This window comes from Eptesicus fuscus, chromosome 20, assembly GCF_027574615.1.
Source record: "Eptesicus fuscus isolate TK198812 chromosome 20, DD_ASM_mEF_20220401, whole genome shotgun sequence".
Taxonomy (NCBI): domain Eukaryota; kingdom Metazoa; phylum Chordata; class Mammalia; order Chiroptera; family Vespertilionidae; genus Eptesicus; species Eptesicus fuscus.
The window spans coordinates 1286337-2262561 of record NC_072492.1 but is presented as its reverse complement, the minus strand read 5'-3'; the positions used below and the strand labels follow the sequence as shown (position 1 = coordinate 2262561).

Here is a 976225-nt window from a genome sequence, read left to right as displayed (position 1 = left end):
TGCCCTCTATAGCCACCCATGTCAGAGCCTGTTCTCGTGACCAATGAGGCATCCTCTCTACAATGTGTATCCAAGCGTCCCCCCCCCCCCCCCGGGGGCAGTTCCTTTCCTGTGGTCCCCACTCCATCCAGGTCCTCGGGCCACCACCCAGCCCGTGCCGCTGTGCACTAAGCCGGCCCTTTCCTTCCTCCTGGTATCCCCATTCAGAATTCAGTCATTACCCCCTCCCCCACCTCTGTTTCAAATGAGGCTGCAGATTTATTGTAAAGATGACAGGAGATTTGCCCTAGCCAGTGTGCTTCCGTGGTACAGTGGGGGTCTGTGGACTGAATGGTCCCAGGTTCAGTTCAGGTCAAGGGCACGTATCTCGGTTGCAGGCTGGATCCCGGGATCATGTGCAAAAGCAACCAACTGATGTGTGTCTCACATCGATGTTCTCTGTCCTCCCATCCTTCCACTCCCTAAAAACCAATGGAAAACCATCCTCGGGTGAGGATTAACAACACACAAACGAACAAGTGGGGCCATCTCGAGTAGCACCATCAGGAGTCTGGTGCGGGCTGTACTAACACGCAGGCCACAGGTCGCTGTGGTGACAGGCAGTGTCAGCCCGCGGGCACCAGCGGTGACAGACCCAGCACTGCCGGGCCCTTGGTGAGGGGGAGGGGTGCGTCTGTTTAGGGAAGCGCAGATGACGCTCTGTGTGGGGAGCGGGAGCGGGCCTGCAGCCGTCTCCGGGCACTCGTCCATTCTGATCATAAGTGGTAACAGCACGAAAGCGCGCCAGACCTGGCGAGACCCTGAAACGCAGGGCCCTGCCTCAGCTCTACTGGGAGTTCCCAGGCAGCGTTGCTTGGTGCGGGCAGGCCTCGCCCACTGGGCAGGGGCTCGCGCTCCCATGCCCATGCCAGTCTTGGAGACCTGTGTGTCTCTGAGAAGGGATTTTCAACCTTTTCATCCCATGGCATAGGAACTAATTACTAAAATGCTATGGCCACCAACAAATAAATATTTTGCTGATCTGACAAAAAAAATAGGTATAATTTTTATCGGTTCACACCGGACGGCTATGTTGTGTTGGCTGTTGTCTCTGTTGGGCACCTGAGGGAGAAGAGGCAGAGCCCTGCCAGGCGCTGCGTGTTCTAGGAGCTCCTGCAGCGCGGGGGAAGCCCCAGCCCACAGGGCAGGCCCCTCGCAGCAGGACCTTCTTCAAGGTCAAACTTCCAGGGGAAGTCGGGGTTGACCTCAGCTTGCTCACCGTGGATCATGCCGGCCCACTCCGGCCGGTGCGCACCTGCTCCACCCTGCCCCCGGTTCTTGCCTGGCCAACCTGTCCTGGGGAACCCGGAGCTGCCGGCTGAGGACGAGGACTGCCCGCACCATGTCCAGAGCAGGCCTCCCTCACATTGCTGCCAAGCGGTCCCCCATTTCCTTAGCACCTCACGCATCTGAGGAAGCTCATCCACCCCTTTTCTCCTCTCAAACCTTCAGTCTCCTTTGCCCTCACCTGAAATGCTCATGAGGAAATGTGGCGATCAGAGCTCCTCGCCTTCCCCCTACCTTTGCGCCAGAGATGCCTGGGGGGTGTGAGGCCCCGCCCTGCCTCCTCGCGGGCCCTATTATGGAACAGCCACGCAAAGAGCATGCGCTGGGCCTCCGCATGCTCCCTGCCTCTGCCCCCTCGCAGCGCCCATTCCGCCCCCGCCCCCCCTTCCCGTCACTGCCCAGACCCTGTCCAGTGCAGTTTCAGGTTGCCAGAGCCGGCCTGTCGGCACCTTTAACACAGCAGTTCACCCTCTTATGTTTAATTTTTTACTTTCCAACGCTTTATTAAAATGTTTAAACCTGGGAAAGTTGAAATACCTTTACAGTGAGCACCATCGCACCCACCGTCTCCCATCCCGTTTCCCGGCGTGCTCCCTCTGCCCGCTCTCCTCCGGCAAGCCTTCCCGTTCTTAGTGCGTGTCCGTCAGCTGCAGACATGGGCACGGCCTGCACACGCCAGCCTGCTTGTCACCAACCAGAGCTTGCTGTTTGTTCTCCGTGTTTTCCTTTTGAGGGAACACTTCCACGCCATGAAACGCATACACCTTAGGGGCACTGCCTGCGGAGTTGTGGCAGTGCATGCCCACGCCCGGCAGGCGCAGAAGGCAGCCCCACCCGAGAGCCGCGCTGCCTTTGCCCAGTCAGGAGCAGAATGTTGGTTAGGGACTCCGGTGGTTGTGCCTGAGTGGGGAGTGGGCTGGGATCTGTCACCAGCTACACCAGAGGTGGGAATGTCTGGCCCATGGGCTGTATAAGGCCCGAGAAATCACTTGGTCTGGCCCTGCCAAGGCAGTAGGGGTTTGTTAATTAAATGTTTGACCCAATAGAGCAGGCTCATTTTTAAGCTGATAATTTAGTATGGCCCATGAATGATGTTATAAATATCCAAATGTCCCTTGGCAGAAAAAAGGTTCCCCACCCCAGACCATGAACAGCCAAGGCATATGGCCCCGAGCCCACCCCTTGCTGTTGATCCCGTCCCCCGGGACGCAGCTGTCACAGGCCGCCTCCTCTGGGCTGATGGGGGTCTGCGTCCCCAGGCCCTGCATCTGAGTGGGACCGTGGGACCAGCTGGCTAGGACACTCTGGGTGGAAAGGATGTTCCCACGTAGAGATCTGACCACTTAAACCTCCCGGAGCGATGCCCTCACCCTTCCTTTCCCATGGCACCAAGGCCAGCTGGTCAAGATGGCACATCGCGAGGGAGCTGCCAGGAACATTCCCACTGGGCATTTCGTAAGCGAGAAACGTGGCATTCAGTCAGCAAGAACCTGGGTTTATTGGTTCCTGCGGAACCTATTCTATTCTGATATGGAAATTGGTATGTGAGTTTCTGCTGTAACCAATACAAAACCGGCCGATGTGTACTGGCTGGGCGGGAGGGTGGTGGGCAGGAAGAACGCGGACGGGACCCTGGACAGCAGGGCAGACTTGGAGACTGCCGAGCTCGCCTGGGCAGGCTGTGCCTGCTGAGCCGTCAGCTCGGGCAGGGCAGCTGCAGGAGGCAGGTGTGGGGCCACTGGAAAGCTACCACAGCAAAGGGATGTGCTCAGCAAAGAAGTGGCCAGTTTGCAAGCAGAAGTGACAAGAAATGAAGAGAATCCAAAACTGTTATCAAAAGATTGGCAAAGGAAACTCCTAGAACTCACACAGGAAGGGCTAAGCCTGAAGCATGCTTTGGCCATAAAGGCCTCGAGAGACTTCTGACGGGTAGGTCACTCGGCTTGGGCAAGTCCCAGGCTGAGCAGGGCACTGGCGCCTGGCTCCACATGGCACCGCCGCTGGCACCGAGGTGAAACGTGGGGCAGGAGAGAAAGCAGGCTGCCCAGGGAGGGCTTTTGTGAGTGCTCGTTCCCTCCTGCTGTTAACGAACTACCCCAAAGCTTGGCCGCTTAACCAGCATTCACTCTCTCCTGGCCCCACAGGTGACTGACTGGATGGGGCCCAAGGACCGCCCCGTGGGAGGGGATAGATCCACGTGTGGGAAACAGTGAAGTAAGTACTTGGTGACGCTAGAGGGCCATGTGACTGACTGGCCACACGCTAACCAAACCCACTTCCGGTCCCCTGGGCACAAGGGCCTGCATTTCCCGCTCCGGGTGCGGGAGCGGAGACCAGATGTGGCGTGGGGACGAGAAGTGTGTGCTGCAGGCCTGGTGCCAGGAGCCTCCCCTCCCCGCTCTGCTGTGTGGAAGCCGCCGAGGTCCCCAGACACCGCTTGGAGCTGCCCACCAGGAGCACGGGCCCCCACCTGTCCTGAGTGGATCCCCAGCTGCTGCAGGCCCTGCACACCCACCCCAGGGCCCTGTTAAGCCCTGCTGCCTGAGGGTCCAAGGCCAGGGCTTCAGCACGGGAAGGTGGGGGGCAGACAGCCCCGAGCGGAGACTGGGGCCCAGGCCCTCCCAAGAGCAGCACAGGCCTGCCCAGCGCCCTCCCCACCCGCCCCTTTGCTCCCCCTGCCTGTCACTCCCTTGCTGTACTCCCTCCTCTTCTGATCTCGGGTCCTGGAAGGGGACAGGGCCCTGCACCAGCCACCAAGCTGGCGGCCGTGAGTCACCCTAAGGATGTGCGGCTGGCTGGCGGCCTCTGAAGGGGCAGCTCTGGTGGCGTGGAGCAAGCCCGCAAGCACCCAGTGGAGTGCACCCCCAAGACCCAGTGAGGGGGAAGGACGAGGCCAGCACCTCCACCTCCATGCCTGCAGACCACGGCAGTGTCCTGAAGGCCGCCTCCAGTTCCTCTCTGGCCAGGACATCAGGGGCCTGCGGCCATCGGGACAGTGGCCTTGTCAACCGCAGGCCAAACTGGGCTCCAGGCAGGACCTGGCTCCACAGCCAGCCCACCCCTCCTGTGTCACGGGATTGATAAAGACGGGGGAGGGCAAAGGACATAGCCAGAGACCGCATCATGATACAAATGATAAATTATATTTATACAGTAAATAAGTATCAATAGTGACACAAGTTCAAAACCAGCTACCGGCCCCTGGGGCTGAGAAAACGGCGGGGGGACCCCACCCGGAGCCCTCAGGAGGGAGCGAGGGCCTGTGTGCAGCTCGCGTGTCAGCGGCTGGCAGTGGCATGATCAGTGCAGGCAACTGACAGAGTGCCCGGGGCCAACCGTGCTGGGCAGGCGTCCAGGTGTCCTGGGGCCGTACTGCAGGGGCATCAACCGTGCTGGGGGCACTGGGAGGTGGCCAGGCGCACCTGGGGAAGCACCTGCCCCAGTCCACTGCTTCTCCCCACCCCAGGCCCAGCCTGAGGCCCCTGGAGCCTCAGGGAGCAGCACTGGTGAGTAGGAAGCAGGAAACACGAGGGGCCCAGAGGCAGTCAGCGTGGCCTGTATGTCTCTCCAGGCCCAGGGCCGGGGCAGGTCCCTCCTAGAGGCAGGCAGGGGCCGAGGCCCCCTGCTCAGAGGGCCCACCGGTGGTCCGCTGGCCTGGGCTGAGGGCTAGGGCACCCACGGTGGAATGTGAGGGAGAATGCCCCTTCCCTAGGGAAAGGCAAATCTTTTCTGGTCCTTAGTTTACGACCTAATACTTGTTTAGAGTGGTGGCTGGGTGAGGGGCGCAGGAGGGGGAGAGGGAGGTAATATAAGGGCACGTTTGTTAACCATCTATCCTGGGTGAAGATGGTTTTCTTCTCCAAAATAAGAGATGATGGATTTTAAGTCTGTGCTGTGTGTCTGGAGTTAGCAGAGTCAGGGCCAGCCCTGGTCCCTCGCCCGTCTCAGCCACAAGCCCCAGGGAGCCACTGCCCCCAGCCACTCGCCATCTCCACCGCCCCCCCCCCCCATCTTTACCTGAGCGAGTATCAGACAGGAGATCACAGACAAGTGGTCCAAGATGTCTCTTCCATCTCACGTTCCCATCGTGAGCGGAAGTCCCGCTAACCGTGCCGCCCTCAGTTAAAAAGGAATCAGCTGAGAAACACTGGGGAGTCACATTCAGACAGTAGACTTTTTTCTTTAACTTTCTTGATGCTGGTGTATCAGTAAGAAAAATAGTTTTTTCTTAGCATCTAGCCGAAAAGGCTGAAAGTTAATCAGTTTGGTAATTTACCAAAAAAGGGAATTAAAGGAAAAGGCAACTGGAGGCTAGAGTTTTTTTGTTGCTGTTGTAGTGTTTTTTTTAAATAAACATCATCTTTTAAGTGTAATCAAACTCTCACATTTTTTTCCTATAAAGAATTTGCTTTAGTTTTCCATAAGGCATTTTCTGTCTCTTCCTATTTAAATTTTCTTATAGAGTTAAAACCATAAATAAGAGAATTTAAACTACTAACATAACATGTGCCAATATCTTAATTCAGCCAGACCTGGTAAATTCTATCAAAACTAGACAGTTAAATAAGAACCACGTTATAAAAATATTAGCCAAAAAAGACTGTTAGATAATTCTGCAAACTCAAATATGAAACTGTACTAAACAAAACATGTGCAAACATACACAAGCCTCGAGCCGCGTGGAGGGTTATGCTCAGGTTAGTTTAAAGCTCACTCTAGTGGCTGAACGCGAGTCGTCCCACAGTGGTGTTTACTTTGAACTCACACACGAGTCAAAGAAGATGCACAACCACTTCCCCTAAAGGTCTGTCTGTGGAGCCAGCACGTCCTTCCACCCACACCCGGGCGGCAGGGCTGGGGGTGCAGGGCAAAGACAAGGCGGCCGTCCCGGTCCTGGGCGAGGCCGTGTCCCCGAGACCCTCGGCTGAGGCTAACGGCAAGGGCAACACAGAGGACTCCTGCCCGACCAAGGCCCTGCAGAGCCAGGTGACCCCCAGGAGCCAGGACCCTGCTCTGGGAGGAGGTGAGGGTGCCCGGGCTGGGTCAGGGCGAGCAGGCACCAGAAGGTGCGCAGAGCCCCTCCTGATCTGAGGCTCAGCACGCCCGGCCTGCTCACGCCCGAGGACGGGGCTGTACAGACGACCCTTCTACCAGGAAGCAGACTGGCACCGCCCCCCTGGCCCTGACACTCCTCCGTAGCGAGTCTCTGCTGGCGTCCTGGGCACAGGTGGTGGGCATTTGCTCTGGGCGGTCCAGGCCTGGGCACTAGAGAAGGAAAGGGTTGGTTGTGCCCGTAGCCTGAGCTGCCGCTGGGGGGATGCCCATGCTGCCCCCCATGTTCATTGCGGCAGGGCCCAATGGCGCCAGGGAGGAACTGCTGGCCCCTGTGGCTGGGTGTGAGGCTGTGGAGGTCATGGAGGCCACAGCCATGGGCTCCACACTTGGGCCAGGCCCGAAGGACGCGCTGGTCCCCAGCACGGGGCTCCCCCGCAGCTGGTTCAGCGTCAGCGGCTGGGGCTGGTTCACCTGGAATGGGTTGACAGGGCCCGAAGCCGCAGCTGCACCTGGGAGAGAGCAGGAGGGACAGTGGGTGGTCAGGACAGCATCCGTCCCCAAGGCCAGGGGCTGGTGCGCCGCGGTCCCTGCTGGGCCGCAGAGCCTCGGGCAGCCCCGCTGCACACGGACACGTCTGCTCACGGGACGAATCTCCACTGTTTGGATGAGGAGACTAAGGCTGTCACTTGGAGAGGCCAAGTGACTTGTCCAAGGTCACAAGCCTAAGTGAGGCAGTGCCAGGAATGTGCCAGGCTGGAGGCCCAGCTCCGCCGCGGGGCTGGCCAGGACTCCCTCAGCAGCCAACCACTGGCGCTGCCCTGTGACAACGGGTGCCTGGGAGGGAGAAGAGCAAAGAGGGAGGCGGGAGCCACAGTGCGTGGCTTGAGAGCGGCATTCCCCACGCTGTGCCCTTCTCCAAAGGCTCTGAGAAGTCCTGCAGTCAAGAGACTGATGCAGCTGTCTCTCCCAGTATTTCCAGAATTTATCTCACATCAGAAAGCCTCTTCCCCTTTTAGTAAAAACATCTATTGATCCTCTGCCCCAAGCGCAGGAGCTGCCGGCACGGAGTCTCCAACGCAGCCCGGCTCCTGCTCACAAAGGCTCCCCACACACACTGGGGCGGGCGGGCTTGGGAGGGCACCCTGACATCCCTGCATCAGCCCCCCTCTAGTCACCCCAGGAGGCGGCTCTGCAGATCACCCCTGAGAGATGCCCGAACCGAGACTCCAGCACAGGACAGGGACTCGCTTGAGGCTCAGCTTAGAAGGGTTAGAGCCAGACCCCACCAATGACAACAGCCCAAGCCCCCTGTGCGGCCTGGGAAACGGCCTGGAGGCCCAGCAGGGCCTTGGAGACAGCCCTGTTTGCAGACAGCACAGCTCTTCCCGACGAGCCCCTCCCTGATGCCACAGCTGCCAGGGGGACTCCGGGCCGCCCGGGCTCTCTGGGCAGGGGTGGCAGGAGGCCTTCTGGGGTAGGGACAGGGTTCATGTTGCTCAGGAAACTGGGTTCTGATCTAGCTCCAGGGAGCAAGGGGCCCTGGAGTCACCTCCTGGGGGATGCCGGGTGGCAGGACCAAGGCTCCCCATACCCCCCACTTTTGCCCAGGACCCCCAACCCCACCTCTAAGTCCTGGGTCCTTCTCTGCAGGCTCCCATCAGGGGCCCTGGTCCAGCCTTCAGATCCCTTCACCACGGGACAGGTCAAGGGCTGAACCCCTTGAATGTGACAAGCTCTTGCCCTCGGGGAACCCAAGGCCCGCTGGGAAATCTGTGGGGAGGGAGGGCGATCTCCCGGGAGTGTTGTCTGGGATGGGCTGAGGGACAGACGTGACTTCCATGGGAGGAGGGGGCCAGGGCGTCAGCAGCTGGGCGCTGAGGGGCTGAGCACTCGGGAGGGGCGGGGGAACTAAAGCAAGGGGGGGCTTGCCCTGTAGCCCAGGGTGGAGCGCAGGTCTTTAAACAGACACCCCCCTCCGCCGGGAGAATGAATGGAGGGGGTGGGAGGGCGGAGTTCCCAGCCCCAGGGAAGACAGAACCCAGCAGCAGGGGTGAAGTGAGGGTCCCTGGGTCCCTGAGGATGGCCCAGTTAAGGGCCCAGTGACACTGCACTTGACGGGACGTGGGCCGCAAACTGCACTCCCACACCCAGCACCACTGGGTGGGCGCCCGCTCGAGGCTCTCCCTGGCTGGGCACAGGCCAGGGGCAGCTTCTGCTCAGTGGTCTCCCTGGAAGAAAGGAGGGGCTGTTCCACGCCTCCTCAGCCCGAGGTGGGAGGCGAGCGCTGGGAAGCCGCTTACCTGGTGCCAGGAAAGGGTTGAGGGACTGGGCCGGCGGGGCTGGCCTGGTCACCAGGGAGTCCAGGTTCACCAGGGCCGCGTTGGGGCCCAGGAAGGACTCGGGGGTTTTCCGGGCGCTGCTGGGCTTGCTCGCGGTCACGGTCAGGGGCTGAGACTCAAAGGGGTCGGGGCTTGTAGTTCCACTTTTTTGGGAAGGCAGAGAGGCCACCGCCTCGGCTACAAGACAATGACAGACACAGCGTGGTGAGCCGGAGGGAGGTCCTGCGGCTCCTGCACCCACGCTGCAGCCGCTGCAGCCGCCCACGACGTCCCGAGCCACGCAGATGTGCCCAGACCCGCAGCTCCCCGTGGGGCTGCGGGGGTGGGATGCTCATTGCAGGGTTGTTTCCAACAGCCCCGAGCTGGAGACAGGGCAGGTTAGAGCCCGCCTCCCGGTCACCAGCCCACGTGCAGGGACAGAGCCCAGGTGAGGAGGAGAGAGCGACTAACAGTCTAGACAGCTCAGTCCTTCAAGCTCCGGAAGATGCTATTCTGGGCTGGCGGCGAGGCAGGGCAATTTGTTTTTGTAATGTTTTCGTTTTCTACTAGTAAATTTTCTACAATGAGCATGAATTTCTTGATAGAAGGGAGCAAATTATTTTTTAAAATTCAGCCAACAGAGGGTGTGCAGACAGGCTGTGGGCATGTGTTGCTGGGCCAAGATGCAATGTGGTGCAGAGGAGCTGAGAAATGGGCACTCCCCGCACGCACGGTGCCCATTTCCAGGAAGCCGGGCAGGAAGCAATGCGCTGTGGGCACGGCGGGGCCCTCCTCACCGCAGCACCATTTCCCTCCGCAGAACCCACCAACCTAGTGCCCTCCCCAAGCAGACTGAAGACGTTCCCGGGACTGAGGGTCACCTAGATGGGAAATCTTCTCTTAGACTTAATGTTATGAGAACTTGTTCTCAATCTGCTATTCCAGAAAAGGGGGGTGGGAGGCGGGGTTCCTTCCACTCCGACAGTGTGAGCCGAACTGTATTTAAGAGCTCAAGGCACACTGGAAGGAAACAGTGGCTAAGGCAGGAAGAATCAGAGATGATTTTCATTTTCTCCCCATAAGCTTTCCCAAGTTTCCTCCGACAGGAACACGCCCGGGACGGGCTCTGCAAGTCCGCGGAGCTGCCCCGCGGAGCGCGGCCGGAAGGACAGTGAGGTTGCACTCTGGCCTGCACCAGAGACACATGGAGCCTGCGGCTTTCTGAACGCAGCAAAGAAACACCCCACGAAGCGGCACATTCTAGGCTGCCTCTGACCCGAGCTGAGGGGCCAGGCTGCTCGTACCTTAGACCAGGCCAGCCAGGCCTATGGCTGCAGCAGGGGAGAGGCAGAGAGGTGGAGGGAGGAGGTGGAGAATAGGGAGAAGCTGAGGAGGAGAGAGAAGAGAGGTTGCTGTGTGACGAGGTGCGGCCCTGACATGGCGAGGCTGCCGGCTGCCCAGCTCCACTCCGTGGTGCACGGAGAGTGCGTCCAGGCCTCCTGCTGCTCCCTCCAGGCCACTCTGCACCTCACTGACCCCTCCAGCCAGCGGCATCCAGGGAAGAGCTGGGCCTGCAGCCTTAACGGTGGGTCTCCTGGTGGGGGCTCTGACGGGCAACCTGGGGATGGCGTGGGGCATGCCCAAAGCGGGCAGTCTGGAAAAGCTGGCACCCTTGGGGAGTGGGATGCTGGGAGGATGAAGGTGAATGGAAACCATGCTTAGACCTGAAGGTGGGGGTCCCACTCTGGGCTGGGGTGGGGGCTTCCCAGGGCAGTCATGAGCCTTAGGGGGAGGTGACCAGAGAGGAAACAGGGGCCCAGTACAAGGAGAGGGAGAAAGGAAACTCAGCGTGGTTCACTGTGATGTGTGGTTTCTTGTGATTAGACACGCCTGCCTCCCAAGATCAAAGCGCAAAGGAAGTGCGTGAAGTTGCCAGGCTCTGAACACTGGCTATTATTTCGGCAGTCAATGGGCCGGTCAGATGCGCAGGACTTTATGGGCACCTCCCCGCCTTTACATACCTGTGTTTTTTGAAGTTCGGAGGTTGTCAAATTCAGAAAAGTCATCTTTAATTGTCCCATTCACATTACTGAAGAGATCGAAGGCCCCTGGGGGAACGCAAGGCCAGTGATTGTGAGCACCTTGTGGCTCTCCACGTCCCACGTCCCTTCTGGGGAGACACTGAGAGCAAGGGGGCTGCTCGGGTCAGGGTCACGGGTGGGCTGGAGCTGAACTTGGCCTCCCGGGGCATAGAGTGGGTGTTCGCTGCCCATGCTCCCACCATCGCCCTGAAACTGAAGGAGGGGCTGATGGTGGTGAAGACAGTGGAGTGTCCGGAGGGCAGCCGCCCGGGCCTGGAGGCTCCCTCTGGAGGAGGTGCGGTGCCAGAGGCCTGTGAGCGCACCACAGCGTGGGGGTGTGGCTGGGGGACGGGGACAGAGGCTGCGGGAGGAGGGTAGCAAGTGAAGGCAAATTGAGAGGCCCCATGCCAAGGAGGCAGGAGGGGGAGAGTGGCGGGGCCCGAGGGGCTCCAGGGACCCAGGAGGAAGGAGGGTTGGCTCACCAGAGGTGGCCGCAGGCTTGGCGGCAGAGGCTGCTGCCCAGGCGTCCGCTGCCCTCTCGGCACCGTGGGCAGGCTGCTGCGGGGCCGCCCAGGAATCTGAGCTCGTGGAGCTGGAGTGTGTGCTGGTTCCGGGGGGGACTCCCCACGGGTCCACAGAGGAAGCTGGCTTGGCACCTGTAGGAAGGCAGGTAGGGCTCAGAGATGCCCTCACAAAGTTCTGGGCAGCTGGGGTGAGAGGGTCATGTGAGTCACACTAGGGTCGGTGCCCCGTGTCAGGAGAGGCAGGCGCCCAAAGGGCGCTCCCCGACACCAGCAATGCCAGACAGAGCCGAAGGCAGGGCTGCGAGAGCCCTGAAGGCCCGCCGGCACATCCCGGGAAGGGACCAGAGGAACAGCCGAGAACCTGCCGCCTCCTGGCCACAGAGGCCTCCTGGCGAGGGCAAGCCACCGCCCTGGGGCGCACAGGCCTCGGACCCGGCTCTGCCGGTAGCGCCCGTCCCACCTGCTTGGAGTGGTTTCTGCCTTGGAAGGGGGAACTGCCCAAGGAGCGCAGCACAAGGAGGGTCAGGACGCCTGTGCAGGGCCCAGCCCCAGCGAGGACACACCGTCCAACCGACTGACAGCCCGCCAGTGGCCACCCACCTCGGGTTCTGCAGCACAGGACAGAAAACTAAGGGTCAATCCTGTTGCGTGAGTCTCCACTTTGGGTACACGTGTACCTGTATACACAAATTCAGGCACGTGTAGATACATGTGCACACACATTTGGGCACGTGTAGACACGTGCACACACACGAGGGTACATGTAGGCATATGTGCCTACATGTACAGACAAAATACATGTAGATACTAGTACGTGTACACACACGGGTACGTGTAGATGTATGTGTACACACATTTGGGTACATATAAATGTGCGTGTGCATACCCATTCATGTACATGTGGGCACATGTGTACATGTGCACACTCATATTCAGGAATGTGTAGACACACATGCACACACTCAGTTGGGTACATGTAGAGATATGCACACATGTATATGTACACACATTCAGGTGCATGCAGCTACATGTGTACATGCACATTCAGGTATGTGCAGATACATGTACACACACATTTTGGCACATGAACACACACATACACGTGTATCTCCTTCCCTCCAGTGGAGCATCACAGGAATGTTTAAAAACCACTGCTGCTTTTCAGGGACCAGAAAGTGCCTCCCCCAGTGGCACCTTCACCCCCATCAGCGAGGATACAGTCCTTGTGACAGGCCGTGTTGACTCCGTGTTTTATTTGGGAGACATCTGTGTGAGGTGTGGCCGAGTGTGTCTGTCACTCTAGAAAGGCCACACTGAGCAGTCTGTGGAGGGCACTGGTCTGGCCTGGCTACTGCACTGCTTTGTCCTTGTTCCACCCCAGGTGCCCGTGTGCACTGTCCCCGTCACCGGGCAATGCCAGCTGCCACCCCACTGCTCTCCTCTCCTAGAAAGACCGGCCATCCCAGCCACCATCACCTCCCTGGGCCGCCTTTTCTCTGACCCGACATGCTTTCCATGTCCTAAACACCGCGTCCTGTGTTGCAAATCTCCTCCCCTCCCCTCCCCTCTCCTTAAGGCGAGTGAGCAGATGAGCAGACCAGCTCTTCCCTGGAATGCAGCAGAGCCGTATTTTCGTCGGTGCTCTGTGCTGTTCCTGACATTCACAAACTCCTCCCTCCCCTGGGCCTCGAAGCTCTTCTGTACTAGCGTTGGAAGGATTTCCAGTTCCTTCCACGTTTCACATCTGCGGCGTTGGTAACTGGCTCGCGTGTGGCTCCTGCTTTCCTCCGTGAAAGGTGAACGCGCACAGCGCCGCCTCTGTCCCAAGGCGAGTCTTCATGGCTCATTCCTGGGCTCCGTTCTGCTCCACTGACCATTTCTGTCTCCATGGCTGTGTTTTCTGGATTATCCGCACAGATATTATTATAACAGACCTTGACATGTGGTACAGCAAGTCCCAACTCTGGCCCTGTTCTCCAGGAGTATCTTGGTCATTTCTGGTCCCTTACTCTTTTACACTCATTCTTAAATTACCTTGCCAGGTTAAAAAAATTAAAACCTTGTTGAAATTTTGAGCAGAATTCCATTGAATCTCAGATCAATTTGAGGAAAACTGTTACTAATAGCAAGTCTTCCAAACAAAAAATCACACAGTATCTCCCATTTACTTAAGTCTTCAATATCTTTCAGTAAAATGTAATCTTTTAAAAATTTTATCCTTTATTTCCACGAGGGATTTATACAACTCTTGTAAAATTTATTCCTAGGGACTGGTATATTTTTAAATTTTCATTTTCTATTTTTTTGTTATGCGGAAAACAATTTAATTTTGTATACTGATTTTCTATCCCGAAATCTTGCTACTCTTAATTCTAACACTGAAAGTCATCCTTATTTATTTTTATAATTCTATTAACTTTTTAAAAATATATATATTTTCACTGACTTCAGAGAGGAAGGGAGAGGAAGAGAGGTAGAAACATCAATGATGAGAGGGAATCGATTGGCTGCCCCTTGCATGTTGAACTGAGCCAGCAACCCAGGCATGTGCCCTTGACCGAAATCGAACCTGGGACCCTTCCGTCCACAGGTCGATGCTCTATCCACTGAGCCAACCCGGCCAGGGCTCTAATAATTCTTAATTCTAGTAAACTCATCTGTAGAAGTTTTTTTATATTCCATGTACATGATCATGTAACTTACAAACGACAACAGTTTAGTCTTTCTCATCCTTATACTTCTTTCGTTTTCCAGTCTCACTGCATTGGCTGGGACCTCCAGTCCCAACATAAAGCTGGAAGGCAGACAGGAGCCTTATCTTGCTCTCACAGGAACAACTTCCAACATTTTACTGGTAAACGGTACCATCTGGCCCTGGCCGGGTGGCTCAGGAGCATCGTCTCACACCAAGGGTTGCAGGTTCAATCCCTGGTTAGGGCATGTTCGGGAGGCAACTGATCAATGTTTCTCTCCCCCCTCCTCTCTCTCTAAAAACCAATAATAAAAAGAGGTACCAACTGCAATAGGTTTTTTCCTTTTAGAAGCCCTTATGCAAGTTCCCCATCATTCCAAGTTTGCCAACATGTTTGCAATGAATAGCTGATGAATTTTTTAAAAAACATAACTCTTATTTATTTTTAAAGTTGATTATAGAGTAAGAGGAAGGGAGGGAGAGACAGAAACATTAATTGGTTGCCTCCCATACACACCCAGAGGGACCAGGAATCGAACCAGTGACCTTTTGGTGCACAGGACGACACTCAATCTTCTGAGCCACGTGGCCAGAGCTAGCTGATGAATTCTGTCAACCTGTTCTTGATTCTGTTAAGATGATCACATGATTTTTCTCTTTGGGTCTGTTAAAATGGTGCATATACATTAATACATTTTCTAGTGACCTGGTCCTGAAAACCAATTAAGTTTTCATGATGTGCTATATCATTTTTATATTTTTCTCATGTTGGTTTTGCTATTGTTTCTTTGCTTATCATTTTTGCATTTATATTCATCAGTGGGACTGGCCTGACATGTCTATTCTCACATGTCTTTTGTCTGGTGTGGTGTTAAGGTTGTGTTAGCCTCATCAAACGGGTAGGAATACTCCCTATTTTCCTATCCTCTGAAGGACTGTGTATAAAAGTGGAATTGTTTCTTGAATGATGTTAGAACTTGCTAGTAAAGCCCTTTGGGTAGATTTGAGGGGTGAGGGGAATTTTAAAGTAACTGATTCAATTTCTTTTTTGTTAATCCTTACCCAAGGGTATTTTGCCATTGATTTTGAGAGAGAAAAACATCTATTGATTGCCTCCCACTGACGCCTCGAAGGGGCCGGGTAATGAACCTGCTGCCCAAGTACATGCCCTTGACCAGGAATCGGACCCGTGACCCTTTGGTGTGTGGGTCGACGCGCTAACCACTGAGAAACACCGGCCAGGGCACTGATTCAACTTCTTTAATGACTATAGGATTATCCCTATTTATAGGTTTTCTTCAGTCAACTGTGCTAAGTAGTCTTTAGTTAACTGCCACGCGTCAAAAACGGAAACCATCCCCATTTCTTCCAGATGCGCTAGAATGTTTACGAATTTAAGTTACCATAATTTTCTTTACAAAGCCAGAGATGTCAATAACAAGTCTGATTTTAGAACTGGGCGACCAGAGTTGATATGCAAGGTTTGCAGCTATAGACGCAGCTATGACAATTTGGTGCTGGTGCCTAAATTCAGACACAGTTTATTAGTTTAGAGAAAAATAACTTTCTCTCTCTAGCATTTTTAGTTGAGAATTAAATTTAGTGGCGTGTGGGGAAGGTCCGCCGCTTGCGTCCAGACACGCTTATGGCGTACGAAGGGCTAACACCCGCCGCGTCTAAGTTTTCAGACTGAAGGCAGCGCTGATCACACAGCCTCTACTCTGTTCCGAATCGTGGCAGTTTCTGCTGTGTCCTCCCCCACGCCGCCTGTGCCTTCCCTCGGCCGTTCCAGTACTCAGGTTTGTCCACTTTACTACTCTTTCCAATCACCAACTTCCGCCTTCCTGGGTGTTATTAGTTTGTGCGCTAATTCATTTCTGCACTTACCCGATTTCACGCCTCCTACTGATTTGGGTGTAATGCTCTTCCACCCCTAATGTCACCTCATTAATCTTGTGCCTTTCTTCTTGAGGAATGGAAGCACCTTCAGCTGTAAATTTCCCTTGAACTATTGCTTCAGTTGTCCCACAAATTCTGATATGAAAATATTTATATTATTTGGTTCTAAATATTTCTGATTTTCATATTTTTTTCTTTGACTCAAGAATTTAGAAATGTTTTAAAATGTCAAGTGTATGGAGTTTTTCTAGTTATCTTTTTGTTACTGACTTTTAACTTGAATGTATTATGGTTAGAAAATATATCCTATGTAATCCCAATTTTCTGAAATTTGTGGAAGCTAGCATCTTTGCCAAGTCCATGATCAATTTTTGTTAGTATTCATATGCTAGGCAAAGATACAACTGATAATAATGTGTATTCTTCAAGTTCACAGGCTCAGGAATCATGCTGCTCATGTTTTCTTATATTCTTTAAAACTATTCTCCCACATCTGGCCAGTGTGGCTCAGATTCCAGTCAGGGCACATGTCCGGGTTTGGGGCTTGATCTCCAGTAGGGGGTGTGCAGGAGGCAACCGACCGATGTTTCTCTCTCTTTCTCTCTCTCCCTCAGCATGTCGTCTGGTGAGGATTAAAAATAAATAAATAAAATAAAGAGGTCCTTCCACATGATTGCCATTGCTGAGGTTTCCGTGCCCCCCTTGAGGCCTGTTCCCACTGCCTTCTGTCCGCCCTGACAAACAGCCCTCACCGCGGCCTCGGCAGAAGTGCCGGCAGCAGGCTCTCTCTGCTGTTACTCGGAAGGTTACCATCGCCGTCACTCTTGAAGGAAACCTTCACGGAACACAGACTTCTTGGAGGAAAGACGATGTTGCTGGAATGGAATTCCAGGTGACAGGACGTCCCTTCAGCGCCCAGCGAGCTCAGCCTGCCGTCCTCGGGCCCTGCTGTCACTGAGAGGTCAGCAGTCGTCCGGCTGCCACTCCTGTGGGTTCATTTAAGATGTCCTCTTTCTCTGGTTTTCTGGGGCTTTCTCCTATCCTGCTTATGATTCGCTAGGCTTCCCGGACCTGAGAAGTAGCACCTTAAAAAGCCCTTGTCATAATCTTTTCAAACATGAACTTTTCTGGAACACACACAGGTCATTCTGCCTCCATGACCTCCCTCCGGTTCCCAAACACACGGAGGGCACGCTCCCCAGCGGCCGCCTCTGGCCCGAGTCCCTCCACCTTTCCCTTCTGCCCTGGTCCTCCACTCGGCTTCCTCTGGAGCACTTACCACGCAGCCCAGCACCACGTTTGCCCCAGAGCAGCTGAGGGAGGGCAGGAGCGCACTGCTCTCACTACTTCCCAGCTTGCGAGCTGGAGATGCTCCTGCAGGCTCCATTCCCACCACCCCTTGGGCACGCGGGCCTGTCCTTTACGCCGGGTCTGTCAACTCCTGTGTGACCTTAGGGCTTCTCCTGCCGCTGCCTCAAACCCCAGCCTCCAGAAGCCCCTCCTTGTCTCCCAGCCCCTCTGCAGAACAAGCTCCGTGACTGAGCCCGCTCTCCCCAGGCCACTCCGCTGGGTGCACCGAGGGCCTATCAGGACATGTAGGGTGGAAACCGTGGTCCCAGCTGGAACCACAGCCTCACAGGCCTTGGTCTCCATCTCGACTGGAGGAAGTGATGTGGTGGCAGCTGCATCAGGGACAGTTGGACTGCAAGCCACAGAGCTGGGAAGTGTCTTCAGAGACCCTACGATGACACGGGGAGGACCCAGCAAGGAGGCCACGGAAGACCCGGGCTGGAGGCAGCCAGAGGAGTCAACACACCCTCCTCCTCCACCTCCCCTCGCTCCCCCGGGGCAGTAAGAACGGAACAAGCTCGGTCAGAGGGACCCTGCTGCGTGGCCCGCACCCACTTGCAGACAGAGCTGCCGTCCCTTCCTCCTTCCCCGCCATCAGGAGGCACTCTCCAGTCCTCTCCCGCACCATCCCCTCCTGAAGGGCTCACCCACTCTCCTCAGGAGGGTTCCCCCGGCCCACTCCCAGTCCGTCTGAGTGCCTAACCCTGCCCTGGCAGCAGGGGAGGCTCTTCACCAACTACAGTCCATCTGCAAAGTCCCCCAGCCCCAACCCTCACGCACACCCCAGAAGAGTACAGGAGCCCAGAGACACCCTCCCCATCCCCGGGCTATGGCCTGGGAACAGGAGGCGGCACCTAAGACAGCAGGACCTCAAGCTCTGAGGCTGGAGGGAGGGGGGACCCGAGTCCTGGTGATCATCTGAGCACTGAATCCTGCTGAACTGCTTACAGCACAGCGTCCAGACCAGACTGCATCCCAGCTCACTCCGTGTACGTGTATGTGCGTGTACATGCGTGTGTTGTGTGTGCATGTATGAGTGCACGTATGTGTGCACACATACGACCTGCTGGGAAGGCACGGTTTCCACCCTACAGCCTCTACGTCATCCTGTCTGTCACAGGGTACGCTTACTTTCCTGTCTAAACCCAGACCAGAGCCCCTCACAGGACTATGCATCCCCTGCCCTGGCTCCTGTGAGAATCTGCCCGTCTCCCCAGCTACAGCGTGAGTTCCCAGGAACAGGCTGGTCTGCTCTGCCCATCTGCTTCCCTGAGCCTGACCCACAGAAGGAGCTCAGTAACTCCTGGGGACTGATGGGAACCAATGAAGGCAACCACAGACCCTCATGGCTGCAGTCTGTCTGCCCTCCAGAGAGGCAGCCTTGAACACTGAGGTCAGTGGCACCTCTCGAGTTCCAGGTAAATGTCTGATTCAGGTGCTGGGAACACATACAGGTACGGGCTGCTCCCGAGCTCTGACAGTCTGCACAGGAAGCGCTCCAATGCCGTGGATTTAGTGGGACTTCACTCACCATGCAACTGGGCACCAGCCCAGAGCTTTCCATCTGGGGCTGTCCGGGGACGCTCCTGGGGGATTCTAGTAACATACTAGTGCTGTCCCCTCCCCTCCCCACCCACCCCACCTCACCACCCCCCATTCTGGGGCGGCCCAGGCACTCGGGTTTTTAGAAGTTGTCCAGGCGACTGGGATGGGAGCTTGGATGCGGGAGCACCACTGAGCTCCTGGAGCACTCACGCTTTGGGTCACGCCCTCCTCGGACGTGAGGCCCACCGTCTGATGGCCCAGCTTGGACATACAGGCCGGAATGGAGGGACATCTATGGGGTCCAGCCTTGCCTCCCACAGACAGGTGATCTGTAGAGTCTCGTCACGCTTTCTGAGCAACACCTGGAGAGCATCCACCAGGCCCAGGCCCAGGCCCAGGCCCAGGCCTTCCTCTGAGAGAAGACACAGGTGAGTCACGGAGCCGGTGGCCACGGGATGGGGTGAGGTAGGGCTGCCCACGTCTGCCCACGCTGGAACATCTGAGCATGTGTTCAAGAATAAACAAGAGCTTGCTAGGCAGACAGCAAGATACACACAAAGTAAGGACCAGGCATTTAGGGAAGCCAGGCTGCCCGCAAGCAGGCAAACCTGGGAGCTCTCCTTCACCGCCCACTAGCGCAGGGCCGGGCGTGCCCTCCTGACCTGAGACAGGCAAGCCCGCAGCGACTCACACAGCTGCATGTGCAAGACACCAGAAGCGGAGGCCTGCTTCACTCCCGGGCCTACTCTTGGGCCACAAGGATTTGAAAACACTCCTTTCCCCCCAAACTGCTAAACTCCTGTCACTATGGGTTACTGTGAAGTATCGCAACTTTTCTGGAAGGGCTCTCTCTACACCAACGCTCTGACCCGTGAAGCTGGGTAAACGCTCTCCAGACAGGCTTCTGCTGAGAGCCATCATCCTGGCTCTCAGGCAAGGCCCCCCCGGCGCCCCGCCCTGGAATCCAGAGCCTTTTCTGACACCTCCAGTTAGTTTCCATGGGCTCTGCTCCCCTTTAGAACCTGCTGAAACAACAGCATGGCCAAGGCCTTGAAAAACCAGCATCCTACATGCTGCCCCGTGCTGCAGCCCACACGCTGGGCTGAGGGGAAGCCACGCACAGGACAGACCTGGTCACAGCGCAGAGCTTTGGATGGGGAATGAAAGACGAGTTCGGTTCAAACCCTGCTGACACCGCATCGGCCAGATGACCGAGGATAAGCTGCTGAGCCCAGGCGCGCCCAGGACCCGACGCCGACTCCCGGCTCCACCAGGTGCCTGCGGGAGCACAGGAGGCCGCGCACTGCGGCACCACGCTCCTCAGCTAACCGGGCTCAGACCATGTTCGGCCGCCCTCCAGAGACCTGGGCTGAGAGAGCGGGCAGCAGGGGCACAGTCCCCGGGAGGGCTTGCTGACAGCACTGCCTTCCTCCTGGAGGCACAGGGATTCGCGGCGAGGCGGCTGTGTGCTCTGCCCTCCATGTCCTCGGAGGCCCGGGTCTCCACAACCCGATAAATAAATGCTGGGGCAAGTCCATGAATGCAAGGAAAGGGGGATGAACCAAGGGCGGAAAGATCAAGCAGTGTCCGGCCGGCTTCTCTGAGAGCCCTTTCACGGTCCGCGGCTGCAGCCTTGCACTTGAATATTCATGTGTGCCAGGAGGAAGTCACAGAAAGAACGAAGCCCCCTCGGAGGGCGTCACCGAGAAGCCAGCAGCACCACCTGCCACTGGCAGGAGCCAGCAGGGCCCGAGTCACAGGCGTGCGCCCGCCTCATGCCAGGCGGGCTGCTTTGTGTCGGACGGCGGGGGAAGTGCCCGCTGACCTGGCAGGCTCCAGCTTCCTCCTCTCAGTCCTTAGAATTTCCTCTCAAGGCCAAGCTGCCCCACACTACTTGGGAAGAAATGGGAATGGCAGGGCTTGCTACAAACAGAGGCTTTCAAAACAGTGTTTCTTTCATCCAGAGGGTGCGACTAACAATGTCTGAAAGACCCTCTAATCTTTCTAATTTATGAGGATGTTCAGGGCAGTGGGGCGGCCCTGAAAACACACACCAGCAGACTTTACTAGAGACTAACCCGTGAACCTGACACACACGGCGCTCGGGCTGTGTCTTGGGAGATGAAGGTCGGGGGGCTGCTCCCATGTTTGGGGGAACTCGGCAGCTGGCATCAGACGCTCCTGCAGCGCCATGGGAGCGGAGTACTGAGAGTGCAAAGCCACCCCCTGTCCAATAGGGTCTAGCCCGGCACGGTCCCCTGGAGCCACGCTGTGTAGAGTGTTCACATGCCTGGAAATGCTCATCATGTGGTACAAATGGAAACCTCAACATCTCCCTCTCCTTCTCCCTCCCTCCCTCCCTCCCCCCCACTTTATACATATACTAGAGGCCCGGTGCACGAAATTCATGCATGGGGGGGGGTGTCCCTCAGCCCAGCCTGCACCCTCTCCAATCTGGGACCCCTTGAGGGTTGTCTGACTGCCTGTTTAGACCCGATCCTGGTGGGCAGTCGGACATCCCTCTCACAATCCAGGACTGCTGGCTCCCAACTGCTCGCCTGCCTGCCTTCCTGATTACCCCTGCCAGCCTGATCACCCCCTAACCACTCCGCTGCCAGCCTGACTGATGCCTAACTGCTCCCCTGCCAGCCTGTTTGCCCCCAACTTCCCTCCTCTGCCAGCCTGGTCATCCCTATCTGCCCTCCCCTGCAGGGTTGATCGCCTCCAACTGCCCTCCCTTGAAGGCCTGGTCCCTCTCAACTGCTCTCCCCTGTTGGCCATCTTGTGGTGGCCATCTTGTGTCCACATGGGGGCAGGATCTTTGACCACATGGGGGCAGCCATATTGGGTGTTGGAGTGATTGTCAATCTGCATATTACTCTTTTATTAGATAGGATAGAGGCCTGGTGCACGGGTGAGGGCCAGCTGGTTTGCCCTGAAGGGTGTCCTGGATCAGGGTGGGGGTTCCCTTGGGGCATGGGGCAGCCTGAGCGAGGGGCTTGTGGTGGTTTGCAGGCTAACCACGACCCCTGGTGACCCAAGCGGAGGCCCTAGTATCTGGAATTTATTTTCCTTCTACAATTGAAACTTTGTAGCCTGGAGCGGAGCCAAGCCTTCTGCTCGCTCCGTGGTGTGGGGGCAGCCATTTCTGTTGGGGTTAATTCACCTTCTATAATTGAAACTTTGTAGCCTGGAGTGGAGGCCTAGGCCAGCCAGGGCAGGTGGAAAGGTTGGCTTCCTCCGTTGCCGAGGGGCAACCTTAGCCTGCTCTCTCCAGCTACGTGGCTGCCGCCATTTCTGTTTGGATTTGTTTACCTTCTATAATTGAAACTTTGTAGCCTTGAGTGGAGGCTTAGGCCGGCAAGGGCCTGCGGAAAGCTTGGCTTCCTCGTTGCCTGGGAAACCCAAGCCTCCCTCCTGCTCTCTGTTGCTGTAGCCATCTTGGTTGGGTTTATTTGCATACTCGCTCTGATTGGCTGGTGGGTGTAGCGAAGGTACGGTCAATTTGCATATTACTCTTTTATTAGGTAGGATATATTATATATGTACACACAATTGTATATACACTATGACCCAACCACATCAAAACCTAAGTGCCCAGAGAAAAAAGGAAGCAGATCAGCAAGCATTTTCATCCAGTTACAGTCAGTGCTGGAGGCTGAGATGGCTCTCCCAGGACCTGCCCCCACAGAAGGCCTCACAGCAGTCTAGGACCATGTGACGACTCGAGCACCAAGGAGCAGAGCACAGGGCCTGCCTCTAACTTGCTGTGTGATCTCACAACACGAAGAGCCTCTCTAGCCTTTAGTGGCCTGTCTTCTCCCAAGTCCCTGGGAAAATGCCAAATGTGTCAGAACCAAAGAGAGGGCCCTGGGTCAGGAAGCAGAAGAAGACAGATGGCAGTCCATGAACCACCTGTGGGCACCTGCAGATATATTTTGATTAGCCCCAAACATTGTCAACATTTAAATATTAATATATTTCAAAAATGCAGGTTTCAATCGTTTCTTTTAAAAATTAGATTCATAACAGCCCCAAAGTGGAAGTGACCCAAATATCCACCTACTGCTAAATGGCTGAACAAAATGTGGTATTATCTATAAAATGGAGTATTGTTCAGCCATAAAAAGGAATGCAGTAGGGATACATGCTAGTATGTGGGTGAACTTTGAAAACACTTGAAGTGAAAGAAACGAGTCACAAGGGCCACATGTGTGATTCCATTACACATACAAAATGTCCAGAATGGGCAAATCCAGAGACTTGGGGGGAGGGGTTCCAGGGAGGGACTGCTGACAGGGACAGGCTGACAGAAACGCCCTGCAATCAATGCTGATGAGTGGCTAAGAACCACGGAACTGCCACTCAATGGTTAAAACAGTGAATCTCACGCTATACGAGTTCTATCTTGATTAAAAGTGAACTGGAAGAGCAAACATCTGCCTCTGGGCACCAGCTGCCTTTCCCCAACTGCACCCACCTCTGGTCAGCCTGTCTATGCTGCCTGCAGTGAGAGAACCCCAACTGCCAGAGATGGTCCTGCCCCACAACAGGAGACTCCCCAGTTCCCCGTGAGGGTCACATCCCTGGCTCAATCATTCAGTTCCAGGACAGAGCCCTGTCCACCAGCCAAAGGAAGGGCTGGGCAAACTTGTTCATTTACAAAGTATTTATTCTACCGCTTCCAACCAGGTAACACAAACAGCAGAAACAGGGTAGAAGGGAAAGCTGTCTCCGTCCCACCACCCGGCCCCCAAGCCCCGCCCCAGAATCAGCCGCTGACTCAGCATAATTCAGTTGCCTTCCTCTCCCAGGCTCCTCCGGAGAAGACCGCCCATTTGTTCAATGACCAGTTACCGTTCTGAAAGGGACTGACAGTCTTTCCTGAAGCATGTCCTTATCCGTAACTTAGGGTGGCCAACACCACTGCTTCCCCACAGGCAGTGCCGAGTGGGCACCTCCAGCAGACCCGCCTCGCTGCCCACGCGCGCTCAGGAAGACAGTCCGCCATAGGCTGGGGCACCGCACACGACCATGGACCACACAAACCAAGCTCCTGGCAGCCTTGGTGCTGGCCGTCAGTGAGCAGGAACTGTGGACCATTTGGCCTAGGGTTTGTCCCAAGGCCCAGAGGGCTCCTGCCAGGGAGGGTGGGGGTCTGTCTGCCTAAGTCCCTGAAGCCAACAACATCACCCAAGGACACCTGGTGCCAACATTGTCTTCTAGACACGTCCAAGCACTTGGCAAAGCTGCCAGGCCCTGAGTAACCAGGCAGCCACCATCCCCGCTTTCCAGCCCTCCTTCTCCCCACCTCCACCTCAACCCCCTGCTGCCCAACGTACACCAGGCAGGCCCCCATGCCTGTACCAGCTACACCACTGCATGCCCTCCTGCCCCACAGCGAGCCTTCTGCTGGGAACACTCCTGCTCTCCCTCGAAGATTCCTCCAACAGGCCTGCCTCACCCCCCACCCCAACTCCTGATCAGCCCCATCTCCTGAGCTCAGCCCTGCCCTCCACTGCCTGAGCTCTCCACTGCCACTAAGGCCCAGCCCACACCTGACCGGAACCTTGGTTGTGTCTGGGTCCCTGCATGACAGGATGGAGCCTGGCATTTGGTACACTTCAGCAAGCATCCAGGGAACCCAGCTGAATACAAAAGATGGTTCTAGTTGGGGAAACAGAGATCCCAACAGACATAGGCAAGTTGCCACAAAATACACAATTCAAAGTTCCTGGGCAGAAAACTACAGACCACATGGCCTGCGGGGCCCAGAGCACCCAGAGTGAGGTGCTGCTGCCCGTCCCAGAGTGCAGGTGGGGTGGGAAGCCATTGCCTGCCGGTCGAGCCGTGTGCCCAGCGATCCGCAAACCCATGTGCCCAAGATCTCCACCCACATCAAACCCATCATGCTACACTCAGGTTTCAGAGCTCTTCTTACAAGGTCTCTTACATTTGGCATTAAACAGAACTTCAAAATGTTCATGTAGCCTAGTAAACTGATTTACTATTGTATTAACTAGTATGAACAATTACAGCAAATGTATCCCCTTTTCATTAGCAGTCATGTAAGTACATCATAGCAACTTGATTTCCACATTTCATGTTGTACATTACAGTCCGTTAGCCTGGGTGCTGGGAGCAGTTCTGAGGCTGAGAGAGCCGACGCGTCCTGGCGGCGGGACAAGCCGTTTCTGATGCCCGTGGTGCAGAGCGGAAGGCTACTTCTCCTCCCCCAGAGCAGAAACCGTTCAAAGCAGACGACAGAGCGTGCGGCACTGACGTCCTCGGGAGGAGAGCAGAGCCTGGGTCCCCACCAGGGGCCAGACTCACCCCCCCTCTGCCAGATGAGAGAGAGCAAGCAGCTCTACCCGCTGCCCTCACCCATTCAACAAGCATGCAGGAGACAGACGAGGGGATCTTTACCGCATGGCCAGGGATGTGAAGTGCTGGCTGGGGCTGCGGGCCCCCCCCAGGGGTTGGTCTGGTTAGCTGAGGCTGACGGGCCCCAGGGCTCAGCTTGCTGGGCAGCAGGGCCTGAGCTGGGGAGGGCGTCCATTAAATCCAACAGAGTGGTCTGCTGTGGGTAGGAGCTGGGCTTTTGAGAAAAAGAGAAGGGGACAAGTTTTACTTGGCTACAGTCCAGCAAACATCCACCTGTCAGCCATAAATATTGCCTGTGCTTCTTACTAGAGTAGAGTCCCTCTTGAGGGGCGAGAAGCCTTGGTACTGAGCAGCCCCATGTCCTGCCCTGCCCATGTCCCCCTGCCCCGGCATTACCATAGCCACACTGAGCTATTGACTATGTGCCTAATGACCTGCCCACTTTCAGACAGTCCTAGGCTTTCCTGCACGACCCCAGGCTTCCTCCTCCTTCCAGAGCGCACACCCACCGCCTTGTGCGCTAGCTGCCAGGATGCTTTTGGGACTGTGATACAGGTGGCCACTGGAGCCCCTGGCCCTGTGGTTGGAGGGGCTGAATCCTGGCTGATGAGCTTGTTGGGAGCAGAGCCATGTCCTGGTCACCTTGAGGTACGAAGCAGGAAGCCTGGCATAGAAATGATGACAGCAAGGAAGACCAGCACTACGAGGGCTGACCCTGTGCCAGGAAATGGTTCCAAAGCACCTGACATTTAGCTTACGTCACCAACGGCCACCATCACTGCATGAGGTGGGCTCTACTACCTGCTATTTCACAGGGGGACTGAGGTACATACAAACTAGCACGGGGAATGGGAACCTAGGCAACTAGGCCCCTTGTCCATGCCCATTTCTCTCGGGTGGTCTCAGGAGGCCAAAACATATTGTCAATCCCATCCTCACCTCGCTCTTGCTCATTTCAGGCCTCAGGACTACTTGCAGAATGAAGAGAAGCCGCCCGTGGGAGAGCTCCACGGGGCACGCGCACTGCACGGTGGGTGGGCTGGGCCCTTCATCAACTACTGCGGGGCAGTCTCCACGCGCTCACCTTCTAGCGAAGCACTCACCTCCTGCTTTTTTGGAACTTTAACGGTGTCTCTCCGGCTTTCTTCCAGGGCCATCTGCAGTCTGAGATCATCACCCCGCCGGAGGCGCTCTTCCTGGAGAGGACAATGAACTTGAAGCTGGGGTAACTGCAATGACATCACTCTACAGAACAAAGCAACCGGGCCAGAACCAGGAAATGCAAGATTGTATCATGTGCTATTTCAAAAGAGGACTCGGAAACAACTTGCAGGACACAGTGACTCTTCTGTGACTCCCTGCTCACCCCCACACCCGCCTTGGGGTCCCAGGGAGACTGGGGCACAGGCACCACAAAATGGGGAAAGGGAATACTTATTCTCAAATGTTTTTTATCAAAATGAAAATGGCTTTATAATTCCAAATATAGCAGCAATAGGTCAGCTTATAAAAGTAGAAAATCCGAAAGGAATTCAAGAGGAAAATCACATATTGTCCCCCTCCCGCTGTGCATTTCTCCAGAAATGACTATTTTCTAACAAAAATGATTCATTATAGCCACCATATGCCGGGACCGGTTTGGCTCAGTGGATAGAGCGTCGGCCTTCGGACTGAAAGGTCCCAGGTTCGATTCCGGTTGGGGGCATGTACCTTGGTTGCGGGCACACCCCCAGTAGGGGGTGTGCAGGAGGCAGCTCGTCGATGTTTCTAACTCTCTATCCCCTCTCTCTTCCTCACTGTAATAAATCAATAAAATATTTAAAAAAAATAGCCACCACATGCAAAAGACTGGGTCATCCTAGCTTTTACATAATGATTAAATATTAGTAACAAATCCGTTACATTTTATTATAAATGTAACAAATCATAGGCATGCTATGGACTGAAATGGGCCAGAGGATGCACCTGTGCTCCCATCTAACTGTCTGCAGTATGTTTCCTGTGCTCAGATGCTGCTGGCTCATCTCGCCGGACTGCCCAGGGCTAAGCCAGCGGTGAGCCCACACACCGGCGTCGAGGAGCTGTGGACACTCAGCTTGTGCAGAGCGAGCCCGTGAGGCTTGGCCGTGTCGGCCAAAGGGTTTCTGGGAAGCACTCTGACTGGTTTGTCCCTTGGCAAAGCCTTCCTTCCCTGAAGACCTTTCCTAAATGTAACTTTGCGTAGGACCCCGCCCTGACTGGGGGCAGGAGGTGACAGAACACCCAGGTGGCAACACAAGTCATTTGCAGAGCGTGGGCACAGGGCAGCACACAGTGGGCCTGGGCACAACCTGCTCAGCTACTTCTCTGCTCATGGCAAGCGCCAGCTGCAGCTGCAGTTCCTCTTCTCCGCTAGTCTGGGGCCGGGCCTGCTCCAGCTCGGAGGACACCCGAGGGGAAGTGGCTGTGGGAAAGGCAAAGCACAGGTTCATGCTCAGTAGGTACCCAGGCAAATCACAGCCCGTTCCCACCTCACACCCACAGGTCTGGCAATACCCCAGCAATATGGGGACTGAAAGGTTTGCGAACATTTCAAGGTGTAAATCAAGTAATGTCAAATGTGGTTTCACAACCGCCACGTGGCGTCAACCAAGAGAAGATGCTTCAGGCCCACGCCCAGCCCTCGGGCCCTCAAGGATCCGCCCCTCAGCCTGCATTGCAGAGCTGCCTGCTCCTGAGTGGAACTCGTTTTGTAAAAGATGGAGAGTATAGCTCCTGAAAACCTGGATCAAAGAGCATCAAACAAGTGCAGGGCACTATGGACCAGAGCGCCACTGCGACACCCCCAACATGAACATCTCCCTTTGTAGCTCTTGGCTTTAAGGGTCATGGACAATGACAGCTAAACAGTTCTGCAGTAACCCTGAAAACTTTCATTTTTTTAAGTGAAACTGTACACCAACTTGAGAAAAACACGAGCATATGCTCCTTTAAACTCCTGTAAGCAGCTCCTAGAAAGACAGCTTTTACTGAAGGGATGAGACAGCTCCTAGCTGGTGTGACAAAGCCCAAGGAAAGAAGCGTAAGCGAGGCTAGTCTCCCTGTAAATAAACCATGCTGGGGCTCTCAGCCTATCACAGTGTGTGCGTCAGGGAGTCTCAGTGCCGCCAGAAATTAGATATAAAGCTCTGGGAGCATGTGCCTAAGTGTGCGGCCATCTCTGCCCTCCCCCCAGGACAGGATCCACACCTCTCTGAAATTCTCCAAGGGACGTCGGCCTCTGAGAGAGGACTGGAACCCCTGTCATAGACGGTTCTGCACCTGTCCTTCCTCTGGGCCTCCGTGCATGTGGTTCCTCAGCCCCCCCCCGCCCACTCCTCCTCAGGTCTCAGAGCTCAGCTTCCCAGTGCCAGGGTGTCCGGGACGGCCCTCCCGCTGGGGTTGGGTCAGCACCTCCTCTCTCATGGCACTCGCCCCCATTCTGCACTTTGGTAGGTGAATGCCAGAAGACACACTACTTGGGGAAGCCCCAGGCCAGCCTTCTCACTATTACATCTACTAACAAGGTTGACAGAGCAGCTGGCAAATAAACAGCCACTGAGTGGATAGATCCTGCATGCACACGGATGGACAGACAGAGGTAGAGAACTCAACTTCATGGCTGATGGTAACTGCTTGAAAATGCTTTAACGGTGTATTAGTTTGCTCCTTCTTTCCTTGCTCCACTCTAACAAACCCAATCATCAGGACTCACTAAAATCCTGCTTTTGCCTAAATCTCCAATCTTAACTCAGCGCTTAGGACCTGCCTCTGGGAGAAAGAAAAAGGTGGGGAATGAATTCTGACAGATGAGGTTTCTAGATGGCTGGGTTCTGGCCGCAGTGAATTAAACAGGAGAAGAGGGCTGGGTACAGCTGGGGTTGTGGAGGAATCCACAGAAGAACAGGGGAGGCCGGGGCTGCTCCGGGCACAGGCTGGCGTAGTGCAGGCTAGGAGACTCTAAGTGGCGCTGCTTTGTCACACAATTAAGAAAAAAACACATAAAACATACTTCGGCAAGATTTCATTCAGATCGATTCAGTGGTGTTTGCTATGATTTATTATCAACCAAAGAACCAAAAATGCTGCCATTATAAAAAAAGATATTCTTCTAATAAAATCAAGTCAAATCCCGCCTAGTGCATCGCCACAGTATTTTACAAAGCGCTTCTTTAGAAATAAAGCTAGACAGCATCCAAATGTCCTCAAGTCCATCTTAATCATCTGATTTCTTAATAACGCACCAAAACAGAAGTACCTATTTTGCTCTCAAACATCACTTAGCCCACCCCAGTACTGCGTCAGGGCTTTCCTGTGCTCTGGAAGCAGAGCCGTTCCCATCCAAATGGTGGTCACAGCGCCAGATGCTTCGGGGGCGCTTGTGGGGGACAGTTCCGGAGGCGTCTGGGAGACGTTCTGGGGGACTCTACTGGACTGAATGCAGCTCTTCTGTCCAGACCACCAGCCATTCAGACTGCCCGTTCCCAGCCTCTTTCCTGATAAAGAATCTCTCAGGCTTGCTTCACAAAACTCCATTTGAAACCAACACAGTGCATCTGACACCCTTCATTTACTACCAAATGGAAATGATGAGTGAAAAAAGACCTCATATCCTACCTCACATCCCAAAAAGTGCTCAGAGCACAGCCCCATCTTGGCAGGGAAGGCGGCCTTGGCAGCAGCGCCACAGGCCCGACTCAGCACGGGATGAATGGGCTGGGGCTCCGAACAGTGACCTCCCAGAGCAATGAGCCTCCCTGTCCTCGGCGCCTTTCAGCACATCTGCGAGGCCAGGCTGGCTTCAAATGCAAATGCAAATGCACCTGCTTTATCTACCCAGAGTGACGCTGTTAGAACGAGCACAGCCGCCACCACTGCGGAAATAGCTTCCCACATCAATGTGGAAATTAAAGACAAAGGGTATTCCCCTAAATGCTGTGGCTTTTATGAATGGAGGCACAAGCTCTCAGTTCCACAGGTGGCAGAATTCACAGCCACTAGCCCTGAGCATCAGCTGAGCTCACACAGAGGTCTCAGCTGTGAGGAGGATTCCAACAGAGATGTTTTTGCATTAGTGACAGCATCTCGGCCCCACAAAGGGCCTCTGTGCCGTGCACATGACAGTGAACACAGACACGGTTGTGAGATGGGCCTGAATGGACCCTTCTGACTACCTGAGTGCGGCCCTGGGCCTACTCTGACGATCTGCAGGTCCACAACTCGCAGGGACCAGTGGGAAAAACAAGTGCCCGAGAACTGCCCACTCTCGGCTGAGCCAAGTGCTTGCTCAGCCAGCGCCTGTGGAAGGCGAACAGCACTTGCCATCACCGTGAGTGAATCACGGCAGGAGCGCGAGCACACCATCGCCCTTGTCCTGCTGCTAAGATCCCACCTGGAAGAGCCCAAAGCCAGAGAGGTATAAACACAGGCCTCACCCTCGTCCTCCCGTCTGGTGCCTGGCCTGGGAAAGCCCGAGGGGGAGGTGGGCCCGAGAGCTGGAAAAGCCCAACATCCCCTGAAAGCACAGGCGCGGAGGCCCCAGTGCAGGAGACCAGGCCCTCCGGCCTCACGCCTCCCCTCCCGGGTCCTGCGGACCCTGTGCCCTCGTGCCCTAACATGCTCCCCAACAGAGACCAGAAGGTGCCCTAACAGACGCTGCAGCTGGTCAGGTTGGGGTCATTTTGAAGGAAGAAGGCAAAGCAGTCAAGAGAAAAAGAGAAAGCTGCTGCTTCTCATCGCTAGGTTTTGCAACTTTCCTAGAAAGATAGCAGCTTCTACAATCACACATGCTGATGGATGGGAACACACACAGTGGGACGTGACTTGACTGTCAAATGGCTCTTTGAGGTGACAGCATGACTCGGGTCACGTTCTCAGGCATGTGGGCCTCCTGAAGGCTGAGGGGCTCAAGTCCATGTGTCCCCAGTGGAAGCTGGACACACAGGCACACAAGACATTTCGCCAGGCCTCAGGGGCCCAAGAAGACCGCACTGGGCTCAAGCACTGCTGCCACCACTCATGGCCCTGTGCCCCTCAGCTGACCAGGGTTCGAATCCTGTCACCACCATTCACTAGCAGTGAGACCACCCGCACCCGGCCCGACCTCTCTGGGCTCCTTCCTCTTTGTGAAATGGAGCCCAGTGGGGCTTGTGGAAGGGTCAGCAGTGCCTCTGACACAGCGGCTCTCCCTGGAGGATGTACCTGGCCCGGCACTGCTCTCTGTCCCACCCCATAACACCAGACCCTGGGGACCGAGCGCCTGTGGGCATTCTCTCACACAGTGGAACCATCAATGGGTAGCTGTGGTGGCCCAGGCCTTCATGGGAACATAGACTGTGGTCTCCACCTCCTCTTTCTGCTGCTGTGGCCCTTTGAGGGAGGGCCTGGGAGCCCACACCGAGCCCAGGGCCAGCATCTGCCTCGAGCGACCGTTCCCAGTCCAGCTAAGTTCCTTCCTCATGACTACACGGCAGCGAAGTGCCAGCGCCGTCTTCCCCCCCGGGCAGCACCTTCCTGCAGTTGTACAGGCCATCTCCTGTGCCAGCACCCTCGGTGCTGAGGACACCCCGCCCGCGGCTGGGCCTGAGTGGAGGCTTCTACATCCGCGCCCCCTGGGAGAAGCTCCAGGCCCGCACTACCACTTCACAGGGAGGAGCAGGAAAGGCTACTTTTAGTTTAATGAGGCAAATTACGAGAAATAAGTTCAGACTGCCCCAGGTAGAATGAAAAGAGAAAAAAGATATAAATCCACGGGGGAAGGCCCAAGAGGCGCAAGATGAGAAGTGTAGCAAAGTACCATCACCCAGCTCACTCTCAAGCTGCCAGGGAGTTCTGACTGTACAACAGAGTGACAAACTGAAGGCACCTGACGCTATGGCAACCCCTGCCTGTCAGATGACATCATCCCACCACCCATGATGCTCCTGGCAACACCTCTAACTTGATTCCAATCCAGACCCTGGATTTGTTTCCCAGTTCACAGACGTGTAGAATGAGAACTGAGCCAAGCACTGCACAAGGCAGCCAGCGCATGAACCAACCCCGACCCAGGGGCACTGCAAGGCAACTGCCGGGTCCCCTGTACAGTAGGGTCAAGAGAAAAGGGAATTCACTGCAATGCAACCAAAGGGACAGGACAAGCAGTGCAGCACGTGGTCCAGGGTCAGACACAGCTGGAAGACACTTTCCGGACAGCTGGCAAGACTGTGTACGCAGTATTGGATGACTCTGTTAGGTGGCAACGGCTCACCTCCAGGAGGCATGCTGAGGTGCTGCTGGGGAGAACTTCTTAAACACTCGGCACCAAAGGAAGCGAGAGCCACTCCCCTCTCAGAGGAAACAACTGTTGACATTTTCTTGTGATTCCACCCAGAAAAGCTTTCTAATGCATGCTCCATGTGTGGATGTGTGGGTGCGCCTTTCTGGCATGTACCCGCAGGGAACCTCGTCCATTCCTAGTGTGTGTAATGCCTTGTGTGTGTGTGTCTTGCCTCGGGCTGACCTAGGCAGAGTGTTTTCAGCACGAGAGGCAGCCCAATGTGGAGGGCAAGCCCAAACACCTGGGCTCAGATCTGGGCTCTGCCACTTCTCAATACGTGACCTTGGTCTAGGCGGGTAATTCTCTGTGCCTCAGTTTTCTCATCTGCAGAACAGAGGCAGAGTACCTGCCTCCTAGGGTGGCAGTGAGGACTAAATGAATTAATATGTGACAAGCAAGCACTTAGTCCAACGCCTCACCCATACAATACTTACTAGCATCTCAAAGAACCCTCAGTCTAGGAGGGGATACTGCTCCCAAACCCCCTAACTCCGTGGTCGGCAAACTGCGGCTCGAGAGCCACATGCGGCTCTTTGGCCCCTTGAGTGTGGCTCTTCCACAAAATACCACGGCCTGGGCGAATCTATTTCGAAGAAGTGGTGTTAGAAGTTTAAGTTTAAAAAATTTGGCTCTCAAAAGAAATTTCAATCGTTGTACTGTTGATATTTGGCTCTGTTGACTAATGAGTTTGCCGACCACTGGCCTAACTTATAGACCATGGCTGAGGGATTGAGGTGAGGAACTTGCCCAAGGTCACCTAGCCAGTGAGAGAAAGTCTTGACCCTGAAGATCTTGCTCTTTATTAGCAACCCTTCCCACAGGTCCCAAAAGGTTAAATGACTCTCACAGTTGGCAGAACTCAAAGCCAAGTCTTAGAGCCGGGTCTCGCGCTTGCTCCTAACAACCTTCGGGGCTCGGAGACCACAGTCCTTTCCACGCAACCTCAGCCTGGGCAAAGGCCCCACTCTCCCGAGCTAGTGTGCATTCCAGCACGGAGATGCCCACCTAAGTGACGAGGGGAGGGAGTGCCAGGACAGAGGAGGCTTCTGTGTTCAGAGGTCAGGGAGTCGTTCTGACATGAGATATTGGAGCAGAGGTGGGGGAGCAGAGGCCAGACACAGAGCAGGTGGGAGTTTCGCTCAGGGGGTGGAGGGCTCTGAGGCTGGTATAGGCAGAAGGTGCCCCAGGGGTCAGATGGAAGAGCCTTGGTCATTCCAGAGGCCCCTGGAGGCTTTGGGAAGGTCTACGCAGAGCAGTGATGCAATAGGACCAGTCCAGGAGCAATGTGGGCTCTCAGGCCAGGACTGCAGCTTTGCAGGAGCTGAAAAGGGCCAGGGTCTGACTAACTGAGGTTCTGATACCTGGAGACATTGCTGACCAGCCAGTCAGAGGCCTGGCTCACGAAGACCTTCAGCAGCAAGGCTCCCCGCTTCCCCACCAACGGGGGCAGCTGTGACCTCGGCTGTGCGAGTGGACTCAGCACCTGCAGTGCTTTCTTCTGACCAGGGCCGTCAGCACTGGCCCTGGATGACATGTTGAAGACCTCACCTCAGCACCTCAGCATAGAGCCGTATTTGGAAATGTTGTTGCAGATGTAATTCGGTAAGATGAGGCCACACTGAAGCAGGGTGGGCCCTGATCCAATAGGGCTGGTGTCCTCACAAGAGAAGAGACACAGGCGCAGATGCACAAGGAGCGCATCTGACGGGGACGGGGACTAGAGCGCTGCAAGTGCTAGCCAAGGCGCCAGGGCCGGCCGGCCGCCAGGAGCTGGGCAAGGCCAGGACCGAGCCTCCCCTACGGTGTCTGAGGGAGCACGGCTGCAGACCAGCGCTGGCTCCCAAAGGGTGGACAACCTAAAGCCGCCGGGTTTGCACTTCATTGCAGCATCCCTGGGAAGCTGCCGGTCAAAGCCTGTCCAGGGCACATCTCAGTGCCCCACCACCTCCCTGCACACAGGCATCCTCACCAAGCAGGGAATGGACCCCACCCTGGCTCTTTACCAGCCCTGCCCTGCTCATGAGTGCATCCTGCCCCTGGGCACCTGTCACAGCAGCCTACATTCAGTTGTGGGAGTCCCCTAACTCCTTCTGCCTTGGGACTGTCCATTCTCCTCACGTGTCAGCTCCAATGCTGTCATCTATCTAGCAAGCCTTCCCCAACTGTGCCACCAGAATGCTCCACAGGGCAGGGGCTCCTACGGGCTTCACTCGCCACAGATGCCCTCACCCACCCCTGGGCACCAAGAGCAGGCCGGTGCTCTGCGAGCACACAGAGGGCATCTGCTCCGTGTGTCCCTCAGGGCCTCACCTGCCCCTCACCACTGGTACTTATGCATTCTGCACTACGGACCTGCTGGCGGTGCAGCCAGCTCCCCAAGATGGTAGGAGCCATGCAGCCTGTTCCAGGCACAGAGCAGAGTTCAAACACGTGTCAGTTTATTTCCAAGTTTAGTCCCTGTGAAACAGTGGCTGTGACTTCCAAGGACACACCTCACACACTCGTCACCATATTGGTGCTGCCACCTCTGGTTACAGACACAGAAGCTGAAACCCAGGGAGGAAGAAGGCAGAGCCAGAGCCATGGGGGGAGAGGGAGTGCGGGAGGAGGGGAGCGCAGAGCGCATGGATAAAAGGCAGCTTTTTACTTGTCTGCAGGAGTCACAGCTCACCTCCATCTGAAACAAAGAGCGAGGCTAAGCTCTCTCCTTGGGCTGCATCCCAAGACCACCAACCTGTGTGTGTGTGTGTGGTGGGGGGGGGCGCGCTGAGGGCTGTGGAAGGGGGGCTTGTCCAAAACATGGAGCCACTCTCCTCACTGCTGCTTCTCCAGGGGTCCCCATGGCTCCTGTCGCTTTACCCCGTGAAAGCTGCTCTTTGGGTGGAACTGGGACCCACGACAGCTCTCCAGGTGGGAGTGGAGGAGGGAGGTGGGAAGGTGGGGGCTCTGAACACTGGCACTCAAATTTGTGAGGAGGCACAGGGCAAGGCATGAATTTCAACAAAGACATACTTATCTATTTTTTTAATTCAATCAAAACCTAAAGACGTTAGATGCCTATAGCAGCTTCTTACAGCAGCAATTTTCAACAGGTATGCAGCAAGAATTTTTAAAACATGCAATACCTGACTTCTTAGACTATCAAGGAAAAAAGTGACAACAACCAACACAGCAATAGTCCCCTGGTGTGAATGAATCAAAAGTAAAACAAGAACAGAACCAGAAACAAGGAGGCATCGATCAGACTATCGGGCCTCAGAGGGAGGATAGGGGAGGTTGGGAGGAGGGGGGAGAGATCAACCAAAGGACTTGTGTGCATGCATATGAGCCTATCCAACGGTTAAGTTCAACAGGGGTTTGGGGCATCCGTGGGGAGGGGTGTGGGATGGGAATGGGGGGATGAGGACAAATATGTGACACCTTAATCAATAAAGAAATTAAAAAACAAACAAACAAACAAACAAACAAAAAAACAAAAGTATACCTACTCATGAACACCAGGGGGGTGAGGGCATGAGTTGGGGGCGGGGGGGGGGCGATTTAGAGGAGCTCAATAGTCACTGGAGCTCTGAACTACCTGCCCAGCCCCTCCAGCGCTCCACTTGGCGCAACATCTGTATGTCTGCCTCTGCCGAACGGGAAGCTCACCAAGGGCCAGGCCTCAGCAGCCGACTGAGCCCCATTGCTCAGCACCAGCCCTGCACACAGGGACCAAAAAATGAGCAAATGAACAAACATTTTGAAAAATGTGCTCTGAAAATGTCACATGGCTGTGAATGACACTTGTACAATACTGTTGTTTTATTATCTGCATAATACAAAACATTACATCCGTTTTGTTCTCATGGCACCCTCCTCAGACCTGTGATCAGATTTGTTAGTACAACTGCCTTTGGGGGATGTGGGTCTTGATCTGAACTTCCACTGCTCCCCAGGTTAAGAACCTGGTTGCTGTGCCCACAGATGGTGGCCACAACAAAACCCCACAGCCCGGGCTTAGACTGCCCACGCTCCCAGGCCAGGCAGCAGGACCCCGGCACTGAACATGGCAGGGCTGTCCGCTGTGACTGTGAGTGCCTGGCCCCCAGGTGAGGGTGACTCAGGAAGCTTCACCCAGTGGCATGCTGAGTACAGCTGTTAAAACGTTTACAGGACTGCGGAGAAATGAGAGAATGCTTCTATTATAATGTTGTGAGACAAAAAGCAGAGATAAAGTTGCATCTACACCAAGCATGTCAAACTTGCAGCCCGCATGCGGCCCACAATGAGTATTTTTGTGGCCCAGTCAATATAACGGTATGTGAGAAACATTTTAATAAAAATTTGTAACTTAATTTTTACAATATCCTGTTATACATAATTATTAAAAACGAACTACCACGTTCGCTAATTACTATAATCATGTTGCATTCATTTCCCTTATGCACCTTACGCACAGGTGATCCATTTCTCTCCACTAATACCAGCAGCGAATATTTTAGCAGCCGATGGCCACGTCCTTAGTCTTGGACTGGCTTGTTTGGTGTGCGCAACAGGAAATATTTCACTTTCGGAAAACAAGAAAAATAGGTTTATTTGCGTTACGTTTATTAATTTGTGCCGTTATTCAGTGTCTGATAAGTTAAGGTTCAAGAAAAAATATTAATTTTTATTAAAATGTTCTATTATTTTATGTTAACGATGACATTTATTTCAGCCCTTTGTATTCAGCATGTCTCTATCAAAATAAACCTACGTTTCTATGAAAACTGAAGCTTTTGTTTTTTTGTGGCCCACATATACTTAAATCTTGCTTATTTGGCCCGTGTTAGCTTTTGAGTTTGACATGCTTGATCTACACTGTAACTGCAACCCTGAAAAAGAAAATGCTTAAAAAAAAAAGAAGAAGTCCAGCTCTGAACAGTGTTTTCAGTGGTTAGACCATCAGACTGAACACCAAAGAGTCTTGGGTTCGATTCCCAGTCAAGGGCATGTACCTCAGTTGCAGGTTCCAGTCAGGGTGCATGCGGGAGGCAACCAATTGATGTGTCTCTCTCACACTGATGATTCTCTCTCTCCCTGCCTTCTACTCTAAAAATCAATGGGAAAAAATATCCTTGGATGAGGATTAACAACAACATAAAAAGTCCAGAAGGAAATACATTAACATGTGAACAGTTGTCTTTGTGTAATAAGATTATGAGATACTTCTTGCATTTTCTATACTATCATAAATGAACATGCATCCCTTAGATAATGGAAAAACTGGCAGTTTTTTTATTTCAGATGCTTCCCACCGCTACGTTAGCACTGGAGAAGGAGGCCACCAGGATCTCATCTGAAGGGTGTTATCTGCGGACAGGGGGACTGAGCCTCCCACTAGCAGTCAGCACTAGGAGCCTCAGTCAATGGGCACATCCATTTTGAGCTGCTGAGAGTCGGAGTGTTGCCTGCTAATGCTCCCTGTCTCAAAGGGCACTCTACTAATCAGCAGTGGGGGGGAGAGGGAGGAGGAAACTTCAACAGAACAAAGCCGCACACCCCATCGGCCACCGGAGCCCAGGGGTGCGCACACTGCACTCGCCAGAGGCTTTACTCCTCTTGGGCCTACCCCAGAGGTTCCCACAGCTGGTCAGACCTGTGGCCCAGGCTTCGGGGCAGGCGGGACATTAAACAGCTCCTGGGCAGACAGCTTGAGAGCTGGTGGCTTAGGGAAAAAAGGAAGCTGGCAAATAAGGAACAGCAGTTATTACTAAGCAATAACTACAACTATGAATCATACCACTGCTAAACTCAACTTTAAAGCATCAAGACACTACAGATATGTATAATGTTTCCATATTGCAGGGGGAGGGGGAGCCTACAAAGTAAATTTTCAAAAGACGAATGCTCATGCCAGAGGCGAGCACATCACATAAAAACACTGCTCCCCCCAAAATCAGTTTTGTTTAGCAACTGCTCATGCAGTAAGTGTGTGATGAACACCTCTCCAGGGTCAGGCTGCACACAGCACAAACAAGGCTCCCGCTCCTACAGTGCGTTTCAGCACAGCGAGCCTGAGAACACAGGAACTGCTAACTTCAGACGGTGAAAAGTACTCTAAGTCAACAGAATAACCTGGTACAGAGGTTTTACATAATCACTAGAGGCCCGATGCATGAAATTCATGCAAGGGGCTTGGCCCTCCCAGCCCCGGCTTCGTCCAGAAGGTCGTCCGGTCTAATTAGCATATTATGCTTTAGACCTATCCCTCTATCTTCAGACCTTCCCTCGCACTTTTATTCACATCTTCTGTAACTGCCCCCTTAGAGCTGACCACTTGAAATCAGCCATAACGCAGCCATGAATCAGACATTGTACCAGCAGAGGGGCTGTGTACAGAGCCTGACTTAAACTCCCCTTTTCCCTTTTTCATACCCCGTTCTTGACAATTTGTTAAAAAATAGTTTACCTACCTGTACTACAAAGGACACTTTAAAGACAAATTGCTATAAATATTATATTCATAACTTCAATTTTCTATGGCATAAGTCAACATCAATCATCCTATGTAATAAAGAGGGAATATGCTAATTGTCACGCCCTCACAAAGATGGTGGCGTACACAGTCAATAAGGAGGGAATATGCTAGTTGACTGCCATGCCCTCAAAGATGGGGCATCCTCAGCCCCGCCTGGGCGGCAGGCATGCAAGCAAGGCCGGGCCTGCCTCATGCGCCTGCCTCTGGAGTCCCTCAGTTCCCTCAGTCCCCCAGCCGCCCAGGGCCAGCCTAAGGTACAGGCAAGCCTTGGATGGTGGCTGCCTAGCCACCCAGGGCCGCCTGAGGCTCAGGTAACCAGGGCCGGCCGAGGCTTGCGCTGCTGGATGTGGCAGCAGCAGAGGTGTGATGGGGTGTCGCCTTCCCCTGATCACTGGGTCGCCTCCCACCCCTGAGGGCTCCTGGACTGTGAGAGGGGGGCAGGCCAGGCTGAGGGACCCCCATTCAGTGCATGAATTTTCATGCACCGGGCCTCTAGTATAATTAATAATGATCAAAACTGCCCTAAACAGCTCTGCGGGTGTGACTCAGTGGTTGAGCATCTACCCATGAACCATGAGGTCACCCGTTCAATTCCAGTCAGGGCACTTGCCCGGGTTGTAGGCCTGATCCCATGTAGAGAACATACAGGAGGCAGTCAATCGATGTTTCTCTCTAATCAATATTTTTATCTCTCTATCCCTCTCTTTTCCTCTCTCAAATCAATAAAAACATTAAGAGAAACCCTGCTCTAATCAGCACTTTTGATGGTTGTGTTGCAATCTTATACCATACTCTGACAATCAGGGCTCCCTGGGATCTGGGTTCCCATTAAGTAATCATTGAAATAGGAATTCCTGCTTTTAACAACCATGAAAGTAAGAAAAAAAGCATCACACAAGATGGACCCCACACAAGCATGACATTTCAATAGGTGTACACTATATATTCAAATGGTTTATAGAACAATTTAAAAAGTACTTTAAAAAAATAATATTTTTACTGAGTTCAGAGAGGAAGGGGGAGGGGGAGGGAGAGAGAGATAGAAACATCAATGACGAGAATCATTGATCGGCTGTCTCCTGCACATCCCCCACTGGGGATCAAGCCTGCAACCCGGGCATGCGCCCTTGACCGGAATCGAATCCAGGACCCTTTAGTCCGCAGGCCGATGCTCTATCCACTGAACCAAACCAGCTAGGGCTCTCCACTGATTTTTAGAGAGAGTAGAAGGGAAGGAGGAGAGGGGAGGCGGGAGAGTGACAGAGAGAAACATCAACATGAGAGAGACACATGGATCGGTTGCCTCCCGCATGTGCCCTGACCGGGCCAGGGTTCAAATCTGCAACTCAGGTACATGCCCTTGAGTGGGAATTGAACCCGAGACCCTTCAGTACATGGGCTGATGCTCTAACCACTTAACCACACTAGCCAGGGCCCAGAAAGGCTTGAGCCACATGCTGGCTAGGTTTGATTTTTGTTTTAAAGCAATTAACATTTCCCCACATCCTCAAATTTTCAAAACAGACTTATATAAGACTCTTCCTCAGCTGCCCGAAGCTTCGGAAATGCTCTCTTGCATGTGTACACGCTCTCCTCTGCCGTGTGTTGGTAGAGTTGGTGCCACGGCGTCAGTCACCCCTGACGTCCTGTGCCGCAGAGACCAGCTTCCCTGGAGCCCCGAAGGGCAGGCTGTTACCGGGGCCTTCTCAAACACACATGAGAAACCATGCACACAACAGCTTTCAGAATCTCTTTAACAGGTTTAAGAATGTCTGATCTCCATGAGGGTGTGGGAGAGCCATCCATCCCTCCACTCCCGGCGAGAGACTGCGTGCAGACCGTGGGATGCAGCCAGGATAGAGAGCCCAGCGCTCCTGCAAGGGCCTGGGCTCAGGCCCGGCCTCTCCTCCTCACAGGGAGCACCTGGCCTCCCTGGACCTCATCTGGATCCTGGACTCTTGCTCAGCAACTAAAGAGAAACTGTCCTCTTTGGTGCTGGTGGCTGAGAAGTTCAGAGCCAAATCTCCAGCAGTTATGTGTGACCCTTGCCTTGTCTCATTTTCTTATCCTGATTTTCCTTTTGCCCAATTTTTTTTCTGGTATCTATTCAATCCTCTGACACTGCCAACCGCAATGCTTTCTAGAGTGAAGCAGGGCAAATAAATGAAATAAATGTGGTGACTCACTGCCAACGGTGTGCAAGGGGACCCGCCCTGTGTGCAGGGCTCCCGGCCCAGAGGAAAGGCTGGCCTGAAGGGAGCACTGCCGTCCCCTGGGAGCAGACCTGAACCCCGCCACGGACGGCTCCTCTGCACTGGCCAGAGTGCTGAAGGTGTCAACCGAGCAGGGGTTCATCGGACAGCTTGCGAGACCTGGCCACAGGTAGCAGCACCCACCCCTTGCAAAGCACGCCACTGCCCACTCGGTTCTGGGACCTCAGGTTGGCTCTCCTTCACCTGAAGGAATCAGAGAGCCATGAGGATTTCTATTCTCCCCCTTCCTTGCGTTTTCTCCTTTCCTAAGAATGGGAATGCTGACACCCAGAACCCAAGGCACCAGCCACACGGACACGGTCATGGTCACGGTCACACTGCAGCAAGGCAAGTGCGGGCCTGGCTCGGACACTGACGCAGGAGCCCCACAAAGGGAGCTGAGGCTGCGAATGGGCCTTCTCTCCTCTGTGGAGGCCAACCGAGGCCCAGAGAGGGGGTGAGCGGGTGGTCTAGCCCTGGTCCTTGGAGCGTCCATGTCAGAGGACAGCAGCGATCTTTACATTCCAGGCTTCCAGCTTGACTCACAGGGACAATTCTCCCAACCCTCGTGGTGCCTTTGATATGGGTTCCCGCCACCTCAAGAACATCTACAATTTTCCCACAGCCTGTGAACATCCTGAGTGGCTCTGCAGAATGTGGGAGGGTGGACAGAGCCTTGGGCAGGGGGACAAGTGGGCTGTTCACTCCATACAAGCTGGCTACCCTGTCTAGACTGTCTGGCTACCCTGTCTAGACGGTCTGGCTACCCTGTCTAGACTGTCTGGCTACCCTGTCTAGACGGTCTGGCTACCCTGTCTAGACGGTCTGGCTACCCTGTCTAGATGGTCTGAAGCAAAACCCAACTCCTCACAACCCAAGAGACCTCCTCAGGGCCCACAGCTTCACCTGCCCACAGCAGTCCTGACTTCTCCCCGTGACCAAGTGAGGCAGCCGACACAGGTGGGCCCAGGAGCCAGCCTCGATGGGGAGGGCAGCCAGTTCACCAGGAACAAGGAAACCATGTGAGTGCAGGGGAGTCCAGAGAGCAGAAGGCACCTTCAAGCCTGGAATGCTCCCTTCGCCCTAGACTTCTCAGACCTCCTCCACACCTCCACCTGCGAGCCTGCTAGGCACATCAGCGTGTCCAGAACACAGTCCCGCCTCTGCTCACATCTGCTCTGCTCACAGGCGCCCTCTCGCCAGGGGACGACAGTCATCAGAACTGTCCCAAACTCCTCTCACCTGGTCCAGTCCTCCAGCAAGCCTTATCACTCTCGTTCACGATACACCCAGACCTCCACAGCCCCATCCGATCTAGGCATGTCGTCTCCCACCTGGATGAGGGCAGTGGTCTCCTGACTGGCTTTCCTGGGCCCACCTTGCTTCATACATAGCCGGAGGGTCCTCCTGAGCCTTCTCATCCCTAAACCGGATCAAGTCCTCCTCGGTTCCAAACCCACCCGTGCCTCCCTAGCTCACTGAGTAAAAGCCAAAGGGTTTGTAATGACCCAAAAGCCCACCACCAGTCTAGTCAGCATATGGCACGGGACAGCGTAAGGACAGGCAGAGAAAGAACTTAGACTTTTACAGCAACCTGACATTGCTACAAACGAAACACTGACACAAAAGGACAGTCTGAGATGGATTAGGGATGGAAAGAACTGCTCCCTGCCTGAGTCAGTTTGAGAAGTGGACCCACCCCTTCTCCAGGCCCGCCCTCTGCTGTACTCCCACCCTGACCTCACCCCCCCTCCCCCTCACCAGCTCCAGCCACACTGGCAATTTCCTGTTCTCCTTCCTGCTCCACAAACACCCTGAGCAGACTCCCACCTCAGGGCCTTTGCACTGCGGCTCCTGCCATCTGTCTGGAGTGCTTTTCCAGATGTTCAACAGCTCATTCCTCCTCTTCCTTCAAGCCTTGCTCCAGCATCACTTTCTCAAAGAGGCTTGTTCTGACACCCTCCTTAACACTCCAGACCACCTTCCCTGTTCTTCAGCCAAGGCTGGGCTGTTTGGGTTTTGTCTGCTGTTTTACAAAGCACTCATCATGGAACAAGCCGAATAATGTCTTATGTTGACTGTCTCTCTTCCCACTAGTAGTGGCAGGGCCCCTGCTTTGTGCTCAGCACAGTGCCTGGCACACAGTGGGAACTGAAGACATATCTGCTGAGTGAACAAGGAAACATGGGAGCTAGAGTGCAGCTGGGGCAGGCTTCCCCCAGAGCGATGCCCCAAGGCAGCCCTCGGCAGACTCAAGCTGGCAGGGGGCAACCAAGGACCACCAGAGAGGGAACTGTCCGCCATGCCAAAGGCTCTGAGCTGAGCCCTCTGGGGACCCCTGGGATCCAGAGGAGCCTCCTGCGACCTGAGATCAGAACCTGATGTATAATACAAAGTGGGAGGGCGGGGAAGAACGGGGAAGAAGCCAACCAGAAAGCTGGCAGGGAACTGAGGACAGGGAGCTGGAGATGAAGGACAGTTCCGGAGAGGTTTCTGAGATGAGGCCGGTAGATGTCTGCGGGAGGGGCGGGAGGGAGGACGCACAGGGCGGTACATGGTAGGGTAGGAAAAGGAAGCTCTCAAACGGCCACGATTACTGTGGGTGCGAACACAAAGGGGTCTTCTCACAACTGCTTCCCTGCCCCGGCCCTGAGTCTGCTCCGTGTCTACCGGGCCTCCCCTGAGGGGTCTGGGTCCCGAGTGTGCCTCTCACAAATGTCCCCGAGTCCCAGCCTGCATTTCATGAGCCCGCCCATGAAATGCTGGGTCAGTCTGACTTCTCCACCGCTGGCTTCCAAGCAAGTATGTCCAAAGCAAGTCTGCCAAAATGCACGTTAGCATTTACCTTCCGCTCAACACTTGGCTAGGTGCTGAGAAAGAAGAGACAGGAGTCACGGGACAGGAGCGTGCGAAGTGTAGAGGGGGATGCACACATGGTGAAGCATGACACATGACACCATGTAACACGTGTTTGCCCAAAACTCATCTAGGGTGGGAGAAATCCTCAAAAGAATAAATAAAACTCATTTTTATCCTTAATTCCTACCAGAGCTGAAGGAGAAGAGAAATCCACCTGGGCAGCACGCCCTGAGCACCTTGCCAGACATGCGGGGAGGCCCCCACGTGGAAGGAACTGCAGGGCCGAGGGCCGAGGGGCAGAGGGCCTGGTGGAGCAGGGTGTCTGGTCCTGGCAGAGGGGAGGACGTGGAAGGGGCGGGTCACCTGATGGTAATGCCAGGTCCAGGAGAGGCAGCCTGCCAACAGAGGAGCTGGAGGGCCAGTGAAGACAAAGCTCACACTGAGACCACCACAGACCCTGCCAGTTACTAAAAGGGTCGAACCTGGAAAACACAAAGAGGGCGATCCCGGAGTTCTGGGAGCATGGGGCCTGCTGGGAGCAGCCCGAAGGTCTGGGGGGAGGCAGACCTGTAGCTCAGCACACGGGGAGCCCCTTGGGAACACCGGGCAAAGCTGGCCCTCCTTACAAAGTCCTCTATAAGCTGTTTGAGGAAGATGGGGCACAAAGGAAAATGTCCCAGAGCTAAATACAGTGATCACACAAATGCCCACATCCAAACCCTGCAGAATTAATGAGGCAGGAATAAACAGTCCCTGTTTCCAGCCTGAATACAGGCTGGCCACACCTTACTGGGAGTCTCACAAAGGCTCTTTGTTGGCACCCTTCTAATAAAGCTTTCTTCTCTGTGGCAGGGCCCCACTGGGGACCAAAGGTAGGTAGACTGAGAGCATTTTCCTGTAGGCAACAGTGAAATCTGTTTTCGGTTTAACCTGCAACAGTTGTAGTCTCTGACCAGGATACATTATTAATTAGTCAAAAGAGAAGCCCCATTTTTAATTACCCATTGAATTAGGTAACTTCAAACACTGTGACCTAGAATTGACAGTACAGCTAACTCTCTGTTTACCACTGAAATGGGAATTTTAGGAAGAACAGCAATTAATTGAGAAACAAAAACAATCCCATTTTGTCCTCAGCAAGGCACGTATCACTGCATCAAGGACGATGGCTTCCAACAACCACCTCCGAGGTCCTCGGGTTTGCCCCATTGGGAGACTTAAACCACACCTTTCCGGCTCAACAAGCCCAGTGGTCTGGTCCTCCATGCACCTGGGTCTGGCAGACAGAAAAGCCCCTCCCCGTTTTTCAGGGCATGGGGACACAGGAGAGCATGGACAGCCACCCCGTGCCTGACCCAAACAGCAGCTCCCCTCTTAAGCCTCGGGCAGAACTTCTAGCAAGTGACATGAGACAGTGTGAGGGGAGCATGACCAGGACTTGAGCTCCTGGGGGAGAGGAAGAAAGGGCCTGGGTCTTCTGGAGTCTGGACCATGAGGTCCAGAGGACACAGGGAGAGAGTTGGCTGTACTGACATGACACGCACCCCCCAGCAAGCTGCCCAGCATTTCTAGGAAGGAAAAAGCAAACTGCCATCCCACCTCGGCCTGCGCGGTCACAAGTGAGGCAGGGCTGGGACCAGTCACCGTTTGGGTAGGAGGCCAGCCCCAGGTGCGACAGGAAGGGGTGATTATGGCTCAGCGGCTGCAGCTCCTCGCTCTGACCCAGCGGGACCCCCGTGCGGTGCTGGGGGCACAGCGAGGTCTCGGGCGCTGTTGGGCAGGGACATACACACACACAGAAAAAGACAGGCCATTAGAGGGAGAGGGAGTGGCAGAGGTTCCAGCGGAGGCCAATGCCTGCCTGGCGTTCTCAGAGGCAGTCAACAGCCTGCTGAGCCACTGCATTCTGACCCTGAACATCTGCTCAAGCTCAAGGTCTGAGGGAACCAGAAACTGTCGAGCTGGGACATGGCAGCAGCAGGCAGCCCAGTGGAAGGCCGGCAGGACCTATGATGAGAGGCCCCGCCCAGGCACCCACCTGCACCCTCCAGGACCTCCCCTGCCCTTGGAGCATCCTACAAACTACTGAGGAAACAGCACTATTCCAGCCCCGCGCTTTGTAGCCTCTGGCTTCTTGAGAACAACGACTGCAAAGGGCGGGTAGAGAGAGGAGCAGCTCCCGTGGCCACACAGCACAACTACAGCCACTTCCCAAGAGGAAGCCAAGGGCCTGGAGACCAGTTCAACCCAGAGGAGGCCTTTCTGGAGGATGGAGAGAGGTAACTTGAGAGAAACAAACAACTTCACTCTTAAAGGGCAATCTTTATTTTCTGGGCACCCTCGCCTGGACTCTGGAGGTGCAGGTTATATTTTTTCCAAGATGCAGGCTTTCATGAAGGTCACAACCTTTGCTTAAGCAGAGCTCAAACTAAGTGAGGAACTGACGGGACAAGAAAACGCTAACCTCTCCCAGCTTGGCAATAATTTACAATTTCTAGAGGCAGGGAGTCTGACTTTACTATGCAAATTTCCTACTTGACACATCTCAAAATGCTACTGGTGGCTGTGCCATGTCAAACTGAACCCTGCAAAAGCAGGAAATGTTAGCAGACCACTGACTAAGCAAGGGTCTGCTAACACGTTCTTTAAAAGTTTTTTGTTATGCTGACCTAAGTGTTACTGACTCCAGAAGGAAGAGGATGGGGACCTATACTTTTACTTTTGCACCCCCCGCTGCAGCCCACCCCGCAGGCCACTGGGCCCCCTGTCTCTACACCGCACTGTGAAGGCCGAGGAGCGATTCCCGGGACCACTTTCAGTGAGCAGCCAGGATGCCATGCTGTTCACAGAGGCCAGCTTCCATCAGGCCTGAACTCCTCTTCTGATCCCTGCCACCGCTTCTGAACATTGGGCCAAGGGTGATCCGACATGCAAAATGAGGAAACAGCAGCCCGCCCAGCTCAGACCCAGCCATGCCAACAAACCACCACGACCTCCCGTCTGCAGGTGGGAAAAGGAGCCCTTGCCCACAGAACACCTGCGGAGGCCTTGCTTTCTCCGCTTCAGTGACACAGAGACATACCATCTCGTGCCCTGTGATGCCAAAGCAGAAAGGGCACTGAGCCGGTCAGAAGACCTGTAGCCCAATCATTAGAAAAACAAGGATATGAGATTAAAGAAACAAGATTATCCAGAAAAGGCACCTGTTTCCTCCCAGCTACCAAATACCGTCAACTCCCCCTTGTGTGCGCGGCAGGCAGCCCTTCACCGCAGCCCTCCCCGGGACACAGGAGGCCTGCCTCCGCCCTTCCCCCGAAGGCAGTCCTGCCTAGACACACAGCAGCAGCCTCGGAAGCAGAGGCTCTGGAGACACTGGAGCCAAGGCAGCCACAGGCCGAAAGCCCCTTTGTAACAGGAACTCAATGCAGACGAAGGAATACTGTTGTCCAGGCGGCCAGAAGCTGAGATGATGCACCATCTCGCTCAGCCTAGGGGCACCTCCCACCTGCTGCCCAGTGCTACTGGCAAAGGGTGAGGCGCATTTCCACTACTCACAGCCATGATAGGAGGCTGGCGATCCCCCAGCCTTGCCATACTCCTGCTCCGAGTAGGTGGTAGAGAGGTTGGGCTGGCTGGAGCCGCGACCAAAGGTGATCTGGTTGCTGCTCATACCGGTGGCCACCTGGGCCATGCGCTCTTTGGTTTTGAGGGCCTGGACCCTCTCAGCCTTCAGCCGCTCCTCGTCCTTGAGGAGGGCCACCAGCTGCTTCGACTTCTCACGCACGTTGATGCCCTGGTCCTTGCCATCGCGGTCAATGTACTGGAAGTCCTTCAGGGTCTGGATGGCAAAGATGTTCTCTCGGCACTGCTGGGCCACCCGCTCAGAGCCCGTCTTGATGAGGTAGTCCAGGAGCGTCAGGGCCTTGTACACGTGCCGCCAGTTCTTGCCGTGGTCATTGAGCCGCTTCCACACCATGCTCATGATCTCCGAGAAGGCCACCACATTGTAGGTCAGGTCCGCGATCTCGGTCATCAGGGAGCTGGACGGGCCCCAGGGGTCATTGGAGGTGGCTTCCCGCACTTTTATTTCTGCTTCTGAGTAATTGTTCACAATGTTTTTCATCTGCCGTCTGATTGACGAAGTCGTCATCTTTATTTTCTTTGTAACAAATGCAAAGCCCTTCAAAGAGAGAAACTCTCCTGTCCTGAGCAAGCTCGCCCCCTGCGAAGGTTCAGTCTCCGTAACAGACCTGGAGCAAGGCCCCCGACAGTCATTTCTTTTTCCTCTGCTGGAGACTCAGCTCTGAGAAGCTGGAAGCCATGACCTAGAGAAAGAAAGAAAAACACTCACTGTGCAGGAGCGCCTCAGACAGCAGCGGCTTCGGTGCAGACACTTCGGTGAACAGCAGGTATTGGGGCATGTGGGCCGGGGGGGGGGGGGGGGGGGGGAGGGAGAGGGTGCACAATTGGATATACTCCAGCCTCCCTAGGATGAAAGAGATTCCATCTTTCTTTCAAAACTAAAAAATCAGTATGACAGGTTAATATTGAGTAAAATTTAAATTAAAGTTTAAGCCTTTGGAAGAAAAGAAGTAAACATTATGACTATTTTCTATTTTCAAAAGGCTTCCATTGGAACGGCTCTTCTATGGGTTGTCTTTTCATTGCACAGCAAAAGCCAACTACAGAAGCAAATTGGGGAAGGTTGGTCCTGACTGGTTTTAAATTATCTTTGGGAATAAGAAAGCCTCTCATCTCAGTATATCTTTACCCCAAAATGCCTATCTACACCTTTAACATTTGGCTTTGGTCCACATGCTTAAAACTGCCCAGGGATTTCTCCATGAGCAACCCTTTTCTCCTGACTTTTGATAAAGGTTCCCAACTACTCTTCCAGAGCATAGCTGGACTTTCGAGTCTCCAGCATCTGGCCCGAGCTGTATAATACAGCTCGGAAATAATCTGCTTCTAGCCCAACCCCCTCATTTCCAGAGGAGAAAATTGAGGCTCATGGTTATGCATTAACGGGCTCACCCAACCCCCCACTGCCCCGTCTCCAACCACCCACTGCCCCATACCCACTGCCCCGTTCCCAACCACCCACTGCCCCGTCCCCACTGCCTCGTCCCCAACCACCCACTGCCCCGTACTCACTGCCTCGTCCCCAACCACCCACTACCACATCCCCAACCTATGCCTGCTGCGCCTCTCGGGCCAGGCTGTCTCACTAATGCTCATGACAACCTTTTGGATAAAGATTATTCTTCCCCTTTACAGATAAGGAACCTGAAGCCTGAGCTGACTAAGGCTACCACCAGGCTAGCCCTCCTCCCTTCTCCCCTCCTCGTGCCCTTACTCGCTTCTCTATCAAGCTGCCGCGAGGCTCCTGCCAGACAAACAATGCATGACTCCCACCTTTATCAAAAGCCCCAGAAAGGCAATGGGCAGTCGAAAGAGTAAGTCAACAAAAGGTATTCGGCGGGGGATATGCAATCAGCGATCACTTATCACATGCTGCCATACAAATAAGAAAGACAGCTCGTAAAATTTCACCCTGGTGACATCAGTACATCTGCTCTGGCCAATGCGGCCTCTCCAATATGACAAGAATTCTGGCTCCACAGAACAGAGCTCCAGCTGAAGGCAGGGATATTCTGCCTCTCCACTACCTGGCGGCTCTCCCGAATCCGCTCAGGTCTGTCAAAGGACCAGGCATGGAATCTCTCACAGTGAACTGCACACTTGATTTTAATTGTTTTCATTCACAGCAACAGTCAGTGCTGGCAGAGATGGGGTGGGCCTCGAAAAGGAAAAAAGACTCTGATTTTTAATAAGCATCTCCCAGATTAAAGCACACTCGTCAAAACCAGCAGTAACGTTCGGAGGTACTTAATACCCCGGGCTGTGCGATGTGCCAGGAACATGGCACTTCCTTTCTATTCCATCTGGCGCGCAGCAGGTCAGACTGTCCCACTTCTCAAGGAGAAGCAGGTAGAGCTGGGATCACCTTCCTCCAGGTATGAAAGCAGCTTCAGTTAAGCATGATAGCAAACCATCCTGGTAAAAGGCCCCAAATGGTTGACAATATAATGCAAAAACACACACAAAACACCACAATTTCCTGAGGGAGACGTGGTACGCTGGGCTCTGCTGCCCTTCTCTAGTCCTGCCGCCTTGGGGGTGGACCAGAACAGCTGGACCTGGTGTCCTCCCAGGAAGAGTAGGAGAGGCCATGAGGTGCAGCCAGGGCACCCACGGAGTCTCCCAGGCCTTCGGTAGAAAGAGAGGGCAGAGTTCCTGTGAGCAAGGTCAGGGTACTCCTGCTGACAGATGCAGGCTGGGAAGAGAAATGGGCTGCAGACCAAGGCAGGGGCGGCCCTCACAGGCTCCACCTGCAGAGACATCTGTTAGCAGTCTCTGAAATAGGCCTCAAGAAAGAAAAAGCTAATAAAATGCTTGTTATATTCAAAAAATATATATAAAGTTTATGTAATACAAATGGCTGCCTGCCATTTTCTTCAAGCTACAGACAAGAGACTAACAAATGTGGGAAGGCTGAGATCTGGAGATAAGAAATTCCTGATAGGCCTGGCATTGCTCAGTGGTTTATATTTAACCTATGAACCAGGAGGTCAGGGTTCGATTCCCAGTCAGGGCACATGCCCGGCTTGTGGACTCGATCCCCCGTAGGGGGCGTGCAGGATGCAGCTGATCAATGATTCTCATCATTGATGTTTCTCTCTCCCTCTCCTTTCCTCTCTGAAATCAATAAAAACACATTAAAAAAAAAAAAGAAAAAGAAATTCCTGACAGGATAAAACACCCAAAGGCACCTTTGAGAAACCATTTTCATGGTTTCTTAGGTTACCCGTCTCACCCAAATCTTTGCAGATCAAAATTTCCAATTCCGCCCTGGCCGGGTGGTTCAGTTGGTAAGAGTGTCATCCTGTACACCAAAAAAGTTGCGGGTTTGATTCCAGTTCAGGTCACATGCCTATTGTCCCAGTCAGGGCACGTACAGGAGGCGACAAATCAGTGTTCCTCTCTCACATCCATGTCTTCCTCTCTCTCTCTAAAAATCAATTTAAAAATATCCTCAGGTGAGAATTAAAAAAACAACAACAACACACACACAACAAAAAGCCTTCCAATTCCATCTGTGAGAGAACCTGTGACACGTGAGTAGGCTGGGGGACCACAGCAGCGCCAGCCTGGCTCAGCTCTCCTAGGCTCCTCCAGGCTGAAGCCTGGACAAGTGGCTGTGTCGCACGTGTCCTACTCAGACCTCGGTTTTTCCATTTTTAAAACATCGCCCCCTCAATCTCAGATTGGGCAGTAAGTAAACACCTCCCCCTCCCCAAAAACATCTGCCAGGTATCTCCTCCCAAAAGCCAGCCCCAAACACACACCATCCTCAAATACACACACGGTGTCAGTTCCAGAGTCTGAATTGTGTTTTGTTCTCATTCTCTTTTGAATGAATGCCTCCACTTTCCCACTTGCCTTCTCAATTTGCCAGTTTTCTTTTCTCCAACTTGCTGAGCCTGAACTAATGTACATGCAAAAGTAACTAAAATGAGGGTAACTTGTTACCTTCTGGGCTCTTCACTCAAGCGTGCGGAAATATGATAAGTTCACAAACATGCAGCCATTTATTAGGACCTCCAAGACAGATATGGGGAGGGTAGTGGTGGGGACACTGTCAAAACAAGAAGGGTAAATAAACTTTGTAAGATATAGACTAAAAGAAAAAATGTGGCAGGACTCATTTTCATAAACTATATGCTGACAATTGAAGGGACAAATGCCACTAGGACATCAGGAACTAGAAATGCCTTTAGAAATATTTCTATTGTGGGCAAAAGGGGCTACATGCTAACCTGACAAGCTCGGGGAAGGCCTGCATGGCAGTCTTGCAAACTTAAAGACCTAAAGTAACCACAAAGGATGTCTGAAATTAAAACTTCAACTAAAAGCAGTTATGGTGGGTAGTCATGTCCTAGGCCTGTATTTTCCCTGAAAAGGTCAATTTTTACTTTACCTGAGCCTATTGTCCTTTTGCATCTAAGATAACATGCCTATGAAATGTCAGAGTAACTTGTAACTCCCTCCCGCCCTCCTCCGTTGGGGCACAACCAAATGTACCTGGGTGCCAGCCAGAACAGAGACCATAAATCCCTTCACTGTTATTGTTACCGTGTTCATTGTTGACTAACTATCCTGTACCACCTAAGTAAAGGAAGCATGTGCCTATCGTTTTACTTTTTATCCAATCTCCGCTTTGCTTTCTCCCGCCTCCCTAATCTGTCACCAGTGGATTTCATGTGACCCACTTACATCTCCTCCTTCGATTGCAATGCATAAAACAAGGTGAAAAACTGCCATTCTCTGGAGCACTCTCCCAATCCACTGAGATTCTGTTTCTCGGCAATTGTCGACAGTTTGGCTCAAATAAACTCACAAAAATTCTTCAGGTACTAGAGGCCCAGTGCACGAAATTCGTGCACGGGTAGGGTCCCTAGCAGCTGCCAGCTCCCAGCTGCCGGTCAGGGCCTCCCTTCCCCTGGCTGCCTGCTGCGGGGCCGGCCGGGGGGAGGGACCGTGGGCAGTTGGCTGACCAGCCCCTCCCCTTGGTCGAACTCCCAGTCAAGGGGACAATTTGCATATTAGGCTTTTATTATATAGGATTACTTAGAAGGATTTTACCATAAGTGGTGAATGAAGCAAGTGAGTTTACACAATTGTTACAGCTTTAGATTTTTTTGAGTGAAGGCAGCAAAATGACTGACACACATGAGATAACTACTGGTAACCACAATGACTTGATAAAATCTAACCAAAGGCGAAGAAGGAACCTCTCAGCGGTGCAGGGAGCTGCCCTGTGCACTTCTGCCGGGTCTTCCAAAAGGCCCTTGGGAGCTCTGGAGACTCCATCTCAAAAGCCACAGACGATTCACTATTCAGACACTCACTTTTCTACAGTTAGTCCCCAGGACAAGGGAAGGTTCTTTAAGCCAAAGAATCTTTACTAGAAATGGAATCTCTTCTTTCTGCCTGTGCAACATCCATTTGCCTTGTCTTGGAAAGAGCCTTGGTCTTCCAGAGGGGAAGTGACCAGGAGCAGGCCCGCTCAGACCCCATCAGTCGGAGCACCACGAGCCCCCAGCCATAGTGGCTAGAACAAGGGCCGGCGGACAATCCAGACTGAACCGCCTGCGGACCTCCCTCTCTGGATGGGCTCTGAAACTACCAGGAAGCCAGCAGGGTTGCTGAGCTGCGGGAGCCACCACAGGGCCAGGCTTTACCTAAGTCTGAAGCTGACACAGAAGCAAGCAAGCAGCCAGAAGGAGCAAGACAGACCATCCTTTGAACGTCTCCTTGCACTTCTCAGCTGCACAAGCCCACTTATAACCAGCAGCAATGTACGTTTCTACCACCTGCAACCGTGAGCTCTGTGCAAAGCACCCAGGGAGGAGGAGAGCGGGCAACAGCCAAACAACAAACACAACGGGAGCACTGACTGCCTCCGAGCCTCCAGCGGGCCTGTGCATAAGTGAGGGGAGCAGCCAGGCTCTCCTGACACACCTACCCATGGCCCAGGCACCCCCAGGCTCAGCCTGGGGTCATGGCTCTTTTTGAGTGTGGCTTATGATGACGCCCATCAAGGAACAGCGGAATCACCACATTTGCAGGGTCAAGCTGGGGAAGAAAAATTCTGGGATATTTGAAAATACAAGAATTTAAAAGACAGTGGAGCCTGAAAATAGACTAAAAATCAGCAAGCAGAAGAAAACTAAACAAACAAAAAATTCCAAGGCTAGAATGAGGCCCCTAGCCTTGAGACAAGAAGAATTCCATTAAAAAAATATGCTTCCAGAGCTGGCTGGGGAAATTCCTGCTAAACTCAGAGTGCCCATAACAGGAGGAAAAAAGAGGCTTTTCTGGCTCAGAGCAGCGCGGATGGGCCCTGATCAGAGCCAACATGTCTCTCTGCTGCTGAGCTTCTGTGGCGCCAGGGCACACGGCTGGTCGTGTGCTGCGAAGATGTGCACCCTACCCGACAGGACATTCTGACAGTAGCTTTTCAGGGATCAAGGATCAAGACCAGTGATGAGGGAATAGCAATAATCATCTCTCCCTGCCTCCAAAACCTAAGTCACAGGTCAATCAATATTGACTGTAACAATCCAGTCATAATCAATAAATATTGCTGAATGTATTGAACTGAAACTTCAGCCCAGATAGCTGTTCAAACTATCTCTCTGGCAGCCTCTTGTAACTTCGCATACACTTCATTTTCCTCCAGGCAGGTGACAGGGAGAGCTGTGGGGAGGGGACACGGCCCCCTGCCTGCTTCCTACAGCACTGGGCCCACTGACCACACATACCAGAATCGCCTGGGGACACTATTCAAACCCCAGACACACAATAACTGGGGACAGCATGTAGGGAACATAACACGCTTACCAAGCTCACATGATTTGTAGGCATATGTCACTATAGGACACACATCAACATGAAGTTTGAGAATACTCTGCAAACCTCGATTAGCTGGCTTTCATTTTCCTGTGCTGCAGCCCCTGAGTGAGGACACATCTCCATCTTCCTACAGGAGAAGAGGGTACCACGACCATCACAAGGAAGCTCAGTCAGGGGTGGCTGAGACCTCAGCTCACATGACCAGCCTGAGCTGACTCTCCAAAAGACAACAGTCTAGTCAGGACAATATGGACAGTTGCCACATTCTTCCCCACAGTGGTCATCTCAGCCTCCAGAGAAAGGACTATTATGACTCTGCATCAGCCAAGCTAGCAATAACAGAGCTTATAATTAGTCCTCATGCAGGCGAGAGAATGAAGGGGGGAAAATCCTTTACACACTCCAGAAAAACAGTAAGATTCAGCCAAGAAAGGGAAAGAAATGTCCTCTTCACTAACTGAATGGGGGCATCCAAATTTCAATGACTTCTTGTTGGGTAGAGAATCCAACTGTAGATCACTATCCAAAAAGTGGGCTTTAAAAAACTGCATGTACATGCTTAAAACATTTCAAAGAAAACCCAATATTTTAGACTTGACTTGTAGACAATAAACTGTCCATGCACTCTGCTCTCTCCCTCCCTGGGGCAGAAGAGCTCCGAGGGGGTGTCAATTAGCCTGTGGTCAGGTGGATGCGTGGAGGCTGGACTGTGAGGGGCTGACCAGGTAGGAAGCACCCTGCCCCCATGCTGGACAATGCCACCCTTCACACAAGGCAGATCTCCCCACAAAGAGCCGCCTGGGCAGCTCCTCCCAGGACCCAGCAGTCACAGGAACAAGCACAGGGCAGTTCAAAACAGGTTTCAGACATCTCCTATAACTTTACCTGTTCTTCATTTGTCTAAAAGCAGAAATCCATGACTGAAAGCACACATAAGGAATTCCAATTTTCTTTACAAACGGGCCGGCCATTTAGTTTCCGGAAGAGCAGCCTACACAGGTGTTAAAGTGCAGTCATTTTTAAAGGTCCCATAAAGCAAGCACCAGGACCAGAAGACCTAGTTCTGCCATTTCAGCTCCACTCCTGCCATGTAATGTAGTTACTGAGCCTCAGTCCACCAGTCCAGGAAATGGGAGTGTGATGGGCTAGGCCTCCCTCGCTGGGTCAAGGATCAAACACCCTGATAGCTGTGGTGCGTAACCACGTCATAAAGGAAAGACAATTCTTTCATGACCCCACCTCTCTGCTACTCCTCAAAGTAGCTTTGCAAATGACAAGTCATGGACCGCATTCTTAACAAACCCTGCTCAAAAGCCAACAACGTGTTGTGGTAGAGTGCACAGAACCAGGACACAGGGACCAGGGGTCCACGTCCAGCACTGTGACCGCTGGGCCAGGCACCAGGCAGCCAGAGACCAGGCTCTTCTAAAATCATGGGGTAAACCAGATGGTCTCCCCAAGTCCTTAATTCCCAAGACCCCCTTTCTCACAATGGCTCAATTCTCTGCCATCTCCAAGGGGCCACGGAGCGCCCGAGCTTAGCACCAGCCCCGCCACAGGGAGAACTCTAGCCCAAGCCTAGCGGCATGTTTCTCTTGGCCCAGGGGCTGGCTCCGTGGGAGCCAAAGGGCAGGGCTCCCTTGAGGCCTGTGGAAGTATGAAGAGCACCCCTCAGAACCCTTTCCTCCTCCAAGAATGGCAGCTTGTGTGTGACCCCTGGGGCAGGGTCTCCATTTCTAACGCTCCGAGGCTCAGCTACTAGAAATGCCCACTAATGACAGATGGTGATGCCACCCAGGACTGGGAACCATGGAACGGGCACCTGATGGCTTCACACACACACCCGGCCCCACGGGGCAGGCCCCGCAATGGAAATGTGATCAGTACAACTTTCCAGCATGAGGCATGTGAAAAAACTGCAGAGCTGCATGGGAACATTTAGACCGCCCAGGATTTCTGTTTGACCCAGACCAGGCTGGTCCCTCTGGGGCGCTGAGGGCGGCTGTCAGCCTCTCCTGAAGGGCTACTGAGAGCACTGAGAGAAGGTGGGAGCCGCGATCCCCTCTGCCAGGACCCCAGGGACTTGGTTTCAGGCACACCAGTGACCTAACACTTTTCTCAAAAGGAGCGCAAGGCACTGCCAGAAGAAACCTTACAGGTGCTTCCACACTGTAGAGTGTGCAACCAAAGCCATGGCCCTCCCGATGGCGGCTGTGGAGGAACAGGGCAGGTTTCGGTGGGCAGCTGAGGGAGTTACCCCCACGGACTCAGGTAGTGATGTCTGATGTCCCTAATCCTCACAGGGTGACCTGGTCCCCAACCCCACACTGAGCAGCACAGGGTGGTGAGCCAAGCCCAGAGACTAGAGGCCAGGCTCACCTCAGCAAAAGGTCAACGGATAAGCCAAGTCATCCTACATGGGGGCGCTGGGGTGCCCTGGGGAAGGAGAGACCTGAAGGTGAACTCCTCATGTGCCACCAACGTGCTGCACTCTCCTTTCCGCTCGCTGCCACCTCAGAGGGACCCGCACACCAACTGCCCTGCCTCACTCTGAGCACCTGCTTCCTCCGCCTGCAGCCAGCGTCCCGACTGGCTCTTTCTTGTCAGGCAGGTCTCAGTTTACACATCACCTCCTGGGAACCACCAGCCACTCCATCAAATCGCCAGTTTTACTCGTCAGCAGAGCCCTTCTCTCTACTGGCCGTTTTCCTGCTTATGCTCAGTCCATTGTTTCTCTCCGGTGCCTGCATGCCGCTGTAAGAGCAGGGCCCTGCCTGCCTTCACCACCAGCTCCTCAGTGCCCAGAACAGAGCCTGGTGCGCACTGAGCACTCAATAAACATGTGCTGAGTGAATGGACACAGAGGCAAAAAGGTAAGACAATAAAAACAATTCTCCTTCACCCTGTCTACTGAGAGACCACCACGCTAACACCCTGCGGGCTCTTCTCCCAGCTCGTTTCCCTTTGGTCTCTAGCCACTGAGTCAAAAACAGCTGCTATACCCACTTACCAACCGCCTGCCCAACTACACACTGCCAGAGGGGGGGGGGGGGCGGGGGGGCGGGGGGGAGGGACTGTCTATACTGCTGCTTAATAAATGCTCCCACAGGAGCGAAGAGCCACCAAAGCCTGGGCCCCACAGGGCAGCACACGTGCCACGGAGCAGAAACCACTGACACCCTAACAGCCTGGGCTCAGGAGCAATGCCAGCCAAGCTTGGGCAGCACACAAGGCTGATGTGGATATTTCTTATTCTGACCACATAGGTCTACATCCTGCCTTTCCAGCTGGGTGACCTGAGGCAAGCCATGAGCTTTTCTGAGCCTGCTGGACGGAAATCACCTCCCAGTTTGCGCCTACATATAACCTGTTAAACATGGTCACCATTTCCACTCTTCTCCTTCTTGGCCAAAATTCCCAAGAAAGATCTCAGACACTAGTAATCATAACAGGACTGACTTAGAAGGTAATCCTATCTAATAAAGAGGGAATATGCTATTGACTGTCAGGTTCTCACAAAGATGGCAGCGCCCACAGCCAATAAGGAGGGAATATGCTAATTGACTGCCACGCCCTCAAAGATGGCAGCGCCCACAGCCACAAGATGGCGGTGTCTCCCCTTAGCCCCCCAGCCGCCTAGGGCTGGCCCGAGACGCAGGCAAGCCTCAGATGTGGCTGCCCAGCTGCCTAGGGCCAGCCCAAGGCGCAGGCAAGCCTCGGATGGCGGCTGCCCAAGGCTCAGGTAACCAGGGCCGGCTGAGGCTTGCACTGCCGGCAGTGGCGGCAGCAGAGGTGTGATGGGGGCGTCGCCTCCTGCCCCTGAGGGCTCCTGGACTGTGAGAGGGGGAAGGCGGGACTGAGGGACCCCCCTCCAGTGCATGAATTTTCATGCACCGGGCCTCTAGCGTAAAACATAAGAGGCTCTCTAACCAGAAGCTAGCCAGCACTAACTGAGCTCTGGTGATGTGCCAGGCACACTCTAAGAACTTCACACAAGTCTACTCACTAAATTTTCATAACAATCCTACAAAGAGTTATTATACTTATCTTTATTTTGCAGAGGAGGTACATTGACAGCAAGTGGTAGAACTAGGATTTGATCCCAGACCTCTGGCTTCTGGTCCCATCCTCTTAATCCCTATTTCTTATTCTGTCTGGCTTTAGAAAAGCCCAGCACTCAAAGTCTCAAGAACAGTGAATTTTCCTTGCTGAGTCTGCAGGCCTTTAGAAAGGGCCTCCTTGCCTAGACATGTAAGAGGCCAGGAGGTGGCAGAGAAGCAATGTCCTAAGCTCACCTTGCTCAGCTGCCACAGGCGAGTGCTGCCCCGCCAGTTCACCGAATCAAGTGGGCAGGGGCAACGATGAGGGGGCTCTCAGGGCCCGGGACTCGCCTGTGTGCAGGCGCCGAGGCCTGGAGAGGTTAGTGCTGTATGGGGACCAGAGCCTGGCCTGCCTGGCTCCTTCCTGGGGGGCTGACAAAAGCAAAGAGCCTATACTGCTCTTCAAAGAAAGCTTCAGTGGGAAACGGGTGAGATCCTACAGACTGGAAATACAATGAAACCAGCCAGGTGGAGTCTGAAATACCACAGACACTCCAAACTATTTTTAAAGTGTGTTCTTCAGAACTCACATCCTTAAAAAATGGTGTCTCTCTGGCTGTCACACACACTTCTACTATATCAGTCACATCAACTTGAACAACCCAAGAAACCTGCATTCCTTTGAAATAGCTGTCATCTGAAACACCACAGGAAAAACAAGTTTCCATGCTGAAAGGTAAACTTCCTTTTTTGGTACAGAATAAAAACATTATTTCCCTCCTCCCTCCTCTGCTGGAGGCATGCCCATGTTTTATTTACTCTGCAACACTGACTGGCTACATAAGCAGGAAATGTTCCTTCTTACTCTTAAATGTCAGAATCTGCCCCAAAAAAGGCATGACCAGCCCTGTCTTCTTGCTGCTTCTCGGTTTTCTGCCCTTCGTTATGTTCTGCTGGGTACATATGAAAGCGTAAGTGCAAACTACATGAGAGGCACAAACAAAATGAGCACCTGTGACCCCACGGCCCTCTCAAGGCCTAGAGCATGAGCACAGTACATACACAAGGGGTCCTCCCCCCCAAATCCACCCCAGGAAAACGGCTCAAGTTCAGGATTCTTTGGTCCCTTGCTTTAAAAATAATAATAATAATAATAATAATTTTTTTAAAAATATATTTTATTGGTTTTTCACAGAGAGGAAGGGAGAGGGATAAAGACCTAGAAACATCGATGAGAGAGAAACATCGACCAGCTGCCTCCTGCACGCCCCCTACCGGGGATGTGCCCGCAACCAATGTACATGCCCTCGACTGGAATCGAACCCGGGACCTTCCAGTCCGCAAACCGACGCTCTATCCACTGAGCCAAACCGGTTTCGGCAATATAATAATAATTTTATGAAAGTGAAAGTAGGGGAGGGTGGGGGTAAGGGGGCGAGATCAACCAAAGGACTTGTATACATGCATATAAGCCTAACCAATGGACACAGACACCAGGGGGGGAGGGGTGAGAGCATGTGTGGGGGGGTGGGGGGGCAATGGGGGTATAAGGACACATATGTAATACCTTAATCAATAAAGAAAAAAAAAGACAGTATTGTAAAACTAAACAATATATGGTTTTCCACAACCTGCACTGTCGCTCCATATTATGTGACTCGGCCATGTTACTAGGTACAGCCAGCTGTGGTTCATCCACTGTCACTTCTGTGTAACATTTGCCTATGTTCACATTTAACAACTTTCCCCTCATCCTCCCACTGATCAACATCTGGACCATTTCCAGATTAATGTTATCACGAATAGTGCTGGTGTGTGTACATGTGTGTCTTGGGACACGTGCACCATGTTTTTCTAGAGTGCATTCCTAGAATTTCTCATTTTTAGAGTACATATATGCTCTCTGCCCTGAATTTTTTTAAAAATATATTTTTTTATTGATTTCTGACAGGAAGGGAGAGGGAGGGAGGGAGGGAGGGAGGGAGGGAGGGAGGGAGGGAGAGAGAGAAACATCAACAATGAGAGAAAATCATTGATCAGCTGCCTCCTGCACGCCCCCTACTGGGGATCCAGCCTGCAACCTGGGCATGTGCCCTGACCAGGAATTGAACCGTGACCTCCTGGTTCACGGGTCCACACTCAACCACTGAGACATACTGTCCAGGCTCTGCCATGCATCTTAAAAATGTTTTTGCTGTCCTGCTTTCTAACACCACTTTATCATTATAGTGCAAGGACATGTCAGTGGTTTAGTTGCCGTTAAATGTGAGTGCATGAAGAACAATGCCAACAGGCTCAGGGATTTAGGAAACACAAGATGGGGCTGTCAGTCTGGACTGGGGGACAACCTCACACAGGACATCAAAAGTAGATTCCACACTGGTGCTCCAGGCAGCTCTCGAGACTATCAGGGCGTCAGGTGCATCCAAGGCAATGCCAGTGAAGAAGGAGAGGATGTTCAGTCCACCGGGGAAGGAGACCACTCGGGCAGAGCACCCGTCAGCGAGGTGTATGGGGGTGCAAGGACAGGAGCAGTCTGGCTGGGCTGCACGTTAAAGAATTTGGACTTGGCAAGATTTGTGCCATAGCCTCCAAATAATAATAACAACTAGCACTTATAGGGACTTCCTATGTTCCAGGCACTGTCCATTTTCTTTCTCAAAAGAAACCCTGCGTCGGCTAGCAGTCACTGCCCGTGCCCCTTTCCCTCTGCTCCTGATAACCACGAATCTTTCTGCCTCGATGGATTTGCCTACTCTGAACATTTTACATATATGAAATCATACAATAGCCTCGTGTCTCACTATTTCGCTTAGCATATTTTAAAGGCCCATCCATGTTGTATTGTACTATATCAGTACTTCATTCCTTTTCACATCTGAATACTTTTGTATTGTATGGATACACCACGTTTTATTTATCCACTTATCAGGTAGAGAACATCTGGTGGTTTCCATTTTCCAGCCATTATCAATAACGCTGCTGTGAACATTTACATATAGGATTTTGTGTGGGCATATGCTTTCAGCTCTTCTGGGTAGATACTGAGCAGTGGGATTGTTAGGTCAGAGGATAACTCTGTGTTTAGCTTTCTGAGGAACTGTGAAAGTACTATGGCATTTTTTGGATGAAGAACTATTAAAATGAGTAACATTCAGCTGTGTAGGACTTAACGTTATTTTAGGAACTACTGCGAAAGGCGAAGCTACTGAAACTGGTTTGTTTAGTTTAGGAGCAGAGGAAGGAGGCTGTCAGGGCGGTAGTTCCGAAACCCTGGTCGAGCAGCAGCAGGGTGAGGACTGTGGGAAAGGCAGGATGAGGGGGACAGGAAGCCCACCTACAAGCCCACACTGAGGTCATGAGAAGAGACGAGGCCCTGAATCCAAGTGCAGCAGGGGAATGGGAAAAGGCAGGAGACAGACAAACACACAAAGCAAGAGAATCAACCCCTTGACCACAAAATGTCAGGGTGAGATGGGGCAAGACGGGGTGGGAGCAGCCAGGAGGACACAGGCAGCCTTCACAGAAAGTAGAGGTGGTGAGGGTGTGCAGATCTCAGGAGAAAGAGGCAGAATAAGCAGTTTTATTCCAGACAGACGTGGTGGAGACAGGCGTGGACAGTGGAGACGGCCTGGTGCCACTGGCATGTAGGGTGGAGAGGGTGCTGGGCCCAGCATGTCCCTCTGAGAGAAGGAAGGAGGACCGTGGACAGCAGTGGAGAACGGGCGAGGATGCAAGTCAGAAGGAGGCGAGTCTCCATCAACAAAGTCCAAGAAGCAGGGATGTGGCAGAGACACAGAACCAGCCGTGCAGGGGAAGAGCAAGTGGAGAGGTTCTGGGAGCGGTGATGATCACAGGGACAGAGAAGGGTCCAGAGGATATGGCGAGGAGCCTGCTTTTGGGTACACAGCAGGGGTTGGCTGGAGACCATGCCTTGTCCTAATGATGCCAGTGAAGACGGCACAGGCGCCCTTTGGGGGAGGCCTCAGATTGCTGCATGATGGCCCACACCCCCGTGGCACACCAGCTCTGCCCCCAATCTCAGGACAAAACTGAACCTGCCACCCCCAACTCCCACCTGAGCCCCTTCCCCTTTCCTCCAGGGATCCTCTGGAGGAGCCACCACCTGCTGCCACCGGGGCTTCCGGCTCTCTCTCCACCTCTCCCTCCTTCCCCCCACCACCTCTGGACTGCAGGCTCTCGGAGAACAGAGGCTCTAACTGTCTCCGAACGGCTGCCTGCCTTCCAGGACTGGCACGGCGCCTGGTACACATCTGCCACAGGAATGAATGACTCACAGGGCACCAAGTCCACCCCCACCTGCGAGAAGCATCCGCCTCCCTAACCTAATCTCTCTGCGCCTCTCCATGCTCTCATCAACTTCCATAAATGCTCTTATGGAATATAAAACATGGCCTAAAGATAGTTGTAGTTTAAAAATGACTCTGTAAAGATGGCTGCTCTCCCCACCACTCTGTAGTCGCCTGGATGAATCTCAGTTTCCTCCTCTGGGAAATGGGAACAGTGGCCTGTGAGGCACACGGATAATAGACATGCAATAGCTGGGTAAACTGGAGGGCAACCTTTTTTACTTCTACTACAGGCTCCGCGTTTGTCCACATGCTTTTGACTAGCCCTCTTCAGGCCCTGCTGTCTCCCACCACTTCCTCCAAAAGAACAAAAGAACACAAGAACAAGCTGACAGGTACGGAATTTCTGAATGTATTTCACACCGACTTTAATAAGCAGAAACAAACAGAAGTTCTCATACCATATAATTTTTTTTAATTCTTAAAAAATGAGAATGCTGCTAAATATCAAAACACAACCCCCTCCCAAAACACTGAAGTTGTTATTTTCCTTTTGGTTTTCTCTCCAATAGCCAAATGCTTCTGTTCAAGTAATGTTTACACTGCCCTTGTCCTGCTTTGTTCAGAGAAATAATCAAGGCTGTGTTTCCAGCACGGCCGACCAAGCGCGTGCACACATCTGCTCAGCGTCTCCGGACCCAGAAAGCACTCCAGATTAGAAATTCTGTGCCACTGGCTGAGGAAAATGTTTATTTGCCTTGGAATATTCACCGGCCATGTCAGTGCCACCACCTCCTCGTCAGCCACCCTGGGGAGAACCGGGCCGTGAGAACAGGGCAGGCCGGCAGCACATTTGTGCTCCACCAGGAAACCCGATCCAAGGACGCAGGGAAGGCCGGGCCTCACTCAGTGACCAAGCTGCCAGTCATTCTATGTGCTCAGCGCCTATGATGTGCTGAGTTCTACAGGGAGGCGTTTGCAGGTGAAGAGAGAGGATGAGTGACAGAACAAGTCGCAGAGCTGGGTGAGGTCTGTGCTCCCTCTTGAACAAAGCCCCTGTGAAAACTCAGAGGAGCCCAGTCCTAAATCAATTTAATCAATTTAATATTACTCCATGGGGCTGCCCCTTTCCTCTCTAATATCTCACACGCTTCTAAGCTGTTCCTTGAAAGATTCGAGGTCTTTCCACCAACCAGCTCTCAAGGTCAAACAGTTAGTTCTAGATAATTTCTACCCTGGCATTCCCACCTCACTAATGAACTAGTGAGCCCTTTCACAGTGACCTGTCCATACAGAATCACTCTGTTGGGTCCCAGGAACGTCCATTTCTTGCCTATGTAGTAATTACTTCTATTCACCAAATAAGTATTTCCAGTTCACCTCCTGTAGGGCCTGTGACAAAACTGCATTTTCTCATCCCTCTGAAGTCAGTCATGGCACTGGCCAATAAACTGAGAGAGAAGCGAGTGTGTCATTTTCTGTCACACATTTTAAAAGCCAATGTGCAGCCGAAACCGGTTTGGCTCAGTGGATAGAGCGTCGGCCTGCGGACTCAAGGGTCCCAGGTTCAGTTCCGGTCAAGGGCATGTACCTTGGTTGCGGGCACATCCCCAGTAGGGGGTGTGCAAGAGGCAGCTGATCGATGTTTCTCTCTCATCGATGTTTCTAGCTCTCTATCCCTCTCTCTTCCTCTCTGTAAAAAAATCAATAATAAAATAAAAAAGCCAATGTGCAATTCTCCACATTCCCTTCCCAATGTGGTGATGATGAAAGCCTCCTTACCCACCAAGAGAAAAGAAAACACACCTACACACAAACCTGCGTTCTTAGCAGCATTATTTACAACAGCCAAAAATGGGGAACAGCTCTGTCCATCAACAGACGAATGGGGTAAATACAAAGTGATGTAGCCATACAATGGAATATCATTCAGCCTTACAAAGGAATGAAGAATGAATACATGCTACAACATGAATGAACCTTGAAAACAGTATGCTGAGTGAGAGAAGCCAGACACAAAAGGCCACATATTATATGATTTTGTTTAAGTGTCCAGAATTGGGCAAATCCAGAGGGAGAGAAAGTAGACTGATAGTTACCAGAGGCTGGGGGAAGAAAAGGCGAGGGAATGACTGCTTAATGGGTACAAGATTTCCTTTTGGGGTGATGAAATGTTCTAAAATAAAATTAGGCTGATGGGTGAAAAACTTTAAATACACTAAAAACTATTGAACTGTATATTTCAAAAAAGTGAAATTTACTTCATGGTACATAAACTATATATTAATAAAGCAGTTAACAACAACCAAAAAAAGATGGAACCTCCATCTTCCTGGGTCCATGAAGGACTATGATGACCGCACACTAGATACGTAGCATCATGTAACAATACAAACTCAAACACATCCATGCTACTGTACGCTCACATTGAAAATATGTCTGTGGCCAATTACTTAAAATCCTGGAAGAAAGCCATGGTGTTGTTCTGTCCCAACCGGGACCAGACTCTGTCCCAAGGCCACAGACTGAACCTTCAAACACAGGAAACTGGGGGGGGAGGGGAGGTAATCTAAAGAATCTGACTACTTAAAAATAAAAAGAATCTGACTAGATGAGAATAATTCCTAGCCTGAAAAAATATTAACAACTCATAACACAATGAACTAACCTTCCAAAAATATGAATCACTCACAAAAATTGAGAAATAAGCAACCAATAACCTAAGAGAAAAATCCACAGAAAAGTATAAATGGTCCCTAAACATATGACAACACGATCAGCTCACACTTCAGAAAAATGCAAATTAAAACTATATTGAGCCATGGCCGGTGTGGTTAGAGTGTTGGCCTGAGCACCAAAGAGTTCCAGGTTCAATTCCCAGTCAAGGGCATGTACTTGGTTTGCAGGTTCGATCCCTGGCCCCACTTGGGCACGTGCAGGCGATATTTCTTTTTCTCTCTCTTTCTATTCCTCTCTCCTTTCCTCCTTCCCTCCCTCCCTCCCATTCTCTTTAAAAATCAATGGAAAAAATGTACTCGGGTGAGAATTAACAAAAATAAACAACAAATAAAACCATATGAGATACTCTTTCCACCTGTCAGGCTGGCGACAATCCAAATGTTTGACTACACCTGCTGGTGAGGCTGTGGGGAAATGCCTCACACGTGCTGGTGGGAGTGCAAAATGGAATCGCCCTGTGGAGCGCAATTTGGCAAAATCTATTAAAATCACAAATGTGATTGCCCTCTGACCCAGCAATGTCCCTGGGGGATGCTACCTACAGATCCCCCTGCACATGCGGGAGACAGTGCCGAGGGAAGACGACTCCTTGCAGGTATGTTAGGAAACAGCATGTTGGAAACATGCCCAAATGCCTTTGTAGAGGTGATGGGATTTAAAACAAAACGCGAGTGCCGGGGGGCGGGGGGGTTAGGGAGGCCAGGGGGAGGTCAGTGTGTGGGGGGGGGAGACATATATACTACTATTTGTAATACCTTAAACAATAAAATTTAAAAAATAAAATAAAACAAAAAGGAACAACTTTTGTTCCTCCCAATGAGGAACAACTTCCTAATACTAACAGCTGAAGAGAGAGTGTCCATGCTTCCCCACACACCGACATGGGAAATCTCTGGACTACATCGGTAAGTAAAAAAGCAAGTGTTGAACAGTGTGTACATGTACAGTGTGCTGTCTTTAATTTTACAAAATGGAAGAAATAAGAATGTAAATTTGTGTGTTTTATTTGCACAAAGAAACATCGGAAAGCCAGTCAAACTACTAAAAAGGAGTATTAGGGAAAAGGGGGGATGGAAAAGATGAGAACAGAGGTGATCGGTAAGATTTCGCAAACTACACTTTAATATCTTCTCATTTTGGAACTACGTGGATGCAGTGCATATTCAAAGAGCATTACTTTAAAAAAGTCCCATGCTCATTAAAAAAAATACCAAAGCCACATAAAAGCCTTTGGCCAACAGTCTCAGACAATAGTGCAGTGAGCAGCTCTGCCTTTCTTTTCTTTCTTTTTTTAACTTTTTATTTACTGATTATGAGAGAGAGAGAAAGGAAGAGGGGAGAGGGAGAGGGTGGGAGGGAGAGAAAGAACATCGTTTTGTTGTTCCACTTATTTCTGCATTGATTGGCTGATTCTTACATATGCCCTGACAGAGATCAAACCCACACACACCCTCAGTGCATGGGGACGACGTTCTAACGGATGAGCCCCCAGCCAGGTCAGCTCTGCCTTTCCTTCCTCCTGTCAATCTGCGTCAAAGCCTTGCACCAACAGCCAGAAGCCAGAAACCACCACACAATCCTGTGTGTGACCTTTCCAGACTTCACACCTGGCAGGCTGCGAATGGTGTTCCCTAGCTGCCCACACACCCATCTAACCCTCTATCCAACTGGTGTGAGCTGGCCTGCCGGGACCTCTCTCCCCTGCACAACTCCCCCTCCTGCCCCCCCTCCCCAGTGCAGCCCTGAGCAGGCCTGTCTCTCTGATCTATCATCAGGGGCAAGGTCAAGAACAAGAAGCCCTGAGCAGTCACTTGTGCAGCAAGCATGTGCTCAGCACTTGCTACCTGCGGACAGCGGCACAATGCTGGGGGATGCGTACCGATCAGACAGCCCACGGGGAGCAGAAACACTCAGATGGATGATACCCGACAATGGAAGCCTAAAGGGTACATATAGGCCAGGGCCATGCAAAGAAACAGCCAAGGTGGGTGAACAGCAGGCAAAAGGTGTTCCAATACCCAGCTTGGCAAGTGAAGAGAGAAAGTGGTGAGAGGTGAAGCCAGAAAACAGGCCAAACAGGGAGGGACAGAGAACTCGGACTCTTCCTCCCTGCGTTGGGGGGACAGGAGGCGAGGACCGAGGCCCACTGGGAAGAATTCCATCGTCTCACTGCAGGCACACCTCCGCCGTTCACCTGGAAGCCGCCTTCCTAACCAGGTGCCAGTGCGCCAGCCGGCCTCTGTGGAAGCAGGACACAGAGAAAGTGTGACGAGGAAAAACGAAAGCTGCGAGGGGAGAGGAAAGGCTTTGGTCCTCAAAGAGGTGGTATCCATTTGTCTGGAAATCTCCCTCTGCTGTGACTCAGTGCCCAAAAGATGCCACACAGTGAGTGAGGCACTGCATTCACATTTAACAAAAACAACAGCAAAACCTTATTTCCACCTCATCCACTGAAAGGAGAGAACTAAGCTGACCAAGTCCAAACAAATTACACTCCCAAAGCCTCACAAGACAGTTGGTTTTTTAAAAGTCTCTTATTTCTGAGAGCCTGATTCAGAAGCTAATGTGTTCAAGAATGAGTTTTTCTTTTAAAGAAGACATCTGTTTTCCCTTTTCTAGTTTTAAACAAATTTTTTCTTCCAAATGAAAAAAGGTCCTTCATAGTGGCCTTTAAATTTCTATTTGAAAGGGTTTCTTAAATATCCACCAGTTGGTAGTGAATGATGGTACATAAATACAAACCTCATTTAACAAGTCTGTCCTCACCACTCCCAGGCCCTGCACTACACACAGAACACAGCAGGACCACTGCCCTCCTGGGGGTGCGGGAGGTCTTGTGGGAAGGTGCTATCTTTTAACTGGAGTTGACTCTGTGCCCAGCCAGGTGGGCCTAACACCAATGCGCAGGGAATCGGGGACCTGCTCACAGGGAGGCAAAGCACCAATGCCAAGGACCCCCGAAGGAAATTACTAGACTAACATATCATGGGTATAGACCCTGAGAAAAAAGACACCTACTAAGGGCTCCTGGTGGCTAGCTGGGCTCCAATTTTAACAGTCTAGCAGCCATTTCTACACAGAGGCCTCTCACGAAAACTGCACTTCTGGGAGTAGCCTGCACTGATCTCCTGCCTGCCTGTGTTCCTGCCATCTGAGCCAGCCTTATAAAGGAGTCCTGGACTCCTATTTCAACCAATAGGACTGAGACTTCCCCATTCAATTGGAGCTGTGCAGCTATATCTCCCCCCTCCCGCCATCAACGTCTTCACCGCCCAATCAGAGCAGCTCCATTCTGACCAATCAGGAAATTGCCTTTCAGACCAACCAAACTGTAACAATTCGGAGTCCTCATTTGTTTTTGTTTTTAAGAAGGGAAAGGGAGAAAGAGATAAACATCAGTGATGAGAGAAAATCATTGATCGGCTGCCTCCTGCACGCCCCACACTGGGGATTCAAGCCTGCAACCCAGGCATGTGCCCTGACTGGGAATCGAACTGTGACCTCCTGATTTATTGGTCGACACTCAACCACTGAGCCACATCAGCCAGGCAAGAATCTGGTTTGTTTTTTGAGGTGATGGGTGGGTTTGGTTTGTTTCTTAAAGAAACATTTTTTGCTTTCTTCAAATGTTAAAATCTGACTAAAGACTTGCAGTCAGGTTACACAGTGATTTCTTGTGCTTATTATCGCCATTTTCTTCTACCAATAAAATATATGCTTTTAAATCAAGAAAGAATGTGTTTTCTTTCACAATTTCCTGCTTTCTCTTTCAAGCAGGGAGAGTGTTTTTTTAAAGTGCAAGAGGTATTGGATTAGTTGCTACGACCATGTGTTCAATTTTCTTTACACACTGGGTCTTCTTCCCTGTAGTTACATTCTATAGCAAATGGTGTTAGGCCTAAGAGTGGGACTTACAGAGCCAGAGATCTCGTTACAAAGCTGCACTACCACTAAGCAGGCCCGAGACCTTCAGAGCAAAACCTCTAGCCGCTCCTCCCACCCCAGTCCAGGAGCTGAGGCTTCAGTGGTTCTGGCCAAGGAGAGGAGCCCCTCAGAGCTTTCCCACGGGCTCCACTACCCAGAAAACCACTGGAAGCTACACAATCCTCTTTACTCAGCTTCTCTGAACTCAGACCACTGTACTTTGGGTCGACTATCCTACCAGGCTCCTTTTTTTTTCATCTATTTATCACTTGCTTGTTGCTAAAAATATGTGAAATGGCCTAAAGCAGCGGTTCTCAACCCTAGACACTGGTCTGACTCTCTGGGGAGCTTTGGAACATACTTATGCTCAGGCCCATCCCAGAACAATGAAAACCTAAGGTGGTGGGAACCGAGCACTGGCACGTTAAACATGAATCTCCCCAGGTAATTCTGATTAAAGTAAAGTAGACAAGTTAAGAATTACTGAGCTTACAGAAACCCACTGCATTGCTACGTAACGAAAAGCAAATAAATGACAACACAGGCAACAGGGAAACAGATGGGAAAATAGAGAAGCAAAGCCAGCAAACAAGGTTAGACTAGAGTGCAGGCCACACTAGAACTACGGCTCTGAGCTGAGCTTCCCGGTGGTCAAAGCAAAGAGGGCTCATTGTCCACAGTGCTTTTCTCCCTTTTTCATCTCATGGCACACATACATTACTAAAATTCTGCGGCATACCAAAGAATACATTATATTTTTTGCTGATCTGAAAAAAAATAGGAATAATTTTGATTCATTCACACTGGAAGACTATTGTGTTGGCTGTACTTTTCTTTCTTTTTTTTTTAATTTAGCAATCTAAGGGAAAAGAGGTCAGTCCCCAGACTAAATAGTCAGGTACTGCATGTTTTAAAAATGCTTGCGGCACACCAGTTGAAAATCACTGGAGTGCGAGGCAGGGATAAACAGCAGAAGATTCTTCTTGTCCTGGGACCGAGATGAACACTCCCTCACGCCCTCCACGAGGAGAGTATGCTCCCCAACACCGTGACCATACCCACCCGAGAAGTGGCACAGGGCCACTTCTCAGCCCACCTCGCAGCCTTGCTAAGGGTGCCCCCAAGTCAGCACGGGGCTACTTAGGACTGCCTGCAAACTCCTTGCTGGAAATAACCCCCTAATGAAAATCAATGCCTGCATATGAAACATGCAATCAAATCCACTTCATTTTTCACTGGTAACAATGTATCTAACCCGCCATTCGGAGTCCCTTCGAAGCTGTCATGAAAACACGAGGCTCAGCCTGTTTCACGGACGATGTGAATAATGCCTCTGGCTCCGGCTCTGGAAAACAAGCTCCTCCGTCGTGACCGACACGACAGCCCCAGAACACCCAACCTGTGCCCGTACTTAGAAGGGAGCACAGTCCCAGAGCCTGCCACGCACTTCCCTCGATGCGGGTGCTCAGAAAGGCCTGAGCACCCTCAAACCCGCTGTGCTCTCTCAGATCTAAGGGCAGGGTTTGTCCCCCAGAAGTCAGGCTATGAAGCAGGCCTCCTGGCCACCAAAAACAAAACAACCAGAAGAGACCTCTGAGCACGTCCACCCTGACAACATGTACTGTATGCTTTTGTGATGCACACTACACTTCAATAGTACGTTTTTTAAATGTGTGTTAAAATCTATGACATCAAGAGTAAATCACCCTCCTGCTCCCACATACGTGACATTTTCTTTTTCTTTTTTTAACATTTTCTTTTTGAACCACGCACCACGTCACCACATTTCAAAGCACTGATGAGTTAAATTAAAATAGCAACTACTCACAATCACCAAGAGAGGAATCAACCCCAGTATCCATCAACAGATATATGGATAAACAAATTGTGGTCTAGCCACACAACAGGTATTATCAACCATGAAAAGAAGGAAGTCCTGACCCTGGTACTACAGGAAGAGCCTGGAAAACACGATGCTAAGTGAAAGACACCAGACACAAAGCGCCACACACTGCATGATTCCATTCGGTGAAATGTCAGCACAGGCAAAGCCATAGGGACAGAAAACAGAGTAGTGGTTGCCAGGGGTTGGGGGCTGAGGGGTGTAGGGAGTGACTGCTAAGTGGGCACAGGTGTCCTTGTGGGGTGATGAAAAGTTCTAGAACTAGACAGTGATGGTGATTGCACAACACTGTAAATGTACTAATGACACTGGGTTTTTAACTTTAAAATGGTTACCACAGTAAATATTATATCCTACATAAATGCTAATAAAATTCAACCTAAATCAAGATTTTGTATAAAGATTATTCCACAACTAAAAAAAAATCAGCTACAACCCCAGAACATATTAAAATCAGAAACAATAAACAAATATAGTCAAGTTACAGGATACAAAATCAATGTGTAAAAATCCATTGCCTTCCTGTATATCAACAACAAAACTTCAGAAAAAGAAATGAATAAAAACAATTCCTTTTGCAATAGCAACCAAAAGAATAAAATACCTAGGAACAAACTTAACAAAGGATGTGAAAGACCTATATATTGAAAATTACAAAGCATTATTAAAAGAGACTGAAAAAGACACAACAAAATGGGAAAACATCCCGTGTTCATGGTTGGAAAGAATCAACATAGTTAAAATGGCCGTATTTCCCAAAGAAATATACAGATTTAATGAAATCCCCATCAAAATCCCAATGTCATTTAAAAAAAAAAAAGTTAAATGAGTAATCACCAGATTTGTATGGAACCACAAAAGACCCAAAGCAATCCTAAAAAGTAAGAACCAAGCTGGAGGTATCACGCTACCTAATTTCAAATTATACTACAGAGCTACGATAATCAAAACAGCATGGTATTGCCAGAGAAACAGACACACAGATCAATGGAACAGAACAGAGAGACCAGCAATAAAACCACACATATATGGACAGATCATTGAAGGAGCCAGAAATGCACATTGGAGTAAAGATATTCTCTTCAATAAATGGTGCTGGGAAAATTAGAAAGCCACATGCAAACGAATGAAACTGGATTACAGTTTGTCCCCGTGTACAACAATTAATTCAAAATGGATCAAAGACCTAAACATAAGACCCGAAACAATAAGTTACACAGAAGAAAATATAGGTAACAAACTTATGGACCTGAGTGGTAGAGAACATTTTATAGACTTGACCCCAAAGGCAAGGTAGGTAAAGGCAAAAATAAATGAATGGGACTATATCAAACTGAAAAGCTTCTGCACAGCAAAAGAAACAGACAACAAAATAAACAGGCAGTCAACTAGATGGAAGATGATATTTGCAAATAGTAGCTCTGACAAAATATATAAAGAACTTGTTAAGACTTAACATCAAACAAATAAATAATCCAATCAAAAAGTGGGCAGAGGACCTGAAAATACACCTCTCCCAAGAAGACAAACAGCCAATAGATATAACCGCACTGGCAATTAGGGAAATGCACATCAAAACTACAGTGAGATGCCACCTCACACCTGGTAGAGTGCCCTTATCAACAAGACAAGCGATGACAAGTGTTGGAGAGGCTGTGGGAAAAAGGGAACCCTCATTCACTGCTGGTGGGAATGTAGATGGTACAACCGCTATGGAAAGCAGTCTGGCGATTCCTCAAAAAGTTACCGGTAAGAATAGAGCTACCATATGACCCAATACCCCCACTCCTGGGTATATACCCAAAAATCTCGAAATCATTAATATGCAAATATATATGCACCCCTATGTTCGTTGCAGCATTATTCATGGTGGCCAAGACATGGAAACAGCCCAAGGGCCCTGCGATAGAGGACTGAGTAAAGAAGACGTGGCCCATACACACAATGGAGTGCTACTCAGCCGTAGGAAACGATGAAATTGTGTCATTTACAACAACATGGATGGACCTTGAGAACATTATGCTAAGTGAAATAAGTCAGACAGAAAAAGCTAAGAACCAGACGATTTCACTCATATGTGGGATATAAAACCGAAACTTATGAACACAAACTGCAGTGTATTGGTTGCCAGGAGGAAGAGGGGTCCTAAATTGAGGTGACAGGAGAAGACTTGACTCTGGGTGGTGGGACATGGTGCTATATACAGACTTTGTAACTTAGAAATCCACACGTGAAACCTATATGTTCATGTTGACCTATGTCACCCAATAAAAATTTTTTTAAAGTCAGAATCAGGACTGCTGAAGTCAGTCTGACTTAAAAAAAGTTTCCAAAGAGTCCGTATCTGGTAGAGATCCACACTGAAGCAGTTATCACTGAAGTCTGGAATCTGCTTTGAAATAATCCAATGGGAGAAAGGGGAGCCTAGATTAAAACTGTTGAAGCTGAGTGATGGGGTTCATCGAACTATTCTATTTTTATGTTAGAAATCCTCCACAATGAAAAGTTGTGCTCTGTTTTCAAGCAAGCTTGCAAAGATCTTTACCATGAATAAAGAACTTAAACTTTCAAACTCTGACTCGACCCAGTGCCCTCCACCTGAGCCTCACAATACAGGTTCACCCAGGGCAGGCCCATCTGCGAGAGGCCATACCAAGGACCCCGCAGAGAGACACCAGGCCCCGGGTCAGAATGCCAGACAGCAGCACGCGGAGGTGTCTAGCCTAGTCCTTCACACAGCAAACGGATCTGCTATCTCGGCCTCTGAGACGCCCGCCCTAAATTCAGCTATCACCTGGGGTCTAGGCGATGTCTGGAAATGAGGGAACCTTTCACTAAAATGCCTTTAACAGAGCCCCTGGAATCCCTGACCACTGCAGACAGAGCTTCCCTTCAGGCCAGGGTCCGAGGAAGCAGTATGCTGCCAGACCCCTCCTAGATGCCGTAGGAGGTTAATATTGCAATTGCCTATTGTTTCTCCTCTTTCCTCTTCTAGGATTAGAGTTGGGGGGCGGGGGACAAGGCAGGTGTCTCTATCTCACTCCCTATTGTCTAGGAAAATGTGGTTCACGGTACATATTCGACTCAATGTTTCTTGTGTGATCCTGATTCTTGATAGATACTGCTCCAAAGGTGAATTATAAAGACTTGCTTTTTACAAATGCCAATGGAAAAAAACAGAATGTATGACACCTGTTTGCCAGAAAAGGAGGGGACAGGAAACAAGAAGTTATGGTACAAACAGTACCACCAAAGTAGTACCAGAGATGTTGTAGATCAGTGATGGGCAACCTTTTTTTTTTTTTCTTTATATGGAACGCTTCACGAATTTGCGTGTCATCCTTGCGCAGGGGCCATGCTAATCTTCTCTGTATCGTTCCAATTTTTTTTTTTAGTATATGTGCTGCCGAAGCGAGCACGATGGGCAACCTTTTGAGCGTGGTGTGTCAAACTTCACCAAAAAACTGAGCATAACTCGGGTAGTGTGTCACTTTGAGGAAAAAACATTATTTCGCAAATGTTTCATCCTCGGCATGCGGCAAATGGCTACGTGTGTCAGTGCTGACACGCGTGTCATAGGTTCGCCATCACTGTTCTAGAACGTAGGGCCCTGGGTTGGGGGGTGGGAGGGGCATGGAGAGGAGGGACTGGTATATGCCAGGCAAAGGGGAGTTCGTGAAAAGGGTCTGAGGGCAGAGACGTGGCACAGGGGCAAAAAGGAGGGCACGGCACAGGTTGGTAAGTAAGTCAGAGCGCTGACACTGCCATGACTGGTCTCTGTGCACGGTCCTGGGTCCCCAAAGCAGGGCCCAGGCCACGAAGAAAAATGAGTGGGCACCATGGGAGGGGTGGGGGCTCTGGAGAACTGGTAAATGCAACCCTATCCAGAGACAGTGGCCAACACTGGCGCTGACCCAGTGTTGCCAGGCAACAGTGCAGGCCCCCAGCTGCCAAGTGTTCTGATTTGTCAATGAAACTGCAAGTCTGAATTGCTATGTAAGATCTGATTTTCATGTTGGCAACTGTGGTAAAGAGAATAATGACCTCCCAAAGAAGTCCACCTTATACCTCCGCTTACATGGCAAAGAGGAATTAAGGTAGCCGATGGAATTAAGGTCTCTGATCAGCTTATTTTAAAAGAGGGAGAGGATCCTGGATTATCCCGTCGGCTCAAGGTAATCACAAGGGTCCTTAAAAGTGGAAGTGGAAGGCAGAAAGTTGGCATCAGCGTGATGCAGTGGGAGAACAGGACTGGCTATTGCTGGCTTTGAAGAGAGAAAGGGCCACAAATCAAGGAACATGGACAGCCTCCAGAAACTGGGAAAGGCAAGGAAACAGACCCTCCCCTAGAGCCTCCACAGGAACGCAGCCCTGGCTACACCAGGCTTTTAGCCCAGTGGGACCAGTGCTGAACTTCTAACCTACAGACTGCATTGTTTCAAGCTACATGTCTGTGGTAATTTGTGACAGCAGCCACAGGAAACTAATACAGCAACCAATTTTAACTTTTAAAAGGAGGCACAGTACAGCCCAAACAAACGCACCTGTGCGGTGGATGAGGCATGGACAACTTCTGTCTAGTCCACACTGAGAAGATCTGAGGGCTGGGTCCTCTCCTGGGTACCCAGCCCAGAGCCTGACATGCCTTCCAAGTTAACTACTAGGCCCTACTAGGCCCCTCACCTTTACAAACTGGTCACAAAATCCTCCAGGGGGTTCTGGAAAACAGAAATGCTTACTGAAAGGAGTTCTATTCCCAAGCATCAGCACACGCCTAGGCGTTGCCTGGGACCTGAGAAACTGGCTCAGAGCAGAGGATGGAACACAATCCTTTTCAATTCCACTGTCTCCTGCAAACAGCAAGAAGTGAGAGCTTTTCCAGGTCCCTGGGGAAGCCTTGTCCCTCCCTGCTCCCAGCTACCCCTGGGGCACTCTGCTGCCCAGTGCCTCCCAGCACCCACTGCAATGAGATCACTTTGATTTCTTTTCAACAGCAGAGAACACTTTCCAAATAAGCTCATTTTAGTTCCCCACGTTCAAATCAGAGCAGAGCTGCTCTGATTAGAGGTAGAGAGGAGGACCCAAGTCCCTGCACACTCGCCACCAAAAGATTGTGTGAAAACCACAGCCCAACTCAAATCTCACTAAGCTTTCTACCTGACCTGCCTGGCCAGCCTGTGGCTGCGCCTCTGCCCCATGTCCAGCCCTTCCTCCTTGCTCAGCCCAAGCTGGACACTTCTCCCTCAGGCCTGGACACAGCTCCGTTCCCTCCGCCTGCAGTCTTCCCAACTCTGTCCCACACTCTCAGTTTTCCTTCAAAACTCCACTTACATACCACTTCCTCTGAAGCCTCTGTGACACCCAGGTTCATTCTGTGTCTGACACCGCCGTCTACACTCCTCTCTCCCGGGGGCTGATGCTACTTGTCCCTATGTCAGGAGCCACTCTCTGCAGACCATAAGCTACTTGAGGGCAGGAACTTATCACCTATGTATTCCCAGACTATAACACATAATATATACGTGCTCGGTAAATATTAAATAAAGACTGAATGAATTGGTCTATAAATTAATTTTTTCTGTAACTACTATAAATTGTGACATTTATTAAATGCACCAGATAAAAACCTCACTTCTGATCTTTACTAAAGTTAATCTATTTAAATTAGGAACTCTAAATTACAACTATCTTAAAATAACTACTTAGTTTAAATTTTACTAGTGTCTGTCTTACAATTAAGAGCACAGGAACCTGGCTGCAGGCCTGGCTGCAGACAAGCACCTGCTGTGCCCTGCTCCATGAACCCGGCTCAGAGCCAAGCTGCAGAAGGGCTACCCAACAGGTGGGTCACGATCTCTTCTCTGGTCCTCACCGTGTTTACTGTTTGCTCAGGCAGACTTCAGCCCAGGTGGCCATCTCATTTCACCTCTTCTGTCACCCCTCCCTCTTTCCTCCAGCTGTCCAGTTACTCTGTAGCACTCAGGGCCCCAGCACCCACCCCTCATTAGGCTTCCTGTGCTCTCTGGCTCAATTTTCTCCCACCTTCTAATCGGTGACCTTCCCAGAGGCCCCCCCGAGCACACAGTTCAGCTTCTCAGCCCACACAAGCCATTAGAACCATCTGGAGTACTTCAGAAACTACTACTGGTTCCTGCCTCCATGGTCTGGAGTGGGGCCCCATCATAGAGCCCACTTGTAGAAAGTTTTCGGGACATGTGGTTTACAGGTACACCCAAGGATAAGAACTGCAGGTGTGGCTCAGTGGATGAGTGTCAACTTACAAACCAGGAGGTCATGGTTCAATTCCAAGTCAGGGCACATGCCCAGGTTGCAGGCTCGATCCCCAGTGGGTGACCTACAGGAGCAGCCAATCAATGAGTCTCTCTCATCATTGATGTTTCTATCTCTCTCCCCTCTCCCTTCCCCTCTGAAAGCAATTTAAAAAAAAAAAATTTTTTTTAAGAACTGCAGGTGTCACACCCACACTTCCCAGCCAGCACCGAGGCCCTAAAGCCCTCACCTCTCCCCAAACAGAAGTGGACTCTGGCCTCCCCTCACTCTGACACACAACCCTGTGCTGTCTCCAGAATTGCAATGTATCCAGTCTCAGAAAGCTAGCCTGGCCAGGCCCTCCCCCACAGAAATCATGCCACTTTGTAAGGCCCCTGCCAGAGGGTCCCTCCCCGAACACTTGAGCTCCCTACTGCCAGCACCACCATGTTCCAAGGCTTCTGCCACCGAGGTCCTCACTGCTCCCAGCAGGCACCCACCGAGTACACACCCCACATGCACGCAGGCACCAGCCCGGGCCCACTCCAAGCTTTGCCTTGCGCTGTTCCCTCGATCTGAAATACCTTCCCATCTGCCTTCCACTCCTGAAACTATTCCGTCCTTCGAGGTGCAGCTCAAATCCTATCTTCTCCCTGTTACCTTTGTCTTCGCAGTTAGACTAAGTTCTTGGTGGCAAGAAACATGGCATTTCACACCCATCATTTTGACTCTGGAGACCAGGTGTTGCGTATTTTCCAGGCTGACACTGATCTCAAATATTCTGCCCTGCTGTCATGAAATTGCCTTTTGATTTGATGCTCACAATTCTACATCAATCAGACTGCCTTTCATAAAGTAGCATAAAAATTATTTCTCTGCTCATGTTCCCCAAATTTTGGGATCCAGAGTATCGTTATTGTGCCAGGACAGCTCTGGGTATCTACGGAACAGGCGCTCGGGGAGGACCTGCTCTCCAAGGAGGCTCTCAGCCTGTCGGTGCCCCGTACTGCTATGACCACAGGGGGGGGGAGGGGGCAGACTCTAAAAAGTAATTTCAGCTCTCATGATTTATTCACAACAGAGTCTTAAGGAGTTTACGAAACAATACATTCGAGTCCAAACCTCCAGGGCCTCCAAGGAGTGCAGGGCAGGTTTGGACACATAGCTGTTTATCACCCTTGGCTTGGGAACTGCAGGCAATTTTCAAACCCTGGGAAAGTGATCACACCCTAGTCTGCTCATACACTGTAAGATCAGAAAAATGACCCATTTACTAGAAGTCATGCATTAATAGCCTACTGAGGAAGGAGATGCTTTATATTTTTATTTACATGTAACTGTTTAAGACTATCAAGTTCTTCTTTATGAATTTCATCATATTTAAACAGTAGCATCACCAGAGGGTTTTTAGTCCTTAACTTCCCTGTGTCATGTTTACAGAACCAGTGGGCAGAGCTTCGGGGTTACAGGCTGAAAAGAGCTTCGGGGTTACAGGCCCCTTTCCTCAAAGAGCAATTTGGGCAATTATTTTAACACAGCTTTACAAACACAAAAAACTTTACAAACCCACAAAGACTTCCTCTCAGCCAACCCAACAGGGGTGCTCTCAGGTCCCTGTTGTGCTCATCTAGGCAGCTTTAGGTCTTAGAACTTACATCTGTAGCCCTGGATAGGAAGGTGAGGTGTTGTCATAGAAACAGCTTCATGAGGCTCCAAAATCAGACAAGTGTGGGACTGAATTCAGAGTGGATGCATATGAGCAAGCTTGACCCCCTCTGAGCCTCAGCTTGCTCATCTGTGAAATGCCTACCTCTCAGGGCTGCAGAGAGGGGACAATGAGGCAATGGAAGCACCTGGAACGGCTAGGCGTGAGGTAGTGGAAATAATGTGGCTTTGAATCTGACACAGGTGGCAGCAAATACCAGCTGGGGCACTGAGGACTGTGTAGCCTGGGGCAGGCTGCTGAGCCCCTCTGAGCCTTCGTTTCTGCATATCAAAAAGAGAAATAGCCCTAACCAGTTTGGCTCAGTGGCTAGAGCGTCGACCTGTGGACTGAAGGGTCCCGGGTTCGATTCCCGACAAGGGCATGTACCTTGGTTGCGGGCACATCCCCAGTAGGGGGTGTGCAGGAGGCAGCTGATCGATGTTTCTCTCTCATCGATGTTTCTGACTCTCTATCCCTCTCCCTTCCTCTCTGTAAAAAATTCAATAAAATATATTTTTAAAAGAGAGAGAGAGATAGTGACAGGCCATGCACAATCACGATGAAAATTTAATTAATACTGTGTATAAACAAAGTAGCATAAGGCCTAACACACAGGAGACATCCTAAAACCATCAGGGCACATGTGTGGTTTTCATGGACAACCTAACATCACTACTGGAGGAAAAACCATTTTTTCTCCAAACTCTAAGCACCAAAGAATATTAAATCAATAGGAAATGTTGGAGGAGAAAGGAGTGACTTCCAGTAAGGCCAGCAAGCCATCCTAATTACCCTGTGGGAGTTTGCTCAGTGCCCAACCCCACTCCCCGGCCCTTTCCCAGCTGCTTATCTAAAAGGCCTTGACAGTGAACATCTTGCTTGATGTGCGGGAATGAATTGGATTTTCAAACCATCTTAGATTGACTGCCTCTTCAAGGGCACCGACATCTTACATGCCTTTCATTAAGGAAAACATCCCGACTAACCCAGAGTGATGACGCCTGTGACGCCAGTCTAAATTATAATCACACAGGAACAAGGTGAAAACAGCTTTTTGAGAAACCAAGTTCCCAGTGCCACGCCACCATCTTCTGAGCAACTCAGGCACATGTGAGGCAAAAAGGAACTGCTGATGCCGACCCCTCACACACCTTCTCTTCAGCATCAGAAACACCTGGAAACTGGTTGAAATGCATCCTCTCAGGCCTCAGCCCAGACCTACAGAATCAGAAACTCTGGGGCAGGGCCAGCAATGTGCCTAACAGCCTCTCTGGGTAATTCTGGTGCGCACTGGAGTCTGAGAAACACCACGACCTGCTGCCAAGTGGTTATTCTTAGCCCCACGATAGAGAGGAGGAAACCGAAGCTCAGTGATACAATGCCCAAAGCCCGACTACGAGAAGGCCAGTGTGTACCCAGTCAGATTCCAAAGCTAGTCGTCGTATGGCCTCTGTAGCCAAACTGTCTGTACCATTTGGTGCTCTCAGCTTCTGAGCCACCAGGATGCAACGATGCCATTAACTGAAGAGGGGTGGGAGTGAGGGAAGGATGAGTCCTGTACTTAGAAGTGATTAACTAGAGATGCTTTGAAATCCAACCGTGCACCAGCCTGCTTTTCCCTGCTCCATTTACCAGTTGAGTTGCCATGAAGAGACAATGGGGAGCCCCTTCACTGTGGGGCTTTCTACAGGAGCTGGTGGAATAGGAGGAACCCAGGTTTGGGAACACACAGACCTGGGTTTGACTCCTGGCTATGCCAGTTCCTCAAAAGTTACCTAACCTCCTGGCGCTCTCAGAGGGCTGAAGTGGGTTTCTCAGGACAGTCCATGCTGAGCGGGTGTCTCGGTGTGACACTGTGATCACCGCTGCAGCAGGCTTCCTTTAGCTGTGACCCAGCCTACCCTGGAAAAGGGCAGAAATGATTTACATTCCATTATTTGTCAATTTACCTGCTGTTTGCTTTCATTATTTCTGCTGCACTCATTTTATTTGTATTTAAATGTTTTAGGCAACCTAAGAACAAATGTACAAGTGAAGATACAGTAAAATGAACTGCTTGACATCCATTACTTTACATATATCAAGCACAGCAGTAGAACAAAAAGAAAGGCCCATGTATTTGACGTTTTTTTAGGTGTTTTCTTTGTTTTAGTCATTTTTTTAAATATTTGCCTAACATGCATGTGCTGTAAAAATAGCTTTAGCTATTTTTAATGTCAAGAAATTTTCATGAACAATCTCAGCCTAATGGTTAAGAATATAGTATTGAGTTCCTGTAAGTGGAATAAAAACTTTATGAATGAACTTTTCAACTACTTCTCTACAGCTTTTCATGTATATTAGTGTTTTGGTTCTGAAACTTCTCTAAAGGAAATTGTACATTTTTGGAAATTTATTCCTTCTTCCCCTGTGGCAGCTAATGGGCTTTTACCAAGTTTATTCACTTGAAACCTATATGATCCTATTAACCAATGTCACCCCAATAAATTAAATAACCAAATACAAAGTTTATCATAAAAACAAAATACTGCTAATATAACTTCTGTTTCCAACCATGTCCCATACTCCTCCACCTGAAACCCCATGAAAAAAAAGGTGTTGGTTATTGCTTTTTTCAGAGGTGGGGGGATTGATTGGAAAAAAGTAACATGTTCCATTTAAAATTGTAGTATATGGCATTTTCTAATTTTGAAAGCCACAATGTTCTTGGTCAGGTAGCATTAACTGTTAAGTTTTGTGCTTCCAAATCACTGTTTTTAAAAATTTCTTGATACACTTATAGCCTGCCTCCAACTTTGGTCCTTTCTTCTTCCTACTTGTCAGGTGCAGAGGATTTCCTTTTCCAGCCTTCTGTTCTATCACCCATCATTCCTACCCGGTGGCCCTGCACTTGGAAAAAAGGCCGCATGATCTTTATGGCTCCACTCAGCACTTACCAAACGCTTTAATAACCCTGCTTCCTTTGCTTGCATGGCACACACTATCTCCCAGGTCCTATTTCTGCAGCAAATCTCTACTTAGTTGATGAGACTGTGTTACCTCCCTGTGAACTACACCTATCCCGAAAGTCGTCATTGTCTGCCTTTAAAATCCTTCCTCTTCCTCTCGTCTTCCTTTATTTTGTAAAAAGATTGAAATACGTTTTTATTGATTTTAGAGAAGAGACAGGGAGAGAAACATCAATGTGAGAACGAAACATCGATCAGCTGCCTCTTGCACATGCACCCCATTGGGGATGAAGCCCTAAACTGAGAATGTGCCCACCCGCAATCGAACTGGCAGGGGACGACTCAACCAACCGAGCCACACCAGCCAGGCTTCCTCTCTTTTTAAACAACGAGGCTGTTATACCCAAAGCTTACCCGACAGACTATATCCTCAGTACCTTGCAAAAACACCAAACAAAAATACCATTTTAAAAGAGGTGTATTTTTCATTTTAGAATGTAAGCTCCTCCAGAGCAGGGACAATGTTTTTCTTGTGTGTTCTATTGTGCCTAGTGCACCATAAATGCTCAATACTGATGATGGGGTGGGAGGAGAGGGTTACATCTCCTCTGGACCTCAGATTTTCCACTCATGAATCAGTGTGTCCAAGTGAACACAAAATAAAATTTTATGTGAAAAAAACCACAAAGGCTGCTATAATAGCTTTGCATTTTAAGACATCAAAAACGTAAAAAACAAAAACAAAAAAAACTTAACTGCCTGACTAAAAAGCAGGTGTGCCCAAACGAGCCCACAGACGGCTGACACTGAACACACTTACTTAACCACATGCACACTTATTTCACTGTTTTTGTTTTCCAAGTTTCTAGTTTCAGCCAACTTGTACAAGCTAATTAAGACCAAAGAAAATTCCACTGATGAACTTATCAGAAAGTTTGTCAATTTTCAGAAACTCAACAGATGGCTGTGAACAGTCATTCCAACAATGCATTTTGCAAAAATAAAATGTGCTTTCCCCCACCCTTACCAATCTTAATTACATCACCTCACAGTCCTCAGTCCATTATCCATTTGCAGTGGGGCTTTAAGCAAGTCTCTTCGTTCTTGTGAGACTGGATTTTCAAATGAAGTAACAGGAATAACAATATTTTGGGCCCAGCCAGTGTGGGTCACTGGTTGAGCATCAACCCATGAACCAGGAAGCCAAGTTTTGATTCCTGGTCAGGGCACATGCCCGGGTTTTGGGCTCGATCCCCAAAAGGGGGACTGAGGAGGTAGCTGATTAATGATTCTCTCTCATCACTGATGTTTCTATCTCTCTCCCTTCTTCCTTCCTCTCTGAAATCAATAAAAACATAATAATAATCCTATATAATAAAAGGCTAATATGCAAATCGACCAAACAGGAGAACAACTGGTCACTATGATGCTCACTGAACACCAGGGGGCAGACGCTCAAGGCAGGAGCTGGCCCCTGGTGGTCAGTGCGCTCCCACAGGGGGAGTGCCGCTTAGCCAGAAGCCGGGCTCACAGCTGGCTAGCAGAGCAGCGGTGGCAGGAGCCTCTCCTGCCTCCACGGCAGCACTAAGGATGTCAGACTGCCTCGGGAAGCAGGCCTAAGCTGTCAGTTGGACATCCCCCGAGGGCTCCCAGACTGCGGGAGGACGCAGGCCAGGCTGAGGGCCCCCAGTGCACGAATTTCGTGCACGAGGCCTCTAGTAATAATAATATTTTGGAATCCAACAGATCTGTTCAAATCCCAGCTCCATCACTTACTGTTTGTGTGACCTTGAGCCTCTGGGTCTCATTTTCGTAATCTGCAAGAGGAGGATAATACCCACCTGACTGACATATGACTGCTGGACAAACAGCAATGGTTTTTGCAAGAACAAGACAGAACAGTGGAGCCTGCAGTAAGATCAAAAAAAGGTCATTTCCCTGTCGCCAGGACTATTTACTCATACCCCAGACCTTTACTGAGCACCTACCATGCTTGTGCCAGAAACGGAGCTGTGTGCTGGAGAGGTAAAAAAAAAGGACAATCATTGGTTTCAGAGATGTCAGTGTCACGAGAGCCCCAGATACACAGAAATTGTGATAAGTGCTCCAACAGACCGGGGTGGTGAGGCATAGAGAGCAGGCTTAGAGGGGCCCAAACACTGATGGAGTTGGCTGGCAAAGGCTAGACAGACATTTAAACTGAAGGCATGGGTTGAATGTCCAACAGAAAACAGGGAGCAGGACTAGATGATTCTTTATATCCTCTCTAACCTCAAATTCTCCAAATCCAAGCCCTTTTATTTCTCCAAGGCTCACAGTCACCAGGTACTCATGCCATAAAATGGTAACTACCATGCTCATCCATGCTCCACCAACTCAACAGGAAGGTTCTGGGGAACAATAAGAACAATTGCCAAAAACATTTGAAAACTTTAATACACACACACACACACACACACACACACACACCATACATACATATATATTAGTATTGATTTCAGAGAGGAATGGAGAGGGATAGAGAGACAGAAACATCAATAATGAGAGATAATCATTGATCGGCCACCTCCTGCACATCCACCACCAGGGATCAAGCCCACAACCTGGCATGCACCCCCAACAGGAATCAAACCTGGGACCCCCTCAGTCTGTAGGCCGACGCTCCATCCACTGAGCCAAACCAGTCAGGGCTTTAATGTGCTTCCCAACAGTGTAACAATGACAACCCCACACATGATAGTCTCTTAGCACTTCCGTCCACAAAGAACTGAAAGGTGCCCTCCTCTGAATGAAATGAGGAAGGAAGGAAGGAGGAAGGGAGGAGCAGGAGGAGGAGGAAGAGGAGAAGCAGAAGCAGCAGAAGCGGAAGAAGAGGAAGCTGCCACCGTCTACCCTTTAAAGTTAGGAAAAGCCAAGCAATTAAAACAAATCAGTCTCCAAACAGTTCAAACGCTTTTGCAGGATTAGAATCCCAATGCTCAGGAAATCCACGCCTTATTATGGAAGACTTAAGAGGCAACTGTATTTCTACAGAGAATGTAGAAACACATTTTTCAGGACTGCGGACACTGTGCTGGGTTGGTATCACTACTTGAAAGGTTTACGTTTCTTCACACCTCACACAGGTGCTTGGCACACACCTTGCTGGGAGAGAATTCTCCACAGAACTCCCTACCTGCCAAGCTCAGGGTCCTGAGAGGCAAAAACTGGTGCAAACCACAGGACAATCCAAACTTGCCGCTGGTCCAGACGTTTGTGGGATGCAATCCTGAACCTTGCCTCACAGTAGTTTGCACTTACCAAACGCTTTAATAGCCAGTATCACATTCAATGCTCACAGAAGACTAGACCAGCGAGACTGGGAAGGATGACAAGCCTAATATTACAACTAAAGAAAAAATTAGCTTCTAAATGTAAAAACACAAACAAGTAAAAGATGAGACGACTTTGGTGGTTTCTCCAACACAATCACTTGTTTCAAACACAAACACTAGAACAAGTACTATTCAGAAATAAATGGTAGTCCCTTTCAATTTTTAAATACAATGAAAACTTAATTATCAGTTCCAACTCAATGGGTGCCGTGCAGGATTCAGTCAGTATACGATTTTGTCAGCACTACCATCTGGTATCTAGAGCTACAAGATGCACATGTAATTGAGGTGGCAGTTGCAGAGGGAAAGGAGGGCATGGATATTAAAATTCACCTTTTAAAATCGTTCTAACCCTCCGTCCAATCTCTTCTTTACAAGGGATATTCTGGAGGTGGAAATAAAGAAATCATACTTCTCATCTTCTCCTAACCATTTTCTCGTGTGAATGTTAAAAATAAGAGGAGGGGGACTGCCCTAGCCAGTTTGGCTCTGTGGTTAGAGCATAGACGAGCAGACCAAAGGGTCTCAGGTTCAAGTCCCAGTCAAGGGCACGTACCTGGGTTACAGGCTCCATCTGCCCTGGTCCCAGGCGTGCAGGAGGCAACCAATCCATGTGTCGCTCACGTGATATTTCTCTCTAAAAATCGATGGTGAAAATATGAGGATTCATTTAACAAATTTTTAAGAGGAGGGAGATAATTCTGGCCGGTGTGGTCCAGTAGGTTGGACACCATCCAGTGCACCAAAAGGTTGCCGTTAGATTCCTGGTCACCTGGATTGCAGGCTCGGGGCTTGATCTCCCGGTAGGGGGCATACAGGAGGCAGCTGATTGGTGTGCCGATGTTTCTCTCTCTCCCGCCCCCCCCCCGCCCCGTCTCCCCTCCCTTCTCTCTAAAAATCAATTAAAATTATTATTATTTTTAAATTCTATAACGTCATGGGGAGAGCCTTGGAGAGGGAGCTTCTAGTTTTGGCACTGACACAGAATCGCTATGTGACCTTGAGCGAATCACTGCTTCTCTGGGCCTCAGTTTTCCCCATCTGAACCCCAAAGGTGGCTGAGCCCCATCTTCTCTTCAAACACAGACTGCAAAACTGTGAAGGGGCCCCACACGGAGCCCCTGGGCGGAGGAATGCTGGGGTTTGGGGGAGAGCAAATTGCCCTTTCCACAACGCCACTGGGCCAACTCCGGACGCGAACACAACCCTTTGGGCAAGGACTCCTCCAGGGAGGACCAGCCTCTCCAACGCGCTCGGCTCCCGGGAGCCGCCCACCGGGGAGAGAGCGGAAGGGCCTCTTTCCACACAGACTGCCTGGGAGAGCAGGGCCCCACGCACCCATTCCCCCACCCGATCAGCCGAGCAGGGAGGGGGCTCTGCCATCCCACGCGGAACAAAAGGCAGCTGGAGCCCGGCTCTGCCGCCCCCGTCCCCGCTGTGCGGTGGAGGTGGGTGGGGGTGGGGTGCGATGGGAGAACCTGGTCCCTCGGGAAGGGTTGGGGCCCCGCTCCAGCCCGAAGAAGAACGGGGTCGGGCCGGTCCCGGACACAGAACCCTTCCCCCGATTCCAGGAGGGACGGGGCCTGAGCTCCACAAGGGGGCGGGAGGGAGACGAGACCCGGCTCCGGAGAAAAGGGGCGCCGGGCCGGGAGGAGCGGAAAGTGCCCTGGAGAGCGGGCGGGGTCGCTTCAGGCTGAGGCGGAGGTGAGGGCCGAGAGGGGGCTCCAGACTCCCAGGACCGAAGACGCAGACCCCCGGACGGGAAAGGGAGTGCGCGCGCGGGTCGGAGCGGGGTCCTTGCAGCGGGAAGACAGGGAGGGGGCCATGCTCGAGCCTGTGGGGCGGGGTCTGGCTGGAAGGAACGGGGTCCTGACAGAGGGGCAGACCCAGCTGGGGCAGCGGGGTTGCACGCTTGGGGGGCTGACTTCGGGGACGCCTATGTTCTGGGGGCGTCCGCCCCCTGGGGGAGGGGGACGCTCCGCGCTCTGGGGCCCACTCCGGTCCCCGAACCCGGCTCACCTCCGCTCCTTCGGGCCGGCTCCGGTTCGCGGCCACGACCGCCTATAGCGCTGTGGAGGCGGGAGCGACCGGAGCCCGCGGAGCCGCCGCCGGCGCCGCCAGCACGTCTAGCTCCGTTTGACACCCACTCACCAGCCAACATGGCGGCCGGGAGGGGGCGCGCCGGCTGCGTGTGCGCGCGCGCGCCGGCCCCGCCCTCCGTCGCCCAGGCCCCGCCCCGCGCCCGCCGGTCCCGCCCACCGTCGCCCAGGCCCCGCCCCGCGCCGGCCGGTCCCGCCCACCGTCGCTCAGGCCCCGCCCCACCCCCTGCAGCCTCCACCCCCACCTTCCCAAGGCCCCGCGCAGACTGCCCAGCGGTCACACAGCTCCCCAGAACCTTGGCCGGAATCCCCCAAACATCTCCCCCACCCCCCACTCACGCGTTCCGACTGTCCCAAGCGCCACACATACCCTGGCAAATTCACCCCCAAACCATGCGCTCGGCGACTTTCACTCAGATCCCCCACAAATCCCCACACTCCATGCACATCCTGCAACTCCTCCACACCTCACCACCCTCCCGCACACACAGACCGCGGCGTCCTAAGCCAACGCGCGTTCCGACCCCTGCAGTAAACACTGGGACAGAGATTTCCTGGGAGGTGGTGCTTGGAGCGCTAGTCACGCCTGGTTTCTTGAGCTGGGTGCGGGGGTCAAGAGTGTTCACTTTGTGAAAATTCACTGGTGTATACTTTAAATGTGTGCACTTTAATGTGTGTGTGTTATACTTCAGTAAAACACGCCCAAAAGTTATTCCGGGAAGGGATGCATAGGCTTCCTTAGGCTGCCAGAGGGGCGGTGGCACTGAAAAGGTGGGGCCTCTTAGCTCACCAGAACCCTGACCTGAGGGCTTTTAGACGCCCCTGGTGCAGCCTTGCCCCTTCACAGGGCCTCACACTCTCAAAGGAACAGCAGGAACTGCCTCTTCCCTTTGATTAAACCCGTGCCCACAAGGCACCAACTATGTGCCCAGCATGGTGCTTGGCACAGAAGGAGACCAAGAAAGCTGAGAAATGGCAGACCCTGAGGAGGTGCTCGGGACCTCCCAGCTGACTAACCTGCCCCAGTCAGGGTGGGCACTGCACAGACCCCTCACAGCAGAGCCTGGGATGGAGCAGGGCCGCTAGATTGGCAGACAGCACCACCCCTGCTGCTAGGCAACATCAACACTCTGCCAAACTCTGGCGTCAGGTAAGCTGTGTCCAGAACCATCACTGCCCTCACTCACTGGGGACTAGGCAGGTCGCTGCACTTCTCTGAGCTGCATACTCCTCCTGTGAAGGTGCCAGATGGTGCTTCCGTTCTCACAATGGGATCTAGACTGGACTTCCCTTCTCCGGCAAAGATGTAAGAGGGAGGAGAGAGGGGCAGCCGGGAGAGGGGAGGGAGGAGAGAGGGAAACGAACACGTTTGCAAAACCACAGGGCCACTCCTCCTTTGTAAAGTCCCACGCTGGTCCTAGATGCTGGGAACTCCTCCCAACAGTTGGCTGCCCTCACAGGACTCCATGTCCCTCCCACCGCTGTGTCCCTGCTCCACTGTGAGGGTGAATTAAGCTTTCCACGCCTGCCTTGTGGCAGGAACCAGGCTCCTTGTCCCAGAGAAGGCCCTCAACCAGTCCAACACTCCTTGTAAGCCACAACTCTTTGCTGAGCCTTCCCGGGCCTCCCAGGAGAGCAGAGCTTTACATGCAGTCATGGCTCCTGGCCTCAAAAAGTTTGCAGCTTCAGGGGGATTATGCCAACACGTACTGGGAGCCCGGTGGAGGCTTGAGGGCTTTACATGGGTTGTCTAAACCAGCACTGCCGGCTGAACGCCCTGCAATGATGGACATGTTCTCTAGAGATGCTGCCACATGTGAGCACTGGAACGTGGCTAGTGACCAAGGATCTGAAGTTTTAAGACCTAATATAACTTTAAGTAATACATTTAAATAGCCACACGCGGCTAGAAGCTGCCACAGAGAACAGCGCTGGCCTAGAACCTCACACAGCCCACAAGGTGGGCATTCTTATTGGCCACACTTTACAGACCAAGAACTTGCGGCTTGGGGGGATGCTGGGTCTTGTCACCCAGTTGCATGCAGAACCCATTCCTTCCCCCACCCCACCAGCAGGTCTGTGGAGTCACCGAGATGAGACAGCTGCAAGCTTTGGGAAGAGAGCTGGACGCCGGTAAAGCGACAATGAGCTAACTACAGCCCAGAAAGTGAGGTGCAGGGCCTGAGACTGAGCTGGTGCGGGGAGGGGGGGGAGGCTGAGGGAGGGTCTCCAGAGGCTGAAGGACCACCACCCACGTGTAAGATCAGAGAACATTGCCTCAGTCCTTGAAGTCACGTCTGCCCCTGCACTAGCTTTGAAGCACATCGCCATCTCCCCCTTCCCTCTCTCAGTGCATTCTCATGAGGAGCCCTGGAGGTCAGCAGCTCTATTCTCATTTTACCGGTGAAAAATCAGAGGCAGCACACTGCAAGTGCTGGGATTCAAACCCCGCTTCTGCTCAGTCCATAGCATGCAAGCAGCCGTGCAGAGGAGGGTACGGGATAAGCCAAGCCCACAGCAATCCCAGGGCACAGAGCCAGAGCAGACACTCACCTGCCCTTTCTAGGACACGGAGGGTGGTTCCAGATGCATTCTGAGGCAGAGTGACGGGGGCTGGCTTGAGTGCTATGCTTCAGAAGCAGAGGGGTGGCTGTGCGGGTCAGAGATATCTCTAGAGTTGGGGAAGGAGGAGTCAATAGGGGAGAATTGCTGGCAGGGAGAGAGGATGTGCAGAGTGGGAAGAATCACTGAATAAAGGTGCAGAAGGAGGTCCCAGGGGTGAACCCTACAGTCAAAACCATATCCAAATGGTTGAGCATCAACCCATGAACCAAGAGGTCACCGGTTCGATTCCTGATCAGGGCACATGCCTGGGTTGCGGGCTCTATTCCCAGTAAGGGGCATGGAGAAGGCAGCCAATCGATGTTTCTCTCTCATCGACGTTTCTGTCTCTCTCTTCCTCTTCTTTCCTCCCTCTGAAATCAATAAAAACGTATTTTTTTTAAATCCAGCAAAATCAGCCTGGTGACAAGACCCAGCATCCCCCCAAGCCTCAAGTTCTTGGTCTGTAAAGTGTGGGCAATAAGAATGCTCACCTTGTGGGCGGTGTGAGGTTCTAGGCCAGCGCTGCTCACTGTGCTGGAAATCCAAAAATGCCTGCTGTCTAGTCCACTGATTTGTTGCCTGACTTTGGCCATATCACTACTCCTTCCAGGCCTCAGTTCCTCCATCTTGGAAGTGGGAATAATAAACCCTCACACCTTGTAGGATTGCACTGCAGTTCAGAATGAAATCACAGAGACAGGAATGCTTTGGGAACTGAAAAGCCCTAGATAGGTGCGAGCAGTGCTTCTTACTAAGATACCAAGATGCAGCTGTGCGGCCCTGTGGGTGCTGGGAGTCTAAGGAGCAGAAGAGTCGTGAACAGGAGCAGAAACGGAAGCTCTGAAATTACACAGGAAACCGTAAGAGGAAGGGTTGTGAGAACTCAACACGGAAGTTTCTTCTGGTTTGTGGGAAGGGAGTGGTCAGCTCAGACTTTCTGGAAGTGGAGGCACTAGAGATAGGAAATAATAGTAATACTAACGATAACAACAAAGTAGTGAGCACTGTGTAAATGGTTTGCCTAGGGCAGTGGTCGGCAAACTCATTAGTCAACAGAGCCAAATATCAACAGTACAACGATTGAAATTTCTTTTGAGAGCCAAATTTTTTAAACTTAAACTTCTTCTAACACCACTTCTTCAAAATAGACTTGCCCAGGCCGTGGTATTTTGTGGAAGAGCCACACTCCAGGGGCCAAAGAGCCACATGTGGCTCACGAGCCGCAGTTTGCCGACCACGGGCCTAGGTTATCTCATTTCCTCTTCATCACAACCCTGAGTTTCAGACCATCAATGTCTTTAACTTACAGATAATGTCCAGAGACATTCAACTACTTGCCCACGATCACAAAGCTAAAAACTGGCAATGATGGAAAGCCTGTCTGATTTCAAAGCCAAACTCTCTCTCTCTCTCTCTCTCTCTCTCTCTCTCTCTCTCTCTCTCTCTCTCTCTTTTGTTAATCCTCACCCGAAGATATTTTTCTATTGATTATTTTAGAGAGAGTGGGAGGGAAGTGGAGAGACAGAAAGAAATATCGATGTGAGAGAGACACATCGATTGTTTGCCTCCTGCAATGCCCCGACCAGACCAGGATCCAGCCTGCAACTGAGATATGTGCCCTTGACCGGAATCGAACCCGGACCCTCAGTCCGCAGGCTGACTTTCTGTCCACGGAGGCAAATGGGCTAGGCAGGGCAAAGCCAAACTCTTGAGAAGAATTTGGAGATCCCCGTCCCCGCCCGCCCCAGGGGTTGGTGTATAACCTAGGCTGAGCCCATCAGAGCATCTCTCCTGGTCACAGTGATTGGTTCAGGAATGGGCACAAGATAGGCCAGTGAACCTCAAAACAAGGATTTCTATAGAAACTGTAGAAACCATTGAAAACGTTACACTTCTCTTTCCAACAGCTTGCTGACTAATGTGATTTAAGCCTGGAACAACTGCACCCGGGAGAGCAAGGCTGAGATGAAGCCCACGCAGAGGGGCAGAGGGGCAGAGGGGCAGAGGGGCAGAGGACAGAGGGGCAGAGGGCAGAGGGGCAGAGGGGCAGAGGGCAGAGGGGCAGAGGGGCAGAGGGGCAGAGGGCAGAGGGGCAGAGGGCAGAGGGGCAGAGGACAGAGGGGCAGAGGGGTAGAGGGACAGAGGGCAGAGGGGCAGAGGGGCAGAGGGGCAGAGGAGAGGGAAGACAGGTTCCTGCTGCCACCTGAGCCAGCTGTGCAGGGAGCTCTCACCCAGGGCTTTTTAGCGCGCAGCCAATACACCACCAGTTGAAACTATTTTGATAGAAAACCCAACTCAAACTGGCTGAAATGCTCATCCGAATCGATTGGCTCATTTAAAGAACAGCTCCAGTGCTGGGAATTCAAGTGCAGATGCCCCAGGCCCCATGGCGTGCGCCGTCGTCCGTGGCTGGTGTCTGGACTGGCTGTGAACTGGCTGCAGCAGATCAGTCTTCACTTCTGTAGCCACACCTCCCAGAACCAATAGTGCCTCTTCCCCAACCACAAACTAAAGTCTCTCTCAGGTGTGCTCTGATGGGAAGAACTCAGATCTGCTCATCCCTGAGCCAACTGGGGAGTCAGATGTGAGGAATCAGGGTGGTCGGCTTGGGCAGGAGGAGAACACGTGCTGAGAGGCCGCAGTGCCCACCTCTCAGAGCCCCTTTTCTCCCTCAGCCAGTTCACTTGGGTTTCATCACTTGGTACCCAGATTCCTGATAGTAACAATCATCAACCCCATTTCCAAAGAGTTTTCATTTAATTTTTGGCAGCTCCAGTCTTGATACTTACAGCATTTACTAAATCAATCAACAAATTGTTAATTCTGCTTGGGATTTAAATAATGCCTTTTATCCCAAACTCTCATCACACCTCAGAAACAAGTTTCAACGACCTGCCTCAGCCTTTTCCCCTAGGGCAGTGGTCGGCAAACTCATTAGTCAAATATATAGAGCCAAATACCAACAGTACAACGATTGAAATTTCCTTTGAGAGCCCAATTTTTTTAACTTAAACTTCTTCTAACGCCACTTCTTCAAAATAGACTCGCCCAGGCCGTGGTATTTTGTGGAAGAGCCACACTCAAGGGACCAAAGAGCCGCACGTGGCTCTCGAGCCGCAGTTTGCCGACCACGGCCCTAGGGCATTATGTATACTAGTAACTATAAAAACATAGCAGCCTGGGCTCAGGGGTTAAGCATCGACCTATGAACCAGGAGGTCACGGCTCAATTCCAGGTCAGGGCACATGCCCAGCTTGCGGGCTTGATCCCCAGTGTGGGGTGTGCAGTAGGCAGCCGATCAATGATTCTCTCTCATCATCGATGCTTCTATCTCTCTCGCCCTCTCCCTCTTTGAAGTCAATAAAAATGTATTATTAAAAATAACACCCCCCCAAAAAAAAACCCATAGCATCCACTTAGTATATAGTTTCTACTCTTACAACTCAACATGTCTGTTCTTTATTGACCATTAATCTTCATGCCTTTTCCTCTATAGCAATGAAGCTTCCAAGCAAGAAAGGCCGTTGTAAAACATGTTTTCTTAAATCTACATGGACTGAACATCTCACACGCATCGTTTCAGGAAACAGCCAGCAGCACCCTGTGAGACAGGCACACTGCTCGTCACCATTTTGCAGGCACGTGCAGTGAGGCACAGAGAGTGCTGCAGCTGGCGGCCCAGCTGGTGAGTGGCAGGGCTCAGCTCTTCACTCAAGTCCATGGCGCCAGGGACTGGTACCTCCCTCAGAGCACTCCCCTGTGCCCTCCCTCGAGCTCCTTTCCTCAGTAATGTGCACACTACTTTTCTGTCAGAGACTGCAGCATGGCCAGGAGAGGCCAGAGCACCTCTACGGCCTCAGAAAGGTTCCATGCTTGCTTCTTCAAAAAATTTACAGACAAGTTGAACACACTCCACCTTCATAAAGCTTTCAGCTTAGGTCTAGAGTTGAAGCATGACCACTCAAACCAATAGCACAAAGAAGTCTGCCCAGAAGAGTAGCATGTGTGCTGAGCCTTTGTAAGGATGGCTAATTATTTGCTTTGCAGAAAGTGGGGGAGCAGAACAGGCTGAACAAAGAGCAGGAGGTGGGAAATCACAGACCAGGGGTGCAGCTCAGCTGAGCTGCAGGAGGCATGGAAGAGAGAGTCGGGAGGTGAGTCAGGAGAGAATAGCTAGAAGGTGCCCTAGAGATCAGCCCTCCTCCTTGGCAGTCCAGGGGCGGGCATATCCCTGGCTGGCCAATGAGAATGCATTTCTCCATGGTGATAGTGATTGGTTCAGGGGTGGGCATGTGACTCAAGCCAAGCCAATGAGATCTTTCCCCAGGATTTTAGATAAAACCAGCAGGGAAGAGGCCCTCTCTGTTTCTGTGATTGCAGGTGCCAAGGACCATGGAAGCCTGGAGCTGCCAGGAACTGCTTTGTCACCCCACAGAGACAATTCTGAACACCCCCAGTTCAGATCAGCCTGGAGACAAGGGGACCAGGGCTGTTGGGTCAGGCTGGCCTCATCCTAGCTTTTTGGAAGGACACATCCACTGTCGCCTCAAGTAAACTTCTCTTTTGAGAGAAACCTCAAAAGTCTTTATTTCCTTTTTCTCTTCTTTTTTTTCATTTATTCATATTCAGTCTCTCTTGCATTCTTTCTTTTTCTTTCCACATCTTTTTTCTCTGTTTCTTTCTCTCCTTTATTTTTTAATTTAGTAAATATCTTTTAAAATAATTCTAAAAAATACACGCACACATTTTACAAATACCTGACCAGTATGATTCAAAATTGTCAATGTCACGAAACATAAGAAGGATTAAGAAACTGCCACCAACTAAAGGAGACTAAGAAGACAATTCAATTCCATGTGGCATCCTGGATGAGATCTTAATCCAGAAAAGGGAGATTGGTAAAAGCACACAAACACCACACACACAACCCCAACCCCACCCCCCAAAAAACAAAAACAAAGCCCAGGTGAAATAATCTGAATAATTCTGTGGCTTAGTTAAAAGTACTGTACCAATGTTAATTTCTGAGTTTTGCGTGTCATCCTTGCACAGGGGCCATGCTAATCTTCTCTGTATCGTTCCAATTTTATTTTATTTTATTTTATTTTTTTATTTTTTTAAATAAATCTTTATTGTTCAGATTATTACAATTGTTTCTCCTTTTTTCCCCTATATCTCCCCATCACCGGTTCCCTCCCACCCCGTTGTCCTTATCCATAGGTGTATGATTTTTGTCCAGTCTCTTCCCATACCCCCCACACAGACACCCCTTTCCCCCTGAGAATTATTAGTCCACTCCCATTCTATGCCTCTGATTCTATTATGTTCACCAGTTTATTCTGTTCCTCAGATTTTTAATTCACTTGATTTTTAGAATCACTTGTTGATAGATATGTATTTGTTGTTCATAATTTTTATCTTTACTTTTTTCTTCTTTTTAAAGAATACCTTTCAGCATTTCATATAATACTGGTTTGGTGGTGATGAACTCCTTTAGCTTTTTCTTATCTGTGAAGCTCTTTATCTGCCCTTCAATTCTGAATGATAACTTTGCTGGGTAGAGTAGTCTTGGTTGTAGGTTCTTGCTATTCATCACTTTGAATATTTCTTGCCATTCCCGTCTGGCCTGCATAGTTTCTGTTGAGAAATCCGCTGACAGTCGTATGGGTGCTCCCTTGTAGGTAACTAACTGTTTTTCTCTTGCTGCTTGTAAGATTCTCTCTTTGTCTTTTGCCCTTGGCATTTTAATTATGATGTGTCTTGGTGTGGTCCTCTTTGGATTCCTCTTGTTTGGGGTTCTGTGTGCTTCCTGAACCTGTAAGTCTATTTCTTTCACCAGGTGGGGGAAGTTTTCTGTCATTATTTCTTCAAATAGGTTTTCAGTATCTTGCTCTCTCTCTTCTGGCACCCCAAAAATTCGGATATTGGTATGCTTAAAGCCATCCCGGAGGCTCCTTATGCTATCCTCACACTTTTGGATTCTTCTTTCTTTCTGCCTCTCTGGTTGGGTGTTTTTTGCTTCCTCATATTCCAGATCTTTGGTTTGACTCTTCGGGTGCGGTGGTCTACTCTGTATATTCTTTATTTCAGACAGTGTATGCATAATTTCTGACTGGTCCTTTTCCATTTTTTTGGTATTCTCATTTAGGTCCTTGAAGGTCTCTTCAAGTTTCTCAGCGGTTTTTAGAAGATTCTTGAGTAAGCTTATAAATATGGTTCTGGACACTGTATCGTGCATTAGTTTGCTTTCATCTATCTCTCCTACTTGTGACATACTTCGATATCTCTCCCTGTGTTGATGGAGTGGCTTTATGTGGTCAGTGACCTATAGGTAGCTCAGTTTCCCCAATCACCCTAGGTGGTCGCTCTTGGTACTCCCCTTTGTGGGCTGAGTGGAAAGTCTTGGTGTAGTTAAAAGCCCTGATTGCTGTTGGTACACTGGGAGGAATTGACCTCCAGTCCAATTGGTTGTGAGGACCTGCTGTGTCTATAACGGAAGAATTGCTGTGCTGGAGATACAGTAGGGCTTTGGTGCTCACTGAGTCTGCCTCTTTTTTTTTTTTTAATATATTTTTATTGATTTTTTACAGAGAGGAAGAGAGAGGGATAGAGAGTTAGAAACATCGATGAGAGAGAAACATCGATCAGCTGCCTCTTGCACACCACCTACTGGGGATATGCCCGCAACCAAGGTACATGCCCTTGACCGGAATCGAACCTGGGACCCTTGAGTCCGCAGGCTGACGCTCTATCCACTGAGCCAAACCGGTTTCGGCAGAGTCTGCCTCTTGAATGTGTCCCTTAGAGAGTGGTTGAAATCTGGTGTCGTCCACACTGACAGAAAAGTCACTCTCACTCTCTGACCGATGGCCGAGAGTCCCATAGGCGTCTGGGTCCCCTGCGTGTCCCAGAAACTGGAGTTCAGAGTGGTTGGGATTGTTGGTATCACTGGCGGGAACTGATCTCCAAGCCAGTTGGCTGTGAGGATCAGCAGTGTCTCCGCTGGGAGTGCTTCTGTGCTCAGCTTGGATGGGGCGGAGTCTCAGGGTGGCGCAGACAAGCTTTGGTTTCCCGTCTGCTCCGCCCTAAGAGGGGTGGTTTCTCCGTTCCCGAATTAATGGCTGCGCGCCTCTGAGAGAAGGCAGCTTTCGAGCCTCTCCCGCTGCCTAACAGACCAGTTTCTCCCCAGCTGGGGCTGGATTTCAGTGCAGACCTGAGGTTTTGTTTTTCTCCCGAACAAGAAATCCAGTCACGGGGAGGGCTGTGCTCAGCTTGGATGGGGCCGAGTCTCAGAATGGCGCAGACAAACTTGGTTTCCGTCCGCGCCGCCCTAAGAGGGGCGGTTTCTCTGTGCCCTAATCAATGGCTGCGCGTCTCTGAGAGAAGGCTGCTCTCAAGCCTCGCCTGCTGCCAAACAGACCAGTTTCTCCCCGACCGCAGCTGGATTTCAGTGCAGTCGGGAGGTTTTGTTTTTCTCCCAAACGAGAAAGCTAGCCACGCAGCGTCTGCTGCCCTCCCTCTCTGCGCTGCGAGCAAGCCAGCCGCGTATCAGCCGCCCGCCCTTTCCGCGCTCACGGATCTCGGCACCTCCACAGCTCCTGAGGCTCAGCGTCCCCCTCTCTGTTTTTCTCTAGTTGTAGGTTTTCCACTCTGCCAGCTTTCCAGTGGTTCTGGACGGTGTGCACTCTGTTTTCCAGTTGTAGTTTCAAAATTGTTGTGGTAGGCAACAGTTAGGTGTTTACCTTATGCCGCCATCTTGGTTTTTTCTTTGTATCGTTCCAATTTTAGTATATGTGCTGTCGAAGCGAGCACAATTTCTGAGTTTTGACAAAGGGACAATGGTAATATATGGTAATTAGGGTACAGGGGACATAAGAAAACTCTCTGTGCTATATTTGAAACTTTTCTCTAAATCTGAAATCACTCCAATGTAAAAGTTTTTTGTTTGGTGTGTTTTTAATACATGCACAGACAAAGTTCACCCAGTACCTCAGGACATACGGTGTCCCTCCTGCCACCCCCCTCCTTAGAGACAACCACTGTTACAGTGTAACGTGGATGCTCTACGTACCTGCAGACTTACATGGATCTACCCCTCCACCCTGTTCCACACAAACAGTAACTCCTTCTTTTCACCTAACAGTGTGTTTCTTGGAGAGTCTTCCCCGTCCACATGAAGAGAACTCGTCTGTAATGGTTTGGTGTATTTACCGTGTCCCCAGTGAATGGCGGGCAGTACCCCCTGCATTCTGCTACATACAATGTCTTTGCACACATGTGCAAATTTATCTCCAGGCTCATTATAGAGGCTCTCAAAGAGCAACTACAGAGCTTTGCCCATGGGTTACTGCAAGGCCAGGTATCCCCAACCTATACTGGGTTCTCAGACTCAAAGACAGGATTTGAAGTTTACTTCAGCAAAATTACTTTACTGCTCTACCGGATCCTGCCTGCTGGTTGCAGGCGACATCTCTGAGGATTTGGCTGCCATCAGCCGACCTCCTACCCACGGAGGGGTCCGCCTTGGGTCAACTGCTCAGCATCTGTCCCCTGGGGACCACCCCGCAGCAGTGCTGCCTCACAAGCTTGCCCATCAATTCTTGCTTCTGAGGCCCCAGAGCTGCCTGGCATGGTGGCGGGCTTGTCAAGCCCCGACTTTGGTTCTCTGAGCTATTCCATTTCTTAGCATTAAATTTAAATTTCCTTCCATTTTTTCTTTTGTTAACCAGAATCCATTTCTGTTGCTCTCAACCAAAGAACCCTACCTGATACCTTCTCCATCCTGTTTTTGTTGTCGTTGTTAATCCTCACCCGAGGAATTTTTCCATTGATTTTTAGAGAGTGGAAAGGAGAGGGAGAGACAGAGAGAGAAACATTGATGTGAGAGAGACACATGAATTGGTTGCCTCCCTCACGTGCCCTGCCTGGGGCCAGGGATTGATCCTGAAACTGAAGTATGTGCCCTTGACTAGAATCCAACCCAAGACCCTTCAGTCCCAGGGCCGATGCTCTATCCACTGAGCCAAACTGGCTAGGGCTGCATCCCTGTTTTAAATCATGCAATGATTCCTAAACAGCTGTCTCCCCCTCCCCAAACCCCCCCCCACCCACCCCTGTGCCTCCATGAATAAAGGAATGTAACAGACTCCTGGCTGTGGTGACACTCTCCCCATTCTGAGTGCTTCTCTATTACTGCTTGATATCGACTCAGCTCTGAATAAATATTTGTTGAAGTCATTCTTACATGTTAGTTTTATCATCCAGTGCCCTCCCCGCTATATTTCATGCGTAATAGTGGGCCTCTTTCTATTTGTATTCTAAAAGTGCTGCTGCCTTTGATACCAAAGGCAGAAACAGAAGACTTGTCACCACACTGGGGACCATGCTCTGTCCCTGGTCACTCCTGGCCTGCATCACACGTTTCTGTCAGCATCAGCTGGTCATCCTGGGCAAAAAGTCCAAATCAAGACTGAGATGGCAGTCAACTCTCTAGGTGTGTGGTCCCTCCAAGGCCAAGGGCATAAAATTGGGACTCAGAAAGCCAGAATTCAAACCCCAGCCCCTCCACTCATGAAGCAATTTCACCTTTTTGAGGACCTAAGTTTTCCAACCTGTCATGTTTGTTTCTTTTTTATTTATTTATATACTAGTGGCCTGGTGCACGAATTCATGCATGGGTGGGGTCCCTCAGCCTGGCCGGGATCATGGCAATCGGGGCCTGACCGGCCAGGGGGAGGGACCGCGGGAGGTTGGCTGTGGAAGTGCACTGACCACCAGGGCGCAGCTCCTGCATTGAGTGTCTGCCCTCTGGTGGTCAGGGCACATCATAGCAACTGGTCAACCGGTCATTCGGTCACTTAAGCTTTTATGTATAGAGATTTTAATCCTCCCTGGAGGATATGTTTATTTTTTAATTGATTTTGAGAGAGAGAGAGAGAGAGAGAGAGAGAGAGAGAGAAATCTATGTGAAAGAGAAACATCGATCAATTGCCTCCCATACACCCCCAACTGGGGATTGAACCCACAACCTAGGTATGTGCCCTGACTGGGAATGGAACCCACAACTCTTTGGTGTATGGAACGATGCTCCCACCAACTAAGCCACCCGACCAGGGCCATGTGTATTTCCTAACCCAAATACTGTGTGAGGGCAATGGGGGAGGTGCTTGGCTGCCTTGTTGATCTGCTCTTCACTCTCCCCTCTGTCTCCAGAGTCCTGATCCCTCTCCCTACTCCCCAGAGGCAAAAAGACGGGTGGGCCTGAGCAGAGAGCCTGCAGCTGGAGAATTACAGAGCAGCCTGAGGGGCTAAGAAGACTGCAAGGAAGCTGATAAGTTAGTGCTGTGTGCAAAACCACAGGTTCGCGATGATCAAGACCAGGGTGCAAGGTCGCACTTGGCAGCTCCGTGGCCTCGGCCACACCACTCTGCCTTCCTGAGCCTGTTTTCTCTGCTGTGAAGTGAACAGGGCGGTGAAAACTCCTGCCTGGTCTACTCACATGGCGATAGGAGGCCCAGGTTACATGAGATGTGAAAGTGTTGTGCAGCAAGGAGTGCCTGAGCCGCGTGGGCCGTGAGAAGCGTGCCAGGCTCTGGGACCCGCCCCCCAATCCGGGCAGGAGCACCCGCGAGCTCGTGAGGCTGGCTTGCCCACGTGCTCTCACACAGGCCGCGGGGGCAGCCCGGGTGGCTGCTCAGCTCCCAGATGAACCTTTTCCATCTCATGACACACATACACTAATTCCTAAAATTCTGCAGCATACCAAAAAGTACATTACATTTTTTGCTGATCTGACCAAAAAAATAGGTATAATTTTGATTCATTCACACCAGATGGCTAAGTTGGCTATTGTCTCCTTTTTATTTGACTATCTAAGGGAATAGAGGCCAGTGCCCTGACTAAACAGTGAGGTATTTCATGTTTTAAAAATTCTTGCGGCACACAGGTTGAAAATTGCTGCTGTTAAGAGAATCCAGGGCTTTTGGACGGGGGAGAGAAATAGGATTCCTAATATGTTGGGAGAAGTGCTTGACTTCTCCAGCCTTTCCATTTGGATGCTCTTCCCTTTGAGAAGCCACGCCCATAACCTGGTCCCTTCCGGGGACCCTACCAGTGACTGGAATACAGGTCCTGGGGACATGGAGGCCTGGGTTTGAATCCAGACTTGTTCACTTCTCAGCTGGTGGCCTCAGTCTCGTCCCTGCTCTTCTGTGTGCCGCGCGCTTCTTCGCCTGGGAAACGAGAGGGAGGACCACTTCATGGTCCCGAGTCGAGGGGCGGAAGCACACCTCCCGGGCCCAGCGCAGAGCGACGCTCGTCACTCAGGGTGGGAGAATCCAGGAGGGCCAGCCTCGTCTGGAAGAGGCCCAGGCCAAGGGTGATGGAATGGAGTATCAGGATCTACCAGTCTCTCCAGAGACCTTGGAACACACATTCAGACTGGTTCTCCCTGCCGCCTTCTCCTCCCACTTGCCTCTGCGCATCCCTTTAGCCCCGGTGTCCTGAGCCATCGGTGCTGCTGGAGACGCGCTGACAGGACGGACGCGGGGCCAGGCCGGGGAGGCTGACACAGGTACAGCAGTGAGAGGCCCAGACCTGGGGGTCCCAAAGGGACAGAGGGCCAGTGACTCCAAGGGATGAGAAAATGGGAAGGTGGAGGCCACTTAGTCCAGAAAAAGGCAAAAAGAACATTTCCCCTAATCTCTCTCTCTCTTTTCGGCCTCCGTCTCCTCTTCCTTATTTCCCCCTCCCCTCCATTCCTCTCTCCTTCTCTTACTTTTCTCTTTCTTTAACCCAAAGGAAATACAAGTTGAGGACATGAAACAAACATTGTCATACATTTTGTAAATGTACTTACATCTGAGAGGCACAGAGAAGAAAGATGAGAACAAAATTGCACCTCCATTGCTTTTATCTGGCTGCTGGCTTCAAGCCGCCCACACACTCAAACAAAGGCGGGAGGTGCGAGTCGGCCAACAGAAACCTGCCCAGCCAGCCCCGCGCCCTGCCCACCCCTCCTGCCCCGTCTCGTCTCACCGCTTCCTTGTGACCACTGAGCTCCCGGGGAAATGTCCTGCCCTCCCTGGCTCAGCTGCTGGCACTGCTCCCCACCATCCTGCCCCGCAGCCCCGCCAATCACCTGGGCGCCATGAGCGGCCTGCGCATGCTCTCCACTGAGCATCCCTGTCCCGTGTGCTGCTCCTGTGGCCCGAGTGCCCTCTCCACCCTCAGGCCCCGCCCAGCAGGCGGCCCGGCTGAATGCTAAAAGGCTTGCAGGACCAGTGTTCCAGATAGGAAGTCATTTATTCAGCAGACGTGTGCGGAGCACCTGCTTGGTGCCGTCCGTCTAGGCCCTGGGTTTGGGCGAGAGGCAACTTAAGTGTGTGCTCTGGTGCGTTTTGCAGCCAGGGAGGCAGAGGAGAAGGCAGAAGACATCACCTCCCCCACTGGGCTCAGCTCCTGAGGAAGAGTGTCATACGGGGCGGAGCGGAGGGCCCCATGCTGGTCGGAGGGAGGCGGTCAGCAGAGCTTCCTTTCCTGTGAGAGGCCGAGAGCTGGGGTTGCCTAAGCCAAGAGCGAGGCGGGGCCGTGCACTGGAAGCCCCGTGCCGCTGAGGGCCAGAGGGAACGGGCAGTGAGGGGACATGCCCAAGGGCACACGGGGTGGAGCTCTCAGAAGCCTCTCTGACGACCACGGCCGTGTTTACGGCCGTGTTTAAGGCCTTCTCTGGCTGCTCAGCATCCTACCGCCTGCCCCCTGGGTGGTGACAGGTAAGATTCTGCCACCCGTGTCCGGCAGCTTCTTGACAAAGGGCTGGGACTGGCTCTTAGACATGTCTCCTAGGCCTGAAAGGCCCTGGCTGAAGCATCCATCCTATCTAATAAAAGAGTAATATGCAAATTAACCATCACACCGCTATACCCACCAGCTACGCCCACCAGCCAATCAGAGTGAGTATGCAAATTAACCTCAACCAAGATGGCTGCAGCCACAGAGAGCAGGGGGGCTTGGGTTTCCCTGGCAATGGAGAAAGCCAAGCTTTCCACACACCCTGGTGGGCCCAGGCCTCCACTCAAGGGTATAAAGTTTCAATTATAGAGGGTAAATAAATCCCAACAGAAATGGCGGCAGCCACTGAGCTGGAAGAGCAGGAGGCTAGGGTTGCCCCGGGCAATGGAGGAAGCCAAGCTTCTGCAGCCCTGGCCAGCTCAAGGCCTTCACTTTAGGCTACAAAGTTTCAATTATAGAAGATACATAAATACCAACATAAATGGCTTGGCTCTGCTCCAGGCTACAAAGTTTCAATTGTAGAAGATAAATAAATTCTAGATACCAGGGCCTCCACTTGGGTTGCTGGGGGGCATGGCTGGCCTGCAAACCACCACAGGCCCCTCTCCCAGGCTGCCCCATGCCCCAAGGGAACCCCCACCCTGATCCAGGACACCCTTCAGGGCAAACCAGCTGGCCCTCACCCATGCACCAGGCCTCTATCCTATCTAATAAAAGAGTAATATGCAGATTGACCATCACTCCAACACACAAGATGGCTGCCCCATGTGGTCAAAGATCCTGCCCCCATGTGGACACAAGATGGCCATCACAAGATGGCCAGTAGAGGAGGGCAGTTAGGAGGGACCAGGCCTGCAAGGGAGGGCAGTTGTGGGCTATCAGGCAAGTAGGGGAGGGCAGTTGGGAGGCACCAGGCCTGCAAGGGAGGGCAGTCGAGAGGGACCAGGCCTGCAAGAGAGGGCAGTTGGGGGTGATCAACCCTGCAGGGGAGGGCAGTTAGGGGTGACCAGGCTGGCAGAGGAGGGAAGTTGGGGGCAAACAGGCTGGCAGGGGAGCAGTTAGACATCAATCAGTCTGGCAGTGGTTAGGGGGTGATCAGGCTGGCAGGCAGAAGTGGTTAGGGGCAATCAGGAAGGCAGGCAGGCGAGCAGTTGGGAGCCAGCAGTCCTGGATTGTGAGAGGGATGTCCGACTGCCTGTTTAGGCCTGATCCCACCAGGATCGGGTCTAAACAGGCAGTCGGACATTCCTCGAGGGGTCCCAGATTGGAGAGGGTGCAGGCTGGGCTGAGGGACACCCCCCCAATGCATGAATTTCGTGCACCGGACCTCTAGTCTTATATAAAAACTGCTGTTTGAAATTTTAACCCTGCTATTTGGCTTCTGTAAATACTTGCTTGCTTAAATAATAAGGAAAATAAGACTACTCCCACTTCAGAGAGGCCATTAAACCTTCCCCGGATGAGGTTATCAGTGCTGGCATGGGGCCAGGCCTTTGGTTGAGGTCTCAAGGCCCCAGCACATAGGGGCTCTTTAAGAACTTGCAAAGGGGGCCAGAAACACCCCATATTTGGGAGACAAAGAAGGTAAAACATATAAATAGGGAAAGTTCCTCCATGTTGGGGCCCAGAATTTGAGAGACTTTTTCCTCTGGACCTGCGCGTAATAAATGTAACTCCACCTCTCTTAAGTGTTGCTTGGTTCTTCTCTGGTTTTCTGTAACATGGCCACAGAGTGTAATGTAATGTGTGTGGAGTGAAGAACGGGAGACAAGACATCCCGGGGGGAAGCCACCTGGTCAGCCCCGGTAGGGAGCGGCCCGGCCGTGGGCTGACTCCTCTGTGCAGGGTCATCGGGTGTAGGAGGTGCCCAGGAAAGACACGACACCCACCTGGCACCGCCTGAGCACCGGCCTGTGTTATCTTCTTTAACCTTCACACCGAGCCAGTGAGGAGCCAGCACGTCCTCGTTCCGCGGCGAGGGGACTGCGGCACAGGCAGGCGCAGCGACACCCCGCTCGGGTGTTGGACGGGGGTCTGACCCAGCGCCGGCAGTGATGCCTGCGGCCTCGGCGGGAGCCACTCCGAGGCGGGCTGGATAATGGAGAGCCTGCCTGGAAAGGCTGCCCCCGAAGCCAGCGAGAACAAGGACTCAGTGCCAGGTGTTTGCTTGTCACCCTTCGGGCCTGAGGGGGCCATCGCTGCGGCAGGGAGGTGCTGTCGCAGTCTCCGGGCCTGAGAAGAGCCCCAGCTCTGGGAACAAGAACACGCCACAGGGGGCGCTGGCTGCAGCCGCGGGCGGTGGGCACAGTGCCCAGCCAGTATCACAGGGTCCGGAACCGCATCGCGGCCACCACAGCCTTCACCATCCCACAGCGACTTCCTTCCGCTGCTGCCACTCCCCGCAGCCCCTCCCACCACCCGCTGGCTGTCGCCATCAGCACCTGCCCCGAGCCTCGGCCTGCCACGGGCCGTGCCCTGGGGGATGGGATGGGCAGCAGCGGGAGCTCCGCCCCGTGTGCCCTTGGGCACGTCCCCTCACTGCCCGTTCCCTCCGGCCCTCAGCGGCACGGGGCTTCCAGGGCACGGCCCGCCTCGCTCTTGGCTTAGGCAACCCCAGCTCGCGGCCTCTCACTGGGAGGAAGCTCTGCTGACCGCCTCCCTCCCTCCGACCAGCACGGGGCCCGCGGCTCCGCCCCTATGACACTCTTCCTCAGGAGCTGAGCCCGGTGCGGGAGGTGATGTCTACCCCTCTGCCTTCTCCCCTGCCTCCCCGGCTGCAAACGCACCAGAGCACACACTTAAGTTGCCTCTCGCCCAAACCCAGGGCCTAGACGGACGGCACCAAGCAGGTGCTCCGCACACGTCTGCTGAATAAATCACTTCCTATCTGGAACACTGGTCCTTGGTAACGCCCTGCTCTCCCCGTCCACACCTACCGTCCCCCTCGCCAGGCAGCCCTCCCACATGGCTTCCCTGATTCCCATTCTGCGTTCCCAGACTCTCCCCCATCTTTCCCCACCTCACAACAGCCGGGCCTCCTGGGTGTAGCAGCCCCGTTACCAGACCCCAGCCCTGCCCCTCAGCTGGTCTTTTCCAGAAAGGGAGTAGCCTTGGAGAAAAGCAAAGAGGTGGCACAGACATCTGGAAGGTTCGAGGTGGCGGGGGGGGGGGGGGAGAAGACTTGAGGGCACCACCCAGGAGAACGGGCACTGCCCTCGGCCTGTGGTAGTGGAGGAGATCCGGTGAGCAGCTGGGCCAGAGGTGGGGGGAAGGACGGGGGACCTGGGCCGGGAGGACCAGTGGGGCATGGGGCGGGACCCGGTTTTCCCTGAGGCTGGTCCAGACGTGCCTGGGGCCGCCCCGGAGCCGGGAATAGGACGGGCCTGGGAGGGAGCTGCACCCCGCCCCCGCCCGCCCGTGATCTGCACGCGCCTCTCCTGGGCTCCTGGGTCCCCAGCACCCCTCTGGGCTCTGTGATGGTCCTTCACGTGACCCCCTGGACGGGCGGGCGGGCGGCGCTGCCCTTCAATCCCACCTCAGGGGAGCAGACACGGAGGCACGCAGGGCCAGTGGAGTCACTTCGCCTCCAGCACTTCAGTGACTCTGCCAGGCCCAGGGTGCTCCCTCCTGGTCCCCGCCCAGCGGGGCTGCGTCACCCACAAACCCTTCCATCCCAGTGGATGGATGGACATGGAGATGGAGCCCAAAAGGGAGGTGGTCGCCTCACTGTCCCCTAGGAACAGAGAGCAAAGCCTACTGCTCCGGCTCTGGGCCAGCAGATGCGAACCCATCCCGCCACAAACTCAGCCACCACCGGCAGTGCTGCCCTCTGGCCCACACGATGGGGGGGGGGGGGACGGGGGCGAGGATGGGCAGGACCCTGTCTCCTGACAGAGAGAGACCTTCCGCCCCAGGAGGGACAGGCATGCCCATCTATTAACACACTTACCACTGACTGAGGAGTCAGATCCATCTTGGGCTGGACTCAGTCTGCCCGAGTTCAGATCCTGCCTGCACTGCCTCGTCGCTGTAGGGCCTTTGGGCAAGTTGCGTTGCTTCTCTGTGAAGGCCAGGTCCCCCCTGTGAAATGGGGGCACCGCAGCTGCTCAGAGGGCTGGGGTGGGCAACAGTCCCTCTGTGCACACGGCTGTGCGCAGGCACGTAGTGTGTGCTCAGGAAATGTGGTTATTACAGCAGACACACCTCAGACCTCCCCACTGCAACCAAGTCTCTCCCCGGACCCGCCCCCCACCAGCTCCTGCTCAGCTTCTTCCCCGCTTCCCCTGGATTCTGTCAAACACCGTCTCTGCACAGGGAGGGGCGTGCTGACTACAAAAACCAGGAGCCAGACCCCGGGGCTCAGACAGGCAGGAGCTTATTCCTCCCGTCACACCGAGCCCGGAGGCCAGCTGTGGCCGGCACTGTTCACCCGCCAAAGGTGTCCGGGCTGGTGTCGGCGACTCGGGGCTTTTCCTGTCGTTTGCAAATGGCTGCACTGCTCCTGGCATTGCGCCTGCGTTTACGGTTAAGACAGCTTAGGTTTGGGGTTAACTGAAGGCTTTTGCCCCTTTTATCATGAAGAGAAATGTTTTCCCAGAGCCACCCCCTCCCGGACTCCTGAGATCCAGTTGCCCAGAACTGTTACATGACGGCTCCCAACTACAAGGGGCCTGGGAAAGGGAGTCCTTTCTCTTTTCCCGCCTCCAAAGTGGAAGGCAGCCGGGGAGAGGGCACAGGAATGGCGATGGGTCAGCCAGTGGTGTCTGCCACAGCTTCTCCCTTTGCCCCCCCCCCCCAGCCACCCTCGCCCCAGGCCATGCTCTCCACAGTCACCCCTGACCTCCTCTCTCATCCAAACCCATTTCCATTTCTCTTTGGGAAGTGAGAGCTCTGACAGTTCTGGGCCTGCACTTCACAGCGCGACATCGTTGATCCAGAGTAGGCTGCCCCTTTAGGTAGGACCTGACTGCCTCAGTCTCTACCAGTCCCCAATGCCTCACATTTCACTCATTCACATTTCTTGCTTGGCCCTTATTGGTGATGGAACTTGAATGCCTGAGCTAATGTATTTTTTAAAAATATATTTTGATTTCAGAGAGGAAGGGAGAGAGAGGGAGAGAGAGAGAGAAACATCAATGATGAGAGAGAATCATTGATTGGCTGCCTTCTGCATGAGCCTGCAACCTGGGCATGTGCCCTTGACCGGAATCGAACCCGGGACCCTTCAGTCCACAGGCCGACGCTCTATCCACTGAGCCAAACCAGCTAGGGCTGAGCTAATGCATTTATTTCCTCTTCCTGCCGTCATTTCAGAGTCTCCAGGACTGGTTAAGCACACAAAGTATCCCTTCCCTGCGCTTTATAGACACGCAGCAAAAAGGACCCTTCAGCTGCAGAGCCCCGGCATCCAGGCCCCTCTCCAATCACTCACTTGTTTACGATTTTAGAGTTACTTTGTGCACATATAGGCAAATCTACCTGTATGTTCTCTCTCTCCCCACCCCCTTTTCAACTCAAATGTGAGAATACACTACACATTGTTCTGCACTTGGCTTTCCCCCTTCCATTTACAATTTCTAACAGTCTAACTCGGAGATCACCTCCTGTCAATCCAGATGCCTTCTTCATCCCTTTTTCTGGCTGTGGAGCCTCCATTCCCTCCTTCATGGAGTGGGACTTACCATACCAACCCAGAGGACCCGTGGGAGATTCCAAAGCTTTGGTTCATGATGCCACTGAGGCTTGGAGGCGGGGCTTACTGCCCACTGTGCTGAACGTGAGGAGGCCATTGGAGAACTAGGAGAGATGGGAGCCAAGGAGGGCCATGGCACAGCAGCAGCCGGCGCTGCCTGCGCTGCTTTGTGGAATCTCACAACGCCCGAAGGCAGGTGCTGCATTACCCAGCCTCCTGAAGGGGGAGCCAAGGCGCAGAGTAGCTGCGCGACTCGCCTGGACTCGCAGCCCAGAGTGGTTCAGTTGGAATTTTAACCCACAGCTGCCACTCTGGGGCCAGCACCCAGGCAGCTGGGCACCATCCCTGCCCCAAGGCCGACTGCCCACATCCGGCTGCGCTCCAGGGCTCAGCGGCCCCAGGCTGAAGGGGTCTGAACCCTCCAGCTCACGCTGCCTCTGGGGAGACGTCTGGAGCACATGTGTGTCTGTGCTCAGAGCAGGGCTGAGGTTTGGGGTCTCTTTTTTCCTGGCATGGGGCTGGGGCACTCACCTGACCTGAGAGACCAGACTGCTCATTCCCAGCTGTTTGGCTTGGAGTCACCTCCCTCTCTGGGTCTCAGTTTCCTCATCTGCAAAAGGGGATCAGCGGTTGCTCATCATGGTACCGTTTAGGGATTAATTGATCTAATAAATTAATCACTTAGGAAGGGTCCTGGAATATAGCAAAACTAAAGAAAACAAAGAGCCATTATTATTATTATTATTATTATTATTATTGACATTGACCCTGGAATATCTTGCAGCAGGAAGTAGGAGGGACAGTTTGCTGGGAGAGGGGCCAATCCTTCCTGTTGACCTTACACAAGGACCTGGAATGGGCTTCATACCTTCCCCTAAAACCCATTCTACAGGTGACACGACTGAGGCCTCCGGAGGGGCAGGCTGAGTCCAGGGCAAGTTGTACTTAAGCAGTCCTGGGGAGCTGTTGGGGCCTTTGCCGCTCCCTCCACCAGACCCCTGCCCTTCCCTAACTCCCCTCCCCCGGTGTTTCAGGATACAGTGAAGACACCTTCTGGGCAGCCTGCCTCCTTCCTGCTTCCCTCCCATCTGCTGAAGGTCTTCAAGGGTTCCCGCAGCCTCCCGCTGGCCTGCCCTCCCTCCCCCCAGGGCGACCCTATTCCCTCTCCCTTCCGGGTTCGGCCCGCCCGGCCCCGCCCGGCCCCTCCCGCCCCCTCCCCACCACCCCGCTCCCGGCCCCTCCCGGCCCCGCCCGGCCCCTCCCGCCCCCTCCCCACCACCCCGCTCCCGGCCCCTCCCGGCCCCGCCCGGCCCGCCATTCGCGCATCCGCAGCGCCCTCTTGCGTAGACGCCCAGGTCGCCAGGCAGTCTCCACCCGTCGGTCCGAGGATCCAGGCGAGGTGACCCGCGGAGGCCCGGGAAGGCGTCAGAGGGGTCTGGGCCTTGGGACCACAGATCGTGCCCAAATCCCTATCCTGCCTTCCCTCTCTGAGCCTCACTTTCCGCTTCTGCAAAACGCATTCCCCAACTATTTCCCGAGTTCCTGCTGTGTGCTAGGCACTGAACAGGGCGCTGGGACTGCGGCGGAGACCGGGACGCGGACGCGGAGGGGACAGGCAATCATCAGCACGAAGTGCGAGGTCAGCCTTGCTGCAGAGGGGAGCGCTGTGCGGAGCCGGCTGGAGGGACAGGCGGCCTGGGCAGTGCACACAGTAGGCTGTCCCGGGATGAAAGGTGTGCAACACACTGCCCCTCACTCCGCCCAGTTTTCCAGAGGCTTCAGTGAGGGGTCCTCCTCTCTGACCTCAGGGCACCCCTGGGCCCACCCTGGCCTTTCTGCGCCTTCACTAACTCCCGGGTGGTCTCAATCTAGAGGCTCTAAACACCAGCTACGCCCTGAACTCCAGCCCATGCTCCAACATCACCCCATCTGAAACCAAGCTCCCAGTCTCCCCAGACCATTCCACCCTGTCTTCTCCGGCTCCGCACAACCCTCCTGCCATCTGCTGAAGGCAGGAGACCACCTTTTTCTCCTTCCCTGCATCTGATTTGCCAGCAAATCTCCTTGGCTACCTCTGGAATGTTCTGGACTCGGATCCACAGCCCCGCCCGTGTCCTGGCCACAGGGACACTGCTCACCTGGCTCAGCTCTCTGTTCCACCTGTGTCCCAGGCTGATCCCCACCCGAACCCCACATCCCTCCTCTGCTCAGGGCCCTCTGGGCTCCCAGCTCACTTACAACCTTGCCATGGTCTACAGAGCGCCCTCAGGGGCAGAGCCAGGCTTGCGGGCCTGGAGCGTCTATAATGTAGGATGCCCAGGCCCCTTGGAAAAAGTACAGCCTCATAAGTACAAACTGAGGGGACCCAGGGTGAAGGGGAGTCAGAGTGGAAGAGAGTGGTCTGAACCGATTGCAAGTTATCTTACGATCTCGTTTGCTTGTCTGGTTCGCCCACTTTGGACAACAGCTGGGCGGTGGCCAGTGAGGTCGAGCGCGTGCCGCCCTCGGAGCCGTGGTTGCCCAGCGCCAGCGCCCGCAGGGACGCGCAGGTGTGTGCACAGGAGTGTGCTTACCGACTGCCTCTGATGACGGCCGGGAATCAACCAGGGTGCCTCTCAGCAGAGCAAGGAGGTGAGCGGGAGCCTGCTCCTACGACAGACACGCGCTGGGAACGAGGGGTGTCCAGCAAGCGGTCAAGGGCACAGTATGGTTCCACTCACGTGAGGTCCAGCACCAGACCGCGAACCGGGCCAGTAGGATCGGTGGCCACTGCCATGTGCTGGCTGGCGGCAGTGGTAGGTGTCAGAGAGCTGCTCAGACTCTGTTTCTCCCTCTGGGGCTGGTCCCTCTGAAAATGCACCCACCTGTCGGCTGTGGTGTGCACCCTTCTCGTGTGCATGTTATACTTCACTGGGAAAGGCTTCTAAGGCCCGGCTGGCGCGGCTCAGTGGCTGAGCGTCAACCTATGAACCAGGAGGTCACGGTTCAAACCCAGTCAGGGCACGTGCCCGGGTTGTGGGTTCGATCCCCAGTGGGGGGCATGCAGGAGGCAGCCGATCAATGATTCTCTCTTATCAATGATGTTTCCCTCTTCCTCTCGCTCCCTTCCTCTCTCTAAAATTAATTAAAAATATATTTTTAAAAGTCTTCTAAGGATAAAATGTGTAAACAGTGAATTCCCAAAATATTATTAAATGAAATGAAACATTATGTCTCTTGCAAATGTTAAAATTGGCTTTCTACCGGTTTGATATAAAGCACATGGAGTTTCAGAAAAGGCATTTAGCTTACCGTTGCACATGTTACAAAAGCATGTGCCCATGTGAACACAGAACAAGGCCCCTGCCAGTGCCTTGGGCGGCCTGGGCAGGTGAGGGGCTGTGCTTCAGCTTTCTTTGCTTCTCGGAGGATATGCCCCACCCCCAGCCCGTCAGCTCCTGGCTTCATCCCCGCCCTCTTCCCCTCCCTCCTCCAGCCACGCCCCCGGAACGCTCCTGCCTCAGAGCCACCCACGGCTGTTCTTGCCCAGAACTCTCTTCCCCAGGTCTCCCTAGGCTCCCTCACCTCCTTCAGGTTTCTGCTCCATTGTCACCCGGTGGTGAGGTCTCTCCCCACCCTGATTAAGATTACACCCTCCCTTCTCTTCACACCTCTCTCTGCTTTGCATTCCTCCATGGCACTTACCGTCACCTGCAAAGCTCCACACCTGACTTACTGTGCTGCCGTCTGTCTGCCCCAGGAGAAGGTCCCCTGTGAGTGCAGGGAAGCTGTCATCCAAGCAGGGCTGTGCAGACAGTAGGTGCCCAATGAATGCTGCTTTACAGATTTCTGAGCTGGCCAGGCGCCGTCCCAGGCCTGGGCAAGATGGTGCCTCTCACTCAGCATCCACTCCTCCACCAGTATGTCCAAATGTTTGCTGTGTCCCTGCCGCATGCCCATCCTCACGCCAGTGCCTGGGGGGACCCCACCCTCCGTGACACAAACATCCCATGTGCTCAAAGGGGGCTGCCTGGGAGCCATGGAGCCCCGGGGAACGGGACCAGGCCTTTGGAGGTAGCAGCGCACATGGGCCGGGGACTGAAAAGTGACAGCTGCAGGGAGGAAGGCTGCTCAGGGGAAGGAACAGCAGTGCGAAGGTTCAAGGTGGTGGAGAAGACAGGCAAGTGACAGGGGTGTGGCTAGGCAGGGGCCAGGCTTGGATTTCGTCCCGGGGCTTGGGGAGACATTGAAGCCTAGTGGTTAGCACGTGGGCACTGAACCCCGCCTCTGGGGTGGGGATCCTGCTTCTGCTGCTTCCCAGTAGTGAGGTGTTGGATAAATGACGTTACCACCCCATGCCTCAGTTTCCCACCTGTAAAATGGGCTTAACGACAGAGGGTGCTGGTGAGGAAACACACCTGGAGCAGGTATCCAGTGAGTGTTGCAGAAATACTAGCTGCGACGGCTACATTGGGTCACTGCCTTCCACTGCGGGAGGAAATCCGGGGAAGCGCTGGAACTGTCGTTATGGTTAACCTTCATTGGCTGTTGCTGTTCAGTTGGGTTCTGATGGACCCTGAGACAAGAGTTGGGGTGCAAGGAGTTTCTTTGGGACTGACTCTCAGGGTGGGGTGGGGGTGGGATAGGGATAGGAGGAGAGCAAAGAAAGCAGGTCCCCCCGCTGGGGGCCCAAGAAGCCAGGAGAGCACACCTCAGAGCTGGTCCGTGGGGGGCTGGGAAGGCGGCCTTTGGCCTCACGGGTCGAAGTTTGCTCCTTTACCTTCACCTGGGCTGAGCATTCTCCTGAAGACAGGCCTCCCCATTGAATGTGAACTACTGGTTAATGATGAATAATTTTTAGTGTCAGCATGCCCTATGCAATATCTGAAAATGACTCGTTGTTTATCTGAAAATCAAATTCATCTGGGTGTCCTGTGGTTACCTGGCAACCTTTTGAGATGGGAGCCCTGAGCCCGGCCGCTGACGTGGGCTGGGCTGTTAGCTAGCTGCCTCCCTTTCCTCCGCATGATCTTTCCATGGTGCTTCCTCCCAGCATGGCAATTCACCCCAGGACGCAGCATTTAAGAGGTAGTCTGTGGGCGGCGGGAACGGCACAGGTGTCTGACCAGTGGGGTCGGACAGGACCTGCCGTCAGCAACCTCGGCACTTGGGTTCTGACTAGGAGAGAATTCAGAGCCAAGACCCAAACTGTAAGGGAAGGTTTACTTACAAAATCACAGAGGCAGAAGTGACTCGTAGAAGAAATGGGCTTAGGAAACAAATTAGAGAGGCAAGGCAAGGGCCGTTGGAGCTTAGAAGTGAGGAAGGGAAAGGTGACAGCTAGGAGAGGGGGTGCGGGGAGGGGAAGGCTTGGGCGAGCTCCCTGGAGGGAGAGCCCACTGGGTCCTCCATCCTAAGGGATTTAGGGGAGGTCCCAGGGGAAGATCTCAATAGACTATTCAGCAGCTTTCCAGGGGTGTCCTTGCAGGGTCTAGGTCTATACTGATTGATTGGGGGGCGCCAGGGCAGGGGTCATTAGTCAATGCAGCTGGTTCTGAGGGCAGCCATGGGGTCACTGGTCTGGTTTTGCTGCTTTTCTGGGCCTGGAGCTGAAATACAACGAGGCCTCGATGTTATCTCTGGGGAGGAAAGGTCAGGGGTCCAAACCTCATGACCAGCCATATGCCAGGGTAAGAAGGCCACCCTGGGGTGAGGTCCCCCTACAACTGTCCTTTGCTAGGCACCTGGGGCCTTCCGCCTGGCGACCCTGCACCTGGCCCGTGGTCCTTGGTCTGCTCACGTGTCTTGCTGCCCAACACAGGACTCAAAGCTTCCAGTTCTCTGGACTCAGAAGTCCCAGAACGTGACGTGCGTCTGTTCTGTTGGCCTGGGCAAGCCCTTCTGGGGGTGGGGAGTGGGCCTCACCCCGGCGCGCAGAGGGAGGGAGGAATTGGCGGTGGGAGAGCTAGCTGCAGTGCGAAGGCCTTTCCTTCCTCACTGTCCTGCAGCCTGTCCGTGTGTCCAGGAGAAATCGGCAGGTGTTAGGGCAGTTGAAACCTTTCCAGTTTCTCCCGCTGTGAGGGTGGCCCTGGGCGAGTTGTAAAGTCAGTGCACTGAGTCTGATAAGACGAGGCTTATCAGACATGTTCTTCTTTAATGTGCACTTTCTGAACATGCAGAGAGAACGCCAGGCAGGAAGCACCACTCAGCCTCAGCCCGAAGCAGGGGTTTGTTTGTTCTTCTGTTTTCGTTGTTGTTAATCCTCACCTGAGGGTATTTTCCCATTGATTTTTAGAGAGAGTGGAGCGGGGAGACAGAGAGAGAGAAACGTAGAAGTGAGAGAGACACATCGATGGTTGCCTCCCATATGCGCCCAGACCAGGGCTAGGGATGGAGCCTGCCACCCAGGTACCTGCCTTGACCTACTGGAGTCGAACCCGGGAGTGTTCAGTCCTCAGGCCGACGCTCTATCCACTGAGCCAAACTGGCTAGGGCCCCGCAAGCAGTTTTCATATTTGTACATCTACCTGCCTTAGATATTTTGCAAAATAATAAAACAAAATAGATGGAATAAAATAGAATAGCAAGTGTCAGAAAAATAAGGGTATTATTTTGTGAAAATTTTGTTTCATTTCTCTGTGTCTCCTGGGTAGGAACGTAAATGTGTTTGACAGCCCTCTGCTGCGCCCCCTCCACAGGAGCAGCGGCCACCCGCACCTACCAACACCGTCCTGTTTTATATGTATACTAGAGGCTCGGTGCACAAAATTCGTGCAAGAGTAGGCCTTCCTTCCCTCAGCTGACGGCACCGGCTTCCCTCTGGCACCCGGGACCTGGGCTTCCCTTGCAGCCCTGGCTTTGTCCGGAGGGTCGCCCTGTCTAATTAGCATATTATGCCTTTATTATTATAGATATTTTTATTGATTTCAGAGAGGAAGGGAGAAGGAGAGAGATAGAAACATCAGTGATGAGAGAGAATCATTGATTGCCTGCCTCCTACCTGCCCCACACTGGGGATCAACCCTGCAACCTGGGCATGTGTCCTGACCGGGAATCGAACCATGACCTCCGGGTTCATAGGTCAGTGCTCAACCACCGAGCCAGGCCAGCAAGGCAACACTGTCCTGTTTTTATCTTAGTTTCATTGTTGTGCATAAAGTGACAAATTTTCCACTGAAGAGAAGTGATACGCCAGTTCCCCTTTAAATACATTTATTGACATTTTATTATTTTACTTTTTCAAGGTCATCATTCAGATTTATTTTAAAAGATGTCCTCAAAAATGTCACCTGTCTGTAGAACAATTTTAAGTTTTATTAAGTAGTAACAGTTCAGGGAGCTGAGGGAAGATCCAAGATGGGCAGGAGAATAAAAAGAGGGAGAGGCTGCGGCCTGGCCTGGCGGGACTCGTGGGCCTGGTCCTCGCAGGAGTCAGTCTTCCTGGTTAGGGCTGTGTGGACTGTGTGGACGGAGCCCTCCCTGGCGCAGGCCCCCTCAGCTCTCCGACGGGATGGAGGCTGCAGTTCCGAGAGATGCCGCAGGGGGCAGCGGCGGCCGTACCTGAGAGGCTGCGAGTGGCGCTACTGGGGACGTGGAGCCCCAGGGAGGAACCTCAAGACCTGCTCTTCAGCCACTTGGTTCCAACCCGCAGTCCTCCACTTCCTAGGCTGCCCCTTAATCCCTCCCCGGCAACAACGTGCATTTCACATCCCTGGTTTATGAACTCGTTTTCCCCCAACGTCAGGGATGGGAGTGTGGACCTCCCACAGGGGCTGTGGGCCATGTAATGAGCCAGAAGAACGTAATGAATTTTTATGTAGCAGGTGCGTGATACGGAAAGCTTGTGAGCAGTGAAATGGTATGATTAAAAATAAGGGGGGAAAGAAAGAGAAATGCACTTTTTAAAAAGCTACCTATAATCCTATAATCAATAACCATAGAGGGTATTGGTATAGAGCTTTGCAGTCTTCCCCTCCCATCCACTGCAATATATATGTATATATATGTGTGTGTATATATATATATATATATATATATATATATATATACAGACACACACACAAATATAAAGATGTGAATATTTGCCCACAAACGGGGGTGCAAGAAATGTCATATTACTTCATTAAACTTTTTTTTTACTTTAAATAATTACATATATGTATATATATGTAATGCATGCTCAAAAAATCCAAGCAATTTAGAAAGGACGAAGAAAATAAGCAATAAATCATCATAAATAGGATTTTATATTTCATGAACATCATTATAGAATTCTCAGTCCACAGCTTCATCTTATCAGATGTGATTATTAAGACTGGGATCATGATCCATGCTATTCTTTGAAATTGATTTGAGAGAGAGAAGAGGAGAGGGAGAGAGAAACATCCATCAGCTGCGCCCACACACACCCGATGGGGATAGAACCCACAACCCGGGCACGTGCCCTGACAGGGAACCGAACTGGTGACCCTTCGGTGCACTGGACGACGCTCAACCAACGAGACACACTGGCCAGAGCCATGCTATTTTTTTTCTTGGCTTGCATGTGTGTGCGTGCGTGTGCGTGTGTGTGTTTAAATTAATTAATGAACTTGTGTGTGGGGAGTTTTAGGCTTTCAGAAAAACTGAGCAGAAAGTACAGAGAATTCTCATATACACACACATGCATATTTTTCTGTTATTAAAATTTTGTATTGTAGTACGGTACATTTGTTACAGTTGATGAGTTCATATTGGTATGTAATTATTAAAGTTCATACTTTACCTTAGGTTTCTCTCTGTGTTGTACATTCTGTGGATTTTGACAAATGAAAATAACAACTTGTAAAAACCTCCTGTGTTCCATCCATTCATCCCTCCTTCCCTTAAAACCCTGGCAACCACTGATCTTTTCACTGTCTCCTTAGGTCCCAGAATCCTATCTAATAACAGAGAAACATGCAAATTGACTGTACCTCCACCACACCCAGCAGCCAATCAGGAGCAAGTATGCAAATCAACCAAACCAAGATGGCAGTTAATTTGCATATCCAGGCGCAGAGGGAAGACTGAAGACAGCGTAGAAGGAAGCCAAGAGCTGCAGAAGGGAGCAAAGCTGCAGAGAAGCAAGCGGGGCAGCGGAGAAGGGAGGGAAGCAGGCGGGACGGCAGAGACGGCTGCAGGAAGCCCTATTCTTGCAGGAATCTTTCTGCAACGGGCCTCTAGTGTCATATAATTGGCAAAGTTATCTAGGTTTTTTCCTGTGATATCTTCTAGGCATTTTATCAGTTTTCATCTATTGTCCATTTTTAGTTAATTTTTGTGAAAGGTGTATAGTCTGTGTCTAAGTTCTTTTTTTTTTTTTTTGTCCAGTTGCTCCGGCACCATTTGTTGAAAAGACTATCCTTTCTTAACTGAATTACTGTTGCTCCTGTGTCAAAGATCAGCTGGCTGTATTTGTGTTGGTCTATATCTGGCCTGTCTATTCTGTTCCATTAATCTATTTGCCAATTCTTTTGCCAGTGCCACACTGTATTGATTACTATAGTAAGTCTTGAAGTCAGATAATGTTAACCCTCCAAGTTTGTTATTCTCTTTCAATACTGTATTGACCATTCTGGGTCTTTTGCCTTTTCATATAAACCTCAGAAGCAGTTTGTTAATATCCATAAAATAGCTCACTGGAATTTTTATTAAGATTACATTGACTCTATAGGTCAAGTTGGGGATAGCTGATATTTGGACAATATTCAATTTTCCTATCGATGAACATGGGATAGCTCTCCTGTTTCATGCCAGCTTCAGTCTGTTGATAGTAACACTATCAACTAGAAATGCCTGGGGGAACTCACTGGACCCTGGTGAGCTTCCCACAGACATCTCCCCTTTCCAAACCAATGTTACAACTGGGCCAACCCTTGTGGTTCTTACTATGATTGCAAGATACCCTTCAGCAATAACTATGAGGAAACTTTGAAAAGATACGGGTTTATTACTTACAAGACCTGGAAATAACACAGCACACATGCTTTTTCTTCTTTAATTTGTTGATATTATGAATTACTCAATTAAATATTTTCTTTTTAATGTATATATTGATTTCAGAGAGGGAGAGAGAGAGAGAGAGAGAGAGAGAGAGAGAGAGAGAAACATCAATGATGAGAGAGGATCACTGATCAGCTGCCTGCATGCCCCATACTGGGGATTGAGCCTGTAACCCAGGCATGTGCCCTGGTCCATGACCTCCTGGTTCATAAGTCGATGCTTACTGAGCCACACCGACTGAGCACATTAATTAATTTTTGAATGTAGAAGCAGCCTGGGAAAAATTCCATTTAGACATGGTGTATAATTTGTGTGTGTGTGTGTGTGTGTGTGTGTGTGTGTGTGTGTGTGTGTCAGGGCTTTCAGTATTTCTACTTTAATTTAAAGTTTAAAAAAGTGTACTGATTGATTTTTTGAGAGAGAGAAACATCAATGGGCTGCCTCCTGTTCGCACCCTGACCAGGGATTGAACATGCACCTGGGCATGTGCCCTGCCTGGGAGTTGAACTCATCACCTTTTGGTGTATGGGAGGACACTCCAACCAACTGAGCCACATTGGCCAGGGCTCTCTCTCTCTCTCTCTCTCTCTCTCTCTCTCTCTTTTTTTTTTTTTTACTGTCTGGACCCCCTAGTAACTAAGCAGGAGCCTGGCACATATCTGTTGAATTAAGGACTGGATTTTATGGTGCCATTTGCGTTATCAGAACCTTGAGATGAGGAAGATCATTAATAGTTGGAATGGTCTGAGAAGATTTCCTAAAAAAAATAAAAATAAAGGCTGTATTAGGCCTTTGGGAAATGTGGCATATTTAGGTTCAGAGGAAAAAAAAAAAGAACATTTCAAGCATGGGAATTATTGCTAAGCAGGGTTTATGAGTATGCCATAGAACAGTAAAAGCTGAAAGAACAGACCGAAAGGGCAATGTTTAAAATATATTCATGCCTGGACCCCACCCCAGACAAAATGAATCAGAGTCCCTGGAATGGCAAGTTCTCTCAATTTTTGTTTGTCTGAGAAAGTCTTTATATTTCCTTCACTTAAAAAAATATAATTATATTTTTATTGATTTCAGAGAGGAAGGGAGGTTGAGGGATTGAGCTTGCAACCCTGGCATGTGCCCTGACCTGGAATTGAACCGTGACCTCCTGGTTCATAGGTCTACACTCAACCACTGAGCCACACTAGCCAACCATTTCCTTCATTCTTGAAGGATAATTTCACTGGATACAAAATTCTAGGTTGGTTTTTTTTCTTTCAACAATTTAAATATTCCACTACACTCTTTTCTTGCTTACATAGTTTCTGAAGAGAAGTTCAATATAATTCTTAACCTTGTTTCTGTCCCAGTATGGCCTGTACAAAAAGGGTTGTGGGTTCGATTCCCAGTCAAGGGGCACCTACCCGGGTTGCAGTTTTGATTCCCAGTCCTGCTCGGGGAGACAACCAGTCCACGGGTCTCTCTCACATTGATGTTTTTTTCTTCTCTCTCTCTCTCTCTTTCTCCCTCCCTTTCACTCTCTCTAAAAATTAATGGGAAAAATATCCTCGGGTGAGGATTAACAACAAAAAAAGATTCATTTTGTCTTTGATTTTCTGCCATTTGAATATAATATGCCTATGTATATTTTTTGGTTTATTTTGCATCATGTTTTTGAGCTTCCTGGATCTGTGGTTTGGCATCTGACATTAATTTTGGAAAATTCTCAATCATTATTGCTTCACATTGTCTTTTCTTTCTTCTCCTCCTGGTATTTCCATGATGTGTATTATATGTAGTTGCTCCACAGTCCCTGGGAATTCTGTTCTGTTGTTTTAGAATTCTTGTTTCTATTTGCATTTCCGTTTTGGAAGTTTCTATTGACATTTATTCAAGTTCACTGATTTTTTCCTTAGCTGTGTTCATTCTATTGCTGAGCCCAGCAAAGGCATTCTTCCTTTCTATGGTTGTTTTTTATTTCTAGCACTTCTTTTTTATTTTTCCTTAGAGTGTGCATCTCTGCTTATATTGTCTATCTGTCTTGCATATGGTCCACTTTTTTAAAAAAGTTAGTGTCCTTAGCACATTAATCATGATTGTTTTCAACTCTGGCCTAATAATTTCAATATCTGTGCCATATCTGAGTCTGGTTCTTATGCTTGCTCTGTCTTTCAAGCCATGTTTTTGTCTCTTAGTAGCCTTGTAATTGTTGTTGTTGAAGCCACACATGATGTACTGAGTAAGAGGAACTGAGGTAAACGGGCCTGCAGTGTGAGGCTTGATATTTATCTGGCTAGGGGTTCGGCTGTGTTTGCTGCAGCTGCAGAGCCTGAAGTTTCTCCTGGTGTCCTTGTTTTGCCTTCTGTGTTGTATGTGGGGTTCCATGAAGACTTATTAAATAAGGTCTGAGATGTGCCGTTCTTTCCATTGTACTTTATTGTTATACTAGAGGCCCAGTGCATGAAATTCAGGCATGGGAGGGTGTGTCCCTCAGCCCAGCCTGTACCCTCTCCAATCTGGGACGCCTTGAGGGATGTCTGACTGCCCGTTTAGGCCCGATCCAGGTAGGGATCATAGGACATCCCTCTCAAAATCCACGACTGCTGGCTCCCAACTGCTCGCCTGCCTGCCTTCCTGATTGCCCTTAACTGCTTCTGCCTGCCAGCCTGACCACCCCCTAACCACTCCCCTGCCAGACTGATTGGTGCCTAACTGCTCCCCTGCCAGCCTGTTTGCCCCTAACTGCCCTCCCCTGCAGGCCTGGTCACCCTAATTGCCCTCCCCTGCAGGCCTGGTCCCCCCCAAAATGCCCTTCCCTGCAGGCCCAGTCGCCCCCAACTTCCCTCCTCTGCTGGCCTGGTCTCCCCTAACTACCCTCCCCTGTAGGCTTGATCGCCCCCAACTGCCCTCCCTTGCAGGCCTGGTCCCTCCCAACTGCCCTCCCCTGCTGGCCTGATCACCCACAACTGCCCTCCCTTGCAGACCTGGTCCCTCCCAACTGCCCTCCTCTGCTGGCCATCTTGTGTCCACATGGGGGCAGTCATCTTTGACCACATGGAGGCAGCCATCTTGTGTGTTGGAGTGATGGTCAATTTGCATACTATTCTTTTATTAGATAGGATTAGATAGGATAGAGGCCTGATGCACGGGTGGGGGCTGGCTGGTTTGCCCTGTAGGGTGTCCCGGGTCAGGGTGGGGATTCCCTTGGGGTGTGGGGCAGCCTGGGTGAGGGGCCTGTGGTGGTTTGCAGGCTGGCCACGCCCCCCAGTGACCCAAGTGGAGGCCCTGGTATCTGGGATTTATTTATCTTCTATAATTGAAATTTTGTAGCCTTGAGCAGAGCCAGGCCTCCTGCTCGCTCAGTGGCCACAGCCATTTTTGTTGGGATTTATTTATCTTCTATAATTGAAACTTTGTAGCCTTGAGTGGAGTCTTGGGCCGGCCAGGGTGGGCGGAAAGCTTGGCTTCCTCCATCACCGGGGAAGCCCAAGCCTCCTGCTCTCTCTGTGGCTGCAGCCATCTTGGTTGGGTTAATTTGCATACTCACTCCTGATTGGCTGGTGGGCGTGGCTTGTGGGTGTATCAGAGGTGCAGTCAATTTGCATATTACTCTTTTTTTAATGACTTTATTGATTAAGGTATCACATATTTGTCATCAACCCCCTCCCCCCTTTCCCTGCCCAAACCCCCCCACACGCATGCCCCCCTCCCCCTGTTGTCCGTGATCACTGGTTAGGCTCATATGCAAGCACACAAGTCCTTTGGTTGATCTATCTCCCTTGTCCCCACCCTCCCCTACCTTCCCTCTGAGGTCTGACAGTCTGATCAATGCTGTTCTTGTTCTTCAGTCTATGTTGTTCATCATTTCCCCTAGATGAGTGAGCTCATGAGATACTAGGAATACACTTATGGGAACTGAAAATGAGACAAGCAATAATAGTTATGCTGAGAGGCAAATGAATCAGTCTATAGTGAGTTTCTTTCTGGGCCAACAGTTCTTTTGAGTCCCGGTTTCTATGTCCAACAGTTGTTTATGTGTTCGTAACAGCAATGATATTTCAGTTCTGGATGGTGGACAAATGGTGGTATTGCAGGTCCGACCCTCTCTGGTTTGGTCCTGGGCAATCTGCAGTGACGCATATCTGCTGACTGCTAGTATGGCAAGGCATCGTCAGCATCTTCCATCTCTGGACTGTTTCTCTTCTGACTTCATGGCTGGAGCACTCCTGTCAATTCCTCTCTGTTGCAGGAATCCACATGTCTCGGAGTTGTTTTCTGAAAATATACAAACATATTCTCGACCAAAAGTTAATAAAGGAATATTTTCTATAAATTTGACTTGCAATCCTTTTTCATTTTTTTGTCCAAATGATTTTCCTTTGGCTTGTTTTGACACCATGTATGTTTTACCTGGGTGACTTGCTGTTAGCATTACAAATGAAAGTTCATTTTCTAAAGTAAAAATTTTCTAGTTGTAATTTATTTGCAGGATATTTTTCCTTACATGATATTCTTCTACTATCCCCCCCTTTTTTGGTTTAAATATTGGGAGGCTTTTGGAAATTTTATGCTGTAATCTTGATAGCTTTTAAATTTTACTTTTTTTGCACTAAAATGTGACTACTTTAGGTTCATTATATGTTACGCAATTTTACCATGAGATGAACTACCAATAAAAATTTTAGTTAACACTTTAGTAACAGCTTTTTTGTCCAGTACAATTGATTTTTCTAGAGTATTTGCTTATTTTGATTGGCCAATTTAAATTAGTCTGAAAACTTGACTACTATTTTACTGTCAAATTTAATACTCTAACAACCATCTTGTTTTACCCTGTAATTATTAGTGGAGAGGATTATTTGCCTTCTTGAGTAGGCCCTGAGCATTCCTGGTGCTAGGCTGGATTTAGATATCCTAGACCCCAGTTCCCCGGATCATGGGTGCAAGACATCTCCATCAAGTCTTGTTGCAGTGAGAGGGCATCTGCTGTCCATATTACTCTTTTATTAGATAGGATAGGAGCCCTACTGATCAATGATAAAGCCTTGCTAAGAGTACAAGTTACCTTCCTAGGAAGAGCAGAACATTCTGGCATGTTTCAAGATGGCTACTTTGCTCTCCTCCTGCCAGAAGCACGAGATTTCCCCCAAATATTCACTGTGGGAACCTGTTTGATATCCTAGAAGTAAAACATATAAAAATGTGGAGGCCCCGTGGAGTTTTTAACTCTTAAGCTTGTCCATTGGGTTTCCAGAAAACCATCAATTTCGGCTCAGGTTTCCGCCCTCTGGTGGTGGGTCCCCTGAGGTTCTTCTCCAGGAGTTGGTCTCTGTATCTGGCTGTTTTTCTTTCTAATTGAGGGTCATGGTTTGGTCTGTGACCTCAAGCCTCTGATGGGTCTTAGAAGAGGTGCTGGTTGTCAGTCTGCTCATCTTCCTTCTTGCAGTGAGATTAGGTGTGACAGCCATGACTCTGAGCTCCTCACATGCCCAACTAACGCCAGGACTCAGCCCATGCTGTTCTTAAAATAAAAGCCTCAACGGTAATTTTGTTAGAAATGGGAGGTGAAAAGTAAAAGTGAAACTGAATAAATCCTGGATTTGAGGTAAATTTTTTTTTAAGCACAAGAAACGTGAGTTCCTTAAAAAGAATCCCCATATGGTTAAGATTCAGTTCACGAAAGTCATTAACAAGCTGGACTTCTTTTTTTAAACATACGTTTTTCTGCAACAAAAGGTAAGGTGCCTGGATTTTCTTAGGCCGAGCCCTTGCAGCTTCCACTGGCTGAACTTTGTTAACATTCACAACAGATTCACACTGTCCTGCAGCCGTAAGTCTCCCCGGTTAGTGTTGGTTCTGAGCTGAAATGGATTTAATAGTCACACCCCGTCCTTCTGACATGGCTTTTCTGTTTTTTAGTTCTTTATTTTAATTCATCAATAGGCTAGCCAAATTTTATTATTAAGTAGTTTTTTTTCAAAAAGGCCAGGAGGGTGTGTCCACTGAGTGTAGCAGCCTGGGTCTAGTCAGGAGATTGGACACTGCAGATTCAACAGAAGGAGCGTGCTGCCCTGCGTGACTAAGTACGTAAAAGAGGAACTCTGAGGGGCCTGGGCATGGAGCCCGGTGTGAGGGAGCGCACTCAGCGAAGGAGACTCGGGAGGGTCCCGGCCTCCTGGGGGAAGGGCTGGTGAACGCTGGGTAACAGGGAGGTTCTCTGCTTGGCCAGGCTGCAGCTGGTCCGGGGCTGCTGGGCTAGCAAGAGGCCTCTCTCATTTTTAGTTGTTTTTAATGAAAGCTGACACACAATATTATATTTGTTTCAGGTGTATAGCATCGTGATTAAACATTTATATAACGTACAAGGCACTCTTCTTACTGTTTTACTCCATTGTGTGTTTCTGGCTCCTTTGTCAAAAATTACCTGTCCATATACTAGTACATGTGCTTTTATAGCTGGGCTTTCTATTCTATTTCATTGATCTGTGTGTCTGTTTCTCTGCCAATACCTTGCTGTTTTGGTTATCGTCAGGTAGCATGATACCTTCTGCTTGGTTCTTTTTTCTCAGGATTGCTTTGGCTATTTTTTGTGGTTCCATACAAATCTGATGATTTCTCATTTATTTCTTTAAAAAGTGACATTGGGATTTTGATGGGGATTGCATTAAATCAGTGTATTGCTTTGGGTAATAGAGACATTTTAATTCTGTTGATTCTTCCAATCCATGAACATGGTATATTTTTCAATTTTATTGTGTTTTTTTTCAATCTCTTTTATAATATTTTATAATTTTCTTTCACATTTTTTGTTAAACTTAGTCCTAGATATTTTATTCTTTTGGTTGCAATTGCAAAAGAATTTTTTGTCATTTCTTTTTCAGAAGTTTTGTTGTTAGTATAGAGGAAGGCAATGGATTTTTGCACATTGATTTTGTATCCTGCAACTTGACTGTATGTTTATAATAGTTTTTTGGTGGAGTCTTTAGGGTTTTCTACACGCAGAATCATGTTGTCCACAAAAAGTGACAGTTTGGCTTCTTCCTTCCCTATTTGGATGCCTTTTATTTCTTTCTCTTGCCTTTTTGCTCTGGCTAGGACTTCCAGCACTGTGTTGAATAAGAGTGGTGAGAGTGGACATCCTTGTCTTGTTCCTGATCTTAGAGGAAAAGCTTTCAGTTTTTCACCATCGAGTATGATATTAGCTGAGGGTTTATCATATACTAGAGGCCCGATGCATGAAATTCGTGCAAGAATAGGCCTTCACAGTCACGGTGGCTGCCTGGATCCCTCCCTCACAGCCACAGAGGCTGCCTCGATCCCGCGCCTGCAGCCCTGGCTTCGTCCGGAAGGATGTCCGGTCTAATTAGCGTATTATGCTTTTATTATTATAGACTAGTTGCCTGGTGCACGAAATTCATGCATGGGGGGGAACGGTCCCTCAGCCTGGCCTGCACCCTCTCCAATCTGGGATCCCTCTCACAATCCAGAACCACTGGCTCCTAAGCACTCACCTGCCTGCCTGACCCCCCTAACTGTTCTCCCCTCCTTGTCTGATGTGGAGAGCAGCTATAGTGTTTAGACAGGTTCAAGCCTCGGACTAATGAGAGGGCATAGTCCTCTCATAGCCATGTGCAAGTCCCAGCTTGGAGGGCAGAGCCCTCCCAGCACAATTATATCCAACAGCTATAGTTGTAAGCTTGAACCTATGGTCTGAACACGTGACCCCACGTGTCTGAGTGATGTGGGCTTGATAGAGTTCAGGTGCATGTAATTGAGTAGGATTGAAACCCATGAGAATGTTGTAAACATCTTGACCATGCCCTTACTTTGGCCTCATGGAATCTGGCTATAAAATAAAGACACGCTTATAGTCCGTGGTGCTGTCACTAGCTCTCCATCAGAGAGGCTCTCCATCAGAGAGGACAGCGTCCCACCGAGACCCAGCTTTCATTCTCTTGTCTGTCTTTTCTCAATCCTTCACGACCCCCACTCAGGTTCACGCTTGACTGTGCTGGTGCGGCACAGTCTGATCCCCCTAACTGCCTATCTGCTCTCCCCTCCTGGCCTGATCCCCCTAACTGCCTATCTGCTCTCCCCTCCTGGCATGATCCCCCTAACTGACTATCTGCACTCCCCTCCTGGCCTGATCCCCCTAACTGCCTATGTGCTCTCCTTTCCTCTCTGCACCTTCAGACCCCGGCACAGGAGTGCTGAGAGCTCTCTGCAGAGGACTCATCCCCGTCCTGACGCCCCTCCCTCCGGCTGGGCGGCACTGAGGGCCTGTGCACACCTCCACCGGGGAGGGGCGGTGTCCCCTGCGGCAGTCTCATGTCCCAGTGGCGCTAGTCCCCGCCCCGTCCCCACCCACCAGCTCCTGTGCGCACACAGTCTGGTCGTGACTGTGACACAGTTAGGACCAATTAGCATATTACCTCTTCCTTATATAGATGGCCTTTATTATGTTGAGGTACTTTCCTTCTATTCCTATTTTATTGAGTGTTTTAATCATAAATGGATGTTGCATCTTATCAGATACTTTTTCTGTATCTCTTGATAAGATCACATGAATTTTATCCTTTCTTTGGTTAATGTGGTGCATTACATTGATTGATTTGTGTATGTTGAACCTTCCTGGTGCCCCTGGAATGAACCCCACTTGATCGTGATGTATGAAATTGTGGATGAACTGTTGTATCAGATTTCCTAGAGTTTGGTTTAGGATTTTTGCATCTGTATTCATCAGAGATATTGATCTATAGTTTTCTTTTGTTGTCTCATCTTTGCCAGGTTTTGGTATCAAGGTTATATTGGCCTCATAGAATATGTTAGGAAGTATTGCCTCCTCTTCAATTTTTTTGATGAGTTTGAAAAGGATAGGTTTTAAACCTTCTTTGAACGTTTGGTAGAATTTACTGGTGAAGCCATCTGGTCCTGGACTTATACTTTTTGGGAGGTTTTTGATGGTTGTTTCAATTTCCTCACTGCTGATTGGTCTATTTAGATTTTCAAGTTCTTCATGGTTTAGTCTAGGAAGGTTATGTATTTCTAGAAACTTACCCATTTCTTTTAGGTTATTGAATTGGTGGCATGTAGTCTTTTATAATATTCAAGTATGATCCTTGTATGTCTGTGATGTCTGTGGTGACTTCTCCTCTCTTATTTCTGATTTTGTTTATATGAATCTTTCTCCTTTTTTACTTAGTGAGTCTAGCCAGGGGGTTGTCAATTTTATTAATCTTTTCAAAGAAGCGACTCTGTTTTATTAATTTTTTATATAGTCTTTTTGTTCTCTATTTCATTCAATTCTGCTCTAATTTTTATTGTTTTCTTTCTTCTGCTGACTTTGAGTTGCTTTTGTTGTTTTTCTAGTTCTTAAGATGTGATGTTAGGTTGTTTACTTGGGATTTCTCCTGTTTCTTGAGATAGGCCTGTAATGATTATAACTTCCTCCTTATTACTGCTTTCCCTACATCCCAGAGGTTTTGGTATGTTAAATTGTCATTCTCATTTGTCTCATTATATCTTTTGATCTCATCTTCTATTTCTTCTTTGACCCAGACATTTTTTAGTAATATGTTGCTTAATCTCCATGTATTTGTGGGTTTCCTTACTTCTGTTTTGCAGTTATTTCTAATGTCAAGGCATCATGGTCAGAGAATATGCTTGGTATAACTTCAGTCTTCTTGAATTTTTTGATGCTAGTTTTGTGACCCCATATATGGTCTATCCTTGAGAATGTTCCATGTGCACTCGAAAAGAATATATAATTTGATATTCTGAAATGAAAGGTTCTGTAAATGTCAATTTTGTCCATTTGGTCTAGTGTTTCAGTTAAGGCTGATATTTCTTTTTTGTTGTTATTAATCCTCACCCAACGTGAGGGGGAGAGATAGAGAGAGAGAAAGATAGATGTGAGAGAGACACATCGACTGGTAGAAGGGTGAAATGGAGGGGAAAATGGGGGATATCTGTAACACTCTCAACAATAAAGATTATACACACACACACACACACACACACACACACACAAATAGGATATAACTATTAATTTTTATTATACTTCTCAACCCCCTAACTTTCATTTGGCTCTTTCTCATACCTTATATCTCTCTATGGTATTCTCTGTTTGGTGAGACATGTCATCATAACCTCCTTTACTTATTTAATCGTGGTTTTAGTTAGTTCTGTGAACATGTGTTAAATGACTGCAGCACATTAAAGTCTTTTTATGGCCATGGCCAGGTAGCTCAGTTGGTTGGGGCCTTGTCCCAATACACCAAGGTTGTGGGTATGATACCCAGGCAAGGCACATACAAGAAACAATCAATGAGTGCATGAATAAGTGGAACAGCAAATCAGTGTTTCTCTCTCAAATCAATCAATACTTTTTATAAAAGTCTTTTTCTGACATCTGGCCTCTCTCACAGGCAGTCTCGGTTGCCTGATTCCCCCCCACCCCCCATTATATATATGGGTCATGTTTCCCGTTTATTGTGTGTGTGTTTTTATTAAATATATTTTTATTGATTTCAGGGAAGAAGGGAGAGGGAGAGAGATAGAAACATCAATGATGAGAGGGAATCATTGATCGGTTGCCTCCTGCACACCCCCTACTGGGAATCGAGAACCCCAGCCTAGGCATGTGCCCTTGACCGGAATCGAACCTGGGACTCTTTAGTCCTCTATCCACTGAGCCAAACCAGCTAGGGCTGTGTGTGTGTGTTTGCATGTCACATACATATACTGATTGGTGAGAAATTGGACATTTCAGATAATATATTGTAGCAACTATGGGTATGAGTTTCCCTATGCTGGGGCTTGTTATTTTTATTTTCTTGTGTATTTGTTTAGGTGGTGTTTTAGGAAAGCCGCTGTCCCCCCACGGTGTGTTGTGGAGCCAACGCGAGTAAATGACCACTGGAGTCCAGACCAAATTTAAATTTAGGGAACCTTTTAATAACCGGCCTGCTGACTGCTCTCTCCACGTAGCCCCGACTCTTTGTGTCCGACTGCATTTATACCAATTCACTTCCTCCTGTTTTTGCAGAGCAAACAATTTTAAAACAATTTAAACACAGTTTTTCTTAGGTAAAGTCAACATGTCATTTATAATGTCCTGGCGCCTGGTAAGTAACTGCATCCCGTTATCAGGAAAGTTGACAGTGATACATCTTGTAAGGCTATTTTGTTAGTTGTAGCTGGGATTTATGGCCAAGTCTACTAGGAGAAAGCATGCTCAAAAAATTCCACTCTCTAACATTCCCCACTGGTTTTATGTACATGAGTCAAATCATGGACTCATCCTTATTAGTTAGGGGATTGTACTGCCCCCTAACTTTAAGTAGTTTAACAGCATTAATTTTTTTTCTAAACTGCCTGCTTGGCACAATTAGTTTTCTATTTACTCATCCCACTTCCTTTAAGGGCGTTCTCTGTTCTGTTCCTGCTCTCCCGTCCCCTAGCACATCTAGCCTTACTTAGCCCTGGACTTTCTCACTGGCTAGCAAAAATGTTCTTACAGTTACCAAGGCCCCTAGTACCACGGTCCCCATCAGTACTGTCCTCACTGAAGTCCAGTTCCCCTCCGGCAGGCGTCGAGTCTCCTCCTGGCCTGCGTGGAGCCCAGGCTAGGGATCTCACGGGTGAGGCCGCTGGTTGCCAGGATCCAGGCCGTTTCCTGGTGCAGGAGCTGGGAGTGGTGTAGCCAGGTCTGGACGCCATCTACTTCAACAGCCGTGGGCGTGCTCAGGATAACAGTGTAGCGTCCCTTCCAGGTTGGGGTGAGTCCTTGGGCAGTGAACTTCTTTACCCACACCGAGTCCCCGGGCTGGAAGGGATGTACAGGGTCCGCAGTGGGCACTGGCAGAGCATCGCGAACAAGCTTATGGGTGGCTCTCTGGGTATACTGCAGAGCCTGTAAGGACTTGATTAAGGGAATGGTTATGAATTCCAGCTTTCAGTTTCTCCCTGACCCTGGGAAGGATGGGGGGAGGTCTATCATACATGATCTCAAAAAGAAGTGGGGAACCCCTCCCGGTAGGGGGTACACCTGGCCCATAAGAGGGCAAAGGACAGGAGGTTGGTCCAGTTTTCACCGGTATCTAGGACAAATTTAAACTCCTTTTTATTTATTTATTTATTTTTGAAAGCTCTTGTGTGTTCTCGATGTAAGAGGCACTGGGTGACATCATGCCCTCACCAGTGAGCACACACCGTTTCTTTCTTTCTTTTTTTTTAAAAAATATATTTTATTGATTTTTTTACAGAGAGGGATAGAGAGTTGGAAACATCGTTGAGAGAGAAACATCGATCAGCTGCCTCTTGCACACACCCTACTGGGGATGTGCCCGCAACCAAGGTACATGCCCTTGACCGGAATCGAACCTGGGACCCTTGAGTCCGCAAGCCGATGCTCTATCCACTGAGCCAAACCGGTTTCAGCTAAACTCCTTTTTAGAGTCCTGCTCATTCCTGTCCTAAGGCTTGAGCTACTTTGAGATATCTTGGCTACAAAGGCGGGGCTGTTATCTGATCCTATGACTACTGGCAGCCCGAATCTAGGTATAATCTCCTGGAGTAATCTCTTGACAACTATAGAGGCAGTTTCTGTCCTAGTGAGGTATGCTTCAACCCAACCCAAGAAGGTGTCTATAAAAAAATAGCATGTACTTGTACCCTGACGCTGGTGGCTCAATCTCTGTGAAATCCACCTCCCAATGCTCTCCTGGGGAATTCCCCTGGGGCCCGAATTCCCAGGGGGACCATCTTACCTTGCTTAGCATTTACCTGTGCACAGACAGTATTTCTAGTGACTATGCTCTTAATTACCTTATCTAAGCTTGGTAGTACCTGCCTCGCAGAAGTTCAGAAGTCTTGGTGACGCCTAGGTGGGTAGCCTGGTGTAACTGGGCAACTAACGTCTGACCTAGAGCCTCTGGGACCAGTCTGTCACCTGGTAGACCATCTGGTTCTTTGATGGCTTGCTTCTGTTCTGCCAATTCCTCCTCTTGTTTGGTATAGGAGAGGGTCTGTGGTAGGTCGGAGTCTGGCAGGGTTACTAAAACTTGTAAAGGCCCCACTGGTTTTAGGGCGGCTTCCTTGGCAGTTTGGTCTGCGGCTCTACTTCCTCTGGCTTCAATTGTCTCCCCTTTCTGATGTCCTTTGCAGTGCACTATTGCCCTTAGGAGCCAGATGACCTCTAATAAGACTAAAATCTCTTCCTTATTTTTAATGTCCTTTCCAGCTGAAGTTGGTAACCCTCTTTCTCGGTGGATGGTACTGTGTCCCCATCGAAGGGCCTGGATTAAGGCCAAAAGTTCGGCTTTTTGTACTGATGTCCCCCTGTTCAGAGACTGTGCCCAAATGGTATAGTCCAGGGTGACTACTGCTGCCCCTGCATATCGGACACCATCCTGAGTATAACTACCCCCATCCGTAAATAGTACCTTGTCTGGTGATGATAGCGGGACATCTGTCACGCCTGGGCAAGCTGATTGTACTGCGTCTGTTAACTCTGTGCAGTCATGAATGGGTTCCTCTGGATCATCATCTGGAAGCAGGCTGGCAGGGTTGATGGCCAGTGTCTTATGGAACCAGTTATGGGGCTGGTCCAGGAGAAAAGCTTGGCACTGGGTGATCCTGGTGTTTGACATCCATCTCTCTGGAGCACCTTGAAAGAGGGCCTCCACAGCATGGGGTGTTGTCAGGGCTAGTTCCTGGCCCAGAGTCAGCTTATCTGCCTCCTTTATCAGCAATGCTGTGGCGGCCACTGCCCAGAGGCACGCTGGCCACCCTGCTGCCACAGGGTCTAGCCTCTTAGACAGATAGGCTACAGGTCTCTTCCAGGGATCTAGAGTCTGAGTGAGAACCCCTTTGGCAATGCCCCTTACCTCACTCACGTAGAGGTGGAAGGGCTTCGTGACGTCTGGCAAGGCTAGGGCAGGTGCTGAGACGAGAGCCTTCTTTAGCTCCTCAAAGGCCCTCTGTTCCACTTCGGTCCAGCTCAGCGGCTGAGCTGGAGTGGCAGTGGCTTCCTGGACTGATGTCTTCTTAGAGGTTACGGGTCCCATCGGCTCTGTCAAGACTGAATAGGCTGCCCCAGTGTCCACCAGGAAACTAACAGGTTTCCCCCCCACTTATATGGTTACCTTGGGCTCCTGGGGGCTTAACGGAAAGGAGCCCTGGCCCTGTCAGTCCTCTTCCTCTAAGTTAAAGACCCTTGGAGTCTGAGTCTCCCCTTTTGCTTCTCTAGCTAACCTGCCAGGACATTCTCTTTTCCAGTACCCCTGGTTTACAATAGGTATACTAATTCCTCCCTATTTGCTGCTGGCCTTTTCTTTCTTTCTATGTCCTTCAAAAATGCCTAACCATGCCTCAAACCTTCCATTATTTTAAAATATTTAGAAAAAGGCAGAGGGAGGAGGGAGCAGGCCCAGCACCCTGTTCCCAAGCCTCCAGCTGCTTGAAATTCAAACTGCCACATTCTTCCTAAGAGATAAAGATCTCAGATTCTGATAAGCCTGAAAAGGGGAAATAAAGCAAGCAGTCTGAGATGCTGTATAACCAGGCTTTTTACATTTAAGGATACTTTTTTCTCATTCAAATCTGTAACCGTTGTTTTCCCTCATAGATTTTTACTCTAAGCCCCTAGACTCCTAGAGGATCTTAAATCCTCCTCCTTTACCACTCTTGATTTCTCTGACTACCCCCTCCCCACCCCGTCCCATCCCCCAGTCCAGTTGCTTGTCTCCCTTTCCGATTATGAGTCAGAGGAAGACAATTTCTACAGAGGGAGAAATAGAAACAGTGGGAGTTTCAGAGAAAACTACAGACTACCGCTGTAGCAGTCCTCCCTTTCAAAGGCTGAGGTTTGACCTGGAGAAAAATGACTCTTAGTCAGCCTGGAAAGAAAGGGGAGGAGGATAAGGGTGTGTAGGGAGATTTCTTGCGAACTGAAAGCCTGGGTGGCCTCCTGAAAGAAAAGATCTTTAATCCAGTTACAGTTGCTGTTGGAATCAGGATGAGAGAGGAAGGGAAAGACCAGGTTATGTCCTCTATGAGGATCCTAATAACCAAAAACAGCAAGTCAAACAAATGTTGGACTATGATGTCACAGGCAGGGACAGGGCCTGTAAATCTCTCAGCCCTGCGGAGCTGTAAGCCCTGTCCCTGGAAGTCTCTGACCACCAGAAGAGATAAGACAGCCATAAATAAAAGTTCTTTGAAATATCACAAATTTATACTTTTAAATTAACCTTAGGATTTTAAAATTTCAATCTAATATAGCAAATTCACAAGTCAGAGCAAACTGAAACCCTTACTTATACAAACATACAAACAGAGAGAGACATTTTTATTAGCTAAATGGGCTGATTCCCTCCCACTGTGATAGAGAGCAAACATCTCTGAGAAAAATAACTCAGCAGCGCTGCTTAAGACATTTGCAGACCATCACCGCAGGTCCGCCCTATTTTTAAACAATTTAAACAATAGAAAGAGATAGCAAATACTCTCATTTATATAGCCAGATAGCAGAAAGTAGCTTTCACTTCACACAGACTCTTACACTTACATTTATACACCAAACAGTAAAATTTTTCAAAAAACATTGCAGGGGAGTACAGACAGAGGAACATGAACTAGACAAGACCACAATAACACAGACTAACAAAAGACAAAGACAACCAACTGAGGATCACCGGGCACCGTCATGCCCCGGGATCTGGTCTCGGAAGTAGCGCCGCGTCCAGCCTTCCAGAGACCTCAGGGCACCCACAGAACAGAACCAGAAATAAATTTCTTACCGGTAAGAACCAGGTCCAGATGGCTCCGATCAGAGTCAATCAGGAAATTTAGCAGGCGGGGTTTCCGACCTCTACCAGTCCCGGGGCTGAGGAACATCTCTCAGAGATCTCCCCCTAGGTTGGAGAGTCCAGGGACCCTGGTGGCTCCAGTCACAGAACCATCCAAAGGCTGGTTATCTCGCTGGGGCCTCCAAATGTTGTGGAGCGAAAGCGAGTAAATGACCACTGGAGTCCAGACCAAATTAAAATTTAGGGAACCTTTTAATAACTGGCCGGCTGACTGCTCTCTCCACGTAGCCCCGACCCTTTGTGTCCGACTGTATTTATACCCATTCACTAGCTCCTGTTTTTGCAGAGCAAACAATTTTAAAACAATTTAAACAAAGTAGTTTTTCTTAGGTAAAGTCAACATGTCATTTATAAGGTCCTGGCGCCTGGTAGAGTAAGTAGCTGCATCCAGCTATCAGGAAAGTTGACAGTGACACATCTTGTAAGGCTATTTTGCTAGTTGTAGCTGGGATTTATGGCCAAGTCTACTAGGAGAAAGCATGCTCAAAAATTCCCACTCTCTAACAAGTGTCCAGCCTCTGTTGTGTTTCTTGGGGAGACCCGCACTGGGTGAGCGCCCACTCCCCCTGGGATGGGGTGGTCTGGGCAGGCTCCTCCGCCTTTCCCTGGCCACACCCACTGAAGCTCTGTTTTCCTCTGATATCTCTACCGTGTTTTTTTCAGCGATGCCCTGGGGCATAAACTGCCCTACAAACGAATTCAATCCCCTCCCAGCTGCTTTGAAGGGATAGTGTGTGGGCTCCATATCTGATTTTTGTTCTGATCCCAGGAGGGCTCCACTTCCCTGTTCTTTCCTGCAAGCGAGCCAGCCAGCAGTCCAGCCTGACGCGTGAATCTCTGAATTGCCTTTCTCCAGAAGCTCTGCTCTCCTTGAGAACACCTTGAGGCTTGAACTTCTTCAGTCTCTGCTTCCAATGAGGTCAGCTCCTTTGGCAAGCGAGCAGGGGCTCTCTGTTTCATGGCTGGTTTTTATTGCGGGGGTGGAAAAGCTTCCTTCTAGCCTCAGTGTTCTTTTGGCTGATCTCATAATCAAATAGACACGAGGCAGTTAACCAGCAAAAATAACCGAATTCAGCACTTACATATGTTTGGGAACCCCACAGGCATGCATGAGAGATTCAGAGACAGAAAGGGAACATGGGTATGTAAGTCCTTCTGAACTAGGGATGAGGCAATGCACCTTGGGGCTTCAAAGAGTCCTTGTGTGATGGGCAGTTAGACAGACACGAGCAGAGCAAGGTCAGGCCAGGAACAGAAGGTCACCAGGTGGAAGCCCAGGTGCCTAGCAAAGGACAATCAGTTGTAGGGAGGGACCTCGCCCCCAGGTGACCTTTCCTCCCCAGAGATAACATCTAGGTCTCAATTGTATTCAGCTCCAGACCCAGAAAAACAGCAAAACCAGATAAGCAGCCCCATGCTGACCTCACACTCAGCTGCCTTGGATGACGACCCCCTGCCATGGTGCCAATCAATCAATCAATCAATCAGTGGAGACCCCCTACCCCCACACCTGGGAAGCTGATGAATATTCGATTGTGATCGCTCCCTAAAATCTCTACCCTTAAAATCCTTAGGCCCTAGCTGGGTTGCTCAGTGGTTAGAGTCTCGCCCAGAGGACTGGAGGGTCTCGGGTTTGATTCCGGTCAAGGGCACATACCTCAGTTGCCACTCAATCCCCAGCACCGGTTGGTGTACATGTGAGAGGCAACCAATTAATGTGTCTCTCTCGCATTGATGTTTCTCTCTCTGTCTCTCCCCCATTCGTCCACTCTCTCTAAAAATCAATGGGAAAAATATCCTTGGGTGAGAATTAACAAAAAAAATAAAAACAAACAAAAAACCCTTAGGACGGTGAACCTAGTGCACTTTCTCCCCCTGAGTCCCCCACAGCCCAGGAGCACACCATGCCTTTTCCTTCTCCTCTCCCCACCCCTTCCTCACTTCTAAGCTCCAAGGGCCCTTCTTCCTTTGCCTCTATTTTCCTAAGCCCTTTGTTTCCTAAGCCCATTTCTTCTAGTAATTACTTCTACCTCCGTGATTTTATAAACAAATGTTCTCTTATAGTTTGAGTCTTGGCTCTGAATTCAAGAACCAAAGTTGCTGAATGCACGTCTGGTGTGAACCCACTGGCCTAACCCCTGGTGCCGTTCCTGCTGCCCCCACAATTGCAGGATAATAAGAAGAGGAGATGAAAAATTTAAACAATATTTTTAAATCTTTTAAAAAATATTTTTATCGATTTCAGAGAGGAAGGGAGAGGAGAGAGAGATAGAAACATCAATGATGAGAGAGAATCATGGATCAGCTGCCTCCTACACACCCCCTACTGGAGATCGAGCCCACAACCCGGGCATGTGCCCTTGACCAGAATCGCCCCGGGACCCTTCAGTCCTAAGGCCGACACTCTATCCACTGAGCCAAACCAGCTGGGAAATAAAATATTTTTTAAAAGCATTGAGAAAAAATAGAGTAGATGTTGAATAAATAGAAGTTTGCCCTGCCCTGTAGATAGTTCAAAAGTCATCTCTGACAATCTCTTATTATGGGCAAGGCCTCTAATTCAAGTTCTTCTGGGTAACTGGGGAGTGGAGGGAGGGGCACAAAAGTTTCTCTAAACGCAGTGGTTCTCAACGTTTCTAATGCCGTGACCCTTTAATACAGTTCCTCATGTTTTGGTGACCCCCAACCATAAAATTATTTTCGTTGCTACTTCATAACTGTAATTTTGCCACTGTTAATGAATCGTAATGTAAATATCTGTGTTTTCCGATGGTCGAGATCCACAGGTTGAGAACCGCTAGCAGGGTCGCCTAAGATCATCGGAAAACACAGATATTTACATTACAATTCATTAACAGTAGCAAAATTACAGTTATGAAGTAGCAACGAAAATAATTTTATGGTTGGGGGTCACCACAACATGAGGAGCTGTATTAAAGGGTCGCGGCGTCAGAAAGGTTGAGAACCACTGCTCTAGAGCCTGCAGCTAAAGTAGCTCAAAACAATCTGCACGACAGGAGCACATCTTGAGGTGACTGGTTCTGAACCCACATGCTCTCCCAGGCAAATTCCTGAGCCAGGGCTCTGAGCTGGGGGTGAGGACCAGGACAAACTTCTTACAGGGTGAAGTGGAAGAGGAGAGTGAGACAGAGAGCTGAGCACACTGGCCAGCAGTTTACAGCGACACAGAAGCCTCCTCCCTAGAGATCTCAGCGAGGCCTCAGTTGCATTTCAGCTCCAGGCCCAGAAAAGCATTGACTCCAGGGGCGCGGCACCAGGACCAGCTGCCGTGACCAACGACCCCTGCCCTGGTGCCTACCAATCAGTGGAGACCCCGACCCTGAAGGACACCCCTGGAAGCTGATGAATATTCTGCTAAGACCCTCCCCTGGGACCTCCCCTAAAATTCCCACCTGCTGGGGAGAGAGAAAAGCCTCAAGACAAAGGGCCTGGCAAGTGCTCTCCGTCCCCAGAGCATGCCTGTGCCTCTTCTCCCCCACAGACACGCTCCTCCTAAATTCATGGCCCCATGAGGCTTGCCACCAGGGAGCAACGGGCAGTGGCAGCTCATCCTACACTAACCCCAGCCCTGTCCACAGGACCCCCTTTTCTTTAACTTCTCAGTGAGCCCCAGCAGCCCAGCGAGGCTCCACCCCCCCCCCCCCCTAGGCTCTCCTGCTGCCTCTGTGCCGGCCCCTTCCTGTCTCACTGCCCAGCTTCAATAAGCATCCCGCAGAGTCACCTGGACTCACGACGTGAACTCTTTCCTGCACTACCGGCCAGCCCTGGGCGGATTTGTTCAGGGCCAGTCCCTCTCCCCTCTTTTTAAAAATACATTTTTATTGATTTCAGAGAATAGAGAGAGGGAGAGAGCGATAGAAACATCAATGATGAGAGAAAATCATTGATTGGCGCCTCCTGCACGCTTTCTACTGGGGATCAAGCCCGCAACCCGGGCATATGCCCTGATTGGGGATCGAACCTGGGACCTCTTGGTCCATGGGACAACGCTCAACCACTGAGCCACCACAGCTGGTCCAGGTCCCCTTTTTGGTAACATTTTCTGGCCACTGAAATGGGACCTCCAGTTGGCAACCCTGGAGCATGCTTGTGCTTTGCCCTCTCCCCTCACCTTCCCCTCCCCCGGCCTTCCCGCAGGGATGCCACCTTCACCTGGCTCTGAGTTCTTTTCCAGCCAGAACTCAAGTACCGAGGTTGCTGAACCAAGGAACGGTCTGACCACCCGGGCTAACCTCTGGTGCCAGCATGATGGTGTGATGACTTGGACTGCGTCCTCACCACCGTGGCGTGAAGGACTGACTGTGTTTTCTTCCTTCTTGCACCTTTTTGTGGTTCCCGGGGTTTTCCCTCTCTCTGTGGGCTGCCGCTCTACGCGCAGGATGAGCATGTAAGAGCCCTTAGGGTAAGGTGACCAGACGTCCCGCTTTTGGCGGGACAGTCCCGATTTTTAACAATTTGTCCCGCGTCCCGCGTCGTTTTAAAAAAGTCCCGATTTTTGGAAAGAATGCACGACAAGCTAGGGAACGGCGGGAGAACGGGAAGGGAATATACGGTTTTCGGCGGCCATGTGGCTATTTAGCCAGGATATGAGTTTTATATGATTTTTGTTAATTTTATAATGTTAAACTTTAATAATAACAAATAATTGTTGAGAACTGATTATCGATAACTGCTTATCAAAGTTCGCATTGTTGATCAGTTGTTAGAATTCGACCACCATTGTTTGGACTTAATGAACAATGGCATTTTTTGGGATTGGCAACGACGAAAACATTTTGTAACTGTCTCTCAGACGATACACATCGTACTGCGTGCTAGAAAGCTAGTTAAACAAGTGATGTCATTACAAATCAGCTATTCAGATAATTTAGGTAAGTAATTTATTTATTTATTTCATAGATACATAAATTTTCTTGAATTTAGCAGACAGTACTCGTATTATTTATATTTTATAGTGGCGGCAAAAAGTCTAGCGCCGGCCTTGAAAGTGACACTTACGACTTACATTACGGTAAATTCAGAGGAATAATAATAGAAGTTAGTATTGTTATTATTTAGAAAGAAATATAGGATTAAAATAATTTTAAAAATATAGTTACTTTATAACAATCAAATTAATTAATTTATAAACTAACAATAAAATATGTTCATGTAATTATGTACCTACTTACTGTGTTTTTAAGCAATATGTATATAATAATTTATAATATAATTAAAAAAAATTTTTTTTAGATTTTTAACATAATGAGTAAGAAAAGAGGATGCAAATTCAATGATGATCTAAGAAGTGAATTTCCTTTTATTAAAAAAACCAAAAGCGATTACAATATAGTCCAAATTTTTAATCAAGAACCCCCCCCCCCCCCCAGGCCAAAACTGGTTTGGCTCAGTGGATATAGCGTCGGCCTGCGGACTCAAGGGTCCCAGGTTCGATTCCGGTCAAGGGCATGTACCTTGGTTGTGGGCACATCCCCAGTAGGGGGTGTGCAGTGTTAGGTCGAGGCAGGGGGGAAAGACCACAGCCATGCAAGCACCCGCAAGGTAGATGGTGACGAAGATAACTGGCAGATAACTGGCCTCTTCCCAGAACCTTGCTAGCCTTCCCAAACCCCTGCCCGAGGCAGGAATTCCACATCTCTCATGCTCTCCACCCTCCCCTCACCAAACGGCTGTATAAAGGAAGTACCTAAGCCCCTGTTTTGGCACGAACTCCCCTGGCCCACTCTCGGACCGGTGAGTTTCGCCCGGGAGCGCAAGATTAAAACCTCCCCCCACTTTCCATGGCCTGGACTCTGTGTCTTGTTTCCTGCGTCGCAAACCTTTCATGCAGGAGGCAGCTGATCGATGTTTCTCTCTCATCGATGTTTCTAACTCTCTATCCCTCTCTCTTCCTCTCTGTAAAAAATCAATAAAATATATTAAATTAAAAAAAAGAACACCCCCCCCCCCCCCCCCCGGTCAATGGTGTCCCGCTTTACCAATGTTAAAATCTGGTCACCTTACCTTAGGGTGCTCGCCACTTGAAGACTCCGTGACGGATGAGTCAGTCATGGGCCAGAGAAGTCCGTACCTGGCACCCACGGACTGCAAGACATGGCCATGAACCCAGGAGGACACGAACCCACCCAGGCTCTGCCCCGCGGCTCTTCTCTGCCAGGTAACAGTGCGATGAGAGGGAGGGGCCCTTGCTTTGTGGCTGGAAAGATGTTCTTTTTTTCCCTTTTCTTTCTTTGTGTCTGAGGTTGAATTCGGGTTGACTTTCTTTGAGTTGTTTTTTAAAAATCCTCAAGGTGGAGCTAAAGGTTAAGGGCTGAGAGACCTAGGCTGTAGGTAAGAGTTGAGATAACTAAGAACAGGAGAAAAAAATGGATGGATGGTTTTTAACTTTGGCTTTTCAATTGAAAATGCTTTCTGAGGGTCTGAACAAAACCTTTTGCTGGAAAATGAGAGCCTAAACTCATTCAGCTCTGAAGATAAGGGGCACTTCCTCCAGTTCCAATCTTGGACATTCTTATGCAAATAAGAATCTCTGTGGAGCCCTGATCGGTTTGGCTCAGTGGATAGAGCGTCGGCCTGCGGACTGAAGGGTCCCGGGTTCGATTCCGGTCAAGGGCATGTGCCTTGGTTGCGGGCACATCCCCAGTAGGGAGTGTGCAGGAGGCAGCTGATCAATGTTTCTAACTCTCTATCCCTCTCCTTTCCTCTCTGTAAAAAATATATTTAAAAAAAAAATCTGTGGAGGTGTCAGAGGGTATACCTCAAACATCAAGAGCATCTGTAATTATATATTTGACTCAGCTGTAACTGAATATACATAAATGTTGTATGTTTCGTGCTCTGAGTTTTCACGTCTGTATTAGACAGCCTGGGAGAGAAACTCAGACATACAAGAGGATTTGAGATGCCCCTTGGAGCTCAACCCACAAGCAGTACCCTTCGATTTGTTCAGACTCTACAGATCCCAACATATAACTAAAATTAGCTTGGAAATCCTGCCTCCAAGGCTGGAAACACCCAGCCCCAAGCCCATTCACTTCCGCAGCTATACAATTAGTAGAAAGCTTTACTTGCAAGTATTTACAGAAACTGGAAGAATTAACTGGAAGCGATATCAACTTCAGATGGCCAAAATGTAGCTCTTTTGATGCCAAAATTAATTTTTGCATGCAAAATTAGAAAAAGCTGGCTCTAAAATTAAACTAAATGAAAGGGAAGATTGTCTTAATTGCAAATTAGAAGCTCCTAGGAGAAGCACAGGTAAATTACACAGTAGAAAACCAGAGAAACTAATCTCAGGCAGAGGGCAGCTATTGATTGCATACATTCCTTGCGTAGGGGGGGGGGGGGGGGAGGGGCACACAGGGGAGAGGTTTGGATATGGTGGAGGGATTTTATTAGGCAAGGGGGAGGTGATGTGCACTTGGAGATGTGGAGGGCAGGGGATCCTCTGTGTGTTTTCTTTCTTTCTTTTTAAAAAATATATTTTTATTGATTGCAGATAGGAAGGGAGAGGGAGAGAGAGAGAGAAACATCAATGATGAGAGAGAACCATTCATTGGCTGCCTCCTGCACGCCCCCTACTGTGGAGGAGTCCGAAACCCTGGAATGTGCCCTTGACCGGAATGAACCTGGGGCCCTTCAATCAGCAGGCCCACGCTCTATCCACTGAGCCACACCGGCCAGGGCTTCTGTGTGTTTTCTTAATTCTCGGTGGGGAGTGGGCTGCCCTTCAGGCCACTGGCCTGCTTCCTGCTCCCCCCGGGGCCTGGGCTGGGCCTGCCTCCCTGGTGGTCAGTGTTCTGAACCTGCGGGGTTCTGCACGGCCTCCCGCTCTGGCTTTTCTCCCAGGTTTTCCCGGGCGACCGCCCCCTGTCGGTCATGAGTTTGGTTTTAGCTGCGCATGCCTGGAGTTCTGCCGCATCATTTGGTTTCAGCCGTGTAAGAGCAGTGAAGGGGTTCCCCTCCGCGCCCTCCTTCTCCTGGGGTTCTGGTGCCCGGCCTCGGTTGTGCCAGGAAACTCTTCCCGCCTGCCTGGAGGATTAAGTCCCGAGGGCCGAGGGCACAGTGGCCTCGGGGTGTGTGAGTAAACGTGTAGATGCTATGGCTTCCTAGTGAAATGAATGTTACTAATTTATTAGTTCCTAGGATGCAGAATGTTTACTTTTTAGTCTTCTTTATATTTAGGACACAAAAGATTTAAAAATCAGCAATATTTAAACAGAGTCATAAGAATAATAATTATTCTAAATTCATTTAGTCCCATAACTATTTTTGTTTATTCTGATTATTTGCCAGTATTTTTTATGAATTTAGTTATTCCTTAAAGTTCTACCTTAAATCTTCATCCAGTTCAAAGATATGACCTGCTTAGCCTTAGCTGGTTTGGCTCAGTGGATAGAGCATTGGCCTGTGGACTGAAGGGTCCTGGGGTCCATTCTGGTCAAGGGCACATGCCCAGGTTACAGACGCGATCCCCAGTAGGGGGCATGCAGGAGGCAGCTGATCAATGATTCCTTCTCATCACTGATGTTTCTATCTCTCTCTTCTCCCTTCCTCTCTGAAATCCATTAAAAAATAAAAAGGATATGACCTGCTTAGAAACCTGCAATTTAGAGTAAGTCAGAGTCCTTTTCATGGATTTTTAAAGATGTAACATATCTGCGAATGCAGAGTGAAACCATGACTGTCTATGAATGACAAGACTTAAAGTGGCATGGTCATAGATTTGACTATAATGCAATTGATAAAAAACTTAGCTTTTTTCTATAAGTTATAACATTCTAAGACAACAATTTCTTGGTAAATAATAATTACTGTAAAACGACAGAGAATAATATAAAGTCTGTATATATTTAGATTCAATGCATAATTTCAGCATATAAAAACCAAATAATATGTAAGATTTTAAAATGTGGCACATGGCTTATTGGAAGGGTGTACTGAGCATTGAAAACAATTCATAAACTCCCAACGTGTGGAACACAAACATCTGGAGCGCCACTGCCAGACGCCCCCCAGGGAACCATCACCCCTGGCTGGACTGGTGTCCCTGGCTGGACACTTGCTACCCCTGGGAGCTTCCTGTTAGAACTTGGCTCTGAATCTTTGTAGGTTCCTTTCAGGAGTAGACTGAAATTTCTAAAACATAGATTTCAATAAATTATATGTATAAAAAGAACCAAGATGGCAGTGTAGGTAACCCCATGTATTCTCCGCCTCTAACAACCACATGAAAATTACAACTAAAATACAGACAACCATCATGCAGAACTGCCTGAAAGCTGGCTGAATGGAAGTCCTACAACTAGAGAAGCAAAGGAGAAAGCACATTGAGACTGGTAGGAGAGGTGGAGGTGTGGAATGGGCTGGTCCGACACCCACGTGTGCCGTTTTTTAATCAGGAGGGAGATCCTCTCTTCAGAGGCCATCCATGAGGAGCAAGGGGTCCGAGCTCCATACCAGACCCCAGCCCAGGGTCCCAAGGCTGTGAAGAGAAGTCCCCACAACTATTGGCTGTAAAAGTCAGTGGGGATTGTGGCTGAGTGACATGGAGGCTGCTGGAGACCCAGGTGTTCCATTTAAAGGGCCAGTGAACGAACTTACTCAGACTCCCAGCACTGGGTGGCTTTGGGGGACGCAGAAACATATGTGGAGGAACTGGATTGTCTGGCATTGGGGTAGGACTTCAGGGGCAGCTTTCTCCCAGATAGGGGTGCTCATCGGGGTCATTGTTCCTGTGCTGGGACCTTCCCTGTCACAGAGCTGACTGGCAGCCATACCTGAATCTCCATCAGCCTGGAGCACACTGTTTGCTCTGCCCTGGGGATTTCCTGAGACCCTACCCCATCCAATTTGCAGCCCCAGCCAAGCTGTTTGTAGCAGTTTTTCTATATGAATGGCCTGTTCTGGCTTAGACTTCACACTTTGCTAAAATCTGTCAAACCAGCTGCAGATGACGACAGTGTACTTCAAACCTATCAATAAGAGGCCCAACACCTGGCACTAGCACCATCCTGCATTGCTTCATAGCTGGCCTTGCCTGGGCACCTCCAAGCCCAATACAAGTAGCAGCCATCTGCAGATCTCTCTGTAGCTCCTGCTGGGTGGCCCCAGGCAGTGGCTGACTGCACTTCTGTGGAGGCCCTAGAGCTAGTGCACCCAGTAGACAGCTTCAGACCATAGCAGATTACAACTCTACACATCCACAAGTGACACACTAAAGAGGAAAACTCAGTGAGCACCAGAGCCCCACTGAAGCAAGTCCTGCTCCATAGAGATGTCTCCTGCATAGCAGCTCTTCCATTGTAATTGCAGCTGGTCCTCATAGCCAATTGGCCCGGAGGTTAATTCCTCCCAGTGATGCCAACAGTAATCAAGGCTCAACTACAACAAGACTGTGCACACAGCCCACACAGGGGCACACCTAGAGTGCCCAGCTCAGGTGACTGGGGAGGCTGAGCCACTGGGCCCTACAGGACACCTGCTACACAAGGTCACTCTATCAATTCCAAGAGACATAGCAGCTCTACCTAATATATAGAAACAAACACAGGGAAGCAACCAAAATGTGGAGACAAAGAAACATGTCACAAATGAAAGAAATGGAAGCAATCAAACTACTGATACAGAGTTCAAAACCATGGTTATAAGGTTACTCAGGGATCTTCATGAGATTTTCAAGGATCTTAGTGAGAATATCAAAGACATGAAAAAGGACCAGTCAGAAATTAAGCATACACCAACTGAAAGAAAGAATCATTTACAGGGATTCAACAGTACAGTGGAGGAGTGTGAGATTCAAATCAATTATTTGGAATATGAGGAAGCAAAAAAAAAAAAAAAAAATAAATAAAATAAAATAATATGAAAATAGTGTAAGGAGCCTCTGGGACAACTTCAAGCGTACCAACATCCGAATTATGGGGGTGCCAAAAAGAGAAGAGAAAGAGCAAGATATTGAAAACCCTTTTAAAGAAATAATGACAGAAAACTTTCCCTACCTGATGAAAGAAATAGATTTACATGTCCAGGAAGCACAGAGAGTCCCAAACAAGAGGAACCCAAAGAGGCCCACACCAAGACACATCATAATTAAAATGCCAAGGGCGAAAGACAAAGAGAATCTTAAAAGTAGCAAGAGAAAAGCAGTTAGTTACCTACAAGGGAGCACCCATACAACTGCTGATTTCTCAACAGAAACTTTGCAGGCCAGAAGGGAGTGGCAAGAAATATTCAAAATGATGAATAGTAAGGACCTACAACCAAGTTTACTCTACCCAGCAAAGCTCTCATTTAGAATTGAGGGTCAGATAAAGAGCTTCACAAACAAGAAAAAGCTAAAGAAGTTCATCACCAGCAAACCAGTAAAACATGAAATGAAGAGAAAGAAGAAGAAGAAGAAGAAGAAGAAGAAGAAGAAGAAGAAGAAGAAGAAGAAGAAGAAGAAGAAAATGGCAACAAATACATATCTATCAACAATTGAATCTAAAAATAAAAATAAATGACCAAGAAATCTATTGGACAAAATAAACTGGTGGATAAAATAGAATCAGAGGCATGGAAGCATGAAACAGATTGACAAATCTCAGAGGAAAGAGATTAACCCAAGATCTTACTTATAGACACAGACAGTAGGGTGGTAAAGGCCTGGGATGGGGTGGGAACCGGGTGGAGGGGGGCAATGGGGGAAAAAGGGGGAGTATCTGTAATACTTTCAACAATAAAGATTTAATATATATATACACAAATAGAACATAACTATTATTAATTTTTATTTGACAAAGCTTCCATGTAATTTCAAGTATAATAAATAGGCCTAATTTAGTTTAAGGACATTTCTTTTATAAGAGAGAATAAATCCTTGAGGTATTCCAGGATCCATTGGAATGACTCAAAGTCATCTCTCAGTTAAAAAAGTCTCTTAAAATTTAAACTTTGGGAAGGTTATCAAATATACTTATCCAAAGATTATATCATAAACTCTTTATAAATCTAGATAAAAACATATATTTTATGGTAATAACTCTACTAGTAAAAGACATTAATCAAAGTTAAACCAGTTTTAATATTAAATATTTTGTCTAGACCACAGAATCCTGCTTAATTTATATAAGTATTTCATCTTTTTTTATTAGGCCAATAAAATATTACATCCTAGTAATGCCATCTGGAGGCTGAAGCACCACATATAATGCACAGACAAACACATATCACATGAAGACCATATATGTAAAGACCGTAACATAATTTGAAACATTAATTTTTGCAGAGAAAACACACTTTTAATAAACTTAAAACTTTCACAAATTTTTATAACCTTCACAATTTTATAAACCTTTCTCCAATTTTCAAACCTTCCTACCCATTCAGAAATAACTGTCCTTAGAACAAGTTACTTTCTTCCTTTTCCTTCAAAAACGAATCTCCATACTTATGCCTTCTATTATCACAACCATATAATTCCTCCCAACTTAACTTGAACTTTTAACTCTTAGAAGCCTCAATTTCCAATAGTAACCAAAATAAAATAAAATAAAATGACCAGCATCTCTTAGATTGACATCTGCGAACACATTTTAAACACATTGGGTATCTCACTTCCAAGAAACACACCTTCAATAAAGCACAAGACATTGCATCAACAGCTCCAAATCTGCTTTACAGACTCTCTGCAATCAAGACAAAAGCAGGTGCACTTAAGACTTACCTAGCAATCAATGTTTCAGTATTTCATGTTATTTCAAAATATCTGTAAATTCAATAACTTTAATTAAAATTCACTAATTTAGAAGAGAATAGTTGAAATAAGCTAAAGTGAGATAAAAATCGCCCAGACAAGAGTTCTTGGTATTTGCATTTCAGAGGTCCTGGGACTTTGGTTTCTGAAAGCCAATTATCTTTAAGCATTTTGAGCTGAACAGGGAGGTTTTGGGGAAGGTGAAAGGATGTAGTGGGCTTTGATATTCTGGAGCCACACATCTCTGACTCTGTAAAGACGGCACTGTAGCCCTAGCTGGTTTGACTCAGTGAATAGAGCATTGGCCTTCGGACTGAAGGGTCCTAGGTTCGATTCTGGTCTAGGGCACATGCCCAGGTTGTGGGCTCGATTCCCAGAGGGGGGCAAGAGTTAGCCAATAAATGATTCTCATCATTTTTTTATATATATATTTTTATTGATTTTTTACAGAGAGGAAGGGAGAGGGATAGAGAGCTAGAAACATCGATGAGAGAGAAACATCGACCAGCTGCCTCCTGCACAGCCCCCACCGGGGATGTGCCCGCAACCAATGTACATGGCCTTGACCGGAATCGAACCTGGGACCCCTCAGTCCGCAGACCGACGCTCTATCCACTGAGCCAAACCGGTTTCGGCATGATTCTCATCATTGATGCTTCTATCTCTCTCTCCCTCCTTCTTTCTCTCTGAAATCAACAAAAATACATTTTTTAAAAGACTGCATTGTAAAACAAGGACAGTATTTCTTTTTTAATTCCTCAAGGATTTGCAAATGTTGGCAAAGGACTAACAAATTCATTCACCCGTTTTTGAAATGTTTTTTTATCTGAGTATGTTTTCCTCTGAGGCTCTGCAGCAATTACAGAGAGATCTAGTTTACAGGTAGCATAGAGCTGAGGGCCATTTCTGAGAGTCATAAGGCCTTGCATGTATGGAAAAGACATACCTATCTCAGAAGGCCTCATTCTCCACTCACTTCCCTGGGAATGGGAAAACCGGCTAGTTGCAGGGTAGCATTAAACTTAATGGTGCCATTAATTGACCAAACCTCTCCATGTCCGCTTATAGTGGGGCCAGCTAATGCTGCACAAGATTAACCTTTTTCTTAAGTGACCCTGAATTAAATTTCTCCTGATTGGAGAGTATGTACCCCAAAAAAGGGGCCTCTCAGGTACTGCAGCCTGGTTCCCCATCTTCAGAGGCATGTGTAGCAAGCCAACAGTTAGGCATTTCTGCATGTCTCTGGGCTGTTTGGGCCACTCTGAGTAGGGTGGGTCCCTGTTAAGCCTTCTCTCAGGCTAGCGTGGAAGTTAATCATGAAGAAAAGGTGGTTAGCAAACGTTCAGTTAGCCTCGTGATTAGTTTCCTCTTGGGAGGTTTCATTTTAAAAATCATCATTTTTCCCTTTTGGTTCAGTATCTGATTCATTTAGTTCTAAATACATATTACCCTTCTGAAACACACACACACACACACACACACACACACACACACACACACACACACACGGGCATCACTGATTTAAGAAAAAAATCTCTCCAGATCAGGTGAATTGGGGCCGATTTGACCAGTGAAATATGTGTTGCCCTAGTGGAAAGGGGACAGGCTCTGATTTTAAAACAGCCATTGGTTGCTTAGATACCCTACCATTTGCACAGAAGCTTTACTCCGAGGGAGAGGAAAAGTTAGTTGGGTCCAGATAAAGTAGTCCCAGTATCTGCAAGGGCCTTAGTAACTTCCCCTTTTATCCTAATTTCAGTTTCTCCTAAAGTATGAGTGAGGAGAAGGGGAGAGACCCTCTCACAGTCCTCGGAGCATCCCTCCGTTCGCTTCTGTTTGTTTCCTCTTTGTAAATCCCATTCCGTTTTCTACATCACTCTTTCTTTAGGGTGACCTGGCTTTTTCAAGCAAAAACAGACTCTACGTAGGCGTCCTCAAACTACGGCCCGCGGGCCACATGCGGGTGTTTTTGCCGTTTTGTCTTTTTTACTTCAAAATAAGATATGTGCAGTGTGCATAGGAGTTTGTTCATAGTTTTTTTTTAAAACTATAGTCCGGCCCTCCCACGGTCTGAGGGACAGTGAACTGGCCCCTGTTTAAAAAGTTTGAGGACCCCTGCTCTACAGTTTCACAGCAGGCCTTACTGAGTAATTCTGCTGCCTGGCTCTCAGAAACGAGAGGTGTATTAATTGGAACAGGTCAGAACAGCCAGGATTACGTGTTCTAACAGTTACATTTCTCTGTGAACCGATCAGGATCCCGGATAAAGTTGGGAACAATTGCTGGTTCCTCTCTAGCTATTTACCCTCTGGTTGAGAAAAGTATAAACCATTAACTCTTTTTTTCTTCTAGTTTTTTTTTTAAAATTATTTCAAGAAAAACGATCTTAAATATAATAATGTTACATGCAATAAACATTCATATCTTAAGAAAAATGATTTTAAATATGATAATGTTACATGCAATAAACATTCATATTTCAAGAATAAAAGGATTTTAAGCATAATAATATTACCAAAACTGTATTAACATAGTCTGATATCACAAAAGTTGTAGGAAATATTAAAAATCAGCAAATAGCAGGATTACTTCTATTATATTCTAGTATATTTTGTCCCCCCTCTGGCTTTATTTTTGCTCATCAGTTTATGTTGTTCATTATATCCCACAAATGAGTGAGATCATATGATATTTATCTTTCTCCAACTGGGTTATTTCGTTTAGCATGATGCTTTTGAAATCTATTTTGTTGGATATGAGTATTGCTACTCCAGCTTTTTTTTTCTTTTCCTTTTGCGTGGAAAAATTTTTTCCATCCTTCACTTTCATCCTGTGTGTATCTTTTGTTCTGAGGTGGGTGTCTTGTAGACAGCATAGAGTTGGGTCATGTTTTTGTATCCATTCAGCTACCTTATGCCTTTTGACTAGAGCATTTAATCCATTTACATTTAGGGTTATTATTGAGAGGTACTTATTTATAGCTGTTTTAATTCTGTATGGCTAGGTTTCTCTCTCTGTTTCTTCTTCTCAGCAATCCCTTTAGCATTTCTTGTCATGCTGGCTTGGTGGTGATGAACTCCTTTAGCCTTTTTTTTTTTTTTTTTTGTCGGGGAATCTGTTTATTTGACTGTCTATTTTGAATGATAGCCTTGCTGGATATAGTAATCTTGGTCTCAGGTCCTTGCTTTCCATTCCCTTCTGGCCTGTAGAGTTTCTGATGAGAAATCAGGTGTCAGCCTTATGGGAACTCCTTTGTAGGTAACAGTTTTCTTTTCTCTTGCTGCCTTTAAGATTCTCTCTTTGTCTTTAATTTTTGGCATTTTAATTATGATGTGTCTGGGCATGGACCTGCTTGGGTTCTTCTTGTTTGGGGTTCTCTGTGCCTCCTAACTTGTGTGACTTTTTCCTTTACCAGGTTAGGGAAGTTTTCTGCCATTATTTCTCCAAACACCTTCTTTATGCCTTTCTCCCTTTCTGGCACACTGGCTATTCTAATATTGTTATATATCATGTTGTCCCACAACTCCCTTACGCTTTCCTTCCTGTTTTTTAATTGTTTTTTCTTTTTGGTTCTCTAATTGAGTGGTATTTTCAACTCTGTCTTCTAATTCACTGATTCGATCCTCAGCTTCCCCTAATCTGCTGTGTATTCCTTCCAATGTGTTCTTTATTTGTGTTATGTCATTCTTTATCTCAGACTTTTTTTTTTCATAGTTACTATATCTTTTTTCATACTGTTGAGCATTTTTAACATTATTACTCTGAACTTTGTTTCAGATAAATGTCTCATCTCTGCTTCATTTATTTTTTTCTTCTGGAGAATTTGCTAGTTCTCTCATTTGGGGGTTGTTTCTTTGTTTCCTCATTTTGGTTGTTTGTTTGGGTTTGTGACCATGTATTTAGGTAGATTCTCTATACCTCTCAATCTCTAGTGCAGGACAGTGTTAAAGGCTGTTTCTGACTAATTGGATTAGGCAAAGACTCAAAGCCTCCAGAGACTGCCTCTGTCTACAGCCTAATAGGATTCTGACTTGAATTGCCCCCGGGCAATCATCCTCAGGTGTGGCAAGAGTGTTTTTAAACAGCATGGGGCAATTGCTTCTGCCTGGAGGCTAATTGTTACTTTTAATCTCTTAAGTGGCCTCAGGGCAAGGTGTTTTCCAATAGGGTGTGTCGACTGTTTCCCCCCAGGCAAGAGAGATGCCTATGTGGGAAAGATGTCCTCCACTGCATGAGGAAATGACTCAGCCCAGGAAACTTGGGGTGTCTGCCTTCTGAGCTCTATCCCCTGAGTCCCCAGTCCTGGGTTCTGCTCTCACAGTCCAGTCCACTTCCCACTCCCTCTACCAGAGCAGAAGGTGGGTGGCTCCACAGGGAATTTTTGTGCATTGGCCCTTTAAGAGGGTGCCTGAATTTTCAGCTGCCACTCCCTGGCAGACAGCACCCCACTGATTTTCAAAGCTAGATGTCATGTGGGTATTCTCCTCAGTTTGGTGCTCTCTGCTGGGGAGCCCAGCTTGGGGATTAGATCCCAGAGTTCTCAGTGGCACCCCCCATAGCTGAGATATCTCTCCGGGACTTCAGTTGCCGTCTGTGGGAGCCCAGCCAGCCCCTTCGCCTCCGCCCCTCCTACCAGTCTCTATTCGGTCTCCACCTTCAGTCCCTGGGTATCAGGGTTCTCTTCTGTGAGTTTTCCATTGATTATTCAGGAAGCCCTTCCGTATTTCAGTTGTAATTCCAGCTTGTTCCTGGGAGCATGTCCATGCAGCATCCTCCTACTCTGCTGCCATTTTTCAAACCATTCACTCTTAACCCTTTGCACTCGCTTGCTTTTTTCTCGATTCCTTTATTCTACTGGGGATTTAATTTTTTAAATACCCCAGATTATACAAAGCATGGCAGTAGAATAAAAAACTGGAGTTTCTTTTCATACAAACTTATTTGGATGTTTTATATTTCAAATTATTGATACATTCAAAGAGTATAAAAAGAGCTGCTACTGATGCTAACCGTGTCGAGTCACACTCGACATCTGAGTGCAAAAGGTTAAGTGTTCTTGGTTACAGAAGGATTTTGTGATTCACTAGATGGCTGTAAACAGCTTGGCTATTTAACTCTCTCTTAGTTTCCCTGTTCTGCTTGACCTAGCTTACTAGCCTGTCACAGGGAGAGGCCCATTTTCTTGGTCTGGGGGAGGGCCCTGTGCTCTGCGGGAGGGGCCTGTGCTCTTGGTCTGGGGGAGGGGCTTGTGCTCTTGGTCTGGGGGAGGGCCCTGTGTTCTTGGTCTGGGGGAGGGGCCTGTGCTCTTGGTCTGGGGGAGGGGCTTGTGCTCTTGGTCTGGGGGAGGGGCCTGTGCTCTTGGTCTGGGGGAGGGGCTTGTGCTCTTGGTCTGGGGGAGGGGCCTGTGCTCTTGGTCTGGGGGAGGGCCCTGTGTTCTTGGTCTGGGGGAGGGGCCTGTGCTCTTGGTCTGGGGGAGGGGCCTGTGTTCTTGGTCTGGGGGAGGGGCCTGTGCTCTTGGTCTGGGGGAGGGCCCTGTGCTCTTGGTCTGGGGGAGGGGCCTGTGCTCTTGGTCTGGGGGAGGGGCCTGTGTTCTTGGTCTGGGGGAGGGGCCTGTGTTCTTGGTCTGGGGGAGGGCCCTGTGTTCTTGGTCTGGGGGAGGGGCCTGTGCTCTTGGTCTGGGGGAGGGGCCTGTGCTCTTGGTCTGGGGGAGGGGCCTGTGCTCTTGGTCTGGGGGAGGGCCCTGTGTTCTTGGTCTGGGGGAGGGGCCTGTGCTCTTGGTCTGGGGGAGGGGCCTGTGTTCTTGGTCTGGGGGAGGGGCCTGTGTTCTTGGTCTGGGGGAGGGCCCTGTGCTCTTGGTCTGGGGGAGGGTCCTGTGTTCTTGGTCTGGGGGAGGGTCCTGTGTTCTTGGTCTGGGGGAGGGGCCTGTGTTCTTGGTCTGGGGGAGGGCCCTGTGTTCTTGGTCTGGGGGAGGGGCTTGTGTTCTTGGTCTGGGGGAGGGTCCTGTGTTCTTGGTCTGGGGGAGGGGCCTGTGCTCTTGGTCTGGGGGAGGGGCCTGTGTTCTTGGTCTGGGGGAGGGGCCTGTGTTCTTGGTCTGGGGGAGGGCCCTGTGTTCTTGGTCTGGGGGCGGGGCCTGTGCTCTTGGTCTGGGGGAGGGGCCTGTGCTCTTGGTCTGGGGGAGGGGCCTGTGCTCTTGGTCTGGGGGAGGGGCCTGTGCTTTTGGTCTGGGGGAGGGGCTTGTGCTCTTGGTCTGGGGGAGGGTCCTGTGTTCTTGGTCTGGGGGAGGGGCCTGTGTTCTTGGTCTGGGGGAGGGGCTTGTGCTCTGGGGGAGGGCCCTGTGAGCTTGGTCTGGGGGAGGGCCCTGTGTTCTTTGTCTGGGGGAGGGGCTTGTGCTCTTGGTCTGGGGGAGGGGCCTGTGTTCTTGGTCTGGGGGAGGGTCCTGTGTTCTTGGTCTGGGGGAGGGGCTTGTGTTCTTGGTCTGGGGGAGGGCCCTGTGTTCTTGGTCTGGGGGAGGGGCCTGTGCTTTTGGTCTGGGGGAGGGGCCTGTGTTCTTGGTCTGGGGGAGGGCCCTGTGTTCTTGGTCTGGGGGAGGGGCCTGTGCTTTTGGTCTGGGGGAGGGGCCTGTGTTCTTGGTCTGGGGGAGGGGCCTGTGCTTTTGGTCTGGGGGAGGGGCCTGTGTTCTTGGTCTGGGGGAGGGGCCTGTGCTTTTGGTCTGGGGGAGGGGCCTGTGTTCTTGGTCTGGGGGAGGGCCCTGTGTTCTTGGTCTGGGGGAGGGGCTTGTGCTCTTGGTCTGGGGGAGGGGCTTGTGCTCTTGGTCTGGGGGAGGGGCCTGTGTTCTTGGTCTGGGGGAGGGGCCTGTGCTTTTGGTCTGGGGGAGGGGCCTGTGTTCTTGGTCTGGGGGAGGGGCCTGTGTTCTTGGTCTGGGGGAGGGGCCTGTGCTTTTGGTCTGGGGGAGGGGCCTGTGTTCTTGGTCTGGGGGAGGGGCCTGTGCTTTTGGTCTGGGGGAGGGGCCTGTGTTCTTGGTCTGGGGGAGGGCCCTGTGTTCTTGGTCTGGGGGAGGGGCTTGTGCTCTTGGTCTGGGGGAGGGGCTTGTGCTCTTGGTCTGGGGGAGGGGCCTGTGTTCTTGGTCTGGGGGAGGGCCCTGTGCTCTTGGTCTGGGGGAGGGGCCTGTGCTTTTGGTCTGGGGGAGGGGCCTGTGTTCTTGGTCTGGGGGAGGGGCCTGTGCTTTTGGTCTGGGGGAGGGGCCTGTGTTCTTGGTCTGGGGTAGGGGCCCTGTGTTCTTGGTCTGGGGGAGGGGCCTGTGTTCTTGGTCTGGGGGAGGGGCTTGTGCTCTTGGTCTGGGGGAGGGGCATGTGCTCTTGGTCTGGGGGAGGGGCCTGTGTTCTTGGTCTGGGGGAGGGCCCTGTGCTCTTGGTCTGGGGGAGGGGCCTGTGCTCTTGGTCTGGGGGAGGGGCCTGTGTTCTTGGTCTGGGGGAGGGGCTTGTGCTCTTGGTCTGGGGGAGGGCCCTGTGTTCTTGGTCTGGGGGAGGGGCTTGTGTTCTTGGTCTGGGGGAGGGTCCTGTGTTCTTGGTCTGGGGGAGGGCCCTGTGTTCTTGGTCTGGGGGAGGGTCCTGTGTTCTTGGTCTGGGGGAGGGCCCTGTGTTCTTGGTCTGGGGGAGGGGCTTGTGTTCTTGGTCTGGGGGAGGGGCTTGTGTTCTTGGTCTGGGGGAGGGGCATGTGTTCTTGGTCTGGGGGAGGGGCTTGTGCTCTTGGTCTGGGGGAGGGGCTTGTGTTCTTGGTCTGGGGGCGGGCCCTGTGTTCTTGGTCTGGGGGAGGGGCCTGTGTTCTTGGTCTGGGGGAGGGTCCTGTGTTCTTGGTCTGGGGGAGAGGCTATATGTTCTTGGTTGCAGGAATTTGGAATAGAGTCTCTACTTCACTAAGCAAGGAGGAGGGTCAGGGAGGGAGAAGTCTGGATTTAAATAACATAAACTTTTGCCTTTCTCACTAAAGTTGATAAATGTTCTTGAATGGATGTTTCTTCATTTTCTGTTCACAATGTAGGCGCATTAAATATTTGCTTGAGCTCTGGCTGGGGGCATCGTCCCATGCACAAAGGGTCACCGGTTGGATTCTTAGTCTTGGTTGCAGGCTCAATCCTTCTCCCTCCCCCCTCTCTAAAATCAATGAAAACATATTTTTTAAAAATATATTTGCTTGTTTTCCAGTTTTCACTAGTTTTATGGGGAGCTGGTCAGTGTTGCCACTGGTGCTAACCATGCCGACGGTTGGCCGACGGTTGATCCAGAGGAAGAGGTTATTTTCCTGGTTTTATGTGCACAAACCTTTCATAGAGGCAGGCACAGAACAGAGGCTCAATGCGTAGTTCTTGAATGTGTGAGCAGCAGGAAACAGCTTGATTCTTTCCAGTTTGTTTAATCCTCACTTGAGGATATTTTTTCAATTGATCTCTTTTAGAGAGAGTGGAAGGGAGGGAGGAGAGGAAGAGAGAGAAACATTGATGTGAGAGAGACACGTTGAAAGGTTGCCTCTCCCAAGCTCCCCGACCGGGGCTGAAATCGAACCTGCAATGGAGGTGTGTGCCCTTGACCAGGAATCAAACCCGCAACCCTTCCGTCTGAGGACCGATGCTCCAGCCACTGAGCCATTTACTTGTTAAAGTTCCTCTGACAAATGCTTCCCTCTCTGCCCCAGGACGAAAACTCCAGGATGTTTCAATCAACCTCGGGTGATAAGAAGTCCCCCCCCAGCCTCTAAGTGTTTAAGGGTCTAGTCCCGTCTAATAATTACAGAACTTCCACCTGACACCTGCCCCTTTGCCTCAGTGTGGGGCCTGGAATAGGAAGGAGGTCATGGTCAGTTTCTTCTCTGTCCTCATCTCCTAGTCTCAAGCTGCCATTTTTGACCATCACCCCCTTGGGGTCAGCCCCAAAGAGAGGGGCTTATTTCCTGTGGCTGCTGTGACAAGTCGCCACACTCTTCAGTGATTTTAACAACACAGTTATTCGCTACGGTTTTGGAGGCCACAAGTCCAAAACCACGTCACTGGGCTGAAGGTGAGGCACTGAGCGCTGCCCTCCGGAGCCTCCAGGGAGGCTGTCCTGCTCTTTCCCCATCTCTGAAGCCAGCAGCATAGCATCTTGCTTCAGTCACATCACCTTCTGTTATCAGAAAAGGGACCTGGCCCTGAGGGGTCTGCCTAGAGCCGGCCTGCAGAGTGGGTTCTGGACTTGGCGCAGGAAAGATTTCCCATCGCGCGTCCAGGTGAGTGTTAGAGGTCGTGCATTAGAGCTGGGACCTCAAATGAGGAAGGGCGGGGAATGAGCCTTTCGGGGCTGCTTTGGCTCACTAAGAAGTCAGAGAAAAGGGGGCTTTGGGACAGGGTTCAGGGGGGTAGCCTGAGACCAACGGCCACTGCCCATTGCTGCCTTGGTCGCAAGCCTCGTGGGGTCCCCTAGAGTTTAGGACATGCATGCTTGTGGGGGAACAAAGGGAGGGGGGCGGGAGTGCTCCTGGGAAGGAGAGTGCATGCTAGGACCTGTGTTTGGAGGTTTTTAAAAGCCAGGAGTTAGGGGAGGTTTTAGGGGAGAATCAATACAATATTCGTCAGCTTTCTGCTGATGTACCAAGATGAGATTTATTCTCTTCATTTGTCCTTGGGTGTGGTTGTCAAATGGCACTAATTGGATTTCTGCTGTCTCCCTGGGTAGGGTGATTTAAGCTATTTACCCTCTGGTTGGGGAGGAGAAGTGCAAGCCCTTTACTCTTAAGTGTCCTTGGTTTAGGGAAGATAGGATTTACTAAATGGCTGCAAACTGCTCTCACTACTTCTGCCTCCTTCCTTCTCTTAACAAAATTATTGATTTCAGAAAGGAAAGGAGAGGGAGAGAGAGATTGAAACATCAATGATGAGAGAGAATCACTGATCAGCTGCCTCCTGTACACCCCACATTGTGGTTCAAGCACGCAACCTGGGCTTGTGCCCTGACTGGGAATCGAACCTCGACCTCCTGGTTCATAGTCCGAGACTATGGCTGGCACTTGGGTGGGGTGGCTGATCGCTGTATCTGGTCCTCATGGCATTGCTTCATTTGCTTTCACAGCTTCTCTGGGCCTGGGGCTGAAACACAACTGAGGCCTTGGCGTTGTCTCTGATTGGACTGAAACTCTGTCTCTGTGCTCAGCAGACCCCAGGCTTTGTTCCCAAGATTGCTTAATGCTGATCAGAACCTCACTGTCCTTGGGTTTTTTTTTTTTTTTTTTAATATATTTTATTGATTTTTTTTGAGAGAGAAACATCAATGAGCTGCCTCCTGCACACCCCCCACTGGGGATGTGCCCGCAACCAAGGATGCCCTTGACCGGAATCGAACCTGACCCTTCAGTCCGCAGGACGCTCTATCCACTGAGCCAAACCAGCCAGGGCTGTCCTTGGGTTTTAATGATGAAGGGAGTGGATGTGCAAGGAGAAGGAGGCAGGCGAGTCAGGTGCTGGGCGAGGCCAGTTTTATTTTTTTAGAAAGTGTTTTTATTGATTTCAGAGAGGAAGGGAGAGGGAGAGGTAGAAACATCAACGATGACAGAGAATCATTGATTGGCTGCCTCCTGGAGCCCCATACCAGGGATCAAGCCTGCAACCCAGGCATGTTCCCTGACTGGAATTGAACCGTGACCTCCCGGTTCAGAGGTCGAGACTCAACCACTGAGCCATGCTGGCCGGGTGAGGCCAGTGTGAATCAAAGGAAAGAGAGGAGAAAAGTTCATGTGGAAGAAATGAAGTTCCTATGTGGCTACACCCATGGTTCTCTTGGCTGGTCTGATACTCCCATAGACATGAACCCTGGAGACATGAGACAGCCAGAGACCCCACATGAACAAGAAGAGAACTTGGGTGCATAAGACCCTGAGCTAGAGATGAGCTAATGCACCTCAGGGCTTCATTGCAGGATGATAAGAGCAGATATTAGTAAATAGTGGTTGTCCTGCCATGTAGGGGAGTCAAAAAGAGATTATTCTTGATAATCTCTTATTATGGACAAAGCTCCTATTTCAAGTTCTTCTAAGCAGTTAAAGGAAGGGGCAAAGTTTCTCTTGAACCTGTGGCTAAACCTGCCTTGGGCTCAAAGTAATCTGCATATCACTGAGGCACATCTTGGGGTGAGCCGCTCTGAACCCCCGTGTGAGAAATGCTCACCTGTCCAATTTCAAATAACAGACTCAGAGACATATATGGCAAAAAAAAAAAAAAAAAAATGAGACTTTTAATGTGGTCTTGCAAGAGCGGGTGTCCAGTGGAGCAGGCACACACGGAGCAGGGGTGACGGGCTATTGTCCGTAGGGGGCCAGAGTCCCTCCTCGGGGTCCCCATTGGCTAAGTACTACGGGGTTAATAGTTCTCCTCATATGTCGCCTGGGTCTGTTGTCTGCTATTGGGTTATTGAAAACAATGGGTGGAGGCCCTTTCTAGTTGCCTCCACCTCCCTTTGTCCAGGCGCATCTTCCTGAAACTGTGCTGATCATGTTCAGTTCTTTGTTCTCACACCCTCCCCTCCTCCCCATATTCTGTTGGCCCTGGGAAAATTCAGTAACCGTTTCCGTTAAAAGTTGACTTTGCTGAAGATGGATCGCAGAGGCCTATTTCCTACACTCCACATCATCTAAGGGGGTGTTTTTGGGTTCAGGGGGTTAAGCCTCCAATGTCTTTGGGCCGTTAATGAGCCCTCACGCAGCTTAGGGTCTAAGTGTTGCTGGAAAGGGACTGGGCCGGCCTGTACTGTGTGGGCTGTGGATTTTTTGCAGGAAAGAGTCACTTTCATTAAAGCTGGGACAGTGACACAGGAAGGGCCTGGTTTAAAAGGAGCAGCAGGAGTGCTGAGCCGGGCTGTTGGCTGCAGAAACATTATGGGAAAGAAGTGAGCCAGGAGGAGCTGCTGTGCGCTCACTGGAGAGTCAGAGGAAAGGGGCCTTGGGGACAGGTCCAGGGGCGAGCCCGGGACCAGCTACCGCTGCCCGTTGCTTCCCTGGTTGCAAGTCTCATGGGGTCCCTTCGACTTTAGGGGGAGTGAGAGGGGAGGGAGAGGCGCGGCTGCTCCATTGGGTCTTTGTCTGGAGGGTTTTAAAGGCTGTGGGTCTAGGGGAGGTCTCAGGGGAGGAGCTCAATCCCAGGTGTGTCTTTGCAGGGTCGGGGTCTCCCCTGATTGGACAGCACCAGGGCAGGGGGGTCGTCAGTCACCCCAGCCGGTCCTGGCATTGCCCTCCTGGGTGTGCTGCTTTCTGGGCCTCGAGCTGGAACACCACCCAGGCCTCGATGTTGTCTCTGGGGAGGAAAGGTCAGGGGTCCAAACCGCGTGACCGGCGGTGTGCTGGGAGGAAGGCCGCTGGGGCGAGGTTCCACACCAGCTTTGCCCCCTGGGCACCCGGAGCTTTCTGCCTGGTGACCTCTGTGTCTGCGTGAGTCGCTGGCCAGTTTGTTCAGCTCTGTCTCAGTCTCCCCAGCCCACTCACCAAGGGACTTGTCCTGCCTCCTTAGGACGGAGCCAGTCTAGGCAGCTGGTTCTGCTGTGCCCAGCGCTCGCTCTCCCGGGGATCCCAGCTGCAGCTCCACGCTGAGGCTTGGTATGCTCCCAGCTGCTGGCCCTGGTGCCCCCTCATTCTAGGGCCAGCATCCAGCCTCAGTTTGGGTGCCTGCACCCCTCAAGGGTCCTCACAATCGAGTCCTATCTGCAGGCCCTGCTTTGTCTCAGAATTGGGCTGATTGCCCACCAACAAAGATTTGCTGCTCACACCCCCTCCCCCCACGGCTCTCTTTTTGTGTTTGTCAATCCTCCCCTGAGGGTATTTTTTCCATTGATTTTTATTTTATTTTTTTATTTTAAAAATATATTTTTATTGATTTCAGAGAGGAAGGGAGAGGGAGAGAGAAATAGAAACATCAGTGATAAGATAGAATCATTGATCAGCTGCCTCCTGCATGCCCCACACTAGGGATCGAGTCCACAACCAGGCCATGTGCCCTGACTGGGAATCGAACTGTGACCTCCTGGTTCATAGGTCAACTCTCAACCCCTGAGCCACACCAGCCGGGCTCCATTGATTTTAGAGAGATTGGAAGGGAGGGGGGGAGGGGAAGGAGAGAGAGAAGCATCGATTGATTGCCTCCCACACGTATCCCAACTGGGGTCGGGGATCGAACATGCAACCCAGGTATGTGCCCTTGACTGGGATTTGAACCCAAGGCCCTTTGGTGCGGCCGATGCTCTAACCACTGAGCAACATGGGCCAGGGCCCCCACACAGCTCTCTTGACTCACTTGGCAAGAAGCAGCCCAGGCCGAGGCCATGTGGCACAGGGACTATGGCAGAGGCCTGGGCTCAGATCGGCGTAGATTTGAACTCCAGTCCTGCCACTTGCCCGTCGTAGGCCCTTGGGAGAGCTACTCACCCGTTCGTGCGTGGCTTGGCCCAGAATAAGCACTTGGACAAACAGAATAAACCTGCCACCTGGTCCACAAGCCCCGGGGGACAGTGCTCACCCTCAGAGAGGGAGCCTGCCCCACTTTTGCCTCCAGGCACCTCAGATTTGGATGGAGTGGATCCCAACCCCTCCCCCAACTGTACATTCTGAGGCTTTGAAACCTCAGCTGACACTGAGCCGGAAAGAGCCCCATTATCACATCCTGTCACTCTGGGGTCTGGGGCCTGCGGAAGACAGGGAGGGGCTGGGAGGAGAGACGCGCAGCAGCTCCAGGGTGGGCGGGGCCAAGGCCTGGGCAGCTCCCTGCCTGGCCATCCTAAAGTGTCCCAGTTATGGCCACGGAACTCCCTTCAAGCTGCCTCCTTGTCATTTGACAAGTTCCCGTTGTCCCTGAGCACTTCCTAACTTCCAGGCTCATCCAGGACTTCCTGCCCCAGCCGTGGAACCAGCCATCTCCCCAAAGAGATGGAGGGTGGTCTTTTTAGTGGAGGATGGTGTTTAGAAACCAGGAGGGAGCCGGGGCTGGGGGTGCTTCTTACCGTGGAGGTGTCATTGCTTCCAGACCCTCTCTGCAGACAAAGCCAGAAGGGGAAAAAATGTATATATATGTGTATATATACACACACTCACATGTATACATGTTCCACTCGATTAACACACACACATTATATATACAGGTATCCACTCAATTAATATAAATATACTCATTTGTATATAAACTCATTCTGTATATTATACAGGGTATCCTCCAAAAATGTATACACACTTTAGCAGCTGGTAGCTCAATTTTGAAAATGCAATGTATTTTAGTAAACACTGCCTTTATAATTATTCTAAGTGCCTGGCTGGTGTGCTCAGTGGTTGAGCATCGACCTGGAGGTCACAGTTCAATTCGGGGCAGGGCAGGGCATGTGGCTGGGGTGGCGGGCTTGACCCGTCATTGATGTTTCTGTCTTTTCCTCTCCCTTCCTCTCTTGAAATCAATTAAAAATATATTTTTTAAAATAGAGGGAAGGTGAATAACAAAGTGAGTCTGGAGAGGTGTGAGGTGGTGGTGGTGGTGGTTTGGAAGGGCCTTGAAAGCCAGGAGAAGAGCTTGGAGTGGAGTGGATCCCAACCCCTCCCCCTACTGTACCATCCTGAGGCTTTGAAACCTCAGCGACACGGAGCCGGAAAGAGCCCATTCTCACAGGGGCACTGGAGCATCGCGCAGGCATGGCGTGAGGAAACGTGGCACAGATTGGCGGAGTGTGCAAGTGGTTGGGACCATAGACACACGCCTGAGCTGGCAGGGTGGCCGTGCAGCATTCTCCGCCGGGGACCTCAGTTTTATCCTCTGTAACATGGGTACAAGGAGAGAGACCCACCCCCAGGGCTGCCCAGAGACTCCCCCAGGGCTGTGCCTGTGCCTGGGTCCCCCCCTCCTGGGTGACACAGCTCTGCTTCCTGTTTCTCCCTGTCAGGGGAGTTTCAGTCTCAGCTTCAAAAGAACAAACCCGCCCTCAAAACAAAGGAAGACAGTCCGACTGCCGAGGAAGCAGGAAGCTGCCGCCCGCTCGGAGCCCAGCTGCTGGGGACCCGGGGCAGCAGGATGGAGTCCGTGGCCCTGTACAGCTTCCAGGCCACAGAGAGCGACGAACTGGCCTTCAACAAGGGGGACACACTCAAGGTAGGGTCAGAATGGGCCGAGTGGGCCCCACATGGGACAGGGAGGCTAAGCACCAGGGTCCCAGGACAGTCCCCCCAAAGAGTGCATCCAGTCTTCGGAGGCCAGGCCCAGCTTCCCCAGTTACAAGCCATCTGGGAAGTGGGGGTGGTTATGACCCCTCCTGGGGGCCATGGGGAGGGTCCACAGAGACATGAGCCTGGTGTCCGGCAGGGCTCCCAGGGAAGAATTTGAGAAGTCAGTTGGAGAGGCGGGTGGGGCGGGGAAGGGAGCAGGGGGAGGAGGACGTCCTGGGAGAGGAATGGTGCACGCTGCCCTGTGGGTGAGAGCTGTGATTCCGGTGCTGAGAACCAGCTCCCAGCAGCCGGGAGAAACGGGGAGGGCCCCCCACTGCCATTGCGTCTTGTCTGGGCCTTTGTAAGGGACGCCTGCCTTCCGGGGCGGCCGGGCAGAGGGGTCTATGGGCTCTCTCTCCGGAAATGTCTTGGCTCCTCACACTGCTCAGGCGCTGGGTTCAGGAGCTGCCATGCCCCTCCCGGCCCGAGTCTCCCCCCCCCCCCCACCCCCCCTCCTCTCCCGCAGCAGTGGGCATTTGACTAGATGTCCCGCCCTCTGAGCCCTGGGCCCACTCTTGGCCCAGAGCTTCAAGCGCACCCTGCGGCCACCCTGCTGTCGCCAACCCAGCTCAGCAGTGTGCCCGTGTCCCGCTTCAGCTGCCCACGTGGGAGGCTGGGCGCCCCCCCGACCGGTGACTAAGCCGAGGCACAGGGCAGTGACATGACTTGCTTAGAATGAGGTCCAATTTGGATGTGTGTCCTTTGACTCTAGGAACTGTCTGTCCCTGAGGCTGAAGGACTGGTGGGAGGTTGATGCTTCGCAAAAGGAACCACGTCCCCTTGAGGACCCACAACCCCGCCCTATGCCGGGTGCGGGTTCCGAGGCACACCTGCGCGGCTGGCTGGAGGCCCAGTGGCGTGTGGCCCAATGGGGACGAAGGCAGGCCCAGCACAGGGCTCCCGCGGCCTGTCTGTGAGAGCCACGGCGGGGCCTGGCTTGCCAACCTAAACCGAGATGTGAGGAAAGAGGACTGGGGCTCAGGGTGAGGGGCCAGCAGTGGAGAGGGTGGATCAGGGGTTCCCAAGGCCGTTGTAAAGACTGTTACATCCCCACGGCCCCGCCCCCAGATTCCTGTGCCCACCTTTCCTACCCCAAGATTAGTCATTTCCCACTAACCTTCGCTAAAGCGTTAGCCAATTCCTGGTGTATCTGCTTCTATCAGAGGTGCTGGCTGCTGAGGATGGAGTGAGCTCACGCTGGGGCTGCAGGGCATGGAACTGCCTGGCACACGGCAGGCTGTCAATAAGACAAGGGAAATGTTGAAGGAAGGAAGGAAGGAAGGAAGGAAGGAAGGAAGGAAGGAAGGAAGGAAGGAAGGAAGGAAGGAAGGAAGGGAAGGACAGACGGGAGGGAGGGAGGGAGGGGAGAAGGACTAAGTGTTAGCAGACACTGGGGTGCCTTCCAGTGGGACATACCCCCTCCCCCATGGGTGGAGGTCAAGGAAGAGGCCTTTAACCTCAAAAAATGGTGGAGGAATGAAGGCAGGGGGCCACCTTTTCCTTCGTTCACTCAACAAACACTTGTTCTGTTCTGGTTTTATTGAGATTTAGCTGGCATATAAGATTGTGCTTGTTTAGCTGTGCAGCGTAGGACTTGATACACGTCTGTATGTGCAACGTGGCCACAGTGAGCTAGGGAGGTAAGGTTCATCGCCTCACCAGCCACACGGTTTCCTCTTGAGGACTTTTAAGATCTACTCTCCTCGCAGCTTTCAAACATGCAACAGTGTTATTAGCTGTGTCTCCATGCTGCACGTTACATCCCATCGCTTATTTATCTTAAACCGGAATGTGTACCTTTGACCCCATCTCACACACACACACACACACACACACACACACACACACACACACACACCCGCTGCCTCTGGCAACCAGCAGCGTGCTCTCTGTTGAGCTCCTGAGCACCTGCTCGCTCCGGGCACTGTTCTGCGTGCGGAGGGCACAGCAATAAGCACAGCAGAGCCCTTGCCCTCCTGGGCCTGACAGTCTGGAGGCCGCTGGCCACGGAGGTCTAGTGGGTTGAGGAGTCGACACGGGAGAGGGAGCACAGCGACCACGGCTGTGAGAGGTGGCGCCTGCGTGGGACCTGAAGGATGAGCAGGAAACAGCGTGCACGCGGCCGGGGCTCTGGCTGGGGAGCACCTGGAGCCAGGCCGGGAGGCAGGACCTGCTCACGTGTTGGGAGGACTGAAAGGCCGGCCTGCGGCTGAAGACAATGAGCGAGAAGGAGGTGGATGAGGGGTGGCGGCAGGCAGGAGGTAGGAGGCAGGACTGGGGTTGGATTTCTCTGTGGATGCGAGCTATGCTCATGAAGGCCTTCCTCAGCGATGCTTTAAAAGATAACGAAGGGGCCCTGAAGGGTCCCAGGTTCCGTTCCAGGCACGGGCAGGTGCGGGGCGTGTGCGGGAGGCACCCGATCGGTGTTTCTCACATCCACGTTTCTCTTACTCTGTCTCTGAAAATCCATATTGATAGGTTATTATTAACTAAGATCATATTCAGAGTCTGTGCATTCATTCTTATTTTTATAACATGTTGTCTTCAATACTATTTATCTTGACTCCTGAGATGTTTGGAGCTCCCTTAATTTTGCTCCTGAGGTGCCTCACCCACCTCACACTCATCAGGCCGAAACGACGAGTGACTATAGAAATGTGACTGTCCCGCTTCCTCTCCTGGGTGGCCCAGCGGGGGAGCCTGGTGGCCCTATCTGAGCAGCAGCAGCAGCGCTGGGCGGGCGCTGGCCCCGACACCTGGCCCTTTCACCCATCCAACCGGCTTCCCGAGTGCGGCATGGACCAGGCCCTGCACAGCAGTGCCCACCATCCCGCCCCTCAGCCGCCGGGAACCAGTGAGCAAATGTGTGCCCTCGTCTTGGAGAAAAACTCGGTGGCATGCTGCCCCACCTGGACAAAGGGCCTCAAACACTCCCCCGGAGCAAAGACCTCTCCTCCATGGGCCGGCATTTCTGGGGGCATGGTGCCTGCTGCTCTGGCTGGAGGAGGGTGTGGGTGGTGGCTGCACCCCCATATCTCCAAGGATAACCTGGTCTCCAAGACCCAGACTTGAGGAGCCTAGGGCCACCTTGGCATTTCCATGGGGAAGGCCAATGGCACCTGGGACCCTCCAGGCAACCCTGCCTGCCTGCTGCCCCACAGCCATTCCCCTCAGCCTCAGGCCCAAACCCTCAGAACTGTCTCAGTTGCTCCCTGTTCATCGCATATCCACACTTCAGGGCCTCTGCACCGCTGGCTGCTCCCTCTGTCCGGGCTGGCTGCTCCCTCTGCCCTGGCTGGCTGCTCCCTCTGTCCCACTGGCTGCTCCCTCTGCCCCATTGGATGCTCCCCCTGTCCCACTGGCTGCTCCCTCTGCCCCACTGGCTGCTCCCTCTGTCCCACTGGCTGCTCCCTCTGCCCCACTGGCTGCTCCCTCTGCCCCACTGGCTGCTCCCTCTGTCCCACTGGCTGCTCCCTCTGCCCCACTGGCTGCTCCCTCTGTCCCACTGGCTGCTCCCTCTGCCCCATTGGCTGCTCCCTCTGTCCCACTGGCTGCTCCCTCTGCCCCATTGGCTGCTCCCTCTGTCCCACTGGCTGCTCCCTCTGTCCCATTGGCTGCTCCCTCTGTCCGGGCTGGCTGCTCCCTCTGCCCTGCTGGCTGCTCCCTCTGTCCCGGCTGGCTGCTCCCTCTGCCCTGCACACTGTCACCCACATCTCTCCACGTCCGGTGCCTGTAATCAGGGTCTCGGGGAGGTGTTTCTCGGCCACCCCATCTGACCCCTGTTGCAAACCTCCCTGCCCCAGCCCGGCACCTCAGCTGTGGTATCCTGTTGTTCCCAGACCACCTACTGCTACATTCTTACCGAGTTGACTTGTTTCCTTCCTTTTTAAACATTTTTTCCCTTTTTATTGACTTTATTGGGGTGGAACTGTTTAACAACATCATGCAGGTTTCAGGTCACAACTCCACAGCACATCATCTGCACACTGTACTGTGCTCACCAGCCCAAGGGAAGCCCCGGTCCGCCACCACTTAAAGGCTCTCTACCTCCTCCACACACCCCCACCCCCACGCCTTCCTTCCTTTCTTCTTATTACCTTTACCCGCCAGAAGGCAAGCTCCTGTTCCCTGCTGTGTTGCTAGAGCTTAGCACGGTGCCTGGCACACAGTGAAGCTCAGGAAACAGCAGATGAGCAGACAGCAGTCTTTCTGTCAGGAAGGGAGAGAGGAGGGGAGCGAGCTGGTGAGAATCCAGCCCAGGCAGATAGCATGTGCCCAGGCACAGGAGTAGGCCCACGCCCGGGGGGAGGGCCCTGCAGGGGGAGGCTCAGGGGAAGGCTGGTCGCACCAGGCAGGAATGCCATGTCTCTGAGGGTCTAGGGCAGGGGTCCTCAAACTTTTTAAACAGGGGGCCAGTTCACTGTCCCTCAGACCGTTGGAGGGCCGGACTATAGTTTAAAAAAACAACTATGAACAAATTCCTATGCACACTGCTAAGTCGGCTGCTAAGCAGGACAGGCAGCGGCGGCAAAAACACCCGGCGGGCCGGATAAATGTCCTTGGCGGGCCGCATGTGGCCCGCGGGCCGTAGTTTGAGGAACCCTGATCTATGGCTTCTGAACCACATTAACAGTAAGAACTCAGCTACTGTTCACATGAGAACATCTCTGGGTCCTCAGAATGAAGATAATAGGAAAGTAAAACAAGATAGCGATTGGATTAAATATATTACATTCACACGTCTGCGGGACTTGGAGTTCACAAGACATGGCCACGCTCGGTGCAGGCCACAGCCGCACCCACTCCCCCGGTGATGAAACAGGCGGCGTGGCGAGGCGGGGCAGACAGCGGGCTAGAGCCCCAGGCTCCAGGGCATCTTCCTGGAATCTGTGGCTTTAATTTTCTAATAAGTTGGAAGAATTGTTTTGTTTTGTTTTCAGCAAAAGTTTGCCTGAGTCAGCCACCTGCTTCCGTCTGTCCCTGGGCTGCTGACCCTGCTCCGGCTGCAGGGCAGGAAGGAAGGACTCGCAGCGCCCGGGGCAGACGAGGGTGCCTGCTGGCGTGGGTCAGGCTCGGGCCTGGGCCCCAGGAAGTCCATTCCAGCTCCTCCTGAAAGATCGCTTGTCCGAGTGGCTGCCTCAGGCCGCCTGTCCAGCCTCCGCTCTGGCAGTGCCCCTACTGGGGATGCTGCTCTCTGCCCAGTATTTCCACTCAGCAAATGTCTCCACTAGGACCCAGCCACGTGGGGCCTGCTGCAGGACTAGCAGGAGAGACGCCCTCCCAGGCTTGGGTCCGAGACAATGTGGGAGGTAGAGTGAGAGTAACCTGGCGAGCAGGGTCTCCCTTAAACAAGCTGAGCTGGACCCCAGGCCCGGAGTCCTGGCCATTGTGTGGCCCCGCCTCGCCCCACTGCGGCCTGGCTCACCCCCTCGGGGGCTGTTTCCCCATCTGTGAAGTAGCCCTTGGTGATGCTGACCTCAGAGGGTTGTGTGAAAATCAGGGCTATGCGTGGAAAGAAAGCTAGCCCAGAGAAGGGAGGAGGGAGCCCCAAGCTTCACGCTGGGGCTCTGCAGGCCTGGCCTGCGGGTCCCACAGCCACTTGACTGCTCACCCGCAGCGACTCCCACCCGACTCGGCTGTTTCGGTTCCTCTCAGCCACCTGTGGGGCGCAGGGGCCTCGTGCTGTGAGCGAGGAGCCCATGGCCCGAGCAGGCCAGGCCTCAGCCTCACCCAGCCCAGAGGTCTCCTTTCCCTGCTCCCAGGGCCTGAATGCCACCGTCTCCTGCTGAGTGGTCACCCCCGAATCAGACTGTGAGGGCGGTGTAAGTGCAGACGACTCGAGGGGGCCCCCAAGCGTGGAGCCCGGGCTGGGGCTCCCTGGCCTCCCCGGGGACCTGCCCTGCCCTGGGCTTAGTGCTGGGCAGGAACGCTGTGGGACCCTGAGCTCAAGGCCACCCCAGGTACCCAGGCTGCTGGGGTCTGGGTGCCTGAGCCTGAGCCCAGCTGCAGCCCCGCCAGGGACAGGGACGCGGTGCCGCTCCTGGGGACAGGTGGCCTGGGCTGGGGGCGCAGGACTGAGGTGCCAGGCCTGACCCCGCCCGTGGCAGCCCCCCGTGGAATGCCCAGGGCTGACGGGTGACCCGCAGGCACTGAGCAGGGCCTCGCCGCAGCGGCTTCTCTCCAGTGGCCGAGTGTCTCTCCTCCTGCAGATCCTGAACATGGAGGACGACCAGAACTGGTACAAGGCTGAGCTCCGGGGTGCCGAGGGGTTCATTCCCAAGAACTACATCCGAGTCAAGCCCCACCCGTGAGTGGCCATCGCCCCAGCCCTGTAGCTTCAAGTAACACCCCCGCCCCCCGCCCTGTGCAGCCCAGTGTCCCCGCCCGGCCCAGCCCTGCGAGGTGGGAGTGAGGGCGGCAGGGGAGGGATGGCGGGTGTGCCGTTTGGGGCACACGGGAGAGAGCAGGACATTGGCCAAGCAGAACCGGGGCTGAATGGGGCTTATGTGTGGGGCCCAGGGAGGTCCTAGTCAGGCTCCCAGCATGCGCCATCCACGGCCCCGGCCCTGAGAATGGCGGGAGCAGGGCCCCGCCCAGAACAGGCCTCAGTGGCCAAGACTCTGGAAAGCGCAGCTGCTCACTCAGCCATTCGCCAGGTCCTGCCGCGGCCAGGGCCTCGCCTGCATGGTGGGCACCGGAGACGTGCTGAGCTGCTGGGGCCGGGCAGGGACAGGCTGAGCTGCTGGGGCCGGGCAGAGGGACAGGCTGAGCTGCTGGGGCCGGGCAGAGGGACAGGCTGAGCTGCTGGGGCCGGGCAGAGGGACAGGCTGAGCTGCTGGGGCCGGGCAGGGACAGGCTGAGCTGCTGGGGCCGGGCAGCCCGACCTGCGGGGCCGGGACAGAAAGCGCGGAGGCGGCAGGCAGCACTGAGCAGCCCCCCAGGAGGCATCTGGGGAGAAGTGCAGTGAGTGAGGCTTCGAGGGCGCGGAGGAGTTAGTTCAGTGGAAAAGGAGAAAGCCGGTCTGGAGGAAGGCGGGGGAAACTGTGAGGGAGAGCCTGGGGGAGGAGGGCAGGAGGGCCGCAATGCCAGGCCGGGCGGGCCGAGGTCTGAGCAGGGGACGGACTTAGTGAGCCGTGGAGGCCAGGGGCGCAGCCAGGCCTGCGGTGGGAGGGGAGGGCTGCAGGGCCGGGGTGGGGCCGAGAGAGTTTCCTCTTCCTCTGTCTCTGAGTTATTTCCAAAACCTCCACAGCCTCCCGCTTCATGCGCTGGGCCAGGGCCTCCCACCCAGGGCCCCAGCCTGAGCTCCAGCCCCTCCCAGCGCTGCAGCCCCTGCTGATTCCAGGGCCTGGGTCCAGGCTGTCAATCTTCCTGTCAGTAAAGGGAGAGCCTGAGGGCAGAGATGGTGAGACCTCAGCGCAGGGCCAAGAGCAAGCTGCCCAGCCACCCGCGGGCCAACGGGGAACAGGCGGGGTCGTGGCTGTGGGCTGGGGAGTCTCCAGGTGGCAGGGGGACCGGGCAGACCGAGCCCGAGGCCCACAGCTGCTGAGGAGCCCTGAGCAGGGGAAGCTGGCAGAGGTGGGGCATGGCCTGGTGTGTCGGGCAGTGCTGGTGGCTGAGGCAGGAATGCACCAGGGCTGTTGGGGCGTGGAGGTTCCAGTCTGCAGTAACCCTGTGCTCCGCTCTGGCACTTGTGTCTGGGACAGAGCAGGAGAGGGGTTCAGCCCACAACCCAACCAAGGCCATGCCCAGTTTTGTCCTTGGCAAACCGCAGCCTTGCCCTGGCCCCAAAACAGCGGTGGGGAAACTCCAGCAACGGGCCTGACCCAGCCCATCAGGCCCCAAGGTGTGTGGAGGGCGGTGCGGAGGGGGCCGGGTTCCCCTACAGCCCTGTGCCTCCACCAGGCCCGTTTCTCCCTGGGCACCCAGCATCATGCACACCTGCCCCGGGCTCCCAAGGAGAACTGCCCAGAGGAAGGGCATGCCCTGCGGGGCCTCGAAGTTAGAGCAGAAGTTTGCCAGGGAGGACAGCAGGCAGACTTACGCAAGAGATGTACAGGGGGAGGATGCACAGGGGAGGAGGCACAGGGGGAGGATGCACAGGGGAGGAGGCACAGGGGGAGGATGCACAGGGGAGGAGGCACAGGGTGAGGATGCACGGGGGAGAAGGCACAGGGGAGGATGCACAGGGGAGGAGGAATAGAAGGAGCAGGCACGGGGGGGAGGCACAGGGGGAGGATGCACAGGAGAGGAGGCACAGGGTGAGGATGCACAGGGGGAGAAGGCACAGGGGAGGATGCACAGGGGGAGGAGGCACAGGGGAGGAGGAATAGAAGGAGCAGGCACGGGGGGGAGGCACAGGGGGAGGATGCACAGGGGAGGAGGCACAGGGTGAGGATGCACAGGGGGAGAAGGCACAGGGGAGGATGCACAGGGGGAGGAGGCACAGGGGAGGAGGAATAGAAGGAGCAGGCACGGGGGGGAGGCACAGGGGGAGGATGCACAGGAGAGGAGGCACAGGGTGAGGATGCACAGGGGGAGAAGGCACAGGGGAGGATGCACAGGGGGAGGAGGCACAGGGGAGGAGGAATAGAAGGAGCAGGCACGGGGGGGAGGCACAGGGGGAGGATGCACAGGGGAGGAGGCACAGGGTGAGGATGCACAGGGGGAGAAGGCACAGGGGAGGATGCACAGGGGGAGGAGGCACAGGGGAGGAGGAATAGAAGGAGCAGGCACGGGGGGGAGGCACAGGGGGAGGATGCACAGGGGGAGGATGCACAGGGGGAAGGAGGGAGGCACAGGGGGAGGATGCACAGGGGGAGGATGCACAGGGGGAAGGAGGGAGGCACAGGGGGAGGATGCACAGGGGGAGGATGCACAGGGGGAAGGAGGGAGGCACAGGGGGAGGATGCACAGGGGGAAGGAGGGAGGCACAGGGGGAGGATGCACAGGGGGAAGAGGCACAAGGGATGGATCCACAGGGGGAAGAGGCACAGGGGGAAGGAGGGAGGCACAGAGGGAGGAGGCACAGGGGGAGGATGCACAGGGGGAGGATGTACATGGGGAGGAGGCACAGGGGAGGATGCACAGGGGGAGGATGTACATGGGGAGGAGGCACAGGGGGAGGATGCACAGGGGGAGGATGTACAGGGGGAGGAGGCACAGGGGGAAGGAGGGAGGCACAGGGGGAGGATGCACAGGGGGAAGAGGCACAAGGGATGGATGCACAGGGGGAGGATGCACAGGGGGAAGGAGGGATGCACAGGGGAGGAGGAATAGAAGGAGCAGGCACAGGGGGAGGATGCACAGGGGGAAGGAGGGATGCACAGGGGAGGAGGAATAGAAGGAGCAGGCACAGGGGGAGGATGCACAGGGGGAAGAGGCACAAGGGATGGATGCACAGGGGGAAGAGGCACAAGGGATGGATGCACAGGGGGAGGAGGAATAGAAGGAGCAGGCACAGGGGGAGGATGCACAGGGGGAGGATGCACAGGGGGAAGAGGCACAGGGGGAGGATGCACAGGGGGAGGAGGAATAGAAGGAGCAGGCACAGGGGGAGGATGCACAGGGGGAGGATGCACAAGGGGAAGAGGCACAAGGGATGGATGTACAGGGGGAGGAGGAATAGAAGGAGCAGGCACAGGGGGAGGATGCACAGGGGGAGGATGCACAGGGGGAAGAGGCACAGGGGGAGGATGCACAGGGGGAAGGAGGGAGGCACAGAGGGAGGAGGCACAGGGGGAGGATGCACAGGGGGAGGAAGCACAGGGGGAGGATGCACAGGGGGAGGATGCACAGGGGGAGGATGCACAGGGGGAGGATGCACAGGGAGAGGAGGCACAGGGGGAGGAGGCACAGGGGGAGGATGCACGGGGGGAGGAGGCACAGGGGGAGGATGCACAGGGGGAGGAGGCACAGGGGGAGGATGCACAGGGGGAGGATGCACAGGGGGAGGAGGCACAGGGGGAGGAGGCACAGGGGGAGGAGGCACAGGGGGAGGAGGCACAGGGGGAGGAGGCACAGGGGGAGGAGGCACAGGGGGAGGATGCACAGGGGGAGGAGGCACAGGGGAGGAGGCACAGGGGGAGGAGGCACAGGGGGAGGATGCACAGGGGGAGGATGCACAGGGGGAAGAGGCACAGGGGAGGAGGCACAGGGGGAGGAGGCACAGGGGGGGAGGCACAGGGGGAGGAGGCACAGGGGGAGGAGGCACAGGGGGAGGATGCACGGGGGAGGAGGCACAGGGGGAGGAGGCACAGGGGGAAGGAGGGAGGCACAGGGGGAGGAGGCACAGGGGGAGGAGGCACAGGGGGAGGAGGCACAGGGGGAGGAGGCACAGGGGGAGGAGACACAGGGGGAGGATGCACAGGGGGAGGATGCACAGGGGGAAGAGGCACAGGGGAGGAGGCACAGGGGAGGAGGCACAGGGGGAGGAGGCACAGGGGGGGAGGCACAGGGGGAGGAGGCACAGGGGGAGGAGGCGCAGGGAGAGGATGCACGGGGGAGGAGGCACAGGGGGAGGATGCACAGGGGGAAGGAGGGAGGCACAGGGGGAGGATGCACAGGGGGAGGAGGCACAGGGGGAGGAGGCACAGGGGGAGGAGGCACAGGGGGAGGAGGCACAGGGGGAGGAGGCACAGGGGGAGGATGCACAGGGGGAGGAGGCACCGGGGGAGGAGGCACAGGGGGGGAGGCACAGGGGGAGGAGGCACAGGGGGAGGAGGCGCAGGGAGAGGATGCACAGGGGGAGGATGCACAGGGGGAGGATGCACAGGGGGAGGAGGCACAGGGGGAGGAGGCACAGGGGGAGGAGGCACAGGGGGAGGAGGCACAGGGGGAGGATGCACAGGGGGAGGAGGCACAGGGGGAGGAGGCACAGGGGGAGGATGCACAGGGGAGGAGGCACAGGGGGAGGAGGCACAGGGGGAGGAGGCACAGGGGGAGGATGCACAGGGGGAGGAGGCACAGGGGGAGGAGGCACAGGGGGAGGAGGCACAGGGGGAGGATGCACAGGGGGAGGAGGCACAGGGGAGGAGGCACAGGGGGAGGAGGCACAGGGGGAGGAGGCACAGGGGGAGGATGCACAGGGGGAGGAGGCACAGGGGAGGAGGCATAGGGGGAGGAGGCACAGGGGGAGGAGGCCCAGGGGTGGATGCACAGGGGGAGGATGCACAGGGGGAGGAGGCACAGGGGGAGGAGGCACAGGGGGAGGATGCACAGGGGGAGGAGGCTCAGGGGGAGGATGCACAGGGGGAAGAGGCACAGGGGGAGGATGCACAGGGGGAGGAGGCACAGGGGGAGGAGGCACAGGGGGAGAAGGCACAGGGGGAGGAGGCACAGGGGAGGAGGCACAGGGGGAGGATGCACAGGGGAGGAGGCACAGGGGGAAGGAGGGAGGCACAGGGGAGGAGGCACAGGGGGAAGGAGGGAGGCACAGGGGGAGGAGGCACAGGGGGAGGATGCACAGGGGGAGGAGGCACAGGGGGAGGAGGCACAGGGGGAGGAGGCACAGGGGGAGGAGGCACAGGGGGAGGATGCACAGGGGGAGGAGGCACAGGGGGAGGATGCACAGGGGGAGGATGCACAGGGGAGGAGGTGCAGGGGGAGGGTCGGAGCCGGCTCGTTACAGCAGCAGCTGCAGGAAACCCGCGTGCGCAGCAGGCGCAGACAGGCACAGAGAGGTCCGGTGGCTCTTTGAGGTTACTTGGCCGGCAAGAGGCAGAGTGGGAATTGCAGCGGGCTGTGGGCCTGGCTGTGCTCCCCAGGAAGGGCGGTGGGGGAGCCCTGTGAGTAAGTGGGGTGAGGGAGAGGCTAAGGTCAGGGGCTTGCTGTGTGGCCTGCCAGGGAATCCGTGACCTTCTCCGGGCTCAGTTTCCATGTCCGTGAGAGGGCACTAGGCTAGGTGCCCCGAAGGGAGGAGCAGGCGGAGGAGAGAACAGGCTCTGGGCAGGGAGGAGTGCTCGCTTCTGCCGCCCCAGGGAGGGGCCCGGGACCAGCCGGCTCCCCCTGGTGGGGCAGGGCTGGCCACCTTGGAAGGTGCGGTTGCAACACCCTTTGAGGGTGACAGCCGCCCACATGCTGACACCTCCTGTGGGGTTTGTGGGTTCTTTGAAGACACCCAGGCCCTCAGGACACGCCCATGTGGAGCCCTGTGGGCCTGCACCTATGTCCTGCCGAGGCTTCTGGGCAGAGGACTCCCTGCCTGGCCCCGGGCGGCCTCCGTGGTCAGCTCAGCCTCTGGCGGGGTCTTCGTCCAGGCCCCCCCCCCCCGACTCCAGGGACCAGGCCGAGCTCTCCAGGGGGTGGCCTGGCCCTCCACATGCAGCGACCGCTTCCCTGCCTCTGCTCCCGGGACGCCCACTGTCTGGGGCAGCACTTGGTTGGCACCTCTTCTGAGGTGTGGGCTCTCGCGGAGGCAGGGCCTGAGACCCGCGTGAGGCCAGGGCTTGGCTTTGGAGTGACAAGTGGGCGGGCAGGAGCCGGCAGGGTGGTAAGTGGGACCAGGGCAGCCGGGAGAGGCTCCGGCTCCCAGGGCATCGGGCAGGGCTGGGCTGGCTGTTTGTCCACCTGCGCCCTGGTCATCAGCCATCTCTGAGTGTTCCAGGGCTCAGCACACGGGCCGAGTGTGCCAGGCACCAGGGAAAGCCCTCGGGCAGAACCCCGGTGTTTGCAAGCGTCGGGGCACATGGGACACGAGTGGCGAGCGGGGAGATGGGCAGGACGCGCCAGCCCTGCCGCTGCACCTGCCGTTGACCCTGGTGGCCACGGTCCCACCAGGAGACTGGCTGCTCCGGCCATCATCCCCACCCCTCCCCCAACAATGAGGGGCTGAAACCTGGACTCTCCGAGGGTGGGAGCCAGGCAGGCAGGGGTTGGGGTGGGGACAGGAGCGGCCTGGAGCCCTGCGGCAGATGGGCAGACTGAAAGAGAAGCTGGACCCCAGCCTTTTACTCCCAGACCCTGAGGGTGGTGGGGACCTTGCAAGATTCTAAGCATTAATCAGGCACCTTCTGTATACCCAGTTCTGTTTGGGTAGCAGGAAAAGGGACTTGTACCTGTGAGAAAAGTCCAGGTGGCCACAGTCTGTGCATCTGTGAAATGGGTATAGGGTGAGATCCTTCCTCATCAGATCAAAGCTGCTATTGTTTTTGTCATTGTTTTTATTTTATTTTTTCACTTTTAAGAATCTATTATCCAGCCCTAGCCAGTTTGGCTCAGTGGATAGAGCGTTGGCCTGCGGACTGAAGGGTCCCGGGTTTGATTCCCGGTCAGGGCACATGCCTGGGTTATAGGCTCAATCCCAGTGTGGGGCGTGCAGGAGGCAGCCGACCAATAATGATTCTCTCTCATCACTGATGTTTCTATCTCTCTCTCCCTCTCCCTTTCTCTCTGAAATCAATAAAAAGATATATGCATATATAAAAAAGAGTCTACCATCTAAAACGGAAAAGCTCAGCTGGGGTTGGCTGGGTTTGACTTCACTGAGGTTTGGTATTTCTGTTTTCCTGATGGCATGTGTTTTCCTGGCCTGGTGGGAAGGGATTGGCTCGGGAGCCAGAGGCTGGGATTGGTACCCAGCTCCTGCCTGCCGCAGCACGTAACCTTGGGCTCGCTGCTTCGTCTCTCTGTGCCTCAGGTTCCTCATCTGTAAAATGGGTGCAATGAGATCTCGTGCATTTCGGGACTGCTGTGAGGATGAGCGATGTTGAGCACTGGGCGCAGAGAAGGCGGCCGGCCCCCGCCCCCCCACTGCCTTCACCTGTCCCCTCTCTCTGCAGGTGGTACTCGGGCAGGATTTCCCGGCAGCTGGCAGAAGAGATTCTGATGAAGCGGAACTACCTGGGAGCCTTCCTGATCCGGGAGAGCGAGAGCTCCCCGGGGGAGTTCTCCATCTCTGTGAAGTGAGTTGTGACCTGAAGGGGGCAGGGCGGGGGGTGGGCAGGGAGGCAGCCCCTGAGCTGTGTCCAAGCACCAAACAGGCTCACAGACGGAGGTGGTAGGAGCGGCGTCCCTGGAGAGGAGCAGCCGCAGCAGATGCCTGGAAGCAGTGACCATCTGGGCATCAGGGGAGGACACCCGCTCCAGGGCGTGGCCGGGGCAGGAAGGATGTGCTTGAAAAGCAGGCTCGGGCCTCCAGGGCCAGGCTAGGGGCCTGGACATTATTCTACGACTAGTAAGGGCCGAAGATTCGTCCTCAGGGAGGAGGAAGGTGCCGGTGGCTCTGTGATGGGAGCGACTAGGGACAGGAGACACCCGGGCACAGGGCAGGTCTTCAGGATGTGCCCTGACAGGGTCCTGCTGTCCAGAGCAGGTCCGCCCGGGGCCGGCCGGTAGTGTGTGGCTCTTGACGGGGTGCAGGGAAGAGTTCACGCCGTGCGTCCAGGTGACTCTGCGGGATGCTTATTGAAGCTGGGCAGTGAGACAGGAAGGAGCCGGGATGGAAGCAGCAGGAGAGCCGGAGGGCGGGGGGGCTGCTCCGTTCACTGAGGAGTCAGAGAAAAGGGGCCTCGGAGACAGGATCAGATCGGAGGGTGAGCCGGGACGAGCTGCCGCTGCCCATTGCACCCCTGGTTGCAAGTCTTGTGGGGTCCCGTGGAGTGTAGGAGGTGCCCACCTGAGGGGAAGGGAAAGGCATGGGCGCGCTCCTGGGAGGGAGCGTGCAGGCTGGGTCCCTCCTGGAGGGTTTAGAGGCTCGGCATTTAGGGGAGGTCCCGGGGGAGGTCTCAATAGAATATTCATCAGCTTCCAGGGGTGTCCTTCAGGGTCGGGGTCTCCACTGATTGGTCGGCACCCGGGCAGGGGTCGTTGGTCACGGCAGCTGGTCCTGGATCCGCGCCCCTGGATCTGCTGCTTTTCTGGGCCTGGAGCTGAAATGCAACTGAGGCCTCGCTGAGATCTCTAGGGAGGAGGCTTCTGTGTCGCTGTAAACTGCTGGCCAGTGTGCTCAGCTCTCTGTCTCACTCTCCTCCATTTGCTTGCCAAGGAATTTTTCCAGCTCCTTACTATCCTGCCTCTCAACTATATGGGGACAGGGCTGAGAGGACGGACTCTGGAGCCCGGCTGCTGGGTTCAGATTCCGGCTCTGCCACTTCCTGGCTGTGTGACCTTGGACAAGCCACTCACCCTCTCTGTGCTGGTTTCCTCACATGTATGTGAGTTATTGCAAGGATGAACTAAGTCGGGATATGGAGAGCCATTAGGACAGTGCCTGGCATGGAGGAAGATGGCTGCAGGGGAGTGTCTGGCTTTGAGACAAGGCAGCTCCTCAGGCATGCGGTGGCAGCCAGTCCCAAGGCCACATGAGGTGATGGGGTCCAGGCTGGAAGGTGGGAGCAGGCACAGGAGTGGGGTGGCGGGGTCAGGCCCTGGTGGGCCTCTGTCCTTCCTATCTCCAGTGTCTGTGAGAAGGGGCATTTCCCCCTCCCCCTCTTAGTTCTCCCGGCTGGTCAAACAATTAAAATGCACCAGACAGACCAACTGGAGAAAAAGAATCAAATTTAGCCCCACGTGTACAGATGGGGCTCCATAAGGAGACGGCACCTGGAGTCAGACGGGGTGCAGGCTGCTGCCATCTTGAGCTGAAGAGAAAGGGGGGCTGTGGTTTGGGACTCCCAGGGCGGGGGGAGTTCACGTGGAGGAGGAAACCCAAACGCTGGGCCTGGCTCCCAGGGGCCCCGGAGGCTGTCACAGGCCCCGCGAGTCCCTCTGTCGTCCGCTCCCGCCCGTGACCGGTCCCCTGCGCGACGCCCATGCCTGGCGCGGGTCCTCTCTCGGTTCTTTTAGGCAAAGGGAGCGTCAGTGGTTCCCCGAGTCTCTGTTTCTTAAAAATACCACCTGGACGCCCCAAAGGGGCACATCTGAGGCGCAGCCTCGGCCCTGCCCTGGGCCGGAGGGTCCAATGCGGAAACTCGGGCTAGGCCTGCGCCTCAGGGGGTGCCGGCTGCCCGGCCTGGCAGAGGCCATGAGAGCCGCCCGGCTCCGTGGCAGCGGGGCGGACAGCGGACGGGACAGATGGACACGGGCAGCCTCTCTGAGGCGGCGGCATCGGAGCAAAGGTCTGAACCACAAGTGGAGGCTGCGGGGAGCCCCAGGCGGTGGCGTGACGAGAGAGAGGGAGAACAGGGCAGTGAGGAGCGGCGGCCTCGGGCTGAGGGGGGCTGAGGGCGTGGGGGGGGCACAGGCCTGTGGGGTGGGAGCCGCCGCCAGGAGCGCTGAGGGCGCGGCACAGAGTGCACACGGAGCAGGCACCGCCGGCCTGGCCTTCCAGAAGGGCGGCCAGCTGCCTCCGGGGGGGCCGCTCAGGCTATTGTGTGGCTCACGCCAAGGGCGCCGTGATTTTCCAAAGGATAAAGGATGTGATCAGCTCTGAGGTGACGGAGGCTGGGTGAGGGTGCTGGGTGACGGTGCTGGGTGACGGTGCTGGGTGATGGAGGCTGGGTGAGGGTGCTGGGTGAGGGTGCTGGGTGACGGTGCTGGGTGAGGGTGCTGGGTGAGGAGCGGCTGGGTGAGGGTGCTGGGTGACGGTGCTGGGTGACAGAGGCTGGGTGACGGTGCTGGGTGAGGGTGCTGGGTGACAGAGGCTGGGTGACGGTGCTGGGTGAGGGTGCTGGGTGACAGAGGCTGGGTGAGGGTGCTGGGTGACGGTGCTGGGTGAGGGTGCTGGGTGAGGGTGCTGGGTGAGGGTGCTGGGTGACAGAGGCTGGGTGAGGGTGCTGGGTGAGGGTGCTGGGTGATGGAGGCTGGGTGAGGGTGCTGGGTGACGGTGCTGGGTGACAGAGGCTGGGTGAGGGTGCTGGGTGAGGGTGCTGGGTGAGGGTGCTGGGTGAGGGTGCTGGGTGAGGGTGCTGGGTGAGGGTGCTGGGTGAGGGTGCGGGGCCCGGGAATCCGCGGGAGCAGAGAAAGGCAGCTCGGACAGGGAGGGTGCGCAGTGTCCTTGGCAGCGCCAAGCCAGTGCCCGAGGGCCCCTGTGTGCAGAAAGGGCCCCGCGGACCCTTCCGGGCGCCCTGGGCCCTGTGGTGGGCCCTGCGGTGGGCCCTGCGGTGGGCCCTGCGGTGGGGGCTGCGGTGGGCCCTGCGGTGGGGGCTGCGGTGGGCCCTGCGGTGGGGGCTGCGGTGGGCCCTGCGGTGGGGGCTGCGGTGGGCCCTGCGGTGGGGGCTGCGGTGGGGGCTGCGGTGGGGGCTGCGGTGGGGGCTGCGGTGGGGGCTGCGGTGGGCCCTGCGGTGGGGGCTGCGGTGGGCCCTGCGGTGGGGGCTGCGGTGGGGGCTGCGGTGGGGGCTGCGGTGGGGGCTGCGGTGGGGGCTGCGGTGGGGGCTGCGGTGGGCCCTGCGGTGGGGGCTGCGGTGGGGGCTGCGGTGGGCCCTGCGGTGGGGGCTGCGGTGGGGGCTGCGGTGGGGGCTGCGGTGGGGGCTGCGGTGGGGGCTGCGGTGGGGGCTGCGGTGGGCCCTGCGGTGGGGGCTGCGGTGGGCCCTGCGGTGGGGGCTGCGGTGGGCCCTGCGGTGGGGGCTGCGGTGGGGGCTGCGGTGGGGGCTGCGGTGGGGGCTGCGGTGGGGGCTGCGGTGGGCCCTGCGGTGGGGGCTGCGGTGGGCCCTGCGGTGGGGGCTGCGGTGGGGGCTGCGGTGGGGGCTGCGGTGGGGGCTGCGGTGGGGGCTGCGGTGGGGGCTGCGGTGGGCCCTGCGGTGGGGGCTGCGGTGGGCCCTGCGGTGGGGGCTGCGGTGGGGGCTGCGGTGGGGGCTGCGGTGGCGGCTGCGGTGGGCCCTGCGGTGGGGGCTGCGGTGGGGGCTGCGGTGGGCCCTGCGGTGGGGGCTGCGGTGGGCCCTGCGGTGGGGGCTGCGGTGGGCCCTGCGGTGGGCCCTGCGGTGGGGGCTGCGGTGGGGGCTGCGGTGGGGGCTGCGGTGGGCCCTGTGGTGGGCCCTGCGGTGGGGGCTGCGGTGGGCCCTGCGGTGGGGGCTGCGGTGGGGCTGCGGTGGGCCCTGCGGTGGGCCCTGCGGTGGGCCCTGCGGTGGGGGCTGCGGTGGGGCTGCGGTGGGGGCTGCGGTGGGGACTGCGGTGGGCCCTGCGGTGGGCCCTGCGGTGGGCCCTGCGGTGGGCCCTGCGGTGGGCCCTGCGGTGGGGGCTGCGGTGGGGGCTGCGGTGGGGGCTGCGGTGGGCCCTGCGGTGGGCCCTGCGGTGGGGCTGCGGTGGGGGCTGCGGTGGGCCCTGCGGTGGGGGCTGCAGTGGGGGCTGCGGTGGGGGCTGCGGTGGGGGCTGCGGTGGGCCCTGCGGTGGGGGCTGCGGTGGGGGCTGCGGTGGGGGCTGCGGTGGGCCCTGCGGTGGGGCTGCTGTGGGGCTGCGGTGGGCCCTGCGGTGGGCCCTGCGGTGGGGCTGCGGTGGGGGCTGCGGTGGGGACTGCGGTGGGGCCTGCGGTGGGGGCTGCGGTGGGCCCTGCTGTGGGGCTGCTGTGGGGCTGCGGTGGGCCCTGCTGTGGGGCTGCTGTGGGGCTGCGGTGGGCCCTGCGGTGGGCCCTGCGGTGGGGGCTGCGGTGGGGGCTGCGGTGGGGGCTGCGGTGGGCCCTGCGGTGGGGGCTGCGGTGGGGCTGCGGTGGGCCCTGCTGTGGGGCTGCTGTGGGGCTGCGGTGGGCCCTGCGGTGGGCCCTGCGGTGGGGGCTGCGGTGGAGGCTGCGGTGGGCCCTGCGGTGGGGGCTGCGGTGGGGGCTGCGGTGGGGGCTGCGGTGGGCCCTGCGGTGGGGGCTGCGGTGGGCCCTGCTGTGAAGAGCTCGCTCAGCTGGGTCCCCCCATAGCCCGCCGCCCGCTGGCTCCACTCCCCTGCCCGGGGCAGGCTGGCCAGCCCGAGGACAGGAATGGCTTCACCCTCTTGGCGCCTCCATTCCCCATGTTAAAAATAGGGGCGCTGTAAGGGGGGTGCTGTGAGTTCCTGGCCCTGACTGCCTCTCAGGATGGCTGTGGGCTGGAGGCCGGCTCACCTCCCACTCCCAAGCCCGCCCCACGCCCCCCTCTCCCTGCGAAGCAGAAATGTAGTGTCCGTGTGCCGCCCAGGTGGTCTCCTGGGCCTGGCGCCGGGCGGGCCTTTGAATGGCTCCTGGAATTAGCTCCAAAGCCCAAGTCACCCAGCACAGCAGGGTCACGGGGAAGTCACTGGGCCGGCTTCTGGAGCCTGAGCAGCGGGGAGGTGGGGGCCCTCCCAACCCCCACTCCTCTGCACTCTCCCTCCTCCGCTCACAAACCAGGGCCACCTCCCCTCAGTGCCTCCTGCACTGCCCTCTGGCGTCTGTAAGTGCAGCCGAGCGGTGCTGTGGAGGCTCACACCCACACATCTCAGCCTACTAGTGCTGTCAGCCAAGGAGGGCAGGTCAGGGAGGAGTCCACCCCGAGGGGCGGGGGAGGAGTCGGCACCGCCTGGCCCGGGGTGCTCGTGATGAATGAACAAGGGGGTGGGGGGGAATTCAATGACAAGCGCATTCCACATGATGCAGGAGGAGAGTATGTGCAAAGGCCCGAAGGTGGGCCTGGGAGGCGTGGGCCTGGAGAGCAGGTTGGACCAGGAGACATGGGCAGCGCCAGGGAGCCAGCACCGATGTTGTCGGGGAAAGGGCCTGGGAGCGCCCCCAGGAGCAATCCTGGCATAGGCCCCAGCACCCCCCCAGGCGTCCGGGCCGAGACCCCACGGTTAGAACCACAGGAGCTGCCGCCCGGCTGGCCGGTGTGCACACCCGCCACCCGTGGTGTCCTCCGCCCTCCGTTTGGTCCGCTGGGTCAGGGCTCCCAGGTCCGCTCCCACTCTCGGCCCATCGTCTCTCCGGAGCCTTCGGTGGTCCTTGCAGGATCGAGCAGCGATCAGAGAAGGAAACGCACTCAGATCCGATGTGGCTGGGACTGTGGGCTCCGGGGCAGGAACCTCAGCTCTGAGACCTATGGCTGCATAACCTGGCACGTTGCCCTGTGAGCCTCAGTTTCCTCACCTGTAACCTGAACATCTACGTCAAGTGTGACGCCGAGCACACAGTAAGTGCTTCGTACATGCCAGTTACAGCATGGCCATCACACCAGCCCTCCGAGGTCGCACGGCGCCTCCGGGCCCTGCCCCAGGCCCAGGGCGGCTGGAGAAGGGTGGTGGCGCGAGGCGGAGCCCAGTGCTGGCCTGGCTCCGCTCAGCCCTGCTGGTACCAGCAGGTCCCGCTCTCCCTCCTGTGATGCCCTCATCGCTAACAGGGAGACAACGACCGAAGGCCACCGGAAGGTGATGGCCGCAGACGCGTGGGCCAGAGCATTCCCTCCCTCGCCGGGTGGCTCTCGGGGCCTCCCACCCCCTTGCATGCTGCCTCCTGTTTGCTCCTGCTGAGCTCATAAAGCCGTCAGAGCGGGTTTATGGGCCTCAGGAGCCGCAGTGGCCCCAGCCGGCTGGCCTTTACGAGTTTACAAAGGGCTGTGCCCGCCCCTGCTGAAGCGCGCCGTGCTGGCTGGGCGCCGGCCTGCGCTGTGTCAGAGCTGAGGTTCCTGCCGCACACTCACTCCGGCTGCCCTGGTCTCCTCTGTCGTCAATGAGAACTTGTTCCCAAGCGAGGGGTTTGCTTCCTTTTAGGCTAGAGGTGCCCTGGACTCAACGCACGGCCTGCCCCGCCCTCGGTCACCGAGCACCGCGTGCACAGGCCTGGCCCAGCGCTCGGGTTCAGATACGAACAAACAGAACGAAGCTCCTGTTCTCTGGGCTCTCGTTCCGCTGGGGAAAGGGACGGTAAATGGCTAGTAAACTGCACAAAATCCTGGGAGGTGATAAGACCGTTGGGAAAATGAAGCAGGAACGTGGGGGGCATGGCTTTTTACATGCAAAGACCGGGAGGAATTGACCCCAGAAACAGCTTACAGGTAAAACAAACCAACAAACCAAAAAAGCCCCCGAAGCTCAGAGAGGTGCAGTAACTTGCCCAAGATCACAGAGCAAGGAGAAGCAGAGCTGGTGCCCATTGGCCCTGTGCCCTGGCAGATGTGGTCTCCTCTGCCACCCCCTTCCCCGAGACCCACAGCCCAGCCAGGGTCAGGGTCTGCGGCGGTACAGGGAGCCCCTCCCAGTTCACAGATGGGAACACTGAAGCTGCAGAGGGGCCAAGCCTAATGGAGACCACCCAGTGGGCACTGGGTCTCTGCCAGGGCCGTGCTGTGACCATACCCAGCCTGTCTCATCCTCTCTGGGCTGCCACTGCCACTGCCACCTTTGCTGCTGCCGCCACCAAGCCAGACAAACCCGCTGGGCAGGACTGGCTGCTGCTCGCATCAGGCCTGACCTGCTCCTTGGGGCTTTCTCAACTGCCCAGGGGCCGGCCCAGCCCCTCAGCCCCCTGGGTAGGTGGTGTGGGGGTCACACACAGAGACAAATGCAGCCGTGGCTGCTCAGAGAGGGATGCGCACACCCAGTCACACAACGGAGACAGCCGCCTGGCACCCGCGGGCCAGGACACAGGCACACGCGGCCTCGGCACTGCCCACCGTCCCGGGCCAGCTCCGCGCCAGGCTCGGAGCCCCTCGGGCTGCCCTTCCGCTGCTGCTCGGGTGGGCTCGGCCAGCAGGGCCTCGGTGCTCAGCCCCTCGGGCCAGGGGCCGGCCTGGCTCCCAGAGGCAGTCCTCTGCAGGCCCGCAGCTCCCTGGCTGGGGGAGGGCATCCCGGTGATGGCTTCTCAGGCGCCTTGAAGGATGGCTAGGGCCAAGGCCAGGCAGAAAAGGAGGAAAAGGGTTCCTGGCGAGAGTCAGAGGTGAGGCCCGGGAGCCGGGAGACAGGCGGGCTGGGCGGGAGAGACAGCCCGGGTGCGCAGTCCTGGGGTCAGCAGAGGATGGGACCGGGCCGAGCCTCAGGTCGGTGTGGTCACCGGTCAGGCTGGGCTGGCCCAGCAGGGGCCCCTGGGTACAGGCAGGCCCCCTCCGGCCTGCTCTCCTCACAGGGACAGGACTGGGATGGGTGGGAGAAGGGACGAGACCTGCCCTTCGCTGAGCACTATGCATTGAGGATTCTTGAATTCTCAGGTTGGAAGGTTCTAGAATTCCTGGGTCTCTTGCCCTTTTCCCACATCTCCTCTCTTGTTCTCCACTCCCTGACCCTCCTATATGCTCAGAGAATGCTTGTTGTTGTTTTTAAAATATTTTTATTGATTTTTTTTTTTTTAGAGAGAGAAAGAGGAAGTGAGAGGGGGAGAGAGGGGACATCAATGATGAGAGAGAACATCAATTGGCTCCCTCCTGCCCGCGACCCTGCCCTGACCGGGAGTCTAGCCGCAACCTTTCTAAGCCACACCAGCCAGGGCAAGGATGCTTTGTTTTGAGTAACTTTCCAGGTAACAGGATAACCTTCAAACACCAAAATGTTCAAAGTTGTGGCCATTGGCGGTTGAGATCTTTTCAACCCACCACACCTCGCCTGCCCTCGCCCGGAGGGAGGAGAGGACCACTGCGCCCGGCGCCTCCCGCAGCTCCGCGGCAGGGCTCCGCCTCTGCCAGGCCCCTCAGGCCTGGGCCCTGCCTCCAGCCTGTTCGCGGCTCCTCACCGCCTGGCGCCGGCATCCTCACGGCGCTGCGTGGCTGACGCTCCTCCGGGCACCATAGCCAGGTCCAGGGCCGGAAACCCGTCGCTTAGAGGGACAGAGCGCCGGGAAGCCGCCGGCAGCGGCTGCGTCAGGGAGGGTTGTGGCCTCAGCAGCTGCAGGTCAGACGGCAGGAGCACCGTCCACGCGCCCTCTTTCCCATCCCTGGGACACGAAAGGGGTGCCCGCGCCCACAATGCCAGCAGCCCCGGCACCTGGAGCAACGCTTACCGATGGCCCACAGGTGGCCTTGTCTTGGGTTCGAGGCCATTGCTCGCCATGGTCAGAGCCTCAGCGTTTTGGCCTCAGTTCTGTGGTGGGAACGGACTCGCTCTGGGCTGCACACAAGCCTGGAGCTGGGCCTGCGTCAGGGGCTGGGCGCCTGGAGGCCGGAGCCACAGCTGGGAGCACCGGGTGAGCGCTTCAGCAGGGCTGACAGCCATTACCTGGCCAGCAGCTCTCACCGGGCTCCACCCTCAGGGCTGCCCGCCTCCCGCCCGTGGGCTGTCTAGGTGGCTAGTGGGGGGCCCTTAGAAGCAGTTGGTTACAAGGCTGTGCAGGGGCCCAGGAGCCCACGAAGCCTGACCCCGATGGGGGGCTGAGCAGCTCTCAGAGGTTGGGCCCTTTTACCTGGGCCGGAGAATGAGTCCAAGTCTGGAGAAGAATGTGGAGGGACTAGAATGTGCAAAGCCTGGAGGTGTGTTTACAGGTGGAGAGAGAGGTGCTGTGTACTTTGGACCCTTGACTTGGGCAGGTCGGGGACTCCCACTCTGCCCTCTGCCCCCCACACCACGGGGTATTTACCTTAAACAACCCTTCATCTTAAACTTAACAAAGCAGCCACCAGGATGCGGGGGAGGCGAGCGGCAGGCAGGGGTGGGCAGCGAGCAGGCCGGCAGCGCGGGACAGACATGCACTCCCGTTCGGCCCGAGACCCCGGCGTGTGGGCGCCTGGACAGACCCAGGCCGAGGGCTACCGGCTTGTCAGTGCGCTGTATCCAAAATCGCTTAACAAAATTGAAATTTAGAACCCGAGGTGTTTTTTCTTTTTATTATCGAGTTTCCAGAGCGGTATTTAGTTCTCAGCTAGTCGCACACAAAATGATAACATAGCTCCCTCCCAGGCCGCCCCTGCCCAGTGCACACCGGGCCGTGCCCAGAAGGCTCCAGGTCCCCCAGTGCACTGTGGGGAGTGCCGGCGCCCCCTCCATGGGGCAGGGGAGGACCCCGAGGCCCAGAGCAGTGAGCTGGGTGTAAGCCTGTGGAGCTGGGTGTGGAGGGGGAGGGCGCCCCGCTTGGCCAGGCAGAGAGGACAGAGGGCGCGCCTCCTGGGGCCACAGCCCAGGTACGACGCGGAGGAGTAGCTCTGGACGTGGAGTGACCAGATCTGGGACATGATTATCACAATGGGACCAGCATCACTGCTGCTGTTGTACAGTGGTGACCAGTCGGGGGCACGTACTGGTGTGGCCCCGCTCTGGCCAGGTGCTGGCTGCACGTGGGGCCTTGGTTTCCCCACAGCAAAAAGGGCCCTATTTGCTCCTCCCCACCCGTGCGAGCCTGGCCACCCTGCAGCAGGGAGGAGAATCACTGTGGCTCGCTCCCCGCTGTCCTGACCCACCCAGCATCTCCCCTGGCCTCCGCCGGCATGTCCTGTCCTGGCCTGAAATACGCAGCGAGTGGGAAGGCCCTGGGCAGGTCCCTCGGGTCAGGCCAGGCAGAGCAGGCTCCACCCCGCTGGCCAGCTGGGAGAGGCAGGCGGTCTCCGCACTGAGCGAGAAGGCGTGTGAGAGGATGCAGTGGCTGGACTTGGGCTGGGGGGCTGGGCGAGGGCTGGGGGGCGAGAAGGGGCCGCTGAGTGCGTCAGAGATTATAGAAGGAAAGAGGCTGGACATGCAATGAGAGCCTGATATTGAGTCTCGGTGTTAAGATTGTGTCCCGAGGGCAATGGGGAGCCGTGGAAGGTTCTTCTTTTTATTATTAATCTAGAAGCCCAGTGCACAGATTCGTGCACGGGTGGGGTCCCTCGGCCTGGCCTGCAGGGATTGGGCCGAAACGGGCTCTCTGACATCCTCCGAGGGGTCCTGGATGATTTTCGGGTTCTCAGCAGCTCCTGCATTGAGTGTCTGCCCCCTGGTGGTCATTGTGCATCATAGTTACCGGTCCAGAGGTCAGAGGGTTGCTTAGTCTTTTATATATATAGACTAGGGGCCTGATGCAGGAAATTCGTGCAGGAGTAGGCCTTCCTTCCCCCAGCTGCCGGCACTGGCTTCCCTCTGGCACCTGGGACCCGGGCTTCCCTCCAGCCACCAGCACCCGGGACCCAAGCTTCCCTCGCAAAGGGAAGCCCCGCCCACCCACCACCAGCCTCAGTCTGCCAGTCAGTGGCCTGGGCCTGCCTCTTTGGGGTGATTGTGGAGCCCCCCCCCCCCCCGATTGATTGCCCCGCCGGCCAGTGGCCTGAGCCTCCCTCTGCGGGGCAATCATGGGGCGATGGCCGGGCCCCCCAACCAATCACATCACACCCGCCTTGGCCTGGTGCCGGTGGGTGTCATAGCGTGGTCCCGGATGGTTGTCTGTGTCTGGATGGCCGTTCCGCTGTTCGGTCGATGTGCATATTATGCTTTTGTTGTATAGGATTGACTGGGGTGACATTGGTCAACATGAGCATGTAGGTTTCAGGGGTGGGTTTCTGTGTTACAAAGATCTGTATATTGCACCGTGTGCCCACCACCCAAAGTCAAATCTGCTGTCCGCATACTAGTATGTTCCATACCAGGTCCTCGAAGTGGGCGTGTGTGGGAAGGACAGAAGCATCCAGCGTGCCTGAGCTCCCCTCCCACCCACAGGCTTAGGCCTGAGTCAGAGCGGCCTGAGGATTTGCTCCTAAAGTGACTGCAAGAGCCGGGAGGGGACGCAGCGGGAGGAGAAGGGAAGGCTGAAGCGGATGTTAGAGGAAATGGCCCTAGTGACCCGAGGGGTGCTCAGTGGTCAGAGCGCCGGAGCACAGGTTTGATTCCAGTCAAGAGCATGTACCTCGGTTGCAGGCTCAATCTCCAGCCCACGTCGGGGTGCATTCGGGAGGCAACCAATCGATGTGTCTCTCTCACATCGATGTTTCTCTGTCTCTAGTCCTCCCTCCCACTCTCTCTAAAAATCCATAGGAAAACTATCCTCGGGTGAGGATTAACAAACAGAGAGGAAATGCGCTCAGAGAAACCTATTTCATGTTGCCAGTGAGCCAGAGGGAGGAGGTATTATGAGGAAACTGAGGTTCAGAGAAGTGATTTGCCTAAAGTCACACAGCAAGAAAATGCCTGGTCCAGGGTCCCCCCCTAACGGCCAGGGGTGCTCACGAGGTCTCACATGGAGCCTGGGCGGGAGGCCCGGCTGCCCTCCCTCCTGCACCTCTGAGCCCAGGTCTCACCAGGAAAGAGAAAGGCTGGTCCCAGGGCAAGAAGGGGAGACGCAGGGCTGTGCTGGGCTGGGAGTGGTCCCTGGCTGTGGACCCATCCCAGGTGACCATGGGTCCTCCCCTCCAGCTACGGGGACCAGGTGCAGCACTTCAAGGTGCTGCGTGAGGCCTCGGGCAAGTACTTCCTGTGGGAGGAGAAGTTCAACTCCCTCAACGAGCTGGTCGACTTCTACCGCACCACCACCATCGCCAAGAAGCGCCAGGTCTTCCTGCGGGATGAGGAGCCCCCGCTCCAGGTAGGTGGCAAGGCCGGGCGGGCGCCCTGCTGTGTGCAGGGGCCACGACACCTGCTGGGACCAGGCCCGCCAGCTCCCCGCATGGGAGGGGGTCCGGCCGGGTTGTGAGGTTCTATTCTGGGGTCGCTGCAGGGAAACAAGCAAGGCTGGGAAGGAGAGGGGGAGAAAAGGAAGGAACAGACTGGCAATTCCCTGGGGCAAACCGTGTCTGGCTTGTTGTCAGTAGTGCATGGCACACAGTAGGTGCTCAATAAATGTTGAATGGCTGAAGGTACTGACACCTACTGAGCCTTCTGAGTGCCACGTGTTGGACTGGGCTCTGCACTGAGCTTTACTGTCCTCGCCGTGCAGGGGAGGCAGCGGAGGAAGGAGAGTGATGTGACTCACCAAGGCCACCGGCCGGGTAGCTCCGTCCTGCTTCCTGCCCAGAGGTGCTGGCCTTGGGCGGGGTGTGGCAGCGTGGGTGAGGCCCTGGCCAGACACGGTGTGTGTGGGGGAGGTTGGCCACCCCGTGTCCTCGCAATCACAGCAATTTGCCAGCCAGCCTTTCATCAGGGGCTCGAGGCCAGCTCTCATTAGGATGACGACACCTGCTAATGGGGTTATTAGCCCCAGTGTGCTCTTCTCCTTGGAAGCGGGGGTCGGCCAGGCCTGGGGCTGGAGGCAGGACCCCGCGACAGCCCCGTTGAGCTCTGCGGTGGGAGGAGGCTGATGGATGCTGAGGGAAGCCCGTCCAGCCTGTTCCTGGGCCCCAGCTGCCTCGTCCAGCGCGATTTCAGGGCCAGTTCATCCCTCACCTGGGCCTCAGTGTCCCCTCTGTCCCATGGGATGTGCCCTGGGATCTGATATTCCAGGGAGTCAGCAGTGCCCCCCTCCCCGCCGTTGTGCCCCCCTGTCCCACCGGGAGGCTCCACCTCCGCAGCCTGACCTGGGTCAGATCAGCCCTGAGCCTCCTCTGGGCCTCTGTACCCCAGACCTTCATCCCTCCCCCTCGCTGCCTGGGCCAGCTCTGACTCTGAAGAGTGTGAGGGAGCCAGGATGGAACTGGGGGCCAATTGTGAGCTCCCCCACACCCACCACTTCCCTGGGCCCAGCCCTGGGATCGCCTACCCTGTGGGGAGATTCCAGAGCTGGCTCGGTCTCTTGGGACCCAGGCCGCCTCCTCCTTCCTGGGCAGAGAACTGCTAATTACAGCCGGTGCCCCGATCCTATCGCCATCCTGCCTGGGACTCGCTCCGCAGAGCCCGGGCTGGGAGGAGGTGTCCTGCTGTCAAGCTGAGAGCTCTAGTCCAGGTGCCATTCGAAGGTGGGGAAACTGAGTCCCACAAAGGGCAGGGACTTAACCAAGGTCACTTTGGGGCGTAACCAAGGTCACATGGGACTGGAAGCCCGGCCCAAGAGCTGGGGGCAGCTCGAAGTGACGCCTTCTCTCCCAGAGCCCGGCCAAGGGCAGCAGCAGTGAACTGTGTTGGCCACACGTCACGTTACCGTCCGTGTGTGACCCTGGTGGCCTCGGGGCCTGGAGTCCAGTTATCATGGCCGTTGCACAGCCAGGGAACTGAGACCCTGAACAGCAGGGACTGAACCCCGCCCCTCACTGAGGCCAGGACTCGGTCCCAGCAGAGCCCAGGACGCGGGGCTCTCTGGAGAGGCAGTGTCTGGGTGGCGGCCGTGCGGAGTAGGGGGGTGGGGGGCCGGCAGCAGGAGGCCCGTGCGGGTGGCCATCCCCTTGACCTCACTTCTGCCTCGGAAACATTGCCCTTCCCGGCCGGCGGCAAATCCCTTCTCTTGTCTGGCCTCCGAGGCCCCACTAACACCCACTCCGCTTGCAGCCGCCGCGGGCCGGCTTCGCCCAGGCCCAGTTTGACTTCTCGGCCCAGGACCCCTCCCAGCTCAGCTTCCGCCGCGGTGACATCATCGAGGTCCTGGAGCACCTGGACCCGCACTGGTGGCGAGGCCGGTTCTGCGGGCAGGTGGGTTTCTTCCCCCGGAGCTACGTCCAGCCCGTGCACCTCTGACCGGAGTGGGGCCGGGGGCCGAGCCAGCAGACCTGCCCACAGGACGCTGAAGTCCAGAGAGAGACCACGGACACCCCTCCAGGCCCCCTGGGCTCGGCCCAGGCCTCGGTAGGGACACGGCCTCTGACTGCCCAGCCCAGCCCACTGCTCCACATGAACCCAGGGGGCTGCCCAGGTGCCCACAGCCAACACAATGTGCAGTGCCCGCCGAGCAAGGGGCGCTCCCGGGGTCCCACCGGCCTCTTTGCACGGGCCACCAGCGTTGTGACGCCCTAGGGTGGGCTGGCGGAGACTCAGCCCACTGCACCGTCAGTGGCCCCACCCACTGGGCCTGCCCGCCCCTCCCTCAAAAGGACCCTGAGGTGTCTGGCTATCGGGAGGTGGCTTCGAGGTGAGGGAAGGCGAGGGCGCTGCACACCTGATGGCCTGGCTCACTGGACAGATCCAGGTGGAGACCAGCTTCTCCAGAGCCCCGCCTGGGCCCCCGACACCGGGCGGGCTGGGCCCTGAGGCAATGAGGCAGCTGCTTCTCAAAATGGACAAGGTCTGAGGGGCGAGCCCTGGACGCAGCCGCCGAGGAGGCTCAGTTCAGGCCCAGGTTCTGCCCGGGCCCGGGAGCCGGGAGGACCCGCGGGCCAGGGGGAGCTGGGCCTGGGCTGGACTCGGAAGCCCAGCAGCATGGGGGGGCCGTCTGGGTGGGGCCCCAGTTGGAGAATGGAACGTGCACCCAGCAGGGGGTTACTAGGCCGCGCCTGCCCGGATCTGGGCACCTTTGGGAGCAGGAAGAGAGGGGAACTCACAGGCAGCTGGAATGCCAGGCTGGGTGGGGGCAGTGAGCAGGGGGGCCCTGTGGCACTGGGAGCAGATGGAACAGTGGGGGGCTCTCCCTCCGCCCAGGGGGGCCTGACACCCTCCAGGCCCTGAGCTCTGGCGACGGCGCTGCTCCTGCCCTGGACCCACGTACGCAAAATAAAAACAGTAACACAGTAACGCCGAAATCGCCTTTTCTTGCCAGTTACGACTACCATTTTTGAAGTATCACATTCTTTTCGCCCATTCCCTCCCTAATTCTTTAGGCTCCCACCTTGCTGGCCGGGCAGTCCCGGGGCACGGATCCGCCACGCAGCCGCGAGGGGAGTCACCCCTCTTTGGGCCTGGTGTCCTCAGTAGGGAAGGGGGGCCACATCAGGCGAAGTAGGCATAGAAGAAGATGTTGACGCACATGAGAAGGATGGCGTTGAGGCCACAGACCCGGGCCCAGAAAGCTTGCTTCTGGGTGCCACCTGGCACGGGTGGGAGAGAGGGGCCACTGAGTATCTCGGGGCCACCCCAGGGCCCTGAGGCTCCGAAGCCCAGCCCCAGGGATGGCGTGAGAGGGATGCCCAGGGTCACGTGCGTACCTGTTTTGGCTCCTGGGGGCAGGTCCCTCCTTAGAGTCCACCAGGTAAGGTTCTGGATCTGCAGGGAATGGGAGGGATAGGGTGGCAGGACGGGAGGGTGTGGGGGGCTGGGAGGTGGACCCAAACAGGATCAGGGGTCAGTGATGAAAGGGGGCAGCTGAGTGCAAAAAGGGCCGGGGCCCAGGGCTAGGTCCAGAGGTAGGAAATTCTTGCGTCAGAGAATTGGGACCTGAGTCAGAAGTTGGGAAGGGTCAGAGCCCGGGGTCAGGCAGGCTTACCTGCGCCCCTGGGGGTGGGGGCGTCAGCAGGCTGCCGGCCACCACCACGGCCCCGCTGAGTGCGAAGAGGGCAACGGCGAAGTGCAGGTAGTGGATGCTGCCCAGGACGGCAGGCCGCGTGTCCTCGGCGCCGCAGGGCAGGGCCGGGTGCAGGAACTCCAGGACCAGCCTCGTGGCGCCCACCGCCAGCCCGACCATCAGGCCCCAGAAGGCCCCCTGGGGAGGCAGGGCAGCGGGGCCGCTGGGCGAAGGCCCAGGGGACCGTTCGAGCCAGGGGCAGCCCATCCCAGAGGGGACCGAGGAGCCGGCCAGGCCTGCCCCCGCCCGCGCTCCTCCGCACCCACCTGCTCGTTGGCTCGCCGCCAGAAGACACCCAGGACGAAGACAGCGGTCACCGGGGGCGCCAGGGAGCTGGTCACCGACTGCATGTAGATGAAGAGCTGCCCGCTGTTGGCTCCCTGCAGGACCGGGATCCAGGCCACGCTCACGCCGATCAGCGCCACGATGACCAGCCTGCGGCGGCGGCGGCTTCGTCAGAGCCCCTTCCTCTCCCTCCCCGCCCCTCCGCTGCTGCCCACCCCAAACCTCCCCAACCTGCACCAGCCCCTTTGGGCTCCTGCCCGCCTCCCCTCCACGCAGCCGCGCTTCACCTGTTCCTTCCACAAGCTCTTCAACAAGAGCCCCCCTCCCCCCCGAGTGCGGGGCGCTGTGCTAGGAACCCAGACTCTGATCAGAAGTGAGCAAAAAAGCAGATGAGCCTGTCACCCTGTCACCTGTGCTAAGTAAGGGCTGGGCTCAGGGAGCCCAGAGGAAGCATCAATCTAGGAGGGCTTCCAGGAAGAGGAGCCCGGAGCCGTGAAGGGCGTGCAGCTCAGCTGAAGGGACAGGGGTTGGGCGAGGTGTTCCATCTCCTCCTCCCTGGCTGAGCACCCTCACCCCTGTGTCAGTTGAGTGCCCCTCACCCCTAATGGGGGGTGGATGAGACCTCCTGGAGCCTGCACAGCAGGCGTGACCGAGGCTCTGTGGGAGCTGGGGTGGGTCCGCCCGCCCGCCCGCCTCCCTTTTCCTTCCTGGGCCTCAGGGGGAGGCGGGAGGAAGGAGGTGCCACCTCGATGAAGATGAAGGCTAATTAACCCTCAGCCTGGCAGGCACAGGCCCTGCCCTCTTCAAGTTGCAGGCAGGCTCCAGGGACCCCCCCCTCCCCTCCGCCCCACACACACACAGGCTCCCGAAGCCCAACAGCAGCCTCACACCTGCCCAGCTCAGCCTGGAGGGGCCCTGCCTTCTTGCGGCCTCAGGGGCTTATTATTATTATTATTACTGTTTTTTATTGAGAGGAAGGGAGAGACAGACAGACAGACAGACACTGGGGACTGAGCACAGCCTGGTGTGCGCCCTGCTGTCCCTCGTCTTCCCGTCTCTGTTATTTACAAACAGTGCCCAGGCCTCCCTGTGCCCTGCCTGGATCTGGGCAGTCTAGGCCTGAGGGGCTCCCCTAAGCTACACTGCAGGCCAGGCGCACGGAGGGGCAGTCATCTTGTCAGGAGTGTGTGGGGGGAGGGGGAGAAGGATTGAACCCCCGCTTTAGGCGCATAGGATGACGCTCAAACAGCTGAGCCACACTGGCCAGGGCTAGGGTTTCTTCTGATTCAGCCACCACCCAGCTGCCAGGGGGACCCAAGGCCAGAGTCTTTCCTTCTGCCTGGAACACCCTTCTCACCTCCCCAGCAGCCCCCCCATCTTCCAAGGCCCAGCTCAGGGCCTCCCTCCTCCAGGAAGCTCCCCCCACACACACACACTGCTCACAGGATGACTGCCCCTCCGTGCACCTGGGCTGCAGTGTGGTTTAGGGGAGCCCCTCAGGTCGGGCGGGGGGGGGGGGGGGGGCTCTGGATTTCCCAGGATCCCTAGACTGCCCAGATCCAGGCAGGGTGCAAGGGAGGCCTGGGCACTGTTTGTAAATAACAGAGAAGGGAAGACAAGGGGCAGCAGGGGAGGGGAACGCAGGCGTGAAGGCTGGGGAGTGGGCCTGGGCCTGGGGCTGACAAAGGTCAGGGTCCTGGAGGGAGAGCCGTCACAGCCCCTGGCCTGTGACACCACCTCTGGCCACCACCCCCTGGCTGACACCGGGCCACCAGCATGCCCCTGCCGCCCCGCCCACGTGGCCTCCTCCCCAGGCTTCTGGGAGGAGTGCGGGTCTTCCCACTTCCTCCTGGATGGAGGCGCCGCAGATCCCAGACCCCACATGGTAGGGCACAGCTTGAACGGTGTTGCTTGAGGCACGAGGAGGCTGGCGGTGTGGGCAGAGCTGAGCCCTGGCCCTGGGCCCTTTCCACGCCACCAAACTGGCCGCTGGGAGAGCTGACACCAGAGAGGGCGCAACCTGCCCCGACAGCCTGGGCCCGCGGAGGGCAGGGAGGCGGCCGAGGGGAGGGTGGAGGGCAGGAGCGCTGACGGGCGCATCTGGAGGCAGGAGGGCGAGGCTCCTTGTTGGGAGGCTCTGCGCCTGCAGATGAGCTCATGCCTGCCTGCTGCCGGCGTGTCCCAGCAGGGCCCTTCATCGCCGGGACCGCTGCCTGCAGCCCTGGGGGACCCCACCCTGCCGATGGGCGCCACGGGCAGAGGGTGCAGGGTCGGCCACACTAAGCACCGGAAGGCTGGGCCCCTCGCCCAGCAGGCAGGAGCCGTGTGGCCCAGTGGGAGAGGAGGGGGCCTGGAGAGGGCGAAGCAGTCGGACACGCACACTTGGAGGCCAAGTGCTCACGCACTGCTGACTCCCCGGGAGCAGCCCTGCCCGCCTCCGGCGTGGGGGTGTGACAGACGGCTGCGACAGAGCCTGGCAGGACCCTGTGGGAGGCGTTGAGGGCAGAGGGGCTCATTCCGGGTCAGTGTCTCAGGGAGGGCTGAGGAGGGGACTCTTGGGGTGAGGCACTGAGGCAATGGGACCGCAGGGCTTGGAGAAAACGGGCGGAGTGCGGTGGGCCGGGCACGGGGCGGAGGGGCAGTGCGGCCTGAGCGTGGCCATTCCTGAGCCCGGCTGGGGCTCTCTTTGGAGCAGGGGGTCAGCAGCAGGCTAGGGGCTCAGATTTGGGGACGACAGAAGGACCTCTGGGCCGGCTGGGGAGGGCGCCCCTCAGAGATGTCCCAGGAGGAGGCGGGGACTGAGGAGGCGGAGGAGACAGTGGGAGGCGGGATGGACAGGACTTCCTGGCCTCTTCTCTCCTTCCTGGCAGCCTCCTTTTTCCCACGGACAAACTCCTATTCATCCCTCAAAGCCCACTCTGGCGGGCCTCACGGGCTGGGCGCATGGCTGGGGAGCCCACTTCTCCGCCCGCCCGCTGCCAGCACCCGCCGCCGCACCCACCGTCCCACCAGCAGCAGCTCCCGCTCGCCGGCCCGCGGCCGCAGCCGCCTCCAGATGTCCATGGTGAAGAGCGTGCTGCTGCTGTTAAAGATGGAGGTCAGCGACGACATGAGCGCGGCCATCATCACTGCGATCATCAGGCCCCGCAGACCTGCGGTCAGAGAGGCTGCTGGCCGGCCTGCCTCCCACCGGAGCCCTCCCGCCGTGGCCCGGGGGGAGGCCCTCAGGCCCAGCCAGCGGGAGGTGGCGGGAGGAGCCCCGGGAGGAGGCTGGAGGCGGACAAACGCGAGGACTGAATGCGCAAAGCCAGGCCCCTCCGCCGGCTCCTCTGGTCAGTCAGCGGCCCCCGTGTCTGCAGAGCTCGCAGCCGGCAAAGGCCACCAGGACTTCCTGTGACGGAGGCTGAGAAACCCACTTGACAGACGGGACAGTGAAAGTTCAGAGAGGGAGACAGGAGCCCAGGTCCCACCGCAGGCCAGACGCAAAACCAGGGGCGGGGGCGGGGGCGGGGGCGGGGGCGGGGAGTGGGGGAGGTCTGGGTGGGCAGGGCAGGGCCTCAGCCCTGGCCTCCTACGTGTGGCAGGCCCGGCAGGCCCAGGGCAGTCCCTGGTGGCTCCGTGGAAGAGATGTGGTTCCCCTGGGGAACAGAAACCCACCTGCTGATCGGCTGAAATGAGCGAGGGCCCCTGGAGGCGGGCCGGGCACTGTGTGCAAAGCCTTCCAGGAGTCCCGGGCTGCAGAGGGGCGGAGGGGGCCACCTGCTTGCTGGGTCTTGGTGCACATCTGTCTCCAAGGCTTTTATGCTTTTCCTTCAAGCGCCTAAGCCCACCCCCCACACACACACCACCACTCCCACAGCCCCCCGTCTGCCCCCACCCCGCCCTAGGGTAATCCGAGGCTCGGCCGTAGGGTGCCCCGTGCTGCCTGGCCCGGGTTCTGCCTCTGAGCAGAGGTGTGACTCCCAGGCATCATGGTCTTTGCTGTTCCTGTGTCAGTCTGACTGGATGGGGCCGGAAGGAAAGTGAGTTCACTAAGTGTTTTCCCAAAAACATTTCTCCGCCCTCCTTTTCTTGCTCTGAGAGGTGGATGAACTCAGGGCTTACTCTCCACCCATTTTTCTGACAGGGAGATCCAGGCCTAGAGAGGGGTGTGGCCCAATCACAGAAGCCCCAGAACAGGAGAAGGCGAGGCCGGGAGGGGAACCCCACGCAGCCAGGACTGGCACCTGGCAGCCCCCGAGTTACGGTTTAATCCCAGCAGCAGCACTAAGGGTGGGTAGGTGTCATTATCTCCAATTCACAAACCAGGACACAGAAGCTGGGAGCGGGGACGTGACACGCCCCAAATATCGCAGCCAACCCAGCGGAGCCAGGATCTGATCCCGCTCCGAGCACTAACCTCCCTGGGCCTGGGCTCCCTGGAGGAGGTGGGGACGGGGCAGGCCAAGCCAGGCCGCCTCCACAGGGGGAGGCGAGGGAGGGAGGTGCAGACTAGAGGGTCTGAGGAGCTGGCTGCAGAGGGTCTCCTCTTTGCTCAGGTGGAGCCCCCCACCCTGCTGTGGCCTTGCTGCACCCTTCCTGCGACGGGGACCCCATCACCCAGATCCCACTGGCAGGACCTCTGCTGCCACGAGAAACATGGAAAAGGCCTAAGCCTGTCCCCTAGGGTTACCCGTTGGCCCACAGGGTCCGGGGAGGCAGAGGTGAAGGTTCACGGGGCCTTGACCGCATGATCCCGCAGAGCAGGCAGCGGGCTTGGGGCAGGCCGACGGGTTTGTGTCTCAGCCACTCTGGCCTTGGCAAGCACTCCTCTAAGCCGTGCCTCGCTTCCGTCTGTCACGCAGCTAATGCCTCTGCCTCTCAGCCGTAAGGAGAGAGCAGTTTGCAAAAGCGTGCGGCACCCAGGGCCTGGAGGAAACGTGGCCCCATTTCTCAAGTGACAGGACCAGCTCTGGAGGCAGATTATCCAGGTTCAGACCCAGCTTTGCAGCTCACCTGCCACGTGACCTTGGCCAAGTCACGTAACCTCTCTGGGTCTCAGTTTCCCCATCTCTAAAATGGGGACGATAATAATGGCATGTACGCTCCCTGAGATGAAGATGCAAGTTACCCACATGGCATGTGAGTGTTTTCTATTACTTTCCTCTCTTCCCCGATGAGCAGAGCATCCTACCTGGATGCCACACACCATCACATTGGATCCAGAATGGCCCCCACAGCTCCCTCATTGCCCGCCCCCCGGACCCACCAGCACCTCACCGATGGGCATCAGTTCCATGACCAGCTTGGGGTAGGCGATGTTGGAGCAGCCAATCTCGGCCCCGCAGGCCCGCAGGCACTCGGACGGCAACACACAGCCCACGTCATCTGTGTGAGAGATGCCCAGAGTTGCCTTCCTGCCCTTTCTCCACCAGCCTCCCTCTCAGCTGCGGCCTCTTGGGCCCTCGGGCTGAAGTGGCTCTCCTGGGCCTTCCCAGAGGATGGGTGCCTGCACCTGAAATAAACCTCTCTGCTCTCCTGCCCATCTCCTCTCCCATGTCTCTTTTCCTCCCTGGTGACTGGGGCATGTTTGTGTCTCGCCTCTTCCCATGGTGGGGGGTCTGGTGATGCTGGGGACCTGGACCTGCTGTGGCAGCCCGCTCAGCACCGGGACAGGCACACAGCTCCCCCGTGAGTGAATGGAGGCTCAGTGAATGTCTTAGCCTCAGCCCAGACCTGGACCAAACCCTAAGTCCGGGCCTCCCCAGCAAGCCGCGGAGCAGAACCGCCTGGGGCAGGAACCTCAGCACTGCGGGCGCCTGTGGGAAGCCTGGGAGCCTGGCTCTGGTTCTGATGCGGCTCCCGGGGGGGTGGGGGGGGGCTGTTCCTCCCCGCCCACAGCAGCTGGGGTCCATCTCTGCAGAGCTCACAAGCACAGGATAGGTGACAAGTTCTCACTTGTTCCTGCAGGAAATACTTTTAAAAAATATGTCTTCATTGATTTTTTTTAGAGAGAGAGGAAGGGAGAGGGATAGAGAGATAGAAACACCATCAATCGGTGTCTCCTGCTGCCCCCACTGGCTCTGTCTGCCCCAAGCCCACTGCTTGCTCTGCCGGGACCCGGGCACGTGCCCTGACCAGGAATCGAACCACGCCAGCCAGGCGAAAACACTTTAAAACGCCTTGGCTCCGCTCCCCTGGGGTTCCGGCAGAGGCCACGGAGTGCGGAGCAGAGGAGGCGATGACAGGAAAGCTTAGAACAGAAGCCACAAGGTGACCAGAGGGAGGGAGGGAGCTGCGGGGCCACGGAGGCCTCTGCGGTGGGGAGCCGGCGGTCAAGTCCCCAACAGCAGCTCGATGTTTCCACGCAGACTCGGCCCTCGGCCCTCGGCGGTAAGCACTGCCCGCTCCACGTGTCCCTTCTGAAGAGTCCCTCCTCAGGTGCCCACTGCAGGGGCAGGGCGTGGCCTCAGCGCCCCTCCTCTCAGGCAGAAGGGCGGAGGCACTCGGCCCCCCACTGCCCTACACCCCAGCCTTGTCCAGCCTCCGGGGCCCCAGGTTCCAGGACACCGGCTCCCCGTCATCTCCCAGGCCCCTACCACTCCGTGTCTCATCAGATTTGTCCCTCGGCCTCCTTGCCCCAGTGATGGTCCTGCCTCCCCCTGCCCTCCCCCTCCCCCAGCCCCAACCCCGTGGCTTCTTCTGCCATCTCGCCTGCTGCCCACCACCAGCTCCTCGCCGCCTCCCTCCCATTCTCTCCATCCTTTCAGAATCACAGCTCTGCTCGCACCACTTACTTCTCAGGATGCCTCCCCACCCCAGCGCCGCGCCCGCGGCTTCCTGGGGAAAGTCCTTTGCGCAGCATTCGAGCCTCGGTCCCAGCCCTCCCTGACCTGTTTGTTTTCATACACACCCAGCATTTCGGCTCCTCCACGCCTGTGCCGACGCCTCCTCCTCGGTGCTCCATCCCTGCCCTTGTTTACCTCCTGCTTCACGGCCCATTGCACACAGCCGTCCTCCGAGGCTTCCCGCCTCCCTCCCACTCTCCCCGGGGCAGAGTAGCTTCCTCCTAAGGGCTCCTAGGCCAAGGGTTGAACCACAATTGTCTGCTTGCATTTTTACCTTCCCTACCAGACTGGGAGCTCCCCGAGGGTGCACAATGGGTCTGAGTCATTTCCCAGTCCCAGGCTCAGGGCTGGGCCCCTGAGAGAGGTCTTTGAACATTTGTGAATGAATGAGTGAATAAGCGAGTGAGGAAGGAGGAAAGGCACAGGAGAAAAGAAAGAGAGAAAGGGTCCCAGAAAGATCCCTGGAGGAGTTCAGGCACTGTTTGATCCAGCTGCCCTACCCTACCACCTCCACCCCCACCAGTGCCGATGAGAGAACTCGCACAGAAAGGGGCTTGCCTGGGAGACACAATCAGACCAAGGACAGAGCTCAGGGCCCGGAGGGAGGGCCCTCCTGACAAGTCCTGGGCTTGGCCTGGCTGGCCCTGGTGCCCGAGGACCCAGGCCTCCTGGGAGGGACAGGTGAGGAGTCACAGCCACATAATGGCTCAGAAAGCCTGAGTCAGGAGGTTCTGCTGAGTTTATGCAGCGGCTGCAGGCTGCTGGCACGGCACCGCCCGCCCGCCCGGCTGGCTCAGTTCACCTCGCTAGTGTTTGTGCTGAGCTTCAGGAAAGAACACCCCTCCTTTCCGACAGCAGCAGCGGTGTCGCCACTTCAACAAAGTCCTGAATGTGCCAACTCAGGGGTGCACCGTCCCCAACAGGGAGGGCCAGGGCACAGGCAGGCCCGTGGGTGCGCCGGAGCGCCCGCTGCAGTGGACGGAGGAGCCGCCCGGGCCTCCACACCGGCACCAGCCTCCGCACCCAGCCCCGGGCCTCCACACTGCACCAGCCTCCGCACCAGCCCCGGGCCTCCACACTGCACCAGCCTCCGCACCCAGCCCCGGGCCTCCACACTGCACCAGCCTCCGCACCCAGCCCCGGGCCTCCACACCGGCACCAGCCTCCGCACCAGCCCCGGGCCTCCACACTGCACCAGCCTCCGCACCCAGCCCCGGGCCTCCACACCGGCACCAGCCTCCGCACCCAGCCCCGGGCCTCCACACTGCACCAGCCTCCGCACCCAGCCCCGGGCCCACACAGAAGGCCGGAGGTGCTCCTCTCCTTCCCCCAAGTCCTCCCTCCCGGCAGCCAATGCCAAGGGCAGCACTGGGCTGAGTGACCAGGGAGCCGCACCACCTCGTCGCAGCACGGCCCTGTGAGCAGCGGAGGGAACCTCCAACACCACCGCTGCCCCCTCCCCCTTGCTCACGCCTCCGGTGCCTCCATCCCGCAGCGGGTCAGTCACGCTCCAGCGGTGCCACTCACAGCCTCTGCCCACGCGGCTGCCCTCACTCCCACCGGCTTCACCCACTCTCCAAGCCTCTGTGTTAGCTGTTCCCTCTCCCCGGAACACCCTCCCCTCCTTCCTGAACCAGGAGCACATACTCACTCCCCTCAACTCTGTGGGAGTCTGGGCTCCTGCATCTCAGGGCAACACCCTCCATGACACCAATAACTCTGTGGCCAGTCTGCCTGCGTCCCCATGGCCCGGCCCGGGAAGCCTGGGGCCCAGCAGCGCCCAGCACAGCAAATGCGTGGCAGGCTCTGCTGGTGTTGGAATGACCCCTCCCCAAGCTGGCCACTGGGAATAGCACCCCGAGGGCTCATCTAGCCCCCGCCCCGCCAGGCCTGCTCCTCCCTGGGAGCCGTCCAGACGTGGCCTCGCAGTTGGGAGCAGAGGGCAGCCAGCGGGCTCGAGTCCGGCTCTCCGATCCTTCCTCTGTGGCCCTGGGTGAGATCGCTCTCTGGGGCTTTCTCCTCTGCGAAGCCTTTCTGGGGACATCCATGGCCACAAACTCAACTTCAACCTAAACGTCCCCCCTGACACAAAAACTAACTCCAATAGAGCAAAGGTTTCGATGTAAAACTAGCCAACGTTTAGGAGAAAAAAGGTAGGTTGCGCCCTAGGGCAAGGGGAAGCATTGGACTTGGCGTGGAAAGCATGAGCCATAGGAGGAAAGTGGCGAGTTAGACTCATCACAATCCAACGCCTTTGCTCTGCGTAAGACGCCTGTGGAAAGGACGAAAGAAAAGCTACAGAAATGACTTTAGTCAAGTTTCCGAGGACAAAATCAATGTACAAAAATCCCTGTGTGTCTCTACACTAGCAACCAACTACCAGAGAAATTCAGAAAGCAATCCCATTTACAATTATAAAAAGAGCAAAATACCAAGGAACACATTTAAGCAAGGAATGAAACATCTGTGCACTGAACACTTACAAGCCACTGCTGAGAGAAACCCGGGAGACACCGATACATGGGAACTTCACTGTGCGCAGGGGCGAGGAGAAGGCATGTTACAATGTAATACAGCCTAAAGCAATCTAAGACTCCATGCAATCCGGATCAAAACTCCAGTGGTATTTTTCACAAAAATAGAAAAAACAATTTTTAGATGTTTGTATCAGACCACAAAATACTCCAAATAGCCAAAGTGATCTTAAGAAAGATAAGCAAAAATGGAGGATCACATTTCCTGATTTCACACTGTATTACATCCCTGGCCAGTGTTCCAAGTGGTTAGGGCATCAGCCAGTGCATGGAAGGGTTGCGGGTTCAATTCCCAGTCAAGGGCACATACCTGGGTTGCAGGTTTGATCCCTGGCCCTGGAAGGGGTACATGCCGGAGGCAGTCAATCAATGTGTCTCTCTCACATCAATGTTTCTCTAACTCCCCCCCCTTCCACTCTCTCTAAAAATTAATTTGTTAAATATCCTCAGGTGAGGATTAACAAAAACAAAACAACTGTATTACAAAGCTATAGTTATCAGAACAGTACGGTGTTGGCGCAGAAGCAGATACTAGATAAATGGAATAGCATAGAGAGCCCAGAAATGAACCCAGGCATACATACTCTATCGCTTTACAACAGAGAAACCAAGCATATACCGTACAGAAGGGAAAGGACAGTCTCTTCAGTAAATGGTGTTGGGAAACTGCATAGACACATGCAAAAGAGTGAAACTAGGGCCATATCTTACACCATATGCAAACATCCATCAACTCAAAATAGATGAAAGATTTGAACATAAGGCCTGAAACCATAAAACTCTGACAAGAAAACATGGGGTTAAGCTCCTTTACATCAGTTTTGGCAATATTTTTTTTATTTGACACCAAAAGCAAAGGGAAAAAGTAAACAACAAATGGGACTACTTCTGCACAGCAAAGGAAACCATCAACAAAATGAAATGGCAACCTATGTATTGGGAAAAACATTTGCAAACCATATATCTGATAAAGGGTTAATATCCAAAATTACATAAAGAACTCATATAACTCAACAGCAAAAAACAAACAAACAGGAACAAACCACAAAAAATCCGATTTAAAAATGAGCAGAGGAACTGAGTGGACATTTTCCAAAGGAAAATTACAAATGGCCAACAGGTGCATGAAAAAGTGCTCAATTCCCTCATCATCGGGAAATGCAGAACAGAACCACAACCAGCTGCCACCTGTACCTCTTAGAACAGCTATCAACAAAAAGACAAGAGATAACGTGCGTGGGCGAGGACGTGGGCAAAGGGGACCCCTGTGCACTGCTGGTGAGAATGCAAATTGGTGCAGCCAGTATGAAAAACAGGGCGGTTCCTAAGAAGGTTATAAATAGGACTGTCATATAACCCAGCAATCCCACTTCTAGTTTATACGTCTTTTTTAAAATATATTTTTATTGGTTTCAGAGAGGAAGGGAGAGGGGAGAGAGAGATAGAAACATCAATGATGAGAGAGAATCATTGGTCGACTGCCTCCTGCATGCCCCCAACTGGGGATCGAGTCCGCAACCCGGGCACGTGCCCTTCACTGGAATTAAACCCGGGACCCTTCAGTCTGCAGGCTGAGGCTCTACCCACTGAGCCACACCAGCCAGGGCTGGTTTATACATCTTCAGGAAATGAAGTCACTCCCTCTAAGAGATGCCTGCATTCCCATGTTCACTATCCACAGTAGCCAAGATATGGAGACAACCTGACTGCCCACCAACAGATAAATGGGTAAAGATTACATATATAATATATACATACATACCAGTTACATATACATGTGTATATATATATTACAGAGTATTATTCAGCCATGAGAAAGACAGACATCCTGCCATTTGCCACAACAAGGATGGACCTAGAAGGTGTTGTGCTAAGTGAAATAAGTCGGAGGAAGACAAATACTGTATGATATCACTTATATTCAGAATTTAAAAATGCCAAATTCGTAGAAACAGAGATCAGAATGCGGTTACCAGGGGTAGGGAGTCAGGGGAAAGGGGAAATGGTAGCCACAGGGTATAGACTTCCAGTTGTAAAATGAATGAGTTCTAGGGGTCTAATGTACACCATAGTGATTATAGTTAATAATATTATACAGTTGACCCTTGGCCAATACGGATTTGAACATGGATTTGAAATTATAGATGGATTTTTTTAATAAAGACTTTAAATGTCTTTTTCTCTTCCTTATGATGTTCTTAATAACATTTTCTTTTCTCTAGCTTACTTATTTAAGAACTAGAGGCCTGGTGCACGAAATTCATGCACGGGGTGGGGGGGTGTCCCTCAACCCAGCCTGCACACTCTCCAATCTGGGACATCCCTCTCACAATCCAGACTGCTGTCTTCCAACTGCTCGCCTGCCTGCCTGCCTGATTGCCCCTAACCACTTTTGCCTGCCAGCCTGACCACCCCCTAATCACTCCCCTGCCAGGCTGATTGACACCTAACTGCTCCCCTGCCCATCCGATTGCCCCTAACTGCCCTCCCCTGCCAGCCTGGTCACCCCTAACTGCCCTCCCTTGCCAGCCTGGTCACCCCTAACTGTCCTCCCTTGCAGGCCTCGTTGTCCCCAACTGCCCTCCCCTGCCGGCCTGGTCGCCCCCAACTTTCCTCCCCTGCAGGCCTGGTCTCCCCCCCCTCCCCCCCAACTGCCTTCCCCTACAGGCCTGGTCCCTCCCAACTGCCCTCCCCTTCTGGCCATCTTGTGGTGGCCATCTTGTTTTCACATGGGGGTGGCCATCTTGTGTTTTGGAGTGAAGGTCAATTTGCTCTTTTATTAGATAGGATAACACATGCCTGGCCGGTGTGGCTCAGCGGTTGAACGTCAATCCAGGAACCAAGAGGTCTCTGGTTTGATTCTTCTTCAGGGCATGTGCCTGGGTTGTGGCTTGATCCCTAGTGTGGGGAGTGCAGGAGGCAGCCGATTGATGATGTTCCTGTCTCATTGATGTTTCTATCTCTCTATCCCTCTGCCTTCCTCTCTTTCTAAAAATCAATAAAAAAATATTTAAAGAATAATGCATATAATCCACATAACACACAACATATGTGTTCATCGATTATTTGTTATCAGTAAGGCTTCTGGTCAACAGTAGGCTATTAGTAGTTAAATTTTGGAGGAATCAAAATTTATACACAGATTTTTGACCCCACGGGGGGGCGGGGATTCAGTGTCCCTAACCCCCACATTGTTCGAGTCAACTGTGTCATATACATAAAGGGGGAGAGCTGCAGACCACACACCCGGCAAAGGCCTGGTATGGAGACTATAAAGCGCTCTCAACTCAGCAGTGAAACCAGACTGTCCAATTAGGAAATGGGTAAAACACATGAACAAACATGTCACTGAAGAATACATACAGATGACAAATAAGCACATGACATGTGTTCAATGTCATGAGTCATTAAGGAAATGCACGTTAACACCACAGTAAGAGACTGTTACACGTCTATCGGAAGGGCTAAATCAAATGATTGTGGCAACATAACATGTCGCAAGGCCATGAAGTTGAATCACTCATACATTGTTGGGGGGAATGTAAAATATACATAAGTTACTATGTGTGTGAATGTTCAAAGCAGCTTTGTTCATAATAGCCCCAAACTGGAAACCCAAGTGTCCTTCAACAGGTGAAATGGTTAAATCACTGGCCCATCCACTCCATGGAGTACCAGTCAGCCACGGAAGGAGCAAGCTACCAACCACTCCCAGAGCGGAGACAGGTCAGTGGCTGCCGGGGGCCGGGGCTGGGGTGGGCTGTGGCTGCCGGGGGCCGGGGCTGGGGTGGGCTGTGGCTGCCGGGGGCCGGGGCTGGGGTGGGCTGTGGCTGAAAAGAGGGAGAGCCTGGTGGTGACAGAACAGTTCTGCATCTTGATTGTGACAGTGGTTACACAGATCTGCACATGAGCTTGCACACATGCACATACACATGAGCACATCGCACCAACATCACCTTCCCTGCTGTGATGTTACTGTAGGTGGTTGTGCAGGATGGTACCACTGGGGGAAAAGGGAAGGCTACGTGCAAGCTCTCTGGGATTTTTCTTTGTTTTTTATTTTATTTTTAAACTAGAGGCCCAGTGCATGATTGAATCATGCACGTGTAGGGTCCCCTACACGCTTTTCGCGTGGTGGAGCTGGGTGCCTGTCCGCTGATGCACCAGGCCTTTCAGGTGCCGGAGCAGATAGGCACCCAGCTCCCCCACTTTGGATGGTCCGCGGCCGCTGAGGGGGGCTACCCTGCTGTTGAGAGGCGCAGGGGGCGGGACTCCCCCCGCCCCGCGCCTCTCAACGGCCGCTGGGGGGGGCTGCCACGGACACTTGGCTACCCTGCCGTTGAGAAGCACAGCTGGGTGTCCGCGGCAGGCCCCCTCAGCAGCCGCGGATCTGGCCCTTGAGAGGCACAGTTTTGCGCCTCTCAACAGCAGGGTAGCCCCCCTCAGTGGCAGCGGATCCGTGCCTCTCAATGGCCAGATAGGCCACCCCGAGTCCCGCCCCCCAGCCTCCCGCCGCCCAATCGTGGGCGTAGCGGAGTGATGGTAATTTACATGTTACTCTATTATTAGATAGGATTTTTTTTAAATTGATTTCAGAGAAGAAGGGAGAGGGAAAGAGAGATAGAAACATCAGTGATGAGAGAGAATCATTGATCAGCTGGGGATCAAGCCAGCATGTGTCCTGACCGGGAATCAAACTGTGACCTTCTGGTTCAACCACTGAGCCACGCTGTTTCTTTTTAAACAGCTCCCTGTGAAGCTGTCGCTATGGGCAGTAACTGCAGAAGTGGGAGGCCAGGGCCTTTCAGCCCTGACAGCTAGAGCTGCCTGTGAGCCCAGGGCCTTTGTGCTGGGCTACGAGCAAAGGAGGGACAGGGGCCCAGAGAGTCATGTTCTGGGTCCCCAGTGGCAGAGGCTTGACCCCAGGCATCATAACCCCCAGGGCAGCGTGTCCATGGGCCCCTGGGGAGGAGGGTGCAGGTGTGTGCCCATATACCTGGGAGCAGCAGGGGCACCCGTGGACTGTGCTCAGGGAGGCAGGGACCTGGTCTCGGGGGCTACTGTGTTCAGACAATGTGATCCTCTTCCCCCCTCCACCCCCCGGGCCAGGGAGGAGTGCAGGACTTGAGGCTTGAGGGGTTAGTGATGGGAACCACGGGAGAAAGTAGTCATGCTCAGGACAGTGGGCTGAGGGGAGGCCTGACAGGCAGGGAAGGGTAGTGAGGGTCTCAGGGAGCAGGTTCCAGCCCTCAGCCACCCAGAGCAGTGTCCTCAGGGTCCCAACCCCAGCCAGAGCAGCCCCAGCCAGGGCAAGCGGTAGGGGGTGAGGGACAGGAGGGAAGCCTGGGCCAGGTGCCTGGGTGACTGGCTGTGGCACAAAAATGGGGCGTGGGCTGTTTGGCCAGGTTTAATGGGCTTTGTCGTCCTTGCCCTGGCAGCCTGCTTTCAGATGTGGTCCCCACACCTCCCATAACCAGGGTCCCAAGCCCCAGGGACGCTGTGCATTGCTGGGCCTGACCCCAGCCCACAGCAGCTCATTCCAGCTCCCTGCCTTAGGTGGCCTGCTCATCACGCAGGACCAGTCCTGGGGCAGGCCCCCTCACCTGCTTGTCCACACCAAGCTCTGGGAAGGCTCCTGAGGTTGGTGCCTTGGGGATTCCCAGCCTAGTACCCCAACTCTACTTCCACAGCTGGACAGCTGGCCGCCGCCATGGACTTCCCATCCCACCTGGGCAGCAGCTGAGGTAGGGCTGGACCAGGGTTACCAACAGGCCCTGGGGGCGGGCTGCCAAGGCTGTTCACTTGCTGTGTGACCTCAGGAAGAACGCTGTCCCTCTCTGGGCCGCATGCAATGTTCCAGGAACTCTTGGACTTGTTTCCTGAGCTTTTCCCAATTCGGGAGCCCACGCCTGGGGGCGTGGAGGGGGCGGGTCTGTGCTGTGGGCGGTGTGAACCAGTTTCCGGCCCCGCCCCCGGGCCGCACGTGACCTCAGGTGGTGGCGGGGTGGGCGGGGTGGCACTTAGTCACCCGCCTGCCGCCGCCGGTGCGCACCGCTGCGCCCTCTCGGCTTCCTCGCCGGCTGCGCCCGAGCTCTCCCGGTAAGCGAGGTCTGGCCCGCACCCCCGGCCCGGCCCTTCCTCCCGAGCGGACGCCAAGCCTGCTGGCCGCGCGGCCCCCGGCCTCCTCCGGGCAGGCCCCTCGGGTTGCCCGCCCCGGCGCCCGGGGTTCTTAAGACCCGTCCTTCCCGGAAGCCCCGGGCGTGCGGCGGCTCCGTCGGATTTCGGTCTCCTGCCTCCCCCGCCCCCGGGAAACTTTTGGGAGGTTCCCCCAGAAGTAGCCCAGGACTTCGGGCGGCTCCGAGACCTTCTGGGACGTGAGCCCCGTCCCCGACAGAGTCCGGGCCGGGCCCTGCCCCCGGTGCGGCCTGCGCCCAGCTGACCCGGCCGCCCGCCCTCTCTCCGCAGGCTCCTATGGGCAGAGGGCAGACCGCCCTGACGCCCCAGCGCCGTCCCTGCCCGCCCGCACTGAGGTCCCACCGTGCTGAGCTCTGCCTGCTGCCCCCTCGCCCCAGCAGCGGACCGGCGCCATGGCCTTCTCCCAGGTGCAGTGTCTGGACAACAGCCACGTCAACTGGCGCTCCAGCGAGTCCAAGCCCGAGTTCTTCTACAGCGAGGAGCAGCGCCTGGCGCTGGAGGCGCTGGTGGCCCAGGGCCCCGAGGCCTTCTACGAGGTGCTGAGTCGGGAGAACATCCGAGACTTCCTCTCGGAGCTGGAGCTGCGGCGCATCCTGGAGACCATCGAGGTGTACGACCCCGGCTCTCAGGACCCGCGGGACTCGGGCTGCCCCCCGGGGCCTGAGGACCATGGAGTGAGGGACCATGAGGAGGCCAGTGGGGCAGGGGGAGCCCTCCCTGAGGCGGAGCCCCCGCCCTCCCTGGAGTACTGGCCCCAGAAGTCAGACCGCTCCATCCCGCAGCTGGACCTGGGCTGGCCGGACACCATCGCCTACCGCGGCGTGACCCGGGCTAGTGTCTACATGCAGCCCCCCCTGGACGGGCAGGCCCACATCAAAGAGGTGGTGCGCAAGATGATCAGCCAGGCCCAGAAGGTGAGCAGCCACGGGTGGGAGACCAGCACCTCCCACCGGCGAACACTCCTCTCCTGGAGCGGAGAGGCCATGGTCCTGAGGGTCCCGGGCCGCCTGCCTCCGTGGGGCTTCTGGTTCTGTGCAGAGGGACAGGCGCCTGTGTGCTCTGGCAGGGAGCAGCAGTGGCTGCTGCTGTCATGGCCTTTGTGCGTTTGGGGGTGTTTCTGACTTCCAGAGGCCTGGCGAGCGCGTGGGGTGGGGGAGAAGTGTGTGCGTTCTCATGTCCCTGGGGACGGCTCTGACTCGGCCCTGAGAGGTGCGGCTCTCACGCACCATGAGCTCTCTGATGTTGCTTTTGTCGGGTGGGGGAATCGTCATGGAGACCGAGAAGTTGCCTGAGTCCGTCTGAGGCTGCCTGGAGGTCTGAGTTCAAATGTGCCTGTTTCCTGGGTGTGCTGGGCCAAGAGCCGGTCGCTCCACCTCTCTGAGCTTCTTCATGAGTCTTGCAATGGCAGCAGCCTTCAGCCGAGGATGTGAGAGGCGGGGGTGGCGTGGTCTTCGGGTGGGAGCGCTGAGTTCAGCTGAGGGTTGTCCACCCGGGTTGAATTTCTCCACTGGAAGGGACCTCTTGTCTGGACCTCCCCTTGCAGACCCCTGCCAGGCTGCGCAGTGGGTAGACACACTCAGTTGACACACTGACATATTCTGAGAAGAGCTTACCACTTGCAGAGACAGCCAGGCCATTGCTGGACAGCCATGACCTTGAACGGATGCTTCTCCCTGCCGAGTGGAAGTGCCTTTTGCACGGTTTCAAAGCACATCCTGACGTGACTGAGAAAGCCTGCCGTGCTAGCCGTGCTGAGAAGGACCCTGAGGCCAGGCCCTGGCTCAGTAGAGAGCAGTGAGCGATTGGGTTGTAGGCAGGTATTTCTCGTGGGATCTCACCCTTTCGCTGTTCCAGGCCCAGAGGGGGCAGCCAGTGGCACAAGACCTGACCCTTGCCTGTGGGGCCATCCCGGCTGCCAGTCAGGCCTGGGGAGCTCTTCTGCAAAGAACCCAGAGGTGGGTCAGGAGTTGAGGAGCAGCCGCAGCTTAGGCTCCCAGAGGCGGAGCGTCTGTCTCCGGCGGGGGCTGCTGGGGCCGACGGCCTGTGCCAGGGGCCGGCTCTCAGCCTGTCCAGGCAGCGCTGGGCTCGGGGCTCTGGTCTGCAAATGGAGGTGGCGAGGATAAAAGCCGCGTCTCTGGCTGTTGTGAGGATAGAATTGGGTGCCGGGCGTGAGGAAGAGTTGGAGGAAGAGGAGAAGGGGCCTGCAGTTTCCAGCCCAAATAACCGCCCCACGCCTGCTGACTTGAGGTCATGAAACCCAGTTCCCTGGAGGGCCTATTGGGACCTATTATCTAGCCTCCACCCCTTTATAAAATTGGGGGAACTGAGGCCAAGAAAACAACCTGCTCTGTCAGGGTTCTCCCTCTATCCCCTCCTCCCCATGGGAGTAAGAAGGAGGCAGACACTGGATCCCAGCTTGGCCTGGGAACAGCCAGCGTCTAATCTCCCCCAGACAGAAAGACAGACGGCCTGGCTCAGCGATGGGGCCAGATAGGGGCGCCTGGGGCTAGGCTGGGCACTCAGGGTGGCCTCCCCATGTCTCTATGGCCAGGGCTGAGACCCAGCCACTCCATTTAGTCCCGTGGGTCCTCCCATAACTTTGCTTGCTCCCCATAAAAGCCCCACAAGGTGATGGTGTCACCTGTCTCAGGTGACATAACCAGGAACAAGTCCATCTCGGGTTGAAACCCTGATCTGTTGGCCCCACAGTCATGCTCTCCTCCAGCCTCCGACAGGTAGGCATTGCCCTACTTTCATCCCCCTAAGAATGGGGCTCACTGCTGAGCCGGACGCCCTCTCACGCAGCAGGGAGCCTCGCGAGCCCAACAAGAGGGATCTCAGAGGCAATAGAGGCCAAGCTCCTTGCCCTTCAGAGGGACAAGGGCGCAGAGAAGACGGGGTTGGTGCGCGCCCACAGCACCGTGGCACACCAAGCTGCTGGCCAGCCCGTCTGCTTCCCTGTCACGTCCATCCTGGCCCCCGAGGCTAGTGTGATGTGTACAAGCCATCTGTAAAAACAACAGCTGCTGTTTATCGAGCGCGAGGCACTTCTTGATCTCAGGTAGTGGATCTGACCCATTTTTCAGATGTAGAAACTGAGGCCTGGCTGGTTAGTGCCTCCAGGGTCACCTAGCTAGTTCTTGGGTGGAGGGTGGGGACCAGGCCCGTGTTGTCCTCAGACTCGAGGACCGGTCCCCTGCCCATCCTGCCTGGCGCTGGCAGGGCAGGGCGGAGCGCTCACCGAGCCTCCCGTTCCCCTGCCCCTGCTCTGGCTGCTTCCCAGCTCCCAGGGCTGGGCCGTGACACTGACGGATGCTGACAAATGCTGACCGAGCCCTTACCTGGCCGCCCGCCTGGGAGCTCTTCCTGCCGTCTCTGTTCCCATGAGTCACCTCTTTTCCCCTCACCCCGAATCCTCTCACCCCTGGTACCACTGCATGGAGAACACCCCCCTTCACAGGCCAAGAGTGGGGTTCCCACTGTCCAGCCACATGGCTGGAACACTGGACCCCTTCCCGCTGGGCACTGGGCTGGGGCTGCTGGCACTGAGTCAGGGAAACCCAGCCGGCCACCTCCTCCTCCTCCGCCTGAGCTGTCGTCAGCATGACAGGCAGACCGTGGGCAGCCTGGGAGACTGTTCCTGCCAGGGCTACCCCAGGTCCCCCCTTTCCCAAAGACTAGAATAGAACTAACAGGCCACAGTATACGAAGCTGAGTGCTGGGGTCCGGTCCCTGCTGGGCCCGGGCCCAAGCCCAAGCTTCTCTCTCAGCCCCAACCATCCCATCTGTAAAATGGGTTAGTCCTTGAAGACTGTTAATGTCCCTTCAGCACTGACACCTGCTGCCCTGTGGTTCTACACTCCTCTGGGGAGCCTGGGCCAGGCTGGGCCTCAGAGGACCCTGGCTGTGTCTGTGGTTCTGAGCGCTTGCTCTCTGACATCTCCCGGCCCCACTGGGCTCCAGCTTTCCAAGGTGGGAGGTCATCTCCTGCCCGGCCCCGCCCCCAGGGGCCAGGGATTGGTCTGGGGAAACTGCTCTGGGTTCAGCTGCATGCCAGGGGCCGGCGACTGCCTCTGAGAGAAGGGGAGAGGCTGGACTGGCAGGCGGGTGGTGTGCTACCCCCTCCCCCACCACATGGGACCAGAGCCCCTAGCAGGGCCCCCTTCACCAGCCTGACCGCCTGGGGGAGGCCCCAGGGGCAGGTGAGTCATACACACCTGAGGAAACTGAGGGGGAACGAGCGGCCAGGGCTAGCCTACATGCGATTTCACGCCAGCCAGGCAGGGCTCGGGAACAGAGACCCAGAGAAGTTAGGTTTCTTGCCGAGTGCCACCCAGCAGGAAGGGGCAGGAACCAGGTCGCACGATGCCTGGCCAAGCCCACATCTTTCCTCTCCGGCGCCGCCGTCACACACTGGAGTTCTGACTGATGGTTACCTCCAGGAGAATGAAAGCTCTTTAATGAGGCATTTATTAAACACCAGGTGTATGCCAGGTGCTATAATTCTCCCAGCAACTCCATGAACTAGGGATGCAGATGAGGAAACTGAGGCCTGGTAGGGCTGACCTCTCCATAGCTTGCCGGAGGTCACAGAGCTGACACTGAGGGGCTGGGTGCAGAACCCAGGTCGCAGGCTCGGACCCTTTCCCGGGAGCAGTGCAGCCTCACAGCTCCCCAGCACACTCGGGACCGGAAAAATACTACCTCAATCTCCCTGTCCCCACAGGCTCCCACACACGGCTCTCCGAGAGGGGCTGGCGAGGACAGGGTGACCGGGAGCCAAGGCCACGGCGGATCCCTGCGGACCAGAGGGCGAGCTCTCCCTGTCCCTGAGCTAGGCAGCACCCCAGAGGCCCCAGCAGCTATCCCAGGGGCACAGCAGGTCCAGGGAGCTGCCTCCTGGCAATTCCCAGCCCAGGGCCCAAGGCCCTCACCAGCAGGCGGGGAGCCCTATGATAACATAATCCCAGTGGCCTTTGCATCTTGAGAGTTTGGGGAGAGCCAGGAGGGCTCTGCCAGGAAGGAGGGCGGCCCCTGGGGTGCACACCTGGCTCTGGCGGCAGGCAGCCTCAGACCTGCAGGCAGCCTCAGACCTGCAGGCCCTGCCCTCCCTGGACCCCGGGAGGCGGGGCCTGTCATAGTCCTGTGCAGATGAGGATCTGGAGGCTCCGGGCAGGCCGGGGCCTGCCGCAGGTCGCGCCAGCCTCCTTGGCGTGGCCAGCCTGCTCTGGGCTCCACAGAACCCCACTCTCCCTGGTTTGACAGGCTCACCCTGAAGCCGAGGCTCCGCCCCTGGGCCAGCAGAGAGGGGCTGGTCCTCTCAGAGGCCCCTGGCTCACCTGCCCAGCTCAGCCACGTCCTTGCTGCATGACCTTGGGCCTCCGTTTCTTCATCTCGTACAATGGGATTGGGCACTTGTCTTGAGGCAGTAACAGTCGTGAGTGCCCGCAGGATGCCGAGTGCAGGGCACAGCCAGCAGGCCTGGCCTGGGAGGGCTGCGCCAACCTCCTTCGTGGGGTCCCAGTGACCCAGGCGCAGGCACCTTCCCAGGTTAAATGCAGTGGGAAGGCTCCACTGTCCTGCAGACCCGGCGCGAGCCCAGCGCTGCTGTTAGCCGTGCCCCGAGACGCCCCTCTGCCTCCGACCCCACTCCTGCCCCTTCAGGGCCATGGCGATGGCGGCGCCTGCCTGGGAGTTGTGGGATTTGATGGAAGAGGGTGTCAAGCACTTGGTGGGGTACCTGCATGGAGCTGGCATTCCCTCCCCGCCTTCCCGCTGCCTTTCCCCTCACCCCTCTCCTGAGAGCCCCCCCTCTGGGAGAAGGGCTGGGAAGTGGCGAGCTCCCCATCCTGCCGGAGTTCAAGCAGGGGCTTGGGGGGACGCAGCAGAGGGCGTGGCTCGCCGGCGGCCTTGGGCAGGTCTTTTCTGGGCCAGTCTTCTGGGGGCCCGGGATGCTCACTGGGACTCTGGGGAAGCTAAGCTTTTAAAGGCTTTTGAATTTATGATTCTGAGATTTTCCAGTTTGAAAATCCTCCGTTTATGCCAGTCACTGACGACGGTGGGCGGTCTGTTGGGCTGGATCCTGCACCCGCAGGCGGGAAGCCTGGAGGACTGTGGGCCCCTGGGGCTGGTGGAAGTGGGAGCAGCCTGTCCTGTCCGGCCCGGCCCGCCCCCCCCCGCCCCCCCCCCCCCCGCCCCGGCACAGCCTGGTCACCTGGTGGCCTTTCCCGGCTCTGCCAGCGCAGTCCTGAGCCTGGTGAGGAGCTGGTGTGTCTGGGGGAAGGCTGGGGCCTCGGGGCAGGCCTCCTAGTCAGAGGGCTCTGGGCCGGACCAGGATGTGCTTCTTGACCTCATCCTGCCTCGGCCCTTTGGTGCTCAGAAGGCCTGAGCCTCCTTTAATTGTTCCCAGTGAGGCTGCTTCTTACTCTTCCAGCCACGGGGAAGGTGCCCGAGCTGGTACATGGAGGGGTGAGGCCCCGAGGCATTGCCTCTGGGCGGTGCTCAAGGTCAGGGGTTTATTTTAGGACCCACGGTGGCTCTGGGAGGCGGTGGGTGGAGTCACAACTGGAATCCACACAGGACCCCCTCTGAGAAGCCGACAGTGACTCCCCTGCCCCTCTGGTCGGGTACCAGTGTCAGGCGGCCTGGCCGGGCTCAGCATTTGCTACCATCACAGACGTGCTGCCGGGGCGGTGGGACTGAACTCAGTGCCAGGCCTTTAGAGCCAGAGGATACGCAGACTGGTTTGGGGAGCACCAGGCGTGGGGGGCACTGCCCATGGGGGGCCAGGGGCTCCCAGGAAGCACCCTCAGTGGTTGGAGAACCTTCCTGGCCTCAGACAGCGTCTCATCTGTCCTGCTCGCGCCAGGGGAGGAGAGCAGGTCGCGCCCCGGTCTGCCCAGCCCCTGCTGGAGCCCCCGCGGGACAGCAGCAGATCCCAGGCGGGTGGCCCTCCGTCTGTACGAAGTGCCTGTCTGCTGGGAGCCGCTCAGCTCGGGCTGCACGTCTGAGAAGGTCCTCACTTCACCTTTGGTTTGGAAGCTGTTTCTGCGGCGTGGAATCTAGGCTGGCAGTTTCCCGTCCAGGGCCTGGGAGGTGTTGGTCCGGTGTCCTCTGGCTTGCATCAGTTCTGAGGAGAAACCTGCTCACCTTGTTCCTCATTGTGCAATGGCCTTGCCCCCTCCGGCTGTTTTTAAGATTGTCTCCTTGTCGCTGACTGTAAGTGATGTGGCTATGATATGCCTCGGTGTCGTCTTCTTTATGTCTCTTTGCTTGGAATTCATTGAAATTCCTAAACTCAGGAATGTGTAGTTCTCATCAATGTGGAAAGTTATGGCCATTATTTTTTAACGTCTTTCTGTCTCGCCCCCACCCTCTGCCTGGGCACCTCTGTGACTTTAGTTACGCCCACAGCTCACTGAAGCCCTGACCCCGTTTTTCCATCTCCTTCTCTGTGTCACTCTGGATAATTTTATTGACATGTCTTCAAGTTCACTGTCTTTTCTCTATAGTGTCTAATCTAGTAATCCCATCCCATGTATTTCTCACCTTAAATATTGAAGTGTTTCACCTCTTGAGGTTCAGTTTGATGTTTTTAAACTATCTTCCCTGTCTGTAAGTAACTTTTTAACATATAGAATACAGTTATCAGTGTTTTCATGTCCGTAGCTGCCAGTTCTAACATCTGTATCCGTTCTGGGGTAGTTTTGATAGATTTTTTTTTCTCACAAGGGTCATTGTTTTCCGGTTTAATTGTGTGTCTGGTAATTTCTTATTGGATAGCAATTTTATGCTGTGGAGGGCTGAAGTTTGACTTTTTTCCTTTAAGTATCTTGGAGCTTTGTTCTGGGGATGCAGTGAAGTTGCTTGGAAACAATTGGATGCTTTTTGAGGCTGGCTACTAAGCTGTGCTGGGTGGAACCGGTAGGCTTAGTCCAGGGTAGGAGTTGGATCACGCCTGGCCTCCTGCCTGGTTTTGTGAATAAGGGAGCACAGACAGACACGTTGGCTCTGTGCGTCCTCGGCTGCTTCCTGCTGGACCAGCAGAGCTGAGCGGTTGTCAGAGGCCATGTGACGTGTAGGGGCTGAAATACTTACTATCTGCCCTTTGCAGAGAAAGCCTCTGGGCTCATGAGCCCACTCCTTAGGCAGCAGGACCCTCAGGACCCGCAGGACCCGGCGGCTGCCCTGTCCCCTGTGTTAGAGGGGTCTGCACCCTGGCTGAGGGGGTGTGAACAGTCCCTGGTCCGTGTGAATTGGCAGGGGACGATTCCCGCCTGTCCACCCAGGAGGGGCCGTGGGTCTGGAGGAATAGTGTCAGGTTGCTATGACGAGGAGGAGGCAGGAAGTGGCTGTGCACTGGCAGCGTTCACTGCACCTCCAGCCGCCGCAGGGTGGCCTGTCCTCACCTTATGCAGGAACCAAGGCACTTACTTGCCGGAGGTCGCGTATCTTCCCAGGAGGACAGTCTGGAACCCATGCTGCCGCCCAGGAAGGGACAGGGAGTCGGGAGTCCTGCAGGGATGGCCTTGGCTGGCACATCAACCTTCCCCATTTTATAGATGAGGAGACTGAGACCAGAGAGGGACACGGCGCACCCAGAGCCATACCAGGGTCAAGCCCGGAGCTCCAGCCCTGGCCCTGCCCTGCCCTGCCCTTGCCCGGGCGCTCAGACGGCTGGTAGGGCCCGGGAGGAGGGGGCCATGCCATCAGTGCCAGCACAGGTGTCACAGACCTCAAGCCATGGCTATTGGGGTGGTGGCCACAGGTGGAGGGTCCCACCCTCCTCCTCCAGTAGCCACCTGGGTGGTGGAGCTGCCTGTGGTGGGGCACCGGGGCCTGGGCCCGGCACCATGTCCACCTCCTACTGGCCTGAGGTGAGACTGGGGCCCCTCCCCTCTCTGGGCCACGGTGTCAGCTTGTCTCTAGTGGAGGTGGATGTTCACCCATCCCAAGGGCATTGCGGGGACTGAAACTGTCAGCAGATTGATGGGGTCATTAGAGGGGACCTGAGAGCGCCCAGCCACGGGGAAAGCGGGGGATTCGGACCCGGGAGGCAGGAGGCAGCTCTGTTGGATGCGGCAGGGGAGAGGGAGGCACGGAGCTGCCGGAGGAGCACACTTTGGGGCTGGCACACAGTGCAGCCCCCCAGACGGGGGAGGGATTTGGGTACAAGATGCACTCAAGCCCAGCACCGATGCCAGGCCCTCCTCCCCAGTCCTGGCACAGCCCTCCTCCACCCCCCCCATACCCCCCCCCCCCCGACATCATCAGCCCCACCTGCTGCTCTCTGGGCTGGGAACCAGATGGTTTTCGTGGTGTTGGCCCTGCCTGCTCTGTGGCTGCATCTTTCCTGTTTTCCTGTCAGGAAGACGCAGGGACCCCGGGCTCCCTCCCTCCCCGGGCATTGGCCTGTGCCGTTAGTGCCCCAGCAGCTCCACGGCGCCACCGGGCCTCGGCTGTGGAGCACACATGTGCCTGCCGCCGCCCCCTCGGAGCCAGGCAGGTGGTCCGGTGCTCACGTGGACACAGCCAGTTCACAGGCGAGCTTCGGAGCCGGGCCCAGGCCGCCTGCCCCTCGCGCCGTGCGGTCTCCATAGACCTCAGGCAGCGGCGTCTCCAGCCTCCAGCCTCCCCTCTGTCTTGGCGGCTTTGGCCTGGCCTCGCCCAGGGCCTCGTGGGGCTGGGGCTGGGGCTACAGGAGCAGCCGGCGTTCCCCTCAGGCAGGGCCGGCAGCTTTGTGCTCAAGCCTTGGTGTGGGAGCTGGAGAGACCGAGAGCCAGGCCGACACGCCACTGGTGGATGGCAGGCAGGGCGCGGGAGGGGCTGGGCTTGTCCCTGGCTACCCTCATTCCTGCAACCCGAGCCCTGAGCTCCCGTTCTCGGTTGACAATAGCTCCCGGAGGGCCCTAGTCCATGCCCAAGCGGGGCCCAGCCAGGGGCTCTGCCCTCGGTGAGCTCACACTGTCGCAGGCAGTCTGGGCCTCCCAGATAGAGAACCAGGCAAGGGGATGAACCCCTTTGTGCCTCAGTTTCCTCATCTGTAAGATGGGTATTGCTGCGGCCCGCGCCCTGAGGCTGTGAGTACTGAACAGGCAGTGGTTGCCAAGGGCAAATCAACCCTTGGCACAAGGTCTGGAAGTAGCTGTGCTCCCTCGGGCAGAAGGGCTGGTGTGGGGGGACCCTGGGTGCTAGCTGAGTCTCTTGCCCCAGCTTTCCCATGTGCAGGACTCGGGGCTGCCAGAGCCCAGGGGCTGACTGAGCAACTGCGGGGCCTCTGGGGAGCACCGGCGGCCCCCTCGCCTCCCCAGCTTCAGTGGCGCCTGTTACCAGCCCTCCTGGAGTCAGTGACGGGACCAGCTCTGGACTCAGACAGTGGTGTCTCCCTGAGGACCGCGGGCCCGGGCCTCGGGCACGGGAGCCCTGCCGGGCTCAGCTACACTGGACCCGCGGTGCCGATGCGAAAGCTGGACCTTTCGCAGACCGAGGAGAAAAGCTCCGGGATCGTGTCTGTGGAGGGCAGGGGAGCCCCAGAGGAGCTTCGAGCCTGCGGGGCCCCCCGGTATGCTCCCCGGAGTGTGCAGACTCACGCCAGCGGCCCCGGCGGCTGCCCTGTCCCGTGTCCACAGCCGGCGAGGCTCCCTGGCAGGCCGGCGGGGGCCCAGCCTGCGTGCTCCGTGACCCGGCACGCCCCGCCTCTCTGGGGAAGGCTCCTCCAGGAGGGGCTCACACCGGGGACAGGCGGTGGCGCTAGCCTGGAGCGCGGCGGGGCCAGCCGTGTGGCCTGTCCGATGTGCTCCCCTTGCTCCCAGCGGGGTAGGGAAGGGGGATGGGAGACTGAGGCCGGCGCCGGGTGGGCACTGAGCCCCACCAGGCTTGTCCACACCACCCTGTCCTTTCCCTGCGCCTCTCTCTCCTCAGGCTTGGGCGTGTCACTGACCACGTTGGACTGTGGCTAGGCTGGGGTGGGGAGGTGCACCTTGACCTCTGGGGCTCTGCCCTGAGCCAGGTCCAGGAAGGCGGAGGTCAGCTGTGTGGGCAGAGGTCGTCAGAGGACAGGAAGAGTCCCTGTGCTGGTGTGGACGGCGAGGGTGCCTGCCAAACCTCACCCCCCTAGGCCGCGGGGCCACCTGGGTGAGCCTGTGCCAGCTGCTGCCCTGCCTCCTGGCGGTTGACACCTGGGGTTCATCTCAGCACCTGGGGTGGCAGGTGGAGGGCAGTGGCGTGACCTGCAGCCCCGGATCAGACTGAAACAGGCCCGGGAGCCCTGGCGACCGCAGGGAGGGAGGCCTCCGGACGCAGCTCCTCTCTGACTGCAGGGCCTCTGGGCGCTGACCCCGCTCGCTCCTTGTGCAGCACACCTCCCCCCCCCACCCCCACCCCCACCCGGTCACTGAGCTCAGGGCCTCGTGTTAGGGAGGCAGCAGGCATGCTGGACTTCTCTCCTCCCCGCGGTCTCGGAGTCCAGTCTGTGCCACCGATTGAGATCCTGAGCCTAGAATTTCGGGGCAGCTCGTCACGTCCCAGTCCCAGTCCTGAGGTGTGGGGAGCGGAGCTGGAGTGGCGCCTGGAGAGGTGGCAGGCAGGGAGGGCTGTTTGTCCACCGTCGTCCTGCCTGACAGCCGTCTCCTTCCCCAGGTGGTCGCCGTTGTCATGGACATGTTCACCGACGTGGACATCTTTAAGGACCTGCTGGACGCCGGCTTCAAAAGGAAGGTGGCCGTGTACATCATCCTGGACGAGAGCAACGTCAAGTACTTCCTGCACATGTGCGAGCGGGCCCACATGCACCTGGGCCACCTCAAGGTGAGCTGGCTGGTCGCGAGTGACCGACGCGTCGCTCAGCAAACACTGCACCTGCTTTCTGTGCCGGCGGGGAGTTCGGTAACCCTGAGCCTCCTGCAGGGCTCCCCTGGCCTCTGCTGCACGCCCGAGGGACAGGGCGCTGACTACCTCCAACAGTCAGAGACACGGCAGACGCTGATGAAGGGCCTGCTGGCCAGGTGCCAGAGCCACACAGGTGCCCCCTCTCGTGGTTTTTCTTAGTAGCCCGTGCCATGCTGGTGACCTGTGTGCTTACACGCCTCCGGTGGCGCGTGCTCAGACCCTGGCCCCAGCAGCTCACGCCTCATCTGGAGAGCTGACTCCCAGAAGGCTTCCCGAGTGTAAGCCAAGATCTGCCGCTGTAACGTCCACCCACAGGTGTTAGGATCTGGCTCTGACAGGAGGCTCCCTGGGCCGAGGTCCGGGAAGGCCTCCTTGGTAGCTGCGGAGTTAGAGTGGATTTGAGGAAGGAGAGCAGCGTGGAAAGGGCCTTAGAGCGGGACGCCATGGGGCAGAGAAGAGGGGTGGTGGTGGGCCTGGGTTCTCAGCGCTGCTTGCTGTGTGTCCGTGGGCACATTACCTCCCCTCTGGGCCCAGGATTGCATTGGCCCGACGGAGCGGGGTGTGGGCCAGTGTGGCTGGCCTCTTCCGCACGGACACCTGGCATTTGGTAGTCTGCGTGGGGGTAGAGGGAGCCCTCCTTTCACCCTGACACCACTTGGCACCTACTGTGTGCAGCACACTCCCCAGAGAGTACAAATCAGCCCAGTTGGTCCTTTTACAGATGAGGAAATGGAGGCACTTGCCTGGGTGTCACTCATGGCTAGAAAGTTAGGGGAGGTGGGGGGAAGCACCAGAACCCTTGGCTGAGAACAGCCTCGACGGGTGCGATCTGAACAAAACCCCAGGAGAAGGGGAGACGCCGGGCTGGGTAACGAAGGCTGGGCACCTGTGCCTGTAATTTGTCGGCACCTGTCAAGTGTGCCCCCGACCCACTGAGCCTTTCAAGTGGCTGTGCGCTCTCCCCGTGGCGAGGCTCCAGCTGCTGAGACATTGTTATGTGGGCTCTTTAGTGGGGTGACCCCAAGCCCCACGCTCACTCGCCACACTGCCCGCCGTGTAATTAGCACTGAGGGTCGGGTCCGGGGCAGACAGCTCACACTGGAGAGTCCAGGGCGTGGAGAGGCGTCTCTGAGAGGCGCTGTAGAGGCCCTGGCCCTGTGGCCAGCGGATCAGAGACCCTCAGGGCTCGCTGCCCCGCCCCGCCCCCGACAGGCCCCCCCGCGCCGGGCCCCCCGCGCCAGTGGGTGCTCTACACAGCCGCCTCCCCCAGCCCGTGCATTCCCAGGTGTGGGTGAGGCGGAGCCTTCATCCGTGCTGAGCAGGCACCCAGGCTTGGGGCTGGCTGCTCCAGAGGCCTCGCCCCATCCAGTGCCCACACTCTTCTCAGCAGGGAAACCCCTCACTCTGGTCTCCTCGGAGCATCTGAAGTGCCTGAGCTCCCAGCAGTGGGAGGCCAGTGGGGCTGGGCTGAGAACATGCCCACAGGGTGCACAGCTCCCACCCCTGCCCTGTCCTTCGCTCCCCATTGCAGTGGGGGCCTTAGGATCCGCTGCAGCCCCACAGCCTTGTGGGACCTGGAGTGCGTGAGCCGGAGGGGCCTCGAGGCCGTCTATACTAGACTCCCACAAGACAGATGGGAAAACTGAGGCCTGTATTCCTGCAAGATGGGCTGAACCTAAAAGCCAGTGGTGAGAACTCGGCCTGGACAGGAGGGAGCACAGATCCCTGGTGCCCACATCCCTGATGGAGGCTGCCCCTGCCAGAGCGGCCTCCTTGGGATGCGGTTCCACCTCCCTGAGCCTCCAGCCCTCACGACTGTGGTGACGCCTCATAGAGTTGTTCGAGGATGAAATCAGAGCTGTAAAGTGCTCTGTGAGCCGGGGGGAGGGGGGCGGGCTGTGCAGGACTGGCAGTCACAGGACATCGTAACCACAGGCTTCCTCCCCACCCTGCTTGAAGATGAAGCTACAGCTGGGGCACAGGAGAGGCAGCTCGCACTGGGTTCTGGGCCTGCCTCGCCCCCCGCCACTGCCTGGCCCTCGGGAAGGTGGCAGGGTCTGCAGGGTACTGTGCTCAGAGCTGGGTGCCTTCATGGGAAGGAATGGGGGACCTTGGCCTCTGAGCCACCCCCTCTACAGCCTGGGCGGGCGGCTAGAGGCTCCGTGGGCCCAGCCCTGGCCAAGTGTCACCTTGTCTAGGGCTTGCCCACACGGCCCACCTCCCTGCCCGCGGGCTGGCTGGGCCCGGACCTGTCTTGGGAGTACATCCTTTGCCGGTAATCCTGGGCTCGCCCTCGGCCGCCGCCGTCCTCGGCCGGCTGTGCTGCGACCTGCCCCCAGATCCTCCAGGCCCAGGGTGCAGGAGGCACGTGGAGGGTCATCCTTGTGACCACGGCCCTGTCGGGTGCCAGTCTAGGGGAACCAGGCCTGCGCCCCAGCCCTGCCACCTGCACGGAAACCTTGGACAGAGACACTGGCTCTCTCTGACGTCAGCCTCACTATCTGAACAATGGGAGCACGGTCACATGCTGGGCAGGGCCGCTGTGAAGAGAGAGGGGAAGGAGGCCCTGTCGGGCTGGACGCTCGCTCTGCCTTTGGGTGGGGACAGGCACAGCTCCTCCCAGGACATCGCAGCTCAGGTCTGAGGGCCAAGGGGCTTCCCCACGGCTAAGCCGTCGTGGGCTGGGGCCACCTCATGTGCCTGCTCCAGGCAGCGCTCCCCAGCCTCCTGCCTCCTGAGCTTTGAGCTCCACCAGCGCATTCTGGGAACGGCTGCTCTCCTGGTTTCCAGGTGCCGAGGGAGGACGCACGGTAGCACCTCCCCACCAACGAGGTTCTCAGCCTTCCCCTGGCCCTGGCCCCTGACGGCCCGCCCGGTGGAGAGTGTGGGAATGACGCCCCAGATACAAACGGGCAGCAGGCCTTCAGAAGAAGACCCGGCGCTCGCCCTCCCAGGGCCTGGCCACGTGGCCAAACCTCTTTTGGGGGTGAGACTGGGTGCCAAGGGATGGCCCAGAGCGAGTGGGAGCCAGGCTGGGCCTCGAGGCTCAGAGCTCGGGACAGGTGGGCTGTGGGATGCCTGGCTGATCTGAAAAGCTGGTCGGCTTTGTGCAGTCAGACTGGAAAAACCAGTAGCCTCCCGGGCAAAGGCTGGACCCATTTCTGAAGAACAAAGAAGTCCCAGCCACGGAGGCTGTGGGAGGGTGCTGGGTCGGATGTGCAGCGCAGGTCCCACTGGTGCGGCTCCCTCCCTCCCGCCTCGCTTCCCGGCCCCTGGCCCGGTCTGTCATGGGTTCAGGGTGTGTCATGGATTCGGTGCTTCTCAGCGAGGGGTTTGCCTGGCGAGGGGCACTGGCAGTGCCCGGACATCATTGATGGTCACGGCCGGAGCACTGCTGGCGCCTGGTGTAGAGGCATGGCGTTGTTCAGTGCCCTGCGATGCACAGACGGCCCCACGACAGGGAATCCCCTTGCCCGAGTGTCCGCCGCTGAGCTGAGCAGCCGGCGAGGGGAGGAGCTGGGCTGGCCAGGCACTGCTCGCTCCCCATCCCCAACCGTGGTGCACAAAGGTGCTTCCATCCCAGGTCAGACAGCCAGGGGAGGCCAGGGTGTGCCCCCCCGCACCCTTGCAGAGTGAAACAGACCCTTAGAAGAGAGCCGAGGCCCAGCTGGGGTGGCTCAGTGGCTGAGTGTGGCCCGTGAACTGGGAGGTCACGGTCAGGGTACGTGTCCAGGTTTTGGGCTCTATCCCCAGTAGGGGGTGTGCAAGAGGCAGCTGATGTTTTTGTCTCCCCATGCCTCTCCCTTCCTTTCTCTAAAAGTCAATAACATATAATTTAAAAAAGAACCGAGTGGACGCTGGCCAGGCACCCAGCACGTGGGACACGCCCTCCGTCTCTGCTCCGCACAGCTGGCCTGATTGCTGCCAGGGCCAGGCCCGGTCACAGCGCTCCCTTCAGAGTGTGGGCGGAAGTCACCACGGGCCAGCTGGAGGCTGTCCTCAATCCAGGGGTGGGTGCCCACTGGGGCGCTGTGGCGGGTCATCCTGGCCGTCATGGACAGCTGACAGTCTTGGCTTCCCGGAACCCCCGTCCATGTCATTCCCGACACTTTCTGGTCCTTTGTGTGGGTCCCCCACCTGTCCCCGCCCCCTCCGCTCAGTGGAAGGGATCACACCCTTGCACGCACAGTCACAGCCTACCTGTCACCTTGCACGTGTGGGGCACCCACTGAGCGCCAGGCACGAGTCCAAGGACTTGCCCGGGGCACCCGCTCAGGCCAGCCCAGTGGCCATTCTTCCAAGTGGCCCCCTGGCCTCCCCCTGGCCGCTGTGTCCTCGGCAGGGGTGTCATGGCTCAGAGACAATGCAGCTTTGTGGGAGCCTCCGCTGCTTCCCCAAGCCCTGACTCCTGAGACATTACCTCATGTGGGCCAGGCCCCATGGGGTGGGCCCGCCCAGGAAGCAGGCCTGGAGCTGATAGGAGGCGGGCCGGGGGAGTGGCAGCTGCCACGAGGCCCTCCCTCGCCTGTCACTGAGCCCCAGGCTAATGGGCCTTAGATTCGAGGCCTGTCCCCAGCATGCAGGCAGGGAAACCAAGGCCCAGAGAGGGCCAGAGACCTGATTAGGGTCACACAGCAAATCTGGTGCCTCTCGCACAGAGCCGAGCCACTCAGAGATGCAGGTGCTGAGCTGAGCCCTCCATCCGCACCAGGTGGGGTGGGTGGGGCAGACACTGTGAGGGGCATCGAGGCAGTGGCTGGCCTTCCTGGGAGGAGGGGCTGAGGCCCTGGCGCACGGAGTGCGGGGCCCGGAGCCCACAGGAGCCGTGGAGCTGTCTGTGGTTGGGCACAGGAGCCCGGAGCCCACAGGAGCCGTGGAGCTGTCTGTGGTTGGGCACAGGTGACAAGGAAGGCCTTGTACCGCCTCCAGGATCTTTGCTCCCGATTTCTGGTCCTGAGCGTGCCCTGTGTTGGGTACAAAGTCACGAGCACTAATTGTCCTGGGCTGCGGCCAGCTTCCGGCTGAGCTGGCTGCCTGCGACCGGCGGCCTGGGGCAGAGGAGCTGGCCCTGGGCACAGAGACTTATCTGCCGTCTGGGTTGGGCCCAACAAGACAACTGTTCGTGCCCTGGCCAGGTGGGGTCCCTGGGGACCTGCCCTCCACCCAAGCAGAGGGGTCTGAGACGTGTCACCCCCAGAGGCCGTGGGCGGAGCGGAGGGCAAACTCCAGTCTCAGAGCCATCCCTTCTCTGTCCCCTTGCCCGGACGCAGGCCCGCCTTCCCCGCCCACAGCCCCTCCTTGCCCTCTGCCTCCGGCTCTCCGTTCGTGCCATGCGGCCTCTGCTGGGTGCCAGCTAAGTCCTCGTGTGTCTTAAACAGACTTGTCACCAGCCCGTGCTCCTGTCTGCAGTGGCAGCCCTGCCCTGCCCTGCCCTTCTCCCCGCCCTTCACACGCCAGCCTGCAGCCCCTCACAGCTCGAGTTCTGCCCTGCCCTGTGGGGTCCTCGTCACAGTCTGCTCTGTCTGCAGCTGGGACCTCGGCGGGGGATGGTGAGCGCGAGAACGGGTGGGCAGTCACCGAGCTGAGGCCAGTGCATGGGTGAGGGCGACAGGAGTCGCAGAAGGTGTGACAGCCCAGCACCCACAGCTGGCACGGAGCCCCGCGGGAGGCACCCGCCTCGCGGGCCACACAGACCTGCCTGGGCGGGTGTTGGACTCACCAGGGCTTGTGTGAACTGGGAAATTCCCACCTGACCACAGGCCTCCTGAGTGGATGCTCCGGGGCCCCAGGCCGGTGTCTCCAACACGCCACCCTGGCGGTGCTTGCCCAGAGGAGCCCAGGTCTCCTTCCGGGCGCCCCCAGCCCTTCCCTCAACTCTAGTTTTCAGCCGGGCTCATCCTGCCCTCCTGGGCCTGCCAGGCCCACCACTGGCTTTTCACAGCTGCCCCCTCAGAGAGAGCTGCCTCCTCGGGGAGGGCGTGCAGTGCCCCAGGGTCTGAGACACGTCACACCCAGACCCAGAGGCCGTGGGCGGAGCCACAGACTCCATGGGGAGAGGCCACAGGCCACACAGACTCCGCGGGGAGAGGGAGGCCACAGGCCGCACAGACTCCGCGGGGAGAGGGAGGCCACAGGCCGCACGGACTCCGCGGGGAGAGGGAGGCCACAGGCCGCACGGACTCCGCGGGGAGAGGGAGGCCACAGGCCGCACGGACTCCGCGGGGAGAGGGAGGCCACAGGCCGCACGGACTCCGCGGGGAGAGGCCACAGGCTGCAAGGACTCCGCGGGGAGAGGCCACAGGCCGCACGGACTCCGCGGGGAGAGGGAGGCCACAGGCCGCACAGACTCCGCGGGGAGAGGCCACAGGCCGCACAGACTCCGCAGGGAGAGGGAGGCCACAGGCCGCACGGACTCCGCAGGGAGAGGGAGGCCACAGGCCGCACGGACTCCGCGGGGAGAGGCCACAGGCCGCACAGACTCTGCGAGGAGAGGCCACAGGCCGCACAGACTCCACAGGGAGGCGCCTTCATGGCCAGAGTCCAGAGATGGGCAGGAGTGGCCCGGCTGTGGACTTCGGCAGGAGGCACTGCTCGTGACTCCTGGGGACCCCTCTCCTCTGTCTGAGTCTCCCCTCCCCTCCCCTCCCACGGTCTCTCAGGGCCTCTGGCTTGCTCCTGAGCCAGACAGTGCCGCCGTGAGGAGGGGACTGAACCATGTGAGAGACCCAGGGAGAGGCCGCCCGCCGCCCGTCCTGGGAAGGCCACAGCTCGGCCCGAGTGCCAGAGCCAGACCCCGTAGGGCAGGTCCCACCCGCCCCGCTGCCATGAGACCTTTCTGAAGTGCCCACATCCCTCCTCTCAAGACCCTGCCCCCACCTGAGCCTGAGCAGCATTCCCCACACGGGGCTGCAGGCCGCGTCCTGCCTGGGCGTGCTCTCCGACGCCTTCAGGCCGTGCCCCACCCTCCTCTCCAACTCACATCCCAGCTCTTCCCGCTGCAGTCCCACCCCAGCTCCTTCCCCAGGCTTCCCCGCCCACACCAGCTCCTTCCCCAGGCCTCAGCCTTCCCCACCCAGGCTCCCCCAGAGCCCCCGAAGCCCAGGCAGAGATTGCTGGGCCTCCCTCGGCGTGCTCAGCACTGTGGTCATATAATTCTGTCTTCTGTTTCTCCCCCTCCCCCCGCCCCCCAGAATCTCAGGGTACGGAGCAGCGGGGGAACAGAGTTCTTCACGAGGTCGGCCACCAAGTTCAAGGGCGCCCTGGCCCAGAAGTTCATGTTTGTGGATGGAGACCGGGCCGTCTGTGGCTCCTACAGGTGACTTCTGGCTTTCTCGGGTTGGGGAAGAGGTGGCTCTGGGTCCCACTAGTTCCTGCCCTTAATCCTGCCTTATGACACCTTGGTTATTCCGGTTCATTGGCCCCCAAACTGCTGAGGTGTGAGCTGGGCTGGGCCACGCCCGCACACCACCCAGCTCTCCAGAAAGGCAGCGGAGGGCTTTTGTCTGAGACTTGCTCCAGCCTAGAGGTGTCACCAGCCTGGAGGTGGGGTGTGTGGCCAAGATGGGACATCCCTGTGACCCCGCTCTGCAAGCCCCACCAGCAGGGGCAGCAGGGTGGCGCTGCCCACGGCCACTCAGAATGACACCAGGTGTCCAGGGCAGCTTTGGGCACCGGGAGCGGCCTTTGGGGAGCTGTAACCCCGGAGGAGGCAGCTGGGAGAGGGCTTGGTGGCAGTGACTTGAGCGAGGACCCAGGTCAGGTCTGGCCCCGAGGCTGTGCCCCGACCTCTGTCCCCTCACTTATCAATCCTACCCAGGGCCCCTTGGCCTGGGGGGTGCCCGGGGGCGCGGATGACCGTGTGGGGGCTCGGGCCTGGGGGAGCGGTCCCGTGCTGACCAGCAGCCGTCCCCTGTGTTGCAGCTTCACCTGGTCCGCCGCCCGAACGGACCGCAACGTGATCTCCGTGCTGTCGGGCCAAGTGGTGGAGACGTTCGACCGGCAGTTCCAGGAGCTGTACCTCACCTCGCACGGCGTCAGCCTCAAGGGCATCCCCATGGAGAAGGAGCCCGAGCCCGAGCCCATCGTGCTGCCCGCCGTGGTGCCCCTGGCGCCCTCCGGCACGGTGGCCAAGAAGCTCGTCAACCCTAAGTATGCGCTGGTCAAGGCTAAGAGCGCCGAGGAGATCGCCAAGGTCGCCTCGGAGAAGCAGGAGGTCAAGAGGCCGCCGGGGCTGCGCGGACCAGGGCTGGCCGAGCAGCCGGGGGACCTCCCGGAGCCGCCCCTGCCCGTCCACCCGGGGCTGCTCAACCTGGAGCGGGCCAACATGTTCGAATACCTGCCCACGTGGGTGGAGCCGGACCCAGAGCCGGGCAGCGACATCCTGGGCTACATCAACATCATCGACCCCAACATCTGGAACCCCCAGCCCAACCAGATCAACCGCATCAAGATCCGGGACACCTCCCAGGCGGGCGCCCAGCTGTGGAGGCAGAGCCAGGACGGCAGCCCCGCTCCGGAGCCCAGCACGTCCCGGGACGGTCTCCCAGCCAAGAACGGCCTCCCCCAGGGGGACCCCACGCCAGAGCCCCCGGTGCCCAAGCCCCGGACAGTCCCTGTGGCACACGTGCTTGCCCAGGATGGCGGCGATGCCGGCTGGGCCCCAGAGAGCCCAGAAGAGGAGGCGCTGCGGAACAGAACAGACCACGGGCTGCCCAGGACCCCAGCCCCAGGCCCTGCCCCACTCCGGCGGCAGCTGTCTGTGGCCCAGGGAGACCCTGGCGGCGAGTGTGTGGGGGTCCCCAACGGCCTGGACCAGGAGGACGAGGACGACGACGACGACTACGTGACCCTCAGTGACCAGGACAGCCTCTCGGGCAGCTCTGGCCTCGGCCGTGGCCCGCGGCGGCCCTCGGTGGCTTCCTCTTCTGTGTCGGATGAGTATTTCGAGGTGAGGGGGCACTCGACCCCTCTCCGGAGGCGCCACTCTGAGCAAGTAGCCAATGGGCTGGCCCAGCCCCCTCGCCGACAGCTGAGTGCCCCCCACATGACCCACGGGACCTTTGGGGAGCCCCTGTGCGGTTCACCGTGGGCCCAGGGTCGGGAGAGAGAAGAAGCGGGCACTCTGCGGAAGATGCAGGCCTTTCGCTCCATGGACAACGCACAGGTGGGTTAGGGTCTCTGCACCGGGGTCTCGGAGCCCCTTTCCCTGGGCCTGAGACCTGAGCGGCCCTCTGCTGGGCTCCCTGATGAATGGGGTAGGGAGTGGGCAGGAACCACCCAGGACCTGCACACGTGACAACGCTAGAGACCTTGGCCCCAGTCTCCCCTAAAGGCAGCCTCTGCAGCACTGGCTGATGGAACGAGTTTCACACCCACGTGTTACAGGAAGTCAATGGCAGTGGCAGAGGCATTCCTTTACATCCCAAGCACAGAGCCAGTGGTCCTCGAGGGCCTGTGTCAAGCCACCTCCGTGTGGATCCCTTCGATGGTGGCCCTGGGGACCAATCTCCTCCCCCCCCCCCCCCGCCCGCCCCAGGAAACAGCTCATATTCATCCTTTGCCAGTCTTCCTGGTAACCTCTGCAGCCCCGGCCCAGCCCTGGCGCCGGCCCTACCTGGGAACAGTGCACGGCTGATCATGCCTGGCATGATGATCAGGCCCATGGGCAGCATCTTGAGGTAGCTGGCCAGGATGGAGCCTGCTTTGGCGTGGTTCAAGTCCCGGGCAGACAGCGACCGCTGCACAATGACCTGGGGGCACATGGAGGCAGTGAGCCCCAGGGAGAGGCATGGGGTGCTATCCCTCTAGTGCCAGGCCCGCCCGAGACAACCAGCGCCCAAGCCTGATACCTGACGGCTCCCCCAGAAGCAGAGCTCATCCTGATTGGCCAAGCGACTGAGGCCAAGGTACTCATCCAGGGACTCGGTCTCCCCATTGGTTGAGCAGGGAAAGTGGATCCCGCCCAGCCTGCCACCCAGCCATTGGCAGGGCTGGAGAGGCCCTGGTAGGATGGTACCAGGGGACTCCCCCAGCTCCTGTACCCTCACAGGAGTGGCTGGCATGTTCACGCACGTGCCAGGAGCCTGGCAGCAACTGCTTTGTGTCGCTGGCCGAGATCGGCAGCTCTCAGACCTGTGGTTTGGGGAAGCTTCCAGTTCTAGATCTGCCCGAGGCATCGTCAGGTAGCCTCGGGCAGATCCTGGCTGAGCCTCCAGGTCTGCAGAATGGGAGGCGGGAGGGCTCATGGGAGCTGATGGCATGTGAGATCCCTCCCAACTCTGACATTACGATTCTACTTTTTTAAAAAAAACACTTTTTTAAAAAACAGCTTTATCAAGCTATGAATTCACCTACGGTTCAGCCACAAAGTGTACATTTCAGTGCTTTTCCGTATGTTCACAGCACTGTGCACCTGTAACTTTTAAATATATTTCCCTTTGCCGTCTGCGTTGTAAGTCACTGCCAGTGTGGGGAAGCAGGCTTATCGAGACTTCAGCCTTTTCAAGCACAGTCTCGTTTAGCGGACAGCGCCCAGCAGCTCCTTCCGTGCCTGCTCTCGATGGCACGGGGTGCCAGAGTGGCAGCCGGAGTGGCAAGGTGATGTCAGTCCCGCTTCACCAGCTTCTGGTGACTTGGGGACCTTCCTTGCCTCACGGTGAGCCTCAGTTTCCCTGTCTGGACAACGAGGAGGCTCTGCGGACCCTGCCCACTGGTGCCCTGTGATAACACGAGCCCTGGCACGGCGGCCGCATGTCACTGCTCGGCGCCTGCGGGTGGAGGCTGAGCTTGGGGCCTCCTGTGCTGTTGGTGGTTTGTTCTAATCACCAGAGCGGAGCCGTGCCTGTGGATGAGCTGGAGACGGTGAACAAAGTCTAAAGAAGGAAATGAGAAGTACCCTGGGTCCCCGCACACAGAGCTGCCACCTGGCATTGACCAGACTGAAGGGGCGTCCTGGCCTGGGACTGAGTGCAGTTCGCCCTCCAGGTGTCCTGTGGAGTCCACAGGTGCTAGCTAGTGTGGGTCACAGCAGAGCAGGCCCAGGAGGTCCCGACAGGTGGGACCCAGTGGACCCGTCCCTGCCTTGTGGGTGCTCTGGACCAAGGCCTGGCTGCCCCCTGCAGGCCCAGAGTAGGCAAGAGGAGGATGGCAGGTAAGGCTGAGGCCAGGCTGCGGGCCACCGATGCCGGTGGCGTCCCGCCTCAGCCCCCCCGGGTAGCCCTCTTTCCAGACGGGGGCCCGTTCAGCCCTGACCTCGAGGCCAGCCCTTGGCCTTCATGAGAAATCTCCTGAATGATATCGCCCAGACGTGCCAGCCCCGCGCCAGGCCTGTGCTGAGTGGGGAGGAAATAGAGGTGCCCGGGGTACAGGGGCACGGCTGGCTCAGCCGCACGCCCCCACGGCCAGCCTTCAGCCAGCCCTCACCCCCAGGCGTGTCCTCGGCCCTCCCAGGAGAGCCGGACAAAACCTGCTGTAAAAGCAGTGCTCCTCGGAGGCCCACGCTCAGGCGAGGCCGACGTGGGAATCGGGAAACAGGCCTGACCTCCCAGGGTTTCTCCCGACAGCGATGGCTTCCCGGGAGGGTCTGTCAGCAAACACAGCACCTGCTGCTGGGACGGGCAGCCCTGGCCCCAGGAGAAACCCCTCCCTGTGGGCGCAGCCCGATCCTGCCCTCGGGCCTCAGCGGTCCAGCCTGGGAATGGGGCTCACGGAACCTCCCCCACAGGAGAGGTGTCCCCATTGGCCCACGGTGACGCTGGGCTGGCCCTGGGGCCTGGCGCCTCACTCCTAGGATGGGGCCCCCTTGCTGGGGTGCAGTGGCACGGTGCTGGGGTGCAGTGGCACGGTCCGGGTCCGGGTCTGCCTGCTGAGGCGCGGCTGCCTCTCAACGCCTTTCCCCGCCGGGGCTGCCGGGGAAGCGGTGGCGGCGTCTGCTTCCACCCAGAGAGGGGCGGCGGCTGTGAGGGCACCTGGAGGCAGGCTCCGAGGGGCCCGCCCCTGCGCCCCACAACCTCGCTGGCAGCGCTTACAGGGGGCGGAGGCGGGGCAGGGACCGCGAGGAACCGCACTTGCCGCATCACAGCCACAAAAGGCGGTTATTCCCACAGGACACCTGGGAGCTGGGGCACAAAGCAAGGAAACCAGCTCCGGGCCACCAGCTGCGAGCGTGCGGCTGCCGCCGCCTGCAGAGCCCGCGGGAGGTGGGTGCTCCTCGGACGTCACCTGTCTTTTCTCTCCCTCCCAGGACCACCATCGTGGAGCCCCTGCCTCGGAGACCAGGGATAAAGACGGCTTCCCACGGCCATCGAGGACCCCAGGACCCCCGCCGTACTGCCCCGCTGCCAAGGGCGCCCAGAGCTCTACCAGGAAAGTGGGTTCCCACTACTGGCCGGCCAAGGGCAGCCTCGTGCCCCACACACTGCCAGACCCCGGGAGCCCGAGGCTGGCCACCAATGTGCGTCCCAGTCCCTTGGGGATCCCGTACTCCAAACTGTCCCAGTCGAAGCACCTGAAGGCCAGGCCGGGCGGCGGCCAGTGGGCCTCGTCCGATTCCAGACAGAGGGTGCAGACCCCTCGGGACCACAAGGACCCCTAGCCAGGCCGTGCCCGGCCTCCACCGAAGCCCAGGCGCGTGCGGGTGTTCCTGGGGCTGCACCACGGGCGGGCAGATGGGCCGCCGGACCCTGCAGCCCACCCTGGAAGGCAAGAAGGCCGCAGGCGACGATGTGACACCCACCTGGTCGGTGCACCAGTACCAGGTGGCCATGATGGTCAGCCCGAAGGTCATCCCGGTCCACGGGAGGTCCGCCGTGGAGGGGTCTCGGAACATGTGCATGGCATCCGCACGTGGCAGGTGGCAGGTCGTGTTGGCAACAGTCTTGGATGGTATGGCCTGGGCATAGGCTGCTGCCAGCTGCTCATACCCGCCGATCTGGTCGAAAGCTGGTCGGGTCGGGGCAGGACGGGACGGTTGGTGGCCGGTGGCCTGGCTCCCAGCCCCCCGCTGCCCTCACTTCACAGGGAACTTCCTGTGGGTCCAGCTGGCTTCCCCACTTCACCTTCCCAGCGTCGGCAGAGCACAGCGGGGGCGGGCTCTCTGCAGGGGGATCCCTACGGCTGTTTTCTATGTATTTAAATACCATTAAATGAGCACTTGGTCCTGTGGCCTCTGATGCTGGTTGGCCGTGGGCAAGGGCTTTAAACTCAATTCAGGGAAGCCAAAGTGCTTTTCCTTAGCACGTGAGGGCCTTCCGAGGAGTGTAGTGTTCAAGTCCTGCCCGGGGCTTCTGAAGCGGGCAGGGCGGAGAGTGGCTGGCAGTGACGCGGCCTGAGAAAGGAACCCGGTCCCGGGGGGACAGGGACCAGGGTGACAGGGACACAGGGCCGGCCAGCCGGGCCTCAAGCCCAGGACACATTCACCCCTCACTGTTCCTGTCCGCCTCAGGCTCAGCCCTTCGTGGCCCAGCCCTGGCCCCTGTGGCTCTGGCGTGTCTGCAGTCACTCCCCTCTGCACACTGGGCTCTGCACCCTGGGCGGGTCTCAGGCCCCGGGTCTGAGAGGAAGCAGATACACAGACTGGACACAGGAGAACCCAGGCCCTGCTCCCCACCTTTCCCACGCGGGACGTCTCCTGCCCAGACTCTGGGCCCGGCATCCTTGCCGCCTGGAGCCCAGGCCAGGCTGGGTGAGTGCTCAGAGCAAAGGCACAAACACGACGCAAGGGGCAGAAGTTGCCACGGGATCGGGCGCCTGAGGCTGGAAGAGACTCGAGGTCCCTGGCCACCCTCTGTGGGGTCCTGGCTCTGCTTGCATTCTTCCAGGGGCGAGGAGTCCCCGGAGCCCCAGGCAGCCCCTGCCAGGGTCAGGCCCGCCTCGCCCTGCTCTCCTCCGCCTGCCCAGCGCTTCTGGGGCTCTTGTACGTGGCTCTTCACAACCGGAGCAGACACCCAGGCAGGTTTGTGGCCTCATTGTGGTCTGCACATCCGCCCTGGGTCCCGCCTCACCCTCAAGCCCTGAGCCAGCTCTACGCCGACGCCCAGGCCCCAAAGGGCGTGCTGCTGGGCGCCCTGCCAGTCAGTAGCCCTCACCTTTGACCGTCAGGATGACAGCCCCCACCACCATGATGAGCGTTTGCAGGGCGTCGGTGTAGATCACAGCGGCCAGGCCTCCTGCGGCAGAGAGGGAGCTGGAGGGCCCTGGTCTCGAGGAGCAGGGACCGGGAAGCGATTCCAGGGCTCCGGGCGGGCCTGCTGCTCCACATCCAGGCCCTGCCCTTCCCCGGTGGGTGCGTGGTGGGAGCCGGAAGCTGGGCCAGCACAGCCGGACTACAGCTGTCCAGGGCTGTGGGAGCAGGTGGCCCTGCCTCCGGCTCCTGCCTGTGGGCTCTGCTGGCCTCTCAGATTCCGGCACCGACGCCCAGCCCAGCGGTCAGGACCCCTCTCTCCAGGATGCCCCCCGACCGGGCCGGGCGCTGTACCTGCGATGGTGTACAGGGCGGTGATGGCGAGCATGAGGATGGTGGACAGGTAGAAGTTCCAGCCCAGGCAGATGTGCACGAACAGAGCCCCCGCGTACAGGTCGATCTGGGGTGGGAAAGGCATCTGTGTAGAGGCCCGAGGGGACCGCCGGGTGAGCGAGCCCCCCGCTGCTGCTCACTCCCCAAGTGGCCTCAACGCCCTGTGGATGAGGAGGGGTCCCCACCTGCCAGGGGCTGGGTGAGGGCGGAGGAGGTCCTGGCCGTGGCACTGTGTGCAGCAGGGATCTAGTGTTGGTGATAAAGTCCTAGTGACCCACGCCCGCCGCGGAGCAGCGTTGCTATTGAATCTGGCCCCTGCGGGGTGTAAGGGCAGAGCCCTGGCCCTGTGGCTCCCAGGGGATCCTGGAGGAGGACCCAAGGAGGGCTTCCCGGGGGAGGCCCACAAAGCCTAGCGGCCTCAGGACGCAGGTGCACGTGCCTCTGTCCAGGGGAGCCTGTCGGGGTGGACCCGCTCCCCGTCAGCGGGGCCTCCAAGAGGACACCAGGGTGGGCGGGGAAACGGGCGGCCTTAATGCCCCGGCGGGCCTGGGACTGAAGTCAGGACTGTGTGTCAGGCTGAGGCTGGACCCAGGGGCTGGGCTCGACACAGCCCTCGCCATCCAGGACCCATTTGGGGCAAGAACCCGAGCTCCAGGGTGCGCTCTGGACCCGCCTCCCAGAGCTTGCCCGTCGCCCTGTGCAGGGGCCGCCCAGAAAGAAGGGCAGGGCCCTGCCCGTTTACAGGCCTCCATTCGTGCTGGCTAAGAGGGGAGACGACCCGAAACAGCCTCGGGCCACAGCTCCCGAGAAGGCTGAGCCGGGCTCTGGGCCAGTCTGCAAGGCCGGAGGGCACCAGCCCCTTGAGCTACCCCAGCGCCTGGTCCCGCTTGGAGCTGCCAGCACTGCCGGGAGCGAGGCCTGGGACCCCCTGCTCCCGGGCCTCGGACAGAGCCCACGTTCCTGCGCCTCCATCCAGCTCCTCCTCACCTTCTGGGGAGGACACCAGCTGTGTGGAGACTGACATGTGTGTGTGTGTGTGTGTGCACGCGTGTTTGTATGTGCGTGTGCGTGCGTTGAGGCATCCACCTCCAGCTCCCGTGAGACTAGAGGCGAAACGGAGGCACAGGGAGGGAAGGGACTTCATCAAGGTCAGACCCAGGAAAGCAGAGTGGGAGGCTCCCCCAGCCACCACAGGCGGGAGTCTCCCCCGGCCACCACGAAAGACCCTCCCTGAACCCCAGCTGCCCTCAGAGCGGAGTCCTGGTCTGTGCCTGACCTTCCGGCCACACGGCCCTTTAAGCACAGGTGACGCTGGCCACAGCACCCAGCGCCAGCACTTTGCTGCCTCAGGCCTCAGCTCACCCAGTCTCTGCATCTCATCCTCCAGAAGTCGCTCCCCAGCTGCCGGGCCCCCCCCCCCCCCCTCCGCTCAAGGCCAGTCCCGCCTCCCTCCGTGGCAGCAGGCAGCCAGGCCACGGTGTGGGGGTGGGACGCGCCGTCTTCGCTCCGGGTCCCACACAGCGTCCAGCAGAGGCTCGCTGCTGTCACCAGAGGAATTTCAGGGACACCCGGTCCGTCTCCGGGTCTAAGCTGACCAGAACTCTCCCCGGCAGACCCAGGCAAGCTGCAACCTGGTAGAAGCTCAGAGCCCTAAACCCAGAGCTGCAGGGACCTGGGTCTGTGTTCCTGGTCAACTGTCCCACTAAAGGTTGCTTCACCCAGAGCTCTGGCTCTTTATCTATGAAATGGAGGGGGGAGGGGGGAGGGGGGAGACGGCAGGAGCACTCAGCTCCCCATCCCCTCAGGACCCCCGCGGGCCACTCCCTTCTGTGCCTCTCTCCCTGGGCCTAGGAAAGCGAAGAGAGAGGCGAAGCCAGAGGGACTCGCCCCTGCGGCAAAGCCCTGGGAGAAGATGCAAGGACAGCAGCAGGGACAGGAGGCTCAAGGGAAGGCCCCGCTCAAGGGCACAGGCTAGCCAGGTCTGCTGGGAGGAGCCCCTGGCCCACCCTCACTCAGGACCCGCTGTGGGGGCTGCTCCGTGATCTGACCCCGAACTCTCCTCGCCAACTGTCCTTGCCACTTGCTGTTACTTCTTCCCCAAGCGTGAGGCCCGGCGGCGCCCACATCGTGCCTTCTGCCCACAGGGCTTCCCCTCTCCCCTCAGAAACCCTGCCGCTCAGAAGGCCCCTCCCCAGGCAGTGCCCACGGGTGCCTGGCACACCTACTCTGCGCACACGCCCCAGCGCTTTGTTCTGAGAATCAGGCTCCACTGTCCTCCCAGGTGGGTGTCCCGACCTGGTTCCGCCACGAGGAGGCGCACTGTGGAGGGAAACGCTGCCCAAAGCCCTGCAGTCTCCAGGCGGGGCCATGGCTGCAGCCTTCGCTGGGCTGGCCCTGGGGACCCTGAGCTCCCAGGTCCCTAGAGCCAGCGGACCCCATTGTCGCACCATCTCATGGAGCTTGAAAACAACCCAGAGCCCAGGACAAGGAGGGACAGGGAGCGAGGCCCAGGCAGCGAGGGGCTGTCCCACCGAGTGTGCCCAGCACATGTGGTAGCAGAGAAGCTGGCGTGGTGATTCCCCCAGATTATCCTGAGTGTCCCCCGCTCCCACACCGGCCCATCTCACCGGGCCATAACCATCCCTCTGGGGCCATAACCATCCCTCCGGGGCCATAACCATCCCTCAGGGCGCAGAAACCCTCCCCTTTGCCACACTCCCTGCACCAGACCCACCGGCCACAGCTGCAGGACAGTCCCGCCACCAACGCCCTCGTCACCTCCCACCTCAGCCCCCCCCACACACACACACCCCATGCCACCTTCCTGCTCGTGGCTGGTGCCAGGGAGACCCGGAGGCTGCATGCCCGCTGCGTGCAGAGTAAAAGCCCCCCAGGCAGCCCGGCCGTCACTGCTCCCCGCTCCCCGCTGCGGCCGCATCTCCAGCCCCACCTTCAGCTGCTGCAAACCCTGCGTTTTCATCTCCCACGCGAGCCTGGTCCCACTCCCGTTCTCTCACTCTAGACGGCAGCCCAGCCTTCGCTGCTTTTGCCGCACGTTCACTGTTTATTGAGGTTGCGCTGGTCTGTGTACTCATCTGTCTGGACAGTAAGCTCCCTGAGAGCCAGAAAAGAGATCATTGCCCAGGCCCAGCCCGGGCCTGGCACGCCGTGCGCGAACTGTGTCAGGGATGGCACTGGAGCCCACAGACCAATCCGCCATGCCCACTGGTGTCGCTTGTCACTTCAGAGGCAAATGGCCCTTGAACAACTTGGGGCCTAGGGGTCCTGACTCCTGTGCAGTTGAAAATCCACCTATAACTTTTGACGCCCTGAGACTTAACTCCAGCCCCTCGGTACCTGCGGGGGATTGATTTCAGGACCCCACAGACACCACGTCCACTGACACTCAAGTCCCTGATGTGCGTGGAGTAAGAAGAATCCATCCAGTTGGCCCTCCACATCCGTGGACTCCCAATCGTGGATGCAAAACCCAGGAAATGGAGAGCCAACTGCGTAGCTACTGAAAAAAGTCATGTAGCAGTGGACCTGTGCAGTTCAAACCCAGGTTGTTGGAGGGTCAACTAGTTTGCATGTGGCCTGCAAAGCCACAATATTTACTACTGGCCCTTTCCCAAAAACAAATAAAAATAGCTGATCCCTGGCATATATTCTCATTCATTCCCATGAAGTGGGACTGGAGATACATCAATGAACAAAGAGAAAAAATGGGGAGACAACAGACATTCTAAGCAAACTATGCAGCATACCACAAGATAGAACACGGATGGAAAAGAGGGAGCAGGTCAGGGAGTCCGGACCTGCTGGGCAGGTTAGCCCTCATGGTGAAGGTGAGCTTTGAAAGACTTGAGACAAGTCAGCGAGTGAGCCATGTGGCTATCCAGGGAAAGAAGGTTCCAGGCCGAGACCATAGCAAGTGCCAAGGCCCTGGAGCAGGATCATGCCTGGCATGCTCAGGAGGTTGCAAGGAGGCCATGCTGGAATGCCAGGTGCAACAGGGAGAAGAGGGCGCGGTGAGGTCACTGACGTAGCAGGAGCTGCATCGTGAAGGACCGTGGAGGCTCAGTTGGCCTTGACTCCAAGTGGCCTGATGTGTCATGCCAAGAGTCCCTACTTTCCAGAGAGCAGACAGGCCCAGAGCCGCACCGTGATGGGGCTGGACCTTGGCTCCCTCAGCCCCACCCGAGGGTCAGTGGTGCTCTCTGCACCCTGACGTCGCATGTTCTCTCTGCAGACCGGGGTCCCCTCAGAGGGGTGGCAGCTGGGGGCCCTGTGGTCTCTTTCTGGACAGGCTGCATCTGGGATGGGTCCTGGGAGTGCAGTGCCTGGGCATCCCTGGGGCTCAGCCCAGGGAGGCCAGGGCCTCTAGAGGCCAGCGGGCACGGGCCTGCAAACAGCTTCCGCCCAGGCCGTCAGCCAGGGCTCTAGCCCCCTCTGCTTCACCTGGGCAACCCCAGCATCGGTGCTGAAGCCCCAGCCTTGACGTCAATGGGTTGCTCCCCATCTTACAGGTGGGTAAACCGAGCCACCCTCATCACAAAGCGGAGTTGAAGCATCCTGTTGTGGCTGCTTTGGCACAGCGGGCAGTGGCTGGCCGGGCCTGGGAGGCAGAGGCCTGGGTTCTAACTGTGACTCTGCCTGGCTCCGCATGGCCTTCAGCAAGTGCAGCCACTCTAGGGCTCAGTTGTCTCCTCTATAAACTGGGGCTGCAGTTCAGGAGTCTCTGAGGACCTCCTCCTAACCGTTCGTCGTTCTGGAAGTCCCACCCCAGCCGCCCATTTCAGGTTGTTCTGGGTGTGAGACATAAACCTTACCAGACTACCAGCAGGCTGCAGCGGGGGATAAAGGAACCCCCGGGCCTCCCCCCTCTTGCCTCCCGCCCTCTGGCCTGTCCTCTGGGAGGGGCCCGAGGCATTGACTCCAGCCTGACGGTGCCACTACCTGCCTGACCCCCAGCGCCGCTTGGTACTTGGACCCCTGGCCATCAGCACCTCCAGCCTCACCCCTCACTGTCGCGCTCTGGCCAGGGCGCACATGGCACCCACAGCCAGATGGCACACAGGTTTGTTTGGTGCGAACTGGAGCGCGGCCTCTGGTGCCCCTCAGAGCAGGGGCCAGGTCTGGTTTGTTTCTGAGCCTCTGGTCCCAGGAGAGGCGCTGGTGCAGGGGCGGGGATGCGGAGAGGAAGCGCATGCGTGGGAAATTCTAAACTGGACTTCAGCGCAGCACAGAGCAGGTCCCTCCAGTCTCCAAAGGGAAACCCTGAGCCAGGAACCTCACGATGCTCCGAGAGCGCCTCGTCTTTGGAAGGCAGAGCAATGCTTGCTTGTTAACAGGTCCCGGAAACCTGCACAAGAACAAGATGCTCTGGGGCCCCCGGAGCTGACCTGTGGGTGCACAGCAGAGGCCAGGCCCAGACAAGGCCCAGGGTGTGCAGAGGGCTGCCGACCACCGTCCCCAGGCCCAAGGTGGGGGAGGGTCAGGTCAAATGCCAGGTCAGACCCCCAGTCAGAGCCCATGTGGTCCAGGTGGACCCTAGGCTGCCCCAAGCCAGTCTCACGCAGCCCCAGGCCAGTCCCAGGGCACCCCAGGCCAGTCCCAGGGTGCCCCAGGCCAGTCCCAGGGCGCCCCAGGGCCACTGAGGAGCAGTCACTCTCCTAGGACCGCATTTCCAGGGAGCCCTGCCTGCAGCTCCTGGCTGAGCAGTGAGGCCTCCCCTCCCTCCACAAAACCCATGGCATGTCTGGTTTTCCCAGGCCCAGAGCCGACCGGAAGAAGGCCCAGGAGGTGAGCACCGCTGAGGAGGCCAGCTCATGGAGCACGTCTCATCGTGCCACCCCACCCCCTGCACAGAGCCTGGGAGGCAGGCCGGCCAGTCCACCGCCTTTGGGGGCCAAGGCTCGGGTCTCGGGTCTCATCCCAGGTCTCGGCTCTCGTCCAGGCTCACTCAGCTCTCAGCAGGCTGACCCAGGACGCAGCCAGGTCCCTGCTCCTGAACCCCGTCAGGGTAGTGAGAGCCAGGCCTGGCATTGCCATGAAGTCACCAGCTAGCCTAAGACCAGGCCATGCCCTCCCTGGGCCTTGGCTCCCTACCTGCAAAATCAGGGATTTGGACAGGAAAGCCACCAGCAAGTGCTGACTGGCATTCTGGTGTGCTTTCTGCTCTTACCCTTCCAGCGGGACCAGGTCCAGGCCCCCAGGGAAAGAGGCCTGTGATGGCAACCCCAATGCCGGGGGCGGGTGCTGTTGGGGACCAGCTGGTGACAGAGCTGACCAGCCACAGTGAGAGGCAGAAGGTGGGCTCCATGCAGCCTCTGAACCTCAGCCCAGACCAGAAGGGCTCTCAGCGCCCCCTCGTGGGAAGTCCTGCTCACCTCAGTTCAGGTCCAGGGAAAACCAGAGGCTGAACAGGGATGTCCACCACCAACCCCTGATACTGAGTGCCCCCTGGGGCCCCCATATCGAGAACCTGCGGTGAATCAGGAGTCACAGAACCTACATGCTTCCCCCAACTATGCTGGCTGCTGAGCCTCCACTCTGGGGGCCCTGGACCCGTTGTCACAAACTCACTGTGTGACCCTAGGCCAGCATTGTCCCTCTTTGGGCCTCAGTTTCCCCAGATGTTAAACAAGGGTGAGAGGATGGCAGGTCTGTTTGAGGGGCCTCCCGCGTGGGATGTGTCCAGGCTCTGCTGGCTAGAAGCTGAGGTGGGGCGGCTCACCGATATCTTTGTGAAGACGGACAGCAGCAGGGACAGGACAGACAGGTACATGCGCATCCTCTGGCCTCCATAGCGCTTCTGGATGTATTCAGGCATGGTGACGATCTGGGGAGGCCGGACAGGGTCACTCTCCTGAGGCCGCACCAGCACTCGGGCTGGGAGCTGCTCAAGGGCAGGCCCGGGCCCACACTGAGTACTGAGCTCCAGGCGAAGGGGTCCACCTCTTCGGAGGGTTTCAGGCAGGGGAGTGGCGGCAGGCTTGTGTGGGCTGCTCAAGACTGACATGAGGAATGGATTGGAGGGGCTGCTGCTGGGGACAGAGGGACAGGCTCGGAAGCTGATAGGACAAAACCAGATGAGTTATGTGAGGCTGAATGGAGAAGGTGACTGTGAGGGGCAGAGCAGGGGACAGACTGAGAGACACCCAGGAAATGGGACGCCCTAGACTTAGTGACTGCTCAGCTGGGGCTAAAAGAGTGGGCACAGGCAAGGGCAGTGTTGCCTAGGTGTGCCACCAGGTGTGCCACCAGGTGTGCAGCTCAGGTGTAACACCCAGGTGTGCTGTCCAGGTGTGTGGCTTGTGTGCCCCAGAAACACTGCTGCATAGAGCACATCTGGACACTGGCGGACCTAAGTTGCTGGGAGTGCCCCTCTGGCCACTGAGGTGTGGACTCTAAGACGCAGCATGCAAACCAGCAGAGACGGTACCCGGGCTGACGTCCCAGGGGCCTGCTTTGCTGGGTTGATAGGAATGTTAATTGCATAATAATAAACACAGCTTGGAGAGTTTGCCAACTTGTGAGTGAAGCCAGAGGGTCATGCCCATCACCACCACCAATTAGGACCAAGGCCCCGACTCAAGGGAGGCTGCAGCGAGGTTCCAGGAGCAGACTCACCTCCGAGGAGATATAGATCGGCACAAAAACCCACGCTAGGGCCAGCAGCACATAGGTGGCCTGCGGGCGACAGAGGCAGGGTGAGGACGTGGGCACAGCCCCACAGCCCTGCCCCATAGGAGAAACGGGCACCAGGGGTCTGGAGGCCTGACTTGCCAGGAGAACTCAGGCCAACCCCTTTCCCTCCTTGCACCTCTGTAAACAGATGGCCTGGGCCAAGGCTAGCAGCTGCCTTCCTGCTGGTCTGTCCAGCATTTTGGCATTCTGAAGACCAGACCTCCCCAGGAACCAGCTGCACAGAACACAGCTGGACACTGGCAGACCTAGGTGCTAGGAGGTGCCCCTCTGGCCATCGAGGTGTGGACGCCAGCGGAGCCCTATCCAGGGCCTTGAGGATGGTTGTGCTCTCCCACACCCTGTACCCTCTGGGAGCTCACATTCCACTCAAAGCCTGCCACAGCCAGGCCTCCAGCTGCGCCTGAGCCGGCCAGTCCAATGAAGAGGCCAGAACCCTCGCTGCTGGCAAAGAGGGAGGCTCCGATCTGGTGGGGAGAGAGGAAAAGGAATCATCTGTGAGCCACCCAGATTCCAAAGTCCCCGCCCTTCACACAATTTCCAGGACCCTATTCCTACACTCCCAGCTTGGGGACCCCCTGACAGCCTCAGCCTGCCCCATCACCACCTGCTTAAACTGGACTGGGCAGTGACCTCAAGGATGCAGATGCTGGCTGACCTGGAGGTCCGATGTGGCCCCAATAGAAGGAGGGGTGGGAGGAGTCAGGGTGTACTCACCGGCCACCATGTCATGTCCCGGCCCGCGAGGAAGTAGCCGCTCACGGTGTTCCTGCTGGCTCGACAGGAGGACTGCAAGGATAGAGCAGAAACTGGAACCCCTGTGCATTGCTGGAAGGAATGTACAATGGTGCCATTGCTGTGGAAAATAGCGTGGCCATTCCTCAAAGAGTTGAACATACAATTATTCTATGGTCCAGCAATTCCCTCCTAGGTGCATATCTAAGAGAACTGAAAACAGGCGTTCAGACAAAACTCATACACATGAATGCTGATAGCAGCAGTATTCACAATGGCCAAAAGGTAGAGCCCAGCCAATGTCCACCATCTGATGAGTAGATAACAAACATGGTCTCTCCACACAGTGAGTAGTCTCCAACCACATAAAGGAATGAAATACTAATGCATGCTACAACACGGCTGACTTTTGAAAACATTCTGTTAAGTGAAAGAAATCAGGCACAAAAGACCAAGTGTGGTGTGGTTCTGTTCATACAAATGTCCAGAATAGGTAAATCCTTAAACAAAAAGCAGATAGTGGTTGCCAGGGGCCAGGGAGAGGGGGCAATAGAAAATGACTGCTAGTAAGTGTGAGGTTTCCTTTTGGGGAGATGAAAATATTTTGGAACTAGATAGGGGTGGTGGTTGCACAGCATTGTGAATGTACTAAATGCCACTCAATTGTACACTTTCAAACGGTCAAAATGGATCACAGAGCTTCTCTCCTCACAGAGAGTGAACTGATGGAGAAATTAACGCTTAAGATATTAACGAACGTTCCAAGGACACACAGCTTCCTCTCCGTTCTCACTCCAGTTCTGACTTCTGCATTCTGACTCCTGGCTCATGGTCTCCTGCAGCTTTACTCATTTCTCACCTCACTGAGATTGAAACCGCAACATTGGTGTATCGGGACGACGCTCCAACCAACTGAATCACCTGGCCAGGGCTAGGCTATATCCTTTAAGCACAGCAATCAGCGGAGTCATTCCAATTGTACAAGTGGGGACACTAACTTCTGGGTGGAGCGTTAGAACAACTGTACCCGTACAACAGCTCGCATGGCATGGTCGGGGTTGAGCCTCACAGTCAGCCAGCCTGAGAGGAGATCCCACCGAAGAATGGGAAAACAACAACCAAGACCCAATTATGTCTGGCCAGCGTGGCTCAGGGGTTGAGCATCAACCTATGAACCAGGAGGTCATGGTTTGATTCCCAATCAGGGCACATGCCCAGATGTGAGTTCACTCCCCCGTGGGGGGCATGCAGGAGGCAGCCAGTCAATGATTCTCTCTCATCATTGATGTTTCTATCTCTCTCTCCCTCTAAAATCAATAAAAATATATATGTTTTAAAAAGACCCAATTACAACAGGAGAGCCCAAAGAAGTGAGAAAAAGGACAATCCTAGAGCATCCAGCTCAGGAGGTCAAGACTGTACCACTGTGCCCCACAGGACATTTACTACAAAAGACCACCCATGAAGACGGGCAGTCATGGCAGTTCTACCTAATACATAGAAACAAACACAAAGCAACAACTAAAACGGGGAGACAAAGAAACAACCCCTAAATGAAATGGGGAAAAGGACTCTCCAGAAAAAGAGCTAAATGAAATGGAGGTAAGCAGTTTATCAGACACAGAGTTCAGATTAATGGTCATAAGGATGCTCAAGGAACTTAGTGAAAACTACAAAGAACTTAATGGGAACTACACGGACCTTAGTGGGGACATCAGCATTAACAAGGACAGAAAAACCATGAATAAGAACCTGTCAGAAATGAAAAATACCATATCTGACATCAAGAAGACACTAGAAGGAATTTAAAGAGGCTGGAGGAAGCAGAGGATCAAATTAGTGATTTGGAAGACAAGGTAGAAAAAACACTCAATTAGAGCAGCAAAAATAAAAGAAAAAAAAAACACTTAAAAAGTATGATGACAAACTGAGCAGCATGGCTCAGTGGTTGAGCGTCAACCTATGAATCAGGAGGTCATGGTTCAATTCCCGGTCAGGGAACATGCCTAGTGTGGGGCATGTAGCAGGCAGCCAATCAATGATTCTCTCTCATCATTGATGTTTTAACTCTCTTTCACTCTCTGTTCCTCTCAGAAATCAATAAAAAATATATTTTAAAAAAGAAAAAAAGCATTACAAGAATTTAAGGGAACTTTGGGGCAACATGAACGGTAACAACATTTGCATCATAGGAGTACCAGAGGGAGAAGAAAGTGATCAAGGGGTAGAGAACTTATTTGAAGAAATAATGACAGAAAACTTCCCAAACCTGGTGAAGGAAAAAGGTCACACAAATTTAGGAGGCAGAGAGAGACCCAATCAAGATGTATTTGATTCCCAGTCAGGGCACATGCCCAGGTTGCAGGCTTGATCCCCAGTGTGGTGCATGCAGGAGGCAGCTGATCAATGATTCTCTCCCATCACTGATGTTCCTATCTCTATCTCCCTTTCCCTTCCTCTCTGAAATCAATAAGCATATATTTAAAAATAAACAAATAAATAAAATTGAAGGGAAAATAAAGAACTTCCCAGACCAAAAAAAAAAAAAAAAAAGGCTAAATGAGCTTATTATGACTAAACCAGCATAGCAATAAATGCTAAAGGGACTGTTGGAAGAAAAAAGAAGAAATATAGAACTAGAGGAGCATAGGCATAAAGAATAAAAATGGTAATAAATAGGTACCTATCAATAACCTTAAATGCTCCAATCAAATGACATAGGGTAACTCAATAGATTTTTTAAAAATGGCCCATATATATGCTCTCTTCAAGAGACCCACCTCAGAACAAAAGACTCACACAGCATGAAAGTGAAGGGATGGGGAAAAATTTCCCATGCAAATGGAAATGAAAAAGGTGGGGATAGCAATACTTATATCTGAGAAAATAGACTTCCAAACAACAGTGATAAGAGACAAAGACGGTCATTACATAATACTAAAAGGATTGATCTAACAAAAGAATTTAACCCTGGTAAATATATATGTACCAAATAAATGAGCATGTAAATATATCTAAAAATTCCTGGAGGACTCGCCCTAACCGGTTTGGCTCAGTGGATAGAGCATTGGCCTGCGGAAGAAGGGTTCCAGGTTCAATTCCAGTCAAGGACTCGTGCCTGGGTTGTGAGCTCGGTCCAATGTACAGGAGGCAGCCAATCAATGATTCCCTCTCATCATTGATGTTTCTATCTCTCGCTTCCTCTCCCTTCCTCTCTTAAATCAATTAAAAATATATTAAAATAAAAATAAAAGCCTCAAAGTACAAAAGAGGCTGATGTACACTCAGGGCACTAGAAACCAATCTGGATTCAGCAAATAAAAAAATATATTAAAAACATCCTGGAGGACTTTAAGGGAGAGATTGTCAGCAATACAGTCATAGTAGGGGACTTCACTGACATCACTGGAGATTTTTCACACACAAAAAAATCAACAAGGAAACAGCAACCTTAAATGATACACTAGATCAGGTGGATTTAATTGATATTTATAGAACATTTCATCCCAAAGCTGCAGAATATACATTATTCTCAAATGCATGTGGAACATTCTTAAAGATAGACTACATGTGAGGACACAAAATAAGCCTTTACAAGTTCAATAAGATTGAAATCATATCAAATATACTAGAGGCCTGATGCACAAAATTCAGGCAAGGGGCCCAGCCCTCGCAGCCCTGGCTGCCTCATGGCCCTGGCTGCCTCTCTGCCCCACAGCCCCGCCCCCCACCCACTGGTTGTTCCAGAAAGTCATTCTGACATCCGTCTAATTAGCATATTAATTCTTCATTATACACTGAGTGGCCAGATTATTATGATCTCTGAATGCATAATAATCTGGCCACTCAGTGTACTTATGTCTAAGGGAAAGCTTGCAAATCTTGATATGTCAAGGGACCAGGAGATAGTGGCCCCCAGCCTCTGGCTATTAAGTCCTCTGCTTCTTTCTAACTACCCACAATGCAGTTCTTATACATGGAAAAACCTTATTTTAAAATCCTAACTCTGTGGTCAGTCTACACTGAGTGGCCAGATTATTATGCATTCAGAGATCGTAATAATCTGGCCACTCAGTGTATAGGACTAGAGGCCCGGTGCATGAAATTCATGCATGGGGGGTGTCCCTTAACCTGGCCTCCACCATCTCCAATCTGGGACCCCTCAGAGATGTCCAACATCCCTCTCACAATCCGGGATCGCTGGCTCTTAACCGCTGGCCTGCCTGCCTGCCTGATTGCCCCTAAACTGCTTCTGCCTGCCAGCCTGATCACCCCCTAACTAGTCCCCTGCTGGCCTGATTGACACCTAACTGCTCCCCTGCCGGCCTGATTGTCCCCAACTGCCTTCCCCTGCCAGCCTGATCACCCCCAACTGCCCTCCCTGCTGGCCTGATTACCCACGACTGCCCTCCCCTGCCGGCCTGATTGCCCACGACTGCCCTCCCCTGATGGCCTGATCGCCCACAACTGCCCTCCCCTGCTGGCCTGATTGCCCACAACTGCACTCCCCTGCCGCGACCCACCTCCTCCACTGGGACCCGCCTCCTTAGCACAAGGGACCAGCCTCCTCCATGCCACGCAGAGCCGTGGGACCCCCAAGCCTCACCGTGCAAAATGGCCCCCGGGGCCTGCCTCCACTGTGCGCACAGCCATCTTGTGGTGGCCATCTTGTGGTGGCCATCTTGTGACATCGCATGAGGACGTCACGCAAGGGCATGACACCACCTAGGCTTTTATTATATAGGATTCTAAGATCACAATGGCATGAAACTAGAAATCAACTATAATAACAAACCTCAAAAACATTCAAACACATGGAGGCTACATAGCATGTTATTAAACAATGAATGGGTTAACAATGAGATCAAGGAAGAAATAAAAAACTTCCTAGAAACAAATAAAAATGGATGTGCCATCACCCAAAAGCTATGGGACACAGCGAAAGCAGTTCTGAGAGGGAAGTTCATAGCATTACAGGCCTACTTCACGAAACAAGAAAAACATCAACTAAACTACCTAAACCCACAACTAAGATATTAGAAAGAGAACAACAAGAAAAGCCCAGAAGAAGTAGGAAAAAAAAGGAAATAATAAATATCAGAGCAGAAATTAATGGCATAGAGACTAAAAATACAACATAAAAGATCAATGAAATCAAGAGCTGGTCCTTTGAAAAGATAAACAAGATTGATGAACCGTTAGCCAGACTTTATCAAGAAATAAAGAGAGAAGCCAAATAAATAAAGTCAAAATGAAAGTGTCAAAGTAACAATTGACACCACAGAAATACAAAGGATTGTAAAACAAAACAAAAAACGTATGAACAACTATATGCCAACAAACTGAACAACCTGGGTGAAATGGACAAATTCCAGGAAATATACAATCTTCCAAAACTCAATTGGGAAGAATCAGGAAACTTGAATAGGCCGGTAACAACTAATGAATTTGAAGCAGTAATAAAAACACTCCCTGTGGGAAACCACCTATTGTCTTCACTAGCAGAGAGGTGGGGACAAGGAGCCTGGAATGCTGGTGACCCTTGAGCCCTGGCAAAGGTCAGAGCTATGCACCCACTGTTTAGTCAAGACAATGGTAGCTGAAGCAACTTCCCCATCAGACAGTCATGTAAATCCTTACTGATAAGATAGTCTGCCTGTTACTGGAAATTGCCTGCCTAAGGGCTATAGGTGTATCCCAAATTGAATAAAAGGATGGCAAGGCCTGAGCCCAAGTGGAGTCCTTCCTCTTGGGTTGGGCTCCTGTCTGGTCCCCAATTTCCAAATTATTATTTCTTGTCTCATCTCTTTCATTTGCATGCGGCCCCTCTTCCAGATCCTGAACTCTGAACCCTGAACCACACGGGACATCAGTCATTCACACTCCCAGCAAATAAAAGTCTTGTACTGGATGGCTTCACAGGTGATTTTTACTAAACATTCAAAAGAGAACTAACATCTAGCCTCCTCAAACTACTCCAGAAAATTCAAGAGGAGGGAAAACTTCCTTTTATGAGGCCAGCATTATCCTAATTCCAAACCAATTAAAGATAATACAAAGAATGAAAATTGTAGGCCAACTAGAGGCCCAGTGCACGGAATTCGTGCACAGGGGGTGGGTCCCTCAGCCCGATCTGCACCCTCTCCTATCTGGGAGCCCTGACAGCTTAGGCCCACTCCCCGTGGTTCTCTGCTCTATGCGGAGCCTGGCTGCTCTGCACCCGCTGCCCAGAGGCTCTCCGAGGCCCAGAGGCCCAGAGGCCCAGAGGCCCTCCGTGGCCAGGGCGGGATGCTTGCCTCATCGCTGCAGCGACGAAGCAAGCACTCCGCCAGGCCGCTCACGCTGCCCATTCTCAGCAGCCACCCCCATCCCCTCAGGACTGGGGGACTCCGGCGGGGATGAGGGGACTAGGCGCCAACATCTTGTGGCTATGGGTGCCTCCATATTTGTGACAGAGTGATGGTTAATTTGCATATTACCCTTTTATTATATAGGATATCCCTGATGAACATAGGTGCTAAAATCCTCAACAAAATATTAGCAAATCAGATCCAGCAATACATTAAAGAGATCATAGAAATTTCAACAACTTAACCAACTATAATTTAACAAAGAAATCCTTTGCCTGAGAGACTTGCATACTGAAACATCTAAAGGTGGGAAATCAAGAATAAACTGGGACACAAGAAGAGAGGAAAGCACAGGAGCCTGCAGGTGCAGCACTGCATCCGGGAGCTCGAGGCTCTACCTAGAGTGGAGGAAGCCAGTTCCACTGGAGGAACAGAGAGATGCAGGGGGCGCGGGAGCGTGGAGGAGCAGTCCAGCAGGGTGAGCAGCAAGGGAGCGAACAGTGACTGAGCCGGCAGATGCCTGACAAAGCACAGGGTTTGGCCATGCAGCTCCACTGTCGGACCAGGCAGTGGAGTTCAGACAAAGAAATGGAAGCACAGAGGACTGCCACCACTTGGACTCCTCAAACTTGCCTCCCGTTGCCCTGACTCAATAGAACTGCTATTTCCCTCTGTGACTGATCCCCAGGGGCGGGGGGTACTTTGGGTGGGATCCCATGGAGGTCAGGGGTCACCATTACAGTGAGGGCAAAACAAACCCCACCCCCAAGTAGCACAGCTGTACTATCTTACAGAAGCTGTGGAGGTTGACAGGGAGATCACGGAGGAAAACAAAATCTTGCAATTCAGTGCCATCTACTGGAAAATAGTAGAAAGACCTCTTCAGAGGAAGCTGCTATCAGCCATATATATACAGACAGATATAAACACCTAGGCAAAGGAGAACAGCAAATACCATGAATAACCATGTTAACAAGGATGATGAGAAAGAAAAGGAAAAATCCCCAGAAGCAACCTATATCATATGGAAATCTACCTAATAAAAGAGTAACATGCTAATTGACTGTACCTTCGTAACGCCCACCAGCCAGTCAGGTGTGAGTATGCAAATTAACCCAACAAAGATGGCGGGTTAATTTGCATACGCAGGCGCCGAGCGGCAGGGGAGGGGTGGGACACAGGTGTTCCGCACCACCCCCAGCTACTCGGGGCCTCTGGGCAGCGTGGGAAGGCAGAAAGGTGGCTCCAGGCCAGAGGGGAAAGGCGGCTCTGGCCAGAGCGAAGGCGGTGCCAGCAGGCAGGGGAACGAAGGCCCATTCTTGCACGAATCTTCATTCATGCATCGGACCACTAAGATATGACATAAATGACAGAGATTTGCAGTTCTGAAAATACTCATGAAATATGAGGAAATACAGACAAGCAATTCAATGCTCTCAGAAAATAAATCAATGAACAAAATGAGTACTTTACCAAAGAAATTGAAACTTTAAAAAAGAACTAATCAGAAATCCTGGAGATGAAGCATGCAATTAAGATTAAGAGTGAACTACTGAGAGAAATAAGAGGGCAGCATAGGCAAATGCCTGTACTCACTGCCTCCTGCAACCACATCAAAATTACAACTAAAATACAGAACAACCATCATCCAGAACCGCTGCAAAGCTGGCTGAGTGGAAGTCCTACAACTAGAGAGGTAAAGAAGAAAGCACACTGAGACTGGTAGGAGGTGCAGAGGCACAGAACAGGCTGGTCCGGCACCCGGGTGTGCCACTTTTTTAATTGTGAGGGAGATCACCCCTGCGGAGGCCACCCAGAGGAGCAAGGAGTCTGAGCCGCATGCCATATGCCCAGCCCAGGGTCCCAGAGCTGGGGAAAGAAGTCCCTACGGGCAGTCAGAACTACAGGCTGTAAAAACCAGTGCAGATTGGGGCTGAGTGACACACAGGCTGCTGGAGACCCACCTGCTCCTCTTAAAAGGCCGGCACCATGAATTGAATTTACAAGCCCCTGCTTCCTCTGAGCTCCAGTGTCGGGTGAGGCTCTGGGGAACCCAGACACATACAGAGAGAAACTGGACTGTCTGACATCAGGGCAGGAATGTGGGGCCAGCTTTCTTCCAGACGGAGGTGCTGACAGCGGTCATTGTTCCCGTGCTGGGACCTCCCCAGTGCAGGGCTGACTGGCAGCCATCTCTGTTTGCTCTGCCCTGGTGATTCCCTGAGACCCTGCCCCACCCAATTTACAACCCTACCCAAGTTGTGCGCAGCAGCTTTTGCATATGAATGGCCTGACCTTTCAAAGACTAAAAACCTGTTAAACAAGCTGCAATTGGGTCAGGGAGCCCCCAACCTATCAATAAAAACCCCAAGACCTGGCACCAGCACCAGCCTGTCTTGCTTCACAGCTGGGCCTCATCTGGGCACTTCCAAACCTGATACAAAGAGAAGGAATCTGCAGATCTCTCTGTAGCTCCTGCTGGATGGCCCCAGGCAGTGGCTGACTTTGCACCTCCCTGGAGACCCAAGAGCCAGTGTACCCAGTGATCAGTGTGAGACCATACCAGATACAACTCTTCACATCCATAAGTGATATGCTCAAGGGGCAGACTCAGTGATCACCAAAGCCCCACTGAAGCAAGTCCTGCTCCATAAGGTGTCTCCTGCACAGCAGATCTCCCACTGTAGTAGCAGCTGGTCCCCACAGCCAATTGGCCTGGAGGTCAATTCCTCCCAGTGACACCAGCAGCAATCAAGGCTCAACCACAACAAGACTGTGCACACAGCCCACAAAGGGGTGCACCAAGAGTGTCCACTGCAGGTGATTGGGGAGGCTGAGCCACTGGGTCCTATAGGACATCTACTACACAAGGCCACTCTATCAATTCAAAGAGGCTTAGCAGCTACCCAGTACATAGAAACAAACACAGGGAAGCAGCCAAAATGCAGAGACAAAGAAACATGTCACAAATGGAAGAAAGCAAACTACTGGATATAGAGTTCAAAACCACGGTTATAAAGTTACTCAAGAATCTTCTAGAAACCTCCAAGGCAGCAGTGGCCAACCGGTGGTCTGTGGACCACTGGTGGTCCATGAGGTCTGAAAGGTGCAACCGCTGGTTTAAGGAAACCTTTGGAGCAGTGGTCGCCAACCAGTGATCGTGAACCACTGGTGGTCTATGAGGTCCGAAATGTTGGCGACCACTGCTCCAAGGAACTTAGTAAGACTTTCAAGGATCTTAGTGGGAATTTCAACAAAATGGAAAAGGACCAGTCAGAAATTAAGCATACACTGAAATAAAGAATAATATACAGGGATTCAACAGTAGAGTAGAGGATCCTGAGAATCAAATCCTGAAAATCAAATCCTGAGAATCAAATCAATGATTTAAAATACAAGGAAGGAAAAAAACACTCAACCAAAAGAGCAAAAAGAAAAAAGAATCCAAAAATATGAAAAGAGTGTAAGGAGCCTCTCAGATAACTTCAAGCATACCAACATCTGAATTATGGGGGTGCCAGAAGAAGAGAGAGAGAGAGAGATCGAAAACCTATTTGAAGAGATAATGATAGAAAACTTCCCAAGTCCAGGAAACACAGAGAACTCCAAATAAGAGGAGCCCAAAGAGGACCACACCAAGACACATCATGATTAAAATGCAAAGAGCAAAAGACAAAGAGAGAATCTTAAAAGCAGCAAGAGAAAAGCAGTTAGTTACCTACAAGGAAGCACCCATATGACTGTCAGCTGATTTCTCAACAGAAACTTTGCAGGCCAGAAGGGAGTGGCAAGAAATATTCAAAGTGATGAATATCAAGAACTTGCAACCTAGATTACTCTACCCAGCAAAGCTATCATTTAGAATTGAAGGTCAGATAAAGAGCTTCACAGATAAGAAAAAGCTAAAGGAGTTCATCACTGCCAAACAAGTATTATATGAAATGCTGAAGGGTATTCTTTAAGAAGAGGAAGAAGAAGAAAAAGGTTAAGATAAAAAATATGACCAACAAAGTGGCAACAAATACATATATATCAACAATTGAATCTAAAAATCAAACAAATAACTCTTATGAACAGAATAATCTGGTGCAGTGGTCGGCAAACCGTGGCTCATGAGCCACATGCAGCTCTTTGGGTCCTTGAGTGTGGCTCTTCCACAAAATACCATGGCCTGGGCGAGTCTATTTTGAAGAAGTGGCATTAGAAGAAGTTTAAGTTTAAAAAATTTGGCTCTCAAAAGAAATTTCAATTGTTGTTAATTGAAATAAAGTGTTAATATTAACAGTGTTAATATTTGGCTCTGTTGCCCAATGAGTTTGCCGACCACTGATCTGGTGAGTAGAATAGAATCAAGGGTATTGAAATGGACAATTCTCAGAAGAAAAAGGGTGTGGAGGGGGGTGGGAAGAGATTAGACAAAGATCTTATATGCATGTATGCATTATCTATGGGCACAGACAATAGGGTGGCAAGGGCCTGGGGCAGGGTGGGAACCGGATGGAGGGGTGCTATGGCGGGGGGGGGGGGGGAAGAGGGGCATCTATAATAATCTCAACAATAAAGATTAATTCTAAAAAATTAAAAAGAGTGAACTAATGCCTGGCCAGCATGGCTCAGTGGTTGAGTGTCGACCTATGAACCAGGAGGTCATGGTTCAATTCCTGGTTGAGGCATATGCCTGGGTTGTGGGATGGATCTCCAGAGTGGGGTATGCAGGAGGCAAACAATCAATGATTATTTCTCATCATTGATGTTTCTATCTCTCTCTCCCTCTCCCTTCCTCTCTGAAATCAATAAAATTACATTTAAAAAAAAGTGAACTTCCCTAGCCGGTTTTCTCAGTGGTTAGAGCATAGCCCTCAGACTGAAGGGTCATAGGTTCAATTCTGGTCAAGGACACGTACCTTGTTGCAAGCTTAATCCCTGGCCTGGTCAGGGGCATGTGGGAGGCAAACAATCAATGTGTCTCTCAAACATTGATGTTTCTCTCTCTCTCTCTCTCTCTCTCTCTCTCTCTCTCTCTCTCTATATATATATATATATATATATATATATATATATATATATATCTTTTCCTCCTTTCCACTCCCTCTAAATATCAATGGGGAAAATATTCTTGGTGAGGATAAACAAAAAACAAAACAAAACAAAAAGAGAAAAAACTACTGAGCATAGAACACAGAGCCAACCAGATAAGCGAAAGAATTAGTGATGTCAAAGATAGGAATCTAGTAATGATGCAGAGGGAAGAAGAGAAAGGCCTGAACATAAAAAAAAAAATGAAAGAGCTCTATGAGAATTATCTGACTCCATCAAAAAAAGCAATATTAGAATTATAGGCATTCTGGAAGAGGAAGAGAGGGAGCAGGAAATGAAGAGTTTATTAAAACAAACAGTGGATGAGAACTTCCCAAACCTATGGAAAGAACTAGATCCTTGAATTCCACCCCACTCCCCCAAAAGAAAGAACACCTTGTTACCTCAATCGAAAGAGGCCCTCTTCAAGGCACTTAGTATTAAAACTGTCAAAAATTAAGGACAAAGAATCATTCTCAAAGCAGCCAGGGAAAACAAGAAAACCATATCAGAATTTCATCCGACATCTCAGCAGAAACTCTACAAGCCAGAAGAGAGTGGAAACAAATATCCAAAAGTCTGAAAGAGACAAATTGTCAACCACAAATAATATATCCAGCAAAATTATCCTTTAAATGTGAAGGAGAAATAAATATGTTCTCAGACAACAGCACCTGAGGTATTTTATCGCCAGAAAACCTGTATTGCAGGAAATAAAATACAACACATCAAAACTTCAGGGATGCAGGGAAAGCAGTAATAAGAGGGAAGTTTGTATCATTACAGGCCTATCTCCAGAAACAAGAGAAATCCCAAGTAAACAACCTAATGTCACATCTTAAAGAACTAGAGAAAGAAAAACAAAAGCAATCCAAAGTCAGCAGCAGAAAGAAAATAATAAAATAGAGCAGAATTGAATGAAATAGAAAACAAAAAGACTATACAAAAAATTAATAAAAGAAAGAGCTGGTTCTTTGAAAAGATTAATAAATTTGACAAACCCCTGGCTCGACTCACTAAGAAAAAAATGAGAAAGACCCATATAACTGAAATCAGAAATGAGAGAGGAGAATTCACCACACACATCACAAATATACAAAGGATCATACTAGAATATTATGAAAGACTACATGCCACCAAATTCAATAATCTAGAAGAAATGGATGTGTTCCTAGAAATATATAACCTTCCTAGACTAAATCATGAAGAATTGAAAAAATCCAAATAGACCTATTAGCAGTGACAAAATTGAAACCACCATCAAGAATCTCCCCAAAAATAAAAGTCCAGGACCAGATGGCTTCACCAGTGAATTCTACCAAATGTTCAAAGAAGATTTAAAACTTATCCTTCTCAAACTCTTCCAAAAAATTGAAGAGGAGGCAATACTACTTCCTAACATACTCTACGAGGCCAATATAGCCCTGATACCAAAGCCTGGCAAAGATAAGACAAAAAAAGAAAACTATAGATCAATATCTCTGATGAATACAGATGCAAAAATCCTAAACCAAACACTAGGAAATCTGATACAACAGTGCATCCAAAAAGTAATACATCACGATCAAGTGGGGTTCATTCCAGGGGCACAAAGATGGTTCAACATACACAAATCAATCAATGTAATACACCACATTAACCAAAGAAAGTATAAAATTCATGTGATCTTATCAAGAGATACAGAAAAAGCATTTGATAAGATGCAACATCCATTTATGATTAAAACACTCAATAAAATAGGAGTAGAAGAAAAGTACCTCAACATAATAAAGGCATCCTATATAATACAAGGCTAATATGCAAATTGTCCCCTCAGGAATTCTACCCACCAGGAGTTCGACTGCTCACTATGATGTGCGTTGATCATGAGGGGGGTGTGCAGAACGAAGGAAGACCCCAGCTGGAAGCTGGAAGGCCCCAATTGGCCCTGATCGCTGGCCAGGCCTAGGGACCCTACCCATGCATGAATTTCATGCACCGGGCCTCTACTATATGATAAACCCTCAGCTAATATCATACTTAATGGTGAAAAACTGAAAGCTTTTCCTATAAGATCAGGAACAAGACAAAGATGTCCACTCTCACCACTCTTTTTCAACACAGTGCTGGAAGTCCTAGCCAGAGCAATCAGACAAGAGAAAGATATAAAAGACATCCAAATAGGGAAGGAAGAAGTCAAACTGTCACTTTTTGTGGACAACATGATTCTGCATGTAGAAAACCCTAAAGACTCCACCAAAAAACTATTATAAACAATAAACATACAGTCAAGTTGCAGGGTACAAAATCAACATGCAAAAATCATTGCCTTCCTGTACACTAACAACGAAACTTTTGAAAAAGAAATGAAAAAACAATTTCTTTTGCAATTGCAACCAAAAGAATAAAATATCTAGGAATAAGTTTAACAAAGACTGTAAAATACCTATATACTGAAAATTACAAAGCAGTATTAAAAGAGATTGAAAAAGACACAACAAAATGGAAAGATACCCTGTGTTCATGGATTGGAAGAATCAACATAGCTAAAATGGCCATATTTCCCAAAGCAATATATAGATTTAATGCAATCCCCATCAAAATCACAATGTCATTTTTTCAAGAAATACAATGAGAAATCATCAGATTTGTATGGAACCACAGAAGACCCCAAATAGCCAAAGCTATCTGAGAAAAAAGAACGAAGCTGGAGGTATCACACTACCTGACTTCAAATTATACTACAGAGCTACGATAATCAAAACAGCATGGTATTGGCTGAGAAACAGACACACAGATAATGGAACAGAACAGAGAGCCCAGCAATAAAACCACACATATATGGACAGGTAATTTTTGATAAAGGAGCCAGAAACACACAATGGAGTAAAGATAGTCTCTTCAATAAATAGTGCTGGGAAAACTGGAAAGCCACATGCAAACGAATGAAACTGGATTACAGTTTGTCCCCATGTACAACAATTAATTCAAAATGGATCAAAGACCTAAATATAAGACCCAAAACAATAAGTTACACAGAAGAAAATATAGGTAACAAACTTACGGACCCTGGTCCCAGAGAACATTCTATGAACTTGACCCCAAGGACAAGGGAAGTAAAGGCAAACATAAATGAATGGGACTACATCAAACGGAAAAGCCTCCGCACAGCAAAGGAAACAACAAAACAAACAGGCAGCCAACCAGATGGAAGATGATATTTGCAAATAGTAGCTCCGACAAAGGTTTAATTTCCAAAATATATAAAGAACTTGTTAAGACTTAACATCAAACAAATAATCCAATTAAAAAGTGGGCAGAGGACCTGAAAATACACCTCTCCCAAGAAGACAAACAGCCAATAGATATAACCGCACTGGCAATTAGGGAAATGCACATCAAAACTACAGTGAGATGCCACCTCACACCTGGTAGAGTGCCCTTATCAACAAGACAAGCAATGACCAGTGTTGGAGAGGCTGTGGGAAAAAGGGACCCTCATTCACTGCTGGTGGGAATGTAGATGGTACAACTGCTATGGAAAGCAGTCTGGCGATTCCTCAAAAAGTTACCGGTAAGAATAGAGCTACTGCCCTAGCTGGTTTGGCTCAGTGGATAGAGTGTCAGCCTGCGGACTGAAGGGTCCCAAGTTCGATTCTGGTCAAGGGCACGTGCCTGGGCTGTGGGCTCAATCCCCAGTAGGGGGCATGCAGGAGACAGCCAATCAATGATTCTCTCATTATTGATGTTTCTATCTCTCTTTCCCGCTCCGTTCCTCTCTGAAATCAATATATATATATTTAAAGAATAGAGCTACCATATGACCCAGCAATCCCTCTCCTGAGTTTATACTCCAAGATCTCGAAATCTTGTATTCACAAAGATCCATGCACCCATATTGCATCATAATTCACAGTGGCCAAGACATGGAAACAACCAAAGTACCCGGCCCTAGAGGACTGAATAAAAAGATGTGGTACATATAACAATGGAGTACTCCTCAGCCATGAGAAAGGATGGAATAGTGCCATTTGCAACACCATGGATGGACCTTGAGAACATTATTCTGAGTGAATAATTATCCGAGAGATGCAAATCAAAATGACAATGCGGTACCATCTCACACCTGTCAGAATGGCTATCATCAACAAATCAACAAACGACAAGTGCTGGCAAGGATGCGGAGAAAAAGGAACCCTCGTGCACTGCTGGTGGGAATGCAGACTGGTGCAGCCACTGTGGAGAACAGTATGGAGTTTCCTCAAAAAACTAAAAATGGAACTCCCATTTGACCCAGTAATCCCACTCCTAGGAATATATCCCAAGAAACTAGAAACACCAATCAGAAAGGATATATGCACCCCTATGTTCATAGCAGCACAATTTACAATAGCTAAGATTTGGAAACAGCCTAAATGCCCATCAGCAGATGAGTGGATTAGAAAACTATGGTACATCTACACAATGGAATATTACGCTGCTGTAAAAAAGAAGGAATTCTCACCATTTGCGGCAGCATAGATGGACCTGGAGAGCATTATGTTAAGTGAAATAAGCCAGGCAATGAAAGAAAAATACCACATGATCTCACTCATTTATGGAAAATAAAGAACATTATAACCTGATGAACAAAAAGATGGATACAGAGGCAGTAAAGCACCGAACAGACTGTCAAATTACAGCGGGAAGGCTGGGGAGTGTTGGTGAGGGAGGGAAATAGATCAACCAAAGGACCTGTATGCATGCATATAAGCACACCAATGGACACAAGACACTGAGGGGTGGGGTGGGATGAGGGCATGCGACAGGGGGTAGGGGAGGCTGGGGGAAGGTCAATGGGGGGGAAAGGAGATATATGTACTACTATAAGTAATTTTAAAAAATAGTACCATAAAAAAATTATTCTGAGTGAAATAAGTCAGTCAGAAAAAGCTAAGAACCATATGATCTCACTCATATGTGGGATATAAAACCGAAACTCATGAACACAAACAGCAGTATGGTGGTTGCCAGAGGGAAGGGGGTGGGAGGAGGAGATCCCAATACATGGTGACAGGAGAAGATTTGACTGTGGGTGGTGGGCACACGGAGCAATATACAGATCTTGTAACATAGAAACCCACACCTGGCACCTATGTTCGTGTTGACCAATGTCACCCCAATCAATTTAATTTAAAAAATAAGAGCTCATAGACCATGACCAGGGGATTTATTCTGGGGATACAACACTTGTACATATTCTCAAATCAAGAAATGTGATGCATCACAATAAAAAATGAAGGATAAAAATCAACCCTAGCTAGTTTGGCTCAGTGGATAGAGTGCTGGCCTGAGGACCGAAGGGTTCTCAGCTCGATTCCGGTCAAGGGCACATGCCCTGGCTGCGGGCTCGATCCCCAGTGGAGGGCGTGCAGGAGGCAGCTGATCAATGATTCTCTCTCATCATTGATGTTTCTATCTCTCTCCCCCTCTCCTTTCTTCTCTGAAATCAATAAAAACATATTTTTTTAAATCACATGATCATATCAATAGATGCAGAAAAAGCATTTGACAAAATCCAACACCCATTTTTTATAAAAACTCTCAGCAAAGTGGAAATAGAGGGATCAACATGATAAAGGCCATGTATGACAAACCCACAGCCAATATCATACTCAATGACCAAAAACTAAAAGCATTCCCATTAAGAGCAGGAACAAGACAGGGATGTCCACTTTCACCACTCTTATTCAACATAGCACTGGAAGTCCTGGCCACAGCAATCAGAAAGGATGAACAAATAAAAAGCATCCAAATCAGAAAGGAGGAAGTAAAACTCTCATTATTCACAGATGGCATGATATTGTACATAGAAAACCCTAAAGACTCCATAAAAAAAAACTACTAGATTTAATAAATGAATTTGTTAAAGTAGCAGGATACAAAATTAACATCCAGAAATCAATGGAATTTCTATCCACCAATAATGAATTATCAGAAAGACAAACTATGCTGAAACCGGTTTGGCGCAGTGGATAGAGCGTCAGCCTGCGGACTCAAGGGTCCCAGGTTCGATTCCGGTCAAGGGCATGTACCTTGGTTGCGGGCACATCCCCAGTAGGGGTGTGCAAGAGGCAGCTGATCGATGTTTCTAACTCTCTATCCCTCTCTCTTCCTCTCTGTAAAAAATCAATAAAATATATTTTTAAAAAGAAAGAAAGAAAGAGAAACTTAAAAAAAATCCCATTTACCATTGTAACCAAAAAAAAAAAAAAGATATCTAGGAATAAACTTAACCAATGAGGTAAAAGACCTATACTCGGAAAACTACAGGACATTGAAAAAAGAGATAGAGGAAGACATAAACAAGTGGAATCATATACCGTGTTCATGGGTTGGTAGAATTAACATAATTGAAATGCCCATATCACCCAAAGCAATCTTTAGATTCAATACAATCCCAGTTAAAATACAATTGGCATATTTCACAGATGTAGAGCAAATATTCCAAAAATTTATATGGAACCAAAAAAGACTCTGAATAGCTGCAACAATCCTGAGAAAGAAGATCAAAGTTGGAGGGATCACACCAGATATCAAACTATACTACAAAGCCACTGTCATCAAAACAGCCTGGTACTGGCACAAGAACAGACATACAGATCAATGGAACAGAACGGAGACCCCAGAAATCGACCCACACCATTATGGTCAATTACTATTTGACAAAGGAGGCAAGATCATACAATGGAGTCAAGACAGTCTCTTCAATAAATGGTGCTGGAAAATTAACAGGCATGTGAAAAGAAATGAAATTAGGCTACAACTTACACCACACACAAGAATAAACTCAAAATGGATAAAAGACTTAAATATAAGTCACAAAAACATAAATATCCTAGAAGAAAACAGGCAGTAAAATCATAGACATCTCATGTAGCAGAATTTTCACCGATACATCTCCTATGGTAACAGAAACAAAGGAAAAAATAAACAAATGGGACTACATCAAACTAAAAATCTTCCTCACAGCAAAAGAAATCAGCATCAAAATGATAAGGGAACCCACTGCATGGGGAGAACATATTCACCCATAATACATCTGATAAGGGGTTAATTTCCAAAACAATCAAAGAACTCAGACAAATCAACACCAGGAAGACAAATAATCCAATTAAAAAATGGGCAAAGGACCTGAATAGACACTTCTCTAAAGAGGACATACAGATGGCCAAGAGACATATGAAAAAATGCTCAAAAGTCACTAATCATCCCAGAGATGCAAATTAAAACGCAATGAGGTATCACCTCTCAACTACCAGATTGGCTATGACCAACAAATCAACAAACAACAAGTGCTGGCGAGGATGTGGAGAAAAGGGAACCCTCGTGCACTGCTGGTGGGAATGCAGACTGGTGCAGCCACTGGAAAACAGTATGGAGTTGCCCAAAAAATTTAAAGTGGAACCAAAGTTTGACCCAGCAATCCCCCTTTTGGGAATATATCCTAAAACTCAATTAGAAAGACTATATGCACCCCTATGTTCACAGCAGCACAATTTACAATAGCTAAGCTCTGGAAACAGCCCACGTGCCCATCAGCAGATGAGTGGATAAAAAGCTGTGGTACATTTACACCATGGAATACTATGCAGCCGTAAAAAAGAAGACTGACTCTCTTACCCTTTGAGACAGCATGGAGGGACCTGGAGAGTATCATGCTAGTGAAATAAATCAGTCAGAAAATATTTGTATCACATGACCTCACTTAATGTGGAATCTAATGAACAAAATAAACTGATGAACAAAATAGATCCAGAGACATGGAGGCATGGAACAGACAGACAGATCTCAGAGAGAAAGCGGGGGTGAGGTGGGCGGGGGGGAGATTAGCTTAAAGAACTTATACGCATATATGCACAGCCCATGGACACATACAATACTGCGGTGGAGGCCTGGGTGAGGCAGGGGTTGGGGGGAGGGGACAAAGGGAGGGAAAGGGGGCCTCTGTAATCCTGTCAAAAATGAAAAATGAATAAAGAAAAAGAAAGAGTTGCTGCATCTTGGTCTGGGAAGACACTAACGGGTTGCATTTGGCTTTAACCATGCCCTGCAGGCCGCTCCAAGGATCAGCAGGACGGTGAGCTCCATGAGTGAGAGGCCGGTGAGCAAGCAGCACAGAGGTTCCCACTGCACGCCTACCCCGTCACACACTTCCCCTTCACGCTTGTAGCTTCACGAGATGAATGCAACTATTAATCATTTTGCTACTTTTTTTGAATACTAATAGAAATAACACAAAACAAAACTTGTAACACTGAAAAATGGTTAAAATGGTTTTATGTTACGTGAATATTACCCATTAAAAGAAAAAAGAACAGAGGCAGCCAGCTCCCCAGCCACAGCCCGCTACCCCTGCCCTGGGCTCACCGTCAGCTTCCCCAGGGCTTCAGTTCTGTCCAGCCTACTCCAGGCCTCGCCCAACCCCCGGAGCCCCGCCCCCGCCCCGGGGGTGGGGGGAGCTCTGGGCCTCGGGTAGGGATGGATACAGACAGAACGGGGAGCTGTGACCAGGAGCAGTGCTGACCAGCACTGACTGAGCCAGGCCCCTCCTGGCTTCTTATCCCTGACCAGTCAAACCGCTTCCGGAAAGTTGCTGTGGCCCCAAAGGTCAAGTTTTGACCTTCTCGGAGTGTTCCTCAGTGCGCAGCTAAGCTGGGCTTTCTTAGTTCTGCTCTGGATGAGGACTTTGAGCCCAGGAAGCTGAAAGCCCTTTGGTCTTGATTCCTTACTTCTAATATTTATATTTCTAATACATTTCCACAAATTATCACTCGAGTGCCCTGCCTGCCTTTTATTGGGGGGGGGGGGGGGTGTATATTTTGGCTCTATGTGTATGGAATTTAAAAATCTAAAATCAGAATGCCTGGGCAAGTGACTTAATGTAACCACGTGCCTCAGTGTCCTCTTCTGAATTGTGGCCCTAATAAGAGTTCTTCCCTCGTCCTGTTCTTACGAGGTTAACGAGTTCATGCATGTAGCACGCACTGGCGCCGGGGACCTGGTTCGTGCTGAATAAGGGTCAGTGATTAGGTGGCTTTTTCGAGCCCCATTTGGCGCTATCTGGGTGAGAGAAATTGAAAAGATATAAAATGGAAAACAGGAGAAATTTGGAAAAGGGACACAGGAGGTGTCTCAGATACACATTAAAGGCTAGATCAGAGAGCGGCCGGCACCGCGCGCGAGGCTTCCATTGTCCCACGTCCCGTATTCAAGGTGATCAAGCCAACGTTTCTGGACCTGCTCTCCAAAGCTTCTGACGTGGCTCCTTCATGCTTTTCCCCGGCCCCGGTCCACCGACTACCCCACGTCCTCTCTGCCTGTGACCAGCCGAACTGCGTGCGGTGCAGCCTGAAGGCTCCGTCAGCTGGCGGCCTGCGCACCCACAGCTCCAGCAGCTCTGGCCGTAGCCCTGCCTTTTCCTAAGGCCTTCTCTTCTCCAAGGACTCAGTGCACTGCCAATTGCCTCCTTATTTTCCTTCCATTCCTTAAGGGGCCCCTTTTCCCAGCAATTGGCTCGGGAGTCCCACCCCATCTCCAGCGCCCGCCCTGTGCCTATCACACCCCTTAGCTGGCCCACCCAGTCAGGGGCCGTCACTGACTAGAGGCGGGTCAGAGTGCAGCCGGGTTGCTCCTGCACCCTGCGAGGTGGAGGAGGAAGCCGGGCTCTGGGGCTGCTGGCACCAGGTACACCTCGGGTACGTCCACCGAGAGCCCCTCTTGGCAGAGTTGGTTCCAAGCGGACTCAGACTTTAAACCCCGGCTGGACCACTGGGCCGGGCATCGTCCCTTCTGGAGGGAAACTGGACTCAGGACAAAGCCACGTAGGCGGAGGCGAGAGAGCCACAGCGCGGTGCAGCTCTAGCCTGGATGATACTGCGAACCCCTAGATCACACTGCACCTGAAGCCTTCATGTTGCTGGGCTTTTCGGTGTGGATGCCTGACGTTTCTCCAGTGTTTCAGCTCATTAGAAATAGCTTTCTGCCGCTTGTTAACATGCAAAGGGTTAGCTCAGAGCCCTCTGCTCCAGGAGCACATCCTAGAGGGCCTCCCCGGCTCTCCTAACCTCGCACCAGAGCACCTTTGCAGAGCTGTACCCGCCCCGCTGGTCCATCTGCCTCTGGGCCTGAGCACCTCACAACCTGTGGGCCCTGGCTCGGCACCCTCCTCTCCCAGCCCCGTTCTATTCTGCATGTGCTCACAGCTCTCTGCCGGCTGCACCCCGCTGGGCTGGCACGGCCTCTGGGAGGGACGGGTCATAACTCCCACACCCCACACTGCCTGGGCCACAGCCGGGCTGCGCGGGGACAGGTGGACCCTGCGCAGCACCGTGCCGGCCTCAGATGCCCCAACACCTTCCTCGGGGACGCCTCGCAGCTGAATCCCGCTGGTGCCGGCGGGAAAGCGTCTCTCCCCTCCTGTCCTTCCTGAGGTCGGGCTGGCCTCAGCCTCGCTCCCACCTGTCTCATGCAGGAAGCCTCTGCTGACCACGTGGTGTGTGCACATGCCCGCCTCTGAGTTCCCAGCTCTCCCAGGAACATGGCCCGCCATGGCTGGCACCAGATACTCACATCCCTGGTGCTCCTTGGCACAGCCCAGGGGCAGGGGCTGCACTGACATGCACACCGTGTGTACAGCCCAGGGGCGGGGCTGCACTGACATGCACACCGTGTGCACAGCCCAGGGGCGGGGGCTGCACTGACATGCACACTGTGTGCACAGCCCAGGGGCGGGGGCTGCACTGACATGCACACCGTGTGCACAGCCCAGGGGCGGGGGCTGCACTGACATGCACACCGTGTGCACAGCCCAGGGGCGGGGGCTGCACTGACATGCACAGCGTGTGCACAGCCCAGGGGCGGGGGCTGCACTGACATGCACAGCGTGTGCACAGCCCAGGGGCGGGGGCTGCACTGACATGCACAGCGTGTGCACAGCCCAGGGGCGGGGGCTGCACTGACATGCACACCGTGTGCACAGCCCAGGGGCGGGGGCTGCACTGACATGCACACCGTGTGCACAGCCCAGGGGCGGGGGCTGCACTGACATGCACACCGTGTGCACAGCCCAGGGGCGGGGCTGCACTGACATGCACACCGTGTGCACAGCCCAGGGGCGGGGGCTGCACTGACATGCACACCGTGTGCACAGCCCAGGGGCGGGGCTGCACTGACATGCACACCGTGTGCACAGCCCAGGGGCGGGGCTGCACTGACATGCACACTGTGTGTTTGAGGAAACGGAGGCCAGAGGGGAAGTAAGAGCGCCAAGTGCCTAGAGAGAGTCAGGGCTGAGCCCAGCCGTCCCTGTGACTCACCGTTTCATCACAGAGTCACCTGCACCTGTGGCTTCACAACTAATCTTCTAGCCACACTGTCCAGCAACACCACTGATACCACCACAGCTACCACCACAGCTACCACCACTGATACCACCACTGATACCACCACAGCTACCACCACTGACACCACCACTGATACCACCACAGCTACCACCACTGATACCACCACTGCTACCACCACTGACACCACCACTGATACCACCACTGATACCACCACTGATACCACCACTGATACCACCACAGCTACCACCACTGATACCACCACTGATACCACCACAGCTACCACCACTGATACCACCACTGATACCACCACTGCTACCACCACTGACACCACCACTGATACCACCACTGATACCACCACTGATACCACCACTGATACCACCACTGATACCACCACTGATACCACCACTGATACCACCACTGATACCACCACAGCTACCACCACTGACACCACCACTGATACCACCACAGCTACCACCACTGATACCACCACTGATACCACCACAGCTACCACCACTGATACCACCACTGATACCACCACAGCTACCACCACTGATACCACCACTGATACCACCACAGCTACCACCACTGACACCACCACTGATACCACCACAGCTACCACCACTGATACCACCACAGCTACCACCACTGATACCACCACAGCTACCACCACTGATACCACCACTGATACCACCACAGCTACCACCACTGATACCACCACTGATACCACCACAGCTACCACCACTGATACCACCACTGATACCACCACTGATACCACCACTGATACCACCACTGATACCACCACAGCTACCACCACTGATACCACCACAGCTACCACCACTGATACCACCACCACCACCACAGCTACCACCACTGATACCACCACTGATACCACCACAGCTACCACCACAGCTACCACCACTGATACCACCACTGATACCACCACAGCTACCACCACTGATACCACCACCACAGCTACCACCACAGCTACCACCACTGATACCACCACTGATACCACCACAGCTACCACCACTGATACCACCACTGATACCACCACTGATACCACCACAGCTACCACCACTGATACCACCACTGATACCACCACAGCTACCACCACTGATACCACCACTGATACCACCACTGATACCACCACAGCTACCACCACTGATACCACCACTGATACCACCACAGATACCACCACTGATACCACCACTGATACCACCACTGATACCACCACTGATACCACCACAGCTACCACCACTGATACCACCACTGATACCACCACAGCTACCACCACTGATACCACCACTGATACCACCACAGCTACCACCACTGATACCACCACAGCTACCACCACTGATACCACCACTGATACCACCACTGATACCACCACTGATACCACCACAGCTACCACCACTGATACCACCACAGCTACCACCACTGATACCACCACTGATACCACCACTGACACCACCACAGCTACCACCACTGATACCACCACTGATACCACCACAGCTACCACCACTGATACCACCACAGATACCACCACAGATACCACCACAGATACCACCACTGATACCACCACAGCTACCACCACTGATACCACCACAGCTACCACCACAGCTACCACCACTGACACCACCACTGATACCACCACTGATACCACCACTGATACCACCACTGATACCACCACAGCTACCACCACTGATACCACCACAGCTACCACCACAGCTACCACCACTGACACCACCACTGATACCACCACAGCTACCACCACTGATACCACCACTGACACCACCACTGATACCACCACAGCTACCACCACTGATACCACCACTGACACCACCACTGATACCACCACAGCTACCACCACTGATACCACCACTGACACCACCACTGATACCACCACTGATACCACCACAGCTACCACCACTGATACCACCACAGCTACCACCACTGATACCACCACAGCTACCACCACTGATACCACCACCACAGCTACCACCACAGCTACCACCACTGATACCACCACAGCTACCACCACAGCTACCACCACTGATACCACCACTGATACCACCACTGATACCACCACAGCTACCACCACTGATACCACATCAGCTACCACCACTGACACCACCACTGATACCACCACTGATACCACCACAGCTACCACCACTGATACCACCACTGATACCACCACTGATACCACCACAGCTACCACCACTGATACCACCACTGATACCACCACAGCTACCACCACTGATACCACCACTGATACCACCACTGATACCACCACAGCTACCACCACTGATACCACCACTGATACCACCACAGCTACCACCACTGATACCACCACTGATACCACCACTGATACCACCACTGATACCACCACAGCTACCACCACTGATACCACCACTGATACCACCACAGCTACCACCACTGATACCACCACTGATACCACCACAGCTACCACCACTGATACCACCACAGCTACCACCACTGATACCACCACTGATACCACCACTGATACCACCACTGATACCACCACAGCTACCACCACTGATACCACCACAGCTACCACCACTGATACCACCACTGATACCACCACTGATACCACCACAGCTACCACCACTGATACCACCACTGATACCACCACAGCTACCACCACTGATACCACCACTGATACCACCACAGCTACCACCACTGATACCACCACTGATACCACCACAGCTACCACCACTGACACCACCACTGCTACCACCACAGCTACCACCACTGATACCACCACTGATACCACCACTGATACCACCACTGATACCACCACTGACACCACCACCACCACCACAGCTACCACCACTGACACCACCACAGCTACCACCACAGCTACCACCACTGATACCACCACTGATACCACCACTGATACCACCACTGATACCACCACTGACACCACCACTGATACCACCACAGCTACCACCACAGCTACCACCACTGACACCACCACTGATACCACCACAGCTACCACCACTGATACCACCACTGATACCACCACTGACACCACCACTGATACCACCACAGCTACCACCACTGATACCACCACAGCTACCACCACTGCTACCACCACTGATACCACCACTGATACCACCACAGCTACCACCACAGCTACCACCACTGATACCACCACAGCTACCACCACTGATACCACCACTGCTACCACCACAGCTACCACCACTGATACCACCACAGCTACCACCACTGATACCACCACAGCTACCACCACAGCTACCACCACAGACACCACCACTGATACCACTACTGATACCACCACTGATACCACCACTGATACCACCACTGATACCACCACAGCTACCACCACTGATACCACCACAGCTACCACCACTGATACCACCACAGCTACCACCACAGCTACCACCACTGACACCACCACTGATACCACCACAGCTACCACCACTGATACCACCACAGCTACCACCACTGATACCACCACTGATACCACCACCACCACCACCACCACCGCCACCACCACCACCACCACCACATACCACCACCACCACCACTGATACCACCACTGATACCACCACAGCTACCACCACTGATACCACCACTGATACCACCACCACCACCACCACTGCCACCACCACCACTGCCACCACCACCACTGCCACCACCACCACTGCCACCATCACCACCACCACCACCACCACCACCACCACCACCACCACTGCCACCACCACAATACCACCACCACTACCAGCACCACTAGTACCAGCACTACTATCACCATAACTATCAGCACTACTATCACCACCACCACCATCAGCACTAATAATACCACTAGTACAACTATAACCACCGCCACCACTACTACCACCATAACTACCAGCACCACCACTGCCAGCACCACCACCACTGCAGCTATAGAAGCAGCAGCAGGGTCCAGCCCCATGGCCTCTTAGGTAGACCTCCCCCGACTTCAAGGACTTGGGACTGAGGACAAGGTAGGTGGTGTGTCCATCTGACAGATCAAGGCCCCGAGGTCCAGAAAGCCAAGCAACTTCCTAGGATGCCAGAGTGGCGCACACCATTCTCCCTCCCAGCCCTCAGGCAGGCCCGAAGCCGGGAAGGAAGACCAGGTCAGGGCTCGAGGACACTGGCCTGGGCACCTGGGCACCTGGGCACCTGGCACGGGGAGCTTGACCTCTGCTGAGCACAGCATCGGGAAGGCCTCAGAGATCCGCACCCCACGTGCACAGCAGCACCTCCCCTGGTCGCAGGCCTGGGCTCACGGCCATCGCTTCCCCAGGCCCGGGTCCCCTGCGGGCGACGGCTGTGTGGGGCCGCAGGCGGGCGGGCGGACGGGCGACTGGCATGGCGCCTGCCTGGCCCTGCCCTCCTGGGGCCTCCACCCCCTGGGTTCTGGGATGGGCTCCAGTCAGGCCTTTCTTATCGAGGGCGAGGAAACTGGCTCATGGGTTGGGCCAGGCAGCAAGCACAGACATCTTGGGAGCTTGTTGAAAAGTCAGATGCCCGGCCCACGTGCCCTTCCCCCCTCTGGATTCCGACCCAGCGGCCTGGCATCCAGACAGGAACCCGTGCGACTCTGGTGCTCAGGTATGTTGGCCCCGGGAGCCCACCTGACGTGGAGGAGACGGAGGCCAGGGAGAGGACCTGCTGCATCCAGGCTCCCAGCCCAGACGAGCCCAGGAGCTTCCCATCCCCCGTCCCTTAGAGAGACCTTCCTCTTCCTCACTTTGCAGGCTGAGAATCTGTGGCCCAAAGAGAGAAAGGAAGTTGGCCACAGTCTCTGGCAAGTCCATCCCAGGACCCAATGGGCCTGGTCACCGGGGAGATGCCGCCGGCACCCAGGCCCCACCCCGCGCTCTCTCACCCATATGCCCACGGCCACGTTCGCGGCAAAGTACACGGTGATGATGATGATGTCAGCCAGGCTCAGCTGCGAGCTCGGGGCCTGGGGGTCGCCGGTGGTGTTGTCCACCGCCATCCTGCAGCAGTGCCTTCTCTGAGCCAAAGGGAACAGGGGCGGGGGCTGCAAACCGGGACAAATAGGACTTCCTGGCAGCGATAAATTGATCATTAAACCGAGCAAGACCGGGGCGTCCCAGCCCCCTGTGGCCGGGCAGGGCCACGGCTTCAAAGTGCAGCGGGGCCTCCCTCAGGGAGAACGGAAAGGGAGGGAGGGGGGAGGAGCCTCCTTAAATTCCGAGGAGGTTTGGGGAAAATAAAGGAAATGTAGTGGATCCAAAGCCACCAGAATGTTCCCAGAAAGGCTGTTACCCACTGGGTGGCTCGACCTCCGTTCAGCTCCTGTGAGAAGCATGAGGGGCGGGACAAAGGTCACCGCGCACCCCACCTGGACAGCCCGCGGGCTGGGACGGGGACGGTGACACGCGCGTGGCTTACTCCCAGCCACAACAGCCTGGTCCCAGATTGGACTCTCGAGGGGCAGTCAGGTCCTGCCCCCAACACCCTTTCTAGACCTGAAGCAGGCCCAGGCCCCTCAGCTTGACCTCTTTCGGCCGCCGTGGTCTCCTTAGGACCGCGAGGGACCTGGTACCCAGCGAGCGCCTGCCGGGCCTGCGGACTGGCCTAGCCTGCTGCCCTGTCCCTTTCCGTGCTCAGCGCGCCCCTCAGGCGGCAGCGCCCCAGCCGGGAACAGGGGCCAGAGGCCGCGCATCTGTCACGTCGCTGCCCCTGAAGAGACAAGGCTGGGCTTAGCTCCATCCCGACCCTCCTGGCTGGTGGCAGTGATGGCTCTGGGCCCGTCAGATGCCGTCGTCCTTCCGCCCTGACACTCACTCATTAAATGGTGTGCGGCCGCGGGCGCCGCGACACCTTTGGAGTCTGACCAGGACACTTAGCCCTTCCAGGGCGTTCATGGGTGAGCGGCTGCCACGGGGAACACGCTGGCCTGCAAGCCCAGCTGTGCCTGTTATTTAGTAACCGGGGGTGCGGGTTTAAAATTAATCCCCTCCCACCAGGAAACATTAAGTCACGGCTTATAGTAAACGAGGGAAGGCTCAGACTGACCTCCCCAACGCCCTTCGCCTTCAGTCAACTAACCCTCAGGTGGCATTTATTTCCCAAGCCATCGCTAGACGTGTGTCACAAATCAAAAGGCCACTTAGTGCCCATCATGAGGATCCAGCTCTATTGGACCTGTCTCTGAAAAATGAAGCCATTGGAAAGAACAGTGCCCTGGGCAGTGTGGGTCAGTTGGTTAGAGCGTTGTCCAGTGCACGGAGGTCACAGGTTCGATCCCTGGTCCGGGCACATACCTAGGTTGAAGGTTCAATCCTTGGTTGGGTGCATATGGGAGGCAACTGATCAATGTATCTCTCTCGCATTGATCTTTCTCTCTCTCCCCCCTCCCCTTCCTCCCTCTTTAAAATAAAAAATAATAAAATAAAAACGTATCTGATCCCCTCTCCTCAGCCTGGGTCTCAGAAGGAAATAAACCTGGTGGGTGTGGCGAGCACGCCGCGAGGGCGGGGTTACCCCAGCCTCCTGCCGCAGGCTTGCAGTCTGCGGGCTTTGGAAACGCGTTGCTTCTCCGGGATTTAGGCCCGGGATTCGGTGCGGGAAACTGGGCGCGGCCTGAGGGAGGTGTCTGGGGCTCCTCGGTCTGGGGAGGGGCTGTAGGAAGGATAAAGGACCGGTTGTCCGGAAGAGTGAGGTCCCGCCTGGTTTCTGCCGAGGGGGTCGTGCCCCCTGCAAAGGCCGGAACGACCTGGGTGCCCTTGTCCAAGTTAGGAGCACCGAGACCTTCACCGACAACCGCCGGGCACACCGAGGCGGTGACTCACGTTCCTTTTCCCAGAACAGGGGTTAGATCGGGGACCATGCCGCCTCCCACCGTGCCTCTTCACGTAAGGACACGGCCTAGACTCTAGAGAGAGCACAGATGCCTCTGATGCCGAGAGTCTGAGAAGATGAAAGTCGATAGGCAACGTGTTCGCAGGGAGCTTTCCATAGCAAACCAGAATTTGAGAGGCAGGCCTGAAATGAGAAAGCAAGCATGGGAGCTCTCTGGGCCTGGGGAGTCACTGCAGCCCCCACACGCTCACCAAGGTTTGCATACTCAGCCCGTCTGCTCTGCTTTAGTCTGTTAAGGGCGTCAGATGTTCCACTGAGTAGAACGCAGTGCTCTGCCTTTGGACGCCCTGGCAGTGGGTAGACCCGCACCTACACAAAGAGTTCTGGGTGTCTGCGAAATATAAACCGCCACGATTCCATTGTCCCCTACCTGCCTCAGCGGGAAGTCAGAAAAAAAGAAGGAAATAAACCTTTTAGATATAACACCCGGACCCCCTTCTGACCAAAAGTCCTGGACAAAGACTGCGGGTCAGGAGGACCTGACGGGCGGGGCCAGGGAGAGCGTGGCAGAGGGGACAGAGGGACAAATTCCCCGCTCAAGCCCAGTCCCTCTCCATCCCCACCCCACCCGGTCCAACGTGGTCACCTGCACAGACCCAGCGCTTCTGGTCAGGAACACCAGGGTCTGCCCAGCCGAGAAGCCAACCACATCACACCCTGTGAGCTCATCCATCCCAAGAGAAAGCGTCCATGTCATATCTTGAGACACCACTCTGACACCTCATGTGTGGGGTTTTCTCCACCAACCAGCTCTCCATCTCTGGACAACGGGGTGTCTTGCAATTCAATTCTGACACTGTCTCCCGGAGACTCCACAGAGTGCGGCTCCGCCCCATCAGGCTGCTCCTGCTTGAGGCGCCAGTTACAGTTCCGGCCGCCGGTACTTCCAGCCCCATGTCTGTATATCAGGGTTCCCACAGCCCCCTCTTCAGGTGGATAATTTGCTAGAACCGCTCACAGAACTCAGGGACACGCTTTGCTATTATGGTTACAATAAAGGTCTGATGACGGGTACAGATGAACAGCCAAAGAGGTCTCTACAGTGAGGTCCAGAGGGTCCTGAGCACAGGAGCCTCCGCCCCAGTGGAGCTGGGCTGCGTCACCCTCCTGGCACAGGGATGTGTTCACTGACCTGGCAGCTCTCCAAATCCCACTCCCCATGGGCGGGCTAAGGAGCTTCGGCGCCTAGCGTGGCTGATGAAGTCCTGGCCCCTGGGGATGACTCCAGCCCCTCTCTCCTGGAGTTTGGGTGGGAGGTAAGCTCAGAGTTTCCTACCCTCTAATCACCTTGGTTTTCTGGGCAACCGTCCCCCATCCTTAAGTTATCTAGGGGCCCCCAGAAACAAGTTATCTCATTATGGATGAAAGGGGCCTCATGCTGACCTGACAGCTCAGGGGAGGCCTGCATGGCGGTCTTGCAGACTCAGACCTAAAGTCACCACAAAGGATGGTCTGAAATGACACTTTAACTAAAAGCAGTGATGGTGAGTAGTCACCTCCTAAGCCTGTATGTTCCCTGACAAGGTCAACCTTTACCTGAACTGAGCCTATGTGTCTTTTTGCATCTAAGATAACATACCCATGAAGTATCTGGGTAACTTGTAACCTCCCTTTATCTGGACCCCCTGGGGCACAACTAACGTGCTGGGTGCCAGGCCAGAGACCACAAATTCCTTCATTATCATGTTAATTGTTCCTGCACCCACCTAAGTATGTTTTACTTTTACTTTTTTTAAAAATCATTTTACTTTTTTAAAAAATATATTTTATTGATATTTTACAGAGAGGAAGGGAGAGGGATAGAGAGCTAGAAACATTAATGAGAGAGAAACATCGATCAGCTGCCTCCTGCACACCCCTACTGGGGATGTGCCCGCAACCAAGGTACATGCCCTTGACCAGAATTGAACCGGGGACTATTCAGTCCGCAGGCCGATGCTGTATCCACTGAGCCAAACCGGCCAGGGCTCATTTTACTTTTTATCCAATCCCAGGGGTTTCCCTGCTTTGCTTTCTCCCGCCTCTCTAGTCTGTCACCAATGGATTTCATGTAACCCACCTCCGTCCCTTCCTTTGATGGCAATGTATAAATACAGATGTAACCCGCCATTCTCCGGAGCATTATCTCAATCCATTGAGGTTCTGCTTCCCAGCATATGTTGACAGTTTGGCTCAAATAAACTCACAAAAATCCTTTACAGGTTTCAATGGTTTTTTACGTTAACATCATTATCATACAAATGATACTCTATCACTCTGGAAATTCCAAGGGTTTTAGGGGCTAAGTGCCAGGATCTGGGAACAAATACAGCCATACACCTCATAACCAGGTTTTGGTCAAGGATGAACTGCGTTCGTCTGGTGGTACCCACAGAGCCTGGCATGTAGGAGGCTACACCCCGAGGTGTGTGTAGGTTCGCTCTATGTTTTCACAATGACGAAGTCACTAACGAGGCATGTCTCAGAGCGCATCCCTGTCATTAAGGGGCACAGTCATGTTCATCTTTTTATTATGTTACAGCCCAGATTCGTGAAAAACGTCTTTTGGACAAGGAGGGGGCTGGGCAGGAGAGGGGCTGGCTGGGGCCAAAGCCGGAGGCTGGGAGCCTCTCTCTCAGTGCGGGGAGGAGACATCTATGGGGTTATTTTCTTTCTTGGTGCCTCGGAAGTGCAGGAGGCCGGCCTCGGCGAACCCAGGTGGGTGAGCTAGAACGGGCTACAGCGCTGGTGATTCCTCGTCCTTCTGCCAGCTGTGGCCTGCACCCTCCAGCCGGGTGGCTACCCGTGGCTCCTGCTGTGGCAATAAACACAGTGTTGCCAGTGGAAGTGGGGTCCTTGCAGTGTCATGAGAAAAACATTTTCGGGGACCCACAAGGGAGGATGAGGTCTGGTGGTGAGACGTATTTGGGTGAAAATAGAAGGCTGCCCTGTGAGAAATGCTCACCTGTCCGAATTCAAATCATGGAATGGGCGACAGAGGGATGGATGGCAGAAGGACTTCTTGATAGATCCTCCCTTCCCCCAACTGATGGACGGAATATGATGTAAACTCCACCTGCAGCCGGACATTCCTGAACACCTTATATGGACTGTACACTGAACCACCAATCAGCACCTGCCAAATACCCTAAGCCCCCGATTCCTAAGTCCCTAGGTGCCTAATCAAGTGCCTTACAAGAAACCACCCATCAGCGTGTGCTGAGTGCCCTAAGCCCCGTCCCCTTCCTTCCTCCCCTCAAAAGGCACTCTCACCCTGGCACGCCCTCTCTTTCCCTCTAGAAGGCGGCCGGCAGGGTGATCTCCAATAAAGCCTGTGTCCTGGTATCCCATGGTCTCCGGCCTCTGCTTCATCTTTCACTAACCAACCCCTCAGCTCCCGGTGGCTCCACCCCACCTGACCCATTTCCTAGGGTCTCTGTGCTCCTTACCCACCCCGTCCTTTTCCCAGGCTGCACTCACAGGCCCCGATGGCCGCCATTTACTTCTGCGCATGTGCTTACCTCCCCCCCTCCCCACCTCGCTCTCCCCACGACCCAAGGGCTGGCTGCTCCGTGCCTGAGGTGGGGAGAGGGGGGTGCGCCAATCCCCTTGGCGGGCAATGCTGGGAACCCTGGAGTGGGTGACGCTGTTGCTTCCTGGTTGAGCAGGCTTCTGCTCCCTGGCTTACGAGGCTGACAATGTCTTCCGCCCCTTCCTTGATGAACATCCAGCCACCTCCACGAACGCCTTTCCCTCCTGAAGACCGGGGCCTGCAATCTTCCGAGGGCAGCTGGGTGGTGCCTCCTCTCCTTCAGCTGCCTGCTGCCCCGGGCACAGTCCTGCCTCTCCAGGACCTGAGGAGGAGGGAGTGGGAGTCTTCCCACAGGGAGGAGGGGTGTGCAATCCAGACCACCTGGAGGCGGTATCCATGATGTCCAGGGGAAGGCGTGTTGGACAAGCTGGCAGTGCCGTCCAAATGAGGAGAAATGTAGCAAATAACGGTCTGGTGAGGCGAAAACCAGGTGACGGGAGACGACCTTTACAGGGTCGCCTGTGAGGGTGGGGAGGGCCTCCCGGACACAGGCGTGTCCCACCTGTCAGAAGCCTCTTGTTTACCATTCTTTTTTTAAAAAAAAAAATATATTTTATTGATTTTTTACAGACAGGAAGGGAGAGGGATAGAGAGTTAGAAACATCGATGAGAGAGAAACATCGACCAGCTGCCTCCTGCACACCCCCTACTGGGGATGTGCCCGCAACCAAGGTACTGCCCTTGACCGGAATCGAACCTGGGACCTTTGAGTCCACAGGCTGATGCTCTATCCACTGAGCCAAACCGGTTTGGCTTGTTTACCATTCTTAATGCAACCACGTGGGCAGAAAGGGAAAGCAAAGCCCAAAGACCACTTCGTGCTTCACCGCCTCGTCCTGGCACGTCACCCCGGCCCCGCCGGTGGGCTGCCGAGTGAGGCCTAGACTGTGCATAGGCAACAGGTAAGCACGGTCAGGGCCCACCCCAATGAAAACAGGCGCAGGAAGACACAGGCTGATGAGCACAGCAAGTCGTAAACCATTTCCTGGGTCTGCAAGCCTCCGTTGAGAAGACTTTCAGATGCAAGGCTTTTGCTGAAATGAAAGCAAGCAGTGACCACCTGGTAGATGCTCTGTCTTCAGTTTGAACATCTCTGGCGATGTCCTGAGGTGCTGAGGGAAATTCTGCATGGCGCTGCTAGGTCAGCAAATCATCGAAGCGATAGCCCCTCCCCTGGGAAGCTGACTTTTAGACCGTTTTGCAACCGACATTCCCTTTCGCTTAGACCTCATTCCATTTGCTAGACCAGTAACCCCCTCCGGACTTGCCCAGGGTCCGGACAGGCCCAGAACTCCTGCCCGCCAAGAAAGCCCACCCAGAGTCCTTTACAATCCCTAAGTCCCGGCCCCTGGGTGCTGGCGCCATTGTGGGGCTCAGCCCACCTGGTTTCCAGATGACCTGATAAATTCATAATTCTTCACCCCTTTCGGCCTCGTGCGTTCCTCCTTCAGCGACCCTGGCAGGCATATACAGACACAGCCTTAGGAAAAAGTAAGTCCTAGTCCGAAGATGGGAGATGAAACATTGGTTTGGAGGGTTGAAGAATTCAGGAACCAGTTTAGTTCACAGGTAAAAAACAAAACTCTTAAGACAGTTAACTGAGTCCAATGTCCAAAACTGGGCGTTGTAATTTCTATTGAAACACAATTTCTCTCCCTAAAATGACCACTGTTTTCATTAAGAGACTGCATTGAGTCAATTTCAATCTGGCCTGCTTATTTGCATAAACACAAGAACAGAAATTGATCACATAGGCTCTTTTATTTTTATTATTACTTTTCCCATTGATTTTTTTTTTTTTTGAGACAGAGGGAGAGAGAGAGAAACGTTGATGTGAGAGAGACACATCAATTGGTTGCCTCCTGTTTGCACCTAGACCAGGGCTGGGGATCGAGCCTATAACTGAGGTACATGCCCTTGACCAGGAATTGAACCTGCAACCCTTCAGTCCACAGGCTGATGCTCTAACCACTGAGCAACCGGCCAGGGCAGGTCACAGGCTCTTTTAAATCTGCTTTGCTGGAATCTCCAGCTTGAGCTTTACTCATCCCCTCAGGTCAAAGAAGCCAAGCCACACTGTTGTCATCAGGCTTTGACTGCAATACCAATAGGTTTGGGTGAATCCCTCAAGTTCCTGAGGTTCCCAAAGATGTCCTAAGGTTCCTCCTTTGCCATCTTTCAGGAAAGCAACCTTCATTCCTTACCTGGAAAGACTGCCATGAGCCATGCTGAGAAAGGATAGTAAGAAGCTAGAGAAATAAGGGAAACAGAGACAAAATAAACAAGGACCGCCTATTTGAGCCATTTAGATCTTCCAAGAAACTTGGCTGGGGGCTTAGTTGGTTGGAGTGTCACCCATACACCAAAGGTTGCAGGTTCGATCCTCAGTCAGGGCACATACCTAGGTTGCGGGTTTGATCCATGGTCGGTATGCATATGGGAGGCAACCGATGTTTCTCTTTCTCTCCCTTCCTTCATCGCTCTAAAAATAAATAGAAAAAACATATCGTAGGGTGAGAATTTTTTATAAAAGTAATTGGTTCAGCCCTAGCCAGTTTGGCTCAGTTGATAGAGTGTTGGGCTTCGGACCAAAGGGTCTCAGGTTCAATTCCGGTCAAGGGCCTTGTTTGCAGGCTCCTCCCCGGCCCGGGCCCTGGTCAGGGTTTGTGCAGGAGGCAACCAATCCATGTGTCTCTCACATCAATGTTTCAGTCTTTCCCTCTCTCTTCCACTTTCTCTGAAAATCAATGGAACAATATTCTTGGATGAGGATGAGAGAGAGAGAAAGAAAGAAAGGAAGAAAGAGAGAGAGAGAGAGAGAGAGAGAGAGAGAGAGAGAGAGAGAGAGAGAGAGGAGAGAGAGAGAGAAAGAAAGAAAGAAAGAAAGAAAGAAAGAAAGAAAGAGAGAGAGAGAGAGAGGAGAGAGAGAGAGAGAGAAAGAAAGAAAGAAAGAAAGAAAGAAAGAAAGAAAGAAAGAAAGAAAGAAAGAAAGAAAGAAAGAAGGAAAGAAAGAGAAAGGAAAGAAAGAAAAGAAAAGAAAAGAAAAGAAAAGAAAAGAAAAGAAAAGAAAAGAAAAGAAAAGAAAAGAAAAAAGAAAAGAGAAATCGGTTCATTAACCTGGGTATCAAGTTTGTGGACATGGAGTTGTTTATAGTACTCCTTCATTATCACTTTGATATCCATGGGATCCGTAGTGATGTCCCTCTTCTGTTTCTGGTATTAGTCGCTTATGTCCTCTCTCATTTTATTAGTTAGCCTGGCTAGAGGCTTATTGACTTTATTCTTTGCTATTGTTAATCCTCAACTGATGATACTTTTTCTATTGATTTTTTTTAGAGGTGGAAGGGAGGGAGGGGGAGAGAGAAGAATATTTATGCAAGAGAAACATGCCAACTGGTTGCCTCTTGCACGTGCCCTAACTGGGGCCCGAGAATGAACCTGCAACTCAGATACGTGCCCCTGACCAGAATAGAACCACAACCCCTTGGCCCAGAGGCCTACACTCTTAACCATGTATCCACACTGGCCAGGACTAATTTTATTCATTTTTTTTTTCAAAGAATCAATTTTTGGTTTCATTGATTTTCTCTATCGAGTTCCTGTTTACAATTTCATTGATTTCTGCTCTATTTTTTATATTTCCTTCCTTCTGCTTACTTTGGATTTAATTTGCTGTTCTTTTCCTAGGACACACCCCCTTGCCTGCATCTCTCTGATCAGAAGCAGCCATCAGCACCGTTGCCCACTATTTGGAAAACAGAGTCCTTTTTGCCTACTCTGGCTTCCAAAAGCTTGTGCAGACTTCTGCTTGCCACAGGCCGGGCTGAGGAATGAGTATTTGCTGCTATGCTGAGTGACAATTGGCCAGAGCGAACCACGACTTACCACTCAAGACTTCTCTGGAAGGTCACAAACAGTCGAGACCCAGGCGTCGCACTGGGCAGATTTTGCCACTGGTTTTTGTGTAGATGGGGAGGCAGACTCCTGGTGCTTCCTCCTCCATCTTGCCCGAATCCTCTGTTTGGTTTTTGGTATTTGTCTCTTTATTGATATTCTCTATTTAGTGAGACATCACTCTCATGGTTTCCTTCGCCTCTCTGAGCACATTTGAGATAGTTCATTGTACATTTTTGTCTGGTAAGTCTGATTGGACTTCCTCACTGGTGGGCCCAACCTTATTTTTCATGCCTCCATATTTTTTTGTTGTTGAAAACTGGACATTTTGCATATTATAATCAGGAAGCCTGGAATACAAAATGTCTTCCTTCCCCAGGGGTTATGCTGCTTGGAGCTGTTTGTGTGGTGGCTATTCTGAACTCTTTTTGTCAAGTCTTGTAGTCTTTGTTGATTGTGGCAACTGAAGCCTCTGTTGAGTTAGCTCAGTGGGCGAGTCATCAGATTTCCTTAAAAGCCTTAACCCCCAAAATGAAAATAAAACCTGTCTACAGATGGGCTCCAAATGTGTCGTGGGACATCCTTCAGCACTCAGCCCTCACTTCTTGCGTGGGCAGAGCCTGAAGGTCAGTGAAGGATGAGATCTCGGGCTTTCTCGGAGTCGGGATGTGCTTGGAATGATTGGAAAGAGCACTGGGCTGTGGAGCAGGAAGCTCCAGTCTGAATCCTGGCTCCACGAGTCAGTGTGAGGCTTTGAATGTAATCAAGAAAGTATGAGAACTGTGCTGGCACACAGCCGTAGCTCACTTGGTGTTTGTGCATGCATTCATTCCAAGAGCATAGGTCTCACCCACATTTGTTTGTCCCGAGTGATGACATCACAGTCAATCAAGAATAGAAACTATTAGCGTTTCTTTCTGTTACAGAATTTCTAAGTTCAACTCCCTGTATTTCTGGCTGATTAAGTAGAGATAGTAGTTTGGAGGGTAAACAGGACTTCTCTGGCTCAGGAAAATCCTACAACAGACAAAACTCTGGTCACCCTGGTTTTCTCTGGGAGGGAACCTAGGCGGCTGAGGGGCTCAGGTGGGAGACTTCCTTCTCTGTGCTTTTTGGCCCTCAGACCCCTGTGCTTCCCACCTCCTGCAGCCCCACCACAGCCCCTTTTCTCCTGCTCCAGCCGCGTGGGGTATGATGTAACGCTCATCACACCTCTGGGCCTCTGCTCGTCATTCCTTCTCCCTCCTCTCCACCTACTACCATTCCTGACCCTCACATGCACAGCCGCTTATTCGCCATGCCCCTACACCCCCTGCTAAGGCCTGCGAGGGCCCGGGCCTCAACCCCCACTTCATGGGGTTCTTTCAGGGGTTCCTCACCTCCCTCCAGAGGCAGCTCTGGGCATACACCTGTCCTGGTGGGTTTGGAGGGCCCCAACTAACTTTACCATGAGTGCATCACACAGAGGAAAACATCCCAGAACATGTGTCATTCACTCACTTCTCTTCTATAAATTTGACCTTTCTTCATGAAACATCATATGCATACCCATGGACAGACAATAGGGTGGTGAAGGCCTGGGGTGGGGGCGGGCTAGGAGTCAATGAGGTAAAAAAGGGGCATGTGTAATACTTTCAACAATAACGATTAAAAAAAAAAGAAAAATCATGCAGGTCAAACCTCATGGGACACAGCCACCTACAGGAAATTTCCTGCTGAATGAGCTCAACAGTAATATGGTACCAAAAAGGCAAAAGATGGGGGGAGGAATGCTTAACACAGCTGAGTCGGAGGATGTGAGGTTTGCTGTGAGCAGCTTCAGCCATTTCAGAGAACTCATTTCAGAAGGTCCAACAGGTTCAGATTGGCTCCTCCCTCACAAGGGACGTGTGTGTGTGTGTGTGTGTGTGTGTGTGTGTGTGACCCCTGGCACCCAAAGCTCTTCTTCCAAATGTGGTCACTGGTCAGAGGACGACAACCTGCTAAGCGGGGCTGCACTGGCCAAAGCAGCTATCCCTGTGCTATTTCCCAAGCCCATTTATGAAGACTGTACATCTCCATTTCCAGGAACAGGTTTGCAATCAGCAGAACACATGTTCAGAGTGGACACCTCCATTTGGAACTGGATTAGATGTGAAGGGAGGTGGTGAGGACCTTTACTCGGGAGTAAAACGTGGTGGGGCCTGGAGGGGGCTGGGCACTGCGTGTGGTGAGCACTCTAGCAGCCTGGGAGCTGCTGGAGGGGGGGTCTCAGTGCTCAGCACACACGGGGCTCCAGGCAAGCTCCCAGTAGCCACCCTGCTTTGGGGGAGTGCCAAGAAACCCCAGCATGGCAATCAGTAAGTGACTAAACTTAACTTAGTGTTAAGTCAACTATTTTATTCCCTACTAGTGACCTGGTGCACGGATTCGTGCTCATTGAAAGGAAATTAATTAGAAGGTGGCCGGTGGGATGGGACTGGGCGAGACGGCCGGACACGCCCTGGAGCCAACCTCCCATGGTCCCTCCCTGGCCAGCCGCACCTGGGGTGGCACTGTGGCTCGAAGGGAGTCTGTAGGGTCCCTCCGGCAGGTGGGGTCCCTCAGTCAGGCCGAAACTGGCTCTCCAACGTTCTGAGGGGTCCCGGAGTGGGAGAGGGCACTCTGCAAAGCTGCTGTGGTACAGGCTGTGGAATGCAAACGCAAGTGTGCAGTAAACCATATTTGGGGCCGACAGTGCCCCAGCAACAACATAACCTACGGCCAAAGGTGGAATCAAGTGGCCCCACGAGGAATCGGGCTCCCTCCTCTCTGGTTTCGGGGTGCGTCACCTGAGAACCGCCGCTGCCAACTAACTGCAGCTTGGCAGCTCCTGCACTGAGGGTCTGCCCCCTGGTGGTCAGTGTGCATCATAGTGACCAGTCAGATGGTAGGAGGGACACTTAGCATATTAGCCTTTTATATATACTAGAGGCCCAGCGCACGATTAAATCATGCGCGGTTAGGGTCTCTAGGCCTAGTTGCAATCAGGGCCATGTCTGCTGCCCAGCGTTGCTCCTCCACCTCCATGGCCCCTGCCCCGTGAACCTCCACGCTCACAGCCCCCGCCCACGAGGCTCCTCGGCCTCAGCCGCCCTCCACACTAGCAGCCCCCGCCCACGAGGCTCCTCGGCCTCAGCCGCCCTCCACACTAGCAGCCCCCGCCCACGAGGCTCCTCGGCCTCAGCCGCCCTCCACACTAGCAGCCCCCGCCCACGAGGCTCCGAGGCCTCAGCCGCCCTCCACACTAGCAGCCCCCGCCCACGAGGCTCCGAGGCCTCAGCCGCCCTCCACACTAGCAGCCCCCGCCCACGAGGCTCCGAGGCCTCAGCCGCGCCGCGAGGCTCCTTCGCCTCTGTGGCCCCGCCTTGCCACACCATGAGAGCCGGACTGGTCCTTTGGTCGTCTGGGCCCACAGCTCCCTCCTCCCGCTGCGGCACCATGGGCAGCCAGGGGCCCACAGCTCCCGCTCCCTCAGCTCCCTCGCCTGCTGTTTAGTCGTCCGTCCGGTCGTTTAGGTTGTGACAGCACCTGGCTTTTTATATATTAGGACAGATTCTACTATAGATAGGCAGAGAGCAAAGGTTTAAGGTTTTTTTGGAAGAAAAAGTAATCTTTCCTGGTGAGAAAGTCTTAACTTTACTCCATGAATTGGATGGGACTGCCCACACAGGGCCGTAGAGGGAGAACACACTGGCACAGCTCAGGGAGCTCAGCATCCAGCCTGATGAACTCTAAGGCCCAAGTTTCGAGTTCTAAACTCTTACACGCTTGGCACTGACAAGAATCACATCACCTGCCCTGTGCCCCCCTCCAGCATCTCATCCCCAAGGGCATGCAGGGCCACATTCTGTTTGGAGAATGGCTGTGCTGTCAAACAAGGAGCAAGGTCCCTCTCCACCCACCCACTGGCCTGAGGTTGAGTCCCTCTCCTGCCAGTCAAATGACTGCACGTAGGAACGTGCGGGGCTCAGTACACCCCTATGAGGCCACCGTGTCACCCCACAAGTTGCAGCAGAGAAAACTTAATCAATGTGGTGAACATTTCAACATCCACAACATGTATATTCAGCTTTCACTTTATTTTAGTTATAAAACAATTGCCAAAACATAAAGGGTAAAAAATCACACACAAACACAGTAAGTTTTTATTCCTTCTTCTGTTGCAGAAAATAAATAATGGTCACATATTCCATGTGCTTACCTATAAGAGCATTTCTAAAAAGGTCATTCCTGGACTCAACAGTATAGGTTTTTTGGCTTTTCAATTGCAGGGATCATACAGTAAGTAGACCATTTTATTTTATTAAATTTTTTAAGTACTTGGGCTCTAACAATTTTGGAAAAAGGCTGTTTGTGAGCTTAAAAATATTCTTCCAAGTTATATTTTATATAGTTAGACTAAAAACAATAAGGTCTTAACTTGTTTTATTTAAGAGGAGGATACAGTTTTTCTTTTATAAAAATTGCCCAAAAAACTCACAAACACCCAAATTGACAAACAGTTGGTCTGTCTTCATAGTAATGAACAAGAAAGGAACAAAACACAAATGGTCCCTGGGAAATACATCAAGTCTGGCCTGATCTCTCTCAGCACACATTCTCACGTTCCAGTTTGCCTCTTGGGAGCTCTAAGGAAAGAAAGCTCTTCAGTCATCTAAGCCTATGTTTCTGAAAAGGTAGGACATGGACTCCCCGTTGTGAATCCGGCGGATGGCTTCTGAAAGGATCATGCTGATGTCAACAGTTTTGATTTTGGGGCACTGGAGCTTCTGGATTTCATGTGGAATTGTATTGGTAACCACCACCTTAGAAGCAAGAGAAAAAAAAAAAAAAAAAGAGCAGCATAAAACCAAGTAGCTTCCTGGTGCGACCTGGGAATCTGATCTTGTCTCAAATCTCTGAAGAGGACAGTGGGTCTACCATACCTTCATCAACGTTTCAGTCCACGTTCCTTAGCCTAAGATCTGCTAAGCTTACACCCCTAGTACAGGTGTAATAAAGGTGTTCACAAGGGTGTGGAGAAACGGGAGCCCCCTACATCGCTGTAGGGATGGAAAAGGGTTCAGCTGCGTTGGGAAACCGCCTGGCCGGTCTCTAAGAGTTAAAACAATGAAGTACTGACACACATGCTACAACATAGACGATACTACGCTGAGTGAAAGGAGCCAGACAGAAAATATTACACTGCAGGACTGCACTCGTGTGTAAGGTCAGGATTAGGGAAATCTATAGACACAAAGGAGATTAAGTGAAGCAACTGCCTGGGGCTGGGTGGATGGAGAGGAAATGCAGGGTGGCTGCTAATGGGTATGAGGTTTCCTTCTAGGAGGAGGGAAATGTCCTAAAATTGATGATGGTGATGTTGTACAATTCTGTGAATGTACTAAAAACACCGAATCATATATACTTTAAGTGGGTGAATTGTATAGTATGTGAATTACATCTCAATAAAGCTGTTATTTTAAAAAGTTAAGATTCGATAAAAATGAAAAAAAAAAGATAAAACAAGCACTTTTCAATAGCTACAATTGGGAAAAAAAACTTTTAAAAAATGGGATAGGAGTAATTTTTATTACTTATACATTCCCTACTTCCAAAATAAAGCTCCAGACAGTTTACACTTGCCCTAGCTGGTTTGGCTCTGTGGATAGAGCATTGGCCGTCGGACCAAAGGGTCCCAGGTTCAATTCTGGTCAAGGGCACATACATACCTTGGTTGCAGGCTCCTCCCTGGCCCAGGCCCTGGTCAGGGCACGTGCAGGAGGCAACCAATTGATGTATTTCTCTCACATCGATGTTTCTCTCTGTCTTCCCTTCCCTCTACCACTCTCCCTAAAAATCAATGGAAAAATATCCTTGGGTGAGAATTCACACATTCACACACACACACACACACACACACACACACACACACACGACAGTTTACACTAAAGAAGCACATACAGACCCAACTGGTGTTGCTCAGTGGATGAGCATTGACCTATGAACCAAGAGGTCATGGTTGGATTCCTGATTAGGTGAGGGAACGTGCTCAGGTTGCAGGCTCAATCTCCAGTGGGGAGTATGGGGGTTATGCAGGAGGCAGCCGATCAATAATTCTCTCTCAACACTGATGTTTCTATCTCTATTTCCCTCTCCTTTCCTCTCTGAAATCAATAAAAATATATTTTAAAAAATAAAAGGAGAACCAAGATGGCAGTGTAAACAGCGGGACTCACTGCCTCCTACAACCACATCAAAATTACAACTAAAATACAGAACCACCATCATTCAGAACTGCCTGAAATCTGGCTGAATGGAAGCCCTACAACTAGAGAAGGAAATCTGGCTGAATGGAAGCCCTACAACTAGAGAAGGAAATCTGGCTGAATGGAAGCCCTACAACTAGAGAAGGAAAGAAGAAGGCACGTGGAGACTGGTAGGAGGGGTGGAGGCGCGGACCGGGCTGGTCCGACACTCACGTATGCTGTTCTTTTAATCAGGAGGGAGATGATCTCTGCAGAGGCCTCTGTGAGAAGTAAGGGGTCCCAGCCTAACACCAGACCCCAGCCCAGGGTTACCACCATGGGCTGTAAAGCAGGTGGGGATTATGGCTGAGTGACAAGGACCCATGCACAAACTTCCATGGTCCCGCTTCTTCCAAGCTCCAACATCGGGGACTCAGACACATATGGAAAGGAACTGGACTGTCTGACATGGGTCAGGAACTTGGGGGCTGCTTTCTTCCACACAGGGGTGCTTGCAGGGGTCATTGTTCTGGTGCTGGGACCCCCACCCCCCGCCTGCCACAGAGGTGACTGGCAACCATATCTGAGTCTCCATCAGCCTGGAGCACACTGTTTGCTCCGTCTGGTGATTCCCTGAGACTCTGCACCATCCAATTTGCAGGTCCACCCAAGCTGTTTGCAGCAGCTTTTCCATATGAATGGCCTGTCCTGGCTCAGGCTTCTGACTGCTAAAAATCTCCCAAACAAGCTACAGCTGGGGACAGCGTGGCCCAAACCTATCAATAAAAGTCCCAAGACCTGGTACTACCACCAGCCTGCCTTGCTTCACAGCTGGGCCTTGCCTGGGCACCTCAAAGCCCAATAAAAATAGAAAACAGCAGCAGTGGCTGACTTTGCATCTCCCAGGAGGCCCTAGAGCCAGTGCACCTGGTAGATAGCTTCAGAACATAGCAGATTACAACCTTACACATCCACAAGTGACACACTCAAGGGGCAGACTCAGTGAGCACCAAAGCCCCACTGAACAAGTCCTGCTCCAAAGGGGTGTCCCCTGCACAGCAGCTCTCCCATTGTAATTACAGCTGGTCCTCACAGCCAATTGGCCTGGAGGTCAATTCCTCCCAGTGACACCAACAGCAATCAAGGCTCAGCTACAATAAGACTGTGCATACAGTCCACACAGGGTTGCACCCTAGAGTGCCCAGCTCAGGTGACTGGGGAGGCTGAGACACTGGGCCCTACAGGACATCTACTACACAAGGCCACTCTACAATCCCAGGAGATAAAGCAGCTCTAGCTAATACACAGAAACAAACACAGGGAAGCAGCCAAAATGTGGAGACAAAGAAACATGTCACAAATGAAAGAAATGGAAGCAAGCAAACTACTAGATACAGAGTTCAAAACCATGGTTATAAGGTTATTCAAGGAACTTCATGAGACTTTCAAGGATCTTGATGAGAATGTCAAAGACATGAAAAGGACCAGTCAGAAATTAAACATACACTAACTGAAATAAAGAATCATTTACAGGAATTCAACAGTAAAGTAGAGGATTCTGAGAATCAAATCAATGATTTGAAATATGAGGAAGCAAAACACACCCAACCAGAAGAGCAAAAAGAAAGAAGAATCCAAAAATATGAAGACAGTGTAAGAAGCCTCTGGGGCAACTTCAAGTGTACCAATGTTAACATAATGGGGGTCCAGAAGGAGAAGAGAGAGCAAGATATTGAAAACCCATTTGAGAGAAAACTTCCCCTACCTGGAGAAATACGTACATGTCCAGGAAGTGCAGAGAGTCACAAACAAGAGGAACCCAAAGAGGCCCACACCAAGACACATCATAATTAAAATGCCAAGGGCTAAAGACAAAGAGAGAATCTAAAAGCAGCAAGAGAAAAGGCAGTTAATTACCTACAAGGGAGCGCCCATACGACTGTCAGCTGATTTCTCAACAGAAACTATGCAGGCCAGACGGGAATGGCAAGAAATATTCAAAGTGATGAACAGCAAGGACCTACAACCAAGATTACTCTACCCAGCAAAGCTATTGTTTAGAATTGAAGGTCAGATAAAGAGCTTCACAGATAAGAAAAAGCTAAAGTTCATCACCACCAAACCAGTATTATGTTGAAGGGTATTCTTTAAGAAGAGGAAGAGGAAGAAGAAGAAGAAAAAGAAGAAATAAAAAATATGAATAAAAAATGGCAACACATACATAACTATCAACAATTGAATCTAAAAATCATGCCTTAGCCGGTTTGGCTCAGTGCATAGAGCATCAGCCTGCAGACTGAAGGGTCTTGGGTTTAATTCCAGTCAGGGCACATACCTTGGTTGCAGGTTCTCTGGCCCTGGTCAGGGTTTGTGCAGGAGGCAACCAATCGATGTTTCTCACATAGATGTTTCTTTCTGTCTCTCCTTCTCCCTTCCACTCTCTCTAAAAACTCAATATTAAGCCCTAACCAGTTTGGCTCAGTGGATAGAGCGTCTGCCTACGGACTGAAGGGTCCCAGGTTCGATTCTGGTCAAGGGCATGTACCTTGGTTGTGGGCACATCCCCAGTAGGGAGTGTGCAAGAGGCAGCTGAATCGATGTTTCTCTCTCATCCATGTTTCTAACTATCTCTCTCCTTTCCTCTCTATAAAAAAATCAATAAAATATATTTTAAAAAATCAATATTAAAATATCCTCGGGTGAGGATTAACTAACTAAATAAATAAAAGCTTAAGAAATCAAAATAAATGAACAAGAAATCTAGTGAACAAAATAAACTGGTAAATAAAATAGAATCAGAGGCATAGAAACATGGAACAGACTGATGAATCTCAGAGGGAAGGGTATAGGGGGTGCGGGAAGAGATTAACCAAAGATCTTACCTATGGACACAGACAGTGGGATGGTGAAGGCCTGGGGTGGGACAGGGAGAGGGGCAATAGGGGAAAAGGAGGACATCTGTAATACTCGCAACAATAAAGATTTTTTAAAATAAATAAATAATTTTTTTAAAAAAGAAGCATATACAGAAGGAGATGCTACAGCAGAGCTGGACAGTCAGACATATGCATTGCCAGCACTGGGGACATGAAATCCTAGCCTTAAGTAATTATTGACTAATCATTTGGCACTTGATCTTCCTGGTAACTAAACAAAAATGGAAACATAAAAGGTTATATAAGTCCCATTATAAGTCTCAAAGGGGGGAAATACCTCCCCACTGGAATCACAGAATTTACTGCACCCTCACACAGAACAAAGGCACGGGGCCGGGCCGGCAAAGCGCAGCCTGCAGTGCGCTGCGGTGACCTTGTGGGCTTGTTCTCACTAAATTAACCACCCTCAGTGGAAAAGGAGTTTTCCAAATTTATTCTAACCATTTTTTAAAATAACAGATTTACTGAGATACAATTCACATACCATACAATTCACCTGTTGTTTTTTAGGGTGGACAATAATTTTATTTTGTGCATGCAAATCAGGTACTGCCAACTTTTCCCATCCATTTCCTCTCAAACACTGGAAATCATGATGCTGTTTTCTGGGGACAGCCCGAGTCACTGCCATAAAGCGCACCATTCGGTGGTTTTGGAACGTTCAGAGCGGAGCCCGCATCTCTCCAGAAAGCAGTCCTGTGACCTGAGCTGCACTCCTAGTTACCCTTCCCGACCCCTGGCAATCACAATGGACTGTGTATAGGTGCCTATTCTGGGCATTTAATTGAACTACTTTAAATTTTAAAGAAGAAATAAAAACACTTCAAAGCATGACTTATCAACCCCAAGCACTACCTACTGGCTCCTCCTCGGAAAGAAGGGAAATTAGCTTCCTTCCACCTCTCTCAACACCCACCTGACTTGTTGATCCTGCCATTACTATTCTAAACTGTATAAACTACTGTGCAGCTCTGTTTTGTGTGTAAGTTTAAATGAAAACCCTTTGCTTCCTAACCAGGTTAGCCACTGGTTCCTTGCCCCAACGGGGTTATGCACATCATAACCTGTCAGGATGACAGGGGCGGCCCTCCACTCAGGTGCTCCCACTGTCAGACGCGCCCGGGCCTCAGCTGGTGGCTACACTTCCCTCAGAACACACTCTGCTCTGGGAAGCCGGGCTCCAGCAGCCCCTCTGCACCTTGCTCTGCTCTGCCAGTTCTACCGGGCCCACATGCAGCACCCGTGAGAGCCAGTCCTAGTGCCATGCGGACAGACAGGCTGGGGGGAACGCTGCCCTGGGCCAGAAGTCTTCTCACGTTACTTAACATGTAAACTCTGTACTGTTAGATTTGCCTCTTTGAATGCCTCTAATGTCCTTCTCAGTTCTTAATCCAGCTAAATAAGGAGGCTGGATTGATGAGAGACATGCAAGTCTGGCCTTTGGTCTGTACTTTAACCCATCAAAGACAATAAACAGAGGGCAGGCTCAGAAGATCTAATGTGAAGAGTAAAGATGTGAGACTTGGCCCTAGGTTTGGCCCAGTGGATAGAGCATCGGCCTGTAGACTAAAGGGTTCCGGGTTCAATTCTGGCCAAGGGCATGTACCTCAATTGCAGATTCGATCCCTGGCTCTGGTCAGGGCCTGTGCAGGAGGCAACCAATCGATGTATCTCTCTCGCATCTATGTTTCTCTCTCTCTGTTGCTCCCTTCCCTTCTACTCTCTCTATAAATCAATGGAAAAATATCCTCTGGGGAGGATTAACAAAAACCAAAGTTTTGAGACTTGGCAAAGTAAAAGTTAAACTAATTTAAGATTCAATAGCTAGGAATCTACGGGGACAGCACTTTTACTGTTTCAGAGAGAATAAAAAGGTGACTTATACGATCAATCCCCGTTTCCTGGCTGGCCTCTGGAGTAAGAGAGGTGCATAAAGCAGGGCTATGCACCTGGACAGCCTTCCTGCAGCCACACGGGAGCCAGAGGCGGCTTAGGAAGATCGCCTGTTGGCTTCCTCTCCCAATTTCATATCGCAGGCAGCTGCACAGGGAGAGAGACGGCTTTGGCATCAGGCAAACTAAGGTCTGAACCCAAATGGTTCAGCCTGGAAGCTGCGGGCCGTCAGTCACTGAACTTTCTGATGCACAATTACTCACCTCTCCAAGGGTGCTGCTGGGACCTTGCAGGCTGCGAGGAGCTCAGGGAGGGCGCACAGCGCCGCAGTGCCAGCACAGACTCCTGCTCCATTCATGAGTTATCAGAACTATCCACTATTACTATGGGCCAACGACCGAGGCTATAGTCGATGAAACACAAACATGACCTGTGTTTAATCCATTCATAACTACAAAATAGCTCCTTCTTCACCGCTCTCTCTAACTACAGCTCAGAAGGTGCCAGAATGGCAGGGCAGGAGTGCCCACACACGCTGGCTGTTACCTCGTCAATGGCAGATTCCTCAATTAGTCGGGGGGCATCGGAAGATAACAAGCCGTGCGTTGCCATCACGAAGATCTTATACGCCCCTCTTTCCTTCAGAGTCTCTGCTGCAGCGAGAAAGCTGTCAACATCATCGATAATGTCATCCTGTCAAATTACAGATGGAGCAAAATGCACATGAGCACGCTGACAACGATGGGTTCAGACAGCCCGGAAAAGAAAGGGTCTAACCTTCCGGGAACAAGTTTGCTGTTCTGTTTTAACGTGTGCAGCCGCACGCTGCCCCGCTCCCACTGCACCCCCTCCGGCCTTCGCAGCCACCCTGCAGCCTGTCACTCACAGCGGCCTGTCTCTGCCACTCCATCCTCCCTGCCGGCTTCCGGCTCTGTATCCCCACGCCCAGACTGTGCCCGCACCATGCGTGTGCTCCACATACGTTCGCTGAATGTCTTTGTTTTTTAAATACATAGTAAAACTGTTACAAGATACTTTGACTAGGTGAAACCAGGGGAGAGGCTGGAAATGGAGTGAAGGAGAGAGGCTGGAAATGGAGTGAAGGCCGGCCACGCCGACACGAGGGAGCTCCGGGAAATCCCAGGAGCAGGGCTTCAGAGAGCTTCCGGGTCCAGGAACCAGGAGGGTGACGCACCCAGCTCCACGGGGACAGACGCTCCTGAGCTCGGGCCCTCTCAGCCCTCAGCCTCTGTGGCTCTTCACCTGGCCGTTCCCCATCCTCTGTCCGTCCGTCAGTGAAGTGGGGAATGTGCTGCCCGGGCCTGCGAGCTGCTCTAGCGAATTACCCAACCGAGGCGGGGCTCCCGGGACCCCCATTTGAAGCCAAACTGTGTAGAAGTTGGGGTAACCTGTTGCCTGTGAGCAGCATCGGAGTGGTGGGGGCAGCAGTCTCCTGGGACTGAGCCCTTCCCCTGTGGGATCTGCACTGTTTCCAGGTAGACAGTATCTGAGCTAAACTGTAGCAGAGAATGGCTCAATGTGGGCAAAACCTCACACTCTGGTGACCAGAAGTGTTTTGTGTGAGTAGCAGAGACACACAGGAGAGAAACAGGAAAAAACCTGCGTCTTTCCTGTTATACCCAGGCTACCAGCTATTTCAAGCCCATGAGGGTATCAAGCATTGTCCAGGATTGAATAAATATTCATGTATTTTATATACAGAGTGAGGCAAAAATAGGTTGATAGTTGTGAGTATGCGGAAGAGTTTATTCTTGTATTAGAATTTATTAATAATTGTATTCTTTTCCCTATGAACAACTATAAACCTACTTTGCCCACCTTGTGTGTATGTATATACATACAACTCTTTTAAAATATATATGGATATTACTATGAGCAAAGGAAAAATATACATATATTACTTTAAAAGCACTACTGGTAAAATGGTACACCACTCTGAAAAACAGCTTGACAGGTTCTCGTAAAACTAAACTTGCAATTACCAAGAAGCCTAACAACTGCGCTTTTGGTCCTTTATCCCAGGAAAATAAACTGTTCACACACAGTGTGCAGAGCAGCTTTATCTCTAACAGCAGAACTGGGGACTGCCCGCGTGGCCCTCACGGTTGAGGCCGGACACACTGCGGGGCCTCCAGGCTGGAGCGCTGCTCAGCTGTAAGGATGGACTGTTAACACGTGTACCGATTAATAACAAGGCTTTTTTTCAAGATGGAGTTACATATATGTTGATATATATGCAATTTGATATGTATGCTAGTTTGTTGTATTGAAAGCAAGCTTCAAAACTTCATATGTCAAATTTGCTGAAGGTGTTAACATCATAGATATTTTTACGTTTAAAAATGTCGAATTTCGTGCCAAAAAAGAGCATTTGTGGGAAGTTGTAATTCATTACTTTATTTTGAAGAAAAGTGCTGCTGAAAATTATCGTATACTTCGGGAAGCTTATGGTGAACATGCTCCATCTCAAGATATTTGTGAACGCTGGTTTAAATGCTTTAAAAATGATGATTTCCATGTGAAAGACAAAGAATGTCCAGGTCAACCGAAAAAGTTTGAAGACCAACAATTACAAGCATTATTGGATGAAGATGCGTGCCAGACTCAAAAACAACTTGGAGAAAGATTAAACGTTGCTCAGCAAACAATTTCTGATCGTTTACAAGCAATGGGAAAGATTTTAAAGGAAGGAAAATGGGTGCCACATCAACTGAACGAAAGACAAATGGGAAACCGAAAAGTCATCAGTAAAATGTTGCTTCAACAGCACGAAAGAAAGTCTTTTTTGCATCGAATTGTGACTGGCAATGAAAAGTGGCTTTATTTTGAGAATCCCAAACACACAAAATCATGGGTTGATCCAGGTCAACCATCAACATCAACAGGTGAAACCGTTAATACTGATTGCTACCGACAACAAATAATCAATTTGAATCACGCTTTGGTAGTAAAACGACCAGAATGTTCCAGAAGACATGGCAAAGTAATTTTGCTTCATGATAACGCACCATCACACACTTCAGAACCAGTTAAAGGCATGTTAAAAGATCTTGCCTGGGAAGTATTACCCCACCAGCCATATTCACCAGACCTTGCTCCTTCAGATTACCACTTGCTCTGATCGATGGCACACGCACTTTCTGAGCAGCACTTCAAAACGTATGAAGAAGTGGAAAATTGGGTCTCTGAATGGTTTGCCTCAAAACAAGAAAAGTTCTATTGGGACGGTATCCACAAATTACCTGAAAGATGGGGGAAATGTGTAGCTAGTGATGGACATTACGTTGAATAAAGCACTTTTGATGTTTCTCTTGACAGTATCTTGTTTTCTTTGATTACAAAATCCGCATTATTAACCGGTACACCTGTTAATATACAACCTGGGTGGACCTCCAGGTTGTATATTCCATTTATGAGACTTTCCTGAAATCACAATTACAGAGACAGAGGATAGACTAGTGACTACAAGAATTAGGGGGTGCCCTAGCCAGTTAGGCTCAGTGGATAGAGCGCCGGCCTGTGGACCAAAGGGTCCCAGGTTCGATTCCAGTCAAGGGCACATACCTCGGTGGCAGGCTCCTCCCCAAGCTCTGGTTGGAGCGTGTGCAGGAGGCAACCGATGGATGTTTCTCACTGTCTTTCCCTCTCTCTTCTACTCTCTCTAAAAGATTAATGGAAAAATATCCTCAGATGAGGATTAACCAAGAAAAAAAAAAGTTAGAGGTGAGATGAGGAGGAGGTGGGTGTGGCTATAAAGGGGCAGCAAAAGAGAGCTTTGTGGTGGAATAGTTCCGAATCCTGATTGCAGTGGTGGTCACACACAGCTACACGTGCGATAAGACTGCATACATCCACACACACAACACTGGTGCTATTTGAATCAGCTCAAAGGAAAGTGGCCATATGAATTTCTAGACTATGTTACTATACTACAGTTGAGCAAGAATGAGGGAACTGGGTAAAAAGTATGCAAGACCCCCCTGTATTTTTTTTGCTACTTCCTAGGAGTCTATAATTACTTCAAAATAAAAAGTTTAAAAAAATTTTTTAAATGCAGTTACAGTAGAAAGGGGGGGAAAGTGCTACAGATTTTGTTATTACACCTTGCTATTACATCTTGCTACTTCAGATTTTGTAAATTAACAGACAGCTATTACCCTATAGGGTGACATCAGAGATTTTCTAACAAAATTACAAGTGCCGGGAGAATATGGGGCCTACTATGAAGGCTTGGGAAACAGGGCAACCTTTTTGGGAACGAGGTGGCACCACCTAGCAGGCTGGGAATGTGTGTACTTCCAAACTGCACATCTCCGCTCGCAGGCACCTAGAAGTCTTGTGTGCATGCACCAGAAAACAAGGTGAAAATGTGCAAAGCACTATTATTGGGAAATAGAAAAACTGTGTATCCAATGCCCAGAAAACAGATAAATAAGTTGTGTGATAATCATACCATGGAACACAATACAGTGAAAAAGAATCATGTACCACCCAAAGAACTCTCAAAGCAGTGAGAACAAAATGCCACCAAGTATAAACTTCATTATATAAATAGCAAAACCACGCAAAACAAAACAACATAGTGTTGTTTCATTTAATGCGGATAGGGGCACGAGCACTCATGGCAGGACGTAAGGCTAAGTAAGGGCATGGATGACGGGTTCAGGGCAGTGACCAGCTCTGGTGGGAAGAGAGGAGAGAGGCCAGGGAAAGCCCCGGGGTGCTGAAGGGAACTCGCCAGTGTTCTTGCTCCAAGCTGAGCAGTGAGTACCCATGTGTTAATTTTATTATTTAAACTATAATACAGGTATTAAATGCTCTTCTGTGCACTGGTTTTGTGCAGTGTGAAAGGATGTGTGTCTTAAACAGTTATAATCCATTTTGTATCCTATTTTGATCACAAAATAATTTTTCATATTATGATAAACAGCTATTTAGTTAACAAAGTAATTAGCAATTTCTTAATAAACTAATGGTAACAATTTTCTATTTTTGGACCAACATAAACATTTAGTGCAAGGCACCAACTCAAATCAGACTTACCTGGACATACCACTAACCCCACACAATTAACAAGTAAGTTAACAAAATAACAATGGTAAATAAAATAATTAATAATAAAAGAGGTTTACATACCACAATAATGGCGATCCTTCCTCCCACATCACCAACAACTGTGATTGGGGGCTTTTCTTTAGGAATCAGCACTGGTCAGAATGAAACACATGCACAAAAGTTTCTATATTAAAAGCCAAAGCCTTTAAAAAGTCAATGTCTCATGATAAAAAGACCCAGGAACTTCCTCATGATAAAGAGTAAACATGAAAACCTCAGCTAACATCATATAGTTAGTTAGTCAAAGACTAAAAACTTTCCCCTAAGATCAGGAATAGGACAAGGATGCCCATTTTCCCCACTGCTAATCAACACTGGACTGGCTGTGCTAGCTAGGGCAATTCCACAAGAAAAGAAAAAAAAAAATCATCCAGATGGATAGGAAGATGTAAATTTCTCTCTATATCTATTAGCAGATGACATGATCCTACAAATCCTCCTATCTAATAAAAGAGTACTATGCAAATTGACCATCACTCCAACACACAAGATGGCCGCCACCATGTGGTCAAAGATGGCTGCCCCCATGTGGACACAAGATGGCCGCCACAAGATGGCCAACAGGGGAAGGCAGTTATGGGCGATCAGGCCAGCAGGGGAGGGCAGTTGGGAGGGACCAGGCCTGCAAGGGAGGGCAGTTGGGGGCAATCAAGCCTGCAGGGGAGGGCAGTTAGGGGTGACCAGGCCGGCAGAGGAAGGGAAGTTGGGGGCAACCAGGCCTGCAGGGAGGGCAGTTAGGGGTGACCAGGCCTGCAGGGGAGGGAAGTTAGGGCAAACAGGCTGGCAGGGGAGCAATTATGCATCAATCAGGCTGGCAGGGGAGTGGTTAGGAGGTGATCAGGCTGGCAGGCAGAAGCGGTTAGGGGCAATCAGGAAGGCAGGCAGGCAAGCAGTTGGGAGTCAGCAGTCCTGGATTGTGAGAGGGATGTCCCAGATTGAAGAGGGTGCAGGCTGGGCTGAGGGACACACACACCCGCCCCCCCGTGCATGAATTTCATGCACTGGGCCTCTAGTCTATATAATAAAAGCCTAAGTGACTGTTACAGCAGAATGACCAGAACAACCAGTTGCTATGAGGCGCACTAACCACCAGGGGGCTGGTGCTCAATGCAGAAGCTGCCCCCTGGTGGTCAGTGTGCTCCCACAAGGGGAGTGCCACTCAGCCAGAAGCCGGGCTCATGCTGGCAAGCACAGTGGTGGTGGCGGGTGGTAAGGAGTGAGGGGTCCCAGACTGCGAGAGGGCACAGGCCGGGCTGAGGGACCCCACACCCACACCCACCAGTGCACGAATTTCATGCACCAGGCCTCTAGTAGAAAATAAGAAAGATTCTACAAAAAAACTACTAAAGCTAATACACAAATTCACTAAAGTTGTAAGATACAAGATCAATACACAAAATTCAATTGTTTATACATACTAGTAACGAACAATCTGAAGTGGAAATTAAAAAACCAACTCCATTTAAAAAGTAACAAAGAGAATAAAATACCAAGAAATGAACTTAGGATAATACACTCAAGGTCCTTTTCACTTAGGATAATACACTCAAGGTCCTTTCATGTGGTCACAAATGGCAGGATTTCCTTCTTTTTCATGGCTTAATAATATACACATTTTCTTTATCCATTCATCCATCAATAGACACTTAGAAATGATTTTTCACAAGGGAGTCAGGAACATTCAGTGGGGAAAGAAAAGTATTTTCAACAAATGGTGCTTAAAAAATTGAGTTCTACATGCAAAAGAATGAAGCTGGACCCCTATCTCATACCATATACAAAAATCAACTCAAAGAGCTAAAACTATAAAACTCTAAGTAGAAAACCTGGGAGTAAATCATCATGACCTTGAATTTGGCAATGGATTCTTAGATATGACACCAAAAGATAAGCAACAAATCATACCTAATAAAAGGGTAATATGCAAGTTGACTGTCACTCCAACACACAAGATGGCTGCCCCCATGTGGTCAAAGATGGCCACCCCCATGTGGACACAAGATGGCCACCACAAGATGGCCAGCAGGGGAGGGCAGTTGAGGATGACCAGGCCTGCAGGGGAGGACAGTTGGGGGAGGGGGAGGACCAGGACTGCAAGGGAAGACAGTTGTGGGGGGACTAGTCCAGCTGGGGAGGGCAGTTGGGGGGGACCCAGGCCTGCAGGGGAGGGCAGTTGGGGGCGACCAGGCCTGCAGGGGAGGGCAGTGGGGGCGACCAGGCCAGGTCGCTTTGGCTTTTAGATAGATAGATAAGGCAAAGTATGAAAAAAGGTTATTTATGCTACATAACTTAACTGCAACATTATATTGGCAAAGACCAGGAGAAAACATACATACCCAGTTATATCCCACTTCAGTAGTCTAAGCCACACCCATAAGACTGACCTATGAATCAGGAGGTCAAAGTTAGATTCCTGGTCAGGGCATATGCTGGGGTTGTGAGCTCAATCCCTAGTAGGGGGTATGCAGGAGGCAGTGATTCTCTCTCATTGATGTTTCTATCTCTCTCTCCTTCTCCCTTCCTCTGAAATCAATAAAAATATTTTTAATTGGATTGTTTATCTTCCTTTTGTTAAGTTGTATGAGTTCCCTATAAATTTTGGAGATTAAACCCTTATCAGATATTACATTGGCAAATATGTTCTCCCATGCAGTGGGCTTTCTTGTTGTTTTGTTGATGGTTTCTTTTGCTGTGCAGAAGCTTTTTATTTTGATGTATTCCCATTTGTTTATTTTCTCCTTAGTTTCCACTGTCCTAGGAGATGTATCAGTAAAAATATTGGTACGACATCTCTGATATTTTGCTGCCTATGGATTCTTCTAAGATTTTTATGGTTTCCCGTCTTACATTTAAGTCCTTTATCCATTTTGAGTTTATTTTTGTGAATGGTGTTAAGTTGGTGGTCTAGTTTCATTTTTTTGCATGTCACTAATCATCCGAGAAATGCAAACAAAAATGACAATGACGTACCATCTCACACCTGTCAGAATGGCTATTATCAACAAATGACAAGTGCTGGTGAGGATGTGGAGAAAAAGGAACCCTCATGCACTGCTGGTGGGAATGCAGACTGGTGCAGCCACTGTGGAAAACAGTATGGAGTTTCCTCAAAAAGTTAAAAATGGATCTCTCATTCGGCCCAGTAATCCCACTTCTAGGAATACATCACAAGAAACCAGAAACACCAATCAGAAAGGATGTATGCACCCCTATGTTCATAGTACAATTTGCAATAGCTAAGATTTGGAAACAGCCTAAGTCCCATCAGCAGATGAGTGGATTGAAAACTGTGGTACATCTACACCATGGAATACTACGCTGCTGTAAAAAGAAGGAACTCTTACCATTTGCAACAGCATAGATGGCTTTCACATTGGAGAGCATTATGCTAAGTGAAATAAGCCAGTTGGAGAAAGATAAATACCACATGATCTCACTCATTGTGAAATATAATGATCAACATAAACTGATGAACTAAAATGGATCCAGAGACATAGAAGCATCGAACAGACCACCCAACCTCAGGGGGAAGAGGTGTGGGGTGGGGGAGGGAAGTGGGGGGGTCAGAGGGGGAAAGTGGGAGTGGAGGAAATCAACCAAAGGACTTGTATGCGTGCATATAAGCATGACCCATTGACACAGTCACTAGGGGGGTGAGGGCATGTGCAGGGTGGGGGTGGGGGAATGAGCGGGGAGAGGTTAATGGGGGAAAAGGAGTCATATGTAATACTTTAAACAATAAAGAATTTAATATATATATTTTTAAATATAATTTAAAAACTGTTCTAATTTAGTGAATTAAGCACTGGTTAGACTTTTTAATCTGTAAGAATCAAAGGACACAAAATAATTTTTTAATCTAATGCTAAATATAAAAATCTTTCAATATAATTAAAGTCTCAAAATATATGCCATAGGACTAATGCCTTCTTTTACCTTAATATCTCTATTTACTATTAACTTAAACAAGCATTATACATAGGGTATTAAGCCATCAAATGTGCAAAAAAAAATCAACATTTAAGATCTGTGAATTAACACCTCAAAAAATTCAATTAAAAAAAAAATCTGTGAAATTAAAACTCTGGTATATTCCTCCCAAAGTCCTCTAGTGATCACTACTTGAGTCAAAACGTAAACAACACAGAAACATTATAATTAAAATCATCAATAAAACATAAAGGGCAAATTAAGCAGATAAAGGAATGCTAGACAGAACTCAGTGATCAGCCAGTCCTGTCCCTTCGTGTTCAGCTGGGAAATGGCAGCTCCGTGTCTGTAGTCCAGAAATAACTAGCTAAGGCCACACTTCCCCAAATACTGCGGACATGTTCCTGAACGCAGCCTGCAAAACCCCCAAGAGCACCGTGCTTCCTTGGTGCTCAGGGAAACGGCTCATCCCAGCAGCGGGCCAATGGGCCCTTGCACCAGCCCCTCGCTGAGCAGGCTCGGGCTCTGAAAGGGAGGGCCGGCCATGGGCTGAGCACCCAGCAGCCTTGGAGCACACGTGCACACACAATGAGCAGAAAGCTTGATGAACAAATCCTGAGCCCCAGCTCCCCCCCAGCTCCCCCTCCTCTTTAGACCCCATCACAAGGGGAAAAGCCAACAGTGGGATGGGATAGGCGCAGGCTTTCGAGTGGGACAAGCCCACTGCCAACCCCCGGCCCCAGAGCAGTGATGTTCACGAGGTCACCAATGTGAGCCACATTACAAAAGCACAAAGCAGCAGGTGAAGTTAATGTTCGCCGTATATTTTATTTAATCCAATGTATCAGAAGTATCATTTTAACTTGCAATCAATAAAAAATTGATGAATGGGTCTTTCACATTATGGCTTTCACATCAAGAGTGGGTGTCCTTCACACTCCCAGCACACCCCGTCTCCTACTCAGCCCATTCCGTGGTCAGGAGCCTCCCTCGGGACACAGCCCAGCACTGGCTGCGAGATCAAAGCCCTCCCACCATGAACTTGCCTTAGCTTCATGGTCTCCCAAATCCGGCCTGCCTATTTCTTGCCTCTCTTCCAGGCAATTTACTCCAATGTGGATGCAGGCCTGGACTTAAGAAGACACCCACCCGGCACCTCCTGCCTCCAGCGGGAGAGCCTGCACAGCTATTGGTAATATAAGTATATTAATTGGCATCCAAAACCCTCACGGGTCTGCTCTAGCAGAGTACTGCTACCGTACCCCTCTCTTCCCTCTAAGGACCTTTGGTAATAAGAGTGCTGTACTTCCTGGCCACACCTTGACCAGACACAAACCCAGCCATTGTCTCCAGAGCCTGCCCTCTGGCCCCCCAGGCTGTCCTGGCACCCCGATTTAACCCACCTTCAACACCTTCTAGCTCCACCTCAGCTAACGAAGGCCCACAGGCCCAGCTGCAATCACAGCTCCTTCACGGCTAGTCCAGTCCACTCTGTCCTCCTCTAAGTTTTCTCTACAGATAAGTGAGCAAACTCCTAGACAAAGCAAGAACCTGAAAGGGTCCAAAATACTCCATAGTGGCATAGAAAGTGTTTTGAGCCGAAGGGATCTGAATTTCTAAAATCCCTTGTTTGCCTAAAAGCAGAACCTCCAAAAGAACTCATTGGTCATACACCCTTTCCAGGAACAACCAGGCACAGACTGACTCTCCCCTCCTGCCCCAGAAGCCAGCACCACACCCAGACAGACCCTGTCTCGCACCAACCACATCTCCATCCATCTCCTAACCTCTCACTGATCTTTCCAAAAAGTCACTGTTTTCCTGTTGTGTCCTCCTCATCTTCTTCCCCTATTAAAATGGTATGTGCCACTGATAACCCCAATTCTAACCTCCTCCTAAAATCTGTCTTTTCTCTAAAAGTTAATTTCACTTCAATAAACACTTATTGACTGCCAACTATATGCCAGGCATTGTGTTATTTGTGAGGAATTCAACATTAAATTCAAAATGACCTTTACTTTCTAAAAGCTTTCAGTCTAGTGGGGACATGCAAACACTTGTTTTAAAAAAGACGAGGGAAGTGAAACAGAGAGAGGTTAAGGAACTCCCAAAGGCACCTCGCTCACTAGGGCCGGGGCCAGGATTTGAACCCAGGCTCTCACTCTGGTGAGCCCCGTTAGCGACAGTAACCCAGATGCCAAATTGCCACATGTCCTGAGTATGTTCACAAGTTTGAGAATTCTTCATGATTTTAAGCAATAATATTCTCACTGACTTGTCCCCAGTGTGATAGGAAATAAATCAGTTATTTTATTAAAATAAACATGATTAACCTTATAAAAAAAACTGTTTTGAGACAATATTTCAGTTCAGTGTGATAAAGGCTGTAATAGTAACAAGACTACATCCTTGACCAAAGTGTGGTCCAGCGCCTATCAGCCTTTCTCCACCTGGACTAACCCTGGGGCTTTGTCCTCAGGCCGCACAGCTGAGTTTCAGCAAGAATTCCAGAACTCATGGCCCCCGCCACCAGGCCTTCATGCAGCAAGAATTCTGTTAGATCAGGTTAGCAAGAATTCCCCTATCCTTCCTTGATGCTGCCTGCTCTCAGTAATTTCCCATCCACTGACCCCTACCCCAACCTGCTTCTTGGCTATCAACCCCCATTGTCCTTGCTGTAGCCAGAGTGAAGCCCAGTTCTACAGTAAGATGGCTTCCCCCACAATGCAACATTCCTAAATAAAATCTGTTTTTACCACCTTAAAAACGAAAGCTGTCCTTTCTCTTACTAAGACAGATTCAGGCCCGAAGTACTGAATGTAAAGAGGGTACAAGAAAAGTTTTCCCTCTTCAACAGACTGAAAGGCAGTATTTTTAAAAAAATGTTATTAAAGCATGAGGCAAGTTTCTTAAAAATAAAAAACAATTCACACATCAATCTTACCACCATCATAATGATTTCCATCCTTCATAATTCTTCCTGGTCCTTGCACAAAGATGGATATACACTCTCATATTCTGCCTTATTCACATACATCCCATAGATTATCTCTTATTTCCACATGGTCTTCATTATTTCAAGGAGCTGCATAATCAGCCTGGGCTGGTGTGCTCAGTGGTTAGAGTGTCAGCCCACACACTGAAGGGTTGTGGCCTCGATCCCTGGCCCTGGTCTGGTCGCGTGAAGGCAACCAATTGATGTGTCTCTCTCACATTGATGTTTCTCTCTGTCTCTCTCCCCACCTTCCTCCCTCCCTTCCACTCTCTAAAAATCAATGGAAAAAATATTCCCAGGTAAGGATGAATAACAACAAAACAATAACAACAACAACAAAATAAAAAGTAAGTCAGCCTTAAAAGCAAAAAAGGGGCAGCACACTTACTGGGGATCTCCAGGCTGGGGTGGATGGCAGCCACACTCCTGACCATGGGCGGGGAATGCCGTCCGTCCACCAAGTCGGACTCGGCGTCCTGAGCTTCTCCGTGAATCACCGCAATGCCCAGTCGAAGGCGCTCAGCAAAAGACTGTGCCCTGAGGGAGAGCATGAGACAATTAAAAAACCACACAGCACCTGTCTTCTGTTAACATCAATGGAAGAAACATTAAAAGAATATAAATAAAATGTAGTTTCCCAAATAATTAATGAAAAACAAGAGAATAAAATAATCTCAGAGACTTAGACTCCAGGACAAAACGTGCCCTTCTGGCAATGGGCACCAATGAGCGCAGAGCGGGGCCCTGGTCTGCATTCAGCCCACTGAGTGAGCCTGCATAAGGTACATAACTTCCTCCAAGCCTGTTTCCTCCCTTGTAACTGCTAACCCTCTATAGTGAGAACAAACCACATGAAACAAAGTGCATTAAAAACTCTAAGTATTGCCCAGCTGGCGTGACTCAGCATCGACCTATGAGCCAGGAGGTCATGGTTCGATTCCTGGTCAGGGTACATGCCTGGGTTTTGGGCTCAATCCCCAGTCAGGGGCATGCAGGAGGCAGCTGATCAATGATTCTCTCTCATCATTGATGTTTCTATCTCTCTCTCTCTCTCCTTTCCTCTCTGAAATCAATAAAAATATGTATTTTTTAAAACCTCAAAGTATTAAGCATCAATTTTTAAGTTTTATTAAGGTGTAATCAATATACAATTAACTGTACATATTTAAACTATATCTACCTATTAAAAGAGTAACATGCTAATTGACCGTACCTTCACAATGCCCACCAGCCAATCAGGAGTGAGCATGCAAATGAACCCAACAAAGATGGCAGGTTAATTTGCATATGCAGGCACAGAGCAGCTGGGGGCAGGGCACTTGTGTCGTCACCATGGCGACAATGCAGGCGTTCCACACCACCCCCGGCCGCTCCGGGCCTCTGGGCAGCATGGGAAGGTGGAAAAGCGGCTCCGGGCCGGAGCGGAAAGGCAGATTGGCCAGAGCGGTGCCAGCAGTCAGGGAAAGGAAGGCCCATTCTGGCATGAATCTTCGTGCATCAGGCTTCTTAGTAATTTCATAAACTCTGATGCATGTAGATACCCATATAAACATTAGCATAACCAAGACAATGAAAGTATTTATCATGACAAATGTTTCCTTATGCCCTTTTTAATTTCTCTTTCAAGCACCAGGCAACCAGTGCCAGAAGCCAATTCCAGTATGTCCAGCAGGGCTGAATCATCTGGAAATGGCTAAGGGCATTTCCCCAAACCTGAAAAGGATGCATAAATGATTGCTTGCTGCCAGACAGCTAAGGGCATTTCAATCTACATGTCATTGCCTCCTCCTGGCCAAACACCTGAACAGCCGAAGGCAATTTCTCCCAAACCTGACAATGGATTCTGTATACTAAACCCTGGCCTTTGATAAGTGTATCTACCTTGCTTTAGGTAGATATACCTCTTTATTTGTGTTAATAAAAAGCAAGGGGTCCTGAGACAAGGAAGAACTTGGTTTCTTTAGCCAAGCTCCTCTGGCCCCCAAATGCCTTCCAAAATTATGTTTCATCTCTGGACTCTTGATTAATTTACACACAGCCCTTCTCCAGACTCCTGAACACCTTCTAGATGCTGGATTAAGACCCCCAGCATTAAACCAGTGATCTGCTTTCTGGCACCACAGATTTCATACGTGAAATCAGAGCACGTAGTCCTCTTCTGTCTCACTTCACCCACTCAGCATAACGCTTTGGAGATCCATTCACGCTACAGCGTATGTCAGCAGGCCATCCCTTTACATTGCTGAGTAAACAGTTCATTGTATAGGTTACAAAACTGCTGTGAACATTCATGTATAAATCTTCGTATGGACTCATGCTTTCTTTTCTCTTGGGTAAATACCTAAGAGTAGAATGGCTGGATCATATGGTAGGCATATATTTAACTCTTTAACCTTTTGCACTCGGATGTCAAGTATGACTCTACACGGTTAGCATCGGTAGCAGCTCGAGAAAAAAGCAAGCGAGTGCAAAGGGTTAAAAAACAGCCCTAGCCAGTGTTGCTCAGTGGTCACAATGTCGGCCCATGCACTGAAGGGTCTTGGGTCAAGGGCATGTACCCTATCCACAGTAGGCAACCAGTCAATGTGTCTCTCTCACATTGATATCTCTGTCTCTCTCTCTCTCTCTCTCTCTCTCTCTCTCTCTCTCTCTCTCCCTCCCTTCTATTCTCTCTGAAAAGCAATGGCAAAATACCCTCAGGTGAGGATTAACAAAAACAAAAGAGAACAAAAGTGGTTATTCCATCTTTCATTCCCATGAGGGCTCCCATTCCTTCCCATTCTCGCCAGCACTTGGTGTGGTCACTCATTGTAAAATTATTCATTCTAATGGTCTGTAGTGGTACTTCATTGTGGTTCCAATTTGGATTTCCCTCAAGACAAATGGTGTTGACCATTTTTTCATGTGCTTAATTGCCATCCATGTATATTCTTTGGTCAAGGATCTGTTTAATCTTTTGCCAGTTTCTTAATATGTCCTGAATATAAAACCTTTATCAGATATATGCTTTACAAATATTTTCTTCCAATCTGGGCCTTCTCCTGTCATTCTCCAAATGTCTTCTGGAGAATAACTCTTAGTTTTGACAACACCAAATTTAACAATTTTTTCTTATGAATTGTGCTATTGGTGTCATATTTATGAAATCTTTGCCTAAACCAAGATCACGTAGTCCTTGGTTTACAAAGGACTTTCTTCTACAAAGATTTTCTTCTATGTTTTCCTCTAAACTTTTACAGTTTTAGATTTTACATTTAGGTTTATGATCCACTTTTAGTTAATTTCTGTAAGTTATATGAGATATCATTCAAGATTCATTTTATTTTACACATGAACATCCAATTATCCCAACACCATTTGTTCAAGACTCTTCTTTCTCCACTGAATTGCTTTTGCACATCTGTTGAAAATCAGTATTATAGATATACTAGAGGCCCAGTGCATGAAAATTCATGCATGGAGGGGGGTGTCCCTCAGCCCGGCCTGCCCCCTCTCACCGTCCAGGAGCCCTCAGGGGCAGGAGGGGACCTGGCGATCAGGGGAAGGCAACACCCCTATCACACCTCTGCTGCTGCCACTGCCAGCAGCGCAAGCCTCAGCCGGCCCTGGTTACCTGAGCCTCAGGCGGCCCTAGGCGACTGGGCAGCCGCCATCCAAGGCTTGCCTGTGTCTTGGGCGGGTCCTGGGCGGCTGGGCAGCCACCATCCGAGGCTTGCCTGCACCTCAGGCTGGCCCTGGGCGGCTGGGGGCTGAGGGGACTGGGGGACTCTGGAGGCAGGCGCCCCGGCGGGGCTGAGGGGATTGGGCGCCGCCATCTTGTGGCTATGGGTGCTGCCATCTTTGAGGGTGGGACAGTCAATTAGCATATTCCCTCCTTATTGGCTGTGGGTGCCGCCATCTTTGAGGGCAGGGCAGTCAATTAGCATATTCGCTCCTTATTGGTTGTGGGTGCCACCATCTTTGTGACAGTGTGAGGGTCAATTAACATATTCCCTCTTTATTAGATAGGATATGGGTCTGTTTTCTGATTTTATCCCAATAGTACATACTCATGATTGCTTGAGCTTTATAAGACACCTTAAATTCAGATAGTGTTAGATCTTCAACTTTGTTCCTTTTCAGATGTTTTGCCTATTTTAGGTTCTTTACATTTCCATATGAATTTTAGAATCAGCCTGTCAATTGCTACAAAAAAGCCTGCTGAAATTTTGATTGCAGGGAAGGGGTCTCAATTCTATATTCTCAATTTGAGGAGAAATGATATCTTAACAATATTGAGTCTTTTGACCCATGAACACAGCAGCATCTTCCTCCACTCATTTAGGTCTTTAATTTTTCTCAGTAATGTTTTATATTTTTCAGTGTACAAGTTTTGAACATTTTAGATTTACCCGTTTCACTTAATTTGATGCAATTTCTAACCGTTCATTGCTAGTATATAGAAATTCAATTGATTTTTGTTTTATTGACCTTATAATTTGCAAACTTGCTAAACTGATTTATTCGTCCTAATTGCACTTTTGTAGATTTCATCATATTTTTCTACATAAATAATCATGCTACCTGCAAATTAGGACTGTTTTACTTCTTTCTTTCCATACTGGATCTCTCTCTCTCTCTTTTTTTAAGTTGCAGCACTATCCAGAATCTCCAGCACAGTGCCAACCAGAAGGAGGGAGAAGACATCGCATCTCGTTCCTGATCTCAGGGGAAAGCTTTCAGTCTCTCACCATGAAGTGTGATATTAGCTGTAGGTTTGTTTGTTTGTTTGTTTTTTAATATATTTTTATTGATTTCAGAGAGAAGGGAGAGGGAGAGAGACAGAAACATCAGTGATGAGAGAGAATCATTGACCACCTGCCTTCTGCACACCCCCTACTGGGAATTGAGCCTCAACCCAGGCACGTGTCCTTGACTGGAATCGAACCCAGGACCCTTCAGTCTGCAGGCCGATGTTCTATTCACTGAGCCAAACTGGCTAGGGTTCCAATGATTTTTAGAGAGGGAGAGGGAGAACAACATCGATACAAAAGAGACACATCAACTGGTTGCTTCCTGCATGTGGCCCCTCTCGGGGCCAGGGATAAAACCTACAACCCACATACATGCCCTTTCCTGGAAACTGAACCCACCACCCTTTGGTTCGAGGGTGGGTGCTCTAACCACTGAGCATACCCGCCAGGGCAAGCTATGGGTTTTTCATAGATGGCCTTTATCAGATGAGGAAGTCCCTTTCTATTCTTAGTTTGCATAAAGATTTTACCAGAAATAGAATTGAATTTTGTCAAATGCTCTTTGCGGATGAGATAATCATGTAGTTATATAAGATATAGTATTTGCATACCTTTAAATTCATCCTTTTTAAAAAATCAAGTAATTTTTAAAGAAATTCTCAGAGAGAAAAAGCAGTCAGACAAATACAAGGCAGAATCTTCACTAGCTCTTGCCCATCCTAATCTCATGGAGACTGGCTGGCACCACAGAGACTAGTTCCTCCTTCCTGTTCAAGATTGGCTTTGCATCACAATTATTGTCAAAAGAATTAACCTTAGTCATCCTCTAAGGGAGTCTTTTCCATACAGGTCTGCCAATTCCTAGAGTAATGCTGTTTAGGCACTACTGACCTCTACTTAAGGCTATACTGTTAACTCTTGAACAACAGGTTTAAACTGTGGATCCATTTACACGTGGATTTTTTTCAATAAACACTCTATTTTCTCTTCCTTATGCTGTTCGTAATAACATTATTTTCTCTAGCTTATTTTATTTCAATACAGTATATCAGGGGTCCTCAAACTTTTTAAACAGGAGGCCAGTTCACTGTCCCTCAGACCGTTGGAGGGCTGGACTATAGTTTAAAAAAAAAACTATGAACAAATTCCTATGCACACTGCACATATCTTATTTTGAAGTAAAAAAACAAAATGGCAAAAATACCCACATGTGGCCCGCGGGCTGTAGTTTGAGGACGCCTGCAGTATATAATACATATAACATACAAAATATGTTAATCAACTGTTTATATTATCGGTAAGCCTTCTGGTCAATAGCAGGCTATTAGTAGCTAAGTTTTTGGGGAATCTGAAGTTATACTCAGATTTTCAACTGTGCAGAAGGCCAGCATCCCTAACCCCCGTACTGCTCAAGGACCAATTGTATTGTCATGATAAATAAAATCTATTCTGTGCACACTGATGTTAGTTCTTGGATACTTTACATAATTTAGTCATGTAACTTGAATCCCACCTGATTCCAAAAGAATCAGGATGATCCCTTTGGGTCACATTGTCTTATACACTAACAGTCACAGAGAAATTCCAAAGCAACTCAACCTTGCTACTGGTGGTACAATGATGCGGGTTAGTTTTCATCATGGGTTAGAACATAACACAGGATCTCAGATATTTTTTTTTTCTACTCACTCAGTTATTCTAAGAAAACAATTCCAAACAACTCATTAAAGCAAGTTTTCTTTTTTTAAAAAAATATTTTTATTGATTTCAGAGAAGGGAGAGGGAGAGAGATAGAAACATCAAGATAAAAGAGAATCATTGATGAGCTGCCTCCTGCATACCCCACAGTGGGGACTGAGCCCACAACCCAGGCATGTGCCCTGCCAGGAATTGAACCATGCCCTCCTGGTTTATAGGTCTATGCTCAACCACTGAGCCAGGCCGACCAGGCAAGTTTTGTTTCTTATTAAAGCAGCATTATACTCTCAGATGACCCCTCTTATTCAAAACAACTTCTTATTGTCAAAGAACTCTAAAACTCAAGTTATTGATGAGTATAATTTCAGAATTCTAAGGGCACTAACAACCACCATTCTACATAGTAGTATTTTAATTTGTAAAATCCTGCCATATGCTCCTTGATGCTTATTACAACTCTGTAAGAGAAGGCAAGCAGTGCAGGTGTTACCCTCATTTTGCTGATGAGGAAACTGAGGCTTGGAGAAACTGCGTGACTGTGGTTCTTACGGTTCTCACAGACTGGCTAAGCCCCACGTGGAAGCCCATGTCCGTTTACTCCTAATTTAATTTTGCTCCTGCTGCTCTAGTGTCCTCTAAGGTTAGGTGCTAAATGAAAAACTTGGGAGGAAGAAGCTAGACAGTCAGATAAAAAATGGCATCTCACGAAGCCAGAAAGCACCATCTCAAACTCTAACTCTGGATGAATGTGCAAATCAGGACTTTAGAATGAAAGGAAATCACTACTACATAGCTATGGGTAGACACAGCCAGCCACGAAGTTGACTTTACTATGTTAGATGCAACTGACCACAGAGGTCTCACAATGCCTTCAATGAGGAGAGCAAACTCCCAAGTCCTATATGTACTAAGGGAAGACCCAGTAAATGGGCAAATCAATTTCATTAACATTTGGCCAACACACAAATCCTGTCATCACTGGTGTGGAAAACACTCCAAGAAGCCATCAGCTGTGCCACTACCTTCCAGTACACAACATACAGTTGAATCACCTTGAATACATTTCTTCATCTCCTTAGGTGTGTCTCCTCATCTGTGAGATAAATGCTGACCGCCTAGTAGAGAAGATCAAATGAGATAATATAGATGTCTTAGCCAGTTCCAGCTACTACAACAGAACACAGGCTGGGTGGCTTAAACAACAGACGTTTATTTCGCAGTACTAGAGGTTAGAAGTCGAGATCAAGGCATCAGCAGATCAGAGTCCTCCTGGCTGGCAGATGGCCATCTTCTCATTCCCTTAGAAGGCAGAGAACAGAGAGCCAGAGCAAGCTCTCTCCCTCTCTTCTCATAAGGGCACTAATCCCATCCAGAGGTCGCCACCTTCGTGACCTAATTACTTCCCAAAGCCTCACCTCCTAAATACCATCACACTGGATAAGAATAGGATTTCAACATTTGAACTTTGTGGGGGTGGGAAACATTCGGTCCACAATAGTAAATAAAACATCTATACTAAATAAAAGCCTAGGTGGTCCTCGAGCCCTCGTGCGATGCCCTCACGTCGTCACAAGATGGCCGACTGGGGAGGGCAGTTGGGGGCGATCGGGCTGACAGGGGAGCAGTCATGCAGCAATCAGGCCAGCAGGGGAGCAGTTAGGGGGCGATCAGGTTGGCAGGCAGAAGCGGTTAGGGGCAATCAGGCAGGCAGGCAGGCGAGCAGTTAGGAGCCAGCAGTCCCGGATTGTGAGAGGGATGTCCGACTGCTGGTTTAGCGATCAGGCCTAAACCGGCAGTCGGATATCCCTCAAGGGGTCCCAGATTGGAGACAGTACAGGCCAAGCTGAGGGACACCCCCCACCGGTGCACGAATTTCGTGCACCGGGCCTCTAGTATAACATAAGCTCCCTGAGGGCATCTTTTGTGGTTTTGATTTCGATTTCTAATGATTAATGATGTTGAGCATGTAGTACTGGCACACAGACAATAGAATAGAACTGAGGGTCCAGAAATAAATGCCATAAACATCTAGGCCAACATCAGACTTAGTGCAATAGGGTCTCAAGAAACATCTGAATGGTAAGTGACAAATATCCCTGTCATTCTAATAAATGCCAAATAAGCTTAGCAAAAGGTTACTTCAATGAAAAAAACTCTACCACTCATCCATTAATCTCATTAATACATGATGTTAGATGCAAATGAGAATTATAGAAATTACCAAAAGCCTACCCAGATAGGTGAGTCAAAGTTCATCACATTCTTCTGGTATTCAGTGGAGAAAACTTATCAAAATACATTGCTGCCATTTCTGCTTCCACTAAGATGGAGCAGTTCTCCCACAAAGTACAACTAAAACCCTGGATATCTGTATATATAAAACCCTAAGCGACCAAATGACTGGCCAGTAGCTATGATGCACACTGACCACGAGGGGGCAGATGCTCAATGCAGGAGCTGCCCCCTGGTGGTCAGTGCGCTCCCACAGTGAGAGTGCCTCTCAGCTAACCAAGGAGCACCAGATGCCTGGCTCACAGCTGGTGAATGCAGCTGTGGCAGCACAAGCCCCTCCCGCGGATAGTCCCCCTGGCGCACCCCCCTCAATCCCACCCACCCACTGTAGCGGCCACAGAGGTCCACTGATCCCACAGGCCAGGACGAGGGGACCCCACCAGTGCACAAATCCGTGCACCAGGCCTCTAGTCCTATATAATAAAAGGCTAATATGCAAATTGACCGAACGGCAGAATGACCAATCACTATGATGCACACTGACCACCAGGGGACAGACGCTCAACGCAGGAGCTGCTCCCTGGTGGTCAGTGTGCTCCCACAGGGGGAGCGCCACTCAGCCAGAAGCCGGGCTCATGGCTGGCGAGTGCATGGCACTCCATGTCAATGCTCAGTATGTCCAAACTGCTGACAGGCCTAAACCGTCAGTCAGACATCCCCCAAGGGCTCCTGGACTGCGAGAGAGTGCAGGCCGAGCTGAGGGAACACCTCCCCACCCCGCCCCGTGCAGAGTGCACGAATTTCATGCACTGGGCCTCTAGTTATATATATGAAACAAACGTAAGACTCTAATGGTGGAGTGGAGAATGCTGATTGGCTAGGGACCTCAGGACTGGAGAAATGACATGATGGTGAGTCCTCTGGGCTTTCTTTTTGCATTATCCTAGATTTGCAGCTGGAAAAGCAGGCAACCCCAATATGCCAATGGGTACAGAGCCCCAAAAGAATCTACTTTCTCTATCCAAAGGACCAAGAAAGGAGCAGCCTCCCAAGTCAGAAAATTTTAAGACAGTAACTGTCCTACTCCAGACAAACAGGACAGAAAACACAGCAGCTGCATCCCTCCCCACATGAGTAAAAACCAAGAAAAGGGCCTACACTTCCTCCCTTGCCAAGCTATAATGATGCACCCCAAATCCCCGATGGGTGGTTTAAGAGAAGGCCACGAAGGAGCTGGGACTTTCATCCCTACTCAGCAGTAATAAACCCCCACCTGCCACTGTCAGTGGAGAGTGAAACCTGGGCTTCCACCCCAACTCAGCAGGAAAGAAGTATCTTTCCCCATGCCCCACAAGGTAGTGTCAGAGGAGGCTAGTGGAGTCAGGACTTTCCCCTCTTGGGTGTTGATGGAGAACACATAAAAGATCTATACTCCCACTTCCACCCACTCTGATTGTTTTGATCTAATTGTTACTACAAAAGTACAGTAATCGAAACAGGGTGGTATGGGCATACAGATAACCGAATGGAACTGAGGGTCCAGAAATCCTACCTAATAAAAGAGAAACATGCAAATTGACCTTACTTTCGCTATGCCCACAGCCAATCAGAGAGAACAAGATGGCGGTTAATTTGCATATGCGGGCCATGAGTGGCCTGGGTCCCGGAAACATCCTCCTGATCCAGGCCTCTCCTAGCCTGTAGGCCCGCGCTTAGGTCCTGAGCGGCAGGGGTCTCAGAACGCCCCCTGGCCACTCGGAGCCTATCGGTGCAGGACCCAAGCCACCTGGCAGGCGGGAACATCCCCGCGTCGCTATAGCGACGTTCCCGCCCTGCCCCCAGCAGCTTGCAAAGGCTCAGGCACAAAGCAGCGGTTTGGGGCCACGCCCCCAGCCAGGCACCCAGGACCGGGGGCTGGCTTCTGGCCTCTGGGGTGTGCCGAGACCCTGGTGGCCACCACTGCGTGCTTCCCAGGGTCCCTGCATGCCCCGAGCCTGGGGCCTATGGTGGGGCTGGCTGCTGGCCTCCCCCAGCTGCTTACAAAGGCTGGCGCAGGAAGCGGTGGTTTGGGGCCTCACTCCCAGCCAGGCGCCCAGGACCAGGAGCTTGCTTCTGGTCTCTGGGGTGTACCGAGACCCTGGTGGCCCCGTTGCGTGCTGCCCAGGGTCCCTGCATGCCCCAAGCCTGGGGCCCATGATAGGGCTGGCTGCTGGCCTCTGGGGTGTGCCGATACCATGGTGGCCACCGCTGCGTGCTGCCCAGGGTCCCTGCATGCCCCCAGCCTGGGGCCCATGGTGGGGCTGGCTGCTGGCCCCGGGGCGTTTGGAGACGGGGATGTTCCCGCCCCACCCCAGAGGCTTTCCAAGCTCTAGCACCAAGTGGCGGTTCGTGTCCATGCTCCCAGCCCAGCGCCCTCCACAGGGGGAGAGCTGCTGGCCTCTGGGGTGTGCGGAGACCCCGGCAGCCACCACTGGGTGGCAGGAACACACCCCTAGCCCAGTGGACACAACCCAGGGGCTGCATGAGCTGCAGAGGATACACCTTTTATAAAAATATTTTATTGATTTTTTTTTACAGAGAAGAGGGGAGAGGGATAGACAGTTGGAAATATTAATGAGAGAGAAACATGGATTTGCTGCCTCCTGCACACTCCCCACTGGGGATGTGCCTCCAACCAAGGTACATGCCCTTAACAGGAATCAAACCTGGGACCCTTCAGACTACAGGCCCATGATCTATCCACTGAGCCAAACCAGTTTGAGAGTAAATACCTTTTCTGACAACTCATTGGCTAAGCTCCCTGTAGGCCGCCACTTGCAGTGTTCTCGGTAATTTGGGTTATAAGAATCCAAGAAGGTGATCTAGGGTTTTTCCACCACACTCCTGGAGGCAAAAATGAAGGTCCCTTGAGGGATCCCAGATTGGAGAGACTGCAGGCTGGGCTGAGGGACAACACCGCCCCCCCGCCCTCCCCTTCCCTGCCGTGCACGAATTTCGTGCACCAGGCCTCTAGTAAATGACATAAACATCTACGGCCAATTGATTTCTAACATGGGTGCCAAAGTCATTCAAGGGGGAAAGAAGAGTTTTTTCAACAAATAGTGCTGGATGACTGAACTGGATAATCATATGGAAAAGAAAGAAGCTGAATGCTTACCTCACTCCATATACAAAATCGCTCTCCAACCTAAACATAAGAGCTAAAACTAAACTATTAAGAGAAAGCATAGGGGCAAAACTTAATGACCTTGGATTTAACATTGCCTCCTTAGACATGATACTGAAGCACAAGCAAAAACAAAAAAAAGCTAAATTGGACTTCATAAAAATTAGAAACTTTTTTTTTTAATTAAAAACTTTTGTACATCAAAGGACAAATCAAGAATGGGAAAAGACCACCTACAGAATGGAGTAAAATAATTGCAAACCATATAATCTGATAGGGTCTAGTATTTATTTATCTATGTATTTATAGTATTTAGAATATACAAAGAAGTTTTACAATTCAACCACAAAAAGACAAACAACCCCACTTAAAAACAAGCCAAGGATGCGGGCTCAAAGCCCTCCCTGAGCCTCAGGGACGCACACGGGGAGAGAGGAGGAAGCAGCAGGAGCAGCTGTTTTTCTTTGTGAGAGCAAGACAACATCTGATTCCTCCGGACTCCTGCCACAACACAACGCCCTTGGCCAACTGGCTTTCCCAGCTGCCGACAGGGACAGCCTCCCCCCGTCAGTGGGTGGTATTTAGAGCCCTGTCCATCAAGAGAGGTGGGAGTTGGGATATTTTCTCAACCAACAGTGAACGAACTGAGCCCAGCTTCGGAAAGTCAGCTTTCTGTCCAGGAGTTGGACTGGACAGGAGCAGCACTGGACTTGGACATGAGAGTTCTCTGATCCACCCATGGCAGCTTTCCAACATCCAGGGCCATTTTAAGATCTTCCTGGGCCTCTAGTACTGTAACTTTTTTAAAACATATATATTTTTTATTGATTTCAGTGAGGAAGGGAGAGGGAGAGACAGATAGAAACATCAATGATGAGAGAGAATCATTGATAGGCTGCTTCCTGACCCTACCTACTGGGGATCAAGCCTGCAACCCGAGCATGTGCTCTGACCAGGAACTGAACCGTGACTCCTGGTTCATAGGTTGACACTCAACCACTGAACCATGCCAGCCGGGCATATATTTGTAGACATTTTAATTAAACATTGATTAATTTTAAAATAAGCAAAGCATTTGAGTAGACATTTGTCCAAAGATATACTAATGGCCACAAGCACATGAAAAGATGCTAATCATCATCAATAATTAGAAATCCAAATCAAAACCACATGAGATCCCAGCCAGTGTGGCTAAGTAGTTAGAGCGTCAGCCCAAGCAGCAAAGGGTCACAGGTTTGATTCCCAGTCAAGGGCATGTACCCAGGATGCAGGTTCAATCCTCGGCTCCAGTTGAATCACATTCAGGAGGCAGCCAATCAATGTGTCTCTCTCTTTCTTCCTTTCTCTCCCTCCCTCCCTCCCACTATCTCTAAAAATCAATGGGAAAAATATCCTCAGGTGAGGATTAACCAAAAACATAAAAACAAACAAACAAAAACCACAATAAGCCCTAGCCGGTTTGATTCGGTGATTAGAGCATCACCCTTGGACTGAAGGGTCGAAGATTCAATTCTAGTCAAGGGCTCGTACCTGGGTTGCAGCTCAATCCTGGGCCCTGATCAGGGCGTGTGTGAGAGGCAACCAATCTCTCACATCAGTATTTCTCTCACTCTGTCTCACCCCCTCCCTTCCATTCTCTCTAAAATCAATGAGAAAAAATATCCTCTGGTGATTTTGATATTAACAACAACAAAAAAACAAAAACACAAAACAAAACCACAATGAGATACCATTTCATACCCACTTAGGATGGATATAAAAAGAAAAGAAAAGAAGTGTTGGTAATAACGTGGAGAAATTAGAGCCCTTGTACATTGCTGGTGGGAATGGAAAATGAAAAAGAGTTCGGTGGTCCCTCAAAAATGGAAACAGAATTACCATGGCCTAGCAATTTTAATCCTAGGCACACTAGTCCATCCACAAGAAATGAAAACAAGTGTCAATGTAGAAACTTACAAACAAATGTTCACAGCTCCTCAGGTGGAACAGCCCAAAGGTGGAAACAACCCCAATGTCCACCAACGGATGAACAGACCAATACAGCCCATCAATCCAGCGGAGTATTACTCAGCCACGAAAAGACAGGAAATACTAACACAGATACCTGGCCCTCGAAAACAAAACACTATGCTAAGTGAAAGAAACCAAACACAAAAATCCATATAATGTGTGCTTCCATTTCTATGAAATATTCAGAATAAGCAAATCCAGAGACAGAAGCAGATTACGGCTGCCAGGGCTGGGGGGAGGGGGTGGAGAGCGATTACATGATGAGTACAGGGTATTCTGGAGTGAGGTGGTGGTTGCATAACCTTGTGAATGCACTGGATGCCAGTAAACTATATACTTAAAAATGGTTAATTGTATGTTATGTGACTTTTACATTAATTTTTTAAAAGTCTGTACATCACAGAAAAATAAATTACTAAATTTTAATTAATTCAGCCTTTGCACAAATGTTTGAAAGTTGTTTGGAATGTTTCTATTCCAATCTGAGGCCGTTTACTATGGCTTTCCCAAGTGGACAATGCAAGGCTCTGTGACTCGACTTCTCGGAGGAAGCGTGAGTGCGGGCACAGCCCTGGCTGCACGAGGTAGCTCTAAGAACATGGCACGTCATGCTTGTCACAGTGCAACCTAATTAACAGTCTAACTGCCATTCTTCATCTGTGATGGAAAACCACTTCTCTGTAACCCTTCTAAGTCTGGCTCAGGATGTGTAAGTTCTCCTTCAAGATTAACAGTCCACAGGGCCAGGAGGGAGGCACCTGTGTTTTCCTTCATCCCACAGGACTCAACAATGATCCAGTGAGCAAAGGTATTCAATTGTGGAAAATAAGCTTAAAAGAGACTTTTTTAGGGAAAAGATTTTATTCCTTCCTACATTTGATTTTGTTCTTTCCCAGGAAACATTGGTACATGAGACCCTCTTAGCCCAAATACAACGCTACGTACTGCATTCCTGACTTATCAGTTACTGCATTCCTGACTTATCAGTTACTCGGGGCTACACAGGACTCTCAGAACTGCCCCATTTGGATGCCTCGGGGTGTTTTAGTTTTGTAAAATGTCACCTTTTAACACATACCAATAGTGGCCACTGGGCTGGATATAATTCTGTTAATAAATTACTGAGTTGGAGGCAGCAAACAACTACAAAGTGTTTTTGCTAGTGTTATAAACGCCAGATTGGAAGATCCACAAGCAGCTGCCAGTCTGGGAGGGAGGGAAGTGCTAGGCTGGGATTCCCCAGACCTGGATGACTTTGGTAAAAAAAGATGACTGGTGGTCACAGACGGGGGTTTAAAAAGAAAGAAACCTAATCATCATCACTTAATAAATGAAGTCCGCAAAAAATCTGTTAAACTACCAGTCCACGAAATAAAAGTAAGGGACACCAGTGAACTACTGAGGTTGAAACCAGAACACCAGGGATCTGATGGAGGACTGATCCCTGGATGTGGATGGAGGAGTGCTCAGTCGTGAGCTCCCACCTACCTCTTGGCTGAGGCTGGAGACTTGGCTACAATCACTGCATTCCTGTAATCCGGGATCTGTGACAGAGAGGCCAGGGATTACTGCCATGACTCCATAAGGCTATGCACACCAACACTCAACAATCAATGAAAAGGAACAGTGCAGCCCTAGCCGGTGGTCTCAGTGGTTAGAGCATGGGCCTGAGCATGGAAGGGTCTTGGGTTCGATTCCCAGTCAAGGGCATGGACCTGGGTTGCAGTTCGCTCCCCGCACCCGGTAGGGGCACATAGCAGAGGCAACCAGTCCACGTGTCTCTCCCACATAGATGTCTCTCTCTCCCTCCCTTCCTTCTACTCTCTCTGAAAAAGCAATGAAAAAAAATATTCTCAGGTGAGGATTAACAAACAAAAAAGGAATAGTGTATCGGACTCAAAAATGTCATTTGGTCACTTGAAATTTTTTCAAGATAAAAGTTCAAAGCAAATGTCTCCTTTGGAAAATGAAGAAATGCCTACCTAGCAAAAACTATTATTTTTCATTTGTGTGTGTGTGTTTTATCAGGAAAATAATATTATTAAGAAATAAGCCTCACAGACCTCTTTGAAGAAAAAACTCCAGCAAAAACTGATAATATGGTATAAAGACATTTTTATAGTCGGTCTCAGGAAGTTGTCATTTCATATTGCCAGGATGATATCCACCCCATCTGAACCCAAGGTACTGTAATTGTCAAGTTCCAAATTAGTGCACCCAAACAAATGACTATTTACCATATCTTAGTCATATAGTGAAGAAACCAACTTGTTAAAGACAATCAGCCCAGTGCTGTTTTATGAGGACACTAGAGGCCTGATGCACGAAATTCCTGCAAGAGTAGGCCTTCCTTCCCCTGGCTGCCGGCACCGGCTTCCCTCTGGCACCCGGGACCCAGGCTTCCCTTGCAGCCCCCACAGCATCCGGAAGGTTGTCCGGAAGGACATCGGTCTAATTAGCATATTATGCTATTATTATTATAGATTATTATAGATTAAGAGCCCTTATGAAAATAACTAAAATATCAGTGTGCTCTGGAGTCAATAAAGTTGAACACTTGAAGTGATCTGTGCCAGTGATAATATATTAAAGATATACCTATTATCAACTTCTGAGAGTTTAGAAGGCAGAACTGTTTTTAAGCTGAGCAGGAGTTTACTTTCCACAACCCAGACATTTGCCCTGATGGGCAGTCAAACCATGATGTCCTGGTTCATAGGCTGATGCTCCACCACTGAGCCACTTTGTTTTCCGGCTAATGCCAGGCTCTTTTTACTCATTTATTCTTATTAGGAAGGGAGGGGGGAGAGGGAGGAGGAGTGGGGGGAAGTGAGGGGGAGAGAGAAAGAGACATGTGATCGATTGCCTCCCCATGCCGCCTACTGGGGATCAAGCCCACAACTTGGACATGTGTCCTAAATGGGAATTGAACCAGCAACCTTTTGGTGCACAGGCTGACACTCAGCCAACTGAGTCATACCAGCCAGGGCACAGGATTTATTTCTGACTTCATCTTGGCGATATTTTATGTTCTTAAAATTTAAACACTTCATTAAGTTATATCATTTCATTCCAATAACTCCCCATTGCTTTTTCTCACAATTATGCCAGTTCACTAAATTTTAATATAAGCACTTAAAATAATCACTAGCACCTTGTACATTTCTTAGCACATGGGAAGCACTAAGTAATAAATACTTAGTAAACAAAAAAACAACTGATTAATCTGAAGGCTCTATTATAGATATATCCAGCATAACAACATGGATCATATGTCCTTCAGGAACACTGTCAGTGAGTAAGGTAGCAAAAAAATAATTTATATTTAGGCACATTTCTTATTTTTGCTAGAAATCTTTCTAAACTAGTTTATGTACTTCCTTGCCTTATCAAACATGATCAAGTCCAGTTATGAGAGGAAATAACCAAGGAAACAGTGAAGAAAGGACTCATCAATAAAAATAGGTCTATTTTCTCCTCAAAAGTTAAAGCAGAAAAACATATTCATAAAGAAAAAATAAGCTGTTATGAAAAAGAACAAAAAAGAAATCCAGGAGGTGGAAGTGATTATGGTCCAAAAAACAACCCAGTCACTGGCTAGCTACAGACACAACTGAATAACAAACCTGGGCGATAAGGCCACGGAATTTTCCTACAATGAGGGATATAAGAACACAAAACTTGAAGAAAAAAGTTAAACAATATAGAGACTACACATAACAGTTCCCAAAGAATAAAAAAAGGGGGGGGGGGGGATGGTAAAATATTCAAATTATAAGGGAAAAGATTCCCAAAGAATGAAAGGGACCCACTGAGTATCTAGAGAAATCAGTGGGAAAAAAGGTCCACCCCAGACACACCTGCTGAAATTCCAAAATCACAGCAAGAAAATAAAACAGTATTTTATTTTATTTTTTAAATACATTTTTATTAATTTCAGAGGAAGGGAGAGGGAGAGAGAGACAGAAACATCAATGATCAGAGAGAATCATTGATGGGCTACCTCCTGCATGGCCCCTACTAGGGATTGAGCCCGCAACCTGGGCATGTGCCCTCACCAGGAATTGAACAATGGCCTCCCTGGTTCATAGGTCGATGCTCAAGCACTGAGCCACACTGGCCAGGCGAAAACACTATTTTAGATGGGGGAAATTCTGTCCCTTTCCCACCCCCCAGAAAAAGCCTCCCCCATGATAAGATGCTCAATCACACTAGATACCATGGGAGTAAAAAATTCAAGTAAGGTAGTGTTGTTTTGTCCATTAACTTAGCACAATTAAGGCCCAGGGAAACAGGTACTATCATAGCACTGCTACTGGGAGTATAAATTAATATAGCCTCTTCAGATAATTGCAATTTTTACAATATCTATTAAATTTTCAGAAAATTGTAATTTTTGCAGTATCTATTTAAAATTTTTTTAATGTAGATTAGTGGCCCAGTGCACAAATTCGTGCACATTGAAAGAAAATTAATTAGAAGAAATATTTTAATATCACTATTTTCCCTTTCTCTATAATAGAAGTGTCAACCAAATTCACAATCAACAATGACAGATGGAAACACACACGCATGCAATTGGCACCAGCAAGAGCTTTATATGTATCGAGCATGCACAAGTCAACTTAGCCTTTTACAGATATAGAGCAAACTTGCTTAATTAGACCTGCTTTCTGATTTAGCTAAACTTTTTCCAGCCCAGTGAAGCACCCCAATATCTCTTCCAGGTAACTGTCAGCAACACAGCAGTAAATATCAACACGAAGCAGATTATTATTGTAGATCAGGCAGGGAGAACAAAGGGCAAAATATTTAACTGCAGCAGTGTTTGACTATATTCTACACAGTGAGAAAACCTGAAGTCATTTTCAAGGTCCACTATTTCTTACTTCTTCTCAGCCGGGTCAAGTTTCTAAGCTTTCTAAATCTTTGTTTTCCGGCTAATGCAAAGAAAATAGGATTCTACCGAGTCTCCTATCTACCTACTCCAGGACTTCTGTGAGGATCAAATGAGATGAGGCATGGAAAACGCTTCACAGACATTTGGTTACAGTGTAAAGTGTTTCCACCTGGCTACAAAACAAGTCATGTTCCTGGGCTGAAGAAATTCCAAGGCTTGTCGCTAGGGAGAGGAAGCCAGGCGTTGCTATTTGACGTTACTACCCGGACGGAGGGAAGGACACTTAGCATATTAGCCTTTTATATAGATAGACTGTGATAACAGCAGCACATGGATGAACTGTGTCCTGGCTGGGGTAGCTCACTTGCTTGGGCGACCTCCTATGCACTGAAAAGTTGCTGGTTTGATTCCTGTCAGGACACATGCCCGGGTTGCAGGCTTCATTGATGTTTTACTCTCACATCAATATTTCTTTCTTTCTCTCTCTCTCTCTCTCTCTCTCTCTCTCTCTCTCTCTCTCTCTTTCTCTCTCTCTCTCTCTCCCTCCTCCCCCCATCCCTTTCTCTCTCTGTAAAATCAATAAACTATTCTTAAAAAAAAAAAAAGATAAACTGTGACACAACAATATGGCTGAATCTTAAAAATGTAACATCAAGTGAAAAATTCCCAAAAGATTACACAGTTTGATTCTTTTTGATAAAGTTTAAAAATATACATTTTGTGTTTTAAATAATAAATACTGTATATATCTCTATATATGGATGAGATAAAACTATATAAATCACAGCTAGTCCAATCCTAGGAACCTGAGGTCCAAAAGAAGAAACGGCAATCTTAAGAACTTAGCAAAAGAAATATGTTAAAGATTAAGAATTTTAAAACACAGTGAGTTACATTTCTCAAGTAAATAGTACTTTAAGCAGAATATAACAAGTTTTAATCCTTTATGGACAACCCAAGGACATGGAAATGTCTTTCAACTTTAAAAAGAATGTGAAAATAAAATAGTTTGAGCTAGCTTACCTCTTCTTGAATATATTGTAATAAGAAGGGAGAAGCTCTTAAATTATCAACAGGAATATTGAAGAAGCCCTGAATTTCCTTTTGGTGTAAATCCATAGTAATAAGATGAGTCAGACCTTTGAAAATAAAGCAGACACAAGTACATAACTAGTTTATGTGTTGAACTGTATTGTATGAAATTAGTACTATGTAAAATAAGTTGCACTGTATGAAATAAGTACAATATAAAATAGGATACTATAAGTGATAAATTATGATTAAAAATTGCTCTCATCAAAAAAAATTCAGCACCTTTATATCAGATATTTTAGTATGAGATTGGGAGATAGCAGAATAGATAAAAACTGGTCTCTGTCCCTGGTTTCTGGCACACAGCTCCTAACCCCCTGTGAGTTGCTAAGTGAAAAGAGCTAGGAGCCTCTGTTGTTCTAGTGAGGTGACCCTGGGTGGACCCCTGGATGGCTCCTGGCTGGGGCTGGTCACTGGAAAGACCAGCCAGGATCAGAAGCTTGGGATTTTCAGCCCTGCCCCCACTTCTCCAGAGGGGAGAGGAGTTAGAAATGGAGTTAATGATTATGCCTATGGGCAAGCTCCATGACATCCCAACAGCACAGGTAGTGGAGACTTTCCAAGTTGGTGAACAGGTGGAGGCGCTGGGAAGAGTGGCAAACCCTGAGGGCACTGAAGCTCCATGTCCTTTGGTCCCACATACCCTGCCCTACACACCTTTTCCATCTATATGGTCATCTGTATCCTTAATTATGACTTTTTATAATAAACTGGTAAACAGTAAGGAAACTGCTTTCTTAAGTTCTCTGAGCTGCTCTAACAAATTAATGGAATCCAAGAAGAAGATGGGGGGAACCTCAGATTTATAGTCAATTGGTGTGAAGCACAGGTAACAACCTAAACTAGCAACTGGCATCTGAAAGGGGTGGCCAGTTTTGTGAGACTGAGCCCTCAATCTGTGGGATCAGATAGTATCTCCAGGTAGATAATGTCAGAATTTAGTTAAAATTGTGGGGCTCCTAGCTGATGTCATGGAGAATTGCTAGGTTTAGGGAAAAACTACACAGTTAGTGACCAGAAGTGTCATAAGTGTTCCATGTGAGCAGTAAAGGAGACGCGGGAGGTAGAGAACTAGAGAACTGGGTTTTTCCCTACTCAAGAGAGAAAGACCAGATGGTTTGTCTTACACAGAGATGCCTGATTTTCACAGGAATTTAAAGTCTTAAAATAGCAAAGATAATAGTAACAAAGAAATGTCTCTGATAAAATTCTATTACAGCAAATTATATCGCCTTGAAGTTTCTTTAACAGGCATGGCAAAGCTATATTAAGACAAATATTGGCTTAAGATATTAAGGCAAATGTACAGGCCTGTAACTGGAAAAATTAAGAACCGTCACCCATTGGCTCATTAAAGAATATTTCGGTCCAGTTCTTGAGTAGGGGCAGCTGGGGATTGAGAAAATGAAAGAAAGAGACAGACACAGAGATAGAAGGAAAAAGCGGGGGCCGGGTGGGACAGCTGTCCTGTGATGGAGAGACAGTAACCCAGAGCCGATACCAGGGAGTTTTACTAAAGCCCAAGACAAAGGAGATTGTGTGCATTCTCGTTGCTTCTTTGTAATTGTCACTTCTGGGTGGGCCCGGATAATCGTGTTTGTTGCTGGTGTTTGGCTGGATTTAGATAATGAAACCCACCCCCTGGCACCTGAGCTGAAGGTCAGGCTGACAACACACAAAAGTCTAAGAAAAATTCAATTGGAAACATTTTAAAAACCGAACTTTCCCAAAGGGCAAGAAAGTAAGCCTAATGCCCCCCCACCCCCCAGGGGCAAGGTCAGAAGCCTAATGGTTCCCCCAGGAGCAAGGTCAGAAGCCTAATGGTTCCGCCCAGGAGCAAGGTCAGAAGCCTAATGGTTCCGCCCAGGAGCAAGGTCAGAAGGGCAGGGACTTTCTGGAAGACCTGGTGAGCAGCCTGGTCCCTTCGGCTTGCTACCTGTCAGTTTTCAATGAGGTATGCTCATGAGATTGCAGGGGTTTGGGTCTCATCAAACTTTGTTTTATTTTTGTCTTCTTTGGAATGCCACAGTAGAAAATTTATTCTATAGTGTCTGTGTTAAAATGCAGTGATATGAGGACTTTTTATTCTTTCCTCTCTGTGCAAATGCTCTGAGATATGTGCATATACATACATGCACACACATATACACAATAACAACTCTGATGATTACTTAGAAACAAGGGGAGACACTTAGGATGTTACCTGAAAATGCACAACACATAGTTTACAAAATATACCAACCTGTCCTGGGAAAGGGAAGAGACTAAAATAAAAATAGTTGCTGTGTTAAAGCAGTTGGTTCAGAATGCCTTTTCCCCCCTTTAAAAATGACTTATATGACTATAACTTGTTATTTCAATATACTTTTAAAATATGTCTATATATATAAAAGCCTAAGCAACCATTATGACTACAACAACTGATCAACCAGTCACTATGATGCACACTGACCACCATGGGGCAGATGCTCAACGCCAGGAGCTGTCCCCTGGTGGTCAGTGCACTCCCACAGCCAACCTCCCCCAGCCCCTCCCCCCAGCTGGCCAACCTCCTGCAGGCCCTACCCCACGCCCCCATCAGGACTGGGCGAGATGCCCAGATCGGCCTGATCGCCAGCCAGGCTGAGGGACCCCACCCGTGCATGAATTCGTGCAACCGGGCTTCTAGTGTGTGTGTGTGTGTGTGTGTGTGTGTGTGTGTGTGTGTGTGTGTAATATTTTTTCCCCAGAGAGGAAGGGAGAGGGAGAGATAGATAGAAACATCAATGATGAGAGAGAATCATCGATTGGCTGCCTCCTGCACACCCCCTTATTGGGAATCAAGCCAGCAACCTGGGCATGTGCCCTGACTGGGAAATGAACCTTCACCTCTGGTTCTTGGTCAACACTCAACCACTGAGCCACTGCAGCAGGGTTCAATATAATTTTTAAACAAAGAATTTAGGTAAAAATAACTTGTTCTCGTTACCTTTGTGTTTTGGGGACCTGGAAACAGCAAAGAATTCTCTGTACTGGTTTCTCATAAATTATTTAACTTTAAAAGCTGTACCAGCCCTGGCCAGTGTAGCTAAGTGGCTGGGCATTGTCCCATGCACTGAAAGGTTGCTGGTTCGATTCCCTGTGGGGGCATAAGCCTGGGTTGCAGGCTGGGTTCCCGGTAGGGGGCAGTGGTCAATGTTTCACTCTCACATGGATGTGTGTGTTTTTCTCTCTCTCCCTCTCCCTTCTCTCTAACAAAAATAAATAAATAAATCATTTATAAAAACTTTTAAAAATAAATGAAATTAAAACTGTATCACTTTTTTAACTCTGTTTAGCACTCTAATATAGTCTTAAAAATGCTTTATAATCTCAAAGGTAAAAATAAAACTCTCAGGATCCCAATTAATTATCAAATATCTGCCATTCTTACCAGCTTTACACATCATTGAAGCCAGCAATTTAGAAACAATGGAGCCTCTTTTTCTCATCTTGCACTGTTTGCTGTAAGGGAAGTAGGGAATCACACCAATAATGCTTTTGGCACAAGAGGTCTTACACGCATATACCATGATCAGGAGCTCCATGATGGTGGTGTTCACGTCCCTGTAACCCAAAAGACAGAAATCCCAGCAAGGAACGTAAGACAGTGGATAATATCACCTCGTTCCAACAAAGTGTTAGCAATCTGCTATTCATGCCACTACCAAGACCTAAAGCTCAAGGGAGAGAGAAATAAACCAATAAATTCCTCTCTCCTCCATCAGCTCCCCCCACATCCCCTTCTCAGCCAATGATCCTACTTCCTTTTTCACTAAGAAAAAGAGCTGCCAGGGGCTCCCAACACCGTGTGCACTTACACCCGAGAAGTCCGCCTGCCTTCAGCCATCAGGAAGAGATGAATTTTCCACACCACAGTTACTCTAAAATCAGCCCTCCAAATTACACTAATCCCACCCTCTCTTTTCTATGCCAGAAATTCTCTTTTGCTTCCATCATCAATTTGTTACTACACTCACAAGCTCATACCATCAGCTTATCCTGTAAACACTATTATTTCTTCCATTAAAAACACGAACTCAGGACCACTTTCCCCATTACCACATTCCTTTGCTCCCCTGTGCATTAGATCACAAGAGTTGTCAACTTACCAACACTCGCTATCTAATTCATCTACTCTCATTCTCTCGCGAACATATTCTACTCCAAGTCATCAATGACCTCCACATGGCTAAATCACCAAGTCAATGCTCAGTCCTTCTCTCACCTGACCCATCAGTGGCATCACACACAGCTGCTCACCCCTCTCCCTGCCACTCTGGACTCACTTGGCTTCTAGGACTCCCTGTTCTCCTCCTCCACTACTTGGTTTCTTTTGCTGAACTTCTGACCCTTAACTTCTGACCCTAATACTCATTCATTTGTCCTCTTCTCCTACTATCTCTCCCATCTCTTTGGCTTTTCATCCAATTTCACAGCTTTATAAATACTGAAGACTCTCAAATGTATACTAGTAGACCCAGTCCAAGCTTCTCAGCTCCCGTCTAACTAATTCAACTGCTACTTGAATGTCTGTTAAGACAGCTCAAAACTTAACATACCCCAAACTAAACTGCTCTTTGCCCCCAAAGCCTGCTTCATCATAAAATCCTTTGCTAACTCAACTGATGGCAAATTGTTCCTCTAGTTTACACAGGACAAAAACCTCAGTGGCATCCTTAACTGCTCCCCTATCCAGAAAGCACCCCACCACTCCACTGCTGTACTGGGCCTTGCCACTCTCCCTCCTCAGCGGGGTCTCCTCCCTCCTCCCCCGCACAGTCCCCTGCAGTCCCTTCTCCACAGAACCCACCCAGACATTACAATGAGTCAGACACGCACCACTCTGCTCAAGGTTCAGAGGCTCCCATTTGCCCTTGTCCCTGTACTGGCTCCCGGGGCCCCTTCACGATGTGCTCCTCACCCCCCCTTCTCCGCTGTCCACTCCTACTCCGCGGCCCTCGGTCCGGCGCACTCCACACTTGTCAATGCCGACTCCCACTGAGGGCCTCCACCGTCTGTGTGCACCCGGCTCTCCTCCCCCCCCCAGCTACCACCTAATTTACTTCCTCACCTTCTTCCAGTTCTTGCCAAATGTCAATTTTTTAAAATACATTTTTATAGATTTCAGAGAGGAAGGGGAAGGAAGAGAGACAGAAATATCAATGATGAGAGAGACTCATCGATCACTGCCTCCTCCACACCCACACTGGGGATCAAGCCCGCAAACCACGCATGTGCCCTGACTGGGAATCAAAGCATGACCTCCTAGTTCAGTGGTCGGCAAACCGCGGCTCGCGAGCCACATGCAGCTCTTTGGCCCCTTGAGTGTTCTAATGCCACTTCAAAATAGACTCACCCAGGCCGAAAACCGACTTCTGCGCATGGGCCACAAAGTTTCAATCGCACTGTACATGCGCGCCCGCACGTGGTATTTTGTGCAAGAGCCCACACTCAAGGGGCCAAAGAACTGCATGTGGCTCACGAGCCGTGGTTTGCCGACCACTGTCCTAGTTCATAGGGCAATGCTCAACCACTGAACCACACTGGCTGGGCAAATATCAATTTTTAATAAGGCCCACCCTGCAAGCCCTTTCTATACCCTCTCACCACGACTCCCAATTCCGTGCCATGCTATTTTGGTGTTTTTCCCCATAACACTCATCACCTCCTGACAAAATAATCTACTTACTTATTATGTAACTTGCAAGTCTTAGAATACACAGGGTGAGGCAAAAGTATGTTTACAGTTGTGAGTACATGAAACACAGAGTTTATCTACCAATTACTGTATCATTTTCCAGACGAACAACTGTAAACCTACTTTTGCCCCACCCTGTATACTCCATGAGAACGAGGATCTTTATCTGTTTTAGTCTTTAATGCATCTCACCTGTAACAGTGACTAGCATCTTCAATAAAGATTTGTTAATAAGTAATGAGCAGAAACATATCCTCTGGATGAGCAGATGTTCTGCTAATATCTAACAACAAGCCTGACATCTGCAGTTAAAGTGGACTTTTAGAAGAGTGTTCTACGTGAAAGGGTAAGAGTAGAGAAACCAAGAGTGAGTGTGAAGCCCTGACCGGTTTGGTAGTGGATAGAGCGTCGGCCTGTGGACTGAAGGGTCCCGGGTTCGATTCCGGTCAAGGGCATGTACCTTGGTTGCGGGCACATCCCCAGTGGGGGGTGTATAGGAGGCAGCTGATCGATGTTTCTATCTCATCGATGTTTCTAGCTCTTTATCCCTCTCCCTCTCCCTTCCTCTCTGTAAAAAATCAATAAAATATATTTAAAAAAAAAAAAAGAGTGAGTGTAAAGTTACAACGAGGTTCCCAAACTATGCTCCCAGGAGCACCATTTTTCTGTGAGCTGGTACAAAGCTTTCCATCACTAAACTTAAATAATGAACTTGTTTGAAAAGTTAACACACAGAATTTTCTTAATTTAAAAATGTTCTAGTTTGTACTAAAATAAATGATAAGCTGTATCTGACAATACCAAATGTCAATGTTAACTATCTCACAGGATTTTATAAAGACCCTGATGTCCAGCTTTCTGCAACCTGGACAAGAGTAAGAAGAGCTGAATTAACACAAGCCTACTGCACAGTTCGGAACAATGCAAAATGAGACAGAGAGAAAATGAAGGAGATGGTTTTGGCTAGAGGACCAAGAAACTGATAAAAGGCATGAAGAGAATAAGTGTTAAAAATAAGTAAAAGAAAATAAACAGGACTTAAATTTGAGAATTATAAGAGTCACCCTTCTGAAGTCCTGAATTCTAAGTCCAATTTGGCCTTCAGTGCCTCTTGGGAAACATACCCAATCTCTGTGCATTTATACAAGTCAACTCACACTTGTCTCTGGGTAGATAAAAAGTACTGAAAACAGCCAGGAGCCAGAAGCAACATAAACTGTTCTGTGCTCTGCATTTCCCGATCCTGCTGCTGGAGGCTGAGGAGGTTCTATTATCCTTCAGAGCTGGGGAACCTTTTTCTGCCCAGGGCCATTTGGATATTTTTTTTAAATAAATCTTTTTTTTTTTCTTTTTTAAAATTTATTCATTTATTTATTTTATTTCTTTATTGATTAAGGTGTCACATATTTGTCCTCATCCCCCCATTCCCATCCCACACCCCTCCCCACGGATGCCTCCACCCCCCTGTTGTCCTTAACCACTGGTTAGGCTCATATGCCTGCACACAAGTCCTTTGGTTGATCTCTCCCCCATACCCCCCCCCCCCCCTCCCTCTGAGGCCCGACAGTCCGATCGATGCCTCCTTGTTTCTGGGTCTGTTCTTGTTCATCAGTCTATGTTGTTCATCATTTCCCCTAGATGAGCGAGATCATGTGTTACTAGAAATATACTTATAAGAACCGAATGTGAGACGAGCAATAATAGTTATGCTGACAGGCAAATGAATCAGTCTATAGTGAGTTTCTTTCTGGACCAACAGTTATTTTGAGACCCAATTTCAATGTCCACCAGTTCCTTATATGTACATGTCGGCACTGACTCTTCAGCTCTGGATGGTGGACAAATGGTGGTAATGCAGGTCCGACTCCCTCTGGTTTGGTCTCGCCCAGACCCAGGGGCGAGTGGCCTCTCCCGGAACCAGGGGCGCGCGGCCTACCTGGGCCCGGAACTCAGCCTCATCTGGACCGAGGGGTGCGTGGCCTCTCCCGGAACCAGGGGCACGGCCTCACCCAGACCCGGGACCCAGCCTCACCCGGATCCAGGGGCGCACGGCCTCACCCGGGCCCAGGATCCAGCTATACCTGGACCCAGGGGCACGTGGCCTCTCCCGGAGCCAGGGGCGCGTGGCCATTCCCGGACCCAGGGGTGCGGCCTCACCCGGACCCGGGACCCAGCCCCACCCGGATCCAGGGGCGCACGGCCTCACCCGGACCCGGGATCCAGCTTCACCCGGACCCAGGGGCGCACGGCCTCGCCAGGACCCAGGGGCGTGGCCTAACCCGGATCCAGGACCCAGCCTCACCCAGATCCAGGGGCGCACGGCCTCACCCGGACCCGGGATCCAGCTACACCCGGACCCAGGGGCGCGTGGCCTCTCCCGGACCCAGGAGCGCGGCCTCACCAGGACCCGGGAACCAGCCTCACCCAGATCCAGGGGCGCACAGCCTCACCCAGACCGGCATCCAGCTTCAACCAGACCCAGGGACACGCAGCCTCGGCCAGACCAGGGGGTGCACAGCCTCTCCTGGACCCAGGGGCGTGGCCTCACCCAGACCCGAGACCCAGCCTCACCTGGACCCAGGGGCACGTGGCCTCTCCTGGGCCCAGGGGCGCGGCCTCACCCGGACCCAGGACCCAGCCTCACCTGGACCCAGGGGCGCGTGGCCTCACCCGGACCCTGGGGCGCGGCCTCACCCAGATCCGGATCCAGCCTCACCCGGAACCAGGGGCACGTGGCCTCCCCCGGACCCAGAGGCGCATGGCCTCACCTGGACCCAGGGGCACGCAGCCTCGCCCAGATCCAGGGGCGCGCGGCCTCACCCGGACCCGGGACCCAGCGGGGCTTCATCTTCTTGATCCCAATTCCTGTCGGTCAATTCCCTCTCAGCAATTCCTTCGGCCATTCTCTCAAAGCTCCGGGGCGGCTGCCGCGGAACTCGCTGGGCGGTGGGCTCGGCGAAGCTCCGGTGCGCCCGGTGTGCGGCGATGGGCTGGTCCGAGGTCTCTGCCGCGGCACTCGGGTCTGCAATGGCGACCAGTTGCCGGGCGAGCGCACCTGGATCCGGGACCCAGCGGGGCCTCATCTTCCCGATCCCAACTCCCATCGGTCAATTCCTTCTCAGCAATTCCTCCGGCCATTTTCTCAAAGCTCCGGGGCGGCTGCCGTGGAACTCGCTGGGCAGCAGGCTCGGTGAGGCTCCGGTGTGCCCAGTGTGCGGCAGTGGGCTGGTCCGAGGTCACTGCGACGGCGCTCGGGTCTGCAGCGGCGGCCAGTCGATGGGCGTGTGCACCTGGCCACTTTTGGGGTGCAGAGATTCTCGAATGACTCGGAGGTCAGCAAGCGGGGAGTCTCCCACCCCGTGACCCCCAGGGGCTGATCTGTCCGTGCTCAGCAGCGAGCGGAGCCGTCCCCTCAGCCGGAGACCGCCGGGGGAACCGCGCCAGGCACGTTCCAGGCCGCCATTGTGTCGCCAGAGCCGTAGTTCTTAAAGTGTGATCTTTGGCTCATCGGCATCAGCATCATCCCACGTCCCCCTCTTTTATTCTAGTCGTAGAGCATCCGCCCAGCCTACCCTCCAGTGGTTCTGGATGGTGTCTGCTCTGTTCTCCAGCCGCAGTTTCAAAATTGTTGTGGTAGGCTACAATCAGGCATCTACCCTTTGCCGCCATCTTGGTCCTCCAGAAGATTCTTAAGTAACCTTATAAATGTGGTTCTGAACACTGTGTCGTCCATTAGTTTACTTTCCTTCATTCCTTCTATCCGTGACCTACTTCGGTGTCTCCACCTTTTGGCTGCCTCCCTATGTTGATGGAGTGGCTTTGTGTGGTCAGTGACCTATAGGGGCCGGTAGCTCAGCTTCCCCAATCTCCCTAGGTGGTTGCTCTTGGTAACCCCCCCCCCCCTTTGTGGGCTGAGTGCAAAGTCTTGGTGTTGTTAAGCTTTGATTGTTGTTGGTACACTGGGAGGATTTGACCTCCAGTTCAATTGGCTGTGAGGATCAACTGTGTCTATGCCGGGAGACAGCCTTATTCAACTAGACTTGCAAAATTGTAAAAGCCTCTGTGCTCAGCTTGGATGGGGCGGAGTTTCAGGGTGGAGCCTACAGCCTTGGCTTCCCGTCAGCCCCACCCTATGAGGTTCCTGGGTCTCAGTGTCCCTCTGTACTCCCTGCAAACACCTCTGAGAGAAAAGCGCCCTGGAGTTTCGCCCACTGCCAAACAGTCTAGTCTCTCCCCCAATGAATCTGGATTCCCAGATTCTCGCCCGGAACTGGGTTTCAGTGTAGTCAGAACTGGGCTCAGCGCAGTCTGGCGCTTTTGTCTCCTTCCCATTAGGGCAATCCAGCGGCACAGTCAACAGACCATCCTCTGCGCACATTCCCGTGCGCGCCTCCGGTGCTCTGCCTTTCGCCGCTCCTCTGCGTTTGCGCCTTACAGCCCAGATTCCCCCAGTATGAGCCTGGCTTCCCAGGGTCTCGCCCGGAACTGGGGTTCAGTGCAGTCGGAGCTGGGGTTCAGCGCAATCTGGAGCTTTTATCTCCTTCCCGCTAAAGAATGCCGGCCAGGCCATCAGCTGCCCTGTCCTCCCCACACGCGTGTGTGCTCGTGTCTCCGCCCGTGTCTCCATAGCTACGGCTCCTCTGATTTTCCTTGTGGTTTTCTCTTTCCTTCTAGTTGTGGGCATGTCAGTCCGCCAGCTTTCCTGTGGTTCTGGATGATGTCCGTTTTGACTTTTAGCTGTATTTTTGAAATTGTTGTGCCAGGCTGTAGGTTAGGTGTTTAACCTATGTCGCCATCTTGGTTTCTCCCTTAAATTAAATCTTTATTGTTCAGATTATTACAGTTGTTCCTTTCCCCCCCCCCCATAGCTCCCCTCCACCCAGTACCCACCCCACCCTCTGTCCTTACCCTCCCCCTCACTGTCCTCATCTATAGGTGTACGATTTTTGTCCAGTCTCTTCCCACACCACCCACACCCCTTTCCCCCAAGAATTGTGAGTCCACTCCCTTTCTATGCCCCTGACCCTATTATGTTCACCAGTTTATTCTGTTCATCAGACTTTCTATTAACTGGATTTTTAGATTCACTTGTTGATATGTATTTGTTGTTCATAATTTTTATCTTCACCTTTTTCTTCTTCTTCCTCTTCTTAAAGAATACCCTTCAGCATTTCATATACTAGTGGTTTGGCAGTGATGAACTCCTTTACCTTTTTCTTTTATCTGTGAAGCTCTTTATCTGACCTTCAATTCTGAATGATAGCTTTGCTGGGTAGAGTAATCTTGGTTGTAGGTCCTTGCTATTCATCACTTTGAATAATTCTTGCCACTCCCTTCTGGCCTGCATAGTTTCTGTTGAGAAATCAGCTGACAATTGTATGGGTGCTCCCTTGTAGGTAACTAACTGCTTTTCTCTTGCTGCTTTTAATATTCTCTCTTTGTCTTTTGCCCTTGGCATTTTAATTATGATGTGTCTTGGTGTGGTCCTCTTTGGATTCCTTTTGTTTGGAGTTCTCTACGCTTCCTGGACTTGTAAGTCTATTTCACCAGGTAGGGGAAGTTTTCTGTCATTATTTCTTCAAATAGGTTTTCAATATCTTGCTCTCTCTCTTCTTCTGGCACCCCCATAATTTGGATGTTGGTACACTTGAAGTTGTCCCAGAGGCTTCTTTTTTTTTTTTTAATATATTTTATTGATTTTTCACAGAGAAGAAGGAAGAGGGATAGAGAGCTAGAAACATCAATGAGAGAGAGACATCGACCAGCTGCCTCCTGCACACCCCCCACCGGGGGATGTGCCTGCAACCAATGTACATGCCCTTGACCGGAATTGAACCTGGGACCTTCCAGTCTGCAGACTGACGCTCCATCCACTGAGCCAAACCGGCTTCGGCCCCAGAGGCTTCTTATACTATTTTCATATTTTTGGATTCTTTTTGCTTTCTGCTTTTCTGGTTGGGTGTTTTTTGCTTCTTTGTATTTCATATCTTTGACTTGATTCTTGGGATCCTCTAGTCTGCTGTTGGATCTCGTATATTATTCTTTATTTCAGTGTATGCTTAATTTCTAGTTGGTCCTTTTTCATATCCTCGAGGGACTCACTAAATTTCTCAGAGTTTTCTAGAAGATACTTGAGTAACCTTATAACCATGGTTTTGAACTCTATATCCAGTAGTTTGCTTTCCTCCATTTCTGATATTGGTGACCTCTTTCTTTGTCTCCGCATTTTGGCTGCTTCCCTGTGTTGACAGAGTGGCTTTGTGTGGTAGGTGTCCTATAGGGCCCAGTGGCTCAGCCTCCCTAATTACCTGAGGTGGACACTCTTGGTGAAGCCTTTGTAGGCTCTGTGCAATCTTGTTGTAGTTGAGCCTTGATTGTTGTTGGCATCACTGGGAGGAATTGACCTCCAGGCCAATTGGCTGTGAGGATCAGTTGTGTCTACAATGGGAAAACTGTGCTGGAGACACCCTTATGGGGCAGGACTTGCTTCAATGGGGCTTTGGTGCCCACTGGGTCTGCCCCTGAGTGTGTCCCTTATGGATCTGAGGAGTTGTAATTTGGATGGTCCCACTCTGACCACTGGGTACACTGGCTCTTGGATCTCCAAGGAGGTGCAAATTTAGCTCTGCCTAAGGCCACCCAGCAGGAGCTACGGAGAGATCTGCAGATTCCTCTTCTTTGTTTGGGGTTTGGAAGTGCCCATATGAGGCCCAGCTATGAAGCAATGCAGGCTGCTGTGGAGCCTTGGGCCTTCTTTTGGAGGCTCTGGGGCTCTCTGACCCAGCTGCAGTTTGTTAGGTAATTTTAGATTGCAAAGGGCCAGGCCATTCATATGCAAAAGCCTCTGCGTACAGCTTGGGTGGGATTGTAAATTGGGTGGAGCGGGGGTCTCAGGGAATCAACTGGGTGGAGCAAACAGCAATGGCTGACCTTCAGCCCTGCCCTAAGAGGCGCCCGGGTCTCAGTGTCCCGAAGTAACCTCTGAGAAAAAGCCGCCCTCGTGTTCCAGCCCAATGTCAGACAGTCTAGTTTCCCCCTGTATGAGTCTGGGTCCCCCAAGTCTCACCCGGAACTGGAGTTCAGAGCAGTCAGGAGCTTGTGTTTCCCTCCCGATTGAAAAAGACAACCGTGTCCTCAGGTGCCAGCCCTTTCTGCATGCGTGTCTCCGTACTTTACTCCTGCACCTCCTCCAAGTCTCAGTGTGCTTTTCTCTTCCCTTCTAGTTGTAGAATTCCCACTCAGCCAGCCTTCCTGTGGTTCTGGATGATGTCCGTTTTGTCTTTTAGTTGTAGTTTTGAAGTGGTTGTGCGAGGCAGCAAGTTCAGGTGTTTACCTATGCCGCCATCTTGGTTCCTCCCATTTGGATATTTATAACATCATTTGCTTAATATAAATGTATGTTGCTATGAACAAAGCTCCTACATTTATTGAATTTTGAGTCCCACCTGCAGTTGCCTTGGCAGGGCCAGACCAAATGATTTCACGGGCCTTATATGGCCCGAGGGCCGGACAGCCCCCACCCCTGCTCTACTCCAATGCAGTAGCCCCACCGCCCCCATCCTCAGTGTCTCTTTCTGTGGTTTGTTATCCTCGGTCAACCATGGTAGGAAAATACTAAATGGAAAATTCCAGGAATAAACAATTGATGAGTTTTAAATTGTGTGCCATTTTGCGTAGCTGTCCTGCTCTATCCCACCTTGGACATTAATTATCCCATATGCTGCATATGACATCTGCCCATTAGTCACTCTGTAAGCTGTCTTGGTTATCAAATCAGCTACCAGAGACAGAGAGATGTATCACATTACCGTAACTTTTTTTTTTTTTACATTACCGTAACTTTTATTATAATATGATTGTAATTGCTCTATTTTATTATTGTTGTTAATATCTTACTGTACCTAATTTATAAACTAAACTTTATCACAGATATGTACGTATGCATAGGAAGAACAGAGTATATACTAGTATAGGACAAAGTTTTAGGCATCCACTGGGGGTCTTGGAACGTATCCCCTGGATAACTGTGGGACTACTGTACTTGGTTACACATAAAGGCAGCAGTTAAGTCAGAAAATCAGCAGAGTAAAATACCAATTTTAAAATTATCTTAATTTTTCCTGTCTAACTGACTCTTATTATGAACATTCACACCCACACAGAAACCCAGAAAGCAACAATGCTTCTGTTGGGTTAGTACTTACTTTGAAACAGTTTGAATGATAAAAACATCTTTTCCCCTCACAGACTCTTGAATTTGTACCCTTGTTTCTGGAAAGAAAAGGAAAAAAAGAGGGGAGGGGGGAAGAAGGTATATAATTTATGTTTTTGAAAATACACAAAAAATTTCAACATTTTCCAATGTTACAAAATATGGAAACTGAAACTGTTATAAAAGAGATTAGTTTTAAATGCTACAAAACCATAATAAGCATACTGCCATTAGCTACACTTTTTAAACATAATTACATTTCTGACTTGAAACCAGTAAACCTACCCTCTCACTTCTTGTATATAAGCAGAAAGCGCTGTACCACTCTGAGCACAGTATCTTTATAGAAAACTAGAGGCCCAGTGCACGAAATTCATACCCTTGGGGGGGGCGGGGGAGGGTCCTCAGCCCAGCCTGTGCCCTCTCGCAGTCCAGGAGCCCTCAGGGTATGTCCCACTGACGGCTTAGGAGCAGGCCTAAGCAGTCAGTCGGACATCCTTAGGGCTGTCGTGAAGGCAAGAGAGGCTCCCGCCACCACCACTGCACGCACCAGCCATGAGCCTGGCTTCTGGCTGAGCGGTGCCCCCTCTGTGGGAGCGCACTGACCACCAGGGGGCAGCTCCTGCATTGAGTGTCTGTCACCCGGTGGTCAGTGTATGTCATAGTGACCCATTGTTCCACTGTTAGGTTGATTTGCATATTAGCCTTTTATTATATATTTATTAACCACAACAAGGAAGAACTTATTAGGAACAAAATGTTATAATAATAACAATAAATAAGGTCCAATAGTCACTTTCAAAAAATTTGTGATCAGCCAGAAGGAAACAATTAGATAAACCCCGAACGGAACAAAACAGCCTCTTCAAAAAGTCACTGTCATGGGAAGAAAAAAGAAAAGGTAAGCAATTGATGTAGACTAGAAGAAACTAAAAAGATATTAAAAACACAGTGCTCGAACCATGAATCCTAGTTTGAAAAACAAAACAAAACACAGCTATAAAAGCTCTTTAGGTCAAGTAGGGAATCTTGAAAATAGACTAAACTTTAGATGACTAGAGATATAAAGTCCTTGCTCTTCAGAGATGCATGCCCAAGTTCAGAGGTTAAGGGTCTTGACGTCTGCAACCTACTTCTACACATTTATATTCACATAGCAAACCGCGAACTGTGAATCTAGGTGGTAGAATCTATTCTTTCAACTTTTTAATATGTTTGAACATTTTCATTTAAAATGTTGGGGAAAACCAGAACACATTTAAAAAGGGAGGGTGGTACCATAGGAAAAAAATGATCTTTAGAGCCAGAGAAACCTGGAACCAAATATTGCCCCTGCTACTTCTGAGCCCTCCTACCTAACATCATCCCTGAATTCAGTTCTTGAAAACCTAGCAATAGGAATGAGTCCATAAATGCTATTCCCGCCTTCCTTCCCAACAGACACCAAGTACTCTCTCTCCCCTCTTTCGTGAGCCTGGAGGGTAGGCCAACCTCCTCCTGAGTCTTCCACCACTAGCTCTCCCCTGGACCCTCCCTTCCAAACTAGACAAAGGACATTCTTCCCTTTAGCAGCATTATCTTCTCCAAATTTTCCCTGCATATTTTCAACTGCACTTTTTACCTATTGAAGCCACATGAGGCAACCTGGAGAGCGGAAAGAGGAGGCAGTAATGGAGAAATAAATGGGGAAGAGAAAATGTGTGCCTTTTCATCAAAGTCTGTTTTAAGTTCCATAATATGAAAGTACTTGACAAAATACTACAGTGGAAAAGGAGAGGGAACTAATATTTACTGAGTAACTGCTATATACAAAGAGATGTGTTAGGCACACAATTATCCCATTTAATCCTAACACACTACCAATCACTTGCAGTTTAGAAAGGTTATATAACTTGCCAAGGATAAGCTGTCTGAATCTCAAGTCCATGCAAGCTGCCCGTAGCCCCTGCTAGAATATAGAAAACAGATGCTTTTTACAACTTGAGATGCGTATGCATTGGCATAAATCAATTATCAAAAAACATTTCTTTTTGTTGTTATTAATCCTCACCCGAGGATATTTTCCCACTGATTTTTAGAGCAAGTGGAAGGGAGGGAGAGAGACAGAGAGAGGGCGGGGGTTGGGGGGAGGGGGAGAAGAGGGCGGGAGAGAGAGAGAGAGAGAGAGAGACAAACATCAATATGAGAGAGACACATTGATTGGTTGCCTCCTGCACGCATCCTCACCAGGGTGGGGACTGAACCTACAACACAGGTACATGCCCTTGACCAGGGAATTGAATCCTTGACCCATTGGTGTGCAGGCCAATGCTCTAAACACTGAGCCACAATGGCCAGGGCAGCAAAAAGCATTTCTTAACAAGATATCATGACAGCTTACATGGAAGTAAAGAATAACAACCAATTAGTATGTGGCCACACAGGATTTACTCATCCTGCCTAATGTGTCATAAATTCAACCAACAACTGAAATAATGTTTCCATTCACTTCACCAGTCAGTTCACACATCTATGCAGTTCTTATTAAGTGAGGTCTCAGAAGTGACATTCAGGCCCTCGGATGTGACTTGCTCCAGGGTTCTCCATCTAGTTGGTGTTTGTAGGAGCTAAAACACCACTCTCGCCCACCTTGCCGACATGACTTCCTGCTCATGGAACTAACTGGACACTAAATCTAATTGTTACACTAGTGGAGGATGAAGGACTGAGGCAGTATGTCATATTCTGTAAAAAGATCAATGTTACGCATGTCAAAGATAGCTCACCTCGGTTAGGTTCCTGGTAAACCTGCACTTTGCCCATTTCCACCCCCAGCCGCCTAGAGAAGAGAAAGGGAGGAAAAGCTGAACAGGTAATAGAATAGACTCAACATCTTTACTATCTAAGGATGATTCATAAATTAATAAAAATAAAATAGAGGTATTCTCCTTATAAAATTTAAAGTTAATATTAAACTATAAGGTCACTCCATTACCTAACCCCTCACCCTCCACCCCATGCCTATCCAGGTCGATGTCGTCCTTCTCTGCCTGCCTCACTGACCATTTCCTCGTGCTCTCTACACTCCCCAAACTCCTGAGATACACCAACTCCTGCTGCTCACCCCTGGGCTCTGAACCTGCTGCTTCTCTGCCTGCCGGCCTCTGCCCCAGACCTTCACCCAGTGACTCATTCAGGTTCTCAATTCACATATCATCCCCTCTGTTTAAAAGGCACCTGAGCACCCAAGCAAAAGCAGAACAGCCTGTCCCATCACTCCTTTCACTGCGGTTGGATTTTTGTTGTTGTTTTTCATAGCATTTATCACCACCTAAAATTATCGTGTTTGTTTTGCTGACTTGCTTCTTGTCTGGACCCCTACTAAATGTAAGGAAGGATTTTGACTGGCTGTTCATTGTTAATCCCCAATATCTAAATCAATACCTAAAATAACTAAAATTATATTGAACTACAATCTATAAACTATTTCTGTCCAGTATCCACTTCACTGTTCTTTATACTCAAATATTCTATACGTATGAAGCCCTAACTATCCCTGGCGCCCACAAGGCACTCAATCAATGTCTGCTGAATGAATGTACAGGGTGTTATGATAGTTTACAAAATGCCCTAATATATACAGATGATATGCAGATTACCTGCTTTCAAGTTTAACAGTCAGTGCTAATCTGATTATCGAATGAAAACATCACATAACACAAATTTTAATGATATGATTATACTCACTCAGCAATTCTCTTTGACAGCTCCATACAAGATGAATTGGAATTGGCTGAAAACAGCACCAGGCCTCCTTTGGTTATGTTCATCTTGGTTTCTAATTCAGCTGGCGCCACACAAAACATCAAAACCTTCTTGGTTTTCCAATTCTCAGAGCCTAGAAGGATATAAAATATGTCAAGAACTGCCATATGATATTAAACACACCTGAATGGATTTTCTTAGTAGCAAAATGACTTCAGCTGAAGAAAATTAGTTTTCATCATAATGGAGTCCTTTATGTTACATATTTATGGACAAATAAAAAGTCCATTTAGATTTTAGGGTTCTAGATTTATGGAAATATATTATCACATGGTTGAATTAGTTTTCATGACCACTGGGAATAAATGATAAACTTACAAGAAAGGCGGAGCTGAAGAGCTCAGTGTTTTACTGTTTGCTGCTTAAAGTCAATTATGGACAACCTCCTTTTATTCTCTGACAACAAAATTCCTCCTGGATTAACACACAGAAAAATGGCAGAGCCATTAGCAAGGACATGGACTGATTGATCCTTAAACAATAAATAAGTGACCCATCTATGCCCAGCTTTTCCTATATTATCTGCTTACCCTAAAACCTCCCCATGGCCTTGCAGCTGCTCTCAGATGCCTACATCAGGTGTAAAACTGACCCTGTTATCCGCATTTTCCCGAAGCAGAATACAAGGTTGACCATATAACAACTTTGCAGGGAAGGAAGTGACCTTGCAAATGACAGGCAACATGCCTAAACAGTCAGTCATGGAGCTGAGGTTCTAACCCATTACCATTAGAGTTCCCTTCTACCTTCACTCTCTGGGCTGAATGCATGCAACAGCAACACTCTAGAAAGGCATGGGGGGTGGGGGCACCTTCTCAGCATGCAGGCATGACTCGACCTATGAACCAGGAAGTCACAATTTGATTTGTAGTCGGGCAAGTTGTGAGCTCCATCCCAAGTAGGGGGTGTTAGCCAATTAATGATTCTCTCCCATCACTGATATTTCTATCTCTCTCTTCCTCTCCCTTCCTCTCTGGAATCAATCCTATATAATAAAGAGGTAATATGCAAATTGACCATCACTCCAACACACAAGGTGGCCGCCCCCATGTGGACACAAGATGGCCGCCACAAGATGGCCGCCAGGGGAGGGCAGTTGGGGGTGACCGGGCCAGCAGAGGAGGGCAATTGGGAGTGACCAGGCCTGCAGGGGAGGACAGTTGGGGGGGGGGGGACCTAGGCCTGCAGGGAAGGGCAGTTGGGGTGGACCAGGCCTGCAGGGGAGGGCAGTTGGGGGCTACCAGGCCAGCAGGGGAGGGCAGTTAGGGGTAACCAGGCCTGCAGGGGAGGGCAGTTGGGAGCAACCAGGTCTGCAGGGGAGGGCAGTTGGGGGGAGACCAGGTCTGCAGGGGAGGGCGGTTAGGGGCGACCAGGGCAACAGGGGAGGGGACTTAGGGGTGACCAGGCTGGCAGGAGAGCAGTTAGGCGTCAATCAGGGTGGCAGGGGAGTGGTTAGGAGGTGATCAGGCTGGCAGGCAGAAGCGGTTAGGGGCAATCAGGCAGGCAGGCAGGTAAGCAGTTAGCAGCCAGCAGTCCTGGGTTGTGAGAGGCCCAGTGGGATCGGGCCTAAACAGGCAGTCAGACATCCCTCAAGGGGTCCCAGATTGGAGAGGGTGCAGGCTGGGCTGAGGGACACAAAACACACCCCACACACCCCCGTGCACGAATTTAGTGCACCGGGCCTCTAGTAAAAATATATTCTTTAACAAAAAAGGGAACAAAATAGCTATGAAGCAGGATCAGCAAACCACAGGCCAAATCAGGTCCCTCCAAAAATTATTTCTGTAAAAAAACTGTAACAGAATACAGCAACACTTGTTGTTTATAAATTGTCTATGGATACAATGGTAGCATTGAATATAGGCTAAAATATTTACTATCTGGCCCTCTACAGAAAAAGTTTGCTTACCCTTGTTTTATGGCATAGTGTAGGGCAGAGTGGCTGTTATAAAGGAAAGAAATATTCAATGACCAACAGTCAAGAGTTGGAAGAGATCTTGGGTATGTTCTAACACCACCTCTCACCCAATGTATGTCTGGTCTGTGTTTAGAAACAGAGGGTACAGGTCTGGAAAAAGAAACAAAAACAAAACTCATTCTTCCGTAGGTGTAAATATAGGCTTTGGGGTCAAATGTATGTTTGCATCTTAGCTACTACTTCCTCTTAACTCACTGTGCTTTGCATAAGTTACTTAGCCTTTCTTAGCTCAGTGCCTTCATCCATACAACTGTAAATACGGACCTTTCTGGATAACTGTAGAACTAATTCCTGTACAGCACTTACACAGTGCCCCGCACACATGATATGCTTGGTAAATGGAAGCTACCTATGAATCAACTTACAATATTTTGGTTACCTACAAAACAAGTACAGTAATAGTCATGAAGTAGCCATCTTTTTACATCCCCCAACCTTCAAATATGAAGCTTCTTAAAGTATAACAGCATTTTTAAGAGGACTTGGAACACTTAGAACAAAAGTATCTGAGGGGTAGGAAGAGATCTTGGAGGTAGTTCAGCCCAATTACAGGACTCCTGCCAAAGAACCACACACAGATGCTTGAACAGCCCCTAGAACCGAAGTCCCCAATTCTTCCTTACAACACACCAAGATTCCCCACTCTGCAGCCTCCCCGCACTGGTCCTTGTCCTTGAAAATTTACAGGAAGCATCAAATTTCTTTGCCACAGGACAGTCCACACCATATCTCAGGATGGCTCTCTTCTCTGGGTATTCTCTTCTCCAAACTATTTCCTTACCTGAGCCTTGCCTTATCTGTTATGGTTTAAATGCCCTTCTTCACTCTGACTGTGGTCTCTGAGGTTGCAGTCTTCAGATACGAAGTTTCCATTATCAAAACCTAACCTAATTCACCCTCAAAATGGCACAAGCAGGGAGTCCAACTGGAAATGGTGACCAATAGTCATTTTCAGTGACTATTCACTTCATCTGTTCAAACATAAGGGCTGAAGCTAGAAATTCAAGTACTGCTCTGTACCAAGCTTCAAAAAAAGGGAGTTTTAAAATTTTTCCTTAGAAACATGACAATCACCAGGATGAGGCTAGCAAAAGGTTCATTAAATTGGCAAATGGGTTTTAGTATGAAATGGAGAGTAAAGAAAACACTCCCAAATTCCCTGTTAAGATGGCAACATAGGAAAACTCTGCGCTTGCCTCCTCCCACAATCACTTCAGAATTACAACTGGATTATAGAACCATCGCTGAGCACCACCTGGAGATTAACTGAACAGAATGCCCGTAACTAAGGATATACAGAAGCCACGCTGAAATAGTAGAAAGGTGGGGGTGGAGGGGGGGGGGTTGGAGAAGAGATACAGAATGGGCAGGTCCCAAACCCACAATGTGTCCATTAAGAATTCAGAGGACTGCCCAGCTGGTGTGGCTTACAGGTTGAGAGTCAACCTATGAACCAAGAGGTCATGGCTGAATTCCCAGTCAGGGCACATGCCAGGGTTGCAGGCTTGATCTCCAGGAGGGGTCATGCAGGAGGCAGCTGATCAATGACTCTCATCATTGATGCTTCTGTATCTCCCTCTCTCTTCCTCTCTGAAATCAATAAAAAATATATTTAAAAACTCAGAGGGCTATGTTGGCTCCCCTTAGGACCAAGGTGCTCCCTTAGGACCAAGGGCCCCAGACCCACACTGGGCTCCCCAAATTGGGCATCAGTGCTGGGCAGAGGAGTTGCCATAACTTCTAACTGTGAAAATTAGTGGGGATTGCATCTGAGAAAGACAAAGGGCTGCTAGAGATCAAGGCACATTTTTTGTTGTTGTTAATCCTCACTTGTATATATTTTTCCATTGATTTTTAGAGAGAGTTGAAGAGATGGGGAGAGACAAAGAGAAAAACATCTATGTGAGAAAGACACACCGATTGTTTGCCTCCCGTAAGCGCCCTGACCAGGGCCAGGCTGGGGATAGAGCCTGCAACTGAAGTATATGCCCTTGACCAGAATCAAACCCGTAACCTTTCAGTCTATGGGCTGACACTCTAACCATTGAGCCAAACTGGCTAGGGCAAAGTACTTTTCTTAAAGGGAGTGCACCCAGACTCATGCACAAACCCACTCTAAGCTTCAGTGCAAGGGCAGCAGCTTGAAAAGTTCCAGGGACATGGGGAGCAATTAAATTGACCAACTGCAAGGCAGGGGCTGGAGGGGCAGCTCTCAACTGGGATGGAACTGCTGGAAGGCACCATTGTTCCTTTCTGGAATTCTCCCACAACAGAGCCAGCAGGTGCAGGCTGTCAACTAACCAGGCTAACACCTTTCCCCCACCCCTGGTGATTGCCTGAAACCCCTGCTGACCCAAATCACCAGCTCAGCCCAATCTCTTCCACAGCTCCTCCACACAAGTGGCCTGCCTCAGCTCCCGCTGCGGACTTTCCCAAAATCCTTGAAAGATCCACAAACCCCAATCAAGCAGCAACCAAACTTGGTGTGCCTTCCAGCACTTGCTTAAGCAGCCCCAAGGCCAGCAATATTCACATCTGAACAAATAGACTTCAGAATGAAGGCCATCACAAGAGAGAGCAAAGGTCACTGCATAACACTAAAGGGATCGATCCAACAAGAGGAAATAACCCTGGTAAACATATATGCACCCAATATAGGAGCACCTAAATATATATTTAAAAAAAAAACTTCTAGAGGACTTTAACGGAGAGAGCAACAATACAGTCACAGTAGGAAACTCTAACACCCCTCTGACTTCACTGGATACATCTTCCAGACAAAAAATTAACAAGGACACAGAGACTCTAAAGGACACACCGGATCAGACGGATTTAACTGACATTTATAGAACATGTCACTCCAAAGCAGCAGAATATACATTCTTCTCAAGGGCAAATGGATCATTCTCAAAGACCACATGTTAGGACACAAAATAAGTCTCCACAAGTTCAAGAAGATTGAAATCATATAAAGCATCTTCTTATATCACAGTGAAATGAAATTAGAAATCCACTACAGTAAAAACACCCAAAAACATTCAAACACATGGAGGCTAAATAGCATGTTATTAAACAACTAGAGGCCCGGTGCACGAAATTCATGCACTCGGGGGGAGGGGTCCCTCAGCCCGACCTGCACCCTCTCGCAGTCCAGGAGCCCTTGGGGGATGTCCAACTGCTGGCTTAGGCCCGCTCCTTAGCGCTGCCATGGAAGTAGGAGAGTCTCCTACAAACACCGCTGCGCTCACCAGCCGTGAGCCTGGCTTCTGGCTGAGCGGCATTCCCCTGTGTGAGTGCACTGACTACAAGGGGGCAGCTCCTGCGTTGAGCATCTGCCCCCGGTGGTCAGTGTGCATCATAGCGGTTGTTCCACCATTCGGTCTATTTGCATATTAGCCTTTTATTATATAGGTGGATGAATAGGTTACCAATGAGATCAAGAAAGAAATCAAAAACTTCCAGGAAACAAATGAAAATGAACACAAAACCACCCAAAATCTCTGGGACACAACAAAAGCAGTCCTGAAAGGGAAGTTCATAGCACTACAGGCATACCTCAGAAAACAAGAAAAATCAATAATACACTATTTAACTCTACAACTTCAAGAACTTGAAAGAGAAAAACAAGAAAAGCCAAGACTAAGTAGAAGAAAGGAAATAATAAAGATTAGGACAGAAATAAATAACATAGAGACTAAAAAAAACAATACAAAAAAAAATCAATGAAACCAAGACCTGGTTCTTTGAAAGGATAAACAAAATTGATAAACCATTAGCCAGACTCATCAAGAAACAAAGAGAGAGGACCCAAATAAATAAAATCTAAAAAGAAAGTGGAGAAGTAACCACTGTCACCACAGAAATACAGAGGATTGTAAGAAAATACTATGAACAACTACATGCCAACAGGCTGGACAATGTGGATGAATAGACAAATTCCTAGAAAAATACAATCTCCCAAAACTGAATCAGGAGAAATCAGAAACCTGAATAGGCCAACAACAACCAATGAAATAGAAGCAATAATCAAAAAACTCCCACCAAACAAAAGCCCAGGTCTGGACAGCTTCACAGGGGTTTTATACCAAACATTCAAAGAAGAGCTAACACCTATACTCCTCAAACTATTTCAGACAATCCAAGAGGAAGGAACACTTCCAAACTCTTTCTGAGGCCAGCATTATCCTAATTCCAAAACCAAATAAAGACACCACAAAGAAAGAGAATAACCAGCAATGTTCCTGATGAACATAGATGCTAAAATCCTCAACAAAATATTAGCAAATTGCATCCAGCAATATATTAAAAAGATCATATACCATGATCAAGTGTGATTTATTCCAGGGATGCAAGGCTTGTACAATATTTGCAAATCAATAAATGTGATACATCACATAAACAAATTGAAAGACAAAAATCACATGATCATATCAATAGACGCAGAAAAAGCATTCGACAAAATCCAACATCCATTTTTGATAAAAACTCTCAGCAAAGTGAAATAGAGGGAGCATATTCAACATGATAAAGGCCATACATGACAAACCTATAGCCAATATCATATGCAATGGGCAAAAACTAAAACCATTTCCCCTAAGAACAGGAACAAAACAGGGATGCCCACTTTCACCACTCCTGTTCGACACACTACTGGAAGTGCGAGCCATAACGATCAGACAAGAGGAAGAAATAAAAGGCATCCAAAATGGAAAAAAGGTAAAACTCATTATTCGCAGATGACATGATATTGTACATAGAAAACCCTGAAGACTTTATAAAAAAACTACTAAACTTAATAAATGAATTTGGCAATGTACAGAATTAACACCCAGATGTCTATGGCTTTTTTATACACCAATAATGAACTCACAGAAAGAGAAACTAAAAAAAATCCCATTTACCATTGCACCAAAAAAATTAAGATACCAAGGAATAAATTTAACTAAGGAGGTAAAAGACCTGTACTGGAAAACAATAGGACGTTGAAAAAGATAGAGGAAGACAAACAAGTGGAAGAACATACTGTGTTCATGTATTGGTAAATCAACATAATTAAAATGTCCATACCATCCAAAGCAATCTATAGATTCAATGCAATCCCCATTAAGATACCAAGGGCATATTTCACAGACCTAGAACAAACTCTCCAAAAATTCATATGAAATAAAAAAACACAAAAAAACGGCCCCAAGCCCTAGCTAGTTTGACTCAATGAATAGAGCATTGGCCTGCAGACTGAAGGGTCCCAGGTTCGATTCTGGTCTAGGGCACATGCCCGGTTGTAGGCTCAATCCCCAGTAGGGGATATGCAGGAGACAGCCAATCAATGATTCTCTCTCATCATTGATGCTTCAATCTCTCTCTCTCCCTTTCTCTCTCTGAAATCAATAAAAATATATTTAAAAACAAACAAACAAAAAGACCCCAAATAGCCACAGCAATCCTGAGAAAGAAAAACAATGTTGGAGGGATCACAATACCAGATTTCAAGCAATATTACAAAGCCACTGTTCTCAAAGCTGCCTGGTATTAGCACAAGAACAGACATATAGGCCAATGGAACAGAACAAAGAACCCAGAAATTGACCCAAGCCATTATGCTCAATTAATATTTGACAAAGGAGGCAAGAGCATACAATGGAGTCAAGACAGTCTCTTCAATAAATGGTATTGGGAAAATTGGACAGATACATGCAAAAAAATGAAACTAGACCACCAACTTACACCATACACAGAAATAAACTCAAAATGGATAAAGGACTTAAACGTAAGATAGGAAACCATAAAAATCTTAGGAGAATGCATAGGCAGCAAAATATCAGACATATATTGCCAAAACCGGTTTGGCTCAGTGGATAGAGCATCGGCCTGTGGACTTAAAGGTCCCAGGTTCGATTCCGGTCAAGGGCATGTACCTTGGTTGTGGGCACATCCCCAGTAGGGGGTGTGCAAGAGGCAGCTGATAGATGTTTCTCTCTCATCGATGTTTCTAACTCTCTATCCCTCTCTCCTCCTCTCTGTAAAAAACTCAATAAAATATTTTTTAAAAATCAGACATATATCATAGCAATTATCTTTACCAATATAGCTCCTAGGACAATGGAAACTAAGGAGAAAATAAACAAATGGGGCTACATCAAAATAAAAAGCTTCTGCACAGCAAAAGAAACCATCAACAAAACAACAAGAAAGCCCACTGCATGGGAGAACATATTTGCCAATGTTATCTCCAATAAGGGTTTAATCTCCAAAATTTACAGGGAACTCATACAACTTAACAAAAGAAAGATAAACAATCCAATCAGAAAATGGGCAAAGGACCTAAATGGGCAAAGGACCTAAATAGACACTTTTCAAAAGAGAACATAGAAAAGGCCAAGAGACATATGAAAACATGCTCAAAGTCACTAATTATCCGAGATGCAAATCAAAACGTCAATGCGGTACCATCTCACACCTGTCAGAATGGCCATTACCAACAAATCAACAAACGATAAGTGCTGGCGAGGATGTGAGGAAAAAGGAACCCTTGTGCACTGCTGGTGGGAATGCAGACTGGTGCAGCCACTGTGGAAAACAGTATGGAGTTTCCTCAAAAAACTAAAATGGAACTCCCATTTGACCCAGTGATCCCACTTCTAGGAATATATCCCAAAAAAGGATATATGCAACAGAACAGAGAACCCAGCAATTCACAGCAGCACCATTTACAATAGCTAAGATTTGGAAACAGCCTAAGTTCCCACCAACAGATGAGTGGATTAGAAAACTGTGGTACATCTACACCAGGCGTCCTCAAATTACAGCCTGCAGGCCACATGCGAGTGTTTTTGCCATTTTTTTTTTACTTCAAAATAAGATATGTGCAGTGTGCATAGGAATTTGTTCATAGTTTTTTTAAACTATAGTCCGGCCCTCCAACGGTCTGAGGGACAGTGAACTGGCCCCCTGTTTAAAAAGTTTGAGGACCCCTGATCTACACAATGGAATACTACGCTGCCGTAAAAAAGAAGGAACTCTTACCATTTGCAACAGCATGGATGGACCTGGAGAGCATTATGCTAAGCGAAATAAGCCAGCTGGAGAAAGATAAATATCACATGATCTCACTTGTTTGTGGAATATAATGAACATAAACTGATTAACAAAAATAGATCCAGAGACACAGAAGCATCAAATAGACCATCCAACCCCAGAAGGGGGTGAGGGCATGTTCTGAAGGGTGGGTGTGGCCGGGGAAAGGACAATTGGGGGCGGGGGAGAAGGAGACTTATGTAAAACTTTAAACAATAAAGAATTTAAATTAAAAAGAATAAATCAATAAACAACAAGTGTTGGCAAGGATGTGGAGAAAAGGGAACCTTTGTGCACCGTTGGTGGGATTGTAACTTGGTGCAGACTAGAGAAAACAGTATGGAGGTTCCTCCAAAAATTAAAAAAGTCCAAGGGAAAGACAAACACTGGATGACTTCACTTATATGTGGAATCTAAAAAACAAAATAAACAAAGACAAACTCATAGAGAACAAACTGTTGGTCGCCAGAGAGGAAGAGGTTTGGGGAATGGGGGTGTGAAAAAGATGAAAGAGCTTAAGATGTACAAATTGCAAATTATTAAAATAATTACAGGGAGCCCTAGCTGGTTTGGCTCAGTGGATAGAGCATCGGCCTGCGGACTGAAGGGTCCCGGGTTCGATTCTGGTCAAGGGCACATGCCTGAGTTGCGGGCTCAATCCCCAGTGGGAGGCGTACAGGACTGAAGGGTCCCGGGTTCGATTCTGGTCAAGGGCACATGCCTGAGTTGCGGGCTCAATCCCCAGTGGGAGGCGTACAGGAGGCAGCCGATCAATGATTCTCTCTCATCACTGATGTTTCTATCTCTCTCCCTCTTCCTCTCTGAAATCAATAAAAATATATTAAAGTATAGTATGGGGAATATAGTCAATAATATTGGAATAACTATGTATGGTGCCAAGTGGAAATGTCTAATCACTATGGTATATACCTTAAAGTAACACAAGATTATATGTCAACAGTTACTGAAAAATAATTTTTTTAAAAGAATCACATATACACACAAAAAAAAGAACACTCCTATTTTTCTCCCCAATAAACTATAGTTGCTTTTACATTTTCCTAAATTTACTTTAGAATGTGAGATTTATAACACATATGAAAACACACCTTTTTCAGGGAATCTCAGCATCTTTCAAAAAGCAAATCATATTGCTCTTTGAATGAGATGTGACAATCTGTGAAGTCTCATGAATGAAATCACACTGAAACACTACTCGCTTCGGACGTAACAATTTCAAAACCACTCACACATATTTCAGATGAGGAAGGCTCACGTTGAAATGTGTGGCTGTCCCTCTAAGCACCCACTGTGTAAATGCCTTCTATCTAAAGACGGCTAGAGTAGGAATGTGAAGACTTGAGTTTACCTTCCACGGTTACTAGTTACACTTGGCCTCATAGGTCTCAGCCTTTCCCTTCGTGAGAAGAGATAGACATTTGGTAAAAACAGCTTCCCCCACCAGAATTTAATGTCCAGAACGCAGAGATTTTTTTTTACTATTTTATTCTCCGCCGTGTATCCCTAGAACAGCACCTGGCACATGGTAGAGGTTCAACAAATGATTCTATATAATAAAAACCTAATATGCAAATTGTCCCCTTGACTGGGAGTTGGACCACTCACTATGACGTGCGCTGATCACCAGGGGGCAGTACAGAACATGGCGGGCGTCAGTGACATGGCGCTGGCAGCAGATGGCAGTGGAGGCGCTGCCAGCACTGATGGGCCCTGAGAGCGGGACTGTGGCGGGGGCAGGATGGTGAAGCAGGTGAGTGAGTGACGCTAGGCCAAGGTGGGTGCAAGCAGGGCCCGATTGCCCCGCTGACCGCCCCGCAGACTTGAGGCGGGGGAGCCGATGCCCAGCTCCCAGGCACTGAGGGAGCCGGGAGGGGGCCTGATGACTCAGGCAAAGTGGGATGCGCTGGGGCCCAGGGGCCCAGGTGCTGCCCAGGGCCCAGAGGTCAGCTGGGACCTGCCATTCCACGCCAGACGCTCACACTTCAATCACCAGCCAGGCCTAGGGACTGTACCCGTGCACAAATTTCGTGCACCGGGCCTCTAGTTGTTAAATAACAAATGTCTGTTGAATAAAGCCTGACGTCAGAATTGCAATGATTAACAGATGGAAATAAAAGTAGTTTGCAAATTAAAAGGCATCATAAAGTATAAAGAATTATTTTTATTAGTGACATAATCTCAAATAAAATTTTCCTTTTTTTAATCAGCATTAAAGAAAATTAGAACTGTGAAAGCTAAGTTGAATAATCCCTGTCTTTGATCCCAGGCACTTTGCTCTTCTCTCCAGCAGAACCGTTTTCTTATGACTAACAGCATTTCCTGAATTCTTACCACTCAATAAAGCAGGTACCGGAAGTAGACCCATTTTAAACGTGGGGGAAGTGAAGCTTGGAGAGGAACAAACTTACTGGAGGCTGAATGGCCTCTAAGCAGCAGACATTATCCCCGCTTCAGTCTGACTGACAGTACAGACAGTTGTCTATGTAACAGCAGCTGCACAGCCTACTTCCCACCGAACTGTGCATTACAGTTAATGGAATCAGACAAACATCCAGATTTTGAAAAATGTCTGTTGTAAATATTCCTTGTTTGGAAAACAATTTATCTCAAGTGCCTAAGAAAACACATAATTTTAATTCAGTTTTTCCCCTTTTGGGAATTTATGCCAAGGACAGAAAGAAAAAGCTGTATGCTCACAATGATCACTGCACGATTTTTTGAGAAGGAACACTGGACATACGGAAAGGTTCCATTACAGGGTAATTGAGTAAAACTAAACATACAATCAATATTTTGTTGTTGTTTTAATCCTACGGGAAGATGTATTTTTTCCACTGACTTTCAGAAAAAGTGGGAGGGAGGAGAGGCGGCGAGAAACACAGATTGGCTGCCTCCCTGCAAGTGCCCCAACAGGATGGGGATGGAGCCTGCAACGAAGGTAGTAGCCCGGACCAGAATCGACCCTGGGACCAACGCTATAACCACTGGGAAAACTGGCTAGGGCCAATTTTTTAAAATATCTGGGACTATGAGCTCCGTGGTGTGGCTCAGTGGTTGAGTGTGGACCCATGAACCAGGAGGTCAAGGTTGGATTCCAGTTGGAGCACGTGCCCCGGGAGGCAGGCTGGATCCACAGCGGGGCGTGTGCAGGAGGCAGCCAATGATGATCCTCTCATCATTGATTTTCTCTCTCCTCCTCCTCCTTCCTCCCTTCCACTCTCTAAAAAAATATCAAGTGAGGATTAACCAATAAATAAATAAATAAGTGCCCGGGACTATGCAAACGAAATGTTAAGAGAATAAGAGCAGAATTGCATCTCCTCTGATCAAAACGGCGTAATAATGTATAATCCAGGCAGGAGAAGACAAGAGTATAATTGAGGGGGGTTCATAATGTGGGTGAATAATTTCTATGTGCATTTAAAGTTGTTAAACATTATAAAGCACACTTCCTCACACTCCGATTTCCCATTCCGCATCTCATTCCTTACAAAAGCTAAACACGCACGCTGCGCAACCGTTAGAACAGCCTTTATCCTGGATGTACCACACGGGGAGGAGGCACGTTTCCGGAGAATAGATCAAACCGCCTCCCGCCGCCGCGGGCGGAGGTCGGGCGGAACGGCGATGCGGAGGGGGGTGGGAAGAAACCTCCGCGGCGCGCGGCCAGTCCAGTTAAAACCTGGGCTCTGTCAGGCTGGGGCCTGGTGAACGCTGGGTCTCGGGGCGGTTTTCCGAGCTGCCGAGCCGCAGGTCCCATAATTAGGGCTCAACTCCCACCGGCGCCCGGAGAGGAGCCCCCCGGCCGCGCGCCGCACCCGGGCCCGCGGGCCAGAGACTAGCGGAGGCCGGGCTCTCCCAGGGGCGCCCGCCCGAGCTTCCGCCCCTGCACCTGCCCGCAAGCCCGCGCCGCCACGCGCCGCAGGCCCCCGCCCCGCCTACCTGGCCCCGACCCCAGCCCCGGCCTAGCCGCAGCCTCGGCTGCCGAGGGAAGAAAGGACTGTCTCCAAGCGACGTCTCTATGAGCAAAATGGCGACTGCACGCGCAAGGACGGCGTCCGCGCCGACGGCGAGGCCTGTGGGCGGGGCCGCGGGCGCAGGGGGCGGGGCCGCGGGCGCAGGGGGCGGGGCCCTGGGCGGAGTCTGCGGAGGCACCTGGCTGAGGCCTGTGGGCGGGGCCGCGGTCTCAGGGGGCGGGGCCCGGGGCGGAGTCTGTGGAGGCACCTGGCTGAGGCCTGTGGGCTTAGCCACCTGTATCACCGAGAGAGGCCCGGCTCCAAGAGGGAGGCCAGGCCAGCGGGCGAGCTGTGGAGATGGGGGGCTGCAGGCCCTGAGCAGTTGTGAAAGCGAGAAGTGTGTTTCAAGGAATTGGAGTGTGCACTGAGTCTGATGTTTGGAAAGACAAATGTCTGGGTCAAGTCTTTACTGGCCTTGGGCAAAGTCATTTCACACCTCCGTGAGCCGCCCTTTCTTCATCTGAAAAATGGAGGGCATAGTACCACCCATCTCATAAGGTTGTGAGAATTAAGTGAGATAATGTCTGCAGAGCTCTTATCAGTTCCTGGCTTAGAGTAAACGCTGTTAGTATTGTTTGCCTTGTTGCCCGTCTTTTATTATAAAGAAACTAGTAGCCCGTTTGCACGAAGATTCGTGCAATAGACCTTCATTCACCTGGCTGCCTGCACCAGTTTTCTGCTGGCACCAGGGACCCAGGCCTTGGCTGTGGCCACCGCCTTCTGCCTTCTTTCAGGGTCGGGGCTTGGCCCCGGGCGGTGGCCTTGGGCTCGGCCACACCCAACATCCCTGCTAAGGATCGCAGGAGCCGACCCCCAGTGGTTTCCTGCGATCCGTGCAGGCTCCCCGCTGGTGCCCAAGGCCGGGAAAGCCTCCGCCCGAGGCTTTCCCGGCCTTGGGCTCCGCCACACCCCAACGTCCCTGCAACAGTTTCCTGGTGGGCGTGGTTGGTGGGCGTGGCTTGGTTGGTGGGCATGGCTTGGGCGTAGCGAAGGTGCGGTCAATTTGCATATTTGTCTATTATAAGGTAAGATTGTATTTTGATATTCATTGACAGAATTCTTTATCATTTAAATCTGTTTATCCTTTACTATATTTATAACATAATAATAGCAGGCCAGGTCCTCTTAAGTGCTTACCATCTATTCACCATAATAAGAATGTGAGGTAGGTGCCGAAACTGGTTTGGCTCAGTGGATAGAGCGTCGGCCTGCGGACTCAAGGGTCCCAGGTTCGATTCCGGTCAAGGGCATGTACCTGGGTTGCGGGCACATCCCCAGTAGGGGGTGTGCAAGAGGCAGCTGATCGATGTTTTTAACTCTATCCCTCTCTCTTCCTCTCTGTAAAAAAAATCAATAAAATATATATTTTTAAAAAAAGAATGTGAGGTAGGTATTATCTCCATTTTAACCCTTTGCACTCACTTGCTTTTTCTCGATTCCTTTATTCTAATGCTAACCGAGTCACACTCGACATCCGAGTGCAAAAGGTCAATAGTTAAGACACCAATGTTAAATAACCTGCCCAGTGACAAAGTGGACAAGGATTTCAATCCAGGTTGCCTACACCAACTTCTGCACTAAGCTAACCCCTATACTGCACAGCATTTCCATTTCTGTTTTGAATTTTTCATCAGAGGCATAAAATAATTCATCCATGGTTTCCCAGCTAGCTGGAAGCAGCCAGTCCTCACACTCAAACTTATTTTACAGTGGGGATATACAAGCATCTCAATTTCTGAATTATAAAATTAAGTGATACATCATGAAATGGAATCCTTTGAGACATTTCTTTTTCCAGACAACTGCAGTGAGGGATTCCCCCGGGATAGGGCCAGGCCCCACCGCTTAGCCACCTGCATCACTGTCCATGGTCCCACGTGCCCCAATTTCCGATGGAGCCACCGAGCCCGATCCTTGGGGGAAGGTGCTGCCTCCCGGGCCCTTGCCAAGGCTCTGCCTCATCATTCCCCAGGGCTGGCGGCGGTCGACGGCCACTCAAATCCTGAATTGTTGCCTCTTTGGAAGTCTCTCTTCCCATGTCTCCTTCCCCATTTCCTGTGCCTGCACGGGGTGATGTCCCATCAGCCACTGCTGCTGGTGCCATCGCGGCAACAGCCAAGTCAAGCCCTTAAAGACAGCCCCGCTGTCTGTCCCAACCACAGGGCCAGGCTCCTGTGTCCAAACCATGCAGACTGCTCACAGTTCAGCCCATTGGACTTCACCCAGAACCAGAATCGAACCACAGTTTGTCTGTATCCAAATGGGCAGCCACTGCCTTGCAGCTAGCAGGGCTCCCCCTACTTGACCCGTCCGTGTACCGCATGGTCTCCGGGAGGGGGGCGGGCCCGCTCAGAACAGACTGGGGAGTGCCTCCTCCACGGGAGTGTCACCCCTTGACAGGGTCTCATAAGCCACAGGTCCCAACAGGGTTTGCAATTCCTGTGACAGAGGGCTGGTCCTCACCGCTGCCCTCGGTTCCAAATAGGCCCCCCACTTAGCTAAAGTTGGGGTTTGTGTAAGGTGACCAGACGTCCCGCTTTTGGCGGGACAGTCCCGATTTTTAACAATTTGTCCCGCGTCCCGCGGCATTTTTAAAAAGTCCCGATTTTTGGAAAGAATGCACGACATGCTAGGGAACGGCGGGAGAACGGGAAGGGAATATGCGGTTTTCGGCGGCCATGTGGCTATTTAGCCAGGATATGAGTTTTATATTATTTTTGTTAATTTTATAACGTTAAACTTTAATAATAACAAATAATTGTTGAGAACTGATTAACGAGAACTGCTTATCAAAGTTCGCATTGCTGATCAGTTGTTAGAATTCTACCACCATTGTTTGGACTTAATGAACAATGGCATTTTTGGGGATTGGCAATGACGAAAACATTTTGTAACTGTCTCTCAGACGATACACATCGTACTGCGTGCTAGTGAGCTAGTTCAACAAGTGATGTCATTACAAATCAGCTGTTCAGATAATTTAGGTAAGTAATTTATTTATTTATTTCATAGATACATAAATTTTCTTGAATTTAGCAGACCGTACTCGTATTATTTATATTTTATAGTGGCGGCAAAAAGTCTAGCACCGGCCTTGAAAGTGACACTTACAACTTCAGTTACGGCAAATTCAGAGGAAAAATAATACAAGTTAGTATTGTTATTATTTAGAAAGAAATATAGGATTAAAATAATTTTTAAAATATAGTTACTTTATAACAATCAAATTAATTTAATTTATAAACTAACAACAAAATATGTTCATGTAATTATGTACCTACTTACTGTGTTTTTAAGCAATATGTATATAATAATTTATAATATAATTTTAAAAATTTTTTTTAGATTTTTAACATAATGAGTAAGAAAAGAGGATGCAAATTCAATGATGATCTAAGAAGTGAATTTCCTTTTATTAAAAAAACCAAAAGCGATTACAATATAGACCAAATTTTTAATCAGGAACCCCCCACCGGGCCGAAACCGGTTTGGCTCAGTGGATAGAGCGTCGGCCTGCGGACTCAAGGGTCCCAGGTTCGATTCTGGTCAAGGGCATGTACCTTGGTTGCGGGCACATCCCCAGTAGGGGGTGTGCAGGAGGCAGCTGATCGATGTTTCTCTCTCATCGATGTTTCTAGCTCTCTATCCCTCTCTCTTCCTCTCTGTAAAAAATCAATAAAATATATATATTTTTAAAAATAGAACACCCCCACCCCCCCGGTCAATGGTGTCCCGCTTTACCAATGTTAAAATCTGGTCACCTTAGGTTTGTGCCACTCCCAACATGAGCGTGGTCACCTAGGCCTGTAAGGCAGCACACATGGCTGCCAACTGTCTCTGAACAAGAGAGAATCGGCTCCCAGTTTCCTTCCATCACTGGGACCAAACCCCGATGGGTCCGCTTCGCCGCCCATGTTGTTGCCACAGGTTCCAACCAAACCCCAACGGAGTAGCAGCGACGTCCAGTGGGAATGGTTGTGTCGGGTCTACAACCTGCACGGTGTGGGCTTGGGCGACTGCCTTTGTGGCAGTGAGGAAGGCCTCCGCAACCTCGGGAGTCCAGTCCCACGCCGCCCCTTCTGGGACAACTGGGACAGTGGCCGCGCCGGGTGGGGGTGAACACGTGCCAGTCCCCGGGAGGCCAACATAGGTCTGCACCTGTGCCGCCTGCACCGCTGCGGCCGGGAGAAGCCTGCACCGCGCCAATGCCTGCTTCGGGGCGCACCTTGGTCTCACCTGACGGGACAGCTCCCGAGGACCTGACAGCCAGCCAGGCCCGGCCCGCAGTCCTTCGCCACCTCTCCCTACCCCAAAGCCTGCCGTGGGCTACCGGCAGCTGCGCTCAGATCTGCGAGAGCCAGAGGCCAGCACGCTGTCATCAACATGATGGAACCTTGTCGCCGTGGAGGCTGCCCAGGTGGCTAATCTTGTGCCACCAACCATGACAGATGGTAAAGCTGCACAAATGTCCTTGAGGGAGAACCACAGAAGTCCACTGTCCACCGTCCCACGTGCAAGCAAGCTTCCTGACCCTCCGGTGCTGTGCCTGAGGGAGAGAAAGCACTAGCCACACCGCCCAGGTGCTGCCGCCCCGGCGCCAGCGTCAGGTGGCCTGTGAGCTCCGCTGCAGCCGGCAGCACGGGGTGTGGGGGGGGTCACTTTCTTCAGGTCCCTGTAACCCCGGCCCCTCGCCAGGTGCGTCAGACTTCTTCACCGGCCACACGGGAGTGCGGGGCTGCGCGGGGCGGAAGATCTTGGCCTTTTCCAGCTGCGGTACGGCCTCCTGGGAGGCGGTAGCACTCGGAGGTGTGCCCCTTGTGATGGGCTTTACCACATGCACCCACCAGTGGAATTCGCCCCGGGTCCTTGCAGTCGTTACCCTTTCCGCACAGGCGTTCCCAGGATGTATTCCGTGTGGGAGACACACGCGGCACAGGCCTTCGGGGAGGGCGGCCAATCCCAGTGTCACAGTTGCCTGCGCACACGGACAGTTCAGCCTCCGGACCCGGCTGTGTGGGCCCCGCCCATGCATCTGTCCGGGGGGCCGTCGAGCAAACGGCAGTCCGCACGGTACCCACCGCGCCAACACACGCTGCCCGCTGCGGGGGGACCAATATACAGTGAGTTCAACCTGCGGCCTCCGGTCCGCCGGGTCCCAGAACGGCGCCTCGGCCTGCTCTCAGTCTAGATTACCCTCCTCCTCCGGGGGGGAGGGCGGACCAACAGTCCTGGAGGCGCGGGTGTCGGGCCTGCCCTTCCTCGGCAGATTCTGGAAACTGTCCCGCCGGCTATTGCCTCCACGGGGCCAGCAGATCTGTCCTCTCTCTGCCCGCAGCCACGGGGCCAGCAGATCTGTCCTCTCTCTCACCCGCAGCCACGGGGCCAGCAGATCTGTCCTCTCTCTCCCCGCAGCCACGGGGCCAGCAGATCTGTCCTCTCTCTCCCCCAGCCACAGGGCCAGCAGATCTGTCCTCTCTCTCACCCGCAGCCACGGGGCCAGCAGATCTGTCCTCTCTCTCACCCGCAGCCACGGGGCCAGCAGATCTGTCCTCTCTCTCCCCGCAGCCACGGGACCAGCAGATCGGTCCTCTCTCACCCGCAGCCACGGGGCCAGCAGATCTGTCCTCTCTCACCCGCAGCCACGGGGCCAGCAGATCTGTCCTCTCTCACCCGCAGCCACGGGGCCAGCAGATCTGTCCTCTCTCTCTCTCCCCGCAGCCACGGGGCCAGCAGATCTGTCCTCTCTCTCCCCACAGCCACGGGGCCAGCAGATCTGTCCTCTCTCTCACCCAGCCACAGGGCCAGCAGATCTGTCCTCTCTCTCTCCCCGCAGCCACGGGCCAGCAGATCTGTCCTCTCTCTCTCCCCGCAGCCACGGGCCAGCAGATCTGTCCTCTCTCTCTCCCCGCAGCCACGGGGCCAGCAGATCTGTCCTCTCTCTCACCCGCAGCCACGGGGCCAGCAGATCTGTAACTCTCTCTCCCCGCAGCCACGGGGCCAGCAGATCTGTCCTCTCTCTCTCCCCGCAGCCACGGGCCAGCAGATCTGTCCTCTCTCTCCCCGCAGCCACGGGGCCAGCAGATCTGTCCTCTCTCTCTCCCCGCAGCCACGGGCCAGCAGATCTGTCCTCTCTCTCTCCCCGCAGCCACGGGGCCAGCAGATCTGTCCTCTCTCTCCCCGCAGCCATGGGGCCAGCAGATCTGTCCTCTCTCTCCCCGCAGCCATGGGGCCAGCAGATCTGTCCTCTCTCTCTCCCCGCAGCCACGGGGCCAGCCCTCTGCGTGTGGGGACTGTCCCTGCTCCGCCCGCCGCTCTTCCGTGTCCCGGCGCGGTCTCAGACCGCCTTACGGAGCTTAGGCTTCTGCATGTGAACACTCACGGGTCTCACCACCCCCTTCTCTCGCCGCCTGGCTTCCACGTCCCGAGCCCAGGCCGCAGTGACTTCGTGCACACGCCGGCCCACAGGAGGGTCAGAGCGGCTGCCAGCGAGCCCAGCGCCAACGGGGCTACAGCGAGAATCGTCTTTCGTGCGCGCTGTGAAGGCTCATCATCAGCACCCCGAGTATTCACATGGAACATGGGTGTCTCCTGCCCGTTTCCCGTGTAACTTGCACTAAATCTACATACATAGCCCCTTTTTCACGGTCTCGGGCCGTTCTCCGCATCCTGCCCAATGCGAACCAGTCCATCAGGGAGTGGTCTCCCCGGCGGCTCCCAAATGCGACTGGTCCGCAGTGGCTGCCGCCAGGAGGGATGTGTCCGTATGGAGGCTAACTTCTCCCTTTTGGGGCGGAGACCGCTGCCTGCTGTCTGCACCGTCATCCCGCCACCTTGGGAGCCACGCTGGAACCCGCTCCCCACGCCTCTGCGGCTCTGTGGTCCTAACCCTCCCCGCTCCGGCCGGTAGAGGCTGCATGTGATTAATTCACTCACCGTGGGCGGCCCTGAGCCCCACCTCCTGGGCCACAGGCTGACCGCGCTCCACACGCCTTTTCATGTGGGTGGCACCTGTAGGGCAGGGGCTGCTGCCCCCGCGGTAACACTGTCCTCCGGGCGTCTCCTGGCTCTGGTTCTCCCCGTCCCTCCCGTCCAGAGAGGCTCCCCCTGCTCCAGCTCGCTACCGGCCTCCAGCGCCTCCTCCCGTCACTGCACCTCATGCATCTTGGCTTCCTGAGCCAGCGTCTCGGGTGTGCAGTTTCAAGGCCGTTAGGAGCCACCAGCCTACCTTCCCAGCAGCCCCCGCTGGTCTTTGGGAATCTGGTCTGTAGGGGTGACAATGCCTTCTCTAACACTGCTGTTACCCCCACCTGTTCCCTATCCTGGGGGCGGAGGGGGAGGGTCCAAGACATCAGGACCACCGCTACAGAATCCACAACCTGGTCGGAGGCCACATGTCCCCCGGGGGGTGGACAGGGTACCTACCCCAGAATCCTGCCTACAACTATGCCAGTTGTCGAGTCCAAGTTCCTCAGCCAGGGACCTGACCCCTTCGGATGCCGGGAAATGGAAGAACACAGGAATGGCCCTAAGGAGGTGGGACATGCTTTATTGGAACAAACAGCCAGCAGCCGGCTGGTCAGTGGCACCTGATATTCTCACTCGAACAAAAGAGGCCTCGTGCCCGTTAGGGACATCTGTGCTCCATTAACATACGCAGGTTACGAAAGGCACCTGTGCAGAACGGACAGTGCTGCTGCTGAGCCATTGCCCTTGCGCATGCCCATGGCGAGTGGGCCCTGAAGCTCCGGCGGGCTCTGGTCAGGGCCCCACACCACTCCACCATCCCTAAATGTTGGGCCTCATTCTCATGATTCAAAATAGCTGCCAGAGCTCCAGTCGTTACAACTGCACTTCAGACCAGCAGCTGAAGGACAAGTCCGAGCAAGGGCCTCTTCCTTTTAGGGAGACTTTCTGGAAGTCCCAACACTTCTGCTTATATCTTGCCAACATTTAGCCAGCAGCAGAGGAGGCTGGGAAATGTTCCCTGCTGAGGTGCTGAGTTCACTGCTGCCCCAGAGAGCATCAGCCTGGGCGAGCATCATAATCAACTAGAGGTTCTGATGAAACACACAATGCGTGGCCCAACCCCAGAGTCTCTGATGAGTAAGGCTGTGGAGGGTCTGAGAGCCTGTCTTCCTAACACGTTTCCCTGGGAGGCCAATGCTGTGGTCACACGTGGGAAGCACTATCGGGGAACCCTGACCCTAAGCAGGCAGGAGGGGGTGGCGCTCGGGAGCTGCTAGCCTCCACCACAGCGGGGGGACTAACCCAGGTCCCACAGAGGACCGCTGACAGCACTGAGACCTTCTTTCAAGTCTTTGCCTCTAGGTGCTCCGTCCACATTCCCTACCAAATATATAAAACATACCCCCGTATCGCAGGAAATGTTACTCTTTGCTATAAGATAGAATTTGAATTTTTTTTTCTGATTTTGCTTCTGAAATCATTTGGCCACAAGTGTAATCATCTATAGTGGAATTCTTGCAAAGTGAGAAAAACCACATGTTTCCCACCGTCCTGAAAATGTTATGAGCATTAGATTTAACAAAGAAGAAATGTAGAGTTTTGTGAGCATTTAATTAAACATTTATTAATGTTGGTTTTTAAAAAATGTTGGATGTAATAAAAATAACTTTAGGTCTTAAATATACACGAAGGCCTCTGAAACAGTCATAAGCAGAGGTCTTCCTGCAGGAGGCGCCCCCGCCCCCCTGTAAACATTGTGGGCTTAGAGTCCCGAGAGGGAGCAGCTAGCCAGCCCAGAGTTCCGCAGGGAAACGGGTTCCATCTCAGTCTCAGCAAGCCGGCCGACCTGCCAGCAGAAGGCCTGTCCTGTGCAGGGAAGCACCACTGTGGGCTGCAATAAAGATTTCTCTGTAGGTCAGGCTAGGCTGGGTTCTGCTGCAGTAAAAAAGGAACCCCAAACCCTGGCAGTGTTGCTCAGTGGTCAGTCTGTTGGCCCGGTCAAGGGTCTCAGGTTCAATTCCCTGTCAAGGGCATGTACCTCAGTTGCAGGTTCAATCCCCAATCCTGGTCAAGGGGGGTGTGGGAGGCAACCAATCGATGTTTCTTTCACATCAATGTTTCTCTCTCTCTCCTTCCCCTTCCATCTCTCCCTTCCACTCTCTCTAAAAACCAATGGAGAAAAATGTCCTCCAGTGCAGATTAAAAAAATAAAAAAGAACCCTGAGTTATTGTTGGCTTATACCAACGAAGAATTCTTTCTCACACTGTGTACCCACTGTGGGTCACTGGGAGCGCCTACCCACATCTCCCACACGCCGCGTCCTGGCCTGAGGGCGCAGCCCCGGGGGACCCTGCCCCTCTCAGCAGGGAACGCGGACTTGCTGGTTGTGCGCGGACCCTGGCGCTTCTGCTGGGCGTGGCACGGTCACGTTTGCTCACACCGGACAGACTCCCTCCTTGACCAAGTCCTGCTCGGGGTCCTGTGAGTTCTTTGTCAGCTCGGCGTCAGCTTCGGGGCTCTGTGTTCATCTCCGCAATTTCCAGTACAGCCAGAGCGCCCCGCCCCCCATAACTGATCACCCTCTCTATCTGTCTCTGAGTGAGTTCCTCACCCCTATCGCCGCCCCCAGGAGATGTCCATCACCCTGGCCTGCCTGCGGCAAGACTGCAGTTAGCTGGCCTCAGCCAGAATCCCCCGGAGCCCTGATGTTTCCTCTCAGCGTTTTCCACCCACTGACTCACCCCGCTCCTTGGCTATAAACCCCACTTTCCCTCGTTGCATTCGGAGTTGAGTCCAATCTCTCTCCCACAGCAAGACCCCATTGCAGTGGTCCCTACACTTATCTCGATGGCCATCCTGAATGAAGCCTGCCTTTCAGTTCTTTAACAAGGGCCAGAGTCGTGACTGAACCCGTCCATGGGCTGAGGAAAGCAGGGGCCAGGCCTGCTGTTCCTGCCAGGAGAGCTCTTTCCAGAAGGTGGCAGTGCCCGCTTGTGAGCAGTGCTGCGGCCCACTGTCCGCCCACGGGACGGGCCTGTCCTGTCCACCGGGCCTCCCACAGCTGCGCAGCGGAGAGGGCGGCCAGGGAGGTCGCTGGCCTGAGGTCACCGAGGCAGGCGCTGGCAGAGCCAGAAGTCTCCGGTCGCTCACCCACACGGAATGACTTCTCCCTGGTGGGACGCGGCCATTTCCGTTCACAGATCCACTCCGCAGCCAGCGGGAAGGCCGCCCGCCACAGCGGCGGTGCGGGGAGGGTGGATTGGTCACAGGATGTGAGTGCGGGGGAGCCTGCTTGTATGAGGAAGGTAATCTGCCTCAGAATGAAAAGACATTTTATGTGTGAATCTTGATTAGTTCCCTTTTAAAAATCATTTCGATCATAGATTTACCCAGAAAGAAGCCTGCAATAGCCCCGTGCCCGACCTGGAGATGAAGTCTGCACTCGCTGCCCCTCCCGCTGCGCTGGGAGGCAGTGCCACTCCCTTGTGGGACCGGCCCTGGGGGACAGCGGAGGGGACCGGCCCTGGGGGACAGCGGAGGGGACCGGCCCTGGGGGACAGCGGAGGGGACCGGCCCTGGGGGACAGCGGAGGGGACCGGCCCTGGGGGACAGCGGAGGGGACAGACCCTGGGGGACAGCGGAGGGGACCGGCCCTGGGGGACAGCGGAGGGGACCGGCCCTGGGGGGCAGCGGAGGGGACAGACCCTGGGGGGCAGCGGAGGGGACAGACCCTGGGGGACAGCGGAGGGGACAGACCCTGGGGGACAGCGGAGGGGACAGCGGAGGGGACAGCGGAGGGGACAGCGGAGGGGACCGGCCCTGGGGGACAGCGGAGGGGACAGACCCTGGGACAGCGGAGGGGATAGACCCTGGGGGGCAGCGGAGGGGACAGCGGAGGGGACAGCGGAGGGGACAGCGGAGGGGACCGGCCCTGGGGGCAGCGGAGGGGACAGACCCTGGGGACAGCGGAGGGGACAGACCCTGGGGGACAGCGGAGGGGACCGGCCCTGGGGGACAGCGGAGGGGACCGGCCCTGGGGGATAGCGGAGGGGACTGGCCCTGGGGGCAGCGGAGGGGACCGCCCATGGGGACATGACCAGCAGCTGCGCCGTTAATGGTCATCACGGCCACACGCTTCACGGCCCCTCTATGACGGCAACAATAGCGCTGCCTGTTCCGTCCTGGGTCCCCAGGAGCCCGCTGATGAAGTACGCTCCCCAGCTTCCTCACAGCGGGCTCTCTGTACGGCTGGCTCAAAGTCTGTGTTCTGAACAATGGTTAAGTGAGTTACACCATTTTGAGGTTCAGCCCATAAAAATCTCCCATCTCACAATGTCAGAAAACCCCGGAGCCCGAGTGAAGTGGTAAAAATGGGTTTTACTCAGAAACTGTTGCCACAGGGGGAAGAGACCTCAGGACAGGGCTGGGTTCAAGGGTGAACACAACAAGGAGAAGTGGGAATTTATAGCCAAGGAGCAGAGTGGGGTCATTGGGTGGAAAATTACTAAGAGGAGATATTGGCGGTCAGGAGGGATTCTGGCTAACCCACCCACGTGGCGTCTTGCTGAAGGCGGGCCAGGTGACGGCGTGAGGAATGTGTCACATACCCAGGGCGATGGCATGGAGGAGGAGGAGTTCTAGCTAAAGTTTTGTCGAGGGTAGAATCTTTGACAACAATCTCCACTGCATCCTTATTTTTAAATACCAGCTACATAGACTGTTTTGGGGACAGTTGAAGAAACTTGAAAATGGACTGGATGTGAAATGATGTAGAGTTTTAATGTTTCTTACATGTAGCAATGTCTTTCTGGTTGCGTGGGACACCTTTATTTTTAGGAGATGCATACTTAAGCATTTAGAGGTGAAAAGTTACTGCAGAGTCACAGGAGTGGGGCTCAGGGTAGGGCTGATACAGCGGCCCATCCAGCACCTGCTTCCTGAGAAAGGATACGGAACAGGGAGGCACCAGTAGCTTCAGAGAGAGCGTGGACCCTCGCCTGCAGATTTCCGTGCCGTCATCACTGCCCCTGGGGCATGCTCTAGTTGCGGGTGACGGCAGCAGGGAAGCCACTAACGTTGGAGGAGATCGTGGAGGGGACAAGCTGAACCCAGGCATCTGGAGGCTCCTCGCCACCGCCCCGCCCTTGGAATGCACGTCCACCCGCGGTTCCCACGGCTGTTCCTAGACGCAGGGAATGAGGTGGTGTTGACAGTACACGTGACTGCCTCCAGTTAAGCCTCTATATAAGCGTTACAGATCCTGGTGGGCAGGTGGAGCGGTCTCCCCTCTGCGGCCACAGATGAACGTTCCCCCGCTTAGGAACCTGCCCCCGCCCATCTGGAGTGGCCTGCCTTTCTCTGGTCCGTCCTTGGCCCCGGTGTACAGGGCCGGATTACGAAGCAGCAGCTGGCGAGCCAGCCCAGAGCCTGGGGAAGGGCCTTGGGCAGAGCCACCCAGGGAATGCTGGCTGGCGTCAGGCTCTCTGTAGCGGGGTGGCCCCGGGGCGAGGTGTTTAGACGCTGCGGGGGTGCGGGTGCCCCAAACCACAGCCGGCCTCAATGTCTGTTTGAGGAGCCACGCAGAGCACACGTAGCAGCGAAGGGAGACAAGCGCCTGAGGCGGGCGGCGGGCGGCCACGGGCTCTGCGGGAGCCAAGCCCAGCGCACCTGGAAGGCGCCTTCCACTGCAGTTTGCAATGAGACCTCCACCAGGAGGGGTCGCTTGGCTCTCTGGGTGAGGGGAGCTGCCCAGTCTCCACGGGGACCCGTTGCCCTGCTGCCAGCACACCTGTTGAAGCCTGAACTACACCTCCTGCCCCCGGGATAGACCATGCGCCGTTGAAAGAGGGAAGAAGTGGGGTCTTGGGCGGGCACGCTCTGTCCCAGTCCATCTCCTCATGCAGACAGCGCTGCCGCCCCGGCCCTCCTTCCTCCCCGCCCCCCAACAGGGGTGGTAGGCACAGCCAGGTCAGGTCCTCAATTTGCCAACCGCCCTTCCCTCAAGGCCAGATGGGCATGTCTGTGTTCACTGGTACGCCTGCTCCTGGTCCCCGCCTTTGGCCCGCAGGACAGACGCTATGGCACACAGAGGAACCCTTACTGAATCCCCCGGCAAGCCTCAGTCACAGCCAGCGCCGCCGGTCCTCAGTGAACACCAGAATGTGTCTAATAAGAAAAGCTGTCCTCCAAAACAGGGCGGGCTTGGGTGCCACTGCCTCGCAAGGAGGCACCTGTGCCTTTCTCTAAACAGAATGTTGTGTGTTCAGACCTGCTGAGTCTCCTAATAGATCATCTTTGTTAATCACATGAGGACACAAGTGAATACCCCGAGTGACCCCACCCCAGGACATTAGTAAAGGACTTAATAAATCAGTGGTTCAAATCCTGGGGCTCTTGGTGAAAAAATTGTTATTTATTTTGGGAATCCTTGTCTTAATCTGTGTGAGACCCCTTGCTGACCACTCGGGGGGACTGCACAGTTATCCTGGATCCCTCTGATGGATCGCAGTGAGTCCAGTCCCTTCTTTTTGTTTTGCCACCAGGTTTAGGGGGTTACAGATAAACAAACATTTGAAAAACATATTAGGCCTGTGCTCAGGGGCAGAAAATTGAGAATTAAACCCAATGAGTGCTCAGGTCCCCACCCAAGCTCTGAAGATCAAAGAGGCAAATTCCTCCCTCAGGTTGGAGGATCTCAACTGTCCTTATGTAAGTAAGGGCCTTGCAGAGACGTCCTGATTAGGGGGATCCTTCCATGCCAGCTGTGGGATGGGTGAGATAAAGGGACCTTCCTCATGCCTGTACGCCAGGCTCTGATACCTAACTTTGAGACTAAAAAAAGAAAGTTAAGAATCTTGAAAAAGCTGACAGGCACAGCAGGGAATATTGGCTTTGTCCTGCTGAGCCTTATCGAAACTGAGGGGATGTCAGTAAACGACCTGCTTAGACACAGAGAAAGAAAATATTACCTACTCCAATCAGGCACCTGTCACACATAGTTCTACAGGACCCACGAGACAAGGGTGGTAGACAGACACTCCAGTGACAGATGTATTGGATTGCAAATTTTTTTGAGGGAATGAAAACAGTTCAAGAATTTGAAGGAGTCCCATCTTTACAACAGATGGTGGGTCTAGAAATATCACAATTCTTATTCCACCAGGGCCTTTGGCAGGAAGGAAGGGTCAGTAATTGGTGGCATTGCACCTAAATAGTATAGGAGCACACCCAGAAGGCATGAGGCCTCCCCCTGCAGCCCAGGGAAGGAGGGGTCAAGGCAGAGGAGGTTTTAAACCAATTGAGAATAGAGACACAAGGGAGTTACACAGTAAGCACCAGTTAAGCCTGGAAACCCAGGGGGTTATGCAGTAAGCACTAGTTAAACCTGGATAACCAGGGGGTTACACAGTGAGGACTAGTTAAGCCTGGAAGCCCGGGGGTTACACAGTGAGGACTAGTTAAGCCTGGAAGCCCGGGGGTTACACAGTGAGGACTAGTTAAGCCTGGAAGCCCAGGGGCTTACATAGTGAGGACTAGTTAAGCCTGAAAACCTGCACCTGAGAAGGGACGCCTTCTCCAGGGGTAGCATAGGAGACAGACTAGGGGGTCTCTATTGTGGTCTCTATTGTCTTCAGATGGGAAACAACATTCAGCACCACAAGATTCTCCTCTGAGATGCATTTTAAAGAACAGGGACAGCTTTGACCCTTAGACCCTAAAGAGAAAAAACTTGATTTACTTTTGTAATACAGCCTGGCCTCAATATAAATCAGAAGATGGGGCATTTGGCCCGGGCATCGGAGCCTAAATTGTAACACAATCTTGTAATTAGATTCATTCTGTCAAAGGCAGGCAGGGCAAGTGGATTGAAGTACCTTATGTCTGGGTCTTTATGGTCTAAACCAGTGGTCAGCAAACTCATTAGTCAACAGACCCAAATATCAACAGTACAACGACTGAAATTTCTTTTGAGAGCCAAATTTTTTTTTTATTTTTATTTTAAAATATATTTTATTGATTTTTTACAGAGAGGAAGGGAGAGGAATAGAGAGTTAGAAACATCGATGAGAGAGAAACATCGATCAGCTGCCTCCTGCACACCTCCTACTGGTGATGTGCCCGCAACCAAGGTACATGCCCTTGACTGGAATCGAACCTGGGACCTTTCAGTCTGCAGGCTGACTCTCTATTCACTGAGCCAAACCGATTAGGGCGAGAGCCAAATTTTTTAAACTTAAACTTCTTCTAATGCCACTTCTTCAAAATAGACTCGCCCAGGCCGTGGTATTTTGTGGAAGAGCCACACTCAAGAGGCCAACGAGCCGCATGTGGCTCACGAGCCGCAGTTTGCTGACCACAGGTCTAGAGAAATAACTCCAAATTATACCAGAGCTGCAAGATAGATCCTGCATTCTTAGCAGTGATAACAAAGAAGGAATTAAATCTTGAAAGTGAATGCCGGATTCCACTCAACAACCAGCTGCTCCAGAACTAACACCACCCTATACTGAATCAACTAGTTGTGGGGGAGGATAAAGCCATAGATTCAAAAGGAAAACAAAATATGCCTCCACGAGCCTGGCCAGCATGGCTCAGTGGTTGAGCGTAGACCTATGGACCAGGAGGTCACAGATCGATTCCCGGTCAGGGCACATGCTCAAGTTGTGGGCTTGATCCCCAGTGTGGAGCGTGCAGGAGGTAACTGATCAATGAGTCTTTCATCATAGATGTTTTTTTTTTCTCTCTCCCTCTTTCCTCTCTGAAATCAATAAGAATATATTTAAATATATATATATATATATATATATATATATATATATATATATATATGCCTCATCGACTTTTCCCTTTGAGGGAAGCCCCAGGACAGATGGGAATAGTAAGAATTCAGGCCCCATTTAACATGCAAGACTTAATAGGCATAAAGGACAGGTTGGGGAGTTTGACAGATGACCCTGGCAAATTTATCCAAGAATGGAGGAAGCTCACCTTAACATGATTTATCTTGGAGGAATATTAATCTAAACCACTGAGCCACACTGGCCAAGCCAATAAATACTTTAAATGTGAATGCATTGCTCTGATCCGGTTGGCTCCGTGGATAGTGCGTCGGCCTGCAGACTGAAGGGTCCCAGGTTCGATTCCAGTCAAGGGCATGTACCTTGGTTTCGGGCACATCCCCAGTGGGAGGTGTGCAGGAGGCAGCTGATCTATGTTTCTCTCTCATCGATGTTTCTAACTCTCTATCCCTCTCTATTCCTCTCTGTAAAAAAGTCAATAAAATATTTTTTTAAAGATTGATACAGTAAATAATTAAATAAATGATCTAACAATTTGCTGTCTACAAAATACTTACATTAGATTCAAAGACACAAATAGGTTGAAAATAAAACAATGGAAAAGGGTATTTCATGCAAATAGTAAGCAAATATTGGCTATACTAATATCAGACAAATTAGACTATAAATCAAAGAAAGGTTACAAGACACAGACAGTGACATTATATATTAATAAAATGTTCAACACAGCAAGAAGATATCTATATATATAAAATCCAAGCGACCAGAACTACCGAACGACCTGTTGCTATGATACGCACTGCCAAGGCCAACCGCTGGAGGGGGCCCCAATCAGCCCCCCAACCTCCCGCCCCCTCAACCTCTCACAGTCCCTCCTCCACCCCTACCCATTGACCCATCCCCAATTGCCCTGTCAGGCGCTGGCCAGACCCCACCCCTGCACCGGGCCTCTAGTAACAATTATAAACATTTATATACCTACTAGAGGCCTGGTGCATGGATTCGTGCACCGGTGGGGTCCCTCGGCGTGGCCTGCAGGGATTGGGCTGGTCCGCTGATCCTGGCCCCGCTGTGCCTGCCGCCGCTGCTCGGTAGGCTCACTGCCATTCCGCTGCGGTCTCCACGCACCCGTCCTAGGGCGATACCTGTGCGCCCATAACCTAGAAGTGACAGTGGGCTCGCGCCCAGTCAGTCCCAATGCTGGTCCTGGTCCCAGTCCCGGTCCCAGTCTGGATGGGGAAGGGGCGTGCAGGGGGAGTGTCCGTGGGAGAGGCTTGTGTCACTGCAGCTGCGCTTGCCAGCAGTGAGCCAGCAGGAGTCTGGCGTCCATTGGTCAGCTAAGCAGTGCTCCCACTATGGGAGCGCACTGACCACCAGGGGGCAGCTCCTGCGTTGGGCATCTGCCCCCTGGTGGTCAGTGCGCATCATAGAAAATGGTTGCTTAGGCTTTTATACCTATCTATACTAATAAAAGGGTAATATGTTAATTAGGGTGGGCATCTTCCTGACGACCTTCCGGATGTCCTTCCGGACAAAGCCGTAGCAGCTATGAGGTCCGAGGCTCAGGCAGCCATGGGTGGCTGTGAAGGGCTGAGGTGGGGCCCTGGCTCAGGCCAGCAGTGGCATCAGCAGCAGGGGAATGAGGGTGGTGCCTTCCCCTGATCTGCCAGGTCGCCTCCCGCAGAGGGAGGCCAGACTGAAGCTTAGGCCGGGGGCCGAGGCAGGGCGGTTAGGGGTGATCAGGCTGGCAGGGGAGCAAGTTAGGGGCAATCAGGGGGTAAATTAGGGGCGATCAGGCAGGCAGGCAGAGGGGTTAGGGGCAATCAGGCAAGCAGGCAGGTAAGCGGTTAGGAGCCAGTGGTCCCAGATTGCAAGAGGGTGCAGACCGGGATGAGGGACCCCACTCCCCTGTGCAAAAATTTCATGCACCAGGCCTCTAGTCCTATATAATAAAAGCCTAATTTTTTAAGTGTCTGGTTAACTGGTTGGTCGTTCAACCAAAGTGTAATCCTAATATATAAAAAGCCAGGGGTCGTCACAACCGAAACAATCGGATGGACAATGGAACACAGGCTGCGTGGGGCAACCAGGCCGGCAGGGGGACTAGTGAGGGATGACCAAACGACTAAACAGCAGGCTGTGTGGGGTGACCAGGCTGGTGTAGAGGGCAGTTGGGGGCAACCAGGCCAGCAGTGGGGGCAGTTGGGGGTGACCAGGCCAGCAGCGAGGGCAGTAAGGGGCGACCAGGCTGGCAGGTGGGGCAGTTAGGGACAATCAAGCTGGCATGCAGAGGTGGTTAGGGGTGATCAGGCTGGCGGGGGGAGGCAGTTAGGGGAGATCAGGCAGTCAAGCAGGTGAGCAGTTAGGAGCCAGCAATCACAGATTGTAAGAGGGATGTCTGACTGCCAGGGATCGGGCCTAAATCGGCAGTTGGACATACCCTGAAGGGTCCCGGATTGGAGAGGGTGCAGGCTGGGCTGAGGGGACACCCCCCCCTCCTGCGTCCCTCCTCAGCCCCAATTGTGCACCAGTGGGGTCTCTCGGCCTGGCCTGCACCCTCTCTCAATCTGGGACCCCTCGGGGGATGTCAGAGAGCCGGTTTCGGCCTGATCCCGCAGGCCAGGCCGAGGGACCCTGCTGGTGTACGAATTTGTGCACTGGGCCTTTAGTATATATATAAAAGCCTAAATGAATGCTACGACCAGATGACCGGATGACCAGCTGATAGCTATGATGTGCACTGACCACCAGGGGCAGACGTGCAATGCAGGAGCTGCCCCCTGGTGGTCAGTGTGCTCCCATAGCCAACCTCTTGCAGTCCCTCCCCTCGGCTGGCCTGCCCCGATTGCTGGCCAGGCCAAGGGACCCTACCTGTGCACAAATTCATGCACCAGGCCTCTAGTATATAGATAACATCATCAAAATATATGAAGCAAAAATTGATGGAATTGATGGGAAATTTTAAATTTAATTTTTAGAAAAAGAAAAGTAACTGTAAGATTTTAAATATGAAAGAAATTTGACAGAATTGAAGGGAGAAGTAGACAAGACTACAAAAATAGTTGGAGATTTCAATATCCCACACTCAATAATGTATATACCTATCAATCAGGCAGAAGGTAAGTAAGGAAGTAGAGGATTTGAATGACACAGAAAGCCAACAAGATCTAGCAAGTACAATCAGAACTCTATGCAACCACAGCAGAATACGCTTTCTTCTCAAAATGCACATGGACATTTTCCAGAAAGGACCACAAATTAAGTCTGTAGATTTTAAAACATAGGTATCAGCCCAACCGTTGTGGCTCAGTGGTTGAGCTTCGACCTATGCACCAGAGCTCACGGTTTGATCCTGGTCAGGGCACATGCCCGGGTTGTGGGTTCCATCCTCAGTAAGGGGTGTGCAGAGGCAGCTGACCAATGATTCTCTCTCATCATTGATGTTTTCATCTCCCTCTCCCTTCCTCTCTGAAACCAATCAATAGACATGTGTGTGTAAAACTTAAAAGATCCTTATATCCAGATTGTGAAGGCTTTCTTTTTTTTTTCTTTCTTTCTTTTTTTTTTTTGGTTAACCTTCACCGAGGATATTTTTTCCATTGTTTTTTAGAGAGAGTAGAAGGGAGGGGAGGAAGGGAGTGGGAGACAGAGAGATAGAGAGAGACACCTCTACTGGTTGCCTCTTGCACACACCCCGGCTGGGGCGGGGAGTGAACCCGAAACTGAGGTATAAGTGCCCTGGAATGAGAATGGAACCTGAGACCCTTCATTGGTGCCGGCCGGCACTCTAACCACTGAGCAACCCGCCAGGGCAGAAGGCTTTCTCCTATGCCTTTTTCCTAGTAATTGCTATAGTTTTAAACTTTACATGTGAGTCTCTAAACTACTTAAATGTTTATGTACAGTGTAAGATAAGGATCAAAGTTTATTTTTTCCCATGTGTATATCCAATTTCAGCCCCATTTCTTGAGAAGAATACATTTTCCTCATTGAATTACATTGGCTCCTGAATGGAAATCAATTGGCCATATTTGTGTGGTTCTACTTCTTCCCATTTATATATCTACTTTTACCCCAATTCCACACTGACTTGATTTCTATTCTTCGTCTACATTCTATATCTTGAAATCAGGCAATGTAAGTCTTCTAACTTTATTATTTTTCAAAATTGATTTGGCTTTTGCATTTCTGTATAAATTTTAAAAATCAGCTGGTAATTTCTACAAAAGTAAGAAAAGCCTGCTGAGATTTTTGTTTGATTGCATTAAATCTACACATCAATTTGAGAACTGCTGTCATCACAATATTGAAGCTTCTGATGGTATGATTTTAGAGAGAGAGGAAGGGAGGGGGGGAGGAGAGAGAGAGAAACATCGATATGTTGGTCCACTTATTTATGTATTCATTGGTTGATAACTGACTGGGGATCGAACCTGAAGCCTTGGCATTTTGGACAATGAACACTCTAACCAACTGAGCTACCTGGCCAGGGCTTGTCTTGGAGTTTTCGCTGTACATTTAATGAACAAACATTTGTTGAATCTACTCCTAAATATTTTATGTCTTTTGACACCATTTTTAATGGTGTTGGTTTTGTATAGGTAGTAAGAGTATCATATTTGCCTTTTCCTTATCTTAGGGGAAGAGCATGCAGGCTTCTACTGTTAAGGGTTACATTACTGGTAGGATCCTAACAGATGTACTTTATCAGGCTGATGGAGTGTCTTTTTATTCCTAATTTGCTGAAAAGAATTTATCATAAATGGGTGTTAAATATTTTTTAATATGTGTTTATTTTTTTTGTTAATTCTCAACCGAGGATATTTTTTCCATTGATTTTTGGAGAGAGTGGAAGGGAGGGGTAGAGACAGAGAGAAACATCCATGTGAGAGAGATTAGTTGCCTCCCACACTTGCCCGGATCAAGGCCGGGGATGGAGCCTGAAACCCAGGTACATGCCCTTGACCCTTCAGTCTGTGGGCTGGCACTCTAACCACTGAGCCAAACCAGCTAGGGCTAAATATGTTATTTATTTCAGAGAGAGAAAGCGAGGAGAGTTAAAAACATCAGTGATGAGGGAGAATCATGGATCAGCTGCCTCCTGCACGCCCCACACTGGGGATTGAGTCCACAACCTGGCATGAGCCTCCTGGTTCATGGGTCAAGGCTCAACCACTGAACCACACCGGCTGGCAGGTGTTAAATTTGTTTACTTTTTATTTTGAAACTAGGGGCCCAGTGTACAAATTTGTGCACCTTGAAAAGAACTGTGGGCTGCGAGGCTGTGGTGGGCACAGGGACAGGTCTTGGCCCATCCTCTGCGCCCCCGCCCAGCCCCTCCCACTGCGGCCCCTGGTCCAGTCTGCTGGCAGCCCTGCTCCCGCTGCCACCACTCTCATGCGCTGACGGCACCAGTCCCGCTCACACCCGCAGATAGCAAGGAGCGATTGGGGCTGGCTCCAGCAGCAGGTGTGAGGGGGGCCGTCGCCAGTAGTGGGTGCAAAAGGTGGCTGCCAGCCCCGATTGCCCCTCAGAAGCAGGGGGAGATGGAGAAGCCCTGAGAGGTGATCAGAGCCAGCAGCCACTGCTCGCACCCGCTGACAGTGCCGAGCAATCGGGGCTGGTGCTGGGCGCTGGCACCAGGTGCAAGTGCCAGGTGGGACCGTGGAGTGCGGGAACAAAGAATTGTCAGTAACCACCAGAGGCTCATCCCGATGACAGCAACCAGGGCTCTGTCTTGGTCTGGTGCCCCGCTCACCTGCTCCACCATCCAGCCTGCTGCCGACACCTGCCATGTTCCGCGCGTGCCCCCTGGTGGTCAACACAAGTCATAGTGACCGGTTGTTCAGTTGTTCCACCGTTCGGTCCATTTGCATATTAGGGTTTTATATATAGAGATAATTTTAGCTCCATATAGCCCTGGCCAGGCAGCTGGGTTGGTTAGAGCATCCTGCCAATATGCCAAGGTTGCAGGTGGATCCCCGATCAGGGTACAGACAAGAACCAAGAACAAACCTGGTGCATTCCCGGCGCCAGAGGAGCCGGGGGTGGAGACCAGCAGAGAGGCAGAGAGGCAACCTGGGCTGGACACCAGGACCTGGTGGGTCAGGCTGGGAATGCTGACCTCCAGCCTCAGCACAGCCAGAGCGCTGCCGCTGTGAGCCCGAGCACCATGGCAGGATCGGTCATTAAGATGAGGAAACTGAGGAACAGAGAAGTCAAGGAGCAAGGACAGAGCTGGGAAGTGATGCACGAAAGGTTGGACTTCGGCCATTTGGTCCCACAGCTGTGCTCAGTCCCTTGCTGGCTCAGCCTCCATATTTGTTGTCAGCCAGGCCTCAGGGCCTCCCACAGCCTGACAGCAAGCCCAGCCTCCTCCCCGTCCACTCACCCTTCCCCCACCTCTGCTCAGCCTCTGTGGGGCCACCTAGGCCTTGGAATAAATTGCTGACTGGGCCAGGTGGGTACTAGACTTAGCGGGGTGTTCACATTGTAAGCTATAAATGTTTAATCACTGTGCTGTACACCTGAAACTAACATAATATTGTATGTCAAGTGTAATTGAAAAATAAAAATTGATTTTAAAAAAGAATCAACTAATGAATCTATATATATAAAAGCCTAAGCAACCATTTAACTGTTTGACTGGTAGGTATGATGCACACTGACCACCAGGGGGCAGACGCTCTGACTGGTAGGTTAGCTTGCTGCTGGGGTCCAGCCGATCAGGACTGGGCAAGACAGGCTGGACACACCTAGAACCCTCCCGCAGTCCCTCCCCAGCCCTGATCATGCACCGGTGGGGTCCCTTGGCCTGGCCTGTGCCCTCTCGCAATCCAGGACCCCTCGGGGGATGTCGGGGAGCCGGTTTCAGCCCCATCTCCGCAGGCCAGGCTCAGGGACCCCACTGGTGCATGAATCCATGCACCGGGCCTCTAGTGTATAAATAAGTGGAACAGCAAATAGATGTTTCTCTCTCTCTCCTTTCCTCTCTCTCTAAAATGAATAATATATATATTTTTTAATTTTAACTCTACATAAATTTCGTAAAAATATTACAGAATTATTTTGGGTTGATGAATATCTTTTGAAACTCTTGTTGAGTTTGCATAACATAGTGAAGCAGAATTTTAGGACTGGAACCCAGATTCTTTGTCCACTGGAGTTGAAGAATGAATGCACGGATGGAAGGTGGAATAGCAAAGGTGGAGATTTATTAACCTTTTGCACTCGGATGTCGAGTGTGACTCGACACGGTAGCATCGGTAGCAGCTCTTTTTATACTCTTTGAATGTATCAATAATTTGAAATATAAAAAAATCCAAATAAATAAGTTTGTATGAAAAGAAACTCCAGTTTTTTATTCTACTGCCACGCTTTGTAAAATCTGGGGTATTTAAAAAATTAAATTCCGAGTAGAATAAAGGAATCCAGAAAAAAGCAAGTGAGTGCAAAGGGTTAAAGAACAAATACAGACTCCCGTGTGGGGAGGGGGAAAGAGTCCCACTGAGTTCCTTTTCCCTGCGGCTTATAAAGGCTACAGATCCTTGTGCTTTGATATCCCCTCTGATTGGCCATTATTTCCTTGGATTGGTTACTATAGTAACTCCTGAGGTCAAAGGTCGAACCTCACATGGGACATGTGAGGTTCTTCCCCTCCTTCCTTATTGTTTTCCTATTCCCTTTGGGGTTTCTCCTTCTCCTTCTGGGTGAGGGGCTCCTTCCCTTTATTTTGTAAACATAGATCTGCTGTTCCCAGCTCCCTCATTCTATGGAAATGCACCTGTTGCAGCTTTTCACTCCCCTATTCTATGGAGATAGACCTTCTGCTGCTCTGCAGCCCTGTGCTTCCTCCACGGTCCCCTTAATTTCTAAAATTTCCTAAAACCCGTCTTTTTTCACCCCAAAAAATTCCTGTTTCAACAGCACATGTAGTAAATACCACTGAATTATATGCTTTAAAATGGCTTAAATAGTCCATTTTATGTTATGTGTATATTAACCACAATAAAAAAATTAGTACAGAATTCCCATATACCATTCTCCCAGCTTCCATTAATAACATCTTACATAACCATAGTGTAAGTATTAAAACTAAGCAGTTAATATCTATCTATCTATCTATCTATCTATCTATCTATCTATCTATCTATATGTGTGTGTGTAATATGCAAATTGACCAGACGGTGGAACAACTGGTCAGCTGAAATCAGGAGCTGCCCCCAGCCTGCAGGCCCCGACTGCCCGATGGGGAACTGGGAACCGGGAACCGGGAGTGGGTGGCAGCGCGTCCACCGGAGCCCCGATCGTCCTGCCAGTAGCCTCACCCCCAGAGGGCAACTGTCGCCTCACCCACAGTGGCAGTGGAGAATGGGGCTGGTGAGCGGGCAGGAATGGCCAACTTCTTGGTCCCACCCCATGGCCAGCAGGCTCCGATCGCCCGATGGGAGACCGGGAGCCGGGGGTGGGTGGCAGCAGTCGTGGGCGGGGCCGGGGCTCTGATTGTCCCACTGGTCACCCGCACACAGAGGGCAGCTGTGTCGGGGGGTGGGGCAGCTGCCGGCAGGCGGGGAAGATCGGCCCTGACTGCAGGCCAGGTCAAGGGACCTACCCGTACATGACTTTCATGCGCCGGGCCTCTGATTTCACCAGTTGTTCCCTCAGGTTTACTGTTTGTCTGCTTCCATTTCCAGTCCAGGACCCCACGTCCATGTGGTTGTCACATCTCTTAGTTTTCTTCAGTCTGTGACAGGTTCTCACTTCTTCCTTGCCTATTGCAATTTTGAAGGGTTCTAGTCATCTATTTTGTAGAATGTTCCTCAGTTTGCATTTGTCTGATGTTTTCTCAAGATTTGATTAAGACTGTGCACTCAGAAAGAATACCTGATGGCAAGATGCGTTTCTCCGTGTCTCAGCTGAAGTCAATATGTCTTATTATTAACTAGAGGCCCGATGCACGAAGCTTTGTGCAAGAATGGGCCTTCCTTCCCCTGGCTGCCGCACTGCCCTTGCTCTGGCCCGGAGCCGCCTTTCCACCTTCCCAGGCTGCGCTGCCCGGAGGCCCCGAGCAGCTGGGGCGTTCCACACCACCGCAGCCACTCGGTGCCTGCGTATGCAAATTAACCCACAATCTTTGTTGGGTTAGTTTGCATACTCACTCCTGATTGTCTGGTGAATCTCTTTTATAGTGAGATTAACTTGTTCACATGGGTAAGGTAATGTCTGCCAGATTCCTCCACTGTAAAGTTCCTATTTTTCCCTTTGTATTAATAATAATACATATTTTGAGACTATGCAAATATCCTGTTTCTCTTTAAATTTTCACCCTTTTATGTTGGATGTTGCCTGCAGCAAAATTCTCTAACAGTGATTTTTTATTTCCTTTATTTCTTCTATATTTATTCATTGGAATTCTTCTGCAAGAAAGAGTTGTCTCTTCTCCATTCATTTATCTATTAAATCATTTAGTTATATCAGTATGGACTAATGAATATTTATTTTATTCTTTGGCTTACAATACTATCATTACTTTGTTACCCAACTTGTTCTAAGTTTGGTCATTGGGACCGCTTTCAGTGTGGCTCTTGTCCTTCTGACATGCCCCATCCTTTAAAGAAAAGCACTCCCTTACCTGTGGGCACTGCAGGATTCTCCAGGACCATTTGTGTTTTGCTTGCTCCCGCCATGGACTCAACCACTTCTCCAAAACCCAAGAATCCGAGACCTGGGCACCACTTGTGTTCATTGCTACTGGTGCATCATCTCAGCGGACAGAGCTAAGAACTATCTCTACGTATACCGCCCAATGTGTACACACACACACACACACACACACACACACACACACACATTTATTTCTGTATGTCTCTCTGTGTATTTTATTTTTGAAGCACCACAACGTTCATTCTAGCCTTCCACCTTTCCTCAGTTGTAACTTCCCTCTCATCGTGAGAAAGCTGGCCCTCTTTAGCGCCAATAAATTTGTTCAACCTTAGAATGCATATAAAGTAGCTTCAGAATTGTTGACCCTGTAACCCACTGAGAAATAAACTTACCACTGGGGTACAATGTGTGCCTGTAGTTCTTTTTGTCTTTAGGGTTACATTATACAGTCAAAACACTGTTCTCCAAACGTAACTAGGTCAGCTCCTTTCTTTCCCATTCCCCTCAGTGTGGTTATGTGGATCCTTTGTAGCTCAGTTACATCGTTACTGTTTGTCACCGTCTGCATGCTATTTTGGGTTGCGCCAGAATCGGATTAATTTTTTTTAAATTTGCATTCACAAACTATCTTTGTGGTGGAAAGTTCTGTGGATTTTTGTTGTTAATCCTCACCCAAGTCTTGATTTTTTTAAAAAATATATGTTTTTATTGATTTCAGAGAGGAAGGGACAAGGAGAGAGAGATAGAAACATCAATGATGAGAGAGAATCACTGATCGGCTGCCTCCTGCATGACCCACACTGGGGATCAAGGCTGCAACCCGGGCATGTGCCCTGACCCGCATCAAACCGTGACCTCCTCGTTCATAAGTTGAATGAAGCTCAACCACTGAGCCACACCAGCTGGGCTAAAATATATTTTTAAAAATTTAAAGTCTCTGGAGATGGTCCTAACAAACTGAAGCAGTTTGCCTGTGGGCGTCAAAGCCCAACACAACTTGAATAGCAGTCTACTGCAAAGAAAGGAAAGGTTTATTAAGGAATTGGTGCCAAGCCTGGATGCCCGCCAGGGGATCGGTTATATAAGGGGAAATCATTAGTCACGGTGACTAAGGGAGTTGGAGTCCTGGGCTGATAGTTCGGTTGGGACCAGGATAGCGAGTAGTTGAATATTGTACCAGGTGCTGACGGTAGCCAGGGTGTCATTCTGTCTAGTTTCATGGGCGTGTGGTCCGCGGAGTCACCTGGCTTTCATGGGCCTGGGGCTGAAACACAATGAGTCAAGAGACTGCCCTTAGGCCAGCAGGAGTGGTCGGCTGAGCACTGTCCTGTGCACAGAAAGGCTGCTGGTTTGATTCCCAGTCGGGCACATACCTGGTTGTGGTCGGATCCCCAGTTGGGGCGCCTATGGAAGGCAACCGACCATGTTTCTCTCTCACATTGATGTTCCTCTCTAAGCACGTCCTCGGGTGAGGATTAAAAAAACAAACAAACAAAATGTTTAGTTGACGAAACTTTTCCCCTTGATCAGCAGACCTGAGGCTTTATTCTTTTTTTTTTAAATAAATCTTTATTGTTCAGATTATTACATTTGTTCCTCTTTTTTTCCCCCCATAGTTCCCCTCCACCCGGTTCCCACTCACCCCTCTGCCCTTACCCCACCCCCCACTCTCCTCATCCATAGGTGTATGATTTTTGTCTAGTCTCTTCCCGCACCCCCCATACCCCTTTCTCCCAGAATTGTCAGTCCACTCCCTTTCTATGCCCCTGATTCTATTATATTCACCAGATTATTCTGTTCATCAGATTTTTTATTCACTTGATTTTTAGATTCACTTGTTGATAGATATGTATTTGTTGTCACTTTGTTGTTCATAATTTTTATCTTTACCTTTTTCATCTTCTTCCTCTTCTTAAAGAATACCCTTCAGCATTTCATATAATACTGGTTTGGTGGTGGTGAACTCCTTTAGCTTTTTCTTGTCTGTGAAGCTCTTTATCTGACCTTCAATTCTGAATGATAGCTTTGCTGGGTAGAGTAATCTTGGTTGTAGGTTCTTGCTATTCATCACTTTGAATATTTCTTGCCACTCCCTTCTGGCCTGCATAGTTTCTGTTGAGAAATCAGCTGACAATCGAATGGGTACTCCCTTGTAGGTAACTAACTGTTTTTCTCTTTCTGCTTTTAATATTCTCTCTTTGTCTCTTGGCATTTTAATTATGATGTGTCTTGGTGTGGTCCTCTTTGGATTCCTCTTGTTTGGGGTTCTCTGCGCTTCCTGGAGTTGTAAGTCTATTTCTTTCACCAGGTGGGGGAAGTTTTCTGTCATTATTTCTTCAAATAGGTTTTCAATATATTGCACTCTCTCTTCTTCTGGCACCCCCATAATTTGGATGTTAGTACACTTGAAGTTGTCCCAGAGGCTCCTTACACTGTCTTCATATTTTTTTATTCTTTTTGCTTTTTGCTTTTCTGGTTGGCTGTTTTTTGCTTCTTTGTATTTCAAATCTTTGACTTGATTCTTGGGATCCTCTAGTCTGCTATTAGATCTCTGTATATTATTCTTTATTTCAGTCAATGTATGCTTAATTTTTAGTTGGTCCTTTTTCATATCTTTGAGGGACTCACTAAATTTCTCAGAGGTTTCTAGAAGATTCTTGAGTAACCTTATGACCGTAGTTTTGAGCTCTATATCCAGTAGTTTGCTTTCCTCCACTTCTTTCATTTGTGACCTGTTTCTTTGTCTCCGCATTTTGGCTGCTTCCCTGTGTTGATAGAGTGGCTTTGTGTTTTAGGTGTCCTATAGGGCCGAGTGGCTCAGCCTCCTTAATTACCTGAGGTGGACACTCTTGGTGCACCCCTTTGTGGGTTCTGTGCACAGTCTTGTTGTAGTTAAGCCTTGATTGCTGTTGGTACCACTGGGAGGAATTGACCTCCAGGCCAATTGGCTGTGAGGATCAGTTGTGTCTATGATGGGAGAACTTCTGTGCTAGAAACACCCTTATGGGGCAAGACTTGCTTCAGTGGGGCTTTGGTGCTCACTGAGTCTGCCCCCTGAGTGTGTCTCTTATGGATGTAAAGAATTGTAATCTGGATGGTCTCACTCTGACCACTGGGTACACTGGCTCTTGGATCTCCAAGAAGGTGCAAAGTCAGCCACTGCCTGCGGCCACCCAGCAGGAGCTACAGAGACATTCCTCCTCTTTGTTTGGGTTTTGGTGGTGCCAAGATAAGGTCCAGCTGTGAAGCAGTGCAAGCTACTGTCCAGCTTTGGGCCTTCTTTTGGAGGTGCTGGGGCTCTCTGACCCAGCTGCAGTATGTTAGGTTTTAGATCGCAAAGGGCCAGGCCATTCATAGCAAAAGCCTCTGTGCACAGCTTGGGTGGGGTTGTAAATTGGGTGGGGCGTGGTCTCAGGGAATCACCAGGTGGAGCAAACAGCCATGGCTGACCTTCAGCCCTGCCCCGAATAGGCCCCCGGGTCTCTGTGTCCCGCAGCACCATGTAGGAACAATGATCACTGCAAGCACCTCTGAGAGAAAGCTGCCCTGCATTCTAGCCTGATACCAAACAGTCCAGTTTCTCTCTGTATGAGTCTGGGTCCCCAGAGTCTCGCCAGAACTGGAGTTCAGCACAGTCAGGAGCTTCTATCTCCCTCCTGATTGAAAAAGACAACAGCAGCCGAAACCGGTTTGGCTCAGTGGATAGAGCGTCGGCCTGCGGACTCAAAGGTCAAGGGCATGTACCTTGGTTGCAGGCACATCCCCAGTAGGGGGTGTGCAGGAGGCAGCTGGTCGATGTTTCTCTCTCATCGATGTTTCTAACTCTCTATCCCTCTCTCTTCCTCTCTGTAAAAAATCAATAAAATATATTTTAAAAAAATAAATAAATAAAAGAAAAAGACAACAGCATACCCAGTTACCAGCCCCTTTATTTTTATTTTTATTTTTAATTTTTTTTATTTTAATGAATCTTTATTGTTCAGATTACAATTGTTTCTCCTTTTTCCCCCCATATCTCCCCACCACCCAGTTCCCACCCCCCCCTCTGCCCTTACCTCCCCCCCGCTGTCCTTATCCATAGGTGTATGATTTTTGTCCAGTCTCTTCCCATACTCCCCACACAGACACCCCTCTCCCCCTGAGAATTATCAATCCACTCCCATTCTATGCCTCTGATTCTATTAAGTTCACCAGTTTATTCTGTTCCTCAGATTTTTAATTCACTTGACTTTTAGATTCACTTGTTGATAGATATGTATTTGTTGTTCATAATTTTTATCTTTCTTTTTCCTCTTTTTAAAGAATACCTTTCAGCATTTCATATAATACTGGTTTGGTGGTGATGAACTCCTTTAGCTTTTTCTTATCTGTGAAGCTCTTTATCTGCCCTTCAATTCTGAATGATAACTTTGCTGGGTAGAGTAGTCTTGGTTGTAGGTTCCTGCTATTCATCACTTTGAATATTTCTTGCCACTCCCGTCTGGCCTGCATGGTTTCTGTTGAGAAATTAGCTGATAATCGTATGGGAGCTCCCTTGTAGGTAACTAACTGTTTTTCTCTTGCTGCTTGTAAGATTCTCTCTTTGTCTTTTGCTCTTGGCATTTTAATTATGATGTGTTTTGGTGTGGTCCTCTTTGGATTCCTTTTGTTTGGGGTTCTGTGTGCTTCCTGGACTCGTAAATCTATTTCTTTCATCAGGTGGGGGAAGTTTTCGTTCATTATTTCTTCAAATAGGTTTTCAGTATCTTGCTCTCTCTCTTCTTCTGGTACCCCCATAATTCTGATGTTGGTACGCTTGAAGTTGTCCCAGAGGCTTTGTACACTATCTTCAACTTTCTGAATTCTCTTCTCTTCATGCTTCTCTGGAGGAGTGTCCTTGGCCTCTTTGTATTCCAAATCTTTGAGTTGATTCTTGCGATCCTCTAGTCTGCTGTTGGGTCTCTGTATAATATTTTTTATCTCAGTCAGTGTATGTTTAATTTCTAGTTGGTCTTTTTTCATATCCTCTAGGGTCTCATTGAATTTATCGGCCTTTTCCATGAAATTCTTGAAAAACCTTATAACCGTGGTTTTGAACTCTATGTCCAGTCACTTGTTCTCCTCCATTTCTTTGGTTTGTGATCTGTTTCCTTGCCTCCTCATTTTCGCTGCTTCCCTGAATTGGTAGGGTAGCTTTGTGTACTAGGTGTCCTATTGGTTCAATGGGTCAGCCTCCCAATTACCTGAGGTGGACACTCTTGGTGTACCCTTGTGTACTGTGTGTCCCCCAGCAGGAGCTACAGCAAGAACTAATTTTCTCCTCCTTTGCTTGGGCGGTTTTGGAGCAGTCTGACTGGAGCTGCAGTTAATTTGGTTAAGCTGCCACAGAACAGGCCATTTATATGCAAAAGCTGCTGTGTGGAGCCTGGGCGGGTTTGTAGAATGTGTGGGGCGGGTCTCAGGGCGTCACTAGGCTGGGGCGTGGCCAACGGCGATGGCTGGCGTCAGCTGTCTCTGCCTTTCCATGTTTCCAAGTCCCTGCGCCCCGCGCTCCAGCGCAGTAAAACAATGATTGCTGGGCACACCTCTGCAAAAAAGTCACTCTCACTTTCCCACCCGATGGCCGAGAGTCCAGCTTCTCCCCGTAGGCTTCTCCCCCGCGTGTCCCCAGAAACTGGATTTCAGAGTGATCGGGAGCTTGTCTCTCTTTGGGTGGAAGAAAAGCTGTGCATCCAGTCGCCTGCCACCAGCCCGATTCGCGCGCCTCCGTACCTCAGCTTTTCAGCATTTGTGCTCCTTTCTCTCCTTAGTTGTAAATCTACCACTCAGCCAGCTTTCCTGTGGTTCTGGGTGGTAGACGTTTTGTCTTTTAGTTGTATTTTTGAAATTGTTGTGTGAGGCAGCAGATTAGTTGTTTAACTATGCCGCCATCTTGTTACCAGCCCCTTTCACACGCGCCTCCATACCTCCACACTTCACTTGCGCACCTCTGCACCTCCTCCAAGTCTCAGTGTGCTTTTCTCTTCCCTTCTAGTTGTAGAATTTCCACTCGGCCAGCCTTCCTGTGGTTCTGGATGATGTCCGTTTTGTCTTTTAGTTATAGTTTTGAAGTGGTTGTGCGAGGCAGCAAGTTCAGGTGTTTACCTATGCCTCCATCTTGGTTCCTCTCCCTAGGCTTTATTCTTTTTGTTGTTAATCCTCACCAGAGGATATTTTTTCCATTGCTTTTTCAGAGAGAGTGACAAGGAAGAAGAGAGGGAGGGAGGGAGGGAGGGAGGGAGGGAGGAGAATGATTTACTGGTTGTCTCCCATACATGTCCCTACTGGGACCTGGGAGCAAACCTGCAACCCAGAAAGGTGCCCTTGACCAGGAATCCATCCTGCGACCCTATGGTCCAAGGGCCAAACTGGCTCGGTCTAACCACTGAGCCTCCAGCCAGGGCTGAGGCTTCATTCTCAGACAGTTTGATGCTGACCAGAACATGTTGTCCTAAGGGCTTAATGATTAAGGGAGTAGATGTGTAGTATGTCATGGTGCTACTAGACTGGACAAATCTAGCTTGATTTAAGGAAAAAGTCATATTAAAAACATAAAATTCCTGTACGGTAGAGGCACACAGCAAATGAAGAAACATGTATTCAAGAAAATCTACTAAAACAGAGTGAGAAAGGCAAGTCTGTGATGTTTGAACCAAGGTCTGCTTTCTGCTTCCACCCAGCTCAGACAGAACACCCCAGCCCAGACAGGCACAGGCAAAGAACGGGCCTCCTCTCCCAGCTCCACGCCCGGCTCTCCTCCCAGGAGGGCAGGACCCAGCATTCCCTACCTTGCCCTCAACTACCAGTGTTTAGACTACATTCTGAGTGAGTGCAGACAAGAGTGGGGCTTCCTCCTTCCACCCAACTCGCATTTGTGAGACCAAGGCTCTATCTTGAGTACCATGATGCCTGTCCTTGCTCCTGGGGCTGGAGGTCCAAGCGGGGGGAGGCAAGCCAAGATATCTAGTGAAAGGGGGCAGAAACAGAAGGTTGGGGAACCAGCTAGAATTATAAGAAATACTAACCATGCTCTGTTAACCATGGTTGTTTTATTCTGATTAAAGAAGGAACATTCTACTCTGGCTGGCAGCTGCACCCAGGACCTGGGAGCTCACCTGGAGATGCAGCCCACCCTCCCCATTTGGAGCTGCCTGCTATCATGGAAAGATGAACAACTTTGCTGCAGAAACCAGAATCATCAGCCCTTTTGCATCCCCGCAGGCCTTGAAGACCTCCAGCCTGCTCACCTGTGAACTGCCCATCTGGCACTCCCTTTGGCTGGTTCCCCTGTAACCCCAGCCATTGCACATCACTCAGCCCTTTGAAGACCCAGCCCTTTCGCATATCTGTGCACGGCCCTTTTGCCTACTTTCCTTTGACCTTCTACCTATATAAGCAGCCAGCTTATGGGGGTCTGCAGAACAGATGTCTGTGGACGACCTGCTGCTCCCCCATGCTGCCAGCAATACTATATAATAATGAGCTAAATGCTAATTAGACCGAACAGCAGAACGACTGTCCAGACGACCGGCGGCCGGGGCTGCGAAGGCCCAGGCGGCCGGGGCTGCGAAGGCCTCCTCTTGCACGAATCTTGTGCGTCAGTCCTCTAGTGCTGGAATAAACGCTCATGTAGGACTCAATCCTGCCTCTGCTTGTGACAGGCAGCACAGGTGTTTGTCCAGCTACACTAGGACTGTGGCTGTCACTGAGTGTCCAAACCTGTAGAGAATTTTTGAGCCAAAACTGATGACGATGCTGGAAACAATTCCTCAAATGCTCCAGAGAATAACAGATTTGCAGTTTCTTTTATTTGTTTGAAATTAAGGAGGAAATTTAAGGAAGATAACATGAAGGTGGGAGAAAGCAAGGTGGGATGGAATACAGGGTAGTTAAGATTACTGCTCCCTTGAGGGTGGTCACCGCCTAATTCAAAGGTGGGTACTTCTGTGCACATACACAATGGAGAGGGCTTGCTTAAGGCAGAGGTGACCCTCTGACTAAGGAAGTTAAGTGCCTGGACATGACTGCCCTCCATGACTGCCGAGCTGGGATTTATGATCAGATCCCCCTGGGAGGTTACTTTCTGTAGAACCCCCCTTTTTTGTGTACAGGACATTGGTAGGACAGAAAGGAATCCCACCCCTTATACAGCTGCGGGGGCTTAGATGTGCCGCTGTGCTGTGCAGCTCATTTTGAACTAGAGGCAACCAGGACTCTGTGGGCTCAAGAGAAACTTTTGCCCCCACGGAACTATCTAGAAGAAATGAAGTCAGGGGCTCTGCCCGTAATGAGAGGTTAACAGAGATAACCGTTAGTGTTTTCCTGTTAATCCTCACCTGAGGATATTATTTCCCCGTTGCTTTTCAGAGAGAACGGAAGGGGAAGGGGAAAGAGAAACATCAATGTGAGAGAGATACATCAATTGGTTGCCTCCCACAGGTGGCCCAACCAGGGGTGAGGAGGAACCCCGCAACCCAGGTACCTGCCCTTGACTGGGAATGGAACCCTTGCCCCTTTAGTGCGAAGTCAGGTGCTCTAATCACTGAGCTTACCAGCCAGGGCAAGAGAACCTTTTTTGTTTTTTTTTTTTTTTTTTTTTAAATATATTTTATTGATTTTTTACAGAGAGGAAGGGAGAGGGATAGAAAGCTAGAAACATCGATGAGAGAGAAACATCGACCAGCTGCCTCCTGCACACCCCCTACCGGGGATATGCCCGCAACCAAGGTACATGCCCTTGACCGGAATCGAACCTGGGACCCTTCAGTCCGCAGACCGACGCTCTATCCACTGAGCCAAACCGGTTTTGGCAAGAGAACCTTTTTTGCCTACCTATAGGGCAGGGCAAACTTTTTTTTAATTTTATTTTTTAAAATATGTGTTTTTATTTATTTATTTATTTTTTTTATTGACTTTAGAGAGAGAGGAAGGGAGAGGGAGAGAGAGACAGAAACATCAATGAGGGGATGGGCTGCCTCCTGCATGCCCCCTACTGGGGACTGAGCCCCTAACCCTGGCAGGTGCTCTGACTGGGAATCGAACCAGCCACCTCGGGTGCATGGGATGACGCTCAACCAACTGAGTCACACCAACCAGGGCAGGCAGGGCAAACTTCATGACTAAACAGCTGTTCTTATCATTCTGCAAGCACCTTAGTAGCCCCCAAGGTGCCTTACCTCATTCTTAGCTCAGAGTGTCATATATGCCACCCTTTCCCTGCCTATGATCCTCCCATGCCCCTGAGCTCCGACTCTCATGTATGAGGAGCTCCCATGCATTTTATGTATTAAGTTTGGTTATTTTCTCTTAATCGAGCTCACAACATACCACACTCACAACACTTTCTACCACCCCCACAACACTTCAGACCCCTAGGGGCTAATCACCCTCAAGGGGCCCACAACCTTAACTCTCCTGTAACCCAATCCCCATCTTGCTTCCTTCCCCCTTCATTTAATCTTCCTTATATTCCCTCCTTAATTCCAAACACATGAAAGAAACCCCAATTGTCATTCTCCAGTGCATTTGAGAGCTTGCTTCCGGGCATTGTTGTCAGTTTTGGCTCAAATAAATTCTTACAAAAATTCTCTACAGGTTTGGATGTTCTTCGTCAACATGCGCAAAGAAAACAGAGTGGAGGGAAATTCCTTCTCTTATTTTAAACTGGGAGAATTAAACTTTTCATTTCTATTTTTATTTTTAAATGTTTATTGATTTTAGAGAGAGAGGAAGGTAGAGGGAGAGAAACATCCACGTGAGAGAGAAACATCCATTGGTTGCCTCCTGCACCCACCTCCACCGGGGATTGCACCCGCAACCTGGGCAGGTGCCCAGACCAGGAATCGAACCGGTGATTTGTGGTGCATGGGACAATGCTGAACCAACTGACCCACACCAGCGAGGGCTAACCTCTTATTTTTAATTTGTCTTTGTCTTTACAATTGTCAACCAGTGGTTGGTGGCACCAATTCAATGCCAACAGGAATCCCCAATTTGGGGTGCGGTGAAGAAGGAAACTTAATTCAGTGCAGAAGAGTGCAGTTGTGATCCAGCACGGCTACGAGGCAGCCCGGGGCCAGGCCCCTCCTGGCCTGTGCGGGTGGCTCCACTCTGGTCCAGCAAGACATCTTCAGCATTTCAGCTCAGCCAGGGAAATGCAGTCTCCGTCCTCAGTGGGAAGGGAAAGCGTGCCAGAGGGGAGCCGGCTTATGTAAGCAGAAGTCCCCTGATCCCTGACTGGTCTGTCCTCATAAAATAAGGATCCAAATTCATGACATTTGATTGGTCCAATGGAGCTGCTGTGATTGGTGGGTAAAGATGTTGATACAGCTGCACAGCTCTGATTGGAAGAGGAGAGCTCAGTCCTATTGGTTGCAATAGGAGTCCAGGACTCCTCTATAAGGCTGGCTCAGATGGCAGGAACACAGGCAGGCGGTTCAGAGCAGGCCTCTCCCTGAAGTGCAGTTTGCCTGAGAGGCCCCTGTGAAGAAATGGCTGCTAAGCTCTGTTTCTTAAAAAAATTGAGCCCAGTTAGCCACCAGGAGTCCTTCTGAGTAGGTAGGTATCTTCCTTATCAGTGCCCACACAATCGACTTCCTGCGTGGTGCTCTAAATTCCAAAGACCCGCAGTGCGGGGGTGGGGTGACACAGGGGAGCTGGAGAAGGAAGGGACTCACCAGGCAAAGAAGCTAATTGACAAAATCATTCTGAGTCTGTGTTGTGTTGTGTGACTCTCCTGGAAATAGGACTTCTTATAGATCCTCACTTTCTCACTGTCTCTCCCAGGAATTTCCTGGATCAGTTTTGAATCTATTTAGTAACTGTCACATTACCCAGATTGGTTACATTTTGGAAATTGCTTGACATTGTAAGAGGTTAAGAGTTGTTGATACACTGAGGACTGAAATATTAGGAGCTGTTAGAGAACAAATTATTCAATGACTCAGTAAGGAAGACTATTCAAGGGGACGCTATTTCTATAGGTGTAGGGGCCACCGCAATGGAATCTTCCAGTGGGCAAGAGAGATTGGGCTCAAGTGTGAATATGGTATGTGAAAGGTTTGCGACGCAAGAAACAAGACACAGAGTCCAGGCAATGGAAAGGGGGGAGGTTTTAATCTTGCACTCCCGGGCAAAACTCACCGGGTCCGAGAGTGGGCCAGGGAAGTTCGCGCCAAAAAGGGGGCTTAGGTACTTCCTTTATACAGCTGTTTAGTGAGGGGAGGGTGGAGGGCATGAGAGGTGTGGAATTCCTGCCTCGGGCAAGGGTCTGGGGAGGTGGGCAAGGGTCTGGGAAGGCGCCAGTTATCTCTGTCACCATCTACCTTGCGGATGCTTGCATGGCTGTGGACTTCTCCCCTGCCTTGACCTAACAGTGTGGGCCAATGGAATTTATAGCCAAGGAGGTTGGGGGGGGGGGGGGGGCGGGGGGGTGTCAGTGGATGGAAAATTAGAGGAAGAAACATGAGAGGTGAGGAGGATTCTGGCTAAACTGACCAGGCCAGGGTGATCAGACATCACCCAGATAATGGAGGATGAGAAATTCAACTAGATATGGAGGGTGAGGGGTTCTGGCCAAACGGACTTAGCAGCATCCTTGCTAAAACTGGACCCCGTGAGTTTTGGACTCTGGTCCCGCCGACAGCAGAGACAAACAGGGAAGTCTGAAAGTCAGGCTTCATGACAAAATATTTCAGAGGAGCCTGAGTAGAATTTGGTCAAGAGAATCTGTCAGCTCTTTCCCCTAGGTTGTGCAGCCCCTTGGTTTTTGTTATACTTACTGTTTATATTCCAATATTTATTGAGCCCTAATTATGCGGCAGGCACAACGTTAGTGTTTTGGATCTGTCTGTTAATCCTCCTGACAGCCATGCCAGGTAGATATAATTATCTCCAATTCAAGAATGAGACATGTAAGTGCCTGTTCTAGGACTCCACAGGTAACAGTGTTGAAGTTCAAATCCACGTTTGTCCCATTTAAATGACCATCGTGCTAAACTGTAAGTTAAACATAACGAAAGAGTTAAATATAAGCAACACAATTCATTCCCAACCCCAGGGCCTACGCAAGTTTCTGGGACAGGCCCTGCACCGTGTTCCCCGCAGCCCGGCTCCCTGGCTCGCAGCCAGACCAGGAGCGCCCAGCCGCCCGCAGGCGCAGGTGAGCCGGCGCCCCCGCCCCGCCCCCAACACGCGGCGCGCTCTGATTGGGCGCCTCCAGAGGCGGGGCGGGGCGGGCCGCGGCGGGCCGTGGGGGTCCCGGGCGCCTCCAGAGGCGGGGCGGGGCGGGGCGGGGCGGGGCGGGGCGGGAGCGGTGGGTCACGTGGCAGCTGCGCGGCCCCGCGGGTCTCGGGCTCCGGTCGCGCCGACGGCAGCGTGCTCCCCGGTGTCGGTAGGCGGGCGCGTCCAGTCCGTCCCGGCAGGTGCAGCTTCGGGCGGGCCTCTGACCTGGCGCTCGGCTGCGCGCGTCTCCGGGCTCCCCAGCCCCACGTGCGCTGCAGGCCGTGCAGGTGAGGGGCGCGCGGAATGCCTGGCGGTGGGTCGGCGCGGTGGTCTCCGGTGCGGTGGGGGGTGGCCTCAGCTTAACCCCGGTCCGAGTTGCCGCTCTCTGCCGAGCACTGTCTGGCCGAGCATTTAAATGTAAGTGCAGCCCTTCCCCGCGCTCCAGGACCCTCACAGCAAAGCCGCAAGCCGCGTGCGTCTGCCGACGGGGAAGGTGAGGCTCGGAGAGAAGAGCCGATCTCGGCGGGACCCTGCAACAGGGCGCCCGGAATCGAACCGAGGCTCCCCGAAGCCTGCGCTCTCAACCGCTTCGTTTGTGGCCGCTTTCTTGGGTCCCCGAGGGAGGGCCTGCAGGCTGCAGCCGGTTCCGGGACACGGACGTTGCGCTGAAGGGCTCCTGGCCTGCTGCCCTGTGCTTCCCGGTCCTGGAAGGTAAGTGGACCTTGGTCGGCTGGGCCCGCACCCGCAGGTGCCTTCAGCCAGGCAGTTGCTGCACTGGAAACACCAGTTTAGATTCTTACGGCATCAAATTTGCAACTTCCTTCTGGAGGGAACGCGCCGCAGAGTTGGGTGATGGTGCTCTTTAGTGCAGGGTGGCGAAGAAGGGCTCTGGAACTACCGGGAAAACAGAGTTCAAATGACATGGCCTGAGGCCCTGAGCTCTCTGAGCCTCAGTTTTCTATAAAGTGGAGGCCACAGAGTCTGAGAGACAGGTGACATCAGCAGATGGTTCCCTCCGCAGACCCCCGGGTGGTGCCACGTGTGACCGAGGCCCATGGAGGCATGGGGAGGCTGGTGACTGGAGAATGAGTTCACTTACTAGGTCTGTCTCCCTGGGGGTGAGTGAGGCTCATGCCACCATGTCAGGACAGTTGAGGCTGCAGGAACTGCACCCCTAACCCAGTGAAGGCCGTACAGCACCTCAGGATCTTTTTCTTACGGGGTGCCTCAGCATAGAATAGACCTGATTGATTTAGTAGATATAATAGATTATATCTATAATTGATTTAATTGAAACAAGACACAGAATCTTGAACTCTGAATGAAGAACTCAAACTTCTTCCTGGTTAAAAAAAAGCTTAAGTTAGACTCGAGGATATGGATTTACTGAGAGTATGAATTAAGTCCTCCATCTGGGGGGTGACTTGATCCTGAGTGGTAACAGGACCCGGGGAGGAGACTCGCAGTGGGAGGGCAGTGAGAGTGGGGTGCTGGCCACACGCGCACTCTCGCCGTGGGGGGAAGCGTCTTGGACAGGGAAAAGGTTTGCGCAGGCCGCAGGTTGTTGCTGCAGTGAGAAGAGAGACCACCGATGAGGCAGAGACTTGGTTCTCTTTCCTGAGCAGCGGGGAGCTGAGTGCCTTTCACAGAGTGACTGGGTCTGCTGACTGTCCTCAGGGGGAGGTTCCTAGTGGGCTTTAGCCATTGGGTGGTTGAGAATGGTCTGCTTGCCACCTTCAAATCCTTTTTAACTTTGACTAGTCAGTATTTAAAAGAAGCTTTTCCCTTTGAGCCTGTTTTTGGCTCTGGAGCTTTTTGTTGTGGGCTCACCACCTGCTGAGGGTGCGTGTTGGTCCATGCACAGGCCCATGGGTTGAACTGGCCGTTCTTGAGTGCAGAGGTCGGCATTCACGTGTCTCTCCACCGCTGGCGGAAATGTGGGACGTGGCCAGCCACATTCAAGGTCACCTGCCTGTCCTTGGCAAGGTGGCACTGCTGTGACCACAGAAGTGTCCATTGCGTTCCATCACAGTGCTTCATTTCTAACCGTGCTGTGCTTGCAGTGAAATAATGGCTGCTTTGAAAGCCCTAAGAGGAATTTCCTGGTTAAAGGTTATAGTACCAGAGATTAAGGAGGATCACTGTAATTTGGGACTATTAGATTATTTCGTCTAATGGGTATATTTGTTTAGCAGATTTACTGTGTGTGTACTTGTATGGGAAAAGCTACAGCCTTTGTGCTGTGTTTCTCTTTTACTCTCACAACACTACCACGCAACCCTTCTGACACCAGATGTGGGGGTTTCCACGCATCAGCAGTGGAAATTGACCTTCTGAGACACCACTGGGTGTCCTACAATTCAATCCAATTCTACCCGGAGTTAATTCAGCCCACGAGACACCCCCTTCAGATGTCCATCACAAGTAGTAGGTCCCCACGTTATCAGATGTCAGTCACAAGTAGTAGGTCTCCAGGTTATCAGATGTCAGTCACAAGTAGTAGGTCCCCAGGTTATCAGATGTCCATCACAAGTAGTAGGTCCCCAGGTTATCAGATGTCAGTCACAAGTAGTAGGTCCCCAGGTTATCAGATGTCAGTCACAAGTAGTAGGTCCCCAGGTTATCAGATGTCCATCACAAGTAGTAGGTCCCCAGGTTATCAGATGTCAGTCACAAGTAGTAGGTCCCCAGGTTATCCATGACTCTGTCCTACTCGGCTACAAATCAGAGGGTCCCATGACCGGCTCCTGGGATTCCATCATTTGCTAGAGCAGCTCACAGAACTCAGGGAAACACTTAACGTTTATCAGTTTTTTTTGTTTTTTTTTAAATAAAACTTTATTGTTCTGATTATTACAATTGTTCCTCTTTTTTCCCCCCATTACTCCCCTATACCCAGTTCCCACCCCACCCTCTGCCCTTACCCACCCCCCACTGTACTCATCCATAGGTGTATGATTTTTGTCCAGTCTCTTCCCACACCCCACACACCCCTTTCCCCCCGAGAATTGTCAGTACACTCCCTTTCTATGCCCCTGATTCTCTTATATTCACCAGTTTATTCTGTTCATCAAATTTTTTTATTCACTTGATTTTTAGATTCACTTGATAGATATGTATTTGTTGTTCAGAATTTTTATCTTTACCTTTTTTCTTCTTCCTCTTAAAGAATACCCTTCAGCATTTCATATAATACTGGTTTGGCGGTGATGAACTCCTTTAGCTTTTTCTTATCTGTGAAGTTCTTTATCTGACCTTCAATTCTGAATGATAGCTTTGCTGGGTAGAGTAATCTTGGTTGTAGGTTCTTGCTATTCATCACTTTGAATATTTCTTGCCACTCCTGTCTGGCCTGCATAGTTTCTGTTGAGAAATCAGCTGACAGTCGTATGGGTGCTCCCTTGTAGGTAACTAACTGCTTTTTCTCTTGCTGCTTTTAATATTCTCTCTTTGTCTTTTCTCTTGGCATTTTAATTATGATGTGTCTTGGTGTGGTCCTCTTTGGATTCCTCTTGTTTGGGGTTCTGTGCGCTTCCTGAACTTGTAAGTCTATTTCTTTCACCAGGTGGGGGAAGTTTTCTGTCATTATTTCTTCAAATAGGTTTTCAGTATCTTGCTCTCTCTCTTCTTCTGGCACCCCCATAATTCGGATGTTGGTACGCTTGAAGTTGTCCCAGAGGCTCCTTACACTATCTTCATATTTTTGGATTCTTTTTTCTTTTTGCTTTTCCAGTTCTGTGTTTTTTGCTTCTTTGTATTTCAAATCTTTGACTTGATTCTTGGGATCGTCTAGTCTGCTGTTGGATCTCTGTATATTATTTTTTATTTCAGTCAGTGTATGCTTAATTTCTAGTTGGTCCTTTTTCATATCCTCGAGGGTCTCGCTAAATTTATCGGACTTTTCTAGAAAATTCTTGAAAAACCTTATAACCGTGGTTTTGAACATATAGATATCCAGTCATTTGCTTTCCTCCATTTCTTTCATTTGTGACCTGATTCTTTGTCTCCGCATTTTGGCTGCTTCCCTGTGTTGATAGAGTGGCTTTGTGTGCTAGGTGTCCTATAGGGCCCAGTGGCTCAGCCTCCCCAGTTACCTGAGGTGGACACTCTTGGTGCACCCCTTTGTGGGCTGTGTGTACAGTCTTGTTGTAGTTAAGCCTTGATTGTTGTTGGCATCACTGGGAGGAATTGACCTCCAGGCCAATTGGCTGTGAGGATCAGCTGTGTCTACGCTGGGAGAACTTCTGTGCTGGAGACACCCTTATAAGACAAGACTTGCAAAAGCCTCTGTGCTCAGCTTGGATGGGGTGGAGTCTCAGGGCGGAGTAGACAGCAATGGCTTCCCGTCAGCCCTGCCCTAAGAGGCCCCTGGGTCTCTGTGTACCAGGGTAATCGCTGCAAGCACCTCTGAGAGAAAGCCGCCCTCGAGTTTCGCCCACTGCCAGACAGTCCAGTTTCTCCCCAAATGAGTCTGGGTCCCCAGAGTCTTGCATGGAACTGGAGTTCAGAGCAGTCGGGAGCTTTTGTCTCCCTCCCGCTTGAGAAAGGCAGCCTCGTACTCAGTTGCCAGCCCTCTCCGCGCGCCTCCGTACCTCTGCCTTCCGAGCTCCTCTGTGTGCTTTTCTCTTTCCTTCTAGTTGTAGAATTTCCACTCAGCCAGCCTTCCTGTGGTTTGGATGATGTCCGTTTTGTCTTTTAGTTGTAGTTTTAAAATTGTTGTGCGAGGCAGCAGTTTAGGTGTTTACCTATGCCGCCATCTTGGTTTCTCCCCGTTTATCAGTTTTTTTCATATAATTTTATTGATTTCAGAGAGGAAGGGAGAGGGGGAGAGAGAGAGAGAGAAAAACATCAGTGATGAGAGAGAATCATTGGTTGGCTGCCTCCTGCATGCCCCACACTGGGTAGGAGCCCGCAACCTGGGCATGTGCCCTGACCGGGAAGTGAACCATGACCTCCTGGTTCATAGGTTGACACTCAACCACTGAGCCAGTCCAGCCAGGCTACCAGTTTTGTCAGAGAGGTGATAAAGGATACAGGTGAACAGCGAGATGACATACAGAGGGTGAGGTCTGGCAGGGTGCAGAGCACAGGAGCTTCTGTGCCCCGTGGAGTTAGGGTGCGTCACTTCCCAGTGTGGATGTGTCCACCGACCTGTCAGCTCTGAATATATGCAGGCTCCCTCATGTAGGCATGATCAAGTATTAACTCCTCTCTGGAGAAGTGGGGGCAGGACTGAAAATCCCAGGCTTCCGATCCTGGCTGGTCTTTCCAGTGACCAGCGCCCCAGCCAGGAGCCATCCAGGGGCCCACCCACGGTCACCTCACTAGAACAACTGAGGCTCCTAGCTCTTTTCACTTAGCAACTCACAGCGGGTAGGAGCCGAGACCAATATATATGTATTACCTCGGTACTCTTGGGAGGTGGGCTCTCTCCTCACTGGATCTTTCTTAATCTAAACGCCCTCTCCTAGGATAGGCCCCTGCCTCCGCGTCCACAGTGAGCCCCACTCTCCCCAGCACCCAGCTCTCGTCCTTCGTGGCGCTCTCATTTTATCCGTCTGCATTTAGTACCTTGTTCACTTTGCTCCTCATCTTCCGCACCAGGGAAGGCCCTTGACAGCAGGGCCCAGGCTGCTGGGCTCACAACTGTGTTCCCAATAGCAATGCCATGGCGGCACAGAGGCCTGAGGAAATAGTTGTCGGTGAATCATTTTATTTTATTTTTAATTTATTGTTGTTGTTGTTAATCCTCGCCCAAGATATTTTTTCCATTGATTTTTAAAGAGGGTAGGAGGGAGGGAGGGGAAGAGAGAGAAACATCGGATGTCAGAAAGACACACATTGATTGGTTGCCTCCCAAAACCACCCTGACTGGGCCTGGGATCCACCTGCAATCCAGGTATGTGCCCTTGATGGGGATGGTACCCGGGACTCTTCAGTGCATGGGCTGAGCGCTACCGCTGAGCCACACCGGCCAGGCGCCATGAATCCTTCTAGATGAAAGCTTACCAAGTTAATGGAGCACCACGGAAAAGCTGCGGCTGTTGATTGGGGGAGGTTGGTTCCTGGGAATATTTAAACTTTCATCGCCAGGGGAGATGCCACGGTCACAAATTCTCGTTCTTTGTAGAAACATACATTTCCCAGCATTTTGATGGGATACAGTTTTCTGATGAAAAATATTGAGCTACAGTTCTTTTTTTTTTTTCTATCTATAATTCTTACAGGGCAGTTTGTAGGTAAGCCAGTGCATGATTTAACTGGCAGTTTCTACAGGAACCCTGTGGGTAAAGAGAGCGTATGATTTCGGGTTTCTAGTCTGACGTTCATGGCCAACTTGTGTGCAGCCATGGGCAGAGATGCTTTACTTCTCTGAGCCTCATTTTCATTACTTGAAAAATGGAAAAAATAACACTTAAGTCAGTAATTCGTTGTTCAGGCAAATAGTACTTCATGTATGGCTGCACTGAATTCTGTGGGAGATTTAAAAAAATAAAAGTAACACACAGCCCTTGCCTTCCAGGAGGTTAGTGTAGCTGGAGAGAGAGCCGTAACAGGAGAGGTTAGTTGAGAACCGGCCGCGCGGGGCTCTGTCCGCGGGGTCAGGCCTCCTGGGGATGGGATGTGCTCATCACTAACTGGATAACAAGCTGACATCGCAGTTCAGAGCAGAACCGGAAGTCCCACATGGTGGTGTTGCAATAGAATATTTTCATATTTGCCAAGCAGTTGAGGGAGGGGCTGAAAAATAGTGTCGGTGCTTTAGCAACTCAGAGAACTAACAGGTTGCACTGAGCTTTGACTAAAATTAATGTTGGAAGTTCTTCCATTTTGAGGCGACTTTGAACCAGTGCAATGGCGACTGCGGTGAGCAGGGCTCCCGAGAATGCTGACCTGTGGTCCTCGCATGACAAAATGCTGGCACAGCCCCTGAAAGACGGCGACGTCGAGGTGAGGTGGTGGGGTCTTCGTGGGGGTCCTGAAATCCCAGTCTCCTGTTTACTTTCTAGTTCTAACCCTAAGTGCCCTTTGTTCAGAACAGCCTTGCAGTTAGCACAAGAGGCCAGACTTAGAGGCCGCAGCTGACAGGGCTAAACGCCCTTCCAGGCATGTGCGGAGAGCTGTGCTGGGTGCTCGGGAGGGACGGGGAAGGTCACTGAGATTTGACCTTTTCTTACAGTTCAGAGGAGTACATTCAGACACCAAGAAGCATCTTTTATTAATGTGTTTTTAAAAATATTTTTTTATTGATTTCAGAGAGGAAAGGAGAGGGAGAGAGAGATAGAAACATCAATGATGAGAGAGAATCATGGATCGGCTGCCTCCTGCACGCCCCCTACTGGGGATGGAGCCCGCAACCTGGGCATGTGTCCTGACCAGGAATTGAACTGTGACCTCCTGGTTCATAGGTCAATGCTCAACCACTTAGCCACACCAGCCTGGCCTAACCATCGTTTAAGGAAGCTTATCTTAAGGAAGAGAAGCAAGGAATCAGGGAGGGGAAAACTTGGTGAAATGTAAAACTAAAGATAAGATGGTATAGAGTTAAAAATGAGGGGAGGTGCTTATTTTAAGTAGACTCTGAGTTTGGTTTTTTGAGTTTGGTCAACCTCTGAGGGCAAAATATGGCCTGTAACATGGCTCTTCTCTTTCCTCAGTCATTGCTTTGATCAGAGTAGAACGTTGAGCTTAGAGGTCCAAATGTTTCTGTCTGTTTTCTTCTCTTCAGGTTTACAACATCATCAAGAAGGAAAGTCACCGGCAGAGGGTTGGACTAGAGCTGATCGCCTCGGAGAATTTCGCCAGCCGAGCCGTTTTGGAGGCCCTGGGCTCCTGCTTGAATAACAAGTACTCTGAGGGGTACCCTGGCCAGAGGTATGTGAATGCTCTCTGAGCGCTGCTTCCGGCAGGGTGGGCGAGGCACTGAGTCTGCAGAGCGCAGGCCCCGCGGGCTCCTGTCCGTTCCTGCGGTCCGACACACGTCTACGCCGGGCCCTGTGAGAGCGCCGTGTTCTAGAGCAGCTACGCTCAGGGTCACCAACAGCTCCTGTGGGGCTTTCCTGACGAGCTGGCCAGTCCGCTAAAGGGGTGCGAGCTGCTGAACTGAGGGTGAGCCTCCAGGAAAGGTCAGCAGGTACTCTGAGTGATGCTATGGGAGGGGGTTGTTGCGTGTGAGCAATCAGAGTGGTTTCAGGCGTGGACACTGACCTGCTGCACGGAAGCGTTTCTGCGTTACGAATGTTGGGTTTACATGGGCGGTGATCTGGGTCAGCTCCCTCACCCGGAGAACCCGGAGAAATTATGCTTTTACAGTCATCACCGGACAAAGTGATGATTACAGACTCGGACGTATGGTTTTGCAAATTTGTATTTTTGTGTCCCGAAGGACACCGAAAAAGAAGGGTCACTTTGGGAGTTGAACTGGCATTCCATCCTGAGGAGCTCTGCAGCTCCCTGTGGAACGGCCAGACACCAGAGTAAGGGATGTGTTCCTTCTGTGAATGACCGGCGTTTGCATGGTACCTCGAGGAGGTCACTGGGTGTTTTCACAACTACTGTCTCCTTTGATCCTTACGGGAAAGGGGGGCCGTGCTCCGTGCTGTAAGGACGGGAGAGCGAAGACTCACTAAGATTCGGTGACTTTTCAAGTTCGCACACAGGTAGTGCAGCTGGGACGGATCCAGATGCTTTCCAATGGTGTTATGATAAGAAATATGTGGTCTTTGTCCTGGTTCTGGCACCTGAGCTCCTAAAACTCTTGGAATCTGATAGGAATGTCTTATTCATAATGAACACACCTGAGTTGATGTTAAGAGGTGACCCTTGCTGGGCCTCCAGATGGCTTCAGGATGGGGCTGGTGGCCAGAAAGACCAAGGCATGCTGAGAGGGCTGAAGCCGCGTTCACCACCAATGGCCAGTGATTTGATCGGTCACCTCGTAGGGGAGCCTGTGAAAACCCAGCGCGGTGAGGCGGAGAGCTTCCCAGTCGGTGAACCGTTGAGGTGCTGGGAGGGGCAGTCCTGGAGAGGCTAGGGAGCGCCGAACCCTTCCCCCGCACCTCGCCCCACGCATCTGGCCAGTGAGGGTAAGTGAAGTGCTGTCCTGAGTTCCGTGGGTCACTTTGGTGAGTTACTGACCGTGAGGGAGGTGGTAGGAATCCCAGTTTGTCAGAAAGAAGGGAGCGGCCTGGGACCGGCCATTGTGACAGCCTCTGGAGGGGGCGGCCGGGGGCTGAGCCCGGAGCCTCGGAGCGGGGCAGCCCCGCTGGTGGGCACGGCTGAACTGAATTGTGGGGTGGTTGGTGGGTGTCAGACCTGGATGGTGTGAGGAAAACCCCCTCACATTTGACATCAGAAGTGTTGTTACCGGAAAGCGGGACCTGACCCGGAGCAGATCTGCCCGGGGCCGGCCGGTAGTGTGTGGCTCTTGACGGGGTGCAGGGAAGAGTTCACGCCGTGCGTCCAGGTGACTCTGCGGGATGCTTATTGAAGCTGGGCAGTGAGGCAGGAAGGGGCCGGGATGGAAGCAGCAGGAGAGCCTGGGGGGGCTGCTCCGTTCACTGAGGAGTCAGAGAAAAGGGGCCTCGGAGACAGGATCAGATCGGAGGGTGAGACAGGACGAGCTGCCGCTGCCCATTGCACCCCTGGTTGCAAGTCTTGTGGGGTCCCGAGGAGTGTAGGAGGTGCCCACCTGAGGGGAAGGGAAAGGCATGGGCGCGCTCCTGGGAGGGAGCGTGCAGCTGGGTCCCTCCTGGAGGGTTTAGAGGCTGGGCATTTAGGGGAGGAATTAAACCCTTTCAGGGTCGTGGTCTCCACTAATTGGTCAGCCCCAGGGCAAGGGGTTTAAACTGCATGACCAGCATTATGCCAGGGGAGGAACGGCCACCTGGGGGCAAGTCCACACCAGTGTTGCCCGTTGCTAATCACCCACGGCTCTCTGTATCTGCTGTGGATTGCTGGCCAGTTTGTTCAGCTCTCTGTCTGTTTCCCCATCCCACTTGCCAAGGAACTTCCCTAGTTCCCTACTAACCTGCCTTATTGTGAGTAAAAACCCCTCATTCACCCTTTTTTCCTTTTTGTGGTAAAATATACATAATAGAAAATTTTCCTTTTTACGTGTGTAGTTCAGTGGCATTAAGCACATTCACAATATGGTACAACCATCGCCACCATCATCTCCAGAACTTTTTCATTTTGTATAAACAAAACTCTGTACCCATTAAACTGTAACCCCTGCCAGCAAGCACATGAACCAGGTGCTCAACATCACTGAACATCAGGGACATGCGGATCAGAACCCCAACGAGCTATTCCCTCACTCCCATTAGGATGGCTACTGCAGACACACACACACACACACACACACACACACACACACACACACACAAAACAAGTGTTGGTGAGACTAAAGAGGAGTAGCCCTTGTGCCCTGTTGGTAGGGATGTAAAATGTGCAGCCACTGTGGAAAACAGTATGCAGGTTCCTCAAAAAATGAAAAATATAATTATACTAGTGGCCCGGTGCACAAAATTCGTGCATGGGGGTGGGTGTTCCTCAGCCCGGCCTGCACCCTCTCCAATCTGGGACCCCTCGAAGGATGTCCTACTGCCAGTTTACAGGGATCGGGCCTAAACTGGCAGTTGGACATCCCTCTCACAATCTGGGACTGCTGGCTTCAGCCGCTCACCTGCCTGCCTGCCTGCATGATCGCCCCTAACCACTCTGCTTGCCAGCCTGCTCGCCCCCAATTGCCCCCTGCCACCGGCCTTCTTGCCCCAAAATTCCTCCCCGCCAGCCTGATCACCCCCAACTGCCCCCCCCCTGCTGGCCTGTTCGCCCCCAACTGCCCCCCCCTGCTGGCCTGCTCGCCCCCCTTCCCTCCCCACTGGCCTGCTCACCCCCAAATGCCCCCCTGCTGGCCTGCTCACTCCAAACTGCCCCCCCCTGCTGTCCTGATCACCTCCAACTGACACCCACTGACGGCCTGCTCACCCCCAACTGGCCCCCCTGCTGGTCTGCTTACCCCCAACAGCCCCTGCTGTCCCATCCTGGCCTGATCACCCCCCGGTGACCCAAGGTCCCAGCCCCTCCTTTTTTTCTTTTTCTTTTTCTTTTTCTTTTTCTTTTTCAGCGCCTCTTTGAGCGGAGGCCAGGGCCGGCTGGAAGCAAGTATCTAGGATGTATTTATCTTCTATAATTGAAACTTTGTAGCCTTGAGCAGAGGCCAAGGCCAGCCAGGGCGGGCGGGAAGCTTGGCTTTCTCTATTGCCAGGGGCAACCCAAGCCTCTGGCTGACTCCAGCTCTGTGGCCACCGCCATATTTGTTGGGTTAATTTGCATACTCACTTCTGATTGGCTGGTGAGCGTGGCTTGGCATAACGGAGTGATAGTTAATTTGCATGTTTCTCTTTTATTAGTGTAGATGATCCAGCAATTCCACTTCTGGGTATATATTCCAATATAATTGAAATCAGGGAATCAAACAGATATTTGTACACCATGTTCATAACAGCATTGGTCACAGTAATCAACATATGGGAGCAACCCAAGTGTCCATTGATGGACAGGTAGATAAGCAAAGGTGGTCTATCTATAATAATAAAGGTGTAATATGCTAATTAGACTGGACAGCTGAACGACCTTCTGGACATCCTTCCAGACTAAGCCTTGGCGGCGTGGGCTGAGGCAGAGGCAGTTAGAGGCAATCAGGCAGGCAGGCAAGCCGTTAGGGGCAATCAGGCAGGCAGGCGAGCAGTTAAGGGCATCAGGCAGGCAGGCAGAGTGGTTAGGGGTGATCAGGCAGGCAGGCAAGCAGTTAGGAGCCAGCGGTCCCGATTGCAAGAGGGATATCTGATTGCCGGTTTAGGCCCAATCCCACAGGCCTAAACCAGCAGTCAGACATCCCCCAAGGGGTCCCGGATTGAGAGAGGGTGCAGGCCAGGCTGAAGGACTCCCCCCCGCGCTCCCCCCCATGCCTGAATTTCATGTACTGGGTCTCTAGTACATACAACAACAAAAAAGAAGGAAATCCTACCACATGCTGCAAGGATGAACCTTGAGGACATTATGCTAAGTGAAATAAACTGGTCACAAAAAGACAAATACTATAGGACTCCATTTATATGAGGTCCCTAGAGTAGTCAAAATCATAGAAATGGAAAGTAGATGGTGGTTCCTAGGGGCAGGGGGCGGGAGAAATGGGAAGTTGTTCAGCGGGTGTAGAGTTTCAGTTTCGCAAGATGAAAAAGTTCTAGAGATCTGCTGTATAACAATGTGAGTACTTACCAACATGAGGCACTTAACACTGCTGCACTGTGTGCTTAAAAATGGTCAGGAAGGTGTGGCTCAGTTGGTTGAGTATCGTCCCTTGCACCAAAGGGTCGCTGGTTAATTCCCGGTGGAGGCACATGCCCCTGTTGCTGGCTCAGTCCCTGTGGGGGAGCATGCAGGAGGCAATTGATTGATGTTTGTCTCTCACTCCCTCTCCCTTCTTTCTCTAAAAATCAATAAAAACATTTTTTTAAAAAAATGGTTAAGATAGTAAATTTTATGTTATGTGACGTTTACTATAACTAAAAAATATAAACATTTAATTTTAAAAATTTAATTTAAAAAATTTCAAAGCTTTTTGTGACCATAAGGCCTACATGTTAAAAATTTCTTCTGGATTGAGTTATTATGCTTATTAGTATGTATACCAATAAAAAACATAAATATGTGAGAAATTTTGATACGTTATTATTAAATGAGAAGTAAAATTTTATTAGAAATGCCAATACCCTCTACTTCTCCCTCCACCCACCCCCCGGTCAACCACCATTGCACATCCTGTGTCTGTGAATGTGACTGTTCTTGGTGCCTTACGTAAGGGCACTCGGTGCCGGAACGGGCTTGTTTCACTCAGCACGATGCTAATGCCAGGCTGGCCCTGTAGCTCACGTCAGGTTCCTCGTAGATGAGGAGACGCTGACTCAGGGTCGGAGCGGGGCACCGAAGGAGGCGATCCCGTGGCTTCACACCAGGCTCCACTCCTGGTCCGTCCTGCGCGGAGTTCTTTGGCCTCTGCCAGAGAGGCCCTAAGTCTGCTCTTCTCACGCAGGTACTACGGCGGGACTGAGTTTATCGATGAGCTGGAGATCCTCTGTCAGAAGCGAGCGCTGCAGGTCTACGGTCTGGACCCCCAGTGCTGGGGGGTCAACGTCCAGCCCTACTCGGGTAACTAACTACCAGGTCCAGAGAGGCCTGGGCCAGTGTTCATGGAGAGGAGCCTAAGAGAAGGCCTGCTCATCCTCAGAAGTTAGAAAAAGCCCCTCCTGTCGTGGTTGTCTTTCTCCATGGCCTTGGCTCCCGCTGTTCTAGCCCCTCAAGGATAGTGCGCTGTCTGACCCTCCCCTTCCCTCACTCTCAGAGGGATTGGTGTGGGGGACCTCGGGGGGCTGGAGGAAGGCATCATTGTTTCCAGTCCGAGGTCCGCGTGCCCCACACTTTGAAAGGCCCAAACTCAGAGTTTGGAGTAAGGAAAGATTTGTTGGTCGAGAAGATGGGGCCCTAACCCTCAAACCCATCTTAAGAAAGCAGAGTTGAGGCCCCGCAGACTTCCTCTGGTGACTGGCATGTCTGGAGCAGGCCGCTAGCCTTCAGCCATGGGAGCCACACAGATTTGAACCTGATGGAGTCAGAGACGGAGCATCTCTCTGTTCCCTGTGATGGCCAAGTCTGTTCTGGCCACTTCTGGGTGATGGCCTGGTGGCCGAGCTTGGGGTCCTGCCAGGTGCCGCATGGGCAGAAGCAATTGTACCCCTCTGGTCTGCCCGGTCCAGGCTCCCCTGCCAACTTCGCAGTGTACACCGCCCTGGTGGAACCCCATGGGCGCATCATGGGCCTGGACCTGCCTGACGGAGGCCACCTGACCCACGGGTTCATGACAGACAAGAAGAAAATCTCTGCTACATCCATCTTTTTTGAATCCATGCCCTATAAGGTAAGAGTGCCTCTCTCTCCACAGCCCCATGGTCTGTCTCCTCAGAAAGCCGCCAGTGTGTGGCTGCACCGATAGGCATGAGTTTTGTTCACCTGGCACTACAGGAAGTCCCCACTTTCACCATTCGTCATTTCCCTGCCCTGGGGACTCCTCAGGCACACAGGGCAGGCTGGGGGCGGTTGGGGTGGAACACCGAGGGGCTGATCTGCGGCACAGGGACGGTTGGGGAGGCAACTGTGTAGGGGGTTCCTGCCACAGCAGGACTGCCAGCTGCTCCAGAACTCGGGGCAGTGACAGCTCCCAATACCAGGTCCCCCAGCTGGACCCCCAGTGACAGCAGCTGCAGCCGGAGCTCCGCCGCAGCCAGCAGCCCCATCAGCACCTCGTCAGCCTCCTTAGCCAGGCCCCATGCCCATCGTGGGACCGGCACATATTTATGTGGGGCCCTTGTCATTATAAACAGTTTGGTAAAAAAAAAAGCATGTAAGGCCCTGGCCGGGTAGTTCAGTTGGTTAGAGCATCATCCTGCTATGCCAAAGGTGAGGGTTCCAGCCCCAGTCAGGGCCCATACAGGAGGCACCCAATAGTGCATGAATGGGTGGACAACAAACCGGTGTCTCCCTCTCCCTCTCTCTAAATCACATAGAGAAAAGTGGAGCTGCATGTGAGACCCATGGCTCCTGGGGGCGCAGGGAGTTCTCCATGAAGATGCGTAGAGAGGTGGCACAGAGAGGCGGCGTGCACACTTGCTCACGGTACACCCTGTGCACCTGATGCTGCTTCCTCGTGCCGGGAACTCACCTCGTGGCTCATTCCGTGGGCCGTCCCTGGTCCCTTCCATACGTCCCATCAGAGCAAAGGTAGCCGTGCACTGCTCGCGTGGCTGACTGTCAGACACACTGTTATCCTTTTAAGAAAATCAGGCTGCCCGGACCCGCGGGGTTCAGTGAAGCGTCCTCCCGTACACCGAGGTGATCCCGCGGGGTTCAGTGAAGCGTCCTCCCGTGCACCGAGGTGATCCCGCGGGGTTCAGTGAAGCGCCCTCCCGTACACCGAGGTGATCCCGTGGGGTTCAGTGAAGCGTCCTCCCGTGCACCGAGGTGATCCCGTGGGGTTCAGTGAAGTGTCCTCCCGTACACCGAGGTGATCCCGTGGGGTTCAGTGGAGCGTCCTCCCGTACACAGAGGTGATCCCGTGGGGTTCAGTGGAGCGTCCTCCCGTACACCGAGGTGATCCCGCGGGGTTCAGTGGAGCGTCCTCCCGTACACAGAGGTGATCCCGTGGGGTTCAGTGGAGCGTCCTCCCGTGCACAGAGGTGATCCCGCGGGGTTCAGTGAAGCGTCCTCCCGTACACTGAGGTGATCCCGCGGGGTTCAGTGAAACGTCCTCCCGTACACAGAGGTGATCCCGCGGGGTTCAGTGAAGCGTCCTCCCGTGCACCGAGGTGATCCCCTGGGGTTCAGTGAAGCGTCCTCCCGTACACAGAGGTGATCCCGTGGGGTTCAGTGGAGCGTCCTCCCGTACACCGAGGTGATCCCGCGGGGTTCAGTGGAGCGTCCTCCTGTACACAGAGGTGATCCCGTGGGGTTCAGTGGAGCGTCCTCCCGTACACTGAGGTGATCCCGTGGGGTTCAGTGGAGCGTCCTCCCGTACACCGAGGTGATCCCGCGGGGTTCAGTGGAGCGTCCTCCCGTGCACCGAGGTGATCCCGCGGGGTTCAGTGGAGCGTCCTCCCGTACACTGAGGTGATCCCGTGGGGTTCAGTGAAGCGTCCTCCCACACACCGAGGTGATCCCGCGGGGTTCAGTGAAGCGTCCTCCCACACACCGAGGTGATCCCGCGGGGTTCAGTGAAGCGTCCTCCCACACACCGAGGTGATCCCGTGGGGTTCAGTGAAGCGTCCTCCCGTGTACCGAGGTGATCCCGTGGGGTTCAGTGGAGCGTCCTCCCGTGCACCGAGGTGATCCCGCGGGGTTCAGTGGAGCGTCCTCCCGTACACTGAGGTGATCCCGTGGGGTTCAGTGAAGCGTCCTCCCACACACCGAGGTGATCCCGCGGGGTTCAGTGAAGCGTCCTCCCACACACCGAGGTGATCCCGCGGGGTTCAGTGAAGCGTCCTCCCACACACCGAGGTGATCCCGTGGGGTTCAGTGAAGCGTCCTCCCGTACACTGAGGTGATCCCGCGGGGTTCAGTGAAGCGTCCTCCTGTACACCGAGGTGATCCCGTGCGGTTCAGTGAAGCGTCCTCCCACACACCGAGGTGATCCCGCGGGGTTCAGTGAAGCGTCCTCCCACACACCGAGGTGATCCCGCGGGGTTCAGTGAAGCGTCCTCCCACACACCGAGGTGATCCCGTGGGGTTCAGTGAAGCGTCCTCCCGTACACTGAGGTGATCCCGCGGGGTTCAGTGAAGCGTCCTCCCGTACACCGAGGTGATCCCGCGGGGTTCAGTGGAGCGTCCTCCCGTACACTGAGGTGATCCCGTGGGGTTCAGTGAAGCGTCCTCCCGTACACCGAGGTGATCCCGTGGGGTTCAGTGGAGCGTCCTCCCGTACACAGAGGTGATCCCGCGGGGTTCAGTGAAGCGTCCTCCCGTACACAGAGGTGATCCCGCGGGGTTCAGTGAAGCGTCCTCCCGTACACCGAGGTGATCCCGTGGGGTTCAGTGAAGCGTCCTCCCGTACACCGAGGTGATCCCGTGGGGTTCAGTGAAACGTCCTCCCGTACACCGAGGTGATCCCGTGGGGTTCAGTGGAGCGTCCTCCCGTACACCGAGGTGATCCCGTGGGGTTCAGTGGAGCGTCCTCCCGTACACCGAGGTGATCCCATGGGGTTCAGTGGAGCGTCCTCCTGTACACCGAGGTGATCCCGTGGGGTTCAGTGAAGCGTCCTCCCGTGCACTGAGGTGATCCCGCGGGGTTCAGTGGAGCGTCCTCCCGTGCACTGAGGTGATCCCGTGGGGTTCAGTGGAGCGTCCTCCCGTGCACTGAGGTGATCCCGCGGGGTTCAGTGAAGCGTCCTCCCGTACACTGAGGTGATCCCGTGGGGTTCAGTGAAGCGTCCTCCCGTGCACTGAGGTGATCCCGCGGGGTTCAGTGGAGCGTCCTCCCGTACACTGAGGTGATCCCGTGGGGTTCAGTGAAGCGTCCTCCCGTGCACTGAGGTGATCCCGCGGGGTTCAGTGAAGCGTCCTCCCGTACACTGAGGTGATCCCGTGGGGTTCAGTGAAGCGTCCTCCCGTACACTGAGGTGATCCCGTGGGGTTCAGTGAAGCGTCCTCCCACACACCGAGGTGATCCCGCGGGGTTCAGTGAAGCGTCCTCCCGTGCACCGAGGTGATCCCGCGGGGTTCAGTGGAGCGTCCTCCCGTACACAGAGGTGATCCCGCGGGGTTCAGTGAAGCGTCCTCCCGTACACCGAGGTGATCCCGCGGGGTTCAGTGAAGCGTCCTCCCGTACACCGAGGTGATCCCGTGGGGTTCAGTGAAGCGTCCTCCCGTACACCGAGGTGATCCCGCGGGGTTCAGTGAAGTGTCCTCCCGTACACCGAGGTGATCCCGCGGGGTTCAGTGAAGCGTCCTCCCGTGCACCGAGGTGATCCCGTGGGGTTCAGTGAAGCGTCCTCCCGTACACAGAGGTGATCCCGTGGGGTTCAGTGAAGCGTCCTCCCGTACACAGAGGTGATCCCGCGGGGTTCAGTGAAGCGTCCTCCCGTACACAGAGGTGATCCCGTGGGGTTCAGTGGAGCGTCCTCCCGTGCACCGAGGTGATCCCGTGGGGTTCAGTGGAGCGTCCTCCCGTACACTGAGGTGATCCCGTGGGGTTCAGTGGAGCGTCCTCCCGTGCACTGAGGTGATCCCGCGGGGTTCAGTGAAGTGTCCTCCCGTACACCGAGGTGATCCCGTGGGGTTCAGTGGAGCGTCCTCCCGTACACAGAGGTGATCCCGTGGGGTTCAGTGGAGCGTCCTCCCGTACACAGAGGTGATCCCGTGGGGTTCAGTGAAACGTCCTCCCGTACACTGAGGTGATCCCGCGGGGTTCAGTGAAGCGTCCTCCCGTACACCGAGGTGATCCCGTGGGGTTCAGTGGAGCGTCCTCCCGTACACAGAGGTGATCCCGTGGGGTTCAGTGGAGCGTCCTCCCGTACACCGAGGTGATCCCGCGGGGTTCAGTGGAGCGTCCTCCCGTACACTGAGGTGATCCCGCGGGGTTCAGTGAAACGTCCTCCCGTACACAGAGGTGATCCCGTGGGGTTCAGTGAAACGTCCTCCCGTACACCGAGGTGATCCCGTGGGGTTCAGTGAAGCGTCCTCCCGTACACAGAGGTGATCCCGTGGGGTTCAGTGAAGCGTCCTCCCGTGTACCGAGGTGATCCCGTGGGGTTCAGTGGAGCGTCCTCCCGTACACAGAGGTGATCCCGCGGGGTTCAGTGAAGCGTCCTCCCGTACACAGAGGTGATCCCGTGGGGTTCAGTGAAGCGTCCTCCCGTGTACCGAGGTGATCCCGTGGGGTTCAGTGGAGCGTCCTCCCGTACACAGAGGTGATCCCGCGGGGTTCAGTGAAGCGTCCTCCCGTACACAGAGGTGATCCCGCGGGGTTCAGTGGAGCGTCCTCCCGTACACCGAGGTGATCCCGTGGGGTTCAGTGGAGCGTCCTCCCGTACACCGAGGTGATCCCGCGGGGTTCAGTGGAGCGTCCTCCCGTACACCGAGGTGATCCCGCGGGGTTCAGTGAAGCGTCCTCCCGTACACCGAGGTGATCCCGTGGGGTTCAGTGGAGCGTCCTCCCGTACACCGAGGTGATCCCGCGGGGTTCAGTGGAGCGTCCTCCCGTACACTGAGGTGATCCCGCGGGGTTCAGTGAAGCGTCCTCCCGTGCACTGAGGTGATCCCGCGGGGTTCAGTGAAGCGTCCTCCCGTGCACTGAGGTGATCCCGCGGGGTTCAGTGAAGCGTCCTCCCGTGCACCGAGGTGATCCCGCGGGGTTCAGTGGAGCGTCCTCCCGTGCACTGAGGTGATCCCGCGGGGTTCAGTGGAGCGTCCTCCCGTACACCGAGGTGATCCCGCGGGGTTCAGTGAAGCGTCCTCCCGTGCACCGAGGTGATCCCGCGGGGTTCAGTGAAACGTCCTCCCGTGCACCGAGGTGATCCCGCGGGGTTCAGTGAAGCGTCCTCCCGTGCACCGAGGTGATCCCGCGGGGTTCAGTGGAGCGTCCTCCCGTACACCGAGGTGATCCCGCGGGGTTCAGTGGAGCGTCCTCCCGTACACAGAGGTGATCCCGCGGGGTTCAGTGGAGCGTCCTCCCGTACACTGAGGTGATCCCGTGGGGTTCTGTGAAGCGTCCTCCCGTACACCGAGGTGATCCCGTGGGGTTCAGTGAAGCGTCCTCCCGTACACCGAGGTGATCCCGTGGGGTTCAGTGAAGCGTCCTCCCGTACACTGAGGTGATCCCGTGGGGTTCAGTGAAGCGTCCTCCCGCACACCGAGGTGATCCCGTGGGGTTCAGTGAAGCGTCCTCCCGTACACAGAGGTGATCCCGTGGGGTTCAGTGAAGCGTCCTCCCGTACACCGAGGTGATCCCGTGGGGTTCAGTGAAGCGTCCTCCCGTACACCGAGGTGATCCCGTGGGGTTCAGTGAAGCGTCCTCCCGTACACAGAGGTGATCCCGCGGGGTTCAGTGAAGTGTCCTCCCGTACACTGAGGTGATCCCGTGGGGTTCAGTGGAGCGTCCTCCCGTACACAGAGGTGATCCCGCGGGGTTCAGTGGAGCGTCCTCCCGTACACAGAGGTGATCCCGCGGGGTTCAGTGAAGTGTCCTCCCGTACACTGAGGTGATCCCGTGGGGTTCAGTGGAGCGTCCTCCCGTACACAGAGGTGATCCCGCGGGGTTCAGTGAAGTGTCCTCCCGTACACCGAGGTGATCCCGCGGGGTTCAGTGGAGCGTCCTCCCGTACACCGAGGTGATCCCGCGGGGTTCAGTGGAGCGTCCTCCCGCACACCGAGGTGATCCCGCGGGGTTCAGTGAAGCGTCCTCCCGTGCACCGAGGTGATCCCGTGGGGTTCAGTGAAGCGTCCTCCCGTACACCGAGGTGATCCCGCGGGGTTCAGTGAAACGTCCTCCCGTACACAGAGGTGATCCCGTGGGGTTCAGTGAAGCGTCCTCCCGTACACCGAGGTGATCCCGCGGGGTTCAGTGGAGCGTCCTCCCGTACACAGAGGTGATCCCGCGGGGTTCAGTGGAGCGTCCTCCCGTACACCGAGGTGATCCCGTGGGGTTCAGTGAAGCGTCCTCCCGTGTACCGAGGTGATCCCGTGGGGTTCAGTGAAGTGTCCTCCCGTGCACCGAGGTGATCCCGTGGGGTTCAGTGAAGCGTCCTCCCGTGCACCGAGGTGATCCCGCGGGGTTCAGTGGAGCGTCCTCCCATGCACTGAGGTGATCCCGCGGGGTTCAGTGGAGCGTCCTCCCATGCACTGAGGTGATCCCGTGGGGTTCAGTGGAGCGTCCTCCCATGCACTGAGGTGATCCCGTGGGGTTCAGTGGAGCGTCCTCCCGTACACCGAGGTGATCCCGCGGGGTTCAGTGAAACGTCCTCCCGTACACTGAGGTGATCCCGCGGGGTTCAGTGGAGCGTCCTCCCGTACACCGAGGTGATCCCGTGGGGTTCAGTGAAGCGTCCTCCCGTACACAGAGGTGATCCCGCGGGGTTCAGTGGAGCGTCCTCCCGTACACTGAGGTGATCCCGGTCGGGACACGTCCGCAGGCCTTAGATTCAGTCCCTGGTCGCAGTGTGCAGGAGGAAACCAAATATGTTTCTCTCCCCCCTCTCCCCGCCTCTAAAAACCCCCACAAAAGACAATAAAACACATTTAGCTCTGTCTGGAGCTAAGTGGTTAGTGTTGGCCTGTGCTCACAGTTCGATTCCCGGTCAAGGGCACGTACCTGGATTTTGGGTGCAAACCCCACCCCGTTGGGACGCGTGCAGGAGGCACACAGTGTGTCTTTCACATCGCTGTAATGTTCCTCCCTCCCTCCCTCCCTCCCACTCTCTCTGAAAAGCGATGGAAAAATACCCTCTGGTGCGGACTAACAACAACAAAAACATATTTAAGAAAAAAGGGAGGGAGGGAGGGAGGGAGGGAGGGAGAGGGAGGGAGGGAGGGAGGGAGGGAGGGAGGGAGGGAGGGAGGGCAGGCAGCCGTGGCCGGTGTGGCTCAGTTGAGTGTTGACCTATGAACTGGTCAAGGCACATGCCCGGTTGGGGCTGGGTCCCCAGTGGGGGTTCCGGAGGCGTCTTTTAGCATGTTGCATGTCCTTGATTGTTTGCTGTTTTGCTTTGTGTTTTATCTGAGGATATTTTCCCATTGAGTTTTAGAGAGAGTAGTAGAGAGAGAAAGACAGAAACATCGATGTGAGAGAGACACATCGATTGGTTGCCTCCTTCACGCGCCCTGACCAGGGCCCCGGTCAGGGAGGAGCCTGCAGCCAAGGTGCGTGCCCTGGACCGGAATTGAACCTGGGAACCTCGGTCTGCAGGCCGACGCTCTATCCACTGGCTAGGGCTGTTTGCTGTTTTATTAGCCTTTGTCTCAGTTCTAGTAATTGCACATAAGCTTTTTTTTTTTCCATTGATTTTGAGGAAGAGAGAAAGAGGAGGGGGCATCGATTGGTTGTTTCACGTATGTGTGCGCTCATTGGTTGCTTCTTGTATGTGCCCTGACCAGAGATCAAACCCGCAACCTTGGCGTATCAGGACCGTGCTCTAACCTACAGGGCTACCCGGACGGGCCATGTGCTTTTTGAGGGCATGTGCTGGCTCATTTCTTTCCATGGAAAGCCTTAGTGTTTCCAGTGGCAGTATCTGCACTGGCCAGTGCTGGCCTTGAACGTGGAATGTGAAACGGGACAGTAGTAATACAATGCTCTGTCTGCGCGGGGAGCACAAAAGCCCATTCCTGGTTTCTTTCACCAGGAGAGCATGGTGGCAGAGGAGCCGTGGGCTTGTTCTTGACCTTCAAGGGGCCTTTGGGGAGCCTTGTGCTTTTCAGCCCAATGTCTGCTGTTATGGAAGTCTTCCTGGCATTAGCAAGCCTGGGGCTGCACCCCAGTCACCCCACAGCCACCCTCATCTTGGACACGCACTGTGCAGGCTGCAGTCCTGTGGACACACGGAGACCAGCCCGGTGTTGGGCCTGTCGCTGTGGAGTGGCTGGGACCGGGACCCTGGCCAGCTTGGCTGGCTCACCTGCTGGAGGGCAGCTGTGGGCACCGGCCTTGGTGGTCAGGCAGGAGGACACAAACCTGATGGGCCTTCAGCAGCAACTGTTACCCATCAGGCTGCTTTCTGCCCAGCCTTTCAGCACTGCCCCCATGGGACTTCCACACCGGGCACCTCCGCCACGGGCCAGGCGGTCCGTCTCCGGAGAAATCACGTGCACCTGCTGTCACTCTCCCCCGTGACTAAGGAACCTCCTCCCGCTGGGCCTGTGCTAGGAGGGGCCCCTTCCCTCCGGTCCGAGGCCTCCACTCTGCTCTGGCCGCAGGGCAGTTGGTTACATGCCTGTGAATTCTTCCAGGAGCTGTGTTATTGCCGAATTTTCGAAATTTAAAAAAAAAAAAAAAAAACACTTTAAAAATATCCCACAAGTTTCAAAAGCAAAAAGTGCAGGGAGAGAGTAGAAACTGATTTTTTTGGGTAATTATGTCCTCTAAAATTTTTTAGAATGATGTCCATTTTTTTAATGTGGATCAGCCATTGGTTTTTCAGTTAACAGTTTCTTTGCTGAGTTTAGGTAACTAAGAAAGATTCAGCTACATCCTTAAAACAAAAACACAAATGGTCTTTCAGCCTGCTTTCCAGACCAGAACCTTGCGCACACACATCTGTGATTGTGTTGAACTGAAAGCATTTTTTTAATTTGGAAAGGGTGACCACCTAACCCCAAACAAATCCTTCCCTCCACGGGGTGGGACTTTCACGCGAGAACTTTCTCACCACCTCCTCCCCGAGGGCTCCCATGCCCCCCACACCCCTAAGACTTTCCTACAGTAACCCCCTGAGATTTTTAAAAAAATACATTTTTATTGATTTCAGAGAGAGAAAGGGAGAGAGAGAGAGAAACATCCAAGAGAAAGAAACATGGATCGGCTGCCTCCTGCACGCCTCACACTGGGGATCGAGCCCACAACCTGGGCATGTGCCCTGACCGGGAATCAAACCGTGACCTCCTGGTGCATGGGATGACACTCAGCCACTGAGCCACACCGGCCCCTGTGATTATTTTTACTTGCCCTTAGCATAAATGCTTTAACATAACTTCAGTAAATTGAACTTACTAAGAAACGTGTTGCCCAAAAAGAGAAATGTTGTCCTGCCGTCTGCACTCCGTCTGGATTGAATTGGTTTCTGGAGGCCAGTGGTGGCTGCGGTGGCATCCAGCTGACCTCGCGCCACGTGTTAGAAGGCCTCGCTGCCCTGCAGGCCCGCACCGCCCGCAGCGGCCGGTCCCAGCCGGCTCTCCCCCGCCCGCTCTGCTGCCACACTGTCCCTCCCCACGCACAGCCTGCATTCTGTCCCTTTTGAGTGCTTTTACATTTCTCTCGATAATGCTCTGGGTAGCGGTCTTGCACATCTTTTGTTAGATATTTTATGGCTTTTGAAACTAATGATATAATGTTAAAATTTCATTTTCTGATTTTTGCTGCTCATAGATATGAATATAATTGATTTTTTAATTGGCTTTTGATCCTACATCCAGTGACCTCACTAAATGCAGTTACTAGTTCCAGTAGCTTGCTTCTCGAGTCTTGGATTTCCTGGGACCTAGGTATACAAGCGGTGAGGGAAGTCAGCTCTTAGGTGTCCTAATCCCACGACTTCCTCTCTCTGGCCTCCCCGGGCTGGGACTGAAGGAGCTGCTGTGGGCGCTCTGTCTCCTTCCTGAAAGCAGCTGCCTGGGCACCTGCATTGTGCTGCCTGCTGACCTCACTCCTGTTGCTCTCTGCAGGGGCTTTCTAGTTCCTCCTCATCCCGGAGAACCCTGGGGAGGGGCTCACTTTCCCCCAAACCCCTCAGGCCTTCGTGGGTCTGTGAGTGCTACTTGGTTGTCTGCACCACAGAGGCAGGCCAAATGAGGGGTACCCCACCTCACCCTCAAGTCCTGGCCTGGGCATCTTCCTGCCTTCATGGCGGAGAGGAGCAGACAGCTTTGGGCAGGTGGAAGGAGTCTTCTGACCCTTGACGGCCAGTGCAAGTCCCGGGGGGAGAGGCACGGGCCCCTGAGCTTGCGTGTCCGTGGCTTCCCACAGGTGAACCCGGACACTGGCTACATCAACTACGACCAGCTGGAGGAGAACGCCCGCCTCTTCCACCCGAAGCTGATTATCGCAGGTGACGAGCGGGCGGGAAGCCGGGGTGGTAGTTCCCAGTCCCGGGCCTCTGGCAAAGCGGAGACGGGACGCTGCTCCTCACCCCGTCCTGGCTCACTGCTGGGTTCTGCCTGGGATGGCTGAGCTTCTGGGTCTAAGTACATCCTTCTCTCAGGACCGATGTCCACTTTGCCACAATTAGCCCTGGTGGATCGGTCCGAGGCTGTTCCCGGAGAAGCATCTAGGAATGTTCATCGTTGACTAACTGGGGGTGGCGTCCTAGGTGGGGGCTGTCCCCACCCCAGGGCATCGAAGAGGCAGAGATCAGAGTGGCTGCCTTGACACAAGATGCTTTTGGAGAACACCCTTCATTTCTGTTCTCTGATTGTGGAGGGAGAAGGCTCCAGGCTTTCAGATGTGTCGATCCAGAGGCCACTTGTCGCCGGGCCGCAGTGGGCTGCGGATATCTGTGACAGCAGGGTCGCCTTTGCCACCTTAGGAACCAGCTGCTACTCCCGAAACCTGGACTACGCTCGATTGCGGAAGATTGCCGATGACAACGGGGCGTACCTCATGGCCGACATGGCACACATCAGCGGGCTGGTGGCGGCTGGCGTGGTGCCCTCCCCCTTCGAACACTGCCACGTGGTGTCCACCACCACCCACAAGACCCTGCGCGGCTGCCGCGCCGGCATGATCTTCTACAGGCGAGGTGTGCTCCTCGGGCGGCTGTGCGGGAGGCCGGGCTCCCCTCTGGGCGTTCACGTCCACTTACGGGGCCGGGGGAACTGACCCGGGATGCCTTGAAGACGCTGGGATCTGAGAGAGCCACTGAGGGTGATGACAGGCTGCTCGGGGGACCCGGAGAGAAGCCTGCAGCGCAGCTGTCGGACCCGGGAAAGGAGGATGGCATCGTGCCGGGCGGCCTCCTCGTGCGGCGGGTGCCGGAGGGAAAGGAAGACTGCGTGGCTGGCCACGGCCACCAGGGGCCGCCGGCACGGAGTTCTTTTGGTGAATTGCTATGTTTCTTCTAGAGAAAGACTCCCGGTAATCAAGCTGTAAGGCATCGATGTACAAGTCATCAGTAAGGAACTTCTCTCTCCAGCAGTGGGATGCTTCCAGCCCACATGTATGTGGATGCCCCCATATTTTGGGATTCCCACATGTGGGAGAGCCGTGTGGGCCTGTGCAGGGGCCCGGCGTGCGCAGAGAAGCCACCCTCGGGAGGTGGGGTCTCTAACCCCATCAGCAGGTCCTCCCTGGCCCCGCCCGGCGCACCCGTGTGCAGTGGGCGCCTCTGCACCCTGCATTCCTCTCCGTGCGCTGCGGTGCCCGGGGCAGGCAGCCCCCCTCCCGCCTGGCAGGTGTTTGCCCTCCCCGCTGCCTGTTTGTCGGCTCAGCCAGCGGGACAAGTCCTGGCCGTGCCCCAGACTCGCTGCGCCTGGGCCGGCGGTGAACCTCTGCCTCCTCCCTCAGCTCCGGGGCAGGACCAGCAGCGCCGGCCTTGGCTGCTGCGGTGAGGATGCAACGGGTTAAGGTAGGTAAAGTGCTGAGACCGTTCCGGCTCACGAGAAGCTCTCTGGACCAGGCGTCCTCAAACTACGGCCTGCGGGCCACATGCGGGTGTTTTTGCCGTTTTCTTTTTTTACTTCAAAATAAGATATGTTTTGTTATCTTATTTTGTGTGCATAGGAGTTTGTTCATAGTTTTTTTTAAACTAGTCCGGCCCTCCAACGGTCTGAGGGACAGTGAACTGGCCCCCTGTTTAAAAAGTTTGAGGACCCCTGCTCTGGACACATCAGTGTTCTAGTCCTGATTATTAACTCTTCTCCAAAAGGAGCCCTAGTCCCCGTCTGTAGCCACATGAGTCTCGTCTCCTCAGAGTAGGCATCTTGGCAGAACGCTCTCTGGCACTTCTTTGAGGAGATATGCCCAAGGCGTATTCTTTGGGACAGTCTCTGAGGGAAATGTTCATCATTCCATTCCATCTGTGGAAGGGTAGGCTGCCCAGCTGGCAGCCGGCGCCCTCTCTGCCCGCTGGAGGGCTACCAGGCGGGAGGAGGGCTACCTGCCCCGGGCACCGCAGCTCGCGGAGAGGACTGCAGGGTGTGCCGGGCGGGGCCAGGGAGGACCTGCTGATGGGGTTAGAGACCCCACCTCCCGAGGGTGGCTTCTCTGCGGACGCCGGGCCCCTGCACAGGCCCACACGGCTCTCCCACATGTGGGAATCCCAAAATATGGGGGCATCCACATACATGTGGGCTGGAAGCATCCCACTGCTGGAGAGAGAAGTTCCTTACTGATACGATAAACGGGCGCTATGACTTGTACATCGATGCCTTACAGCTTGATTACCGGGAGTCTTTCTCTAGAAGAAACATGGCAATTCACCAAAAGAACTCTGTGCCGGCGGCCCCTGGCGGCCCCTGGTGGCCATGTCATGCAGGTCTCACCTCCAGGAGTAGCGCCCACAGCTCCGCAGTCTGGGTCAGTCCAGGCGGAGAAAACAGCCCATCTGTTTTCCCATTCTGATCTTTTTCTTCATCCAGGAGTGCGCAGCACGGATCCCAAAACCGGCAAAGAGATCCTGTACAACCTGGAGTCGCTCATCAACTCTGCTGTGTTCCCAGGGCTGCAGGGAGGGCCCCACAACCATGCCATTGCTGGTAGGACCTCAAGAAACCCAACCCCGAGCCCTTGAGGGTGTCCCTTCATCCATAGCAGCCCCATGTCGTCAGTCCCACTTCTGTTCACTCGTGGCCCCTAACTCCCCCTCACCTGTCCACCAAAGTCGTGCCAGGACTTCCACACTGGGGAGACACGAGAGGGATGTCCCCGTCTAGGAGATGCTAACAAGGAAGCCCAGGGAATTGGGGACCGTTACGAGGTAGGGACGTGTGTGGCCGCCCTCGGGGAAGCTGAGTCAGGCCAGTCTATGTGGAGCTCTTTAAGAAGCATTGGGGGAGGGATTGGACGGCTGGAAGAAGGCATGGCAAGGACAAAATGCCTCTCCCCTGAGCTGTGGGGGAGGGGCACCTGTGTAGGATCCTAGCACCATTGGCCTTGGGGCCGCACCCGTGGCTCCTGGACCCGGTTCCAGCACCCCCAGCAAGCAGTCCTTGACTGATTCCCTCTCTGTACAAGCGGCTCAGAAACCTGTGACGACCTCAGTTACTCCACTCTCTTCTTTGGAACAAAGCAGTTGCTAGAAGAGCCCAGGACAAAGGTCTAACGCCCGCAAGCTCAGCATCTGTAGTTTGTTCCGCCCTCAGAGGATGGCATCGCCCGCCTCCAGCCACACTGACTGGAGCCTCTGGCGGGACGCAGCACTTGCGTTTCGCATTCTCCTCCATTACTGTGCCCTGCAAACAGCCGCAGGATTGAACACAGGTACCAGAAAAGTCAGGACGTGCAGGTGCACAGGCCTGCACCCTCACCTAGAATCTGATCTGGAAGGGCTGCATGATTTGGCATCAGCGCCCCAGCTTTCAGCGGCATTTTCATACCTGGAGCGTAGAGGACTGCCTGCCAGCTCCGCCTTGCTTAGAACAGCTCTCCTGTGAAACCTTCCCGGCACCAAACCCCCCACCTGGGAGACCGGCTGCCTGAAAAGCACATCCTCAACCAGAAGAGGTCTGGCGGCGTGGCCAGGGCGTTGTAGGGTCAAAAACATGCGTCATTTGGGGGGATGCCATCCACCCCTTTCCGTGACAGCGAAAAACAAGCCTGAACAGAACCAGGTTTTTGAGTCTCAGCCTGTCTTTTGCTCCGTCCTGCCTCCTAACCGCTGTCTCCCCTGCAGGGGTGGCCGTGGCTCTGAAGCAGGCCATGACGCCAGAGTTCCGCGTGTACCAGCACCAGGTGGTGGCCAACTGCAGGGCGCTGGCTGAGGCCCTGAAGGAGCTGGGCTACAAGATAGTAACAGGTACAACTGAGACTTGGTGGCAGCCACTGCCTAGGCTGCGACCCTGCTGCTTCTGACTCGTCCAGGCAGGGCGTGGCTGTAGCAGGGCCCTGGGCTGCGGCTGCCGGGGTTTGAGTCACGGCACCTCCAGAGGTGTTGCTGCGCCCTGGCGGCCTTCCCCTCCTCACACAGGGACAGCTGCCGCCTCTGCTGGGCCAGTGAGGCTTTCTGAAGGAGTCCCTGAGCTCACGGAGAGGCTAGGAACCGTGGTCACGTCCGGTGGGGGGCAGCGCCAGGACCGTGCCCACAGCCATGCCTGGCGTGGCCTGCAGGACTGACCCACTCACCCAAGGGCCACAGTGCAGCAGACCACCTGCCGGGAGGCCAGGGAGTTCAGACACCGCTGTGCCCGCCTTTGCCTTAACTCAGAGATGGTGGCCCTGAGTGAGCTGGACTTGGCGGTGAGGGCTCACTCGGGCCGTGCCCAGTCCCTGCAGGCTCAGAGTCAGGATGGCCATGGGAGCTGGCAGGCAGTGAGCATACTTTGCTACCGAGAAGAAGAGCAGCTTTCTTAGGCTTGCCGGCTGCCGTCTGTGCCAGCAGAGGTGGCCCAGGAAGGTGGGTCCTGGTCCCCTGTGGATGCAGGTGCCACCCCTGCCTGCTGCCTTTACAGGCCCCCGTCTGGTGCGTGGGCTCCCCACCAGGCCTGTGAGCGGCTGAGCTGGGCAAACGCCATGTTCTCAGCCATGTTCTCTGAGAAGCATCTCTCCTTCACTTCCTTTCTTTGCTTTCTCCTCCCTCCTCTAATTCTTCCAGTAAGAAAGCCCCAGGGATCTGTCTGGACCGTGACCTTCAAGGTTCTCTAAGTCACTGTCTCTCAAACGTGGATGTGCATATTAACGCAGGCCTGGGGCGGGCTCCGCCTCCAGCCAGCTCCCAGGTGATGCTGGTCTGGGAGCCAGGCTTGGTTGGCCAAACTCATCTGATACAGGCACCCCCACAGCCCTGCTTTCAGAGCCTCCGGTGAGTCCCCGCCTCCTGAGCTCCCGGCCTGTCCTCACCCCTCACTCCCTCTGCTCTGAAGACGGGGTGCAGGCAGCTGAAGCAGGTCATGGGCACCGTGATGGCAGCCAGCACATCTGGTACCACCCTGCCTGGCGCTGACCAAGCACGATTCACAGGCCCTTATTTAACCCTCACGACAGCCTTGCGTGTTGCTGGTCTCACGTTACAAATGGTCGTCTGCGGTTCCAAATGCTGAGCTGCCCGACTAAAGCCGCACGGCCAGGAAGCGGAGGCTGTGGGCTGTGTCAGGCTGTGGGCTGTGAGGTCCGGAGCTAAGCGCTGACCTGGTTTGTCGGCATCTTTGCAGTCACAGCTGTTGCCCAGGCCCGTGACTTGGTGCTGATGAGAGTTGAAAGTGAAAAGATCCCGGTCTGGGCGCTGGGGCCAGTTGCAGAATGTTCTTGTCGCCTCGACATCTTCATCTGCACCACTCTGCTACGATCAACCTTGCAGGATTAGAGGTCAGATATGACAGGCTAGGAGTGCTGGCGCCCAGCACGTGCTCAGCAGAGGGAGTGGGTACCCATTGTCCCATAAATGGGACCACCACCTGCTGCCTTGGAGGGAGCCTTGAAGATTGGCTTCGGAGACTGTGGGAACTGCCCGAGTGATTTGTCAGCGAAGGCGGAACCCTGAGCGGCACCGAGCGAGCGGCACTCCCAGACAAGCGGAGGCCCTTGCCGGGCAGCCGGTGGCTGGGTCTTTGCAGTGGGCAGGCTGCATGCTCCCCTCAGCCTCAGCCCTCTGCATCGCCAGGCACCCTGCTGACCACTCGGTCCTTCCTGTCCAGCTGTCGGGTCCTGAGCGTCTTTCTTTTGAGGCGAGTAAAGCCTCCCAGGACACACAGTGGGGCTCACTGTCCTGCCCCATCGGCGTTAGCCCCTGTCCTCCCAGCCCACTTCCTAGGAGAGAGAATTCCTCCGCTTGCATTGAGTCACCATCTGCATTCTTCCATGTCCAACTTGGTTTCCAGGTGGTTCTGACAACCATTTGATCCTCGTGGATCTCCGTTCCAAAGGCACAGATGGTGGCCGGGCTGAGAAGGTGCTAGAAGCCTGTTCTATTGCTTGCAACAAGAACACCTGCCCAGGTGAGAATCCTCCTCGGTCTTCTCTTACACCCTTGTCTGCACTTCTGGGCTGTGACAGCTGTGATCATCGGCTCAGATGCTTGGGGGATGCGTGTGCCATGCCAGGTGGGAGCTCAGAGGGGTCCTCCTGGGCTGCCCGCCTGGTTCCAGCCAGGACAGGGCGAGGGGGTGCTGAGGAGGGAGGCGGCTTTTCAGGGAGGGAGGCAGGGTCGCTGGAAAACAGGCTGGCTCTCAGTGGGTTGTTAACAAGGATGGGTGACGCAATCCAAACCCAGAGGCTGGCCTCACTTTTAGGAGCAAAGGCCACGTCACAGAAGGTGACTTTCCTACTGCCTACAGCAGAGCAGTCCATGTGCCGCTGCCTGGGCCTGCTCCTGCCTCTCCTGCGGGAGTCAGTGCCCTGCTCACCCACACTGGCATCTGCAGGCCTCTCCTGCGGGAGTCAGTGCCTGCTCACCCACACTGGCATCTGCAGGCCTCTCCTGCGGGAGTCAGTGCCTGCTCACCCACACTGGCATCTGCAGGCCTCTCCTGCGGGAGTCAGTGCCCTGCTCACCCACACTGGCATCTGCAGGCCTCTCCTGCGGGAGTCAGTGCCCTGCTCACCCACACTGGCATCTGCAGGCCTCTTCTTTTGCCCCAGGGTCCCTTTTCAACCACAGTGGTCAGAGGTGAGTTTGAGTGCGGCCCAAGTACAGAGCCTATTTCTGTTGAAGGTGACAGAAGCGCCCTGCGGCCCAGTGGGCTGCGACTGGGAACCCCAGCACTGACGTCCCGAGGACTTCTGGAAACAGAGTTCCGGAAAGTCGCCCACTTTATTCACAAAGGTAAGGATATCGGTTTGAAAGTCTGACACCTCGTACTGTGTGTATGGAGTCTCTGAACACTGGTGACCCAGCCACTGAGGGACGTTTCTGGGTCAAGGCTGAGTGTTGGGGACAGGAAACAGTAGAAGTCACTTAGCAAACCATTGATCTGAAACATTTGTAACTTGTCCTGCCCACGGAGGGGTGCAAGAGTCATTTCTGGGGTGAACATTAACCCTGTGGCTGTCACCCCCAGCTCGGGTCTTTGGGTCTTTGGGTCTCCGGGTCCGAGGACTCACTTGTGTGCCACACAGGGATAGAGCTGACTCTGCAGGTCCAGAAGGCTGTTGGGGACAAGGCCAGCCTGAAGGAGTTCAAGGAGAAGCTAGCAGGGGATGAGCAGCACCGCGCGGCCACCCGAGCCCTCCGGGAGGAGGTGGAGAGCTTCGCGTCTCTTTTCCCTCTGCCCGGCCTGCCGGACTTCTAGAGCCGCCGCCGGCTGCACCTGCCCCACCGCGGAGCGTCAGGACCAAGGACACTGCCCTTGAGAGAAGCACCACCCCACAAGGACCTGTCAACTTCTGGGTGCTCTCTGAAGAGGTTTCTTTGGGACTTTTCTCATGTTATCTTCACAAATGAAAATCTGCTTAAGCCCCACTGTTAGTAATTCTGGGACAAATTATTAAGGAGTATAAATCTAAATCTCACTTTCTCACAGCTCTATGTTATAGCTATTCTGGAAAAATGAAATCCTATTTAGCCTTCATTCACTGAGTCAGTGGGGTAGGGCAGAGCTATTGGAACGATTCCAGGAGCTTTACTTACCCTTCTCTTAAGAGTTATTGGGCCTCCCCAGGCTCATTGCAGCAACAGAGAAACACCCAAGCTTGTAGCTTATTCCCCGGTGGGACAGCAAAGGGAACTGAACCATGACCTTACAGCTGCAGCGGGAAACCTGACCCTTCTGCTCTGTGCTTTGGCTCAGAATTCTGTCAGACGTGCCCAGGCCGTGGGTTCCGAGTAGCAGCCAGCACGCTGCGGCAGTGGTCTTCGCCTGCAGCTGGGGGGGGGGGAGAGCCTGGGGTACGCAGCCTCCCGGGGAGCGTCAGCCAGGGACCTCGTCCTGCTAGAGAACTCCCTCCTGTGATCAATAAGCCAAATGTCACCTTCCCAAAGAAACTTTATTTTTCATAAAGCTGAAGTGCAAAACATAAATGACCATTTTTAATAATAAGCACAGTCAAATTTTTAACCACAGAATGTCTACAAGAATTACAGCTTTAAAAAATACAACCAATTTTTATATTTCAAAAATAACTCAAATAAATTAATTTCTTAAAAAGTACACTTCTCGTACTGTTTGTTTGGCATTTGCTCTGGTGAACTCTGGTGCAGCCGGACCTGGGAGCCGCTGTCACCCGGGTCTCTGTCACACTCTTGCTCGCCACTGTGATGACTGTGGCTCACGTGCTGGTCAGACTCCCATTCACAGACGTGGACAGAAACATGCGGTAATAAAATACTTTTCAAAAAATAACAAACGAGATTTCCTCACAGACGCTTGTCACTGCAGCCTTACAGGCGGCGTCTCTGCCTGACGTGTGCCGCCCGCCAGCGGCGCCGGGCAGTCGGTGGCTGAGGCTCCCTGTGGTCCCGCCTGGAAGGCACCTGTGGCCTAGCGTCCAGTACGTTGGCGGCTGCTCCAGCGCAGTGGGGACAGCTGCGCAGCCTCTGGGTGAGTGCACGCGGGTACCCTCATCTATGCCTCCATCTGGGAGCTGTTATGCTCCTCAAAGGCTTACCTTTAGGGGCTTGTCTCCTCCCAGCTGAAGGCGAAGGGACATCTCCAAGACCCCTCGGGTAGCCCCAGAAGCCAGGGCTCCCCACCAGCAGCCGAGTTCACTGCTAAGTGCCCGTTCCCTCTCCTGTGTCCTCTTCCCGTGTGTGTAACCACCTCACTAGATGAGGCCATGTTAGGTCAGAGCTCACAGGGAAGGGCTCAGGAAACCTGGTGTGCTCCGGCCTTACCAGCTGAGACCGTTTTTGTGTCTAGTCAGAAGCAGAAACTTGATGCTTTTTCCTTATCTCTTTTAACGATTCCAGTTTTTTTCATTTTAACAGTATTGGAGAAAAATCAGAAAGCTGACCGGTTTGATTCAAAGCACGAACCAAAACACATTCTTCTGAAATAGGAGGTAGCATCTGATTGCTAGCTTGGGGAGTCAGTGCCTCTGAAGGTCCCCCACCCCCGCTGGCCACCAGCTGAGTGCTACCACCTGTGCAGAGATGACGTAGCAGCAGCTGACCTGGGAGTGGCCGGTGCAAATGCAAGATCTTCAAGACCACCCTTGGCCTCCAGACACACGTCACTGACCCGCAACAGGCCTGGCATTTGGGGTAGAAACTATTGGCCTTCCTTGGATTTTGAAATGGGATCTGTTGTTTGTTGGGGGTTGAAGTCTACTATACTTCGAATATATTAATAACCTGAAATAAAGTTAAAAGCTAAATGGGAAATGACAGGTGAGCTACCATGGCCCATTTCCAAATCTGGTGTAATCTGTATAACTTCAGCCATTGCAGTCAATTATGGAAAAGTCACAATTTCTAAACTTCCAAGATCCCACTAAAGGAGCTAGGTCCCTGGGGAAACGCAGGAGGCAGCAGCTCAGGCTGGCGCTGTGACGGTTCAGCCGCGCTCTAACGGGGTTCCTGGAGGTCATTACGTGACTGCAGCACAGGCAGCTCTGTTACCGGGGACTGTGTGGACAAAGGGAAGGGAGGCAGGGAACAGGAAGTAAAGAAAACTCCGTTTCAGTGCCTGGGCCTTCGTGGGACTAAAGAATTACTAAGGGGCACCAATGTCCTTGATTGTCTGGGAAGTGTTTATAAATGTCTTATTGACACTGGCCTATACTACAGGACAACATCAAATCAAAATTCTTGAAGAAATGATCAGTCCGGTGCATAGAGCTCCCCATCATTACCACTTATAGCTGCATCCGGTAGGTCCCAGTTCAGCCTCAACTGCCTCTGCCCAAGCTGCCCAGCCCAAGTGCCACTTTCATCCCTTTGAAAAGAAACACACTGGGCATCAGGCAATCCTTGGAAACTGTCACCCTGAAAAGTTATATTTTAACCCAAATTTAAATCCCAGAGTTCACCCTCTCCTCAGCGAGGCCAGTGCGCTGCCCCGTGGGCTCTGGCCCGCCTGGTCCTGTTCACAGCCACTGGCCTTGCCTTAGTCCTCAGGGCCTTCGGGACTGTCCCTGAGGCCAAGCTTCTGAGCAAACACCCCCAAAGTGGACATCTCTGGCAGACGTGGCTGTCGGCTTCTAGAAGGCCAAGTTTCACCTGCCTGTATCAGTTTCCACTGAGAACAGTGGTAACCGCAGAGTCCGTGTCGTGTGAAACAGGAACGGAACACCAGTGGTGGTGCCAGTGATCACCTTCCATCTTGTCACTGGGACCCTACAGACCTTTCTTCCCTTGGAGGTAAAATGGCACCAACTCATGTTCCTGGAGGCCTAAGCAGACAGCAGTTAGCCACCCAGTTAGAAAACAGCAGCATCCTGAACAGGAGAGAGGGGAGACGGTAACAGGCAGGGAGCTCACGGAGAGAAGCAGGCTTCCTGTGCAGCCTTCCCGCTGGCCAACACTTCACCTGTCAAAGCTACCGGCAGCCCCTGGAGAGCCGTCTTGTGTGTGAACACGCAACAGCCAGAGGTACAAGGAAACCAACAAGTGTAAGCAACACCATTTACCACCAAAGTTCTCAGTCACGGCCTCAGGAGCAAAATCACACCCAAAGCCAGCCACAGAGAAGGCCTTCCTCTTTTCTGGAGGAAATCCCGCCCTGACAGGAATGGGGACTCTGACCAGAAACTGCTGGGTGGGAGCCAACGGGCCGTCTCCTGCGCAGAGGACCTGGGCGAGGAAGGGACCAAAGGAGTGCTGGGACGCAAACCCTCCTTAGTCACGAGGTCTCTGCCTCTCCTCTGGGACTTCGATGCTGTGCCCGAAGCCGACAGGCAGACCAGGTCCAGCACACGGGCACGGCCCCCGTGGATACGCGCCCGCGTCCAGGAGCACCACTTGTCACTGGCTCAAGGTTGTTTTATCACAACTTTGTGGGAACAAATTAAAGAGCAGTAATACCAAGAGTTCTCCCTACTTAGGGGGAAAACAGCTTCAACAAAAAGGTATAAAATTCTCAAGGTTGCAGGAAACCCTCCATCTACATACAACTGTAAGAAGCAAGTGGCAACTCTAAGAAGCTCAGGGAGGTTGTGGTGGGTGGACCTGGGCACATCTCCTGAGAAGGTGGGAGAGTCACACATGGGCAGAAGTAAGCTGCCGTGAAGTGCCCACACGCCAGGCCTGTGCAACCTGGCAGGCAGGTCCATGAAGACAGCCGCACAAGACAGCTGTCCTCTTTCCTGGAGGAAATCCCGGCCCCGAACCTGGGCTGTCCACCCACACCAGCCAGCTGAACAGAACTCTGCTGTCCCGTGCTGGAGACCCCACGAGAGGTAGTGAAGTGGTTGCAAGGGCTTGCTTTGGGTGAGAGAACAGTGCTGACTCACTCTGGCCAAAAATGCTGCTGGGCCAGGCCCCAGCGAGCCTTCATGGACCCTCCACCTCAAAGAGCAGTTCCCACTGACAACTGGGGACCAGTGACACTCCACTCTCTCCTGCTGGCCTGTGGGAACGATGTGCAAGGTGAGGGAGTGAGGGTGGGACAGGGAGCTGCTCCCTCTCCCTGCAGCACTGGGGCCTGGAGGCTGACATTGTCCACCTCCCCGCGGGGCAGAGCTTTCTCCCTCCCCCTCACTCAGGGGCCTCCCCTGGGAAGACAGGCCCTGGGAGGCCATTCAGTTGGGGTTTGAATGAGACAACGGATATTCACCCTCTTGTTTTCCACAAAATCATTCCAGTTAACAAGCTGTTTCACTTGATTTTGCCACTCAAGGGTTCAGTGAAGATGAGCGTGGCCACATGTTCTTCCCATCATGGCTTTGCCTTCCTGCCCCTCATCCGACCCCACTGAGGCTTTCCTCCGCCCTGGCTACCAGTCCTTGGGAGGCCAAGAGTTCCCTCCAGGTCCATCCTTACCAGGGAGACAAGAGAGCTGCTACTGTCCTGGATGCTTTCAGAGAGCCAGGCTCCTCCTCCTGGCCAAGTCCAACTTGCAAGTTGCCTGAGCCACCTTGGTTTCCTTCCCACCTATGACACCAGAAGTCTAAACCGCTCAGAGGACTGCTTGGTAATGTCCTGCCAACCCTTCTCTTCCCTGTGCCCTGAGTCACAGTGGCTGGAACTGACCTCAGATTTTGTACAAAAAACTGGGGACATAGTCAAACCTGAGCAGGGGCTGGCTGGTCCCGGGAGACTCCTGCATATAGTGCAGCTTCAGCAGCTCAGCCAGGTACTGGACCACCTTGACATCTTCATTCACCAGACCCAGATTCAGCTTCAGAAAGCTTGCCTGCCGGCTGGCAACCAACTCCTCTATCTCCTTGTTGTGGGCAGGCAGGTGCAGGTGGTGGCAGAAGGTGTAGAGGAAGGCCTTGGAGCAGAGCTGGGTGAGCATGCTCTGGACGTGCAGGTAGTAGGTGCTGCCCCGCTTGATTTGAGTACGGTGGTCTGCCAGCCGGGGCACAAGGGTGCCTCTGTAAAGGGGGCAGCGTAGGGTTTTGTTGTCCAGGTCCAGGATGCTTGTGTAGCGGCTGTAGCGGCTCAGAACGTGAAGGGTGCTGGCACTGGCAGGGGATGCCACTCTGAAACACATAGGCCAAGGTCAGGAGGAAGGGCAAGGGCCAGGAAGATGGAGGCGAACACTTGGGAGTGGGGCTTCCTGTCTCTAGGCCAGCTCCCACCCGGCCAGCACTCACTGGCTTTCTGGAAGGCAAATCTGCTCATCATGATCTTCAAAGGGCTCCTCACCACCCTCATGAAGTTCAAATGCCTTGGCATGGTCCACAAGTTCCTGTGTGACCTGCTGCCCTCTGAGGCTTCATCGGTTACTAACCCAAAGACTTAACCATGCCAAGCTTTCCATGGGGCCTCAGAATCACAGCCTATTTGCTCTGCCTGGATACCCTTCCCTCCCTTCTGTACATGGCTTATGCCAATGTCAACCTTCTCCAGCCTTCCCTGATCCCCTCCTCTGCTTTTTTGCTATGACCTTGGTCAAGTTCCTTAACCTGAGACTTAATTGTAAGACAGAGATAATAGTTCCTACCTCTTGGGGTCACTGGAGACAAAACGAGTTGTGCTCAGAATGCCTGACCCTGACTGCTGTGAGAGCTGTCTTCTTGTCCTGCCCACTGGACAAGTTTTTGCAGACCCAGGACTGTCCCTGGTTCGGCCTCTTGCTCCCACTGCCTTGCACATCAGGGTTAGGCAGGCAGGGTTTGCTCAGTGAGGGAAGTCGGAGCGGTCAGTCTTAGTAAGCAGCTCCTTAAAACCCCCCTTTACATCCGTTTTTCCCTGTAGTCTGGCAAATGGCTGACCAGGTTTCAGACTGACAGACTCTGGAATTTAGGGCTTGTATTAGACCCAAGATGGTGTGTAAAATGGACTGACAGTCACTTGGGACCAAGGTAATCTCATAATTTTCCCTCCTGAATGTTGTCATCTTGTATAATTAACAATCACTTACTGAGCATCTGTTATATTCCAGGTAGTGACCCAGGGGCAGAGCAGGTGGCGAATGAGCCCGCTTTGGTTGGAAAGAAAAGCCAAGTACACCGAGTGAAGGGGAGTGTGTCTCAGCCTCCACAGGAGACCCCGGGCCAGAAGGTTCTGGAGGAGTGGCTTTGGAACTGGGCCTTGAAATAAAGGCGGGCCTTGGGATCTGTGGAAGGCATTCAGACCAAAGATGGCCAAGGGGGCCAGGCCATGAGCCAAACACCTCCTCCGGCTTGGCACATCCTGCCCACCAAGGCACTGCTGCAGCAGCACAGCCAGGCCTCACTCATCTTGGCCCTCCATTCCAGCCACCTATCTCGATCACACTGGCCTCAGGCCCAGCCTCTCCCAGGAAAGCTCAGACGCCCCCACCCAGTCCCACCTACGGCAGCACCACTTCTTTTCGAAGATGCTGCTCCTTCTAACTCTTCCTCCATTTTTGCTTCCCTCAAAACTCCTTATCAGGAGGCCAGACGACATGGGAAGAAGCCAGTTCCAGCTTGTCCCTCAGCTGTACAGCAGAGGCACCTGAGCGCCTCACACTTCACTTCCCACACCTGTGTGGGCTCATTATGGTCTATTCCAAAGCCAGGGAGGCAATCTCTACAGACAAGGACACTGAGGCCCAGAGAGGGGCCATCACTTGTCCAAGATCTCCTAGTTAGAAAGTGGCTGAACCAGGACTCAACTCAGGGCCCCTGACCCACCCTAGCACTGTTTCCCTCCAGAACTAAGCTGTTTTTCACATGGCCCAGGGCTTGTTACTACTGCCTACTAAACAATACAATAACCTCTGCTTTTGACTTAAAATAATGGGAGACTAATTTGATTGTGTGTCTATATCCTGTATCCACTCTGCAGACAGTCAGGGCCTACCTTAGAAGGAAAATAAAATCAAACCGCCAAGGACATTGGCAGTTCTGGGGTGAGTCCTTAAGAACAGTTCATCATCTGAGCTGGTTTTAGCTGGAGGCAAAGCACCTGAGTGACTCTCCTGAGTCACACAATTGTAATTCCAGATTAATTTAGCACACGGGACCAATCCCCTCCACAGCTGAGCACCCCATAGATGGGAACCTCGTGACCACACAAAGACACCTCTTCTACTCATACTCTTTAATGCTGACCCTCAGATGGGTCTCAATCCGCCTGTTTCAACGTTGGGTCTGCCTATGGGGGTGACTCACCATCCATCCACAACTCCAAGCACTTTTGAGGGCTGCCAAGCACGACACTAGAGCTGTTCACACATAGATGTGCCTGCCTCCAGCTCCATGTGGGGACTACTCTAAGCCCCATTTACAGACAGGATCAACAAGTTTTGTTCAGGGAATGAGTGACATGACTGGTCCAAATTCACACAGCTAGTAGTGTTGACACCAGGAGCTGAACTCGAAACACACACTGCCTTCCTCTAACAGCCATGAAGCACAACTCCATGGGTTTTCATCTCTTGATACTTTCACACTCTACTGTTCACCTCTCAGAATTATTTCGGGTGATTTGTAGCAAATCCAGTCCCCACTCCATTTCTAGTCCCTCAGTTGATCATCCAGTGACAAGTCCCCTAGGGAACAAGACCTCCAGCCCATCTACCCTTCATGCCTGAGCAGGACCCCCTGGAGGCAGATGCTCCCAATTCCCAGCAGGTGTGCACACTCAGGTCAGCAAGAGAGCTTCACAGAAGTAATCATTGCCCCACTTGGGATTCTTGAAAAGAACTCAACGGCCACTTCCGACAGGACTCTCACTTTCGCCAAGGGCTGCTTCAAGGCTCTGAAGTCTGGCAGTGTGGGCCACACTCAGTCCCTGGCCTGCCTTCTTATTCAGGATGGGATAGACCATAAGGAATCTACAGAGGAGGCCTCCCGGATCAGGCACAGATCAGATGTGATGGGCCTTCCGACCTCTGCAATCACAAGGCAAGCCTCAGAGAGGCCAAGCTGACAGCGGTGACAGAGCTGGGGCTAAAGTGAGGGTTGACTGGGAAGGGCATGCTCGCCCTGACACAGCTGCCGACTCACCTTATAATTCTGGCACTGGGCACAGTAGCTGGCACATAGCCCTCAATAAGTGCTTGGCAAATGATATTCAGTGATCCAACCCTTTTCTTTTCTCAGGAGGGAACAAAGCCTCGAGAGGAGTAATTTGCCCAGGTGCCCACGGTGGATGGACAATGAGAGGGACGCCACAGGACTCAGACCACCTCACACCTCCTCCACTCCAGGGCGCCAAATATACTGCCCACCTGCCACCTACCCTCTCCTGCACCACAGAAACATCATTAATAGATGACAGCAGGATTTCCAATGCAGCCCAACCTAGGCCTGAGTCCTCCCAACAGAGCACTTCAATCAGGTACGCAGTAGAATGGAGCTGATGTAAGAAATGAACCTCTTGCCCTAACCGGTTTGGCTCAGTGGATAGAGCGTCGGCCTGCGAAATGAAGGGTCCCAGGTTTGATTCCGGTCAAGGGCATGTTCCTTGGTTGCGGGCACATCCCCAGTAGGGGTGTGCAGGAGGCAGGTTGACTGATGATTCTCTCTCATTGATGTTTCTAACTCTCTATCCCTCTTCCTTTCTCTCTGTAAAAAAATCAATAAAATATATATTTTTGAAAAAAAAAAGAAATGAACCTCTTTTGCCATCCTGGCACATTCCAAGAAGGGAATTTAAGGGAAAGCCTCCAGAAAGGGCAAGACCATCTTGAGCCTGGTCCTTAATAAGCCAGCTGATGTTGATAGATTGATATATGTTTTAGATGCTCCATCTTTTGAAGTAAAAATGTCAAAATTGAAGGGTTAGGGTGAAGGGCTTGAGTCGGAGAACAGAAGATGTGTATGTGGGTGCATATGGGGAATACCAGCTCATCATTCCACCAAGAACAGTAGCAAACACAATCCCTGAAAAGCCCTTACCTTCTTGGGACAGAAGGGTTAATCCGAAGAGCACAGAGGTGCCACCAGCAGAGGGTGAGGATGCTGGGAGGCACGACAAAGCCTGCCAGGGCAGTCAGTGCCATCATCTAACCTACTGACCCTCAGATTCTGCATCTGTAAGCAAAGACTTTGATGGTTTCCTATGATGCCCAAGGATTGAGCTTGTCCAGGTGTCACAGGCACATCACACCACGTCCCATGATGTCACTCTTCCCCAACAAGGGCAAGTTCACCCTCCGGTCATTCAAAGACCCCAGGCCTTCTCCAGTCTCCCTTTTCCCTTCCCATCTGTCACTAAATTATGCTGTTTTCTTAGAACACACAAAACACCCACTGTTAGAACTCTTATCTCTCTGTATGGCAAGTGGTCATTGTCTGCCCTCTCTCCTAAACTACAAAATTTTCCAGAGCAATGGCCTTGCTCGGGTACCTCCAGCTGATATCACAGCACCTGCCAGAATGGCTTGTGTGTTCTCAACAAGTGAGTCAAGTCATGACATGGAAGTGGTATTTACTTGAATACCACCACGATGACTCTGAGGAAAGCCTAATGCAGCCAGGGGTTAGTTAAGTCCAGGTGACGTCATTAAGAAGTGTGGACACAAGGAGACGGGATGGTGACCTCACAGGTATTAGGAACCCACGTAAAGGGGAAGTCAGAAAATCAGAACCATGGTGGCTGACTGCAGTATGGAAATTTTTGCTCTTCCCATGTGTCAGCAGGGGCTCTGATGATCACCTTGCTCAAAACCTTTGTTTTACAGATGAGCAAAGTGGGGTGCAGAGAAGGGACTGAGGAAACTGAACACAGTGCATACACTGAAGGAGAGTCTCCTGAGTCAGACATTTGTCCAGCAGTATTTGGAAAAACAAAAAGAACCTATTAAAGCACAAGGAAATGAAATAGAAAGCATTCAGAGAGGGAGAATAAATTGGCTTTTGCATTTCCTTATTAAGACAGCCTTCAAATGCAAACAGGACAGTGGAGTGAAAGCCACTGGAGCCCTCTGATGTCCCTCTCAGCAGTCAGTGATGGCTGCCCTCCTATTACCACAGCCCTTTCTCAGATGCAGATCTCATTAGTCATTTACACCATAGTGTGAATCTGAAGATAAACAAGGACCCGAGATCTAGAAAACCAGTCTTTCCCAGGCCAACTGAGTAAGAATCTCTGGAAGTGGAGCCCAGGAATTGTGATTTTTAAAATTCTCCCAGAAGCCCGGCCAGTGTGGCTCAGTGGTTGAGCGTCAATCTATGATCCAGAGGTCATGGTTCGATTCCCAGTCTGCACACATGCCCAGCTTGCAGGCACGATCCCAGTGGGGGTCGTGCAGGAGGCAGCCAATTGAGATTCTCTCTCACTGCTGATGTTTCTCTCTCTCTCTCTCTCCCCTCTCCCTTCCTCTCTGAAATCAATAAAAACATGTCTTAAAATAAATAAAATGAAATCCTCCCATAATTCTGGCACAACTGGGTACAATCCAGGACTGGCAACCACTTAGGAACTACAATCCCTTCATGTGACTAATAAAAAAGGAAACAGAAGACCAGAAGGGGAATGAGTTGCCAAAAGTAATGGTGAGTTAGTGCTGGCCCAGACTGGAAGCCAGGGCTCCTGATTCTGGGTCCACCACACCAACTTTTAGCCTCACCCAGAGGCATGTGCATTTGAAGCCTCATCTCTAACTGGACAGGTCCCTTCCCCACTACCTGTAACCAATTACCTCTGCAGGCCAATAAGCTTCCACTTCTGAAAATCCGTAATGTGCAAAGGGGAGGAGACCCAGTGCTTCACGGGTTTGGCATAGCAGCTGTAGTTGGGGACGAAGATGGACAATGCTGTCACAAGCTTCCTGACTATGGCCTCGTCCTCCCCCAGGACCACAAGCGTCCTCCCACTGAGCAGGGAGTAGATGGCTGGGTGGGCAAAGGGGTACTGGCGGATGAATTTTAAGGCATTCTGGCCAGCCCTCTTTTTATGCCTCTCAAAAGAGGGGCCAGTGGGATGAGCAGATGAGGGAGTCCTGTCCAAGCTGGTGGAGGCTACACTGCTCACATAGCTGGTGGTGTCCGAGTAGTTGTCCAGGCTGATCTTACTGATATCCCTGCTAGCCAGCAGTTGGCCTGGGTCCAGCTCATAAGCAGGGAAGCCTTCAGAACTGTTGTCTCGGGAAGAAGGGTTGGCATTTTCCACTGCAAAGTCCACACAGAACCCCTGGTCCTTCTGCCTGTAGCGTTGTGGTGGGATGCTCACTACTCCATCCTCGTCAGAGAGTGTGTGGACTGGAGTGGTGAGTGGCACCAACAGGCTGTCACTCTCCTTCCCAATGCAGCAGGAGTCTGCTTGTAATGAAGTGTTTTCTAAACTGCCCTCCTCTGGCTCATCCAGCTTGGTTAGGCTGATGCTTGCCTGGAAGTGGATGGCTCCCTCATTGTCATCTGCATATGATTCTTCTTCATTAATAGCACTTGGGTAGCTGGCCTTAAAGTCATCAGGGATGAGGGCCTCAGAGGGGCAGGTGCTGAGGACTTCAATACTGTCCTCACTGATGGTCCTATGGCTGGCTGCTTTGCTCCGGATCACCTGGGGGCTCAGTGGCACCATGAGGCTGGCCTGACTGTCAGACTTCGACAGCACAGAGGTGGACTTCTCCGTGCCTAGAACCTCAATGCTTTCACCACTGCTGATACTCCCTTTCATATCCATATCCAAGTAGTCTAAGTTTCCCTGGAGATCAAAACTGCTCATTTCTGCCACCTCCACTTCCTTACAGTCCTCACCTCCAAACTCCTGCTCCATCTTGATCAGCACAGACTCCACACTGGACTTGTAAGAGCCAACACTAATTAATACTTGAGGAATTGGGCATTCTTCTAGAGATCTGGAAGGTGGCCTGTCTTGACTGGGCTTAGGGGGTATGATTTCTTGTTTCTCTACCATCCTATCATCATCTGCAAAGTCTTCAAAGAGAAAGTTTGTTATGTGCTGTTGCTTTAGTAGTGCTCTGTCAATCTGGCTCGTCAGGAGATAGCACAGGTCTCCTCTGAACATGTGCTCAATGTGGCTGAGCTGAGCCAGGGTCTTGGTGAAATACTCAGTGTCACAGAGCTCTTCCAAGGTCTTCAACTTCTTGTCAAAACACTTGGTGGACTTTGCTTTGATGAGTTTTGGGGTGTAGGCAGGTCTGCAGGTGTAAAGGTCTGTGTCAGCATACTCATCAAGGTTAGAAGTAGTGGGTGCCTGGTCAGGCTGATCCTGAGCATGCTCCATCTCCCCAGAACACAAATCAGACCCCTTCAACTTCCGATGAGGGTATGAGTGGATCTGCTTCAGGAGGTCTTGATGTTCAATGATGGATTTCTCTACACTAGCCAGTTCATTGGCTTTCTCAATTGCCTGAGATGAGTAAAAGCCCTTGTCATTGGCTTTCTTCTGGATCTCCGTTTCAGTGTGCAGCACTGTCCTAGTGTAATCCAAGTCTTTCAGCTTTTTTTCAAGTTCCACAGCAAAGGCCTTCCTGTTGCCTGTCTTCAAGTACTCTGAAGCTTTGGAAAATTCAGCTGAAAGCTCCTGGAACTGCTGCATGATTTTGTGCTGGTCTGCTGAGATATAAGCCATGCAAAAGGGCCTCACAAAGCCACGGGCCTCCAGGTCATACAGCGTGAGGTGGTGCACATAAGCAAAGGCTCCCTCTTTGGAGTCTCCCAGCACCACCTTGGAGTCCTCCACGAAGTTCAGCTTGGGATAGGCAGAACCAGGAGGATGGCCCACGAAGGAAGCCTGGTAATCCACAGACATGATCCGTAAGGAGAAGTAATTGAGATCAAAAGTACCGAAAACTTTGGTATCATTGGGGATGGTCAGCAAGGGCTGGGGTCCCACCTGCTCCGAGAACTCGGAAATAAGGATGAAGTCCCGAGAGAACTTGGCCCCGGACAGTTTGGACCATGGGTTAGCTCCCTGGCTTGTGAAGGGGAAGAGCGGCACCGAGTACTCTTCTGGCAGGGCCGGCTCATTGTAAGGCTCCTCCTCATACTCGTCCTCTTTGGTGAAGGCCACCACGTCAGGGGCGCTGATCATATTTCCAGATATGCAGAGAGAACATTGAGAGGAAGCGAGAAAGAAGCTGGGGTAATCAACGCGGGGAAGCCAGGCCTCTGCAAGAGGAAGCAGTCTTCGTCGCCTTCGCTGCGCCCTTAGGGGTACTTGCCCGCCTCTCACACACCCGAGAACTCAAACTCCCGCAGCCCCTCAGAGGTGTATCCCCTCCAGGGCCCTCCGGGCTTCATGAACTCCGCAGGTCCAGAAGTCAGGGAGGCCGGCTACCCTCCTCCTCTGGCAAGCGCGGCCGGCGCAGAGCACCTGCAGCGAGGTCACCGGACTTCCCCGAACCCACCGGTGGTAGCAACAGCCCCGGACCTGACCTGGTACCTAACGTGGGCTACCGGCTGCCGCATGGACCAGTCAAGCGTTTGTCGCCCCCACGACCCGAGGGCAGAAACGGTCCCCGCTCCTGGGACGCCACAACCCAAAGACAGCTACAGTGGCGCCGCCATCTTGGTATCACATGACTCGCGGTCTTGGCGCCGCGTGACCCGGAAACGTTCGCGTAGATTTCCGAGCAAGAGCGAAAAAGATTGTGACCGAGAGGCTCGGGGCGGGACTGTGGAGCAAAGACCAATCGATTAACTAACACTGTCAGGAAAGAAAGGAAATGATGCGGGGAAGCGGAAATGTGTTGGGACCAGGGATCCGGGAGCGCGGGGCAGTGTGGGAGTTGTAGTTCGCGGTGCTATGGACTGGCGCCTGGCGGAAGTGGCTGGAGAAGGCGGGCGGAAGCGGACGCGGCGGGTGGAGAGGAGAAGGCCAAGTGGCCGCAGCCCCGAAGCCGGGTGGGCTTGTGGGAGGAGACCGGGCTGCAGCCCAGCGCTGGCGGCTCTCGTAGGCTCTGGTTCCCTTAGGGTGGGCGCGGGGTGACCCTCACCTCTGTTCCACAGCATGTGCGGGCACCCGGGATGATCTTCCCCGTCTCCCGCTGCGCGCTCCGGTGTCTGCATCGGCCCGGAGGCCGGACCTTTCCCACCTCCGCCATGGAGGTGGCCTTCCGAGGCGTGCGGAAAGTCCTCTGTGTGGCGGAGAAAAACGACGCGGCCAAGGGGATCGCCGACCTGCTGTCCAAGGGTCGCATGAGGCGGGTAAGGGGCGCATTTCCCATCGGCTGTACTTGGTGGGGCCCGGGAAGCGGGACATCTTGGTGGGTACGGGGAATAGGGATGAAGGCGACTTCTCTCCCACCTGTGGGTCTTCTCTGTCTCCCCAGACCATTGCAATGGCCTCCTGCCTTCTCTTAGGACTGATGGGCATTTAAAAATGTAGTTAAGAGGTTCCACTCATCTGCTTTAAAACCTTGGATCTTCCTTGCCAACAGCAGTGGTTGCCAAACGTGTCTGATCCTCAAAACCACCTGGGGCAGTGGCTCTTCGGTGGACCTGGAGTGAGACTAGGGTAATCTGTATTTCAACATTTTTCCCTCCGGGTCCTAAAACTCGGTTAAGTTGGGAAGCACTGACCAAACTCCTTTAACTTGGCAGTCACGCCTTGCCCGATCGTTCCCCGGTAGCCTAGCCCTCCTATTTTCTGCCGTTCCCTCTGCGTAATGCAGCGCCGCTGACTTTACAGCCTAAGTGTATATTGACAGGGCAACATTATGTAAGGTTTGGGGATTAGAGGCAGATGGCAGCCCTCATCCCATGGTCCTTAGTGCCAATTCAACACAGGAATCCCCAATTTGGGGTCACAGTGAAGAAGGAAACTATTCAGGGCAAAACATCAGAGAGGTGACATCCCATCCGTGTTTCAGTTTCAGCTCCAGCTGGGAAAACTGTCTTAGGTGGAAAGGGAAAGAGTGCTCTCAGCGCCAGAGGGGAGCTGATTTATGTTGCCGGAAGTCCCAACTCTAGTCCCTGTCTAGTCCTTCCCCAGGCAAATGATCGCTCCAACTCTCACCTCTGTTTGATTGGTCCAAAAGACACTCTGATTGGTCAGAATGGAGCTTCTCTGATTGGTTCGTGGAGAAGCTGATGAGACTATGGCAACACTGCTCCGATTGGATGGGGAAAGCCTCATTCCCATTGGTTGAAATATTGTTCCAGAAACTCCTTAGTAAGGGCTGTCTCAGGTGACCTAACAGTGTAGGCAGGCAGTTCAATGCAGGCTTCTCTGTGAAGTGCAAATTGCGTGAGAGGCCCCTGTGTAGAAATGGCTGCTGGGCTCTGTTTTTTGTTTGTTTGTTTTTGTGGGGGGTTTTAATTAGGGAGAGAAACTTCCCTTGGCTGCCTCATGCACGCCCCCTTCTGGGGATGGAACCTGCATGTGACCTGTCGGGAATGGTACCAGTGACCTTTTGGTACATGGGATGATGCTCAACCAACTGAGCCACACTGGCCAGGGCTGTTTGTTTTTTAAATTTGAGCCCCATTAGCCACCAGGAGTCCTTCCTAGTAGGTATCTTCTTTCTCAGGGTTCACACTGTCATACAAACTGGTTCTGAGAGAGAGGCAAGTAAGGGGTAAGATGTTTCTAGACACACTGGGGGCACAGAGGAAGGGGAAAGTGAGAAAGGGTTTGAAAGGGTGTGACAGGAAGGTCTTAAGAACTACTCAGGAAAATCTCCCCAGTAACAAAAGTGGATCCTTGAAATGCACTGGGGAGAGCAATCAGAGTATGGGATAAGAAGTTCCCTGCTCTTTTTCCTTTCAAGTCCCAGGATCCTTGGACCTCTGTATGTAGTGTGTGGCTAGTGAGAGTAGGAGCCAAGGTTGTTTGGGGTGCTAGCTGAGAGTTTCAACTTCTCAGTGCCAAGAGTCCTGGTGACTGGCCCCAATGTTTGTCAACTTATAGGGGTCTGGGCCTCTTGAAAATGGCCCGTCTACACCTAACTAACTTACTTCTGTATCTTTCAGGGCTCTGTTTAAATGTCTCTTCTTCAAGAGCCTTTTCCTCAAGTTCCTCACCCTGCAACGAGGTGAGGGACACCACCCACAGTAATCACTGCTAATGACTTACCGGTCCTTGAGGACTTTTCTATAGTTTTCATAGTTTTATTTTTACATTCAGGAGAAAATTTTTTAAACAATAATTTTAAAATATGTTTTTATTGATTTGAGAGAGAGAGAGAGAGAGAGAGGGAGAGGGAGAGAGAGAGAGAGAGGAAGAGGCATCAATTGCCTCCTGCATGCCCTGTACTGGGGATCCAACCTGCAACCCGGGCATGTGCCCTGACCCATAATCAAACTGGCCACCTCTCGGTGCACAGGATGACTGAGCCACACTGGCCAGGGCAGAAGGAGGAATCTTAAAAGGATCCTGCTGCAGATTCGGTGGCGGCAGCGTGATCAGCATGCTCAGGGCAGGTGTGACGGGTTCTTCTTCAGTAGCGTGGGGAGCACTGGAAAGGGATCACAGAAGCTACACTCTTGGTCTAGCAGCTAGGGTTCCTTTCTCTAGGCTCCAAAACGCCACTGTAATTTGGGAGCAGCCTAAAGCATCTGAGAACTTCACCCAAGAGTGTACTATCCTCGGAATTACAGGGAGGGAAGTTTGAAATACCAGGAAAACATTTTACATTCTCAAGACTTTACATCCTTGGAAAGCCTGGACCTGGGGTCACGCATGCTATTAGGTGCATCACTTGCCTGGAGAGCATCAGGACAGTGGTTCAAGACGCGGTTCCAAAGAGCCACTGCGGCGGGGCTGGGGAAGGCGGAGTGGCAGGATTCAGCCGGTGCCTCAGCCTTGTTGTGTGTCAGGGCCCATATAAGATTTTGTTTGAGAAGACTTCAGTGCTTCCTTAAAAAGAATTAGGGGAAGGAAATAGAAACCGTTGATTAAGCGGTTTTTATTCTGTATTACCATAGTCTCCTCTTATCCGAGGTTTCACTTTTCATGATTTGTTACGTGGTCAACCACCCTCTGAACATATTAGATGGAAAGTTCCAGAAGTAAACCAATTGTAAATTGTGCACCGTTCTGAATAGTATGATGAAATCTTGTGCTGTTCCACTTTGTCCCGCGTGGGAATCCTTTCAGCTGTCCACGCTGCGTACGCTACCTGCCCACCCACCAGGCGCTTAGCAGACATCTCAGTTACCAGCTGGCTGTGTGGTATCGCCGTGCATGTGTTCAGGTAGCCCTTATTTTGCTTAATGATGGCCCCAAAGCACAACAGCTGGCAATTCAGATATGCTAAAGGAAATCCATAAAATGCTTCCTTTAAGTAAAACGGTATGTGTGTGATAAAAACAAACAAACAAACCAATAGATGTAGGGTTCAGTAGTACTGAGGATTCAGAGATCTACTGGGGGTCTTGGAATGTATTCTCTGAGGATAAGGGGGACTACTGTATTGAAAAGGCTTAAGAGGGCGTCTCTTGGCAACATTAGAGCACTTTTTTTTTTTTTAGCATTGAGCTCTTAAGTATCAGATAAATCCCTCTTTAAATTTGCCATTATGGCCCTGGCCGGTGTGGCTCAGTTGGCTGGGTCTCGTCCTGTGCACCAAAGGCTTGCCGGGTCTATTCCCGGTCAGGGCACATGCCCAGGTTTCAGGCTCAGTCCCTGGTAGGGGGTGTGCAGGAGGCAGCCATGTTTTTCTTTTATTGACGTTTCTCTCTCTCCCTCTCCCTAAAAATCAATTTAAAAATCTTTAAAAAAATAAAAATACATTTGCCATTATGCCTCAAAGAACCTCATTCAGTGTTCCACCCAGAAAAATGGTATTTGTGAGGCTGAGGGAGAATCTTGTCCACGCCGATTTTTCTTGGCCCGTGAACGGAAGTTTCCCCAGTTCCCATTTTGCCTTTCTCTTTCTTCTGCGCATTGTTGGTGTGAAACTCACATGCACAAATACAGTTGACCCTTTATGGGTTTGAACTGCATGGGTTCACGTATGCATGGATTTTTTTCAATAAATATGTACAGTACTGTAAATGTATTTTCCTTATGATTTTCTTAATAGCATTTTCTTTTCCTTAGTTTACTGTAAGAATACAGTATTTAATACATATTACATACAAAATACATGCTGGGGTTTTTTTTGTTTTTTGTTTTTAAATATATTTTATTGATTTTTCACAGAGAGGAAGGGAGAGGGACAGAGAGCTAGAAACATCGATGAGAGAGAAACATCGATCAGCTGCCTCCTGCACACCCCCCACCAGGGGATGTGCCCGCAACCAATGTACATGCCCTTGACCGGAATCGAACCTGGGACCTTCCAGTCCGCAGACCGACGCTCTATCCACTGAGCCACACCGGTTTCGGCTGTGCTAACTATTTATGTTATCATAAGCCAGTCAGCAGTAGGCTACTAGTAGTTAAGTTTTGGGAGAGTCAGAAGTTATATGCGGCCTTGGTGGCGCAGTTGGTTGGAGCATCATCCAGTACACCAAAAGTTTGTGGTTTAATTCCCAGTCGGGGTGCATGCAGGGGGAGGCTGATTGATGTTTCTCTGTCACCTTAATGTTCCTCTCTCTCCCTCCTTCTCTCTCTCTCTCTCTCTCTCTCTCTCTCTCTCTCTCTAAAAATCAGTAAAAACATAACCTCAGGTAAGAATTTTAAAAAGTTATATGAAGGTTTTTGACTGAGTAGGGGTTGCTGCCCCAACCCCTGCCTCGTTCAGGGGCCCATTGTACTGTTGACCTGTGTGGAAGAAGATGGGATCTCCTTAGAGAGGCTCTTGCTCATCCAGAAGTGCAGCGGAAGTGCTGTGTAGACTGACCCCAGTCCTGACTGGGTCTCATAGTGCCCATAGATTTCAGAGCCAGGGAGACCTTAGAGGTAGCTTCATTCAACAATAAATTGCGGTTCAGAAAGGTGAATGATTTGCCCACATTCACGGTTTATTGTTACAATTTTATAGCCAGGAAGTAGTAGAAATGTGTGGAGAGGAAAGAGAAAATCAAGAGTTATGCCCTAATCCTTTCTCTGCCATTAATTTGTCTTGTGACCTTAGACAAGTCCATTCTCATCGATAAAAAGATGTGGTATTAGCTGATCTCAAGGTTGCCTTCCAGCATAGAAACTCCATGGGCTTTATCAGGTCCATGCTTGTATCTGTGTTTTGAGGGACCACTAAATAAATGGTGTTAGTAAGTTAGCCCAGCCTCTGTAGGAGATGCTGTTGCATTTTTAATATTCTCACTTAGCAGGGTTTTGCTTGATCTTTATGCTGAGGAGTCCTTTTTATGTGGTTTATGTGTTTTCTTTGTTTTGTTTTATAGAGGGAAGGACTTTCTAAATTCAACAAGATCTATGAATTTGATTATCATCTGTGTGGCCAGGTGGGTGGTACAGTATTTCTGTCGTACAACGGAAGCGTGCTTCAGGTCAGCTGCCCCTTTGGTGTCCATTCTTTCCGTTTTTAATCATGGCTAAAAAGAGCAGCCGTTTACTACAAGTTATCCCTAAATTGCTTGTATTTTAGAATTACTTAATCAAGAAGAGTTAGTCAGCCTGGCCATTGTAGAATATGCACCGTCTTTTAAAAATAACTATTGTTATGACCTAAAGATCCCTGGTTACAGGTGACTACTTTATAATTTGTAAGGAAGTCTCTTTTTAATAAAAAAATGTGGTCCTGTCTCAGCTGTTTTTATAACAAGAAAGAAGCTAATGTGCAACAGTTTGAGGAAATTTTAAATGCTACAAAAAGCGTCAGGATACTAGAATTAAAATGGTGATTTCATTGTATTACTATGGCTTTTGTCTCCAAAGAGCTCTATTTGTGTTTGTTTCTTCCCAATCAACTGGGTTTTTTTGTTTGTGTATTTTTTTAATAAACTTTATATTTTTAGAGCAATTTCAGATTCACAGCAAAATTGAGGGGAGAGGAAAGTACAGAGAGTTCCCACATACCCTCTGCCCCTCCCCATACACACACACACACACACACACACACACACACAGCCTCCCACATTATCAACACTCATTAAGAAAAGAAAAAAACAAAAGAAATCCCTCATCACAGTGGTACATTTGTTATAACTGACAAACCTACCTTGACACATTATAATCACTCAGAGTCCATTAGGGTTCATTCCATGTTGTACTTTCTTTGGGTTTGGACAGATGTATGTAAACATACCTCCATCATTATTTTCACTGCCTAAAATCCTGTACACCACCTATTCATTTCAACCCCCATCCCAACCACTTTCATTTCCTCAATAGAAGTTTCTCCCTTTTATTTGAATGATGTAGCAAATATAATTGCTAAAAGACTGACTCATATTTTGTTGCCATTTAGAATGTTACCATGATAATGACTTCGGTTTCCGGACATTTGCTGGCTCATGATTTCCAGTTGCAGTTTCGTAAATGGTCAGTACAATTCTTGGGGAGCGAAACTTGCAGATTATTATAGTAAGTTGTAGAAAATTAAAGGAATTTTTTAAAATATATTTTATTGATTTTTTTACAGAGAGGAAGGGAGAGGGATAGAGAGTTAGAAACATCGATGAGAGAGAAACATCGATCAGCTGCCTCCTGCACACTCCCTACTGGGGATGTGCATGTGCCTGCAACCAAGGTACATGCCCTTGACCGGAATCAAACCTGGGACCCTTGAGTCCCCAGGCTGACACTCTATCCACTGAGCCAAACCGGTTGGGCCATTACAGGAATTTGAGGCATATTGATCCTGTTGTGTAACCTATAATATTAAGATGACTGAGTTAGTTCATGCTGTTATAGTGAAATACCACAGACGGGTTGGTTTATAAACAACAAATTTACTTCTCTCAGTTACGGAGGCTGGAAGGAGGAGGTCAGAGTGCCAGCACGGTCCGGGTGCCAACCGCTGGCCTCTCACTGCGCCTTTACCTGTGGGAGGTCTAGGGAGTTTGGCCTCTTTTATAAGCATGCTGATCCCACTCATGAGGCTCCACCCTCATGGCCTCATCACCCCCAAAGGCCTCACCTCCTAACACCATCACTTTGGTGTTAGGATTCCAGAATATGAGTTCTGGGGGAAACAAAGCGTGAGGCTGTAGAGATGACCTAGGATTAACGGATTCACCATCGGCTTAAAATAAAGAGCCCCTTGTGGTGTGCTCCCCAAAAGAGCCAGAACTTGGTCATGCAGTCATTGGATTGCATTTACCGGGCAGCAGATATGCATGGGAGGCTTCTAGAATTTCTTCCTAGCAGCTCCTGCTAGTGGTCCTGGGAAGTGGAAAGTGCATTGTGCAGAGGGTCTGAGTCTTGCTTTTGATCCTCTGGCATTTTCATGTGGGACTTTTTCTGCGGGGATCCCTCCCTGAGTCACTGGGGTAAAGTTTTCTCATTAAAATGGAGGACTTCCCATCGTGCTGAGGTGGGATTTTTGTGTGTTTCTATTTCTTTTCTAGGCAGAGCTGCAATCCTCTTGTCCTCTTTGAAGCAGAAATTGAGAAGTACTGCCCAGAGAACTTTGTAGACATCAAGGTGGGATCCTTTGGGAGACATGGCACTGGAGTTGAACAGCCACAGATAATTGAACTGAGTGATTTCTGTGTTTGGAATGCATTAGAATTCAGAGGCACAGTTTCCCACCAAACTAAGTGCCATGATTCAAAAAACGTATTCCCAAAATGAGGCCATTGGAACTATGTGGCCAAGGGACTGGAGTTGGCCTTTTTATGAATAATAGTTGTTTAAATAAACTCTAAGAATAAGTATTGTTAAATTACTAATTCTAGCGCCAACTCCATCTCTAGTTAGAATGAAGAGACTACAAAGTGTGTAAATGGTCATTTGACAGTAAATTGTGAGTTTTCAAGCAGTCAGAGCACCTGTTCTTAATTCAGTGCTGACAGGAAACCTTGGGATGAATCTCAATTAGGGGTCCATTCTTTTTTAACCAGAACATAAGCAGACCCACTAGGGCAGTGGTCGGCAAACTCCTTAGTCAACAGAGCCAAATATCAATACAACGATTGAAATTTCTTTTGAGAGCCAAATTTTTTAAATTTAAACTTCTTCTAACACCACTTCTTCAAAATAGACTCGCCCAGGCCGTGGTATTTTGTGGAAGAGCCACACTCAAGGGGCCAAAGACCCTCACGTGGCTCATGAGCCGCAGTTTGCCGACCACGCCACTAAAGTTGCATGTGCTATGAGAACTGAGTTTCAGGTCTCTTCTTGCTGGTATGGTTGCATTAACCTCAGGCTTCTAGACGCTCATTGATGAGTGTGACTCTAAGCTGGAGGGTTGTGCTAGCTTCTTCACCACCCTTAGAACTGGTAAGCATAGTTTTCTCTGGTTTCTTTTTCTCACCATGTGCATATTCCAAGAACATTGTTAATGCTCACTCGGGTCTGTTTAGTGGAGAGGTGCAGAGGAATCCCACCGCGGGCTGTGTTCTCACTGCTTTTTCCCTGCGAACTTCAGAAAACTCTGGAACGAGAGACTCGGCAGTGCCAGGCCCTGGTGATCTGGACCGACTGTGATAGAGAGGGTGAAAATATTGGGTTTGAGATTATCCACGTATGCAAAGCTGGTAAGTGATACCCCTTCTGAGTTTCTGTACTTCGGGAATGCACATAGAGGATTCTCCGGCATAGATGTGTGAGTGGCTGCGCCCGAGTTCCTCCCCATATCCTCTTCCTCCTGAGTCCCCCTGCCATTCGCACTGGCTGTGTGTCCTGGAGCAAGTCACTGACCCCTTGGGAGCCTCGGCTTCCTCTCTGGGAAGCCGGCCAGCCTGGCACAGTTCCCAGCGCCGCGGGGCCTGAATGAGCCAACCACGCAGAGACCCTGTAGCCCAGGCCTTACTGTTACTAGCTCCAAGTACATTGCCAGCTCCTTGGAAACAGGGGCTTTATTTTTAAATGTTTGTTATTGATTCTTTTTAAGGGCGATGGTAAGGGAAAGGCAGAGAGGAAACATCCATCAGTAGCCGCCTGGCCAGATAGCTCAATTGATTGGAAAGTTGACCCAATACAACAAGGTTGCGGGCTCGATCCCTGGTCAGGGCATATACAAGAATCAACCAATGAGTGCATAAATGGGACAACAGTTTGATATTTCCCTCTCAAATCAATTTTAAAATTAAGTTTGCTGAGGTAACATTGGTTAATAACCTTATGTAAGATTCCTTTTTTTTAATCTTCATCCAAGGAGTCAGAATATTTTTTCCACTGATTTTTACAGAGGGGGCAGGGAGAGGAAGGAAGAGAGAAACATTGATGTGGAGAGACACATGGATTTGTTGCTTCCTACACTTGCCCCAACTATGGGTGGGAATGGAGCCTGCATCCCAGGTGCATGCCCTTGACCAGAAATCAAACCCAAGACCTTCCAGTGGGCAGGCCAATGCTCTAACCACTTAACACACCGGCCAGGGCAAGATTCCATTTTTTAAAATCTATATTAATTTTACCACCTGAACATTAATAAATGGTGAAATGAACTTAAATGTGAGTCTGAAGCTATAATGATTCCTGAATTTTTGTTTTAATTTAATTTTAAAAAATTTTGTTGTAAGGTATTGATTTTTTTTTTTTTAGAGAGAGGAAGGAAGAGGGAGAGAGAACGAGAAGCTTCGATGTGAGTGGGGAACAACCATCGGTTGCCTCCAGTATGCACCTCGACTGGGTATGAAACACGCAACCTGAGTATGGGCCCTGACTGGGAATCGAACCCACAGCCTTTGAGTGTGTGGGACAGCACTCCAGCCAGGGTGACTCCTGGATTTAAATGCATTAACTTTCAGGTATAGTGTCTATGTTATTTCCAAGACAGGACATGAAATTCCCTCATAGGATCTGTTAATTAACGTTTTTCTTTTCCCGAAAGGTCTAAGAGCAAGTGAAATTAAAGTCTTGAAAGGCTCACCAAGACGGTCTCAGTTAATAGCTAAATTTAGCCTGCTATGGTTGCTGGCAATGCTCACCTTGGCGGCTCTAATGAATGCCCTCTCAGAAAGCATATTGCTCATTCAATTGGATGCTTCACAGCTTCTGGAACTGTCCAGCTGTCTTCGCACAAGGTGGCCTAAGAACAGGAGCCCTTTATGATGAGGGCAGTGTGCCTTGGTTCTGACCTTGGTGACCATTTCTGTTCTGCAGTGAAGCCCGGTCTGCAGGTGTTGAGGGCCCGTTTCTCTGAGATCACCCCCCGAGCCGTCACGATGGCCTGTGAAAACCTGACCCAGCCCGACCAGAGAGTGAGCGATGCTGTGGACGTGAGGCAGGAGCTGGACCTGAGGATTGGTGAGGGCCCGCTCCAGCTCCTTGCTGGCCATGCAGCTGCTGGGCTTTGGGTTATGGAACCAAGAAGGAGGCTTGTGTGTAAATATGTGCAGCTAGCTTTGACCTTGCAGGTCATCGTTTTCTTGTTCTTCCTTTCCTCCCTCACTTTCCAGGAGCTGCCTTCACGAGGTTCCAGACCCTGAGGCTGCAGAAGATTTTCCCCCAGGTGTTGGCAGAGCAGCTAATCAGTTACGGCAGCTGCCAGTTCCCAACACTGGGGTTTGTGGTGGAGAGGTTTAAAGCCATTCAGGCTTTTGTGCCAGAAATCTTCCATAAAATTAAAGGTAGGGCTGGGGAGTTGTTTATGATATGGAACCTACAGGCCCAGAATAACCCAGGGCTCCGTGAGCATCAGTGGCATTAATTAAATGTTTATTTTTAGTTTTGCTGATCTTTATTCTACCCCATCACAATATTCAAAATCCACTTACCATTTCCTCAGTGGCCTTCTCTGTTTCACAGTCTTTTGACTTTCGCTGTAACCCTCCGAGTTCACCTGTCACACCCTGTGGCTGAGGCACAGCCTTCCTGTTTGTTTCCCCAATAGTAACGCACGACCACAGGGACGGCGTTGTGGAATTCAGCTGGAAAAGGCATCGTCTCTTCAGCCACACGGCTTGTCTTGTCCTCTATCAGCTGTGCATGGAGGTAAGAAGCATTTTGAAATCTCAGTGATCTGGGAAAACTGATTTCCCAAGTCAGTCCCTCTCTGTTGGCGGGGGTGACTCTGTCCCGTTTCCCCCTGAGCTGCAGCTCTCAGGATATCACTTTTTGGGACCAATAAGAGTAGAACCGCCGAAACCGGTTTGGCTCAGTGGATAGAGCGTTGGCCTGCGGACTCAAGGGTACCAGGTTTGATTCTGGTCAGGGGCATGTACCTTGGTTGCGGGCACATCCCCAGTGGGGAGTGTGCAGGAGGCAGCTGATCGGTGTTTCTCTCTCATCGATGTTTCTAACTCTCTATCCCTCTCTCTTCCTCTCTGTAAAAAATCAATAAAATATATTTAAAAAAAAAAAAAAAGAGTAGAACCTCATGAAAACAGCACTAAAAATTGTGGAAGAAAAGGACCTGTGGAACTTTTAGGTAAAATGAGAAGTGTTTACTAAACTCTCCCCTGAAGCTGAGGCCTGTCATAGCAACTAATAAGGACCAGCTGGGCCAGCGCGGGCCGTGCGCTCTCAGAATGGAAGGATTGGACAGCTTCTGGTCTGACTCTTTCGGCTATTGGTCAGAAGAAATCTAAAGAGATGAAAATCTCAAATGAGTGAACAAGTTAATTTTACACAATGATAAAGGACGAGGTAAAAGTAGGATAAATGAATAGAGAATGGCCAGGGGGAGCAGAAAGGGGCCTATTCTAGGCATGGTGGTCAGGGAAGGCCGGAGTGACTAGCAGCAGGCAGCCACAGGAGGACCTGGGGAAAGCGTGTGCCAGTCAAGAGAGCAGCACATGCAAAGGACTAGCTCAGCCGCAGGCCAGTCAGTGTCTCAGCTGTATCCCTTAGACTGACTGTCCACTTTGCGATGCTGCTTCCTGTCAGTCAGCACCTGACTGCCGGTGTTAACCCAGGGGCTGCACGCTGTGGCACCTAAAGAAAACTTGGAGCCCTCTAGGTTTGATGAGTCAGCTGTGCTTCTCAGCTGTAGCGCATTGGCAGGTTTAGTATTGATTTGCTAAGGGAAAGTAATAACTATTGAGTACCTGCTTTGTGCCAGACACACTGTGTGTTTACATGTGACTTTCTTTAGAATACTGCCTACACGGGTGGTGGTCTCTCATTTTACAGATGAGGGGCTGGAGAGAGTGAAGGAACTGCACAGACACATTGGGGCCAGTAAGGGGCAGAGCAGGGACTGGGTCCCAGTGTGTCTGACTCCAGCTCCTACAGACCACGCTGCCTCCCAGGAGTCACTTGTCTGTCCACTACTTCACCCTTTGACCATGAAGGTCACACAGCCACCCTGCACATTTATCTGTTCAATAAAAAAGACCTGCCCTTTTATGTGCTTTGTTAGGATACTAGAGGCTCAGTGCACAAAGTTCATGCACTGGTAGGGTTCCTAGTGGCTGCTGGCTGCTGGCTGCTGACTGCCGGCCAGGTACTTCCTTCCCTGTCAGGGCCAGCCTGACAGTTGAACCGGGCTGAGATAGGGAGGTGGGAATTAAGAAAAGAAAGAAAAACAGGAGAGCAGGATCGGGAGGACTACAGGTCATCGAGAGACTGCAGCAGCTTCATTAATTGCATAATGCTTTTTATACACAAAACACTGAATAGGAGGTCTATCAAGAGGAATGTATTCTTTGTTCCTCTTAATCTCTAAGGGAGAGACAGAGCAGAAGGACAAATTCTCGGTACAGCAAATCAGGCAGATTCTCGGTACAGCAAATCTCAGTAAATAGTTACAGACTTCCTAGTAAGGCATGAAAGGGTTGCTCTCATTCTACTGATAACCGCCATCCAAACAAGCCTGGGAAAACTGTGTGGGTAGGGGCTGAGTCTTGCCAGCCCCTTCGGGTGCAAGGGCCGTGCCAACTTACACCCGGTCTCCAACACTTCCCCTGTCTGCCTGCCACCATCGGGGCCTCCCTCCCTCACCCCTCACCCCTACCCCTGTCGCCTGCTGCCTGCTGCCACCGCTGGCCAGGGCCTCCCTCCCTTCCCCTGGCCGGCTCCGCCCCCTGGTCGAACTTCCAGACACCTCGTGGTCGAGGGGACAATTTGCATACTACGCTTGTATTATCCTTTTGCACTCGGATGTCGGTTAGCATTAGAATAAAGGAATCGAGAAAAAAGCAAGCAAGTGCAAAGGGTTATATAGGATAGGATGGTGCAAAGAAAAGCAGGTGGGATACTCTGAGCTCCTTGTCAAGAGCACCTGGTCCCAGTCTATTTGGAAAGAGAGATTTGGATTTTGATATACAGATATTCTCATTACCAAATCACTTAAGTTGAGCTCTTTGTCTACTTGAAGTCTCTTAAAAGTGTGAAGTTGGTCTTAAAATTAGAGTTTCTGCCGCGGCCGGTTTGGCTCAGTGGATAGAGCGTCGGCCTGTGGACTCAAGGGTCCCGGGTTCGATTCCGGTCAAGGGCATGTACCTTGGTTGCAGGCACATCCCCAGTAGGGGGTGTGCAAGAGGCAGCTGATCGATGTTTCTCTTTCATCGATGTTTCTAACTCTCTATCCCTCTCTCTTCCTCTCTGTAAAAAATCAATAAAATATATAAAAAAAATAAAAAATTAGAGTTTCTTCAGCTTGTATTATATAACTTCTCCTATTTCTAATTCTGTATTATCAAGAATTTAAAAAAAAATAAGTAACTCCATGCATGCGAGATTGGAGACTATACTTAGGAGAGGCGTAGGCTGCTGCGTTCACAGGCTCCAGAGGAGGCACCTGAGGGCTTGTGAAGTCGCCCCTCGTGGTCTTGTTTGAGTGGGAAGGTGGTGGTGGCACCCACCACCCTGGACGACAGGCCAGTGTTACCTGGAGCACTTCCGCGGGATGAGTAGGGCCTCTGCTGACGGTGGGTGAGCAGAACGCTGAGCAGGGCCCTGCAGGAAAGCGGCAGAGGGTGGGTGCCGGCAGGTCACATGCCTCTGCTTCTCTTGGCTTTCCAGGACCCCAGGGCGACTGTGGTGGAGGTCAGTTCTAAGGCAAAGAGCAAGTGGAGGCCTCAAGCTTTGGACACTGTGGTATGTTCTGGGGGGATTGCGCCAGCCCTGCCTTCCTGTTTTTGGGACCAGACGATGGCCCAGTGACATCACTCTTCACAGAGCCACACAGGAAAGCGCTTGGAAAAAACAAACTCCAAACCCTGGGCCTGCTTGGCCTCTGCTTTCTTATAATTAAGTTATTAATGCAATATAACTATTTTATGTGGAGTTCGGGAAACAAAAAAAGGGAGATAAATCAACCATCACTTCATATTCTTGTGTAATTACTGATGTAACCTTGGTGTCTTCCTTTTTTTCATATGCTTATTTTTTCAGAGTTGTAATTGGAATACTTTGTTTTTCCTAGCTAAGCTCTTTTTTTAAAAATGTTTCTGCATAATATATAAGTATTTAAATATCTGCTATATGAGCCTACTCAAGAACAAATTTTTTGACCCTATGAGCCCCACCCAATGGGACACAGTCTGAGCAAACACATTGGGGTTCCCCTTCCAGTGTGCAGGAAAAGTCAGAGAACATCCTGTCGAGGCTGACGCCAGAGATCAAAGACGCAGCCAGCGGGGCTCGGAAACACGCCCGACGGCATGAGTGCGCGTGCTGGGGGCCGGGGGAGTGAGCACGGGTTCCAGACAGCAGGCAGGAGTGTTTCCCCCGCTGGGTGGGTCTGCTTCGCCATGTAGCCGAGCATTGCGGAATGTCAGCCAGGGGGAGGGGCAGCCGGTTCTCCCCCAGGAGGCTGGCAGAATGGCATTCATCTGGCATTCATCATTCAGGGGAACTTCCAGGATTCGAAGGGTGTTCCCAAACTGGGGTGCTCAGACTGTCTGTGTTGGTTAAAAAATGCAGATTTCCTCCCCTGGCTGGGTGGCTCAGTTGGTTGGAGCGTCATCTCCTACATCAAAAGGTTGTGGCTTCAGTTCCCAGTCAGGGCACATACCTAGGTTAAGGATTCCATCCCCAGTCACAGCGTCCACAGGGGGTAACTGATGGATGTTTCTATCTCATTCATGTCTCTCTTCCTTCTCTCTATAAATCAATAATACCATATCCTCAAGTTGAGATTTTTTAATGCAGATTGCCGGCCTCTTTCCCTGCTTATGTCAGAATCCCTAGTGCTCAGGGCCTGGGAATCTGCTTGCTTCCCAGGTGATTCTTGCTTCTGCATGTCAGGGTCTGAGAACCACTGGAGTAGATCCTGACTCTGCCAGGCAGGCCCAGGAATTTCCCCTCGGCACAGCCTTTCTCCCTCTAAGTGACAGCAGCTGGAGCGACGGGCCCAGCCAGTCTGGAGGTGACGGTGTGGCTGTGCCGTGCCCTCTGGCTGCACTACACCCTAACGTGCCTGCTGACATTCACAGGAGCTGGAGAAGCTGGCGTCTCGCAAGCTGAGAATAAGCGCCAAAGAGACCATGAGGATCGCCGAGAAACTCTACACTCAAGGGTAAGTGTCTCGCCTGTGGGTAGAATTTGATGCACCTTAATCAGCGTGGAATATTCTAGAAATAGAGTTCATGGGGAAACACTGTTTAGCTGTCACCTGAGCTCTGAAGTAGAAGAATTTTGACACTGACTTCTCTTTCCTAATAATGGAAAGTTATTTCAAAATCTCTTCTAAAGCAAGGGCCCATAGAGTAAATTCAAATCCCAGTCTTGATCCCTCAGCAACTCCCCTGGGCCCTGGCAGGCGGCAGGCGGCACCTTACCTTTAGGAGTTGTTTGCCTGTTGTAGGCCATCCTGCCTCAAGGGTCATGGGCCCCCAGTGCCATCCCGGGACCGTGTGATCCACACAGACTGGTATGGCAGCCACGCGCTACAGCTGACTGCTGAGTGCCTGAAATTTGGGGTGTCTGAATTAGGACGTGCTTAAGTGTGAAATACAAACTGGGTTTCAAAGATTTGCATGAAAAAGAGAAGGCGGACAATCTCAGCAATGGGTAGGTGGCTACCAGAAAGCTTTAATTACACGTGGGGTCTCCATTGCGGCTCACAGGCAGCACGGCTGTTTCTGTGCTGAAGAGCAGTGCAGGGCTGCACACCGTGGCAGCTTTCGGGCCATCGTGGGGTTGCTCTGTCAGACTGGCCTAGAGAAGGCCCTGGATGTGCCCGCACACAGCTGCTGGCAGAGCCGAGCTGTGAGTGTGCCCTTGCTGTGCCCTCCCTTCGTTCATCCTTTGGCCTCTTTGCGTCTCCTCGCAGGAGAGCCTGCTGCTTCTCACCTGTTTTGGGGGGCATGTCTCAGGACTTCTGTCAGTGTAGGTAACCAAGGTTGCCTTCATTTGCGTTGGCTGGATCAGATGAATGATTGCAGGTGTCACCAGGTGTTTTCAACCGAATTCAATTGTTTATGGACCAATCTCTTGTTCTGTTTGTCTGCCTTTGTTTTAGGTACATCAGCTATCCCAGAACTGAAACAAACATTTTCCCCAGAGACTTAAACCTGACAGCGCTGGTGGAGCAGCAGACCCCGGATCCACGCTGGGGGCCCTTTGCCCAGAGCATTCTAGAGCGGGGGGGCCCCACCCCACGCAATGGGAACAAATCTGATCAAGCTCACCCTCCCATCCACCCCACCAAATACACCAACAGCTTGCAGGTTGGTTTCCCTGGCCCTGCTGCCTCCTGGCACCAGAGGGAGTGAGGGTCAGTGGTGGTGCTGGAATTGACTCCAGTGGGCTCTTATTGCAGGAACTACGTGACTGTGAACTCTCTCTTCCATTTCAGAAAAGAGATGTCATTGTAAAAGCTCTCTCCTATTCCACAGTCTTCTGCCTGGCTTCCATGAAAGACCCCCATGGTGGGTTCTGCTCTCTACCCAGCCCACCCACTTCCCCACTCTCTGTCAGCTCCCTCTGCTGCTTCGCTGATCCCTGCACCCCCAAACTGATCTCTGCGCAGCCCCCCACCCACACAGAACCCTGTCCCTCTCGTTCCCTTGTCACCTGGAAGAATCCTATTCATCCTCCCAAAACTGGATCCGTTTCCATTGCCTTCCCCAAACTTTCACATCCCCTCCGGCCACACTGCACTCACAGCAGGACTGCCACACTTAGCGTTTGTCAGCTGGGGAGTAAGCTCCATGATGCCCAGCTAGTTAGGCTTGTTTGACATCTGCAGGTTAGTCAAGTCTGGTATCTTCTTCTTTTTCCTTCTTTCTTCCTCCTCCTCCCTCCTCCTCCTTCCTTTTTCATTTTCTTAATTCTTCCTTTTTTTTCTTTCTTTCTTTATTTTTTTTTAAGAGAGGAAGGGAGAGGGAGAAGATAGAAACATCGATGAGAGAGAAACATCAATCGGCTGCCTCCTGCACACCCCCAGGCATATGCCCTGACCAGGACTCGAAACAGAGGCCTCTTGGTGCATGGGACAACACTCAATCCACTGAGCCAGGCTTCTTTCTCCTGTTTTATTTTATTTTTATTTTTATATTTTATTGATTTTACAGAGAGGAAGGGAGAGGGATAGAGAGTTGGAAACATCCATGAGAGAGAAACATCAATCAGCTGCCTCTACACGCCCCCTACTGGGGATCAAGCCCGCAACCAAGGTACATGCCCTTGACTGGAATCAAACCCAGGGCCCTTCAGTCTGAGGGCCGATGCTCTATCCACTGAGCCAAACCAGTTACAACTCTTTCTCCTTTTAGTAACACATTATTCTTTTTGATTTTTAAAAAATACGTATTTTTATTGATTTCAGGGAGGAAGAAAGAAGAAGAGAGAAATAGAAACATTAGTGGTGAGAGAGCATCATTGATTGGCTGCCTCCTGCATGCCCCACACTAGGGATCAAGCCCACAACCCAGGCATGTGCCCTGACCTCCTGGTTCATAGGTTGATGCTCAACCACTGAGGAACACAGGCCAGGCTATTTTTTTCTGATTTAAAAAGTAATACATGTTCATTTTAGACAATTTAGAAAATACAGAAGATTGTAAGGAAGAAAAAAAATGTCCTCTAATCTTATCTCCTCCTGAGAACTGTCTGTTTTCTATGCATGTATATAATATTCTTACATTAAAATTGCAGTCTTAAATAGTTCGTAAACTATGTTTTTCCATTTTATGTTTTTCCATGTGCTGAAATATTTTAAAGTATGTTTAATGACTGCATAGCTGGTCTGTAACTTATTTTGCCAAGTCTGTTTCTGAAGGATTAAGTTGTTCCAACTTTTAGATATATGATATACTAGAGGTAACAGGTGTATACATAAATATTAGTGCAGATCTCTCGTTATTTTCTTCTAATACATTCTTAGCAGGAGCACTAATGGATACAAGCATGAACATCTTATGGGCTCTTGATAGATTGAGCCTCACCAAATGCTGGATTGCTGAATTGGTAGAAAATCACCAACCCTGTGTTCATGAAGTTGGTCTAGGCTGCTGGATGCATACTTACTCTGTATCTCTTATGTATGAGGGTGCCTGTTACTTCTTACGCTTTCACCTTGTCTGTTTAGGTTGGGTTTACGGCCAAAAAGTCACTTCCCGCTGTTGAGGGCAACATGACTCTCTTGCTTATCGTTGCCTGATGACTAGAGTCGTGAAGTTGATCAGCCTACACCCATCAGCACACAGGGCCATGGCCTGGCACGCCACGTTCGAGCAGGGGAGCAGGAGTGGTGCGCTCCCTACTGTGCAGAACTGTGGCCTGAAAGGGCCTAAACCAGGGGACACGGCAGTGACGCTGAGACCCGAGCGGTATTGTTCTGTAGGGAGTTTCAGGCTTTCTTTTCTTCACAGGGAGATGAACAGCGACTATATGAGTTTATCGTTCGCCATTTCCTAGCTTGCTGCTCCCAGGATGCTCAGGGGCAGGAGACTACTGTGGAGATTGACATCTCTCAGGAACGCTTTGTGGCCCATGGTCTCGTGATTCTGGCCCGAAACTATCTGGATGTGTACCCATATGATCGCTGGAGTGACAAGGTGATAAATCATAGGTGCAGTCAGACACCCGTGGGCCTCGGGGGGGCGGGAAGGCAGTCGTCCCACCCTAGAGCCATTGCGTAGCCTGGGGCATGCTCCCAGGACTGGAAGCTGTCCTTTGCTGAGTGCCGTGGCACAATGGTTTGACTGACGCTTCTGCTCTCTGTAGACCCTTCCTGTGTATGAGAGAGGCTCCCACTTTCAGCCCAGCACCGTGGAGATGGTGGACGGGGAGACCAGTCCACCCCAGCTGCTCACTGAAGCCGACCTCATAGCCCTCATGGAGAAGCATGGCATTGGTCAGTAGCTCATCACCATGGTAACTAGCAGTTCTCAAGCACAACTATAATGTGGACCCTGCCTTACGGCCGAAGTGAAGCTCAGAGAAGTTAGGGACTTAACCTAAGGTCTCAAACTGTGTGTTATTAAAATGTAGGTCCAAATAACTCCACAGTCAACGCTCTTACCACTGCTCTGCACCACCCATGCACACACAGGCGCCTCAGACCCTGCACACCACACACACACACACACAGGCGCCTCAGACCCTGCACCACACACACACACACACACACACACACACAGGCGCCTCAGACCCTGTACCATGTCACATACATACACACACACAGGCGCCTCAGACCCTGCACCACACACACACACACACACACACACACACAGGCTCCTGAGAGTTGCTGTGCATTGGTCTGGACCACTGCGGTAGAGTGAGTCACACACAGGTTTTTTGCTTTCCCAGCACATACAGAAGTTGGGTTTATACTAGACCGGAATGCAATAGCATTATGTCTTAAATGGATATACTTTAATTTAAAAATACTTTTTGCTAAAAAGTGTTAACCATCATCTCAGCTCCAGAGCTTTGCCGTGTGTTTCCTGAGGGAGGGACTTGCTCGGTGCAGATGAGATGCGGTGTGAGGTGCCTGGAAAGACAGCCATTTCCCACCGGCCTCAGCTGGGAGCCGGGGCTGCCCATAGACTCAGTATTTTGGGCCCAGGCTGAGATTTGTTTGTGTTAAATAAGGTCCAACATGTAAAACTTGAGAAACTCACATAGAAACCTCTCTCAGTCTTTTGAAGTCTCAGGAGGTCCGGCAGCCTGAGCCTCGTCTCCCCAGGGACTCTTGTTCGGGTTTGCGCGGCAGCCACCTCCTCCAGATGCCCGTGTCCGCGGCTCGCGTGGCTCCCGCACGCCCGGCCCAGCCAGGCCCCTGCTGTTAGCCAGGGGTGGCCATAGTCTTCGGTTTTTGTTAAAGCCTTTCCCGTAATTGTTTCAGAATTAGAAAGTAGGTTTATATGGTGTCAGATGGGTGTTAGGTTAATCGGGGTGATCATTTTGTAAGTCATATAAATGTTTGATCACTTAGTTGTACACCTGAACTTAACATAATATTGTATGTCAACTATAATTGTAAATTTAAAAATTATTTTAAAAAAAAAATGAAATGAAGTTTAAAAAGAAAAGCAAGGCCATAATTGTTTTTCCCACCAAGCCCTGTGGCCAAAGCGTTACAGGTGGCTCTCTGTGACCGACCTACGGCCCTCTTCTCACAGCTCTGAGGACTGTCTGAGCCTCGTCCAGAGGGCCGTGCCTGCACGGGGGGCTCCCTGGGGTGTCATGGAAGCAGGCCGTTTCCTCTGGGGGCAGCTCCTCACTGCAAAGTGAGTGTTGTAGTTCTGTGATGTGGGAAGACGTGCCCTGACCTGAGTCCACTGGCCATCCTGGGCTGTCCAGAAAGCCCGTGCATTTAGCTACAATGAGGGGTAGTTCACCCCATGATTGATGCATAAAAGTGTGAGTCCTGGGCCCTGGTGCACAGGGGTAAGGCCTGTCCTTCTCTCCAAGGGCTGGTCTAGCGGGAGAGCCAAACCAAACCAACACATTAGGTACAACATGCTGGGCTCGCAGGGCGTGGGCAGGGCGCCCGCAGCTCACGGTAAGAATGTCGATGTGAAGGCAGGCCTCACGGCAGGAAGGACATGGGGCAGCAAGCACGTGCTGTTGGGGCGGGGAGCTGGGGTGTCGTAGAAGGGAGGCCAGAACGATGATGGGAGCCCCGCTGCCTGGGGGCTCGGAGGTGGGCCCGCAGTCAGCAGAGCTGTCTAAGATTTCTAAGGAAAGGAGCGGTGTAGGGCTGCACTTTTTTCAAATGTTAATAGCTTTATTGAGACAATTCACATACAGTGTGTAATTCACTGACGAAATGTACAGGTCAGTGCTTAGTATATTCACCAAGTGATGCAACTGTCACCACAAATCGAACATTTCACCACCTCAGCAAGAACCCCCACCCAGAGCAGCCATGCCCTCCCCTCCCCCCCCCCCCCGGCCCCCCCCACCCCCCCCCCCCCCCCCCCCGAGGCAGCCACGACCCTGCCACCATGGGTTTGCCATTTTTAGACATTTCCTATAACGGAATCAGACATCAGGTGGCCTTTTGTAACTTGCTTCTCACTTAGCATGTTTTCACGGTTCATCCATGTTGTAGCGTGTGTTAGGACGTTGTTTCTTATTACTGAGTAGCATTCTGCATTTTGTTTCCGTTGACGGGCATTTGGGTTGTTTCCATTGTGGCTGTTACAAATGCAGCAGCGAACGTTTATGTCCAGTTTTGTGTGGACATGTTTTCAGTTCTCTCGAGTATACGCCTGGGAGTGGAACTGCTGGGTCGGGGTGACTGTGTGAGGACCCCAGGCTGTTTTCCACAGCGGCGGCTCCGTGTTACATCCCCCAGCAGTGTGGGCGGGCCTGGCTCTCCACATCCTCACCAGCACTTACTGCATCTGGTCTTTATCCAAGTAGGCATGGTGACATTTCTTTGTGGCTTTGGCTTGCATTTCCCTGGTGGCAGAGCTGTGTTTTAAAAGAGCGGTGGGGAACATCGGGTCCACGGGCCATGACATCATTTAGTCTGGCCCTGCCAGGGCAGCCACAGGTAGGACTCGAAATTCAGTAAATCTAGGAGCTTTTTTCGTGCAACATTCATATTAAGAGAATGATGTTATAAATATAAACATGGCCCTTGGCAGAAAAAAAGGTGCCCTAGCCTTGTTTTAAAAGGTCCCTACGGCCCTAGCTGGCTCGGCTCAGTGGATAGAATGTCGGCCTGTGGACTGAGGAGTTAAGGGCACATTCCCAGGTTGCGGGCTCACTCTCCACTAGGGGGCGTGCAGGAGGCAGCAGATCAGTGTTTCTCTCTCATCGATGTTTCTATCGCTCTCTCCCTCTCACTTCCTCTCTGAAATCAATAAAAATATATTTTTTAAAAAAGGTCCCTTCGGCCCTCTCCTTAGCTCAGTTGGTTAGAGCATCACCCTGACACACCAAGGTTGTGGGTGTGATCCCTGGTCAGGGCACATACAAGAATCAACCAATAAGCGCACAAGCGGAACAACAAATCGATCTCTCTCTCTCTCTCTTCCTTCCCTTCCCCTCCCTTTCCCCCTCCTGCCCTCTCCCTTCCTCTCTTAAATCAATAAATTTTAAAAAATTAATAAATAAAAGATCCCTTTGGCCCCAGCGTAAAGAATGGGTGGGTGGAGGGAGAGACCAGAAACGGGAGCCTGAGGTGTCCTGACCAGCTGGGTGACGGGGCTCTGGCTGTGGCTCCGACTGAGCTGAGGGGGAACCTTAAAGGCGCAACTTCCGAGCTGGAGTTGACAGCGTTAGTGAGTAAGTGGATGTGAGAGAGAGGGAGGTGGCCATTGTGGTTTCCATGTGGTCCAGACTTGAATGGAGGAGTGCTGAGAGAATAGGCAATCCAGGCAGAGGGAGGCCCACCGGGAGGAGGTCTGGGTTAACCGAGTAACTGGAATGGCTTTCAGGTACTGACGCCACTCACGCAGAGCACATCGAGACGATCAAAGCCCGGATGTACGTCGGGCTCACCCCAGACAAGCGTTTTCTCCCTGGGCATCTGGGCATGGGACTTGTGGAAGGTAAGGGAGGGGCTTGCAAGGAGTCGTTGGGGAGGCTGTCGCTCAGATTCTAAGCTGTGCTGTCGGGGCCGCACAGAGCACTGCTCTTCCGCAGGTTATGACTCCATGGGCTATGAGATGTCCAAGCCGGACCTCCGCGCCGAGCTGGAAGCCGACCTGAAGCTGATCTGCGAGGGGAAGAAGGATAAATCTGTGGTTCTCAGGCAGCAGATCCAGAAATACAGGACGGTTTTCACTGAAGCAGTGGCTAAAGCTAAGAAGTGAGTGCACACTGCGGAGGCGGGAGTACATTTCCCTAAGAGGTGGGAAGGCCGGTTCATCCTCACCCGCGGCCTCGGCCTGGCTCCTCCCCGTGGTTTCCTCCTGAACTCCGGGTGTTCCTTTGTCAATATCGAAACACACAGAGAGACCTGGTCCTGCTCTCTGGGCTGTTGGCCAAATGCCATTCTCTTGATTCAGTTGTTTTGAATTCGTAGCAGCACCGTCATATACCAGTAACCAGGTGCCGGGGTAGGGCCACTTGTTCTCAGGGTGTCGGAGGGGCCGTTCAGCAAGCAGCGAGTGTGTGTTAGAAAGGTGTTCTGCCCCGTCGTGAACGCGTGAGCTGGTCGGAACCCCGACAGGACTTCAGGAGGTGCCTGGGCCTGCGCGGTTTGTTTGATGTGAGGCCACTGGCTGGCAGTGCTGCCCGCTCCCAGGCGCTGTCCGTCACCCAGGCAGGCCAGGGCCGCTTGGCCAGTGCAGTCCTGTGCCCGCCTCCCTCCTGTGCAGCCGGCCGGGGCTGAGCAGCCAGCTGGTTCCCGGGTCACATATGTTAAACGCACATGAGAATGTTGCAAATGCTTTGCTGTTTCTTCAGATTGGACGAAGCCTTGTCCCAATACTTTGGGGAAGGGGCAGAAGTGCCCCAGGAAGAATCCATCTACCCGACGGTGCCAGCTCCTGTGAGGAAGTGCCCGCAGTGCAACAAGGACATGGTCCTCAAGACCAAGAAGAGTGGCGGGTCAGTGCCCAGCTGGTGCCCCACCTTTGCTCGCCTCGCACCTGCCGGCTTGGCAGACAGCTTCTGCTCGCCCCGCCTTTTCTTTTTTCTTTAATCCTTACCCCAGGATGCTTTCCCATGGGCTTTTAGAGGGAGTGGACGAGAGAGGGAAAGACAGAAATATCCATGTGAGAGAAACCGATTGGTTGCCTCCCGCACGAGCACCAACCAGGGCCTGGGCCAGGGAGGAGCCTGCCACCGAGGCACGTGCCCTTGACCGGAATCAAACCTGGGACCCTTTGGTCCACAGGCCGACGCTCTATCCACTGAGCCAAACCGGCTAGGGCTCCTTTGTGTCATTCTTTAGAGGCAGCCTGCTGTTGCCAGTCCCCGGACCAGGTGTTGGAGATAGAATCCCACTTCTACCACATTCAAGCTTTGTGTGCCAAAGCAGGTTACTTAACTCTTTTCTCGTCCCTAGACTTCGGGCACCGCGGTCTAGCTCACAGAGCCGTGGGAAGGGTGAGGATTCAGTGAGAAGCCATGGTCTAGCCCTGAGCCTCATACGTTACTCAGCAACACTGATTCGCTTCTCTCCTAGTTTTGGCTTTGAATTGGGTCTGAACATCTTACATCCCTCTTTATTTCCAGTGCATTCACTCAGAGTGGGCAGTTTCCTCGAGGCTCAGGTTGCCCAGCCGGGCCTAGCTGTCCAAGCCAATACCTTGCGCCGGGGGAAGGTCCCGGCAGGGCAGTGGTGCAGCCATCGTGGATCCTGTGCCATCCCTGTGGCTGGCATGCTAGAAGGTGCTCGACAGATTCTATCTTCTCCGACTCCATAACCACCCTACAAGGCAGATGTTTCCTAAGGAGTGATGCCGAGGGCTTGTCTATAGCAGGCAGCCCTGGGAGCAGGAAAAGCAGAATTTGAACCCGGTCTTCACAGCCCTTCTCCGTTCTGCCAGCCCCTCTGGCTGCAGCCTCGTTCACCTCTGCTGCTCCGTGAGCAGGAGGCTTCCCTGACTCTCAGAAACTAGAGGTTTGTGGGCCCGACCAGCAGCCAGGGTCAGGCACGAGTTGCCCACAAACATAGAAGCCAGTGCCACTGCAGGGTAGCTGACGGCCCTGTGGAAGCGTCTAGTACGTGCTGCCGGTGGTTTCTTCTTGGCCACAGTGTAATGGGTTCATAATCATCGGAACATAAAGGGAAGGAATACTTCCTTTTGTGTAGCTCTGGGTGCTCCAAGTCCTGGCGTCACCCAGGTGGGTCTGGAGAACCTTGTGAGCTTTACGCACCCCTCCCCCCCCGCCAGGATTCCCTGGAATCTCCATTTCTGGGGTTTGGATTCGTTGTTTTTCCTGGTTTGGTCATCCCCAGGCACACTCAGAGGGCATTGTGGATTGTGTGCGTGGTGGCTGGTCCAGCCCTAGAGTTCAGGGCTGGAAGGCATCGAGAAATGTTGGCCGACAAAGATGTGAAGCAGGTGTCTCTCATCAGACCGGGGGGTCCTAGCCCTACCCCCCGGCTCCCTGCACAGGCCTGTTTGCTCCCATGTGAGCTGGTGCTCGTCAGGAAGGGGTGAGAGTATGGCGCTGAGCCGAGCCCTCGTACTTCCTGGTGCTGTGGTCCGAGTGTTGGTAGGTGGGTTGGTTGTTTTTAAAGTAGAAAGCAGAGTCAGCTGTAGCCGTTTCTTTGTTATTTTGTTATTGTTAATTTTCACCCAAGGATATTTTTCCCATTGATTTTTAGAGAGAATGAAGGGGCGGGGGGGAGAGGAAATAAAAAAATATCGATGTGAGAGATACATCTATTGGTTGCCTGCCATGCGCCGGCCGCGCTCCAACCACCTGCCAGGGCAGCAGTTCACTTTTTGGGGAGGCGGGCAATACATGCAGGCGGTATTTCCGAGTGATTCACTACCAGGGACTCTGTCCATGTCAGACCTCCAGGCACATGGCCCTTTGCCCAGCTGCAGAGACGCTTGCTTGCAGCCCGTCCCCCTGGAAGGCCCGGCCTGAGCCCTCCCGGCGCCTCACACCTCACCTGCCTCTGTCTGGAGGACGGCAGCGCTTCAACTGTCCGGTATCTTTCTCCTGCAAGTGCTGGACCAGGGCTCGCTGCTGCCCGCGCCTGCCTCTCGTGCTGGCCCTTAGGGTGGGACAGCCACGCTGGTCCTGTCGCCTTCACCTGGTGGGGTCCTGCTCCCGGTCCAGGGGCTTCCCTGTGCGCAGACCTCTTCTCGGGACCTGGATCCCTCGTGTCCATGTGGGGTGGGGACAAGGGTGAGACACGAGGGGCAGCAAGTGCATCTTACAGGGTGACATGGATGTATGTTTTGATTCCAGCAGTTCCAGGCTTAGAACTATAATGTGCATGGCACATCCCACTGCCCGCCTGGCACCTTGTAATGTGGAGAGAACTGAATTAAAGCTATTTTTTAAGTATATTTTTAAATTGATTTTGGAGAGAGGGGAAGGGAGGGGGAGAGAGAAATTTCGATCGGCTGCCTCCTGCACGCCCCCAACTAGGGATTGATCCTGCAACCTGGGCCTGTGCCCTGACGGGGAATTGAACCGGTGACCTTTCAGTGCACAGTACAATGCCCAACCAACTGAGCCATACCATTCAGGGCTTAAGCTATTTTGTAACAACTCTGTCTTCACAGGCTTTCTATTCATGTAGAAGGCAGCGTGGCCAGTCTATACTGGACTTTGAATAAACTCTCATATTCTGGAAAAAAAAAAAAAAAAACAACGAAGAAAAAAATGTCTTGCCAGATGGGTGACAGCCTGGGACTGTTTCCCCAGTTCCCGTTTCTGCCTGACCCTGGTCCCTATGCCCCCCAGGTTCTACCTCAGCTGCACGGGCTTCCCGGAATGTCGATCAGTTGTGTGGCTCCCTGACTTCGTGCTGGAGGCGCGCAGGGATGGGAGTGTGTGTCCAGTGTGTCGGCCACAACCTGTTCACAGGTGAGCTGGGCGCCGGGGTCAGCTTCAGAGGAGGTGGGGCACATTCAGGGCCTCGTTCCTAGGCCCGCGGGGGGTGTTCGCGCTGCTCGTGGCCGCCAGGCCAGCAGGTCTCCATTGGGTAGGTCCCGCTGTGCCTGTAGGTGTGGGGGCCAGGTTCCTGGGTCGCCTCAAGAGGAAGAACCATGAAGGCCCGTGGCCTGGCCTCTTCTGCTCGATCGCCAGAGTATGCGTGCATTGCATCTCGTTCCCACGCTCTTCCCAGAGCCCAGCGTTCTCACGTAGGACTGGTCCTCACACCTGGTCACACGACCCCTTACATTTGTAACAATCATTGAGGGATCCAAAGAGCTTTTGTTGTGGGTATGTTTATCAATATTTACCACATTAAAGTGTAGACATCTAAAATTGAGCTTATTAATTTGTTTATAACATACATTGCACACTAACATAAATAACATGTTTTTAAGCTAAAATGCCTATTTTCCAAAGCAAAAAAGTAATCATGCATGGCTTTCCATTTTTGCAAGTCTGATGTCTGGCTTAAGGGAGACAACGGGACTCGCATGCCTGCTCCCACAGCTGGTCTGCTGGGCTCACTGCATGTGCTGTAGCCTCTGAAAAACTACTGCGCACATTGGGAAGAATAAGAGCACAGCAGACTCGATGTTGTTGGAAAATACGTTTGGCCTCACCTCTAAAGGGCCCAGGAAAACGCAGAGGCCGCTGACGCACACTTGGAGAGCCGCTGGTGCAGGCTGCGCCTTGCAGAGGCCTCTGTGTTGTGGTCCCACCTGCCTCCCCCTCTGCACTCCTGTGAGGGCCAGAGGGGCTGGTGGTTGGCTGGTGCATTATGGGGATGCCAAGGGCAGACCTCAGGCAGGTCCAGCCCTCTGGGGACCAAGGAGAAGACTGCACCTGGTAGTAAATGTTTCTTTCTTATCTTCTGGCCCCATTAGGTTGAAGCTAAAGTTTAAACGTGGTAGCCTTCCCCCGACCATGCCTCTGGAGTTTGTTGGCTGCATCGGCGGATGTGATGAGACCCTGAGGGAGATCTTGAACCTGAGGTTTTCACAGGGCCCCCCCAGAGCCTGCCCGCCAGCCAGCCAGCCCTCTGGCTACCTGCAGGCTAGCCAGTCCCTGAACCGAATGGACAGCAGCCAGCACAGCCACCCCCAGCCCCCTGACACCAGGCAGCCCAGGCCCTTGAAGGCTCTGGTCCAGAATCTACCACCAGCCACTGCTGCTGGTGAAAATGACTCCGTGGTCTGCAACTGTGGCCAAGAGGCCGTGCTGCTCACCGTCCGGAAGGAGGGCCCCAACCAGGGCCGGCAGTTCTACAAGTGCCCTGCTGGCAGCTGCAGCTTCTTCCTGTGGGCCAGCGGCAGCCGCCCGGACCCTCCCTCCTCTGCACCGAGACCCCCCGGCGGCTCGCTGGGACGCCCCACTGGCTCAGGGAACCGCCCCGGTGGGGTTGGTGGCGCTGGGGATGACTCTGGTAGTGGCACGTCCTGCCTCTGTAGTCAGGCCGCTGTCACACGGACGGTGCAGAAGGACGGGCCCAACAAGGGCCGCCAGTTCCACACGTGTGCCAAGCCGAGAGCGCAGCAGTGCGGCTTCTTTCAGTGGGTGGACGAGAACGTGGCGCCAGGTGAGGAGCGGCCCCCCGCAGCGGCCCTGCAGGGAGCTGTGGGCTGGGTGGAGCGGGCGGACGGGTCCTGCTCAGAGACCTCAGAGCTGTGAGATGGGGTGTGAGCATGAGGTTGGCTTGCCTCCCAAAACAAAGGGTGCCCGCCGGGAGTCTAGTAGCTTGCTGTCTGCCCGGCACCACGCTAAGTCGACTACGCATCCTCCGTCCTCACCAGGTAAGCCTGTGGTCACAGTTACGCACGTGAGGAAGTGACTGCTCAGGGTCACACGGCGACTTGAAAGCAGGTCGGCCTAATCCCAACCCCATGCGCCTGTGGCCTTTGTAAACCCTGCAAAGTCATTACCATCAGCCTCGTTTATTCAGATGAAGAAACTAGCCCTGATGATGTCTAGGAACCTGCCCAAGGTTACAGACACAGCTTGAGTGTGGCACCCCAAAATGGGTCTGTGAGACCGGCACCTGGCCATCTGAAGGCACAGAGAAGTGGCCTGCCCGCTCAGAGCGTAAGTGCTGAGCATGACAAGGCCTACTGGGAGCTTGTCACGCGCTGGTTCCACAGCCCAGCCGTTTGACCTTGAACACAGGACCTGGCCTCAGCCTCGGTTTCCTCAATGAGAGGGGCACCTGTCTGTCTCCATCAGAGCTCCTGAAGGAGTTCAATCTCAGGCTGTGGCTCTAACATGTCACCAGCTCTGAACATACAGGAAGAACCCAGAGCAAGCAGGTCAGACTCAAAGGCTAACACGGGCCAAATAAACAAGGTTTAGTGTATGTGGCCAAAAAAGAACAGAAGCTTCTGTTCCCATAGAAACGTGGGTTTGTTTAGAAAAGTCTAGTATAGAAAAGCACACGAGCCAGGATGACGTTCGTTCTCTTCCCGGCACTTGGCGTCTCTTCCCTGCTCTCCCGCTTCGGGGGAAGCTTGTTCGCAGTGATCACTTTCAGAACTGACTCCAGGTGAATGTCGGTCATTCTGGATCTGACAGGAGACTCATTTCCTTTCATAATTGCAAATAACTGCTCACACGGTTATATTGGCTGGGCTGCAAAAATGTTCATTGTGGGCTGCATGAAGCCCATGGGCCACGAGTTTGACATGCTTGACCCAGAAGGCTCAGTAAAAGTATGGGGCTGGTCCGGCTGGTGTGGCTCAGCAGTTGAATGTCGACCCAGTAACCAAGAGGTCGCCATTTTGATTTCTGGTCAGGGCATATGCCCGGGTTGCAGGCTTGATCCCCAGTGGGGGGCATGCAGGAGGCAGCCAATCAATGATGTTCCTCTCTCACCATTGATGTTACTATCTCTCTATCCCTCTCCCTTCCTCTCTCTCAAAATGAATAAAATTTTTTTAAAGTGCAGGGCTGGCTGCCAGAGCCAGAGGGGCCCTGCTGTGACAGACTCACGTTTGAGTGGAGAGTGGTTCAGACCGCAGAGCCACTCCTCCCGTTGAGGGGAAGCAGGTCTGCCCTCCAGGCCAGCTGACCGCTACCCTGGCGGAGCAGGCCGTCAGCACTAAGGCTGTGGAGGGACTGGCAGGGTCCAGAGCGGGGGTTCTTTGCGTGGAAGGTGGGGAACAGGTGGTTGGTCACAGCCCTCTTGTCTTTGCTGCCTCGCCTCCTGACCTCGGGCCAGCCTCTTGCTTGGGTTCCCGCTTCGGTAGAAAGGGGCAGCGCTCTGGTTTCCAGCACCACGTGGGCCCGCCTTCAAGAGCTCAGGGCCAGGCGGGATGCTGTGTGCTGGTGCAGAGCAGTGGCCTGGCCTGGGGGGCCGGTGAGTATGGAAAGGAACCTGTATTTCCTCCAGGTCAGTGTGACTTTCCCTGGCTCCTCCCACAGGGGCTTCTGGAGCCGTGCCCTGGCCAGGAGGCGGCGGGAAAACCCACGGGCCCCAGTCCACGAGCAAGAGAGCGCGGGCCAGCTCCTCAGACCCGGGGTCCACGGCCAAGAAACCGCGGAAATGCAGCCTTTGCCACCAGCCTGGACACACCCGCCCCTTCTGTCCTCAGGGCAGAGGAGGGTGAAAGGGTGCGTCCTCACTCGCCCCTCTTGTTTCAAGGAGGAGCTGTCTTCCTAGGGCCCAGCGGCCCTTCACCCCCGGGGGGTGGGGAAGGGCTGCGGCGGGCCGGCCTGTGTGAAGGAGTCAAGGTCCAGGCTGCTCCTCCAGAAGGCCACCCTGTGCCTGGGCTCCAGGTGGCCATGCCGCGGCTGAGGCGGCACCGAAGCTGCTGGGATCCCCGCCGAGGTCCTGTTCGCGCCTGCGGCCGCAGCTGTGGGCTCTGGGCGCAGGGAGGGGCTTCTCCACGGACATCCTGAGAAGGGGGCAAATGCAACCAAGTAGCTCTTGCTCTAAAATTGTGTCTACAGAAGACTTACTCCCCTTTATCGAGAAGCCTCTGTGGCCAGGACACGCCTGCTCATGTGCCTTAATAAAGCGTTTCACCCCTTCACTCTGGCGGCTCAGGTGCGGAGTCTGGGGAACGGTGGCAGGAGCAGTGGGTGTAGATACCAGCCAGTGCCCAGGGGACCTCTTGCCAGCCTCTGGCCCTCATTGTCTCCCTCCAGCCGATGCCCTTTTCCCCTGTCCACGTGACAAGCAGTAAGCCCAACTTCTCGCCGCTTGTCCTGCAGAGCAGGTAGCAGATGCCCGATTCAGAATCTGTCTCCCACCCCTCCACAGGCTGCCCCGTTCCTTACTGCCGCACCAACCCTGCGAACAGCACTCGACATATTGGCTCTGTTGTGAGGGTGAGGCCAGCAGAGTGGGCGTGAGCTGCCAGTCACGTCACTAGCTGCTGAACAAATGACGCTCCTTAGGTCTTGGGACGCCTGGCCCGTCCTTCAGTGGGACGCCTGGCTCTGCTCTGGCTGGGTGGCAGGCAGACGACGTTTAGACGTGCAGCTGCCTGGAATTGCTCTGGAGCACCTCATCAGTGGTACGGGTCATGACCCTGCATTTGTGAGGTTTTGGGCTCCCCCCAGCCCCGGAAACCACCAGTCCACATGCTGTCTCTGGTTCTGCCTATTCTGAACGTTTCATATAAATGGAATCATAAGTGCCTGGCCAGTGTGTCCCAGTGGTTTTTGACCATGAACCAGAAGGTCACCAGTTCGATTTCCGGTCAGGGCACATGCCTGGGTTGGAGGTTTGATCCCCAATGTAGGAGGCAGCCCATCAATGATTCTCATCATTTTTCTATCCCTCTCCCTTCCTCCCATAAAATAAATGGAGTCATACAGAATGTGACCTGACAGGGCCACATGGTGGCCACACTCCATGTAGAACCTTGGTCCTTCGTTCCTTTTTTATGACTGAACTAGGGGCCCAGTGCAGGAATTCGTGCATCTTGAGAGGAACTGTGGGCTGCAAGGCTGCAGTGGGCACTGGGGCAGGTCTCGGCCCATCCTCCGCGGCCCTCCCAGCCCTGTCCCCTCTCTACCAGCAGCCCCACTCTTGCCGCTGCTACTCCCACACACAGACAGCACTGGCTCTACTCGCACCCACTGATGGTGCAGAACAATTGGGACCAGCGCCAGCAGCAGGTGCAAGCGGGGTCGGCACCTTGAGCAGGTGCGAGCAGCGGCTGCTGCCCTGATCATCCCTCAGGAGCAGGTGGAGGTGGAGAAGCCCTCAGGAGTGATCGGGGCAGGCAGCTGCTGATAGCACCAAGCGATAGGGACCGGTGCTGGGCACCAGCAGCAGGTGCAAACGGGGCAGGCAGGTGGTGGCAGTGGTTCAAGGGGGAGGAGCAGGGGGAGGTGAAGAAGCCCTGAGGGGCAGTCAGGGCCGGCAGCAGCTGCTCTCACCCGCTGATGGTGCCCAGTGATCAGGGCCGTCACTGGGCGCCAGCAGCGGGTGCGAGCCCCCGGGCAGGACCACGGTGCGCAGCTGCAAAGCATTCTCAGTAACCACCAGAGGCTTGTCCCCATGACAGCGACTGGTGCCCTGTCTTGGTCTGGCACCCCCACTCACCTGCTCCATTATCCCACCGCGTCTGCCACCCACCATGTTCCACACGTGCTCCCTGGTGGTCAGCGCACATCATAGTGACTGGTTCGGGTATTCCGCCGTTTGGTCTATTTGCATATTAGGGTTTTATATATATAGATGATATTCCATTGTGTGGATGTACTACATTATGTTCATTAATCAGCTGATGGACATTTGGGTTATTAATTACCTTTGGCTAGTGTGAATAGTGCTGCTATAAACATTCAAGTATAAGTATTTGAACACCTGTCTTTAATTCTTTTCGGTATATATGTAGGAGTGGAGTTACTGGGTCATATGGTAATTCTGTTTAATCAACAAATGGTTTTCCACAGCAGCTATATACCATTTTACATTCCCATCACCAATGCACGAGGGTCCTATTTCTCTACATTCTTACCAATAATCATTTACCTTTTTAAAAAAATTATGGCCACCCTAGTGTGTGTGAAGTGATAGGTCATTGTGCTATTGACTTGCATTTTCAAAATGACCACTGATGTTGAACATCTTGTGCTTGTGGCTATTTGTGTATCTTTGGACAATTACCTACTCAAGCCTTTTGTCCATTTTTCAATTGGGTTGTCTTTTTGTTGTTGAGTTGTAGTTCTTTACGGACTCAGGATACTAGAGCATTTGTGGGTTCTGCTCTTTCTACAGGTGACGCCTCTGTGTGCCAAGACCAGGAACTGCTGGATTGGGCTGTGCCAGGACAAACGCAGCTCAGGTCCTGGTGCCCCACTGACTCAGTGGTGTGCCCTCACCACAGCCTGAGTGGCCTCGTCTGTAACACCTGGTGCTAGTCAACTGGGGGCGCTTTGGTGGAGGATTCCAGGCTTGACTGCAGTGAGAACTTCACAAATAACAGCCTGTGAGGGACAAATATAAAAATAACAGCCTGTGAGGGCGTTTCTCATGTCTCTTGACTCAGGCTAGCAGCATTCAGCGCACTGAGAAGTCGATTCTTCCTCCGACTGACGGAAGGTTTGAACCCCATCTACAGCTTGCACAAGCAGGACAGGATAAGCTGACTCCCACTTACTAAGCCCCAGCCACGAGCCACAACTAGGAACTAGGCCACCTAACTGCGCCGTTTCTCAGCCTCCAGCTCCACTGCAAGGGACACAGGCTCTTCCTCTCCGGGCAGCTAAGAGGACTAAAACCGTCTCCCCCTGCACGCTACCCTCTTAGAAATGCACTGTTCTCCACGCCACAGCCACCGCTGCCCTCAGAGAAGAGGCACTCTGGCTGATGCCTCTTGCACGTCCCCGTGGCACCCCTTCTTGCCCCAGTCTGAGAACTAGCGAGAGTGGCCGCATCGCCCAGCTACTGCCTGAATTGAGGGCGCCTGAATTGGATGCTCACTGCTCTTGAGCAGCTGGAATCTAAAAATATAAGCTCTGTCACCCTGGCAGCCAGACATTCTCTGAGCATTGCACTCGCTTCAGGCAACAGCTCGGGCACTGAGAGGTCTGCTACCCTTTGGGGTGAATTCAAAGCTGCCTTTCCTTCCAGGGCTGTTGCAGCCCAGAACTTCAGCTGTTTGGGACCAAGGACTTCTGACTGGAATACAGAGGCGGCATGGGTCAATGAGCATGCCAGGGTAGTGCCACGTGCTCCCATTGGCTATCCCTGCTGGGGACAGATGTGTGCACTCCATGCCTGCCTCAGACCACTCAAGTTCACACGGAGGTGGCGCTGGGGGCAGCCTGGAGAGTTTGGTGCAAAAGCACACAAGTGAGAGAGTCTGATTCTGGCCTTCCTGCTGGGTGAGGCTCCAGCCAACCACACTGTTATCGCAGGAAGTGGGCAGCAGTGCAGAGGTGACCCAAAACACCGTCCTCAGGGCCATTTGTTGGCCTTTGGAATACACTCTGGGTGTCATCCACTACACCCATAGCTTCCTCATTGAATTAATGCAACCAAATTGTGATGTTACTGGGGGTTTTTTAAAAACTAATTTTCTGATTAGAAAATAAGTGTATTTTTTGCCCTAGCTGGTTTGGCTTAGTGGATAGAGTGTTGGCCTATGCACTGAAGAGTCCTGGGTTCAATTCCAGTAAAGGGCACATGCCTGGGTTGTGGGCTCGATCCCCAGTAGGGGGCATGCAGGAGGCAGCCGATCAATGATTCTCTCTCATCATTGATGTTTCTACCTCTCCCTCTCTCTTCCTCTCTGAAATCAATAAAAATATTTTTTTAAACATATATATATATATGGCCAAGTGTCCATCCGACCGGTAGCTATGATGCTCACTGACCATCAGGGGGCAGACGCTCAATGCAGGGATAATGACATCATGTAGCAATGCCCGGCTTCCTCTCCCTAGCGACTAGCCTCCTTGCAGTTTCTTCAGCCCAGGAACACAACTTGCTTTATAGCCAGGTGCAAACATTTTACACTTTAACCAAATGTCTGTGAAGCGTTTTCCATGCGTCATCTCATTTGATCCTCACAGAAGTCCTGGAGTAGGTAGATAGGAGACTCAAGGGAATACTATTTTCATTAGCCAGAAAACGGAGATGACCCAACTGAAAAGAAGTAAGAAGTGATGAATCTTGAAAATGACTTCAGGTTTTCTCACTGTGCAGAATATAGTCAAACACTTCTGCAGTTAAATATTTTACCCTTTGTTCTCCCTGCGTGATCTACAATAATAATCTGCTTCGTGTTGATATTTACTGCTGTGTTGCTGACAATTACCTGAAAGAGAAGTTGTGCTTCACTGGGCTGGAAAAAGTTTAGCTACATCAGAAAGCAGGTCTAATTAAGCAAGTTTATTCTATATATATAAAAGGCCAAGTTGACTCGCACATGCATGATACATATAAAGCTCTCACTGGCGCCAATCATACACATGTGTTTCAATCTGTCATTGTCGATTGTGAATTTGATTGACGCTTCTATTATAGAGAAAGGGCGAATAGCGATATTAAAATATTTCTTCTAATTTATTTCCTTTCAATGTGCACGAATCTTTGCACCAGGACACTAGTATTCCTATATAATAATAGGGTAATATGCAAATAGACCAAGTGGCAGAACCACCGAACAAACAATCAAAGCGTAATATGCTAATGACATACTAAGTCTGCTCAACTGCTCACTATGACATGCACTGACCACCAGGGAGCAGATGCTCCGACTGGTAGGTTAGCTTGCTGCTGGGGTCCAGCCAATCGGGACTGAACGAGATGAGCTGGACATGCCCTGGAGCCCTCCCGTGGTCCCTCCCTGGCCCAATCGTGCACTGGTGGGGTCCCTCAGCCTGGCCTGCACCCTCTCGCAATTCAGGACCCCTCGGGGGATGTCAGAGAGCTGGTTTTAGCCTGATCTCGCAGGCTACTCCCCTTGGGAGGGCACCAGACGCAGGGTTCATGGCTGGCGAGCGCTGCTGTGGCAGCATGAGCCTCTCATGATGGGGACTGATTGGACGTGAGCCCATGACAGGTACAGTGGGGCCAGGATGAGTGGGAGTGGCAGGTAGGAGCTGCAGGTGGCGTTGGACTGTGGGTTTTGGCCCAATCCCTGCAGGCCACTCAGAGGGACCCCACCAGTGCACGAATTTGTGCACTGGGCCTCTAGTGTATGTATTTTTTTGAAAAATGCAAATGTGTCATGTACCAGGTTGAAGGCCCCTTGTTTTAGAACAGGGCAAAAGTGGAGCAGTAGGCTTTGGGGTGAGCTGTGCCTGACCCTGACCCTTGACCCTTGACCCTAGTGCCTTTCCCATACTTGGAGGAGCCAAGATCTGCTCTAGAGCCACTGCAGGCGCAGTGTCTGCTCCCCTGGGCTCCAAGCCTGGCTTCACAGCCAGCTAAGTGCTGGGGTTTCAAAGGCCCATCTGGAACCAAAAGGCAGGAAGTGCTTTCCTGGTGTGGCTTGCACGCTAGCTCAGAGGCAGTTATGCTGGAGGTACACTCGGGCCTGCTAAAGGTCTTTGAACCAGGGGTTCCTGAGCTGCCACTGAATTAGCTTCATTTTTCCTCAGTGCATACCAGGGAGATGGGAGCCACGGACACTAGTGGGAATAGGAGTCACACTTTCATTTTCCACTCCGAAAGGAGAGTAGGAGAATGCGGGACATAGCAGTGAAGGTTGGTGCTGGTTTAGAGGTGGGTTGCATGCTTCTGTCTACGTAAGGCAGCCACTTTCCCTTTCTGCCCCGCTCTGGCCAGGCACAGCTCAGGGCGTTGTGGTTTTCTGGGCTGCTGGCTGAAGTCCTTTCAGAATGCAGTTTGGCAAGATCCTTCAGGATCTGCCCGGCCGGTGTGGCTCAGTGGTTCAGCGTCAACCCATGAACCAGATCACAATTCTATTCCCGGTCAGGGCACATGCCTGGGTTTCAGGCTCTATTCCCAGTAGGGGGTATGCAGGAGGCAGTTGATCCAGGATTCTCTCTCATCACAGATGTTTCTATACCCCCCCCCCTCGCTTCCTCTTAGAATCAATAAAAATGTATTTTAAAAAATAAGATCCTTCAGGATCTGAACAAGTTTGAATGCTTTCCATGCCCAGGAACCTCCTAGTGAGGAAGCCCATGTGCACAAAGACCTTCAGGGCTTACAGCTGAAGCAAATGGGCAGGTCCACTCGAGGATGACTGTTCCTCCAACGGATAGGCTACTGTGCGGCTAAGTATTCTGTGCTGTTCTTAGCAGCTGTGTTTCTGAGGAGACATTCTTAGGAGTGGAGTAAAAGGAAATGTTTCTAAGCAGGAAGATTATTCCTGAGCTATGTGGGTGACACTTCAAATCTGTGAGCTCCTGTTGGCCATTTCCATGACTTTCATTCTGAGCAGGTGGCATCACAACTGCGGGCCTGGGCCCTGGGTAACACTAAACCAGGCCACAACGCCGACTGCCAGGTTGCCCACCACAGCTGGAGGTCTGCGTACAGGATGTTCAGACTGAGACGCACCTGGCGCAGAGCTGGAATCGTCCTTGCGTCAAAGGGAACCTGTGTAATGGTAGCAACAACCCCTGCCACTGGCACAGACCAGGACTGAGCCAGCCAGATATAAGCTCCTGCAAAGGCTCCTAGCAAAAGGGTGATTTGTTTCCAGCTCTCGGCTAGAAACTCAGTCCCAGATGTTAACCGAGTATCGGTGATGTAACCACAAACACCATTTCTCTTTTAATTCATCAGTTTTTTCTTACTGAAATCACGGTGTTTGGGGAAATTCAGAGCTACCTCAGGTATGAGGCCTCCCCAGAGGGGACACACGTGGGGTCTGGTCTTCTAAGAGGGCCTCTGAACCGCCATTGTCCTTAGGAGCCCGCCACGGTCAAAGGCAGCCTGGTGGTGGAGGCATCCTTGTGCTTGGGCTCCGTCTGTGAGCGAGGCAGCAAGGCCCAGCAGTCCCTGGTTGGGGAGGCACTTCATTCTGTGCCAGGCTCTGGGCCAACGCTCCCACCAGCACTTACTCCTTGCAGCCACCCTAGGAAATAGGTATTATGATAAGAGCAACGCACAGCCGCTGCCTCCCAGCCTGTTCCCTTGCCAACCCTAGGCTGCCATTACAGCTGCTTAAGGCTCTCTTTGCACCAGCTCCTGAGACAAGTTATCTGGATGGCCCTCAGCTAAGCCAGTCTCCTGCCCTTTGACCTTTGCCATAGCCTCTGAGTGCAGCCATCATAATCTCCAGAGGCAGCCCAGGTTCCTCTGTCCCATGTGGCGTCCCTTGGATGACTACCTTAGGAAGAACACTGGGTGCGGAGAGGAGGGGAGAAGCATAGCTGTGGTGGCCACACCCTAAGGACACAGGGCCTCGTCTGTCATCTGCTGACGAAGGAAGTAAGCCCCAGCAATGGGGACACTGATGCACTCGCTTCCCCGTCTGGACAGGGGGAGAGAGGTCACATTTCTCTGTCACTACTGGCGGGAGGGCTTTGGGGCAGCTCCAGCTGGAGTAAGTGCTGGTGGGAGCGTTAGCCCGGAGTCTGGCACAATCCCAGAAAGCACAGAGGCTTTGAATAAAAAATTCAGGCTTTGGGAAGAAACAAAACCCTAGTTGGTTCCCATTACAAAAGTAAGACATCACACCAGCAATCTTGTAATCTCCTTCCATGTTTAAGCTCTTCCAGTGAAATGGAGCCCCCTCCAGGTCCATTCCCAGCCCCTCTGGCCCAGGTTCCAGAACTCCAAACAGCTGCTGATGAGACAGCATGAGTCACATGAAGGCTTGTTTTCTCTTTTATTCTTGTTCACATTCTTTGAGGCATAGCTCGGCTTCAGCAGGAAGGACACCCAAGGTAGAAGGCACCCGGGAAGGGGAGGTAGCCCTCCCTTTCCTATCCCTGACCTCTGCCAGGCTCAGGGAGAACACAGGATCAGCTGAGCTGTGCGTGTGGCACGGCCCAGGCCAACCTGCCCCACAGGCCTTCCCAGGAGGGCCGGCCACTGGCGAAACACCTTGGCTCTGAGCAAGGCGGCAGCAGAGCCCTGGCTTCCCCGTGGGGCAGGGGCTCTCACAGGGCCCTCCAACTGCCGAAGAGAGAACTCGCCTGATGGAGGGGAAAGGGCCTTCACAGGTGTGAGGTGGGCAGCACCCCAAGCTGAGCCCCCACTCCAGGGTGGAGGAGAGCGCTCAATAAGGAAACTAGACCACAGACGACATCAGAAAACACCAGCCTCGGAGTCAGTCAAAAAGCTGCATTCCATTCCACAGGTACAGGTGACTCCGGCCCATTGGGGATGAACAAACCTGGTACTTACCATCCTGCACCAGGCGCCTACAGATGCCTGGAGCTGGCACCCGAGGAAAGCACCAACTCACCCTCAAGAGAAAAACAGAGCTGGCCTTACCCCCTGCCTGGACAGCAGAGCCACCTGCTGTCAGGGGATCCGCTGCTGGTGATGATGGACCAAGCCCAAGGTCCTGGGGTTGGCCCAGAGGACTAAGGGAGTGGGTGTGAGTGGCTGGCATTCCAGGCTGCCTAAGAGGCAGTGCAGCCCAAGCTCTCTGGGCTCAGAAGGTTCCAGTGATGGCTGCCTATGCGCATGCTAACCCCCGGCCTTAGCCAACACACCCTTTTTTATCCTGGCTAAAAGCAAGAGAAAGGGTGCTCTCCAGATCCCTGGGAGGGAGAAGCGTGCAGCTCACCAGCATCAGAACACACGCAGCCTGCCCTGCCCCCTCTACAGCAGCCCCTCGGGGGCCTGGAGGCTGCGGTACAGCACGTAGCCAAGGTTGTCGATCTCCTCCTGGCACAGGCTGGCGAAGAGGTTCACACTGGGGTTGAAATGGCAGGGCAGGCTGGCCCGCTCCAGGCTGCTGATGAGCAGCTCCACGGCCTGCAGAAAGCGCTCCCCCAAGGCCTCCTCGGCCCAGTCCACCTCCTCCTCTCCCAGGCGTAGAACCACCTGGGTCAGGTGGCCCCGGCTCAGCTGCCTCAGGGCCGGATGGCCTTGGCAGACACGACACAGTAGCAGCAGTAGCCGTTGGCGGGTCCCAACATCACAGCCATCCAGAGCTCGCAGCCTGGCAGCCTCTGCCGGGTACAAATCCTGCAGCCAGAAGTTCCCAGCCAGCCCCTCCAGCGGCCAGGCCACAAGGAGCCAGTCTTCAGCGTTGGCGCCAGTGATGGCCAGGAGCACAGCCACAGTGAGCTCCAGGCGCTCATGTTGCACCTCCAGCAGCAGCTCCTCCGAAGTCACGCTGGGCCGGATCAAGCACCCGAGAAGGCTGCCAATAACGGGCCAGTTGATGGAGGCGGCCAGTGCCTTGCGGAGCAGTTCCAGCAGGACGCGGGAAGAGAGATAGCCACCCACCAAGAAGCGGTCCCAGGGGCTGCTGCCGCGGGGACAGAATTCAAGCTGAGTCCTACGCACAGCCCAGCAGCGAGGGTCCCTGGCCACAGTGTCCATGCCAGGTACCAGGCTCCACAGACCCGGCTCCAGCACCAGGGGTGCCAGGAGACGCACATCGTCAGCGGCCCCTGCCTGCAAGCCATCATAAAGCGGCCCCCCGGGCACAAGCACCCCGAAGGGCAGTTCTGGGAACTTGCTCCGCAAGTAGGCCTGCAGCTCTAGGGCGATGTCGCCAGCCAGCTGTTTGGCCAGAGCCACGCGGGACACTGGGATGCTCACGTGGTCTCGCTCGAACGCCAACAGCTTCTCCTGGAATGTCAGGCACAAGAGTCCTGGGGAGGTAAGCTGAGGAGACGACTGAGGGTCAGCATCTGCAGGCCCCTCTGCAGAGTGAAAGGGCCAGGGAACATGTCAGAAGGCCCTGTGGTGAGCCACGAAGCCTCTCCCAGGTTACCAGGTGTGTACTGGCCCTGGGCCTCATTCCCCTCACCTGTAAAAGAACCAGCTGAGAAAGAGCACCCAGCTCAAGTCCTCACGCAGAAAGAATACTCTGATGACAAGTTCTCATTGCCCCAGCTCCCCAACTCTTTGGGGCCAAAACAGTTCATGCAGAGTGCAGTGGGGTCCTGGACCTGTTTTCTGATCTGAGGTCCCCATATCCTAAGGCTACTGCCCTATTGCGATATCACCCCCAAAGTCCACATGTCCCAGTGGTTGGCAGAAGGGCAGAAAAACACACCATGAAACATGCAGGGAGCCCACACCCCTGGAGGGAGAGGGGCTTGCACAGGGCACACAGTCAGTCGGTGGCAGAGCCTGGGTTGCATCTCCTGAGTGTGACCACCAAAGGGGGACCCCCCAGGTTAGAGGGGAAGGGGTGCCATTCACCTGGGGCAAAAAGTGAGGGGACTGGGAGCAGCATGGGCTGGCTGGGGGCAGCAGGTGAGGGCCGGGGCTGTGGGCGTGCTGTGGCCTTGAGCAGGCTCAGTTCCTTCCAACTGTCCTCCAGGCTCGTGGGCTCTGCCTTGGCGTCATCCTCGTCCTGAGAGCTGGCAGCCCTGTCAATGAGCTGCAGGCAGAGTGGCACAGATCAGAGCATCTGAAGCCTGGGCAGCACAGCGAAGCCCCAGGGCAAAGCAAACAAGCTTGCTGGGTAGAGAAGCAGATGCCAGCCTTGGGCAGTCCCCAGCCCCCTCCCAGGGCCCCGCTGCAGGCCCCAGCCCTGTGATCCTCCTCCGGGAGCCCCAGGTATAACTGGTCCACCATGGCCTTACCCGCTTCACAGCCAGGGTGGCAATACCCAGCACGGCAGCCCCGCCCACACCCAGCACCAGGCGGGCATTGGCCAGGAGGAAGTTCACAGCACTGCCCAGCATGTCGTCGTCATGCCGCTTCCCCCGTTTCTGGGAGAACTCTGCCATGTCTGCCTAAAAGAGAGCCAGGGTGCAGGGACCACTGAGTATGGGGCAGCCAGGCAGACACAGGGCAGGCGTGGGTGGGCACTCTCGTTGCCATCATCCTGGGGTCGCTGGCTCAAGCCCACAAGGGGGTTCCTGAGAGTTTCAGCAGAAAGAGCCACCCACAGGGTTTCTTGTGAGGAGAAAGGGCACTGCCTGAGCCCCCTTCCCCAACCTGCAAACAACCCACCCCACCCCCTGGACAGAGGGGCTCACACAGAAAGTGCCTAAGGCAGGTCAGAGAAGGGGCCCAGCACCCCGAACCCAGGATTCCTGACATCACCAAAGACCCATAAGGAAGGTCTTATCATCACTCCAGTTTTACAGAGACACAGGCTGCTGGACCACACAGTGAATAGTAGGTCCGTGGACCCACGACAGCAAAGCCTCCAGGATCTCGCCCCCCCAGAGGCCCTACGGTCAGGTCCTAGAGGCTGCCCCATCCTGGTTAACTAGGGCGGGCACAGCAGGAGGAAGCGAGGCCCAGGGAAATCCACGACTTGGGGCCCTAGACAGCCTGCCCTGGAGGGCCTCTCAGACCTTTGGGGGATCTCAGTGAGGCCAGTTACCTCCAAATCTCGACAGAGTAGCCCCAAGGCAGAGCGATCAAGTCAATGACGGGACTGGTGAGATGGCCCAGACTGCCTGGGCAGGAGCTGCCTGTCAGTGGGTATGTGCCAGTCAAGGCCAAAGGCCCCGCTGCACAGCGGGCAAGGGAGCTACACACACAGACTCCAAACGGAGGACTGGCCAGTGCCGGGCGACAGGGGCCTCTCTGCGCCTCCTGGGCTTGGGACACTGGGGATGGGGACTGTCCTCAGCTGTGGGGAGCCAAGCAACAGAGAAGGTAAGCTGCGGGCCTGCAGCCCCAGCTGTCCGCTCAGCTGTCCAGTGGCGCCCACAGCAGCGAGGGAGGGTGAGAAGTGAGGAGCCCGATGGTGGGCTGGCCAGCCTCAGGTTCCTCCACAGGGGCTCCTGCCCTCAGGCCCTGAGAGCTGCGGGTGTGTGACCAAGGGCCAAGCCCAGGGGACGGGTCACACACCGGGCAGAACCCTCAGTGAGGACACCTGAGCTCAGAACCAGCTCTGAGGGCACCAAGGACTTCTGCCCTTCCTGCGCGGCTGTGGGTGCCCAGGGCTGTGGCCAGGCGAGGAGATGCCTGAACCACTTGGGGACTCGGCCCCAGCACCAGCCTCCCCATGTCCCAGACTATACAGTAGGCACTGGGGCCTGGGTTGGTCACAGGCTGGCGGGTGCCCACGTCGGCGCAGCAGCTGCCTCCGCCTCCAGCGGAGCCAGGAGTGCCCTTTACAACCTGCGAAGAGCTCTCACCAGCCCCGCCGGCCTACCCTGGCGGGTCACGCAGGCCCACCCCGCAGCCTTCCAACTCAGGGAAGGGGAGAGCGGACAGGTGGTTAAAAATAGCCCTCCCCTGCGCCGCCTGTCCTCTCTCCTCTGCCCGCCGGGGTCGGGGCTGAGCGGGCCCCGCACAGGCTCCGAGGGCCAGTCCAGGCCGGTTCACAGGGGGCACGAGGCCCTGAGAAACTAAGTGACGGGCCTGAGACGGGATTCGAACCCCGGCTTGGAGGCCCCAAGCCATCTCCTCCTTCCTCCGTGAGGCCGCGGCCCAGACCTGCGTCCCGCGCGCGCCTCGCTTCGGGCCGGTGACCCCGCGCGGGCCGCTGGCAGTGGCCGTACCTGCGTCCTGGCTTCAGCGCATCGGCCTCAGCGCCCCGGCCGGCGGACGCACCGGGCCTCTCGCGTCCAGACGCCCCGCCGCCCGAGGATGGAATCTGAACCCGGGAACCGACGCCGACTCCGACAAGCACGCAGACGAGCAGGCCCCAAGTCCAATCGGAGCGCTAAAGACCCACCGTCTCTCTCCCAGACACTGAGCGACTCATCCAATGGCGGCCAGGCCACGCCCCCGTCGGGTTGCGCGCTCCCTGGGGGCGGGACTTTCTAGTGCGCCCGGACTTAAAGGCGCCGCGCTGCGTTCCGAGGCGCGCAGCGCGGGGCGGTGCTAGTCCCTCCCCCCGAGCCCGCAGTGACGCGCGGGCGCCTGTAATACGAGCCTCCGCTGCGGGGACGCTCTGGGCCCACATTCTTTCCCGGGGCCGGGCGGTCAGGCGGCACCCGGCCGCGCTGTCGGCTGTCAGGTGACCCTTAGGTCACCTCTGCGAGAGGCCCGCCTGGTGCCTCGCTATTCTTACCTCTTGGCCTGCTCCGTGCGACCTTGTGCGGGCCGCTGCTCCACTCGGGCCCGTTTTCCCTCGTGTGACACGGAACACCAGCCCCTCCACCCTGAGAATGAGTGTGCTTAGCCTGTGGCCCCTCGGCATTTATGTGTTGGGGCCTGTGTGCCGGCGGAGGGGGGATGTCGGAATGGGAATGTCGACTCCAAGCGGGAGTAATAACGTGCACACATCGCGCGCCTGCTGTACGCCCCGAGCTGCACCTGCGGCTCCCATTTGTTCCTGGCGACAACCTTGGGGGCATTTCCAGGGGAGGAGCGGCCGGAGCAGGCCTGGGCTCGCCGGGCGCGCGAGGACCTCAGTCCCGGCCAGGCATCACCGCCACTGGGCCGCCCCGCAGGCGCCCGGAGCGGCAGGGCCCGCGGCACGCCCGCCCTGGGGCGCAGGGACGTCGCCTGGAGGGTGTGAAGCCTCCTGCGCGAGCACTGGGGGCGCCCGGGTCCTCGAGGCCCCTCCAGTCCTCGAGCAGACGGGGAAACTGAGGCCCGGGAGGCGGCGGCGCTAACCGCGACGCGCCGGGGGCGCCGGGCTAGAGGGGCGCGGTCCGGGCTCCGCCTCTCCGCACGCCCGGGGGGGCGGGGGAGGGCGGGGTCGGCGCTGGCCCAGCCCGCGGCGCTCCCCGCACCCGCGCCGGCCGGCAGTGAGCGCGGCGCCATGGAGGCCACCGGAGTGCTGCCGTTCGTGCGCGGCGTGGACCTCAGCGGCAACGACTTCAAGGTGAGCGGGCGCGGCGGCCGGGCTCCTTCCTCTCCAGGCCGTCTCTTCCGCCTCGGCCCGCGCGGGGTCCGCTTCCTGCCCGCCCGCCTCCGGGCCTGGGCCGCCGGACCTGGGGCGGGGCCGGGCCGGATGGGGCTCTCGGGGGGCTCGGATCCCCCGCCGCGGGGGACTCCCCTCGGCCTCCTTTCAGGGCCCGCCCGGGAAGACCGGGCGGTGGGGCCGGGAGCCGCGCTGGGGCGGGCTGGGAGCCCGGCCCGGGTCCTGGCCTCTGGGCGGCGGGGCGCGGCCTCGGCTCCCGCTCCCCAGCCTGCCTTCCCGGCCCCGCTGAGGTCGCGCCGTCAGGCCCTGACTCTGCCGCGCAGCCGGCACCCGACTGTCCCCTGGGTCTGGTGCCCCCGCCACCGCCTCGTTCCTGTGTGATCTTGGGCAAGTCACTTCCCCTCCCGGGGCCTCCGCGGTTTCCCATTCCGGGAGGGGCTGAGAGTCGCCCTCCGGGAGCCCGGTGCGCTGGTGCGGAGCGTCCGGCAGCGCTGGGAGGCTGGGCGGCGGCTGCTGGGCTGATAGACCAGGGCCACAGGGAGCCTGCGCCCAGCCTGCCAACCAGCTGGTGGGCGAGGCGGTCCTAGAGCGGCCAGGATGAGGTGGGCAGGGCCAGTGACCTAGGAGGCAGGCCAGGATGGAGGTGAGAGCTGGCCTGGGACAGGAGGGTCAGCCCAGGATGGAGGGAGGGGAGTGGTGGAGTTTGTATAGGGTTGGGGAGCCCAGACTTGCTGGGGGCAGGGTCTGTCGTGCCAGGACTGAGGAGGAGGCAGGTTCTTTCTGCACTTATCCACATGTGCACACACCTTTGACCCCTTGCACAGGTGACCACACCACTTTCCTCTACCTCCATCTCCACCATCCTCACCTGGGGTCTCCACGTGTCCTTTCCAGATTGGAAGTCTGAGTCCCTGGCTGGGAATGTAGCTTATGGGGAAGGGGACACAGCCAAGGGCACTAAAGGCATATGCTGCCCCAGGCTCCCTGCCACGAGGGCTGGGCACTGAGGTGGGCATTCGAGTTTGTGGAATGAATGACGAATGAGGCAGTGCCTGTGTAGGGGGTGGCTGGGGCCTTGCACCAGGGGTTTGGATCTTGCCATAAATGACTTGTAGGCTGAAGGCAAGGTGAAGGCACAGGTAGGACCTAGGCAGAGGTTCGGGGCACCCCCATACTCGGTGGTGTAGGCAGAGCCTGGAACGCTGGGTGAAGGCATTTGAGCCAAGCTGAGCACACAGCTGGGTGTTGGAGGTGTCCTGGAACTAGCCAGTTCCATCCCAACCCTCCAGCAAGAGACGATCTTAGGCCAACAGCCATCCTAATAATTAGTCATTCCTCACAACACTCTGTCACGATGGGCTTTTATTAGCCCTCTTTTATGGTGAGGAATTGAGGCACAGAGTGGCAAAGTGCCTTGTCCAGGGTCACACAGCTGGCGAGAGTTGGCTGTGTTGCTCCCCAGAGGTTTCCATGGGCATTTGGGGGCCATAGAGGGTGGTAGAGCAGGGACGTTCCTCTCCCAGACCAGCCTCACCATCCATACCCCTCAGGGAGGCTACTTCCCTGAGAATGTCAAGGCCATGACCAGTCTCCGGTGGCTGAAGCTGAACCGCACCGGCCTCTGTTACCTGCCGGAGGAGTTGGCTGCCCTGCAGAAGCTGGTAAGGAGTGTCAGTGGGCAGGGTGGGTACCGCGGGGGGCTGGGGCAGGGGGACAAAGCAGTCCAGAGGAGATGACCGAGAACGGTGTGGGCAGGTATGAGGCCCTCTCCCATGACGCCTGCAGGGAAATGTGGGGGTGCGGGAGGGGCCGTAGAGGTGGACTGGGCCTGTGTGGCCGAGGGACCCCTGAATGGTGCAGAGTCATGGTAGCAGGTGGAGACTCCTAGACACCCGCCACACCCCACTGAGTCCCTGCTCCTTCGTCCTGGCCCAGGAGCACTTGTCTGTGAGCCACAACAACCTGACCACGCTCCATGGGGAGCTGTCCAGCCTGCCATCTCTTCGGGTGAGTGTTGCCAGAGGCCACCAAGCTTGCGGGTGGGGACTGGAGTCTAGCCAGGGTGTGAGGGCAGGGCCAGACCCCAAGCTGGGCCATCACCCCTGCCTTTGTCCTTCCCAAAGGGGAGAGAATATAATAATGTCCTGTATAGCCTCTGGGTAAAAAAGAGAGAAAGTACCCAAAATTCCACCTATTTTGGGCAACAGCTACAGTAATAACAACTGATAGTGGCTATTCCATGTGGGTTTTTTCTTATAATCCTGACCTCTACCAAGTGCACAGATGAGGACATTTGGCCACAGAGGCAGGTCATTTGCCAGAGGTCACGGAGCCAGGCAGCGGCAGAGCTGGGGTAGGGGTGTGTGGCTGAAGGGGAGGTGGTCAGTGTGACCTCTTACACTGCTTCTCTTCATGGAGCTTCCGGTAGCCCAGAGCACAGGCTCGGCCAGACCTCGGGGCCTTGGCAAAGGCCGTTCCCACCCAAAGCCAAACCCTGAGGTGTTTAGGACTCAGGCTGCTTAAGTTCAAATCAGCTCTGCCACTTCCTGCCCACGTGACCTCAGACAAGTCCCTTCCACTTTGTGGGGAGGGTCCCGTGGGACCTGCTGTGAGCACCAGGTACCGCGCAGACGGCAAAGGAGAGGCGGTCTAGCCGGGCCCTGCTGCTACTGGTAATCCAGCACCATCCCCGACCTCTCCTCGCCCCTCACACTCAGCACGTCTGTAATACGAGGTGTCAGTCCCAAGGGGAGAACAAACAGACTCACTCAGCCCACACTGGTCTCTCTGGGCGCACCCCGCTCTGGTCTAGAAGCCGACTCAGAGCTACAGCCCTGTCTTGCCCTCTGGAAAGGAGCAGAAGAGGGATATTCTATCAGAAAAAGTTCCCTGAGATCTGGGCTCTGGGGCCCATTTGAGCTGGGCTTTGAGGCGTGAATAGGAGCTTATAGGGAGACTAGGAAGAGCCTGCCCGGTGGAGGGACTTTGTGCAAGGCCAGTGTCGGGGAGCACGCAGGCCTGGCCTCCAGTGAGCTTCCTGAGGGGCGGCCCTCCCTGAGCTCTCTGCTTCTCCTGGTTTATCCCCAGGCCATCGTGGCTCGAGCCAACAGCCTGAAGAATTCTGGAGTCCCCGATGACATCTTCAAGCTGGATGACCTCTCAGTTCTGGTCAGTGGCTCCCACCCACTAGGATGGTCCCTGAGCCATTGTTATCCCATTTGACAATGGGGTAACAGGCTTAGAGTAGTGAGTGCCTTGCCCAAGGTTCCTCATGCAGTCAGATCCTTAACCTAGGCACCCTTCCTGCCAGGGTCTGGCTGTCTCCCTTTGGCCCTGAAACCCCCTTCCCTGCTCCCCAGCCTGACCCCTGACCTGGCCTTATCCCTCCCACCCAGGACTTAAGCTACAACCAGCTGACGGAGTGCCCTCGGGAGCTGGAGAATGCCAAGAACATGCTGGTGCTGAACCTCAGCCATAACAGGTGCCTGTCAGGCTGGGAGGTGCGTGGGGCGGGCCACAGCACATTGGGGGCAGGTGGGTCCAGGTGGGCATGCGCTGCTGGTTGGTTGCCTCATGCCCTTCTCCTCCCTCCTGCCCAGCATTGACACCATCCCCAACCAGCTCTTCATCAACCTCACGGACCTGCTGTACCTGGACCTCAGCGAGAACCGCCTGGAGAGCTTGCCCCCGCAGATGCGCCGCCTGGTGCACCTGCAGACGCTCGTGCTCAACGGGAACCCCCTGCAGCACGCACAGCTGCGGTCAGCGGCGCTCGCCACGCCCTCGAGCCCAGCCCTGGGAACCTGGCCTGGCCCCTTATTCCCAGTAGCCCTGACCCTTCCCATTTTGGGTTTGGTGTGGGCTGTGTCCCTTAGCCAGACCCCACCTGGGTCCCCTGTGTTGTCCACCTCACCCCTCAACTCTTTGACCTTGTCCCTTAGGCCCTCTCAGTCCTGTGCCCTTGCACCCTCCCCTGGCCTGACCACCCCCTCTCCCTGCAGGCAGCTCCCAGCTCTGACGGCCCTGCAGACTCTGCACCTCAGGAACACCCAGCGCACCCAGGGCAACCTCCCCACCAGCCTGGAGGGCCTGAGCAACCTCACAGGTCGGCAGTGCCGGGGCCCCCGCCTCTGCTGCCCGCAGGCCCCTCGCCTCCTCTGCGGGAAGGGATGCACCTGCTGCTCTGACCCCTCCCGGAAGGAAAGGATGGGGTGGGTGGTTATGATTAGCTCTCCCGTGGTCGTGGTGACCAGTAAAAGCACCAAGTAATGAGCACCCAGTTTATGCTTAGACGCCCCGTGTGAGGGAGTTTCTCGGAGGCTCAGGGAGGTTAAGTGATGCGCTGAACGCCACAGAGCCTGGAGGTGGTGCGGCGGGGTTTGGACAAGGCCTGGCCGCGCTGGAGCTGCCTGGGGGGGCCCTGGCTGATGCACCCTCCCCCACGCTCCAGATGTGGACCTGTCCTGCAACGACCTGACGCGGGTGCCCGAGTGCCTGTACACTCTCTCCAGCCTGCGCCGCCTCAACCTCAGCAGCAACCAGATTGCAGAGCTGTCCCTGTGCATCGACCAGTGGGTGCACGTGGAGACCTTGAACCTGTCCCGAAATCAACTCACCTCCCTGCCTGTGCGTCCAGCCCTGGGGAGGCGGGCAGGAAGGCTACTGGGCCACCCTGGCTGCTGCCCTGACTCTGCCCTGCCTGCTTTCTCTCCAGTCAGCCATCTGCAAGCTGACCAAACTGAAGAAGCTGTACCTGAACTCCAACAATCTGGACTTCGACGGGCTGCCCTCGGGCATTGGCAAGCTGGCCAGCCTGGAGGAGTTCATGGCCGCCAACAACAACCTGGAGCTGATCCCCGAGAGCCTCTGCAGGTGTGGGCGGGCGGGCACGGCATTAAGCCCCAGGATAGCTGGTGCCCACCCTGTGGCCTTCGGCATCGTACAAAATGGACGATTTAACTTGGCTTTGTGGATGGCGACTACCCGCACGGACGGGTGCCAGCAATTCCTAGTCTGGTCCCCAGAGCACCCTTTGGGAGGTCACGGATAGCATGAGGCCAGACGGGCCGTGCTGCTTCCAGCCCCTTCGGGAGGGTACAGGCCCACCCGTGTGGCCTCCGGCTCTGGGCACTCCCTCAGGCAGAGAGCAGAGGACCCCTCAGCAACTTCAAACTGATTTGAGTAGAACATGTTAGCGGTGTTTGTATCCAGGGCCCTTAACCTGCAGGCCACTTGGAAAACTTCTCTGTCAGCGTCACAGAAAGAATTCAGTCGCTTAGCTGTGAGGAGGCGCCGTCCGCGTGCTCCCGCCTTCCCGCCTTTGCAGCACCTCAGGGCGCCCCGTTCCTTCCCTAGCCGGGCCACCGGCCTCTGCCCTGCCTGCCCCGCCCCGGACTGAAGTTCCCCTGCCCCCGGTCACCGGTCTCAGGCCCCGGCTCTGTACCCACAGGTGCACAAAGCTGAGGAAGCTTGTCCTGAACAAGAACCGCCTGGTGACCCTCCCCGAGGCCATCCACTTCCTGCCAGAGATCCAGGTGGGGGCAGGCCCAGGCCGGCGCAGGGGTGGGGGGTACAGACCGACCCTCAGGAAAGACTGAGCACAGGCGTGTCACTGGAATGAGGGGCCTCCTGGAGGGGTGGCCTTGGCCGGGGTGCTTTTGGGGAGAAGGTGAGCTACATCCCCGTCTCCGTGTCATGCTGGACAGCATCATTTCAGTCCTACAGAAGGGAAACCCAAAGGCCAGGATGGTCATTCACTGAGCCAGGATGAGAGCCGGGCCCCTGGCCGCAGCCCTAGCGGCCGCAAAGCGGAAACAAAGTCTGGTGTGGCCGGGAGGTGGGACTCAGGCTCAGTGCCACCCCTGCTTCCTCCTTGAGGCAGGTGCTGGACGTTCGGGAGAACCCCAGCCTGGTCATGCCTCCTAAGCCCACTGACCGCACTGCCGAGTGGTACAACATCGACTTCTCGCTACAGAACCAACTCCGGCTGGCAGGGGCCTCCCCTGCCACCGTGGCCGCCGCCGCCGCAGCTGGTAAGCAGGAAGGTCTGGCCTGAGAGGGGGCTGCTCTCTGGGGCTCTACTTAACCATCTGTAAGTTGGGTGGGACAGCTCTCTGGACACTGGTGGATGGGGTTGGCCCTGGTTGGCTGGATGCCCCAGGGGCAGGCCAAGCCGGGGCTTAGCCATTTGCCTTTCCCCAAAGCAGGGGGTGGGTCCAAGGATCCCCTGGCTCGAAAGATGCGGCTACGAAGGCGCAAGGACTCAGCCCAGGACGACCAGGCCAAGCAGGTGCTGAAGGGCATGTCAGACGTGGCCCAGGAAAAGAACAGAAAGCAGGAGGTAAGTCAGGCCGAGGGCTGGGCAGGCCCTGGGCTCTGGTCAAGACAGACTGTGACCCAGATCACGATGGAAGGGGCTGGGCGAAGGCCCTGAGGCGGGTGAAACGTGGAGATAGCAGCGTGAGTGGCTGCACAGACCAATCGGTGCGCTGTGACTGTGCCCCCAGGAGAGTGCTGAGGCCCGCGCCCCCGGGGGTAAGGTGCGGCGCTGGGACCAGGGCCTGGAGAAGCCGCGCCTCGACTACTCAGAATTCTTCACGGAGGACGTGGGCCAGCTGCCTGGCCTGACCATCTGGCAGATCGAGAACTTCGTGCCTGTGCTGGTGGAGGAGGCCTTACACGGCAAGTTCTACGAAGCCGACTGCTACATCGTGCTCAAGGTGAGGCGGCGCCCTGGCCCGTGACTTGCCTTAGATCGCTCAGCACCCTCGGCACCACAGCTCTGTTCCTGGAGGCGAGGTGGGGGAGGCTGGGCACAGGAGGCCGGATGGAGATGGCCCAGGCAGAGCTGTGGCCGCCATCCCACCCTGGGGCGGGGAGCCTGTGCCCATCGGAGCAGCCCCTCGGTGAGCTAGGGCGCCAGGACTGCCTGGTGAGGGCTGACATGACTGTGGCCTGGCCCCCAGACCTTTCTGGATGACAGCGGCTCTCTGAACTGGGAGATCTACTACTGGATTGGTGGGGAGGCCACACTTGACAAGAAGGCTTGTTCTGCCATCCACGCGGTGAACCTGCGCAACTACCTGGGAGCGGAGTGCCGCACTGCGCGGGAGGAGATGGGCGACGAGAGCGAGGAGTTCCTGCAGGTGCCTGGGCTGGGAGGGCCTGGAGAGGGCAGGGGCGAAGGGGCGGGGCGAAGGTGGTGAGCAGGAGCTGAGACCAAAGGGTTTGGGCCAAGACCTGAAGCAGAAAGCAGGGACAAAACTGGTGAAGGCAGGGGAGTGAGATGAGGCTGAAGCTGGGGGCCTGGGTCCTGGGAGGCCAGGAGAGATGGGGAACTGGAGCCAATGTGGCTAGGGGGTGGAGCCACCAGCTGGACACCAAGGGGCAGGGCCAAGGGCTGGACTGAGTCCAGTGGGAAGGGTTAGTGAGTGGTTCTGGCCCTCCTTCCAGCTGCTTAATTGTAGATGAGGCCACACTCGATTTTACCCAGATTCGCCCAAGTGTGCCCTGCATAAGCCTGCTTCTGTCCCCGGTACACACATCTCAGCATGCTGTGCACACCTGAGCTGCACAGGAGTGAACACAGCCTTCCATTTGTCCGCCTTACCACTCCAGTATGTGTCTGTGTCCATAGACAGGTCTTATTTCTCCTCTCTAACTTCACAGATTTGTAGCACCCAACACACCTGTATACAGGTGGGGTTTGGTGGGAGGTGGCGTTAGCTCATGATACAGGCCTGCACCCTCACACACAGGTGTTCGATAACGACATTGCCTACATCGAGGGTGGAACAGCCAGTGGCTTCTACACTGTAGAGGACACGCACTACGTCACCAGGTGAGGAGGTGTGTGGGTGGGCAGCACTGACCTGGACTCGCTTGGAAGGACTGGGGGCAGGGTGTTGGGGTAAACTGGTCCCTGGTGTCCCCTCCCATCCATTTGCTCCGGCCCCCAGGATGTACCGCGTGTATGGGAAAAAGAACATCAAGTTGGAGCCTGTGCCCCTCAAGGGAGCCTCCCTGGACCCTAGGTGAGCACCAACGACATGAGGTGGGGGTGCCTGACTCTGAACCTCCCCCTTTCCCCAGTGGGGGACAGATGTGGGCTCTAGAAGAAGCCTTCCAGCACTCTTTTAGCCCCATTATGGGGGATTCGGGGTGGGTTTGGGGCCTGTGAACAGTCATTGCCTATACCTGTCGCAACCCCTCCCGCCCCTCCTGCCCCTCCTGTCCAGGTTTGTTTTCCTGCTGGACCGGGGGCTGGACATCTATGTGTGGCGGGGGGCCCAGGCCACGCTGAGTAGCACCACCAAAACCAGGTATGAGACTGCGCCCTGCTCAGACTTGGGAGGGCTTTTGTGCAAAGCAGAATTGTCACCGAAGAAGGGGTATGGGCCTTGCTAAGGGCTTTGTACCTGTCCTCAGGCTTTTTGCAGAAAAAATTAACAAGAACGAGCGGAAAGGGAAGGCAGAGATCACGCTGCTGGTGCAGGGCCAGGAGCCCCCCGAGTTCTGGGAGGCACTAGGGGGTGAGCCCTCTGAGATAAAAAAGCACGTGCCCGATGACTTCTGGCCACCAGAGCCCAAGCTGTACAAGGTGAGGGGCTGCAAGGCTGGCCTGACTTCACCAGCGGTCAGGTGGGGGGATGGGCCACGGACCACCATGGCGACTGGTCTTCACCTGGACTTGGTGTGAAGGGTGCCACATTCTGGACAGAATAGCCTGAGCAAAGGTCTGGAGGCTGGCTCTGCGTCAGGCCATTAGCATAGTGTTGGGCTGTGTTTCCTGGAAGGAGCTGCAGAGAGGGAGGCTGAGAGTGCCTGGGTGCTGGGCCTGAGAACCTGGCCTTAATTCTGTAGGTGACACGAAGCCATGGAGTGTTGTGAGCAGAAAAAGGACAAGTTAGAAAATTAGAAACAATAGTAAGTTCTGGAGAGAGTAGGCAGGAAAAGTACCATTTAAAAGTCCTTGGATAGAGCATCGGCCTGCGGACTGAAGGGTCCCGGGTTCGATTCTGGTCAGGGGCATGTACCTTGGTTGTGGGCACATCCCCAGTAGGGGGTGTGCAGGAGGCAGCTGATCGATGTTTCTAACTCTCTATCCCTCTCTCTTCCTCTCTGTAAAAAAATCAATAAAAAAATATATAAAAGTCCTTCCACTGATAGGATGCCCTTAAAATGACCTCAGAGTGGAGGGCGGAAACTAAGGCCCAGAGAGGAGCAGGCAGAGGACCTGAGTGCACGCAGCAGGCAGGGCCAGGCTCCAAATCAGGACTTGTGGGTGGGGCTTGTGTCCCCAGACCCCGCCCCAACAGCGCTCACCTTTCCTCCCGCTAGGTGGGCCTGGGCCTGGGCTACCTGGAGCTGCCCCAGATCAACTACAAGCTGTCAGTGGAACATAAGAAGCCGCCCAAGGTGGAACTGATGCCCGGGATGCGGCTGGTGAGATGCACAGGGAGGAGGGCGAGTAGGCAGGACCCTTCCCCTTTAGCCCAGCACTGGTTGACCTCCAGCCTCTGGCCCCGCAGCTGCAGAGCCTGCTGGACACGCGCTGCGTGTACATCCTGGACTGTTGGTCCGACGTGTTCATCTGGCTCGGCCGCAAGTCCCCACGCCTTGTGCGTGCCGCCGCCCTCAAGCTTGGCCAGGAGCTGTGCGGAATGCTACACCGACCACGTTACGCCATGGTCAGCCGCAGCCTCGAGGGCACTGAAGCACAGGTAGCAGTGCGGTCCAGCTGTGCGAGCCACACCCCGGGGCCTCCTCCCCAGGATCCTGAGGATCCGTCAAAGCCCAGACCCTCTGAATCAGCTACTGTCCTGCTGAGCTGAGCCCAAGCCCACCGCTTCCGTGCCGCTGCTAGGCCCCGCCTCTCCACGCCCCTCTCCGCTTCCTAGTCCCCCTTTCCTTGGACCCTACCCCTCCGTGACCTGCCCCTCCCACTTCTGGTTTCTAGACTCCATCTTCACACCCCCATCCCCGCCTACGAGCCTCACCCCATCTACTTCCACTCCAGCCTTAACTGCTGACCCTCACTCGTGTTTTCTCCCCTTGGCAGGTGTTCAAAGCCAAGTTCAAGAATTGGGATGACGTGTTGACAGTGGACTACACACGCAACGCAGAGGCCGTGCTGCAGGGCCAGGGACTTGCCGGGAAGGTGAAGCGTGATGCCGAGAAGAAAGATGAGATGAAGGCTGACCTCACTGCACTCTTCCTGCCCAGGCAGCCGCCCATGGCTCTGGCAGAGGTGGGGGCGGAGCCTGCGGTGATGGGCTGGGGCGGGGCTTAGGGTAATAGGACGCAGGACTTGGCCCCTGCTGAATGGGATTGGGCCTGCCCTGGGTCCTGGGAGGAGGCTCCGTGCAGGTCCCTGCCCCGTGAGGAGGGCCAGCCCAGAGGCCCACCAGCGGGGTGGGGTCACATGCAGGCCGAGCAGCTGATGGAGGAGTGGAACGAGGACCTGGACGGCATGGAGGGCTTCGTGCTGGAGGGTAAGAAGTTCGCTCGGCTGCCTGAGGAGGAGTTCGGCCACTTCTACACGCAGGACTGCTACGTCTTCCTCTGCAGGTGCTGTGCCCTAGCGCCTCCCCCGCCCAGCCCCTCCCTGCTCTGGGCCCCTGCTTACTGCCCTCTGACCCTGCAGGTACTGGGTCCCTGTGGAGTATGAGGAGGAGGAGAAGGAAGAGAAAGAGGAGAAGGCCGGGACCGAGGGCAAAGAAGGCGAGGAAGCCGTGGCCGAGGTGGACAAGCAGCCGGAGGAGGATTTCCAGTGCATCGTGTACTTCTGGCAGGGCCGGGAAGCCTCCAACATGGGCTGGCTCACCTTCACCTTCAGCCTGCAGAAGAAGTTCGAAAGCCTTTTCCCTGGCAAGCTCGAGGTGCGCAATGCCATACCCCCATAGCCCGGGGCGGTGGGGGGTGTCTGTGGGAGTGGGACTCAGGCCCAGAGAAGGCTTGGCCCATGGGGGTTAGGGGGGTCCACGGAGCTGCCCCTCACGCTTCCATACACCCAGGTGGTGCGCATGACGCAGCAGCAGGAGAACCCCAAGTTCCTGTCCCACTTCAAGAGGAAGTTCATCATCCACCGGGGCAGGAGGAAGGCGGCTCAGGGTGCCCTGCAGCCCAGCCTCTACCAGATTCGAACCAACGGCAGCGCCCTCTGTACCCGGTGCCTGGCTGGGGAGAGGCCCAGGTGGGCAGGTGGGCTCAGTGAGCCACCCTGACTCCTTGCTGACCTCCCTTCCCTCCCCCCGCCCCCCAGGTGCATCCAGATAAACACCGACTCCAGCCTCCTCAACTCCGAGTTCTGCTTCATTCTCAAGGTGGGGTTGTGGGAGTGACCAGGACTGTGGGTCCGGGTGGGGTTGCAGGGGCTGCTGACCTGAACCCTCTGCACACTCCCCAGGTTCCCTTTGAGAGTGAGGACAACCAGGGCATCGTGTACGCGTGGGTGGGCCGGGCGTCAGACCCGGACGAGGCCAAGCTGGCGGAGGATATACTGAACACCATGTTTGAAGCCTCCTACAGCAAGCAGGTGACCGGGGCAGGCAGTGGCCATAAGCCAGTGCGGGCAGGTAGGGACCCTGAGCCGAGCCACCCTCTCACCCGCAGGTCATCAGCGAAGGCGAGGAGCCTGAGAATTTCTTCTGGGTGGGCCTGGGCACACAGAAGCCTTATGACGACGATGCCGAGTACATGAAGCACACCCGGCTCTTCCGGTGAGGCTGGGCCAGACCCTCCCCCGCTTCCTCCTGCGTCCTGGGACTGCTGCTGAGGACCCTTACTCTTTGCCTGACCCTTGACCCCCAGGTGCTCCAATGAGAAGGGTTACTTCGCAGTGACTGAGAAATGTTCTGACTTTTGCCAAGATGACCTGGCAGATGATGACATCATGTTGTTGGACAATGGCCAAGAGGTGAGGCCCTGTCGACCCTGCCCATTCAAGGAGCCCACCCATTTGTCAGTGGGAACCCTGAGCCCAGGTCCCCCCTGAGCCCACCTCCCCTGTCATACCCACAGGTCTATATGTGGGTGGGGACCCAGACAAGTCAGGTGGAGATCAAGCTGAGTCTGAAGGCCTGCCAGGTGAGCTGGGTGGAGGGGAGGGCGGAGGCTGGCCCGCATGGACTGGAAGGCCTGCCCAAGACTCATGCATGTCCTGCTCACCAGGTGTACATCCAGCACATGCGCGCTAAAGAGCACGAGCATCCCCGCCGCCTACGCCTGGTCCGCAAGGGTAACGAGCAGCATGCCTTTACCCGCTGCTTCCATGCCTGGAGTACCTTCCGGAAGGCCCTGGCCTAGAGCAACTGCCACCCACCTGCGGAAACCCCACGCTCTGGGTGAGGAGAGGAAGGGCCTCTTTCCACCCACCACCTGGCCAGGCGGCCCCTGCTGTCATGCCCCAGTGCCACAGTCCCCCCAGCAGCACAGCCCGAGTGACACCAATGGGGGCAACCCTGTCTGGGAAATTAGACTCCCTCCGGTGAGAGCTCATATGTGATACCCCCTTCCCTGCTAGGGATAAAGGACATGGTTGCCCTTTAAGAGATATTAAATGCTTTTATTTTCAATATTAAAAATCAGCATTTTTCATATTAAAACAGTGCTAATGTTAACAAAATTACAGAAAACCCCCAAGGTACAATCTACAGGGAAACCCATTCTGACCCCCACATACGCATACCTGACTGGGCCCCAGTTCTGGTGCCAAGGGAGCTCCCAGTCTCTCTCTCACACACACACACTCATGTAGAGGGTGGGAGGAGGGGGACATGCTAGCCCAGGAACAAGTACCAAAATAGTTTTAGAAATGAGAGTCCAGCCCAGCGCTGTCCAGTCCAGGCATTAGAAAAATATTCTTTGCAAAAGGAGGGGGAAGGACGGTGTGTGGAGGTGGTGGCACGGGCTGCCAGCCCCAGCTGTCCCCTGTGGCACCTGGCTTCCAGGGACTGCCTGTAGGAGAGGCCAGTCCAAGTCCACCCCAGAGTTCCAGGCCCACACCCTGGGGCCGAAGTGTGCAGGTGCCACTGGGGCCCTCAGGTTAGCAGGCATAGTCTGTGCGAAGGGCTGGGAGGAGACACAGATCCTGGATCCCAGCTCCAAGCAAGGCAGTGGCAGCTAGGTAGCTCTGGCTCCCTGGAGAGGAAGAGAAGGGTCAGCAGAGGTCCAGGGAGGCCAAAGGGGCAGACAACCTGGCTCCTTGGCTGCCACCTATCAGGCTCCTCCAGGCAGGCAAAGGGCCGCCCACCCACCGGGGGCGAGGACCCTGCAGTGGTAACTGCTTGAAGAGGACTGGCCAGGCCTCAGTGTGGCACACGTGCAGCCCACTCTGGCCAGGGGTGTCCCCAGCAAGAAACAGAGCTGGGGTCTGCACCTGATTGTGTGTGTGTTGGGCGGGGGGGGTGGAGGGGTGGAGGCTCTAGGTAGCAAATAGGGTGGGAAGACTTATGGGCCCCAAATGTGGACAGGGCCACACTGAGGCCGGAGTGGTGGCCAGTCTCAGGCCAGGCCCCGTTCTCCAGGCTCACTCCACGGGGCCCCGCCTATGCCTGGGTGATCTCAGCTGCTGAAATGAGCTAGCCAAACCCTGAGTCCAAAGCTGCCACCACCTCTTGTTCCAAACACAACCTGTGACACCCAGGGGCTGACAGGCTGGCTGTTTCTTTAACACGAAACAGTGCAGATTCCACCTGGAGGCCCCAAGCCCTGCGGGGACAGCCTGGAGAGCAGGCTTCGGAGCACTGGCATCACGGGGGCCTGCTGGGCTCAGATGGGAAGCCAGGCGGGGCCCCCGGGGTTGAGGCCGAGAACCCAATAGACCCAGAGTGGCCCACACTTGCACCTCATTTAATCAGGATGGCACAGGCTCGAGCCTTGTCTTCCACCAGGTTCCTCAGATTCTTCTCCGTCTCCTCCGGAGAGCTGGGGAAAGGGGCGGTGATCAGGACTTGGGGTGAGGCCCCCTCCTCGGTCCTGCGTGCCCAGCTCGGACGTTAGGTTAGCTGAGGGTGGGGGAGGGAGGCTGGGGGGCCAAGGCAGCCCTTCTGTGGGTCCTGCCCGCCCACCTCACCCCAGGAAATCCTGCACATCCTCCACCGTCATGTCCCCTGTTGTGTCCAGAGTGGTGTCAGCACTGATGGCCGAGTCAATGGACATGGGCGAGAGCATGGCCTCAGGCCGCTCTGGGGTGCCTGCAGGGAAGAAACAGTCAGGCCTCTGTTAGGACCCCTGGGACCCTCTGCACTGGGGACCCAGGCCCCAAACCAGCCGTAGTAGGACGTGGCAGTATGAAACCCCCTGCCCCTGTCTTGCCTGGCGCACCCTCCCCAGGATTCCAGCTGTGCCTCCTGCAGAAGCCTCCCTGTGTCTGGCTGGCTGGGGTCCTGCCACCCGTTACATGCCCAGCCCCTCACCAGCTCTTTTGCTGCAGACAGGATTGGGGCTTCCATCACGGCTCTGTGCGGCCAGGAGGACGCCGGGGGTCCCGTTAGCCTGGCTCAGCTTGGGCGACTCTTGGAGTTTGTAGCTGCAGAGACAGGGCCATGATGGGGTCACAGGCAGGCACCTCAAGGCTCAAAGGACCAAAACCCCTGTGGTCCCATTCCTGAGACCTGGGACTAGAGAGTGCTGCCACCAGGGAGGGCCACCCTTGCTCCCTGCAGGATCTGGGGTGGGGACGACAGCAGCCTTGAGCAAAGACCTCCCAGACCTCCATGCACCTGGCATGGGCAGCACCCTGGGACCAGCAGATGTCCAGAGAACAGAGCGGCTCTGTGATGTTCCGGGCACTTAGGGAGAAGCGTTCAAACTCCGATGGGGAAATCAGGTAAAAACCTGGGTGGGTGGGAGAGAAGGAGCCAAGAGTGAAGTCAGGAGACGGTTCCACCCTCAGCCCGCAGCTGGTCTCTGCCCGCACGTGCTGACTGGCCCTCCCGCACCCTGGCCGGTGCTGTGCCCACATTGGACCCCCCTCTGCTGACGCTCTCGGGAACACTCCTGGACCCGCTTGGGCCCCTTGCCCCAGAAAGCCTTCGCCTCACCCTGGCCGTGGCGCGTGAAGACACAGGAGGCGATGCCGCTGATGTCCTCCTTCCGGATGCAGGAGTAATGCACCTGGGGCCTCAGGCCCGGCACTGAGAAGACGTGCACGTCACCCAGGTTGGTGAGGCAGGCCAGGCAGGTCTCGGCATAGTCCTCGCAAGCCACGCTGGCGAATGTGGCCAGTGCCACCTTGCGCACACGACAGCCCTCATGGGCTGTCAGCTTGAACTTGGTCTTGGCGCTCACCTTGGGTAGTGTGAACACCTGGCAGCGGGCAGATGACCAGTGAGCACAGCCTGGTCCAGTCCACGCCCCCAGCCCCTACGCAGAGCCCAGCCTGCCGCACGGGCCTGTGCCCTGGCCACTAGCACCTCTGCCTGCACACCCTCCTCCTGGAGCTGCCCTGACCCGGCTCCACACTGCTCCTAGAGCCTCCCAGGCCCCTCCCACAGAACCTGGCAAAACCAGTCACACGGGGTTGTAAGGGTTAGATGGCGGGTATGCCCCCAAACCATGACCTCCTGCCAGAGCCCAGAGGAGTGGGTCAAGGGGTTCTGGTGGGGACCCAGTGAGGTAGGAGGGTCCTGCAGGAATACAAGCTGAGAGGTCATCGGGGTTCTGCAGGAGCACCTCTGCTGGCTGGGTGGGGTCCTGCGGGGGGCTCAGCAGGTAGGGAATAGGCAAGGCCGGAGTTCTAGGGGGCCCAGTGGTATCTAGGAGGCAGGAGCCTGGAGGTATCCGCAGCAGCTCACCTTGAACTGCTCCTCAGACGCGATGAGCACTGCATGGCCACCCTGCATGTCCGGCGCCTGGGCCAGGTCCTGAGAGGCCTCGAAGGGCTCAGGCAGCGGGCGGCCACGCCCATCCAGCACGGCAATGGCCACCACAGGCGCACGATGCATCAGCTGCACCTCCTTGCCCAGCACAGCCTCCACCGCTCGCTCGGGCCGCTTCTCGCTGCCTGCCACCGCCACCGGCACCTCCAGCGCGTAGGCGAACACAGAGCCCGAGTTGGTGCCTGCCCACAGGGTGGGTCCGTGGTGGGCCGCTGTGGGGAACAGGCTGTGAGGCAGGCAGCCCGCACACATCCCGCCCCCCCGACCCTGGGACCAGGACTGGTTCTCTCCTGCTCCCCTTCTCCGGGGTCACCTCAGCCGCTGTGTCGCCTTGGGCACCCTCTCTAAACCGCTGACCACAATCCGAGCCTCGGACGCAACTCTCCTAAAGAGGCATCTCCGCGGAGACGTCAGCGGCACACAAACGGGACCCTGACCTCTCGACCCCACCCACTGCACCCTCAGCCCCATCACAGAGCCCAACTCTCTCCCACCCCCACATCTCCTCACTAGCCCTGGCAACACACTCAGAGTAGGGTCCTCACCCCAAAGGGGCATCAGGGTCCCAACCGCACCCCGATTCACCCCCACCCCTTCAGTGTGTCCATGCAGCAATCAGACAAGGAGTCCCAGGCCTGGGCTGAAACGAGCTGGGACCATCTCGCCTCTCGCCCTGTGTGAGCCGAACCTCTGGGGCAGACCCTTTAGTGGGGAGTCCGAGCTAAAAATCCAGGAGCCAAGGGGGGCCCGCCCTGGAGGAACGGTGACCTCAGCAACAAGCATCAGGGGAGCCGAACCCCAGCAACAAGGTAGTGAGCAACTCACGCAGCTGACACCCCAACCCCCAGCCAGCCAGGAACTGAGCCCCACGGGCCTTCTTACAGTGACTGGTGGAGACCCACAGGGCTGCCACGTCCAAACAGCGGGGGAAACCCACGGGATAAAGGACCCTCGACAAATAAACAATACCAGAGGGGCCTCGCTCACCCAGAGGCTAAAAGACACATCACTGAAATGCCCGAGCAGGCTGGAGGCTGACCCAGCACCAACCCTAAAAGGCACTTTTAATTTGAAAGGAGACGGAGCCACCCCGGAACCAGTATCAGCTCCGTGGGGTGCAATGCGGGCCCCACTGCTGGAGGCCACATCTTAGACACGAACTCACGCTGGGTTTCAGTCAGAACACTCCGGCAAAAAGGAGCGTTAGAGTGCAGGGCAGCAGCGCCCGGTGGGACACGGGGGTGACTACTCTCTGGTTTTGGGTAGGGGTTCAAGTCCCAGTTACGTGGGTTAGAAATCAACCGATGAATTACTCAATAAACCTGACGACCGCATTTCTCTGTGACGGCCCGCTCAGGGCTCCAACCACTTGGGGTCAAAGCCAGCTCCTCGCTCCAGGAAGGCAGACAGCACAGCTCCTCGCGGATCCCTCCCCTCGCTACTGACAGGCCGTGCGGCACTCTCGCCCCAAATCCTGAGCTCTCAGGTCCGAGGTCCTGTAGCTCCCTCTCTAACCCCGTGCCAGCAGAAATTCCAGGGGAACTGTGTGGCTGGCCCGGCACCTTGCCCCTGGTGCAGCCTGGAGGCACCAGTAATGCTTTCCAACCCCCTGGGAGAGGCTGTCCCACCCCTGGCCCACTGCCCATTCCCTGATGGCCAACTGAGGCCCGCTTCGTTTCTCCACCCCCGTCCCTCCCCCGGCCTCACCATCTCGAAGGAACGTGTCAGCGAAGTAGAGGCAGCGCACCACGCCCGAGAGGGAGTCATCGGCTGAGCGGGGCTCGATGCGCCGCTGCACGGGGGTCATCTCCACGTCGTGGGGGCAGGCCTGCTCTGCCAGCTGCGCGTTGGCCTCCTGCAGCTGGGGGAGCATGGGGCTCCAGGACACTGTCATCTCCCTCAGAGCCTAGCACCCACTGCCCATCACCCTCCCCAGCTCACCTGATCGCCCAGGGGCTGAAGGCTACTGAGGGTGGGCAATGGGGGAGCAGACACAGGGCACCGGCCAGGGCCAGGCCTGGCCCCATGTCTACCCCACAGCCTAGGGAGGTGCTGCCTGGCAGCCTGGCCCCAGCTCACCTTGCTGCTGGTGTTAACAGCCCGTTTCTTGCCCGAGACTCGGCTCTTACGGATGCGCCGGAAAGACTGGCGCAGTGACTTCTTGAGCGACTTCACCCTGGAGAGCGGCCCCTCCATCGCCAGGGAGTCATTGGGGTGAAGCGTGCACCTGGGGGCAGACAGGCGCCCGTTGGGCTACAGAGCAGCCTCCGTGCTCCTGCTGGCCCAGGGCCAGGCATTAAGGGTCCCGGGTCAGGAAGCACGAACCCCGCCCTGCTGCCCTGCCGACCCAGCATCTGGTGGGCTCAGCACTCTACCGGCAGCACTTCACATAAGGTCAGAGCTGCCCAAGTGCCAGAGCCACCTTCACCACAGGCTTACCGGAAACGGAGGCCTCGCTGGGATGGGGAGACACCAGAGGGCCCACGGAGCTGGGGCCAGCTGGACGTACAGACCCCGCCCCAGGCTCCAGGCCGCACCCCACACACCTGGCCAGCACAGGGCTCTTGCGCTGGTAGTCGAAGAGACCAAAGCCATGACTGGTGCCAAAGGCCACGAGGCTCCACTCCGTGTGCAGCGTGACAGCGGTGACGGCGGCTGGTGGCAGACACTGAACCAGCACTCGGGGCTGGAAGCCGGCAGGCCAGGGCAAGGGCCCTGTGCGCGGGCTCAGCCGCTCATGGCCCTTCCACGTGAAGCCCTCTCGGTCCTGGAGGAGGTCCACACTGGCCATGCTGACCGCCTGCTCTGATGGCATGTCACTGAGCTCCAGCACCAGCACCTGAGCCCGCAGCCAGGGCAGGGGAGGGGTCAGCATAGAGGATGGGCCACCATGCCCCACTGAGCCTGCAAAGTCACTGTCAGGGAGGTCCCAGGATCGTCTCATTTACTCACTGAACAAGCACTTATTGAATGCCTACTGTACACTAGGGCCTGCACTGAGGAACAGTGATGACCAAGACCCACTGGTCCCCGCCCTGCTAGGGCAAAGTATCCCACCACCACCATGCCCATCTCCCACTTAACAAGCACACATTGAGCACCTCTGTATACTCTGAGTGCTGGAAGAAGAGCACTGAACAAGACCTGCTGGCCCCTGCCTTTCCAGGGTTCATCTAACATCTGTGCTCCAGCCCTGGCCCTAAGCCTCCAGGTTCCCTACAGCCAGAGCTTGGACTTAAGGCCCCAACCACAGGCCCACCTCCCTGGCTGGCCTCACCCCACCTGGGGCCCCACTCCCACCTCAGAGCTTTTGCCCATGCTGGTCCCTCTACCATCTCACCAGACCCTCCAGTTCAGGCACACCTCTTCCAAAAATCCCTCCCAACCCCCCAACCCTGAGGACGTCTCAGGCTTACCTGGCCTGCAGTGCCGGCCACCACCATCTGAGCTGTATACTTGCAGAGTGCCACCTTCTGCACCCCGAGTCGGGGATCATCACTGTAGGGGTCAAAGCAGCCCACCTGGGAAATGGGTTGGAGTGAAGACACAGGGCAGAGCCAGGACCAGGCTCCTGGGGCTGGGGGAGGGGCCCACCTTGCGGAAGGGCGGCCAGTCGTCCTCGGGGGCCTGGGCCAGGCTGTCGGCGTGCTCACAGTCTGTCTGGAAGAGGCCAGCTGTGCTCAGCTTGTAAAGCGGCCGCAGCGCCACGCCAGAGGCGTCCCAGAACCGCACAGTGCCGTCCTCGTGGCTGCAGGGAGGAAGCCATCAGGCCCACACCGGGCCCCTGCCCATTCCTCCATGCACTCATCCCGCGGCCATCACTGAGCACCTACTGCACAAGCCAAACATTGCCCTAACTCCTACTGTATACAGCAAATAGGAAGCACCTACTGAGTGCCGACTATATGCCAGGCCACACGCACCTGGGCCCTTCAAACAGGGTGAGAGTTGGAGAAACAATCGCCAGGGTGATGAGTAGCAAGTGGCAGAGGGGAAATCCAGGGAGCAGAGGACTCAGGGGTTCTGTCCTCACTGGGTCACCCAGCAAAAGGGATCAAGAGTTAGCAGGTCACAGAGCAGAGGGGTCAGCTGGGCCCAAGGCAGCAGCAGGAGGCTGGGAGGCCAGCAGAAAGCAGGGCGAGGAGGGGAGGCAGGAGCAGGAGGCTGGGAGGCCAGCAGAAAGCAGGGAGAGGAGGGGAGGCAGCAGCAGGAGGCTGGGAGGCCAGCAGAAAGCAGGGAGAGGAGGGGAGGCAGCAGCAGGAGGCTGGGAGGCCAGCAGAAAGCAGGGAGAGGAGGGGAGGCAGGAGCAGGCAAACCTGGGGTGTTGCCAGGTGGGAAGCCCTGGCATGAGAAGGAGCAGGAGTGTGTGGGGCTGGACGGGAAGCCCCAGCAGCCCTGAAAGCCATGATTAACAGTTTCCAAGCAGGAGAGGGAGGCAGAGCCAGGGCCCATGACTCCCAGCACAGGCAGGCCACAGGGGCAGGGCAGGAAGTCAGGCCCTGAGTCACCGCACCCGGCAGGCCCAGGCCAGGCTCTTCGGCATGGGTCCTGGGCAGCCCAGCATAGGCCAGCCCAGATTTTCCGGTCCCAGGGCAGGCTAGGTGGATCGAGCTCAGTTTCAGGCCAAAGACAGAGAAGGAGGGGCTTGAAACAGGGTCTAAGGAAGTTACAATCCCAACCCAACCTCCTGAAGGGGGAACCCGGTCCCACCAGGGGCCAGGCCTGAGTCACTGGGCAGGTCAGTACCCGCCTAGTCTAGGCTGGGCTCTCCCACACCTGTATGGGCTGTACCCGGCCCCAATAGCGCGCGCGCGCGCGCACGCGCACACACACACACACACACACACACACACACACACGTCACAACTGTGCTTGGCCATGGGGCGAGGTCTGCCCTACCCAGTCAACAGCAGCCCTCGTTGAGATGGTTCCTGGGCCAGGTTCCGGCCCCCGGTGATGGGCCAGCTCTGGGAGAGGATGAAGGAAGCAGTGGAGGTCAGGACAAATTCTTCTCCCTTTTACCCTGGGCTGACACCAGACCCCAAACTGCTTCCGAGTCCCCAATGTACACGTGGCACATTCCACCTCCAGCTTTGCATCTGGGCTGCGCCTTTCACAGGGAACCCCCTCCCCCACAAGGCTGGGCCCGGCAAGGTGCCGGCACACACCGAGGCACTGGAGGCAGGCTGGGCACTCTGCTGTTCCCCAGCGCTCACGATGCGGGCCCACAGCTTGGCAGGGACGTTGGCAACGTGGGCCGAGCAGGTGATAGCAGACGAGTGCAATGGGGCCAGGTACGGAGCAGGCACCACCGGCCAGCCGGGCATTTGCAGGTCTAGCACCACCAGCTCTTCTTCGAGCAGCACAGCCAGGGCCTGGGGCTCGTCGAACTCTGTGGGGCAGGGGCAGGGTGAGGAGCACGGCCACAGGCAGTGCCGGGCACCAGGTGGGGGAGGGCAACACACCATCCTCTGGCCGCGTGCTGTGCACCGTGAAGAAGTCAATGATGCGGGAGGTGAAGTCCAGTGTCACCAGAGTGTCAGCCCGGAGCACACTCACACAGTGGCGGTCACCATAGCTGGCACGGGGCATGCCGCCGCTAAAGATGATAAAGTGGCCCCTATACGGGGGTGGGGGGCCCTGTGAGCCACCTGGGTCTGGAGCGCACACTGCCCAATCCAGAGAGAGCATCACAGGACAGCCCTGAGAGCCGAGCCCAGCCTCCGCCCCAGCCAGACACAGCCCCGACCCGCACTGAGACCAGCTCCCCACCTACCCAGATGCACAGTTCCGCCACAGAATCTTGTTGATGGCTTTGCAGGGAAAGGGGCCTGGAGGATGGGACAGTGTCAGGCTCATGTGCTCGCCAGGACCTGAAGAGCCTCAGGTCGCATTTCTCACCCCTTCTCCCATCTGCCCACATCACTCCTGCTTCAAAGCTGCTTCCTGCCTCCCAGGGAGAAGGCCCACTGCCCCTAACTGTACACCCCACAGTGTGTGTGTGTGTGTGTGGGGGGGGTCCTCGCCTTTGCAGATTTGGCATGGCGCTGCCACCTTCCACAAGTCCTCCTGGATGTCCCCACGAGTGCCAGGGCTTGGGATCGACCACTCGTCAAAGCCCTGTGCTTAGGCGGCAGGGCTGCCCTCAGCCTGCCCAGCACTCACCGTAGGGCATGGTGGCTACTGTAGGTTGCATTACCGGAGAGCTGCCAGTGTCCGCAGACCAGATGGCATAGCTGCCATCGCTGTGTGAGCTGACCAGCGTGCTGCCACTGCGCTCCCAACAGAGGCTCTCCAGCTGCTGTGGGCAGAGCAGGTGGGCATGAACAGGACAGCCACGGCAGAGGGCCCGGCTATGGGCACAGTCTCCCACACAAACCTGGCTCCCCAGGAAGACGCGGTCTGCACACTGTGCTGCCTGGTTCCAGATGACCAGCAGGCCCCGGCTGTAGCCAATGAGAATCCTGGTGGGGTCCCGCAGGTGTCCTTGCAGGGACTCCACGGGGCCCAGGGCCTTCCCGCACCGGTAGTCATCTGGCAAACTGCAGAGGAAGCCCAGTGAGCCGGCAGGAGAGCTGCCCAGGCAGTGGGTGTGGGAAGCCCGCCTGCCTCTCACCTTCGCAGAACCTCCTCAGGGCCAAGGGTCTGATCCTCAATCAGCATCAAGGTGGAAACATCCAGGAAGAAGACGCTGCCACCTTCAGTGCCCAGGGCTGCCATGTTGCCAGCAGCCACAAGGAGGATCACTGTGATGTGGGCAAGGGCGGGCGGGCCACTATGGGAGATAGAGGAGGTGGGTGAGGGTGTGGCTCCTCCTGCTCAGGAGTGCAGAGGGGGCTAATGAGCTGCTGCTGTTCGAGCATCGTGGTCCCTCTGCACTCACCGAGACCTGACTGTCCAGTGGGCTGGTGAACTGGGAAGGCCACGGTGGTGGCATCATAACTAACTCGCTCCATTATTCACCAGATGCCAGCATGTCAGCGGGGACGGGGATAAATGCAGGTTCCTCTGGTCGTGGAGATGGGCTCCCAAGCCCCTCCCACCACCAGGAAGGAAAGGCAGGAACCAGGCTAATCTGCTGGCCCCTGGAGCATCCTGTCTGCACCGCACACAGCACTGCCTGGCAGGATCCTCCTTGCCCCCAAGCTTACCCTTTCACCTGTACACACCATGGCCTGTCATCCCAGCCCCCACCGGAGACGCCAGGGGATCTGTGTAATGTGAGCTCAGCTGGGACCTGCCCCACACCTGCCACCGCCACGTGCGGAAGTCTGGGGCCCAGTGCACCTCCCACCCTGCACCTCTGGTGCAGCAGCACAACCCCATCTGCTCCCCTCAGGCTCAGCCGCAGCTTCCCTTCTAACGCCCGCCATGCCCCTGGAGCACTTCTCAGTGACGGAGGGTCCAAGTGCTGCCTTGTGGAAGCCAGGCTAAGCTCAACAGACCCTGCCGCCCTAAACCCAGCCCCTCGGCAGTTTCCCGTCCCCACCATGCCTTTGCAAGGCTGGCTCCCCATGCCTAGCGGCTGGTCGCCGGCCAAGCCCACCCGTACCTGGCACTGTCAAAGCCCAGCCGCCCGGGCAGTTGAAAGCTGAGCGCTTCCTCCAGGTGGGCACAGCCGTTACGGTGGACGATCTCCCAGAGATGCAGGCTGCTGTCGTCCAGCAGGGTCAGGAGGCGGCCCTAGGGGGTGTGCAGAGACCAAGACGGGGCTGGTAGGACTGGGAGGGGTCCCAGGGTTCAAAAGCCAGCCAGAGGGGGCACAGGCTCACCTGGCCAGGCAGGAAGTGCATCTGGGTGACGGTGGCCATTTCTCGGTGCAGGCCTGTGAATTCCACACCAGGTGCGCCATAGCTAAGGGCAACAGGTCAAGGACAGAAAGCAGCAGAAACAGGCGGAGATGCCCAGCCTCCTTCTTCTCCAGGGCCATTCTGATAGCTCCCAGCCAGGCCTGCCAATCCAGGAGCCCTCCCAAGTCCAGGTGGGCCCCTCCCTGAAGAAACACTGTCCTGCACCCCCAAGTCATCCTCAAGCTCAGAACACAGGCTCCACTCAGCTTGTCAAAGCCATGCTGTGGTAGAACCTTCACATCTTTAGCTATAAAATGGGGTAGTGACTCCCACCTCACAGGGAGAAGCGAGAATAAAACATGCTCAGCACACGCGGCCCACTCTCCATCAGCCTCGCGTGTCTGTGTGCACGAGAGCTGGCCCCACAGGCAGTGAGGCCAGGCCAGGCTCCGGCAGGAAAGCTTCTTCCCACAGCTCCAGGCCTCATTCCAGCCACGGGCAAGGAAACCGACCTCCCCCTCGGGCGGGCGGGCGGGCAGACAGGCAGGCAGCGGCCCCCACCCAAGAGAGGGGAGAGGCCAAGGCCTGTCCATGTCACACACCAGCACTCAGAGGCTTGAAGAGGTTGGGTGACCTGCTTCAAGTGCCTGGCATCAGTAGCAGAGTCTCAGCAACTCCAGGTTTGATAGTGGACAGGCAGGGCCTAGGCGGCCCCAGAGGGAGGGCAAGGGAGAGGTCAGCGACGATGCCTGGGAACAATGCAGGAGCCAAGCCGTTGCTTGGAGCTGGAGTTAGGATTCCCTGCAGGAGCTGGAAGCACACAGAAGAGGGGACAAAGGAGGGGGCAGGAGGGCTGGGCAGGAACCAGAGTCACCAAGGAGACAGGGGGAGGGGCGCCTCTGTGTGCAAGGCCTTCTACTCACGCCTCAGTTTCCCAGCCCAGGGGTGGTTTGGGGAGGAAGGAGGGATTGGGGAGAGCTCTGGCCTCCTCTGAGGCTCTCCTAGACGTCCAACGGGTTCTTTGTGAGCATGAGAAACCCGTGCCCAAGAAAGACCAGGACACAAGGGCCAGCGCAAGAGGCTCACTGACGCATGACATGGACACCACGCAACACCACCTGCGGAGCACAGCACGTGGGGCGGGGCAGTACCTTGAGGGTTGGGAGCAGCAGGCCAGGAAGTGGATGTGGATGGTGCTGGGGGGGCACCCGGCCCAGCCACACCCCCTAGTGTAGGCAAGCTCACCAACTGCAGGTCCAGATGCCCGCCCCTCCCCTCTTTTCAGGCATTGACTCATCTTGTGCCACCCAATGTCCCTGATGAGGACACTGAGACCCAGAGGGTCACGTGGGGAGGGGTGGAGGTGCACCTCACACCAGGCAGGTGCCAGACAGTCTGCACCTGTTTCCCGGAGGGAGGGCGGGAGGGAGGGCTTCACTCGGGGCAGTGGAAGTGCGATGCTCCAAACCAGGCAAGAAGGCATCCAGCTGCCTGCTTGCCCCCACCCACCGGCTGACAGGGAAAATGCCCGCTTTGTGCGGCACACACAGCCCATTGTGCGACCGCCGGCATCCAGGTGGGGGCCGAGCTGCGCTCACCATGCAGAGCCTGGCACTGCCCCCAGCCCCTGGGCTGGACACGTGTCTCACATTGGTACACATGTGTAGCCGGTCACCAGGGAAAGACCCACTTAGTGACCCTGGCCCACCCACCAACCTTGACAGGTACCAAGATTGGCCAGTCCCCTGGCCCGGCCACCCTTGTTACAGTTGCTGGGACAATTAATAGCAGGGTCGCCCAGGTAACTGGCTGGCTGGAATGCAGTGAGGGACCCTGAGCCCCGCACCCCCACATTATCTCCGTGAGGAGGTATCTGAGGGCGGAAGCGGCACCAGCCTCCACCAGGGTCCAGAGGCCTCCCACGGCCTCCCAGGCTGGGCCTGCCCACAGAGCCAGCGCGCAGGAGCTATGAGCAGGTGGTCCTTGCCGCCCCGAAGGCTGTGCCCCGCAAAGGATACATCTTGACGGCCCCAGACCTGGTGCCAATGGCCATGATGCGAAGCTCGGGGTCGAAGGCCAGGGCGCTGGGCTGGTTGGGGAAGCCATGCTCCACGGTCTGCGGGGGGAGGGGAGGACACTTGCACAGGCACAGCTGCCCCTGGCCCACCCAGGGGCCCACCCCAGGCAGCCTTCAGGCTCTGCTGCTGCTGTGCACCAGGACTCCAGCTGGGTCCCCGTGCTGTGTCTGCAGCCTCACTGTGAAAGGGGCAATCATGCCTCCGTGGGTACGGAAGGGTCTGAGCCAAGCCCCGTCCCTTGGCACTTGTGTCCACCCACCGTGTGCAGGGCTCTAACGACAGGCAGGAAGCACATGGCTCCGAAGTGGGCCCCACCTGCCCCAGGGGCTCTGCCCTTATTCCTAGAGGCACGGACTGAAGCTTGGCAGGTGAGGCACCATGCTGTCTCGGGTCCCCCGTGAAGTCCATGGCACTTCCCAAACACAGGCTCCACGTGGAGGTCAGAGGCCAACCCCCAAGGTCATCTAGGAAGAGGCTCTAGACAATCTCCCCAACCCCCGAGTCAGAGACAGAGGAGCTTCCTGCACAGGCCCCGAAGGTGTCACCCACCTCCCAGACTTGGGTTCCCCACCCCCACTGAGGCAGGATGGTGTGAAGAGGGACTAATGGAGTGGCTTCCACCTGGTCCTCTGCTCCTGGCAGGGCCAGTCCCAACGTACACTGCTCCCAGCTCCTCCAGCCCAACTTGGGCTTTCCTCCGTTGCCCACCCACCCAAAAAGTTCATCCTCATCCCCCGAGGCCTAGCTGGGCCTCTGCCTGGGATGCCTATACCCCCTCATGTCCTCAACACCAAGTGGGATACCACCTGTGGGCACAGACACCCCCTGATCACTGCCTCCGCAAGACACACATTTCACAAGAAACCTCGATCACCCTGGACAGGTGGCTCAGTGGGCTGGAGCGTTGTCCCATACTCCAAAACGCTGTGGGTTCCTCTCCTGGTCAGGGCACACACCCTAAGTTAAGGGCTCGATACCCAGTTTGGGTATGGATGGGAGGCAACTGATAGATGTTTCTCTACCACATTGATGTTGAGAGAGAGAGAGAGAGAGAGAGAGAGAGAGAGAGAGAGAGAGAGAGAGAGAGAGAGAGAGGAAGGGGAAGGGAAGGAAAGGAAAGGAACGAAACGAAACCCTGGTCCCCAGGTCTCTTGCCTCAGCCTCCTTCCTGCTCAGCCCATCCAGGCAGGGACTGAACCCTCCGGAGAGCTGGCATAGCCTTGGGCTAGTAACAGCACTCTTCAAGCCTCAGTTTCCCATTTGAGCACTGGGGGACAGGGAGTCCACTTGAAGACACAGTTGCCCATTTGGCTGAGGGTGGGGGCAACTTCCCTTTCCCACCAGCACTGCCATGCCAACACTGGACCTGACTGTCTGGCCAGTCCCCTCCTCTGCTCAGGAACCCTCCTGCCCCAGGGCTCCCAGCTACCTGGAGAAGGTTAAGTCCTCACATCTGGACTTGTCTTCCTCCTCCCACTCTCTCCTCCTCTCACTTAATTCTAGGCCCAGTGGCTCTTTGATCTCCTCCAATTTACTAGGCAGGTTCCTGCCTCAGGGCCTTTGCATCTACTATCCCTCTCCCTGGAATGTGCTTTATCCTGCACTCCCCATCACTCAGGTCTCCGTTCAGAATCAACTCCTCAGAGGGCCCCTCAGCCATCCCTGCTCAGCAGCCATCCCTGCCCACACGCTCCAGGCCCTCGCCCTACTTTTTCAAAACCCATAGTACTGGCCACCATCCAAACTGCTGCACGTTTTACTCCTCTGTTTTGGCTTTTCACTACCTCCTCCACTATGACATCAGCCCCCTGAATGAAGAGGCACTGTCCCTTTTGTCCTCAGCACCCAGAACTCACACAGTCAGAGCTGTGTCAGTGGACAGTGGACATCCCTCCCACAGGCAACATGCAGACAGGCCTGGGATGTGGACCCAAGACTGATCTAAAGTTGATGTCTGCCCCTGTCCCCCCAGTCCCACTGGAGAACCTGGGTCTAATCGCTCTTATTTTATTTTTGGCATCTATTCTCTAGTGATCATTTACCACTCCCTCCGGTGAGCCAGCCCCTTGGCCAAGACCACCTCCCTCCTACCACTGCTGCCCACTCAGAATGGGTCCTCACTCTCCTCAGTGGGGAGCCCTCACCTTTCGCCAAACCAGGACCAGCCAGGGGGCGCTGAGCCTCCTAGCCTCCCACCATCTGCTGCATGTCCTCACTTCACACCCCAACTCACTGGCTGAGGAAGTGACACCTTGACTCATTCTCCTCTCACCTCACAGGGGCTCACCCTCTGAGCCACGGCACAGCAGGGGGGCCTGGGAGCGCCTTCCCTCTAGGCCTGCAGGCTTCTGGCAGGTTCTTGGAGAGTCGGAGGGTCCTGGCAGCAGCCCACCACCACCTCAGAACCCTGCCTGTCCCAGGAAATGTCCTGGTGCCTTAGCCACTCCAGGTCTAGCCATCCCAGAGCTTTCTCCTGGACAAGAGTCTCTTCTGGGACCACAGCAGCCCCGCAAAGCTAAAGTCAAATCCCTGCCAATAAGGAGAAGGACAAAGTGACCCAGGTCCACTGTGACTCTGGGCAAGTCAGCACCCCTCTGAGCCTCCATTCCCTCACCTGTGTGACAGGGATAACAACTCCGATTCCCAGGAGCAGCCAGGCACTGTGCAGGCAGAGGGCTCTGAGGCTAGAACTCGCACCCTGGGAGGAGTTAGCAAGGGGCATGCCCCGGGCAGAGGGAGGAGGGGGCTGAAGGCTGCGCTTGTCTTACCAGGGAAGAAAGGAGGGCAGCCCTCCATCCCGCCTCGGCCTAGGTTGTATGGCCTAAGTGGCACAGGAAGCCACAGCAGGGAGAAAAGTGGCTCCATGTCAAGGGAAACAGGCCCCACGATCTGAAGTGCAGTTGGGTACACGGCCAGGCATCTACCCTGGAGTCCCCACCCCGCAGGGCAGCGCAGAGCAAGGCAGAGTCGGAAGCCCTGGGTGAGGGAGGAGAGGAACATGGAAGGGATTTCCCAACCCTAACCCTCCAACATCTGCCTCCTCTCCTCACCCCTCCCGCTCCACCTGGGTGTGAAAGCAAAACAAACCCCAGCCCTGAGCTGCCCCAAAGGCTGACAGGGATGTGGGGGCGCCTCCAAAGAGGGATAAGAGGATAGAGTGAGAGACAAAGTGAGAATTCCAGAACCCCACACAGAGATGGAGAGGCAGCAGGAAGAGGACAGGCAAAGGCTCAGAGATGCAGAGAGAAACAGAGGCAGAGATGATGGGAAACAGAGAGGAAATACGCAGAGACCCAGGGACAGAGGCAGGGACACCCCTCCCTCCGGGCGGGCCAAGGCTGAGCACCGGGAGGCGGTCAGGTCGGAGGGAGGGGCAGAGACCCAGAGACGCGCGGAGTCGGTCGCACCGAGACGCAGAGACCTGGGAGAAGGGCCGGGGCGGCCGGCAGACCCGGGAAGTCAGCGGAGACCCGCAGCCACGGAGACGTCGGAGCAGGGGCGGAGGCGAGAGGGCGGCCGCCGAGAAGCGCCCGACCCCGCCGCGCTCCCGCCGGGCGCTCCCTCCCCGCGGCCCTACGTGGCTGCGGCGCCCGGGCCCCCGGCCCTGGCCCGCACCCTCCCGCCCAGCCCGGGCCCCCAGCGCCGCACCTTGTTGAAGGCGAAGAGCTCCTGCTTGAGCTTCTCGCGCTGCGGGTCAGCGCCCTGCCGCCGGAACCGAAACTTCATCATCTTGCGTCCCTCTGCCGGGGCCGCGCCCGCCGCCGCCGCAGCCGCCCGCAGGATGCGCCGCACGGCCCCGCGGGTCCTGAGGCGCAGGCGGGGCGCCAGGAGGTGCGCCTGGCGGCCTGGGCTCGGGCGTGCGGGGCGGAGCCTTCTCGGGGATGGGCACAGGGCGCGAGTGAAGCACGACTCGACCAATGGGCTTGCCCGGGCGCCGTCCGCCCCGCCCCTGCCGGCCAGACAACGGGAGGAGACTGGGCTCCGACGTTCTCCAGGGCTCGCGAAGGGACGCCCGCCGAGCTAGCGCCGCAGCGCGGAGCCTGCCGGGACTTGTAGTCCGAGAGCCAAGGGTCCAGTGTGGACGGCTGGGCGAACTTTAGAAGGGGCTGGCGCGTGCTCCCGAACCTGGAAGAAGCCTTTTCTCACCTCCCACGAGCGAGCGACATGCATATTCAGACAAAGAGGCAGCCCAATCCCGAAAGCCAGGAGAGTTCTGACCGGTGCACCTCCCTGGCCCCTCAGCCCCCGTTTCCCCATCTATGCCATTGATCCAATGTTTACCAGTTTTCCGGGACACCATTTTGACTATTCTCCACTGTGCCAGAACACCTCCCACCGACCTGCTTTTTGCCCTTGGTGTGTGGTCAAGAGCTGAGTGGAGAGAGACCACAGGAAGGCCCTTAGTCCCCAGCCCCTGGGGAACTCCTACACATCCTTCAGGACCCGACACAAAAGGCTCTATGTGGCAGCTCAGGGATTCTTAGGAGTTCCGTCAGCCCAAGAGAGGGATAAAGAGCCAGCAAAGCGGAGAGGGTCTTCCTCAGGAGGGGACAATTGGGACGGTCCTGAGATTAGATTTGGGCTTTTCCAAGATAGGGGAAGGGCCTTCCCTGTGCTGAAAACTATATAAATACAACTGTGCCTGCCTCCGATTTCTGGGAGATAATGGAATTGTCCCCACCTACCTCCCAGGCCTCCTTTTCTCATCTGGACAACGACCTCAGCCAGGCTGAAGATAGGCTGCCCTTGGCTAAGGGCTGGACAGGTCCCAGGTCCCAGAAACTTAGATGGGGGTGGGTGAACCAGGCCCCATCCCCACCAGCTATGTCAAGGGAGGCAGGCCTGACTTCTGACCCTCAGAGGCAGCTGCCAAGCAACAGGGGCCTGGCTGTCCCTCTCCACCCATGCCAGCCCTGCCTAGCACTTCCCTGGGGTTGAGGCTGGATCTGGAAGAGGGACAGGTGAGGGAGCAGGATGGTGAGAAGAGGAAAAATGTAAAGAACAACAAAGCTTGAGTGCCTGATGTGTGGCAGGCACCACTCAAAACAACTGACTTAATGCTCTCAACAGTTCTGTGAGGGAGTCCCACTGCTTCTTCCATAAAATGAGGGTCACACACAGAGAAGTGTTAGGAATTTGTTAATTCATATCCCAACTTCACCATTTAGAAGCTGTGCAGCCTGGAGCAAATTACTTAAGCTCTCTGTGCCTCAGTTTCCTCATCTGTAGAAATGTGGATAATCCTAGTACCTACCGCAAAGGTTGTTGTGAAGATGAGATGAATTAGTCCTTGTAAAGCCCTTGGATTGTGCCAGGCAGACAGGAAGAGCCGTGTGAGTGGTAGCTGTTATTAGAGTTCTTACTAATTGCTTTTGGAGCTCTGTCACCCCGGGCAAGTCCCTGCCCTTCCACAGTCTCCATTCTTTGAAATGATACTTAGTCATCAGGTAGTAAGCATCCCCACTCTGCTCACAGTCTAGGGGATGGGACAGAGCTGAGTGGAGACCACAACCACCAGGAGTTCACTGTGCTGTGATGGGGGAGCCAAGCAGAAGCATGTGACCCAGGGCAGGTGTCCTGGAGGGAGGGGGCACAATTCAAGCTGAGCTGAAACAGGTAGAGAGGGCTGGGGGGTAGGTAGACAAGAGAAGGTCTCCTGGCAAGTAAGTGTTCTCAAAGTGTCCGAGCTCTCCCCCACACTTACTCACAATACACATTCTAGGCCCACCAAATGTGAGTGGCCGTGGAGTGGGACCCCAGATTCTTTCCCAGGCCCAACTTGCCCCCATCCCCAAAGCCATGCAGGGTTTAGGAATGGCTCTGGGGAGGGGACCATCTCCCAGACTGGAGGATCTGGGGGACTAATAAGTGTCTTTCCCCTCCCCCTTGAGCTGGGGCAGCCCGGACCTATGATTACCATGGGAGCCCGAGGCAACAGGGCCAGGTTGCCAGGCCAAGTCTGCTCCTTGCTGGAAGCAGGAAATAGGGTCTTCAGTGACCTTAGGTGCCCCCACACCTATGCTGGGGATGGAGGCGGAGGCTGCCCGAGGCAGCAGCGTTGGAAGAGAAGCTGCTCCCTCCCTCAAACTCAGGTCAGCCACTGGCCAGGGAGGAGCTGCTGCCTTCTGGGCATTTTCTAGGTGAGGTGGCCTCTCCCTGCCCCTCCTCCTCCTAGGCCACCCCAGGACCCTAACCCAGTGCTGAGGTGGAACCCAGGCCTGGCTTCAAATCCTAAGATATCCCCTTGCCAGCTGGGTGATGTCAGGTAAGGCTTGAGCCACCTTGAGCCTCTGTTTCCTCATCTGTAATGTTATAAGGACTAAATGAGATGATTCAGAACAGGAGTTGGGCCCAGGGCCTGGCAGGGTCTGTATCTAGTGAGTCAGCTATTTTAGGACTCGCTTCAGGAGATGCTGGCATTCTTCAAATTAGCAGACTAGCTTCTGCTGTGGGACCTATGCACTTGATCTTTTCCTTGCCTGGAAAGCTTGGGCTCACGTAGCCAAACCCCTCTCTTCCTTTGGTCTTACTTAAAGAAGGTTCCTGCCAGCCGTTTCCCTGCTGGACGGCTGTTTCCCCGCTGGACGCCTCCCTGCCTGATTCTGCCCACCTCCCCTCAACACCACCTACTTGACTTCGGTACGTGTATTGCTTGGCTTGACTCCCCAGCTTGAGAATCACTCCCTGAAGGCTAGGTGTTTTTTTAATGTATCCAATTTTTATTGATTTGAGAGAAACATCAATTTGTTGTTTCACTTATTTACTTCATTGGTTCTTTTTTTTTTTTTTTAAGATATTTTTATTGATTTCAGAGAGGGAGGGAAAGGGAGAGTGATAGAAACATCAGTGATGAGAGAATCATTGATTGGCTGCCTCCTGCCTGCCCCACACTGGGGATCAAGCCCACAACCTAGGCTTGTGCCCTGACCTGGAATTGAACCCACAACCTTGGCATATCAGGATGATGCTCTAACCCAGTGGTTGGCAAACTCATTAGTCAACAGAGCCAAATATCAACAGTACAATGATTGAAATTTCCTTTGAGAGCCAAATTTTTTAAACTTAAACTTCTTCTAACGCCACTTCTTCAAAATAGACTCGCCCAGGCTGTGGCATTTTGTGGAAGAGCCACACTCAAGGGCCAAAGAGCTGCATGTGGCTCGAGAGCCACAGTTTGCCGACCACAGCTCTGACAACGGAGCTACCTGGTCAGGCCAGGGCTAGGGTTTTTAAATTTTTTTTAGTTAATCCTCATCTGAGGATATTTTTCCATTGATTTTTAGAGAAGGGAGGGGGTGTAGACAGAAGAGAAACATCGATGAGAGAGACACATCGATTGGTTGCCTCCAACACATGGCCCCAGGTCAGGGATCGAGCCTGCAACCAAGATACATGAAGTTCTATCCACTGAGCCAAACCAGCTAGGGCCAGGGCTAGGTTTTTAATGCTGTTATTGCTGTGCTCCAGTGCCTAGAACAGTGCCTGGCACACAGTAGGTACTCAACACAATTTGAAAATATATATATATATAATTTTTTAAGATCTAAAGCAAATATGACAAAATGTTAATGTGGGTGCTTCTGTGGCTTATTTTAAGTATTCCTCAGTGTGTGTGAAATATTTAATTAAAAAAATAAAAATCCACACTATTTAGGAAGCGAGTCCACAGGAGGTGATGGCTGATGGGGGTTGGGGGAGGGTGGTCAGGGAGGTGAATAGGGGTGGCCCTGAGACAGACTGGAGTGCACTGAGGGTGTCCTCAGATAAATGCTCTATCTGTGCATTCTCCCTTTGAAGGCTTGCAACAATCCTGGAGGTAGATGTGGATAATCCCACTTTACAGACTGTAAACGGAAGCTCAAGGCAGAGAAGTGACTTCACCTGTGGAGGGAAGAAGGGGAAAGGGGGCGACAAAGGGAGAAGCCCCAGATGGAGACAGAGGAGCAGCAGCAAGGAAGTGGAAGGAAAACCAGGAGAGCGTGGTTGAGGGAAGAGGACCCAGCCTTCCAGGAGCTGGCCCAAATCCCAGCTGAAGCCACAACCCTCCTCTGGTGCCCAAATCACAGACAACTTCTACTTGGTGGCTCCCCCAGGGGTCTGGCAGGCCGGAGAACTCCTGCAGTGGGGTCTGGGTTGGAAGGAAATGAGGGGGGGAAACAAGCAGGATGTGGGGACTGACTGGGAGACCACTGGGGAGCCTAAGCCAGGGGGAAAGGTTGAGCCCCTCATCCTGGGTGGTATGCAAAATGAAGTTGGCTCCAAGGGCGCTCTTTAGGGCACCGGTAGGGGAGGTGGCAGTGGATCTTGGGCCCTCAGCCAACAGAGGGTGAACAGTGTGTTGGGCATCAGTGAAAGAAAAGCCGAACAGGCTGGGGGAGGAGTGTTAGGCAGACCCAGTCTGTCCTCATTTTATAAGGAAGGAAACAAATCAAGAGAAAAGTGACCTGCCTGGCCTGTGTGGCTCAGTGGTTGAGCATCAACCTATGAACCAGGAGGTCAGAGTTCAATTCCAGGTCAGGGCACATGCCTTGGTTGCGGGCTCAATTCCCAGTGGGGGGTGTGCAAGAGGCAGCTGATCAATGATTCTCTCTCATCATTGATGTTTCCATCTCTCTCTCCCTCTCCCTTCCTCTCTGAACTCAATGAAAATGTATTTTTTAAATTAAGATAGAAAAGTGACCTGCCCAAGGTCACATGGGGGATAAATAATAATGGTTCTCCGGACCTCCAGCCAGTGTGCCTCTCTGGGTGCAGGGCTCTCAGCCCTGACACTTGCTGAGCCAGGACACTTGGTGTGCTTTTCTCAGCTCATGCTGGGCCACAGGACTTTGGGATTGAGGTACCTGCCCCCTGCAGGGAGTTTCAGGTTTGAGGCCCCAGGGGCTGAGCAGGTGGGCATCGTCACAGGCCTGTTGGAAGGTGGAGTTCTGTGCTTCATTCCTCTCTGTGGCCCCAAGTTCCTGTTTCTTTCTGGGCCTCGATTTACTCATCTGCACAATGCGGGTAAATATTAATTGCTACTATTTAACAGCACTGACCACTTAGTCTGTGCCAAGGACCATAGTCATTCCTTTAATCCTATGCTCATTTTACAAAGGAAGAACCAAGGTCAGAGGGATTAAGTAATTTGCCTCAAATCACTCAGCTAGTACATGGTAGAGTCAAAATATGAGCCCAGGTCCCAAAGTAAGGTCTCAGAATTAAATAAGACCATTTGAAAAGGGCCTCACTCACAGTGAGAGTCCAGGAGAAGGTGGGAGTTAGGGCCTACTCTCCTACCCTGGAGCGGAAGCACTGGGACCACACAGTACACTCTGGGCTATGCTGAGGGTAGCCAGTGGTCTGGGGAGCCCAGAGGCGGCTAGTTGGAAGACAGAGGAAACTCCCAGCAGGAGCTTCCTACGGCAGAGAGCACCGACCGGCATGTGCAAAGGCTCATCGGGAGAATGCTCCTGTGAGTCCTGAGGTCCCTGGCTGAGAAGGGCAATAGGGATCCTAAATTCTTGCCCCTGGGCCTCAGTTCCCCATCCAAAGCAAAGGACAGCTGCCCCTGCCCCACTCTGAAGCACCGTCACTTGGACTCTCCTGCCCCACTGTGGGCACAGGGGAGAACTGCACCAATGAGCGCCCTAAAACCTAACTGGAGGACTCCAGTCCCCACAATGCCCAATAATGGTTCCAAGAGCCAACTGTGTAATTTCAATAATTTTTGCAAGTCAGTTGTTAAGGCCATTATTAAAAATTAAATTATATAAAATTAAAACTAAATTATATTAAAAGCAAAGGTAATGTTCAAAACTAGGCACTTCCTAATGTCACTGTATTTTGCTATTGTCTGTCCTCTTTTTTAAAAAAATATTCACCCTAGGATATATTTTTATTGATTTTAGAAAGAGGAGGGAGGGAGGGAGAGACATTCATCAGTTGCCTTCCATATGCGCCCCGACCAGGGATCAAACCTGCAGCCTAGGTATATGCCCTGACTGGGAATCAAACTCACAACCTCCTGGTGTATAGGACGCTTCAACACTGAGCCGCGCTGGATGGGCTAATTTCTCTTGAGTAGCCAGATTTAAAACAGTAACAGGAAACAGCTGAAATTAATTTAAATAGTATATTTTATTTAACCTGGTATGTCCAAAATACTATTTCAACATGTAATCAATATAAAGTAACTAAGGATATCTTTTACATTCTTTTTTTTTCATTATTAACTCTTCAAATTCTGGTGTTTATTTTACACTTAAAGCACATCTCAGTTCAAACTAGCCACATCTCAAGTGTTCAACAGGCAAATTATCCAATGGCTGCCATAGTGGACAGCACAGGTCTAGACTTAAGAAATAGATGGAAGCTGGCTGGTCTGGTTCAGATGGCTGGAGGCTCATCCCATACACTAAAAGGTGGCTAGTTTGATTTCCAGTCAGGGAACGTGCCCAGGTTTCGGGTTGGATACCCAGTTGGGGCCCATGCAGGAGGCAACCAATTGATGTTTCTTACACCGATGTTTCTCTCTCTCCTTTCCTCTAAAATCAATTTAAAAACATTTTTAAATAGGTGGAAAAAATATTAATGATGCAAATTAAATTTAAAAGCAGTGCTGAGGCTGAGAAATTTCAATCCAATTAACAATTTGCTCAACGATGAGAAATCTGTATGTCCTGTATCAAATTTAATGACAATAAAGTAACTGCTGCCCTGACCAGTGTGGCTCAGCTGGTGGCAGTGTCGTTCCATACACTGAAATGTCAAGAGTCTGATTACTAGTCAGGGCACATACCCACGTTGTGGGTTTGATCCCAGTTGGGGCATGTGCGGGAGGCAACAGATCAATATTTCACTCTCACATTGATGTTTCTCCCTCTCTCTAAAACCAGTAACAGCATGTCCTCAGGAGAGGATTAAAAAAAAAGAGAACCTGGTACAAGAGCAGTGTAGTAGGCTTAACAGTGGCCCCCAAAGATATCAGGTCCTGCCCTAGCCGGCTTGGCTCAGTGGATAGAGCGTCAACCTGAGGACTGAAGGGTCCCAGGTTTGATTCTGGCCAAGGGCACATGCCTGGGTTGCGGGCTCGATCCCCAGTGGGGGGCATGCAGGCGGCAGCCAATCAGTGAATCTCTCTCATCATTGATGTTTCTATCTCTCTCTCCTCCCTTACTCTCTGAAATTAATAAAAATATATATTAAAAAAAAAAAAGATATCAGGTCCTAACAATCCCTGGAACTTATACATGTTTTTATATTTTACATTTTTTGACCATGCAGATGTGATTGAAGATCTTTACATGGGAGTTTATTTTTGGTTATCCAGCTGGGCCCTAAATCCAATCATACAAGTGTCCTAAGAAGATGGAAGCAAAGGGAGACTTGATAAACACAGAAGAGAAGGCCATGTAGCTGTTAAGTCCAGGAATTTCAATACCCACCAGAAGCTACTAGAGGTAAGGACTAGAGCCTCCAAAAGAAGCATGGCCCTGCCAACACCCCAGTAACAGCGATTTTGGGTTTCTGACCACCAGAACTGTGAGAAAATAAATTTGTTGTTTTTGGTAATGTGTTACTGCAGCCACAGAAAACTAATACAAGTAGATGGGATGGAACTCCATTTGCCATATCGTGGTTGAATTAGTACCACAGGTAGGCTATAAATGTAAAAATTCAGGAAAAAAAATCAACAAAATCATTCTGTGAGAAACTGGCTATAGAGAATTTATGATAAAGAATATTGTATATTTTATTTGTACTTTATGTGCTATACATCTTTTATATCAGTACAATTTATAACAACATGTGTGTATATGACATATACCAGGTCTGTCTTGTATCCTCAACACCTAGCAGAGCTTGGTACACAATAGGAACACTCAAATATTTTCTGAATGAATAACATGACTTTGGACCTCAGTTTCCCCCACCACACAACAGGGTTGGAGGAATGAGATGGGCTCCCCAGGTGGGCAGTACTGGTGCCAGATGTTGTTAAGAGTACCTACTGTGTACAAGACTGGGCTGGGGGCAGACTGATGGGACATAACAGCTGGCCCAAACAGCTGGTGCCCCAGGAAATGGCCGGGAACAGTCAGATTCAAGGAGTCTGGGATCTCCCATTCCCTTAAGGCCTCTCTCTGCAGGCTTGGGGACTGCTCAAGGGATTATCACAGTCCAAGAGATGGGGTGCCAAGGAGCCTCTGTACAGGTACAGAGACTAATGCCAAAGACACAGCAGGATCTGCTAAGGCAGGACCCTCTTTCTCTATGTTCTGCCCCTCAATACTGCAGGGCAAAGGGCCTCTTTCACCCAGGGACTGGGAAGAACCAGGGTCTGGCTTTGTCACAGCTACAGAAGAGAGCCCTCTCAGTTCCCAGCTTTCCATGTGAGCCCCCATTCCATGCCCCTAGTCAGGGGCCCAGGCATAGAGGGGTGGGTACGCACCTCTACATGTATAGTCTAGATCATCTTTGGCAAGTCACTTTCCCTCTCAGCTCCAATGTCTCCTCTCCGGGGCATCCAGGGCCCAGTGTGCAGCCAGTGGCTGACCCCTGTAGGCCAAACTGGCCAGATCTGTTACTAATTTGCAGGAATGAGCCCTGGCTGAACAACTGTTCCATCTGGACTCTCCTCTGTTAAATGGGCAGTTAAGTGGCTTACCAGGTTTCCACAGTAAGAATTTGGCCAAGCAGACTGGCTCTGGGCACTGGAAGCAAATGAAGGAGATTCTAGGCCAAAGCCCCTAACCAGAACCTGGGAGCCAGGTCTGGGATCTGGAGGTACTAAAACCCTCTGGGCCCCAATCCCACTCCATCCCAAAATGTCTGCCTGTGTCCATATACCACAACTCTACTGGTATGAATTTTGAAAGCAAGGACCAGGATAGTTTTGCTCACTATTGGGGCCACAGTGTGGGACTGCCCAGAATATAAGAACTCAATAATTTGTCTAATGAGCAAAACCACTTGTGTGTCTTCTACAAAGACCAGGCTCTCCCCGCTGCCTTTGCTCCTGCTGTCCTTCCTTCACTCGCACACATCCTCTCTCATCACCCCTAGGAAGAGGAGCTTCCAGAACTCGGCAGGGTAGGATCCTGGCTCCTGGGAGTGGGAGAAAAAGCAGAAGTCCAGTCCACCTCCAGTCCCCGGCCCTGTGTCAGTGACTGGTCGTCTCCTCTGGAGCCCTAGTGGACAATACACTCTGCTCACTACCAACCCCCCATTCAGAGTTTAAAGAGAAAATAAAGGGATGAAGGAAGCACCAAAGGCAAGCCCTCTTTTATGATAGCATCAGACACCTGTTTCAAAATATATTAGATTTGGTTTTTATTGTAGAGCACACATATCAGGGCAAAGTGCTGCACACACAACTACAAATCATTGAGGGGGGAGGGGAGCTGTAAAAAAAAAAAAATGCAACTGCCTTCGTTATGCAGTTCCAACTTGAGGATCCACGCTGGCAAAGGAGTTCTGGCCCTGAGAAGGGCTTCCTAATGGTGGCTGCCCAGATCTCTGCAGCCCCAGGCCTAGGACTCTATAAAACAAGGTCCTCCCCATGGTGGTGACAACGTGGGGAATCTGCTCCAGGCCTAGCGAGGAGACATTTCTAATAAATCCAGACCAGCAAAACCTCACAGCCCTCGAGAATTGGAGGAGTGGGAACTGCCAAAGACTATTTTTTCCCCTTTTATTACTATTTTTTAAAAGCCCCTTCCCCAGCTCCCATGCCCCGAGGTGGAAGAGACACTAACCCAGTCTGCAGACCTGGGCTCTGGCCCTGGATGTGTGCTGCAGACAGGCAGAGGGGCAGGCACCTTTCTATGGGGGTGACATGGGGAGAAGGCCCAAACTGGCCAATGTAGAAGAAAGGAAAGGGAAAGGAAAAGAACAAGACCAAAGGAAAAAAAAAATCTAAACAAAAATCCTGCTACACACCACAATAGTTTTCCATACCCCAAATGCTAGACTTGGAAGGACACCAGTCCTTCTAGCTAGAAACAATTTCTAAACTGTCCCAACATGGCCAGTCTGACTGTTCCATACAATCACACGCATATGCCTGAAAGGAGCAACCAGCAGAGGCGTGCTCTTGGCAAGAGGTCAGGACCGCTGCAGCCAGGGACCTGTAGGCAAAGCAGGCCAGTGGGCATGGAGGAAGCCCTGGGCTCGGCCAACAGCTCTGGGGTGCAGGGGCTGGCACTATTGAAGCCCCTGCTCAGTCATCCTGAATGTTTCTGCAGCAAGAGGGAGAGGGTGTTTGTGTGACTTTCCAGAGCCTGGAGAGCAGGTGACAGGTAGAAGGACAGCAAGGCCCAGGAGACCTCAGCCCAGCTTAGACATGGGGGGAGGGGGGGCCCCCCCGAGGAGGAACAACTTCATTCACAACACTGAGAAAATTTACATATAAAGCAAAACAAGAATTTTCTTAACCAAAACATTTTGTTGCTTTTAAATAAAACCAGCCTGACACAGCCCCACTTGATGATGGTTGCCCCGAGTTCCTCTACTAGCCACTCCAGAGTGAGCTGTAGGCCTTTCCATCCAAGAGGAAAACCAAGAACCAATTCTGTTCTTTAGCCTCAATAGGCAACAAACCAAGGAAAAATAAAAGGGTCAAAACAAACAAACAAAAAAACACACAGAAACAAAACCCCTCAAAACGAAACAAAAACGGGTGGCTACGTGAGGATTAACCAGAGTTCCCGAGAGGATGCAGTGGGCCTCAGTGCCTCCGCATCTTCACCTTTCGGGTGGGGCTGCCCGCGGCCTCTGAGCAGTCCTCTGACTCGTAGGACTTGCGCCAGTAGTTCTCAGAGCTGAAGCTCCCCCTCCGCCGGTGTGTGGGCAGCAGCACTGAGCGTCGGTTCTCTTCCTTGTCCATCTCCAGGATCCTAGGCCTGCAAGGGTCAGGGTGGGAACGGTCACAAAGAGGCTGGCATGGCAGCAGGGCCTCCCACCTCTGCACCTAGCTCTGGCCCTCATTTGCAGGATGACTCACCACCATTCTTCCAGAGGGCTGTATTGGCAGAAGCAATGGCATTGTTGTCCCTGCCCACTAAGTGCTAGTGGCCACTCCTACTCGCTGAGACACTTCCTAAGTACCCTGTGTGGTCTGCACGGATCTGAGTCTGGTGCCTGAGGACACTGCCAAGGCTGCCGGATAGAAAAAGGCCTTCCCTATTACAGCCTAACACCCTGCACAGTCCTGCCGTCTCTCTTCACTTCTCAACCCCCCCATCTACTCGTCCTTTCTCTCTGCCCACCAACCCCACTAGCCCCTGAAACCACCAAGTTCTTCCTGCCCCTGTTTTAGCCCATGAGTATCTCCTGTCTACAATGCCCTGCCCACAGGTCTTCCTCATCTGTCTGGTCTTAGCTTAAATAGTACTTCCTCAGGAACCGTCCCCAATTCTTCTGAAATGGGGCCCTGGCCCACTATCTTCTGAGTCCCAAGCTTTCCTCCTAACATTTAAGTATAAGCCACAAGAGTGCTTGTCTGGGTGGACTGGAAAAGGGCAATCACGGGCAGGCCGTGAAGCATTCCCACTTGTCAGAGTCTTGGCCTAACCTCTTCTTTTTGAGGATACAGGCAATCAGGGCTTAAGTGTGAATGGCACCAATGCCACCAGCCCAGGGGAACTAGACATAAAGCTTGAGAAATGTGGGCAATGCCAGGCTCCTAACCACCTATCCCAGGCCCTTCTCTATCCATCTCACCCTGAAGCGAGGCCATGGGGCTGCTTTGCTAGCCTTGTTGAGGATCCTAAGCTAAGTACCTGTGAGCAGCGTCGGGGTCTGCCTTGCGGTGAGACCGCTTGGGTTTCAGAGCAGGGTCCCTGTTGTTTCCTGACAGGCGGTCTGAAGCATAGCTGGGTGGTAACACAGAGCTGCTCAGGGACTTTGTCTCCAACCGGGGAGCGTCTAATCGAGTCCTGCAAGAGAAATAGGCATGGGGTCACCAGGGGCCTCTGGTGGGGGTATGGATCCTAGCAGACCAATTCTCTCTCCAGGCACGCTGAGCGGGGAGGCCAGAAGCTCGGCTCTGTGCCTCAGTCTCTTGTGGTTCAACTAAGGCAGTGGTCGGCAAACCATGGCTCGCAAGCCACATGCGGCTCTTTGGCCCCTTGACTCTATAGTGGACAATAGTGGACAATAAACACCGGCCTAACACCACTTCTTCAAACACCACTTCTTCAAAATAGACTCGCCCAGGCCGAAAACCGACTTCTGCGCATGGGCCACGAAGTTTCAATCGCACTGTACATGCACACCCGCACATGGTATTTTGTGGAAGAGCCCACACTCAAGGGGCCAAAGAGCCGCATTTGGCTCACGAGCCGCGGTTTGCCGACCACTGAACTAAGGATTGGTCTGGCTGACTTTCAAAGACACTTCTTAAGTTCAGGCTTAGGAGCAGGGAACAAGAATAGGTCTGCATGGCCCTAGCCGGTTTGGCTCATTGGATAGTGTCGGCCTGGGGACTGAAGGGTCCCAGGTTCGATTCCTGTCAAGGGCATGTACCTTGGTTGCAGGCACATCCCCAGTAGGGGGTGTGCAGGTGGCAGCTGATCGACGCTTCTCTCTCATCGATGTTTCTAACTCTCTATCCCTCTCCCTTCCTCTATGTAAGAAATCAATAAAATATATATATTAAAAAAAGAAAAAGAAAGAATACTTCCGTATGAAGACTTCCATGGCAGAAATCAGCTGCTCCAGGGAAAAGATCCCAGGGCACTCTTTGAGTTGGATGAGGCAGCCTCGGGCCCAGAGGTTCTCTAGACATTTCCACCTGCCAGAGGACTAAGAGCCCTCTGGTGGGCACCAACATACTCCAACAGACAACTTCATCCTTGCCTAAAATACCAAGGCAGGAAAGTTCTCCTGGCCAGGCCTATGGAAGGGCTGGAGGGTTTCCCCCACTCTCACTCAGGGACTGTGGCAGAGCCAGGAGAGCCCAGGCCCAACTCCACATTCATGTACTTGGCTCTCATCCACACAGCCACCTGGCAGCTTCTGTTTATTCCAGGATACTGACCAGGCCAAGGGCTTTTGAAGGCAAAGTTCTCACCTAGCACCGGGTGTGAATTTCAAGGAATACAATGCCTACCTGGTAAAGGAAGAAGATGCAAGAAGAGTCAAGGAAGGGGGGTTGGAGAAGCTGGGCAGGGAGGATCAGGGCAGTGATCTGAAGCCAGGCGAGGGAAACCTCAAAGAAGCCCAAGCTTCTTGCATGGTACAGAGAAGGCTGGCAAGTCAGGCTGGTACAGCAAGGAGCAGGAGAGAGGCCTGGGATGGGGAGTAATTGGTGCACAGCTGACAGAAGGCCCCAAAGGCAATTTCCCATAGGCTGCTTGGCACAAAGTAGTAATTTGGTTCTGAGGAAAAAGGTGCTGTGATCAGGGCAAGACTCAAAGGACATCCTCACAAAATTACTGAGGGGAAGGAGGGCTAGGATCAGAGGCTGCCTTGCCCTAGCCTGCCTGGCATTCTTGGTAACAACTGCACCCAGTCTTCGCAGCTCCCCCTACCCCTACTGGCTGGCCTGCTGTAAATAGATGGGGGAAACTGGGTCAGAAAAGTAGGAAGTCACGTGTCCTGGAAGTCTTGGAGAAAGGTTTAAGCCTAGGTAAGACTTCAAGCCAGCCAGGCAAGAGTCACAGGGCTCTGAACCTGGGCAGGGGTCTTCTCCTAAGACGAGCAGGGGGCACCTTCTAGCTGGGAACACATGTTCTGACGCGCTCAGGCTCAAGCGAGTGGGCAGGAAGGCAACATAACTGGTCCCTGCCCCTTTGCTTAGGCCTCACAGAGGCAGAGGCCAGAGGGGCACAGCTCCTCCAGCCTCAGCCTCCACTCTGGGCACTCCAGGCTCAGAGAAGGAGGACCTAATAGCAAGAGAAAATCCAGCCCTGATCACCATCCCTCTCTGGGCCTCAGTTTCCCCATCTGAGCAAAGAAGGAAATGTGACTGGCTCTAAGGCCTCTTTTAGTTCTGAGGGTCTAGAAACCAAAGATATGCCCTAGGATTCTTTAGAGAAGCACCAAGAAGAGGTAGTGCTGGGCAACACCCAGATATGAAGGTGGGAATTAGAATCACCTGAGCCCCAAAGCCCTCTTTATCAGGCCAGACCTCATACCCTTATGCTGAGAGGTCCAGGCAGCAGAGATAAGACCAAACAAGACATTGACCATTAAGTTTGACTGCTAGGACTCCAAGGGTCTGAAGCCTCATGGAGGAACATCTCCTTTTGGCACCACTAAACTAAGTCCTACACAAGATGCCACAGGGCCAGGGACCACACACTCAGGGCAGAAAAGCCCGATACAGAAAGCCCTGGTGGGCAGGGCCTAGCACCCTGGAGCTGTTTCCTTGGGTCAGTGACTGATGGCAAGACAGCAGCAAAGCCACCAAGAGGAGCCCAAACTACACACCTCAGGGGCCGGAAAACAGAAGCACATCCTGCCATGCTGGCACAGGCCACGTCCTGGTGTGGCCCCGCCCTTAAGCTGCTGACTAGTTGAGCGGCCTGCCTGGGCTGCCCAGGCACAGCAGTGGTGGCCCTCACTAGGGTTCTAGGATGCTGGAGAAGCTGGGAAGAAAGTTACGACCAGCTGATTCTGGAGAGACAGGACAGGGACCTAGACTGGCTCTGCTGCTCTCGAGCTGCCTAAATGAGGAAAGGGTACTCTTCTCCGCACTGACTGTTCTGTTGTTATCACGGGGCAGCCCTCAGAGGAGGGATGATCACAAGTGGCTCTACCAGAAGTCCAGAATCATGTACTCACTTTGGGGACAGTATAAGCTTTGGGGCTCCGAAGGGCTCCCGACCCATCCCCTGGGGCTGTTGTTACAAGTCCATCTCAGAAAAGCTGGAGAAGCTCCTGCCCTCCCTCCACATCCAAAAGCCACAAAGCTGCAGGAAGCCAGGCTAGAGCCAGATCCCAAGCCCAGAGCCCACCAGCAGCTTAACTTCAGACCAAACCCCTCTTCAAAGGCCAGGCCCTTCAAGGTTCAGTGTGCAAAGCCACAGATTTGGAGTAAGGAAGACCAGTTCTACCAGTAAGGTCTGGGCCCCCTCAGGGGGCAACAGGAATGAAGACCTGCATTATAGAACCGAGTCAACATCCCCTGGTCACAGCAAGGCACCACAGGCACATGAGGCTAGGATTAACCAGGCAGGGACAGGGACGGGCCTTGATACAGGGGAAGCCAGAACAAAGGGAGGATGACAGCATTAATGTAACACATTACCACGTGACCTAGGGGATGGGGAGTTGACTCTGTTCTTTTATCACTCAGGGAATCCTCCAGAGAAGCTGCTAGGGAGGATTATACCCACTGCAAAAGTGGGAAGCAATGCTAACTGGAGATCAAGTCACTTGCCTAAGTCACACAGCTACAACCCTACGATGGCTTCTGAAGCCCAGGTGGGTTTGCATAACTGCAGCAGAACAGGGCAGTGCAGACAGACCACCACCACCAATCTGAGCTTCAGGCTCCGCTACCAACCACTCCCCCAACTTCTGGCTCACCCTCACCAAGCACCCTTTTGTGCTATAAAGCCTGGCTTTCCCAAGGGAGGCAGGAAGCAATGTGGGGGGGCATATCTGAGTACCCCCTGGTCTACTGAGTGACCTAGGCCAGTGGTCGGCAAACTCATTAGTCAACAGAGCCAAATATCAACAGTACAACGATTGAAGTTTCTTTTGAGAGCCAAATTTTTTAAGCTTAAACTTCTTCTAATGCCACTTCTTCAAAATAGACTCGCCCAGGCCGTGGTATTTTGTGGAAGAGCCACACTCAAGGGGCCAAAGAGCCACAGTTTGCCGACCACGGACCTAGGCCCCTTGGCCTTAGCTCCAGCACCTCTGAGTATCAAACCCCACAAAACCCAGATCTGTATCACTGTCTCTCCTACAACAGTACCCATCCTCTCCAGGCACGCCTACCTTTCCCTCCAACCTCCCTCAAACATCACATTCTTTCCAACTCCTGCCCTGCTCCCCCAGGAGGCAGTTCTGAGACAGTTATAGAAGTCTGCTCTAGCCAGAAGAGCCTAAAAGGCACATGGGGGTTATTACCCAAAGAAAGGGCACGCCAAGCCGAAACCGGTTTGGCTCAGTGGATCGAGCGTCGGCCTGCGGACTGAAAGGTCTCAGGTTCGATTCCGGTCAAGGGCATGTACCTTGGTTGCGGGCACATCCCCGGTAAGGGGGTGTGCAGGAGGCAGCTGATCAATGTTTCTCTCTCATCGATGTTTCTAACTCTCTATCCCTCTCTCTTCCTCTCTGCAAAAAATCAATAAAATATATTAAAAAAAAGAAAAAAAGAAAGGGCACTCCAAGCACATAGTCCTGGGCTTCCAGTAGGCCTCCCCTCAAACACAGCCTGAAGATACCCAGCCCCAAAGGGTATCTTTCCAAATCATTCAGCCTAGTTACGACAAGTGCTCAGGGATCCTCCTAGTTCAGGCCTGGTCAAGCCTACCTCATCCTCCAGGAACTAGGTCAGACACCAAGCTTGCCTTCGCTCTCCGAGGCCACTGAACACTGCGCCTCCTGGTGTCCCTTTCCTAACTGCTCCACGTACCTCTGCTTGTACTGTACGCTGACTGGGCACAGACTTCTCAGTCCCTACCCTGACCCAGGAACCCAAGTCAGTCACATCCCCTGGTGGTCTCATCACCTCTTTATTCCTTGGGCAGGTTGTGAACACAACAGGCTGGTCAGGCTGCCCAATGGGTAGGGTGTATGCATGTGCACACACTCATTCGACCAGAGAAGAAAGGTGGCTAACCTTTGCCACAGGAGACAAGAATCGTGAAGACAGAAGCGATGGCAGGGGTCTCAGTGGGGATGATGTCTCAGACGTGGCCAAAAGTTCTCTACTCATCCCCCACCCTCAGGGGCAAAGCTGAGTGTGCCTTCCAGTCTCACTTCAGCTCATCCACACACATAGCCTCACACTAGAGCTTTCGGGGAGCGTCTCCCCTGACCCCTGGGACCCCTTGACCTAAATGACCAAATAAGCCATTTAGCTCAGCCTCCTCCAGACAATTTCTCCCATGCAAATCCCTTACCGCACGCTCACATGCTTCAGCAGCTCCTCAGCACCCTCCAGATTTCTCTGCACAGCACAAAGTCTTTTCTGACTATCTTAGATTGTATCAATTGCTCCAACCCATCTCTACTCTGTGTTCCAGAATGGACTACCTCAGAGTTCCCAGACTTCAAGCCTCTGTAAAGAGCGTCTCTTCTGAACTGTCTTTGCCCCTAAGCCTATTCTGTGCTTGTGTGAAGCCCACTCATCCTTGACCACCTTCAGGTAGAAGTCTCTGGAAAGCCTTCCTAGGCCAGTCCCTGGTGAAGTGCTAAATGTCTGCCTTTCCCCAAAGGACAAGGGAATGAGAAGAGACCACGTTCCTGATACTGGCACAGAGCCTAGCTCATACCAGCCTTGGTTAACACTTGGCAAATGATACTCCAGCTGCTTCTTCCAGCGTCAGCCTACTCCGAGATGAGCACCATTTGACCAGAAGTGTATTCACACTGCCCTAAGCCACTTTATGTAGGGAGCTATAGAGCATCCCATGAGGAGTAAAGTCTTGTATACAAGCCCTCGGGGATTCCTGAAGACTAATGGATTGGATGCCCTGGCCACCAACTAAAAGTCCATGAGAGCCCAGAGCTCTCTCCTGATGATCAAGTGCTGATCCAAGGCCTCCTTCCCCGATATCACCCCTCAACTACAGAGGTCCTCTAAACTTCCTGTCTTTGAACTTATCATTTCTGCCTAACAAGCAGTGTCTAGCACAGGAGCCAGATCACCAAGCCTTTTTTTTTTTTTTTTAAATTTTGAGAATATGTTTATTAAAGCTACGAACAGTGAAATGAGGAAGGGCTTAGGATAGAAGCAACAGGAGAGGCTGGGCAGGGCTACATTGGCTCTCTAAAAATGTTACAGGAAAGAAGTGCACCATGCGGGGCTGCTCTGGTTCATGGAAAGTCAGAGAAAAGGCCTTGGGAACAGGTTCGGGGAAGAAAGGCGTGGGTGTGCTTGAGCCTTTCTTAAACACCCTCCCCAAACCTACCAAGCTGGATATAATTTTTTTTTAATCCTCACCCGGGGATATGTTTTTATTGAAATTTTTTTAGAGCAAGAGAAGGGGGCAGGGAGAGAAACATTGATGCGTTGTCTCCTTTACATGCCCTGATCCGGGATTGAACCTGCAACCTAGATATGTGCCCTGACTAGGAATCGAACCCGTTCCCACCAACCGAGCCACCTGGCTGGTGCTGGATATAAATACCTGCTCCCCCCAGGCCCCAGGGAACACACTCTGTGCTTCTAGAACAGTGCTCATTCAGCTTGTGCTGCACTGGCATGCAAAATGCCCACCTATCACATACCAAGCACCAAGGGACCTAAGTTGCCTTGGGTGCTTTGTGCATGGTAGATGCTTAATGTTTCCAAGTCAGGAATTCCCGGTCAGAGATCATTCCAAACTTGCTAGATCACCTGAGGCAGTTCACTTCCTACCTGAGCCCTTTTCCAGAGTTCACACACTACTCTGAGAATTAATGTGCAGGCAGCGCTCTACCCAGTGCCCAGCACCTAGTAGGTGAGTGCGTGGCATGGAGCAGCTCGCAAGGTCCTTCAGAAGACTGCACACCAGAGAATCATGGAAGAAATGGGACACCACTACCACCTGCCCTGCTGAATTGCTATCCCCCAGAAATTGATGAGCCCCTTCATTCTCTAAGCAGTAATTTAAAACTTTAACTAGACCTTCAAGAAGGTTAAGTCCAGCTTCCCGCCTGGGGTACCAATGACTGACAAAGATGCATGTTGGGCAGCTTGCCCTGAATGGACTGGGAAACAGAGACATTCAGGGAAACTGGGGGATGCTGAAGAGCTGACCAGCCTGCAACCCACTCTGTAGAGCAGCCCCCTTGTCACTTAAAACACTCTCATCAATTAGCTCTCTACTTGCATAGCAGAAGCAAGAAAGCCCTTCTGTATGTGAGTTTGTTTCTTAAAATCATAGCATACACCCCCAGTGACACACTAGGGCAGGAGCAGGGCATGCGTGGGGTGTGCCACTGTGCCATCCACCAAGGGACCACAAGACCCAGCACTAGGAGAGCCAGGTACTAGGCCTCACTCAGCCACTTACTGGTAGTACCCCCAAACATACTAGTATTATAAAGCTAAGCTACAGCCCAAAGATTCCACTCCTACAGAAGCTCTCAGGTCACCCCCAACGTCCCAGTCCTGCCTGTGAGAAATGATGGCACCACGTGCATGATGACTCAGCATCACGCATATTCAAAGGAGCTGCATTTTGTTGAGCCAGAAAGCACTTGGCAGCCACCCCTCTATTTCCTCTCCATAAGTCCCTAAGAAAGACCATCCCAGCTGACTGACCTGAGTCAGTGACAGAGGCCCAGGCCTTTGCTCAGCAATCTGTGTAATCTTTTTCTGAACTTAAGGGAAGACAGACTGGCTATACCCCTCTGCCTATGAGTAGGGCCAGCTCAATGCCCAAATTCTACTCATTTAAACGTGGCTTCACAGAAGACATCAAATTAACCAGGTGCCCCACTAAGGCCATACCTCTGATGTCTGGGAAGTGCCTGGGCCTGGGAAGCTGGGGAGCACTTTCCCACTCTTCAGCCCTCTCACACCAAAAGCTCTGTGTGTCTGCCCTCCAGCCTAGTACCTGGCTGGCTCTTGGGACCACTCAAGTGACCTATAAATAGCCATTATCTGAGGTCAGACCACTGCCAGGGGCCCAGTTGGCTAAAGAGCTTCTTGGAGGAACTGGTAAGAGTATAGACACCTAGCTCTACCAAGAAGCATCTAACTTAGCCAGCCCAGGCAGCCAGGTATGGGAGCCACCATTCAAGAAGGAAACAGACCGGCCTGTGTGGCTCACTGGTTGAGTATCAACCTATGAATCAGGGTTCGATTCCCGGTCAGGGCACATGCCCCGATTGTGGGCTCTATCCCCAGTGTGGGCTGTGCAGGAGGCAGCCAATCAAGGATTCTCTCTCATCTTTGATGTTTCTTTCCCTCTCCCCTCCTCTCTGAAATCAATAAAAATATATTTTAAAAACTGAAAAAATAAATTTACAAAAAGAAGGAATCAGCTGATGCTCTGGATATGCCACCTCCATTTACACCTCCAGTGAGGATTTCCAAGATAACCTATTTTGAGAAGTTTGGAGGGAACACCTGTAAAGTTGCTGCTCTGGTTCTGTATCACCCTAGGACAGTGGTCGGCAAACCGCAGCTCGCAAGCCACATGCGGCTCTTTGGCCCCTTGAGTGTGGCTCTTCCACAAAATACCACGGCCTGGGCGAGTCTATTTTGAAGAAGTGGCGTTAGAAGAAGTTTAAGTTTAAAAAAATTGGCTCTCAAAAGAAACTTCAATCGTTGTACTGTTGATATTTGGCTCTGTTGACTAATGAGTTTGCCGACCACTGCCCTAGGAGTTCCTCTGTAGTTTGTTCTGGGCAGACCACTTGTCCCTGGCTGCACTTGAAGTTGTCAAGTACAGACTGAGAAGAAATGACTGGAGAGAGGCCAGAAAGGGCCTATACTTGGACTCCATCAATTCCAGATTCTGGGTTTTGGCCTGTGCTGGGAACCACAGGGAAAGAAAGTAAAAAGGCAGATAAAAACCCTTCTTCTGATGAATTCTGGGAACATTCTTTGGCTAGAGCAGAGAGGCTGCCAGCTGCCAAGCTGACCCATGTCTGGAGCTCCCAAATATGCCTCGTACTCTGCCTGCACCATAGGTCTAAATCATCTCCATTCTACATATGATAAAAGAGACTCACAGTTTTGACTTGATGAAGTGGCAGAACCACGCCAAAGAGACTTCACCACATTATTCTGAAGTTCTAGGCCCAAAGGGCCAAGATACCAAAGTTATTGACTGAAGTTAAAAAAAATGGCAAGTCAGAAATAAGACTTAAAAGGCAAAACCTAGAACAAGCTGAACATAAATACCCATGAATCCATACCAATAAGTAAATGATTGAATAAAGATATAAACAAGTAGGGGAGAAGAAACAATTCCTGTTCAGAATTCCAAATACTTTGTGGGGCTACTGCCCCTTACAGAGGAGGAGCTAACTCCCCACTAAGTGTGCGCTACACACAGTGACTTCCCTCCTAAGGAAACAGTATGGACAGAGGAAAATAGTATAACTTTAGCACGGAGAAATCTGATTAACACCACCTCAGCCAGGTGATCAAGCTCAATATCAAGGTCCTGTGCCCTAGACACGACACGGAGGAGAGTGGTGCTTCATACCTCTGTGGCCTTCCTCTCTAAAACCTGTAACCCCAGTCTAGCCATGAGAAAAACCCCAATTGAAAGACATTATATAAAATACCTGACCATCAATGTTATCACAAATAAGGCAAATCTGAGAAACAGTCACAGCCAAAGAAGTCTAAGGTGATATTGACAACTAAATGTAATGTGGAATCCTAGAACAAAAGTACATTAGGAAAAAACTAAGGAAATCTGAATAAAATATGAACTTTAGTTAAGAATCCTGGATCTATATTAATTTTTTAATTGTAATACACATTGACATATGTTAACAATAGGGGGGCACGGGGTGCTTGGTACATGGGACCTCTTGGTACTATTTCTACAATTTTCTGTAAATCTAAAACTATTCTAAAAAATAGTTTATTAAAAATTTTTTTAAAAAGCCCTAGCCTGTTTCTAGGTGATTAGAGCATTGACCCACGTACCGAAGAGTCATGGGTTCGGTTCTCAGTCAAGGGCATGAGTTCGGTTCCCAGTCAAGGGTTGCAGGTCTAATCCCTGGCCCTGGTTGGGGCGTATGTTGGGAGGTAACCAATTGATGTCTCTCTCACATTGATGTTTCTCTCTCTCCCCCGACTTCTTTCTACTCTCTCTAAAAATCAATGGAAAAAAAATATTGTCAGGGGAGGATTGACAACAAAAAAGATGGCAAGCTTTAAGGACATCCTGCTCCAGCTTGGGACTAAGCACTAGTCCTGCTCTGCTCTGATGTCTTATCTGATCCTGGGCAATTATCTTGCCTCTCAGGACTCCATTCTAAAGGCAAGCTTATCTGGACCCAGTGTCTGCTTGGCTCAGCCCATTCACCCCATGAGCAGAAAGAACTGCAGCTCAGGCTAGTTTTGGCAGTGTTGGTCAGTACATCCCTGACTCCCTTGGCCAGAGAAGAGGTACAGCCAGGCCTAAGCCATGCACCTGCTGAACACTGCAGCCTAACCTCCCACCTTCATTTCCTTTCCTCACTCTCTGCTCCCTCCCAAAGTGAAAACACAGGCATTTTAAAAGCAGGCTGCTAAGGCATAGTCTAAAAATAATCAACAGAAACACATGACAAATCAGAACCAAGGAGGCGGGGAAAAGGGGAGGTTCTGGAAATGTGTTTCCCAAATCTTGTTTTAAGACTGTTCCCATAAACACTAAGAGCATGGGCTTTTGCTCAGTCCTAACTAAGCTCCCTAGTTAAACAGCCACAGAACTTAATTTTCTGATGAAGAAGAGATACGTTATCCTCACAGAATTCAATTAAAAAAACAGACCTGCCCTGGCCAGGTAGCTTGGTTGGAGCATCGTCCTGATATGCCAAGGTCAATTGCAAGGCAGGGCACATACAAGAACCAACCAATGCATGTATAAATAAATGGAAAAACAAGTGAATGTTTCTCTCTCAACATCTATAATCGCAAAAGTGTAATATGCTAATTAGACAGGACAACCTTCCGGACGAAGCCGGGGCTGCAAGGAAGCCTGGGTCCTGGGTGCCAGAGGGAAGCGGTGCCAGCAGCCAGGGGGAAGGAAGGCCTACTCTTGCAGGAATTTTGTGCATCGGGCCTCTAGTCAATAAATCAAAATAAAACACACGAAAAACCCCAGACCTTACAGCCTTTTCCTTCTCTCAGGTTTTACGCTGCCATGCCATTGATACAAGGAGCCAAGTTCTAAGGCAACCCAAACCTAGATCTTCAGACAGGCAGGCCTGCAGGTGCCAGACCAGGGCACTTACTTCCTGAGGATGATGACTGCTCTTCGCTCCTTGATGTCCTGAGGCCGTATGCAGTGAGTGATTTCATCAGCAGCATATCCACTGAAAATAAACACAGAGCATGTGAGCATGGAGAGTAATCAGACAACCAAGGTTCCTGGGGGGAAAAGGAAAAAAAATATGGCCCAGGTCTTACTGCCGCTGTGTGCCTCATTATTTGAGAGGTAAATTAACACTTCTGTCCTGAAACCATGCAAGGTGAGGCAAAGGAGAGCCTTAAGGCAGAAGCCAAAGCAGGAATCCCCCTGTACAAGTGAGGAGCCCTTCTTTAAAGGGCCACCGAAAAGATACACCTTTGTCACTTTGGAGACAGTTGGAGTGACTCAGGCCAGACCTTGGTGACAAGACAAGGAAAGTATCTCCTCCTCCTTCTCTCACTGTCCCTCACCCTTTGGCTTGCAGAGGAATCCAAGTTAAACGCTGACAGCACTGACTGCAATGTTCACAAAGAGAATCTGTCTACTTGAAAAATAAAAACTTTAAAAAACCTCCATTTGGGGGAATCCAAAATCTTGAAGACAGCTGTGACACTCAAATACCTGTTTTCATCAAGACACATGATTTTTTAAACTGTTCACCGACCAATAAATGTAGATGACTGTTCTTTTCACAGCTAACATCTTTCCTATTGATACTCTGGAAGCAAACTCAGCTTTCTCAAGCCCCATCACATGCCCTCATTGAGAGCATGGCACCCCACTCCCATTGACTAGACATCTGACACAAACCAGAGGGCCCTGGACCACCCTGGGGCAAGCCAGAACCTGGGGTAGGTTCCTTACCAAGAAGACGTGATCCAGGCTAAAGGTCCCCTCCTACGTTCTTACCACTCCACACTGGGGAAGTGCAGATCTGGGCTGCAAGACGGTCCCATGTAAACACAGGACTTCCTCAGAGAGCTAAATCCAATTCCCCAAAGGTTCTCAAGGCACATTCTATGATCTAAATCTGCAGTACTGGCTACAGGCAACCTTCCCTACTGTTAACAAGTGTTATCAATCTGTTTGACTTTACTGCAGGCACTACACCAAAGGCCTTGACTTCCCATCTCCATCAAGGAGCCACTCCCTTAATATAGTTCTGGAGAAAATCCAGATGTTTGCCAAGTCCTGACTGTCCCCGTGCCCCAAAGGGCTCTAGAATGTAAAACAAACCACAGTGCCCAGGTCTCAGAACTAGTGAGGAGGGAGGACTGCAGAGGCCTACAGAAATGACCATGGCACCGACCCCTCCTGAAAAGCTCATTAGCACTGGTCTTCTAGAACTTCCTGGCAGTTGTGACACAGTGTACTAAGCCCTCCTCAGAGTATCAGGCTTCGCTGGGAGCAGGAGGCTCAAAGTCCTGATCAAGGGACACTCATCTGGCCAAACTTCAGCAGAAAGTGTCCAGCAGAGACCAAGAGGGTTACTTACTACTAGGGAACCTACTTGCCATAAGAGAACCTGTTTGCAAGACCTAGTCTGCCAACTTGAAACTTAATATGCCTGGGTCCAGCCTTACCCTTGGCATAAAGAAAAGTTCCAGTGCCGCCTGCTCTTTTGTTTTCATAGAGGAGAGAAAGGAAGAAATACCTCATGCTGGTCAGCCTGCCTGGGTTAAGCCCCCTCAAGCAGCAGTGAGTAGTATGCTGCAAGCATCAAGAAGAGAGCCTGGCTCTGTCATCCACCAGCTTTGTGCCTTAGAGTGACCCCTCAACTCCCCAGGGCTGGGTCCCCCTCTCTGCCCACCCACACTTCGCTATTACTACATGTAGCCTTATGGAAAATACCTTCCCTACAAGACAAAGCTTTGCAAAGTTATTACTCATCTCTGCATACAGTGGACACAAAGACGTGTGTGTTGAGCTCAACTGTTTTACTGCTTTGAAGCCTACTTCTGTATCTGCAAAATAGCAAGTCACTCCTCAGAGGATTAGGTGCAGGATAAATGAGAAATCGGAAAAACTCAATGAAAAGGGACTGTACACTTCTCCTCTAGGTGACAGTCTTGGAGACTGAGTCGTTAAGGCACATTTCCAAAATGGCCACAATTCCCCTTCTACTCTATGTCCAGCCTGGCACAGGATAAAACCAGAGATGGAGGGACTGGCCAAGATGTTGGCCTTGTGACAGCCTCCCTCTGGCTGGTGCTACCTGCTCTGGGCAGCATCCAATGATCTTTGCATGGCTGAGAAGCTTAGGTTTTGAGGGGGTAGCAGGTCAGCCACCTGGGCAAACCTCCAAGAAGACACATTGCCTAATTTGTAGGAAAGCTTCCTACAAAGAAGGTCAATCTTCTCTGAGTCCCAATTCTGTATACACCAAGGTACAGATAGAGTAGCTGAGCAGAGAAGGCAATTCATCTCCAGAGACACTTTACCTAAACTTCAAACATTCTATAGTGTGAAAGAGATTCAATCTTCGATAACAACCCTAAGGTATTAACAGCCCTGCCTGGCAGAGGAAAAACTAAGGCCCAGAGAGGTTAAGTAACTTGCTCAAGGTCAAACAGCTAAGGTGGTGACTCTGGAACTATAATCAAACTCCTGGTTTCAGTGTGCTACACTGGTTTTTGCTTTTTTATTTTGGATAGGAGAGTAGGTAATAAGGGCTAGGAAGAAAAGCCCGTCTATGTTTCCTGGTGACAAGATCCAGTCTGTCCTTGGGGCTTCACTAGCCTCGGCAATACCTTAGCAACAGTTGCACACAACTGCCCAGCCGAAAATGCCCATCCAACCCTGCATTTTTTATGGCCTACTTATTTTCTGCTTGCTCTGAGAGCCAAGATTAAGACCATGGCTTGCCTACTAGCTTCCTTTCCTTCGATGCCCTCTGCCTTCTTGTCAAGCCTGGCAGAGCCAAGGTCAGCCAACTCCCCAGAGTGCCTCCTGAGAATGCACAGCCCTGACTTCATCCTGAGGTCCCTTCCCCTCCCGTAGAATCGAAGATTCCACACAAGAGATGTGGCCCAGACCTATATGCCCTACTTTCCCAACTATTTTAAGCCAGAAACCTAAATTTTGCTTTCAACCCGCTGAACAAGATCAGCCCTTAGCCCAGAACTGACAGGGGTGCCCACTCCACCCCATTATCAACTATTAACTAGAAGTTACAGGCTGAGCTCACTTCTTCCTATACCATGCTGGGTGATATAGTCATTTCCAGACAGATGGCTAAGGCCTGCGTCTCCGGGCACATGGCCACCACAACCATTGACCATGTAGTGATGATTAAAAGTGGCAGCAAGTAAGCAATTAGGCTGAGGTAATCATTCTAATTAATCCAACTGAAATATGTTTTAATCTGCCCATTCACACTACAAGGAATAAGAGAGGAATGTGTTATGAAGAGGAAGTGAAATATATTTAGTTCCCTAGAGAACAGCATTAAGAAGAGTCCACTCAAGCCCAACATGGGAAGGTAAGGGAAAAAACAACTGGGTTTGGAAAGAAGCCTGAAGTTATTCCAGAAGGGTTTGTGAGGCCTTGCTCTATGTTCACAGTTGGACAATGCTGAGTTAATATGTGCCACACACTAACATCCATGCTGACAACTATCTATATACATATAAATGCCTAAGTGACTATCCGACCAGTAGCTATGATGTGCAATGACCACCAGGGGGCAGACGCTCAATGCAGGAGCTGCCTAGCTGCCTAGCTGTGGTGATTTGGCAGCTGAGGTTCTCAGGTGACGCACCGGAACCAGAGAGGAGGGAGCCCGATTCTGGGGTGTGTCACCCGAGAACCACCCTCTCGCAATCCGGGACCCCTTGGGGGATGTGGGTTTTGACGCGATCCCCGCAGGCCAGGCTGAAGGACCCCACCCCAGGCCTCTAGTCCTACCTAATAAAATAGTAATATGCAAATTGACTGCACCTTCACTACGCCCAAGCCACTCCCATAAGCCAGAGACACGCCCACCAGCCAATCAGGGCAAGTATGCAAATTACCCAACAAAGATGGTGGTTAATTTGCATACACTGAGGGAAGGAGGAGTGAAGACTGAAGACAACTTAGAGGAAGAGGGAGGAAAAGCGGAAAACAAGGTGGCTGCCAGAGGGAAAGTGTGGGCGGGGCGGAGCGGGGCAGAGCAGGCTGGGAAGCAGCGGCGCATGGGTACAGGCGCAGCGGCTGCAACAGCGGCAGCGGCAGCGCAAGCGGCCACAGCGGCTGCTTGCAGGATTCTTCCTGCAAATGGGCTACTAGTTAAATATAAAAGTGTATTCCCACCATGTTGCCTTGGACAAGTACAGACACTGCTGCCACCAGTAACTGAAGTCTGAGTCAGATGAGAATTACTACAAACCTTCCCCATCTACAGAGAACCACTCTTCATCAGCCGTTCCCTTCCAATAGCAGCCTGACAACTCCTCACCTCTGGGCTGGGATACATACTAGGAAGTGAAAGAAAGCTTCACCTTTTTACCAACTTGGGGAAGAACCAAGCAGGATTTGAAGAGAACCACAAGCAGGCAGGTGTTCACCCACCTGCACATCAAGTAAGCTGAGAGTGCTAAGTGGGCAGGTGCTATAAGATTTAAATAAGTGGGGGTGTTCAGAACCTTAGAGAAATGGCTCTCCAGTGAGGATGATTTTGTCCCACAAGGGACATTTGACAGCATCTGGAGACATTTTTTACTGTCATAGGTGATAGTGGCATCTAGTGGATTGAGGCCAGGGATGCTGCTAAACATTCTACAATACACAGGATAGCCCCAGCACAACAAAGAATTAGCCCACCCCAAATGTCAAAAGTACCGCTATTTACCAAGGCATGCCTCACCAGAATCTACTTCAGGTCCAGGTGGATGTGAGTGCTAATAATAAACTTCATCTGCCTCAAGTCAGCACCTACCCATGCCCCTTACCTATTCCCTGCTACTGCTGCCAAAAGAGTTTGCTTAGCTAACTCCTAGTGACCCTTCAAGTTCCAGCTTACTTCCTCCCCCAAACTTCCAACACTCCAGAGTGGGTTAAGATGTCCTTTCTCTCCCTTCAATGCACCTTCCTGGGCTGTGACCATCTGCAGTCTCTACTGGGCTGTGAATTCTATGAAGGGAAGAAGCATGTTTTAGGGATTTATCAAATCCCTAGCCACTTCTCCAAAGAGAGAGCAGGGACTCATTAAATGGCTGTGCACAAAAGCAAGCACCCATTTAAGTGCCAGGCCCTATATCACACACAAAATCACCACACTTAATTCTACTAGGCTTTGGAAGTTGGCATCACCCCTACTTTACAAATGGGACAGCAAGCTCGGAGAACGCCCACGAGATCCCAAATGAGAGCTGGATTCAAAGCCTAGGGCAGCACTTTTCAGAACATGGCTGACTCCTATACTAACTCCACAGCCAGGGAAGGGACTTTACTATTTTGAAGAAACGATGCAGATAATTTTCCTGATGATGTAATCCCATTGCCAATCACTAACAGACCGGCATTTAAAAAAATTTTTTTATCTTCCAATTATAGTTTACTTTCAGTATTATTTTGTATTTGGTTTCAGGTGTACAGCATAGCTGTCAGACAATCATATACTTTACAGTGTTCCCAGACCTGCATTTTCAGAACCTGAAACTTCTGTTCTTCAATAAAGAGGTATGCATGTGTATAGGGGTGGGGGGATTCTCAAAGTCAGAAACTGCTCCTTGTGATCTCAATACACAACCAACTACTGTTAGAACTTCTGATGACAACCCCCTGTGTCTATGTGGAAAACTGATATCCCATTAAGAGACCAAATGGCCCCTGTACGAAGTCCTCTCAGAATCTAGTACCCTTCAATGAAGTTAGACACCAAGCTGTCCTGCACAGCAAGCCACTTGGGAGGGTGTGCCCTGAAATCCCATCCTAAAGGGCTCTGCTAAGACACCAATCTGGGAGCACCATGTATAGGTCTGAGAAGCCAGAAACCCAATTGCCAAAGGAGCAGCTGATACATAAGGAAGGCAAAGTACTGCCTTCTACTGCCACTAACTTCCGCAAATTTCCCACCAGGAGGCCTTCGGAATCACAAGGCTCTGCTGCCATCCCAGGTATGGAATCAGCCTCAGCTGTTCAACTCAAATTAGATGACCTACTCATGATATTAAGAGGGCTCCACGGACCCTGCTTCTCCCCATGACTGTGGTCTACAGCACTGACTGCACTTCAGAGGTTAAACTGCTCACAGCAAAACCAGTGTGTCCTGATGCTGTACTTGAATTTGGTGGTCAACCAAGCCTCTCTGAACAGCTGGAGTCTAGACCTCCTAGGAGGTTTTGGGGATTACTGAAATACATTGCTGGGTTTACTTGTTTCAAGGCCGAAGGAGGCAGCTTCCAGATAATGTTCTGCTCCTTATAAACAGCAAAGGTATTCCAGCAGGCAATCTCCTCTGGGGGCCAGGGCACTGACTAATTCTCAGCAGAATCACGGGCCCAAAATTGGCCAAGAACCTAAGTTCTGCTGCTGACATAACTACAAGACCAAATTCCAGGTAGAGACCGCTTTATTTTGTTTCATTTATTCCTGATAACAGGTAACACATTCTTACAAAGGATCAATGGTCTACTGCACCCAACAGGGACTGAATTTTAAGTGTGGGCTGCACTCTATTCCTGGCCCAACCACAACTGTTCAATTAATTCCAAGGAAGTCACTCCCCTTCTTGGGAATGGAGAATGTGTATCAATTAAATATGCTCCGGGACTTTCCCCTTTATTTTGTTAAGAAATTCATGAATAGTTTATTTTCTTTGTTAAAGAAACCATGAATGGCACAGTTGGGAAAATTTTTAGTTCAACTCATTTTTTAAAAAACACATACACTTGAAAACGGTGACCCAGAATAAAAAACTTGCTAAAATCACGAAGGAAAAGAGATTGCTAATATCTTAGCCTTCTGGAAAGATGCCTATAGATTAATTCTGTCAGTCCGTGATCACGTCACACCTACCCTCCGGACACAGAATTCTAGATGTTCCCAGACCCATCCCTACTTTCTTACTGCAAGTATTAAAGACAGGAGTGGGTCAGAACTGTAAAGTGCGGGCTCCGACTGGCCGCTGCCTCCTGGGTCAGGGTAGGCAGTTACAGCAGCAGGGCCGCCCCTCCTCCCAGGTGGGTTACCTGAGCACAGTCACGCTCCCCCTGCGCACAGGCAAGGAAAGCACAGGTTCCGACACTCGGATAGGCTTGAACTGGAACTTGCAGCCGAAGCAGAGCGCGGAGTCGCTAAAGAAGGACACAGACACGATCGGGCGCTCGAAGATGTGGATGGGGTCCACGTGGGACACGATGCAGCCCCCGGGCTGGTAGTCGTTGATGACGGCGCTGTTGACGAAGCCCTCGGGGATGACGCGGTGTTCTACCAGCTTCTGGATCACCAGCTGGTGGACCCACTCAGGGATCTCGTCCACGTCGCCCGGCGGGTAGAGGCGCTCCTGGCCCGGCCCGCGCTTCTGCAGCTGGGCGCCATACGTGTAGCCCTCGCCGAAGAAGTACTTGTTGCGCAGTGGAGCCCGGTCCACGGTGTGCTCGTTGTACAGGCCCTTCTCGGCGCGGGACACCACCTCGTCGATGCGGGCCTCGATCTTGGCGCACTCGTCCTGGCTGAAGAGGCGCATCTGGCGGATGCCGCTCTTCACCTTGCGCGCCTCCTCCTCCTTCTGCAGCTGCTGCTCCTCGTAGTCGCTGCGTTCGGGGTCCGAGTCTTCCTGGTACTTGCGTTTGGCCCCGGACAGCGGGTAAGGCTCAGCGGCAGCGGCGGCGGCAGCGGCGGCGGCCACGGCGGCGGCTGCAGCCGCCGCTGCCTCCCGACTGCCCGCCTTATAGTTGTCCCGGGACGTCATGGACTTAAGCTTTTCACGCAGGTCCGTGTAACCGCTGGCGGCCGCCATGGCCCCGCGACGCTGCTCTAGGGTCCTTCGGGGCGGCCGGGGCGGCCGGGCATGGCTCTCGGGGGACACGGCCCGGGGCCCCCGGAGGGCAGGGGATTCTCAGCGCCAGGTCCCCATACGAGGACCCGACTGAGAGAGTTGAGGGCCAGGCGCTGGGTCGAACCTCAGGGGCGGCGAGTCATGCAGCGGTGGTGGCTACGGAGCTTCCTCCTCCTCCTCCTCCACGTCCCGGGGGGCAGGGGCGCCAGCAGCGCCTCATGCCGCGGAGGGCCGCTGCGGAGAATCGGCTCGACTCCCGGCTAGACCCTCAGACGCCCGGCCCAGCCCGCACTTTAAAGCGCTCCTTACGACGTCACGCGCCGCTCGCCCGACGTCCGCCAGCGCCGCTCCTCAACAAGCTCTCCAATGCGCACGCGCAGTGCTGCAGGCCACCGCGGCTCCGCGCGCAGCGGACTTGCGCGAGTTCGCGGGCCGGGTCAGCAGAGGTGCAGGCGCAAGCGCAGACGGGGAGCCGCTGGTCGGCCGCCACCCCTCCCCCACGCTAGGACTCCGAGGGAGCGCTCTCAAAGAACACCGAAGGGCTCCCTCCACAGGGGTGCGCTCACACTGCCAACGCTATAGCTGTGCTGCGTCACGGCATCGTTCGACTGTCCGAAAAACGCCTCAGCCCCCAGCGCGCAATCACCGGGAAATTGCCAACAACCTACGTTGTCGGGTTACCGTCCCTTTGGGTTCTTTCACTTCTTTCATGGGCCCCCGGCCACGCGCCGGGCGGACCCCGAGAGGAGCTTCCGGAAGTTGGTTGGTAATCCTGCCTGTCAATCAGGCGGTCGCCTTGGCTACTGTATCCGTCACTTAATTAGAGGCAGGGAGGGCTATGAGGACCCCTGAAAGATGAATGGGTGTCTGAGTAGGTGCCTGAATGGGGACCCTACCGGAAGAAAAAGCCCTCAGACGCTAAAGGAAACTTCTGAACTGCCCGGCCAAGGGCACCGATTTCCAGCTCGGAACCGAACCACGATGTTCGCAGAATCTGGACGCATTGACGGGGCGCCTCACCGCCCCTCTCTCCCTCGCTGCCACCGCTGCCGCCAGTAGCGGACGTTCCCCGAGTCACGTACGTGTGGCTTCGGTGCGTGCGCAGCCGCGGGACGCTCCAGGATTGGCTTAGCTTTTTCCTTGGCTCTGGAGATGGGTACGAGGCAGCTCTTCCGGGAACGACGGGAGAAAACCCAAGAGGACGAGCGGGCTCACGGAGAAGGCACAACTATATTACTAGAGAGATTAAAAAGTTTTGAAGCACTGTGGCCTGGCAGGCTGCTCCGCGTGCGCAGAGGCGTGGCGGCTGGGCGTGCGCAGGGGCGGGCCCACGGTCGTGGTTTCTGCTCTACCTCCCGGATCCAGCTCGTCTGCCTTGCTTGGCGCTCAAGGCCTTCGTTGAAGACCCCTCGGCCCCTTTCCGTGACCACTGAGCCCCAGCCTCCCCCTGACACTGCCGGGTCTGCAGACATACCCAGGCTGTTTCGAGGCTCGGTTCACTTCTTCCTAGCTGCCTAACCAGATTCTCATTGGAATGAAATGCATCTTAGGTTTCATATCTGGCTTCTGCATCTGCCTTCAACCTCAACTCTCTGGTCATTTTGTTTCCCGCCAGTGTGTCGTCCCTGCCCACAGCTTGTCAGGGCAAGAGCACTGGACTCTGGATTTGTTCATTGTTATTTTTTAATCCTCACCAAGGATATTTTTCCTTTTTATTTTATTTTTTAGAGAGCGAGGGAAAGACAGAGAAACATCAGTGTGAGAGAAACACATCTATTGGTTGCCTCCTGTGCGGCCGGGGCCAGGGAGGAGCCTACAACCGCGGTCTATGCCCTTGACTGGAATCCAACCGGGACCCTTTGGTCCACAGGCCAACTCTATTCATTGAGCAAAACCAGCTAGGGCTGGATTTGAATTTTGACCTGACAGGCTGTATGACCCTGGGCAAGTGACTTTTCTTTCTGAATCTCAGTCTTCTGGTCTGTGAGATGGGAATAACATTAGTGCCCACCTCACATGGTAGTTGTGAGGATGAAGTGAAGTCATGTATGTTAAGCAGAGGGTATTGCTGACCTCGAGTCTACACTCCAGTTTCTGCATCTGTAAACTGAGGATCCTACCAGGCCCTGCTGGGAGCTGGAGGTTGTTGTGTACTGACTTGACAAGGCCAGGACAGCAGGATCTGTGTAATGGGGAATTCTGGACACCTGGGACCCTGGGCACTGTACTTAAGGCCCCTGCCAGGTCACTTGCAAAAGGCCACACAGCTAATCAGCATACAGATGTGGAATTTGAACACAGGCCTTTCTGGGTCTGCAGCCTGGGCCTTTAAGTACCAAGCTAAGATCTTCTGAAGAGTCTTGTGGGTCCCAGGCAGGGGAAGACCAGAGTGGTGAGTGTGTGGACATTGGAACCTGGCCACGTCCAACCCCCTGTCCCACACAGGGGCAGCAATAAGGTCCTTTTCGTTACTTTTCAGCACGCAGATATGGTGCATCCTGTTACATCCATCCGTGATCCCCAACCTTCACCAGTTGACTGTCTCAGGCTCCCATTCCACCCAGACATTTTTCCTGTATTGTTCCCACTCCATGGTAGGCTGTGGGGCTTGGTCCCCTCTGCTCTGGATCTCCTTACATCTACCTGGAGTTCCTGTCTTTCTGGGTCTTGGGCCAGGTAGGGTACCCCTAGAGCAGTGGTCAGCAAGCTCATCAGTCAACAGAGCCAAATATCAACAGTACAACGATTGAAATTTCCTTTGAGAGCCAAATTTTTTAAACTTAAACTTCTTCTAACGCCACTTCTTCAAAATAGACTCGCCCAGGCCGTGGTATTTTGTGGAAGAGCCACACTCAAGGGGCCAAAGAGCCGCATGTGGCTCGCGAGCCGCAGTTTGCCGACCACGGCCATAGGGTATCTGGGAACACAGCAGGGTCTGACTCTCCTACCACCTCTGACTTTCCAGTCTGCCTCATGGAGATTGTTACCTTCTCATAAGAGGGCTCAACTCTCTAATGCCACCAGTCACCAGAACAGCTGTTAAGGCGCAGGTCCTGAAATCAAAAGCCCAAGTGTGTTCCTTACCCAGTGCTCTGTAACAAAGCACCCCAAAACTGAGACCTCAGTCAGTTATCCAGCTCACAGATTTGCAGTCTGGTCAGGGTGTAGCCAGGAGGCTACTCAGTTCATGTGCATCAGCTGGGATGGCTCAACCTGGAGGATCCACTTCCCAGTGGCAACCATCTGACCTACTCGTATTCTGAAGCCCAAAAAGCCTCTCAGCTCACACCTGCGTAGGCCTACTGCAGCAGGCGTAGCTCTTTGTGGGGCTCTTCCCCCACGCCCCTCACTGGGCTCTTTATCTTGGGGCTGCTTCTGAAGGAAACCAACCTAAGACATTGGTGAAAGTGGGACATCCCTGCCTCAGGATGGCCTGATTGATCCCTCAGTCCTTCCCATTGGACCTACATCTCTCCCAGTTTAACTTCTACACCACCACCACTATCCACACCACAGTCTCCCAGCTGACACTGCAGCAGCCTCCCCTCTGGTCTCCTTGCCTCCTACATGCACTCTGCTTTGTGATCAGAATGACCTTTTCAGAATACAATCTGAGCAGATTGCCACACCTCCATTGAAAAAACTTTGAAGGCTCCTCATGGCTTTTGGGATGAAATCCCACAGGGTCTGCAAAGCCTTACCCGAACCACCCTGTGAGCCTCCAGTCTCAAGTCCTGCCACTAGGAATGTCCACCCTCGAGGAATCTCCACTTCAGGGTTTCTGCACATGCTGTTTCCTCCCCTCCTCACCCAGCTAATGCCCATTTACAAGTCCTGTCTTGCTCTATACTTTAACTATGAGCAACGTCCAGTGCCTGGCATTTGCATAGTACACAATAGGTGCTTAATAGGTGATGCATAAATCCTTCCTCTGACCCCGTGGCTTCAGCCAATTATGCCCCCACATACCTATTCAGACTCCCTCTCCCAAGTCTGCTGCTCGCCCTCCCCGCCCCCCCAGGCTCCCCAAAGCACCAGCACTTTCCATTAATATTCATTTATTATTTTATTCATGTGACCAGTGTTTTTTAAGTGCCTAATTTGTGTTAGGCTTTGTCCTAGGCTCTGGGGAATACAGTAGGGAACAAAGACCATTTTCTCTGGAATGTTCACTCCCCTCTGCTCCATCTAGTCCTAACAAACTCCTACTCATCCTTCAAAACCCAATAACAAAGTCCTATTCTTTGGGAAGCTCTCAGACTTCTCCCTCCCCAGCCCCTAACATGAAACTTCTTTCTCCACTATACCACTCTTGAACCTTACATGGCCCATCCAATGATGGGGGCCTGGGGTTGGGCTTCCCCAAGGAGTGGGGGCACAGAGGTCTACAAGGAGAGGCGAAGATATGTCTCTGCTGGAAGTTCTGTTCATAGGCAGTGAGTCAGGGGCACAGCTAGGCCTCCAGCTCCTGCTTCCTCCCTCAGATTTGTTTTCCAGCCACTTGGCAGCCATGGAGGACTGGCTGCCAGGGGCACCTTTTATTTGTACAGAAATGACCAAGGGTCATGAAGCCAAGCTGAGCGGCAGTACGGGGGCACCCAAGGAGGGCATGTGAGAGGCTGAGAAGTGGAGCAGATCGGAACACCAGACCCATCAAACTAAAGGCAAAGTCCAGTTCATCCAGGCCACTGGTTTGGGGCTTCCAGGCCACAGGTGGAGTCAGGGCCAGGGCCTGCAGTGGACTTGGCAGGAGGCCCATGGGGCAGCCTTTGGGGGTTCCTCCTGCGTTCTGACTCAAGATTGCATGTCTTGACTCCATCCCAACTCTGGATAGGTCTTGGGTTCCTGGGGACTTGGGTCATTCCTTCTCCTACATTTTGGTCTCCTCTAAGGTTCTGGTCCTTATAGAGGTCATTAGCACAGAGAGGCCCGGTAACTCCCCTGGGGCCACAGAGCAAGCCTCCTGGCAGAGTGCAGTTGCAGGGCTGGAGGCTGGGTCAGAGCAGCGTGATCTCACTGGGGGGCAGCGTGAGCTGCTTCTCCCGGGCACTGAGCAGGTTCTCCACGTGCACAGCCACCACTCGACACAGTTCCAGGCCCTGCAGGAGAGACCAGAGTCCGCAGCCATCCAGCACGTCCCCAGCTCTCACCGTGGGGTAAGAAGTGGATGGGAGGCAGTCTCCCCAGCTCCCCCAGGGCCCTGGGAGGAGCATGATAAGCTGGAAGGAGGGATGCTGGCTATAGGCTGGAAGGGGTAAGCAAGCAGGAGACCAAGAGCATCTGCCAGCTTTATTGCATGTGAACCGGGTGACCTAGGGCCAATTCCTGCACCTTTCTGAGCCTCAGTGGCCTCATGGAGGATCTCCGTTTACCAGGGTCTGCCTCATGGAGCTGTGGTGAGGATTCCATGTGTACATTCTTTAGATTTTAAAAAATATTAGTCCAGCCAATAAATGGTAAGTTTCTAACTGTATTGCCACTGTTACCACCTGGCACTCACAGCCCAGAATAAGCTATGTCTCAGCCTCAGGGCTCCCAACTGGGGGATTGGGGAGGAGGGGGTGGGTAGCAGGGGCCTGTGGAAAAGCCATCTGTGAGTACGGTTCTCGACCACAGGCAGTTGGAATCCCCCGGGAATGCCGAGGGCCAGCAGAAGCTGCTCCGGAAAGAGGGTAGAAGTAATGAGGGCAATACTTACTGAGTGGCAGGCATCGTCCTGAGTCCCGTGTCCTACCCCTGCTAGTCCCCAGTGTTCCTATGAGGCACACACTCTGAGATCCCATTCCACAGGTGAGGAAACTGAGGCCAGAGCCTCAGAGCTGGTGGGTGGTGGAGACTTGAACCCAGGTAGGAGGAGGCCAACACTCTGAACTGCTTTTTTGCTGAGGTTAGCTGTGCCTGTCCCACCCTGAGGGCCACCTCAACTAATTTGATCCGAGTGAGTACACAATGGGGTCTCCTCCCAGCCAGTTCTCCTACCTACATGCTGCAGGGCTCCAGGCCTCACTGGGATCATTGCCCCCTGACAGGTGTGGAAACAGGCTCAGTAAGAAGCAGGGTAGCTGAGACACCCTCACAGTCTGTCAGAGGTGGACAGGAGAGGGGCCTGGGTCTGTTGGCTGAATCATGCTGTAGTCAGACATCACTACCTCCTGGAAGCCTCCCCGATGACCTCCCGGATAGCTCAAGGACACCCTCTCAGCACTGATCGCCATGGTTTATTGGAGAAATTCTTTGATATCTGTTTCCCCCATGAGACTCGGGCTCTGTGAGAGCCAGTGCTGAGGGGTTTCAGTCACTTCAGTGTCCCTGCAGCCAGTGCAGAGCCTGCGACCTAGGGATGCTCAGTGGTTATGTGTTGAATGAATGTGTCCCCGGTACACATATATGCAAGAGGCAGAAGTGGACAAGCTAAAAAGGTCTCTACCAGTTCATCCAGCCATGGCTGAGCATCTGCTGCGCTGGCACTGTGCTGTGGATGTAGTGCTAGACACACTGCCCTTTGTGCTGACAGTCAGTGGGGGGACAGACAGAACACATAAACAAATAACTAAATGGTTTGCAAGCCATAGTGCGGGCTACCAAGACAGAAAGAGACGAATATCAGGAAGGAGGGTCAGGGAAGCCTTCTAGGAGGAGGTGATGTTTGTACTGAAACTAAAATAAAGGGAGGGAGGGAGGGAGCCCTGTGATTAAGAGGCGAAGGGGGGGGAGGGCAAGCATTCCAGGTAGAAGGACAGTGAGTACAAAGGGTCTGGGCAGGAAGGGGAGGGCAATCTTGTCATCAGGGAGCGGGGAGAGGCCAGGATAGCTGGGGCGAGGGGTGAGAGCAGAGAGAAAATGAGAGGAGGGGACAGGGAGGGGAAGGGCTCCTAGGTTGGGGGCTTCAGTGCCTGGGAGGGTTGGGAGGGAAAGTGGAGAGACCTGCTGATCTCCAAGGGAGATGCTGAGTGGGTCATGCAGGAGAATAAATATGGGGGTTCTCACAGCAAATGGTTTGGGGAGCCTCAGTGCTACAGAGGGTACTGGTGGTGGTGGTGGGGCGGGGGAGCCCAAACTCAGCAACATTCAGAGGCAGTCCAGGAGGAGGCATCAGGAAAGGAGCCCAAGGAAGAGTGGGTGGTCGGCACGTATAAGGAAGGAGGTTCACTGGCGGGAGCTGAGAGAAGAGGGTTCTGGGAAGCAGACTGGGCCGGAGGGTAAGGCCAGAATTGGGGTGACCTCGGCAGAAACAGAATTGGGATACAGTAGGAAGCAAACTGGGGAGCCTCGTCCTGAGTTGCAGGCTCTTCAAGGGCCACAAAGAGCCAAAGGGGCTCTGTTCTGGGCGGTCAGTCAGGGCTGGGCAGTGGGAGACGCTCTCTCTTGCCCTGGGAAATCAGCTCCTTCAAGGTGAGCCCCGGTATGGGCATTGTCTGGGCCCAGATCTTGAGGAGGGATGTGGCAGGCTGTCAAAGGCAGCCCGCATTCTGCCCCAATCTGTGAGCCTCAATCCTCTTTCAATGGGGTGAAAACTCTGGTTTTGCGCTCCCCACCCCCATGGGGCTGTGATACTTGGACAGGAGCCCAGAGGTCAGCCATGCCTTTCAAGGAACAGCCACAGTTGCTGCAAATAAGGAAGAAGCAGGTGGGCCTGTGTCTCTGTATATCACATGGGGACCCCACTATCCCTCCTTAATCCCAGTCCCCACATTGACCTTCCAAGCCCAGCTTCTGTGTCAGTGCCCTTTCACCGACCTTCTAGTGCCCTCAGAGGAAAGCCCCGACCTCAGCTTGGCACTCACGGACCTCCAAGACCTCTCCTGTCCTGGCTGTCTCCCGGTTCCCTACCAAACTCCTCGCGATTCTGCAAACAACCTGGCTCTTTCCCAACATCTCATCCCCAAGACCTGGGAGAGCACTGTAAAGGCTGCAGTTCTGTGCAGTGTTGGGGTAGCTCTGTCACCTGCACTGGGCTGGATGTTCCCTGTGGCCTGGCCAGAACACACAAGGAGGGGACAGGGATGGGTCCCCTTGGAGCCGGACGCAGGGGAGAGCCTGGTGAGTGAAATAAGGGAGTGAGGGTGGGTGACAAGGTCTGGGTGCTGGGGGAGGGCCCACCTGCTCCAGCTGCAGCTGCATGGTGCACTGGGCTGCCACATCCCCCAGCACGATCTCCACGTAGGGGTAGCTGGAGCTGGCTGTGGGCCGCTGGGTCCACGTCGACTGGATCTCCTTCAGGGGGAACTTCACCATCAGCTCCTTGGGGCAGGGGGCAGACAGGCCTATGGGTGGAACAGTCTCACCCACCTTTATCCCTCCCCCGCAGACCTGATCAACAGGAGGCAGGACACCCCGGTCGAGTACCAGCTCCCCAGTGACTTGCTGTGTGACCTGCAGCAAGTCATCGCTTTACCTCTCTGGACCTCACCTGTAAAACTGGTTAACAATGCTAATGCATACCGCTGCAGTGTGCCAGGCACTCTTCCAAGTGCTTGGGATCCAGGGGTGCTGTAGATGCTGGGTGCCCTGACCTTAACATCAAGCCTGCTTCTTAACACCTGCACCCTGTGGAGCTTGCTTTCTAGCTCCAGGGGCTCTCAGAGCACGTGCGGGAAAGCCAGAGCGTGAATGCCTCCATTAATGACAGATGGGGCCGTGGTGGGTAGGCGCGCTGGCTCCCTTGACCCCAGGGAGGGCATCCTCTGTGGGGTGTGTTCCATGCCGTCTCCAGAGAGCCCGCTGGACTCGTGCCACCTGCATGGCAGCAACTTGCTTGCTAACCTACACTTCCCCCGAAGTGAGGCTGTCCCTTCCTGATCTCACTTCCTCACTCCAGTGCTTCCTGGAACCACCTCCAGATAACCCACCTGCCCTGTCCTCATGTGGAGGTCCACTTCTGGAAGAACTAAAAAAGGGCAACACGTCCTATTTGTTATGGTCTTAATCATGTCCCCCCAAATCCATATGTTGAAGCCCTAACACCCCATACCTCAGAATATAGCTGTACTTGGAGACTGGGCCTTGAACGAGGTGATTAAGTTCAATTGCGGCATTAGAGGGGGCCCTAACTCAATCTGACAGTGTCCTCATGCGATAAGGAAATTTGGACAAAACAAAGACACCAGGAACACACATGCAGAGAACAGGTCACATGCGGACCCCGGAGAAGACGGCCACCTATAAGCCACGGAGAGGAAACCAACCCTGCCGGCACCTGGGTCTTGGACTTCCAGCCTCCAACACTGAGAGACCATTACAGTTCATTTCTGTGCTGAAGCCCCAGTCTGTGGCAGCCCACGCTGACTAAGACATTGTTTGAGTGTTCAGCGTGTGTTTTACTGTCACAGCTTCATGGGGTGGGTTCTGTTATCCCTGTGTTCCAGACGAGGAAATGAGGCTTAGTGAGGTGTGGGGACTGCCCCAGGTCACACAGGTGTAAGTGGTGGAGCTGGGCTCAGTCCCCCTGAGGGGTGGGCTCCGAGGACAGGGGTGGGCTCCAAGGAGAGGGGTGAGCAGCGGAGCAGGCTGAGGCCACTCACGTGGGTCTCAGTGCTGAGGAAGTTGAGGCCATTCTGGTTGACGGCAAGGATGCTGGGGGCCGGCACAGCAAGGTTGCTGCAGCTCTGAATGAAGAAGAAGGAGGAGCCAAACATGGGTGAGGCGCTGAGGAGGCCTGGGGCAGGAGAGAGACAGTCAGAAGGAGGGGCTTATCAGTGGCACACGGCCTTCAACTGCATGTTGCCCACAGCCCTCCCCCTCCCCACTGCAGCCAGCACAGGGGTGCTCCCTCTGAGCCTCCTGTCTCGCACCGTCCTGCCCTCCCCCTGCTTGCAGCTCCTAGCCCTGGCAGCCCGCTCTCTGCCAAGAGCCACCCAGAGTCTAGGTGGTGCCTTGGCGAAAGTTTTAGAAAGGTGTTCTCTCTGGGCAGCTCAGCTTGACTCACACGGAAAATGCCTTTGTGCAAAAAACAAGGTGCCTTCATCTCCACCCTCCAAACCCCTCCTCAGCAAAGCCCCCAGGACCCTCTCCCCCAGCCCTGGACTCTTACCCAGAAACTGGGCACGGGCCTGGTGGGGGCTGAGCGCTTGTGTCTGCTGCCGGTGCTGACTGACCAGGCTGAGCCAGGTGGAGCCGGCCGTGGAGTGGTAGAGCTGAGCCGGGATGTACTGCTGGACCTCCCGTCTGCATGGGGAGGGAAGGCGGTCCTGAGCACCTGTCTCCTGCGGTCCTCACTGCAGGCTTATGCAGAGCGATGTGCTCCTCGCTCCTCCCCGGCAGACTAACCGCTGGGGAGTGCAGAGGGGTTGGGGCTGGGTATTGAGTGCTCACACGGTGCCCTGGCACACAGCAGGTGCTCAATAACGGCTGGCCAGCACCACAGACTTCCTGTTTGAAGATGAGGGAATTGAGGCTCTGAAAAGTTCACTGACTAGCCCAAGGTCACACAACAACCAAGTGAGTCTGAGTGGGGGGCTGAGATTTGAATCCTAGGTGGGTTCATACTTTGTAGTGCCTACCCCTAAGGAGAAACCCAGGCTAGAGGGGCAAGCACAAGGTGGTGGCAGGTGTGGAAATACCAGAGCCGCAAAGCCACCGCCAGCACTAGTCAGAGTCTGGGGTAGAGGAAAGCTGCAAGACCCCCATCTCCACTCCAGCCCCTTCTCTCTAACATGCTGGCTTCCTCAGGGCAGCGCCTGGGCCTCTCCGGGCATCTGGAAAATACCAACAGCAGTTCCAGCCAGTCCAGTACCCTGAGCTGCAGGCTGGGAAAAGTTTGGGAGAAAATCATGGCATCCCCTTTCCCAGGAGACCCCCTTCTTTGCAGTGCTGGGGTACTGGCCTGGCACCTGGGCCTGGCCTCCCCAGGGTTGCATCCTTGTTCTACCCCCCCCCACACACACACACACTTAAGCTTCAGTAAGCCATGTGACCTCTCTGGGCCTCAGTTGCCTCATCTGTATAAGGGGAAAATAAAGTGGATACAGAGTGCTTTGCAGAAAGTAAGAACTCAATGATTCTTTCTACCCAGGATTAGATTATAGTATACTTTTATGTGCTTCCCTGCTTTTTGCTTAAAACCATAATATAAAAGGGCTTTACGTATTGAGCCCTTACTGAATTACGGCACCAGGACATTCACTGTAGATACATTATCTTACCATTATTCACACAGGGATTTTCAAAGTGGGGCCGAGGCTCTGGGGGGTCAAGGACACTTCCATGTTAACACTAAGCCGTTATTTGGTTTTTCCCCTCTCGCTCTCTAACAAGTACAGGGGAGTCTGCCAGAGGCTACACGGCATGTGAGACCTGAGCAGACTGGCTGCAGAAGCAGGCATGAGAATGCAGGTGTCTTCTGTTCAGCCACACGGTGAAGAAATTCACAGCCCCAGCCGCTGTGGCTTAGTGGGCTCGAGTGGTGCCCCGTATGCCAAAAGGTAGTGGGTTTGATTCCCAGTCAGGGCATGTTTTGGGAGGCAACCCATAGATGTTTATCTCTTAGATCACTGTTTCTCTCTCTCCCTGCCCCTTGTTCTAAAATAAATAAAAAGAAATAAAATAAAATAGATTTACAAAATGTAAAAACAGTGCCACTCTTCTCACTAAATTTTTTTTGGAAAATATATTTTTATGTTGTTTATATTAACATGTAATGTTAATTTATATTATCTATATATAAAAGCCTAAGCGACTGGCCGACCGGCCAGCTGGGAGCTATGACATGTACTGACCACCAGGGGCAGACGTTCAATGCAGGAGCGGAAAACACAGTGGCATGGGCCTAGTGGGGGCTGAGCGCTTGTGTCTGCTGCTGGTGCTGACATGCAGTTGAAGGCCGTGTGCCCCTCCCCTCTTCCCTCTGAGATTCATCAGTGTGTTCCATGTTTCCACGCCTGTACGTTGAGCGTCTGCCCCTTGGTGGTCAGTGCACGTCATAGCTACTGGTTGAAAGGTTGAACAGTTGCTTAGGCCTTTATATAGAGAAATGTAATATATTATCCTTGTTTTTAAATTAATTAATATTTTAAATTGTTCCTTAGTTTAGTTTTGACTATGGTAAATTTATATTAATAGATACAGCCCACATAAACAAAAGCTCTTTGGGGTCCTATTCCTGAGACCAAGTCTGAGAAGGACTGATTTATCACCCCTGTGAGAACATAGCACCCAGGAAGGCCTTGCTGTTGGATGCAACGCCCTGGTGAACATTTCTGCACGGCCACGTGTATTCCCCGGGTGACGGGGCTGTGTGTCCTGAAAGCCTCTTATCGTTAAATTTACTCTGAGCTGTAAGACCAGCTGGAAGCACCCTGTTGTGGGAGGAGGAGGGCCCCAGCTCTTAGGGCGAGTTGGAGGATGTTCGCCCATAGCCAGGTCAGCCCCTTCCCAGACAGCCTGCCGGTGTGAGCGGGGCGCACAGGGCCTGGGATGTCCAACTCTGAGAATGTGGGGGCTGGCGGGCGGGCAGGTGCTCACATGCTGGGCAGGTAGAAGAGGTCCTGGGCCCGGTGCTGCAGGGACGCCAGCTTGGACACTTGCTGCAGCTGTTGCTCGCGGGGCTGGCCGGCTGGCATGCTGCTGAAGAGGCCCTTCAGGTAGTCGGGCAGGACCTGCAGGGCAGCAGGTGTGCAGGGCGTTCAAGCACGTGGGGCATGGCAGTCCCCAGTGATGTGGGAGCGTGTGGGTGTCTGTTGGGCTGGGGTCACTGAAAATGGAACATGCTTGAGTTACTGAAAACAGAGTCATGGGCTGTACCCCCAGACTCTGAGTCACTAGATCTGGGGCTAGACTTAAGGATTTGCATTTTAACAAGTTCCCAAGGGCTGAAACCGGTTTGGCTCAGTGGATAGAGCGTCGGCCTGCGGACTGAAGGGTCCCAGGGTTCGATTCCGGTCAAGGGCATGTACCTTGGTTGTGGGCACATCCCCGGTGGGGAGTGTGCAGGAGGCAGCTGGTCGATGTTTCTCTCTCATCGATGTTTCTAGCTCTCTATCCCTCTCTCTTCCTCTCTGTAAAAAATCAATAAAATATATATTTTTAAAAAAGTTCCCAAGGAACGCTGCTGGCCTATAGGCCACACCTAGACCAGCACTGGACTGGACTGCGTGGGGTAGTCGGCAACAGTGACACCATGTGGCCATAAAAGCCAAGTAACCTTATTTTGTACTTGGAATTGGGGAGAATTTGGCACCAGCTCCACAGGAAAAACACTCTCTGTCCAAGCACTTCCACAAATGTTAGCAGAGGAGGGAGAGCTGGGTTTAAAAAGCTCAGGACCCTAACTTAGAGGGCCGGGGTTCCACAGGGAGTAACACAAAGGTAAAAGCAACACTGGCAGCCACGGCTCCTTAGGCTGAGAGGGACAGGCCATGCACTCTGAGGAGGCGAGAAGGGGAAGAGGTGCTGTTTGGGGCAGCCTTGCTGGGGAGGACTTAGAAAAGCAGAGACATGCCCGGCCGGTGTGGCTCAGTGGTTGAGCATCGACCTATGAACAAGGAGGGGTCAGGGTTCAATTCCCGTTCAGGGCACATGCCCTGGTTGCAGACTCGATCCCCAGTAGGGGGTGTGCAAGAGGCAGCCAATCAATGAGTCTCTCTCATCACTGATGCTAGGTAGTGAGGGTCACGTCACTGACTGTTCCGAGGAAGCCATGCCGGGAGCAGGGCACCAGGGCTAGAAACGTCAGCGGGGACCACCCGAATCGTGAAGGCCTCAAACGAACGGCCATGGAGTTTGACCTCACAGTCCTGGGGGAGCCAGGAAGGTTCCAGAGCATGAGCGGCCCACACGTGCTGACCTGGTTATAGTGCATGGTCACGTAGAGCTCATTCTCAAACTTCAGTGGCTGGTCCCAGAGCACACGCCGGAACCAGAGCATGTAGCTGCCGTCCACCTGCTCCATCTCTGAGGCCACGTCCAGGATGTAGGTGCAGCGGCTGAGTGGGCACACGTGCTGGCCTGGGGAGAGCCAGAGGCAGCTGGGGGCACGTGTGTGCACAGGCGTACACCCCCAACCTGTCACCCAGGCGAGCATCACCTGGGCAAGCCCCTCGGCTGGGACATGCTAAGGACCAGGGCGCCCTGTGTGTGTGGGTGCTGATGACTGCCGACGGGAATGCCTCTCTGTGGCCGCTGGGTCTGGGAAGGTGATCTGGGTCACGCTCAGACACAGCCCAGTCCGTTTCCAGAGGAGATGGGGACAAGGGGAGGCGCAATGCGTGCCTTTCGGCAGAACCCCTTCAGAGGGCACTGCTGGGCTCTTGAGTGGGGGTGGGGAGGACGCAGCCGGGCACCGAGTGGGTCAAAGCCGTGGCGAGGCTGAGGGAGGCTTCTTTATTTCCTGCACAGACACTTCTGCTCCCCGTCCCACACCGCCCATAAAATGTTACCAAAGAGAGGGCCGGGTCATGATGATAAAGTCCGGACTCTTGAGCCCAGATAGCCTGGGTTCAAAGCCCAAATATGTGACCTTGGGTAAGTCCCTTGACCTCCAAGGCAGGCTGATTACTGGCCCTTTCTCAAAGACACCCATGTCCTAACCCTGGGACCTGTGAATACGTCACCTTCATGGCAAAAGGGACTTTGCAAATGTGATTAAGTCAGGGGTCCTCAAACTACGGCCCGCGGCCACATGCGGCCCGCCGAGGACATTTATCCGGCCCGCCGGGTGTTTTTGCCGCCGCTGCCTGTCCTGCCTAGCAGCCGACTTAGCAGTGTGCATAGGAATTTGTTCATAGTTTTTTTTAAACTATAGTCCGGCCCTCCAACGGTCTGAGGGACAGTGAACTGGCGCCTATTTAAAAAGTTTGAGGACCCCTGGGTTAAGTTAAAGATCTTGGGATGGAGACATTATCCTAGGTCATCCAAGTAGACCGAATGCAATCTCAAGGATCCTTATAAGAAGGAACAAGTGAGAGAGAGAGAGAGAAGAGAGAGAGAGAGAGAGAGAGAGAGAGGAAGATGCTGCCTTGCTGGCTTTGGGGATGGAGGAAGGGCATGAGCCACGGAATGTGGGTAGTCTCAACAAGCTGGAAAAGACAAGAAAAGAGTGTCTCCCCTAGAGGCTCCAGCAGGAACCAGCCCCAGGACTGGTTTCAGGACCTGCAGAGCCATAAAAATACAAGCGCGTGTGGTTTTAAGCCCCCCAGTATGTGGTGATTTGTTACAGCAGCAACAAGAGACTACTACACCCGCATGGGCCTCAGTTTCCCCATCTATAAATGGGGGTGATAATGAGCTCCACGAGTAGGGCTGTTGTGGGGATTGAAGGAGATGGTGGATTAAATGCTTTGAACTGTGCCTGCCACATAGTCTGTGTCAGTCACAGGACTGTCTGTTACTGCCTTCCCCTCCTGCCATGCCTTGGCTGGACTCCGGACAAGGGCTGAGGACAGACACGTGGTCCAGGGATGAGGTGGCAGTGGGAGAGCTGGTAGGAGAGGATGCAGCCGGCCAGCTGGCGTCTCCGTGGGTAAACAGCAGAGGGCAGGGGTGGGGCCACAGGAGAAGGACCTGTGAGACCCAGGGAGGGCCTCTATGGCTATGTTAAGGCACAAGTGGCGGGGAGAATGCTCGCCCTGTGGGTTCCAGGAGCTGGGGCCTATTAAGGGAAACATTCCTAGGATGGGGCTCCTTGCGGGCAGGGTCCCTGGGCAGGCCCCGAGGGGCAGCGGAGGCGTCAGGGACCCCTCCTCCACGAAGTCCCAGTCTGGTAGGCGAGACAAACGTACACACAGCGGAGCAGAGAGGGACAGACCAAGGGCTGGGGTGCTCGGTGCACAGAATGGTCGCTCCACACGGGGGTCGAGGGGCTTCTGGGAGAAAGTGGCATCCGGCCTGGACCCTGGAGGCCATGCAGGGCGTGAGCCCAGCATGCTGGGTCCTCTGGCAACTCACCTCGGTTGGTGACAAGAAAGATGACATATTCATCGAAGGCCTCAGGGCGAGTCAAGGCCATCTCAGCACAGATCTCCTTCACCACGTCCAGGGCCACCTGCGGGAGGGGCGAGTGAGGCTGCGCCAGCCGCGCCCACCTGTCCTCCCAGCCGCCAGCACCGGAGAGCAGAGCTGCCGGCCGCACAGAGGCGCCTGGGCCCCGGGAACCGCCGCACAGGCCGGGACACAGCTGGTCTGAGAGGCCCAGGCTGGCCCTTGTTCGCAGTGTGACCTGAGCTGGAGGCTCCACCTCCCCAGGCTCAGCCTGCTCTTCTGAGAAGTGTCCTGCCTTGTGGACTATGTGAGAGAGCCTGGAGGGGCTCAGTACCCTTGGGGGCCACTCTGGAGACTGGGGTGTCCTTGCCGCTGCCCCCCATCCCCCAGCGGCTGCTTGCTGGAAACGCCCCCTCACTTACGGTGCACGTTTTGATTTTGAGATGGCGTTCGAGGCCCCCAGGGAGGAAGAAGAGTTGCCTCTTGGAACTGCGGCCCGCCTGGGACAGGAGAGGGTGAGGAGACAGGACAGGCTGGGTAATGGGACCTGGGCCAGCCATCGTCCCGCCACGGGAGTCCCTGAGCCAAAGGTCAGGCAGGCCCTGCAGGAGCACCCGTGCCGGGGCCTGAAGGCCTTCTGAGCCCAGCAGGCCTCTCCGCTCGCCCTGACCCCCACCCCCACGCTCACCAACAGGGCCCGGAGCTCCATGCTGCTGGGCAGCTCCAGACGGCCGCCGAAGCGCAGGGTTTTCTGCAGGTTCTGCTCACAGGCCTTGGCGATTCCTACAGAGACAGAGCCAAGGCCTTGCCCAGGTCGGCAGTCGGAGGCAGGCTCCTCTGGCCAACAGCCGCCAGCCCACTGGTTCTCTGCACAGCCAGTGGGACGGGCTTTTACTCTCAGTCCAGAGAGGGGCAGTGATTTGCCCAAGGTCAAAGGCTGGAGTGCTAGTGCCGCATTCAAACCCACATCCCATAGGTCAGGCCTTTTGTTAAGTCCACGGCCCCCTTGGCTGCCCTATGAGCCCTGGAAATAGCTGTCACCTTGAGCTGCTGACGGGGGGCTTGTCCCTAAGAGGCTGTGTGACTATGGGGATGCAGCTGTGCCCTGCCCGGCAGGGGACCCCAGGGCCTGCTCCCGCGCGTCTCTGACTAAGCAGTGCCGCACCCTGCTGGGGAGGGCAAGCCCAGGACCCGCTCGGAGCCCCTGGAGCCGGGCCTCCACCTCAGACCTGGGAGTGGGCGTTAAGCAAATCCGAGGAGGATTCGGAGGCGGAGAGGGAGGTCCCCCATCTCTCACTGCTGCTGCGGTGACCGCAGGGCCCTGGCTCTTTCTCAGGGGGACCAGGGAGTTGCTATGGAAACAAGGCTGGCAATGAGGTTGAGGAGTGGCCCCTCCCCTCCACGCTCCAAGGGGGTAAGGCTGAGCCGCTGCCCCAGCTTTGGGGCCACCCCTGCCTGGACCCGCTCAAGTCCCTGTTGATTCCCAAAGACCCAAGGAGCAGAGCCCGCCCCAGCAGCCGGGCCTTGCACCCCCTCTCCTCTTCCCCATGCCACTCTGCCCACCTCCAGGCCTTGGCTCCTGCCACTCAGCACAGGAGAACCCCCCGCCCCCAGAGCCACACCTCCTCTGGGAAGCCCATCCATCTCCTCTGACACGCCTCCCTCCCCCGACCAGACAGCCCAGCGCGCCAGCTCTGCGGGGCCCCCACAGCACCGGGGAGGGAGGGAGTCAGCGAACATGGCCCAGGCACCGTGCAGGGCCAGGCTCTCTGGATTTCCCCTCTTGCTGGCTGCCTGGCCGGTACCCACGCAGACAGACCCTCGGCCCTGGGCCCCCCTTGCTGTGCCCCTCACCCTGGAAGGGCAGGCCTGGGCTCTGGCTCACATCCTGGAGGAAGTGGACGAGGGGTGGCCGGAGGACCTCCGAGCAGCTGTGATAGGCGGTCACGATGTACAGCAGCCTCCAGCCCCGCTGGCAGCTGTCCCTGTGAGGACACATGCATAGGACCACGCCACGTGGCCACAGCAGGACCGCCAAGCCCCGAGTCTCCGGGGCGGGGCTGGAGGGCCCCGGTTCTCAGGCAGCTCTGGGTCTGGGTGTTCTTCCTGCCTGGGGAGGGCAGGGTGGTGGCCCCAGCGCCAGGCAGGAGGTAGGTTCTGCTTGGAGGCAGGGAGGGAAGGGCCCGAGGCCGCGACATGCACCAGGGAACACCTTCCCTGGGGAGACTCTCTGAGAGGCTTCTGGGCAAAGGTCCATGAGGGGGAGCCCGGGAGGGGGGGGGAGCTGTGGGAAGGCAGTGGCAGGGGAGGCCTGGGTGGGCAGGGACAGGAGCATGAGCTGAATGGCTCTAAAATTCCCAGGAAGGCGGGGGCGGGGAGGGGGGGAAGGAACAGGACAGCGAGCCAGTGGCAATGAGAGCAGCACACGCTTGGGCACTTGCTGTGGCTGCTCCTGTGCGAGCCCTGCGGGAGGGTTTCGCCCGTGGGGCCTCTAGTGCCTGGGGAGCACGCGGGCTCCCCGTGCCCACACCTCCCTCACTAGGGCCGCGTGCTGTGGCGACAGCAGGACACCAGGTCTGGCCAGATTAGAGCCCAGCTTCCCTCCGGCTGCGGTGATGGCTTTAGGGACAGGAATGTGACCCGGGTCGAGCCCATCACAGCTCTGCGCCCCCAGCCTCTGTGGTTGGTTAGGGATAAACGTGTGTGTGGCTGTCAGGCCAATGGGACTGGACTGGGGCTTTCTGCTGCAGATGATGGGTCAGTGTTGCTTTCTCTGGGATTGCTGAGCTGCGCAATGTCTTTCCAGAGCGGCCACCTTGCAAATGGATGGGGTGGTGCTTGGGGATGACATCACCACCGAGGAAGCCGCCAGGACACGGGCAAGCCTGGAGCTAGCCAGGCCTGAACTCCTTTCCAGGTACCTGGGCGCTCTGTTGCTTAAACCAGCTTGACCTGAGTCTCTGGCACCTGCCACCAGTACCTGGATTCACGCGGGATTGCTACCATTTTACAGGGAGGCACGGAAGCGCCAAGAGCAGGAGTGGCTGGTCTCAGACACGCAATTCCAGATCCGCAGGCTTTGTCTACCGAGTGAGGAGAGGACTGGGGCAGAGGCTGGGAGGGGCAGGCCTGGAGCAGGAGGCGGGCTGTGCTCCCGGAGGGACAGGGGACGGGGGTGGGGGGGGTGGGGGGGTGGGGGGGGGACACGCACTGCTCGCCGCCGGCGCGGTCTGTGAGCTGCTTCACCACTTGGCAGTAGCACTCGTCCCGCAGGGCCTCCTGCTCGGCGCACAGCTGCGGGCGGCCAGGTCACGCCACAAGCCGGCACAGAACAGAGCGGGCGTGTGAGACGGGCCGCGTGTCCCTCTCCAGTCCCTCCCCTCCGGCGGATGCAGTCCTCCTTGGGGCCACGCTAGAAGCTGCCCACCCCAAAGTCCTGCAACTCTGGTTCCCAATGGGGAAACTGAGTCACAGAACGGGGAGAGCGCACAGCAAGGTGGGCGAACTGACCTTCAGGAGGGTGCAGAGCACATCCCGTTCGCGCTGGCCCTTCAGCGGGGCGTCCCCCATGAACCGCATCACGGCTGCAGGCAACACCCCACTCAGCCCCGGACCCGAGCTGCCCGCCCTCGGGGGCCCCAGGGAGGCCCCTCTCGGAGAGGCTGTGGCCAGGGGCAGCTGGGGCTTCTTTCTTAGAGGAGCCCCATGTCTGACTGGGGGCGGGGAGCGTCTGAGGAGCAGAGGCGGGTGATGAGCAGGGGCAGGTAGTGCTGGCCCCCGGCCCAGGGTCAAGCCCACCCCACACCTAGGAACATGTCGGTGGCCATCTTGCTGAGGCTGGCGTCGCTGAGCTCGATGAGGGATTCCTGGAGCGGGCTCTGTCAGGGAGGAGGTGCGTCAGGATGGGGGGGGGTGTCCAAACAGAGGGGGCCAGGTGGTATGGCCTGTCTCAGACAGGGCGGTCCAGGTCATGCAAGGGGAGCCGGGCGGACACTGGGACAGAGGCGCTCGCAGGCCCTCAGGTGCTGAGGGTGGGGGTCACTCTGAGGACGAGGCTGTTTGCTCCAAGGCCTGCACCACCATTTTACAGATGGGGAAACTGAGGCCTAGGCTGGCACCTTGGTGAAGCGAAGCATGTCCTCCAAGGTTCTGGACTCCCGGCCCTCCTTGGATTTGAGTCTGAGGCCGTCCCTAGGGCAGGAAGCAGAGGGGGAGACCAGAGTCAAGGCCTGCGGCTCCCCCGCCCCGCCCCCAGGCTCCCACAACGGGTGCAGGTGGCCTCACGCCTGAGGGTTCTCCCCTCACAGAGGTGGCCTTGCCCTTGGACACTGACGAAGCCCCAGGAGGAACTCCTTGGGTGGGGGTTGGGTGGGGTCACCACTCACTGGGGTCTCCTCTGAGGGTCACGGAAATACTTCTGGGCAAACGCCAGCATCGTGCGTGGTGGGGGAGCCAGGACATCCTCCCCATGACCAGCCGAGCCGGTCCTGATGGGGGAACCCTGCAGGGGGCAGGAGCTAGGAGGGCCGTCCAACCTCCCCATCCACCATCCCCGCCAAACCTGACTCAACTCAACCCCAGGTGAATGCGCCCAGACTGCCCCAGGTTGCTCCCCCCAACACCCCCTCGACCAGGCCACAGCCACCACGTGCCCAGTGGGCCCCACCACTCCAGATGCCTGGTTGAGCTGGCCTTGCCCTTACAATTAGCTCTAACCCACTCCACCTCTCGCCACCACCACCCCCATGCGCGACCCTGCCCCCCACGGCCCCGTCCTGCCACCTGGCCTGGTAGCAGTCCTTCTGCTGACCCACCCTTCTCCACCCGTCTGGCACCTCTCCAACATCGCTGGCCACGTGCCACAGGTCACTGTCGGGCGAGCCCCACGCCTTCTCCCCACCCAGGACTGGCCAACACCCTAGGCAGACCTTGTTCCCCCCACCTCCAGTCAGACGACCCCCTGCGGCCTCCACCCAGTTGGCCTGGCCCACCGGCCTCACCTCTCTCCTGCGGCCCACCTCCCGTGCGGCAGCCGTGGAGGCCACGGCGGCGGCCACGGCAGCGGCACGACCCCGGCTGGGCTCCGCGGGCAGCTGCAAGAAGTCGGGGGCGGCCACGGGCTGCACCAGCTCGGAAGGGAAGCGCCCCACGCGCCCGTGGATGGCCCCGAGCCTCCAGCCTGGGGGGCGGGGAAGGAGTCAGGGGCGAGCAGGGCGCCCCCTCCTGGGACTGGGGGCTCTCAGGACACCCCTTCGAGCTCCTGGTGGAGGGGCCTGGGCTCGGGGGAGGCGGGGTGGCATGTGTGGCACAGAGGGATCCGCCACACGGAAGCGCCGATGCCCAGAGACCCTTCCGCCAGATCGGCGGGCGGAGGCTGGGCGGGTGGCCTGGGAGGCCTGGGTCACTGGGAGGCCTGGCCCGGCCAGAGCACTCGGGCCCCGAGGACCATCCTGCCCGGTGGTGCGAGTGCAGGAAGCCGGGAAGCTGCGTGGGCTCTGGGGTTTGGACTCCGAAGCTGGGCAGGGGACCCGGGACCCACCGAAGTCAGGGCCTCGCCTCTGCAGCTCCTCCAGGTATACCACCTTCTTGCGGACGACACAGCCGGCGCTGTAGCCTGCGGCCGGGCGTACGTCAGCAACTGCCAGGGCGGCCCCTGGCCCGGACTCCCCGCCAGTGCCCACCCCACCCCGAGGCACCGACCCAGGCGGGGCGGCTCCGGCGGCTGCAGGTGGATGATGTCGCCCTTGTGGAAGGCCAGCAGCGACGGGTCCTCAGGCAGGAAGTTCCTCACAGCAACCACGTAGTCCGAGTCCTGGGTGGCCAGGGGCAGGGTGAGGCCACAGGCCCTTTCCCGCGCCCAGAGGCGAGGGCCACGCCCCTGCCCCCCACGCACAGGCGTTCCTCCCACTTCATCAGAGAACTTTCCTAAGTGAAAGGGAGGGGCACGGGGAGAAGGCTCGAGGGGCAGAGGCCCGGCCTGAAGAAGGCAGATGGTGCTGGAGCACAGGTACATGCCGCCCCGCGCCCCGCCACGGCGTCCCACTGCGGCCTGCGGCGTGGCCGGGCCGAGGAGCGGCCTGCGCTTGGCCGGGCCGCCGTGGGGCACGCTCAGGGGAGGCGCCCTGCTGAGGAGCAGGCAGAGGCCAAAGGGCAATCCCGCGCGAGGCGGAGCCGCCTCGGCCCGAAGGCCACAGAAGTCGGTAACTCGGCCTCTGGCCACCACACGCCCCTGCTTCCCAGGCCGGGTGGCTGGGGTGGGGTGGAGAGCCTGCCCTGGGCCTCAGCTCCCGGCGGGGGCTCCGTGGGAGGACCCGGACCTTCTTCAGCTCCAGGATGAAGTCGTCCACCAGGGTCTTGACCTGCCGAGCGCGGGCTGAGAAGAGGATGACCTTCTCGCTGGCCAGGTTGAACTCCAGCATGTTCCGGGAGGGGATGGTCACAAACAGGATATCTGCAAAGCTGGGGGACAGGAGCTCACGTGAGGGCAGGGCGTGTGGCCAGAGGGACGCCTGTGCCACCGGCCCCGCGGCCAGGAGCTTCCCCAGCCTCCCTCCCTGTCACTCTGTGGCTGCAGCTCCCGCCCACTGCCCACAGCACCACAGCCCCATCCCTCCCACTCTGCTCTCCCTCCCGTCCCCCTCCCTCCCTCCCCTTCTCCCTCCCATCCCCTTCCCTCCCTCCCTCCGTCCCTCCTTCCCTCCCTCCGTCCTTCCTTCCTTCCTTCCTTCCTTCCTTCCTTCCTTCCTTCCTTCCTTCCTTCCTTCCGTCCCCTCTTGGTCCAATCTCCGCATAAACTGAATGATCGCCATCTTTCGAGGCGAGGCACGTGGATGCTGCTGGTGGGCCAGCCCCTTCCCGGCCTGAGCTGTCAGGACCTGGGCCCGGGGCAGGGAGGGGAGGACGCGGCAGGCCTCTCACCGGGCCCCTCCCCTCCCCTTCCAGGCGCACGGGCATTGGCTGCGGACCACACGTGAGCTCCGTGGGGCAGGGCTGGGTGTGGTCTGGGGGGCAGGATGGCCCCGCGGGTTCCCAGCTCATCTACGTCCTAGCTGTGTGCCTGAGCCAAGCACCTCTCTCGCTGAGCCCAGGTCCCCGTCTCTAAAATGGGCTGGATTCAAGGGCCGGCACCATGGTGGTGCTCAGTGACCGGCTGTGGAGAGACAGTGAGGAAATGCTGAGGCCTCTGTGCCCGTGTCCAGCGCCCGTTTCCACCCGCTGCCGGCACCTGTACGCGCGCAGGACACGCAGCTGCCCACTGGCCTCCCGGTTGCCCCTGGCCATCTGCAGGAGCTTGATGCCCGTGTGGGACACAGCTAGGATCTGCACGCCCGTGCCCACGCTGCCCTGGGGGGACAAGGGCACGTCAGCTTTGTCCTGAGCCCGGGGGCTGGCGGGGTGGGGCGGGCGGGCAGGGCTCGCACCGTGGCCGGGAAGAGGCGGGAGAAGTAGACCTCCCAGCTGTCGCGTGCGGTGTTGACCACAGCCCGCTTCACGCTCTCCGTCACCAGGGGCCTCTGCGTGTCCAGCTGGTTCTGGGCTGAGGGGTGCAGGTGGGTCAGGACCCGCCCCCACCCCCTGCAGGCCCCGCTGCAGGGAGGGAGCCGGGCTCAGCAGAGGCAGGCTCTCAGTGCCGACTGGGAAGGCAGGATGTGAGGCCCGCAGACGGCCCAGGCCCCCCAGCCGGTCAGGCAGAGCTGACCTCAGACTTGTCGCCTGGCCATGGGAGAGCCCAGAGCTGAGCAAGGAGGAGTGTCTGGGAGGTGAGTGGGGCAGGGCGCATCCCTCCCCGGCGCCCTGAGGTACCAAACAGGGCCTTCATCTTGAGCCTCTCGTCCTCGGAGATGCGCAGGCAGGCCTCGGAGAGCGTGTCATGCAGGATCTGCGGGAATGAGCTGAGCTGGGGTGCAGGCGGCCCGAGGGACTTCCCCAGCTGGGAGCCCGGGCTGGACTGTTCTAGGACGAGCGGGGCGTCCATGGGTGCAGCTGTGGGGTCCTCTGGGTAAGTTAGATCCCACTCACAGACACTCTCCTCTCTCCTTCCCTCCAAGTCATGCCACCCCTCCCGGCCTTGGTGTCATCTATACAACGGGTCTGTCCAGCTGAGACAAACCACGGGCCTGGTTAGATGGGCTTGTGACCCTAACCGTGGGACTAGGGGTGCAGTAGAACAGCTGCCCATCCACACATGGTCAGGGAGCCCAGCTCTGAGTGCAGAAGCAGAATTTGCAGACAGCTAGTCCACGTGCCCATTGCCCTGCTGCGTCACTGAGGCAGAAAGGGACGAGAGGCCCTCACCTGCCGGAACAGGAGGTCCAGCTGCACGGGGTGGCTGTAGCTGTCCTTCGGGTAAAACACCTGTGGGGGTGGGGCTTCCGTGAGGACCGCCAAAGGCCCCTCACTCTGCTTCACACCTGGATCCGCCCCCAGATGCAGCCCCGCCTCGCTCAGCTCCACCCTGGCCTGGTTCTCCAATCTGGGTGGCCCTCTGCCCCTGGTCAGCCCCTCCCCTGCTCCCGGCACCTCTTTGCGCAGGAAGATCTGCCAGGGGGGGTCCTGGTAGCCATAAAAACTGGGGTTGGGGAGGCGGTGCAGCTGCGTCTGCACTGGATCCTCGGCGGGCTCCAGCGACCTCGAGGGCAGTGCTGGGGAGCATAGCGATCGCAGACGTGAGGGGAGGCAGGGCTGGCTGAGGGTTGGGGTAGAGTGGCATCCCACACCCTTGGCCACAGACACACCTGATCACACGCATGCAGAACACTGCTGCAGCCCGGCCCGCCCTCCGGCACATACTATAAACAGGCACCTAGCGTGTGCGGGCCTGTGCCAGGGGCTGAGGGTGTCGCGCGAACAGGAGAGACAAGACGCCTGCCTTGACTTTAGGGTCTCCTGGCAAATGTGGGTGCGACAGACAATTTGAAATGACAAAACCCTTAGTGCTAGGAGCTATGAGGTGGAAATGAAACTGGGTGATTTAGGGAAGGTCTGCGGGTCCTTCAGTCCAGGTGGGCTGGCAGGTCTCTCTGAGGAGGTGACCACGGAGGCCTCAGTAAGAAGGGGAGGCAGGCGAAGGTCTGGGGAAGAGCACTCGGGCAGGAGCGGCAAGGGCAAGGAGGGCAGGAGTGAGCCTGGGGTGCCCCAGGAACACCGCGGGACAGGGGCCCGGGCAGGCAGGAGGAGGCAAGGCCGGGGAGGGGGCAGGTCTCAGGCCAGGGGGACACGGAGTTTCTCCCAGGAGCCACTGGAGCGGGTGCCAGGAACTCGGTGTGGGTCGATTTATATCTCGTAATGTCACTGTGGCTACATGAGGCAAACGATGTAGAGGTTAGGGCTCCAATTGTGATGTCAGAAGGCCTGGATTTAGATCCCTGGTCTAACACCTTTAAGCTGTGTGATCTTGGCAAGTCATTTAACCTCTCTGTGCCTGTTTCCCCATCGGTAACACCTGTAGGTACGGACGGCACTGTGTCCGGGGTGCAGTGAAGATTGAATAAGGCCCGGGTGGGCCTGGCCTGAAATCAGTGTTATTTAAGTGCTGACCTAATTGTACAATGTCCACACAGTAGGTCCACACGGGCTCAGGACATGGACACGCATGCCACGGACATACAAGACACACACCTGTGCTCACACAGACTCACTTTCCACGTGGACACCTGCCCCCTGTCCCTCCTCCCCCCCTCCCTCCCGGCTCCTCACCTGGAGTGGGTCGCATGGGTGGCCTCGGTGCGCTGGTCACTGGCCTCACCAGGGCCACAGCCTCCCTGGGCACCTGCCCCACCCCAAAGAGAGTGCTCAGGGGGCGCAGCGGGCCATGCCTTTTAGGGGCAGCGGGTTTCTGAGGCTCCCTGGAGGCCCCACTGTTTTCCATTCTGCCTGGGCACGGCCAGACCCTGCCCCTCACCTGCGTGCCAGGTGCTGTCGCCACGTGGCTCATCTGCCCCTTCAGGATCATCAGGGCTTCCTCGTGGGGGTCTGGCCGCTTCACGAACACCCTCCCGCAGTCCTTCCTGGGGGGATGGGCACTGAGTTCCTCTCCCCGTCACAAGCCCCTAGGGGGTTCTCCCAGCGCAGCCTAGAAGGCAGCCTGGGCCCCCACGGCGGCGGGGGAGGGCCGTGGGAGCATCTGCATAAACAGACTCCTCCCCTCACATTGCGGGGCACCAGGCCCAGGGAGGAGGCAGCTGCCTGCAGGCTGGGGCAGAGCTGACCTGAGGGCCTTGGGCTTCCCGCCCTGGGGCGGCTGCTGGTACTGCCTGACGATGTTCTTGATCTGCTGCGTGGGCTGCGGGAAGTGCTCCGAGTTGAGTGTGGAGTACCGGACCAGCTCGGGGCAGGGCAAAGCTGTGGGCCAGGGGCAGAGTGAGACACACCTCCCAGTCCATCCTGGGAGGCCTCCCCCCAGCCCAGCAGGGACAGGACACTCACTGGTTTCTGGAGAAGACCGGTCCTGAGCTAGAATGGGGGCAGCCACGGGCTTGGTGGGGGGCCGGGGGGCCTTGGCCGGAGGGGCGGGGGTCAAGGGCTTCGGAGGGGAGCGCAGGAGCACGGGCTTGGCGGGGGGTCCAGTGCCCACGAGCTTGGGCCGTGCCTCGGGGGCTTGGGGCTTCTGCAGAGAGCAGGGTGTGAGGTGAGCTTCCTGGGACACACCAGCTTGCTCTCTGGGACCTGTGTCGGCCCAGGACGGTGTGGGGTCCAGGCTCAGCGAGGTGCGAGGCTGCCCTGGGCAGGCCAGGCTCACCTCCGGGGGGAAGGGCCTTGGGGCAGGACTCAGGGGCTGCTGCTGGAGGGCCATGGCCTGCAGGGTCATCTCTCTGGCCTGAGGAGAGGTGGGGGTGTAACCAGGCAGGCCCGCTCCAGGCACCCCCCTCCCAGGCCCCTCGCACGCACCAGCAGCACGGCCTGTTTGTGGATGAAAGCTTGCTGCAGAGCCAATGTGGAGGCGTCCAGGGCTGGGACTTCGGAGAGCCGGGCAGAGGGCACAGATCCCAAGGCGCGGGAGGTGAGGGAAGTGGGAATTTCCTACCACCTCCCCACTTGCCTCCCCTCCACCCTGCCCATGGCCGCCTCCATGTTAGCACGGGAGGGAGCCCGGAGAACCAGTGGGGCCCAGCCTTGCCCAACCCTAGAACCAACCTTGGGGCAAGTACTGACTTGGGTTTGGCTCTGGGGGTCTCTTGGGAGTGTCTTCAGTGCTGCTACTGCCACCGCCGCCAGGCTGGCCTCCCCCTTTCATGCGATAGGCAATGGCTGTTGGCTTCTCCAGGTCCTGGGGGCAGCAGGTGGCTCGAGTGGCTGCCTCAGTGCTGGCCTCCCACGGTTCCAAGGCAACGGGCACCTGACACCAGCCTCCTCCTCCATCCCAGGGCCTCCCACTGGCCAAGCGTTGCTGTGTGCCCGGCCTCTGCCTTCACGCACTCACTCAGTCCTCCCACCACCTTGCAAGCTCCCAGGCGACCCCCCCTTTCACGGAGGAGTAAAATGAGGCTCAAAGCGGGGTATGCCCTGCTCAGCGCTGCACATCATGCCCTGAGGGGCTCCTGGGAGTTCTCAGAGTGAGCAGGGTGCCTGAGGGGGCTGGATCCCACAGGACACGGGAGGTCTGAGCCTCTATCCAGGGGTGTCTCTAGCCAAGAGGACACCCTCCTCCTTTGCTGGGTCCCCATGGCCCGGGCTGTGTCCCCCGTGGATGTGTATGACTGGGTATGTGCATGCCGTGCCTGCTGATTGCGAACACCCAGCCATCCCTACCGCGTCCCCGCAGGACAGCACGGGGTCGAAGAGACTGTCCAGGTAGCAGTCCAGGCCCTTGTGGGACACAGCAGGCTCTCCAGGGCTGTCCAGGCCTGGCAGGGGGGACACATCACGTTCTCTTCTGCTGATGCCCCCCCACAGCCCCAGGGCCCTCCCCACCAGAGACAGCGGTCCTGCTGGTCGACCTGGGCGGGTTGTTGTACCTCTTTGGGCCTCAGTCTCCCCATCTGTACTGTCCTCATTGTGGCTGCAGTACCCATTGGAGTCAGCCACGTTGGGCATGTGCCCCTGTGGTTGGGGCCTAGTGGGCGTGTCCTCATCTGAGTCCCAGCTGTTCCCAAACACCCTGTGGGTAAGGGGAACATGGAGCATCTGACCCCCAGAGAGACCCATAGCCTCCCAGACCACCCCACCCCCACCCCCACCCCACTCCCACCCAATCTCCTCTGCACAGGACTCTGGAATTGAATGACTGTCTCTTTAAAGGCGGGGCCCTTTGGTCAGCCCCACCTCCATGAGAACCTTGACGCTTAAGTCCAGAACTCAGGCTCTCTCAGCAGCCAGTCTTGTGCTGTGAGAGGCCACCTGTGGGGGGCCCAGGTAGCCACCTACGCTCTCGGGCCTCCTCTGCCAGCCACGGGCCCTTCTGCACCCACAATGAAGTAGGACTTCTGTCGTGGGAAGTCCCTGAGCAGCTCTAGGTCTGACACCAGGTCCAGCACGTAGTCGTGGCCTGCCAGCTCTGCCCACTGGGCCCCATTCTTCATCGCCACCGTCCAGCCCCGCCAGCCGTCCGCCAGGCCCCTGGGGACAGCATATGAAGGGACATGAAGGAGGGACGAAGCCACGAGGTACCACGTGGGGAGACTCTGGGATAGGAGCGGACCCCAAGCATGCCCAGAGGGGACCCCGGGGACTTTGGAGAGTCTGGCCTCCTGCCCCTCCCTCCCTTCTTCCCAGGTGCACTGGTGAGCTGAGCTGGGCAGGGCGTGCAGGAGCCGACCTGTGCCTCAGGATGTCTCCAGCCAGCTCCTCCCCCGTGCTCCAGGAGTGTACCGGGCAGGAGAACTGGTCGCCTGAACAGGAGCAGGCGCCAGCTCAGCCTGGGAGGTGGGCAGCTGGCCCCGCTCTGCTGCTTCCTGCCTACTTCCTCAGGCCTCTCACTCTTGCCCAGGGGCCTGGGTCTGTTCTTTTCTGCCCTGGCTCCTCTCCCACACTCGAGGGCCACCCCACAGGCACACCAAGACCTCCTTCCAGGGCCACGCCCAGCAGCCCCCCGTCCCCCACCCCAGCTTCTCCTGGCCCAGGGCCGAGGCCTGAAGGAGGGGAGGCGGTCGGGGGGAGGGCAGCTCACCGTTGAAGCAGCCCACATCCAAAGCCATGCTGGCCTTCTCCTGTGCTGCTGTCCACTCGAGCTGGGTGGGAGGGAAGGTGCGGGCAGCCCCGGGGCCCTGCTGCTGGGCCCGGCCCATGGCCTGCATGAGGCGATGCTGACACACGGCCTGGAAGCCGCCCCGCCCATAATCAGACACAAACCTGGCAGGTGGGAGTTAGGGCCGGGATGAGCGGAGCGGAAGCTAGCCCAGGTCGGGAGGGTTCCGCAGCCAGTCTAAGGGAGGCCCAGGCTCGCCCAAAGCTCCCAGGCTAGGCTACAAAAGAAGGGTACAGGCGAGCCCCGAAGTGTTCCAAACCAGCAGAGTTACTCGGCCAGAGGTCCCAGGACGGCCCACCTAAGCTCGTCAGAGCAGCGTGTCACTGACGGTGGGGTCTGCGGCACTCTGTGGGCAGGAAGGACTCCGGAGGGCGCTCCCCTGCTTTCGTCTGGACCCCAGCTGCACCCGCCCTGAGCCTGCTGCCAGGTTCTCACCCACCCTGAGGCGGCTGTGGCGTGTCAGCCTGGCCCAAGACCCCTGAGCTGAGCCCTGCCGGCAGGCATTCCGCACGCCTGGCTCGCTCCACCCCCAGCCGCTGGGGGCCTGGCCAGGAGCCGCGGTGGAGCAGGTCCATGGTGGCCACAAGAGGGAACCCAGAGCTGTGCCCACAGGAAGCCCTGGACAGGCAGTGGCCCTGTCCCATCGCCACAGGTCCATACGCTGACCAGTGAGCTGCCCACCCCTGCACGTGGCCCCTGCCCCTCTGTACACTCTGAGCTCACAGCCCCCAGAAGGCGGTCCGGTTGCCACCCCTAGTTTATAGGTAAGGGAAGAGGTTCAGAGAGGAGCCGCGGCGTATCCCGGTCCTACAGCAGGTGAGTGTCACAGCCACCGGCAGACTTTGCACCCAGGGCCTGCTTGAGCGCTTTTCCTGCCAACCATCCTGACCCCCCGTGGGTGACACTGAGCCTTCTCCTCTGGAAGCTGACCCCACACTCCCCTGTCCTAAGCATTCCACGTGACCCTCACAGAGCCTCTGCAGTCGTATTCTTATCACCCTCGCTTTACACTGAGAAACGGAGCTCAGCCAGGCGAAGTAACGTGCGCCAGGCCACACAGCTGATATGGTTGAGCTGGGACTCACACTGACTGTCAGAGTCTATACTTCTAACCACCTCACTCCATCCCGATGATGTGAGAGAGCCTCCATTCCAAATTCCCCACGCCCTGGCTTTGCCACCCACTGTCCCTGAAAGTCCTTTATCCAATCTCACTGGACTCCTACCCTTCACAGTAAGTCCAGCTTCCACACACCAAGACCTCACTCCTGGCCTGACCTTTAACATCGCACCCCCGGCCCTGTGCAGCGTCCCTGTCCCAGCCCAGCCCCACCCCATTTCACTCACTTGAGCAGGTACTTGTTGAGGCGTGAGGAAGGTGCAAAGCCACTGAGGCAGGCAGCCAGCAAGAGCCAGCCCCGCTCGGCATTGTGGGTCCTGGAGTTGCGCCACACCTGGTTGGCCAGTTGTGCCAGGATCTCGTCCCGGAGTTCGGGCACTGCCAGCCCTTTCTGCACAACGTAGTTCCCGAAGACGCGCTCCTGGGCACCGTGCAGGTGGGGGTCACCCATGAAACGCAGGACCTGGGCACAGACACTCTCCTGGGCCTCGGAACCTCGCTCCTGCCGGGCTCCCACCCCATGCATCCCTCTCAGGTCCTTCCCGTGCCCCCTGCCCATATAAAGTCCCCCATCCTATACAATAAGAGAGGAACACGCTAATTATCTGTTATGCCCTGAGGTGTCACAACCGACCACATAACGACGGATCACGGATCTGCAGGAGGGTGGGGCAGCGAACTACAAGCGGGCAGCCGAGAGCTACAGGAGGGGGCAGGGCAGCAAGCTATGGGGGGGTGGGGGAGCTACAGGAGGGCAGTGGTGACCTACTGGCGCACGGATTTGTGCGCAGGGCTACTAGTTACAATATAATAACTATATCCTACACCAGTGATGGCGAACCTAGCCATTTCTGATGACACGCGGCTGCTGAGGCGGCCACATGCCGAGGATGAAACATTTGCTGCTCCTGAGGATGAAACATTTGCGAAATAATGTTTTTTCCTCAAAGTGACACACTACCCGAGTTATGCTCAGTTTTTTGGCGAAGTTTGACACACCAAGCTCAAAAGGTTGCCCATCACTGTCCTACACCAAATGACCATGCAGTACCCTCCAGCCATGGGAAAAAGTCAGGATCCAACATCCCTGCTGGCTTTCTCTCCTGCTCATGAACCTTCTATAGCTCCCAGACAGTCCCACCCCGCCCAGCACCCCTGGCCTCCAACTCCATTCAGACTCCAGAGGGGCCATATATCCAACCACATCCCTCCCATGGAAGCGTATTCCTTGGCTCCATCGGCCTTGGGAGAAAATCTGAGCTCCATACCCCTCTTGCCTTTGCTCTCCGGAGTCTCTGTTCTAACCACATGGATTTCCTCTTCTCTCTGTGCCTCCTCCACAGCTGAGAGAGTCTGACTCTAACTCAAATGCCCCTCCTCCAGCGAGCTCTCAGCCCACGCCCAGGGCTGGAGGAGGGGCCCCGCCTGGCCTTTCCAGCCTCCACGCCTCCCTGTGCATGCTGGTAGTCACTAGCCAGATGTGCCGTGCCTCCTCTTTCAGACTAGGGAGCCCTTGAGGAGAGAACCCGGACCTGTTCTTGTCTCTGGGAACGTCCTTGTGGCGGGAAGATGGCTGGGAGAAGAAAAGCCCCAGTCCCCAGATCTCCATGCAGAGGGGTGGCCAGACCCCTGACAGAAACCTCTCCTCCAAGGAAGAGGCCTTGGCTCGGGGCTTCGGCTCGGGGATGGGTCAGGAGGATGAGAGCCCCAGGGCCTGTCCTCAAGCACAGCAGCTACGGATCCGAGGGTGGCCCAGACAGACCCGTACCAGCTTGAAGACGCTCACGGCTTCTGCGTGGTGCTCTACTGGCAGCCCAGTGAGGGGCATCCTCAGGGGCACCGTCAGCATCCCGAAGGCAGGTTCCTGGGGGCACAGGCAGACACATGGGCACAGAGCCAGCACTGACAGCACATCTGGGTCCATTGCTCTGTGCCAGGTGAGAGCACAAATGCCCAGAAGGCAAGAGCCCCTGTCCCCAGTGTGCAGATGGGGAAACTGAGGCTTGGAGGGGGCAGACACCAGCCCTCAGCAAGTCGGTGGTAGAGACAGTCTGAGCCCCATCTAGGCCCTTTCTGAGGGACAATGAGCTGTGGCTCCACTGACCGTTACATTTCTGACATCTTTCCGGACTGGCTGGCAAACGGCCGCTTCCCAAGCCCCTGGGGCCTCCCCTGCTATCCAGGCCCCCGTGGGCCCCAGGTGCTCCTGACCCAGCAACTGTAGGGTGAGCTCATACCCCGCCCTCAGGGCACGGGCAGGAGCCGCCCTGGGCTGAGGACAGTATCGATTCTAACTGATCTGTGCCCATTGGCTGGGCTGCCCTTACCGTGAAGTGGCACCGGACAAACTTGGCCATGGGGTAGTTGTTGATATCCAGGGGCAGTGTGACACGGGGCTCAGCCTGGAGCCGGGGAGTCCGAACAGGGGCCACCCGGGGCATCTGCGCTGGCCTAAGGCCTGTGGAGGGAAGAAGGCACGAGGTGCCTGGCTCCCCTGCCCACCTGTGCCCACTCCCACCACACGTGCAGCACTGATGTACCTGCCACCGCTCGCAGGAGCCCAGCCAGCTCCGCTGGTACCTCCAGGTGTCCCACAGCTACCACCTCCCGCTTGCTCAGCTCCTGGAGGGACAGCGTGGTGAGGGGAGGGCCTGCCACACCCCCACCTGCCGTCCTCCCCTCCTGTCCCCTGCTGCCACCCACACCCCGCACCCACCTCCTGCTCCCGTAGCCGCACCTCCTCCACCCGGAGCCTCCGCTCTGCCCTCAGCTGCAGGAGAGCAGGTGGTCAGGGCAGGGAATGGTGGGCAGAGGCCCTGGCAGGCCGAGCCGGCTCACGCAGGGCGGCCAGCAAGGGAAGCAAGGGGTCAGCTTGCCTGATTTCTGGAGGCGACTCCACCTCGCAGATGGAGGGAGGCAGAGGGGTGGCCAGAGACACAGGAGGGCAAGGGAGAAAGACAGAGCAAGACAGAGACAAGGCAAAGGGCAGGAGGAACCCTGGGAGAGGGGACGCCTGTCCCCACAGGACCGTCAGGAACAGCTGCAGGTCTCTGGCGCTCGGTGCTGCATGTGTCTGCTGTTGGTTTACGTGACAACAGGCCAAGACTGGCATCAAGGTACGAGCAAACCGCACTCAGTACCGGTCCGGGTGCAGAATTCCAATCGGACCCAGTTACTGAAGACCCCACGGTGAGCCCAGCACCAGGACACCCTTCACGTTCAATATTCATTTCACCCTTTCTGCAGCCTCAGGGGAAGATGGGAGGTCAGGCTGGAGAGGGGCTGAGGTCACACAGCTAGTGAGTGGCAGAGCGGGGATTCGAACGCAAGACAGTCTCCTCCTGGGAGCTAAGTGCCTCCTCCCCATCTCTGCCACTCCCTGGACCCAGACGGACAGCCTGCTCCGGGAGGAGGGCAAGGGGAAGGCCTGCACCTTGAGGCGGCGCCGGTGGCTCACATATGTGTTCACTAAGGACCGGAACTTCACCAGACTCTTTCTCATCTGCTGATACCGCTGCCTGCGGGTAGGGAGGAAAGAAGTGTCGGGGTGGGGGGTGTCATGGGTAAACAGGGGCAGAGATACCTGTGCCAGCCTGGCCTTGGTGCCACACTTCACTCTGGGGCCCTTGGGCACTAAGGAAAGGAGCTCAATGGGGGCAAGAACGTGGCTAAGATCACGAGCCCGGAGTCAACCACTTGGATCCCACAGATCCCATCAGGTTGGAATCCCAGGGTCCCTGAGATGCAGGTGGGGCCCTTCTTGGCTGGATGGATTCCCACCACCCGTTACAAGGGCCGGGGGTGGGACGGAAGGGCATCCAAAAGCAGAAACAGAGAATGCCATCATCCTTCCGGCAGAGGCTCCCACTCTCAGCTTGCACACCTCCAGGAACAGGGAGCTGACTACCCAAGTCCAGCCTCTCCCAAGCCTCGTCTAGGGCTCCCGGCAGTCCTGCCCTCGGTGGCTGCACCTGGCCAGGTAGCCTCGGGCTCGACTTTGCAGCAGGATGATCTTGCAGCGTAAGGAGCGGAAACGGCGCTGGATGAAGAAGCCACGAAGGCAGCGCTGCAGAGTGAGGGCTGCCAGGTTCCGGACATGCTCCCGCATGCTCTCCAGGAGCTGGTGGAGGTGTTCCTTAAGGAAGAGCTGGGCAGGGAGGCAGGTGCTGAGGCCGGTAAGGGCCAGTGACTGGACTCAGGACCCTCCCCCTCCAGAAGTCTACGGAGACAGAGCAGCCAGGGCAGCTGAGGGCTGGGTGTGGAGCGATGGAAGCAAGGTGAGGGCGCATTAGGCAGTGGGAGCGGCCTGAGCAAGGTCTGGAGTGGGGTTGGCGTTCCGCTTACCAAGCTCCCCGGGACTGCCTTTGGGACAGTTCTGGTCCCACGGGCTCGGTTCTGAAGCCCCTGGACCTGAGCCCTCCAGGGACTGAGTGTGGGGTGGCACTCACCTTGCTGACGCCAACGCGGTACATGTTTGGCATGACTGTGCACAGGCGGCTCAGCACGGACACACACATGTCCCCACTGGCTGGCAGGTTGTGCTCAAGGGCCACTAGACAGCGGTACCTGCGGGGGCCCAAATTCAGCCTGGGGCTGTGGGCTGCTGCCCGGCTGCCCGCTAGGCTGCAGTCAGCACCCCTCCCGTCCCCAGGAGGCCCCCCGCAGGGGCTCTCCTCAGCGTCTTCTAGTCAGAAGGCACTCCCTCCCTACTTGTAGGTGCCAGGAAATTGTGGAACCAGTGTCAGCAGAACAGGACCCCTTACTGCCATCTGCTGGAAGCTTGTCCTAATCACTATTAAAACTATTTCTCTTTGGAATCAACACATAATAAAACTGTGAAAAACTGCAAAACAATCGACATATATGCCAGACAACAGCTGGCATGTGGTGGTCTGTGCACAAGCCGAGCAGCTGTGCGTGGCGCGCCCTGCTCGGCCCGGGTCTGTGGAGAAGGCATGGTGGCGGAGCTACCTGTCGATGAACGCCTGGAAGGGCAGCCGCACCGGGAAGCCCTCCTTGCGGATCCGCACGGTCTCCAGCACCCCGGAATAGCGCAGCTGGGCCATGACCACCTCCGCCTCAAAGAGGCCTGGCTCCTGTGGGGAGGACCCGCCATGTGCACGGGCACTGACCGCGCCAGCAGGGGCCGTGGCGGCTGGCGCGGCCGTGAGCTTGGGAAGAGGCTCTCTCCGGACGGACGGAGGGCCTCAGCCATCACGCACCTTCTTGTGATTGGGCTTCAGGCAGCGCACGAACAAGGGGTTACACCTGGTCAAGGGCAGGGGAGGCGGTGTGAGGCCCCAGAGGAGGGAAGTGCTTCTCCCCAGGGCTGCAGGGGAGGCTAGGTCCCGCCCACCTGCCACACCCACCTCTCCATCTTTTCGATCAGATCCAGGAGCGACTGTTGGAACTTGGCTGCCACGGTGTGGGCCTTGTGGAGACGGGTGATGGAGCTGCTCTTGCCCAGGTGTTGAGGGGCAGCCTGGGGGGCATGGCTGGAGAAGAGGCGTGCCACCACCTGGGCAGGCATGGGCAGCAGCCCAGGGCAGTAGTCAAAGCACCCAGAGGGAGAGATAGGACCCAAGAGACAGACAAGGAGAGAAAAGAGGGAGAGAGAAGGCGAGAGAACAAAAGGAGTCAAGTCTCCAGACCAAGAAGCACCAGAAAACTAACCCAAGGGACCCGCCCTGGGGTCAGCTGACTTTTTCTGGGTGCAGGGTCATGAACCCTAGGATGACCTCAGGAGGAGGGTGCCATTTGACAGAAGAGGAAATGGAGTCCCAGATGGGGGAGGTGGCAGAGAATACGGATGGGAGAACCAAGCAGATGGAGGTGGGGATGGGCCCAGGCGGGGCGGGCTGACCAGGATGAGCCAGGGGAGAGACCTGGCGATCCAGGGGGCCAGCCAGGGGCCTAGCCCTTTACGGGCGGGGCCAGGAAGGGAGAAAGTACAGAGCAAGGCAAGGCTGGGGGGGTGGGGTCAGGGTTGGGATGGAGCTGGGGACCCCCCCTTTCTGGGAGGAGAGTGCCTGGCTGTGGGCTGTGCTCTGGGGCGGGGCCAGGACCGGGGAGGGAGGCTTGCTCACCCGAGTCCGGCTCCGAATGAATAGGTCCAGCACGTCCTGACGCACCTGGTCGTGGTTCTTGTCCAGGAACTTGTGCACCTGGAAAGGGGGATGGCCGGGCAGCTGGGGCTGGAGCCTTCCCCCTGCGGCCGGCTGCATCAGTCTGCCTACTGCTGTCCTGCCTTCCTCCCTGCAGCCCTTGGGTGACCCTGGCCCTGCACCTCCAGGCCAGTCCCCCTGCCTGTCCTAGGAGGGACTGGACCCCTCCCCCTGCTCTGGTCCCCACCCCTCCTGTCCCCACGACCCTCCCCACTCCCAGGACTGGCCCCCTTCGCACGAGTAGCCCGGGTCTTGGCCCCATCCTCAGTGGAGGATGCTGTCCTGTGTGCGTCCTGCAGATGAGGAAAATGCGGCCCAGATGGGGACAGAGGCTTAGAATCTTGGCCCCAGACCACGCCAGGGCAGGAATGTGCCTGAGGTAATAGCGATGCGAGTCACCCCGGTGATACTGTACTGACAATGGCTACTCTTTATGAACGCCCCCAGCCCTAGGCTCCTTACACCATGAGATGGACACTGTTGTTATCCCCACTTTCCAGGTGAGGAAACGAGGCTGAGAGGTGTGACCGGCCCAAGATCACACAGCCGAGGGTCAGCAGGGCGAGTGTCTGGAGCCCATGTTGTGCTTCTGCGCCTCCAGCCTCAGGGCACGTGGCGCTGGCGGCCTGGGGGCTGCCGTGGGTCTCACCTGGTAGGTGACTTTGCCTGCGTAGTGCTTGATGGTGAACTCGGGCAATGGCATCTTGGGCTTGGAGTAGAGTGGGTTGGCGCCATGGTGGTAATGGCACTTTTGCAGAAATGTGTGGTCTGTGGCCTGGGGGCAGGCAGGGTTCAGTGGGTGGGCAGGGGGCCTGGGCACCCTGTTCCTGGCCTAGTGGCAGATTCTCCAGCCCTGATTGACCTCCAGTGATCACTGGGGAGGAGGAACAGGTCACAGCTCCCCCCGCTGCCCACTGCCCTGGGCGGGAGGCCTGAGGGGGCCCCTGCAGACAAGTGTGTCTGGTCAGCTCCCAGCTGCCTCCCCTCCGGCCCAGCTGACTTTGCACTCTCTTGTCCCACTGCCCAGAACACCCATCCCACCCTTGTGTTTTCCAGTCAGTATTTGAGGCCCAACCCCAAGGTCACCTCCTCCAGGAAGCCTTCTCTGATTCCCATGGCTGGTGTAGCCCCTCGAGTGGACACCTGCAGCCCCCTATCCAGGTTGTGAATGGCAGGTTGGGTGTCCTGAGCCCCCATCCCAGGCCAGAGCAGAGAGGAATGTGGGACTCAGGCCTGATGTAGACCTGAGGCTCAGAGACGTGGAGCAACCTGAGCAGGCCCACACAGCGCCCAGGGCTCACCTGGGGGAAGCAGCACTGGTCATCGAGGATGCGCAGGATGCCGTAAGGCTTCAGGGAGATGAGGTTGATGCAGGGCTGGTTGTCAGCGAAGGCGACCTCCCGCCAGCCGATCTGCTCGCGGAGGTACTCCTCCTGCAGGCAGCAGGGCTCAGCGCCTACTCCTGCCCAGGCCCCCCAGCCGTCTCCCAGGGTGAGTCCATCTGAAGAGGCCTCGCCCGGGGCACTTCTGCTTGCACACCCCCTAGCACAGGGAGCTCACTTCCTAGCAGGGCCACATGGACCTTCTCGGCCTTGTCCTCCCTCCACTAGGACAGCTCTACAGAGGGTGAAAAGGGTCCCCAAGCAGGCTCTTCCCTGGGCTCATCCCCCCAACACCTTCCCCTCAGAACACAGGCCTTCTCATGTGCTGCCAGCTTCCCATGCCTTCCCCCCATTGGGCCTACTGCCAGCCTCTGAGCTGCCCTTAAGGAACCAGCAGGTCCTGCCTCCCTGAGGAGGCCCGGGGCCCGCGAGGACGGGAGGGGCGGTCCGCCCGAGCCCTGCACACCTGCTCCTCCTGGAAGATGATCTTGTTGAAAAGGTACTGAAGGTTCTCGTTCGCGTAGTTGATGCACAGCTGCTCAAAGCTGTTGAAGCTCAGGTCCTGGGAGGCAGGAGGTGAGGGGCCTCAGCCCACCGTCCCCTCCCAGGCCCTGCCCACCCCACCCCAGCTCAGGCGCAGTGCCCTCTGGCCTTCCACGGTCACGGCTTCGGGAAGCGGGAGCTTGACCATAGGCCCTGCTCAGCACCCTCTGTGGCTCCCGCTCTGCACAGGCGGAAGGACGCCTGGCAGGCTGGGCCCAGCGAGAGGCAGCTTAGGCCGTGGTTAAAGGCCCAGGCCCTGCGCCCTAGCCAGTTTGGCCCAGTGGATAGAGCGTTGGCCTGCCGACGGAAGGGTCCTGGGTTCGATTCTGGTCAGGGGCACATGCCCGGGTTGTGGGCTTCACCCCCAGTGGGGGGTGTGCAGGAAGCAGCTGATCAATGATTCTCTCATCATTGATGTTTCTCTCTCTCCCTCTCCCTTCCTCTCTGAAATCAATAAAAACATTTTTAAAAATAAAGGCCCAGGCTTTGGAACCTTCTTCCAGGGTTCCAATCTTTCTAACCATGTGCCTTGGACAAGCCCCCTGTACCTCAGTTTCCCCATCTGAAAAACAAGGATAATGACAAGCCCACATCACAAGGTGGCTGTAAGGATTCAGTAATCGGTAAACATGCACTTAGAACAGCCCCTGGCACACAACAGGCAACCACGTTTCTCTTTAGGGTCTTGCTTGTCTCACCCCAACCCCCGCACTGTGCACTCAGCACAGCGGCGCACCTCCCTCCCCTGCAGGCGACTTCCAGCTCCCCAGACGCCAGCCACCACCCCGCTGGGCGCGGCGGATGCTACTCCCTCCCCCTCCACTGGTTGCTGAGGAGACAGCTCAGAGATGCCTCCCGCTTCTAGAAGACCTCCCTGGCCCCTGCCCAGCTAAGGTTTTCTCTAGCTCCACCAGTGCCAGGCTGACTCTGTTACGGCTCTGACCACGTGTGTTTGTCGATTTCTGTCCCCCATGCCCACCCAGTGCCTCCAAGAGCAGAGCCCAGGTCTGGTCCTTTCCAGGGTCCCTTGCGTTGCCCAGCTCAGAGCCTGGCACCCAGAGGCCTCAGGGAGGGCCTGTGGGTGAGGAAGGACATGGTAGAAGACGAGGGAGATAATAATAAGGGAGGGGCCCTGAACAAAGAATGGCTGTGCTCTAGGCCGAGAGGTGAGACATGAAGCCGTATGCCCCCCCCACCCGCTCAGGAGCCCTACCTCGAAGCCATAGATGTCCAAGATGGCGATGGACAGTGCATCCTGCTGGGGGGATACCAGCGCGTTGACCCTGGTGATGAGCCACCCGAACAGCAGCGCATACAAGACCTTGGCAATGGCATCCCTGGAGCAGAGATGGTGATGGGGGTGGGCACAGGGGTGGGGCTAGCCATCGGGAGGCTCAGGTAGGGAGGGTGCAGCCTCACCTGGCATCCACGGCACTCTCCACAGTCAGGGGGGTGAAGATCTTCTCTCGGATTGTCTCCTAGGGAGGAACATGGCCCCTGAGTGACAGCAGGCTGGCCACCACCTCCAGGAAGTCCTCCGAGGATTGGGGGTTGGGTGGGGAGTGGAAATGGAGTGACTGGTCTTAGGTCGACAGTAGGCCAGGGGTTGAACATAAGGCCCTCGTCCGCCCTCCTGCCTGGCTGTGCTGGTCAGGGTGGGGGCTACTGGTCCAGTGGGAGAGGCAGGGGCATAAGCAAACATGACGCAGCGAGACCAGCCTTGGGAGGGGAAGGAGGGCCAGGGGCTGGGAGGCCACGGAGGCACCGGCTCAGCGAGGGGTCAGGAGCAGCTCCCTGGAGGTGGACAGCTGTGCTGGTGTCAAGCATTCTGGGCAGAGAAAACAGCCAATGCAAAGGCCTGGAGCCTGGGCATCGAATGCCTGTGGGGTCTGAGGTTAACCCCTCCGGGCCTGACTCAGAAGATGGATGGACAGGAGGAGAGGGAAGGGGGCGAGAGGGCCCACAGATTGGGGCACAAAGCAGTGGTGTGCAGGCGCCGGCTGGAGGCTTTGACAGACGCCCCAGGCCCGAGACTCACGGTCACTTTGAAGGTGATGGCCTTCTGGAGCCCCTCAGGGGAGATCTGCAGCAGCTCGGCCACGGCCTGGACCTCCCGGGCGCTCACCACCGAGGCTACCTCCTGTGCGTCTGTCTGTGCAAAATACCCACAGGACTGTGTTTTGCGCTAAATAAGTAGATTTTAACGTTCATATAAAAAAACATAAACAAGCTAGAAGAACCAGGAAAATTCTGAAAGAGGAGTGCAGGGGGACCTAGGAGATAGTTCAAAGTTCCGATAATTAAAACAGATAATAGACATATAGTATGTAAGCAGATTAACGAAGCACAACAGGAAGTCTGGAATTAGGCATAAGTACACACAGGAAGTTAGTGTATGACAAATACATACTTCTCAAGTGGTGGAGTCACTATAATTAAGTAACTGCCTGGGAAAAAAAAAGAAGTTGGATCCCTGCCTCATACCTTACTAAGATAAATTCCAGATGGACCAAAGATTCAAATGTTAAAAAAACAAGCCATGAAAGCCATACAAGATCTTGAAAAAAGTACCGGTATTGGCAAAACTGTTATAATGTAAGAGAGACAGGTCTCTTTAAAAATGATTAGAAAACTTTAAAATTTATACAAGATTGATTAATGAAATTCCTAAAAATAATTTTAAAAATCTGAAAGGCCAAAGCAAACAACAACCACGAAAAACTAAATAAAGTCAAAATATATATGATAAACCAGAAGACATATTTACAATCCACATCAAAGACAAAGGGCTTATTTCCTTATCATATGTAAAGAGCTCTCATACATCCTACATAATAAAAAGGTAATATGCAAATTGCATCACTCTGCTACGCCCACGATTGGGCCGGCTGGAGGTGCGGGGGGCGGGACTCAAGGTGGTCGATTGGCCGGCAGTAGAAGCAGGGGGCGGGGACGCTGCGGAAGGACCCATGGGGCTGGCAGAAGACTCTGGTGGCGGAACTCGGGGTGGCCGATTGCATGGCTGCCGGCACCAGTTTTCCGCCAGCAACAGTTTTCCTCTGGCCACCCGCCGATCGGAGCGCCTCCCGATCGGAGTTCCTCTCGGGGTGGCCGATCGTGCTGGCTGGAGGCACTCTGATCAGCAGGTGGCCAGAGGAAAACTGCTGCTGGCGGAAAACTGGTGCCGGCAGCCAGGTGAAGGAAGGTCTATTGCACAAAACTTCGTGCAACGGGCTTCTAGTCAATAATAAAAAGATGGTCTGGCTGCTGTGGCTCAGTGGTTGAGCATTGACCTATGAGCCAGGAGGTTACTGTTTGATTCCTGGTCAGGGCACATGCCCTGCTTGTGGGCTCGATCCCCAGTAGGGGGCATGCAGGAGGCAGCCAATCAATGATTCTCATCATTGATGTTTCTATCTCTCCCTCTCCCTTCCTCTCTCCGAAGTCAATAAAAATCTATTTTAAAAAATAATAATTATAAAAAGACGAACAACCTCAAAGTGGAGGGAAAAAGAGCGATTGAGATGTGTTGGTGTAGCCTGAAAGCCAAATACAGATGCGCTCTGTCTCCCCAGAGCACTCCTCTGGGAAGACGCCTGTGCCCCACGGGAGCCGGGCCTTGGCGGCTGGGACCTCCTCTCACCTCATACTTCTCAAAGTAGACATTGCCCAGGTGCAGGATGGAGGCCAGGATGCGGAAGATGCTGTCCTGGTCCTCCCCGCTGAAGCCCAGCACCTCCATGGCAGCGAGGAGCCGGCGGAAGTCATCTGCGTCACTCTTCCCGGAGATCTCACAGTTCCCGCCCTAGGTGAGGGCAGGGCCAGGGGTCAGGCGCCCTGGGTGGCGCAGGGAGCCCTGACATCCCTGCTCCGTCTGCACCTGCAACACGGCCCCGGTGGTCACCCAGCACTTCCGTTCCCGCGGGCCAGGAGTCTCTGTGCTAAGTGCTTTGCATACATTTCCTTCCTTTAATCCTCACCACGTCCCTGGCAGTGATACTGTGCTATCCCCATTTTACAGATGAGGAAACTGAGGCACTATAGGGGAAGTATAGTAGCTCCAGGCTACTTATTTCTGTTGTAGTCTCCAGAACAACGAAGAATCATGAAGGCCTCCTGTGCCCCAGATTTGACCCCTGTCCACTTGCCATGAGACACCTCACACCCAAACCTGCCCTCCCAAACCTTCATCGTCTTTGCTGGACACGACTCGGCTCTTTCAGCCCCTGGGGTGATGAGGGGGGCCAGGCCTGGGGAGCCTCGACCTGCTGGTGCTCACCTGGTTCAGGTAGTAGTAGGTCTCAGCCTCCTGCAGGCTGAAGGCCTGCCGCAGCGGGGCAGGCAGCCCAGCCAGCAGCTCGTAGAAGATGTGGTAGTTCCTCTCGTTTTTGGCCTGCGGAGTGGGTGTGTGAGTGCCGAGAGGGGAGCCGCCCCCCCAGGCAACCCCTACCCACATACAGGCCCAGGTGTGCCCCCAAATATAAATACACACCCAGGCCTGCAGTGGGGCCTGTCCCCACTGTGTTGAATGAGCTCCCAGCCTGCTCTGCCTGGGAGCAGGGAGGGTGCAGAAGCCCGGGTGTGGTGGTGGGGCGGGGCATTCAATCAGAGGGAGGTGCTGCTCTGGCCTGTGTGCTGGCCACACACAGCCATGCATGCCTATGTCCAAGGAGCAGACCCGGGCCTCCGATGGCTCATTTAGCCAGGGTGGCTGAGCACCCACTGGGCGCCTGGCCCTGCTCCAGGCCCTGGGACACAGAGGGGAACAAGGCAGACAGAAGTCCCTGGCCTCACAGACCCACCTGCCAGCTGGGAGACAGATACTCAGCAAATCACTGGTTAAAACATAATAAACATGTCAGGTGGTGAGGAGGGCTCTGGGGAGACAGAACGCAGTGAAGGGCTGGGAGTTCACTTTGAAACGGGACAGCTTCCCTGCACGGCTGGCGTTTCGGGCAGATGGGGAATGGGGGTGGCCACACAGGCCTGGGGAAGGAGCAGTCAGTGCACAGGGCCTGGGCAGGTCAGCTGAGGTGCTTCAGGGACAGGGAAGAGCCAATGTGGCTGCAGGGCTTGATGGGGGGTTTCGGGGGAGGCTCAGTCACAGGCCACACACACACATGCATTTGTTCATTAATTCACCCTTTACCCAGCCGGGCCAGGTGCCAGGCTCTAAGTATCTACACACACACACACACACACACACACACACACACACACAGACCCTGCCCCACGCCCCAGCACACAAGGGCCTTGGAGGGCCTGGCCCACCTGAAACACAATCCTGGATTTCTCGAGCAGGTACTGGGAGGTTATGGCACCAGAGATCACGCCCCTGTGGGGGGAGCATGCTCAGCTCAAGCCCAGGCAGTCAGTAGGCGGGCGACGGGGCTGGTGTTGACTCCGCGGGGCTGTGCCAGGACTTGGAGTGCACCGCAGGGTCTTTGGGGCTTCCTCCACTGTCACACTCACCCTTCCAGAAAGATCTCCACAAACTTCCCGAAGCGGCTGGAATTGTCATTCCTAACGGTTTTGGCGTTACCGAAGGACTCCAAGAGGGGTGTTGCCTCCAGGATCTAGACCCCAGAAGAGGTGGATATTATTCTGGCCGCCTAGAGCAAGGAGCATGGCTGGGGCCACCCCAGGATTTCCCAGACACCCTGTTTGTGAGGGGTGACTAGAGGTGGGCTCCCTAGAGAACCTCGGGGTCTTTCTAGTCTCCCTCAATGCTCCCACCTCATGCGGCCCAGACCCTACACACAGACCCCAGCTCCCCTCTCCCAGCCCCGGCCTCCCACGAGGCAGCCCTGGCCAGGTCAGGTGTGAGACACTGCTTCTGACCAATCCTGCTATTGCACATGAGTGCGCACACATGCACACCCACAGGTGCATGTCACAGAGGCAGGAGCATGTACACACACACACTCGCACACTCCAAATACCTTTATCTTCAGGAGCAGTTGGTAGGGAGGAGGAGGCGAAAGGAACAAGAACAGAAGGTCACCTGTAGGACTGACCGCCACTCCCCCCCCCGACACCAGGGCCTTCAGCCATAGAGGGGCTGGCAGAACCCTTTGGGCCCCTGTGGCGGGCAGAAGAGCCACCAGGTAAGACTACAGTCATGAGCCCCAGAGACTCCCAGGGGTCTGGGCTTGGGGACTGCAGTGTAGCTCCTGATGTGGGTGTCTGCTGGGCCTACCAGCGGAAGGTTCTGGATGTCCTCCTCCCCCTCTCCTCACAGCCATGGGCTCCTGGAAGAGTCTCCTCCCTGGTCCTGCCTGTGTTCCCTCCAGGGGTCCTTTGAAAACCTGCATAGGTCACCTTCTCCCTCAGGCTCAAAGCCAAGTCCTTACATTGAGCTCCAAGACCCTACACAGCCCACCCTCCGCTGGCCTCATCTCCCCTCCCTTGCTCCGCCCAGCACCTGGCCCTCCTGACTGTGCCCTCAACACAGGCACACTCCTGTCTCTGAGCACCGGAATTCTCTCTGTAGCTCTTAGCACCATTGACAAATTCTCCCATTTCTCTGTATCTTGTCTCCTACACTAAAATTTCAGCTTCCACACCCAAGAACCTGTCTTTTTTGCACACCTCTGGGGCCCCAGTATCTACACAGGACTCGGTGCATAGGAGGCCCTCAACAAATCTGCTAAATAGATGAAATGAGGAATAGTATTCTGTGAGAGCAGAGCCACCCAGGGCACACAGCTAATCACACCTCCCATTTAGTAAGCACCTACTATGCGCTAATTAACGAGCCTATAAAGTAGGCCCTAATATCACTTTTGTTTTATAGATTAGGAATCTGAGATTTGGAGGGTGATGTAACATGTCTGTAAGAGTGAGAGCCCAACAGCATGACAGGTATGTACATAGTTGTGTTTATAGTGTTCTCTTGCTGACTCTCTTCTCAGGATAAATTCTTTTTTTTTTTTAATATATTTTATTGATTTTTTACAGAGAGGAAGAGAGAGGGATAGAGAGCCTGAAACATCGATCAGCTGCCTCTTGCACACCCCCTACTGGGGATGTGCCCGCAACCAAGGTACATGCCTTGACCAGAATCGAACCCAGGACCCTTGAGTCTGCAGGCCGACGCTCTATCCACTGAGCCAAACCGATTTCGGCTCAGGATAAATTCTTAAGGGGGAAGCAGGGGATTCCCAGTCTCTGCAGAAATAATATTACCTTGGGGAAAGTGTGAGTCCCTCCATCTGGTCACTCCCATAGTACCGCTTAGTCTAGGAAATATTGTGTCCATTGTACAGAGGAGTAGACTGAGGCCCAGAGAGGAGCAGGGGCCAGCCTGGGGTTGCTCAGTGAGTCAGGGTTTGCCTGGGCTGTGGAGTCCCCTGAGGGCACCTAAGGGTTGGTCGGCTGCTTTTCTGTTCCTAGTACCCACTGCAGGGTTGGGGCATGTGGCCAGCGGCCAGGAGCCAGGGGCAAGGACAGGTAAATCAGGTGGGTAAACATCTGGCCATGTGGTGCCATCAGCTCAGCCCCCAGGTGGGGTGGTGCCTGTGGTTTGGGGTGCAGAGGATCCAGAGAGTCCCCATCTTGGGGAACCCATGTCATATTCTCAGCCAGTGAAGCCTCAGCATGATGGGGTCCAGTAAGAACACATGGCAAAACCTGCCCAACAAGAGAGAGGCCTGAGACTTTTTCTGGCTTGCTGGGAGGTGTGGGCTGAGGTTCATGGCACCATCATGCTGCCCAATGGGAGACTGGTTGAGGATGACACCCATAACTGGGGTAGGGTGGAGCCAGGACAAAGGACATTGGTTAAGATCTTGGATTCTGTATACTTGAAGAAATAATGGTAGAAAACTTCCCTAACCGGGTGAAGGAAAAAGTCACACAAGTTCAGGAGGCACAGAGAACCCCAAACAAGAAGAACCCAAACAGGCCCATGCCCAGACACATCATAATTAAAATACCAAAAATTAAAGACAGAGAATCTTAAAGGCAGCAAGAGAAAAGCAACCTGTTACCTACAAAGGAGCTCCCATAAGGCTGACAACTGATTTCTCATAGAAACTCTACAGACCAGAAGGGAATGGAAAGCAAGGATCTGAGACCAAGATTAGTATATGCAGCAAGGCTATAATTCAAAATAGACAGTTAAATAAAGAGCTTCCCTGACCAAAAAAAAAAAAAAAAAGGAGTTCATCACTACCAAACCAGCATTACAATAAATGCTAAAGGGATTGCTGTAATGAGAAGAAGAAACAGAGAGAGAAACCTAGCCATACAGAATTAAAGTGGCAATAAATAAGTACCCATCAATAATAACCCTAAATGTAAATGGATTAAATGCTCCAGTCAAAAGGCATAGGGTAGCTGAATATAAAATCATGACCCAACTCTATGCTGTCTACAAGAGACCCACCTCAAACAAAAGACACACACAAGATGAAAGTGAAGAGATGGAAAAATTTTTTCCATCCCTTCACTCTCATCCTGTGCGAGTCTTTTGTTCTGATGGAAAAAACTGTCCATGCAAATGGAAAATTAAAAAAAAAAACTAGAGTAGCAATATTCATATCCGATAAAATACTTTAAAATGAAGGCCACCACAAGAGACAACAAAGGTCACTACACAATAGTAAAGGGATCGATCTAACAAGAGGATATAACCCCAGTAAACATTTATGCACCCAATATAGGAGCACTTAAATATATTTTAAATAAAAAACTTCTAGAGGACTTTAACGGAGAGATGGACAACAACACAGTCATAGTAGGGGACTTTAACACCCCACTGACTTCACTGGATAGATCTTCCAGACAAAAATTAACAAGGAAACCGTGACACACTGGATCAGATAGATTTAATCGACATTTATAGAACATTTCACCCCAAAGCAGCAGAATATACATTCTTTTCAAGTGCACATGGGTCCTTCACTAAGATAGACCACATGTTAGACATAAAACAAGTCTCTACAAGTTCAAGAAAATTGATATCATATCAAGCATCTTCTCAGACCACAATGGAATGAAATGAAAAACCAACTACAGTAAAAACACCCAAAAACATTCAAACACATGGAGGCTAAATAGTATGTTATTAAACAATGAATGGGATATCAATGAGATCAAGAAAGAAATAAAATACTTCTGGGAAACAAATGAAAATGAACAGAACACACAACAACCCAAAATCTCTGGGACACAGCAAAAGCAGTCCTGAGAGGGAAGTTCATAGCACTACAGGCCTACCTCAAAAAAAAAAAAAAAGAAAAAATCAGCAATAAACTATTTAACCCTACAACTTAAAGAACTAGAACAAGAACAACAAGAAAAGCCCAGAGTAAGTAGAGGGAAGGAAATAATAAAGATTAGAGCAGAAATAAATAACATAGAGACTAAAAATAATAAATAAATAAATAAAAAATAAATAAATAATCAGTGAAACTGAGACCAAGTTCTTTGAAAGGATAAACAAAACTGATGAACTGTTAGCCAGACTGGTCAAGAAACAAAGAGAGAGGACCCAAATAAATAAAATCTGAAAAGAAAGTGGAGAAGTAACCACTGACACCACAGAAATACAAAGGACTGTAAGAAAATACTATGAACAACTACATGCCAACAAGCTGGACAATGTGGATGAATAGACAAATTCCTAGAAAAATACAATCTCCCAAAACTGAATCAGGAGGAATTGGAAACCTGAATAGGCCAACAACAACCAATGAAATAGAAGCAGTAATAAAAAAAACTCCCGCCGAAACCGGTTTGGCTCAATGGATAGGGCGTCGGCCTGCGGACTCAAGGGTCCCAGGTTCGATTCCGGTCAAGGGCATATACCTTGGTTGCGGGCACATCCCCAGTAGGGGGTGTGCAAGAGGCAGCTGATCGATGTTTCTCTCTCATCAATGTTTCTAACTCTCTATCCCTCTCTCTTCCTCTCTCTAAAAAATCAATAAAATATATTAAAAAAAAAAAAAAACTCCCAGCAAACAAAAGCCCTGGTCTGGACAGCTTCACAGGCGAGTTTTACCAAACATTCAAAGAAGAGCTAACACCTATCCTCCTCAGGCTATTTCAGACAATCCAAGAGGAAGGAACACTTCCAAGCTCTTTTTCTGAGGCCTGCATTATCCTAATTCCAGGACACTACAAAGAAAGAGAATTACAGGCCAATATCCCTAATGAACATAGATACTAGAATCCTCAACAAAATATTAGCAAATCGTATCCAGCAATACATTAAAAAGATCATACACCATGATCAAGTGTGATTTATTCCAGGGATGCAAGGCTGGTACAATATTCACAAATCAATAAACATGATACAAATTGAAAGATGAAAATCATATGATAATATCAATAGACACAGAAAAAGCATTCCACAAAATCCAACACCCATTTTTTATTTAAAAAAACAACAACAGCCCTAACCGGTTTGGCTCAGTGGATAGAACGTTGGCCTGTGGACTGAAGGGTCCCAGGTTCGATTCCGATCAAGGGCATGTACCTTGGTTTTGGGCACATCCCCAGTAGGGGGTGTGCAGGAGGCAGCTGATCGATGCTTCTCTCTCATCGATGTTTCTAACTCTCTATCTCTCCCCCTTCCACTCTGTAAAAAATCAATAAAATATATTTTAAAAAATAAAAGTTAAAAAAAAACAACAACTCTCAGCAAAGTGGGAATAGAGGGAGAATATCTCAACATGTAAAATAATGTAGCAGGTTACAAAATCAACACACAAAAATCAATGGCTTTTTTATACGCCAATAATGAATTCTCAGAAAGAGAAACTAAACAAACAATCCCATTTACCACTGCAACAGCAACAACAACAAACATAAGGTACTTAGGAAAAAATTTAATCAAGGAGATAAAAGACTTGTACTAAGAAAACTACAGGACGTTGAAAAAAGAGATAAAGGAAGATATAAACAAGTGGAAGAATATACCGTGTTCATGGATTGGTAGAATCAACATCATTAAAAGTAACATCCATATTACCCAAGATTCAATGAAATCCCTATTAAAATACCAACATCATATTTCACAGATTTAGAACAAATATTCCAAAAATTTATATGAAACCAAAAAAAGTCCTGAATAGCTGCAGCAATCTTGAGAAAAAAGAACAAAGTTGGAGGGATCACAATACCAGATATCAAGCTATATTACAAAGCCACCATAATCAAAACAGCCTGGTACTGGCACAAGAACAGGCATATAGCTCAAAGGAACAGAACAGAGACCCCAGAAATCAACCCAAGTCATCACGCTCAATTAATATTTGACAAAGGAGGCAAGAGCATACAATGGAGTCAGGACAGTCGCTTCAAAAAATGGTGTTGGGCAAATACATGCAAAAAAATGAAACTAGACCACCAACTTACACTATACACAAGAATAAACTCAAAATGGATGAAAGACTTAAATGTAAGTTGTGAAACCATAAAGATCCTAGAAAAAAACCATAGGCAGCAAAATCTCAGACATCTCTCTCAGCAATATGTTTATGGATACATCTTGACAAAGCCAAAGGAAACTAAGGAGAAAATAAACAAGTGGGACTACATCAAAATAAAAAGCTCCTGCACAGCAAAAGAAACCATCAATAAAATGAAAGGGAGCCCACTGCATGGGAGAACATATTTGTCAATGATACATCTGATAAAGAGTTAATTTCCAAAATGTATAAGGAACTCATGCAACTTAACAAAAGGAAGACAAACAATCCAATTAAAAAATGGCAAAGGACCTAAATAGACACTTGTCCAAAGCAGACATACAGATGGCCAAGAGACATAAAAAAATGCTCAAAGTCACTGGTCATCAGAGAGATGCAAATCAAAATGACAATGTGGTACCATCTCACACCTGTCAGAATGGCTATCATCACAAATCAACAAATGACAAGTGCTGGCGAGGATGTGGAGAAAAGGGAACCCTCGTGCACTGCTGGTGGGAATGCAGACTGGTGCAGCCACTGTGGAGAACAGTATGGAGTTTCCTCAAAAAATTAAATATGGAACTTCCATTTGACCCAGTGATCCCACTTCAGTGAATATATCCTAAGAATCCCAAAACATCAATCAGAAAGACTGTATGCACCCCTATGTTCACAGCAGCACAATTCACAATAGCTGAGATCTGGAAACAGCCCAAGTGCCCATCAGCAGATGAGTGGATAGAAAAGCTGTGGTACATTTATACCATGGAATACTATGCAGCCGTAAAAAAGAAGACTCTCTTACCCTTTGAGACAGCATGGAGGGAGCTGGAGAGTATCATGCTAAGTGAAATAAGTCAGTCATAGTAAGACAAGTATCACATGATCGCACTCATATGTGGAATCTAATGAACAAAATAAACTGATGAACGGAGTGGATCCAGAGCCATGGAAGCATGGAACAGAGTGCGGAATCTTGGAGGGAAGGCAGGGAAGGGTGAGTGGTGGGAGTTAATCAGCCAAAGTCTTTGTAGGCATGTATGATAACCCATGGACAGGGACAACAGAGTGGCGAAGGTGTGGGGTGGGGGCCGGGGGTGGGGTGGGGGATCAATGGGGGGAAAAAGGGGAACATATGTAATAGTTCAACAATAAAGTTTTTTTTTAACAAGGCCATCAAAAATTTTGGTTGCCTCCCCCCCCCCCCAAAAAAAAAAATTGGTGGAGAGATCACAACAATAAAGATTAAAAAAAAACACACAAAACAAGTGGAAACAGCTACAAAAAAATAAAATAAAAAAATAAATAATAAAGTAGATATTTGATACTTGATTCCGCCATGCCTAAAATGGACCCAGACAGGCCTGTGTGATGCCAGCAGCAGGGGTGAGTAGTGGCTGTGAAGTAAGCCCACGGGCGTCCCCGCTGGCAGACTCAGGCCAGCACAGAAAGGCGCAGACCCGCCCTGCCCCACAGCTCCAAGCATCGGCCCTGAGCCTGCCGGACAGCGCTCGACCAGGACTCCCATCCCAGTCCCTCTGCCCCTCACAGTCATCTCCCTCCTGCAGGAGGGGCTCCATGCGCACACTGGCTTGCCTACCCAGGAGTCTAACCTTAGAGGCTTGGAAAACCCTGCCTAGAGCAGAGGGAAGTTCTGCTTAGCCACCAGGAGATTCAGAATGATGGGAGGGGCTGCCAAGGCCAAGGTCGGCAGCAGAGGGGCCCCCCGCAAGGAAGTACCCTTTGGACCTGCTACCCCCTGAGGGCTGAGCAGCCCCTGCCTGATGCCCCCAAGATCACCTGCTGGGTTGCCATTGGCTGCGTCACTGTGGCCACTTAGAAACCTTCATGGGCCCAGAGTGGGGAGCCTGAGGTCAGGTTCTGAGCTGGTGGGCCTTGGCCTCCAGCCTCACCTTCCAGGGCTCCAGGCTCATGGGGCAGCACCACCGCCCCTGCCATGTCTGTGGATGCCCAGCAGACACCTCACGGCACCATTGTCCTCTCTGCAGCCCTGCTCAGCCAGCTGGTGGCAGCCCTGTCCTGCCTGTGGCTCAGGCCAAATGCCTGGGGTTGCCCTTAGACAGTCCCCCTCTATTACAACCTTGTCTGTGAGTCAGGAAGTCACCGGTTGGCCTCTGAACTGCCCTGGGGTCTACTTCCTTGGCCTGAGCCACCGTCCTCCCTCAGCCGGACTCCATGCTTACACTCTGTGTCCTGCGCACGCCAGACCTGTTTGCCCGGGGCCTTTGCACTTGCTTCTCTGCCTGCCTGCTCCTCCCCCAGACATCCTCTCTGATTACCACACTCCAAATTATAACCCACAGTCCCCATCCTCCTCCCTACCTTTTTCTCCACACTTAACACCCTTGTGTATTATTTTTCTTTGTCTCCTCCACTAGAATGAAATTCCCATGAAGGTGGGTACATGAGTCAGTCTGTGTACCCAGTAGGCAGGCCCCGCACACAGTAGGTCCTCGGGAAACCTCCAACATTCTCAGGTTCCGAGGACTTGCACTCTGAGCAGACCTCCAACCCTGCAGACTCTGGCCTGGCTTCCTCAGTGTCCCAGCACCTACTGGCCCCACCCCCACGGGCCTCCCCCACAGATGCTCCCTGGGAGAGGGGGGAGAGCCCCAAGTCCTAAGAGAACTCTCCATGCAATCCTGGGCTCAGCCTCCCCAACCTCCAAGTGGAGCCAAGAAATCTCGTCTCTTGGGAGCACGAGGGGTGCTCAGCCGAGGACCCCCGAAGACAGACGGCTTACCTGCTGCATGATGCCCTGCTTTTGGTTTATGGAGGCCAGGTAGCGCAGGATCAGCTTTGTGGCCTCAGTTTTTCCAGAGCCGCTCTCGCCACTGACCAGGCAAAGGGGCAGAGTGAGCTCCAGCAGGCTCAGTGCCTCTCCCGGCTCCCGTGACCGCGCCATGGCACAGAGGACATGGGCGGGCTGGCTGGTCAGAGAAGCTGAGCGACCCCCGGCCCCACAGCAGCCCCCATATGTCCCCTCCACACACGCACAAAGGCCCTCAGCCTGGCCGGTGCTCACCTGGTAATTATTATGCTCACCTGATAATTATGCACTGGTTCTGTTTGGCATCGAGCATTTTGGCGAAGGCGAGATTTGCAATTGCAAAGAGATGCCTGGAGAGACGGGGGCGGGGTTCTGCAGTGGCCGTCCTCTGTGCCTCCAAACCTCCCAGAGGGCAGGTGGGGTGGCATCTCTGTCCAGCTATGCCTGCTCCACCCCCATCCTTGGGGAAATACCCCCCTCCCCCCCTCCCCATGGTCTGAGCGACAGTAGCCTCCAGCCCAGCAGGCTATGGCCAGGCTCGGGGAAATAGTGTTGGGCTGAGCAGGTGGACTGCCTGACCGCCGGCTGAGGGGCAGCCCGAGGCTCACCAAGCTCGGAGCGAGACCCAGGAGAGCCCAGTCCAGGATGTACTCACGGGGGGTTCTCTCCCAGGGCCCGTCCACTGTACTGGTGCACCTGCTCCAGCCCGTAGATCCCGAACATCCGGTACGGGTTCACCGACACCAGGATGCTGCCGATGTAGGTCTGCTGTGCGGACAGCGGCCTCAGCGCCATGGCTCCTCGCAGCCCTGTGTCCCTCCCAGCCCCTGGGAGCCTGACCCGTGTCCATGGGGACAATGTGGCTGCCTGACCGCAGTGTTCGAACCTTGGGCCCTCTAAAAGCTCGATGGGCCCTCCGCTCTGGCGGCGGGACTCCCAGCACTGCCCCAGGCTGAGGCTGGGAGTGGCCGGCATAAAGCCCACAGTCGTGGTTCTGCCACGGAGGCTGTTAGCTGTGGCCCACCTCCCGGAGTCCTGGTCAGAGCCCAACCTCCGCCGCCGGGCGAGGCAGGGGCGGGGAGTGCAGGGCACTCACAGGTACCCAGCCTCCTGGGCGACCCTGACGCCTGCGCTGTGGTTCAGGGCTCCGTTCTGTCATTCTGCTCCCATCTGCCCCTCGGCAGCCCGTCCTGGGACCCGGGTCTGTGGACTCCAGGGCTCTGGGAGCCTTGTCATTGGGCTCCCTGTCTCCGATCGCTGCCCCTGGCACCCACCACGCTAAGACTGTGCGCAGGCCCTTGGATGCCAGAGCCCCTGGCTCCAGTAGGTTTTGCTCAAATAGCGAACACCTCAGAGGTGAAGCCAGGGGCCACTAGTCGGGGGCCCAGCAGGAGACATCCATGCTTCCCACGGAGCCCCAGGAGACAAGGAGTCAGCTGCCGGCCAGACCGAGCCCACGGCAGAGCCACCCCACAACTCACGTAAATGAGGTTCCGTTCAAATCTGGTCTTGAGGTTGGACAGCACAGTGGTCTCCTGGAGGTCTCTGGGAAAGCAGGAAGAAGGGCAGTCAGGGTCCACTTTCCCCCAGTGCAGGGCCTTGGCCAGAAAGTCTATCTCTGACACTAACCAACCATGAGGCCTTGGGAAGTGACTTAACTTCTGTGCCTCAGTTTCTTCATCTGTCCAATGGGTATGATTAGTAGCACTGGCCCTACCTCACTCGCTGGGCTGGCGATGCTCTTAAGTAGCAGATGTGAGGGCTGAGTCACCATAATTGGATAATGATACGGACCAGCACAGCCTCACATTTTGGGCACCTTCAATGTGCCAGCACACTCATAACCATAGCCATCCCACCCACCCGATCTCACAGGTGAGAAACTGAGGCACAGAGCGTGAAGCGACTCGCCCATGGCCCTGTAGTTGCTAAGTGGTGGGGTTGGGATTGAGCCCAGGCCCATCTGATGGCAGAGCTGTGCTGGCATCTGGCTCTTGTGACACTGTATGGCCCTCACTTTGCAGATGAGAAAACAGGCTCTGAACACGTTCCAGGAGATGAGAGGTACCCCTGGTAAGAGGGGTGCTCCAGCTGGGAGTGTGGCGACCCCCCGAGACCCCCTCACCGACTGCCACCCAACCACTCACTCCAGCTGTGTCATGTCCTCCACACCGTCCTCCCGCTGCTGCTCCAGGAACCGCGTGGATGGCAGGTTGCGGATGGAGTGCATCTGTGAGAGAGTCCTCTGGTCACCGGTGGACACAACTAGGACCTGCTCCTTTTGTGCAGGAGGGAGCCCTAAATACAGCCAGCTGGGTCCTGGGGGCCTCCTTGTCTTGGAATGCCCGGGGCTGTGGAGCCTGTCAGGGACACCCGGCTGCCCTCTGCCCGTGAGGTCCCATGTGCCCCCAAGTCCTGCCCGTGGGCACTGCTCCCACTGCCTTGCCAGGAGCCCTCCCGACCTCCCCCTCCCAACGCGGACACCCTTTTCAGGTTGGAGCCCAAGTCTCTGCTCTTGAACATTTGTATCTTGGTGCATGGGGCCTCCAGGGAGACTAAGACTCCACGGGTTCCGGTCTGCACAGACTGGGAACCACTGCTGCCCCTGCCTGTGCCCGGTGCCCAGGCTGGGCAAACACAAAGACCCACACGCACAGACCTACACGCAACGGCATTTACAGGTCAGACAACTCCCATGCACACCTGGGTCTTGCAAGATGCCTGTTGACACGTGTGAAGGCCTGTGATGCCGGGCTGGAGGCACATGCTCTCAATGTCCACCTTCTCATGTGCATGAACACCTGGGGCTGTCCCCACATCTGGGGTCTTGAGACAAAAGTCCCAATGCCATCTTTGGGCTGCAAGGCCTCCACTGTGCCTGACTATGTGCATGCGCATGACCCCACGAATGCCACGACCGCTTAGACCTTGATCCGCGCACGCGCGCGCGCGCGCGCGCACACACACACACACACACACACTTTCCTTGTTTGGCTGTGGTACACCCATGCACACACCCCAGGCACACAGGCATGCATGTGACCCACGTGACTGAGAGCACACATGTGCACCTTGCCTTTCCAGCCTCTCAGATCCGCCCACACCCCTCCCTGAGCAGGTGAGGAAAGGGGACACCAGGAGGGAGCCTGTGCTAAGTAGGCCACATGGAGTATCACCCTGGCCTGGCCTCCCGCCCACCAGCCTGCCCATGTGTGCCAGTGGCCGCAAACCCTGAATAATTCAGCCACTCACGTATTCGAGGGTGAGGAGGGCCCAGGCATCCTTGCCCCTCACCCCAGGGCGCCCTGTGGCCCGCTCCCGCAACGCTGTGGCCCACACGGCTCTGGGCACCCGCCGCCGGGGCCACGGTCCCCCTAGCAGCCAGGCCGCCCCGGTTGCCATGGCTGGGCTCGCTGGCTGCCCGCTCCACGGGCACCGGTCTGCATAGGTTGAAAACCGCCTGCTGCCCCTACGTGTCCCGCCCGCCCCAGGCGTCCCGGGGGAGGCTCCGGTGACCACTCCCCCTTCGCTGACAGCCACTGGGCTCACATTCCAGCATGAGCATGGCAGCCAGGCCTGGGCTTGGCACCCCTCAGAAAACTGCCTGCCCTCACCCTACAGGGGGCCAGACTGGAGAGGCATGCTGGCTCTGCCAGCCCTGATCTACTGTGTGACCCACTGTGCCATGAAGGGGCTGGAAGTCTGCTTCCTGAGCCCTCACCTCAGTTTGTCCGGAATCCGCAGCCCAGAAACTGCCCTTATGCAGCAACCCCAGAGAGAGAGAGGACTTCCATCGAGGGAGGGTCAGGAGGAAGCCAGAGCAACAGTGTGAATGGGAATGTGGGTGGGTCAGGGTGGGCAGACAAGTCCTGCAGTTTTGTCCTCAGCCCAGATCTCTGGGGGCAGCTGGGGACGGCGAGGACAAGATCCCTTCCCCACAGGGACCTCCGGTGCCTCTGTTCGGTGCCTGTCTGTGCTGGGATCCCTGGTTCAAGCCTCCAGAGGCTTGGGAAGCCCGGGCTGTTCTCCCCAAGTTACAGCTGGGTCCTGAGGCCCGAGGCAGCCGCTCACAAGGGCCCTGAGGCGTCTCCTGCCCTGTTCCCCAGGACAGAATCCCCAAGCCTCTCTCTGACCTGTGCCCCCATACCTTATTCCACCAGCTTTTGAGGCTAACCTCTTCCCAGGGGCCCCTGTGGGGCAGAACGGCAGCTTCGGGGCCCAGGCGGCAGGAAGGGGGGCAGGCATGTACTTGTGGCCAGGGCCGGTGGGTCTTCGCTGGCAGCCAGAGAGAGGACCAGAGCAGACTCCAGGCTCTTGGCTTGAGGCTGGGTTCTGGGTCCTGGGTCAGCTGGGTGGGGGGCCGCAGAGTGGCAGGACCAGCGCGCTGGGGAGAGTTCAGTTTCTGTACCCGAGGCAGGACTACAGCAAGACGCCCAGGACCTGGCTGGTGCCGCTCGCCTGCCCTGGGCAGAGGCCCTGGGACACCCGTGGGCTCCGAGGGGCCTGGGGCACCGGGCAATGTTCCCCAGCGGCGCCGCGGTGGCCACGTGGCCCTCATCCTATCACATGCGGCCAGAGGGTGGGAGAGGCTGAGCCTTAGCACCTTCTGCTCTGGGGGAGAGTTCCTGCGGGGCTTTGGGCTTGGCGGCTCAGGCTCTGCCGGTGGCCGGGGGTTCCCAGGGCAGGCCTCTTCTTTGGGCTTCTCAGGGCTGGGGCTGGCGGATTTGGTGAGCTCTCCAGGCCCCGGGTCATGGTGTCTACCCAGGAAGACACCAGTCAAGGCAGAGTCTGGGTCTTCCAGCTGGGAGTCCGGGGACGGCCCAGGGCCCAGGTGCTGGAGAAAGGGGTTTTCGGGTATAGGCGGTGGCCTGGAGAAGCCCTGGCGGCTGCCTGCCCGTCCTGGCCAAGGCGAGGATGGGCGCTGGGGCGGAGGCATGTCCACGTCCCAGCTGGGGACCAGAGGGGGCACTGTCCAGGGTACGTCCGAGTCCTCAGGTTCCTGCCGGCTCTCCTCCTCGAGCTCCGCGGCGGCCGCGGCCGCAGCCACTGCCGCAGGCCACGACCGCGGACCCAGGGACCTCCGGAAGGGCGGGCGCACCCTGGGCTGCACGGCCCTGGTGGGCGGCTCGCTGAGGCGGCGCCACGTGTGCGGGAAGCGCGAAGGCAGGTTGAGCGAGCCTCGCCGGCTGGGGCCCAGCAGAGGCGAAGGAAAGGGCGGCTGCGGGGGGCCCAGCCGCCGGGAGACGCGGCGCGGGGACAGGGGCTCCCGCAGCGATCGGGGGCGGCGGGGCAGCGGCGAGAAGGTGGGCTGGAAGGTGCCGGCCCGCACGGAGGGCTGGGGGGACGCAGGCCCCAAGGGGGAGCGGTAGCCCAGGCCGGGCAGGCTCCGGAGCGAGGGCTGCGGAGAGGGCAGCGGGGGCCAGGCCTGCCTCCGAGACGCCGGGGGAGAGGTCCCGGGGAAGCTGAAGGTTGCCCCTCGCCGGGAGCCCCGGAACGAGGGCCGGGGTCCAGGGAAGGCCAGCAGGTCGAGAGGCACCTCGGGGCTCACGGGAGGGGGCTCCGCGAAGGCCCACCAGGCGGCCTGCGGGGTGAGAGGCACGTGCGCCGGCGCGGCCCAGGGCGGCGGGTGGCGGCGGAGCGAGCCGTAGGGCGAGGCGGGCAGGGGCCGGCCCGAGAGTGCGGGGGAGAAGGGGGCGGGCGGCGCGGGCGCGGGGCTGGGAGCGCGGGGCGCGGGCGGGGCGAGCAGCGCGCTCCAGTGGGCGGACGCGGGCGGGGGCGCGCGGGGCGGGGCGCGGGGCGGGGCGCGGTCGTGCGCCCGGCGCAGCATGATGGGCGTGTTGGGCCGGTCGGGGTCCATGCCCGCCAGCTTGTAGCCGAAGCGCTTGTAGGCCGCCTCCCGGACGGCCGGGCCGCCACGCCGGGCCTTCTGGCTGCCGCTGAGCCGCGGGACCGGCTTCTTTTCCGACAGCGTCTTCTTGAGGAAGCGCGCCAGCGAGGTGGCCGGGCGCGGGGGCCCGAATTCGGGGCCGAAGCCCAGGCCGCGGGGGGTGCGGTGGGCGCCGAAGGCCGACAGGGCCCGCTGCAGGTTGCGCTGGCGCGGCGTGAGGAAGCCCCAGAAGGGGTGGGCGTAGGGCCGGGTGCGCACGGGGGACACCTCTTCCTCGTCCTCCTCCTCCTCCTCCTCCCCCAAGGGTAGGGGGATGTCCAAGGAGGGGGGCAGGGGCACCTCCAGCTTCTCCTTCCCAAACAGCTTCACCTGGGGCCGTGGGAAGAGGCGGAACCTGCGGATGAGGGAGAGCTTGGACCTGGAAGGCTTGTCCATGCCTTGCTGTTCGAAGAAGGTGGCGCTGGGCAGGCGGAAGGAGGTTCCCTGCCGCTCCCCGGGCGCCTCCTCTGGCTCCTCCAGCTCCGCGATGTCATCCATGGGGTGGGCGTAGGGGTTGTGGGGTGACATGATGGGCGGTGGCACCCACGGGTATGCAAAGGCCGACTCCTCCGGATACAGATAGGGCACTTCGGGGGGGTATATGGCCTGGTCCCCGCCACCATAGACGCCTTCCGCGTAGGGGATGCCATAGGGGGCCTCATAGGGCAGCCCGTAGGGATCCAACGAGGGTACGTCGTACGGGAAGTCATAGGGCAGGTATGGCCCACCGTAAGGTGCAAAGGGGTCCAGGTAGTAGCTCTGCGGGTAAGGCTCGCCGTCGTAGTAGCTGTAGGGCGACGCATACCCGCCCGGGGGAGCGTAGGGCGGCTCGTGATCCTCGTAGCCGTAGCTGTAGCTGTAGCCGTAGGCGGGCGTGGGGTGGTAGGGGCCGCCATAGTAGTCCAGGGGGTAGTAGTCGTAGGGGTCCTCGGGCGGGTACCCGTGGGTGTGGTCTCCATAGGGCGGCCAGGCGGGGCCGTAGGGGTCATAGGCGCTGTAGGGGTCGTAGGGGCCGTAGGGGTCGTAGGGGCCGTAGGCGCCGTAGGCGCCGTAGGGGGCCAGGCCGGGGTCCGGCTCCTCGTACTGGGGGAGGGACCGCTGGTCGTAGTAGGCGTCGCCCTCGCGGTGGTAGTCGTAGTACTCGCCCAGGTCCTGGAAGCCCTCCAGCCCGTACAGCGACCTGCGGGAGCCCGCGTGCCGGAACGGGGCCTCGTCCTCGAAGGGCAGGAAGCCCACGGGGTCCCCGGACGCGTAGATGCTGCGGCTGCGCGGGAACCTCCGCAGGCGGCCCCCCGGCCGCAGGATCTCGGCGCCCGAGGGGAAGGGCAGCTTGCGGGAGCCCACGCGGGAGCCCGAGCGGCTCAGCCAGGCGTCCACCGCGGCCTGCTCGCTGCCCGCCTCCTCGGCCTTCTTGATGAGGAACCGCTTGGTGAGCCAGTTGATGGCCGTGGAGGCCTTGCTGAGCGACTGGGCCCGGGGCCGGAGGCGGCCGTAGCCGCGGCGGCCGGGGAAGCGGATGACCATGAAGGACGGCTTCTTGCCCCGCATGGCGCGCTTCTTCTTGCCCATGCGCATCTGCGTCATGAGCTTGGACGTGGACTGCAGCACGGTGCGCGCCTTCCGCTTGCGCCGCGTCTTCTGCGGGCCGGTGTGCAGGCCCCAGAAGAAGGCGGACGCGCTCCGGAACTGGCCCTTCTTGGAGATCTTGGGCGTGCGGTCGCGGAAGCCCATGAACAGCCGGGAGGTCCCCTTCAGGCTCCGCTTGGGCTTCTCCGGCTCGGGGGCCTTCTTCCCCTTCTTCCCCTTCTTGGCTTTCTTCTCGTCCTCGGCCATGGCGGCTGCCTGCTCCGCACCGGCCGCGGCCGATGTCCACGTTCAGGGGCTTGGAGCCGGGTCCTGCTGGGCCTCCGGCGGCGGCGGCGCGGCCTGGGCGCTGCACCGCGGACTGGCCTGTGGCCTGGGAGGGAGCCTGCGCCGCTGCTGGTCGGGACCAGGTTTCCAGAGGGCGGATCCATAATTCATCTGCTTGAGACACCGCCTTGGGTTTCACCTCGAGCTGTGGTGGAAAGTGCGTGGGTGTTGTTTACCCCGGAGCCGGGGAGGCCCGCGCTGGGGGAGACCGTCCTGGCCTCAAGGGGTGAGGAAGACCCCTGCTGACACGGCCGCCCCCTCCGGGGCCTCCGCTGGCTCAGGCCCCGGAAGGGAAGGCCTGGGTGACCCCAGCCCCAGAAGAGGGGCAGGCGCCCTAACCACCAGCACATCTGGAGTTGGCGGGAGCCAGCTTCGTCTCCTGAGCCAGAGTGGGTGTTCAGACCCACCCGGTTGCCTTGGAGAGGAGCCTTGGACCCTCCATGTCCTGGGAAGGGGAGGAGGGGAGGCGGCCGCAGGTGCCCAGGGCTTTGGTCCGTGTAACTGGAGCTGGCTGGCTCTGGGAGCATGAATAATGCACTGGGGAGAGCCAGGCTGCGGGCTCGGAAGGCAGGGCAAGGTGGGCATCTCCGTGGGACTCCAGAAGAGCCTTTGAGGCACATGCCAGGGGGCTGAGGGAGCAGAAACAGAGGGTGGGTCAGGCCTGGCTCTGGTCCCAGCTCGGCCATTGCCTGGTTGTGTGGCCTCTGGAAAGCCTTTGCCCTCGCTGGGCCTCCTTTTCTTCATCTGGAGGATGGGAGGAATAAGCTGTGCCCTGTGCCTTCACGGGGAGGAACAAGGCCTGATGGAGCTGCTGGGTAGGTCCTGCCAGGGGCTGCTGGCACCTGCTGCAGCAACCCCCAGGGAACAGAAGGGAAGTTGACAGAAACAAGAGCAATCTGGTGGCTTCCAGGGCGGGGCTCATGCAAAAAGCTGGGCCTCCTGCAGTGAGAGATTTTGAGGGGCATCCCTCCCCCATCACCTCCTTCGATGCTGCCCATTCTGCCTCATTCTGGGCTGTGGCTGCTGCCCGCTTGAGGGAAAACAGAAGGGGGGGGGGTGTCATTCTGTCTGAGCCCAGGGATGCCAACAGCCACCCCTGCCCCTCCTGGAGCGGTTTTCAGTTGAGCCACAGGCCCCTGGGCTGGGAATAATCATCTCCATTCTCCAGATCAGGAAATGGTCTCTGAGAGGTCAAGTGACTTGTTCAAGGTCAGCCAGCTGGGGAGGGTAGAACTGGGCTCGGACCCAGGCCTTGGGTGGTTCCAAAGCCACCTTCCTTGCTAGGCTCTTGGGTCCTTGGCCATCATGGGGGAGGGGAGGTGGGCTCCTCAGTTAGCCTGGCCCTGACGCAGGCCCTGAGCCAGCACACATTTGCCTGGTCACTCATTCATTGACTCATTCAGAAGTATTTGTTGAAAGCCTGTTGCACACCAGGCTCTGTCTTACTGGACTTACAGCTAAGAACAAAACATTAAACCCAACCCTTGTGGGGCTGACATATGTGGATGGGGGGTTATCACAAACAAGGAAAATGAGCAAGAAATGTGATTGGTCAAGTGGTGATGAGTGCTGGGATTGAAACAAAGCAGGGGAGGGGCGTGAGGCAGGTGTGTGCAACAGAGAATAGGCGGAGGGGACCACCTGCTGGGAGGTGACCCTGGAGTAGAGAGCGGCAGGAGGAGAGGGAGGGGCGGAGGGGGGAGTGGATGGTCCTGAGGTGATGGAGGAACAGCGAGGCCAGGGGACAGGAGTGCAGTCAAGGCGAAGGTGGAAGGTGAAGTCGAAGCTGGGGCAGATGTACAGGGCTTTGTGGGCCCCAGCAAGGACTTGGCCTGACTGCCAGTGAGGCTGGAGCCGTGGAGCGTCATGGAGAGGAGGGATGCAATTGGACCTCAATCTTCACAGGATCCTTCTGGGCTGCCGTGGGCCTGGACCTGGCTGGGGCGGTGGAGGTGGAGAGAAGTAGATGCTAGCATATATGCAGGCAGAGCCCACAGGATTTACTGGGGACTCACAGGTACCTCCAAGTTTTCCGTAATCAACAAGGGTGAAGACGGAGAGGCCATAGCTAATGTGAGAAACTGTGGGTGGTGCCCGCAGAGGAGGAAAGACCCATGTCAGCTTTGGATGATTGGTTTCAGATGTCTGTTCGGCACTGCCAAGGGGTGGGGGAGGGGTGGATTACAGAAATCAAGGCTGATGACATTAGAGAGCCGGTGGCACCTCGCTGGTGGGGAAGCCACAGTCTGGAGGATGACACAGCGAACAGGTGCAGGTGGAGCACAGGCCGAGGAATGAGCCCTGGCCCACACTGTTGTTCAGCCTCACCGAGGATTTCCTTTCCCCTTGATTTTTAGAGAGAGTGGAAGGGAGGGGGAGAGACAGAAAGAGAGAACATCGATGTGAGAGAGACACATCGATTGGTTGCCTCCTGCATGCGCCCCGGCCAGGGCTGGGGATGGAGCCTGCAATTGAGGGATGTGCCCTTGACCAGAAATGAACCCGAGGCCCCTCCCTCTCCTCCTACAGCTCTTAACTCCAGGGTCACTTCACTATCCACTGAGCCAAACTGGCTAGGGCTGCACTGTTTAGCTCAAAGAGATGAGTGGCTGAAGAGGAGGGCAGGGCAGCTGCAGCAAATGGGGACATGGGTCAGGTTAGCGGAGGACAGAGCTGACCACCGGAAGGAGCTATATCAGTGACAAGGGCGGAGTGAGGGGATAGCCTGACAGGAGAGGGCTCCAGGGAGGAAGGACTGCAATGGTCACGGCCTGTGAACAGCCAGCACCACTGCGTGTGCACACTCCATGGGGAGTCGGGTGCTATGGGGAGTATCCTATGTAATAAAGCCTGGCCCCAACTGGTTTGGCTCAGTGGATAGAGCGTCGGCCTGCGGACTCAAGGGTCCCAGGTTCGAGTCCGGTCAAGGACATGTACCTTGGTTGTGGGCACATCCCTGGGGGGGGGGGGGGTGCAATCTCATCAATGTTTCTGACTCTCTTCCTCTCCCTTCCTCTCTGTAAAAAGAAATCAATAAAATATATTTATAAAAAAGAGTCTAATATGCAAATCGAACAGCGGAACAACTGGTCACTATGACACTCGCCACCAGGGGGCAGGCACTCAACGCAGAAGCTGCCCGCAGGCCCCAGGCCCCAGGCCAGCCAAGGCAGGTGCCAGCGAGGCCTCCCCCCCCCCCCCCCCATTGCCCCACTGGTCACCCCACAGAGGGAGGTGACTGGTGGCAGCAGCGGGGGACCCCCCCGATCGACCTGCCGGTTGCCTCACAGATTGGCCTTGATCACCAGCCAGGCCTAAGGACCCTACCCATGCATGAATTTTGTGCACCGGGCCACTTTATAGATGATGGAACAGGCCCAGAGAGGTCTAGAGAGTTGTCTGAAGCCACACAGCTGGAAATGGAATTTGGTCCACGTTCTCAACCATGGCCTCACATTGCTTTTGGAAGGTGTTCTGGAAAAGGCTCTTGAGCTACTGTGTGAAGGAGGGGCAGGGATGCACAGTGGAGGCAGGGAGAGGATGGCTTGGCCCGGGACAGCTGGGACAGTGCCATGGACGCATTCAGTGAGGGGCCGCATGGGGTTGGGGGGAAGGTGGAACCTGGGTCCCTTGGGGTCAGCCGGTGCAGCTGAATGGACCGGGGAATCATTCTCTGAGGCAAGGTGGGTAGTATGGAAGCATGACAGGTTTGGTCTGGGACAAGGGTTTTGGGGTGACTAGGGGACATCCAGGTGGGGAGTCAAGGAGGCAGTTTGGACCCACAGATTGGGTGAGATGGAGGCTGGGGGTGGTGGGGGTGAGGCTGCTAAGAGAGGGACAGAGCAAGAAGGGGCCTCAGATTCTGGTCCGGAGACTATATAGGAAGCTGCTGCCAGAGAAGGGAGCTGCCACCAGAGAAACCAGCTCTGCTGATGACTTGATCTTGGACTTCAACCCTCCAGAACTGTGAGGGAGCAAAGTTCTGTGCCAGGCACAGAGCTGGGTGCCAGGGGAGGGGGGTCACAGTCAAGTGGAGCTCCCAATAATTGTTTAGGCCGCCCAGTGTGTGGTACTGGGCCCGGCAGCCTGAGCCAATGGACCTGGATTACAGCTGAGCCTGGAACAAAGCACGGGCTGGAGTGCAGTAGAAAATCCATGGGCAACTTCTGACTCCCCCAAAACTTAACTACTGATAGCCTACTCTTGACTGGAAGCTTTCTTGATAACAAACTGTCAATTAACATATTTTGTATGTTACATGTATTATATACTGTATTCTTACAAAGTAGGCTAGAGAAAGGGAAATTTTATTAAGAAAATTATAAGGTTTGTCTGTTTTTTCAAATGGTTGCAAATCTCCAAAAATTTTTCCAATATATTTACTGGAAAAAATTCATGACAAGTGGACCTATGCAGTCCAAGCCTGTGCCATTCAAGGCTCAACTGCAGTTAGCAAAGCAAGATCCAGCCCGGCCGGCGTGGCTCAGGGGTTGAGCATCTACCTATGAACCAGGAGGTTACAGTTCGATTCCCCGTCAGGGCACATGCCCAGGTTGCAGGCTCTATCCTTTGTGGGGCATGCAGGAGGCAGCCGATCAATGATTCTCTCTCATCATTGATGTTTCTATCTCTCTCCCTCTCCCTGTCTGAAATCAGTAAAAAAAAAATAAATTTTTTTTTGAAAAGAGAACAGGTGCAGGAGGGAGGTCAAGCGTTGTGACTCTGAGGTGTGGCATGAGGAGGTGCTCTCTGTCAAGGAGGGAAAAGGGTGCAAATGGGCGTTTGGAGATGCGTTTTCTAGCCAGGGTTCAAGGGGAGCTGAGCAGGCTTGGAAGAGCTGCCGAGGGGAACACGGAGGCAGTCAGTGCTGGGGAGCGACACCGGCCCCTGGGGTGCAAGTGCCCCAGCAGCTCTCCTGGGGCAGGACGGGACCTTGAGGAGAGATGAGCTTTGGGTTTCCCGCCAAAGGGTTCTGAAATGAGGGCCTGTGAAGGCTAAGCTGGAGAGGAAGGGGCATGGAGATGAACACGCCCGGGGCTCCTGATTGTAAAGCTGCAGCGGGTCCTGTGGGAGTGCGGCCTGTGGCCCAGCAACAGCCTTGTGTGTGTGTGTGTGTGGGGGGGGGTGGGGGTTTAGGGGGGGCAAGCAGTCTGAGCAGGAAGGGGCTTCAGGTGGCCTGCCAGAGCCTCCCCACACAGAAGGCCCAGGGAGGGGAGGGATGGGAACAGGGTGGCAGCCAGGGGCAGGCCCCTTGGAGTTCACCTGGTGGGAGGTGCTGGGTGGGGGGGTTAGCACAGCGGGCAGGCCTCTGGCTCTCTCAGGCTGAGGGCATGACCACGCCAGCCACAGATCCAAGGCCAAGGGCTGACAGGGCACGGACGGCCCTGAAGTGTGAGCACAGACCAAGCCCAGGCAACGAGCACCCAGCGAGCAACCCTGGAGCCGGACACTCAGACCTCCGGCCTCAGGGCCGCTCAGCCAGCTCGGGGGCAGAACCGCTCCGCATCTGACGCCTGTGAACCAGGGCCCGCCCCTGCCTGTAAGGCAGGAGTGGCAGCAGCCTTCACCCAGGCAGACACCCTCACTTAGGACCCCATGGCCAGACCTTGCGGCAGTCGGCAGAGGGGCTGAGCGACATCACCGAGCTGTCTCGGCGATGCCAACAGGGGGCTGCATGGACATCATGCCCGTTTTATAAACGAAGAAACTGAGGCCCAGAGAAGGGCCTCATAGGCCCCCTCCCCTCCTGCAAACTTGAGGGTGAGGGCTAGAGGCAGACCCCAAGGGTCCAGGCGGGGGTTCCCTTACCTGGGTCCTGAGGCCTGCTCCGGGCCTGCATGCCGCCTGACGAGGGTCCCGTGCTGCCGCACCAGCACGGCCAGCCCAGAGGAGCAGCTGTGGCGTCAGGGAGGGGAACCAGAGGCCCAGCCCACCGCGCCTACCGCCTGGGCCGCATGTATGTTTAATGATGTCTATTATTCCCGTTTTGTCTCTGAAGAGGCTGAGCAGCTGACAGGAGCCAAGAACAGCCTGGAGAGCTGGGCAGCAGGCCCACACCACTCCAGCCTGGCCCGGAGACCCCTGGGAGCTCTTACCCCTCCCGCAGGCCCAGCCCTGGCAGCCTCAGGAGACCTGTCACCATTCACCCCGAGAGGCACTTTCTCCAGGAAGCCTTCTCTCCGGCTCAGGCATCTTAGCCTGCGGTTCAAATCCCACCTCCGCTCACAAGCTGTGCAGGGCAGGCCAGGCCGCTGCCCGGGGACAGGCTGCTGGGGAGGCCCCTGCACAGGCCCTGGCACACCCAGGGCTTAGAGAACACCTGCTGCCCCTCCTTGGCACCATGCCAAGACCCTCCAGCCCACCTTCCACGGCAACAGGCTACTGGCTCCCCTATGGGAGGACACATTGCCAGGACTTCTGGGGTTGCTGCCCACCTCAGCAGCCAGGCCTGGTCTCCAAGGCGCAACCCATCCCACGAGGGTCCCGTGCTGCCGGGAACCCATCCCGGAGTCCACATTCTCCCCCGCAGCCCAGGCTTGAGCCCGGTCTGATCATTAGGCTCACTGCTGCCCACGGACCAAACCTGGCGAGAGTTCAGAAAACGTACAAAGTTGACCTCACTCTGAACAGGAACTGTCCTCATCCTTTATTTCAGAGAGAGCCGAGATCAGAGGGCTGAGAGAGAAAATAGCCCAAACCCCGCCGTCCCCCAGGTGTCTGCACAGGCCGGGGCTGCCCTGGGAGGGGTGGCCCTCCAGGACCTGTCAGGCTGTGGAGGGCACGAACTGGGTCTTTAAAACCACTGACCTCTGCTTTCCATCACTGGGCAGCCGGGGGACAGAAAGGGGGACGGGTTTTTGCCCTGGGAGGCCCCTTCCTCGGTGCCAGAGAAGCTGCAGGAGCGGAGGGGCCGAAGTACCCCTACAGTAACACCACCCCCGGGACCCTGGCAGGCCTGGCTCACCCCAGCACTGAGCAGCCGGCAGGCCCTGGCTGGGAAGTAAGGGGGCAGCGTGCTCTCTCTGTGCCCAACCAGGGCTAGGTGCAGGGCGCAGGGGTTCCAAACTCAGAAGCCCCACCCAAGGGGCTAGTCTCATGGGAAAGGCCTCCAGCCCAACCTCAGGCCCCTGCCCTCTCCCTCAGTCCCACACACTCTTCATCATTTGTCTACTGAAGAGATTTCCGGAAAAAGCAGACTTAAGAGACCCCTTCCTGGAATACATGTATTTGTATTCTTCCTGTTTGGGCTTCAGTGTGTCCCACTGGGTCCGACTCCCCAGGGAGACAGGTGGGTGGCCTGGCCCGGCCCAGGCTACTTCTTGACAATCTGGATGACGTCTTCGTGCTCCATGGTGTGGGTCAGGCCCACCCGCTGTGGGCTGTACTTGGTGCTGGTGCCCTGCGGAAAGAGGCAGAGGGCAACGTCAGACTCAGTCCTGATCAAGGCCAAGTCTGGGGAGCTACTACTAGAGGAAGGAGGGGTGTGAACGCCGGAGTCTAAAGCGGGGTATCCCAGCACCAGCGAACACCGCAGGCCTCAGACAGCCGAACTCCCCAGTGGCCTGATCACCTCTGGGTCCTAAAATGAGAGGCCTGTGTCCAGTGTGGGGCAGCATGCACGGGTGGAGTGGGACAGACACAGACTCTAGGTCCCACATGGGAGCACAGGGACGCTGCACAGGAGTGGGGGCACCGTGCTCCCTCCTGCCCCAGGGTGCTGTTGGGCATGCCGCCCACCCTCACTCACCCACACCAGCGCGTACTTGAACTGGCTGGCGAGCGACCGGTGGATGCGGTGGCACTAGTGGGAGGACAGGAGAGTCAGCAGGGAGGTGAAGTTCCATCCATCCCCACCAAGCAATTCCCAAGGCGGGTCCTCACACAGCTCTGGCCTCATCAGGGACACCTGCCCCTCCACACACCTCATCACAGCCAGGTCTGCCAGGGGCTGGGGCCTGGCTGGCTGTCAGTGCCCTCTGCCCACCTTGCCTGACAACAGCCCTGACAGATGCTTTCAGGCCACCACGCCTCAGCCTGGAGTCACCGTGCTTGGTCACTGTCTCTTTCGCCTTCCGCCCACAGCTGTAACCCGGAGCCTCCCACATCACATCACCCACCCTCCACCCTCAGCCTGAGGGCGTCAGCATTCCCAGGTGGAAATGAAGGTCATGGGAACCCCAGCGCTGTCAGGAGGCTGGAGGAGGCCTGGGAGCAGCAGCTCTTCCCTCTGGAGCTGGGCGGGGCAGTGCAGGTGAGCCAGGGAGAAAATGGGGCAACACTGCGTCTCCTCCCACGTGCCACCGCCTCTCAGGCCCTGGTCAGGGACCCAACGCCTCAGCCAGCTGTGTGGGGACAGAGGTGGAAAGGGGGCCTGCAAGAACATTTCCCAAGGAGCCACCCTGATCCGGCCTCTGGGTGAGTGAGGGTGCCACAGCCACCACGCAGCCATTCCCACCCGCCGCTTCCACACCAGAAAGGACACCTGATGGCCCAGAGGTCAGCTCTGCCTGCAAATGGGTGTTAAGTTTTACTCAGTTTGCCCAACAACAAAAGTAAACCCACTGGCAGTTTGCAAAGCCACGTTGCACATAGTCAGTCACAGGGACTCTCCTGGGGCCTGCGAGCTCTGCGAGCACGGGCTGGCGCTCACAAACGCGGCAGGGGCTCTCCTGCACCACAGGCCTCACCAAGCCGTGTAACCCACACTACGGAGCTGCACTGGGCTCTTGCACTGGGGATGAGTAAAAGGTCATGCAAGGCCATCTCGTCAAAACGGGAGCACAGTCCTTTGGGGTGGGAGACTTGCTCCTCAGAGAGCCCTGCATGATGGCCAGGACTCCTTCGCAGGCCAGGCCTTGGTCAGCTCAGTGAAGACACCAGGGCCTGGGCTGGATGAACTACGAAGGCCCTGGAGGGCAGGCAGTCACCCCAGATAAGAACACCGAGGCACAGGGAGGCTGAGTATGGGGAGCTGCGGTATGACCCCAGGGCTGCCTGGCTCCAGTGGCTACCTGGTTCCTCTCTGGGTCTCTGCTGCAGCACCGGGCAGGCCTCTCCATACTTCCTGTGGCACCTGGATGGCAGGTGTCCCAGGAGGGAAGGAGAGTGAGGAGGGGCTAACCCCTGGAGAGCAGGCCTCTGTGGGACAAAGTCCAGGCTCCGGAGCAAGGCCTTCACAGCCCCTCCCCACCCCACTAGCCTCTCTCACCTGCAGCTTTTGACAGCTGATAGCGAACAGTCAGACTCCCCAATTTGCTCCTGCCTCTGGGCCTTTGCACCTGTTATTTCCTACTTTTCTCCCCAGGCGTGGCTAAAACCCCACATCCCCTTGGGCAAGCAGCTGAGGGTCTGAGGGTAGAGGAAACCGCCCCCAAAGGTGCAGGGTGACCCCAGGGAAGTCCAGCTCATGTGGGCACCTGTTAATGGCCCGCTGGATCCCAGCAGGAGACAGTGCAGTCACAGGTTCCTCAACTCCCACACAGAGCTCTGTGGAGTGATTTGAGGGGTCTGGGAGGGTGATCTTGAGTTTCCTAGACTTTGTTCTGCCTCGCAAGTGAGCTTTCAAGGCCAAACTCAGCCCTGTTTGCATCAGCATCTCCGGGCGGCAAAGGCCTAAGGCTGGGCTCCCGGAATAAAAGAAGCACTGAGTGAGACCAGATTGCAGCTCCACTGTCAACAGCTCAGATCCTGAGGAAAAATGAGCTAGACCAGCGATTTTCAACCCATGTGCTGCAGGAATGTTTAAAACACACAATACCCATTTGTCAGGGGCACTGACCTCTTCCCTTCGGTTGTCAAATAAAAAAATGACAACAGCCAACACAATAGCCGTCTGGTGTGAATGAATCAAAATTATACCCTTATTATTATTACTAGAGGCCCGGTGCACGAAATTCGTACCCGGGTGTGGGTGGGGTATCCCTTGGCCCAGCCTGCACCCTCTCCAATCTGGGACCCCTCTCACAATCCAGGACTGCTGGCTCTAACCGCTCCCCTGCCAGCCTGATTGATGCCTAACTGCTCCCCTACTGGCCCGATTGCCCCCTAACTGCTCCCCTGCTGGCCCAATTGCCCTAACTGCCCTCCCATGCAGGCCTGGTCCCCCGCAACTGCCCTCCCCTGCAGGCCTAGTTGCCCCCAACACAGCCCTCCCCTGCAGGCCTGGTCCCTCCCAACTGCCCTCCCCTGCTGGCCACTTTGTGGTGGCCATCTTATGTGTTGGAGTGATGGTCAATTTGCATATTACCTCTTTATTATATAGTATTATTATTTTAATTAAACCTCAGTTGAGGATATTTCCATTGGTTTTTAGGGAGAGTAAAAGAGAGAGGGAAAGACAGAGAGAAACACACTGATTGGTTATCTCCTGCACGAGCCCTGACCAGGGCCCAGGCTGGGGAGATGCCTGCAACCAAGGTACTGGAATTGAACCCGGGACCCTTTGGTCCGCAGGCCGATGCTCTATCCACTGAGGTAAACCGGCTAGGGCAATTATACTTTGGTCAGATCGGCAAAAACTGTATTTTTTGGTGTGCTGCAGAATTTAGTAATTAATTACTTTATGTGCCACGAGATGGAAAAGGTTGAAAATCGCTGAGCTAGAGGAAAACAAAAGCCCAAGAAGATGGCTGTGTGACCTGGAGTATCGTCCTGGGCTCTCAGGCTAACACCTGCTCTTCCACGTCCCAAGGTCCCTTCCCTGAAAGATGGTACAGAGACACCCAGGGGAGAGGTGACCCTGTGCCTCTGAAAGAGCTGCAGACACAGAAGGGCACCTTCCTCTCCCGGACCCACAGGCCCACCCAGAGCCCTGTCTAAGGCCTTTGCACACACTCCCCGGCTGGAGGGCTTCTCCTAGGCCCAACTCCTCGGTCGGTCCTGCGTGGTCGAGAGGACCCCTCAGGTCACCTCCTCTGAGGACTCCTGGCCTCTCTAGACTTGGTGCCACCCCTCCCTATTTGCTGTCCTCTCTTCACTCCTCACCCTCATGTGTGACTGCTTGGCTCTGAGATTGGGTATCTGGCATCTGTTGACCCCAAAGGACCCTAGTTCTGGCAGGAACTGGGTCTACTTTGTTGATGCTCAACAGATAGTGTTGAGTGAAGAAAGCATTCAAAGCCACCTCTGGGTGAGGGCAGGCTGTGGGACCAGGGAGGGGCAGGACATGCTGGGGATGCATGGGGACCCGAAAACCAGCAGGGGCCAAGGGCAAGGAGGTGCAACTCTGAGTCCCAGGCCTGTGTGGGGAGACACGACTTAAAGTGGACACAGGAACACCCAGGCAGTAGCCGCTGTGACAAAGCACCCTGGTGGCTCTGAGGAGCCCACAGCACGGACTGCCAGGACTGTGGTTTCCAGGACAGCTGCCACGTCCCAGGCAGATGCGAGTGTCATGCACACCCAACTGCTGTGGGCAGCACCATTCTGGGCCCAACACCAGGGCCTGCCCACGGCACCTCCCACTGCAGCCTGTCCAGGACTTCAGGCAGGGCCTTACTTCCAGGGGCAGAGAGCTCCATGAACCCCCACCCAGGCAGGTCTCAGGAACTCACCACATGCTCCACGGAGGCCCCTCTCCGGAGGATGATGGCGTCTGTGAAGTCTGGCCTCTCTGCACAGGTAGAGATGGGGTGGGTGTGAACCAGCCATGGCCCCACGCTACATGGTTCCTTCCCACAGGGAACAGAGGCCCTTCCAGGCTCCAGCCTTAGGCTAGCCTCCCCCTTCATTTAGCATACCCTCATTGTAGAGCCCCATGCAATCTCCTACAACCTTGACCTTAATACAGATCAAAATAAATCCAAGTCCAGGATTCAAACTGCCTGCAACCCAGTCAGCCACGAGAGTCCCAGCTGAGCCCTGTGAAGCACCTGGAAAGAACTGGCAAGATGTGACAGCTGCTGGCATCCAGTCAGGGACAGCTACACAGCTGCCCTTGCTTACAAGGTCAAGGTCAATGAAAATTGCCAGAACTCAGCAGCTAGGTCCCTGTGGGGTGGGGGCACGGGAAAAGTTCTTGTACGTGCAGTCACCTACAGTCCTGACAAGGGGCCTGCCACTGTTGGGGGAAGTCGGGAGGGGTTACTGCTGTAGCTGTGGGGGACTCAAGAGCAGCTTCTATCCCACTGCCCCTCCCCCGGCCCCACCAGGGCACCCTCAAGACTAGTAGCCCCAGAATTTGGCATTCTTGGTCACAAGGGCTCAGGCTGAGGTCTCTACCAGCCTGGGGTAGAGGTCAGTGCCAGTTCTGAGATGGGAGAGGGTGGAGATGTGTACAACACAGGCTGGGCTCTGGGTGGGGCTGACTGTTGGCTGAGGCTGCTCGACTCACGTCCTCTCTTCTTGGTGTAGATGCAGGTCAGAGCCAAGTATTCCCAAAGCATTTCCAGCAAGTAGTCCAGGTTCAGCTTCATGCCACAGCTGCCAGGGAGGGAGGTGGCAGTCAGAAGAGCCTGTGGGCTCAGGGGCCAGGGAGCGCTGCTCTCTCACTATGGCTGGGCAGAGGCACCAAGGCATGTGGCCCACTGGAGCCTGTGAGCACCAAGCTCCAGCTGGTGGCTGCGTGACCTTCAGCGCCAATGCCTCTAGTCAGCAATCAGACCACGCCAGCAGAGCTCAGCGTCTCCCTGGGGCCATAGCTGCTCTCTGCATTCGACACAGGGACCTGCTGTGTGGGACTGGTGCGGGGCTGTGATGGGATGGAGGACAGAGGACTATCCAGAGCTTGCCTCCTCCTGAGAGGTGGGAGGGGCTTCCAAGTGCCCAGGGCAGCCCCGCAGGGATTTCAGCACCAGGGGTCAGGGTGGGGCTGGCTGTGGTCATTTACACTGTCTTAGCTGCACCGGTCCTGCCCTCCGAAGCTGTTCTGAGCCTGATGAGCAGGTAACAATGCTCTCACAGCCCACAGACGGGCATAAGAGTGCCTGGGGTGTAGCAGGAGGTGGAGAGGAGCCGAGCTGTTCTAGGGAGGGAGTTGGCTTTGCTGCTCTTTGCAGCAGCTGGCAATGCCCAGGAAATGGTCCTTGTAGCACTTGCATCCCACCATTTGCACAGTCACCCCCACCTGGTCCCTGAGCATCTTCCTCCCCATCAGCTAAGCCCCACTGTGAAGCTACAGAGCACCTTGTTTGAGCTGGAAACCAGCAACGTGGAAGCCACGAGTCAGTGATGACAGGAAGTGAGTGCAGGAGGCCCCAGAACCCGCCCCTCAAGGACAGGGAGCCATGGTCAAGGATGGCTGCGTCCACCTAATAACTCCAGCTCCCTCTCCCCTCTGCTCTGTGCTGAGAGCCACATCATCCCAAGTATCAGGAGCACCGGCTTATAGCTGGGCTTCCTGGGGGACTGAGTTTAACAATACATTATGAAGACTCGTAACCATTCTTAACCACTTCCCTTGATGGACAAAATACATTTTCTTAACCAGAACCCACCCCACATTACCCACACTGCCCATCATTCAGGGTGGGACTGAGCTAAGGTCACCAGCAATTGGGAGGGTCTCCTCTGCCGAGCTGTGTGCGGAGGAGGTGGGGGGGAGGCGGCAGGGAGGCCTCACTGATGGGCTCACCCCCAGAAAGGATGGCAGAGCCTTACCTGATGACCACGCTGTTGGGTTTCCGGGCCAGGCGATCCACTTCTTCCATTGAGATCTGGTCAATTTTGTTATAAACCTGGGATTGAAAGGTGGAGGTGGGTGATGGGGAAGGAAAGAAACAAGAGGACTGGACAGGGCCCCATGTAGCCACAGCCCTGCCTGAGGTTCCTCCCTCTGCACACCGCGGCTCGGGGGCTGATGCAGAGCATCCTCCCTCCCCCACGCAGTGATGCGGAAAGCTGAAAGGGCTGGGCCGCCAGTGCTCCCAAAAGGAAAGGCTGGGCCAGAGCCCACGTCAGTGAGACGTGTGCGACTCAAGGAGCCGTGGGGAGAGGGGAGGAGGGTGGAGACTGCTCTGTGCCTCGCAGAAGCCCGCCCCCGGTCTGAGTCAAGGAGGCTCAGGAAGTGTGGCCTGGGGCCAGGCGCCCCTCCACAGGACAGGGGCGGGACTTGTACACTTACATACAAGCAGGGCATGTACACCCGGTTGCCCACGATCACGTCGATGAACTCGTCCGGGGAGCAATCCTCTCGGAAGAGCACTTCTGCATTGAAGATCTCTGAGGGGCTCGGGTTAAGGGCACAGTGTGCACTGGCAGCCCCTGGTGCCTGACAGCCCATCAGGAAACAGACTGGCGAAAGGGACCTGGGAGGCCCTCTCTGCTCGCACGGTTTTACAAGATTTTAAAGTCTGGGGAGCCCCTCCTTCTTCTTTTCAAAAGAAGCCACAATACGTAAAAACTCCAATCACCAGTTCAAATCTTCACTGTTGGGCAAGAAAGTCTACTTGCCAGAACCCCCGAGCGCCTCAGAGGAGCCGGCTTCAGTGCCAGGAGCAGCTGAGAGCTCTGGTCTCACTGACCGGCCCCACGAACTCTCCTCTGGTGCATCCTGCCTCCGCTTGCACACCTCCAGTGACGTGACGAGGGCTTCGCCACCTCGAAGGGGCCCTGTTCCCTCATGAGCTTTCCCTGTGCTGAGCTCGCCTTTGCCTCTGCCGTCCTGTCCTCTGGAGTCCCAGAGCCCGCCTGTCCCCCCAACAATACCTAGCAGGTGTGCACAGGCCCCTGGTCTCCCTGAGGCTCCTCCAGACCAGGAGGCCGTGTCCCAGGAGGCTGTTTTCCTTGCTGTCCCCTCGCCCTCCCAGAGGTGACTGGCTGCCACAGCACCTAGCAGTCGTCCAGGAGCCAGGAGACCAGTCTAGGGCGTGGCTGTCTGGCAGCCCGGATCTCAGTGAGCAGGAGGCGGAGGCAGCAGCACCCCATGCTGCGGCTGCAGCTTTCTCAGCGCCTGCTCGGTGCATCAGGAGGCCTGGGAGAGTCTGCTGTGACCCGGGGCCACAGGGCCTCAGGCTCCGGGGCCCTCCCGCATCGCTCCTTCAGGAAGGATACTGTACTCGTGCAGGATCAGCTGCACCAGCTTCTCTGAGCACTGGGTCAGCGTGACTGTCGAGTTGAAGGAGATGCCACCGCCTTTCTTGGGCTGGAGGAGAAGGGAGAGCTGCTGATAAAGGGTCGGCTGCGACTGCCCACATGCTCAGATCCTGCTGATGCAGTCCCCGCCCCGCAGCCTGCAGGTGACGGGCCTTACCTTGAAGTAGATGTTAGGCTTGTGCTTGTTGAGGCGGATGCCCACCGACTCCAGTTCCTTCTCCAGCAGAGACCTGGGCAGAGCCCCCATGGCCTTCACAGGTGCCCAGAGGCAGGCTGAGCAGCTTCCATGTAACAAAGGAAGCCCCTGCCCACCCAGGACAACACCCTCCTCTACACGCCCCGTGCAACCTGGACCTTCCTTCCCAACAACCCTGGGCTGCAGACGATCCTCTGGGCCCTCTGTCTAGTCCATGGCAGACTGGCCAGGTCTGCAGTCACTGGGCAGAGGCCGGGGCATGAGCAAGGGTTCTGTTACTTGGGGCTGGGCTTCTGGCAGCGACTAGGGCACTGGCTTCCGCAAGTAGGAGCCAGAGCCAGGCCATGTTCCTTTGGCCATGAACGGCCAATGTGGCCGGGACTCCGGCTGCGAGCTCCAGCCCCGATGCTGGAGGCGAGCCTCCTGGAGAGGACGCACCAGGCAGAGTGCACGGGGTCAGCCTGTGGACAGTCCTGCCGCTACTGCCATGCAACAGGGCCCAGCACCACTCAGACCGTCCGCCATGAGCTCCAGGGCCTTCCCAGACACGTCAGCCTGCCCCCCTATCCCACCCCGCGGACCTCTGCACCTCTCCCTTGGTGGCATCCAGCATCATGATGACGACGTCAGCTGTGCGTGCCACAGCAATCACCTGCCGGCCACGGCCTTTCCCTGGACAGGCAGAAGGGTCATGGTGACACAGTGACAGGCAGGTCCCATGTGACCCCCACCCATCCCTCAGCACCCAGACTCCTGTCCTTTACAGACCTGCCATGGGGTCTGCCACCTGCCACCTCCAGGCTATGATTTCTTTGGCATTTTTTTTTTAATTGAGATGCTCTCTTACTTGTGGAGACTTGTTTTATAAGAAAATTCAACATCACTACCTGAGGAGGGGTGACATCCTCCCCCAGGCCCTGTGCTAAGAGCTTCATGAACATTTACTCATTTGATTCTCAAAACTATCCCATATGATTGGTGTTATCATGCCCATTTTACAGGTGAGAAAATTGAGGCTTGGCTTAGAGACACTCAATCAGTTGCCAACGAACACAAAGCAGTGTGGTGCCAGGACTTGGACCTATCTGCCCCGTCAGGAAAACAGGGCGACAGAAGGCCCCCCCGGGCAGCAGGATCACAGACCGCCCAGGAGGAGGTGCTTCAGGGATGGCCACGGAGAGGCCAGGCCTCATTAGTGCCAGATGACCAAAGAAGTCAGGATCCTCACCAGTGCCGAAGTTGGGGACCAAAGCTGCAAGGCTCTATGCAGTGTGGGTTTCAACTATGCCCTGCCCCCTTCTGAGAATGAGGGTGACATCCACTCCCCGACTGCCTCTTGCCTCCAGCTGGCGCACTTTCCACAGGTGGCCGGACCCCCTCAGGCCCCTCAGATGCTGGCTGGGATGGCATGGGGACCATCACCACCACTACCAAATTCAAACCAGCAGGACCTCAATGCCATGGTGACACAGGGCATGGGAAGGCACTAGGAGAGATGGCACTGGGCACCTAGGGAGGAGGCCCACTGCCAGCCCAAGCAGGCTGCACACAGGCAGCTCCATCCCAGCCTGCCACTCAGCAGCTGAAGAGTCAACGAGGCAGACCCTGTAGCTCGCTGCCCAGCGCTCCTCCTGGCTATGGAGAGGAGATGACGGCGCTCCCTAAGCCAAGGGCTGTCTGAGCATTAAGTGGGATAACGGTCAGCACAGAGCCCAGAATTTAGCAAGTGCCGAATAGCCAGCAGCTGTAACCATCGCTGCAAATACTAGATGCAGCCACCTGCCACCAGAAGCCATAGGCATGTTCCCATCTCAAAAAAGACCCCAAAAACCTGAAAGAACAACAACAACAACAACAACAAAAACCCCAAACAACACAGGACAGGACTAGCAGCCTGAGATCAGCTGAGAAGTGTCCGTCCCTCCCAGGGCAGTGGAGCACAGGGAGGGGAAGCGGGCTCGAGCCTGGCTGCTGAGCTGTGCAACCTTGGCAAGTCATTTCACTGCCTCAGTTTCCTCGGCTTTCAGATGGGTTTCTCAGGACTGTAATGGGCCAGAGTCCCGTAAGTACAGAGCACTGAGCAATGTGAGGGATTGTGAGCCCCACCCGTCAACCCTCAACAGCCACACCCAACCTCCATAGTGAGGTGTGCTGCATCCTGAGCGGGAAGGCCGGCCCTGGGTGCCCAGTTCGCACCTTGTGCTGCGCCTTCGATGATTCCAGGAAGGTCCAAGAGCTGGATGTTGGCTCCTTTGTACTAGGATGCAGAAGAGAGGACGGTGAGGTGAGGAGGGCCGCTGGCAGGGCCTACCTGAACCCAGGACACCTACAACAGCCTGCAGCGAGGGGCTGCTGAACCCCAGGGCCAGCCTCCATGGCCATGTCTGAGCCTCGTCACTCACTGTGAGCTGAGCCACCTAGAGGAGAGCTCTACTTTACAATCCCACAACACTCATCCCAGCTGGGAACGGCTCTTCACAGATAACGTGCTTCACCATGAGGCTCACGGCTACAGAACCCGGCCGCACACGGCTCCGAAGCTTCACAGGAAACAGGATCCAGCCATGCAGAAACAAGTGACCGAGCTGGGGGGCGTGGGCAGCGGAGCACAGGACGCCCGGAGATCTGCCACACACTGGCCTGTTCCTGGGACCAGTTGGTGTTACAGGATGGGCCAGGCACCTGTGGGGTCTCAGCAGCCAGAACCCCCGGAGGCGCCAGTGCCTCAGGGCACACCGGCTCAGGACAAACACACAACTGAAAGCACAAGCACACGCCCTTGCCCCTCCTGGGATCCGGCCAACTCCAACTTACCTCAATGACCCCGGGGATACACGTCAGGGTGGTGAATTCATAGGATGCAGCTTCGCTGGCTGTGGAGGTCATTAGGCTCAAGAAGGTGGACTAGGAGGAAAAGCAAGTCATTGCATGAGTCTTGTCCCAGCTCCCTGGAGAAGCCCCGGGCTGCAGGCAGCAGGGGGCTCCCCCCTCACCCGTTAGCGACTGGGGATATGTGAAGAGAGCAATAGCTGGGAAGTTGGCTCAGGCCCCGCCAAGGTGGAGATGGGCACCAGAGGACCCTGTTCCTCGGCGGTCCAAGTCTCTCTCAGGTGGACACAGGGACCTTCTTCTCAGTGGGTTCTTCCCTTAAGTCAGAGGCCATTCCCAGCTCCACAAAACCCTTCACCATCCCGGGCCCCAGAGAACTCCAAGCAGGCGACAGCCACGGCACTCCGAGCGGCCGCTCCCCTGGGAGAGGCGAGATGTGCCGGGAGAGCCTGACCTTTGGGTAGACAAAGCCCGGCGGGAGGGAGGGGCGAGCTGGAAAGAACCTGGTGGGACACTTACACCCAAGTCCGCTGTGGGAATGGGGCTGCGGCTTGGCTAGGAGACCCCGCCTCTGCTGGGGGACCCTGGGCAAGAAAGTACACCCTCTAAGCTTCAGTGTCCTCATATGCAGAGTGGGCATCCATTCCATCTATCTTGAGGGACTGCATGGGGATTAATAGAGATAAGGCACGTGGTCTACTGAATCCGGGGCACAACCAGTGCTGGATGCTGAGGCCCAGAACACAAGCAAAGCAGTGGGCAGCGCCAGGAGAAAGCCCAGCCCTGGCCTCAGGCGCCCATCTGGCCAGCACGGCACCTGAGACACAGTTCCGACTGGGATAGTGCTGCCTAGATCTGGAGCTGGTGCCCTCTGGACTCTGCCCCTCGCTGGCAGGCAGGAAGGCTGGGGCACACCTCCCTCACACACCCTCAGACTGAAACCTAGAATGGGGCATGTGAAGGAAACAGGCCTCAAATCCAGAAACTCTCTGCCCTGGGGACCTCCTGAAGGTGGGCGGTGGGGGAGTAGAGCAATGGCCCTGAGACACTGAATGGTGCTCCACCCCCCACCCCCCGCATCCAGTTTGGTCTCTGCCAGAGAGGCCTGGGCCTCCCATGGCCGGAGAACCTGAATTCCTAACAGGGAGGCGGGATCTGGCCACAGGTCCCAGACACCAAGGGGCACGGACCTTGGAAACTATAGAGTGACTTCTCTCAGCCTGAGCTTCTCACCTGGAAAGGAAGTCTTTGGTAGGATGGAAAGTAAAATCGAAAGAAAAGACTAAAATTAATGAGCCCATAATAACACCTGAAGAGTTGAAGCCTGGAATCCTCACTTGTCACCTGCGGGACAGCTGTGAGCTCAGCATCTGTCCTGCCTTTCCAGGTGAAACTTTTTCAGAGGAACCAGCTGCCCACCTGGAGGAGGGAGCTGCTACATTACAAGGCACATGAGCTACCAAGTGAGGAAGGAGTAAGAGAACTAGAAAACAGCTACTTTACAAACACTCACAAAACCCCAGGCAAGCACAGGTCACTGGGCCCAAGCCACTAAAAGGATGCTGACAGGGCCTGATTTCTGCGAGCTGCCCAGCAGCACCCTGCAGGTGACTTCCCAGGGTTCTGGTGTGGGGGACATAGCTACACGCAGGGGGACACAGGGTGCGCTCCCCTTAGCGCGGTGGCCCTGAAATGCAGCTAGCCCTCGGGGGTCTTCAGCCATGCCCATCATCCACTCGTGAACCTAGCCAACAGTCTGGCCCCAGCTCCCGGGAAACAGCAGAGTCGGACAAGCTGCAGCACACCTGGAGGAAGCAAGCAGACCCCGGAACACAAACATCCCGTCAGGCAACGGGCCTGGTCTCTTCGGCGAGGCAGGCTCATGACCGAAGGGGCTGGTCTGGGTTAAAGCAGCCTTCGTGACAACACACAGGGGCTACATGTGGCCACAGCGGATCCTAGTTTAGGAAGACCAGTTGCAATGGTCATTTTGGGGTAATTACTGATTAGAATGTAGTCTGGGCATTAGATGATCACTGGGTCACTGTTAATTTTGTTCGGTATGCTATGCCAATTTGTGGCTAAGCAGGACATTTTTCTTACTCATTGGAGATACAAGCTTAAATATTTAGAGGTGGAGGGCCATAAAGCATGACACCTGTCATTTACTCCCAAATGGTTGTCAAAACAAAAACAACCTCCCCCCACACACAGAGAGAGCAATATGGCAAAATGCCAGTCAGTGATGCATCCAGAGAGAGGGCAGATGTACTTGTTCTTCCACCTCTTATGCCTGTTTGAAATGTTTATTATATAGAATTGGGAAAAATGAGAAAGAATAAAAAAGACAGGAACCTGGAAGCATGCCAGGATTGAAGCCTGTGAGGGGACTGGGCCTGCAGAGGGCACACTTGGGGGAAGTCCCACCCTCTTGGGCAGGAGGGGCTCCTGCAGCAGAGGTCTGCTCCTTTGCGCTTCCTAAGGGGCAGCCGCCCAGCAAACAGAACAAACCTTCCAGTCAGGCTTCCGAGCCTCTTTCTCAAGCACCTCTTCATTGCGGATGCTCCACATTCTTTCCTCTCCCCCCATTCTTTACTGCGCCCCCTTCTCCGAAGCAGGTGGAAGGCTTCCCACTCACTGCCTAGGCATGCTCTGCCATGGGGCAGGGTGTAGCGAGCTTGCTTTTGGGTGAAGGCAGGAGCAGGAGTCACTGCCACTGAAGTGTGAAGGCCGCCTGAGCGAGGCCCATTAGCACTGGGAGCTTCTCTGAATCATGTCAGTCAGTCCAGTACCCTGCAGTGCAGCACCCCTTCACTGAGGTGGCTCCACCCCTCAACCCCCGCCTCTGGGGTGAGGGTCCTTGCCCTCTGCCAGGAATCCTTCCATGCCCCTTGACCCCTGGCTGGGCCCACCCATGTCTTGGGGGCACTGCAGAACCTCTGTCTCTCTGCAGATGAGGCAGATCCCTGCCCTAGGTCTCCGCAAAGCTATGAATCTGTGGCCAGAGGCCTGGTCTGGGTCTCAGCAACCACATGCCTGCAATGTTCCCAGGGACCCCGGGAGCGGCTGGGGAGTCCCGCCTCCCCTCCCCGGGGGTCCAGAAGCAGCTGGGCGGGTCCGGCCACACACCCCCAGTTGCCGATCTCTGGGAGCAGCTGAGCGGCCCGGCCATGCCCCCCCTGGTTGCCGATCTCCTCAGGGACCCCCGGGAGAGGCTGGATGGGCCCGGCCACACCCCCCCCCGGGTTGCCAATCTCCCTAGGGACACCTGGGAGCGGCTGGGCGGGCCCGGCCACGCCCCCCTGGGTTGACGATCTCTCCAGGGACCCTCGGGAGAGGCTGGGCCGGCCAGGCCATGCCCCCCGTTTTGCTGATCTCCCCAGGGACCCCCGGGAGCAGCTGGATGGGCCCGGCCATGCCCCCCCAGGTTGCCGATCTCCCCAGGGACCCCCGGGAGCGGCTGGGTGGGGTGGCCACGTCCCCCCGTTTTGCCGATCTCCCCAGGGACCCCCGGGAGCGTCTGGGCAGCCCGGCCTCGCCTCCCCAGGGCAGCGATCTTCCCAGCAACCCCCGGAACTAAGAGGACTGGTTGCCGCCATCTTGATCTTCTCAACGGCTGGATAGGCCACCTGGAGTCCCGCCCCCCAGCCTCCCGCTGGCCCAATCGTGGGCGTAACGGAGGTGCGGTCAATTTGCATGTTTCTCTATTATAAGGTAGGATAACTTTGTTTTTAGCTTGAATAATAGGAAAGATAAACTTAACTGTCTGACCTTGCAAGCTAGCCATCTAAAGGGGCTGATACACTGATACTGATATTAATTCACATATTCTGCCAAGTGTTTGTTCATCCAAGATTACAAGTGTCTATATAGATATGATATGTACTCAAAGTTACAAGTTGTCTGTATAGATATGACAGGTGTTTGTTAGATACGATATGTATTTAAGGTTACAAGCTGTCTTACACAAAGAACTAGAAGGATATAAAAAGGAAATACTCCCTCCTGTGTTTGTTCAGAATGTGACAGAGGTAATCTGCTCTGAACCTGCACGCAATAAAGATGACTCCTAACTAATTGGCTCATTAGGCGTCTTGTCCAGCTCGCTGATTCGCGATACAACAAAATAAAATGGGAGAGAGGAGACAAATCTCATGTATGAACTCTGAATAATTTGTGTAGCTACACTCCCTCAAAAAGGTGGAACTAACTCCTCCCCTTAGTGAGCTGCACATAGTGCCATCCCTTCTAAGAGGACACGAGAACAAGAGAAAAAGCCTGAGTTCACAGAGGAGAAACCTGACAAACTCGCCCTCACCAGGTGGTCAAGGTCAACATCAACTGATGATGTGAGAAAAATGGCACTTCATTCCTGTGACATTCCTCCCGCAAACCCATCTGCATATATAAAAGGCTAAGTGACAGTGTAAGCATGAGACAAGGTCAGACAAACTCCAGTGGAGAGACGTTCTCCAATACCGCACTAGCACTCCTCAAGATGGCCAGTCATCCAGCCAAGGCCGGCCTTGGGACAGGACCACTGAGCGCAGCGCGGGCTCCCGGGGCAGGAAAACAGAACTCTGCTCCGGCCGGGCGTGGGGCATGAAGGAACTCTGTGCTGGCTTGGCAGCTTCTTTGTAAATCCTTGACTCTTAAAAAGCGGGGCAGCTCAGTCCCTTTTCTGCTCAAAACCCTTCCATGAGGTTTACCTTACTCCCCACTCAAATATTAAGTATGAATTTCACACTAAACTCAAACCTGGTTCTTAGGCCCACGCTCAACCACTGAGCCAGGCCGGGCTGAGCCTTTCACACTAAACTAAGAAGCTTACAGAAGAAACCTAAAAAACTCTGCAGTGGCTCCTGCTTCACCCTATTTCACTCAAGGCCAAAGTTGTATGACACCTGCAAGGTCATCCACCCTCTGTAATTTGTCTCCCACTGCTGCTCACTTAGACCCGGCTGCCTGGCTCCCTTAAACACAACAAGCAAGCCCCCACCTACGGGCCTTTGCACCCACCGCTCCCTCTGTCTGGGATGTTCCTTCGCAGGGCCCTGCAAGCTTCTGCACTACCTTCAGGCCTCTGCTCAAATCCCTGCTCACCAGGCAGCCTTCCCCAATCCCAACCAGAAACTGGCAGGACCACAGGCCCCACCCGCCATTAGCTGACTGTCTTTTCTCCCCCGAGAGGGGACGTCCGTGTGGGCCGGGACAGAACTCTCTCACTCCCTGCTGCACCTCTAGCAGCTGGCACACCGTGCACACTCAATGAACGTGCACAACGGATGAGTCACAGACAGAATGGAGCTATTTCTGCTAAAGTGGAAAGAAAGTTCTCCATGCTAGGATGATACAGGGGTGGGCCTGATTATGGGGGAGGCTGTGTCTTCTCTGTCCCTGGAGCTAATCCAGAGGGACAGGGAGAAGAGCCAGTCACTCCGAAAGGAGACAACCTGCCTTCCTCCCCAAGGCCCACCATGACCATCACTGACCTTACCCACAGAGGGAAATCCGATCAGTGCCACACGGGCGTCGCCCGACTTCATGACATCGAAGCCCTCTCCTTTGGATGAAGCCGATTTGGATGGTTCCAGGAGCTGGGCCCGATACTTGGCCAGTTTTGCTTTCAGCAAGCCCAGGTGATATTCGGTGGCTAATAGACAAAAAGCAAGACAGAAGGTAAGTGTCTAAAGTATCCAAGCCTCCCTCCACAAAAAAATAAATAAATAAATAAATAAAATAAAGTATCCAAGCCCTGTGAGTCAGGTGGGGTCTCACACACCACCGAGTGCTAGCCGGGAATGTCAGACCCAATGGCAACCCATGTGAAGATCAGGAGAGAAAAACACCATCCCTGTGCTGAAAATGCCCCCTTGGTGTAGGGAGCGGCTATAGGGTTAAGCCTTGGACTGACCTGTTGGCAAAGCCACAAACAAGTCCCAGCTTAGAGGGCACAGCCCTCTTAAGCCTGACCTTATGACACTCCCTAGATCAGGGGTCCTCAAACTTTTTAAACAGGGGGCCAGTTCACTGTCCCTCAGACCGTTGGAGGGCCGGACTATAGTTAAAAAAACAACAACTATGAACAAATGCCTATGCACACTGCTAAGTCGGCTGCTAAGCAGGACAGGCAGCGGCGGCAAAAACACCCAGCGGGCCGGATAAATGTCCTCGGCGGGCCGCATGTGGCCCGCGGGCCGTAGTTTGAGGACCCCTGCCCTAGATCTTTCCTGGGTAGCTAATGGGCTGTGGGAGGTGCAGCAAGTGCTGCCAAAACAAGTGAAACTCATAAGAACATGATAACTATGGTAACCACTACCTTGTTTACCTCTGGCTATAAAATAAAGCATCAGCTTGCAGTCTGGATCTTTTCTGTGGTCTCAGCCAGGCACAGAAGATCCACCTAGACTCAGCTTTATTCTCTTTGTCTGTCTTTTCTTCATCCTTCACTGGCCCCCCTCAGGCTTACCAAACCCTTGGCTGTGCTGGCGCGGCACACCTTGGCTGCTCACTTCACCTGTATATAAAAAGGCTGACTGTCGGACTGGTTGCTATGACGTGTACTGACCACCAGGGGGGCAGACACTCAACTCAGGAGCTGCCGTGATGCGCACTGGCCATTTAAAAATAAATGGCACCACAGACCCAGTACCAACAAACCAACACTCGGCTTCCTCCAAGTGTGACACAGGCCCCGCCACCACCCCGGAGCGACACCCCACCAAATCACAGCTGATGCTGCCAAGACCCCATGGCGCAAAATGCGGCCCACAGCCCAGCCCGGAAACTGTCGCTGTGGGCGCCGGGTAATGAAGTCACACAGCAATGCCCGGCTTCTTTTCCCTAGCAACTAGCCTTCTTAAAATTTCTTTAGCCCAGGAACACAACTTGCTTTATAGCCAGGTGCAAACATTTCAAAATTTGACCAAATGTCTGTGAAGCATTTTCACGTGCCTCATCTCATTTGATCCTCACAGAAGTCCTGGAGTAGGTAGATAGGAGACTCGGTGGAATCCTATTTTCTTTTCATTAGCCGGAAAACGGAGGTTTAGAAAGCTTAGAAACTTGACCCGACTGAAAAGAAGAAACGGTGGACCTTGAAAATGACTTCAGGTTTTCTCACTGCGCAGAATATAGTCAAACACTGCTGCAGTTAAATATTTTACCCTCTGTTCTCCCTGCGTGATCTACAATAATAATCTGCTCGTGTTAATATTTACTGCTGTGTTGCTGACAATTACCTGAAAGAGAAGTTGGGGTGCTTCACTGGGCTGGAAAAAGTTTAGTTACATCAGAAAGCAGGTCTAATTAAGCAAGTTTATTCTATATCTATAGAAGGCTAAGTTGACTCACACATTTGCGATACATATAAAGCTCTCGCTGGCACCAATCGCACACGAGTGTTTCGATCTGTCATTGTCGATCATGTATTTGGTTGACACTTCTATTATAAAGGGCGAATAGCGATATTAAAATATGTCTTCTAATGAATTAATTTCCTTTCAATGTGCACGAAATCCATTCACCAGGCCACTAGTCTTATATAATAAAACCCTAATATGCAAATCGACCAAACAGCGGAACAACCTATCGCTACAATGTGCACTGACCACCAGAGGGCAGATGCTCAACCAGAAGCTGGGCTCACGGCTGGTGAGTGCGTGAGAATGAACAAGTCATCTTTTCTGTCAAAGAACAGTTTAGACAGCCGCCATTTTGGACTGCATGACTCGGCAGCCGCCATGTTGGCCACATGGCTTGCAGCTCCCCTGGGGGCTGCCATCTTGGAACAGCAAAGGCCAACCCCTCCCTTTGAATTAATCAATTGCAAAAGACTGCGCCTGAGTTCCAATCAAGAGTAAGGGACAGGTCATGTGCGTCAGGGGTTACAAAGCCGAGCAGACTGCTCGGTGTGCGCGTGCTTCCAGGCCATGTGTGCGCACCCTTCTACATATAAGTAAAGATGTTTTGCCTGCTGCCTAGCTCCTGAGTATGTTTTGTGTTCTACCAGGACCCCTGACTTGGGGGGCTCACCTTATTTCTAACAAGTGCAGCAGCGGTGGCGGAAGCCTCTCTGGGGGTCCTGGACTGTGAGAGGGCGCAGGCTGGGTTGAGGGAACCCCCCGCCCCCCAGTGCATGAATGTCGTGCACCGGGCCTCTAGTTTATAATAAAAGTGAGTCTCCTTATTGAGGCCTCGAGACCCCATGTCAGGGGTTCTCAGTGGATCCAGCAACACACCCTGAGAGTTTTCTAGAAATTCCTAGGGATGTTTTCCATTGTCATTCTGATGGTGAAGCCAACTGCCCTACCAGGTGTGAGTCAGTCTAGCACAGTCAAGAGTTGTCCTGTGTCCCACATGACTTTTCATGTCCCAAAGACATCCAAAGAGAAAACCTGGTTAGGGTCACAGGAGCCTGAAATCTAACTGCTTCACACACACACACACACACACACACACACACACACACACACACAGGGATTTTCTGCAGTGTGAATAAACGCTGAAATTTCCAGGAATGCAACTCCTGTTCGTGTTCAGGGAAGACTAGAGCATGTTTTGTTTGAAACTTTACCTAGAGCTGCTCACCATCTTGGGATTCTATGCCACCAACAGTGAAATCCCTTGCAGGGAGGCACTAACACAATATACCTGCACTGCCAGCATTGTGTCGGCCACACCCCCATTCCACCCAGAGGTACAAGCTTCATTATCACTTCATTATAACTTGGCTGTGGCCCAACATTTGCATATTGAAATACACGGTATTTTTATTATAAATTACTTTCCTTTTCCCCTCCTTTATATTACTACTAGGGCATTATATTGCTATTTTTCAAGTTCTTTGTGTACGAAAGTTATACTATTGATGGGGAATCACATTTCAGAACAGTAAAGAGGGTATTACAAAGTCTTTGCTATAAACGGAGGCTGGGACTGACATTAAGAAGCAGGGCCCTAGGTGACCTGGTCCCCAGCTACTTCAACAACATCTCTTACCACTCCGCTTTTCTTTACTACATTCCAGCCACGGCTTTCTCAGCGTATGCTGACCCCATTCCTGCCTCTGGACCTTTGCATTTGCTATTCCTTCCATTTAAACTTTATCTTCGCAGGGCTTACTCCTTCTCAACATTCAAGGCTCAACTCAAATGTCACCTCTTCAAGGAAGTCTCCCCTACCAGTCTTGGGGGACAGTGTCATCCAGAGGTCCACCCTGCTGTCACTGGTCATTTTGCTTTGGGTAAATTACTTAATCTTCTTGTGCATTAGTTTCTTAACCTGCAAAATAGGGATGTTAACAATAACTACTTCCCTGGATTTCTATAAGGCTTAAAGAAAGCACTAAGAACATGTCTAGCACATAGTAAGCACCCAATAAAAGTTGGTGATTATTACTATCTACAGTAACCCCACCTCTCTCTAGTCCCTCTGCCTCAGTCCTGATTATTGTCTGCATGGCTCTTACCACTATTCAAAATGTCTTGTTTCTTGAGTCCCCCGCCTCTAACAGGGTAGGGACTGGGACTGCCGAAGTTGTACCAGTTGTACCCTCAGCTTCTCGCACAGGGTACGTACAGGGCAAGCGCTCAGGAAATGTTTTACTAAGCAAATGAGTGAACTGGTGACAGTGAGAAACGGTCAAGAATGGATTCAGCATTAGTCAGGTTGACATGGTCCTTCCTGTCATCCCAGCTCATCAGATTCTGAGCATCCCTGAAAGGAAGGACTAGATCTTAATCACCTCCACTGTCCTTCACCTCGGCTAACGCGGGAGCATCTCTCGCCTCCCCTAAGCCTCCCTGCTCCTTTGTGTCCAGTAGATGATACTCCACTGGGGAACCGGAGAGGGAACTTCTAAAAACAGAAATCAGACTACATCTCTCCTGCTTCACACCCTCCACTGGCTCCCACTGCCCTCAGAACACAAGGCAGACTTGGCCCAGGACCTACACGGTGCTACATGATTGGCCCTCTCCTTTCCCATCACTGCACTCCAGGCCCAGATCTTTCGATCCTTAAACACACCAAGTTTCCTGCCTTGCGGCCTTTGCACCAACTGTTACCTCTGCATGCAAAAACGCTGGTCTCCGTTCAAATGTTCCCTCCTCGTGGTGGTCTTTTCTGATCAGTCCCCACCCCTAACACTCTGGTTTGTCTTCACAGAATTTATTGCTGAAATTATCTTGTCTGTTTAGTTACTGATGTACAGACTGTCCACTGGAAGGTCAGCTCCACGAGGGCAGGGATGCCACACAGCAAGGGCTCAGTAAAGATTTACAGAATGAACACATGATAGATGCCCCCCAACTCCTTAGTCTTCAAAACTAAATGGAGCCACGGAGGAGAGATCAGCCACCCAGCATTCCTTGCTTCTTGCTCCTGCAACCCCACAGCAGGTCTGGCTGGGCACTGGGCTTTCCCACCTTGACCAATCGTATCCCCCACTGATTCCAGACCCTCCTTCTGATATAGACTGTTCTCACTGTCCCATGAATACAGCGTGCTCAGAGACTCCCTTGCCTTTGCCCCCCACCTGGAATACCCTTCCCTCCAGCTCTAGTCCCACCTCCTCCTGGAAGCGTCTAGGTGTCACCATTCTTGTCTTCTCACCTCTGAGCTCCTCCCGCCCTTACAATCTGAAGCCCAGATGTGATGCTTCATTATGTGCTTTCACCACGTTGGAAGGTTTACTTTCGATACTGGGTGCTCGCCATGTGCCTAGTGCTCTGCACACGCTACCTAGTGTAACAGCTGCGAGCGAACCTGTGGGGAGGGTTATTCTCTCCGAGAGCAGATGAGGACCTTGAGGCTAAAAGAGGTGAAGTGACTTTCCAAGGTTTCACAGCAGGTAAGGGGTGGAGCCAGAGTTCAAAGCCAGGTCCGCCCGATTCCGGAGTCCAGACCGCCTCCTCTACTCCACCCAGGGTCTCGGCTGCTGGGTGAGTTTACCTTTGAGAGGTCTCCTCCCAGACTTCCCAGCACAAAAGGGGAGAGCGCCAACGCCCCGAGCCCGGCCCCGAGGAAGCCGGGGTTCCAACCCTGGCCCTGCCTCTCTCTGGGTCAGATGCTGGCGCTGTGGGTGGGGTTTCCCCACTCAGTCTCTGCTCTGTCACCACCTGGCCTGGCGCTGACCAGCTCTCTCGGGGGTCGTTTGCAGGCAGCCGGGCGTGGGGCCCGATCCCGCCCGGCCCTGCCGGCCTCGGCACCGGCGGGCGCTTCTCCGCGGCCTCGGCCGGCCCAGCGCTGCGCTGGCGGTTCCCCATCTCACAGACAGGCCAACGGAGGCGGAGGGCCCCGGCGGCCACGCTCACCCTTGTTCTTCTGCGTCCGAGCGATCTCCTTCTCGATCTCAGATATCTTCTCCAGGATCCCCATGGCCGCGCTCTGCTCAGAGCGCCAGACTCGGCGGCGGTTCCAGAACCCCGGCCCGCGGCGGCCGCGCAGCGTGTGCCCGGAAGCCTACGATTACAGCGTCCTCCGGCGCCGGCGCTCGGCTATTCCGAGTCCGGGCGGGCGCTGTGGAGCGGAGTGCCCGACACGATTGGTTCCGCCTCTGGGCTGGGGGCCCGCTGGGATGGCTGGGACCCCGCTAGGCGGGAAGGGACGGGCATGCGACACTGGACCAGGGCTAAGGTGGGCAGGGGTCGGGCTTGGGAGACAGAGGGGATCTTCGGGGATGAACTCTAATCGGACGTAAAGAAAAGAAGCTGAGCTCTTATTCTATGTCGAGGTTAAAAGTGGGTCCCCCTTACCACATTAACCAAGTGCTCCACCTTAGCCGTCCTCTCTACCATCAGGTACCTCCTGATATGATGTAGTATGAAGCAGACAACATTTCCTATGTGGAATTCTTGCAAAAAAAACACATTGAATTTAGAAACAAGGAGACATAAGACAAATCTAGAAGTGGTACATTCTGTAAAACAAGTGGCCTGAGATCTTCAAAATTATAAATGACCAGGGAAAGGGAAGGGGGACTGTTCTAGATTAAAATAGCCTATATAATAAAAGCCTAATATGCAAATCGACTGAACTGGGGAACAACCCAGGAATGACCTGTTGCTATGACATGCACTGACCACCAGGGGGCAGATGCAGGAGCTGCCCCCAGCTCGCAGGCCCCAATTGGCAGCGGTGGGGGGTGCCTAGATTCTGGTTGAAAATTTTAAAAGCAGCTATAAAAAGACATTCTTGGGACAGTTGGGGGAACTTTAACTTTGGATAGGATATTGGATATTATGGAGTAACTGCTAATTTTCCTGGTGTGATAATGTAGGAGAATTTTTAAAAAAATATATTTTATTGATTTTTTACAGAGAGGAAGAGAGAGGGATAGAGAGTCAGAAACATTGATGAGAAACATCGATCAGCTGCCTCCGGCACACCCCCCACTGGGGATGCGCCCGCAACCAAGGTACATGCCCTTGACCGGAATCGAATCCGGGACCTTTCAGTCCGCAGGCCGACGCTCTATCCACTGAGCCAAACCGGTTTCGGCGAGAATTTTTATTATTAGCAGATGCATGCTGTGGTATTTAGGGGTTTGCTCAGGCAAACATAACAAAATACCACTTGTTGGGTGGCTTAAACAACAGAAAATTTCTCAGTTTTGGAGGCTGGAAGTCCAAGATGGGGGTACTTAGTGTGGTCGGGTTCTCATAATGGGATCAGTACCCTTATAAAAGAGGCCAGAGAGTTCTCTCTCCCTCTCTCTCTATCTAACGCTCCACCTCCCTCCCTTTCTCGCTTCTTCTCTCCCTCTCTCCACACATTCAACAAGAAGGCGGCAGTCTGCAAGCCAGGTAGAGGGCTCCTACCAGGCTGTGAGCTAAGTAGGGGCTTTTGTAATTTTGAGTTTGCCATTCTCACCCACATTTTACAAACTGAGGTTACAAGCCTTGCAAAAGTGCCTGGTGTGGTGGCTCAGCTGTTCAATCAGGGGGCTGAAATTCAAAGCAAGAGTTTTCAATTCCAAGTCCAGTGGTCCCTAAGGTAACTTGGTCGAGGCTAGATAGGAATGTTTACATATAAGGTTTCTATCAGTGATGGGCAACCTTTTGAACTTGGTGTGTCAAACTTCGCCAAAAAACTGAGCATAACTCGGGTAGTGTGTCACTTGGAGGAAAAAACATTATTTCGCAAATGTTTCATCCTCAGGAGCAGCAAATGTTTCATCCTCGGCATGCGGCCGCCTCAGCGGCTGCCTGTCATCAGCACTGACACGCGTGTCATAGGTTCGCCATCACTGGTTTCTATAAGGTTTAAAGATAACAGGAAAGTGCTTTGGGAACTAGGGAGGTACATGCCGTGTGGAGGCCTGTAAGAGCCCTGGCCCAGAAGTGGATCTCTAACTCCTCTCTGCCACCAAATTCTACGTGACTTGGATTCCCGAGCTTCACTTACTGCCACACTTGTGTCCACAGAAGTGTGTTCACGTCCAGCTTTTGTTTGAGGCATGACTCACCTTCCCGGAGTTCTGCCTCTCTGCGATGGTGTCTGATTCAGCAGCAGTCTCCAGGGGCTCACAAGTAACGTGGGGCCATGCCTGCTTCAGGAGTTAAGGGGGACACCAGCATATCGAGCTTTCTCAGTCACCTGGCCTTTCCTGCTTAGAGGGCCTGGGTCCTCCGATCCCGAACTCCGGAAGCCAGCTATGAGCCTCGTCTTCATGCTGCCCAAGGAGCCTGCGGGGGCATGCACAGACTCCTGGAGAGGCTGCATTTGATCGGGGCATCGAAAGTTGCAGCAGTACCGCCGTACCTGTGGTTTCAGTTACCTCGGATCATCTCAGTCTGAAAATGCATATTAAATGGAAAATTCCAGAAATAAGCAATTTCCGAGTTGTAAATTGTGTGCCATTCTGAGCAGTGCGATGAAATCCGGCACTGTCCCACTCTCCCTCTGGGACATGAATCGTCTCCATGCCGCACACCTGCCCGTTAGTCACGTAGCCGTCTCAGTTCCCGGGTGGACTGTTGTGGTGTTGCAGGGTTGTGTTCAGGGCACCCTTACTTTACTTAGTAATGGCCCCAAAGAGCGAGAGTAGCGATGCTGCCACTCAGATCTTCCACAGAGAAGCCATCAGTGCTTCCTCCAGGTGGAAGGTGTGTATGTGTGGAAAAAACGGTATATCGAGGGCTTGGCACCATCAGAGGTTTCAGGCAGCCACTGTGGGTCTTGAAATGTAACCCCGTGGATAAGGGGCTGGGGCTACTGTATTATCAACAGTGAAAAGGCAACCCATGGAATGGGAGAAAATATTTGTAAATCATATATCTGATAAGGGGTTAATATCCAGAATATATGAAGACCTAAAAGTCAACAAAACAACACAATTTTTAAAATGTGCGAAGGACTTAAATAGATGTTTCCCCAAAGACATACAAGTGGACAATAAGCACATGAAGAGGCGCTCAGCATCACTAATTAGGGATATGCAAATCCAAACTACAATGAGACATCACTTTATATCCATTAGAATGGCTATTATTTTATTTTAAAATATAGTTTTATTAGTTTCCAAGAGGAAGGGAGAGGGAGAGAGAGAAACATCAATGATGAGAGAGAATCATTGATCGGCTGCCTCCTGCATGACCCCACTGGGGATGGAGCCTGCAACCTGGGCATGTGCCCTTGACCGGAATCGAACCCGGGACCCTTTAGTCTGCAGGTCGACACTCTATCCACTGAGCCAAACCGGGGAGGGCAGGATGGCTATTATTGTAAAAAAACAAAAGTTCTGGTGAAACTGCACTGCTGGTGGGAATGGAAAATGGTGCAGCCACTGTAAAAAATAGTATGCAGGTTCCTCAAAAAATTAAAGATAGAATTAACATATGGCTCAGCAATTCCACTTTTGGGTATAAACCCAGAAGAAATGAAAGCAGGGTTTCAAAGAGATATTTGTACACCATGTTCATAGCAGCATAGTCACAAGAGCCAACACATAGGAGCAACCCAAGTGGCTGATTGATGAATGGATGACAACATGATCTGTACATTCAGTGGAATATTATCTGCTTTAAAAAGGAAGAAAATTCTGACACAGCCCTAGCCAGTTTGGCTCAGTGGCTAGAGCATTGGCTTGCGGACTGTAGAGTTCCAGGTTCGATTCTGGCCAAGGGCACATGCCCAGGTTGCGGGCTCGATCCCCAGTAGGGGCTGTGCAGGAGGCAGCCAATCAATGATTCTCTCTCATCATTGATGTTTCTATTTCTCCCTCTTTCTTCCTCTCTGAAATCAATAAAAAAATATATTTTTTTAAAAAATTCTGACACAGGCTAAGTGAAGTCACAAGAGGACAAATACTGTACAATTCCATTTATATGATGTACCCAGAGCCATCAAACGCACAGAGACAGGTTATCAGGGGCTGGGGAGGGAAGAGAGGAGTTAGTGTTCAATGGGGACAGAATTTCCTGGTCGGCATGATGAGAAAGTTCTGGAGATGGATGGTGATGATAGCGGCACAACACTGTGAATGTACTTAATGCCACTGAATTGCCACTTTAAAATGATTAAAGTGGTAGGTTTTATATTTTACTTCAATAAAAAACCTCATCACATATGATAGTATAACATAATTTGCCTTTAAAACCCTCCAAAACCTTGTGACTACTTTCCCTCTCAGTGATTTCCTGTTTATTTGCTTTTCCTACAGCAAAACCTGCCAGCTGCCTGTTTCGTCTCTTTTCTCCTCCCTTCTCTCCTAACCCTGCTATGACCCCTCTGCCCTACCGTTCCATGGAAGCTGCTCTCGGCAAGGTCAGAGGGGACTTCACACAGCTGTGCCATGGTCAACCCCGCGTCACTGACATACTCTTCCTTCCCCTAAAGTCACTGGCACCGCATGGCTCTTAGGACACCAGCTCCTCGCCCACCTCTGACCTCATTAGCTGTTCCTTCTGCTCCATTGTGATTCCTCCTCTTGTCCAGGAGTTGCTCATGTTGGAGGGCCAGGCCCCTCCACCTACCCTCACCTTGGTGATCTCATTCTATCTCATGGTTTGTTTTTTAATAGATTTTTATTGACCTTTTTTTTTTTACAGAGAGGAAGGGAGAGGGATAGACAGTTAGAAACATCAATGAGAGGGAAACACCAAGCAGCTGCCTCTTGCACGCCCCCTACTGGGGATCGAGCCCGCAACCAAGGTACATGCCCTTGATCAGAATCGAACCTGGGACCCTTCAGTCTGAGGGCCGACGCTCTATCCACTGAGCCAAACCGGTCAGGGCCTATCTCGTGGTTTTAAAGACCCATCTAGATGCTGACAGTTGTCAACTCTGTATCTCCAGTCCCGATCTTTCCCTGAATTTCAGGTCCATATACCACCCATCACCACTTGGGAGTCTACTGTGTATTTATCTCAAACTTAACATGCCTTGCTCTTCCCTCAGACCTGTGCGGTCCACAGCTGTTGCCCCTGATGTGTGGTTCCCCAAATCTCTTTCCCTGTCCTCTGGGTACCCAGCAGCTGGGTGTGGACATGTGAATGGGCAGAAGCAATGTCACCCCTTCCAGACCTGGCCCACAGAAACCCATCACTCGATCCTCCACCCGCCCAGGGCAATCCCGGAAGGCACAGATTAAATAAAGACGGCACAGCTCCTACCAGCTGGGTCCCTGATGACTGATGGAGCAGAGCCCCAACCCAACTTGTGCCAACTGTATTTGATGTAAGTGAGCAATACACTTCCAGAGGTCAAGCCACTGGGGGGTTAAGGGTATGTCTTTCTAGCAGCTGGTATATGTAACTATTCTGTGTTTTCTTAGATTCTGGATTTATCTATTCAGCATCCATTCATCATTGGGCCAATTGTTATTATTTTTTTAAAATATGTTTTTATTGATTTCAGAGAGAGGAAGGGAGAGGAAAAGAGGGATAGAAACATCAATGATGAGAGAGAATCATTGATCAGCTGCCTCCTGCATGCCCCCTACTGGGGATCAAGCCCACAACCCAGGCATGTGCCCTGACCGGAAGTTGAACCATGACCTCCTGGTTCATGGATCTACTAGTATGCTCAACCACTGAGCCATGCCAGCCTGGCAGGGCTAATTATTTTAGACACTATGTCTTTTTAAAAAATATATATTTTTATTGATTTCAGAGAGGAAGGGAAAGGGATAGAGAGAGAGAAACATCAATGATGAGAGAAAAATCACTGATCGGCTGCCTCCTGCATGCCCCCCACTGGGGATTGAGCCTGCAACCCGGGCATGTGCCCTGACCAGAATGGAACCCAGGACCCTTCAGTCCGCAGGCCCACGCTCTATCCACTGAGTCAAACCAGCTAGGGCAGGGCTAATAATTTTAGCTATATTTTCTTACTTTCCGTATTCTTGACACTCTGGCCTTGGTGGCCTGGCTGACTGGGAAGACAACGCCCCTCCCAGGTCTAGCCAATTCTTAGAGCTCAGGCTCCCACTCCTTATGCCTTTCACATGCAAACAACCCATCCAGAGACCACACCCCTGCCACCTCCTGACCCAACTCTCAGTGCCACATCAGCATTTCCCTCCCCTGCCAGACAACTGGGGCAGCCTCATGCCCTGCGCCCACTGGCATGATTTAAACTAGCCTTCCTGAGCGGTTTGCCCTGCCCGGACTGACATCCCGCTGGCTCTGGCCTCGCTTCCTCTTGCTCCTGGCCAAAACCTCGTGCCCAGCCGGCAAGGCATGCCCCTCCTCTTGGGAAATACAATCTTCTTCAGTGGCATTGGCCAAGCCATGTCTTCGTTTAGTCGCCTCCATAAAATTAAAAAATGAGATGGTAACCTTAACAAACACAGTGGGCACTCCACCCTCTGGCTGCTGAGGCCGAAAGTCTCGGCCGGAACCCCCCGGACTGCTGTGCGGTTGCACTTCACACCCAGCCCGCCAGCAACGCCTTTTGACTCTGCCTTCAAAACACGTAGACACCCCACTCCTTTCTCTGTTCCTTCTCTGCCACTCCTTGGGCTTCGCAGCAGCCTCCTCACTGGTCTCCCTGCTTGTTCACTTGGTCCCTTTCAGACCCTTTAGAAACCAAAACATGACGCTGCCCCTCCTCTGCTCACACCCTCTGATGACTCCTCGCTCTGAGTGAAAGCCAGTCCTGATGACAGGACCAGCAGGTCCCAGAGGGTCTGACTCTCCCACCCTCCACCCCCTAAGGATGTTGTCACCTTTATCCTCCTCCTCGACTCACCTCCTTGCTTTTCCTCTAGCACAGCTGGCTCACGCCACTACTTCCAGGTCTTTGCTCAAATGTCACCTGCTCGACGAGGCTCAGCCTGACCATTTTTTAAACAATTGCAACCCAGAGCCTGCCACATCTGGAACTCAAACCCCTGGCTCTGCTCCTTCCTTCCCCGCAATGCTTAGCACTTAACATAACATCTAACATTAGGCGGATTCTTTATGGCGGCTGCCGTACACCCACCCCAGCGAGAACACAGGCCGTTCTTAGGATCTCTCATCAGGTGTGCACATTTGCATCCCCAGCACACAGTAAGTGCTCACAATATTTGCTAAATAAAAGGAAAGTCCTGGTGAACATGAGCACTGACACGGTGAGGATAGCATTGTCCCTTCTTACTTCCCAAGGGCTTGAAGTTCCGCATGGGGTGGGTTTTTACTGGCTCCAGCTGCACACTAGCCAAGAACCAAGGCTGGTATTTTGCTATTTTGACATCATGCTATTGACACCCTGCACTGCCTCTGCCCTGTGGGAACCACACTCAGTGAACCAGCATCCCAGCCCGAAAGCCTTCTTATTCCGGCGGGAGGGGGGGGGGGGGGGGGGGGGGCTCGCTCAACCACTCGGACTTCCTGCACGTTGTGTCACCTGGGAACTGGAAGGCCCTCGGGGATCGAGATCGAACTCGTCTGGGGAGCTGCCAAGCTTCAGAGTTTTCATAAGCTCCCAGGTGGCTCCAATGTGCAGCCAAATTTCAGAAGCTCCCCTCAGTCCATGGCAGTTAGAGGAGGTGTGGAGGGCGGGGCCGTTGAGCAATTATGCAGAGAAACAATGACTAATGCAGTGAGTGGTGAGGCAAGCCCAAAAATCAGAGGGAAAAAATAAACCTGAACTTCAGCAAATGCTTCTCTACAAATGAAAAGCCTTCCGTGATTTTCCTGTTGTATACAAACGGGAAACTTCAATCTTCAGATGTTTTGGAAGGAAAATCTGGAGGAAAAAGCTCAATTGCAATCTAATTTCCAGGCCCTTTTCCCATGCCAAAGCCAGCTGTGGGTCTAAGCCAACGAGGACGGCAGATGTTTATCACTTCCCCTTTGTTCTGTCTGGCATTTGGTTTCACAGTGACCAACTCTACACATTTTCTACTGTTCCTATGGATGGCTTAAAAGCAAAGCAAGCCAAAGGTTAAACATTGGGGATCTAAGAACTAAGATATGAAAGAGGGGTTAGCTTTGGGGATCAGAAAATGCCAATTTCCAATCTATTCCGGACTGGAGGAGGCCGTGGCGCGTCATCCCAGCGCTAGAGTGGCACACTGCAGGCAGCAAGCCTCAGCGTTCCTCAGCAAGAACTGCATTTTGCACGGTGGAGCATTTTTGTATTTATAACGTGCTTTTAGGAAAAGCACTGGCTGCTCAACAACGCGAACCCAGGGAGAGGCTGCTCCTTCCACCTCCCGCCCCGGTGCATCCACCGCGGTGCAGCCTTCAGCTGGTGCGCAGGCCACGCTCAGACTGAGGCAGGCTGGGAGGACCCAGGCGTCCCATGGCTTTTTCACTCTGCAAAACAACTGATAAATTGTGTCTCCAACTAAGAGTCCAGCGTTGTGAGGTCTGCTCCTTTCTCGACACCACATCTTGGGAAGAGAAGAGTTTATTATTATTGTCCAAACAGCATGAGATCAGATGATATTTTATATATAAGAGAGTTTCACCCTGATATTAATGTAAATTCTCTTAGGATTTCATCTGCTTAAAATTTAAACCCTTTCAACACTATAAACATTTCCTCAAAAGCTCCGATGATGTTTCCATCCTGTCTTGACGCTGCCTGGGGGGTGGTACCTGAGACCCAGCACTCGAGCAAGGAGGCCCAAGGGGTCCGCATTCATCAGCATGGTCTGTCAGTCAGTCAAGTGGAACAGGCTGCGGAGAGGTCAAGGGCCAGAACTTGCCACCACACCTGGCTTCAGGAGCGGCCTTTCGGGAGCCCAGGTGCTCTGGGCATTCCCTCCGAGGGGCAGGCTTGAGGGGAGGTGGCCCCGGCCTGCCCCACCCACAGTGCAGGCCAGGCTGCGGAGCAGCTGGTGAACCAAAGCTCCGTTGGCTCTTCTCCGTGTTAAATAGAAGTACAAATCCTGCACACATGCAAGAAAGCACAGAAATTAACAAGACGGAGCTGCAAGAGAATGCTGAGCGCCTGGCCCCGCATGAGGAAGCAGGCACTGCGTCAGAGCCCCAGGTGGCCTCAGCCCTTGCAGCCCTCAGTCTGCGGTCTTCGCTGGCCCAGAAACCTCCAGAGACACAGGCCCAGAAAGAGGACTGGTGTCTTTAACAAAACGGTTTTGATTTAGAAATGAGACAGACTCACTGCTTAAATACCTTTATTATTTAAAAAAAATTATTTGGACATTGATAGCTCTGCAAAATACTTCTCCCATCCCAAACCCTCAAACCTTTTCCACACATCCTCCCTAAAAAGACAAAATATTCGTACTTTGCACCCATTCACATCTAATTTTTAAAAACATATAACTCAAAATGAAATATTATTTTTCTTTTTCAGAACTCATTAGTTATTTTAAACCACAATGCAACATACTTAATGGCATTTCTTTTTAAAAATTAGCTTATCAGACTATTTTATGAGGAAAAAATCAATTCAAGGCCTTAAAGAGACTAGACATTCCCTGTTTCTGAAAGCAGATGACATTGGAAGCCCCTGGAGTTTGTAATTCCACACTACCAACAGAACCGCGCCGACGGACATCTGCTCCGGCCGCAGCGCGGGGTACTTCTGGGCTGCCGCCGAGGAGCTGGGGAGGGTGGGAGGGTGGGAGGGAGGATAATTCCAGCACAACAGAGCGACAGGCCGGGACCACCCGAGGGAAGCTTTCTGAGCAGTGCAATGAACGCCTCTCGGCAGGCTTGCTTGGGGCAGAGGAAGATGTAGGAAATCTGCACTCACTCCCCAATGACGAATACAAGTGTCAACAAAAATAGTGCACATCATACCAGAGGCACGAAACCACTGAGAAGGCTCCAGAAAGAGTACCTGCAGATGGAGGTGAGCCCCAAAGTGCCTTCGGGAATGAGCAAGAGAAAAGGAGTCCATGTGGATGGCACAGGGGTTACTGAGAGGAGGCAGAAAACAATCCCTTCCTTGTCCTCAATGGGCAGGTTTTACGCGGACAAATCTTCATCACAGTTGTGTCCGAAAGATCTAACAAAGGTATCACTTCTTCATTTTCCCCAATACAACTGGTGCACTTCATTACGTGGCTAAAAAAGGAAGAAAGAAATCCTACATAGAACCCATCTGGCTAGCTGAGCACCATCGATGTTTGCAAATGTCCTTCCCTGGCTATGCAACCCACCCACCAACCCACGGACCTCTCAGAGCCACGCGGAGGCCCTGACAGATGCAGGGTGGCCTCACCTCCCAGTGCCCTGCGTGAGGCGTGTATCCTTCAAGGAGCTTGCAAAACGCAGGTGATGCTTCGGAGCATGCTGTGGGGAGAGCGGAGGTGACGTGGGAAGGCGCCTGTCCCTCCTTCACACTCAGGGACGCTGGCCAGCTAAACTGAGGCCTCTTCACTGTCCATCAGCTGGGTTTGACCCAGACCCACGTATTTGTTGCCGGAGTTTTAAAATCAAGAAAACATTTCTAATTCATCTCTGAGAATGGACACAATTCATTTCTCCACTGAAGTCACTGAGGCAACTTTTTAGGGATCCACAACCCTAGCCTGACCGGATGGGGTGGTCACGCCTCTGCACAAAGCCTCGGACTGCACTCCCAGGCACCCCAGGCCGCTGCTGCCCACACACTTCTCCCCGAAGGCTCCCCGACATGCACTCTCAGTAACTAGTGGTCCATATGCCATTAAAAGGAAAGCTGCTCTTGAGTAAGACTCCCAGCATTCACGTGGGCCCTGAGTCCTCACGGCCCGGGCTGCGCGCCTGGCAGCGTGCTCTGCTCCTCCCAGGTGTGCAGTGGGGCCTGCGCTCTTGCACTCCGAGTCTTGTAAACCACTGGAAGGTGCCAATCCCCCCAATCCCTGCCCACAGCTGTGGTCGCAACTGATGCCAACCTACTGAGCTTTTAAAACATGAAACAAAAACAACACACACACACACACACACACACACACACACACACACGCACACACTTACTTTGGCACGTGAGCCTCGAGTTACTTGAGCATGTTCATGTCCCTGCCCCTCCCCGTCCCAACATTTCAGTCGCTGTTAGGAGAATGAGGCCCTTCTGTGGATGAGAGAGATCACCATGAAGCACTGCTGTTCCGAGTAGCAAAAGGAGGAGCTACAAATGCTAAACTGGCCCCCCAAACAGTCCTCACATTTAGCATTTTACTTTACGCAATGCTGCAAAACTTTTGTACCAGGACAACCAGTTTCAAACTGCTGGTTGATTAAATATACATTTACATATAGATATAGGTATAAAAATTACTAAGTCAACATTTGCTGTTTTCAATGTGAAAACAATAAAATGTAATTCTGGATAATTGTGCCTTTACCATAAGGTCCTTGTTAAAGGGATCATAAAAATAATTTTGCAATAAAAAAAACTTTTTAAAAAAGTTTAGTATTGCCCTCAAGTTCAAAAGTTTGGAGCAAATGTGCTGAGTAAGCAGGACTGGCCTCTGTTCCTGCCACGGACCTGGAAGCCTTACACTGAGTGACCCCTGATGCAGGCCCAGAGTGCCTGCCAGCCACGACCAGCTTGGTGCGGCCCTCACGCGCTGGGCAGCGCCAGGGGACTCAGGCGCGTTTCTCTGGCGGACGCCGCTGCAGCTGCCCCCTCCCTGCTCGGAGCTCAGGCAGCACCTCGTGCTGGGCTCTTGAGCACCCAGAATGAGCCACTGGGGGCGGGGTCTTGGTGAGGACCACTGAGCACCAAGGCTGAGGGTGACCGGGCTGACCTTCTACTCGGCTGGAGGCAGGGATGGAGAGAAGATGGGCATTTCAGTGACACAGAAGTTAGCTGTGCAGGAAGGAAAGTGCATATAAGGTAGCTTAAGAACAGGTTAGGAGCAAACTGCCACAGAGAGGGAGGAGAATGGAGCCAACCCCCTGCCGCGGCCGGCCTGCCCCGTGGGCTGACATCCATGCGGTCTGACGTATCGCCCATGAAGAAACGGGCACATGTTCTCCTGGTTCCAGCAAGCACACAATTTTCTTGGCAAAGTTCTTTTTTGCCAAGTTCAGTTTTATTTGGTTGCTGTTCTGAACCACTGTCACCGGAATTCATAGATGGGTGCGCTGTGTTCAGGAACGTGCGTTAGGTTGAGCGACTGATACCTGCAGGGAGACAAACGGAGGCAGCAGTCTCAGCATCCTGACCACTGAACAGGGATGTGTGAGCACCCAACCGAGCACCCAGCACGCCCCACACTTGCATGGAATGCACATCCACCTCAGACGTCAGGTGAGCCACGCGTGATTACTTCTATTTCGTTACTGTTCCTCCCGAGTTGAGCATAAAATAAGCCGTGTAGGCCTCCTGCTCTAGTCATGAAGCAATGCTAGTGGGTCTTATAAAAGGAGAGGCTGCGTAGCTTTGAGAGAAAACAGACGGGAGTCCTGCCTCTCTCCCTACCGCTCATCCTGCCTCTCGTGGACGTCCAGCACCTCAGCTCCTTCTGGAAGGCCAGGCTATGGTGTCCTCAGAGCTTCTGGGAACACAGGCACACCCCATGCCCCGGAACCCCAAGAGAGCACGGGAAAGAAACGTCACCGTGTACTTTCATTCTCTCGCTCCCCAGACATGGCTGTTGGACACTGAGAGCATCGGAGAGCTCCACGGTGGCATTTGTGTTTCCCTGTGGGCAGGTGCTCCTGGAGTCCAGCAGGTGAAGGAGAAACAGAGGCCAGGACACCACACAGGGGTGGTGACCCTCGAGGCAGTTCGAGTGCTGGTGTGGTGCCAGCTCTCCCCTGACTTGTTTCACACAGGAGAGAGGAGGAGGACAGCAAGAAGCCAATTATTTCTTACCCAAAAAATCATCAAGAGAGGATTATGCCTTGGCCACCAGAGGGTACTATAATCGTAAGCCATCATAACAAGTATTGCTGGAGGATATGGAGAAAGTAGAAAAATTGTGACTCTCAAGCATTGCTGATGGCAAATGCGAAATGGTGTAGCTGCTGTGGAAAATGGCTAGCTGCTTTTTGGTGGCTCCTCAGAAAGTTAAAAATAGAATTGCCAAATGACTCAGCAACTCTCCTCCTAGGTGTGAGCCCAAAGGAATTGAAAGCAAGAACTCAAAAAGATACTTGTACACCCTTGTTCAAGCAGAATTAGTCACATGGCCAAAAGGTGAAAGCAGCTTAAGTGTCTATAAAGGGATGAATAGACACACAAATGTGGTCTATATCCTTACAATGAAAAACCACTCAGCAATAAATATGAAGTACTAATACATGCTACAAAGTGGCTGAACCTTCAGGCCATTACGCTAAGTGAAAGAAGCCAGGCGAGCCCTGGCCGGTTTGGCTCAGTGGATAGAACGTCGGCCTGCAGACTCAAGGGTCCCAGGTTCGATTCCGGTCAAGGGCATGTACCTTGGTTGTGGGCACATCCCCAGGAGGGGGTGTGTGCAGGAGACAGCTGATTGATGTCTCTCTCTCATCGGTGTTTCTGACTCTCTCTCCCTCTCCCTTCCTCTCAGTAAAAAAGCAATTTTATATATATATATGAAGCCAGGCACAAAGGCCACATAGTGTCTGATTCCACTTCCATAAAATACATGAGAATGGGCAAATCTGTAGATATAGAAAGCAAGTCAGTGGTTGCCCAGGGCTGGGATGGGATGGGGAGCTGGAGTGATAGCTGAGGGAGCACAGGGTTTCTTCCTGTGGTGATAAAAATGTTCTAAAATTGATGGTGGTGATGGTTGCACAAATCTGTTAATATACTAAAGGCCACTTACTACATTGTATGCTTTATGATTTATATCTCAATAAAGCTATTATTTGAAAAAGAATAATGAAAACTTTTGAAAACAATTTATTAAAATCCTAATAATTGTGGCTCTCATAGGAGCTGGGACTACTCTGAGCCCAAGGGCACTGAACAAGATATTTGAGTCAACCCAGGGTAGGGTCACTCACAAGTCACCAAAGTGTGAAAACTCTGAAAGGAAATAAGGTTGTTTGATACTCAGAAGAAATCAGGTATTTTGTGAAATGGCTCACCCTTCCTGTATAATAAGATGCTTAAAAAGCAGCAAGGTGGCAGGAGAGTCCTCAAAAAGGTGTCAAAAATGAGCACTCTGCGGTGGCACTGGGTCGTTCACCTCGAGCCAAACACAGGGCAGGACGGTCCACTCCCACAGGCCCCTGGGTCACCAGGCTAAAATCAAGTGCACAGGGACCTGCAAAGTCCTGTGACCAGGAATGTGACCAACAAAATTAAAAAAGCTGCTGACAGCAAAATTCAGTCTGCAGTTGGATCTGACACTTCAGTTGCTGATTAAATTTGGGAGGAATCAGTACAAACCCAAGACTGAGATAAACATTGCTAAACACACAGCAGTGCCTGCACGCACTCAGCAGTGAGTGCTTTCACCTCGTGCTCTGTGGGTGGCGATGAGTGCCAGTGTGAGCAGCTGGGACCATCTAAGGAGGCCCCCAGCATCCAAACATAGTGTGGCATCCCCGCAGAGACCGGCACAGGATTCCTTTGGGATTTGGTGAGCCCAGTGAGAGCCGGGGGGCCTCGGGGCCTCCTTACCATTCTGAGCTCCTATGGTAATAGTAGCCCTCTATGGAGGCTGCCGACTTCTGGAAGCAGATGTAGTAGAACCCGGCAAAGGAAGCACCGCTGATGTCTTTGATTGTGTGGTCTGGGACCAGGAACTGTTCCTGCACACAGATGGGGAAGGTCAGGAACAGCATCCTCCTCGCAGCTCCGGAGCCTCCTTGTTAACCATCACACGGCTCCAAGGCTCCACCATCACATGGGCTAGCCCAGAGGTGCGTTTTCTCCCGCCCGTGAACAGCATTCGTAGGCCATTCGAGCATCCCACTTACTAATACAGAAAGCTGTGTCTGGAGCTCACGAGGATCAGCACCAAGAGGAGGTGCCATGGTCCACACGTCTCATAAATGAATCAATACCTATCTGCCTACCTACCTTTCAGAGCCCGCAGGCAGGACGACCCTCGGAGTAAGTTTGTGCTCCACTTTAGAAACTGTCACTAGTTCCTGATCGCCTCTAGAACAGTGGTCACTTCTGTTGGCCTGTGGATCACTCTGAGGGCAGCTCAGTCATCAGTACCCCCTGTAATACCCCTTTCAAAATCTCTACACCTCATCAAAAGCAACCAGAACGTTCCTGCTCCTGGTCAGGCACTTACAAAAGGCAAGCTTTTATCTCTGGTTGGAGCCAAGAGTGGGAAGGCTGCATCCTGTTACCTATTCTCCCAAGGAGGTCTAAAAGCCACTGGGAAATTCACCCTGAGAAATTCTTTGCAGAAAGCACAACCATTGCTTTTTTGATCTTTCCTCAACCTCTGAAATTGCAGTCTTAAAAACTAGCTTTAAAATTAGAACCTTAAAAGGTACTTCTTTTAATGTGTTATGTAGATGGCGTATCTCCAGTAGATGGCAAGCTCACGAGTGCAGGGCTCAGTCCACGGCAACTCTCTCGGAAGGGTAATGACCTCCACCCCCCAAAACTACTAACTGCACAAAGTAAAGGCCAGGAATGAGTTCTGTGCATGTGAAAGCCAGCAAAACTTAATGGTAAAACAGCTATTTCCTTTAGACTGGGGAGTAGGGCTTGGAGGGAGGTGTATGCTCACAAAGTGACTTACAAACTCGCTCCATGATTTTGCTGTCCTATGGCCCTAACACAGCAGCTACCACGCTACCAAAGCAGGGAGCACATGTGACTTCTCTGCCCAAAGCCAATCCACGGAGTCCCCCTGGCAGAGTTCTCGGGCTGGTGAGTGGAAAACCTGAATTCCATTCGTGGTTCCTCATTTCCTGAGCCGGAGGGAACCAGCGGAGCTGAACTGTGCTGGGTGAGCCCTGCGCAGGCCATGGTGACGGAGCAGTCACTGACATGGCAGGCCAGCCCATGGCTGAGAGGGGATGGAAGATGACTAAGTTTAAAGAACATTAGGCTCTCCCCTGAACCCACAGAACACTCGGGCTGATTCAACTTGGAGAGCCCCAGGGATTCCTGTGGGGAGAAAGGAGGGAGAGAACACGAACTCCAGGGTCGGGGTGAATTCACTGCTGCGCTGCACCGCTTGACCAGAGCGAAGCCGTGTGGTGTCAACAGTGAACGGGTGTGCCTCGGTTGTGCCTGCCACTCATGAGTGTGTAGACCCGGCCAAGAAGACAAAACTGTAACAAGCACTGGACACGGGAGCAGATGGGGGTCCCCACCGGAGCTGCACAGCTGAGAGCTGCCTGCAGGGGCTTACCTTCCACCGCATGAAGACATAATCCCCATTCTTCAGCTCTTCATAATCAAAGTCATCTGAATTAAATGATTTTGCATACTGATAAAAAGCCAGAAACTTGCCCTGAAAGCAAACAAGAGAGGAAGAGACTAGGTTAAGAGGAGGCTGGTGTCAGGGCTGCCCTTGTGCCCGGTGCGATCGCCTTCTCAAGGGCCCACAGCAGGCAGTGGCAGTGGCAGTGGCAGTGGCAAGAGCAGCGGCGGCAGAGCCCTGGGAGAGGAGTCTTTGATTGCCCACTGATCAGGCCCGGCCTCAGACGGACACGGGCCCGGCCCGCTCAGGGACCTCGGCCTGAGGAAGCGGCTTGATGGAAACACACACAACCCAGGAGCCCGCTCCCAGAACTCGTCACTGCAGACAAAGCCGGAAGCAGTGGAAGGATCCCTGCAAGCCTGAGGCGGGCAGGCAACCAGGAGGGCGGGCCGGCGCGTGCGTCGAGACTGGAAAGGGCAGTGTACGGTTTAAGTTTTAAAAAAGGAGACTAAAATAGGTTACAAAACTGAATCTTATGAACTCAGTTTTGTAAAAAAAAAAAAAAAGTATAGATATTCAAATGGGATTCAGGAAAAGGTTCATACCTGTTTTAGTTTTAGGTATTGTCATTATAGACAATTCTTTTCCTTTTGCTTTTCCGTTTTTTCAAATATTTTTAAAACAAGAATGTATAGATTCTACAAGAGAACAACTTAAAAAATGAGGATATAGAGATATTAAGTCACAGAGTTTGTTTCACAGATAAAGTATATGGAACCGTGACTCTGTAGTCCCATTGTAATACAAACTTAAAATACCGCTCAGAAGAATCTGAGGGTGCAATACAATGTTTCTGATTCCAGCTCACAATGGAAAAGGGATATGAGGGGTGAGCTTTATCAGACACTGTAAATCCCTGACAGACAAAGGCACAATCCAGGCCTCCGGGAGTGCTCTGCGGGACCTGAGCGTTCCGTGGGCTGGGAAAGCCATGGAGACGCTGTGGGCTGCAGTCCGCAGGCCCCCCAGCATCTTCCCATGCCTGGCCCGCCAGTGCCAGGGTGGCCTTCTTCGTCCCTCTTTCACTCAAAATGTTTCAGGCTAGCCTAACAGAGGCTGAGTCCCGGAGGCTTTCCAGGGTCCGAATGGGAAGGCAATGGGGAATAAGAGCTGCTTTCCGGGTACTTAATGTGCAACCAATCCAGCCTAAAACCAAGGCTTCCTTGGGCCCCAAAGACCTTGATTTTAGCAGAATCAATCTGAGATGGAAAACGAAGCTGATGGAGACAAGCCGTGGTTCATGACGAGGAAGAACTCTCCACCGGGCTGCCCAGGAGAGGAAGGGCCGCCGTACAGAGAGAGCAGCACTGGGCGGGGACCAGGTGGTGCCCAAGAGCCTCCAACACTGCTCTGTGACACGGCACCACTGGCCCCAACCTTTTGGATACTCAAATCTTGTTCATTTTCTCATATTAGAGAGAAACAAATGACTATCTAACTCAGACGAGGGTCTGCAGTAGGAGTCTTCTGCAAGGCCTGCTGGGCCAGATTCAGGAGAGAGGCTTAGAATCTTCCTCACCAACACAAGCAGTCATTTCTGGTTGGCTTAGACGCAGGGGTCCTCAAACTTTTTAAACAGGGGCCACTTCACTGTCCCTCAGACCGTTGGAGGGCCGGACTATAGTTTAAAAAAACTATGAACAAATTCCTATGCACACTGCACATATCTTATTTTGAAGTAAAAAAACAAAACGGCAAAAACACCTGAATGTGGCCCACGGGCCGTAGTTTGAGGATGCCTGACTTAGAGGGTGAACACAATGGACTTGCTCAGTGTTAACCCAAAATTCATCGTTGCCATGGTCAACTAAGCCAAAAGGCTGTGACAACAGGCTGAGAAACGGATGTGTGTGACAACGGGAGGAAAGACCGGAGGACAGGAATTCTACGCTGCTCGCTGCTGCTGAAGAGAGATGCTGCCCACCCGGTTTGGCTCAGAAGATAGAGCAGGGGTCCTCAAACTACGGCCCGCGGCCACATGCGGCCCGCCGAGGACATTTATCCGGCCCGCCGGGTGTTTTTGCCGCCGCTGCCTGTCTTGCCTAGCAGCCGACTTAGCAGTGTGCATAGGAATTTGTTCATAGTTTTTTTTAAACTATAGTCCGGCCCCCCAACGGTCTGAGGGACAGTGAACTGGCCCCCTGTTTAAAAAGTTTGAGGACCCCTGGGATAGAGCGTCAGCCTGTGGACTGAAGGGTCCCGGTTTCGATTCCGGTCAAAGGCACATGCCTGGGATACAGGCTCGATCCCCAGCAGGGGTCGTGCAGGAGGCAGCCAATCCATGATTCTCTCTCATCATAGATGTTTCTCTCTCTCTCTCTCTCTCTTCCTCTCTGAAATCAATAAAAATATATTAAAAAAAAGAAAAAGAGAGCATGCCCACAGCTGACAGCTGGGGAGGTGGGAGATTCTCCAGCAGCACCTGCAGGGCGGAGGCTGTGCCTGCCTGTCAGGAGCTGGGTGAGAAGAGCCTCCTGTGGTGTGGCCAAGGGGAGGGGCAGCTGTCCAGGAACTGCATCTCCACCTCATCCCCGGAGTCAGAGGCCATCACTACCCTTCACGGGATTCCCCCCAAGGACGGCAGTGAGAAAGGAACCGTGGACAGGAGATGGACAAACGGAAAGGACAGGGAGACGTGGTAAGACCCTGAGACCCTGTTCCTGGGTTCTCCTTGGTGGCCCAGGGCAACCAGAGACTTACTCACCCAATGTTTCCGATCAACATCTTCATCCGCATCCCACTTTCGAGTTAAGAAAGGGTGTTTTTGGCTGATTATTTCTCCTTCAAAGAAGGTCGTAAGGGTTGGATACTCCTATGGTCAAAATCCAAACATCAAAAACAAGATGTCAAACAGGAGTTTTAACCTTTACAAAGGAAAATTAACCTCAGTTTCACTTCTTCCCCATACTTTCAAAAGAACGATCCCACCGCTAACCAACAATAAGCAGAGTTCGGCCAGCGGTCTGTCGATGCTGTGGACACTGGAATGGAGGGGCCGAGACGGGGAGCCCTGGGCTTCGGGCTTTGCCAGAGCAGAGAGCCCTTCTGTGACTTCACTTCGGTGTTGATTGCTCAAAAAGGAATCTGGACGATTCTCACAGGTAAGTTCTGAATCTCCAGCAGACAAGGAAGATGGGAACGCAGTAGATTGCACTTTCTAAGGAAAATACCCAGAGAGCCTCCAAAATTAGAGCCTTCACAGCTGCTCCCTCCAGCGGAGGCCTCGCCCACTGGTTCTCACACTGGCTCAGTGTTTTGTCCCTTTTATGCCAATTCTTCAATTTTCTAGGGGTGAATTTTTAAAAATATATTTTATTGATTTTTTTACAGAGAGCAAGGGAGAGGGATAGAGAGTTAGAAACATTGATGAGAGAGAAACATCGATCAGCTGCCTCCTGCACACCCCCTACTGGGGATGTGCCTGCAACCAAGGTACATGCCCTTGACCAGAATCGAACCTGTGACCCTTCAGTCCGCAGGCCGATGCTCTATCCACTGAGCCAAACCGGTTAGGGCAAAGGGTGATTTTTTTTTTTGTAGAATACCTTGATATACTAGATACATTTAATTCTATCACCATAGAACAAAGATGATTTACACTAAAAAATATATGTAAATTAGGTCTGCAGTGGAAAATCACAACCATAAAAAAACTCTGCTGGAAAAAATAAGTAAGCGGTGTCCCTGCCCGAGTGCTCAGAATGCTCCTGTTCATTTTCCTGCTATGTGCTCATTGGCTAATAAGGAGGCACCAAATCAATGGAAGAAAAAGTGACACAGTAAAAAGTCTACCATTTCTCTGCATTTGTTAAAAACCCACCCACCCATGCCTCCGCCCAGCCTGCTGGCCACTGTTTCTCGGGAGCCTGGTGGTGACGGAGCGTCTGCGAACCAGTTCACAGCCCCCTCCTGGGGTCAGAGGTCCTGCTTTCTTCTTCAGACCCCATGTGGGACCCTCTGGTTCTGCATCAAACACCCACACAGATTAAAGGAAATCTGTTCTGATGGCTCTGCCTCTTCTCCCAGCTCGACCTGCCATGCAGCGCAGGACCTTCCTGAGAGATGCTGCCCACAGACCCAGTGGTGACCGGGGGACGGCATCGCCGCCTTCTGTTCTCAGCAGTGAACTTCCCAAAAGCAGAAATCTAACATCCCCAAACCACAACTCCCTTACCCAACCATGCTACTGGGTTCTCCATGCAGATATCTATATAAACGAGTGAAGAAATAAAACAGAATAAATGGAAACCTCATTTTAAAGGTATAACCTAAATTACACTAACCAGTTTTAGGAAAGAATACTAAGGAGAAAAAGTAAGCATCTGACTCGAGATTTTAAATTAAGCTATATAATAAGTAATAATATAAGAATAAACTCTGAACCCCGGCTGGGTGGCTCAGTTGGTTGATCGTTGTCCCATGCACTGAAAGGTCCTTGGTTGATTCCTAGTCAGGGCACATACCTGGGTTGTGGGTTTGATCCCCGGTCACAGTATGGTACAGGAGGCAGCCGATCAAAGTTTCTCTCTCTCTCCCTCTAAAAATCATTAAAACATATTTTTAAAAAAGAATAAACTGTGTTTTACATACTCATACTGTAATTTTCTGAGTTTCAAACTTTAATATATTTTTTTAAACTTCCTTAAAAGAGACAGAAAAAAATGATAAAGTGGTCCTACTTAATGCAAAAAATATTCATATGGTTCAAATCACATATTCCTAATGAATGATTCTGCACTGACTTCTCCCTAAAATCCTTTATGCTGTATACCAGGACTATAAGGTCCCCCAAACTCATAGAAGTGAATAAAATACACAGTGGATGAGAATATGTACAGAAGTTACCAAAAATATCTCTTAGTGCAAGAACAGGAAACGCAAGCACCTGAATACGGCCCAGCCGGTGGTAGTTCACAGAGCCAAAGAACCACTGTCAGCAGAAGGAGAGCAGGAATGTCAGAAAACAGCCAGGGCGGCAGAGCCAGCACCACCCCACCCTCCAGCAGGTGCCTGCTTCTTGTGGTGGGGGGTGGTGGTGGCCAGACAAGTAAGCTCTACACCCGACCCCGCTCACTGACTCCAGGCTCACCGAACGGTCTGCTGATAGGTCTGGCTTTCCATGTAGACCTGCCTTCTGGGGAATCAACATTCAACTAGCCAGTAAGTCAAAGGGAAACTCCAGAACCTGCATGTGCCTCATTGCTAAGTGCACGGACCAGCACTGTCACACACGGTCTCTACGAGGGGAGTCAGTGCGACCTCTCCCCCTTCTCCCAGTGAGGTTAGCACCACCTCAGGGGGAGCTTCCTAGCCTTCCAACCTGTCTAGTGAATGAGCAAAGTGTCTGAGTGACTCCCCCAGGGTGGCTCGTCCTGGCCTGTGCCAGCTGCCAGCTGCCTGCCAGCTGCCTCCCCAGGGACGATCCCTCTCCCTACTGCTGAGTCAGAGTGGCGGAGAGAATGTTATTTGACACCCATTCTTCACAATTCTGGGGTCTCATTTCCAGAGGCACACAACCTTTAAAGCTGTGCTTGTTTGTGAACGTGAGCTAGCAAAGAGGCAATTACCGCCAACTTAACAGTTCCATATTGTAAATACAAGGAGGACTCTAACTAAAAACCCAGCCATTTACAGTAAATAGTTCTATTCACAACTATAAATGGAAAAGCAAACAAAAATGGATAACTGCATTTCATAATACAGGTATAAAACCATTCTAAGGAATGGTCACCCTTTTCTGCATTTTACTAATTATCTACAGTGACCATGTATTACATTTATAATTTTAAAGTCATTAAGACATTGCACAACACCATGCCTATAGTAAGAGCCAGGGAATAATACATTTCAAATGGATAAAGTGTATGGTATGTAAACTATATCTCAGGAAAGTTACTAAAAATGTTTTTTAAAAAGGTGAATTCAAAGAATCCTGAAATGGAGCGTGACTTAGAAACCTCTGACTGAACGCCACCCAGGCACATCTCTGAGTCCACCACGCCCGGGGCAGGCGCTCCAGGGGCAGGCGGGGAGGACCGCCCAGCAGGGTGATCTGGGCTGGCCCCAAGGGAGGCCACGCCAGCAGCCTCCTCGTTGAGTGCTCACACCTCAGAGGTGCCCCCTTCACTAGGGTAATTGTTCCTGTCTGAAAGTTCATTGCATTTCTGTACATTGTTTGGGGATTGTTAATGCTACTTAGCATTTGTGTGCGGCTTTCTAGCACTACAATGACTGATTTTTAGAAGCAGCAGTAAATATTCTACATTACAAATGTTCCTGGTTTCCTTCTGAAGTTAAATGTTTATGTTCTGCACTCAATTAATTTGGCTGTCTATGAGTGGAACATACTCTGTTTACTATGTTTTCTGCTACCACAGATTCAAAGGTTAGCATCCTTCATTTTCCTATCATTCCTATCCCTGCTTGACTGGAAACGTTTCCAAAGGAGATGAAGAGATTACCTTTTCATCTCAATAACAGACTTCACAGGAAATTCTCAACCACACTTCTTTTTTGTTTGTTTTTTAATCCCCATCAGAAGATATTTTTTCCATTGATTTTTAGAGAGTGGACGAGAGGGAGGGGAAAGAAGAGGAAGAGAGAGAGACAGAAAGAGAGAGAGATAGAGAGATCAGTTGCCTCCTGCACACACCGACCAGGGCGGGAGATTGAACTTGTAACACAGGTTCGAACCCATGACCCTTTGATGGGAGGGCCGACACTCACACCAACCAGGGCTCAACCAAATTTCTTTCTTTCTTTTTTTTAAATAATATATATATATATTTTAATTGATTTCAAAGAGGAAGGGAGAGGGAGAGAGAGAGATAGAAACATCAATGATGAGAGAGAACCATTGATTGGCTGCCTCCCGCATGCCTCCTACTGGGGATCGAGCCCGAAACCCGGGTAGGTGCTCCTGATCAGAACTGATCCCGGACCCTTCAGTCCACAGGCTGACATTCTATCCACTGAGCCAAACCAGCTAGGGCTCAGCCAAATATCTAATACAGAAGAGGAGACTCAGATGGAATCAAGGAGACAAACAATTGTTTCGAGACTAAGGGATCATCATCCCTTATTAGTATTTCACATTGTATTCCATTATAATCTACCACTTATGTTACATTGCTTCCTCCTCACTAGAACCAGCTCCTTGACTAGGCAGAGCAGGTATTTTTAATTCTTATTTTATACATGAATAAACTGAAGGGAAATTAAACGTCATGGAATCAGTAAGGGACACTACAAGAATGTCACCCAGCTCCTGTCCACAGCATTTCCAAACCCCGCTGGCATCGGGACAGTGAGAGCTGGGCAGGTCCACAGCACGCAGCCAGGCCAGCCCAGGCCCACTGTGGAGTGAGGTGGCCAGTTCAGTTACCTCCTTCCTCTTCCTGTTTACTTACTAGCGGGAAAAGAAAAGATGCTCTTTCTTGCTTTCTGTATTTCCAGGAGTTTCGAGGTTCACAAAGTTGGTTCAAAGAAAATACAACGTCTACATTTATATAGAAGCTAATTTCTGTTGGGAAATGAACGATCACTTTCCATTATCCCAGTGAACTAAGGGGTTGAAAGAACTTCAAAGAACTCTCAAAGGATTGATGCTTATTTCAGAAATTATTAAACTTATGAGGGTGATAGCTATATTCTTACTATATCTTACTCTCTCAAAAACGATTAAAATGAAAACAGTATTAGCCACATTGTGACTTATTTATAAACTTTAAAGATTTGCGAATCTGTATACTTTCCAACAGGACACATGAAAACGGCATGCTTTATGCTCCCTAGAGTGTAACAACACTCAGAAACAGGGCACCTTAATCAAGCCTCGGCGACGAAACTGCCTGCCCTGCACACTCTGAGGCTGCCGAGCGCAGCCCACTTCCTAGTCCGTGTAAATGGGTGCTTACCTCAGTAAGGCCTTTAATCTTCAGGTACCCACAAAGGTAAGAGTTCCCCGTGTCCACATGCTGGAAAGAAAGGACACACAGCCTCGTTACAAATGGAGAACCACCAGGAGACAAGCGGCAGTCACTTTGCAGTGGTCATCCTTGAGACGAAGGAGGGAGACCTGCAGGCCAGTGCCCACCCAGCGCAGCCAGGGTCAGCTGTGAGTCTTCTCCGGCCACGTGCCGGTGCAGATGAAGCTCAGCTTCATTCAGCTGATTATCATCAGACCAAAGTCCCCTTCTGGACTAGCAAGCTCGCTCCAGCCTCATCTCTGTACCAGTCTCCCTTCTGACTACAGATTTTGTGCGTCCCTGGCCAGTAGGCCTCCCTTTCTACCTGTACATGTGGTGTCCTTCCTAGCCTGGGCTTCATCTGCTTTCTAACGCTTTTTTTGGCCTATTTTTGCCTCCATGCTGCTCAGTCACTGGTCTAACAAGTCCCCTCCTTCCCTGTATTTACACTAAGCACATCTTGCATTATTTATGAAATGGGCAGAATATTCAGGGAAGGCATCTTTCAAAGACTTATGTGGTATAAATTTGTTATAAACCCAAGTGCTGACCCCAAATCAGAATACACCGTGTATGCCTGCTCTGCTCTCATCATGTACAGATGCTTGTATTTCTTGATGAAGAGAAGAGCCTAAAATAAATAGGAGTAACAGGTGTAGATTTTGAGGTTTAGCAGCCACCCAACAACCAATTTCCTACTTTTCTACACTGGCAGGACCCAGATCCTGTACTGGCACCAACCCTGGCCCTGCAAGACCTGCTAAACCCTGATGGATCCAAGGCAAACACGTGCCCCAGCCCCTGTGAGTTGTCGGTTTAGGGGTGAGTGACTCAGTTCTGGCCAGTTGGATGTGTGCATGTCTCCTGGGTGCAGCTGAGAGATATTCTGGCTGTCGGAGAGGCTCTTTTTCTCCCCCTTGTGGTGGCAGTATCTGCATGCAGTTATCTAGATACCATGAGGAGAAACAGGCTGGGAGATGCCAAGGGTGGCAGCCCAGAAAGATGGAAAGAAATGAGCCCCTGGAGGAGCCAATAGGGAACCAAGCCACCTCTCAGTTTCTTGTAATGTGAGGTAATGGCCCCCCTTTTCTCGAAGCTACTTTGAAATGGTTACCTGCAGCTGGATGCATACTAACTAGTGCATTTTACCTCAATCTACAGAGTCACCCTGAATAGGCAGATTTTTCAGATTTTATGACAATTAGATTAATTTACAAAGTAAAACCCTAGAATTAAAGCAAAATAAAGTACAATGGTGCGGTAGCACATTGATATTTTAATACGAAATGAATTCTCATTTTAAGACACTAGAAAAGTTTTGTGGAATTTATCAGATGTGGGGACTCAACTACTTCCAATTACACAGTAAATCAAATACTAAGGAGATCCTCAAAAACTGTAATGAACTCACTCAGCCAGATGAGGTCAGCACCAAAGCAAATGGGCTTCAGTGAAGCTAAAGCGCTCCCAGTTTGGTGCTGGTGACAAAAGTATTCCATGTGAAAACTGCCAACGCATTTTAAATGTTCCATCTGCTGACCCTGGCCCTGGATGTTATCTGAAGCAGCTGATCCGCACTAATGTGGTTCTGCAAAGAACTTTTATTAAAAGATACACAACTCTAACCTGAGGTCTTAAATTTCATGTATGCAATTCTCACTGAATTCAATAAAGTTTGGGGTTTCACAGCTGCTGGAAGGGTATCAGGTGGCAAAGATACTTGCTAATGAGATTAAAACATAAACCACAAATTGGCTAACATTTTGCATGGATTATCACAGAATCAGACTTTTAATTTGCCTTCCATTCAACCATGTGTCTCTCCCATTTTGCCCAAACTGGTCGTGGTGACGGTTGGTGAACTCAAATGCACCCAGTGTAGAGAGCTTTAACCAAAGGACAGGCAGCGTCTCAGTGAGAAGAGTAAGGAAAATGTTTAGCAAGAAGGTCTCACAGCACAGTTGTACCCGACAGCTGCTCTTTTTAATATTCCTCTCACACTGACCCTGGCCCTCACTTTACGCTTGGCTTCTTAGATGGCAGAAGAGATAAACAACAACAACAACAACCACCCCAGTCAGAATCTCACAAAGTTTGAGGAACTCTTTAAACTGGAGTCTCAAAAAGAGAAAGCACGCCAAAGAGCACAGGCAGAGCTGTGCAACATCATCAGTCGTCAGGGGAACGCAACTCAAAACCACAATGACACCACCTCACACCCTCTAGGTTGGCTACAATAAAAAAGATGGGCAACAGCAAGTGCTGGCGAGGATGCGGAGCAACTGTGACCCCCATACACTGCGGGTGGGAATGTAGAATGGTGCAGTCACTGGGAAGCAGTCTGGCAGTTTCCCAAAATGCTAAACAGAGTTACCATGTGACCCAGCAATTCCACTCCAGAGTATCTATCCAAGAGAAATGAAAACATATGTCCACACAAAACCTGTACTTGCATGCTCACAGCAGCAGCATTCGTAACAGCCAAAAAGTGGAAACAACCCAAATGTCCCTCCAATGATCAATGGATAAGTAAAATGTTGTCTGCCCATGCAATGTATTATGCAACAATGAGAAGGAACGAGGCAGACACATGCTAGGATATGGGTAAATCCTGAACGCACGCTCAGTGGAAAAGCTAGACTCAAAAGGTCACATATTGTACAATTCCATTTACATGAAATGTCCAGAATAAGCAAATCTTAGAAAAAAATTAGTGGTTGCCTAGAGTTGGAAGGGGTTTGGGGTTCCTTTTCAAGGTGATGAAAATTAGATTGCAATGATGGTATACAACTTTTGTGAATATACTAAAAACTATTAAATTGTATACCTCAAGTGGGTGACTCTTATGCTAGGCAAATTATCCTATATGATAAAATCAAATATATATAATTATATATTATACTAGAGGCCCGGTGCACAAAATTCATGCACGGGGTGTGTGGTGTGTGTCCCTTAGCCCAGCCTGTACCCTCTCCAATCTGGGACCCTTCGAGTGATGTCCAAATGCCCATTTAGGTCCGATCCTATGTAGGATAGGGCCTAAACGGGCAATCGGACATCCCTCTCACAATCCAGGACTGCTGGTTCCCAACTGCTTGCCTGCCTGCTGTCCTGATTGCCCCTAACCACTTCTGCCTGCCAGCCTGGTCACCCCTAGCCACTCCCCTGCCAGCCTGATTGATGCCTAACTGCTCCCCTGCCAGCCTGTTTGCCCCTAATTGCCCTCCCCTGCAGGCCTGGTCACCACTAACTGCCATCCCCTGCATGCTTGATTGCCCCCAACTGCCCTCCCTTGCAGGCCTGGTCCCTCCCAACTGTCCTCCCCTGCTGGCCATCTTATGGCAGCCATCTTGTGTCCACATGGGGGTAGCCATCTTTGACCACATGGGGCAGCCATCTTGTGTGTTGGAGTGACGGTCAATTTGCATATTATTCTTTTATTAGATAGGATTATATAATATAATATGTAAATAGACTGAATGGAGGAACAACCGGTCACTATGACGCACACTTGACTACCAGGGGGCAGACGCTCAACACAGGAGCTGCCCTCTGGTGGTCAGTGTGTTCCCACAGGGTGAGTGCTGCTCCTTAGAGGTGGGAGAGGCCTTGGAGGCGGGAGAGGCTCCCGCCACTGCCGCTGTGCTTGCCAGCCGTGAGCTCGGCTTCTTACTGCAGGCAGGCGGTAAGGAGCAAGGGGTCCCGGACTGCGAGAGGGCCTAAACTGGCAGTTGGACATCCCCCGAGTGGTCCCGGACTGTGAGAGGACACAGGCCAGGCTGAGGGACACCTCCCCTCCCCCGGCCAGTGCATGAAATTTCATGCAGCGGGCCTCTAGTATCTAAATAAAGCTGTTGTGCCCTAGCCGGTCTGCTCAGTAAATAAGAGTGTCAGCTCTTGGACTGAAGGGTCTCTGGTTTGATTCCGATCAGGGGCACATACCTAGGCTGCAGGCTGGATCCCTGGCCCAGGTCAGGGGTGCATGCAGGAGGCAACCAATCGATGTGTCTCTCTCACATCGATGTGTCTCTCTCACATGATGTTTCTCTCTATGTGTCTCTTCCCCTCCCTTCCACTCTAAAAATCAATAGAAAAATATCCTCGGGCGAGAATTAACAAAATAAATAAATAAAAATAAAGGTGCTGTGAAAAAGAAAGCAAGCAGGAATGAGGATGCATTATAAAAGGCAGCAGTATTCTAAGAAGCTAGCCCTGGCTCTGAGAACAGATGATGGGGCAATTCACATGCCACTGACTCTCAATAACGGACAAGCAGCTCACCAATCCAGACAGAAGTCAGCATCCCTGGGCATGGCCACCCCACCATCACACATCCTACTCAGGAGCTCCCGGCACCAGCCAGATTTCTGCTCTGGGCCTCCTAAGACCCATCAGTCATGTACCAACTCCATCGCCACTTCCACTGGTTCACAAGGAAACTGGCACCTGACAGAATTCCAGAAACCACACACCAATGACAGCAGAGGTGTTGCCGCAGTAACCAGAGCGACTTCTCTTTGACACTTAGCTACCCTGCCAATTGGTCCCTATCACATCAGAAACCATTATATTAAACAATGGACACAAATTCAAGATCATTCCAAAAATGACCCACACCAGGGATCGCACTTTCAGAATTTTATGATTAGTTGCAAAAAACCTTCATACTAAATTCTTACATTTCAATCACCAGGAGGTACATAATTATGAAGACTGAGATTACAATAAATATCATGGCTCATAATAGAACTTTAAGTTTATGGCTCAAAGATACAATTAACATGAAGATGCAGCTTTCCCAATCCAAAAAAGGGGGAAATGATTCCCACAAACAGTAAGGAAAGAGGCTGATGGATGCTTACAGTTAGCAGAAAATGCACTCCCATTGTCTTTTGGGTGGGAGACCTATTTGCTCAGAAGAGAGACTGTTTAAGATTTAAAATGTAGAAGGGGCAAAGGGCAAGTGTATGGCGAAGACATTCTACATTCTGTCCTCACACATGGCAGCAGTGAGGAGCACTGGGACCTCAAAGCTTCAGTAAGGACTTCCACGGAGGTATGTTGGGAGGGGCTCTTGGAAACAGCCTAAGAGGTGGGGTGTCAGGCTAGAGGGGCAGAGTGAGGGGGGAAGTGGTTCTGAGGCAAGCAACAGCAGCCACCGCGGAGGAACATCTTTCCAGGGAAGAGGAAAGGAGTGTTAGCCACAGCTGATCTCCTTGGGCTGGGCAGAAACGTCAAGCGTACTACCGTTTGGTGAGGGGTGAGGTGTAGGAAAGGCCAGGCAGGTGCAGCTGTAGTTTCAAAGCTCTCAGGGGCTGACAGCAGGTACCCACAAATCCAGGTCAAATGGGGGGCGGGGCCGGCTAGGAGGGGGTCAATGGGGGGAAAAGGGGAGTATGTAATACTTTCAACAATAAAGTTTTAATTTAAAAAACGGGGGGAGAGGAGATTGGAGGAAGCCTTGGCTGTGTAGATAAAAGTTAAGAACCCGCAGAGGGTCCCCTGGAGCGGGAGAGGGAGACAGGTAGGAGGTGGGGAGGTCTGGGTGGAGGCCAGGGCACGTGGCCGGAGAACAGGGGAGTAGAGAAGCGGGGGCCAGAGGCCTGCGGGGAGGCCAGAGGGAGACTGGGCAGTGCGGACGGGCAGGCGGCGAGATCCTAGCGACTCTGAGGAAGCTCCCCGGCAGCACCCAGCAGGTGTCTGTCCTGGGGGTGGGGGCCCAAGGCCAGGAACCAGTTGTGTTGGGGCTCTCAGGCTGCGGGGTAGTGGCGGGACGGGGCTCCCAGGTCTGAGGAGGCTGACTAACAAGGGGGCAGGAGGGGGCCCCAGCCTCAGGACCCCCGGGGTGAGGAAAGGAGGGCCAGGGGGCACGTCTCAGGGCGGGGGAAAAGCTGGCTCAGGCCCTGCTCGGGAGGGTCCCGTCAGGAGAAACCCAAGGAGAGTTCTTCAGGGTCTGAGGGGCTGCAGGGAGGGCTGATCGCGGGTGACAGGTCACGGAGGGAGGGGCCCGCGTGTGAGGGTGCCCAGCGCGGGGGCTTCCGGGTCCCGGCAGGGCTGGTCACGGGCTGCCGGTCGGGGAGAGGTCGGGTCTGCCAGGAGCGGCTCGCGCAGGCTCCGGTGTGGGGGCAGGTCGGGCTGGGACAGTGTGAGGCACCGGCTGGGCAAGTCCGGGTGAAGCGCCGCTGCAGGAGGCCCGGCGGCGAGGGCCTGGTCCCGGCTGCGGGCTCGAGGCGAGAAGCCGGGCAGGCTCGGCCTGTGAGCGCCGCGAGGAGGCCCTCGGGCCCGCCCGCCGGCCGGCGCTCACCTGCAGCACCACCTCTACGTCGTACGAGTTCCCCTTGCTCTTCTGGTGGCCGCGGAACTTGGAGCCGCTGTAGAGCAGGCTGGTGGCCACGCCGGGCTGCTGCGTGTTGATGGGCGGCGGAGGGATGAGCGAGGCCGCGGAGGCGACCGAGGCACCGGCCGGTGGGGGACACTCAGTGCGGACCGGCATCGCGGGGTCCCCCGGAGCCAGGGCTGGGGGAGGGGGAGAGGAACCGCCGCCGCCGCGCGGGAGCCGAGGAGGGCGGCGGGGAGGGAGGGGCCGGGCGCGCACGCGCTGGCTTGGGGCGGGAGCCGCGCACCACCCGCCCGCGGCCTGCGGACCAACCGCTCCGACCGCCACCGGGACTCCGGGACCTGCGAGCGGGGCCCGCCGGTCTTGAGTTGAGTCCCCTTCCTCACTTGCGCGCGCGCCTGTGCGCGCGCCCGTACGCACACACACACACACATACACACACTCACACTCATACACACACTCACACACACACAAACACACCAGCCCTTCCGATTGGCCCGGTAGCGCCTGGGGGGCGGGAGCAGACTGAGGCGGTGCTTCCACCCATTGGTGAGCAAAGAGAACACGTGATGGGGTGTGCGAGGCGCCCTCTGGGACTTGTAGTCTTCTTGCAAAGCGCGGCTCGAAGTGGGTGGGGCAAGGTGCTTTCGTGATGCTGATTGACTAGGGGCGTGCGCAGCAGGCGCTCGGGAGTGACGGCGGGTCGCCGGCGACCTGCGGAAGATGGCGGCGTCCATGGGAGTCTGAGGGCTCTGAGGAGGCGGAGAGAGGTTTCCGAACAGCCAGAGCGTGCAGCTTGGGGATCCTTCCGCTCTGTTTCCTGCTCTCAGGTTTCGCACCAGTTGTGCCCCCATGCCCTCCGGCGCGATGTGGAGGAGCTGCCTCTGCCTGCGGGATGGGTGGCGCCGTCTCCTGAACCGACCCTCCGGTGGTCCCACGGCCTCCGTGGGGAAGAGGGCAAACATCCCGTTCCCATTCCGGGCCTACGCTCCCCCGGCGGGTAAGGGAGGCTAGGGCACCTCCCCCTTTGGCCAGGGGCTGAGCGAGCGAAGGTGGGCTGAGAGGTTCGGACGTGCCGGGCGGGGTACCCGAGGCAGGGCCCAGGCTCGTGGGGTTCCTGGGCAGTCGGCCCTGTTACAGACTGGGAGAGTTCCAGACGAGGGCAGGGACCCCGGAGGGTACACGTGCACACATCTCTTCAAGGCGGGAGCCAGGAATTGACCTCGGGCACGTGCGGTTTTTCTCAACGTGTGTGGCTTTCTTCTCTTTAGTAAGGAAAGCAGAAGCGATCCAGGTTTTCAGACAGGGAAATTCGGGTTCTGTGTCAGGACTACTCCAAGGTCACAGAGCGGCCTCAGAGGTCAGTGGAGGGCAGAGGCGGGCTCGCGCACAGTCGTCCGGGCCTCCGCCTGCCCGCACCGCCCTGCCGCCTCGTGCCTCCTCCACGCTGACTCTGATGAGACCTAGCAGTGACTTTTTCATTGCTTCTAGGGAGAGGTTTTAGGGGTGAGCGGGAGTGACTCACTTGAAAGAGAGAAGAGGAGTAACTCTGCTACATTCGGTTAGGTTTTCTGTGCTGAGGGCAGGAGGCCCAGAGACCTCGGTCCTCACCTGGATGATGCTCACTGTCAAGTGCAGAAGGTTATCACACCCGCGTCAAGCAGCAGCTTATAGCGCCCTGTGGAGAGGGAAGTACAGCACCGGAAGCTGCGGACACGAAGAAGCTCCTGCTCCCATCTTGGGGTGTCTAGAAAGGGTCTTGGGTTTTGAAAGAACCTTTAACCTGAGAGTTGGCAGATGAGTAGGAGTCGGTGTAGAGGAGGAAAGGGTGGGCAGCTAGAACACATCTGGAGGTGCAGTGGGGTGAGGGTCTTGCTGTAATGCTGCTACCTCAGAAAGGCCAAGACTGCAGGCACGTGGCTGTGGCGCCGGCTGGAACTCCGAGATACTGTGTGATCTTTGGCCTCATTTTCTTGAGTGAGTTGAAGGACTAGGTTGCCTCTGAGGGTTCTTCTTTTAAGCTCCATAATTTTATACAAATGTTGGATACAGCTGGGAGCTGAGGTTTCGCCTTTCAGGGCCCAGGTGAAGGGTATGGAAGAAGGAAGGGCATCTGTGATATTGTGATTTATAATAGTCCTGGCACACAGCTCCTAAAAGCCAGAGAGAATCTTCTGCTAAAATAGTTGGTCTTTTGTCCTCAAGGAGCTCCAGAGTGAGAAAGATGAAAGGAGTGTCTTTCAGCCACACCCAAGTTTATGTCAGTGAGGTGACTTTTAGAAAACCCCTAAGGATGGGGACTGGTTGCCTTGGGAACCAACCATGTGCTAAGAAGGTTGAACTTTCAGCCCTACCCTCTGACCTCCAGAGAAGGAAGAGGGGCTAGAGATTGACTTGATCATTAATGGCCTGTATGCCTACTTAATGAAGCTTCCCTAAAATCCCTGAGCTATGGGTTCTGAGCGGTTCGGAGAGCTTCTGGGTGGTGAACATGCAGAGAAGCCAGAGAGTGGCATGTCCAGAAAGGGCCTGGAAGCTCCTCACCCCTTTCCAGGTACCTTCCCTTATGCATTTCTTCCGTCTGGCCATTCCTGAGTTACATCCTTCTATAATAAATCCCTAATCTGGTAAGTGAAATGTTTTCCGAGCTGTCCTAGCATTTAATCAAACCTGAGGAGGCATCATTGGAACCTCCAGTTTATAGCCGGTTGGGTTGGTCAGAAGCACAGGACTCTGAAGGGGTGGGGTGGGGACGGGATGGGGTGGGCAGTCTTGTGGAACTCAACCATTAACATGTGGGATCCGATACTAACTCCCCAGTGGATAGTGTCAGAACTTAATTGAACTCTAGGACTCCCAGGTGGTGGTGCAGAGTTGGTTGGTGGGAAAACCCCACACATTTGGAATGTCTGTGTGAGTGTGTAAAGGAAAATGAAAGATGGAGTTCTCTTAAGTTGGCAAAAGCAGAGGATTAATTTAGGTTAGTGGATGCCACTTCCCATTATGGTGGTACTTCATCTGCCATCTCCTTTTCCTTTCTATTTTTTTTTGTGTGAATTTTTAAAATTGATTTGTGAGAGAGAGAGAGAGAAACATCAATTTGTTTCCACTTATTTATGCATTCATTGGTTGATTCTTATATGTGCCCTGGCCAGGGACTGAACCCACAACCTTGGCATTTTGGGACGACACTGTAACCAACTAAGCTACCCAGCCAGGGCTCCGTTTCCTTTCTACTGTAGACTTACTAGTTTGGGCTCTTGGAAGTACTTGGCACACGGTAGGTAGTCAACTGTGAAAGAAAATATGAGTGAAAGAAGTGATAAAGCACAGTGGGAGCAAGATATGTGAACCAGGCCTATGAGTGATCTACAGAGACTGCCAATTGTGCGATTCTGAGAGTCTTTGGAATGGCAGAAGGTTAAATCCAAAAGGGGCCTTGATGAAGATTTCAGCTGCCAGGTAGATTGATCTTGGCTTCATAGGAATGGCCATGTCATTGAAGTTGGTCAGAAGGAGACGGGGGTTAAGCAAGGGCCGCTTGGGTGTTAGAGGAGATGTTGCAATAAGGAGACCTGTGAGGCTGTACCAGCTGCTTGGAAGGGAAGGTGTTCTCGAGAGGCAGCATGTGTGGCCGAGTGCAAATGCCCAGTGAAGTCAAGTTTAGAAGTGTTGTCTGCTCCCTCTGCAGGCTGTCTGTCGCCTGGACAAGTCATTTAGCTTCTCTGCCACCGCAGGCATCTTTCTCATGGCTGTGGTAGACTGAGGGAGCATCTGTAGATAAGGCATCCAGCCTGCCACCTGTTTTCCTACTAAAGTTTTATTGGCACACAGCTACACTCATTCATTACATATTGTCTAGGGCTACTTTCACTACAGTAGCAGAGTTGAGTAGTTACAACAGAGACCGAATGGCCTGCAAAGACTAAAATATTTACTATTTGGCTCATTACAGAAAAAAGCTGCCAGCCTCTGCTCTAGATGCTATGACACTTTGGAAAAAGTGTGTTTAGTCATTTAGCCCACTTACATTAATTGCTATGGCAGATACATTCGGCCTGAAGAATTTTATAACAGATTTAGTGAGGTATAATTCACTTATTCTTCACTTATTTAAAGTGAACAATTACACGGTTTTTAGTATATTCACAGAATTATGCAACCATCACCACAGTCAATTCCAGAACATTTTTATTATGTCAAAAAGAAACCCTGTGCCCTGTAGCTATCGCCCTCCCATTGTCCCCTCTAGCTGCAGCAGCCACTAGTTTCGGTGTCTATAGGTTTCCCAATTTTGCACATTTTATATAAATGGAACGTGGTCTTTTTTGATTGGCTTTTTCCCACCACTTAGAATGTTTTCAAGGTTTATCTAAGTTGAAGCATGTATTAGTACCCTGTTCTTTTTCATTGCTGAATAATATTATAATAATATAATATTATTATATTCCATCTTATTTATCCATTCATCTATTGATGAACATTTGCGTTGTTTCCATCTTTTGACTGTCTTGCATAATGTTGCTATAAACATTCGTGTACAGATTTTTATATGGGCATATGTTTTCATCCCTCAGATATCCAAAAGTACAATTCTGGGGTCAAATGGTAACTGTTTAACCTTTTGAGGAACTAACACACTGCTTTCCAAGGTGGCTGCACCATTTTATATTTCCACCAGCAGTGCATGAAAGTCCCAATTTCTCCACACCCTCGCCAGTACTTGTTATTATCTGTCTTTTTTATTATAGCCATCCCAGTTTTGATTTGTATTTCCCTGATGATGAATGATGTTGAGCCTATTTTTATGTGCTTATTGGACATTTGTATATTTTCTTTGGAGAAATATCTATTCAGATCCTTTGACCATTTTTAATTGGGTTGTTTGTCTTTTTATTGTTGAGTTGTAAGAGTTCTTTATATTGTTGACCTGAAAAATTTTGATACCAGAAACAGTTGGTCAGAGCCCCCTCTTCCATTATGAATGGAGGCAAATCCCTAGAGAGGATTTCAGTATTAAGGCTTAAGCCCCGCCAGATGGCACTGTTTACAAAGATAAAGGTGTTAGAAGGCACTTCTGTTCTTGGTGCACAGCGGGAGTTGTAGTTCTGAGTCCTTACAAAGCGAAGGCCAGCACGGTGATTGGGGCTGGTAGATCATTTGCTGGTCCATGAAGCCTAGGACAGGAGGAGCAGTGTAGGGGCAAGCGACACAGAAAGTAGCCTGCTTTTTCATAGGGAGTGAAGCAACTTCACAGTGGACATTACTTTCCAGTTCAGCACTCTTCAATGAGCATGTTTTCTTATTACTTCTCTCTGCTTATATAGCCTGTGTTCTTGAGGTCAGCTTTTTAAATCCAACACTTCTCTACATACCCATTTCTTTGTATCTGCATAGTCCACAAAGTTGTCTCTTAAAAGCCACTGGGTGTGTGTGTTTTTATGTATATATTTTATTGATTTTTTTACAGAGAGGAAGGGAGAGAGATAGAGAGTTAGAAACATCGATGAGAGAGAAACATGGACCAGCTGCCTCCTGCACACCCCCCACTGGGGATGTGCCTGCAACCAAGGTACATGCCCTTGACCGGAATCGAACCCGGGACCCTTCAGTCCACAGGCCGACGCTCTATCCACTGAGCCAAACCGGTTTCGGCTGGGTGTGTTTTTGCCACAGAAACAGATGTTCTGTAAAGGGAGTGATGCATACTCAAAACAGACCCGAGTTCTGTGTGCTGCTACAAGGTTAGGCTGCTGCTTCGCCTTTATTTTTTTTTTTTAAATCTTTATTGTTGAAAGTAGTACATATGTCCCCCTCTTTCCCCCTCATTAGCCCCTTCTAGTCCACCCCTGTTCTCCCACATACATTTACTTTTTAAAAAAGTTGCCATGTATTTATTATACATTTCTATTAACAAATATGTACAGCTGGCTGAAAAAAATCATTATCCATACATTATCACACATTCTGCAAAGTTTCTCAGATCTATCAGGATGGGCTTCTCTTGTGACTCAACTCAATTTCAAATGATCTCTTTAGAAGTCTGAGTAATGGTGCAACCTATAGAGTAGGGCCCTGCCCTTTTCATTCCCCAAAGCAAAATATCCACTTCTTGGAGAAAAATCCATGGTATGAGCAAGAAAAATATTCTTCTGCTTAAAGACTGGGAAGTTTGAAAATACTGTACAGGAAGGAAGGTGAACCAATCTGACTGTTCCTTTCATTTTTTCTGAAGCCATTGCCAAGATTTCTGTGGTAGGATTGAAGGTCAAAGAAGAAACACCGGTAACCAAGTTCATTATAGCTTTTATCGGCTTTGGGTTTGTTTCTTGGAGACAAGAATCTTGACTGTATATGTTTACCACTCCACAGTTAGAGCCACAAGCCACATACTGTCCATTCCTCGATGTTGCAATGCTCAATCCATATAAACTGCCTTCATCAACAAATCTGTTCAGGCACTTCCTAGAGTTCACATCCCAAACGTAAACTTCCCCATCCGCCGACGAGGCGTACACTTTCTTACTATCTGAAGAGAACGTGGATGCTGCAATCCTTCCATTTACTTTCATGCTACTAATCAATTCTTTAGTCTTCATTGACAGCAGATGAAAATATCCAGCAACGCCATTTATGAGCAAGAAGGACCCATCTGAGGAGACTTCGAAGTTCCTCACTATCTTCTCTTTCAAACCTCTCACTTGATGTACTGGAATTAATTTCCAGCCAGCATGTCATAGACATAAAGCACCTTGCTGTGGGTACTGGTGGCTAAAACCTCTTCTCCGTTAGCACTAAAACGAGCCTTAAAGATCGGAAACTTTTCCAAATAGATGCTCTGAATTTTAGGATGTGTTTTCCCATCAACCTGAAATAGTGACACCGAGTTATCCAGTGCAGCAACATCACCACCTGCGCACAAGGATGGAACGTGGTGGGACGTTCAGCATTGGCTGCAGGCAGTGCTTCATCTTTAGGATTCCTTTAGGAAGGGAAGTCGATGTGGATATGAAATTCCCAGTCCTTTGCAACCAATCATCTTCATCCTCTTCACTTTCATCATCTGAAGATGTTTTCCGCTTATTGGTACTCCCCCCATGGCGTGCTGAAATTCTTCCTTAAGTCTCTTTTGAAGCTCATTTTTTGAAAGTTTATTTTCACTGGCATTTTTCATCATGTCTTTCCGAAAACGATTGTTCATCATGTCAGCCATTTCCTCATCTTCATCCTCCTCATCCACCCAAACTGGCTTCTTTTGAGGTGGAAAATTATCTTTGGCTTCATTCTCCACTTCTGAGTCACCTGAGTCGTCCTGTACTTAACCCGCGGGCCTCGCAAACGCCGCAGCAGCGCGTCCTCGTTGTCCGCGACGTCGCCGAAAACCAGCTCCTCCAGGCAGCGCTCCAGGGCCGGCCGGCGGGTCCTCCTCCAGCGTCTGGCGGATCAGCTCCCCGGCCGGCTCTCCTCCGCCGCCGCGATCGTGATCGCAGCGGCCGCTGCTCTCGGCCCGGCCGGCCGGCGGTTTCCGCGGGGATGAATAAGCAGCCTTTGGGGCGGCCCGCCCGCCCCGCTCCGGCTTTCCTGTCCGGCTTCATTCGGATCTTCCGGTTCGGCCTCGAGCCGGTTCTCTGCTCCAGTTTCGTTCGGCTCCTCCGTTCGGGTGGCATCGTTGGGTTGGAGAAGAAACGCAGGAACCTCAGTGCGCGTGCGCCGAGGCCCGGCGCTGTCTGCTAATCAATTCTTTAGTCTTCATTGACAGCAGATGAAAATATGAGGCCGAGGCCCCCGGGGGCCGGGAGGGGCATGCTGCTTCTTCGCCCTTAAAGATGGTGTTCCTGGTGCTGTCGGCCAGCCCTGTGTTCATGGAGACTGGGGCGGGGGGGGGGGTCAGAGGCTTCTAATGGCCTCATGACTGTCTTGTGTGACCCACGACCTTTGAGAGCCCAGGTGAAGAACCGTTATCTTTTGTCACTGTTGGGGAGCGTGACTCCCGCCAAATGGATTTTCCGGATCGTAGTTGCCTGTGAGAACGCCTTACCTGACTCCCTCTGTCCTCCTTCCTGTAACCTACCCCCCGCTGGGCACCTGCTGGATAGCTACCGTCTTCTCCTGACCCTCTTTCTAGTTCTTCAAAACTCTGTGCTCTCTTGAGGCCCAGACTTTCATGTAAGCGGTTTGCTCTGCTGGAAACTCTTTCACACCCCCCTCTCAAAATGAATCCATCGATGCAGATGGACTCACTCCTTCCTCTGCAGGCTCAGATGGAACGGCCTGCTGGGAGCTCTTCCTTTAGCCCACAGGGACCGAGCTTCCCCAGCGCGTGTCTCTGCTCCTTGACTTGGGCCATCATGCCCCTTTATTGTTTGGCGGGTTTGGTGTCTGTCTTCCCGCAGGAGAGTTAGTCCCTCTAGGGTGGGGGTGAACTTTGAGTCATATTGCCAGGACTTACCACACTTCCTAGAAAGGGATTCATGCCAAAGTTTATTTCAAAACTTCCAAGCCTGGGGTTAGCCCTCTACCTGTCACTGCTCCATTCAGAACACCTGTCTAAAACACCCGCAATGAGCCCAGCAGCCTCCGAGCTCCTTTTGCCCAGTTGTTATCTCTTGGTTTTCTCCTATTTTGAGCAATTTTGGTCACCCCTTCCTTGGCCCTGCATCTATCCCACTCCCTTCTAGTTTCTTCTTCCTCTTAACAGATAAAGAAGTGGGCCTGGCCAGGGCAGAAGAGCCAAGGCCTGGCCTGCAAAGCAGGAAAAAAAAAAAAAAAAAAGCGACACTTCCCTCGTGGGAAACCCTGCTGTCCTGGCATCTTTGGACGGTTCAGCCTGTGCTGTCAGAGTCCATTCCTTGGCCCCCAGGGCTCCTGGACCCATTTCCCAGGCTGTGTGGTGCAGTGTGCTAGAATGCTCTCCGTTCCTGCTCAGGGGAGGGTCCCCACCCACACCCCAGTGATGAGGCAGAGCTCTCAAAGCTCTTCCCACTTCCTGCTTGGCCTGGCTGTAGACATGCTGCCCAGCCCAGACCGTGGAGAGCATCCTGCTGTCATCTGGGTGCCTTGGTCCAGACCTCCACACACACAGGAGCCCCCGACGCTCGCACCTGCCCGGTGAGTGTGCCCCACAGCCTGTACAGGAAGGAAATTTAACAGCAGCAGGTGTGGTAAACCTCCTGTTGTGGCGTCAGCTGTGTGAGAGACTCAGGATTACGAATTCAGATGAAGATGGTATATTGTGCTGTAATAATGTAGCATCATCTTGGTTGTCAGATCTGATCACTTTAAGAAGAAAATTTAAACTCTATGAAGACCCGGCTTTTGTTTTATTCACTGTTTTATCCAAAGTACCTAGAATAGTACCTGACACATAGTTGGCACAAATATATTTTGTGGGAAATCAGTTTGGGTCTTATTTTAGTAAGTGCAACCATGGGAATGTAATTTCCATGTGTAAGCATTAATGATAGCAAGTGAGATTCATGAAAAAAAATGTTGTGCAAAACATAAAAATATAATGTTTGTAGTGAAGTATGGTAGTAGAAACTGCTGTTTGGGTTCTGTACTTCTTTGTTTGATAAAACAATAGAAAGTTATTTTGATTTTCTGAACTTATGTATGCTATCCCAATACTCCATTGATGATGGTTTGAATGTCCCATTGATTGTGATCTCACTGGTCATTGAAGCACATTCTTTTGGACAGATCAATTATTCTAAATTGTCTCAGTAGCTACAGATAACTGAGTTTCGGTTGACTCAGTGGTCATGGAATCTGGACAGCACAATTATTCTAAATTGCCCCGGTGGTCCCAGATAATGTGTTTCTGTTGATTCAGTGATTCATAGATACTTTAGATAACTAACTTGCTCACGATACAGGTTCCTCATTCCAGACCCAAAGATGTAATCGATACCTTTGTGATATTCTGACAATATAAGCCAGGTGTGGCAAGCTGTTCGGGCTGCAAGATTTGGAGTTTTAGCCCCTCGTATGCCGCCGGCCTTTAATAAATGACTCCATAATTCAATTTCTTGAGGCGTCCTTTGTAAGATGGGGGTACGCTACAACAGTAGTAAGACCAGATACTCTCTTTCCATCCTCTGCTACATAAACCAAGTTTTTGTTTTCATAGTCTGTTTGAATTAATAAAACTTCAACTGAGCTCGGCCAATGTGGCTTGGTGGTTGAGCATCAATCTATGAACCAGGAGGTCATGGTTCAATTTCCAGTCAGGGCACATGCCTGGGTTGTGGGCTCCAACCCTAGTAGGGGGCTTGCAGGAGGTGGCCGATAGATGATTCTCTCTCATCATTGATGTTTCTGTCTCTCTCTCTCTTTCCCTTCCTTTCTGAAATCAATAAAAATACATTTTTTTTAAGAATTAAAAGAACTCAAAAAGCTTTAAAAACTAATGAATCGCCTTTTCCTTCACATGCTACGTCATCATTTTCAATAACTGACTTTAGTAAGACTCTGAAGGCTTTAGGTACCTGATGAATATGTGAAAGAACAAACACATGAATGAATGAATGAATGAATGAATGATTTTGTTTATCACAGATGGTAAGGACTGGGTTATGGTTTATAATTTCCAAAATGTGACCTATTTGTTCTTTATTAATTGAAGTAATCTGCATAATTCCTTATGCAGTACTCTTGGTTTTTAATCCCCCCAGGTGAAAGAGGAGAATGTGTTTATATTTTCATCTAAGATTTTATTCAAGTTATTTTCAAAAGAACAGGACACAGATTTTTCCTTCCTAAAGGAAATGTTTGGAGTTCCTGTTGAATACGCAGGCAAGCTGGTTAATTAGGTTAATTAATTAGTATAGGGGATGGGAAATGCTCCTGGGATCTCTGCTTACTGCTCGTGCATCACAGGCATGCATACGCACGTCACGTTCACCCTGGCTTTCCACTCCTGCCTTGAATGGGTCTCTGGCTTTATCACACTCAGACACCATCTTTAGATTTGGGCACATTGTGCTGGCACGGGGCAGCACTAGTGGGGGTGGGGTGGGAGGAACATGCTTAGACGTTAAAGCAGAAGGTGCTGGAAAAGTCTTCCGGGTCGTACGGTCTGCAGGCTTACGATGCTGCGTGATCAGACTGTCCCTGGGCCGCGGGGGCTTGGCCAGTTGTCCCGTTCCCCCCTTCTCCCTGGAGAGGGAGCCACCAGCTTTGATCAGAAGCTGTTGATTATGCCACATAGAGGAGGGCAGACCTTGGCTAGTGATAGGACAATCAAGCCAATCAGCCAGCATTAGCAAGCTGGTCTTGTTGCGTCCTGAGCTCTCTCAACATGATTATAACTGCCTTTTTGAAAAATCTTTCCCACAGAAAGGAAGAGATTCTATCAGAATGTCACCATCACACAGGGTGAAGGTGAGTGTCTGAAATTTTGACTGCCTTTTCCGCCCCCTGTTGATGGGTAGAAACATTTTTCATCTCCAGCCAGTTGGGTGAGCTGACCCTTCGCACTTTTGTCGCATATGTTTCTGTAAGCCCTCCACGGAGGGACTCAGGGTTGTCTTTGCGCCAGTTCACGTAGCTAAATATAGAATGGTCACTTGATTCCACTTAACAGTCCCTGAGAGGTTTTCATTTGATCTTTCAAGGCGGCTTTGAGATAAACCTGGACCACAGGAAGCTGAAAACTCCCCAAGCCAAGCTCTTTACTGTCCCCAGTGAGGCCCTGGCCATCGCAGTGGCCACTGAGTGGGACTCCCAGCAGGACACCATCAAGTTCTACACCATGCATCTGGTAACAAGTTCACATACTATACTCCGATGCCTGCTGTTGGCTTTCTAGGCACCTGGCAAAAATTGGGAGACTCTGCCCAAATTACAATAAAGCCCTTGGGGATGGCTGCTGCCTCACTTGCCCCCTGGAATGTGCCAAACATTCCCCCCAGTGGCCTGGCCACCTGCACTCGCCTGCTCAGAGCGCTGTGCTGGCTGGCGGGCTGCTCCTCTGGGCTCAGGCAGATGTGCCCCGCTAACTGCCCAGCTGTCTTACTTTCTGTCATGCAGCTGGGCTTTGTTCCGTCAGCAGCACAGTGTGATGTTTGCACCGGGGGTAGCACAACGGGCAGGACCATGTCTGTGACCAGTGTTGTGAAGTTACGTTGGCCGTCAGTATTGGTTGGGTTCAAGAACCCAAGGGGCAGGTGGGTGAGGTGAGGAACCCCCATGGAGCAGCCCCCATTTACACAGGGTGGCTCGCTGAGGCACTAGAGCAGTGAGGAAGGGTCAGCTAGACTGGGCTCAGGCCCTGCAGCTTCCAAACCGTAACCTTGGGCAAGTTACTGCCCCCTTTCAGCCCCATTGTTCGCCATCTGTGAGAGGTGGGTAACAGTGCCCACTCATGGAATAGTGGTCAGATGGGGTGAGCTGACCCATAGAAAGGCCTGGGTGTGGTCCCTGGCACCTACAGAGAGCATTCAGTCAACACTGGAGTTAGTGCTATCATCCTGCCCCCCCCCCCCCCCCTCCAGGGCTCGGCCTGCATACCAGCACGCTTCCTCAACACCTTCACAGCCGGCTGTGTGCTGGCTGCTCCTTTGACTGTCTGATGACATAGGGCCGTGGTCGGCAAACTGTGGCTCGAGAGCCACATGCGGCTCTTTGGCCCCTTGAGTGTGGCTCTTCCACAAAATACCACGGCCTGGGTGAGTCTATTTTGAAGAAGTGGCGTTAGAAGAAGTTTAAGTTTAAAAAATATGGCTCTCAAAAGAAATTTCAATCGTTGAACTGTTGATATTTGGCTCTGTTGACTAGTGAGTTTGCCAACCACTGACATAGGGTGATGGGGCTGCAAGCTAATGGTAGAGTACCTAAGCAGCCTACTGCCGACAAGGCCAATCTGGAAAATAATTCTGTTCTGGTTTGGCTGATTTGTTCCCCTGCTTCCTGAGGTGTGAATGGAGCCAGCTGGTAAGTTTTTCAGTCAGATTTGAATTCTAGTAATGCTTATGTGTCTTATTTCCTGAATTTGACCTCTCTGGGACTCCATTTCCACATCTCTGAAATGGGTATAATGGTACCTATCCAAAGGGTTGTTGTGAGGATTCAATTGAATGCAGCGGAGTCTGGTAGAAGAGTATGAGACCTTGGGAAGTACGCTAATCCTAGGGCCTCTGAATATTCTGTGAGCCCGCGAGCTGTCACAGTGCTCTGTGGGCACGGAACCTGCTGTGGCAAGCTCTCACTAGATGTGCTGCAGCTGAGGCTTTGGGTCGAGGGCTTTGGCGGGCACTGCTGCTTGCTGGGTGTCGCTGGCTGGTTCTCTCTGATGCTGTGCGTTGGACACGGTGTCCTCGGGAATGCGGTGCTTTTGCCTGGGCCCAGTGGGTGGTGACAGGGCTCTCTGCCTTTTGATTCAGACCACGTTGTGCAACACGTCTTTAGACAACCCAACGCAACGAAACAAGGACCAGCTGATCCGGGCAGCTGTGAAGTTTCTGGACACGGACACCATCTGGTAATTGACGTTTAGATGAGCATTCTCCTTGGGCCTAGTGAGCTCTTTGGGCTGTTTCGCTCATTTACCCAGTTACCCGTAGAAGAGGCCGGCCCTGTTCCTTTATCTCACTGGGCAGGGACAGCAGCTAGCTTGCTCTCAGCTGCTCTGCAAACCCTGACGAAGGAGAGCTCCGGGCTGCAGTGGTGTCAGAGCCTGGGCACAGCTCTTCCGCAGCCCAGCAGCCATCCCTCGGCTGGAGCGGGTGGTGGGGTGGTGGGTGGTGGTGGTGTATGCAGCTCTTGTAGGCTCCAGGACCAAGGGTCACTTGCCAGTCCCCAGCAGGGCCTCTGACCCTAGGCTTCTGCCTACCAGATCAATCTCACGTCGGCATCCTTCCCATTCACTGCTTGTCAGCCTGCACACAGGATGGCCAGATGTGGATATTCAGGAGCTAGCTTCCTCCACTTCTAAATTTTCCCATCCTGTCTATGTTCTTCATTTTTCATTTATAGTATACACACACACATATATACACACATATATTTTTTTATAGGAATTGATTCACTCAATTTTAAAGGCCAAGCAGCCCCACAACCTGCAAGCTAGAGAATTAAAGCCGGTGGCATAGTTCAGTCCGGGTCTGAAGGCCTAAAAACTGTATATACCTACACACACACACACACACACACACACACACACACACACACACACGCTCATGCACACACACAGGTTTATTATAAACAATGACTCACAGGACTATGCAGACTGAGAATCCCTAGGTCTTCAGTGGGTGAACTGGATACCCATGAAAGCTGCCATGTATCCGTCTGCGTGCCAGCAGGCTTGAGAACTGGAATGAGCCAGTTTTTAGTCAGAGTCCGAAGGCAGGGAAAGAACTATGTCCCAGTGGAAGGCATCAGGCCGAAGGAGTTCCTTCTCTGTGTCCTTTAGCTAATTGGTTAGTGATGCTGAGGGAAAGTTGAAGCAATGCTGAAGCGGCCGAGCTGCACGGTGCCCGCTGGCTGAGTCTCACAGATGGCACGTGAAGTCAGCAGTGGGGCTGCGGGGAGCGCCTCCTGGAGAGGCAGCCAGCAGTGCCAGCTTTGAGTTGCTAGTCAGAAAGTCCCCATATGTGTTAGGGGCCATTTGATTGCAGGGGACAGAAACTATTCAGCTTAGCTCAGGTAAAAGGGTTTTCTTAAAAACCATACAGGGGTCCTGATAGGAAATGAAGGACAGTTGGTCACCTGGTATGGGAGCTGGGAGATTGGCTACCAGAGTTCCTCCCTCTGCCTTGAGGGGAGAGTCAGCACACTTGTCTGCTCCTCAGCAGCCCAGCTTTGCTCGCACTCTCAGGATTTCTCTGCTCCCCTCTGCTCACACCAGACTGGTTTTCCACAGTGCCCACTTCGGTTCCTGTCCCATGAAGCCTTGCAGCTAAGCTCCCCTCAGCCGACTCCATCTCTTTGTCTCTTATTCAAAACAAGGAGTGTAGCCTGGCATCAGGTGGTGTCAGGCCTCCGTGGCAGCAGCTGCGTCTGTAGTCAGGAGGCAGGTGGGCTCATGAAGTTCAAATCGGCACCTTGGTCTGTGGCCAGGAACACACTCTCTTGGCAGGGGTGCAGGCAGGCAGAGATGCAGTGACGGTTCCAGGTAGCATTCACGGTCAGCATCCTAGGACTGCGTGGATCTGAGGGTACAGTATTAGTGTTTAGAATGATACTAACATAGTGCCGCCAGCCTTGACCCGTCAAATAATCAGGGACATTTAGGAAAGTGGTTCTGAAACTCAGGCTCACATTAGAATCCCCTAGAGGGGTTGTTAAAACACCTCCGGAGGTTCTGCTTTCTGAAGGTATGGGGTGGGGCCTGAGAATTTGCTCTTAAGTTCCCAGATGGTGCTCTGCTACTGGCCCTAAGGCCTCACTTTGAGAACCACTGCTTTAGGGGAAAGATTTGTGGGGCTGGGGCAGTGGTGAAGTTCTCTTTGCTGTTGCTTTTTCTGTTTTTCTGTTGTCTGTCACTGAATGAAGGAATTGTGCTTTTTATTAATGAAGGTGATTTTTGCAATGAATTAGCTACAGGGTGGAAGAGCCAGAGACATTAGTGGAACTTCAGAAGAACGAATGGGACCCAATCCTAGAATGGGCTGAGAAGAGGTAAGATATGCAACCCTGTGTGCTGGACAGGCTCTTAGGGCCAGGGGGCCGTGCTGGATAAAGCAGAGCCCTTAGCTGGTAGACTTCCTGGGTCCAGAGCACCCTTAGGATTTGGCACCATGCAGATGTTCAGGAATGGGCCACCTTGGAAAAAATGTTCCTCACATTTGTCTCAGCCATCATGCACCAAGTAGGCATTGTGCCAAGTATAGGTAGGGGGCCCCTGCTCTGCCAGGATTGTCTGTGTGGCCTTGAGTTGGTGACTTGATCTCCCTAAGCATTAGCTTCTTTGTGAGTGGGCTTTTAATCCCTACCTCTTAGGGTATTGTGAGGACTAAATGAAGTGATGGTTAGCATCCTTTTTGGCACAAGTAAATGCTACATTCCGGCATTATCCTCTTTACTGTTGTCACAATTGGTACACTATTAAAATAAATCATAAAACGATGTGTATGATATTAACACATGGAGAAAAGTCTGGACAGCATCCTACAAAATTATAGGTAACATTTATCCTGTGGGTATAAGGTGTCCAGGAATTGATGCTTCCTTAGCAGGAAGACTTTTGTGCAAACTGAATAGATTATTGATGTGGTGGCAAAATTCAGTTTCATTCCAAGGGGACTTTGTAAGGGCCACTACCTTGGTACTGTCTTTGACCCCACAGTATTTTGTAAGCTTAGGTGGAGTAGTTTTTGGCATAGCTTTCCCCCCCACACACACACAAAAGTGATGTCTGTCAGTCAGTCTGTGTCATTTGTACACATTTTTTGAGTGCCCACTATGTGCCAGGCATCCTTGGATTTTATAGTAAAAGGCATAGTGAGTATATTAAAGGATCAAGTAAAATGTAACAAATATAGTGCTGTGTAAGAACTATGAGGATACAATGTCACTTTGGTGTCTAATGAAATACTACAATATTTAGGTACCTGGAAATCTTTGTTATGATACAAAATTGTTAGCTTTTTGTGGCAGTTGAGATTTCTTGTTAATAATTTACAGAAAAACTGGGCCATTTGCTATGCTCCATTTGTACTATTAGAAATTCAGAAAGAATATTTCTAAGCCAGTGGGGAAAATCAGTGATATGTGAAAGAAAATACGGCTTCCGGTCAAATGGCGGAGTAGGTAAATGTGGTACTTGCATCTTCCCATGACCACATCAAAATTAAAACTAAAGAACAACCATTGTTGAAAACTACCTGATATTTAGCTGAACAGATGTTCCATAACTAAGGATATACAGAAGAAGCCACATAAGACTGGTAGGAGGGGTGGAGATGCAGGACAGGTAGGTGCCACACCCACATGTGGTGGTTAAATATCAGGAGGGATATCTCAGCTGTGGAGGTCCCCCCTCAAGAGAGAGGGGTCCCAACCCTACACCTTGCTTCCCAGTCCATGGTTCCAGTGCATGGAAGAGAAGCCCCTATAACCTCTAGCTGTGAAAACCAGCAGGGATTGTGGGTGAGTGAGGGAAGGTTGTTGGAGTCCCAGGTGTTCCTCTTAAAGGGCCTGTGCACAGACTTATTAGCTCTGAGCTTCAGCACTAGGGTAGCAGCTCTAAAACCAGTTCTCAGTGAGAACTTCAACAGAGAGATAGAAAACATAAAAAAGGACCAGTCAGAAATGAAGAATTACATAACTGAAATGAGGAATACACTAGAAGGAATCAACAGTAGAGTAGATGAAGCAGAGGATTGAATTAGCAATTTGAAACATAAGGTAGCAGAAAACACCCAATTAGAACAGCAAAAAGAAAAATGAATACAAAAAAAATAAGGATAGTTTAAGGGGCTTCTGAGTCAACATCAAACGTACCAACATTCACTTCATGAGGGTGCCAGAAGGAGAAGAAAGAGAGCAAGGAATTGAAAACCTGTTTAAAAAAATAGTGACAGAAAATTTCCCTAACTGGTGAAAGAAAAAGATACACAAATTCAGGAAGCACAGAGAGTCCCAAACAAGATGAACCCAAGGAGACCCACACCAAGACACGATAATTAAAATGCCAAAGGTTAAAGACAAAGAATCTTAAAAGCAGCAAGAGAAAAACAAGTTACCTACAAGGGAGTTCTCATAAGACTTTCAGTTGATTTCTTAACAAAAACTTTGCAGGCCTGAAGGGATTGGCATGAAATATTTAAAGTGATGAAAAGCAAGGACCTACAACCAAAATTACCCAGAAAAGCTCTCATTTAGAATTGAAATTCAGGTAAAGAGCTTCCCAGATAAGAAAAAAGCTAAAGGAGTTCATTACCACCAAACCAAAATTACAAGTAATGTTAAAGGATCTTCTCTAAGAAGAAAAAAAACAAGAATATGAATAATAAAATGGCAATAAATACATATCTACACTAATAAAAGAGAAACATGCAAATTAACCATCACTCTGCTACACCAAGCCATACCCACCAGCCAATCAGGAGCGAGTATGCAAATTAACCCAACCAAGATGGCGGCCGGCCATGGAGCTGGAGCAAGCAGGAGGCTTGGGTTGCCCCCAGCAATGGAGGAAGCCAAGCTTCCTGGCCGGCCCTGGCCTCCGCTCAAGGCTACAAAGTTTTTTTTTTTTGTTTTTTTTTTAATATATTTTATTGATTTTCCACAGAGAGGAAGGGAGAGGGATAGAGAGCTAGAAACATCGAGAGAGAAACATCGACCAGCTGCCTCCTGCACACCCCCCACCGGGGATGTGCCCGCAACCAATGCACATGCCCTTGACCGGAATCGAACCTAGGCCCCTTCAGTCCGCAGACCGACGCTCTATCCACTGAGCCAAACCGGTTTCGGCAAGGCTACAAAGTTTTAATTATAGAAGATAAATAAATAAATCCTAGATACTTGCTTCCAGCCAGCCTTCCGCTCAAGGAGGCACTGAAAAAAAGAAAAAGAAAAAGGAAAAAAGGAGGGGCTGGGACCTTGGGTCGCCGGGGGGTGATCAGGCCAGGATGGGACGGCAGGGGCCGTTGGGGGTAAGCAGACCAGCAGGGGGGCCAGTTGGGGATGAGCAGGCTGTCAGTGGGGGTCAGTTGGAGGTGATCAGGACAGTGGGGGGCGCAGTTTGGAGTGAGCAGGCCAGCAGGGGGGCAGTTGGGGGTGAGCAGGCCAGTGGGGAGGGGAGGTGGGGGTGAGCAGGCCAGCAGGGGGGGGCAATTGGGGGCGAACAGGCCAGCAGGGGGGACAGTTAAGGGTAATCAGGCTGGCAGGGGGGCATTTGGGGGCGAGCAGGCTGGCAAGCAGAGTGGTTAGGGGCAATCAGGCAGGCAGGCAGGCAGGTGAGTGGCTGGAGCCAGCAGTCCCAGATTGTGAGAGGGATGTCCGACTGCCGGTTTAGGCCCAATCCCTGTAAACTGGCAGTAGGACATCCTTCGAGGGGTCCCAGATTGGAGAGGGTGCAGGCCTGGCTGAGGACCCCCCCCCCACCCCCGTGCATGAATTTTGTGCACCGGGCCACCAGTCTATCAGTAATTACTTTAAATGCAAATGGATCAAATAATCCAATCAAAAGACACAGAGTGCCTGGATGGATATGAAAGCAAACTCATATATATGCTATCTATAAGAGACTCACTTCAGATAGAAAGATACATACAGACTGCAATAAAGGGATGGGAAAGTTATTCATGAAAATGGAAACAAACAAAAGCCAGAATAGCAATACTTATACCTGACAAAATAGACTTTAAAACAAAGGCTACAACAAGAGATAAAGAAAGACCCAGCAATTCCACTTCTGGGTATTTATCTGAAGAAACCCAAAGACATATGCGTCCGTTTGTTCATTGCATTATTTACAGTAGCTAAGATATGAAAGCAACCTAAGTTGCTTCCATCAAAAGACAAATGGATAAAGAAGATATGGTACATATATACAGTGAAATATTAGCCATAAAAAGAACGAAATCTTACCATTTATGACAACATGGATGGACTTACAGGACATGTGCTCAGAGAAAGACACATATGATTTCACTTATATGTGGAATGTAAACAACAAAATAAAACACTTATTCAGAAAATTTTGATAGTTGTCAAAGGGGTAGGGGCTGGGAGGCTGGGTGAAAAAGGTGAAGGGACTAAGAAGCACAAAAAATTGCTCTCTGGCTGGTGTGGTTCAGTGGTTAGAATGTTGGCCCATGCACTGAAGGGTTGTGGGTTTGATTCCTGGTCAAGGGTTGCAGGTTCAATCCCCGGGCCCAATTGGGGCTTGTGTGGGAGGCAACCAATCGATGTGTCTCTCACATCCATGTTTTTTTCTCTCTCTCCTCCACTCCCCTTTCCTCTCTCCTTCTCTAAAAAGCAATGGAAAAATATTCTCAGGTGAGGATTTAAAAAAAAAACAACACAAATTGGTAGTTACAAAATATTTTACACTGGGATGTAAAATACAGCATAGGGAATATAGTCAGGAATTTTGTAAATACTATGTATGGTGCCAGATGGATACTAAATTGCTTTTATTCCATTATGTTTTTCCTGTATTTTATGTAGTTATGATTGTTCTTGAAAATATATCATTCTTGAAGCCAGCTCATGTCCCATACAAAAAAACAATGCCTTGTATATAGTAGAGGCTTAATAAATATTTGATAAAGTGATTGAATGATATAGGACATACACAGATATTATTGTAAGGAAAACAATATTTGAAAGAAATCATTTATGACCTCAATGTGAAAATTGTTTCTTAAAAAGTTTAAAAAGCAGGTAGCCCAGCCCTCGCCGGTTTGGCTCAGTGGATAGAGCGTCGGCCTGCGGACTGAAGGGTCCCAGGTTCGATTCCGGTCAAGGGGATGTACCTTGGTTGTGGGCACATCCCCAGTAGGGGGTGTGCAGGAGGCAGCTGATTGATGTTTCTCTCTCACCGATGTTTCTAACTCTCTATCCCTCTCCTTTCCTCTCTGTAAAAAATCAATAAAATATATATTTTTTTAAAAATTAAAAAAAAATAAAAAGCAGGTAGCCCATGCTTTTGATGGAGATCCGAGGCAAAGAGAATTCCCTGCTGGCACAACTTGCATACCTGTGCCTCCATTCGGGGTAATTGCTTCTTTAAAAAATGTATTTTTATCTTATTGATTTCAGAGAGAGGAAGGGAGAGGGAGAGAAACAGAACATCAATGATGAGAGAGAATCATCAACCGCTGCCTTCTGCGTGCCCCCCACTGGGGATTGAGCCCGCAACCCCGGCATGTGCCCTGACTGGGAATTGGACTGTGTCCTCCTGGGTCATGGGTCCGTGCTCAACCACTGAGCCACACTGCCAGGACAGGGCAGTTTCTTGATCTTCTGGCTTTGCTCATGATAGAAATTATTAGGTCAGGAGGTCACTGACCACCGTGGTAGTTGCTCCCAGAATCCCCGAGACCGACTTCTTCACCGCTTGCCCTGAAGGGGTGCACACCTGCTTAGCAGTTTAGGGCTTTGCTTCTGGGCAGAGCTGAGGTGCACAGCAACCAAAGCCTTTCCTTTCAGGTATGGCGTGGAGATTGGCTCCTCCACCAGCATAATGGGGCCCAGCATCCCCGCCAGGACTCGGGAGGTGCTCGTCAGCCACCTGGCATCTTACAACATGTGGGCCCTACAAGGTATGCAGGCATTTCCTGGGCCTGGGGGTGTGGAGGGATTGGCATGGGTGTCCATAGCCCCAGAGTCACAGGAGCGTGCTAGGGGGTGGGTCTGAGGGGACAGCAGGCTCACACCCTTCCAGGAGAAGGTTGGCTTTCTCCAGAAGTTCGTCTTATCCACCCATCCGTGAACCAGTCAATGGGGCAGGGGTGGAATGGTTCCAGTCATGTGCCCACTCCAGGCAGGAGCGGAGGAGGACTCTCCCCTCTTGGAGGAGGAGGAGGAGGAGGATGGATCTAGAGCCGGTCAAGAAGCCCTGTGCCCTGTGACTTGTCTCCCCCACCTCTAGGGTGTAGGGGCTCACAAGGAGTAGGTCTAGCAACTGCTCTGTTTCAGGGTGGAGGTGTCCTGGGTCCTGACTTGGCTTATGTCCCTGCAGGGATTGAATTTGTCGTGACCCAACTCAAGTCCGTGATGCTGACCTTGGGCCTGATGGACCTGCGCCTGACGGTGGAGCAGGCCGTGCTGCTGTCACGCCTGGAGGAGGAGTACCAGGTGAGGTTTGCAGCGGCCCAGGGGTGAGCACCTCAAGTCCCCGCCTCACCCCTCCAGATTCAGACTACCTGGGGGTACGGGGGTAACTAACCCATCTATTTTATTACCTTTGTGTAAATAACAGAAACTGCAACAGATAATAATAAAGTAACGGTGAGTACTGCCACTGCTTTCCAGCGTTGTGCTCAGCTCTCCCTCATTGCCTCACCTCCTCTTCTAAACAGCCTGGTCAGGTGGGGGCTGTTGTTATGCCCATTTTACACAGGAGGAAACCGAGGCACAGGTCAAACCCTCAGAAAATGCTGGAGCCAGGTGACTCCAGGTCCAGGCCTTCACCCCCCACCCTGCAGGTGGCAAATCAAGATCATTTGGGCCTGGCACACCTGAAAATGGGCTATTAAAATGGCTGGGAGCCACGTGGTTGCTCTTGGAGACAGCCTCTGTGCCCTGACATCCATACAGGGCATACAGAGTGAGCTGCTACTGTGCACAGTGCTGATGTAGTGACGCAGAATTAAGGTCTGTTCTGCTGCCATTTGCTTTTAAAAATTTTTTTTATTTTCAGAAAGGAAGGGAGAGGGAGAGAGGGAGAGAAACATTGATGAGAAAGCGAAACATCGATTGGCTGCCTCCTGTACACCCCCTACTGAGGATTGAGCCCACAACTTGGACATGTGCGCCCCGACTGGGAATCGAACCAGCAACCCCTTGGTGCACAGGAGGACACTCAACCAACTGAGTCACACTCGCCAGGGCTGAATTATTTTTTTTAAATCCTCACCCGAGGACATGTGTACTGATTTTAGAGGAGGCGGGAGGAGAGAGATGTGACATTGATGTGACAGAGAACATCAGTTGGTTGCCTTCCGTACGTGTCCTGACCAGGGATCAAACCTGATAGACTACCGTGCAAAAGGTGATGCTCTAACCACTGGACACGCCAGCCAGAGCAGGGTTTGCATTTTTTAAACTGGAATTATGACAGTCTTTGCAATCTTTGTTATTGTTATTTCTCCAACTTCCTAAGGTTAATTGTTATTACAAATCGGTGCCTAGCACGATGAACCCCTTTTATAATGGCAGTATTGCCCAAGTCCTTCTAGTCACCTCTTCAGAAAAATGCCTGGGAAAACTGGGTCCGTACCACAAAAGAGGCTAGCTATTCTCTGAGTGTTAGAAGCAATTATGGGGTAGAGAGGCGACCTGTGAGGGTGTGAGGCTGGGCGGGCTCTGAGAGATAGGGAGCCTGGAAACCTGGTTTCTGGTCTGGGCTCTGCTTCTGACTGTGGGACCCAAGCCAGGCCGTTGTTTTCTGAACTTCAGGTTTGAACTGCCACAAAATGGGAACAACCTGGATTGTGTGCGCGTGCTCTCTGATAGGAGAGCGTGCCCTTCAGGTGGCTAATCACACTTGTCCAGGTGAGACGAGGAGCCCAGAAGTGCCGAGAGCTGCTGTGGCAGGGCTGACTGCTCCGAGCAGGTGGGCGGCTGGGCCAGGCTTCCTGGGCCCTGGCCAGGGCGGAGTCAGCAGGGCGGAGTCCAGCTCTACTGACATCAGGACGGCCACACTGTGTCCGGGGTTTCTCCTGTAGCTTAGAGTTTGGAGAGAGGTCCGCAGCCCTGCCCCAGGAGTCACAGATGAAGCGCCAGTGAGGCCTTGGCTGATGTTTTTTATCCCACTCGCAGGCCGCCTGGTGAGGTAGCGCAGGAGAGGATGGCATTTATAGGTTGCTGCGCCAGCCTCCTGGGGGAAGACGTGTGAGAGAGGGATGGCACACAGGCGGGCCTCGGGGAAGAAGCGTGTGGTTTTGGTGCCTGGCCTGCCTAGTAGTGAGTGCCTGCTGGCCCTGGGCCTGGACTGCACCCTCCTAGACCCGCGGTCGGCAAACTGCGGCTCGCGAGCCACGTGCGGCTCTTTGGCCCCTTGAGTGTGGCTCTTCCACAAAATACCACGGCCTGGGCGAGTCTATTTTGAAGAATTGGCATTAGAAGAAGTTTAAGTTTAAAAAATTTGGCTCTCAAAAGAAATTTCAATCGTGGTACTGTTGATAATTGGCTCTGTTGACAAATGAGTTTGCCGACCACTGACCTAGACCATCCACACCCCGTGGAAGGCGGAGCCTGCTCTGGCCACCTGTGTGTGCTTCCCCACAGCCTCCCAACAGGTGTGTCTTGCCTGTTTCGGCAGGTTGGGAGCCTGTGGCCCTCAGTCCAGCTGTAGGCGTGGTCTGTGGCTCGGGCTTGCTGCAGCTGGGCACTAAGCTGCTCACAACATCTCTTGTCCTTCCCTCAGATCCAGAAGTGGGGCCACGTGGAATGGGCCCATGACTATGAGTTGCGGGAGCTCCGGGCACGCACGGCCGCAGGCGCCCTCTTTATCCACCTCTGCTCCGAGAGCACCACGGTCAAGCACAAGCTCCTGCAGGAGTGAGGCGGGCAGTGCGCATGGCACGCCGGGGACAGAGACTGCGGAGCCCCGGCTCCCAAGCCTGCAGACACACGGCTGGCTCCACACGGTGTCGACTGAGGGCCTGAGACAGTGCGGTGGTCTGGAGGGCAGCTCGAGTCCACCCCAGGGCCCCTGCCCTCGCCAGCAGGGGGATAAGGTGTACGAGTGGCTTTCTCAACCCTGACTGTATTACCTACTCCTCCACCCGGGAAAGATGTTGAGCCCCGTTTTCCTTTGCGCCTCCACATACCTCATCTCCTTGTTATACCTGGGTCTCACCTAGATCCCCAGCAGGCTGGTACCTGCCGCCTCTCGTCAGGCCGTCAGCAAATAGCTCCATGAACTCTGTCTCTGTGGGGCCCTCGACCCTCAGCCCAGAAGCTTTCCCCCGGGTGTTTAGTCAAACGATCTTTGGAAAGTGTGTCCTTTTTGGTCTAAGCTGATTGTTTCTACTATTTCAGGAAAAAAGTAATAATTTACTCTTGAAAGTAGAAATGCCCATTATTTCTGAACTAAAAGCCCGGGCGGCCTGGGCAAGGCACCCTGACGGGCATGTGGCTGTCTGCACAGTCCTGGGAGGCGGGGTGCCGCGTGCCAGGGCCCGGGGCTCAGAAATTGCAGTCCGGTTTCAGGAGCGTCGGCTTTCTGAGTTGCAAAGGGCATCACTCCCAGTCCTGGGGCCCTGGCCACACGCCAGGTGCTTGGCCACTCATCCCAGGCTTGTGCTCAGAGGAGGCATGCTCACGCCCGCACTACACAGAAGCTCTGGCTGCACGGGTGACGTGGACGCCCGCCTGTGCTCTCCACCTCCGGAGGGTCTCTGCGTCCCTGCGGCCAAGCTCAGCCACGCAGCCGCAGCCTCTGCCTTGTGCTGCTGCGCCTCGGCGCTCTGGCTTCCCTCCTCAGCACCCAGAGGAGTGCAGCTGGGTCCATACTGGCCGACTCCCCTGCAGCCGCAGCCGCAGCCGCGGCCTGCCAGCCCGGCAGGGGAATGGCGCATGGCCAGGAGCGCAGCCCACCGCACGCCCTGGGGAATGGCTCTCAGGAGGCGGGCTTACTGCTGCTCATACAGGAACATGAAATTCTGATACCTCTCTAAAGAATGGAGAAACGGTGACACCGGTCCTTTATTTCTGTCCACATTTGGGAGTTTGGGCAGGGGTGGCGGAAGGAGGGCATTGGGGGCTGTAGGCTGAGTCCCCACTCTCCCCTGGCAGGGCCACGTGCTGTGTTTTCCGAGGGATCCTCTGGGCAGACACCTAATCTAGAATGTCGCCACTGTCAAGGTTGTCCAGTTCATTCTGCATGTGGTCGATGTATTGATTGATCTCCTTCACTCGCTTGCGGTTCCTCATGATCTCATCCTTGTGAATCTGAGGGTGAAACCAAAGCCCAGTTTCCGTGGGTCAGAGAATCGATTAATATCTCACTGAGTACAGTTTGGGGAAAAGAAAAGTAATTCTTTGAATTTTGCGTAGTTATGTCTCTCATTTACCCCACAGCTACCTGGGTTCCGCTTAATCCATCTACATGCAGCTGTCCCCCCAAAAGTGTGTATACATTGACTCATTACTCATTCCAATGGGTCAAATCTGAAAGGAAACCAACACCAATTGGCCTCTGTTAGAATGTGGGTACGTTCTGGGACACCCTGTATTTGAGTTAGAAAAGCGATGAAGCACATGACTGGGCAACGTGCAGTCTTCAGTGGAGAATTGGGTAGTTTTACTTCCTCATTTCTTACCGCAGAGTTCCCGCTCCTCCCTGGCCATGCTAGAGCCACTGGTGCCGCCTGCCAGGCGGCAGATCACTCACCTTGTCCACTAAGTGTGTGCACCAAGAGTTGACTCTGGTCACCAGCTCATCTTCTCGGTTGTCAATCTTGAGAAGATGGATGTCATGTGATGTCCCAACAGCATTCACAATTGTGTCTTTGTCCACAAAAAGCTGGTGAGCGGAAGATGAAATGAGCAAGTGTGTCTCGTTACTCCCTGAGCAAAGCAGGGAGCCGAGAGGAAGGAGCCCGGAGCGTCCGGCTCGGGGTGGTGCTGTGCTGCTGCCCGCGCCAGCGGAGAGCAGCGGCGAGTGTCATGGAAAAGGGTCAACCAGGGCAGACTGCAATCCCAGGGAGAAGGCAAAGCATGCCTAGGGCTGACCTCACTGAGGACATTGGCTCTCACAGGGGTTCCCCGCGTTTGCCTGGACCCTTGCAGCTCGGGTGGGAAGTGCGAGGCTGGTCGAGGGTCTCGAGGCTGCTCTGAGGCAGAAGACCCTGCCGACAGAGGGGCGCCCATGCCACGTTGCTGCTCCACTCTGTTCACGCTAACCAACTCCAACCTGGCATCGCTCTTAGGGTCTCCTGCCTTCTTGCATTCCTGACCTTGTAAAACGTTGAAAACAGCCACCCTCCATGAGGCCTGGCTGGTGCTAGGCGTTCACTGTGGCACTGTGTGCCTGGCACAGTTGAAAATCAAGTGGCATCCATCGCTCCTCTTTGGATTAGCTCTGACAGCCATGAAAACAACTCCGCTAGCACCAGACCTCCGAGTGGCTATCAAAGGTTAAAGCAAGATTTCAAAGAGGAATGAAGCCACCCAACCACATTGCTTTTCCTTACACTCTTGTTATTAGCTATAAGCCAATGATTAAACTATGGATGGAAGAAATTTTGTTATATAAAATTTTGTTATAAAATATTTTATGTAATATTGTTAAAAAAAAAGAAAGAAATTTAAGTGGCATTATTTCCCCGGGCAGGGAAGCTGCCAAAGCGCTCAGCAAGCGTCACCCCCATCCCCTGGGAAGGCGGTCCTTTGTAATGCCCAGGACAGCGCTGGCTGAAGGCCCTGCACTGGAGAGGCCGGCAGAGAGAGTACTTGTTTGTTCTTTGGTGTAGCAGTGGTTACGTTAATAGTCTCCAAAATACGTTCTGTGCAATCTTGAGATGTTAATATTTCTGGAAAAAACCCACAACACTCTTTGGTCAAGTGCGTTTGGGAAGTTTGCACAGCCTGAATTTCACGGTGCACAGAGCCTTCCAGCGGAAGCTCTGGGAAGTCCTGTAGAAAAGAAACTTAACTTTTTCTCTCAGTTTTGCAACTTATTTGGCCACAGACTTCTTTTCAGAGTAAAACCTGTTACTATTTCATGGGATGCTGGTTTCCACAGAATCCCAAATGGAGAGGCCACGATGGCTGATGCGGGGAGTGGGGCCTCTGAGGGAGCAGCTAGCACCGTCACACACAAGTGACAAGATGTCATTACGTTCTTCCTCTGTGCATAGCAGGTCCCAGGCCAGGCTCTGGGAAGGTGCAGACACATGCCACCCGCCTGCGTGAGCCTCGGGCAGTGGGCACTGCAGAAGCTGTGCCAGCTGTTCCCAAACCAGCACAGCCACAGCATCCACCCAAGGTCCTTGTTCTTCATTTTAAAACGTGGGTTACAGCCCTAGCTGGTTTGGCTCAGTGGACAGAGCGTCAGCCTGCGGACTGAAGGGTCCCGGATTCCATTCCGGTCAGGGCACATGCCCGGGTTAGGGCTCGATCCCCAGTAGGGGGCGTGCAGGAGGCAGCTGATCCATGATTCTCATCATTGATGTTTATCTCCCTATCCTCTTTGAAATCAATAAAATATGTTCAAAATAAATGAGATTCCCCCCTTCAAAAAAAGTGGGTTACAGCTGATCTCTGAAGCCAAGCAGAGAAACGTCCTCCCACAAAGTCTGAAAATGTAGAAGTCTGTTTTGGAAGTTGTGGGAAGTGGAGTCTGCTTGGGATGGACGAGGTAAGAACTGGTTATGAAAAACTGTGACTTTGTAAAATACAAATGAAAGGAATCGGATTTAAAGAAATGGTTTTAAAACCAAGTTCCAAGTTGTTTCTGGCCTAGAATGGTGACTCCGTCAGTGTGCCTTCAAAACAGTTCCTGTGAGGAGACTTCTAGATCCCCTCCATTCTGCAGGTCAGCGCCCTCCGGAGAGCGGGGTGCGCAGAGCCCTTGGGGAGCGGCAGCCACCCTGTGCTGTGGGCCGTGTGGCCATAAAGAACTTTCCTTTTAAAGCGACGTGTTGGGGCGCGAGGCTGAGAAGTGTGCGCCCTCCCCAGGGCCACCGAGATGCTGGTGGCTTGAGGATTGCTTGCTCCGTGTCCATGTGGGATTAGATCATGCTGCCACGCCCATCCTGGGCACCTGCCCACACTGCGGCCCCCTCGCCAGGGAAATGAGCTTGGCCAAAGGGGCAGTGACCGGTGCTGCCTGCTCCTCTGCCGAGGGGGAGCCCTCGGGTCCCAGGGGGGATCTTGTCACAGCCACCCTGCCCAGGGACTGCTGGCCGGGTCCCACCCACTGTCAATTAGCAACTCTGAGCCTGCCCTGGGCAGGCGGGACGCGTGCCCAGAGGCTCCTTGCTGTGCAGTGCTCCCTGCGCAGTGCTCCGCAGCCCTCAGCCCTGGGGGAGGGAGCAGCGTGTTCACTCCCGCTGCCCTGGCCACGCGCGGCGCTGCCTGCCGTGCCACGGGGCCTTCCCTTGCGCCAGCGCCGGGCATGTGCGGTCAGCTTTTCTCTGCAAAGAGGTGAAGGACTTGACATACAGAGGTGGCCCTAAGTGTGGCAGGAGCTGGTCACAAGCTCTCCGCTGGGCAAGCGTTTTAAAGAGCCTCAGCCGTGTGACTTCTGGTCATGACGCGCTCGTTGATCACCACCCACAGAGCCAGGCTTTGGGGCCGCCTGCTGCCTCGTCTGAACCCCCTCTTGCTACAGGCAAAGTAGACGTTTTGTGACAGGCTTTGAGTCAAGCCTCTTCCTGTCCCAATTCTGCCACTTCCATGCTATGTGTCTTAGGCGGGTTATTCTCCGCTCTGTGCCTCAGTTTCCTCATCTGTAAGAGGGAATCATAATGGCACTGATATTACTGTGTTGATGTGGAGATTAAAAGAGCAAATACATGTCCAGGGCCTCTGAGACCAGGCGTGGGGAGGCCTGCGGAACTGTGGCTGTTGGTGTCATTGTTACTTTGCCAGCCAGGGCATGCTCTCCCCCCAGCTCAGCGCGTCCACGGCAGTGCTGACCTAAGGACACACCCAGTGGGGAGTCCTGGCGATGCTGCGGCTGCAGCGCACACCTGCCCGCACCTTAGCGGCTCCCATTGCCCATGGAGGCCAGGCGCCCAGGCGCCTGCTGGTTGTCCCTTGCAGGGAGCCCCTCATCTCAGAGCAGAGCCCTGCTACCCTCGTGCTTGGGGCCACAGGCAGACTGACAGCAGCTGCAGGCCAGCTCCGGGCCTCGGAAAGCCTGCAGCCACTCAGGTCCTCACAAGTGGGCATCTGGGACCCAGTTGAGTGGCGCTCCCACCTACCAACTGTGCCTGCCGTGCCCCATTGCCAGCTCTGGGAGCCCCCCGCCTTCCCACGCATAGTGAGCATCACATAAACAGCAGCACCAGCAGCTGGAGACTGCGACAGGGCTCTGCCGGCGAGGCCCCGGAGAGACCTGGTTTGTCAGGAAGGTGATGGGGAGGCCTCTGCAGGAGCTGACATTTGCGCTGAGATCTGAGTGACAAGAACAAGCCAGACCAGGAAACCCAAGGGAAGAGCATACCTGGCAGGCGGAATGCCTTGGAGAGGGGCAAGCCTGGAGGTCTGGGAGGGGCGGGCCACGGGCAGGAGAGGGCTGCTGGGCAGCAGGCTGGGCACAGGGTCTGGAGCAAGCATGTCAAATTCGTGGCCTGTGGGCCACATGTAGCCCACAACGAATATTTTTGCCGCCCAGCCAATGTAACGGTATGTAAGAAACATTTTAATAAACATTTCATAACTTAATTTTTACAATATCCTGTTACACATAATCTATATATATAAAAGCCTAAGCGACCGCCCAACCGTTCGACCAGTAGCTATGCCATGCACTGACCACCAGGGGACAGACGCTCAACGCAGGAACTGCCGAGCTGTGGTGACTTGGCAGCTGCGGTTCTCCAGTGACGCACCCGGAACCAGAGAGGAGGGAGCCCGATTCCAGGGTGCGTCACCTGAGAACTGCCCTCTCGCAATCCGGGACCCCTCGGGGGATGTTGAAAGAGAGGTTTTGGCCCGATCCTCGCAGGCCAGGGATCCCATCGGGCCTCTAGTTATTAATAATGAACTACAACGTTCACTAATGACTGATGACTATAATCGTGTTGCATTCATTTCCCTTACACGCCTTACACGCAGGCGCACCATTTCTCTCCACTAACACCAGCAGCGAATATTTTAGCAGCCGATGGCCACGTCACTAGTCTTGGACTGACTTGTTTGGTGTGCGCAATAGGAAATATTTCACTTTTGGAGAACAAGAAAAATAGGCTTATTTGTGTTATGCTTATTAATTTGTGCAGTTATTCAGTGTCTGGTAAGTTAATGTTCAAGAAAAAAAATTAATTTTTATTAAAATGTTCTATTTTATGTTAACGATTACTCATTTATTTCAGCCCTTTGTATTCAGCATGTCTCTATCGAAATGAGAATAGAAGCTTTTGTTTGTTTGCGGCCACATCCACTCACCCCTTGTTGATTGGGCCGTGTCAGCCTTTGCGTCTCACACGCTTGGTCTGGAGGGTTGGGATGAACAGCCGGGGAGCCATGAGAATGTGTGCACAAGACAGAGTGCTGGGGTGGGTTTTCAGAGGCTCTCCGGCCCGGGGGGTGGAGGGGGAAGGGGGGGAAGCGGCCTGCAGGAGGCGTGGTCCAGGCAGAGCCGCTGGGCCTGAGTGGAGGGAACATGGAGGTGGGGAAGCGGAGACACTGGCTGGGATGAACGAGGAGGAAACCAGCTGCTCCTGACAGGAAGGTGTGTGGGCCTGGGCCTTCCCTCGCTGACCATGGTCTTCCCAGAGACCTGACCCCTGCTGCCCACCCTCAGGCGGGGACCGGGCAGCGTGGGCGCAGGCTGACCCTGGGCCTGTGGCGCCATCACGGGCTGTGCTGGGGAAGGGCCGCGAGGTGCTGACCCAGACTGGCGCGGCCGCTCCCCCTCGGCAGTGCTTCTCCGCGGAGCCTGGGGGCTAAGGGCCTTCGGGGAGTGGACCTAGCTTCTATGTGCAGGGCCTCTCCTAGGAAACCCCGAGGCCCCGCAGCAAGCAGCTTGGAAACCACCTGCCCCGGCCGGTGAAATACTGATTATCATGCGCCTCTAGCTGAGCCGCCCCCACCCACCCCACAGGGGTTTGTTAGCCTATTTCTCCTGCCAAATGGCGTTATTGTTCCCTTTGGCAGATGAGGAAACTGAGGCCCCAGAGGTGTGCAGGCTTCCTGGAGCCACAGAGCTGGGTGGACGCTGCCTGGCCCGGCCCCCACCAAGCCTGCGCCTCCACCACACTCGCCCCCAGTCCACTCACCGCCCGGACGTCGTCAGGCAGGTCCTCGTCCAGCTCGCCCTTGACCACCTTCTCCAGGGTGTTGATGGAGATCTCCAGGAGCTTCTCGTGGTGGTGGTTCTCCAGGTCCCGGCACTGGGCCATGGTGCAGCCGCGAGTTAAGCAAAGCCGGTGCAGCGGGCAGGCGGCCCGGCCTCGGGCTGGTCATTGTCGTTAGGTGAGAGCAGACTCTTAGGGCCAAGGCAAACTCTGGGTGCAGTGCACCGTGGCCTTCACAGCTGTCCCCCACGCGCGCCTCACCCCGGGCCAGCCTGACCCCTTGCCCCATTCACATCCCTGCTTCCCACTGATCCTGGCCCTGGGCTCCCCAAGTGTCCCTCTGCCGCCCACGTCTCTCCATCCCACCGCCTCTTCACCTGTCAGTACACTGAGACCTGGCCAGCGCTCCAGCCCTTTTCCTACCGCGGCAGCGAGTGGCTAGGGACGGGCAGGTGCACACCGTCCCTCCTGCGCTCATGGCTCTCTCTCCAGGAGCCTCCCACTCTCCAGTGTGGCCGACGGGCCTCCTCTCGGACCCAGAGCTCCGACTCTGCCTCAGGACCTTTGCATAGGCTGCCTCCTCTGCTACGTTCCCTGTGGGGGACCCCCCCCTTGGGAGGCTGCAGCCTGGTCTCTGGGCCAGCAGTTGTCTCACACAGGACAGGGCTCTGAGATCAGGTGGCTGAAGGGTTGCTCATGCCCAGATGTGGGCTTCGGACCCAGGGACTCAGCCTGCCCGGCTCATTAGGAGTAATTCCTCAGCGTCTTCACCTTGGAGGTTGTCCCGCCCCCTGGGTGTGTCTACCTGCAACACAGGGAGCGGGGGATTCTGGGATGTGGTCTGTCCTCCAGTGTCACTCATTTGGGAATAACCCTCCAGGACTTCTACTGCAAACACAGCTCCTCCAACCCCACCCAGAACAGCAGCCCTGCTGGTGCTACTGGAACAAAGCTGGGGGACCCCTCCGACCAGGGAGCTCTGAGCGCTCTGCTGCCACGGCTCCATCCTGTGAAGGGAGCTTTTGTCCCTGGTGGAAGGCAGGTCTGGCTTTCCTTCCACTGCAGGGCGGAGCGCCCCACTCAGTCGGTTCCTGTGATGGACTGAGGAGCGTCCTGGTGGAGGTACGGACCTTCCTCCACCAGGAGGCACGTGGATTTCTGGGAAACTGAGGTGCCGGCTTCTTTCTCTCTGACAACTGTCTGTGGCTCTGGTGGCAGTGGAGGGCAGGCGCCCGACCCAGGTGCCGCCTGGAAGGGAACCCTATCTGTGGGCATCCTGCCGGGTCTGTGCTGCAGGGTTACCCGCCCCTGCCTTTGTTAAGCGGGGAGCAGTGTCGCGGCCAGGACAAGCCCAGGGCCCGGCAGCGCCTCCCAGCCACTTCGCGAAGGAAAGGATATAGGCTTTGGACATTTTCGACAAAGAGCCCCACCAGGTCGATGATGTTCCTCTCGAACATGTTTATCGTCTCCTGGAAGCGGGAAAGAGCACGGTTAGCACGCGTGTTTCACAGGACCCCGACTGCCCGAGCCTCAGAGCCAAGGCCGGCACCTCCTCCCCTCACAGCCTCAGGACAAAGCAGCCACTCGGGCCGTCTCCGCGGGGTTGGTGCCCGACCCTCCTCCTCCCTCCTGACCTCGGTCCCAAGTCCATCGGCCTCTGGCCATTTCAACTCACTCGCTGCCCCTTGAATAGTTACTGTGATGCTTTCTCCAAGCCTCTGCCTGTTCCCTCTGCCAGGAACACCTGTTCCGGTCTTAACGCCGCCACTGCCACCCCAACACACACACACACACACACACACACACACACACACACACACACACAGCTAGTCTCCTTCCTCTGGGCCTCTCAGTGGCATCACCTCCAGATCACAGGGAGGGCGTCAGTGAGATCCGGACTGCCCGCGTCAGCAGGCCTGCTCCACCACTGTATGTAACTCTGGGAATGTCATTTAACCTCGCTGCGCCTCAACTTCCTCATCTATGAAATGGGTTTCCTTTGTAGGACCTGTCTCATGGAGTTGTGGTGAAGCTTAAATAGGTTACTTCACACAAAATGCTTTGCAAGGTGCCTGGCAGAGAGGAACCCTCAGTAATCCCGGCTGTTCCCATCCCCCACCTGTGCCCTGAGGGAACCCCGCACGGCTGCACCCCGTGCTCAGCAGGCACCTGGCCTAACCGAGTTTCATGTTGCTGCGGGAGCAATGGCAGATGAAGCAGGGTGAAGCCTGTGACCCAGCAGCCCAGGACTGGCCACACCTCAATCCGCCACAGACCAGGGCTGCGGGGTCTGCGGGCAGCGTCTGCTCCGTGAGGCGGGAATCTCTCCGCGTCTGAGGTGCCACGGGACGGGGAGGCGTTGATCAGGGGCTATCTCTTGGCCCAGCCATGCCCTCAGACCCGCAGACTGCCTGTGAACACGCCTGTCACCGGCGAGGTGTGGGGTTTCGATAGCAGCACTTCCAGGCCCACCCTTAGTGCCGAAGCGCAGGCGCCCCGATGGCCAGCACTGCAGGCTGGGACGCAGAGGAGCCTTCGTTTACCCCGAGTGGGGGCCACTTGCTCCCTGAGCACCGGCAGCTCCTTGGTCTAACCCTGACCCTCTCCCCAGGCTCTGGCTCTTCCAGAGGAATGAGCTCACCCTGCGCTGCGAGAGCCCCTCAGAGTAAGGGGGGAATGCATGGGAAGCCAACAGGCAGCACCAGCCCCCGGGGTTAAGCTGGGGGCGCGCCCTCATCGCGTGCCAGGGCCCCGCGCACCTCCAGCTGCTCCACCAACTGCATCTCCAGCGTCATGAGCACGCTGGACAGCTCAGTGATGTCCTCGCTGTACGCCACGATCCTCGCCTCCATGCTGGCCAGGTCGGACTCGTCGCGGATGGCGCTCAGACTCTGGAAACAAGAGCCTGTGCGTGAGGCGTCACAGCTAAGTGTACGTAGTGAGGGCGACAATTTGTTTTGTGGGTAGGAATGGGACCCTGGGTTTGGACTGCCCACACTCAGGGGCAGCTAAGCCTCATGTCAGCGCCTGAGCCTGCAGCAGCTGCGCACTATCCATCCCCATGGCTGGGGGGCTGGCCCAGCACGGGCGAGCACATTTCACTCTCAGCATAGGGGGCCGGCTGGGCTCTCAGCATAGGGGGCAGGAGCAATGGCTCCCTGAGTCACTCAGCAGCATTCACCTTGAACGAGTCCTTTCCATTCTCTAAGCTCCAGTCCCCGCCCGTGAAGGGGAGAGAACTCCTGCTTCCCAAGCCCTGAGGCGGGCAGGGCTGCGCCCCATCACGGTGGCGCTCGGCCCACGAACGCCGGAGCACAGGCAGGGCAGACACGCAAATACACGACAGGTCCAGCCTGAGGGACCCGTCAGACCCCACAGGACCCCGCGCCGGGGGTGCGAGTAGTGAGCAGGCCGGCCACTTGGAAAGGGAGGTGCTCGGGCCGGAGGCACCTGGGCCAAGGCCAGCACGGAGCACCAGCCGCTCACTAACAAGGGGCCGGGCCCTGGCCCCACGCACACGTCAGCTTGTTTCTGCTGACACTCGGTGTTAGTTGTGAAGGAAGAGGAACTGGACGAGGTTTGAGGTGTCTTTCTAATAATGGCTACCCCATCTGGAGAAAAATCAGGTTCAATGCCTATCTCAAGTGTTACATGAAAATAAATTCTGGACAGAGCAAAGATTTAAATGTAAAAATTAAAGCCATAAAAGTACTAGAAAATATTGGGGGACTTTAAATAAATAATCTCAAAGTGGAGAAGTCCTTTCTAAGTATAAGCAGAAGAAAAGACTGATAAAGTCTATCACATATAATTTTTTAATATTCTGAATGAAAATACACCAGAGACAAAATAACAAGATAAACAGCAAACTGGGAAAATGTTAGCAACTTATTTCACTGACACAGGGCTAATTTCTCAATATATAAAGTGCTCCTACAGAGTAATCCTATTTAATAAAGAGGTAATATGCCAATTAACCCTCATGCCCTCACAAGATGTCTGCCTATGACCAGGCTAGCAAGGGGGTTAGTGAGGGATGACCAAATGACTGAACAAGCAGGCTGCGTGGGGCAACCAGGCCAGCAGGGAGGAAGTTGGGGGTGACCAGGCCAGCAGTTAGGGGTGACCAGGCTGGAAGTTGGGGGCAACCAGGTTGGCAGGGGGGGCAGTTGGGGGCGATCAGGCCAACAGAGGGGGCAGTATGGGGTAACCAGGCCGGCGTGGGGGGCAGTTGGGGGTGACCTGGCCAGCAGCAGGGGATAGTTGGAGGAGACCAGGCCAGCAGGGGGTGGGCAGTTAGGGGCAACCAGGCAGGCAGGCAGGTGAGCGATTAGGAGCCATCGGTCCAGGGTTGTGAGAGGGATGTCCTCAGGCCTAAACTGGCAGTCGGACATCCCCTGAGGGGTCCCGGATTGGAGAGGGTGGAGCGGGCTAGCAGTAATGCGACCGTTGGCTGAGACTGCAGCCGGGAGCCCCCGCTGAGCGCAGCTGGGCAATAGCCATGCGGCTCAGAAAACATCTGCCCAAAAGAGACAGAACGGTGACACCACCATGTCCCAGTAATGATGGCGCTGGCTTTGACCTCAGGCTCCGCTCGCCCGGCCCTGGCGGCGCCGTGGCTGGTGGTGCCGGTGGAAGGCTGAGCCTCGGCTCCACCAGCAGCTCAGTGAGCCTGGCGAACGGGACCAGGCACCAGGGCCTTGGGGCGTCAGAGGGACAGGGCCACTGCCCTGTGGGGGGGCACCGGGGCGGGGGGCGGGGCAAGGGCAGGGCCTACCAGCAGGTGCTTCTCCTCGAACTTGGCGATCCTGAGCTTGCCCTGCTCCCGGTTTTCCTGGACGGCCTCCTGGACACACGCATTGAAGGTGTCGAGCTCCACCCTCCGCTTCTCCTGCTGCTTCAGTCCATACTCGAAGATGTTCAGGCAGATGATGACAAACTTGTCCTTGTAGGTGAGGGCTGTTAAGGAAGCTGTGGCTGGTTCAGGCGCCCGTGGCGGTGGGGGCCCCTCGCAGAGCCGGCAGCTGGGATTAGAGGCTCAGGTGGTGACGGGCGTCGCCACCCTGGGCTGAGGGCTGCGGAACACGCCTGCGGGAGGGGAGGAGGCGGGGCCGCAGGCGGAGGCTGCAGAGCAGAGGGGAGACATGCTCGCCCAGGCCCACAGACCCCTGGGGGAGCTGGAGGGCCATGTGTTTTGTCTGTTGTGTTGGCTAGGGGCACCTTCGTTGGGGGTCTGTCCTCAGGCGCTGCAGGGCACTGAGGGGCATTGAGGGGCACTGAGGGGCACTGCAGAGGTGGGGCCGGGGCTGGCAGCAGAGACCCAGGCCCACGTCCTGGCTCCGGGCTGCTTCTCCGGCGGCTCCTCCCCGTCTCTGGGCCTTGGGTCCTCGCCTGCACAGGAGGGGAGGCGAATGCACCGTGAGGTCCCTGCGGCCTGGAGGCCAGCCCAGTGGCCGGCTAGCAGCTGTCAGGCCCGGCGGAGCCTGTCGGTCGGACCCGGAGCCCTGCTCTTTCCCTCTGCCCAGCCCCACACCCCACCGGCTCCTGGCCCACCCTTTTCAGAACGTGGGGGTGTTAAATGTGGGTTTTTCTCACTCGGGGTGGTGGTGCCTTAGAGCCCCTCTGTGGCTCATCGCTTGGCCTCAGCCCTCTCAGCCCAGGGGCCCTGCAGTTCCAGCCGGAGCCGCTCAGCTGAGAGTGGAAGCCACGGACTGACCCCATCACGGCCTGGACAACAGGCGCGGCACCGCCTGCGGCTCGGGCCACGGGGGCAAGAGCTCAGGCTCCAGGCTCCGCGGACCAGCGCTCGCCTCCCAGCCTAACCGTGTGAGCCTGGACAGCGGCCTCTCTGGGTGAGCTCCCCGACATGAGGTGTGACTGTGCGGCAGCCGTGTGGGGGCGTGCACAGCACAGCAGGAACCTGGGACACCCCGGGGGCTGGGGCCACAGACCACCCCCGGCCGGTGCTCACCTGGCCTCCCGGCTCTGAAGCACGCAGGCGGCCCGCTGCCCGGTCAGTGCCCTGAGCCCACACAGCCTCCGCGCAGCTGCGACCTGCTCTGCCTGCTGCTGGGGACATCAGACTGGGTACAGGGCCTCAAAGAGAGATGGGGAAACTGAGGCCCAGCGTGGGAAGGACGGCCCAGGCAGGCTGGTGTCCTGGGGCCGAGCTCTGTCGGAGAGGCAGCGTGAACGTGAAAGGATATGCCTCGAGGAGCTCGCCCACGCCGTGCAGGGCGGCCAGCTTGCTGCCCTCCACATCCTCAGCATACATGCTGTCGAAGAGGAAGGAGCCATTCAGGAGCTCCACGAAGGCAGCCTGCGGGCAAAGGGCGGGGGTCAGTGCTCCCTAATGCAGCCTGCGGGCAGGGGGGGAGGGGTCAGTGCTCCCTAATGCAGCCTGCGGGCAGAGGGGGGGAGGGGGTCAGTGCTCCCTAATGCAGCCTGCGGGCAGAGGGGGGGGGGGGGGTCAGTGCTCCCTAATGCAGCCTGCGGGCAGAGGGGGGGAGGGGGTCAGTGCTCCCTAATGGAGCCTGCGGGCAGGGGGGGAGGGGGTCAGTGCTCCCTAATGCAGCCTGCGGGCAGAGGGGGGGAGGGGTCAGTGCTCCCTAATGGAGCCTGTGGGGCTTATGTGCCAGAGCACAGCTGGGAGCAGTGACTGATTCTGCACCGGTGGGCGCTCGGCTCTGGGCTTGGTGGACACTTGCCCTGGGAGGAAGCTGGTAGGGAAGGCGCTCCAGAGGCTACACTAGGCTGCACTGGCTAGCAGGGGAAGGCGGTGGGACACTGGCTGGCAGGGGAAGGCGGTGGGACACTGGCTGGCAGGTGAAGGCAGTGGGACACTGGCTGGCAGGGGAAGGCGGTGGGACACTGGCTGGCAGGGGAAGGCGGTGGGACACCGGCTGGCAGGGGAAGGCGGTGGGACACTGGCTGGCAGGGGAAGGCGGTGGGACACTGGCTGGCAGGGGAAGGCGGGTGGGACACCGGCTGGCAGGGGAAGGCGGTGGGACACTGGCTGGCAGGGGAAGGCGGTGGGACACCGGCTGGCAGGGGAAGGCGGTGGGACACCGGCTGGCAGGGGAAGGCGGTGGGACACTGGCTGGCAGGGGAAGGCGGTGGGACACTGGCTGGCAGGGGAAGGCGGGTGGGACATTGGCTGGCAGGGGAAGGCGGTGGGACACTGGCTGGCAGGGGAAGGTGGTGGGACACTGGCTGGCAGGGGAAGGCGGGTGGGACACCGGCTGGCAGGGGAAGGCGGTGGGACGGGGAAGGAAGGCTGGAGGGACGTGCTGAACAGGGACCCGAGCCTTCCTGGCGCCCGAGGAACCACCCGGGGCTCCAAGGAAAGGCGCCGCTCTGACAGCCTGTTGCAGGGACAGCGGAAGGCAGGTGGGGTCTGGGTGGAGGTGGAGCTGGCCTGGGGGCAGGCGGTGGGCAGAGCACGGCGGGGCCAGGGCCCAGGCCTGGGAGGGAGCACACTGTACATGCTTCAGCAGAGCTAGGCTGCTGCACAACACGCTCCCATCACAGGCGAGCTTCCAGGGCCTGGGCCCTGCTGACCTTGTTGAACTTGACCGGCGCGCTGGGGCCAGCATTCGGAGGGGCCCTACCTGGTGCTCCTCCAGCTCCGCCTGCCGGGCCTGCTCCTCCGCCTGCTGCGCCTGAATCAGGTGCTCGCGGTGCTTCAACTCGTCGATGCTGAACTGGTGCTTCACCTCTGCCTGCGCCTTCTGCCGGGGCGGGCGGGGCGGGCGTGTTACAGAGCACTGGCCCCCGCCAGGGCCCCGGCGTGGGCAGGGTGTGGGTGACAATGGCTCATCGCCTCACGGCCCTGAGACAGGTTAGTAAGAACCTAGGAAAATCCCCTGGCAAGTGGAATGAGGAAACAGACAAATGGCTGAAGAAACAGCTGGAGTAGCTGAGCAATGAACAGCCAGCTGATAAATGACACGATTCTATCTCCCCAACCAGAGACACCCGAGAGCAGTGGTGTAAGTCACCCGAGTCAGGGAGAGAGATAAAAAACTATCAGAGCCAGAGCAATCCAAGACAGAGGTGAAACCAACCACTATCCACTCACTCCGATACATCAGCGTACTAAACTACACAGCTGGAGATCCACTGGATAGGCTGCTGAGATCCACCCCGAGACCGCCCCTAAAATCCCCACCTGCAGAAAACAGGTAAAACCCTCAGGACAAAGGATGCTGGCGTGAGCTCTTCTTTGAGCAAACCTGTGTCCCCCTTTCCTCAGGCGCGTACTTTGCTTCTTCTCCCCTAAGCTCTAAGGGATCCCACAAGACATGCACCCAGGGGAGCAATGGGCAGTGCCAGCTTGTCCCAGGCTTATCCCGATCCTGTCTCCAGGGCCCTTCCTTTGCCTCGCTGTCCCAGCTTTAACCAACTTCCTCTCACTTTCTCCTGGACTCTGTGGTGAACTGTTCCTGACTGAGTCAGGACCTGGAGGTCGCCTGACCCACAGGAGGCCCCGCACCCTGTGGGAAGGCCAGCCCCTGGCTGAGGCAGACCAGTAACAGTGCTTTCCTTCCTTCCTTCCTTCCTTTCTTAAACATGTTTTTATTGATTTCAGAGGGGAAGGAAGAGGGAGAGAGAGATAGAAACATCAATGATGAGGGAGAGTCATTGATTGGCTCTGCCTCCAGGCTCGATTCCTGCAACCTGGGCATGTGCTCTGACCAGGAGTCGAACTGTGACCTTCTGGTTCATAGGTCGATGCTTAACCACTGCGCCATGCTGGCTGAACAACAGCACTTTTCTTTCTTTTTTAAAATTCCTCACCCAAGGATATGTTTTTATTGCTTCTTTTAGAGAGAGAGGAAGGGAGAAAGAGAAACATCAATGTGAGAGACAAACATGGATCAGCTGCCTCCTGTGCATGCCCTGACCAAGGATCCAACCGGCAACCTGGGTATGTGCCCCAACTGGGAATTGAACCCGCAACTTTCTGGTGTACGCAATGACGCTCCAACCAGCTGAGCACCTGGCCAGGGCAGTAACAGCCCTTTGCCAGTATTCTGAGTCTTGGGGAGAGTAGGGAAGGACCGAGAGGGGTGCGGGAGGCAGCGCAGGCGCAGGGATCTGTGAGACCATTCCAGAAGCGGGGCCCTCATGGCGAGGCCCCACCCAGGCGCACAGCCCACAGCCCTCCACGGCCGGCGTCCTGGCTCTTTACAGACGCACAGCGGGAGAGGTGAAGTGACTGACGTGATCACAGGCTTGGTCACAAGGGTCTCAGGCCTTGGCTCTGTGCCCTGCCACCTCCTGGCTTTCCTCACCCACCCCCTCACCCTCCTGTGCCTGCTGGATTCCGGGCCCCTCAGGCTTGGTCCTCAGCCTCTGGGCTCACTCTACGCACCCGGCGTGTACCAGACCCTTAATCCTCTGACCGCACTCAGGCCTCTGCCTCCAGCCCAGGCCCCGCCTGGGAGTACCAGAACCACGCTTCTGACTGCCTGTGCCTCCTGGCTGCCTTAAAAGCACTGCCAACGCCCTGTCCCAGCTGGGCCTCTGCCCTCCCAGAGTCCTGCTGAGGTGGGCGGCGCCCAGCCCGCCCGCACCCGGGACCCTCCCTTCCTCCTCAGACCCAGGCCGGCCCAGTCACCCGATCGCCTCTCTAACCTGCCACACCTTCTCTGTCCAGGCCCCTGCCTCAGTCTTCTAGTTGCCTCCCAGTGCTCCTGCCCCCTCTACCCTGTCCAGCCCGCCCCAGCGAGCGACTAGGGCAATCTGGTAAATGCAAACCCGATCCTACCAGTCCCCCACTCACCTTGGGTGGCTTCCTCCTGGGCCTGGGGTGACAGCAAGGTCCTGCTGTGGCCTGCAGGGCCCTGCCTACCCCTCCTCTCCAGCTCCAGCCACTGGCTGCTCAGTGCTGCCTCCCGACCCAGGGCCTTTGCATGTGCTCTGCCTTCTGCCTTCACTCAGCCAACTCCTGCACACGCTGTAAATCCATCTCAAAACCACAACCAGTGGCCGCCATCCTGTACATCTGCCTCAGCCCATGCTCTGCCCTCCTGGCATCTTCACGTATCTGTCTCCTTCCCAGGGTGTGGCTCCATGAAGGAAGGCCGGGCTTCCCCAGCCTGTGCAGTTCCGAGCCGGGCGGCCTCCCGTGTGCTGTCTGAGGGCCGGCCCAGTGTTTAACCCGCAGGATGTCAGAACACATGTCCATCTAGTGTTCCGCCTCAGCATGGGCCTTGGCTGCAAACAGCTCACACTGCACATGTTGACATCCTTCTAAAGAGCTCTCGCTATTCATTGAGTTGCACACTTACATTCTGTCTCCTTACGGGTTCATACGTCAAATTAGTTTCTTAAATTCTCTAGTGTCCAGCCTCTGCTCTCATCTCTATTCCCACAGCCTGTCCTGAGTGAGGCCACCTCCTTCGCTCTCTCTGGACCATGGCCCCTGCCCCCCCTCCCCCATCTCCATCTGCCCCCTATCCCCACAGCAGTCCTCAGGTCCCGGAACTGACACGTGTGAATTCTGCTCAAAACGCTCAGGGTTCTCCCTGGGCCTCATCGTCCATAGGCCCTGCTGGCAGCACCCTGCTCCTCGGGCCCGTCTCTCCCCGCCCCATAGCCCCTGGGATCAGCCCCTGCCCATCCGGGGGCTGGGCAGAGGGGAGGGCCAGCCTTCAGGCATATCCCAGGGCCTCAACTCAAAAGTTGAGGGGGCTCCTTGGAGCCGGGAGGCAGCAGAGAAGCTGCACGAGGCCATGGTGGCTGTGCCTGGGCCTGGCTCTCCTGCTGCCTGACCACCAAGCATGGAGCCGGCGCCAGGGGCAGGCAGCGGTTGGCCCCGGGACAGACAGATGCCCCAGCTTTGCAGAGCTCGGTTTTGTACTTATTATTTATCTTGATGCTACAGGCAGATCTCGGAACCGTGAAAGGAGTCTTTGCTTCCTCCCAGCACAGTGGGAGGCTGGCTACTACCTGCCTTGCATCGAAGCGCTTGGGCGAGGGAGGCGGCGGGAGGGGCTTTGGAACTGGGCAGCGGGGCCGTAGCATGATTTCGTGAGAGCAAGATGCCAGTGGAGAGCTTCCAGCCCGGAAAGCAGCAGGTCCACAGGCTGGGCCTGCGCCCGAGTCCAGGCCTGGGAGGGTGAGGGAGATCTGCCCCGCCCTCCTCCCGGCTCCCCACAGCTCTCCTGGGCGTTCTGCACATCAGCTCCGTGTGCCCCAGACACGGCTCCTTTCTCCCAGGAAAGGCACCAGCTTCTGGCGAGGAGGGGCAGGCCAGCAGGCCTCAGTCTCCCTGGCTCCCGACACACAAGCTGGGCACCATCTCCTTCCAGTGGTGATACTTCCCACAAGGATCCCACGGAAGCAACGGAGAATGAGAAGCAAGTGAAGGGTGACCAGGCCACAACGGGAAATGGGAAGAAAGTGGGCATTGGAAAGACAAGGCAGCAGGCAGGCCAGCAGTGGGCAGGCCAGCAGTGGGCAGGCCAGGCAGTGGGCAGGCCAGGAAGTGGGCAGGCCAGCAGTGGACAAGCCAGGCAGTGGGCAGGCCAGGCAATGGACTGGAGACAGGCTCTCTGTGCTGGGGCGAGTCCTACACAGGCTTTGCTGCTAGACGACCTGGGTCCAAGTCCCAGCTTGACCAGCACTGGCTATGAGCTCCTGAGTACTCCAGCCCACCTGGTACAGCTCCTGGGTGAGTGGGCCCACCTGGGACAGCTCCTGGGTGTGTCAGCCCACCTGGGACAGCTCCTGGGTGAGCGGGCCCACCTGGGAGAGCTCCTGGGTGTGTCAGCCCACCTGGGACAGCTCCCGGGTTTGTCGGCCCACCTGGGACAGCTCCTGGGTGAGCGGGCCCACCTGGGACAGCTCCTGGGTGAGCGGGCCCACCTGGGACAGCTCCTGGGTGAGCGGGCCCACCTGGGACAGCTCCTGGGTGAGCGGGCCCACCTGGGACAGCTCCTGGGTGAGCGGGCCCACCTGGGACAGCTCCTGGGTGAGCGGGCCCACCTGGGACAGCTCCTGGGTGTGTCGGCCCACCTGGGACAGCTCCTGGGTGTGTCGGCCCACCTGGGACAGCTCCCGGGTGTGTTGGCCCACCTGGGACAGCTCCTGAGTACACCAGCCCACCTAGGACAGCTCCTGGGTGTGTCAGCCCACCTGGGACAGCTCCCGGGTGTGTCAGCCCACCTGGGACAGCTCCTGAGTTAGTCGGCCCACCTGGGACAGCTCCTGGGTTTGTCAGCCCACCTGGGACAGCTCCCGGTGTGTCAGCCCACCTGGGACAGCTCCTGAGTTAGTCGGCCCACCTGGGACAGCTCCTGGGTTTGTCAGCCCACCTGGGACAGCTCCTGGGTGTGTCGGCCCACCTGGGACAGCTCCTGGGTGTGTCAGCCCACCTGGGACAGCTCCTGGGTGTCTCGGCCCACCTGGGACAGCTCCTGAGTACACCAGCCCACCTGGGACAGCTCCTGGGTGTGTCGGCCCACCTGGGACAGCTCTTGGGTGTGTCAGCCCACCTGGGACAGCTGTCCTTTGGGGAGCTGCGGGTGAGAACAGAGCCTGCCTTACAGATTGCGGTGGAAACTCCGTGAAATAATGCCATCCGCTTGGCGTGGACGTGCCCAATGGCTGCTGTCAGTGTGCCTCTGGGCCTACACAGAGGAGCGGAATCTCGGCTCTGCCATGAGCTGTGATCCTGGCCAATTGCTAACCCTCACACTTTGTCTCCTCAACTTCTTTGTCAGAAAATCAGACAGTACAGAGAGAGGCTGGCCCCATGGTGTAGACTTTTTGGGAGGGCTCCTAAGGGCAATCTCAGGGGTGTCAGAGACTGGACAGGTGCTGCCCTCCCCACACCCCCCACGAGACCCGCCCCATCCTCATCCTCGTGACTGCCAAAGGCCCCAGTGCTCTGCAGAGGTGTCCCTGGCTGTGGCCGGCTGGGCCCTGGAGGCAGACTCTCTGGAAGGCTCTGGAGGAGGGAGAGGCTGAGCTGTGTGGCACTAGGGGGGCCACCTTCCCTTGCAGCCCTCCCAGCACCACTGCTCCTGTGCACAGCCCTCCCTCCGAGGCCAAATATGGTCTCTCCCCTGGGCTGGTGGACTCTGCTGGCCCCACCTGCCACTCCCTGAGGCCGCCACCACCGAGGCCCCCGGGGCAGCTGGCGGGGGCCAGCCTGGGTGGGCCCAGAGGCCGGTGCTGAGTGGCCTCGGTCCAGCACTGTGCGAGTTTGACCCGCATCACCCTGGTCAGCACCATCCGCCCTAATGCTGACCGCCCTGGGAGCCTGCCTGTTGCAGCCCGCGGCCGCCAGGCTGTTCCTGTGACAGCAGCCGGCGCGGAGGACGGTCTCCAGGTGCCAACCCGCTGCAGGGCTCGGTGCGGGGGAAGCCGACCTTGGTGCAAAGCTTGGCCTCCCTCACGCACCCCCAGGCCCAGCAGAGGCGGCCACAAGCCGTGGATCCCTTTGTGCTCTGAACAGGTAGCGCAGAGCCGGTCCCTGGAGTGTCTGACACTGACCAGCGCCCAGGTCCCTCCGAAGAGGCCCCAGAACAGCACACCTGGTGGCAGGAACCAGTTAGCTCCACAAGCAGCACCAAAGGGAGGTCTCGGTGGCACCAGACTCTGGTGGGCGGCTTCCACCTCCCAGGTCAGCCCCCCACGGCAGCTCACACACGGAGGTCAGCCAGCCCGAGCATGAACCCCACCAATGGACGAGCCAACAGCAGTCAAGACCCAACTACAACCGGAGGGCTCGTAACCACACGAGGGACGTTCCTGGAGCGCCTCATCAGAGGTCAGGGAGACGGTGCACTGAGCCCCCCAGAAACCTGCTGCATCAGGACCCCTACCAAGACTTAGGCCCCGCGGATGTACCTAATACACAGGCACCATCACAGAGAGGCAGCAAACAGGAGACAAAGAGAGAGGAATCCCCAGAGTGGCCGTGCGGGCTGCAGGCAGCACGTGGAAGGAGCCCGGCCACGTGAGCAAGACCCACATGGGCCACGAGGGTCCTGCCAGGATCGCCGATAGCGGCCGGGGAAAGGAGCGAGGAGGAGGGAGCTGCCCTGCTCTCTGCCTCAGTGTCCCTTTCCCGGAAACCAGGGACCTGAGGACTGTCTCACAGAGCTGGGACACCCAGAGGGAGACACTTGCCATGTGGTCGTCGATCCGCCGAGAGTCCAGGTACACGAGGTCAGGAAGGTAGGCCCAGACAAACATCTTGTAATCCTCTGCCTCGGCGATGGGGTTCCCGGAGAGGCTGAGTGCCCGCAGGTCCTTGAACCGCCGCAGGTAGATGATCTGGGGAGGACAGGGGAGAAGATGCACTTTCTTGGCTGGGCAGAGCTGCAAGCACCCCTGGCTCTCTCTGGCCACAACTTCAGTGCCAAGCGGAGTGACAGGTGAGGAAGGTGCAAAGGGCTCCAGGCTCATGGCTGTGCCAAGGCCTCTGGTCAGGCCTGGACTTTCCAAAGAATCAGCAAATGCTAGCTGTGAGCCTCACTTTCCTCATCTGTAAAATGGGTGTGAGGATGTTATCTGTTATATGTGTTGTAAGGATCAAATGAAACAACTATGAAATGCATGTAGGAGAGTGCCTGACACTCGAATTCACTGGATAGCTGCTAGTGGAACATTCTACTAATGCTTTTATTTTTTCCTATACTCCATTTTTTTTAAATGGGGAAAAGTTAGAAGCATACTTAATACAGGCATACCTCATTTTATTGCACTGTGCTGTATTGTGCTTTGCAGATATTGCATTTTTTCACAAATTGAAGGTTTGTGGCAATCCTGCAAATCTATTGGCACCATTTCCCCAATAGTATTTGCTCACTTTGTGTCTCTGTGTCACAGAAAGGTAATTGTAACTACATTTTGGTAATTTTCACAATATTTCAAATTATATTATTGTCATCATCATCATGGTTATATTTGCTAAGGTGGCCTATGATCAGATCTTTACTGTTACTATTGTAATTGCTTTGGGGCACCACAAACCACACTCATAAAAGACAGTGAACTTAATAGATAAATGAGGTTTATGTTCTGACTGCTCTACAGACTGGCATTCCCTCATCTCTCTCCCTCTCCTGGGGCCTCCCTATTTCCTGAGACACAGTGATATTGAAATTGGGTCAATTAATACCCTACAATGAACTCTAAGTGTTCAAATGAAAGGAAGAGTTGCCCGACTCTCATTTTAAAGCAAAAGCTAGCAATGATGAAGCTTAGTGAGGAAGGCGTTGAAAGCCAAGGTAGATGGAAAGCTAGGCCTCTTGCACCAAACATTTAGCCAAGCTGTGAATGCAAAGGAAAAGTTCTTGAAGGGAATTAAAGGAGCTACTCCAGTGAACATATGAACGATAAGAGAGTGAAATTTCCTTATTGCTGATAGGAAGAAAGTTTTACTGGTCTGGATAGAAGATCAAACCAGCCACGACATTTCCTTAAGCCAAAGCCTAATCCAGAGCAAGGCCCTGCTCTCTTCAATTCTGTGACGGCTGAGAGTGGTGAGGAGGCTGCAGAAGGAAAGTTGGAAGTAGCAGAGGTTGAGTCATGAGCTTTAAGGAAAGAAGGCATCTGCATATCATAGACGTGCACGGTGAAGCAACAAGTGCTGATGCAGAAGATGCGGCAAGTTATCCAGAAGATCTAGCTCAGATGATTAATAAACAACATAGTCCATTGCAGACAAAGGAGCCCTTTTTGAGAAAAGATGCCATCTACGACTTCATAACCAGAGAGAAGTCAGTGCCTGGCTTCAGAGGACAGGCTGACTCTCTTGTTAGAGGCTAATGCAGCTGGTGACTTGAAGTCCAAGCCAGTGCTCCCTTTCCATTCCAAAATCCTGGGGCTCTTAAGAATGATGCTCAGTCTACTCTGCCCGTAAATGGAACAACACAGCACATCTGTTTACAACATGGGTTACTCATCTTTTAAGTGCACTGTTGAGACCCGCTCTCAGAAAAAAAGGCTCCTTTCAAAATAGTACTGCTCACTGACAGTGCACCTGCTCACCCGAGAGCCCCGATGAGCTGTACATGAGATTAGTGTTGCTGCCATGACTGCCAACACAACACTCAGCCATGGGTCAAGGAGTAATTTCGACTTCCAAGCCTTTTTAATTAAGAATTACAGTTTGTAGCGCTATGGGTGCCATAGACAGTGATTCCTCTGATGGAAACCTTTGGGAAGGATCCACCATTCTAGATGCCATAAGAACATTTCATGATGCATTGGAGGAGGTGAAAATAGCATCATCACCAGGAGTTAGAAGAAGGTGATTCCAGCCCTCATGGATGACTTTGAGGGGCTCAAGACCTCGGTGGAAGAAGTAACTGCACATGTGGTGGAAACATAGGAGAACGAGAATTACAGGTGGAGCCTGAAGATGTACTGAGTGCCCCAATCTTGCGAGAAAGCTTAGGATGAGGAGTTGCTTCTTATGATGAGCAAAGAAGGTGGTTTCTTGAGGTGGAATCAACTCCTGGGGAAGACGCTGTGAAGATTGTTGAAATGATGACAAAGGATTCAGAACATGAAACTTAGCTGACATAGCAGTGCCACGGTTTGAGAGGATGACTCCGATTCTGAAAGAAGTGCTATGGGGAGAGGAACCAAGATGGCGGCATAGTTAAACAACTAATCTGCTGCCTCACACAACAATTTCAAAAATACAACTAAAAGACAAAAACGTCTAACACCCAGAACCACGGGAAAGCTGGCTGAGTGGAAGATTTACAACTAAGAAGAGAAAGGAGCACAATCGCTGAAAAGCTGAGGTACGGAGGCACGCGAATCGGGCCGGTGGCGGGCGGCTGGGTGCGCGGCTTTTCTTCAACCCGCAGGGAGACAAGCTCCCGATCACTCGGAAATCCAGTTTCTGGGGACACTTGGGGGACCCAGGCACCTACGGGGAGAAGCTGGACTCTCGGCCATCGGGTCGGAAAGTGAGAGTGACTTTTTTGCAGAGGTGCGCCCAGCAATCATTGTTTACTGCGCTGGAGCGCAGGGCGCAGAGACTTGGAAACGGGAAAGGCAGAGACGGCTGACGGCAGCCATCGCCGTTGGCCACGCCCCAGCCTAGTGACGCCCTGAGACCCCGCCCAGCCCTGAGGCCCCGCCCCGCACATTCTACAAACCCGCCCAGGCTCCACACAGCGGCTTTTGCATATAAATGGCCTGTTCTGGAGCAGCTTAACCAAATTAACTGCAGCTCCAGTCAGACTGCTACAAAACCGCCCAAGCAAAGGAGGAGAAAACTAGCCCTTGCTGTAGCTCCTGCTGGGGGACACACAGTACACAAGGGTACACCAAGAGTGTCCACCTCAAGTAACTGGGAGGCTGACCCGTTGAACCAATAGGACACCTAGTACACAAAACTACCCTACCAACTTAGGGAAGCAGAGAATATGAGAAGGCAAGGAAACAGATCACAAACCAAAGAAATGGAGGAAAACAAGCGACTGGACATAGAGTTCAAAACCATGGTTATAAGGTTTTTCAAGAATTTCATGGAAAGGGCCGATAAATTCAATGAGGACCAACTAGAAATTAAACATACACTGACTGAAATAAAAAATATTATACAGAGACCCAAAAGCAGACTAGAGGATTGCAAGAATCAACTCAAAGATTTGGAATACAAAGAGGCCAAGGACACTCCTCCAGAGAAGCATGAAGAGAAGAGAATTCAGAAAGTTGAAGATAGTGTAAGAAGCCTCTGGGACAACTTCAAGCGAACCAACATCAGAATTATGGGGGTACCAGAAGAAGAGAGAGAGCAAGATGCTGAAAACCTATTTGAAGAAATAATGAACGAAAACTTCCCCCACCTGATGAAAGAAATAGACTTACAAGTCCAGGAAGCGCACGGAACCCCAAACAAAAGGAATCCAAAGAGGACCACACCAAGACACATCATAATTAAAATGCCAAGAGCAAAAGACAAAGAGAGACTCTTACAAGCAGCAAGAGAAAAACAGTTAGTTACCTCCAAGGGAGCTCCCATACGATTATCAGCTAATTTCTCAACAGAAACCATGCAGGCCAGACGGGAGTGGCAAGAAATATTCAAAGTGATGAATAGCAGGAACCTACAACCAAGACTACTCTACCCAGCAAAGTTATCATTCAGAATTGAAGGGCAGATAAAGAGCTTCACAGATAAGAAAAAGCTAAAGGAGTTCATCACCACCAAACCAGCATTATATGAAATGCTGAAAGGTATTCTTTAAAAAGAGGAAAAAGAAGAAGAAAGATAAAAATTATGAACAACAAATACATATCTATCAACAAGTGAATCTAAAAGTCAAGTGAATTAAAAATCTGAGGAACAGAATAAACTGGTGAACTTAATAGAATCAGGCATAGAATGGGAGTGGATTGATAATTCTCAGGGGGAAAGGGGTGTCTGTGTGGGGAGTATGGGAAGAGACTGGACAAAAATCATACACCTATGGATAAGGACAGTGGGGGGGGGGAGGTAAAGGAAGAGGGGGGTAGGAACTGGGTGGTGGGGAGATATGTGGGGAAAAAGGAGAAACAATTGTAATCTGAACAATAAAGATTCATTAAAAAAAAAAAAAGAAGTGCTATGGGGTAAAATGCTATCAGACAGCATTGCATGCTACAGAGAAATCATTCACAAAAGGAAGAGCCCATCGATGTGGCAAAAGTCATTGTTGTTTTATTTTAAGAAAGTGCCACAGCCACTGCAGTCTTCAGTCAGCAGCCATCAACATAAAAGCAACACCCTCCACCAGCAAAGGGATTACGGCTCGCTGAAGGATCAGATGATGCTTAGCATTTTTTTTTTTAGCAATAAAGTATTTTTTATAGTGAAACTTTAAAAATATCTGTGAGTTTTTTGTAATAAAGTATTTTTAAAAATTTATCTTTAATGTTGAAAGTATTACAGATGCCCCCCCCCCCAATTGCCCTCCTCCACCTGCCACCTCTCCGCCCCCCACCCCCAGGCCTTCACCACACAATGGATGGATTATGCATCCATAGGTTATGCATATATATTCTTTGGTTAATCCCCCCACCTACCCACTCCTGCTTCCCTCTGAGATTCCAAGTCTGTTCCATGTTCCATGTCTCTGGATCTATTTTGTTTGCCAGTTCATTTTGTTCATTAGATTCCACATATGAGTGAGATCATGTGATGATACTTGCCTTCTCTCACTGGCTTCTTTGGCTTATTTAATACTCTCCAGGTCCCTCCATGCTGTCTCAAAGGGTAAGAGAGTCTTTACTGCTGCACAGTATCCCATGGTGTAAATGTACCACAGCCTTTTATCCACTCATCTACTGATGGGCACTTAGGCTGTTTCCAGATCTTAGCTATTGTAAATTGTGCTGCTATGAACATAGGGGTGCATATATTTTTTTCTGATTGGTGTTACAGGTTTCTTAGGATATATTCCTAGAAGTGGGGTCACTGGGTCAAATGGCAGTTCCATATTTAATTTTTTTGAAGAAACTCCATACTGTTTTTCATAATGACTGCACCAGTCTGCATTCCCACCAGCAGTGCACTAGGGTTCCCTTTTCTCCACATTCTCACCAGCACTTGTCATTTGTTGATTTGTTGATGGTAGCCATTCTGACAGGTGTGAGGTGATACCTCATTGTCATTTTAATTTGCAGCTTTCTGATAATCAGTGAGTTGGAGCATTTTTTCATTTGTCTCTTGGTCATCCGTATGTCCTCTTTGTAGAAGTGTCTATTTTGGTCCTTGGCCCATTTACAAATTGGACTGTTTGTCTTTCTTTTGTTAAGTTGCATGAGTTCCTTATATATTTTGGATATTAACCCTTTATCAGATGGATCATTGCCAAATATATTCTCCCTTTTCATTTTGTCTATGGTTTCTTTTATTGTGCAGAAGCTATTTATTTATTTATTTATTTATTTATTTATTTATTTTAATATATTTTATTGATTTTTTACAGAGAGAAAGAGAGAGGGATAGAGAGTTAGAAACATCGATCAGCTGCCTCTTGCACACCCCCTACTGGGAATGTGCCCGCAACCAAGGTACATGCCCTAGACCGGAATAGAACCTGGGACCCTTCAGTCCGCAGGCCGACTGAGCCAAACCGGTTTCGGCAAGAAGCTATTTATTTTGATGCAGTCCCATTTGTTTATTTTCTCCTTAGTTTCCTTTGCTCTACGCAATGTTTCAGTAAACATATGCCTACGAGAAATGTCTGAGATTTTGCAGCCTATGATATCTTCTAGGATGTTTATGGTTTCCCATCATATGTTTAAGTCCTTTATCTATTTTGAGTTTATTTTTGTGCATGATATAAGTTGATGGTCTAGTTTCATTTTTTTTTTTGCATTTATCTGTCCAATTTTCCCAACACCATTTATTGAAGAGACTATCTTAACTCCATTGTATGCTCTTGCCTCTTTTGTCAAATATTAATTGAGCATAATGGCTTGGGTCAATTTCTGGGTTCTCTGTTCTGTTCCATTGATTTTTATGCCTGTTCTTGTGCCAGTACCAGGCAGTTTTGAGAACAGTTGCTTTGAAAATATAGCTTGATACCTGGTATTATGATCCCTCCAGCTTTTTTCTTCTTTCTCATGATTGCTGTGGCTATTTGGGGTCTTTTTTTTATTCCATATGAATTTTTGGAGAGTTTGTTCTAGATCTGTGAAATAAGCCATTGGTATTTTAATAGGGATTACATTAATCTATAGATTGCTTTGGGTAGTATGAACATGTTAACGATGTTAATTCTACCAACCCATGAACACAGTATATTCTTCCACTTGTTTATATCTTCCTCTATCTCTTTTTTCAATGTCCTGTAGTTTTTCAAGTACAGATCTTTTATCTCTTTGGTTAAGTTTATTCCTACGTATCTTATTTTTGTTGTTGTTGTAATGGTAAATGAGACTGATTTTTAGTTTCTCTTTCTGAGAATTCATTTTTGGTATATCAAAATGCCTTTGATTTCTGGGTGTTGATTTTGTATCTAGCTACATTGCCGAATTCATTTACTAAATCTAGTAGTTTTTTTAAAAAAATTGATTTCAGAGAGGAAAGGAGAGGAAGAGCGAGATAGAAACAGCAATGATGAGAATCATTGAATGACTGCCTCCTGCACACCCGCCACTGGGGATCAAGCCCGCAACCCGAAACCCGGGCATGTGCCCTGACCTCTTGGTTTCTAGGTGGATGCTCAACCATGGAGCCATGTCAGCAGGCAAATCTAGTAGTTTCTTGGTGGAATCTTTAGGAGTTTCTATGTACAATATGTCATCTGTGAATAATGACAGTTTTACTTCCTCCTTTACAATTTGGATGTCTTTTATGTTTTCTTCTTGTCTGAACACTGTGGCTAGGACTAAGAGAGAGAGAAAGAAACATCAATGATAAGAGAGAATCATAGGTGTTAGCTCTTTGAATGTTTGGTAAAACTCTCCTGTGAAGCCATCTGAACCAGAGATTTTGTTTTATGTTGGATAACAGTAATGAAAGTAGAAATCCCTGTCTTGTTCCTGTTCTTAGGGGAGATGATTTTAGTTTTTGTCCATTGAGTATGATGTTTGCTGTAGTTTTGTCATATCTGGCTTTATTATGGGGAGGTCTGATCCCTCTAGTCGCACTTTGGGGAGAGTTTTTATAAAAAATGGGTGTTGGATTTTGTCAAATGCTTTTTCTGCATCAACTGATATGATCATATGATTTTTGTCTTTCAATTTGTTTATGTGATGCATCACGTTTATTGATTTGTGAATATTGTACCAGCCTTGCATCCCTAGAGTAAATTCCACTTGGTCATGGTGTATGATCTTTTTAATGTTGCTGGATCCAATTTGCTAAAATTTTGTTAAGGATTTTAGCATCTATGTTCATCAGGGATACTGGCCTGTAATTCGCTTTATTTCTGGTGCCTTTGTCTGGTTTTGGAATTAGGATAATGCTGGTCTCAGAAAAAGAGTTTGGAAGTGTTCCTTCCTCTTGGATTTTTGGGAATAGTTTGAGGAGTCTAGGTGTTAGCTCTTTGAATGTTTGGTAAAACTCTCCTGTGAAGCCATCTGAACCAGAGCTTTTGTTTGGTGGGAGTATTTTTTTTATTATTGTTTCAATTTCATCAGTTGTTGGCATATTCAGGTTTTCTGATTCTTCCTGATTCAGTTTTGGAAGATTATATTTTTCTAGGAATTTGTCCATGTCATCCACATTGTCCAGCTTGTTGGCATATAATTGTTCATAGTATTTTCTTACAATCCTTTGTATTTCTGTGGTGTCAGTTCACCTCTTTTATTTCTAATTTTATGTGGGTCCTCTTTCTTTGTTTCTTTTTTAAAAATATATTTTTTATTGATTTCAGAGAGGAAGGGAGAAGGAGAGAAAGACAGAAACATCAATGATAAGAGAGAATCATTGATCGGCTGCCTCTTGCATGCCCCCCACTGGGGATCGAGCCCACAACCCGGACATGTGTCCTTGACTGGATGTGTCCTTGACTGGAATTGAACCCAGGACCTTTCAGTCCTCAGGCCAGTGCTCTATCCACTGAGCCAAACCAGCTAGGGTTCTTTTTTTCTTGATGAGTTTGGCTAAAGGTTCATTAACCTTGTTTATCTTTTCAAAGAACAAGCTCTTGGTTTCATTGATCTTTTGTTTTTAGTCTCTATGTCATTTATTTCCACTATGTTCTTTATTATTTCCTTATTTCTATTTACTATGGGCTTTTCTTGTTCTCTTTTAGTTGTAGGGTTAGTTTATTAAAGTTTTTCTTATTTTTTGAGGTAGGCCTGTGGTGCTATGAACTTCCCTCTCAGGACTGCTTTTGCTGTGTCCCAGAGATTTTGGGTTGTTGTGTATTCATTTTCATTTGTTTCCAGGAAGTTTTTGATTTCTTCTTTGATCTCATTGGTAACCTATTCATTGTTTAGTAACTTGATATTTAGCCTTCATGTGTTTGAATGTTTTTACTGTAGTTCATTTCTAATTTTATGCCATGTAATCTGAGAAGATGCTTGATATGGTTTCAGCCTTCTTGAATTTGTAGAGACTTGTTTTGTGTCCTAACATGTGGTCTATCTTTGAGGATGACCCATGTGCATTTCAGAAGAATGTATATTCTGCAACTTTGGGGTGAAATGTCCTACACATGTCAATAAAATCCATCTGATGCAGTGTGTCATTTAGAGTCTCTGCTTCCTTGTTAATTTTCTGTCTGAAAGATCTATCCAGTGGAGTCATTGGGATGTTAAAGTCCCCTACTATGACTGTATTGTTGTGAATCTCTCTGTTAAAGTCCTCTAGAAGTGTATATATATATATATATAGATGCTTCTATATTGGGTGCATATATGTTTACCAGAGTTATATCCTCTTGTTGGATCTATCCCTTTAATATTATGTAGTGACCTTTATTGTCTTTTGTAATGGCCTTCATTTTGAAGTCTATTTTGTCAGATATGAGTATTGCTACCCCAGCTTTTTGTTCTGTTTCTATTTGCATGGACAATATTTTTTCCATCCCTTCATTCTCATCGTGTGTGTCTTTTGTTCTGAGGTGAGTCACTTGTAGACAGCATATATTTGGGTCATATTTTCTTATCCATTCAGCTACCCTATATCTTTTGATGGGATCATTTAATTCATTTACATTTAAGGTTATTATTAACTAGAGGCCTGGTGCATGAAATCGTGCACTGGTGGGGTCCAGTCGGCCTGCCCCTGATGGCAGGGGTGGGCTGGCTGGGGCGAGGGGCCATGGGCAGTTTGTCGGCCAGCCCCACCCCAGATCGGGGTGGGGGTGCCTGCTTGGGGGTGGGGCCGGCCAGGGAAAGGGCTGTGGGTGTTCTAGTTGTTCCGCCATTTGGTCGATTTGCATATTACCCTTTTATTATATAGGATAGGTACTTATTTATTGCCATTTTAATTCTTTTTTTTAAATCTTTTAAAAATTTTTCTGTATTGATTATTACATATGTGTCCTTATTCCCCCATTACCGGTCCCCCCCATTCATGCCCTTACCTCCCTGTTGCCTGTGTCCATTGATTAAGCTTATATGCATGCATATAAGTCCTTTGGTTGATCTCTCTCCCTTACCCCCACCGTCCCCTACCTTCCCTGAGGTTTGATGTTCTGATCAATGTTTCTCTGTCTCTGGATCTGTTTTTGTTCATCAGTTTATGTTGTTCATTATATTCCACAAATGAGTGAGATCATGTGATATTTATCTTTCTCTGACTGGCTTATTTCACTTAAGCATAATGCTCTCCAGCTCCATCCATGTTGTTGAAAATGGTAAGAACTCCTTCTTTTTTACCACAGCATAGTATTCCATTGTGTAGATGTACCACAGTTTTTGAATCCACTCATCTGCTGATGGGCACTTAGGCTGTATCCAAATCTTAGCTATGGTGAATTGTGCTGCTACGAACATAGGGGTGCACATATCCTTTCTGATTGGTGTTTCTAGCTTCTTGGGATATATTCCTAGGAGTGGGATTACTGGGTCAAATGGGAGTTCCATTTTTAGTTTTTTGAGGAAACTCCATACTGTTTTCCAAAGTGGCTGCACCAGTCTGCATTCCCACCAGCAGTGCACAAGGGTTCCTTTTTCTCCACATCCTCACCAGCACTTGTCATTTGTTGATTTGTTGATTTGTGATGATAGCCATTCTGACAGGTGTGAGATGGAACCGAATTGATGTTTTGATTTGCATCTCTCAGATGATTAGTGACTTTGAGCAGGTTTTCATATGTCTCTTGGCCTTCATTATGTCTTCTTTCGAAAAGTGTCTATTTAGGTCAGTTGCCCATTTTTTTGATTGGGTTGTTTATCTTCCTTTTGTTAAGTTGTAGGAGTTCCCTGTAAATGTTGGAAATTAAACCCTTATCGTTGATATCATTGGCAAATATGTTCTCCCATGCAGTGGACTTTGTTGCTGTTTTGTTGATGGTTTCCTTTGTTGTGCAAATGCTTTTTATTTTGATGTAGTCTCATTTGTTTATTTTCTCTTTAGTTTCCATTGCCCTAGGAGCAGTATCAGTGAAGAAATTGCTTCGGCATATGTCTGAGATTTCGCTGCCTGTGGATTCCTCTAGTATTTTTATGGTTTCCCGTCGTATGTTTAAGTCCTTGATCCATTTTGAGTTTATTTTTGTGTATGGTATAAGTTGGTGGTCTAGTTTCATTTATTTGCATGTATCTGTCCAATTTTCCCAACACCATTTATTGAAGAGACTGTCTTGACTCCATTGTATGTTCGTGCCTCCTTTGTCAAATATTAATTGAGCATAGTGGTTTGGGTCAATTTCTGGGTTCTCTATTCTATTCCATTGATCTATATGTCTGTTCTTGTGCCAGTACCAGGCAGTTTTGAGAACAGTGGCTTTGTAATACAGCTTGATATCTGGTATTGAGATCCCACCTACTTTGTTCTTTCTCAGGATTGCTGCAGCTATTCGGGGGTCTTTTTTTATTCCAGATGAATTTTTGGAAAGTTCGTTCTAGGTCTGTGAAATATGCTGTTGGTATTTTAATGGGGAGTGCATTGAATCTATAGATTGCTCTGGGTAGTATGGACATTTTTTTAAAAGATATTTTTATTGATTTTTTACAGAGAGGAAGGGAGAGGGATAGAGAGCTAGAAACATCGATGAGAAACATCGACCAGCTGCCTCCTGCACACCCTCTACCGGGGACGTGCCCGCAACCAATGTACATGCCCTTGACCGGAATAGAACCTGGGACCTTTCAGTCCACAGGCCGATGCTCTATCCACTGAGCCAAACCGGTTTCGGCAGTATGGACATTTTAATGATGTTGTTTCTACCAATCCATGATCATGGTATGTTCTTCCATCTGTTTATGTCTTCCTCTATCTCTTTTTTCAGTGTCCTGTAGTTTTCCACATATAGATCTTTTACCTCCTTAGTTAAGTTTATTCCTAGGTATCTTAATTTTTTTGGTGCGATGACAAATGGGATTGCTTTTTTAGTCTCTCTTTCTGTAAGTTCACTATTGGTGTATAGAAATGTCATAGATTTCTTGGCATTAATTTTGTATCCTGCTACATTGCCGAATTCATGTATTAAGTCTAATAATTTTTTGATGGAGTCTTTAGGGTTTTCTATGTACAGTATCATGTCATCTGCGAATAAGGACAGTTTTACTTCTTCTTTTCCAATTTGGATGCCTTTTATTTCTTCTTCTTGTCTGATCGCAATGGCTAGTACTTCCAGTACTATGTCGAACAGGAGTGTTGAGAGTGGGCATCCCTGTCTTGTTCCTGTTCTTAGGGGAAATAGTTTTAGTTTTTTCCCATTGAGTATGATGTTGGCTGTGGGTTTGTCATATATGGCTTTTATTATGTTGAGGTAAGATCCTTCTATTCCCACCTTGCTGAGAGTTTTTATCAAGAAAGGGTGTTGGATTTTGTCAAATGCTTTTTCTGCATCAATTGATATGACTATGTGATTTTTATCTCTCAATTTGTTTATGTGATGTATCACGTTTATTGATTTGCGAATATCGTACCATCCTTGTATCCCTGGGATAAATCCTACTTGGTCATGGTGTATGATCTTTCTGATGTACTGCTGGATCCGATTTGCTAGAATTTTGTTGAGGATTTTGGCATCTATGTTCATGAGGGATATTGGCCTGTAATTCTCTTTCATTGTGTTATCTTTATCTGGTTTTGGTATTAGGGTGATGCTGGCTTCATAGAAGGAGTTTGGAAATGTTCCTTCCTCTTGAATTTTCTGGAATAGTCTGAGGAGGATAGGTTTTAGTTCTTCCTTGAATGTTTGGCAAAACTCCCCTGTGAAGCTGTCTGGCCCCGGGCTTTAGTTTGCTGGAAGCTTTTTGATGACTGCTTCAATTTCTTCCATAGTTATCAGCCTATTGAGATTTTTAGAATCTTCCTGAGTGAGTTTTGGAAGGTTGTATTTTTCTAGGAATGAGTCCATTTCCTCCAGGTTGTCTAGTTTGTTAGAATAACCATTTTAATTCTTTATGTCTATGTCTCTCTCTCTCTCTCTCTCTCTCTCTCTCTCTCTCTCTCTCTTATATATATATATATATATATATATATATATATATATATATATATATATTTCTTTTTTTAGATGTAAATTCTTTATTGCTTAAAGTATTACATATGTCTCCTTTTTCCCACATTGACCTCTCCCTGGCCATTCCCACCCCCCAGCATATGCCCTCACCCCCTACTGTTTGTCTCCATGGGTTATGTTTATATGGATGCATACAAGTCCTTTGGTTGATCTCTTACTCCCCCTCCCTTCCCTTCCCTCTGATGTTGGATGGTCTGTTCAATGCTTCTATGTCTCTGGATCTATTTTTGTTCATCAGTTTATGTTGTTCATTATATTCCACAAATGAGTGAGAGCATATGATGCTTATCTTTCTCTGATTGGCTTATTTCACTTAGCATAATGCTCTCCAGGTCCATCCATGCTGTTGCAAATGGTAAGAGTTCCTTCTTTTTTACAGTAGCACAGTATTCTATTGTGTATATGTACCAGTCTTTTAAAAAAGCTTTTATTTTACTTTTTCTCTGTGTAAGTTTTTTTTATTTGATTTGATTTTTTTTACAATATACAAAATAAATTACCAGAGTGTAGATACAAAATAATTAGCCATTTACATGCAATAAACATTAATATTTCAAGAAAAACAATTTAAAATATAATAATGTTACATGCAATAAACATTAATATTTCAAGAAAAAAGATGTTATTTTATTTTTTAATCTTTATTGTTCAGATTATTATAGATGTTCCTCTTTTTTCCCCCATAGCTCCCCTCCACCCGGTTCCCACCCCACCCCAGGCCCTTGCACCCCACTGTCCTCGTCCATAGAAGTAAGATCTTTGTCCAATCTCTTCCCACACCCCCACACCCCCTTTTCTCTGAGAATTGTCAGTCTGCTTCCTTTCCATGCCCCTGATTCTCTTATATTCACCAGTTTATTCTGTTCATCAGGTTTTTTATTCATTTGATTTCAGATTCACTTATTGATAGATATGTATTTGTTGTTCATAATTTTTTATCTTTACCTTTTTCTTCTTCTTCCTCTTCTTAAAGAATACCCTTCAGCATTTCATGTAATATGGTTTGGTGGTGATGAACTCCTTTAGTTTTTTCTTCTCTGTGAAGCTCTTTATCTGCCCTTCAATTCTGAATGTCAGCTTTGCTGGGTAGAGTAATCTTGGTTGTAGGTTCTTGATGTTCATCACTTTGAATATTTCTTGCTACTCCCATCTAGCCTGCATAGTTTCTGTTGAGAAATCAGCTGACAGTGGTATGGGAACTCCCTTATAGGTAACTAACTGCTTTTTCTCTTGCTGCTTTTAAGATTCTCTCTTTGTCTTTTGCCCTTGGCATTTTAATTATGATGTGTCTTGGTGTGGTCCTCTTTGGATTCCTCTTGTTTGGGGTTCTCTGCGCTTCCTGGACTTGTAAGTCTATTTCTTTCACCAGGTAGGGGAAGTTTTCTGTCATTATTTCTTCAGATAGGTTTTCAGTATCTTGCTCTCTCTCTTCTTCTGGCACCCCTATAATTCGGATGTTGGAATGCTTGAAGTTGTCCCAGAGGCTTCTTACACTATCTTCATATTTTTGTATTCTTTTTTCTTTTTGCTCTTCTGGTTGGGTGTTTTTTGCTTCCTCGTATTTCTAATCTTTGACTTGATTCTTGGGATCCTCTAGTCTACTGTTGAATCTTTGTATATTATTCTTTTATTATTATTATTGATTTCAGAGAGGAAGGGAGAGAGCTAGAGAGATAGAAACATCAATGATGAGAAAGAATCATTGATTGACTGCCTCCTGCACATCTCCCACTGGATTGAGCCCACAACCCAGGCATGTGCCCTTGGCCAGAATTGAACCTGGGACCCCTTAGTATGCAGGCTGATGCTCTATCCACTGAGCCAAACCAGCTAGGGCTGTATATTATTCTTTATTTCAGTCAGTGTATGCTTAATTTCTGACTGATCCTTTTCCATTTTTTTGGTATTCTCACTAAGTTCCTTGGAGGTTTCTAGAAGATTCTTGAGTAACCTTATAACTGTGATTTAGAACTCTATATCCAGTATTTTGATTTCTTCTATTTCTTTCATTTGTGACATGTTTCTTTGTCTCAGCATTTTGGCTGCTTCCCGGTGTTTGTTTCTATGTACAGTAGGTCCTCGGGTTACATTGGAGATCCGTTCTTATGGCGCAATGTAACGCCATTTTTGCTGTGAGTCGGAACCCACCTACATAGGCACCTACGTCACTCACATGGAGCACATACACAGCAGTAATGAAGTGAAACAGTAAAAAAAAATTTAAAAGAAAGATAATTTCTGACCTTTACTTGTGGTAAATAAATAATAAAAAACATAAAGCACATGTGTACATACGTCAAAATGATGAAACTTCTTTTTTTTTTTTTTATAAATAAATGGGAGGTGGCGATGTAACCATGAAATGACATACGTTGAGTCTGATGTAACCTGAGGACTGCCTGTATTGGGTAGCTGCTAAGTCTCCTTGAGTTGATAGAGTGGCCTTGTGTGGTACATGTCCTACAGGGCCCAGTGGCTCAGCCTCCCTAATTACCTGAGGTGGACACTCTTGGTGCACCCCTTTGAGGGCTATGTGCACAGTCTTGTTGTAGTTAAGCCTTGATTGCTGTAGATGTCACTGGGAGGAATTGACCTCTAGGCCAATTGGTTGTGAGGATCAGCTGTGTCTACAATGGAAGAGCTGCTGTACAGGAGACATCCTTATGGGGCAGGACTTGCTTCAGTGGGGCTTTGGTGTTCACTGAATCTGCCGCTTGAGTGTGTCACTTATGGATGTGAAGAGTTGTAATCTGGATGGTCTCACACTGACCACTGGGTACACTGGCTCTTGGATCTCCAAGGAGGTGCAAAGTCAGCCACTGCCTGGGGCCACCCAGCAGGAGCTACAGAGAGATCTGCAGATTCCTCCTCTTTGTATCAGGTTTGGAAGTGCTCAGATGAGGCCCAGCTCTGAAGCAAGGCAGGCTGGTGCTGCTGGCCTTGGGCCTTCTTTTGATAACTTTGGAGCTCCCTGACCCAGCTGCTGCCTGTTTGACAGGTTTTAGGTTGAGAAAGAACAGGCTATTCATATGCAAATGCCATTGCACATAGCTTGGGTGGAGTTGTAAATTGGGTGGCGTGGAGTCTCAGAGAATCACCAGGGCGGAGCAAACAGCAATGGCTGCCAGTCAGCCCTGCACCGGAGAGGTCCCAGCACAGGAACAATGACCACTGTGAGCACCTCTGTCTGAAAGAAAGCCGCCTCGCATTCCTGCCCCAATGCCATAAAGTCCAGTTTCTCCCTATATGTGTCTGGGTCCCCCAGAGTCTCTCCTAGCACTGGAATTCAGAGCAAGCGGGAGCTTGTATCTCCCTCCTGATTAAAAAAGCAGTGCACCCGGGGGCCAGCCCATTCCTCACCTCCACACCTCCTACCAGTCTCAATGCTCTTTCTTCTTTACTTCTCTGATTGTAGTACTTCCACTCAGCCAGTTTTCCCATGGTTCTGGATGATAGTTGTTCTGTCTTTTAGTTGTAATTTTGATGTGGTTGTGAGAGGCAGCAAGTACAGGTGTTTACCTACACCGCCATCTTGGTTCTCAAGAAAAAAGATTTTAAATAATATTACCGAAACTGTACTAACATATTATACTATCACAAAAGTTGTAGGAAATATTAAAAATCTGCAAATAACAGGATTACTTATATTGTATTCTAAAATATATATTTTTTCTGGCTCTCTTTTTGTTCATCAGTTTATGTTGTTCATTATATTCCATAAATGATATTTATCTTTCTCCGAATGGCTTATTTTGCTTAGCATGATGCTCTCCAGGTCCATCTATGCTGTTGCAAATGGTAAGAGTTCCTTCTTTTCTAAAGCAGCATAGTATTCCATTGTGTAGATGTACCACAGGTTTTTAATCCACTCATTTGCTGATGGGCACTTCAGCTGTTTCCAAATCTTAGCTATTGTAAATTGTGCTGCTATGAACATAGGCATGCATATATCCTTTCTGACTGGTGTTTCTGATTTCTTGGGCTATATTCCTAGAAGTGGGATTACTGGGTCAAATGGGAGTTCCATTTTTAATTTTTTGAGGAAACTCCATACTGTTTTCCAAAGTGGCTGCACCAGTCTGCATTCCCACCAGCAGTGCACGAGGGTTCCTTTTTCTCCACATCCTCACCAGCACTTGTCATTTGTTGATTTGTTGATTTGTGATGATAGCCATTCTGACAGGCGTGAGATGGAACCGAATTGATGTTTTGATTTGCATCTCTCAGATGATTAGTGACTTTGAGCATGTTTTCATATGTCTCTTGGCCTTCTGTATGTCCTCTTTCAAAAAGTGTCTATTTAGGTACTTTGTCCATTTTTTTTAAATTGGATTGTTTATCTTCCTTTTGTTAATTTGTATGAGTATCTATAAATTTTGGAGATTAAACCCTTTTCAAATATGACATTGGCAAATATGTTTTCCCATGCAGTGGGCTCTCTTGTTATTTTGTTGATGGTTTCTTTTGCTGTGCAGAAGCTTTTTATTTTTATGTAGTCCCATTTGTTTATTTTCTCCTTAGTTTCCACTGTCCTAGGAGCTGTATCAGTAAAGATATTGCTATGACATATGTCTGATATTTTGCGGTCTATAGATTCTTCTAAGATTTTGATAGTTTTCCGTCTTACGTTTAAGTCCTTTATCCATTTTGAGTTTATTTTTGTGTGGGTCTTTTTTTTTTTTTGCATGTATCTGTCCAATTTTCCCAACACCATTTATTGAAGAGACTATCTTGACTCTATTGTATGCTCTTGCCTCCTTTGTCAAATATTAATTGAGCATAGTGGCTTGGGTCAATTTCTGGGTTCTCTGTTCTGTTCCATTGATCTATATGTCTCTTCTTGTGCCAGTACCAGGCAGTTTTGAGAACAGTGGCTTTGTAATACAGCTTGATAGCTGGTATTGTGATCCCTCCAACTTTGTTCTTCTTTCTCAGGATTGCTGCAGCTATTTGGGGCCTTTTTTTATTCCATAAGAATTTTTGGAGAGCTTGTTCTAGATTTGTGAAATATGCCATTGATATTTTAATGGGGATTGCATTGAACTTATAGATTGCTTTGGGTAGTACGGACATTTTAATTATGTTGATTCTACCAATCCATGAACATAGTATATTCTTCCATTTGTTTATATCTTCCTCTATCTCTTTTTTCAATGGCCTATAGTTTTCCGAGTACACGTCTTTTACCTCCTTAGTTAAGTTTATTCCTCAGTATCTTAATTTTTTTGGTGCAGTGGTAAATGGGCTTTTTATTTTATTTTGTTTATCTTTCTGTGAGTTCATTATTGGTGTATAAAAAAAAAGCCATAGAATTCTGGGTGTTAATTTTGTATCCTGCTACATTGCCAAATTCACTTATTAAGTCTAGTAATTTTTTCATGGAGTCTTTAGTGTTTTCTATGTACAATATCATGTCATCTGCGAATAAGGACTGTTTTACTTCTTCTTTTCCAATTTGGATGCCTTTTATGTTTTCTTCTTGTCTGATTATTATGGCTAGCACTTCCAGTACTATGTTGAATAGGAGTGGTGAGAGTGGGCATCCCTGTCTTGTTCCAGTTCTTAGGGGTAATGGTTTTAGTTATTCCCATTGAGTATGATGTTGGCTGTGGGTTTGTCATATATGGCTTTTATTATGCTGAGGTACGATCCTTCTATTCTCACTTTGCTGAGTTTTTATCAAGAAAGGGTGTTGGATTTTGTCAAATGCTTTTTCTGCATCAATTGATATGATTATGTGATTTTTGTCTCTCAATTTGTTTACATTCTGTATAATGTTTATTGATTTGTGGATATTGTACCATCTTGCATCCCTGGAATAAATCCCACTTGGTCCTGGTGTATGATATTTCTAATATAATGCTGGATCTGATTTGCTAGAATTTTGTTGAGGATTTTATCATCCATGTCCATCAGGGATATTGGCCTGTAATTCTCTTTCTTTGTAGTGCCTTTATCTGGTTTTGGGATCAGGGTAATGCTGGCTTCATAGAAAGAGCTTGGAAGTGTGCCTTCCTCTTGAATTTTTTTGTAGTAGTCTGAGGAGGATAGGTTTTAGTTCTTCTTTGAATGTTCGGTAAAACTCCCGTGAAGCCATCTGGACCAGGGCTTTTGTTTACTGGAAGATTTTTGATTATTGCTTCAATTTCATCAGTAGTTATCAGCCTATTCAGGTTTTTTATTCTTCCTGATTGAGTTTTGGAAGCTTGTATTTTTTAAGGAATATGTCCATTTTGTCTAGGTTGTCCAGTTTGTTGGAGTAGAGTTGTTTGTAGTATATATATATATATATATATATATATATATATATATATATATATATTTTTTTTTTTTTTTTACAATCCTTTGTATGTTTGTGGGGTCAGTTGTTATTTCACCTCTTTCATTTCTGATTTTGTTTATTTGGGTCTTGTCTCTGTGTTTCTTGGTGAGCTTGGCTAGAGATTCATCAATCTTGTTTATCCTTTCAAAGAACCAGCTCTTGGTTTTATTGACCTTTTGCATTTTTTTGTCTCTATGTCATTTATTTCCGCTCTGATCTTTATTATTTCCTTCCTTCTACTACTCTGGCCTTTTCTTGTTGCTCTTTCTAATTCTTTAAGTTTTAGGGTTAAATAATTTATTACCATTTTTTTTTTTTGAGGTAGGCATGTAGAGCTATGAACTTCCCTCTCAGGATTGCTTTCACTGTGTCCCATAGATTTTGGATTGTTGTGTTTTCATTGTCATTTGTTTTCAGGATGCTTTTTATTTCTTCTTTGATCTCTTTGGTAACCCAATTATTGTTTAATAGCATGCTATTTAGCCTCAAAGTGCTTGATTTTTTTTCACTATTTTTATTGTAGTTGATTTCTAATTTTATGCCATTGGGATCTGAGAAGATGCTTGATATGATTTCTATCTTCTTGAATTTGAAGAGACTTTGCCTATGTCCCAATATGTGACCTAGCTTGGAAAATGTCCAGTGTGCACTTGAGAAGAATGTGTATTCTGTAGCTTTGGGTGTGAAATGTTCTGAATATGTCAATTAATTCCATCTGATCTAGTGAGTCATTTAGGATTGCTGTTTCTTTGCTGATGTTTTGTTTAGAGGATTCATCCAGTGGTGTCAATGGGGTATTAAGGTCCCCTACTATGACTGTATTGCTGTCGATCTCTCCCTTGATGTCTTCCAGAGGTTTTTTTATGTATTTGGGTGCTCCTGTATTGGGTGCATATATGTTTACCAGAGTTATATCCTCTTGTTGAATTGCTCCCTTTAGTATTATGGCCTTCACTTTGAGTTCTTTTGTCAGATATAAGTATTGCTACCCCAGCTTTTTAATTTATTTTCCATTTCCATTTGCCTGAAAAATTTTTTCCTATCCCTTCACTATCAGTCTGTGTGAGTCCTTTGTTCTGAGGTGGGTTTCTTGTAGACAGCAAATATATGGGTCTTGTTTTCTTATCCATTCAACTACCCTAGATCTCTTAATTGGAACATTTAATCCATTTACATTTAAGGCTATTATCGATAGGTACTTATTTATTGCCATTTTAATTCTTTATGTCTATGTTCTCTCTCTCTCTCTCTCTCTCTCTCTCTCTCTCTATATATATATATATATATATATATATATATATATCCTATCTAATAATAGACAAATATGCAAATTGACCATACCTCCGACACGCCCACAAGCCATGCCCACCATCCAATCAGAGCGAGTATGCAAATTAACCCAAACCAAGATGGCGACAGCCACAGAGAGCAAAGTTTCCTAGGTAACAGAGGAAGCCAAGCTTTCTGCCAGCTGTTGCAGGCCTAAGCCTCCACTCAAGCTACAAAGTTTCAATTATAGAAGGTAAACAAATTCAAACAAATGGCGGCAGAATGGAGCTTGAGAGAGCAGGCCAGGATTGCCGCCGGCAACAGGGGAAGCAAAGCTTTCCACACACCCTGGCCAGGCCCACCGCTTAAGGCAACAAAGTTTCAATTATAACCACAACACAAATGGCTGCGGGCCTCGGAGGGAGCCCCAGGCTTGGCTCTGCTCCAGGCTACAAAGTTTCAATTGTAGAAGGAAAATAAATTCCAGATACCAGGGCCTCCGCTTGCGTTGCCAGGGGGCGTGGCCCACCTGCAAACCACCACAGGCCCCTCGCTCAGGCTGCCCCACGCCCCAAGGGAACCCCACCCTGATCAGGGACACCCTTCAGGGAAAACCAGCTGGCCCCCACCCCTATACCAGGCCTCTATCCTATCTAATAAAAGAGTAATATGCAGATTGATCATCACTGCAACACACAATATAGCTGCCCCCATGTGGTCAAATATCCTGCCCCCATGTGGACACAGGATGGCCACCACAAGATGGCCAGCAGGAGAGGGCAGTTGGGAGGCACCTGGCCTGCAAGGGAGGGCAGTTGAGAGGGACCAAGCCTGCAAGGGAGGGCAGTTGGAGGTGATCAAACCTGCAGGAGAGGGCAGTTAGGGGTGACCAGGCCGGCAGAGGAGGGAAGTTGGGGGCAAACAGGCTGGCAGCAGAGTGGTTAGGGGCAATCAGGAAGGCAGGCAGGCAAGCAGTTGGGAGCCAGCAGTCCTGGATTGTGAGAGGGATGTCCGACTGCCCAGTGGGATCGGGCCTAAACGGGCAGTCGGACATCCCTTGAGGGGTCCCAGATTAGACAGGGTACAGGCTGGGCTGAGGGACAACCCCCCTCCGTGCACGAATTTCGTGCACCAGGCCTCTAGTATATATATATATATATATTTCTTATTATTACAGCAGTCCCTTTAGCATTTCTTGCAGTGCTAGTTTGGTGGTGATAAATACTTTAGCCTTTTATCGTCTGGGAAGTTCTTTATTTCACAGTCTATTTTGAATGATAGCCTTGCCGGATAGAATAGTCTTGGTTTCAGATACTTGCTTTTCATTACCTTGAATACTTCATGCCATTCCCTTCTGGCCTGTAGAGTTTCTATGAGAAATCAGCTGACAGCCTTATGGGAGCTCCTTTGTAGGTAACAGTTTGCTTTTTTTCTCTTGCTGCCTTTAAGATTCTCTCTTTTGTCTTTAACTTTTGGCATTTTAATAATAATGTGTCTGGGCATGGTACTCTTTGGGTTCTTCTTGCTTGGGACTCTCTATACCTCCCAAACTTGTGTGACTTTTTCCTTTACCAGGTTAGGGAAGTTTTCTGCCATTATTTCTTCAAACAGGTTCTCTATTCCTTGCTCAGTTTCTTCACCTTCTAGTACTCCTTTCAGGCAGATATTATTATGTTTCATGTTGTTCCACAGCTCCCTTAGGCTGTCCTGTTTTTTGTTTTTTATTTTTTTAAATCCTCATCCGAGGATATTTTTTCCATTGATTTTTAGGGAGAGTGGAAGAGAGGGGGAAAGACAGAGATAAATATCGATGTGAGAGAAACACATAGATTTGTTGCCTCCTGCACACGCCCCAACCAGGGCTCGGGCTGGGGAGGAGCCTGCAACCGAGGTATGTGCCCTTGACTGGAATCGAACCCAGGACCCTTTGGTCAGCAGGCCACTGGCTCTATCCACTGAGCAAAACCAGCTAGGGCTTTAATTGTTTTTTCTTGTTGGTTCTCTGATTTTTTTCTAATTCACTGATATGATCCTCAGATTCCTCTAAACTGCTGTTTATTCTTTCTAATATATTCTTTTTAAATAAATATATTTCTTTATTGATTTCAGAGAGGAAGGGAGAAGGAGAGAGAGATAGAAACATCAATGATGAGAGAAACCAAGATGGCAGCATAGGTTAAACACCTAACCTACAGCCGGGCACAACAATTTCAAAAATACAACTAAAAGTCAAAACGGACATCATCCAGAACCACAGGAAAGCTGGCGGACTAAAATGCCCACAACTAGAAGGAAAGAGAAAACCACAAGGATAATCAGAGGAGCCGTAAAAGCCTGAGGTATGGAGACACGGGCGGAGACATGAGCACGCACGCGCGTGCGGGGAGGACAGAGCTGGAGAGGAAGGGGCGGCTGACGGCCTGGCCGGCGTTCTCTAGCAGGAAGGAGATAAAAGCTCCAGATTGCGCTGAACCCCAGCTCCGACTGCACTGAACCCCAGTTCCGGGCGAAACCCTGGGAAGCCAGGCACACGCTGGGGGAATGAATCTGGGCTGTGGGGCGCAGGCACAGAGGAGCGGCGAAAGGCAGAGCTCCAGAGGCGCGCACGGGAAGGTGCGCAGAGGAGGGACGGTTGCCTGTGCAGCTGAATCGCCCTGGTGGGAAGGAGACAAAAGCGCCAGACTGCGCTGAGACCCAGTTCCAACTACACTGAAACCCAGTTCCAGGTGAGAATCTGGGAATCCAGATTCATTAGGGGAGAGACTAGACTGTTTGGCAGCGGGCGAAACTCCAGGGCGCGTTTCTCTCAGAGGTGTTTGCAAGGAGTACAGAGGGACACAGACACAGGAACCTCATAGGGCGGGGCTGACAGGAAGCCAAGGTTGTAGACTCCACCCTGTAACTCTGCCCCATCCAAGCTGAGCACAGAGGCTTTTCCCTGCTGAGTGCCTCAGGCAGTAGCTGACCTACACTACATTGGAGACCCAGAAACGAGGGCATCTAGTGGTCGGTGTGAGATGACACCAGATTTCAACCACTCGCATAAGGGATACATTCAAGAGGCAGACTCAGTGAGCGCCAAAGCATTGCTGCACCAAGACCCGGCCCATAAACATGTCTCCTGCACAGCAACTCTTCCTTTATAGACAAAGAGGGTCCTCACGGCCAATTGGCCTGGAGGACAATTCCTCCCAGTGACACCAACAACAATCAAGACTTAACTATACAAAGGAGGACCAAGATGGAGGCATAGGGCGGAAGCCTGAGTGTTGCCTACCACAACAATTTTGAGACTACGACGGGAGAGCAGAGCAGACACCATCCAGAACCACCGGAGGGCTGGCTGAGCAGATGCTCTACAACTAGAATAAAAGAGAGGGGTACACAGGATGATGCTGATGCCAGTGACCCAAAGACCACACTTTAAGAACTACGGCTCAGGCGACACAATGGCGGCCTGGAACGTGCTCGGCGCAGTTCCCCGGCGGTCTCCGGCTGAGGGGACGGCTCCACTCGCTGCCAAGCACGGACAGACAAGCCCCTGGGAGACATGGGGTGGGAGACTCCGCGCTTGCTGACCTCCGAGTCCTTCAAGAATCTCAATGCCCCGGAAGCGGCCAGGTGCGCACGCTTGGCGACCGGCCACCGCTGCAGACCCAAGGGCCGACGCAGCGACACCGGACCAGCCCGCTGCCATGCACCGGGCACACCGAAGCTTCGCCGAGCCCGCCGCCCAACGAGTTCTGCGGCAGCCGCCCTGGAGCTCTGAGAAAATGGCCGAAGGAATTGCTGAGAGGGAATTGACCAACAGGAATTGGGATCAAGAAGACGAAACCCCGCTGGGACCCGGGTCCGGGCGAGGCTGCGAGCCTCTGAGCTCGGGTGTGGTCACACGCCCTTGGGTCTAGGTGAGGCCTCACGCCCCTGGATCCGGGTAAGGCTGGGTCCTGGGTCCGGGTGAGACCGTGCGCCCCTGGATCCGGATGAGGCCACGTGCCCCTAGGTCCGGGTGAGGCCACGCGCCCCTGGGTCCAGGTGAGGTCACACGCCCCTGGGTCCGGATGAAGCTGGATCCCGGGTCCAGGTGAGGCCGTGTGCCCCTGGATTCGGGTGAGACTGGGTCCCGGGTCCGGGTGAGGCCTCGCGCACCTAGGTCCGGGTGAGGCCATGCGCCCCTGGGTCCGGGTGAAAGTGGATCCCGGGTCCGGGTGAGGCCGTGTGCCCCTGGATCCGGGTGAGGCTGGGTCCCGGGCCCGGGTGAGGCCACGTGCCCCTGGGTCCGGGTGAGGCCGTGTGCCCCTGGATCCAGGTGAGGCCACACGCCCCTGGGTCCGGGTGAGGCCACACGCCCCTGGGTCTGGGTGAAGCTGGATCCCGGGTCCGGGTGAGGCCATGTGCCCCTGGATCCAGGTGAGGCTGTGTCCTGGGGCCGGGTGAGGCCTTGCGCACCTAGGTCCGGGTGAGGCCATGCGCCCCTGGGTCTGGGAGAGGCCACGCGCCCCTAGGTCCGGGTGAGGCCATGCGCCCCTGGGTCTGGGTGAGGCCACGCGCCCCTGGGTCTGGGTGAAGCTGGATCCCGGGTCTGGGTGAGGCCGTGTGCCCCTGGATCCGGTTGAGGCTGGGTCCCGGGTCCGGGTGAGGCCATGTGCCCCTGGGTCTGGGAGAGGCCACGCGCCCCTAGGTCCGGGTGAGGCCACGCGCCCCTAGGTCCGGGTGAGGCCATGCGCCCCTGGGTCTGGGTGAGGCCACGCGCCCCTGGGTCCGGGTGAGGCCATGCGCCCCTGGGTCTGGGTGAAGCTGGATCTCGGGTCCAGGTGAGGCCGTGTGCCCCTGGATTCGGGTGAGGCTGGGTCCCGGGTCCGGGTGAGGCCTCGCGCACCTAGGTCCGGGTGAGGCCATGCGCCCCTGGGTCCGGGGGAGGCCACAGGTCCCTGGGTCCGGGTGAAACTGGATCCCGGGTCCGAGTGAGGCCGTGTGCCCCTGGATCCGGGTGAGGCTGGGTCCCAGGCCCGGGTGAGGCCACGTGCCCCTGGGTCCGGGTGAGGCCGTGTGCCCCTGGATCCAGGTGAGGCCACACGCCCCTGGGTCCGGGTGAGGCCACGCGCCTCTGGGTCCGGGTGAGGCCGTGTGCCCCTGGATCCGGGTGAGGCTGGGTCCAGGGCCCGGGTGAGGCCACGCGCCCCTGGGTCCGGGTGAGGCCACGCGCCTCTGGGTCCGGGTGAGGCCGTGTGCCCCTGGATCCGGGTGAGGCTGGGTCCAGGGCCCGGGTGAGGCCACGCGCCCCTAGGTCCGGGTGAGGCCATGCGCCCCTGGGTCTGGGTGAGGCCACGCGCCCCTGGGTCCGGGTGAGGCCATGCGCCCCTGGGTCTGGGTGAAGCTGGATCTCGGGTCCAGGTGAGGCCGTGTGCCCCTGGATTCGGGTGAGGCTGGGTCCCGGGTCCGGGTGAGGCCTCGCGCACCTAGGTCCGGGTGAGGCCATGCGCCCCTGGGTCCGGGGGAGGCCACGGGTCCCTGGGTCCGGGTGAAACTGGATCCCGGGCCCGGGTGAGGCCACGTGCCCCTGGGTCCGGGTGAGGCCGTGTGCCCCTGGATCCAGGTGAGGCCACAAGCCCCTGGGTCCGGGTGAGGCCACGTGCCCCTGGGTCCGGGTGAGGCCGTGTGCCCCTGGATCCAGGTGAGGCCACAAGCCCCTGGGTCCGGGTGAGGCCACGCTCCTCTGGGTCCGGGTGAAGCCGGATCCTGGGTCCAGGCGAGGCCGTGTGCCCCTGGATTCGGGTGAGGCTGGGTCCCAGGTCTGGGTGAGGCCATGCGCCCCTGGGTCTGGGATAGGCCACTCGCCCCTTGTCCGGGTGAGGCCATGCGCCCCTGGGTCCAGGTGAAGCTGAATCCTGGGTCCGGGCGAGGCCCTGTGCCCCTGGGTTCGGGTGAGGCTGAGTCCCGGGTCCAGGTGAGGCTGTGCGCCCCTGGATCCGGGTGAGGCCACGCAACCCTGGGTCCGGGTGAGGCCACGCGCCCCTGGGTCCGGGTGAAGCTAGATCCCGGGTCTGGGTGAGGCCGTGTGACCCTGGATCCGGGTGAGGCTGGGTCCCGGGTCCGGGTGAGGCCACGCGCACCTAGGTCCGGGTGAGGCCACGCGCCCCTGGGTCTGGGAGAGGCCATGCGCTCCTGGGTCCGGGTGAGGCCTCGCGCCCCTGGGTACGGGTGAAGCCAGATCCTGGGTCCGGGTGAGGCCGTGTGCCCCTGGATCCTGGTGAGGCTGGGTCCCGGGCCCGGGTGAGGCCACGCGCCCCCTGGGTCTGGATGAGGCCACGTGCCCCTGAGTCCGGGTGAAGCCGTGCCCCTGGGTCCGGCCGAGACCAAACCAGAGGGAGTCGGACCTCCGTTACCACCATTTGTCCACCATCCAGAGCTGAGGGGTCAGTGCTGACATGTACACATAAGGAACTGGTGGACATTGAAATTGGGTCTCAAAAGAACTGTTGGTCCAGAAAGAAACTTACTACAGACTGATTCATTTGCCTGTCAGCATAACTATTATTGCTCGTCTTACATTCAGTTCTTATAAGTATATCTCTAGTGACACATGATCTTGCTCATCTAGGGGAAATGATGAACAACATAGACTGATGAACAAGAACAGAACCAGAAACAAGGAGGCATCGATCGGACTATCGGGCCTCAGAGGGAGGATAGGGGAGGGTGGGGGGAGGGGGGAGAGATCAACCAAAGGACTTGTGTGAATGCATATGAGCCTAACCAATGGTTAAGTTCAACAGGGGGTTGGGGCATCCGTGGGGAGGGGTGTGGGATGGGAATGGGGGGATGAGGAAAAATATGTGACACCTTAATCAATAAAGAAATTTAAAAAAAAAGAAACATCAATGATGAGAGAGAATCATTGATCGGCTGCCTCCTGCACACCCCCTACTGGGGATCGAGTCCACAACCCAGGCATGTGCCCTTGGCCAGAATCGAACCTGGGACCCTTCAGTCCGCAGGCTGACACTCTATCCACTGAGCCAAGCCGGCTAGGGCTCCAATGTAGTCTTTATTATTGTTATGCTATTCTTCATTTCCAACTTGTCATTTTTCAGTTTCTACATCTTTTCTCATGATGATGAACATTCTTATAATCATTATTCTGAACTATATATCTGATAAATTACTTATTTCCATTTCATTTAATTTTTCTTCTGGAGAATTCTCTTGTTCTTTTATTTCGGCCTTGTTTTTGCTTCTCCGTTTTGGCTGCCTGTTTGGGTTTATTTTTATGTATTAGATAGATCTGCTATGACTCAAGTCTTTTTGGAGGGTCTCTGGTGCAGGGCAATGTCAGACACTGTTTGTGAGTGGCCCTGAGTATCCTGTTTGGAGCTATCAGCAATCCATAGCTTGTGGCTCCCTCTGCTGGGGCTGGGTGCATTTGGAGAGGATCAAGATGCACACCAAGGTCTGCTTTTCCTAGTCCTGTGCCCAGAAGAAGATTGGCAAAGACTCAAAACACCCAGAGAATCGCCTCTGTCTGGAGGCTGATTACTATTCTCCGACTCTTAATGAGCCTTAGGCTTGACTACAGCAAGGCATAAACTCCACAGGATGGGGAGAGAGGTTTTCCAATGTGGAGGTAATTACTCCCCCCTCCAGGCAAAAGCTGCCTGGGTGGCAAAAGTATGCCTGAGCAAGATGTCCTCTGAAGTATGGGGGAATGACTCAGCACAGGAATCCAGTCAATTGCTCTCTGAGCTCTCTCCACAGAGTCCCCAAACCTAGATTCTCCTTACACAGTTCTAGTCCAGCCCTCCCTCTGCCAGAGCCCAAGGTGAGTGGCTGCATAATGAAATTTTGTGTATTGGCCCTTTAAGAGAGTGCCTTCATTTCCAGCCATCTCTTCCTGGCAGATAGAAACCCTGCTGCTGTTCTCAGCCAGGTGTTGTGTGGACACCTTTCTTAGTTCTGGTGCTCTGGGCTGAGAGACCAGCTTGGTATTTAGACCCAGGAGTTCTCAGTGGGAACCCCTCACAGCTGAGATCTCTCTCCAGAACCTCAGCTGCTGTCCTTGGGAGCCCGGTCAGCACTCTTGCATCTTCCTACCAATCTCCATGCAATCTCTGCTTTACGTCCTTGGTTATCAGGGTCTCTCCAGCTAGTCTTCAGTTAATTATTCAGGATGGTTTTTCTATATTATAGTTGTAATTCCATTTTGGTCCGGGGAGAGTGTCAGTGTAGCGTCCATGTAATCTGCCACCATCTTGGAATCCTCCACAATAAAGTATTTTTTAATTAAGGTATGTACACTATTTTAGACATAATGCTATTAAGCATACTTAATAGACTCTTAAGACTACTTAACGTGAACATAACTTTTATGTGTGCTGAGAAACCTAAAATTCACATAACTCACTTATTGTGATACTGGCTTTATTGAGGTGGTCTGGAACTGAACCCACAGTATCTTCAAGGTGTGCCTGTATTTCATTTGATAGCATCTTATGAATACCTACGCACTGTACTATGCAAAAGATAGAAAAGAAATCTAGGATGTTTTTCTGAAGAAATTTATTACAGCCATTTATGTGTTCATTCAACAAATGCACATGCCAGGTGTTGGGGAGTCAGGGGGAGCAAAGCCCACATGGTCCCTGCCTTTATAGCAGGAGCTTACATTCTAGGGCCAGGGGGCAAGAGTGTTTTTTAAAGTAAATAAAATAATTACATTTTTGGGTAAGTATTATCCTATATAATAAAAGACTAGTATGCAAATTGTCCCCTCGACCAGGAGTTCGACTGGGAGTTCAACCCGGAGTTCCATCAGGGGGCGGGGCCCGCCCACCAACTGCCTGGGGCCTCTTCCTCCGCCCAGCCTGATTGGGGAGGGCCTGCCAGATCCCACCCAAGCACTAATTTGTGCACCGGGCCTCTAGTAAAAACATACAGATGGACCATGAAGGAAATTATGGGAGCCCTTTTTCAGTTAGGGAACTGAGAGGTCTCTGAGACCTGAGGAAGCTGGTCACTCAAAAACAGAGGAGAGTGCATTTCTGGCAGCAAAAACAGCACAGGCAAAGACAAGGCAGGAGGGGACTTGGTTTGTAGCAGGAACTAGCCAGGGCCAGGGAGCCTGTAGCTCCATTGGGTTAGGACTGGGGTGGGACTTGAAGCAAGATTGGAAACAAGGTCAGGGCTGATTCATGTAAAACTTGGGTCAAGTTCACAGTCACAAGTTTGGATTTTGTTCTAAGAACAATGGAAGACTTTGAAGTTTTAAGTGTATATGGGTGGGGAAACAGGATGTGATTTAATTTTTAAGAGTTCTCCCAGTGAAATTCCATTTTTCATATTTTAGATGGTTAAAGAGAGAATGGTTTGTTGTGGGGGTGAGCAGAAACAGGCCTTCTCATAATTGCTGATGGGTTTGTAAATAGTTTCATTGCTCTAGATAACAATTTGGCAAGATCCATCAACATAAAAATGCACATGCCCTTAGACTCAGCAATTCCACCTCTAGGAATGTATCTTTCACATGGACTAATCCAGGTGCAAAGTACACCCTGTTCAAGGACATCCATTTCAGCCTGAATGTAATGGCACAAGGTTAGAAACACCTCAGTGTCCACATGGGGACTGGAAAAATATACCACGCTGCATCTAAGCAATGGAATGGTCCAGCAGAGGGACGGCTGATGACTCAAAGGAGAGGAGATGACTGAAGGCAGAGATGCCTGGAGATGTGAGAATCATGGGAAATGTTTAAACAAGATGCCTGGGCCCTAGCTGGTTTGCTAAGTGGTTAGAGCATCGGCTTGCGGACTGAATGGTCATGGGTTCGATTCTGGTCAAGGGCACGTGCCACGGTTGCAGACTCGATTCCTGGCCCCGGCTCACATCAATGTTTCTCTCTCTGTGTCTCTCCCCCTCCCTTCCACTTTCTCTAAACAGGCAATTGAAAATATATCCTTGTGTGAGGATTAACAACAATAAAAATAAGATGACTGGAAGTAGCTGTGGCCTCTGGAAGGGGAAGCATGGACTGAGGGCAGGAGGGAGAAGGGCTCTTCCCTGTGTGCCTTGAATCCTGCTGAAACATCTGCTTGTTCTAATGCAGTAAGCAGGGGTTAACACTAGCAAATAAATACATAACGAGAACACGTATAATTCAATGTCGGCTACATCGTGCAGATAAGGGCTAAAATCACAGATGCTCGGGGTCTGCAGCTAGAAGTCAGGACTCCTTGAGTTGAGTTGCCAAAGGGTGGGCACCTTACTAGGTAAAGAGGATGAGGGACCTCAAGACTCCAAGATGTGGCTGGGCCTCCAGAGCAATGAGATCCAGGCCCAGACATCTCAGGATTCCCTCTTCTTCCCCCTCTCTCTGCGGACCAGCTTTACCTGCTTCTCTCCTGTGCTCACGAGGGGCCACCTGGCCCCCAGCACACCGGGAGAGGGTTTGGGGTTTCTTCCTGCCCTGGCCCTGAAGGGGGTGGGAGAACGCCCAAGGCCAGGGGAGAGAGAGGGAGGCCTAGGCCTTGACCTTTGTGCAGGGACAGGTCATTGGGCCCACTGAAGTCTCCGATGTCCCAGGGATAACACAGCAGAGATCATTTACCTGTAAGCCTGGAGGACTGGATGGGAACCGCTGCTTCACGTTCAGAAAGGTTTTCAAACAGCAAGATTTAGAGCTGTTTGTGGACAGCACTTAACAAATTCCTGAATAACCATCCCTTTCCATGTACCTACTATGTGCCAGGTCCTATACTGGCCACTTAGCACTCTCTGATTCAGCCCTTCAACAACCTATGGAGACTTGTTATCCTCATCTTCCAGATGGGAAGTGGGAGTCTGAATGCTCGGTCCCACAGCCTGGAGCCGATGAAAGCTCCACTCTCCACACAGGTGCGTGGACCCTCCAGGGGTAGCTATCCGCCTGGGGAGTCCCTGGTTGCCCCGCCCCCACAAAGCAGAGGGCAGGCTGAGTACTCAGAACTTGAACCCTGAAAAGAGCACTGGTTGGATTCACACTCTCCTGTCCGGTGCACAGGGCAAACTCCCTAGACCACACAGCCTTTGGAGTTTGTCCCCTGAGACTGACTTGAATGCAGGTGTCTGACTCACTCCAGGTCATCCGTCTAAGCCACCCAGCCTGGCACCTCAAGCTCTGATACTGGGTGAGGGTGGGGGCCCTGATCAGACTCAAGGGTCACCGTGGGCGGAGGGAGAGTTCCTTTGCTCTCTGTCCTGCTACCTGCAGACGAAGAAGCCTGTGGCCTTGACTGCTGACTACAACCATGAAGAGGACCAGCCCAGGGAGGGACTGAAGACAGCAGAGCCGGGAGGCAGAAGGAGCCTGTGTCCTTGAAGCCTTGGCGCTAGGCCTGCCCTTCCTCGAAGCACCAGTAATCATGGTTCCCATTGTGTGTGGCGGGCACTTGGCATACCTGTGGCTTCATGTGTCTGTGGTAGCTTCCTGCTGTGGTGCCATCTCATTCCTGCTCTCTGCCTCAGCTCTTTGAGGCCCAGCCAGGAGGAGGACAAGAGGGAGTTCATTCCCGGGGTGTCCCTCAGCCACTGGGGGACAGGACGGGGCATAAATGCCTTAGGCTCTGGTCCTTTGGGGTTTGCTTCCGGAAGGCATATTGGACACTGTTGAGGGCCCAGCAGGATGGACCGCATCACCTACAGCAGCAATGCAGTGACATCCCTGCACATCGGCTCTTCCTGCCCTCCGGCTCATGCAGCTTCCCGAGGGCCGCCCAATACTGCCCCCCACGCCCTAGGGTTTGGCTCAGCGGTGCTTTCAGCCCACCTGAGCGCAGGTGCAGCCTCTCTGATCACGCTCTCCTTGCTTCACCCCCGACACAATCCACCTCAAGGCCATCCTCCTGGTGGCAGGGTTTCCTTCCAAACACAGACTTGCCCTGGACACACAGTAGCACAAAAGCCTCCACAGCTCCCTCTGTTGCCCTGCACCACAGCCCTTGACCTTGGGCTTCTTGAAGGGGCCTCTCCTGGCCTTTGTTCATGCCGTGCCTCCTCCCAGGAAGCCTTTCCCTTCTGCTCAAGGGCAAAATTCCAATAATCGTTTAATGCATCTGATTCAAAAGACACCTCTGTTCTCCGACTCTTTCTCAGGGAGGATCTCAGCTGAGACAGTCCTCCCTTTGTTAAGAACGTACTCCAGCCCGGCCAGCCGGTGTGGCTCCGGGGTTGAGCATCAACCTATGAACCAGGAGGTCATGGCTCAATCCCCGATCAGGGCACATGCCTGGGCTGTGGGCTTGATTCCCCAGTGGGGGGTGTGCAGGAGGCAGCTGATCAATGATTCTCTCTCATCATTGATGCTTCTCTCTCCTCCCTTCCTCTCTGAAATCAATAAAAATATATCCTATATAATCCTATATAATAAAAGCCTAATATGCAAATTGTCCCCTTGACTGGGAGTTCGACTGGGAGTTTGACCAAGGGGAGGGGCTGGCCAGCCAACTGCCCGTGGCCTCTCCCCCTAGCTGGCCCTGCCCTGGCTGGCAATGGTGGCAGGCAGCCGGGGGAAGTGAGGCCCTGACTGGCAGCCAGCAGCTGCTAGGGACCCTACCCGTGTATGAATTTCGTGCACTGGGCCTCTAGTTTATATATAAAAAGGAACAGCCCTAGCCAGTTTGGCTCAGTGGATAGAGCATCGACTTGTAGACCGAAGGGTCCCAGGTACAATTCTGGACTAGGGTGTGTACCTTGGTTGCAGGCTCCTCCCTGGTCAGGGCTCGGTGCAGGAGGCAACCAGTCGACAAGTTTCTTTCATATCGATGTTTCTCTCTGCTCTACCCTCTCTTCCACTCTCTCTCTAAAAATCAATGGAAAAATATCCTCGGGTGACAATTAAGAAAAAAAAAAAAAAAGAACTCACTCCAGCCTGACACTGAATGAGGTGACTCATGTCCATCACCTCACTCGATTCCTGGCAGGAGGGGTACGGCCATTATCTCCATTTTATAGATGAGGAAACTGAGGCATAGAGGGCTCAAGCCTTAGGGCATGCAGCTGGGGTTTGGACCCAGGCCATCTAACTGATGGAAGCAGAAGAGGAACCTTGAAAGGGTGTTGGACAGCTCCCAGGACCGACTGGCTGGCTGGAGAAGCAGCTCCCAGCTGTGGGCCCGTCCCTGCCCCATCCCCAGCCGCTGAGATATTGGGAACGGACAGGGGGGGCAGTCAACCTTCCTCCAAATGACCAATGACCTCTGCCCCCTCACACGTGCCCACCCCTGGCCCCCCGGGGTGGACACCAGCTTCTTGTCATACTGTGTGTCATGATTCTGTAGATGAGTGCTGGGCATCCCTGAGGGACTGTACCTGTGGGTCTCTGTACCCACTGAGCATAGGCCAAATGCCCCCACCAAGCAGGTCCTTGTTAAGTGAGGCTGGGCTCAGGGAGAGAAAGAGGCCCCACCGAGGCAGGGCACAGACCGGCACCCACAGATGGCCTTTCCTGGGTAAGCATGTTGTTTAAACATTACCGAATCTCTGGTGAAATAAGCTGCGTCTCTGGCTTTTCTAGGAAGGGGAAGATGTGAAAGAGTGACCCGGTGTTTCCCTTTGGCACAGACCCCGGCCCCGGCCCCGCCCTGGGCCTGAGCTCACTCACATTCATCATGTTGCCGATCTGGTTGTTGCCCAGGGACAGCACCTGCAGCTTGACCAGGGCGTCCAGAGAGTCAATCTTGGAGATGCGGTTGTTGAACAAGCTCAGGTCCTCCAGGTTCACCAGTGTGTCCAGCCCCTCGATGGCCTCGATGTTGTTGAAGGACAGGTCTGGGAGGAAGGGGGCCAGAGGGTTGAGTGATGAGTTAGGGGTGGACCGTCCTGAACCAAACCTGTCTGGGCTACCTACGCTCTCTGCACCAGCACCAAGTTGTCTGGCAGAGCTGAGCATGGAGTCAAACTGTCCTCCCCTCTCCAGTTCTGCCCCTCACCCTCCTAGCTCGGGTCACGTGGGCAAACGCTCATGTCCGGGCTCTCTTGCTGTTCTGAGCTCGACATGCTGACGGGCAGGTCTGGAGTGGGAGCCAGGTGCCCACCTACAGGCATTTTGGTAGTGATGCCCGGCACCTGTCAGCACTCACCAGTTGACCAACTGCTTGTGTGTACACCCAGACCACAGCTCTGATGGCAGTCTGGAACTTCTCTCCCCATTTGCTCGGGTGGGAAGCTAAACTCAGAAAGGCTCGGTGATTTGCCCAAAGCCACACAGCTAACTACGGTGGTGCCACAGGGCAGCGAGGGCCCCCTGGACAGGCTGCAGGCCAGGTCTTCCAGGGGCCAACTCAAGCTTCCCCCCAAGCCCAGGCGCCCCAGCTGAGGTGTCCTGGTCCTCTCTAGCCCAAGCTTCACATCTTCAGAACTAAAATGGACAGGTTTTCGGTTGGGCCTGGGCTGCAACTCTGTCCTAGAATAGCAATGGCCCAGAGGCCCAACCTGGGAATTTTTCATGAGCTTGGAAATAGTCATGGTAGCTGCAAGCTAGCACATTAAAGAGGTGCTGTGGAAAGTAAGTGTGTCCACGTCTTCACTTAGTCTCATTGGTATGTCGGGGACGCTTACCTGCTGATGGCTGAGATCGAGGACAATTTAGTGTCCCTTTCCCTACGCTAGGCCATGAGTGCATTACCTCATTGAATCCTCACAGCAGAGGTATCACCACCTAATTTTTTGGACAAGGAAACCCAGACTCAGAGGGCCTAGTGGTAATATGCCTAAGATCACAGAGCACACAGAGAAGCTGAGGGTCGGAGGGCAGAGACAGCTTGTGCAAAATTGGTTAGCACTTGGCTGAGCTGGGATACAAACGGTCCTGCTAAACGCCACGCCTGCCCACTTCCCTTTCCAGCGGGCAGCCAGGTCTGCTCTTCAGAGGCCTGGCCAGGCCCCTGGAACCAGTGCTGCAGGTAGATGTTTAACGTGGGGCCAGCGAGGGGCGCTCTGCTTTGCTGTGCTGCCAGGAGCTGTGGAATAGCACTCCCACCACGGCCAATGTCAGGCACCAACTAGGCAGCCTGAAAGCAAACGTGGATGAGATGTGCAAATCAGCTCTCCAGAGCCTGCACCGCCGCGGCCGCTCAGCCTGGAGCTGACTGCGGGGGCCAGCAGTGGGGTGTATGTAGGCAGGGGCTTGCTGAACCATCCCAGGGACCAGCTCTTCCTGGCCGTGGTTGGGTCCCTGGACTATTAGTGCTGTGGCTGGGCAAAGGCTGGTTTCCAACTCTCTGAGGGGTGCAGGCTGACCTTTTGCCAGAAATTTCCCCTTCTGCTTTCTCACCCCGTACCATGGAGTCCTGGGCGTCACAGGAGCGCCTCCCGGGAACCTGTGGCACTTATTTTATATCTGAGGGATGGCTGGGCGGTAGCTCTTGCCTAAAAGTCCAGCATTCACAGCTGGTGCCTGGCAGCACCCTCTTCTCCTCCTCCATTCCTAGGGCAGGGAGGCCCTTTCTTCCACCGGGGCCCTTTGGATAGCTGAACATCGTTCGCGGGCCATGCATAACATCAGCTTAAAAAGCAGCCTGCTGTGCTTGGTCTGACGTTTAATTGACTCACCCCTAATGCCTTGGCAGGGCCAGACCAAACGATCTCTCAGGCCTTTCACGGCCTGGGGGCCGGACGTTCCCCACCCGTGTAGAGCCAGAGGACTGGTGGCCAGGCAGCGGGGCCACGCAGCAGGAATGAGTGCTGGAGTGCTGGCGGTGGGGGCCTGGGGCGGAGGGGCCCAGCAGACAGGAGCCCTGGCTGGGGTCGCCTCTGCTGCCTGCAGCGTGCGCCTCATCAAGCCTCTCAGCCCTGCGTCTGTGAAACGGCAGCCTGAGCCCGCCGTGGCGCTGCTGAGGGCTGGCGCTGGCAGCACACTCAGCCCAGCTGTTTGGCAAACCTGGAGGTTCCCCGCTGTGCCAGGCTCCCGCTACGGGGACACAGCCTGACAGGGTGAAGGAACCCGACTTCGGGTCAGACAGGCCTGGTTCGCACCCCAGCTGCTCTGGCCGTGGAGCTTTGGGCAAGTGCCTGGGCCTCTCGGAGCCGCTCCTCATCGATGGACTGGGACTGTAACAGGTCTTTGCTGAAAGAGCTAAACAAGGCAGCTATACAGGGCTCCCCGCCAGCTCCTCTCCCGCAGGCGCCCACCTGCCCCGCAGCAGAGGGGAGGCTGCCTCCTAGCTCAGCAGACGGACACGGGTCCTCAGGACCCTGCAGTTTTAGCAGTGAGGCCAGAGCTCTAGAGTCAGAGCTGGGCTGGGAGCCCGACGCCCCCACCACTCGCTGTGGCCTCAGTTTGCTCATCTCCACAATGGGGTGCTGTGTGGATTAAAACAGCTCACATGGAGGCCCATGCTTAGCAGGTAGTAAGTGTTCAGTGCAACTGGCAACTGTGGTGATTCTGTTGGGTCTGATCAGAGCCCCCATGAGTGGTGGGACCCACACTTAGCTGTCAACCTGAGTGCAGTGACTAGAAGGAACCCAGGGTTTCGCCTCCGACCACCCGACTCCCACACTGGGAGGCTGCAGCTGGGAACAGGATACTCTGTCCTGGTGGACCCAAGCCCATTTTTGCCGTGTTTACCCAGCACAGGGCCTGGGCTTTTAAAAAGAACAGCTTCAGCCCTGGGCAGTGTGGCTTGCTGGTGAGAGCACCGGCCCATGCTGGGAAGGGCTGTGGGTTCGCTTCCGGATTCCCAGTCAAGGGCACGTACCTAGGTTGCAGGTTCGGGCAACCAATTGATGTGTCTCTCTCACATGGATGTTCCCATGTTTCTCTATCTCTCTCCCCCTCCCTCCCTCCTTTCCACTCTCTCTGAAAATCAAATGGAAAAATATCCTTGGGTGAGGATTAACAAAAAAAAGGACAATAAAAAGAAAAAGAACAGCTTTCTTGCTCCCTGCAGGGCACGGCCCGGGGAGACGATTGCCTTGGCGAGGGTGATCTTGGCAGGGGTCACCTTGAATTAGGGCGGGCACCCACTCAAAGGGGCCTTACCTAGCCAGACCAGGTGTGTGAGGTTCTCCAGGCCCTCGATCCTCTCAATGATGTTATTGTCCAGCTGCAGTTTTCTCAAGTTCTCAAACTGCCAGAGGTTGTCAATGCGGAGGATGTCTGAAACGGTGAGAGGAGACCCGCCGCCGCTCCAGCCTCGGCTTAAGGTCAGAGTCTAGACCAGTGTCCTGGGGGCCTGAGGCCAGGCTCCGCACCCTCTGCCTGCAGTATGTGGGCGCCCTGATGTGGGCTGGGCACCAGGAGCTTGGGGCACAGGACTCTCGTGCCGCCTCCGGGGCCAGGCTGAGGGCTGCCCAGGAGCCAGACAACTTGGGGCACTGGGCACAGGCAGGGGTCCGCCTGCCTTCCCTCTGCCGGTGACAACAGAACCCAGGCTGCGGGGTGGAGGCTCCTTGGGCACTGCTGGTGGGTCAGCCGACTAGTTCAGACGCTTTGGAGGGCAATTTGGCATCATTTACTGAAATATTTAATGTCTGTGCCCTTTGACCGTGCAGTTTCTCTATTGGAATCTGTCTGCAAACACACACTTGTGTATGTGCGCAAAGAAATACCTCTAGGAACGTGATGGGCAGAAAGATAGGGGGCCCCAAATGCCACATATGGGGGTGCTGTCATGCAGTGACAGGCAGGCTCCATGAGTCACAGAAGCGCCCACCCTGTGGTCCCTGAAGGCCCCTTCCCAGTCACCGGGCCAACTCGCTCCCTCGCCGCACACACAAGGCGCCGTGGCTTCCAGGGCTGCAGCCAGAGGGTGCTGAAAACCCTGAAGTCTAAGTAAGTATTTCTGTGTGTGTACAATTCTGAGGGCTAAACGTGTCCCCAGCTCATTCTAGAAGCTACAAATCACTCTACTGCTTACACGCCCCTTTGTTCTCGATTTGCTGTTGTAATAACTTCTGAAACGTAGAATATGCTCAATGAAAGACTGAAATGATACGGAAGTGAAGGGGGGAGGAGGTGCACTTGAGAAGCACACATTTGGGGCAGCAGTTTCAGTTTTCACTCAGGGGAAGGATAGTCACTGAGGACCTGGGAGAGACACAGCACCCTCCCCACTGCCCTCTTCCAGCCACGTCTCCCTGGGTGGGGGAGGAGGGAGGAGACAGCGTCTCTCTGACCCAGAGTCCCGCCTCTCTTGGGCCCCAGGGCCAGGTAGCACTGGGGTCTGTTCTTCAGCTCTGTGGCCAGATTTCCCAGGGTGCTTCAGCTACCACCCCTACTTGTGCTTCTGGGTGGCCCAGTGCCACCAGAGCCAGCCACCTCCCATCCTGGTCTGGGTGTCCCAGGCACCTTCTCTGAGCCTGGCCTGAGGCTGCGCCTTGGGTGCAGCTGACCTGCAGACACCACTCCTCAGGGTGGCTCGCACACTCCTGGGTGCTCGCCGGGCACCCCGCATGTGGGCTTTCCCTACACATCAGCAGTTCGTATGGAAAAGCCAAAGAGCACAACAAAATCAGGATCTACTTGGCAGTTAGCTCTGAACGAGCTGCCAGTAGGACAGGACTGCCTCAAACGCACATTATCTTCAACATGGACACAGCCCTCCTCACTGCCACCGCCTCGGTCTCGGCCCATCACCAGTGCCCCCTAGACTCCCTGTTCCCCAGGCCCCACAGTCTATCCTCCTGCAGCCAGTGGGATCCTGTGAAAACCTAAATCCCTGTCCCTCCTCTGCTCAGGACTCTCCCAAGGCTCCCACCTCGCTCACTATACAGACCACACTCCCTCTCCAGCTGACCCCGACTCTGCCCTGTCTCTACCCAGGTCTGCCCGGCGGGACTTCGGTGCTGGCTGTTCCCTCTGACACCAGCACCTTCCTGCATCTCCTCGTGGCCCCTTCCCTTCCCTCCCTCCCTCTAGTCTTTGCTCAATTGTCACCTTCCTGGTGAGGCCTCTCACCAACCGATAAAACACCGCGTCCCACCCCCAGGTCCCCTGCCTCCTCTCCTGGCGTGATTTCTCTCCATAGCACATGCCCCTTCAGTGGACACTGTCCCTTCCCTCCGTTTTAGGTTGTGTGTGTTCCTCACTTGAATGGCAAGCTCCATGAGGACAGGCTTTTTTTTGTCCTTTTTGTTCACAGTTGAATCCCTAGTACCTAGAAACGCACCTGGCATATAACAGGCACTTGATCAATTTTGGCTGAAGGAACCCAGGCTGGGAGGGGAAGCAACAGGAAGGGGGCAGTGCAAAAGCTCCCCCTGGTGACAGCCATTCTGCAACTCCTTAGCCCTCTCCCCACCGAGGCCAGGGCCTCACTGCTCTGGACGGCCAGCTCCTGCAGAGCTGGGGTCACCCTGGAGGCCTGTGCGCTCTGTAGGCTGGGGTCAGGGCCTTGACCACTGCTGGGTCCCCAGGATCTGGCCCAGACCAGCTGAGGCAGGGCCTCAGGGAAGACAAAGAGGGTAAAGGAAATCAAATATATGGTGACAGAAGGAGACGAGATTTCGGGTGGTGCGCACATGCTAGAGTGTACAAATGCTGATGATAAAGTTGTACACCTGAAACTTATAGTGTTATTAACCAACGCTACTTCAATCAATTTAATTTTTTTAAAAATAGAAGAAACCCCCCACCAAAACCAGTTAAAAGAAAGAAAAGGAAAGAAAAGAAAAGAAAAGAAGAGGAGAATTCCTTCTTGTTGAGCAGATGGCTCAGCAGGCCGGCTGGGAACCCAGGACAGAGCAGGACTATGAATCTGACCAGTCGCTCCGCTGTGGCCAGCCTGCATGTGAGAATTGTGAGACTAAACAAGTAATCTTTTCTGTCAAAGAAGGGAGTTTAGGCAACTGCCATTTTGAAACCACAAAGGTCAACCCCTCCCTTTTTCCTTTAAATTAGCACAAGAATGTGAGCCTAAACTCTGACCAATCAAGAGTGAGGGACAGATGGTGTGTGTCAGGATAAAGCCCGGTGTGGGCTGCACACCCTCCTGCGGGAGTAGAGATCCTGCCTTGCTGTTGGCTCCCAAGTACCATCATCTGTGCTCTGCCAGGACGCCTGGTTTGGGGCTCGCCTTCTTTCTAACATGCACAATGCCCGGCTGCAGGCTCAATGCCCATCTCTCTTGCTTCCTCTCACAGCTCTCACCGGCCTTTTTTAATGAACCCAAACTGTGCACATGTTGTCTTACCTTGTCCTCCCAACCAGCCTTTGGCCAGGGACTACAATGATCCCATTTCACAGATGGGGATGCTGAGGCACTGAGGTTCTACCTGGTCCCCAGCCACATCTTCCCAGTAGGCTACAAGGCCACTCTTGCCCAGCTCCCTGCCCATGGCCCTGTGACACTCCTGCCTTCTGCTCCTCCTCCAAAGCTTTGCACATCCTCCTCCCCCCCAGTCCCCCCCTGTTCCCCACAGCTGTGCTGACTGCTTGGGACCACCCTCCAGGGTTCCTCCACCCTGAGACACTAAGGCCTCTGTGGTTCACTTAGATTTAGAGTGGGAGAATTTTATCTTTTTATACGGACTTTGCATGGAATTCTGGGGCTGGGATGTGGACTGGAGAAAGTCAGGGGCCCGGCCTGCTGCCCTGCCCGCCCGGCGTACGCACTCTGGAAGTCCAGCTGTAGGGAGAGGACGTCCTTAAAGAGGATGCCCTCCTGCTTGGCCAGCTGCCCAGCCTCCTCCTGGGGGCCCTGCTCCCCGACAGCCAGCTTCAGCATGTCGTCGTTCATCACTCTGGGCTCCAGGGAGTTGCACAGCCGGTTCATCTTCCCTAAAAAACATGACGTTTGTGTTCCACAATCTATTCTCCTCTGTCTGAGGACAGGGGCTGGTGGGCATCCTTTAAAGTGCGGGGAGCACTGTGGCGGGTAAGGACACACAAACGCTGCCCTCCTCCCACTGCTTGGCCCCCTGCACCGAGGGGTTAGGACATTTGCACTAAGGCTGCTCCAGGGCTTCCCCGGGCAACCACGTGTGCCCATCCTGCCTGGTGCCCTTCCTTGGCCCCCAACCACAGCTGTGACCCTACCGGGACAAGTGGATGGTGCCACACGGGTCTCCCAGCCTCTGGGGCGCAGCTTCCCTCTGGCCGTGGTCACCTGGGGCCGTGGGCTTTGTGCCACCTTGTGCAGGTTTCTCGGCGCCAACCACTGCACTCCCCTCAGCAGCCCCGCCAGGCACACGAGCCGGCAGCCACCTTTCCTGAGAGCCTCAGCCAGCCAGACAGCCATGTCTATGTCGCTCCCCCCCACCCCCCCCATCGAGTTGGCCCATGTGTAGGTGGATACCCACCCAAGCTGGTCATTCATGTTCCCCCTGAGAAATGTGAGCATGGGCCTCCGGATGAGAGTGCCCAGCAGAGCTGGTTGCTTGAGTTGAGGATAAACTGGGGGCAGATGAACAGAGAGAAGCAGAGATTGGAATCTGGGGGACCCGGGGGGAAAGAGACAAAAGGACAGACAGACTGGCACAGACAGAGGCTGCCTTCTTGCTGACTTTCCAGCCCCTAAGGTCCCTGATTTCAGGCCCTGAGAGTTTCCTGCTTCTGGCATTAAATCCTCCTTTACTTAAACTAATCCAGGAGGTTCTGTTGTTAAGGGTCCAAAGGAATTGGGCTGAGATACCGCAGGCAAAGTGGGGAGCTGGGGACTCGGTCAGTCACACTGTGAGGCTGACACGAGCTGCCATTCCTGGCTAGGCAGAGCCACAGCCCCGGGAAGCCAGGGCATCCGGCCTCCTTCTCATCACCAGCTCTCCGAGTGAGAACAGCCCGAAGGCCGGAACGCAGGAAGGCACACTCTCCTGTCCGTCTACTGGAAATTCCCAGATCCCGCCTCCGGAACCTCTGGAAACTCACTTCTCCCTCCTACTTCCCACCCTGCTTCTCACCTCACTGCTGACTTCACCTGCTATCTTTGTCTGCATGTGTCCCCAACATCGGGGCCTCCCTGAACCTCCTGTCCTCCCTGCTCTGCTAGTCCTCGACAGTGGACAAGCCCCTGTCCGCTGCCCTTTGTCCACTGGGTTCTGTTTGGAGAGAGCGCTGGTGGTATGGTGTGCACCACAAACCCAGATGGGCCTGGCAACCCTGCCACTTGGCCTTAGACTGCCGCTGCCCAGCTGCCCTCCCCTCCTTCCCCACCATCCATTGAAGGCAGCTTACGTAAATATGCATCTTCCATTTCTGGATTTTGCATGACCAGATGTCCCAGTGCTTTTAGCTCTCATACGGCCTTTCCTTCTACCCCCAGAGGAGGCACAGCCTCACCTAACCCCAACCCCAGCCCTCCTGCCCTCCCCATGCCCAGTCTCCACCTGCACCTTCCATCTTCCCGTTCCTCCCATTTGTCAACACTGGCTACATCGTCTGCCCCCAAAAGATGTTTCCAGTCCTCTGCCTTTCTCTGTCTCCCTACTCTTCTGAAACAAATTTTTCTAAAATTTCCCATAACTTGACACCAAGTTGCCTTTGGGGAAATTTTAATGTGCTGAATTTGGCAGATATTACCTGCAAGGTGTTTGTGCTTTTTCAAAGAAAGGTGCTGTACTTGGGAAAATTATTCTTAATTCTGATTTCAAAACTTCAACTGACTTACATCCCTCCACATCAAGGCCTGGCACCCGTGTCAGATCAAGCTTGCTTTCGGCCCAGCCCAACAATCGCAATGTGGGGCAGCTGCCTAGCCCACAGGGACAGGACTTAGACCCTGACTTTGCACCCTTTGGCAACTCACCTCACCTGGCTAGGCCTTCAACTTCCCATCTATACTAGATGAATAATTCCTCCCTCCTACATTTGTTTAAGATCATTTATTTAGTCTACACACATGTAATGAATATCTACATGTTATGACTACAACAGACAGATCTTCTTATCTCTGTTTCAGAATGAATCATATAGTCATACAAATGTTTAATTAGAAACTATGACAAATTTGTAAGTGTAGGGAACTATGATAGCATGCATTAGGGGCACCTGGCCTGGCCAGGGAGCTGAGGCTGAGATCTGAAGGAGGAGTAGGAAAGGAGGAGCGGGAACTGCACAGTGAGGCCCTGGTGTGGGAAGAGGACAGGTTCCCCTTTGGCTGAAGTGATACAAGCTTGGAGAGGCCTACAGGAGCTCTGTCATTATCCTAGGGACCTGGGAAGCTTCTGGGGCTTAACAGGGGCAGTGACATGGTAAGACTTTAATCTTAAGATGCTCACTCTGGTTGTACTACTGAGAATGGCAAGAGTCATGAAGTGAGAGATGACCAAGGAGGTGGTGAGACATGGATTTGAAAGATCTCTAGGAATTTATTTTATATGTAGGACTAGTCATTCGCAGCTTTCAGATAAGAAAATGGAAGCTGTTAGGTTAAGTAACATGCCCAGTTTATACATCTAGTATATAGAGAGCTGGAGAACATGACTCCAGAGCCATTTCTTAATCACGACTCAGCTATGCCCAGGGCATTGCAGACCATCATTGTCACTGCCCATAATGTTTTTCACAGCTGTTCTGCATCAGAGTCAAGGCCCAAACAGTCCTCCCTAGAGGTTTTTATCATAATTTACCACCAGCCTGGGCTCCTGTTGTCTTGCCTGTTGATAGTTTTGTTGGTGAAGACCACAGGTAGGAGGCAGAGAATGCGCCTCAATGGAGTCGCCTCCTCAGGAAGAAACAGGTCCAGAACTGTCCTAGGAAACAACCAGCTGGGATCAACTGGATCTGAAAAATAAACAGTTTACTTTACTGAGTGCTTACTGTGTACCAAGTGCACAAGTGTTACTTAATTATGTCAGCTCTGGAGGCCATTAGAGAAGATTCCTAACGCCCTAATTTCCCAGATAGGAAAACTAAGGCTCATCAGGGAAAGGAAATTGTCTAGTCATACAAGTAGCTACTGACAAGGAGCAGACATGGAACTCGGGTATCCATTTGCCCAGCCAAAGGACTTTAAATAGCACCACGATGAAGAATAAAAATAAGAGAAATAATTTAATGACAGTTATGAAGTGGGATATAAGAGTTAAATTCTTGATGAAGTTATCAGTGGATTTTTCTTTCAAGTTCCTTTCTCTCTATGAAAGAGATCAGGCCAGAAGCCTAGGGGATCAAACCCCTTAAAAATATTTTCGGGCCGGCCAGGATGGCTCAATGGTTGAGCATCAAACCAATGAGCCAGAAGGTCACAGTTGGATTTCCGTCAGGGCACATGCCTGGGTTGCAGGCTCCATCCCCAGGAGGGGGTGAGCAGGAGGCAACCGATCAATGATTCTCTCTCATCAATGATGTTTCTCTCTCCCTCTCTCTTTCTCTCTGAAATAAATAAAAAATATTAAAAAAAAAAATCTCTTCGGGCCGTGCCCCCTGAGGAAATGCTTCCTTAGTATTTCTTTCTATTCCAGAGACTTGAAAGCCCAGGACTAGAGTTTTGCCTGTCTCAGAGCGGCTGGCAGAGAACCTATGTGCTCACTTTACAGATGAGAAGGGCCGGGCCAGGAACCTCGGAGAAAAAAGTCAGAGAAAAGAGTTAAGTCGGGCGCTGTTGGCTCTGCCAGTCCTCCCAGAGCTTCAGCTCCCGAGTCTGACCTTCTCAAGCGCAGGCTACCCGGCTGGTTCGCGCAGAAGTCGCTTCGCTCAGTTGCTAGGAGAACCAGAAGACGCCACTCCGTTGCTAAGGGGAAGTTAGGACGTGAACATCCTGGGTGAAAGTTGATAAGTCGCGTAACAACATTCCTGGGTGGGGAAATACTCCTATCACCAACCAGCTTTAGAGAAAACAAATGTTCCTCCAATCAGCACTTCTCATGGGCGGGGATCTTACTAGCCTCGTCTCTTTCCTGTCCCGTACTTGAGTGATTGACTTGTCTGTTCTCCAATAATAGTAGGGATTCTCGATTGACCAATATATAGATGAATCAAAACACACAGCCTCGTTCGGAGGCGGGCCAGGGGAGGTGCCGCTACGCTAGCCGGCGATCCCTGCGACTTCGCTTGCTCCTTCGCCCAATCGGACGCCGGGGGCAGGTGGGTCTTCGTGTGGGGGCCAATCGGAGGAGTGCCGGGCAGGCGTTGCCCAATAGGAGTGCGGCAGGAGCGGAGGGCGGAGCGTTCCGCGGGTGGGGCGGGGGCAGGTGTCAGTCAGGTCGGGAGCGCGACGCGGACTGCGGAGACCCCGACGTCTGACAGGGCGCCGGCCGCTGCCGTGCTGTCCGCCCAAGATGGAGTTCCTGCTGGGGAACCCGTTCAGCACCCCGGTGGGGCAGTGCCTCGGTAAGGCCGCGCGGAGGACGGGCGTCCGGGTGGGCGACGGCGGCGGCTGGCGGGGGCCGCGGCCTCTGCGGGTCACTGGTGCCACCCCTCGGGCGGGCCGGGCATCCTTGTCGTCGGGCCTCTGAGGACCCGCTGGCCGGGCCTGCTCACGAAGCCAGCGCCATTCTGCCAGGCGGCGCCCCGAGGCCCCACCTGGACTTGGAGGACCTCTGCGCGTCCCTCCCGGTCGGGGTCCGGCCCTTCCTGGTACCTTAGAGGTGGTGCCAGCGGTTGGGCGGCTCCTGGGAGATGCCACTGCGTGCGCCCCCACCGGGCTCGCAGCCGCCGCCGGGACCCGCTTCCTCCACGCCCTCTTCATCCCCGTCCCCGCTTCCAGTCCCAGCAGCCCTCCCACTGGGCACCCTCCCAGAGAATGTTGCCTGCTCCCGGGCTTGCTAATTAGAACTGCGACTCAGCCGGCGGCGGGAGGGCCGGGTGGGGAAGGGGTTCCCGTATCTGGGCAGGGGGCGGCGGCGGGCCTGCTGCCTCGGCAGGGAGGGAGGCCGTGCTATTTAATGATAAGAGCCCTGGACGCTCCCTATGACCTTGTGCAAGTCACTGCCCTTTCTGGGTTGACGTTTGCCCTGTCTGTCAAGTGAGGTGTTGGAGGTGAGATGCAGGTTCTTTCAAATCCTAAAGTTTTTGCTACTCCTTGTGGCAGTCTCTGCGCATTGCCTGCTGCTTCCCTGCAATATTAAACTTGCCGAAGCTGAAATCTTTGGGTGGCCCTGTGGAGAGCGGGGTCCTCGGCAGTGCCCGCTCATCCTGGAGAGGCTGCCGGGCGCAGAGGGGGAAGGGGGCGCCAGAGGGCCCCGTGGCCCTGGGTAAGGAGAGCCCAGGGCTGGCGAAGGAATACCAGAGTGGCCACCGTCTGGGATTTCCTCACTAAAAAGCAATTTTGCCTTTTCATCCAAGGCAGGAGCTTATGCCAAGTGCTCAGTCAAGAAGGCTGATTAGTTTCTTTTAAAACTGGGTTCCTCCTGGTTGGTGGAAGGACTGGTAAACGGTCTCTTTACCTTTGGAATCCCCAGGCACCTGGCTGGTTCAGGCAGCAGTGTTTGTTTATTTCTGGCTCTGATTAGAACTTCAGCTTCCTTTCCGGTCTTTAGTGAGGCCTCTCCCGTTGGCTAACTGGCATTTGGGAACCTTTCTTCTCTTTGTGTTGTAACATCTCGGAGAGGGGGTGACGGACACTGGGTGTAGGGAAGTCTTTTCTCACCTTTACACACTACCGTGTCTCCAGATTCTCACCCTCCTCACGCCTCTTCCTTTCCTCAGGTGCTCTTGCACTGCAGCCAGGTTCCAAACACTTTTTCTCAGTTGGGTGTTGAATTCCAGCCAGTTCCAGGAGGGAGCCCGTAAGCTTGGGGGAGGGGCATTTCTTTTCTATTTCCTTTACAATAGGAAGCTGTACACCTTTGAAATGCCAAGGCAGTTGAGAGTTAGAAATTAAAGGGGATTTTAAAATATGCAAATATAAGGGAAGTAGGGATACAGATCCAATGGAAAGGACATGGTGCTGTGTCAGGAAGACGGGGCTTTTGAATTTTTGCCTTGCCCATTTGTTGGCTGTGGGACCCCAGCAAATTGTGTAACCCTTCTGAGCCTTAGTGTGCTGAGAGAGAGAAAGAGGGAGGGAGGCAACATAGTGCCTGGAACATAGTAGAGGTTCAATAAATTGTAGCTCTCACTGTTAATAACAGAATAATTAAGTTAGGTTGAGAGGATATGTGGGACAGCTGGCCCATCTGTGACCTGTGAGAAATATCCTTGCAGGCCCCATCACTTAAAAAAACCATACCTGACCGCAAAGAGTGAAGCCTCCTCCTTGCTAGTCAGTCAACTGGCAATACCTATGGAATTTCACAGTTCAGTTCGGTTCTAATGTATATTCTGTACTGTGGTGACAAAGTGTAAAAGTGATTTTCATGACGTTTAGTATTGTTAGTATTCTTTTAAAAGTATGCCCCATGGGGTTGGGAGGGAGGGGAATGTGGAAATAAAACAACAAAGCTAATGATTAAAAGCAGCAGCTATGGCTTACACAAAGCAATTCTCCAGCCATTATTTGCTCCTCACAGCTGCTTTGTGAAGATGCTGTGTTGTCTTTCCACACCAGAGAGAGGACACTGAGGCTCAGAGGAGTGAAGTGACTGATTGGCAGGCAAGAGGGGGAGCTGGGGTTTCGCAGCTGCCTGGTCCTCGGGGGATTTATGGTATCGGAGAGAGGACAGAGATGCATGGAACAACGATGACTGAAAGAAGGCCACTCTGTGGCTAAGTGCTCAGGGGCTTGTTGGTGCTCTGAGGAGTCCAAAAGAATTCAGAAGAGCCGGGGCGATGGGACTGGTTTCCTTGGGTCTGAGGGCTGTTCGTGAGAATGGGTGAGGATTCCAGAGGCAAAGAAGAGGATACCCTGTGCCTGGACTCAGGTAAATGGGGGTGGGGGGGTGGGGGTAAGGTGTGGGCACATCTGTGAACACCAGTCTGAGTGGAACAGAGGTGGCTGTGGGGAATAGAGGCAAGTAGGGTTTGGGCCAGTAGGAAGCCTCGTTCTGGGTGGGTGACATCAAAGACTACATTCTTTAGCTAACTTCCACTTTTAGTCTCTCTGGACTCATTTTCCTCACTCATAAAAGACTACCTCTCACCCGCTCCATGGGGCTTACACCTAAAGTTCATCGGTCCAATTCAGTAGGCTTCGTGAGTGCCAGTTGGGTGCCAGGCTCTGGGATAGAAATATTAAAAAGCTGCTCTTAGGGACCCTTCAGTAGCGGTAATATGCCCGCCAAAGGTGTTCTGGAGCCGCAAAGCATTAGGCTCATGTAGGAGAGTCAGCAGAGTAATGATTACTCTGTCTCCTGCCTGGGCCTCACACGGACATTCTAACCTGGTGCTATTTGGTTCTCGAGCAGCAGCTAAGCCCACAGTCTGACATGCGCAGTCTGCATTTCTTGCATCCATCCTGCTCTTCATTCTGGAAGGTGGTTCCCAAGTAGGATGTGCGCTTCAGAGAGAGAGCCAGCAGTGGTGTAAGAGACTAAGTATGGAGAAAGAAAAATTACTTCCTTTTATTTCCACCTTTTCTCTTCTGAAACAAGCTTCAAAGTGGTGACGGTCTTAATCTCAACCCTCCACGACCAACCACCTGGAGTTGGATGTGATAGGTCGGGAGTTCCCTAAGTCAGGTCCATGTGCTCTGCAAGTGTTGGCAGTTTTTCTTGTGGCTGGAAAACGTTTTTAGATAATCCTTTTCCAAGACTTGGATTCATTTGCATTAAAAGAACAGTGAACAGTTAGTTAATTCTGACCAGAATATTGGCGGGGGTTGGGGGTGGGTGGGAGAAGGACCATCTATTGTCTCCATAGTTCTGCTTTGATGGCCTGTAAGGAGATACTCTGCTGTAGGGTTTGTGTTTATAAATTGGGTGGGGTTGGACAGAAACCGCTTCCTAGTGCCCCATGAACGCATGGCTGTTTGTACCAAGAATGACTAGTCCTTGCTCAGGTTGCTATGGCCATTGGCAGTATGCAAAACTATTTTACTGTAGTAATTTTTTTTTTTTTTTTAGTCTTCACAACCCTGTGAGAGACACAGAAAGAAAACTGAAAGGAACTTATAATTATTAAGCACCTACTATATGCAAACTCTGCTCACGGGATCTCATTTAATCCTCACAATATTTAAGTCAGTGGTTCTCAACCTTTCTAATGCCGCGACCCTTTAATACAGTTCCTCATGTTGTGGTGACCCCCAACCATAAAATTATTTTCGTTGCTACTTCGTAACTGTAATTTTGCTACTGTTGTGAATCGTAATGTAAATATCTGTGTTTTCCGATGGTCTTAGGCACTACAGCAGCGGTTCTCAACCTTGGGTCGCAACCCACAGGTTGAGAATCGCTAGCAGGGTCGCCTAAGACCCTCGGAAAACACAGATATTTACATTACGATTCATTAACAGTAGCAAAATTACAGTTCTGAAGTAGCAACGAAAATAATTTTATGGTTGGGGGTCACCACAACATGAGGAACTGTATTAAAGGGTCGCGGCATTAGAAAGGTCGAGAACCACTGATTTAAGTATTTGAGTGATTATAAGGAAGTGGTGAGGTTAATTACTTGTGCAAGGTCAATGACAGGTAAGCCCAGAATCCACTCCTGATCTAGTGCTCATCCTGTGATTCCATGTTGCTCAGGCTCATCAGAATCACCTGGAGGGCTTGTTCAAACAGTTGCTGGACTCCACTTGCAGAGTTTCTGATTCTGTAGCTGAGTCCTAGCATTCTAACAAGTTCCCAGGTGCTGCTGCTGCTGCTGGTCCAGGCAGCACACTTTGAGAAGATTGTTCTAGGTGAAAAGTTCTACTTCTTTAATATCTTTTTTTAATCTTTCCTTAAACATTAAGTGTTGATCTTATGGAAGACTAGAGACTCAGTGCATGAAATTTGTGCACGGGTAGGGTCCTTAGCGGCTGCTGGCTGCCGGTCAGGGCGCCTCCTTTCCCCTGGTCGCCTGCCGCCCCTGCCGTGGCAGGCTGGGGGGGCCTCCCTTCCCCTGGCCACCTGCCACTGCCGCCCCCGGTCAAACTCCAGGTCGAACTCCTGGTTCTGGGGACAATTTGCATATTAGGCTTTTATTATATAAGAGGATAAGTATGACCATTTAGAATTCATTCATTCATTCAGTGGCCTTATAGTCACTGACTGTAGGTAGCAAACTAGGCATTTGCCAGGATGTTCAGAGTTGTAAGGGAGCTAATATAGGTACCTAAGTCAGATAAGATAGAGAATAGTGGCACAAGATTGGACAGATAAATGAAGTAAGGGAATGGAAGAGGGAAGGTGTTACCTTCAGTAGTGATAATAATAAAGGCTTTTGCTTTTTTAAAAGTTCAGTATTGTATTAATATGTGCCAGAGACTGAGGTAGGCACTTTACACTGAGTGGTCAGATTATTATGATCTCTGAACGCATAATAATCTGGCCACTCAGTGTATATCCTATATAATAAAAGGCTAATATGCAAATTGTCCCCTCGACCAGGAGTTCGACTAACAGGCAGGCTGGCCAACTGCCCATATCCTCACCCCCTGGCCAGGCTGGCTGGACCCCACCCATGCACGAATTCATGCACCTGGCCTCATACATACATATACATACATATATATGTCTCCTATCTAATAAAGAGGGAATATGCTGTCACACCATCACAAAGATGGCAGTGCCCACAGCCAATAAGGCAGGAATATGCTAATTGTCACACCCTCAGAGATGGCGGCGCCTAGTCCCCTCTGCCCCGCCGGGGCAGCAGGCGCATGGCACGGCCAGGCCCGGCCCCAGGTGGGTCCAGCTGCTCCGCGTGCCTGCCTCTGGAGTCCCCCAGTCCCCTCAGCCCCCCAGCTGCTCAGGGCCGGCCTGAGGCACAGGCAAGCCTCGGGTGGTGGCTGCCCAGCTGCCCAGCTGCCCAGGGCCGCCCGAGGCTCAGGTAACCAGGGCCGGCCGAGGCTCAGGTAACCAGGGCCGGCCGAGGCTTGCCTGCAGAGGTGTGATGGGGGCATCGCCTTCCCCTGATCGCCGGGTTGCCTCCCAGACTGTAAAGGGGGCAGGCCAGGCTGAGGGACTGAATTTTCATGCACCGGGTCTCTAGTATATATATATGCACGCACGCACACACACACACACACACACACACACACACACACACTGAGTGGCAAGATTATTATGCGTTCAGAGATCATAATAATCTGGCCACTCAGTGTATATATCTGCAGTCCTTTAAACTTCACAGTCATACTATGAGTAAGGCACTGTTACTGTTTCCGTTTGCAGACGGGGACACTGCAGCAGCGAGGTCACACAGCTCCCAGGGAGGGAGTGGAGTGGAACCCAGCATTCTGCTCCGGAGCTGGTGTTCCGTTACCTGTGGGAGGGGAGGGAGAGCACAGAAAGGTGGAAGGAGGGACTCTGAAGGACGCAGAGGTGGTGGTGCTGAGCAGGGCTTTGACAGATGGGTAGGATTGGAGTCCGAGACAGCAGCTTGATTGAAGGCTGGGTATTAGGGGTAGGTGGAGGTTGGAATTGGTTCTATTTGCCTAGCAAGGGGAGTGCTGTGGAAGATGAGACTGGAAAGGTAGGATAAAACCTGATTGTGGAGGGCTTCAAATGGTGGGCAAGTACAAATAGTGTGGACTCTTACATTGGTGGTACTGGGGAGCCATGAAAGATTTCTAGGGAGGGGAGTGGTACGAATGCCATTACAGAGGCAGGGAGGTTTCTCCTTGACAGTCACCAAAAGGTCATTCTTTCTTACTGTCAGAGCCCTCATCTGTGCAGAATGGGGCCTGCAAGGAAGTCAGTATGGGCAGTGCCAGTTCCTCTGAGGCCTGGAGCCTCCTGTGAGGCCCCTCAGAGATGAGGAGGCACACCAGCGATGCATCAGAGATGACAGGTGATGGAGCTCGGGGCGAGGTCTGGCATTCTGAGAGCTGGACAGCTCATCCTGGCCCCTCTGTGCCTGCTGCGGGCTCACGCCTAACCAGTTCCGATTGGGAGAGGCTTGCGCTGCCACAGCAGAGCTTGCCAGTCATGATCCTTGCATCTGGTGCCCTCCCAAGGGGAGTTATCTGCGGGATCAGGCTGAAACCAGCTCTCCGATATCCTCCTAGGTGTCCTGGATTGCCAGAGGGCACAGGCCAGGCTGAGGGACCCCACAGGTGCACAATCTGGGAGGGACCACAGGAGGGCTCCAGGGCATGTCAGGCCCATCTTGCTCAGTTCCACCCCAGCAGCAAGCTAACGTCCTGGTCGGAGCATCTGCCCCCTGGTGCTCAGTGCATGTCATAATGAGCGGTTGAGCAGCCTTAGCATATCATTAGCATATTATGCTTTGATTGGTTGTTCGGTTGTTCTGCCATTTGGTCTATTTGCATATTACCCTTTTATTATATAGGATGTGATTTGCAAATATTTTCTCTCATTCTGTGCATTGCCTTTTTACACTGTTGATTGGGTCCTCTGATGTTTTTAATTTGATGAAGTCCAGTTTGCCTAGTTTCCTGTACCTTTAATATTATGCCCTTATTTTTAAGTGGAGTCTAATACATGAATAATGATGCTAATAGTACTAGTCAGCATTACTCCCCACCAGGTACTAGGTCAAGTATCTTACATGCATCATTTCCTGTAGTTCCCATAACAGTCCTGTGGGGCAGGTACTATCACTCAAATTTATAGAGTAGGAAACTGAGGCTTAGAAGTTTAGCATGTACCTTCCCCAAGTTCTGAGGATAATAAGTAGCAAACAAGGGACTTGAACTCCAGAGCTAGTACTCTTAACCACTTACTGGATAGCTCATTAATCACTTGTAGAATTGAGCAGATGAATATTTGAATGAACTTTGTGGCTAAAAAATCTGGTAATAGTTATCTCAAATTCAGATCTGCCTTAGTATTAAAAATTATTCTCCCAGCCTGGCCATTGTGGCTCAGTGGTTGAGCATCAACCTGTGAACCAAGAAGTCACTGGTTCTATTCCCAGTCAGGGCACATGCCTGGGTTGTGGGCTTAATCCACAGCAGGGGGCGTGCAGGAGGCAACCGATTGATGATGTTTCTCTCTCATCGATGTTTCTAGCTCTCCTTCTCCCTTTCTCTCTCTAAAAAAATAAATAAATAAATAAATAATAACACATTTTAAAAAAGTATTCACCCAGTGACAGTCCTCCTAATGTAATTCAGGGTACAGGAGTCCCCATCATCTCAGCAAGTTTTCCGAGAGTTTGGTTAATGGCTTTGATTTTCTGCAACTCCTTGAAGCTCTTCTTGGTAATGGAAGACTATGTCTTTTAATTTTTCTTTGGATTTGCTTTGGAACTATAGTGTTGGAGGGAGAAAAAGAGGGGATTTAAACAGATACTAAGTTGTCTGGCTGACCACCTTGCTTTTAAGACATTACCTACCAGCTACAAAGCACAAGCTTTGTAGTCTGGGAGGCACATCAAAAATTCTGTGTGGGGTTTTGGTTTAAATGGAGTGTAATGGAGAGAGACTGATTCTTTCATCTCAGAGAGTCTGGCTGCAAGTCGTTGAGAGCTGGGGACAAGGACAGGGCCTGTAATTGGACACTGTTGAGTTTCTTGCCACTCCTCAAAGGAGAAAGCACACAAAGTTCTGGCATGTCATTAGTCAAAATAGGCAACGGGCCTGAGAAATGACGTTGATTGGTGTTTGAAAGTGGAATTTGCTAGTGGCTTCCAGAGAGCGAGAGTCCCTCATATTAACTCTGGTGGAAATTTAAAAACTGGCAATTCAAAGAAGCACCAAATTCTAGTTGAAAGGGCCTGACCAGCATTTTGTTCGACCCCCTGGTTTTACAGGTGAGAAAACTGAGGCCCAGATCGGGTATAGGTTTGTGCTGTTTTTACCCTAACAAGACTTCTGACACCAAATGTGTGGATTTTTTTCTGACACCAACTAGTTGGCCTATAATTCAATTCTTACCTAACCATCTGGAGTTATTCCAGATCCTTACAGATTTAGGGCTCAGTCCCACAGACTGCCCCTACTTGAGACACCAGTGGAAAGTCCCCGGTTGCCACCTGTACTTCTGACCAATGGGCTATAAATTGGGGGTTCCCATGATCTCCTCCTCAGGAAAAGTCTTTACTTAAATTTACTGGTTTCTATAAAGGATACAAATCGGGAACAGCTAAGTAGAAGAGCCGCCTAGGGCAGGATCTGAGGGGAAGGGCGCAGAGCTTCTATGCCTCTCGGTGCTTTTCTCCCAGTGCCTTCAGGTGCTCGCCAACTGAGAAGTTCTCAGAATCCCATTAGGTAGTTGTGATTAAGTCATGGCCAATGGTGACTAACTCAATCTCCAGCCCCTCTCTCCTCCTGAAGGTTGGAAGTGGGGGTTGGCTGAAAGTTCCCAACCCTGTAATGCCCTGTTCTTTCTGGCAACCAGCTCTCCTCCAGAAGCTATCTAGACCCTCCCCGCCCCCCGCACCCCCTCCCTCCTCCCCCCACACACAGTTAGCGCATTATCATGCAAAGACTCTCAGCGCTGCAGAGATTCCAAAGGTTTTTGGAGCTGTGTGCCAGAATTCCAGGACAAAGATCAAATATTCATTCATTCATTCATTCATTCATTCAAAAAGTGTTTATTTGAGTCAAACTGCAACATATGCTGGGGAGCACGTTCTCACATGCTCCCTTTATTTCTTATTATGTCACAGTAGGTGACTGGCCAACGTCCCACAGTGAGTCAGTGGTAAAACTGGGGAAAGAACTCAGTTTATGACTCCCACCTTTTTCTACTTTCCTCCGGGCCCTTGCCAGTAATTTGGATACAGTATTTGTACACGGACAGGGAGACTAAGCAAAGTAGTAGTAAGTCTGCCATTCATGACTCAGGCTCATGAAGGTAAATACTTTTTTATTGCTTGAAAGTTAATCTCCTGTTTTAGACTTGGCTTGTTTGAGGATTGAAATGAAATTCATTCACAGAATAATCTTTGGTCTTCTGTTTTATCTGCTTTTTCTGGCACTGATCCAGGATAGGGAAACTAATCCCAGGCTAGGACTTGGGAGGTCTGGGATTGGTCATCGCTCTGCTGCTAATTTGCTCTGTGACTTTGGGTAGGTCACCTTCTACCTATTTACTCATTTCAAGAACATGAATTGAACAACAGGGTCTCCAGATTCATTTCCACGCCTAAGCTCAAGTCCTGGATCCAAGTGACTTTTACTTTTTCTCAAGGCCTTTAGCTTCCACAGGAGATAATCTTTCTTTTGAATCCAGTTTGTGTATGTGTGTATATACACTGAGTGGCCAGATTATTATGATCTCTGAACACATAATAATCTGGCCACTCAGTGTATATCCTATATAATAAAAGGCTAATATGCAAATTGTCCCCTCGACCAGGAGTTTGACCAGCAGACAGGCTGGCCAACTGCCCATGTCCCCTAACCCTGGCCAGGCTGGCTGGACCCCACCCATGCACGAATTCATGCACTGGGCCTCAAATACACACACACACACACACACACACACACACACACACACTCTGAGTGGCCAGATTATTATGCGTTCAGGGATCATAATAATCTAGCCACTCAGTGTATATGTGTGTGTGTGTATATACATATATATATGTATATACACACACACACACACACACACACACACACAGACACACATTTATTCATATAGTCTAATGTTTTTCATCGAGGTATAATTTACTTTTGAAGTACAGTTAATGAAATGTATAAATCTTAATTGTTATAGTTTTGACAAATGCATCCACAATTGTAACCTACACCCCTATCAAGGTGTAGATTTTCACTATCACCCGAGAAAGTTCCCTCATGCCCCCTCCCAATCAATCTTGCAGAGGGAACCACTGACTAACTCTACCAGCGATTGGTTTCGCCTGTTTTATAAGTTCTCAGTGGAGTCATGCATGCGTTCTTCTGTGTTGAGTCCCGCTAGTGCTTTGAAGAGTTTTCTGCTTTCTTCCTCTAATCCTGAGAAATCACGTACATTGTTTTCGCCACCTGCCATCTTGAAAGGTCATGTGGTTGGGCCCTGCTGGTTCCCTGAGCTGCTGTGCTTTGAGAGGTGAGGCCTCTGCCAGGGCCACCACACTGTCTGCTGAGTGTGATGGACAGTACAGTTTGATTTCCAGAGACTAGGAAATCAAGGTTGGGCTCGTTTCTGTAATGATTGACGTCACAGTCTTCTCACTTGTCAACTGGGTAAATGGAATCCACCAGCAGCTGAAAGAGAACTCTGACACCAAAAATGTCACGTGAAATGGCACATTTCTGGTAAGGTGCCCATGAGATACACTCATTTCAATTTCATAAATACTTTTGAACATAAAGGCAGATTGCTCCAGGGAGCAACAGCAAAAGGAAGGGAGGTCTGGAAAGGGCTGAGCAGGGGGGTGGAGGAGCCAGACTGTGCACAGAGGTTTTGTGGCCTCTCGTGGCTGTGGAGCTTAGTGTCAGTGGGAGGAGTTTTGCTTGCTTTTCTTCATAATGTCTTTAATCTTTGTTCCTCTTCAGGGTTTTCACCTCCTCTAACTTAGTTTATCCTTAGTCTTGCCTGGGCCATTGAAGGGCCATTCAGTTGGTCTCTTTCCTTCCATTCTCCCTCCTTTTCTACACTGTGCCACTCAAGATTTCAGACAACTATCCCAGAACTCTCCTGGCACTGTCCATCTCCTTCAAACGAGTTATGTCACCTGGTTCTTAAGGCCTCACTGGGTGGGCTTCTTCCTGTCTACCCTAACAGCTCTGCACACACTCTTCCATTTCCTGTCTACTCTTAACAGAGCTCTGCACACGCTCTTCCATTTCCTGTCTACTCTAACAGAGCTCTGCACATGCTCTTCCATTTCCTGTCTACCCTAACAGAGCTCTGCACACGCTCTTCCATTTCCTATCTACCTTAACAGAGCTCTGCACACGCTCCACCATTTCCTATCTACCCTAACAGAGCTCTGCACACGCTCTTCCATTTCCTGTCTACCCTAACAGAGCTCTGCACATGCTCCACCATATCCTGTCTACCCTAACAGAGCTCTGCACATGCTCCACCATTTCCTGTCTACCCTAACAGAGCTCTGCACATGCTCCACCATTTCCTGTCTACTCTAACAGAGCTCTGCACACGCTCTTCCATTTCCTGTCTACCCTAACAGAGCTCTGCACACGCTCTTCCATTTCCTGTCTACTCTAACAGAGCTCTGCACATGCTCTTCCATTTCCTATCTACCCTAACAGAGCTGTGCACATGCTCCACCATTTCCTGTCTACTCTAACAGAGCTCTGCACATGCTCTTCCATTTCCTGTCTACCCTAACAGAGCTCTGCACACGCTCTTCCATTTCCTGTCTACCCTAACAGAGCTCTGCACATGCTCTTCCATTTCCTATCTACCCTAACAGAGCTGTGCACATGCTCCACCATTTCCTGTCTACTCTAACAGAGCTCTGCACACGCTCTTCCATTTCCTGTCTACCCTAACAGAGCTCTGCACACGCTCTTCCATTTCCTGTCTACTCTAACAGAGCTCTGCACATGCTCTTCCATTTCCTATCTACCCTAACAGAGCTCTGCACATGCTCCACCATTTCCTGTCTACTCTAACAGAGCTCTGCACACGCTCTTCCATTTCCTGTCTACCCTAACAGAGCTCTGCACACGCTCTTCCATTTCCTGTCTACCCTAACAGAGCTCTGCACACGCTCTTCCATTTCCTGTCTACCCTAACAGAGCTCTGCACACGCTCTTCCATTTCCTGTCTACCTTAACAGAGCTCTGCACACGCTCTTCCATTTCCTGTCTACCCTAACAGAGCTCTGCACACGCTCTTCCATTTCCTGTCTACCCTAACAGAGCTCTGCACACGCTCTTCCATTTCCTGTCTACCCTAACAGAGCTCTGCACACGCTCTTCCATTTCCTGTCTACCCTAACAGACCTCTGCCCATGCTCCACCATTTCCTGTCTACCCTAACAGAGCTCTGCACACGCTCTTCCATTTCCTGTCTACCCTAACAGACCTCTGCCCATGCTCCACCATTTCCTGTCTACCCTAACAGAGCTCTGCACGCGCTCTTCCATTTCCTGTCTACCCTAACAGAGCTCTGCACATGCTCCACCATTTCCTGTCTACCCTAACAGAGCTCTGCACACGCTCTTCCATTTCCTGTCTACCCTAACAGAGCTCTGCACATGCTCCACCATTTCCGGTCTACTCTAACAGACCTCTGCACACCCTCTTCCATTCCTGCTCTCCCCTTGCCTGTGCTCATCCTGTTCCCCCTGCAGGGCACTGCTTTCCTCTTGTTCCAGACTCTTTTCCATAGTGGCTGCACCCCTTTACCTGCCCACTAACAGTTCATAAGGTCCCAGTTTTCCACAGTGTTGCTGATCCTGCTTTATTCATTGTGGCTTTATTCATGCTAATGGCTATGAGGTGGTTGCATGCTTTTTAGGAGCATGTTATTAAGCAACCATCTAGATTCAGGATTGTTCAGAACCTAAGTGAAGGATGTGTATCTGGAGGAAGGCAGAGCATCAGTATCATGGGGAATATGTTTATTTTTCAGCATTTTATATTTATTAGTGGATACTATATGGTTGTCTTTACATAAAACTTCTTTGTTGGGAGGGAGAGTGGTCACCTAGCCTTACGGATTTAGAGGCACTGATGGAACCCGCAGACTTGAGTGGTCACCTGTGGCTAAGTGACAGAGCAGAATGAGAGCCCTCATGTGGGCTGGTAGCATGATCTTGGCCTATAGTGAATAGATGTCCCTCAGGAGGAGACACCTCCTTTCTTGGGGGCAGCTCAGCACCCTGGGTACTGTCAGGCAGTGCTATGTGGTGGGGGTGGGAGGGTGGAGGCAGGATAGCCCCCACCATTTCTGAGTACCTGCCCTGTTGGTGCTGGGGATCTGTGAGGGCCAGTCACCACCCTCAGGGAGTTTCCACTGAGAGGGATAAACACATAACTTCAGTGCCCAGGTGAATCCTGTGGGGGCACTGTGGGAGGACCTGATTTTGAAGGATGAGTAGGAGTTGGTCTGAAAGAGAGAGAAGAGAGTTAGAGGGAACAAGCCTTTCAGCTTGTCATTGAACTTCAGCAAATTCATACTCCCGTTTGAGACACTGTCCCAAGAAGACTTCAGTTTCAAAACTTGATAGACTTAGAGAGAAGGGTATGAAATGATAGGTGGTTCAGAGCTCCACTAAGGGACAGGATGGGATGGGTAAATGTGAGGGTACCCACTTTTTGAGTATGGTGTCCCAAAAGCCCCATTGTGGTCAGAAGACTGCCTCTGAGAAATGTTCACACACCCTCCTGCCCCTCTTATAGGTGAGCAGAGCAGAGAGGGGAGCAGCCTTTTGGGGTGGCTGAGGGGTCTTCCCATAGAGGGTATGGGTATACCCCTTCTTATTTTAAAATTAGACGAGAAAAAGTACGTAAAGCGAAAGTATCAAATGTACACATTGTTTTAAACAGACAATACAAAAGTAGCCTATATAATAAAAGGGTAATATGCATATAGACTGAATGGCGGAACAACTGGTCGCTATGATGCACACTGACCACCAGGGGGCAGATGCTCAATGCTGGAACTGCCCCTGGTGGTCAGTGAGCTCCCACAGCGGGAGCACTGCTCAGCCAGAAGCCCAGAAGCCAGGCTCACAGCAGGTGAGCACAACAGCAGTGGCGGGAGCTCTCCCGCCTCCGTGGCAGCGCTAAGGATGTCTGACTGCTGGCTTAGCCCGCTCCCCTAAGCAGTCAGTCAGACATCCCCTGAGGGCTCCCGGACTGTGAGAGGGCGCAGGCCAGGCGAGGGACCCCCCTGAGTGCACAAATCTCGTGCACTGGGCCTCTAATATTTTGTATAAAGCACCAGTTCCCACTTTCCACCCTTGTTGGGCTCCCCATAGGTATCTCCAGCAGCTGCTTAGTGTGTGGTCCTGGTTCCATGAAGTTCCTTTTGTGTACTGGGATCCTACTGTGGGTTTTACTTTACAACTCGCTTTGTCATGCCATTGTGTATTTTAGCTGTCTTCCATGGCAGCATATTTCAGCCCACCTTGCATTCCATAGAGCACATATACTATTATATAGCCTTTCCCTTGCTGGGAGGCAGTGTTGTGTGTGTGTTTTTTGTTTTTTTTTGTTTGTTTTGTCTGTTTTATAAACAACTAGAGGCCTGGTGCACAGATTCGTGCTCACTGAAAGGAAATTAATTAGAAGGAGGCTGGCGGGGCAGGACTGGGCAAGATGGGCTGGACACGCCCTGGAGCCAACCTCTTGGGTCCCTCCCTGGCCAGCCGCACCTGGGGTGGCGCCAGCGCTCGAAGGTGTCTGCGTAGTGAGCAGGGTCCCTCCGGCAGGTGGGGGTCCCTCGGCCTGGCCTGTGGGGATCGGGCCGAAACTGGCAGTCCGACATCCCCTGGGGGGTCCTGGAGTGCGAGAGGGCACTCTGCAAAGTTGCTGTCGCTCGACATCTCCTGTGTTGAGCATCTGCCCCCTGGTAGTCAGTGTGTGTCATAGCTACCGGCCGGTCAGCCAGTTGCTTAGGCTTTTATATATATAGATGCTGTGGCAACCTATGTTTGTACACATATGTATTTCTTTTCTTTTTTTTAAATACATTTTTATTGATTTCAGAGAGGAAGGGAGAGGGAGAGAGAGAGATAGAAACATCAATGATGAGAGAGAATCATTGATTGGTTGCCTCCTGCACGCCCCACACTGGGGGTCGAGCCCGAAACCCAGGCATGTGCCCTTGACCAGAATTGAACCCGGGACCCTTCAGTCCGCAGGTCGACGCTCCATCCACCGAGCCAAACCGGTCAGGGCCACATTTATATTTCTACTAGCGTTCCCATTGCAGGAAAAATCCTGTAATAGGGTTTCCTGCTGCACTCTATCCCGCCCCGCCTCCGCTCCTCCCTTGTCCCCCGGCCCGCCTTCTCCGCCAGCCAGCCCGCCCCGCTCTCCTTCCTTCTCCCCCGGCCCCGCCTCCGCTCCTCCCTTGTCCCCCGGCCCGCCTTCTCTGCCAGCCCGCCCTGCTCACCTTCCTTCTCCCCCGGCCCCGCCTCCACTCCTCCCTTCTCCTCCCCCCCCCCCGGCTTGCTTGCTTCTCCGCAGCTTTGCTCCCTTCAGCAGCTCTTGGCTTCTTTCTAAGCTGTCTTGATATGCAAACTAGCCGCCATATTTGTTGGGGTAATTTGCATACTTGTCCTGATTGGTTGGTTGGCGTGGCTTGGCTGGTGGGCTTGGCTTGGGCGTAGCGAAGGTGCGGTCAATTTGCATATTTGTCTATTATTAGGTAGGATTATTAGGTAGGATGGTGTAGAATCCTAGAAGTAAAACTTCTAAAGAGACTGCCAAATTGCCTTTAAAAGGGGGTCCAACATAGATTCTCAGTAACAGATCCCAAGAGTAGCTGTTTCCCCTGCACCTCCATCAGTGCGAGATAGCTTTATATTTTTGCACTCTGAGGAGGGAAAGGCATTTGGTTGTCAGTGGCCCACGCTCCCCCATGGCTCTGAGACTGTGAAGTAAGCTCACTGCCTCTGGCTACCTTCCTTCCTGAGCACCTTCCTGTAGAAATGCAGAGTGGACGTGCCATGGGCAGAGCTGTAGAGTTCCTCCTGTGTCCCGGCCAACCAAGGACCTTTGCTCAGAAAGTGCGTGTGCCATCCATTGGAACAAGTGGTCATCTGAAGGAGCAAGGTCTGGAATACGGCGGATGGGGTAATACTTCCCAGGCAAGATCTTTTAACGTGTCTTTAACTGGTTTTGAAATGTGTGATGGTGCGTCATCATGAAGCAAAATTACTTTGCCCTATTTTCTGGTATTTTACCATCAAAGCGTGGTTCAAATTGATTATTTGTTGTCGGTAGCGATCAGTATTAACAGTTTCACCTGGTTTTAGAAGCTCATAATACACCACACCTTCCTGATCCCACCAAAATGCAGAGCATTGTCTTCTTTCCGAAGCGATTTGGCCTTGCAGTTGATGTTGATGGTTGACCTAGACCAACCCAAGATTTTGTGCATTTGGGATTCTCAAAATAAAGTCACTTTTCATCGCCAGTCACGATTTGATGCAAAAAGGACTTTCTTTCGTGCCGTTGAAGCAACATTTTGCTGATGACTTTTCGGTTTTCTATTTGTGTTTTGTTCAGTTGATGTGGCACCCATTTTCCTTCCTTTAAAATATTTCCCATTGCTTGTAAACGATTGGAAATTGTTTGCTGAGCAATGTTTATTCTTTCTGCAAGTTGTTTTTGAGTCTGGCACGCATCTTCATCCAATAATGCTTGTAATTGTTGGGCTTTAAACTTTTTCGGTTGACCTGGACATTTTTTGTCTTTCACATAGAAATCATCACTTTTAAAGCACTTAAACCAGCGTTCACAAGTATCTTGAGATGGAGCATGTTCACCATAAGCTTCCCAAAGTATATGGATAACTTTCAGCATCACTTTTCTTCAAAATAAAGTAATGAATTAAAACTTCACGCAAATGCTCTTTTTTTTTGGCATGAAATTTGACATTTTTAAGCATAAAAATATCTATGATGTTAACACCTTCAGAAAATTTGACATATGAAGTTTTGAAGCTTACTTTCAATACAACAAAACAGCATACATATCAAATTGCATATATATCAACATATGTGTAACTCCATCTATTGAAAAAAATCCTCATTATTAACCAGTACACCTGGTATCAGTGCCTCATTTCTTTTCCCCTTCTGCCTGCCAGCTGGGAGGGAACCACATCTCTCTATTGCTGCTCCAGGGTAGTACACTTTGATCTCATATTCACATTCCCTGCATGTTACTGGCTGACTTAGCCTTGAGAATCCACAGCGTCTCCTTCCTGGTCTCTAACCCAGTGAAAGAGAAATCAGGAGTCTTGTACATCCTTTAATTAGCATCAGAATGATCAGATGAACATGCTCAGAGACTGGATTTTAGAGGCAGTTCTCTGGCTGAGCTGGAAAGGGAGTAAGTGCGGAGGGAACTCCTGTTTAAGGAGGGCTTCTGCTCACTCCCCGTGCAGCCACCCGGGGAGTAGTAGGATTTTCTCTGATTTATAGTGGGGCTGAGTTAGTTACATGCCAGGGAGTAAGTTACAATCTGCTTAAATTGGGTAGCCTTTTTAAATATAAAGACAAAAACGTTCTCTTTACATACAATATCTTGTCTAGAATCTAGCAAATATAGTACTTTTCATTGTAGCATTTCTGCTACACTAGTAAGAACCAAAAACAACCAAAAATTATAAACCAAATCCCCTAATCTCTCATATTGGGTGAATAATTAAAAAGATAACTTTTTTGTTTAGAAATACAGAATGAATATTAAAGTTAGTTGCAAAAAGGCAGTCTGTTTCTTGGCTAATGACAAAATCATCCTTGAAAGGAAAGCTAAAGACTTCCGCATTACCTTTTGCCAGTTTCTGCTTTAAATTCACTGTTTGATATTTGCAAAGGTCAGATGAGCTATTTTGGTGTCCACGGCCATGATGAATGGAAAATCCTGTGTTCTCATTGGCTCCGAGGATGAAGGGTTAGTGTGGTGGGGCAGTGGAGCAGTGCCGCTCTGTGGAAATGGCCGAGCCTGGTGCTGGGCGTTGCAGGAACAGCAGGCCCATGAAAAATGTAGGAGGAGGAAGCTCCTCTAGTGCTAGGTCTGTGGAGTTTTTCTCTGTTTGCAATGATGCAAAATGTCTGGGAGCTTTTGTTTTCCTCTGTTAACCCCTGTTGCTAAGAATTTAATATGGAGAGCACAGGTGCCCCTTTCCCGAGAGGCTGTGGGTCCATCTCTCGTAACCCTGCCAGAAGGCTCCTCAGTTCCTTGCAAGTTGGCATGCTTGTGTTAAGCTTTTCGCCCCTTCTTGTAGGAGACATTGGTTTTATTCTAAGTTAAATAAAAATCGTGTGTTGGCTCCAGATTCCCACAAGAGAAGCAGGCGCCTGGTGCATCGAGGAGAATAACTGAATATGGGGTTGTTTCCCCATCCAAGAGCAGATGGTCCGGACCAGTTCATCTTGTGACCTGTCTTTGCTTCTGAGACACCAAATCCCTGATCCCATGGATGATAGTCTTTAGCTTTGTAGCCATGAAAGTGAGGGGAGCAAAAAGCTGTCGCTATCATTTTCCATTTGTCTAGAACCTTTGGAAGGAAACTATTACAGCATTTTAAGGCACTAAATAAGCCTCCTGCAGCCTTGGGCTTTTCAGACACCTGCAGAGCACAGCAGTAAGGTGGCCTCAGCTAAGGTCAGGACTGAGCCCTCTGCTCAGCATCCTGTCGCCCCTATGGGGCAGCCTCTCCCAGTAGCTGCTCTGTGCCAGGCCCTCTGCCTGTCTGCTCAGGGGCTGCATTTTTAAAGTCGCCAATAGTGATAACAGACACCTGGTATTGGGCACCCGTTGTGTAGATGGGGAACAATAAGTACAAACAAGTGTAGGTTGAGGGTATCCTGATAACAGTGGGTGTGTGCTTTGCTGGGCAGAGTGAGGCGGTGACATCCGAGCTGGTCCTACAGGAGTTATCAGGAGGCGGGGCATGTTGGGAAGAGACAACATTAGAGAAAAGGTACCCAGGTGTGTGAGGCAGCAGACCCCTGGCTTTGGGTATCTGTGTGGGGACCTGGCAAAGGGGGCAGGTGGCAGTGAGTGCTGGTTAGTGACAGTCACTCTGAGCGTCAGGTTGAGAAGTGTAGACATTGTTGGAGTTAATTGGGGAGCTCAGGGGTGTTTTTCATGCACAGAGGAAGATGTGATCAGATTTCTGTTTGGGAAGATCATCCTGGGACAGTGTGGAGGGTAGTTTAAGGCGGGGAGACAGGTGGAAGGGACACCAGTGGGGGCTGCAGTAGCACCCAAAGGGAGCCGGGGAAGCAGAGCTCAGCCTGCGCAGCCGCTGCACCTACATGCACTGCTCCTTCTCTCTCTCCTCTTTCTTACCCTTCATTCTCCTTCACATCATTCACATCCTTTCCTCACCAAAGTCCTGCTTCCTTTCTAAGACCTTCCTAGACTCTCCAGGCAGCAGGGCCACCCTTCCCCTGCGCCCCTACAGAGTGTGGGCTGCCGCCATATGATGCGCAGTGGAGATTGCCTTGTGGTTCCCAACTTAGATTGCCTGAACTTTGGGTTCTAGAATGATGCCAGTCCCTAGTGCGGCTGGACCATATAGTGAGGATGGAAAGAAGGAGGAATGCTTTATTACAGTGGCGTAGAGAGAACTTGGAATTTGGGGACAGACCATACCTCAATTTGAGACCCACCTCCGCCTTATACATTTTCCTGGAGATGAGGTGATATTTTTTGCTCTTGCTTTTTATTATGCAAAGTTTCTAACAAACAAGAATAAGGAACACAGTATAGTGAACTTCTATGTACCCATGACTTAGTTTCAACAGTTCTCAACATCTGGCCAATCCAACATCTGTTTCATCTCGTTACCACACCATCCTCCCTGGCTCTGCATTATTTTGAAGCAGATCCATAAATATACTGAAGTATATGTCTCTGGAAAATGGGCTTTTTATTGAACTCTAGGAGTCTAAACTAGCTGGGCCCCCGCCTCCTCACCAGTAAAATGGGCATGATGATGCTTCATCCCAGAGCTGCTGAGTTAGGCTCAGGAGGGCCTTTGCCGGAGTCCCAATAGCTGGCTTTTCTTTACAACCTGCTGTGCACCAAGCACTGTAATGGCACCAAGAACACAGCCTCGGGGGCAGACAAGCCCAGATCTCATTCTCAGGCCTAGCACTCATCACCTGTGTTTTTGGGACATATTACTCAGTCTGAACCTCAGTGTCCTCATCTTTAAAAATGGGGGCAGTAATAGCTCCCTCACAGGGTGGTTTTAAGGTTTAAATGAGACAGTGTATGTGTCAGCAGCAGCTCTTATTATAAACATTCTTAAAATATATCTTGGGAACCAGGATGGTGGCATAGGTAAATGCCATCATTCAGAACTGCCTGAAATCTGGCTGAATGGAAGTCCAACAACTAGAGAAGTAAAGAAGAAAGTACATCAAGAGGAGCAAAGGCACTGAATAGTCTGGTCCGACACCCACGTGTGGTGTTTTTTTAAATCGCGAGGAATATCTTTCCTGCAGAGTCCTACCATGAGAAGCAAGGGGTCCCAAAGCCCCAGACCTCCAATCCAGGGTTCCAGAGCTGGGAAGAGAAGTCCTCATAACTTCGGGCTGTAAAAACTAGTGGGAATTGTAGTTGAGTGACATGGAGGCTGCTAAAGACTCAGGCAGTCCCTCTTAAAGGGCTGGCACACAAACTTACACTGTTCCGCTTCCTCTGAGCTCCAGCTCAGGGGTAGGGGTGTTGGGGATCCAGGGACATACAGGCAGAAACTGGACTATCTGGCATTGGAGCAGGAACTCGGGGGCAGCTTTCTTCCAGACAGGGTGCGCACAGGGGTCATTGATCCTGTGCTGGGACCTCTTCTGTGGCAGAGCTGAATGGCAGCCATATCTGAGTTTCCATCAGCCTGGCCCACACTGTTCACTCTTCCCTAGTGATTCCCTGAGACCCTGCCCCATCCAATCTGCAGCCCCACCCAAGCTGTTTGTAGTGGCTTTCCCATATGAATGGCCTGTCCTGGCTCAGGCTTCAGACTTTTCTAAAACCTCTCAAACAAGCAGCAGCTGATGTCAGCATGCCCCAAACCTATCAATAAGAGGCCTAAGTCCTGGCACTAGCACCAGCCTGCCTTGCTTCACAGATGGCCCTTCCATGGGTACTTCTAAGCCCAGTACAAGTAGTAGCCATCTGCAGTTTGCTCTGTAGCTCCAACCAGGAAGCCCTAGGCAGTGGCTGACTTTGTATTACTCGGAAGGCTCCAGGGCCAGTACACCCAGTGGACAGCTTTGTACCATAATAGATTACAACTCTACACATCCACAAGCGACACACTCAAGGGGCAGACTCAGTGAGCACCAAAGCCCCACTGAACAAGTCCTGCTCCATAGGGGTGTCTCCTGCACAGCAGATCTCCCACTGTAGTTGCAGCTGGTCCTTACAGCTAGATGGCCTGGAGGTCAATTCCAGGCCAGTGATGCCAACAGCAATCAAGACTCAACTACAGCAAGACTGTGCACACAGCTTATACAAGGGTGCACCTAGAGTGTCCAGATCAGGTGACTGGGGAGGCTGAGCCACTGGGCCCTACAGGACACCTACTACACAAGGCCACTCTGCCAATTCCAAGAGACATAGCAGCTCTACCTAATACATAGAAACAAACATAGGGAAGCAGCCAAAATGTGGAGAAAAAGAAACATATCACAAATGAAAGGAATGCAAGCAAACTGGATACAGAGTCCAAAATAACGGTTATAAAGTTCTCAAGGATCTTAATGAGAGCTTCAGGGGACTTAGTGAGACTTTCAAGGATCTTAGTGAGAATTTCAAAGACATGAAAAAGGACCAGTCAGAAATTAAGCATACACTAACTGAAATAAAGAATAATTTACAGGGATTCAACAGTAGAGTAGAGGATTCCAAGAATCAAATTAACAATTTGGAATATGAGGAAGCAATAAACACCTAATCAGAAGAACAAAAAGAAAAAAGAAATAAAAATGAAGATAGTGTAATGAGCCTCTGGGACTACTTCAAGCGTACCAACATTCACATTATGGAGGTGCCAGAAGGAGAAGAGAGAGAACAAGACATTGAAAACCTATTTGAAGAAATAATGATAGAAAATTTCCCCTACCTGGTGAAAGAAATAGACTTACAAGTCCAGGAAGCACAGAGTTCCAAAGAGGCCCACACCAATATACATCATAATTAAAATGCCAAGGGTTAAAGACAAAGAGAATCTTAAAAGCAGCAAGAGAAAAGCAGTTAGTTACCTAAGGGAGTGCTCATATGACTGTCAGCTGATTTCTCAATAGAAACTTTGCAGGCCAGAAGGAAGTGGTAAGAAATATTCAAAGTGATGAATAGCAAGGACCTACAACCAAGATTACTCTACCCAACAAAGCTCTCATTTAGATTGAAGGTCACATAAAGAGCTTCACAGACAAACTGTTACAGGAGATCATCAGAACCAAACCAGTATTGCGTGAAATGTTGAAGAGTCTTCTTTAAGAAGACGAAGGAGGAGGGAGAGGGGGTAAAACGGAGAGAGGAAGGAAGAAGAAGAGGAAGGGGGAGGAGGAGAATAAAAATATGAACAATAAAATGGCAATAAATACATATATTTCAACAGTTGGATCTAAAAATAAAAATTAACGAACAAGAAATCTAATGAACAAAATAAACGGATGAATAAAATAAAACCAGAGGCATGGAACAGACTGAGGAATCTCAGAGGGAAGTGGGGGGAAGACATTAACTGAAGGACTTTCATGCATACATATATTACCTGTGGACACAGACAATAGGATGGTGAAAGCCTGGGGTGGGGCAGGAAATGGGTGGACGGCGGTAATGGGGGTAAAAAGGGGGACATCTGTAATACTCTAAACAATAAAGATTTTTAAAAAGAAAATTAAAAATATATATAAATATATATATATTTACTAGAGGTCCGATGCACAAAGATTCGTGCAAGAATGGGCCTTCCTTCTCCTGGCTGCCGGCAGTGACTTCGCTCTGGCTGGAGCTGCCTTTCCACTCTGGCCCAGAGCCACCTTTCTGCCTTCCCACGCTGCCAGAGGCCCGGAGCGGCTGGGGTGGTTCGGCAAGCCTGCATCGTCGCCATGGCGATGATGCAAGCATCCCGCCCTGCCCTGACCCAGGCCACTCGGCACCTATGTATGCAAATTAACCCACCATCTTTGTTGACTGGTAGGTGTCGCAAAGGTGTGGTCAATTAGCATGTTACTCTTTTATTAGGTAGATATCCTTTCTGATTCTCCTAGCAGTCCACAGTGTTAGTTAATATCCCCATTTTACTAATGAGATGATGAAGACTTAAATCCAAGATAAAGTAACTGGCCTGAGGTCTTGGGGTGAATAAATTGCAGAGCCAGGGGTTTGAGCCCAGATCTGATTGCCCCCAATGCCCCATCTTCATTATGGCTAATTCTTTTTTCTTTTTAAAAAAATACCTTTGTAGTATTATTTTTAGAGAGAAAGGAAGGGAAAGTGATAGAAACATCAATCAACTGCCTCCTGCACGCCCCCTACTGGGGATTGAGCCTGCAGCCCAGGCATGTGCCCTGACTGGAAATAGAACCTGTGACCTCTTGGTGCATGGAACGATGCTCGACCACTGAGTACACCAGCTGGGCATGGCTAATTCTTTATTGAACCTTGCTTTGAGGCCTTATGAAGAAGAACACGCTGCCCATGGGTGAGGCAGACCAAGCTCATACGGTCCTTAGCTCTGTCTGATGTTTCAAGCCAGTGCTGTTTCTGTGAAAGCTGATGATCTGGGTTGCAGATCTTCCCTAGGCTCCTTTGTCTGCATCTCCTGCCTTCTTCCTTTTCTTTTTAGGCGCTTGTTAATTATTATACTTACCTGCAAGGAGAGAAATCAAGAGAACAGGATGAGGGAGAAAATTCAAATACAGGAAGTTCACATCAGCCCTTTTGTGGTACATTTTAGTGTAAAGAGGCTGCAACTCTAAAGCAAAATGAGGCTCCTAGGTTATCTGTGGATTTTTGTTTTCCAATCAGCCAAGATAGTGCAGGGTCGACAAGGCTTATTTTGCTAGAACTATGGAAAATTGAAGATAATCTGGCAGAGTCGAAAATCAAACCCAGGCGTGACCAACGCACAGTGTATACCTTGTTGCATTCTGCCTCTGGGGGCAAACAGGTTAGAGACCCTCAAAATCCCTGTTCTGCGGGAGCTGATCTAGTTCTGCCTTAATGGGACTCGAATAATCGTGTAAGTAGTCAACCTTTTGTCTAGCTTTTCACATGTTTCATTTTCATGGTGCAGTGAGGTTCTCTGTTACCCTTCTTCATAAACAAGGAAGCCAAGTAGATAAGTGATTGTCTGTGGCCTTCAAAGGGCCTCGACTCTTTTTGCACCACCACAAAAGGCCTCTGGAACCTGCTTGTCGGTGGTGCCCCTCCATCATGTGAACAGAACTGCCAGGTCAGAATAGGAATTTCAGGGGCTCTCATAGCGCCCCTACCACAAGGTGTTCCCCAAGCTCTGATGGTAGAAGTGGCAGCATATCTAGAGATGACCTTTGTCTACCTGCTTACTGGAGAAATGGTCTCCTCTGTAGGTGCAAGCGTGTTCTGGATGTCGTGTGGACAGCCATCCTCAACACTGTGGTTTCCCTAAATCACTAGAACAGATTTTAGGGGAAGGTTGAGCATCCCAGGTTATAGATCTTACAGGTATGACTTGCAAGCTCTGTGAAGAAGCCTCCCATTTGGGTAGGAATGCAAAACTGATCACCTCATTGCTGGAATGATGGCCTGGCTTTCTTGGGAGCCAGCCAAGAAAATAACTTATGAGACTGACCCACAAACTTAACTAACTGAAGCTTTCATCCAGAATCATTATGGAAAGCAGAGTTAAAATAGTTCCCTCTGAAACCCTGTGGCTACTTATTTGAATCAGTGAGGTCAACCCAAGGACAGCTGTGGAATCAGTCTTTAATTAGAAGACTTTGCCCTGAACTTGATTGGAATGGCATTTCTGAGGGTCTTGAATGTTATTTTTCCTTTTTTGTTGTTTGTTTTTTAAGATTTTTTATTGATTTTTAGAGAGAGAAGAAGAGAGAGAGTGAGAGAAACATCAATGTGAGAGTGAAACATTAACTGGCTGCCTCCTGCATGCTTCCTACAGGGGATTGAGTCTGCAGCCTGGGCATGTGCCCTGTGTGGGAATCAAACTGGCAACCTTTCTGTGCATGGCATGGGACGATGCCCAACCAACTGAGCCACACCGGCCAAGGCGGTATTCTTCCTTACTCCTTTCAGCCTTACCTTACCCCTTTTCTTTGTTCAAAGCCTCATAGCTTCTTTCTCCCCTAACACCTTCGTTCTTCATACTCTGTGGTCACAGGGCTCTTCTGCCTGCGGCGAGCCCCGGGGGCCCAGCCTGAGGGCAGGCAGACTGCTTCTGACACTCAGGCTCCACCTCTGCTGGTAGTGACCTTTGGGACTTACTTTTCTGAGCTTCAGTTTTCTCAGCAATAAAACGTGTCTCAGTATTTATTGCATAGTTATTTAAAGCTACCATTTATTGAGTACCTTTGCTTCAGCCCACACACTAGCAGGGAGGGAGGGAAGAGGGAGAGGGAGAAAGGGAGAGAGAAAGAGAGAGGGAGGAAGAGAGAGAGAGAGAGAGAGAGAGAGAAGAGAGAGAGAGAGAGAGAGAGAGAGAGGAGAGAGAGAGAGGAGAGAGACATATCGTTGGTTGCTTCCCACATGCACCCTGACAGTGGGCTGGGGATGAACCTGAAACCCAGGTACTTGCCCTTGATCAGAAATCAAACCGGTGACCCTTTAGTGCACAGGCTGGTGTTTTAACCAATGAGCCACACCGGCCAGGGCCAGATACTATTCTGAATGCTTGGTATGTATAATAACTTACCTCCTCTTAGTAACAACCAGATGAAGCAGACTTTTTAACGTCCCATTTTATGGATGAGGAACTCGAGCTGCAGAGATTACTAAAGAGTCTAGTACAGAGTAGGCACTCAATAAATGTGTATTGAATCTGAATACTTCCCTCACCTAAACATCTGATACATTTATAATCTATGCCCTATAGTTTTTACTTTAACTTTTCTCTGAGAATATTGAATGTATCAATCTTTAAATCTAGGTTTATTTTTTAAACTTCGTGTTATGGAAAATTTTAAACATATCAAAAATAAAGAGATTTTTTTTTTTTAAATAAAGAGAACTTCTTTTGCAACTTCTTTAACTTGGGACATGTTTTTTGTCTCCTCATTTTGGCTGTCTCCCTGTGTTTGCAAAAATAAAGAGAACTTCCACTTACCCTTTATATAACTTCAGTAATTATAAACTAATGACCTATTATACTTAGTCAATATGTCTACCCACTGCCTTTCCTGGCTTACATTATTTTGAAGTAAATTCCCCAAATCATATTATTTCAGCCATATATTTCAGTGTATACCTCTAAATGAAAAATGAACTCTTTTTTAAAAAAAAGCAACAACCATAATACCATTATTATAATTTAAAAATTATCAACAAGTCTCTAATGCATATTCAGTTAGTATTCAAATTTCTAGTTGTCTCATAATGTTATATATTTTTTAAGTTTGTTTGTTTGAATAGAAACTAATAAGATCTGGCATTACAAATCAGTTGGTATATCTCTTATGTCTCTTTTAATCTAAAGTCTCTTCCTCCATATTTATTTCATTGCAATTTATTTGTTGAAGAAACCAGGTCGTTTGTCCTATAGAGTTTCCCGTAGTTTGGATTTTGCTGATCATATTCCTGTGGTATCATTAAACATGTTCACATGTTCTTTTTTTCCATATTTCATGTAAAGTAGAAGTTAGATTTGTGGTCTGGTCACGTTCAGCTTTAATTTCTGGACAAGACTACTGTAGAGGTGAGGTATTTTTCTCAGAAGGACATGATGTCCTGTCTCTTTCTCTTCGTGATGTTTGGAGTCATCAATGACTAGTGCTTATATCCATTGATTCTTCAGGGATTGCAAAACGGTTTCCAAACTGGATTATAACTACCTACCTTGAGGGCTCGTTCCTCATGATGCCTTTATCAGTTCTGGGCACAAAAAAGACTTCAGTGAGAGTTAGTACTAGTTGATGAATTCTTGCCTCTCTTCAACATTCTTGGTCACTGGTTGTTTTTGGATTCCTTCTCTTTATTTCTTTATTTTATTTTTTTTGGTTCCCAAGTTTTTTTCAAGAACTCACACAAAATTGAGTTTTCCCTCCTCTTTCATCCTGGTTTATCTGGAAGTAACGTAATTCGTAACTCTCTTTGCTGTTAGTAACTGTGAGCAACCAGTCACATAGATTCTTCTTCAGATATTTTTTGTGAGATATTTCAAATGCCTTTTGGAAAGAGGCACCTCAGACGTTACAGTGATCTTACTCTTGTTTTTTTCAATGGTTTTAACCCCTCTACTGAGATTCCCAGCTTTTCCATTTGACTATCTCCTGAAGAAACTGCTCAAAATTGGCAGTATCCATAATTTCACCTTCTACAGGATGGGTGCAGTCAAGGGTAAACTTCAGAACCTGCTTCTTCTTCTTCTTCTTCTTCTTCTTCTTTTTTTTTTTTTGTCCCCCTTCGCCACAAGTTTTTTTCATGGTGGCCGTGGTGGCCGTGGAGGCAGGAAAAAAAAAAAAAAAAAGCTCTTTATTTCTTGTATATCTCTTTAGATTTTAGGTTTTGTTAACATGTGCTTCATATATACCAAGCTATGTTTATAGCAGTGTATTTTAAGTTGATGGTCACTAAGCTTGAACACATTCTAAAATTACTACCATTTTTACTTACCCTTTCCGCTTTTATTTTTTACTTTGTCATTATTTTTTACTTTTGTGTGTGTCCCTTAATTTACTATTGTAACTAGAGGCCCGGTGCACAAAATTCGTGCACGGGGGTGTGTGTTCCTCAGCCAAGCCTGCACCCTCTCCAATCTGGGACCCCTCTCACAATCCAGGACTGCTGGCTCCCAACTGCTCGCCTGCCTGCCTTCCTGATTGCCCCTAACAGCTTCTGCCTGCCAGCCTGATCACCCCCTAACCACTCCCCTGCCAGCCTGATTGATGCCTAACTGCTCCCCTGTCAGCCTGATTGCCCCTAACTGCCCTCCTTTTCAGGCCTGGTCACCCCTAACTGCCCTCCCCTGCAGGCCTGGTCCCCCCCAACTGCACTCCGCTGCAGACCTGGGTCCCCCCCAACTGCCCTTCCTTGCAGGCCCGGTCGCCCCCAACTTCCCTCCTCTGCTGGCCTGGTCACTTCTAATTGCCCTCCCCTGGTGGCCTGAATCGCCCACAACTGCCCTCCCTTGCAGACCTGGTCCCTCCCAACTGCACTCCCCTGCTGGCCATCTTGTGGTGGCCATCTTATGTCCACATGGGGGCAGCCATCTTGTGTGTTGGAGTGACTGTCAATTTGCATATTAATCTTTTATTAGATAGGATAGAGGCCTGGTGCACGGGTGGGGGCTGGCTGGTTTTCCCTGAAGGGTGTCCCGGATCAGGGTGGGGGTTCCCTTGAGGTGTGGGGTGGCCTGGGCGATGGGCCTGTGGTGGTTTGCAGGCTGGCCACGCCCCCTGGCGATCCAAGCGGAGGCCCTGGTATCTGGGATTTATTTATCTTTTATAATTGAAACTTTGTAGCCTTGAGTGAAGGCCAGGGCCAGCCAGGGCGGGCAGAAAGCTTGGCTTCCTCCATCGCCAGGGAAACCCAAGCCTCCTGCTCTCTCCAGCTGCGTGGCTGCTGCCATTTTTGTTGGGATTTATTTATCTTTTATAATTGAAACTTTGTAGCCTTGAACGGAGACCAAGGCAGGCCAGGGCGGGCGGAAAGCTTGGCTTCCTCCATTGTCGGGGAAACCCAAGCCTCCTGCTTGCTCCGTGGCTGCAGCCATCTTGGTTGAGTTAATTTGCATACTCGCTCTTGATTGGCTGGTGGGCGTGGCTTGTGGGTGTAGTGGAGGTACAGTCAATTTGCATATTACCCTTTTTTTATATAGGACTAGAGGCCCGTTGCAGGAAGATTCCTGCAAGAATAGGGCTTCCTGTGGGCGTCGCCGCCACCTCGCCTGCTTCCCTCCCATCTCCGCCACTCCCCCTGCTTCCCTCCCTTCTCAGCCGCCCCACTTGCTTCTCCGCAGCTTCGCTCCCTTCTGCAGTGCTTGGCTTCCTTCTATGCTGTCTTCAGTCTTCGCTCTGCGCCTGGATATGCAAATTAACCGCCATCTTGGTTGGGTTAATTTGTATACTTGCTCCTGATTGGCTGGTGGGCGTGGCTGGTGGGCATAGCAGAGGTACGGTCAGTTTGCATGTTTCTCTTTTATTAGTGTAGATTATAGATGATCTTCCTACTTTTTCTTTTAACCTTTGCATTAGCTTTATAGTTGGTTGACCCTCTGCTTTTATTATATGTTTGCCTTTGTCAATGAGAGTTTTTTCTTTGTGATATTTTCCTATTCATATTTTTTATTATATTTTTCTTTTTAAAGAAGCCCTTTTTTTAAAATTTATCTTTCTCTGCCTGGCTTGTTTCACTTAGCATAATGTTCTCCATCTCCATCCATGTTGTTGCAAATGGTAAGAACTCCTTTTTTACCACAGCGTAGTATTACATTGTGTAGATGTACCACAGTTTTTTAATCCACTCATCTGCTGGTGGACACTTAGGCTGTTTCAAATCTTAGCTATGGTGAATTGTGCTGCTATGGACATAGGGGTGCATATATCCTTTCTGATTGGTGTTTCTAGTTTCTTGGGATATATTCCTAGAAGTGGGATCACTGGGTCAAATGGGAGTTCCATTTTTAGTTTTTTGAGGAAACTCCATACTGTTCTCCACAGTGGCTGCACCAGTCTGCATTCCCACCAGCAGTGCACGAGGGTTCCTTTTTCTCCACATTCTTGCCAGCACTTGTCATTTGTTGACTTGTCGATAATAGCCATTCTGACAGGTGTGAGATGGTACCGCATTGACATTTTGATTTGCATCTCTCTGATGATTAGTGACTTTGAGCAGGTTTTCATATGCCTCTTGGCCTTCCTTCTGTCTTCTTTCGAAAAGTATCTATTTAGATCAGTTGCCCATTTTTTGATTGGGTTGTTTATCTTCTTTTTGTTAAGCTGCATGAGTTCCCTGTAAATGTTGGAGATTAAACCCTTATCATTGATATCATTGGCAAATATGTTCTCCCATGCAGTGGGCTTTCTTGTTGTTTTATTGATTGTTTCCTTTGTTGTGCAAACGCTTTTTATTTTGATGTAGTCCCATTGGTTTATTTTCTCTTTAGTTTCCATTGCCCTAGGAGCAGTATCAGTGAAGAAATTGCTTTGGCATATGTCAGAGATTTTTCTGCCTATAGATTCCTCTAGTATTTTTATGGTTTCCCGTCGTATGTTTAAGTCCTTGATCCATTTTGAGTTTATTTTTGTGTATGGTATAAGTTGTTGGTCTAGTTTCATTTTTTTGCATGTATCTGTCCAATTTTCCCAATTTTTAAACATTTCTTGTAATAATGGTTTGGTGGTGATGAACGCCTTCAGCTTTTTCTTGTCTGAAAAGCTCTTTATCTTTCCTTTGATTCTAAATGATAGCTTTGCTGGGTAGAGTAATCTGAATTATATGCTTTTCATCACTAAATATTTTGTGCCAATTTCTTCTGGCCTGCAAAATTCCTGTTGAGAAATCATCTGACAGTCTTATGAGAGCTCCCTTATAGGTAACTAACTGCTTTTCTCTTGTTGATTTTAAGATTCTCTCTTTGTCTTTAACCTTTAGCATTTTAATTATGATGTGTCTTGGTGTGGGCCTCTTTGGGTTCATCTTGTTTGGGATCTCTGTGTTTACTGGACTTGTGTATCTTTTCCTTCTTTGGGTTAGTGAAGTTTTTAGTCATTGTTTCTTTAAGTAGGTTCTCAGTCCCTTGTTCTCTCTCTTCTCCTTCTGGTATCCCTAAGATGCAAATGTTATGCTAGATGTTGTCCCAGAGGTTCTTTAAACTATCCTAATTTTTGTTGTTATTGTTAATCCTCACCCAAGGATGTTTTTTTCCATTGATTTTTAGAGAGAGTCGAAAGAAGGGAGGGAGTGAGAAAGAGAGACAGAGAGAGGAACATCATTGTAAAAGAGACACACCAATTGGTTGCCTACTGCACATGCCTTGACTAGGTCTGGAGATCAAACCTGCCACCCAGGTACATGCCCTTGACCAGGAATCGAACCTGTGCAGACCAACACTGTAACCACTTAGCCACACTTGCCAGGACTAAACTATCCTCATTTTTTGAGATTTTTTCTTTTTGCTGTTCCAGTTGGGCATTTTCTGCTACCTTGTCTTTTAAATCACTGATTTGATCTTCTGCATCATCTGATGTTTCTATCTCTCTGTTGAAGTTCTCACTGAGATCACCTATACTTCCCTTAAGCTGAGCATCCTTGTAATCAATGTTTTGAACTCTGCGTCTGGTAGGTTGTTTGCCTCCATTATGTTTAGTTCTTTATCTGGAGTTTTGTTCTTTCACTTGGGACATGTTTTTTGTCTCCTCATTTTGGCTGTCTCCTGTGTTTGTTCCTGTGTATGAGGTAGGGCTGCTACATCTCCGGTCTGGGTAGGGTGGCCTTACGCAGTAGGTGTCCTGTGGGGCCAGGGGTGCAGTCTCCCTGTTCACTTAAGCTGGGTGCTCTAGGGGTGTCCCTTGTGTGCGGTGTGTTTGCTCTCCTGTTGTATTTGAGACTAATTGCTGTTGACACATCGGTGGGTGGGACTGACAGTCAGGCTGATGGGCTGTGAGGACTGGTTGTGATTACAGCAGAGAAGTTGCTGTGCAGGGGCCGACCCTACAAAGTGGGACGTGTTTTAGTGGGACTCTGGTCCGTGCCAAGTCCACTCTTTGGGTGTGTTACTTGTGGTGCTAATTGGGTGTGCTTTGTGTGGTCTGTAAGCACAGGTGTTTGGGCCTCTTGTGCAGACCAAGGTCAGCCATTGCCTGTATCCAGTCCTGAGATGGTTATGCTGTGACTGAAACCAGCTGGCACTGGTCCTGGGCTTGGGGGCACTTAGCAAGAGGTACAGGGCACACTGAAGCCAGCCCATTCTTGTTTGGGGTTTGGGACCTTTGAGGATTTTAGGAAAGTCCACAGGCTAGGCCCAAGCCAGCCACTTGTATGGCTGAGACTCTGAAAACAATTCAGGCCAGATGTGTACATTTTGTGGGGTGGGGTCTCAGAGAATCACCAGGGTGGGTGAGAGGGGTGCTAGCCAGGTTGTTGGAGACGAAGCTTCGGTGTCAGGCTGTGTGGGGTAGAGTCAGCAAAGGAAAAGAGGCGCTGCTGGCACTTTAGTCCAGGAAAGAGCTGCCCTCCGGCCTCTAACGCAGCGCCTCCCTGGTGCTTTCCAAGCTGCTGCCCTTGTCTGGAGCTTAGGGCACGTGCATGTGGGAGAGCGGGGCTGTGCTCGCCTGTTTAAGAGGATGCCTGGTGTACAGCAGCCCGCAGACCCCCTGGGCTGTCTCCCCGCTGATTTGCACAGCCAGTGTTGTGGGCGCTCCTTGGCGCTGGTGCTCCGGGCCTCTCACTCCTCAGAAAGGGCTCCAAATCCGAAATATCCCTCTCGATTGTTAATTGCCACATTGTGAGTCTTCACCCCTCCTAACCAGTCTTGATGTAACTTCTGTACCTCCTTAGTTAGAGGGGTTCTGTTCAGCTGGCCTTCAGGTGGTTCTGTAATTTAGTTGCAGTTTTGATGTGGTCATGGGAGGAGGTGAGCATAGCATTTACCTACGCTGCCATCTTGACCCGGGGCAGCTTTGTTTTAGGAGAAGCCAGGCTGTTTATCCCGGCAGGCCATAGCATTGGCTGGAGAGGACAAGACGAGTAGAGAAGAGAGTCTTAGATATGAAGGTGCTTCTCCAACCTGACTCACAGTTCAGCTGCGGCCCTAAAGTTAACAGCATCCAATTTGTAGATCTTGCCTTTTAATGTATTTGTTAGCTTGCTTGTTTGATAGCCACAGAGGCTTCCTGAGGAGAGTGTAGGTAGGGGTTTGCCAAAAATGTACCCTGGTTGGAAAAAGTTTTCTTAATAGTTTGCTGCCTGCTCTGCTGTAGGGTCTTGGCATTTGGTTCCTCCCAGAGTGCGGCTGGCCTTGTGTGCAACACACGTGATGCCCCGCGTTCCACCCCAATGGCTGGGTGCAGCGTAGCTGGGTGCAGGGTGGCTGGGTGCAGCGTAGCTGGGTGCAGCGTGGCTGGGTGCAGCGTGGCTGGGTGCAGCGTGGCTGGGTGCAGGGTGGCTGGGTGCAGGGTAGCTGGGTGCAGCGTTTCTGGGTGCAGCATTGCTGGGTGCAGCATGGTTACTGAGTGCAGCATGGTTGCTGAGTAATGAACCTGGATTTCTTTTTGCAGCTTCTTAATTAGGAAATCAGGGACTTTGTTTTCCCGTTAAATCTGAATGACTTCAGGTTTTTAAAACGCTACGGTTGTAGCTGGCAGCCTTGTCATGGTGCCCTACCCATACGGTCACACCCTTGCTTTGGCTGACGTCCTTCTCAGTTGGCATTTAATTTTATGCAAAGACCAGATAAGCAGATAAAATATGGCATAGAGTTGGATGAGCTGACCCATCAGAGGCCTTCCAAAAATTATCATGATTCCTCATGACAGTATACGTTGACAGATTTTTAAAAAAATCATAAACTAGTTCTAAAAGTAATACATATTTTTTTTATAGAAAATTTTGGAAAGTTTCCTTCCCTTCCCAACAAAACCAAAATGGAATAAACATAATTACTCTCACCACAAAGATGTTTACTGGTGCTGCCACTTGGGATTAGCTTTCCTGCTTTTCTTTTCTGCACAGGTCTACACTTCCTAATAGAAAACTATGTGCGCTGTTTTTCTCTTGATTTTTCCCCACTTAATGGTGATGAACACTTGCCCACCATCGCATTTCCCCCTAAACCCAGTAGTGAATGTGTCTGCAGAGCACAAGCAAACCTTATTCCAGGCAGCAGGTCGCCTGGGGGTGACACTGTCATCGCAGGCAAGGCAGCATGGCTTCAGGTTGGAGCCAATGTTTTACATTCTTGAAGTGTCAGAGGTGGCAGACTGTCACATGGTGAAGGGCGGCTCTGATTTGTTAAACAGGCCAGTTATTTTCCACTACCCAGTGTTGTGTGCTGGGCAAGGCCAGACTTGAGATGTGGCTATAGCAAATGGGATTAGGTTTTTCTGGGTGACTTGCAGGGGGAGGGAAGAGGATGAGAGTGAAGATTGATTGGCCAACTATGATGGCTCCACTAGGCCGAACACTTAAAAGCCAGGGCTAATCTCTGATGAGCACAGTAAGTATGGAGGTGGTCCTCAAACCTTGGGGGCAGGGGGCATCAGAATCTGCTGAGGAGCTTAGTAAAAACGCCCACGAGGCCTGAATGAACGGTCTAGGAGGAGAGGGCCAAGGGGACACGAAGCTTACCTGTAATTGTAGTAGACGCTGCTCATTTCCTATTCAGTGCCTGTGCCTCATTCCTCCTGGACTTTGTTTGGCGTGGCTATGAGCCCAGTTATAAAATTCTCTTATGCAGTGTCTCTTGCAGCTAGGAATAACTATAGGACACAGTTCTGGCCTATGAGATAGAGGCATTAGCCCCTAGGGAGAGCACCCCTTTATAAATAGAACAGTAAAACCCTTTGGCCCCTGTGCCCTCTGCCTGCCTGTTTCACAGACCCTGCCTGCCGGAGCAGCCGCCTTACAGGTAGAGGGGTGGCAGCCACAGGCCAGTGATGGCAGAGCAAAAAGGATCCAAGGTCCTTGGTCCTTCATGCAATCCTTGAGTGGCTGCTCGAGCTCCAAACTTCCTGCTTCTAGATTTCTTCTTGTTCATGAGAAAAATACCACCCCCAGTTTAAGTGACTGTTAGTTTTTCTAAATTGCTTATAGCTGAGTGCATTCATAACTGACAAGGTAATGTTTTAATAGTTTACAAGGGGGAAATATTTTTGCATGTTTTGTAATTAAAAATGAAAAACAATTTAAATCCCCACAGATTTCTGTGCCCCACAACAGACTCCCTGAAACAATCTTTGGGGATGAGACTCATGTCTCCCTGAATTTTTTTTTTTTTTTTGTCTGTAATAATGGCCAATTTTATTCCTCTGGTTAAGAGATCCAGAGGTGATTTGAGGTTTACATTTTAATAGTTATTTCAAGCATCACCGCAATGCTGTATCCCTAGGAAGTGAAGAGATGTATGGTTTCTGGCATATTTGTTAACAGTAGGTGACCCCATTGCCTTTATAAGCTGATTGCAAATTATTTCATTTTTATTAAAAAATTTTAATTGTCTGTGACACAAATTCATTAAAAAATACATATAAACAAAAAGAAAACTCATACCACACAGAAATAAGCAGTTAATTTTTTGATGTATGTATGTATGTATACACACATGCACACACACACAATTTGGGATTTTTAATGTACATATGTGAGCTGACACTAAATATGCTTTGCCACTTATGTTACTTTACAATATGAAATGAACATATTTTCATGCATTTGTGTGAAACTTCCCAATTGAAAAATAGACCTGGAGAATAGGTCAAAATACAAAATCCAGTAAGATGCTGGTTAACAAGGAAACTGTCTAAAACAAAATTCTACCAGGTGATTAAAAGCAAAACCAAGGTAAAAGATACATCAGAATATGCTAATAGAAAGCAGGGGCCAGATTTTACTATCAGATGGAAAAAAGAATTCAAGGCCTAACGCACACAGGATAAGGTCATCTGTGTGAATGTCTTTGCTTCCAATGCATCATCACAAACTTGTTTCTTACTCTTCTGATTTCTTCCCTAAGCCTTTCCATCTCATCTCCTCCTCTTGGCATTTCTTCAGGGTCCAAATGCCTGACGGGAGTGTCCTCTTTCAGTGCCTGGGCGGGCTGAGTCAGCCCGCTTCCCCTTCCCTCCCGCTTCCTGGCTTACACCTCCTTGGGAGGACGGAGGCTTTCCTTCTGCCTCCCGTGGCACATCCTCTGAAGGGAGGTCTGCCTCGGCCTTGGGCATGCTCCGTGGTTTTCCTTCACTTTCTTCAGAAGACTTTTGCATGTTGAGTGTTTTTCTATTATTTCCTGTTTGAATAAATTAATCCTGGGACCCGCTGGTCCAGACTCTGGCCTCCCTTCCCCCTTCCATGCCTCTCCCTCCCTGTATTTTTAACAAACTCTCCAAATGAGAGTCATTTCTATATGCATTCGTACTACATCTCCATTGTATGTATGAGAACAATGAGGCCCAAGGAGGTTAAACAACTTTACCAATATTTTGAATTGAGATTTGCATCCAGTACTGTCTGGTTCCAAAGTGTGCTCCTTGACTTCCTCCCTCAGGGAGGGCTGGCTTTCTCCCACAACACAGCCACACACTTCTGAAGGGAACTCCAAAAGAGAAGATTCAAAGCTGTTTTGTTTTAACCTGTCCCAAGGAGTGACGGTATCTTTTCCCATTGATTTTTAGAGAGAGCGGAAGGAAGGGGTAAAGGGGAGAGAGAGAGAAACATGGATGTGAGAGAGACACATCGATTAGTTGCCTCTCGCTCACAGCCTGACGGGGGCTCAGGATTGAACCTACAACCGAGGTATGTGCCCTTCACCAACCTGCAAACCTTCAGTCCGTGGGCCGACACTCTAACCACGGAGCGACTGGCTAGTGCTCAAAACTGTTTCTGACCGGGTTTTACACTGCTGTCCAGGACAGCATCACCGCAATGCTGTATCCCTAGGAAGTGAAGAGATGTATGGTTTCTGGCCTATTTGTTAAAAAGTTGCCTCATAAGTTATTGGTTTTGCCTTCTGCTTTTGAAACAAAAATTCCTTGAAATTAGTTTTTTCCATAGACTTTCTAGGGTTAAGTCACTTAAGAATTACTAGAACATCTCATTCCTAAAAGGTAATTTGGTTGTTTCACGAGTGGGAAAGACATATACTGGTAGCTCGTAAGTGCTAGAGTAGTTAGAGCCCACAGTATTCATGTTATACCAAATGAGCCATCAAGGGCTGATGGATGGCATCTGGAGTTCATCAAGGCACTGGTCGCGCTGTGCATTCGGAACAATTAAATACACACCGGCTCGCCTGGAATAGGCTCTTTAGGTAAGAACAGGTTGTAGTGATGTGATTCGCTGGGTATTTGGAGAGCTGTATGATAAGAATGATTTTCTGATGGGGAAGAGGATCTTTACTGTGTGAGACAGGAAGTCAGTGTACTTGAGACCCTCAGGGGCCGGTAGCATTGTGTGGATCAAGTATGGCCTGGGATTTAGGAGCTTTGTGTTCCAGACCTGGGTGTGGCATAAAGCCACTGCCTGTCAGGATCTCTTAGGTAATTCCAAATAGCCTTTCAGACACCACTCTGCTACTGACGTGCCCTAAGTATCAAGCATTCTGGGAGATACTTTACTATGTTGCCTTCAAGGAGCTTCTTTTCAGGTGGGTGGGAGAAAACAGATATCCAAGTCTCTACAATAGCACCTATTACCACCCCTACTTCTGAAAGCTGTTAGATGCCAGGTCCTGTGCCAGGCCTTTATAAATGCTCATTTAATTCTTACAAAAGCTTTGTGATTCCTGTTCTATAGATGTAGAAGCTGAAGCTCAGAGAAATTTTATAATTTGCCTGGGGTCACATAGCCAATAACAACAGAATCGAATTAGAGGTCAGGTCAGCTGACTCCAGATATCCTGTGCCTCTGCATGATTTTGCCTCGGGGGTGTTCTGCCCTGGTGTGGTGGAGGAGCATGGGAAGTGCTGGGAGGAGACCCCTTTTGACTGGGAGAATTGGGGAATCTTTGTAGAAGAGGCAGGATTTAAAGAGTTTAGGGTAGAGAACAAAGATGGTGGTGTAGGTAAACATTGGTACTGGCTGCTTCCCACAACCACGTCAAAATTACAGCTAAAGTACAGAACAACCATCATTCAGAACCGTCTGAAAGCTGGCCGAATAGAAATCCTACAACTAGAGAAGAAGAAAGCACTTTAAGACTGGTAGGAGAGGCAGAGGCATGGAACTGGCTAGTCCAACACCCACGTGTGCCGTTTTTCTAATCAGGAAGGATATCTTGACTACAGAGGCCCCCTGTGAGGAGCAAGGGGTCCAAGCCCCACACCAGACCCCCAGCCCAGGGTTCCAGAGCTGGGAAGAGAAGTTCCCATAACTTGAGGCTGTAAAAACCAGCAGGGATTGTTGCTGAGTGACATGAAGGCTGCTGGAGACCTAGGTGTTCCTCTTAAAGGGCCAGTGCATGAACTTACTTGGACTCAATCCCTCTGATCTCCAGTGCCAAGCAGCTTTGAGACATATAGAGAGGAACTGGATTATCTGGCATTAGGGCAGGAACTTGGAGGCAACTTTCTCTGAGACAGGGGTGCTCGCAGGGGTAATTGTTCCTGTGTTGGGATTTCTCCCATGCCATGGCTGACTGTATCTGAGTCTCCATCAGCCTGGCTCACACTGTTTGCTTCACCCTAATGAGTCCCTGAGGCCCCGCCCTGTCTAATTTGCAGCCCCACCCAAGCTGTTTGCAGCAGCTTTTCCATATGAACGACCTGTCCTGGCTCAGGCTTCAGACTTTCCTAAAATCTTTCAAAGTAGCAGCTGACATTAGCATATTCCAAACCTATTGATAAAAGGCCCAAGACCTGGCACTAGCACCAGCCTGCCTTGCTTCACAGCTGGGCCTCTCCTGGGCACCCCTAAGCCCAGTACAAGTAGCAGCCGTCTGCAGATATCGCTGTAGCTCCTGCCAGGTGGCCTCAGGCAGTGGCTGACGTACTACCCGATAGGCTCCAGAGCCAGTGCACCCAGTGGATAGTTTCAGACCATACAACTCTACACATCCACAAGCAACACATTCAAGGGGTGAGCACCAAAGCCCCACTGAAGCAAGTCCTGTTCCATAAGGGTGTCTCCTGCACTGCAGCTTTTCCACTGTAGTCATAGCTGGTCCTCACAGCCAATTGGCCTGGAGGTCATTTCCTCCCAGTGACACCAACAGTAATCAAGGCTCAACTACAAGACTGTGCACACAGCCCACACAGGGGCACACCTAGCGTGCCTAGCTCAGGTGACTGGAGAGACTGAGCCACTGGGCCCTACAGAACACCTATTACACAGGGTCACTCTACCAATTCCAGGAGACATAGCAGCTCTACCTAATACATAGAAACAAACACAGGGAAGCAGCCAAAATGTAGAGACAAAGAAACATATCACAAATGAAAAAAATGGAAGCAAACTACTAGATACAGAATTCAAAACCATGGTTACTTAAGGATCTTCGTGAGAGCTTCAAGGAACTTAGTGAGACTTTTGAGGATCTTATTGATAATTTCAAAGACATGAAAAAGGACCAGTCAGAAATTAAGCATACACTAACTGAAAATAAGAATAATTTACAGGGATTCAAGAGTAGAGTAGAGGATTCCAAGAATCAGATCAATGATTTGGAATGTGAGGAAGCAAAAAACACCCAACTGGAAGAGCAAAACGAATAAAAAATATGAAGATAATGTAAGGAGCCTCTGGGACAACTTCAAGCGTACCAACATTAACATTATGGGGTGCCAGAAGGAGAAGAGAGAGAAGATAATGAAAACCTCTTTGAAGAAATCATGACAGCAAACTTCCCCTACCTGGTGAAAGAAACAGACTTACAAGTCCAGGAAGTGCAGAGAGTCCCAAACAAGAGTAACCCAAAGAGGCCCACACCAAGACACATCATAATTAAAATGCCAAGGGTTAAAGAGAGAATCTTAAAAGCAGCAAGAGAAAAGCAGTTAGTTACTTAAGGGAGCGCCCATATGACTGTCAGCTGATTTCTCAACAGAAACTATGCAGGTCAGAAGAGAGTGGCAAGAAATATTCAAAGTGATGAATAGGAAGGACCTACAACCAAGATTACTCTACCCAACAAAGCTCTCATTTAGATTGAAGGTCAGATAAAGAGCTTCCAGATAAGACAATCAATGCTAAAGGAGATCATCACCACCAAACCTGTATTACATGAAATGCTGAAGGGTATTCTTTAAGAAGAGGAAGACGAGGAAAAAGATAAAAAATATGAACAGCCCTGACCGGTTTGGCTCAGTGGATAGAGCGTCGGCCTGCGGACTGAAGGGTCCCAGGTTCGATTCCGGTCAAGGGCATGTACCTTGGTTGTGGGCACATCCCCAGTAGGGGGTGTGCAGGAGGCAACTGATCGATGTTTCTCTCTCATCGACATTTCTAACTCTCTATCCCTCTCCCTTCCGCTCTGTAAAAAAATAAATAAAATATATTAAAAAAAATATGAACAATAAAATGGCAATAAATACATATGTTTTAACAGTTGAATCTAAAAATAAAAATAAATGAACCAGGAATCTAATGAACAAAATAATCTGGTTGAATAAAATAGAATCAGAGGTATAGAAACGTGGGACAAAGTGAGGAATCTCAGAGGGAAGCGGGGTGGGAAGGTGGGAAGAGATTAACCAAAGACTTTGTATGCACATATGCATTACCAATAGACACAGACAATAGGTGGTGAAGGTCTGAGGCGGGGTGGGAACCGGGTGGAGGGGGACAATGGGTGGGGAAGAAAGGGGGAACATCTGTTATACTCTCAACAATCCTATCTAATAAAGAGGGAATATGCAAATTGACCATCACCCAGTAACAAAGATGGCTGCGCCCACAGCGGAGGCAGGGATTCCGTAACACAAGATGGCTGTGCCCACAGCAGAGGCGGGGATCCCGTAACACAAGATGGCTGCGCCCACAGCGGAGGCTGAGTTCCCGTAATGAGCCTTAATGAGCAATCAGCAGAGACCTGAGGCTGCATGGTGCTGGGCCAGGGCAGGGGACCTGAGGCTGGGCCCCCTGCCTGGTGGGGCTTGACGGGGTCCTCAGGCCGCACCCCCTGCCCTGGCACCGGGCCGAAGGACCTGGGGCTGCACTCCCTGCCCTGGTGCCAGGCCAGGGGACCTGAGTCCGCACCCCCTGCCATGCAGGGCTTGATGGGGAACCTCAGGCCGCACCCCCCACCCCCGGGGCTTGACGGGGGACCTCAAGGCGCGTCCCCCACTCTGGCGCCGGGCCGGGGGACCTGAGGCTGCACCCCCTGCCTGGCGGAGCTTGACAGGGACCTCAAGGCGTGCCCCCTGCCCTGACCCAGGCCTGGGGGACCTGAGGCTGCGCTGCTCCCCCCCTCCCCCGCCTGATGAGGCTTGATGGGGGACCTCAGGTCACGCCCCCCCACCTGGTGGAGCTTGATGGGGGTGGGGCTGGCCAGGTCTGTATCTAGCCCAATGGGGGTGGGGCTGGCTGGGTATGGGTCTCACATGATTTCGAGGCACATGTGGGTGGGCAGGGACTTGACTCTGGCTCCTGTGGTACACCCCCGACTCTGACAGGAGGAAGATTTTCATATGCATTTTACTAATTTTCTTTCATCTCTGACACTTCTATTATAGAGAAAGGGCAAATAGCAATATTAAAATATTTCGTCTAATTAATTCCCTTTTAATGTGCATGAATTTCGTGCACTGGGTCACTAGTAAAGATACAAATAAATAAATAAATACATGCACAAAGCCCCAAAGCGTTTAGGGTGATTAAAGCTAAGGTGCTCTGCCCTGGGGTGGGCAAGTGTGCTGGGAAGAGACCTCTTTTGACTGGGAGAACTGAGGAATCTTTGTAGAAGAGGCAGGATTTAAAGTTTAGAGTGATTAATGCTAAGTTTGAGAAAGTTGAGATATTTTTCTGGGAATAAGGAATCTGGTTTGATTAAAATGTATATTTTCTTGTGGGGACAAGGAGAGATAGGAAAAAGGAAATGAAGCTGGGAAAGTTACTGAGACAAATTGTGAAGTGTTCTCAATGCTGGGCTAAGTTATAGAAAGAACATTTCGTATTTTTGTAAAACTGGTTTGAAGATGTTATATATTATGCTGTTCATTATTCCTTAACTAGAGGCCCGGTGCACGAAATTCGTGCACGGAGGGGGGTTGTCCCTCAGCCCAGCCTGTACCCTCTCCAATATGGGACCCCGATCGGGCCTAAACGGAAGTCGGACATCCCTCTCACAATCCAGGACTGCTGGCTCCCAACTGCTTGCCTGCCTGCCTTCCTGATTGCCCCTAACCGCTTCTGCCTGCCAGCCTGATCACCCCCTAACCACTCTGCTGCCAGCCTGTTTGCCCCCAACTTCCCTCCTCTGCCGGCCTGGTCACCCCTAACTGCCCTCTCCTGCAGGGTTGATCACCTCCAACTGCCCTCCCTTGCAGGCCTGGTCCCTCTCAACTGCCCTCCCTTGCAGGCCTGGTCCTTCTCAACTGCCTTCCCTTGCAGGCCGGGTGCCTCCCAACTGCCCTCTCCATCTTGTGGTGGCCATCTTGTGTCCACATGGATCTTTGACCACATGGGGGCAGCTATATTGTGTGTTGCAGTGATGATCAATCTGCATATTACTCTTTTATTAGATAGGCTAGAGGCCTAGTACAGGGGTGGGAGCCAGCTGGTTTGCCCTGAAGGGCGTCCCAGATCAGGTGGGGGTTCCCTTGGGGTGTGGGGCGGCCTGAGCGAGGGGCCTGTGGTGGTTTGCAGGCCGGCCATGCCCCCTGGCGACCCAAGCGGAGGCCCTGATATCTGGAATTTATTTTCCTTCTACAATTGAAACTTTGTAGCCTGGAGCGGAGCCAAGCCTGGGGCTCCTTCCGAGGCCGGCAGCCATTTGTGTTGGGGTTATAATTGAAACTTTGTAGCCTTAAGTGGGTGAGCCCGGCCAGGGTGTGCGGAAAGCTTTGCTTCCCCTGTTGCCAGCAGCAACCCTGGCCTGCTCTCTCAAGCTCCATTCTGCCACCATTCTGTTTGAATTTGTTTACCTTCTATAATTGAAACTTTGTAGCTTGAGTGGAGGCTTAGGCCTGGCGAGGGCAGGCGGAAAGCTTGGCTTCCTCTGTTACCTAGGAAACCTTGCTCTCTGTGGCTGTAGCCATCTTGGTTTGGATTAATTTGCATACTCACTCTGATTGGATGGTGGGCGTGGCTCGTGGGTGTGTCAGAGGTATAGTCAATTTGCATATTTGTCTATTATTAGATAGGATATGAGAATGACTGCAATAAACTCATCTGAACACTTAGGATCAAGAAAAAATTCTTCTTCTAGTGTAATGTCTTTTATTCTACTTTTAATGAGAAAGTGAGGACTGTGGAACTCACTGTCTTTCCCTTTGTGCTGAGGCTGCCAGGAAGCACAGGCTGATGTAATGTTCAGTTGTACTCTTATCTTCCTCGTTCTTGGTAAAATAATTTCACCTTTTATTCCATGTGGTTTCTAGTCTTCCTTTTATTTGCCTTGGATACAAATTATTTAAAACTTTCACAAATTCCTTTGGGAAGTAGGTAGGGTATATTTTAAGTATGTTTTAATGCTTGGCAAGAAGAAACTTAGATGAACTCTCTTGCACTATCATAGGGAGAGACAGAAAGGGACTGGAACAGGCCAGTGATGTGATCAAAGCTTTCTTGAATATTGATGAACTGCTTGCCAGAGGCTGCGGGAGGAGCATTTTATCTCTTGGAGAAAGGATAGAATTAGTCTCTGGGAGCCCCTGAGCTGCAGTGTACCTGGAGGGGCCTGCCAGGTGTGTCTGCCATGAGGCTCTCCGCAGCCCTCCTGGCCCTGCAAGTTTGAAGTCCTGCCCTCCGCATGCCCAGACCACCTTTCCTTTCATTCTCACAGTGTCTCTGATTTGGTCATTCTCTAGGACCACCCGTCTTGGACTCTTACCATGAGAATGGACTACAGTTTGTGTGTCGGCAATTCTCTATACCCATTTTCCTGGAGCATTAAGGAAACCCTCAGGAAAATGGGTCTGTGTGATGAGTGGTGTGAGCATCCCAGACCAAAGGAAGAGGCCGCCAGGCTTGGGGTCTCACTTCTGAAGGTCAGAGTGGCATGACTTAGCGAGAGCGCTCTTGGCTCCCTGCGTGCTGAGCCTGGGCTCTGTCTGCTGGCTCTTCATGAAGGCACAGGGCCCTCCCCAGAGGCTGCTGCACAGCGCTTCCTGGAGGCAGCTCACACATCGCCGCCAGCTTGTGCTGTGACAATTCATGTTGTGTTTAGCTTTTTAAAGTGTTCTTTTTTTTTTTTTTTTAAGTGTCCTTATTAACTGCGCAGTTGAAGCACCTGAAATGCTCTAGGCCAGTGGTCGGCAAACTCATTAGTCAACAGAGCCAAATATCAACAGTACAACGATTAAAATTTCTTTTGAGAGCCAAATTTTTTAAACTTAAACTTCTTCTAACGCCACTTCTTCAAAATAGACTCGCCCAGGCCGTGGTATTTTGTGGAAGAGCCACACTCAAGGGGCCAAAGAGCCGCATGTGGCTCGAGAGCCACAGTTTGCCGACCACAGCTCTAGGGCAAGAGTGGTATCTGATGGGGTATCTGACTGGGGTCAGGGGTTCATGAAGAACCTATTGAAAGTGTGCGCACAATTGTGTGTGTGCACTTTCCTGGAAGGGACTTACAGACACCCTGAAAAAACGACTTTCTATGGCTTTTTTCTGGACATTCTTGAATATCCATATCAAACCACGTCCCCCAAAGCCTGCTGCTCAAAGCAGCTCTAAGCAGAAGGAACGCAGAGCCGGCGGGCTCCAGGGTGGGCGGCAGCAGCACGGGAGGAGAGCGGCCAGGCCGTGCAGCCACTGCAGAAGCCTTTCTACTTAATGCAGTCTCCGGTCTGGAGGGGCAGTTCTTGCCTCCAGGGGAGCTGCTGAGTGGCCGAGGCTCTTAAGCTTCCATACTGTGCTCTTGCTCTTTCTTGCCCTTCACCTCTGTGCCAGCCACTGAAAGCAGCCACTCAGCATTCCCCTTTCTTTTTTAAAATATATTTTTATTGATTTCAGAGAGGAAGGAAGAGGGAGAGAGAGAAAGAAACATTCATGATGAGAGAGAATCATGGATCGACTGCCTCCTGCAAGACCCCCACTGGGGATCGAGCCCACAACCTGGGCATGTGCCCTTGTCCTGAATCGAACCTGAGACCTTTCAGTTCGCAGGCCAACACTCTATCCACTGGGCCACACTGGCTAGGGCTAGCGTTCCCCTTTCAAGTGGCAGAGGAAAGGCCCATTCTCCAAGCTGCCCTTGGGGAATGCCTTCATACTTGCTATTAGGAACCATAGCAATGAGATTTAGGACCAGCTTGTAAAACGAAATGAGATTTTCTCTGTGGTCTGGACTGGGAGTCACTTGATTGTGTTTTGCCTTGCTTGCTTTCTTTCCAAGGCCACGGTCGCAGAAGCACTTGATGAATCAGAAATAGAAGCATGTTCCCTGGTAATCACTGATGAATGTCTTTCCTGAATGGCTTCTGAGAGCACAATTAATTCAGCTGGTGTGTGCTTGCACACGCGGGGTGGGCACGGCCTCGCTGCAAAGAGGCAGTGAAGCTGAAGGACGTGGCCTCCTGTGTTCTCTTTGATCCTTGCATTATGTGAGTACGCATTTTTACCTTGTGATTGGTAAGCACATATTTCATGCTGCCTGTTTCTTCACTTAGCATTCCTGTACCGATTTCCACCTAGCAACTTGGCCAAAGTATTTATCATTTTTAAAAGGTACGTAGCATGTTTTCCCCCTATTGATGTGCCCTTGCTGCTTGGACATCTCTCATTTGTTGGGAGCAACAGAGATTTTCTCAATTAGGCATCTTTGTAGAATCATCTTTCTCCCTTCTCCTGACTTATTTCCTTAGGAATATATTGCTGGGTCAAAGTTATGAATGGTTTTATGCCTACGGATTTTTATTTATTATTGGAAATTTCAAACATATACAAAAAAGATAAAGACTATTATGGTGAATTCTCATGTATTTATGAGCAAGTTTCAACAATTATCAATTCAGGTAGTTTTAATTAGTCTATGACCCCACACACTTCTAACCTGGATTATCCTATCCTACCTTATAATAGAGAAACATGCAAATTGACCGCACTTCCGCTATACCCATGATTGGGCCTGCGAGAGGCTGGGGGCGGGACTCCGGGTGGCCTATCTGGCCGTTGAGAAAACCAAGATGGCGGCGTCCAATCCTCTTAGTTCCGATGGTCCCAGGGGCGATCGCCACCCTGTGGGGGCGTGGCCGGGCCCAGCCAGCCGCTCCCGGGGGTCCCGGGGGCGATCGCCACCCTGGGGGGGCGTGGCCGGGCCGAGCCAGCCGCTCCCGGGGGTCCCGGGGGCGATCGCCACCCTGGGGGTGGCGTGGCCAGGCCGAGCCAGGCGCTCCCGGGGGTCCCTGGGAACATTGCAGGCATGTGGTTGCTGAGACCCAGACCAGGCCTCTGGCCACAGATTCATAGCTTTGCGGAGATCTAGGGCAGGGATCTGCCTCATCTGCAGAGAGACAGAGGTTCTGCAGTGCCCCCAAGACGTGGGTGGGCCCAGCCAGGGATCAAGGGGCATGGAAGGACTCCTGGCAGAGGGGCAAGGACCCTCACCCCTGATGCGGGGGTTGAGGGGTGGAGCCACCTCAGTGAAGGGGTGCTGCACTGCAGGGTACTGGACTGACTGACATGATTCAGAGAAGCTCCCAGTGCTAATGGCCCTCGCTCAGGCGGCCTTCACACTTCAGAGGCAGTGACTACTGCTCCTGCCTTGACCCAAAAGCAAGCTCGCTACACCCTGCCCCATAGCAGAGCATGCCTAGGCAGTGAGTGGGAAGCCTTCCACCTGCTTCGGAGAAGGGGGGCCAGTAAAGAATGGGGGGAGAGGAAAGAATGTGGAGCATCCGCAATGAAGAGGTGCTTGAGAAAGAGGCTCGGAAGCCTGACTGGAAGGTTTGTTCTGTTTGCTGGGCCGCTGCCCCTTAGGAAGCACAAAGAGCATGGCTCTGAGGGCTTCCTGTGTGCTGAGTCAAGTTCCACAGCCAACTGGAATTGGCCTCAGTTTCCTGGTCTGTAAAATGGATGAAGCGTGTCCCAGTGCCTTCACTGAGCTTTGATGGCCAATTGAGATACTATATAAAGAAAATGAGGGAAGAAGTGAGAAAGAAAAGGAAGGACAAAAAACACAAAAGAAACACTGAAAGGAACCTGTAAACCCATTGTCACTTAAATAGGGAATATAGTCAGTAGTGTTGTAATGATGGTATGATGCCAGGTGGGTACTAGAAATATCGGGGAACACTTTGTAAAGTATATGATTGTCTAACCACTATTCTGTAACTAATATAAAACCTGAAACCAATACAAAATAATGTTGAATGTAAAGAAATGAAAATTGGAGAGAAATTTTTATAAATTTCAAAGTTTAAATAAAAGCTGTAAAGGAAGGAAGGGGAGAATAAAAAGTGTTTTTCATTTTGCCACTTCATTAAAAAGACAGTTGTCTTTATATGGTGCTTTTATACTTTTCTAAGTCATTATCTCATTTTAATTTCTGGGCAACTTAAAGACAAGATAAGTATTCCCTCCACTATTCAAAGAAAGGAAATCTTGGTGTCTGGTCCTAATGATTCAATCGTCAAGCCCTTATTGTAAAGCAGGGTTAGTAAAATTTTCTGTGCAGGGTCATATCTATACTAATAAAAGCCTTGGGGGTGATCAGGCCAGCAGTGGAGGGTATTTGGGGGCAATCAGGCCCGCAGAGGAGCAGTTAGGGGGCAATCAGGCCAGCAAGGAAGCAGTTAGGGGGCAATCAGGCCAGCAAGGAAGCAGTTAGGGGGCAATCAGGCAGGTAGGTGAGCGGTTAGGAGCCAGCAGTCCCGGATTGTGAGAGGGATGTCCAACTGCAGGATTAGGCCCGATTTTGTGGAATCGGGCCTAAACCTGCAGTTGGACAATCCCCGAGGGGTCCCATATTAGAGAGGGTGCAAGCTGGGCTGAGGAACACCCTCCCCAGTGCACAAATTTCGTGCACCGGGCCTCTAGTATAATAAATAAAAGGTTAACATGCAAATAGACCGAACGGTGGAACAACCAGACAACCGGTCGCTATGATGTGTGCTGACCACCAGGGGGCGCGCGTGGAATATGGTGGGTGTTGGCAGCAGGCAGCAGAGCGTGGAACATGGTGGGTGTTGGCCTCAGCAGGATGTTGGAGCAGGTGAGTGGAGGTACCAGACCAAGGTGGGGCACCGGTCACTGTCATCGGGGCGAGCCTCTGGTGATTACTGAAAATTCTTTGCTTCCGTGCTCTGCATTCCCACCCAGCGCTTGCACCTGCTGCTGGTGCCCGGTGCCGGTCCGGATCGCTCAGCCCTATCAGCAGGTGCGAGTGGCGGCTGCCAGCTCCGATCGCCCCTGAGGGGCGATCAAGGCAGCAGCCATAGCTCGCACTGCTGATGGCGCTGGCCCCAATCACTCTGCACTGTCAGCGCATGGGAGCGGCGGCAGCAGGAGCAGGGCTGCCAGCAGGCAGGGGACCGGGGGCCATGGCAGGAGGGGCCTGGCAGGGGTGTGGAGGATGGGCCGAGTCCCGCCCCTGTACCACAGTGCCTTTCAAGGTGCACGAATTCGTGCACTGGGCCCCTAGTTTTCCAATAAACCCCAGATATCATGTAATTTCATCTATAACTACTCGTGTGTATTTTTAAAGGATGTCAACTGGTGGTCCTTGGTGCCAGTTCAGTTTGGGGTGGGGCGAAGGGGGAAACTTTATTCAGTGCAAAACAGCTCCACTGTGATATAGCAAGTGGGCTGTAGGCAGCCCTCGGGCCAGCCCCTGTCGGCTAGACAGTTCCACTTTGCTCTGCTCCTCAATGGTTTGCTCTCCTCCTTGCCAGTTTGCTTTGTGCTTCACAGTTGGCTCCACTGTGCTTGGTCAGCTCTGTTCTGTGTCAGTCCACTCTGCTCTGGCAAGACATCTTCAGTGTTTCAGTTCTCGGAGGGGAAACGCAGTGTTTGGTGGGAAGGGAAAGTGTGCTCCCTTAGCCAGAGGGGAGCTGGCTTATATGAACCAAAGTCCCTGCGCCTGGTCCTTGATTGTTCTATCCTCATACAAATGAGGACTCCAAAGCTTTGCAGTTTGATTGGTTCAAAAGGCATTCTCCTGATTGTTCAGAAAAGAGCCACTCTGGTTGGTTGGAGCTGCACAGCTCTGATTGGAAGAGGAAAGCTCAGTCCTATTGGTTGCAATAGGAGTCCAGGAACTCCTCTATAAGGCTGGCTCAGATGGCAGGAACACAGGCAGGCAGGAGTTCAGTGCAGAGGCAGGCAGTTCAGAGCAGGCCTCTCCCTGAAGTGCAGTTTGCATGAGAGGCCCCTGTGAAGAAATGGCTGCTAAGCTCTGTTGCTTAAAAAAATTGAGCCCAGTTAGCCACCAGGAGTCCTTCTGAGTGGGTGTCCTTTTCTGGGTTTACAAGGATAAGGAATCTTTTTAAAAATATAATCACAGTTTCATTATCATATCTAAAAATATGAACTGTCATTCTTAATATGACAACATAGTCATCTAATGGAAAGTTTAAGATTTCCCAGTGTTTGCCCTAGCTGGTTTGGCTCAGTGGATAGAGCATTGGCCTACAGACTGAAGGGTCCTGCATTCAATTCCAGTCAAGGGCACATGCCTAAGTTGCGGGCTTGATCCCCAGCAGAGGTTGTGCAGGAGGCCGCCAATCGATGATTCTCACTCATCTTTGATGTTTCTATCTTTCTCTCCCTCTCTCTTCTCTCTGAAATCAATATATTTAAAAAAATTCCCAATGTTTTCTGTGGCCACGCTCAGGAGGCTGGTTGTTTGCACCAGCAGTTCTCTAGGGAGGGTTTCACTTGACGCATCATCCCTAGGTTAGGAATTCTTAACTGCAAAGGGTGCTACCTATATGTCCGGGCCTCAGAGAGAGCGCCTTTGGGGCCTCTGTTACTTGCCCCCTGTGGTTTGTGCTGCATGGGGTGGTGAATACTTTCCACCCATTACTCAGATTTCTTCTGGTAAACCTGGCTGTGTCACTGTATCCACGCTAGAGGCCCGGTGCACAGATTCTTGCACTGGTGGGGTCCCTCAGTCTGGCCTGTGCCCTCTCACAATCCGGGACCCCTCAGGGGATGTTGGACTGCTGGTTTTGGCCCAATCCCCACAGGCCAGGCTGAGGTACTCAACTGCTGCACGAATCTGTGCACTGGGCTTCTAGTATACATATAAGATCTTTGGTTAATCTCATCCCGTCCTCCCCCCTCCCCGCTTCCCTCTGAGATTTATCAGTCTGTTCCATGTTTCCATGCCTGTGCATTTAGCGTCTGCCCCCTGGTGGTCAGTGTGTGTCATAACGAACGGTCGAACAGTCGCTTAGACTTTTATATATATAGATATTGGCTGAACTTGGTGCAATCTGTGGAAAACATCAGGCTCCTCCCTCCAGACTCCACCCCATTGAAGAATGAAATATGATGCTGTTTCTTTGGTGCTGAAGAAGCTAGATAGATACTGTGTTTCTTTTTCTGCAATAAAAATTCCAGGATGCTAGAAAAATGCCTATTCCCACTGGATTTTGATCATCTTATTTGCATGTTCCCCTTGGCAAGCTTTGTTTGCTACCGTTCAAGGTGACCCAGCTAGAACTACTGTTTAAAGTCACATTGTCATGAATAAGTTATATAACCTGTGTGTGATATGGCTATGAGTTCTGAGTATTGTGTAAATAGGAATACATGCTTGTGTTGGGTCTCTTCTTATTATTTAAATGTGGTTGAATTTAAATGTAATCTTCCTGTTTGTTCTCGCTGTTGATATTCCTGATTTTTCTGTTGGGATAGGAGCAGTTTCCCAGGTGATTCAGAACCTGTTGTATCCATCTTTGAAATGCAAATCACATGTGTATATTATGTCTGCATCTCCCCCTGTGCCAGCCCAGACTGGCTTTCAGTTTGGTCCTCCTTGACTAGCTTGGGTAACCTCCCAGGTGGTGAAAAAGCAAAGCATGGGTAACCCACTCAAGGACAAGAGGGATTAGGGAGGCCTGGTTAGGATGAAAATGCCTTTTCAAAGATACTGGGATTAGAGGGCCTTTTTCCCTAAAGAAAACAGTCTTTATAGTCAAAAAGGTTTACTTATGTTCAGGATGGTCTTATGCCCTGTGCCTATTTTTGATGGAAGAATTAAATAACTGGATTTTAGTGTTGGTTATGAGTTTGCCATTTTAGTCTTAGTCTTTTGTGATACAAAGTATCCCCTTTCTATTTTTATAAAACAATAATAACAGAAAAATTTTTTTGAAGATTTGTCTCTAAACCAAATACTTCAACACATTGATATATTCACTTTTTTTTACAGGCATTATCCATATGTGTCCTTTTAAAATTATTTTATTATTATTTCTTTTTTTCATATATTTTATTGATTTCTTACAGAGAGGAAGGGAGAGGGATAGAGAGTTAGAAACATCGATGAGAGAGAAACATCGATCACCTTCCTCCTGCACACTCCCTACTGGGGATGTGCATGTGCCTGCAACAAGGTACATGCCCTTGACTGGAATCGAACCCTTCAGTCTACAGGCCGATGCTCTATCCACTGAGCCAAACCAGCTAGGGCTTATTATTATTTCTTAATCCTCACCTGAGGGCATGCTTAGAGAGAGGAAGGGAGGGAAGGAGGAAGGGGGGTGTGAAGGGAGAGAGAAACATTTATGTGAGAAACATGGATCAGTTGCCTTCTGTACATGCCCCGATTGGGGATTGAACCCACAACCTTTTGTTGCACAGGATGATGCTCAGCCAACTGAGCCACTCCAGCCTGGCTGCATCCTTTTTTTAAGAACAATTTTGTATCTTGTTTTCTTTACACCATTACAAAATGTTTGTAATATGTTTGGGAAGTTTTAAGAATTTTAATTGATACTATATTGAACATGTGTGTGGCTTTCCCTCATTTTTTAGCAGCTTTATTGAGATACTAGAGGCCTGGTGCACGAAATGCATGCACGGGGCGGGGTGGGGGGGTGGGGGTGGGGAGTGTCCCTCAGCCCAACCTGCACCCTCTCCAATCTTGGATCCCTCTCACAATCCAGGACTTCTGGCTCCCAACTGCTTGCCTGCCTGCCTGCCTGATTGCCCCTAACTGCTTCTGCCTGCCAGCCTGATCTCCCCCTAACCACTCCCCTGCCAGCCTGATCGATGCCTAACTGCTCCCCTGCCAGCCCGATTGCCCCTAACTGCCCTCCTCTGCCCGCCCGGTCCCCCTCAACTGCCCTCCTCTGCCGGCCTGGTCCCCCCCAACTGTACTCCCCTGCAGGCCTGATCACCCCCAACTGCCCTCCCTTGCAGGCCTGTTCCCTCCCAACTGCCCTCCCTTGCTGGCCATCTTGTGGTGGCCATCTTGTGTCCACATGGGGGCGGCCATCTTGTGTGTTGGAGTGCTGGTCAATCTGCATATTACCTCTTTATTATATAGGATAATTCACATACCATGCAATTCACCCAATTAAAGTGTATAATTTAATGATTTTCAGTGTATTCACAGAGTTGTGCAACCATCACCACAATCAATATTAGAACATTTTTATCTTCTTATACCCACTAGCAACCACTTCCCATTTCTCCTGACCTCAGGCAGCCACTAATCAACTTTGTCCTATAGATTTGCCTATTCTGGACATTTCCTGTAAATGGAATCATACAACCTGTGGTCTTTTTTCTCCCACTTAAAATATTGTAAAATTAAAAAAATGTATTGTGATAAAATATATATAACAAAATTTACCATTTTAGCCATTTTAAGTGTATAGTTCAATGGCATTAAGTATATTCAAATGTTGTGCAGCCACCACCATTATCCACCTCCAGAACCTTCTCATCCCCTGACTGAAACTCCACACCCATTCAACTAACTCCCACCCTCTCCCAGCCCCCGGCAACACCCGTCTGCTTACTGTCGCTATGAATTTGACTATTCTATATATCTAATATAAGTACAATCATAAAGTACTTGTCTTTTTGTGTTTGGCTTTTTTCACTTGACATAATGTTTTCTTTCTTTTTAAAAAAATGTTTTTATTGGTTTTAGAGAGAGAAGAAGGAAAAGGGAGAGAGAGATAGAAATATCACATCTGCTGCTTCTTGCACACACACACACACACACACACACACACACACACACAGGGATTGAGCCCGAAACCTGGGCATATGCACTGACCAGGAATGGTACTAGGGAGTTGACACTCAACCACTGAGCAACACCGGCCAGGCAACATAATGTTTTCAAAGTTCATCCATATTGTAACACACACCAGAATTTCATTCTTTTTTATTGCCAAATACTATTCCATTGTGTGGATATGTCATATTTTTTTATTCATCAGTTGATGGAAATTTGGGGTGTTTAATCATTTGGCTTGTGCCTGGATTATATTTAGTTCTAACTTTACTCTATCAGGTGTTTTATCCAAGTACAACAAGAGATATTAACCACAGAGCAAGCCGCCCTTGCTTAGGTAAAGTGTTTTCAAGAGCACTTCTGTTGTCTTAATATTGCTCTGGGGGTCACTGTAATACCTGTACAAGGAACAGGATTCTTCTAAATCTGGGACCTTTATTGGGACTGACATCACCAGGCATTAAACATCTAAGCGTTACTACCTTTAAATTTAGTTGCACATGGATTTTGTATGTTAGAGTGTCAGAGTCTTTTCCATCACCTCTCTGAAGATGAAACATCTTTGTAGAAACATTTTTGTAAAGTATCAGTAGAACAATAATTGTCCGTAAATGATAAAAGGGTTAAAAGCGGTTAGAGTTCATATACATGCATCTTAAAATCCCCCCTCTATGAACCTTCTGCAATGTATACACACCTTTTGCAATGTGCATAGACCTTCTGTAACTTACATATATCTTTACATTTTTGTGCTATCTTTTCTCTCCTTATTTTGAAACAATCATTTTATTTTATGACACAATTATATTCCTTTTTCATTCTTTACTAATAGAGCACATGTCCTTTATATCCTTTTTTATCTAAACACACATTTTATTTTTTACCTTCAACAAAAGTGTATCTCTATTTCCCATACCTTCTTTACCAAAAATACATAACCTATTCTAAGTATATGTATAGTTAGTTTATCACCAAATAGGAGTTCCCTACAGAATACACCCTCCGTCCCGTGGAGACACAGGCCAGTAATCTCCTGACGAGCTGCTGCTGATGCACTGAGCTCTGTCTCCATAAAGGAGGCTTAGCCATTGCTTATATACACGATTTGGTCAATTACATGTTGATTTCTTCTCCTCAGGTTAGGTTCTGGTCAAGCTCATCCAGTTACAGCTGCATCTGCAAAATACTGTTCTACATTTGAACATTTAGCAAGAATAGCACTCAGTAAGAACCAGGGAGACTTGAGACCCTTGTCCTGTCTAACAGTTTCACTGTAACCTTCCTACAGGGGGTATTATCCTTTTAAATGTGTTAATTTAAAAGTAAGAATATACAAAGAAATATGTTTTAAGAGAACTCGTTAGTATTTGGACTCCCTTACACGTTTTCCACTCTCTTTGTTGTTATCACACTCAGAGAATGCTTCAGTTGCATCAGGGGATGATGTGGGAGGGCTGGGAGCAGGCCCTGAATGGTGGATTGCCTAAGGGTGACCACACAGGGATGGCCTCGGTTACCAGGAAGAGGACATCAGACTGACAAAGCACCTGTCTGTCCTGGCAAGTGACTCTTGCTCTGTTGTAAAAGTGTCCCTTGGCTGATGAAGCCATGTGTTAGACATGTTACACAGCTACTTTGTGACCAAAGAAAGGATCTAAAATACAGCTCTGATGGAACAGTAAAAAAGGAATAAATAAGTAAAAATAAGAATTTAAGGGCGAGGCCACACGCTCCTGGGTCCGGGTGTAGCTGGATCCCGGGTCCGGGCAAGGCCGTGTGCCCCAGGGTTCGGGAGAGGCCACGTGCCCCTGGGTCCGGGTGAAGCTGGATCCCGGGTCCGGGTGAGGCCGTGCGCCCCTGGATCTGGGTGAGACTGGGTCCCGGGTCCGGGTGAGGCCGTGCCCCTGGGTCTGGGAGAGGCCATGCGGCCCTGGGTCCGGGTGAGGCTGGGTCCCTGGTCCGGGTGAGGCCGCGCGCCCCTGAGTCCAGGTGAAGCCGCGCCCCTGGGTCCGGGCGAGATCAAACCAGAGGGAGTCGGACCTGCATTACCACCATTTGTCCACCATCCAGAGCTGAAAAGTCAGGGCCGACATGTACACATAAGGAACTGGTGGACATTGAAATTGGGTCTCAAAAGAACTGTTGGTCCAGAAAGAAACTACAGACTGATTCATTTGCCTGTCAGCATAACTATTATTGCTCGTCTCACATTCGGTTCTTATAAGTATATTTCTAGTAACACATGATCTCACTCATCTAGGGGAAATGATGAACAACATAGACTGATGAACAAGAACAGACCCAGAAACAAGGAGGCATCGATCGGACTGTCGGGCCTCAGAGGGAGGATAGGGGAGGGTGGGGGGAGGGGGGAGAGATCAACCAAAGGACTTGTGTGCATGCATACAAGCCTAACCAATGGTTAAGGACAACAGGGGGGTGGGGGCATCCGTGGGGAGGGGTGGGGGATGGGAATGGGGGGATGAGGACAAATATGTGACACCTTAATCAATAAAGAAATTTAAAAAAAAAAGAATTTAACTTAGTTGTTCTAACCTGGGTATTTTTTATTATTAGTTGCTATTCTTCCTAAGACCAGGCTTCTAGATGGGAAAACCACAAAATTTGAGCCTTACTCTGATGGGTTGCTTTTTCTATACACTCACCACATCCCACAGACGCCTTTGAACACTGCAGAGGCCAGGTGGTAGCAGGAGGGTTTCTCTTTCCCTGGTTCTCGGGGGCAGCTCTTGGCCAGAGTTAGCCAAAGCGCTGTGGCTTTGCTGAGTGCAGCAGGGGTGAGCCCGGGGAACTTGGGGAGGTTTTCTCCAGGCTTGGAATTTTTTTATCATGCTTTGAAGCAGAAAGACCTTCCTTTTTAGACTGGCTCCTGCTGATGCCTGCTGCCCCTGGCCGATCCGGTGGGTGATGGGTGCTGGTCAGAATCCAGCCTGTCGTGTCCAGTCTGCCCAGGCTCCAGGAGGGCCTCTGCCTGGAGGCTGCTGTGAAAGCCGCGGAGGCAGTCACCCTCCCTCCCTCGTTGCCCACGGGAAGTCAGTCGTTCCCGAGGGACAGTCCACACGATGCATGTGTTAGAACTGTAGGTCACATTATTGCACACTCACCGAGTGCCAGGTTCCCATATTGAGTTTCATCTCCTAATTCATTGGTACAACTGTTTTGCCCATTTTATAGATGACTATACTGAAGTCCAGAGAGATTAATAAATTTGCCCAGGGTCAAATGACCCAAGACTGACCCCTAGTGCATCAGATTCAAAACCAGGCCTTTGACCAAGTGCTGTGCTGTCTCCCTTTCTCTGAGCAGTTGGGATAAACCTGCCCCTGCTTCCTGCCTGCAGGCACTGCACTCCAGTGCAGCCCCATGCTGGTACCAGCCGGGGGGGGGGGGGGGGGGAGGGGGGGGGAGGGGGGGGAGGGGGGGGAGGGGAGAATCTCCATTTCTGTTGGAAAGCCCCTTCCACTGGCTCCTGCAGAAAGCTCCGGCTCCTTATGGAAAATGAAAGGAGTTCCCAGCTGGTCGCCTCCCGCTGCTCCCCTCACCACAGCGCAGCCTTTCCATCCTAGCCCTGGCAGGCCCTCCATCTCCGCTCAGCCAGTTCCTACTGCCCGGGAGACTCCCCTCCTCCTCCAGATTCCTGCTCTCCCACTTTACTAGGTCCTCTGCTTAGTTTTCATGACCCTTCCCCCACCTTCAGCATGATTAACTATTCCTCTGCCATCTGTTGGCCCGCGAGTCTTTTTTCTCTACACGCCTGTTACAGCACTCACCACCTTGTGTGCTGGCTGCTTGTCGGCCGGTCTCCTGCCTGCCCACCTCTTTATGGGTAGGTGATCCATCTTGCTTATTTTTCTGTCCCAACCTAGCACAGTGCCTGGTAGGGAGAGGCCTCTCCGTTAAAGTGTAAATTGAACTGGGAAGCCTTTGGATGACCTTGCCTATTCCCCTTGCCAAGGACTGGCATTCAAGTCTCCTTTGAGTGTGTCTCTGTAATCAGGCGCAGCTGGGGCAGGCTGGTGCGAGGCAGTGCCCAGGGCATTTGCAGGCACATCTCATCTCTGCTCTCAGAGTGCATAAGAGCAAGCTGAACAGCCCCCAAGAGGCACTCTGGGGAAAGGCGAAATTGGCAGCGTATCTGCTGTGCTTTAATGCAGCTCTCACCTGAGCACCAGCTCCCAGGGGACCTTTTATCTTCCCAGTCAACTGGCCCACCTGCCGGGCTGTTAGAGAGCAGCCGCTAGGCTGGGGTAACCCGCTGGCACTCTTCTCCTGGCCTGGACTGGCTCCTGCAGGGGGTCTCCCCACACCCCCAGTTGCCCATTGTCATCCCAGCCCTTCCCCCAACTCCTCTCTCACTCTCATTTACTCCACAGGTAGGATATTCCATTAAGTACAAAGGTGGGAATATATCAAACCAGGGGCTCTGCTTGTAGAGAGCACACCCCAAATGTATTTTAAATCTGTGGATCCTCCTCAGGGGAATTCCAATTAAAAAAGAACTTAGATCAGCAGCCTCAGCCTGTGTGGCCAGCAGGCTTCCATTTTCTCTGTTGTTTGGCTGGCCTGAAAGGCTCCTTTGTTTGGGGAGTGGGAGGATGTGGTGTCCTAATTAGGCCTGGTGTGGAGCTCTGGCGCACACAGCTCTGCCCTTTGGAACTGAGTGCTCTAGATAGGAGAATAACTTAGTAGTGATCTTGTGAGTTTGTTGGTCTTTAAAGAAAATAGGAGATTAAAAAGAGGGGGGAAGACAGGCCGCGTTGGAGGACACACTTCTATTCCTGGTCAGGGCTATGCTCAGACATAGGCTGGATTCCCAGTGGGTGGTATGCAGGGGGCAGCTGATCGATTGATTCTCTCTCATCATTGATGTTTCTCTCTCTGTCTCTCTCCCTCTCGCTCTCCTTCTCTCTCTCTCTCTCTCCTCCCTGTCTTCTCTGAAATCAATAAAAATATTTTTTAGGGGTGTGGGATGGGAATAGGGGGATGAGGACAAATATGTGACACCTTAAACAATAAAGAAATTAAAAAAACAAAAAAAATATTTTTTAAAAAGAGGGGAAAACTAAATGCAGTGTAGTATTCTGGACAAAAGGGGCATTAGAAGAAAAACTGGAAAGTTCTGAATAAAGTCTGGAGTTTATTTAATAGTGCTGTGCCAATGTTCATTTTTTTAGTGTTGACAAGTGAACAGTGGTTATGGTAAGACATTGACATTAATAGAAACTAGGAGAAGAGCCTATGGGGACCTTTTATATAATCTTTGCAACTTTCAATAAATCTAAAATTATTCAAATATTAAAAGTTTATTGATGCCCTAGTCAGTTTGGCTCAATGGATAGAGCGTGGACTGAAGGGTCCCAGGTTCAATTCCAGTCAAGGGCATGTACCTCAGTTGCAGGCTCCGTCCCTGGCCCTGGTCAGGGCGTGTGCGGGAGGCAACCATTTGATGTGTCTCTCTCACATTGATGTTTCTCTCTCTGTCTCTCCCCCTCCCTTCCACTCTCTCTAAAAAATCAATGGAAAAATATTTTCAGGTGAGGATTAACAGCAACAACAAAAGTTTATTGATAAAAATGAAGAACAAGGTGAAGAGGCTGATTGAGCAGCTAATTTAACTTGACCCTTCATCGGCACCCTCCTTTACACTTGCTACTCAGAGTTTGTAGTCTTCACCTGCCAGATCAGGAGGTAGATTGCACCTGGAACCCTGGGCCACTCTGCTCTGAGGCAGGGTCTCCTTTGCACTTTGGGGTGTAAGGCCAGGTCTACCAGGAAAACCTGGGTCATGTGGTTGGCAGTGCTGCTACCTGCCAGCTGTGCACTGCTGGTCAGCAATCTGGGCTTCATTTGTTTTCACCTATTAGGAGGAATGTGATCTGCCTGCAGGGGGAAGAGAGGATTAAATAAGATAATGTATGTGAAGAGCTCAGCCCAGATAGAATGTGATGGTTGGCCAACATTGGTTTTCATTTTTCCTCTGTTTCTCCATTTTTCTGTGAAAGAAATGAGTGCGGTCTCCTTGCAGACTTGAGGTCAGTGGTTCAGTGGTCACTTGCAGGTCAAGAAGCTGCTGTGAGGAGCCAGCAGCCACACTTTGCCCCTCACCCCCCACATACCCATTTCCAGAGATCTAGGAAATGTGACATCTGTATTGAGTAACTCATGGGAATTGTCTTTACTTGATGGTCTCGGAGACTTCTTAGACTTTTAACATTTGGATTTCAGGAAGTTGGGCCGTGGCTGTTCCTTCACCTTGTGGGTGGGCCAAGGGGTTTGGGGGCTTCCTTCTGGAATGGGAGCCCTTGTGCTTCCTCGGGGCTTGAAGCTTTCCTGGCCCAGAAACCCAAAAATCAGAAAGGCTGGAGACATTTGCAAGATCCAAGGGCATTGAATCCACTGGGCATAGTTTGTGAATGGCTGTTTACCTGTAGGTGGCAGTGGTGACACAGGAATGCTGAAGGCATAGGCACTGAGGGGAGTGCTGGCAGAATCCTTTGAGAAGAGCGATAGTCATAATAAAACTTCCAGTGATGCCCACCGCCTCGGAGGAATGTTACTCTGTTAGAGGCTTTGTCAAATTCTTTATGTGTGTTATTTAATTTACTCTTCACAACAACTATGTAAGAAAAGTGCTATTATTAGCACATTTTACAGATGACAGAAAGGCTTAGAGAGGTCAAGTTATTGCCCTGGGGTCACACAATAAGTGGTAGAATTAGGACTTACCAAAGTCTGAGTTCAAACTTCCTGCTCATACTTTGCATTATGATACTCATTTCTCATGCTTCTGAGTCCAAAGGGAGAATGAGGGACAGCTAGGAGCCTGGTTCTGATCTCACCAGATACCCAGTGCCTGTCATCCCAGGGCCTCAGAAGGACTTAGACTCATCATTTCATTTATAAAGGACTAGAGGCCTGGTGCACAAAATTCATGCACTTGTGGGGGGGTGTCCCTCAGCCCAGCCTGCACCCTCTCCAATCTGGGACCCCTCGGGGGATGTCCGACTGCCCTGTGGGATCGGGCCTAAACTGGCGGTCGGACATCCCTCTCACAATCCGGGACTGCTGGCTCCTAACCACTCGCCTGCCTGGCTGCCTGATTGCCCCTAACCACTCTGCCTGCCAGCCTGATAGCCCCCTAACCACTCCCCTGCTGGCCTGATTGACACCTAACTGCTCCCCTGCCAGCCCAATCACCCCCAAATACCCTCCCCTGCAGGCCTGGTCACCCCCAACTGTCCTCCCCTGCAGGCCTGGTCCCCCAAGACTGCCCTCCCCTGCCAACCCGATCACCCCCAACTGCCCTCCCCTGCCAGCCCGATCACCCCCAACTGCCCTCCCCTGCCGGCCATCTGTGACAATGTGGGGGCAGCCATCTTGTAGCGGCCGTCTTTGTGATGATGTTGGGGTGGCCATCTTGTGATGACATGGGGGGGGCTATCTTGTGACGTGAGGGCATGAGGGTCAATTTGCATATTACCTCTTTATTATATAGGATTCTTGTCACCATAAGGCCGAGTGCACGTGAGGAAATGATCTCCTGCCTTCATGCAGCTTCAGATTTAAATATGGAATATACTCATGGCTCATTAAGCCAACAAGACTGGAAGAACCTTTCAGAATAGCATTAGCAGGGTCTTGAAAGCTCAGTCTCTGCGTGGACTATATTTCCAGGTGCTGAGCTTCTCAGAAGGCATCACTTGGGGAGGTATTGAGGAGACTCTGGAGAAGAGATAGGACTGGAACTCAGCATGGGCAGATAGGCTGGAGTGAAGGCTTTCCAACCAGAGAAGGCCCCAAGCTTACAGAATCTTCCAGGCAATGATTTCACCCTCCAGCAGATAGCCTACTTTTCTGTGAAATGAGTACTCAAATGGGTCTTCAACTTTGTGTGCTTTTGGATGATGAGGTTTTGTAAAAGCATGCATAATCCCAAGGATGCCCACTTTCATATCTTCTGTTTGACATAGTATTGGAAGTTCTAGCCAGAGCAATTAATGAGGAAAAAGAAGTAAAAGGTATCCAAATGGGAAAGGAAGAAGTAAAATTACCTGTTTGTAGGTGACATGATCTTATATGTAGAAAACCCTAAACATTGCACGAAAAAAAAATCTGTAGACCTAATAAATTCAGCAAAGTTGAAAGAATTTGTATTCTTTCAAAACTGAAAATCAGCTGTTTCTATACACTAACAGTGAACAATTCAAAAAGGAAATTAAGAAAAACAAAACTGAGAATGTTACTCACCGCCTCCCACAACCACATCATAATTACAAGTAAAATATGGAACAACCATCATTCAGAACCTGAAATCTGGCTGAATGGAAGTCCTATAACTAGAGAAGTAAAGAAGAAAGCACATCAAGACCAGTAGCAGGGGCAGAGGCACGGAACGGAATGTGTGGAGTGTATTTAATTGGGAGGGATATCTCAGCTGCGGAAGCCTCCTGTGAACAGCAAGGGGGTCCCAGACCCCAAATCCAGGGTCCAGGAGCTGGGAAGAGAAGACCTCATAACTTAGGGCTGTAAAAACCAGAAGGGATTGTGGCTAAGTGACACAGAGGCTATTGGAGATCCAGGCAGTTCCTCTTAAAAGGACACCACACAAACTTACACTGTCCCACTCCCTCTGAGTTCCAGTGCTGGGGCAGCAGCATTGGGGGATCCAGTAACATATGGGGAGGAACTGGATTATCTGGCATTGGAGCAAGAACACCGGGGGTGGGGGTGGGGGGCTTTCTCCAAGATAGGGGAGCTCACAGGGGTCATTGTTCCTATGCTGAGACCTCCCCTGTGGCAGAGCTGACTGGCAGGCATATATGAGTTTCTGTCAGCCTGGCTCACACTGTTCGCTCTGCCCTGGTGATTCCCTGAGACTCCTCCCCATTCAGTTTGCAGCCCCACCCAAGCTGTTTGCAGTAGCTTTTCTATATGAATGGCCTATCTTGGCTCAGACTTCAGACTTTCCTAAAATTTCCTAAACAAGAAGCAAGTGGTCAGCCTACCCAAAACCTATCAATAAGAGGCCCAAGATCTGGCACTAGTACCAGCCTGCCTTGCTTCACAACTTGGCCTTGCCTGGCACTTCTAAGCCCAATACAAGTTGCAGCCATCTGCAAATCACTGTAGTTCCTGCCAGGTGGCCCCAGGCAGTGACTGACTTTGCACCTCCCAGGAGGCCCTAGAGCCAGTGCACCCAGGGGACAGCTTCAGACCACGCCAGATTACAACTCTACACATCCACAAGTGACACACTCAAGCAGCAGATTCAGTGAACACCAAAGTCTCACTGAACAAGTCCTGCTCCATAGGGGTGTCTCCTGCTTCCACTGTAGTCGCAGCTGGTCCTCACAGCTAATTTGCCTGGAGGTCAATTCCTCGCAGTGATGCCAATAGCAGTCAAGGCTCAACTACAAGACTGTGCACACAACCCATACAGGGGTGCACCTAGAGTGACCAGCTCAGGTGCCTTGGGAGGCTAAGCCACTGGGCCCTACAGGACACCTACTACACAAGGCCACTCTACTAATTCCAAAAGACATACCAGCTCTATCTAATGGATAGAGACAAGCACAGGGAAGCAGCCAAGATGTAGAGACAAAGAAATGTGTAACAAATGAAAGAACAGAAGAAATCTCCAGAAAATAAAACCTAAATGAAATGGAAGCCAACAAACTACTAGATACAGAGTTCAAAACAATGGTTAGAAGGATCTTAGTGAGAGTTTCCAGGGGCTTTGTGAGATTTTCAAGGATCTTAGTGAGAATTTCAAAGACATGAAAAAGGAACAGTCAGAAGTTAAGCATACACTAACTGAAATAAAGAATAATTTACAGGAATTCAACAGTAAAGTAGAGAATTCTGATAATCAAATCAACAATTTGGAATATGAGGAAGCAAAAAACACCCAATTAGAAGAGCAAAAAGAAAAACAAAACAAAACAAAAATAAAATAAAAAATATGAAGATAGTGTAAGGAGCTTCTGGGACAACTTCAAGCATACCAACATTTGCATTATGGGTGTGCCAGAAGGAGAAGAGAGAGAGAACGATATTGAAAACCTCTTTGAAGAAATAATGACAGAAAACTTCCCCTACCTGGTGAAAGAAATGGACTTACATGTCCAGGAAGCGCAGAGAACCCCAAACAAAAGGAATCCAAAGAGGACCACACCAAGACACATCATAATTAAAATGCCAAGGGTTAAAGACAAAGAGAGAATCTTAAAAGCAGCAAGAGAAAAACAGTTAGTTACCTACAAGGGAGCGCCCATACGACTATCAGCTGATTTCTCAACAGAAACTCTGCAGGCCAAAGGGAGTGGCAAGAAATATTCAAAGTGATGAATAGCAAGAACCTAAAATCAAGATTATTCTACCCAGCAAAGCTATCATTCTGAATTGAAGGTCAGATAAAGAGCTTCACAGACAAGAAAAGGCTAAAGGAGTTCATCAACACCAAACCAGTATTGCATGACATGTTGAAGGGTATTCTTTAAGAAGAGGAGGGTCTCACTTCAGCAGCACATATACTAAAATTGGAACGATACAGAGAAGATTAGCATGGCCCATGCATGCAAGGATGACACGCAAATTCTTGATGTGTTCCATATTTAAAAAAAATAAAAAGAGAGGAACAAGAAGGAGGAGAAAAAGATAAAAAATATGAACGATAAAATGGCAATAAATACTTATCTATCAACAATTGAATCTAAAAATGAAAATAAATGAACAAGGAATCTAATGAACAAAATAAACTGATGAATAAAATAGAACCAGAGGCATGGAAACATGGAACAGTCTGATGAATCTCAGGGAAGCGGGGCATTTTATGCATATATGTATTACCTAAGGACACAGATAATAGGGTGGTGAAGGTCTGTGGCAGGGCAGGAACCGGGAGGAGGGAGGCAATGGAAGGAATAAATGGGGGGCATTTGTAATACTCTCAACAATAAAGATTTAAAAAATTTTAAAAGAAAAAAATTTTATTTATAAAAGCATCTAAAACAGTCGTTCTTAACCTTTCTAATGCCGCGACCCTTTAATACAGTTCCTCATGTTGTGGTGATCCCCAACCATAAAATTATTTTCGTTGCTACTTCATAACTGTAATTTTGCTACTGTTAATGAGTCGTAATGTAAATATCTGTGTTTTCTGATGGTCGTGACCCACAGGTTGAGAACCGCTAGCAGGGTCGCCTAAGACCATCGGAAAACACAGATATTTACATTACGATTCATAACAGTAGCAAAATTACAGTTATGAAGTAGCAACGAAAATAATTTCATGGTTGGGGGTCACCACAACATGAGGAACTGTATTAAAGGGTCACGGCATTAGAAAGGTTGAGAACCACTGATCTAAAAGAATAAAATCCCTAGGAATTAATCAAGGAGGCAAAAAGCCTTTTACATGGGAAAACTATAAAGCATTGCTGAAAGAAAGTAAAGAAGACGTAAATAAATGAAAAGACAGCCCATGTTTGTGGATGAGAAGACTTCATATTTTTAAGATGACACTGCTACCCAAAGTGTAGATTCAGTGTAGTCCCAATCAAAATCTCAACATTTTTTGCAGAAATAAGGAAAGCCATCCTAAAATTCATATGGAAACTCAAGAGACTCCAAATAACCAAATCAACCTTGAAAAAGAAGAACAAAGTTAAAGGATCATACTTCCTGATTTCCAGCCTTACAGTAATCAAAACAGTGTGGTCCTGGCCTAAGGACAGACATAGAAATCAATGGAATAGACTAGAGCCTAGAGATAAACCCTCCCATACATAATTGATTTTCCAAAGGATGCCAAAACCATTCCGGGGAAAGGACAGAATGGTGCTGCAAAAGCTATATATTCACAAGCAAAAGAATGAAGTTGGACACTTACCTTAAAATGGTAAATGTTTTGTTACATAGATTTTACCACAAAATCATGAAAAAGTTTACAGAGGCCAACGTCTTGTCAGAGTGTAGTGGGGGAGCTGGAGGGGACAGGTGGGGATTGGAGATCATTCAGGCTGTCACCACGGACAGGAAACCTAAGGCCCAGTGAAGAAAAGGGAATAAATAGTCCAGGAGCTCAGGATCATCAGTAGCAAAGCCAGGACTGGAACAACCAGGTCACTGGGCCCCCTGTCCCTCTCTGGGCAGTGCGCTCTGTGAGGGCTGGAACCAGGTCTGCCTCGTCTTTCGCTGTGTCCCAGCATTCAGCACTTGGTAGCTGTGTAGTCTGTGTGTGTCGGCTGAATGGCTTGTTGGCAGCCCTTCCCCCTAAGTTAAGGTTCTCAGCCCCGGCTGCACATTGAGCCCCCTGGGGAGCTGGGCGAGCACATCAACACCTGGGCCTCAGAGGCTCTGACTGGAAGGCATGGCGTGGACACAGGCAAGAAGTTTCTTCTTACCGTAAGTCCTCTCCCGAGGACATATGTATTGATTCTGAGAGAGAGAGGAAGGGGGTGGGGGGAAACATCAATCGGTTGTCTCCCGTACACGCCCAGCTGGGGATCAAACTTGCAACCTGGGTATGTGCCCTGACCAGGAATTGAACTCAAAACCTTTTTGGTGTATAGGATGACTCCCACCAATTTAGCCACCTGCTTGGACAGACAAGAATATTTTTAAAAGTCTTTCTGGTGATTCTAGCCCACAGCCGAGTTTGGGAGCCACTGCTCAGTGTCATGCCTTCCCCCACTGCTCTCTCTAGCTGGGAATGAGGGACAGAGGTTTAGGGGACTCCTTTGGAAAATCACACAGCCTCTGGCTGGTTCATTCTGGCTTCTCTTGTCCCTGTGCTCTGTTTAAAGAGGCATGTCACAATGCATGTGGCGGAGTTGCCATTAACTTCCTCCCAGCTCCTTGGCACCAGGGCCCAGGTATCAGAGCCACTCAGAGTGCCCTGGTCCTCTGTCCCAGGTTGCACTGCTGCAGGGCTGCCTGCCCAGCTGCCCCGCCCATTATATTGAACTCTGAAGGCAGAGTCTTAACCTCTCCCTCTCCTTAGCTGCAGGGACAGTACACGGCACATCTCAGGCCCTGCCAATCTTCAGCAAATGACATGGGGACCGTGGGGTTTTATTTTGCCTTAAAGTTACAGAGAAAACTGCCTACCACTTGTCTGTAGACTGGTCAGATGGTAATTTGTGTACTTCCTTCTGGCCCAGTTTTCTTCATTTTAAGAGGGGTGAGGGAGGAGTCGGGACAGCTGTCATAGCAAAGGACATCCTATAAAGTAGGGTGCGTTTTGGGAATTCATTCTCTCATCTCCCAGTGGAAGGGCAGCAGCTGCAGTTAACATTCGTGAAGCATGTCGGGAATCTGAAGCAATAGGCAGTAATGGTATTTTTTTTTGTGTGTGTGTGTTTTTAAATTTCTTTATTGATTAAGGTGTTACATATGTGTCCTTATTCCCCTATTGTCCCCCCCCCCTCATGCCCTCACCCCTCGGTTGTCTGTGTCCATTGGTTAGGCTTATATGCATGCATACAAGTCCTTTGGTTGATCTCTCCCCCTTACCCCCACCCTCCCCTACCTCCCCTCTGAGGTTTGACGGTCTGATTGATGCTTCTCTGTCTCTGGATCTGTTTTTGTTCATCAGTTTATGTTGTTCATTATATTCCATAAATGAGTGAGATCATGTGATATTTACCTTTCTCTGCCTGGCTTATTTCACTTAGCATAATGCTCTCCAGTTCCATCTATGCTGTTGCAAATGGTAGGAGTTCCTTCTTTTTTACCGCAGCGTAGTATTCCATTGTGTAGATGTACCACAGTTTTATAATCCACTCATCTGCTGATGGGCACTTAGGCTGTTTCCAAATCTTAGCTATGATAAATTGTGCTGCTATGAACATAGGGGTACATATATCTTTTCTGATTGGTGTTTCTATTTTCTTGGGATATATTCCTAGAAGTGGGATCACTGGGTCAAATGGGAGTTCCATTTTCAGTTTTTTGAGGAAACTCCATACTGTTCTCCACAGTGGCTGCACCAGTCTGCATTCCCACCAGCAGTGCACGAGGGTTCCTTTTTCTCCGCATCCTCGCCAGCACTTGTCATTTGTTGATTTGTTGATGATAGCCATTCTGACAGGTGTGAGATAGTACCGCATTGTTGTTTTGATTTGCATCACTCGGATAATTAGTGACTTTGAGCATGTTTTCATATGTCTCTTGGCCTTCCTTCTGTCTTTTGAAAAGTATTATTTAAGTCCGTTGCCCATTTTTTGATTGGGTTGTTTATCTTCTTTTTGTTAAGTTGTATGAGTTCCCTGTAAATGTTGGAGATCAAACCCTCATCGGTGATAACATTGGCAAATATGTTCTCCCATGCAGTGGGCTTTCTTGTTTTGTTGATGGTTTCCTTTGTTGTGCAAAAGCTTTTTATTTTGATGTAGTCCCATTTGTTTATATTCTCTTTAGTTTCCTTGCCCTAGAAGCGGTATCAGTGAAGACATTGCTTCGGCCTATGTCTGAGATTTTGCTGCCTGTGGATTCCTCTAGTATTTTTATGGTTTCCCATCATATGTTTAAGTCTTTGATCCATTTTGAGTGTATTTTTGTGTATGGTGTAAGTTGTTGGTCTAGTTTCATTTTTTTTGCATTTATCTGTCCAATTTTCCCAACACCATTTATTGAAGAGACTGTCTTGACTCCATTGTATGTTCATGCCTCCTTTGTCAAGTATTAACTGAGCATAATGGTTAGGGTCGATTTGTGGGTTCTGTATTCTATTCCATTGATCTATATGTCTGTTCTTGTGCCAGTACCAGGCTGTTTTGAGAACAGTGGCTTTGTAATATAGCTTAATATCTGGTATTGAGATCCCACCTACTTCGTTCTTCTTTCTAAGGATTGCTGCAACTATTCAGGGTCTTTTTTTATTCCAGATGAATTTTTGGAAAGTTTGTTCTAGGTCTGTGAAATATGCTGTTGGTATTTTAATGGGGAGTGCATTGAATCTATAGGTTGCTTTGGGTAGTATGGACATTTTAATGATGTTGTTTCTACCAATCCATGATCATGGTATGTTCTTCCATCTGTTTATGTCTTCCTCTATCTCTTTTTTCAGTGTCCTGTAGTTTTCCACGTATAGGTCTTTTACCTCCTTAGTTAAGTTTATTCCTAGGTATCTTAATTTTTTTGGTGTGATGGTAAATGGGATTACTTTTTTAGTCTCTCTTTCTGTAAGTTCACTATTGGTGTATAGAAATGCCATAGATTTCTTGGCATTATTTTTGTATCCTGTTACATTGCCAAATTCATGTATTAAGTCTAATAATTTTTTGATGGAGTCTTTAGGGTTTTCTATGTACAATATCATGTCATCTGCGAATAAGGACAGTTTTACTTCTTCTTTTCCAATTTGGATGCCTTTTATTTCTTCTTCTTGTCTAATCGCAATGGCTAGTACTTCCAGTACTATGTCAAACAGGAGTGATGAGAGTGGGCATCCCTGTCTTGTTCCTGTTCTTAGAGGAAATGGTTTTAGTTTTTGCCCATTGAGTATGATGTTTGCTGTGGGTTTATCATATATCGCTTTTATTATGTTGAGGTATGATCCTTCTATTCCCACCTTGCTGAGAGTTTTTATCAAGAAAGGGTGTTGGATTTTGTCCAATGCTTTTTCTGCATCAATTGATATGACTATGTGATTTTTATCTCTCAATTTATTTATGTGAGGTATCACGTTTATTGATTTGCAGATATTGTACCATCCTTGCATCCCTGGGATAAATCCTAGTTGGTCATGGTGTATGATCTTTCTGATGTACTGCTGGATCTGATTTGCTAGAATTTTGTTGAGGATTTTGGCATCTATGTTCATGAGGGATATTGGCCTGTAATTCTCTTTCATTGTGTTGTCTTTATCTGGTTTTGGTATTAGGGTGATGCTGGCTTCATAGAATGAGCATGGAAGTGTTCCTTCCTCTTGAATTTTTTGCAATAGTCTGAGGAGGATAGGTTTTAGTTCTTCCTTGAATGTTCGGTAAAACTACCCTGTGAAGCTGTCTGGCCCCGGGTTTTTGTTTGCTGGAAGCTTTCTGATGACTGCTTCAATTTCTTCCATAGTTATCGGCCTATTGAGATTTTTAGATTCTTCCTGATTGAGTTTTGGAAGGTTGTATTTTTCTAGGAATATGTCCATTTCCTCCATGTTGTCTAGTTTGTTGGAATAAAGTTGTTCATAGTATTTTTTAGCAATCCTTTGTATTTCTGTGGGGTCTGTTGTTATTTCACCTCTTTCATTTCTGACTTTGTTTATTTGGGTCCTCTCTCTTAGCTTCTTGGTGAGCCTGGCTAGAGGTTCATCAATCTTATTTATCCTTTCAAAGAACCAGCTCTTGGTTTCATTGATTTTTTTTTTTTTTTTGTCTCTATGTCATTTATTTCTGCTCTGATCTTTATTATCTCCTTCCTTCTGGTCACTCTGGGCTTTTCTTGTTGCTCTCTTTCTAATTCTTTATGTTGTAGAGTTAGATGATTTACTAGCATTTTTTCTTGTTTTTTGAGGTAGGCCTGTAGAGCTATAAACTTCCTTCTCAGGACTGCTTTCATTGTGTCCCATAGATTTTTGGATTGTTGTGTTTTTATTGTTATTAGTTTTCAGGATGTTTTTAATTTCTTCTTGGATCTCTTTGGTAACCCAATCATTGTTTAATAGCATGCTATTCAGCTTCCAAGTGTTTGAATTTTTTGGATTGTTTTTATTGTAGTTTATTTCTAATATTATGCCATTGAGGTCTGAGAAGATGTTTGATATGATTTCAATCTTCTTGAATTTGGGGAGACTTTGCCTGTGACCCAATATGTGGTCTATTTTTGAAAATGTCCCATGTGCACTTGAGAAGAATGTATATTCCGTGGCTTTGGGGTGAGATGTTCTAAAGATGTCAATTAAGTCCATCTGCTCTAGTGAGTCATTTAGGACTGCTGTTTCTTTGCTGATTTTTTTGTCTAGAGTATTTATCCAGTGATGTCAGTGGTATATTAAAGTCCCCTACTATGATTGTATTTTTGTCGATCTCTCCCTTGATATCTTCCAGGAGTTTTTTTTTTTATGTATTTGGGTGCTCCTGCATTGGGTGCATATATGTTTATCAGGGTTATAGCCTCTTGTTGTATCGATCCCTTTAGTATTTCAAGTTATTATTGATAGGTACTTGTTTGTAGCCATTTTTATTTTTTGTGCCTATGTTCCTTCTTACTTTTTTATTTCTTCTTTTTACACCAGTCCCTTTAGCATTTCTTGCATTGCTGGCTTGGTTGTGATAAACTCCTTTAGCCCTTTTTTTTTTTTGTCTATGAAGCTCCATATTTCCCCTTCAATTTTGAATGATAGCCTTGCTGGATAGAGTATTCTTGGATTCAGTCCCTTGCTTTGCATTACTTTGTAAATTTCCTTCCCTTCATTTCTGGCCTGATGTGTTTCTGTTGAGAAATCATTTGATAATCTAATGAGAAATCCCTTGTATGTAAGTTTCTGCCTCTCTCTTGCAGCCTTTAAGATTCTCTCTTTGTCCTGAACATTTACCATTGTAATTATGATGTGTCTTGGTGTGGGTCTTTTCAGGTTCATCTTGTTTTGGACTCTATGTGCTTGGGTGACTTTTTTCTTCCCCACATCAGGGAAGTTTTCTGACATTATTTCTTCAAATAAGTTTTCTAACCCTTGTTCCTCTTCCTGTTGTTCTGGCACCTCTATTATTCATATGTTGCTTTGTTTGATGTTGCCCCATAGCTCCCTTAGGCTCTCCTTCTGTCTTTTAATTTTTTTTTTCTCCAATTGCAGTTCAGTTTGGGTGTGTTTTGCTTCCCTGTTTTCTAATTCGCTAATTCGGTCCTCCGCTTCTTCTAGTCTACTGTTGAAACTTTCCATGGTGTTTTTTATTGCAGCAATATCACTCTTCATTTCTTCTTGATTCTTACATAAGTTGTTGATTTTTCCCCTCCATCCGGTTTTTGAAGTGTATGACCCTTATTCTGAATTATTTTTCTGACATATTGCATGCCTCTGTTTCACTTAGCTGCTTTTCTGGAGACTCCTTTTCTTTCCTCTGGGGTTTCTTTGTCTACCCATTTTTTATCTCACCGACGGATCTAGATGTCGAGTCACGCAGGGGCTGCTCCTTTGGTGGCAGTGGCTCCTCGGGCTGCGGTTACTCCTCAGGCGGTCATGGCAGTGGCTGCTCCTCAGTTGGCAGCGGCTCCTCTCGTGGGTGCTGTTTGCAGCAGTGGTGGCTCCTCTGGCTGGCAGTGGGACGCTGCTCGCACAGCTGCTGCTCCTTAGATGGGGGTGGGCTGATTATGAGGCTGCTGCTCCTTGAATGGGGGCGGGCTGCGCGCAGCTGCTGCTCCTCAGACGGGGGTGGGCTGCTCACACAGCTGCTGCTCCTCGGACGGGTGCAGGGTGCAGGCTGCGCTCAGCTGCTGCTCCTCAGATGGGGGCAGGCTGCTCACGTGGTTGCTGCCTCGGACAGGGGAGTGGGCCGCTCACACAGCTGCTACTCCTTGGACAGGGGCAGGCCACGTGAGGCTGATGCTCTTAGGCCTGGGGCGGGCTGCTCATGGGGCTGCTGCTCCTTGGTAAGGAGCGGACTGCTCACGTGTCTGCTGCTTGTGTGGTCGCAGTGCCCTGGGCTAAAGCGTTGGGCCGGTCAGAGGGGAGCGTGCTTTGGAACTCACAGGAACCTGCGCCCAGGGTGGCTGTAGAGTCCCAGGTGTTATCTGAGGGCACCCTGGGTGGAGATGAGGCTGGGTTCCCAGTCACAACAGCTCTCCCCTTCAAAAAGGCAAGGCCTCTGAGGAAGAGCCAGCCTCCCTGTATTGTTTGTATTGGTAGCAGAGGCTACCTAGTTAGGCAAGGCCGGTTATCCTGCCTCCGAAGGTTCTGCAGGATCTAACTGTGCCTCACACACACACACACACACACACACACACACACACACCCAACACGACCACACACTCCTCTTTTGCTCCCTCACTCACTCATGCTCTCTCCCTCACTGCTGCCTTCTTCCTGCCTCTGTAGTTGGGTCTGGGGTGTTATTGACCCGTTCGTGGATAGAGTTTCCTCTCCAGGTGTCTGGTTATGTGGCTCACTCTATAGCACATTGGCCGGACAGGATAAAATTCACCTCGACAAGACATGACACAAAGGGAACAAAACACGAATGTACTCACGACACCGATAACCCCAATATAAGTGACCACCTGAGAAAAGAGAATTAGGGGAGAGAAAAGAGAGCACAAATGATATTGAAGAGAGAAAAAAAGATAAGAGGGGGGAAAAAAAGAAAGAAAAAGGAGAAAAAATATATATGTGGAGAAAACACCACAGAACAAACAGATAAACCAAAAAAATGCAAACACCAAACACCCAGCAAAGAGGGTGGGGGCCGAATCTGTAGAGGCTGAGCTTATATAAGGTTAAGAATTGGATGAATATGGGGAGGACCTCAGTTCAGTATAGAGGAAATAGAAAGGGGATGAGTGGATAAGACGAGAATGAGAAGAAAATAATAATAATAATAATAATAATAATAATAATAATAAACTTACAAAAAATTGATTTAAAAATGGTATAAAAAGAGCAAATAAAATAAAATAGAATGATGGAAAAACAATGTGAAAAGAAATAGAAAATAAAGCAACAAATGAAAAAAGGAAAATAAAGAAAAAAGAAGAAAAAATAGATAACAAAATAATCCTACATAATAAAAGGGTAATATGTAAATTACCATCACTCCGCTACGCCCATGATTGGGCCAGCGGGAGGCGCAGGGGGCGGGACTCGGGGTGGCTGGGTGGGCCGATTGGGCCAGCGGGACGCTGAGCTCGTGTTGCCAGCGGCGGTGCAAGCTCAGCGTCTGCTCCATGGCTGTGCTGCAGCACAGAAGGGGCTTCTGGGGCAGTGAGCCCACATCCTGCTGCGGACCATCAAAAGCGGGGAGCGAAAGCGGGGGAGCTGGCTGTCTGTCCGCTCTGGCACCAGGCTCCCCCGCGATCGAAAGCGGGGAGCTGTGTGTCCGCTCCAGCACCAGTGGACCCCCTGCCATCAAAAGCGGGGAGCAGGCTGCTAGCAGTGTCCGCGGAGCGTGCTAGGCTTTGCGGGACAGTGGACATGGCCTGGATGGCAGGTTAGGCCTAGGGGACCCTACAAGTGCATGATTTAATCATGCACTGGGCCTCTAGTAATAAAATAAAAATGAAAAAGTGACGTGTTGTTCCTTTGTCTGGCTTAAGATCCCAGTCTTCTGTATTGTCTGCAGTTTCTCAGTTTCCTGTTGCTGGGACTGAAGGCCTCTCTTTAGGCCAGTCCCTGTGGACTCTCAGGGACTATTCAGATTTTTTTTTTAATCCTTTGTACCATTCATGGTGTATTCTGGGTTTGGCTGTATTGGTTGCCTGGAGACTGGAGGGCGGGGCTATCTCTTCAGGAGAAAATGGCTGCCCAGGTCCTGGGCTCAGGTATGACTCAGCTCCAGACTCACTGCCACTTCTCCTGGACCCTCTCCTCTCCCCAGCCTCCCCCAGACTCCACAAGTCCACACCTTCTCCTGCACCTCAGCCATGGGTGAGTGTCCATATCCAAAAGGTCCTATGAACTAGGTTCAGTGAAGAAAAGCACAGGCCACAGAGAGGGGAAAGACTGTGCCTCTGCGAGCTCCTCTCCTGCCTGCACTGCGCGGTCTGGTCAGCCCTTCAGGCTGCCCCCTCTGGGCTCAGTCTTTCGTGACTGTGGACCCAGATCTAGAATCCCCTCCCACCAGCAGTCCTGTGGACCTCTTTCCACAGTCAGACACTGTGCCTGTCCCAAGGGACACGGCTTGGTGCCGTGCAGTTTCCCTGTGACCCTCTGGGCTCGGGGTCTGGCAGACTCTCCTGCCCAGATCCTTGATTTTATCTTTCTCCAGGGGTCCTCTGCCCTTCCAGGCTGCAAATTGTCTCACCAGCTGAGTCTCCTTCACTAATTCGGGGTGGATATTATTCGTTTCAGCTGCTCATTCTATCTGCTTCAGGGCAAGGCTCGGGACACATCCATCTATTCCGCTGCCATTTTGTCCTCCAGTAATGGGTTTTTTTTTGTAGCATGTCGGGGTTGATTTTTCTTTCTATCTGACTGGTAGGTGCCAACCTGCCTCACTAGCATATAGTAATCTAGGGGTTTGTCTCATATTATTGGTGCGTGATATCAGATGAGCTCTCTGCCCATCCACACGTGGTACAAAGCTATCCTGGGTGCCATTTCTTTTTTTCTTTATTCAAAAAATATATTTCATTGATTTTTTTACAGAGAGGAAGGGAGAGGGATAGAGAGTCAGGAACGTCGATGAGAGAGTAACATCGATTAGCTGCCTCCTACACACTCCCTACTGGGGATGTGCCCTCAACCAAGGTACATGCCCTTGACCGGAATCGAACCTGGGACCCTTGAGTCCGCAGGCCGACGCTCTATCCACTAAGCCAAACTGGTTAGGGCCCGGGTGCCATTTCTTTACGCTGGAATCACTGGGCTCCTACCGACATCCCTGATAGCTGGAGAGGTAGATAATTTGGCTGATTTTTCTCCATTTTCACCAAAAGGATGTTGTTAAGTGTAAAATGCTAAAACCGTCCCTCCTTTGCCTTCTGGTGCTGGCTGCTTCTGAAGTCACTGTATTTAACATCAAAGTATAGAAAGCAGCAGATAAGACACCCAGCCGCTGGATCGCTAGGCTTCTCCCAACAGGCCTGCCTTGGATCTCAAACTGCATGGGAGGGGTGGGGGCGAGAGGCAGAGAAACCATGTCTGAGAAAGTGCTATCATTGCTGTCAGGGCCAGGCTTCAGGGCATCCTGGCCCTCAGCCCGCACCAGGCAGCAGGCAGCCTTTTCTGGGTAGAGAAAACGTCATGGCAACAGCATGAGGATGACACATTCTTTTGCTCTGAGTGTTTAATGGGACTTGTGTCTCTCCCTGCCCAGCCTTGCTCTTCCCTGTCCAGCCCTGCCCAACCCTACCTTGCCCAGTCCTGCTCAGCCCTGTCTAGTCCTGTCCCGCTGTGTACAGTTCTGTCTAGTCCTGCCCTGCCCTGCTCAGCTCAGCCCTGTCCTGCTCAGCCCTGCCCTGCTCAGCTCAGCCCTGCCCAGCCCTGCCCTGCCCTGCCCTGCCCTGCCCTGTCTTGCTCAGCTCAGCCCTGTTCTGCTCAGCCCTGTCCTGCTCAGCTCAGCCCTACCCAGCCCTGTCCTGCTCAGCTCAGCTCTGCCCTGTCCTGCCCAGCTCTGCCCTGTCTTGCTCAGCCCTGTCTTGCCCAGCCCTGCCCTGTCCCTGGCCATTAGCATATCACCAAGACATCTGAGAGGTCAGCCTTTTGCAACCAGGGTCACTGGTGTTTGGGTCTTTATCCACCCTTGGGTGGCTGGTAGGAGACTTGCCTTGTTGCTTCTCAGAGCCTGTGCTTCTGTGGCACAGGATTTATTTCAGGTTTGATGGTTCACCTGGCCAGAGAGATGAGCTTGAACTTTGCTTCCTCTGGCCTGGGCAGGGCAGACTGAGGGAGCCCACAGCGTGGCTGCAGTTCCAGGGGCAATAGACACAGCTTTGCTCCCATTGCTGGGACGGTTTTTATGAGGAGAGTAAAAAGAAATGATTTGAGCTCCTTGTCAGCCTTACTTCCCTCATCTGTTTAGCAGAGCCAAATATCCACAGTTATGTTTGTGTGGCATTTGAAGCAAAATGAAAAGAAAGAAGCATTCTTTGGGGGTTGGTTCCTCATAATCAAAATAAGTATATATCTTTTAGCTTGAAGACTCAGAGTCTCAGTAAGTGCACAGAACGCACTGGCCCTGAGGATGAGTTATCCTGCCTGTGAGCCTCTTCCCAGCGTTCTTAGAGGAAGACAGAGGGTGAATATAAGGTTAATGGATTCTGCTGCTAAACTGAACTTGGAAATGAGATTTCTTTGATTTAATATTTCCTCTATTAACCTCCCAAGACAGTGTCCCTGGTGGCCCTACCAAAGTGCAATTTCAGTTCTTTCTTTCCCATGAGTCTGTGCTGCAGCCCTTACTGTGACAGGGACAGGTGACAAGTGCAGGATGGCCCTTTAGCCAGTGGGCCTCCCCTCGCTGGCTGGGAGCAGCCACTCCGGCCCGCCCACAGGTGGAGCTGCTCCATTCGGATGGACCTTCTGAGGAGGATGCTAGATGTGGGCCTGTGGGCACCCTGCTGCGTGTGGCTGTGGGAGTGGGTCACATCTCCGGGGACTGGACACCTGCAGGAGAGGGCTGCTCAGAGGGGCTGGAGGCACAGATCAGTTCATCCACACAGCCTGCTCGGGAGCCCTGCCGTAGCCTCTAGAAGCCGGGCCTCCTGCCTCTGGGCGAAGCACTCGGGTTGGCAGCATGCTGCTGCCCAATGCTACGGGCTGCTTCCTGCTGCCCCTCTGCTTCCCGCAGCCTCTGCCCGCGGACTTTTCCCTCTAGACTAGCCTGGTGCTTTGCGCCATTCTTCCTTTCTCTTTCCCACCCTGGCTGCCCCCACCTCTGACTCTAATTTCCCTGCAGGTCCAGGGTGCCACGCACTGGCTGTGGGTGCGGCCTCTCTTCCACGTGCACGCAGTAGCGGGGAGGCGAGCAGCATCTCTGGGGCCTGTCTGGCTCTGAGCAGTCTCTGATGTGGGCTCCTTTCTCTCCCTCTCCGCACGCACACTTTCTTCTTGCAGCCAGACATCAGACTGCCTCTGTCCCTGCCGGACTGGCACCATCTGTGGACTCTGGTTAAGGGTTCCGAAAATCTTGGAAGCTTCTGAGCGCCCTGCACAGTCCACTGCCTGCATGGCATTTGTCCAAAGCAGATCTCACTATTTGGGGATGGGTTTGCTTCTTCAGGGAGTAAAGAGTCTTTGGGTGCCAACGGCAATGAGTAAAGAGAGTGAAAAAGTTGCAAATACATCTTTCTTGGTAAAAACTGAAACAATGAGCCCTAGCCAGTATTGCTCAACTATTAGAGTGTCAGCCTGTGTGCCAAAGAATCAAGGGTTAAGATCCTGGTCAAGGGCACATACCTGGGTTGCAGGTTCCATCCCTGGTCCCAGTCAGGGCTCCTGTGGGAGGCAACCAAACAATGTCTCTCTCCCATCCAAGTCTCTCCCTCCCTCCCCTCTGCTTTCTATAAAAATCAACGGAAAAAATATCCTCAGGTGAGTATTAACAACAACAAAAATTAAACAATGAGGCCTTTTAATGCAGAATGAAAGCTATTGCACAGATGTTTAGAGCAATGGCAATCCTTTTGAAGTGTGTTGTTGCTGCTTGTAAGTACAGCCTTTGTTTGCATGTGTGATTCTGGCACGCTATATAAAAAGACAAGTGGCACCTCTCCATAGCCTCATCTAGAAAATGAGGACTCTCCCGGCATGTGCAGCGGTCATCTGTTTTATTGAGCATCAGTGTGGGTTGTATGAAGCTTTGGTTAAAATGGTGGTGGTGATATCCCTCATGAATCGTACAGTTAGGATGCGGCAGGCTTAGCTAAGATATCAGCTTCATATCCGAACCCGCCTTTGCTAGCAGGTGGGGCAGTACAGGCAAATTCCTGCGCTCCGGAGATAGACAGACCTGAGATGAAACATCTTACCACGGCTTATCCTCAGGGTCCACACATTCTACTCAGTTTCTGGGATTCTGAGTTGTCAATTCAGTTATGTGATTGGTCAAGAACCCAGCCTTTCTGAACCTCATTTCCTTCTTATTAAATGTGGGAGGGACCACCCTGGCCCAGTAGCTCAGTTAGAGCATTGTTCCTATACACCAAGGTTGTGGCTAGATCCCCAATCAGGGCACATGCAAGAAACAACCAGTGAATGCATAAACAAGTAGAACAACAAATCTCTCTCTCTCTCTCTCTCTCTCTCTCTCTCTCTCTCTCTCTCTCTCTCTCTCTCATCAATCCATCGGTCGAGTAAATGTGGGAGGAAATAATGCTACCCTAGAAGGTCATTTTTTGTCTTAAAATAGACATAAAATCTGTCATCTTTACCTTTCTTGTTGTTGTTAATCCTTACCTGAGGATATTTGTCCATTGATTTTTTTTTTTTAGAGAGAGTGGAAGGGAGTGGAAGAGACAGAGAGAGAAACATCAATTGGTTGCCTCCCACACATGCCCAGACCAGTACCAGGGATTGAGACTGCAACCAAGGTATGTGCCCTTGACTGGAATAGAAACTGGGACCCTTGTCTGCAAGCTGATACTCCATCCACTGAGCCAAACCGGCGAGGGCCATCTTAACCTTTTTAAGTGCTCCAATCTCCAGAACTTTTTCATCTTGCAAAGCTGAAACTCTGTACCTATTTAACAACTCCCCATTGCCTTCTCCCCAGTCCGTGGCAGCCGCCATTCTACTTTCTGTCTCATGAATTTGACTATTCTAGGTACTTCGTATAAGTGGAATCATATACTTTCTGCTTGGTTAATTTAACTTAGCATTATGTCCTCAGGATTCATTCATGCTGTAGCATGTGTCAGAATTTCTTTCCTTTTTAAGGCCAAAAAAATTCCATTGTATGTATGTACCAAATTTGTTTATATCTTTGTCCACTGATGGACATTTGAGTTACTTCCACCTTTTGGCTATTGTGAGTGATGCTGCTATGAACCTGGGTGTACAAATCTACTTTCAGACCCTGTCTTCAATTCTTTTGGGTATATACTCAGAAATGGAGTTGCTAGATCATATGGTGTTTCTTTTTAAATTTTTTGAGGAACTGCAATATTACTTTCCATAGCAGCTACTGCACTTCATATTCCCACCAACAGTGTACAAAAGTTGGAGAAATGTCTGTTCTGGTTCTTTTCCCATTTTTCAACTTGTGTTTTTGTTGTTGTTGTTCTTTTGGGTGTGTTTTTTATTGTTGAGTTGTAAGAATTCTTTAAATATTCTGGATATTAACAACTTATCAGTTCGTTTGGTGTCATATTCATGAAATTATTATTAAATCCCATGTTACAACGCTTTCTTTTATGTTTTCTTCTAAGAGCTTTAGCTTAGGTTTACATCTTCTATCCATTTTCAATCAGTTTTTGTGTGTGGTGTAAGATGAGGGTCTAATTTCATTCTTTTGTATATGGGTATACAGTTTTCCCAGCACCATTTGTTGAAAAGACTGTCCTTCCCCACTGAGTGGTCAAGAATTCATTTCTTGGATGAAATAAAATATTATACACGAAGCACCTAATGACATGCCTAGCTGTGTCTTAAAAAAGTGATGGCCCCTCTATTGCCCCCTTATTTGAGATGTAGTTTTTCACTACTGGAGTAGGTTTTTAATAATTATGATAGCAACTGCCTAATAGTACTGACTCTGTGTGAGGTTCTGTTCCCTGGGCTTTACATGTATTAACTCACTGACTTGTCCTAACAACTCTGTGGGGTAGTGCTGTTGTTTTCACTATGTACAATGAGGGAATTGGACACTTTAGGAGTTAAGTAACTTGCCTGCGTCACATACCTAGTAAGTGGTGGAGCCTGTATTCAAACCCGGGTAGTTTGGCTCCAGAATTTGTGGGCTAGTAAACTTAACATCTCCCGGTTTGTTTGTTTGTTTGTTTTTCTTTCGGCTGGGTGCATAACAGGGTGGTGCTCTCTTAGCCCCTTCCCTTCTTCAGGGGTCTGAGATGGAAACGGTGGGGATCAGGAGATTCTCAGTGTGTTGGGGGACCGATCTGGGGCCAGGACTCCCCAGCAGCTGAGGGCCCTCTTCTTCTCGCTGGGGCTGGTGGTCCAGGGGCTCTTACTCCTTGGAGGCCATGGGGACCATAAGGTCCACCACATTCACTGTCAGACCAGGAAATGAGCTGACAAAGTGGCCATCAGGGCAATGCCAGCCGCAGCATTGAAGGTGGAAGAGTGGGTGTCACTGTTAAAGTCACAGGTCCTCAGTATAGCTCAGGACGTCCTTTTAAAAAAAAAATAAATTTTATTGATTTTTTACAGAGAGGAAGGGAGAGGGATAGAGAGTTAGAAACATCGATGAGTGAGAAGCATCGATCAGCTGCCTCCTGCACACTCCCTACTGGGGATGTGCCCACAACCGAGGTACATGCCCTTGACCGAAATCGAACCTGGGACCCTTCAGTGTGCAGGCCAACGCTCTATCCACTGAGCCAAACCGGTCAGGGCTCCCAGGACATCCTTGAAGATCCCTCTGATACCTGTTTCACCACCTTTTTTTTAAAAAAAATTTTTATTTCAGAGCGAGGAAGGGAGAGGGAGAGAGAGATAGAAACATCAATGATGAGAGAGAATCACTGATTGGCTGTCTCCTGCATGCCCCCTACTAGGGATCGAGCCTGCAACCCTCATCACCTTCTCAGTGTCATAGTATTTGGCCACTTTCTCTAGGCAGCAGGTCATATCCATCACCAACACATTGGGAATGGGGAAGGCAATGTCAGTGAACTTCTTATGCAGCTCGGGGATGATCTTGCCCACAGCCTTGGCAGCGCCAGTAGAAGCAGGGATTATGTTCTGGGCAGCCCCTCGGTCATCACACCACAGCTTCCCAGAGGGGCCATCACGGTCTTCTGGGTGGCAGTGATGGCATGGACTGTGATCATGAGTCCCTCCTCGATGCCAAAGTTGTCATGATGATCTTGGCCAGGGGTGCCAAGCAGTTGGTGGTGCAGGAGGCATTGCTGACAATCTTGAGGGAGTTGTCATACTTGTCATGGTTCACACCCATCACAAACATGGGGGCATCCGCAGAAGGGGCAGAGATGATGACCCTCCTGGTTGCCCCTTCAAGTGAGCCCGGCCTTCTCCATGGTAGTGAAGTCACCGGTGGACTCCACAGCATATTCATCACCAGCATCACCCCATTTGATGTTGGTGGGCTCTCACTCCTGAAAGATGGGGATGGGTTTTCCACTGATGACAAACTTCCTCTTCTCAACCTTGACTGTGCCTTTGAACTTGCCATTGGTAGAATCATGCTGGAACATGTAGATCAAGCGTGTCAAACTCAAAGGCTAACACGGGCCAAATAAACAAGGTTTAGGTTTATGTGGGCCACACAAAAAAATAAAAGCTTCAATTTTCATAGAAACCTAGGTTTATTTCGATAGAGACATGCTGAATACAAAGGGCTGAAATAAATGAGTAATCGTTAACATAAAATAATAGAACATTTTAATAAAAATTAATATTTTTCTTAAACATGAACTTACCAGACACTGAATAACTGCACAAATTAATAAGCGTAACGCAAATAAACCTATACTTGTTCTCCAAAAGTGAAATATTTCCTGTTGCGCACACCCACCTAGTCAGTCCAGGACTAATGACGTGGCATTCGGCTGCTAAAATATTTGCTGCTAGTATTAGTGGAGAGAAATGGTGCGCCTGCGTGTAAGGCGCATAAGGGAAATGAATGCAACACGATTATAGTCATCAGTCATTAGCGAACGTTGTAGTTTGTTATTAATAATTATGTATAACAGGATATTGTAAAAATTAAGTTATGAAATTTTTATTAAAATGTTTCTTACATAGGTTATATTGGCTGGGCCACAAAAATATTCGTTGTGGGCTGCATGTGGGCCGCAGGCTGAGAGTTTGACATGCTTGCTGTAGATCACATAGTTGAGGTCAATGAAGGGGTCATTGATGGCAACTATCTACTTTGCCAGAGTTAAAAGCGGAGCTGGTGACCAGGCGCCCAATGTGGCCAAATCTGTTTACTCCGACCTTCACCATCGTGGCTCGGGTTGTGGCTGCTTTGACCTGGCACTGCGAAGGAAGATGTGGCTGTCTGTTGAATGGGAGGAGTTGAGAGTTTGGGGTGATTTTTAATAGCTTAGGCCTTCAAGAGCTTTTCAGACTGGAGTTTGGTGAAAGAAGGACAGTGTTATGACATTAGCCTCTGGGCCCAGATCTCTCTCTCTCGCTGGGTGTTCTCTTGTGAAAACAGAACCTAGAACTGCTCTGTTGACTCAGACCATCTGTTTGGGAGAATGTGGTGGTTCTGGTTCCTGCCAGAGCCCCTCATTCAGGAGAAATGTAAACCTGCTTTCTCTCTGACTTTACAGAAAAGGCAACCGATGGCTCCCTGCAAAGCGAGGACTGGACATTAAACATGGAGATCTGCGACATCATCAATGAGACAGAGGAAGGGTAGGTGTGCTCCCCTCACCCTCCTGTCAGTTCCGGGGTGTCACTCAAATGCTTGTCAGTTCCGGAGTGTCACTCAAAGCCTGGCAGGGCTTAAGGATGTTGGGTGTTTTACTTTTTGTTTTGTTTTCCATCTGTTTGCCTTGGCATTTAATATGCTGACCTTTTTTAAAAAATTGAGAAGGGGAGGGGGAGGGAAACATTGATGTGAGAGAGATACATTGATCCATTGTCTCCTGTACATGCCCCACCCGGGGATCAAACTGCAACCTGAGTATGTGCCCTAACCTGGAATCGAACCTGTGACCTTCTGGGGCATGGAACAACACTCCAACCAACTTAGCCACACTGGCCCAGGCAATATGCTGACACTCTTTAATTATCTTTCCTCTTCCTATCCACTTTGCCCCCACTTCCCCGATGGCAGTGCTGAGTCAGAGCCCTGGCAACCTCTTTTAATAACCTGCCTTTACTCATAAGTGAAAATGAAGTTGCTTGGTTACTTGGTTCCCGGTAGTCGTTGGTCTCCATAGCCAGATTATCACCGCTGCCCCTGTTCCTTCTTAACCTCTGCCTTCCCTTCACAGGTGTGAGGCTGTCTCTGCCATGCTTTGCTGGGCTGGGGCCCCAGGAGTCAGAGAGAGTGCCCACAGAGCAGCCTGGTGTTTCCGCAGTGGGCATCCCTGAGCTACTGAGTCTGTGCTTATTGTTATGCATGATACAGCTTCTTCTACTTTATAGCTGCATTCTAGTTACACTTCTTCCAAAGTAGTCTATATTTGGCCCTCTGCCACATCATAAAAATGGAATTTATTATTGCTATGTCACCTTGAACTGTCTCCAAAGTGGTAGGAGAATAGCCTGGACTCAGGCAGCCCAAGCTTGCACAGTAACACTGTCACTTACAGCCTTGTAATGTATAAGTTGGGGACCAGCCTCTTAAGGTTGGTTCTGCTTTCATTCAACAAATAGGCACTAAGTGAAGACCTTGTGCTGGGCCGCGTGTGAGTCCTGAGGACACACCAGTGAGTAGGGCAGACAGATTCCCTCGCCTTGAGGAGCAGACAGGCCAGGGTGGGGCGGTAGGCCATCAACACAATGACTAGAACACACGACATGGTCAGCTGGTGATAAGACTATCGAGAGAAATGAAGCTGGGGATGGAGAAGGCTGGTAATTAGCAGTTTTAAATGGAATAATCAAGGAAAGCCTTACATAAGTTACATTGAGCAAAGAATTGAGATAAACCAGGGGGTGAGGTGTGAGGATTATACCAGGGAAGAACTTTCCAACAGAGGGAATAGCAAGCACAGAAGTCCTGGGACAGAGGGTATCTGGTGTGTTTCAAGAATAGCAAGGAGCCCGGCCAGTGTGGCTCAGTGGATAGAGTGTCAGCCTGTGCACTAAAGGGTCACAGGTTCAATTCCCAATCAAGGGTACATACCTTCAGAAATTAAGCATACACTGACTGAAATCTATAATAATAAAAGCATAATATACTAATTAGACTGGATGTCCTTCCGGACAACCTTCCAGACAAAGCCGGGCTGTGAGGGAAGCCCGGGTCCCAGATGCCTGCCGGCAGCCGGAGGGAAGCCCGGGTTCTGGGTGCCAGAGGGACGCTAGTGCCGGCAGCCGGGGAAAGGAAGGCCTACTCGTGCATGAATTTCGTGCATCGGGCCTCTAGTAAAGAATAATATACAGGGATTCAACAATAGAGTAGAGGATTCCAAGAATCAAATCCACGATTTGGAATATGAGGAAGCAAAAAACACCCAATCAGAAGAGCAAAAAGAAAAAAGAATCCAAAAATATGAACATAGTGTAAGGAGTCTCTGGGACAACTTCAAGCATACCAACATTCGCATTATGGGTGTGCCAGAAGGAGAAGAGAGAGAAGATAATGAAAACCTCTTTGAAGAAATAATGATAGAAAACTTCCCCTACCTGGTGAAAGAAATAGACTTACAAGTCCAGGAAGTGCAGAGAGTCCCAAACGAGTAACCCAAAGAGGCCCACACCAAGACACATCATAATTAAAATGCCAGGGGTTAAAGACAAAGAGAGAATCTTAAAAGCAGCAAGAGAAAAACAGTTAGTTACCTACAAGGGAGCGCCCATATGACTGTCGGCTGATTTCTCAACAGAAACTTTGCAGGCCAGAAGGAAGTGGCAAGAAATATTCAAAGTGATGAATAGCAAGGACCTACAACCAAGATTACCCAGCAAAGCTCTCATTTAGAATTGAAGGCCAGATAAAGAGCTTCCCAGACCAGATAATGCTAAAGGAGTTCATCACCACCAAACCAGTATTGCATGAAAAGTTGGAGGATATTCTTTAAGAAGAAGAAGAAAAAGAAAGAGAAGGAGGAGGGGGCGGGAGGGGAGGATGGAGGAGGAGAAGGAAGGAAGAAAGGAAGAAGAAGAAAGAAAGAAGAAGGAAGAAAGACGAAGAGATAAAAATACAAATAATAAAATGGCAATAAATACATATCTATCAACAATAGAATCTAAAAAATAGAATCAGAGGCATGGAAGCATGGAACAAACTGACAAATCTCATAGGGAAGGGGGAGAGGAGGTGGGAAGAGATTAACCAAAGGTCTTATAATGCATATATGCATTACCTATGGACACAGACAATAGGATGGTGAAGGCCTGGGGCAAAGCAGGAATGGGGGGAGGGGCAATGGGGGGAATGTAGGGGGCCATCTGTAATACTCTCAACAATAAAGATTTAAAATTTTTTAAAAAGAGTATGTACCTTGGTTGCAGATTCTGTCCCAGCCCTCTTGGGGTACATGTGGCAGCAACCAATCAATTTGTCTCTCTCACATTGGTATGTCTCTCTCTCCCCCCTCCCCCCTTGTTCCACTCTTCCCTCTCTAAAAATCAGTGGAAAACATATCCTCAGGTTAGGATTAACAAAAAAAATTAAAAAGAATAGCAAGCATGTATTGGGTGTGGGGTGGGGGGGACAGTGGTAAGATATGTACACATATAATACCTAAATTTAAAAAAAGTGAAAAAGAATAGCAAGGAGGCTAGTGGGGCTGGAACAGAGTGAGCCAGGAATAGGGTGTCAGGTCAGAGATGTCCAGGATCCAGGTGACACGGGCACCACAGGGCCTCAGGCTTCACTTGAGGTGGCCGGGAATCCCTTGGAGGATTTGAGCAGAGGCAGGGCATGGTTTGACTTTTATTTTGAAGAGATCACTCTGTCTACCGTGTTCAGAATGGCCTGGCTGGGAAGAGACCAAGGGCTGGCTCTGACAGGAATCCTCCTTGGGTTCAAGGAGGAAATGGGAAAGGGTCTGATACAGGGGGAACCAGTGACTTTTGCCCATGGGAGTGAGAGAAGGGAGGAGTCAAGGTAGCAGGGATGGAGCCGACGGGGTGCAGTGGCGATGCTGACAGGGCGATGGCACGGAGGGGTCTGGAGGTGGGGGTGGCGGCCTGGGCTGGAGATGTGTGTTTGGGAGTCGTTGGTGAAAGTTGACCTATTTCTGCAGTCTCAATGGCTGATCAGCTCGGTGTCTGGCTCACAGACGAAATCACGAACTTGGGCCTCCACATGTCTAATGCCATAGCCACTGGGCTCTCCCTGCAGCCCTACTCGGGCTCCTTTCTTCTTTACGTCCACCCCAGACGCCACTCATTTACTTGTTTATCTAGCTGCTCAGCCACATTTGTTGGCCCCACAGGTGGAGGCCCAGATGCCACGGTGAGTGTGCCACGGCTGCTCTTGGGGCACTCACAAGCAGGACCAGCTGGGCTGTGGCAGAGAAGTGTGCCCATTGCTGACACTCAGAGACAGCGGGTGCCTCCTGGAGGGGCAGGCTGTGGGCTGAGCCCCGAGGATGGCAGGAAGAGGAGAAGCGTGCTATGTAGCTAAGGGTGCATGGCAAGGGCATGGGGCGCGGGGGGAGTGTACAGGTGAGGTCTGGGTATGTAGGGAAGAAGTGGGGAGGGGATTTTCTGGAACAGAGGCTAGAGAGGTGGACCCAGTCGGGCTGGAAAGAGCTGTTTTCCTGTGTCATCCTCTAGGTTGGGCTGTCCCCATGGGTAGTCCCTCTACCTTGGCCTCTTCCCCTTTGTCTGTTCTCCATGCTGCAGGCAGAGGGGCTATTGGAAATGCAGAACTCACGAAGTTTCTCCCTTGCTAACAAGCCGTCTCTTGGGAAATCCTTCACAGACCCTGTGGGATAACCTTTGCCTCCGGCCACTCCATTTGGGGTCCTGCCCTCTTGTCCTCACCCTTCAGCCCCTCGATCTTTCGGCCCCTTGAACTTTCCAGAGCCCTGTTTGCAATTCTCCACAAATGGGAGGGGCATACATGCCAGTGTTTCAGAATAGAGCCTCTCCTTCCAAAGGGACAGGCCTCCTTCCAGGGGCTGCAGGCTTGTCCTCAAAGCGCTTTCTTCCTGAAGTGACCCGCACTCCTGTTCCTCTACTTCCAGAGAGCCCCCAGTGCTTCCTGGGGGTGTCCTCTCCTTGCCTCTGCTATGAGGTCATTGCCAAGATCTCTCCGCACAAGCCTGGCTAATGGTGGGTACCCTGACGCTTCTTCCTGCTTCGGGGCTCCAGGCCTAGTGTCCTTCTCTTCCCTCCCCACACCTCTCCCTCTCACTGACTCTTCCACTCACTTGTCTCATTGCCCTGACACCCCTCCCTCCTGATTGGGACAAGTCCTCGTTATGTGATTTCACAGTGCCCTGTTCCTTATGCACTCTCATCACAGTTTACACTTCCACATCTGCGGGACCTCTGTCCGAGGGCTGTCTCATCCCCACTTCCCCCTAGACTGCGCACTCCACTTGGTTGTTGTTAATCCACCCAAGGATATTTTTTTCATTGATTTTTAGAGAGAGTGGAAGGGAGGGAGGGAGAGGAGGTAGGAGAGAGAGGTGGGGGGTAAAGAGAAATGGATGTGAGACACAGTGATTGGTTGCCTCCTGCACATGCCCCCAACCAGGGGCTGGGGATCGAACCTGCAACCCTTGACCGGGAATTGAACCCCAGACCTTTTGGTGTGATGGCTGACGCTCTAATCACTGACCCACACCAGCCAGGGCCAGAAACTCTGTTTTGCCACCATTTCATCCCTAGCACCTAGCGTAGTGTGCACCCAATTGGTTCTGACAAACATTTGTTAACTAGGTGAACAATATAACCGTATCCACGTGACAGTGCTCTGGAAAGACGCTCACAGAGTTAAGGAGAGATACTAGAGCAGGGGCAGCTCGCCAGCCATGGGGCGTCAGCAGCAAAGGGTTCTGAGAGGAGGTGACATCCAAGTGGAGTCCTAGGTCAGCCAAGTGAGGGTGGATGGCAGGGGAAGGAAGTAGACCCCCTGGCTGGAGGGCAGTGTATGCGACATAGGAAAGGAGTGCAGTGGGTTAGGGGCATGGAGTCTGGAGCCACCAGCCTGGGCCCGAGTCCTCGGTCCTCCACTCACTTGTCATGTGACCCTGGGTGAGTTACTTAATCTCTGTGTCTGTTTCCTCATTAACAAATGGGGGTGTCAGTAGTACCTGTCTCATGGGTTCACTGCCCTTACCTCGGCCATTCTCTGAGCACTTGCCACGTGCCGGACCCCCGGGCCCCCATGCCGTGCCCTGGATTGTACCAGCTCATGCAGCACCACCCCCAACAGCCCTATATGGTAGACAGTTTGTGTTAATGTTGAAACTGAGGCCCAGGGTGGTTTGGTCATTGCCAAAGGTCTCACACCACAGCTATGAAGGGCAGGGTGTAAGCCCCGGAAGACCTGGCTCCAGCCACCAACACCTTGCCTGCACTTCTTTTATGTACTCACAGCTCTACCTCTGGGAGGCTGGGGTCCCGATGGGTGCCCCACAGGCCCCTCCCTGGGCTTTCCCCAATTTCCAGAGTTGAGGTCACCTCCAGCCTGAGGCCTTGTGTGACAGCCCCTTGTATCCTGAATTCTTGGTCATTAGCCAGGAATGCCTGGCTCAGTAGCCTCCCCAGGGAGGGTGCACAGCCTGTTTGCCAGGCCTCACCCAGTCCTACCTAATGAGGGCATAGGCACGTGGATCTGGTAAGTGCTCTCTGCTTCTGATGTGCAGCTCTGATGAGGACGCACTGACCTGGGTCATGTTCATGAGTTTCTGGATCTTCCCAGCTCACTGAAGCTTTGTCTGTTTCCCAGCCTCTAAGCAGGAGGGGTGCAGAGGAGCAACTGCCAGGTCAGTGCCGTAGAGCAAGCCCATAGCGGAGTGGGGTTGGGGAAGGATGGAGGGGAGGTGTTCGAGGTGAGTCATGGGGCAGCCATGTCCTCCATCCAGGAATAAGGAGAAAGCACTTCAGAAGTGCAGGCAGGGTGAGTTCACGGTGACTGGAAAGGTCTCTTACTTCACTTCGGGGGCCCATAGGCCTGACCTGAGGCCCTGGGGCAGCCCTGAGGGCCTGGCTTTTCCTGCCAAAGCTGCCAGGGTGTTGGGACCTCTCACACCTGTCGCTGTCTCCTGATTCTTTCTGCTCCTTGGCTATCGATTCTTCCCTCTCCCGTCTCCCTGTTCCTAGCTCTCCTTGCTGTCCAACCTGCGGCTGCTGCTTAAAACTTGGCAGTTCTGACACTTGATACTCACCTCTGAAGCCTTCCCCGGGGAGGGAAATGCTTGCATTTGTGCTCACCCAGTCACTCCCAGGTAGTCCTTCTGAGGGTGAGTTTTCATTGTGGCTCCAGGGAGGGAGCCTGCTGGCTGCTTCCCCCAGCACATTCCCCCACTGGGAGCTCTGGGGAGCTCTGCTCCTGAGCTCAGGGAGCACAGCCTGGAGCTTGTTCCCATTCTTCTGCTCCATGGAAGTTCAAGAGAAGAGGAGTGAGACTGGACTGAGAGGGGCGGCTGCCATGGGCCAGGGCTAACCAGGCTGGGCAGAGCCCTGGAGAGAGGAAGCCACTCCATGCTCTGGCTAGTAGCTGTGGACCTTCACCAGCTCAAGTCCACAAACAGCCCTCGAAGCTGAGAGCTTGTCAAGTCCCACATTTGCAGAAATCAGCATTCCTGTGTGGAATCGGCCATACTGCAAACACTTGCAAGGACACATTCCCCAGAGAGCCTTGTCCCATCAGCCCCTGGACTCAGAGCCAAGGCTTCCTGCAGGCAGCCATTTTTCAAATTGGGAGGGGGAAGTAGGTCTCAGGTACTTTTAAATTTCTTCATTCTTTCCCCATTGATTTATTTTAGAGAGATTAGAAGGGAAGGAGGGAGGGAGAGGAAGAGGAACATCTATATGCGAGAGATACATCGATTAGTTGCCTTCCGCACATGCACCCTGACAGGGGCAGGGGGATCAAACCTGCAACCCAGGTATGTGCCCTTGACCGGAATTGAACCTGTGACCCTTCGGTCCATGGGCTGACACTCTAACCTCTGAGCCACACCGGCCAGGGCTTTACATTTCTTCTTGAAGCCTTGCCTTGCTGTATTTCTGTTTAAATTGGGCTGATTAGCCGAGCTTCCACCTCCCCCCGCCCCCCTTCCTCATACACATATTAAAGGACTTTTTCATTTGGTAAGTGGATCATAAATATTTCAGGAGGAATAGAAGGTTTCTGACTTACCAACCTGCAACTTTGGAAAGATCAGATGTATTGACACGTGAATCTGTAGAAGGCTGGCGCCACTTGTGAGAGCAAAAGGCAGGCCTACAGCTGGACTGGGACTCCCAGAGCTCAGGTGATGGGGCTTCCCCGGGCCAGCCAGCAGGGGCTCCATGCCGAAAGTGCCTCCTAGGTCCACACCTTTGTTTAATCCTGACATAGAGTAAATTAAATAACATGCCAGGCATACGGACTGTACTTGTTAGGGGGCTGCTGGGGACTCTAACTCCCAGTTCCAACAGTGATTAAGGAAGAATGTGTTTCAAGTTCCAAATAATCAACTGATGAGTGAGCTTTTGAACAGGCCCACTGTAAACAGGGGACTGCCTATAATTCTGTGAGATTCTCTCTGGGGATCCACAGCAGATCCCTTACCTAAAAGCGCACAGTTCCTTGGGTTTTGAGGAGACTAAAGTTTTCTCAGAGAAAAAGGGGTTCCATGGAGCTGGGGAGGAGCTGAGCCCCAGGCCTATGCAAGGACCCGGCCATTCTCTCTCTGTGGTCTCCTCAGTGCACCCACGCGCAGTGGGCTGGTGTTGTTTTGGACAAATACTTGCCTGTGATACAAAAGTCAAAAGGGCTGCAAATAGACAAAGTGAAAAACCTCCCTGTCCTCTCTGGCACCCAGTTCCCTCGGAAGGGGCAGCCGACGTTACCAGCTTCTGTGGCTCTTTCCAGATATTCTCTCCCCTGGCCGGTGTGCCCTGTGTCTGTGTCTGTTGTCCTTGGGTAACTCAAACAGGAGCACATCTTATGCCCTGCTCTGCAGATGACTGTTCACATTGTTTGCTCCATGGTGATGCGCAAGGAGTGTATTCTTTTGTGCAGCTGCATAGTATTCCATTATATGGATAAACAAGCTTTAATTTACCCTGTTTCATGTTGATGGGTGTTTAGTTTGTTTCCAACCTTCTACAATTACAAACATGCTTCAGCAAATAACTTTGTAGATATGCTATTTCACAAAAATGGCAGTGAATCTGTAGGACAGTGTCCCAAAATGTAATTTTTAAGGATCTTAATATGTCCTTTTCTCCAGGCCAAAGGATGCCATTCGAGCCCTGAAGAAGCGGCTAAACGGGAACCGGAACTACAGAGAAGTGATGCTGGCATTAACAGTGAGTACTGTCCTCCAGTGGATGGGAAAGCATCTTGGAAAATCCATGCTCCCGACCTTGCCTCACTCTCAGGGCTTTCCCCCTGTCCACTCAGCACAGCCTCCAATGTGTGCCATTGATGGCATGGTGTGTGTGCCACTAGGGCCTAGTGGAGCTTTCCCATAGCACCCGTGGGTGCCAGTTTCCTGTATAAACTGCTGACTTCCACCCCAGTACCTGCCCTGCTGCTGAGCTTTTCAGATGTTAATGCAAATGTTTACAATAACCTTCCCAAATAGGTTTCATCATCTCCCTCACTGGGATGAAAACACCGAGGCTCAGAGAGGTGTCTAGGGGTTTACCCAGACTTCACAGCTAGTGAGGTACCCAGCTGTGGATTCTGGAGTAAAAAGTGATCATCACTGGGAGGTTCTTGAAAAAGTCAGCCAAGCGACTCCTGTCAGGAAGAAACAGACAGATTTCTGCCCTTCTTTAATATGTCAGAAAATTAAAAGGGACAACTTCTGGTGTTACTTCTGTCTTAGAAGCTGAAAAAATCTGGGCCACAGTGAATAAATTATTTTTAAAAATATATTTTTTCTTTTTAAATTATAGTTGACATACAATATTATTTTAGTTTCAGGTGTACAACCCGTGATTAGACATTTATATAACTTACAAAGTTATCACCTGTATAAATCTAGTACCCATCTGATACCATATATAGTTACTATAATATTATTGCCTATATTCCCTATGCTGCACTTTACATCCCCATGCCTATTTTATAACTACCGTATTTTCTGGAGTATAAGACAACTGGGTGTATAGAAGATTTTCCTGGGTTAAAAAGTCGTCTTACACGCTGGAAAATACGGTACACCTTTTTCACCCATTTCCCCAACACCCCTGCTGCCTCCAATCTGGCATCTATGAGAATGTTTTTGTATCTATGAGTCTATTTTTGTTCTGCTTGTTTGTTTTTGTTTTTGTTTTTGAGATTCCACATATAAGTGAAAACATATGGAATTTGTCTTTCTCTGTCTGACTTTATTCAGCACAATACCCTCTAGGTCAGTGATGGGCAACCTTTTGAGCTTGGTGTGTCAAACTTCGCCAAAAAACTGAGCATAACTCGGGTAGTGTGTCACTTTGAGGAAAAAACATTATTTCGCGATATTTATAGTTTAAATAACATAAATGTATAATTGTTATATATAATTGTATTTAATAAGCCAAAAACTAAATATTTAACTTACCTGCTTAGTGACTTCTTTGTTCATCCGTCAGTCGGTTTCTTTTGTTGGTCTTGATATTATTTAGCTTGTGTGGGGTGCCGTGAACTAAGATAAGTGCGGAGGAGGGGGAATTCTTTAACCTGCCTATTAGTGACTTTTTTGTTGCTGAATTTCATTGGCTAAATCTTCAATTGAAGGTTGGTATTTTGTACACTTTAGGCCCAAGCAAGGACTACTAACTTCATCTGTCAATCTGTTTCTTTTGTTGGTTTTGATATTATTTAACGCTGAGAATAAGGCCTCACAAAAGTATGTAGAGGGAAAAATTGTGAGTAAAGCCATTGCTATATTTTTCAGGGTGCTAAAAGTGTCTGGTAGTCGGTTCCAGGCACTCCAAATTTCCTGTTCGTAGTGGCACTCCTCTTGATTCTCCAAGCGGCACCTTTCTAGATTCTCAAGCTTTGACCTCAAGTCAACAAACACCTGAGCCCAGATACTATCTTGAAATTCTGCAAGTTGCATCTCCAAATCATCAGTTTGCATCCATTGGAAACCATTTAATTCCAAACTACTGTAGACTACTACATCAGGATACTTAATTATTTTCACGGTCTGTTCTAGACTTCTAAATTGACTAAATCTATCACTAAACTGGTCAAGTAACGAGTCTAAAACATGCTGGTACTTCATATGCAAGAGTTGCATTTCATTTTGTACAGCTGCACTGGCCTTCTCAAAATACTTAGTTACTCGCCGAAACCAGTTTGGCTCAGTGGATAGAGCGTCGGCCTGCGGACTCAAGGGTCCCAGGTTCGATTCCGGTCAAGGGCATGTACCTTGGTTGCGGGCACATCCCCAGTAGGGAGTGTGCAAGAGGCAGCTGATCGATGTTTCTCTGTCATCGATGTTTCTAACTCTCTATCCCTCTCTCTTCCTCTCTGTAAAAAATCAATAAAATATATTTTTTAAAAAAATACTTAGTTACTCGAGGAAAATACTTATGGTTTAGTTTCTACATCTCGCTTGAAAATTTTAACTTTACTTTCAAAAGCTTTTATGTATCCAAACACAACGTCAATACTTTTGCCAAAACCTTGTAACTTTAAGTTCAGTTCATTAATATGAACAGAGAGATCTGTAAAAAACATCAGGGTGTTGACCCACTTATCATCATTAAGCTGAGGAAAGTTTCCCAGATCCTTATCATTAAGAAATACCTTAATTTCTTCAAAGCACTCCACAAAGCGCTCAAGAACTTTGCCTCGGCTCAGCCATCTTACATTATTGTACATCAGCAGTCCACTGTAGGTGGAATCAACCTCCAGTAAAAGTGCCGAAAATTCTCGCTTGTGAAGGGGGCGAGCAGCTATTAAATTAACTATTTTTGTAACAACTGACATTAAGTCGTTTAAGTCAGTGAATCCTGCCTTGGCACGTAAAGCCTCCTGATGGATAATACAATGAAAAGGCACAATCGGATGTCCAATAGCTTCTGTAAACAATTTGACAAAAACGACTTTTTCCCCCACCATATTTGGTGCCCCATCTGTCGTCACTGACACAACTTTAGAGATATCAATGCTTAGGTCACGAAATGTTTGTATAACAACCTTACATATTTCGCTTCCTGATTTACTTGTTGACACTGATACTAACTTTATCAACTCTTCTCTCATTGTGAGACCCATCAGAATATCGACCAATAATGGCCAACTGAGCATGTGATGTGACATCAGTAGTTTCATCAAGAGAGACTGAAAAATATTTACACTTCCTTATGTCTCTCTTTAATTGATGTTGTACGTTTGTGTTCAGTCTCATTATTCGGTCTTTTATGATATTTCTACTGAGTGGTAACTCATATATTCTCTTAATAATTGCATCTTTATTCTGCATATCATGAAATAGAACTGGTGTACATCTTAGGAGAGTTTCTTTAATAAATTCTCCCTCACTGAGCGCTTTTCCATGCTGAGCTATAGAGTGAGCAATGCTCAAACTTGCAGATGTTAAATTTGTAGAGCCTTTCATAAATTTAAGGATAGAATTAGATTGGCTCTTATAAAGGTGTAGCTGCCTGGAAATGTATTCCTTCCTTTCATCCTCACTTTTTTCCAAGAGCTGGGAATGATTAGTTTCAAAATGTCTATTTATATTCCACATTCTGCTTACTACCGTTTCAGTACATAGAACGCAAAATGATCTGCCATTTTTTTCTATAAAGCCATACATCTCGGTCCATGTCTCTTGAAAGGGTCGGCCACTGCTACTACCACTTCCTTTACTTAACCTTAGTTTTTTATTTTTTGGGTTCTCCATCAGGGTGGCAGTGACAGAAGATAGAATTATAGATAGCTTGTTAGGCCTGCAGGCAATTAGGGGTTAACTAGCCTAACTAACCACAAAATGGTGCATATAACTGTCTTTTAGGAAAGGGCAGGGTTAATAAGCAGAAATAGGGGTTAATAAGGATGCACAACAGTAGTAGTGGTGAAATGGAGTCTGCACTATGGAGCAAGATGGTGTTCCTTATGTGAATTAAAATGGCTGCCGCTATTTCTAATGGCGGGAAACGGCACCCATAGCACGCCACAAACCCTCGCCTCTCCCAGCCTCCCCCTCACTTATCTCAGTAATGATGGATTAGAAATCCATGACACCCCAGAACAGTAGATAATGGTTGCTGTGGTTAACTGTTATTTGGTTACTGGTAATGGCAGGGCCCCCAGAGATGCGTCCCCCGCTGCGTTCTGCTGCTCCCTGCTCTGCTGGCGGAAGTGAGGGCAAAGATCCTGGCTTAACCGGAAGTCCCAGAACTAGATGCTCTGTGCCAGACTTCTGTTGTTTTGGCCTACAGACCTCCGGCACAGAGTGTCTAATAGGGGAGGAAGAAACATTTGCGTCTAACTCCAAGACTCCAGTCGCAAATGTTTCATCCTCAGGAGCAGCAAATGTTTCATCCTTAGGAGCAGCAAATGTTTCATCCTTGGCATGCGGCCGCCTCAGCGGCCGCGTGTCATCAGAAATGGCTATGCATGTCAGTGCTGACACGCGTGTCATAGGTTCGCCATCACTGCTCTAGGTCCATCCATGTTGATACAAATGGCAAGATTTCATTCTTTTTCATGGCTAAGTCATATTCCGTTATATATATGCACCACTTTTTCTTTATCTGTTCATCTATTGATGGACACTTAGGTTGCTTCCATTTTTTGGCTGTCCTATATAATAAAAGGCTAATATGCAAATTGACCGAATGGCAGAATGCCTGATCACTATGATACGCACTGAGCACCAGGGGGCAGATGCTCAATGCAGGAGCTGCCCCCTGGTGGTCAGTGCACTCAGCCAGAAGCCGGGCTCACGGCTGGTGAGCACAGTGGCAGTGGCAGGAGCCTCTCCTGCCTCTGCGGCAGTGTTAAGGATGTCTGACTGCCGGGGAGCGGGCCTAAGCCGTCAGTTGGACATCTCCCGAGGGCTGCCAGACTGCGAGAGGGTGCAGGCCGGGCTGAGGAATCCCCCCACCCCGAGTGCACGAATTTTGTGCACCAGGCCTCTAGTTGTAAATAATACTGCAATAGACATATGGATGCATATGTCTTTTTCGATTTAGTGTTTTGTATTTCTTCTTATAAATACTCAGAAGTGGAATTGCTGGATCCTTCTTTGTCTCTTATTATAGCTTTTGTTTTAAAGTCTATTTTGTCTGGTATAAGTATTGCTACCTCAGCTTTTTGTTTATTTGTTTCCATTTTCATGAAATATCTCTTTCCATCCCTTTACTTTCAGTTTGTGTGTGTATCTTTTAATGTGAAGTGAGTCTCTTGTAGATAGCATATGTAAGGGTCTTGTTTTGTTATCCATTCAGTCACCTTATTTTTTTAATTGGAGCTTTTAAAGTAATTATTGATAGATATGTATTTACTAGTGGCCCGGTGCACAAAATTCGTGCCCAGGGAGGGGGTGGTCCCTCAGCCTGGCCTGCATCCTCTCCTATCTGGGACCCCTGTGGGATCGGGCCTAAACCTGCAGTTGGACAAACCCCTCCCAATGTGGGACTACTGGCTCCTAACCGCTCACCTGCCTGCCTGCTTGATCTCCCCTAACCACTCTGCCTGCTGGCCTGCTTGCCCCCAACTACACCCCCCCGCCAGCCTGCTCACCTCCAACTGCCCTCCCCTCCTGGTCTGATCACCCATAACCGCTTCTGCCTCAGCCCCGCCACCATGGCTTTGTCCAGAAGGACATCTGGAAGGTCTCATGGTCTAATTAGCATATTACCCTTTTATTAATAAAGATAATATGACATACTGCCATAACTATAACATATCTACCAGTATTACTCTATGAGAATACATACTTCATCCAATAGGAAGGCATCTAATACATTACATTGTATATGTTGTAAGTAGTAGGAAATACTGTATTCGTAGCAATAATATATACCCTGTGACTTCCCTTCCTGATCTGGGAATGGTTCCCCCGTTCTTTTGACATTTCCTGGCCTCTAATGTATTTTTTTTGTCATTCAGTGTAACTTTATTTACTGTTTATTGCACATGATATGAGGTCTTTAATTTCTAACAACCAAAGATTCAAAGGATTATTTTTTCCATGAAATTTAACATTAACATTAGTGAATTCCTGTATTCATGTGTTTTTATTGTAAACATCTGAATTATTCACATTGTCATAGATCCTGAACTCATAAGCGTGGACCATGCACAGGCTGGCAGCAAGCCAGGAAGCCACTGTGCAAGCAAACAGATACTTTGCATAAGGAGAAAAGTCATAGCATAACATTTAATGTCCAACCTGAGTCACCTCAGAATGTTATATATATTGACTTCTTAATTCGTATGGTATTGGGAACTCAACTGCTTGGTTGGTGGTGGGGTTGACCTGGTTTTGGGAGGATTATTCCTGAAATAATTAAGAAAAGGAGGGCTCAATCTTTCTTCTTGGTTGCTTGCTCCTCCCCAGCACCTTCATCTTTCTTCTCATCCTCAGCTTCTTGGGCATCTTCTCCTTCACCTTCACCTCCTTCTTCCTCCTTTGCATCCTCAAATTCTTCCTTGGCACCTTCTTCATCTTCCTCTCCTTCCTCTTCCTCAGCCTCTTCTTTCTCCTTTTCCTCCTCTTCAGCTTCTCCTTCAGAAGGGGGTTCATCCTTAGCTTCCTCGGCTTTTGTAGCCTCAATGGTCTCCTTCACCTCGATCTGCTCCTCCTGGACGTGGCTGGTGTATTAAGAAGGGAAGGAGTGAGCAGACATCAAGTAGGAGCTAGTCTGTAAACCACCGTAGGCAGATCACCAAAGACCTGGGAACTCTGGGAGTAGCTCTGGCTATGCTTCCCATGCTGGTGAAACTGAGCCGGTCTCCTCACCTTCCAAGAGTTTCCTGTAAGCTGCAATGTAAATGTCCAAAACTATCTTCACATTGAAGAGGTCCTGGTATTCTTTTAAGTATCCTGCCATTTCACTCTTTGTGGTTCTCAACTCATTTTCTAATTTGTTGATTGTGTCCTGCATAGCACTAACGTCAGAGTTCTGCTTATCCTCCAGCTCTTGCAGCTGCTTTCCCAGCGCTTTGTTCATGCCCCAGCTTGCTTCAATCTCCACGGTCTTGGCCTTGAGCAATTGCTGGCCCGCACCACATAGGTGCTCTTGGCAGTGCTCTCTGTCAGCATGGTGAAGCGGCTCTTGTACCATTCTTCGGCATTCTGCATGTTCTTGGCAGCCAGCTTCTCATACTGGGTGCGGATGTCCTTGAGCATAGCGGAGAGGTCGGACTTGGAGAACACGTCCATTTCCACGGAGATCTGAGCATACTGGACATGCACCTTCTTCAGAAAGGCGATTTTGTCCATCAGGCTTTCGATGCGCTTTTCCAGCTCAGTGCTGGCAAGAGCCGCCTCATCTGCACCTTTGCTCACCGCCATCAGCCAGCCCTCTGCATCCTCATGGTTCAGCACCTCTTCCGGGTAGTTCGCCTGGAGGTTGTTCCCGGCCACATCAGAGACCCGGTGCCTCCTAACTGCCCACTTCCTTCTCCTCTCCAGGGATGGGCGCGGTGGGGCAGGGCACAGGCATTGCATTTTCATTAAAATGTTCAACCCTGGCCTGCTCCACCGGTGTCCTCAGGTGGCCCGGGGGCAGACAGTGATCCCGGAGACCCTGGCCACCCCCGCCTATGGAGCCCGCAGGCAGTCAGGCACTGACCACGCTACCTGCCCAGTCCTGATTGCACCCTGGACCCCGCAGGTGACATCAGGTGCTATCCATGCCGCCTGCCTGGTCCTGATCGCTGCCTGGACCCCGCGGGTGACATCAGGCGCTGTCCATGCCGCCTGCCTGGTCCCGATAGCTCCCTGGATCCCACAGACAGCATCAGGCGCTGCCTGCTAGAACTGCCTAGTCCCGATCACCGCCTGCACCCTGTGGGTGATGTCAGGCGCTATCCATGCCGCCTGCCAGGTCCCGATCGTCCCCTGGAACCCACAGACAGCGTCAGGTGGTGTCCATGCCGCCAGCCAGGTCCCGATTGCTGCGGGAACCCTGCGGGCAGCGTCAGGCGGTGTCCATGCCACCTGCCCGGTCCCGATCGCCGCCTGGACCCCGTGGGTAGTATCAGCCACTGTCCATGCCACCTGCCCGGTCCCGATCTCCCCCTGGACCCCGCGGGGAGCGTCAGGCGCTGTCCATGCTGCCTGCCTGGTCCCAATAGCACCCTGGACCCCCCGGGCAGCGTCAGGCACTATCCATGCCACTTGCCAGGTCCTGATCTCCTGCTGGACCCCGCGAGCAGTGTCAGGCGCTGCCTGCTGAAACTGACCGGTCCCGATCGAAGACTGGACTCGGTGGGCGACGTCAGGCGCCATCTGCCGGGCCAGCCCAGTCCCGATTGCCGCCCGGACCCCGCGGGTGACATCAGGTGCTGTCCATGCCGCCTGCCCTACCGGATCGCCCCCCTGGACCCCGCGGACAGCTGCCATGCTTAGTCCCAATGGCTTCCCGGTCCGCGGGTGATGTTCGGCGCTGTCCGCTGGGCCTGCCTGGTCCCGATTACTGCCTGGACCCCGCGGACAGTGTCAGGTGCTGCCAGCCGAGTCTGCCCGGTCACTATCATGGCCTGGACCTTGTGGGTGACATCAGGTGCTGCCCACCAGGCCTGCCGGGTCCATGGCGGCCTGGACCATTCGGGCTAAGTCAGGCAGCACCGGCTTGCCTCCCTTCTCCGCTGCCCTGCCTGCTTGCTTCTTTCTACGCTGTCTTGATATGCAAATTAACCGCCATCTTTGTTGGGTTAATTTGCATACTCTCCCTGATTGGTTGGTGGGCGTGGCTTAGGCATAGCGAAGGTGTGGTCAATTTGCATGTTACTCTATTATTAGGTAGGATTGCCATTTTATGATTCATTCCTTTCTTTCTTTCTTTCTTTCTTTCTTTCTTTCTTTCTTTCTTTCTTTCTTTCTTACTTTCTTTCTGAAGACCCTTTAACATTTCTTATGATGCTGGTTTGGTGGTGATTAACTCCTTTAGAATTTTCTTGTCTGTGAAGCTCTTTATCTGACCTTCAATTCTAAATGATAACTTTGCTGGGTAGAGTAACTTTGGTTGTAGGTCCTTGCTTTTCATCCCTTTGAATATTTCCTGCCAATTCCTTCTGGCCTGCAAAGTTTCTGTTGAGAAATAAGTTCAGAGTCTTATGGGCACTCCCTTGTAGGTTACTAACTGCTTTTCTCTTCTTTTAAGATTCTCTCTTTGTCTTTAACCTTTGGCATTTTATTTCTTTTTTTTTTTTTCCTTTTTTTTTAACAAACCCTTGTGTCGAGGGCTGACTTTCAATAGATCACAGCGAGGGAGCTGCTCTGCTATGTACGAAACCCCGACTCGTACGAAACCCCGACCCAGAAGCAGGTCGTCTACGAATGGTTTAGCGCCAGGTTCCCCATGAACGTGCGTTACGTGAAGGGCGTGGGGGCGGCCCCCTTTCCGGCCGCACCCCGTTTCCCAGGACGAAGGGCTCTCCACACCGGACCCCGGTCCCGACGCGTGGTGGAGCGCGCCGCGCCGCCGCGGCAAAGCGGTTGGGCGCGCCGGCCCGCCGGCGGGGACGGCGGGGGACCAGCTATCCGAGGCCAACCGAGGCTCCGCGGCGCTGCCGTATCGTTCCGCCTGGGCGGGATTCTGACTTAGAGGCGTTCAGTCATAATCCCACAGATGGTAGCTTCGCCCCATTGGCTCCTCAGCCAAGCACAAACACCAAATGTCTGAACCTGCGAACCTTTGGCATTTTAATTATGATGTGTCTTGGTGTGGGCCTCTTTGGGTTCATCTTATTTGGGACTCTCTGTGCTTCCTAAACTGTATATCTTTTTCCTTCACCAAGTTAGGGAAATTTTTTGTCATTATTATTTTTTTTTTAAACAGGTTTTCATTTTCTTGCTCTCTTCTCCTCTGGCACCCCCATTATGTGAATATTGGTACTTTTGATGTTGTCCAAGAGGCCCCTTAAGCTATCCTCATTTTTTTAAATTATTTTTTCTTTTTGTTTTTCTGATTGGATGTTTTCTGCTACCTTATGTTCCAAATCGCTGATTCTTTCCTCTGCTTTATCTACTAAACTGTTGATTCCTCCTAATGTATTCTTCATTTCATTTATGTAATTTTTCATTTCTGATTGGTCCTTTTTTATGTTTTCTACATCCATTTTTCTGTTTCCTATCTCTTTGTTGAAGTTCCCACTAAGTTCCTCTACTTTTTCCCTAAGTTCATTGAGCATCCTTATAACAAGTGTTTTGAACTCTGCATCTGGTAGATTGCTTGTCTCCATTTATTTAGTTTCTTTTCTGGAATAGTGTCCTGTTCTTTCATTTGTGACATGTTTCTTTGTCTCCTCATTTTGGCTGTCTCCCTGAGTTTGTTTCTATGTATTAGGTAGAATTGCTACATCTCCGGAATTGTTGAGTGGCCTATGTAGTAGGTGTCCTGTAGGGCCCAGTGGCACAGCCTCCCCCCTCACCTGAGCTGGGTGCACCCTCCTGTTGTAGTTGAGCCTTGATTGCTGTTGGAATGTCAGTGAGAGAGATTGATCCATAGGTCCTTTGGTTGTGAGGACCAGCTGTGTCCACAGAAGAGAATCAACAGTGCAGAGGCCAACCCCATGGAGCAGAACTCACTTCAGCGGGGCTCAGATACCCACTGAGTCCATCCCTTGAATGTGTCACTAGTAGAGGTAGTGCTTCCATGTGATCTGAAGCTGTCCACCACATGCAGTGGCTCTTGGGCCTTTAGGAAGGTGCAGGCCAAGGTCAGCCACCACCTGTGACCTGCCTGAGGCCACTTGGCATGAGCTACAAAGCTATCTTCAGATGGCTTGGAGGTGCCCAGGAGAGGCTAAGTTGTGAACCAAGGCTGGCTGCTGCTAGTGCTGGGCCTGGGGCCACATAGCAAGAGGTATGGGGCTTGCTGAGACCAGATGCTACTTGTTTACGAGATTTTAAGAAGGTCAGCAACATGAGCCAAGATAGTCTCTTGGTATGGAAAATCCACTGGAAAGGCTTGGGGAGACCCCAAAGTTGGGTGGGTGGGGTCTGAGGAAATCCTCAGGATGGAAACTGATATGGAACCCGTCTGCTGGCTCTGGGGAGTGGTGGGGCGCTCAGCAGAGGAACAGTGTCTCTGTCAGCACTTGTCTGGAGAGCGCTGCCCTTCAGCCCTTGCCCTGATGCCAGTCATTCAGTTCCTCCCTATGTGTCCCTGGCACCTTTTGAACTGCTGCCCCTGTGCTGGAGCTCAAAGTGAGTGAGTCTGAGTAAGTCTGTTTGGGCCCTTTAAGAGGAACATCTGGGATTCCAGCAGCCTCCATGTGACTCGGCCACAATCCCTGATGGTTTTGATAGTGAAAAGTTATAGGGGCTTCTCTTCCCGGCACTAGACCCTGGGCTGCGGGGCCTGGTGTGGGGCTGGGACACCTGGCTCCTAAGGGAAGACTGAAACTGGGTGTGGAACCTGCCCAGTCTGCATCTCCACTCCCCCTCAAATCTTGATGTGGCTTCTTTATATCCTTAGTTATAGAACTTGTGTTCAGTTGGGTTTCAGGCATTCTGAATGATGGTTGTTCTTTAGTTGTAATTTTGATGTGGTTGTGGAGGTTCCCGGTACCCCATTTACCTACACGCTATCTTGACTGGAGACCATCTAAGGCAGTGGTTCTCAACCTTTCTAATGCCGCGACCCTTTAATACAGTTCCTCATGTTGTAGTGACCCCCAACCATAAAATTATTTTCGTTGCTACTTCATAACTGTAATTTTGCTACTGCTATGAATCGTAATGTAAATATCTGTGTTTTCCGATGGTCACGACCCACAGGTTGAGAACCGCTAGTAGGGTCACCTAAGACCATCGGAAAACACAGATATTTACATTACGATTCATAACAGTGGCAAAATTACAGTTCTGAAGTAGCAACGAAAATAATTTTATGGTTGGGGGTCACCACAACATGAGGAGCTGTATTAAAGGGTCGCGGCGTTAGAAAGGTTGAGAACCACTGACTAAGGGGATTCTTATCATGTAACTGTAGCAGGATTATTCACAATAGCCAGTAGTCAGCACTGGGCTTCTCTTTTTAAAATAATTTTTTATTGATTTCAGAGAGGAAGCGGGGGTGGGGGGAGAGAGAGAGAGAGAAACATCAATGATGAGAGAGAATCATTGATTGGCTGTCTCCTGCACGCCCCCCACTGGGGATCGAGCCCACATCCCAGCCAATGTGCCCTTGACTGAAATCAAACCTGGGACCCTTCAGTCCGCAGGCGGACGCTCTATCCGCTGAGCCAAACCAGCTAGGGCAGCACTGGGCTTCTCTGCAGGCTTGAACAGTTTGTTATTTGTCCAGAACTGCTGTCACATGTTTCCTTCTAAAACAGAGAAACTGTTTAGATTTTTTTGCCCAAGTGAAAACCCAAGACTTTAGGAGTGTTCTTTCTTCCAGGGAATTGGGATTTGGATGATAAAGGAGAAAAAGACCATTGAGAAACAGGAAGTTGAAAGTTCTGGGTTTTTCCTCAGAAGTTGAGCCATGTCATTCATTAAATCCAGAGCTTGCCTAAAATGAACTGTTTTCAGTAACTAATCGCCAGGTAGTCACTCTAACATGCCAGGACAGTTCCTATCCTTTATGTGCCCAACTTAATGGGAACCACACTGAGTGGAAATCTTTCTAAAGTGGCCCCTGCCTTTATTTCCTTCCTGCAGCAGAACAGGCTGAGCGTTGTTTAACCTTTCCTGACGGTCAGGTCTCATTTAGAATTAGTATTTTCCCCCAGCTTTATTGAAATGTTATTCACATATAACACATGCAAGTTTAAGGTGTACGTCGTGATGATTTGATATACATATATATTGCGAAGTGATTACCACAGTGTTATTAATGCCTCCATTCCCTCACATCATTACTGTTTGTGTGTTTGTATGTGATGATAGCATCTAAGATCTATTGTCTTGACAATTTTCAAATATATACTACAGTATTGGTAATTATAGTCACCATGCTATACATTGGAGTCCCAGAACTGACTAAGTTATAACCGGAAGTTTGTAACCTTCCATGAACATCTCTGCTTTTCCCCCAGCCTCTGGCAACCATTGTTCTACTCTCTCTTTCTACAAGTTCAGCTTTTTTATATCTGTATATAAGTGAGAACATGCAGTATTTGTCTTTCTCTGTCTGACTTATTTCACTTAGCAGAATGACCTCCAGACCCATCCATGTCACAAAAGGTAGAATTTCTTCCTTTTTATGGCTGAATAATATTTTATTGTAGTATATAGTACATCCAACAATTTCTTTTTTCTTTCTATTTTTTTAATCCTCACCCAAGGATGTTTTATTTTCCCCATTGATTTTTAGAGAGAGTGGAAAAGAGAGGGAAAGACAGAGAGAAATATCGATGTGAGAGAAACACATTGATTGGTTGCCTCCTGCACGCACCCTGACCAGGGCCTGGGCCAGGGAGGAGCCTGCAACTGAGGTACATGCCCTTGACTGGAATTGAACCCAGGACCCTTTTGTCTGCAGACCAACACCCTATCCACTGAGCCAAACCGGCTAGGCCTCCAACATTTTCTTTATGCATTCATTCACCAGTGAATACTTAGATTGTTTCCATGTCTTGGCTATTGTGAATAATACTGCAATGAACATGGGGGTGCATATATATTTTATTTTTAATATTTATTTATTAAATTGATTGGGGTGACATTGGTCAACATGAACATAGGTGCCAGGTGTGGGTTTCTATGTTACAAGATCTGTATATTGCTCCGTGTGCCCACCACCCACAGTCAAATCTTCTCCTGTCACCATGTATTGGGATCTCCTCCTCCCACCCCCTTCCCTCTGGCAACCACCATACTGCTGTTTGTGTTCATGAGTTTCGGTTTTATATCCCACATATGAGTGAGATCATATGGTTCTTAGCTTTTTCTGACTGACTTATTTCACTCAACATGATGTTCTCAAGGTTCATTCATGTTGTTGTGAATGGTGTTATTTCATCCTTTCTCATGGCTGAGTAGTATTCCATTGTGTGTATATACCACATCTTAAACTTTTGTTTTTTAATCATCACCTTAGGATATTTTCCCATTGATTTGTAGAAAGAGTGGAAGAGAGAGGGAAAGACAGAGAGAAATATCAATGTAAAAGAAATACATTGACCGGTTGCCTCCTGCATGAGCCATGACCAGGGCCCAGGCCTTTATTAAGTTGAGGTACTTTCCTTCTATTCCTAATTTATTGAATATTTTAATCATAAATGGGTATTGTATCTTATCAGATGTTTTTCCTGCATCTCTTGATAAGATCACATGAATTTTATCCGTTCTTTGGTTAATGTGGTGTATTACATTGATTGATTTGTGTATGTTGAACCATCCTGGTGCCCCTGGAATGAACCCCACTTGATCGTGATGTATTACTTTTTGGATGCACTGTTGTATTAGATTTGCTAGTATTTTATTTAGGATTTTTGCATCTGTGTTCATCAGAGACATTGGTCTGTAGTTTTCTTTTTTTATCATCTTTGCCAGGTTTTGGTATCAGGGTTATATTGGCCTCATAGAATGTGTTAGGAAATATTGCCTCTTCTTCAATTTTTGGAAGAGTTTGAGGATAGGTTTTAAACCTTCTTTGAACATTTGGTAGAATTCACTGGTGAAGCCATCTGGTCCTGGACTTTTTTGGGGGGAATGTTTTTGATGGTTGTTTCAATTTCCTCACTGTCAATGTGTTTTTTTTGCTATGGATCATTTTGTATAAGATATAGACATATATATATATACTAGAAGCCCGGTGCACGAAATTTGTGCACAGCGGGGGGTTGTCCCTCAGCCCAGCCTATACCCTCTCCAATCTGGGACTCCTGGAAGGATGTCCGACTGCCCGTTTAGGCCCGATCCTGGTGGGATCGGGCCTAAACGGGCAGTCGGACATCCCTCTCACAATCCAGGACTGCTGGCTCCCAACTGCTTGCCTGCCTGCCTTCCTGATTGCCCCTAACCACTTCTGCCTGCCAGCCTGATCACCCCCTAACCACTCCGCTGCCAGCCTGGTTGATGCTTAACTGCTCCCCTGCCAGCCTGTTTGCTCCCAACTTCCCTCCTCTGCCAGCCTGGTCACCCCTAACTGCCCTCTCCTGCAGGGTTGATCACCTCCAACTGCCCTCCCTTGCAGGCCAGGTGCCTCTCAACTGCCCTCTCCTGCTGGCCACCTTGTGGTGGCCATCTTGTGTCCACATGGGGGCAGGATCTTTGACCACATGGGGGCAGCTATATTGTATGTTGCAGTGATGGTCAATCTGCATATTACTCTTTTATTAGATAGGATAGAGGCCTGGTGCATGGGTGGGGGCCAGCTGGTTTGCCCTGAAGGGCGTCCCAGATCAGGGTGGGGTTCCCTTGGGGCGTGGGGCGGCCTGAGTGAGGGGCCTATGGTGGTTTGCAGGCCGGCCATGCCCCCTGGCAACCCAAGCGGAGGCCCTGGTATCTGGAATTTATTTTCTACAATTGAAACTTTGTAGCCTGGAGCGGAGCCAAGCCTGCTGCTCCCTCGGGGGTGGCAGCCATTTCTGTGACAGTTAATTCACCTTCTACAATTGAAACTTTGTAGCCTTAAGCGAGTGAGCCCGGCCAGAGTGTGCGGAAAGCTTTGCTTCCCCTGTTGCCGCCGTCAACCCTGGCCTGCTCTCTCAAGCTCCATTCTGCGGCCATTTGTTTGAATTTGTTTACCTTCTATAATTGAAACTTTGTAGCTTGAGTGGAGGCTTAGGCCTGCAACGGCTATGGAAAGCTTGGCTTGCTCTGTTACCTGGGAAACCTTGCTCTCTGTGGCTGTAGCCATCTTGGATGGGGTTAATTTGCATACTCGCCCTGATTGGCGGGTGGGTGTGGCTTGGCTGGTGGGCGTGGCTTATGTAGCAGAGTGATGGTTAATTTGCATATTACCATTTTATTAGAGAGGATATATATATATGTATATGTATGTATGTATGTATATATATGTACACTTTTTAAAAAGTATATTTTTATTGATTTCAGAGAGGAAGGGAGAGGAAGAGAGAGATAGAAACATCAATAATGGAAGAGAATCATCGATCAGCTGCCTCCTGCATGCCCCACTCTGGGGATCAAGCCTGCAACCAAGGCATGCCCTGACCCGGAATCAAACTATGACCTCCTGGTTCATAGGTCGATGCTCAGTCACTGAGTCATGCCGGCCAGGCCCTTATGTATTTTTTACATTAACCCCTTATCTGATAGTTTGTAAATATGTTCTCCCATTCTGTGGGTTGCCTTTTTATTTTCCTGATTGTTTCTTCTGTTATGAAGAAATGTTTTAGTTTAATGTAGTACCTACCACTTGTTTATTTTTGGTTTTGTTGCCTTTGCTTTTGGTGTTATATCCAAAAAATCTTTTTCAAAATCAATGTCAAGGAGCTTCCCCCCTATTTTTCTTTTAGAAGTTTTATGGTTTGGGGTATTACATGTAAGTGTTTAGTCCATTTTGAGTTAGTTTTTGTGAGCGGTGTGAGTTAGAAGTTCGTTTCATTCTTCTGCATGTGGATATCCAGTTTTCCCAGCACAGTTTATAGCAGACTGTCCTTTCTCCCATTGAGTCCTCTTGGCTCCCTTGTCAAATATTAGTTGACTGTGTATGTATGAGTTTATTTCTCAGCTCTTGATTCCATTCCATTGGTTTGTGTTTATTTTTATGCCAGTACCAGACTGCTTTGATGACTGTAACTTGGCAATATAGTTTTACATCAGGCAGTGTGATACTGTCAGCTTTCTGCTTTCTCAGCATTGCTTTGCCTATTGAAAGCTTTTTATAGATCTGTATGAATTTTAGGATTGCTTTTTCTATTTCTGTGAAATATGTAGATGGCTTTGGGTAGTATGAACATTTAACAATATTAATTCTTCCAGTCCATGAACACAGGATATATTTCCATTTATGTGTGTCTTCAGTTTCTCTCCATCGATATTTTATAATTTTCAGGGTACAGTCTTTTACTTCCTTAATTACATTTATTTCTAAGTATTTTTAAATTTTTAATATTTTAATTTTAGTGACCAGGTCTTTGCTGCCAACCCAGCGATGCCTTGGGGGACTGATTAAATGTGCAAGTCCCTGCCCTGCCCCTGCACAAGGCCCTTGTCTGGTGCACGAGCAGGGCCCCGTGTCTACTTCCATGGCTTCGCTCTTTGTCTTATCAGTCATCTCAGTTCTGCTCCTGTGGGCCTTTCCTCACTTCATAGCTCTACACTCAAACACTGTTCATAGTTACCCCAAGTAGGATTTAGGCAGAGGTCCTGAGGAGGTTCTCTGCTTGGGCCTTAGTGTATGAACTGGAAACATCTGTTTCTGATTGCTTAGAGGCACCTTCTGCTTACTCCTGGGCTTTGGCTCCATTCTAGAAAATTGCTGCTGTGTACTTCATGCCCTCCAACCCACAGAGACAGCTTTCCAGGGGCCTTTTTGGCAGAGTGGCTTGAAGTGGGTCCTTGCCAGCCAGGGAAGACCTCCCGCATCTCCTGCTCTGCTAGGCTGTGGGCTGCTCTGTAGCACATGCCACTTCTGCCCAGGGCATTGCCAAGCCTATGTAGCTGAGCCCCGGAGTATCTGACTGTAAAGTCTGCTCCAGGGAAGGAGAAACCAAGATGGCGGCATAGGTAAACACCTGAACTTGCTGCCTCACACAACCACTTCAAAACTACAACTAAAAGACAAAACGGACATCATCCAGAACCACAGGAAGGCTGGCTGAGTGGGAATTCTACAACTAGAAGGGAAGAGAAAAGCACACTGAGACTCAGAGGAGGTGCAGGAGTAAAGTACGGAGACACGCATGCAGAAAGGGCTGGCACCTGAGGACGCGGTTGTCTTTTTCAATCAGGAGGGAAACACAAGCTCCTGACTGCTCTGAACTCCAGTTCCGGGCGAGACTTGGGGGACCCAGACTCATATGGGGAGAAACTGGACTGTCTGGCATTGGGCTGGAACTCGAGGGTGGCTTTCTCTCAGAGGTGCTTGCAGCGATTACCGTGGGACACTGAGACCCAGGGGCCTCTTAGGGCAGGGCTGAGGATCAGCCATAGCTGTTTGCTCCGCCCTGTTGATTCCCTGAGACCCCGCCCACCCAAGGTGTGCGCAGAGGCTTTTGCATATGAATGGCCTGGCCCTTTGAAATCTAAAATTACCTAACAAACTGCAGCTGGGTCAGAGAGCCCCAGAACTTCCAAAAGAAGGCCCAAGGCCCCACAGCAGCTTGCATTGCTTCACAGCTGGGCCTCATCTGGGCACCTCCAAACCCCAAACAAAGAAGAGGAATCTGAAGATCTCTCCGTAGCTCCTGCTGGGTAGCTTCAGGCAGAGCTAAATTAGTACCTCCTCAGAAATCCAAGAGCCACTGTACCCAGTGGTCAGAGTGGGACCATACAGATTACAACTCCTCAGATCCATAAGGGACACACTCAAGGGGCAGACTCAGTGAGCACCAAAGCCCCACTGAAGCAAGTCTTGCCCCATAAGGGTGTCTCCAGCACAGAAATTTTCCCATCGTAGACACAGCTGATTCTCACAGCCAATTGGCCTGGAGGTCAATTCCTCCCAGTCGCCATTTTCTCCTAAGAGATAACCCCTCCCTCCAGTCTCCAGGCAACCATTATAGTCACACCCAGATACCACTCTGATTAACACTATAGGATTTGAATACTCCCTGAGGCCATAGGTACCGCCCAAAAAGAAAAACCTTTAGTATCTATTAAGCAGTTATACTACCAGAGCTCCTCAGAGTGCTTCAGTGTGCCTCACTGGCAAACTTACCGAGGGTGCTCCTCTGAGCTGCCACTGGGAGTAAGCACCTATCCACCACAGGTACAGCATTAAAAGCTGAGTCTGCCCACCCCATAACTACAGAACTCTGGGCAACACAGTCACACCTTTCCAGAGTGCAGGCCCCCCCCCCCGAGCCACATCACCCCAACAGACGGTTCCTTGGAGCCACTGTGAGTCCCCACTGGGCAAGTGTAACTTCAATTTAGGGTGCAAGACAGAAAAATTTGAATACTACCCTATAGGACTGTGCACACAGCCCACAAAGGGGTGCACCAAGAGTGCACCTCAGGTAACTGGGGAGGCTGAGCCACTGGGCCCTATAGGATACCTAGCACACAAAGCCACTCTATCAACACAGGGAAGCTGCCAAAATGCGGAGACAAAGAAACAGGTCACAAATGACAGAAATGGAGGAAAGCAAACTACTGGATATAGAGTTCAAAACCACAGTTAAAAGGTTTTTCAAGAATTTTCTAGAAACTGCCGATAAATTTAGTGAGACACTCGAGGATATGAAAAAGGACCAACTAGAAATTAAGCATACACTGACTGAAATAAAGAATAATATACAAAGATCCAACAGCAGATTAGAGGATTGCAAAAATCAAGTCAAAGATTTGAAATATGAAGAAGCAAAAAACACCCAACCAGAAAAGAAAAAAGAAAAAGGAATCCAAAAACATGAAGATAGTGTAAGGAGCCTCTGGGACAACTTCAAGCATACCAACATCTGAATTATGGGGGTGCCAGAAGAAGAGAGAAAGCAAGATACTGAAAACCTATCTGAAGAAATAATGACAGAAAACTTCCCCTACCTGGTGAAAGAAATAGACTTACAAGTCCAGGAAGCGCAGAGAACCCCAAACAAGAGGAATCCAAAGAGGACCACACCAAGACACATCATAATTAAAATGCCAAGAGCAAAAGACAAAGAGAGAATCTTAAAAGCAGCAAGAGAAAAACAGTTAGTTACCTACAAGGGAGTACCCATACAACTGTCAGCTGATTTCTCAACAGAAACTATGAGGCCAGAAGGGAGTGGCAAGAAATATTCAAAGTGATGAATAGCAAGAACCTACAACCAAGATTACTTTACCCAGCAAAGCTATCATTCAGAATTGAAGGTCAGATAAAGAGCTTCACAGATAAGAAAAAGCTAAAGGAGTTCATCACCACCAAACCAGTATTATATGAAATGCTGAAAGGTATTCTTTAAGAAGAGGAAAAGAAGAAAAAGGTAAAGATAAAAATTATGAAGAACAAATACATATCTATCAACAAGTGATTCTAAAAATCAAGTGAATAAAAAATCTGAAGAACAGAATAAACTGGTGAATATAATAGAATCAGGAGCATAGAAAGGGAGTGGACTGACAATTCTCGGGGGGAAAGCGGTGTGGGGGTGCGGGAAAAGACTGGACAAAAATCGTACACTTATGGACGAAGACAGTGGGGGGGAGGTAAAGGCAGAGAATGGAGTGGGAACCCGGTGGAGGGGAGCTATGGGGGGGAAAAAGAGGAACAACTGTAATAATCTGAACAATAAAGATTTATTTATTTTTTTTAAAATATATTTTATTGATTTTTTACAGAGAGGAAGAGAGAGGGATAGAGAGTTAGAAACATCAATGAGAGAGAAACATCGATCAGCTGCCTCTTGCACACCCCCTACTGGGGATGTGCCCGCAACCAAGGTACATGCCCTTGACCGGAATCGAACCCAGGACCCTTGAGTCCGCAGGCCGACGCTCTATCCACTGAGCCAAACCGGTTTCGGCTAAAGATTTATTTTTTAAAAAAGTCTGCTCCAGGGAAACGTAAGGATGTGCTCCCTGAAGACAAAGTGTGTCCTGGCTGCTGCCCTGGCCCCTCAGCCTCCCTGCTCCTCTCTTCCCATGACCTTTCCACCTCACCTGCTCTTCCCCGGCCTGCTCCTCATCACATAAGCCATCCTTCCTGCCGCCTACCTCAGCCCGCAGCCACTGCCTGTGCAGTAAAGTTGGAGGAGGTTTTCTGAAGATCCTAGAAGGAAGGGCGACTGGAAGCTCCTAAAGGCAGGAAGACCCTGTGGCTCATCTTGTAGCCTGCACAGGTCCCTGTGGGAGAGAATGCTGCACCTCATAGCTACCTGGAGTCCAGCATGAGCAGAGGCTAAGAAAGAGAGCACCCTCTTGACTGAAGAAAACCTTAGCAGCCAGGGACACTGAGCTTCGGAGTCTCCCTCAGATGCCCAAGCGGAGCCCGGTGCCTCCCGTGGGGCTCAGTGTACCTGCCAGCTCTGGCATCCTCTGGGAATGACTAGCATCGCCACACCACGGCTCTCATCTCTGCAGCGGGTGGTCCCCCTTACAGGGCTATTTCAGGGACCACATGAGGGAGCAGGAAAGCTGGCACATGCTGCCTGTGGTCTCCTGGGTGTAGGGATGAGGACTTCAGAGAAGGCTGGTTGGAGTTCCCATCCTGAGCCTGGCACTGACCAGCGACTTTCCCTAGACCAGTCTCTTCACCTTTCTAAGCCTCCTAAGGGTAAGAAAGTGGGATAACAACATCCACGTACAGAGAATTAGCTGTGAGAACAGAGTGCAATTCTGTGTAATGGGAAAGAACCCTTCGCATACCTGGCGTCTGCCTGCATTCAGGGCACGTTGGCTTGTGGGCCTTTCTGCATGGCCATGCTTTGCCGGGGTGCTGCCCAGTGTGTGAACCGGGCTCTGGAATGACGGCATGAGGTACCCAGTGGTCAGGTTAGTTTAAGCAAATGAGGGGGTCAGAAATGCCCCCTGTTGCTGGTGATGTCCTTGCAAGGAGGCATTCCCCACTAGTCGCCTTTGGCTTTGGGGACGCTGATGTGGGAAGGGTCAGGGTTGGTTTCCAGAGAGCTAAGGAATTCAGAAAGCTGTGCTCCAGGCGGGAGGGGGCCTGCAGTTGACACCTCTGGGCTCCAGGGCCTCGCCCTGGTTTTGCAGGGACTGAACTGTCCCATCACTTGAGTATGTACTGCAGCCTGTGGAATGGCATCCGAGCATCAAAGTTCTCATTTCCTGGCTCCTCCCCTATGCAGGGCACTGTGCTAGGTGCTTCCGTGGCAGCCTTACTACAGTTCTGGAAGGGAGTGCTCATGTGCCCACTTTACAGATGGGGAAGCAGAGGCTCAGACAGACTTGTCCTGGACCATTCAGAGAGAAAGTGGTGGAGCCGAGATTCAAGCCCACACTGGCCATCTAGCCAGAACCCACACGCATCTGTGCTTTTCCGATAGGCTCAGGCCCATGTAACTGATTGTCCCAGACAGGGGAGGAGTGGGCAGGGTTTGAAGGGAAATGGACCTTAAAGCCTAATGGCAGCAGAGGCCCACAAACCAGTTATTAAAGGTGGAAAGTCATTTTCAGTTTTAGTTGCAGAAGCTGAGGTGTGTGGTGTGTGTGTGTGTGTGTGTGTGTGTGTGTGTTTGCTTCATCATATAACTAGGGCCAACAACTCCCTGGGCAATTCTTACTGTCACGGCAGCCTTCCCTGTGACAGAGCAAGTGTCCCGTTGGCTAACGCCACACATCCAGAGGCCCAGAGGGAGGACAAAGTGCTGATTTTCAGAGACCGCTCAGTCATTTCATTCCCACTTTCCCTTCTCCGGTGAAAGTGATGCCTAAATTAGCGATTAATGACCTGCTTTCTGTGCGGGGCAGTCAGCAGGGGACAGCCTCACCCGAGGTACGACTGGATTACAGGGTGAGCTGCCGGTGCCGGTTAGGCTTGGTTCTAAGGAGATTGTCGGGAAGATGTTCGGGAAGAAGGAAAAGGGGTGGACACTGAGCCGCCGTCCTCCGCGGGCCATGTGTGGTCACCTGTCCTCCCTCCACATCAGGTGCTGGAGACCTGTGTGAAGAACTGCGGCCACCGCTTCCACATCCTCGTGGCCAACCGAGATTTCATCGACAGCGTTCTGGTCAAAATCCTCTCACCCAAGAACAACCCGCCTACCATCGTGCAGGACAAGGTGCTGGCCTTGATCCAGGTAGGTCAGCTCCTCTTGGCTGTTTGTGGGGCCCCTCGGTGAGTCCTCATGCTTGGCCATCATTTGGAAGAAAGAATGGAGGTTTCTGGGTTTCGATGTTCGTTGCACAATGCTTCCTTTCTACACTCACCCACTGGAATGAAACCTTAAGTGGCGGCTCTCCAGCCAGTTGACAGAGCTTCACGGACTGGGTGCCTCGCCCGCTGCGGCCCACAGGGGCAGGTGGGGCCTTGGCAGGACTCTGTCCCTCAGGGACAGTGTGGAAAAGGCAGGGCCATGTCAGAGGAGCGTGCAGGCTGCTGCGTTCCAGGGGGCAGCTCTGGGGCTGCAGGGAGGAGGGGCCGATGGTGTTAGGAGTGACTCGCTGAGGAGAAGAGGTCTCCGTTGGACCCTGCAGGATGGTGAACTTGGTGGAAAGGTCAGAGTGGGAGAAGCATCGCAGGCAAAGACAATAGCAAATGCAAAGGCCCAGATGCATCAGGAGGGCAGGTGACACGTTTGGGTGTATTGTTATTATTTGCTCTGTAACTAACTATCCCGAGGTGTAGCCGTTTAACAATGGATGGTTATTGTCTCCTGTTTCTGTGGGTCAGGAATGCAGGGAAAGCTCTCTGGTGCCTCTGGCTCGGGGGCCCTCGGAGGCTTCAGTGAAGGTGCTGCCAGGACTGCCTGGTCCAGCTCAGTGGGAGCTATAGGAGCCCGGCCTCGGGGCTCCCCATAGGGCAGGGCAGGAGCTCAGGCCCTTGCTGACCGTTGGGAGGAGGCCTGAGTTTCTCCCATGTGGACCTCCTGAGTGTCCTCGTGACATGGCAGCTGGTTTTCCCCAGAGCAGATGACCAGAAAGAGTGAGGAGGCTGTAGTGCTGCTGGGCTGTGTCTCAGAAGTCCCACTCCACCTCTGGGGCCAGTCTGGTTGTTAGGAGGGAGTCATCAGGTCCAGCCTCAGGAGTCGGGGAAGTTAGCTGTTCCTCTTAAAGAGAAGAGTGGTTCAGACGGCCCCACGTAGAGTGTAAGGAAGAACGTGCGGGGCCAGGAGACAGGACCAGAGATAGTCAGGGCTTATGGGCCACACCATCCTGAGGAGCTTGTGCCTCATCCTCTAGGCAGGGGGAGCCCTTGAATGTTTCTGAGCAGGCCGTGCAGAGTCAGGTCTGGTTTGGACGGACACCATGGTGCCGGAGAAAGGTGTGCACGTGCGTCAGAAAGCACAGCCAGCGCGGGCGATGGGTGCTGTGAGAGGAAAGGCAGCCTGCAGAGCCGTGAGGAGAGGGAAGAGCGGCCGCAGGAGGGCTAGGAAGGCGGTGTGTGTGTGTGTGTGTGTGTGTGTGTGATTAGGGGCGGGTTTTGGAGGCAGTGGTGGCAGCTGAGAGGAGAGAGGGGCCTGAGCCAAGGAGTGCTGGCTCTGTCCTTCTGCCTGCGCCTGTGCCCGAGCACCCTCCCCGCACTTGGAGCAGGTGGCTTCCATCACTCCGTCCCCAGAGGCCTCCCACCGTCTGGTGTGCAGGACACACCACCCTCTCCCATCACCCTCTTATGCTCTTCAGGTTCCTCTGTGCCAGCTTTCCCACCACCTCTCCCCTGAGCTCCCCGAGAGCCAGGCCACTTCATCCCCAGGGTCTCGAGCACTTGACTGTGTTGAGCAGGTATTCAACACATTGTTGTCTTCCTTCCTTCCTTCCTTCCTTCCTTCCTTCCTTCCTTCCTTCCTTCCTCCCTCCCTCCCTCCCTCCCTCCCTCCCTCCCTCTCTCCCTTCCTCTCTCCCTTCTTGGTTAATCCTCACCTGAGAATATTTTTTCCATTGATTTTTAGAGAGTGGAAGGGAGGGAGGGGGGAGAGAGAGAGAAACATCAATGTAAAAGAGACACATAGATTGATTGCTTCCAGCACGCACCCAGACCGGGGCCAGGAATTGAATCCGCAACCCAGTTAGTGCCCTTGACAGGGAATCAAACCCTCGACCCTTTGGTGCGTGGGTTGACACTCTAACCACTGAACACCACCGGCCAAGGACATTGTTTTCTTAATGAATGGATGAATGTAGTTTGCTGAAGCTCTAAGGAAGGGAGGAGTGTGGGTGACAGCAGAGCCCCATCACATGTGTTCTTAGGTTATCCCTATCCCTTCATCTGCCACCAGACCCCCCCCCCCCTCTCTCTCTCTCTCTCTCTCTCTCTCTCTCTCTCTCTCTCTCTCACACACACACACACACACACACACACACACACACACACACAGACACAAATCATTTCACCCTCTAACCTCCTCACCCCCACCTATGCCCCCAAACCCTCATTCTGGGATGCCCCAGCTCACTCCCTTGCCTCCACACCCCCAGTATTTGATATCAGGAAAATGAATAGGGACTTTTTCTTACAAAAGATAGGACATCCCAACCTAAGCTGTGCAAGCCCCCAGTGACCTCAGGTGAGGTCTCTCTGGAGTCAGACCTGGAGTCCTTCCTGCGGCTGGGCCCAGTGGTTGTCAGCTGCCCGTGGCAAGCACAGCATGGTGAGGTCATGATCCCTGTGGGGGCCCTGATGAGAGCAAAGCTGCACTGTCTGTGGCCCCTGGCTCTCCCTGGGGACACCAGCCCGACACACCCACCCCTGCACTGCAAGGCTTTCCCGTCAGACTCACCGCCTCTCCCAGCACTGCTTCTTCCCACCGGCAAACCTCTACCTCCTGTGTGTAAAATGGGGGCCTGCGTTCCTGCCTGTGTACTCCCAGCCCTGCTCTGGGAGATGGTCCTGAGCAGCCCCGTGGCCCACACCCATGCTCCGAGGACGCCCCCTGCTGGCCTGGCAGCAGCATGTGCTCCAGCCGCCAGGGACTGCATGGGATGGGACCTCGAGGGTCCAGCTGAGAAAAAGCAAGGGGCTTTAGATCAGGAAACATCCAGTGGGCTTAGGAACCTGACGGGCAGCGTTCTCCTGCACAGGTTCTGAAGCTTCCTGAGAGCTTCCGTCGCTCATGGCTAACTAACCGGAGGGACGCGGGCAGCATTCAGAGTGGTGGTGGCTGGGCTTGTCCTGGGTAGACAAAGGGATAAAAAGATCAGCCTTTTCTTTTACTTTTTATTGATTGGTACATACAGGAAATCACATATTTAAAAAGCACATACAGCTTGATAAATTTTTATAAACTGAACATACCCATGTCAGCAGCCGTGGGGAGTCAGGTGGGGGCCGTCCCAGGGTGTGGGGCTTTGTGGGTGTGCGTCATACTCCGCTTCACAGCATGGGGCATAGATGGGCTCTTCCATGGAACTTCACCTGGCAGTCTCTGTGCCAGCGCTGTTGTGTCTGTGTGTCTGGCCGTGCTGCCTTTGAGGGCCTCACCGCGCCACGGAGTGACCATGGCCTCCTTTCCCACTGCACACCTTGCTGCGCTGGGCCTGCGGGGGGGCCGTGGTTCGTCACCCTCCCGCTGCGGGGGGACTTGCTGTTCAGGGGCTGGTACGAAAGATGCTGCTGGGAGCCTCTAGCACGTGCCCTTGGGTGACATATGTATCACTTTGTTGGGTATCTGTGGGTCGAATGGGTGAAACTGCCATCTTTGTTGGTCAGAATGGTGGAATATTAGCAACTCAGAGAGTTCAGCCTCACAGCCAGGCGTGCAATTGCTGGTGGTAGGGAGTGCCCACGCACCGGGTCATAGTGCTATGACCTCTTCACGCCCTCACCAGTGGGCGGCATCTTCTTCATCACAAGCGCATCTGATGAGCATGCAGAGGCTGTCAATCATTTTTAAGCCTTTGAAAAGAAGGTGATTTTATTTGCATATTAAAGGTAAATAAAGCCTCCCAGAGAGTCTGGTAATTCCCCCTGGGAGAGCAAGTGCTGCTCCCACCGAGAGACAAGGAGGGGCTGGGGGTGCCAGACTGCTGGCTCTCTGGCCAGCTTGGGTGCGCAGCAGGCCCTCATGTCAATGCAGCTAGATTGAGTGTGGGTGCAGAGCTGTGGCCAACTGACATTGCTTTCTGCTCTCAGCGCCCAGCTGCTGGGAAGTGGGCTGGCCAGTCCCCGTGTGAATGCTCAGTGGGCCCATCCCCGCTGTGGGGCGGTGGGCTTTGCCTTTCAGGAGGGAGCCCGTCTCCCTGGTCGCCTGGGAGGAAAGATGCTGAGAGCAGAGTGGCCTCCGGAGCAGCTTGCCAGCTCCGTCACTCCTGCCTTTGAACTTCCTGCCACTCCAGCTTTTCCCTCCTCATGATCCATGGCTGGCCTTCTTGTGGCTGCGTTTCTTTCCATTTCATGCCATCCCTCAGCCTTCCCTCGGTGCTGTTTGCAGAAACAGCAGTGAGATCATCCTCTAGCGTCGCTGAGGGCTTGCCTCTGCTGCTTCTCCGCCCCGCCCCGCCCCGCCCTCGGTTCTAACTTAACTTGTTCCAGAAGGCTGTTCGAGAAGCAATTTGTTTGAAAACTGAATCATTTTTGCCATTAGAAATAATGTAAACTGAATTAACCCAGCTCAGTCCGCCATATGATTCTGTTTTAACCTTTCTTATTTACAGTACATGCTTATATACAGTACTGTTTAATCTATAAATACTTTATAAACAAAAAGGACATTAAAGTTTAACAAAAAGGAAATGAAATTCACAGTAAAAAATGAAACTTTACATACACACTAGAACTACCTTTAATGTTGCCGCTATCGATGACTGGATATGGAGGAGGGGTGGCGAGCTGGAGGGTGGAGCGATGGGGGGAGGAGGGATGAAGGGGAGAAGGGATGTCATTGTTTGCAAGGGGAGCTCCTTCCATAAAAACATCAGGTGGCTGTTCTCCTGGGGTCCTTTCTCTTCCGCCTCTTTGCTCCACTAGAACTTGCTTCAGGCTCACTGGGCCTCTGTCCCACTAAAAACCATCCAAGGATTGTGTTGCCTGTGTTTTCACACTTGCCTGAAGTGAAACACTGCACTGTCACTGAACAAGTTCATCGCACAGTTTGCTACTTCTTTGTCAGATTGTATTTCTCAGTAAAACTGCATTTCTCCCCATTTCCCAGCATTCCCCTGATGTGTGGAGGAGGAATAGCCTCCCTTTCCCCACCCCCTCCTCTGAAGAGCCTCCTCAGCTGCCGTGGCTGCTCCTCCGAAGGTCCCAGGGTGATCAGCTCAGTGCTGTGTCCTCACCACCTCCTCCCCATCACCATCCACTCCGAGCCATGGACTTGCCCAAAGACACAGTGTCCCCCACAACAGACAGGCTCCCCCTCACAGCCCTCACAGGCTCTTTCGGCACAGGTTCTTCCTGGCTGATTGTGTGGTTCTGGAACACACTCCCCCATGCTCTGTCTGTGATCCTCAAGCGAGTGAGGATATTCAAGTGTTCCTTTCAGAACCTCCTGAGGGTTAAATCAGTGTCAGAGGTCACCTCAAAACACCTCTGGAACAGGGCCTTTGTGTAGAGTTCCTTAAGTTAGAAATGACCTGCTGGTCTGTGGGATGGATTGGAGGAGTTGTTAGGTGGCAGGGACCCAGCAGGGGTGAGGCTGTGGGTGGTGAGGACCCAGCAGGGGTGAGGCTGTGGGTGGTGAGGACCCAGCAGGGGTGAAGCTCTGAGGACCCAGCAGGGGTGAGGCTGTGGATGGTGAGGACCCAGCAAGGGTGAGGCTGTGAGGACCCAGCAGGGGTGAGGCTGTGGATGGTGAGGACCCAGCAGGGGTAAGGCTGTGGGTGGTGAGGACCCAGCAGGGGTGAGGCTGTGGATGGTGAGGACCCAGCAGAGGTGAGGCTGTGAGTGGTGAGGACCCAGCAGGGGTGAGGCTGTGGATGGTGAGGACCCAGCAGGGGTGAGGCTGTGAGGACCCAGCAGGGGTGAGGTTGTGGGTGGTGAGGACCCAGAAGGGGTGAAGCTGTGGGTGGTGAGGACCCAGCAGGGGTGAGGCTGTGGGTGGTGAGGACCCAGCAGGGGTGAAGCTGTGAGGACCCAGCAGGGGTGAGGCTGTGAGGACCCAGCAGGGGTGAGGTTGTGGGTGGTGAGGACCCAGAAGGGGTGAAGCTGTGGGTGGTGAGGACCCAGCAGGGGTGAGGCTGTGGGTGGTGAGGACCCAGCAGGGGTGAAGCTGTGAGGACCCAGCAGGGGTGAGGCTGTGAGGACCCAGCAGGGGTGAGGCTGTGAGGACCCAGCAGGGGTGAGGCTGTGGGTGGTGAGGACCCAGCAGGGGTGAGGCTGTGGGTGGTGAGGACCCAGCAGGGGTGAGGCTGTGGGTGGTGAGGACCCAGCAGGGGTGAGGCTGTGCTCCTCCAGCAGCTCGGCTCCAAGCCTGGAGGCGGGCAGGAGCCTCGTCCATGACAAGAAGTGCCCTGAGTGGCAGTTGTGTTTCCTGGAGGTATTTCTTCACACTTGGGGCCAACACTTCATGATCCCACTCAATAGAAACTGCCTGGTCACCCGTGCTTTGCTGCTAGCCCTCCACATTCCACTTGTTTTCCACGGCATTATTTTTCTTGAAAACTCGGAGGTTTTCGGAATGGTGGGCGAGTAGAGGCTTCAGTTCCCACACACCAGTAACGTCAGCCGGTCGTGGTGGGTCCTCGGGCATTCCTCCCAGGAGAGGCCTGTCTCGTCACAGTGGAACACTTGTTGGGAACAAATCCCTCGGCCTCCACGCATTCTAAAAGTCCTGTCAGGAAATCATGAGCAGCTGCTTTGTGAGAGCTGGCAGCCTCCCCACGCTCCCTCCACCGCGAGTGCCCCTTCTCCTCTCGGGCCAGCACTGCCGTCACTGCTCCCCGGTGGCTTTCCACCGCCTCTGCCACAGCCTCAGCCCTGGTTCCTGGGTCTCTCGGGAGGTCAGTGTGCAGCGGCTTCGCTTTTTCACACATCTTGCCTTTGAAATGTTATCACTGGCTAACTGCTTTTTGTTTATCCAAATCAACAACAATTTTTCTAACTCTTTAGTTGCCGACAATTGTTTCGTGAGCACTTTCACACCCTTAGCAACATCAGCACTCTTGATGGCCTCTTCATGTTTTAAAATTGTGCTATTTGCCCTGCCATACTCGGTAACCAGGTCAGACACATGGACACCTCTATCATACTTCGCAATTATTTCTTTTTTAAGCTCTATCGTTGTTCTCACAACTTTTAAAAACATATTTTTAAATTACTTTTAGAGAGAGAAAGGGAGAGGGATAGAGAGAGAGAAACATCGATGAGAGAGACACATCGATCGGCTGCCTCCTGCATGTGGGGGATCGAGCCCATAACCATGTGCCCTGACTCAGAATCAAACTAATGACCTCTTGGCTCCTGGGCTGATGCCAGCCGGGCCTCACAACTTTCCTTTTTACTTTGCTGCTATCACTCACATTCTTAGCACCCAGGATAATTTACTGTAGGTGTTTAATAATAAGCAGCCACAAAACAAAAAAAACACGAAGATATTCACAGCACAATTTCCTGAGATGTTAACACAAGGTTAAGCAGTCAGCTGACTCATACTCGTGCATTCTCTCCTTTGTTTGTTGCCTGGGAAACATGTGACTGACCATACAGGTTATTGGGTCAAAATTCGAAGTTTTGTTCAACAAACAAGATAATGTTTCCGTGAACAACTTGGTCAAAAACCGAGGTTTGACTGTACTCTCTTTCCACTGACGAAAGTGAGCTGATGGGGCTGGGCTGGGGCGGGAGGCTGTTGTGTTCTTAGAAGGTGTCAGAGAACTGATGGCCGAATCTGTGTGGACGGCAGCTCTCCAGACCCTGCCACTGGGAACAGGAAGTTTGGTTCAGGGGCAGAAGCAGAAGATGACAGAAGCTTTCTTTTGTCCAAAGCATAGAACCCATAGTTTAAATCAGTAATCGTTTATTTATCTGAAATTTGATGAGGGATACAGAAATGAATAGGATATGGTTCATGTTTTATAAGGTTTTAGTCTGGACTTTGGCGTACAATCCAAAGGAACAAAAGAAATAAAAGCATAACTTTCTTTTTTCCCCCTTAATAGACCTTGCTCTAGGTCTTTCAACTCCTGACACTGTGGTGCACAGGCGGGAAAAGGAAGAACTACGTGAAGAGCAGGGAGGCGGCCACTGAGTCACTAACCAGCCAGGGCCCGTCCGGGGGCCCGCGCTGCCGGTCACTGCTCCCTGGTGGCTTTCCACCGCCTCTGCCCCTGGCGGTTTCCACCTCCCCTGGAACAGGTTCTCCAAGCCCTGGGGCAGAGGGGCCCCTGCTGATCGCGTCACCACAGTCTGTTGCCAGCCGAAGTGGCCACCTTCCTCTGTTCTCTGAAGGACACCAAGGCGCTTAGTACCCACGAGGACAGGGTTCAGCGCTGGCTGCCTCCCTGAGCAGTGGCGGGACTCAGTGTGCCTTCAGAGGTGTGACCTGGTGGGAAGGAGACAGGAACACCGGTATTTGGTCGTTGACCCAGCAAGATCCTAGAGGCACAGAGCATCTCTGGATGTCCCCCTCTTCTGTGTTTCCCCAGGGGGCTGTTCCTTTACGGGTGCCCCGCCCCTGCCCTTTGGCACCAGAATCTTGCTCAGTAGAGAGTGCACCTAACCTGCTCAGGGGCCCCACAGGGGTGAAATGGCAGCAGGTGGGAAGGGGTGGATTAGCCAAGGCTGCTTGGTTGCCAATAACAAATGCCAACTCCAGCTTGTCTAGGCAGAGGAAAGTTTGTCATGAAGAGGCAGGGCTACCTACAACCCTGGGTGTGTGGGGCCGGGGGAATGGACAGAAGGGATCAGAAACCCTCCAAATCTCCTGCATGTCTCACCTCTAGGCACACCTGCGCCTTCTCTGTTTTTTAATATATTTTATTGATTTTTTACAGAGAGGAAGAGAGAGGGATAGAGAGCCAGAAACATCGATGCGAGAGAAACATCGATCAGCTGCCTCCTGCACACACCCCACCGGGGATGTGCCCGCAACCAAGGTACATGCCTTGACCGGAATCGAACCTGGGACCCTTGAGTCCGCAGGCCGACGCTCTATCCACTGAGCCAAACCGGTTTCGGCCTGCGCCTTCTCTGTACACAGGCTGGGGCTGGCACAGGACTGACTCCCAGGGCCACATCCACGGAGGGTCTCAACCACAGGCCCCAGGCCCAGGCCAGACTCCTGGGAGGGGAGAAGCTGATGGCCAACGTGGGGTGTGTCTTTCCCCTCCCTGCCTGGAGCCGTGGAAGGGGGTCTGTTGACACGCTGTTTGGGCAGATGCCCCAAGAGTTCTCAGCTGACTGGAGAGAAGAGTGGTGGTTTTTTAATCTTCATTCTTCTCGTCTCGTAGTTCGCTGGGTGGAAAGCGACATGAATGACAAGGGCTTCCCTGAGCTGTTTGCCCTCCCACAGAAACAGGCCTAGCGCAGCCCCAGGAGGAGCTGCCATGCTGCTTCTCCCGCTCCCTCAGCAGCTGCGAAGCAAGGCCTGGGCGCTGGCGGTTAGGCCCAGACTCAATTGCCAGTGCATGGGAAGCTAGGTCACGGGCCTCCGCTGGAGTGAATCAGGTGGCTGAGGCCAAAGCAGCTGGTGCAAGATGGGGCTCGGGGGCACTTCCCAGGGGGCAGGCCTCTTGTGACTGCTCCCCAGCTGGGATTCCAGGCAGGCCTCAGCAGGCACCTCTGCCCAACTCAGAATCCTGAGGGAAGTGTCAGCCAACCCAACAGGGGCTGTCCTGATGCAGGGTTAAACCCCTGAGTGCAAATTAAATAAGCGGATCAAGGAAGCCAGACTGACAGTATGTTTCTATTAAGTGAGATGCATCACTTGTAATTAACAAGCCATTTTGGAAGCTGACTTTTTCACTTCAAGTGGGTCTGCTGGTAAGCGATGGCGTTGCCCTGGCTGCCTCGGGATTGGTTGGGACATTGCTGGAGCCGGGAGGCAGTTGAATGCTGGAGACAGCAACAGAATTAGCACAGGCCCCTGGCCCCTGAGGCTCCGCCCTTCCCCTGGGAGTTTGTAAGGTGATGAGCCGAGTCCCATTTTGGGGGAGCTGTTTGGCTATACTTTTAAAAAATGTATTCTGACCCTAGCTGGTTTGGCTCAGTGGATAGAGCGTCAGCCTGCGGACTGAAGGGTCCCGTGTTTGATTCCGGTCAAGGGCACATCCCCGGGTTGCGGGTTCAATCCCCAATAGGAGGCATGCAGGAGGCAGCTGATCAATGATTCTCTCTCATCATTGATGTTTCTATCTCTCTCTCCCTCTCCCTTCCGCTCTGAGATCAATAAAAATATACTTTAAAAAATAAAATGTATTCTGTAACTTGCAAAGAACAGATTTTTCTTAATTTTTAAAGCGTTTCATGAATCAGTGGTAAGAGGCAATCCATTTAAATCTGTGTTCTTTCCTCTCCATGCTGTTTTCATGTAAAGGAAACTAGTGCTCATGCTTTCCTGTGTGTTTCTGTGCGAGCACGTGTGTGTTGACATTGTGGGCAGCATGGGCTCCCCTCCCCCGTGAGCCCCAGACACCTCTCCCCGGCGAGGCTGGCTCAGCTGTAGGGTCCTCGCATCTGCTGAGGAGACCTAGAGGGGCCTTTCCCAGCTACACGCACTGTCTCCTTCCTGTCGATTTGCCTGTGGTTCCTGCTTCCACTGACGAGAACCCCACACAGCAGTGTGGGAAACGGTGAGCGAGCTTGCGGCGTGGTGGCGGCCTCTGCTCACCCTTCAACTAAACTCACCAGGAATTGATTTCCTTGCAAAATGCCTGCATGTTAGGATGCACTGCAAAGCTTGCGTGTTATTTCTCTGTCTCTTCTCCAAGAAATACAGATGCTGAATTAAGTTTTATGTTTTTGTTCATGCTCAACAGCACTATTGAAAAACCAAGATTTTGCCACCTGCCTTGTGGCAGCGCTGGCAGGGGGAGAGGGACAGGATAGTTAGCCAGGGCAGTTCGCTTTGGGGTCCAGGGGAGCACTGGCCTCTGAGAGAGCAGCTGGGCTGAGGTGGGTGTTCAGGCACCGTGACAGCCCTCGGGAGACACGCTTCCTAACAGGCCTCCTTTATCCTTCCAGGCGTGGGCCGATGCCTTTCGAAGCAGTCCTGACCTCACGGGCGTTGTGCATATATATGAGGAGCTGAAGAGGAAAGGGGTTGAGTTTCCTAATGCAGATTTGGACGCTCTGTCTCCCATACACACACCGCAACGGGTAAGCTCCCAGCTGGCATTTTCTAGAAAGGCCTATTGCAGAACAGGCAACCATGGCCACCGCCCCTCTGCTGCTCCGTTTGAATTATTCAGCTTGTCATCATGCTGTCTTGAAGCTCGAGGGCATTTCTCTCTAATAACAAGGGGAGTGCAGGAGAGAGACAGCTGGCTAATAGTGATTAAGTGGCTGCAGTGTCTCCCCCAGTTTTCATCCTGCCTGTGGAAGAGCATAATAGAGGGATCATTTCAGACATTCTCATGGAAATGGCTGCTGGGGGAAGCCATTCTCTGAGGGTCATTAGCACCTGCTCGTCAGAGACCCCAGGAATGGGTGGGGCCAGCATCCCCTGGAGAACAGGAGCACCTCGGTGTTGGCAGTGCAGAGAAGAGTGTGCTACTGAGCTAGGCAGAGAGCAGCTTGGGGTTTCCCAGCTGTACAAGCTAGCAGATGCTCTAAATGGATCCATTATCAAATGGCTCTAAAATTTACTGAGAGCTGGGAGCGTTCGGCATCAGCCCAGACACCTTGGGATTCAAAGCCCATGGAAGGCATGTAGAGGCCTGCCACGGAAGCCCTCAACGCGGCCCTGTGCTGCAGAATTAAAAGCCTGCAGGAGAGGCTGGCCACCCTTCCCGGGAGCTAGTGTGCACCCTGTGGGCTGGGATCCGTCCTGCCTTGGGGAGCCAGGGCTCAGGACACTGCCTTGCTGGCCCCTAGCACCCCATCTCTGAAATGGGGCGAGGAGGGCATCAGCCGGTGCAGGTCTTGTCGTGTGAGCACTGTTCATGCTCAGGAGGTTATCGGAGATGCCCAAAGGGAAGCACGAGGAATGGTATTTTCCAGAGCAGTGTTTTCAGAATGACCTTCCAAATACTGTGCCTTGTGGAATAAACATAACCTGTTTTATTCTTCTAATAACTAGTGGCCCGGTGCACAGATTCGTGCACATTGAAAGGAAATTAATTAGAAGAAATATTTTAATGTTGCTATTCACCCTTTCTCTATAATAGAAGTGTCAACCAACTTCACGATCGACAATGGCAGATTGAAACACATGCGTGCGATTGGCGCCAGCGAGAGCTGTATATGTATCGCACATGCATGAGTCAACTTAGCGTTTTATATACATAGAATAAACTTGCTTAATTAAACCTGCTTTCTGATGTAGCTACACTTTTTCCAGCCCAGTGAAGTACCCCAACTTCTCTTTCAGGTAATTGTCAGCAACAAAGCAGTAACTATAAACACGAAGCAGATTATTATTGTAGATCACGCAGGGAGAACAGAGGGTAAAATATTTAACTGCAGCAGTGTTTGACTATATTCTGCACAGTGAGAAAACCTGAAGTCATTTTCAAGGTCCACCATTTCTTACTTCTTTTCAGTCGGGTAAAGTTTCTAAGCTTTCTAAACCTCCGTTTTCCAGCTAATGAAAAGAAAATAGGATTCCACCGAGTCTCCTATCTACCTACTCCAGGACTTCTGTGAGGATCAAATGAGATGAGGCATGGAAAACGCTTCACAGACATTTGGTTAAAGTGTGAAATGTTTGCACCTGGCTATAAAGCAGGTCGTGTTCCTAAGCTAAAAAAACTGCAAGTTGTTGCTAGGGAGACGAAGCCGGGCGTTGCTACATGATGTCATTACCCCGATGGAGGGAAGGGCACTTAGCATATTAGCCTTTTATATAGATAGATGATACAGAACTATGTTGTTGTTCCTGTAATTACAAAGAACGTTCAGTAAATTGCATAATTACTATTTATATTAGTCTACTTGTAGAAGCCAAAATGTAATCTTCTGGTACCAACTAAGGATCCCTAGGTGGCCCTAGTAATGAGCTACAGAGCGCTAGGGCTCTCCCTGCCACCTTTTGAGGGGTCTGGGCTTGGCTGTGGGGAAAGCAGAGGGAGGGGCCGTTGGGAGGGCTCAGAGGGAAAGACCGGGAGCAGAGGGCCCCCTCTTCACAGGTGCTGCGGCTAGTGCTGCCCTGGGTGGGGCAGGCACCAGGTCCCACTGCGCAGGCAGCCCCAGTGAACAGAGGACTCTGTCGTTGCCATGCCAGAGTGTCCCTGAAGTGGATCCAGCCGCCACCGTGCCCAGGTCCCAGGCGCAGCAGAGGACAAGTGCCAGCTCCTTTTCCTCGCCTCCTCCTCCTCCCTTCTCCGCGCCGCAGGCCCCGGCTCTGAGTGTGACCGGCCCCATCACAGCCAATGCAGAACAGGTACTTGCATACACTAGGCACAGGCAAGCCAGCTCTGCCCTCATTTGCCCTCCCAGAGACATGGGAGGTGTCAGTGAGACACAGAGGAAAGGGCACAATTCAAGGGGATACAGGTGCAAAGACAGTCAGGGCTGTGGTCATGCTGAGGTGGGAGCAGTGTCCAGGTGCTGAGCCCAGAGCTGAGCAGTGCCTGGAAGGCAGCCTGGGGGCGTGGGGGCTGCTGCTGCTGAAGGTCTTGAAGCTGGAGAGGGGCCTTGCCAGGTACCGTGCGGGGCAGGGTTGGTGTGGGGCGGGGGGCGGGGGCAGAGGGGGTGAGGGATGGGGGCTTGGTGGGGGCCAGGGCACTGTGTGGGGTGGGCGGGTGGGGGGGTGCGGGCCAGAGGAAAGAGTGCACAGCGGGCGCCGGCTGGCGGACAGGCTAGTGCAGGGCGGGAGTGGGGAGGAAGCTGGGGCAGAGGTGAGGCAGAGCACAGGGATGGACGGAGCTGTCAACAGCCTATGTGCGTGCAGAGCGGGTGGACTTTCTTGTGAGGCAGAGGCCGGGCAGGGAGCCTTTAGGAAGCCTCTTCCTGCTTCACCCCCACTGCCTGCCTCCCTGAGTGACCTCCCGGGAAGCAAAGCCCATAACCCCAACCTGGGTTTCTTGGTGAAATGTGGAGACTGATCTTTAGGTGAATCTCTAACATTTCCATTAGTTAACATTTGAGAATCGGTCAGACTTGAAAAAAAATCCATCCAATGTTTGTATTTTTAAACTCCTCACATAGTATCTGTGACAATGTCATCATTCTGGGGCCTCATTTAAACAGAGGGCAGATGATTCTGCCTGGTTTGTGGGCATGCTGTGCCAGGGCCCCAGGAGGGAGCGGGCGGGAGGAGGGAGAGGCCAACTAGGAGGCGCCGGGCTTCGCCCGTTTTTTAGCCCTCAGGGTGCCTCCTGTCTGTAGAATGGGCCCGTAACCCTTCCCTCTCACCCTGCGGGGCAGTCATGGGCCTGAGGGCAGTTGAAGGATATACGCACCCAAGTTCTGTGTGCTGTGCTGAGGAGACTGTTGAAGCCAATAGCTGAAACGCGTTTACGTTGACTGTGGGCCTCACTTCACTGAACTGTGCCCTTTTTCATCACCTACCATGACCAGGACCTGCCCCCATGGGCAGAACTGTGCCCCTTCTGCTCAGAGGGAAGGCAGCCATGTTTGAAGTTGGATGGCCCGAGGCCCTCCGCTGGCATGGGAGCGCGGGGTGAGGGGAGCCCTCAGCAGCCAGAACAGTGGACAGAGGGTTTGGAATGCATGACAGGCATGAGTGTTGCCCCCGGGGAACGAAAGCGGAGGCAGCAGGAAACCAGCTGGGCCTGGAGGACCCAGGGCTTCAGAGCCCATGTGGCTTCTAACCGTGCAGTCCTGGGCCTCCTGGTCAGAAGCCTCTTCTCAGCCAAGATCTGGGCCGTCCACCCATCAGGCAGAGCCCGAAGCAGAAAGAAGCCTGCCAGGACCTGGCCTGCCCCCCTGGTGGGCCATCCCTCCCATCTGTCCAGCCAGTAAACATGCATTGAGCCTCCTGTCCCTGTCCCTGTGCCAAGGGCACAGGCCTCAGTGCAGCAGAGGCCCTGTCCCAGGCGCTGGGCACAGGCCGGGGCGGGGGGGGGGGGGGGGGCGGACCTGTAGGAAGAGGTGGGGAGGCTCAGGGAGGCCTCTGAGCAGTGTCAAGTGCAGGTCAGAGTGCCTGGGGTTCAGCTCTCGGCACATCCCAGCAGTGTTGGGAATATGTGTGCCGACACGGGTGAGGGGGCATTTTCACATCAGCTACCCGCAGCAACCCTGCACAACTTGGGGGTTCCTACTTCCCTCTCACAGGTGGGGAAACTGAGGCTCGGAGATTAAGGTCCATCCTTTGGTGCTCCTGCTGCAGGAGAGATGAAGGCTTTGGGGACCTTGTTGGGTGGGCAGGTTGAGTAGCTTTCAAGGGGCCGTTACCCTTTGGTAGGGAGTGGCCTTCCCTGTGGTTTTCTCTCCGTGCCTCTCCCTCACTCTTGCCACACCAGGCAAGTGTGAGTAACACTGGCCAGCCTCTCAGAAGAACGTATATTTCGAGGATAAGCTGCTGGGAGCCAGAGTCTATAACTATTGGGTTCCTCAGCAGGGCTCCCAGAGCTGAAGGCACTGGGGATCACACAACCTTTCCCTTGAAAGAGCAGAGGCAGAGGCCTGAGGGTGAGTCCCTCCCCCAGGGCAGGGAAGCGGGGGCTGCAGACCAGCTTGGTTCTGTGGGCCCAGAGCACTCTCCTTGCCCAGTGCTGCCTCCCAGTCCTGGGCAGAGTCAGGGGCCAACGGTGACCGGTGACCGGGCTCTCTGGGTGGCCTCCCTCCCCGTCAGTGCTCTCTAGCCCAGAGGGAGACAAGAGGCTGCTGCGCTCCTTCAGAAGCGCGGCCTGAGGGTGACGTCCCCGCCAGGCGCAGTGACTGACCTCTCCCTCCCGCTTCCCTCCTCTGGGCCAGCAGATCGCCAGGCTGCGGAGCGAACTGGACATTGTTCGAGGAAACACAAAAGTCATGTCTGAGATGTTAACGGAAATGGTCCCTGGGCAGGAAGATTCATCTGATCTGGAGTTGCTACAGGTGAGGGGGCCTCATCTCGGGGCTCGGGGCCCAGGGGCACAGTAGTGAGAGAGAGGCCGAGTCCATGTAGGCCCAGACCCAGCCTCACACTTCCTAGAAATGACAGAGGCCAGTACCAGGCTCTCTCTTTTTTATTTTCCTTAGTAACATTTTTTCGATTATAAAATGCCAGTTGCAGAATCCATGCTCATCTAAAGAAAAAGGAAGTTCAAAGGAGAAAAGAGTCATTTTCTCTGATGCCGCATCCACAAATAGCCATCGTCAGTGCTTTGATGTTTATTTCAAATGTGTTTGAGATGTTGTTATGTGTACGATTTTTGTGTGTTGCTTTGCACCCCTAACATCATCAGCCTCCCCTCCTCGTCACGCCTTCCCCGGCCCCCCAGGACACGGGCAGCTGAAGCCCCTTTTCTTCTCCTGGACACTGAGCACCCCTCCCCAGGCGGAGGTTGCTCCCCGTGGTCCCGAGGCTGTCACTAACGGGCCTCGCCTCCTCCGGCCGCTTGTGGACCTGGCAGTGTGCCTGAAAGGGGTCTGGGTGCAGGGCTGGCCTGCGGGGGGGCCCTTGTGAGAGAGCCAGAGACCCCGCCTCGGGCCTGTTTCCCGGCCCGCCACTCCCGTCTCAGGCTCTGGCACCGCCTTAGAAGCAGTGCCGCTCTGAAGGGCTGGAAAGAGGGTGCGGTAGACTCCCAGGTGCCAGATCTTTTCAGTGGGAGGCAAGATGCTTGAGTCAACAAATCAGGAGCCAGCCTGGCCTGCGAACTGGCGTGAGTGCACAGGCAGGCCTCGTGTTGCTATTCTCGTCTGCCCTCGGGCCGTCGGTCTTGGCCCCCTAAGTGCCACACATCCCACCTGCTGTTGGCACCCACTTGCAGCCTGTGGAGGCTCGGTCTGATGGCCGGTCCTCAGGAATGCACACAGCCATCTCTCGCCGTGCCCCCTTCATCCTTCGAAGCCATCAGCTCCTGCGGGGTGAGCAGGGGTGGGAGCCTGTTCAGGGCCTAACACAGAGCAAAGCCCAAGAGGCACCGAGATGCTGTGCCGAGACCTGCTCTGAGGAGCTGGCCGCCGAGCGCTGGAGACACGGCTCATCTCCACGAAACTGTAGCATCAGGCAGCTCTGGAAGCCAAGATGAGTACCCTCTGCCAGCCGAGCAAGGCGACCTCACTGAGACCTGCGGCAGACCGGGCTTGCCTCATTGAGCAGGTCCAGCTGTCCACATGCCACACTCCAGGGGACCCAGCACCCATTACTGTGTATTGGCCTCCACTCCCGCCCGGGTGGTGGGTTCTTCCAGGCATTCCCGGAGGCACTGGGATCTGCGATTAGTCCGGAAGCGACGGAAGCTGAGGGGGCTGCTTGAAGGAGCTCTGCGCTGTGTCAGCATCAGAATTCCTGCTGACAAGGGGTTTGCAGCGGACAGAGCTGAGCTCCTGGCAGCGGGGGTGGGGGCTGAACAAAGCCAGCCTGCTTCCAGACAGCCGAGCAGACGCAGACAGCAGGGATGTTCTGTGTGCCAGTGCGTGTGTGCGTGTGTTCTAAAACAAGCCCATGAGCCAAGACAAACAGAACCTAATCTCTTGGTGTCAGCTCACAGTCTTCAAAAATAGGTTGCTTCCTATGACGTTTTCCTTCCCTCTGTTTTGTTCCAACTCTGAGCCTCCCAGCCTCGCTGCTGTCTTTAAATCAAACGGAAAGAGCGGCTCTGGTACAGCGGGAGGCTTCGGGAGTCGGGCGCTCTGTGTGCACAGACATGGCCCCGGCTGCCGGCCAACTCTTCAGTCATCCCTGACATCTCTCCTCCTCTTCCTCCCCATCTATCAGAAGCCAGCCAGGCAGGGTCTCCCAAGGGCCGAGGTCGGAACAGACGGTGAGCATTCCATGTGGGAAAACGGCACAGGCTGCTTGGGAAGTGACAGGATCAGGCCGTGCCCAGGACTCCTTAGTGGAGGTGGAGGGCAGCCAGATGGCTGAGTAGAAGCTGTCAGCTCACAGTACTGGCCAGGGCCATGGAAGTAAACACTTTTGTCACCAACCCAAATGTTCACGCCAACAAAAGCCACTCGATCTTGAGTGTAAGCTGCTGGGTAGGAGGCGGAGGAAATGGGAAGAGAGGAAATTGGAGGTGTCAGCCCTGGACGCACTGGGTGACAGACCATGATGATGGGTGGGTTTGGTCCCGATCACTTCCTGGGAGTCACAGAGCCGTTCTGGTGCAGCCTCGCCGCAGCCCTGCAGAAGGCAGAGCCCCCCGGGAGCGCTGGGCCTGAGGACTTCGGCGGTTCCTTTGGTTGAAGGGGGCTGAGGCCACTCCACTCCCCTGCACCGTCAGCCTCTCGGGAGCTCCCGGGAAAGTAAGCCGCAGAGGGACCCAGCAGCTCCTCAGTGTGTGGGGCCCTCTGCTCTGGGCTGGAGACCTCCAGACAGCAGCCAGCTCCACACCTCCGCTGAGTCCCTCCCGCCTTGTTGTTCTTATCAACGGCAGCTGTCAGTCAGCCCGTGGGGAGCAGCACAGCAGGGCAGGAAGGGTGAGGGACGAGGCGCCACTGTTCAGCCACGGTTTGAAGAGCTGGTGATGCTCACAGGCCCCAGTCCATGGAGCATGGAGGGATCACCATCACCAGGGAAGGATGGGGATCCTGTTTGCAGTGCTGCCCAGTGCCGGGCGCAGGCACGGCGGCCACAAGCTGGAGCTTCTGTGGTTCTTGTCGGCACATCAAGCTCCAGCCTGTCTCCCTGTACCTGCTGTCCTGTCCGTCCCTAACACCAGCAGAAACACACTCCACGTTCACACGGCAGGACCCTAAATGCTTGAGACTGCCGCGACCCAGTCTCGGGGTACAGGTGAGGCTGTGGGCAGTCCACCTCGAGGATGGCCAGGCAGTTCTCAGCGGGGGACGGACGTTAGAAGTTGAGAGCTCCATCCCCTGAGAACCCTCATCTCTTTCTCCCGTGCTGTTGGCCGTTTCTGCCCCCTCCCCCCGCCCCACGCACGGGCACTGCGTGGGGCCTGGCGCGGGCTGCACCCACGCTGCTGAGGTCCGCCCTTCGCTGCGGGCTGCAGGCCCCACTCTGGACTCTAGTGAGCCTGGTGCTGTCGTTGGGTGCCTTCTGTCTCTTTCACATTAGCTTTCTGAACTTTGTCTCCAGTTAATAACTAAATTAATTCAGTGATGCTAACAAGGGCATTCCTACGGCCAGCCACCGATGGTGGAAAACCTTCCTGCACGCTGTCCGCGAAGAGGAGGTGTAGGCATCGCCCTCTCGCTCCCCTCTTCCTGCATCTCATTTCAACAAAAGACTGGGTGGCCAGGACCGTTTCCTCTGGAGAAATCTAGTTTATTCTACACGTTTAGCTTCATTATTCCCCATTCTCTTCAACAAAGAACCTCTTCTCACACCCTCCCCCGCCCCCCACTCCCACCGCAGCTCTAGGAGCAGGTTTTCGGGACCCTGTTCTATGCTCCCCAGGACCAGGAGGAGGTTCGGAGGACACCCAGAGCGAGGACCTAAGAGTTGTTTTGTGAGGTGGGGACGTGCATGCCCTTGAAGAAAGGATCAAGTCATTGGGAGCAATTAGACAGAAAAGCGGATGTTTTAATAAGATGCTCTGACAGGTGAGGGCTTTGCACAAAGAACAGTAACAGCTGTCCTCCCTCTGTTGAGAACCAGACCCAGAAGCCCAGATTGTCCCCTTTAAGAACTTCGTCCCAGCTGTTGCGCAGCGGGAAGGCTGCCCGAGCGGGCGGGCTCCCTGTGTGAGGACGGAGCTGCTCTGTCTGGAGGTCTGGAGGCAGGGGAGGCAGAGCAAGGTCTCCCACCGCACCGGCGCAGCCTGGCTGTGGCTGACCCCGTGGAGAACATGCAGTGCTGGCTGGTGCTGTGGTGGCAGAAATCTTACCATTCTAGTCCTCCTCTCACCATCTAGCTCTTTGTCTTTTCCTGTTTAATTTTGTTTTAAGACAGTAACTTACAAGGTGAAAGCATGAACATGTAAAGCTTTCTCTCTGACTCAGACCCCGGGCCGGACTCCCTGGGTGCTCCTCTGGGGTCAGGGAGGGGAGGCTCTCCTGGGGGGTCAGGGCTGCTTCCCCATCACCCCCTGGCGGAGGAGGGGGCAAGGCAGCAAGTGCAAGGCCAAAGCAGGTGTTTCTGTTGCTTTCAGCCCTGCCTCCCGTGTCCAGGGTGAGAGCTAGCAGAGGTCTCAGAAACCACATGCCTCTTCCCAAACATTCCTGTCAAGGATTGGAACTCTTCTCCACAAATAAAGTCCTCCAGAGAACCAGAGTGTTTAAAACAGATCAAAGCAGAGCTGCCCTGGCTGCCATAGGGTGGGTTGCCTCAAACCCCTGCTGTGAGGCTCTCAGAGGTTCACCATTTCCGCAGCCCCTTGTCTTCCCCAGGGAGACAGAGGCCAGAGAGTGCTGGAGGCCTGGGGCGCTAGTGCGGGTGCCGGTGAGGACAGTGACGGGAGCTGGTGGTCTGGGCAGATCCAGGGTTCAGAGCATTTTATTTATTTATTTATTTTTACATATTTCTACTAGAGGCCTGGTGCACAAATTTGTGCACAGGTGGGGTCTGGCCAGCCCGCCCTGATGGGGGCTGATTGGGGCCGGGCCGGCAGGGGGTGGGGATGTGGGAGGTTGTGGGGGCGGGGCAATTGGGGCCTCCACCGGGCCTGTTGGCTGCCGCAGTGTGTGTCATAGCGACTGGTTGTTCAGGTCGCTTGGCTTTTATATAGATAGATAGATAGATAGATAGATAGATAGATAGATAGATAGATTTCAGAGAGGAAGAGAGAGAGGTAGAAACATCAATGATGAGAGAGAATCATTGATCAACTGCCTCCTGCAGGCCCGCTACTGGGGATGGAGCCCGAAACCTGGGCATGTGCCCTTGACTGGAATTGAACCCGGGACCCTTCCGTGTGCAGGCTGACGCGGGTTCAGAGCATCTGAGATCAAGGTCCTCCTCCTGCCTCTAGCCCAGCCTGGTGCTGCTGGTGGGACGGCACTACCTCCCTGGGCTGGTCTGGCCCAGGTGCCGCTGGTACAGGCTGGGGGAGGGAGAAAGGGGTTATGAGAATCCAGTGATTTGCTTAAAGCCCTCCTCTTTCCAGGAATGTAAACCTAGAATGGTAGTCTTAAGAGAACCAAGAATGAGAATCTGTTCAGAGAAAAACCCAGAACATCCAGACACTGGACTTGCTTCTGTCCCTGTTGACCAAGAAAGACTGACAGCAGCATCCTGGCTGTGCAGAGGGCTGGCGGCAGGGCAGAACCGAGACAGAGGCCATGTGTCCGTAGCCAGCTGGACAGGGCCCAGGACCCCACAAGTCAGAGCATCTCCACAGGAAGCTGCCTTTTATACACAGCTGCCCAATAGGTACTTCTGTCTTGAAAAATACAGCTGCGCTACGGTGCTTCTGGGCTGCCCCCAGGGGCCAGGCTTCTTTTCTCAACTGCCCCTGCTCTCAGGAAGGAGCCCCAGGCTGAGCCGCCTGGGAGAGTGCCAGCATAGAATGGCCCGGATGTGCCAGCAGCCCTCCATTCACCGGGTCTGCTTGCTCTGTGGTGAGCTGGCCTGGCGCGGTCCCACCCTGCTCTTCGCTGCATGGTCAGGCCTGGGCACTCGTCCCCTTCCGCAGTGAATAGCTAATGGTGTCGTAAAACACACTCCTGCCACTGCTGCGAGTGCAGACACACAGATCTCATCGCTGAGCAGCCAGCGTTCCACATGGCCACCCCGTTCAGCCCCCGGCGCCCCCGTGGGACGTGGTCCTGTGCAGGTGCATAGCAGGCGTGTACAGTGTTCGCTGCTGTACCCACTGCGCTGGCCAAAAAGAGGCCACACCTGAGTGTCCCAAATAGGAGAATGGTGCGGTACGTTTTATACACACACAGGGATGAGCCTGAAGTGGCGGGAAAGTTGTCTGGAACATTCTGTTAAAGAGAAAAAGCCAGCTGCAAAGAATCCTCTCTTGTATTTTAAAACTGGTTTATACAGCGTGTGGCTGTGTCCGCCCCACAGTCTGCAGGCCTGGACACTTGTCGGTCTAGGGAACAAGCGCGGGTTCCTTGGGAGTAAGGGGCAGTAAGGGAGGGCTTCCGCTTTGCGTCCTACACCCCTGGCTTTATGAACGAGAATGTCCTCCCTGTCTGACGGAGGAGCAGGACACGTTTTCCCAGAGGAGATAGACGTGGCGAAGGCCCAGCCAGGCTCGCGGGTGTGTGTCCCCAGGAGCTGAACAGGACCTGCCGGGCCATGCAGCAGCGCGTGGTGGAGCTCATCTCGCACGTGAGCAACGAGGAGGTCACCGAGGAGCTGCTGCACGTCAACGACGACCTCAACAACGTCTTCCTCCGATACGAGAGGTGGGCGTGGCTCCTTCCTGCCCCTGGAAGCTGGGGGCCCCAATGGGTTTCCTTCAGGAACAGAAGGGAGAGAGATTAGATTGGGAAACTACTCATCAGAGATGCTAATTTGCTCCAGGCGACAGGGAAATGGCTCCTGTTCTGGGAGCCCAGCAGCGGCAAGGCTGGCAGATGAGACTCTGCCCTTTGCAAGCCTCCGGCTGCCCTGCCTTCCTCACCACCCGCCCCAGGAGGGGAAGGACCGGCACCCGGGCTTGGAGCTGCTGCACCTGCCTCTTTAAAGATCCTTTGAATTTGAAAAGGATTAAAAGGAAAAATATTCACTAAGGAAAAAGACTTTTCTCTTTTCCATCTTAAAATAAAAGGAGATTTTTCCTTTCCTTTGCAAATGTCAGGGAGTCTGAGTGTCCAGCAGGGGCAGGAGCGCCGGGGGCTGCGTAGGGAGCACATGTTCCTCTCGGTTCCTCCTGCAGCCGGGTCACCCTCGGGTTTGAGGTAACGGCCTTGCAGGTTCTTCTCCCTTTCCAAAGCCTCCGGAAAGCGCAGCCCTTCCGCAGCTGCGGGAGACCGATTCCAGCAGCTCCCCCTGTGGCTCAGGCTCTCCCAGGCCGCCCGCCTGCAGGCCCCTTGGCCAGGCCTGCCTTCTTCTAAGTTTAAGCCCCAGTCCCCTGGAGACTTGGGGTCCTGGCCCCTCACTGACTCATGGCATGACGGTCTGGCACCCGTTAGTCAATATTTGACTAACAGATATTTCCATTTGGGATCTGAGAGGGTGATTTTCCTGCAGTTGTCACAACCCTGGGCTTTGTCTCAGCTTCAGCTGAGGCAGCAAGGAAGGTGGCCCTGTCGGCTGACAGGTGAGAGGGTCTCCGCAGAGGGCATTGGGCCAGCAGGTACGTGCCAGTTGGGGATAGGAGCCAACCTGAGTGCCTTGACCCTTGGTCTTGCCTTGTGGTCCCAGTTTTAAATGGGCCTGACTTTTAACCTGTCGGGCTCCTTCCAGCCCCTTCTAGAACAGGTGGCAGGAGCTGTGTGGGCACTTTCACTAGCCTGCCACTCCCGGCCAACCACAGACCTGGCCAGGTGACGGGAGAGGCTCCGGGCTGGAGACTCCGAGCGACTCCACTCCTCCTGAGAGACCAGGGCTTGGAAAACAGGTCTTTCCTACACCAATCAGCACCATGTCCTCACCAGTGCCCCTCGTGGGGATCCCTGCTCACAGGCGCTGGCCCCAGCAGCCGGGACCCAGTGAGGTCTGCTTCTCCGGGTCCAGCTCAGAAGAGTCTGAGCTACCCCTGCCCGTGGCATTTGGGAGCTTTTAAATGTCACGGCCGCCGCACGCCCCTCACCGTCGCTCTTGTTTCCCACCCGGGTCAGAGAGAGGCTTCTGTGGCTGCTCTGAGCCAAGTCCCATCCTGGCTGGTCTGCAGCCAGCAGGCTGGGCGTGGCCTGGTCGCAACCCCCAGGGACCCTCTCATGGCAGAGGCGTGCCTGTCCTCCAGGGCCTGCCCCCTGTGACATAGGGCTTCAGCCTCGCAGCCCCATAAAATGGTTGGCCCGACCTCCCCCTCCAGTGACAGGAGGAGCACCTAGCCCAAGGTCTGAAGGGATGGCTGGGGTGCTTACTATGGCCCGCTGCGCCAGCCACCACCCTGCTCCTCACCTCGGGGCCCATGGGTGAAGCCCACACAGGGGAAGGCGTGTGACGTGCGTGTGTGGGCTGCTCTCCCAGCCCTAACCTGGGCCTGGTTGGTCTCCTTTCCTGGAACCTCGGTCCCCAGAAGCTCTTCCCAGGACCCGTGGGTATCACAGTGCCACACCCTCCCTCACGGGGCTCTCCTTCCCGATAGGTTCGAGCGATTCCGGTCCGGCCGCTTAGTCCAAAACGCCAGTAACGGGGTAAGTACGCCCTCAGCATCCGCGCGGCTCTGAGGCTGGAAGGGCCGCCTCGGGTGGTCTCAGCTGTTCCTTGACCTGCGCTGTAAATATCTGGTGAACTGAGCAGCTCGCGCTGTTGACAAGCTGCTGAGGAAGAGCCAGCAGGCACATCCTGAGGGGCAGCGGGCAGGGCTCCCAGTGCCAGGTCCACAGTGGGCCCCTGGCTCCTGTATTGGCGGGCGCTGAGAGTGCACTGTGCCTGCGGGCTTAACCTCAGCCAGGGCCCCAGGGCTCACGGGCTCACTGCACCTCCTGCTCCCACAGGTACTGAATGAAGTGACCGAGGACAACTTAATTGACCTGGGGCCGGGGTCTCCTGCCGTGGTGAGCCCCATGGTGGGGAGCACGGCACCCCCACCTTCCCTCTCATCCCAGCTTGCTGGCTTGGGTGAGTATCTCATGGGGGTGAAGGCCCCCCTTCGCAGGCCCCTTCCTGGCTGAGTCGGGGCAGAGGCCCTCTTTCTGTTGGAAGGCCCAAGAGCCTTTTGGGGAGCCCATGGAGAAGTGTATTCCTGAATCCTGACCAATTGCACCACCTTCAGTGCATAACTTCTTTCCCTAACTTAAAGCTGTAACCTACATTGGAAAGCAGGGGTTGGGGGCGTTCCAAGGAACAGGAAGTAGTTTGCTTTTTAAAGAAAGATGGCTGCTGTGTTTTATCTGGAATATTCCTTGTGGTCGAAGCGCTTTCCTTCTCAATATCGACTAGGCAGGCCGAGGATGGCAGACAGGTTTCAGCTCACAGGCAGCTTGGAACACAGGTCTAAGGGGGTGCTGTCGCCACTTCAGGGCTTGGAAGATGAGTCTGGGATTGATTGGTGATGTCTGCCACTGGCTTGGAAATAAGAAGGGACTGCACTGACATACTTGCTCTTGTTGAAGTAACGTCAGCTAAAGTATTGTCTGAAATCTGAAACAAGAAACACTACTTTTCCACAGTTCATTTGGTTTAAATATGACTATAGTGCTGCAAATACACAGTATGATGCCAATTTATTGTATTATAATATTGAAATAATAAGCATGGCCCTCTCAAAATACTTTTATTAAATTTGATTTGAGAGAGAGAGGAAGGGAGAGGGAGAGAGAGAGAAACATTGATGGGCTGCCTCCTGTACATCCCCCACTGGGGATCAAGCCTGCAACCTGGGCACGTGCCCTGACCAGGAATCGAACCGGCATCTCTTGGTTCACTGGACGATGCCTAACCAACTGAGTAACACTGGCCAGGCTCAAAATTCTTTCTCCCACCTTGCTGTTCTGTTTTCTTATCCTATATGATAAAAGCCTAATATGCAAATCGACCAAAAGGCAGAATGACCGGTCACTATGACATGCACTGACCACCAGGGGGCAGACGCTCAATGCAGGAGCTGCCCCCTGGTGGTCAGTATTCTCCCACAGGGGGAGCGCCGCTCAGCCAGAAGGTGGGCTCACATCTGGCAAGCTCAGCGGTAGTGGCAGGAGCCTCTCCTACCTCCGCTGCAGGCAGGCGGTAAGGAGTGAGGGGTCCTGGACTGCGAGAGGGATGTCTGTCTGCCGGCTTAGGCCCGATCCCTAGGGGGATGGGCCTAAGCCAGCAGACAGACATCCCCCAAGGGGTCCCGGACTGCGAGAGAGCGCAGGCTGGGCTGAGGGACAACCCCCCCCTCCAGTGCACAAATCTCGTGCACTGGGCCTCTAGTTTCTTAATATTTATCTTTATAACTTCATTTTATTTCAATTAAATTGAGGTTTTATTTTTGGCTTTTCAGTATCTCATATTTGTAGCCCCTGTTTCTCTTTCAGAACAGGTTCCTCTCCTTCAGTCCATCCAGCATATGGCCACTGGATTCTCCCAAAATTCAAATTGAATTATGCTGCCTCCCTTCTTTAAAAAGGTCTCATGTTTTTCATCCACTCCTTTCTTGGCATTCCAGGCTTTTCCCAACCGTCCCCACCTGCCTTGCCAGCCTTGTCCTCCGTTAGCTCCCAGGGCATTGCTCACTGCACGTGCCCTACTGCCAGCCTGTACCTGCCTGTGTCTCCCCTCCCCCACACAGAGTCCACTGTCCCAAGTATTACTGCTGTCTGTCTGTCTCTCACCTGCTCTGTGACTCCTTGAGACCAAGGTCCACATCAGATTCAGTTTGGTTCACTCAGGACCTAGTTCTGAACATGGTGGGTATCTGCAAAGTATTTGTCAAATAACTAATTGTCCAGATCCTTAGACATTGTGATTGAGGTAACGAAGAGCCCCCGACACAGAGGCATCATGGGAAACCTGAAAGGGCCCTGGCCCCGGGCGCCACCTTCCCACTGCCAGTGCTCTCCCTGCCATTCAGAATGACTTCTCCATCTGGACCCCACCCGTGGCCCCTCCTGCATAGGGTGACCTGTGCCCCTTGCCCTCCCCCCAGAACTTTCACCTGCTCACCTGGCGTCTTAACTTTGGGACCCTTGTGAAGTCCATGACCCATTTTGTTCTCATCTCCCTCATTTCTCCTGTTGCCGCAGACCTGGGGGCAGAGAGCGTCAGCGGCACCCTGAGTGCACTCCAGCAGTGCGCCCCTCCGGACAGCGCGGGCACGTGCGCCCAGACCACAGGGAGCTCCTCAGCCGAGCAGCACAAGGCGTATGTGGGGATCATTCCAGTGGCTCCTGGGAGCTATGTGGGGAGATTGATCCAGGCCTGGTCACGGGCCAACACAAAGAGGCCTTTTATTTACCATCCAGGACGGCCAGGAGCTTTGAAATATCGCTGAGAGGACTTGGCAGTAGACACAGATGTTGAATGAGTGAGCGCCAGCCCCGCTGGCCTGGGCGGCTGTAGTTGGAGGCCCCGTCAGTCCGAGAGAGCCCTGCTGCTCTCTGCTTCTGGTGCGGCTGCTGCCTGGGCTGTAGGGGAGGCAGCCAGGAGGGCAGCGGCAGGACGCCTGCTGGACAGAGAGGCTTCCCGCCCACGAGTGTGCGTGAGGCTTCCCTGGTAGCAGCTCTGGCCAGGAGGAGCCAGAGGGAATTGGGGGAGTTCATTCCAAAATAGACAATCCCCTGTGTCATAGGGAGGCCCAAGGACAGCCAGCCCAGGCCCCCGCGCGTGGGTGCACTGAGCTGCTGCTGGGACCTCCCTCCACAGCCTCGGGTGCGTCCCACACTCTGTCCTCGCGCCTTAGAGGTGCCCCGTGCTGTTACTCCAGAGGGTGACGGAGCAGTGCCGAGCCCGGGGGAGAGGCGGCCGAGCTAGTGCTGGAAGGCAACGCCTCCCAGCCTCGGGCAGGCAGACCAACAGCTGAGCCGTAGCCTCTGCCCATGCCAAGGCTGCGGGAACGCTCTAAGTGCCTGTGAGGAAGGTGCCACAGGTAGGAAGGGACTGCAGTCCACCCCCACCCCCGTGACCCTGGGGCACTGACTCTGCTTGTGCTGCTTCGTCTCCAGGGTAACCTGTGAGGACCCCCAGGCTGCCGGAGGACTCACTTCTGCCCTAGACAGTCGGAAACAGATCTCCGAAGTGGTAGGTCTAGCCCTGCTTTTCTGCCTGGACAGTTTGGTAGAGCTGGCGAGGGGATGAAGCAGACGCTGGCTTGGTGGAGGGCGGGAAGGACCAGAGATAAGGCAGAAGTGGAGGATGGTGCTCGTCTGGCCCCAATGCACCCCGGTTTCTGTAAGTCTCAGATCATCGCAGGGGAAAGGAGTTGTGTCTTCATGTTTCTCGTGAGATTGTTCCCTCTGCCTAAGCGGCGTGTGGGCGAATGTTTGTCTGCAGGGGCAGGGAGGGGCGGGCTGGGCCTCCTAACTAGATCCCCCAGCTGGGCTGGGAAAGGGCGTGCCCATTGCCCCTCTGTCCCCCGCATGGGAGTTGCTTCCCAAATGCCAGTGTTGGCCTCCTGCACCTCGCCTTGGGGAAGGGCCTCCTCCTTCCTCCTAGTTGGCCAACTGCGTCCCTCTGCTCTGGCCACCAGGAGGCACAGAAGAGCCAGCCCAGCTGCCTCCATCTCCGTCCCCTGCCTTGCACAGAAGGGTGGGCAGTGGTACCCACACCTGAGACCAGACTCCCAGAATGTGTGCAGCACCCACAGCTCCGTTTACCCATTATTTAGAAGGTCCTCCCTCCTGGCTCCGGCAGGGCGTTTAGGAGCTGGGCTGAGGCCCTGCCACGTGAGGGTGCCCCTCCTCCCGGCCCTCCCTGGCCTGGCCTGCAGCCCCGTCCCTCAACCAGGCTGACCTGGTTTGCTTCCCACTCTGTCTCCAGGGCCTGCCCTGTCCATGCCAACCTGTACCCTACCCCACCTTCACCATTATCATGCCCACGCCTGGGTCTGAGCTTAGGACATGTGGCCAGCTTCCCACCCTTCACCCTTTGGGTGTGTGGCTTGGCCAGCCTCAGCTTTCAAAGGCCTTGCTGAGTCCAGCATGTTTTCATGTCCTGGTGGCAGGCTGCTCTCTCTCTTTATGCTGACTGCTCAGTGGGAGATGCGGGGAGCAGGGTTCCTGTTAGCTCTGCATGTGTGTGTGTGTGTGTGCGCCCCTGTGTCTGTCTTATCTCTGTGTGTGTCTGTGTGTCTATATATCTGTGTGTGTGTGTCTGTGTTTATCTCTGTTGTATCTGTATATCTGCATACCTATGTGTGTGTGTGTGTCTCTGTGTGTCTGTGTGTTTTCATGCCTGTGTGTGTCTTTGTATCTGTGTCCTCACACACTGGCTCGCGTGCATCTGCAGGCCAGGGCTTCAGGTCATGTTCATACACTAACCCACACTGGCCTGGAAAGGAAAACTGGGTCAAGGGAGAAATGAAGAATACAGTAGGGAGGGGAAGATGTATAGCCACGCCTCCTCAGTGCAACCAAATCAGTTCTTACTTTTATCATTTAAAAAAGGTAACACACCCAAATTTAGAGTTTAAACTAAGGTTTGGAAAATGAACACACAGGTAACTGAGAAGGAGGAAAAAGGGAAGGAAAAGCAAAAATAAGTTAGAAAAAAGTAGGAATGATTTGTAAAGGCTGCTTCTTCGGTAAGCCGCCCCTTGCTGCCTGGGAGCCGTCCCTGGGAGCAGGAGCCCCGGGCGGTTTGTGGCTCGTGGAGGCCGCCCGGTGCCCGGGAAAGGCCGCACAGGGCACTGTCCTGGGGGGCTTGCTTACTAACCTCTTCACAGGTAGGTAGGGGGCGTGGTGGGGAGGCACCTGGGCTAGGGCCTGACATGACACGTGATCACTCCGAGCGGCCTCTGTCCCGTGGGATGTGCTGTTGCTTCTTGATAATGGGTCTCGCTGTGACTTTTCTTTCTGGGACTTTCCTGTCCTCCGTCCAGGAGAGAGTTAAAGGTGGGGACGCTGACCTGGAGCCCATAGACAGCTGGCTCATGACCCAAGGAATGGTGAGCGGCCACTAGCTGAGCAGAGCGCCGTGTCCCCCAGCGCTTACCTGTGTCCCCGCTGAGCCCTGTGAGTCAGACAGCACAGGCCACTCTCCCCTTCCGGCTGGGTGCCAAAGCGTCTCCTGTCTGTACAGTCTCCTTAAGCCACAGACCCAGCCTCCTCTGGTTTCTGCTGAGGCCCAGGCCCGGGCCTTTGGGGTCTGGAACGTCTCCAGGAGGGGAGGGCCCTTCCCTCCTTTTACTGTCTCTGGGGCGCTCAGCGGTATTCCCTCTCCAGGGTGAGCGGTCACTGTGGCTTTTGCTTCTAAGAGAACAGACTCCAAGCCTCTGACCAGCTGGGAAAGCCCCAGCCTGTGAGGGCAGCGCTAGGCGCTGGCTCCGCTGTACTCCGTAGGGTCGGGGGTTGTGCCCACTGAGCCCCCAGAGGCTCTGCGACCTCTGACAGACACACACATCGAGCAGGACAAAAGAAGCAAAGCCGGCCGAGGTCAGCATCACACATGCAGTTGGTTCTCAGGAAGTAAAGCCTTTCTGCACGGGACCTGGGCGGGGCTCTCGTGCTCACCTGGCCAGGTGGGTCTCTCTTCCCTCTCCTGACCGGGTGGCCCTGCACCTGGTGCATGGAGAAGGTGACCTCGTCCGGCTGCTTGCCCTGCTGGGAGTGACCATTCACCTCGGGAAGCCACAGCCCTCAACAAGATCTGCACCTGCACGCCGAGCAGGGAGGGTGCGAGAGGGCAAGGCGAGGCAGGCAGGGGATCCTGGGCCGCTCTCTGCAGCTGGAGGTGCGGCACCGGGTGCACACAGAGGAGACTGTAACTGACCTGGGACCGTGCCAGGCTGTGGCCAGGGGAAGGTGTCTGTCTGCCACCTGGCTGGAGCAGGCGACCCTGCACGCCATGCTCAGGTGGGGCCCAGCCCTCTACCTGCCGTGCAGCAGGCCCTCGCCTCGCTCTGTTTCTGCAGACTTCCAGCCCATCTTAGAGAGAGGGGCTGCCTGGGCCCCTCATTTGCTGCTTCAGGGGCAGGCTGGGGCTCTGGCTCACGTGTGGGTGGCTGTAGAGCAGGACCCCTGCAGACCGTGTCCACTCCATTGTCCAAGTTGGAAGGACCCAGGCATGTGTCCTTGTGCCTTTTCACCCTGCAAGAAAAAGGACACCACCCACAAAATTACTCTGAGCGTGGCCTTGGCAGCTGGTGGTGGTGCCGGCCTCTGCCACGGGGCCGTCACAGCTGCCCTGTCTCCTCCCGGAGCTCCGGCTCCGGCTCCCAGAAGCAAGCCCCGCTAACAGCTAACAGCTAGCCTGGCCTCACCGCCTGACGGCCGTGTTTCTCCTTTTAAACGACGCACATTAACTGCTTTGCCTTATTTCCCATCGTGTAGCGCCCTGCGTCTGTCCACACCTCCCGGTACAGATTCTTTACCTGGAAGCTTTTTGTACTGCTGAGTGCGACCACAGGCTCGCAGGCCACTCCTCATGTGGGGTGCGGGGGAGCCCGTCGGGAGGAGGCCTCGCTTCTCTGCAAATAGCACAGCTGGGCTATAGAATTGTGCCCGTTGATGGGAAGTCAGACAGTTGCTCCCCTGTGGGCTGGGCCGTGGGGGACAGACCCTGGCTCCTGGGACTTCAGCACCAAAGTCAGCAGCCCCAGGCTCATCAGCAGTGAAGGAATCCCTGAGAATGCACCGGCCAGCCTGCTGGCCCGAGACGGAGTGCGTGCTGTCCCCCAGCCTGTGACCCGGGAGGTCCCCCGCACGCGGGGCAGCCAGCAGCTATCTGGATGTGAATGAGTCCGTCACAAGAACAGAAGTAGGTTAGAAAGGTCTGCTGCTGCCAAAGCCTAGGTTTGGGGTGGGGGTGGGGGCTCCCTACTCAGACCCGGAGGACCCCGGGCACAGCAAGCCCGACGTCCCGAAGGGCACTGAGCCCAGGACAGCCTCTTCCGTGGACAGGCCACCCGCTGCTCCCTCAGCAGAGCTGCTGCCTGCAGCCAGGTGAGGGCCCGCTGACAGCAGACCACCCACCGCCTCTGCGGCCAGGATCTGCCCTGGCACCGCCTGCCAGTTTCTGTTGGATTCTGAGGACAGGCCATTGCCTCTGCCAAGTCAGCCTGGCCACCTGTCCTCGGCGGGTTAGCTCTAGCCCTGGTCGTTATTGGATGGTGCGGCCCAAGTAGCTTCTTTTATCTTTCTCTCTTCATGTCTCTTTTTCCCTTTCTCCCTCCTCCAACTCACTCTTCTTCCAACCCCTTGGACCAGCCTTTGACTGGATAATTCCCCAAGAAGATGCTAACCCACAGCAGGACAGAGCCCCAGTCCCAGGGACAAGCTGGGCCAGCCCTGGCCTCTCGCGCCCTTCCATCAGCCTGGCGGAGCCCTGCGTCCTCCCTGAGCGGCAGGCCCTGGTGTAGGGCAGGCCCAGGCTGTCGGAGGCAGCACCCACGGTATTAGAAGGGAAGTCACTGTGATACTCGAGGCGCCGATTGAAGGTGTTTTGGCCAACCAGAGCGGGTGAACCCCTGCTTTCAGATGAGTGGGGCTGATGGCCCCGCCCAGCGCCACGGTGAGTCGTGCCTGGAGGCCAAGTGCCTTCATAGTGAGGAGCCGGCGCCAGTCATTTCTGATGTCCCTGGGTTTCTTTCTTTCTTTCACAACTGCTAGTTTATTGAGAAGATGGATTTGTGCATCTGTAGTGATGACTTCAACCCTGACTCCTGCTCAGGACAGGCAGGAGCGATCTGCTCAGTCTCGGAGGCCTTGCACGTGGGTCCTCGTGGGAACCTCCTAGCACCTCCCCAGGGAGCTTTCCCCGCAGTGACCCCAGAGCTGCTGGGCGTCCGCACTGGCCTTCACCTGGAGATTCTCTTCCTTGGCGCCTCCGGGCGGGCCAGCACGTGCCTTCTCCTGAGTGATCGGAGCGGTGTTGAGGTGGGACCTGTGAGTCACCGCAGGTCAGAGTGATTCCAGTCGGGTGAGGCGGCACCTCTGGTCCCGGGACCTCTGCAGGCTGCAGCTGCACGGCTTCTGGACGGGCTCCTCAGAGGCCGTCCCTGGGCTTTGGAATTCAAAAACCAGCACACCAACCTGGAAGTTAAGGGTTTGGAATCGTGAGCTCAGCCTGTTTCACAGAGGAGGAAACTGAGGCCAGAACTGTCTAGGCCTCGGCCTCTCCATGCAAGCGCAGGCTCCTTAGGGAAGCGGAGGGTCTGCAGCGGTGAGCTGGGCCGCCCGCTCCCCTCCCCGTGCCCAGGCGCCTCAGCCCAGGGCCTCGCCTGGAGGCCGCCTCTCCATAGCGCACTGTGCAATGGAGGCGTCGGGAGAGGGCAGGAGTGTTCCCAGGACCCAGCCTCAAGGGCTTTCAGGGGTGCGTGTCTCAGGCAGTGTTTTGTGAGCATGCTCTTTCTCGGGGTCTATCAAAGAAGAAAACCTGGGGCGTGACGCCCAGCTGGAGGGGCTTGTTTTGAACAGTAACGACTATAAAATTATAAGCACAATCTAAAGGTTTAAGGCCCCGATCCCCTCAGTGGCTTTTCGGGCTTCTGTGCCACGTTGGAAAGCGTGTCCATGGAGCCAGCCTCACCCCCGCAGCTGCGCCCGGGGGGCCTTGTTAGTCCCGGGCACCTGGTGGGGCGTCTCCCCGGCCCGGCCTTCCAGCGGAGGAGCACCAAGGTGATCGGAGTCGCTTTGTCATGGAAACGCGTCAGGGCGAGCCCTCCGCAAGCTGAGCAGCTCGTGCCTGTGCTTTGGGGGGCGGGGTGCCTGCAGCGTGGCCCCTGCGGCCTTGGACACGGGGCCCTCGAGGGACATGTCCTTTGCCCCTAGGAGTCATTTCAGGGTGATTTGTACTTGATAATTTTTCATTCCAACTTTCTTAGTAAGTCCTTAGTAAGTCAAAGAAATAAAGTGAAAATGGCGAGTCTTACTCGTCTGATCAAGGTTGGCTTGAGCCTTTATGAAAGTGTGCATGCACTGCCCATGCTGGGCCTGTGGCTCCGCAGAGCAAGGGTCTCCGTGCTGAGGAGTGTGTGCGGGACGCGGCCAAGTCAGACCCCTGCTCCGTGCGCGGCTTCAGCACCCTCACCCACTGCCCCGACCGCCGTGGCGGGCTTCCGCCCTTGGAGCGGCTGTCACATCGGAGCAGGGTTGGTGACAGGGTCCCTGTTCTCCTTAGTTGCGTTCATGTCATTGTGTAGATTCGGCAAGCGCTGAGACAGCCCTCTGACTGCTTATTTTAACTTCATCTCAGCCTAGATTGTGGCATTGGGGTGAAGCCAGCTGTGGGCTCGGGGCTGCAGTTTTCCCAGAAGTAGTGGGCTTGTGAGCGAGCCGCTGGGGGGTGCTAGTGGGGAAGGCGGGTCCGCCAACTCCGAAGTCCAGGCTGGGCGCCCACGTTCCCTTACCGCAGCCTCTAGAGGGGCAAGGCTACCTTTACTGACGATGCTGTGGCTGACAGCCACTTAAATCGTCGTCGCCCAGTGTGCTTTTCAGAACCCAGCCCCCAAGGCCTTGGGCTGGTGGCCCTGCGTGGACACTGCACAGGCACCCAGGAGGTGCGTCCGTCTGCTCGGGGCCCGGGGTCCCCCGCCACCACTCCCCAGATCTCCGTGAACATCTCCGACTGCGGGAGCGGGAGCGCGGCCAGCGTGGGAAGCTAGAGGAAGGGTGGGGCCGAGGGAAGCTCTGCATTCAGGCCCATGTGGTCTCTAAAGACACAGAGGGACTCAAGCCCACAGGCCCTTTGGTCCTCACAGCCTGTGCTCTTGTTCTGTTGGTGGTGAAAGGTGCCTGCCTTCTACAGGCCGCCCGGCCCCTGGGCTCCTTCCCACTAGGATGTGCCCCATCGTGGCAGTGAGCGGCCGCGCCGGGCGGCTGCCGTGCTGCCTGGCCACGGCCCTGCTCTGGACAGACTGCCGCTCGGTCTCCCGCGCACCGGCCCGTGGTGGCTCCTCAAGCAGACAGTGCTCCCCCAGTTGTCAGCGCCCATGAGTCCAGTCAGCCTGAGGGCAGCGCGCCTGAGACGAGCGGGTGCTTTGAGCCTGGGCCGAGAGGCCGTGACGTGAGGCGTGAGGCCTGGCACTACAGTCAAAGAGTTCTCCATGTCAAGGACACGTACTGCCCCCCCCCCCCACCCCGCTCTTAGACCTGCTCCTCACTGCTTCCCCGCCTGCCATTGCACGGCTGCCTCGCTGCCCACGCCTGCTGTGCTGACGGGTTTTCTTTGCTGTGTTTGGTTTCATTTGGGGTGTGTTGATGATTTACGTTGGTGTTCTGTCTCCCCTTGCCTGGCTGTGCGGCTGCTGGCCCGCTGCTTGCCGCCTCCATAGATCCCCGTTGCGCAGCCCTCTGTCATGGACGACATTGAGGTGTGGCTCAGGACGGACCTGGTGAGACTCGACTTTTCTCTTTCAAGTGTGGGGTGTGGCAAGGACAGGCCCAGGGACAACCCCCAGGGCTGCTCCCCGGGGCAGGGGAGGAGGAGGGCGGAGGGCAGGTGTGGCTCCGGCAGCCACCCGATCCTCACAGCTGGCGTGCCCTCTGCTCTGTGGCCCGGCCCTCAGCTGGCCCTCGCTGGCTCCAAAACACCCTGCTGTCTCCCCGATACTTTTCGTTCAGGTTTGTGTGCTTGAGTTCTTTTGCTTTTTTTATTTTCTGCTTGTTTTTTGTGGGGTTTTCTGTTTTTGAGGGTTTGTTTTTTGGTTTTCATTTTTTTCATTGTGACATATACACACAGATGAATGGGGTGTTGTTTTTTTGTTTTTTGTTGTCGTTTTTTTAAACCTCACCCGAGAATATTTATTCCATTGATTTTTAAGAGAGTGGGAGGGAGGAAAGAGAGAGAGAACATCAATGTGAGAGAGACACATTGATCAGTCGCCTCCCGCATGAGCCCTATCCTGGGCCAATCGATCCTGCAACCCAGGTACGTGCCCTTGACCAGGAATCAGTGCACAGGGCAATGCTCTAACCACTGAGCACACAAGCCAGGGCTGTTTCCATTTTAAATCCACTGTCACCCTGGCCAGTGGGGCTCAGTTGGTTGGAGCATCCTCCCGTGCACCGAAGGGTTGCTGGTTCAATTCCCAGTCAGAGCACATGCCTAGGTTTCCGGTTCAATCCCCAGAGGGGGTGCATATGAGAGACAACCATTCAATGTTTCTCTCTCTCTCTCTCTCTGTCTCCCCCTTCCCCTCTCTCTAAAACCAGTAGAACAGATCCTCAGGTGAGGATTTAAAAAAGGAAAACGCACTGTTGCCTCCCTTCTCTAGTATCTTCTGGTATCTTGCATCCAAGAGAACACCTGCCCAGAGACCGTTGTCTGTCCCAGAGGCAGGGCAGGACGATGAGGACGTGGCCCTGCCCGTGCGGCCGGTGCTGAGGAAGGAGCCCGCCCGCCCGCCCCCTCCTCACAGAGCACTTTTCCTCTCCGCAGCCTCTGGGAGGCGGGTGGAGGGTGTTGGCGGAAGACTGATGCAAAAATGCACTGTGGCAGGGAGGTGGCTGCCCAAGGTCATGAGCTGGGGCTGGCTGGATCCTCTCCCAGACCTGGAGACACCTCACCCCTTGCTCCTAGTGGCCCCCTCGTCGGGGCCTTGGTCCTGGAGTGTAGATGTTCTTTCAGCACAGGTCGCCGCTGGCTGTGGGCCACTGGTGTCCCTCCCACAGGGGATGGAGACCTGAGACACGGCTTCCCAAGCGCCGGGCCCCCTCCCTGGAGGCCAGGTGTCCCAAAGACACTTGTGGCCGCCCAGGTGCCTTGCCTGGGAGGAAGAAAATGCCTCATTATGTCTACCCTCAGGGAACGCCCAGAAAAGAAATAGCTTCTCTCCCAGAAGCCCTCAGCTCCTAAGGGGACCCAGGGGCGGAGGGGCGGCTCTCCAGCAGGACTGCAGGCAGAGCCGGGCAGCGTCTCTCGCCATCCACTCCCGCCACTCTCCTCTCCTCCGCGCTGTCTGCGTAGTGAGTTCCAAGTGCCACCACGTTCTCCGACCCAAGTCTGACCCGCTCTCGCTGTCAGAGGTCACAGCGCCTCAGGGCACCCTTGCCCAGCGCTGCCTGGTGGCGGGCCCTGCGCCGTGGCTTCATGGCTCGCCACTTCCCGCCTCCTGTGGCCCCACTGTGGGCAGGGACAGCACCTTCCCGGAGCCCGGAGCTGCGAGGAGAGCTGCTGAGGGCCCCGGCGCATGGGGGCGGAGGCCTTCTGGGCCTGCACGCATCATGGCCCCAAGAGCCAGCTTGCACCTTTTCTGGATTTTTCTTTTGGGCCCTTCTGGAGGGTCAAAACCTAGAACCTACTCAAGCGGTTCATGTTTTTGCTTTTTAAAAACAAAGTTTCTGTTTCTCCGAGAAGATGAGCAGTACTTTGCTGTCACAGAACCCTGGGGACAGGAAGTAGGAAGCATTGCTGGGACAGCGGGGCAGTGGGGGGTGGGGGGCCTGGCGCGGCAGGGAGGGAGCCTGCTGGGGCTGACCTTGCTCTGCTCCTCCCGCAGAAGGGCGATGACCTGGAGGAGGGCGTCACGAGCGAAGGTACGGCCTGGCCAGCCACTTGGCAGCTTACCCCCCGGCCGGGCGCACAGGGCCTGCACCCCACCGCCTGGGAGCCTTCACTCTGGAGCACTTTCTGGTGCCTGGCCTAGGCCGGGCCTCTGGGACCGGAGCTTCTTGCCTCTTCTTCCAGACCTCGTGCTGATGGGGACGGTCACACAGCCGTCCCAGCCAGCATGGTGCCCACCCCACGTGCTCAACCCGCAGAGGCAGCACAGGGCACGCGGGCCTGGTGCCCCATGGCCTCACTCCTGGGGGCAGCGACACGGGTCCTGTGGGGAAGTTTCCAGCACGTCCCTTCCCCTCTCCCCGTCCCCCGTTCCCTTCCATCTTGCCTCATGGACCTCCCCTTGGGCCCATCAGCCTTTCCCTGTGCTGATCCCTCCCTCACAGACCCCTGCTCAGACCTCTGCCGGCTTAGACCCCTGCTCCTGGGGGGCTCACCACCCCCAGCTCCCTGCCCTGCCTCCAGGGCTGGTCTGGAGAGTGGGAAAGCGGCAGCTGGGAGGGACGAGTCTGAACTGTCACCGCCACCCCACCCTGCCCCTGCAGGGGAATCCAGGCTGGGTTCCCAGGCAGCGCAGCCCCCTGGCTCTGGCTGTGGGCCCCTGTCACTCCTGCTCCCTCCCTGGCAGTGACCCAGGGACACGAGTGAGTGGGCTCCGGGGTGCAGGTAGGCATGGCTGTTTGAGCCCCCACCAATCCTGGCTCCTGCCCTGGTTTTGTTTGCAGAGTTTGATAAATTCCTTGAAGAAAGGGCCAGAGCTGCTGAAATGGTTCCCAACCTGCCCTCGCCCCCAGCGGAGGCGCCCGGCCCAGCCGCCAACCCCTCCAGCCGGAGGAAGCCCGCGCGCTCCGAGGACGCCCTCTTCGCCCTGTGAGCTGGTCTGTGGGTTGGCTCCCAGATGGCAGGTCACCTGTCTCCCCCCATCCGGGCACCGGCCACTCCTCCTGTCCCCAGCCCCACTCAGTCCTCAGTCCTGCACTGCTGTCTCCATGGAAATGCCACTGTGTTTGCCCCCAGGCCTCCCGCTGGTCAGGACAGCCTCTCTGAGGAGGTGGGACAGCTGCAGCCAGAGGCCCCTAACTGCCCGCCCAACTCCCACCACAGGTTCCCCTCCACTTCCTGCCGGAGGGCCGGGGGGGGGGGGGGGGCAGGGCCCGCCTCGGCCGGTCGTGCCCTTGGGACTGGCTCCTGAGCAGACACGGGGGCTGTCTCTCCTCCAGTTGCTTTCATCCCTCAGCAGTGAGCCTGGTCCAAGGCGCCGCACGGCCCTCTGCTGGCCTGGGGGGAGCCAAGGCTGTGGGAGGGCAGCCCAGACCACTGGGCAGTGGGCACTGGCCCCTGGTTGGCTCCTGTGGGATTGCACTCCGCTGCAGCCCCTGTGTGCTTCCCTCACGCAGTGCCCACCTGGGGGGTGGCACGGGTGGTGTCGCTCTGCTGGCTTGGGCAAGCTTGTGGGCGTGTGAGCATGCCATGCTTGGGGCTTTGGCCTGGCCTTGGCAGCCTCTGCCCTGCCTCCAGGCCCCCACTCCAGACGGTTGTGCCAGGCCTGCAGACCCAGAGGCCCCTGCTCTGCTCCTGGGCACAGCCCCAGCTCTCCACAGGCTGTTCTGACATCCTGACCCCCCTCCCCAGACCCCTGGCCACGGATCTGTATTCTCTCCCAGCCAACAAGCAGCTAACAGCCTGGGGCTGAGTCCTCGCTGGGCGCCTCCTGGCCCTGGGTGAGGCACGCAGAGCCTGACCCACACCGAGCTCGGACCTCGGCGCAGCAGCTCAGCACCGCCCCGTGGCCTCCGGGCGCAGGTCAGTGTCCGGCGGGCACTGCCCAGGTGCTCGGACCAGGCATGGCCAGGCCCTGTGTGTCCCCAGCCCGGGGCGCGGCAGCCTTTCCCGCCTGGGCTGCAGTGGACCTAGTGCCGCCGCTCGGACCAGCCCGGCCACGCTGAATGTCACAGGAACCGTCCTGGTGAGAAGCAAGGTGTGCCCCCCAGAACCCAGGCCCAGGGTGGCGGCTACCACCTCCTCCAGAAAAGGCTTTGGGGCCAGGCCGTGGGCCCTCTGGCAGGACCAGCAGGGGACGCCCCACTCCAGTCCTCAGAGGACACCCAGGAAGCACTGGGAGCTTGGCTGCAGCTTCCAGGCTGCATCTCTGGCAGCACGGCCATGCCTCACCCCTGCACCCGGCGGTGGCACGGCCTCTCCTTGTCCGGAGGGAGAGCTCCGAGGCCAGCCTGGAGGCCACATGCCGGAAGTCCGCTGGCTGGTGGCAGTTGTGCCCTGGGCACAGTCCGCAAGATTGTCTGAGAGCCGGGGGCTCGGGGCCACTCCGCGGGAGCCACAGCACCCGCGTCCTCGGAGCAGAGCCAGCCTCCTGTCGTGCGGATGCGGGAGTCCCCACAAGACCAGGGGCTGAGGGGCTGAGGGAGATGAGGCTGCGGGCCGCGAGGGGAGCGGGAGCACGCACCTGCCTCGGGAGGCGCAGCCCTCACACCGCGGGCCAGAGCGCCCCGCAGCGGGCGGCGGGTGTGGGCTCCTGTGGGCGGCAGGAAGGCGCTGGCCCAGCAGAGCAGTCACCAGCCCCGGCCTGGAGCCACCCCTCCCGCTCACACAGCATGTCCAGAGCGGAACAGGCCGGGCGCTTCGAGGGGCTGCTCAGCTCTCCTGTGCCCCCGCAGCTTCTGGACCCCTTCCTGGGGACCACAGCCCTCAGGCCCCTGCTGGGGGCAGGGGGGCCCCCAGAGAGGGGAGGGGACCCTTGCAGCCGCCAGCCCCGCCGGGTCAGAGTCAGACACTGTGTGTGCTCAGTTACACTGAGTGACCCCTGCGAGTCCTTCAGCACTAATCGCGCCTGGTTACAGGTTAAAGTATTTATTTGTCACAATATTTCCCTGGGGTGAGCCTTTCCTGTGTTCGTTGTGCTGAGATGGGAAGACTAGCCGGCGCTCCTGCCTGCCTCGGCATGGGCAGCAGGCCGTGTGCCGCGTGGCCGCCCGGTCCCCGCGCCGAGCAGAGATGCCAGCTCTCAGCACGCCGGGACGGGTCAGAGCTTCGGAACAGGGCTCGTTGCCTGGCCCAGCCTCCCGCCCGTCAGCCTCGGTGTCCGTGAGGGGCTGCCTGTCCGAGGCCTGCCTGGGCTCGCCGCCCTGCCCTTCCTCCCCCGGGGTCCCAGCAAGGGGCCTGGGTGGGCGTGCTGTCACTCAGGTCCCCGGCTGGGAGGCCGGGCAGGGCTCGACCCACACTCCTGCTCCTCCTCTTCCTTCCTGCCGACACCCCCCGTTCGCCTCCACACACACAATGCTTCTCACTCCAGCCCAGCCTTCCGGAAGGTTCCAGAGTGCTGTGGGCCCCTAGGGAAAAGCGCCGCGGAGGGGTCCGTGCTCTTCGCGGCCTTGAGCCACCCACCGTGAGCCTCCACCTCCCATCAGGACTCGCTCCTCTCCGTCCACCCGGACGGCCAGCCGGCAGGTGCCCGTGCTGCCCGCCTCCCGGGCCCCCGCGGCCCCCGAGCCCACTGCTGCCCTGGCCTCCGGGCTGTCCCAGAGGACGGGATGGACATTGACGCCTCAGTTCGCGGTGCCTGTGTGAGGCTCGGGATTGCGGGGACCGTGGGAAGAGGAGTGTGTGGTGTTTTGTCCATCGTCCCAGGAGCCTGGTGTGGGCCGGCGCCCAGCGTTGCCCAGCAGAGCTGGTCGGAGGGGTTCTTGCATGTAAACTGTCCCAATAAACAAACAGGTGTCCCTGTGATCGCTGTGGAGTCGCTGTGACTCGGGATGGCAGGGCCTGCCCGCCTGGTCCTAGGCAGGGCTGCCACAGCCCGAGGGCGAGGGTGGAGCAGCCTGGGGAGCCCCCCTCTGGCTGGACCCCCCCCTGCCTGGGATGGGGTGGTGGTGGCTGGAACCGCCTGCACAAGCTGCCTGTGGCCCATCCCATGTCGGGGAGCACTCATGCCCACCGGAAGCACCAACTCGAGCGAGCCGGCCTGAGCCGCCACAGCACCCTCTGCTGCGCCCCCCAGCTGGCCGGCCTCACGCCTTGCACAGCGCGGTGCTGGGCGCCCTGTGACAGCGCCATGGAGACGGGGTCCACCGTGGACATTCTCTCAGTGTGGACAGCGGGGTGCTTTCCAGGCTGTCCTCGGAGCTGCACAGCGTCACGCAGTCCGCAGGACCACCGTCCCCCCGCCCCCACCCCAGTGAGCCCTGCCCTCTCCTCAAGTGAAGAGTTTCTCTCCTCCCGTGCTGGGAGCAGGGCACCTGGGCACTTGCTGCCAGGAGGGGCCGCCCCGGGAGCAGGCCTGGGTGCTGCCCCTTCTCGGAGCGGCTCGGGAGCTTTGCCTAGTCCCTTTGCCGCCCTGAGGTCCAGGATGGGCTCCAAGTGGGCAAGACCCACCCAACAGCCAGGTAGCCTGGTAAACGCAGCGATGGCTGCTCGCCCTCCCGTGTGCACGTTGAGAAATGAGGTCTGGCCCTGGCTGGTGGCTCAGGGGTTGGAGCATCGGGTTTAATTCCTGATCAAGGGCATGTGCCTGGGTTTCAGGTTCTCTCCCACCCCACCCCCCGTCGGGGCGAGTGCAGGAGGCAACAAGTCGCTGTCTCTCATCCCCTGTCCTCCCTTCCACTCTGAAAACCAATGGGAACATACCCTCCCTCGGGTGAGAACTAAGAAAGAAACGAGGCCTGGAGGCAGCCGTACACTTGCCAGGGCCGCACAGGGTCAGCAGCAGAGCCAGCGCTCCTGGCCAGGCTCCGGCCGGCGGGGCCCTGAGGAGTGGACGGAAAGACCCATCTCCTGGCCCAGGACGTCCGCGGGGGCCTCAGGAGGGGATGCCCTGCCTGCCGCAGGAGCAGGGGGCTGTGATGGCCTCCCTGGGCGTGAGGGAGCTGCAGAGGCCCTGCCGTGTCTGGCCAGGCCGAGCCAGACGGAGGACTGAGGCCCCACCCAGGGACAGGGTGGCCTGGGACATGAGACCGCCGTCCCGCGCTGTGCGGGCCTGTGTGAGGCACTGTGGGCTCCGAGAGAGGCCTGAGCGGTGCCCCGGGTTGGGGGGAGGGCCTGAGACACCCCTGTGTCTTTGCCAGGACGTCTAGTCCACCTGCGCCTTCAGCCACGCGCCCAGGAGCTGCAGTGAGCCAGGCTCCCTTCCCAGAACCAAGGGCAGCCCTGGAGCCCCTCCTGGGGGGGGGGGGGGGGGGAGGGCAGGAAGCCCTGGAGCCCCGGGGCGGGGCGGGGGGGGGGGGGGGCAGGAGCAGCCAGCCATGCTAGGGAGAGAAATCACTCAACTCGAACCCAACCGACCAGGCTCCAGGGGCCCTCACTAGCCCTGGTGGACTGGCAAGATGCGTTTTCCCAGCAGATTAACTGCCGCTCCTTAAGGAGAGGCCTGTGGGGGGTTGGGGGAGGAAGGAGAGGCCTGTGTGTGTGTGTGGGGGGGGGGGGGTTGGGGGAGGAAGGAGAGGCCTGTGTGGGGGGGGGGGTTGGGGGAGGAAGGAGAGGCCTGGGGGGGGGTTGGGGGAGGAAGGAGAGGCCTGTGGGGGGTTGGGGGAGGAAGGAGAGGCCTGTGTGTGTGTGGGGGGGGGGGGTTGGGGGAGGAAGGAGAGGCCTGTGTGTGTGTGGGGGGGGTTGGGGGAGGAAGGAGAGGCCTGGGGGGGGGGTTGGGGGAGGAAGGAGAGGCCTGTGGGGGGGGGTTGGGGGAGGAAGGAGAGGCCTGTGGGGGGTTGGGGGAGGAAGGAGAGGCCTGTGTGTGTGTGGGGGGGGGTTTGGGGGAGGAAGGAGAGGCCTGTGGGGGGGGGTTGGGGGAGGAAGGAGAGGCCTGTGGGGGGAGGGGGAGGTAGGGGAGGCCTGTGGGGGGGAGGGGGAGGAAGGGGAGGCCTGTGGGGGGGAGGGGGAGGAAGGGGAGGCCTGTGGTGGGGAGGGGGAGGTAGGGGAGGCCTGTGGGAGGAAGGGGAGGCCTGTCTGGGGGAGGGGGAGGAAGGGGAGGCCTGTGGGGGGGAGGGGGAGGTAGGGGAGGCCTGTGGGGGGAGGGGGAGGAAGGGGAGGCCTGTGGGGGGAGGGGGAGGAAGGGGAGGCCTGTGGGGGGGAGGGGGAGGAAGGGGAGGCCTGTGGGGAGAGGGGGAGGAAGGGGAGGCCTGTGGGGGAGAGGGGGAGGAAGGGGAGGCCTGTGGGGGGGAGGGGGAGGAAGGGGAGGCCTGTGGGGGGGAGGGGGAGGAAGGGGAGGCCTGTGGGAGTTGGGGGAAGAACGCTGGAGCAGAGCTGAGCAGTCAGGACCCCTCTCCAAGGGCAGAGGAGTGTAAGCCCGAACTCCCCGTAGACTTGGCCACTGAACTTCCTTTGTTGTGGAGCAAGAGGGGACTTGCTGGGAGGAACGTATTGGCAAAGGTAACGGAGAAGTTGGCGCTTCAGCTTCTGTGCAGCTGGGCCAAGGCGCGTAGGGACGGTCAGGAGCCTGCCCCTGTGCTCGGCCCTGCTTCCGGCGGGTGGGCCTGCCCTCCTAGCGGGGAGAGGGCTCCTCTGGGCGGTTCCGTGGAGTCCTGACCGCCCTGGACCAGCTGCACAGGGAGGGTGAGAGCTGGGCAGGCGGGACAAGAGTGGCAGCGCAGTGTGGAGGGCGGGCACAGCCAGGACAGGAGCCCTCGGTGCTCCCAGGGCTGCTGTCCGGCCACGGCCTCCCCGCAAAGGTCTGGGCGGGCAGCGGGGAGCCCCAAGGCCCTGCCACGGCTCCTGGCTCCCTGCCTGCTAGTCCTCCATGGAAGCACCTAGCAGGAGTCTTTTTACAGCCCACCTCTTTTCTAAAAAGAGGGTCTCAGAGGCCCTCCATAGGCATGAGTCACCAGTGATTCTAGTTTCTTCCAGCTCTTGCTAGGTGGCCTCAGGGCCCTCCGAGCCCAGGCCCTCAGCACTGGGGCGTCAGCGAGATGTTTCTAAGCTCGGGGAACTCCTCCATCTGGGGCCGTCTCCTCCTCACCCCCTGCCCACTCTAAGAGCCCCTCCCCGAGTGCAGCCTCTGTAGGTCCCTGAGCAAGTCACTGCCCAGGCCTCACTCCCCTGATCGGGGGAGCCCAGGGCCTGCACTGCCGGGGGAGGGCCTGTGGGACGCTCCAGCCTGGCTGGCTCAAAGGGCGCCAGTCGCCAAGTCCAGCCTTGCTCAGCAGCCCCGTTGTTAAAGAACAGAACCCAGACTTCCGTGACACCTACAGGACCCAGGTAGAGGCGCATTCAACCTTCGGCGGCCTGTTCCCTCTCCCTGCCACCGACCTGACCCACCCCATCCTGTGACATCCCTCAGTCTACACCTGGCCTCTCCCCAAGCAGCCAGTCAGCCCACGGGAGTCTCCCCTCATTTGTCATGTCTGTGAGCCTCACTCCTCACCATGCACAAGACCGGGGTCCAACCAGCTCTTCGGGAGGGGCCGCTGACTGTGTTCCGATGGCCCTGGCGCTGGCCGAGAGGCCGGAAGTGACCTACCCGGTGCATGGCAGGGGCCGATCTGGACTGAGAACACAGGCCGTCTGCACCAGCACCAGCCACATCTGCGGCCACGGGCCGATTCTGTTCAGATGGAAAAGGGAGGGCGGGGGCGCCAGGGCTCCGGGCTGTCCTTGTGCTGTTTGGCCCCCGCGGCCACATCCCGGGCGGGTCCGGCTCAGCCCCTGCAGAAGCGAAGTACAGACAGGGCCGGCGGGTGGCGGGGCCCTCGGGTGGCAGGGCCCTCGGGGTGGAGAGGCGTCTCAGTAGCCGCCTACGCAGCGCCAGGGTGGCCAAGCCTGCCTTGTGCACTGCCTGCCCCTCCACCCACAGTGGGCGTGGCTTGGCACGAGTGACCTTGGCAGAAGCCCTGCCTGTGCCGGACACCTGCCCCACCTGGTGTGGAGCCCGCAGAAGATGCCCCTCACTCTGAGACGCTCAGGGATGCTCTGGGAAAGGGAAGAGGCGCCCCTGTTTCACAGTTGGCAAAGCCAAGGTCACGCAGGGAGGGCTGGGCTTCTGGACCACAGTCCCAAGGGCTGGAGGCCTTGGGGTGGAGGGCGGGGCCCCTTGGGTCAGCCCTCCCGGGTCTCCGGGCCACACGGGGGCTGGAAGCCCTGCCAAGAAAGCGGCCCACCTGGCCCCAGACCCTGTCAGCGGGCACCACGGCTCTCCCCACCCCCAGGTTGCACAGGCGAAAAGCATGTGACCCAGGGCCTGGCTCCTAGGAGTTTCTCACTGACATCACCATGTCACCCCACTCCAGGCAGGGAGCCCATTGGCTGCGCCAGGGCTTCGGGGCGAGGCTTGTCTGGCTCTGTGCCCCAACTCCCCCTGGGTCTCCGGTGGCTGCCCTGCCCCAGCCCACTGGGTGGCAAGCCAGCCCAGCTCCTCAAGTTGCCAGACTCTGACATGCACATGGGCCACAGGGCTGTGAACTCCTGGGCAGGTCGCTTCACCTCCTGCCTCGGTCTCCACATCTGTCAACTGGGAAAACCAGCCCAGCCCTCCTGTTAGACGGGTTCATGTGGGCAGCACAGTATCATCGCAGACAGCCCGTTGGCCAGACTGGGCCCTGCCCTTCGAGGCACACAGGACAGAGGGAGAGGGGCCCACCACGATGGCACCCGGCTCTGTGTGAGTTCAGCTTCCCAGCCAAGAGGGCCTGGGAGCTGGTCTGGAGGTCTCAGGCTCTGGGGACGGAGCAGGGCAGGGGGCACCTCAAGGAGAAGCAGGTTCCCCTGAACGGCAGTTCGCAGCCTGGCTCCCCCTCGCCTGTCACCTCAGGCTGTGGAGCTACTAGTCAGTTCTGTATCTGTGGTGGCCACGATGTGACACTTTCCCTGCCCACCCGCACACGTGTGAGGAAGCTTCCGTGTCAGCGGGTGTTTCTGATCCGGCTTCGGTCTCCTGTGGACTGTACTTGCCCTCTTCCCTGACTCCGAGGGAGGGCGCGTGTCCACCGAGCCATACTCCTGCCACGCGTGGTAAACGCACTTAAAGAAGGGAGGACGTCTGCTGTGACAGGACTCTGTCGCCGGCCGGCCGCTGCGGGGGGTCGGGAGGCTGTTCTCCTCGAAGCAGACTCGGGAAGGCGAGGAAAGCGGTTCCAGGTCACACAGCCAGTAAGTGAAGAGCCAGACTAGCTTCTGGGCTGAAGAGGGGCCTCGAGGCCCCCCCCCTGGCAGCCCTCTCCCCGGCAGCCCTCTCCCCCGGCAGCCCTCTCCCCGGCAGCCTCTCCCCCGGCAGCCCTCTCCCCGGCAGCCCTCCCTGGGAAGTGCTGCTAGAATGTTCAGGGACGGCACCAGGTGGCAAAAGCCTCTTCTCCGGAGGCCGGGCCTGGCGGGCTCCTGGGCAGGGCCACTTCGGGAAGGGAGTGTGGTTTGGATCCCCCGTGGCTCCTGGCCACCCATTCTGGGTCATTTCCCACAGCAGCCACTTCCGGGAAGGGAACAGAGAGCTGGGCGTCCAGTATGCCACTAATTTTACTTCTTCGGAAGATGTGGCCAGACAGGCTAAATCTAGAATCTGAGCAAGACAGCATTCGGGATGGCATGACTCAGTGAAGCCAGGCCACGAGGCGCTGGGGGTCCGGCCTTCCCCCTGGCTGCCCTCCACCCACGGCGCCTTTCTCTGCTTGCCTCCCCCGGGGACAGGGAGCTCATGTCTCCCATGTTCAGGTGTCTGAGTGTGCCCGTTATTGCAGCCCACTTCACTGGAACCCCTCCCCGCCTGTCCCAAAACACAGGGCCTAGGGTGCAACGCCAGTCCCCTCCCCGGCCCCAGCCTGTCCATCCAGAGCTACCTGCTCCGGGCTCACGCACCGTCTGCCACTTTCTCATGACCCCCATCCTGGCTGCTCCCTGGGACGAGCACCAGGGCTGGAGCCAGCAGCCGGGCCCGGCCCTGCCGTGTCCCTAGGGAGCGTGTGGTCCTGGGCAAGTTGGATCCTTAGGACCCTCTGGTCTTCCTGTCCTGGACTGAGGTCAGGCCACCTTAAGGGGCCGGACTGGGCCAGCTAGCCCCAAGCCCTTCTGCCTCCCCCACGGCCGATGCGGGAGGAGAGCATTTTAAGTCAGGACCACCGACAATGCCAGCCTCCAAGGCGTGCTTGGGACCTGAGGAGACTGCAGGGAGCCGCTGACCTCGCCCCAGCCCCTCGCAGCATCACCAGGTTCCGGTTGTCACTGAGGAAACAGGCTCGGAGTGGTGATGTGCGTGGTCCGAGGCCACACAGCAGTGAGCCCTGCGTCAGGCGGTCGGTCTGGTCCTAAAGGCCCACATCTAGGCGGGGACGGACGCCTCTGGGCGTCCCGGCTGCCACTCAGCCTTTGCACGACGCGGTGGGAACCGCTGCCCAGAGAGGCGCTGCGGCCGCCGGGGGCTCCGCCGGGCGGGCGGGGGAGGGACGCGGGCTCCGCTGGGGCCTGGCGGACGGCGGGGAGCCGGTCGCCGAGCCTCCAGGTGGGGCGGGGCCGCCAGGGGCGGGGCCTACGCGCCAGCCCGCCCGCCGCCCCGGAGCCGCCGGGACCCAGAGTCCGAGGAGCTGCGCGGGGGCCGGGCGCCGGGCCCGGGGGACGCAGCGCTCGGGCGAGAGCCGTGCGCGCCGGGCCGACCCGCGGCGAACGCGCCATGGATGAGCCGCCCTTCACGGCCCTGGAGCGGGCGCTGGCCGAGCCCTGCGAGCTGGACGCGGCGCTGCTGACGGACATCGAAGGTGCGTCGGGGCGCGGAGCCGCGGGAGCCGGCTTTCCCGGGCGGGGCGTCCCGCGTGTCCGGATGGCGCGGCTCGGCGTCTCGAGCTGCGCCATCGGGCCCTCGGGGGTGCGCGGCCGGGACGCGTGCGTTCTGGGCGTCCCGGGCCCCAGGCCGCGCGACCCGTGAGCCCTCAGCCCCGCGCTGGGGATCCGGCCTCGCGAGGCCCCGCCCGGTCCCCGTGACGTCGGCGCGGGGTTACTCACGGTCAGTCCCCGGGGCCAGAGTGCGCCCTGCGCCCTGCGCGCGGTCCGGATCCGGGGGGGGGGGGGGGGGGGGGGGCCTCGGGGGGCTCGCAGCCCTGTGGATTCCAGTCCCGTCCCCAACGCGGGGCTCGAACAGCTGGGCTACGCCCTTCGGGGCGCAGGAAGCCCCGGGAACAAAACGGACATTGAGGTCTAGTTGCACCTGGGGTGGAGCGGGGGTGGGCTACTTGGGTCAGACCTTGTGGAGCAGACTGTGGAGCGGAGGCCTCTGGGCTGGTGAGAGGATGTTTCCCTCCCAGCGCCGCCGCTCAGGCCTGCCCGGGAGGTGGGAAGGTGCCCGAGGGCGAGCTGGTTATTTGCATCTTTTAAAGCCTCAGCGCTGCCTGTGAGGAGAAGGGGTTTGGGGACCGCGGAGCAGCAGGTGCCTAGCAGGTTGTTGCCTCACTTCGCAGACGGGCAAACGGAAGCTCCCGCCAATTGCCCTCCACGGTTGTGCGCAGGTTCAGCCGCTCTGGCCGAGTTGCACTTGGTTGATAGGGAAACTGAGGCCGGCAGCTCAGGACTCACACTCCCCACAACCTGGATGGACGCCTCAGAGCGCCTGCTGCGTCCGGATTCGCAGCACAGTCCATCCTCTGCTGCCTTGCTGCCCCTCAGGCCAGGCGGGGGGGGGGGGGGCAGGGGCCCAGAGGAGAGCCCTGGCCGCTGTCCTGGGGCCATCAAGCCGGACCCACTCACAGCCCACAAGTGCGGGCCCAGAGGTGGAGCCTGGAAGGCGCTTTGACCAAGTGTGCAGACCTGGGCTTTGGGGTCAGGACTTGAAACTGGACACAAGCCCTCTGACACCCTGATCCTCAGGCTCCCCCTCTGGGTCCATCCCGTGCCTCCCTTCACACCGGGGCAGGTGCGTCTGGCACAGACCTTTGTTGTTGACTCATTTATAGAAACATTCTCCCCTGGACCCAAAGGCCAGGATTGGGCAGCCATTAGGGGTGGGGGCATTTGGAGATCAGACTAGGCCCCCACTCTCATCTGAGGAAAAAAAGAACAACTGGCCTCTTGCTGGGGTGAATTCAGCCCCAGCCCCGGTCTGGCTTGCCTGAGCTCGGGAGACACGGGACCCACTTCCAGGTGCTGGCCCTGCTGTGCAGAAACCGTGGCGGTTTTCAGGAGAGGGGCCCCCAGGTTCTGGTGGGGGGGCGTGGAAAAGAAGAGGCAGCCTCAGAGAGGCCTGCAGACCTGCCCCACCGCCCCCTCTGCCTCGAGCCACCACGCTGTCATGGTGCCACAGCCCAGAGCCACAGCCCAGAGCCACAGCCCAGAGGCACTGCCCAGAGCCACCACCACTGGCCACGCCGGCAGGAGGACTCTCATTGGACTGGACATAAGGGTTGCCCACTGCAGCAGAGCATTTCTTGTTTGTTATTCAGTCTTTTCTGCTCCCCCCCCCCTCTCCCCTCCCCCCCCCCGCCCAGTTTACACAGCTAAGTTCTTTGCATCATAGAAAAATTAGAAAGCACAGGTGAGCAAAAGGGAAAAAATACTTACTGCCACAGAGAAGCTGTTAATCACGTGTGCCTATACAAGCTTTTTCAGACTCCTGGTCCCCCTTTTATGGGGTCTAATTACCTATTATAAGCTTTCCCCATTCCCAGGGCACAGTCCAGTGAGTTCGGTAAATTTACCAGCTGGGTGAGCATCCCCAGCTGGCTGAAGAACATTTTCATCTCCCCAGCCAGGTCACGCTGCCTCCTGACAGCTCTCCCGTCCACCAGCCCCGGACACGTGCCTGTATTTTTAGAAATCTATAGAGCCCGATGTCACCTGCTTTGTTTTATGCCAACAGTCAGACAACAATCCGTCTGGGCCACACTGGCCCAGAGGTTTCCTCGCTTAGTTCCATAGACAGACTGCGCCTCGGGGGGGGGGGGGGGCGCGGGTGGGGGGGGGGTTGCGGGGGAGGAGCTGCTGGTCTGAGGCGCCGCTTACCCTGCGCTCAGAGCTGGGCAGGTTTGATCAGGTCTAGGGAGAGGTGACTTGAGGTTGTGCAGGGCAGGGTCTCCAGGTCCCCTGACAGGAACAAGGGTTGAGAAGCGGGCCAGGCAGTGCCAGGATGCAGGCCTCAGGGCCAGGACGTGGGGGGACCAGGCTGAGAAAGCGGGGGCGTCTTGGCAAGGGGCTTGGGTTCCTTGTCATAAGCTTCCCTTGGTGGCTGGGGTAGAGGCATAACACAAGTAGGGACTTAGCTGAGCACCTACTGTGTGCCAGGCACTATGCTGACCGTCGAGTCCTCCCGACTATAGATGGGTGCCCGAGGCCTGGAGAAGTTGAGTGACTTGCCTGAGTTCACACAGCCAGATCATGGCAGAGCGGGGACTCAGACCCAGGCTGTGGGCTCCTAGGAGTGGGGTCAGGGGTGTGGAGAGTGGGCAATAGAACAGGGAACCCAAGAGGCTGCTCCATGTGGGGTTGGGCTGGGGCCTGGGTCAGAGAGGTCAGAGGCCGCAAGGCCACCTCCCTCTCCCAGCCCAGAGTGGCCTTACAGTCATGAGACTGAGGTCTGGCACCAGCCACGGCCTCGAGCCCCACCCTGCCGGCCACGCCCTCTGTCATGTGACTGGTCTTGGCCCAGCAGCGGAGGCCTGTGTGCTGTGGGTCAGCTCTGCCCTGGCGACCGGCCATGAGCTCCTCCCCGGCCTCTGTTTGTGCTCTGCCTCGGGGTGCCCAACGCCGTGGGCAGAGGGATTGAGTCCTGCTACACGTGTGTGGACCAGTTGATGGATCAGACCTTCACACGCTGTGGCCGAGCAAACAGAGATGAGTGCTGGTCAGGCCTCCGCCCCCGGGCAGCCCCGGCTGAGGGCACCCCGAGGCTCTGGTTTGCCCAAAGCCTTTGGTGGCGCAGCTTGTGCGCCACGGTCTGCTCTGCGTGCCTCTGTGTGCCACACCCGGGCCTGACAAGCTAGTGTGCCTTTCTGGCCCATCCGGGCAGTGCTTTCTGGAGCTCTTGGCCCTGGGTCTCTCCAAGGGCCTAAGCCAACACCGGCAGCCTTGCCGCCAAGGCCCAGCCATGTGTGTCCGCCTGTTCTGGGTTCAGGCAGCCCTGATGCTGAGGACAGCGGGGCCACACTGCCATCTGGCACCCCGCCCGCCATAGCTTGTGCCACTTCTCTCCCTGGTGCCTCTCAGCACAGCCTCTTCCAGAAAACACTTGAGATTGACTGCCTACAGCCCAGCTCCCAGCTCCAGGCACATCGCTCCCCGGTTCCCAGACCACCCATGGCTCCCAGTGCCCCCGAGACAAAATTCCTGGGCCAGCATGGCCTGCAAGGCCCGTGCGCATGCCCTCCTGCCATCCAGAGCTGACCCGGCACTCCCGCTCCCCTCTGGGTGGTGCGGCGCCCTCCACGGAGGCAGCGCCTTGCTGTCTTCCTCGGGAGCGGGCCTGCCTCTGAGCTGCAGGGCCTCCCCGGGGAAGCAGGAGGTAGCGGCTGTAAGATGTCCTGCCCCTGAGCGCTGATGCCTCGGAGCGGACAGGGCTGGGGCACAGAGAGAAGCATGCTGGGAGTGGGTCCAACAGACAGGCAAACAGTGGCTGGGAGTTACCTCCTGCTCAGGGGTCACCTCACTGGACAGAAACATCCTGAGTGACCCGGTCAGCCCCAGGCAGGGGTCACTGCCGGCCAGAGCCTGGGACCTAGACTTTCCCCACCAGCAGCGGCAGCCCTGCTGGGAGTGGCTGTGCGGCCGGAGGAAGTGCCTCTGTCAGGCATGGGTTCTGTGGCCGCGCACTCTGACCCTGGGAACTGACGGCGGGCTCCTGGGAAAGGGGGTCTTGGTTTGGTTCCAGATTTGTGAGCCCCACCCTGGGTTTGAGGTGTGGTCGGATGTGGACAGGGCTGGGAGAGTTGGTAGCTTGGAGAGACCCACTCTGCCCAGGAACCCTGCTGCAGCCGCCCCCCCATTGACACCCCAGCTTCCTCCAGCGAGCCTGCCCTTCCTAGTCACACCTCAAGTCTGCCCTTCAGGGCTCCGAGGTCCCATGTTCCTGCTGCTGCAAGGCTGGGGTCCAGAGGACTTGCAGTCCAGTCGTTGTGTGGCCATGGCGAAGAAGCCGAACAGATCTGACCTCCAGGTTCTCATTAGTGCACTGGGGGTCACGATAAACCAGCCTCTTAGAGTTGTGGCCAGTACACAGCACATAGTAGGCCCTCACCCAGTTGTCATTCAGAGGACTTAACCAGGACCTGGCACCTAATACGTTTACTAAACTAATGGCCGCAGTGGTTATCCCAGGAGCCTAGGTTGCAGGTTTCTAGGATGTTCTGGGCTATGGTTCCTAGCTCTGAGCACCCGCCACTTGGGGATTCTGGGTTTCCGAGTGGGAGACTAAGTGGGGCTGGTCTACCCACTGGGCAACACCAGCCAGGGCGACTACTTTTGGGGTTTTGTTCAGTGCCCAGAGCTGTGTTTAGTCTCCCCGCCCCGGAGTATCTCAGAGTGCCCATCCCGCCCTGCACCCTCCGTCCAGCAGGCAGCGGTGACCCTGGGGCACGAGCTGCCTCGGGCCTCCGTGCGGGAAGCTGCTTCTACTGTTCCGCCTTTTCACGGCGGCGGCCTTGCGATCTGGGCTGCACAGCACAGTTTGCAGGCGCCTTCCCTGCCCATGCCCTGGAGCCGCGGTCGGCAAACTCATTAGTCACAGAGCCAAATACCAACAGCACACGATTGAAATTTCCTTTGAGAGCCAAATTTTTAAACTTAAACTTCTTCTAACGCCACTTCTTCAAAATAGACTCGCCCAGGCCGTGGTATTTTGTGGAAGAGCCACACTCAAGGGGCCAAAGAGCCGCATGTGGCTCGTGAGCCGCAGTTTGCAGACCACGGCCCTGGAGGATTGGCGACCTCGCTCAGGTGACGGGCAACTTAGGTTGGAATCCCAGCTCCTCGCTGCCTCCCTGACCTCCACCCTCATGCCCACTGCAGCCACACTGGCCTCCTCGGCACACCACTTGCCCCCGCCCCAGGGCATCTGCACTTGCTTTTTCATCTGCCCAGGACACCCTCCCTCCCTGTGGCCCACTCCCTCAGAGAGGCCTGCCCTGGCCACGGCATCCCCAGTGGCCCTCACACTCTACCCTGCCTCACTTCCTTCCCGTGCCCATCACCCCGCACCGCTTCCTCCATCGACCTGCAAACTGCCCATCGCCCCCGACGAGGGAAGGCCTTCGTGCGGTGTCCCTGTGTCTTCAGTGCCTGGCGCAGGCCTGACGCACAGCGGACACGGAAGGACAGTAGTTGTTACCAGAGGTACAGATCTGGGCTTCACGAACCAGGCCATGTCATAGAGGTGGTGAGCTTCCTGTCCTGGGAGGCATGTAAGCAGAGTTTGGGGCTCGAGGCCTCATGCAGGTTGGATGGGAGGTCGGCTTCTGTGATGGTCATCGCTGGGCTCCTGCAAGTCTATGGTCTGAGGCCCTCCCGGGGTTTCTGTTGTGGCCTCGGGATAGACAGGCCAGAGAAGAAAAGGCTGACCCACATCTGCCGGCAGAGGGAGGCTTGAAGGCAGAGCAGGCGGGGGGGAGGGGGGGGCGGGGGGTTCAGGTTTCCTGTTGGGTCCTGATAGAATCAGGGCAGAAGAGGAGGAAGGAGAGGAAAAAGGAGGGATTCAGGCTGGAGGAGGAGGCAGGGAAGGTGAAAAATGGAGGGGGGGCACTGAGGCCCAGAGACTGCACCTCCTTCTCTCCCCAAGTCCAGAGGGTGCTCACAGGAGCCGCTGTGCTTTGGGCCTGCCTTCAGGCGGAGGCCCAGTGCTCCAAGGGCTCAAGGTTGCTGCCCAGTTTGGGAGCCGCAGCCTCCCGGGCAGGCGCACTGTCCTGGCTCCCAGAGGCGGCCCGGTGAGGCCGGAGAGGGGCTTCCCTCACCTGCACGCCCAGCTGCCTCTCCTGCCTCACCCTGAACTCTCCGGGAACCATCTCCACCAGATGGGTGTGGGCTTCCAACTCGACCGCTCCCTTGCCGGCGGCTCGCCGCCTGCTCCCCAGGCCCGGCCGCCCTGCCGCAGAGGGACAGCCTCTGTGGGTGGCCGTGCTCCCCACACCTGCTCTCAGAATCTCCTCTGGAGACCGGGGGGGGGGGGGGGGGGGGGGGGGGACCTGCCCAGGATCACACAGCAAGTGAGGGACGGGGCTGCCCGCAGCTGTATCTGGGGTGGGGTGGGTGGGGGCTATGGGGCTGGGTCACCCAGCTCTGCAGAGATTAGTGAGATGGGGCAGGGCAGGCACGGGGGCAGGGATGGCCGGCCTCCCCGCGTGCCGCTGGGCCTCGCAGCCCCCAGGCCCTCTGTCTCCCCAAGTCCTCGCTTAGCCCGCCCGAGTCCTCTGCCAGGCCAGCCCTCCTCTGGGAGGGTCACCGAGTGCGGTCCCCCATGCCGCCCGGCTCTGGGCGCACGGCGCCGAGCACAAGGTGTGAGAAATGGAAAACCAAAGGAGGCAGGAAACTGGTGAAGAGGACGGCACGAGAGTGAGGGAGAGCGAGAGCGTCGCGCCGGCAGAGGAGGGGGGAGGGGCACTCTGTTGGCCTGGGCCATGCAGGGCCAGGCGGGACCTGGGGAACGCACAGGGGTGTGAGGCGGCGAGGTCCCGTTTCCTCACGGAGGCTCCAGCCCCACCACCACCCGCTCCGTCGCCATGCTGCCTGCCCAGGGGCGGCCCCTCCAAGGTGGCAGGAGCCCGGGAGCAGGAGGGCTGGGCCGGCCTTGCGGTGGCTGCACTGCTGGCCAGGCTCTGCTCATCTGTTCAACTCTGACCTCACACAGAAAGAGGGATGGGCCTAGGTACCCCCTCAAGGACCCCCAGAGCCTGTCACCCTGGGGCTGACACCCTGCCTTCCTCACCTGTCATAGGGACCCTCCAGTGCATGAATCAGGCCTTCCCTGGACTGCTGGGGGGCTAGGAGACTTCACTGACCACACACACACACACCCCCCATCCGAGAATCAGGACCCGCAGGGATTCTCGGTGTGCGTTGGGGTGGGGGTGGCTTCCTTGCTCTGGCGGGTTCTTGGAGCCCCTGCAAGGGGAGGTCCCCTTGGGCCTCAGTAAGCGCTCCACCCCGTCTCCTGTCCTCCTCCCTGTGCTCCTCCCGGCCAAGGAGGTGGTCGTCCCATGCTCTAAGGGTTAAACAGGCTGCGAGGGGTGGCGACCTGCGGGCCCGGTGTTGGGTTCTTCCCGCCGCGCCCGCCCTGCGTGCCCGCCGCGCTGTCAGAGTTGGTCAGGGAGCGGGGGCCGGCCCGTCCTCGGTGACCGCCAGTAACCCCGGCGCCAAGCGGGTTAAGGGCGAGTGCCCGGGGGTAACCCCGGCCCCGTTGGAGTCCGGGGTGAAACCTGAAGCTGAGCCGCGGCCGGGATGGGCGGGGCCGGGGCGGGACCCCAGGGAGGCGGAGGCGCAGCCGCTGATTGGCCGCGCCCGCTCACCCCATGCCCCGCGGCGGCCGGAGGGCGGGCGGGGCGGGCGCGGCGGCGGAGCGCGGCGCGGGGCAGGTGACAGGTGAGGCCGGAGACCCGCCGGCCGGCTGCCTGGACGCCCCTGGGGCGGCGGGCGCGGAGCCATGGACTGCACGTTCGAAGGTATTTGGAGGCCCCCTCGCCACGAGCCTGCACCTCCCTGCGGGCCACGCACCCCTGCGAATGGCGGCTGTCAGACACGAATGGGAAGCGCCGGCTCCGAGGGGCGGGGCGCCCTTCCCAGCCCCCAGGAGGGCGGGGACCACCCTCACCTCCCGCAGCCCAGCCCGTGGGGAGAGGCGGCCTCGGCACCGGGCGCCGCCGCCGAGGGCCGGTCGTCCTTCTGTCGCGGGCGGCGGGCGTTCTGGGTGTCTAACCCTGACCCCCAGCCCTGGGCCCAATCCGTTTTCTTTTGGGGCCTCAGTTTCCCCATCTATCGAAGAGGCTCAGTGAGGACGGTGAGGGATGGGAGAGGCTGCAAGGGAAAGTATGTTATGAGCCTCATAACCTCGGGACCCACAACGTGTTTCTGTTTGGGGGCCAGGGAGGCTGAGCCGGCACCCCTACTGCTTTTTTGAAGGCCATAGGGAGCCCCCGCAGTTACCTGGGCCGGGGCACCTGCCGTGGGAAGGAGCCAGGCAGCACTGAGGGCAGCTGTGCCGGCTGCCCGCCTGCAAGGCCTCAGCATCCTGCCTAGAGGGCCTCCCCTCCCCTCCCCTCCCCTCCCCTCCCCTCCCTTCCCCACCCCTCCCCTTCCCACCGGGTGTGGCCAGGGATGAGCCCAGGGTTGTGCTCATGGGTCCCGCAGGGAACTTTGACCCAGTGGGTAGCTGCCCGCAGTGGGTTAGAGGGCCCCGGGCTGACCCAGGGGCCTGCGGGGTGGGCCTGCGGCCAGGCTGGGCAGTCGAGGAGAGGGTGTCCCAGTCTGTGCAGGAGGAGGGCCTCAGGACAGCCACCGTTTCTGTTATGGAGGGAAACCAAGCCCGGACAGGGTCCCAGCGTGCTTGGTGCGGCAGAGTTTGGGCAGAGCATGCGGACACGCTCGCTGGCACGCACGTGCCCAGCAGCTGCCTCTGCTCCGAGCTGTCTGTCCCGTGGAGGAAGGTGGTGAGGGCAGCTCTGCAGGCTGCAGCCTTGTGCCCAGGACCCGTCTGTCTCAGCCGAGGTGTGGGCTGAGGGAAGGGGCCTTGGGCCCTGGCCATGCGTCGCCCCGACCTGCCCGTGCGCAGCGACTTTCTGACAAGGGAGGCACACGATTGCTCCGTCACGGGTGCCCGGGAAGTGGCCGTGTGTCTGGGAGCACAGCCCACGGGGGTGCGTTGCCTTCACGTGCCGCCGTGTGGATGGGGCATGCACATGTGTGACGCTCTTCTAGCGCAGCCGGCTCCTGTCCTCACGGCCTTTTCTCCTCCCCAGACATGCTTCAGCTCCTCAGCAACCAGGACGCCGACTTTCCCGGCCTGTTCGACCCGCCCTACGCTGGGGGCGGAGCGGCGGGCGCGGACCCCGCGCTTCCCGAAGCCCGCTCCCCCGGCAGCTCGTCTCCACCGCATGCCACTATGAGCTCCCCACTCGCAGGCTTTCTGGGGGGGCCCAAGGCAATCCCCCCACTGTTGTCCCCTCCCCAGCCTGCGCCCACGTTGAAGATGTACCCATCCGGGCCCGCCTTCTCCCCTGGGCCTGGGATCAAGGAGGAGCCGGTGCCACTGGCCGCCCTGCAGCCCCCCACCCCACAGCCCCTGCCAGGGGCCCTCGCGCCCCAGAGCTCTCCGGCCTCAGCCCCACTGCAGCTCAGCCCGGGCCCCGTGCCGGGCTACCCCAGTCCCGCCGGAGCCTTTCCCACAGGTGAGGGCGTGGGGGGAGGGAGGGAGCGGGGCAGGGGCAGGGCCGCTGTGGTGCGGGCAGGGGAATTGGCAGGCGGTAGACATGGGTGGTCTCTGGGCACTGGTGTTCTGTTGGGTTAATAAGCTTTGCCTCCCCCTCTGCTGGGCGTCACATCAACGCCGCCTTCCGGACACACCTGCCTGGCAGGCGAGCGCATTCGCCTCAGAGCCCAGGCAGGTGTGTCCGGAAGGGGCGCTGGGAGGAAACTGAGGCCACGGGGTCATGACTCGTCCACGGTCACACAGTGACAGACCCTGAGGCAAGGCTGAACGTGGGTTAGGCAGCTCGTCCCCACAGCCCAGACTTTACTTCTGCAGGGACCCCTCCAGGGAGCACCCCACAGCCGCTGCCGGGCTCCTTGCACGCCCAGGTTCAGAGTGTAGCCCCCCAGCCACTGTTGACAGCCACAGCCCCCACCACAGTGGCCCCTGGAACAGCCACTGTGACCTCACAGATCCAGCAGGTCCCGGTAAGGGGTGTGGCCAGGCGTTGGGGGGTGGCAACTTCCGGCCCAGCCACCGTTCAGAGCGAGGCCTCCCGCCGCCAGGTCCTGCTGCAGCCCCACTTCATCAAGGCCGACTCGCTGCTGCTGACGGCCGTGAAGGCAGACCTGGGAGCCCCCGGGAAGGCGGCCGGCGTCGGCTCCCTGGCCGCTGGCACGGCGGTGCAGACCGGGCCCTTGCAGGTGGGTGGCGTGGGCGGGGAGGCGGTGGTGGGTCCGCGCACACGCGGCCGCCTGGTGACCCGTGCCGGCTCCGCAGACCCTGGTGAGCGGCGGAGCCTTCCTGGCGACAGTGCCGCTGGTCGTGGACGCCGACAAGCTGCCCATCAGTCGGCTGGCGGCCGGTGGGAAGGCCCTGGGAGCGGCCCAGAGCCGCGGTGAGAAGCGAACAGCCCACAATGCCATTGAGAAGCGCTACCGCTCCTCCATCAACGACAAGATCGTCGAGCTCAAGGACCTGGTGGTGGGCGCGGAGGCGAAGGTGCGAGCGCAGGCAGAGGGCGCCCAGGAGGGAGGCTGCTGGGGGGGAGGAGGGCGGCCTGGCAGGCCAGTCTGCTTGTTTGGCCACTTTATTCATTCAGCTAAACTGGGGGGCTCCCTGTGCCCCGGGGGCTATTCTAAGCACCGGGGATAAAGACGAGGACAGACGGACAAAACCCTCCAGTCGGGGAGCTGATGTTCTAGTTGGACGACAGTAAACGAGAGAGAGGAGGGACGGGCAGACTGCCCGACGGCCTAGTTCCACGGGAGGACACAACGCAGGGAGGGACCGAGGTGCCAACGAGGACCAGGCAGGACAGGCCTCACGGAGTGTCGGTGTGAGGCAGGGACGTGGTGTCAGTGAGGCACTGCTGTGCGTTTCACATGCTCACCCTCACGCCCCTCCTGTGAGGACGGGCTCCAGGGGAGGGACATTCCATGCAGCAGGAACAGCGAGTACAAAGGCCCTGAGGCAGCTGTCCCACGAGCAGCCCCGCCCCCTGCCCAGGTGCCACCTGCCCCCCTGACCGGCCACCTGTGCCGTCTGCTCCTGCCCCTGCAGCTGAATAAATCTGCCGTCTTGCGCAAGGCCATTGACTACATTCGCTTCCTGCAACAGAGCAACCAGAAACTCAAGCAGGAAAACTGGAGTCTGCGCGCTGCTGCGCAGAAAAGCAGTGAGTCCCGGCCGCCCAGGCCCCTGCTCGGGCCCTGCCCCGCCCCGTCTCACCTTACGCTCTGACCCTACAAGGGCTCTAGGCCCTTAGCTTCTCTTTCCCCTAAAGTAGCCCTCAGAAGCTGGGCCGACTCCCAGGTCCCTCCCCCAGGGCCCTAAGTTGATGTGGGTGGGGCGGGGTCTCTGCCCTAACCCCCAGCCCGCTCCTCTCCTGCCGTAGAGCCTCTGAGGGACCTGGTGTCCGCCTGTGGTGGGAGAGGAGACGCCGACGTGCCCATGGAGGGCATAAAGCCTGAGGTGGACACGCTGAGCCCGCCGCCCTCGGACGCGGGCTCCCCCTCCCAGAGCAGCCCGCCGTCCCTCAGCGGCAAGGGCAGCGACTCGGAGCCCGACAGCCCAGTCCTCGAGGACAGCCAGGTGGGCCTGCGGGGTGGCCCCTGCCTGGCTCCCAGCGACACCCTCTGACCCCGGGACTGGGTCAGGAAAAAGCCCTAACATATCCCACCTCCCTTTATAGACAGCACGCCTGGGACCCGGAGTCGCGTGGGGTCCCCTAGTGAGGGTGGGAAGAGCGCTGTCCCCCCGGCCCCACGCCACGCTCCCCAGACCCTGCGCAGTCCTCCCCCTCCGCCCCACAGGCCACGCCGCTGCCGCCCGCCCACAGCCGGGGCCTGCTGGACCGCTCCCGCCTGGCCCTGTGCACTCTCGTCTTCCTCTGTCTCTCCTGCAACCCTTTGGCCTCCCTGCTGGGCAGCTGGGCCCTCCCTGGCCTCTCGGATGCCACCAGCACCCGCCAGGGCTCTGGGCGCAGCATGCTGGGCACTGACGACGGAGGTAGGACAGGCTGGGGTGGGTGTCTTCGGCAGAGAGGTGGGGGGGGGGATCCCTTGGGATGCAGATTCTAGGCCTGTGGGCTTGGGCCCTGCATGTCTTGGGAGCTCTGTCCCCAGCCTCTGTCTGCCCGCAGGGGACCCTGGCTGGGCACCGCGGCTGCTGCCCCCGCTGGTCTGGCTGACTAACGGGCTGCTGGTGCTGGGCTCCCTGGCGCTCCTCTTCGTCTATGGAGAGCCCGTCACGCGGCCCCACTCCGGCCCCGCCGTGCACTTCTGGAGGCACCGCAAGCAGGCGGACCTGGACCTGGCCAGGGTAAGGGCTGCCCGGGGCGGGGCGGGGCGGGGCGGGCATCACCCCCTCTTCCCTGCCCTCTGGGCGGGCCAGGAACCTACCCTGTCCTCTTGCTCTTGTCTGCTGCTCAGTCTCCCTCTGACCTCTGCGGAGGGGCGCCGGGCTCAGCGGGGACCCCAGCTGGAGGGTCCATCAGAGCTGGAGGGATGTCGTGCTCAGGGTTTGTGTCCCTGACCTGGCTTCACCGGGAAACCTTGTTCCCAGGGGGACTGCGCCCAGGCCGCCCAGCAGCTGCAGCTGGCCCTCCGGGCCCTGGGCCGGCCCCTGCCCACCTGCCGCCTGGACCTGGCCTGCAGCCTGCTCTGGAACCTCCTCCGCCACCTGCTGCAGCGGCTCTGGCTGGGCCGTTGGCTGGCAGGCCAGGCGGGGGGTCTGCAAAGGGACTGCGCTCTGCAGGCCGATGCCCGCGCCAGTGCCCGAGACGCGGCACTGGTCTACCACAGGCTGCACCAGCTCCACGCCACGGGTACGTGGGCAAGGAGCTGGGCCGCGGGTTCCTGCCGCCTTTGCACCACACCCAGCCTCACGCCCCGTCGCCTCCCAGGGAAGTACACCGGCGGCCGCCTCACTGCCGCCAGCCTGGCCCTGAGTGCCCTGAACCTGGCCGAGTGTGCGGGGGACGCCGTGCCCGCGGCCACGCTGGCTGACATCTACGTGGCCGCTGCCCTGACTGTCAAGACCCACCTCCCGCGGGCCTTGCACTTTCTGACAGTGAGTCGGGGGGCTGGGCGCGGGGGGGGGGGGGGGCCGCACAGGATGAGGCCCACGGGCACTGCCCGGGGCAGAGTGACAGCCACCTCCTTCCCCACAGCGCTTCTTCCTGAGCAGTGCCCGCCAGGCCTGCCTGGCACAGAGCGGCTCAGTGCCCGTTGCCATGCAGTGGCTCTGCCACCCTGTGGGCCACCGCTTCTTCGTGGATGGGGACTGGGCCGTGTGCAGCCCCCCGAGGGAGAGCCTGTACAGCTCGGCCGGGAACCCAGGTGCTCTCCCGGCCCTCCCCAGCCCCCCGGCCCCCCGGGCCCCCCCCCCCGTCCCCGCCCTCCCCAGCCCCCCCCAGCCCCCGCCCTCCCCAGCCTTTGTTCTCCACTCGCATTTCTTAGCCTCGCTCCTGCGCGTCCGTCCCTGCATCTCGGGTGTCCCTGGCTGTCCGTGGTTGCTTTGGGGCTGGTCTCTCAGTTGGGCCTCTTCAGAAGGAAAGGAGGGGGTGTGGGGCAGGTGGCGGACGTGGGAGGCGACCCCAGGCGGGAGGGCGGAGCTGGTGAGGGAGCCCGGGAGCTGGCTCCACTGGCCCAGGTAGGTCATGCTGTCGAAGGCAGGGGCAGGGTATTCACTCACCCACTTATCTGTCCCAGAGCCAAGCCCCCTGTGTGCCCAGGAGAGGGCATGTGGAGACTGCAGTTCCCCACTCACCCACTCCTCCCCACAGTGGACCCCCTGGCCCAGGTGACCCAGCTGTTCCGAGAACACCTCTTGGAGCGAGCTCTGAACTGTGTGGCCCAGCCCAGCCCCAGCCCTGCATCAGCTGACGGGGACAGGCGAGTGTCCCGTCCTCACGCCCCAGGAGGCAGGAGCCCGCCCCGTGTGGTCTGGGAATGGCTGTGTCTGGGGGCTTGTGGAGGTGACCGGAGCCAGGACACCGTCCACTCGCCACGGTGGCCTCGGGGGGGTCTCGGCTCCTCTCCGATCCGTCTCCCACCAGCCGGGCCGGCGGTGACAGTGCCCCTCAGAGCCAGGACGGCAGGCTGTGCTGGGGGAGGTGTGGAGGGCCAGTGCCCTCCCGGACGCCCGGGGCCTGGCCGCCTGCTCTAACACCAGTCTCCCCCACAGGGAGTTCTCGGAGGCCCTGGGGTACCTCCAGCTGCTGCACAGCTGCTCTGATGCGGCCGGGGCCCCGGCGTGCAGCTTCTCCGTGGGCTCCAGCATGGCCACCACCCCCGGTGAGCCCTGGCCCTGCCCCGTGACTGCCCCCAGCCCCTGCTCCACGGCAGGGCGGCCTCCGGTGCAGGGTGGCTGTTTCAGCAGCGCTCCCATCTGCACCCCTGCTCCCTCAGGCACAGACCCAGTGGCCAAGTGGTGGGCCGCGCTGACGGCTGTGGTGACGCACTGGCTGCGGCGGGACGAGGAGGCCGCTGCGCGGCTGTACCCACTGGTGGAGCGCCTGCCCCGCGCCCTGCAGGAGTCGGAGTGAGCGCGGGCCAGCCCCCAGCCCCAGCCCCTGCTCTGTGCGGAGGGGATCGCCACTGTCTTTGCCATGAAGCTGGAACCAGGGCAGGGGGGGCTCTGGGGGCCTGCGCCTGCTCTGACCCCACTTCTCTGCCCTGCCCCCCACAGGAGACCCTTGCCCAGGGCAGCTCTGCTCTCCTTCAAGGCTGCGCGGGCCCTGCTGGGCCACAGGAAGGCCGACTCCAGCCCGGCCAGCCTGGCCATCTGTGAGAAGGCCAGTGAGTACCTGCAGGACAGCCTGGCCACCACCACAGCCGGCAGCGCCATTGACAAGGTGAGGGCGGGGCCAGGGCCCTGGCGGGTCTGCGGGTCGCGGCCTTTCCACTCCTCGGTCATTCCCTCCCGGGCTGCAGGAGACGAGGGGTTAGCCCACAGGAGCGGGACTGGGGGCCTGGCTAAGGCTTGGGTCCGGGAACAGTGGTTACCCGCCCCCGAGGAGGGGTGGGGTGTGCAGTGTGGCAGGCGTGGGCGTGGGGCCTGGAGCGGGCGGCCCCGAGGTGCATTGCTGTTGCATTGCACGTGTGAGGTGGGTGCAGTGCCTCGGCAGTGCAGCTCGGAGCCGGCCCCTGGCACCGCAGGCCCCCCCACCCCCGCAGGGCTGGAGCCCCCATGACCCTGCCCTGCCCGCCACCCCCAGGCCATGCAGTTGCTCCTGTGTGACCTGCTCCTTGGGGCACGAACCAGCCTGTGGCTGAGGCAGCAGCCGTCGGCACCAGCCCCGGCCGTGCAGGGCCCGGGCAGCGGCGCCCAGGCCTCAGCCCTCGAGCTCCGTGGCTTCCAGCGGGACCTGAGCGGCCTGAGGCGCCTGGCGCAGAGCTTCCAGCCCGCCATGCGGAGGGTGAGTGCCCCGGGCACCCCACACGAGCACAGGAAGCAGCTGGAGCGGGAGAGGGGGCCTGGCCTGAACCCTGACTCACCGGTCCCTCCTGCCCAGGTGTTCCTGCATGAGGCCACGGCCCGGCTGATGGCAGGGGCCAGCCCCACGCGGACACAGCAGCTCCTGGACCGCAGTCTGAGGAAAAGGGCAGGCGCCTGCGGCAAAGGCGGTGAGAGGGGCAGCCTTTAGGGGGGCGGGGGCCTTTAGGGGGTGGGGGCCTTTAGGGGGCGGGGTCATTTAGGGAGGTGGGGGCCGTTTTGGGGGTAGGGGCCTTTAGGGGGTGGGGGCCTTTAGGGGGCGGGGTCACTAGGGGGCGGGGACGCTGGGCCAGCCTCACCAGGCGTGGGAGTAGCCTGGACCGGGTGTGACTTGCGTGTACCGAGGAATCCAATGAGGCGATGTGGGATGCGCGACTGTGCCCATGTGCCCCTGAGTCTGTTCTGCGCCCGACCCAGGGGGTCTGAGGCTCCAAGATGCCCGGGACGGGCGGGCAGGCGGCACCCTGATGGGCTCTGCGCTGTGTGCACGTGCAGGCGCAGCGGAGGGGGAGCTGCGCCCCAGGCGGGAGCACGCCGAGGCCCTGCTGCTGGCCTCCTGCTGCCTGCCGCCCTGCCTGCTGGCGGTGCCGGGGCAGCGCGTGGGCATGCTGGCCGAGGCGGAGCGCGTGCTCGAGAAGCTCGGGGACCGCCGGCTGCTGCACGACTGCCAGCAGATGCTCCTGCGCCTGGGCGGCGGGACCACCGTCACCTCCAGCTAGACCCCTGGCGCCCGCCCCGCCCTGGTGTCAAGGGCCTTGTTGCCCTCTGGCTGTCACGGCTGCAGCCTCGCGTGCCAAAGGCAGCGCCAGAGACCCCAGTGCCTGCAGTTCACCCAGGGGCCGCCCTGCATCGGCCGGAGATGGGGACGAAGGGGAGATCCTCGGGGGCTTTTGCCTCTTGACCTGGGAGGCCCAGGGAGCGGGACCCAACACCCCCTGCCCACTCCCCAACCCAAGGCGCCGAGGCCAGGATGGTGCTGGCCTCTGGTGGCCGGTCGGGGAATTGCAGGAGCCGGTCGGGTCTGTGGCCGCTGCTCTGCAGGCACCCGGTGGAGGGAAGAGGGTGCGTGTGGCTAGCTGAGGGGCCAGTGGCTTTCCTGGCCGGCAAGGGGGCCCTGCTTCCCTCCCGGAGAGATCTTGTCCATCAGGCGCACCAGTCTCCTGGCCTCTGAGGCTCAAGTGCTACTTTGCCATTTATAAACTATTTTCGTAGGTTGAGAAGTTTTGTACAGAGAATAAAAAATGAAATTATTTATAATCTGGGTTTTGTTTCTTTGGGGAGGGTGTGTGCTTCCGCTGGTGCTGACCAGAGGGGTCCTGGGTCTTCCCCCAAAGCCAGGCGGAGGCTTCCCTGCACCCCTCTGCCTGGGACTCGTCTCCCTTCTGGGTAAGGACTGGGCCCTCAGGGCCCTATGGTCTCGGCTGTCTTCTCCCCTCCTGCCTCTGCCCGCCCGCTCCCAGGGTGACATGGAGGACAGCTCCGTGTCCTTAGGATCTGCTGACAAGAGCTACAGGCCAGTCCCCCTGCGTGTCTGGGGAGCACCCACCTTTCCCCGCCTGCCATCCAGGCTCCGGAGGGGCCTGCAGCCCCTGCCCTGGGCGGCGCGGCGTGATTCTGCGGCAGGTGCTTGCTTTCTGCTCCTGAGGAGCAGCCAGAAGCCCGACTCCGCTGCTGCCCGAGCTTCCCCTCCATGTCCGCCCGCCCCTGCGTCCCGGCCCGGCCCGGGGAGCTGCTCAGAACCCACGGCTGCACACTTCCAAAACAATCGTATCTTTATTGACTTTTTTCTGAATGCAATGACTGTTTTTTACTCTTAAGGAAAATAAACATCTTTTAGAAACAGCTCGATACACACAATCTTCAGTGTGAAGCAATATACTAATAAGAACACTAGTCTTAACCTTTACAGTCTTCATATATATTATATATATGTATATGTATACATATATATACACTATATAACGAGGCCAGATATAATACACACGTTTACCATTTTACAGTCTATGTACAGGAAGTTGCTAGGTGCCCCGGTCTGGGGCTGCCTCAGGCCTATGAAGCACGGACAGAGCTGAGGGCGGGGGCAAGGGGCTGGCCTGGGCGGGGCCGCGGGGGAAAGGCGCCCTCGCGGTGCCCCCGGGCCTGTGCTGAGGCGTGCGCGACGACGGCAGCGACACACGGAGAAGCGAGCATGTTCCCCACATATGTACATTCTATGCAACATCGAGGGAGGGTACACAGGTTTGCACACAGGTCCAGGCTGCTCTGCTGTGGGCGGGGTCGTCAGAGGGACACGCCATCCGCTGGAGCCGGGCTCTGGGGAGTCTCCTGCCCCGCCCCAGGCGGCTCAGGGGTGGGGTGGAGGATTGGAAAGGGAAGAACAGAAGCAAAAGGGGTGCCCCCAGCCCAGCTTACACCCGGGAACCTGCATCCCTTGGGCATGGCCCCAGGCTCTCCTGGCTCTGCTCAAACTACAAGAAGGTTTTGGCAAATGCTGGGTCGGAAGGGCACTCGGGCACATCCTGGATGGTTTGTTCCAAAGCCTCTGGCCCACCCCCTGCAGGCCTAGCCTTCTCCAGCCCGCCCCCACCCCCCACTCCTAGGAGCCGCCCTGTCCCCTCCAGGCCCCTCGGGCCCAGCTCCAGGGCGCAGCCGTGCGGCAGCACCGCGTGAGGTGTGCGCCTTGACGGAACTCCCGGTGGGGCGGCGCGCTCCCAGGCTAACGGCGGGGCCACTGCTGCTGGGACCGGCCCTTCCCAAGCCTGGCCCGGGTGTGGGGAGGAATGCTGTCGTCCGTCCGGGAGCGGGGGCTCCAGAACGTTTTCTTCCCAACCAGGGACCTGGTGGTTCAGCCCTAGGCAGCCAGATCCAAGGAAGGCCCCGTCAGGTCAGGACGGCCCTGGGAGGTCTCGGGGCGGCTGTACAGGGGCCCCTCCGCCGCGAGGCCGCTCGCCGCTTTCCCAGCGCCGGTGGGTTACAACGGAAGCCTCTGCAGGAGAAGAGTACACGCCCACCGCCCGTTACTGACCGGACCTGTGCGCAGCCCGCACCCCAGACCCAAGGCCCCAGAGGCTCCCTGTGGGGGCTGGGGTCTCTCCTGGAGGCAGCCGGCCCCATGCCAGGCTCTTCCTTCCTCCCAGCCCTCACCCGCCCTGACCACGGTCTGTGCCCCTGCCCGTCCTCCCTGGTCTCCTGCCCGGGGGCCCCTCCCTCAGGACCCGCAAACTTTGTGAAGCATCTTTATGGGCAGCAAGTGCCGACCTGGCCAGGCCAGCGGCTGGGGCAGCAGTGGGCAGGTGGGGCTGGCATCTGGAGGCGGGGCAGAAACTCCCTCCTTCGGTCCGAAGGGTGTGGAAGGGCATGGAGAGAAGGGAGGGGAGGGGAGGAAGGGGAGGGAGGGGAGGGAGGGGAGAGGGGGGAGGGAGGGGAGGGAGGGGAGAGGAGGGCCCTCCCCAGCCCAGGCCCCTCCAGGAAGGCCTGTGTCACCTACCTTATGCTTGGGGCATTTCAGAGAAAAGTTATCTTCCGTGAACGTGCAACCTGTGACCAAGAGAAGTGTGTGTGGTCAGGGCAGCGGCTGGCGCCCCAAGCCCAGGCACAGGGGTTCTTTGCAAAGAGGGCGGGAGACAGACTCCATCTGAAGCCCTCCACAGGCCGTCGCTGCTGGGCCTCGGCCCCTCTGCCCTCCAGCCTGGCTGCTGGCCTTGCCGCCTCTTACTGGCCCCTCACCTGCCACCGCTTGTTCCGGAGGCCTTCCCTAGATGTAGCAGGCCCCACCCTGGCTCTCCCCGCGCCCGCGGCACCCGGACCTGCCTCACTGGAAGGCAGGCTCAGCACCGGCTTCGCCCTCTCCCCGGGGCGGGGTGGGGGGCGCCCTAGAAGAGGCTCTGATGCCCAGCGATGCTCCCTGAATGAATGTTAAGGGACTGGGTGGTGCCGTCCCGGGTCTGGATTCGAGCGTTGGCTCCTCCTCTGAGCCTCGGTCTCCGAGCACTAACAGGGCGCCAGGGCACCCACTGCGTCTACGTGGTGACGAGGAGGCTGTGCCCCTGCCGCCAGGTGTGGGTGTGGGGTCCGGAGGGGAGGCAGGCCTGGCGTGGGGCTGAGCACATGCCCGCAGGCATCTGAGTGCCAGGGCACTGCCCACCCTGGGGGAGCAGAGAGGTGGCTGAGCATGGCCAGTCCTTGATGCCCTCGGGCCAGGGCTGTGCCGCTGTCCCCACCCTCCCCTGCTGCCGCCTGGGGAGACCCTGGTTTTTCCCTGGACCCTCCCCGCCCCCCACACCCTGGTGAGCCTAGTCCTGGCTCCCTCCCCTGCCCCACCCGACATTGTTCAGAATAAACCCTAAACCCACAGCCAGCCAGCCCAAGCTGGCCACAGGGAGTCGTCCTGCTGGCGTGGCCAGTGGTGGTGGCTCTGGGCTGTGGCTCTGGGCTGTGGCACCATGACAGCGTGGTGGCTCATAGGCAGAGGGGGCGGTGGGGCAGGTCTGCAGGCCTCTCTGAAGCTGCCTCTTCTTTTCCGCACCCCCACCAGAACCTGGGGGCCCTCTCCTGAAAACCGCCACGGTTTCTGCACAGCAGGGCCAGCAACTGGAAGTGGGTCCCGTGTCTCCCGAGCTCAGGCAAGCCAGACCGGGGCTGGGGCTGAACTCACACTTTCCGAAGGGCTTTGGGCGAAACCCCAGGCTCACCCAGAGCACACAAAGGCCCCACCCCACAGACACCTGCTGAAGGCCCGACAGTCCAAGCGTGAGTCGCCAGAAGCCAAGGGGAGGAGGTTGCCCTCCCACAACCAGCTTGCTCAGCAGCCCTCCCGAGCCCGAGCCCCGTCCCTGGGCCCACTCGGTGTCTGCCCAGGGGAACTGCGGCCTAGCTGGCAAGCTGGCCTGGCCTGAGTGTGGAAAGCCAGCCGTGGTGGTCTTTGAGGAGACCCAATGGGGCAGGGCAGCGAGCGGGCAGCCCTGGTGGCCTGTGGTCTGAGCCTGACTCGGATACCTGGAGAGCCCACGTACCCCCACTTGGCAGGCCCGGGGTCGGACAGGCGTCAGGTGCGGACAGAGGCTGCCCAGCCCCCTGGCCAGTCCCCTCCTCCCAGTCCCTCGCCAGCCGAGCTGCCATGGCCCAGGGGCCACCTCCCTGTGCCCGAAGCCCACACCTGCTGGCTCCGGCTGCTGTTCCCGGGGTGCCCAGGGCTCCCCCCCTCCTCTGTGCCCCCTCCCCCTCCAGCCTGGCAGCTCCCCGTGCATGTCTGCAGACCCTCCAATGCCACCTGCGTGTGGGGATGGCTCTGCCCCTGCCTGCACCCGGCCTGTGCCGGGAGGCTCTGCAGTTCCCCCGCCGGGGAGGAGAGGCGTGGCCCCGCCCCGGGCCGGGCTGCGCGGCCTGCTCTGGCTGCGGCTGCGGTGGTGCGGTCCCAGGCAGAGGCCGCAGGAGGGCAGAGGCCACATGAGCGGGAGGAGCGCCCGGCGGGGCCCGAGGGCGTCCTGCCTGAGCTGGCCCAGTGCCGACCGTGGCCCCTGTGAGCTCAGCACAGCCTGCCAGTGGCCCGTGCCCTCCTGAGAAAGAGGAGGGCTGGTGTCTGAGCAAGGACGTTGGCAGCAGTGCCTATGGCACCCGCCTCAGCCCTGCCCGCCCCGGGAGGGTGGCCATCGGGCCCCACCGCCTCTCCCTCCCCACACCCAGGTGTGGGCTCCGTGCCGAGTCTCTGGGACGCAGGTTCTATTGGACCCGGCAACCCTCTCCCCTGCCCAGGTGCCCAGGTGACTGAGTGCCCATCAGCTCTCTATCCTGCCAGTGTCTCGTCTTCCCAGCCTCAGCCCCTTCCGGTCGCACCTTCGGGCTGCACAGAGAGCCCCCCTTTACTGAGCTCCTTTGAAGACTTCATTTGAAACAAATTCCATTGCTGCAGCCTGGCACAGACATCCCACATCCACTAGCTATGCCCACCTCCTTTCCAAGCAAGGCTCACATGCTGCCTCCTCTTGGAAGTCCTCCTGGATTTCCCCCCGGCTCAGAAAGAATGGATCACCCACAGCATACACTCTCTCCTTCCTGTCTAGTCTCCATAATTTTGGACAAGGACCGCGGTTTCCTGTCTGTCCCTCTCAAACGTGAGCTGCGAGGGGCTGGACCGAGCTGGGAGGAGAAAGCACGAGGCGTGGAGACCCAGGGAGCCACGCCAGGTCTGTCTGCCGCGCTCTGTGGCCACAGCGAGGCAGCGTGTGAAGACGTGAGGGCTGCCGGCCGGCACAGCGCTGCTCCCGGTTCAGAGTGGGCTGCCACGTGCGCAGCTCTGACTGAAGGAGGCCGTGTGCTGGGGAGCGGCAATTTCCACGGTGAAATCGGGCTCAGTGCCGAGTGGAAGGTTAGAGCCAGCGAGAAGCCCATGTCCCCCTCCAGCTCCCTCCCTCCCTGAGGGTGCTCCCCCCACAGCCCTCTCTGTGTGCTCCCCCAGCGGGGGGCGGGGGCTCCCCAGCACAGAGCCAGAGCAGCAGGCATCCAGGGGGAGGCGGGGCAATGGTCCCAGGTGGTGGGAGGGTGCTCCACGGTGGGGTCATGATAACCTCACCCCCTTCCAGGCCAGAGAAGGAAGGCTATGGGGAGCAGGGGGATGGGGTCAGGGGTCATGGGGGCTGGCTCCAAAACAGGAGTGAGGCTGCACTTGCTGGGCAGGGTTCCTTGTCTCAGCTCCCAGCAGCTCAGGAAAGGGTTGCACGAACCTCCAGTTTATAGACGGGAAACTAAGTCCAGACGCCGGTGGCCTCGCCGCCAGGGCTGGAATCCAGGCTGACGCCGCCTCCAAGCCCCCTTAGAATGTTGCCTCATCCGGGCCGACACTCCACCACAGAGGTCTTCCTCACGTGAGAGAAGGCCTGTCTCGGGGTCGCGATAGGACCTTTCCGGCTGTTCTGTGGACACTGTTTGAACCTCGTTCCCCATCCCGTTCGGTGTTTGTTATTGAAGTGTGTCCTTTCCCTTCTCCTCCGCCCGGTGAGCTCCTATTCAGCCTTCAAAGCCCCAGCCCCAGTACAACTTCCGCTCTGAGATCTGACATCCACCCCACCCCTTGGCAATGGTGGCTTTTCAGAAAGCTCTCCATCTTGTACTTTATACCTCCGAGCACTCCTCAGGCTGTGGCTGGGACCGGCTCACTCCACGTCCCTAGCGCTGCCTGGCACGGGTTCTGATAAGGAAGGGATGGAGAGAGAAAGGACTGCGGGGCAGGAGCGGAGGGAAGCCAAGGGCTGGGGTCAAGGAGCCGTGCCCGGTGCCCGAGGGCTCTCACCTGCATCGCTGGCACACGGGTAGTGGTAGGTGTGCACGCATCCTTTGTGGCAGCAGCCGATGGTGGCCCCGGCTTCTTGGCAGCTGGAACAAGTCTGGTGAGGAGAGAGGAGATGTGAGTGGGCAGACAAGGTTCCCGCCTCCTGCCCACAAAACGGCCCCTGAAAATGAGCTGGAAGGAGGCTCAGACTGGGGTGCGAATGCCCACAGGGGCGATCCCGTGGCGGCCCTGGCTGCTGCCTCGGCGGGGGACCTTTCCGGGACGGGCAGGAATGACTACTTGTGGGTGAACACGTGGCCTCGCCGAGCCGCTCAGCCTGCGCTGCGCACGACGGTGCCTCCCTCACGGGACGGTCATGACTATTACATGAGGGACCGGTGCCCAGCAGATGGCCAGAGCTCCTGTGCCAGTGTCGGTGTGGCCCGCCGCCAGCGGGCGGGGCTCCTGCGTACGGAGCAGCGCGGGAGGCGGGTGGCGCCCGGACCACACGTGGCAACGGGCGGTGAGGCCGGCGCGCCGCTTCCTCCCTCGCTGGCCGGGAGGCAGGCCCCCGAGGATGAGCCTTGGCGGAGACAGCCAGTCCTGAGGGGCCGGCCCACGGTGGGTCTCAGAACCGTGGTCTGCGGAGCGGGGCTGCCCACGCCCACGTCCGGGAAACGTGGCCGGGACAGGGCGGCCAGGCCAGGAGCGCCCTTGGAAGTGAAGCAAAATCTGGGGCCTGGGGAGGGACAAGTCGGGCCCCAAACCGTGCAGACTGTCCAGACCACAGGCTGCAGGGGTGGGGGAGGGGCGTGCAGGAGCGAGGCAAGGGGTGGAGGCCCGTGCCCAGTCGCTCAGCCGCTGACACAGAGCTACAGCTGATGACGTGCCAGGTAGGCCCGGAAGCCACCTCACCCCGGTTACCAATGAGCTCGGAGAGGCTAAGCAACTTGCCTGAGGGTACACAGCTCATGAACAGCTGGGCTGAGACAGACCACCCGTAAGGCTGGCTGTAATGCTGGGTGGGTGAGGGGACCCAGCCCAGCCGCTGGGAGACGGGAGGAGACCCAGCGGGGAAGGTGCCCTCTGTGCCCAGTGGGAGCAGGGGCTGCAGGGTGGAGGCGGGGCTGCTTCCCAGGGGCCTCTGCCAGGCGGTTTCCTTCTGCTCAGCGCCGCCCCCCAGGCCAATTCCTACCCCAAAGGGGAGCGGAAGCAGGAGTGGAGGCCCAGACTAGGCCCGTGTCCAGCCCGCAAGGAGCCCTCGGGTGCTGGCATGGGCAAAGGGTCGTGCCGGGGCTCCCCAGCGGGCCGCCCAGCAGGCCTGGGGCAGATGCGTCAGCTGCGGAGCCAGGAGGGACAGGCGCGGCCCTCCGCAGGAGCCCGGGCTGGAGGGCCGGGCTCAGCGGACCGCACCCTCCGCGCCGCGGCCAGGCCTCGGAGAGGAGACGGACCGCAGTTCTGAGCAAGGCTGGGCTGTGCAAACCGGGAGCAGGTCCTAGGAGGTGGCGTGGCAGGGCTCGGGCAGGAGTCATGTGTCTCCTGGGAGGGGACAGAGATGAAGGGTGTCCCTGGGGCCCACAGCTCTGTTCCTCCAGAGAGAAGCGAGGCGAGCGCTGACCCACCTGCCGGCTGCCTGGGCACCGAGGCTCTCAGAAGGCAGTGACGTGCCTGGGGTCGCAGGCACCCCGCTGGGAGGAGGCCTGGGCTGGGGGCTGAGGGGGGCCCTGGACCCTGCCTGTCTCCGCAGGTCTCCTGGGGTGCAGCCGGCCCTCCCCAGCCAGCCCAGGTCCGGCTCCCAGGAGCAGGGAGGTGTGGTGGGGGTGCAGGGCGGGAGCGCGGGCAGGGCTGGGGCCTGAGGCTGGTGTTCTTTTCAACACCAGGAGGCCTGGACCTACTGCAGGACGCTGGGAGGAGCTGATGCCCAGACAGCAGGAGGAGGAAGTAATGCGTGAGGGGGGGGGGGTGCCAGAGCTGGCCGCTGTCCACAGCCGAGAAGGGAGCGGCGGGTGTCCTGGGGGCCAGGTGTCCTCCGTGAGGATGGAGGCCAGTGGCAGGACCTCTGGGCGCGCAGCCGCCTGTGTCCCCACGCGGGGGGCACCCAGGCACGGGAAGCATGGCGGCAGCGGCGGCCGCGGGCCCACAGCCAGCGGTGGGCACAAGGGGGACGGCCAAGAGCAGGTGAGCAGGCGGTGGGGCAGGCCACGTGGAGGTGGGCCGAAGAGGTGAGGCGAGGGCCCAGGGCTGGGGCAGGAGCTCAGCCTCAGGGAGAGAATGCTGACCCCCGGGCCCTGGCCCAGGTGCCTTCTGCTGACCGCTGCCAGGTCTCTCGTGCCCTCTGCAGCCCTCGGAGGGGAGTGTAAGCAGCCCCGGGCACCCCAAGCGGGCATCACCCCGAGGGGACAAGGCTTCCGCTGCTGCCCCTAGTTCTAGCCCAGGAACGTCAAGGGCATTCCGACAGGCCGGGCGTGGCTTGTATAACCTTCACCCGCCCGCCCTGGAGAGGCTGGGCACAGCCAGGTAACGTCGAGGGGTAGCGATGGGACCGGAACCAAGATGTCAGCCAAGGGGCTCTGAGCACCATTTATGAGGTCCCTGGACCTGCCTGGGGGGCCCGCAGAGGGACACACCCCGTCTCATGTTGTCTGAGGGTCTTGTCCCCAAGTCCCCACCCGCTGCCTGAGGTGCTGGAGCCAGGGGAGCCTGCTCTGTGGGCACCCCGACATTCAATTCTGGGAGGCGCCCATCCTCTGGGCCTCAGCATCTCGGCTGACTCCATGAGCAGGCGAGGCCAGCCGGGCCGAGCTGGGAGGTGCCAGGTGAGTGTGCAGAGGGCCCTGGGCGGGAAGGCGGCGAGGGGCTGCCGTGGCGGGCCCGGGACCAGGCGGGCAGTGCTCGGCCTCAGCCCGGGTGCTCCGACCGCCCGGCTCCTCCCAATACTCGGTCATGTGCTGTTGGGCCCCAATCGTTGTGCTGGAGAGGCAGGGGCTCCCTGACTGCCTGTCCTGTGGGACCTCAGCCCCCCACCCCAGCGGGGCTGGCCTCTTACCATGTCCAAGGCCACCTTCATGGCCTCCTGCAGCCCAAAGAGCTTCCCGGCCACCAGGTAGACCCCACCCGTCCACACAGCGCAGGCCTCGTGCACCCAGTGCTCCTGGGTGTCCCCGCCAGGCTCCGCTGGGGCCTCCTTGCTGCACTCATGCTTGCGGGTCTTGTCAGCAACCGGGGCCGCCTCCTCACTGCCATCCCCTCGCCCGTCACAGCAGTAGCAGCTCTGCAGCCTCCGGGACAGGCCCCGGGCACTGGTGCGCAGCGAACCCTGCTTGGCCGGGTCAGCAGAGCCGTCGGGCCGGGGGGCTTTGCTGGCAGCGGCGGCGGCTGCACACTCGAGGCCCTTGAGTGTTCTCTCGAGGGGCAGGGAGGCCTCCTCACAGGTGCCCTCCGGCCGCACCTTCTCCTTGAGTTTTGGCTTCTTTTTGGGGAGGCAGTGTTCGGGGTAGTAGGGCCCACAGAGGTCCCCAAGGTCCTTGAAGTTGGCGGGGTTTTGACAGAGGCAGCAAACAAGGCAAGAGGTACTCAGGGCCTTGGCGACCACGGGCCCCAGACGCATGGTGGAGGAGAGAGGCAGAGAGGGCCGGGGCTGTGGGGCAGAGCCTCCCGGGAGCGTGGCCAGGGAGGCCCCAGCTGCGTCCAGGGAGGACGAGGACGAGGACGAGGAGGCAGAGGAGGCAGGTTTCCTGTGGGGCGTGGGCTCCTCCCCAGGGGAGTTGACAACAGTGCATACAGTGGTGAACGCATCTCGCTTCTCAACCCGCACGAAAGGCGAGAAGGCCGGGGTGCGGCTGTCTGCCCGCAGCCGCTTGCAGGAGGAAATGTACTTGAGGCGGATTTCAGGCTCTGCGGGATCCAGGGGCAGCACCTGCTGCTGCTGCCGCCGCCGCTTGGCACGCCCCTTACAGGGTGAGGAGCTGGTATTCTTGGCGCGGCCCCGAGTGAGGCGCTTTCGCTTGGAATAGTTGCTGCAGTTGGCGTGGCCCGGCTGCTTCTGCGCGCTCATCCGGGGCTGGCAGGACCTGCTCTCAGGGGGCTGGGGGGCCAGGCCCAGCTCCTCCGCCTTTGGCTTCTTGCTTCCTCCACCGGGGCTGTCCTCACTGCCACCCTGCATGCTGCCGGCCCTGTCTCGGGGAGTCAAGAGCAGAGCAGGGCCTGCATGGGGCTGCTTCTCCGGGGGCCCTTTGGGGAGTCCCAGGGCTCCAGCCCTGCCTTTCCTGCTTCTTTTCTTCGGCGCCAGGACAGTCCTCCTAAGGGGCAGGGCCTCTGGGGACGTGAAGTCCTCGGCTTTGAAACAGTCCGTCGAGGACAGTTTCTTACTATTTATGAGTTTGCCTTTTAAGGATCTGTTGGCTGGATTTCTGCAAAACGGGTCGGCCCCCGAAGCTGCCAGGAGCTTCTGCCCGGCGCCCACACTCAGGAGACCTCCCGCCCCCCCCGGGCCGCCCCGGGCCCCCCTGAGCCCAGGGTCCTTCTCAGGGAGGGGCGGGCTCAGGGGGCTGCCGGGGGCGGCCCCGGGCGCTCTGCACGCCGACCTTTTCAGGCTGGGCGAGGTGATCTTCTGCACGATGGCCTCCAGCTTCAGGCCCCGGCCCTTCCGGGGCGGCAGCACCTTGGTCTTCACGGCCCCCTGGCAGGCGGCCCGCGAGGCCAGCTCCGGACAGGTGTCGGGGGCCTCCGGAGGCGGGGGCTTCGGGGTGAGCTCACCAGTGCCCTTGGCGGGCTTGGCTTTCTTGGGAGAAGACATCCTTTTGAAGAGGGTGGGGGAGTCCTCAGCCTGTTCCTCCTTCATGTCCCCCCGGCCGCCACCGGCATCGCCGCTGCTGCTCCGTAAGGCCAGGTTCCGCCTCTTGGTGGGGACTGGCGCCATGAAGGCCGACTTCCTTTTGAGTGCGTGGAGGGGCCGGTCAGAGAGCTTGCCGCCTGCAGTGGGCTTGGGGGCCCTCGCACGCTGGCTGGCCCGGCCCTCCTTCTGGGAGTTGCCAGAGACCTTGAAGGTGGCAGACAGGTGGCTGTTGGCAAGGAGCCTCTTGGCGGCACGGCAGCCGGGGACCCGGCTCTCCGAGGGCCGCCGCTTGCAGGCGAAGACCTCCTGGGTCTTGCTGCGGGACCGCAGGATCATGGAGCGCTGGTCTCTGCCGGGCGTGCTGGGAGAGTCCGTCTCCTTGGTCTTGGAGCCCAGGGGGCTGCTGTCGGAGGCGACTGGCAGGGCCGCCGGGTTGCTGGGGCTGGACGCCGCCTTGGGGGAGGGCTTCCCTACCCGCTTGCCAGACTTGAAGGCAGCTCGCTGCTTGCCCCCCAGTTTGTCTGGGGGGGCAGGGGTGGTGATCAGTCCTGGGGGCCCAGGTGTGCGGGGCTCACTCAGGGCTGTGAAGGAGCGGGTGCACATCCTGGGGAGCCCTTCCGAGGCCCCCCGGCCTGGGGCCCCTGCCCCTTCCATCTGTCCCTGGGGGGGCCCTGTGCAGGATTCTGGAAGCAGGAAGTCTTTGGGCAGAACTGGCGCCCTGCACGGGGAGTCCTCGGCCTCGGGGAGCCCCCGATGCACCCGCCGGCTCCGCAAGCTCTTGCCCCGTGGCACGGGCTCTCTCTTAGCAGCGGGCGCCTCGGGGACAGCGGGCTTGTTCGGCTTCTGGACCAAGGAGGCCTCGGGGGCCAGCGCGGCAGGATCCCCCCGAGCCAACGCCACATCGGGCCCTTCTTCCCCGGGCTTCATGTGGGACAAGGAGGATTCAAACCAGCTCTGGACCTTCGACTCGGCGCCCACGGTGGGACCCAGCAGGAGGACAGACTCTCCGGAGAGGTGGCATGGGGAGCCCCAGCCGGCCTTGGGGTCCAGGACCTCCTCCACTTCCTCCTTGGTGCACATCAGCGGGGCCTTCGGCGACAGTGGGTCCTGCACGCTGGGCCTCTGCCCGGGGCTGCCCAGGAGCTCACACAGGGACGAGTACTCCTCCTCGGCCTCCAGGTCCTCCTTCCTGCCCGGGGCCGGCAGCAGCGGCAGGTCCCCGAAGTCGGTGGCAGCGCAGCAGTGCCGGCCGTCCCCCAGCCACGCGTCGGCTTTGCCGACCTCCGGGCACTGCAGCAGCCCGCCCGCCTCCTCCTTCACCCCGCCCGCCTCCTCCTGCTTGGCGTCCTGGGGCACCGTGGCCTTCTCTCCGGGCTCCTCCTCCCGGAAGCCCAGGCAGGCTGAGGCCTCGTGGGCACTCTCCTTGCCGACGCCATCCGAGGCCTTCCCGCCCTGCTCCAGAGCCTTGGGGAGCTCGCTGGGGTGCAGCCCCCACCGGGGACAAGCGTCCCCCAGGTTCTCCTCGGGCCAGGAGAAGGGGTTGGCGCTGTCCGCGGAGCCGGTGGCGGCTGTATCAGGGAAGCAGTCAAAGGCTGCTGCGGGGTCTGAGGGGGCAGCCCCGAGGCTGGGCCCGGGGCCAAAGGAGAGGGGGCCGGTTGTCTTCTTGGGGTCCGGGGTGACAACACCCACAGAAGGGTCATCAAACAGCCCCGGGCTGAAGTCCTTGGCGTTGCCACCCTTGTCCAGCTGTAAGGCCTCGGGCACGGGCTCGGGCTCCCCTGGCCGTGGCCACGCGCTCTTGGCCATGGAGTCCAGGCAGGCGCCGTGGCTCTCCAGCGAGAAGGGCTTGCTGGCATCCTTGGCGAGGCCGGGCAGCGGGGCCCACGCCTTGTCGGCCTTCTCGCCGATGGCCTCCTGCAGCCCCAGGATCTCGGAGGCCAGGTCCTCCTGCGCCAGGGCGCTGAGCAGCAGCCGCGGGCAGTCCTGCTCGCCCGCCACGAACTTGGAGAAGCTGTCGAGCGGCAAGCTGCCGTGCAGGCTGTGGAAGGAGTCATCCGACTTGGTGGACATGTCGTCAGGTGAGGTCACGGAGCAGGTGGACACGGACTCGGGCTTGGCCTTGGCGCTGCTGCTGACCCTGGCGGGGCTGCCGCGGGCCTGGCCGCAGTACAGGAAGCCGCGCTCCAGCGGGTCCTCAGAGCCGCTCAGGTAGTCGGCCTCGGGCGGCTCCGCGTGGCTGGACTGCGGCGTGCCGCTCGGTGGCTCCGACAGCGGCGTGCCCACCTGCTCGGCCGAGTAGCCGCTGCCTTCGGGGCTGCAGTGCTGGCTCCGGTGCTGCTCGGGCGTCCGGGACGCCAGGCTCTTGGCGGCCTTCCTGTGCGGCGCGGCCCTGGAGAGCAGCAGCTGCTGGACGGTGCTGGAGATGCTGGCCACCTGCGAGGTCAGGGCCGTGAGGCTCTGCAGGCTGAGGTCCGACAGCAGGCTCTCGGGGAGCTTGTCCTTCGGCAGCGGCTTGCAGTTGCTGGCCTGGGTGTCCACGGAGCTGGCGGCGTCCGTCGGGGAGGGGTTGAGCAGGGGCATGAAGTGGCTGTGGTCGGCGACGCCTGCGGGGAAGGCCCCGGTGCTGAGCGGCTGCTGGTTATAGGGGAAGTTCTCAAGGTTTGGCATCAGCGGTGACGGGGTGGAGCTGTAGGAGGGTGAGCGGCCCATGGAGCGTGCGGGCGAGTGGCTGGCGCTGGGGCTGAAGGTCTGGTAGTACTGCTCCGGGGTCCTGAGGGCCGCCTCTGGCTGGCAGTAGCCCGGACCTTGCTGCCCATAGTGTTGGTACTTGGCAAGGTTTTGGTAATGGAGGGTTTCCTGAGCGTGGTGTCGGCTCTGAAGGGCTTGCTGTGGCGGCGGCTTCTGCTGGTTGTAGCCGAGGCGGCCGGGCTGATAGGCGTGCAGGTTCTGGGCCCCCTGCCCCGGGGCCAGGCTGGTGCTGGCAGCCAGCGGCCGATCGTGGGGCTGGGCGGGCGGCACTGTACAGCTCTTATAGGAGTGGGTCCCCTGCCCGCTGCCCTGGCCGGCGGGAGAGTAGGTGGAGGAGGTGGGGAAGGAGGGCGACTGCTGGACGAAGTGGCCGCCCGGGGGGAAGGGCAGTGGCGAGGCGATGTCGTTCTGCAGTTTCTGCCTCTGGAGCTTGGGGTAGGCCAGGGGCGGCTGGGGCTGTGCGTGCAGGGCCTGAGTCCGGAAGGGCAGCTGGGCGCCCTGCTCCGGGTACGGCCTGCCCGGGGGCACCGCTGTCTTTTTCATCAAGTTCTCATCGTATTTGCCCACCCCCCCTGACAGGGGCTGCGGCTGGGGGGCTGGCGGCTGGGGGGCCCCCCAGGCCTGCAGCCTTTCCTCGCCCGCATAGCGGCCCGGGTACGGGCTGCTGTCCTGGATGCCGTAGCCAGAGAGGGCAGACCTCCCCTGCAGGACCTGCTGTGCAGGCAGGCCCTTGCCTCCGCGGGCAGCACCGGCAGCTGCGCCAGCTCCGCCCTCGTAGCCCGGGTACGGCTGCGGGCTGTAATAGTCCTTGGCTAGCAGCCTCTGCCGGTCACAGCTCAGCCCGGCCTGGCTCGGCGGCCGGTAGTCCTCCAGGCGTGGTGTCTCCTGTGAGGTCTGCTGGTAGCTCTGCTGTTTGCCATGGAAACCGCACCTTTCTCGGAAAGACTGCATGACTTGGGCTGGTTATCTGCGAAAAGAGAAGGGGCCGGGAGCGGGGTGGGGAGAAAGGCGGGCATGGAAGGGGCGGGGGAGAGCGATTCAGATGGGCCATTTCCTTTCACCGCAGAAGACCTGCCTGCCCACCTCAGCCAGCCTGCCCTCTGCCCCAGCTCCAAAAGCCCCCTTGCCTGCGCCCCCGCCCCCCGCCCCCAGCTGCACACACATGGGGCTCGGTGCAGGGCGGGGCTCTGCCATTCCCACCCCATCACCTGCGGCTGAGCCAGGCCAAGTGGCTGCCCTCCGAGGGGGAGAGGGAGGGAGGTGCAAACCCAGCTGCCCAACTCCCCAGGTCACCTCGGAGATGCCCCCCCCCCCGGGGGTTCCCCATTCTTTCCCGCATCCCTTTCAGCTCTTTCCTGAGCTCAAAATCATTCCGCACAGCAACTCCCGCGCCCCTGCCCCGGGGCCGCTGGGTCCTGGAGTCCAGCCTCAGCCCTGCGGGCCAGCAGCCCTGGCCGAGCCGGGAACAGGAAGGCGGCCCTGCCCGAGAAGCCGCTCGCACGGCTGCCACACACGCGTGCACACACACCGCCCCATCGCTGCCACGCCATCCGGAACCTGCTGTCCTTCTAGCCGACATCCATTAGGGGCCTCTGAGCCACTGTCGGCGTAACACACCCCCTTCCCTGACTCCCAGGAATGCAGGACAGGGCACTGCTTCCTGTTTTTGATGTGCTACGTGGGGAGGCAGATTGCATGGCCCAGAGTGAGGGAGTGCATGCTAATGGGGACAGAACCGAAGTTCCTCGTGTGTGTGTGTGTGCGCGCGCACGTGTGTGTGTGTGTGTGTGTGTGAGTGTGTGTGTGTGTGTGTGTGTGTGTGTGAGTGTGTGTGTGTGTGTGTGTGAGTGTGTGTGTGTGTGCGTGTGTGCGTGTGCGTGTGTGTGTGTGTGTGTGTGTGTGTGTGCGTGTGTGTGTGTGTGCGCCCAGGCCCTCCTGGCAGGCCCCTTTGGCCTCCACAGGGTCAGGGCCAGGTCACACCAAGCCAAGAGCCCATCTGTTTGTGATTTTAGGGGCTGGGGCCCTGGCGGGGTCTAGCCTACCCCAAAGCAGGATTCCGGGTCAGGAAATGACCCTGGGGTGAGGGTCCTGGGCAGAGGAACTGGATTCACAAAACAGACCAGCCTTCAGCGTCCAGGCTACAGGTCTCCCATCTGACTGGGGGCCTGGTCACCCCAGAAGGCCCTCCACAGAGGGAGGAGCAAGGAACGCTCCAGGCTGGGGAGCCCCAGGGGGCTCAGGATTCAGGGTTGGGGTTTGGAGGCGGGGGAAGGGGACAGGAAGACCCTGACTCAGCTCGGCCTGCACATCCTAGGTCTCCACTGAAAGAGGGGTGGCCTGCGTGGGCGACAGGGTTCCAGGGCTACAGGAGAGGCCAGAAGGAAGTACAGAAGCACAGGGAAGAGACATGCAGGTGGGAGGAGGGGAAGATGTGGAGTGAGCGGGAGGGGCTGCCCCAAGAGGCCCCGCTCACCGCTCCTCTTCTCCAGGACTCTAACCTAGACACTCACTGCTGGGGGCTGACCGACAGCCCTGGAGCCCGCCTCCCAGGCCCTCGCCGGCAGCTGGTGCTGGCTCAGCGCTGGAGACCCCGGCTGCAGAGGGGACCCGTGTCCCGTGGCGAGCTCCTGCCCACCAGGCCCGGCAAAGCCAGACGCCTTCTGGCCTCCCCGATTTCTCCAGGCACCCAGCAATGCCAGACGTGCCTGCCCTCCTGCCACTGCCCTCCCATCTCTGGTGCGCGGATCAATCACAAGCGGTGCAGGCTGCCCCAGGCCGGCCCCGGGGAGCGAGGGCAGAGTTTGGTTCCGGCTGGAGGCTCCCGACAGGTGGGCGGCCCTGGACCTCCTGACCCAACCGCTGTAGGATGCCCGACCAGGTGGCCCTCCATCCCGGGCAGCACACCGGCTGCCTCCCCAACAGCGGGCCAGCAGGTGGAAGCCAGCCTGCAGCCCCAGCTGCCCTCCCCGCCCCCACGCCGTGCTACGAGCCCAGATGCGCAAAGCCGAGCCCGCTCGGAAGGCTGCGCCCTGTGTATCTGCACAGATTCCATCTCAGCTTTATTAGTCCCAGGCCGCTCTCATTTCCTGCTGTGTCCTGTGGATATCATTAACATTTCTGCAGCTTTTGTTTTTTTCACATTCTCCAAATGCATTACCCAGAAACGTTATTTACCAGGAGGACGTGCTCTGACCAGTGCCCCCCGCCCCCAGCTCTAACCAGTCCAGCGGCTGCATCTTCTCATTTAGCCGAGCTGTACTGCAGGCGGGTTCCCATCCACACAGCAGCCGGATGTGGTGAGAGCATCTATCTCTGAGCAAAGACAGTTCAATTAAAATGCGAAAGCCCAGCGCCTGATGGAGAACGCAGCCGAAAATGCTCACCCCAACACCCACCTCCAACCCCAGATGCCGGGCGGGGTAGGGACGCAGGAACAAAGGCATGGCATCAAAGGCGCTGCTCAGAGACAGCCGGCTCTGCCAGCAGAGAATGGGGCTCTGCATCTTTAAGAGCTGCCACGGGCTCGGTTATTAATCGTTATGATTAGGATTACTTTTCGAGAACACTAGGAAAAGACAAGGAAAGCGGCAGGCGCAGGGGGCTGCTTCCTGGTAGGGGGCAGAAAGAGGCCCCCTTGACAGAAAAATGGTGACCTTTGAACTTGGGAGGGGGGCAGAGCAGGGCAGACTGGGGGTTTGACCTCTGTGGGTTCAGCTGGAGGGAGACAGGGTGGTGGGGATCAGGGGAGCACACCCCCTAACACATCCTCCTAGGTCTCCTGTTCCAGCCCAGCTCCCCCACCTGCCTCTTCTCCCAGACACTAGGTCAGGCCTTGTCTCCGAAGGGGGAAGGAAGGGGGAGGTCGGCCATGCACTAGGCACATTAGCACTCCTGTGACAACACCGGACACTGGTCTTCCCAGGCCACCGCGGGGAGCAGGCCCGCTCGGGGGCGTGCCCTGGAGGCTGGCTCAGGGTCGAGCCCTTGCCTCCAAGGCCACAGGAGTCCCCTCATGGCTCCCCCAGCCACTGACAGCCATCACCAGGGGGAGAGAAAGCTGGGACATGAACAGACCCTCCCATGCGGCAAGGCCAGTGGTCCTCAGCCCCCAAGGGCCTTTGGCAGCTGCTGGCCTCAGCAGTCCCTTCAGGCAAAGACCCCAACCCCTCCCCTCCCCCAAAGGCGCTGTAGAGTGAGGGGCTCCCCTGGCTGAGTGCCTCAATGAATGCTGCCTGCTCTGCCGTTTTACAGAAAGGGGTGAGATGAAGAGAGACCTGCGTATGAGCGCCCCCCAAGGTCCTTCTGTGACCTGCAGCCCAAGCCCTGCCCAGAGCAAGGATGGGCGTCCTCACCTGGACCCCACAAGAATTCCCATTTTGGCCCTGGCCGGGTTGACCCAGTGGATAGAGCGTGGACCTTGATTCTCGTCAGAGCACACGCCGGGGTTGTGGGCTCCATCCCCAGTGGGGGGCATGCAGGAGGCAGCCAATCAATGATTCTCTCTCAACATTGATGTTTCTATCTCCATTTCCCTCTTTGAAATCAATAAAAGTATTTTTTTTAAATAAAAAAAATTCCATTTTAGAGGAGGCACCTCGGAGCGTGACAGCAGGAGGGCGTGCAGGGAGCGGCACCGGGTGCTCACACTCCCAGGTGCCCTCTGCAACCCAGGCCCGGCAGCCAGGTCAGGGCCCGCTTTTCCTCAAGGAGCCAGACCCACCTTAGGGAGGTCCACTTATGGGCAACAGTGGTTATGGCCGCCTGCTGTCACCATGGCAGCCTCAGAGAGGTCACTGGGCCCACAGCCGCTCCAGACCCCGCAGCTGCTGAGCCCCCAGGTGGGGCGCAGCCAGGAGGCTGGCCGAAGGTTTTCCTGAGACACAGGGATGGTGTGAGACAGAAAAGGGAGAGACAGAAAGAGAAACCGAGAGAGAGAGGAAAGAGGGAGAGAAGGACAGAGAGTGGGAGGAGGAGGGCAAAAGGGAGGGAGAGGGAGGGAGGCAGAAGGCTGGGGGGAACCATTCTGCTCCCCTGCGTTCTCATTTGTAGCTGCAGGAAAAATATTTTTAAACCCACCCCATTCAAGCCTGGGAACAGGAAGGGGAAAGTCCCCGGAGTCAGGAAGCGAGGGCTGAAGAGTGGGGTGCTCAGAGAGGAGCTGAGGGACCACTAGTGGCGGTGATGAACACTGAACAGGAGACCTCCACCCAAATGGCAAACATTCGCCAGGCTGCCGGCCGGCCTGTGCGGTCTATTTTGAATCCTGAAGGCCTGGCTTGAGTGGGGGAAAGGGAGGCGCTTTCCAGGACCCACAAGACAAACAGCCCAGTACCCACAGGCCTCTGGGACAGGTGGGGTCTATGGACCAGGGGCTAGTGACAAGGTGGGACCAGAGCCAGCTAGGGAACCCTGCATGGGGCAGAGGAAGGAACCCCAGAGAACAAGGCAGCCCCACCCCAAAGCATGGCCTCCTGAGACCGTCCCTCACGAGCAGCACACCTGGCACGCACCTCTCCTCATTCACGCGCCGGGTCCCCGTGGGAGACGGCACAGGGAGCCCAGCACGGGAGGTGGGTGCGAGGGCCTGGACACGGAGCGGCAAGCACTGGAGTGAGTGGGAGGGGAAGCAGGCAGACCACCCAGCCCCCTCTCCAGATGCCCAGGTTAGGGAGCCCCGGCGAGGCAGGCCTCTGGAGGGTGTCTGAACCGGAGTAGAGGCTTCTGGACGCTAAGATGTTGGGAAGCCCTCCTGGGAGCCTGCCAATGGCACCTCCTGCAAGGACCAGCGGTGGAGGCAGCAGACACCTACGGGGCCCCCTGAATGAGGTCCTCCCTCAGGTCCAACCCACCAAGGACGCCCTCTTGGTCCTTCGATGCTCCCCTGGGCGCCACGTGCCGGGTGATGCTGCGCTAGTTCGGAAGCATCCTGTCCGGTCGGAAACCACCACCCATTCCCGGGAGGAGTCAGTGACTGAGGGCTCCCACCGCGCAGGGCTGTCCCAGCCCCCACCATGGGGACTCTCTGGGGTGCGGGGCCAACAAGCCCCAAGACTTGAGCCACTTAAGCCAGAGGCGTCCACAGTCTGGGTGAGGGACAGCTGGCCAACATGGCCTTCCTGCTGTGACGTGCTGGGGGAGGGCCTGGGAGGGGGAGCAAGAAGAAATTCCACAAGCAGCTGTGCTGGCATTCAAGACCTCTCAGGTGACAGCGGGCGGGGGTGTCGGGGAGAACTCACCTGTTGTCAGCTCAGACTTATCAGGCTCTTGTGGACATAATTGTTTTTAGATTTTTATTCAACAAAGAACATCAGCACTTCTCCCTGTCAAAATGAGGGAAAGACTAAGAGGATGGTGGGCCAGCTGCTGAGATGCAGACACTAAGGCTGGGGGCTCTGGGGCCCCACCCATTCCGGGCCCCAGGCCAGCAAGATCAAGAGGCTGATTTAGGGGTCCAAGGGGACCCACGGAGGGGGTCCCAGGCTGCCCTTTTCTGATCCCTCTCCCACACTCCCAGGTCCGGCCTTGCAGGCTACTGCACAACGTGGTTGAGCGAGGACCTGTCTGCTGGTTCGGAGAGGAGGCCTCTCACACCGGGCTTGTCCTCACCACCCCATGTGCCCAGAGCCCAGGCCCTCCCTTGGCAAGTAGAAGCACCAAGGCCCCAAGCCCATGGCTTGTCTGGCTGCTGCCTGACGCCATGCCCTTGGGCGAGCATTTTCCTCTCCTCCTCTCAGGGCCTTCGCACCTGCTGCCTCCTCTGAGGAATAATACCATTCTCACACCTCTACAGGCTCCGCCCAGAGCCGGCGCTGACCGCCTCAGGCAGCTTCCCCAGGCAGCGCTGGACCGCACACCTGCAGCTCCGCCTGCTCTCCAGCGCTCAGCTCCTTGCAGTAAGCCACGCGGCCAGCAGGCTGGCTCGGCATTGGTCTCTCCTCATTGTAACAAAGGTTCTGTGAGAGCAGTGTTTTTTGGTTTGTTTTGTTCACAGCGATACCTCCATTTCCCATGACAATAAATATTTGTTAGATAATGTGTAAAGCAGTGATGGGCAACCTTTTGAGCTTGGTGTGTCAAACTTCGCCAAAAAACAGCATAACTCGGGTAGTGTGTCACTTTGAGGAAAAAACATTATTTCGCAAATGTTTCATCCTCAGGAGCAGCAAATGTTTCATCCTCGGCATGCGGCCACCTCAGCGGCCGTGTGTCATCAGAAATGGCTACGCATGTCAGTGCTGACACGCGTGTCACAGGTTCGCCATCACTGGAAAGTGTCGTACTGGAAATATCCGGAGCGAGCACCCGGTGGCGGGACAGAGCACAGCTGGGTGGGGACAGGGGTCTGTGGCCACAGCCCCGCATTCACCCAACAAAGAACACACCCTCCAGCCGGCAGGTCTGTGCTGAGCGAAGTGGGCAGGCGAGTGGAGGCCAGTGAGGGGTCCTGGTCACAAAGAGTGCGGGGAAGCCCCTCACCTCCAGGGAACTGCAGCCTTATGGGAACGAAGGCCCAGGCTGCCACAACTTGCATTTTTTCCCTTTAAAACGCCAGAAATCAGAATTTTATAAAAAGATAAATATTTGTAAAAATGCTATCAACCAAGTAAAAAAATTAACACTCCGGATTTCAGGAAAAGCTGGCTGTGCTGCATCTGATCACAAGCTCCCAGGAGCCACCGGCTGATGGAACTGACAGAACTTTCCATGGTCAAAGGCAGGGCCTTGTGGGCAGGAAATCTGGACATCTCGTGTGCAGGCCCTTGGTAGGCACTCGATGAGAAGGCACGAGAGCAGGAGGGGACCCGGACCTCCCGGCCCGGGAGGAGCCCGAGCCCAGCACAGGCGGGTGAGCTGCGGGTGAGCAGCAGGTGAGTGCTGCAGGCTCCGGGCAGGGCTGGCCGTGCAGCTGGCCCGTGGGAGGAGGAGCTGGGCAGCCGGGAAAAGGAGGGGCAGAGAAGTGAGCGGCACCTGGATGAGGCCTAGTGCCCACCACCTTGCTGGGCCCGGCAGGGCTCCCTGGGGGCACGCGTCGCAGCAGGAACTGCGGAAGGAATGGTAAGACAGGTGTCCGCGTGCCTGCCTCCTTCACCGGATGCAGCCTGCGGGGGGCAGGGGCTCCACCTGTTAGGTCCCAAGCTCTAAGCCAGAAATTGGCCCAAGTAGGTGCCTGTTTCCTACCTCCCACTCCCGGATGGACAGACAGATGGGATGCGTGGTCAACTTCTGGCTGGGTTCGTTACTAAACCCTCATCACAGCCTACAGCAGTGCTTCTCAACCTTCCTAACGCCGCGACCCTTTAATACAGCTCCTCATGTTGTGGTGACCCCCAACCATAACATTATTTTCGTTGCTACTTCGTAACTGTAATGTTGCTACTGTTATGAATCGTAATGTAAATATCTGTGTTTTCCGATGGTCTTAGGCGACCCTGCTAGCGGTTCTCAACCTGTGGGTCACGACCATCGGAAAACACAGATATTTACATTACGATTCATAGCAGTAGCAACATTACAGTTACGAAGTAGCAACGAAAATAATTTTATGGTTGGAAGTCACCACAGCATGAGGAGCTGTATTAAAGGGTCGCGGCATTAGAAAGGTTGAGAACCACAGGTCTAAAGGATGCCACCCAGAGAGAGGGCGGATGATGCCAGGCCTGGAGGCCAGGACATGTACTGTAGCCAATCAACTTACGGTCAGCCCTCTACAGCCCCTGGGTCATAGTCCCTCCTGCACCTGTGCCCACTCACCTGTCAAGTTCACTTCTGCTCGGCTTAGTCCGCTGGGGGGTTTGGGGAGAAGCAAGTTGGGTGCCGAGGGCGCAGAGGAAAAAGCTCATGGGCCCTGCCCTCCTGAGGCAGACAGACACACAGACAACTGCCAGGTGTGACACCAGGAGGCTATGGGAGTGGGGAGAGCAGGTAGTCAGGGGAAGCTGGGAGAAGGGGAACTGACTGATCTGAGGAAGGGAGAGGGCCCACCAGAAGCCACTGTGTGCAGAGCATATTCTGAGCCAAACCTCCCCACTTGCAGGGAATGAATGAAGGCCTGGAGAGGGCACCTGCCAGGGGCCAGCAGGCTGAGACCCGCCAGCTCCTCCCCAGTGCCCTTCCGTCCGACAGGAAGCGCTGAGCTGGAGGCCAGAAAGGGCGGTAGGTCCTCCCCTGGACCCCCGCTTCCGAGAGGAGTCGGGAAGGGCCTCCCCACCCCCACAGCCTGGCGGGGCGGGGGTGCTTCCTGGAGGACCCCCCCCCCCCCCCCCCCCCCCCCCGCAGCAGCCTGACAGCCCGGGAGGCACAGCAGCCAGACCCTTCCGTTCCAACTGGGGGAGGAGCCAGGGGAATTGGCGTCGCCTCCCTCCCCAGTCCCGGGGGAGGAAGCCACCGCTCAGGCCGCCACAGTGTCAAATCCTCTGGCTGCCTAATTGTGAGACAGCGGCATTTAAAGAAACGCGTTTCTGGCCGCCTGCCACACCGCAAACTGCTCGGTATAATTTTATTATTAAGGAGAGAGAAAAGGGAGGAGGTTGGGAGAGAGAAAGGGAGAGAGGGGAGGAAATGGCTTCGTCCAAGTCAGCTGGGAGGTTCTGCTCCGTGCGGAGCCGGCCCGCTTTCCAGTTGGCAGGCCGACCGCGTTAACTGCGCATTCAATCTCTGCGCGGGGGAACCGAGACGGCGCGGGCCCGGGCCGGGTAATTTAGGGTCTGCAACGAGGCCATTAACCCTCCCCGCGGCCGCCCTCCCGCCCCGGTCGATACCACGGGCTCCTTAGAAAGTGGGCGCGGGCCACCTGGCGCCCCCGCGAAGGCCACTCCGGGGCCGGGGACGGGAAGCCCCACCCCAGGCGTGCGCGGCTCCGGGGCTCCCAGGCGCGCCCCGGCGCGAGCAGGGTTAACGCGGCGCCGCGAGGCCCGGAGGCCGGCGAGGGCCCAGCCGGGGATGGGGAGCCCGCGCGGGGCGTGGGGGGTGTTTGCGGCCTCGCCGCCCGCCCGCGACAGATGTCCCCGCCGTGTAAGACAAAGGCCGAGCGCCCGCCGCCGCGGAGAACAGCCGCAGGACTCCCCCGGGGCAGGTAAAATTTCACCTTCTATTTGTGTTCCCGACGGCCCCGCCCGCCCCTCCAGTTTCCCAGCCTCCGCTCCAATCCCGAAAGCGCCACCAAAGACGTCGCGCCGCCTCCTCCGCAGCCCAACCCGCTGACCCCGGCAAGGTCACGGCGACCTCGGGCTCTGCCGGCAGCGCGCCCGACTGCCTCCTGGGGCGCCCCCCGTCCGCGATCCAAGGTAATTGGAGGCGCCGGGAGAGGAAGGGGGAGCCGCGCTCGCCACCAGGCAGAGGCGCCGCCGGCCGCCCCGCCCCGCCCCCCAGCCGGCGCTGTGACCCCGCCCCCGCCCCGTCATTCATCTCCGCTTCCCGCTGCAGCCGCCCTCGGAAGCCAGCCGAGGGAAGCAGCTGTTCCTTGCACACTCCACTTGACCAAAGATGATGATAAATGAGGCCCCGGCTGCGGCGGGGACGCGGCGGCGGCCGCGAGGGGCGCGCACAGCCCGCAGCCCCCTCCCCGCGCCCTGGGAAGGGCGAGGACGCACAGGACCGAGGCCGAGAAACAAGACCTGAGGCCCAAAGCCCTTCCCTCCCGGCGCTCTGCGCGGCCCCAGCACCCGGCGGCGAGGAGCCGGGCGGAGCTGCGCCCCGGACGCGGGGCCCAGGCGCAGTTCTGGTTCTCGGGCGGGCGCCGCAGCCCCTCCCTCTCCACCCCCTTCCCCTGCCTCGGTCCCCGCAGCGCCCTGGCCCCCACCCTCAGCGCCTCAAACCTATTAACGCTCGTAAATAATAAATAATGACACGCTTCCCTCCAACCGCGCAAGGCGGCAGGCGGGGGCCACTGCCAGCTGCGCCCCGGCCTGGGGAGGGGACGCCCTCCCGGGTGCAGGGGGCTTGGGCGGGAGGCGCAGCACACGTGCCGCGGCGGCGCGCAGGCGGGCACCCCGCCCCGCGGGGGAGGGGGAATCCCGCTCTGCCCTCCCCAACGCCACCTCCCCTGGAGTCCTCTGGCACCGAACGAGGCGAGAGCGCGCGCGAGCTCCCCAGCCCGAGAGGATTCTTTTCCATCTGCCCCCCTTTCCACAGCCGCCTCTCGGCCTGTGCGCCCGCCCGCCCGCTCCACCAGCCAAGGCCGCGGGCTCCTCACCTCGCTCGGTGGCTCCGGACTCTGAGCACCTCCCCCGGCCCGCGGCCCCCGCCCCTGCGCGGGCATCGCGCGGCTAAATCTCAGCCCGGAAAGGACCGATTAGGAGCCGCGTGCCTTTCTGCGAAATATTGGAACCGAGTGGTTGGGGGCGGGGAGAAGAGCGACGTGGTCCCCTCGCCTCCCTTCCCGCTCGCGCGGCTGCGGCTCAGCTCCGCACACGGCGCTGCCGCCCCGGGCGCCGAGCAGCCCGCTGGGTCCTGGTCGTTTCTCTTCTACGCCCACCCTTCAGTCATCAGCGGAGCTGGAGCTCTACCACAGGACCCTCAGGCGGCGCCACCAAGTGGGGCGCTGCCTCCCCCACCTCCAGCCTCCTCCCTAAGCTGCTCCGAACAAACAGCCTTTAACAGCAGCGGCTGGCACGCCAGCTCGAAGGCCAACACCGCCCGCGCCGCGCCCGGGAGGCCTCTCCCCCGCTTCGTCCTTCTTTGCCCACCTTCGACCCTCCCTCCCAGCCCCTTCCCCTTCAGGCCCAGCGGCCCAGGCTCCGCCCCCTTCCTCAGGGGAATGAGACAGCAGGAAGTTCATGTCCACTCCCATTACCCTGCTCGCCAAAGGCCACCCACCCAAACCCCAGCCCGTGCTCCCCAAAGGAGGGCCAGCAGAACCCCTGCAGGTTTTGACTGAATCAGTCGCTTGACGTTTTCCAGACTCTGTTATGTGCCCAGGGCTGGCGACCCACAGCCTGGCCCCTAAGCACCTCCCTCCTGATCGAGGTGGGGTGAGACACCCACCGCGAAACGGGGGCGGGAGGAAGTGTGGGCTGAGGAGGAAGGGAAAGGCACTCCAGCGGCAAAGGGCTGCAGGCTCAGTGGCGGGAAAGAGCACCACCTGCTTGGGAACCTGAGTCAGATTTCTCTCCCCAGCTTAGCTGCGGGGGAGGGGAGGGTGGGGGGCCTCCACCCCAAGGCCTCTGGCCTGGATTGCCAGAGGCAAAAGGCCTGATGGGCCGGCCGGAGAGGCCTGTGGAATACAGAGGTGAGAACAGCGCTGCACTGGGCTTGCCCGATGACACCCTCGGGCCACCTGCTGGGCCGAGGCTCCGAAGGCAAGGTGGGTCAGGAGAGAGGGCCCCTGAGCACATGGTCGGTTCTCCGGGGGCTCCAACCCCCAGCCAGCCCAGACACCAGCCTGGAGCCTCCCTTGGATCTAGAAAGTTCTCAGTAACCCTCAGACTGTCGGAGTGGGTAGAGCAGCAGCAGCGTCAGCACTGTCTGGTCCTCTCCTGCAGCCAAGGTGCCTTGATAGATTTTATTTCTAATCCTCAAACTGCCCCTCTAGGAGGTGACGTCACCTCTCAGCCCACAGACTTGGCACAGTGCCACCGGGGGCAGGGGCCGCTCTGGGCCCTGTCGGGAGGGCCTCACGCTGGTTTGCTCTTTCCGCAGCTGAGCATCAGGGAGGTGCCTGGGGCGAGGGCGGCAGGTAGAGGACAGTGAGGTTCTGGTTTGCTCCTTCGGAAATTTAAGAAAACTGGTTGGAGGGCAGGGGTTTGGTGTGGTGGGGAGCTGGAGAGAGGAGTCACAGCCAACAGCTCCCCCCACCTCCTTCCTCTTGCAGATCGAGTTGCCTGAGGCACATCTGACCCCATGAGCGTCCCAGCGAGGGGCTGGCTCCTGGGCTGCGGTTACGGTGTGAAGCCACACAGGGCTCATTCGTCATCTGCAGCCCAAATGGGAACCCACCAGCCATGCACCCCCACTTTTCAAATGTGTGTAGCTATCCTGATGACTAAATTACAAGTCCATTAAAGCGAGCAGCTTTGGGTGGGTGTATACCTCCTCCCCCCAGAGACTGAGGGACAGCGACGATTGTGATAAGGGCTCTCCATCTCGAGGCTGCGTTCAGTGGGGGAGGACCCTTGTCTCTGAGCAGCGGGGACCTCGTCCTGGCTCCCTCGCCCACCCGCTGCAGGGAGGGCCTTCTGCCCCCCGGCTCTCCCGGGTGGGGGTAGACCCTGCCAGCCCCCTCACCCCCGGCCCCATGCAGCCTGGTGCCCAGAAGCACTAACCTTTGGGGAAAGCTAACCAGGAGCCGCTGTTCAGAGGCAGCCGGGAGCCTTTGGTTTCGGCGGCCGCCTCCTCCTGGCGGCTTTCCTCAGAGCAGTCCAGTGTGGAGGTGCGTGAGAGCACAGGCCGGCGGGCGTGCTGCCTGAGCCGGCCCGCCTGACCCAGCAGCGCTCCCTTCCCAGGCGACGAGGCTTTCTGCCAGTGTCCCCCAGCTAAAGGCTGTTCGCTCTTCCCAGGCCCGTCTCCAACTGCACCGACCCTCCCGAAGGCCCCCTGCTCAGTCACTCCGCACCGGGGAGCCTCTCCAGCTGCGGGCGGACGCCCCGGGGCTCACTGGCTCCTGACCGGTGCCGTGGTGCTGGCGCGGAGAGGCAGGCCTGTGGGGCCGGGAGCTCTAGAGAGATGTCAGATTCACCACAGCCAGGCCAGCCGGCTGTGAGGACGGATAGGTGGCTGGTTGTTGCGAGACTTCAAGGCGAGGGGAGGCATCATTTGCCCCCCCTGCACCCTGTCTGTAAACGCCAAAGGCCGCGAAGCCACACAGCTGGGGGGGGGGGGGTGTCAAATCCCAGCTCTGCACACTACTGCTGAACCCCTCTGAGCCTCCTGTTCCTCAGCCAAAACCTGCTCTGAGCAACACCACGCTGACAGGGCTCTCCTGAGACGAATGAGACCCTGTGCGTGGCACCTGGTGGAGGCTCAGTGAAGGGCAGTAGCTGTCAGCGCCCCAGTGGGGGGTGGCGGTGAGGACCCAGTCTTGTACTCTCGCTCCCAGGGCCGGCGGGTGTCTGGGGCAGAGGTCTTCCGGAAGGGCTTTAGCAGGGACGTGACACTCCAGAGCTGGGAGGGCTGCTGGGACTGAAGGCTGAGGCCCCTCCCGTGGCGGGCGGTCGCCTTCCCACTGGAGTCAGTGTTGCTCAGTAGTTTGCACCTCTTAGTGCGGTGCAGACCCTGCTGTGGTCAGGCCTGGGGTTCTGCAGTCTAAAAGGCTCCACTGCTGGCCTGTGGGTCACTACGGGCCGCAGGATCTCAACCATCCAGCCCTCTGGCCCTGCGTCCTGGAGGCTGGGCTCAGCATCCTCACAGCTGGTTGTGTGGAGGCTGGGCCTCTGCATTCGGCACAGCTTCCGGCAGCATCACTCTGGTAAGCTTGCGGTCAGGTCATGTCCAGGCCTCCTGGTTCTGTGTCCCCATCAGGAGAGGGGGACGCTGGGATACGATGATCCCACGCTTTTCCTTGCTGGTTCCCTTCCTGACCCCTTTAGAAGGTGTAACACCTCTGACCCAGGCTTCGGTCCTGGGGGTACAAGGCTTACCCAGACTAAATGAGTAGCAGCCAGTTCGCACTCGCCGGATGTGCCAGGCACTGTCCTGGTAAGCGCTTTGCATCTACAAATCTCATCCTCATGACAGCCCGTGGGGCAGGCAGCGTGAGCGCCCTTGATTTATGACAAGAGACCTGAAGCCCTGTGCCGAGCCCATCGTTGGTCAGGGTGCAGGGCCGGAGGGCCAGACTCCGGTGCTCCCTGGCCTGGCCCCTAAGCATGCAGCCTTGGAGGATTTCCTTTGGGGAAATGACCCATTTGGTTTTCTGGGCACAGAGCGGGTATGGATACGCATCCTGCATCTACCGGGCTAGGCTGGGCCAGCTGGGGATGCAGGGGTACACCGGTAAATCTCTTCCAAGACTTTTTGGCCACATGGACCCCCAAAAAACGGAGGCAGGCCTGGCAGCTCTGTCACACCAACCTGTTGGGCCAGTTTCTGGAGAGCAGGCCGAGCTTTGCCAGAAATCAATGCCTCTCACCACCCCCACTGCCGGGGGCGGGTCCCAGGCAAGATGGAGGAGGCCCTGGAGGTTCGGTCCTCCTCACACACCCCACGCCCTGGTTTCACCCCCACCTCCCTCCAGCCTGGACTGGGCACCAAGCCCTTGGTTCTGGGCATTTCCCCTCAGCCTCTACAGATGCCTCTACCCAGCAGGCTTGCTCCCAGCCAGACGCAGACGCTGGCACAGGGCGATTAACTGCGGCTGCGATGAAGCAGAGACCAGGTGTCCCCTACGTCCACTGAGAGGCGGAGGGACGTGCGTTCGGGGTCCCTCACAGTGAAGTGCTGGTGAGGGGGGCAGGGCTTCGGGCATCACCGAGTGCACCTCGAGGTGGGTGAGGGGCGCAGTGAGAGTGTGCAGGGGCCCCACTGCATAAAAGGGGGAGACCTTGATCTTTATTCATGACCACCTGACATCTGGCAAAGGTTTAACACTTCGAGGGACAAATGGTTGAGAAGGAGCCTGTTTCAGGCTCCCTCTGGCACAGCCACCAGACAGCTGTCTGGCTCTCGGCCAGGAGGGACCTGTTTCTTCACAGGTAAGAAGGGAGGAGTCCCAGCTGCCAAGAGGAGTCAACCCACCTTCATCCTGCATGGGACCAAGGACAGGACAGGAGCCATCCCCCCATTTTACAGGTGAGGAAACTGAGGCCCCAAATTAGGGAGGGACCAAACCTGAATCCCCACAGAGGCTGTGGCCTCGCTCCTGGTGCACAGTCTTGGGGGCACACAAGCCGGGACTGGCTCGAGCCCTAAGCTGTAGGGGCAGGCGCTGCTACCAGGGCTGCTGACAACCACAGCCCCAGCGCGCAGGGCCTGCTTTTGGTCTTACATGTCGCCGTGCGCTTTATCAGCGTGCCTCCCTTTAGTCATCGGAACAACTTATGCAATTGAACAGCAGGGGCCACCCTGGGCCTCCCGGGGCCCGGGGCTGGGGCTGTAAGGCGTGGCTGATGGACAGTGCAGGAATATCTGGGGCCACACCCTTGCTGGGCACCCCCAATCTGTGGTGCCTGGGCAGGTGACCCCGGCATCCGTGCCCCAGTTCCTTGTCTGTCCCTCAGAGGGGGGTGTAAGGGTTAGATGAGACCATGGACAGAGTCGTCCGAGCAATGCCTGGCAGAGGAAGACCAGTAAGGGAGCTGCTGTTCTTAAAAAGTAAATCTATGCCTTTCACCTACCCTCCCACATAACCATCCACCCATCCATCCACCCATCCATCCACCATAACACAGAGAAAGTTCAGGAAAATCCCTGCCCTGGTCCTAGCTGGCCATGGAGCGGGGCCAGGAAGGCGGGGCTCTTTGGAGTGGCAGGAACCTGGCTCTGGCCTCCTGCCCCGCCCAACTGGGAGGATATGCTAGCCTGGCCCAGAGGCCCAGCGGGCAGCGGGCAGCCAGAGCAGGGCCCAAGCGCCTGTGTTCCCGAGCTGGCACGCGGGGAGCAGACCTGGCCAGCTGGCAGGAGGCCCCTGCCGCCCCAGGCCCGTGGAAAGAGGCTCGGGAAGGCACCTGTGTCCGCCCTGTGTCATGCTGGCTTTTCCAGACCAGAGCCTCCTGGGTCTTTGGAAAGAACATCCAGTGCCCGAGGCCCTGCCACAACGTGCTGTGTGACCTCAGGTGAGTCACCCCACCCCGCCGGCCTCCGTTTTCTCAGCGGGGAGAGGGGTCAGTATCCACCTCACAGGGGTGACCAAAGAACCGGGGAGAAAATGGACATAGCGCCCCGTGTCATCACGCTCACAGCCACGCCTCGCACGCTTGTGTGAGAGCCCGCCGCACGGGCAGGCTGCGCGTTGTCCCTGTCTGCAGAGAAGCCCTGGGACAGGAAGGAAGGAAAGGCCTAATGTTGTTGTTATTGTGACCCACGGCTGTGGGGCCGGCCTAGGGTTCGGAAGCTTCACACGCAGTTCTGAAGGCAACTGTGGCCAAAGTAGGAAGGCCCAGGGGAGCACTGTGCTGGGTGAGGGGGACCCTCGTGGCAGGTGTAGGGCAGTCACTCTCAGGCCGTTTTCCTGGTGCCCTCTGAGTCTGGGCATCCAGAAGTGCCTCCTCCCCGTCTCCTCATTTTAATCCCGAGTAGTTGCAGGAACACGTGCGCACCCTGTGGTGCATGCGGCACGGTCCAGGCCTGGGTGAGCAGCGGCATCTGGACTGAAGTCTGTTCCATGGGCGGGGTCCCGGGCATCAGCCCGGCCGGGGCTCAGCTGGGTGGAGCATTCCTTGTCTTGTGCACCAAAAGGTTGCGGGTTCGATTCTCAGTCAGAGCACATGCCTAGTTTGCAGGTTCGAGGTGCAACTGATCAATGCTTCTCTCACATTGATGTCTATCTCTCTCCCCTTCCCTTCCTCTCTCTCTTTAAATCAATAAGAACATATCCTTGGGTGAAGATTTTTTAAAACGGTGGGCATCAGTGTTCCCCTGGAGATAGGGAACTTTGGGGACTGTGGAACTCGGGGGAAATGTGTGCTGTCCCAGACTCTGTCCTTGGAGCGCCTGACCCCGGCCTCCGCCTTCACTCAGCTCACTCTGAGCCTCCTTACTAGCCACCGGACTGGGCAGACCATTTTATAGACAGGGAAGTTGAGGTTCACTGAAAAGCATGGACTTGCCTAAGGCTCACAACTCTACTTCCTGGTGCCTACGGGTTCTCCTCACACATCACATGGCTTCTTCATCTAACCTCCCACATAACCATCCACCCATCCATCCACCATCCACCCACCATCCATCCACCCATCCATCCATCCACCCATCCACCTATCCACCATCCACCCATCCATCCATCCACCATCCACCCACCCATCCATCCACGATCCACCCACCCATCCATCCACCATCCACCCATTCATCCACCATCCACCCATCCATCCATCCATCCACCCATCCATCCATCCACCATCCACCCACCCATCCATCCACCATCCACCCATCCATCCATCCACCCATCCACCCACCATCCACCCATCCATCCATCCACCATCCACCCACCCATCCATCCACCATCCACCCACCCATCCATCCACCATCCACCCATTCATCCATCCACCCATCCATCCATCCATCCACCCATCCATCCATCCACCATCCACCCATCCATCCACCATCCACCCTCCCATCCACCCATCCATCCACCCTCCCATCCACCCATCCATCCACCCTCCCATCCACCCATCCATCCACCACCCACCCATCCATCCACCATCCATCCATCCATCCACCATCCACCCACCCATCCATCCATCCATCCATCCACCCATCCATCCATCCACCATCCATCCATCCATCCACCCACCCACCATCCACCCTCCCATCCACCCATCCATCCACCATCCATCCACCATCTATCCATCCATCCATCCACCATCCATCCACCCATCCATCCACCATCCATCCACCATCTATCCATCCATCCACTATCCATCCACCCATCTACCCATCCATTCATCCATCCACCCACCCACCATCTACTCTCCCATCCATCCATCCATCCATCCACTCATCCACCCATCCATCTACCCACCCATACATCCACCCACCCATCCACCATCCACCCTCCCATCCACCCATCCATCCACCATCCATCCACCATCTATCCATCCATCCATCCACCATCCACCAATCTACCCATCCATCCATCCATCCACTATCCACCCATCCATCCATCTATCCACCCACCCACCATCCACCCTCCCATCTATCCATCCATCCATCCACCCACCATCCATCCATCCACCCACCCATCTACCCATCCATCCATCCATCCATCCATCCATCCACTCATCCACCCATCCATCTACCCATCCATCTACCCACCCATCCATCCACCCATCCACCATCCATCCACCCATCTACCCACCCACCCATCCATCCACCCATCTACCCACCCACCCATCCATCCACCCACCCATCCACCATCCATCCATCTGGCGCAGTTACTAAGTGCCTCCCGTGTGCCACACAAGTGCTAAGACTGAACAGCGAGGTAGCTGTGGCCGAGCCTCCTGGCGCGTGGGGAAGGTCCCCGAGTCACGCCTGAGTGGGAACAGGCTCAGAGAGAGCTTCGAGAGGGGGCTTCCCAAGGTCTTCACCAGAGACCTGAGAGGGGGAGGAATTAGTGAGGGAAAAGGGAGAGGCCCTGGGAGGCAGGAGAGGAGGAGAGGGAGGGTAATAAAATGTGGTTTGCAAGGGGAATGTGAGGGGCAAGAGAGAACCAATGGGCAGGGTCCACATGGTACAAGGCTCTGTAGGCCACGGTGAAGCTCACGGACTCTGCTGTGGGCATGGGAAGCCATCAAGGGCATGAGCGGCACCATCAGATGGTGCTCAGCGATGGAGGATGGAGGCCGGAGGAGCCAGGGAGGAGTCGCTGGGAGTTTCCCAGAGAACAGCTAAGGAAGCCAGGCAGCGGGTGCAGAGAGCTGCAGAGGAGGCGGGAGCCTGGGCATGTCAGGCAGAGCCCCTCGGGACTGAGCCAGTTCTGATACTGGTGGGGCGAAGGTGAAGACCCTCACGGCTTCTCTGAGCTCAAGCTCCCACCCTGTGTTGGAGGGCCGCCTCTCCGAAACCTCCCGTTCCAACGCAGGGTCACCGCCCTTAGGGGGCAGATCGCACGTCTGAGCCACACAGCACAGTGGCTCGGAGCCTCCCCGACAGGCCTAAGCCAGCCTCCTCCCTCTCACTGCAGGGACAGGGACAGCGCTCCCTCGGAAGCCTCCCGGGCACTGCGGCCTGGGTGTGGGGGACACAGTTCAAGTGGCGAGAGGCCAGTGCCGGAGGCCTGGGAGGGAGATTCCCACGGGAAAGGGTGCTCTGAGCACCAGCCCCCACGGCCGGCTTTGATGGCAAATAAGGCCCCGTGAGATCCCGGGCCACTGGCCCCCCATAGGAACCAAGGGCCGTGGGCAGTGACCATGGACGTGAGCAAACAGCAGGGAAACCCCGCAGCCTGACCTGTATTTCTTCTGCTGCAGCTCCATCTTTATTCCTGCCCCGTGCCCTCCTTTCCGGCAAACACAGCCCTCATGGACCAGAGGGGCCCGCAGTGCACACCACGCCCGTGACCCCGGAGCGCCTCTGTCACGGCCCTTCCACCCCACAAGCCGCCACCGCTGGAAGGGGTCTGTCTCCCAAACAAACTAAGTTTAGAGGTCACCCACCTGACGGGGCTCAGACAGCCGCTTGCGCCGTTGATGGACAAGACAACCCAGGGGCTTGTGGGCAGGTGTGTCACGTGAATGAGTGACCGGGCGGCTGGTGGGCGGGGGGAATGGAATCCCACCCCAAGGACAGCCACTGCTGTTCTCGTTGTCTGAGCAAACGCGATTCCCAAGGCTTTTAAGAAAAGCGCAGCTGGCCCTTGGGGTCCCTGCCACTGCCCCTCGTGCCCTGGGCTGGGAAACGGGAGGGGCACAGCCTGCTCGTACCACATGGGAGGGGGCACTGGACCCTGGGTGCCCACCTCCCCATGCCACGTCACTCCAGATCCTCCACAGCACCCCTACAGGCCCCCTTTCCTGCGCCCTGCCCCCCGGGCTCCCAGAGACCCCCAGGAACTCCCCTGAGGCCAGAGGCTGTCAGAAGAGGAGGGGCAGTGTCTGCCAGACCCCCAGCAGCTCGCACAGCAGGACACATGGCATTTGTCATCTGCTGAGGACAGTGGGGAGAGTTTAAGGTGAAATTTAAGCCCATTAGTGCTTGACTAATGGCATCAGCAGCGACAGCGAAAATGATGATGGCAGGGTGTGTGAGCACCCATAAATTCTCGTTCTTGGGCCTGGCTCCTCGGCACTTGCACCAGCCTGGGCTCTGAGTCCCTCCTCCCCCCATGGGTCTGCACAGCTGGCAGGCCCTGCCCCTGCCCCAGCCCCCACCCGTCAATGAGTGGCCAGGGCCTCTGCCAGGGCATGAGAAAGGGAGGCCAGGAGCCCCCGCGTGGAGGCAGGACCTTTGTAACTTCTCTTTTTACGCGCACCAGCACCGGCTCAGCCCGGCATCTCCCCAGCTGGGCCGGCTTGCAGCTAATGCCTGACAACTCTGTTTATGTCTCCCCATAATTCTCCAATTTTATGTGTTTTTTTTTCTTCAGGGCCATTAAGCCCAGCCACACGCTCCTTCCCCTGCCCCCGCCCGCCTTTGTCCTTGAGGCCCAGCAGCCCCTGCCCTTTGGAGGGCAGCCCACCCCCACCCCCCACCCCTGGCCCCGGCAGGTGGACAGGCCGCAGCAGGAGGCCTCCAAGGACAGGCCTGCAGGTGGGACTCCTGGTGGCCAGGACCTCCGGACGCCGCCTCCCTGTCCTCCCAGCACAGATCTCCCCCCGCCGGCCACAGCAGGTCTGAGGGCCCACAAGCCCCGCTCTCTTCCACAGGCTGAGTCCTGCTCCGCTAACCTGCCCTCTGCTGTCCTGTGGCCCGCCTCCGAGGAGGCCCCGTCCCCCCACCCCCCAGGCCTCCTCACCAGACACTCCCCACACACACACCTCACAGCCACAGCCCATCATCTGGCCTCTTCACCTCCCGCAGGGAAGCGGGGCGCCTCCAAGCTGGGCTTGCTGGGTCCTAGGTGGGCCCACGTGGCTCTCACAAGCTCTGCTCAGGGTCCTCTCTTGCTCTGAAGCCTGAAAAGGCTCCCAGCTCAGTGCGGTGCTCAGCCTCCCAGCCCACACCTCCTGCTGCCCCTGAGCTCTGAGATCAGACCCGAGTGTCCCTACCAGGCTCCCCATTTCCTGGCCAGTCCTGCCTCCTGGGGTGCCCTTCCCTGTCTCTGCAGGTCCAAACCCAAGGCAGCAGGACCTCTGAGGCCCTTTCCAGATGCCCTCAGTGAGAAGCAATTCCTCCTTTCTTCTGGACCCACACAACCCCCTCCCTGGCTCTCTGACGGGACACCTGGCTTCCTGCATCAGCATCCCCCACCAAGGCTGGCACGGAACGTTTAAAGGAACAGCCTCGTCTGGAACTCCTTCTTCTCCCCAGGGACACCCTCCACCACTCCATTCTGGGGCCCAGCAATGCCCCGTGGGGGTGACTCAGCAGGGAGGCCGGCCTCCCTCCAGCAGGTCCCCTTTTCCCTGAGGGCCTGTGCTCTCTTCTCTGCCGAGCCGCCTTGTCAGCCAGAGGCCCCGGCCTGCTGCCCACCTGCCACGGCCTGTCCACACCTCCCTGCACGTGCAGGTGGCCCACGCCCACCTGTCCCGGATGCTGCCCTGGCCTCCACTGCTGCCCTTGGCTCCAGCCACTGTCACAGGTCTGGACACCACGTGGCCTGTCTCGGCTCCTCTCCTCTCTCCCCAGTGGATGGTGCTGGGCACGTCCAGGCCGCCTCTGAGGGCAGAGGGAGGGGCAGACTCGATGCCCATGCTGCTGCCCTTCCTCCACTTCACATGTGCTCAGCGGCCCAGCATGGAGTTCAGTTTCAATCGATTCCAGCCCGAGCCGTCCTGTGCCTGCCCCACGCGCCTGGCCATAGCTCCGCAGGCTCTCCTCTGCCCCGCGCCTGGCTGGCATTCCACCCTGACAATCCCTGCCCTTGGCAGGCCTCACCACGGCACTGGTGGTTCCTGGAGTGACGGCCGGAACCCTGCTTGGCACCTGCCTCCATGCGGGCCTCGGGCACGGCACCCGCCTTTACCCCACAAGCGGTTCTTGAGCACAGACTCCCGTGGGTGCTGTGAATTACTGCCAGGAACCCTACTGTTAAGAGCAGGTAAGTTTCCAAATTTGTGGGGCCCATTGCAAAGTGAACATGCAGGACCCCTGCTCGAACGTGTTCCTCTCAGCACAGTGACAGGGCATCGATCAGGCCCAGGGCACTGCGGGGCCCAGCCAGGCCAGGTCAGCAGAGCAGCTGCCACCCCACGCGGTGCCCCTACGTCCTCGTCACTCTGCTGGGCACCAAAGGAAGAGCCCAGCGTAACCCACAAGCCACGCCTGCAAGGTCACAGGTAACGGTGACCCCGCGTGCTAAGTGCGGTGGACACACCACGTCAACAAACGATCCCAGCGAGTCAGTTCTCAGAGATGGGGGTCGCCCAGGCCATGTAACTGGCCTGAGATCACGGAGTGGGGATGTGCTGGAGGTCGGAGTGAGCCCAGGTTCCCAACTGAGCCACACGCAGGAGGCAGTGCCAGCCTGCGCCCACCCCACCACCACCATTACCGGGCTCCTCCCTGGGAGAGAAGCCAGAACAATAGGGCCACTGCTGAGGGAAAACCCGAGACCCTGCTGCTGGCCCGACGGCGCCGGAGAACCACCCAACCCCCCTGCAGAGGCAGACACCGGCTCAGAGAGGGACAGCTCCCGGGAGGTCGCACAGCACAGAGGACCCCAAGCCCCAGCCTCCAGCAGCCCCGTTCCGAAGAGCTCCTCGGCCCTCAGGCAGAGGCTGGCGATGGGCAGGACAGCAGGGCTTCAGCAGGATCCGATTTTGCCAAACGGGGCAGAAACAAAGAAATGCTGGCCCCGCCTACCGGGGGAGGGGCAGAGCCTTCCTCTCCTTCTCCATGTGCTTTGGAAACGTCTGCATTTTCTCCAGGAGATAAGAGTGTTTTAAAAGGCCGGCAGCTCTGAGTGCTTGGGAATGAATGGGGAACGGGAGTTTGTGGCACCGAGTTCTGGTGGATAGAGTTGCCATAGATACCAAACAGGGATTTCCACGCTCCCTCAGAACCACAGCACAGCGCGCTGGTCTCAGCCCATGCTGGTCTGGAAGGCTCTTCCCTCATGTTGAAGGTTCAAAGGCTCCTCAGGACCTAGGGGCTCTCCAGGGGCCCAGCACAGTGCTCGGAGTCCCTCACCAGAGCCCTCTGCCCTGGAGGTGGGCAGGGTCGCGGCCCCCAGCACGCCCCAGGCTGATACTGGGCTCTGCAGACGGCTAGAGCCGTCCCTGTCCCCAAGCCCCTGGTCTGGGCTGGGGAGAGCTGACAGCTCTTCAGTAAAAGCCGCCACAGCCTCGCCGGAGTGACACTGCGCCCCGGCGGAGAGGGCAGCTGGCACCAAAGCCTCATTTTTCCTCTTCCTGTGAGACACTGAAACAATTTTCACAACGAGCCCCACGCCTGTCTGCGACAAAGCTGTATTTTCTCACGCAGCATCTCCCCGGCTGAGCGCCTGGCCTGCTTCCCCGGCGGGGTTGGTCTCAGGGGCCACCCTGTGCCCGGGTCACCCAGACACCGGGCCAGGAGAAGCCAGTCAAAGACAGCCATGCTGTGACCCTTATTAAACAAGAGTCCAAACCGACCGGCCCTTAACGGCTTGGGGGCTGGGCCATGTGTCGACCACCGGGATCTAAGCGCCTCAGCGGGCCTCGCCCTGGCCTCCTCGCAGGACGGGCTGGCCGCACAGCTCACGTGCACCGAGTTCACCTGGCAGGCGGCCCCACGGAGCAGGTCACCTGTCCAGCACGGCCCACCAGCCTGGAGGCCAGGCCTTCCTGACAATGAGGCCCAAGGCCTTTCTGCTTGGTTCTCTGAGGGGCTGACCGGCGGGGACCTGGGCGGGCTCCAGGTGACGCTCCCAAACAGGCCTTTCTGCCCGAGGCCGAAGCCTAAAGCCCCGCTGTTCTGGCCTCGTGTATGCAAAGACTTACCCGCTCTTGGCCCCTTTATTAAGAAATGCCACCCCAAGACATAGAAGGGCATGTGCCCTAGGGAATGACCCCAGTCCCTTCCTGCTGCATGCCAGAGCAGGGGCCAGAGTGGGGCTCAAGCGGGCCGCCGCCCTGGCCGGGCCATCTTCCGGGTGTCAGATGGGGTCTGCGCGAGCTGCGTGCGGTGCAGCCTCGCCTGCCACGGCGCCGGCCGTGTCCCTGCAGGTACAGTTAGTGTCTGGGCCTTGCTTCTTGGGCATCGGTGGTACTGACTACATGTGATTTTCATCTTGCAAATCCCAAGGAAGACAAGACTGCACCAAGGAAGTTTCTGGAGGCTGAGGCTGAAGGGGGAGGGCCTGGCCCGCCCTGGCCTGGATCACTGCCTTAGTCTCCCTGCCCAGGGGAGCCCCTGAGGCCCATGAAACCACGGTGGTTCCTCTGTGGGCACGTGGCCAATGGGAATGCTGCGCACCAGCACCAAACCAGGTGTTCCAGATGTCTGTGGCAGGTCTATTCGTAAGATCTTCAAACTGTAAACTGCCTAGACACTCATCAAAGGAGAAGGAATAAACAGACCACAGTGTATGCGATGGAAGGTAACAAGCCACCACACAGAGCACCGTGAGCCCAGAAACAGCGTGCGGAGCACAGGTGCACGTGGGTAAACTCAAAGCTGACCAACGGCCCGCCGGCGTGGCTCGGGTTGAACGTGGACCCATGAACCAGGAGGTCACAGTTCGATTCCCGGTCAGGGCACAGGCCTGGGTTACGGGCTTGATCCCAAGTGTGGGGCGTGCAGGAGGCAGCCGATCAGTGATTCTCTTTCATCATTGATGTTTCTGTCTCTCTCTCCCTCCCACTTCCTCTCTAAAACATATATACATATGTGTGTGTATTTACATACATATTTACATACATACATATGTGTGTATTTATATACATATTTACATACATACATATGTGTTTAAAGCGGACAAACGATCCCGGCGGCAGTGCCTCGTGGGGCACAGGGTGCCTCGGACAGTGACGCTCCTTCTCTTGATTTGAGTGCTGGTTACACACAAGCGTGCTCAGTTTGTAGCAATTCAGTGGCTGCTCTCTTAGGATCCAGGCCCTTCTCTGTGTGTAAGTCAATAAAAAGTTAAAAAGTAAAACAAGGTCTCAGCTCCCCCGCTCAGCGCCACCTGAGGCTCTTCACCCTGCTCCCGGCGAAGCACAGGCCTCCGCAGCCTGTGCGGCCAGCGGGCACCCTCACGGAGCACCGAGGGCAGCACGCACACCTGCCCCCACCGTCAGGTGGCGCAAGGCCCGCTCTGCGCAGGGAAATCCGAGGGACAGTGGCGACTGCTGCGTTAGGGAAGCGGCCGCCCCAGCCCGGCGCCGTCTCTCCCTCTGTGACATGCGCGTCTTCCAGAGGCTGCTGTGCAGCTGCCTGGGTCCCTGGGTGACAGCGGCGAGCTGCCCCCTGCATCCGTCTCAGAACCAGTGAGGGATAGGTCCTGTTTAAGGTGCTGATCTTTAGGGGATGTTTGTTATGCAGCACAACTAGCCCAGCCTGACTAGGACACCAAGGCATTCAAGGTTCTTTATGGTCTGGTTCCTGACAAGCTCTCTGGCTTTGCAAAATAGAAGCAGGCACTCTGGCTAGGAGCCCCATGGAGTCCATGCTGCAGGCATGCTGGGATCTCAGCTGTTTCAACGAACCCTGTTCTTCCATGTCCCGGGCCTCTGAGCCTCCCCGCACACTCCTCTCCCTGCCCTGCCTCCCAGGAAGGCTGCCACTTGCCCCTGAGCCTCAGGCAGAGCTCGGGCTCCCCAGCCCCAGCCTGCCAGCAGCCCCTTGAGGGCAGGCACCAGTCAGGATGGGGGTAACGGCACAGGGGCCTGACCTCCAGCTTCTCCTCCTTAGACCACAAAGCCAGGTGCAGCCCGGGAGGCTGTGGGCAGCAGGCTGGTCTCCAGGACCCTCCAGCAGTGTCCCCGCCTCCTGCACTGCCTCCCGCAGCTCTGCAGGCTCAGAGAACACGCCTGGCTTACACCTTCCTTCCTCCTCACGTTTCTGAGGGCCATCACCCCACCTGAGAGTCTCCTTCCGGCTGGGAAAGGTTGGGAGGTGCAAGGAAGGACTTGGGCCACTCAAGGGAAATGGTGTCCTGATTAACCTGTTTTAAACAATACTGACTGGAACCCCAGGGAAAGAACACTTTTTCCAGAAAGGCTTCGGTTTGAGGTCGTGTGATAAATGGCCCAGCTCAGCACTGGGCGTGGATGCCCAGCTACAAACGCTGCCAGGGACCCTGCTGAGCAGCAGGGCTTCCGAGTGGCCAGTCACCAGGCCGCCCAGGGGCGCCTGGACAGGACCTGCTTCCAGCCTGGGGGCGAGGATGGGGTGGTGTGGGCAGGGGCTGGGGGTGATCAAGGAGTAAGTTGGCCATGAAAGGCATGGGCCCCGCGTCCAGAGGGCTCTTGGTTCCACTGAGTCAGCTCCACCTGCTCCTCCCCACCAGCCCCCTCTTCTGAGCAAGTCCCCGCCTCCTCTGCATGGAGGCTGGCTCCCCTGCCTCAGAGGGCTCCCTCGCTGCCAGCCTCTATTTGGCAAAGCCAGAGAGCTTGTCAGGAACCAGGGCCTGCCTGCCTGCCCTAAGCGAGGGGCACCGTCTGCAGCGGCGTCTCCCCTCCTCCCGCACGTGCTCCAGCCACCCGGCTCCACCGGCTCCTGTACAGGCCAGGCCTTTGCTCACGCCGTTCTCTCTGCCTGGGCCACCACCCCCTGGACCTTCTCATTGCCCCCAAAAGCCACCTCCTCCCAGAGGCCCTCCCTGACTGCCTGCCTAGGGGAGGCCCCACTCTCACAGCTCTTGCCGCTCTCTGAAATCACCTCCCTTGTGTATTTGCTGGCCGGCCTTTTGTCTGTCCGCCCTAGGGGTGGTAACTCCAGGAAGGCAGGGCCCTGCCTGTCTTATCAAGACCCGTGGCACTCTTCCGTGGCGCCTCGGAGATGGTCGGCTGCCTCAGGGTGAAGCTGAGGGTCTTTCCCAGCCTGTGGCTGCCAGGAACTCACTGAAGTGGACAATGAACTTGTCCCTTTAATGGGAAGCGTGCGGCACAGAAGCGGCTGAGGCCGCTCCAGGTGAGGCGTGGAAGGCGGATGTGGTTCGAATCAGGGTGGGAATGACAAGGGTGTCCCCAGGAAGAGGGCGCCGTGCCCCGGGCACGCCTGTCACCGAGCAGGGAGGGAGAGGGCGCACCCTCAGTGCTCCCACCTGGCGCTCGTGGAACGGGGGCGCTCCTGGTCTCACTGACACCCTGTGCCCTCGCCTGCCCGCCCGCCCAGGGCCCCCGTCACCCTCCCACCCAGGAGCCCCGTGACCCTCCCACCCAGGAGCCCCGTCACCCTCCCACCCAGGAGCCCCGTCACCCTCCCACCCAGGAGGCCCGTCACCCTCCCACCCAGGAGCCCCGTGATCCTCCCACCCAGGAGCCCCGTCACCCTCCCACCCAGGAGCCCCGTGATCCTCCCACCCAGGAGCCCCGTCACCCTCCCACCCAGGAGCCCCGTGATCCTCCCACCCAGGAGCCCCGTCACCCTCCCACCCAGGAGGCCCGTCACCCTCCCACCCAGGAGGCCCGTCACCCTCCCACCCAGGAGGCCCGTGACCCTCCCACCCAGGAGCCCCGTGACCCTCCCACCCAGGAGCCCCGTGACCCTCCCACCCAGGAGCCCCGTGACCCTCCCACCCAGGAGCCCCGTGACCCTCCCACCCAGGAGCCCCGTCACCCTCCCACCCAGGAGCCCCGTCACCCTCCCACCCAGGAGC

The 976225-nt window shown here is 53.4% G+C and overlaps 20 protein-coding genes, 2 long non-coding RNA genes, 2 other non-coding genes and 3 pseudogenes across 59 annotated transcripts; 10 read left to right on the top strand and 17 right to left on the bottom strand.

Moving 5' to 3' along the window:
* Window positions 1-4447: 4447 nt before the first annotated feature.
* Window positions 4448-87985, bottom strand: EPN2 (epsin 2). Of its 2 annotated transcripts, XM_054708836.1 has the most exons (10): window positions 87832-87985; window positions 47676-48445; window positions 45720-45890; window positions 27505-27617; window positions 26278-26370; window positions 25217-25388; window positions 11263-11436; window positions 10721-10807; window positions 8682-8897; window positions 4448-6890 (listed from the first exon to the last, which is right to left on the bottom strand). In XM_054708836.1, exons 2-10 carry the CDS (start codon window positions 48268-48270, stop codon window positions 6592-6594), a joined length of 1920 nt encoding a protein of 639 aa, XP_054564811.1. In that variant the 5' UTR covers window positions 48271-48445; window positions 87832-87985; the 3' UTR covers window positions 4448-6591. The 2 variants fall into 2 exon arrangements, with proteins under 2 accessions (XP_054564811.1, XP_054564812.1); XM_054708837.1 differs by lacking the exon at window positions 45720-45890.
* Window positions 74821-74934, bottom strand: LOC114227978 (U6 spliceosomal RNA; annotated as a pseudogene).
* A 7529-nt stretch (window positions 87986-95514) lies between the features above and the next one.
* LOC129147499 (U6 spliceosomal RNA) lies at window positions 95515-95620 on the bottom strand. The gene has a single exon (XR_008554867.1). It is a non-coding gene; the product is annotated as a U6 spliceosomal RNA (small nuclear RNA).
* A 5757-nt stretch (window positions 95621-101377) lies between these two features.
* On the bottom strand, window positions 101378-110129 carry LOC114227959 (uncharacterized). Of its 2 annotated transcripts, none has more exons than XR_003614045.2 (4): window positions 109865-110129; window positions 109528-109606; window positions 107254-107384; window positions 101378-101746 (listed from the first exon to the last, which is right to left on the bottom strand). It is a non-coding gene; the product is annotated as an uncharacterized LOC114227959 (long non-coding RNA). The 2 variants fall into 2 exon arrangements; XR_003614046.2 differs by lacking the exon at window positions 101378-101746 and adding an exon at window positions 103234-103388.
* Window positions 110130-162599: 52470 nt separating this feature from the next.
* GRAP (GRB2 related adaptor protein) lies at window positions 162600-191218 on the top strand. Its single transcript, XM_008156200.3, has 5 exons — window positions 162600-162742; window positions 169065-169162; window positions 176631-176753; window positions 188956-189124; window positions 190957-191218. The coding sequence occupies exons 1-5, from the start codon at window positions 162665-162667 to the stop codon at window positions 191140-191142; spliced, it is 654 nt and encodes a 217-aa protein (XP_008154422.1). The 5' UTR covers window positions 162600-162664; the 3' UTR covers window positions 191143-191218.
* Window positions 191219-192148: 930 nt separating this feature from the next.
* SLC5A10 (solute carrier family 5 member 10) lies at window positions 192149-271388 on the bottom strand. Of its 3 annotated transcripts, XM_054709206.1 has the most exons (15): window positions 271275-271388; window positions 243565-243636; window positions 243210-243314; window positions 242773-242832; window positions 241877-241981; window positions 235099-235204; window positions 234710-234790; window positions 233359-233564; window positions 230239-230374; window positions 198443-198550; window positions 196185-196335; window positions 193165-193333; window positions 192821-193036; window positions 192528-192600; window positions 192149-192419 (listed from the first exon to the last, which is right to left on the bottom strand). In XM_054709206.1, the coding sequence occupies exons 1-15, from the start codon at window positions 271386-271388 to the stop codon at window positions 192328-192330; spliced, it is 1794 nt and encodes a 597-aa protein (XP_054565181.1). In that variant the 3' UTR covers window positions 192149-192327. The 3 variants fall into 3 exon arrangements, with proteins under 3 accessions (XP_054565181.1, XP_054565183.1, XP_054565182.1); XM_054709208.1 differs by lacking the exon at window positions 198443-198550; XM_054709207.1 differs by lacking the exon at window positions 234710-234790.
* Window positions 208559-233829, top strand: FAM83G (family with sequence similarity 83 member G). Its single transcript, XM_028132188.2, has 6 exons — window positions 208559-208643; window positions 209010-209653; window positions 220377-220544; window positions 227816-227940; window positions 228546-229788; window positions 232867-233829. Exons 2-6 carry the CDS (start codon window positions 209132-209134, stop codon window positions 233215-233217), a joined length of 2409 nt encoding a protein of 802 aa, XP_027987989.1. The 5' UTR covers window positions 208559-208643; window positions 209010-209131; the 3' UTR covers window positions 233218-233829.
* A 13786-nt stretch (window positions 271389-285174) lies between the features above and the next one.
* PRPSAP2 (phosphoribosyl pyrophosphate synthetase associated protein 2) lies at window positions 285175-341735 on the bottom strand. Of its 6 annotated transcripts, XR_008554746.1 has the most exons (11): window positions 341372-341735; window positions 340411-340463; window positions 337638-337704; window positions 327127-327299; window positions 323646-323761; window positions 319211-319266; window positions 304272-304420; window positions 296980-297050; window positions 292369-292515; window positions 292086-292225; window positions 285505-285571 (listed from the first exon to the last, which is right to left on the bottom strand). XR_008554746.1 is itself a non-coding variant. In XM_028132187.2 (10 exons), exons 1-10 carry the CDS (start codon window positions 341554-341556, stop codon window positions 285413-285415), a joined length of 1176 nt encoding a protein of 391 aa, XP_027987988.2. In that variant the 5' UTR covers window positions 341557-341711; the 3' UTR covers window positions 285175-285412. The 6 variants fall into 6 exon arrangements, 5 of the variants coding, with proteins under 5 accessions (XP_027987988.2, XP_027987986.1, XP_054565268.1 ...); XM_028132187.2 differs by lacking the exon at window positions 292086-292225 and having other exon boundaries at window positions 285175-285571; window positions 341372-341711; XM_028132185.2 differs by lacking the exons at window positions 292086-292225; window positions 340411-340463 and having other exon boundaries at window positions 285175-285571; window positions 341372-341440.
* LOC129147368 (uncharacterized) lies at window positions 338387-341522 on the top strand. Its single transcript, XR_008554747.1, has 3 exons — window positions 338387-338546; window positions 340654-340821; window positions 341392-341522. It is a non-coding gene; the product is annotated as an uncharacterized LOC129147368 (long non-coding RNA).
* A 50598-nt stretch (window positions 341736-392333) lies between the features above and the next one.
* Window positions 392334-424415, top strand: SHMT1 (serine hydroxymethyltransferase 1). The gene is made up of 13 exons (XM_054709003.1): window positions 392334-392493; window positions 392652-392917; window positions 399043-399157; window positions 399936-400081; window positions 405306-405421; window positions 406027-406187; window positions 416493-416574; window positions 417052-417264; window positions 419102-419218; window positions 420355-420477; window positions 422495-422611; window positions 423328-423438; window positions 423732-424415. Exons 3-13 carry the CDS (start codon window positions 399062-399064, stop codon window positions 423902-423904), a joined length of 1455 nt encoding a protein of 484 aa, XP_054564978.1. The 5' UTR covers window positions 392334-392493; window positions 392652-392917; window positions 399043-399061; the 3' UTR covers window positions 423905-424415.
* Window positions 424416-424579: 164 nt separating this feature from the next.
* Window positions 424580-437263, bottom strand: SMCR8 (SMCR8-C9orf72 complex subunit). The gene is made up of 2 exons (XM_008156191.3): window positions 434774-437263; window positions 424580-429197 (listed from the first exon to the last, which is right to left on the bottom strand). Exons 1-2 carry the CDS (start codon window positions 437128-437130, stop codon window positions 428744-428746), a joined length of 2811 nt encoding a protein of 936 aa, XP_008154413.2. The 5' UTR covers window positions 437131-437263; the 3' UTR covers window positions 424580-428743.
* A 626-nt stretch (window positions 437264-437889) lies between these two features.
* On the top strand, window positions 437890-469725 carry TOP3A (DNA topoisomerase III alpha). 3 transcript variants are annotated; one of them, XM_008156229.3, is made up of 19 exons: window positions 437890-438245; window positions 443331-443390; window positions 444356-444429; window positions 445458-445533; window positions 446480-446588; window positions 448159-448302; window positions 448455-448625; window positions 448889-448989; window positions 451963-452037; window positions 453378-453460; window positions 454406-454613; window positions 456759-456944; window positions 457114-457243; window positions 460785-460898; window positions 460993-461158; window positions 461758-461901; window positions 464728-464850; window positions 465807-466498; window positions 468334-469725. In XM_008156229.3, exons 1-19 carry the CDS (start codon window positions 438066-438068, stop codon window positions 468516-468518), a joined length of 3021 nt encoding a protein of 1006 aa, XP_008154451.2. In that variant the 5' UTR covers window positions 437890-438065; the 3' UTR covers window positions 468519-469725. The 3 variants fall into 3 exon arrangements, with proteins under 3 accessions (XP_008154451.2, XP_054565652.1, XP_054565653.1); XM_054709677.1 differs by lacking the exons at window positions 456759-456944; window positions 457114-457243 and adding an exon at window positions 454742-454814; XM_054709678.1 differs by lacking the exons at window positions 437890-438245; window positions 443331-443390; window positions 444356-444429; window positions 445458-445533; window positions 446480-446588 and adding an exon at window positions 447725-447803.
* MIEF2 (mitochondrial elongation factor 2) lies at window positions 466687-481665 on the bottom strand. 3 transcript variants are annotated; one of them, XM_054709680.1, is made up of 5 exons: window positions 481453-481665; window positions 479572-479724; window positions 479186-479366; window positions 477591-478680; window positions 466687-466718 (listed from the first exon to the last, which is right to left on the bottom strand). In XM_054709680.1, exons 2-4 carry the CDS (start codon window positions 479716-479718, stop codon window positions 477626-477628), a joined length of 1383 nt encoding a protein of 460 aa, XP_054565655.1. In that variant the 5' UTR covers window positions 479719-479724; window positions 481453-481665; the 3' UTR covers window positions 466687-466718; window positions 477591-477625. The 3 variants fall into 3 exon arrangements, with proteins under 3 accessions (XP_054565655.1, XP_054565654.1, XP_008154412.2); XM_054709679.1 differs by lacking the exon at window positions 466687-466718 and adding an exon at window positions 475862-475925; XM_008156190.3 differs by lacking the exon at window positions 466687-466718 and having other exon boundaries at window positions 476537-478680.
* A 950-nt stretch (window positions 481666-482615) lies between these two features.
* On the top strand, window positions 482616-495340 carry FLII (FLII actin remodeling protein). Its single transcript, XM_054708825.1, has 30 exons — window positions 482616-482726; window positions 484316-484426; window positions 484701-484772; window positions 485853-485933; window positions 486161-486246; window positions 486365-486526; window positions 486767-486870; window positions 487216-487391; window positions 487480-487637; window positions 488215-488299; window positions 488647-488797; window positions 488969-489105; window positions 489272-489484; window positions 489731-489910; window positions 490523-490605; window positions 490724-490798; window positions 491003-491086; window positions 491193-491364; window positions 492105-492209; window positions 492296-492487; window positions 492826-493014; window positions 493195-493334; window positions 493411-493645; window positions 493781-493935; window positions 494029-494089; window positions 494173-494301; window positions 494379-494485; window positions 494577-494682; window positions 494787-494852; window positions 494937-495340. Exons 1-30 carry the CDS (start codon window positions 482664-482666, stop codon window positions 495069-495071), a joined length of 3813 nt encoding a protein of 1270 aa, XP_054564800.1. The 5' UTR covers window positions 482616-482663; the 3' UTR covers window positions 495072-495340.
* Window positions 495341-495366: 26 nt separating this feature from the next.
* Window positions 495367-512347, bottom strand: LLGL1 (LLGL scribble cell polarity complex component 1). Of its 3 annotated transcripts, none has more exons than XM_054708826.1 (23): window positions 512163-512347; window positions 508455-508552; window positions 506419-506500; window positions 506199-506329; window positions 505263-505421; window positions 505026-505188; window positions 504812-504947; window positions 504423-504477; window positions 504112-504266; window positions 503815-504038; window positions 503546-503613; window positions 502241-502394; window positions 502063-502167; window positions 501193-501485; window positions 500726-500873; window positions 500354-500507; window positions 498563-498858; window positions 497810-498074; window positions 497489-497603; window positions 497183-497295; window positions 496840-496960; window positions 496612-496691; window positions 495367-495905 (listed from the first exon to the last, which is right to left on the bottom strand). In XM_054708826.1, the coding sequence occupies exons 1-22, from the start codon at window positions 512241-512243 to the stop codon at window positions 496613-496615; spliced, it is 3195 nt and encodes a 1064-aa protein (XP_054564801.1). In that variant the 5' UTR covers window positions 512244-512347; the 3' UTR covers window positions 495367-495905; window position 496612. The 3 variants fall into 3 exon arrangements, with proteins under 3 accessions (XP_054564801.1, XP_054564802.1, XP_054564803.1); XM_054708827.1 differs by having other exon boundaries at window positions 504812-504944; XM_054708828.1 differs by having other exon boundaries at window positions 505026-505092.
* Window positions 512348-518614: 6267 nt separating this feature from the next.
* ALKBH5 (alkB homolog 5, RNA demethylase) lies at window positions 518615-544686 on the bottom strand. The gene is made up of 4 exons (XM_008156188.3): window positions 542701-544686; window positions 535572-535652; window positions 524279-524434; window positions 518615-523399 (listed from the first exon to the last, which is right to left on the bottom strand). The coding sequence occupies exons 1-4, from the start codon at window positions 543468-543470 to the stop codon at window positions 523225-523227; spliced, it is 1182 nt and encodes a 393-aa protein (XP_008154410.1). The 5' UTR covers window positions 543471-544686; the 3' UTR covers window positions 518615-523224.
* Window positions 544687-548501: 3815 nt separating this feature from the next.
* On the bottom strand, window positions 548502-603783 carry MYO15A (myosin XVA). Its single transcript, XM_054709330.1, has 65 exons — window positions 600172-603783; window positions 598172-598254; window positions 597506-597569; window positions 596680-596789; window positions 596300-596374; window positions 595998-596088; window positions 587756-587761; window positions 587286-587389; window positions 587085-587148; window positions 586093-586206; window positions 585457-585618; window positions 583852-583965; window positions 583233-583291; window positions 583027-583150; window positions 581737-581832; window positions 581190-581321; window positions 580538-580663; window positions 579811-579888; window positions 579094-579242; window positions 578947-578992; window positions 578696-578820; window positions 578173-578290; window positions 577696-577871; window positions 577158-577242; window positions 576441-576494; window positions 576265-576346; window positions 576052-576182; window positions 575493-575588; window positions 573952-574187; window positions 572527-572708; window positions 572176-572248; window positions 571785-571976; window positions 571358-571518; window positions 571170-571264; window positions 570573-570687; window positions 570309-570376; window positions 570160-570237; window positions 569847-570027; window positions 569630-569762; window positions 569323-569428; window positions 569118-569190; window positions 567942-568063; window positions 567717-567776; window positions 567225-567300; window positions 566843-566958; window positions 566647-566765; window positions 565739-565880; window positions 565122-565233; window positions 564961-565035; window positions 564422-564600; window positions 563807-563922; window positions 563540-563612; window positions 563227-563299; window positions 562932-563005; window positions 562633-562715; window positions 561276-561406; window positions 560110-560204; window positions 559844-559921; window positions 559389-559485; window positions 557290-557450; window positions 555969-556102; window positions 553540-553673; window positions 553031-553164; window positions 551610-551750; window positions 548502-548608 (listed from the first exon to the last, which is right to left on the bottom strand). Exons 1-65 carry the CDS (start codon window positions 603781-603783, stop codon window positions 548507-548509), a joined length of 10596 nt encoding a protein of 3531 aa, XP_054565305.1. The 3' UTR covers window positions 548502-548506.
* A 6709-nt stretch (window positions 603784-610492) lies between these two features.
* Window positions 610493-633369, bottom strand: DRG2 (developmentally regulated GTP binding protein 2). 4 transcript variants are annotated; one of them, XM_008156187.3, is made up of 13 exons: window positions 633232-633369; window positions 627409-627569; window positions 621902-621991; window positions 621284-621344; window positions 619669-619759; window positions 619049-619121; window positions 618850-618940; window positions 617921-618018; window positions 617458-617534; window positions 616193-616281; window positions 615414-615472; window positions 611609-611662; window positions 610493-611260 (listed from the first exon to the last, which is right to left on the bottom strand). In XM_008156187.3, the coding sequence occupies exons 1-13, from the start codon at window positions 633293-633295 to the stop codon at window positions 611174-611176; spliced, it is 1095 nt and encodes a 364-aa protein (XP_008154409.1). In that variant the 5' UTR covers window positions 633296-633369; the 3' UTR covers window positions 610493-611173. The 4 variants fall into 4 exon arrangements, with proteins under 4 accessions (XP_008154409.1, XP_027987970.1, XP_054565559.1 ...); XM_028132169.2 differs by having other exon boundaries at window positions 611625-611662; XM_054709584.1 differs by having other exon boundaries at window positions 619049-619195; window positions 619677-619759.
* Window positions 633370-642471: 9102 nt separating this feature from the next.
* On the bottom strand, window positions 642472-664211 carry GID4 (GID complex subunit 4 homolog). 4 transcript variants are annotated; one of them, XM_054709613.1, is made up of 8 exons: window positions 663912-664211; window positions 657557-657616; window positions 652576-652797; window positions 652345-652452; window positions 649569-649670; window positions 647867-647997; window positions 644281-645432; window positions 642472-643614 (listed from the first exon to the last, which is right to left on the bottom strand). In XM_054709613.1, exons 1-7 carry the CDS (start codon window positions 664098-664100, stop codon window positions 645369-645371), a joined length of 876 nt encoding a protein of 291 aa, XP_054565588.1. In that variant the 5' UTR covers window positions 664101-664211; the 3' UTR covers window positions 642472-643614; window positions 644281-645368. The 4 variants fall into 4 exon arrangements, with proteins under 4 accessions (XP_054565588.1, XP_054565589.1, XP_054565590.1 ...); XM_054709614.1 differs by having other exon boundaries at window positions 642472-643386; XM_054709615.1 differs by lacking the exon at window positions 652576-652797.
* A 525-nt stretch (window positions 664212-664736) lies between these two features.
* ATPAF2 (ATP synthase mitochondrial F1 complex assembly factor 2) lies at window positions 664737-689299 on the top strand. Of its 2 annotated transcripts, XM_008156185.3 has the most exons (8): window positions 664737-664944; window positions 675282-675326; window positions 675560-675705; window positions 677327-677424; window positions 679485-679565; window positions 685047-685159; window positions 685579-685694; window positions 687988-689299. In XM_008156185.3, exons 1-8 carry the CDS (start codon window positions 664797-664799, stop codon window positions 688123-688125), a joined length of 885 nt encoding a protein of 294 aa, XP_008154407.1. In that variant the 5' UTR covers window positions 664737-664796; the 3' UTR covers window positions 688126-689299. The 2 variants fall into 2 exon arrangements, with proteins under 2 accessions (XP_008154407.1, XP_027987962.1); XM_028132161.2 differs by lacking the exon at window positions 679485-679565.
* LOC103299349 (U3 small nucleolar RNA-associated protein 18 homolog) lies at window positions 669782-671611 on the bottom strand (annotated as a pseudogene).
* Window positions 689300-689303: 4 nt separating the features above from the next.
* On the bottom strand, window positions 689304-755196 carry DRC3 (dynein regulatory complex subunit 3). 4 transcript variants are annotated; one of them, XM_054709909.1, is made up of 14 exons: window positions 754681-755196; window positions 753779-753932; window positions 750828-750992; window positions 747255-747371; window positions 743877-744043; window positions 709679-709825; window positions 703144-703263; window positions 701741-701852; window positions 700311-700486; window positions 698293-698424; window positions 696932-697002; window positions 695516-695639; window positions 689959-690090; window positions 689304-689516 (listed from the first exon to the last, which is right to left on the bottom strand). In XM_054709909.1, exons 3-14 carry the CDS (start codon window positions 750985-750987, stop codon window positions 689403-689405), a joined length of 1572 nt encoding a protein of 523 aa, XP_054565884.1. In that variant the 5' UTR covers window positions 750988-750992; window positions 753779-753932; window positions 754681-755196; the 3' UTR covers window positions 689304-689402. The 4 variants fall into 4 exon arrangements, with proteins under 4 accessions (XP_054565884.1, XP_054565882.1, XP_054565883.1 ...); XM_054709907.1 differs by having other exon boundaries at window positions 753806-753932; XM_054709908.1 differs by having other exon boundaries at window positions 753806-753932; window positions 754797-755196.
* A 218-nt stretch (window positions 755197-755414) lies between these two features.
* Window positions 755415-910338, top strand: TOM1L2 (target of myb1 like 2 membrane trafficking protein). Of its 8 annotated transcripts, XM_028132152.2 has the most exons (16): window positions 755424-755480; window positions 837962-838046; window positions 846710-846788; window positions 869272-869421; window positions 880398-880532; window positions 882598-882756; window positions 885258-885374; window positions 891616-891749; window positions 893600-893648; window positions 893952-894075; window positions 896184-896301; window positions 897102-897177; window positions 898976-899041; window positions 904367-904426; window positions 906533-906569; window positions 907320-910338. In XM_028132152.2, the coding sequence occupies exons 1-16, from the start codon at window positions 755429-755431 to the stop codon at window positions 907466-907468; spliced, it is 1590 nt and encodes a 529-aa protein (XP_027987953.1). In that variant the 5' UTR covers window positions 755424-755428; the 3' UTR covers window positions 907469-910338. The 8 variants fall into 8 exon arrangements, 7 of the variants coding, with proteins under 7 accessions (XP_054565887.1, XP_027987953.1, XP_008154399.1 ...); XM_054709912.1 differs by lacking the exons at window positions 898976-899041; window positions 904367-904426 and adding an exon at window positions 801345-801402 and having other exon boundaries at window positions 755422-755480; window positions 885255-885374; XM_008156177.2 differs by lacking the exon at window positions 898976-899041.
* Window positions 791492-791843, bottom strand: LOC103299346 (transcription elongation factor A protein-like 8; annotated as a pseudogene).
* LOC129147498 (U6 spliceosomal RNA) lies at window positions 819404-819511 on the top strand. The gene has a single exon (XR_008554866.1). It is a non-coding gene; the product is annotated as a U6 spliceosomal RNA (small nuclear RNA).
* A 6701-nt stretch (window positions 910339-917039) lies between the features above and the next one.
* SREBF1 (sterol regulatory element binding transcription factor 1) lies at window positions 917040-934138 on the top strand. Of its 4 annotated transcripts, none has more exons than XM_054709903.1 (19): window positions 917042-917273; window positions 926439-926867; window positions 927224-927375; window positions 927454-927591; window positions 927668-927889; window positions 928451-928565; window positions 928785-928981; window positions 929203-929398; window positions 929532-929710; window positions 929954-930215; window positions 930294-930460; window positions 930561-930729; window positions 931176-931284; window positions 931577-931686; window positions 931801-931933; window positions 932081-932246; window positions 932610-932810; window positions 932907-933018; window positions 933383-933696. In XM_054709903.1, the coding sequence occupies exons 1-19, from the start codon at window positions 917189-917191 to the stop codon at window positions 933604-933606; spliced, it is 3366 nt and encodes a 1121-aa protein (XP_054565878.1). In that variant the 5' UTR covers window positions 917042-917188; the 3' UTR covers window positions 933607-933696. The 4 variants fall into 4 exon arrangements, with proteins under 4 accessions (XP_054565877.1, XP_054565878.1, XP_054565880.1 ...); XM_054709904.1 differs by lacking the exon at window positions 917042-917273 and adding an exon at window positions 925052-925145; XM_054709902.1 differs by having other exon boundaries at window positions 917040-917273; window positions 931577-931933.
* Window positions 934139-935450: 1312 nt separating this feature from the next.
* RAI1 (retinoic acid induced 1) lies at window positions 935451-948692 on the bottom strand. The gene is made up of 4 exons (XM_028132148.2): window positions 943198-948692; window positions 940173-940266; window positions 936375-936424; window positions 935451-935873 (listed from the first exon to the last, which is right to left on the bottom strand). The coding sequence occupies exons 1-4, from the start codon at window positions 948682-948684 to the stop codon at window positions 935859-935861; spliced, it is 5646 nt and encodes a 1881-aa protein (XP_027987949.2). The 5' UTR covers window positions 948685-948692; the 3' UTR covers window positions 935451-935858.
* Between the last annotated feature and the right edge of the window lie 27533 nt (window positions 948693-976225).

Excerpts from the sequence above, each read along its gene's own strand:
- EPN2 (XM_054708836.1), bottom strand. The coding sequence starts at position 48,270 with ATGACGACTTCGTCAATCAGACGGCAGATGAAAAACATTGTGAACAAT. Across the intron at positions 27,618-45,719 it reads TTGTGACCGCGCAGGCCGAG|CCACTTCCCCTCGGGTGTCC; the intron begins GTGGGATGGCAG and ends CCTTTCCCACAG. Across the intron at positions 8,898-10,720 it reads CCGAACTTCAAAAAACACAG|CCGAGGCGGTGGCCTCTCTG; the intron begins GTATGTAAAGGC and ends ATTGTCTTGTAG.
- GRAP (XM_008156200.3), top strand. The coding sequence starts at position 162,665 with ATGGAGTCCGTGGCCCTGTACAGCTTCCAGGCCACAGAGAGCGACGAA. Across the intron at positions 162,743-169,064 it reads ACAAGGGGGACACACTCAAG|ATCCTGAACATGGAGGACGA; the intron begins GTAGGGTCAGAA and ends CTCCTCCTGCAG. Across the intron at positions 176,754-188,955 it reads GAGTTCTCCATCTCTGTGAA|CTACGGGGACCAGGTGCAGC; the intron begins GTGAGTTGTGAC and ends CCTCCCCTCCAG.
- FAM83G (XM_028132188.2), top strand. The coding sequence starts at position 209,132 with ATGGCCTTCTCCCAGGTGCAGTGTCTGGACAACAGCCACGTCAACTGG. Across the intron at positions 220,545-227,815 it reads TGCACCTGGGCCACCTCAAG|AATCTCAGGGTACGGAGCAG; the intron begins GTGAGCTGGCTG and ends CCCGCCCCCCAG. Across the intron at positions 229,789-232,866 it reads GCTCCATGGACAACGCACAG|GACCACCATCGTGGAGCCCC; the intron begins GTGGGTTAGGGT and ends TCTCCCTCCCAG.
- SLC5A10 (XM_054709206.1), bottom strand. The coding sequence starts at position 271,388 with ATGGCGGTGGACAACACCACCGGCGACCCCCAGGCCCCGAGCTCGCAG. Across the intron at positions 243,637-271,274 it reads ACGTGGCCGTGGGCATATGG|TCCTCCTGTCGAGCCAGCAG; the intron begins GTGAGAGAGCGC and ends CTATCCTTGCAG. Across the intron at positions 242,833-243,209 it reads TGGCAGGCTTTGAGTGGAAT|GCCACCTATGTGCTGCTGGC; the intron begins GTGAGCTCCCAG and ends TGTCGCCCGCAG.
- PRPSAP2 (XM_028132187.2), bottom strand. The coding sequence starts at position 341,556 with ATGGCAGTTCTTGACATATTTTATATCCTTCTAGGCTCTGAGAATTGG. Across the intron at positions 337,705-340,410 it reads TTACCAGGAACCTAACCGAG|AAACAAGGGTACAAATTCAA; the intron begins GTGAGCTATCTT and ends TTTTCTTTCCAG. Across the intron at positions 285,572-292,368 it reads AGGAATCTGCCATTGACGAG|GTGGTGGTTACCAATACAAT; the intron begins GTAACAGCCAGC and ends CTTGCTTCTAAG.
- SHMT1 (XM_054709003.1), top strand. The coding sequence starts at position 399,062 with ATGGCGACTGCGGTGAGCAGGGCTCCCGAGAATGCTGACCTGTGGTCC. Across the intron at positions 416,575-417,051 it reads CCCGAAGCTGATTATCGCAG|GAACCAGCTGCTACTCCCGA; the intron begins GTGACGAGCGGG and ends TTGCCACCTTAG. Across the intron at positions 417,265-419,101 it reads CATGATCTTCTACAGGCGAG|GAGTGCGCAGCACGGATCCC; the intron begins GTGTGCTCCTCG and ends TTCTTCATCCAG.
- SMCR8 (XM_008156191.3), bottom strand. The coding sequence starts at position 437,130 with ATGATCAGCGCCCCTGACGTGGTGGCCTTCACCAAAGAGGACGAGTAT. Across the intron at positions 429,198-434,773 it reads AAGCTTATTGGCCTGCAGAG|AGTGGCATCCCCTGCCAGTG; the intron begins GTAATTGGTTAC and ends TATGTGTTTCAG.
- TOP3A (XM_008156229.3), top strand. The coding sequence starts at position 438,066 with ATGATCTTCCCCGTCTCCCGCTGCGCGCTCCGGTGTCTGCATCGGCCC. Across the intron at positions 456,945-457,113 it reads ATGATCGCTGGAGTGACAAG|ACCCTTCCTGTGTATGAGAG; the intron begins GTGATAAATCAT and ends TGCTCTCTGTAG. Across the intron at positions 466,499-468,333 it reads GGACGAGAACGTGGCGCCAG|GGGCTTCTGGAGCCGTGCCC; the intron begins GTGAGGAGCGGC and ends CTCCTCCCACAG.
- MIEF2 (XM_054709680.1), bottom strand. The coding sequence starts at position 479,718 with ATGGCAGAGTTCTCCCAGAAACGGGGGAAGCGGCATGACGACGACATG. Across the intron at positions 479,367-479,571 it reads CCACCCTGGCTGTGAAGCGG|CTCATTGACAGGGCTGCCAG; the intron begins GTAAGGCCATGG and ends CTCTGCCTGCAG. Across the intron at positions 478,681-479,185 it reads CCCCTCACTTTTTGCCCCAG|AGGGGCCTGCAGATGCTGAC; the intron begins GTGAATGGCACC and ends TTCACTCTGCAG.
- FLII (XM_054708825.1), top strand. The coding sequence starts at position 482,664 with ATGGAGGCCACCGGAGTGCTGCCGTTCGTGCGCGGCGTGGACCTCAGC. Across the intron at positions 492,210-492,295 it reads TGATGCCCGGGATGCGGCTG|CTGCAGAGCCTGCTGGACAC; the intron begins GTGAGATGCACA and ends CTGGCCCCGCAG. Across the intron at positions 494,090-494,172 it reads AGTTCTGCTTCATTCTCAAG|GTTCCCTTTGAGAGTGAGGA; the intron begins GTGGGGTTGTGG and ends CACACTCCCCAG.
- LLGL1 (XM_054708826.1), bottom strand. The coding sequence starts at position 512,243 with ATGATGAAGTTTCGGTTCCGGCGGCAGGGCGCTGACCCGCAGCGCGAG. Across the intron at positions 505,189-505,262 it reads CCTGAGGAGGTTCTGCGAAG|TTTGCCAGATGACTACCGGT; the intron begins GTGAGAGGCAGG and ends CTTCCTCTGCAG. Across the intron at positions 498,859-500,353 it reads TGACACGTTCCTTCGAGATG|CGGCCCACCACGGACCCACC; the intron begins GTGAGGCCGGGG and ends TGTTCCCCACAG.
- ALKBH5 (XM_008156188.3), bottom strand. The coding sequence starts at position 543,470 with ATGGCGGCCGCCAGCGGTTACACGGACCTGCGTGAAAAGCTTAAGTCC. Across the intron at positions 535,653-542,700 it reads GGGAGCGTGACTGTGCTCAG|TGGATATGCTGCTGATGAAA; the intron begins GTAACCCACCTG and ends GTTTATTTTCAG. Across the intron at positions 523,400-524,278 it reads GACCCCGACGCTGCTCACAG|GCCTAGGATCCTGGAGATGG; the intron begins GTACTTAGCTTA and ends TGACCCTTGCAG.
- MYO15A (XM_054709330.1), bottom strand. The coding sequence starts at position 603,783 with ATGGCCGAGGACGAGAAGAAAGCCAAGAAGGGGAAGAAGGGGAAGAAG. Across the intron at positions 576,495-577,157 it reads GCCACCGGCGCCGCCTCAAG|CTGAGGGCAGAGCGGAGGCT; the intron begins GTGCAGGCCTTC and ends GCTCTCCTGCAG. Across the intron at positions 572,709-573,951 it reads CTCAACAAGTACCTGCTCAA|GTTTGTGTCTGATTATGGGC; the intron begins GTGAGTGAAATG and ends CCCACCTGCCAG.
- DRG2 (XM_054709584.1), bottom strand. The coding sequence starts at position 633,295 with ATGGGGATCCTGGAGAAGATATCTGAGATCGAGAAGGAGATCGCTCGG. Across the intron at positions 618,941-619,048 it reads AGCCTAACATCTACTTCAAG|CCCAAGAAAGGCGGTGGCAT; the intron begins GTAAGGCCCGTC and ends CTTCTCCTCCAG. Across the intron at positions 611,261-611,608 it reads TCAAGTACGCGCTGGTGTGG|GGCACCAGCACCAAGTACAG; the intron begins GTGAGTGAGGGT and ends CTCTTTCCGCAG.
- GID4 (XM_054709613.1), bottom strand. The coding sequence starts at position 664,100 with ATGCCGGTCCGCACTGAGTGTCCCCCACCGGCCGGTGCCTCGGTCGCC. Across the intron at positions 657,617-663,911 it reads ACGTAGAGGTGGTGCTGCAG|CATGTGGACACGGGGAACTC; the intron begins GTGAGCGCCGGC and ends CTTTCTTTCCAG. Across the intron at positions 647,998-649,568 it reads ATGTCTTCATGCGGTGGAAG|GAACAGTTCCTGGTCCCAGA; the intron begins GTAAGCCCCTGC and ends ATCTGTGTGCAG.
- ATPAF2 (XM_008156185.3), top strand. The coding sequence starts at position 664,797 with ATGCCCTCCGGCGCGATGTGGAGGAGCTGCCTCTGCCTGCGGGATGGG. Across the intron at positions 677,425-679,484 it reads CTGGACACGGACACCATCTG|CTACAGGGTGGAAGAGCCAG; the intron begins GTAATTGACGTT and ends GCAATGAATTAG. Across the intron at positions 685,695-687,987 it reads GCCTGGAGGAGGAGTACCAG|ATCCAGAAGTGGGGCCACGT; the intron begins GTGAGGTTTGCA and ends TCCTTCCCTCAG.
- DRC3 (XM_054709909.1), bottom strand. The coding sequence starts at position 750,987 with ATGAACCGGCTGTGCAACTCCCTGGAGCCCAGAGTGATGAACGACGAC. Across the intron at positions 703,264-709,678 it reads GGCGGATCGACGACCACATG|AAGGCGCAGGCAGAGGTGAA; the intron begins GCAAGTGTCTCC and ends CCGCCCCGGCAG. Across the intron at positions 698,425-700,310 it reads TCGAGGAGAAGCACCTGCTG|AGTCTGAGCGCCATCCGCGA; the intron begins GTAGGCCCTGCC and ends TCTTGTTTCCAG.
- TOM1L2 (XM_028132152.2), top strand. The coding sequence starts at position 755,429 with ATGGAGTTCCTGCTGGGGAACCCGTTCAGCACCCCGGTGGGGCAGTGC. Across the intron at positions 869,422-880,397 it reads AGGTGCTGGCCTTGATCCAG|GCGTGGGCCGATGCCTTTCG; the intron begins GTAGGTCAGCTC and ends TTATCCTTCCAG. Across the intron at positions 885,375-891,615 it reads CTGATCTGGAGTTGCTACAG|GAGCTGAACAGGACCTGCCG; the intron begins GTGAGGGGGCCT and ends GTGTGTCCCCAG.
- SREBF1 (XM_054709905.1), top strand. The coding sequence starts at position 917,189 with ATGGATGAGCCGCCCTTCACGGCCCTGGAGCGGGCGCTGGCCGAGCCC. Across the intron at positions 927,376-927,453 it reads CACAGATCCAGCAGGTCCCG|GTCCTGCTGCAGCCCCACTT; the intron begins GTAAGGGGTGTG and ends TCCCGCCGCCAG. Across the intron at positions 930,730-931,175 it reads CAGCTCGGCCGGGAACCCAG|TGGACCCCCTGGCCCAGGTG; the intron begins GTGCTCTCCCGG and ends TCCTCCCCACAG.
- RAI1 (XM_028132148.2), bottom strand. The coding sequence starts at position 948,684 with ATGCAGTCTTTCCGAGAAAGGTGCGGTTTCCATGGCAAACAGCAGAGC. Across the intron at positions 940,267-943,197 it reads TGAAGGTGGCCTTGGACATG|ACTTGTTCCAGCTGCCAAGA; the intron begins GTAAGAGGCCAG and ends TCTCCTCACCAG. Across the intron at positions 936,425-940,172 it reads CCCGTGTGCCAGCGATGCAG|GTTGCACGTTCACGGAAGAT; the intron begins GTGAGAGCCCTC and ends TCTTGGTCACAG.